Here is a 1,153,433-nt window from a genome sequence, read left to right on the forward strand (position 1 = left end):
CGCCTCTATAGCCTCCATAAATAGGAACTCCGGCCTACAGTGCTCTACGACAACAGTGTTGCAGGGCCTCGTTTGAGGCACGAGTGAGGGGCTCTACAAAACCTACAGAACTGGCACCGATTTTATCAGACAGTGGAGAGTACGCTGTGCTGAACGTGTGGGCAAGCAGACAAAACCGCGGAACATTTGGCTCTCTGCTGCCAAGGCCTCTCTAGTCCACCCCGGATGACAAATTCAACAGGCGCTTGGGTCTCCATTTCCCACCCAGTCAGAGGAACAGGATTGCGGTCACAGAAGAAAACGTAATATCCGAGCCCCAGTGGAGACCATCAAGAAGCACCTTGCTGAGCGGTGGGTGCTGTGTGCCGACGATACTAGGAGCACCTCTAAAAACACGGGTTGGGGGTGTCATGTGGCAGCAGTCACTGAAATGTCCACCAAGCTTATGATGTGCTGCTGTCATTTCTGTTCCAGTAGAGAGTGTGTGCGTGTGTGTGCGTGTGTGTGCGTGTGCGTGCGTGTGCGTGCGTGTGCGTGTGTGTGTGTGTGGTTTGGTTTGGTTTGGTTTATTGGGGTTTAACGTCCCAAAGCAACTTAGGCTATGAGGGACGCCGTAGTGAAGGTCTCCGGAAATTTCGGCCACCTGGGGTTCTTTAACGTGCACTGACATCGCACAGAACACAGGCCTCTAGTATTTCGCCTCCATCGAAATTCGGCCGCCGCGGCCGGAATCGAACCCGCGTCTTTCGGGCCAGCAGTCGAGCGCCGTAACCACTCAGCCACCGCGGCGGTGCGTGTGCCCGTGTGCGTGTGCCCGTGTGCGTGCGTGCGTGCGTGCGTGTGCCCGTGTGCGTGTGCCCGTGTGCGTGCGTGCGTGCGTGCGTGTGTGTGTGTGCGTGCGTGTGTGTGTGCGTGTGCGTGCGTGTGCGTGTGCGTGCGTGCGTGTGTGTGTGTGTGTGTGTGTGCGTGTGTGTGCGTGTGTGTGTGTGTGTGTGTGTGTGTGTGTGTGTGTGTGTGTGTGTGTGTGTGTGTGTGTGTGTGTGTGTGTGTGTGCGCGCACCACAACAGCTGTGCCTGTCTGACTCAAAGGGAAAGGCCACAGTCATCATCAGGCTGTCTCAGCTAGCTCGGCTCTCCAACGTACCACAGGGTTGAAAGAATTTTCATGCAGAATCTCAGATTTGGCTGCATATCAATTTCGTAGAGTGCAATTTCTAACTACACACAGGGTTTCGATGGCGCACTTTGCTCGACGCCACTGTGATGCTTCAAGCTAGTGATAGCAAGGAAAGTTCCTTGTGCCTGCCCCTCAAAATTGTTTTTTTAATAAAATAAATATTGAATGTTTTGAAATATTTTTAATTGAAATATTTTTTGCATAAAATAAATGTAGCTGCGACTGGAGTTCAAGCCCACAGCAGTATGAACAGATTAGTTTCACTGGCCAGTGCACTAGAGCACTATGCTATAGCCCCAATATTTTTTTCTTTACTGCATGGAAATAGTGTTGAAAAGAAAAATGTAAGCATGCTTACGCCACAAAGCACCAGGCCACTGTACCCCTGCATGACCCCACCTTCCAAAACATAAAAGTCTGGGAGGCACACACATGTATTCAGATAGGGGAGCCAGCTCGACGGCTCTTGCAGGGCAGCATATACTCTCCCCACCTAAGCACATTGTTCATGAAACAAAGATTTCGACGGCCGTGGTGATTCAGCGTGGCGGTCCGTCATGCGGCTTTTCCAGAGACTAAATAGTCCCAGCAATATAAAGAGATCATATGGGACAACATAGTTTTTCTCCACAGGCAAAAACAGATACTCTAGGATATGATGTCAATGTCCTTCTTGATTGTTCGTTGTAATATGTCCCAGAAGAACACAGCATCAATGCGCAGAATAAAACAATGGTCAATTGTCTCTGGTGTACTGCACAGGCGGCAATTCACCGTCCATGGCGCAAGCATCTACTTAGCATGAAGCCATGCCTTCACAGGAAACGTAGATGTGGGCAGTTTAAAGAAGAATGTTTATGCAGCAGAGGAAATGCACATTCGTCTAACACGCTTTAAAACACTGGCGTCAAGGAACTGCACAAAAAGGTTGCTGATACAACGCTACAGGAAACAAATACTCTGCGAGTGCCTGAGTCATATCTGCCTTCTGGAGAGGCTACACAGGTAGACTAAAGAAAAGCGCATATTGAGGAAATTGAAGGTGTCAGCAACTTCCTTAAGGAATCCCCCTAAAGGCCCCTCACGGGTGTGTCCAGTCGGTGCGAACAGGAAAGGCGAATGAGGACTGAGACGCCTAATAAGCACAGTTACTAAAAAGGGTGGTTTGCCGATATGAAAAAGACAAAACGCGAAACAGGCTGATACACGAATAAGTAAACAAGGCCTATTCCACCAGATTATAGAGAAAGAAATAGCTAGGTTATTGCAACGCATGGGTTCCCGTTGGGAACGCCATAAGAACGTAGCAAATATTCTGTGCATCACCTGCACTTTCTTTCTCGCGCAGCGGAGAACCTGCAGCACATAGGTAAGCTTCGCAAATAAAAAATTTCCAAGACTTGAGCCCAAACAAACACTGGCAGTTCTCTGCCCATCCAAGCCTGGGTTTGTCGCTTCATGGAGATTATCTGTGAATCCCGGTAGGCTCCACTGTTGCGAATTGTGTGTAGAGGAACCCCTAGGTAGCAAAGTGTCCCGCAGTCCCAGCTTATGCCACCATAATGACTTGTCGTTGTACCCCAATGGCCCAAGCAAAACCCCTTGGATTTATCTAAATTAAAAGCCGCACCTGATACCTCGCAAAACTGTTCAGTCAAATGGAATGCCTCAAGCACACTCGTTTTGTCAGAACAAAACAGGGCGACATCATCTACATAGGCTAAAATCTTAATTTCCCATTGCGCCAGGGAGAAACCACGGATAGTTGCACTGTTAATAATACTGAGGCAAAGGGGGCTGAGGCTATCGCCACAGCCGATCACACCTCATGTTAAACTGCAACACACTCTTGCGCTGTGCAGTGCACATTGTCGTATTCATCAGCTGCTAGCGCGAACAGATCAGATCACCTTAACCTCGATCACAGCTTAATCTGAGTCTAATATCCTTGCCAGACTTGCTGACGACCCAGCAAAGCAAAACCATGAGCCAATCAGGCTAAACACGTGCTTTCGCACGTCTATCCAGGTCAACTATGTTAAAACCCTACCTTTTTTCACCTAAGTGCACAATAATTAGATAATTGTTTCTTGTCTCGTAAAGTGAGAACTGCAGTTGGAAATGGTGCATTGGCACATATGAGGATGTATGCGCTGATGTAAAATGCTTGGACTGGGTGAAGGTAGCTTTGGCTTCGGCTTTTCAAAATACCCGAGCAGATTCTTCTAGGATTTAACAAGTAAAAGCTATGTACCGCATTTTCTTAGCTGTCTTTGCAAGTTTTTTTTTCTTGAGTCCTTTTCTCAAAATTGTTTAATCTGCTACTGTTCTCTCCACTCTTCCAGTCTGATCCACTGCCGTGGGTCAGCGGCCTTACCGCGTCACCTGGCCATGGCGGTAGGAATTCAGTCAAGGAGAAAATCAGAAATCCTCATTTGCTATGCATTACACATGCACCCTAAGGAACACCACGTGTTCAAAATCAATCTGATGTCCTCCACTATGGCGTCCCTCATAGCTCATGTGTTGCTGAGGGATGTTAAGTAACACAATTTGCAATTTGATTTTTTTTTACAATTTCTAGGAAGCTGAAGTTAGCCTTGTGTGCGAAGAAGTTAACGTACATTCCCTCCATAGGAGAGTAGGGAGACATTTACGCACATTCACGCTTAATTGTTATGCATGGTGTGTGACTGGTGCCATAGGTAGAGCAAAAACTGCATGGGAACATTTAATATCCTTCGAAAAGATAGAGCAGACCTAAAAAATGCCTGAAACATTAGAGCTCTAAGGCACTTTAGCTGTGTCCTAGAGCCAAATATATCGTGCTGATATGACTTATTTAAGAGAAGAACCTTACTCGTTTGGTGGAAAGACTCTTGGAAAATCTGAAGCAAAAGGCTACGCCTTCTTCTCGTGCACCAGGATCCCGCATCTGCATCGTGTTTCTCATCGTCTAAAAAAGATCGCAGCGCGACACAATGTGCAGATGGTGTTCCACCGGTCATAAAGTTGGGAAAGTGTGTGCTGCAGTGAATAAGCTGGAACCGGCCTCTTCCGGAAAGGACAATCAAAGGTGCGCTGTGTCGCATGCAGACCAAGTTCATTAGTTGCAAAAAAGGGGTGCTGTATAGGGTTCCTTTGTCATGCTTAAAGATATATTATGGTCAAACGGTTAGGTGCTTAAACGTAAGATAGAAAAAATCCCCTTCTTCTAACCTCGTGCTGCACTGCTACGAATGCAAAGAAAATGAAGATCATCTTTGCCTGCCGGACTTGCATAATACATCGATAGCATACAGAGTAGTAACCAGATAGGCAGGGAAATTTTCAAAGCATATTGCATCGCTAAGAACTTGGACACGTGTGTGGTAAAACCGTCCACTGCATTTACAGGGAAACGAGATAGCGTTCCTTGATGAGTGCCTGCCTCTGCAGTGTAATCCTTGATGTTCAAGTTCAAGATAACTTTAATGCCGTCAATGTAGAGGCCCCTCCGTTCCCTCAGTCAGGCCCTAGTAGGGGTCCTCCAAGGGAGAGGGAGCCCGCAGGTGGACGTCTTTCGCAAAGCGTCCCATGCCAGACGGGTTGCTCGAGTTTGCTGTTCCGGAGCCCGGCTCCGGAGGAGAGCATCCCAGGTTTCTTTCTCTGTGATTTCATCAATACGCCCTGGAGAATTGGGCATTTCCAAATGAGATGATCCCGCATTTGGTGCAGAACTTTGGAGGTTCCCCTCCCTCCCTGTATAGATAAGGGGCAAGAATCGATTGGTTTGTAATCTTCTCCAGTCTCTGCACTCCTTAGGTGTGAGCGACCGATCTGGAGGTGGGAGGTCTTGTCTGTCATCCCTGTATTCAGCCGTGATTTCCACGTACGTGATGAGTGGGTCCTTCGATCCTTGTCGTTTTTTGCTTCATTTTAAGTTTCGCACATTTTCACCTTTTTTATTTTCTGAGTTTTCATTAAACCTTCAGCTAGACAGCGCCCATGTCATCTTCTCTTTCGTTGGTCATTTGTCTGTTTTGCGCTGGTCTTCAAGATAACTACATATAACTCGCCCAATACAGCGGGCTGCAAAATTTAAAGCAAGAACAATTTTGCTGCAGAAGCTTTTTTTGTTGGGATCAGCCCAAATCTACAAAAACTCAGTACCTTCAGGGAAACATCAACAACCCACTAGTCTGTGAACACGGACCAAATTTTTATGCTGAAAAAGTGTTGTCTATAAACAGAAAATGTCTAAGTTCGGAATACCATTTTGTAATCGCTGTGTAAAAAATAATCATATGATGTGACAAAAATAAAATGCCGATTTCTAAATTTAGTTCCACGCCCTTTCCTAAAACAAAAAAAAATCACATCTGGCATGAAAAGCACTCTGTACCCCATTGGCATTAATTGTTACGGATATCGGCATGGGCAAAGCAGGGACAGACTTATGGGTCACTCTTGAAGGAAGTGGTTTGGGGGAGAACCCCATTTGGACCATGTATTTATGGGGCCTTTTCAGTCTAAAGATAGGGTTCAACTTGGTTTGCCTATGATGATGAAAACGTTTATTAAAGCCACAATGCCTTAGTTGAAGGGAAGGCTGATCGGGTCCCTAGTCCGGGACGCCGTTGGTGAAAGCCGCTGCCCGTGCTCTGGCGACGAGGGCTCGTTGTTCCTCGAGGTCCGAGCTGGACAGGGCCGCCTCCCAGCCCTCCCGCGTTGGCTGATTTATGATCTCAATGCTGTAATTTTTCTGACAAGCCCATACCATGTGGTACAAGTTTGCCTTCTGGCCACAAAAATTGCACTGTGCCGAAAAGGACTCGGGCTCAATCGCGTGAAGCGTAGCTGGGTTATTGAAGAGGCTGTGCCCGTCCGTCTCTACCGCAAGACCACACCAGCTTGCACCCGCTGCGGAACAGTGGGACATAGAGCGGACGTTTGCCCTAATCCACGAGATAAGCTCTGCCGGGCCTGTGGAACTATCATCCAAGAAGAAGGGCACGACTGCCAACCCCGATGCCTAGTCTGTGGAGGCGGACATCTCGCGAACTCCGCGGACTGCACCTGGAAATACAGGAATGCTGCCGGAGCCGGGCGGAAGCCTGGCGGAAGAAAATCCAACAACCAGCGTAAATCCAGAGAGGACCGGAAGAATTCAGGGCCTGGGCCGCAATCACAGAAGAAGCGGATGGGAACTCCGTCGCCGGGTCCCGCAGCGACGACCGCAACGGGGGCGTCCCGGCAGGGGCCTGAAGGAAGCGGTCGTCCAGGTGACAAGAAATCGGGAAAAGCCGGATCGGAGGAGACCACGGGCAGCAAGGTGAGCTGAGCACAAGTTGCCGCTTCCCCGCCTCCCACGTTGGCTGTTGAGAAACTTAAGGAGGAAAATAGCAGATTGAAAGAGGAACTAGCGAAGTGAAGTGTAAAAGTCAGGAACTGGGAACATCGGCACGGGGAGAAAATATGCCAGAAACGCCTGGGGTATCTGCAATGGAGGAGGATGCTTCCCTCCCTCCTACTCAACAGGCACTAACTCCCCAGGGTGAGAAAAAGGAGAAGGTGGAGAGAAACAGTAACGTAGTGGCAACGGAGACCGATAAGGGGGCCGGTGTCAGAGAGAAAGAAGCCAGGATTGAGGCTATTGCGGAGCGATGTTTGCTGAACGACCTTCCGCGTTTGGAAGCTCGCATAACGCAAAATATACAGGCGAGCCTCGAAGGAACTCTTCAAATTATTATTGAAAAAAACGTTCAGGCAGCTATTGAGAGGGGCATTCAGGCAGCGGTAGAGCGGGTCTTACAGGGCATCTTAGAGCCCCGTCTGATTAAGCTGCAAGCCTTTGAAATCAGAATCGATCGGAAACTTCAGGAGCTTGCGGAGTGTACGCGGACGAAAGTTCCAAAATTAACTGGCCGCGTGACTAATAGGCAGCTTGCGCTGATGATTCGCCCAACACCGGGGCGGACGCACCAAGCGCGATTTCCTTTAGTGTTCAACATGGCCCGCCCTCCTAAATTGCAGATTTTGCAGTGGAACTTCCGGGGGTTCAGAAAGAAGAGGGATTCGCTACAGCAATACGTAGATTCGTTGGATAAATTACCAGATACTATTGCACTGCAGGACGTGAATACGGAAGCCAAACTCAGACCATACAGCACGCATCAAAACACCTCATCCACTTGCATTCTGGTGCATAAGGATTGCACGGCTGTGACAATTGAGCTGGATTTAGTCACTGAGGTGGAACATACATTTATTCAGCTTTTACCGAACGTACGCACTAGCAGAAGTGCGTATGTGTTGAACATATATAGTCGACCGAAGAACAGGGGTGCGTCTTTCGATGAGATTTTCCAAAAGGCCGCGCAATTGGCAAAAAGTGCACCTCTCATCATTGTGGGGGATTTTAACGCATATAGCTTCTTGTGGGGATATAGTAAGGAGGATATTAAGGGCAGGAGACTCGCTGCGGCCATATCGGACCTAGCACTGACGATTCTTACTGACCCGCAGCATCCCACGAGGATTGGCAACAGTGTCTCGAGAGATACATGTCCAGATCTATCGTTGGTTAAAGGAGCGAGAAACTATGATTGGCACAACACGCAGGAGACCTTAGGGAGTGACCACTGCATTCTCAAGATCTGCCTCGACTACAATAAGCATCGCAGACCGAGAGGGAATGCACGGCTCACGGACTGATCGTTGTTCCGACAGGCGGAAGACTCTACGCTCAACGCGCCCATTGAAAAGTACGAGGAGTGGGCTGAGTCGCTGCTGAGAGTCAGGGACCGCTTCACACGTACGCTTCAGACATCAGAAGAAGTCCCGGCTATTGACAACCACCTACTACATCTATGGGAGGCCAGAAGAAGTCTCACATGGCGGTGGAAAAGGCAAAAACATAACCGCAAGCTCAGGATCAAGATCGCGAAATTAAGCTTGCAAGCAGAAGAGTATGCACGATCCCTGGCCAAAAACAACTGGTTGGCCAAATGCGACTCCATGAAAGGCACCCTCAGCACCAAGGCGGCGTGGAGTCTTCTTAGATGTTTGATAGAGCCCTCTAAGTCTCGCGGGGATCAGCAACGTAATCTCAAGAGAGCCCTACACGGCTTCGCGGGCACGGACCAGCAGCTAGTTGCAGCCCTCGTGAGCAAGTACCTCTGTACAGTGAAAGACAACAAGCCAGTACGGGACTATGAGGGTATGGACAATCCGGACCTGGACAGAGAGTTCGAAGTCGAGGAAATACAGGCGGCGCTTATGGCCATGAGGCGGGGCACGGCGCCAGGGGACGACAGGGTGACGGTGGGATTGCTTGTCAATCTCAATCAGCAAGCGCTTGAACATCTCACGCAGTACATCAACGAATGCTGGAAAAGTGGACAGTTGCCCAAGGCATGGAAGACGTCTGATGTCAGCTTTATTCCCAAGCCTGGAAAGGAGGTGAACATCAATAACCTCAGGCCCATCTCGCTTACGTCGTGCGCCGGGAAACTGATGGAGAAGGCGGTACACATGCGACTTTCTACGTATATAGAAGACCACAATATTATACCTCACACAATTTTTGGGTTTAGGGCACACTTGTCAACCCAGGACGTGTTACTGCAGCTGAAGATAGAGGTTATCGATCCCCCGCGCAAACGAAACAGTAGGGCCATACTAGCATTAGATCTGAAGGGGGCTTTCGACAACGTGAAGCATTCCAAGATTCTGGACAATCTACAGGGTACTCACTGCGGAAAGCGTACCTTTAATTAGATCAAGGCTTTCTTGCAAGATAGGCAAGCGCACATCAGGATTGGCGACACGAGGTCCGAGGCGATACCCATGGGCACCAGGGGGACGCCTCAGGGAGCAGTCCTTTCTCCACTGCTCTTCAACGTTGCCCTCATGCACCTGCCGGAACAACTTAATGCCATAAGGGGAATCCGCCACGCCCTATACGCGGATGACATAACCATATGGACAACGGAGGGAAACATGGGACAGATGGAGGAGGCCCTCCAAGAGGCTGCCAGTACGGTTGAAAAGTATGCTGAAGAATGCGGACTGCGCTGTTCCCCGGACAAGTCGGAGCTCCTCGTCCTGCGAGGGAAGGGGGATACTGCATCGCTGGAAATCTCGGTCCATGATACACCTATTCCCGAGGTGGAAACAATACGGATTTTGGGGCTGCTCATTAACAACAAGGGTGTGAACGCAGCAGCGATCACCAAGCTCCGAACAGTGTGCGAACAAGTCATCCGTATGATATCTCGGATCACAAGCAAGAAAAACGGCATGCAAGAACAGGATACCCTTAGACTAATACAGGCCTTTGTCATCTGCAGGATAGTGTACGTGGCCCCGTACCTTCGTTTGAGGAAGACCGATCTAAACCACCTGGACGTTATCATTCGAACGGCTTATAAGAAGGCACTCGGCCTACCCATGAAAGCATCTACGGAGCGTCTACTAAAACTAGGGGTACACAACACGGCTGATGAATTGATTGGCGCCCATCTTACAAGCCAGGTAGTGCGACTGGCCACAACTACGACCGGCCGCAGGGTCTTAGAAGATTTAAACATTAGCTTTCCGCAGCAAGTGGCTGGGAGACAAGATATACCTAAAGAGTGGAAGAGCAAATTCCTTACGCTTCCGCTTCCCAAAAACGTGCACCCGGAGCATCATCATGCTAGACGAGTGGCGAGGAGCAAGAAGATGAACGAGTGCTATTCAACAAAAGAAGGAGCATTCTTCGTGGACGCTGCGGGTCCTGTACAAGGAATATCAACAATCTCAGTGGTGCACCAAATGCAAGTCGTGGACGGGCTTTCAGTTCGTAACGGGGATACACAGGCTATGGAGGAAGTAGCGATAGCCCTAGCCGCAACGCACTCCGAATCTAAATACATAGTTACAGATTCCCAGGCGGCTTATAGAAACTATATGCGTGGCAGAATCACGCCGCTAGCCTGCAAAATTCTTAGTCAATGTAGGACTTCAGCTGAACGGAAGGAATTAATATGGGTACCAGGTCACCAGGGAGTTGAAGGAAACGAGCGCGCACACGCTTCGGCCCGAGCTTTTCTTCCCCGGCATCCTTCTACGTCCTCCCTTCCTGATTCTGGCTCCCCCTCTCCGCTAACGACATATTCAGAAATATTGCAACATTTGCGCCTTGAAAGGCAGACACTCCCGAGGCCCGCTAAGGGTCTCAGTAAATCAGAGGAATGTCACCTTCGCAGGCTACAAACAATGTCTTGGTTTGCCTATGTAAAATTTCTTGCTTGAGAAAGAGTTTCCTCCCCATCCCGGTATAAATGCACCCCTGGAGCCCAGTATGTGTAAACAGATTGGTTTATTGGGGTTTTAACGTCCCAAAGCGACTCAGGCTATGAGGGACGCCATAGTAAAGGGCTCCGGAAATGTCGACCACATGGGGTTCTTTAACGTGTGCTGACATTGCACAGTACACGGGCCTCTAAAATTTCGCCTCTATCGAAATTCGGCCGCCGCGGGCGAGATCGAACCCACGTCTTTCGGGCCACTATATGTGAACAGAGGCAATTATGGCAATTTGGCAATTGTGGGCACCAACAGCACCCTTTGGCCCACATCATTTCCACCTTCTAACATACTGTGTGAACTGTGACGGAGACCATCCAGCTTATTCTTTTTCATGCTTACTGTGAAAAAAGAAAGACAATACAATAAGGCCGAAAGTCAGATAAAACGCTTATTTTTCTTAAGCACGCACATGCACATGACACAGTTTTCAAAACGCGCCTCTCGTGATGCGTTGATATGCATAGAATAATACAGTGGCCCAGGGAGTCGCACTTTTATTGAGATGAGTAAAGTGCCTTTGACAAATATTCTGAATTGAGCCATGAAAACTAGGTAACCAATTTTCCTCAAGAAGAAAGTATGGTATCATGATTGCACTCACTGATAAGGGAAAACCTCAGAGTGATAAAGGGGATGGAATTTGAATTAAGCACAGTGCAGTGAAGCATGGAAATTAAAATGACAGGGTAACGCTAGTGCGTTACGGAGCAAGTAGGCGTTAAGGAAATGTTTACAGCGAGTAATGTAGAGTGCAGATAACTGATGATCCATTATACTAAAGGAATGGATTCCTAGGCAAGGCAGGCATAGCACAGAGTCAGGTGGGCAGATGAGATTAAGAAGATTGCAGGGATAATGTGGCCACATCTAGAAGATGGTTAATAGGAGGGATATTGGAGAAGACTTCATCTTGCAATGGTTGGAGTTCGCCGAATGATTTGACATCAGATGCTTCGACGGATGAAATTTATGGGCCTAGAAAAGGCATGCTTCCTTGAGCTAGCTTTACCCATTAGCAATGCAGACTTTGGAAAGCAAATGATTGCAAGCGTCAGCATTTCAACAGCACAAATATAACATAATACATAACTAGCCAATTTTGACATTTAAAGGGCAACTGCATAGGTTTCAGAAATCGATGAGCTTAAAGGGGTCGAATGTATGAAACTTGAAGGTAAAGCATGCAAAATCCTTTCGGGCTAGCATTTGAAATGGTGACGTAAATGCTGTCTGAAATCCGGGCAGTCTCTAAGCTTCTTCGCAGCGCATAGCGCCAAGCGGCGGGGGAGGGGGGGGGGGGGGGGGGATCATGATGTCATCGAAGGTACCGGTACATTTCCAACGCTTGTTTTCAAGAAAAAAATCTGTCCTCAAAAGCAAAGGCTGCCTACCGTTGTTCGGCAGCATCCAACGAAGCACGACAGGGATTGGTTGAAGGCAGCGGAAATTTGAAATCTTATCTTCCGTGACGTCACACCAACCTTCTAAGCACTCCTCTGGTGTTGAGCAGAAGTCTGAAATTTTATCTTCGATTACGCCACTATTTAAATGCTAGCGCTAATACTCTTGACATGCTTTACCTACAGCTTATATAGATTTGGATCCTTGAATAGCATGGTATTCTCAAAAAGTGGTGCAGTTTCCCTTTATGAGCACATATATATCAAGCACAATTTTGAGTATACGCTAAACACAATGTGAATGTTACGCTCATAAAAAGTCTAAATATTTCGCATTGTTTGGTCACCACGTCAGAATGCTCTATAATTTCATATGAAAATCGTACCTCAACTCTGTATTGGTCTGATGCTAGCCAGCATCGGCAGCATGTGCTGTATTAGTTTATAAGACTAAAAAGCCATTTGTATCAGATGTGTTGCGTTATGACAATTAAGTCGAGTCAGATTTCGTTACATCACTATGATATGGGGACGGCATGAAGCAAGTGCAAGTAGTAAAGGGGAACAAATTACATACAGAGCACAAAGCAGAATAGAGGAATAAAAGTGTCAGATGGTAAACGTACACCTATGGTAAACGTTCACGAATGTTCATTATCACGCATAGGGCATTTCCCTGCCAAAGGACATGTGCAAGCAGGAATGCATATATCACATTCACACTGGGGAAATACAAAGACCCTTACAGAAAATATTCTTGTCGTGTTCAGAGAACACGTTTTTGTATTGAAAAACCTGTTGAAGTTAGTTTCTTTATTAATCGTGGGGCTGCATGATGTATCAATGTATCATTTGTCAGCCATGTTCTGTAAGGCTAAAGCGACGGTTCCTATATACTTGTTTTCAAAATTTATATATGGTGCCAAGGTTGGCTTGAGGGGCGACAGTTGTAGAAAGATATATGGTCACGGTGAGAAATAGATTTTTTGTATTTGATGGCTCTGCTGTGTGTAAGGTAAACCAACATTAGCTATGTAAAAGTTTTCTTTTGCAGCATGTAAATTTGAGTTTAGGTACGTTTGCTTGAGTAATACTTCCCAAGACAAAGGAGCAGTAGTTTCCCTGTCTGAAAACATTGATAAAAGGGCCACAATTGGGCTTAATCGCATAAAGTAGATTTAAGTTATTGGACAGCGGAACGAATCACCAGCCTGATGAAGAAATTGTTTGGTCAAGGACTTTTTGCCAAAGCATTTCATTACAATTTTATTTTTAGGGTAGTTGATAACTGAAGCAGTGTATTTTTTTTAAGGAAAAAAATTTGTACCATTTTTTTTAAGATAGTAACGCACATGAACATTTCACTTCTTGTCAAGGACATTCAGATGCTTTGGTAGTAGTGGTGTTGTTAAGGGGCGGGCAAGATTAGCCTTGCATTAAAAATTGTAGAATTGATCCATCTGTATCGCATAGTCTGCAAACAAAATACAACTCCTAGCACTGCTCTATCACAACAGGAACTGTGAGATTATGGTCGTAGAAATGTCAGGAACAGCCTCGTCACATTACATGATATTTACTTCTCTTTCTCTGAAATCAAATACCTACTGATCTATTAGAAATTAGAGTATTTTATGTGCTAATGGGACCCTTGTTTTGTGGAAGAGAGAGAGACCTTAATGAATACAGGAGGGGTCCGCCTGGTTGTATACCTAGCATGCTACTCCAGATGAGGGTGAAAGAAGCGATGAAAAGGGAAGAGGCTGAAAAAGAGGAAAAGAGAAAAAATAAAGGGTGAAAGGTGAAATCAAGCATACTCAACACTCACACGCTCACAAACACACATGATTATCAAAGGGTGTCCACCAAACCTGTGTCCGTAAGAAAAACTAATAATGCCTTTGTCACTCACGCCGCCAAAGCCACATCACTCCACGGTCCAAGAACATGCTCCAAGTGCACGGGGCCATGCTGACAGGGCCCTAAAGCACTCAACAGTGTATTGCAATGGTTATTAAAGATTTGGCTGCAGCAGATCAAGTGTTGAAGATCCTCGTGCACACCACATGTCGGGCACAGACGGCTACTTGATGCACCGATTTTATGAAGATAGAATTTAGAGAAGGCAACGTCCAGGCGAATTCGGTGCAAGAAATTGTGATCACGTCTATCTAAACTGCATGTCATGCGGAAGTCACAACTGGGGTAGATATGAAGGATTCAATATTGACGCTGCGGATCCCACTGTGAGGACTCTGTGAGATTGCAGGTCTTATTTTCAACAAACACCAAAGTACAAACAATAAACGAGGCGGCTTTTAACGGAAAGGAAACCAATTACAATATGAGCGAGAAGAAAGGAAAGGAACAAGAGAACAACGCAACAATACATGGGAAAAACACACGGGGGAACAGAACAAAGTGCTTATGATAAATGCAGGAAAAAGAGTCAAAGAGGAAAGTTCACACTACTTGTCTTATTCGAGCAACGAGCGGGGAGGACTGGCTGGGTGTCGGGCAGTCAAGGAATCTCTTGGCGTTCCAACGTCGATGAAACGCTACCGCAGCGTCAGCGTTCGTGGGCTCCCGGCACGGTTCCCAGGTCTGGTATCCCGGAAAAAGGTCACGTAGGCGCCAGAGGCGGCCTGTGTGGAGCAGCTGACGGATGGTCGGAGAAGAGTGGCGCCTGGGCCTGGTGGTTGAGGCTCTCGACGATGGATGTCCAGGTCTGGTGGCCCGGACGTCTGCGGCTAAGGCCCAAGCCCGGAACTCGGGGAGCCAGCAGAACTCGTCCACGTCCGTCGCCCACCGCGCTCTTCTCTTCTCTGCCACGTAATCCTCTTCGACCTGCCCCGCGTTCCCCTCCGCACGCGCTCCTCGTGTTTTGTCTTCTTCTCCTCACGAACGCCGCTGGGTGGCGCTATCTCCTTACAGAAGGCCCCCTCTTCGGAAGTTTTTTCCAAGGGAAAGAACTCAACTTCAGGAGAGCGACACCAGACGCGTTCGACGATCGCAACACAGAACACCGCACCACAGCGCGCACACTACACACCACACACAATACGACGGTCGTCAATGTTCGAAGCGTTCACAGACCTTCGCACACACAGCACAGAGAGCACATGGAAAGTCAACGTAAAGCGTCCATAGAGGGCGAAGAAACACGGAAAACATAAAAAGTAGATAGCCGACACTCAAAAACAAACATGAACAAACAAAAACAATTCCAACAATAGGTGTGGGCTACATTCTTCCGTATTCCATTGTTCCCATCAAACCACATCACCGTCGCGAGAACTTTTCCGGCTAATACTTCCGTTTTCCTTTGTGAAACCGCTTTCTCCACACCGACCTCAGTTTCCACCATGATTTTACATGTTCCCGTCCTATGATGTTATTCACTCTGTTCTCCCTTGCCTTCGACACAGTCTGCTGACACATGTCACACGATCTGACATAACTCTTAATGTCAGCCTGTACACCGGGCCAGTAAAACTCACTGAGCACCCTAGCTATTGTTTGCCGTATTCCATGATGGCCGGATAATGCACTCTTATGTGCCAACTTAAGAACTTGCGTGCGTAAGCCCTTCGGTACCACCGCTTGCTCAACGACTTGGCCGGGACACACTTGGTATGACCGGAAAAGAACACCGTCATCTGTATCAAAGGAGTGGGCGGTCTGTCCCTTGCCACGAAATATTTGCCCCAACTTCCTGCGACACACCTCTAAGGTCGGGTCTTCTTCCTGTTTGAGGCGAAACTCCGGCCGTGACAAGTGGAGTGTGTTCAGAGTGGGGCTTTTATTACTCTCTGAAACCTTTGCTGTCACCGTAAGGGAAGGAACATCGACCGAACTCGTCATGGCAAGGGAAACTGCCTGATCAGTTAGAACTGGCGGGTCAACCGAGAATGGAGGTTTAGCCCCGGGGACATTGCCTATTATAATGTCGTATAAGGGTGTAGACAAGCAGCGCGCGATGGCCTTACCCGAGAAGTATGGAGAAGAAATCACCACCTCCGCTTCCGGAACTTCTACACGGGTCCCATTGGCCAAGAATAATGTAGCCTTTTTCCCTGTTAGTGCCGCTGGCGGTACAAGAGACTCACGCACAACAATACCGGTGCTGCCCGTATCCCGTAATACCGAACCATGCTGGCCGAACACCTCACCGTGCGCCACGGGCATAGCAGTTTCCACCGGGTTGGAAGGACAGACCATCTCCCCCAACTGGCCCTCTACGCGCGTTACCTCTGCAGGGTTATCGGGATGTGAGTATCGAGGTGTCATGCAACAGGAGGACTCCTCACGGTCTCCTGGCCTCTTAGCTTTGCACGACTGGGCATCATGTCCTACCTCACGGCACCAGGTGCAATACAATTGCTTCGGCTTTGTCCGACAATCCGATGCCTTGTGCCCAGTCTTCTCGCAAAGAAAACATCGAAGGCGGGATTGTGAACGTGAAACCTCGTCCTTGGCTTTAACTATCGTGTGCTCACCCTCCTCTTTAAAGAACAACAAGTTATTTTGACGCTGTGCCTCGAGAAAATGATCGGCAGCCTCCGCCAGCTTAGAAACTGTCTTGCCCTCCCGCTCACGTAAGAAAAGGGCTAAACGAGAATGACAGTTGTTCAGAAATTGTTCGCTCACGACCATCTCGCGAACCACCTCAAAAGTGCGGCCTTCACCCCGCATCTCGACCCAACGGTCAAAGAAGCTAAACAACCTGGCAGCATATTGCGAGGCCGTTTCTCCATCCTGGGGCTTGCTCTGGCGAAACTTCTCTCGGTACCCTTCCGCGGTGAACCTAAACCTCTGAAGCAAGGCGAGCTTCGCTTTGTCATAATCCACGGAATCCTCAGGCGAGAGCCGACCGAAGACCCTAAGTGCCTCGCCGCCAAGGCACAAGCTCAACGCCGTTGCCCACTTTTCTTTTGGCCAACCCTGCCCCGTGGCCACATGCTCAAATCTCTTTAAGTAGGCATCGAGGTCATCCCGCGCTTCATTGAACTGTGGTATGAGGCTGTGTGGGTTAATGGAGCTGGTCGATGAGACGCTACGCTCTCCACGGTCACTCGGAGGATTTGCGCCACCCTCCATGAGCCTTATTTGTAGCTGCAAGTTCCGCGCCTCTAACTCCAAGCGTTCCTTCGCAGCCTCTCGCTCCGTCTCTAAATTCCGTGCCTCTAAATCCAATTTCTGCTTCGCAGCTTCACGCTCAGCCTCTAAATTCCGTGCCTCTAATTCCAATTTCTGCTTAGCAGCTTCACGCTCCGCGGCTCTCTCTTCCCGTGCCTTACGAAGCTCGTCCTCCACCCACGCTCGTAACTCCGCGCCGCACAAGCCCATGCGCTCGCCCAAAGCAACCAAATCTGAAGCGCTCATATTGTTCCTAAATTAACACAACAGGCGAATAGATAAAAACCGACCTCGTCCTGTCCTGTCGTAGTGGACGCCAAATTTGTGAGGACTCTGTGAGATTGCAGGTCTTATTTTCAACAAACACCAAAGTACAAACAATAAACGAGGCGGCTTTTAACGGAAAGGAAACCAATTACAATATGAGCGAGAAGAAAGGAAAGGAACAAGAGAACAACGCAACAATACATGGGAAAAACACACGGGGGAACAGAACAAAGTGCTTATGATAAATGCAGGAAAAAGAGTCAAAGAGGAAAGTTCACACTACTTGTCTTATTCGAGCAACGAGCGGGGAGGACTGGCTGGGTGTCGGGCAGTCAAGGAGTCTCTTGGCGTTCCAACGTCGATGAAACGCTACCGCAGCGTCAGCGTTCGTGGGCTCCCGGCACGGTTCCCAGGTCTGGTATCCCGGAAAAAGGTCACGTAGGCGCCAGAGGCGGCCTGTGTGGAGCAGCTGACGGATGGTCGGAGAAGAGTGGCGCCTGGGCCTGGTGGTTGAGGCTCTCGACGATGGATGTCCAGGTCTGGTGGCCCGGACGTCTGCGGCTAAGGCCCAAGCCCGGAACTCGGGGAGCCAGCAGAACTCGTCCACGTCCGTCGCCCACCGCGCTCTTCTCTTCTCTGCCACGTAATCCTCTTCGACCTGCCCCGCGTTCCCCTCCGCACGCGCTCCTCGTGCTTTGTCTTCTTCTCCTCACGAACGCCGCTGGGTGGCGCTATCTCCTTACACCCACCACAAAGGGTGTTGTTGCATCTGCCAGGATTTAGTAGCCAGAAGTCTCGTACCATCACTACGAGAAAAGGGTATTGGTGGGGGCAAGGAGGTGTCGCCATGCACCGACCTCGCTGCACCATCAGCATGAACGTTTCCTGCGAGGCCAAAGTGAGTGGGTAACCACCGCGGCACAACACAGTGACGTAGCTCGCAGGCCTCGGTGTATAATCTGTTCCAAGGCGACGACGATGTGCTTCTGAAGGCTTTCTGATGACTTTGTCAAATGTAGTGCAGAGCAAGAGTCGCTGAAGATAAAACACGACGTTGGGAGTAGTTGCAGAATGTAAGTAAATGCTGTTCTTAGAACCGCCAGCTAGGCAGCAGTACTCGAGGTGCTGTGACTGAGTGTCGCTGAAAATGCGGTGCACATTGACGGAATATAGAGGCCAATTACTCATGAGATGGATGTGACAAAGCCATCAGTGTAGATGTGGCGGTGCACACTGTAGCAACCATAAATGTGCTCAAGAGCAAAGTGTTTAAGTGTAGGATCGGAGGAATTTATTTTTCCTTTAATGTCAGGGAATATTGTCTTGATTTGCGATGCTGCGTACCTCCAAGGTGGGGAGGAGGTTGCGACAGGGCGCTGGTACTGTAATGGGAGAAGGTCAGAAAATTCCTCTATGCAGTACTCTGCGAGTGGATGGTTAGGTGCACGAGCCACAAACCACACCTGGACACGGAGTAGCTCCTGGGTTAACAGTACTGATACAGATAGACGTTACAGATGCGAATACAGAATTACAGATACGAATTACAGATACGAATAGAAATTAGTCTGTTTTCTCGATCCGCTGAAATCTGTTTCTGTCATCACTCCAGTGTTTCTTCATTCTCCTCTGTGTAACAATTGCTCTTGCTCTCCTATTCCATACCTCTCAAGTGTCAATTATCTCGGCGTCCATTTCGATTCTAACATGTCCTGGAACACTCATTTGGCTAACGTTTGTGAGAGGCTGCGCAAAATAGCCTGCCTGCTATATTCTATTAAAGCACTATGCCCAATTTACATAAGGAAAACAATAGCACATGCATTGGCGTGCACTGTGCTGCGGTATGGAATTTGTTCTTTTTATTTCTGTCCGTGTTTTGGCGCAAAAAAGTGAATTCTTTACTAAAATCTATAATTCGGGCTGTGATGTATGGTGTGCACATTACTAATAATTCCAATCTTTTTTCATGCTCGCACATGCCTTCGTTCAGGCTATTATTCAAAGAAACTGTGATCCTTATGTATATATGGAACAATGAGTTCTACCTCCCGTATGTCCCCGCCAGAGCATTACGTCCACGCGACCGCTTTACCTTGCCCAAAGTACAGACAAGATATGGTAAACGTGTCCGTGCCTTTTATGTACTATCGGGGACAAAAGTGGTATACTCCACGCGGCGGGAGCCGGAGCAACGGAAAACTGCGGCATTTTGGCGAGCTAAAGCACGAAACATTGAAATAAGCCAAGCGACATGCCTGCTGATAATAAAGGTCACGCATTGGCTGTCTTGATCTCAGATGCCGCCTGCAGATGGCGTTGCAACACTGTTTTCTGGTTCTCCCGCTCCCTCCGCGTGGACTATACCACTTTTGTCCCCCATAGTACCTGATGTGTTGAACGACCTGCCAGATAATGTTTTATCTTTCAGCACTCGGAAAGAAGTGAAATCAGCTATCTTTGATTTGTATGTGTAATTTTGTTTCCTTTCTTTTTTCTTCCTTTTTTTTCTCCCCGTCCTTTCTCACTGCGTTTCCTTAGTTTCATTCTAAATTTGCGCAGTATTGATTAACTGTGCCGTTCTCTGGCTTGCTCAATTCTGCCGAGCACTGCCCCACAAGCCCATTGTTGGCTTGGGCAGGCTCGTATGTGTACTATGTAATTTTTCAAATAAATAATAATAATAATAATAATAATAATTATTATTATTATTATTATTATTATTATTATTATTATTATTATTATTATTATTATTGTTATTATTATTATTATTATTATTATTATTATTATTATTGCTCTCTGCTAGAGTACCCGCTGTGGAGGTGTTCTTGGGAAGGCCGAGGCAGATTCTCAAGGCTTTAGCTTGAGAGTTTTATATTTGTTCGCGAGATACCTGAAGAGCTAGGAAACTGTAGAAATACTGTTAGGTCCTGTGTTTTCTTTTCATTTTATTTTACAAATGATCGCTTGGAAAAATACATTAGCAAATAAGTCTTTATGCGTGTCATTTGCGGACTGACGTTTTGTTGAATACGAACGGGTCACTGCTTTGTTAATTGTAATGTAAAATCAATTAACCCTGTTCATCTCCTTACACACTCATGCTATTGCTGTGAACGCTATAGTTATTGAGCAATCTTGGCGGATGTTTTAACAAATTTCAACATCTGTGAAAAACTTTTAAAAAATGCAAAGAATAAATGGGAAATAAGAGCGAAGGCCACGAAATGCAGGTGGCGCAAGAAAAATCTTTCGAGCAAAAGGTGTTACCAAACCATCAATTTTCGACCCGGAAAAAAATGGAACGTCGCTTGAAATTAAAAAATATGCAGATAATTTACTGCGTTTAAAGTGACAGTGCAAGAAAAACAACCGTTGAGCGTGCATTTCTTGCCTCAATATTAACTGCACCGCAAAAATGAAAAAAAAAGAACAGTACACACGTAACTTCATTTTACATCTGCCGGAACGACAAGAACTTGACCTGCCGATGCACTCCTAGCAAAAAGGTCGGTGATGCCAGTTTATGCTCTTGGTATGTTGGAATGGGCAGGATGAAACTGATACATAGATGAACAAAAATCGCAAAATGCAAACAGTTCAGCTCTGTAACTAGCCCAAGCCGCAAGCTGTGCATTCAGGCAAGACACACGTTCGCCAAGTGCGGCAGCCAGTGACTCAGCTTCGCTTAGAAAGCAAGGCAGCAGGAGACGGGCGGGACACAGTAAGCACTGTGCTGCCCCCTTAAGTGACGCGAGCTTGTGGGTGTGGCTCATGGTGTGCTTGTATGGCCGCATCCGCCACGCGGTTTCAATTCACGCGTCGCGAAGACCCAGCATATCTTGCCGCGTAGCAGCAAGCAGATTCGCATTTTCGAAATTGTAAAAATGAATAAGATTATTACTAACGGCTGGCTACAAATCACTGGTTGCAAGCAGCCGTCTATCGGCAATAGTTAAGAAGTTAACTATCAGAATTTAATTAAAAACTTTACTAGTAAGCATGATTTTCCTGTTTTTCGAAGTCTGCCAGCACTGCAGTTACTATGCCGCAAATAGCTTCCTTTTACCTCAAAAACCTTACTTTAAAAAATTATTGATCACCGTCCCTAAAAACCCCGGCGCGGTGGCTCAGTGGTTACGGCGCTCGGCTGCTGGCCTGAAAGACGTGGGTTCGATCCCGGCCGCGGCAGCCGAATTTTGGTGAAGGAGAAATTCTAGAGGCCCGTGTGCTGTGCAATGTCAGTGCACGTTAAAGAACCCCAGGTGGTCGAAATTTCCGGAGCACTGCACTACGGCGTCCCTCATAGCCTGAGTTGCTTCGGGACGTTAAACCTAAATGAGTCAATAAGCCAAGCCTTCCCTAAAACACCTGATACAGTATGGATGACAAGGAACGAGGAAGGTGCGTTAGGTGGCGCATAAAAAATCAAGTTGCTTGCGCAATCCATCCTGCATACTGAGTAAAATCACTGCTTGACCAGCCCGCAAATGGGTTCTGGCCAGTGATTATGGCCGGCAGCACGACAGCGAAGGACACAGACACCAGGAAACCATTTATTGCACACAAGAGATATTCTGTACATACCTACCACAATGCTTCTCTATGGAAAGAGGACAAAAATGAAAGCAACAGACAAATTCGAAGCACAAGAGCGAAGCTTCAGGATGATCAATTTTGCGTGCACTTTTAAGCAAATCACTTTAGGGCACAGTTCATAACCAGAAAATTAAACTAAACAGCTTTGCTCTGTGCGTTGCACGCTGGCATTTGTCATTTCTCATCCAAGCTCGCTTCGGAGCCCTTCGGATTTACCTGTTTTTCTTCTTTTTTTCGGTGTTCTACCATGAGCTTTGACAAAAGAAACACTCTCTTCTTGAGCAGTGTTTTCCTGCTCCATGTGGCTCAGCCTCGATCAGTGGTGGTCCCAGCGATTGGTTCTAGGGGGGGGGGGGGGGGGGGGGGGGACGAACTTCCGTATACCAAAAAAGGAAAAAAAATAGAAACAACAATTTTTTATTTGCACTCTATTTGCACAACAATTTTGTCATTGAGGTAATCGGAAGTCTCCGTGAGCTCTTTTATTTGCCGAGAAGTGATCACGAAATGTTGGAGAGAGTCCCAACTTCTGCACGGGATTCGAATGCAGAGAGGTTTTCAGCCATCAGCAGCCGACCTGAGAGCAGCGAAGACATCGGTGTGAGACAAACATACAGTTTTCCAGACAGACAATACAAACACGCGCATATCAATGGCTTATGGGTCCTTCGACAAGGCGACGATAAGGAAGATATGTACAGGCGCGGACAAAAGTAAACGGAGCACGCAACTCTCTTCGAATATTTTTCACGCGTCACCTAACTGAAATTTCCAGCAGTGGTGCGTGCATGCTGGTAGCGGAGGTTGGTGGACTTTCTTGTAGACAAACAACGCTTCTTCATTAGCAATGGAGGAGGCGTGATTGCACTTCGAACGCAATAGCGTGCTCCGTTTACTTATGGCCGCGCCTGTACAGTTGAGTAAATAAAATGGACTACGCAAGTGCCTTCGAGAAAGCACGGTGCCACCATAGGTGGCCCAGCTGCTTAGTGCCGCGTACTGTTCTCGAGTGCGTCCTTTCGTGCTGGCAGCATTCCAATATATTCCACAACCACTCAGCAGGCTGCTTGACCACAGTCACATGCCGCGGTGGCTCATTGGCTATGGAATTAGCCTGCGAGAACAGTTAAATTAAGGTAGCCAGAGCAAATCTCAGCCTACTTTAGATGGAGGCGAAATGCTAAGACGTCCGCCTACTCTGCGATGTCAGCGCACGTTAAAAAAACCACAGACAATGGAAATAAACAGCAGCCCTTTCCTATATCCTCTCTCCCAGCCCATGTGAAGCTTTGGGACCTTCAACATTGCACTAGACGCCATCATAGTGCGTGAAGCAAAAATATGCCTCGGGTAAAGCTGCTGGAGCGTTGCTGGAATTAATCGCCGAGTGCGTCTTATCGCGGTCCGCCCGCCGCACTTCCGGTAGCTAACGACCATTGCGTCAGGGGCACCGGCCACGTTCAGTATTGTTCCGTTACATACCAGAATGTCTTAGCCATCGCGGGGTGTGCACATAATAGACGTGAAATGAACTGACATTTCACAGGCGTCCTGAAAACGTATTTAACCGCCCTACTCTCGGGGGACATTGCAGCACATGCGCTTACAGATGCCATATGCCAACAGGGGGATTCAATGACGCAGTGAGCGGGCCGAACTGTCGCCACAGAGGGCAAATTCACTACAAAATAATTATGCCCCACAGCGAAACCTCTTGGTAATGACTAGTTTCTCGATACTCCGGCACGGTTCCCATCAAGTGCATTTTCTTCACTGATTTTACTTGTTACACCCAAAGCAATATCTTCATAGCATGCAACGGAATCAAACATGATTTACTAGAAATCGACCTTAGCCAACAAAATCTTATTGTTTAAAAGCCTAGTCGCATACCACAATGCGCGGCGAATATTAATGGGAGGCCATGGCCGAAGAACCTGAGCTGCGACGTTCCAGAGAATTCTCGGCCTAGAGCCCGCGCACACTTGGTGGTGGGTGGTAGTGGTTTATTTTTAAAAAAAAAGTGAAGCAAAAGTGTGTTGCCGGCCGCGGCAATTGCTATCTAATATCTTAAGCACCCGAGCTGCAGCCGGCGGAAATGAAAGGGAAAGGGAGAGGATAGTGAGGAGAAGTATAGACGGGAGCGACCGCAAGAAAGGACAAGGGAGAGCTTTGTACACTATTTACAAAATACAAAAGTAAACAAGTTCGCGCCGCTCGCGCGCTAATGTCCAAGCATTGTCCGAAAATAAGTGCGCGCGAGCGGCCACTGCGCGCAATCACAAAAGAAGTAAACTCTATGTACATAGCCGCGCGCACGAAGCGTCAACAAAACACTTGGGAAGGTTTTGCGCTCTGCCGAAAATTAATGCGGCCCGTGCCTTTGAGAACGCAGTCGTCAGCTACCGGAAGAGCGAAGCGTGCAGGATTACTTTCGCGGCGTACATAAGAAACAATGGGCCAATAGATGTCCGCACGGTGTTTCTCGCACTAGCTGGTGTGGTTGACTTTATTTTCTCATCGACTGTGCATATTAGCGGCACACAAAGAAGAGACATACAGAGAGACAGACAGGGAGAAACAGTGCGATTGAGGCAGCCAAGCACAGAGATATACAGAGGTAAGAGTGACAGAAAGAGAGAGGGAGCGAGAAACAAGGGGAGAAAAAGTAACAGACCGAGGCAGACAGATAAACGCCCTTATCCACATTCCGCATATATAAGCACATAGAAGCCACACGATACTGGTAGGTGAATGCAACCAGCCGCTTGCGAAGTCTAGTGTCATCATTGTGTGTGCACTCTAGCCCGCAAAGGATGCCATTTGCTGCAGGTGCAACCTCTCATGCCATTACCCGTCACAAAAGCGGCACTCTTCATGCAGGAGCTGCACTTAGAACAACGACCAGAACGAATGATCGTACAATCCATTTTTTTTGGGTGGGCGGCTATGGGACTCCCTTTATTTTGAGGCCGCAGTAAGTGAGAAAGCTTGTTAGTAGCGCGCCGGCTGCATCAAGACCAATTTCAGCTCGTTGCAAACGATATACTCGTCATGACTATCCAGAAAAAAAAAAATGATTCGGCTGTTGAACCTATACCCGTGGGTTCGATACCGGCCGTACTGGTGGCAATTAGGTGAAGGTGTGTATGCACGTTGAAGACCCCCAGGTGGTGCAAGTCAATTCGGAGCCTTTCACTACGGCGTACCTCATAGCCCATGTGTCGCATCGGAACACGAAACCTCACAATTTAGGATTTTTAATCGTCATGTGCAGGGGTGGCATCATTTGTGGTACACACCACACAGTCACAAAGGCTTTTCTAGCGCTCTAGCACGAAAACCCCCACCTCAGACTTCGCCTACACTTCTCCCAAGTCACTGGCAGGTAGCCCACCTGCCAGCAGTCTTCATGGCCAGCTGTGCACAACACTCTATGGCCGCGAGTGGGTTTCGAACCCGCGGCGGCGCGAGCAGATCAGCTTCGCTGGCCACTGCATCGGACCACTACGTCGTCGCCGCAACCGGACATCCTGCGTCTCAGTCTCTGTGCTTTGAATGTCGCCGTCTTCATCGACTTTATCCGTGAGCAATGGATCAACAACACACCTCTATCGCACTGGCCTCTTAAACTGAGCCTCAAAACGAAACCGAAGAGAAAACCGAAGTGCAAACGCGCCTAGCCTGCATTTTCGCCGACTCCTCTAAATAATCTGTCACTTTTTTTTCAACAAAGACAGAAAATGTGTGACAACTTGCAAAAACAACTTTTCAATAAAAATGTGCACCAGGGAAAAAATAAAGCGACAGCGCTAAGTGAACCAACGCATTTCCGGCATGAGTCGAGAAAAACGCGGTGCGGAGGTTCGGCTTCTCTACCAAGCATAGATGATACGGAACCACGTGATCTCGTTTGGCATAAACAGCGAATGGCTTTCCTTTCTGGAGTCTTTCTGCGTGCCACACGACACAGCGTAATTAGTACACATTGTGTTAACTTGCCTTTCCTAGTCTGTGGGAAGCTTTTCCGCGTTCCAGAGTAGTCCAACGTGATGTATACCAGGTCAGCGCTCGTGGTTTATGGCTGTGGAAAAAGTTCGTACATACCTACACCCCACCCAAAACCTTTGCGTCCGGGTTGGCGCCAACGCTTCTACAGAATAAGAAGCCATCATTTTGTAAACGTAACTAATCAGACCACATTTTAAGCATGCTACTTGTTTGACAGCGCACTTAACTCGGAAATGATATAAAAAAATTGAAAACCACTACACTAAATATTTTGCGCAACGGAAGCAGCGCAATGCAAGACAAATGGCGATGCACGGAAGTGCGGGCATGGCCATTTGCCCAGGGGAGGGTGGAAGTGCCTCCTTTTAAGTGGCAGCACAGAGCGCTCTGCCAGTTTCGTCACTGCATAGGTCAACATCACACATCTCGGGACTGCTAGCGGAGCTGCTGTGATATGACTCAGTAAACTTATTTTGTTGCCCGCACTATAGTGCCTTCCAGGGTGAGGATCATTTTTTGGATGGTAAAACTTTTTATTTTCAACAGTCTGAGGGGCTCTAGGCCCCTCACCTAAATGACGGCCAGAAGGTCTTGGCTCCTGGCGGCGTCTCTGGCCAGTTGGACGACCTTTTAGTCTCCGGATCGGAGCTGAATTGGACAGCATCCCATTGCTCAAGCGACTTAATTTTTTTTCCCTCCAGGGGGGAAAAGTGCATTCCCAAGAAACATGGTTGAGATCCGCTTTGTAGTTACTTAGCTTGCACACATTCGAATGTTGTTCTGGATAATAAAGAAGAATTGTGAAAGCACGCCATCCATAACGGTAAAAAAAAAGATATCTCCGGAGATCTTATTTTTATTTTTCTTGTTTTTCTTTAGTGCACTAATAGTGATTACATTTTTTTTTAGGTGGGGGGGGACTTTAGTTGTCTTGCTGTATTTAAAGGGGTAGAGACACCAAATTTTTGTGTTGTATCTCTGGGTTGTAAATAATGCGTAGCGATTCAGTGAGCATGGAACACCATCTTAGAAGCATGAACTCGCATTATATAATTAATAATCGTATTATTTGTACCCAGCAGTTTCGGTTTCGGTTCGTAGTTGCCAGGTTTTGCCAGGCTCTTTCATGATGTCAAAAATCAGACAATGGGCGCATTTGTTTTTCAGTCCCGGACTGTCCGGGACTACTTGCGGACTCGAGTCCGGTATTTGTTTTTCTCGGGCAGCCCGAAAGCTCAGCCCACCTGCCTGCATCGCCATAGCAACGCGTTCGTTTTTAGCCTATGGCAGTCCGCGGGCTGCTGAGAAGGCAGCAGACGACAGCTGCGCGCCGCGCTGGCAGCCATATTGAGTTAGACTCCGTGTGCATTTTGAGTACTTTTCGTGTTCCTGGAGGTCGATATCATGCGTTAAACCTTCAAATGAGCTCCGTAGCTGCTCTCTGAGCCATCGCAAGACTTTTTGTTCTTGCATCTTCGTTTATTTTCTTGAAATCCACCGCACACGGACGCGCATTCGCAGCTGCGAGCGCGTATTGTTTGCTCGTGTCGTCAAGAGGTTCTTGTTCGCTTGTTTTGCGACATGCTGTCTGTACGCTTACCTGAAAGCATCGCAGGTGAACTACTCGTATACTGGAGCAGCTATAGAGCTTGTTGTCAACATTTTTGCGGAGGCTTTCGTCTATCCGCCTTTCCGCAACGAGTTGGGCTACTTTGTGCGAACTTCGCCGCAAGCAGTAGCGGCGAGCATACCTCCGAAGCTGAGTTCTGTAATGCACCTACGCTAAGCTGACAGTACAGTCTTTAAATCGACTCAGTATGATGATCGAGCGCACGGCGTTGCTTCGGCGTCGTGGTGGCCGTGGCTTGCATCGTCTGCTAGCAGATGACAGCGTCCTTGTACGGTAACCGAGGGGGAGCCCGGCTCTGGCGGCGAGTTCGAAAGCAGCCTATGGCATGCCTATGGCAAGTAGGTCATGTGACCATGACGCTTTTCCTGTCCGAGCGGAAGCCGAGACCTGCCAGCAAGTAGTCCGGCACTGGAAAAACAAATGCGGCCAATGCGTTGTCACGTGGGTCCGGAAAGCCGTGACGTCGTGTAGGCATGTCGTCTGCTTGACACGCACGTGGTGCGCGTAAACACGGAGAGCCGGGCGGAGGGCAAGTCGAACAGCTCCGAGTCGGAAAGAAGAGTTTTATTTCGGCGAAGACACCGATTATGAGGAATCGCAGGATGACGCAGACGAGGAAGAAGACGCCGCGGTTCGAACCCCGACAACCACTTCATTTTTGATCCGCTGGCCAGCGATTCCGAAGAGGAGATTGTGCCAGCGAACACCGAGCGTGTAGGCAACGTCAAATGGTAAAGGCGCGTTCACACTACGCCGACGATCGGCCGATTTCAGTCTGGCGATGGTCGGCGGCAGCGATTTTCGTGCCGTCGGCGCGTCTGTCACACTGCGCAGACGCCGACCGAGCACCGGTCGTCGCCTGACGAGCGCATCGCCGTCGCGTCGCCGAGATAGCAGCCGTCGGCCGACCTGTGTGTCACACTCTGCCGACGTTGTCCCATCCCGACAGCTCGACGCTGCTTCTTCGTGCGCGCTGCTCGTCTGCTAGCTCCGTTAATGAAGGCGTCGTGGAAATCGAACTTATCTTCTATTATGGGACGAGTTCGCACTAAAGCGATGTGAAGAGTAGGCCTTTTATTATAGCACAGTCGACTTCCAAAGCGCCGTCAACTGCGGAAGCGAGACCACCTAGGCCTAGCGACGACTAGGGCAGCCTGGGACCAGCGCGCAGTTCAGGCGCGTTCACACTAGGCCGACGGGACCCCGAGGTCGACGCGACAGCGACGCCGACGGTCGCGTCGGCCAACCTGGTCGTTCCCCGACTAGCCAGTCACACTGCACCGACGACGACGACGACGCCCCAACGACCAAGCGTCGTCCTAGTGTGACAACCCCAACAAACACAAAACCTCCTCAAAATCTCCCAAAAATGACCCATCGGGACATTTGGAATCTCCCCAGGAGGTGCTCATTTTTCCCGAACACATCTAAAAAACGTCCCCACAACTAGCAATGTCCAAAAAGTTGTGCGTCCCATGGAAAGCCCCAAAAGGTTAATGCTCGATTTCTCGGCTCTGGTTCAATAAAATTATTCCTCATTTTTCGTGCAGCCTGCAGGCATCCAAGCGCACATATGTGCCAAATTTCAGGTGCATACTTACGTTACAGGTGGTGTAATCCACCTTTCCACTCGTCTGAATGCGTGCTGGCTCGGCCGTTCTGCACTTATCCGTTTACGTGAAATGTCCTAGCATTTTGCACACAAAGGAAATATGAACTCAAAAAGTCACCCGATTTGGCTCATATAAGAGCAAATAGCAGCGCCATACAGAAGTAATTTTAGTTTACTAGGTGTGCTCTTAGCACGAATTGCATCCTGTCGTCCATGCCGGCGACCGCACCATACACCACCACAATCAAAATGCATTCATGTTTCAGTCAAAGAAAAACAATACAGACCGAATTGAAAGCCCGTGCCGAAAAACTTACGTTCAACGGCGCAAATCTGAATGAATACAAACAGCAGACGCAAACGTATGCACCATTTAATACACAGTGTACATAACACTACGGCGCCATGCATATGATGGCCACTTTTTTCTCCAGCCCTGAGAAATCTGCAATATGAAGCAAGTAAAACATAATACAGGCTGAAAGTTGATGCACCTTAAACGAGCATTCTAAGGGCTTCAAAAGCAGATATGCACATGCAAAAGCAAACGTATGTAAAGAGCAACTTCGGTGACAAAAGAAAAGACGAGATGGGCGTACGCTGCAGACACGCAGTTTCAGGTCACGGATTTTCTTCAAGTTGAAACCCCCCTCACGCTTAGAGACTCGGAGCAAGCTTCAGCGACGTGTTATCAAAACAGAAAAAAAAATATTAGTTCTACTAGGCGAAAATAAAAAAAAATGCGAAAAGGGCCTGCAGTATGCTTAAATAAATAAATTAAATAAATAATTAAAATAAACCAACATACCTTGACGACGTTGCCTACGGAAACCCAGGGATGAAATACAAGGCTGCAACAGCTGAAACCAATTAAACGCAGGCTTCTGTCCTGCGCCTTCTCACAGCACAGCGAGCGCTCAAACTACACGTTACACCCTCGTAACGATCCTGGGAGTTTTATTTTTTTGTGACTAAGTGTGGGGATAAGACTGCTTGGAGCCAGGCGGGAAGGTGAACGTGCTCAGGTACGTGCGGTGGCGCGCTGCATCCATGGTGCGGCAGACCGCGCATGCGGCACAGTCCAGCGTGGGAGTCGAGATCAAGGCACGATTAATCCAGTGGGAGAGAGTCAATATAACCACGCGAACACTGCACAAACTATACCGCTGCGGCAGGATGGCTGCGCGGTGGCGAAGTTGGTAGAGCAGGCTAATCCATGGGCACTCGCAGAAAGAGAGTGGCGGGTCTCGGAAGGTCCTTCCCGCCTCAGACCGTAGTAGACGGCCACGCTGCCACCACCAACGTGCTGCAGTCGTCGGAGGCGCTGAGGAATGCAGGGTGCGTGCGAGGAGTCACCTATTACCACGAACTCCGCTGCCACGAACGCCGCCTCGAACAGCGGCATCAGTAGGGCCGTGGAGCTGCGCAAAGGACTTGCGATGCGCAGCCGCGGCATCAGTTCCAAAAGGAATGGTGTGGGCACGCCGATGTGCGCGGGAAAACTTCCGTGAATCCGTAGCTACGAAGTCCACGACAGCCCAGTTGGCGCAGTGACGAGAGCAAGAACTGCCGCGCGCTGGGGCTTGTGCTCGAACGTCTGGGGCAGCGCGAATAAGCGTGCGCAAAATGGCGTCCGTCCAGCGAGGAAGCCGGGCGAGCGACGGGAGGCCATTACCGCACTTCTGCTAGACAGCGGCGCAGCGAGGAGTGCCGATAGTCGGAGACGCCTGGAGGGACCACCACACAATTTTGAAGTTGGGCGCAAGCTGTGAAAACGCTAGAAGACGGGAAAGATGTTGACCGCCGCTGCCGGCGGCGCGATGAAAATGCAGACCGCCGCCGCCTGCCTGCAGCACGGAGCCGACGGCCCACGTGCGAGAAACGCATGCACCGAGAGAGATGCGGGGTTAACCGCTTCCTTCAGCTGTTCTAATGAAACTGCCGTTTCATCTCTCAAAACGACGAGTGCAAGAGCAAAACCTTCTTTCCCCGCAGCTTGTGGCGCGAAGGAGAGAGAAAAGAGAGCGCGAGCAGTCGATTTTTATTTCTTGTTGAAAATCATTGGTCCCAAAACGTTATGCCCAGTTACATTTCTGGGACGAAAATGCATTAACTCGCTTTTGTTGCTGCTTAACACTCCAGAAAAAACGTTTCTAGACCTTTAGTGGGAGCACTGCCTTTTTGCTTGTGTTTCTATGTCGTGCCTCTATGGTCTGGAAACGTTTGATAAACGTTGTACTGGGACTGGGACATTCCATCCTTTTTTGGAGTTTCTGAGGAGGTTTTGCGTTTGTTGGGACGCCGCCGACCAAAACGAGACCCGTTGGCCGACGTGCCTTGGGCATATCGGTGGCCGAGCGAAAACATTCGCCGACCAAAAACAAGTAGCGAGCTCAGAGCGCGAAGTGCAATCATTATTTAGACAAATAATGCACGCGCAGCAACATTCATCAAGCCATATGGCCACTTGGCCGACGCGCCGCACTGATCGTCGCTTGCGAACTGCCGCCCCACTGCAAGCAGGGACACGGAGCGGTGAGCATCGCTGCGCCGCTCTACCCAAGCTCCGCCCGCAACCGGTGTCGCACTTCGCCGCCGTACAGCAGTCCCTCAGAAAGACTGCTCGAGCAGCGACAAAGCATGCCTGCTTATGTTTCGAGCTTTCGACAACGGCATCGCTCGCGGGCGCTCCGGGCGACGAGCTCTTCTGCTGCCTGGTTGCCGTGGTCGTCGCTAGGCCTATAGCCTCTTCCGCATCGAAGTCGCAGCGGCCGGCGCTTCGGAAGTCGCCTGCGCTATAATAAAAGGCCTACTCTACACATCGCTTTATTGTCAACAGCATCATCTCACAATAAAATAATAGTATGGTAAATCTCCACGACGTCTTCAGCAGCGAAGCGAGCGGGCGCCAGGCGAGCCGGACCGCAACGTCGGGCCAGCGGCAGCTGCGAGGCGGTTGTGGCAAAAAGTTTGCTCGTATCACAGTCGTTACCTTTGCCAGCAGCTCAGTATTCGTCAGCGATCCTCAAAAATGACACATTTTTCACATTTCTTATCCCAGGGTTTATTATTTACGTCAAGAACACACTTTAACTCCTTTTTATGACGCCGGTACAGTGAACTAATTCTAGTTCACTGTAACGCCGGCAGACGGGATCCAAGCTGGCCGGCCGGCCGGCATGCTCGGCGTACTTCACGTTCGCACAAGAAAATACATAACATCCATGATACTAGAGAATGCTTCCTACATTAGAGCACGGGCAATATATATGCCTCTGCAAAAGTGGATCTTTCGGCAACGCCGGGCGTAAAGCACCATCGCACTCGCGAGCGTGCAGAAAAAAAAAAAAGACTCGTGAGCACTCGTAACCAAGGTTCCTAGGCCGCGAAACCGCAAAACTTGGTCCCGTACGTCAGAAAACTGTGCAATGACGTAGGAAATACTTGCTTGTGTTTTCTTCTCTGTTCCTACGTCACATTGATGCACTAGCGATGGCTCAGACTTCAAGAGTGAGCATTTTCACAAACTTTAAAATAAAATTAAAATATGTTCTAGACCTCCCTTAAATTTAATACTTCGCTCTTATGGCCCTCACATACGAGGGGCGTTCAATAAAGATTTCCCCTGACTCACTTCTACTTATTGCAGGATGCTGAAACTGCGCATGTGTAATGACTGAAGTCCCTATAGGTCACGTGCGAATATGCAACTCTTAACTAATAACGGTCTTCCTTTCACAGGTGCTGAAGTGGTGTGAGGTGTGATAATGGATGCAGTGTAATACAAAGCAGTCATCAAGTTCCTGTACTTGAAAGGCTGCATGCACTCCAAGGGAGATTTTCGATGAGACAAAACAAGTTTATGGGGAGGATTCCCCATCATATGGTGTAGTAAAGAACTGGAATCGTCAATTCAAATGTGGTCGGACATCGGTGGAAACGGCTCCGATTGCAGGGCGACCTCACTCCATTATCGATGAGCACACCATCCAGCAAGTAGAGGCCGCCATTTCAGAAAATCGCCGCGTAACCGTTCGAGACCTAGCCCAAAATATCAAGATAAGTGTGGGGTCCATGAAAAAAATCATTCAGAACCATCTTCGCGTGCGTAAGGTATCCTCTCGCTGGGTTCCCCGGCTGTTCACACCTTTCCGAAAGCAGGAACGAGTCGAATGCTCCCAGGCTCTTTTGACCATGTGCCATGGAAACCAGGAGGACTTTTTCAACAAACTGATTGCACAGTATGAAAGCTGAGTCCATTACTATGATCCGGAGACTAATGTCCAGTCGGTGCAATCGAAGCATTTGGACTCACCGCCTACAAAGAAGGCACGCGCCCAGCCCTCGGCGGGCAAGGTCATGCTTAAAGTCTTTTGGGACCAGTACGGAGTAGTCTTGATGGATTTCCTAGCAAATGGTGCCACGATTACTGGGGCATACTATGCTTCACTGCGGCGGAAATTGCGGGAGTCCATCAAAAGCAAGAGACGTGGCATGCTCACCAAAAGTGTCCGCCTTCTGCAAAACAATGCCCCAGTTCACAACTCACATGTTGCCCAGATGTAAGCACGCTGCTGCGGCTTTGAAATTCTACCGCATCCCCCTTATTCACCCGACCTCGCACCATCGGACTGCCTCCGCTTTCGAACAATGAAGTCATATTTGAAGGGCAAGCATTTTCCAGATGATGAGACTCTGATTTCCGAAGTCACAACATGGCTTTTGGAGCTACGTGTTGACTTCTACAAGCAAGGTGTTTGCAGATGCATAAAAAAATGTGAGAAGTGTGTGTCCCTGGGTGGCACCTATGTACAGAAGGACTAATAAATCTGCAAAGTTTCGTTGCTCTCCGTCCAAAGGAAGTGGGTCAGGGGAAATCTTTATTGAACGACCCTCGTACAAAGGAAACGTATGGCAGTTTTTTGTACAACCTTGGAATTTGATGTCTATACCCCTTTAAGCAAACGCGCTTTTTTCCAATAAGCCAGTTGTGAGAACGTCGCGCGTGTCATGGGGGAGGTACCTTGCTCTACCCTGTAATGTTGTGTGATCTCTCTGTAACACACAAGACGATCCCTCTCTGTGAAGCCCTCGGTACCCTCGGTATGCCCACTGGCTCGGAAAGCGAGACCTCGAGCCAGTTCATGAGCTGTTTCATTTCAAGCCAGGGATGCGTGTGAAGGTGTCCAGACTATGCGATTTTTGCGGACGTCTGTTGCGATTCTCAAGGTTCCGTTCTTCAGCGTGGAAACCCGGCCTCTTTCTGGGAAACTACATCACTGCCACCTTGGAGTCACTGACTATCATTGATGCCCCCGTGCCCGCTATTGAGAGGGTGATGGCGGCTTCTTCCGCCATTTTGGGACTGCCCGACGTGATCGAGCCGCCGGCTCGGATGTGTTTCGGCGCTAGCTACCGCTATCACCATTCCCCCTTTCCACAATTAGCTGCGTCCACGTAGGCCACGTCTTCTATCGGATAGTTTTTGAAACTCCTGCCGAGGGCGTTTCTCTCTGCGATCCTTGTGATGGACGGGATGCAATGTATGTTTTTGGGTAGCGGCGGTATCATTACCCTATCGCGCACACTCTTAATCATGTCCACTCATAGTGGCTACCCTGACTTTATTTCAAGATGCTAGGATCTCCCTACCCGACAGCCTTTCCTGCTGCGAGATTTGTACGAGTTATTTCATCCAGGGTGTTGTGGAGATTCTAGTAATTTTACAGTGGGGGTCGGAATGGGTAAACCCAGAGCCTGCTCAGAACTTCTGCGGATGATCTCTTCGAGCTTGGTCCTCTTCACCGCATTCAGATTAAGGAACGGAGCTACGTAATCGATCCTATACTTAATACAAAGGCTTGAACTAATATCTGACTAAATCACTTTCTTTCATGCCATAGTGCCTATTTGCGATTCTGTGGATGAGTCGTATAGTCTCTTGCATGCATATATCCAATTTGTTTAATGTTTCCCCATTGGAGCCGTTGTTTTGAATGTACAGCCCCTAAACTCTGATCCTGTCCACATTTGGGATATCGGGAACCTCAGCCTTCAGACATATCCGCGGGAGATTCCACCACGATTTACTTTTGGGTTGATAGAAAAGTATTTCCGATTTCAGTAGGGAGCCTCTAAGTTCCCTGTCATTTATGTGCTTTTCAACTTCTTCTATGCTCATTTGCAGTTTCCTCTATTTGACCATCAATTTCTTTGGCATTCCACATGCATGGTAATGTCATCCACATACATGCAGTGATTGAGCTCCTCAATCGCTGCTAGTTTGCTTGGAAGCCCAATCATGGCCACGTTGAAAAGAAGCGGGGACAGGACGGATCCCTGTGGGGTTCCCTTTCTATGTATCCGGATTTACTTTCCCCAAAGCGGATCTGCGTCACTCTACCAGAAAGGAAATTTTTAACATAGTTTTAGGTTTTCAGACCTACTCCCAGGTGGATGAGGTTATCCACGATCGCCTAGCTTGTGCATGACATTATCGAAAGCCTTTGCCAGGTCAAGACCCAGGATGACCTTTGTGCCCCACGTTTGGGTGTCCAGAATTTGATGTTTTAGTTGCAGCATCATGTTCTGCATGGAACTGAAACCCGCCATGGAGCTGGGGTAAAGTGTTTTTTTTTAGCGATGTTTATTGCCTCAGGGCATGAAACGGCATGTAATGATGGATGAGGATGCTTAAATAAATAAGAAAAGGTTCATTGATCTAATGAAGTCGAAGAGTGAACGATGATGTGGTCTCTGCGTCCAAGCAGCTGTTATATGATGCAGGATTGTTCGTCGAGAGACCTGCTGCCGCCAGGTGCCGAATTTTGTCGGCATCAGCGCCGGGCAAACCCACAGCATTATGAATAATAATAATAATAATAAATACTTTATTCACACCAAAGAAACAATACAAGACGCGGACGCGCCAAAGCCTCAATTGGGCTTGTAGGGCGCCATCCGGCAGCAGCAACAACCTGTGTTACCAAATCAATTCTTTGTTTTGTGTACATTAAAACATATGCACTAGAGCTGTTCAAGCTCGGCAATAGCATCACGTAACTGTCTGCGAGTGTTCAAGTTGAAAACATTATCAGGCATCTCATTGAATATATACATGGGATATAATATGACCTCATAGACATACCAAAATGAGTTCGCACTGCAGGGACAAAATACCGAGAAACTTTTCTTAATGGGATTGGTTTAACGTTGTGGAACCGAAATTCAGAGTTCCAGAAATATCTGAGTACAGTGACTTGTTTGAACACAATGTCAAAGGAAGGCAGACCTGAAGAAAGGAATACACTTTGCTGTTTATGGGGTATTGAATAGATGACACTCTTAGCCATATTCTTGAGAATACGGTTTATCCTATTTTTCCATGTTGCAGAACAGTTGAAGAAACAGCACATGCCATATCTCAGCAGAGAATACCCCAAAGACTGTGCAATTAAACGCCTTATGGCAAATGGCAGGTAGGCCCTTAGAGCATAGAGCAAGCATGCGACGCCTCTGAGCTTCTTACTGAGGTGTGCCATGTGCGTGTTCCAGGATAAATCACTGTCAAAGTAAATGCCAAGGTATTTCGCGGTCGGAACACATGTAATGGGGTAGCAAGAACATGCAGTGCAACTGGAGCTGTGCAAAAAAACCGCAGCGTTTTTCGGGATATGTGTGCATTTCTAAAGCACACTAGATGAGTTTTTTGGGGGTTTATATCAATCAGGTTACATTGAAACCAATCATATAGATTAGTAGCGTCCTGTTGAAGTTGACGGAGTGCGCAAGAAAAATCTGTATTAGATGAGATGAGGAGGGTGTCATCTGCATATTGATAAATCTGTGATGAAGTTATAATGCTGGGGAGGTCATTAACATAGAGATTAAATAAGAGGGGTGATAAGATGGATCCCTGGGGAACACCACTATATAAGTCTATAATTCTGCTTTGCACAGGTCCAAGTTCCACCATTTGAGATCGCTGATACACATAATTTCTTAGTAACATTTGAAAAGGACCACGAAAACCATAGCAAAACAACTTTTCACAGAGAATATCATGATGAACAGTATTAAATGCCTTCCTGACATCAAGAAAGAGACCAAATGCCACTTCATTTTGATCAAAACTAGAATGAACGGAATCCGACATCTTTTCTAATAACGTTTGGGTACCAGAACCAGCAACAAATCCATATTGATGTGGGCTAAGCACGTTATGCCTCAGCAAAAATGCTGACATTGTACATAAGACGTGTTTTTCTAAAATTTGTGATATACACGACACGATAGATATTGGGCGATAATTCGAGATATCATTTCTTTTGCCACCCTTGTAAAGTGGTATAACACGCGCTTGTTTAAGAGAGCATGGTAAGAAGCCACTTTCAATCATATCATTTAGCATAAAAAGAAGGACACACTTCAAGCTTTGGAAGTTTCTGGAAAGGTCGCTGATAAATATTCCATCAATTCCAGCCGATTTGTTATGCCGTAGACTGGAGATTGTGCTGAAAAGATCTGGCTCTGTTATGTGTGGAAGAAATGCTGAGTCAATCACAGAAGAAGGAAGTAACGGCGAACGTGATGTGGCACGGGCAATGCGCTGTTCTTTAGAAAAAAAGTTATTAAAATCATTTGCCAAAGAGGATGTCAAGTGACCAAAACTATGCTCTATTGCGTCCTTGACCGGTCTACGCTGACGCCCACGCAGTTCGTTCACGATAGCCCAAGTTTTGGCCACGTCATGGTGGCAATTGCGAAACTGGCTAGCATAGTAACGCCTTTTAGAGGACCGAAGAAGAGCGGTTACTTTGTTCCTAGCAGCCCGAAATTCATTTCGTAAGTTTGCATTTTTTGGTGAAGCGCGACATTTTGACCACAGCGCTTCTTTGCAAAAAAACAAGGCACTAACAAAAAACGACACAGGCGAGACAGCGCTTACTCGCAACTACAAAAATTTTTATTCAGAAGCTTCTATTTATAGAACAAAAACCAAAACAAACCCAGAGTAATTGCACGCCACATGCCGACCACTGTGCAGGAAAAGATTAACACGCGGTTTTCAATCGCTCTTTCAAAAAACTTATCTCTCTACTAGACGAGCCAACTGAAGGGTCACTAACACATGTATGCCCCATTTCTGCGATATGATAGGCTTCAACTATCTCCCGCGTTACAAGATCTCGGAGACGAAAAAGAACACACATTTTGGAAAAGAGGGGAGAACATTTCTTCTTGCGCTTGCTGCAGTTACGACAATGAAGAACCATAATTTTTAAAGTGTCACCTTTTTTCATATCTCCGGCATGCTCCATCAACCGCGCACTTAAACATCCACCACTCTGGTCTAAGTACACTTTTCTGCACGACAGGGAGATTTTGTACACTATGCCCACTTTGCACGTGACGTACAGTAATACCAGCACATCCTCCATTTATTTTCTTTGCGCCCTGCTCCACCTTATAGCTTCAATCCCATGGCATAACATTAACAGTTTTTTGGGAGCCGAAAACATGACACAAATGCCATACCTACCATCAGCAGCAACTCTCTTAATCCCATGTGAAAGTCGATGCACATATGGTACTATCACCGGTTTGCTGTTTTCTTCTTTCTTGTCTTCTTTCCCTGGCCCTTTACCCAGTGATTAACCTTCTCGCTGGCGCTCTGACAATCACATGACCCGGATATCCGCTGTTAACCAGTTAATGAGGTTCGTCCATTCATGCATCACTGGTGACAAGATGAAAAGGGGTTTATTGAAAGGTGCAGTGTGCCTTGATCACTTCCTAGAAATTTTGTCGTTCTATTTGAAGTCTACAGCAATTGGTTATGGTGACCGTTTCTTCGTGCAGTGCGCAGGGGTGTGCATTGAGTCAAGGGTAGCAAGAGTAGCACGTTCTTAGGTGTGTGTGTGTGTGTGTGTGTGTGTGTGTGTGTGTGTGTGTGTGTGTGTGTGTGTGTGTGTGTGTGTGTGTGTTGTGTGTGTGTGTGTGCGTGCGTGCGTGCGTGTGCGTGCGTGCGTGTGCGTGCGTGCGTGCGTAACATTTATAGCAGCGGCAGCTGTTAGCAGTAGTGCCATGGAGGGACACCGGTTCCTCCTCCTCGGAGCAAAGAGCCTATACATATAACCCCCGCTAATGATGACCACACTCCCCCAGGTGAAGACAAGTCCTGTTTTCGAAACGTTCTCTACCGAGTTGAGGCTTCCTCTCCTCCTGTTGTTCACTTTGTGCTGTGTTGTCATGACCCATCTTCCCTGGCTTCTCTCCTTCATGAGATATGGGAGTAGTTTCTTTAAAACTCTTCGGTTGCGTCCGTAAGCCTTGTGTAATGGGGAAGTGTCCAGCACTTTCCATAGCATGGAAATGGAACCAGAAAGCTGACAGAGGAGCTCACATATGTCTAAAATAGGCTGCGCAGTCACATTGCCGATATGCGACAAAAAGGCTCGACACAAAGCAGTCGCCCCTACTTCTGCCAGCCGCGCTCCATCATTCCTTCCTCAGCCAAAGCCGATCAGGTCTCGTGTTGAACTAAAACACTCTCTCACGCTGTGCATTGCACATCGTCGTCTTCATCAAGAATTATCTGCGGCATTAACAGGTCACATCAGCTTAACCTCTACCATAGCTTAACCTGAGTAATATCGTCGCCAAACGTGCCAACGCCGCAGCAAAGCACAACCATCAGCCAAGCAGGTTAAGAACATGCTTTCACACATCTGCTCAATTACGTTAAAGCCCCACCACTGTTTCTTTGCGTTTTGTATGTCCGTTGAAGAAATGCGTAATTATTTCTTTAAAATTTGATAGTGAAAATAAAGTACTTTTCCCGCTACTGGATTTAAACTCGTAACGGCGACGACGAGGATTGATTTATGGACTCTGTATGCCATCACCAATCAACAAATGTGCCGGCTTAACTATGTAGTCAGCGTTCTTTCAACATTCAAAGATAAAGGGTGCGAAAACACATTTGGAGGCTCTCTCCTCATGGGCCATCGAGAAACCGACAGTGCGATTTGACGCTCTTTATTAACGTCAAGATGGGCTGGAAAATCTTAATCATACGTAAGTGAACGTCACAGCTTCACAGGGCTTACACAGCTTCACAGCTTACAACATGCAAACACAGATGTGCAAGGGAAGGAAGAGTGCAAGGACAAGTCCGGTAATTAGCTGAACTCCAGTCTTGCACCACACCAGCTTGCACTGAACGGTGTACCCATGCATCAGTCAGGGTCTTCCCTTCACGAATGCCCATCTTGCGGTGTTTCATGGCTGTCTCAAAGCATTAAGCGCTTTCGGCGAGACCTGAACCCCGTTCACTGCCGTTAAGGCAATGGCAGACTGAGAATCGGCACGCATGTCGGTCACTCCTGTGCTATTGAAGCAGCGCACGTTCCTTGCCGACATCCAGGACCAAAGAAGCAGCCAACATGGAAACCCCAAAATACGTGGAGAACTGAAATCGGCAGCTGTCAACACTCTGTTGTTAGAACGCAAAAGATCGTTTAAGTAACCTGTACTGTAGACACCTGAAGGAAAGTAGATATTAGCAACGGTACTCAGGGGAGCACACTGTGAAGTTGCAATATCAACAGCCAACAGTTCGCAGTCAGGTCTTATAATTTGGTGGGACACATGCGCCTGATGATATATTTTAGAAGAAATTGATGTTAACACGCCACCACCCCGGCCGTAATTCCGATCGGCTCGGAATACCTGAAAATTTTTTATAGAGAATGACCTAATTGCAGTAAGCCAAGTTTCCTGAAGTAAAATTATGCCTGGGTCGAATTATGAGACAAGATTCTGTAAGTCATGAAAAGATGCGATAGAGTGAATATTCCACTATGTTACTTATAACCCCACCATAGTTACCGTAAAAGCAGAGAGGCTGCAACAGCCTCCTTTAACACAGCGGCTTCATGCACATTATTGTCTATTAGTCCATAAGCAATACCTCTGGAGCACCTTCTCTACTAGATGATGTCCAGAACGCGCTGCTCATCAGAACGTTTAGGACAGCCAGCATCATCAGCCGAATGAACGCCGCTACAGGGACTTCAACTGGGCGGATAAGATGTGCAGAGGTCTGAGGAATGCTTCTCCCTGCAAATTCAGCAATGTGTATCGGATTTGCAAACTTTGCGGTGATGACCAAAGCGCCAGCAATTTCTGCATTGCAAAGGTGGAGGTTGTAGCGGATCGACGAGGTACACTATGGGCCAGACCTTAAGCTCAGACGGGCACGAAGATCCTGAAAAAGTTGAGAATCCGGACTCTGTCAGCACATGAGAGGTATCAGCATCTCTGGTACAGCACATGACTGATGTCACGCCAACACTGGCATCTTGAAAGTCCTCAAGCATTTCCTGAGGAGGGGCCGATAGGTGCACGCAGCGGATGATGCCTTTGGAACAAGCAACTTGCTCAGGCAATTATCATCCACATCATCAGGCTGACTACGCCCACTGCAGGGCGAAGGCCTCTCTCATGTCTCTCCAGGTAACCCTGTCCTTTGCCAGTTGTGGCCACCGTATCCCTGCAAACTTCTTAATCTCATCCACCCAGCTAACTTTCTGCCGCCCCCTGCTACGTTTGCCTTCTCTTGGAATCCACTCCGTTACCTTTAAAGACCAACGGTTATCTTCCCTTCGCATTACATGCCCTGCCCAAGCCCATTTCTTCCTCTTGATTTCAACTAGGATGTCATTAACCAGCATTTGTTCCGTCACCCACTCCACCCACTTCTGATCTCTTAACGTTACACCTATGATTTTTCTTTCCATGGCTCGCTGCATTGTGCTTAACTTAAGCTGAACCATCTTTGTTAGCCTCCATGTTTCTGCCCCATAGGTAAGGACCAGTAAGATACAACTGCTGCAGACTTTTCTCTTGAGGGATATTGGCAAACTGCCATTCATGATTTGAGAGAACCTGCCATATGCGCTCCCACCCATTCTTATTCTTCCAGTTATTTCCCTCTCATGATCTAGATCAGCAGTCACTACCTGCCCTAAGTAGACATATTCTCTTACTACTTCCAGCACCTCGCGACCAATTGCACGCTGCTGTTCCCTTGCTAGACTGCTGAACATTACTTTGGTTTTCTGCATGTTAATTTTTAGCCCCACCAGTCTGCTCTGCCTCTATAACTCATTGATCATGCTTTGCAGTTCATGTCCTGAGTGACTTAGCAAGGCAATGTTATCAGCGAATCACAAATTACTTAAGTATTCTCCATTAACTCTTATCTACAACTGTTCCCATTTCAGGCCCTGGAATACTTCCTGTAACCAGGCGGTGAATAGCATTGGCGAGAGTGTCTCCCTGCCTGACACCTTTCCTTATTGGAATTTTATTGCCGACTTTATGGAGCACTATGGTAACTGTGCAATCACTATAAATATCTTCCAATATTTTCACATAACGCTCTTCTACACCCTGATTCCACAATGCCTGCATGACAGCCGAGGTTGCCACTGAGTCAAATGCTTTCTCGTAATCAATGAAGGCTACATACAGGGGCTGGTTATATTCTGCACATTTCTCTATCACCTGACTGATAGCGTGAATATGGTCTATTGTCGTATATCCTTTAGGAAAGCCTGCCTGATCATTTGGTTGATTGAAGTCTAGGGTTGTCCTGACTCCAATCATTCATTCATTCATTTATTGTACCCCTCAGGGCCAGAGGCTTTACAGAGGGGGAGTGGCAAAACACAAGAATAAGATTAGAAAATACAGCAAAGAGACAAATTTAAGTAACACCTCAGTATACAATGCTAGCGATAGCTTCGCAGAATATCTCATAATTATTGATGTCGGCAATATCTATGGGAAGGTGGTTCCAGTCACATAAGGTACGCAGCAAAAATGATTGGGAAAAATATTTGGTGTTAGAAGAAACTAAACCGACTTTATGATTATGGTCAGTACAATGGGATACATAAAATGGCTGTGGGATAAGGCGATCGCACAGTACAGGATGATGGTACAACTTGTGAAATAATGCGATACGAGACACTTTTCGACGAAGTGACAGCGATGGAAGAGAAAGGCGAGACTTCATAGTAGTTATGCTTGCAGTGCGATTGTAATTAGTGAGGATGAAATGCGCAGAGTTATTCTGAACCATCTCAAGAGCAGTAATATGACTGTCATAAGGAGGGTCCCAGACTGATGATGCATACTCCAGTTTAGAACGAATTAGTGTTTTATATAGTAAAAGTTTCACAGAAGAAGGAACGTTGACGTAAGTAACGTGACGTAAGTAACCTAGCATGCGATTAGCGTTGTTTATTATGTGCTCGATATGAAGAGACCAGCTTAGGTTAGAAGTGATATGCACGCCAAGGTATCTATATGATGTTACAGACTCTAAAGATACGTTATCAATATAATACGAAAGCGAGGCAGTAGATTTTCTTGAAACACGCATGACTTCGCATTTCTTAATCCTTAGTTGCATTGACCATTTATTGCACCAGTTAGTTACAGTGGTAAGGTCAGTCTGAAGTAGGCAGCTGTCATTAGTATCGGTTATTTCTCTGAAAATGACGCAATCGTCTGCAAAAAGGAGGATATGAGAGTTAACAAGAGATGGAAGATCGTTGATGCAGATTAAGAATAAAAGAGGCCCAAGGATTGAGCCTTGGGGAACGCCTGATTGCACTCCTGTAAAATCGGAATTGAAACCATTAGCGGTTACAAACTGTGAGCGATTAAAAAGAAAACACTCAATCAATTTCTGTAGATTAGGGTCACTATTAAGGTTGTTTAGTTTTAATAATAGGAGTCTGTGACATACCTTGTCGAAAGCCTTACAAAAATCTAAGAATATACAGTCAGCTACTGATGATTGGTCAAGGATACAGTGTAATGCATGTGTAAAACTTATTAGTTGAGTCTCGCATGAATATAATTTCCGAAAACCATGTTGTGCTGATGAGAAGAAGGCGTTTGATTCCAGAAAATTAACAAGATTTGTAAAAATTATATGTTCGAACATTTTACAGTATGTACTAGTTAGCGAGATGGGACAATAGTTGAGGGGAGATGTTTTGCTGCCCGACTTGTACACTGGAATCACCTTCCCAATTTTCCACTCTTTCGGTAGGATAGATTGGTCATAAGATTGTTGGAAAATTTTTGTTAGCATAACAGAAACATAGGCTGAAGTGTTTTTCAAAAACTTAGTATTAATATGGTCACAACCTGGAGCAGAATGAAGACTGACATTATGGATAAGTTTAATAACACCAAAAGTATGAAATAAAATGGGCAACATAGTTTCATAGTGGTGACTATATGTTGCAGGTATGTGTCCATCAGATGTAATAGAAAAGTTCTCAGCAAATGAATGGTTAAGAACAGTAGCAACAAGGTCTGAAGGAATGGGATCACCGGAAGAGTCGATTAGGACGATATTTTCATCAGTCGAAGGATTAATAACGTGCCAGAATTTTCTGATATTACTTGTGAGCATAGACGGAAGGATCTGCGAATGAAAGTGTTTCTTTGCATCTTTAATTGCCTGCACGTATGCTTCAGATGCAGCCGAGTACGAAGCCCAAAGTTCTCTGGTGGGGGAAAACTTAGCGATGTGATAAAGTCGCTTCTTTTTATTAGATAAGCGCTTGATATGATTGCTATACCAGGGAGCGTTAGTGTGGTTGACGATGGTGCGTTGAGGAATGAACCGTTCAGTGAGCTGATTCACTTTGGCCGAAAACATTTTCCAGTTAGTTTAAAGAGTATGATTGCCAAAGCCATCAAGAAAAATGTCAATAAAAGATGATAGTTCAGTGTTTATTCCCTGAAAATTGGCTCGCTTATAATCGCGTATCACTGTTACCTTTTTGTTAGATATTGGACAGGTTAACTTAATGGAAAAGTTGAGAAGAGCGTGATCCCTAAGGACAGGCAGATAGGTTATAGGTGAAACTATTTCGGGTCGACTAGTGAGGATTAAGCCTAATGTATTGGAAACATTAGTTGTTAGTCTTGTTGCTTGCGTGCACATTTGCTGTAATGAGAATACTGCGCATACATCCAAAAATTCACTGGCTAGAGACGAGTAGGGTGACAAAATGGGAATGTCGGAACTCCATGTGATGTTGGGAAAATTAAAATCACCGAGCAGAAATATCGGAGATGTGGGAAAACGTGTAGCAACAGAATTAATGACATCGTGAAGCTCATTGCAGAAGGTAGGCGAGGAAGATGGTGGGCGATTGCAAACTCCTATTATGGCTTTCTGGTGATTAAGTGTTATTGCTGCCCATACCATTTCTAAGTCAGTCTGAACATGTACACATGATGAAGTGATATCGTTTGAAATCGCCAACAGCACACCTCCACCTCTCTGTTTTCCACGATCACAATGAAAGAATGCAAAACGATGAGCGTTAAGAAAGATATCAAAATCACGGACATGCGTGGTTAGCCAGGTTTCTGTTAAAGCAATAATTTTTGCCGAACACGTGTCGATAGCAGATGATAAGTTCTATTTGTTAAGAACACTTCTGATGTTAGTGAAAAGAACCAATACAAAGGCTACAGGTACCCGACCACTACCCCTCACGTGTGCCTGGGATGTGCTGGGTTTGCAGTCGGCTGCAGTAGAAACAGAGCCTGCCCTGCGTGTCGGAATGTTAACGATAGCGTCCGTGGCCAAGTCGTACATGTAGCAGTTATCGCTAATATGCAACTTGTAGCGCAGTTTGTTTTGAGGCTCCAGGTTGATTTTTAGCAAATTCAAGAGGTTTTTTAAGAGCGATTCTTGTTGCAGCTGAAAAGTCTTCAGTAAGGGTGATTTTTGAGTCCTTCAAACTATTACGTGTATCAAGAATGGCATCTTTTGTTTTCCAATTTAAAAATTTACCAATGACGGGACGACATTTATTCGGCCTGAAAACTCCCAAGCGATGCACGCGTTCGAGTGCATCAGGAAGAAGGGGGTCAGCTAGACAATTGTTAAGAGCAGAAGTAAGTTTTTCTTCTGTCTCTTCCCATGTCTCTACAGAAACTGGAATGCTGCAGAATATTAACTTGTTAAGTCGTGACCTGTCATCATGTTCGTCTATTCGGGGTTGCAAAGTCCTGATTATCTCGGTAAGTTCTTCAGTTTGAGTTTGAATGCTGGAAACTTCATGGCTGACTTTTTCTAGCGTTTTGTAATTCTCTTCTAGTACTTCTAGACGATTCTGTATAGCCGCGATTTTGGTTTCAATGTTCTTATGACCCGTTTTAATAGCTTTAACGTCAGCTGCAAGTTCTGTCTGGGTGTTAGAACTTTGCACAGACCGCGTATGAACATCTTTAAGCAATTGAAAAATGACTTTCATTTCATCCGCGGGATCAGGAGGCAAAGATTAGATGTCAAGAGGCGAATCAGAGCGCAGGGTTCGGGGCCCGGGGTTGCTCTCAATGTCACCAGCGCGTAACAACAGCAGAGCCATAGAAAAGCATTTACAGAAAACTTCACTCAATACCCGTGGACACAGGAACAGCATCAAGCAGACGTTATTACTTCTCTTCGCGTACAAAGGGACGTTTGTACCTACCTGCATTGTAAAGAGAAAACATTTGAGCGTCTGGTCTAAAGAGCTGTTCCCATGTCCACTGAAGCGGTAGGGGCTTAGCTGGCTTCTTAAATACTTCATTACTGATGATGCCGTTGTCGATCTGTGAGGTTCCTTGAAGGTGAGTTCAAGTTGTCGCGGCGCACACAGGGGGGGCTTGAAAGCTGGGAGCAAAGGAAGCATCCCATCACTTGCGCAGGCGCGAGCAAAATCCGATGCCAGGGGTGACGAAGCCGCATCACAGGAGGTGGCCGATAACCAAGACACGAGGAATACAAGCCATGCCTGCATTGTAAAGGGAAAACGTTTGAGCGTCTGGTCGAAAGAGCTGTTCCCGTGTCCACTCTTAGTGATTACCTTAGTAAATAAATACCTTGTAGGCAACTGACAGTAAGCTAATCAGTCTGTAATTCTTCACATCCTTGATGTCTCCTTTATTATGAATTAAGATAATGGGTCTCTTCGATTATCCACCTCTGGCTGCCCGCAGGTTGCCTGCGCCGCCCAATTTTCTCGTGCTGCTCTGCACACTTTCGGTGGCTGCATAGAACGCGTTTGTTTTTTTCTGGCTGGGCGATTCCAGGCTGCCAGCGGGCAGCCAGACTCACCAGGACGATTTTGTGCTGGCGGCGCTCGGGCAACTAGCAGACGACGAAGAGGTGGTATGGTAGTGGGAAGTTTGCGCGGCCATTTTTATATGGACTAGAAGGACTGCGGTTCTTCATGCGATGTTTTGCGCAATGCGACTAGGCCACGGTGCATATCGTCTGTGTCACCTGCAATGACGCCTGCTAAAGTATTTCTCGCTGTTTATTTGTTTTGCGTGTGTATGTGCGATCGTATTTCGACTGTCTCACCACCTAGCAAGCACAAATGCTCGCTTCATATTACGACTGCATACTTCTGATTCACATAATATTTCGGCTGTTAATTTCGTGCGCCCGGCTGATATTGCGATGATGTTCGAGGCCTTTCACGAGAGCAGCCGCAGATTCCAGGTCCCAGTACGCGCTCAGATGCGCGCATATATGCATGTGCTGAACGTGCTTTGCAAGGTGTTATAGTAGAGGGCAGTATGATCTTCACTGTGCTTGGCACAGTGCAGAGGTGGATCTGCTTTGAAAAACGCTTGACTGAAACATGTCCTTTACAAAAGCACTCACATCCATAGTGCTCGAGGCATCTCTGCAAGCATGTGGCCACATCGTTACTTAAGGCAGCCTATCGAGGCGAGTGCCGATTCTGTCGTCGCCAACTGTTGTACAGCTTGATCCTCGGGCCTTCTGCCACATATGCTTAAATTATCTGAGAGGTACCGTAGGCATGCATCTCCTCGCGTTTGGCTCAGTAAAGAGATAAAAAGAATCGCCCAGCGCTGATCATGCAAGCACACACCGTGCGTGAGGCACCAACACGCAGGGCTTGATTGTAGTGCCTTTCATTCCAGTGCTAGTTCTCTGCGGTAAAGCTGTGGCATTACAGATAAGATATGCAGCCAAATTTACACAGTACACCCGCTTGTTCTAGACGAACGTTCAACAAGCTGATATGCGCTTTTGTCGAGATTATGCATGCATTCCTTGCCCGCAGCAAAAGCCGGCGGCCGACAGACTGCAGTTAAACGGAACGTATCCAAATTCTTTTCTGATTACAGCTTACAGGAAGCAGCAATGGTGTAAGCATGCAATGACATTAGAAATGCAGTGGGGATACATTAACACAATGTGTAACAGTGAAAGGCAAACTTTATACAGTAATAAACAAATACATGCTCAGAGAGAACCATTAATGACTTTTCAAAATGTAATAGTATTAGAAATATCTACAATGTCGTGCGGAAGGTGATTACAGCTACACAAGTTCAGGGTATAAGTGAGTCATGAAAATATTTTGTGTGACAAGACGCGATTCGAACTTTATGACGGTGATCAATGTGTGCTGATATGTAACATGTCTTGATAGTAACTTTTGTTTCAGAAAGCTGTTGTAAATTTTATGAAAAAGAAACAATGAAGCTATTGATCGGCAATGGGAAAGAAGTGGTAGGGTGGTTGATTTCATGGCAGTTACACTGCTTGTTCAGTAATAATTAGAAAGAATAAAATGGCAAGTGCGATTCTGCACTGCTTCCAAATCTGAAATGAGTGAATCGATGCCAGGGCTCCAGACAGATGCAGCATATTCTAATTTGGACCGTACCAATATTTTATGAATTAATTTATTGCACTAGATGAACGTGAGAAATTTCTGCAAAGATACCCAAGGATGCGATCAACGTTATTTATTATGTATTCAACGTGAGTTTTCCAAGACAGGTTACAAGAAACGTAAACACCCAGATATTTATAAGACGACATGGTAATATGATAAGTACCATATTTACTCGCATAATTGGTGCACCCCCAGTTTGGTCGCGAAAAATCAGATTTTTTTTATTTCTGCGCATAATAGGTGCACACCAAACTTGGCACTGTGATCAGTCGACACCTACCCCCCCCCCTTCACATCTTTATTTTAACAAAGTTTTTGCTGATCTGACTGATAGTGTTGCTGCCGTCGCAGCTGCTGCAGACCGACAGCACGTACAGCAACATCGCGTGGAACAGCCACACACAGTTTTCAGGGATGCTCACTTTAAACATCTGTTTGAAAAGCTTCATCTCCAGCCGAAAACCTTCCCGACTTAAGGCCATGAAAACCTCGGCGATAGGAGTCGCATACGAAAACTTATGCACACCGCAGTCTCAACTGCCGCATTTCTCAGTCGCGTCGAATTTCCGGCCTGCCGCAAGCTTGCCGTGTTTGAGAGCAAACTCCCAGCCGTGTAGCTAATAAGGTGCTTGCCCATCGTGCTAATATAGCAACGTTAGGTAGCAGCACACAAAATCCACAACTACGATGAACTAACACGCTACCACAGATCCCAGACCACAAAAAAACTGGAGCGCGTGACGCTGATGCCGATATGGATAGCAAAAGCCCACGGAGGAGGAACAAGTTGATGATGATGATAAGCTTGGCCTCGGGCATCATCTGTGGGCGGCACCTGGAAGCTCCTGTGCATATGTGTGGCCTCCGCGATCAAGCACCCGTTGCTCGCAGCCGGAGCTGAACACGGAGGCCACGGCGTGTGCATTTCGAAGGCTATTCCAGCGTGGGTCGTGGAAAGTTTGGGTGTGGCCATTACATGGATCTTTTTTTTATATTTCCTTCTGGAAAAAGGGTGCAGCCCATATACGGGTGCGTTTCTGCGGTGTGTTCAATTTTGCGAGTCAAAAAATTTCCGCAAATTTTACCCCACATAATAGGCGCACCTCGAACTTTGAGCCGGATTTTCTGGAAAAAAAGTGCGCCTATTATGCACTGAAGAGATGAGAAATGCGTACATGCTTACATTTACAAATTTTTAGTTCCATGTTAAAATATAACACCAGTAAAGAACATCAGCGGATCAGCATAGAATGCCCTGCCTGCCGAAAGGACACACCTCAGAGATTTCCAAGTGGTGGCTGGCAGCAGCCTTCAGTTGCCCTTGCATGATTTTAGAGTTCGTCAGATTTAGGGCACAGTGTGATGCCAAGAAAGCAAATGCCTCCAGTATTAGGCAGGCAATAGTAATTTGTTCCAGACACTGCAGTTACTCAGTGCACTCTGATTTGGACTTCTTTACACAACCAATTTCTGCCAATTCTTGTGCATAAGCCACAGCGCTGTTACTGCCATATGCCTTAGCTTCTAATTTTGGCATAAAATTTTGAATTCTTTGACTTTCAAATGAAGAATCTGCAATATTCTGGAGGAAGGCCCCACATGTTCACGCACGTGGCCTTACACACAGCAATGGCTGGCATGCCATCGCTTCCTGTCTTAATGCTTTGTGGTCCATACAGCACAATTCTGTGCTTAATCAGCATTTTTTCCCTTACCTATTACTCAAGGCTCTTTCAGTCCCTCCTCTTCTTTCTCCGTAGTCTGTACGGTTTTCTTTCCAAGTTTCTGGCCATCAAAAAGTTGGCTTTCTCTCGCAGCTCATGAGCCTGTAGTGTGAGCTCGCTGTGGGTGTATCAAAGTGAGAGAAAAAAATTGCACTGTATTCATACCTTGGCTCCAATATAAAGCGAGGCGCTTTCTGAAGCATACGATTTCTAAAAAAGCCTCGTTCTACAATCATGCATATACAGTAGTACTGCTTTTGGCAGGTGCCCCAACTGTAAATTTCTCATACAAACGTGTGTGAGAGCGTTGCTGCCAGAGCCAGAGCACTTGTTGTGCTGGCTTGCATGAGCAGAAGAGTAGCAAGCATATCAAAGCATCAGCAGAACTTTGTTCACTACCAGGCTGTATACCCTTCCTGAAGATTCACATGAAAAACACATTCCTATCATTCTCTCATTGTACTGATTTCTATACACATTATCGTCCAAAAAAGATAATGTGGCTGATAGCACACCACTGCACAAAAATGCTGAAATCATCAGTTTTTTTGTTAAATACTAGGGATCTTACACATGGCTAGCCAATGCAGTCAAGCTCTGATTTTATTACTCAGCCAAATGATTGAAATAGCTGAAGAAAGTTATTAACTGAGCCATAGTCACATAAAAGCTAGCCTTCAAGACTTTTGTAAAGCCATGAAGAACTGCCCAAAAGGATGATACACAGTAAGCAGACAGGTTGAGTGTACATGTGTGCATGTCGTCCTTTAGCACAACTCTTCGTGGTCTTGGAGAATAGAAGGAGACTAGCATCTTTCACGGGATTTACTTTGCAACTGCAGCACAATCAATTACAACTCATCTCTGGAGGAGGGCTCAAGGATGTTTAGAATTTGAAAATAAATATTCGTTACTAGCTGCCTTGTTAGAATGCAGGCTTAATTAACCCTTTCCCTCCCGCTGACGAGTATAGTCGTCATGAGAGTTTGTACCAATATAGCCGATAACGACTACAGTCATCTGGAAAAAAAATCGCCCGTAGACTTGACCGGGGACGACTATACTCCTCCTATTGCATCTAGTTGCGAGTTTCGACACTAGATGGCCACACTTGTCCATGTTGTTGCATTTGAGTCATGGTTTTCATTCTTTTCCCACCTCAGACAGTCGGTCTTGCAACATGGCTGCTTCTCAGCTGTATGGCAATGAAAGCGCGCGAAAAAGAATGCACTTTGACGAATCCCCTTCGGACGACAGCTCTGTAGAGTTTTGCTCAGAAACCAAAAGTGATGTGTTCTCATCTGAAGACTCTGACGATGATGATTCTGCAGACGGATGGGAGGACCTTGTGGCTGCTCGTGAGTGGTGCCCTGTCAATGTGTTGAATCCGCCTGCTGCTCCTCCGCGTTTCCCGTTTTCTCAAACACCTGGAATAACTGAAATGCCACCGGACACTGAAGATGTAGAGGCATGGTTTGAACTTTTTCTGATGAAGAAATCTTGCATAAATGTCACTGAAACAAACCGACATGGAAGAAAGTTATTTCACGCCAATTCAACTACATCATGGAAGGACGTCGACCCGAAAGAGGTAAAAGTGTTTCTGGCTCTTGTGATTTTGCAAGGCATCATTGTCAAACCCCAGGTACATCTGTACTGGTCAAAGAAAGCGATTCTGAATACTCCCATATTTGGAGAGGTAATGAGTCGAAATCACTTTCAAATGCTGATGCGCAGTCTGCACTTCGTGAACAATGAAGAGAAAGTAGACGAGAAAGCCCATCCAAATCCAAGGGCGCGACGACTGTGGCCTGTACTTCAGAGGCTAAATGAGAAATTTTTGTCTGTATATGTACCAGAGCAAGATGTTTCAGTCGACGAAAGCCTGTTGCTGTTCAAAGGTAGACTCGGTTGGAAGCAATACATGCCTCTAAAACGAGCAAGGTTCGGGCTGAAATTTTTTGTCCTTTCTGAATCTTCCTCTGGTTATATCTGCAACCTCATATTGTACACAGGCAAAGGCTCAGTGCCGCAAGACAAGGAAATGGCCATGGGCACTAAGGTTGTCATAACACTGCTGGAGCCTTTTCTCAACATGGGATATACAGTGACAGTGGACAACTACTACAACTCCCCAGAGTTAGTAGATTCACTGATCAAGCGGCGAACAGATGTTTACGGCACTGCCCGGCCCACGCGGAAGTGTATGCCTCCATTCAAGAAAAAGCCCCAGAAGGGTGAAATAGTTGCTTACCAATGCGGTAAGTGTCTTGCAATGCAATGGCAAGACAAGAAGACGGTGACATTTCTGAGCACTATCCATGCCGCTGCAATGGAGGAAGTTGTCAATAGAAGGAACGAAGTAAAGTCGAAACTAACGATTGCATTGCACTACAACAACACCATGGGTGGAGTCGACAAATGTGATCAAAATTTATCCTACTACCCTTCCGCCAGAAATGGCCAAAAGGTGTATTACAAAAAAATTTTTCGACACCTCATGGATATGGCTATTTTCAATGCTTTTATTCTATACCACAAGTCTGGCGAAAAAAGCACTCATCTTGACTTCCGTGTCAAATTGTAGAACAACTGCTGCAGAAAAACCTCGATGAAGAGAAGACGCCAAAGCGACGAGAAGGTTCGCGAAGCAACTTGCTGAGATTACAAGGGAGACATTTCCCTAGAAGAATACCCCCCACAGGGAAGAAATCATCGTCCACGCGGAGATGCACAGTGTGCTACCAGTCTGGCAAAAAAGATGCTTCACTGAAGAAAAGAAAGGAAACGCAGTACTGGTGCCAACGGTGTGGTGTTGGCCTCTGTGCCACACCGTGCTTTGAGATGTACCATACAGTGGCAGCCCACTAACTGTGCTTTGGGACATGTGGAAAGGTATCCATTATTCATGTGATGTTTTTGGATCGCTCAGATAATTTTTCCTTTGTATTCAATATTGCACAATGTAACGAGCCCTGCAAGATAATGTTCCACAAGACAGCAAAGTCCTGCAGTGAAGCCAACTTCCCCCAATTTTTTTACGTAATTTGTGAAATAAAAAAATACTACTGAATACAAAGAAATGCGCCATTTTATTCAGAAAAAAGAGCTTTATGCACTGAGTGAAAAAAAAAATCCAGTAATTTTGATAAAATTTTAGTTTATTTTTGTGGTAGAGAAAGGGTTAAGTCCTGCATACTATTTTTCTGGCGTTCCCTGAAACTGCAGGGTTCACCAAGCTTTGTTCACATTTCTAGCATTCATATTTCTTATTTATTTGTGACAACAGCAGTTGCCACCCGAGAATGGCATAAAAAACTATAACGAAAGAATGAAGGGCATGGTTGCATGCACTGAAAAGCACAGCGCACTCATGACTTCCGACACAAGCCATCCAACTCCTAGCAGCTCCACGCATGCTCAGCTCGAATGAGAGAATGTGCCATCCAGCCACACAGTCAAGATAAGTGGTTGCATGCCTTCTTTGTCCACGTGCCACTGCGCTATTTCACCATAATATCAGACCAACTTGCCCACCAGTTCGTATTATTAAGGTTGTCAAACCATGCACAAAATTCACATACATATTGAATTGCAACAATGTCAGAGATGTTGCGGGAGAGATGCCAGGCTTATGCAGTTTACATGCAGCTTTTTCTCACGTCTTATTGAGTATATACGGCTGCTACAACAGTCATAAAGAGATAGACATGCTAAAAACTTAAACAAGAGAAAAATTTATGTGCTTACCTCTGAATGAATTCCAATGTGGCTTGCACTTCTCGACTGTATTTCATGTTGAGACAAAAGTATGCAGCAAAAAGGATCTCCATGGCAGCCAGAAAGCTCAGGCCTTCAAAGCACCTCGCTCCATCGAGCGTCACAATGCATGTGCAATCAAAGGTACTTGTGCCTGAAAAGAAAATCTCCTTCAGCGCCAAAAACTGAGTTCGTATTAGATGTTCGCAATTGTGGAGAAATTCTTTTTTTTTTAAGTGCTACAGTTCGGAAGAATAATTTTTGGCATGATAATATGAACATGAGGCCTACAAATCTTTCACACATAGCTAGTCATGTCACCACAGCTCACAAAAAACATTGTCAGCACCTCTATGTAGCATGCTAATGATAGATGCTCAAGTTATTTATAAAGCAATGGACAAGAGCAGATGAATGAATGGCAATGCATGTGAAATTTTCTAAAGATGACTCTGAAGTTGATATTATAGCCCACAAACCATAATTCTACACCTGCACTAGCAGGGTTCAACCAGCAGATTATGCTGCCAGCTGAGAGAAGACTGCGGCATGTGCATGGTAAAATTAGCTAGCTGGGCATGCCTCATCGAGCTGCATTGAATCCGACTTAGAGGATAGTTCACAACAGGCCCCTTCCACTGTTGTCATTCTAGTTCTTTGTTATTGATGAGGTTTCATATTTTATAAATATGCTTTTTAGGAAGTTATACTACTGCTCGAAGCATCCAGAAAATAATAAAAATCTTACCAAGTACAACCACCGCTGGTTTGAGGGGTAGGTCGCCAATCAGTTCAGCAACACAGGATGATGTCTGTGGAGGTAAGAAGCAGTTATCATAAGCAGATGAATATAAGAAAACTGCATGTTCAACATGAGGGCACACAGGTAACAAGTGTACTGAAGAATCACAGGAATAATGAACATCTACCTAACCGCAGCAGCAGGACTACAAAAATGAAAGTTCACAGCTTTACACTTTGGTAAACTTTGAGGTGGTGCCCAGAAGATTTCATTTAAACACTGATGGATGGTGAGCAACTGCCCTAGAGTGTGCAAGTTTCATCTACGGTCATAAAGCAGAAGTTGTGTTAATGTTGAGAGGCTGCCAACTGAGTATCCATTTCCACAATAATCTCACCTCAAAAACACGAAATAGGAGCTCTGTCTTTTCCTTGAAGAAAATGCACAGCAATGGGAATCCCACATTGAGCAGTGCGTTTGGGTGGCCAATGTCCTGTGCTGCCTTGTCTGCCATAAGGAGCAATTGAAGTGCCTCGTCTACCTTCAGGCTGTGCCGCACGAATACGTACAAGACCTCGAGGTCTGCAATTCTTGATTTACAAATAATCCCACCAGCTGCGGGTCAGTTAGCCTGAAAAATGAGACCTTTGGCTGTAGATACTGCTTGAGATCACTGCAAACACACATACGAGTGGATGAAAGGTAATTTATGTACTTGCACAAGACTCACCTTTTTCAGAGTAAGGATCCAGTGCTAATCAATTTATCAACACCAACAAAGTATGCCCTCTCAACTGTGCATCACATTACCCCTAACCTTCACTTTTTGCTCTGCCGTCTTAGTGCGAAATTGTTGGTCATATACAATGTGTTTCAGAGAAGCTTGCCGCTAATTGTGAAAAATGAACTTTTTCAGTTATGAAGACTGGTTCATAAGCAGAATAATACCAGTGTAAGCAGACAACGCAAACAGGTGAAATAAAGTAGGCTCGTAAGCTAGTTAAATAATTTCTGATTATTAACTCTATAACTATCGCATTTAGGCAACTGGTTGCAACTAAACATTTGTAGCCGGCCATTAATAATGGCCATATCAGTTTTTGGAGTTTTGAAAACACGATTACCCTAGATGCTGTGGCTCAGCAAATTTCAGCTACATCATGCCAAAATACACGCATTTTTTAAATGCATGCAGGGAAAGCAATCCCTCCAGTGCACATAACCAGTCGAAATAGCCAAACTTTTTGAGTCTCAGCGCCAAGGGTAATCTTGTTTTAAAAATTATGAAAACTACAAATCTCTAATTGTAACCAGGTGCTAACTGTAATAGTTTAAGCCATCATAAATTAGTTAAGCAGCCAACTAGTTAACCCTATTTACCTTTGTTCTGATGTCCGTCAATACAGGTATTACTATGCGGCAGGAGCCGCCTTCATACCTCAAAAAGGTCTTCCCTGAAACATCTGGTATATGCTTATATGTATGACCACACAGATACTCCATGCTTACTGTGACATACTGTCAACAACAAGGGTAAAAAGACTGCAAAACTAGTTAATTTTGTACGGCAGGGCAAACTTAAAAAGCTGTCAGAAGGAAGCATGACAGTTACAAAAGCAACTGCACCAGGTGCAGTCATCATCATCATTAGCCAGACTACGCCCACTGCAGGCAAAGGCCTCTCCTATGTCTCTCCAATTAACCCTGTCCTTTGCCAGCTTCAGCCACCGTATCCTCACAAAATTCTTAACCTCAATCGCCCACATAACTTTCTGCCGCCCCCTGCTACGCTTGCCTTCTCTTGGAATCCACTGCGTTACCCATAGGTACAGTCTACTCCTGACTATATTAGCTTCTACTGTTGCACTAATGGTGCGTGCCATTGGCAGAACAGGAGCACTCAAAAGCATCCCAAGAGTGCTCTCTCGGAAGTAGCTGCGTTCCAGTAGGCAAACAGGAATAGGAGCAATGTGATCCAAGGGCAGAACAGGAGCACTTTGGCGACGCCGAGAGCAGTTGCAGCTGCTCCCGCTCAAAATGCAGAGTGCGAATGAAGTCACGCGACGCAAGTGCGTCATACCTTTTTTTTTTCGGTCATGTTTTCATCACTTTGGCTCGACTTGTGTGCAAGAGCAATGGGGACTCAAGTTCACGTGGTAATCAGCGCGAATTTGTTGCCATTGAAAGCAGTGAAGACATGAATGACTCGGCATCAGATGTTCAGCCTCTGCTGTTGAGTGAGCGCGATATGGTGGCGGCGAACCTAGCCTGGTTGAATAGCGGAAGTACTTGAGACGCTGGACGACAACAGCAGTGACGCTTGCTGACAGTTGCAGTGACAGCGTCCCAACCATGCCACAAACGCGTTATGATGTGTAATGTCTTAAGAGGTTATTTTTACACCAATATGCGCAGTTTTGGCTGGTTGTAGCAGAGAACGTCATACGCATCTACTCTGACCGCCGTACCGGCCACACATTGCAAGCGCATTCACCACACATGATGCTGGGAAGGTAAATGATCTGATCACGTGATACACCTTCACCCTCACGCCTGCTCTCGGAGAGCACGGAAGGTTTCAATGGGAGAGCACTCATTCGTACTCTCGCTTGCTACTACTCTGCTCCTCACTGCTTGTTGCCTCTGCTCCAGTTCTGACAATGAAATGTGCCTTGAGTTTCAAATTAAATAAAATTTCAAACCAATTTTTGAATTTTGCTTACTTTTTTGACAAGATAATAAATGCTCACTGGCCTGTTATTCATGGACTTATTTAAGTGTTGTTGGAAGTAAAACTTTCACATGGAACATGGCACTAAAAGTGCCTTAATCAAATACATTGCTTACCCTGCACATACTGCCTCCAGCATTGCTTTAACATGCACTGAGTAACAATTATTTTTCCTGAAGCCTCAAACAGCATTTCAATTTACTGACAATGCAGCTTTCAAATACGGTCGCATACATACCTTCTAAAATGGGCCATGAAGTGCTGCTGCGTGAACAGCAAGGGCCAGTTCTTCTGCACATCACAAGCTCGCTTGCCCAGAATGTTGATAGTCACTCGAATTGCTGCATAGGCACGCATCAAGAGCTCTTCTCGCAGAGGAATGTCTTGCTCCTCTTGAGCTTTCAGGCTTTCAGCAAGAAGGATTTTTTTTGCTTCCTAACAATCATCAAAGCCTACACTAGTGACTGTTGGCTGCCATTCTATGCAGCCATAAGTTGTCCTTGCTGTTGCCCTCTTCAGAGGCCCTCCACATAGTTCCTCACAAAGGTGCTTACATCCACGCCTTGTGTTTTCAACTCGGCACTGAATTTTGTAAGCAAGTCCATGAAACGTTCTACCCCCTGAGAAGGTGAGGAGTGCATCACAGAGTGCTGATGGATATCTCTGGCCTACACAACTGGCCACTGGCCGGATGGGCTTTGCAATTGGCCTTGAGCCACTTTTGCACATTGCTGTTGCAATTAGTCTCATTACTTCTTGATATTTACTTCGTTCAAAAAGGTTTGAGGCTCATAGAGCTGTTAAGAGTTTATGGGACAGGGAGTTCCTTGGAATCAACAATGACTGAAAATCTTCCAGTGATGGCTGGGGGGACAACGTTGAAGGCTCTTTTGTAAACAACATTCAAATGCAATCAGGTTTGGCAAAGGAGTTGAAGAGTGGTAACAACACCAGCACTTACAGCAGCTGAGAAAATTATGAGATGGCATTCATAGCATAGCATTTACAGTCATTTAAACCTGTGCCCAATATTTTTGGGTTTAGGGGGTTGAACGTCCCAGAGCGACTCAGGCTATGAGGGATGCCATAGTGAAGGGCTCCAGAAATTTCGACCACCTGAAGTTCTTATGGGGCAGAAACGTGGAGGCTAAGAATAAAGTTGAACTAAATTGAGAACAATGTGCAATGACACTGCACACTACACGGGACTCTAGAATTTCGCCTCCATCAAAATTCAACCACTGCAGCCAGGATCGAACCCAAGCCTTTCGGGTAAGCAGTCAACCGCCATAACCACTGAGCCATCGTGGATTTTTGATCAAGTCAAGTAGTCTTTAGCATGATGCATCATCATCATCAGCCTAACTAAGTCCACTACAGGACAAAGGCCTCTCCCATGTCTCTCCAATTAACCTTGTCTTGTGCCATCTGCGGATACTTCATCCCTGAAAACTTCCTAATTTCATCCGCCCTCTTGACTAAGACGTCCCCTGCTAAGCTTGCCCTTGTCGCGTTACCCTTAACAAACTTTATGCAAAAAAAACAGTGCGAACAAACGGGGACGAGACGAAGAATACACAGGAACAAGCGCTGACTCTCAACTAAAGTTTAATCACAGGAAACACGCTTATAAAAGGAAACAGAAAACAAAAAAAAAACTCCAAAAACAACGCATGTGTTACTATGTGATGTCCAGATATGCAACCTCACAGTCACGCAGGAGCAGGGATGGTTTGCTAACACACAATCTTGGTTTCTTTGCCATGTTGTAGGCCTCGATAATTTCCCTGGTCAACTGGTCGGGGTGTTTGTACAAAATGTCAGTAAAATGTAAGGACGGAAAACATGATTGACACTCTCGGCAATGATCAACTAGATTAGTGGAGCGATTAGATTCTAATGAATTGAGATGTTCTCCGAGTCGTGTGTTGATACAACGTCCCGTTTGCACAATGTATATCTGACCACAGGATAGAGGGATTTTATAAACTACCCCTTTGGAGCACGGCACAAAACTTTTAGCGTGCTTAACACCACAGGACACTACAGATTTCTTGGGGTTGCAGGACTTATTTTCTACTGCTGAACAAATTTTAATGAGCTTATTCGGGGCCGAAAAAACCACATCAACTTTATACCTATGGGCCACATTTTTAAGACCATGAGAAAGGCGATGCGCATAGGGAAGGACTGCGAACTTTTTCCGTTTCTGTTCTTGCTGTGAAGACGGCAGCAATGTCGGCGCTTTAAGCTTTTTAATTATTTTATTGCAACCCAAAGTGATAAGCTCAGCTGGATATCCTGCTTCCTTAAGTCTCTTAGCCTGATTATCAAAGCTTTCTTGCATAGCATGGTGACAAGATTTTGACAACGCAGATGACAAGGATGAAACAACAATCCCACATTTCACTACCTAAGAATGATGTGACTTATAGTTCAGCAGCGGTTTGTTGGCCCGTGGCGCGTAATTCCAACACATGTGTCCCTTCCCTTCAGTCAAACATAAATCTAAAAATTGTATCTGGTTATCGACCGGTACCTCAGTGGTGAACTGTAAACCCCATGCATTAGCTTTGAATACTTCTAACACTGTAGACATGTGCTTAGCATAGTCCGTTTTTTCAATGAGAATCAAAAAATCATCGACGTATCTGAAAATTCGGTACGGCATCCCACACAAATCTTTCTGGATAGCTCTATCCACGAATGACAGAAAAATGTCACTAAGCGCAGGCACTACTCTAGACCCAATACAAACACCCGCTTTCTGGGTATAGAGTGTGCCTTCCCATTCAACAAAGGTAGATTTAACATAAAAAGACAACAGCTCAAGGAACCCAGACACAGAAATATCACAAACACTTATGAATTGTTCTTCATCATTGTCCGAAGTGATGCAAACAAAAACAGCAGTCATCATTTCCTTGTGCGGCAGAGAGTAGTATAAATCTACCACATCAATGCTGAAAGCCGAGCAAGTACCTGGGTTTTGCGCCTGTAAAAATTTGACGACACACTCAGAGTTTGGTACCTTAAAAGGATCATTAATAGATAAAGCTGACAAATGTTTCTGTAAATATCCAGAAATTTCGTGTTGCCAGGTGCTCTTTTCCGTCACAATGGCCCTAAACTCGCCCGCTTAACTATCCTTAACAAACGTCAGTTATCTTGCCTTTCCATTAGATGTCCTGTTCATTCTCATTTTATCTTATTTAGATTAAAGTATCATTAACTAGCATTTGTTCCATGACCCGCTCTGCTTTCTTTCTGCCTCCTAATGTTACAGCTATCGTTTTCCTTCCCATAGCTTGCTGCATTGTTCTTAATATAAGTTCAACCTTTACTGTTAGCCTCCACATTTCTTCCCCATAGGTGAGTATATACTATATAGCTGTTATATACTTGTACACTGCCATACTTGTACTTGTACACTTGTAAATACTTGTACACTGCCATTCATCACCTAAGAGTACCTGCCAAATGCAGTCCACCCCATTCTTAATCTCATAGTTATTTTACTCTCGTAATCCAGGTCTGCAGTCATTACCTGTCACCCATGTGGGTGCACTCCTTACAGCTCCAATAGTTATCACAATTCTGCATATTAATTTTTAGACCAACCACTCTGCTTTGCCTGTCTAGGCCATGATCATGCTCTGTAATTTGCCCCCTGAGCTTACTTAGTAAAGCAATGTCATCAGCGAATCGCAAATTACTAACGTATTCTCCATTACTCTTATACTCAGCTATTCTTAATCAAGATATCTGAATACCATCTGTAAACACATGGTGAATAGTACCGGAGAGATCGCGTCACTCCCTGCATGACACTCGTACTAATGGTGTTCTGTCACTTTCCCTGCGAAGGAATATGGTCGCTGTGCAATCGCTGTAGATTTTTTCCAGTATGCTTATATGCCTCTCCTACACACTGGTTCTCTGATGCCTGCATGACTGCTGAGGTTTTGACTGGGTCAAATGGTTTCTTGTTGATTAAATATAGGAGTTGGTTATATTTTACACTATTCTCTCTTGTCTGATTGATAGTGTGAATATGGTTCTTTATAGAGTACCCTTTACAAAAGCCAGCCTTGTCTTTTGGTTGACTTATGTCCAAGGTTGATCTAATTCCATCAGCGATCCCCTTAGTCGATATCTTGCAAACAACAGATCATAAGCTGATTGGTCTGCAATTCTTTGATTCCTTGATAGCCCCTACCTTATGAAGTAAGGTATATTAGTGTTCTTCCAAGATTCTGATACACTAAAGGTTGTGAGGCACTGCGTAAACAAGATTGCCAGTTTAGCAGGGTGGCAGCAGGATGGACCATTGGGCAAGTCTACGCATTTCACTTTGAACAACATGGGTTACTCTGAGCTATGCTTGCAAATTTAAACAAAATTGCTTTTAGCCAAGAGGGAGCAATACAATATGCATTTATGCATTTTAACAGAACATAACCCCGAGAAATGTGTGTGTAGCCGAGTTAACCTTAATGTGGTCCAAAAATTATTTTGAGCCAAAATGCTGCTTTTTGTGGGGCTTATTGTTCGAAACCTACACCTGAACTAGGAGAAACGTTGTGGTGGAGAGCTTCACATCATTTCCGACCACCTAAGGAACTTCAATGTCTATTGGCATCACACAGTATACAGGTGGTTTTCTATTTTGCCCATTTCAAATTTGACTGCTATGGCCAAGAATCAAACCTTTGACTTCATTCTCAGTAACAAAACGCTATAGCCACTGCACTGCCTTGGCAAGTAATATATATTTTTACATTGGTAAACAAAAGAAAAATAAATTTTGCATAGGACAGTGATGTGTGAAGAAAAAAACTGCAAGATGGAGTTAGCAAACACAATTTAATTTGTTAAAAGTGTGGGAATCCTGGCTTTCCGCCGTCGCCTTTGCGCGGCTGTGCCGGCCTCCCGCGTTAATTCTCCTCTTTCCCTTGCTCCCGCCTCAGGCGGTGGAGAGGCGGCTGGGTGACTAATCACTGTCATTTAGCCACAGCTCCGCCCCGGCTCCCCAAGGGCCTTTGCCATTGGCGCCTTTTGGCGGGAATTCGGGACCCATTTTGGGCGGCCGCGCACCGCGCGACCGTCCGAGCGGGGCCCAGGGAGAGATCCCTCCGAGACAGCGCAAGGTGCGTACGCTACTGTTTTGTCCGTGCCGGCCTTTGCCGTTCGGACCAGTGCATATACTCGAGCTCGCCCGCACGTGTCCTCTGACCTGCAGCGGCCCGAGCCTGTCCAGCGGGGTCCAGCGACCTCCGACAGGCGTACCTTGCGTTGATTGCCCACTCTCTCTCGCAACCGGCCCAACGGTCGACACGAGAGAGAGATCACAGCACTGCCGCGGGGACATTCTCCTGCAGCGGCGTGCTAGCAGCGCACACTGCTAGAGTCGCTTCGTGCGCGCAGCGGAGCCTTGCTCCTCGCGCGCCCCCGGGACGGGGTGACGATTGAGTGCGTGTGTACTGCTGAAGGACGACGTGAATAAACGTCTCCTTGGTGAACTTGGAGGCCTATTTCTTTGCGGCGAATCGCTCTCCTCCCAGCGGAGGTTGAGTGCACCGCATCGGTGTCCCAGTGTGTGTGTGGTGATGGCTGATCGGGGCCCTTGGCTCGCGCGAAGCTCGAACCCGCGGTGGTTGGTGGCCTGTGTCCACTTAGAAACCCACAAAAGTCATAAATAAATGTGAATATAAAAATAAATGACCATATACTGTGTTTCATGCATCAGATGCAGCGCTGTCAAAGCTGGTGCTCTTGTTTGCGCTGCCTGCAACTGTAATCAAAAAGTGCTGCATTCCTCGTGGAGAGCAAAATAAATGCTTTGCCTGCAACCTTATTACATGATGCATTTGTCATGAGCTCGGCTAAATGCGCTCTTATTCCTGATGGCATATGCTATCACTTTCTTCGTGCCTTTGAACACTCGGCCACAAAACAAGCACGAATAACACGCCTGGCTAAATTTTCTCATGCAGACCTGCACCTGCTGTATGAAATGGAGGATAGCAGCCACCCCAGAAGTGCATAGTGGTGGCAACATCAGTGCAGATTTGAAGAAAAAAATATATAGTGTTCACACTGCATCACTCTACTGATGCAAAAGGCCTGTATGCTGTGCGATGCCAGTGCCTGCACGTTAAAGAATCCCAGATCGTTGAAATTAAGTAGGAGCCCTGCACTATGGCATCTTCCTTAGCCCACATGCAGCTTCGGGATGACAAGCCATACCAGCCTGATGAATGTAAAGCAATGTGTCACAACACACTTCAATGCACACTAGAGAAATGTTATGTTGCCAGCCTCATCTATGGCATTCTCTGAGTATCAGGGCTTGAAATTTATATTGGCCACAAAATAGGTGGTGCATCGCCCAGTGAACAGTGATGGAGTGTTGCATGCATTTTGGTGAGCACGTATCACGCATATCAAAAGCCTGAACAATGCATTTAATGTAGCTCTGCACTGTACTGAAAGCATCGTACCTGCACTGGAAGCATCTGCAGAGGAAACACTGGGGCCAAGTATGAATGTGAAGCCCAAGCTGCCACCAAAGTTCTCTTGCATGTACTTGAAGCTTTCCTCATCAACCTATGTGCCATCTTCAAGAAATACCTAGGGCAGAAAAGACATTATACAATGTGAAATTTTAAAGCAAGGATCAATATATACAGTTAAAACTTGATTTAACGAAAGTCCCAATTTAACAAAGATATCCTAATTCCCCCTCAGACGCCCATAGGGTTCAATGCTTTGACTAACTCGAAATAACGAAACTGATTCCGTGATCTGTCCCAATTTAATGAACCTTTTTTCGAGAAATAAAGGTGAAAAAGTGTTAATTTTTGGTCTATTTTGTAGAGAGCACCTCAAAATTTATTGATTGCGAGTCAGCGGTAACAGCGCGGAGCACCTTCGTCCTGTTTTTTTTCAAACTGTGCGGCACAAAACGAGAGTTGTAATGTTGAGTCGAGTTCACCAGATGGTGCCTGCAGTAAAAAGGTTTCGTGCCACATTTCATAGATGGCGCTGTTGCAGTTCAGCGTGTTTTTTTTGTGTTGTGCTGTGTGTTCGCTCACCGTCGTCGTCATGCGAATATTTCCACGTGCCTTTGAGCGCATATCGTTGTCAAGCTCAGCTTGCTAGGCCTCCGGTCAGTCTAGCCTTGCTATCGTGAACGCAGACATGGTGTGTGTGAGCAAGCGCGCCGCTAACCCTCCTGACTAGCAGATGGAGCCCTGCAAGAAATGAAAAAGGCTTACCCTGGATGAGAAAGTAGATATAATTCGTGCTGTGACAAGTAGACAGAAGAAATGTGACATGGCTGCAGCACATGGCATTCCAGCAAGTACTCTCTCTACAAAATTGAAAGGGAAAGATGACATCCTCCGCGCTACTTCATCTGGGAATCTCTTGCGCAAAAAAATGCTTAAGACTACTCCCCAAGGCAAAATTTAAGAGGCCCTCTTCACAGGGTTTATGGATTTGAGGGCGAAGAATATTTCCATGAGTGGAGACCTGCTCTAACAAAAAGCTCGCTCTTTTGAGTGCTTGCTGGGCGACAACAAATTCAAGGCAAGTCCCAGCTGGCTGTCGCGCTTCAAAGAACAACACGGCATCGTCGGGAAAGTGCTCAGCGGTGAAGCAAGCACCATAAGCATGGCTGTAGTCGGCAACTGGCAGTCTGAAGACGTGCCCGACATTCTGGGAAATTATGCCCCCAGTGACGTCTACAACTCCGATCAGAGCGGTGTCTTCTACCTAATGCTGCCTAAAAAAATGCTCGCCCTGAAGGGCCAGGTGTGCCACAGCGACAAACGTACAACAAACAAAGGCTGACTCTTTTGCTGTGTGTCAACACGGAGCTGTAGCCAAATATCTGCCATGCGGAGCTATGCTAGTTATATTGTTATTCAGGTACAACACCACATAAACATGATCAATATTGTCAAAGCACCATAATTATGATATATTATCAGGTGACAGTACTGCTCATGGCATTTGATATGTTCGACCAAGCTAAAAAAATTTACCATAGCTCCATAGTTCAGTCCTTTCTGAACTCAACAGTATAAGTTTAATTGAAATTGCACAATAAGAACATAACGAAAACTTCTGTAAGGGTATTACACGAATTGGAGAAAACAGCATTTGAGGTGTGCGCGTGCCAACCATCTGGAGGCCTCTGTAGAGGCCTCTGTAGAGGCCCTCAGAAAACGGCGCAATGCAGACATTCCGAGAGAACTTCACGATAGTGAGTAATACCCAGATTAGGGAAGAGCCCCAGTTTTCAAACAAGAGCAGAATGGTGGCCATTGGATATGTGGTTTTACCACATTTTGCTCCGAAATGCCATTTCAGAGTTTTGAAGTCATCAAATATATCATATTTAGTTTGGTCGCTGGAGACCAAATTATCATTACAACAAAGCGCAGACAAGACAAGGATGAGGAAGGAATACGCTGGCACAAGCTCTGACTTTCGACAAGGTTTGTTGGAAAGCACATCAAAATATATACATTGCGGCCTGAAAAAACCAGCGAACAAAGGATGCCTTGTCACATTCACATTGGGTGTGTTGAAAACAAAATAAAAATTGATTATGAAGCATTTAATAACACGAACTCCTTCTTGGCGAGCGATACAGAAGGTGCGCTGACACACTGAATCTGGTTTTCTGAAATTTCTGTGCCGTCGATTATCTCATGCACCAACTTTTCCCTGTGTCTGTCTGGCATAATGCAGCGCATGAATTCTGGCACACAGCGTTCAGGATCTGGCAAATGATCGCAACTGCGACAGTGAATCATCAAATTCCCCCTGACAGCTTTGTTTACATCGTAAGGGTACTCTTATTGGCACACCTGCCAGTTTTACTAATGCAAACATAGCCATATTTCAAGGGGATCGAGTACACTATGCCTTCAGTGCAGTCAATGAAGCGCTTCTGATGTTTGACTGCGGAACCTTCATTTTTTTGCCGATCTTGGTTGACACACTTACACAGGTGCTGAAGCTTCTGAGGTACGGAGAAAAAAACATCAACGCCAACTCAACTGCCTATTTTCTTTAATTGGTGCGATAAATTGCGGATGTAGGTGACAGGCACAACCTTTCTTTTGGGAGTTACAGTCTCAACGGGGGGCACAACACGGCTTTTTCAAGGCACTCGGCTACAGACACCAACAAAGGTTCTGGATATCCAGCAATAGACAAACGGCTTATTTGCTGGGCAAAACTGGGTGCCATGGCGTACACACAGGATTTTATCAAGGCATTTTAGAAGCAAAGTTTAGCAATAGCTCTTTTCACCAGCCTCAAGTGAGCCGAAGAAAACGGTTGATGTTTTTTCCGCACCTCAGAAGCTTCAGCACCAGTGTAAGCGTGTCAGCCTAGATCAGCAAGGCAATGAAGGTTCCACAATCAACCATCAGAATCGCTTTAGGGATTGCACAGAAGGTATAGTGTACTTGATCCCCTTGAAAGGTGGATATGTTTACATTGGTCAAACTGGCAGGTATGCAGGTGAGAGGTTAAAAGAGCACCATTACAGTGCGAACAAAGTTGTGAGGGGGAATTTGATAATTCACTGTCGCTGTGATATCGGTTATCAGTTCAAGCACGTACCTATGACGTAGGACCATCTCGGCACATGCTATAAAAGCAGAGCCGTCGTGGAATAAAAGTTAATTCGTTCCTGCCCTCATTCGTGCATTGTGTCTTATCTTGGCCATGATAGAACAAATGGCGACGACGGGATGATGCCACGATTCTGAAGAAAGTACCGGTGCAGCTGCTGCAGCAGAATGGACGGCCGGACCACAATAAGAAGGCAAGCGTTTCAAAACGGCAATCCCTGTAGCTTCACAACATTTTGGAAGCATGCCAGAGTTTAACCCATGAAGCGACTATATCAAGCCGTATTTCGAGAGGTTTGAGAATTTTGTGGCACTTAACGACATTCCAGAAACAAAGAAATTGAGCTTGTTCTTGAACGTAGTAGGCAGTACAGTGAACGGGGAGCTCAAGAAAATTCTAATTCCTGACAGTCCCACTGACAAGACCTTTGTAGACATACAGAAGGTACTTGAACAACACTTCAGTTCCGAGTACTCAGTAATAGCTGAGCATTGCAAGTTCAACAAACGCACGCAGCAGGAAGGAGAATGCGTCAAGGAATTCATGACGGAACTTAAACACCTGGCGCGTAATTGTGAGTTCAAGGCGTTTCTGAATGATGCCTTGAGGGATCGCCTTGTGGCAGGATTGCGCAACCAAGAGACTCAAAGGATATTGTTCGCAACGAAAGACTTAACCTTTGAAAAAGCTTGCAAGACTGCACTCGAAAAAGAGCTTCCTGCAAAGCAAACAAAGGAGCTGCATTTCTGCATTTCTGCAGGAGCTGCATAGGGAAGGCCATTTCTATGCTTTTGGATACGGGCGCAGCTGTCACGTTGATGCCCGAAAGTGTTTTCAAGCAATGCTTTCCGCAGATTAAATGCAAGCCAACCAAGGCAGTTTTGAAAACGTATACAGGTGAGCCTGTAAAGCTGCGAGGAAAGGCAACCATGACCATTGAGCATAACGGCTGCAAGGCTGAACTTCCACTGCATATAGTAGAAGACCAGGGCAAGGCTATGCCTACACTTCTAGGCCGGGATTGGCTTGAAAAGTTGCAACTTGACTAGAAAACCGTCAGTGCTGTCACAGAGAACACTGATGTCGATTCTCTGCGAAAGACATTTCCAGAAGTTTTCCGTACAACACTAGGATTAGTTCGCAGTTTCGAAGACAAAATAGCTATAGACCAGAATTGTACGCCTGTGTTCTGCAAAGCTAGGCCTATGCCGTTCGCTACTAAAGAGGCAGTCAGCGAAGAACTTTGTAAGCCGGAAAGTCAAGGCATTTTAAGAAAAGTCACCAGCAGCAAGTGGGCGACGCCCATCGTACCGGTTCCGAAGCGTGGTGGTGAGATCAGAATTTGCGGAGACTACAAAGTAACAATCAATCAAGTACTTAAGACTGATTGTTACCCGCTCCCGCTTCCTGAGGATTTGTACTCAATGCTAGCCGGTTGTAAGGTATTTTGTGTGCTGGACTTGTCCTCTGCGTACCAGCAAGAGCCTCTCGGTGAAGATTCCAAACCACTGCTCACGATAAATACACATCAGGGGTTGTACGAATTCCAAAGGCTCCCATTTGGAATTGCGAGCACACCAGCTTTATTTCAGGCCATTATGGATAAAGTACTAGAAGGAATTCCTAACGTCGGGTGCTATATAGACGACATCATGCCAGACGGAACGGAACGGCCTATCACATTCATGTCTCGCACTTTAACAAGCAGCGAGCGGAACTATGCTCAAGGGGAGAAAGAAGCACTCGCGCTCATATTCTCTTTGCGACAGTTTCATCGTTACATGTATGGGCGCAAGTTCAACCTATACACCGACCATCAGCCACTTATCGGACTTCTTGGGCGTGATAAACCACTGCCATCTTTAGCAGCTGCCCGGATGCAGAGATGGGCACTGACGCTAAGAGCATATCAGTATGATCTCAAGTTCAAGAACGGCAAGAAAATGGAAGTCGCTGATGCACTGTCACGGCTACCGCTGCCGACAGCCTCAGGCAACAACGAGCCGGAGTGTTTGGCTGTTTTTGACGCAACCCCGCTGACAGCTAAAGAAGTCGCTCGGGAAACAAAGCGAGACCCCCTTCTAACACTCGTTTTAAGCTACGTTCTTTTGGGATGGCCAGACCATTACTCTGAAGAGCTGCGACCGTTTTTCACACGGAAAGATGAACTGTCTGCTGAACAAGGGTGCGTAACTTGGAGCAATCGAGTGATTGTGCCGAAAACCCTGCAGGGACATGTGCTCTCGTTGCTGCACGAAAGGACATATAGGAATGACTCGTATGAAGATGCTGGCACGAGCATACATGTGGTGGCCTTTCCTCAACAAAGACATAGAAGAAACCGTTCGGAATTGTCAAGTTTGTCAAAGCACTCGGCCAGCAATGTCGGCCAGGCCTCTGCAACCATGGAGGTATCCAACAAAAGTTTGGGAAAGGATTCACGCTGACTACGCTGTAAAAGACGGCGTCAATCTGCTAGTAGTAGTCGACGCGTATTCTAAATGGATTGAAGTGTTCGGCATGACATCGACGACTGCCGCTAGAACATTGGAAAAACTGGACACTCTCTTCGCGGCCTACGGCTACCCCGAAGAAGTTGTTACCGACAACGGGCCGCAATTCACTTCGGATGAATTTGAAGAATTCATGAGGCACAGGGGTATCAAACACACGAGGACACCTCCATATCATGCAGCTTCAAATGGAGCCGCAGAGAGACTCGTAAGAATGACGAAGGAAGCGCTCCTAAAACAGGTTCTACACGATGAAAATGCTAGAGTAAAGAGTACAGTACAAGACTGCCTGAATAAATTTATTTTTTTTATCGAAACCCGCCACACTCGATGACTTCACGGACGCCTGCTGAAGTTTTCCTCAAGCGTCTGCCTCGAATTACTTTGTCTCTTCTCAAACCAAGTTTTGCAGGGGACATGGCGGAGCGTCAGAGACGAGACAAGGAACAACGTAGCAACCAAAAAGGATGCGCAGAATCCTTCTCCGTGGGCGATGCAGTCTACGTGAAAACTACATGTGGTGAGCCTGTGTTGTGGCATGTAGGTATTGTTGAACAAGTTGTCAGCCCAGTCACGTACATAATTAGGGTCCAAGGCCGACCACAGTTCACTCACGTTGATCACCTGTGGACCAGAAAGACCAGCATACAGACTGAAGCCATCAATCATACGACAGCACTAACCAGTCAGGAGAAAGATGGTGCGATTGGTCTAGGAGGTTCAGAAGAGCCGCGATGGGTTTCTCAAGATTTGTCTTCTCAAGAGGTCTTTTCCAGGTCCCCGGATCATGCAATTGAAGTGCACAGCCAACCTTCTCCAAGAAGAGATCCAACTCGGGTGACCTCTTCAGAGCCAAGGGTGTCCGCCGACCAGCAGACCCCCGGGCCCTGCTACTAAGACCACCACAGGACCCACAAGCAGTGGCAGGAGGAGGGCGTCCAGAGCGCGGCGAGACCAGGTCTAACGGCACAGCACATGAGGAGCCTACCCCTACAGGAAACCAGTCATCAGCAGTAGCATTGCGACGAAGCACCCGTGCGCGAAACCCTCCCAAGAGATACACTACAGAAGACTTCAGGAAGAAGAGATAATAGTAATTAAAATGACTTTTGTTTCACTAAGAAGGGAAGAATGTGATATTGGTTATCAGTTCAAGCACGTGCCTATGACGTAGGACCGTCTCGGCACATGCTCTAAAAGCAGAGGCGTCGTGGAATAAAATTTAATTCGTTCCTGCCCTCATTTGTGCGTCGTGTCTTCCCTTGGCCACGGTAGAAAAGTCGCGGTTGCTATCACTTGCCAGGTCCTGAACGCTGTGTGCCAGAATTCATGTGCTGCATTGTGCTAGACAGACAGAGAAAAGTTGGTGCACGAGATAATAGAGGCCACGAAAACCACAATCATTGTGGTAGCACACCTTCTGTATTGCTCACTAAGAGTTCGTGCTGTTAACTGCTTCATAATCAATTTTTGTTTTGTTTTCAACACATCCAATGTAACTGTGACAAGGCATCCTTTGTGCATTGTTTTTTTAGGCCACAATGTATATATTTTGATGTGCTTCTCAATAAACCTTGTTGAAAGTCAGTGCTCGTCTTGTCATGTCTTGTCTGTGCTGTTTTGTCATGATGAATTAACAAGCCCGTCCACCCACCTTAGCAAAGGTCAAATTAGACCTTGAGACCTGGTAGGTAGGTACTTAAAGTATATTGAACCCGAATATGCCATTTTTGAAAAATTTTAATTTTCGCATTTTTTTCACCATTTCAAGACCAGCATCTCCAGTTAAAGTGTAGCAAGAGTAGATAAGAAAAATATGATGGTATTTTACACTTCCTGAAACTACCATTCAAGCAAGATATGTGCCAAACAGACAAGCCTCTAAAGTGACCACCAAGAGATGAAACAAGACTGAAACTAAGCTACATAAGAGAAAAATTAGAGAACAACCTTACAATAAAATATGTCACACTGATGCATTTGCTAATGTACAGCCTACACTTATGATAATAAAGCCTGCAAATCTTTCATGTCATTGCTACTTTTTTTGTAATACCTTGCATTTTAACCCCTGCCTGAAACACACCATCAGCTGTTGCTGTGGGCTCCAGCATTTTCTAAAACCACTTTCCCAGTGTTATACCAATGTTCCAAAAATCTTTCAATTGCATATCTTCACAAGTTTGGGTGTAGTATATTATATAGCACAAAATATAGAAAACGGAATTACTACACGTAACTAATCCCATGTCCCGGAAGCAGGTTGCATGCCAAGGAAATCAGGAGTTCTGTAGGCAACAGGCTAAAGGAATGCCCCATGAACTTGCTCCAGGGGCATATTGGAACTCACTAATGCTTAGAAGGCGCATCCCAAGACTGAACAGAGACAGTAAACTTTATTGTTTTAAGACTCAACAGAGAAGCAAGCTAGACATTAATTCAAACATACTCAATGTAGATTAGTCCTCATTCTAGTTTAAAAACTTGCTTCAAGCTGATCTACAGAAGTAAGAAAAATGGCTACCTTGCCATCTCAGCAAGTCAAGATCTTTTGGCTCTGGTACGTAACACCTTATCCAACCAAATTTCAAGGAAGGTCATTAAAATCTACCCACATGTGAACTGAGACAATGCTTACTCTCAGTAATTTTAACTTGAAGGGGACTGAAAATATGTTCGAACTAAACAGAACCTTCTATACACACTTCATGCTGAGGGGAGAAAATATATCAGTTCAGATAGCCAAAAAGACACATGAAACTGGCAGGCCCAGTGATAAGTGCAGTGTACTGTCAGTAGTCCCATGCAAAACAGAACTTCCTCAATGAAATCAAACAAGATATCCACAAAATGCCTCTACATTTGTCACTGTGTTGCTTGCAATGCAAATTTCTGTTCTGGTATGTTTGGCTGCATTTTAGATGTGCAAATAACAAACACCGCACTTCATACACTTTTTTCTCGCCTTTTATCTGCTATGATTTAAGCTGCATGCCTGAGCAAAAGTAGGCGAACTTTAACTTGCTTTGAGATTGCTGCATTGGGACGCCAGGGCATATGTCTTCCTTTGTGGCCTTCCCCTTTATATCTTCAAAGCTCTCAACTGCCACAAGTTTCTCAATTTTGTGATCTTGGCTCCAGATTTTAACCAGCATCTGCCAAACAAAAGAACAATATGATGTTATTCCCACAGAACCATAAATGTCTTAAACATGGTGGTGTGTGCTTTGTGCATCGGAAGAATTACACCACCAAAAATGTTCAGACAGTGCTATCACAGAAGTTTCCAGTGGACCAACTAACAAAAGCAGTCTTTTGCATAGCATAATGCAGCCACTTCTGTATGTCAGAGTCAGCACACTTCTGTTCAAGGGTAAAGCATATCATCACCATCCCAACTGCGACCATTGCAGGGCAAAGGCCTCTCCCATATCTCTCCAATTAAATCGGCCCTGTGCCAATTGTGACAACTTTATCCCTGCAGATTTTCAAACCTAATTCACCCACCTAACTTTCTGTCACCCCCTCCTAAGCTTGCCTTCTCTTGGACCCCAGTCTTGGAAATGAGGTAGTAATTTTCAGTTATCGCCTTCATTTGTCACAAGGGATATACAAGTACAGGAGCGGACAGAAGTAAACAGAGCACGCCGTACAAGAAAGAACTGCATGGCAGAGAGAGAGTGTCTCTTGAAAGAAGAGAAAAATAAAGTTAACTTTTATCAATTTTGACATGGTGCACTTAAATCAGAAAGGAGTTAGCCCTAATAGCAGGTGTTTGCATGGTGGATCACAAATGATGGCAACACCGAAGGGGCGCTGCCAGCAGGAAGTTCCGGTTTAAGCTAGTTTGTTCATATTGGACCTGCAGAAACAATGCGAAAAATCAATGACAAGCATCTGTCTTGTTGAGGGTGAGGTTCATTATTCTTTGTAATTTTGTGCTGTTTCTACAAAGCTGGCAGGAGGCTTTTACAACCTCGTTCTACCTCTGAAATGTTTTTCTTCAATCTTCTTGACACTGTAGTGAATGCAGCTGCATTTATATACACCAATCTTGAAGTTTCTAACACACATGGTCTTGCCCACACCTTGCTGGTCTATGCTACAAGAGAGCTTTCACAGCTATGAGCAAAGGAGTGAAGGTAGTTTGGAGAACCAAGATGGACGATGGAAGTGTGGAGAACACAGATGGAAGCAGCACTAGAAGTTGGTCAAATGTTTAGGGGAATACCCCAAGGTGGAGTAGATTTGTAATAAAGGAGTAATTACTAAGTAATTAATTAAGGTAGAAAGCTGTTAGCTTTCTTTTGTAGACGTATGGCTGCGCTTGGGTACATGTCAATGAGTAATTACTCCCTTATTGCAGCACTAGAAGTTGTAGGTCACCCACCGAAATGCCAAATTATCCTTTCGAAAATATTTAGTGAACAATGCTGCAAATTGTTCAGGAGACCCAAATCGAACAAAATCGCAGCAAATCACTTTTGCCTTTGTTAGTTCTCATATGTTCTGGACTGCGTTACGGCATTAGTTATTTAAAAAGATGAGGATCTATAACTTGCAGCTGTATAGAGCAACTAGTTAGTGTCACTTTCATGTCGGACATCACCATGGGAAGATTTTGCACATGAATGCAGGAAAATTACTCATGATTGCTAATGAGTGATTGCTAATGTGTGACTGCCCACTTATTAAAAACAAGTATATTATATGTTTTGCACCTTCTTTATCTTGGAATGATGACTGCCTGTTCTAAAGCCTCCTTTCAGTGGTTCTGAACTGCATGTGAAGTGACCTGTCACACATACCTTGAGGAACCAGACCAGATGACAGAGGAGTGCAAATGGATCATCAGAGAGCCAAGGACACAAGATGGGCTGTAGGCTTGTGTATCAAGAAGTTCACTTGGAGGCACAATGCAGAAGTGATTTGATTTTCTGTCAGAAAGCTTGTAGACTCGATAGTTTAGAAGAAATGCAGAGTCAACATTTTCAACAAGAAAACAAGGAGTGACATCTGTTCCACCAACAATCATTTTGATCTCATCAAACGATGGCTCAAAGGCTTCTTTACACAGGAGAATATAGCTTCCAAGGTTATAGCTCATGCCTTGGACAGCGACCATTGGGGCATAATTAAGACCCGAAATGTCTTGGATAAATCTTTGCAGAGCTTCGCACTGAGGCTAGTCTATGTCCTTTAGTTCACAAAGCGGGTTCAACTCTGTAGTACACAGGTGGGTCACAAAGGCCGGCACTGAGCAGATATGTTTAGAAGCAGGTGCTTTTCAGCCAGCGACTTTGTAAGGTTAATGTAGTTTCCAGCAGACCTTGAACACCTTTTAAAGAACTGGTGCTTGCTCTCAAATCTCAGTGCTCAAGTCTTGATCAGAGGACAAAACTGTGTAATGAGATACGGATAATGGACAAGGTAGTGATGCCTCACCGGAGTGGTACATCTGGAAACAGCTTTCTTCTCTCTTCTATGTAGTGTACAATAAAGAGAGAAAGCACAGACACCTGGCTAGCTGAAATGGCTGGTGCCATGACAAACTCGACAATTTCTTGAAGAGCTATAAGAAGCTGCCACACGTCATCCATAGCATCAAGCACTTTACACCTACAATCACAGGCAAGAGGAGAAGAAGAGTGTAGTTCTGCATTGCATTTCCACCCAGAGATTTTCCACTAGGAGGCACACAAGAGGGCTCGTTTTCGATGTCAAGAGAAGAGTACTAGAACTTTGACTGGATCATGATGTTTAAATAGCTGTATGAAAACCACTTGAGTTTCTTAACAAAATCACTGATCATAACAGCCATGTCATAGTCCACAATACCTTCGAAAAGGTCATGACCAAGGCACGGTGGCAGCTCTGGCATACAGACACGAAATTTTGCCAGTGCATTCAAGGGTGAGTTCTTTTTGACACCTTTGTAGTGCTGCAAAGTCGGGCCTTCTTCAACCATCTGCACAGCGAAGTTATATGACTCTTCGGATGTTTCCCTCTAAATTACCTTTTTGAAATTCATCAAATGTGATGTTACAATAATGACAGATGTTTCCACCTCTTGAGAAATTCTCCAGAAAGCCTCCAATGAAATGACTACCAAGGTTATCACCAGCAACAAAAGATAAGCCAACATCACAGTGGCAACCATTAATTGAAATGCCCTCACTTTCCAATGTCTTCAAATCATAAATGAGCCTCTGAAATACTGCTTCACTCCCAAAATCCTTGATATCTTCCTCGTGGCAAAGGAGAACAAAGCTACTGCTGATCTACCTGTGATCTCACAAAACTTGGAAGGTTCCCCAAGCTCAAGTACACAGCCAACATCTTGTGTGTTCCAAGACTAGGTCCCAAAGTATTTGTCGCCTCAAAACCATCCTGGTATAGAATGAGAGAAAGCTTTTTGCCACTGAAGCACTGTTTCTTAGCAAAAACTTCATTATCAGTGAAGTCTGTGCACACATCATCTTCACGAGGCTTTGGAATAGATGTGAGACAACTGGCTACCTCCACATTAGCAAGGAGTGAATGAATTGTGCGCGTCACTGGCACATAATGATAGTGCCTCTCCTCATTGGCGGCATTCAGTACATGGGGCAAATTTTCACGGTAGAATTTTGACCTGCAATGAATAGATCGCAACATGCCTGTATTTGAGAGAGCAGACTGGAAGAGGTCCTTCAGGAAGATTTGAGAAATTAATTGTTGCTCTTCACCATTTCTTGAGGACTGCGTGTTTACAATCAACGTCTTCGGCAGTTGTTGTTGAGACATATCATGAAGTCTACGTAGGCCTTGGACAACTTCTTGGGTCACTGCATTGGGAACCAGATGTTTTGTCTCCAGCTTCAGCAAAAATAGTGCAAAAAATTTGAGAAAGCTAGGCTGATTATCAAATGCATCATCTTCATCGTCACTGTTCTCATTTTCTTCTAGGTATGAGCTCTAGATGCTGTGGCCTTCTAACGGTTGCACAGGGCTGGTGCATGCGATGTCCTTTTGTTGACTGTTTCCAGCACCCAAATCACTATAATCTTCAGCAGCAGCATCTGTCACATGCTTTTTTTGGCGTGATACAAACAGAGATGATTTTTGAATGAGCCGAGTGTAGTGAGCCAACTGTAGCAGCCCTAAAAAGGGCACCTTACTGCTTCTTTGCGCCTCAAGTGGTCCCGGGTGTGTTCCCATAAGGCACTGTGATTGCCGAGAAGCACAGAGCAGCCAAGCTGTGCGATGGACTTGGACATGGGGGTATGACACGCTCATTTACAGACCTATGGCATCTGTTGACATGGCTTCGTAAAGCCGCAAAGTTTTGACAGGTTGCTGCACACTGGTGAATGCCACAAGATGCACGCCTTCTCACTCCCTCATGCAGCAAAGTGTGCTTGAAGAAGGCCTCTTGAGAATGAAATCTTTTATCGCAAACCATGCACTTGTGCCGCATCTGACAAAAAAAAGCCAGTGCTATTGCACACTGTTCCAAAGCTAATGACTGTTATGTACCTGGAAACATTTTTCTGGAACACATTCATCTGTGCATATGCTCACTAATTCTAAAGAATATCTGAAATTCATGAACCAAATGGCTATATAACAAGAACAAAGCATTGCCTTTGCAACAAAAAAATAATCCTCAGTAAAAGAGCACCTTGTGCATTAATTTAAAATATAGCTAGCAACCAAACCAGAACTAGCCTGCCCATTGCCTGCCTGCAGATGGCACAGGATTTGAACTCTGCATAACAGTCCACATGCTCAATTTGCTTGAAATGTGGGTCATTCCTTGCCAATGCACCAATGTTTGCGCTCAACTCGCTTCGATTTCATTTAAAAAATTTGACATTTTTCTGAACCGTCATGCGTGCCTGTGTGTGTGTGTGTGTGTGTGTGTGTGTGTGTGTGTGTGTGTGTGTGTGTGTGTGTGTGTGTGTGTGTGTGTGTGTGTGTGTGTGTGTGTGCGTGTGTGTGTGTGTGTGTGTGTGTGTGTGTGTGTGTGTGTGCGCGCACGTGTGAGTGTGTGCGTGTGTGTGTGTTCTTGCTCTTTTTAAGCAATGTTATTGCATCAGGGCACATAAAGGGGTATGTTTTGGGGGCTCTGCTACATGCTAAAATAAACTGATGACTACGTGTTTTGAACATGTTTAGCAGATCTACCGAAATGAGTACTTGGGTTCTGGACACAACATTCAAATGTGTACTCATTAAATTTTTCTGCTCCTGGCGAGAACAGCGGCAGAGGCTGTCATCAAAACTTGAGTATATAGTGCGCCAAACACAAAACAAGTGAGGACTTGGAAATTCTTAAGTGGCAATAAATCAGTAACACAAAAGTGGCAACCCTTATCGATTAATTTAATTACTGGGACAGAACCAGAATAAACTATTTGGTTCAAATCTTCATTAGCTGTAAAAATTTATTCATTTATTTATTCCAGGTTCCCTCGGGGCCCATGCAGAGGCAGTGAGAGGGGAGTGAGCGGTTGCAAAGTGATACACACGAACAATGCTGAACAGGTTTTTCCAGTAATCATGAATGCGTGTATATTAAAATATTGCACCATAATATTATGCAGGATTAAGAGGCAAAAGAAATACACATTCCACCTTGCTATAAAAAAATATGCAATGTACAATGAAGATACCTGGGTGAGAAACAAAACAATACAAGCCACAGTATCACAAGGTTAAAGTTGTTTAAAAATAGTCGCAACAGCAGCAACCAACGACTATGCACTTGGCAAGAACAATGCATAAATGGTATCAAGTACAATAAAAATAACGCTTAAGTGTGAAAAATAGTCTCAGTGAATAAATTCAGTGCTATTGGCAGATATATATTTGCTTTCGTTTCAGTTTACTTGGAGACGAGTATGTGTATTCTCTTAATGCATGAATTAATTACTGAAATAATGAATTCACTTCAGCTATTTCATGCACTTAATGACATATATGTTCAATTCACTGAGATTCACTTGTCAATTGGTTTCACTTGTGGATGGATCCACGAAATTACGCGGACAAACAAAAATGCGCAGATGCAGTCGTATAGCTGCCTCATCTGTCGAAGACTGGATAGGGAGCGGATTACCTCCCAGGCGAAAAATAAAAACCATGATGACAGTATGTGTCTATCACCTGCCCATCACCTTATCAGTTCAATGCCCCGAATCGAAACCACGTGCGCTCGCGCCTCGCATGTACGGTAAAAAGCCTTGATATTCCGAGCTGGCCATGTTACCGATACGCCGATGCGAAGACCATTTTGGTGCACATTTTTTCTTTTATTTTCACTTCACGCCACAATACTATAGCTGGTTCGTTGGGCTTCTTATAGTTTTATTTTCGCCGCAGCCAATGCGTACAGTGAGTTTCCCGCGAAAACTGAAAGTGCCGTCTCGATATAATGACACCGCTGATGAGAGATGAATGTATCGCGTGTTGCATAAATCAGAGAAAATCGAAACAAAATTCTCTCGGCCTAACCGCACTTTTGTTCCGGCTCAGATTTCGCCCAGAGGTTGCATTTGGTGGTCAGTTTTGTTTTATACGATATTTAGATGGGGCACTTGCCTGAATCGGTCAGAATTATTTGGAAATCCTCATCATCTGTGGCGACGGCAAACCAAAACCGAAAGACTTCGCAGCAGTGGTACCCGTGGCGCCATCTCGCACCCACCGGAGAAACCTAGATATGCTAAGTTGGTGAGCAAATTATCTTCGCTTGGTGCTCTCTGCTGCGAAGCAGCGCAAGACATCATCGAAAATGCGGTCGTACAGCGATCAAGAGAAAGCCGTGCCCGTGATTTGGCTAAGCGAGTCCAACCCCTCCCCTCCGCCCACCCCGGTGGGGGGGCTCGTTTCTCCAGTGGGTGCGAGATGGCGCCACGGGTACCAGTGCTGCGAAGTCTTTCGGTTTTGGTTCCCCGTCGCCACAAACGATGGGGATTTCCAAATAATTATGATGGAATCAGGCAAGTACCGCATCTAAATGTAGTATAAAACAAAACTGACCACCGAATGCAACCTCTGTGCGAAATCTGAGCCCGAACAAACGTGCGGTTAGGCCGAGAGAATTTTTTTCAATTTTTTCTGATTTACGCAACAGTCGGTATACATACCTTGAAAACGAGCGGCACCTCCGTCGTGCGGCCAAGAGATGCTGCGTTGCTTGCTACACAGTTGCTGCACTTGTATTAGCAGTCCCCTACAGACTAAAGTCACAGAGTTCCAGTGACTTTACTACAGACAATGTGCTGTGCGCCCCCGACTACTTCGTATGAGCAGCCTCGTAATGTGGCACTCCACGCTGTGTACAGCGGCTCCAAGGGCGGTATTACTCCGCAAGACATTAATGTCCCGAAGAATATAAAACGCTATTTCCGTTTGCGAAGAGCCTGCATGTGTGTCACGCTTCTAATAAGCGTGTAATCGCTCTGCGTAGCGCCGAGCATAATAGCACGGAGATACCAAGGTCTTTGCACTTTAGTTGCGCATATCTGAATTGCGTAGCAGTTCCCGTTTCGAAACAAGAACTATACTTTGGCGATCGTGCCGGCGTGCGGGGCGAGATCCGTTCAGTTCTGAATTAAAGAGTTAACTGCGCGAAAGGGTTAGGACACAAGGGAGACACATTCACGACACTGTCGACAGTGTCGTGAATGTGTCTCCCTGGTGAAGCTGCGCTTCTAAGTGTACGTCTTGAATGTTTTTCCCTGGTGTCCTAACCCTTTCGCGCAGTTAACTCTTTAATTCAGAAATGAACCAACTATCCCGGCAAATCCTTTTGCAACACATCCGTCCAGCTTTTCCCGTAAATTTACAGAATTTTCCAACAGATATGACGCAAGGTGACGTTCCAATCATCGTCTTTTTGGTCCTCCGCTTTTCCCTTCCTTCCTTGAAGCCCAAGCCTCACGGCGCTTTCAGACAAGTAGGGGGAAATGTGTATTTGGCAAATAAGGCATCTCTTTCTCGGAATACATGTAACACGCTCCTGACCACTTTCCGGTGAAAATTCTACTCCGGCTCCTGCAAGGAATTGTCCCGGGAACATGCGGCAGCATCAAGGTTTGGAAACGACTAATTAACAGTATAGTTAGAACAAATCAGCAAGTTTTGGCTCCCGTGCCCTCTCCACCTCCGTTTCTCTTCCTTTGCAGGCAATACTAAGCTTTCTGCTTCGTTTGTAGAGAGGGGCGCGTAGTACGTCAGATGCATATGTACGCGTCATTAGATTGGCCGGCCATGTCTCATGCTTTTTCCAATAAAGCCAATTATACTAACTCAAGAACGAAGCGCTGAATGTGCCTCTAAGAAGGACCTGAATTGAGCTAGCAAATATGGTGTCGGGCTGTTGTCAGACATCGCGATTAATCCGCTTATTTCGTAGTTAATCCCCCCACACCTGCAAGACCTAGTGAAGACACGTAAGCCGGTGCATGGGTATTAAGCACGTATATGCGTCAAGACAATCGGCTGGAGCTATTGGCTGGAGGGCCTCCTTTGAGGATCATTCGCCGCATCGTTCTCGAGTTGTATCCGACGGCAGCTAGCGTATTTATGGCACCGCTTCCGTACGGTGCCCAGTGTGTTCGCGTTACAACCGTATAGCTTTGATTTACGCTTCGAATTTTTGTCGTCAAGTTTGAACCAACAAGCCCGTAGGAATATGCTGCTCACTTACACTTTTTAGCGTAAATACATGCATCCATAACATAAGCGAAAAAAAAAACATTTCGAACACTTAGAAATGATAAAATAGACGGCATGTGCAAGTTCAGCCATAGCCTCCTATGGTTCAGCATTCTTGTTTTATTTATTTATTTAATACCACTGATGTCAAACACCGGTGGAAAACAGGTGTGACCTTTTTGCCGTTCCGAACAACAGGCCGTCGGTTATATTACTGGCATTTTAACGCGACAGCGTTAAGGGCCTCATGTCGCAGAAAAGCCGGTGTCGTAGTCGGCGGTGTTGGCCGTGAGCGAAAAATCCCAGAAGCATTAATTAACAAATAAAACCGAGTGGGATATTGGTCGAGTTGGAGAATCGAGGCCTCCGGAGTGCGAGGTGAGTACGCTAACCACTCCGCAACGCCAGCTCGTTGGCTTGGAATGAACAGGGCGCGTCTAGTGAATACGGTGTTGTCGTGGAAGGGTGCTTTAGAGACATGTAGTGTGGTGTCCATTTAATTCGGGTGTACACCGAGACATCAGAGAGAGGCATTTCCTTTCCTTATTTCATTTTCCTTAAGGCCCTTACGGCGGGGTTCGGGTGTCCACCGAGATATGAGAGAGGCGTCGTTTGCTTTCCTTAAAACCAATTTTCATTTCATTTTCCGTTCCTTACGGCGTGTTTCGGGCGTCCATCGAGATATGAGAAATCGTCGTTTCCTTAAAACCACTTTTCCTTTCATTTTCCTTCTCTTACGGCGCGGTTCGGGTGTCCACCGAGATATTGTGACGAAGACAAAGCTGGCAGGCGTCGAAACCTTTCCTTCGGCCAAGGCGTTGCGCCAAACGGTCCATCCGTGGACACCTTGGCAACGCTGGAACACGCTGTCGCGTCCCACTCTTAAAGGCGAAGTTTAAGAGTCCTTCAAATTTTTTTCTGTGGCTGCCCCTGCGCAACGCTGATTTTTCACAGTAAGAGTTGGAGGGAGATGAAAGAAGAAATTCCCCGCAAGCAGACGTCCTCCACCGTCATCCCTAGCGGCGAAATTGATGTCCTTCAAAAAATTAACTCCGAACATTACCAGCTCTCCGCCCTGCAGCCTCTGCTATGTGCTGAAGCGTCGGTGCGGCTGCTTGTGCTTCTGAGGTATATTTGAGAATAGCTGCGCGCGTGCTGCAAGCACACATGAAGCAGGTGTTCCTAATTCTTGTCTCCCAAACAGACCCTGAACACCACTCCGAAAGTGCATTCGGCAGTGACGGAAGGCATGCTAGATTCAAGTTCACTCATAAAGCTATCTCTCTGAAAACAAAGCGCGCCTTCGCCACGTCGCGCTATCTGCTCTCCTGCAACGTAACCACTGCACTCCCATTGATCTACTTTAAACTGTCGAGTTTTTGTCAGAACTCCGCAGTAGAAAAGCTGTCACCACTTTTAAGCAAAAATATTTTTTTTCTTAGAAAGCAAACCACTCCTACTCTATTTATTCATAATGCTTTGGTCGGCAACGACCTTGCCTTCGTAATGGCGCCTGCACAGCGTATTGATGGTACCGACATCAGAAGGACAAGTAACATCGGGTTATAATTGCTGTTCACGATTCTTTACTGCAATGCGCGGCATCAACTTGGCTGATAAACTGCGGCGTTTCTCCTCTCCCTTTTAAGAGAAAAGAAAACGCCCGGAGATGGCAAGACGCTCACAAAGGTTTCGAGTGCCTTCCTATGCGCACCGGCATGAGCTTCATCCCTTTGTTCTCCTTTCTTTGCATTTGAATGCACCCAGAAAAGGAGATCGACGTCCATAAAAACACGCTTTCCCCATTCAGAAGTGTTGCTTTTCTACAGAAAATTTAAATACCAGCTTTTTTTTCAACATTTCCGAACTTGAGAAACTCGTCCAAACAGCAGTTTGTAGATGAGGCTTGATGAAAGCTCAGCAGTCCCGCCCGCTTGAAACAGTATAAATGACATTGTAGGTAGCAGCCAACTGATGGGTTATTTTTTTTGCCCGGGGCATGCTCGATATTCATGCATATTCTCTAGGTGAAGATGGCGAGGTGTCCCTCACTTCCTTGAAGGCAGAAGTGTGGAGGGACGGCCTCGAATCAGAGGTAAAAGTCCACTCACGTTATAGCGTGGATGACAAGGTAACGAGGAAGGTGCGTTAGGTGGCACCAAAAAAATCAAGGTGATCACGCAATCTATCCAGCATACTGTGTAAAATCACTGCTTGACCAGCCCACAAATGGCTTCTGGGCAATGAAGATGGCCGGCTGCACGACAGAAAAGGACACAGGCACCAGGAAACCATTTATTGCACGCAATAGGGATTCTGAGAATGCCTACCGCAATGCTTCTTTATGGAAAGTGGACAAAAATAAAAAGAACAGACATATACGAAGCACAAGAGCAAATCATCTCGGTAATCATTTCTGCGTGCGCTTTTAGGGAAATCACTTTAAGGCACAGTTCATAACCAGAAGATTAAAATAAACGACTTTGCTCTGTGCGTTGAACGCTGGCATTTATCACTTCTTATCCTTTTCCTGCCTTTCTTCCTTTTCCTTTTTTTGTTGTATTTTTCTGTATGCTAACAGGAGCTTTGAGAGACGAAGCATTTTCCTCTTGAGCTCAGCGTTTTCCTGCTCCATGTGCCTCAGCCTATCCTCCGGCGTGTTCTTCAGGTATTTCTCTTGCTCTTCACCTTGCGAGCTGTCCTGAGGTGATGTCTTCTGCTGCTGATCCGGCTCAGGCATCAGCAGTGTGGCGCGCGGCGGTTCGCCCAAGTTCCGAGTGACTGGGCCTAAAGGTTCTCCATTCGGCTGCAGGCCAACCACCCTGAGGATCTGGTCTCGCCTGCGGATGCCTTGACGAAGGTCCTGCTGTTGTACCTGTAGCTGAAGAATTCCCCTCCTCAAATTCTGCACCTCCGTCATGTGGTCTGGTGGCAGCATCAACAACTTCTCCCTGAAATCATAAACAGCTTGCCGAGTGATCGAAACGTTAGCCATCGTTTCCTCATTTTCCACCTGCCCCTGTGGGATCATCCTTGGTGGGAAGACAGTCTGTAGACTCGGCACCTCGTCCTTCGAGGAGCTTCTCTGTATTTTCAGACTGTTGCTGTTGCTGCTAAAAAACGAGGCTAAGCGTGAGCCAACGGAACTTCCCTTAATTAGCCCGCGCGATGGCTTCTCCGCCTCACAGTCGCTGCTGCTTTTTCCGCATGCACTCTTTGTATTTCTGCCACTCTGGTCCCTCGGCCTGGACCGTCTCCACTGCCGCCCTTTCGGACGTGCACCCGTTTCTTCGCCAAATCCTACTGCGGCCGTGCTAGTAGATGGGGTCGACCTCGTCTCCGTTACTTGATCATCAGAAGCTGCCATACCTATGTCAGGGGGAACTGCAGTCTCATTATCAACACAGGTCTTCCTAGTTGCAGTCATCTCACTAGAGGAACCCTTGGTCTCTATGCCAGACTGTGAGAAAAGTGCCAGACCTGTGAGAAAAGTGAAGACACCGGTGTGAGACAAAGCTACAGCTTTTTCCACACAGACAATACAAACGCACGCATATCGATATGTATATCAGCGGATTATGGGTCTTTCGACATGGCGACGGTAAGGAAGATATGTACAGATGAGTATACAAAATTGGCCACGCCCTTTCGAGAAAGCACGGTGCCACCATAGGCGGCCGAGTTGCTTAGTGCCGTGGACTATTCCCAAGTGCGTCCTTTCGTGCTGTCACCGTTCCAAAATAATTCGCATCCACTCAGCAGGCTGCTTGAGCACAGTGAGTCACAAGCCGCGGTGGCGCACTGGCCATGGAATTAGTCTGCGAGAACGAATTTAGGTCACCAGAGCGAATCTCAGCCTCCTTTCGACGCAGGCGAAATGCTAACACCTCCGTCACCTTTGCGATGTCACCGCACGTAGAAAAAAAACACCAACTTTGGGACCTTAAACGTAGCACTACGCCATCATAGTGCGAGAAGCAAAAATATGCGTCGGGTAAATTTGCTGGAGCGTTGCTAGAATTAATCGCCGAGTGCGTCTTATCGCGGTCCGCCCGCCGCACTACCGGTAGGTAACGACCATCGCGTCAAAGGCGCCGGCCACATTCACTCTCTTTCTGCTACGTAGCAGAACGCCTCAGCCATTGCGGGGTGTCCACAGGATAGACGAGAAATGAACTGACATTCCAGGGCGTCCTGAAAACGCGTTCGACCGCCCGACTCTCGTGGGGCGTTGCAGCATTCAAGCACTTATACCCGTGCCACACGCGCACAAGAAATGGCAGTAAATGCTTAAGGCCTTAAGTTTGTTAATGCCATTATTTTCGGAGTTGGTGCTACACGTCCACTTTTAATGCCATTATCGAAAGTGACGATGACGATAACGCTTGCAAGGTAGTCAAAAGTTTCATCTTAATATAAACATTCCTAATGAGCAGAATATATCGGGAATGATGTTCAAATGTAATGTAGAAACGATTGTCCAGAAAATACGGCTGTTCCTGCTTTACAAGTCGAAAAAGTAGCCATAAACTCGCATGTCAGCACATAAGTCGAGAGTACCAGTCAATAAGGCTGGTTAAAATGGCGCTCTTCGCATCGAAAATGCGGTTTAGGTGCCTCATCTGGCTGAAAGTTAGGAATTAACCATTTTATAGTGGGCTAGGCAGTTGTAACTGACAAAGCTGCATGCTTTTCTGCGTGTGGAATGGGAACGAGAGTACACATTGCACAGGCGAATGAGTTGTGGCGAACTCAGTAGGTCGCGAATGGCAGTAAGGCTAATGCCATTAAATTTATGCGTGTGGCACCGCACGAATGCCATTAAAACTTAAGGCAGTAAGCACTTAATGGCATTAAATCTGTCCGTGTGGCACGGGTATTACAGACGCCGTATGACAACGGTGGGATTCAGTGACGGAGTGGGCGGGTCGAATTGTCGCCACAGAGGGCAAATTCATTACAAAATAATTATGTCCCACAGCGCAGCCTCTTGCTAATGACTTGTTTATCGATACTCCGGCACAGTTCCCAACAAGTGCGTTTTCTTCACAGATTTTGTTCGTTACACCCAAAGTAATATCTTCATAGCATGGAACGGAATCAAACATGAGTTACTAGAAATCGACCATAGCCAACAAAATCGTACTGTTTGAAAGCCTAGTATCACACGTGAATGCGTGGCGAATATCAACGGGAGACCGTGGAAAGAACCTGAGTGAGGTGCGACTTTTTTTACAGAGAATTCTCAGCCTAGAAGAGGAGCCCGCGCACACATCGTCAACAGAAAGCATGGGAAGGTTTTGCGCTGTGCAGAAAATGAATGCGGTCCGTGCCCTTGAAAACGCGGCCGTCAGCTACCGAGAGAGCGAAGCGTGCAGGATTATTTTCGCGCAGTGTAAGCGCTGGCAGTGAGCTGGCGCAGCAACCGTGAAGGCTACTGCGGCGTCATCTGGTGTCACTCAGTTTGAGCAGAGAGTATAGACCAGAATTTTGAGCCTCTCCTGGGCGCGGCCATTTTGCGCCGACTGGCGCGCCGCTGTGCGGGCGTTTCTTTGGGGACTGCGGGGCTGCGGCAGTTCCGCGGCCAACAGAAGAGGACGACTGCGGAAGGACGAGACCTAGAAGTGGCGTACATATGCCCAAACAGAAGTCATGATGCCAGGCCAATGGGCCAACAGACGTCACCACGGTGTTTCTCGCACTCGCTGGTGTGGTTGACTTTATTTTCTCATCGACTGTACACATTAGTGCCAGACAGAGAAGAGACACACAGAGAGGCAGACAGGGAGAAACAAAGCGATATTGAGGCAGCCAAGCACAATAAGAGATAAGAATAAGTGACAGAAAGAGAGAGACAGCGAGGAACACAGGGAGAAAGAGTAGCAGACAGAGGCAGAGAGATGAACGTCCATATCCACATTCCGCAAATTGGGATATAAAAGCCCCACGATATTGATAGGATGAATGCAACCAGCTGCTTGCGAAGTCTAGTATCACTTTTGTGCGTGCAGTGTAGACCGGTAAGGATGCCTTTTGCTGCAGGTGCCACCTCTCACCCCATTACCAGCCACAAAGGCGGCACTCTTGCATACAGGACCGCGCTTAGAACAGAGGTCAGTACCAATGATCGTGCAATCCGCTCTTTGTTTTTTTTTTTTGTTGGGAGGCTATGGACTCGCTTTACTAAGGCGGATGCCTTTAATGCCTCATCGTTGTAAGCAGTAGTTGTCGACAGAAATGTCACACTTTGGTTATTAACCATGCAACCAATTAAAGGGATGATATAGTGATGCTCCAAGTAAGTGGCACTGAGTTTAGTTAATTAGTTAATTAACCAATTAGCTTAATTAACCTTTCTGGTCAGACCAGAAAGATAAATAAAACCGAATAGGAAATTGGTCGAGTTAGGGAATTGAACCAGGGTCTCCGGAGTGCGAGACGAGCACGCTAACCACTCCGCAATGCCAGCTCGGTGGTTCGGAATGGACATAGGCGCGTCTGTGAATACGGTGTTTTCGTTCACTCCCATCTTCCTCCCTTCCCTTAGGGCGAGGTACAGGTGTCCACCGAGATCTGCGAGACAGATACATTTCCTTTCCTCAAAAAGCAATTTACCGGCGACCAAGTCGTAGAGCCGAACGGGCGATGGCGTTCTGTGGACTCCCTGGCAGCGTTACAAGACGCTGTCGCGTTGCTCTCTTAGATGCGAAGCTTAACATCTTAACCACACACAGCAGTGACACAAGCAGCAATACCGCGCTTAAGGCTTTCGCGTCACCGCACTTACGGTCAACAAAGTGCCCCCCTGAATTTTTTTGAGGCATATATAATGCCGCAGTAAGTGAGAAAACTTGTTAGTAGTGCGCCGGCTGCGTCAAGACCAATTTCAGTCCGTTACCAACGATACACTCGTCATGACTGTCTTAAAAAAAATGGTTCGGCTGTTAATACTATGGCCGCGGGTTCGATACCGGCCGTACTGGCGGTAATTAGATGCAGGTGGAATACAAAAACGCTCGAGTGCTGTGTAATGTGATTCACTTTGAAGACTCCCAGGTGGTGAAAATAAAATCCGAAGCCTTTCACTACGGCATACCTCACAGCCCATGTGTCGCTTCGGAACATGAAACCTCACAATTTACGATTTTGAATCGTCATGTGGATGGGTGTTGTACACACAGTCACAATTAAAGACTTTTTTAGGGCGCTAGCACGAAAACACCCCACCTCAGGCTCCGCCTACACTTGTCCCAAGTCACTGGCAGGTAGACGACCTGCCAGCAGTCTTCATGGCCAGCTGTGCACAACACTCTATGGCCGCGAGTGGGTTTCGAACCCGCGGCGGCGCGAGCAGATCAGCTTCGCTGGGCACTGCATCGGACCACTACGTCGTCGCCGCAACCGGACATCCCGCGTGTTTAGCTGCCAGTCCCCCACTCTCTGTGCTTTGAAATGTCGCCGTCTTCATCGACTTTATCCGTGAGCAATGGATCAACAACACACCTCTATCGCACTGGCCTCTTAGACCGGGCCTCGAAACGAAACCGAAGTGCGAACGGACTTAACCCGCATTTTCCCTGACTCCTCTAAATAAACCGTCACTTTTTTTTTTGAACGATGATAGAAAATGTTTGACAACTTACAAAAACAACGTGGATTAGGGAAAAAATAAAGTCACCAAAGCACGAGAGAGCGAAGTGAACTAACGCACTTCCGGCATAAGTCGAGAACAACGCAGTGCGGAGGTTCAGCTTCTCTACAAAGCATCGATGATATGTAGCCACCTGATCTCGTCTGGCATGCACAGCGAACGGCTTTCCTTTCTGGAATCTTTCTGCGTGCCACTCAACACAGCGTGCAGAATAAAATCGAGTAAACAGTTCCACAAAACCTCGCGCGTAAGGCGGCCAGCTCAAGGTTGTACATCTTAATTCCAAATTTCATGTTTTTAAAGCACCGATATAGCGAGTTTCTTCTCACGTAACGCAAAAAAAAACATATATTGAAACACTTGCTTATCTTGATCGCCGCGGGTCCAGGGCAACCGCCGAGCGTAACTCTGATAGGCCCAACGTATCTCATAGCGGCATAGATAAAACCACGAAGCCGTCGTAGAAGTGCCTAAAGGGCGACCCACATGGAGCGAACTTGCGCTGCGGATTTTGAGCGGCGCGGCGGAACGCGGACGCACCGCCGCTGTGCCGCACCACAAGAGGCGGAAAACGGGCGGCTGCCGCCAAACCGCTGCCGACAAAAACAAACAAAAAAAAGATTTGTAAGCTTACTCTAAAGCCATTGTTTATTGGAGGGCGCATTCTCACTTTTTAGTTCAGCGTATGCTATCTCCCCTCTCCTCTCCACCCCCACTCGGTTCACCCTGCGCGCCGAGCCACCGGCAGCTGCTGCTAGCAGAGACGCAAAAATAGGCTCAGCCTATAGTAGCGCCATCTGGTTCTCGGGACAGGAACCATTATTGTAAACTAACCGGCTCTCCTTTTAAGCCTAGAAGTGGGAGAATCGTCACTCTAAATAAAAAAATAAGGCAAATTTATCACTTATAAGTTTTATTATAGGCAAGGCGAGACGAAGCGAAAGACCGGTGCTCCATTTACGGCCAGTGAACGCAGTGAAAAAGGCAGCAACAACGAGAATTCAGTCCAAAGCGAGGGGTCCGGCTTCGAAAGGCGCCGCCATGTTTGTCGCCGCGCGCGGGCGGAAGCTAGATGCGGGAAGAGAGCGCCCTCATTGGTCCGCGCTGACAGCTCGCATTCGCCGCTTCCGGTGAGCGGCTGACCGCCGGGCGAACGTATCTAGCACTGCTTGGTCGGCGGCGAACGGCCGCCGGCGGCCAAGCGGCCGCCGCCGGGCGGCCGTACGCAGGTTTTCCGCGAGAAAACCGCTCCATGTGGGTCGGGCTTAACAAGCGCAAACTGGGCCGGTATACTGTAACGATTCTGCAACAAATTCCATGCCATTTTTGAATTTCCCGCCTTTCGCTAATGCACTAACGCCACGCCCCGCGTTTCGTGTCCGCCATTGGCTAACGCCAAAAGCAGGTCGTCACTTAAGCCAATAGCAAAGGCAGGAAAATTAAAAAAATATACATAATTTCCAACCGACCGATAAACACCTACTCTTAGTAAGGCTGAGATCTGGGCGAGTTGGTATGCATTCATACTGGTGAACAGCGCCCTTTTCACGGCCCTTTTCACACTATCTTCTTACTTCTTTTTGTTATGTTTTTGTATACCCTTCCGTCCTTCAATAAACCCAGTTGATAGTCAGCGCTTGTCTTGTTGTTGTCCTGCCTTTTTTGCGCTGTTCACCAGTATCAATACCTACTCGACAGCGCGAGCAAACGCTCTAGGCTGGGCTCTGAACGCGACCGCATGTGATGGATTTCAAGGAAATAAACCGAAGATGCAAAAACGTGGCCGATGAAAGGTCAAGGAAATGACTCAACGAGCAGTAACAGAGCTCGTGTGGACGCTAAATGCCTGACATGTGCCGAGATGGAGACGAAAAGCACGCAGAATTACACGGAGTGAAACTCTGTACAGGCAGGCGTGAGGAGCATCAGTTTCCTTTCGAAGGCAGGCGACCGTTAGCTACTAGAACACAAAGCCCCCCGCAGTGCGAATGGTCAGCTAACTGCCAGGGGCGAAAATGCGACGTGTTTCCGGCAGATTCAGACGGAGCAGGAAATACGTTTGGGCTACGCGAGAGAATCGAGCGCGGGACAGCAGTGCCGCAAGTAGTCCGCGACTGAAAATAAATGACACCCAGCGAATACGCAACCGTGGCTCGGAAAAACCGGTGCATCTGCGATGAGGTCGACGGAACACCACACAACAGGAGACAGCTTCTGACACGCGAAGAACAGAAGAAAGCTTCCATCGGCTAAATCATTCGCTTGTTTACGACTAACTTTGGCACCTGTGTGACATTTGGCGGTCAGCCGTTTTGGTTTATATTACGACTGGATGGGGAACTCGCCCGATGTTCTGAGAAATGCGCAAATCGTATGCAATAGGCCTGTCCAAAAAAAAAATGCAACTGTATTTCTAGCGCCATCTCTCGACGGCAAATTGACGCAAATATTTGACGCGAGGACAAAACATGATGGCTGCTCCAAATTTCCCAATGGCGAGAGATGGCGCTTCTGGGACACCTGTTACGCAACCATCCTTCCTTGGCCCGGCAGCGCCGTTTACGAGACGTACTTCCGATTAATTCGCATTTACAGGGCAAGTACTCGCCCAAAACGCAGTGTAAAAGAAACCGGACTGCAAACTGCTACACCCAACGTTGCACGCAATTTCCAACGGTGCACAGATCGTGCAGATTCCCATGCTAGTCCGAGAGATTGCATTATGGCCACCGTTAGTGGCTATGTCATGCTGAATTCCAATGGCAGATCGAGACCGCTCCGTCGGATCGCGTACGGAGCGCGTCGGAGCGCGTAGATTTGCCACCTCCCAGTTTGCGATTGGAATGCCAGTGATCCCTCGGGAGCGCGACGCCAGCGCCGCAGCGGCGACCGCGGAAACTAGGCGCGCCGCCAGAGCGGACGCCCTGCTAGCTTCGTGTTCGAGTGCGACAGGAGTTGCGCGAGGCGCGATCTCCGCGTTGACAGACGCCGTCTCGGCGAAACAAAAAGGAAGTAGTACGAAGGCCGTAATGTAAAACCAAAACCAAAGCGTATGTACAGGATGGTCCACTCTCCGTGAACACGCGAGTATGCGGCCGCGGTCTTCGGAGAGCCGGTGAGCCTGTCCCTACCGTTCACGAAAGAAGTGGCGGACGACGCGCAGGCAAGTTGCTCGCTGCTCGATTTTCCAGCCTTGCGACTGCAAGACGCAAGCCGCTGAACCAATCAGCGAGACAGTCGAGCTTTCGGCAACGACGCCGCCCGCGGACACGCCGAGCGACGAACTGCGCTGCCCCCCGGCTTACACCGTGCCCCCGGCCAACGTTTCTCCCTGGCTGCCGTAGTCGTCGCTAAGCCTAACTGTTTTTCATCGATGCCGCAGCTGAGGGCGCTTCGGAATTGGCCAGCGCTGTAGTAAAGGTGCTACTCGCGTCACCGTTTTACTGTGTTCCTCGTCTCATAATAAAATAAAGACATGATCGATTTCTGCGACGCCTCCAACAGCGGAGCTAGCAGACAGCAGGCCAGCCGCACTGGGCATCAGGAAGAAATTTGCTTGTATCGCAGTTATCACTTCTACCAGCAACTCGGTATTGGCCAACGATCCTCAAAAATGATTCATTTTTTACATTCCTCTACTCCAGGGCTTGTTATGAACGTGAACAAAGAATATTAGCGCATTTTTCTGACGCCGGCGGCAGGCATATACAGGCCGGCAGCTTCACACTCGCTGTCCGGTTCAGACGAATCTTCACTGCTGGGCTCTGAGCTTTCAGTGCCCGAGTCGGGACTGTCACTTCCATGAAGCAAAATTAGTGCCGCACGGCTCGAAACAAGATCATTGCCGTCCACTGTTGACTGGAAAGTACCCGTCTGTCCCGGCTCGCCCGGCTCACCACGTAGCGACGACAGGAACGAAGCGGCTGCTGCCGGTCGCGACAGGAAGTAGACGCGGCGGAAAAGAAAACGTCACGCGAGGTTCCGGTCAAATCCGCCGATTTCGGCAGATCAAGAATCGCTGCTCCACGGAGCGATCCGGGATTTACGCCTGATCCCGATCTGCCATTGGAACATACAACTCGCGCTCCCATTTTACCATTGGAATACGACTGATCCAAACCGAGCAGAAAAACTTGATCCCGATCTGCCATTGGAATTCACCATCAGCAATGGCTACCACTGCTGGTCCCGGCGCTATTGCAAACAACTTTACCTGGTGCGACGGTTACTTACACTCCAACAAAAATGGCACCGCACAATAAAGGAATCAAATTCACAGGTGATAAGTGCATGTATATGTTGAGTCATCTTGCAAAAATAAACTGCTCTAGGGCACTTTACTCTGAGCACGTTAGGCCTAGACTGATCATGTCCTCGTCACTACGCCGTGGTCACGACAGGCTGTACCATGCTGTACCGACACTGCAAGCTAGGTAACCAGAGCTGCAGACGCGACGACCATTATTTCTTTTCATTGCTATCGACAGAGCGCAGTCACTCACCTGATTCAAAGAACGACAGTTTCTTCAAAAGAATTCAACAGCCTGCACGTGAGGACCCGCCAAATTCGCTGCGATCACACCGTACGTTCATTAAGGGATTGGATTGGATTTCTTCTTCTTCTTCACCTCTTTATAATGGCACATACCCACGTGGGGGGATTGGCCAAGGTGTAGTGGTATACATTAGAAAATTTTCATAGGATTAAACGTGAATTTTGAAAAATGTATTCATGAAAAACGACAGAAGAATATTTGAAGTGAAATAACAAAGAACATTTTGGCCAGAATTATAATTAAAAACAAAAAACAAAAAAAACCTCCGAGACTTTTAAAGGAGTTAGCAAATCAACCTACCAGTTGCAATTATGTAATCATGGAGATTGGATTTGACGCTTTCCCGTCATCTTCCTCCCTTTCACCCTGAGCGCGCTTGTTTAAATTCTCAAGATGCCCAACGCTACGAAAACTGTGGTAAACAAGGCCTATGCTATTTTTCTGTAAATAAAAACACACCAGAACCGATATTTAGCACAAACAAATGTGGTTCCGCTCACATCGCCGAGCAGGAGTAAAATTTGAAGGCCCGGGCCGTAACAATGCAATGTAACAAAAGTTTCTAAATATTAACTTCCCAGTCTGCTTTATTAAACACAGGGCAGCACATCTTAGCAGACAATGTTAAAGTACGAAATTTAATTCGCAAGCCGCTACATCGTTGAGACGGTGCGATAAATGGGATTGTTTGAGTGATAGACTATTTGAGTGATAGATTATTTTTTTAATTAATTAACTAAATATATTATTTATGTATTTATTTATTTCTTCGTGTGTCACGTCAGATATACAGCCAACAACGTCAAGGCACCAAATCTACTCGGAGTCGACCAATGAAGCAGCAGTTATGCGCGCAGCTTTTCAGCAAAATTTATTCCAATACGCGTGGGACGCAACTTACGATTGCAGTGAACAGCTGGTTTATGGAAACGCAAACGACAGGAGCGCTAGTGGCCCCACTCCGCGCCACTGCAACGGTGGAGTTGCTTGCTCTGCTTGTTCAGGAACACTGGCCTGAAATAAGCTTTGTTTCGATAATTGCTAAACACTGAGCGAAATGCCCCAGGTGCGACATTCTGAGGTCCTAGCCGCATCGGACGTGCTCTCAGGGCTTCCGGTTCCAACGGAGGTTGCAAACAGCAAGCATACACGGCCTCGCATCGCCGTGGTTCGTTGAGCTTAGTCATAAGCACAGGCCTGGACACTGTCTATTCATCCAGTTGAAGGTACTACACAGCGTTCGTACTTTGCGGCTAGCCTATGCGGTACGTGAAATGCAGACGTAGATGGATTTCGGCTAGGGTGGCAGCGCCTATCTAATGAGATGGCTAAAGAAGCTCGCAGCCTACATCAAACAGTAGCCATTTGGTTCGTGGGGCTTTTCCTCCCATTCCGTTCCTCGATTTGCAACATTCGAGGGATCATCGCATCGCTCACGCTCAGACATTCGCAGATAAATTTCACGCAATAATTAATTTAGGACAACTACCGTAGCTTCCGCGCCGATCATCGCTCACTCAGTCTTCTTCTGCAAGTTATCCTCTTATTCTTCGGTGAAAGCTACGCGTGATAAAAGCTAAGTACAAGCTAGAAGAAATGGTGGCAAGTTCTTGAGTACGTGGTAACATAATGAGGAGCTTTCCGTAATAACTCAAGACTACTAAACAAACATTCGAAGGAAAAAGTCACACTCCTTGTACGTACCTCCCCTACTTACAAATGTCTGCAAACTTCACGCTATTCCAACAGTGCTGCGTACTTCGGTAGCAGAATTCGCTGCCCGCGCACCTCACGCAAGTTAGAAATCGAAACGAAATTTCCTCGCGAGCAACACACACCAAGAGCACAATCAAGAAGCGTCAGGGTAACCGCCGGACGATGAACAATAATCTTCGTCGCGAAGCAAAGTTAGTGGGTCATTGGTTGCTGCATCGCCAACAGCGGAGCGCACATCACAACGCAACCGGAGGAGAGGTACGGCACACACACACGGCCGCCCCTTAGACGCACACACTGCTTCTAGTATCAGCCGTTTCCAAATGGGTTAAATTTCAAACTGTGCCCGTTGGCTCCAGATTGGCCGAAAGGTGTCACGAGACATTGACGAAGCGAAGGCGGAGTGAAAGAGGGGGAGATGCGGGAAGGAGAAGGTTTTCTCCTTTCCTCTGCGCTGCAAGCTTGCGGTACAAAAAAAAAAAAACAGCACAAAACCAACTAACGGTTCAAACACAGACCCCTTGCCCTTTTCGCCGCGCTGCTTGAGCTTGAGCTGGCCGAGACGCGTTTAGCCGTACGAATGCGTTCCGCGCGCTGATTTGTTTTCACTGTATGCCAGAGAAAAGTATTATGCGTTGGGGGACCGTAGTTGACGTGTGCGACAACACGCTAAAACACGAAAGGCATGGAACCGCCATCGGAACTATACCGTTTCTGAAGTAAGTGTGTAGAACGCGGAGACGCGAAGCACGGATCGCAGCAGTCCGCAGAGGCGCTAAGCGTTGCGGTGTGATGTCTGGGGTTTCGCGTCACGAAGCTGCGCATGTGCTATGACGGACGCCGTAGTGGAGGGCTCCGGATTAATGTGGAGCACCTGGGGTTCTGTGCCGTGCACTGACGTCGCACTCACTGCTCAGCACAGGGACGGCTCTTGCATTGCACCGCCATGGAAACGCGGCCGCCGAGGCCGGAATTCGATCTCGTGCTAAGCAGCCGAGCGTTGGAACCACTGAGTCAACACGTTGGGGCTTAAGCGTTGCAACTATGCTTGCCTTTGCGGTCGTATCAGCCGTTCTTTCATCCGTATCGGTTAAGACTCTGAGGCCGACACGAAGACAGGCCTAGATTCCCTCAATAAAAACGAATTTGGAAGGAATGGACGAGATTTTTTTTTCTTTTCATGCGTGCTAAGACGACGTTTACAACTGTTTGACATGTAAGCTTAAATGAATCGGACAGCGTCGCACGGCACCAGTTTCGAGTTTGGCTGCAGTGCGGGCCAGTCTTAGAGCTATCGCGGTGTCTGGACCTGCGTTTTGAGAGAGTACGCGATACTTTATGCGGCGTCTGCTGATTTATCTGGTCTCTGCTTTGGCCGGCACTTCCTTCGAGGCTCTTCATGAACGCTGATCTGTGCGTAATGTTGTTCCGCTCGGGATATGTTATGAAAGCTATTCAAGCCTGGTCGTGCGTACTTTGAAACCGAAAGAGCAATTTATTTAAAAGAATTGTTTGCGTTTCATACTAGGCTCTTTTCCTCCCTGTACGCGCACAAAAACTTCGGCAAGTTTTTGTATTCTTAATGTCTGATGTCTCTACTCCCTTTAATTTGATGCTATAAAAATCATGTCTTATACGCTGCTTTTTTGTTCACTGGGCACCTGGTGCAATATTGCTCACTATAAAAAAAACATAATGTCGCTTGGTGAGCCCAGAAGGAAGAGTCGCGCATATGTTCATGAAGCGCTCCCTTGTCGTGTCGCGGTGCCTCTTATTAAAACTTTATATTTATAGCATCTCCACCATCAGCGAAGAGGGTCATTCCGTCTTTTAGAGGTGCCATAGCTGGCCCACTACTGGGTTGAAAAGCGAACTATGCATGGCTTGAGGAATTTTTACCAAGGGTCTACGTCATATTCCCTCCAGTATAAAGGAGTGGAAACACTTTTACTTTGCTAATTTACGCACGAAACGCTGGTGAGCGACCACTGAGCAAGTTGGTATAGGAGTGCCTTTTTTTTTTTGTTTTGCCAACTTGGCACCGTGGATTTTGTCGGAAAGTTTTGTGAACTCAGGAAGTAATTTTTTATGTTTTCTATTGTGGTTCACTATTACATTTGCTCACCAATACAGTAGTTGATACACTAATACAGTAGTAGAATGACCTGAAAAAGCAGCTCTCAAACGCTGTGGCAAGCGAACGAAAGAGAACCACGCACTGCAGCAGACGGCGCCGCAGACGACACAACGGCCGGCTACGGCGTCCGCCAGCGCCACCTATGTGTGTAATCACCGTGTTAGTCATCTGCTGCTGTGCGCGGTTCGTGTATTGTGCTGTTGGAGGACGATATCATAGGTGAAGCGCGAAAACAAAAAACTGCTTTGAAAAACTGCTTCCATGTATTCCTATGGGCGCCAAGTCTACGCCAAGTAGGATCCGTCTGTCGCGAACCTCCCGTTTTTTTTTTTGTTTTTTTTTTTGTAAACACATATCTGTGACATAAGCAAGAAGCGGTGGCGCTGCTGTCACCGGCCTTGATGACTGGGGTGAGTGAAATTTGTGGGTGGAAAGTAGGGTCCGCGCCCACAGAAATACATGGAAGTAAAAATTTTGAAACCAGTTTTCTGATTTCACCGTGCACCTGTGATGCCGTCCCTCTTGAAAAACAACCAAGTTCATCGTATAACAGATTATGAAAGTACTAAACGTCATCTCGTAGTCGATATATTTCTAAAACATTGCATTACGCGCGCATGGGGGTTATTCCCTTCGTGGGTATGGTAGGGGGAACGGAAGCGCGGACCATTGAAACACAAGTAAGCAAAAGTTTCTGAAATATCTTTTTTTCCTTTGACATAGTACGCATGGACGCGGCTGTGTGCTGACGGTTGGCGAGTGCTTTGAAAAAGTATAGTGTGAGAAAGTATGCTGCGTTACTTCGAAGCTTGATTTTCAAAACGCAACGACCAATGTGCGTTAGCTAGGTCAAGACCCTAGGTCAAGACCCAGGATGAGCTTTGTGCCCTGCGTTTGGGGGTCCAGAATTTGATGTTTTAGTTGAGCATCACATCCTGCATGGAAAGGTAAGACCTTAATGCGACCATGAAGGTGGAGTAAAGGTTTTTTTTAAGCAATCCTTATTGCCTCAGGGCATAAAACGGTATATAATGAAAGGAAAAAAAAGTTCGCTGATCCAATGAAGTCGAGGAGTGCACGATGATGTGGTGCCTGCGTCCAAGCGGTATATGAAGGAGGACTGTTCGGCGAGAGACCCGCTGCCGCCAGGTGTGGAATTCCTGTCGGCTTCAGCGCCGGGGCAAACACACAACAGGTTGTGAATATCGGCCTCAGTATTTCTGTGCTTGCACACTGGACACCCGGGGCAGGGATATAAACCTTGGAATTTCGGCCTCTTTCGTGTAACGGCTGCAGTTAGGGCTGCCGTGACCCGGATCCTCCGAAGCGCAACCTCGTCTGCACGGATAAGTCCGCGGGGCAGGGTTACCGCACACGGGGTGATTAGTGAACGGAGGTTATCCTCCAGGTATTTGTTGAGACGCGTGTGTGCACTACATGATCCATTAATTTCCCTGCCCATGAGGTTAGGGATATAGGTCTTAGATTCTCGATCGACAGAGGTTTCCTCGTTTTGGGTATAAGCACCACCTTAGCCGACATCGACTGGTTACGAATCAAACCCTCCTCCCAGCATTTCTGCATGTAGGCAGTGAGTTCTGTTATAGAGTTGCCATCTAGATTTCTGAGCATTTTGTTGCTTGCCCCGTCTGGGCCTGGTGCCGAATTAGTGTTTGATCTAGCAAGTTCAGCTCGCAGCTAATGGGTCCATCCGAGCGGTCTTTGGGCGCTTCATTATAACCGGGCAGGGGCACCTTGAAAAACCAAAGATCCGAACAGAAGGGAATTAACGAGAAAAAAAATCGTAATATTGCCCCCAAGTGGCCCTACAACCACTGTCCGGGCCTCAGACCTTAGCTTGGCGCCGTGGCCAGGCGCATGTTTCCGCATTTCGCATCTCTTGGAGTGGCTCCGGAGGGCTTCCAGTGACCCCATTGGTCATGACGTGCGTACAACAATTTTGGGCATCACTACGCGAATACGGCTGTAAAAATCGTGGTCAAATGATAGGGGGCCAAAGGCTGTGTTCTGCGCCGCCTCGACACGCAACACAACAAGAGAGAACGCTCAATCGTCAGTGCATATGCAGGTTACCATAGATCTTTATATGTGAAATTAAATTAGAGTGTGCGTGTGTGTTTGTGTGTGTGTTCGTGCGTGCGCGTGTGTGCGCGCGTGTGTGTGTATGTGTGCGTTTGTGTTTGCGTGTGCGTGCGTATGCGTGTGTGTTCGTGCGCGCGTGTGTGTGTTTGTGCGCGTTTGTGTGTGCGCGCGTGTTTGTGTGTTCGTGCGTGTGTGTGCGTGTTTGTGCTTGTGTGTATGCGCGCATGCGTGCGTGTGTGCCTGTGTGTGTGCATGCGTGCGTGTGTGTGTGTTTGTGCTTGTGTGTATGCGCGCATGCGTGCGTGTGTGCCTGTGTGTGTGTGCATGCGTGCGTGTGTGCATGCGCGCGTGTGTGTGTGTGTGTGCGTGTGTGCGTTTGTGTTTGCGTGTGCGTGCGTGTTCGTGCGCGTGTGTTTGTGCGCGTGTGTGTGTGCGCGCGTGTTTGTGTGTTCGTGCGTGTGTGTGCGTGTTTGTGCTTGTGTGCATGCGTGCGTGTGTGTGTGTGTGTGTGCGTGTGTGTGTATAAAATTAATAGCAGCGGCAGCTGATAGCAGTAGTGCCACGGAGGGACACCGGTTCCTCCTCCTCCTCGAAGCTAAGAGCCTATACGTATAATCCCCGCCATGATGGCCGCACTCCCCCAGCGAAGACAAGTCCTGTTCTCGAAATATTGACTAGCGAGTTGACGCTTCCCCTCCTCCCGTTGTTCACTTCGTGCAGTGTTGTCAAGTCCCATCTTCCCTGGCTTCTCTCTCTCCGCCTTGACAGATGGGAGCAGTTTTTGAAAGCTCTTTGGTCGTGTCGGCAAGCCTTCTGCAATGGGGAGGTGTCCAGCACTTTCCATACCATGGAAATGGAATCAGGACGCTGGCAGTGGAGCTCACGTATGTCTAAAATAGGCTGCGCAGTCACATCGCCGATACGCGACAAAAAGGTTCGACACAAAGCAGTCGCCCTTACTTCTCTCGGGCACGCTCCGTCATTCATTCGTTTCACGTCTCGTGTTGAACTAAGACACTCTCTCCCGCTGCGCATTGCACATCGTCGTCTCCATCAACAACCATCTGCGGCGCGGACAGATCACATCACATTAACCCCGATCAGAGCTTAACCGGATCGTCGCCAGAAGTGCCGACGACCCAGCAAAGCAAAACCATGAGCCAAACAGGCTAAACACATGCTTTCGCCCTTGTACTCGATTTGACTATGTGAAAGACCCACCACTTTTGCTTCGCCTTTTTGTATGTCTGTTGAAGAAATGCGTAATCATTTCTTAGAAATTTGGTACTGAAAATTAAGTATTTTTCCCGCAGCTCGATTTTAGCTCGTAACGGCGAGGACAGGCAGCGATTTATGGGCTCCATTTGTATGCAGTAACCAATCAACAAATGTGCCGGCTTACATTTGTAGTCGGTGTTCTTTCAACATTCGAAGATAAAGGGCGGGAAAACTTGTTTGAAGGCTCTCTCCTTACGGGCCATCGAGAACCGATTTGACGTTCTTTATTAACGCCAAAATGGGCTGGAACATCTTGGTCGGAAGTAAATGACCGTCACAGGTTCACAGGGTTTAAAACATCCAAACGCAGCCATGCAAGGGAACGAAGAGAGCAAGGACAAGACCGGTAATTAGCTAACTCCAATCTTGCACCACTCCAGCTTGCACTGAACGGTGCGCCTATGCATCAGTCAGGTTCTTCGAAATGGCCTTCACGAATGCCCCTCTTGGGGTGTTTGATGGCAGTCTCGAAGCATTAAGTGCTGTCGGCGAGACCTGAACCCCTTTCGCTACCAACGGTAAGTCAACGAGCGACCGAGAATAGGCACGCATGTAGGTCACTCTAGTACTGTTGCAGCAGCGCACATTTTTCGCCTACATACAGGACCAAAGAAGAGTCCCAAAATACGTGAAGAGAATTGAAATCGGCAGCTTTCACCACTCTGTTGTTAGAATGAAAAAGATCGTTCTAGAAAACCTGTACTATGAACACCTGAAGGAAAGTAGACTTTAGCAGCGGTACTGAGGGGAGCCCTCTGTGAAGTTGCGATATCAACAGCCAGCAGTTCGCAGTCAGGTCTTAGAATTCGGCGGCACACATGTGCGTGATGAAATATTTTATAAGAAATAATGTTGACATGCCACCACCCCGGCCGCAATTCCGATCGGCTCGGAATACCCGAAAATTTTTGAGAGAGAATGACCTAATTGGAGTAAGAAAAGTTTCTTGAAGTAAAATTATGCCTGGATCGAATTATGAGACAAGGTTCTGTAAGTCGTGAAAATATGCGACAGAACGGCAATTCCAGTGTAGTACCTTTAACCCCACCATAGTTACTGTAAAAGCTGAGAGGCTGCGACCGCCTCCTTTAACACACCGGCTTCATACACATTATCGGGGGAACCTTCCTTGCTTTTGTTGTTTGGATAGGCAGACTTCGGCGGAGCGGAAGGAGCTCGACGCTTCTGGGAAGGGCTTGCCATCTCGACGTCCGAAGTGCAGACGCTAGAGAGGCGGGTATCCCCTGCACCATGTACAGGCACAAACGAGGATGCAGCAAGAATAGGAGTCTGGGGAGAGTCACCAGAGACGCTGTGGGAAGGAGTAATTGGTGGAGCGGGAAGACCAACAGCTGAAGGAGCAAACTGACAAGAAAAGACCTGAGAGAAAGCTTCATTAAAGGTAGTCAACATGCGATCTGCAACGCCTGCGAGCGCCTTCTGAACAGCTGAGACTACAGACAGTCGGTGTGCGATCCACAAGGCCTGCGAGCGCCTTCACAACAGCTGAGACCACAGATTTAGTCAGCGCAGCCTCTTCATCACACTGTAATGATCGGAGGCCCAGCCAGCGGAGAACGGCGAGCCAGTCAGGCGCCGTCAGGTATGCGGCCGAATGCGCTGCTGTTTTTCGGAGAAGACGCAAGGAAAAGGGTGCCTGGGGGCGGCTTCTGGCGACGGCGTCGGCGGACAAAGGCTGTAATCCCTTTCGCCGGCGATGCTGACTGCAGTTCTGGTGCCGAACTGCGCTCCTGGGGACTGGCAGCGTAAACAGGCGAGCCAGTCCGGCGTCATCAGGCTACTGCGACGGAAAGCGCTGCTGTTCGGGGGTGTTGGGACTGGGGCATCCCAGCCTGGAAACGGTCGAGGCGACGGTGAGTAATAGGACGTTTATGTACATTATGTACAAGGGCTTTTACATGATACAAGGGCCAAGAGCACCACGGGCGAGCACAAAGAAAAAGAGCGGCCCCGGCGGCGAGCGTAGCTCCGGCGTGATGGCTCTTCTGCTGCCCGTCTGCTGCTCGGGTTCAGCGCGGCTCCGTTTTTATAGCCGCTGGTAACGGTTACGGCAGCCAGCCGTTCAAATCCTCCAATCACTGGCCAGCGTTCAAATTAGACCAATGGTCGAGAGCCGGCGAGCGTCGGAGTTCGCACCGACGGAGAGGAGGAGAGGAGGAAGGGTCCGTGTCGGTGCCGCGGCAGCGGGATGAGTCACGCTGCATGTCGCGACTTGTCCGAGAAAGTCTGGGCCTGCTTTGAGCGCCGGCGGGCGCGCAGCGCTGGTTTAGACAGGCCCGCCAGCGAAATGTGGGCTCCGGCACTACAGCACCACCGCCGCCAGACAATGCGCCACGAAGACGAGCTACTTCCGCGTGGCTCGGATGCGGGGCGCGCTCGTACGCCAGGCTCCTCCAAGTTGTCGTCCGGTGTTCAGCCGCAGGTAGCACCAGGCTCCTTTCCATGAACAGGTCCGGCTCGTCAGGACAGGATCACTGCTCCGCAGCTTTGTCGCCCAGGTGACTGGATCAGCTTCGCTCGGTCCTTCGGAAGAGCTTGCTTCTCAGCATCGGTCGTTGTTCGTTCTGCATGTTGCCAAGAACCGACCGACAACAGGCACCCAACACGAGCAAGTGCCCTCCGTCACCCGTCAATACACCAGACTTAAAGTCACAAAACTCCGTTAGCAATAGTTCTGCCCCCTTTTTGTTCCCTCTTCAACAAGAGACACATGTGGGATACAAGGACTTGAAAGTAATTAACTCAAACAAAGTGTCAAACACATGAAACACTCGGAATGAAATGAATGCAAAATAAATTCGCTCTCTTGAGATCACTCGGCCTGAAGAGCACTCAGCTGAGGCCACAAATGAGGACATAAATTTTTCCCCGATCTACGAGCGAACTTAACAGCTGTTCGCGAAGAGACAAAATGTAGGTCACGAGGAGGCGAAGCCAGCCTTGCTTAGAACACACGGCTTAGTGCGTCTACGTTCGCGTTTTCCTCGCTTCTAACGGACGGTAAACAACACCCGCTACAGCGGAAACTAGTGACTCTGCCTCTTTCGCTGTGCTGCGCTTTTCTCTCTCTCTCTCTACTACCGTGGTAGCTAACGTCTCTGCCTCTTTCGCGGTAGACGCGCTTTTCTTTCTCTCTCTACTACCGCGGTAGCTAATGTCTCTGCCTCTTTCTTTCTCTCTGTACTTGTCTTTCCAGTTTCTACGGGAGCTACAGTACGAGAGCGATTCGCTTTCATAGACTGGCAACTTGTCCCTTTCTTTGCGCTTCGCGCGCCAGTCGCGACGTCCCATAGCGAGTGCGCAACGCTTCCGATGGGACCGTTCTTTCTTTCTCACTGTTCGTGGGGGCAAGTCAGACCTTGCACGAGTCTTGACTTTCTCGCGCATCCGTTTGCCTTTCCGCTCGGTGTGTAGTTCGCCTCTACACGGCCTTTTGATTTTACGCCTACTAAGTGGCGTCATTTCGAATCGCGGCTTTCTATCGCGATAACTGTGCTTGGCTGAGCGCTTAGACGGTTTCTTCTTGGCAAATTTCTTGCCCCTGTCACTGCGGCCTCGTACAATCTTTCGTTCTTTGAGCCGTACACGCGCTTTCCTTCCGCGCGCGTGCCGCTCTCTGTGGGAGCGCGGTTTCTCCCGTGAATGCAGCGGAAAGCGAGAGCCCGCATGAGAGCACGTGCCTTTGCGCGTCTCGCTCTCTCTGTGCTGGCAGCAAGATTCACACTTGTCCCGCTCCTTAATTTTTCGCATCTCGGTTTCCCCCCAAGATACTCTTTCCCGCACAAATACTTGTGCGATTTCTTTTTGCAGTTTATTCGACTGCTCAGATCTATGTGCCTCGACACACTGATGCGTTTTGCTTTGCGCGATAGTAATGCCTCGCACATTTCTTTAGCTCTGGTTCTGACGCTAGTTTCAGGGCTGACAACGTGACTGACTTTACTGAAGTCATTTTGCCGGCGACGCTGGCGCTTCCGATGGTGGAAACCTGTTTTCGCGCGTTTGCCCTTTCTCTCTTTTCGGCGGCGCCCGTCTTTCTTATGCCTGCCTTTCATCTTTCGGCGGCACCACTCTTTCTTTTGCCTGCCTTTCATCGTCTTTCGGTGACAGCTCTCTCTATTGAGCTTGCTTTTACTGTCCTTTCGGCGGCAGCACTGCTTGTCTATCACCTTGTGGTGATAGCTCACATTTCGGAGCTGGCTGTTACTTTCCTTCCGATTGCAGCTTTCTTTATTGTGCTTTCCTTTCATTTTCTCCTGAGGAAGCACATGCTGCTTTCGTCGCCTAGGTTCCTGTTCTCTGACAATGTCACTATGATTCTCAGCCGATTCACGTGCGCTACCTCGATCAGACCTGTCTTTGGCGCCTTCACCAAGTTCCTCAAAGCTGCGCTGTTCCTGCTCAGCGTCTCTGAGTGCGCATTCGGCCTCATCTTTCTCGGACGGGTCGACGTCTACCGCCGCTATGTTGTCTGGAACGTTCTGTTTTCCACTGTCGTCCAGCACCTTAGCTTCTTCAGGCGCTGACGAACCAGTGTTTTCTCCTGACATGAGTGCTGGCATGCAGCTCTCGTCATGCTTCTGACGCGTTTCAGCCAATTTCGGATGAGGGTCGGCTCTGCACTCAGTCGCGGTGTTCTCGCTACTGCAGCTGCTTTCTGGAATGTCGCAAAGCTCAGAGCAGTGCGAAAGCACGGGACTCGTTTTGCATTCCTCGCCAGAGACACTAACGCACAACTTGGCGTCCGCAAACTCTCCATGCGCCTGCTTCCGTTGATCGTAAGTTTCGGGTTTCTGCATCTCTGCCGAACGCGCTGAACAACACGGTGTGCCGTCCTCATCTACTTCGCTTGCGTCGGCGCAAGTGTTTTCACTAATGTCCAGACGGACGTCCTCTCTGCCCTGTTCGGAAACTTCTCCTGCTTTCGACACGCTAGGAGATTCGCTTTCCGGTAACTCCGCCACAATCTCAATGGGCGAGACCTCTGTTAGTGCATCGTCCAATGCTGTGACTACGTTATCCAATGGTAGAGAGGTTCCCTCAGTTCGCGAATGCGGGGCAATTCCCACTGTTGCAGCAGCAGTTACATCTGCCACGTACGGACTACCTTCCTCTGTGCCGCACTGGCAGCTCTGCTCTACAGCTACGCACTCTACCTCTGTGTCACGATCATCCGACCCTTCAGCATTTTCGAGCCACTCTAAAATGTCGGCTTTAAACTGGTACGGAAAATCGTTAAAGGATGGGGTGCTATTCTCTCGCAGGTACCTTTGGCGAAGGTCCAGCGGTGACACGTTATAACTCGCCAGTAAGAAGCTTTTCAGCTCATCGTAGTCCGCCAAGCCGTCGTCCAACAGGCGCTTGACAACGTCATACGCTTCGCTGGAAAGCAGGGATACCAACTTCTGTGCCCAAACATTCCGCTCAACGCGCTTTCTCTCGCAGACGCGCTCGAACTCCGCCAAATATTTCGCCATATCTTCGGCGATCACGAAGGGCTGCGGCCTGTCTCTCAGCTGATGACCATTGGTTTTACGCAGAGCGAACAATGTTCTATCTCTCTCATAAAAGATCTCGTGTGCTTCAAACTCCAGGTCCATCAGTTTCTTAGCGCGGGCATGCCGTTTTATCTCAAGCTGCCTCCGTTTTTCTGCCTCTTCGCGCTCAAGCTGCTTCTGTTTTTCTGCCTCCTCGCGCTCACGGCGTTTTTCGGCCTCCTCGCGCTCACGGCGTCTTTCGGCCTCCTCGCGCTCACGGCGTCTTTCGGCCTCCTCGCGCTCACGGCGTCTTTCGGCCTCCTCGCGCTCACGGCGTTCTGTGATCTCTTCCCAGGCCTCATTGGCTTCCTCAGCCGTTACATTCTCCTTTCGCATGATCTCAAGAATCGCGCGCTTTCGTTTTGCGGGGCCCAAATCAATGCCCAACTCTTCACAAATTTCGATGAGTTCCTTCACTTTGAAGTTCTCCATCGCACACAATAGCCTCTTGTAGTTTGCCCTTTTCTTAGAATTCCCTTGCCGTTCACTACTATAGCGCTACTAGTATGACACGCGCAAGTAATTCTTTCCAACAACGCCTCGTTTACTCCCTCTGCACCAGCTTTCGTTTCAAAGCGCTCCGACTTGGCTCGAAACTGCAAAGCTCTCTACAGTGCAACACACCGCCCTACTCTAGACTACAATCACGTGTGCTAGAGCAGTCTGGCGAATTGAGGGGAAAACATCAGGCACTCACCGCGCCGAGGTAGCTGACGCCGGTCGATCCCGCAGCTGCCATCCACTGTTGGGACTGAGGCATCCCACCGCTGCCACCACTGTTGGGACTGGGGCATCCCAGCCAGGAAACGGTCGAGGCGACGGTGAGTAATAGGACGTTTATGTACAGTATGTACAAGGGCTTTTACATGATACAAGGGCCAAGAGCACCACGGGCGAGCACAAAGAAAAAGAGCGGCCCCGGCGGCGAGCGTAGCTCCGGCGTGATGGCTCTTCTGCTGCCCGTCTGCTGCTCGGGTTCAGCGCGGCTCCGTTTTTATAGCCGCTGGTAACGGTTACGGCAGCCAGCCGTTCAAATCCTCCAATCACTGGCCACCGTTCAAATTAGACCAATGGTCGAGAGCCGGCGAGCGTCGGAGTTCGCACCGACGGAGAGGAGGAGAGGAGGAAGGGTCCGTGTCGGCGCCGCGGCGGCGGGATGAGTCACGCTGCATGTCGCGACTTGTACGAGAAAGTCTGGGCCTGCTTTGAGCGCCGGCGGGCGCGCAGCGCTGGTTTAGACAGGCCCGCCAGCGAAATGTGGGCTCCGGCACTACAGGGGAGACAAAAGAGACACTGCGTGGGGCAGCTACTGCCGACGGCGTCGGCGTACACAAAGGCGTCTAATCCCCTTCGCCGGGAAGGCTGAGCGCGGTGTTTCTCCCGGACTGCCCGTGGACTGACCGACGAGACCCAGTGGCGATGACGGCGGGGCGGCGGCGCCGCTAACTCATTGCCCGCTTGCGCCCTGGGCAGCAGACAAAGCGGAGGCGACACGGCTGATTTATCCCTTCCACCGAACTGAAGAGGTCACCGGTGTGAGCGGTCAGCGCTCGCATCCCCATCGATCGGGATCGTCACTCAGCAGCGAACGACCTTTGGGCCTGGTCAAACAGTTCGCGACTGAGACGCAGATTGCTGCTTAAATGCAGTTCACATTCCCCAGGCACCCAGCTAGGGACTCTGATCTCTGGTTGAGCGTCCAATGGGCTGCTAGCGTCTTCTTAGGCTCCGCCCTCCCCACGTGGCCGCGCACACCGCACAGACACACACACACACGGGCAAGAAGGAACTTGGTGTCTCTCAGTCGCGAACTGTTTGACCAGGCCCAAAGGTCGTTCGCTGCTGAGTGACGATCCCGATCGATGGGGACGCGAGCGGTGACCGCTCACACCAGTGACCTCTTCAGTTCGGTGGAAGGGACAAATCAGCCGTGTCGCCTCCGCTTTGTCTGCTGCCCAGGGCGCACGCGGGCAATGAGTTAGCGGCGCCGCCGCCCCGCCGTCGTCGCCACTGGGTCTCGTCGGTCAGTCCACGGGCAGTCCGGGAGAAACACCGCGCTCAGCCTTCCCGGCGAAGGGGATTAGACGCCTTTGTGTACGCCGACGCCGTCGCCAGACGCTGCCCCACGCAGTGTCTCTTTTGTCTCCCCCGAACAGCAGCGCTTTCCCTCGCAGTAGCCTGATGACGCCGGACTGGCTCGCCTGTTTCCGCTGCCAGTCCCCAGGAGCGCAGTTCGGCACCAGAGCTGCAGTCAGCATCGCCGGCGAAGGTGATTACAGCCTTTGTCCGCCGACGCCGTCGCCAGAAGCCGCCCCCAGGCACCCTTTTCCTTGCGTCTTCTCCGAAACACAGCAGCGCTTTCGGCCGTGTAATCCCCTTCGCCGGCGATGCTGACTGCAGCTCTGGTGCCGAACTGCGCTCCTGGGGACTGGCAGCGGAAACAGGCGAGCCAGTCCGGCGTCATCAGGCTACTGCGACGGAAAGCGCTGCTGTTCGGGGGAGACAAAAGAGACACTGCGTGGGGCAGCCACTGGCGACGGCGTCGGCGTACACAAAGGCGTCTAATCCCCTTCGCCGGGAAGGCTGAGTGCGATGTTTCTCCCGGACTGCCCGTGGACTGACCGACGAGACCCAGTGGCGACGACGGCGGGGCGGCGGCGCCGCTAACTCATTGCCCGCGTGCGCCCTGGGCAGCAGACAAAGCGGAGGCGACACGGCTGATTTGTCCCTTCCACCGAACTGAAGAGGTCACCGGTGTGAGCGGTCAGCGCTCGCGCCCCCATCGATCGGGATCGTCACTCAGCAGCGAACGACCTTTGGGCCTGGTCAAACAGTTCGCGACTGAGAGACGCCAAGTTCCTCCTTGCCCGTGTGTGTGTGTGTCTGTGCGGTGTGCGCGGTCACGTGGGGAGGGCGGAGCCTAAGAAGACGCTAGCAGCCCATTGGACGCTCAACCAGAGATCAAGAGTCCCTAGCTGGGTGCCTGGGGAATGTGAACTGCATTTAAGCAGCAATCTGCGGTGTGCCAGAGAATCCTCCCCCATTTTCTGACTTTGTTAAATTGAATTCAGCGCAAAAATACAGACAAGGGACAAAGAGAGACACACTGAGACGTTCACGTGAACGTCTCAGTGTGTCTCTCTTTGTCCCTTGTCTGTATTTTTGTGCTGAATTCAATTTAACATGCTTCACCAACTAGCCCGGCAGCTTGCTCTCCTGTTTCTGACTTTGCTCTACTTGCTACTGTACAAAATGTAAAATAAACCTTTAAGCTTGCTATTCCTCCCGAAGGCTTCCCTCCGTAGTCTGCCTGCTTCGTCCCAATGCGGTGAAGACCCTGGTCCCGACCACCCCGAGCACATCAACACCCAGATGTACTAGCAAGGGCCGCATAAGAATGCCTTTTTCTGCTTAATAGTGCATAGGCAAAAGCTCTGGAGCACCTTCTCTGCTGGATGACGTCCAGAACACTCTGCTCATCAGAACGTTTAGGACAGCCAGCATCATCAGCCGGATGAACGCCGCGACAGGGACTGCACCTGGGCGCGTAAGATGTGCAGAGGTCTGAGGAATGGTTCTCCCTGCAAATTCGGCAATGCGTCGCGGTTTTTCAAACTTTGCTGTGATGACCAAAGCGCCAGCAATATCTGCATTGCAAAGGTCGAGGTTATAGCGGGTCGGCGGAGTTCACTATGGGTCAGACCTTAAAGGCGCACTGAAGAGGAATCTGAACTCGTCTTTTTGCAGCGGGAACTCAATCTACACGTTCCCAGCATTCTTAGAAACTTCGATTTATTGCCCTGTGCGGCCGATTTACCTAAATAAATCCGATTAACGGCCGGCTCCCGCCTTTTTTTTCCCCCGCATAGATTGGGAGGAGTCGACCAACGCATGGAGTGCCTTTCAGGCAGTCGCGTGGCGACTTTGCTTTCGCTTTTTGTTTCTTTTAAGTTTCCGTGAATAAATAAGTCTAGTAAGAGACTAAATAGCTGCAAATTAGGCCCACGGCAATAAAAATACGCTTGGACTCTTTGCTTTTACCGATCACGACGCATCACTCCGCCGATGGCAGAGCGGCAAGCCGCCACGGGACTGAGTGAAAGGTTGATCGACTCCTCCCACCGTTTACGGGAATTCAAAAAAAAAAAGGCGGGAGCCAGACGTTAATCCGATATAAATTAGGGAACTCGGCAGCACAGGGCAGTAATTCGAAGTTTCCAAAAACGCTTGGAACGCGTAGATCGAGTTCCAGTGGTAAAAATACGAGTTACGATTCCTCTTCAGGCACGAAGGTCCTGCAAAAGTTGCGATCCCGGACTCTGTCGGCACACGAGAGCCGACAGCGTCTCTGGTAGAGCGCAACACTGATGTCACGCCGATAGGTGCACGCCGCGGATGATGCATTTGGAACAAGCGACATGCTCAGGTATGAAAGGCTTAAAGGGTCCCTGAAAAGGGTGTTTGAGGTTGGCTATAAAATGCTTGCATTATGTAAAGTACAGGCCACCGAGAGTTGATGCCGCGTACAAGACCTCAAAAGCAAGCCGATAATTTATTTATTTATTTATTGTACCCTCAGGGCCCGAAGGCATTACAGAGGGAAATGAGATGCATAAAAAATTCTGCATAAACAGCAACAGCAAGGAGGAGAGAAAACAAGGTAAACCAGGAATACATAAAAAGTGCAGACACAGGAAGGGAATACGTTAGAAATGCAGTGGGGATACATTAAAACAATGTGTAACAGTGAAAGGCAAACTTTTTATAGTAATAAACAAATGCATACTAGAGAGAACCTCAAGCAATGCAGAAAGTTGGGCGAGTTGGTAATACATGTTGAACTTAGAAAAGCGCAATAAAAAGACAGGGACAAGAAGAAGAAGCACGCAGGACAAGCGTTTGTCCTGCGTGCTTCTTCTTCTTGTCCCTGTCTTTTTATTGCGCTTTTCTAAGTTCAACATAGAGAGAACCATTAATGAGTTTTCGAAATGTAATAGTATCAGAAATACCTGCGATGTCGTGGGTAAGGTGATTCCAGCTGACACAAGTTCAGGGTATTATCGAGTCGTGAAAACATTTTGTGTGATAAGATGGGATTCCAACTATATGACGGTTATCAATGCGTGTTGATATGTAGCATGGTCTTGATAGTAACCTTTGTTTGAGAAAACTGTTGTGGTAAATTTTATGAAAAAGACACTATGAAGCTGTTTATATGTGGTGGGAAAGAAGTGGTGGGGAGAAATATGATTTCATGGCGGTTACACTGCTTGTTCGGTGATAATTAGAAAGAATAAAACGGCAAGCGCGGTTTTGCACGGCTTCCAAATCTGAAACGAGTGAATCGATGCCAGTTGTAACTATGCGTAGCTGCCGCTATTCGTTGGCCTAATCACAAATGATCAGACTTGATCCAGTCGTTGAAACTTAACTCGGTGAATTTATTTACATGTTAAATACAAAGAATCAATAGCAAGCAACTTCACATCTCTCGGAACGCTCGAGCAGTCAGCGAAGCTAGCTGCTCGTCGTTCGGAGTACAACTGGCTCTCCCCACGCTGTCCAAAGCCCCTTCCAACCGCGGCACCTTTGGGGGGGGGGGGGGGGGGGGGCATCGGCGCCCGCGCTCACACAAAGAGCTTCCGCTTTGGGTGAGCCGGCACGGCTCTTAACTGATTACTTCGGAAGACCAGAGCGCGAGCCTCCAAACGCCCCCCCAGGCGCTCACCGGGCCAGAAGGACATGTGGCGGAACACGACAAGTGGGAGATGGCACACACAAAAAGAACACTAATGGCGGTAGGGTGAGCCCGTCCTTGACCGTCGCGCCGGAAGGTCGCAACACTCCCCCGCCGAATGGGTCAACGACTCATTCTACGCTTCTGACAGCTCAATCGGGTACAAAGGCTGTACAGGTCGTCTAACCACTCTGCCCTTCGGCAGCCGGACTACTCAAGACCTTATCTTTCCGTCGCGTCCGTGGAACACGCTTAGCGCCTCCTCTCCTGCCTCCTATCTTTCCTCCTCTCTGGTCTGGCTGGCGCTGATCAGGAACTCGGAGATATTTTTTCCAGATGCGCGCCGAACACCGCCATGTTGCTTTCCTCCTCTCTAGCTGGTTCGGAAAGGCGGTATCCGTGCGTCCCGTGCGGTCTCTGCGGTTCTCCGTGTTTATTGTATGCGGTTGCTTAGCTGTAGTAGCCCGATTTGGGTGTATGCGCGATTTAAGCTGAAACGAGGCCTTCAGGAAACCACCGCGCAGTCGTCTGCTGTTCAAACAACTACAGGAAGCGAAGGCGGCTTGAAGCGGAGCAGTGTGAAGAACACAGAGCGCCACGGCGGCAGTGCGTTTGCGGGCTGTTTCAGATACACATACCTTACACGCGAGCACCTACTGCTGATGTCGCTAAGATATGTGTCGTCTGTGAACCTTGCAAAATCAAAACATAAGTAATAATTCGGGGAAATGATGCAGCAGCACTGCGGGTTGCGTGAAACATTTCTGTTATAACTCTTCTGTAAAATAGCTCTTCTGTAAAAAGTTTTGTGCACGCTTGTTTGTTTTTCATCAGTCACCCCCTATGTAATGCCCTGCTGGGCCCTTAGGATATTCTGAATAAATAACTGCCGCCACTGGCGACTGATTATTAGCGACAACGGCACTGTAAACATAGCTATTTGACAATACTTGAAAGCCATGATGCATTGCGCAAATGCCACAGCTGTTTGCTTGCAGTAAATATCCGATAAACCAGCAGGACTTAAAAAACTCAAGGCCGCAGCTTTGACGTGTCCGCCTTGCATCGTGACACCTCATGCTTCGACCAAATACTATTTTCAACTGACGCCATAATGCAAAGTGCCGATTGTTTAAAAAAAAAATGTGCCTGTTAGGGACGTGCAACAACAGGCACGCAGTGCCCACCCGACCACACGCATGCACTTTTTCGCTCTTTCGGCATTAATCAGAGGCCGCACCCGAGACGGACCAAACAGATACACCCCTCAGGAACTGTCACAACATGTGCACCAGTTTCGAGTGTATAAATTACATCGCGTTCGAAGGCCAGATGCCTCTCTACTACATCCTTTTCCGAGTTTAGCGAAATGTCAGACGACGCGAAGCTCCACATCCAGTTTCCTCTGTTCCTGCGACACTTTGCTTCGATGCGCGGCGCCGACGGATGCACTGGCGCTCTGAAGAGCGCTGCCACACACTCGCATGTTAACGCTAAGAGTGGACCACCCTAAATTTGCAAGCTTCACCAGTTATTTTACCGTTAGTACGAAGTAATCAAGAAATTTATGCAAAGCCAAAAGCCGCAACAGAATTCTGTGCGCTTATGCGCTCCAGCGGTGCCTTCTCCATGTAGCACTACAGAAAGTACCGTTTTTTAGGACAGTGCAGAGGGAAAATGTAGTGAAAGACGCGGTCGAACGCAGTTTCAATCTGTTCGTGTCACCGGCGCAACGCAGGGCAGACCGCTTGAGCGCTTGACAGCAACACTGCTGTTAGCCCGGAACGGAGCGGTTTTTCTTTTATAATTATAACTACAACATAGAAGCGCTCAGCAAGTTTCGTGCTCGCATTGATAAATGTCTCCTTTATAGATACCAGAAAGTCGTTAAATGAATTTCGCACACTTGAGTAGAAGCGCACCTCCATCGTCGCTTTTCGGCACAACTTGCAGGGAAACATCTGCGTTGCCGCTCGCCGAAGCACGGGCCATTTTGTTCACAGTTGCTGAGTGCATACAGTGCAACACTTTGCAGGTCAAAATCATGCAAAAATCAACACTCGGATAAGGCTGAACAGCGCGGTGAGTACTCGCTGCCTGTATTGCAGCGGTGGCCACCCAAGCCAACATGGCGGAGAAATCAGCCAGACGCAAGATGACGCTGCTGTCGAAAGATGGAGCGCGCACCTAGCGAAGCACTCGACAGCAAGTGACAGCGAAATCAGAACGTATATAAAGAATTGGAGCGGGAGATGCGCGGTATGGGCAATAATTTTACATGGGAACAGCTGCGCATCTGCTGGAAGAACATGAAGAAAAGGTTTACGCTTGTAAATATTGAAAAAGTCGTCCTTGTGTGACCTCCCGGGTAATTTATTCGCGGATTTTAGGAGCTGTTCGGATCGGACCAGTCGTCGCTCAGTCTTGAACGAGACCGTTTTGACGTGAGGCTTCGGACGCGGCGGAAGCGAACGTTTTGACGTTACATCGCCACGGCAAGTACCATGTTGTGCACATTCATCCATGAAACTAAAATCTCCATGAAATAGAGCTGATTCAAACATAACATGAAGCTCAACGCAGCAGCGGAGACACCCATTGTAAATCAAACCGAGCCGCTGCCGGCTTCGAAGAGAGCGCGCACGCGAACGGGCGAACCAACCGACCGGAAAGAGCAGCAGTCGGGAAAGGCAACTTTTCGTCCGCGCGTTCCTCCTCCTCTAGCATGCGTGTGGTTTGCTTGCTCGACGCCAGGGGTAGCGACGATCTCTGCCCGACCGGAAACCGGTTCATGTAAACGCGGTGGGGTCGGGCTGGTTAGCCCGACATCTGGTGCACCCCGACCCGACCTGCAACGTCGGGCTCCATGTATACGAGGCTACAGTTACAACGGCTCCGCTTTTCCACAGGAGGCGAGGAAGACTTTCGCGGACCAAAACAATGTCCCCAGGCTTCAGTGTCGGCCCCCTTTGCTCCCTATAGAGGCGTAAGCCGAGCGCAGCTCTCGTAGGTATTCTTTCTGCCATGCCTGCCGGAACAATGCTAGCATCTGTTTTCGTTTCCTCCATAGCTTCGGAGGGAGGCTGCTGTGTTATTAACCGCTCTCTTTTCGGGCGAGGGCAGGGTCGTCAAGCGCTTTCCGGAAAGAAAATCAGCTGGCGTGAGGGGAGAGCCAGATGTCGGGCTAACCAGCCCGACCCCACCGCGTTTACATGAACCGGTTTCCGGTCGGGCAGAGATCGTCGCTACCCCTAGCGTCGATCAAGCAAACCACACGCATGCTAGAGGAGGAGGAACGCGCGGACGAAAAGTTCCCTTTCCCGACTGCTGCTCTTTCCCGTCGGTTGGTTTGCACGTTCGCGTGCGCGCTCTCTTCGAAGCCGGCCGCGGCTCGGTTTGATTTACAATGGGTGTCTCCGCTGCTGCGTTGAGCTTCATGTTATGTTTGAATCAGCTCTATTTCATGGAGATTTTAGTTTCATGGACGAATGTGCACAACATGGTACTTGATGTAACGTCAAAACGTTCGCTTCCGCCGCTTCCGAAGCCTCACGTCAAAATGGTCTCGTTCAAGACTGAGCGACGACTGGTCCGATCCGAACAGCTCCTAAAATCCGCGAATAAATTACCCGGGAGGTCACACAAGGACGACTTTTTCAATATTTACAAGCGTAAACCTTTTCTTCATGTTCTTCCAGCAGGTGCGCAGCTGTTCCCATGTAAAATTATTACCCATACCGCGCATCTCCCGCTCCAATTCTTTATATACGTCTTGATTTCGCTGTCGCTTGCTGTCGAGTGCTTCGCTCAGGTGCGCGCTCCATCTTTCGACAGCAGCGCCATCTTGCGTCTGGCTGATTTCGCCGCCATGTTGGCTTGGGTGGCCATACAGGCAGCGAGTACTCACCGCGCTGTTCAGCCTTATCCGAGTGTTAATTTTTGCATGATTTTGACCTGCAAAGTGTTGCACTATATGCACTCAGCAACTGTGAACAAAATGGTTCGTGCTTCGGCGAGCGGCAACGCAGATGTTTCCCTGCAAGTTGTGCCGAAAATCGACAATGGAGGTGCGCTTTTACTCAAGTGTGCGAAATTCATTTAACGGCTTTCTGGTATCTATAAAGGAGACATTTATCAATGCGAGCACGAAACTTGCTACTTGCTAAGCGCTTTTATGTTGTAGTTATAATTATAATAGAAAAACCGCTCCGTTCCGGGCTAACAGCAGTGTTGCTGTCAAGCGCTCAAGCGGTCTGCCCTGCGTTGCGCCGGTGACACGAACAGATTGAAACTGCGTTCGACCAAGTCTCTCACTACATTTTCCCTCTGCACTGTCCTGAAAAACGGTACTTTCTGTAGTGCTACATGGAGAAGGCACCGCTGGAGCGCATAAGCGCACAGAATTCTGTTGCGGCTTTTGGCTTTGCATAAATTTCTTGATTACTTCGTACTAACGGTAAAATAACTGGTGAAGGTTGCAAATTTAGGGTGGTCCACTCTTAGCGTGAACATGCGAGTGTGTGGCAGCGCTCTTCGGAGCGCCAGTGCATCCGTCGGCGCCGCGCGTCGAAGCAAAGTGTCGCAGGAACAGAGGAGACTGGATGTGGAGCTTCGCGTCGTCTGACATTTCGCTGAACTCGGAAAAGGATGTAGTAGAGAGGCATCTGGCCTTCGAACGCGATGTAATTTACACACTCGAAACTGGTGCACATGTTGTGACAGTTCCTGAGGAGTGTATCTGTTTGGTCCGTCTCGGGTGCGGCCTCTGATTAATGCCGAAAGAGCGAAAAAGTGCATGCGTGTGGTCGGGTGGGCACTGCGTGCCTGTTGATTGCACGTCCCTAACAGGCACATTTTTTTTAAAACAATCGGCGCTTTGCGTTATGGCGTCAGTTGAAAATAGTATTTGGTCGATGAGGTGTCACGATGCAAGGTGGACACGTCAAAGCTGCGGCCCTCAGTTTTTTAAGGCCTGCTGGTTTATCGGATATTTACTGCAAGCAAACAGCTGTGGCATTTGTGCAATGCATCATGGCTTTGAAGTACTGTCAAGTAGCTAAGTTTACAGTGTCGTTAATAATCAGTCGCCAGTGTCGGCAGTTATAACAGAAATGTTTCACGTAACCCGCAATGCTGCTGCATCATTTACCCAAATTATTATGTTTTGATTTTGCAAGGGTCACAGACGACACATATCTTAGCGACATCAGCAGTAGGTGCTCGCGTGTAAGGTATGTGTAGCTGAAACAGCCCGCAACCGCACTGCCGCTGTGGCTCTCTGTGTTCTTCACACTGCTCCGCTTCAAGCCGCCTTCGCTTCCTGTAGTTGTTTGAACAGCAGACGACTGCGCAGTGGTTTCCCGAAGACCTCGTTTCAGCTTTAATCGCACATACACCCAAACCGGGCTACTACGGCTAAGCAACCGCATACAATAAACACGGAGAACCGCCGAGAACGCACGGGACGCACGGATACCGCCTTTCCGAACCAGCTAGAGAGAAGGAAAGCAACATGGCGGTGTTCGGCGCACACCTGGAAAAAATTTCTCCGAGTTCCTGATCAGCGCCAGCCAGACCAGAGAGGAGGAAAGAGAGGACGCAGGAGAGGCGGCGCTAAACCTATGCGGCAGCGTATACATGCTCCTTCCAGCCGGGTCGGGCAGAGTCAACCCACCCCCTGCAGTCGGGCTGGCCCAGCTCGACTCGACGGTCCCTTAGCTCTACCCCCTAGCGTATACATGAGCCCGACAACCGGTTCTCGGCCCGACAGCCCCCTTAACCCGACTTTTGTCGGGCTCATGTAAACGCCCAGATAGACATACGTGAGGGGTCTGGAGTTAATTACCGCTTCGACCTCGGCAAGCACTTTAGTCAAGTCGACAAAGGCTAAGCACTGACGCCCGATTATTTTCTTCAAAGCTGTCTTCACGCTTCTTACTAGCCTCTAATAAAATCCACCCCACCAAGGCGCCCGCTCCACTATGAATTTCCACTGTATGCTAGAGTTAGCGAAGTGGTCTTGAGTGTCCGGGTGCCGCAGAACATCCCAAAGCATACTCAATGCTTTCGATGCTCGTTTGATAGTAAGTGCATTGTCAGAATAAATAATGCGACACAGCCCTCGTCTAGACACAAAGCGGCGGAAGGCCTGGATAAAAGTCTCAGTGCTCATGTCCTTCACCAGTTCTAAATGCACTGCACGCGTCACAGCACAAGTGAAGAGAACAATGTAGGATTTAGCAAAACATGGACCCTCTTTCACGAGGAGTGGGCCAGCAAAATCCACTCCGACGACCTCGAAAGGCTCTGCTTGAGAAGTTCTGTCGGGGGGGAGTTGACCCGTGTCCACTTCGACGCGGGTGGCACTCAGCCGCCGGCACACAACACAGGAGCGCACTACACCTTTCACCAATTGCCGGCCGCCTTTATCCAAAACCCTTCGCGAAGTCGCACGTGCGTGTCCCGCACTCCTGCATGCAACAACTTTTTGTGAGCCTGATGCACCAACAAGACAGTGTATCTGTGCTGCTTCGGTAGGACGACAGGGTGCCGCTCGTCGTAGTCCTTGTCCGCTGAACAGGGCCGACTGCGTATCCGTAGCAACCCGTTGTCATCACTCCGTAAAACGAAGTCTTTGAGGGTTGAATCACGCGGCGTCCTGTCTCCTTTGGCTACGCGCTGCAGCTCGGTACCGAGTGTCGATTTCTGTGCCTGCTTCAGCCAATAAAGTTGTGCACGTTCCAATTCAAGAGCCGTTAGGGGTCCCGTATGTCTTTGTCTTGTTTGCAGGTTATTTACAAACCGCAGAATCCAACCTGCCACCCGGTTTACCTTAGTTGCGGAGCTGAATCGATTAAAGTCTAGGAGTTCGCTTTCTTCTCCGCAGACGGTGTTCGTGGCTTTTACTACCCTTTGTTCTTCAAGCTCGACAGGAGTGAAACAGTTCAAAACAGGCTCTACCTTTTCATCTGAAACCGTCACTCTTAACACGACTGCATGAGTACAAGTCGCTTCCTGCATGGCAGGAAAATGAAGTTTTGCCTTGCACTGCCCATCCAAACACTGTTTCGAATGCCGTTAGCCGAGCGTCGAACTTCTCCATCCTGCCAGTTAGAAATTCCAAGAAGTGATCTGAACCGACCAGGACATCGATCTGGGCAGTGTGGGGATACTCAAACTCGTCACCTGGTGACAATGAGAGCTCGCGCAGAGTCTTCCTGATATGCTCGTCGGGACAAGGGATGGCTTGGTCGCATATAGTAGGTGTCTCCAAGGCCTCAGTTTTATATTCTGTTTTCGGGTCATCTTTTCCAAATAGCCACACTTCGACGCGTCGGAATGTGCGTTGCTTTTGTACTCCTCCGAAAACTCCAATAGTGAGTATTTCGGTACCTAGCAGTCGGCAACCGAGCTGTCGCGAGCAATCTTCGGAAATGAAGCTTCTTTGGCTTCCGCTGTCAAATAATAGTCGAGACATTCGTTTTGCTCTAGCCCCTTTGTTCCAAGCGGTCACCGTCGGCATTAGCACACTTTGTTTGGGGCGATTCTCCTCGGCTTCGGAAGCATGCAGGATGACTCCTCCAGCTCTTTCGGTAGCTCCCTCTCCTTTCGATGAGTTATTAATGAAGGCGGGATCATACATGGAGGTCGCATGCCTTCGTGTGCATTTTTTATAGATCAGTCTCACTCTGCAATTCTTGGATCTATGCCCCTGCTTCGTGCAGCGAAAGCACCTGCCTTTGGACGTTAAAATTGCTTTTTTCTGCTTTACATCCAGATCTGAATCGCAACCTTCCCCTCCGTGATTGCTTGATCCGCAGATTGGGCAGGAGATGTTTGACGCTCAGCCATGCAAAGCTGCGGCCGAGGAAGGTCGAATGCTCCCTCTTGATTCTTCCTTTGGCCCGTTAAAATGAGACGCTGGCTTACCAGGTGCAGTTTCAGGTCGATGCTCGAAGGCTTTCTCGCGGCTCTCCAACTCCAGTCTGAAGAACCGAAGTAGAGACTTGAGCGGTGTCCGGCTATCCGTCGCTGTTGCTGAGGATGTCGTGGACCGGGCACAATCTTCTGCCGTTGTAGATGACGTTGTACTCGGAGCATGTTGGTCCTCTGCGTGCGCGCGGTGATAGGCGAGGACGAGCTCCCTTGGAAGTGCACGAAGCAGGACGGGCTACAGCATCGCGTTGTAACTGTCGTCGCCAACACCTAACGCTCTCAAGCCTCGCATACGCACTTGCACGTCGTCGTAGAGCCGCCGTAAGTCAGGCACTTTTCCCGCAGACATCACACCCCGGATATCGATGAGCCCCTGCATGTGTTCCTGTATCAAGGCCGCTTGGTCGCCGAATCGCTGCTTAAAGGCCCCCTGCCCACCCGCGGCCAGCAGACACTCTCTACCTCACTTTGAGCGAGCCTCCTCTCCTTCCATTCCCTCCTCGAAATTTTTCTCTCCCGCTCCTCGTCGAGTAGGCTCGGCAAGGCAAAATCACCCCTTCCTTCTCCGGTGTAAGCCGGAGGCGTGGTGTCTGTGGAGTGCGTCACAGGGCGACGTCATGGCCCCGCCTTCAATAGAATTCTTTTCTTGGTTTTTGCATTTTCTCCGCACACTGAACGATCGAGAGGCGCGATCGGCTCGACCACCTAGACTTGTTAGCGAGCGCATCCTTTCATACATCTGTTTGTCATTCCCAGTTAACGAGCCACCTTTTCATTTTCTTTTAGGCCTCCCCACCGTTTCACGAGCGGAGGGGCGGAAGTCGGTTGTGTTCGAAACACACGGCGAAGCGCGGACCCGGCAACCGCCCGTTTGCTTTTCTCCATGCGTGTTTGTGTTCTGTGTGTTTGTGTCTTTTCTCCGCTCCAAAGCATATGTCATTCATTGGAGTCAAGGCGTACGCAAGATGCACGAAAGATAAGCGGTATGTGTGCGGAGCGGTAAAGTGGGCGAGCGAGGGAAAGGCTCTGCTGCACTACTAATTAAAACCTTGTTTTGGGGGGCTCGCATAGAAGAAAAGAAACTGAGAAGGGAGCGCGCACGCAGAGCGTCTCGTGACGGGATCACGGCGGGGGGGGGGGGGGGGAGAGGGAGGGGGGGGCGAGCCAACTCCCTCAGTTTTACTGTTTTTTTACTTTTTATGGCTAGGGTTCAAGGCTGTCGCCGCACGCTCCCTCCGGAGTTTTTTTTTTTTGTTCCTTCATGCGGGTTTGTAGGCATGAGCCAGAACAGAAGGCGCTGCGGAAAGCGTTGTGCAGACGACGCGACGCCAAGGCTACGCCCAACCTTCTCCCGTCAGTCAGAACGATGCACCATTGGAGTGCCTTTAGCGAAAGTAGCCCCCCTTGACGTCAGCGGGGTGCAGAGTAGTGGGCCGGGCCCGTTTTTGAAGGAAGGAAAGAACGAACGGGCTTTGATTTGAATTTTCGCAGCTTTTCGGGGCGCGCATGGCTCTAGTATTTTGCAGAGGTTATCTTCGATGCCTCATCTATGCAGTGGGCTTGTTTTTCAAAAATGTCCGGACCCTGGTCAGTGGCCCTTTAAGGATTTCGATGGCATCAGTATAGCACTAAGCTGTAGCTTGAAGCCCGGCGATGGCGGCTTCAGCTTCTCCAGAAAGCAGCGACTTTAGGGAGTTAAAGCGGTCAACGGGGGAGAGGTCCGGATTCGTATGAATAGCTGGCTCAAACTGCTGCCAGAACGCGTCTGCCAATTTTTCCTTCTTCCGCCGAATTTCGAAAGTTCCAATTTCGGAAGTTTTATCTTGCGATGTGCGGAAGTCGTTGAGGTGGTCGCTGATTCCTTCCGGCTGCCAGGATTTGTCTTGAGTTTTAATCTGCAGATGCTAACGGCAATCTTGTCCGTATACTCAAGGACCTGTTCAAACTCAGCGTCTGCGTCTTCATCTTTGATATGTGGCTCGATCGCGGAGTCCACATCGTTGAGCTGCCGTCGTTGCACCAATTGTAAGCGCTCGAGAAGAACGCTCACCTTTTCGATGTCGGGTGCTGTCTCGGCGGCCAAGATGTCGTCGGCTTCTTTAGTTAGACGCGTCGCTGATGCTCTGACAGCCTTCCTCTTCTTCTTCAGCACCTACATCTTGTCGTTGTCGTTGGGGTCCGGTCGATCTAAGAAATCCGTTCCCGGGTTTCGGCACCAGAACTTTGTTGTAACTATGCGTAGCTGCCGCTATTCGTTGGTCTAATCATGAATGATCAGACTTGATCCTGTCGATTAAAACTTAACTCGTTGAATTTATTTACATGTTAAGTACAAATAATCAATAGCAAGAAACTGCTCATCTCCCGGAACGCTCGAGCAGCCAGCGAAGCAAACTGCTCGTCGTTCGGCGTCCGGAGTACAACTGGCTCTCCCCACGCTGTCCAAAGCTCCTTCCAACCGCGGCACCTTTGGGGGGGGGGGGGGGGGGGGCATCGGCGCCCGCGCTCACACAAAGAGCTTCCGCTTTGGGTGAGCCGGCACGGCTCCTAACTGATTACTTCGGAAGACCAGAGCGCGAGCCTCCAAACGCCCCCCCAGGCGCTCCCCGGGCCAGAAGGACATGTGGCGGAAAACGACAAGTGGCAGATGGCACACACAAAAAAGAACACTAATGGGCGGTAGGGTGAGCCCGTCCTTGACCGTCGCGCCGGAAGGTCGCAACAATGCCAGGGTTCCAGACAGATGCAGCGTATTCTAACTTGGATCGTACCAATGTTTTATAAAGATAATTTTATTGAACTAGATGAACGTGAGAAATTTCTGCGGAGATACCCAAGAACGCCATCAGCGTTATTTATTATGTATTCAACGCGAGTTTTTCAGGGCAGGTTACAAGAAGCGTAAACACACAGGTATTCATAAGACGACACGGTTTCTAGAGACACGTTGTTATGAAAAGTAGACGGGGCATTGGAGAGACGAGAAATGCGTACATGCTTACATTTATTGATGTTTAGTTGCATGTTCCGAATATAACCCCAGTAAAGAACTTTGTTAATATAAGATTGGAGACAACAGACATCATTATCATCTTTTTTTTTCGAGGTAAATAACACAATCATCGGCAAAAAGATCAACTGAAGAAGACATTTTAGCCTGTAAATTATTTATATAGATGAGAAAGAGTAGGAGACCAAGAACAGACCCCTGGGGCACGCCGGAACGGACAGGCAAAGAATGCGAGTTTATATTATTCTGTGCTACGAATTGTGAACGGTTAGAAAGAAAGCACTGTAGCTATGCAAGTACATTAGGGTCTATATTAAGATTGCTTAATTTAAGAGAGAGAAAGTCTTGAGAAACCGTGTCAGACGCTTTCGAAAAGTCCAAAAATATGCAGTCTGCCTGAAACCCGTGGCCAAGGATGCAGTAAAGGTCATGTGTGCAATATATTAATTGAGTTTCGCATGAAAAAGACTTACGTAAACCATGCAGGGAAATGCTGAAAAAAGAGTTAGATTCTAAAAAGGAGATAATATGAGAGTATATGACCATTTCCATGATCTTGCACGGAATACTATTGAGTGATATAGGTGAAAGTTATCAGGATAATATTTATTTCTGGACTTATGGAGTGGAATCACCTTGCCAATTTTCCAGTCATTGGGAATAAAACCTGTTCCAAGAGACTGTTCAAACAGTTTAGGAAGAATTATTAAACAATAATACTTTGTATTAATTAAAAACTTGGAATTAATGTTGTCAATACCGCAGGAAGAGGAAACAAGATTTTCGATGATGCACCGGATGCCTGACGCGTCGAATATAAGTGGATCCATAGGGAGAGCATCAAAAACAGGGCACATGCGATGAACACGAGAAACATTGGTAGAAAACGCCGCAGCAAATATGCTATTTAGAACAGAAGCACATTCGTTCGGATGAAAAGCAACACCGTCAGAAGATGTAAGTAGTATTACGGAAAGATCTTTCTTGTTGACTACCTTCCAAAATTATTCAGGATTATTGACCAGCATGGCAGGCAGAGCGTGGTTAAAAAATGTGTCCTTTGCGTTTTTTTTTTTTTTTGCGCAGCTTTGTACTCTACAGCCGCGGAAAAGTAGGCCTCCCATCGCTGTTTAGAATCAAATAACTTCGCAGAGCGGAACAAGCGCTTCTTTTTATTGGCGGTCTTTTTAAAAGATTATTAAACCAAGGGTATTCTCTGTCGCACTTCAAAGATCATAATGGCACAAAAGCGTTAATGAGATGTTCGACGATATCCTTAAACAACTCCCAGTTAGTGTAAACAGAACGCTGGTAAGTAAGCCTGGTAAGCAATCTTCCAGAAAACGAGCTAGCTCGAAATTAATGGCGTTAAAGTCAGCCCGTTTATAATCTCTAATGTGTTTAGTCTGGCTGACGTGGTTATACACAGGAATATGTACATCAAAATGGAGCAAAGAATGATCACTGAGACCAGGTAGGTAAAAATTCGAAGGGATATTAAGATCAGGCACGACAGTTAGAACAAGACCTAAAACATTAGATGCGGATAAAGTAGTTCGAGTAGGTTTAGAGACTAACTGCGAATGGTTGAAATCCATACAAGTCGACAAAAACTTTGTACACTCTATAGACAAAGAGCTGAGATAAGGTGATCTATCAGTCCTCACGGTACCAGGGTAATTAAAGTCGCCAGATAAGACAATAGGTATACTCGGAAATACAATATTAAGAACTCCCGCTTCCGCGCCTCGCGGCCACCAGAATCCGCGCGCACTGCGTCATGTATAGCGCTCTTTCGTCACCAGCGGAATGTCATCATTAGTTCGCTGCGCCGTCGACGCACACCGCTTTAGGAGGCGTTGGCTCCGCCCCCTGGGGAATTCCCACGCGCGTCGGCGGTGGGCGGACGGGCCGAGTGCGTGGAGCCGGCGGACCGACATTTGAGCGTGCAAAGAGTGACGAGAGGAGAGGGGAAGGCGCGAACACGCGGAAATTCACATTTTCACGACAAATAACTCAACTTCCACAAAACGCATAAAAAAAATTTTGCTGGAGGATATTTGTGACGCTGCGCCCTTTAGCATCCTAGGCATATCGCATATTTGTTGAGACCCCCTTTCACAGCCCCTTTAACTGGAAATGTGCGAAGTGTATACAATGCGGCAAATCCGACGCGCACTGCACATCCGCGGATCGGCACAGAATGCCCCGCCTGCCGAAAGAAGGCACCTCAGAAATTTCCAAATGGCTGCTGGACACAGCCTTCAGCTGCTCTTGGATTATTTTTTTTTTAAGTTTTAGGGCTGCGTCTCCAGTAGGAACAAAGCGCCACCGGAATGTGAGAGAAGCCATTCCGTCCGTATGAATCCACGGCCAACTATGGGCCGGCAGACTGGCGAAACAGGGTGCCTCCCCCCCCCCCCCCTCCCCCACCTCCCGGGAACTAAAGACATAGCTCGAAGAGTATAAGGGGACATTAAACATAACTATCGCTTCAACAATAAAAAAATAACACCTGGCCAAAATCTCAACACCGGGAACGGCCTAAGAGTAGAAGAGCGAAGAGGGAGTGCGGAGGACGCAACAAGGTCGAAGAGAGGAACATCGGCAGGAACCAGGGAAGATATCTGGCAAAATGGACGTGGAAAAATCCACTCAGTGCCCTACTTTCCCCTATTATGGTTGTGTTTCATAAACCTGTACAAATCTTTGCGATTATTGGGGCTTGATAGAAAACTGTTCAAATTCACATTGTACTCCCCCTTCGCCTTACCAATGTTTATTTTAGATGAAGCCGCGAAAAATTTGTAATTTAACTGATTCTGCGGGCAGTGGTTATGAGAGAGGATCTTTCAGGCACCTTTTCTAAGTCGATATGCTCTCCTTACACTCTTCATTCCACCACGTGGAGGGACGTTTGTTTTTGACGGTAGATTGCACCGTGAACACGGAACGTTCAGTGGCACCTAACATGGAACAAAAAACTTGAAGACCGCGATCCAAGTTCTGAGATGATGCAATGAAGGATAAAGAGGAATGCACAAGCCTTTCTTAAGAGTCCTTGGTTAACGAATTTCCGTGGATAAGCAGTTGCCCTAAGAGAACAAGATACTATGGTGAATGTTGTCGGAAAGTGATCACTGGAAGTGGCGCAAGGTGTCATTCCAACCTTCGTCTTCTTCCTCCTCCGTCTTTTCCCTTCCTTCCTTGAAGGCCAATATCCTATCGGCGCTTTCAGACAAGTACGGGGAAATGTGTTAGAGCGGGCGAGTTGGTACGACTTTTTCTGAATAACAGCGCGAACTTGGACGAGGACATTCTTCATGTCATTCCAAACTGGTAAAACGTTCCGTATCTAAGTTATGCCTCATCAATGCACTAAGTAAATCTTGCATACACTCATTACAAGACAGTTTCAACCACCAAACCCATCGTCTCTTGACGGATGGTTATCCCAAACATCTGCTTATATCTATTTCAGAATCTATTCTTCGAAATTTGAACAAAAAAGAAAAGCCGGCTGATTCCGTTAACCAGAAAAAAGAAAAGACCACTGTGGTCCCCTACATTCGTCGTTTCGCACACAGGCTGAAAAAGATTGGTAAACGCGCAGAAGTGAGGGTTGTTTTCTCGGCTCCCGATAAGCGAGACAAGATTTGCAAAAAAAGTTAACTCCCAATACGTTGCACGAGAATGTACTACTAATCACGAGAACCGTTTCGTGGCTTGCCAAGAGGGTGTCGTCTATGTGATTCCACTTTCTTGCGGCAAGCAATATGTTGGCCAGACGGGCATATGCCTAAACGAACGGCTAAAAGAACACAACAACAACGTGCATTACACCGTGAAAGGTCATCTAGGCATTCACTGCAGAGATTGTGAGAGCGGAAATTGCCAGCCGGAGTTCGAGAAAACAAAGGGGATAAGTAAACACAAAAATCATCTAACGCGTGAGATCATTGAAGCGGAACAAATCATCCGGTCAGCAGAGTCTTGTGTCAGCAGCCCCTCTTTGGCACTTTCATCTAAACAATCTTACTTTTTATCGATATACAAGTGATATATCGTATGGCTCCTTCATGACTGAGTATGTATGAATGATGAGTATGTATGATTGAGTGTGTTGTTTTCCTTTATTGTTTCGTGGCCACCCATTTATTTTCACTGTCCAAGCAATAAAATTTTCAGTTGCAAGTCAGCGCCCGTCCATGCGTCTTTCTTCTGTCCTCGTCCAAGTTCGCGCTGTTATTCAGGGAAATGTGTATTTGGCAAATAAGGCATGCCTTTCTCGGAAAACATTTAACGCGCTCGTGACCACTTTCCAGCGGAAATTTTACTCCGGCTCTTGCCAGGAACTGTCCCGGAAACACGCGGCAGCATCCAGGTTTTGAAACGACTCATTAACAACATAGAACAAATCACCAAGTTTTGTCTCCCATGCTCTCTCCGAGTTCTTTTCTCGTTTCTCTTCTATTGTAGGCAAAAATCAGCTTTCTGCTTCGTTTCTAGAGAGAGGCGCGTAGTACGTCAGATGCATATATACGCGTCATTAGATTGGCCGAATTTTCTCTATGTGTTTTCTCATTTATTTCAATAGTATACCAACTCAAGAACGAAGCGCTTAATGTGCCTCCAAGAAGGATCTGAAATGAGCCAGCAAGTGGTGTCGAGCTGTTGTCGCACGTCGCGATTAATCCGCTTATTACGTGCTCAATCCCCTCACACCTGCAAGACCTAGTGAAGACACGTAAGCCGGTGCACGGGTATTAAGCACGTATATGCGTCATGACAATCGGCAGGAGCTATTGGCTGGAGGGCCTCCTTTGAGGATCATTCGCCGCATCGTTCTTGAGTCGTATCCGGCGACAGCTAGCGTATTTACGGCACCGCTTGCGTCCGGTCGCCAGTGTGATCACGTTACAACCGTAGCTTTGGTTTACGCTTTAATTTTGTAGCGACAGCTACAAAATTACAGCTACAGCCACCCTGACCGTCAGCCGAGGTCAGGGTGGCTGCCCGCTAAGCCGTGGCACCACCACTCCGCAAGCTGTGCGCATGCGCGGAATGACGTCAGAGCACGCACCTGGTGTGCGCGCCGTGCGCCTACATTACGCCAGCATTTCGAGCCTTCAGCGTGGCGGCACCATGGCAACCGTGGCGGCGCCGTGGCTGGTCAAGTGGTTGGCATGAGGTGCGGAGGAGCTGCCGGCGACGCGGCGCAACGGCGAAACCGAGTGGGGGAAGAGTGGAGAGGGGAGGGGCGGAGAGAGTGAATCCACGTCCAGGGACGAAGATGAAGAAGGAACGCCCAGCGAGACGCAGCGGCGAAAGACTGACTTTGCAATTCGACTGAGCGAGTTCCACTCGGCCAGCTGTAGCTATCGCGTCACTCCGGGTTTAACCAGAGCTCAACCACAGCCACTTTTTGTCCTCAAGTTTGAACCAACAACGCCAGTAACGAAGGATGAAGTAAAGAAAGCCTTAGGAACAATACAAAGGGGGAAAGCAGCTGATCAGTAAAGCAGCAGATCAAGTAACAGCAAATTTGTTGAAGGACGGAGGAGAGATTGTGCAAGAAAAACTAGCCACCCTGTATACGCAATGCTTTGTGACCTCGAGAGTGCCAGAAGCTTGGAAGAACGCTAACATTATCTTAATTCATAAAAAAGGAGACGTCAAGGACATGAAAAATTACAGACCGATCAGCTTACTGTCCGTCGCCTACAAGGTATTTACTAAGGTAATCGCTAATAGAGTCAGGACTACCTTAGACTTCAGTCAAACAAAGGATCAGGCAGGCTTTCGTAAAGGATACTCGACAATAAATCAATCAGGTGATAGAGAAATGCCCAGAATATAACCAACCCCCCATATATAGCCTTCATTGATTACGCGAAAGCATTTGACTGAGTGTAAACTTCAGCTGTCATGCAGGCATTGCGGAATCAGGGTGTGGGAGAGTGTTACGTGAATATATTGGAAGATATTTATAACAATTGCACAGCTACTATAGTTCTCCATAAAATCAGCAATAAAATTCCAATACGGAAAGGTGTAAGGCAGGGAGACACGATCTCGCCAATGCTCTTCACCGTCTGCTTACAGGAGGTATTACGGGGCCTGAAATGGGAAGAATTGGGGATAAGAGTTAATGGAGAATTACTGAGTAATTTGCGATTCGCTGACGACATTGCCTTGCTAAGCCACTCAGGACAAGAACTATAAAGAATGATCAATGAGTTCGACAGGCAGAGCAGAACAGTGGGGCTAAAAATTAACATGCAGAAAACCAAAGTAATGTTCAACAACCTAGCAAGGGAACAGCAGTTCGCAGTTGGTAGCGAGGTGCTGGAAGTAGTAAGAGAATATGTCTACTTAGGGCAGGTAGTGACTGCAGATCCGGATCATGAGAGGGAAATAACCAGACGAATAAGGATGGGGTGGATCGCATATGGCAGGTTCTCTCAGGTCATGAATGGCAGGTTGCCAATATCCCGCAAGAGGAAAGTATACAACCGCTGTATCTTACCGGTACTCACCTATGGGGCAGAAACGTGGAGGCCAACAAAGAGGTCAAGTAAACTCTAGTTTGGGCGAGTTGGTTCATGTTGAAAGAAAAACTGCTATTGGCGCAAGAAACGGGGACACAGAAGGCACACAAAACGTCAGTCCTGTCTTTTGTGTGCCTTCTGTGTCCCCGTTTCTTGCGCCATTACCAGATTTTCTTTTAACAAACAGGGTTCAGCTTAAATTAAGGACAACGCAGCGTGCTATGGAAAGAAAAATGATAGGTGTAACGTTAAGAGATCGGAACAGGGCGGAGTGGGTGAGTGAAGAAACGCGGATTAATGATATCCTATAGTTGAAATCAAGAGGAAGAAATGGGCTTGGGCAGGGTATGTAATGCGAAGGCAAGATAACCGCTGGTCCTTAAGGGTAACGGAGTGGATTCCAAGAGAAGGCAAACGTAGCAAGGGTCGGCAGAAAGTTAGGGGGCCGGGTGAGTTTAAGAAGTTTGCGGGGATACAGTGGCCGACACTGGCAAAGGACAGGGTTAATTGGAGAGACATGGGAGAGGCCTTTGCCCTGCAGTGGGTGTAGTCTGTAGTCAGGCTGCTGATGATGATGATGATAATGAACAAACAAACCCGTAGAAATAGGCTGCTCAAGTATACTTTTTAGCGTGAATACATGCATCCATACCCTACGCGCAAAAAAAAAAAAACATTTCGAACAATTAGGAATGATAAAATAGATGGCAAGTGCAAGTTCAGCGTTCTTGTCTTATTTATTTATTCAATACGACTGACGTCAAACACCGCACCCGCTGCGGTGGAACAACAGGTATGGCCTTTTTGCCGTTCCGAGCAACAGGCCGTCGGTTATATTCAAGGCGTTTTTTTTTCTGTGCCTGCCCCTGCGCAACGTTGATTTGTCACAAAAAGAGTTGGAGGGAGATGAAAGAAGAAATTCTCCGCAAGCAGACATCCTCCACCGTCATCCCTAGCGGCGAAATTGGTGTCCTACGAAAAATTAACTGTGAAAATTACCAGCTGTCCACCCTGCAGCCTCTGCCTTGTGCTGAGGCGTCGGTGCGGCTGCTTGTGCTTCTGAGGTATATTTGAGAAATAGCTGCGCACGCGCTGCAAACACACATGAAGTAAGTTCTAATTCTTGTCTCCCAAACAGACCCTGAACACCACTCCGAAAGTGCATTCGGCAGTGACGGAAGAGATGCTAGACTCCTCCTCTTACACAATCACTCCGAGGGCCATCACTCTCAGAAGCTCACTCATAACGCTATCTCTTTCAAAACAAAGCGCGCCTTCGCCACGTCGCGCCATCTGCTCTCCTGCAACGTAACCACTGCACTCCCACTGATCTACTTTAAACTGTCGAGTTTTTGCAAGAAGTCCGCTGTAGAAAAGTTGTCACTACTTTTAAGCATAAGTATTTTTTTTTCTTATAAAGCAAACCCCTCCTGCTCTAGTTATTCATAATGCTTTGGGGTCGGCAACGACCGTGCCTTCGTTATGGCGCCTGCACAGCGTATTGATGGTACCGACATCAGAAGGACAAGTAACATCGGGTTATAATTGCTGTTCATGATTCTTTACTGCAATGCGCGGCATCAACTTGGCTGATGAACTGCGGCATTTCTCCTCTCCTTTTTAAGAGAAAAGAAAACGCCCGGAGATGGCGCGACGCTCAGAAATGTTTCGAGTGCCTCTAGTGCCTTCCTATGCGCACCGGCACGAGTTTCTCTCTCTGTTCTCCTTTCTTTGCATTTGAATGCACCCAGAAAAGGAGATTGACGTCGATAAAAACACGCTTTCCCCATTCAGAAGTGTTGCTTTTGAACAGAAAATGTAAATAACAGCTTTTTTTTTCAACATTTCCGAACTTGCGGAACTGGTCCAAACAAGTTCAACAGTCTAAATGACATTGCAAGTAGCAGCACACTGATGGGTTATTTTTTTTGTAAAGGGCATACCTTATATTCATGCATATTCTCTAGCTGAAGATGGCGAGGTGTCCCTCACTTCCTTGAAGCCAGAAGTGTGGAGGGACGACCTCGAATCAGAGGTAAAAGTCCACTCACGTTATAGCGTGGATGACAAGGTAACGAGGAAGGTGCGTTAGGCGGCACCAAAAAACAAGTTGCTCACGCAATACATGCTGCTTACTAAATAAAATCACTGCTTGACCAGCCCACAAATGGCTTCTGGCCAGTGACGATGGCCGGCAGCACGACAGCAAAGGACACAGGCACCAGGAAACCGTTTATTGCACACAAGAAGCACTCAGTGAATGCCTTCAGAAATGGTTCTCAATAGAAAGTGAACAAAAATGAAAGGAACAGACATAGACGAAGCACAAGAGCGAACCTTCTAGGTGATCATTTTTGCATGCGCTTTTAACTAAGCCACTTCAAGGCACAGTTCATAACAAAAGACTAAACTAAACAACTGTGCTCTGTGCGTTGCACGAAGGCGTTTGTCATTTCTGATCCGAGCTCGTTTCAGAGCTCTTCGGATTTTCCCATTTTTCATTTTTTTTTCAGTATTCCAACAAGAGTTTTGTGAGAAGATGAATTCTCTTCGTGAGAATAGCGTTCTCCTTCTCCGCTTCTCTCAGCTTGGCTTTGTACTCATTCGACGCGTCGAGGCCAACCTCCGGCGTGTTCCCTTGCTCTTCACCTTGCGACCTGTCCTGACGTGATGTGCTCTGCTGATACGGCTCAGGCCACAGCAGTGTGCCGCGCGTCAGTTCGGCCAAATTCTGAGTGACTCGGAATGCAGGTTCTTCAATCGGCTGCAGGCCATTCTCCCTCATGACATCGTCTCGTCTAAGCAGGTGTCCACGAAGGGCATGGTTTTGTTCCTGTAGCTGAAACATTTCCCTCCTCAAATCTCGTACCTCCCTCATTTGGTCTGCTGACCACCCCCCAAATTGTCCCTGCGATCATAAAGAGCTTGCAGAGTGGTCGAAGCATTGATCATCGTTCCCTCATTTTCCATCTGCCCCTGTGGGATCATCACTGGTGGGAAGACAGTCTGTAGACTCGGCACCCCGTCCTTCAAGGAGCTACTCTCGAGCCCCACAATTTTGCTGCTGCTGCGTCGAGAAGAGGATGAGCATGAGCCAACGAAACTGAACTTCACTGGCCCGCGAGACGGCTTCTGCGGCTCAGAGTCAATACTGCTCCCTCCGCACGCATGGGTTTTACTTCTGCCGCGCTGATCCCGCGATGGCCTGGACCGTCTCCACTGCCGCTCTTTCGGACGTGCACCTGTTTCTGCGCCAAATGCTACTGCGGCCGTGCTGGTAGATGGGGTCGACCTCGTTACCGTTACTTGATCATCAGAAGCTGCCATACCTATGTCAGGGGGAACTGCAGTCTCATTATCATCACAGGTCTTCCTAGTTGTCGTCATCTCACCAGAGGAACCCTTGGTCTCTATGCCAGATTGAAATGTGGTTTCAGTGGTGTCACATGCCTTCGTTCTTTGCTTTAGTTGACCAGATGAGGCAGTATTGTCTACGACAGTAGGGATTTCATCGTCGCATTGCGTTTGTTGACCAGAAACCTTATTGTCTACGTCGGTAGGAATTTTGTCGTTCAGGTTATCCGGTCTCTCCATTCTTTTACTTGCCGAGAAGTCGTCAGGAAGTGTCGCGAGAGGTCTTCTATCTTCTGCGGCCGACCTGTGAGAAAAGTGACGACACCGGTGTGAGACAAAGCTACAGCGTTTTCCACACAGACAATACAAACGCACGCATATCGATATGTATATCAGCGGATTATGGGTCTTTCGACATGGCGACGGTAAGGAAGATATGTACAGATGAGTATACAAAATTGGCCACGCCCTTTCGAGAAAGCACGGCGCCACCATAGGCAGCCGAGTTGCTTAGTGCCGTGGACTATTCCCAAGTGCGTCCTTTCGTGTTGTCACCATTCCAAAATAATTCGCATCCACTAACAGGCAGCTTGACCACAGTGAGTCACAAGCCGCGGTGGCGCATTGGCCATGGAATTAGTCTGCGATAACGAATTTAGGCCACCAGAGCGCATCTAAGCCTCCTTTCGACGCAGGCGAAATGCTAACACCTCCGTCAACTTTGCGATGTCACCGCACGTTAAAAAAACCACCAGCTTTGGGACCTTCAACATTGCACTAGACGCCATCATAGTGCGAGAAGCAAAAATATGCCTCGAGCAAAGTTGCTGGAGTGTTGATAGAATTAATCGCCGAGTGCGTCTTATCGCGGTCCGCCCGCCGCACTACCGGTAGCTAACGACCATCGCGTCAAGGGCGCCGGCCACATTCACTCCCTTTCTGCTACATAGCAGAACGCCTCAGCCATTGCGGTGTGCCCACAGGATAAGACGTGAAAAGAGCTGACATTCCAGGGGTGTCCTGAAAACGCGTTTAGCCGCCCTACTCTCGAGGGGCGTTGCAGCATTCATGCGCTTGCGGATGCCGTATGCCAACGGTGGGATTCAATGCTGCAGTGAGCGGGCCGAACTGCCCCCAAAGAGGACAAATTCATTAGAAAATAATTATGTCCCACAGCGCAACCTCTTGCTAATGACTTGTTCCTCGATACTCCGGCACGGTACCCAACAAGTGCGTTTTCTTCATAGATTTCACTTGTTACACCCATAAGCACTATCTTCATAGCGTGCAACGGAATCGAACATGATTTACTAGAAATCGACCGTAGCCAACAAAATCTTATTGTTTAAAAGCCTAGTATCACACGTGAATGAGTGGCGAATATCAATGGAAGACCATGGCCGAAGAACCTGAGTGAGGTGTGACATTTTTTCCAGAGAATTCTCAGCCTAGAGGAGCCCGCGCACACATCGTCAGCAGACACATGGGAAGAGTTTACGGTGTGCAAAAAAATGAATGCGGTCCGTGCCTTCGAAAACGCGGTCGTCAGCTACTGAGAGAGCGAAGCGTGCAAGATTACTTTCCCGCAGTGTAAGCGCTGGCAGTGAGCTGGCGCAGCAACCGTGACGGCTACTGCGGCGTCATCTGGTGTCACTCAGTTTGAGCAGAGAGTATAGCTTGAACAGAAGAGGACGACTGCGGAAAGACGAGATCTAGAAGTGGCGTACATATGCCCGAACAGAAGTCATGATGCCAGGCCAATGGGCCAATAGACGTCACCACGGTGTTTCTCGCACTCACTGGTGTGGTTGACTATTTTCTCATCGACTGTACACATTAGTGCCAGACAGAGAAGAGACACACAGAGAAGCAGACAGGGAGAAACAAAGCGATATTGAGGCAGCCAAGCACAGTAAGAGATAAGAAAAAGTGACAGAAAGAGAGAGACAGCGAGGAACACAGGGAGAAAGAGTAGCAGACAGAGGCAGACAGACGAACGTTCATATCCACATTCCGCATATTGGCATATAGAAGCCACACGATATTGATAGGATGAATGCAACCAGCGGCTTGCGAAGTCTAGTGTCATCTTTGTGCGTGCAGTGTAAGACCGCTAAGGATGCCTTTTGCTGCAGGTGCCACCTCTCACCCCATTACCAGCCACAAAGGCGGCACTCTTGCATGCAGGACCGCGCTTAGAACAGAGGTCAGTACCAATGATCGTGCAATCCGCTCTTTGTTTTTTTTGGTGGGAGGTTATGGGACTCGCTTTATTTTGAGGTACATATAATAGCGCAGTGAGTGAGAAAGCTTGCTAGTAGTGCGCCGGCTGCGTCAAGACCAATTTCAGTCCGTTACCAACGATATACTAGTCATGACTGTTTTAAAAAAGAATAATTCGGCTGTTAATACTATGGCCGCGGGTTCCATACCGGCCGTACTGGCGGTAATTAGATGCAGGTGGAATACAAAAACGCTCGAGTGCTGTATAATGTGAATGCACTTTGAAGACTCCCAGGTGGTGAAAATAAAATCCGGAGCCTTTCACTGTGGCGCACCTCATACCCATGTGTCACTTTGGAACATGAAACGTCACAATTTACGATTTTGAATCGTCATGTGGATGGGTGGCACCCTTTGTTGTACACACAGTCACAATTAAAGGCTTTCTAGCGCTCTAGCACGAAAACCCCCACCTCAGACTTCGCCTACACTTCTCCCAAGTCACTGGCAGGTAGCCCACCTGCCAGCAGTCTTCATGGCCAGCTGTGCACAACACTCTATGGCCGCGAGTGGGTTTCGAACCCGCGGCGGCGCGAGCAGATCAGCTTCGCTGGCCACTGCATCGGACCACTACGTCGTCGCCGCAACCGGACATCCTGCGTCTCAGTCTCTGTGCTTTGAATGTCGCCGTCTTCATCGACTTAATCCGCGAGCAATGGATCAACAACACACCGCTATCTCACTGGTCCCTTACACCGGGCCTCGAAACGAAACCGAACAGAAAATCGAAGTGCGAACGCACCTGACCCTCGAAATAAACCGTCACTGTTTTTTTTTCAACAAAGATAAAAAAACATTTGACAACGCACGAAAACAACTTTTCTATAACAATCTTCACCAAGTGAAAATAAAGTCACCAAAGCACGAGAGGGCTAAGTGAACCAACGCACTTCCGGCATCAATCGAGAACAACGCGGTGCTGAGGTTCGGCTTCTCTACCAAGCTTCGATGATATGCAGATACGTGATCTTGCTTGGCATACTCAGCGAACGGCTTTCCTTCTGAAATATTTCTGCGTACCACACGACATAGCGTGCACAATTAATATCGAGTAAACAGTCGCACCAAACCTCGCGCATAACGCGGCCAGCTCAAGCTTGTGGGAATCTGGCTTTCCGCCGTCGCCTTTGCGCGGCTGTGCCGGCCGCCCGCGTTGTTTCTCCTCTTTCCCTTGCTCCCGCCTCAGGCGGTGGAGAGGCGGCTGGGTGACTAATCACTGTCATTTAGCCACAGCTCCGCCCCGGCTCCCCAAGGGCCTTTGCCATTGGCGCCTTTTGGCGGGAATCCGGGGGACCCGTTTTGGCGGCCGCGGATCCCGCGACCGTCCGAGCGGGGCCCAGAGAGAGAGATCCCTCCGAGACAGCGTAAGGTGCGTACGTTACTGTTTGTCCGTGCCGGCTTTGCCGCTCGGACCAGTGCTTACTCGAGCTCGCCCGCACGTGTCCTCTGACCTGCAGCGGCTCGAGCCTGTGCAGCGGGGTCCAGCGACCTCTGACAGGCGTACCTTGCGTTGATTGCCCACTCTCTCTCGCAACCGGCCCAACGGTCGACACGAGAGAGAGATCACAGCACTGCCGCGGGGACATTCTCCTGCAGCGGCGTGCTAGCGGTGCGCATTACTCGAGTCGCTTCGTGCGCGCAGCGGAGCCTTGCTCCTCGCGCGCCCCCGGGACGGGGTGACTATTGAGTGTGTGTGTATCAGCTGGAGGACGATGTGAATAAACGTCTCCTTTGTGAACTTGGAGGCTTATTTCTTTGCGGCGAATCGCTCTCCTCCCAGCGGAGGTTGAGTGCGCTGCATCGGTGTCCCAGTGTGTGTGTGGTGACGGCTGATCGGGGCCCTTGGCTCGCGCGAAGCTCGAACCCGCGGTGGGTGGTGGCCTGTGTCCACGTAGAAACCCACAAGCTTCGACACCTTAATTCCCAATTTCATATTTTAAAAGCATCGATATTGCGAGTTTCTTCTCACGTAACGCACGGAAACATATATACAAACCTTTGCTTATCTTGAGCGCCGCGGACCAAGCGCAACCGCGGAGCGTAACTCTGGTTTGGTTTGGTTTTGGTTTACTGAGATTTAGCGTCTCAAAGCGACTAAGGCTATGAGGCACGCCGTAGTGAAGGGCTCCAGAAATTTCGACCTCCTGGGGTTTTCTAACCTACACTGATATCACACAGTACACAAACCTCTAGTATTTCGCCTCCATCGAAATTCGACCGTCGCGGCCGGGATCGAACCCCCGTCTTTCGGGTCAGCAGCCGAGCGCCGCAACCACTGAGCCACTACGGCGGCCTGACAGGCCGAACGTATGGCATAGCGGCATAGGTAAAACCACGAATCGGTCGTAGAAGTGTCTAAGAAGCGCAAACTTAAGCCAATGGCAAAGGCAGGGAAATTAAAAAAAAATATGTATAAGTTCCAACCGACCGATCAAAAACTACTCGACAGCGCGAGCAAACGCTCCAGGCTGGGCTGTGAACACGACCGCATGTGATGGATTTCAAGGAAATAAACCGAAGATGCAAGAACGTGGCCGATGAAAGGTCAAGGTAATGACTCAACGAGCAGTAACAGAGCTCGTGTGGACGCTAAATGCCTGACATGTGCCGAGATGGAGACGAAAAGCACGCAGAATTACACGGAGTGAAACTCTGTACAGGCAGGCGTGAGGAGCATCAGTCTCCTTTCGAAGGCAGGCGACCGCTAGCTACTAGAACACAAAGCCCCCCGCAGTGCGAATGGTCAGCTAACTGCCAGGGGCGAAAATGCGACGTGTTTCCGGCAGATTCAGACGGAGCAGGAAATACGTTTGGGCTACGCGAAAGAATCGAGCGCGGGACAGCAGTGCCGCAAGTAGTCCGCGACTGAAAATAAATGACACCCAGCGAATACGCAACCGTGGCTCGGAAAAACCGGTGCATCTGCGATGAGGTCGACGGAACACCACACCAGGTCTTGCACCACACAACGGGAGACAGCTTTTGACACGCGAAGAACAGAAGAAAGCTTCCATCGGCTAAACCACTCGCTTGTTTACGATGAACTTTGACACCTATGTGGCATTTGGCGGTCCGTTTTTCTTTTATATTGCGGCACGTTTTGTTTTATATTACGGCTGGATGGGGAACTCGCCCGATTTTCTGAGAAATGCGCAAATCGTATGCGATAGGCCTGCGCACAAAAAAAAAATGCAATGTATTTTCAGCGCCATCTCTCGACGACACATTGACACAAATATTCGACGCGAGACACAAAAATGATGGCTGCTCCAAATTTCCCAATGGCGAGAGATGGCGCTTCTGGGACACCTGTTACGCAACCATCCTTCCTTGGCCCGGCAGCGCCGTTTACGAGACGTACTTCCGATTAACATTTATAGGGCAAGTAGTCGCCCTAAACGCAGTGTAAAAGAAACCGGACTGCGAATATCTACACCAAACGTTACACGCAATTTCCAACGGCGCACAGATCGTGCAGATTCCCGTGCTAGTCCGAGAGATTGCATCATGGCCACCGTTTGTGGCTATTATGTCAGCAATGGCTACCACTGCTGTTCCCGGCGCTATTGCAAACAACTTTTCCTGGTGCGACGGTTACTTACACTCCAACAAAAATGGCACCGCACAATAAAGGAATCAAGTTGACCGGTGATAAGTGCATGTATATGTTGAGTCATCTTGCAAAAATAAACTGCTCTAGGGCACTTTACTCTGAGCCCGTTAGGCCTAGACTGATCATGTCCTCGTCACTACGCCGTGGTCACGACAGGTTGTACCATGCTGTACCGACACTGCAAGCTAGGTAACCGGAGCTGCAGACGCGACGACCATTATTTCTTTTCACTGCTATCGACAGAGCACAGTCACTCACCTGATTCAAAGAACGACACTTACTCGAAAAGAATTCAACAGCCTGCACGTGAGAATCCGCCGAATTCGCTGCGATCACACCGTACCTCATTAAGGGATTGGATTGGATTTGACGCTTTCCCGACATCTTCCTCGCTTTCACCCTGAGCGCGCTTGTTTAAATTCTCAAGATGCCCCAACGCTACGAAAACTGTGGTAAACAAGGCCTATGCTCTTTTTCTGTAAATAAAAACACACCAGAACCGATATTTAGCACAAACAAATGTGGTACCGCTCACATCGCCGAGCAGGAGTAAAATTTGAAGGCCCGGGCCGTAAAAATGCAATTTAACAAAACTTTCTAAATATTCACTTCCCAGTCTGCTTCATTAAAGGCAGGCCAGCACATCTTAGCAGACAATGTTAAAGTACGAAATTTAATTCACAAGCCACTACATCGTTGAGACGGTGCGATAAATGGGATTGTTTGATTGATAGACTGATTATTTATTTTTTAATTAACTAAATATATTATTTACTTATTTATTTATTCGTGTGCCACGTCAGATATAGAGCCAACAACGTCAAGGCACCAAATCTACTCGGAGTCGACCAATGAAGCAGCAGTTATGCGCGCAGCTTTTCAGCAAAATTTATTCTAATACGCGTGGGACGCAACTTACGATTGCAGTGAACAGCTGGTTTATGGAAACGCAAACGACAGGAGCGCTAGTGGCCCCACTCCGCGCGACTGCAACGGTGGAGTTGCTTGTTCTGCTTGTTCAGGAACACTGGCCTGAAATAAGCTTTGTTTTGATAATTGCTAAACACTGAGCGAAATGCCCCAGGTGCGACATTCTGAGGTCCTAGCCGCATCGGAGGTGCTCTCAGGGCTTCCGGTTCCAACGGAGGTTGCAAACAGCAAGCATACACGGCCTCGCATCGCCGTGGTCCGTTGAGCTTAGTCATAAGCACAGGTCTGAACACTGTCTGTTCATCCAGTTGAAGGTACTACACAGCGCTCGTACTTTGCGGCTGGCCTTTGCGGTACGTGAAATGCAGACGTAGATGGATTTCGGCTAGGGTGGCAGCGCCTATCATAAAAATGGCTAAAGAATCTCGCAGCCTACATCAAACAGTAGCCATTTGGTTCCTGGGGCTTTTCCTCCCATTCCGTTCCTCGCTTTGCAACATTCGAGGGATCATGGCATCACTCACGCTCAGACATTCGCGGATAAATTTCACGCAATTAATTTAGCACAACTACCGTAGCTTCCGCGCCGATCATCGCTCACTCAGTCTTCTTCTGCAACCTATCCTCTTATTCTTCGGTAAAAGCTACGCGTGATAAAAGCTGAGTACAAGCTAGAAGAAATAGTGGCAAGTTCTTGAGTACGTGGTAACATTCATCCCGCTAATGAAGAGCTTTCCGTAATGACTCAAGACTACTATACAAACACCTGAAGGAAAAAGTCACACTCCTTGTACGTACCTCCCCTACTTACAAATGTCTGCAAACTTCACGCTATTCCAACAGTGCTGCGTACTTCGGTAGCAGAATTCGCTGCCCGCGCACCTCACGCAAGTTAGAAATCGAAACGAAATTTCCTCGCGAGCAACACACACCAAGAGCACAATCAAGAAGCGTCAGGGTAACCGCCGGACGATGAACAATAATCTTCGCCGCGAAGCAAAGTTAGTGGGTCATTGGTTGCTGCATCGCCAACAGCGGAGCGCACATCACAACGCAACCGGAGGAGATATAGGGCACACACACACGGCCGCCCTTTAGACACACACACTGCTTCTAGCATCGGCCGTTTCCAAATTGGTTAAATTTCAAACTGTGCCCGTTGGCTCCAGATTGGCCGAAAGGTGTCACGAGACATTGACGAAGCGAAGGCGGAGTGAAGGAGGGGGGGATGGGGGAAAGAGAAGGTTTTCTCCTTTCCTCTGCGCTGAAAAGCTCGCGCTACAAAAAAAAAAGAGCACAAAACCAACTAACGGTTCAAACACAGACCCGTTGCCCTTTTCGCCGCGCTGCTTGAGCTTGAGCTGGCTGAGACGCGTTTAGCCGTACGAATCCGTTCCGCGCACGGATTTGTTTTCACTGTATGCCAGAGAAAAGTATTATGCGTTGGGGGACCGTAGTTGACGTGTGCGACAACACGCTAAAACACGAAAGGCATGGAACCGCCATCGGAACTATACCATTTCTCAAGCAAGTAGAACGCGGAGAAGCGAAGCGCGGATCGCAGCAGTCCGCAGAGGCGCTAAGCATTGCGGTGTGATGTCTGGGGTTTCGCGTCACGAAGCTGCTCATGTGCTATGACGGACGCCGTAGTGGAGGGCTCCGGATTAATGCGGAGCACCTGGGGTTCTGTGCCGTGCACTGACGTCGCACTCTTTGCTCAGCACAGGGACGGCCTTTGCATTGCACCGCCACGAAAGCGCGGCCGCCGAGGCCGAAATTCGATCTCGTGCTAAGCAGCCGAGCGTTGTAACCATGAGTCAACACGTTGGGGCTTAAGCGTTGCAACTATGCTTGCCTTTGCGGTCGTATCAGCCGTTCTTTCATCCGCATCGGTTAAAACTCTGAGGCCGACACGAAGACAGGCCTAGATTCCCTCAATAAAAACGGATTTGGAAGGGATGGACGAGATTTTTTTTTCTTTTCATGCGTGCGAAGACGACGTTTACAACTGTTTGACATGTAAGCTTAAATGAATCGAACAGCGTCGCACGGCACCAGTTTCGAGTTTTGCTGCAGTGCGGGCCAGTCTTAGAGCTATCGCGGTGTCTGGACCTGCGTTTTGAGAGAGTACGCGATACTTTATGCGGCGTCTGCTGATTTATCTGGCCTCTGCTTTGGGTGGCACTTCCTTCGAGGCTCTTCATGAACGCTGATCTGTGCGTAATGTTGTTCCGCTCGGGATATGTTATGAAAGCTATTCAAGTCTGTTCGTGCGTACTTTGAAACCGAAAGAGCAATTTATTTAAAAGAATTGTTTGCGTTTCATACTAGGCTCTTCTCCTCCCTGTACGCGCACAAAAACTTCGGCAAGTTTTTGTAGTCTTAATGTCTGAGGCCTCTACTCTCTTTAATTTGATGCTATAAAAATCATGTCTTATACGCTGCTTTTTTGTTCACTGGGCACCTGGTGCAATATTGCTCACTATAAAAAAAACATAATGTCGCTTGGTGAGCCCAGAAGGAAGAGTCGCGCATATGTTCATGAAGCGCTCCCTTGTCGTGTCGCGGTGCCTCTAATTAAAACTTTATATTTATAGCATCTCCACCATCAGCGAAAAGGGTCATTCCGTCTTTTAGAGGTGCCATAGCTGGCCCGCTACTGGGCTGCAAAGCGAACTATGCATGGCTTGAGGAATTTTTACCAAGGGTCTACGTCATATTCCCTCCAGTATAAAGGAGTATTACATTATTACATTAGCTCACTAATACAGTAGTTCATACGCTAATACAAACGCTGTGGCAAGCGCACGAAAGAGAAGCACGCACTGCAGCAGACGGCCCCGCAGACGACACACCGGCCGGCTCCGGCGTCCGCCAGCGCCACCGTGTAATTGTCGTCTGCTGCTGTGCGCAGTTCGTGTATTGTGGTCTTGGAGGACGATATCATAGGTGAAGTGCGAATACAAAAAACTGCTTTGAAAACTTTTGCTTCCATGTATTCCTATGGGTGCTAAATCAACCCCCCCCCCCCCCCCAAAAAAAAAAAAAAAATTAGGATCCGTCTGCCGCGAACTTCCCGTTTTTTTGTTTTTTTTTTGTAAACACATATCTGAGACATAAGCAAGAAGCGGTGGCGCTGCTGTCGCCGGCCGTGATGACTGGGGTGGTTGAAACTTGTGGGTGGAAAGTAGGATCAGCGCCCACAGGAATACATGGGAGAAACAATTTTGAAAGCAGTTTTCTGATTTCACCGCGCACCTGTGGTGTCATCCCTTCGTGAAAAACAACCAAGTTCATCGTATAACAGAATATGAAAGTACGAAACGTCATCTCGCAGACGATATATTTCTAAACCATCGCATTACACGCGCATGGGGGTTATTCCCGGCGTGGGTATGGTACGGGGTAGGGAGCGCGGCCCATTGAAACACAAATAAGCAAATCTTTCTGATATATCTTTTTTTTATTTTGACAGAGTACGGCTGGAGGCGGCTGTGTGCTGACGGTTGGCGAGTGCTTTGAAAAAGTATAGTGTGGGAAAGTATGCTGCGTTATTTCGAAGCTATATTTTTAAAACGCAACGACCAAAGTGTGTTGCCAAGCCGGACATGCCCCAAAACCCGCTCTATCCGCTCGAGGTTTTCGCGAATCGCGCAAGCTTCTCGTGTAGTCCGACACGCCGTCGCGTGCGCAGCATTTGCTCATTGGGTAAAACACGGGGCACTCGCAGGCGCTCCATTTCGACCAAAAAACTCCCGGTCAACATGGCCTCTCCTGTACAGGAGTGCTCTTCCTGCTGGTCGTGCGCACGCCCAGAGAAGAGCACGGCACCAAGAACGACCCGGAGACTGGCCTTAAAAGAAGCACCTTTATGATATTCTGTTCGTCTGCCTGATAAAAATGGTCTATGGACAGTCTATAGACTTCTTATAGACTCTCTTGCTTTCCTATAGATATTCCTAAAGATACAATCCATAGACTGTCTAATGAGAAAAATCTACGAACTGTGTGTGGCCATAAATCTATAGATTGTCTGTAGACTGTCGATAGCATTTGTATTACCGATAGATTGTTCTCTACAGTTTGTCTATAGAGAGTCTATAGACTTTGTTTACAGGAGTCTATATATAGACAGCCTTTAGGCTGTGTAAAAAAAATTTTGCGAGGGTGGACTTAATGCACAGTGTGTGAACCTAGCGTGTGGGAACATTTTCCATGTTGTAGTATAGTTAGACGTGGAGTACGAGGACAGCGCTCGTCGTTTATGGCTGTGGAAACAGATGGTACGTACAGTACGCATGGCCCTTTTTATTTTATGTCATTGTGCAGCATGTCCAAGTGACCGGCGGCCGCTGACATCAGCACGTACAGTGCGCACGCTTCGTTCGTGCAAAACACCGTTAAGCGGTTCACAATACGGTAGCACAAGTGCGTAGTCATATGGTTCTTTTCGTATGAAGGGGCTGTCAATAAAACCGCGGTATTCCTGCAGGATCTCACAGGACGCCGCTTCACGAATAGCCCCCGGCAAGAACTATTTAATGCATTTTGCATAGCCTTAGTTATCTGTGGTCAAAAGTTTTATATCAGTGTCTTCGCGCGTTTCCCTCTCCTCTGCACGCTCAAAGGTCGGCGTTCCTTCGCCGATCTCATCCACTAGGCCCACCGCCGGCTGCCGACCTGCACTGTGCCACTGCACACAGCATATATGTGCACTGTGGCCATACGTGCAGATTTTTCCCGTCGATATGCTGTTTCCTTTGCCACCTATACGTGTAACATCTGTGGGAACAAAATGCCGGAAGAAGCTGCTTGTGCATATACAGGGTGTCCCAGCTAACTTGGACCAAGATTTACAAAAAAACTAAGCGTTCTTCAGAATTGAAATCACATGGATGTTGTTAGGGTTTATCTCAAGTTACACCACAATTTTTTTTGCTCCTCCTATTTGAATAATTAGTCGAGACATATAAATTAACTTTCTAAATATATCTTGAAACGTTCAGGCGTCAACAGGAAAGTTGTGGAGCACCACAAATATTGTCCAACTCAGACACTTCCAACGAGATAGACTTAGCGTGGCCGTTTTTATCCGGGAAAAATAAAAGCCCGCGGAGTTTAAAAATACCACGTGACAGCACGCTCCGTGGGCCCGGATGCGCCGCAATTACAGCGCTCTCATCCGTGCTTTGCAAAAACCATCACTAGCTTCACGCCTTTCAGGCTGCCCAAGACAGAGCTTCGCGTTGTGCTTGGTTCCAAGATAAGCGCCAGTGGGTTCGGGCGGCAGCTAAAAGAAAGCACGCCTCCCGTTTATGCGGCGATAACTGCACTCTCACGTTAGCAGAATGCATGCGGAGGAACGATGACAATCTCATGAATTCGAATTTGGGAGCAAGATTTCAACAAGCAAGGACGCATATAACAAGCCTGATAAGGTCGTGTGAATTACGCTGAAAAACGGGAGCCGCGCTTTCTTTCAATTGCCGCCCGAATCCACTGGCGCTTATCTTGGAACCAAGCACAACGCGAAGCTCTGTCTTGGGCAGCACGAAAGGCGCGAAGGGAGTGAAGTTTTTTACAAAGCACGGATGAGAGCACTGTAATCGCGGCGAATCCGGGCGCACGGAGCGCGCTGTCACGTGGTATTTTTTAAACTCCGCGGGCTTTCATTTTTCCCGAATAAAAACGCTAAGTCTATCTCGTTGGAAGTGCCTGGGTTGGACAATATTTGTGGAGCTCCACAACTTTCCTATTGACGCCTGAACGTTTCAAGATATATTTAAAAAGTTAATTTTTTTATCTCGACTAATTTTCAAATAGGGGGAGAGAAAAAAATCGTGGTGTAACTTCAGATAAACCCTAAGAACATCCACCTGATTTCAGTTCTGAAGAACGCTTAGATTGTTTATAAATCTTGGTCCAAGTTAGCTGGGACACCCTGTATATCTCACACAAATGCAGGCGTGCTTTAAGGCTGCTCGAACTTCGGAGTAAATGTTCGAAATTTAGGGCCGGAATGAACCGTGAACGTTGGAGCGCGTGGTTCTTAGTACAGCCAGCGCCGTCTAGCAGTGCCTGCGTTAAGCTGCTGACATGTGTGCTGTGTCCGTGGGTTACCGTCCAGTCTTCTCGTGCGCGGCCGTCGCCCGGCTCATCATCTCGGCTTTTAATCCAGAGCTCGCCGTATCCACGGGTCGGGTGAGCGGAATGGATGCTGTTTTCGTTCATTTCGATGAGTGCGTGCGTTTTCCAGGTTGCTCCCCGCAACCCTGTAGCTGTGTGCTTTCCTGAAAAACCAGTAGCCGTTTGCTGATACAGCTTGCATCTAATAGATACGTCGACGGCGCCTTGATATCGACGCCGTAGCAAAGGCTGAAATGCAAAATTTAGGATCGGTTGACATTTAGTTACGAAGTGATGCCCAAGATGTTGCAAAAAATGACGCCTTTATTCTGTTTTTGGTGAACGAAAAATAAAAGCTTAGCGTAATTCTGCATTAAGCTTGCTCAAATGGACACTCAACAAATCCAGACATCAATCTGAGGTGGCTATTGCTTACATGTTCACCCCTGAGTTCATCCGGCAGTGGAATCTTTGATTGCCAAGGGATACGCTGTCCGCAAAACAAAAACGACGGCGTCATTCGGCCCGGCTCACCCGCGGATACGGCGAGGGTTGGAACAGAGATGTGAAGGCCTGAAAAAAAAAAAAACTGCAATTTTGGGGAAAAAAAACGTTTTTCTTTTTTCGTTTTTTTCAGACGAGAAAAAATGGAAAGAAACATCGAAAATTTCACAATGCAATTTGAAGGTTTTATGATTGCTTGCTTTTAGTTTAAGTTTTTTGTTTTTGCTTTGAAAACTATGACAGCGTGCATCGTTGAACGATTGGAGAGCAGTCGTCACCGCCGGTGCCAGGTAGTGCTTTTAAAACGTTCGTGCTGTGAGTATGCGGGTTGAAGGCCAGGTCACATATAAGATCCAGGCTTCACTTAAAAACACACTAATACTTGAACTCACGGCTGAAGTAGAACAAAATGGCTGCAAATCCTACAGCACAACACACACGGCATAGATAACATAGCCTGTTGTGCACGTAAGCGGTTTTAGCCAAATACAAGCCTAGCTTCTTGATTTCCAACATAGCAGAGTACAGGACATCCGCAGGAATTTGGTCCAGGACAGGGGTCTTCAGCGAAGCACGTGACCCCATCTACCTGGTGGCAAGGCCTTTGCACCAACCAGCCGCTAACTCGTGTGACTTGCCGACTGCTGCAGATACCACCATCATCCGCCAGCTGCGAACGAAACTGATCATGTTTTGGAAACATCCATACAAGGATTCGCAACAGGCTTTCAGGGGAACGCGTTCGAAAGCTTGTGTATGTGCAGTCGAACCTAGCTGTGGACACAGCTTCAAACCATGCTGCTGCGCAGTGCCGCAACCAGCGAAAGTGACTCAGAGTCCGATATGAAGTGACTTATAGATCAGTTTTCATGTTCTTTTTCTCGGTGCAAAAGAACAAGAAGTTCGTTCTACAAATATGATATTTATATCTCCATGTTCGCCTGAAGTACAAATCATTATTTATCTTCTCGGTGCAATAGAACAAGAAGTTCGTCTCACAATATGACACATATATAACTGCATATTCGTCTGAACTTCAGAGCATTATTATTGATCGTTGTGCTGTTGCAAATAAATCTGTTTTTGTCAAGTTTAGCAAAATTTCCAATTTTTCATGAAAAAAACCCTGAAATTTCTTGAAATTTTACATCTCTAGGTTGGAATGGAAGCCGAGGAGCCCGGCGCCATGCCGGCGGGATCGCTAAACTGATAAGCCGAGCGACTGCCGCACGCGGAGAGGCTGCAAGCGAATTATCCGCGAATCCAGCACACATATGTCAGCAGTGTATCGCGGACGCTGGTAGACGGCGCAGGAGGGCTAGACAATGTTATTAACACGTATGCCGCCTTGGACATAACTTTCGTGTGTTGACCTCGGATAAAATGAATATGTATACCACCTCAGACAACATTCAACCTCAGATATAACGGACGTTTGGCTGCTAACGCATTCAAACGATCCAGCGAGGACCACCTATGATCGAGCTTTTTAAAGTTTTTTTTATTAGCTCATTCTATTCTTTGTACCATGTAGAGCCATGTGCTCCTGGGGTCACATTTCATTCCGGTCCGATAGTACAGGTCCCTCCAGTGTGAAAACAACCAGTTTGCAGAAGACGATTTTTTTTTTGCCATTTCTCCACTAAAGTTGGAAGTGACTTCGATATTATAAGCCAACATGAAAACTAGCCAAAAAACAGGGAGAAGTAAGCTTGTAACACACAACAGGGAGTCCCTATGCTGTAACGTTGTGACCTCTGATATTGGAAGGGCCTGTAAGTACATCTACAACCTGTTCATTTCGGGGAAAACTTTACCGTCATTACGCAGCGAGTTTTGGAAAGGAAAAGGATAAGTGTAACGTGAAAGGGCAGGAAGTGGGCGTAGTGGGTCAGAAAACAAACGCTGGTTAAGGACATCCTAGACGAAATAAAGAGGAAGAAATGGGCTTGGGCAGGGCATGTATACAATGCGAAGGCAAAATAACCGATGGTCGTTAAACGGCCACTAACCAGGGTCCGGACTTTTTTGAAAAACAAGCCCACTGCATAGATGAGGCATCGAAGATAACCTCTGCAAAACACTAGAGCCATGCGCGCTCCGAAAAGCTGCAAAAATTCAAATCAAAGCTCGCTCGTTCTTTCCTTCAACAAAAACGTCCCCTCCCCACTACTCTGAACCCCCTTGACGTCATGGGGGTTACTTTCGCTAAAGGCATTCCATTGGTGCATCGTTCTGACTGACGGGAGAAGGTTGGGCGTAGCCTTGGCGTCGCGTCGTCTGCACAACGCTTTCCGCAGCGCCTTCTGTTTTGGCACATGCCTACAAACCCGCATGAAGGAACAACAACAAAAAAAAACTGCGGAGGGAGCGTACGGCGACAACCTTGAACCCTGGCCATAAAAAGTAAAAAAATAGTAAAACTGAGTGAGTTGGTTCGCCCCCCCCCCCCCCCCCCCCCCCCCCCCGCCGTGATCCCGTCACGAGACGCTCTGCGTGCGCGCTCCCTTCTCAGTTTTTTTTTCTTCTATGCAAGCCCCCCCAAAACAAGGTTTTAATTACTAGTGCAGCAGAGCCTTTCCCTCGCTCGCCCACTTGACCGCTCCGCACACACACCGCTTATCCTTCGTGCATTGCGTACGCCTTGACTCCAATGAATGACATGGGCTTTGGAGCGGAGAAAAGACACAAACAGAGAGAACACAAACACACATGGAGAAAAGCAAACGGGCGGTTGCCGAGTCCGCGCTTCGCTGTGTGTTTCGAACACAACCGACTTCCGCCCCTCCGCTCGTGAAACGGTGGGGAGGCCTAAAAAAATGAAAAGGTGGCTCCCTAACTGGGAATGACAAACAGATGTATGAAAGGATGCGCTCGCTAACAAGTCTAGCGGCGAAACACCGCGAGAAGACCCAAAGAGCAAAACAGAGAGGGTGTTAGGAAAACCGCATCGCCCCCCCCTTCCCCTCGAATAGACCCAGTAGCAAAAACCAAGAAAAGAATTCTATTGAAGGCGAGGCCATGACGTAGACATGTGACGCATTCCACAGACACCACGCCTCCGGCTAACATCGGAGAACGAAGGGGTGATTTTGCCTTGCCGAGCCTACTCGACGAGGAGCGGGAGAGAAAAATCTCGAGGAGGGAACGGAAGGAGAGGAGGCTCGCTCCAAAAGAGGTAGAGAGTGTTTTCGACCAGAGGGTGGTCAGTTGCCCTTTAAGGGTAACAGACTGGATACCAAGAGGAGGCAAGCATTGCAGGGTGTGGCTGAAATTTAGGTCGGTGGGTGAGATAAAGAAGTTTGCGGTGATAAAGTGGCTGCAGCTGGCAATGGGGGAAGCCTTAATTTGTCCTGCAGTGGATATATTCAGGCTGATGATCATGATGTTGCCCGGGGCATGATGTGCCTCCCTGACTTCCCTTATCACGGATGACGTCGCCTGAAAGTTAAAAGGGACCCGCCGCGGTGGCTTATTGGTAAGGCGCTCGTCTACCGAGCCGGAGTACCCGGGTTCGAACCCGACCGCGGCGGCCCCGTTTCGATGGAGGCGAAACGCAAGAGGCGCCCGTGTGCTGTGCGATGCCATTGCACGTTAAAGATCCCCAGGTGGTCGAAATTATTCCGGAGACTTCCACTACGGCACCTCTTTCTCTATTTCTTCTTTCACTCCCACCTTCCTCCTTTCCCTTTACGGCGCGGTTCAGGTGTCCGCCGAGATATGTGTGACAGATGCTGCGCCATTTCCTTTCCTAAAAAACCAATTTACCAATTTACCTCGCTGATGGACGTCCGTGTGGTTCGTGTTTGCTTCGTCCTCATTTTTAATGCAGTAGCACTTCTAGCAGCACTTTACGGATTTCGGGCATACGTATGCTGGTTTTACGAGCATACGTGATATATGTCCCTGAAGCCTCTTGCACCTTTGCGCGCGCCCACGAGGAGGAGGAGGAGCACAGCTGCAGCCCGGAGGAGCCAATCAAATGCGCGCGCTATATGTGACGTCACAGGCGGCGCAGCCAATCAGAGAGCGCTCGGCCCGCAGGTGACGTCACATGCTGCTCCTCTGCAGCTGCCGCTCTGTGGGTAGAGGGGGAACCCCTAGAAAATCCCAAAGTAATAGAAGAAGAATCTCGCCTCGCTTCGCATTTTTCAATGAAAGCTGAACTCGTTTCCATACTCTACGTATTTGTTTTGTGCGATCTCTTCTTGACCCCTTGAACGTTTGCATTTCAGACAGCCTTCCGGTGTACGCCAACTCTACACCTCTTCAGATTGCCTTTGACATCTTTCCAAACAATGCAAAATTTGTGCCTTTCCGTTTGCTCAACAGTTTATTACAGGGTTTCTTGATGTTTCAGTCTTATGTTATCCTTGCAACAGACGCCTCTCAGTGTGAAGAAAATGCTGATGTCAGTATTTCTCTGTCCCTCGATTGGTCGTTTGCACTCTGCCTTCCCGAGTGTACCCCCATTTATTTTGGCTGAAATTTTAGCAATAGTCTTGGCTTTGCGCAAGTCAAACAGCTTTTTTTTTCTTCTGTTATAATTATGACGACGTCATTATCCCTGTGTTCCACTCTAAGCACGTCTACAGAGTCGCAGGCCCGCAACTGAAATGCTTGGTGCCACCACATGTTTGTTCTTTACGGTTGGTTTGGGTGCTTGGGCACAGAGGAATTCATTAAAATGAGATTGCAGATACCCTGGCGAAAGCATCTCTTCAAGGCCCAGTCTTAGAGAGTCAATTGACTCTCCTCCCGCCCTGCGCATATATACAGCAGCCAGATTTCGCAGGCATCTGCTATTGAATTTGCAGCCTCACCGCTTACTTCCTCTAGCTCCCGACTACCGCCATCTTCTGTTCCCCTGATGCAGTAAATAATGGCGATCGCGCCATTATTCGAAGTTCATTTCGCGCGTCTACGTAGTCGCATACCTCCATTGAACCTCTGCCTCCATTGATGTGGTCAGGCGGTCTCCCCTTTGTGCCCGTTCTGTGCTCAACCAGAAACGATAGATCATTTCTTGTTCTGCCACCGCTTCTCCTCTCTACGGAGGCACCTGCTAAACACCCGTTGCGACAGCTCGGTCTGAGTTTGCTGAGGTTGTTAATTCCTTCTTGACTCCATTCCTAAATATCAACAAGAGCGAAGAACGGGAAATAAACACCATAATTAAGAGATGCACGAAGTGCGCTCTAGGGCTCCCCATAACTACTTCTAACGACATTCTAGAGAAAATGGGGTTGCATAATGAGTGGAAAGAGCTGGCTGAGGCGGTCAGGATATCCCAGAGGGAGCGACTCTCAGGAACGACGGCAGGTAGACAAATCCTCGACTGGGTAAACCTACTAGCGCCCGGGGAAGGCGAAAGTGTCAGGGAAAGCATAGATCGAGAAATCAGAAAGCATCTATACGTCTGCCCCATACCGAAGAATATGCACCCCGTACACGACGAGGGGAGGAGGAAAAGCAGAGCTAAGCACCTCGCAAACAAATTGGACAAACTCCCGCCGGGATCGGTCGCCTACACCGATGCAGCGATCGGGAAAGAAGGCGACGTAACCTCAGTCGCCCTATTAGACACCGGCATCGCCATAGGAATCGAAAGAAACCGAGATCTACCGCCGGTAGAGGCGGAGGAGATTGCAATAGCCATTGCCATTGCACGACCAGGCGTGAAACACGTCGTCAGCGATAGCAAAGCGGCGGATAGAAATTTTAGCAAGGGTAGAGTCAGCAAACGTGCTGCCAAAATTCTGAACGAGTCGTCTCTCGCCGAAAGCGTGACTATAATCTGGACCCCAGCACACGCCGGTCTCGCCGGCAACGAGGCTGCCCACATGCTCGCCCGCTCCTCATTACCTCGGGGTGCTGCGGACGCCTCCACAACATCATCTAAAAGCAAAGAAAGTATTGGTACGTTTAGGGATGTAACCGATAATCTAAAGAAAGACCGGAGGATATATCCGCCACCGGATAGATCCATGAGTAAAAAGGAGTCGTACGACTGGAGAAGACTCCAAGCTAGAAATTTCTTCTCGCCCCTGTGGAGGAGTTGGACGGGTGCCAGAGGGCGGAAGAGGGACGGTGCAGAAACCGAAATTTGTAAATTTTGCGGCCACGTGGCAACATTAGATCACATAATTTGGAGATGCGTTATTCGTGCCCCAGGGCACAACGCGATTAAAACTAGCGATGAATGGGAGACCACGCGCTGAGAAGCTCCGACGAAAAAACTCAGCGCTTCGCCGTCCGCCTGGCGGCCGAGGCTGAAGACCTCTTCTCCTAGACGGGATCGGATGTCCTCCAGCCGCGGTGCGACAGACTGCCTCCCCGGAAGCCTGCGTGCGGACCCGGAGGTGGCTGCCTCGCCATATTCGGCGGAAATAAATGTTCTTCCTCCTCCTCCTCCTCTCTTGGTGCTTCTGTACCCTTGGGCACAACAACAGGAATGTGCTCTCTGCCATTCAAAGCTTCCTTTTAGACACGAAACCGTTCCTATCCTAATATCTTTCTGACTTCCATCTTCTGGCTGCTCATGTTCAAAATTCATCTGTAATTAAACCATCCAAAACTATTTCTATTTTCAGCCACCCATCTCACAGCATTCGATTTGGTCTTAATTTTAATCACCAAATCTGCATTCTTTTATTATTTTTTGCTTATTTGAGAAACGTTCTTGAGCATCAGTCAGTCGCCGGCCGCCTGTGTCTTGGTCAATCGCCCGCATGGGTACGCGCTATTAACTCCTTGAGGAAAACAACATTTTTGCAGCTATAGCGATCTGCCGTGGCGCTGCGCACCGCACGCCTGTTCGGACGCATGTGTCTCTGCTGCGTTCGACACGAACGCCTGTTCAGACCTCTCCGTCTTAGCGGCGCTAGAACTGTACGCCGGTTAACGCCGCTATGGACGCATGTCGTAAGTATGGAGTGTGAGGCGGGGCCTTCCGGGGGACACGATAGCGGAATGGGTTAATTCCTATATATGCAGAACGTCATTTTCTACTTTACATTGATAGATACGTGGGAGTCCTCATACCCCTCCTAGCGCAGGGTGCAGCGGTTAAGCGATGCGCCACTGCCCTGCGATTGGCAGGTGCACCGCAACGGTGGGCGTTGTGCGACCCAGGTTACTCATCCCGAGCGGCCCATCATTAATTTAAATGTCATCTGCCACAGGGGGCAGTTTATACTCACTGTCCGGTGGACAGGATGTGATGACGCCGCAAGGAAATGTGACCTGCAGCTCTGGGCACCACGTGCCAGAGTCATGCTCATTATTTTGCGCCCACAACGACGACACCGGATTTTCTGGACGATGGGGTCTTTAACGTTAACGCGTTAAAAAAACTCAGGAGAGAATGTGACGTCCCGCGGCCAGCCTTTCAGCCAAGTGCTCATGAAGCCGTTCCCTCCCCCGGTTTTTGTAGCGAAAGCTACACTGGCCACGAACTTGCGATTTCTCTGTGGCGGTGCTCCGAGGAGGAACAGAGACCGACCTTGAGCCGTTGCCTAGCAACCGCCGCAGCTAGCGGATGCCGCGCGCTCGCCGCCCCATCTGGCATGACGTCACACCTCGCCGCGGAGCCGCTGCCGCCGTTTGGTATATTTATGATGTCACACCGCTTGCATCGTCGTTGCGCTCGACTCCGCTCGCTTCGCCAGCTGTGTCGCACGCCTGCTTTCGCTACGTATATCCCAGCACAGCCGAGCTAAGCCACTAACAATTTTTTTACTCTCCGAGTCAGTTTTGGTGTCGGTACGCTTGCAAGCATGCAGCGATGGCGTAGAGGTAGAGCATCTGCCTCGATCGCGTGCAACAAGACTGAGGTTAGAATCCCTGTTCCGCGCAATTTTAAGGCGAAAGCCATTAATGGCTCATGCTCGCGAGCATGACTGTCCGTCTGACATCTGAAGTGAAATTCATGACTAGTTAGTCATTAGCCAGTCATGACTAACAAGTCATTAACCATTAATTACCGGTTAGTCATGCCCGGCTTGTCATAACTACTCATGACTGGGTAGTCATGACTAACTAGTCATTAACCAATCAAGACTAGTCAGCCATCAACTAATTAGTCATGACTAACTAGTCATTAACCAGCCATCAACTAGTTAGTAATGACTTTACCAAACATGACTAGTTAGTCATTAACAAATCATGACTAGTTAGTCAACTAATCAGTCATGACTAACTAGTCATTAACCAGTCATCAACTAATTAGCCATGGCTAGGTAGTCATTTAGCCAATCCAAGGCGCCCCATAGCTGCCTCATGTGTGCCTACGGGCATGCAGCCAAAGTTGCATGGAAAGGCTTTCGCCTTGCACACTTTAGATCGTCAAAGTGCCACCTGAATTTTTTCACCAGGTTTAAAAAAACTCCACGTGTCGATGGAATTCATAACCAGGCCTGGGGTGCAGCCTGATCTCGGTGACCAGAACCTACAACGCACTCCCTCACCAGAACAGAATTTGGCCACCCTGGTGTAGTACTTTGTTGCAACCTTCTATGAAGAAACCAATTAACCCTCGGCCCTCCGTCTTCAGTGGCTGCGGAGCAACTGAGCAAGGTGGCGGTCAGACCTGTGAAACAGTGGAGGGTGCCAAGAATCTCTGGCTCCGCACAGGCCGCCATTGGAACCTGAACCTGGCAATGTTAAACTCCAGAACCTTACTGAGTGAGGCTAGCCTAGAAGTGCTGTTTGAGGAACTAGCAGGTATTAACTGGGATGTCATGGGGCTTAGGTTAGAAAGGCAGATCCGGCGTATACAGTAATAAGGGTATGGCATGTACTGTGCTATTGTGGATTAGCGGACAGATGAGAACTAGGTGTGGGATTCCTCATCATTCGGGATGCAGCTGGCAACATAGAGCTACCGTAATTAGGCTTATAAGAGGTACAAGCTGAAGGTGGTGCAGGCCTATGCGCCTATATTCATCCATGATGACCAGATCATGGAAAGCTTCTATGAAATTGCGCAGTCGGCAATGAATGAAGTAAAATCCCGGTACTCTGTACTAATGGGCGACTTCAATGCGAATGTAGGCAAGGAGCAGGCCAGAGACCAGGCTAGGCTCCAGGAACAGCAGGGGTATAGTTAGTAGAGTTCGCAGAGAGAAATATAGGGTCTGTCCTGAAAGTTATGAGACAAGTCGCGGCATGGTGCCCGCATGCGCCAGATTGGGAAATCAGTTCTGGAGGAAGGAGGGGGAACCTTCAGCTTCACAATGCGCCGAGCTCAGTTGGCTTCGAGCAAGGAAAGCGAATGAACGTGTTTGAGCATGTACAGGGTCCTTCAAAATATGTGCGAACACGGCGAAGCGTGCCCGCGCTCCGCGGAGCGCGGGCACGCTTCGCCGTGTTCGCACATATTTTGAAGGACCCTGTACCTCAGTTTCATCGTTGCGTCAAAGAAACCATGTAGTGAACGTTGGAACAGTGCTACGCGATGAAGCTTTGCGTTAAACTGAGTAAGTCACCTATCGAGACATTCGACATATGATCAAGAAAGCAAGCGGGAATGATGCAATGTCCAGATTTCAAGTGTTCCAATGGCACAAAGCATTTACAAAAGGCTATGAAGACGTTCAGGACGACACAATCAACATTACCGCCTGTAACCATTGTTGGCGGGCACCCAGACCATTGCTAATTGTAAATGTCTTCATGGCCGTTTGAAAATGCTTTGTGTCATGGGAACACTTCCAATCTGGACATTACATCATTCCCACATGTTGTCTTGATCATGCTGAAGGTCTTGGTAAGTGACTTACTCAGTTTAACGCAAAGCTTCACTGCGTAGTGCTGTTCCAACTTTGGCTCCATGGTTTCCTCGATGCAGGGATGAAACAGGGGTACACGCTCAAACACGTTCACTCGCTTCGCCTGCTCAAAGCCAACTGAGCTTGTTGCATTGTGAAGCTGAAGGTTCACCCTCCTTCCCCCAAAACCGGTTTCCCAATCTAGGGCATGCACACACCACGCCGTGACTTGTCTCATTACCTTCAAGACAGACCCTGTAATTTGTGGATCGTGAATACCTTCTTCCGGAAATGAAAGAACAGGAAGTGGACGTGAAAGATCCCTAATAGTGAGACTAAAAATGAAATAGGCTTCATACTATATGCTCACCCTGGTATCGTGCAGGATGTGGAGGTCCTCAGAAAGGTGCATTGCAGCGACCACAGAATGGTAAGGTCTTGAATTAGCTTAGATCTGAAGAGGGAATGAAAGAAATTTGTACAGCGGAAGCCCATTAATGAGTTAGTGGTAAGAGGGAAAGTAGACGAATTCAGGATATCGCTGCAGGACAGATACTAGTTGGCTCTTGCTGAGGAAGACTATCTTAATGTTTAAACAATGAACAATAATCTCACATCAATAATTGCGGAGTGTGCCGTAGAAGTAGGCAGTAGGATGGTTCGACAGGATACCGGCAAGCTATCTCAGGAGACGAACAATCTGATTAAGAAACGCCAAAGTATGAAAGCGTCTAACTGTATATGGACAGAATAGAACTGCAGAGCTACCAAAGTTAATAAATTAGCGCAAGGTAGCCGACATAAAGAAGTTCAATATGAAGAAAATTCAGCATGCTATAAAGAATGGAGGCAGTCTAAAAGCAGTGAAGAGGAAAAACCAGCTAAAAACCAGATGTGCTAAAAGACAAAGAGGGAAATGTCGTTAGCAATGTGGATAAGATTGTTCAAGTGGCCGAAGAGTTCTACACAAATCTATACAGTAGCCAGTGCAATCAGAACGTTAATGAGAGAGGAAGTAGTGCAAAGCAATGGGACATCCTGCCAGAAATGAAAGAGGAAGGAAAGAAAGCCTTCGGAGCAATGCAAAGGGGGTAAGCAGCTGGTGAGGATAAGGTAACAGTAGGTCTCTTGAAGGACGGAAGGGAGATTGTGCTAGAAAAACTAGCCACCCTGTATGCAATGTCTTATGACCTCAAGCTTACCAGAAGCTTGGAAGAACACTAACACTGTCATAATTAATTAGAAAGATACGCCAAGGAATTGAAAGATTACAGACCAATCAGCTTACTGTTGCCTATGAGGTATTTACTAAGGTAATCGCAAATAGAATCAGGACAACCTTAGACTTCAATCAACCAACTGATCAGGCAGGCTTTTGTAAAGAATACTCGACAATAGACCATATTCACACTATCAATCAGGTAATAGAGAAATACGCAGAATATAACGAATCCCAATATACAGCATTCATTGATTACGAGAAAGCATTTGACTCAGCGGAAACCTCAGTAGTCATGCAGGCAATGCGAAATCAGGGTGTAGAAGAGTCTTAAGTGAAAATACTGGAAGGTATCTACAACGTCTGCACAGTAATAAGGAAGGGTGTCAGGCAGGGAGATGCAACCTCACCAATGCTATCCACTGCCTGTTTACAGGAGGTGTTCTGATGTCTGGATTGGGAACAGTTGAGGATAAGAGTTAATGAAGAATATCTACCCAGGGGATCAGCTGAAAAGCATGATCGATGAGTCAGACAGGCAGAGCAGAATGGTAGGTCGAGCGAATGCCGTAAAGTAGCCTGTGGGTCCGTGTGGGTTGCGATTTCCAAGGATTGGTGTGTTCATGGTGAGTGATAGCTTGTGCAATGGCCAGAATTTCTGCCATGTTTGGAGATATTGGAGCCTTCCACATCATATATTCTCATCTAATCGAGCTCCTTGAGTCCAATTTGATCTTCTCGCTGGCGAACGTGGTTTCAGGAAAACATTTTCATGTGAAGCGCAACTGATATGTTTTACTAATGACCTGTTTAACCACACTGACCAGAGCTTTGATGTAAACTGTTTTTTTTAGACTTCACGAAAGCATTTGATACTGTCTCAAATGATCGCTTCATTCTTAAACTTAGCATGCTGGACACTGACCCCAATGTAGTCAGCTGGAGTAAAGACTTTCTTCCTAATCAAACCCAGTACATTACTGCTAACAACTGTTCATCCACTTGCTCTTCCGTAACACTGGGTGTACCTCAGGGATCAGTGCTGGGTCCTCCCCTCTACCCGATCTACATTATTTTTCTAATTGCATTACTTACTGCTCTGTTAGGGTTTTTGCAGATGACTGTTACGTGTCATAAAATAACTGACCATACTGTTTCTCATAAGCTTCAAGACAACCTTAGGAGCATATCTAGTTGGTGCGATAAATGGCTCTGCGACTAAATGCTAATAAATGGAAAGCCATGCATGTATCACGTCCCGCTAGCATCAGTGCCAACACACGTACTTACTTTCTTTACAACGCTCCACTTTAATTTGTGAACCCATACAAATACCTCTGTGTTCATATTTAAAGTAACTTATCATGGCATACACATGTTTAACCTGCCACTAATAATGCCAACCGGATAGTTGTGCTGAAAGTTTTCTGCCAAGTCTCTTCCAATAAAGCTAACCTAGTATAAAACTTTGATGCGACCGAAGCTAGAATATGCATGCACTGTCTAGGTTCCCTGTCAAATCACATTGATCACTGCACTCAAATCCATTCAAAACAGTGCAGCCCATTCCATCGTATACTATTGCCGCTACGCTAGCATCACCATAATCTTCACCTAAATGTTCATCTTTCTACTCACCCTTTGTACATTTCATCCCGTTCTGATCGCATTTAAATTTGCTGCACCAATCTCTAGAACTCAAATTTATCACAATTCTTTTATTCCAAGAACTAGCACTGACTGGAACCACCTCCCTCCCTCCAACACTGCCATCTCTGACGTTACGAACTTCAAGACTGCTGTATTATCGACCTTTCTATAAACTTTTTTTTTATTATGCATAATGTTTTTGTGATTTACCACTTATTTCTGTAATGCCTCTGGGCTTGGAAAGTATGTGAAATAAACAAATTTATGTTTGACATTACTTTTTGTCTGGCTTTGAAGCTTGTATTGGCAGTATAGGAGAGTGAATCAGTTGGTAGCTGTCTGTGGTTTGTGCTCTTTGTCGTGGTGCTTGGTTATGGGCTAAACGCTGATGTATGGCAGTGCGTTCCATGGTGGAGCATCAGGAGGTATGGGGGTAATGTGTTGCATTGTGGCCCATAAGCTTGAGTATGTCACGACCTTGGTTAAGTGTCAGCTAGTGAAGTTGGGGTTTAACGTCCCAAAGTGACTCAGGCTATGAGGGGCGCTGCAGTGGAGGGCTCTGGATAGTTTCGACCACCTGGGGTTCTTTAGTGTGCACCGACATTGCACAGTACATGGGTCTCCAACATTTCACCTCCATCGAAATGAGACCACCGTGGCCGGGATTGAACCCACATCATTCAGATCAGCAGCTGACCATCATAACCACTGAGCCACTGTATGCGTAATTGTAGGCCTTACTATAGCATGTGTGTATAATATGGTACTTTGATACTGAAGAAGATTGGCAGGGGAGTAATAAAATTATTTCATTCGAATTCTATTTCACTCTGATCCTTTTTGCACTTCGACTCCCCCATGCTTTCGATGTCGCTAGAATGACAGGATGGGTAGATGGCAAGAATTGTATAGAATTGGATGAAAAGAATTGTATCATAGCGGCCTTCATTAAATGCCTTCCATTGACTGCTTATAAATAAAGTGAGGGCACAAGAAGCAGCTACTGCTCTAAGAAGACAGTGAGCAGATAAAGGCAACCTAATCATTCTCACTTTCCACTAGGACATACAATTAGAAATCTGTATTCATATTTCAAAAACATACGGTTAATAAAATCTGCACAAAAAAAAATGCAAAAAGGTGCAGCTTTATCGGTGAAAACTCAAGCGACAGTGAATGGCAAACTTTCTAGCTTGCTGTCTGCTAAGCAGCATGGCATACTCAAAACTGCAGGGTCTTGCTTATTTGATCTGCTGCTTTTGTCCCTCACCTGTTGCACAAACCTTCACCGCTGATGTCATTAGCAGCAAAACAACAAGGACTGAGAAAGACGGATACACACAGCACTGTGTGTGTCAGTCTTTCTCAGTCCTTGTCTTTTTTTGCACTACGTTTTTTCCATGAATCATGACCCAACAAGCCCAGGCATCTACACCTCTGATGATGATGGGTTTTAATGATGGAATGGCATCTCATGCCAAAAAGTACCAAAACACAAGGTTAACGGTCAACTCAGGTTAATAAGATGTGGTGGGTGTGAAGTTTCATGAAGTAATAAAACAGTGGTGTATAAGGCCTAAAAATTATTAGCAGTATATAATGACCTGTGTATAATTTAAAGGGAGACATGTCTATGCTCTAAATGGCTAAGATGTTTCAGAAACAGTTCGTTCCTGGGGAAGTGCCAGATGTGTTACAATAAAATAAAAGCTCAGCCGTCGTTTCAAGGAAAGAATACGGGCTGAGGCCAATTTCGGTAGGAGATTTCTTATAAGAAGCCTACTTCTGATAAAAATTAAAGGACTCTTTTCAAGAGAAACATTGTAGTGTCACCAAGAAAGATGGATGGATGTGCAGGTATTTGATCCAAGTACAACTCAGGGAAATGATGTCTCCATTCTGGTTCAAGTCTCCGCATACTAGTAAGACATGAAGCCGGTCCCCGCATCTCAAGCAATGTGGTGCAGGAGCGTTTAAAAGATATGAGTATGTTGTGTACGTGTGTCCGATTCTCAGCCTGCACAAAGCTATTTCTTTAAATCTGTCTCGTTTTTCTGTACTATACCTTCCTATCCTTTTAATGCGTGCAGTTTATTTTCAGTTGCTGCATCCCATTCTTCTTGCCACTATTGTCGAATTATGTTCCTGATGTGTGGTTTTAGGTCCTGGTATGATATTTTCTCAATACCTTTAGTGTTTTGGAGAGCTGCTGACACAGCAAGTCTGCCAGCTTCCTCACTGCCTGGTGTGCAACAGTGACAATTGGCACCCAATTTTAAGTAATGATTTCTGAGTGAACATGAGGTTGTTAAACAGGGAATTCAAGACTGGATTCTTGTGCCCATTCCAAGAGGATAGGGAAACTAAAACACTAAGGAGTCTGTGTAGATAACTGATGTAGATATTTTCTTTTCTATGATGTGTCTCAAAGCTAATAAAATACCATAACATTCAGCAGTAAATATACTTTGTGTGTTTGTTCAATGTTTTTGACTGTGAAAACTGGGGTCCATGTGCTGCACATGTGATTTGAGTATCCCAGATGAAAATTCGAAATGGTTTGACAAGTGGTATCATTTACAACAAAGTGGTTCCAGTTCAGAACCACTTCAATGTAAGTGGTACCAGTTGGTCCATCAAGTGGTTCCACTTGGTAACCACTTCAAGTGGTTCCACTTGGTAACCACTTCAGTGTAAGTGGTCTACAAAGTGGTTCCACTTGGTAACCACTTCAGTGTAAGTGGTCTGCAAAGTGGTTTCACTTGAAAACCACTTTGGAGCAAGTGGTATCAGTTGGTGTGCCAAGTGGTATAGGCTTTGAAGCGTAAGTGTAGTACTCATTGCATCTGTACTTTGCCTGAAGTAACATAAACTGCTGCTGTATGGCAATTGGTGACTCGTGTTACCCCTCCTCAAGGTATGATATGTCACAGGCAAAAGTGTGTATTTCCCAAAGTGGGATTATGTCTTTTATGGAGGTTGTAAGACTGGAAACCAAAATGCTCGGTTTTCAATATGTGTGGCTTCTCTGAGCGGGTATGGTTGTGTTGATGGTCTTGAGAACAGTTGTTTGCTGGTTGAGTCAAGTAGAAGCTGTCGGCATGGATGCTCCAGTTGGGACAGTACTTCTGTGTCATAGGTTATGCCTATAAATTCTCTTCTTTTTTGCAGTGACCATCGGTCAGCCTCGACATAGAGGCTTGCTACTGGGCTAGTTCTAAAAGCACCCGTGGCAAAACAAAGACCGAGGTAGTGTACTGGGTCAAGCATTTTTAGGGTAGAGGTAGAAGCTTACTCGTAGACTACCGAGCCATATAGTCAATGCATAACAGAACTATGCTACTTAGGAGGTTTAATAGACAATTACGGTCAGTAGCCCATGACTGATGAGATAGCAAATTTAGTAGGTTCATTACTTTCAAAAATTTTAGTCACAACTGCTTTATATGTGAAATGCAGGACAGTTGTTCATCAATTATAATGCCAAGGAACTTGTGTTCTTTTTGAATAGAGGCTTTGACCATTCAGTATGATGCTGGGGTCAGGTCTGGTGCTACGTTGCTTAGAAAAAGTATGCAGGTACTCTTTTCCCAGTTAAATTTAAACCCACTGTCATTAGCCCAGCTAGAGAGTTTGTTAACCCTAGCTGGATTTGCCGTTCACAGATGGCCAAGGTGCAACAATTAAGGCTCATTCAATTCAATTCAGTTTCAATTTATTCCACATTTCTTTCACAGAAAATGCAAAAACACTTTTTGGACCCATAGCTGACGGCTAGTTTGGGTCCAAGTACACAATATACATAAAAGCAAATTAAAAAACGGCGGACCCATACAGAATAGTGTAAACGTGCAAACAAGATTAAAAGTAAAGCAGTCTAAATAACACTAGTATATACATTCATCAAGACAAAAAAAAATAGCTTTGAAAACATGACATGCAATATGAAAACTTTCGGACATCGAGTGTACAAACTATCATGTTACAAAGTACATAATAACAGAAAACTATGAGGAAGAAAAAAGAATTTCAGGTTGAATCAATTATCTCAGTAAGTGTTTTTTAAACATACCAGCAAAACTTTGTTTCTCAGAGAAATGGGTATCGTGTTTCATATTTTTACCCCAGCAGACTGCACTAAGCACTAAATAGCAGATGGGAGGGAGGTTGAAATTGCCAAAGGAGAGGTTTCTAGTGGACCAAAGCGGAGGATGAAATATTTATGCATGAAAGGGGCAGTTGTGTCTTACTATGTTGTGAACAGATACAGAGAATTTAAATCGGCACAATAAATCAAATGGAAGAATCATTGACTTATGAAATAGCGGTATGCTGTGCTGAAAAAGGTTAGACTTATTATTCTTAATGCACGCTTTTGTAGATGGATAATAGGATCTAAATATGTATGGTAAGTTCCACCCCATGCTTCGACACAGTATAATAGGTGGCTTTCAATTAAGGCAAAATAAGCATATGTAATGTAGACATGTCAAAGAATTCCTTAACCTGATGAAGAGCATAACATTCAGACACCAACTTCCTGTAGATTGCCTCAATTTGGTCTTGCCAGTGTAGGTGGCTGTCAAATGTGACACCTATCGATGTTTAAATGAAAAAAAAAAAAAGAAAGGAATTTTAATGATGGAAAGGTGGAGAGGTCGGCCGGTGGTAACATGGCCCTGGCCTGTTCTAGTAAGTCCAACCTCGTTATAACGAAGTCGCATTTTGCGCGGAAATTCGTTCGTTATATCCAATATTCGTTATAAAAGTATGCACTCAAATTCCCACAGAAAAGGTCGCTAATAAACCCAGGTAAAGAGTACTTTAAGATGGACAGCACAGGGTTGAAAAAATGCACTATTTTTGAATTTAACGCGTGGTATAAGCATATGAAACCTCGCCTTGCATTTCGTGCTGGAAAGCAAGAGGAAAACTCACAAATCGGGCTGCGGCCAGGTGCAAAAACTAATTTATTTAAAAAACGACGTAATCTTCGTTTGGCGGCACTTCACACTGTTTGACAGGTTATATTTCTCGACGAAATCAACACAGAGCAGCGCTTTCCCGATGTCAGCTTATTTGGCCACAGGTAGGTTCCCGAAGTACCCCCTGAACTTCCTGGCCATGTCAGCGGCCTCGGTGCTGCTGAGAGCTCGCACTTCGCCATCTTCACATGCATCGCTGTTTCTAGCATCATTTGCGGAAACCACCTGATCAGCAATTTCTTGGTCGGTCAGTTCGGGCGCCACAGCCAAGTTGTCATCTGCACAGATGAATTCCTCGAACGTAACGTTCGGAACCGCCAGCTGACATGTCGTCTCGCCGAAATTGTCCGCTTGCCTCCCAGTTTCATGCGGAAGCTTTCTGCCTACTTCTCGCAGTTCTCTGCGCCAACGGCTGCTTCTTCGCCAGACAAGACGTGGCAAACAATCCGATGGCGGTCATTAAATCGCTGCAGCCAGCCACTGCTTGCATGAAAGTCATTGTGGCCTCAGAGGGAAGTGAGACTTCTCACCTTCATTTGAAGGACGGCACCAGACACAGGCAGGTTACGTGCTATAACGTCCTTGAACCATGCAAACAAGGCATCTTCAACATCCTGTCTTGCTGTCATTCTTCACAGCGCCTGCAGAGTGGGCGTTTGAAATCTGCCTTGCGCTCAGGACAACCATCTTATCTAGATAGATAAGAGTGCTAGGCGCAACACCGAAGTCCGCGGCAATGACTTTTCCTTGCGCCCGCTGTCAACTGCCCTGAATATCTTTATCTTCGTTTCAAGCGAAACTGCGTTGATGCTAGATTCATTCGCTCTCCCTAGATGGCGCCGCGTGCGGAAGCGCGGGTGATTCAAACACATTTTAGGTGCGCGCGCTTCAAAAGATCAAAATTTAGCGTGTTTTGAGATTTTTTCCTTCTTGTTTGCGCATTTTGAGCCCCGTGAATACAAAAACTGCTTCGTTATAACCGATACAGTGTCAAATTTTGAATTTTTCGTTTCGTTATACAGATAGAACTCCCTTAGAAATAAAGCATGTCCAACCAAACTTTTCTTTCACTTCGTTATATCCGATAATTCGTTGTATCCGTGTTCGTTATAACGAGGTTCGACTTAGTGCATTATTGACTAGGATTCGGACATCAGTTGGGTCAATTGCTTTCTTTCTTGAATGGAATATCAGGTATTAAGTTTTTTTCACATTCATTGTCAGCTTATTTGCCGAGAACCACTGCGCTATTTTGTGAACTTCTTGATTCGCTTTTTCTTCTAGCTCCTTTATTGTACCTGCCATTATTTAAAACATTTGTCATCAGCATACATCAAAAGTTTTGAACAGCTGATAAATGAAGGTAAGTCATTAACATATAAGGAAAACAACAACGGGCCAAGTACGGATCCCTGCGGGACTCCAGTGTAAAGCTTGTGCGGTGAGCACGTAAAGGAATTCATCCCCACAGCTTGTTGACGGTCATTTATATAACTAGTGAGTAGGTCAGAAATATTATGACGAAAGCCGTAGTGTTTTAGTTTTGTATCAGTATAGAATGATCAACTGTCTCGAATGCCTTTTTTAAATCCAAAAATATTACTGCAACTAACGTACCATTGTGCAAAGCTGTGTTAATTTTCTGGGTAAGGGACAGAACTGCTGTGGAAGTTGAATAGTGTGGCCTGAAACCATGTTGTTGTGTAGTGAGGATACTGTATTTATCTAAAAGCTTGTTGAATCTGTTTGCAAGAATTTTTTCAACGATGTTATTAATTGTGCTAAGAAGAGATATTGGCCTGTAGCAATTTCCATTGTTCCGGTCACCGTCCTTATATACTGGCATTACTTTCGCTGTTTTCAATACAGATGGATACTTGGAAGCATTAACAGAATGGTTGAAAAGCGAGCACAAGACGGGACCAAGGATGTCAAAATTTTCCATCACAGCCCTATTGCTTATGCCATCCAAACCTGTCGCTTTATTCATCGGCATCGTTGAAACAACAGACTGTATTTCTTCTAGTTCAATTCGAAACGTAACAAAATTATTAGGGATCTTGGACTCAAGATTCATTACATTTAAGCCCTGTAGGTTCTGCGCTAGGAGTGGGCCCGTAGAGGCGAAAGCTGAGTTGAAGGTTTCAACTGTACCCATCTACTATTTCAGGGAATACATGTGATGTCCGTTTGCTATGCACAATACCTTTGACAACGTCCGAGAGTATTTTCAAGTTTCCACTTGCCCCCTTTACGAGCCCTCGTCATTGTTACTGACTTGTTATGCACCGCCTTAAATTGACACAAGTAAAAATCATTCTTTTTCTTGTGCTTCCATTAATTATATCAGTAGTCCTTTTTTAAAACTTCAAGAATGGGCTTATTCATCCAAGGGCAAATTGGTGTGCTGCGAGAGCGAGCTTTGATTGTTTCAGTACTGTTTGATATCACACCTGCAAGAATATTAATAAAGTTTGAAAATTCATTGTCAACATTCTGGTGACAAATCTTGTTACACAATAGTTGGTAGTTTATTTTGCTTAGGCAATGAGAAAAATAGTTTTCTGCTTTTGGCAAATTATCCATGTTGACAAATATGGAGATCTGGATATCATCCACGTATACAGAATAAGATATAGTTTTTGCAGCACGCCCTTTAAAGAATTCATTTTAACAATTAAAAATGTGCAACTGAGAACACCTCCTTGAGGGACACCATTCTCCTGCATGTACTGCTTCGAATATGCATTACCAACACGAACTTTGAAAGTCTGTTCTGACAAGTAACTTTGTATCATTTTCAGCATGTTCTCTGTGATGCCAATGCAGGAGAGGTCGTGGATGATACCGTAGCACCAAGTGGTGTCATATGTCTTTTCAAAGTCAAAAAATATAGACAGACAATGTTGCTTGTGCACGAATGCACCCCTTGCATAAGACTGAAATGCAACGAGCTGATTGATTGTTGATCGCCTGGCTCTAGATCCTGCTTGGTGTTCATCAAGCAGATCACTGTAATCAAGGAAATGAAGGAGAGTACGATTTATCATTTTTTCGAACAGGTTACTTAGGCAGCTGGTTAGAGCAATCGGCTGATAACTCACTGAAAGTGTTGCTTCCTTCCCTGGTTTTAATATTGGGACAATGATCGCTTCCTTCCAAGCTGTAGGAAATTGTCCTATGGCCCATATCTTATTAAACAGACAGAGAACAGTTTCAAGCGTATCCACATGCAGGTGCCTGAGCATTCCGTATGTGATCCGGTCGGGACCTGCAGCTGAGTTCCCACATGTGCCCAGTGTAATCTTCAGCTCCTGCAAGCTAAATGGGCCGTTGTATACTCCTTTGCACGGTCTTTTGTCATGTACGCGCTTTCTCTCCTCGGCTGACTTGTGCCGCAAGAAGGAATCTGTATAGTGTGCAGAGCTAAATATATATTCAAAGTGCTGCCCTAGGGCTTCTGCTTGATGTTCGAGTGAGTCACCAGTGGTACTGACAAGAGGAGTTGGGTGAGCGCTATGCCCTTTAAAAGCTCTTAGTCTATTGTAAACCTTGTGTGTTGGAATAGGAGTTCACAGACACAAAGAATGATGTCGGGTATCAGCGTAGTTTCGACCATGCCCTATTTTGGCTCTCACGAGCAGTCTTGCATTGTGTTCCACCACGATCTTTGCTTGCTTCGTGGCATACCCGATGTTTGCGGAATGCATTTATCTGCAGCCTTTATAATGTGTAGCGTGATAAAAAGCAGAGTTTCATCAACACCTAAACCAGCAACTGATGATCAGGGCAATGCTGAGACTTCCCTGAGCGTCTTCCAATCTGCTGCATGTTCTTTAAACTTTCCAGGATTGGTCAGGCTTTGATTTACATTCCCTGCATACTTTATGGAGACGAGAAAATGGTCACTCCCATATAAATTATTGATAACAACCCACTCTGTAGCTGCCAAGAGCATCGGGGAGCCTATAGCTAAATTTATAGCTGCGTAAGTGTTGTGTGCTATATAGTATATTGGATCCTTTGAACTGAGTAAACACGATCCAGAGGACAATAAAAATTTTTCAATTATCACATCTCTTCAGTCTGTCCATGTACATACCATAATGGGTGATGTGCATTGAAGTCTCCAAACAGAAGGAATGGCTCTGGAAGTTGGTCAATAGATTTCTCAAAATTTTTGCTTTATAGGCTATAATCTGGTGGATTGTGGAGTGAACATACAATTGTTATTTTGCCAAAAATCAAGGCTCGTATTGCCACTGCCTATAATCTGTATTAAGTGAGATATTCTGACAAGGAATTTATTTATTACAATGGCAACGCCACCTGTTGAGTGGGTGCTACCTTGCCTGTCTTTTCGGAATACATTGTACTGTTTCAGAAAACCTGTGTGTGTCAACTTTAAATGAGTTTCCTGCAGGCAAAGTGTGTTTGGTTGATGTTCAGCAAAAATTCATGTATGTTGTCCTGATTTGTAAGCAGTCCTCGGCAATTCCAATATATGATGCTATCGGTCAAATGTTTTAGGGGAATCCCCCAAGGTGGAGTAGATTTGTAATAAGGGAGTAATTACTCATTGACATCCACCCGAGCGCAGCCTTACGGCTACAAAGGAAAGCTATGCAGCTTTCTCAGAAACTTCGCAGTTAAAGAAAAATTCGTCCTGGTCCGGGGATCGAACCCGGGACCACCGCTTCACCGGAGCAGTCGCTCTACCAATTGAGCTAACCGGGACGGCAAGCTTATGGTAGGGCGAGAGCGAATTGATCAATAACTCGAAGTGGGAACAGTGTTGGTCAAATGTTTTAGGGGAATCCCCCAAGGTGGAGTAGATTTGTAATAAGGGAGTAATTACTCATTGACATCCACCCGAGCGCAGCCTTACGGCTACAAAGGAAAGCTATACAGCTTTCTCAGAAACTTCGTAGTTAAAGAAAAATTCGTCCTGGTCCAGCGATCGAACCCGGGACCACCGCTTCACCGGAGCAGTCGCACTACCAATTGAGCTAACCGGGACGGCAAGCTTATGGTAGGGCGAGAGCGAATTGATCAATAACTCGAAGTGGGAACAGTGTTGGTCAAATGCTCTCGGTAGCCGTGTTTTTTAAAATGGAAACAAGAAAGAGTAAATTTAGGACTTGTCACCCTTCTCAGGCGGCTTGACTGGTGCATACTTTTTGGACTTGAAGCAGTCCAGTAGGCCCCGCCTCTCATTAGGGGACTCCCTAGGCATCGCTGACACTGTGGAGTCCAGGGTCACATCCATTGCCTCCGGAGGAGGTACAGTGGCGGATGTGGATTTTTCACGAGGGACAGAGTCCCTCTTAGGTGTCTCGGACGTCTGTGAGATGACCTCCGGGATGGAGAAGATTAGTGCAGCCAGTGGCTGCTTGGTGAGGAGGTGTGGTGGGTGCACATCAGCAGCGCTGCACTGCGTGCTCACTGTTACTAGACGCCCCCTGGCCCCTCTTTGGGCTGTGTCAGCATAGGAAACAGTGGACAGCAATCTGTTTTTTCCATTAGTCATGTTCTCGGTTATTTTGGTGTTTATCACTGCCTTTTCTGCCTGGAAGGCTGCACAAGACCGTGAGTATGCAGGGTGGGTGCCCTCACAATTCACACATTTGTGGTCAGATGTGTCAGTTCTCTGTTTCATGACCATGTGCACTGCACTTTGCACAGGTCCGTTGTCCACGGCATGTCTGGCTACCATGGCCATACTGTTGGCACTTGAAGCACCTATGAGGGCTTGGAATGTATGGGTTTACTTCACAGCGGATGAATTCCGCATTGATGAATTCAGGGAGTGTGCTGTGGTTGAAGGTGAGAACAGTACATTTCATTTTTAATTCCTCATTGTTTCATCTGATGATGATTCGTCACGTCTTTACTCTGGAGGCCTTCAAGAAGGTTTAGCTCTGTTTCATTTAGGAGGTCTCTTAGAAATCACTCCCTGGCAGCTGTTGAGGCTTCGGTGGGACGTGAGCATCAAGATGAGCGAATGTCTATTTTTTTTAGGAGATTGTCAGACTGGGTTTTGTCTGATACTTCTATCAGTAAATCACCAGATCCTAGCTTTTTGGCTTTGTAGTTCGTCCCTATGAGTGCCTTCAGGGAATTTTCAATCAGAAAAACTGACAGGTCATTGACAGGTTTGGACTCAGTGAGAGGGCATAGTACAAGAAACTTTGGAAAATGGTCAGCTGGTGCAGTGGTTGGTACGACTTCGGTGCGGCTCCTTTTCGGGGGCAGATCAAGTTATTTTTCAAGAAGTCTTATCCATGTGATAAGAATTAGATGACGGTTCCTCGCACGTCACCTGTGCTTCGCCGTCTTATACACAGGAAGATCCTGGGGCTCTCCACCTGGTAGACAGATGAGAAACCTGTCAGCTGGGGCTTGACCGCGGTCCCGACTGCCATCGGTCATGGTATCTACCCTTCACCATACAACCTACTGCCACGGTGCAGATGACAGCTTTGATATTGGAGCTGGGGTACGTAGTGTCGCCAAGCACCAACACCTGATTGCTGAAGGTGCCCCTGCGGGGGCATCTACACTTCTGATTTCATTAGTCTTAACACTCCGCTGTCCCGCCAACAGTTTTCAAATGCTGGACAGCGATTATTTGCCTCAGATTTATTCCTTTACACCCCTGAGAAAAGAGACATTTTGGTTCAACAAATGTGTGCAAATTTATTTCGATATCTTAAAACAAGCATTGGTGATACCGGACGCTGTCTTCTGTAACGCCATTTTAGATCAGTTGGTCGTGAAAATCACCAGTAGTAGCCTAGCAGCCTTGTTTAGAGAGCACTGCAGAAAGCACTAGCTTAGGCATCTGGTTCAACATCATAAGACTTAATTGGCTTCATCATCAATATACAACTGCCGGCATTAATTCTTTGCCGTCAACTCAAGCAAGCAGGTGCAGAAATAACATTCTCAACAATGCAAGTGCACCAATGCTGTGCTAGCAAGAGACAGGCATAGATGCAGATGGGCACTCACCAGCCCAGCAGTTTTAGAAGCACCAGTTCACCGAGCGAAGGATGTAGCATGCCACAGGAGTTTGATTTGAATCCTCGATTTGATGGTCAATCAACAAGGCCCATCAGTTTTTATTTTTGTCAGCATGACCAACTCTCCTCTTTCATCTAAATACCTGAACTAAGAGAGAGGTGAAAAAACAACAGCTCATACTATAACAATAATCACTTTTCTAGCCCAAACTGGAAAGGAGATGGCATGTGGGATTTAAAGGGCAACTACGAGTTTTCTTTCTGACCGAAGGTTACTGAAAATTTTACGGCAGGTTCTTCAGTCTTCCTATCCATTATACAAAATTTAACAGCTGAGCAGAGTTTTATTCCAGCACAAGTTTCCCATTTCGTTGCCTGAATCAGGAAGATTTCCATTGGCAACCTTTGAGTGTGTGTGATGTCGTAAGCTACCTACCTGGTGGTATTCGTCCAAGTTTGCTAAAGGAAATATTAGTGCTTATTTGTAGTCATTTCAGACAAATAATGATTGAAGGTTACCACAGTTGCCAGTACAGCCATTCAACATGCACTTCAGAGGTTTTGTGACAGTATATGCGACATGTGTGTTGGTCAAAACGAAGTTTGTTTCATCACTTCTGCAGTTTCATAATTGTTTTCCTCATTAATTTGAAGAACTTAATTCAATAGGGAGGTACAAGGAACAATGAAAATGTCCACTCAAACTACTCAAAAATCCTCCAAAGTTGCCCTTTAATGCCTTGAACTTCCATGTTGCAAGAGACTATTTCAAGGGCTGCGCAGTCTTTTTTTTTCTTTTCTTTGTGCTGTTTAATAAAGCTGCACCAGCAGCAACTGAACACTGCCCTTATTTTCAGACCTTTGATATGTTCCTTTTGCTGCATGGGCTTAACTTCTACTCAAGCGAAAACAGTTTGTTTTGCTGAAGTCGAACTGCTCAAAGCAAATGAACTATATGAAGTTCCATGTTGGAAGAGTGCTGTAAGAATTTATACATAAATTTCAGTTTGAACATGCACTCCAGAGATGAACATACACCATTACGGTGCAAACTCTTGTGTAGAAGAAAAGCACACACATACACACAAGAATTTATACATAAATTTCATTGAACATGCACTACAGGGATGAACATACACCATTATGGTGCAAACTCGTGTGTAGAAGAAAAGCACACACATACACATATTTCACACAAGACATTCATTGCCACACAGTCTTTGCCACACAATCTTGGAATTTTGTACATGTAAATAAAATTAAATACTCATGCAAAGCCGTGTCTTTGCTGTGAATTGCAGGTACATTCTGCAAAACCTGGAAAAAGAAAAAGTAAAGCCAGTATAAAGTAACAGAACTGTCATGATATAGAATAAATGTGTGTGAACAAGTTCACATGAATAGAACACAGAACATAAAACAAGTGCCCTGAAGCACACTTGTTGACCCATCCCTTCAATATACTTTCTCTTCAATTCCTCACAATCCAATCCTCCATCGCGCTTATATGTTCTAACTCTGAAAATAAAACACCACCATTACCTGGCTACCTTTTATGCGAGTAAAGTAGTGCATGCCTAGAAAAAAAAATGTAAATACAACAGCATATGGATTGACAAGCACTACGTGGCATTGCAGCGCTACAGTAATGACAGCTCTCAGTGATTTTCTTTGCCCCGGCGGAGGATGAACAGCAAAAGCGTTTTCAGCATAGCTCAAATGTGACTTTTCAGATCAGCGAAATCCACAATCCAGCAGAAGCCACTGAAATAAGAGAAATCCGTGGGCTCTGAAAAAATTCACATCCGACAAAACCTGCTCACAGTCATGATCAAAGTATACAAGGAGGCCCAGGCCTGGCCATGCCTTTCCCCCCACAGCCCTTCACTCTAGGTAGAGGTAGTAGTGGCCATGACTGGCTCTGAGGTGGCTGCAAGGCTTCCCTATTGCTACTAGTGTTACTCATTTAACTCTGCTGGTGCGAGGTGCCAAAACTGGTTGTGCTTAACTGGGCATCTTCCCATGGAACGCACCTTCTTTCTTTGCAACACAAATGCACTTTTGCAAGCATGAAGTTAGTGCTAAAAGTTGCAAAAATTGGAAGTCAGTCTCTCTTTCCTGAACAATGCAGCATGGGCTTACTTCAGGGCACTAGTTAGAATGAGTGCTGGTGCTGTCTAGTCACAGCATTGACAGCACTGCACTTAAGGTGCAGAGAGGGTCATAGACCGAAAAATTTTATTAAAGAAGTCACAATTAAGAAATCTTCAGGGAAGATGTACATTAGTGCACAGATTCCAAATTACATTTAATTTCATGTAAAACAAGCCCTTGTGAAATTATGTACCATGTTTTCCTTGCTAGCTTTTGAGAAATTTTGCTGCAGGAAATTTGCTAAAATGCATGCTATTGGTTGTCCTTGATATCAATGAATTCAATAAGCACGAAATTATCACCCTGCCTATAAGAGAACTTGAGTTGTGAAGTTGCCACTTCATAAATGGAGGAAAAAGTGTTCCAGTTTCTGAAGTGGCTACTTCAAAGCTCGATAACAATTTCATATCGGAGTGCACCTGCTCCTTGACTAAAACACTTGGGGGCCGAATTTTGAACTGACACAGCATCACAACTCGCATTTATCCAGGTGCAACATCCATGCCATGTGCGCATTGCCTGCGGTGGGTGGAAAGGAAGGTGGTCAGAGTTGGCAACAGCAATGCTGCGGAAGGAGCTAGATAAGACAGAGACTTACGGCTACCTAATTGGGCACCTTCGAAGCGCTTGGTGCCAGAGGGAAAGCAAAAACCAGAAAAGAAAAATCACAAATAGCAGTTGCTGTAAGAGAGAGTGAGAAAAAGAGACGATGAAAAGGAAAACTAATCCATTCCATTTTTAAATAGGACATTATTATGCACAGCACACAGGCTTCTAGAATTGAGGTCACTGCTTTCTTGAGTTGTTCCGATGAACTACCATTCCCAAACAAATGGCCTTGCTGAGCACCTTAACCACACACTGATGGGCATGCTGTTAATGAAATGTGCTGGGGCCTAAAATGAAAATTAGATCTCCCTTAAGCTCCATTAATTAACTTATTAGGTGCAATTTAAAAAAATACCCCAAGTTGTGCCACATGATGGCAAGCAATATACCATAGGTTTTGCACATTTTGGTGCACCAATTTTAAAACCTTGGCTCAAGTTACTAAAAACAGCCTGAATTAACGGATTAAAATTTGCTGAAAGAAAAAAAAAGTTATGATTTACAGCACAAAACTCATAACGAAAAAGTCCCCAACCTATTGGAAAGTTCTTTTATTAATGGGGTGGTCCTGCTGTACTGCACGAGTTCTTACGTGAGCCATGTCCTCCTATGTGTTATACCCCTGTCGCATGGGCAGTTTCAATGCCCACTGAGTCAACGGATATTGAACTCAATGGGGATAGGCCAGTGCCACACGGCGGTTTTCAATGACCACTGAACTCGATAGGCACTGACTCAAGGGGGTTCGCGAATGGCCATTGGAATCTCAAGGGCCACTGAGAACAACCTCACACTCATGATAGGTTGAACAAGACAAAATATCTTTGATTTAATTACAACGTTAGATCATATTAAGCAGTTCATTTTTATTCAGTAGCCGGAATGACAGCGTTGCAGACAGTCCGGTGGTCGGATGCAAACAAACTATAGTCTGGTTGGTTTATGGTTTATAGGGGTTTAACATCTCAAAGTGACTCAGGCTATGAGAGACGCCGCAGTGAAGGGCTCCGGAAATTTCAACCACCTGTGGTTCTTTAACGTGCACTCACATCGCACAGTATACGGGCCTCTAGAATTTCGCCTCCATAGAAATTCGACCGCCACAGCCGGGGTCGAACCCGCGTCTTTTGGGTCAGCAGCCGAGCACCATAACCACTGAACCACCGCGGCGGCACAAACTATAGTCTGATACAATTTAAAGGGGCTCTGAAACACCTTCCGAGGAGAGCACATCAACTCGCTCAATCGCTGTATTGTGCTGACATGAACACCTGAGCCAAACAATACACTTCTAAATGCAGAAAACCTACAACCATGCACGAAACTTGGCGAGCCCTTTCCGGCGGCATTTTCACACTGGCACCCTCCTCCGTCGCACTGGTTCTATGTATACTAATTCAGAGATGGCTATTGGCTGAACTCTTTCAGACATCAGGCAGCTACCACGGCCAATAAGCGGCGTAGCTCTGGCGGGTCAGGGATCTCCGCCCCCGGAGGTGGGGCCGGCGAGCCGACCTTCCAGCATGCGAGACGTGACGAGAGGAGAGGGAAAGGTGAGAAGGCACTGAAATTCAAATTCTGACTACAGAGAAGTAGTGAGCTTCTACAAAACATACAAAAAAAAAATCCTTGCTGTAGGATGTTCGTGAAGCGGCATCCTTTCATGTCCCAGGCACACTGCAACTTTTTTTAGAGCCTCTTTCAGAGTCCCTTTAAGAACAAAACGGCTTTTACCCGACAGAGAACCCTCTACCAGCCAATGGCGTTGGCCGATTCTCATGGACCTGCTAGTGTGACAACATAAGTGGCATGAGAATGCAAGGAGGGTACTATCCCTTTTCATCAGCCATTCCCCGCATTGTCAAGCTAGCATGCTCATGAGAATCGGCCGACGCCATTGGCTGGAGGGGGGTCCTTTGACGGGGAAAAGCCAATTCGTTCTTGAGTTGTATTCGAGTATAACCCTGTTCATGTCGCGTGGTTTGCTGCTCAGTTCACTCGTTTTCCGCCTACAGCACTTTCTGGCAACCGAGACCAAGAAGTGCCCCACAAGATCTGCAATGATAGTATCTATGAACGTGACGAAGACTGTCACCAATCTGTGGCAGCTTTGCCCGCGAAAAAATGAACGCTTCTGAAACGAAGGTTGTAGCGTTGCCCGCCATCGCTGTCTCTGAATTGTGCCGAACTGTGAAGTATTTGAATAGCTTTTTCCAAAAAAACTTTAAATTAAAATTAATACTTACTCCAATATTCATCTCATTTTATTCTGCTTCACTTCCTCTGTTTACTCAGTGTTGCTACGCCCAGCACTATCTGTCCGACTGAATGCTCACTACTCAATGATCATTGAAGTTCGTCGTATGGCAGCAGTGCATCTGGATGGGCATCGAAACTTCAGATGGCCATTGATTCAATGGGCATTGAGACTGCTTGTGTGACAGGGGTATAAAACAACATACGAGTACTTAGCCTCCAACATTGCTTAACACGATCACAGTATTTAAATAAAAAAAGATGGTGAAACCATATCCTAAAAAAAAAAAAAAAAAAGGACCGCGGGGTCCTTGTGAAAATAATCTTGCAATGCTGCATGACTTAGCAATCAATGAAGATAAAATCTGAAGTTGCATGAAAGAATTTCAGGAACCCTAAATTTAAGGCACCCAACTTATATTCGCTACTCACCTGCCACGGAAAAAAAAAAAGCAAAAATGAAATGCTGATTGTGGCTTGAATCTCAGTTGACCTTGCCATGGGTCATGCTCCGCCGACGCTTGTTCGTGCGAGAGTCAGCCTTTCGGCTGGAGCTTGGCTTGCCCGGTGAGGTATCCCGTCTGCCCTGTGCTCGCCTTGAAATGCCCTGGCACGTGCTGTACAGAGAGCGAACATGGTCAATGTCCACACTTCAAATGCTCTTGTTAACCACTTAACCTCCCTGGCCCTCAACCAGCGCAACAGAACATCTAATCTAGCGCTTTGTGTCTGGAAGGATTCTTCAGGCAGACAGACAGTTAATCCTGTGCACCTTTACCACAGGTCTCGACAACAGAAACACAAGCAAAAGATTGTTTTTGTGTTGGGTTTAATGGCACATAGGCAGCTAAGGCCATTATGCACCAAGCACAAGGTATACAAAAGTTTTTTGCAAAATTTTGTAAAAAATGAAGTGCTCGGTGGTGTAGAGGGCCTAAAACATTATTTTTGCTACTTAGTGATGCCAACAAAAAGATATTTTAAAGATGGCCAGTAGTAAAAGCCTTAAAGAAAGGCGGGAAACCTCTGCAACCATCCTTGGCTGGGCAAGGATGTCAGGCTTCCAACCAATCAAATAAAGACCTCAGCCTTCTTCTCAGGATGACAGTGTGGCTGAGGTGTGGTTAAAAAAATCTGCTTGTTGTAAAAAACTGACCATATTTTATTACATCTACAGTTTGTATAAAATACCTGCTATCTTTAAAAACTTAAAAACCAGTGAAATGTCAACAAGTACATGTTCACCTAGGAGCAAAGTTGGATGAAATGGTATGTGTTCATTATAAAAAACTGCAAAATGCTTTTTCCACAGTGTTTCGAGTTTTCTGCATGAAAATGAAACATGGTTTACGATTAGCTCATCTTCGCAAAATTGACATTGAGGCTTGTCTTGTTTCGTTAATAACAACTTATGTGTAAGGTGTGTGTGTCCTATATGAAGATGGCAGATAATCACTTTTTTAGGCATTCCTGGTGAGTGCAGAACTTCCATTCACCTAAATCTTGCTGCACTAAGTGTAATTCGTTATTTGTTTCATTATTCCATACGGACTGCCATTTTTGTCTCATGTTACAATGAACTAAGTTAATGCAATCTTTAGATGGTACATTAGCTTTTTTTTATTTGCTTGTCACAAGCTTGAGCAGCGCACAAATCTGCTCTCTCGTCGCCTTTTATTCCGACATGGCTCGGGACCCAGCAGAGCTTTGTTTTAAGCTCGAGCTGTGGCTGTTACTAAGTTGTGAATGTCAGCAAGTGCAGAAATTATTGCATTTCTTGAGTGGAGAGCAGTAAGTAAACTTAGGGAGTCTGTGTAGATGATACTATTTGCAATGCTTTCGTTTACTATATGTTCAGTGGCTACACAGACGGCGTAACATTCGGCAGTGAACAATGACGCACACTGTGGAAGCCTTACTATTTCATTCCAATTCCCTTGTATCACTGCGCTTCCAAAGTAAACATCTGTTTTCAAGCCATCTGTAGAAAAAGGTGTGAAAGTACTGTATTTTTCCTCAAGTGCAAGAAATTCTTGTATAACATGCTGCTGTGGAGTCTGTTGTTTACGGAACTGTGTAAGAGTGAAATGAAATCACAGACTGCAGGAAAATGGTACCATGGAGGTAGTGGATCTCATCTTGGAGAAATGCCAGGTAACGTGTCTAGTATGCTGAGGTTTTGGCACATCTCATCAAAACGCAACAGTAGTGGCCTAGTAGTCTGCAGTTTGTTGTTAGTGTTCTTGATGGGCAATTTGAGACTATTTGGTGACTGATGTGTTTAGGTACTGAACAGATTTTTAAAATGTATGAACACGTGAGCATCGTTCTTCTGTCTGTAAGTGATGGTTCGTTAGTTTCTACATAAGGACTGTTTATGAGTGACGTCCTGTATGCACCAGTGGAAAGACACAGACCTGTGTTATGTACTGGGTCCAGTCGTTTAAGGTATGATGGTCGCACTGGCCCATACACTATACATCCATAATCCAAGGTAGAGCGCACTACAGAGCGGTAAATTTGTAAGACATCTCCTATCGGACCCCCAGTGTTTTCGTGACAGCACTTTGAATATGTTCAAGGATCGAGAGGCTTTCTTTCTCAATGTGTTTATGTGAGGCAAGGAAATGAGTTTTCTGTCGAATGTTATGCCTAGAAATTCATCTTCATTTTTGATGGGTAATTCTGTTTCGTTCAGGTGTAGAGTGGGATCTGCTTGTATGCCTTGTTTTTGTGAGAAAAAAATGGCTACTGTTTTCAGTGGAGAAAACCAGAAACCATTTCTGTCTGCCCATGTTGCCAGTTATTTATTGTTAACTGTATTTCTCTTTCGCATGTTGATATGTTGGAGAATATGCAAGCTATCTGGATGTCGTCTACATATACTGAATACATAATGGATCTTGGGATTATTTTACTAAGAGAGCCCATTTTTACAGCAAAGAGTGTTATACTTAAAATACGCTCCTGAGGTACCTCATTCTCCTGGACGAAGTTCTTCGAAATGGTTGAACCTAGGCGTACATGGAAAGAGCAGATGGACAAGAAGTTTTTTAGACAGTTTAACATTCTGCCGCGGATGCCAAGCTCAGCTAAGTCCTGAAGAATGCCGAACCTCCAGGCCGTGTCATATGCCCTCTCCAAAATGAAAAAGACAGCAAGAGAGAGCTGCTTGAAAAAGCTTCTCGAACAGTGTTTTCGAAACGAACCAGGTGATCTGTAGCGGAGCATCCCTTTTTAAAGCCACACTGATGGCTGTCAAGAAGTTTAGACGATTTAAGGACAAAAGATCTTATATTCAGGACACTTTCAAAAGACTTGGCGAGACAACTGGTTAGGGCTATGGGTCTATAACTGCTAGGAGAGGTTGGTGGCTTCCCGGGTTTAAGGAAAGGCACAATAATAGCTTTTTTCCAGGTTTTGGGTATTTTCCCCGATACCCAAACTTTGTTAAAGAATCTTAAAAGTGCCTCTATGGCAGGTTCAGGGTGACGGACCAGCATTTCATAGTGTATTTGGTTGGGTCCTGGAGCAGTTTTTTTGCCGGCAGACAGTACTCTATTGATTTCCTGGAGGGTAATTAATCTGTTGTATTGTTCATTACTGCCTCCACTTGGAGGGAGTCTGCTTTTTGGCTGTATTTTTGTGTTTTAAAAATGACTGGGTATAATGCGACGAACTAGAAACTGCAGCGAAATGTGCCCCTAATATATCTGCCTGTTCCCTTATAATTGTTTTTGTGTACTAGGTGTTGTCAAAAGTGGAATTGTGAATGGTGAGAAGCTGCCATTTAATTTTCTTACCTGCTCCCACTTTTTTTTATGTGATGTGACTGTTTATGGATGAGACATAACTCTGCCATGACGCTTTCTCGGCACTACAACGGACGTACCGAGCTTTAGCTCGTGCCTTTTTAAAATTTACGAGGATCTCTTCTGTGAGGTACCTGCGAAAAATGCCCCAGGCTTTATTTTGTTGCTTTTTTGCATCCCCTTAATCTTGTGTCCACCACACTTTGTGATTTTGCCGCACCATTCCAGAAGACTTGGGGATAGCTAACTGTGCGGCAGCTAAGATACAATTGGTGAATTTTTCATTGATCTGATTAATGTCATGATATTCTAAAACTAAATTTTCAAATGTTGTTTCTGCTCTAAAAAGTTGCCAACTGGCTAAAGGAAGCTTCCAATGTCGCAGTTGTGTTGGGATGACTTTCGGTGCCGATATTAAACCGATTATTATGGGGAGGTGATCACTGCAATATGGATTGTCAATTACATCCCATTTAAAATCGTTAAAAACAGAGGGAAAGGTGAAAGACAAATCTAGACAGCTCATTTTCCCTGTGTATGGGGAGCAGTATGTGGTTTTACCGAAGTTCAACAGACAAATATTATTGCTCCAAATAAAATCCTTAGTAATCTGACCTCGGCTGTCCATTTTTTCACTCCCCCAGAAGGATGAATGTGTGTTAAAATTGCCAACTATCAGAAAAGGCTCTGGTAGCTGCTTTAAAAGATCTAATTCATGCATTAGCTTAAAATTCAGCTTAAAATTCAGTTTTTAGTATAAGCTCACGTGCTGGGACATAATTTTTCACTATGATGGCAATGCCACCTGAAGCTGGCTTGCCTTCGCTCGGTCGCGGCGACATTTTTGTGCTGGGGACCTAAGTTTATTTCCTGTACACATAAGGCCACAGGTGAGAATGTGGCTAAAATATCTTTGATGTCATTTAAGTTATTCAATAATCCCCTACAATTCCAGCGTATTAGGAATGCCATTATGATTATTTGGGGATGTATTTTTTAAACTTAGGTCCCTACTTTTTTAGGGCCAGTTATTGGGATTTTTCCCTTTTTTTTTCGGTTTAGAGAGCTTCGCCACTGCTGCTGCCGAGGTGAGCTTGGTGTTACGTCCATCGCCTCACTGGAGGCTCTGGAGTGTCATGGAGAACCCATGGGTGTACTGTTTGTAGGCCTCTCCCCGACTGGGAGAAGCCTTGCGGGCGGCTGACCCAGAGGCCAGCGGGCCCTTTTTCGTGGGTGGCAGGGCAGCCTTCACTGCGTCTGCCCGGGGCATGGATGGCCCTGCCTCAGGCTCACTGTGTGGCCTGGGCAGGTGCCGAAGCCTGGTGTGGTGCCCCGCCCGTCGCACCACATCGGCGAATTTTGTTTTTGCTGTGAACAAGAACGTTCCCTGGGTTTGCTTAAATCATTTCCAAGCTTCCTGGAATGTTATGTTTTCTTTGGTTTTAATGGTTATTTATTCCCTTCTCTTTCTTCCAGGATGGGCATGACCTAAAATGCACGGGATGGTCCCCTTAACAGTTAGTGCACTTTGGCACTGCGTTGCAGACATCGGATTCATGTTCATTGGATGCACATTTGGCACGGGTTTGGCGGCCATGGCAGCTCTGGGATCCATGGCCAAATCTCTGGCACCTGAAACACCGGCCAGGATTGGGGATGTATGGTCTGACTGCTATTTTCATATAACCTACTCCTTTGGTATCAGGGAGTTGGCTGGAGAGGAAAGTGAGGACCAAGTACTTTGTCGGTGTTTCTTTGTCATCTTTTCTGGTTTTTATGCACTGGACATCAGTGACATTTTGGTCTTTGAGACCCTCCAGCATTTCTGCTTCAGTCAGGGTGAGAAAATCTTGTTCTGAAGTGATGCCTTTGACAGTGTTGAGAGATCTATGGGCCCTAACGGAAACAGGTATTTCTCCAAAGGTTACTATGTTTGAGAGCTTGGAATACTGTGCTTTGTCTTTGATGTTTGATCTGGAGGAGTAGGTCACCACTGGCCAGCTTCGAAACCCTGTAGCCAAGGCCCAATGATTCTGTGAGAGATTTGGAAACTATGGAAGGAGAGATGATTCTTGCTTGCTTTTCTGCAACCTCACTATGTACGACGTGGTGTCTGAGGAAGATTTCCTTTTTTTTGCAGGAACTGCGCGGTGACATTGGTCCGCCCCTGTTTGTGAGTGAGATCATTTGTTGAAGAAAAGGAATCTATAAAAAATTGTTATTCGGCTACGGTGGCAGCCGCCCACCATGGAGCCCAACACGGGGACGGGACAGGAAGTTGCATGCAAGTCCTGCCCACCAAGCTGTACACCGCAACTATAACCAAATATGGCACAACTCAGGGTACTTACACCACAGAAGGTCAACCCTAGCCGCCCATGAAAAAGGAAAAATCTAGAAACGAGGAGGTGACAGGACAGTAGTGAGAAAGGAGATACGAAAGTGAAAGATAGAGGGGAGTACAGGAAAAGGCGACTGCCAATTTCCCCCGGTCGGGTCAGGCCGGAGGTGCCGTCTACAGGAAGCTGGGGCCAAAGTGGTGTGTTGCCTCCGCCGAGGGGCCTTAAAGGTCCAAACGCTCGGCATCAGCTCAACCACCAGATCCCCTCTTCCTGGGACACGGTGATGCCACGCATGGCTAAGTGCGGGTGCTCGGGTCCATGGTGACGCACTGCTCACCATCATCCCCCTGCGGGGATGTCCCTGCGGATGCTCAGGAACTCGTGGTGTCGCAACTCACCAACATCTGCATGAAGCAGACGCCCCTGCAAAAGAGCATACACGTGCCTCTGGACAATAACCAGCTGGTAAAACATATGGCCCAGTTTCATCCAAACTGGTTCCAGGCAAAACTAGGAGGTCACAAGTAGGTAATGGCTGGTTGAAGCTAGGAATGCACATAGTGCCACTTCCCTGCCATTTAGATTTGCCTCCTTCCATTGCCACCCCTAGACTGGATTAAAATGAAATCGTACAGTGCCCAGTACGTTCCCTTTTGGAATCAGCTGAAAATGCCCACTGTTGAGTCCTCTACACAGTCCCAAATACAGTCATTTATTTAACGCCTTCCCCTGTACAAATTGTACACAGTTGCTTCCAACATGACAGCATTACACCAGTTGCTTTCCAGTAGCCATTCAAATAGGACCAGCTGCTGACAACATGGCTTTCAGCTGGGACCAAACAATTTCGAAATTGAATCAGTAGATTTCCAAATAGAACCAACCAACCTCGTAGACTTTCACCAAAGTGGTCTAGCCCTCAGCAATTTCACAGACTGCAAACACTTCATGAAAAAGCCTGGTTTCCATTTGCTTGTAAGTGATCTGTTGGGAACCTTTAAGAAAAGATTTAAAATCATGCACCTTCAAAGCTGTTTCTATGTTGGGTTTTATCGTATATAAGCAACCAGGGCCATCATGCACCAAACGCAAGGTTAAGTGTTGGTTCTTGTGTTAAAGATCTAAGAACATTTTTGAAATGCCACTTTGTTTAGAAGGCTTGCTTCTTTAAAAAATGCGTAACACAATTCAACAAAGTAGCAAGCTAGGGTGGAAGGGAATGTGTTCATAAAATAACACAAAATGCCCTTTTCTTAGTTTCTTAAGTTTTGTGCATGACAGTCAGATGCAACTGATTGTGTGCTAGTCTCCATACCGTCCACATATAGGTTTGCCTTATTTATAAGTATGAAGCACTCTGCAAGATGTGTGTCCGATACAAAGGCGACACAAAATCACTTCACTGAACCATTCTTGATGTCTGCGCAACTTCCATTCTTCTATGATCGGCTTAACTAGGTGCAGTTTGTTAACCCACGAAGCCTGCCATTTGGCTCTCAGTTTACTCTGTACAAATTTCATGCACTCTTTACACGGTATATGTACTTGTTTTGCATTCAAATTACGTGCTTGTGTGGCACATGCATCAGCTCTCTCATCACCATTAATTCACATGTGGCTAGTTACCTAGCAGAACTTTACTATATGTCCTTTCATTTCAGCTGTTATGTTGTCCATGATGTCTCCTATTAATGATTCTACTGTGTTTTTGGAGCGCAGTGCTGCAATTACCCCTACGGCATTGATGTAGATAATACTGTCTCAACGTTCTTTATTACTGTTATTATTATTTGCAGCGAATGCATCGTTGTGGGCACCAGGACTACAGAATACAAAAAGCAGCTTCGATGGATCCCTCGGCAATGGGCGTGCCAAGATGAGCATCACCAACCCATTCTCAAGTTTTTCGTACAGGTAATCAAACTGTACGGGAAGTCATTCTGAAGTAACAATGTCTGCTTACTTTTGCTGCCATGCTCACAGCCACTTTGTGAAATGTTCTCAAATGTGATTGTTTCACTTAGATATTTGCTTCTGCTCGGCGGTGATATTGAGGTGAATCCAGGGCCCATTGATACATCGATTGCAGAACAGCTGAAGATAAATGCTGACAATATTCAGGAAATTAAGGAATTAAAGAATTAACCAGGGATTAAGAGAATTAAGAATCAAAAACTGAATGCAATAGAAAAGAAGCTTGAAAAAATTAGCGGCTGCGAAAAACAGATGACTGACTGCGCCAAGAGAGATTGCACTGTTGGAACGTAGCCTTGCTGTCATGACGAAAAAGGTCGCCAAAGGTCGCCGATTTTGAGAACAGAAGCTGATGTTCTAATCGTTTATGGTGTTAAGGAGCAGCAGACAATCTACAGATAGCTTGCATGACACTGTCACGAAAATTGTATTCGGGGAAATACTCTGTGTTAAAATGGCAGATATCGAAAGAATTCATCGTTTGGGCAGACGAAGGGAAGACAATGACAGTAAACCTAGGCTGGTAATCTTGAAGCTCCTTTGCTACCGAGACAAAATTAGCATTCTTAAACAATGTACAAACTAAAGAATTCTGGCTACCACATCAGCGAAGATTTTTCACATACTGTTAGGAATATCAGGAAGAAATTAAGAAACCGCACTAAAGAATACTGCAACAGAAAAGAAAAAGTTTCTATAGTGTATGACAAAGTAAAAAACAATCAGTTGTTCACATGGGACGACTTCAATGACTCTTGAAATTAAGCCAAAAAAAGAAGACAAAAACAAGCCTGGAAAGTAGATCATCAGGAACAAACATCCTTAACTGTTCTCAATGTGAATGCGGGAAGTATTATTAATAAATCACAAGAACTCGAAGCAATCCTGCTCGCTTTCAAACCAGGCAATGTCGCAGTTACTAAGACATGGTTACACAAGAACATTTTGAACCATGAAATCGTGCCACCCGGATACACAATCACGACAAAAGGACAGAGAATCAAGAGGCAAGGGCGTTGTTCACTCATTAAAAGTGAAATAAAATACTCAGTCAAGCCTGACGTCCCGAGAGTTGAAGCCGCCTGGGACAAGATCTATCTGACAAATGATATTGCGCACGTTGGAGTTGATTCCAAACGCAGAAAAAACGTACCTAGATCCCTTGTTTGATTACACATTAAAGCATATGTCCGGCGGCAGGATACTTATGGCAGGAGACATTTTCCCAAAGCAGACTGGACCTCTCTTGGTGCAGGAACTGTGGCAAGCTGCGTAATACTTGATTTCCTATTTGCTTTTAATCTAACTCAGCTAGTTACCACACCCACTCGTACCTAGGGAGCATACAGTACAGTACTCAATCTAATATTTGTCACTGATAACTTTCTCCGCGGTGCTTTTGACATTCATACAAGCAAAGACCTTTCTGACTATGAAATGGTGATCTGCACTTTACACTTACCAAACCTCATCCGCTCTCAACATCCATTAAAGAGAGTACACGCCTTCAATAGAGCAAATGACATAGCCATACTTGCATACCTTGCACACGAATACCCAAACTTCTATGATCTCTGCACAAATGAACAAATCAGCATAGACGAAGTTTGGCTGTTCAAGGTCTACATTGTACATTGCATAGACTGTTTTGTACCCTGAACAGAAAAATCCACCTGGAAGCAGAATCCCTGGATGACATGTGATATAACACATATGAAATGCAGAATAAAAAGGCTACATAATTCTAACAAGTCACAAGCTGTCCCAGCCTACTCATCATGAATAAATGAATTAACAAGGACAATCAAGAATAAAACTCGATGTGCAAAAGAACTTTTCTGCAGCACCACACTTTGAACAACTTCATCAAAAACGCTCCGTACAAATTTTGGCGGCACATTAATGACCATCCCCACCCTTATCTGACAATATCTTCCCAGGTGAGCAGAGCAAAAGCAGATTCGTTTAACCGATACTTCCAAACAACTTTTACTCCAAACAGGTGTCATTTTTATGAAAGCAGGCCCCATCCTACTAGCGACGACAAACTGTCAGGTGTTCCTGTTATACAGTCGAACACCTGTAACAACACGGATACAACGAATTATCGGATATAACGAAGTGAAAGAAAAGTTTGGTTGGACATGCTTTATTTCTAAGGACATGCTTTATTTATCTGTATAACGAAACGAAAAATTCAAAATTTGACACTGTATCGGTTATAACGAAGCAGTTTTTGTATTCACGGGGCTCAAAATGCTCAAACAAGTAGGAAAAAATCTCAAAACACGCTAAATTTTGATCTTTTGAAGCGCGCGCACCTAAAATGTGTTTGAATCACCCGCGCTTCCGCACGCAACGCCATCTAGGGAGAGCGAATGAATCTAGCATCAATGGCTGCCTAGCACGTGACTGGCACGTGATCGAACCGACGCCCGCTCCCCGGCCACCCCCGCCGTCGCAATTTCCGACCCGCGCCCCGCGCGCGCTCTCTCTGCAGTTCAATCTATAGACGCCGTAGCGGAACGCGTCTTAACAGCAGTTTCGCTTGAAACGAAGATAAAGATATTCAGGGCAGTTGACAGCGGGCGCAAGGAAAAGTCATTGCCGCAGACTTCGGTGTTGCGCCTAGCACTCTTATCTTATCTTGAGCGCAAGGCAGAAGATTGCAAACGCCCACTCTGCAGGGGCTGTGAAGAATGACAGCAAGACAGGATGTTGAAGATGCCTTGTTAACCTGCCTGTGTCTGGTGCCGCCCTTCAAATGAAGGCGAGAAGTCTCACTTCCGTCTGAGGCCACAATGACTTTCATGCAAGTAGTGGCTGGCTGCAGCGATTTAATGACCGCCATCGGATTGTTTGCCACGTCATGTCTGGCGAAGAAGCAGCCGTTGGCGCCGAGAACTGCGAGAAGTAGGCAGAAAGCTTCCGCATGCAACTGGGAGGCAAGCGGACAATTTCGGCGAGACGACATGGCGTCAGCTGGCGGTTCCGAACGTTACGTTCGAGGAATTCATCTGTGCAGATGACAACTTGGCTGTGGCGCCCGAACTGACCGACCAAGAAATTGCTGATCAGGTGGTTTCTGCAGATGATGCTAGAAACAGCGATGCATGTGAAGATGGCGAAGTGCGAGCTCTCAGCAGCGGCGAGGCCGCTGACATGGCCAGGAAGTTCAGGGGGTACCTCGGGAACCTACCTGTGGCCAAATCAGCTGACATCGGGAAAGCGCTGCTCTGTGTTGATTTCGTCGAGAACTATAACCTGTCAAACAGTGTGAAGTGCCGCCAAATGAAGATTACGTCGTTTTTTAAATAACATAGTTTTCGCACCTGGCCAGCAGCCCGATTTGTGAGTTTCCTCTTGCTTTCCAGTACGAAATGCAAGGCGAGGTTTCATATGCTTATACCACGCGTTAAATTCAAAGATAGTGCATTTTTTCAACCCTGTGCTGTCCATCTTAAAGTACTCTTTACTTGGGTTTATTAGCGACCTTTTCTGCGGGAATTTGAGTGCATACTTTTATAACGAATATTGGATATAACGAACGAATTTCCGCGCAAAATGCGACTTCGTTATAACGAGGTTGGACTGTATCTGAGGCTGGACTGTTATTGCTGCTGCTAAATTTAGATGAGAAGAAAAGCAACAAACCAGATGGTATCCCGAACTGTTTTTTGAGACAGTATGCTAAGCCAGTCAGTAAATTTCTTTCCCTTATATTTTCAATGTCGCTCCTTGAAGGCCGCCTACCATCGAAAGGGAAAATTCCCCCGTGCACAAATCAGGTAACTTATCCACACCGGCTAACTTTCGTCCTATTTCTCTCGGCTGCACTTGTTGCAAGCTACTAGAACACATTGTTTTAAAATAAGTTACTAAATTTGTAGAAGAGCACAGCTTACTCAATTCAAATCAACGCTGTTTTCGATCCGGGCTATCTAAAGTTATGCAGCTGATTGAAACCCTTCATGACTTCGCCCTAGGCATTAACAACCAATCACAAATTGATGTAATTTTTTTACATGTTTAAAAAACCATCCATCGCGTGCCTCATATAAAATTTCTGTACAAACTAAAAATTTTATTTGGAGAAGGACCAATTATTCGTTTGATTATAGATTACCTCACAGATCGTTGCCAGTTCGTATAGCTTGGTGACTGCACTTTGGACACTGTTCCTGTCCTTTCTGGTGTCCCGCAGGGCTGAGCGCTGGCTCAGATTTTATTTCTGCTCTATATCAACGACATCACAAAGGAGATAAATGTTAAAGTTCGCCTATTCACAGACTGCGTGGTTTATAATGAAATAAAAAACTATAATGACCAAGTAACTCTGAACAACGCCCTAACCTGTGTCGCGCAAGGGTGTCTAAAAAGGCAGATGGTTATATTACAGACAAAACTCTTACCGTGACAATTGCCAGGAAAAAAAAGACTCCTTTAAGTTTTGAATATCGCGTTAACGGCATCCCACTGCGGAAAGTTCTGGAGTATAGGTATCTAGGCATATCAGACACATTTGATTTTAGCTGATCATTGCATGTCTGAAATGTCGCTAAAAAAGCTACAAACAAACTATTCTTTCTAAAATGCGCACTGAGTCATTCTACTCCCACCACAAAGCGACTCACACATATCACCCTTATTTGTCCTGTTCTTGATTACGCCAATATAGCTTGGTTCCCGTATGTGCAGAAAGATGTGGCCATCTTAGAAAGCAAGCAGTACAAGGCTATCCAATTTACTAGCAGATACCATCATATTCATTCCTCAAATGTACTACATCACGCATGCCTCTCTACACTGTCTAATCGAGCAAAGGTACATTGTCCAAACTTTTTTTATTCTTATTATTCCAAAAGATTCAGCCTTTAAAGTTGTTCCCTCAGCCTTTATCTCAGAGTCGACCATTCCAGGCACACCCATCATAAATTCCTTCTGTCCACTCACAGCTCGAGGGTTGAACAACTTGATCCAGAAATCGAACAACAGAGTTCACCTGAAAGGTTTCCCCAGGTTGTGGTAGAATCACTATTCCCACAACACGCACAGTAAATCTGTCTACTGATATGTATTTCATTGTACTGCTGTTTTTAATTTTCAGCGAGTTGATTTACCGCGTGTGTACTCTTCTTATGTACCTACGATGAAACTCAGCGTTCTGTATCGCTTCTTTGTCAGCGTATCGTTTTTTGTACCTACCCCTGTTACAATCCCTCCAAGGATTGACAGTACCTTGAAATAAATAAATTACCTTTTGTACAGCTACAGAAACAACTTAACATTCAGCAGTGCAAATTGATGCACACTGAGGCAGCCTTACTGCTGTCTGTAGTCTATTACAGCACTTCCAATGTACAGCGCTGTTTTATAACCATCTGCGTATGCCACTAACAGTCTGGCATCACTACATGGTATGCCAAAACATGATGCTGCCCCTAGCTGTTACAACAAGTCAGAACTGAAGTTGCTCGCACTTCTCAGACTAATCCCAACATGCGCATCTCACTCCACATTGGACCACACACACCATACAATCCCAGAATGGACAGATTAGATTAGTACTCAGTTTTCCCATCACGAGCCGCAACAGCCCCAAAAAGTGGGCGCACAAACTACAACAGGCATGGCCGGCCATGCTACGCTCAGTGCATTACCTGTCTAACAAGTTCGGAGGAGCAAGAGAACATGCTTGTTGCACCCAGCGATAGCTGTTGCCGTGGGAAAGATCTTATATGGCACTCCCGCATATACATTCTCTCTGACCGACATCAATAATCTCAAACGCCTCCATAGGTCTACACAATGAACCATCACTGGGCTGCCTGATGATTGTGAATTTTTATGGCGCAAGGGCATCTGTGGCCAAAGAGCACCATGGTACAAGGTATTTTTCTTCTCCTCAAGGTGGGGTCAAGGACCCATTTTTCAAGCATTTCACCCTAAATAAGCAGGAACGCACTTCTGCCTTGCCATCACTCCACGAGGCCAACATCTGACATCACATTCACTTGGAAAATACCCTACAAGGCCGGCGCCTTCTGGCTTGGGACTTCCAGTGACATGACAATTCTCTTCCACTAACTCAGTCTCTACCCCCATGGGATACACCGATTGCATCTCGGCGATTTTGTCGACCCATAGCTCATGACAATGTATGCCTCCGCAAGCTCCCTGCAATGCATCAGCTTGCGGATGCACACTCAGACACCCTCGACATCCATAATGATGCCACTCTCTCTGGCAACCAAGCACGGATGGCGTGGATTTGTACGCAGACCTCCGTCTACTCGGAGGCCTACACGTGCCACCTTCCTTCCAAAACACACCTGCACACTGAGCTTCTCGCAATCTGGGGAGCCACTGCCTTCCTCCCACACGCTGGTATCAAACCAGTCAGAGTATTCACCGATTTACACACGGCTTACTCCGAAATGAAATTCTGCGCTCTGCCTCGGAGGATGCAACAGCCATTCAACACCTTCTCTGCAGGCATGCACAGGTTGGTAATCAGACTGAAATCTGAAATCATTTGGACGCCAGGGCGTACAGGTGTGCCCGGGGGCAATATGGTGGCACATGCTGCTGCTACTACCGCAGGTGGGACGATCAAATCTTCAGTACACCCACCTCTCAGGGCAAACCCCTATGACCTCTTAAGCTACAGAACCTCCTCAGTAGCTGCCATGCACTATGCCCGTGCTTCTCTCCATATTTCAAGTCGCTCCAGCATCAAAGAACTTATTCCGCCGGTCCTCTTTTCGTGCAAGGCCCGCCTTGCACGTTCCCAAGAGGTCTTCATCAGTAAGGTCTATGCTGACTCTGCGTACACCCCGTATACTCTGGCGAAATGGTGACGGCCTGACATCACCACAGTAACGTACTCTCACTGCGGGCTCCACTGTTGCGCGGACCTTACCCATTTACTCTAGCAATGTACTGCATCTGAAACTGGGAGAATGGCCATACAGTCCCTCCAGCACATAGACTACCATACTGCGCTGCTCACGGATAACGACACGCAGCTCCTATTTGCTCCTATATGGGAGCCAAAGGGCTTGATCAGGGCGGTCTAAGGGTGCCGACTAAAGCCCTTCTGATCGGGTCCAGCGGTAGCAAAATGGACAATACACACTCGGGCCTCGAGTGTGACTAACATTCTTTCACCATTTCCCCTCACAGTGGCTTTTGCTTTCCTCTCAAAATAAAGGTATTTCAATCAATCAATCTCGAGCAACAGAAGCATGCCACACGGCGGTATCCAAGACAGAACGAAAAACCAGGCATGAGAAAAAACGCAAAAAGTAGAAATATTGCGCTTCGCTCAACAAAGGAGGATGCACAGAGAGAAAAAGAACTGCGTTCGGCGGCGTCAATGCGTTCGTCCGTTGGCTCCAACGATCGTGCTTATTAAAGCATTCTGTGCAAACGATGAAAGAACGCCAGCATCAAATCGTGAAGTGAAAGGCGCGTGGCTACGACTGTGGGCTACCCGCAACTTAATTTGGGGCCAGTGTTCTACGACACAGTTCACTGCTAACAGCGCCACGTCAAGTGAACAATACAAAGCAATTTTCGCCTAATTTTGCAACAAAGAGCTTCGGGTGCTTTCCTGTTTTTCTCTGCCAGCGTTGCTATACTATATATACGATACCGACGCTGTCCACTTTAGCAGTGTTCGAATTGTATGTACAAAGCGAGAATCGGCAGAACGCTAGCAAAAACGAACTCACCTATCGTGTTGCTCACGCTCCCAAGTCCACATTTCCTCTCCACAGCGTTTCCGGTTGCACTTGACAACGCCAAGGATTCCCATAAGTTGTTTAGTGGTGTCAGGTATATCCGGACTGCAAGAAAGAACAGCAGCGTAGGTTATAGGTGACTGCGCCCGCGAGTTCACCCCACACCAAACTAGGAGAGACACAAAATATAAGTACATCGATGAGCTTAGTTTCTCTCTATATGCCGTGACTAAAAACACCAACGAGACAAGCGAAAATAGTCCACACGAAAAAGAACCAATACCGTTCTTCTGGGAATACGTTCTTTGCCTTGCAGATGGGGCATGCCTGGAACGGTCTCTGCAGGTTCATCTGAACTGGATCGTATAGACAATCCACGCACACAAAATGTTGGCACAAGCCAAAAACCATGCCCTGCTTGGGGCCAAGACAGATAGGGCAGCTGAACCTGAAACCAAAACATTTTCGATACGAATGTGAAACCCAACAAATACGCTGAGCGGCGACTACGGAATAGCATTTACTTACGCTGTGTCGTAATCTGTGCGCTCCATGGCAAGGCTTATATAAAAAAATGTCGGCAGAGAAACAAAGCAGTTGCGCCTGGGAGCGGTTTTTAAAACCCTAGTGAACTGCCAACAAACCTACAAAACGCTCCCTACTGCAACCTTAATGGCTACAGAAGAACTGTCGAACAGCGGAACAGCCCGAGCAATCAACGGTTACCGCGAGCACGGGCGTTCTGTCACGTGCCATAAACTTCGTTTTTCATTGGCGCTTAGGTATTCTGAGGAAGTCAAGTCAAGACGAAGAGTGGAGCTTGGATTTGGCTACTGTCAGTCACTTGTTTTGAAAGTTACAGCATGGGAAAGACGGTGAAATGGTATGCTAATGCGCCATATGCAGATGTTTTATGAAAAATGAAAATTGGTTTTTGAGGAAAGGAAATCGCAGAGTAATTCTCCAATCTCGGTGAGACAGAACATGCTGTAAACTCTTTCGGGTTGAAACAACTGACAGGTGAGTGTCAGGAGTGTAATGTGTTGTAGCCTTTGAACCTAGATCATTGCGTTGGGGCTCATCTGTTTTTCACATCATGTAAATGATGACATGCGTCATGGTTCATGTTGCCGGCGGATTGAAGATTCAAGTCTGTCGTTGTTTTTGTAAATACGACGTTACCATTCCTTCATCGTACAGGCTGTGCACTGTCGTAGCTGTTATCGCGAAGTGACATTTTCATGCGCATGTGATTTGTCATTGTTGCATCTTGAGTTCTTCAGATAGCAGGAGGCTGTTCGTTGCAATTTCTTTGCTAAGCTTGTAGACGAGGGCCGAGGAAGGCGGCACGAACGCAACTGCATGTACTGAGCTCGTACACGTACGAGCTCGGTTCATTACCGTACTAACTTGATCTTAGACGTTCACAAACATAGTTCTGAACCTGAACCTTGCAAGTTTTCGAACTAAAAGCAGACGTTAAATTTCTTGCAACTGCATTTCATTTTTCTTTTTTTCTGCAGTGTCTGCGGGGATTCTCGATGGCGGAAGACCTCCGCTGTCTAGTCGATGAGTGCCGTCATGCATGCAACGATCCCCGAAAAAAAAAAAAAAAAAAACAGGAAAACCCTGGGTGAGGAGCTCTTGCGAGAACGCAATGCTGGAGAGCGAGTAGGGTCTCCTTTGCCTGCTGCACCATAAAAGTTGAGGAGCCACAGTTGTTTATTCATTCTCAGCAAATACGAAACAGCATGCCAAAAGAATTAAGACAGTAGCCAAAGCAAGTATTGTGTTCTTCAGTGCGACAGGAAAACAGCCCATAGAAAAAGCAGTGCAATGAAAATTTGGAAGCCCCCGCCACATGGTTCAGTGGCTTTGGCATTCAGCTGCTGATCTTGGTCGCAGTTTTGATCCCTGCTGCAGTGAAATTATTTCGATGGTGGTGAAACATAACGCTGGTGTGCTGTGCAATGTCAGTGCATGTTAAAGAACCTCATGTGGTCTAAATTAATCTGGAGCCATACACTGTGGTGTTGTTTATAGCTCATGTGTTGCTTCAGGACATTAAACCCCACATACCACTTCAAAAATTTGGAAGTCTGATGCCTTGATGATGGAAAGTCTTAACTTTCAGTGCAAGAAATGTTAGCACTGGTTTACTGTTGTGATGTATCCCAGAGCTGATGTGCTACATAGTCACGTTAAACTTCAATGTGTTAATGCAGTTGCATTGATGGTCTAACTTAAGCACACCCTTAGGAGGTTAGAGGATCGACTAAATGCTCTTCCCTGCAGAAGGCACGTTCTCAAACAAGTGACAAAGTTCTCAAAGTGCTAATGCTAAGTGAGGATGTCCAGCAAAATGAAAAGTAAGCTTGTTAGAGTCGGTTAACCTGTGAGCCTATTTTAGCCTTTTGTTTTCTGCCTAACTTGTAGCTGTTATGGCAGCTGGCTCTCTTAATCAGCATGGCATTCAGAGGTTGGTTTGTTGAGGGTCAGGTACATGCAAGAACCTAAGGCTAAACTAACATAGCAGCTTTGTTTTAATGCTAGAATTTCATTTGGAGCCACAGTGTGTGAAAGTAACACCTTTCCACACTGTTCTATGCAGCAACAGTTGGAGGAACGTTGGGTTGTACTAAAATACTGATGCATGGCAAAGCCTTTTAAGGTATTTTCTGATGTGTGAGATTCAGTGTACATCCACCAGCCATTGGTGACAACCAACTTTTTAAAAATGGCCACTCACACTTTGCTTTGTGCTGCTACCTCAACTGCTGTGAAGGCTTGTGCCGTATTTTTCTTGCCATTTATCACAGGTGCTTTGGGAAATATGTGTGAAGAAGTTGTCATTCATTTCCTGGCTGTACGCATTTTTCTGTGCACTGAGATGGGAAGGAAAAACACTAGTGGGTGCCAGTGTTGTCGAATTGCTCCAGCTAATTCAATTACGCTGTGTACGTTCACGTCGGTAGTCAACAACTTGCCAGGCTTCACCAGGCTTCTTTCACGCCTTTTATTAGGAATGCCAGACAGCAGCCAAAACAGGATTCTGTATGTTCATGCCATAACTTTTTTTTTTTTCTTTGCACTGGGAAGGGGCTAGACACGAGCAGACACCGGTGTCATTTGTGTCCCTGCAGCTGATGACATCCAGTCGTGTGCTCATGGGTCATCTAGCTGCTGCAGTGGATGGACAACTGTGGCGTGCTTCAAACCCTACAAAGCGCACTGACGGCTCTTCACTGAGTATGGCAGGTTTGTTGGTGCTGCTTCGTTTGGTCAGTAGTCATGCAATCTGTTTTCATGACTTCTGGCCAGCAAAAGTCATGCATGTGAATACTTGGTTTTATTTATTGTTTGAGCAGCACTGTAGTTCATGATGTTATAGTTGCCTGTTCAGCACCTTACAGGCTTTGTTCCTTTAAATGACTAGAGACACCTAATTTTAGTTGCATGTTTCTTTCTTTCAAATGATGCACTAGGCATTAAAATACACGAATCGCCACGGGGTATTTGTCTACAACTGCTAAATACTTTATAATTGGGTTTCTTCTCACATGCTCTTTTGGTTTTGGTTTCATGAACCAAACGATGGCTTTGACATGGGATTGGTGTTTAGGTCACTTGAGGCATGAAAAAAGCTGTAGTATAATAGCTGACACGTAGCTTTAATTTGCTACAACACTTAGTCAGCCTGCTTCAAGAGCTGGAAGGATAACAAACCGCGTATCACGAGTTGAAATTGGTTTTTGAGGAAAGGAAGTTGCACAGTATCTGTCTCAAATCTCAGTGGACACCTGAACCACGCCATAAGGGAAGGGATAAAGGAGCAAGTAAGAGAAGAAAGAGGTAAGAGAGAGGAGAATACCCACATATTCTATTGTGTTATGCATCAGTGTTCAGTTTGAAGGACAGTCTGCACAAGATAGGACCAGAAGAGGTTGGATGAACCAGGTTCTGCACTTGATTCCATTTAAAAAGAACTTTTTGTGTCAGGCGAATTCAAAATCTTCTCTCAAAGGTAAACTTAGAAGTTCATCATAAGGTAGGCCAAACTTAGGAAGAGCCTGGGAAAGGCATCTTGGGGCTCTTGCTCGGTGTCTGAGTGCTTGCGTCTAGACTTGTAGACCACGGTGACGTCGAATTCCTTGAATCCCAAGCTGCAGCAAGCGAGGCAGCCCGTGGGGTCTTTCAAGTTGGGTAGGCAGCACAATGCATGGTGATCGCTCACAACCTTGAAAGGCCTGCCATACAAGTACAGACGGAATTTTGATGTGGACCAGACTATTGCAAGGCATTCCTCTGTCGTTGAATAGTTGGACTCTGCCTTCGACAGTGAGTGGCTGGCATATACTATGGCTCTCTCATGGCCTTCCTCCTCCTGAACGAGAATGGCACCTAGGCCAATGCTGCTAGGATTGGTGTGAATCTCAGTTTTGGTGTTTTTATCAAATGGTCCAAGCACAGGCAGTGACTGTAAGCTACGTTGAAGCTCTTTGAATGCCTCAAATTGCAGAGTTTCCCATTCGAATGGATTGTCTGCCCTCATCAGCTGCGTCAATGGTTCGGTGATGCATGAAGAGATATTCACAAATCATCAGCAGTACGATGTGTGACATGGTTTAGCAAATCAATATCTTAATCATGCATGACCCTAACCTCTTCATGTCCTGCCGCGGTGGCTCAGTGGTTATGGCACTCGGTTGCTGGCCTGAAAGACGCGGGTTCGATCCCGGCCACCGCAGCCAAATTTTGATGGAGGCAAAATTCTAGAGGCCCATGTACTGTGCGATGTCAGTGCACGTCAAAGAACCCCAGGTGGCCGAAATTTCCGCAGCCCTTCACTATAGCGTCCCTCATAGCCTGAGTCACTTTAAGACGTTAAACTCCAATAAACCAAACCTAACCTCTTCATTATTTTGCCTGTTTCCTGCTTCTTTTTTCATTTTTCATTATGAAAGACTGGTACCACTTCAAGAAATATTGTTGCAGCAGCATTATTAGCTTCGTAATTGCTGGTGTATGTATACATGGCAAAAAGAACTGAGCTTGCTGATTTATTTTGGTTGCTGTTTTTTTAGTTGTTCAAAAGCCTGTGTACCTGAATAGGGAACTTCGCAGAATCACTGTGTCTGCTTTGTGGTTCATGATGTAAAGCAAAATTTTGCTCCAGCTGTCATAAAGACTCGGATAACTTCCAGGGAAGTTGCACTTCTGCCAGAGCACCTGGCAGGATTATTTTGCATGCTTACTGGCTAACAGTTGCAAACAAATACCTTTTGCAGCCCTCTCAGAGCCTCGATAGCTGTTAAAGTAACTATTTCTCCATATGTTGACGCCGCCATGGTGGCTCAGTGATTATAGCGCTCGACTACCGTCCCAAAAGACACGGGTTTGATCCCAGCCGGGGCGGCTGAATTTCGATGGAGGCGTAATTCTAGAGGCCCGTGTACTGTGCGATGTCAGTGCACATTAAAGAACCCCAGGTGGTCGAATTTTCCGGCATCCCTCATAGCCTGAGTCGCTTGGGACGTTAAACCCCGTAAACCCTTATGTTGCTAGTGCAGTTATGTGGCCTGCTTCATGGTTCATGACCTGGCTGAATACAATGGCCACTGGCAGAGTTTGCTCTGCTGCATTATTCACGGCGTGGTGCACACAATTCCTCTGCCTTTCTGCTGCCACCGCTGCTGTCTTGTTTCTGAGCAGGGCCTCAACCAAAGGAAGCTGTAAATTTTTATTTTCATTCGTGTTGTCATTCTTAACTTGTACTCGGAGAAACTTCGTAGGTTCAAGCTAAGGTGGGAGCCAGAGCATGATGCAGCCAGCCCTCGCCATGTTAACATATACGGGGTATTTGACAAAACGCCGTTTGGGCAGCTTCATGATTTCTAGTAGCCACATTGTTGGCATCGTAGCATTCTATTAGTGTTCTCTGTTAGCTACTGCTCAATTGCTTCTTTGTGTAAAACTGTTGTTGGCATTGCTTCGTCCAGCTGTGAATGACGCAACTCCTTGTCTGTCACTAGGACGCTTCCTTTTGGCTGCTTCTGGAGCACATGAGTGAAAGACATCTTGCAATGATTGCCATCCATATCTTCATGCCATCCTTCACTCTTCTTTTCTGCAGGAAGCATACAGGGAGCCATTGGTGAGCCTATTTTTACTGCTGGTGCACATCACTGTGACGCACTGACCCTTCCCTGGCAGCCTGCTTCTGGCCATGGTTGTACTGACCTCGGCACAAGCAGCTCAAGCTCACTGTTCTGTCCTTCCACCAGTACTGCACATATCTCATCCAGGTAAATAATCTGGCTGCCTACCATCTTGTATCTTGCAGTATCTCACAGGTAGCTTTGCTGCCATACAAAAGTGTTTCTCATTCAGTGGGCAGTTATCTCGCTTCTTCGTTAGTCTCTTAAAGAGGTACAGGCTCAAAATTTCGAACGCAACAAACAGTATGATTTATTTCATGGGTCAAAGAAAGTGCCATCTAACTAGTGTCTGACACGGCATTGAGTGGAACTTAATTTAATATTATTTTTAATGTTGTTCGATAAGCCTTTTGGCATTTCTACCCACATCGAGTGATGTCAGGGTGCACTTGATCCAATTATATTGACGTCACTAAGCCCAGTGGTTGTCCACAGGAACACCCAGTGCTTGCCAGCTATGCCTACACCATCAGGCTGGCCGGTCGACTGTGACATCATGGTGAACTGCAGCGCTGGCGCTGACCGAGACCAAAGAATGGTACGAAATGGTTTGTAATTAATTACTTCACGCTGCACACTGGTGTCTTGGGCTCATTTTCATGATTGCTTGGCCCGTAGGCCTCTTTTGAGCCAAAAAAAACTGACACCGAAAAACTTCGTGTCTCTACCCATATGTCATGCGCTACACGACATATATATTTTGCATTTGCAGTGAAGGGAGACTTGTGTCTTTTAGAAAGTGTTCCATAATTCTCTTTGCAGTTAGCATCTCAATGTGGTGGGAAAAGTTGTGTACCCATGACCTTAGTACCTACTTTATGAAGTTGTCATACAGGGCGCTACGCCACTAATCTCCACTTCCTGGCCATTTTGTGCTGGGTGTCGAGCTCTTCCATCTGCTCACTTTTGCCTCTCCTTCTTTCCATTAAACACTGCCCATGCACTAACACCGAGCATTGTGCTGACAAATGCACATGTTCCATTAGCAGTATGCCCAAGTTTCTATCTTGCAGGAACTGTAGCAATTATAATTGTTTCTCATTCAATTACGAGAAAAAAACCACCACTTGTTCACTTCTTAGTCAAGTGCCTTAGGTGTACAGCAGACATGCTCAGCAAGGAAGAATGTCACCACACTGGGATCCATGGTGAACGATCAGCTGAATTTTACATTGCACATACTTTGACAGAGAAGCGTGAAAACTATAGGTGTGCATTCGGAATATGCAATTTTTGTTTGAAAAGAGATTGCGAATAATAAAGATCACAATAAAAATAATTTCAAGTATCAGTACAGATGGTTCAAACTAAAGACAAATGCTTTTCTACCAAACACAGCTATGAACAGTAACAGAGATACTGCAAACAAATTTTGTTTTTGAAAAACTCAACAAAATTTGCTATGAGTGTAAGGCTTACGAGGCCTTACAGGGAGGTGAGGATGGGGGAAAGTCACATATAGTAATAAGTAATAAACATTATTTTATAGACTAATACTTTGTTTACATTTCTTTGGATAACAATTACATTCAGTGAAAAGAAAGTCTAATATCACTTTTTGACTTAATGCTCACCTGATGAAGGAGCTTACTGAATGCTGTCCTGAAGCATTTTAAGGGGACCATGCAGGTATCTTACTTGAGGCGTGAGGTCAGCAGTCGATTATCTTTGGAGGGGTACAGAACAAGGCATTTCTGGTAAAACAGAACAAGACAGCTTGCGAAATGGACTCATGGGGCAAAGCCATCCCTTCCTTGCTCCTTCGCGATGCCTGAGGGCAAAGCTCACTATAATTACAATCGCACTGCAAGCATAACTAGTACTATGAAGTCCAGCCTTTCTCTTCCATCGCTGTCACTTCGTCGAAGAGCGTCTCGTATCGCATTATTTCACAAGTTGTACCATCATCCTGTACTGCGCGATCTCCTTATCCCACAGCCATTTTATGTATCCCATCGTACTGACCATAATCATAAAGTCAGTTTAGTTTCTTCTAACACCAGATATTTTTCCCAGTCATTTTTGCAGCTTACCTCACGTGACTGGAACCACCTTCCCATAGATATTGCCGACATCAATAATTATGAGATGTTCCGCGAAGCTATAGCTAGCATTGTATACTCAGGTGTTGTTTAAATTTGTCTCTTTGCTGTATTTTCTAATCTTATTCTTGTGTTTTGCCACTCCCCCTTTGTAATGCCTCTGGCCCTGAGGGGTACGATAAATAAATAAGTAAATTGGTTGTGGACTGCCACCCCAAATACAGCACTCCTGACAAAACGTAGCCCGCTTAGCCCTTGCGTTTCAGTCTTGTAGGACTTGGACCGCAAGACACATGATGTGTCCTAATGCTGTTGCGAACCGAAGACATGAAAATGGAATCGTGCCTTTAGATGCCCCAGTGTGCTGTTCGTGCTGTACATGTATGCAGTGTGGTTGCACAGGCTGGCTGTAAGCCCGATGTTTCTATCTTATGCTTTGTTCTTGCCCTTTGTGGCCAGAGATACGCAGTTCTTAGAATCAAACTGGTGAAAATTGAGAATAAGCTAAGCGATCTAATGTCGCAGTGCACGTGGGCCGCAACTTTGCCCCTTCCTCTATCCCTCACAAGCCAGGTCACTTCAGTGCTCGCTGCCAGTAAGGTTCATGGCCAGTTGTCGACTGCTCTGGTGGCTATCGATGGCCCTCAGCGCATTGATATTATCCAACGCCTAGCATTGCAGCATGCTGACGGTCGATTCTGTGAGGAAAGAGCAGGTTAACTCATTCGACCACTTCAAGATACTGCTATTTGGAAATGCCACAGTGTTTTGCCACAAGATTAGATGAGCAGAAATTCGTAATTTCTGAATGATTAGGAGGTTCAAAATAGTGAAAGTACAGTGCAGATCTAATTGAATAATAATAACTATTCGCACACTATTTGAAGTTTCGAATATATGCATACCCTTAATGAAAATCTCAACTGCAAGTTCATGCTGGCTACACCTTTGTAGGTATGTTTTTCTGCTATCATATTCATGACTGCCAAGAGCAGTATTTTATTTTTTTGAGAATAACCACTGTTGTATAACTACATGAAGAAATACATGTTTGCATTTGGTAACAAACACTTGCTCTGTTCAACTTTAGAACTTCAGGATTTTAATGAACAACTTTTTGTTGTGGTATTACAAACTGCTTGTTATCACAAAAGAGCTTTCTAACTTCTTTGATCCCTATGCTGCAGAGTAACCGGCTATGGAATTATCACTCTGGGCAACCTTTGTGCATTTCTCTGTAAACAGACCTGTGTCTCTCTCTCCATAGTTCGTGTTACGTGCTTGTTCCAAATGTATGATTTTGTGTCTCAGCAGCAGCAGTTTCAGGGACCATATTTTGATGGAGATGAAATACAAAAACTCCTGTGTGCTGTGCAGTGTCAGCGCATGGTAAAGAACCCGAGGTGGTCTAAATTAATCTGGAGGCATTCACTGTGGCGTCTGTCACAGCCCATGTGTCGCTTCGGGATGTTAAACCCCGAAGTTTGCATTTTTTGTTTTCTTCGAAGTGGCAGTGGGCCCAATAAGGCAGCTGAAAAGTTCATTGTCGTACAGACTAGCCTCTTGAAATTGTTCTCAGATTCGTCATAGGTTTCTTCCATATGCCCATGTTTTTGCCACATGGGACCTGGTGCGAGCATTTTTGGGCACAGTGCCCTTTGCCATGCCCTCTGCCCTCCGAATGGCTGGACTGTGACTCTCTCTGCCTTCCTCAGAGGCACACTGGTTGTACTGTCAGAACTTGACGCACCGTTTCTGCATTTGCTTCAGTCGCTGATGGTGCGCATATTTTTGGATGAAGCAGTGTGTGTGTTGTTGGCGGTTCGGAGTTGTGCTGGGCTAGTGCCTACTGGGGTAATCCAAGAAAGCTATAGATGGGTCCCTACTGCTTTTCAGTGCCTTCTGCAGTAACATTCTGACTGTTTTTACTTTTGACCATGCCACTTCATTAGACTTCGGGTATTCTGTGGTGGATGTTTTGTGTTGAAAATGCCATTCTTGGGCAAAACTGGCTAACTACTCTCCTGAAAACTGTGGTCCATGGTGGCCGATGGCAACATGTGCCATACCTAGGAAAGTAAGCCCTTGTTCTTTGTGACGCGTTAACCTCCCAAAATTCAATCCAGTAGTCAACTATCACTGGGAAACATCTTCCTTGAAAATTCATTTGGTCATTGCCTTGATAGTGTTTGGCGCGTCAGAAGGATTTCTGTCTGCTCCTTGTTGACGTGTACTTTTGGTATTTCACATGCAGCGATTTGTTCCTTCACCTCCTATCTCATTTTTGGCCAGAAAAATCATTCTCATTCCATTCTCGGGCAACTTTCTGTCAGAAGGTGTGAAGAGTGCGCTCTTCTGATTTAAATTTAGTGTTTGCAGTGGTGTGATTGCTTCGCCAGTTGTGCCAAACTACACCAAAAGGCAAAGCCTGCTGCATGCTGCTGCATTACGACAAATTACGAGTAATCTGCACCAGGCCTGCGCCAAAACTCCGGATTTCCTTACAAGTAAATTTTTTGGCGACGCGTGTTATCCTAGATTAGATTGATTAATTTGGCGAATTGGCCGTGTTGGTGCATAATTACAGGCACAGCAGTGCACAAAAGACTGGGACAGAGTAGTCAGACAAGGACGAGCGCTGAACTTCCAACAATTCTTTATTGCAAACATTTCCACACTTATATGCATGCTGATCAAGCCGTGGTCATCGTATACGTGTGCACAAATAGGCGAGTTCTTTTTCGGAGAGGGCAGTAGAGGTGGAGCTTATGCAGGCCTCCCCCAGACTACATATTAGTCCTGATTCTATGATCTCACGTGTGATGCAATCTTTGCTTCTCTTGGTAACAGCAGTGAGCTCAAGCCCAGGTGAGCAATCATTGCAAGTCAGACAATGACTTGCCAGAAGACCTTCAAAATCTTTTCCCTCACGCATAGTTTTTTACTTTGATGGCGTGCTCTCTTAACCTGTCGTTTAAGCATCTCCCAGTCTGACCAATATAACATAAGCTCGTTTAACGAGCTTGGGGTCCAAGCTCGTTAAACAAGCTATTGCCACTTGCTTCAAGAACGCTCTCAGCAAAACTTGCCCACGTCTTGTCTCAGAAGCGTTCAACCATCAAGCCACTGCGGAGTTCCGGATACCCTCATTATTTGCTTTTTTCAGTCACTGAGGGCCTCCTCAAAAAGATGTGCACTGAGGTGCCTACGTGCGACGCCTACGCACAGCATAGGCAGAAGATAGCTGCTATACCTTATATTCACACTCTGTCACACAACATGAAAAAGGTGGCCCAGCGCTACGACCTAACAAGCTGTCAAAGCTCTGCAGAGTGATTGATCCGGAGGCAACCCAGCAACGTGACTGTAGGATGAAGCTTAGGCGGCCTTTCGTTGAATGCGCAGAAGGTGTAGTTTATCAAATTTCCTTGTGTTCTGGAAAAATGTGTGTTGGTCAGACTGGGATATGCTTGATCGACAGGTTCAGAGAGCACGCCATCAACGTAAAAAATGCGCGTGAGGGAAAAGATTTTGAAGGTCTTCTGGCAAATCATTGTCTGACTTGCAATGATTGTTCACCTGGGCTTGAGCGCACTGCTTTTACCAAGAGAAGCAAAAATCGCATCGCACATGACATCATAGAATCAGAACTGATATGTAGTCTGGCGGAGGCCTGCATAAGCCCCGCCTCTACTGCCCTCTCTGAAAAGAACTCTTCTATTGCACGCAACTGCACGCTACTGGCAAGTTCTCAGTGGGCGTCGATTTTGGGGTTCGTTTCATTGCCCTATCAAAAAGAGGCGGATAGTCCTGGATAATCTTTTTCTCTCGCATTAAACTGTCTCCCTGCTGCGTGGTAGCCGTTCTCCAGCGTACCTATATTCAACGGCAAGCAACTTCAGTCTTGCATCATATCTTCTTCGCCCCACAGGCAGTGTCATGTTGAGTAAGAATAATGCACAACGCGCGCGAAGCCATACTGAACGCTGAAATAGAAACTTTCAAGAGTACAACTGCACTGGATGTGGTGGCGGCGCTGCATTCAGTCCGGTTTGTGGTGGGATTATGGGATTCTAGCCGTTGATAACATTTTAAAAATACAGATTTATAGTATGATACAACTTAAAAAAACAACAGTTGCTAACACTGAGCCACAGACCGCGGTGTCCTGTGTTACTTTCCTGGGTGATCGTACCAGTAAACAAAGTCAGCTTTTTAATGTTTGACTATCTTAAACAGGCCAGGTATCAAAACTCTAGAGCTTATCATTTTTCTCTTGTGATAAGCTTCATGTTTAGGTATACAAGAAAAGTTTCAATAATGGACTACTTTTTCGTCGTGGAGGAATTCTGTGTGGCGGTTGTAAGTGTGGGCGGAGCTTCACTGCAGACTTAAGATGTGTCTGACTATAGCATAGTGCGATCTGTGTTCCACTACCGTGAATTGGATCCACGATAAGCTATCTGCGCATTGCACAGATGCTCCTGAGGAGCGCACACGTGCCACTGCACAGGCATAGTTGGGTCCCCGCGGAAATGGATCAGAGTGCTGGCGGATTGCACTACACTAAAACTGTAATAACTCAGTTCTTTTTTTCTTTCACTCACCGATTTTCTTTTCAAACATAGTTACTAGAAATGGCTAAATATGGCGCATGGTGGCGAGTCATATTTCACCGTATATTAGTAGCACCGGCGAAAAATCTAAAAAAAAAAAAGTGCAACTTATACACCAGAAAATACAGTACTACCTATCTGTGCCAAAAGGCGCTTTTGGCTGCTCCAAAGTGACTTCGGCCAATCTTTGACATCAGGTTCAAGGCCGTCTCTTATCGTCCAGCCAACCTCTTCGTGTGACACTTATCAATGTGCATGTTTGTTCCTTTCCAGTGGCATTTCTTGTCTTGTGCATTAGTGTACAACTTCATTTGCTTTTGTGTATCCGCAGGCTCCCTTCAGTGTCTGGAAGGACAGCTCTGCACTGTGTTCACAATGACCAATTCCCAGTGTGGGCAGTGTCTAACCTCAGTGTGATATTGATGCAGTTGTAATAGCATGACTTGCAATCTTTTTGGCACTTTTCTCAGCAATTTCTCGATAATGGACTGCAGTTGTCTGTAATTTGTGATCACTCTAGTGTGCGAGCAATGTGCATACTGGTGGAACTTTTTACAACACAGCTGGCTGGTGCACATTCGTGGCTTTAGCAGCGTCCTGCGTCGTCTCCTGTAAGAAGGTGAAGTGGAAAGGGTTGGTGGGAGGGTAATGCAAAGGAGCATATAAGAGAAAGGGAGAGTGATCAAGCTCTTACCCCGGTTTGATTTTGATTGTGTGGCTCATCCACAGATTATAACTAGACTCTCAGATTCATCCTGCTTATATATGGCTCCCGAAACACCCATGTAAAATTGGCCAGATGATAGTCGATCTGTTGTGAGCACCTGGGCATGGATTGTAGGCAGTGAGCCGGAGGCACTGCCAATGGCTGTTGTAGCCCAGGTTGCCCCCCCCCTGCCCCCCTCCCCCAGCACTCTCGTGTCTAGAAACAGTTTGATCTCTTCTTCCAAAACAGAGAATTAGTAAAGGACCTCGAACACATAAGTACCCAGTCCAGTACTCACAAAGTTGTCATTGTACACTAAAGGAATAAGTTTCCCCGTTTCTCCCCCACGGCTCCTCCAGCTCTCTCCCAGTCCCTCCACTCTAGCTCCGCCCACTCCTCACACTTCTAACTAAACCCCGCTGTATAAAATTCCTTCCTTCCCCTGCGCCAGCTAGCACTCAACATTCACATTACGACTCGTGCTTGTAGTGCCCATTCCTAGCTTGGGGTAGCAGCACAGGAGAGAGGGAAATTGGTCAGATTGTAGGCCAGGTAACAGTTGCACAACAAACAAGCGTAATTGACATAGGAGTTTTTTTTAGCGCAAAAAAACTAGCAACTTTCTTTCTTCAGTGTGAGCATACCTAAGGCCCCTAACATTTTGCGATGGAAAGTTTCAAAGCCGACAAATGCAGAATAAAGATCCCGCGAAATTCTGCAAATGCAGAATTGATAATCTGCAAAATTCCACGGGAAGAATAAGATGCATGAAAGAAACATGCAAGCGTATTTTTTGAGCATATGCCTTGCATGCTGCAGAGGTCCATCTTCTAAAATTGAAGGTGGCTGTTGTTACTCTGCATCATTGCAATGTTTTGCGTTATCATCACTCAAAGAATGGTGCTTGTTTGATACAAGATCTCCATAATGTCTGCAACAGAAAAGAGTGTTGGGGTCACTTCATTCCAGCCCAGAAGGAAGGAACGTCAAAATGTTCACCTTTGTTGCCTTGCTTAGAAAGAAACTGTGCAAGGTTTCTCTTATTGTATTTCAGTTCTCAAGCAGTTATCAGGCACCCTTGCCACTCAGCAGTGAGGACTGGTGATCATTTACTAAATCCAGGCACTCTTGCAAACTCCAATAATTTTTATGGCAGAAAGCTGACCTGCAGTGGGTCCCCATTCGGCTACGGTTGGCCCAAACAATTTGGGATTCTGTTGTTATCGTAATGGTCCTTTTAAAATTTTCCTGAGGTCTCAAACTCCGCCTCATGTTGTATTTGTGCAGTTAATAAGGTAATTAGTCATTTTTCCATTGTTCTGTTGTTCCTGTTAATGCCCTTGACAACAGTTGTAACCAAAAGTGAGAATTTGGCTGCCAGTACAAAATTCCGCAAAACGTGCTTTAAGTCCACGATTTTTCGTGGAATCACGGGAAACTAGGGAGCCTTAAGCATACTTCATTTACGTCAAGGTGAGTGCTTGGCAGGCAAAAGAGATGGGTAATACCTCTTCTAGCAGTGCAGGTCGAAGCCCCCTTTTTCTAGCATCACACTGTATGGCAAGTCCTTTGTTTAAAAGGCAAGCACTGGGGAGACAGGGTCCAAATGGTTTCACAGCTTTCAAACATTTGTGCTTGCTCAGCTAACCATGCCCACTTCGCATCTGCGCCATGAGTCGCTTTTTTAGCTCCAGTGCACCACATTTGTCCGATGGGAATATGGAAGTGCAGTTTGCCATGCCGGATAGTTGGAGGACTCTTTGCACATATTGACATACATTAGTGGCATTTTACTGATGGCTTTGAGTTTTTCAAAGTCAAAGCTAATAATTTAAGAAGGTCATCTTTTTTGGAGTTCAGGTCTAGCTTCTGCCTTTTGATTCAGATTCCTCATTCTCTGCATCCCATGGTCAGCTTCTCCGTTCTCCTGTTGTGACACTCTTGTGCCATTTTTTTGGTCCATCCTGTGCTTAACGCAAGTTTGGCATGTTTGACACACGTGACACCTTCAAGGCCATCTTATGCTGTCCGGAGTCACTTCTGAGACATTGTGATGCTCATGGCCAAACCATTCTCAAACATCTGTATCATGAAAATGGTGCCTGGAATGTAAACACACTTAACTGTAGATCTAGACCGCAATGCTGGAATCTGTTCTGCGGGTCTAGTTTGGAGAATACTTTTGCTTGTGAAAGCTTGGGCATGATGTCTTCTAGTACTGGCAGTGGGTGTTACTCTCTCAGCGGTTGGTTGAGATTCTGTTGCTCCATGGGAATTTTAAGCTCATCAGGCTTTTCCTCTATAACCACCATGCATCCCCCATTTAGCTCTTGATCCACTTTGCCAGTGGTATCTCCTTCATCTAGTTCTTGTAGCACTTGCTGCAGCTAGGCCTTTTAGTTCACTGGTATACTTGACATGCTGCTAACATTCAGACGTAACAATTGGGTCTATGCCAAGCTATAGTGTGCCTGGATTGTGTTCTCAGTCTTTCGCAAGAACCTTTGGGAATTTGTCAGCAATGGTGATCTTCAAAGGCGAAGTTAAGCTCTGCTGGACCGCCGCTGGTAGCTGGTAGACTTGTAGCTGGTCCAATGTTTTAGGAGAATCTCCCCCAAGGGGGAGTAGATTTGTAATAAGGGAGTAATTATTACTCATTGACATCCACCCGAGCACAGCCATACGGCTACAAAGAAAAGCTATACAGCTTTCTCAGAAACTTCCTAGTTAAAGAACAAAAGTTAGAAGAGGTTAGAAGAAAAGTTAAAGAAGTTAGAAAGAGGTAATGCGAGAGGGAGGACAAATATAAGGAGACGGTGCATGCCGTCTCGAAGCATGTGTAGGGCGCGGAGGGAAAGAGAGAACTGAAGAACGGATTAAGAGGAGATACACGAGGGACGTAGCAGCAGAGTGTCAGTGATCACGGAATAATTCATGCTCTTGCATTCCCATTGGATCAACAATTGATCGCCACATAATTTTTTCCAGTGACAAGGGTTTTTTTATGTGAAGCCTGTACTTGGCTTTTGGAGCAATGGCAGTTCCATTGTACATCATTAATTAGGGGGCCTCATCATGGTTGCTGCCTCCCACATACTTTTCGGGAACAATGTTCACCGAAGGTCTACTGTTAGCCTGGGATCTAGCAGACTCATTGCGGTCCCTTGTGTCCACCGTGACAAAGATTCTGTCATTCTTTTTCTTGTGCAGATCAAGAACCTTCTTGCAAGTTAGGCTTCACAAACAGCTGTGATGCTGTGCTAAGTTTTGCATTTCTTTTCTAGGTACCTTCTTTCTTCTGCATTTGCTGCATTCTCTTACCCAGACTGGCCTTGAATTCTACTGCTGGAAGATCATGAGATACATTTAGATGAACAATATGAGAACATTTGGTGTGTTTCTTCATGGACTCAGTGTAAAAAAGATCCACTTAAGACGAACTCTTTCATGTGTCTTCGCATGTCTTTGGTGCAGCGGCCATGATCTACGGCGACTCCATGCAACGGTACTCGGGGAGCGTCCACGGGGCTATCTAGAGGCGAGCAAGAGAAAAAAAAATGGTAAGAATGCTTCCTGGCCAGAAAAACATACCTGCAAGAGAGCTTTTCCCCGCGCCTTTGCACGAAGGTGCAGGGAAGCTGCCTTGCGGTTACGGGTTGGCAAGGCGGGTCTCTTTCACGCCAACCTGCACGGAGCACATTGAACTGACATGGCTGGACCTTGGCGTCACGCACTGCTTGTTTCCTCCGGTGGGAGGAAGGTGCTTAGGCGAAGAGGACACCTGCTAGTTGACTTGGCGCTTACGCAATTAGACGGAAGCCAAATTTTAAACTGATGCGGCATTGCAGCACGGCACAAAGATCTGAGATGGCCACATATCAGCACCGAGCCTGCATTGCCTGAGGCGAATGGGCAGATGCGAGGTGCACCTGATCGTATAGTTGATAACAGCCGCTCTGCAAAAGTAGTGGGATGAGAGAGAGAATGATGGTCATATGCTTTCAGAGCCTGTACCACACAACTGGCTTGAATCCTTTGGGAAAGCAAAAAAAAAAAAAAATGGGGAAAAAGATCGCAAATAGTGGTTGAAAAAAAAGAGAAAAAGAGACAGTGAAAAAAGACCAATGCTGTTTTCGAGAAGGATGACGGGAGCTTTTTCATACCGTCGCTTTTCAGCTCTCTTCCATATGCAGGGTGTTTCAGTTAACTTGAGCCAGGGATTAAAATAAAAGTAATAGACCTCAGCTGGGTGAAACCGACATTGCTTCTCATCATGGGGCCTCTTTTTTTGCTTAATTAGTTCATTAGCTAAGATGAATTATCTCACGTAATTTACATTTTGAAAAATTAAATATAAATCTGTAGATGTTAATGGGAAAAGAAGTGGGGGCTGACACCCACCCATGAGAATATTTGTGGCTGCGCAGCCTCCTTACCCTGCTTTGGAATGCATGATGTTACCCCAGTAGGCTGTCACTGGTCTAATGTCTTAAATGCTTCGTTCGAAGCAATATTTTTTTTGTGATTTCACCTGTGATATCATTAACTCAAGTTTGTTCTCTATTCCACACTGCTCTATTCCGTCTCTTAATGTTACCCACATTGTTTTTTTTTTCCATAGCCTGCTGAGCTGTCCTCAATTCAATTTCAAGCCTTTTTGTTAGCCTTCAAGTTTCTGCCCCATAGGTGAGTACCGACAGGATCACAGTATCATATCGATGTCTTCAAATAATGGTAATCGAGGTCCAGTGTACATTTTTTTCTTTTAGATTAAATTTTTATATGTGATGGGCAGATGCCTCAACACCAAGGAATGCATTTTAGTTTTGTAGGAAACACTGAAGTTTTCTGGGGAAAAAATCTTATGCAGTCTAACTCTGATGTATTGAAACCAAGGGGGTTTGCAAAATAACTCGATATTCTGATAACTCGATATATAAAAAATGGCAATAGATAAGTTTATCTGTAACCTAGATGCAAGAATACATTGCACCCATGCTAGTGATGTGCCTCTTGTAGTGACGCGTCACCCACATGCTGGCTGGCAACGCACCACTCGCCAGCCATTGCTACGCATAAACTGCTGCACATTAAACCCACAGCGGACGGTGCTTTGGAACTAGCCACTGCCTACCATAAGATGTCTTATCCTGTTACCCGTACACCATAAATACAGCAGTCATGCATAAAATTGAGGTGCAGTTGGTTTCTGCAATGCCTTCAGCAGCGAATCTAGTGGAGCACGCCACGTGAGGGCCACAGTTAGGCTTTAGTAAGTTGGGCTGGCTTCACCACATGACTGAGTGGGCCAGTTATTTTTGGATTTCACTGCACACATCACATTTTGCATGCAAATTTTATGTTTCTGTTGCGTCGTTAACTTACGGGAAGAGTTATTAACACTGTCAAAGTAAAGGTGTGACACTCGGTTAAGTGAACCAACCATTTTTGAAGTTTATGGTGATTGAGTGACTAAATAGTGCAAGCCGGACTGATCCGGTGTTCTGGGCCATTGATTGCTCTCCGCCTTGGCTCCCCTCTTGAGAAGAAGCCATCAAGTTGACAACTTCGTGCGTAGTCTGTAAATTAACGGGCAAACAGAACTTCGAAAATTTATCTCCTACCTAGGACCAGACAATCGTAATGAGTTTTCTGGGGAATGGGCGTCCATGTCCTTTGAAAATTTAATTGTTAACTAGTACCTGACATCTGCAATGAGTTTTTGGCAAACAAGCTTCTGTGCCTGGGTCCCTAACCCTATTTTGAATTAAAATAGTTGAAAATATCACTGTAACACACATGTGTTGTCCACCACTGCTGCAGATGCTGCCCTCCACTGCCAAGGCTACATCAAACTTGCTAAAGCACCTGCAGGTAAGATTTTCTTTTCTAGTCATGCCCTACTATCCTTAGTTCAGAAGAAGCACACTTCTATACCCTTTTGCGATAGATTACAAAGCTGGACATTCCCAGTGCATGAATGGTAAATTGTTTTTGCAGAAGGCTGGGCAGAAGGTTCGTTGTTTGCGTGATGTGCCTGGCAATATATATATGCATTTGATTAACTGGTTTAGTAATCTCGGATATTGTGCACTGAGGTCAGCTTGTACCTTTACAACGCTGTTGTGATAAATGCAGAGCACTGTGCTGTGAACATTGTTTTTAGCTAGTTTTGAACCAGCACCTTTAGTAGCCTGCATATATTCAAACTCGACTGTTTTGCCTCTGTTTTCAGTGTGAGAAGTCTTTAATTATGAGTAGGAGAGCGCCAAAATTGTGCATTGTCACGGAATTTGCCATGTTGGTGTTGTTTGAACATCGCATATTCTAGCATGGAGAAGCTACAACTGTGGTGTGGCATGTTGAAAGTTGCCGCCGCAGTCTAAAAGATGACAACTAACCGCCAGCAGTGAAAGCATTCATCTCGTGATAATAAAATTTTACAAAAACAGTGCTGTACTTGCATATTAAAATTTTGTTTTGAAGTCAGTTTTTAAAAAGCCATAGTTGAGTCTATAAGTTATCAGTATGCCAAAGAATGCGCATGTGACACATTTCCTTCTTTCCTCTCCGTGTCGGCATAGCAGGGGCAGGGGAGAAATGAAAGCGAAAGTGCGGTATGGACAGGTGGATGACTGCAGTTGCACAGTGCACATTCTACGCCATTGCCAAACTTTTTTTTTGAAGTTCAAGTTGCACCAGGCAGCATGTCGCATGCATACTGTTGTGCGAAATGATACAGATCTTGTTACGAAGGCTACTGCAGGTTCTTCAGATCTCCCACCGATCGCAGGTGTTTACACATTGTGCCTCTTTTCTGACCTGGGAAGCCCATAACTATAGGCTGCAGACCGTTAAATATGAAATAGCTTCAACTTGGCGGACATAAGTTTTTTTTTTTCATGTGGTTTTATGTATCGGCCTTTATTCTCTAATACTTGTTTGGTAAATAATTAGAGAAGTATGTTGAAGACAGTTAGTACGAACGACTACTATGAGTGATTGTCTTTGCAACATTACACTCTTGTGAACATCGCGTGCTGTCAAGTTTAGTTCACTGCTGGCTTACGCTCGTAAACTTGCTTTCTTGCGCATCTTTGTTTTTTCTGTTTTGAAGCATTTTTTCACAGCCTGCTATTTTACTTTTTCCTTGGTTCTGAACGTCGAAAGTGGCTACAATGCACGTAGTGCTGTTCTGATGTTTCAACCGATTATCTTTGCACAGCACAGTTTGGTTTCCACATTTATCTGCTCAGCAGGTGCTGTACTGCAATTACTTTGTTAGCGAAGCATGACATAAATGTGAAATGAATGTGGATGTCCCAGTGATTGGCTAAAGCTGCACGGCGGTGAATCAAACTGTGTGCTGCACTTATCAAGACTGTCGGTCTTGCTTTTGTTAGAGACACAGTGTGTATCATAGCACTGCCACTTCCTGTACAGTTAAAACCTTTTGTACATGAGCGCTGCGCTAGAGCATGCGGCCGCTCCATGCATGCTTAGTACCTCTTGTCCATGAGTGTTGTGGGGTTGTAACATCTAATCTCTGGCCATCTCACCCACTCATTCCTCTCAGTGTGTAGGACCTTACCCCTGAGAGCACTGAATTTTCGAGTCGAATAGCATCGCTTACGAGCTCAGCTGGAGGACATTCACGCAGGAATTTGCAGGCGTGTCCGCTCTCGCTTCCCAATAGTACCCTTCAAAGAATGGGCGCCCAAGCTTTCTTTGCCACCTTTGCTGCCTTTTTTTTTTTTTTAATTTTTGAGGTCGGTTTCATTTCAGCGCCTGGTGTATGTTTTTATTTCTATGTGTGCAATGAATTATGCACTACGAATGTGCATAAACTGCAGCATTTCTTAGTAAATATATAGTACCCTTCTGTGGTAAATTTTATTTGTTGTTTTAATTTTGGGGGCATTGCTTAGCTCCTAGGGATCATTTGATAATAAGCCAATCTCCCTGAGTGTGTTTTTTGGGCAGATGTGAACACTGATTAATTATTATTACACTGCATGCGATGCAGTGCTTCAAACACTAGTCATTTTCTAAATCAGATGCTCCTTTTTTTATTAGACGGTGTGAATGTGAAAGTTTTTATCATGTGGAATTATATTTTATAGGGCCAGGAACATCAGAATTCTCTTGTTTTTTGATGTGGTTTTAGATTCGAAGCTTGGCTCAAATACACTATCGCCCAGATTTGCTTCTTGAGTCTAGAGAGCAAGTAAACAAGTCGTACAGACTTTGCTCACAACACTTCACGCCAGAATGCTTCACAAGTACGAAGCGCAGACAGCAAGTGCACAGAGCAGTACCTTCTGTGAGGGTGTGTGATAAGTGCCTCCAAGCCTCAGTCCAACCAGGTGCACACGGTTCTTAGTCCTGTAAATTCGTTCCAGCCTTGAGCACATAACTGTGCTGACCTTTTGTTACACATTTTTTTGAGCAGCCACCAGGAGAAGGTGAGGGTTACTTGTTCTGAAAAAAAAAAAAAAAAATGCATTTTCAAAATGAGATGGATGAAAACAAGGTGTTCAGCAAGCATATTGCAACAATTTCCAGTTACCTCAGGCTGCGTCTTAATCCTGACCTGCATGTTTTGTTTGTTTTTTTCTTTTAGGCTCTACCTACCTACCCTGCAGTGCCTTATGCACATTTTCGGGAGCATAGTAAGCACACAACAGAGCAGTATGTGTAAAAAAGCTTGACTGAACATTTATTGAGGCTGATATGTTTTTTCTGGAACTAACTAAGTGTGCTTTGATGGTCCAGCACCACCTGTAACAGAATCTGTGTAATGCCCCCTATGTAATGCCCGAAAGGGCCCCCAAGGTAAATAAATGAAATCTGTTGGCTCAGCCTGCACTCTCATTGCTGAATAATACAACAGCACTGGTGAGGCAGGCAGCTACACCTTGGTGGCACTGTATTCAGGTTGTTAATGTCGCGGGAAGGATTGGTTGTTTGTAGGTGATTGCTCCCCCCAAGGCATTTATGTGAACAAACTGTCTCGGGTGAGCAGTCTACCGGTGAATTGTAAGGCATGAACACGACCACCATCATCAAATGGTCGTTTGGTTGTGGCTATTGCTTTGATGCTTTGCAGTCATTCAACATAAATGTAAACAAAGCTTACTATTGATTTCCATGTAGTGCGCAAGGCATGTATTTACTTTACATTTTTCCATCGCAGCTGTATGCAGTGGTGTCGCAGTTCTTAATTCACTGCGGCATTGCATCGCAGCACCTCTTGCTCAGTGCCACTTGGACAGCCAGAGAAAAGAGTCTCACAACAGGTAACTAGTGTGTAGCTTGTGTTCATTATTTGGTATTCATTTTTTGTAATGGTACCATGTATGTAAATTGAGGTTTGTCATTTTTTACAGGTGGCATGGAGGAGCAGCAGGGGAGCCCATCACCACCCTCAGTGGCTCAAGAAGGGGATCCTTCCAGTCTTTCTTGGTAAGGCATGCTTTACTTTGAAGTATTGTTCACACTGTCTTAGTCCTATTTCAACATACAGAGGACAGACACATTAACTCCTTTCTTACCGCGAAAGAATGACCGATTTTGAGTGTTTTAAAATAAAAATTATTTCTTCAAGAAATGCTAAATGCACTGCCTATTGTAATACATCAAACTGTAGCTCATTGACTGTACTTCCAAATGAAAAAAATGCCAGATTTTTGTGTGCAAAACATTGAAAATCTATTGGTTAAATATACTGGTAACACAAGAAAAGCATGCAAGCAAAACAGAAATAAGCCGCTGCACTGTGCCAGAAATTGATTACAAAAAAAAAAAAAAAATTTATATATGCAAAATGTTGCATATGTTCTTTGCTACCATTCTTGCGATTTTAGCTGCGTACATAATACACTGCACTTTCCGTGGCCTTTCAAATTAGGCAGTATAACTGCTGTGACAGCAGAAAAAGCAGTCGCGTGAGGACATGAAATGGGGGTAGATGTGGGATGTGCTGCACATTACACTTGTTCTGAGTTCTGTTCTTAGCACGATAGCATTATAGGCGCCATTCACCGGAAAAATCCAGTGTTGGTGTTGTCGCCACCAGCGTTTTGAGCGGAAAAATCACGAGTATGGCTCTGTCAGGTGGTCCCCAGAGAGCACCTTAGGAGGCAGGTGGCCACCTAGGTCACGTGACCTTGCGTCTTCTTCACAACTCCCCCCCCGGATAGTGAGCAAACTGTCCACCGTGGCAGGCAGCAGTTAAATTAAAGGGAAACTGCATAGGTTTTAGAAATTGACGAGCAAGAGGTCAAATATGAGAAACTTGCAGGTAAAGCATGCAAAGTCCTTTTGGGCTAGCATTTGAAATGGTGACATAGTTGCCGATTAAAATCGCGACAGCCTTCAAGCTTTTCCACAGCACCGAGGGGAGGGGGGGGGGGGGGGGGGCATGATGACATCATTGAAGGTACCGGTACATTTCCAACGCATAAACGTTTGCTTTGATGAAAAAAACAAAACCAATGCCACCGAAGCCAAAGCTCGCCGAGCGTTGTTTGGCAGCATCCAACAAGGCTTGGCCGGGTGTGGCTGACTGCAGCGGTAATTTGAAATCTTACTTTCCGTGACGTCACACTGAATTTCCGTGCACTGCTTCGTTGCTTTGAGGAGAAGCACAAAATTTAATCGTCGATTACGTCACTATTTTAAATGCTAGCCAAAAACACTTGGCATGCTTTACGTACAGCCTGTATAGATTTGAACCTTTGAATATCATGGAATTCTCAAAAAGTGGTGCAGTTGCCCTTTATTGATTGGTTGCTCGGGAAGAGTAACCAGGGCTACACAAGGCCCACCGCTGCAGCACTGTGCCAGGAGAGATATGATGGTTCCCAGGGTTCTATGAATGTAGGGAATGGCCATCTGCGTATATGGGAAATAACCATTACGCTATCGCGTCGTACCCTTAAGGCCGAGCTTAAGTGTCCCCTTCAATTTTTTCCAATTATTTTTTTTTTTACAGCAGAGCTTTCAGTTCCTACCTTTTTACATTTTATTTATTATTTTTTTGTTGTTGTTGATAGTGAATGGGTTCTAGCAGTGAAAAGGGGGCGTGGCCTTCCTTGACATCATCATAAGCAAAAATCTTCTGGTGCATTTGGTAAAATATCCGAGTAGTATGTTTCAAAGACCCTAAAGCACGAATTAAAGCCACTCTCATCATTTACAAATCAAGCGTACTGCATAAAATACACAGCGTAAATGGCAAAACGAAACTCACGAGCATGCGCTGATGCCACGGGCTTCTGAGATGAAGTCTCGCAGTTGAAACTGAAATCCAACCATTTCACGTGGTTGTCTAACTCACCACTACTGCTCCTTAATAGTAACTGTAGTAGTAACTGTAGTAGTAACTCTAGCTGGGTATAACAAGAGAACTGTTTTGTTGGCCTCCAAGCAGTGGCATCAACTGGAGTTTGACCCCCCTGTTTCCGTCTGGGGGTCTTCTGCACAGTCCGCCAGGTTTGCTTGCCACTTGGGGTGCTGCCATCTGTGGTAGCTCCCCTTTCTTAAGAGGTTTGGGCTCAACAGGTCCATGCGTTCTGCCCTCCTGCAAACATGTCCATTTCTTGGGGTGCTTGCGTCCTGCAGGGGTGGCAAGTGTCTTGCTGTACGTCTTGTTGGTCCTCTGTCCAAGGCCCTCGGTTGTGGTGTTGGCTGTGTCACTATGCCACGTGATGCAGCCCCAGTGAAGATGCGTACAGGTGTACCCGGTGGTAAGCGCCCTCGGCTCCGTGCCTTGTGCTGGGTGCCGTTAGGTTACTTTTCCTCGGGCTCTGTAGGCTTCATTTCTGAATTTGCTGTTGTTCCGCTTGGGGGTTAGCATTCTCGAGGTGGTTGGTACTGTGGTGTCCAGGTGACAGCCCATTAAGAGTTCTCCTGGTGAAAACCCTTCCATGCCAGGTGTGTCCCTGTAAGCAAGCAGCACTTTGTGTACGTTAGAAGACTTCCTCAGAACTGCACAGCCCTGTCAGCCATAACGTTGCCCTGTGCATAGTAAGGGCTTGAGGCCGTGTATGTGGCTTCCCAGCGATGCACTAGTTCTGTGAACTCTGCAGAAGTGAACTGCTGGCCGTTATTTGTGCGGATTGTCTGTGGAACACCGAGCCGTGCAAATATTGGTTCCAAGACTAGGGCTATGTCTTTTGTAGTTGTCCTCTGCAGCTGTTCCAGCTCACAGAATCGGGAGTAGTAGTCAACTACTACGACATACTCCTTCTCCTCCAGCATGATGAGATCAGTGCCGAGTGTGTCCAAATGGTGTGTTGGCAATGGGGTTAGGAGCAGCGGTTCTGTTTCTGGCTTTCTGTGCTCTCTGCAAGTTGGACGTCTTTCCATGTAGTCTTCAATGTGCTTTCCTGTGCTTGGCCACAATACTTATTCTCTCCTCTATTCATTAAAGTATTTCTCTCTCTTTCTCTCATACTCATTCTTTTGCCCTCACTCAGCACCAAGTTACGCCCAAGTGGCCTGCAGGGAGTTTTTCCAGAACTTCTGCCCTGATGTCTGGCAGGATGATTATTCTGTCGCCTTTGAAGAGCAGACCGTTAACTAGGTAAATTTCGCTCACCACCTCGACATAGCATTTCAGGTTTGGTGACAGCCCAAGCGTGGTTGGCCATGACATAGTGCAGAAGGCGGCTACCCTGGAGAGTGTTTCGTCTGACTGGATGCTTGCCTTGATTCTGTTCAGCATTTGGTTTAAAAGCAGGGAGCTGTTCAAGTGCCAATTCTTCACTCTCACACTGCAGTCTCGAGATTTCTTTCTTCTTTGTCAACTGGTTTCCCAGACGGCTTCCGATAAAGAAGATCAGCTGTGTACAGCTTGTTGCTAGGAGTGTAGGACATGGTGTAGTCAATCTACAACAGACATATCCTGAAATGTTGAAGGCGAGGGCTTAACTCGTCAAGTCGTTTGGTCGTCAGTAGCGGTACTAAAGGCTTGTGGTCCGTTTCCACGTGAAAGGTTGATCCTAGCAGGTATTTGCGGAAATGTTTGCAAGCCCATGTGACTGCCAGTGCCTTCTTTTCGATTTGGGCATATCTTTGTTCTGTCTGTGTGAGGAAGCGCAATGCATATGCCACAGGTAGGAGCTTTTCGTGTGACTGCTGTGGCAGTACAGCCCCAAGACAGTATGAGGAAGCCTCCACTAACACTGTGTGAAGCAGCCGAACGTCATAGTGAGTGAGGATCGGCGTCCTGCTTAAAGCTTGCTTGAGTTTGTCAAAACTCTGCTGTTGAGCTGGACCCCAGTGCCATTCGGCGTCTTGGTGGAGCAAGTCTCTGAGAGGCTTCATAAAGTCTGCTGGGTCTGGGAGAAATTTTGCGAGATGGTTTGCAGAGCCCAACAAAGACCTGACTTCTGATGCATCAAGTGGTGGGTCGAGCTGGGTTATGCCCTGACTTTTTTTGGGTCAGTGCTGACACCCGTTGCAAATACGACGCTCCCTAGGAATGTTACTTCCGTTTGGCGAAAGGAGCACTTGTCGATGTTGAGGGTAACACCTGCATCTTCCAGCTTCCTCAGCACCAGCCATAGGTTGTGTCGGGTTCCTCAGTTGTCTTTCCTGAGACAGTGATGTCATCTTGCTGACAACTTGCACCATCTTGTCCTTCGAGCATGCGGAGCATTTCTCGTTGATGGAACTCTGGTGCTGTGGATGTTCCAAAGGGAAACCTCAGGAATCGGAACCTCCCGACTGGTGTGATGAAGGTCATGTATTCGTAAAAGTCCTTGACCGAAGAAACCTGCCAGTACCCTGCTCGCGCATCCAGGCGGCTGAAAACAGTTGCACCTGCTAGTTTTGCGAGACACTCATCCACTGTAGGCATAAGCACATGTTCACATATTATTTATTGGTTGAGTTGGCCATAGTCTATGCAGATGCGCAGCTCGTTGTTTTTTTTACGTGCGACAACCATTGGCAAACCACTCGGTTGCCTGCTCAATCTTCTGGATGACTCCCATGTCCTCCATCATTTTTAGCTCATTCTTCACAAGTGGGAGCAGTGGAAGTGGCACGCGCTCAGGATAGGTGACTGCATATGGCTTGGCATCATTTTTGACTTTCATGCTGTACTCAGTCTTCATTAATCCAGGCCCAGATGTTAGCTTTGGATAAGACGGCAAAAAGTCCAGGACATCGGTTGCTTGTGTGTGAGTTTCAACTAACTCGAAAGGGCGTTGGAGAAATCCGAGTGATTCTGTAGCTGGTCGACTAAGCAGCGCTCTTAATCCTTAGATGATGAAGACTGCTTCTTGGATTTCAGCGTTGTGCCAGGCGACTGTTTCATCGATGTAGCCTACAGTGGCTATCGCTGTCTCACCTGGGCCTATCAATGGCTGTTGCGTTGCCTTGGTGGGTCCCATGCAGTCACATCCGCGCTAGTTTCGGCCTTGAAAGTGGAAGGCAACTTGTTCACAGTAGCCGTAATCCGCCACGGCGTGTTTACCGCCACTCTTATTTGGCCTAAATGTAGCTCTTCAAGTGTCGGGTGCTCAAGGTCCCGTCCTTCGGCTTCGACAGGCACACAGGCCTCTTCGCCCACAATGGTTGCATGTCTTGTTTGCCACGGGGCACTGTGTCGTCGTGTGATCACACACACCACCATACCACTTACAGCGCTCATCTCCACTCATGCTTATGCATTGCAGGCAAAACCTTCGCTTCATTCCGGCGAGTTTTGGTATTTGTCTGGCCGCATACTTCTCCCACATCAAGAGCAGACTGTTCGATGGAGTGGATTTTCCTGGGTTGCAGTTTTACGCTCGCTGAATTGCGGGCAGCTCTGATCACTTTCTCGAGAGTGAGTTCGGCGTCAAGTTGCAGGCTCTCGCTGAGTTTTGCATCTCGCAAGTCTACCATGAGCCTGTCCCGAATCATTTCATCTTTGAGAGTTTCGTAGTTGCATTTTTCGGCCATCTTGAACAGCTTGGTCGTGAACACATTGACGTTTTTATGCTACTCTTGTTTCCGAGAGTTGAATCGCACTCTCTCATAAATGACATTCTTTCGGGGTAGAAAATGCTTTTCAAACGCACTCACCACAGCGGCGTGTCAAGGCATCTGTTCTTCAGTGAATTTCAAGGCAGTGAGCATGTCTTCCGCTTCTTCACCGATGGCATAGAGTAATTCATTGATTTGCATCTTCTGGTCCTGGCCCGTCAGACCAGAGATGAGGCGTTAGTGTTCCCACCTGCGGTGCTGTCGTGTCCAATGTTCAGGCTTGCTGAAATCGAACCTTGTCGCCAATTCCACGATGAGGGGGTTGAACACCATTCTCGGAGTGCCACTTGCACACAGTTCCTCTCCGCTAACGTAGGCGGTGTGTGGCTGCTTATGTTAGGCTAGCTGTCCTCGGGGTGTCGCGCTGTGTTGGTCATCCCACCGCTTCCATCACATTGTAACTGTAGCTGCTATGACAAGAGAACTGTGTATTGGCCTCCAAAGAATGGCATCAACTTGAGCTTCGTCCCCCTTGTCTCCATCTGGGGGTCTTCTGCACGGTCTGCCAGGTTTGCTTGCCGCTTGGAGCACTGCCATCAGTGACGCCCATAACACTTATTAACATACCTAATCATCTGCGTGCGCAGTATTTTGGTGTCAATATGAGACCTATCTGGTTTTTGAAGGTACCTCATCTAAGAGAACGTTCTCCAAACACCACAGCTGTAATTAGCCAAGTGCAGCAATTTCAACACAACATTTGCTAGCCTGGGGTAGCCTACAGTAGCATTGTACCAACAGTTCATGACTTCAACACTTTTGCTTGCAGGGCTGGCTTCCATGCAGGTACTGCATTTAACAAAGAATTCTTCAGAAAGTACTGGAGCAGTTCCTGAATGCGGAAATAAATTGGGTTTTGCCTGGTTTTTCAAAAACGTTGTTTGGAGTGAAAAATTCGGTAAAATCAGGTTTCATACGAACACAAAGAAACCTGTATATTAGTGTCCGGCATCGCTTGCACCCGGCGGGCCGGTGCCACTTCAAACATGGGAGGACTGGGAGACCTCACTACACTCCATGGACCCGGCAAGACAAAAGGCCGTTGCCAGCCGCACAGCGTCATGGACCTTTTAGGCATGAACGTTTCAGTGTGGTTGGGTCATGCGGGGACCCAGGGGCCTGGGAGGCCCAAATTCCTCTGCACAATAAAGTTTTTCTCTCTCTCTCTTCTCTCTCTCTTGAATAAGTTAAACAGTGGTGGCAAGATGTACTCTTAACTGTATTCTAGAGGCCCGTGTACTGTGCGATGTCAGTGCACGTTAAAGAACCCCAGGTGGTCGACATTTCCGGAGCCCTCCACTACGGCGTCTCTCATAGCCTTAGTAGTAGCTTTGGGACGTAAAACCCCATAAACCAACCAACTATCTTAACTTAGTGAAATATGTTTCTTCAAAATAGCGATCGGGTCTTAGGGACCATATAATAGTTATGTTTTTTGAGGTACACCACTGAAAATGACAGCAGTGCTTGGGGTCGTCAAAAAATCAATTGATATGGTCTTGTGTTGGAATACTACACCTGAGTTAAACTGACAGAAAACACATTAGCCGCCGCGGTGGCTCAGCGGTTATGGTGCTCGGCTGCTGACCCGAAAGACGCGGGTTCGATCCCGGCCGCGGTGGCTGGAATTTCTTTGGAGGAGAAATTCTAGAGGCCCGTGTACTGTGCGATGTCAGTGCACGTTAAAGAACCCCAGGTGGTCGAAATTTCCGGAGCCCTCCACTACGGCGTCTCTCATAGCCTTAGTCGCTTTGGGACGTTAAACCCCATAAACTAACTAAACTAGAAAACACATTACTGCATTGCACTTGCAGATATTCCATGCTTTGTTAGTCAAAAATGCTGAACGATATTCTTGCTTTGGATAGCGAAATGTGCTTAAGAAAATGAACGCAATAGATATGAGTACCTACTGGAAATGCTACTCAGATGAAAAATTCTGTTCTGTACAAGACCTGCGCTCACAAGATTTTGAGAATACATGTTATACAGTCAAACCCACTTGTAACAATACTGATTGTAACAATATATCGGATATAACAATGGTCAGTCACCGCACTGTCAGCTATACCATGTGTTCTATTGTAAACTAAGACGCTTATAGCAGTGCTGTTGGAGCACATTGACGCAAGAGGCGCCCGTGTGCTGTGCAATATCAGTGCACGTTAAAGATCCCCAGGTGGTCGAAATTATTCCAGAGACCTCCACTACGGCACCTCTTTCTCTCTTTCTTCTTTCACTTCTACCTTCCTCCCTTCCCTTACGGTGCGGTTCAGGTGTCTGCCGAGATATGAGAGACAGATACTGTGCCATTTACTTTCCTCAAAAACCAATTTACCAAACCAATTTTATAACTGTTAAATCTGGTCATTGGGTGTCAACCATAAAATAAACAAAAACATGGAAGCACTACAACTGCACCAGCTAAACCACACTTACAACACCAAAGCACTTGCATTTAGAGCCAACCAGTGGACTTGGCCAGCGTAGCGACGCCGAAAAAGCGAAAGAATCCATGACCATGCATTTGGAGACACCGGCACTGGGCGCTCTGAGTATGGCTTTTTGTCGCGGCAACACAGGCAGGAGAAACGACAGATGCGTTCCCCTGTGCAAAAGGCCCATGCAGAAAAGAAAGTAGGGAGCCTTGGCGGAGCAGTGCAATGTTAACGCTTCTGAGGGATGCAATGCTCGCAGAAATGAAGCACACTGGCCCGTTTTTCTTTGTTTTTGCATTCTGCGCTATGTTTGGCACCGACAGCGCATGCGTTGTCCCATCTTCCCCTGTTCTTCACTAACTTGGCCACGATCCCCGCTTCGCAGATTTCACTTGTCCCAAGGGCAGGCGTCACCGCTTCAGGCGAGCTGCTGCGTTGCTGCATTGGCCACGTGCACCATGTGTACTCCCAGTCATTTGGTGCAGTGCACGTGCATTGCCAGCATTCTTCTTCTCTTGTCAGCTGTCACTGTACCCTTGGTTCAACGAGTTCCCTGGATTTCCCATAAGAATCGCTCCCGTAAAGCGGGCTTGATGTCAGCAACGCAGAGGCGCACGAAGCTCCTACCGGTGCACTGATGGCAGTGCGACGGTGCTTTGGTCATCGATGAACGGTGATGATTGCGGTGTGTTGAGTCAAAGAATTCTTGCATGCTGAGAATGCAGTCATGACAAATAGAGACCTCACTGACAAGGCGATCATGGCAGCTGTCATCGGTGCGGAGAACAATAAACAAGAACCCTTGCAAGCTGTGGTATAATAGTAAACGCTCGTAATTCGATGTACATTACTTGGAAGTCCGGATGATTCCAACTACCAGCACAGTCCTGTCCAACGCCCATGTAAGTCTATGGCGTCGTACGCTCGTTAATTCAGACATTACGGGTCTTGCACCGGTTAATTCGAACGGGGCTCCTGAAGGGAGGCTGCGCACAGGTATGAGTGGCGCGGCGAGTGTTCAATGAAATAGCCCCGTTCAAACCTGAATTTTATGCTGCAGGGTCATTTGTGCATCTGAGACATGCGTACAACGCCAGGCATGACTTCAAATGCACGGCCTCACCTCAAAATCAGTCGGACTGCATTGTTTCGGTTTCATTTTTCTGAGCTTCGCGCAGGCCTGTATCAGCCAGGTAACTGAGCTCAGCTGCGCACCATTTTGAGTGCTGATTAGCACGGTCACATTCATCCACGTGGTTCTTTCTCTGGTTCTTCCAGTGCACCGAAACTGCGCGCTCGCCGCGTGTCGTTCGCCGTTTGTGCATTGAAGCCTCCTCACACACGACACTGCCACTTGTGAGAGGTGTGACGCAGTAGTGGTGGAGCTCCAGCGCTACCGCGTCGCACCGTCAAGATAGTCTGGGAGGCCCCTACCACTTTTGAGCAGCTCTGCTTCAACGCTCCTGATAGTGTGCATGCAATAAAGCATCTATTAAGTGAAAAAAAAAAAAAAAAAACATTGTCGCTTCGTTTTCATCTTAAAAGCAAGCAACCATTGTCCAGTCTTTCACCAAGCAAATATATCGTAATGCAATCGGTTCTTGTTAGCTTTTCAAGATCATTCAATAATTTGAACATTTTGCTGGTCCCCTGACATTCGAATTAACGAGCTTTTACAGGCATCAGAACAATCAAATCCCTCCGGGTCCTTCCTGTCAATAAATGCTCTAAAGTTTGTCATCTTTGCTTTTTTTCTGCACAACCCGGTTATAAAAATAATCGGTTGTAACAATGGTATTTCATACATGGCACTTCAGTATTGTTATAAGTGGGTTTGACTGTACAGTTCTCTATTGTGAAGCATTGTACATTGTAAATTGTTAGCAAATCATAGTAATCATGGGCAGCATTATACTCGAATTTGTACAGTTAACAGCAGTATTAGTACTGTCTATAGCAAGGAATTGTAATAAAATGGTAGATTGATGGTGATGGTGTAGAAGAATAAACTAGAAGGAATGAAGGAGAGCAGAGTGTAACATAAGACAAGCAAAGCAGAGTCTAAATTCCGCACTTTCATGTCAGAAAAACATGCAAAGGTTGGCAAAAAAAAGATTAAATACCAAATGGTGTCCTATCATATTCATAAATTTTCAGATATTCCATTTGTGTTTTTTTTTTCTGAAATGAATTTTATGAGCATGAATGCTTCTTTGTGTGTTAACTTTGATTTCCCTCTCCCACTGTAAAGAGTGTATTTCTTTGCTTTGAACTGAGAATTTTTTGTGAGGTTACATTAGCATTTCTTTTTTTTTTTTCAGCTGTTCCGGGTTCCAGCGGATATCATTGCACCAGGGAGCCTGAGACCAGTGCAGCCACTTTCCCAGCTACACCGAAGAGGACTGGCAAAGAAACAAAAATAGGGCACGGCACGCACAAAAAGACGCATCAAAAAATTAGTGTCGCAAAGTGACAATTACCGAAAAGCTTTAGAGCGAATCAGAGAAGGCACCTGACAATGCATAACGCACCAGGAGGCACTAAACTAGAGGAGCTGCATCTACCAAGAGTCCTGTTTGAATTGGTAAAAGCTCAGATCAGGCTACATTCATTCCCGAAATCTAAAAAGCACTGGTCCAAAGAAGTGAAGAAATCCGGCCTCAATTCGTTTTTCCATTCGCCAGTAGCATATCGCTTCCTTAGGGAAGAGTTTCATTTGCGGTGTGTGAGGACACTGAAGCGCTGGTTGCAAGAAATCCCAATGGCACCTGGTATCCATTAAATTAATTAGCAAAATATTGGCCACTACAGGATAAAGCATGTTGTATTGTGTTTGATGAAATAGCCCTCAAAAGAAATGTAATGTATGATCCATCAAAAGATGATGGAAATTCAAGGACTTCTAATATGGCAAACAGTGCACTTGTTATGGTAGTGTCTGGGATATCTAGAAGTTGGATGCAGTCAATAGCCTTTGCAGTGTCCCACAACTCAACACCTGCTCTTGCTATTAAAAAGCTGTTTTTGGAAGTAATTCGGCAGCTTCAAACAAAAGGTCTTTTAGTAATAGTAATATGTGACCAGCACTCCAACAAAGTCAGTTTGTTGAAAATGCTTATCTGTTCCATACATGAACCGTATTTTATTGTGAACAGCCACAAAATATGCTTTATGTTCAATATCCCACACCTTTTCAAACATGCTAGACACAATCTGAGTAAGCATACACTCACAATTGGCTCTGAAGTTGTTGACTGGGCCCACATCGAAACCCTCTACCAAAAAACTCACAGCACAGATCCGCTGCTGCTACTGTTGTGGACAGACCTAAAAGAAGATTTGATCCTCAATAACCTTTTCACATGGCGAGATAGAGCATGGGTATGTCAAAGTAGAGAGCTGTAGATGAATTGTGATCACATGGAGTTCTTTGATTGTGGCTGCTACAGATGGGATCCAGTCCTGCCACCTCAGGGTCGACAGTTGTGTGCTATAATCAATGAACCACAAAAACCGGATCGTGGAAAAGGTCAGCTAGATTTTAGCAACATGATTATTGCCTTAGATGTTTCCCATGGCATCCAGTCTTGTACGTAATTGGTGAATTTATGATTGTTGCCTCTGCTGCATTATTTGCTTTGTGGTTGTTAGTTGCTGTGATGAACAGTTGGCATTCCTGAATCTTTGTCAACCTGAACCCTGTTATCGTCATGCACTTATAATAACAATATTAATGGATATGAGGAAGAGTGCAGTAATTTTCTGAACCAGAAGCGCGCCTTGAAGGAAGGGATGCAAATTGCTACGCGAGAAGAAAGACAAAGACTGGTGATAGTGGAAGGCCCTACATCACATTTGATTTCAACCAGCTGGAGTTTTTCACAATTGCTAAACGAGTGAGTTGGTAATACATTCTTGAGGGTAACAGCGCAGAAGGCAGGGACAAAACGAGGATCGCAGGACAGCACTTGTCCTGTGTTCCTCCGTCTTTTGTCCCAGTCTTTTGCACTGTTACCGCCCCGCTGTGCTGGCTCAGTGGTTACGGCTCTCGGCTGCTGGCCCGAAAGACGCCGGTTCGATCCCGGACGCGGCGGTCGAATTTCGATGGAGGCGAAATTCTAGAGGCCCGTGTACTGTGCGATGTCAGTGCACGTTAAAAACCCCAGGTGGTCGAAATTTCCAGAGCCCTTCACTACGGCGTCCCTCATAGCTTGAGTCACTTTGGGACATTAAACCCCAATAAACCAAACTTTTGTGCTGTTAGCCTCAAGAATGGAATTTTTTAATGAGCTCTGGCATTGTGCAATACCTGGATGCTTTATTTATATCAAAATCATGGAAGTAGGTCTGTTGAGGAAAAATTAATGAGTAATATTCAGTATCTCCGGGAAGAAAGAAAGCCAAAGAGGGGTGTATGTAGAAGGAGGAATTAGGCTGATATGTTCATAGGACAGAGCTCTAGTTTCTTCATTTTGTATTTACAAATGCATGTGTGTTTACCATGTGTGTTTTGTGTTTTGCATGTGTGCAAATGCATGTGTGTTTTGTGTTTACCCACGCCTATAAAATTTGTGATAGTGACATCCAGTCAATTGAGCTTTATGTACACTCTCTATCCAATGTTCACTTCTTTTGATGTACCCCTCGCAAGCTTGCATTTGATTGTGTCATCACCATCAGTTTAGTTGCATCACTCGACAGCAGAGCAATCTCTCCCGAAGAACTGCAGGTGATCCTGCTGTATGCCAGCTCTGCTCACATTGCTTCAGCTGGTGTTCACAGTCATCACTGCACTTGGCCGCCCGCAGTTAATTTTCTTTCTTTTAAATTTCATGGGGAAGAAAGTGGTGCTTACTGCGGCCGAGGCTACAGATATATGGTTCTTCCAAAGGTGTTCTTAGTGCTCTTTGAATTTTTTTTTTTTTTTCAATTTATTGCTTGATTGATCCCTTTGTCAAATCATTTCATGTATACATCCACACTTGTGACAACCTTGCATTCGTACATGTATTTCAAGACTGGCACTGGACATTCTGGATGTGTAAGGCTGTGTAAAAAAATGTTTATTTTAGTAAAGCCTCATTTATACAGAACTTTTTGTGTGCTGTGCTGTTGCTTTGCTAGCTTGCGCTCCAATCGGACGCGCAGCTCAAAGCGTGCAACATGAGCTGCCATATTAAAAAACAAGACCGAATACGGATGTTGGGTGAGTGCTCCGGACAACAGGAAGTGTAATGCTCGACCAGTTTGTTGCTATAACATATTTGCCATGAATCAGTCAAGCAGCAGAAAGTGCGGCTAGTGCAAGAGCAACTGGTGATGCCAGCCCTGAGCGATGCAAGCAAAATAAGCCAATCCAAGCCATTAAATACAGCTGCGAGAGAAACTGTTGATACCAGCCCTGGGCGATGCAAGCAGCTGTATTTAATTGCTTGGATTGGCTTATTGTGTGGCTCCGAGACTAGCATCAGTGCAGTTTCAGTCTTCAAAAAGATTTGAAGTTTTAGTGTGCCCTAGGTTTATACAGTATGCGAGTAACTTTTTTTACAACTGTCAGTTATTAACTATAGTCTTTAAAGGAGTAAAGGGTAATGTGAGTCAGTGCAAAAAAACACTTTGTTAACCTGAATGCTTTCCTCTGACCAACTAGGTGCTTCTGCTGCCGCCAGCGTTTTTTCGGCCCCACTTCATTCATCTATGGAAGTGTCCCACCGCTGGCTGCGGCGCATTTAGTGCCTTATTTTATGTGTAGTTTGAGTGTAAAAAATTTTGCATTTGCTAGCCTTGACAGTTAGCCAAGGTGATTTTTTCTGCGGAAATTTTTCTTCATGAACTGCTTTCCTTTTAAGGCTGCCAGTTTTCGTTTGAACTTATTGAAATGTGAGCAGGGCAAAGCAGAATAATTTGCCATGAAATCCCCTTTCTGGTTAACTATCGTGTTATGCCTTCTTATACTTAATGGTTTTTGCTTCATGATTCCTTTCAGTGGAGTTTGCAGGTCGTTTCTTTTTTTTTTAGAAGAAGCACCCATGCATGCTAAAAGAGAGCAATATTCGAAAACAGAAATGGTTTGCTGACGGCGTTGATGAAGTCTTCGTCTGCCCCAAAGCAGGTGAGGCTAGAAGGTTCTGTAGGAAAAGAGTGTCCACCCTTTCAAAGCAGCAGTTGGACTTTGCTATAACAACGTTTGTCATAGGGTCTTTCCATAGCTTCTCCGTTACGTAACACCGGGATTTTATTGGCCTCCTGTGAACTTTAACTTGGCAGCAAGGTGCTCTCCCGCTGGGCAGTAGCTGACAGTCAACAAAATGTACGGGGAAATGAAGGACAAGCTGCGTATCTGCTTTCTAGGCATGGTATCTTGTATGCTGCATGGCAGACTGCTGGACATCCATTCATCGTTAGCCAAGCTTGCATTGCAACCTCCCGTGCTAGAAATTTCAAAGCATGCATATTTTGTCATAAACCACATAGCGATATACTTCTAACTAAAACTTATCTATTTCATAAGTTTTCTCGGTGTAACTGTCCACTGGTTGGGCAAAGACTGCACGAGAAAGTCTGCCATACTGGGCACCATACATACGTCCTTGCACATGCACTTCATGGTGTATTGATGGACTTTGAAATTCTGAAAAATGTTAATGTGGCCATCGCAGGTGCTCCAAACTTGAACCTCAAGTTATTCAGGTTAAACATGACCCTACTTGCTGTGCTGTTGATTTTATTATCTCAGTCAAACCATAGTGCTCATTTTATCACCTGCAGGGTATTCAATCCACAACAATTAACAGAAGATGACGAAGGCATAAAAATGGTTAATGTCGGGAGATTCTTCAAGTGGTTTCTGACTCTGATACCCTTCCCAACCCATATGAACCACAGCTTCCAAAACATGAGCACTATGGGTGCACAGGCTCAACCTTATTGCTATGAACAAGCCCGCAAGATGTGCAGTGCATTTACACACGTTATGAACTCCTGCAAAGCACTATGGAGCAAACAGCAGCACTCATCGATTGCATCATAGGTTTTTAGCAGCTCTTGAGGCGCTTTCTAATTTTGCCCCGTGCAGTGAGGTGGAACTCCGTGCTCAAGGCCCTGGACCTGATCAAGGAAGAGAGAACAACATGCATTAACAAGGTCCTTGACGTGCTGAACATTTCCAAAGTCCTTGGAAATTACCTTTTATTTCAGGAAGAGTTCAAATCGGTATGTTGACTTTTATTTTCTGCTGCAATTAAGTAAATACTTAATGCATTGAAATTTGCGTACAAGCTTTATATAAAGAGCATTGAGCAAGGGGGTCTTACACGGATATATTGAATATAAAAGACAACATCACGGTCTTCTTAATAAAGACATGAGACAATATATTGGTCAAATGTTTAGGGGAATCCCCCAAGGTGGAGTAGATTTGTAATAAGGGAGTAATTACTCATTGGCATCCACCCAAGCGCAGCCATACGGCTACAAAGGAAAGCTATACAGCTTTCTCAGAAACTTCGTAGTTAAAGAAAAATTCGTCCTGGTCCGGGGTTCGAACCCGGAACCACCGCCACACCGGAGCAGTCGCTCTACCAATTGAGCCAACCGGGACGGCAAGCTTATGGTAGGGCGAGAGCGAATTGATCAGTAACTCGAAGTGGGAAGAGTGTTGGTCAAATGTTTAGGGGAATCCCCTTTGGGGGGATTCCCCTAAACATTTGACCAACACTCTTCCCACTTCGAGTTACTGATCAATTCGCTCTCGCCCTACCATAAGCTTGCCGTCCCGGTTGGCTCAATTGGTAGAGCGACTGCTCCGGTGTGGCGGTGGTTCCGGGTTCGAACCCCGGACCAGGACGAATTTTTCTTTAACTACGAAGTTTCTGAGAAAGCTGTATAGCTTTCCTTTGTAGCCGTTTGGCTGCGCTTGGGTGGATGCCAATGAGTAATTACTCCTTGGGGGATTCCCCTAAACATTTGACCAACACTCTTCCCACTTCGAGTTACTGATCAATTCGCTCTCGCCCTACCATAAGCTTGCCGTCCCGGTTGGCTCAATTGGTAGAGCGACTGCTCCGGTGTGGCGGTGGTTCCGGGTTCGAACCCCGGACCAGGACGAATTTTTCTTTAACTACGAAGTTTCTGAGAAAGCTGTATAGCTTTCCTTTGTAGCCGTTGGCTGCGCTTGGGTGGATGCCAATGAGTAATTACTCCCTTATTAGACAATATATTACGCCATCTTGTAATGCTATGCTTCAATCCCCCTCTCGCAGATTCTATGGCCAGTAGCACCGTCCCTGGATGTCTTAGCAGGGAGAAAAATATATGTTCGTGGGGGCACTTCTGCCGATGCTACGATCTCTTCGACGGTCCCTGCACTGTCCCCAGGAACTGCAGTATTTCCAACCACTTCTTGAGACTCTGAATTGCATTGTCATGTAGAGGTGAGTTGTCATAGTTGTTTTCTTTGTGGTACGTTTCGCACGTTTCGAAGGCAGGGGTCTTACTAGCGCATTGGGTGGATGCCAGTGTGCAGCTGTGAGCATAGAGTTAGGATATGGTAACTGTGCGGTAACAGCTAGAATTAGCATGTCAGAAGTATAGTGTGTGCCCAGCTTATACGAGTTTCTTCTCCATGCAGTGATGATTAGCTTCTTTGTACGGTTACTCTAAATTTCGTGTATGGGTCATTCCACGCCAACTGTTCCAGACTTTGCGCTCGACCATCTTCGATTTCTTTTTAAAAAATCATGGCGTATTGCGTTACTATGACAGACATTATCCTAGCTTATTTTTGGCAAAAAAATTTTTCTTGCCATGGCCGCCATCTTAAGTTTGCAAGCGGTAGCAAAGGCTAATCACACAACAAAAATTTGTATGAAATAAAGTTTTTCAAGCATCATTATGAAATTTTTTTTTTGTACAAATGAAACAGATCGTGCTTTCATATGCAGTAAACTGAACTGAATTTGTTTCATAATTGTTTGAATACAAACAATGGAAGAAAGTACACAAAGATGAAATTTTGAGATTTTTTCGCAAATTTCGTGTTGCAACAGTAGTCGTTTCAACTACTTGTTCAAGTTGCCATGAAGGTAAAGAAGCCTATAAAATTATGTCAGAGATCATAAAATGCAAGGTGTGCAGTCAGAAATATTCTAAATTCGAGGAAATTTGCTTACTGAGTCATGTTCAGCCGTGAATTTCATAGGTGTTCCTAGTAAAAATATGAAAGACAGTAAGTTGCACAGTACCATTCAATGGCATTTATTTTTCAAAGTTTAATCGGAGTGATTTTTGTTTCAAGCGAGGAAATAATTTTGCCAGTTGAGTCCTTGCATTCAACAAGGGTGTTGCTCCATAATTGCTCTTCACTGCAGTGCACGCTGGAGCCAACGTCAACGAGATACATGAGCAACAGTGCACAGTGCTCCAAGTGGACACTGCTTATATTTCGCTGTTGAATGTTCCGCTGGCGGGTTCTATCACATTTCGTCACTTTAAACTCTTGGGTCTCTGAGTATGACGCAAGTTCCGCGGGCACCATTGACAAAGATAAGGGCTTGATGCGGTGAAATCCGCATGTTCACCTAATTTTAAGTGCATGTATTCTTTCAAATGAATTGTTAGACATTAGAATACGTGGTTCACCATGTGGTATTCATCTACATCCGGCTGCTAAACAATTTATAATTGAATTTCTTCTTGATGCTGGTTCGGTTTCATTGGCTGAACAATAGCTGTGACATGTTGGGATGTTCAGGTCATGTGATGCATGAGAAAACTATATAATGGCTGATACATAGTTTTAATTCACTATACTTAGGCCAGCCTGCTTTAAAAGCTGGAATCGCAATAAATGATGTATCAGGGATTATATTGCAATTTTTTTCATGCATTACCTAAGCATTCCCAGTGCGTCACAGCCATTGTTCAGTTGATTAAACATAAACAGCATTAAGAAGAAATTAAATTTTGAGTTATTTTGTGTTTTTAGGTGAACACCTTATGGTGAACAATGTATTCTAATGCTTACTGCATCATTTAAAAGAAAATATGCGTCTAAAATGAGATATATGTGGTCCTTTAATTTTTGTTTAAAACAGCATAATCCAACACTTTACTGTTGCTGTAAGATTGTCAGGTAATACAGGTCTTTCAGGGAAATCTTGAAAAAAAATCAGTGATGTTTTCTTCTTTTTTAATGTGAATCAAATTTGTTCATTTTTCACAATTTTTTAATTCTAGCAGACTTCAACACGCAGCTATAAAAACATACTTTCCCATCTAGAAGTACACATTTTCCTTGATGGTAGTAGACAGGACTGATGAATACTTAGGAAAAATTTCAGCCTCAAGTATTAACTACTTCTTGTCCTTAAAACTGCCCTTCTTGGGATGCATAACTTTTTAAACAATGTTTGCGATTTTTTTGCAGCTACATACAGAAAAATTTGTGCACAGTTACTGATAAAAGCTTCAGGTTCCACAAAATTTTATTGTTTGTTCTGCAGGGATTGAAACTTGTGATTTTGTGAATTCACAAAGATAACATTTTCCACTTTTTGTGATACACAGTCTTTTGCAAAGAAAACTATGGCATTTCTCTCAAAACCAAGGTACATTCCTTCGTGTCGACACATTTGTCCATCACATATAAAAATTTAATTGAAAACAAAACAAAAACTGATTATGGGACCTAGATTACTGTCCTTAACCAAACACACGCTTAAATCCTTTCCTCTTCACGGGTACCAAAGGTGCTATTCATAATTAAAGTGTGCCTGCTAAATGCACTTCCTCTCTGCTTCCACTACTTGCCTACCTTTATTAAACTTGTTCCTGAATTCATGCGCATCTGCGTGTTCGGCACAGAAAAATTCATGTTAAAAGGCTGCTGTCATTGCAAGTGAAAAACTGCCTTATGACTTCTCGGTTAGCTCCATTGCTGTTTAGCACGTCAGCAGCCAGCAGGATATTGAGTGTAGTAGTCTGGAAACTTCCACATCTTTGGGATGGTCCCTCTTGCGTCCTCAGGTCAATGAACTGCCGCAACACTCGGTGAATACTACATGTTTTGTTGTTCATCTGTTGTTCTATTGTCATTATTGGTCAGCGAGGCTTTGTGTTTCACGAGTGAACTGCTGTCTGCTACTACTTTTGCATGTTCACTGGTGTATGCCGACTGTTTCTCATTCTCTGACTTGCGACCAGCAATACACCTGCACTCCCAGTGTGGTGTCTGTGTGTGCCCAGGTTGCCTGCCTACCGGGAATAGTCAGGGAATTTGGGTAATCTCGAAAGGGGATACCAGCCCCAATCCCTTCCAGTCGGGGAAATTGATGCAGCCCCAGCTAGCCTCGCATAGCCCCAAGCTGGTGCTGGTCATAATGCAATGTCACACGAGGCTACTCGTCCTCTCATTTTTTAGTCATTGTAATCTGCCCCCCACCCCCCCACCTCACCCACTACCCCACACCACCACTTTTAATGCTCTGTCTGATTCGTGCCGAACCGGGACTCTTCTCCTTGCCATACTTGCTCCCCGGAATCAACTGTTCCTGGCACCTTGGCTCACGACGGTTGTTTTTGAAAGCCCCGCGGTGTGCAGTGCAGTACGCAGTTCCCATCTATCCCTCCATGTCCCAAAAATAGATTGTTCCTGTGCATTCAATGCACCATGGTGAATGATTCGCTTTAGTAGCCTAGGAAGGGAGCCTCGTAGTTCAAATGGGGGTTGCGAAAGCAATGCCCTTGGAAGGTAGGGCATTCGACACTACTCCGTGCAATGCTGTGGAAGCTACAATCGGGAGCCATCAGTTCTCAGTCACGGGCTTTACAAGCCCGTGAGGAGACAGCACTTTCAGATATTGGTGGCATGGGCTTGTAGCTTCCACAGAGCTGCACGGAACCAGTGAGACGTCAGTGGCAGTCAAGAGAAATAAAGCGCTTCAGGCTGGAGGCAGTTAAAGCCCCTTTAGAGGCAGTTCATTGAAGCAGCTGGTCTTGCCATTTTTGTTTTTGGGAGTGTTGCTCTACCGATCTGCGTGGTTAATATGTGTAACCATCTGTCTCTTTGGTGTCGATTGCAAATCTCGCGATGGGTATGATTTACTAAAACTGATGCAGTAAATCCTCACTAACTCAAAGTCGGCAGAACTGCAAAAAAAAAATATCCGAGATTAACGAAATTTCCAGATAAGTACCAAAGTTTCGGGTGTAAAATAGAGAATTTGGTGAATTGTAATGGGTTCATATTTGAGCAACGCAGAAAGGCAAGGAAAAAGGCTGTGAAAGCCTTTTTCCTATTTTTTTTTGCTGCGTCAGCACGACACATACAGCCACAGTACAGGCACTTCATGACGTCTACATTGTCCCCTTGATGCCAGCGAGGGCCGGTAAGCCATTTACGGATGATTTTTGGCGTGTAGACGGCATAGGCGATGACCTTATTATTGAAGATCTGCTCATGCCGTGTGAGAGCAGCTGAGGTAGTAAGGTAACCCGGTGGTGCAATGGCCGTAAGTCATGCACGGCTCCTCTGTTTGGCATGCTCTAGTCTACACGTTAGGACAGCCAAGTTGTTGGACATATAAGCAGGGTCGTCGGTAACAGTGGGGTATTCCAGCGGAGAAAGGAACGAGATACTGTCCCGAGCCGCGTTGTGAGCGGACTAGTTCCCGTTGTCATCGCCCGTGTGTCCAGGGGTCCACGCGAGGTGGTTGCGCACGTTGCATGTTGAGAGGGTTCTGATTATAGAAACAATCTGCTGTGCAATTAGGTGGGTCAAGAATGGTTTGTGGAGCTTGCGTACAGCTTCATGTGAATCAGAGAGTATTCGGATTTTGAGCGACATGTCAATTTGTAGCAGTTGATTGCCGACCTAGTTTGGCATTGTTCAGAGTTCCATAAGGGACGTGACGACCTCGTCGCCAAGCATGGTTTTCCCACCGATGTTGAGGAATTTCGTGCATTGACCAGAGCCAGAGCGAATGGCATCTGGGAAGATGTTGGCAAATATGCTAAGATAAGTGGCCTCTACAAAGCAGAGTAAAACTTGGCTATACCACCCATGACATCCTTTCATGTATCAATAGACCTCTACTTTTCCCTTCCTTAACAACCCAAATCCCCAACAAACAGCCTTCATTCAGCGAAAATTGTGTCTGCGTGGCCACTGAGCGAAGCTTCTGTTGCCTGCACCGCGCCGAGCACAAGAACCGCCCCCTGAGAGAGCCCAGAGGGGAAACCTGCATCGGAGGAGGTGGAGAGGCAGGAGTGCCCTCTATTGAGCAGAGAGACGGAAAGCGGCACCAAAATCGAGTACGCATTAGCGGACCATGTTAGCGAACGCGCTTCATCATTTGATCCAGGGCGGCGTGCCAAAGCGAAATGTGTAAAGTACAACAAATTTAAAAGCATGAAAAAATCAATGGCGAGCCATAAAAGCCAACCAAAGTAAAGCGAAATTAATTGGCTCAGCTGTCAGGCAATTGGGCTCGTGCGGCAAAAGGGAAAAGCACTTCATCGCATCACACCATCTGGGCGTCTCAGTTTTTTTCACTGTTCTTTTCAGCGATTTCGCCATCTCTTTTCTATCCTTAGCCATCATCTTTCTGCGCTACTTTACTGCATGAACTGAAGACTTAATTATAACAAAATGAAACCCATGTAATGGAAGGGCACCCGGTCAGGCTGATAATGCGATGGGGGCAGCAGCCGCCATTCTTTCCGCTTCGGCACCTCTACCCATAGAGATATAATAGGCCAGATTTCGAGATATCCGAATTTTGTCGCATGAACCTCTGGCGATAAGCATTAACAAACATGCAGCACCTATTGAAGTTTACTAGGTGCATTAAAAACTTCCGATTCGCCCGATATTTCGAGATGAGCGAGTTCGAGTTAACTATATGCCTGTTTATTGTAATGGCAGCATCAAGGTGTAGATTTCGTAGTGATTCGACAAATGGAAAGATCCGAAACTGCGAATTTGCAACTTCGATTAGGGTTGTTTCAAGTGGCGCACACTTGGTCTAACATGCGAAGACAAGGTGCAAAAAATCTTGCGGAGAGCAAAGCTCATCGAATTTCTGCGGTCTTTATGCATTAGTGTGGCAGTATTCCGAGATCGCTGGGAAAAAAAAAAACCCTGAGGGCTATCTTAACATGTGTAAGGCACGGCACTCCAGCCCCAGACCATAAGCAATTGGCAGCTGGAAAAATTATATCAAGCATCCGGTAAATGCACACAAGTTGAGCACGCGTAGCGGCAGAGGTGGGGCCACTACGCTTACGTAGCCAACATCTGGTAATCTGATATATGTCTCCGTTATACATCTCCACTATGCTCAATTTCTACATTAAATGCTTTTAGCATACTGTAGATGTACTAGCGTAGGCGTATACCTGTTTACCGGCTGCCGGCTGCGCACGCACAATGGCCTCGCCTTGCCTCAACCATGCCATTGTGCGTACACAGGAGGGTTCTGGTAAACTGGTATATGTCTCCGCTAATATGCCTTTGGCATTCTAAAAGCCTCTCATGTACCTATAAAAAGCCTGGCCCGTACAGTACACAAGCACTGAAATCCAACCAACTGCTTGAAACATGACCTTGCAGTGGGAGGGCATGTTGGTAAAGGGGTTATTTAAGACCTCGGCTTCGGGTACTGGCTTCTAAAGGCCTTTCATAAAAGCAACTGCCAAACCCTACAAAGTGTGGGCACTCATGAGTGAAGACAGCAGCATATGCAAGAGTGCCATGCTTGGGCCATTTGTCTGTCAGTTACGGACATTTCTAGTTTGTCTAGTTGTCTCATTCACGAAACAAACATTTAGGTGACGTTCTGACAAACACATGATATCTCTGCTAGAGCAGGTAAGTGCAATCGGGGACAACCAATGCAATGCACATCGGTAGAAGCAGCTATATATGCAAAATAGCGGGCTAAGCAAGCGTGTTTTATATCAGGTCGCGTAATATTCATGCAGCGCACACTATAATATTCAAAAAATGGCAGTGGCTTAGCTCAGCTAGGCCAGGATATACTTAGCAAAAGCAGTTTCGTCTAATGACATTTTGGTAGCGACGTCGCATTTCGGCTGGCAAAGCGAGCAGAGGCGAGCGCAGCAACGAGGCAAGCGGTGCGATGTCATACCAAATGGTGGCGGCAGCTCCGCGGCAAGGCGCACGGTGTGATGTCATGCCAGATGGCGCAGGCAACAACTCAAGGTCGGTCTCTCTGCCTTCTCGGAGCACCGCCACAGCGAAATCACAAGTTTGTGGCTTTCGCCACAAAAGTGAAATTAAATGATGCAAGCAAATGCGCTTTTTGATTCAGGCATGACCCGCTGGAACGCGATATGTTACGATTCAGTGTTGGAATGCGGCTGTACTTAAGCAACCATGCTGCTGGCATTACCCTGCGAGCCGTCTTGTGACAGAGGTTAGCTTCTTGGACCCGAGCTGCTGCACTGAAATAAGCTATGCCTAGCAAGATAGTTTTAGAGTACTTCTATTGATTGCATGCCGTGTGGGCCTTTGAGAGCTCGGCCAGTCATGATTCCGGCAATAAAGCAAACTGAGTGCTCATTTGTTCATCTAAAAATATGTGACCACATGAGTATCCCTGGCAAATCAATCAAGCGCATGCCGCAGGTCCTGCCAGCACTTGACATCTGTCACTTCGCCCTTTGTACGGCTTCAAAACCCATTTTTCGCCACCTTTCGCTATTTGGAAAGTGGAAATACCTATATGCTGCTGTTCTTCTTTAATCAGTTAGTGCATTCCATGTAGCAAGAATTCGACTGCATTGAGAAAGACACTGTAGATTGTTACGTAACCACTGCACCATGCCACTAGCAGTGCAATATTTTGCCAAGCTAAGCCCTTCGCCCCTCCTCCGGTATGTCATCCGTCACGTAGGTCGGGTGTGGTCTATCACTCTGCTTACAATCGGCTGAAGCCGGATACCGAATTGCTGTGTACCAGGCACATATTCAAGGCCCTCCCCCACCTAAAATCCAGCTCTCCTGCCCCTTCCCCCAATCTTTCTAGTTGAGCATGCACCGTGAAGTGCCCCTCTCCCCCAATATACTAAAAATAAAATTGCCTTGGGCCCCTCCCAAGAAAACTTTCTGGCTACATGCCTGCCATGTACCCTTCTTGTCCGTCGGTAACAGAGTTTCACAGAGTGTGTCTTGTGCAGTCTAGGGCTGCTCCCGTCTGTGACTGAAATTACAGCACCACTCAGGGTCTGTGTGGTAATACGGTGGCAAGCCAAAAACCAGTCTCTGACAGTGGCAGTCACCCGTATGGGGGACGTTTACCAGGGCTCTACATTAGATACACTAAGGAAGGTGAAGTCAGGAACCGCTAGTAGTCGAAGCTGCTTCGAAGTTGCTAGCCTGAGCACAATGAACAAAACCACTCTGGATGCAGGACTATAGAAGTAGCAGCCGACGTGTGTCTGGGGGCGCCAATGCGAAACAATGAAGACGGAGGCGGCAAGTGCGGCTGTGTGGGCAGTGTTATTGAGGCGCTGCATTCAGTCGCAAGAAGTGTAATCGGGGTCAAGTGAGTGCATGCTACTCAGTGTCATTCGCGCAGGTTTTGCTGTTCTTTGCGTTAGAGCCACACCAAATTGCCCGAGCAAGAGCCACACTAAATTTCTCGCTCGCTCGGGCAGCTGGTCTGCTGCACCTTGTCGCCATACTTGTGCCTCAGTGGACGCGCTCTCGGTCGCCTCCTGAAGGGGTTTTCCATCGCACAGCAACACAGTGGTTTTGCAGCCTCGTTCCTCGAAATTCCGATAAAGACTCCCTGCTCTTGTAAGTGCCTCATTCACTTGTTATGACAAGGGCCACTGTTGGCTTCTGTATGGTGCCTGGACGCTCCTACGGTCACCAACAGCGAGATAACAACCGTTATTCACTCGGAAGACGCTACATCGATGCACAGAGATTGCGTGGACCTCTGGCATTGACGTAAGGCTCGAAAATTTTGACCTGAAACAAGATTTGTGTACCATGCAGCAGTATTGGACTTTTAGCCTTGCGGAATAAAATTGCTGGGTAGCAACACTGATCCTCTGTCCCGAAATAGTGAAGCTGTCTTAAACTTTGTATTTAGGCATTGAGGCACTCTGCAGTTAACAGCAAGGGGCTTTATTTAACCGCTTTCCAGCGTGCCACATAATTGGTGAAGCTGCTCTTATGACACATCGGTGCTCGAGTACGCACCCGAAGCAGGCATATCAGTTAGTGGCGTGTGTTAAGCAAGAATGTGTGCGACGAGCCGGCTTCACGGTCAAGATTGGTTTCTTCCTTTGCCGCGAATCAGGCGTTCTTAACTGCTGGTTTTGTCTGTTTTCCAAAACATTACCAGGAATTCGGGACAGCGGCCAGCCAGTGCCGCTAAGCCTAGTGGCCTTTAGTACATCAGGGGGACGTGATTCAGTCATTTTCTTTCTTTCTTACATCACGGATGATGTCACCACGCTGTTTATTAATGTTCAAGGCCATGCGCTGCATGGTGGCAACCAAGGGAACTAGAAGCGCTTGTCCCGAATTCTTGGTAATGAGCCTAGTATAGAAAGCGAAATGGGCGAAACATGCTGCTCCATCATATGCTATTCCACTATGGCACCTCTTTCTTCCTTTCTTCTCTCACTCCCTCCCTCCTTTATCCCTTCCCTTGCAGTGTGGTTCAGGTGTCCACTGTGAAACAGATACTGTGTCATTTCCTTTCCTCAAAAACAAATTTTTCATCCGCCGTAGGGCACCACTGCCAAAAAACGGCAACTCATGTTTCAGCGGCGGTAGAGGGGGGGGGCTTAATAGTATAATTTTATTTTGACTTACTTTTGCATTCCGGAATTTTTGTGTCACTTTCTCTCTCTATTCAAAGGGACACTTATTTTTTAATTTATCATCATTTAGGAAGCTGTAGATGGTTGCAAATAACACTGCTGAATCACAGCATTTACTCATATGTCATGGTATAGCGTGTGGGGTAAGGCCCAGCATACGACACTTTGCTGCTGATTGCATAATTAACTGAAAGGTAACCCCACCGACACACTTATCCTATACAAGCCAGCTTCGCGTTACTAAACAGGTGAAGCCTGTTGTAAATAGAAGTGAGCTTAACCAAGGTACATGTTATGATATTTTCCGCACTTCAGTGCTGACATTTCATGTTTTTGTAACTTCTACTACAGGGCTAGGCAACTGTCTGCTAACTCAAATAATCAAAACCCGAATCTCCAATACGTATGTGTTAGGTGGCGCGCATGAAGAGTTTCGGCTGTTACAGAGTCGACTTTATTGACTTGAAAAAATACAACCCTGCCTTATGTATTGACAGCAAGAAATAATTGGGCCCTTGTAGTTGAGCGTAGAGTTTTCCGTACGCTTCGTTGTACTGCACTATAGTTTTCATCCCTAATAGGATTTTTATTATTTTTTTTCAGGCCACGAGGAGCTCTAGGAGGCGGATGATCAGGAGCCGGAGGCATTTCGCATCTGTGTTGGAGTCCTATTTGAGCACAGCTGGACCCGGAAGAACCTTCCACTTCGACCTTCCTTTTGGAACTGTCATGCCTGTGGGCTCACGGAGTAGTCTCCCGAAGACCAGCAACAGCATAGAAGGATGGGACAGCAGCCTTCAGTCTCATCACAACACTCAAACATGAGCAGGCCCCCAAAGGGCTGCGTATGCGAATACTGCCAGGCACCATCTAGGCGTCCTGGGAACCTACTTGCTGTTCAGGTTTGATCTGCATACGAGCTGTGGCATGCCTTGTGCCAGTTGTTGAGCGGGGCTAGGCACCACAGCCATGATAATGTGGGCAGTCAGTATTGACATACTGCTAGTTCTTTATGCTTGTTCTGATTGTGGTTTCCCACCTGAGTTTCTCTGGTCCAGCTGGGCGCTTGCTAACACTATGGTTGCAACTGAGAGAAAAAGTTGGTGGAGAAGAATAACAGTGTGAGTCTGGCATGCGTCAGAGTCCACGGTGTTACTTTGGCGCATAGAAATGCATCAACAAATCCCATAGCCTACACTGCGCATGATAAGGAATTAGCACATGCCAGCCTCTAGTACATGGGAAGGGAGGGCGACACGAGGCACTATAGTCACGCATGCGAAACCGGCGACTAGATTACCAGGTTCTCATTACTGTAGCAGAGTGAAAGTCCATAGACAAGAGCCATCCACAAAGCATGCTATCACGCATGTGACTTAGCTCCCAGGGGCAGATTTATGGGTCACTTTTAGAGGGGGCGGTACTATTTGCGCCATGCATTACTTGGACTTCTTTTCGTCGACAGACAGGGAAAATTTCTCGCCAGTGGCAGAAAGAGAAGGCGAACCCCCCCCCCCCCCCCCCCCCCCGCCAAAGCTAAGAAAAGGGAATGGTCAAGGCTGCTATACTGTACTAGAGTGCCTATACTAGCTATAAGCACCGCGTGCGGCGATTTTGCTGCTCCGGCCGTCGATCACTTTTGCTATTTCTCTTGTTTAGGCGCTTGCTGTTATTTCATGAATGCATTGTGAAGTGCCGCTTGTCTGTAGCATGAGGCAGTAAACTTTATTGCTTAATTATTTAGTTTGTGAGATACACTAAATTTTTTCATTCTTTTAAACACGACGATTATCGGAATCTTATAGAACATCACAAATAACCCTCGCGGTGCGAATTTGTCATTGCCAAAGCAACAAAGCTTGAACAGCACGTAAAATGCAAAGTGCCCATGGCACTAACACCTTTCTTGCATCGATTGCACGCCTAGTGGCTATCGCCAAGTTGCATTTGAAAAGGCATTTTGTGCCCTTGGTTCACAGCATGGGGAAAGTTGCCATAAGTACTGATAAGTTTTGAAAGCCTAGAACATTCTATTTGAAGCGTTTCACACATTTCCTGCGATTCGGTGATAAGAGCTTAATGGCTTCCAACTGAACAATCGTTCTTGCTTTTGGCAGCCACAAACAAAATCGTTTCAGTTTAATTGTGGCCTCATAAGCCTGTGAATTACTCAATCCTTTGTTGTCTCTTTTGAAGCACCCACTTCGCAAAGTGCGGAATATTTATTTGAACTGCTGGGATCCGACCTGCACAATCTTGCTTCTCGTGTGTAACAATTCTGTAATACTAAAATTGCAGTACAGGTGCTGTACACAGGCAGACATTCTCTACGCCACCAAGGGGCGAAAGTAAAGCCTTGCAGAGCACGTAGAGCGCCCATAATGGTGCATGCCATCTGGAACAGGCACTGGACCAAATGATGCTAAGCATTATCCATGTAATGAACAGGTGTGTAAATTTGAATCCCTTGCAGTACCTGGAGCGCAGGTGCAAAATTTCGTGCTCCAGAAGTTTAACTTCAGCAGTGCACAACTCTCTGAGTATGGACAGCAGTGGCGTTGCTGTTCCCTGTCGTCGTACCGCTGGCTGGCTACGAGACTTCTATCAGATGAAATGGTCTGTACAAAATGTGACCACCTTCAAAATTTCCAATACGAACATGCAATGCTATAGGGACTATGACAGTTAATGGATTTTAGATAATTAGGAGAATGACGATGACAGTTCAGATTTGATGATGACAGTTGCCCTCTCACTTTCCATCCACACGGTTGCACAGCATGCTTGCAGAAACAACAGATACGTATACAGTCCAGGACAAAGGTCTGTGGACCATGTGTTCCTCAGACAAAGCCGATAGCTATATTATTAGCCGGCGGCTAGAGACCACACTTAAGGAGATCAAAGAACAAAATTTTGACTTTCATCTCCACATGTGTGGTCTCCAGCCGCTGCCTAATGGCACAGCTATCGGCTTCGTTTCAGGAACACATGGTCCACAGACTTTTGTCCCCGACTGTACATAAAAAAAAATGAAGACGTGGGAAATGAGCTTTATTTGGTACAATAGCACTCTGGGGATCGGCGCTTAGGTTTCATTTGAGACGAGTGCACCTGGAAGTTCCCACTAAAGTTACAAACACCCTGCGCATATATTTGTCTCGGATTCGGTGGTCACAGGTGCTGGTAGGTCTGCCGGTGATCTTATTAAAACTACTGCAGGGATAGTATGTTGCCTGTAGGCAGCATCTGGGAAACGAACACCTGGGAGTGGCATAGAAAGCACTGGCATTGTGCGTTTTCTGCGTGACAGCCGGCACCATTGCTCCTGCTCCTACAAGGGTGTGCATGCTGAGCGCTCGATGAACAGCACCTTCTTGTGAGCAGGCGTGAAAATGGGTGACATATTTCTTAGATTGTTTGCATTAGCCCGGTGAGTCCACATCTGAACGCTGGAGATTGGAGTAACGAAAGCAGTCTGAAAGCTTCTTGACAGCGATCTTCTATCGGTGCACTAATGAGCCAATAATCTTCGTAGATGAATCCATTATGACCTGTAGTACTGAAACTTAACATGTCCTACTACATTTTGCAACTGTCGGCAGAGAAGTCCTGCAGTTTTGCCTTGGACGACACATTAGCAGGCCCCTACTCCATCACTTCTGGGGATGAGTGATATTGCTTCCTTACCAGTAGGCGTTTCTGGACTTCCATCTGGAACCTGTAAAATCCAAGAAGTTGATTGATACACAGAAAAACTCAAAAAAGAAAGATCAGTGGGTCGCACGCACTACATAATTTGGGTAAAAATGTCGCAGAGGCACCAACGAGATGTGAAGACTGTAAAGAAGAAAAAAGAAAACAACAGCAAAGAAATAACCGCGCGTACACGGCTAAGGTCGGCGAACTTGCTCATGAGTCTACTCACTCGGGCTCACTCAGGCTAACGCTCAGATTGTGTTCTGAGTGGTGAGTGAGTCTGAACTCACATTCAGATTATGATCTGAGTGGCGAGTGAGTCTGGGCTCACATTCTGAGTCGTGGGTTCGGGCTGAGGCTAAGATCATGGTCTGTGCTTTCATGACGACGGTGTACGCTTAATTCTTTTTTTCTCGTTGCTGACAGCAGAGGGGAGGAAAAATTTGCTGCCACGACGAAGGACGCTTGAGGGCGAGGTGGCTGATCCCGAGGAAGACGATGTTTTGTCCTTTCCGCTTTTCTAGTTTACGCGGGTGTGGGTGTAGTAATTAGTCGCATGCAAATGTGTGGGAAATTTTGAGAGAGTTCCACCATGTCACTCTGCGGAGGCAGGCCCTTGTCACGCGTCTGTGTAGAGGTTTATTTCCGCAACAAGGTGTTGCGAGGAAAGCCAGGGAAAAAGCTGTACAAACAGCTTGAGAGGTCCTAGCTTGACATGTTGGCTCAGGGGCATGCCACTTAGGTGCTTTGTGAGCCCATGTGTGTCATGAGTCAAAACCAGTGGGTGAGCTGAAATGATTCGCTAGTGAAGTTAGTGAGTCCAAATGAGTCACGAGTCGATAAGAGTGAGTCCAGATGAGTTGAGAGTCGAAATAAGCGGGCTCAGATGGGTCATGCTTCCAACTGAGTCATAAAGCGTACGAGAGGCTGACCCTGAATGAATCGTGAGTCAGAGTGAGTACAAATGAGTTAGTTCGGGCCTGTGTGTATCTCCGTTTGAGTGTGCCCATAGGCTGACCAAACTTTTGTGAGTGAGCCTGAGTGAGCACTCGTGATTTTGCCGAGGTATCTTGCATGTGAGGTTTGTGAAGACGGTGCACATGAATCAGCATGCAAGTTCTGCCATCTTTCTCTGGTTTTTTTAACCAAACACAGCCTCGATCCCAGAGGTGGCGGTCACATTTCGAAGAAAGTGAAATGCTAGAGGCTCGTTCACTGTGCGAGGTCAGTGCACGTCAAAGAACCCCAGGTAGTAAAAATTATTTGGAGCCCTCCACTGCGGCATTTCTCATAGCCTGCATTGCTTTGCGATGTTAAATCCCCATAAGCTGTAAACCGTGAACCAAACAAAAGAAGTTCGCTCTCGGTGTCTCTCTGTGATGTCCCAATTTACTGGCTTGATACGATCAGAAAAAAAAACTTCCACGTGCTCTGGTGTGATCTGGTGCGACTAGTCAGGATACTAGTGATGGCAGTAAGTACAATATGGTGACCTCAGCAAACATGCTCTCTGCTGAACTTCATATCTCTCGTACTCGAACACATCCAAAATTTACACAACAACCAGAGGAGCCTTTAGACAGGCTGCACAAACGGAATTCATGAACATATCTGCATCAATTTCAGTATTTCACGCAACCATGCTTCACAGCACACAACTCGAACTCTGAGCAAAACCTGCCAGAGCATGACCGCATTCCAAACGAACGTACCACCACACCCGACAGGGTGTGGTGGCACGTTCGTTTGGAATGCGGTCATGAGCATGAGGAAAGGAGAAGCGCAAAAGCAGTATCTTGGTGAATACCTGAACCACGCCGTGACAAAAAGAATGAAGGAAATGGTGAAAGGAGAGAAAAAATCGTCATAGTGGATGGTTCCGGACTGATGTCTACCACCTGGGGTTCTTGAACGTGCACTGACACGCTAAGCACATGTACATTTTTTGCATTTTGACAGAGGATGAAGCTGTAGGGTAAGAAATGCTTACCAGTGTCTCTCTAGAAAGAAGCCCAACTTGCGCCCAGACACGAAGGACTTGTTTGCTGGACAGCTGAAGGCTTTTGTCGACCTCTCTTCGCCCTCCTGGAAATTTAGCAAACACACATCTGGTGGTCCTGGCTTTTTCTTCATTATTTCTTGCGCGCTTCCATTTACATGTTTGTATGAGAAGACAGCAAAAATACATCCGCGCTAGGCAAAGCAGTAGGTCATTATACAAAGAAACTTCCATTATTCAACTGTGCATAATAACATGATGCCAGTAGAGAATTTGGCATAGATGCACCGTACACCTCTAACGCCAGCTGCCAAAAGCACATGCGCAAATGGCGGCCGGCTGTAGCGGCTTTGCAAAAAAGCTCCATTGAGGTATTTGAATAGCCACAAGGGATGCCTAGCACGCTGTCAAGCTCGGTGGGAGAAGACAGAAGCGAGAGAACGCGGCGGCATGTCCAACAGCCAAAGGAGCGGGCCAATACCTGAGTGCAGTTGCACTATGAGTTGTACAATGTGCTACAGCTTACCTGCAATGCACTGTCTGCTTGCACTTCCTTTCGATGACGAGGCAGACAATTTTTTTTTAGCGAGGATACACAGTGAAAAAAGTCGTTAGTGTTTGAATTCATGAGGAGAGGGCCTTTAGCTTTCTTTGTTATAACGCGCAGCAAGAATGCAGGCGCTTTTGATAGTTCATTCACGCAGCATGATGTGCAAATTAGGATGTAGGGGGCAAGAGAAAGAAACATATATAGATGCCGCCCAGTTGGCATGGATGGCGGAGACGCCTTATGAGCAGAATCAGAATCTGCACATTATTTTTTACATTTCACACATATGGCAGTAAATATTTCTGTGATCTTAATGCCCATATTTTTGTAGTGTTTCTATGACTATTTTGGATAGGGCTGCTGTCTTATTGTTAATAATCTAACGGAAGTTATTAGTGATATTACAAAAGCTGTCCTGCGTATTGTCTGCTGGTATGTAAAGGGTTTGTCAGAAGTCCCCAGGCCAAAGGGTCTGCATTTTAGCAGAAGAGTCAGGGACTTGGGGCGTCTAAGAAACCACCAAGGTCCTGTGGGGCGAGAAGGAAACTTCACCACGCCCTCCAGATAGTTGGAGCTTCAGGGCATTCGTAAACGCCCCACTACAAGGCTGAAAAGCATGCAGAACCTGTGGTCTGAGGGCCTTTGGCCAGCGCTGTACATTTCAATATCTGTACTCTTGTACAGATTATCGAAGTACTAGCTGTGGTTAGTGCTTAATCGCTTCTAGAATCAAACAGTTATGCAGAGCTATTCGTAATTGACACAAGCCTAGAACTTTGAAGAGAACTCAGCTTTAGGTTGCATTGCATTTGTACAGTACACGTTGTGTGGCAGAAATGGTGGTTCAGTGCGCACAGCGAAAAGAGGTTCATGAGGAAGGAATGACACCAGTGGTTCGCACCTGTGGCCAAGCTGATGACCAGCCCAGCAGCAGTGGTGAATAGGACGCTGAACACGCTCATCCAGTTGGCGCTAATACGGTACAAGGGGAATACGTCCGTCCTGGGAACAGAACATATGCACATACGAGTCTCTTCTCAAACTGGAGTAAGGATTGAAGAACTGCACATAGTAAGGCACGTTTGAGCTCATTGTGTTCGTGACAGGTAAGGTAGTGACTTGCATAAATGTCATACGTGGTCTGTACGGAAACTGATGCCAGTCTTTGACAAAGAAAGTTACACGATACTTCGACCACCACATACGATATGCATACGACAGCTGTTATGTGTCGCCATGCACAGACGCTGTGTAACAGGCTAGGTGAGTGCACCTCGTGCAGATAAAGCATCGAGAATGGTGCTCAGTCGACGATCGCACACAAGAAACGGCTAAAGAAAAACGCCGTTGAAAGCGCAGAGTACTTTCTGTTGGTGTGCTAACCTGCAGGTGGTGACTTGTGCCTCTAATGTCTCGTGAGTGCTGAAGTGCGCCGAGATTGGCTCTCACTGAATGTACTTGGCAGTCAACTTTCCAAACGCAGGGTCTCCGTGCCACAGCATGGGTGGACAATTAATGATGACGGCGGAGTTCTTGACTGAGTGGAGTGGGGCAGTTGCGAGACCATCAAACCATCATGCCAACATCAACAATAATGTACAGTATATACGTCGCCTTGATACCAGTCTGGCTGGAAACGCCCCCATCAGCCGACACAAATGAATGAGTGACTGATGTTGCTGCCTCTTTCAATTCTAAAATTTTTGTTTTTGTTTGCACGCTTCGACATCACGTGTGGTCTTGAGTATTCGTTGCAAAGGTGACATGCACTGAAACACCGTCTACTGCTTAGGCATTCTTTAATGCTGCATTCCTTAAACTAGGCAAACACCACAATAAAGAACTAAATTTGACAGTACCATTGTAACACAAAATGAGTATTTGCATCACATTCCATAAAAATTGTAAGAAAATAGGTTTTGTTGATCTGTACATGCCATTAGAAACATGCCACAGATGTAATTATTTATCCTCTCATCATGCTGTTGCAGAATGGAAATGCATATCTGAAAGAGTTGAAGACAATACTTCATGCATATGCACAAATGTCGAAATGTCAGTAGTCTAAGCACAGGGGAAAACGCCAAGAAGCGAAGCTATTAATGGCTTTTTGGTTGTACAGAAGCGGCACTTCATAGCACATAGTTCAGCTGAAATTCGAAATTCAGTAATTTACAGCATTGCTGAATGACGCATGAAGGGAAGTTTAGCAGAGAAGACTCCTTAAAAACAGCACCTATGCAGGAGTAGTGGCTCAAAATGCAAACTATATCAACAAACAGAGCATTTAAGTGTTGACAGTTAGTGCACTTTTGATCCGTGTTTTACCTATGTTTAACAAATGTATATGTTCCTGTTCTTTTTTTTTGAAGTGTGCAATGCTTTTAGCTGCCATTCTCGCCAAATTAAGGCAAACCTTATCTGAAAGCTTCCGAACTTTTCCACCAGAACAGTTGCAGAACGTTATGACGTGTCAGCAAATTTGTCCACGTTTCAGATTGGTCGAAATGGTCGGGACGTCACTGCGTGCGAATTTTGACGGGTGTCCACCGAAATATGTGAGACAGTTACTGCGCAATTTCCTTTCCTCAAATACAATTTTCGACTGGTGTCCACCGAGATATGCGAGACAGTTACTGCGTAATTTCCTTTCCTCAAATACAATTTTCATTTTCTTTATTACAGCCTCTCTTTCTTCTTTCACTCCACTTCCTCCCTTCCTGTACAGTGCAGTTCAGGTGTCCACTGAGATGACAGAGAATTAAAGCGCCATTTCCTTCCCTCAAAAAGTGTTGCTTTCAAAGGGCAACGTATCGCACCAAACGGATGGTGGTGTTCCGTGGACTCCCTGGCAGTGCTACTACACGCTGTCGCGTTCCACTCCTAAAGGCAAAGATTAAGCGTCATTAACTGGCAGTTAATTAATGCACCAACAGAATGTGAAGTGAACAATCGCGTAGCAGAATGCAGTACTCAGGCTATCACCTTTCACCACTTTAGCCGCTGAAGTTCCTCGTAATTTTTTTTCTTTATTGCATGGAAATCAGTCGTATTGAGCCACCAAATGCTTTACAAACACACATACTATTCCACAGTGCAGGCACACATTCTCATGTCTTCGTACACTGCACTCCACCAGTACATCAAAATTGCGGGAGGTATACACATGCATCAAGAATCGGCACCCATTCAGGCAGCCGGTCCTGTGCTGCATAAACCCCCCGCACCAAGGCGCACTGTTCACTGAACAGAAGCTTAGATGAACGAGGTGGTCCTGCGTGTCGATCCATCATGCGGCGCTTCCACAGACTAAGAAGTCCAATCGGCATTAATGGCCTCTCGCTTGTTGTATTCTAAATAATAGCCACCCACGCTGCATATTGTAAAGCATCGTCTTCCTCTTCTTTCATCTGCTCGTTCTGCGCTTTGTAGCTGCTGTAGTGCTGCCACCGTGGCTGCGCCATTAAGCCGCTGAGTCAAGAGATTGAAAGGCTCCGTTATGTCACCGTCGGCAGCTTTTTTTAGCCGCACACTAAGATGAGAAAAAGGCCAAGGCGGACAAACGCATCGCTGAGGCCGGTGAAAAGTGGGCGAGCGCAATTATGTGCCAAATAGTGAAAGGAACGAGTGACGCTGAGCTGAGCGTGTTGCCCACCACAAAAAGCAGAAGCAACAAAACGCGGTGGCACGTAAAGCGCCAAAAGCAGCGAAGGCAGCCGAACATACTGTCCCGTTAAGAGCAGCGGCTGATGGCAGAGGCTGCTCAAGCCACAAAAGCAGCTGCAGGCAGACTGTGCATGCTTTTTAGCTCGAAGAACAAAAGCAGGCGAAGACAGGGGCCCATTCAGCAGTTACTGACCCTGCCCATACTGTGATGTACACGTATACCACTATGACCTAGCGTAATTGCGCTACACCTCCGCGCAATGCATTTCATGCTTACATCTACTCTCGACGATGATATAGACAAGAAACTTTGTCTTTTTCAGTTCACTTATGTGACGACTTTATGTTGTAGTTCTTTTTGTATACTCGTTATTTATTCCTCTATCCAGTGTAATTTCTTTGCTCAGTACGTGTCACTCCTTTCTATAATGTCCTCAAGGCCATGATAGTACCAGAACGGAACATCAAATTCTAAGAAAATGATTAGACATAGTCTCATCATTAAAAATTAAACCAATAATTGTGAGAAAATGCGTGTAATATTCTGGATTCGCAATTTTTGATAAAAGCTTCGCGAAGCGCCTAAAGGCATCAACAAAGCTACTTTAAAACTCGCAAACAGTTTTTTTCATCAGTATGCATCCTTTCCTTCTTATGTTCTGCAGCCAGTATTTCTATGCAGGCATTTCCCGTGGGGAATCTAGAACAGTGCAAACAGGTTTTCTGCTCTTTTGGAACACTGAAATGTGCAGCAGCAGCATGGCGTGTTGCACGCAAACGAGTAGAGTCATGGAGAAAACTTTGAGGGTTGCGGGCTCGCGGGGAAAAAAAGAAAGTATTCCTATGCGGTCACGCAGATCAGCTGAGTTTTGAAATGCATTGAAGCACAAGGGGACATGTGGGCTCCGTCCTCCGGGTGTATACCAGCTGACTGACTAGCGAGGCATCGCAGACATCTTTTTTTCCGCGAATCTGTATGTGACAAACTTTTGTCTATGACTGTACGAACGGCGCGGCTGTGCGAAATGTCCGAAGCAGGAAGATGGCCGCCGCATCATAATAATAAAAAAAAAAACAAGCAGAACAAGTTTTCACAGCAGTTGATCACGTATGCTTACGCGAAAGGCGAGGTCCCTCGCGCGGCAGAATACTTTTGAGTAGTTGGTGTTCTGAAGTACCCTATGTGCAGAGTATTTGTCCCATAATGTCCCTTGGTGCCTCGGCTTATTTTTTTTCTTAGTTTTCCACTGCAATTATGCCTTTGATTAAAATGTACGTGTTTGACTCCTTCGTGAAGGCAAGTCGCAGAGTGATGAGCATCAACACCACTCTCTCACCTCGTGCACTCAAGCGTGGCGCGTGCCATCGTCGCGAGGAGAGCACTGACGTGTATCTTCATGGTCATGCCAGCTACTCGGCATCACCACCACTCTCCACACATCGCGCATTCTGCGCGTGGCGCGTGCCATCGTCGCGAGGAGAATGCCGACGTGTATCTTCGTGGTCATGCAGCTCCTTCTCAGCCACGTCACTTGTACGAGATCACGCCATGGCATGGGCGCTGCATCCCGCGATGTTCTTCAAGAAGTGCGGCACCGTTCTCGCTCGTCTATGGGAGTCCTGCGCCATGGGGACCCTACTCCTGCCCGTGCGGAATCTCTGCTGGAAGATCAGCGACGTCATAAAGGCCAGTATTGCGTCCTTGGCACGTCAGTGCGTCAGCTATTTAGCAGCGATGGCTGACGAATTCGAGCGTTCGGCGCCGGCAGACAACTGCGTGACCACGAAGAAAGAGGCAACGGCGCCAGCCAACGACCTGGGGTCTCGGAATACGACTTCGGTGCCCGCCGCCCAGCAGCAGAGGAAGCCGGCCGTCCGGGGGAACTACTACATCAAGCTGAGGACCACAGACAAGCGCGAGGACAGGCTTTGGACGGTGCGCGAAAGCCCGGAGGAGTGCCTAGAAGTAGAGGCCAGGAAGAGACGACAACGCTGCGGCTCGTCAACCAGGCCGCTCGGAAGAGTCGAGGAATACGATGGTCCGAGAGAACCGGTAGCAACAGACGTGGGTGTCTCGCCACGCCAGGTTACGACAACGCTCGATCCATACAAGTCTCACGCCGGTCTTTCCGAAGGCGGGGACGTCGGTAACTATGCGACAAGGCACGACTGCACGAAAACTCCCCCTGTGCTTGTTCGAGACAAAGAGAGTTTGCGACTGTTCCAAGCGGCTCAGGGGTACAAGAAGAGAGATGCCGCACTGCCGCCAAAAGTCGGGAAGCCGTCTGGACCGCAATTGTTCCAAGCGGCTCAGGGGTACAAGAGAGATGCCTCACTGCCGCCCGAAGTCGGGAAGCCGTCTGGACCGCGAGCGTTCCAAGCGGCTCAAGGGTACAAGAGAGATGCCTCACTGCCGCCCGAAGTAGGGAAGCCGTCTGGACCGCAAGCGTTCCATGCGGCTCAGGGGTACAAGAGAGATGCCTCACTGCCGCCCGAAGTCGGGAGGCCGTCTGGACCGCAAGCGTTCCAAGCGGCTCGCGGGTACAAGAGAGATGCCTCACTGCCGCCCGAAGTCGGGAAGCCGTCCGGACCGCAAGCGTTCCAAGCGGCTCGCGGGTACAAGAGAGATGCCTCACTGCCGCCCGAAGTCTGGAAGCCGTCCGGACCGCAAGCGTTCCATGCGGCTCAGGGGTACAAGAGAGATGCCTCACTGCCGCCCGAAGTCGGGAAGCCGTCTGGACCGCAAGCGGAGGCGGCGTGTGATGCTCGCAAGGCGACGTCACTTGCGTCACAGACCAAGAGGCGTCCGTCCAGTGGTCCAGCCGAGCTTGAGGAACCCAAGAAGCAGTCCCGTCGCAGGAGCCGAGTCCTGTCGCCGAGCCCAAACCCAAGCCCTGTCGCTGTTAAGGCCTCAGTGTTAAGTGCTGAAACACAAGCACAGAGGCCAGTCGCTGCAGTGAAAACGCCTACTTCGAGCTTGGGCACTTCAAAACTGAGCGCTAAATCGGCACAAAGAAGCAGCAGGAAGGTGGAAACGAAGAGTGACCAGCTGCCAAATACTAATTCCGAAAGAAATCCTGGACTGTGCCAGTCTTCTGAACAGCAGAGTCCTACCAGCTCTACTCCGGTGGAAAAACGACAGCGTTCTTCAAGGGGTGAGTACCCTCTGGAATCGTCTCCTCCTCCAGCTAGACCATCGAGGGCCAGAAACTCAAAAAGACGGGCTAGCAACAGAAACAAGAAAGCAAACACTAGGTCCAGATCCCCATACCGTGACGTACAGGAGTCATGCGAGTTCACTGATGACGACGTTTCCGTAAATGAGCCGAGCACCAGCAGTGAAAAGCCGCTGGGTCAAAGTCAGCCGAAGCGACGGAATCAGTCGCAGGCTCGCAGGTACCATCGGATGAACCGCGGTACAGCAAATCTGCAAAGAAACTCGCAGAACGCAGAAGCAAAGACTACGCATGGCACGGAGTCACAAAGGACAGCACCGGGCACCAAGACAACCGAAGCCACCGAACCGGAACGAGCGTCCGAGGCAGCTCCACGGAAGCGTTCTGACCGACAATTTAGAAGAAAAATCAGCCGCCCACGCCGCCGACCGGCCACTAAGCGGCTTACTGGAACATCTCAGGATAATCCTTCTGTTCTGCCGGGTGTGGTTGAAGAACCTCGGTCCCTGACAAGTCAAGATTCTGCTCAGACACCTACGGCAGTGCCCAAGGACACCGAGAGACACGAAGGTGAATCGCCATTGAAAGGCTCGCCATTTAAGCCACGCCGCGGAGCCCCACCTGTGTCGCATCGGGCAGCGAGGCGGCATTGGAACCAAGGGAAGAACATCAGATCACAGCCATCGAGCGCGCTCGATGGCACCCCTCTCACTTCTAGCGTGCCGAGCTGCACCGCATCCGAGTGTTCGACTGGCCTCGATGCACAGGCTGACAAAGCCGTCGTCCGAAAACAATGCCAGCGTCGCTGGAATTCGAAGCGGAATACGAAGCATCTGCAGCGGTCCTGGGAGCAGTGGTGTAAGGAGCGTGAAGAGTCTTTCTGTAATGATCAGCTAAACGCTACAGCCTTAAATTCTTCGGCTAATGACAAGGAAGCTTCACTGGCCACAGTGACGAAAGCCACCGGGACTTCGTTCGCTTCTGCAGCTACCTGTGCTTCGGGAACAGGTGGACTGGCTCATGCCGTCGACGATAAGCTCCCCACAAAGCCTGCTGCAAGCACATGGCCTCTGGCATCAACCCAGCAAACCCTGATGCAGACGTGCCCAGAGAAAACTTCTTGCAACTTATCTGGAACCCTCTCCCCCTGGAACTGGCCTGGGGCCCAGTCGTCCAGCTGCTTCGAAGCACCTTCCTGTAGCTGTTCGGTGAACTTGTCCTGCAGTTGCTGTACGGAACTCTCACAAAGCTGCTTCGGACTCCATGGCATCAGACAGAAGAACAGGAACATCGCACTCATGGAGAACAATGAAGTGGCTGTTGTCCTTGACCTGTCCGGTCGTCATGGGGCATCATTCTGGCCCTTTTGCCGAAAGTTACACTAGAAGAGAGATGAGTGGCTGCTGAGTGGTGCCACACTCGTGTAGTTTGGTAGGAGATGCTTTACACGACCTGTGTTTCTGCATTTTTGGAATTTCTGCATCCAGAGGAGAAGGCGCAGCTCCACCGGTCAATAAAGCACTCTTTGTTCAGTAACCTTTTTTAATGAGCATTCCTTTGCCACGAAAGGTGCACACAGAGCCCGAAAAAACCTTAGTATACTTTGCTGTTCATGCATGCCAGTGAGCGTAGGAAGGACGCACAAAGGCAGTTATCGGGGAAGTGAGAGAGGGTTTGGCGTCAGGTGGGGAAATGGCCATCAAAGTTTTCATTACTTGGGGATAAACGAGGCTTTCTACACCAAGGGAGCTTGCATAGTGCCACCGCCACCATCCAGCATAGAGTGCGTTGGCGCCTGACTCACCACTAACCGCAGCCCACTAAATGTCAGTGTTGCCAGCCCAGAGTTGCCATCCTAATGGCACCATTTTGCGGCAGTCTATAAAAATAGCAACTTGTCAAGTTAAGCGGTCATTTTGCTATAGCGTTAACCAGCGCACTCCTAGGAGGGCTACATTAGGGGCGCTTTTGTATAGCCATCCGAAGTCTTGACCTCTTGTTGCCTAGGCTAATGCAACGCTATCTACCGACTACAAGAGGTATTCCTTGACATCTTGTAGACTTAGCTGATACCTTGCTTAGCTGTGAAGAAGCGTTCTAGCTCTTTTTTAGCTGTAGTATCCAATGCTAGCAGTTGGCTAATAAAGGTCTTGCCTAGCTGTGTAGATGTATTTTAGCCGTTTGGTATTTGTGGTAACGTAATACTGTTAAATGAAAGGCACTTTACTGGGAACCCACCCTTGATGTCTCGCAAGCAACAAAAACTTTCATGCTTGGAAGACAAAATGTGTGCACTGAGGATGTGCGAGAAAACTTGTTGCTGGGTTGTCTCTTGCCCCTCTTGTCTACAAGTTCAAAGAGTATTTGTTTCAGCAGAGGTCTAGGAACTTGGTAATTAGTCATGACATAATGTGGTGGTTTGATTTGCGACAAAATTTTCCATGTCAAGACTGCAAAAAAAACTGCTGCATCATTTCATGTATTGACTGCCTCGTACCCAAACTTCTGCCAAGTGCAAACGCTCCTTTAATCTGTGACAACTGGCCAAATTCCGGGCAAGAACGACAAGAGAGCACAGCAACAAGTTTTCTCACACACCCTCAATACACACATTTTTTTTCCTAAGTGTGTAAGACATCCGTATCTTCTCCAAATTGAGCTCTTATTGCTTGTGAGACATCAAGATGAGCTCCTGGCTAAGCACCTTTAACTTTGGCTGTTACGTAACTATAAGTGAATTGCACAAACGTGACATATTCTTGCAATGCCTGCTGCAAGATGAAAGCTTTGGACAGGAAAACTGTGTTAATTAAATGCGATCATAGAAGAACTACAAGTAAAATTCATACTAAAGAAATAAAAAGAACCAATGTGGTTGGTTCTCAATGCAGGCAGTGTTCTAAGTGCAAAAAAAAGAGAGCAAGAAATAGCTTAAATTAAAGAATCAAACATTTTATTGCTTCAGTAAAACACACCATCTAATTCACATTGAAAAAATGTGAAACACTGAATCAAAACACATGACAAACACCTTAAGAGAACAAAAAGTGCCACTTGCAAGGAGCAGTTGACAACATCTGCTATATACATGGTAGGCACCAGGCCCATGTCTCCCGTGAAGACTCCAGCACAGATGTTTGCAGCCGCACTCCACAGTGGGCATAAAAAAGGCCATGGTTACTGGGCGAACAGAAAAATTAATGTTAATTTTCAGCACTCAATATTTGCATCTGACTGCGTGCATGTAAAGAGGCAAAATACACAAAACAACCAACAACTAATGACTGTATATCATGTTTCATTCATGATTCTCATGCATGCTGCTTTAAGAATAGTGAAAGAACAAAATAATGGAAATCTTGCTTTACTTTTGAAACTTGGATGAGATTAGTCCAATTGCCCTCACTTTATAAACCACTGCTATTTCTGAAAGGCTCACATATTTGCCTTCTCTTTGTTGAGTCATTGTAAAGACACTACTATTTTCCCTTCAGTATTACTATATTCAAAACTCAAACAATGTGATGTTAAGTTTCCAGTGTTCGTAATCTGCTGGTATACCTATGCCCGTGCATTAATTCATTCAGACAGGTCCATCATCATTATCAGCCTGTCTACGCCTACTGCAGGGCAAAGGCCTCTCCCATATCTCTACAATTAATCCTGTCCTTTGCCAGTCGCGGCCACCGTATCCCCGCAAACTTCTTAATCTCATCCACCCTCCTAACTTTCTGCCGCCCCCTGCTACGCTTGCCTTCTCCTGGAATCCACTCCATTACCCTTAAGGACCAGTGGTTATCTTGCCTTCTCATTACATGCCCTGCCCAAGCCCATATCTTTCTCTTGATTTCGACTAGGATGTCATTAACCCGCATTTGTTCCCTCACCCACTCCGCCTGCTTCCGATCTCTTAACATTACACCTATCAATTTTTTTCCACACCTCGCTGCGTTGTCCTTAACTTCAGCTGAACCCTTTTCGTTAGCCTCCCCCTTTCTGCCCCGTAGGTGAGTACCGGTAAGATACAGCTGTTAACTGCCATTTATGATCTGAGAGAGCCTGCCATCTGCGCTCCACCCTATTCTTATTCTTCTAGTTATTCCCCTCTCATGATCCGGACCAACAGTCACTACCTGCCCTAAGTAGACATACTCTTACTACTTCCAGCACCTCGCTACCAATTGCGAACTGCTGTTCCCTTGCGAGACTGTTGAACATTACTTTGGTTTTCTGCATGTTAATCTTTAGCCCCACCGTTCTGCTCTGCCTAACTCATTGATCATGCTTGGCAGTTCACGTCCTGAGTGACTTCGCAAGGCAATGTCGTCAGCGAATCGCAGATTACTTAGGTATTCTCCATTAGCTCTTATCCCCAGCTGTTCCCATTTCAGGCCCCAGAATACCTCCTGTAAACAGGCAGTGAATAGCATTGGCGAGATTGTGTCTCCCTACCTGAACCTTTCCTTATTGGAATTTTATTGCTGACTTTATGGAGGACTATGGTAGCTGTGCAGTTGTTATAGATATCTTCCAATATTTTCACATAACACTCTTCTACACCCTGATTTTACATTGCCTGCATGACGGCTGAGGTTTGCACCGAGTCAAATGCTTTCTTGTAATCAATGAAGGCTATATATAGGGGTTGGTTATATTCAGTGCATTTCTCTATCACCTGATTGATAGCGTGAATATGGTCTATTGTCGAGTATCCTTTACGAAAGCCTGCCTGATCATTTGGTTGATTGAAGTCTAAGGTTGTCCTTACTCTATTAGCGATTATCTTAGTAAATAACTTGTAGGCAACGAACAGCAAGTTGATCAGTCTGTAATTCTTCAAGTCCTTGACGTCTCCTTTCTTATGAATTTAGATAATGTTAGCATTCTTCCAAGCTTCTGGTATGCTCGAGGTCACAAGGCATTGCGTATACAGGGTGGCTAGTTTTCTAGCACAATCTCTCCTCTGTCCTTCAACGAATCTGCTGTTACCTGATCCTCCCCAGCTGCTTTCCCCCTTTGCAATGCTCCTAAGGCTTTCTTTGCTTCCTCTTTCGTTACTGGCAGGATGTCCCATTGCTGTGTGCTACTGTCTCTCTCATTAACATTCTGATTTTCATTGGCTACTGTATAGATGTGTGTAGAACTCTTCGGCTATTTTAACTACCTTATCCATATTGCTAATGACATTGCCCTCTTTGTCTCTTAGCGCATACATCTGACTTTTACCTATGCCTAGTTTCCTCTTCACCGCTTTTAGGTTACCTCCGTTCTTTAGAGCATACTCTATTCTCTCCATATTAAACTTGCTTATGTCGGCTATCTTGTGCTTATTATTTATTAACCTTGATAGCTCTGCTAGTTCTGTTCTGTCTGTGGAGTTAGACGTCCTCATGCTTTGGCGTTTCTTAATCAGATCTTTTGTGTTCTGAGGTAGCTTGCCGGTATCCTGTTGAACCATCCTACTGCCTACTTCTACGGCGCACTGTAACGATAGCTGTGAGATTATTGTTCATTGCTTCAACATTAGTCATCTTTCTCAGTTAAAGCAGAAAATCTGTTCTGCAGCGAAATCCTGAATTCGTCTACTTGCCCTCTTGCCACTAACTCGTTAATGGCATTCCGCTCCACTAGTTTCCTCCATTCCCTCTTTAAATCTAAGCTAATACGAGACCTTACCATTCTGTGGTTGCTACAACGGACCTTTCCGAGGACCTCCACATCCTCTACGATGCCAGGGTGAGTGCACAGTACGAAGTCTATTTCATTTTTAGTCTCACCATTGGGGCTCTTCCATGTCCACTTACTGTTTGCTCATTTGCGCAAGAAGGTATTCATGATCCGTAAATTGTTTCTATCTGCAAACTCTACTAATAACTATCCCCTGCTATTCCTAGAACCTATGCCATAGTCATCTACCGCCTGGTCTCCAGCCTGCTTCTTGCACATAGGCACAAAGGCAAAGAGAGCACCCTCTCTCTTTTTCATTCTTTCCTTAAAACTAACCAAAGCCCTTGCTCTCTTGGCCAACTGTAGCAGGTCTAACAAAACCAAAGGCGAGGTCAAGCAAAGAACAGAATTTGTGAAATAAATTTTTGCTAACTGCCTGCACGTATATACAAGAAAGCATGAAGTGAAGTGAAAACAGTGTCAGCTGTGAAGAGTGCTTACCAAAACTTTAGAAGTTGAGCAGGCCAGGAGGTTCTCTGAAAACCACTATTGAACAGCTTGCGCCTAAAAAGAAATGTAGAGAGTGAATTCACTGGCAACACCAGCTGTGCACACTGCAATGGCTCACCAAAAAATTCAAGGAGGCCTTCCTGCCATGGGGCCACTTCCTTACATCGTCAAACAGCCAGCACACATACAGAGCAGTACCAGAGTAGATTTCCTGAGTGTCATAGATATCAATTGTAATGAAACAAAAGCTACAAGTCTATGCAGTAATGCATCCGGATCTCCCCAGTTTCCTCAGCTCCTTTATTTTTTCTATGGGGTTCATAACTACCTGCAGACCTAAGACAAAACACAACATTTCCATAATCTTTAGCAACTAGGCATATACCGTATTGTGCGTTTTATCGTAAAGACTTTCAAAATTTTTCTTACCCCAACCGCTGGCTCGTTTGCGGTGAAACTGCACCCAGAGCTTGCGTATTATGGTAACTTTTGTATCGTAGCAAGTTTTACAACGGTACTTACTTAGTGAGCTGTGCACGATGCAAAAGCGCAATCGTCTGCGTCGAGATCGGCGTACCGAAACCCAAAACACCGAGTTTTTGCTGAAGGGCGGCAGTAGCGCGATCTGTCTTCTGCAGTGGAAAGCGTCACAAGGCGCCAAGGCGAACGTTGCAAGGAGCGCGGGCCCTTTGAATACGCCGTTCCGGCCTTCGTCTGCTTCAACTGAAGCGCTTCGAACATTTTCGGCCAACTGAGCGGAAAAAATGCCAGAAACAACTATTTTAACGAGGCTTTGCCATTAAAAGAGTATTGTTTGACGTCTTTTTTTCGTCCAATGACTTTATCCAATTCAGCTTATATCGTCGGCTTTCGTGGCTCTCCTAAAGCGTCGTAAAACGACGTCGCGAAGTCCTGAGCTGTGTTTTTCTTGTTTAATTTCGTTGTGGAAGACAGATGGCGCTACTGCCGCCCTTAGAAAAATTTTGAAAGTCTGATAAAAACGCACAATACGGTACAAGTGCAAACAGCAAATGAAATAGCTCATGGTAGCCCTGCTCAAATAAACAGAAATCAGGCATTAATGACAAAGTATTCTTCCATATTTTTATCAAGACCTGGAACAAACAAGCCACCGACAATATATTGCTTCAGTTCTTGGTTTGCTTAGCTTATGCATGCGGTCACTGAATTTCATGAAACTAATACAACTTCCACTACATAATTACTTGTAAGTTGCGGGGTTTAACGTCCAGAAGCAACACATTTTTATTTAGCAAATAAACGAGGGACGCCGTAGTGGAGGGCTCCCGATTAATTTGGACGACTAGGGGTCCTTTAACGTGCGCTGACTTAACACAGCACACAGGCGTTTTTGTACTTCGACTTTACCGACATACGGCCGCCGCAGCCGGCATCAAATAACTTGCGATCTTGGGATCAGCAGCCGACCACAAAGCCACACAGCCACCACGACGGGTTTCATGATATCACTTCATGATAATGGATACTACACATTCTATTCCACCATTATAAGCATAACCAAAGTAAATAAATTAAAAATGTATCAAAAAGTAATAAATTTAGTTGTAAGTCAGCGCTGTGTGTGTCTTTTCTATCTGTGTCCCTATCCTTTGCACTGTTTTAAAGAATCATGGTACCAACTAGCCTGCACGTCTACCCATATAACCAAAGCGTTCTTGACACGAGTGTCACTGGTAGTAACCAAATTAAGTTCAATTCGAACACTCGCGAAGACAGAACAGAGTTGTTGGCTAGAGTAAAATCCTGCCAGGATGCAATCGAGCAGACTTCAATGAACAGAAAAAATTCGTGCCGCTTTGAAGCTATGTCACAAAAGATGACACTTGATTTTTCAAGGGTTTCAATTTATTGATCGCTTTCAAAGAGAGTAGCTGTAAGAAAGCAGAATGTTAGGTATGCGAAAGCAACCTAGGTAGCTGTTTTCGTACATCGAACGTTAGACGTTGCTATGAAAACCCCGGCTGACACAGCTTAGTGATTTGCAAACCAAAGGAGCGACACACTAGCCGACAGCCCCGCCGCGGTGGCTCAGTGGTTACGGCGCTCGGCTGCTGACCCGAAAGACGCGGGTTCGATCCCGGCCGCGGCGGCTGAATTTCTTGAAGGCGAAATTCTAGAGGTCCGTGTGCTGTGCGATGTCAGTGCACGTTAAAGAACCCCAGGTGGTCGAAATTTCCGGGGCCCTTCACCACGGCGTCTCTCATAGCCTCAGTCGCTTTGCGACGTTAAACCCCAATAAACCAAACCAAACACTAGCCGACAGTTGAATCAGGCGCATTAGCGGCTTAGCCAAGGCGGATGGCTTATATATATATATATATATATAATTGATGCTCGCAATACACGAGAAATTAAAGGTGACTTACTTCTGCGGAAAACACGCTTCACATTTCAGCGCAGTCCTGGCAGTAAAAGACACCGCGGGAAAACTGCAAACAGCGCCTACAAGCGCGAGAAAATGAAGGCAAACAAACGTTGCGAGCGTTCACTTCGCGCGCGTAGCAAGCAACCGTTAGCGACTGCAAGGCCAAATGGCCAGAAGTAGTACTACATTCCAAAAATAAAAAATAAACAAAGCAACAACATAAAAACAATTAACAAATTGCATCTCATACTTACAAGTTACAAAAAGATTTATTTTCGCTTGAAACGGTTAAAACCACGTAGACAGACAAGAGCTGCATTTGATCCAGCTAATTCAGCTGTGCTACGCTGCACCGCCTGCACAGGCTCATGGTGTACTGCACCCATAGTTCTTTCCTTCCTCCATGACTGCACCAAAGCCCTCGATTCACAGCGCCGTCTTCACCGCTTTGGTGCAAGGAGCCATGGCATCAGCTGCCAATGAGGTGCAAAAAAGTTGTACACGTGCAGATAGCTTTCAGCAGACCACGCGCAGACGACGCTTAAGTGGGTTGAGGGAGATCTTCACTGTCGCCGACGAGTCCGATGTCAATTTGCGAGAAAATGGCGCTGAAATCTACGCGACAGCAGGTAACTTTCTGCGTTTTATGTGTTCCTGCCATGCTGTGACAGGCCGTCCGTGTGCGTTCGAGTTCACACATTTTTTTTTTCAGGCGGCGCAACAATGGTATGTGGGCTATTGGCAAACCACGGGCAGGCCGAATCTGAGCGTGTTTTGCAGGCGCCGGTACCTTTGCCTGCTGCGCTAAGCGTGCAGGCAGATGCTGCTGGTTCGCCGCTTCCAGGTTCTGATGCGGCTACGGGGACGCCGGGGCTCACGCTAAGCAGCGAGGAGGTCCTCTAGTGCTGCTCAAGGACTGCATGTCTTTGTTTAATCACTGCTTATCACGAGATAAATGATCGAGGCGGGTTCTCGACGGTTATTTACGGGCGCCCTCCCCTAGGCGTCGAAAAATATGCAGGGGCCTTCAAGCGCGCCGAAATTTCTTACGTCTCTCTAGAGAGTCTGCAGAGCCTCGTGAATTCGAAACTGAAGTAGCTTGCAACCACGCTTGTACAGTACTTCGGAATTCGACTGCGCTCGGTCCGAACAGTGAGTTGCGGCAAAAGACAGCAAGGAATCGAATTCCTCATATTCAGAAGAGTACAACTGCACAACAAGTGTCGACCATGGCCCACTCGAGTCGTGAGGCAGTGACCACACACAAAAAATGCATGCGAAAACAACACCTCCACAGCGAGCAGACTACAAGACCTGCCTGCAGGCGCTGCTGACGCGCTGCACCTGCACCACGGAACGGGTCTGCACCGCGCTGGCACCAGCGGCACCTTTGCAGGATTGGAGCCGTGAACCAGCTCTGGATCGAATACCGCTAAGCTGAGGCGTGCAGGACGCGTATGGAAGAATGCGCGCGAGCGGACTGCACTTCTAAAACACTAGACTGCACCAACATGGCGATGGCGCGACGGCAACGTTCGCTGCTCGTGCCCGGCCGAGCTGGAACGAAAAGGCGTTCGCAACAGGAAACAAAATTCATTATTAGTACCTTCGTGTGGTCCAGTCGGTGATGCATCATGGAAAGGAGCAGAGCAAAGGAAACGAGGCTCGAAAGTACAAAGCGCGGATTTTGCACCGGTGCACCTGCTCTTCAAAAAGTGAAGTGCAAATACCAGTTTAATGCACAGTCATCTAATAGTTTATATGCCATACTTGCATGTTTCATACATTGGTTGGAATGAAACGGGAAGGTTGAAAACGCTTGCCGTGATCTACATCATCTTTAATTCACGATGACAGCTTCCGGCCAATCGTCTGAGTGTATAAGCTCGTCTTCTTAACATGGTCTTGAGCTAGACGGTTTAGAAACCTTACTGAAGAGACGTCTTACTTCAGACGTCTTGAAGAAGTTTACGTTTTGATCTAGTGCTCAAGACATGTGAAGCCATTTCGAGCTGTTTCAGGACGTTGCTAGGATGTTTTTTTTTTCGGGGGGGGGGGGGGGGGGGTCTATAGTTCTTGATAGGCTTGTGAAAAAAAAAAACAAGCCTATATATACTAGGACACAAATTAAAAAACCAGCAGTTGTTCACAATGGGTCATGGCTTGCCGGGTCTTGTGCTCTGCTTACCAATCACGACAGCAAATGAAATCAGCTTTTTAATGCTTGTCTAAGTTGCATCTGGCTATATGTAGTACCTAAGTCGGGCTTACGCCGTCGGACATGCTCCATTCTTTCGAACTGGGCATGCTCCAAGCTCGCCGCCTGTCGCACACACCGTCAGCTACATGGTTAATAGCATACATCCCTTTTTAGGTGCGTGGGTTACTGGGCACAGCACAGATATAAATCGCAGCCACGACCCCGGCCAAGACAAGAGGGGAAGTTAAAGCCGCCCAATGGTTAATCGAGATTGAAGGCAGTGCCGACCATGGTTAATCCCTTCGGTCACGCCGTGACCATATGTTCACATAACTTGTTTTGGGTGAGTTTCGGTTGGTGTTGCGTTACAACGGGCCGCGAATGAATGGAGCTTATTTTGGAACCCTTTGCGACAAATCCTGTGGTATCATGTCAAGCCAGACATGCGAAATGAGCGCAAAAAGCTGCTTTTAGATGGACTCCTCTTCGTTTAGATAAGCACCGTTACGGATAGTGTGTTTTTATCGCGATAGCTCTACTATCATTACCCCCCCCCCCCTCAAGCAAAATTTTAGCATATGACCTCTGGCTCCGCCGTTTGACCTCTAAAGAGCCACACGTGTTCTTAGTCACGTACGCCGCGCGTGCCAGCTGCTGCGGAGAGGAGTGGAGAGGGTAGAGGTAGTCACCAACGCCGCGCGCGGCAGAGAAGAGGAAGGTAGCGGCATCCCAGCAGATGCGTGCGCCGCCGCAGAGAGGAGGGGGAGGGTGGTTGCCGCACTGCGCACGCGCGCGCCCCCGCGGAGAGCTCCGACCTTGGCTCCGACAGATGTGCGCTCCGTCGCCATGTTACGAAGAGGAGGAAAGGAGTCATCCCAGGTGTGCTGTGTCACGGCCGCTAGATACAAAGCGCAAAGCTTTGCGCTTAGCATCAAGCGGCCGTGGCTGTGTACTCCCTCCGTGACGTGACACACCTCTACCCAGTGGAGCGGGAAAGCGTCTGCCGGCATCGCATGCGCAGGGCATGAATGTGGTTTGCATAGAACGCCGGTGCTCTTTGATGCGTTCAACGGGACGCTGGTTGTGTTCAATGCAACGCCTGATCGCCCACAGCCAAAGTTCCCGACCGGGCAAGGTGATAATAAAACATTGAAACCAGCGTTGTGTCTATATAACCGGAGCTATCGCTCGACATTCGGTTCAGCAGCGTTGAACTCCTCTGTTTTTGCTTGTTTGGAACGCTTCAGCGTGTTGAAGGGCGTAAAACTGGCGTAATTGTTTGCATAAAAAAGTATGGAGTCACGGTGTGGGCGTAAGTGGAAGCGGCAGCAATTGGTATCAGACCCGCCGCGCTGGATCAGTGGTTAGGGCGCTCGGCTACTGAGCCGGCGTTCCCGGGTTTGAACGCCCGCGTTTTGATGGAGGCGGAACGCAAAAGGCGTCCGTGTGCTGTGCGATGTCAGTCCACGTTAAAGGTCCCTAGTTGATCGAAATTATTCCTCTCCTTTCACTCTCACCTTCCTCCCTTCTCTTACGGCGTGGTACGGTTGTCCACCGATATGCGAGATAATTACTGCGCCATTTCCTTTCCTCAAAAGCCAATTTTAAAACTGAAAAACAATTTTAAAGGGTGATTTTTTTTCGTGCAATCTTAGCATGCATATTTTGTAAAAAAAAAAAAATGGAGGACGCTTAAGCTACGCCTTTACGAGTGGAACGCGACAGCGTGTTGCAGCGCTACCAGGGAGTCCAGGGAACGCCATCGCCCGTTCGGCGCGACTCCTTCCCCTCTGGAAACAGCTCTGAACGGAACGCATTTTTGAGAAAAGGAAACGGCGCAGTAACTGTCTCGCATATCTCGGTGGACAACCGCAGCTCCCGATTATAGGTCGCCGCTTCAAATTCCTGCCGCAAGCTATAAGCTCTAACTTGACTGGTAAGTTTATGCTGCACGAAACATTGAATCATATGGCACCATCCGGAACATTCTGCGGCAAGCGGTTGGCATGATACGATTTTTTTTCCGACGCGCGGTGTCGACAAATATAATTACGACGCCGATGGCTTTTCGACCGAACGAGCTGCATACGCTGTAGGGTAATAAACCTAAAGATTTGCAGGTTTTCTACCTACTTGGTAATAATTCGTGAGTGAAAGGGCTAGAGCTCATGCGAGCATTTCAGGATCAGTTAACAGCGCCCGCTTTAGAGCGCGGAATAACTGCCATCACAAAATGCTTAAAGGGACACTGAGGAGAAATTGAAGTTGGCTTGTATCGACAGAATACCAGCTCCTGATTACAAAAACGCCACTCATACTGACAACAAAGCTCTTGTAACGTAGAAAAGAGCAAGAACCAAAATACAGGTATCGCCGCCACAGGCCAAACTCGCAAGTACAAGCGTCATGACGTCATATAACAAAACAGTGTTGCTAGAACCAATGGTTCTAGCAACGCTAGGACGTCGCCAGATGGCGCCACGTGCCGGGCAGCTACGCGCTCGCCTGAAGCATCGGGACCAATCAGCGCCTGCTCGCCGGCGTTAGGCGGGCTCCCGGTATTCCGCTAGCGGTATCAAGGTACACGGTATGCTAAAGGTGTCTATTTGCGAGAACTTCGTTGACGACTTCGAGAACGAGATCCATCGTAACGCTCGCAAAACGCCGGTGCAATCGTAAGCGAAGCGACTGTAGCGACGGCCGCAATAGCCGATAGATGCCTTCAACGTGCGGCCGGCGGTAACTTTCTTTTCGGCTGCTGCTAGGCCGCACTGCTGGCCGCCAGAAATCACGGAGTCTGCATCACGTCATGTCACGTCATGTTTCACGTCACTTAGTCCTCTGTCGTCATAGCCGAATCCCAAGTTTGAATCACAGCGGCGGGAAAAAACCTTTTCAACTTCGAATCCAAATTTCTTAGAAATAAATGCATTTTTCGCTGCCGGCCAAGTGGCAACAAAGCCATGACATGCCGAACTATCGGATTTTGCTATAAAAAATATATTAATAGTGCTCTCCTCAGTGTCCCTTTAACACACTGGGGATCTATGATGCAGGCTTTAGTGCAAACCCCTGGTTATTCGAACTGGCATTACACGTATAGACTAAGCAGAATTATCGGAAGTTGGTTACATTGATTAGTAATTACAGTAGCAACAGTTTTATGGCGGAAGTTTGAACGTGGTGCTTAAAAATTCAAACTAGAGTAACTCATCTTCCAGTTAGCGGAAACATATATACCGTTTTTTTTTGTGTGTGTGTACTTTAGTGGAGCGGGCGAGGTTCCTTTCAACCTCAGTTTACTTTCTCTTTCTCTCTGTGTGTGTGTGCGTGTGTGGGCTACATTCTTGGTGCGACTCAAACAACGCTTTCCTTTAGATTAACCATTTTGCAACTGAGGCAACGCAGTGTTTCAAAACGCAGCTTCTGACGAAAAGTATCTGAACGCCGACTTTCATAGAGAGCTGAAAATCACATGTCTTGCGCAAACTCAGTAGACGATTCAGGGAAGGGGTCATGAGGGTATCACACTAAAGAAGCCGGGAAGTCATTGAAACCAAAGGAAGTAAAGGATTAAGGTGGTTCTTCGGTGTGGAAAATTAGTTATGTAATATGAGCCTAGAAGATAATTAAACACATTGGAGAAGAAACGGCAGCTACGTGCTGCCGATGGGATCTGAACCCACGACATCTGCATGTGTCTTCTCCCAAATCAGATATGGCGGTAACTGTCCCACCATCTGCTTTTGGGTTAATGAGTGAACCTTGATTTGCTCGCATCCAGACCTTGAGAGCCCCACCCCCGACCGCAGCGGCGGACGTGGATCGTCTTGTCTATAAAGTGATCGACAGGGGTGGGCGGCACTGTGTGAAAGCCGCCTTGTGCTACCTATGGCCTTCAAGGATGCCACAGGTGCGCGCGGATGTTCGATAGTCAAATAGGTGCTCGTGCTGAGCAGTGTAACCGTTGATGAAATAAAGAGCTGGACGAAAACTCGTCTGGTCGGGGTGAATTATGAAACGTGACATTGCAGACGCCGACCACAACATAGGAAAGAGTGCACAAAAGGGAGCCGAAACGTCTTTTGTGTATTTTCTATGCTGTGGTCGGCGTCTGCAATGTCACGTTTTGTAACCGTTGCTGACTCAAAAAACTTAAACAGAATAGCAAAGCGCACTTTCCCTGCGCTAAGTTTTCGATCCGCATACATTCCACCTTGCTGCTTATTACTACTGGGCGAGCTGTGAAGAGAAAAGGAGGGACACATTGTATACTTTTTCTTGCTCTGCTGGCTGGTCCGCTTTCATCAGCTGCAGCAGCAAGAATTTCTTTGGCTGCGAACAACTCAAAACACACTGTGCACACTTTACGCACCCCTGCTCTTCAGAGTAGCACCGTATCGGCGTATGCAGACAGACACGCATCGATATGATTATGGTGATGATGAAAGTGTGGCATAGCCCTTTGTAGCGGGCGGGCACATGTCCTAGCCAAAGAAAAAGAAAAGAAAGAAAGCGAGAAATATGTATGTATGTATGTATGTATGTATGTATGTATGTATGTATGTATGTATGTATGTATGTATGTATGTATGTATGTATGTATGTATGTATGTATGTATGTGTGTGTGTGTGCGTGTGTGTGTGCGTGCGTGTGTGTGTGTGTGTGTGGAAGGATGGATGGATGGATGGATGGATGGATGGATGGATGGATGGATGGATGGATGGATGGATGGATGGATGGGTGAGTGAGTGCGTGGGTGGGTGGGTGGATGGATGGGTGGGTGGGTGGATGGATGGATGGATGGATGGACGGACGGACGGACGGACGGACGGACGGACGGGTGGGTGGTGGGTGGATGGGTGGCTGGATGGATGGATGGATGGATGGATGGATGGATGGATGGATGGATGGATGGATGGATGGATGGATGGATGGATGGATGGATGGATGGATGGATGGATGGATGGATGGCACCATGCTCAGGTTTTTTACTTATTTTTGTTAAACTGTGTTGTTAATTCTCATTAAGATTCGCCATTTTCTTTCACTACGGTTTCCTACACTTCTAACCTGATGTCACCTCTCTGCTTTTCAGCCACCAATCCTCCCATCGCTTTTTGCTAACCTCTACTGCGGATTCATTTACATGGCCATTGTTATCTTTAAACCCTAGGGCCTCAGGAAGAGTGACTGTGCCTTCATCGACATCCGGATGGATATCATCACATGTGAGTATTAGGTGCTCAATTGGTTCTACAGATCTACCACACACAGCACATGTGTCAACATGTTCGCTAAATTTTTTTTTTGTAGCTGCGCGTTCTCAGCCACCCTGCCCTATCTTCAAAAAGTAGGGCACTGCCTCTTGAGTTATCATAGAAAAATTCTTTCCTGACCTGCCTTTTCCTGTATCGATATAGTTCTACGCTATGCTTCTTTTCCATTGAATTAATCCAAGTTTTAAATTCCACGTTTTTAACCTGTCGTTTAATGCTCTTTCTTTCTCGGTCCTCGTGTCCGGCATACTTTCTGGTTAGTTTCCTTGTTCTTTTCCGCCACTGTGAGTCAACGGTCTTTCTGTGTAAGTATTTAAATACCTTAGCTGCCCACCTGTTATCGTCCAGTTTCCTCAGGCGTTCTTCATATAGTATTTTACTCTTAGCTTCCCGTGCTTCGAATGATGCCCAGCCCATATCCCCTTGTACTGCCTCGTTTGTGGTTTTGCCTTGGGCTAATGCTAATCTTCCAACAGCTCTCCGATTTGCGTCTAATCTCGACTGAACTTCTGCCCTTAAGCACAGAACCGCATTGCCGAAAGTAAGCCCCGGCACCATTATTCCTTTCCAAATATCTCTCAGTACTTCATATTTGTTGTACCCCCATAATGCCCTATTTTTCATTATCCCTACGTCCAAGGTAGTCCGCAGAACTTTTTCCAAAAGAGGGGGGGGGGGGGGGGGGGGGGGCACCCGATGGCCGGGCATGGGGAAGGCGGTAGGTTAGCACCGGAAAGGAGCTATTTGTGGTCTAAACTGCGCACATGAAACAAAAATTAGAAGCAGCAAATTAGTGCTAGGCTTGGAGAACAAACATTAGAATTTATTAATGAACAAAGAATTGAACTCAATAAGCAAAATCCGATAAGTTAATATGACTTAAGCGTGCTAATCAAGCTGTGTAGTTGTTTTCTGCTAGTGCATAAATAATATCCGTAATTCCAGGGGGGGGGGGGGGGGGGGGCAACCACCTCCCCTTGCCCCCCCCCCCCCTCCGGACGCCCATGCCTACGTCTCTTCGCCCTTCTGCCCTAAGAGACTGTTCATGCTTTTCCGTATATATCTGCTCTTCATTTAACCATACCCCGAAGTATTTGTATTGAGCCACTCTGGGCATTTCATGGCCTTGTATTTTAAGCACCTGATCAGTTGTATTATAGTTTTATCGTGTATCAGGAAACCCTTGGTTTCCTGAAACGTCATTTGCGCCATGCACTGCCAAACGTTAAGCTTCTTGCCTATAAGTCCCTCGTTCGAACAAAACTAGAAAATGCATTTCCCTTTTGCAGCCCTAACCAAATCTATTTATTAACATTACTAGAATCGCTACAGAACCGAGCCACTAGATTCATTCATTCTTGTTATTCATATGATATCAGCATATCATCTTTAAAAGCGGAGTTGAGCCTAACAAACCTTGTCTGTCGTCGTCGTATCGCCAGTATGTGCTTATTTCATAAGTTTTTTTACAGCTCATTGCGTATTCCACCCTACATTAGCCCTCCAGCACGCATTTCACTCCGCCTTGGTCATCCCCTGCAAGTTTGCCGTCCACAGACTCATACCACAACGTTTGGTGCATCATTCTTTCCTCGCTCAGCCAAAGACTGGAACGGCCTTCCACACGACGTTGCTGCAACCACCTGTCCATCCTCATTTTTGAATTGTATAACTGCCATATTTAAAGAATGACATCTTTGTACATAAAGTTTGATTCTATCTGTACCCACCCCTTATGAAATACCCCCTAACTGGGGGTCCTTAAGCAAGGGCGTCCGCAGAATTTTTTGCAGGGGGGGGGCCCATTGGTTGTTGGCGCCGGAGGGGGGGGGGGTATGTTCGTAGCAAAAAGGCACTATTTGCGGAGTAAATTTATTTATTTATATATAAATAAAAAATAAGTGAAATACACACATTAAATAAAAATTACAAACAGCAAATTAAAGCGTGGCTAGGAGAGATACATTGGAGTTTATCAACGAAGAAACAATTGAAATTAATAAAAAATGCAAAAAGATACTGTCACTTCGTGGAGAAGAGTGCTCAGTCTTGCTGCATACGGGTTCTCGACTCACCCGGATTGATGACCAGCACACAGCACAATATGGTCACAAACACGCAACTACAGTCACTCAGTCAGTCTTCCTTGAACAGCAACTGTAGACGCCTCGGATTTTTCCGGGCGAATTGCGTGATTACACGGGTGATAAATTCATTTCTGTGCTTCATTACACGCTCTCGGTGCACACTCATCATACACATTGATTGGAAAAACGGTTGAACGCGTACGTTGAAAACAAAAGATGGCTATATATATACAACGAAAACTTATTTACAAGATAAATGCACGCTCGCAGCCTCATACACCTCGCTCCATCTTGCTCGCGCATCCGCACAGTCAAGCAACCGCACACACACTGCTCGCAGCTCGTCGCTGTATCGTCCGCTGTCTTGGTTGTTCTCACCTTCGTTGACAACCGGCCACTGAAAACACCGAAGCACAAACACAGAGGCGCGCACACGTGCAAGGGCTTACTTCAGCGCGACTTCCAAGGGGAAGGGGCACTCGCCACTCCGGTCGGAAAATTTGTTTTGGTGTTTTTATGAGGTTCAGAGCCCCAAAACGACTCAGGCTATGAGCGACGGAGTAGTACAGAGTTCCGGATAATGTCGACCACCTGGGTCTCTTTACCGTGCACTGATATCGCACAGTACGAGGTCTGTTAGAAAAGTATCCGACTTTATTTTTTTTTTGCGAACACCTGATGGATATGAAACAAGCGCGCTAGCATCACGTGACCTTGAACCTTCGTGCGCATGCACTAATTTTTTCGCGCCTGCCGATAGCGTCAGTCGCTGGGAAGCAGCATTTGAGTGAGGCGGTGCGCAGTGCTCTCGTCGGTTTTTTATTGCAAGGAAAATGGCGGAGTGACAGGAGCAGCGCTACTCCATCAAATTTTGCCATGAACTGAGCGACAGCCAAGTGGAAACCATTCGGAATATTCAGACGGCTTTCGGTGAAGATGCTATGAGTAACACACAGATTAAGCAGTGGTACAATTGATTTAAAGATGGCCGCACATCGGTGGAGAGCGAGCCATACTCCGGTCGGCCATCAACATGCCGAAATGACCAGGTCATTGCCGAACTGAACGCTGTGGTGATGCGGGACCGTCGCGTGACTATCCGAGAAATTGAGGAAGAGGTGGACATGAGCAATTTTTCCGCACATTCCATTATCACCGAAGATTTGGCCATGGAGAGAGTTGCGGCGAAATTCGTGCCGAAGCTGCTCACGGTGGAGCAAAAGCAGCTTCGTGTTGAAGTCTCACAGGACATGCTGGATTCCGCAAACAGTGACCCCGACTTAATCAACATCATAATAACTGGTGACGAGTCTTGGGTGTACAGGTACGACCCGGAAACCAGATCCCAGTCGTCACAGTGGAAGCATTCCACGTCACCAAGACTTCAGAAGGCCCGCCAAGTGCGCAGCAATGTGAAAGTGATGCTGACTGCTTTCTTTGGCACCCTCTGTGTGGCAGACCACGAGTACGCACTCCACAGGGTCAAAAAATGACCAAAGAGTGCTACAGGGATGTCCTTTGTTGCCTACGTGATGCTGTGCGGCCCAAGAACCCGGAGTTGAGGTCAACAGGAAAGTGGCGCATCCATCACGACAATGCTCCCGCACATTCCTCGCACTTGATTCATACTTTTTTGGCGAAAAACCAGACTCCTGTAGTTCAACACACTCCTTACTCTCCTGATATGGCCCCTGCGATTTCTGACTGGTTCCCAAAATCAAAAGGCCATTGAAAGGAGCGCGATTTCAGACAAGGAAGAACATTATGGCTGCAACGACAGCTGAGCTAAACTCCATTCCGAAAGGGGCCTTTTCGGAATACTTCCCAAAATGGCAGCACCGCTGGGAGAAGTGTGTGGAGTCCCAAGTAGACTACTTTGAAGGTGACTAGGTTTGGAACGCTCCAGTTATGCAAGTTTTTTTTCTACGGCCAAAGGTCGGATACTTTTCTAACAGACCTCGTACATGGGCGCTGTTGTGATTTGAGGCCCAGCCAGAGGTGACAGGCGAGCCAGCCAGGCGCCCTCGGGCTACGTTGACCCAAGGCGCTGGTTTTGGGAGAAGGCGCAAGGAACGCTGGTGTGGGGGCGCCTCTGGAGACTGCGTCGCCGTGAACAAAAGCAGCTAATCCCCTTTGCCGAAGATTCTGAAAGCGGCGCTTCTACCGAACTGCGCTTTCCCGTGGATCGGAGGAGACTGCGAGCGGCGGCGGCGCCAAATCATCGCCCGCTTGCCCCTGAGCAGCCCGACAAAGCTGGGGTGGACACGGCTGATTTGTCCTTCCCTCCTGAAGAATTCATCGGTGGCCGGCGTAACGAAGGCGAAAACAAGATGCCCTGTGCACTGTCTGCCTCCGTGTCGCTATCTCTCTAGAGATCAAAGAAACAGACACCCATCTCAAGACGGCTCGAAACACATGCTCGCCGGTGCCGCCGTATGTCTGCAACAGGTCGCCCCTCAACAGAGCTAATGATGTCGTGGTTTGAAAACGGCATAAAGACGCGTGCCCGGACGCGGCATTTCGCAGATGTGACCCAAAGCGTGGAAGCGGGGCTGCTTTTACCCTTTTGGCTGAGCGCACCACCGCCCCTGGCGTGCGGCCATCACTCACGGTTCGAGTGAGTGATTTTCCAGGGGGGTGCAGCCGCCCCGCCCTGCCCCCCTCCGGACGCCCATGTCCTTAAAGGTGCACTGAAGAGGAATCTGAACTCGTCTTTTTGCCGCGGGAACTCAATCTACACGTTCCGAGCATTCTTAGAAACTCCGATTTATTGCCCTGTGTGGCCGATTTCCCTAATTAAATCGAATTAACTCCCAGCTCCCGCCTTTTTTTTTTTAATTCTCCCTCGTACGGTGGGCGGAGTCGACCAACGCGGGGAGTGCCTTTCACCCAGTCCCGTGGCGGCTTGCCGCTCTGCCATCGGCGGAGTAATACGTAGTAGTCCGTAGAAGCAAATAGTCCGCTCGTATTTTTATTTCTGCGCGCTTCTTTTGCGGTTATATTATCTGCAAATGAATATTCGCCGAAACCTAAAAAACAAAATGAAGCTAAAGCAAAGCCTCCACGGAGCTGGCTAAAAGGCACTCCCCGCGTTGGTCGACTCCGCCCTCCGTACGAGGGAGAATTAAAAAAAAAATAAAGGTGGGAGCCGGGCGTTAATTCGATTTAATTAGGGAAATCGGCCACACAGGGCAATAAGTCGCAGTTTCTAAGAAAGCTAGGAACGTGTAGATCGAGTTCCCGTGGCAAAAAGACGAGTTCAGATTCCTCTTCAGTGCACCTTTAAGGTAATAAAGTGAAGTTAAGTGAAGTGAAGAGATGGCTCCTAGTAGCGCCATCTGGTTGTCAGGACGGGAACCATTAATGTCACCAAACCGACGTTCCTCTTAAGCCTAGAAGGGGCAGAATCGTCACTCTAAATCAAAATATAAAGCAAATTTATCATTTATACGTTTTCTTAAAGGTGAGACGAAGCGAAAGACTGATGGAAATTTATGAACAGTGAAAGTATTGGAAAAAGCAGCAACAACGACGAATTCAGTCCGAAGCGAGGGGTCCTGCTTCAAAGGGCGCCGCCATGTTTGTCGCTGCGGAATTTTTTCGGCAGCGGAAATCGGTCCGGGACCGATCGGCCTCTCCGCGCCGCTTTCCGCCCTGGTCGGCGTCAAAAGCGGTCGAATCCGGTTCGCTCGCAGGATTGACAAGTGAACGTGCCCTTAGTGAGTGTGCGATGTATACGGACCTGACGTGGCGCAATGCTCCGGCGGACACGGCCGTGACGTTGGCCAGACAGCCGTCGATGCTCACGTCCATCCTGGGCGGCTCGATGCTGGAAAGGCTTCGTCCCATGGAGTGCCATAGTAGCAGTGCCAGCGACACCAGTGTCGCGCTGGCAGCGCCCTGGAGGCAGCGAACAAGCAGGATCAACATTGACTGGTGTCGCTTAACTTGAATATGCATTCAACTGTTGACGTTGCACGCATGTGGTTTCGGCTAGTTTCGAGGGGCGACCGCAGTTGGTCAGCCATTGTAGCGTTGTTGCTGAGGAAAAGGATATAGTTCGCTGCGTTATGATGCAGGTTGCACGAGGGATCAATGCTCACAAATGCTACATTCACTGTGCTCTAAAGGAACACTGATTGCAACTCTATCAAACTTTTGTTCACGATAAAAATCGATTATATGGCTCTAGCTGCCTGAGTTAGTGTTTGTTCAGGAGCAAAATGGGAATTTATTGCTGAGTAATTTAAAAAAAAAACTCTCCCATACTCAATTCAAGTTTGCGACGTCAACATAAAGAAAGGACTCTGACCAGCGTTTGAGGCTGAATTGGGGTGTAGTCTATAGCCTCCGAGATCCGCCAAAAACTGTGTTGATGCACCGCACTTGCCAGGCCTGTGGTGGCGACAACGGTATTTCCCTTTTTGACCTCTTCCAGGCTATGAAAGTTCCACTTTCAGTGAAAATAGCGTCTTTGTCGTTAATGTACATTGGTGGCTATAGGGACCCTTGGGACGAATTGAAGTTGACCTGTACCGACAGACCATGACAACTTTTTATTTTATAAATAAATAATAAAATAAAAAGTTGTGGTGGTCTATCGGTACAAGTTAACTTCAATTCGTCCTAAGGGTCCCTATAGCCACCAATGTACATGCCACTGCGACAGCAATGTAATTTCAGTGCTTATCTTGTTTTTTGCCCGTTAAAGAACCTCTTGCGATCGAAATTAATCTGTCAGGTCTCACAATGCACAGAAAGAAAGCCACAGTGATAGCGCCAAAGTTTGACCGCACAGCGTCGCTAGATCTAGCTTTACGCGACTTCGTGGGCTGAGTTAAAATGCTTGGTTAATCGGCGAGGCCTTGCCTTATTCCAGGAGTATCGGCAACACCTTTTCATTTCGCCGACGACCTATAGTAACATGCTTTCATTAGTTATCGATTTGTTTGAGCATCCCAGGCGGTCGAAATTGTTCCAGAGCCCTCTGCTAGCTATATGGCGTTCCTCATAGCCCACAATGCTGAGTTGGCGCGTTAAAAAATATTTTTTTTTATTAAAGATGTGAGGAAGAACGGACATCTGTAGGGCCTTACCCACCTTCCCTACGAGAACAAATCGTGCGCAGCTAGAAACCGATTCAGCGCTCGTGTGCCGCATTGAAATACATGGAAGTGAGCATAACAGTAGCAGCAACGGTCTAAGGGCTTTTAATATCAGCTTTAAATTAGGGAGCAATTACTCATTACCATCCACTTTTGGGGCATCCCCTTTACATTGAACAAATCGGCTTTGCCTGCTTTGTGATCGAGCTACTCGCTGAAGACCCCCCTTGCGGTTTATTTAAACAATTCTGTGACCGGAGCCTCAACGCCATTCGGCCTTGAAACCACCGGAACGCGTCAGAGGTTCGACCAGCTTTTGTGACCGCCAGTAGTGGCACCGGGCTGAGTGGATACATTTGTACGGAATCGGAAGCGTTGGCAACGGCTCCTATCGGAGTCTCCGCAACGCTGAGGTGTCAGATGATTTCAACAGCATTGCGACTCCGAGATAACAAGCTCTTCGGAAGGTTACTTTTCCATCTTCAGTTATTGAGCAGCAACTCGAAAAAAATAGCAAGGATAAATACGCATTAAAAATGTTCAGGAAGACCTGTTTAGGGACGGATAAGAGGCTATTCAAGCTTGTTTTCGTTTTCATACTGCAGGAATACGCGTCGCCATCTCTCAGAAGTCGTCTTGTAGAACCCACAATAACATCGCGCGTTTGCGCGAGCTTTAGCGGCTCGAGTGGATACTAGCAAGAACTGTAATGAATATGTCAGAAAACGAATCACTCAGTAACTTTCTTACTTCAAATGAAGCCCTACTGTAGGTACGACCATGTTGGCACGCATTTACCATTTACCAGCGTACACCATTTACCAGCGTATACCAAACATTTTTCCAAACTGTCACCGAACAACAGTACTCGTCCGGGTTCAACGCAACAGTTGCTGTTCAGGTCTTTCAGGCGTGTTTTTCCGAGGTAACGTGAGCAGAGGAAATTATTAACGTCCTCTAACCTTGCAAAACTTTTAGTCACGAAGTGATAGCGCCATGCGGGCACATATAAGAAGCCCCGAGCAATGAAACCCTCAGCTGACTTCTCTTTGAACTTACTGCACGTACCTTTGTGTTAGACCACGGAAACAACAGCGCCAGGAGAAAAAGTCCGCACAGCGGACCTGATATGCTGTTACATATGACCATGGTTACCTGTAAAACATGCCGGCATGCCTCGTCGTTAATGGTGGATCTGGTGAACGAAATTTTCTCCACGTATACACAGACCCGTCAAAGAAAACTATAGCCACCACTGTAATGTGCCTTGCTCAGGTGTGACCGTGAGCACAGTTAACCAAACACGGTACACCCATCACGTCCCGAATAGGTCGCTTAAGAAGTGCACCTTGAGCTCCCTGACAGCAGCCTCCGTTCATGCGCGAGCGGCATTCAACACAACCTACCTGCCGGCCTTTCGTTTCGTCCGTGCGCCCACCGTTGTCGTGTTAAAGCCTGTGGCCGCTCCTTATACGAGCCTACTTGAACGCAAGAGGCGTTTCATCGAATGTAAGTGATATAGCTGCTATTAAGTTTAAAGTTGACTTCTTCAAATTCGATTGCCTTCGCCATAAAATGTAATTTTCTGATGCGCATAGTAGTAGCACGAGCAGCATTGACGGAGGTGCTATGCATGCGGGCATTCAACATTTCCCGCGGATTCCTTCCGTCGCCATTATATTTCTTTAACTTTTTGTTAACTTCATTACGGAAACTTTTGTTTATGGGTGTACTTTGGTTTCAGTCAACTGCGTTGCCATTGCACAGAAAATGATTGCTAAAGAATTCATTTTTCATTTTGTACTGGAATTTACTTTTTCGTACTTTTCTTGCTTTTACTTGTTACTCTTTTTTTAACGGCTCATTCTTTATCCTATCCTATTTCCAACTACTGGCTCGTGGGGGTCAAATGTTTGTCAATGTGGCCCGCGTGGCAAGAAGAGTTTGGGACCGCTGGTATGAGAAAGTGAAGTGCTGATCATGACTCGCAGCAAGCAGCCTGTGAGCTTGTGATCTGGCAGCAGCCTCTAAACTGCTAACCCAGAGGACAGAAAATAAGAAAATGGGTGTTTGCCAACAGCAACAGCTGCAGCAACAACAGCAACCACAAAAATAACAATAACAGCAACAATATAGGCAACAGCAACAATAACTATCCTTTAACATGGACATTGGAGAGAGGAATATGCAGTCGCTGGTTAACACATGATTCTGCATGTGCCAAACAATTGCTCGCAGATTCAGTACTCAGTTTGCGGCAATGCAAAGCAAAGTTGCGAGCAGCACAGGTGAAGGTATGGGCCTTTCATCTACTGATTTAGAATATGAGAACGCAACAACAACCTGCTTCCAAGGCTATACATCTAATAATCCCGCCTTACGTGGTGCACGTGTGGAATCCTGGGGAAAGTACCTTGCGCAATGGGAAACCATTCGTTGAGTAAAACAATGGTGATGATTGAGGGCACTCGTCACCTGAGGTCTACAATAACTTGCTCGAGTGCTATTTGGACTGGATCGAACAAGTTTAGCGAAACAACGGAACTATACGATATTATGGCAGTCCATAGACTCCGCTCTTTCTCGCTCGCTAAAAGCAGCATTTTTCACAGAAGAGAGGTTTATTTGAGAGAAAATTACTGAAGTCGGCCTGAGGGATCATACCTGGCCTGCTACTCAGCACTGGCGAAGGGGAATAGGAGAAGAAAAGGAGTTATCATGGATGACGACGTGGATAAAATAGATACGTGAATATATGCAAGCACATCAGGTCCACGTCTCACAACCGCGAGTCGACAGCCGTGTTGCGCAGCAAACGCAGGAGCGACCGTGTTGTGTGGTCTGTAGAGATTTCCAACTCTCCGGCCAAACGCCCAGTATACAAGGTCCCTCGAGAGTGGCCTGCTTTCAAACGCTCTAAGGAAGCGGCCAACGCCAGTCTTTGGCGTGCACATAGAGGGAATACCGCCAGCACGCCCTCTGTCAAAAGCTTAGAGACCAGGGGTTTCCGTCTGAGCCATACCGTGGGGCTTGTATGCATGCTTAGTGTTAAAAGCCTCCTAAAGGTAAGAAGACTTGGTATTGCCTCCTGCAACAGATAGGACTTCCCCGAATGTTACAGGAGCCCCATAATACGGCTTAGAAGGAAACCCCCTGAGCTCTAAATTTTTTACAAAGGCCGTAGATGCTTCACAGTCTCAGTGACGCCATACTGAAAACTGCCCAGAACACAGAAGTAACGCGTACAGTGGAGCGAAGGCTATAGCAGGATACAACTTTAAAAAAAGCAACCGAGGTCCGCGGCGTCCTTTATTACTCCGCTGGCCAATTGCAACAGTAAACGAAATCAGCTTTTTAATGTTTGACTGTTGGAAACAATCTACGTATAAAAATTCTAGGGCTAATAATTTTTTTCTTGTGGTAAGCTTCTTGTTTAGGTAACAAGGAACGTTTAAGCAGCGGTCTACTTTTTCGTCGTAGAGGAATTCTGTGCGCGGAGGCTGAATGTGGGTGGAGCTTCACTGCAGGCTTAAGTTGTATCCGATTATAGTTGTTTCGTTGAATACGAAAAAAACAGTATGGGGATTTCTATGTAGTACCAGCAAGCACAAAAATAAGAACAAATTAACCCCACTGCTCTGTCTTAACGAGGAGGCAAGAGGAGAATCCAATGAAGAGGTTAATGTCATTCAAATGGCAGCGCCAAAGGAAACCTAACTGTTCTGACTTTCCAGAGCTAAGAACAGTCAGCAGCCAGTTTCAGCGTGTATAATTTCTTTCCGCCGCCGCGGTGGCTCAGTGGCTATGGTGCTCGGCTGCTGGCCCAAAAGACGCGGGTTCGATCCCGGCCGCGGCGGCTAGAATTTCTTTGGAGGAGAAATTCTAGAGGCCCGTGTGCTGTGCGATGTCAGTGCACGTTAAAGATCCCCAGGTGGTCGAAATAATTTCCGGAGCCCTTCACTACGGCGTCTCTCATAGCCTTAGTCGCTTTGGGACGTTAAACCCCACAAAAAAAAAAAATTCTTTCCAGCAGCAGAACACGTTGCAAGCGGGTTAAACTGAACGTATCGTCTTGAATCAGTGCGTTGCTGGTCACGCATGCCGCCCTATCCTCAGCACCGCTAGAGCAACACCAGCACGTCATTCAAGAAGGAAGTAGCCGAAGCAGACGACGCCTTCTTGACGGTGGGCGCACTTCTTCGTGAAAAACAAAAACGCAAAACGCGCAGGTAATATAGGTGTCATGGTTCTTGGTTTCTCCTTTTTAAAAACTATATGTGAAGTGCACACAACGGCTACAGATGTCACTGGAACTCATGAAAATTCTTTGCATCGCATGCATCAAATTACCAGATACATCGCGCTTACCCTTGCAGCTGTTCCCATGTACGGCAGTATAGTGGCGAACCCGGTCATAATGATGCCGCTCGCAATGGCTGGAAGGAGATAGAAGTATTTTGTAGTACAGCCTTTGTCAAAAATATTCATCCCAACGTGCTTGCTTCTGGTTCTTGCAGTGTGGCTTGTTTTGCATAGTCGGCACTCCAAATCTCTTTGAGGTGAGATGAACTCTGGTATTCGCCCTTGCCAACCTTGGAGCTACCAGCGGAGATAGAGAGCTCCCCTACACAGCTTAGACGGAGACCATTAGGATGAACATCTTTTACAAAGTTTGTACATTGCATAACGTCGCCACAGGACAGAAAGATGTCTGGTGAAGTTTCTGTTTTCCTTTTGCGCACGTGCGCAGTCAGGGCAAAGTCACCATTTTGTTGCAGACTTCAGTTTTTCAGTTTCTATTTCTTCAGTTTTTCTAAGTCAACCCAACCTGTATTCACCATGCCACCTGTTGCAGCTCCCCATGCCTGGACACACAACTTTTCAAGTCCACGTTCGCTATCTCCCCACCTCCCCACCCCAATCACGTATTTCGTTCTGCTGAGCTGGCGTATTTCTTTGTCACAGTTCTGCAGGTCAACCAGTCTAATGCTCTTTTGCAGCCATCATGCCTGGACAACAGATTGTCAAGTTCACGTTCCCAATCCCATCACCCTTCCCATATCACACCCTCCTCCTGAACCCCGATGCTGAATAGCTATAGTAAGTAAGTGACCAACAGTTTACGGTATACGGCGGGGTATTGCAAGTGGTAAGAAACTACAGCTTCTAGGTAAAGTGTTTACCGTGGATCCGCACCACGATAGTAGAATAGCTGGGGGAATAAAAATGGGGTGGAGCGCATTTGGAGGCAGGCATTCTTAGGTCCTGAACAGCAGCTTACCAGAATATCACGAGGGAAACATTTGACAGCTGTGTCTCGCCATTACTTCTCTATGGAGCAGAAACTTGGAGCTCAGTAAAAAGGCTCGAAACTAAATTGTGGACAGCGCAGCAAGCTATAGAAAGGAGAGTGATATTGGGGAAACGTTAAGAGTCACGAAGAGAGCACAATGGGTCAGGGAACAGGCGTGAGATGACGATATCCTAGTTGAAATCAAGAGCAAGGAATGGACGTCTGCAGGGCATGTAATCCAGAGAGTATAGGTAACCGATGGTCGCTTAGGGTAACTTAGTGGACTCCATGAGAAGGTAAACAGAGAAGGTGGCAGCAGAAAGTCAGCTAGGCGGATGAGATTATGAAGTTTGTGGGTATCTGGCGGTCGCAGCTGGCACTAGGGCACGTTTAATTGGAGGGATATGGGAGGGGCTTGTGCCCCACAGTGTACGTAACTGTGCTGATAATGATGATGAATGCAAAAAAAAATGCACACTCAACCTGACATGGACCTGGTCACCGATAGGGCGGTACGCCGGAGTTCCTGCAGCGACATTTGCGTTAAAAGAAACAAGATGCAAAGATGCGCTGTAACAAGATGCAAAGCGTCCAACCCACGACGTGTTCATTTGTTTGCATGTAGTATACGCAGTTATATCACTCTGTTACGTTGGCTACAGGTCAAAAGCGCCATCTGTGAGACCGCGCACGTTCAGGTCCCTCAAAAGTGCTGCCTTGTACAGAAAGAAGCATATCGTCTCATGCCGGTCTCTATTTCGAAGGAGGCGCAAATACAGGCTTCAGTATGCACGTACCTATGATGGAGATGACGTAACTCGGTCGTTTTTTCGCTTTGAAGAAGTAAGGTGTCACCACATCGACGTAGAATACAGCAGAGTGGGAGTTTATGATGGAGGACACGGTGCTGGGAAAGAAAGGAAGTCATTAATCGTGAAACAAAAGAAAAAGGCTTCGCACGCACGGCTCTTTGAACTCACCAGTTAAGCTTACTCTGCGCGTAGCCAGGCATTTGTATAGAAGCAGATTTCAACTGCCGTGCTCGAACACTCGATTATTACGCGAAGGGAGTGAGTGATGGGGAAGGCCACATTCAGACGCATGGCGTGATGCGCCTAGCCACTTCATTGCGCAAGTGAATGCATATCCGCCAAGGTAGCTCAGTGGCTGTGGCGGTCGGCGGCTGAGCCTAAAGTAGGGGGATCGAATCTCGGCCGCGGTGGCCCCATTTCGATGGCGGCGACATTCCAAAACACCCGTGTGATGTGCGATGTCAGTGCACGCTATGCAACGCCAGGTGGTCTAAATTAATCCGAAAGAGCCCTTTTCTGCGGCGTCCCTGATAGCTTAAGGGCGTTAAACCACAGGTCCCATGCCAGGGCCACTTAAGTGAATGCTTTTAATGACATACGCATGGATGACAGCGCACGAGTCCGAGGGAGTTTCTAATTACTCGAGCTGGGGAGCGCGTTTCGATCAGTCACCAATTACTGGTAGACATTTGACATAGTACATGCATGGTAACTGTTCAGTATCACGGCTCCATTGTACAGATGTTACGTCCAAGCCGTAAAACAAAGATCTCGCATTCGAACGATCGACTCTTCAACTTCGTGGACGCGTATGCGGGCACCCACTATGGCCGCCACTTCAAAAGAGGCTGTTGGTCTGAGCTTTTGGGAGTTCAAGACACCATTTTCTAAACTCATGCTTTTATTGTACGTCTTTTGCAAAGTGCAAAGTTTTCTAGCGCCCAAAGATTTACGTTCTGTGCTCCTTCACTCGTGCACAGACGGGAGTTGCGAAAGCCCTCTTTCGTACATGGTCTGGTACCTCCACCTGGGAAATGCGCGCGCACAGTGTTGAGAGCTGGAAATGTGAGGTGCATTATTCTATAGAGTACTCTCAACGAGTTTTGCGCCATTTGAAGTTCACTAGTACATTTAGAAATTCTGTGCACGAGCCAATTTGCATCTCGCCTTCGCGACAAACATGGTATGCGGAATTGGGGACCGAACCCGCGTTCTTATTTTCAGCGCCTCAGCGCGTTCGCCGACTCCATTTTCTTGTCGGGGCGGTGTCTATTGCATGCACGCTGATCGTGACCTCGGCGGCTCTACCTCTGGCCTGCGCATGCGAGGCATTTGCAGGTAACTGAGAAGCAGATGGTGTCTGCAGTACATGCGAGGACAAGCTTTTAAAATAGGATGCTGGTGTAAAGAGGTAAGCGCGCGCACAGTGTGGCTGCCTATTTCATGTCACAGCTGCACTGGAATAAAAGTCTCTTCTGCGGAAGGCACATGAGCCAGTCCAACATTTGTAACTCTCTCGCAGTCAGAATCATTTCTCATTGTGTCTTTGCCTATTTTATGAACATAGAATGTGCAATCCTCCCATTCGTATACCGAACGAAGCACACTTCGTTGTGGCTTTGAAAGCGCCACTAGAGATGGAGCATAATTAAAGCGTGGAGAAACGTCGGGACAGGCGCTGTAGACTTTTCTTTTTTCGCCCTTTGTGCATCGTTACCTGTTGGGATTTCAAGGCAGTCACGAATACTGGAAGCCAACTGTAGTCCACCTCGGAACAGTGCGCTTGCTTTGAAGTAGAAGCCCTCGTCGGGACGTAACGCAAAAACTGCGGCAAAGTTTTGCGCAAAGTTTAATTTGTAATTTTATCGAAATCAACCTGGAAACCACTGCCCAGATCTGCTGGGAAACTTGACCAAGCGGCGCCTAAAAAAATATGCAGTCCACCTGTATTCCTCAAAGGAGGCCCTCCAGTCAATGGCGTCCCGATTGTCATGACGTCGCACCTAATCTTATTTCACGGAAGCACCTGCCATTCACGTGTTATGTAAAGCTAAGGGGCTGACAGCGACGCTTCGTACTTGAGTTGTGTCAGAGTGCTTTTTTATGTTTTTTTACAAGTGATCAGTAAATAAGCTAATGTTATTTCTCTCTCGCTCTCTGAGCCGAGCGTGAAAAAAACGAAGAAAGCAGTCCTCTTCTTTTTATGATGATGCTAGTGGTCTGAGCCCACAGATGCATAACATGGCATGGCATTAGTCAAAAAATGCTCGCGCAGTTTTTTTTTTTTTTCGGGAACTATAGTTGAAGAAATACATTGCTTTATACTGACGAGTCAAGGTTTATTAGGACAGCGCCAAAGCTGCAGTTGTTGCCATCGACGTCGCCTCGTCTTGATACACGTCTGCCAGTAAAGCGCGTAGAGTTGTGATGCGGCATAGACGAGGGCGAAGAGTACGATGAGCCAGCTCTCCGAAACATACCCGTTCGTCCTGAACCAAGCTGTCCCCTCGCAATTCCCTTGCAGCTTCGGGTTGCTAAACCCCACATACCACACCTAACGCTCACGCTCACTATATACTCGAGAAGGAATGGCAGCACATACCTCATGGATGCGCCGACGACTCCAGCAAGGAAGACACCGCGCATTCCCGGCAATATGGAAAGGTTCTCGTTAATGTAGTAGGGCACAATCTAGAGAAGGACACCACAAAAGAGGATCACGCCAGCGCTCGTTTACGCGCGCTGCTAGCGCTGCGTGCATTGGCCAGATAAGACGAGATAACATTTTAAACGGCAAACACATTTTTTATCTTCACGAGGTTAGCATCCGGTATTGACTCCACACCGACGAATAAACGTCCGCAGACTGCGATAACGATGAAAGAAAAAAATAATCTGGGTTTAGTGATCACTATGGCGCGCAGCCTGAAATTTAAGGGCGCACCGCAGCGCTTACGGAAGCCTTACAGTCCGTTACGCTTAATATCAGGCTACATGCTGAGTGCGTGCAGAAATCAGATGCTTTTTTTGCGACCGCCGTATCCGGGTTCACAATCAGCGCTGGATTTTTCATCAGCGCGTTGTGTTCCTGTTAAACTTTCCCCACCTTAAACTTAAAAATGCCCTGAAAGGTAAGGTTATTTTCAGAAGTTAAAAGAATAATACCCCTGTCAGACGAGCAAGTTTAGTGTCATTTTCAACGAGTGACACTCGCCTGTAGTGTCATTCGCATCGTGTCACAAGGTGAACTTTAATGACACTCGCTGCTGAACGCACTCGGCAAGAAGTGAGTTTGGGGAACTCACTTCACTTTTCCCGAGGGGCGAAGTGTATAGCCTGGGTAGCAGCGTTTCGAAATTAGAATACAACGTCGGCAATAAAAATGGCGTTTTATTGAACGCAGCTAATTTTTTTTTTGCCCTCGTGTTCATGTAAACTTATTTGCACATGTATGTCGCCACCACTTTTTGCCAATCAGATTGTGTCAGCTGCGCAGAAACGTTATCGGCGTGGGTCGCCATGATGCTTCAAAAAGTGAAGTACTGCTCCTGGCTTGTCACGTCTTGCGAAGCCTTTTTTGTAATCGCCAATATTGCACAAAGCTCCTTGATAATCATAAAAAATTACTTGCAGTTTGGAATCTACTGTACATTAACTGTATATTAAAGCTTTGAAGCGCGAAAAGTAATATTTTTTGTGCCTTACTTGAAAAGCCATCGTCACCACCATCAATTCCGAATGACACTTTATTTTTCCGTGTAGCAGCACGCCCCGAAAGTGTCACTCGTTCTGGAGAAGTGCACTTCGTGAAAGTGTCACTAAACTTGCCCGTGTGACAGGGGTATAACATCGGTACCGTGTTATTGCACAACATCGACTACCGTCACTACGCAATAATTCAGGCGCAAGCCTCCAAGTTGGTGCTTCCATTACTATACGCAAGGAGTGAACATCCGTGAACTGCTAGAAGGTGTAAGTCTGCTCACCTGGTCGTACCTCGCGATGGCTCCGGCCAAACGCGGGTCGCAGTCCCTGTACCAGTAGACGATGGACATCGCCATAACCCCCACCACCAGCAGGAAGATGGCTCCAAGGGCGCACCCTCTGTACGCCACACTGAAATGGTGCCCACGCACACCGCAAGGAATGCAGAATGTTTCTAGTCAAAGAGTGGCAGGCGCGCTGCCGACGTAAACCAATGTATTCTGGTCCGCTAACAGCAAAGATTTCCGTCAGTACTGTGCCAAGCGCTAAACTGAAGCAAATGACTTGTTACTCCGGGCATAGCTGCTGCAGGCAGCTAATAGCCGTAGAAAGGAGGGCTGGTAAGACTTTTACACTGCGACCTCTAGGGCAGCCTATCGTGCATAAAATTAAACGGCTGCTGTTGCATAGTTTGGTCGCTGCAACAACTAGAGCAGGACTTCACGCCACGAAGCCAGACAGCGCGCCACATGCACAACTAGGCGTTGTGCATAGCCATGACTCAGGAATCATAATTGCTTAAATGTATGCCTAAAAGCATGAGATAAGCCACAATGTAAAAAAAAAGTTGAAGGCTTATCAAGGTTAAGCCCAGTGGATGCGAAGCAGCCTTCGTTTTGCATTCTTATTATTAACGTCCTTAGCGTTTGGAGGCATCTTGAACGCATACACGCCCGGCGCAAAGACGCTGGCGCGGGCACAGAGACGGCGGGCGCGCGCCGCTTCATCCCTGGCGTGACGTCACATATCACGTGATGCAGCGCTGGTGGCGCCGCCGCCGCGTCGCGCGCGACGGCGCGAAGCTCTCAACTTCAACGTGACGAGTCTAGTAGTCGAGCCTTTTTCTGACATACCACTCACGCGCCAGCGCTCGCGGGCAACTTCCTTCACTTTTCCGTACGGCGCAAAAGGCAGTGGAGGTATAGTGCGACGTCCGACGGCACGATATGAGGCCCCATCTGCAGCCGGTGTGACGTCATCACGTGACGTCATCACGTGACGTCACATCATGTGATCTCACTTCAAGGTCAATGGTGGCCACCGCTGGGCGTCGCGCGAAGGCCCGAAACCTACGTTAATATGCTTCGCATAAAAAAGAATCGAATGTAGAATCGAATGTCTTTGGGGTGCCCGAGCCTCTGCTTATGCGTACAGTGTTGCACAAACGCGCTCCACGCGAAAGCGGACCGACGCTGACGCGTAGAGGAGCGTGACGACGCACTTGATGTGCCCGACTGGCTTTCAAGGAGCTACTATAGCACCCTAGGACTACTTCCGCATTGGCAATGAATCTACGCAGTGGTTGTGCGATGAACTGACGAAATATAGTCGCTGTAGCAAGGCCGAACTGGATGCGGCGAGAGTATGGAGGCTAGCGGCGGCGCCGCGACCACGCCGGTCGCAAATGTGATCACTCGATTGCTTTCTCCACCTCATGGTGATTTCGTTGCGCTCATCGACGCCACCAAACGAAAGGAAATCGAAACTAAATGTTAAAAGGCGGCCCCTGGCCTCTGCAATGCACCAGTTTCACTTCCACCAGCGTTTTTACTAATGTGACCTTAATTTTTTTACGTGACAGCGCATACAGCTCGTCAGGTTGAAAATCCACCGACGTAGTATACAGTAATCGGCACCACGTGTCGGAAATAATCGGGGGCTGCGTAAAAAAAATCCTATCATGGTAATTTGAGGTTCCAGTGATTGATGATTGATTGGTGTGTGATAGGCGATGAGGAGTTAATGAAATCATTGAAATTATTTGATTAATTAAAGAAATGAGAAAAGAAATAAAAAGGGGGAGTTTAATGGTGTCAAAATGCTCAGAATGACAAGTTAATGTTTGATGACCGTAATCAAGAAAATTTAGAGTATGCAATTGATCAATCACTTAGTTGAAACAATTGAAAAAAATGAAAAATGCGTACATCTACACCACCCCCAATACCACCTGCAACACGCTGTCGCGTTGCACTTTTAAAGGCCTAGCTTAAGCGTCCTCCAATTTTTAAAACAATTTTTGAGAGTATAGAGCTGAACATTCCTTAAAAATCGCAGGCTGTAGGTTTCTGTATCCATCCAGGCAAATTTTTTCGCTAATTTTTAATTTCCTCCCCGTGTCGAAAGCGTCCGCTGTAGCACGTATGCAGCGCAGGAAGGCATTCTCTTCGGCGGGCTGACGCATGCGAGATATATAAATGAAAGGAACCGCGCAGGGACGCAAGAAACACGAACAAATTAACTGAGCATGTGTTTCTCTATTGCGTACCCTCTCACACCTGCGCTTCTTCTTCTACGTCCATGATATCCACAATCACAAACGCATGCAGGTTGAGAATTCAGCGTCGTGCGCCTCGATCGTGGCCATTATGTTGCATGACCAGACGGAGATCCACATTGCTCTCTTTGCGTGCGGGCGCTTCGAGATGGGTCTGCGTGTTCCGCGCTGGCTGTCACGATTGGTTCATTGCTCCGCTTGTTACCAGTGACTAGCCAGCGCTTGTGCTCTTACGGCAAGTGTTGCGGAGGCGAACTGAAATTGTGTGAGTTTCGCATCCACGCCTCGAGTGATACTTGAGTAAGTGTTAGTCAAGGCCATTTAAGGATTCCCAGGAAGGCACAAACGTCCTCCACGACGGTCTATCGTGGCTGATTGACGGATTATTTCTACGTGACAAGAGTGGAAGACATTTACGTGCCCAAGCCAAGAAAGCGCTCTGTGAGATGCGCCGTGTAGTGGAGGGCTTTTTTCGAACACCATGCGCTTGATCAGAAATGTTGGCTACTTTTTTCGAACACCATGCGCTTGATCAGAAATGTTGGCTATTTCCGTGTTTCCCCTCCATCGAAATGAGCGCGAGACGAAACCCGCGAACTTGCGCTCAGCACCCACACGCCAAGGCCTCTGAGCCATGGAGGCCCGTGTCACGCACCACTCAATCCGCTTGCGTGCGGTACCCGTCAGTCGCCTTCCCGGTGTGTGCGATAGCGAGAAATGCGCTCCTCTTCTAAAACACGACTGCCGCAGTGTTATTTCGCGTAAATAATCAAGTTATCGTGCACTAAGGAAGTGCGGGAGGACATAGCTTACCTTTGGGCGTCCCGGAGACTCCTGGCGGAGAGATATCGCTGCGCTACGATTTGGTCGACGCCGTATCGAACGAAGAACAAGGGCAGAAGGCCTAACGTGGCCGCCCAGATGGTCTCGTCATTTGACAAGTCGAAATCGGTTCTGCAATCATGTAGAAGCAGCACATAAGAATTTGCTTCTTTCATACTGCGTACCGCTAGGCTCCCTGACGTTCGTGGGTGTACGACATGCTGTGTCGGCTAATCACAGCATTGCATGATAATGTGCACGGACTCCGAAGCGCCGTCGGCGTAAGTTCATAAGTCGGCGGAAGAACATAGTTCTAACATTTTTCTAAATGCGCGACTGACGTATGCATCTTATTAGCCTGATTCTATTCTCTTTTTAATTAGGGCTGCAAATGTGCCCGAAGCGCCGTGCAAGGCGCCTGTTATGTGTTTGAAAGGAACAACACAACGTTGTGAAATAATAATATACTTCATTTGTGGGTTATTGTGGAATTTTTTTTTAACTGTGGCATGTTAACAATAGAGTTCAAGGCGCGAAAAGCATGAAAATGACGACAGAGAGAGCTGCAGGGGTGTCGTCACACTCGTTCGACCCAATCACAGTGGAATATTTTGTGAGCTCACTCTTGGCGGCGCGAATTCAACCGCTGTGGCGCGAAATACGAATTCGTATATTCCAGCGCGGGTTTCACGGTTTGAAAAACAAACGGGTATGAGGTGGCGAGGGACCCACTTAGCTGCTAGGCTGCACTAATAATTAAATTCTCAGTAGTTGAGTATGCCATCTCTTTCAAAGTGAAACGAATTTGGTCGTTGCAGAAGCGTGGGCATTTCTGATGACCATAGTTTCGACGTGACCGAAAACTAGTGCTTTTTTTTTGTTTTGCTTTGTTCCTCCCTGGTTCGCATGCATAAAGGAAGCAGGGTCAGGAAAACGCATTCAGTGCGTCCAGGGTTCATTCGAAAGCCGTCTTACCGGAACATGAATCTGCTGAAGTCGAAATCCCAGATGGGCCGCCGCCGAACCTCGTCTTCTTCGTTGTAGGAGTCATACACGACCTTCGCCACGACTGCTACTGGCGAGGCGAACATTACGAGCCCCTGGACAGTGTCCGCCCACACGACGCCACGAATCTTGCCCTTTAATGGAAGCGCGCGATGGACGTTCCAATAGTATAGCGATGCTATGGCACCATACGAAATATTTTTTACAGTTATGTTCGTTGTCTGCTTCACAGCAGCTTCTTCAAACGAAGTTGTCTCTAACACTATCAACGCTTTAAACCGACGAAGTACTAATCACTTCGAAAAGAAAGTCTCGCCACGCGCGTTACAGGTTATAACAGTACTTGCTGCTCTGGAGAGCATGCAGTGCATCTCGATAGCCTCTACAAAAATATTCGTGGATATTTAATGAAATATTACTAATCCGGACTGGCATACCATTCGAAGGTTTGTAGATGTCTTTCAAAAGTGAGCCCTTATGCTTTGTACCTTTTCTGTAGCGTGCGATGGTTGAGATGGTCCCATGTTCAAGATCTCACAACGTGCGCACCTAAATTCACAAAATCTTGCACGAGTATTTCTTGACTTCTTGCCTTCAGCCTGCATGTATAACTTCCTTCTGTACACGATATCGAGCTCAGTGTATAACCTACAGCGCGCGGCGTGCGGTCGGAGCTCACTTCACGAATCAGTGCGACCCCAGAAGTGATGAAAATTTATCGATTTAGCAGCGAATGGAAGGGGCGGGATTCCCTGCAGTGTCTCCGCATATTTGGTGCTATGCATCGAGGTTAATTCGTTTGCTCCAGAACGCGAACCGTACAATGGTTACTTCCGACGTGTTGTACGGGTAATACTGAGCCCTATAGTACGCGTATACTTCCGACCGGCAGGACAAGGCCGAAATACTAAACTTTGAGCAAGGCATTGTGAGCATAATGGCCAAACACCACTTGAAATAGAGGCCTCGCCAATATAATTTTGTGTCATTGAACATGATGCCTATAGACTCTACTGAGGAATCTGCACATAGTCGGCAGATTTGAGGTGTACAGCGAACATGGCTATTTCATCAATGACGACTATCGACCGCTTTGTACCTCACACATCGACGCCATACCGTTTAGGCTTACCTCAGCGCGCGGGCTGTGCCAAGTGTCATGGATAGGATCCAAACTGTCATGGATCTTCACGCAATTTAAAATAATATGTCTTGCAGATACTGTCTCAAATCATGGCGCTCGCTCGCTCGAAAGAAACATACGCGGGCACGAGAAGATCTGGTGGGTGCATACGTGTCCGCTTCTAGCTCTTCGTTTTCGAGTTGTTTTGCCTGCTTTCTCGAGTCTTGCGTGGGTGGGACAGTGCCCTCCGTGAGAACAAATGCCGAAGACGCCCCTGCGGAGAGATTCCCGGCCAGGTGGGCAGACTCTCAATTGAAAAAACTCAGCCGGAACCAGAAGGCGCAAGCTAGGCTTAGCTCGGCGCTGCCGAGCGAGGCCGCGCTACGCGCCTGCATGGATTCTGCGTTGTCGACGACAGCTACGCGGGCGCCCGCTGTGTTACCACCTGACGCGGCCTCCACGTCTGCGCTACCTTCAGCGCCTACGGGTCTCCAACCTGCTCAGTCTCCCGATGCCACGACACTGGTCTGTGCCATGGACTGCTCCACCGCCTCCGTGCCTGTGGCACTCCCTCAAGAAACAGTGCCCGTCACACCTGTTCAGCACTCCCATCAAGGGTCGACACCAGCGTCTGAGCCCCTGCAGCCTCCACTGATGCCTCCCGTGAGTCGAGCCTCGCTTCCACCTGCTGCTCACTCTTTCCGCGTCACCATCAAGCCCACACTGCGCTTTGATATGACTGCAATCCCTGCCCGGTATGTTCAAGCCACAATTGACCACGCTCTTGGCTCTTCGAACTACTGCGGATTCGTCGTTCATCGCCCATCTAACACCATCACGGTAAACTTGCCATCCTTGGTGGACGCCCAGAAAATGTGCGCAGTTACTCAGATCCCCCTGGACAATAGCAAGCATGTCCCGGTGCAAATATATTTTGCATCTAGTCCTGACACCCTCCGCTGCATGGTTTATCATGTTGACAGCACAAGTCCTCCGGAGGAGGTGCGGGCTAACATACGCTGCTAGTCTCACGTAGTACTGCAAGCACGGCCTATGGGACGCCGGGGCTCATACCTGCTCGTTCTGCAAGGCCCTTTGACTCTGCCGGAGTACCTTACTTACTACGGTGCGATTATCAAACCGCAGCCCTTCCGACCACGTCGTATTTTTTGCTATCATTGCCACAAAGAAGGCCATATGCAAACCACCTGCCCTAATCCTGCTGCTGTGGTCGACATGAATGAACCATCAGTTCTTTGCGCCTTATGCAAATCGCCGGACCACGATATACGCTCTCCCGCTTGTCCAAAGAAGAAGCGAGCGAAGAAGCTGCACAAGCCATCTGTTAAACAGGATATTCCTACAAGTAATCGTTTTGCTGCCCTCGCATGTGATGACGACGACTTCCCTGAGCTTCCTTCAACTGACCCCGCTGCGCAGCACCCGTCTTCTCAGCACCCGTCTTCTCGGCAGCGTTCATACGCACAAGCGGCTCGCCTTCGTGGATCAAATGATACACCAACACGACCAGTGCATCCCTCACAAGTGGATTCCACAGATGAAGACGCAGCTTTAGAAAATGCTATCGTGGAGGCTCGCCGTCGACTAGACGAACTCACCCAGCGCCGGGAACAGCGTCGTTCTCACTCCTCTAGAAGAACATTAATCACTCGGGAGCAATCTTCACAGGAATAACCCCCAATAACCACTGGACCACAATCATGTGCCGACCACCCGTTAACCGTGACTACCCCGACAGTGGATAAAATATTGGCGCTCATGAAGCAGTTGACCTCCCTCATCATAGAAGCTCTTCGGCCTCGCCATGGATAGTGCATCATCTATGGTGGTGCAGTGGAACTGTCGAGGCTTTGTTAATAAGGCCACTGAGGTGAATATCCGCCTTCGTGACGGAAAGTTGAAGGCATGGGCGTTCCTGTTGCAAGAGCATAATTCACTACCACGCCTTTCGGGATTCTGCGCATACAATTCACCCTCGATCCCTGATCGCCGTTGCATCGCCTCCTCCCTCACCCCAGGTAAATCTGCAATTTATATTCACAGCTCCATTCCCCATACTCCGCTAGACCTTTCACGGTGGTGCAACACACGTCAAGAGGTCGTCGCCCTTCTTGTTAAACCAGCACGCACCCCTCTTATTCTAGTTTCTTTTTATGGCCGTCCTAGCTCCGCATCTCCCAATCTTGGATGAGTACGCTTCCTTCGTTGTACCAACCCGGGTATCCCTATTCTAGTTGGTGGAGACTTCAACGGCGCACACACTTCGTGGGGTTACCCAGCAGATTCCTCAAGGGGTGCGCACATCCAAGGCAGCTTTTCAGATAATTCCTTTCAACTTTTAAACCACCCGAATACTTCTACCCGCCCAAGAGGTGGCCCGTATTCACCTGACTTGACTTGGTGGTTAGGGCCCGGTAACCCTCGTTGGGATGCTGAATCAGATTCTTGGGGTAGTGTTCACTGCCCTATTTTTATCTCCCTCACTCCTTCGCGTCTACGGAAAGTACGCCGCAGCGTACGCATAACATCATGGGACTCTACGCGCTGACAATCGTTTATCAACATTCAACCCGTCTTCAGCAGTGTCTACCCTCTCTGATGTTCTTGCAACTCATACTATTACCAGTACTGTAAATGAAGGCGACCCACACCCGGACATACACCTCCTGAATCTGTGGGCTCTTCGTCGCCAGGCCGATCATTATGCTTCTTGCAACCCTGAAGACCCCTTGGCTCTTCCCTCTCTTCACCGAGCTACCGCCCGAGCGCGGCGTTATGCAAAGCAACTAGGCAGGAAACGCTGGGCTGCATGGTGTGCCCGCCTGTCCTCTACGCAGGGCAATCGACATCTTTGGAGAGTGTTTCACGCCATGGAGCGCCCTTCTCAGGTTGCAGATTACACTGAAAGCATTCGCCTCGCGCTGAATGTGGACGAAGATACATTTGCACAACAAGCGGCCCGTCAGTTTTTTCCACACCATGACTGCACCCCTACATCTCCTCCAGTCTTATCGGTTACAGAGCCTTCCGATGAGGTTACTTCTGATCTAACTATGGCAGAATTGCTAGCCTCCATTGAACGCCTCAAGACTACCACTTCTCCCGGGCACGACGACATACCAAACTCTTTATTCCTTAACTTGGATGGGTCTGCTTTGCAAACCCTACTGGATACTTTCAACCAAGTGTGGCGTTCTGGTGTCATCCCTGGAGAGTGGAAGCATTCTATTGTGGTCCCAATACCCAAGTCAGGTCAGCCTCCAGTATCTCTTTCGGCCCTTCGTCCAATTTCTCTCACGCCTACCATCTGTAAGCTTTACGAAAGCATTCTCGCCGCACGTTTGTCGTGGTGGCTAGAATCACACGATTGTTACCCAGATTCCCAAATAGGTTTCCGTCCCCAAATTGGAACGGAGGATGGTCTTGCTACTTTGGCTACTGACGTGCTTCACCACTCTCCGCAGAGTCACCTCGTTCGAACGGTGGTCGCGACAGACATAACAAAGGCATATGATAACATCCTTCACTCTGCCATTCTTGCCTCCCTTCAAACTTTTGGTCTCCCTCACCGGTTTCTCCTATCCATTCACGCCTTTTTAACAAATCGAACCTTCAGTGTACGGGTCCATGGAAAGCCCTTTGGTAACTTCACTTCCAATAGAGGAGTGCCCCAGGGCTCCGTTCTCGCCCCCACATTATTCAATGTGGCTTTTATTCCTCTTGTTAGAGCCCTAGAAACCATCCCTTCTATCCGTGTGCTTGCGTACGCCGATGACATAACCTTGTGGTGCTGTCACCCAGATGCGTCTATCCATCAGTCGGCCCTCCAACATGCGCTAGATGTCTTGACATCTCGCCTCCCACCTCTGGGTCTAACCCTCTCGCCTACTAAGTCATGTTTCATTCGCATTGGAAACAAAGCCGGCTTACGGAAAGCAGTCCCTTTAAACTTTACAGTAGATAGTTCTCCGATTCCTCAGGTAGAAACTGTTCGTATTCTTGGCCTCCTCCTTCATACCTCTGGGACTGGCACCCCTTGGCTGACAGCCACACGTAAATCAGCTCACGCTACTATAGGTCTGATTCGTCGCATAGCTATGCGATCTGGTGGCGCACGTGCTTATACGGCCCGCCAGCTTGTGCGCTCTATTCTTCAGCCACGGATAATATATCAGGCACAATTTCAACGTCTCACCCGCAGACAGTGGGACTCCCTTGAAGCTATCAATCGTGAGGCTATGCGCGCAATAACATTTTTGCCTCGTTTGACACCCATACCCGTGCTTCAGGAGTTCGCCCAAATTAATACTCTCAGTGAACTCATCGACCAGCGGGTGGCAAACAGAGCTCGCAAACAGTCTCTACAACTTCATCGTTTAAAGACGCTCCCTCCGTGGTCGTATTGTCAGCTCACAGACAATCGCCCCACTGTTTCCCCGTCGGTATCAGCCGCGCATCTGCCTGAAGGGTGCATATTGTACACCGATGCGTCACATACTGCAGAGCGGGGAGTTACCGCTGTATATAGTCCCTCCCATCCGCATCTCAACTCTCGTGCGACGTACACCGCAGATACATGTACCCCCCTGGCAATGGAACTTCAAGCCATTTACAATGCCATTGCTTCCCTTCCGCTCGTTCCCACATTCAATGCAGTTCATATTTATACAGACTCCCTCGCCGCCCTTAAACAGCTTAAGGCTGTTCGACGCACATTCCAGATTACACAATCAATTCACCTACTCTGCGCAAAATACCCATGTCCTGTACGCATACACTGGATTCGCGGTCATGCTCACGATCCACATAACATTCAAGCAGATGCTATGACTCACATTGACACATCAGACGACCCGCCACCTTCCCCTCTTCCCCCAGATCCGTTCCTGTCCCATGTCTCCGATTCACAAGCTCTGCGCCAGCGAACACGCGCTCTAATTCCTCCGTGTTCGCACCCTCTCCCCCGTAGTCTAACTCGGCAGGAGGAGGTATCAGTGCGCCGGATTCGGGCAGGGGCGGCCCTGACCCCATCTGTCCGTTATCGGTGGGGTGATAAATATCTGCCAGCAACTGACAGGTGCCCTCACTGCGGCGCTGCACCGGACATTTGTGATGTGCGGCACCTGTTGTGGACTTGCCCAGCGACGGCCCCTATTAGAAAACGGCTCCTCAGGGAGGTCGGCCTGTGGTGGAACCGCGACGGGGACTATGTGAAGTGGACTATGGACAATCACTTCACCAGCAGCCTATGCGAGTACCTCGCCGAAACTGGTCTACACTCCTTCTTTTAACTTTCTGTAACCTACATTCCACTCCCCCTTTTCTCAACTTATGCCTCAAGGCAGACTTCACGAATAAAAAAAAAAAGAAACGAATCAAGCTTTCCGCTTGTCAAATGTTCAAGCGTTTGACGAGCTCAGCACCTTCGGAGCGCCAAGACCATGACTTGAAATTCTGACAGCACATTATCGCAGAGCCTGCTATTGTCCCAAGTGACATTTGAGCTGAGCAAACCGATGAAGGATTAAAAGACGAGTATCAAAGCTAGAACTGTAGTCATTACTGCCTAAAAATTTGCAGCATAAAAGAGGCATTGAGAAAACGGCTCTCACCAGCACTGTGTATGCTGTTCCTGCGAGACCGATGACAAAGTTCCACACAATAAAATTTCCGCCAAGAACTGGAATGAAGCAAGAAATATGCAAAACGTCTGAGGCTTTGACGAAGTGGTGCAAGCACATGTAAAGGAAGCAGTTTCAAAAAGCACTTATCGCGATTCTTCACAGTACAGGTCCCCATAAAACCAAAGCTCGCAAGGAGTCAGTAAAAGAAAAACTGAAACCAAATTGGTCAAACAATAACCATTGACCGAATAATACAGGACACGATGAGTTTCTGTGTATTAGCATAGAAGGACTATGGTATTATTTATACAATAACACTCTCCGACTCATTTTCTTCATTTTTTTTCTATCCCCAAAATATTATAGACTTCAATGTTTCGATATGTTCTCTAGCCGCGCTTTTATTGTCACTGTTGGAAGCAAAGCCCCATGTCATCTTTTTTTTTCTAACTATCAGCGATCCTTACTGTATTCGAGCTTCCACGCCTGACTAACGTGAACTTCGAGTTAAAAATAAAAAGCAAATAAAACAAACGTACTTGTTGAAAGGGCAAGAGAGCAGGTGCATATAGAGAGTCCACCAAATATCTCCTGCAGGACAAAAATATAAATGTTTAAAATGCTGCAGAAAATATGAGTTGGACAGTTTGTTTTCCACGTTTTTTAATCATGGCAGCAAGAACGTTCAGCGGTTTAACGAATGAATAAATGAGCTGTTCCTTGAGTCATTGATAAATTATCGCTTTCGTGGGGTTTTTGAGGCCAAAAAAAACACCTTCAGAGTATACATGCGCCGACGTGATGACATCGCTATATTTTTACGGATTAGAAACGACTTTGCGATATAAGAGGCACTGCTTACAAAAACAGTGTTGCTATTGTCACACAATTCTTCCACATCTTTTCCAAGTTACGTAGCTTCTATGGTCAAATAACTGCCTACCAGTCACTTCAACAACCTATGCACAAGTTTGTGGAATAGTTAGCTCTTCAGCCTCGTCGTCAGACCAGAAAACTGGGCTGGCTAGCGGGGCAGTATTCTGGAATATATGATACAAAGATACTCAGAAGAGGGAAACGTGATGAGAGAAACAGTAGAATAACTTAGCGTTGACTGGAATTTGGGCAAGCACTATCAGTGGCTCGTCTCATATATGCGCCCTCAGAACGAGCAGATAGAATATGTAGACATGATTTTTAACTGTTGATCACTCCACAAAGTCTGGGTCGCGCGTGTTTTGCTTCTTGCCTAAATATATGCGGCTCATTTTCATTCTTATGTAATGTCCATACATTCGCTCGCTCTGTCTCCCTTTCCTGTGTAGGATCGTTTTCTTTTTGGCGCAGTTCCGCAGCGCAGCCATCCCACGCAATACGCTGTCAACTTACGCTGAGAAAGAAGTAAATGACGCAGGCCGTGACCCCGAGTCCATCGCTGTAGCGCATGCGGAGGTACTGCACGCGCAGTGAGAAAGAACAAGCGAATTAGCCCCACATACATTGCGCCATCATAGTTCATCCACAAGCCTAAATTTGTACGGGAAGAAGCTAGAAAACCACGACGTGCATTCATACGTTGAGCTGTTAAAAACAACCTTTTCGCATAAAACTTTTAAGAGCTTGCGTAGATACGTATAGCGCCGGGGTCAAAATGGGCACCTGCTGATACCAGCCAAAGGTTGTGCCAAAGCCAACAGATTATGCTGCGGGTCTAGCTTATATATAACTCACTTAATACGTAGTACTGCTGGGCGAGTTGATTTGATATTTTTTAAAGATAAGGGTGCAAAAAGAACGGCAGTGAAGAACACAACGAGACATCCACGCAGGCGCACTATGAACAGACTGTTTATTTCTTGTTGCGCAAAATAAGTAACTGCAGCCAAGGGATAAACATCCAGAAAACCTACACCGTCATACACAACACCCCAAAAATAATAAGGGCGCGATATAATAGCATTTTTTCCATTTACGCACTGAACCCAAGGTATGCCGGCTCCTTCGCCAATCAAGACATCAAGGGATAACTAACGCAGGAATAACCGCGTATATTTTTTTTATTTCCAAGGCCTCTATTATTTCTCTCGTTAATTCCTTTTCAGTCCTTCGCAGAACCTGGGTCTTTTCAAAACCTGGCGCTCACTTGTGCTCTCTACAGCTAACATTCATGTGGCCCAAAATCACATTTTTCGTCCATTACCAGGAATTCGAGACAGCGCCCAGCCGGTGCCAGTAATGGCCTATCCCGTTCTCTTCTGCAGCCACTCGGTCGTTCTCTTTATTTCTTACGTCACAGATGATGTAAATGCCCTATTTTTGAATGATTAAAGCCATGCGTCACCTGGTGGCGGCCAAAGGAACTAGAAGCGCCTGTCCCGAATTCCTGGTAATGTTGCCCGGATGCTCATTCAATCTATCGTTAAAGTACCTGCCCGTTTTTGAAACGTATGTGTAAAACACAATACGTCAACGGAACGGAATTAACTACTTTCTCTGCGCAACTGGCGTGCTTCTGGCGATGTTTGCTCCCTAAAATCAACCTTTTTTTATGTTCCGCGCGCACCGTTGCACCCTCTGTGCAAAGGTGAACGCTGAACATGAAAACACCACCGTGCATGTGGATGCACGTGTATGTACGGGGGGGGGGGGGGGGGGGGGTTTAACTGCGGCTACGAGAGGAGACTGCAGTAGAGGCAACCCGCAATGACCAGACAGTGCCACTAATAAGTGTAGTGTTCAGCGCCACCAACGGCGTCAGCTGCAACTGAGGCGGCCGGTTTGGTCGTGTCTCTCTTGAATCTGCCGGCGCGCAGCTAAGACCGCTATATAAGTTAGCGGTGATAGTTTATTTTTCAGTTTTAAGGCCATCGAAGGCCCTGTCGATTGTTTTCGGCTACTGGAATAGCCTTAAGAGCGGCCACGTATAATAAATAATGCAAAAAGTGAACGGCAATGACCTCACGTCGAAGCGCATATCGCAACGAAATAAAGCATGTGTGCGACGTTGCACTTTGTGTTAGCAAACGGTATTTTCTCTGCGCTTTCTTATGCACGGGCTTTATGCTTGTGGTTCCAGTCGACCGATTCGTATAATGTTTTCCTGAAAAACATTGAAAGCGATAACGAAGTTTACAGGGTAATAATACTAACTACTTCTTGTCGTTGTCACTTTTGCAGCATGCAGCATGAACAATTTACTAGTGATTTCGCCCTGTAATTTCACATCGTGCCTAAAATTCGTGTTTGTCGACTGCCAGCTCGCAACAAAGACGCGAAGGTCAGAGGCAGGTTAGTGCTGCTGCCGCACGGCTGCTTTGACGATTGTAACTATTGCCTGGCACTCGCGTGCTTCATTATTGAACCCTAGCGAGCGTGCATGCTACACCAGCGCTGCGCAAACGTGGGGGAAGCCGACGTTTGTGCAAGCGCGCAACGATGAAGCGTTAATCATAGAGCTATTTGGAGATGTAATGCATTTGATTTCAATGACCCAACGTGCCACCGCCAACCGTGAGACACTCGATCTTGAATCTTGCCACCGCCATGCGCCGCATCGCTCTGCTGCATGTTCTTTTTTGCACCACATGTCCAACATTCTCGGACAAAAAAATTTGAAAATTGGAAAATTGTAAGACACTGCTATGGAAGTATTGAAGGTAATGGTCTATGCTTCTGACAAATAACAAAATCTTCCCTTTAAAGAGTTTCCATCGATAAGTGTTTCCAATACCCTCCCTACCAACGGATCATGTCACTGCATGGATGGTGTTTGGCCAAACGACTGCCTTTTTGCCTGGCGTCAGTGGGCACATTGTGACAAACTGAAGCTCCAAGCGGCCTTAAGCCTTCCCTCCTCCCTAACAACACTGCCTGCATGACAGTCGCCGACCCAAATGAACCGCGCCATGCGGACGCCAGAAAAGAGGGCGCCTTCCAAATCGATATATGTGGCTTTTAAGACTTGCGGCAAGTAAAAAGAATGATTTGAGTTATTTCTGTTTTGTAATGATCAGGAAACAAAAGGTGAACTCTCCGTGGACACCTCAAACGCGCGTCGTAAGGGAGGGGATAAAAGAGGGGATGAAAAGGGGGTGAGAGAAAGTAGTGCAACTGCAGAGCACGCACGGTCTAATGCGTGCGTGGATGGGTCCAGCTCACTCGTGCACGGGACCCTAGTGTCGCAAATCGCCACTAGCATGCGCACTGCAGGCGCCCATGCGTTTACAGCCGAAGTAGACAGCTCGCCTACTTCACCACAACTTGAACCGCTCGCGCTCCGGCTTCACATTTTAGCAAGCTTAATGTGAAAACAAAGACAAACAGAGCCACTCGCCGCTGATCTCGGTATCGGTTACAGAAACCAGCACGTCTGTAGGAGGCGCGGAACTACCAGTGTTGACGTCACCTAACCGGTTTATTGTTCACTGCTGCCTCCTTCGCCGCGCTCTGCACACAGCAGGGGGTGGAGTGACAGCGCAGTTTTAATCGCCAGTTACGTAGCTGCTATGAATGGAATCGCCAAAACGATTTTACTCTGAGGATCTATAAGGTTCACATACGTACGGGCGCCCGCAGCTTGTCGAATTTCTAAAGGACTCTTGAACTTCCCCGGGCTGGAGCGGTCACCGCCGAAACGCAATGAAGGCCTGATGCAACCACAAAGCCACCCCAGCTGGCCTTTAGGGCCGTAGAGCGCTGCGCACTTGCGCCATGCAGACTACAGAGCGTGGAGCAGGCCGAATCTCACGTTAATGGCAACAAGTTGCACAGCGGTGGCCGAATCTAATCGCGACAGGCCTTGGCTGCCTTCCATCGTGGCGGGGCCGCATGATGGCCGCGACAATCAGACTGACTCGCTTTAGAGACGAGGAGCCATCCGCGAATGCCAGCAGGTGATCGAGCGTTTGGAGGACGGCTCTCGTGTACTGCGTGACAGCGCACTTCAGGCTCGTCCAGCGCGGCGCGGAAAACATTTCCGCGGTGAAACTTCGCTGTTACGAAAACTGCGGCGTTTGTGGCTTTCTTTAACGCTCTATACAAATTTCCAATCGATAACTTTTGTGTAACTCTAGCTTAATAAATCTGAATGACATCTATATTAATACTTGAATCATTAAAACAACAAAAAAACTGACGCTTGTTCTGAACCGTCGATACAAATTGCGCTCTATAGTTTTGATACTGCATCAGCGACGTGTAACAATTTTCTCGTAAATGTTATAGGTTGACAGTTACGTGAGGCAAATTGCACGAATTCTGAACCTAACTGGCCTAAGTTTTTTTGCGCTCCGTTGCACTGCGGAGACGGGCTGCAAGCGGGAAGAGAGAGGGACTCACCTGGAAGACCGATGTGAGACGCAGGCCGTAGACCACCGGCACGAAAGCGTGTGCCATAATGGGAGCCACCAGGATCTTGGAGACGGCGCCCCACACCACATGCAGGCCGTACACGTAGAAGTGCGCCGTGAAGCTCACCAGCGATGTGGACGTCGCCGCCGACGCGAACATGGACACGGCCAGAGGGATGGCGTACAGACGGCGGCTACCCAGAAACGTCTCTTCCTGTTCATCGCCGTGGCTCGTCGCCCCCGCGGCCTTCGCCCGTCCTCGAAAGAAGGTGGCACCCAGACCGACGCCTATCCCCAGCGCACTGATGGCGCCCACGGTGAGGTAGTCGGCAACGTACAGCGGAGGAGACGCCATTCCTTTAGGCGGGGGAATTCCTGCCAAGAATTCCGACTCGCAGAAAGCTGCCGTTTATCGTTGGGTTTTGACACGACGAACCGCTTCCAATGGCTTCTTTAAGAAAAAAAAAAAGAATACTTGAAAGCAGTGAACGGGAGTACAATTAAAGGAGCGAAAAATATGAAAGGAAGGAAACCCGAAAAACAAAGCAAGCACGCGCTCCTCTCTTTTACGGGCCGATTTATGACGATCAGATTGACTGTTCAGACTTGAAAGGAAACAGGCTGCAAGAAATTTCAGAGTGAAGATCCAGCGAGGCAGGCAGGTCGAACTCACTCTCGGATTCAGCTGGCGAGCATGTGCTGCGCTTGTGCTGTTGTCGAGTGCCGCTCTTACAGTGAGCAGACGCGAAACACCGCACTTTGGGCTGCCGGAAGTTCAATTCAGTTAACCATACACCATCGCTTTTCTTTCTCCTCCTCCTTCCTTTGGGCTGGGTATAAAAGGAAGAGTATACATGTTCTGTATGGAGTCATCTATATGTGTGTACGCGTCTGTCTGCTGTCGGGAACAGAGGGTCCCGCAGGGCGTGATCCCGCGGGCATGGATGAGTGTGCAATTGACAGCTGCTTGTTCAGCGAACTTATAGCGACGCGCGCGAAGCTTTAGTGTACTCCGCGTATAGGAACACTTCTAATAGGAGTGATTGCAGGTGGCGCGGAGAGGAGCATTAATACTGCACCCCTTACAGACACATTAAAACCAACACAGGGTTTGGAACTTACACGTTGAGGTGATGCCTGCGCTGTATCCGAGCTGTCCGAAGAGCTCTGATGAGAAATAGAATACAAAAAAAAAATGCTGCTTGTGCAACCTGCGGCATTTTTTCATGAAAGAAAAAAAAAAAAAACAAGCGAGTCGGTGCTCCATAAGCGGATCGAAAAGACAAGATTATGAGCATGACACCGGTATGCATGAGCACACCTGTGGGTTTCATTTGCCGAAGATTAACTTCTTGAGCGCGAAACTTCAGGCAGCTATGCTGGTAGAATGAGCGCGCAGTAAAATAATGACCTAAGAAAGGCGCTATTGAACGCCAGTACGGGTAAAAGGCATTTTAACCTTTCGTCTTCGACGGCGATGCAACCATTGTGTCGAAAATTGTAGACACAGACACTGCGGTCCATTTTTAAAGCGCTTCGGTTCTCCACCAAAATCATTTGCCAAATGTACCGAGAAGCAGTGCGTTCGGCTGCTTTTCGTTCATCGCTTTGTAACTGCAATTATTCGCTCTCTTGTGCGCTCTGGTGCTGTTTTATTGTTTTACCATAACCGACTGGCTATGACGACGATTTCCTCAGCGCTTGGAAAACTTGCGATAACCGCAACACTATACAGAGCGCTTCGCATCAATGTTATACCTCGTCGTATTGCAAAACACAGGTAATCATGAAGGCTCTCGCATGCCATGAAAATGGTCGGTATGTACGAACAGTGCACATTCAATAAGAGGCGCCACTGACAGCCGCCTAACGGCCGCTTTCGAAGGTATACGCTCGGCGAGCAGCTGTCACTTTTCGTTTGGCGGGAGGACGCATCGTCCAGGCTCTCGGCTGCAATTTTTCGTACCTTCGCACGCCTGTTGTTTACTGCCACAACAGCAGCAAATGAGATGCGGCCTTCTTAAAAGTGTTGACGTTGCAACAGTTCGGGAGAATGTAGTGCGCATACAAGTCAGGTGCCTCCCGCCGATAAGCGTAATGATGGACGCCTGGGTAAATCTTGTGCTCTAAACAGAGCATCGTTACCTCGCACTAAAAAAAGTGTTCAAAAGCGCCTCCAAAATATCTAGTACTGTAATGCACAAGATAAGCTTTGACAGCTATGCGTGGTAATGAACTTGCTACCTTGCAGTCTACGCGCGAGTGGCAGCGAACATTAGAGATGATTTACAGTGACAGAACGACCATAAAATACCCTTTCTGATATCATGGAAAGAAACATGGGTATTAAAACATGAGGTAACAAAGCGAAATTCCATTTTAAAAAAACCCTCTCTCCAGTCGTGTTTCCGGTCGGAAGAGTAAAATTGTATCTCCGGGCATTTCCTGTCAGTGTTTTAACATCCTATCACCAAGTAAACACTGTTGGGCATGCCTTGGTTCAGTTTATATCAACAAAAGAATGGCGATAAAAACGAATTCACGATGTGATAAAGGAGCGGAAACATCCTGCAGCGCGTCCTTTGCTTTTCCAGGGTGCCTATACCAATTAACGAGCTAGCTGCAGGGATTCCTCCGTGCGCTGTCGTCATGTGTTATCTCCAGTGTGTCCTCATGCGGTGTCAGTACGCCCATCATAACGTTCAAAGGCTTCCAGGAAAGCGTTTTGTTTCACTAGATGTGGATTGTTTCGTTTTCTGTACTAAGTCACTGTTGAGTCGTGGATGACTGGCTCCTGTAGTCCCAAGGAGCGATGACCTCGGGGAAGCAGCAAACATCCGTTTGGAGAGGCTACAGGTTATGAGCCCATAAGTGACGAATAAAATTGTAATAGAGCTCAATTGTACGAAGTGCGGTTTCTGGTGGGATTTTTAGAGTGTACGCCAGCTTTCCTAGACATTTCCACCTAGCGCCTTCAGTCGGCCGCAACAGTAGCGAAGAACGCGAAACTCAAATATTTTTACTCGTAACTGAGAGAGAGAAAAAGAAGCGTACCGGGATGGTGCGCGAACACGTCTGTACTGATGGCCTGCTCTTCCTAGTAGCTGCAGAGTCTGCCCTATAGAATGCTTCCGGCTCTTGCACCTGCTGTCGGCCATTAGAATATCAGTAAGATGCAGGAAACATTCAATATTCAGTGATAATTTTGATTTTCACCGCTATGGCGGCAGTCGCGCAAGCTAGAAGCGCTTGTCCAAATTTTCTGGACTTGGTCCTTTAGGCAGCGGGTATTCATCCACCAGAAAGAACATGGGCGGAATACGAGGTGCTAAAAAGGACACATCATGTTTATGGTGAAAACTCTACTATATGCAGTCCATATAAAGTAAGGGGCCAAAGTTAAACAGAGGTACTATTCTTCGCTGTATTACCGAAGTGTTTTTCAAAGGCTTCTTCCTCGGTGAGCAGGAAGAAGACGGAAGAGGTTCAGGTCAGAGTGGATACATGAAAAACGAAACGATGCATTTTGTTAACATTTCATCTGATCTTCTTTCATTGGTCACTGCTCATCGGCTCTTCTTTCGCCTTCTTTCACCTATTCTTCTTTCACCGGATCTTCTTTCATTGGTCACAGGAAGCAAAGTTGCTCTGATTGGCAGGATAACGGTACAGCAAACGTAACCCCCTTGTGCGACAGGGCCAGTATTGAAGCAAGTGCTTTGCTGAAATGCTCATATCAATTTTATGCTCAACATTAATACAGTGTTGACGGCCTCCTCGATAAAAAAACTGACGACATTGCTTGACGTCGGCACCGACGACGTCGCTACCAACAAAATGGTAATAGTAGAATAAAGGGTTTTACAGTGAGATCCACGTGAAAGCAGGCAAACAGTATAATACTCCGCATATTCACCAAGACAATTTTAGGCGATGAACGCAAAAAGGTGAATAAATACTAATCAAACTGGTTAGCACAGATATATATCACGCAGTGCCATACGAGTTACGCGAATGGAATGGATCCAGCCATATGTGCTCCCAGTTTATTCAGAAGAAGGGGCACATTTAACTTTCGTGTTTGTTGAAGATAATTTGTGCCCAGCAGTGGCACAAACCATACCTCAGATGCCTTGGTTCGATGTGTGTCGCTTTGCAGTGTAAGAGTACACTATTTTTTATGAAGTCCTGATAACATACACTTACAGTTAGTATAACATACATAAAAAAAAATTCCCCTGTGCCCCTTGGTTTCTGTGGCTGTTGGCTTCTGTCATATTTATAACGAGCCCCTCATTCCCCTTCCCTTGTTTGCTTAATTGCTTAGCGAGGGCCTCGGTTCTGGCAGCCTTGACGCCATAGGAAGCATAAGAGGGTTCTCACTCAGCTTCCACCCTCTCCGTTCGATGACGTTCTACGTCACACCTGCGGTAACTCAGGACGTTCTACGTCCGCCGCTTATGAACGTGGGTGGCGCTGATGAACACTCTCAAGGTTAGGTTACTTGTAAACATAAATACCCCCGAAAGCAGAAGGTTTGACAGCCGTCGCCGTAGCTCAGAGGTAGAGCACCGGACGCGTAATTCGGAGGTCGTGGGTTCGTATCCCACCGTCGGCACGTGGTTGTTTTTTCTTCTGCTTTTCTAATCAATTAGCTTTAAGCGATAACATGTTCAGTAATATTCTAAATTGATCAACACCATAAAATAAATAAATGAATTAAAAAAAAATTCCCCTGTGCCCCTTGGTTTCTGTGGCTGTTGGCTTCTGTCATACATAACATACAGTTAGTATAGAATATAAAGTAATCCTAAATTTGCTTCATAGTAACTAACTTGTACGGGCCAAACAGTTGTTAGTGTGATGATAGCATGAAACGTAAGCAGTGCAGCGGACAGCATTTTTTTTCGAGCCTATGTAGTACCATTGTTTTTTTTTTTAGTAGGCTTGGTCCAAGTTAACGTGGAATAGTTGATGTGGGACCGAAAGAGGAAGTGGTAGACTAGAATTTTATTGTTAGCTAGAAAAACATCTTGAAATCGATGTGGTAAGCCAACAGTGGAAGATGAAAGCAGTGCCCTTGGGAAAGCCAAGCAGTCAAGGTACGCTTGCGGGTTCCAGGCGGTGCCGCAATTCGAACCCAGCATATCTTACCAACGAAGTTTATACACTATACTAAGCTTGGCTGCCTTGAAAACACTATTGAGATCAACTTCTACACAATGGCTTCTAATTATACAATATTTTTCGCAGCGCAAGGGACAAAGGACGAGACAAGTTCACAGACACGGTGCTGTGTCACACCACCTTGCCCAATCTTCTACAGTAATTGTACAATAGCTCAGAGGTTTTTTGAACTTTGCCAAGCACTTCAGAGGTTCACGCGGTTGGATATAATGTCAGCTTCCCAAGCATTGGCGAAAAAAAAAGTGCATCCTTCTCTCTTTGAGCAACCAAAATTTGGGCGACGTGATAATTATGCCTGTGACCTCCATTTATGCTACCTCAAATCCCCTCGGTCTGGTCACAACAGCAGTACCAAGACAAACTCCACGTGCAAAACCTCTGCCATCTGACGTGTATTTGGAAAGCTTCCTATTGGCAAATCAACATTTTTAACTATTGAGCTGAATTTTACAAGGGTGCACTTCGCACCAATCCAGTATGTTTCACTGTCCAGCATGCATCGAATACAATGACAGGAAAGGTGGCCGCCTTCGAAGTGCAGCGATCGGCACGAGCAAATGGTTCCTTTTTGCGGGAAGCGCGCGTTACTGGTTGGTCGGCAATGACTGCCATCTCTGATAAATGTTTGGTTGGAGCGTACGCCTTAACGAAAGCATTCATCCCTGTTCTTAAATGCCTTCAACGTTAGTCGCACATTTAACGGTACATGCGCTGAAACCACCACACGTTACTCGTGAACTAATAATCAAGCAACTCAGGATAATGGAACGGTGACGCTTCGAGGTACTTGTATTAATGAGATGTGTAAGCGTATACTGTCCTGACAAGCAAGGTAACGATCACGGGACATCGCGGATAAACGAAATGGCGAAAGAAAACAACCGAAACTTTCGAAGCATACCAGCAAAATGTGCAGGTGACAGAGATAAAATAGCGTCGCTTTTCATTTTCATTTGCAGGCCAGCGGTTGTCGCCCATCAGAAGAGAAAAGGAAGCGCGCTTTTATACAGGTTGTTCGTCGTAACTGAATTCAAGGGTTAAATAAAAAAAATCCGCTCTATGGAGCGGGGATAAAAACTGAAGCATGGTCGCTACAGCGACTGCTGTTAACAGCTGCCGCAAGCAAGGTTATCTTTTACCGCATTATATTACATATAGGTTTGGTTTATGGGGGTTTAACGTCCCAAAGCGACTGAGGCTATGAGGGACGCCGTAGTGAAGGGCTCCGGAAATTTTGACCACCTGGGTGTTCTTTAACGTGCACTGACACCGCACAGTACATGGGCCTCAGGAATTTCGCCTCCATCGAAATTTGACCGCCGCGGCCGGGATCGAACCCGCATCTTTAGGGTCAGCAGTGGAGCGCCATAACCACTGAGCCACCGCGACGGACTATAATCTAAATCATCCTAATAATCTAAATAATTACTTAGCTCAGTTTATTGCCTTTTCGACCGCCGGCAATACGCGATAATGCTTCGTTCGCAAATTTCTGTATGTAATCAAAAGAAGCCACTAATGGAGCTATTTTGTGAATATATATTTCTGCTGAGCCTTTCCCCAGGGCTGCTTTCTCGGGGCTCTGCACTGCGGCTCTTTGCCATGAGCAGGTTGCTCATCACGTGTGCTCCTGCCGCGAACGTTTTATAGTAGGATACAACTTAAAACAACTGCAGTTGCTAACAGTGGGCCACGGTCTGCGGCGTGCTGTATTACTCCGCTTGCCAATCGTAATCGTAAACGAAATTAACTTTTTAATGTTTGACTATATTAAACGAGCCAAGTATAAAAATTCTAGAGCTTATAATTTTTTCTTGTGATTAGTTTCTTGTTTAGGTAGCAAGAAAAGTTTCAGTAACGGTCTATTTTTCTGTGGTGGAGGAAATCTGCGCGCCGGTCGTGAATGTGAACGGAGCTTCACTGCAGACTTACGTTGTATCCGACTATAGGCTCCGTGTAACTTGTTCAATACGTTAAAAACGCTGTCGCGGTAAAGCAAGCCACAACGAATGTTATGAAAATTTTGCATGGTTTCTCCTCATTCACCACAACTTTCAAAACAGCTTTCTGATATATTTTTCAGTGTTTTAGAAATTGAATAATATTTCTGATTGATGTACTAGATTAGGAAAGTAAAAAAAAAAAACAAGTGCTGCTGCTTGCTGTAAGCCACCTCCAGCCGTGCTGGTTCAATTTTTTGCTTGCTTATTGCCCAGGTTTCTCAAACTTTTTTTTTTCTCCCGTCAACCGTCCGTCAACCTGTACCTCTGTAAATTAGTGTTTTCGATTTGCTGCTCAAGATTGACTTGTATGGTTCGCGTTTCGATAGTCGCGTTCTAGTATACTTGGATTTTTTATACTTTTTCTACCGGTCTCAAAACTTGCCCTAAAGTTTTGCTTGCAGATAGAGCCTGCCGATTGGGGTGGCTACCCGCACGATCGTAGCCATCCGTCGCCCGCGCTAGAGCAGCGCTCGCATTCTTTTCAACGTTTCCGCAGCTTGGATGGATGCAGAAGTGACGTCACCGGGAGGGTACGGGAAAAGAGACTGATGAACTGCACATCACACCCACATTGCTGATGGCGGTTCCCTCCCTCGCCATTCTGACAGCTGGCCCCTACACGTGCGGCAGCAAGCAAAAAATGTAAACAAAAAAATAACAAGCACGCTCTATGGCCAGCCGGCCCATTTCTAAGAACAGTTGAAGCAAGAACACATATATACACACAAAAGGAGGGTGCTTACAAAAGATACTGACCGTAGAACCGAGCACTGCTATGGTTGGCCGTCACGTTTACACGTTTACGTGTTTCTTTATTTCTTTGTTCATGCGTTCTTGTCATAATTTTAAAAAATGCTAACAAATCAAGCGCACGTGCGAGTAGGGGGCGCGCGAACCCTAAAACCATTTCGCTTCCGATTATTTGTTGTACTCACATGCATGGCAGTCCTGTGAATAGCGATGGCGTGTCATGTCATCCTCTCGATTTGGTATGGCTACGCAACCTAGCCATTTGCGTCGCTCCAAATATAATGCGGAAGGTAGATAGAGGATTGGCTTGACAATGGAGGGCGGGCTCCTCACTGGTGCGCTCATGAGACCTGGGCACTGCATGCGTTGTGATGGCAGACGCACAATCACGGTGTATTCCGATACTTTAAGCAGGCGCTCTGTCTGCTCGGGGCTTTTGTTGAATACCCTTTTTTATTACTTAATTCTCAGAAGCACAGCACTTGGTGCTGTTGGAATAATCTGCTCTAGGCAGGTCGTTCGCTGTTGTGCCCCTGCTTTTGGAGCTTTTACTTATCTGCTGCTTGCGCGGTTTCAACAAGTTTTGCGCTTTAACTGCACGAAAGGTGCTTTTTCTAAATAACTGTCAGGCATCAGTAAGGAAAGAATGCAGGCCGCAGCAACTGCCTCTGGCGTAGCGCTGAAAGTAGTTTTTAATCTTGCAGAGTTTATGATGAAAAGTTTAAAACATCCCGAAGAGTAGCAAGATAAGAGCTCGACAACTTCGGAAAATCTTTTGCGTGAAATCGGGCCTTTATGCTGGAACAATCAACATGATTCGCCGATTTCCTTGCGTTCCAAGCGAACGCCCAGGCGAACAGAAAGGGTTGGAATAAACGTGAGCAGTTACACTTAATATCGATGTGACGACTCTCACCATCCTGATAAAGAGGTGCTGCTAAATTATCTGCCTATTTATCAACCTGCCGGCGAGGATTTGTAATTCGGCTCCCCCGCTTCACGGCTTCGAATCCGAGACCACATACCTCCTCACCGGGCCAGTCGCTCTATCAGCTAATGACAGCTAGAGGTTGTTAGGCAGGCTGAGGACGTAGTAATCAACAGCTTGAAGCGGAAGCGAGGTTACTGCGACGTGTTCAGAGGAATCACCTAAACCTCGACCTACTTCGAAATGAGATCTGCAAGGTGCGAGCAGAGGCACCTGTGTATGTGACTGGAGGAGCATTGCTTCTGCTCACCTTGGATGCACGCACGTCCGCGCAGAACCGAGGCGAGCAGCTGCGGTTTGTGATTCCCGGATTTTTCGAGAGCACCACGCACACTTTAATTCAGGAGCGGATTTATGAGCAACTCTTGGGGGGCAACACTTGCTGGTGGGCGAGTTAGTTCGTTTCCATGTTTGCAGAACACAGCGCAAGAATGAACTTCATTCATTCTTGAACTGTTCATTCTTGCGCTGTGTCCTGCAAACTCTTGGAGGAGGCGTCCTGGGGAGTGGTCCCATTTGAACCATGCATTTCCTGGACTTTGGTCACTGAAAAAAAAAAAGGTGTTCAGCGTGGTTTTTTCACGCTTGCTGGGTGGGGAGACAGCATCGCACGCTTCCCACCTTTAAACCCACCCCTGCTAGTTCGGATGCTAGTTCGAAGGCAGTCGCTGAGAAAAAGTCAGTTTTGTGCGCTGTTTTTCAACCACGAACCCATGGCAACTCGCCCAACTTAACGTTCTACTAAGTCAGTTTTGTTGGACTTAGATCCCTCATTCGTGTAGTATGCTCAGTGACCTTTCAGCCGTCTGCACAGTGCTTCTGCGTTCAGTTTCTGGCATTGCGCGAGTTGAATTTAATTTGCGTGTTAGGGTTGTTCCCTCAAAGCCCAAACTGTGCTCGAATTCAGAAAACTGTCTGTATTCGTAAGCTGGCTTTATGAGTGGCCCTCAGCGTACGCTGGCCAGTCGCGGCAGCTGAAAATGCGCTAGCCAGTTCTCCGGGTAGTCACGAATCGATCATAAGTGCTGAAAGCTTTGTGAATCCGGCCCCTGCTTTTCACGGACGTTTAATGAGCAGCGGAATTTCATTTTTACAATGCGCTATCGTGGCGCCATTCCTGCACCGGGGGGTGGATGGAAGTGTACCCGCTGCAAAAAGCTAGCGTAACTTTTATACCGCGTTTGCACATTGTGTATACACTGCGTTCTCTGGCAACAAAGCTTCGTGCACGCGGTAATGTTTCAATGAATCTCACTGTATCTGAAAACTGACCGTCGAGCACAGCAGCACCCCGCTGAAGTTACGATAGACAGGTCACAGTCTATCCATGAACTGTCTACTGAAATTTTTGTACAGGGGAGGCAAGGTTATCAGCAACTATAGCGTAAACTTGAGAATTTCTTACCTCGTTTAGCTAGCCACAATTCGAGCATGGTAGCTCAGAATAGTTTGCCATAAGAGTGAAGCTCGAAACAATGCCACACAGCCATTGTTCCCTGTTTCATTCCATCGTTCTCAGCGGCATGCAGAGTCGTCAAACGTATAAAAGCGACGTCCCAAGATGTTTGTGGGGTTTAATGTCTTGATGCTGTATCTGGGTTATTAGACACAAAGTTGAGAGGCTGATGATTATTTTGTCCACCTGGGGCTTTATAACGTGCACTCACATCGCTCAGCGCACAGGCGTTTTTGTATTTCGCCTCATTCGGAATGCGGCGACCTCGAGTGTTCTGCCCTATACCGGTATAAATATACTGGGAAGTTATATAAGGCAACTCACCTGCTTTAGGGCGCCTCCCAGAGCATGTAAATCTTCATTCATTAAAAGTCTTCCTGTCACACGGCTCACTTTTCAGCCATGTAGTCAGAAGCCTAAATAGGCACTGAGGACAAGTTGAAGCTTGCCTGTATATTACCGTGTTCTAACCACAAAGAGAGCACTCTCACTGAGAACGGAGCTTTGATACGCTAGAAAAAAAAAGAAAACGAAATACAGGTGTCGCCCTCACCGGCCACTTTCGGAAGTAAACTGCGGTACGTCGACACAGCTTTTTGCGCGGACCCCTGAGCCTTCAAAACGATGATCACTGAGTCTTTTTTGGTGTAGAAGTCACAAGGTTTATTCGAGTAGCAAGAAAATTATTAAATGCAATTTTCTTAGCAATAAATGCGTCTTTCGCTGCCGGTCAAACGTCAACACACTCAGAGAGATCCATATAATTAATTTTTACTAGCATAAAAAAATTGGATGATGTTGTCCTCAGCGTTCGTTTAATTAAAAACACCGCTGAAGCTCTACACCTCTGCAGAATGAGGTTAATCCTGGTCCTTGCTTTTTAAGAATGAAGACTTGTGACCAAGGCAGTGCACGCTCCACCACGCCGCAGAATTCTCCTATTTTTTTGAAGCGGAAAGAAAGCGTGAAAGTTAGGGTACTAGACAGACAGGCAATTTAGCGCAGAACGCGAAACTTCTCACTGCGCAAACCTGTGCCAACAGAAGAAGCTTGGGTCGCTCATCTGACCAGTTATAAAATTACGCAGCGACTGTTAACACATCAGATGCAGACACAGCAGCAGCTGCTTGCATATGCATGCACCAGAAAACGCATTCGCCTCTTGCATTGCAACGTTGAAAGAATCGAACTAATACCGAGAAATTCTGGACAAGCTCATTTTTTCAGCGGGAAGTCGCTTATGAACACATTTTTTTTTTGCAGCATAACAGTCAGTACATCCGCAGATCCGTCCTCAGGACGCTTGTAGTTTTCTGCTATTTATTGCCAAAAAGGCACCCCATTGGTTTTCTGTGCCAGTTTTAACTGCTCGGTGAGAGCACAGGACAAACAAGATTTCGCTGCGCATCTGAAGGTTAGACCATTTCCATCAGTATGTTCTTAACAGTATTTTGCATATTCCACAGTTACTTCACAACTGAAAGCGATTTTCAAGAAAGTTTAACTATCTATAGTGGAATATGAGCATGCACAAAAGCAGCAGCGTGTCCCATGACTTGCATGGACGTCTCTATCAAGGTTGTACCGGGCGCCGGGAATCCACCAGGAAAACATATTAAACTTTGATCCAGCGAGTGCCACTCATTGCAAGGTTCTAAACGGGGTGAGTTTACTGCAAGAGCCACGGTTAACTGCTCTTTCTGCTGCCGCGACGGGTACAGAGATATAGGAGCTCGCTCCCGTCAGTGTCGTGCCGATGGAAGCAGCTGTGGGCTGTCCGGGCTCGTGGCGGCAGGAAGCCCACACGCGCTCCGCGATGATGCCACAGAGCGAAATTCATTTCGTTCGGCTGATATTCCTGGAATGCTGGCTTACGTCTTTCAGCTAGAATGCGAGCTCGCTCACTCACGTACGACAGAGCAGTGGGGCAAGCAGTACAGCCTGACGCATTGTGGAGGCTATCGCAGTCATTTCGTTCTGACGGGACGGATAAAATTTTCCTGCTGTGCGCAACAACCCGTCAAAGCTTTTCAACTGCCCCAGTACACTTCAAACTGCAGCGCTAGGTGCCACTTAGTCTAACTGAAATCGCTATACTTTCGACCTCATGCATACCGGGTGTTTCACATAAGATGTTCTACAATTTTTAGAAATAGGCTTTTTGAGTTAGAAGAACGCTTATTTCGGCATAGCATTGTCAGCGGTGTAGTACATCAGAATACAGCTAAGTCGTGCTAACTAGTAGGCTGGTTAACTAATATTGAATAGTTACCCTTTTAACTATTACTCTTAGTCTTCTTATTTATTGTGAGGAGTGCAGCCAACAGTAAATAACATCTATATTAGTTCTAGAGTTTCGAATACGCAGTTACCCTCGGCGGTGTGGCCCAACAAATTTTGGCTATTTCTGCAAGTTGCGTGCACTGGAGGGGTTGCTTTGCCTGCATGGTTTCCGAAAGCGCAGTATTTTGGCCCGATGCAGGCAAAACCATTTCGGTCACAACGCCGAGGGTAACTGCTTTTTCGAAATTCTAAACACTGATATGGATATTAATTACGGTGGACTGCACGCCTCTCAGTTAATAAGGAGATTAACAGTAACCGTTAAACGAGTAACTATTCAATAGTAGTTTAAGTTGAGCAAAGTGGAAATTTGGGCTAGTTGGTATAAGTTATGATTTGGAGGGGGCTTAGCGCGAGAGAAGCACGAACATGACAGGTACACAGGATGAGCGCTCGTCCTGTGTCCCTGTCATGCCCTCTCAGGCCCCCTCTAAATCATTATTAGTTAACCAGCCTAGTTAGCACGTCTTAGCTATATTCTGATGCGTACACCGCTGACAATGCTACGCCGAAGAAAGCCGCCGAAGAAGCAGACCAGCGAAATCTGCAGGTGACGGAGATAAAATAGCGCCGCTTTTCATTTTCATTCGCAGCCAGCGATTGTCGCCCGTCAGAAGAGAAAACGAAGCGCGCTTTTATGCAGGTTGTTCTGCGTAACCGAATCCAAGGGTTAAATAAAAATCCGCTCGACGGAGCGGGGATAAAAACTGAAGTGTGATCGCTACAGCGACAGCTGTTAACAGCTGCCGCAAGCAAGGTTATCTTTTACCGCATTATATTATATATAGGTTTGGTTTATGGAGGTTTAACGTCCCAAAGTGACTGATGCTATTAGGGACACCGTAGTGAAGGGCTCCGGAAATTTCGACCACCTGGGGCTCTTTAACGTGCACTGATATCGCACAGTACACGGGCCTCTAGCATTTCGCCTCCATAGAAATTTGACCGCCGCGGCCGGGATCGAACCCGCGTCTTTTGGAGCAGCAGCCGAGTGCCATAACACTGACCAACCACGACGGACTATAATCTAAATAATTACTTCGCTCAGTTTATTGCCTTTTCCACCGCCGGCAATACGCGATAATGCTTCGTTCGCAAATTTATATATGTAAACAAAAGAAATCACTAATGAAGCTATTTTGAGAATATATATTTCTGCTGAGCCTTTCCTCAGGGAAAGGCTGACAATGCTACGCCGAAGAAAGCGCTTTTATAATCAACAAAGCCTATTGTTAAATATTGCGGCAAATCTTAGGCGAAATACCCGGTATATTATTCACATCCTACCGGTTCCAGCGATTGAAACGGCGCTGTCGCCTCACTTGATGACATTGTTTAATTTTTTATTTTTTTCTTCATACTTTCTTACTTTTGCTTTGCACTATTTTGCAGTGCAGTGTGTGTGTTCCAGTGCAAAATACTATCGGGCACAAAAGTGTCCAGGGCACGTGAGCGGCAACTGAAGCTGCTAGCTCATTTTTTAGGTTGTGCTCGAGACCACACTTTCGGAGGCAGAAGCCGGAATCGTACGACACTGCAATATGTGGGAGTTAAATGAGGTGGTCCCTGGTAAGTGACACGGCCCCAGTGCGCCTATAGATCACTCCTCGTGTGTCCTGGATACTTGTCTGTGTAGCACCGCTGTAAGGGATTCTATAAGAAGAGCGTGTTGCAGACGCCGCAAGCTTATGTCCTCGCTATCCCGATTGCTGGGATCTGGAATTGCTGGGATCTGCGATTGCTGGGAATGCTGGGAAGTTTGCTGTCGATGAAGACACTTTTAAAGGCGCCATGAAACGCTGTACGTCAACGTTGCAGCTGACTTGTCTCTGAGGTTTCTGCTCTCTTCGGCGAACTGCTGGCGTACTGTAAAATACATGAGCAAACTTTGCGAAGCACTGGTATCATGCGCAAATACCTCTCTCCGGCATGCATCAGGTGTTCAATATTTTTATTTCATCTTTCCTTGAGATATGCTCGCAAGCGTGCTTTTCCTCTGCTGTGGTAGAATGTAACCAGCGAACGGTACCAGTTTGCTTTCTGTGATGCAGCACGCCATGTGTTAGGCGCATTTTGGCAAGGTACGGATCGGCGAATAGCGCTTTTTCAAACCTAACCGAATAGGAATAGTAATAACACGTCAAACATTCTCGAACAAAAATTTTAAAGATTGGAAAATTGTAAGATACTGTTATAAGGTAATGGTCCACTATTCTGATACGTAGCAAAATCTTGCTTTAAAGTGCTTCCATAGATCGCATTGAACAGTTAAGACTGCCATAGAAAACCAATGGGGAACGCTTTTCGCGATAGCAAAAGCGTTAATAGAAACAAAAATGCTAGACTGCCGTCGGGTGATCTCCGGATATACTGACTGCTATAAGGAAATCTTACACTATATGAAAAAATTGCGTTCATAGACGGTTTCCAGCTAAAAAATTCTTTTCTGCAGAATTGTTGGGTATGAAGCAAATCGAATATTCGCACGAATATTTCCCAAAACACATGGAGTTATACCTATAGCTGTCAAAAGACGCAACCCGACTTCACTAGGAGGCACGATACACACTCTTTACCATATCCTTTTCCTCTACCCGGCGGATCCTCCCCCGCGGGGCCTGGAGCACCTCACCACTTGGGAGGCATGGGAGACCCTACTGCGCTCCGAGGACCCGGCCAAGCAAGACATCGCCACCGGCCGGGCTGCCAGCGTCACGAGCCTCCGGGACATGAACGCTTGAGTGCAGTGGGGCCGTGCGGGGGCCCACGGACCTACGTGCCCCAAACTCCCCAGTTTCAAATAAAGTTTTCACCACCACCTATATTACCTTCACGTACCACGCATAATGCCACACTTAATGTACCAAGCATGTACCACGCATGACCTCTTTGGCCTTCATGTAGCACGCACAGTAAAATAAACTTTTGCTAATGATGATGACAGGGAACATATTAACGCCACATCTCATTAGATGAGAAGGGCCAGACCTATGAGCTATGGCGTCCTAGACTGGGCATCAAGGAAACCTGCCTGAACCCTGCCACGTCGGCCGGCCTTGGACTCCATGCAAGGGCATTATGAACGTTACCTCAGGAATAGACCGCGTCGTGGCGCTGAAGTCGCCATCCCTCGAAGACCAATCGGAGCAGTATTCTGTGTGGATTACATATTTGCGAAACAGTCGTCGAAGAAAACTTTACGGCGTGTCTTATACGAACTTCGTGCCAATTATTCGAAAACTATTCGATAACTTGTGAACATGAGTTACGAATAATTTCGAACGTGCACTGTTTGATTTGTTCCGTGAATCGAATAAGATAATATTTGATTCGCTATTCAAAAATTTCTAATATTAGAACTTAAGGCTAGAGTACCCGCAGCGCCACTGACTCCCAACTACGGGTACACGCCAATACAAAGAGAACGCAGGAACGGGACAAGAAAAGTTTCTTGGGCGGGGCGGCAACATAAGCTAACGCTCAACTGCCGCAGTTTACCGCTCCGCTCTTCATTTGATGAATGGAGTAGAGGGCGGTTTCTACTTTTTGTTTCATCATGGAACAAGCGCCACCTTACTACTACTCTACCTTTCCCACGAAGAAAAAAAGCTTAGTAAAGCCGTGGTTAGTACTTATATAACGTCATAAGAGCTTTTATTACGGAGAGAGGTGATAACATTACGAAGTAGTAAGACTGCTTTACTATTTTCTCTCTTTTAGTTGGCCTAGTTCTACACAAAATGTTGGCTTGAGTGTCTCCACCAAAGAATTGCTCAACGTGGCGCTTATCCACTCATGATTCTGCACCGCTGCACTGCATGCGACTGTTGCCCGCATGCTCGCAGTTCCATGCTGCATGGAGTCGGGATCGATGCCACTGTACCGTGGCGGCCCCAGGTGCGGTGACGCACGGCGCGCATGCCCCTGCGTCAGCAGTGCAGTGGTGAGTCGCAGAGCGCGCACTTGACCTTCAACTCGCCGCTGCCAACTCTCGCGGCCCACTCACTCAGCGTTTCCTCCGGAAAGCGCCCGGCGAGTGAGCCCGTGGTCCGTGCAGGTACGGAGCGCGCATGCCGATGCGCGGAGCCCAGACCTCCGCCCACGCTCGGCCACGGGCCGGCTACCGCGGAGCGCGTTACGCTCCGCCGACCGCTTTGTCCGGCGACTACTTGCATGGCTGCTGCCGTTGTCGCGGCAGCAGCAGCGCATGCAGCAGGGAAGGTGCACTGCGCAATGTCGGAGCGGCAGTGCGGCGTAAAACTGACGTGGTATCCGCGCAGTCCTTGTAGTTTGAGAAAGTTTAACAGCTGCAATAACGATCGCCTTTTCGCTCCCTCAGAACTGATAAATCGTGCAGGCTAGAACAGCTTCCTGAGGGTAGTTTTTATTTCCCTAAAGGTAGAATTGACCTTGGTCCCATTAGTTCACTTTTTTTAAAAAAATCTGGAAGCCTGCTATACTTGCATGGAGCGGGCAGAGTGTAGTATTCCCCCCCCCCCGTAATAGCTAGTTTCGTGAGTCCGAATTCATGTTCAGGTCTCTTCGCAGCTCAGGAGGTGCCGAAAAACGAGTTAAGCTGTTGGTTGGGTTGACGTTGCTGTTTCTTAAATTCTTAACTTTCCTAAAAGGACTGAGTGATTGACGAGTTGGTGCATCACATCTGTCTTGGACGGACGGACGGACGGACGGACGGACGGACGGACGGACGGACGGACGGACGGACGGACGGACAGAAGGAAAAGGGGACCCGGGAGTGTCGCGTGTCTTTCTCTGTTAGTCTTTCTGTCTGTCCATCTAGTGTCCGCTATTCACCGACATGATTTCCATATTCGTCGTTCAATTCTACTAAAGCATGCTTGAGGGCCAAAGCCTACTCTCGTGATATGAAGCAGGACCTAGTGGATTGAGGCCTCCAAATTAATTTCGGCCACTTTGGGTGCTTTCACGTGCGCCATAATCTCGGTGCGCCGGCCTTTTGGCATTTAGCTTCTATCCAAATGTGGCCTTCGCGGTCTAAGAATGAAAGCTGCGCTCTCGTGTCCAATATCAGAATAGTGGCAGTGGGTCTTTTACAGCGCTAGATGTTAATTCCAAGGTTGTAGGGCGAAGCATTCGTCGTCGTCGTAGCAGTCAAATAGCGTCCGTGCAGCCAGGCGTGACCTGAAGGAGGGGGCAGGACGGGCACCCGCACGTGCACCCCGCACGGAATGCCACACAACGAGGGCGCGATCCCGTGACCGCATCGCGCACATAGCCTGTGCCTTGCACTAACGTTCCCGGAACAATCAAAGCATAGTTTCCCGAGAAAGGCCAGTTTGCATTCACAGGCGTTCGCAGAGGGACGGGGGCAGTGGGGCATTGGGCTAGAGACCGTGCACCCCGCACCGGCTGTACCTTTCTATGCACACAATATATGAGTTTAGTTAGCCGAAAGATTCCTCTACCTGCACCGTCATTTTTATAGCAAATTAAGAGACTGTCACGCCAGGAAAAAAAATATTAGTCCAGTTTGTCCGGAACGAACGCGATAGCCTACAGACCGCGCGGGACTACATACATATCAATGGCGCCCTCGATAGCATTGCTGAACGGGAAACCCTGCCAGACACCTCCGTGAAGATAAAGCTGAAGGTTGCTAAAAACGTGGCAGTGTACTTTCTCAGGTTGGTTACTGCTAATCGGCATCATCATTGAAATAGAAAATGACCTTGATGCTGTTTACTGCAAGTCTATAACGCACTTGTACCGCATGTGTCATATTTAGGGGGAACACGACGAATGTTTAAACCGGCTCTTTTCTCCGCAAGAAATGCAATGTACTCTTGTTCCCTCTAAGTATGGAGCATACTGTACGCATAAGGTCACATTTTCTTAGTAGGGGCCCGTCATTATGCAGGACCCTTAGTTCTAAGCTAAATCCAGACCTTATGCCGGAACCTGTGCCACAAAAGGAGTCCTAGAAAAATCAGACTAAAGTGTATTTCTACCCGAAAACTGCGCTTCCGATATGTATTGTTCCTCTGAAATAAGATGAACTGAGCAACGATGCTGAAACCAGCGGCAACCCTAAAACCATTTGAGAAACGCTCTGCACCCTCCGTCAAATCCCTTTTAGCCTGTGCCTCTCAAGGCATGCCTATACTTCCGCATGAGGGCCCACAGCTCCCAGTAGAAGCTAGACCATGGAACAGCGGTTGCCATTATTGTACGAAATTCTGTCAGTCGCTTGCCTATACGCTATCTTAAATATTTAATCCTGGCGCGTAATGAAAGCTGTGACGCTCAAAAACTGTTTTTGTAGCTCCTAGTAAAAGTTAAGCCACAGAACAGTGGTTGCATCGTTGCAATAAACGATATATCCTAGCTTGCCCACGTCACTCTATAAAGTTGTTTTGCTCCCGCGGGATGCCAGCTGCGGCGCTCAAAAGTTGTTCGACCTTCTCAGTAAATGGAGCACAGAACAGCGGCGTGCATTGAATGTTATTGTTCGCTTTCCTACGCCACTCGTAAAGCTTCTGTGCTCGTCCGAAATGACAGATTTATTCTTTTGCAATTAGAGGGCACCCAGAGGTCCTGCGAGTCTAGAATGACCACAGAAATGCCGCGAAAATTGATGCTGATGAAAACGGAAACTTATTACTAAAAAAAAAGGAAACAGCAGCGTGCGAGTTTTTAAGCCTTTTTTTTTTCAGACCTTGCATTTAAAACTACTTTGTGGAATGAAACAGTTTTATGTCCCTACAGCAATGCTAGTGCTAATCGCTGTAAAAGCAAAAAAAAAAAAGCTAAAAATGAATGCTACAGGAGTTTCAAGGCAAAGATCTTTTTTTTAACCTCATTTTTGAACAAAAGCAAAGAACGCCCAATTTTACGGCCTTCTCCGAATTTTGAAAAATGGAAACCCGAAAACCAAGGGCCCTATGTATACTGTCCGTGTCAATATGAAGGTGATGACCTTTTGTCGGCCGACAAAAACAGTAAGTTATTTTGAGGTACCACAATCACTTACCCTTTGAAAAAGCTGGCGGTGAAAGGAACCAAGGGACCAGCCATATAAATTAATATTTTTGTTCAGCCTTTTTTCAAATATGGATCCTAGAAGAGAATTTTATCTGACTAGGTTAAACCTAAAGTGATCACCTGCATATTGGTTATGACAGTACGTTACGACCTCCCAGTCTGCCGAAAATTGTGCCACGCAGCCCTCTGCAAACAATGACGAAGGTCTCCGGGGAATCGTTAATTGTGAATGTTGTCTTTCATCGCTTGGCATGAACAAGTCATTATGCAAAGTCCGATTGGAAACCACCAGAGTTGGTGTTCCTCTGCCCCGCATGTCCACAAGTTGTTGCGGGATGGTGTATGGAATCTGAAGCTCAACAGCCAGTACCGATGGCTTCTACAATTCCTTCTTTGTTCCTTTCCAGCCGCATTGCCATCCTTGCTTTCTACACTTTTTATTCATCACCCTGCGTTTATGCTACTTCCCGTTTTTTTTTTCGCTTCTTTGAACCTTTGTTGCAAAAGACTACCGGCAAAATATTAAATCCGATATACAGTGCTGTTGTACGAGTTCCGATACGCGAAGGAAACTGCAGATATAAGAGGCTAACACGTGCTCAATACGGCATCTGTATTTAAAGGAATTCGTAGCCCTGGCATTCATTCACTATTTTGTAGCGCTTGCGACATCTCGGAGGCTCCGTTTTATTGCGCTGCCAATTTTCTCATACCAACTAATCATTTGTGTAGCACTTTCTTGCGCGCAGAAGTAAAAATCATCACTCGTTTAGTTGTAAGTTCTGCCTGCCCTCCTACTTGTGGTGTCGCTGGGCATAAACAAAGTCAACATAGCTTCACGTTGCTTCACGCCCAAGGGTCAACGCTACAGTAAGGAGGAATGAACTTTGAACTTCCCCCCTTTCCTTCGTGGACTATTGCAGTTATTTGCGTGGCTTCAGGTTAGGTCAACTAACACTTCATGTTCTCTTTTTTTTTCGCGGGTGAGAGATTTCGTTAATTATAATAAGGACATGCAGTCTAAATTTTATTCGATCCTTGTGCCTTCCATACTGGCGGAAAGTTACATTGTAGCTTTCTCTGTCTATAGTACAGATGTTGGAAGAGTTCTGCAGGTAGGCATATAAGTCCGCGAGTACAAAACACAATCGTTTCGCTCCCAAGTTTATCATCCACACCCAGCATGTAAGCTGGTGAGTCTCTCATATTATCAGACATATTATTCATAGTGTTTGTTTGTTTTATTGGCCCTTTTACATGCACGTCTTGAATGATCGACTCACAATCGTTTATGTGGAAACATAAGACGACGCCGTGTCCAAAACACTGCAAACCCGTCCGATACCTGGTTGTATCATGCTCCTTCAAGGAACTTGAGAGTTTACTTTTGAACTAACCTGAAGCTACCTTTTTTTCTTGTGAAAGGAAATCTGTAGCGTGAAGCATGCGGATAATTTCGCGGCTATAAACAAACACATTTTTAGCAGAGTGGTTTCTTGGGCGAGTTGGTTTACCATATTGAAATATTCCTGCGCTTAAAAGACACGGACTGAAAGAAAGAGACACATACACAAAGCGCTTTGTGTATGTGTCTCTTTCTTTCAGTCCGTGTCTTTTAAGCGCAGGTATATTTCAAACACATTTTTGTGCATGCGCTGCTTAGCAGAACGTGGTGCTTTACGTTTCCCATCCCCAGCAGCTTCAATCATACTTTCATTCCTCAACCATTTTACGGTACACCGTGTAGTCTATCGCCTATCCTCAAAATAAGCAGCAAAATTAACTTATGAATCCAGACTGTCGGTATTATATGCTAGTTTGATCTCGAAAGTAATGATGGACGAATCTTGCGGACCTTAGTTGCCATTATCCATGAGTTCCAATCAAATATTGCATGCGTTGTCAATAACACATATTCTTTGCTCGGGCACCCCATATTATAATCTCAAACGTGGACTCACGACGCGGGATTTCGAGGTAACATGTTTTGCCGGACGGAGAAATGCTAATGAACAAGAGGTTAAGGGCCGGAAAACGTCCTTGATCTCCTCCTACGCAGTGAAAGAACAGGGGGGGGGGGGGGGGGGGGGGGGGGAGCGAAAGGTCGAAACGGGCGTTGGGATCAAAGCTATCCTTTTGTTCATACACAGGTGGCAGAGGACGATACATATGGAATGAAGCACACATGCTCGAGTCTGTACATACAGCCGTTGTCGCTGCCATAGAACCAAGTAGTACTGCTAACAGCAGCGTCGGGTGACATCTTGCGCCCAATGGGAACGAAAGCATAACAGAGCGATGCACCGCATCCGCTCTGCTTGTCAGGGGATGGAACATTATACTCGGCGTCGTTTTTCTGCACACGCTCATGGCGAAAACAAATGCCAATGTAACGCCATTCCCTGGGATCGTTTTTTTATTCGTCTTCTTCAAAAGGGGTGCAGCAGCAACTACAATTCTGCAATGTGTTGCCCGCAGCAAAACCCCGGGCTGCATAATGGGAAATTAGCGCGAGCTGCAAAACAGAAAAAAAAAAATCAAGAGGCACCATGAACGCTGTGCTCGATGTTGCGTAAGATGGTCTTATCATTGTCATGCTTTTTCTTTCTTCGGCTCCAACGTCTCGTCATGAACACGCGGCTATTCCGCATAACCTCGGCCGCGAAGTGGCTGGGAGTAGACGTGTGTCGACGATGGGAGCATCACTCTTGGTGCGACAGGTTTCGTGAAATCCCCCAAAGGTAGAGCAGATTTATAATAATGGAGTAATTAACCATCAGCAAGCATTGTAGAGTAATGGCGCATAGACAAGACAAGCACTGCCTTGTCTGTGTCCCGCCGCTGTTGCGCAGTTTCCCTACAGTGGATGCATAACTCGCCCGAGTTTGAGCTTTACTCATTAGCACCCACCCTTGCGCAGCCATGCGGCTACAAAGTAAAGCCACACAGCTTTCTCAGAAACTGTGCAGTGTAAGAAAAACTCCCCTAAATTTATCTGACTGACACCTCTCCCGCTTAGCCCAGTTGGTAGAGCGACTGCTCCGATAGGCGGTGGTCCTGGGCTCGATTTAGGAACCAAGACGAATTTTTCTTCAGCTGCGAAGTTTCTGAGAAAGTTGTATGGGTTTCCTCTGTAGCCGCACGGCTACTCTTGAATGGATGCCAATTATAGTGAACTAGAATACTATTCTAGTACACCATAATGCCAATGAGTGATTACTGTATGGGTGAGCGAACAGCCGTTCTTCGAAACCAAATCGAATACGAATAGTACAGCTTCACTACCGAATCAAATACGGATACTGTAAGTAAACACTGAATCGAATTGAAATCGAATTGAGGCAGGACCCAATCAAATACGAACCGAATATTTTTACGCAAATTCGCACAAATAGCGAATATACGTGCAAAACGATTAATCGCTTGAAACAGCGAGGCGCTAGCCGGGGCGCTGAGGTGCAGTCTTACACTTGACGGAGTTATAGCTGCAGCTATGAAAATGCGCAACGTTGATATCCAATAGGGAGTACGCAGCACGAAATCCGTATTTAACTAATCACTCCAGTTCTGTCGCTTGATTGTTGTTAAGCTCCATGATGCCGAACGGGAAGGAAGGAGATGTCACTTCTCATGGGCATGGCTTCAGCCCAGCTTCTTGCTCGCTAAGCGTGCTAGTGTCTTCTAATGATTGTCGCATTATGCTATAGGTCCACACCACGGAAGTAATCAGGTGATGCACGTTTAGCAACGAGTGACATCACCACGCGCGCTGGCCAATACGCACCTGTGCATCGGTGAATTTGTTGAGACATTTGCGTACAACGGCACCTTTACGACTGCGGTCTATGCATAACGTTGCTCCATACAAGGGTAACCCACCCCCTCCCCCCCAGCACTCTTTGGAGACTGAGAGAAAGGGGAGTCGGTGCTTCCTCGGTGTAAATCGGGACGGCTCCAAATGATCCTTACGGCGTTACAGGTCGTTACTGGTAGCCTCCTCTGGAAAGCCGGTTTTCCATCTCAGGCTTTGGAACCTGCCCGGAGCTTACAGTTTTACAGCGAGTCATGCCAGGTTTCAGGATGCGCCGTTAGTAGACTGGCAAGCGCTGTATTGCGCCTGATTTGTTGTGCAACGGCTGAGCTCGTAAGATACACTGACTTGGAGGACTCTGTCCGCAGGAAGTGGCCTTCGACACATCGGTGGCCCAGTGGTTAGCGCGTTCGGCTGCTGAGACCGAGATGGCGGGATTAAAGCCCGGCCTGGGTGGTCACGTTTCGATGGAGGCGAAATGCATAAGACATTTAGTTTTTGTTCGGGCTAGTTGGTTGTTTAACACGAGTAAATTGCTGGCGCTGCATAGTTTTACAAGAAAAGAAGGGAGGGAAGACGTTCCCTGGCCTACCTTCTTTTCTTGTAAAACTATGCAGCGCCTGCAATTTACTCCAGTGCATAAGATATGCCCGTGTTCTGCGCGATGTGAGAGCACGTTAAACAACGCTAGGGGTTGAAATTAATTCGGAGCCCTCCACTAAGGTTTAGTAGAACGTTAAGTTGGGCGAGTTGGTATAGGTTCATGGTTGAAAAACAGCGCACAAAAGACTAGAGACAAGAGTAAAGGCAACGATAGGACAAACGACAGGATCAGCGCTTGTCCTGTCGTTGCCTTTACTCTTGTCTCTAGTCTTTTGTGCGCTGTTTTTCAACCATGCTCCACTAAGGTGCCTCTTTCTCCCTTCCTTCTTTCACTCCTTCCTGCATCCTTTATCTCATGGTATGGTTCAGGTGTCGTCCAAGAGTGAGACAGTTACTGTGCCTTTTAGATACTTCTCTTTTTAGATATTTCTATAGCTTTTGTCTTGGTCAACCACGAGCTGCTATTCTGTTGACGTGCTGGGGCAAAAGCGGTTTCGGTCAACCTTGTCGGCCCCGCTGCGATGTCACAAACACTCTGCAAACGGTCTGCAAATTGAAGGAGATCGCTCTGCAAATTGAAGGAGATCGGCTCAAAATCCTATACTTACTGCGGTCCAAAATAGAAAGCATACATTTTTTCCATTTCTTCTTTCATTTGCAGGAAAATCACAAATTTTGCTACCTTTCACAAGACGCGTGTGCCAGTGTATGCCGGAAGTAACTGGTGGAGGACTTGTTGAAACCGTGCGATTTTTAACTGCGTAATAGTGTTACGGAACGCATTCGCGTGACGAAGAAGACATTGTACTCTTTCGCTGGTGTCGACTATGACGAGAACGTTGCAGCTACAGTGCTGGCGTGATCTGGTTTTAAGTACTCCCGACTGCAACCTCTCACGCCTACTGCTGAGTTAACTCCCGTAATACTTGGTAATAAAGAAAGGAAAAACACTCATGAGGGGGAGCCTCATAACAACTCTATCATGTCAAACAATATTCCAATTACCTTCAGTTCTTTATTTTTTTCATTCGTCCTCATATTTTGAATTCCTGGCCATCTCATTTGATGTGTCTGGCAGTCTGTTTACTATATACTTCAGCAATGTGCTGCCATCACGTTTGTAGTCTAACGAAATCCGCCTGTAACGTACTCGGATACAGAAAATTTTGTCCTATACCGGACACCCACAACTGCATGCAACGTAAAACCCTCTGCTTATTTCGGACCGGAAATTCAACATATGCAACTTGCATGGGTGTCGGCTACATAAGAAACGCGACTCTTTACGTGCCTCATGAAATGCGATCTCTCATTCCACACTCATCGAGAGGAAGCATCGGTGACAGCGTCCGCGAGTGTCTGGACGAGGCAGACGCCCTCCTCGGCCTTTGCTATGCCCTTTACGAACACTTCTTTTGGCCCCATCAGCCTTTCGAGCACCACTCACGGGATCGTGCACATGCGCTGGATCTTGCAGGAAAGACATGGTTCACAAAACTTACCATGCATACAAAAAATTGGCGCAAGCGTCTGCCGGTCGGGCGCTCGGCTTCCTCAAGGGTGTGCGCTTAGAAGAGGCTCCGAAAACCACGCTGCGCCCATTCGGAGCAAACCCAGTTTAGAACACCTCAGCCTGCAAAGGTAGATCGTGATAGCGTGCTCATACGGGGATTCTCACTTCGAGCTCAGCGCTTCGAGAACGCTACCCTTTTAGAGGCCCAAACCAGAGCCGTGTTAACTACCTAATATGAAACGGACCACACTGATCGCAAGAAAAGGATGCCTTGTGTGGCTTGTTGCGCGTTTATTCTTTCTTTCTACTTATTTTCCACGGCAGTCTAGACGAAAGTTCGAACAATGGACAATTAAAAAAGGTCCTTATAAGTTCACGGGTCTGTATCATACTACTGGCCACATCCAACACATTTGCGCCCATCCAGTAATTTGATTTGTTGTAACCGGGTTTCAGTGTGTTAGCAAAGCTAACACAACCTCATTGTGCTGCCTGCAGCTACTGGTTACAGTGGTTCTCAGTATGAAGTTCCATCCTAAGATCACTTGAGCGCTTCCAAAAAATTCACAGGGACACCGAATTACATTACGTGTTGCCAGTGCCTTACAATTAGAGGCTCTTGATACCTTCACATCGAGTTTTGTGTCATTCTTTCATGGTTGTGTTTCTGGACCCCTAAACGTCTGTCTGCACACAACGAGACATCTCTTCGGGTCATCTATAGGTGGCGAGATATTTCCCTAAAGGTGTCTAGAGATGGCGACACGGATGCAATGAAAATGCGTCGAAACGCATAGCTGTCACTTCCGGTCTCGTGACGTCACTCCCCTCCAGCCAATGAATGAATTTTATGACCGACATCACGTTTTTTTTTTCCGATGAGGCTTCCGATGATATCGCTTTAAACGACTGTTGACGATCAGATAAGCTAATGCGGCGATCCTGCGTAATCATTGGTGATTTTACTTTAATGCTTGCGAGAGTGACGTTATCCAAGGTTTTCCACCTTACGAACTTGCTGCGTCTTTGAATTCGATTATGCCATCGGTTTTCAGTTCCGCTGCGTGGGCGGGTAGAGGCCTTGTGTAGGGAGTAGGCAGGTGAACTGCTGGTGTAATACTGCTTACGCAGTAAAAAAAAAACAAAAAACCCAGGACATAGATTCAACGCAATAAATAATAACGTCAACAGCAATAGATGCCTCGGCAAACGCCATTCTGGGAATGTGCGAATTATCGGACGTCCCTTCCATGTAGCTCGCGGCCAGCCAGCAGGACCTCACGGACAGCCCCATTCCCAAGCGCCAAGAGTAGGCGGATCCAAATAACAGGTAAATGATTCCCTTGTACCGGCCAGCTAAAACCGCATTTGCCTCCCCCTTGCCCTTTTCATTCCGGCAACCGGGACGACGCTGTTGCACTTTTTGTGGGTTTTTAGGCGCCAGCGTTGACGCGCCTTTGCCATGGACTTCACGTCTGCCGCAATCGCGCCTAATCTACTCCGGGCCGCGGACTCACGGTCGACTCGCGCGCGCTGCTTGGCTTGCCCTGGGCCGATCCATTAGCGGAAATGGTGCAGCCAGCGGAACCTGCTTCGCTGGGACGGACTGTTAGTTTGCCGCACTCGTTGTCCCTCAGGTGGAACGGTCACCTTGGTGCCGCTGGTGTTGCTGCGCCGGCCGCGTGGCAGCGGCGGCCCTTGGCTGCGCGACCGTGTTGCGTTTCGCCGATGCGCTCAGGATCACCCTTTCAACCGCAGTCCACCCCTCGCCACCCACGCTGATCGCCCTCCCCCGTCCTGCCCCCCTTCACACCCCAGCCTGACTTCCATTCCTTGGTCCGAGTGTGCATGGTGACCGTATACGTGCGTCTACACCTCATTTCACGCGCACTTAAAATGAAAACAAAAAAAAAAATTATATGAGGCAAACGTACGCGCCGCTAGACCGAAATGGAAGGGTATATTGGCTTTGCTTTCCCCCGAGGTTGGCTCACGTCTGGTCAATGCAGGTGAAAGCGCTTAATACTTTGTTTTAAGTTTCTGAGCTAGAAATATCGTTCACAGAATTACTGGGTCACGCTGCCCCGTATCCCCACTTGGCTGTTTTTGCCTTAGCCAATGAGGCACCGCGGCCATTGTGTTACAGGAAGCACAATGATCTTTCGACGAGTGTCTTCCTGTTACATTGTGGATGTATGCTGTGCCAAAGGATGTTCGCAACAATATCAATCTTTCAACAAGGGCTACTGAGAACATAAGTTTGATCCCATTAGGTGTAATAACAGTGACTATAGGACGAATCAGTTTTGTACTCTTGTCCCTTTTTTGACACAAATGGGGAGCACAGAGCATGTTTGATTGAAAACAAGAGGGAGAGGGAAGGGAGAAGATTAGAGAATAATAAAACAGAGCGAAGAAAGCGAGGACAAAGCGAGACACAAGTACATAGACACACGCGATGGCGCATTCGTGTGTGCACTTGGGTGCCTGTGTCTCGCTTTGTCCTCGCTTTCATCGCTCAGTTTTATTATTTAACCTCCATGAACCAATGAAAAAATTAGCCGGTCGAATGTTCTGCTAGCGAAGACTATCTCAGTGAAAAGGTATTTCATCCGTGTCGTGCTATCTAATCACGGGACACCGTTTTCTATAGAGCGTAAAGCATCGCCTTCGTTTGCAACACTGATTTGCCAGGTGCAGATTTATTGAGGGGGGGGGGGGGGGGCTGAACGCCCTCTTCTCCCCTAAGCGAGAAATTTTACACAAGAAAACCATGCTGAACCTAATTTTTTTCGAAGAAAAAGTCCACGAAATACATGGTTCAAATGGGGCCGCCCCGCCCCCTCTAGGAGTGCCCCATAAGATTTCCCCGCCCGCCCACCAGTAAGTAAATTTGTGTGTGCATGTGCGAGAGGGGGGGGACATATTTCTTCTTGTGTTTCACTTTCTACGACTGTATACCTCGATCGAAACGTAGTTCAAAGCCAGTTGGTCGCAGTTCGTGATGTCAAACAAGCTGCACAAGTTCAAAAATATCCATCGGCCAAGTTCTGCTCTCCACAAACGAGCTGGACAAGCGATAACCTAGCATCATGTCCTTCGTTCTTGACCGTTTCAGTAATGAAATATACCTAAGACGCGACTTGATTGCTTGTGTAATGCGATATCATTTAAGTTATCTCACAAAAAATTTCCGGGTTCTGTGTCACGAAGTTCCCTGATTGGTCGAGAGGGGACACGTGACCTTGTGACGTCGTCACAACCTGCCGGCCGCCCCAGGTGGCAACCTGCCCACCGGAGAGTGAGAAAACTACCCACCGTAGCAGGTGGCAGCTAAATTAATGATTGGTCGAGAGAAGCCACGTGACCTTGCGTCGTCATCACAACCTGGCCACTATGGCACGTGACAACCTGTTCGCTGGATTGTGAGCAGCCTGTCCGCCATGGAAGGTGGCAATGAAATTAATTAAAGTAAATTTAATGCAGTCGCCACCTGGTGACCGTGGAGCTGTACACGAGCCTTACAGGAGCTCAGGAACGGCAACCTAGGTCTCATAAGCCCCACCGGTGGCTGTGTTGGAAACAGCCACCTGCCGGGGCAGTGGAGCGTCGATTAACCTCTGCACCACTGCGCCAGTAATGGCATGAGGACCCCCTGCGATCTATGAATGCGATTGAGAGGGTCATGACTTCATCAACGCTGCGTGACCACCAGTGGACCAATCATAGAGCACCGCCAAATTTGAAAATTTGAGTACCCCAGAAACTTTAAAGTTGGCTCACAACCTAGGATTCCAAAGGACTCCCAAAATTTTAGAAGTAGGCCCACCCCAGAAAATAGATTAAGGCGAATTAGTGGGTTGGATTAGTATAATCTCATATGGTGATCCAATGCTACTCGAACATTCAAATTACGGTTTGGCAATAGCAGTGTGTGAGATGCTGGGCCTCTATAGAGACGACGAGGTCGACAAGGTCGAAGTCTTTCTATGCGCTGTATAAATCGTTTTGTCAGAAACCCTGTTGCGGAATTTAAAATTATTTTTAAAATTGTTTGATCTGAATCCTAGTTTTTATGCGCAAAAAAAGAAATCGCCAAGAGCCCCTTAAGGAACAAGAAGCTAAAGAAAGACGAGAATGGGGACGGATCGTCCCAAATGCTAAGGCGTACGTCGGGTAGCTACAGCCCTAAAGTCGTTTCGCGAGGCGCAACGGTCGTCAGATGCCCTGCAGTTTTATGAGAAAGGCCACTCGTTGCCATTTTCACGCAGCTCGACGTACAAGAAACAAGCGAAGTTAACAGCCGCCAACACTGAATTTTTTTCCCGCGCCTGAGTACTCTCCGCTTGATCAAGATTATTTTCCTCTAGAAAAATGCACCATGGTAGTCCGTGCGACAAACGTAATTTTTCGCTGAATATTCCCTAATGTTCCAGCAAAACACTTAAGAATGGTTGATAACAGAAGAGCGATATTAGGTCACGGTGTGTACAGACTATACGTGCTGTGATGTGACGTGACAAGGTTTTTATACTGACCGGTCTAAAGAGATGAATTTTTTTCCTGCCATGTCTGTGCTGTTGCTGCGTCAAAACAGAAAAGTGTGATGTTTTATCCGGCATTAGGTCATAATTTGTAACTAATGAGTTGAGCGCCATGTTCCAACCAAAGGAACATAGGAGAACTGCATCGCCAGCGCTTTCCAAACTTACCCTGGGGTGAGAAACTTGAACCACCGACGCTTGTAGAGGCCGGACCGCCCTGTGCCTCTCATGCGCGCTACTTAGAACACTCGTCAGAGATGCTGTACCTGCGTCTATGAGTCTCTGAAGTCGAGGATGCTCCTACATACCCGTGTCACTAGCCTTGCGTTATGCTGCCAGCAATCGCTTCGCATATAAGCATCTGAAAACGTTAATAGCTACCACCGTTTATGGTCCATTTTAGTGCCACGTGGCTGCGAGGCTTTCCGCCTCACAACCGCATTTCCACTGTGGGAACGCGCGAAGGGCCGCACGTTCTCCAAATTCCTTCCTCTCCACCCTTGCGCCGCTACCACTACCAGCATCTGCTCCTCCGTTTTCGGTTGCAAACGGAAACACAGCCTTCACCGCTCACGATATCCTTGTAAAATATGCGACTGTATGGGCAACGGCCAAAGAGGACTGGTCGCAGTCATGGTTTGCAAAGGAGTCAGTGGAACTTGGAGAAATTTGCGGAGCGTGTTGTATACTGGATTGTGTTTCGTGCAAAAAGCCGGTTTCAGGGAGAGAGATTGTTTTCTGCGGGGTTAGAGATTCCAACAATTTTGCTTTATTGCGTATATGGTTTAGGCAACGCGTATTCAATGACGGTAGCTCCTGCACTGATGCGGACCCTATATGCGAACATGGCCTGTGGTAGTGGGGCGGAACAGTATTGTATTGCCACCAGCACTTCGTGGCTGTCTTGCTTGCTTTGCATGGAATGAAGCACGGTTCTGTCATACGAGGGACGGATTTCACAAAACAAAATGAAGAAAATGCCATCCATGTAAGTAGTTCAAGTCTGAATTCCGTAGTCTGCATCAGCTCCTGCGGGGCTGGCGCAAAAAAAAAAAAATAAATAAAATAAACAGAAAAGACAAGGAACAACGCAGATTTTCCATCACCAGTGTCAGGGTTGGAAGAGACAGAGCCTTAAAAGCGAATGAAAACAAAAATGACGAAAAACCTCCAAAAGAATAATAGTCGGCCTATTTCTGGAAAAGCGAAGGTCGCAAGTATTTTTTCAAGTACCGTTGGTTTTGGTCGCCAGCTGAGCCTTGCAATTACAGCCGCAGTCATTCCCAGCCTTATGACTCGTACTCCGCTTCAAAATGGCTTGCCGCCGGTAATTGGAGCTTATACAGCCGGATCACTTGTCACTTCAAACGCTCCTGTGTCATAAAGCGCTCCCATCCGAGCAAGCACGACACCGCATATCCAGCTGCACGCACGTAAACAATGTGGCAGTTATGGTCGCGTCATGTCAGCTAAGATGCTTCCGGAAAAGGAGAGGTTAGTGGGGGGGATAGAGGAAGTGCAGATACTGTGCTTTCTGTTACTTGATGCAGAGAATATATCGTATCCTGAGTTCTCGGTCTATGCGGCTAAGTGGCGTACGCCAATTAGCATTTATTGGAAACAGCTGCTGAAAACAAATTATGCTGTCGGCACTGGCTAATGCAGCTAGAGCGAAATTGTACCTTTTCTTTTTTCTTTACTGACCTGGGTGAAAATATGGGCTCGCATTTATCCGATAATGGTTATTTTCTTCTTTGGTAATGAACTCCGTAAACCAGGAAGCATGTGATTTTAGTTTTTACAACAGACAAATGAACATGAAGAGATTTATTTACTCTTCGTTTTCGTGGAGCACGTCGCTGTCTAAAATTTCCTTCACAATCGGATTTTGGTTTTTCGTGTGCGTGGTGCGTTCACTGCTGAACTCTGCAGGCGCGCGGCGAAAACACACGTCTAAGAACGCTGTCACCACTGAGCCACCACGTAAAATTATAAGTTGACTCCTCCTTTCTTTGTGTGCAAGTATAGCCACCATTTCCACTGCTTTAATCGTCTTTTTTTTTTTCGAGCACCAACTTTAGATATTCTCAGTATCTGCAATGAATCATTCCGAATGATAATGCGTCACCTACTGCAAAACGCAATTACTAACGTTTTTCACAACGGCAGTTTTTCAAGAGTTTAAAATTAGCTAGAAAACAAGATGTGTGGTCGTTATATAAAGCCGCAATGGCTCGAATATGGTAACAGCATCAAGCTTTTTATAGGAAGAGCAGTCAGTGAATCGGTTATTATGAGTTTTTAGCGTCACAGAGCACATTTCACGAATAATTTTGTTCAGCAACATGCCATAGCTTTGAATAAAGCTATTTAACTTTGAAAAGAAAGAAAATAAGGGGGGGGGGGGGGAGGGTTGGTTTTTTAGCGCGTATTTCAAACCTCCAGGGTTCATATAAATTCAGGTTTCATTAAAGATTTATATTTGCGCATCAGAAAGGTACACAAATAAACTAAAATCTATCTACAGCGGGCCTTGGACGTCAATAACTCTGATGCATTGAACTATACAGGAAAGTGTTGCGCAATTTTCCTGAAAAAAAAAAAAACTTCGCAGTAAATATCCCATGCTGCATCTTTAAGGTGCCAGCTTCTTCCGGATTTACTCTTCAAGAGATTAAGTTCTTATTACTGTTTTTTTAATATTATAAGTGCTTCCAAAGTTATCGATGTGTATCAAGTTTCATCTCACAGGCCTCCTTCTAAGTATTAAATTCTAGATCGTATTTCTTCTTGCATCAGCCACAAACTTCGCTGATGCTAGAAGCAACAAACTTCGAAACAAGAACGGATTGTGCCTGGAGAGGGCCCTTCATTATTTCCATATGTTTAAAGGTAGGCTCGCAATGTACTTTAGGAGTAAATATTTTTTTCTCTTTTTTTCCCCCCTTTCTTGCTGGTCGCAAGACAAGTTCCTTCAGAGGATCGAGGCGCGGGGTACCTTTGTTTGGCCGACAGTAATCTAGTTGCTAATGCTACGCAGTCATGTACGCAGCCGATGTCAGGGCATTTCCAACAAAACAAACAACGAAGCGCAAGTTGACCTTCCCCCTCACTCAGCCATGGAAGCAACAAAAACAAGCTAGAACGCTGGAACGTGCTGCAAACCCTCGCACTCTGACTAAATGGTCCTCGGCCGTGATCCCACTCCTAACAAATACCGTCAACCGCCCTCTCGAATGACGTCATCGGGGTCCGAGCCAATCGCTTGGCGGGGTCAGCCAACCTCGAAGGAGCGATTGTTGGACGCTCTCTACCACTACGCTTCGGTTTTCTGTCGCTGTACTCTGCTGCTCTTCGGACTCGATACGAGTTGCGCGACGAGAGTTGCAGTTTCGACGCCAAAAACGCGGATCGCTTTCCGTTCAACCGCCCAGTATTACAGCGTTGCAGGAGCGTCCTCAGCTGTCAGCAGCGCTTTGAACGGGGTATGAGCAATCCGGCAAGTAACTTAACCGACTCATCTCGGCCGAACAGCGGACGGAGACCACGCAGCTCGGTCCGACCTACCAGTGCCGGCCGTCCGGCCTGGAACACGGCGCAGCTTACTCGCGAAGAGTCGCGAGACCTGGAAGCCTTCGGCGCGAACGACCAGTTCGAAATCGTCGACGACAGCGAAGTCGTTACCGTTCCCGAGCAGAAAGGATGCCTCGCAAGCTGCCTGAGAGGGCTTCGAGGTGAGTGAATTCGTGTTCCGTTATTGTCGCTGCCCGCATGCGCGGCCAAGAAGCAAATTATCATTCGCTTCTTGGCCCCCGTGCACCGTCTTTCACATGCTGAGAAGCCAAAATAACACTTTTGGGAGAGCCGCAAAACGGCCGCCCAACGCGCGGTTAGAAGAGGCGCGTCTGCCCGCGACACACCCGCGGCAGCTGATTGGCTTGAATCAAATTTCCGTGCTGACGGCGCAGCGTGACGTCATCTAGCGCGAGTTTTGAACTTGGAGAATGGGACTCACTGTGATGCATAGTGCGTAAGTGTACGCGTCGCTGTTCGCGCGAGGGGTTTTGATCTAAAGGGGCTGCTGTGCATATACCGCTTGGTATATACGCGCCAGCGCTTACGCTGCTGGCGCGTTGCAGTCGAACAAAGGATCCCGAAGGGGTTGCACTGGAAATGATACAATCACTTGGTTTAGAGCGATAGCAATCATTCGACAGGAGTTTTATTTTCTTCGTTCAGCTTGTATTTTGCGAAAAGTCCCTTTAAGACCAGTCCTTGTATCGTCCCATGTGTGAGGGGCCGAGATTCTGACGCCCAAGATCGAATTTGTGACGACTATGTGGGAGGAATGATGCATATTTATTGGCTTGCGCGCTTCAGAAAAGGCAGAATGCGTACGCCATAGGAGGCGGTCTTATGAATAATTGCGTCTATTCTTCAGTGCACTAAACGAAGGCCGTAACCGGTAGACGGCCGGGAAACTTGCGGTAATGGTGTGCTCAGCTCAGTTGTGTTGAAAACGTTGTCAGTTTCCCTTTAGGTCATTCGAAGGATTCAGAAGTACATGGAACAAGGAGTCGCTCCTTCTTCAGGCGCATCCCACTGTCTTCGTTCGTGAAAAAAAAAAAAGAGTGGATTTTTGCGAACCAAACCCGGGGTGATGTCTGCGAGCCAGACCGTTGTGTAGGCCTCCGGAATAATTTAGACTCTTTATGGCTCTTTAAGGCGCAGCGAAATCTCACGGTACGAGCGTTTTGCATTTCTCCACCTTATACATGCGTCCACCACCGCTGGGTATACCCCGCAGCTTGTGCTCAGTAGCAGACGGTCCATTCACTAAGCTACGTAAGCGAGCGGAAAATTCAGTGACCCCTTTTGCTAGAAGGTGCGAACAAAAATAAAGCTTGGCCTCTGGCATTAGCCTCTACCAGAAATCGAGCTTTATTTTATCTTCGTCTGCGATTTAGGTGACGTGAGGTTGGTGGCAGGATTATTGGTGGCGGCAGTGTTTGTCGAGACGAGGAAAAGAGGACGGGAAAAGGCGATAAAACATTTTGGAGCCAGTGACTGCCTTGCATTCTCGGCCCAGTCAAGTCGTCGTTCGGTGAGACAGAGCGTTGAGCAAGTAAGCTTTCCTGACAAGTGAGGGAAATGTTTTGCCAACAGAGGGGTCTGTCTTTTAACTCTTCTTGTTGCTCCCGTCCTGGCCACTCGTGTCACTTCAAAGAGCAAAACACTGCCTGGGAATCTCAGCTATCAGGAGCTTCGTAGCTCCGACATGGAAATTCATGAAAATGAAAATTGGTGTTGAGGAAAGTAAATGACGCAGTAACTGTCTCACAGATATCGGTGGACACCCGAACCGTGCCGTAAGGTGGAAATTAAACCGTATTTGTTTTACAGCAAATAAGTTAGGGGAAATGCCCTAACTGGTAGCGGGAACTGTAGCTTTCCCTCGTATATGTATGTACGTCTAAACTGGGACGGCTCCAAGCGGCCTTCGAACGACTTTCTCGCGTGGATCGAAACAGTATGCGGAGCGGCTGCAATACTTCAGGGTACGAGAAGTGTCACTGGATCGTGGTTCGTATAATTTCGCTACCACAGTGGTTTTAGGGCGTACATGCGCGAGCATCGCTACTCCACTGCGCAGTAAAAGTGTCAGCTCGTCCACTACGCACCTTAAGAGACAAACTGGCGAGATTTTCAAAGTATCACTACGTGGTTTTGTGGAGTGTGGAGTCCAGGCAGCATAGGACGCAGCACTGTCCGGCGAGAGATCCGATGCGGCCAGGTGCCATATTCTCGTCGTTTTCAACGCTGGGCAGCGCTGGTCTGCGCGTAGTCGTTCTTGCCGCGGCCTGGCTAGGATGTGGCGGTCGACCCTCAACGCAAGGGCGGAAGGCATGTCGAAGACAAACTCCAGTAGCACATACAGCTCGTTAGACCGCAGCCTGGTCTATGCAGAACCACGTATGCACCCCTGCGTTCGTCAGGTGTCACTATTCTGTTTCCGATGCAGCGTTTGATCGCGAGAAAACGGACGAAGGCTGCGCCGCGCACGCCGCCAGCGTTAGTCTAGTGTGCGCTAACTTGTGCAGGGAAATAATCTTAAAAAAAAAAAAAAAACCCTCATCGGCGAGCTGTTTACAGGCTGCTGAAAATTCCATGAATAGACTTCGGATCACGTGGTCTACTTTTGAGCCGTATGGCTGGAGGAGCCCTGACGGCAACCCTAAAGAGCAAAACCTCTTATGAGGTGAAGTACAGGGTTCTCCACACCCGGGAAAGAGTTTTGGGGCTTCTGCTGTGCCGCAAGCTCCCCAACACACGGCTCAAAATCAAAACACATGTGGCCCGAACACTTCTGACCAACGAAGGCGCATTTACGTGAAGGTAAATGAAGACAAAAAACTACAGGCTGGCATCGCTTTTACAACGCTTAAATTAAATTTTTACGCATCCCAAGAAACCACGAGGAAACGAAGAAAGGAATCACGCATCATATTTAGCACCAAGGAAAATGTTTCGGTTCCCACGGTACGTATACCTCGTTCACTATCTGGAAGGGCAGTGATGCCACCGAGGAAAGGCCGATGAGCTGGCCTGGTTTCGCCTGCAAAAGTGCGATTCGTCGTTCTTTGGGATCCTGTAGAAATTTCCTCGCGCATTTCGTTACCGATGAGAACAACGCTTTCAGCCGTCCTAACTGCAAACAAGATCTAATCAAACTGTGCGAAAGCAACACGGCGATATCCCAGAATAATCTGACGTGTTGCCTCGGCATGCAAAATCTAATTAACCCCAGTTATCCCGTATAGGGTTCCTACAGTGCTCTAGCAGGCTGCATTGCGGATGCTAGAGCTGACCTAACGTTATGAGAGGCCGATGCACAATGAACGTGACGGTTCGGATGAGAGTTTGGCTAATGACCGGTCGACATCTTGGCTGCGTTTTTGCTCGTCATGACGTGCACGAGTGTCAAGCCTCTGTGGTGCAGTCATTCTGAATGAATGATTCGCTGGCCTTCGTGACTGGCCTTTCATAAAGCGGTTTCACGTGCGAGCAGCTTTGCGGACTCAGTCCTTTATTCGTTGTTCTATAGCGCCACATGGCTGCACTGGTTTTTGAAGTTGATTGCAACTACGGGGCCAAATTAAAAAAGTATTTTTTTTTCTTCCAATACCGTGATAGACATCGCTTCTAAAAGCGTTTCTTTGTGTGCTTTGACCTGCCGAGACTACACGCACTTCGTCTGTATGCACACTGAGGTAGAGGGCTCCGGATTTTGGATTACCCGCGGTTCTGTCATTAGTACGGAAATTTTGGATACACGGGCGTTGTTGCATTCAGCAGCTGAAGCGTCACAGCGAGCGAACAGAAACACGCTTGCGCCATGATGGTGTGGTTCAAGCATAGCCTTTTTTTTTTATATAATTTGCCATGCGCGAAGTAACGAAATGTTCGTTCACGCGAAATCTGAAAAACGGTGCAATTATAAAGTCGTACTGCGACAAAGAAACGCTCATGCTTCAGTAGTATTCGAGATTTATCTGGTAAAGTGCAGTGATGTATGACCGCTTATAATCTTCAAAAACACCATGGATTTCTTTGAGGGAGAAATTCTAGAGGCCCGTGTACTGTGCGATGTCAGTGCACGTTGAAGAACCCCAGGTGGTCGAAATTTCCGGAGCCCTTCACTACGGCGTCCCTCATAGCCCGAGTCGCTTTGGGACGTTAAACCCCATAAACTAACCAACCAACCATGGTTTGGTTTTGTCGTTTTAAAACGAAACCATAAACCATAACAATAAAACAAAGCACGATGATACGAATTTCTTAGCGTCGCACAAATACACGTATTCTCATCGGCCAAAATTAATTTCATCCAAAGGAAAGCGAAATTGGAATACGACTGCAAATGAGCTGCATATATCCTTGTTTGCTTCATGGTAAAGAAGTCCATAATGACCACCCGTGCCACATTTCCTTCGACTCTGTCGTGCAGGTCCCCCCCCCCCCCCTTTTTTTTTTCTGAAGCATTTCACCCCTAGAGAAAGCTGAGCTCAATACCATTGGAAAAACGATGGTTATACACGGCGGCACCGGCGGTGATCGAATCCCGCGCACGAGGAGGATTCTGAAACGCGCTGAGTTTTGTCCTTTGTTCTAACCGCGGGCGCCAGCGTAGGGGAAATCGGGCGCTTTATTTTATGTTGTTTTTAGCCTGATATCGAGAGCGACTGATTTATTTTTTCTCCCTTTCTTAAAATACTTTGAAATGGGTTCATATTTCTCGGTCATATCTAAATCGACGATAGTAGTAGTAGTAGTAGTAAAAGACTTTTATTCGACCAAAATTTATAGGGCGAGCATTTCGACCGCCTGGGCGACCAGAAGCCGCTGTTCTTCCTCCCCCTCAGCGCCAAGCCAGTCGAGCCAGGTGGTGATGGATAGAGAGGGTGGGGGGAAGGAACCCGACTGCTGAGCAGCCGGGCAATAGAAGAGGCAATGGGCCAGGTCCGCATAGATACAGGGGCAGTTGGGACAGGAAGGGTCCGATCGATAGCGATAGAGGAAGAGGCGGGACGGGGTGATAACTGCATTCATCTGAATGTGCCGAAGAAGGCGAGACTCCGGCACCGTGAGTGATGGATGAGGGGGAGGGTAAAGGCGTTTGTCGAGGCGGAGCTCAAGGTAGACCTCTTTTATGGTGCGTCGAAGGGTGAGTCTCCCACCGTCCTCCGAGGGCTTGGGCCAGGGGATCAACGGTGCCCGGAAAAGTGTGTCGCGGGCGAGCTGATGGGCCAGCTCATTGCCGTCAATCCCTGAATGCCCAGGGACCCAGCGGAGGAAAACGATGGAAGGCTGCAGTGCGGAGACCGCTCGTTCGACCTCCTGTTGGAGAGAAGGGGTCAGGGTGCGTTTCTGTATGTGGTGTATAGCGGCTTGTGAGTCCGTATAGACTGTGTACTCTTGGAGAGAGGGAAGGAGGGCAAATGACTGGAGGGCATGCGCAATGGCGAGAACCTCGAGGGACAATGCGTCTGGAGGATGTAGATACGGCCCGCTGGTGTGGGTTTCAGGAGCAGGGAGGTGTGGATGGTACAGGGCGTAGCCGCAGGAACCTCGAGGAGGAACCTCCGTGTAAGCTACACCCTGGGTATCAAAGAGAGGGGAATGGTGCTGCGCGGCCGCATGACGACGTCCGGCGTGCAGGACGAGGGACATATGTTGGTCGGGAGGGGAAGGATACGAAGATTGGGGGCGGGGGTGGGAATAGGAGAGGTAAACGGGGAGATTGGAAAACGGGGAGATTGGCGATAAATGTCTGTTATCGGTTCAGAAACATAAATTACATTGCCGTGACGCGCGTTTCTGAGCTAATCGGGGCGCGTCGTGAGGCAAAAGGCAGTACTGAAAAACTGTACCAGGAAAAGCAGAAAGCGACAGGCGCTCGCTTACAACTGAAAACAATTTATTTCCAACTCGCGATAATTGAATTGCAGTATTTCTCATTTATTTTGTTCTATTTTTCCTTTTTCATTCCTCTCGGTTGTTTACGTGCTTAACCGCTCTCATCCGGAGCACCTCTTCAATAATTTTTGTCACGTCCGGTCGTCGTACACATTTCCCCATGCATCTATTCCGCAAATATCGCAATTTAATCTCCGGCTTATATAATACTAAATGCTGGCCGCGCAGCATTTTCTTGGCTCAGAGCAGACCATTTTGTGAAGAACGCGAAGTGCGTTCTCTGGCAGACTCATATTTCTTCGCAAAAAAAAGAACAACTACAAAAAGAAACGTTTTGTGATGACTTTGATAGCCCCGTGATTTGACAAAAACAGTCTGACACTAGAATCCTTAACGCCACCAAATTCTCACCAAATTATTCCGAACTGATATGGGTCCCTGCCCATTCGGGGAATCCGGAGAACGAGGTATATACGAGGGGGTACCCAAAAGAAACCGGACTTATTTTTGTTTGAACTTATTTGTTCACATTTTAAGCACACACCTTCAGTCTCCTTCAAAGTATTCCCCACTTGCAATGATACGCTTGTCGAATCTTTCATTCCATTTTTCAAAACATTGTTTAAATTCATCTTTTGTGATGCTTGACAGTGCCTCCGTCGTTTTTTTCTTCACCTCAGCAACATCAGCGAAACGCTTTCCATTCACCTATATTTTCATTCTAGGAAACAAAGAAAGTAGCACGGGGCAAGGCCAAGAGAGTATGAGGGTTGAGGAATAGGGGTCATGCCATTTTTGGTCCAAAATTGTTGTAGAGACAGGGCTGTGTGAGCAGGGGCATTGCCATGATGGAAAAACCAGTCACCCGACCGACACAAATCTGGCCGCTTCCACCGCACACTCTTGCCCAATCTTTTCAAAACATCCAAGTAGAAAGCCTGGCTAACTGTCTGACCCTGCGAAACAAATTCTCAATGGACGACTCCTCTCACGTCGAAAAAACAAATCAGCATTGTTTTGAGGTTTGGTTTCACCTGACGAGCTTTCTTGAGGCGAGGTGAATTTGAAGTTTTCCATTGGCATGATTGTTGCTTTGATTCAGGATTCGATTCAGGAACACTTCAGTTGTCCCCATAGCATCGTCCTTGTACAACGTTAAGTTGGGCGAGTTGGTATAGGTTCATGGTTGAAAAACAGCGCACAAAAGACTAGACACAAGAGTAAAGGCGACGACAGGACAAGCGCTGCCGAATCGCTTGTCCTGTCGTCGCCTTTACTCTTGTGTCTAGTCTTTTGTGCGCTGTTTTTCAACCATCGTCCTTGTACGTCTTTCTTAATATTTCAAGAGTTTCCATTCAACTTTTTCCGAGCAAAAATCAGAATTTCACCGGCGCGCGCTGTTCACGAAAATCAGCCATTGCAAAAACGACATTCACACAAAACAGTCGTCACTCTAAAACTCTGCATAAACTAGTCTGACCTCCTTCAACGACGGCACTCGGCTTACTGACTCTGGAATGTTCGTTCTATGCGCCCCTAGTGGCAAAACGCGGTACCATAGAAGCTTTGCCGACCAAAAAATTTAGTCCGGTTTCTTTTGGGTACCCCCTCGTATAGCCCACAATAAAACCAAAGGTTTCGTCGACCGGGCAGTGGATGAGTCTGGCTCCCCGAATTTCACGAATGACTCCATGATCACATTCCAACCAATCATTTTCAACTAGGCAGAAGACCCCCCCCCGCACTCCGCACAAAAGCCTGACTAAAGAACAAGAGGTTACATGGCGTCGTCTACAGGCGAGGTCGATACGCACCCCACCACTTCTCACGCACATTTGTCCTGATCTACACAACTCGAACTGTAAACACTGCGGCAAACGAGCCAACTACGATCATATCCTGTGGGACTGCAAAATAGAGCCACCTCTGGGTGATCTAGTTAGCGCTCCTTCTCTCGAGTACAGTGTTCTCTCGAGCGATGGGAGACCGTGCTGGCTAGCTCTGATCCCAGAACGGACGGCGGAGTGGGCTGACAAAGTTTTCGAGGGCTATGTGCTCTCGACCACTTAACGCGACCTCTTAGCACCAAGCTCTTTCCGACGAATAAAATGTTTTACAATCAATCAGTCTCACATTCGCGATAAAAATTTGCGCGCGCGCGCGCGCGCGTGCGTGCGTGCGTGCGTGCGTGCGGGGGACACTCTTGACCGGCGCTCTCGGTAGCTAGTGCCAGTCAGATTTCTCTGATTAATGAGCTAAGCCGGTAAGCTTAGGTCTACAATTTTCATTTGTTTGCTCGAGCAGGTTTCTGACGTATGACTCCACTACCCCTATATCTGCCCAGTAGCCGCGCTTTAACGTAACAATCAGCGCATCGCATCTGTGTAAAAGGGAGTGATGCGCTCGGGAAGCGCATCGAAGTATAATGCGCAGGACGGGGGTAGTCCGAGCACGGTAAATCGAATTTGGCAGTGCTTGCGCATCTCGCTCCCTCACCTAGGAAAATAATCCCCCCCCCCCCCCCCCCCCCCAATCACCGCCCAACCCTTTCAGAAAGAAAAAAATAGCCCAGTGTTAAATACATTGCGGCCTGTAACACGACTGTAAACTGTACGATCCAGATTACCATGAGTGCCATTTTTGGCGAGGCACTGCAAAAAAGGGCGTTCAAGCGAGAGACATCTCAGAACGGAAAGAATGTGAGAGAAAAATTTATGAGCTCAAAAGAGCGGCAGCAGAAGTCACGTACGCAAATGTTAATTACACGTAAGCAGCGGGCACTCAGGGATGCAAGAAAAAATAGAAGTATACAATGCAGCGTCATAGCAGAATTCAGTTAATTAAGAAAGGGGAAAACATGATAGCACATCCCATTTTGGTAATTTCGCAGAGCTGCGCACTGGAGCATGCAAAAGTGCACGTACCAGGCCCGAGAGCAAATAGTTATATCGCGCGGAATGAAGGCTCTTTTGCGATAGCCGCGCTAACGCGCAAGATGATCAGCGTGCTACATGGTTATTAATGATGTTCCTCGTGATCAGACGACCCGAAGCATTGTGCAGAATTAGTGTGGCGAATTATACTTTGGCATTATGAAGTCAAGAAAGCTCATTGTTGGGCGAGTTGGCACAGCAGATTTACGATCACGCTTTTTGCATAGCAGCGCAATGGCATACGGCCAAAGAAGACAGGCAGAAGGAGGATCTGAAAGGGCGGAACACAGCGCTGTGTTTCGTCCTTTCTGCTCCTTCCTCTGGCTCAGTTATTTCGCCGCCTGTAACACCCTCTTGTAACAGCTACCTTTTCGACCAGTCCGGATTTTTCAGTCACGCCGACGGCAGCAACAACACCGGCTTTTGTGTAACACGAAGCCTTTACGCTTTCACGTAAAAAAAAAAAAAATTGAATTCGTAATTTCGAACGTTTTGTACTGCATATCGCCAGCTAGCGAGCGCACCGAACGCGACTCCTGAACGCCAGAAGCGATTGCCCAACTTTCGATTTCGGTTTTAGCTTTCAAACCTCCCACACCGCTATCGACTGCAGCGCTCTCTGGCGTGCACATGAGCAACTGCGCACTGCTGCCCGCGAGTGAATGGCCGCGCAAGAATGAATTGACTTCTTGTGTCGGTGTTGCGCACAATCTGGATGCCTTGCTTGAATCTACCCAAAGTGCTAGTTATGAAGTGCCGTAAAAAGTTTGTGGGCGTGAGACCCCCACGGCGGAAGGAAAGCAGTGGACGCCATCTGTTGAACGTGTACACCTTGTGCATCGTCAAAGGAGTGGTTTCATGACTATGAGGGTCAAAAGCATGTTTTCTCCTTTGCGGCGTGATGTCCTGGCGATATCCTTTGAAACTGAAGATGTGGTACAGTACTGTATTAAATATTTTGTTCAGCAGTAGCAGCTAAAGCATATGCGGCGTAGGAAGGACGAAAGAAAAGAAAAAAAAAAACGGAGTGGGCGAATAATTAGAAATACCGAGTGCCTGCCTGGTGCCTTTCTTTTACATCTTAGCTTGTCTGTACAGCGGGTACTTAATTATGAATAGCCAGATACTCAAGCCACCAGTTAGAGCATGTGTACTAAACAACAACATTGACTGACGCGACGTACAGAAACGTGCTTGAACTACTTAGACAAGTTTTGAGCAAGATGCAAAATACCCTGGCATGTGTCTTATATATGTTGCCAGGAAAGGGAGAGGCTGCATTGTATGTATGATGGCAGGATTGCAGCAGCAAGACAATGAAGAGCAACCCGGCCTGGAAGTGGCTGCAGGCCAGCAAATGCATAGCCTCTCTCTCTTTTTTTTTTTGTAGATGAACACTGGTAATTTCGACTTTTCTGAATGTGTTTTGCAGGACTGTGGTCCACCCGTCAACTGGGCGGGGCCAAAGCAGATCGAGAGTGGTACATTCGAACGACCCTGCGAGAACTGTTGATTTATGTGGTCTTCCTGGTAGTGCTGTGCATATGTAAGTTGCAGAATTTTTTTACTCTTGATTACCATAACCGATATGTTGGAAAATAAGGGATGTTCAAAATGGTTTTCATTTCATATGTGTGATATTTGTTTCATATGTGTTTGATATGCACATTCTTAAAAGCATGCTTATTTAGTTTTGTGAAGAATTAGGAGCTCTCTAAGCATTGCTTTTGCACTGAAGGGAGGCTGTTTTCTATGGAACCTTTTTCTATTTATCTGACATGTTTATATTGTGGTAGAGGCAGTCAAATGAGAAAGTCACGATCTGGTTCAATTCTCCTCAGGAGCTTGTTTTTTATGTCTAGAATATGTTCAAATGTGTGAAGTATTAGCCTGCACTTACAGTTACTACTCAGGATGCACTGTATATTATTGGCTGCTTTCAGCGTATAATGGCCAAAAAATAATTAAGTTAGGTGGAATGTGATTGCCAATTGCTGTTTTAACTTATTATTGGGTTGTCAGGTGACTCAAAAATAACCCACTCGTATCTACCAGCTTGTGCTCGGGTAAAAAAAAAGAAACAAAAATCAAGACAATTCATAGCAATTTAAACTAGTGATCACAGTATTTTCGGCTTAGAACAAGTTGGACCTTATTTCATTTTTGTTGGAGTGTTTTGCTGGTATCATGATGTGCTTATCTACTAATGCTTTATGTTGTGATCTCAAGTTGCCGTGTGCCAACATTGGAGGTGGGAGCTTGAATGATGTGGCTAACAATTCCTAGTAAAAGCGGTTCAAGGTTTTAAGTCCGTATACTTGTAGACATTGAACAGTTGACATTCGTATAAGAGTGTGACAAAATTAAATGTTCATTGGAGCTCAGGTAAAAGATTTACATGAGAGAAAAAACTGCGACACTCCAATCAAAATCTCGCGAGAGCACAAACGTTTTGGCACCAACTTGGCACTGGTGCCTATACGTTTTTTTTTTTTTTGTGACTATGGTCGGAGTGTCAGTTTTATCTCGCTAATTTGCCTCTCGACCAGGCAGATATTTGCTGAATTGTTTACATTCCAAGTTTTACACGTAGCCTAAGCGTTCTGGTTTCTAACTTTGGCTGACTAGCAGATGCCAGCCACAACCTCAATGCTGTTGTTAAACATCTGTTGGATCGTTGCTGTATGCAGTGACGTTTGGGATGATGAGCCCAACCATGTACTACCAGACCAAAGTTATGAGCGACCTCTTTTTGGACTCCACCTTCAAGGACAATACCAGCAACCTGAGAGGCTCCACTAGCCTTGACAATTTCTGGTCGGTACGTACGCTTGCTTCCCACTGAATTCATGTTCCACTGTATGGAAGTCAACTCATGTGCAGCTTGCGCGAAAAGTAAGGAGCATGCTGTGTGTGTTATTGAACGCAGTATCAGTGTGTGTTGTTTGGCTCATGTAGCACTCCTTGTGTTCTGAAGTTCTGAGGGTGGTGTGAACTGCTTTAAATCCGCAGACCTTTTAAGTACTAGGACTTCTACAGAAGGCCCACGGCATAATGTGATGTCAGCTTCAGTCCAGGCTCTTTGGTTTTGACATTTGCTTTATGAAAAGAATGAAGTTTTGTCCATCACATGAAGCAAAGGGAATTTGAAAAGGCTAGACGTACATAGCATACACAGTAGCCTTTAACGCACACTTCCTTCCATGGTACTTCCTAATGCTTTGGATTTTGGTGGAATGTATTTTGAACCTGATTGGCAGCAAACTGAGGAGACTGATGATGCAGTGAGTTTTGTTATGAAAGCAACAACACTGTTTACAAGGGATGCAGTAGCAGAAAGTCCAGTGATCTAGTCAAAGAGCATTGTTCCTTTGTCGGGTTTGAACCCCTTTACTGTCATTTCTAATGATTTTTGTGCCTGGCTTGCTGCTTGTTTTCCCATGGCACAAATACCTGAAAAGGAACCACCTGGTCTGCCAAACCCAGCCATTGGTTGATACAGAGCATATCATGGGAACCTTGGTTAAGAATTCCATGATATGCACATATCATGTGTACATTATCATGAAGACGGGCATCACAAATTGATATCACTGACAGAAGATCTCTGTGCGATGTTAATTTTGCCATTCTTTCAAGACACTTTCTTTTTCTGTTGGTCTTCTCTTCGTGCAGTTTGTCGAGGACGTGATGCTGGGTGCTCTCTACTGGGAGAACTGGTACAACAACCAAAGCACTCTAGCAGACGATCGCAACATCCTCTATGAGAATCGCTTGCTGGGCAGTCCCCGCATTCGTCAGTTGCGGGTTCGCAATGACTCGTGCAATGTTCACTCGGACTTCAAGAAAGCCATTACCCAGTGCTTCGACAGCTACTCCCCACACTTCGAGGAGAAGGGCCCCTTTGGACTCATGAACGGCTCCGCGTACGTCTTTCTATGCTATTTTTACCACTCTTTCTGCTTTGTGCTTAGCTTCTCTCTCTCCCGCTGTATGCATGTGAGATCAGAGAGCTAGCATTTACAGGTTTCAAAATCCCCGGGGGTTACTGTTCAGGTTGAAAAGCACTAAGAACAACTCCATTTCAAACACATTTTTGTTTGAAACACATAGTGTGACTTACTGGAAGAGTTGAGGAGAAGGGGGCCTCACTGTCTTTGTCTCTTTTTTAATCCTTGATATATCTGTGATCCTTTTCTGCAGCCATTCTGAATGGTTAACGATAAGGTGTGTTTGCTGCAGTCTGTGGTAGAAGAGCAAATTTAGCCCCTAGGTTAGTCCAGTATACTGAGGGGAATTTCTTAAGGTGGAATAATTTCATCCAAGGCAGTAATGCTCATTAGTTGCATGGTTATGCTCAGGCAGATGCTAATTAGTTTTTGCTACCCTAATTGAAGACCTTAGATTTAACTAATGATTAGATTTTGAAACAAACCAGCGTTTTTTCCAGCTCCCAAGGCGTTTAAGATGACATTTCAGAAATCCCATTTATTAGGAATGTTATGCAATGTCATATGGAATTTCAGTGAAAATTTTGTATGGAGTGAAAGTATTTTTTGTGCTTCACTTTTAAGTCTTTGAACTGCCTTGAATTTTTTCGCACTTCTGTAGGCTTACTGAAGGCCTTTTTACGCCACTGTGTAATGTCATTTTTGTTGACAGAAACTTTGTTGACAGCTCACGTAGCATTCATTATGTTGTCTTTTTTAGCATGAAGGGCTTAACAACGCTGTACAGTCTCTTTAATGATATTGATAACTGGACTGTGTGATTGCATAGCCTACTAATAGTATGAGAGAAGCCAACAGCCACAGAAACCAAGGAGCACAAGGGATTTTTTTTTAATTAATTAATTTTTTTGTGGTGTTGATCAAGTAAGAATATTACTGAATATGTTGTCGCTTAAAGCTAATTGATTAGAAAAGCAGAAGAAAAAACAACCACATGCCGCCGGTGGGATCCGAACCCACGACCTCCGAATTATTCGTCCGGTGCTCTACCTCTGAGCTACGGCGACGGCTGTCAAACCTTCTGCTTTCGGGGGTATTTATGTTTACAAATAACCTAACCTTGAGAGTGTTCATCAGCGCCACCCAAGTTCGTAAGTGGCGGACGTGGAACGTCCTGAGTTACCGCAGGTGTGACGTAGAACGTCATGGAATGGCGAGGGTGGAAGCTGTGTGAGAACCCTCTTATGCTTCCTATGGCGTCAAGTCATAGTAGTCATGCAGAGTATTATACACGAGTGTGTACATGTTGGCTGACTACAGATGCTTTGCAACTGCTCGTCACAGCACTTGTCACATTTGTCTCTGGTCTTTGATCTGCTTTGACTGCTTACTACGACAGGCATCACGTGTCTATGGTGCAGAGGCAACTTCTTTTCACAGAAAATAATGCAGCTGCTTGCATATTGGTTGTTTGGGCAACTTGTGCTACTTTCCCTCCAAATTCATCGGTGGCAGTAAAATGTGCAACGAAAAGAATAACTCAGAAGAAAGCCCAAATATGTTTTTCGGCTTCCTCAGTAGTTTTACCTCTTGCAGTAGTAAAGCCATGCTAAAGGACAGTTTCCTTGCAAATACTCTATGCTGCTGCTGTGGGAAATGAAGCTCCAGTAAGTTCTGTTGTTAAGACTGTTAGATTTTGATCCTTTTGTGTAGGAAAAAGGGGACAGTCATGCGTGTTACATTATTTCTGCCTAAAACACAAAGGAAAAGCCAGCAAATTGCAGTTTGTGCTGCCCATTTTAAACATTCTTTATTGCCAGGTCATGCTATAACCAGTGCTGGTGTGTAGTGTCTTGGCTGATATCTTGTTTTATTCCCAATATAATTGCCATTACTGTTTTCAGCCCCTGTTTGTTCATGTATCAATTATTTTAGCCCGTTTCTTTCTCCTATGCTTAGTAGCTGTCCGAACAATAATTAATCAGGCTGGCCTTTGAAGTTTTCTTCCGTAAATTCTTTCTCTCTGCCTAGAATAAAAAAAGAAAAGACAATTAAGAATATATACCAACATGTATGTTAATAAAATTTTTTTGCTGCAATCTAATAGTACTTAGATGTGTGTAAGCATCTGCAAGGTTTCTGCGGGAGTGGGTATCAAGCGACCGTGCTGAATTTAGTCTGCCCTCACATTACCAAGTATTCTTATTAACAGTTCTGAAGAAGCAAGATGAGAACAACATGAGTGCTTTATTGTGCATTGTGCTTTCACACCATTAATGTGGACCATGAACTTGTCCATTTAACTATTCTAGACACTTCATGCTTCATGTGTGCTTAGGAGCTGTTAGTGCAGAATGCAACCTAGTGTGAGTGAGACTCATGCGCCTTTATTGCCTGTGTTTTTCTTTTCAGCTGGACCTACCACACTGAAAAGGAGCTCAATGGTGCCGACCACTGGGGCCTGCTGTCATCTTACAGTGGGGCAGGCTACTATGCTGATCTGGGCATAACAAAGGAAGCAGCAACACAAGTCATGGCTGACCTCAAGGAGAACCTCTGGATTGGTCGTGCCACCCGGGCCGTCTTTCTTGACTTTACCGTCTACAATGCAAATGTCAATCTCTTCTGTGTTATCAAGTAGGTGGCTCTGATTTTGTTTTCTGTAGATCTGTAATTCCAGGGTTTTTTCTTGTTTGAATTTTGGGGTTTGGGCTGATTTTAGGTGATGCACTGCCCTTTTACTGTGTGGGTTCTCCTCAGAGTATATTATAAATGTATTAGTATTTGTAGCACCCATAGAAGGACTGCCTTAGTGATGTTAATTAGATGTGAGCATATTAGATACTCTCCAAGGCGGTAACCAAAGAACAGGTCTGCTGAATTTTTGGTGGGGGCAAAATATTTGTAGAATTGTCTGAGACCAGCATTGAAAGAAGAAAAAAATGTGTTTTCATTGGTAATTGACTGCTTGACCTCTCATGTTTACTGTTTTCTAAATTCTGGCTAGTTATTGCAAAAGCTCGATGAGTGTTTGTTGGTTCATTACCAATGTAAGGGGAGTGTAATAGACATTAATGAAGGCTCAGAAGTAGATGGGGATGAGAGCTATATGTAGCGCCTGTGCCGTCTACTTCCATGTCTTCATCCATGTCTTTATTGCACTTTCCTTATATTAATGGCTAGGTATTGGGTGTGATGTATTGAAAATATAATTGCTTTTTCCAAGCAGCTTGCTTGCCAAGCAGTATATAATTGCTTACGTTGGAGCAGCAACAGGCATAGAGCAGGCTCATTTTATGCATTGCTTAAGGTTTTATTTGAAAGCATTTACTGGTGATAATTGCATGCATAGTGGATGCCAGTTCACAGTGTAAAATAGTATTATACCTAAGGCTTTTCCCCAACAGTCACGACTTCACATTCAGTTAGAATTCATTAGCCTTTATTAGGGATAGCAGACGTGTCGATACGGCTTTGTTAGGCACTTTACTGTATAATACCATGTAATAATGCTATGGTGGTGTAACTTTGGAAATGGCTGGGAGTGTTTAAGCTCTGCAAGGGGGGAAAATGGGGAGAATGTTTGCGTATTACCCTTTATTCATGGTATAAATTTTAATGTTATCACAATTTATTTTCATTCTTTTAAGCACAGGTGGAGAAGTTGTGAAACAAAAATGCTACTAGTGTACTGTGTAGGGCTAGGTGTTTTGCCTTAGCCAGACTGAAAACAGCACAGGAGACAGAGAAGAGACAATGACCACACAGGACAGTGCTCGTATGATCACCATCTTTCTCATGCACTGTTCTCAGTGCAACCATAAAAATGTTGCTGTTAAAGAAGTGTGAACACCAAACTTTTCCTTGCGTGTTTTCTTCTTTCAAATGATGCATTAGACAGTGTGCACTGATCACCCTGTCATATTCCCCCGACCGCAGGGTTACTTATAATTTCATTTCTGCTTGATGCTGTTTCGGTTTCGATTTCAACTACTGAACGATGGCTGTGCCGTACGTAGGGTGTGTCACTTAAGGCATGAAAAAAAACTGTCATATACAGTGGGGCCCGGATGTATCGAATCCGATATTTTGAATTATTGCCTGTTATTGAACACTCAGATTACCATCTTGAAAAAAGTATAAAAAAGTACCACTGTATATTGAATTGCAATTTCGCTGGTTGTTTGGTATATTGAACTGTGCTCCGTGTGCCTAGACGAGTCGGCTGCCTAGCCTTGGGTATGTGTTGGCAGCACTAGCGCCGTAAAGCCATGTGATGACCTGAAAGTAGAGTGCACTTGAAGGTCGTCTTCGGTCTCTTGTACTCAATCTCCATGACACATTGCTGTCTTGCAGTAGAGCTGACCTAACTATAGCCCAGCGGCGGCCCTCGCCTGGAGTACTTTCCTGCCAAAGGCGTTGTGGAAACCACCTGTACCTTAATTTTAATGGGGTTTTTCTATTCGTAGTGTATTGGTAACAGGATTAGACATTTTATGATATGCAGTGGCTACTTCTAAAGCACTGTCCACAGTGACTTCGATACGAGGCAGGCTAGACCTAACAACGCATGGCGAGCAATGTGCTGCCAGCCCACCGGCGGGCGGCACATCACTGCAAGAAGCGTGTTACTAACATGGGTGCAATGCATTCTTGCTTCTAGGTTGCACAAAAGTTTATCTGTTGCTATTTTTATATACTGACATTTATATCGAACTATTTCGTGGTGCCCTTGAAGTTTGATATATCCGGGTTCACCTGTAATCACTGTTTTGTTGTTTTAAATCACTACAGCTCAGGAATCCGAATGAATGAAGAAGCAGTGATTATATATTGGAGCGTTTTTTTCTGCCTCACGTGACCTGTACTGACTTGACATCAGAGCCATCTTAGGCTGTTAAAACCGAATTAGCTTGAGAGAATAAATTCTCCTATATAAATTATCTAGCGCTAGTAGGCGAATACCATGTTGTGTTTCTTCTATATAGTAATGTCTTACGCATTGTTACAGTGAAAGTGAAGAAAACATGCAGGCAAAATTTGATGTCAATAGTCATTTAAGGGACACCAAGTATAATTTCATACATTGTTTTGTGTTTCCTAGAAATAAAGTACAAATGGTCTGTAGACCATGTTTCCTGTGTTTTATGTGCATTTCTGTGCAATTTTTTCATGACTAATGTGATTTTAATGGGAATATCTTCCGTGCTGTTAACACCACTGGTCCTTTACATCATTGAAGAAACCATGGCGGGTGATCTTTTAGTGATATTCATTGTGGTAGAAGCCATCTGGTTGCCTCAGTTTGGCCATGTTGGCTTAACAAGAGACGTGAAAGGCTGGCTGAACCAGCATACCTAAACCAATAGTGCATTTTTTTATGTCATGCAAGCAGTCCATTTGGACACTTATGGTATCATCAGGGATCTTTTTTACTTTCCAGCTTTACAAACGAATGAGTGATATGTAAAAAGGCTGAATGATTGTGTTTTATGCTGCTTATTCTACAACAAATGGGCAAAAATAAAATGTATTTTAGTGTCCCTGCGAGGTTAGGTTAGGTTACGTTATGTAATTCAACGCCTCTGCTTATATGAAGGAAGCTGACAGTCAATGAAACCAAGGAGAATAGGGGAATGTTATTTTTTTTTTTATATTTGTGGTGTTGGTTAGTGGGAGATTAATAGTGTAATTATTTTATCGCTGAAATATAACTGATTAGAAAGCACAAGAGAAAACAGCCGTATGCCGCCGGTGGGATCCAAACTGAAAAGTGGCATTGACATTGAAACATGCCTTACATATCTGACAGTGTGCTGAGAACATAATTTTTTTAAAGCTACAATTTCATGTGCAAAATTGTAGTCCAGCATTGGAATCAGTCAACGTAGCAGTAATTTAGGTGCATGAAATTAACTTTTGAGTGAAACAGTGTTAGCTGGAATTGTTTTTGTTTTAGTTACTGTACAGGGCGTAGCAAAATTAATATGTTGCGGTTTGTGAACATAACTGTGCTCTGGTGTGATTGAAGCTTTTGTATGTACATGTGTGCAGGTTGGTGTTTGAGTTTCCTGCCACAGGTGGCATGATTCCATCTTGGAGTTTCCGCACAGTCAAGCTGCTACGATATGTTTCAGTTAGTGACTACTTCATCATGGCTTGCGAGTTCATCTTCACCCTTTTCATTCTTTACTACATTGTTGAAGAAGTGCTTGAGGTGAGTGTGTTTTAAGAATGCATATTACAATTCGTTTTGTACTGCTGAAGAGAGTATTTACAAGAGTTGAAATCGTGTGCTTAGAGTTGTGTTAGGTTTCTTTGGAAGTTGATAATATATGAAGTAGTCTCAATGATTTAAAGTCGCAAGGAAATTTGAGCCAACATGCGAAATGAAAAGAAGGAAAGACAGTGTATGAGTCAACATATCTGACTAATATGCACACATGTCATGTTATGCTTTCTCTGACCTTACTATGACCTTGAATGCGGCCACATATTGCCACTTAGGCCTTGGGACTCAAAAGGCATGACAGAAAGACCTCATTGAGCCACTTATGCGCGGTGAAAGGTGCATTTTGTTGAAGGCAGTTGGAGTTGTCAACAGAGCACTGGCATGTTCCTTTGGCTGCAGACTCGGCGTAGCCAGAAATAATTTTATCATATTAGCACTGTTAGGCATTGATAAGTTTCTTTTGTGAGCACTATGCAGTATATTCAGTCTCTCTGTTATTACATTTCACATTCTTTTTTTCATGTCTTTAGATCAAGAGCAACAGGACTAGCTACTTCAAGTCCGTGTGGAACATCCTTGACATTCTTGTGATTTTGGTGAGTTTTTGGCAGAATGCTTTATTTTTCCAACAGTGTCTGGCTACCTGCTCTGCATGAATATTCCTGTTGTGTGTAGATCAAAGCTTACTTGCTCTTTTGCAGTGAGAGTGCTTTAAAAGAATAGGAGAATTTATTGAAATAAAATAATTATGCTTGTCATGTATTTTGCCAAAGATTAAATACAGCCGCCGCAGTGGCTCAGTTATGGTGCCTGGCTGCTGACCCGAAAGACATGGGTTGGATCCCGGCCACGGCGGTCGAATTTCGCTGGAGGAGAAATTCTAGAGGCCCGTGTACTGTGCGATGTCAGTGCACGTTAAAGAACCCCAGGTGGTCGAAATTTCCGGAGCCCTTCACTACGGCGTCCCTCATAGCCTGAGTCACTTTGGGACCTTAAACCCCCACAAACCAAACAAAGATTCAATAGTACTTGCATTTTTCTACTACCTGTGTTAACCCTCTCAACCCTGATGGCGTCAGTTGACACCACAACACAAATATTCCATTTGCGCCTCCGTAAAGGACAAAAAGACTTGATTTTTAATAGGATGTTCCTCCGGGATCCCTGTTGCTGTCGGAGTCACTGCTCACGCATTTTCATTGGGGCTGTGTGGTCTAAGGAAGAAGAAAGAGCAGCATGGTAGGCATGGAAGCTTATGTCCACGTTGTAAATATTGTTGATTGCTTAGGGGCTGCGCTGTAACAGGTTTTTGACATGTGCGATTTTGACACCACCAGGGCTCAGCGGTTATCTGTGGTGACCATTGAGTGATGATTGGTAATCTTTCTAGAGGAAGTTCTGCTAGTTTTCTGGTGGATGCATCTTTACTGATGAGTTTGTTGGACTGCTGACATGAATATTCCTTGCGGCCGTGAGGAAATCTTACATTAGCCTTTTGATGAACTAGAAAGTGAAAATTTTCGCAATAGCAGAAGGTGAATGTGAATAAAGGATGGAGCCTGGAAATGACAATGCGGATGTCAGAGAACAGCAACCAGAGCAAAGGATCAGTGAGAATAAATTGACGCCTACAGTTGCGCTTTTCTTTCTTTTTTATACCGCTCTCTTCCTCTTGTGAGCATTGGCAGAGAGCTACAAGAAGCGACCGGGGCATTCACACCGCTGGAAGCAATGCAGCGTATTTGGCTAATTTTTCTTGAGGACGCGTATTCGGTGGGCTCATCAACAACTTCTGCTTTCTCCCCTGCCGAGAGATATCTGTGCCATATAAACCTCTGGATGAAAGGGAATTTTTCGTCGCATGTACAGAACAGCATTTGGTCAAGATGCTGACACAACAGATTATCTCCTAGTTCATGAATTCTTCTATAGTAAACAGCTATCTTGAAAACAGGTGCAAGCCAGACACATTGTGCCTCTCGCGCAAGCTGAGAACTTATATTTGCTGGGCTCCAGGTTGAGCTTTACTGAAGGGTCGCGTGAAGCTCGAGAGAAGAGGGCATTAAAGATTTGGGGAGACCCTTTATCTTGTCCACAGTCACCTTCTGGGAAGGCTTTGAGATTGTTTGTTGTAGATGTGATGTACTATTAGCTGGAACACACGCCTCTCAGCGACGAGTGAGAAGAAATGATACAATACGCAAGGTAAACAGGAGAGAGCGTCACCTTTGGTAGCAACTGCAAGATTAATCTATCGCATGCAAAGTAAAAAAGTTTGTTTAGAGTTCTCCACACTGCAAAATAACACATTTTTTCATTCTCTTCTTTGTTGTGAATAGCAGTAACCAAAGTGATCCCTTTCGCGTTTTACACCCACTGAGCCCTGATGTCCTATTTTGGCACTAACCTGTAAATGCATTTTACTTGCACCATGACCTTCAGATTTTTACTACAGGGCTATGGGGCCTTAGACATTATAAAAACACAATAAAAAAATCTGTGAACGAAATAAAAATCCGCGGCCGTAAGGGTTGAGGTGTTGCCTGCAGCAAACATTCACTGTGTCGCATTGAAATGAGCACACATAGTACCACCGCCTTGTGTGCTGCCAGCAGTGGTGTAACCGTATCGCTATGCTGATTAACTATTGTGTGGTGGATTGCTAAACGGTCAGATCACATCGTTTTATTCTACTATGAAGGCATTTGCTTGATGTCATGCGGATCAGCAGAGCTTTTAAAACCCTTGTGGCATTGTTGATATTTATCATCACTAAGTGAAATGCAGGTGACTTAGTTGGAACATCCGTTTGCATCTCCTGTTTAGATCTCTCTGGTGTGCATTGGATTCAGCATATATCGCACCGTTATGGTAAACAAACTCCTGGCAGGCCTGCTGGACAAGCCAGATGAGTTTGCCGACTTTGGTCGCCTGGGCTTCTACCAGACGCAGTTCAACAATGCCGTGGCACTGGCAGTTTTCTTTGCTTGGATTAAGGTCTTCAAGTACATCAGCTTCAACAAGACCATGACGCAGCTGTCCTCCACACTCTCCAGGGTGGGTGCAGTGCTTTTTTCCTTTCCCTTTTCTTTTTTTAATGGGCCCAGTTCAGCTTGTAACATGCTGTGTACTGAATCAGAATGCTTCTTTCTCATCTGCTCATCATATTAAATGCCCAGGCTTCATCTTTCCTTCCTTAATATGGATATGTATGATAAGCCATTCTAGTGTGCACTAGTATGTGGTATAGCTGCAGCAGATGGTCACTTGAGCCTCAGACACCCCATTACATTATAGTGGCTACAGCCTTATGTGTCTTATTATAGAGCACTATCAGTACTATTATACACTACTGTCTGTCTTAGAGGAGATAAGAAGCTAGTGATGTTACGAAATGTTTTTGTAACATAGTGATGTTTTTTTTTTAGATGTAAAATAATGCCACTTTGGGTAAATCATTGAGTAGATACCTTTCTCATTTACGTTCATTTTTTTTGGAAGCCACTCTTCGAGCATCTCAAGCTGGCTGAAAAGTAATTGCGTAAAAGCATGCTTTCTCTCTCAATTTCCTGGTTTTATGGCTCATGGGTGCCTTAATTTGTAGTGCATGCAAGTTAAAGAGACAACCTATGGCATTAAATGTTAGCATAGGTTTATTGCAGCAAAAAAACATGCTTTCTGGTGAACACCATAAAAATAAGAGGAGAATGCATGCGATACAAATTGTCTAATATGCATACAATCGTTACCTGCCTCCTAAGAATAAGTGAATATATTTCCATGCTTGGGAACATTATCTAAATGAGAAATACAACTTAAAATTTAAATTGGAGTTATTTTTTCTATTTCAACACCAGGTACAGTCGTGGCCAAACGTCTTCAAGCCAAAGGCTTTTCGCTTTAGCCTCATAATGGAGCCGTCATGGCACCATTAAAGACCGGAGGGCTTTGAAATGCTAGGAGACGGTTTCTATTTGCGGTAGAGAAGCTTGCTGCTTGACGTGTGCTTTGAATGCTCTGTATAGCAGTGCATTCAAGGGACATTCACTCCAGTTCCATTAAAGTGCAAGTGAATGCTGTGGCCTGAAGACTTTTTATAGGAGGTGTACATACTAGATGCTGAGGGCCAGAAACTAAGAGCTTGCGTAGACCCATAATGTCGAGCACTCTTTAAAGGTACTGGAATTGTTTGAAGCCCTTAATGTGATAGCCAAATTCACTCCCTCATCTCCACTGGAGTCTCTCACATATCACATTTTACTGACTACCTTGCTTAGTGTCTAGCACTTTTCAAAAGCAGCTGTCTGGCCTGCCTGCCAGTGCCAAATGACTTCTTTTACATTATTTATGGTAAAGTTTTATTAGGTGACCATTGGCATAATCAGCATTTTATAGTGTTTGTACTGTCTTTCAGTGCTTCACTGCAGCCTCTTCTGTTGTGTTATTTTGTGAACAAACATGATGGTAGACAACTTGTTCAGTTGAGCCTATTTTTTGATGAAGTCAGCAGGAATCAAGAAATTAGTTTGCTGTGTCTGGCATATGATTGGGAGTGAATTTATTGCAGCTGAGTTATTAAAAATGATAAAATATTTATCCTTTGGGATTGTACTTGCTTCTTCACTTTAAATGTGTCTTCTAGTAGTGGCCTGAATGCTACTGTAAGTTGCGATCTGTGGTGACATATATTTCTTCAAGCTTCCAGTGAATAAGCAGGCAGTTCAAAATTTCTGAAAGGCCTTGTACTATAGCAGCACTATGCATGGCAAGCACCGTTGCAAATTGTAGTATTGCAAATTTCGACGATCTCTAGTATAGTAAATGGGCACTTGCTTGAGGAGAAAGCAATGTGAACTGTCAGCATGGTCATCTAGTCAGTATGGGAGAAACAGTTAGAAATATGGTGGCATTTCATGCTTTGTAGCACATTCATGAGTCACTCGGGACTGGTTGGCCAAGACTTTCAAACAGTACCTGCCTGCAGTGTTTGAGACCCACTTTGACAGCTGGGCTGTTTTTTGAACTTTGTTGACCCTATTCACCCCCCGATTTTCATGTTGACGTTCTTTTTTTTCATCACTGTGACATTTTGACCGACACAGCTTTTGCCATTTTCTGCTTTGCAGTGTTCAAAGGATGTAGCTGGCTTCAGCATCATGTTCTTCATTGTGTTTTTTGCCTTTGCCCAATTGGGCTACCTTCTTTTTGGCACCCAAATTCAAGGCTTCAGCTCTTTTGTGAATGCTGTGTGAGTACACTTTCGTCTCTGTGTGCATTGTTTAAGTCAGTGTGCCTGTTTTCTGGCATTGAGTTTGTTGTTTTTTTTGCTTAGGAAGCTAGCAGAATTGCTCTGAAGAGTTGGCGATAAACTTGTTTTTGTGCTAAATGTCTGATTATGTACATCACTTTGGAAGACGAGAACACAGTGGTTTGTGCTCAGCGCTGTGCTCAGTATTTTGTTTGTACTATTGTTCCTGTTTCAAAAACTCTCGCATTTTTAGAGTTTGTAGTGTAGCAAATGAAGTTTCTAATATTTTTTAGTAGTATTTCTCAACATACTTTGCCGCTGCATGTACAGTCTTGTTCAAAAGTCCCCAGGCCGTAGTGTTTGGTATCGCTACATCTAGTAGAGCGCTTAAGACACATCTGAAGCTCGAGACTTGTGGAAGGCAAGGAGAACGTTCTTCCGTGCTCTTCTTAGGCTTTGAAGCTTCAGGTCATAAAAGTAAACCCTGTGGCTCAAAGGCTTTTGACCAACACTGTACATCCTCTATAGAGGTATTTGTTTTCAAGTTATTCAACAGCTATGCTTTGTCACTATATAAAACTACACCCTTAGCTAAAGTAGCACCAGTCAGTGCAAACCTTGGGTGTAAATTTAACAGATGCTCATCAAGCAGTCAGTTGAATTGCACGTGTCTAAACCTGACACATAAGCGCAGAACAAGAAAACGAGGATTTCTGTCACACTTAAGTAATGATGTTTGCATTTAATGATGTGCTGACTGTCCAACCCCATCATTTTATCTTATTGAGCCTGTGCTAACTTGTGCTGATAGGTAATGTAGAGAAAGAAAAAAATTACTGTAACATTTAACTAGATTGTGTGGAACTTTGGGAGTGATTGGAAGCTTTACTGTGAAACTATCTCCATGTTCACTGAGGAGAGTAGAGGACACCAGGAAAGGACTTATATTCATATCAATTTAGGCAGTATAAGCTTTCATTAGCATTCTGTTTTAGCACATAGTACTACTGCTTTGTGTCAGGTCTCTCACTTTGATGGAGGGAAAAAAAAAAGGCTTTTGTTATGCTATATCTTTGCATTATCACTTTTGAAAGCCTCCCAGGGAACAAATATTTTGATTTGTCTGATGCTTTAAGTTAAGTGAAGGCCATAAATTTTCTGCTGGTGTAACTTTCATATCTCATTCAGCTGAACTTTTGGCTGGGCAGTGCTGAAACCATGTCTGAACTTCATCTGAATGGCCTTGCCTGAATGTTTGTTCTTGAATTGGTCAAACAGGTTCACGTTGCTGCGTCTTATCCTGGGCGATTTTGACTTTGAAGAGATGGAAGCAGCCAACAGGGTTTTGGGTCCCATTTATTTCCTCAGCTATGTCTTCTTTGTCTTCTTCGTGCTCTTGGTGGGTATTTTATCATTTTGTAGCTTGAATTTATTTGCTTTGTCTGCCAATAAGAGCTGCTGAGTTTTCATGATAGTTGCTTGTGTGTACCTTTCTTAGCGTAAATTGAATTCAAACTACTGCTGTGGATTTTCCTAACACTAGAGTCTGCATGTGCATTGACCAACTGCTTGAGAATGGTTCCTGTAACCCTAGTGAGGGTGTTTTTACAAATTACTCTTTTTTTTAACAGTTCTGTTGATACTAGGTATTGTTTCAGAAGCATGCAGTCAAGTTTTTTGGTATAATGTTTTAAAAAGGGGTGGGTCATTTTGCGCAATTTCATGTTAACATGGCACACTTAGGAGTATCTCTTAAAACGGAGGTTCTCAAACTGGGTTTTATGGAATCCTTGGATTCCTTGAGTGCTTTATGTGTTCCTTGAGCCTCTAGATGTGTGCTTCAGCTCTTCCCTTTCTTTTTATCCACTTTATTTTGGGATTATTCATACTGTATTGTCCTATAGCAGACTTTTTCAGTCTACATCCAGTGATTGTTAATTCAATTTGGCATTTTTTGTAGAGACCACGCATCTGCATGCCCCTTTATTATGTGCATGTTAGGCAGGAGAGACTGAAGCCAAGGCACACGGGGTTCCTCAGCATTTTTGAAAAGCCATTGGGATTTTCCAAATTTTACAAGATTCAGAACCCCTGTCTTAAGGCTGTATTACCAAGACGGTTGTTTAAGATCAGTCAAAATTTTAACCACAGTAGACATGAGAAAAGCTTGGGAAATTATAGAATGTTGCAAGAAACTCCCAAAAAGGCATTGTTTTCTGGTATGGGAGATTTAGTTGGAGCACAAAAAAACATTCATGTGGTAGGAACAAAAAAAAAAAAAAAAAGGTCTAACGTGAGCACTGAATTTAAAGATCCTACGCATTGTGGTACAGTGTCGAACTGTATAATCTATTTGTTGACGTACACATACCTTGGGCTAGTGCCCATGTCTGTTGTTGTCTTGTGTTTTCATCAGCGTTTGAAAGATCATTGTTTTCATGTGGCATACTCCAGGAAATGAAGTGATACAGCAAACACTTTATGTAAAGTTCATATAAGCACTTTTGTTACCAGTTTCTGTGCTTAGCCACCTGTGATATCTGGGTTATGCTGTTTAGTGCATTCATAATAGAGTCTTGTTCCTTTCCTAGTGAATAAGACACAGTTACACTGTATATCTTAATTAGAGCCCATGTGTACTAATGGTGATTCTGTGGAAAGTCAAGTCTGTTTACTGTTTACTTAGTTGTAATTTGGGTTGCTCACGGAACACAGGCTATGAATTTCTTCCCTGGGGCAGGATATTAATGAGGCTAGGCTATGAGTGCTGACAGTGTTCAGCTGTGCTTCATTATTTGACCACTGCTTATCTTTTTGTCCACAGAACATGTTCTTGGCTATCATTAATGACACCTATGCAGAAGTGAAATCGGAGATTTCCCAACAGAAGAATGAGTTTGAGCTCGTGGACTACTTCAAAAAGGTAAGTTCCCCAGGCTTTTTTATGCCCTTTTTTTGGTGTCATCCGCTTTAACCCAGATCCTATGTGCTGCTATCCTGTAATAATTTTTTGTTGCCATATGTCTATTGTGGCTCCACTGAATTGGAGTAGGCCACACATCGGTGTTCTAGAAAAATGAGGAACATATAGGCTGGTTGACAGTTATGAGGAAACTACTATACCAATGAGTCTTAAGAGCCGAGGCATTTTTCCATCACTATGTATGGCACTTGTTAGCACTGTTACGGTGACAGAGGCTTGAGACATATGCTGTTGTATTGTATTTTAACGTGATAGCGTTAAAAGCACCGTTACCCAGAAAATCCGGTGTTGGCATTGTCGGTGTTGTGAACAAAATATCTAAAGCATGACTCTGGCAGGTGGGTTGCCTAGGTGACGTGACCTTACATCATTAACATCATTAATTCAAAGCCCATTGGACTGTGTAAAATATTCAAATTAATTGAGTGTTCAAATTATCAGAAATTAAAGGAGGATGAAGAAAGCAAGCTCAAAGTATTGTTCTACCACACCACTTGCATCATTTTACAGTCTCAGCAAAGCTGTGGCCGGCGTTTAACGATTAATTCCTCCTACAACGGGAGCTCCTCTTGCACTTGCTGTGGTTGCCGGGTCATGCTTTTTTCAACGTCTGCAGGACAGGGCCTTGCATCTCTTGGGTGCAATTCAATTACTTTACAAAGTTTCTCGCCGTTTGCCAGTGCTGACATTCTCAGCGCGCCTGGGGGTAGTAGCCAAGGTTGGAATGTCAGGTTAGTGGTGCAGCGCAGCTCAAAGGCACTTGCACTGGAGGCCAGCCGTTAGTTGAAAGGTAGCAATGGGAAACGGTCCATCTTCAGGTCCATCTGGTTAATCTGGGTGTGGCGTGCCGTATTTTGTATTGACGAGCTCGGCATGGCGTGTGGCTTGTACGAAATAGAAACAGTGGCCTGTGCCAGTGGCGACGCGATTTCAGCCGCTGGATGGCGGTCAGCCGCCACTGAACTGCAGATGGTCGCTTTGTTGGGCATGATGTCACCGTGCCACGTTCTAAGTCGAAGTGCTGCTGCTTCTGAGTGATGTGTTTCTTGAAGCATTGAGGGTTGCGATTAAGCATTATGCAGCTTAATGCGGGCTCACGCACCTATTATAATTGGCAGCACAAGGCAGTACCAGTTGAACTCAGGCGTTACAAAATACAGGACTGCAGAAATCCTATGAATCATGGGGGATTTTGAATTAACCGATATCGAACTGTAGAGCTGTTACCGTATAAACATGCCTTAAGTTCGGAGAACTGCTAATGTAGTGAAACGTCATTAATTAAAATTCCTGGCAGGGGTGGCTATATTTAGATAGAGGCAAAATACAAAAGCACCTGTGTGCTGTGCGACGTCAGTGCACGTTAAAAGAACTCCACATGGTGGAAATTAATCCGGAGCCCTCAGCTATGGTGTCCCTATAGCTCATGTGCCATTTCGGGACGTTGAACCCCAACATTTACAATTTGTTTCAAATTCTTGAGTAGCTTGATTTGAGCACCACAATCCTGCCAAGGTGCGTAGAGTTTTATTTGTTAAAACATTTTATGAATTTTGCAATTTGGTTTCACTAATGCTATTTTGAGCTTTTGGCTGCCATAGCCACTTGTAAAGCTCATGCTGGTAGTTGTATTCTTGGCCTAGTGAAAATGGAATGTGCAGCCATATACAGTGAATTGGCATGAGGCTACTAAAGGTTTATTGGCTTGCTAGTTTGGAGGAGTCTGAATGTATGGTGCTGCTTCTTTTCAGGGTTACAACAATATTCTGGGAAAACTCGGAAAACGTGATCAGATTGTGGACATCCAGAATGCACTCAAAATGGCTGACACTAACCATGATAACAAGCTGACCTTTGATGAAGTCCGCAAGACCCTCAAAGCGTGAGTCTCCGAAATCACTCGTTCAGTAAAATGGCTACTAGTTGAGCCTTGGCATCTTCAGTTCTCAGTAGTGTATTAGAAAAGGACAGTAACTGTTGCAGATTTTGTTTGCGGTACACAGCAGAGTAAAGTAAATTTAGGCATCTGTGAAGGTGACAGGTGGTGAAGGAACTCCTGAGTGCACTGTGCATGTTGTATGGCAAAAAGTTGTACTGGTGGAGCACATCATAGTTGTTCTGTTACTTTGTAAGCAACAGCTTAATGGCTTAAGTAGATGTCCCTGCAATGCACAAGTATATAAATCATAAAAAGAGCAAAACAGGACAGCATTTTTTAGATAATGGTTTAACATTTCAAAGGCATCTGGAAGGTTTGGCTAAAAGATTTAGGACCCCTGTACAAAAACAGTTATTTGTAGTTGTCCAGCAGTTGCCATAGTGAGTGCCGCCCTGGATTTCTACGTGCTCATTAGGTAGCAGAGTCATATAATAAACTTCCTCTCAGCTCTCCCACTATGTTAAAGGTGAAGACTTCTGAGCTGGTAGGCATATTTTTTTTTAAGAGGATGTGAAACGGTGCACATAGAAAAACTGCTTGTGCAGAACTTTGTGACTTCTGTAGTGTTTTCCAGTGATTGTATTTCTGTGCATGTGTGAGAGGCTTTGTAAATGCATATAAAAAGGGGGTTCTCCACTCTACTAGCCGCTTTCAGTATGACAAAATGCACCACGGCCGATTTTGAAGCAGCCAATAGAAGGGGAAAGGCAGTCACTGCTTGCTTGCTAACTGACCTCATTAAAACTTTTATAGTTTGAAATGGGCTATCAGCTTAGTTCATTCATAACTGCTCAAATTTTTTTTTTTGCAATGTGTACAGGTTTGTAATTACCAAGTGTGATTAATAGAGAGGACCAGAACATCCACTAAAATTTAGGCCACCAACAGTAGTCAAGATTTGTGGTATAGTCCAGAATTTCAAAACTTAAAAGGGAGTGACTTCTTTTCGTCCATTATCAGAAAAAACAAAAGTATTATACTGCTGATGTTGTTGTTTGTTGTTGACTTTTACAGTGCAGCTTGAGATGCACATTATTTCATCGGTGCCTCTCTTGCATATTGACTACTTTGTTACTCACCCTACACTGGTGGGCTGATTTATTGACCTAAACAGATTCATTCTGATTGTAATGAAACATGAGAATTCTGTGCACAGTAATTCAAGAACACAGTGTGGTACTCTGTATCCGAGCCCTGTACTGTATGAAAATAAAACTCTGATTCCTGGGTCCACATGCAGGCAGAACTTCAGTGACATGGAGATTGAGATGCTCTTCTCCAAGTACGATGTGGATGGCAATCGTGAGCTGAATGAGCAGGAAACGAAGGAGATGATGGCACACCTCGAGGGACAGAAGGTTTTGCTCGACGAAGAGATACAACGCGAGAAGACCTCGGGCAATGACAGCACTGGCGGTGGAGGTGGCAATGGTGGTGGTGGCGAGGGCGGTGTCTCTCCTGACGAATTCAACATGTAAGTGGTTTTAGCATGCCAGCTGAAATGTTAGCTACCTTTATATTTTAGCTGTTCATGACTCAGTTCTTGTATTAGTGGGTCCCAAGTTTAGCGATGAAGCTTTGTGGAAGAAGCTGTGCACATGTGAGCCTTCCTGATATTGCTTGCAGCTGAGTCTCTGCAAGAGGCAGTCTTTGAAACGACTGCCAAAGTGTGCTAAAATATTTAAGATGTGATGTGTATGTTGACTGCTGGATGTGTGCCATCTATGCAATTATGCAGTGGGCATCTCTGCAATGAGGAATTACATTTTTACGTTTTTAATGACATTTCCTTTGCAAGATGATAGATTCAAGCTTTGTGTATCTCTTTCGTTTTTGAAGTTTCAGAATAATAACCATTGAACTCTGATTAGTACTGGGAGAGTTTTTAACAGTTTTGTTAGTGTGATCATTCGGTTCTTACTTGCAAAATATTTGTTGCCCAAAGTTTTTGGCAAGAATTACTGACCATGAATTCTGCTGCCCTACCCCTCATTTTTTTTAAGTTTTTTGACAAGTTGCATTCCCCCTAGATGCAGAAATTGCAGTATGTTTGGAGTAGTGGTGTTAACTGTTATCCCCAAGCTTTTCTGTATTCTTAAGTGTTAGTATATTATCTACTCTTGGATATGTGTGGTATAGTAGTACAGGCCATCTAACGTAATGGAAACTTAGGCTTGTGCAGGTTGCCTAAGTATGCAGAGAGGTGTGCATTTTCAACCATATTATAAACTTGAGGTTGTACCAGGTGTTTCAGTGAACACCTTAAAAAATTTTGAAAAATAGTCTTTATAGGGTAAAAATATGGCTTTTGCAGCACAGTATTACAAGTGTTGGCGGACACTAGAAAACTGTTGAATCTTCTTAAGTATAAGCTGGTTTGCTAATTTTTAATAATTAACTTTTTAAGTTGTAGAGTTAGGCACCTAGTTGCAATTAGAGATTTGTAGCCGGTTATCAGTAATAGCCATATCACTTTTTAGAATTTCGAAAACGTGATTATCCTTGGCGCTGTGGCTCGACAAAATTTGGCTTTTTCGACTAGTTACGTGCACTGGAGGGGTTGCTTTGCCTGCATGCTTTCGAAAGTGCATGCATTTTTTGCACGATGCAGCCAAATTTTGTCGAGCCACAGCGGCTAGGGTAATCGCGTTTTTGAAATTCTAAAAACTGATAGGCTAGTACTAATGACGGGCTGCAAATATCTAATTGCAACCAGTTGCCTATCTGTGATAGTTAAAAAGTTAGTTATCAGAAATTAGTTAACCTGCTTACTATTTAAGGTAATTCACTAGCTTTCCGGTGTCCACACAACACTGGTAATACTATGCTGCAAAAGCCATATTTTTACCTCAAACAGCTTATGTTTTAAAATTTTTGAGTCTTCCCTGGAACACCTGGTATATATATATTTCACACTACTCAAGTGAAGGCTTCGACAGCTCACTAAGGTATGCACACCTGTCAGGAACAGTTACATGATGGGATAACCTTTTCAGGCCTTTTGAGATTAGGAGCTTGCATGTATAACAGCTACTAGCTGACAGGTTGGTTTCTGTCACCAAGTGTAAGTGGAAAGTGATTGTTTGTTGTTAAGGTGGTTTATTGCATTATTCGAAGTTAGAATAGTTTCACTTCAGCTGGTCCCAGTCAGAACACATCCCGTAGGTTTGGTCGTAGAACTGGTTCGAGCTGCAAAGGTAGTTTTCCGGCTGTTGTGACCTATCCCACGAAACACAAAAAGCGCTAATAGACGTCTAAAAAAAGTCTCGGAAAAAAAAGCTTGACATCTAGAAGAAGTTTCATCTAAGCAGTGTTTTAGACTTAGACGTTTACTAGCCCTCTATTAGCTCTGCTAACGCTACGCTTGTATACGGCTAGAAAACTTCTGAGGTAGAACTTTTCTAGAATTTTTTTAGACGTTCCTTTTTTTTCCGAAATGGGTGCCTGTAATATCTTACGCATTTCAAGACTGATTTTTAGTGCTGCCTTTAAACCCTCTAAAGCTTTCGAAATGTTAGTTCATTTTTCTGGTATACACCACTCAAAAAAGAACTCAAAGCTGATTTGCAATGACCCGAACAATGAGCCGACATTACAAGGCATGTATGGCTGGAGTAATGAGGCATAAATGCATGTGCTAACACACTTTTCAGTCACTGCATTACTCTTTATTGAATCCAGTGCATACACCCACACAAAAAAAGAAAAGGACCAGGAAATTAATGTCAGAAGTCACGGAGGAGGTAGCTTCACTGGTTTGGCTGACATTACAACAGTAAGCACTTGGATGGCGGGAAAGTGTCGAGCAGCAACCAATTGTTAAATCAAAAATTCATTCGGCCCCGGGCCTTGTTCACAACGGATGCGTTGATGATCAAGTTGCTGTGATGTGGATGGCAGTGAAGAGCTCGCTAGGTGTTCCAAAAATCGCTTTTCTTGCAAGGAGGATGCCAACTAGACGGTAACAAGGGGAAGTCAAATCCAGCTCTGTTCAGCAGCCTGCAGAAGTGAAAAGTAACCAAAAGCACAGTCAGTCAGGTGCATGTAGAATGGCCAATCAGGAGTCGGAAGCAAATAAGACCAGGAAATGGCAAGGAGTGACAGCACAGGCAGTAAAATAAGCTAACTAAAAACACAGATGCATATGATGTCATTGAAAACGGCATTTCAGCAGAGTGCTACGGTTCACCATAAACTCAAGAAGTCAGTCACTGTGGAAGCCTTTAATAAAAGCAAAATTCAAACAGCGTGCATGGACACTGAAAGCCAAGCAGTCAATAGCAAGTGCACTGCCTTACTGTGATGCACACTGTACTCACACAACCTCCTAAGCTGCATCTCGCAAACAGGCTTTCTCTTACCTGCAAGACGTGGCTGAATCAAAAGTGGTTGATGGTTGACATCTTGCACCGTCGCACGAAAACATAGCAGAGATGCTGCTGTCCTGGTAATACCTGCATCACTTCAGTATACACCAGAGATGGGTTAAATCTTGGACCTTACCTTGACAGCCACACAGGGGCACATCTGAAAGATAAGACAAATAAAAGTGCATGTGTATAAGGTTCCTAACACTGCATTGCTAAACAAGCCCTTTCTAATCTGTACGATGAAGCTCAAACAGCGGGCAAGAGATTACTTACACCACTACACAAGAAGCATTAGTCCATATTCCCACCTCAGAACTGAAACAATCTCCAGGCCAAGTCTTCTGAACAACCAAGTACAAGGTGCTGCGATTCATTTGCGTGAAACTAGACCAGGTCCTTGCTCCTCCGGCCAACAGTTCGAGTTCTAAAGGACAAACAAATAATGGGGCTTGTGTAATGAACATTAGCAAACAGCCTAGACCTATACAAGAAATCATGAAGTGAAAGAAAAGGTGTCAGCTGCAAAGCGTGCTCACCAAAACTTGAGAAGTTGAGCAGGCAAGGAGGCCCTCTGAAAACCACTGTTGAACAGCCTGTACCCAAAACGAAATGTACACAGTGAAGCAGGGACAACGCCAGCTATGCACGGTGCAATGGTTTTCCAAAAAATAAAAGCCGCCATGCCTGCAAAGAGCCGTAGTACTTCACTGCACTGGCCAACAGCCTGCACACATACAGAGCAGCACCACTGAGTAAACTACCTTTGTGCCGGGGCTCTCAATCGTAATGAAATAAAAGCTTGACGCAGTTAAGATAACCAAAAACTGAAGGCACAGCGTACGAAGGACAGGTCAGGTCCTTCGTGCGCTATGCCTTCAGTTTTAACAATTTACCGACTAGCCCAAACAAATACCTTAGTGAAGATAACCAAAGCCTTTTTAACGTGAGTTTCACTGACGGCAATCACAGCAAGGAGAATTGAAGCACACAGGTGGCCAGATGAGAGTCCTTGGCAAGAATAAAACGCTGCCAGAATGCAATAGAGCACAGACTTTAATCAATGTCTAGGAAAAAATTCGCGCCTTATCAACGTACGCTTAAACAAAGCTGGTTGGTTTGAAGCTTTGTCACGTTCACCTTGTCACCGCCTTGGTAAAGAAATCAACTCGCATGCGAGAGCAGCCTAGCTGTATCCACTTAACAAAAGCTCAAATAGCACTTTGGTATGTAAAGCACTGGCTGATACTGTTTTGTGATTTGTAAACCAAAGGAGTGACACACTAGCCGACCGTTCAATCAGGCGCGTTAGAGGCTTAGCTAAAGCAAGGCCGACACTTTCACCACAGAAAAGAAATGGAAGGTTACTTTTGCGGAAAACGAGGCTCACATCTCAGTGCAACACTGGTACTAAACGATACCGCAGAAAAAGGGGAAACTGCGAACTGCAGCGGCGTGAAGTGCCAAACAGCGCGGAAAAAAGTGCGCAGCGAAACGTACAACGCACGCAGCATCCACTTCGCGCGCGTAGCTATCGCTAGCCTCTGCAACGCTAAATGGCGAAATGAAGTACTAAATTTCTAAACGTAAAAATAAACAAATCATCAAAGAACCAAAAAACAAATTGAATCTAATACTTTCATGTAAAACTAAGCACTTGCAGCTTGCACTAAGATTTATTTCTGCTTGAAACGGTTAAAACCACTTTGGCAAACTAGCCTGCATCGCCACCGTGCGGAGCGACACCAAGCAGCAAGCTGCGGCGTGACTCAAGAAAGATTACTGCCTCCAAGATCTGCCGACACGATAGAGCGCGGGTGATAAGCGCGCGAGCGAGCTCGGCGAAGGCGGCGAAGGCAGCGTCCGCTGCGCCTGTCAATCCGCGTGCTGCCGCCAGCTAGCCGAGGCGTAACAGAGGCGTTCGTAACATGAAGCAAATTTTTTCGCTCGCGTAACTACCGTCGGCTTTCAGGGCCATTATATGTTATCTAAATACAGCCTTAGGAGTGGCGGGTTAGCTGCACTCGATGTGGAACGTGATTCGGGCTCCGTAGGAGAAAACGCGCTTTCAGTGTTCGAATACAAAGAGAGTCTTTGCACCAGCGCACCTGCTCTTCGAAACGTCAAGCAGGAGAGCCATCTAATTTATGTGCCGTGATTTGCAGCATGTTTAGTCCACGGCGGCAACTCTCTGCTGATTGCTAGGCGCGTCTCCTGGACGTGGTCTCAAGTTCCACATTTTAGAAACAAGTCTAGAAAACATCTGACTGCAGATGTTTCACAGAAGTTTCACAGCAAACATCTGATTGCAGATGTTTAAGAGACGTTGCAGAGGAAACTTCTTCTTGTCGACATCTATGAGACGTTTGAACGCAGCGCAAGACGTTTGTAGTCATTTGGAGCTGTTCCGAGACGTTTGTAAGACGTTTTGTGTTTCGTGGGATGTAATACATGTATGTATGTCTTGTAGTGTGTGGCATGCCGGTGTAGTCATTTACTTTCTGCATGACTGAATGTCAAATCTTTATGCAGTTCTGAACATGCAGTTGGCTGGTTCTCTTGCAATATATATATACATTAAAACTTCAGTCATTTGAAATGAGCTCAAATAAATTTTGGCTAATTATTAGATTTTCTGCAGTCCAAAAATTTGTAATACTATAAATTATACTGGTTAATTCATACAACCAGGTTGCTGTTGGCAGAATAATTTGTTAAATTTACATTGACATCTGCACTTAGAAATGCACTAACTTGGCATTTAAGCAGTCAGTGGTTTGCTGATTGACACACCCTGATGCAGACAGCATGATGATGTGTCAAGGAGATTTGTGAACTCACTATATGGATGTTTGACACCCGCTTAACCAAAATTTTGGGGACCGGGAATTATGCCGAATGCTGAAAACTCGCTCAGGCTTTCTTTTGTAGCAGTAGTTACTTGCTCAATAAGTGGTGAAACGCTGACCACATTTTGCTGAGCACTGCAGCTGTGTTGAGTGTAATGATGGCGGCTTAAAAGGGCGGTGAAACCACAAGATTAGAAAATCCCATATCGTTGACTTTTTCAGGTAATTGTGTGGCACATAAGTAATGGTGCAGCTCATATGTAACGATGATCAACACATACTTATTCTATTTTTCTTTTTTTTTGTTCATCTCTTTTTTGATAATTCAGAAATCGACCCATTGGAATATTTCTCACAGGCTGACAGGTCAAATTATACAAACAAGGTTCTACTCTGTTGTCTGTGCTTGCCCTTTTATGGGCTGAAATTTGAACCAGAAATTGGTGCTTGTGCTTCAAATGTTTTGTTAGCAATGTTTCATTAGTGAGTTGAGAAGCGTAAATGATACCTGTGGTTCAAGATATTTACCTGTAAAGATCACTTATTGAAATGTCTATATAGTCTGTTTATACTGTACAACATCTAACTAAAGCAGTGGTACTAACTACAGTGGTTTATTTTGAATCAGATTGGCTTACAATTGTATTTTGCCAGTACTATTCGCTTATTGGGCCAAAATAGTGAGACTAATGAAAAGGCTCCAAATGAGGTGAGGACAGCACCGCAAGCTGCATAAAAGAAAATGATAGAGTTAAGGTTAAGAGGCTGATGACAAGATAGTAGGATGGATTAGAGAGCATGAACTTGGGTGAGACTTGGGAGAAAATGAACTTGGATGAGACTTGCAATGCAGAACGGGTAGTCAGCGGTCTGTAAGGGCAACAGAGTGGATTCTAAGGGTTCAGAATTTTGCTGGGATAGGGTAGCTGCAGCTTGCAGAGGTGAGGGATGATTGGAGCTCAGTGGAGGAGGTCCAGTGAATGTAGCCTGGCTGATGTCAGTGGTGATGACAACAGTAGTCCCAGCTGAGCTGGTGTCACAGTGGGTCCCTGTCCTAGGAAAAGCAGAACCAGTCTCAAGGGGAAATACTGCTTCAGACACCTATCTGCTGGGATCGCGCAGTGCCTGAAAGACTCTTGACTGGTCCCATCTGTAAATACATGCTGTGCAATTTCACTCCAACTAATTGTTTCGTCATAAACTGCACAATACCTACTCTTTTCTTTAACGGTTTTTAATGCCCAGTTAGCGTGCAGCTGGTCCTAGTTGAAATCATTGTGCCTCTAGTTTGTCTTCATCAGAAAGTACAGTTTGCATTTGCTGCCAACACAGTTGGGTGTAAGTACCAATTGGTTCCCAGCATGAGACCAGCTGCTTTCCAGTAGTCATAGTAGTTGAAACCAGTTGGATTACCAGTTGAAGACATTCGCCTGGGTAGTACCTGTAGATTTCCAGTAGGTACCTGCAGATTTCATTTGCAAACAGCCGATTCCATTTGACCCCTGTTGAAGCCAGTTAAATTCCAAGCTGAAGATATTCACCTGGTTATCACTTGAGAGTGGTACTTTTTTACGTTATGTGCCCGCTACTGACTCGGTGGCTGAATATGTTTCTGCATGTGTGCTCAGTTCCACATAGGTTGATGCGTGTTTTCATTCTGTGCAGTCTGACCCGGCGTGTGGACCGTATGGAGCACTCCATTGGCAGCATTGTGTCCAAGATTGATGCAGTGCTGGTCAAAATGGAGGCCATGGAGAAAGCAAAAGCCAGTCGGCGGGACAACATGAGCAAGATCCTTGACACCATTTCAGAGGTTAGTCCGACCAGTCCTTGAGTCTATGCAGACTTGTGATGAATGGGAGCATATTTGTGTTTGTAACCTCAAACATTGAAAACTTTATCCTTTTGCTGGAGCCTGAAAAGGACAAATTTTAAGTAGTTGTTTTTGCCGCAGGCACATTTGAAAAGGTTTTACTGAGGAATTTGCACACTACCAACTGGCCAGTACGTGGTCTTGACGTGATAACTGGTAGTGTGCTTGAATTCCTTCACTTTTGTGACAGAGGTTAACCTACGTATGTTTTCTGGTAGCTTGAACTCAAGTTTTATCGTAATGGGCATTGTTTCAAAGTAATGTGGCACTATTTCAAGCATGTCCTGAGATTAGACTGTTGCCTATATATTCTGCATTCTGTGCCTTTTTCATGCTTTTATGCTTGCTGCTAGTGGAAGTGTTGTCAACTGTATGGACTAAATGACGTCTTCATGGTGTTGTAGCGGTGCCATGTTGTCATATTAGTAACTAGGGGCTGTGGTTTCAATCCTTGACTGTGCAGAACGAAGGCTTGGATGAGAAGGGAAAGCGTCAGCAGATGGAGAAGCTGGTCCGTGAAGAGCTCCAGCACTGGGACTCTGACGCCTCACTGCACACCCCGCGAAGGGTGAGCATTGCCTTGTGGACGTGAAGTGATGTCAGACAGCTTTCTTGTTTTTTCTTCTTTCTATTTTTTCTGGTAATCCTGCAGTTGATTGCCTTCCACGTGTTAACTTAGTGCGTCTGCAAGCACATTTCTTTCCTGTGACACTTTTTAGCTGTGTGTAGATCAACCTGAAAAAAATCTATTAATTTGGCTCACATATTTGCTGACTTGATTACAGTGCAGTGGCGCTAGCATGCTACAAGTGTGCAGGTTAGTAAGTGCACATAATGTCAGTGGCACATGTGTAAGCAGTGAACATAAAGCACACTGCACTTGTAACAACCTGAAAGTGCCGCATAGGTTAGCTAGTTGAGATGGAGGTGTGTCTGAAGCCTAACATTTGAGCAGCACCTGTGCCAGTGTTCTTAAGGCAAGTTGGTACAGTAGAACCCATCTACAGGAAAGTAACTTGGACCAGCAAAAATCTTTATTAAATTAGTGGTTGTTGTTGGCATGGCTCTGAGGATGCTCTTTGGCTACTTACTAAACACAAAGTATTGGTTTATACAAGAAACTTTCAGAAATACCTTCCATCCTGCTCTTAATGGCCTTTATGTGGTAATTATTTACGTCTATATCACATTTTGTGTTAGAGCATATTTTTTATTTTGTTTATGTGTTGTGGAAGTACGTGTACACATTTGCACGAACACAGTGCGGTTACGAATGTAACGTCAGTTTGATTCCATGTAAAAACCAAAGATTTGTGTGAACACTGCGTCGTCTTCCGCAGCCTCAGCGTCATTTAAGAGGCGATAGTTGAGAAACGCGTGCGACACAGTCAAGTGCAGCAAAAACGCCCATGCAGTGGCGCAGCTCCCCCGTGTTTCACACTGCTGTGCTGTGAAAGTTCACCTTTTCTTTTCCTTCCCTACACCTCACTGCACTTTTACTGGCCTTCTTTTTCTCAGTGACCTGCACTGCCTTCTTACTACATTCATAGCCAGCTTTCTTTTTTTTTTCCATGCGCGCTGTGTGCTTTGCCTCACAGCCCCAAGGCCTGCGAAAAGTTGGCCTCTCCTCGCGCTCCCGAACATAGTGGTTAAAGGCCTACTTGACCGAAATTTTTCAAACCGTAAAAAGGTTGTTTTTTCATAGTACACCCCCGTATTATGCTACCCACAAAACACTACGCTCCAGTTTCAAGCAGTTACGGTGCCAAAGGCGCGCAAAAATCGGAGTTTTCAATACCGAAACTGGAAAAAACGGGCACCATTGCCGCCCGCCGGAAGTGACGCACGTTTGAGAATAGAGTCCGGACAGGTTCGGAGCGTCTGCTCGTTGCGGCTCGAGCAAAGTGCTGGTACCGGTAGCGCGTGCAGCACTTTGTGCGATAAATACTGGTTATATGTGAAAACACATCTTAAAATGGATGAAACGACATAGAAAAGGCTTTAAATGTGTTTTATTTGCTGTAGCAGACCAGAAAACTCCTGGCTCAACCCCAGTGATTATGATCATGCCGCAATGCTAGTGAACGTTTTTTGCCTGGCAGTATTCGATTACAGCTTGTGCAAAGTTCGGACATAGCTGACGAAAGAAGCATATTCAAATGGATGCCAAGTAGAAGTGCTTGTATTAGTATCAAGTCGGCTTTTTTGAGCGGGCACGCGCGTGCCAACAGCACATGTGTGCTCTGCTGTGCGTGCAATATGGTTGTTGTCTTGATAAAAAAAAATGACCTGCCTTCTCCTTTTCCTTCTCATTTTTCTCCTCCTTCGAAAGGTATTTCTGCCTGTGCATAGAAATTTGGAACAGGTGCTGTGAACGCGAGATAAATAAATAAAAACAGCTGGACGTCTAAAAAGGGAGCTCAAGAAAATTAAGCGCTGCGTTAAGCGAAAGAATATGCCAGAAGCAAAATTTGTGCTGCAAAATAAATATACATTTTTCTCTTCAAGGACCGTGGCATCAATGCGGTGCCGATGGTGGGCTGGTTCATCTTTGCGCGCCTCGGTCGGGCAAGCCACTGCACGTTGCGAAATACACGCTGATTCAAATGAACAAAAACTTATGCGCTGCGTTCATTACAGTATTTACCTAGAACCACTTAAAGCCCGTGTACTGCAGGGACGGAAAAGTTTTTCTAATCTTTTCACACCACACAGCTGGGCAGAACGACGTGGTTGCCGGACCCCAGTCGACCGTATACGCCCACCGCGCAAATTACCGTAGACAGTGTGTCTGTATCGACTGAGTAATAATGCAGAACATATAATCAAAAACGTGTTGTCTTCCTTCGAAAATATTATCATTCAAATAACATGCGTTCAGTTCTATGAGGTCTTGCAGACGCGCCTTGAATGGTAACGCTGAAGCTTCCTGTAATCGACCTCAAGTATGAATGGCGTGAGGCAGTAAGAAATTCGACGTTTTCAGTAACGCTCATGTGGCCTTCCAGGATTCTCAGCCCGGCCTGCGAATCTTCGAGGCAGCAGATACACTTGGCGCACGACGACATTATTGCGCATTGGGCAGAGTTGTACCTGCAATAAACGCGTGCATATCTGGATTCTTTTTCAGACAAAGCAGACCTCTCCTTAAACTTCTGCCTGGTGTAAACAACGTGCCGTCAAAGGGTCGTTGCTCGATGAGCAAAGCCGTCCACTTTAGCTTAAGCTAGCTTGTGCGAGCGGTCCCCCGTCCTCTTTATTCTCCCGATTAGAAACGCCTCAAAGCGTCCTCCGAATTATAACCCTCTTGGTTCGTGGCATGCTTTGACGATCGGGCCAGAAACACGTACGTGCTCTATTGCATGATGTAGACCGGGACAGGTCTATTGACAAAGCCCAACCCACAAAAGCGGTTAGCGCGAGGCAGAAGCGTCAGTCAATCCACCATTATCTTTTTTGAACAAGAGAGGGGAATTCACGTCAAAACCTGAGCTCCAGACAGCTTACACCAGCTTTCGAGATCGGGGGTGAAGGGCAGTGGCCGAGAGGTATATATGGTGCTTTCTACATTCCTCGTATTCCTTTCTGCGGCCACGCACTTAGTCGACATGATGCCAGCAGTTAATTTTTCTCGGAGACCATCGAGCTTCGCGGTGAAAGCAGCCAGAAACGCGCCAGAAGGAGCTTACAAGGGGCGCGCACTCACTTCAGAACGCCTGAAACTGGCGAGCCGGCGATGCCGGTGTCTCAATTGTGCGTCATTTCCGGTCAGGTTTGTTAGTTGTCCAGCACACCGCTAGGGGACTGCGTCGTCTGCTACAGTGGTTTTTGAACGCTTCTAACTAAAATTCTAGACGCTTCACAGCCCTAATATTCAGTATAGATATTGTTCATAACATGCGCACTATATCCAGCACAAAATTAGGCGAAGTAAACTTTCGGTCAAGTAGGCCTTTAAGCCATCTCAAAAAAAGCGCCGTTTTATTGTCTTCGATATCCATTTACCTTCAAATGTTGGCCTCGCGATCCTGGCCTTCGCGAGTGTCTTGATGTCACCATTTAGCGGTTAGCGGGAAGTATGTCGCAACGGCCAGATGCTCTTTACTATAGCCGTTTCTGGTAAAAAAATCTTCATTATAAACGAAAAAAAATGTACAGTCGTCTGTGGAAGGCGAATAAGACCGTAGTTTCACTTTACTATATCAGAGTTTACTATAGTGGGGTTCTAGTGTACATTGTCATGGAGGTGTTTCATCATGTGCACTCAGTCAGGTTGTGTGGCCGAGAAGTTCTTATCTAAGGCGCGTTTACTATTTCAAGTGCAGTCCACATGGCCCACAATGCGTAGCATCCGTGTGTTACAAATGCAGACCACCATATCCAGTTTCGGATGCCATCACCAAAAGTTGTTAGTTGCAGTTAGGCAGCAGTATGTACTATATGTTTCTTAGTTGTGATTAACTGAAAACAGCTGTTTGGTAATTTGGGTGTTGGCCTTCTGTTTGTGCAACATAATGCTGAAATTTCGTGTCGTGTTTTTAAAACCTGGTTCACTAGTGTGTAATGTGCTGATTGAGCCCTCTGCGTGCTTTCTTAGGAGAGGAGCAACACACCTTGAGGCTGCACTGCTGACTGAGCAGCCGTGAGAGATGACGGAGGGATCTGCCTTTCGCTGGGTGATGTGCCTGCACTTGCACGAAGCGTCAACCTTACAGGCTTTGTTGAGACAGATTCTTGTATGCTGTGCTGGAACAACAACATTGTCCTCTGTCATCGCCAGCAATAGATAAACTCCATTGCTCTGCTGTATTGCCACTGCACAGCCTCAAGAGGCAGGAGTGGTGTTGTTAGTATTTATTTGTTGACTATCTTGTTGTCTAAAAAGAATGCTGGTTTTGACTCGTGCTCACTGTTTTGATGGGCGCATGAAGTGAATTCTGCTGGCACATTGACAAAGCTTGCAAATTTGATGCGTAGCGCAACTGGACTTTTGTCGCTGTGTATAGTTTCCGAACTTTATTTGCCTTTGCTCACGTCTCACCTATTTGCACAGCCACACTATGTGCCTGGGCTGGAAGAGACCGTTGGCTCCCATGTAACTGAGGCCTACACAGGTGGCACTTCTCGGTGTGGTTTCAGCCTGCATTGTGAATTAGTCTCGACTGTAGTGCACCTGTCATGTGACTTAGGTGATTGAATGAAGGTGCATCACATGGCAGCGTAAGTGCCCTTTGTGATGAAGTCTTTTACCTTCAAGTGCAGTAGATAAGTCTAGTGTACTTTTCCAGCACCATTGACAGTTCTAGAATATGGTGGTTGGCTGTAGTGCAAAGGCTTACATGCTCATTTAGATGTCACAATTGCAAACTCACAATAATTGTGCACCATTCCATTGCTTGAGTGGCCAGTGGTCATCCGAATACAACCTTGAATGTATGCCGGTGTAGATTGTTTTTTTTGGGTTGGAGCTCTATTTTTTGTGACTGCATTGCATGTTGCAGTTTGGGAATATTTTGCTGGCAGGCAATTTCGTGAGATGAGCGCAGCTTTTGCTGAAGTTGGCCACCAAGAATGTCCATTAAATTGTCGTCTCAGCCAGCGGCTCTACAGGCTTGAAGCTAGATGACCTCAGCAATATTAGTGTATTATAAACAGCTGCAATGAACTGCCTTTTTCACTGGTATGCTGCAAGTATGCTAGGAGCACGGAGAAGGGACAGAATGCAGCTGGTGTCTGGGTGGACTTGAGCAAGCGTACACGCAGCACCTTGGTTTTTCCAGATATGGAGGCTTGTGGAGAAGTGACTGCAACAGTTAAAATGCCACTGTATTGTTGCACAGTGGCAACAACAGGCAGGCAAGAGCGAACGCAGGTGCACTTGGACTGAAAAAAAAAAAATGAGCTGTTTATTTGGGTGAAATTGTGTCCCCTGAGAAAAAAAAAACAGCTCAACAGTGGCGATAGCGGCACATGCACTTGGCAGAACAGAATGCCCACTGTTCTCAGCTTCGCTCAGTTTGAAGTTGGCAGCGAACCTTCCAGCTATGGTGTTCAAAGTCTCTAACATAGCAGAAATTACCGCGCATCACCATTGCTGTTCCTAAGTTCCCTGGTTACGTTTCGCATAACAAACAGAGGGATAAGCGTTGGGCCACTGGCGATAAACAAAGAATGAGGAAAGACAAACGCTTTGCAGCAATATGATGACAACAAAGCCATTCAGATAGCCACTGATTCTTCCTTTGATCTCCATTTCAGGCTTGTTAGTGACAGAGACTATGTTGTCCTAGCATGTGCACTCCTGAGCGCTTTTAGAGAATTTGGTAGGGAGGCATGCTGCTTGAATATTCAAATTTTACATATGTGACTGTTCAGTCCACTTATAGGGCGAGTGGTCACCAAAATTAAGTCATGTACAGCATGAATATTTTGCAAGAAGAGAGCGTTGTTTTTCTTCTTTGTGGTCATGGGCATTTAACCCGTTTCATGGTTGTTGTAGATGGGCACTGTTTTTAAAATTCCAGATGTCAGGACGTAGCTTACTGCAGTCTTCAAATGCTCAGTTAAAAAATTTATTTGGGTCACTCTTCCACATTTCTTGGTCCTTCATTGACAGTTTTACTGTTTGGAAGTGCTTAAGGTATTCTCCTGTGTTGTGGATGAGTTGCTCGTCATATTTTTCTGCCACATTGAACTTTACTGCAGTTCTCGTGCAGATTCTCTGTCTTTTGATTGAGGAACGCAACTGTCCACCTTACGAAAATCTTCACTCTCACTGCAGTCAAGTGAGTCAGTATCGTAAAACACGCTTTGAAGATGTTGCGACAACTGGCCACAGCTCTGAGTTATTGGCCAATGTAGTGCAGTGCCCCCCTCTGTAAGTGTAAAGTTAAATCTAAAGCTGGGAAAAAAACTGCACTGGATGTACCCCTCAAGAGATAGTGTTTTTAGTAAGAAAGGCAAGGAAAAAGGCTTGGCAGCTGTTTTCCAACTTTTGACCAGGAGAGCTGTTCTCCGGTATGAGACTGTACCCAACTTATGATTGTAAATATTTAAGAAAGAATACATTTTAACTATTGAGTGCTGACGGTGACTCAGCGTACACTTTTCTGCATTACAAGCAATGATAGCTTTGCATCAAGTAAGTTGATGAGCCACCCCTCGTGTGTTGCTTGTGAGAAAAAACACACAGAGCGGGATTAAGAAAGGCCAGTTCACAGCTTTCAGGGGCCTTTTTTTTTAGAGCTGCGTGTGTGTAATGGAAAGCATAAAAAGGATGTAAATAGTGAAAAAAGACTTGCTGCATATGACTGGCCCTGCTTTGGCATGCTAATTCAAGACGTCATGGTCAGTGTCATAAATTCAGCCACTGTGGTGAAGTAATACAAACTTGTCATTCAGTTCTTAATTTCTTGGCTAGAAAACAGCTTTTTACATCAAACAATGTTGGGATAATTTTGAGATGCCCAGTTGTTTGAGTGCCATTCATGAGTTGGTTTCATGTAGTTTCCTTGATTTGCCTTTCCTTTGGCATATCTTTGGCCTAAGTGTGAAAGCTGTTCACTTACTTTCCAAGGTCAGATTTGGCTATGACTTTTCACTGAGTAGCACTATGATGCTGCACTTTAGCAGTTTTCTTGTGTTAAATGATGCTGGCCAGGAGGAGAGATGGAATGAAGTTTGTGCATGTCTCTGGCCTATATGGGATGTCGTGTTGCCTCCCCAGATCTACCTGTGCAAATGTCTGTCTTGCTGTGGCATTCTCCCTCCTCATTTGGTGACCTTGTGGCATTCAAGCCACTTGCACAGGGCAGCCTTTGCTTTCTTGTTTTTCTCTTTTTTTTCTCCTTGCTTTTTGCAGGAGCATTGCAGGCATCCAACATGTAGCTTAGACACCATGCAAGCCCCCTTCACTAAACATACGTGAGTGAATGTGAGGAAAGCATGTGTGTCAGAAGCTAACTGCCACATCATTGGGTGCAAAACGTTCGCAAACCACCAAGATGTCTGGGCTAAAGTGGGTACAGTGGTGGTGACTTACATGGATGGCTTGCCGTTGCACATCACATTAATTGGGTTGGCAAAGTGACATTGTTAGTGTCATAACCACCAGCTGCCAGCACATATTATGTTAGCAGTCTCTGGAAATGGTGCTGTAGATGGTATGTGTTCCTTTTAGACTGAATGTTCCCCACAGAAGCCATGAGTTGCATTTTGAACTCAAGGCTAAAGGCATCCTCTTGGGCAAACCGTGCATGCGATTGGGGCTAGCCATCTATCAGTGTGCACACATCAGCTGTTGGATTGTGCAAGCTGTCTTTGCTGGCATGCTGCCAGACTTAACTGTAAAGCTGTTGAGCATAAATGGCAGCCAAGCAGCCCTGTACTAAGTGCTATTGAATTTCACAATAATTTAGTTTAGCCAAAGGACATTTTTTGCTTGACCAGTTTATTTTCTTGCTCGGGTGACTTTTTCACAGTTTACTGTCTTTTTGAAGCTGCCTATCTAAATGTAAGGTGTGTGTGTGACCTTCTATTGTGTGTGACCTTGTTATCATAATTTTTATTTTGTGAAGTTGGTCCTGGCCACAGCCGTATTCTGACGGAGGCAGAAATGCCGGTGTTTTTATATTTTGGTGAACATTTCCATGGTTTTCATGATTTATTTACATGATCATCTTATATGAATATTTACACAGTATTTAGGTGTGTTTATTTTTTTTTACATGAAATGACAGAATAATAGATTGAAGGAACTGATGATGAAAAGTGCAGGGAGACAGAGTGCTGGACTGTTCTCTCTGCAAAGCTCTGTGCATGTTTCGTAAACGTTTATGCTGTTATATATTCCATTCCTCGTGTTGTTAGTCGTAGCACATACCTTGTTTGCCACTGAAGGCTTGCATGTGCTAGAAAATACTTGCTGCTGTTTGGCTGGTATGTTTTGTGAGGTTAATGTTAGCAGTCTATGGATCTGGTTGAACCAGTTTCATGGCCTGCACAAGTGCTGCACAAGGCATGTACTTTTATTCAGGAGTATTATCCTGAAATGTGTTCATGAAGTTTCTCAAAGGACCGCTGGAAAAAAATAGTTTGCTGGTGTTTGCAATGCCGATAATAAGGGTACTCCATCTAATAAGATATTGTAAAAATGAGATCATGTGGTGCATATTATGGGGTAACCACCATATGTAATCACTGTGCCTCAATGGCTCACATGAATGTTTATTGCCGTCTTTGGTGGCTGAAAATTGAAAATCGAAAATTGGTTTTTTGAGGAAAGGAAATGGCACTTTGCCATTGACCATTTTAGATATTACATGCTATACTGGAAGTATTTGAAGTCATTTGAATGGAATGTGACCAGATTTTTCTCAGGCTTAATATTCTTTGGTGCAGGTATGGACAGAAGTAGACAGATGTAAACATAGCACACTGAGAGGCTCTAGCTTCAGTCATACATTGCCTAGGCGAAATCTATCAGGGGTGTGTGGGTGTTCACGTGGTGACAGTACAACCAACATGGTCTCGCTTATAGACACCATGGTTCGTGATTATTGCTAGGACAGGTTGGAGTGCAGTTTAAAGGGCTACTGAAACGGTTTTAGAATAAGATGAGTTTAAGGCTGCCGAATGTGCGAAACGTGCAGGTAAAGCCTGCAAAATCATTTTGCTCTAGCATTTGAAATGGCGGCGTAATCGCCGAATAAAGTCGTCGTTGGCGTTCAGGTTTCTCTGAAGTGCACAGCGACGAGCAGAGGCCCCGATAATGACGTCACGTATGACGGCACTAGGTTTCCAGCGAAGAAACGGTTATTCCATGGAAGAAAACCGACGACATCGAAGGTGAAGCTCACGGTGCATTGTTTGGCGCCATCTGACAACACACAGCAGCATGCAGGCGTAAGCAGCGGACATCTGAAATATCGGCAACGATGACGTCACTACCGAGTTTCCCCGCACTCCTCCAACGTAGTGAGAAGAAGCATAGCCATCGTCGCGGTTTTAATCGATGATTATGACACCATTCTAAGTGCTAGTGCAAAAATACTTTTCATGCTTTATCTAGAAGCTTGATAGATTCGAATTCTTGAATGACCTCGAATTCTCAAAAAACCGTTTCAGCTTCCCTTTAAGCAGTAGAATGTTGTGTAGAAGCACCTGTATGTATTCTAGGATAGTATTATATGTCTTTAAATTGAAACGCATGTGTATCAGGAAGCAAAAATCGGCTGAAATGGATTGGAGGCACAAACTGGAATAGATGCCAGCAATCAACTTTTATGTTGTTAAAGAATTCATTATGTGCTGTACGAGGAAGGTGTGGTCAGTTGTATGGGGGGGTTTTTTAAGTATTAATCTTGCTGTTCGTTCATAGCCAAGGAGTAATAGCAGAGATACGTTGTGATAATGCTGTTGGCAACAAAGTTTTTCAAAGTGAAAAATGTTCTAGATTGATCAAACGAAGCCTCAGCTACAAAATACTCATGCTGTGCGATATCAGCGTACATCAGTGATGTTTCATTCAGAGGATATTCTCTTTTTCAGGGAATATAATGGGTATAGTTTGGCAAAAAGTGAATTTTTAGAGTTTTGGAGAATTTCAAAACTGAAATTTGCTCACGTTTTCCAAATTGACAGAATTTTCAACCTACTTCAACAAAAAGGCCTGAATAGGGATTTTTGGGTCTGAGGGAATTTTTGGTTATGGCATGAAACATCACTGGCCTACGTTAAAGAACCTCAGGTGGTATAAATTAATCCAGAGCCATTTAATACGATGTTCCTCATAGCCCATTTGTTGCTTTGGGACATTATCCGCCGCGGTGGCTCAGTGGTTATGGCACTCACCTACTGACCCAAAAGACTCGGGTTCAATCCCGGCCGCGGAAGTCGCATTTCGATGGAGGCAAAAGTGTAGAGTGTACTGTGCGATGTCAGTGTGCGTTAAAGAACCCTAGGTGGTCGAAATTTTCGGAGCCCTTCACTACGGCGTCCCTCATAGCTTGAGTCGCTTTGGGACATTAAACACCCATAAACCAAGCTTTGGGACATTAAATTCAACAATTCACAGTTCACTTGTTTAGACCTAGATATGCTCCTAAAGTCAAAATGACAAGGCTTGGTGTGTTCTGCCAGTGAATTTGCTGAACCACGTGTTCATGCAAGGTCTTTAACTTTTGATAAATTATATATGGAGCACATGAAATGCTTGATTGAGGCAAACAGCTGGGTGCTCAACTGTTGCCCTTTCAATAAACAAGCAGAATGAAATTTTGAAAGAGAGGTTGTCGGCCATTAAGCAACTGTCTGTCTCTCTGCTTAACTGGTTGTACCTTTTTGTATAACGGTTATGCTTTGCAGTGGCTGTTTGTAGTTGCAGATTTGTTGCTGTTGGCATTGTGGATATGGATTGCAATGTTTGTTTCGCATTTTTACTCATTTGTTACCGAAGGACTTTCACGATGCTGTGATCATTGTTGTTGCAGGACTCTTGTAGCCACATGGCAGTTGTTTAATAATGCAGAATGCTTCAAAGTAATGTTGTAGCAATATGCACTGAAAAATGCTAGTCAACCACGCACAAGCGCTGACGCCCAAAAATATAGCTCAAACTTGCATCCCCTGTACATAGAGCTGATTTGATAGTCATATGTGCAAACATTTTACACCAGCTGTACTTGTAGATATATCACATCACTGACAATAAAGTGGCTCTTCACTGCAAATCTTCTTTTTCTTTCCTTTTTCTTTTTTAATCTACTGTTGACTTACAACCATCAATGATTTGTAGAACATTGTACGACTAGCACTAACCCGAAAGCTTTGTCCTGCCATTTTTATATCTTAGGACTGTAGAGAACTTCACGAACACAAACCTTGCAGTCATGCCCAACTGGAAAACATTCTTTTTGACAGCATGATTTAACGCTACTCATTTTTGGTAATGCATAAAGCGCTTGATGAGGGTATGTTTGTTTTGTGTAAATTCCATATCATCAACTGGAGTATGACTAGGGTTCAGAGTTTTCTAATTACGCTGTACTCCCCTACGGTAAACCCAGCTGAGATGCGACTATTCTAGCTCTGTGCCTGCAACAGGTTGTTTGCGTGCAACGCTGGCATGCGCTGTTTCTTGAAGTGGTGCACCGTAGTTAGAGGGTTATGTTACTAGCATTTCTGAGTGCGTTAAGTACCGTGGCGTGTAAGTTCACCCTCATTGAGAAAAACGGTCATCTGTAATTGGGGAAGCGACCTATACACGAAGCCGACCTGTTTTGTGGGTTCTTAGGTTTCGAGCGAGCAGTGGATAGTACGTGTTTCATGTCGGTGCCTGTTGCCGGCAGGACGCATGGGGCTCCAAGCATCGAAAAAAGTTGTTAGTATACAAATAGATTCTGCTGAAGAAAATTCAAATCGCGTGCCATTTACCTGGCTGACAAGGCAAGAGTGAAGGCAAGTTGATGCTTCATAGTGGAGATATCGCGCAGACTGATACAGAAAAAAAAAAAGTTCAAGTAGACACTTAAGACAACTTACGTGCGGTAATGCGAAAGCATTTGTGCTTGCATTATGGTACAATCTGCTGGGCCAGCGTTGTACAATGCGAGGGGGTTTTCAGTGGGTGCCGCATGATGGCGCTGTGACACGCCAACCTAGAAGTAATTTTACCGGAAACATACTTTTGTACTCGGTTAATTGCGTCATCTGTAATTTATATGCTCATAATTACTCATTTACGCTTCTAAGAAGACTGCATTCACTAGACGCGCCTTTATTCAGCTGCAAACATTGAACCGTCGTGGCAATAAAGAAGAAAAACCGTCTTGGCGCAGTGAAATCGTCCCCGTCTCGCACACCGCAGGTCCGGGTTCGATTCCCGCCTAGACCCCAATTTTCTTCTACTTTTCTTCATTGACAGTTCGTGCCTTTCACAGCGAAAGCTTTACTACGCCATGTTCCGCGAGTTTCGCCGACCCCGTCGCTTTGACCTTCAGCGACCTTCAGCCGCTCCTGAGCTGCACTGGCTCGACCATGTGACTAGCCACGTCACATGCCGCGGTGGTTCCGTCGCGCATGCGCTCTCCCTAAGGCTTAGCTCTCCCGCTGTCAGACCGCTTGACTCGTCGCGCGCTTGGCCGCGGTTTAAAGAGCGGATCGCTCGACACTCGCTTCGCCATAGATGCGAGCGAGGCTGGGTCATCTCGAAACGTTACGCAGAGGACCTTGCAACGTCGTCAGCAAGCGACGTCTGACCACCCCCGGGTATCGCCCGCTTTCGCTTTTATAACTTGGTTCAGAAAAGTTAAACCTTTAGAAGTTTTTTTTATTATGGATTATATTGTGGATTATAGTTTGGCGTGCCGGATTATAGATTCGTTCGTTGGATGGCTATGGGTTGGTGAAAGCGTGACATCCTGTCCACACCACTCATGAGCCATAATGCCTTAATACATACACAGAACAGGAACAGACGAAGCGCGTCTTCCCATTCTGTGAAAGTGCTTTTTTATCATTTAGCGCGATATATCCACTATTAGCTCGTCTGCGCCGGCGGTCGCTTCCTTGGACGAGCGGTAGGTATCGCGAGCGCAAACTCATGATTTTTCCGATAATCTCCGTGGCGTGCGTCGCGCCGGAATCGGAAACTACAGGACCAAAAACAGTTCAGTTTGCTGCTGCTCTGTCAAAAAGCCGGTCGAATTTCGATGGAGGCGAAATTGTAGAGGCCCGTGTACTGTGCGATGTCAGTGCACGTTAAAGAACCCCAGGTGGTCGAAATTTCCGGAGTCTTTCACTACGGCGTCTCTTATAGCCTTGGTCGCTTTGGGACGTTAAATCCCCATAAACCATAAACCAAGCAGCGCCAGGACATGGTAAGAGCCGGCACTTTGCACGTGCAAATTTCACATAGAAGGGTGAGGGTTAGAGCAAATTTCTCTTGGCATGCACGAACCTGGCATGCACGAACCTGGCATGCACGAACCTATGTACGAACCTGCGCTGCGCTTGCGAATTTTGCGAAGGAAAACATGAATTGGGAAACGGAAACCTATTCTACACGTAAGTGACAGCCGTGTTCATGCTGACAAGTGCAACATGCGGGTATTTCCATGACTAAATTCAAGAAGTGGAAGTCGCTCCTGTGTGCAATGCGCGGCCAGCGCCAGACTTCGAAGTGAAACACACGGAATCCTCGACGAGTACGGTTAACATAAGTGGTCCGAGACTCCTATGAGAATGTGCAGAGTGCTCACAGTACACAGTGGCAGACTGGTGAGTTTTTCACACACACACACACACACACACACACACACACACACACACACACACACACACACACACACACACACACACACACACACACACACACACACACACACACACACACACACACACACACACACACACACACACACACACACACACACACACACACACACACACACACACACACACACACACACACACACACACACACACACACACACACACACACACACACACACACACACACACACACACACACACACACACACACACACACACACACACACACACACACACACACACACACACACACACACACACACACACACACACACACACACACACACACACACACACACACACACACACACACACACACACACACACACACACACACACACACACACACACACACACACACACACACACACACACACACACACACACACACACACACACACACACACACACACACACACACACACACACACACACACACACACACACACACACACACACACACACACACACACACACACACACACACACACACACACACACACACACACACACACACACACACACACACACACACACACACACACACACACACACACACACACACACACACACACACACACACACACACACACACACACACACACACACACACACACACACACACACACACACACACACACACACACACACACACACAGAGAGAGAGAGAGAGAGAGAAAACTGTTTTCTTCTTTCACCTTTCAATGTACAGGTTCACGCTAGACAAACCCAAAATTCTTCGTAAATGGCTCCAAGCGATGCGGCAAACTGTCTTCAGGCCCACCAGTACACTGTGCTCAGCTCACTTCGAGTCAAGTGCCTTCGGATGCTTCGGATCTGAAATGAACTGCCTGCGTAGCTGGGTAACTACACCACCACAAAGCGCAGAAAGCATCAGTGAAAACGAGACTGAAAAGCCAAAAAATACAACCCGTAGAACAGTCATCAAGCCAAAGCCCAGCATGCCAAGGGCGTCCTTGGTGGTTGATGTGCAGGGCGGCCAGCTTTCCCTCCAGTTAATATTTAGAAACTCTATGGTGGAAGGCCTGCCGTTTCGCTTTTGATCTCCATTGGTTTTAGACTGCCATCGTTATGACCGCATCGTTACGCGTTTATTGCATTATGTTGCTTAAGGGGGGAGGGGGTATGCGTCGACTTATATTTGGAATCAACGTTTTTTTGGCCAACAAGGGCTTTATTTTAGTATGAAGGGCTACGAGTTGGGGCGTCGGCTTTTACGCGGCAATATACAGTAATCGCGAAGTTCGTCCCACAAGTGTAGCACGTTCCTGCGACGAAATTTTTGGCCTGGATCTCATTTTTTTGCTATTTGGTTAATTTGGATATCTTTCGCGGTCCCAATGACTTCGAGTTAATGAGGTTTTTCTTTATACCATTGACTTCAGATGCTTTGTAAAATTTCTGAAAACAGTTTTCTTCCAGGGGACTAATGAATTTTGTTTTGTGAGTAGAACGAGTTAGTCAGAATTCATTATGAAAAACCGCGAGAAAAAACAAAAGCAAAAAACACGCAGGCCAAAATATACGAGACACAATACGAGCGCTCGTAGTGTGTCTTCGTATGTTAAACTTGGTCCTTGTGGTTTTGTTTTGTTTTCGTGCTGTTTTTCATAATGATTTGTTTTTTGAACTTCTTTTTATTTAGATTTGTCTCATTCCTGCTTTACCTACAGTTGGGCGAGCCAGGCTCGTCATAAGCGAACTGTCATTTCTGGCCCCTGACGAGCCCAGCTGTGTTATCCCGCACTCTGGGTCCAATTTAAGCATGGAGGAAGGAAAAAATTAAGGAGAGGCCGTTACGTCACATTTTTTGAAGCTCGACACGAGGGCTCCCCTACGCCCCCCCTTCCCCCTAGTTGGCCGCCGTCTGGGCGCGTTTGCGCATGCGCAGCAGACACTGAAGCAGTCAACGCCGTTGTGCCCAACTTTATACTATTGGCTGCGCCGTCGGCCAAATACGAGGCATTTGCGAAAACGTGTGACTTCCGGCACATTTTTTGCCATGCAGCTCGGGTAGTGGAGTCTTTTCCCTAGGTTTCCTTCCTTCATGGATTTAAAGCAAGTAGGACTCGCCCAAAGAATTCTTTTTTTTTTGTTTGCCAAAAGAAGGCAGCAAGGGTACAAAATTACCATTCTGATGCCATTTTCCGAACAATATGTGTACGTTAGGGGATTAAGGGTTGGACTGCTGTGTCATAGTGCGCAGCCAGTCTACACCAGAACCAGTTCCGACTTCACTGTTTACCAGTGAGGATCTTTAGCTTGGCAATGATTCAGCTGTACCTGTATCTTTGTTGAACAACTGTGGTCGAATTCTGGTTGCTGTAGCTTTCATGGTGGCGAGACACCTCAGAGGTCAATGAAAAGTGAACAATTGTACCTTTTTGCTGCTTCATCAATGTAACTGTAATATAGTTAGCAGCTGTAAATGAAGAGTCGTCATACTATCGAGTTTGGCTTTCTGTCAAAGCAGGCGGTAGGCGTTCTTCTCGTGCACAGCTTACCACAATAAAATGGAGACACTATAATGCAGCTGGAGTGGCCGGAAATGTTTCCTTTTTCACTTCCAGCTGCAAGCGGAAGAGATTCAAGCTGGAGCTAGCTGGAAGCGTTATTTTTCCACCTAGACACGATTTCCTGTTCCATAATTCAGCTCGAAATGGCATTTTCTAGCCGGAAGCAGAAGATTACCAAATGGGATTCCTTTCGTTGGGAAAGGCACTATTTCCGGTTTAAGAATCCATCTTGAAATGGAAGCATTTTAGAGCGTCAGCTCCTATTAGCTCGTTCGTCAGTTTCGGGGGCAAAGTGGAGAGAGGGAATTCCCCCTCTTCACTTTTATGGAATATGAGGGAGAGGCAAGCGGCTGAGTGAGGAGTTCCGTCATGAGATGCGGCAGTGATTGTGGGTTTTAATAGAGCACTTCATCGTGGTTTCGGATCTTCTCGAAAGCCTGGGCCCGGAGAGGTCCGCTTGACGGGCCTGGTCGAAAATTGCGGTGTTCTGCCGTTCCCAAACTGGTCTCGGGTCCGTACATAGATTGGCCCGTGTCGGGCTCCTGATGCCTCATGGTCAGGTCAAGTGGGATGTACTTGGGTCATTCCAGAGCCGAATCAAGCGAAAAAGATGAAAGACGGCTAATGATCTGGGGAAGCAAGAAAGCAGGCACTTGGTATTTTCTGTAGTTTCATGGTGTGGCCTTGTTGTCTTGTTCCTGTGCAGTGAAAACTACAAACACTATCATTGGGTTTTCCGGCCATGTTACCCAAAACGGTTTCAGAAAAAAAGGATAGAGAGCTCTTATCCCACATTTTTGAAGTGACCTGTTCCCGGCAGTGCGAAATCCAAATACGCGCACCTATCCACGTGGTTCGATGAAAGAAAACATTTTCCTGGTGTTTCACATTATGCCTCTCAGTTTATTCAAAACTTGTCCGTTCTGTCAACCGCCATTTCATCAAACTGCTTGCGAATTCACGCAACCTAAAACGGCGTTTTTCCCATCTGCCTCGCACTTCGTGATTTTTGCTCGCTTTCTTGATCATCAGGTTCGTGTATATTTTTATTACCTAAAACATTCGATAAATCGGCCTTCGATGCTCAAAGTACGACCTGTAATTCGGACCCGCGGCGTACGGGTCCACATCAGAATGAACGCCAGTGCGCTTTAATGGCCATATCGTGTTTCATCGGATGAGGCCCAAACCGTGGCTGAGATCACGCGCTCTTTTTTCGTTGGGATACCTTTATCATGGCGAAGTCCAGCGACGAATTCGTTTGACTTGATTTTTTATTTTTCTGTCTTCTTAGGCAAACAATGCGATACTGCTGTTTCCTTCCAATATCTGATACTGTTCAACAGGGGCATAGCCGGGGGGGGGGGGGGGGGGGGTCGGTGTCAGAACACCCCCCGAAATTTTCTTAGTGCTATGTCCCCCCTCCTTGCCTCCTTTCGGCCTTTTTTTTGCGCATGCTATTTACACACCGCATCCACATAATAGCACTTAAAAACGAAAATAAAAAGAGTGTTGGTTTGTTCTCGAAAAAATTCATGCACGTTGTCGCGGCACTATAATAGGAAGCGGAAGTTATTGCAGAAAAAGAAACACTCTTCTTCGCCCTCGCACAGCGTACGGCACTCCTTTTCATTCCAGGCACAGTTCAACCAATTAAACGCACCTTTTCACGTCAGCCTACGTTTTCATCCTTTGCATTATCCTCAAATGATCGTAAACTATCGCGAAAATGAAGAGTGTTTTTTTTTTTCTCAGCGTCTCTGCGGCCAGGCGCAAGTTCACATGCATAGGGTAGAAGTTTTGACAAATTCAATTCGTTCGCAGTTGCTGACTGTCGTGAGCAGAAGCTTTTGTGTTGTTTTATATCATGTGAAAATATTGTGAATAGCTACGATTTTTCGTATACGAGTGTTTTTTTTTTTTGCGAGAAAATAAATGTTCTTTACGAATCAAGTCCCCGGGGTCCTGCGTGCTGTCGTATCTTTATGCAGATATTGCAGTGAACAAAAACCAATCCTTTGGCTTTATTAAAGAAGACAAATGACTAAGGTATTGTTTGCGCGCAGGCTCTATTTCTTTTTATTTTTTTCCGGCGCGACTAACCCCCTCCCCCTCTCAGAAAAATATTTCTGGCTACTCCACTGGTGCTCAGCCTTGCAAGGTAGACAACGGTGTGATACCTTTTGCGACGTCGCACAGTGAGCGGTTGTGCTGCTGCCGGGCCCGAGCCTCATGTAGAGTTTATGGGGCCTGGCTGGGTTGAGAATCGAGATCATTTGGCTGCCCTGGGCCGCTCTCGGGCCTTGAGCCTTCACCAGCGGCGGTGCGCCGCTGGTGGCAACTATCGAAAAACAATATGCGATCCTGGGAAAGTGGACATTTCAAATTTCCATTTGAATGCAACGCCGCTCGATTCCATCTATAAATAAAAAAGAAGGCAAAACTCAACTCTTTATTAAGGGGCTGCGTATACAAAAAAACAAACTAAAAGCTTTTTCTGTGGGTGTGCTGCACCTAGCAGTAATTTCTTTGTTCCAGGCGAATTTAGCATCGTTCATGTCGCGAATGAGACGTTTTTTTTATGCCATATCTACCGAACGCAGGAAGTAGTAATTCACGAAATATTTAGCCACTGGGAATAGTATAGATCTGTTTTTCAAGAGTCATGTGCATCTTCGAAGCAGAAAGTAATTCTGCTTCACATCGGACGTTTATTTAACAAATCGTAGCATTTCGTTGTTACACTTTCCAATCTTGTGACACTATCTACGAAATTTTGCACCTGCCTGTAAAAAAATAACCATTGGTGTTTTACTTTAGAAGACTAAAGAATTTGCCTTTCTTAAGGCATAGATGTACCACTTGGGCGGAAAAATATGTCTTTCGAATTGAACAACGAGCTGTGACCGAAAGTATTGATATAGTGAGCGGGCACTGAGCTTCTCAGCGGGCGAGCCCGCGCTCTGCTGATGAAGGCCGGTTGCAAGCGGAGCGCTGCAGTCTAGTACGTGTCTCCCAGGTTGCCTCTCTTGAACCCTGCTACGCGGGGAAATTCCCTCTCGGGAACTTGAGCAGTGTGCAGCTGCTGATCACAGGCCGAGGCAGCCATCCGCACCCCTTTTTCCCAAGGGATACTTGCTTGTATTGATGCGATTGAGGAAAGAGCGAAATTAGTTACCACAAGATAGGCAGGAAGTGTTTGTAGTTGTACGAAAAGTGTCGATTTACAAGAAAGAAATATCGATTAGACTGTCTCACAACAGTAGGCATCAGCGACGTATGGGCACACTCAACTGCGACAAATAACGACCGATGCAACGATTTTTTTTTCTCTCATTTTGCGCTGCGTATAATGCTTGTATGAAATACGGTCAGCTGAAACGAAATTCGTGACTTGTACATTTGCACTCGAATGCTTGCTTGCAAGAAGTTTGCGTGTTCAGGCACGATTACGTTAACGAATGTCAAGTGGTAGCCCGACCATTATAACAGAGCATCGTGCAAAGGGCGCAGGAAACGCGTGAGGCGCTCCTTTCGTGTGTATTGCGAACGCTTCTGAAGCACGCCGCCACCCTCGAGCTCATTTTTTTGGATCGGTAGATGCAGTGACGCCAATGAGCACTTGTGAAGCGGAGGCGAAACACGTGTTGCGCGCGGAGACTGCCTCGGCAGCTGTGATGACATCGGAGTTCACGCGAGTCTACTGCTACCGCGCCAATGATGACCTCACGGTCTCTGCCCCATTCAGGCACCGCTATAAAAACTTTCAACCAGTGAGGGCTTGAAAGTGAGCGACAGATGCCCAAGGCAGTGTACTGCAAAAATTCGGCGGAAGGAACTGTTAAGCGGTGAAGTCGAAGAGTTGAATCGGAGGGAAACATTTCATCGTAATTCAGAAACAATGCCCTACTCCTTGAAGTCAGGTCAGGCTTTCCCAAAGCACAAAATAGCAAGTGGAAACTCGCCCAAGATGTTTCATGCACAGCATGCTGGTCAACAACAAAACATGTTCCGCTAGGATTGATGCCTTTGGTGTCGCAGTGTCCGTACACATGTTGATGCGGCCCAAGTTAACGCCCTCCCTGTCGAGAGCTTGGTATTTATTAACTCATCCTTGGTAGTCGCACGTAATTTAGCTTTATTTTAACGGTACATAATGAAATCTTTTGCGCTTAGTCACCCAGAAAAAGGAATTCTGAGAATAAGGTTCGAAACACACACAAAAAAAAACATAAAAGACGAGCTTGATTATGTCCGCCACCGCAACGCTTCAAATGGGGTGTTCATCGATCCATCCGCTACGCGCATTTGATTATGGCTCGGTAGTTCACACATACAACCTCTGGCAAAAGTGCACACGCCATTAAGCCTATGGCAGTAGCTAACTGCGGGCTAAGCGGTGGGCCGATCTTCTGTGGCGCCTGCAGAATGAGTGGCCGAGAGTTATGCTCTATCCAGAGCTTTAATCGACCGCAGGGGCTCAGCGGTTAGGGCGCTCGGTTGCTGAGCCCGAGGACGCGGGTGCAGTATACCGGCCGTGCATGTGAAATGCAAGGCGCCCGTGTACTGTGCGGTGTCAGTGCACGTTAAAGAACTCCAGGCGGTCGAAATTTATCCTAAGAGCTCCACTACGGCCCCTTTTTTCCTCTCCCGTCATTCTCTCTCTCCTTCCTCCCTTCCCTCACGACGCGGGTGAGGGGTCCACCGAGAAGTGAAACAATTACTGCGCCATTTCCTTTCCTCAAAACCAATTTCCTCCGCAGAGCTTTGGAGCTGGTTTCAACAGCAGCCTTCGCACGTCACAGAGTCACCTGTGGTTACACATGTAATGTCCTGCGCACTTTGTACGAAGGATGCACGAGCACCTCGCGCGAGACGAAGGTGCTTGCCGTGAACGTGATCGCGAACCAGCCTGTGCCGTGACTGTGCACGGGACACTGTCGACGCCGACGGATACACGAAACCGGGGAAACTACAAGACAAACCGGCCCCGCAAAAATATATAAAAAAGCATGTTCTGGGTTACGCAGTTGCTTCGCGTGGACGCTCGCGCGCCGTCCAAATCTTGTTCTCCTAGGGCTTCGCGCTCTTCTTTCAGCGCATGGGCAAAAAAATTTCTGAATAAACACTTCAAGACGGAAACGTAAGTTCCACCGTGGAATAAAGTGTGCACCAAAAGCATAGAGTGCGTTCCAGCGAAGGTAGACATCGCACACGAGCGTACATCAATTCAGGCAAAGCGCTCTCGGTGATCGGCACTATCCAACACGTACTGTGGGAATTCCAAGGCCTCAGTGCTATCCTTCAGCGAGTACTTTGTGACCTCCCGACAGAACACCGACCGCACTCTTTCCGTAGGCCGAAGCAGCCCACGGAAAGAGCTCCGAAGCGCAAGGTGATGCTGGACACACTTGTGGACTTTGTTCGGAAGGCGCAGCTACGGCGTTTCCTTTAGCCCCGACGCCCTACCGCCAAGGTGAAATATATAAGAACTACGTTCCTTATTAGAACTTTATGAAGTCCTGAAAGCGACAACAAAGGTATTCTGTTTTAATTACACGCTTTACGGTTTCTTGTGACGCTATACAACTTTCTAACGAAATTTTTCGCCTAGCTACATCGCTTTTAATTTAAACTAAATGAATAAGGCCATAAAATAAAACATCACGGCTGCTTTCTCAAGATAACCTCCCGCAGTGCTGGTTCATTTTAATTACTGCTACCTGCTCCTGTTTTCGTTAGATCTTTGGCTCACATTAGCTGGAAAAATCCTGTATGCAGCTGAAGTACTACTACCTGGTCAGACGTGTATCATTTATTACTATTTTCGTATACGTTTCACTTCCTGGACCGTTAGAATTCAACGTGGAGGTTCACCATACAGAAATTGCGCTACCTTCTCCGTTATTATACGCGTCAAGCACAGCAATGTTCCGCCCATTCGAACTTCTCGCAAGCAAAGCCAGAGTCCAATGAGGGTTGATCTCGTGGCATCGCATGGTGCCTTATATGTAAACTCTCACAACGTTTCATTCTGTTGCTGGACTTGCAGCGTGCCAGCTCACTGCGGCATTGTCACAACCGCCGTGTCATACAGTGTCTCAGCAGCCTTCTATGTGTTACTGCGGCGGGTCGAAGTGGATGAACTGGAGCACTATCACGCCGTATGTCACGATGGCGCCTAGAACACGGAACACGAAACCGCGCGTCAGGACAAACACCTTCCAGGCTGTCAGCCGGGCGTACGGTCTCGAGAAGCGAGACAGCAACGAAAGCGCCCGCAGGTGAGCCTCGGATGACTCGGCGTCTTCTGCGTCGAGCGTCAGTATCTCGACCTCGGGCAGAGCTAGCGCTGCCTCCTCGTTCACTGCAGCTGCCGACGTCGAGAAGAGGACAAAAAAGGCCACGCCGAAGCCGAACCTGATGTAGACCGCCCAGCGCCTAAACCAGTGCACGCGGTGCGCCGGGCTTGAGAAGTTGTTGAGGTTGTGGTCGAAGAAGTTGTACAGATTGTTACAGATGTCCGCCACGCAGGCAACGCAGATCCAGAATACCATGGGCGAGAAGACATCTTCAAAGCGTGCGGTCGCTTGGGCCAACCGCGACTGCAAGCGCTGCACGCGACGCAGTTCTTCGCTGACAAACCCGCCACAGGGGTTTGCGCAGCGATGACGATGCCATTGGAGGGACAGCCGAAAATCCCGCATCCGGGCCTTGAAAAGTGCGCAGCACATGGCGTACAGCATTGCCGCGTTGAAGATGTACAGGTCCGCGCTGATGGCGTACACGACCGATTCGGCGGCCCACAGGAAGTCCGCTGCCCCTGGCTCCAGCCGACTGGCGTTCAGGCCAAACCACATCTCGGTGAAATACGCTTCGCGTGCCTTAACGGTCATGTCTGGCAGAAAGCTGTGGGCGGCAGCGAACAGGATGTTGCAAAGCGAGAATACCTGGACCATTCGTCGGAGCGCATTTATTTTCCATGGCCGCAGGCTAGGAGGACCCAACTGCGGAAGACCGCGATAAAGGGAAGCCAACTGGCACTTCGTCGCTGCTATCTGGGCGTCACGTTGGATCATCAACGCTGCGACGACGACGCTGCACCCGGTGCGCAGACAAGCGAGTGCTCGGCGTATGGAGGAGTGCTCCTTGCGCTTGAGGGCGGAGAGGAAAAATAGAGCAGCGTGGTACGCCAGGACAGTCGTCAGCAGGCAAGCTACCGTGTACGCCTTCGCTTTTCGTTTGCACCGATGGAAGGGGCGCTCGGACGTGAATCGCTGCATCGTGCCGGAGTTGCAATTCACGGAGTTCAGCAACGACTCAACGCCAGGCGGCAGCGCAGGCCGTCTCTCGATGTCGGGGAAAATTTTCGCTGTTCGCTGCGTCATGTAACCGCTGTCGAAGTCACTTGCTTCTCGCTTACCTGGCTTGCATTTCCTCGTATTCGAGGTTAGCTTCAGTTTTCGAGTAGCACATAACGAAAGCGGCGCTGCATGCTGCTGTCTACGAAGTGCCTGACTGTTAGTCTGAGAACGCACGGAGTGTAAGCTTGGCTGGCAGCTAGGGCGTTGCGTCATTGCTGCCCGAGCTTGCATTCGTGACCTGGCACTCAGCCCATAGCTGACAAGGGGGTGGAGCAGGAGCAGCCGTAATGACGTGCGTTGCAAACAGTGCAGGTCGATGCTGATAATTTATTAACACTGCCGGCTGGTATTGATTAGTCCCTGTGAGACGAGAACAGCGGTAACTTCGGTCAAGGTAAGTTGCCAGGCCTGCGATGATTGTGGAGTAGTTCCGTACGCGGAGGGCGGCGACCTTCACACAATAATAAAAAAAAGATATCGGCCGCTCTTTCTTACAGAGTACGTGACATTTAGACCTGCTGTATTGACGTATGCCTATGAGGTAAAGGCCAGAAAAATCAGATTGTTGGGCGAGCTTGCGCGAGATGAATGCCAAAAGTAACTGCAGGGGTGGTACTGGCGTATGACAAGAAGAGGGAACGGAACTTTCGGTACTGCCCCTCGCTTAATAGAGTAATTAGGGTGCTGCGCGGGGCAGCATGAACAACTTGCAGGCCTGCCACAATACCTTTAAGTATACACATTAGCATACAAGGATAGGGAATGGAGGGAGGGGCTCGTTATGACACACATATCAAAAACGCTAACGGTCACTGAAACCGAGGTAAACAGAGGAATGTATTTTTCTTCTTATTTTTTAATTTGAAAGATAAATTATTAGAAAGTAGAACAGAAACAAGCATATGACGCCGGTGGGATCCGAACCAACGACCTTCGCATGTCGCGCGGTGCTCTACAAATTGAGCTACGTCGACTGCTGTCCAGTCTTTACTTTCGAGGGCATTTATGTTGCATGCAACCTAACCTTGAGAGTGTTCACCAGCGCCACCCACGTAGTTTTTTTTAGGCACGAAATGCTTTTAGCTACCGTTCTCGGCAAACTCAGGGGCGAACATCGTTCGGGGCCAGCGGCGAACCGGAAGGAGAACATGACGCGAACTTTCCCAGTGCGCCGGGAGCGCACGGTGCAGCCTTTGGAACGCTCTGCTATCAAGGCGAAGATTTAGTTGCCAGCAGCAACGCTGTAACGCTGGGAGTGCTGCGGTGATGCCACTTCTTCATCAGTCCTTACTGAACGCCCGCAAGTGATAAGCCGCGGAGAGCTCATAAAAAAAAATAGTGAGGGCGGCGGACAGGGGGTGGCCTGGGGAGCACGCACTCTCGCGCCGAGCGGCGCCTCTGATGTTATGGTTGCGTCTGGCTACAAGCCTGTGTCGTTTACTCGTAGACGCGTGATCGTGAGCGCGTGCGTCTCTGGCTTGTTCTGCGATTCAGCGAAGTCGGCGACAGAAGTGCTTTGTGGTATGCTGTGTGGCGTGGCATGACCTGGACGAGACCCATTTCAAGAATGCGGCTAGCGCCATCTATAACCCAACCTAGACAGTGCTCCGTCAGAACTTCACAGCGTTTCATATTTACATCTGCTCTCGACGAGCATCAGCAGGGGAGTTGCTTAGTGCCAGCGTGGCGCAAAGTAGTACCTATATTGATCATAACCCAGCGGCCACTTACGATGTCGCGCTGTGACGTTTTTTAGCAGCTCAGCTGCCCCTCCACTATCAGCGCCAGTAGATATCGCGTCCCATGGACCATGCTTTACCTTTCAGTGCATGCCCCGGCATTTCAGCCTGCGGGCTGGGCCGGGACGGAAAGGGCTTTGTTTTGCCGGGGCTGTGCCCGAACGGGCTTGAAGTTGCGGGCCCGCGGGCCGGGCTCGGGCCAGTGCATAGTGGGCCGGTGCCCGGCTTTTGATATATTTTTGCAGCCTGAACATAAGGCATTCTAGCAGCGACACGCCTGAAAGAGAGCCATGGTGAGCGCTGGGAGTAAAGATTTCTCAACGCTTATTTATAGTTTTTGGTGTCTGCTATAGTTACGTTTTTCTCGCGAGAGAATTACAATATTGCTTTTTTTCCCTGCCTGCTGGTCGGAACGTCTCGGAAATGAAAGAATCTCGGCTGTAAATTCTCTGTAGAGAGTTCTTCTTTGATGCGGAATTTAAGAAAGCTCAACTACGTTATATGTAGTGTAGATCAAGTTTAATATTAAAGCGTCACTCACAGTGCAATGTGCAAGTAACTTCGGACGCGCACACTCGGCCACGTTGAACCGTACTAGACTACATAAACAGCACTTTCCAGTGACTGAGGAGCGGCAGCGAAAAATCGCTATCGCAGGTTCTAAACCGCAAAATCCAGCAGCGGCGTTTTTAGTGGTGCGTTGTAACGCCTGACACATGGCTCATTAACACGAATGCGTTCGCCTACTGCACTACTGGATTGAGCTGTTTAAGCTCTTAGTGAGCACGCACTGCCGATTCTATCAGAAGGCGTTCCGGATATGCTCGGTTTTCTGTTACCGTTCGCGAATGGACATTTGAAGCCTCATGGAATACGCTGATGAAGGATCTTCATTCGACTGCTCGAAAGGCAGCGGCTTCTTCTGAGGTCGTCTTCGATTTTTTATCTTCATCACCCAAAAACACATCTGTACGCTATCGGAAACGCCTTTGGGAAAGAGTATATTGGCCACTTTGGGTCTTTCAGCATACGGAATAAACAGGAGCTTTGCTTTTCGTCTCTATTGAAACGCGACCAGTGCGGTCAGGAATTCAACCCACGGAATCATGTTAGTTGAAAACAAAAAAAAGTAATTGCTACACTTGCGAGGGCGTTTTGATATTTAGACATCATGGGCCGTAAAAAAATGACTACTTAAACATGTAGAGGTAACACTAAGTAGTTTATTACACGTGTATGCAACACTTTTCATTTGGCTCTCGGGACGTCGGAGCTACTCACAGACGAGGTCGCTGTTGTAAAAGCCGAGCCGCCGAACCTGCCTCGTCTCTCCTTTTTGTGTTTAGTAAACGTGCTTCGTGTTTCGTAGATAATAGTAAACATGCCAGTTCATACACATTTACCTTTGAAAGTTCGTGGCTGTGCCATGGCAGGCGTCAAACGCATGTGTGCCTTGTGTTTCCATTCGTGTTTCTGGAAGTACATACGTTTGTACTGTACTGGACACCGAAGCCATACGTGAGCCGGCACCACGTGTCTCTGAAGGGAGGCGCCAAAATTAAATAACAAAGAGACCAAAGACTACCGATAAGGTGTATCAAAATGCTTTATTTTACACATGGAAACATGATACATAGTCGGTACATGATATGATAATATCTCTCAATCTCACTCTATCGGAGGATGGCCAAAAATAGTCATTTAGGTAGCACAAGGCAAAGATCGACACATGCGTGGTGAAAAATGTGGCGCGCAAGGCGCGGGGCCTGCAGTTCACAGACTCTCACGTACGTGAGTACATATGCATCCTACACGTATCGTACACACATACCGAGCTCAGGAGAACAAACGCTGAACTGCACGTCCATCACATACATTAGCTGAACTTTCTCACAAACGTCTGGTCCGCCAGTACATCTTTCTACTCACAAGGTCAAAAAATTAAATGGCTAGTGTTCACAACATGTACACCATCTCGTCCAAATAGTTAAACCAAAATCACCCGTTAACAACAGTGCGGTGTCCTGCAGAAAAGAGCAAACCTAAAAGCACCGCATGCAGCAGCACTCACGGTGTAAACTGCGTGTCGCCAATCCAAACACAGCCTCTTCTATAGAATCGGCCGTAACTTCTCGCTCGCTCACCAGCTAACCTTGTCCAAGATAGGCGAGGCCCATGTGTGTAACGGTATCGCGCTGTCGGCGATCGACCAGACAGCGATGATTAATTTGGAGCACAGATTCTGTCTGGATGTGGTGGCTTATACGAATATTTTATTGGCCTATTTCAGCATTCATATGGGCAGGTTAAGTCATCATCAGCCGCATGGAATGTTGGATGAGATATCACGCCCGTACTCACGCAAGATAAAGTGAATCTTCAAGGGTTCACTTTCTGCAGACATAGCAGAGATGACCTTTACACGGATAAGGGGTAGCTAAAACGAGTATCAAGTAAAAGACGAACAGGCAGACAAACCGCAGGCAATGAAGAAAAGCCTAGATTCGTCTCGATATCACAGGTCTCCAACCAAGCCTGCAACCGATCGACCAACAAACGAGTAGCGACTGGTTGCTACTAATACGAGCTTAGTCGTTAACTACGCTCCACAATGAAGTTAAATAGCGACATAACGGGTGGTGGAAGTGAGGGGGAGGATGGATGCGTTGAGGTAGCTGAAAAATTTCTAAAATAAATAGGCTAATAAATAAACTACAAGGAAGAGACCGTGAAAAGACCCAGTCATAGTCAAACGATTCTAAGAACGGCTAAAACTTAAGTAATGTTTCTATTTTCGCATCAGCGTCCCTGCCAACGAACTCAAGAACTTCGTTCAGCGCTTCCGCGCGTCTTGACGTAGCATTGTATAATTTGCGTAACATCATGGTTGTGACGCTGCATTCGCAACGTTGTGCTCTCTTTTGAACGCGCAAATTACGTCGCTAATCTTACACGTGGAGCGCAACGCGAAGAGATTTTAGCTCAAAATTGCGAATACCAGAAGCTAAACGCAGGAACTCTCATAAGTAGGTCAGCGCGAAGTTATAAGCGAAGATAAAAAAAATGGCGTGTACGTCAAACTCGCTACGACCCTGAACGTACTACGTGTTGTGCCCGGAAAGCTGTGTAAGCTCATTTATGCTTTGAGACAGTATGTCGCAAAACACAAAAGTCATGACCGACTTTGTTGGAGAAGAATAATGTTGAAGCCAGCGCTGCGTGAGCACCATACGTGTGTACCTTGTCTGTCCGCAAGCCTGCGTTGAAGTCTCGACTCTGACCGGACGCCTTCAGGCGTGTCTCACGCCAGTTTTTTTTTTTTTCATGGTCATCGTGAGGAGGTAAGGGCTGATTCAGCGAAGAGGGGCTAAAAAGTCTAAAAATTATTTCTGCGTCATGTTTTCGGTCGATATGTGAAATAACAATTCCTCCCTTAAAAACCCGACTTTCGTTCGTTAGCTGAGCTTAACTTACCTATGTTCCCTCGACGAAGGACTACACAAGAACTCGCAATATACACAATCAAATTAAAGTGCGGCGAGTGGCGAATAAGCCATTTTAAAGCATTCAGAGGCGCATGCCAGAAAGAAAGAGAGATCGGGGGCTTGAATCGAAAAATCGCGAATCTGCACCTTCTAGGTCGAAAAAAAAAGAAAGACTGCCTGGTTTCGACAAATGCCACAGAAATAAATAATGCTTTTCAAACGAAACAAGAAAGGGAAAAGGATGAACGCTTATAATAAAAGCTGCATGCGACGTTGTGTCATGGTGGATTAATTGAAGGTGGCTGGCGCTTGAATAGAAGCGGTCGTTCAGCGATTGATGTGGGCTGGTGTTCTTGTATTCTGTGAAGCTTTGCTGGTCGCGTAGTATCGTGTGTGCTGTGTTACCAGTTTCAGACAGATGCACAGTAGACAAGACGGAAGATTGGATTCTTAAGCAAAACTCGAACAAGGGAAGGGAGGGAATTAAATCTCAGTTTGCTGGCCAACGTTTCGACAAGACGAATAGTCTTTCAGAGGGGGATCTTTGCACTCTGATGCAGAAATCTCAGCTTAATTTCGCATGTTTCAATAAAGTGCGTTTCAAAAATGTTACTAAAGCGTTGCTTACGACACGATCTCTATATTTTTGTTTTTGTACCTGCATTCAGTGATGGGCTGAGATGAGGAGCAACTCAGTATGAATGGAGTCAGAACTGCTCTTTTCAGTAGCTCCTGTAGGTGTGACTACCAACTGGAGGTGACATTGTAATAATCAGGCAACAGCGACGGAACACATGCCAGATAACGTGTGTCATACGGGGGAAAGTCAACAACGGCAAGCAGACCATCAGTAAGCACTTCGTCGTGCGTCGCAGCACACAGACTTACACTTTTACCTAATACGTCGAACAATGCAGGAATGGGTGAGTGTTGCCTCGTTTCCACGAAATAAAATGTCATAACAGGCAGGTGTTCGGTCCCAGCGTGGCGAGAACTCTAGGAGAAGACCGAACTTTCGGGTGCACAACAAAATGCGCGCCGGTACGCAGCGACGAGACTCACGCCAGTGCTCACCCACAACGTCACCTCAGCATGCACTTCGCCCAGTGCGTTAGTAGTGTACAAGTTGATAGAAGTTACCGCTGAAGGAAGTAGGAGGGGCATAAAAGTTTAAAAACGACGTCATGCTACGAGTGTGTCCGTAAATGGATGTGTGAAGATCGAGAGTTACCCTAACGTACGCGCCATCTACGTGCGCATAAATGTCAAAGTGACGTCCGCGGGGAGAAACGCTGCGTCTCGGAGTCATTTGTGAGAACAAAGATAAACACGTTTTATCTGACTTGAATAATGAATAAACATGCGAGGTGGTTGAAGAACACATCCATTGTTTTGACTATCGTCTACTGATGCGTACCGTAGTCTTGAAGAACGTCTTAGAGTACACGCCTGAAAAAACATCGGGGACTGCTGCCTCGTGTAGATTTGTGGCGTTGTAAGGGCGAGGGCGAGGAGGTGGTGGGGGTTCACGTTGGAAGGAAAGGCGCAGAGGCGACGGAGACGAGATGAAAAAAAAAAAGAACTAATAAATGCTACCGGGTGCTTGGCAGTCAGTGTGTTCTAAGTTATAACAAGACAGAATCTTGCGAGTGCGTGCCATGCTCATGCCATTAGAAGGAGTGCGGGAAATGGTGCTGCGCGCACTAGAGCGCTAGGCGCTTTGTTCCGAGGCTCACGGTTCGCTTCTGGTCCAGAATAGAAGGGTGAACATTTCATGAGAGCGATACACTAAGATTATTTGTACGGATGTTTTGTTTAAAGTGACGAAAAGCAAGTCACTAGGCCGAAGCCGACGGCTCGTGCTATAGTCTTGGGAACTGGTTGCCCGTTCGGTCCCAGAGCGGGGATGAATTTATAATTTGGATGAGTTTCAAGTGGAATGGAGGATCTCGGGTGTGGAATGGAATGGAAGGTGAACAGAAACGAAATTCACCGTCCCAGATGCATGCCATTCGGTGCTGTCTCTGCTATGATATGGTAACGCGCGTGTGGGAATCTCTCGTGGGGCATTGTACTGAAAGATTTAGACTAAGTGTCGGGCGCTGAAGTAATGGCAGGAAATGATAGAAACGACTCTTTCACGAATGCATACGCACAGTTTTAGGTCTGCTTTGACGGTGGCATGTTGAGCAACTCAGTATCTGACGAATTAAAAAGTGAAAAGGAGGAAAAAAAAATGTCCCAAAGAACGGTCACTGCAGTAAGAGATTCAACACTCAACTCCCAAGCGTTGTTTTTTTTTTTTACTAGCCGCACTTTTCTGACGCCGTGAAACAAGAACAAAAGTTTGTCTTTTTTTTTTGCAGTTCTCAAGTAGTTGGTAAAAACATTCCTGAAGTTTCTTCAGGGGAACTGTAAGACACCTCCACCTCTTTCTATCCCGGAGAGGGACAACCTATTTGTGTGACGCGCTAACGTGAAGAAACAGCTTCAAAGCATTTTCACAGACAAACGGGTTAATTGCAATACAACATGCAGCGGATTTCTTAATGGCTGCTCTCTCGAAGTAATTATTTACGTGAAGTAACACGCACACATTGACATTGCGACAGCGTAATATATACAGTGTTTAGGAAGCAGAATGTACATCCTTTTGTGCTGGGACTGTCCACGAAAGATGAACGTTCGGGCAAAGAGCTTTTTTTTTTCTTTTCTTTTACAGCACGACTACAGCTACGATGGCATCTTACGAACAGTGTAAACAAGGAGCCGAAACACAACGCGAGCACAAGACGCAACAACAACTACGGACTTGTCACTACACGTTTCGCTCCGGCAAGCACCGAATAACTGTATCATTTACACAAGGCAGGCTGAGAGAGTCTATCGAAAGATGCGAAGGCTGTGTGTGCGTAACATATCCTCTCATTCACTCGCTATCTAAGTATCGATCGGCGCGTATATGTACACAAGGACTTGTCACATCACCATAGTTTGCTTTCTTTCTCACAAGCTATGTATCACAAAAGCGCCGTCGATTTATACCGCAACGCAAGTTGCTGCGGCAAGAAAAAAAAATGCGGCTTATAGCGGCTCATAGCCGTGGTCTGCGTCGCGGGTAAAAAGGGGCGAAGCCGCCGGCCTCGCGAGAGATGTCGCTGGTGCTCACGTTCGCCAAAGAGCGACTTACTCAAATTCGAGTAACGGCTGCGAGTAGTGCATGGGCAGGCTTCAAGACGGGAGTATTCACGCGGCGTGCAAAGGAAACTTGCCGCCCAAATTAAGCACACGAGGAGCCGATCTATGATTTCAAGTGGTTGATTTCACATCAGGAGACAAGGCGTCAAAATGGTGTCGCGGGCATTCGCGGATGTCGGTATGGATACCGTTACTGGGCCCAGTGCGCCCGGCGAATGCCCCGAGCTTAGAATACGACTCTGTCCCTTCATTTAGGAAATTCTTTTCATTCCATTCGATGGCGCCATTCTATCGAAGAGAAAAGGCCAGCTAGCCCAGCTACTCGCATCCAATACTTAGCGAAGCCGTTGCTGCGAAAGCGCTCACAGAAGATGTATACAGTGCGCAGCGTTGCGAGCTGTTTTCCGCCGCACTAACTTTAAAAATTAGGCCTGACTGCCGGAAACGAAACGCAATTGCCGGAAACAATGTTTTGTGCGTCAGGTTATGAATGGAGCTAATAAAGTTCGACTAAAATATTGCGGCGTTTCGTAAAAGAGTATATAGACTGTGGCTGCATAAAAACTAAAAGGCCACGCAAACAAATATGGACACGCACAACACAATGTGAGTATAATAATTCGGTCAATACTTGCTTATTTCTGCGCAAGTGTAAACTGAATAAATAGTTTCCGGAGCTCTGGAAACAAGATTCACTGAGTATTCTGCGGCTTCGGTTATATGCAGAGTACGCTTTTCGCTTCGTCTGAACATGTAAAATTTCAAGTCGCTTTTTATGCTAACTCATGTCTGTCCGCTTATTTATATCTACCAACGATGCTTCAGTCATGCGGCCATTAAAGCCGTAGCCCCTTTGTTAATACTTAGATGCTTAAATCTAAACCGAGATAATTGCCTGTAGCCAGCATTGAAATTTTACTCAGTGCATTTAAGAAATGTCAAAGGCGCAAAGGATGAAATGAATGGAGCGACACAGAGTGCATCTGTAGCATGCTTTCGCACTTGTCGGCTTTAAGTAGATCGCCTCTGTGACTTAACTCCGAAATGTGCCGAGTACACACAATGGTACCAACGTTGCCATTCATGCTGAAGCTCGCTGACTGGAAAAAAAATATATGCATTGTTGCACTGAAAGTCATAAGGACACAGAATAGCGCAGGTCTAGGCGGTGGTCAGGCGCGCCTTGCTTTTCACGGGGCGATAATATCGAACAACCTGCGGCATCGAGCAAGTCTTAGCCCAAGGTCTGCCGTCTCGAAGCGCCTGCTCCGTGGAGGATGCGCTGTGTCCCAGGTATACGAGGATACTGCTCTGGTTAAGGGCTCCGGTTACCGCGCACGACGGAACAAAGCAGAGCCAGTTGGCAGAAACATACGGGTACGGGACAAAGTGCCTTGCAAGAAGGCTGAGTTCGGCTGACGCGTACGGGTCCGGCTTAGCGCTAGAACCGTGTACTTGCCGCATAGGTCTGAATGACAGCACACGCATCGGGTCCGCAGGGCGCCGCAAAGCACGAAAGCTTAATCCAGAGCGGCTTCTCGGGGAAGTGCATGCGTTACTTATCGGGCGCATGCGTGTCTCCTGGAATGAAGGGTTTGCGCTCGACTGCGAGTCCCAGAGGCAGACAGGTGAGCGACGCCGGCGCTCTTGAGGGAGGCAGGCACATCACGCCCTGTGGCGCAGCCGGTGCACGCATGCACGGGATGCGATGCGCTTGGGCCTGAGCTTGCGGTTCCGCCGAGACGTGTGCAAGCATACGCGAATCCTGCGACGAGGGTTGAAGCTCTTCAGTTGACCCTGTGGCGTGCCCTCCATGCCAGAGGGAACCTCAGCTGGCGTCATACGATCGTCCCCTGACCGGTCGACGAGGGAGTCGCGGCCGTCACGTGGACACTGCACTCGGACTGCTGAAAGAGATGGGATGGGACATCAGCATGGGAACAACGACATGGGGAATAGATGTGAGAATTCCGCCCGCGCGTAGTTCCCTCCTTAAAAGCAGCACCAGCCAGATGCTTATGCAAGAATGAACCAAGAAAATGTCCGGAGTCGTTTCACACGGTTCAGCGCGTTCATCTTGTAAGCGAGGAACCAATTAGGATTACCTAATAAGCTCTTTAGTCATTGGGGATTTGAGAGGAGCTCAAGCAGTCAAGGAAGTTAGGTCGTTGTTTGAACATCCCGCACTTAGCGTTGCCTGATGGCTACTAGCCTTTGCGACAGGCTCTGACTTCATCATTGTAATCCCATGCTCGAGCAGCCACAGCCGTTAACCAGGACTCGCGACGGTCTCATTCTTGAGCTGTGTGCCATGTGTCGACATCTTTGATTGCCTTTGCTGTCTCATGAGCAGTTGGTATGCAAGCAAAATGTCTTATGGTAAAATGAATGCTTACTGGGTACTAAAGCTCTTCGTTGTTCATGACGGCCCATATATTTCAGCCTGCTGGCTAAAACGACATGTTAAAAAAAGGGAAATAAAGGAGTAAGCTGTATACACATCGAATTACTACATGATACTCGCTCTTCTTTCGTCGCATGCTGTGTCTTGCGTCCTAGCCTTCTGGTGCGCCCGCAAATGTACCATTACTTACTTGCGTACCGTATCCGCTGCTAGGTGAGCAGAACTCATCGCATTTAACTGAAACCTGCGAAATTATTCGACCGCTGAGAATACAAGTTGCACTAAGCAAAGGCCTAGGTTTATGGAATAAACTGCGCACAATTTGTATGCGCATTCTACTGCAACTTGAAGAGGTTACATTTCGCAAACGGGCAGAGACTCTATTTGTGTCATGCGTGACAAAACCTGGGAGCTCCATTTTGGCTTGTCCTTGAAATTCACATTTTCCACAAGGACCAAGACCACGCGAAGAAGGGGGTGTAGTGAGGGGTGACGGGGCTAACCGGGCTGAAGCGCTTTTCTGAAGGCAGTAACTCATAAACATTAAGTAAAGAGCAAGCATATCTTACAGTATATCTTAGCTAGCCTTCCACATTAATGTTCCGGCAGTGACGTAGGGTGAGCGATACCTACAGGCTGTGATCTTAGAAGCATTTCTTTCCTCTCGAAAGCTTTAAGAACAGTTAACATAATTATCTGTAAAGGCTTCGACAGTCCCTTGTACTCATGCGTTTTTGCATTTTAGATGCATAAAAATTCGGCCGTCGTGGCCGGGATTCGAACCCCCCGGCATCGGGCTGAACACTCAAACAACACAGCCACTAAGTCACCGCGCCGGGTGAAAAGTTGGCGCTGGTTTGAGGCATGACCCATTCTTCACTTCAAACTGCTTACCTATCTGCCTTCCCGCTTTTCTTTCTAACGCGCGATACGAAGGCACATCGATGACGTGGTCATGTCGTGAAGTGACTGGCTTTGAACCCCGGAGGGGGCAAGTTTGAATCGCTAGTGACAGAAAGCCAGATGGTCATTTCGCGCCATGCGCATTAACGGCACTAGCAAGCAGGGCAGGCATGCGACATGGAGGGAGAGGCATACAACCACCTCGACCGCTGTCTCTTGCGGCGGCGGCTTGGGCGGGGTGAGCCCGCCGTTCTCCTGGACGGGCAGCGAGTCCGCCTTGTGCGCGCTGAAGTTGAGGCGGAACGAGGGCGTCTTAGAGCGGCCGCTGCCGCGCGACGACGGGTTCTCCCGGCGGCTGGGCCGCGGCGTCTTGATGCGCACTGAGCCGTGCTTGAGGAAGATGCGCTTGCCCGAGATGGGGCTCGGCCGGATGAGGAAGCTGCGCACACGACGACACGAATGCGCGTGACGGAAGAGGCTATGATGATGACAAATGGACGGCAGGAAATTACTCTCTGAGCTCATAAAGGGATAAGGTGAGAGTGTCTGCGCCACTCATTCGTCACGAGGAACGATTAGCCTGCAGAGGGACCAACTGTGGCTGATTCCTCTTCTCCGCTGGTCTCCAAGGGAGTAATGGTTGGTCTCATGGTAGCGGCAACATAGTTGCATAAGGACTGACTTCTGCAACACACTTAGTTCTTTCTTGCTTAGAGTGTATACCGCAATGTAATCTGGCTCACGCCCTCACACTGGAGGAAAACTATGGTTGAATTTAAAGATGCCAGGACAGACGTAGGAAAGGTTTAGTTTGGTTTATGGTTTATTGGGGTTGAACGTCCCAAAGAGACTCAGGCTACGAGGGACGCCGTAGTGAAGGGCTCCGGAAATTTCAACCACCCGAGGTACTTTAACGTGCATTGACATCGCACATTACGCGGGCCTCTATAATTTCGCCTCCTGAAACCTCCGTGGCAGCGCTCTCCAGGTAGTGACATACTGCTTCAATGCCTATCTGCACAGCGCCTGTGGTGATTGAGAATTGTAGTTTTTAAATGAGACCGTAAAACTTAAGTACGAGGAGAGGAAGGCAAAAAGGAACGCACAGTAGACGTTTAGATACTGTAGGCATGTCAAGAGAACAGAATACAGTGTAGGAATGCACTTTAGGAATGTACAGTCATGGAAAGAAGTTTAAGGGATGCGAATATGAGGAAAAAAATTTGTTGCCTCACTAGCCAGTCAGGTGCTATACGTCTCAGCAGAGGAGCAGGCATGCCCCTTCATGCATCAGGCTTTTCATTGACCTGCCTTGCCTGACCGCGCAGAGAAACTTTTTTTCCCGCGAACTCGCATCCATAAACTTTTGTCCACAACCGTGGCGAGTAAGAAAAAAAGTACTTCATTTTCCCGGTGCACATCATTCTTCGTTGAATACAAGTGGTTACAGGTGCTAAGAGGACCCGCAGTTTACGCTCTCGTTCTGACGAGCCACAACCTTTTCTGCGCACCTGTGACATATACAACGTTACATGGACGAATGTGGCTGCCCGATACACCCAGTGACCACTGCATGTTTGATTCCAGGAACAGAGAACGCCATGCACACAACTAGACGTGCTTTGTAAGCCTCAAAAACCTATTTAGGCAAGTATTTTCACAGGTTTACAGCGCTTCTAAGGCTCGTGCACTCGTAAGGCTATAGAGACGACTTACATGATGTCACCCTCCTCGAGCGGCAGGTCACAGTTTGGGTTGATTATCACGTACGACAAACTGTGCCGCTTGTCCGATACCTCATCTGAAAGAGAGGGCCAATGTCGACACAAGAATAAGGTTCACTCGTCAAGCGCACAACACATGTGCCGCGACGGACTGGCTTCACGTTGCGCAGCTACATGCGCACGAAAAGTTCGCTCTGTGCGCATTTGGCTGAAAAATTGTGCCCTTGGAGCTTCAAGAAACTTTCTTGCCAAATGACATTAGAGGGCACGCAGGTAGTGATTTACTCGTCACTTACTCGTCAACGTGTACCGCAGTCCTGAATCCCCAACACTTCGGACTTCAGGTCAGAAAAATCGCAGAACCGCGTTACATTTAACTTTCACTCAACTCGCGATGGTCGCCAATCATAAATCATGGCACACGTGCTGCTTTCTTTTTACGCTCAGCCAAACAAAGTGTAGCACAGGCCTATATAGGGCATTTCAGCTCATGCGGGCGCACAGCCATAATCAAGCATGGCTGGCGGCGGAACACTCACCGTAATCCTGAACGGGCAGACCCAGATCCTGCATGCGCGTGCGCACCAGAGTGCTGATTTCCTGGCGCTCGATGTTCTCGTTGAACGTGGCCTTGTCGTCTAGGAGGTCCAGAGAGACCTGCCCCCGAGAAGAGGACCCCCATTTTAGAGAGGGCAGTGCTCATGCTAGAACAACAAGCAAATATCCTCGACGCGAAGGCATGCCTGCTAGCTCCAAAGGTCGTTAAAGGTTTCGAGCGACGAATAAGGCCTCCATATTTTGAAGCGTGCGCCTAACGTGCTAGCTTATTCAGTTGAAAGGAAACAGTGAAGAACGAACGAATTAAGTCTGCAGGTGTAAAAGGTCCGAGGAAAACAAAGCACGTAGGTTACGGTTATGTTTATTCGGAGGTTAACGAAACATGCTCCGCTGAGGAGTCACGGCGAAGCACGGACTATGACGTGAGCTGGCAATGTAAAATACAGAGCGAGAAAAATGCTGCGAACAGACAATGACTCTTCTAACGTCCTTGTTTGTTGGATGCTCTTTCCTTATTGAAAAAAAAAAAACACATATCCCAAGCTGCTATTCTGAGTAAAATACTTACAGTGAAACTCATAGAGGGCGCGAAATGTCCGGCGTTAATAGCCGGCGTTCACGCGCCGGACACAAGTAGTCGCCGAACCTCATGCGTTGATTACGCCGGATGCCTGGTGCAATCACTCTATTCAATTTAATAGCGAGCGGGAAACTTCGAACTGCTTTTTCGCATTTACCCCACGCTTTTACGAACTCTGTGATAGGGTACAAAGCGAAATGTATGTTCGGTTGGAAACCGCTTCGGGGTACTCGGCACCAAGTAAGGGACCCGTACAAGTCGACCATTTCATGCGACCCAGCAAAGCAAGGCCAAGAAGGACGTTCGTATTACTGCCACGAACGCGGCAACAAATTAGCAAATGATATAAACTTTATATGTAACATGAAGTCAACATTTGTAGGAAAATGCCGTGCGATCCGACTTACAAGCAAACTGATGTGCGCACATGCAACGAACAGGTGTCAATAACAATGTGCAGGTAACTCTGCAGAACCGTGATGCACAAGAAAAAATAATACAAACATGGTAAATAATCCATGGAAATATTAGTTGATTGATTGATTGATTGACAACTTTATTTATCCCAAAAAGGAAGGGGCATCGGGGGAGGAAGAGAGGTCCTAGGCTGGGTAGGCCTCCGCTACCCGCCGAGCCTAATCTATAGAATATTGTCCTGGAGATCAGGCGTTGGACTGCGTAGGGCAGCCTCCCACTGCTCCTTTGAATTGATATTCAGGGATTTTGGTGGGGGATGACGAACACAGCCACACATGGTGTGGTCGAGGTTAGCTCTGGCCGGGCAGAAATTATAAGCTGAGGAGGGATAGACAGCTAGGTGGATGAGGTGGCGGAAGGTAGGTGCATCAAGAAAATAGGCCCATTGACACCTTATCTCATACGCATGTACCTAGTTTATCTATCGTAATAAAGACACGAAGAACAAATACAGCGAGTGGACAGTTTGCAGATGTATGCACACTGTATACATGAAAATTCGGTTTTAGATGGCTGTTATAGCCATCCGTTACCGGTGCGGCATGCACTGCTGCAATTAAGTTAAAGTGCAGCCCAACTTCGGCGTATTCTCCCGGCGTCAACGTGACTCCATGCACACCAGGCTCGGGACGATAAGTGTCACTTTCAAGACGCCAGGTAAAATTCCGGCGTTCACCTTTTAGGGAAGCAAACAAGGTTCACCTGCGTTTCTAGTGGGCTTCACTGGTGTAGCTGAAATCTACGAAACAAAATAATCATTCATGGAAATAAAAGTTTTATTCTCTTCATAGCCGCCAAGGCAGTGCTATACTAGAGACATTTTGACATGGCACATCGCACCTCCCACCAATCCCCGATTTCCGACTGCCGTGGGACCATCTACCCCGCGTCGCCATACTCCACAACACAGACCCGGTGAGGGATTCGGCACGCCGAGAAGCAAGAGCATGTCACCTCAAGACCCCATCACATGGCACCTACTAAACAAACGCAGCCTTTGCTAAACTTCGAAACTCCAAAATTCCAAAACTCCGACTTCGACGCTGCAACTTCGTCAGTAGGCCTCCGCCATCAGGAAGTCCGTCATCACACCGGTGTTCCTGATCCGACCTCAGCTGAAGCACAAACAATCGCAGAAGATATCCTTCAGCACCCTCACCAAACACCAAACTCCAATCACCAAACTCCAATCACCAAACTCCAATCACCAAACTCCAATCACCAAACTCCAATCACCAAACTCCAATCACCAAACTCCAATCACCAAACTCCAATCACCAAACTCCAATCATCAAACTCCAATCATCAAACTCCAATCATCAAACTCCAATCACCAAACTCCAATCACCAAACTCCAATCACCAAACTCCAATCACCAAACTCCATCACAGCGCGCACGGACAGCCAGAACGTTCTCAGTGACTTCGCCACCAACATGCTCCATATCCACGCCCAGCTAAACACCTACCTTCACCAACACCCAAACCTGCACGTCCTTCTGGATTGGGTCCCCGGTCAAAAGGGAAGAGACAAGAACGAACGGGCACATGCCCTCGCTCGCGACACGTCTCCGAGCAACCCTTCCCCTTCCGGATGGTAACAATCCCAAAAATGAGCGGACTATGCAGAGTAAACATCGCAGAAAAGAATGAAAGAACTGCGGTACTCCCGCCGCCTCCTTCCTCCCCTTCCACGACATCTTAACCTCCGCGAGTCTACTTTCATTAGACAAGCGCAAACAAATTATCTACCTGTGACCTGTACAACCACCACATACTCAAGCTCTCTGGCCAACGCTCTGGCCACCCCCGCTGTCTGGTAAGCGGCGCCTACCCTGACAACACACACATATATTGGACCTGCCCACGTGCCATACAGTCACCACACTACCTACAACACAGATTCCTACCCACCCAAGTGCCCTATTCTCGGGAGAGCTGGGCCGCTCCGCCTGTTGCACTCCGGCCAGTACTGTGGCCACTGCTTGTTGCCCATATCGCTCACGTGTTCGGCGGTAAGGGCTCAGACTCTCCGACTTGAGACGGCGACCCGGACCAGGGTCGGAAAATATGTTTCTCTTTCTCTCTAACGTCTTTACCTTATCACCCAGGTAAAATCACGATAATAAAAGAAAATACGAACAGGGGAGACACTGCATATACAAGCCACATTGGTGTCGTGTCACGCAGTTTCATCAACCCAAGACATTGAAAATAAAGAAGTGATAACATGAGCTAAATTCAGTTATGCTATAACATCCTTTTTCTTAATATATCTCAGTTTTCTACAATTTTGCAATGAAAGGACCTTTAATGACGAAATCCTGGGAGTTCATGCCTTTTATGTGATGCTTTCAATACATTACAGGGATAACTGGACTGAGCGCATGCTGAAATAATTTTTGACATCGACATCTGCTGGCCGCATTAACAAAGATGCGTGCTTTGCAGCGTTCTATGTCAGTACGAGTTAATAATAACAATAGTTTGTCGCGGATATGTCCTGCCTCCTGCTAAGCTGTTGAAGCCCGTTTACAAAAGCCGCGAAGGCCGTTGGGTAAGCGCGCTTTAATGCATAGCTACGAGTGCGCACATAAGCGATCGTGAGGCACCAGCGTGATACTCGGATAATGCATATTATAGTCCCCACTTTTTTCGCATCGCATGTAAAGCCGGTGAGTAGAAAAGGGGGACGACAAAACTGCGATAATTGTCCCGTACACGTCCAACATTCTCGGAAAAAAATGTGAAAATTGGAAAATTGCTAGATACTGTTATGAAAATATTGAAGGTAATGGTGCATTCTTCTGATTTGTAGCAAAGTATTTCTTTTAAAGTGTTTCCATAGATCGCATATAAAAGTTAAGACTGTCATAGAAAACCAATGGGGTACGCTTTTGACTATAGCAAAAACGCTAATAGAAAAAAAATGCCGCTGGGTGATCTGCCGATATATTGATTGTTATAGTGAAATCTTGCATTATATGAAAAAATTGCGTTCATAAACGATCTCCCGCTCAAAAATTTTGTCCTTAAGTGTTGGGTATGCCTATAGGGCGTTCAGTTTCGTCATGTCGTGTCGCGTTTCCTTTGTGGTAAGACAGGCTCCGGCGAACCGCACACAGCATGGATCGGGTCTTGTGCCATGCAGTGTGCCTTCCTCCCACGAAATGAAGCGCGCCTTACCGTAGCAAGCTAAAAAGAGAGCAACAAGCCCATTCCAGTGCCCTTTTTTTTTTGCCGACGACTAACACTGCACAAGGGTGGCGCAAAGGCACCAGTACAGAAGTGCCAGTACGGTTGCTGCGTTCATATTCAGCATTTCTAGCGTATCATAGAAAGTTACCCAGTACTTCCACGACAGCATCTTAGCAAGCATTACATGGAGTTTTAATAAGCACTATAACAGGGATAAGAAATTATTATCTGAGTCGACTACCTTTTGTATATCATTACTTTTTGTATCTGCCCTCTGCTACTACAGCTCGCCTGCTGCCCATGTCTGAAAAAAATTCTCTGCCTCTCCCGTAACCAAGAGTAGAGTAAGCATGAAATGTTTACGGGCCTAATGTCATCTCGGTGGACACCCGAACCGCACCGTACAGGAAGGGAGGAACGCCACCACCCGTTCAGCGCGATGCCTTGCCATTTGAACGCAAGGTTTTTCGAGGAAAGGAAATGGTGGAGTAATTATCTGCCATCTCGGTGGACACCCGAACCGCACCGTAAAGGAAGGGAGGAACGCCACCACCCGTTCGGCGCGATGCCTTGCCCTTTGAACGCAGCGCTTCTCCCCGGGCCCCTGTCCGCCTGCGCGGCTTTGCTTCGATGCGCGAAGCCCCTAAGAGATCACGTACGACAACCAAGTGTATCGTGGCATTTATGTGCTTTTTGCACGCGTTATTAGAAATCGGAAATTATAATTCCGTGCATTATCAAACGCACAGCGACTGATATCTTGATAAACATTGAGAAGGCACTGGCAGTAGTTATTTTTTGTGACTCCTTTGGAGACCAACCGGCGCTTGCATGCCGGTCGCGTAGGAGGGCTTACAGAGTCTCGTTAATTCTCGTTAAGTCTCGTACGGTGCCCGGATGTTCTCGTTTCAGAGCCCGGATGACTGGAATTCAGTGCCCGGATGAGTGGATTTCAATGCCCGGATGAGTGGATTTCAATGCCCGGATGAGTGGATTTCAATGCCCGGATGAGTGGATTTCAATGCCCGGATGAGTGGATTTCAATGCCCGGATGAGTGGATTTCAATGCCCGGATGAGTGGATCTCGGTCTCGGTGTGACGTCACCACACTGCCGACAACGGGGGCTAAAAGCATTTCATGCTTAAAAACTGGCCGACACTCGGAGAACAAGTGTAGATGGTGCGCAGAGTGGCACAGGTTGTCTTCTGACACGGGGTGATGTGTTCTTCGACCATCTTCTCTTTTAAATTAAAAACGAGAAAAGTCTTTGCAAGTCGACTGCACACTGCTGCCTTAATTCAAGTCCAAAATGCAATCTGGTGCTACGGCAAGCTGATTGAACTAAACCTGTTTAGGTTCTACTTTGGAGACGTTGTTTCCGAGACACTGGATGATACTACTGCACATGTTCTGAAAAAAAAAAACTGCTACAGCAATATCCCAAGGATAAGTCAGGCAAGTTACCAATGCGTAACCGGATGTGAGGTGCCGATGTGCATGCTGTGGATGTGTGGTGGTGTGTCTTGTGAGAATGGTGTAACTGTCACACATGCGGCACCCTTGGGGCCTTTGATGAGTTGAATTCGTTGAATGAGGTGCTTTAGTGGATACCAGGGAGTGAAAAGGATGTGCTCGGTGAAGTAGCGCTCAAATGCAAGGTCAACTCATCAATCTCACCAGTGGCAAAAGCTTCGTCATAGTTCTTTCGGCTAGAGAGAACGTGGCAGTGAGTGTTTGCTCTCTTGCGCGACTGAAGAAGATGACTGCTAGCAAAGCACAGATAAACGCGTGATCTCATTGGAGCAGTGCTCACACCTCTAGATACCGGATAAGTTAAGGCTGCGAGGTGAGAAAAAGGCAGGATGCCCTGGTTAAGTGGCAGACTGACCATCTTCGTAGGCCGCATCTTCTGCTTCCAACTAAATATTTGCGCGGTTTGTTTCGCGTTTGTTGTAAAGCCAGAAAATTATGAGTTTCACTTCTTGTATAGGGTCAGACGCCACTCAGATTCACACGAAGCACGGTGGACAACGTGCTAGGGCTGAGCACCTGCCCCATTCCCAGTTTCACTAGGGTCAAGCCTTATTCAAGAAACCTAGCTGCATGCCCTCACGAGAACAAGAAAATAAAATTATTGGCTAGGAATGCTGCGTATGCCCTGCGTTCACGGATTTCGCTATTACAGGCGGGGTTAGCTCATCCACTGGCGAAGAAGGAGGAGTCGCGGCCGCGTCGTGCCATTGGTCGTGCTAGGAGCAGCAACGTGGTCGTCCCGCGAGAGGTCAGTGCGGTGCACGACGCCGCCGTGCGATGCATGCTGGCGGACGCAGGATTCTTGCACGGAGTTCCGACCGGTGCCTGAGTGCGATGCTGTGCGCGGCGAGTAGCGCGCTCACCTCCTCGGCCGAGTGGACGAGTATGGGCGGAGGATACTGGGGCAGGTAGGGCTTTCGCCTCACCGAACCGCCCCCCAGGAGCGGGTGGATCTCGTCGGGGCAGACACAGGGCAACCCCGCCGCGACCCCAGGCGCGCCGGCCGGATACGAAGTACGGGGGTCGAAAGGGCGGCGCAACTGCGGGCTGCCCTTGGACGCTGACTCGCCCTGGCAACACAGCGCCGTTCACGCACACAGGCACCTCTTCCGAGAGCGCCCAAGAGAGCGCGCGTGTCCGCGGAAACACCTGGCCGGCCGGGCCAGCTTTAATCGCTGCTGGCCTGGGCAACGCGTTTGCTTGTCGCAATCATGTAGGCTGCGGATATAATTCCGCACCCGCGCAGGCAAGGGGTTATACTGGTATGGTTGATAGGTTTGGATGCTTTTCGTGCTGTTCACTGCACGTCGCTTGTAATGTACTTGGCAGTCATTCTCCAGGGAAAAGGTATAATGTCGCGTACCGCTACTGGGTGTGCGTGCAGCTCAAGTCCATGTGCTGCGTTCTTGACTGTACGCCTGGGCACACATACGGGATTTTAACAATTACTAGACTCTTTGTTGCCTAACTAGTCGCGTCGCTACCACGTGAAGACCTTCGCCAGACACGCAAGTGAATTAAGTGGATTTACTTGCACCCATCAATACACAAGAAAGATTTCATGTTAAAATATTTAGCAGTGACGTCTGAGGGCAATGTCTTAACAAGAATATTATGTGTAACTTAAGAAAGGGACAGCAGACAATGGGATGTAACAGTACATTCTCTGTATCGCCCTGTGCCCCGTACTGCTCTCGTTTAGGGAATGCACTGGAATCTATTCTAGTTGACTATTGCGTCTAAGATCAAAAAGCGTCGGGTTCAAAATCCACTCGTGGCAGTCGCGGGTCAAAAATAAGGGGATAGAAATTTTGCGGGACCACGAAAAATTTGACGAAGATGACTCGCACTGCGGCTGCTTCAGAGCCCTATGCGGGTGATGTTTTTATTTTTTACACAAGCAGAACCAACCTGAGCTAAACAAAACTTCAACTTTGTTTAGTTGGGGACTGAGCCTAGGCGGCGATAATAGCTCCTTGGATCGGCTGCCCAGCGCTCTAACGCGTGGTTAGAAAACCGGTCTCTAAAGCTGTGTTGAAACTAAAACCTAAAACGAGCATTCATCTCGTTTGTTCCAGACGCACATACTGGTATGTCTTGCTTCAACTGGCGTTTACCGTCAAAAACCTACAGTTCGTGTCTGTTTTCCGTTTTAATATACATGTTTTATGTTTGTCGCTTCATGGTTTCTTGTTAGTACAGACAAGAAACGAAAAAAAAAAATCACTGCGAATGCATATTACAAGGGGCCCAGCAGTCATTAACAAAGGAAGACAAACAAATACAACTATAATAATGACAACCGAAATTCGCGTGAAGTACGAACTAGCGGCCTAGTGGAAAAAAGAAAGGAAATAACCAGTTATCAGCTCAAGCGATAAGCGTCAGATGAGCTTGCATTGGAAAAGTTAAAATGCCCTAAGGCAGACGAAACGTGAGAGCACACGTCGAGAACACTACAGTACACACACGACCGCGATCATTGTTGGCAAGGCAGCAGACGAAAAGAAATAAAAGGTATAAAAATTCTTTAAAATACAACAACTGCGTTTTAGCTTTAACAGACCGCGAAGTTACAAAGTTACAAAAGGTCCAGTCAATTTTCGCTTCTAGGAAGCGCTTCCGCCAGCTAAGCTGAAAAGCTTTATGCACTGAAGCGTCTGATATTTGGCCAGACTGACAGAATGGGAAACGCGTACAGAACGGTACCCACCGTGGATCCTTCAGGGTTTGTCGTGCTTTGTGTCCTGTAGATTCCAATGGGAATCTCGCACGTGGTTGAGCAAAGCTTCTGGTACAGGCGTCCGTACGTCCTTATCCACAGATCGTCTTTAGTAATTCGCATCTAGAGATGACAGACACGATGACGTCTCTGAGTCCACGGCCCAGCAGCACAACGTTCAGTTTGTTCTCGAAAGGGAGGCAGCAACATTTCAGTGCAGGTAAAAGAAAAAAATATCAGAATATAATATATAGGCAACAGTAAGGACTACGCATCCGGCTCTCTGAACGTCACCGCTTTCTCAATGATGCATTAAGCAGAAAAGGTTAAACTTCGGTTTATGAATGCCACCGCAACATTGGATGACAGGCAGCCCTTACAAGCCTTCGGTCGTTGCACGCAACTAACGTATGCTTTTAATTTTCAGAATAAAATACGCTCACAGTGCGATTTATCGATCACTGCAAGACAAGAAATTCGACCCGATTTTCATTTAGCGCTGAAACAACTTTACCTCCGCGCAGTCACGCGCCACCCCGGGCTACCATTGCATATAAGGAGTGTGGCTGCGTAATCCAAGTTGTGTCTGATCGCTTGCATGTGCACGGCACGTCAGAGGTCGTGCACATTAGGAAGCCTGTTGAGGCTACAGACGATCAGACAGCGCGGATTCTTAAGACCATAGCGGCCTTGCAACTTTTCGCAGATGGTGCGCGGGTGAAGGGATGCCGATATATGGCTCAACCACCCAGGTATAGTAACGTGTTAACACCGGTGAGCACATTAGTTACGACGAGGCAGTAGGTCTGACGCTGTAGGTGGTCAACATTACCGAGTTCTCGCTCGAAATAAATGAGAAGGCAAGTACAGCAGGTCATTTTGAAATCGCGAGAATGTGAACGTACCGAAGATAAAAATCCTGATCCTGGGGCTTGGTCAACGCCCAGCAGAAGACGCACAAAGGTTATCACATAGTCTTTGACAAATGCCTGTAGAAGAGAGAAAAATAGAGTATAAAACGCTGCAGTCAGCGTAGTTCTGTCACGTTGGAGCGCATGGGAACCTCGGCAGAAAAAGTTTACGGGATGCGTGTTCTTAGAAAAAAAAAAAAAAGTTATTGTAACGCTACCTCGGCACCGAGTCGCACGGTATTATTACCAGTGGATGGAACATGCAAGTCCTTTCATACTCTTAGACATTTCAGGCGATTGGCCCACCTGAGTGCGCCGCAATAATTTTTTATCCGCACACTTGCAGCCCGTAAAGTTTTGCTGCCGACAGTACATGTATGTTGCTACCTATATCGACGTATCGCCCTCAGTGCTGCACAAAGTTACGAGCAGATAACATATTACAGGCTCTCGACAGACGATTTTGCACTTGACCATGCTCAGAGTATGTTTATGGCAGATTCTAATGATCATTAGAATCTGCCCGAAACATGTTCTGAAAACTCTGAGGAAAAGGAGAAAAGAGAGAGAGTGAGTGCAAGGGTTAATCAACTATGACGTACAAACTATGCAGAATCAAACCAGAAGCACCATGAACATAAATTTCAGATAATTTGAGAAGTATCCCAGAGGTGCGTAAATGAAATGATATGAAGACTCTGGTTAACATACCGGTTGGTGTGTTGATCGGGTGATGTTAGTCGCAAACGATCAGCCAGGAATGAGTTTTTCATGTTAAGTTGCTCATGTGTTAACTGACGTTTACTGCATTTTCGCTGGGCGCACAGCGAAATCTAAGTGGAAATAACGCTCAGCATTCAGGCCCATGCGACCCTCAAACACTGGCACTGCAGCGCACAAATAAGACTGTCATAGAAACTCCGCTATTTGATGCAGCCTAGCTCTGCTTCTTATTTTACTGGTAAGTAATCGTCACAATTGAGATTGGTGCACAAAATAGCTCACGATTAATCCAGCGGAACTTACTGCTGGGCTAGTTAAATGTTTGGCAATTTTTTGACTTGATAATCTAAACAGCAGTATTAAATTCTTTGACGGCGTTCTGCATATGTTCAGCTGCAGCTGCTTACAGTGACAAGAGGGAAGGCATTGCAAAGTATCATGCCAGTCTCTCATGCGTTCTCTCAAACGCTAGTGAAATATCTATGTAGCTCTCGTACACAAATAACACAACTCACTGAATTATTACACAGTGACTTGCTTTCAGTAAAAAAAGATGCGCTCATGACCTTCTGTGCTCTCATTTTCTTCCCAGTTAGCGCATGTCATTTCGGCGGCCAACGCAGCTGATGGAAAAATAAGTGATGTAAAAGGAGGGTACTTGTCCGTCTCCGATCAGAAATGCTGTCATGACAGGCATCAGACTGAGCTGAAGACTTATCAATCAATCCCTCAAACAAGCAGCTGTCCAATCACCGGGTAGCTGTCCAAGCATATAGAGTTTCTACACATTGTCGCGGCACTGTGGCCGCCGAGGTACCCGCAAACAAGAGGGCGAAGAACAACAGCCAAAAAAACATTTAAAGAGACAACTTGGAGGCCTCTGCGACTAAACAAAACAAAAAAAAGGCCGCCACCGTCTGGAAGACGTTGAAGTAACGAGCGTTAGCTGGATCGTGACGTCATCATTGACACGCGGCAGGTGGTTATTTCTACAATGCTATTGTAGATGACACTACAAGTCTCAATGCGAGATGTGTTGTTTTCTAGTGGCTGCCACAGATGGCGCTGTGATCTCAGGGTGGTAGCAGACCCCACGAAATCTCGAAACGTGATGAGTAAGCGCTAACGCTCTTGAAAGAAAGAAGAAAGGAAAGGGGCTGAGTACATCCAGCAACGCAAGCATGTGCGACTTACGCAACACCCATGAAGACAATAGAAAAGTGCGTTATCGCCCGCACCAGCACATACCTGATACAAGAGGGTGTCCAGCATGCTTGCGCTGAACACATTGCCCGCGGCGAATGGGAGTCGAAACATGTACGAAATGTGCGAGCCACGATCCCTCTCTCTCTGCATGATATTCGGGGAAGGGAGAGAATACATAGAAAAGAAAGTGCATTGGAAACCTTCGGCATTCCACAACAATCACGGATAAGAAGCGTGCTGCACGACATTTGCTAGTGCATGTTCAGGGTATCAATGCCGACACACTGGCACCTGACAGTGAACCTCTTGTAGCCTATTATCACAGTGTTTCTACCTTATAACGCCTGATGTTCCAACACGCACAAGACCTAGCGTGTACGCGTAAAAGGAAGCTTACAAGACAATTACTTCATTATCAGCCACACGCGCTGGAATGACAAAAATAAGATGCAAAATCTGGCCTTTTTTGTCGCACATAAAATGCGGAAAATGTGCGAACAGTAACGCATTAGAGACTACACGAAGTGATAGGCCGCACAGGATGGATCAACAAAGAAAACGGTCGCTGACAATAACGCGAACCATGACATGAAACGGTTATACAAACAATGGATACTTGCATGGCTGGCAGTTTCTTTCATGGTGTCTGACGACGTTGCTTAGCGTCTGTTAAGCAGAAAGGCGCGAAAGTTTGCCAAAATAGAGGCAGCAGAGAAAATAAAAGGTACAAAATGACAAAACATTTCGTTTGTGGCCGGAAGGCATGTGAAAGTTTAAAAAAAATGTAGCAGGCTTTCAAAGCGCCAGTAGCATTCAAGAAGCAGTTGGTTAAAAACAAGAGTACGGCATCTTTGCCAGCCTCCCTGGACTACAAATTGCGCAAAAAACGCCTCTGCTCAGCAAAAAACGTTCTAATAAAAATTATGCGCTGCAAGCAGCAAGGGCGATCATAAGGCTCTAACTTAACAGCCGCGGTGGCCACTGCGTTAGCTGCCAGCCACATACGCTAACTAAAACGCTCTGCCAACTAAACAAAACTATCGCGCTGTCAGCCGCACCTGAGAATGATTACGCACATGCACGGGAACAATACACAGATACCTAGCAGAGCGTGTGCAGCCAAATTTGAAAGCATGCAGCAGCACGTGGCACCTTCCATTGGCATCGGGGGGAATGCATTAGTAGACGTTTACATAGTTTAAAAATTTTGAAGTAAGGGATTAGAAGAATTTTTTTTTCCTTTTGTGACGCCTGAAAAGAAAAAAAAAACGGCCTAGTTCGAATAAGTCCGCTGCTTCAGCTACCTTAACGGAACGCATATTTTGGAGTACTTGGTATTAAGAGGTCTACTGGCACAAGCCCTTTAACAATTTTTGGCAAGCGAGGTTCCAAAATATGCAAAACCTCTTTCGGAGTAAGCATAATTACCTTTAACTGCGCGAAGGCACATACTGAATCGTTTGGTTTACGGGATTTAACGTCCCAAAGCAACTCAACCTATGAGGGACGCCTAGTGGAGGTATCTGGAAATTTTGACCTCCTGGGGTTCTTTAACGTGCACTGACATCGCTCAGTATACGCTGGCATCTAGCATTTCGCCTCCATCAAAATGTGACCGCCGCGGCCAGGATCGAAACCGCGTCTTTATGGTTAAGAGCCAAGCACCATAACCACTGGTATGACTTCGGTCTTCATTCAGAGTGAGCTGTCGAAAGAGTTACTGCGAAGCTGCTGCAGTATACATTACCGATCTGCTGAAACCTATAGCCAAGTCATGCATGTCCAGTTACACGCGCGCTTTAAAGGAGCTGTAATTCCCAGCTTGAAGCCAGTTGGTATGGGAAGAAAATAGAAACACAAAAAGCACGGCAAAAAAAAAAATAGACCGATTGCCACTGCGTAACGCAAGGTTCGTATTTATACCTATATTCCTATATTATGATATGTTGAGGAAGAACATACGCAAGCGACCTCATATCTGTATAGTTCTAGAGCGCTCTTTTTAGTGTTCCATACATACTCGTCTTTCGACTAGCTCCCCTCTCCAGACCGCCGTTCATTGTGCGCGGCGCCGCCGAAAACCCTCGCTTCAGGAGGCGCGTTTCGCATCTGATGGACCGTGCTGCCTTCGTCCGCTCTCGCCACACTATCCCTCCTCTTAATACAGTAACCACCGTCCGTTTACGCATTCCTACACGCTCTCGCCAGACCGTCCTCCTTTCATGGTAACCCTCCTCCTCCTTCCAGGGTAAGTACCCTCCCCGTGGTTCCCGTGGCAGCCACCTTCCCCTTGCGCCTTACGCCCTCGCCACATCCTCCTCCGTCTACGGCAGCCATTCTCCGGTCGGCGACTCTGCGCTATCGCTACATCCTCCTCAGTCTGAGGTAACCACCGTCCGGAAGGTTCTCGCGGTAAGCATCCTCCAGTTACGCCTTCTCAAGCTCTCGCCAAACCTTCCTCCTTCCACCGTAACCCTCCCACTCCTTCCAGAATAACTACCCACGGTGGTTTTCGTGGCAACCACACACACCACATGAGCCTTCTTAAGCTCTCGCCATGCCCTTTTCCTTCCACGGTAACCATCCTTAAAGTTGTCCCCATGGCAACGTACCCAAAACGCTGACGACTACTGCGATGACAACTCGAAACCCGGGAACGAGAACTTTACAGCTGTCACTGTAAAACTGACTAAACTAGGCAATGGCCCAAGTAAACGATGGGCTGGCGGTAGCGGCGGCTGCTTCAAGCTGACGCTTCCTACGTTCCCGCTCCAGCGCGGCCCTCCGAGCACGAACGTCGCCGCTCTCGCTGCTGCGAGGCACTCGTCGCCCACCGTTCCTCGGTCCGGCTACGCAGCCGATGAGCTTCTCGCTCGGCGCGAGCAGAATTGGTTCTTGTCAACGGCAATCCTCGCAAGCAAGAGCGCTTTATAGCGGGAAATACAAGTTCGTTCACTTATTGTGTGTCTTCCTAAAAAAAAAAAAAAACGGTTTTCCGCGTCCAACAAACTATAGCGGGAACGCAACTGCGAGGGTCCACAACCATTCGGCACTACAGAAATGTTGCTGAGTTGGGTTTTATGGCGCATAAGTGGCTACGACTGTCATGCGCGAAACATAGGTTAAATAAGTCTGTTTGTTAGAGTACGGGAAATAATTGGCCATCATGTTACAGTTAACTTAAAAAATTTTCGTTGTTGCGATATCTGCAAATGCATTTTCTCCAAAAGTCAAGCTAGGATTGAAAGGAATGTGCTTTCCATAATAATTTGCCATATAATTTTATTTTGTGAAATACTAAGGAATGAGATTAAAAAAGAACTGAAAAACGCAGATGGATAAAAGCAGCGCTGGGGCGCATGAAACAGCTGCCATAGTGCGCAGGAGATTCTTGAACAGGAAAGAGAACTGCTGAACTTGAAAGAGAAAAATCTAGAACGGATAGCAACAGCGAAGTGGGTGCGAAGTCCATAAGGAGATAAAAATAAGGCCTTTTTTTTTTCTCGAAAGGCTGTTTTTTGCGGCGGACGCAGCGGCGTCAGGGAACGGTGACCGAGGGATGACAGCGATGCATCAGCGAGTTCATGCATCGCGATTACCACACGAGCGCCGTAAGTCTTGCATGCACTGTAGTAGTCATCTACAGGAGCGCTCAGATCGCTTCATCATGCACAAAACATTCTGGATCAGGCGTTTCCACAAACCTGTAAGCTGGCGTCCGCAAGTGACTTTGCAGCTAATGATTCAGACATGTTAGTAATTGTGTATGACGACTAGTATGGCTATTAGTGAATGATATCGCATAAAGGTATGATGAATGTAGTTTTACAGCCTTTACTGTTCACTCCTTAATCATCTATTGTTTCTATACTTTTGTAAAAAAAGGAGTGTACTTACATGGTAGTTGTCCAACTTTTTTTTTTTCTCTACTTGTTCTTGCTTGCGTGGAAGGCCTCTGATACATGCTCCAAAATACCTAAAAGTCAGGGCCGCACAGGTTTTGAATTTGGTGTTGGCCGCGAAAAATTTCGCGCTTGTCGCAAAATACTTGCCGCAGCGCGGACTTCACAGGTTCAATATATTCGAATATTGACTGCGTGTCTTTTCGGACTGATTGGCTGGTTGATCTATGCATTCGTTAACTGTCTGATCGGCCGACGGATCTGATGAGCAGAGACTAAGAAGACGATTTAATTAACAGGCATACCAGCACACGGTCTTTGTCTCTTCCTCCGGCGTTTTCTGAGCTATGAAATGCAATCTGAGTTAAAAGCTGCTTTTTTTCTTTTCAGGTGTCATTATTAGTGTCATGAAAAGGCACATACCTATATATTGCGCTGGGACAATAGCTGCGAGACAGCGTAGCGCTAAGCCGAGACAAAGCAGGCGTTAAGAGCACGTTCCAGATGCAGAAGTATAATGCGAGGGCAGCGGGCGTAGTCATTCGGCGCCGTCTCTGCCGCCGGTGTTTGGGGCCGAATGGAAGGCGCCAGCCACGTAAGCATAGGAGCCGGCCACATTACCTGGTTGAGCAGGCTCACCTTCTCCATCTTGGAAAGGTGGAGCGCGTACGTGTCGAACGCCCTGAACTGCATGAATCGCATGTTGCTGCTTTGACTCAGCTCAGTGATGATGCGCACACTCGGGAAGAATCTGGCCCAGAGAGAAAGGAAACACACACACACACACACATCAGTGTTTGGCAAACAAGCGAAGGAACAACTACACTGCTATAATATCCCGCGGTGCTTTCTTTTATTTTTTTTTATTTATCCCAGGAAAGGAATATCGCAGGGTGGGCATACAGAAATCAAGAGACAAGTACAATATTCAGTACACAAAACAAAGGTCACGAATGATCCATGCATAAACAAAATGTGTCATCGATAGAGAAAAAAAATCAGTGAAGTCAGTGCTACAAAACTGCAGTCATGGCAAACTAACAAGAACACATCAAATCTTGAGCGAATAAGTTAATACTGAATAAATTAATAGTCGTAAATTGCTACTGAATAAATTATTACTTCCAGTGCACGCACTGGCAAAAGAGGCTAGAGTAAGGTAGCTTACGATTAAAATAACGCATACTATATACGCCGTGCCCCAGCTAAAAGTTACCTTTGAAAAAGACGGAAAGCCCCAGGCGAGTAAAACTAATTGAGTGCCGCTCAGACTCGCATGGCGTAGTCAGCAGTTGTTTCTTTCATTCTGGAAAGTTATTTACTTAGTAAAGATTAATTAGCTAACTTTTTAAAAATGATGGTGTCCTGAATATAGAGAAAAACAGCAGGCTGAAATGTTTGCACCAAGGTACCATTTAAGTCGCTTTTTTTTTTTTTTACCCGCTCAAAACGAATCCCGCGAAGTAAAAAAGCTGCCCCGCGACAGCGGTGTTACTTCAGTGTCCCAAGACGCTTCTCGGGGAACAAGAGCCGCGCTTTCTTTCGCAGCGCTGTCCCCGAGTGGGCTTTGCGCGTGGACTGGGCGAGAGATACACGGAGCAGCTGTCACGTGGAAGCTTTTGTATTTCGCGGGCTTTCTTTTATGGCCACTAAATGAAGGTCAGCAAATGGTACCTTGTTGCAAATAACTCACCCAGCTGTTTTTAAGGACGATCTACGACTTCTGAACTGACACTAGTTAGCTAATAAATGCTTACTAATTATTGAACTAAGGAGAACGAAAAAAATGCATCAGACTAGGCCACGTGAGTCTCAACAGCAATCAGTTGCCTTAACTGGAATAGTGGTCAAACGAAGCATGAACGGAGGAGTGCAGCCTTTGTCAGAAGTAAAGAGCCCGAAAAGGTTGGCTGCTGGGCCATACTATGCACCTCGTTATGCATCGGCAAATCTCTTCAAATTAAAAGGAACGGTCGTCTTTGCCGCTCGGAGAGTTAAGGCTGCCACGGATTCTGCAAGAGAGCCCCACTAGACGGCTTAGAGGCGAACCCCTTGGGCTCTTTACTTTTCACAAAGGCTGTATATAGAACTTAATGATGTGGTTAGTGTTGTCTTACAGCATGTGTGAAGCGGTTATCCTAGGTGGAACCTAACCATGCCAACTATATGATAAGCGAAATGTTAGGTAATGTAGTACGCGCTAATAATACAAAACACTCCACAGTTTGTTTAAAGGATAAACTCAGCTTAGCCTATTTCGCTTATGAGCACGGAGCTAAAATTTACGCCTCGCCCGCGCCTGGTAGAGGGGCCCCTCTCAGTCGGCCGCCTATTCATATGACGCTGTGATGGCTGCTTTATTCAATGGATAATGCCTGCAGCACTGTTTCGACGGCCGTTTGAGTCTTAATTAACACTTGTGCCGCCAAAGTGCACAGCCGTAGTGCCTTACTTGAACATAGTCTGCACTGCGACGATGGTGTTGCAGTCTGCCAGGTAGTCTTCTTCGGCCGAGTTGGATGATTCCTTGTTGACTACTACGACGCTGTCGGCCAGGTTGATGCCTGCTCGTAGCAGGTCGTCCAGGCTGAAAGTGGCAACGCGGAGACGCAATAACCGCTTTAGCGTGATTTCTAACTACGCGACCGTGTTCGGCGCAGGCACCATTATATAACAAAAAGCAGATTCACTCACTCGTCTATAGAACCCTGCATCCAGTACACCAAGGGGAAACATGAAATGGCATCTAGAAACGCCGCGTGAGGTCTGAAAAGAAGGCATTACGAAGAAAGTTACGATTAGCGATAAGCTCTAAGGCTGCAGCATGTTTACGCGAAAAAAAGAAAGAAATGTTGCCTAAAATGAAGTACTACAAGGAAGCATTAAAGTGAACCTATCTGTATGTTGCAAGCGGCCATACTCTTTAGAAGCTGAAACCTACACTTTTCCGCTAAATTTGGACATGTCTGACATTGTTGGAACATCATATTCATTCTTTAAAAACTAGCTTGTTATTCCTCAGGAGTTTCGCAGCGAGTAGCTTTTCGATTTAAGTAGTCCAGGTCACAACGTTCAACAATTTCGTTGCACGTTATTTCAACAATGAGCAATAAACGAAACAAAACGATTCAAGTGAATTACCAGCGGGTTTTGTTTCACTGCAGCATTCCAAGCAATAAAGCGCCTAGAAAATCCAAATAATTATAAAGCCGCAAAAATGAAGCAACTGCCGCTTGTCGTTCCCGCAGGCTGCAGTGCTAATTTCAGTGTCCTCACTGCCTTAGCGAATACGGCCGTGATTAGACTGCCTACAGGCAGCCTATGCAGTCATTCTGACGCTATTCAAGAAACAGTAGAGCTGGCGTGAGAGTCTTCTCGAACGGCGCTCGTCGAGACAAGGATTCGCGTCTAGCTAATTAGACACTTGAAGACAGCGGCGCGCAGCATTTGCTTGTAAAAAGATGGCACACGGTATCATCCCAAGAGGCCATTTCGAGCGCCCTGCTCTATCATGAGTTTTTGGTTTATTTTTAAAAACATTCAAAGCCTTTGTCCTATTCATACGAGACTTGAGAACCCTCACAATCGTCCGCTTCAATTTTCCTGCCGGCGAAACTTGAATTTTTGAGCGGCAGCGACGCGTGTACTAATCACTAGGTTCACTTTCTTCGCGAAGGACCGCCTGTCTTCTTTTCACGCCATATTTGCTGCGTAAGGAATCAAATGACTTTTCGTCGGTGTTAAGACTGACAAAACCTGCACTTAAGGTTGCAGAGAAGGGCGCCCAATTCCCGTGCAGTCTCTCTTGAGAGCTCTTTGCCAAAAGATTAAGTTCACACAGTGACGGTTATCGTTTTCAGGCTCCCGATAAGGAGATGAAAGGCAGAGAAAAGGGAGAGAGAGAGAGAGAGTCAAGTAGTTACTTCTTCTCCAGGAGTAGCACGATGGGTCTTAGGCTGTTGGGGCTATGGAAGTGTGCGCGCAGAGGCACAATGAAGTTGTAGATGCCCTTGCTGGCGAAGTCTGCTGCCAGGATAACGCATCGGTTGGGCCAGTTGTACTGCTTCGCGTTGTGGAACTCGCAGTGGTCGCATTGCTGCGCGGCAACAGGGGACACGTCAGTCGGCAACCGGAGCGCGACACAGAGAATGTCCTTTGAAACAACACTGCCACCCATGACATAACTGGAGCAGACCTGACAGCGAAATAACGAGCGTGCTGCGTAATACTGGCTAGAACGGTATTTTTTCATTGACTGGCAGGGAAACGTGCAAACACCCTCAGCCGATCCCTGCCATGATCATAAAAGAGAACGTTAAGTCATGTAATTCTTGTCTATTTTGCAGACCATTATAAACGTAATTTTGCTTTTATGTTTGGCTATGTACCATTGGTCCGAAATTCGCGGGTCAAGATGGCGAAGAAAGCAGCATGAAATGCTTTCAGAAACCTTTGTACTCAGTACTAACTGCCTCTTAATAAAACTTCAATACAGATTTTGTTCATGCGGTTAATAAAGAGTAGTGTTACTGAAAATCCTGTTACCAAAGGAAAAATGGCAGCTCACTGCGACTGTTTAAAGCGGGTGTAAGTATATCTACGCACCCAAGTACACGATAGCGATATGGAAAGCGCATATGAAATGTGAAAAATTCGCCACAGTGCATATTATACCGAGACACTGCTGCGTAAGACATGCACTTACCTGAGCGAGCTGCATGCAGCAGAGTGGTTTCTTGTCTCTAAGCAAGTAGCAGAGCTTGGGGCTGACGCCAATGTACGGAGTTACCGGAGGGAACCCTTTCACAATCCTGCAAAGAGTGCGGCATTGCCATTTCAGTTCAGTAGTAACCCAAGCCAGTCTTCCTAATGTTTTCTCCTTTCGTAGGCATGTAAAGAATCTTATAGTGATAAAACTGCAAACTGATGAAATCAGACGCCAGACTTCTTTATTTAATTTGCGACTCAATAGCTCAAAATCGCTGACACCCAGGTTAGTTGGTACGGATACATGACGCGTATAAATGCGCAAATACGACACAAGCACGAAGCTCGTCATGTGCCGTATCCGACCACTAAAAAAAAACTAGTAGTAAATAACTAATGCCATTAATCGTATGAAGTTACCTTTTTCTCCGCGAAGTCCAGAGTTCACAGTCCTACATTGTATGACCAGAAGTCACCTTGCGGAGGCGACAACGCTCTCACTCTATTACAACCCGAAGACAATTGCAATGGACACTTTGACGGGGTAGAATTAGTTGTTTATTATCTCAAACATGCTGCCTGTTTCTGCCCGCATTTGAACACTTCTACTGGACATTCCCATGGCGAAGCTGGCAGTCCACATGCCACATTCAGCAAACCACAGGAACCAGCATCCATACCGCTAGCTTGGAAAAAACCGTTGAATGATAAATGTTGCTGCCCACAATCGCAGATCCCTTTGCGCTTAGGTGACGCTCTTGAGTGGCGATCTGATGCAAGAGTACCTGCTGTGTCTGGAATATGGTGCTAGTATCGGTGTGTCCTGTATATACGACTAAGCGGCGGCGCTTGTGCACGAGCATTATCTCTGAAAACCAGCACCTTGTTCCTCAGCTCATTGCCGAAGTGCCCTTGGCAAGCTTGGCAAAGTCTGTTTATTAACTGGCTGTGATGAGCTGTAGACGATACATGGAAGATGATGGTTTCACGCGCCACGAATAAGCCGTCGTGCGTCGACGTGTCTGGGCTAATAGGCGCTTTTGCATTGGTCACACAGGAAAGGCAAAATACTGCAGGGGACACTTCCGCTCCACCTTAAGGGTATGATGAGATAGCGTTAATGGGTTAATGCCTATACCGGGTGTTTTTTTTAGAAGGTCCAAAATTTTTAAAGAAAGATAAATTCCTTTCGATTTATTTTAACCCTGGGGCTATACTGAGGGCTACGGCGGACGCCAGGTAAGAAGCAAACTACTTTAATTAGTTCGCTGATTAACTGAATACGTTAATTAACTTTTATCATTTTTATTTTCGGGGATATGTTGTATTAGCAGAATTGGAGATCGTCTTCCAAACAGTCCAGCCAAGACAAAAAAATTTTCATGGAAAAATTTTTTGCGCGCGTTACGAAGCGATAAAAAGTCACCCTGGTAGGCAGCTTCACACTGTAACACAGCGTCTGTGAGCGTCTGTGACGTAGCTCGCTCCGCCCTGCGCTTTGTGTCAGTGCGTTTTTGTTCCAAAGCGGCATTCCGTGTGGCCGCGGAGCGAAGCGAAACAAGCAGCGATAGCGCAGGCCGCCCGTCCGGGCTTCAGGTGATATCAGCCGTGTGACGACGCAAAGCGCAGGGCGGAGCGAACCACGTCAGAGGCGCTCACCGCCGCTGAGTTACGGTGTGCAGATGCCTACCAGGGTGACTTTTTCGCGCCTCGTAACGTGCGTGAAAAATTTTTAATTAAAATTGTTTTTTCTCGGTTGGACTGTTTGGAGGACGATCTCCAATTCTGCGAATACAACATAACACCTAAAATAAAAATGAGAAAAGTTCATTAACATATTTAGTTAATCAGCGAACTAATTAAAGCCGTTTTACTCTTGCCTGGCGCCCGCCGCAGCCTCCAGTATAGCCCCAGTGCTAAAATAAATCTAAAGCAATTTACCTTTTTTTTTAAATTTTGGACCTTCTAAAAAAAAAACACCCGGTATATGCATAACTGGTCACTCTGCACTTAATATTCATAGACCCCTGGGAGTGCTCATACCGCCCCTGGTGCGGTGGTGTAGAGGCTAAGCGATGCGCCATTGCCCTGTGATTGTAGGTGTTGCCACTGGTAGGGCTTATGAGACGCAGGTTGCTCTTCCCGAGGAACCTCAATTATCAATTGAACTGCCACCTGCCACGGTGGGCAGTTTGCTCACAATCCAGTGGGCAGGTTGTGATGGCGTCATAAGGTCACGTGACCTAGGTGGGCCACCGGCTACCTAGGTTGCTTCTGACGATTTTTTGTCGAATTTTCGCTCACAGCCCACCCACGCCGACACTGACGCCGACTTTTCTGCGACACACGGGGCCCTTAACTCTGTCGCGTTAAAATACGCGAGCGAAAGAGCGGAGAGAGCTTGTGCCACCGACTCGCATAATAGCTGCCGGCACACGCGTTCAGTACGGCGACGCCCTCCAGGGGGCAGTTGCTGCCACTCACTCGGACTCCTCGGCGGGCGTGTTCCAGGAGTTTTCGAGGTACTTCTCTTCCTCGATGCCGAGTGCGTCGTCCTCGCTGTCCAGCTGCGTGCCCTCGTCGCTCTGGCCGAGGTCAGGCACGGGCGCGATGCTGGGCCGCCGGCCACGCGCCTCTTCGGGCTTCGGAACCTCCAGGTGCTGCTTGCGGCTCCGGAAGTCGAACCGAGACTTGCCGCTCTCTGCGAGGACGAGCAGGGGAACAAAAGAAAATAGGGCTGGTGTGCGGGAATTCACTGCACAAGACCATCGAACACTCGACTGCGGCCGTCGGTAGCCACGATGAGCGATGCGGCTTTAATACCAATTCTGTACAGCCGCGTGAAAACTGGAATTGGGTCGCTTCTAATAAAAATGAATAACCCATTCAGCCTTTTTCTTATCTGCAGCTAAGTGTGACTTTATTTCGTTATGCGCAGCCTTTTTTTTTTTTTAAACAAAAAGCCTTGAAGCTCGTTCTTTAATGCAGCGTCAGTTTCCTTTTGCACAGAGCAAATAAGCCAACGCCGTAACGCTGGCTTTGGGGGTACAGTGATTCCTAGTGTGGAAGAATACTTGTCATTTGTCACTTTCAGTTTCTGAACTGCCCTGTTAGAGGCAAATCGACAACGCCGCTGAAGCTGAGGGTGAAACCGTGCACGTCTTATTCGAGGATCAGAGAGAGCGTTTCATTTTCATTCTTATTTTCAGAAATGAGACAAAATTGGCAAGAAGGTTTGAGACCCTCCAATTCATCGGCAAAAACGACAATACGTTCCTGCGTCCCCATTAACATAAAATCGTCAAAAGTAATCAACAAATAGCTTTAAGGACATAGAAACGGCGCATAGTGAATGAAACGGTAAAAATGCACACGATAAAAAACTAAAGTTTTTCTCTCCAGCTGCGACCTTGCACCGACAGCAGTTTTGCCGTGTCCTCACAGAGGGTTGATTGATATCGGCTTTTTGCGTGGCGGGTGGCTGGCATGCACAGTTCTTGGGAGTGGATTGAGTATTCTACAACGAAAGGAGTCGGTCAAGTGTTAGCGTCTGCATAAGGACCTGTCTTGGCCTTGGCATCGGCTGCGGCTTTGTCTGCGGCCTCCTGCGGCTTGGCGTCATCCCCGGCGGCCGGTAGGAAGGCGCTGTTCTCTTCCTTGGTGATGTTCATGTAGAAGCAAATGTCCGATCCCTTCATGATGTAGGCCGGCCCCGGGTTCAGCAGCACGGGCCACTGGCCGTGCACGTCCGTCTGCACCCCCACCAGGGCCACCCCGTACCTGCGAGAGGCGGACGCAGTCAGGGGACCAGGAGTCGACATCGACCTGCTTCTCTCTACGAGACACGAGTCCCTTATGGGGCACAGGGTGAGATGATACAGATCCAGCAGGCCGTTCGTGGATTACGCAGCTCCAGTGGTCGTACCGTGACGAGTAAAATGCTAAACATAGCCAGATGCAATGCAAGAGCTATGCAGTGAGAACTAAAAGGAATATTTCCAAGAGCAAGTAGCTAAGCATCACTACTTGATAACCTTTCGGTTTGTTCAGGCAGAATGACATTTAATAGGGCTTTTTGGTGGGCTAGTTGATCCATGAAGTAAAGTGAAGGAACCAGCGCAAAAGACAAGGACATGACACGAAAACACGGGCGCTGACGTTCTTCCGGGCTAGTTGATGTGATTCCATTTGTGGGGCCAGCTTGAACATTGGGATGTAGAGAGACAAATCACTGGTCACTTTTCAACTTTAATGAAAAACGTTCAAGCTAATGGAATACAACGTGAGGGAGGTCTGAGCTTAGCTGCGTGCAAAAGGTCGAATTTATACGTCGCCCCATCTTTCTGCATGGTACTGAGATCGATCCACCGCGTTGTGTCAAGGGCTGTAGCGATTCGCTGCTCAGCGTGGGGTCGCGGGTTCGATTTCCCGGCCGCGGCGGCTGCCTATTGATAGAGAGAAAATTCAAAAGTATCCGTGCGCTAAGATTTTGGCGCACATTAATGAATCCCAGGTGACTGAAACTAATCCGCAGCCCTCCAATACAGCGTTTTACATAGCCCACATTATTGTTTTGGCACGTAAATCCACATTACTTAATTATTGACATCAGCGACAAATTGAGTTTTATTTTTTTATTTTATTGCCATAATTTTCATTAGAGGCTATGGGCTTACCATAAGAGTTCTGCGTGCTGAATACTACTGACTTGTTAAAATCTCGATTTCAGCGCTGATACCTCCCAGAAACGGCACTTCCTTTCCGCCCACCGGTGTGCAGCCACAAGAAAAAAAAAAAAAGGCGCCAGGACTGCGTCCTCATAAACCTCTGATATGTATTCATGCATGTAAAATAAAAAAAAAAGAAACATGAGGATTTTGATAAAATCATCAGATTGAAATAACTACCTATCTTTTGTTAATTTTTCTCATAAATGCCACAAATATGTTTTCTCGTGAGAAACGCACCAAAATGTAGATGCTTGAGCATCTTATCGACCGGGAGCACAAAAATGTGAACACCAGGCCGAGCACTCGGCGGCGATTTTTGTAGCAACTATTGACGAGCACAGATTCAGCCCTCTATGGAGCGCTTTCAGCCGACCACCAGGAACGAGGTTAGAAACGTCTGTCCGATATACGATCAAAAAAAAAAAAGTTTACGATTTTTCTTCAGTTTAACGTCCAACGTTTGAAAGTAGTGGTCTTTAACACCTTTCAGCTTTAACTTGCGCTCACGCCTTAGTTCATGCAGTGACCTTCCCAAGTGACCATCACGTTTTGCTGTCTTAAACTTCAGGCATGCCCGCCTTATTTTCTTTACCATACTCACAATGCTGGTAGTCATCCATGTTTTTTTTGCGTTTCTTCAGTCTAGCTGAATCTATTCTTGGCACATGGGCATGCCTCGGTTAAAATAATTAATTCGCAAAAATTTGCCATAACTCAAAAACGGACAAGCAATTCAGTAGTTTTGAGGAGATGCTAGCATAGTAACTTTTGTCGTAAAATAAAAAAAACGAGATTCAATTCACATTTACTTTCTCTATTATGCTGAGCTTTTATACGTGCAACGACAGTGCAGTGATTACTAACGCCTTGAATAACATGAACCCCATGAACGCGGTTCGCCAGGATTGGTTTCTGAAAGTATTGTAATAAGCCAAAAGTGTCTATGACGTTTTTCATGTCTATATTAGTAGTATTGCTTGTTGTGCTTTTACACACCAGTGTAAATCCGGCAAACTGAAATCAGCTACGAGCAATATATACTTTTGGGATACCTCGGTAACAATTTCTCAAAGTGATTGCACCGTGCTCAGATCCGCACTGGGAGCACGATAAAATGCTCCGACAACGTATGAAGAGTTGGCGTCCAACGGGAGTGTACACCATATTGACTCAACCATGTTGTAATTGATACCTAGTAATGATGACCTTAAGGAAGAATGCACGAACAGAAAAAATCTCTCGCAAAACCGGGATCTGTCTTTACGATAAGTGACAGACTCTGTAGGGAACACCTCGCTATTACGAATTGATAGATCTAGCCATGAATCAATGTCAGACATTAAGTGTAATGCTTCTACAGTTGATTACAACAGCAACTAAATCCTATCGGAGGCATTTCTTTGTCACTGTTGGGCGTCATCGTTTCACCGCCAGAACAACATTGTTTGTGTTGGTCCCATCTAAAAGCCTTTCCGTTAACTATAAGTTTTTCATGACTCAGCTTTATCACTAACTTTTGTCTGCCTATTTAATTTTTGTACATTCTTATAACTTCTTGCGTACATTTCGAGTCTTCGGAAGTCCTTCTCTGCTCTAGGAGGCACCCTTAAATTTTTTCGCGTTACTCAGGACTTCCTGCTTTTCTTTATATGAGGTGAAATTTGCAATTAAAGGCCATGAAATCTTATTACTGTACCGACTGATACGGTGTACCCTTCGTGCAGTTCAGAGTTCGATCTCCAGTTCAGAATGACAGACGCTTTTGATTAGGTTCTCCGATTGTTCACATGTTTCTGATTGGTCTGTCTTCTACGCCACAAAAGGCGATTTTTCCTGGACAGCGCTCGGTCGCCAGTTGGTTAGAGACATCACTCCCAAGCGAATGAAACTATGTATGTACATCCAGAACCTCAGGTTATCACTGGAGATTGTACAAGCGAGCTCCTATGCGTTCTCTGGATCGCTAGCGGGTACAGTGCTTCCCTTCTGAACCAGTCCTCAACACTGCGCCATGGCGAGTCGACAAGGTTGGGCGAGACCTTGTCGTTCTACTCATGACCTCTTTGGCCACTTTGCGAGTAAATAGAGCGCGGATGCTGAGCCGTGCTCGGTCGCGCTTTTAGCATCCCGCAGGGCTTGGCCATGACTGGTCGGAACAGCTCAAGGAAGAACAAATCAAACAAGGCGCACACAAAAAAGCCAGCAGAGCACGAGCGCTTTGCGTTTATTTGTCGTGTCACGTATCTTCGAGCTTGTTTTCGCCACACGTGGAAACTGTAGTCAAGAGTTTGACGAAACGTCGTCTGGTCAGGTAGAGGCATAATAAAACAACAACAAGGAAGCCGTAGGGCTTCCGAAACGTCAATACGTTTCATTAAAATTTTGACTTGGTCAGTGACCCTATGTTTTTATTATGCGCCGTAAACGTCAATACGTTTCATTAAAATTTTGACTTGGTCAGTGACCCTATGTTTTTATTACGTGGAAACTAACTTGCCCAATGCTCTATTCTTTTGGTTGGTTTATTGGTTTGGTTTATTGGGGTTTAACGTCCCAAAGCGACTGAGGCTATGAGAGACGCCGTAGTGAAGGGCTCCGAAAATTTCGACCACCTGGGGTTCTTTAACGTGCACTGACATCGCACAGCACACGGGCCTCAAGAATTTCGCCTTCAAGAAATTCAGCCGCCGCGGCCGGGATCGAACCCGCGTCTTTCGGGTCAGCAGCCGAGCGCCGTAACCACTGAGCCACCGCGGCGGGGTATTCTTTTGGAGGGTCCATGAGAGTACCGGAGACTGTTTCGCACAGTGAAAAGCACACGCATGGTAGGAGCGCGCCAGGAGCCTCACGCTTCGCCAGGACAAATTCCGTCGAAGAGGAAGTGGTCCGGAAAATTCTGAAAATCGCTGTTTCTGAATATGCTGTCCGGCCCGAAGCAAGGCAAATAGCTAGTCGATCGACAAGTAAGGTGCGCCTTGTGAGGCCACGTGAGTACAAGATGCTCCTTTGAGCAATAAAAAAAATTAAATAAAACGTAAAGCTAAGAAAATGAAAAACAACTTTTATTTGGAGAGGAGGGGGTGGAGGGTAAAACTTTTCGGGAAGGGCATCGAAGCAGGGCCTTCTACTCAGCATTTCAAAATCAGGAGATTTGAGCAACTCCCTTCAGCTCAACATATTATCGAACAAATGGTTAAGTGTAGAACTGGCTGCAATGCTTTTTTCGACAGGACTGTGTGACGGGCTTTCTCGGAATGTGCTGATGCAGGTGCTGTTATCCCAAAGCAGTGCCTTTCGTCCGGTCACATCACAGCTCGCGAGTGAGCACCACAGGCTTGTACAATGCCTGAAAGTGCTCGAACGGTATGCGTACTCGCAAGACAGCGCGTCAGAAGAAGGAAAACTTTTGCTGCGCGCGCTTCACACGAGTAATCAATACGTTGTGCGTATATACCCGGCACCTTTGAGAGTAACATAGCCAGCACAAGACAACTAAGGACAGCAAATTTGCGCAGCGCCCTTCATGGCGTTCTTCCAAGCAGAGCCCCGACCCAGATGTTATGTTTGTCAGGCGCAGCCACAGCATGCGGTCTTCCAAAACCCGAGAACAACCGCGAAGCGCCGCCATACGCTGCTCTTTCAGGACTGTGGCTAGAAGAAACGCCGAGCGGTCGTTCTGGAGGCAACCGCACTTACACGCGGGAGGCAATGACTGTAAGAGAAAAAAATAAAAAGAAAGCAGGACACACGCGCGCTTACTTTCTGTGCGAGTGGAAGGATGCGTAGGTGAAGCTCTTTCCCTCGTACTCGCCGAAGAAGCGGCTGTCGGCCAGCCGGATGTGGTAGATCTCGTTGCCCGAGCACTTTCCGTACAGCCGGTGCCACTCTTCGGCCGACGTCTGGCCCTCCCTGCGGCGGGGCATTCAGGGAGGAACGTAGCTGAGGACAAAGTGCAGCGTGTTCGCCGAGCGCTGGAGAAGCGGGCACTGTTACGGCATTATGGAACTGTCGGCTGCGCCAAGTTACGAGGGAAAAGGGAAAGAAGGAAAAAAGAGAACAGGAAGAGCCTGGAGGGCTACAGAACGAAAGAATGCTTGATGTCACTATGTGGCGCAATAATAAAAAGTTCGGACACTTTAGAAAGGTTTAAAGTGGTATAAACTCTTGGACGCTGCCACTGCGAGGGTGATGCATCTGTTTGTCACAGTTATGCGCCGATGACAACCCGCCCAGGATGACTAAGCTGCCTGCGCTGCAAAGCTGATTCATGTGCTCTCTTTGCGCTTGAAGACTATTGTTACTTCGTCGTTTGCAAATGCAGTTGCCTATATAGTTGTATTAAAAACAACATTGTGACGGTTCGCAACACAGCGCATGGATGTCTCTCTAACAGAACTGCTAGTACGACAAAACAGAGCAAAACAGTTCATGTCAACTGCAGGGCGTTTGGCCGCGGAATCTCCATCTACCCATATTACCTCTTTACTATCGGCATGCCATTCACCTGCTCTTCTCCGTATTATGTTAATAATTCCTGTCCATAGCTCCGTGCTCCTGATGATTGTTTTTTGATCTGTCACAATAGAGCCAGAAGCGAAAGTGCCTAGAGACATTTTATCAGCCAGGGATTATGCACGCCATCACTTCATTTCACGCAGTACAGCCACACATTCATTCTCCACTAATATTGTCTCAAGTGAACAGAAATGCATCCAAGCTCAGTGTTCTTAGAACATAACTGCGGTCACTAACGCTGTATGCGTCTCACATAACATGTTTGGAAAACAACAGCAGACAGTTTACGCCGCGGAAGACAACTCGAACCAAACACGGGGCTGTTTGCTACGCTAAGATTATGTTTTTACGCTGGTTAACGGCCCATGCGTGCTTTTTACCAACAGCAGCCCCGAAACTTCTCCTTCAGTGGTTTCTGAAAGGACGCCAATAATTTGTAAGAGCTTTCGTTCACTAGTTCAATTCCCTGGAGCGTGCGAATTTGTTGCGGTGGCTTAGAAGGTTGGGCAGTCGTCCTCTGAGAAGGGCGGTTTGTTAGTCTTTTGCGGTGTGTTTCTCAGAGTCGTCTGAATCATCATGTGTTTTCGATGTTTGCAGTTACTTCATCGCCTTTCTGAGGGAGAGTAAGTCGTGGCCATGCTTTAGCTTCTTTATGACGCGTTTCGTTCATTTCGTAAGAACTTATTGTACGAGTCATTGAAAACAGCCATGTCCTATGAAAAGAAAACTTTCCGAGTCTCCTACCCGAAGCACATTCAGCGTCAGACGTGCGCTCAGCTGCGCATGACGCAGGCGCTTTTCGCTCGCACCATTTAACCGCTGCGAGTCGATCCGCCACACGGTGTGACGCAATAAAAGCGTTGCCTCCTCCTCCCCCTTCCTAACCTTGGTTTATCCCAAATTACAAGGGCAGCAAGTAACTTAGAGCGACGCGAAGAAACCATGAGAAGGAAAAAGAAATGCGCTTCGGCTTGTTGCGTAAATCGCGAAACCAAGCGAGAGCTGCCGTAAACGACGCCAGTATCTTTAAATCTCCGCCCCCCACACTTCTTCAATGATGTCCTGCTTTCAACGGTCCGAGTGTGCACCCACTGTAAGACTACGTCATCCTGTACGGGTCATCCCGTCCACGTCGACCTTGCGCCTCTCGATGTTCGAGTTACTTCGAAGGACTGGCACGTATGTTCCGGTCGCGGTTCTCTTCCCACGCTCTTCCCACAAGCGAAGCCTCAGAAAAATATTTCGTGTTGCCAGCCAGTACAGTGGCGGAGATAACTTTTCGCGAGCATACGACGCAACCTCTCTTGGCTCCATTGGCCACGTTTTGCGATAATGCAGGACGAGCGCAAAGATGCTCCAAGAGCGCAAATGGATCCAAGCTCTCAGCTTTTTGACAGGAAGCGCTCGGTATTTCAGGAAGCACGGGGCTCGGTAAGCAGCGTCCGGTGTGCTGCACCAGAAACGGGTTTAAAGCCTCCGGCGCCCTTCTGGAAGCGGCCTATAGAGGGTCACTACAGGAGAAGAACAGACGCAGACGAAGGTATTACTGCCCCTCGCGACGGCTGGCGCAAAATTCGCCTCGGTCGAGGCAATTTGCGTATTCCTCTTGAAAGCAGAGTTAGCGTAATTAATGCATGCCAGCACTTGGGCTGCTTGCGCGCTGCTGCTCGCAGCGGTCGCACAGAAACGTCCGCTTTCGTTTTCCGTGGGCCCGAACGGGTCCGAGCGGGAACGTAACGCCTGAGGCTCATCTCCCAGCTCAAATTTTATTTTAGAAACATTACAAATGTACCGTGCCCGTCTTCATCAGGGCCTAGGTTCATTTCTGCGACTACAGGGAACGATAATTTAGTATTAATGGCTAATAAAATATTGAATCGAAAATATGTTCTCAAGCGTGGAATCTGTTTCGTGGATATCGCCAACGGCATCAACATATATGTATAGATACATTTTGTACCGTACTGGTAGCTTTTGTTTATATTTTATTATTGCTAAATAATTAGAGTATTCGAGAAAATGATTTCTGCACGAGTCAAACGTCTTGCGCTAGCGTTTTTTTTTTAATTTTCATCGCAGCATAAAGGAAATGAGTACTGCTGGAAGTTCAGCAGTCCACCGTATTGGTTTAATACAACATTAATCTCGTCGCTAAGGGAGGCTTACTTTCCCGATACGAGATGTGCAGTGTTTTCGCAGGCCTCCAGCATTAACTGGAACTGCAGTATGCCTTATGTTCTTGGAGGATGCCTTTCCGGCATACAATGTAAAATGAGAGCACTGAAAACTCCACGTCAGTAGGGCACCATCTCCGGAGGTCTTGTCCCCTTCCTTCCCCTCTAAATGCGAGAGAGGAACAGGAGCGAGGGCGCACTCACTGTCCGCGCGACGTGTGCAGCAGGAGCGTGACCAGCGTGGAGGCACCGGGACAGAGGCAGTTGTTGGCCAGCAGGGCGTACTTGAACTCGTCCTCACACACCACATGTTCTGCACGGCGAGGGAAAGAAAAAAAAAAGAGGGAGTTAGGCTATTTGCACACACTGGGGCATAGCAAACTCGGGCACCCACTTCTGCAGACCATCGTTTACCAACGTCAACACCGAATGCAATGAAGTAATGGGATTTAGAAAAGAAGCGGCGGGCACGAGCGCTAACTGTGTCTATGGCTTCTTTTCTTAGTAATGCTTGCGCTCTGTTGTACGCCACTACCTGTTGCCGCAAGCATACGTGCGTACGTATGTACGCACGTAGCACCTTCTGCGGAAGTTGAGTGGTCAAAGCTCCCATGGCCAGAGTGCGGTCGCATGCGTATATTGATGGAGGGACTCCACTGATTTGTTCGCCCGAGGTCGTGAGAAATAGTGGAGTGCGTTCTCGACATCTTCAGTACAACAAAACTAACGAGTGGCCCAGTGGCAACGGTCACTGCCTCACCGTAAGGCCATGCAAGCGCTCACTGCGGTTACGGGTGCCTTGGTCTGGAAACTTTCGTAAGAGACGTCACCCATTGGGCCGATAACCCATTCTCCTAAAGTTTAATTCCGAACGTCACAATGGATGGCGGCAGAGATGTGCGTGGTAGAGGCGGCAAGAACCCTGCCCCCTACTGTCAAAGCAGCGGTGCTTTTCGAGAGAGCAGTGGAGGTAATTGTCAGCAAAGAAAACAATGGTACAGGGAGCGCTACAATACTCAACCAATTCTGCCTGCACTGGGCATCTGTACGCGGGGGAATGCAAACAGGGAGATGACAACATGAAGGGGTCAAGAAAAAGAGATCGCAATGGGCACGCACAAGCGAAGAGAACCAGAAGATATATCATTGTAAGAAAGCGCGTATTGCAAGCCACTACGGAAATAGCGATCCAAAACCTAAAATAATTGGGAAAATAACTGCGGGAATAACTTATACGGTCAGTTATTATTTTTCCATCTGCAGATTTTTCTTGTACCGCTATTGAACGCTTGCTTTCCTCCAACAGATGGTATTTGAGCTTTTGTTCCAAGTTTTTTGACATTATGTTCGCCACTGCTTGTGGAGTACCCATCGCCCCTCACTAGACTTATAACCAGAAGAACCAAGTATTATGTTGCAACTTAATTATTCAAAGTGGAATCAGCTGCATGAGGCGTATTGCAACCGATCAAAATGGAAGCTGATACCGTAAAAAAATTTAAAATCAGCAGATTATTTCTTACAATCAGTATTTTTCACCTTACTGTAGATCAGCACTACAGATGCGTTCTTTCTTCGCTTCGAACCTCGTTACATTTCGTGCCTGGCGGCTGACGCCGGGGAATTAATTAGTCGTCCGCAGAACGCTTTTCCTGCATTTCGCGCTTCAGCTTTCACTCGCCTAGTGTTTGGGTTTTGTACAGCAAACAGGAATGATATAAAATTCTGGTGTGGTCGCCTTTTTTTTTTTTTTTTTACAGAAGTACAACGTAGAAAGAACGAAGCCTTAAGAAGATTCCCCTAGCCGCGGTCAAATAAATGCGACATTTACCACGGATAAGGTTGAAAAAATATGAATTGGACTAAACAATAAACAATTCGCTTTCGCTGTCGCCTACTACGACACGACTTCACTCGCTAGATAAACATGGAGAGAACTATCGGGCCTTTAAAATGAACATGGTTCGGAGCCTGCGTAAACTTCCTTGGTTCCTGTCTTTCGGAACGTTTCACGTAACGTTTTAATGTAATATACCGTAGTAATCACTGGAGAAACAGTGCACTTTGCAGTAACGTGCGCAAATGGTCGTTAACCAACCGTACACAACGCCATAGAGAAGCTGTGTTAGCTGGTTATGCCGGGTGTCCCAGCTAAATGTAACCAACCTTTTAAAAAAGACGAAGTGTCCTAGTCCAGTGAAACCAACTAAAGGTTGTTCAGAGTCGCATGGCCTAGTCTCGAGTATTTTTTTCATTCTTCAAAGTGGATTAATTAGTTAAGTTTAATTAGCTAACTTTTTAATTATTTACTTCAGGAAAAAAGTGTAAATGAAAATGTTTTAGAGCGCCTCGAAAAACCGCTAGTTGTGATGTTTCCATCACGGTACGATTTACGTAGCTTTATTTATCGGCCCTAAAAGAAAGTTATCACGTGACCAGCTGCTCGCTCACATCTCTGCCTCAATGTGAACCCAAAGTCATCGAGCAGAGGACTTCAGGAAAAACAGGATTTTATTCTCTAAGGCGCATCTTGGGACTTTGAAGCGGCACCGTTGTCATGTGGAAGCTTTTTCTTATTGTCCGAATTACGGTTAAAGGCCGGTAAAAAAACTACTTTACGTAAATAGTACGCTGCTGCAAATGTTTCAGTCAGCTGTTTTTCAAAGCGATCTACAACTTTTCCATTGCCACTTTGTTCATGAAGTCAGCAATTAAAAAGTTAGCTAATTAAGCTGAACTAATTATTTAACACTGAAGAAAGAAAAAAATACTGCAGACTAGGTCACGCGACTCTAAAGAACCCTCAATTGGTTTCAGATGGCTAGGGCATCCCGTGTTATTTAAAAGCTTGGTTACATTTAGCTGGGACACCTGGTATATAGAGTCCCTTTCCTATCACAGTGCCCCTCCGATTCCTGGCATTTCAATCTGTTCAGGCAGCTATCAGCCGCCTTACCTCCTGTACCACTTATGAACTTATCGTCACAAAGTGCTTATATTTATTTACAAAGTCAGTTGCATAAGGAAGAGGTTCATTGGCAGCGAAAATGCGCACTAGTTACAGCTCTGAATATTGTCTTTGCGTCCTCGCGTCCTGTGGTTCTGCACTCGGCTTTCGCAGTGCGAATCATTGACTCCCTGGAAAGTAGTCAAAGTTTGACGCCGCTTTTCCTTACCGTAGTTTGCGTTCGTTAAGTATCTACCTTCTTTAATAGCCCAAGAAATGGCGTCAGTTGGTTGCACATTTTGAAGGATTAACAAGCAGGACTGGCTACGAAGAAACTAAGACACATGGGAGAGTGGAGAGACGAAGCGCGTATTCAGAAAAGATTTATTTCACGCAAAATTCTTCCCACACGAACGACCAGTTTCCATGAAATAAATGCGGTGGGAGTACGCAGTCCGTCTGTTCAGTCTGTATGTGCCTTCGTTTATTCGTAGATGCCTGAACCAAAATAACGCCAGTGTTCACGTCATTTGCAGCGTACTAGAGCTTATAGGAATACCCCCGCTCGAGCGAAAGAAAAAAAGAAATAATACGCGACGCGCACTTAATACTGTATAGGGCCCGTACTAACGGGACTCGTGCGATTATAAAATGTCCTCTGGTTGCGAGAGACATACGCGCATGCGCACGCAACCGTGCCAAGATTGCAAAACACTGACGCCCGCACTTACCCGCAAAGGCCACATGCACTTTGTTTTCTGGACGGAATATTTGAATGTACTGGGGAACATTGGGTGCGAAGTCGCGTACGGCCCAGGACCGCAGGATGGTGTGCTGGTCCTGAAAAAAATCGGCAGCGCAGTATCATCATCATCACCATCATCATCGTTTTAATTTCCAACATCATCATTACGAACGCCGTCATAAGCCACCTTATATCTCGCCACGTGCGCTTGGTTAAACATACCCAAAAGCTTGAATTAGGCTATCTGAACACCGTGCACTCCAATATTTTCTTCAATTTATGCGAGGAGTTTATTTCTGCATCCACTGCTTTAGTATTGAAACTTGTATAGTTCAATGGTTGGCGCACAGACGGATCCAGAAATGACCGAAATGCGCGTGCACTTCCATAGTCGCTAGGCAAACACACGCTCAGGACATGCCAGGAGCGAGCAGAGGGGAAATGAAAAATATTCTTCGCTTACGGCGGCTGCGAGGTCGGCGTAATTTCGGGCTGCCAGCATGAAGCACGCCTCGGCCGCGTTCATTCTGCGTGGAGGGAGAGGGGGAGAGGAACGGAGCAGAGACAAGGCAGCGTAAAATGAGCAGAGAGTGAGCACGGCCCTCTATATAGGGCGAACGCTCAGCAAACACAGCAAAGCGCAAGCCTCATTTCTCTCGAAGTTTGCACCGCGAGATTCCCGGCGAGGCGAAGAGAGGAGAAAAAGAGTCAGGTTATTTTGTTTCTGTGTTGCCACGGACGTTGTGAAAAGAAAACAGAAACATACAACGAGCGAAATTGCCCGCAAACGCATCAACTCCATATGGCGGTATTAAGCAGGGAAGCAAATGCACACGGTCATTTTTTTTAAGCAGTTTTGCTTTGCGGTAGATGTTTGCAGGAACGAACAAGTAGCTCAGTCGTCTATGTGGGCTGAAAAATCAAGCATCAGCAGGAAAAAAAAAAGCATAAAAGGGCACGAGCACAGAATTCCTCGCAGAAGCGCCGCTGCCTTCATCTCGCTAACTGCGTATTAACGCTCGCATAAGCAAACAGTGTGTACACGTGAATCTTAACTGAACCTAACGCGACGATGATAGCAGCGTGAAGGAAACGAGAGAGCGGTCTTTACGGTTATTCGTAGAGTGTATTCCGAGCACGTGTCAAGCTAGTCCACTGCTGCCATATTTTGACTATCATAGTTGCCTCGACTTAAGCATTACTATAACTTACAGATTAGAAAAACTAACTCTTGTCCATTCGCTAAAGGTGCCGCGGTATACTAAGCACATCAGTAAATTATATTGCGGACCCAGTGTAGGAACTTATGGAAATACTAAAAACAATGGAGCGTTATGGAACGCTTCGCTCAATCGCATAAGGCAAAGCCGGCAGCAGACGTTCCGGACCTGAAGGCAAAAAAATAAAAAACGTCGTTAATAAGAGCACCCCTCGCGCAACTACGTCTTAACCATAAAGAACCTGTAAACACAGCTCCGCAACATCTCAATTCTTAGTGTAGCTGTAAAGTTAGGCCGACAAACAAGCAGTTAAACTAACATATTTGTAACAGCCACTTACACCATTTACACGCTATGACTGGGCTAGCTGCATGTGACGACAGCATGCGGGATTTTTTTTATACTGTTTTTATGCCTTTTTTTGTTTCGCATATTCCTATTAACTATTGCACTGAAAAAAAGCACTCGAAGACTAACGAAGCATTTTATGATGTTCTAAGTGTTGCTTTTTGCAGTTTACGGTGCCTCGCCAGTCAACTTTCCCGCCACAAAATCGTTAGCATTCGTAGTACGATGATGTGTATGGTGGCTCGCCACGAATAGTTGACGTTTACTCCATTTGCTCTTTAATACACCTATATTTTTACTGAAGCTGCATATTCAACATTCTTAAAAGGCATCTGTCGTTTTAATGTCCGTTTAAATAGTACAATACGTGACGTTATATATTATTCATGTTTTTTGCACCACAGTCATCAGTCTGATAATGCCTTAAGGGCAGAATCAAAAGCGCTGCTGTCTCTATTTCGGCAACGGAAGATGTCAGTCCTTAGGTGCTCTTAACATTCAGCACAGGCAAAAAAAATAAAAAATTGGGCTTGCGGCCGTTATCTTATACTATTTCATTTGGGTTGGGCCTCAGACGTGAACAGCGCTGTTCAAGCAACGGTCTAGAGACTGATTGTCTGGTCGGTCGAATGATGAGCGTGAAAAGCGTGTATTTTGCGCTCAGCTAGTTTCGTCACCGTTGAACAGCGTCATTCACCGCCTAGCTAGCTGAACTAAAAGTGCCAATGTACAGCCGCATGCTAAGTACTATCTGCCGAGCCTCTTCGCAGTCGGTGAAACGTGACACGCGTGGTTCGTCCGACTGGTACAAACATGAAACCAAACGATTGAAGTTTTTTGTCACGAGGTTGTTTTCTGCCTTCAGTCACTTCGTCAGGAGATTTCGTGATTTCAGATCACGAAACTAGTTCGGTAAACAGAAGCTTTCCGCAGTGATATCCGGCAAATGTTACATGGCGCGAGGAAAGATTTGGATGCACGAAATTGATAGTGATGACTTGAAAAGTGCTCGATCATCGCATCTTTGTAATAGCAAACGGAATTCTTTGATAGCAGCACATCTTACTTCGAAACATGACTGCTACTATGCACAATTTTTTTTTTGTTTTCTGTTCTTCGGGTTGTAGGCCGTTCCAGTGCGCTCCGTTTTGCACTTAGCATAGTAAACGCTATCATCTGGCCTGATGTTGGCAGCAGTGAGGTTTCTACCTCCAGGTCTGCCGAAATGCCACAGGCATGCTATAGAATGAGAAAAGTAATGATTGTAATAATTTTATGAATAGTTAAACTATACATGATGGCCTCGTAAATGAAGACAGTAGTGTCTCTTCTAGCCGTGTTTTTTGTACTCTGTAATTTTGTAATGCACTCACTGCAAAACTTAAGCATGCAGTGCTTTTGGGTAGCCACATCATCCGCAATTATTTGCTTCTCATTGGAAAATAAACTCGTGCACACTTCTGCATGCCTGTTTATAGGAGTTTTTCATTCCGCTCTAGGCCCATGAGTTCTAAAAGGAGTGTGTGTACGCAGCAGCTCATGTGGGGTTCTAAAAATCACCCAGTGGCCTTTACTGAAGTCAGATTCAAGAGTGCAAGCTGGTAGAGCCGCTGTTGTCAAATTTGAAATATTTATCTTCTTTCTTTTCATTTCGAACGAAGACTTCCTAAATGCATTTAATGGGGTTTCATGCATGATACGAGGCCTGTGGTGAGGGTAGGCGGACAGCCACCTTTTCAGGTGAACCCTTTCGGGCGCAGACATATTACCACTGGGCTGTGGCAGCTGTGTTCTGATTGGAGGATTTTGCAGATGCGGCGCGCACAGTCATGAAAGCACGCGCACCCATGAAAGCTGTCAACAGAGAAAATGCCTATAGGCCCCGATGGTAGCTGCAGAGATGGTTTGGTTTATGGGGTTTAACGTCCCAAAGCGACTTAGGCTATGAGAGACGCCGTAGTGAAGGGCTCCGGAAATTTCAACCACCTGGGGCTCTTTAACGTGCACTGACATCGCACAGTACACGGGCCTCTAGAATTTCTCCTCCAAAGAAATTCTAGCCGCCGCGGCCGGGATCGAACCCGCGTCTTTTGGGTCAGCAGCCGAGCACCATAACCGCTGAGCCACCGCGGCGGCGCTGCAGAGATGGACGGAGCATGGCAGCCAGGGCTCACGGCCACAAGTAGAAAAAAAAAAAACTCTTAGGTTTCATCGCGACAAGAATGGGCACGCTGCATGCATTCTGCTCGAACTACCGTCGCGGGTCCTGTGATGTGCGGGACCTTGACATCACACTTCCGCCATTCATGAAGTGCATGGGATGCATCCCTCGCCAGATGTCCCTAGCGGTACTGCTGGTTCAAAATAATGGTCGACTGGTACTATCACGCCGTTTTTCTTTGTGTATTCGAGCAGCGTATCTCTCGTAAAGAAAAAGAAAATGTTTGTGCCTCGGTATGCGACAAAATTTTTTTCCCGTAAACTGCTTGAGGGGCGTGCTAAGGCCTTTTGGAGGTACTTCCCTGGCCCACATGCAGGGGGTGTAATGTGCAATGTGCAGTGTCGGCATATCGGTCTACTCACTGCTCACGATATTCCTTTAAGTATGAAAATCGCATCCTGTGCCCTTCATGCAAATTTCAAGTTGTTTGGAATAAACACAACGCAAACAAACTGAGAGGGGTATGAAGACTAGAAATAGATTGCTTGCGCTATTGCATGCTCGTATATGTTAACTAATACTGTGTCGCCTGCTCACGCGTGCCGAATGCACATGCGGATCTGTGGCAAGACTGAGCACACCGCCATCACACGAAGTGTTGCCCGATTACGTGAACTCATAGCCTCACTGGCACCACTTTTCCGTATCGACCGGCGGCATCAACTATAGGCGCCAGGCGGTTCACATAGATAAGGAACGTCCGAGTTAGGAACACCTCATATCCTTGTAATCGAAAAAAAAAACATCCACTGGCGTCCTAAAGTCCGGTATACTTTCTTCGTGAACGGTGGTCGCAATGGTTGATGACGCAGTTAGATACTTGTAGCATACCATCGCACGCTGCACTATTTGGCCGCGGCAGACCGATTCAGGCGAAGAAAAAATGCAAAATTACTGGTGAACGAAAAGGTTGCGCTGGTGTGAAAAAAAGCACTTCGCATAAATTCATCCGAACAGAAAAAATACGTCGCATTTCATCGGTTAGCAACGGGTTTGATATGTAAAGGGCAAAATTATTCATAGTTCGCACACCCTATTTCAATCAGTGTAAAGTACAAGGGCACTAAGCGGAACTAAACAGGATACGCGCATTCCTACCCTAGCCATGACCTCAGTTCAATGCGCCATGCACGAAAGTGGACGCTTAGACGATTTGCGGTCAGTCGAATAGTCATTGATATTATCCCGCTCGCTCAGCCTCCAAGGTCAACATAGAAGTTAGCAAAGGCGTGCTTTTGAGCCAGCCTTTGGAGGAGTAACCGTACCTGGCTCTGGTGAGGTCGGTGTCCTTGAGCGCAGAGCCCTGGATGTAGATGACCCTTTGCGCCCACATGGGAATCTGAAGAATCATCTTCATCGTCGCGTCCACTTCGCACGGCGATAGAAGTACGACATAGTAGTCCTGCGGAGACACAGTGCGCACAATTAAAATGAGCAAGGTAAGGAGGGTCTATGCGAGCACGCGAATCCCTTGAATGCGACTGGAGGGACACATCTGCCAGCTCACTGTCGCAGTTGCAAGAAATGCAACCCAAAGTTCAAATACATCAAAATTATGGGAAGGAGGAAAGGACTTGAAAGGGAAATTGTCGAGTCAGTAGCCATCCTACGTTTGGAACAAGGTGAATGCGCAGCACGCCTTCCCTTACAGTACTGCAAAACGAATGATTTCTTTCCAGCTGACCCATTGTCTGTTTTCGCCTATCATTCCTTCCAGGTGTAGGTTGTTGTCATTCGCGCATTCTTCAGAATTTTTTCTTCGAATTTCATGCACGTTTTCTCCCGTTCCTGGTGGCTGTTGTCGGTGTATACGTGGGCTTTATCTATAAAATCCTCTATGTTGGCTTAATAAACGTGAAGATGCTCTCTGCCTCCGTCTCGCATCTTTTGCAGTTATTCGTCCCTATTATTAAGATAGGTCGCAGGAGGCTTGCCGTATCTGAGGATCGTGTGATAAACTGCAGGCATTTTATTTTCTTAGCCGGCACAGCACTCGTCACATTTCGAAATATGTAGAGAAAAATACAAGAAACGCGAGGTCAGGCGGCGATTGCACCCCCAACGTCGTCAGCAGAGAGGAAAGATTAGTCCCGACGGCAAAGCATATAACGCAGACATTTTGAGAATAGAGCGCTCAATGGAGAGGTAAGACAAAAGCCAGAACAAACAGTTCGAAGTTACAGGCTGCAAAGACAACACTTCCTGCATTCGTAGTGTTCAGTGACATCCTGTGGTACTGGACCGGGTCAGAGCGCAAGGCCTTGCTTATTGTCCTTGCGGACTATGCATAAACAGAGGACATGAGTGACGACCAGGTGCCAGCGCCGCGGGTAAAACCTCCATACCCAGGCACGTCCTTCCCTCACCAGATGAAAGACAATACTCGGAGCGCACTCCCTTATGTGTATTGGTGTTGTGTGACGGCAGACTTGGAAATGTTTTACTGAATAACGCTGGCTTAAAATGGAATGCACGACGGTGTGTGTGTCACTGGCACGCTTTTGAGCAGCCTCCAAGAACGCACGATACACCAAGGCTTAAAATGCACCAAGGCGGACGTGTTCCCGTTATCCCCCCTCCCCATTCGTACCTGTAGGAGCGGGTGCGCGTAGAACTCGTTGAGGAAGTCCATGACGGTGTCGGCGCGCAGCGTGGTGGAGCAAACGACCACGTGGCGCTCGCTCTGGGCGCGGTGCATGCTGTAGGTGCCGCCCAGCTTCTGGCGCTCCATCCAGGTGTAGGCGAGCTGCTCGAACTGCGTCGGCAGCACGATGAGAGCCGCGCAGATCATGCCCACCATGAACAGCTGCGAGGGCCACACGTCCGGCTTGAAGTCGCCGTAGCCCACCGTGGATAGCGTCACAACGACGAAGTAGAAGCTCTCGAACAGGTCCACGTGTTCCACACCCGCCCGCTGGAAGTGCTGGAACCCGCAGACGCTGCGACCAGGCAAAAAGACTAGTGTAACTATACAATTGGTGGACTCTTGCATCATCGTATCGAGACACGTGGGGATGCGGCTACGAGGTATATCAGTAGCCACATGATAGAGATAGTGATGTAAACAAAATTTAATGCAACTGAAGGACGTTATTTTTTTCTATAACTTCCTGCGATAGCCTTTTCGGGCGCCCTGAATTGATTATGAGACTATGGATAACATGGTTTCGCAGCGACGGCTCCCCGTCTTACACGAGACCATGAATGACGGGGTGAATGCATAAAAAGAAAATGTGAAACATTACATCTGGTGACGTTACTGAGGCGAGAAATTAAGTGCTCCTACAGGCGCTTTGAGGAGGCGCCCGACAACACCAGTACAGTTGTTAAGACGTTACTGGTCCCATGTAAAAACTGAGTAGTTGAGTGCCTGCTTAAAAATGTAGCACGCCGGTAATGGAGGCGTGCACAAACCGCTGCAGTCACTCACCTGGTAAATATGAGGCAGAGTAAGGTGGCGGTGAGGATAAGCAGCCGCTGTGAGAGTGCGGACTGGGACTTCTGAAGGGCTCGATGTAAATCGTTCTGCAAAGGAAGGTCATGAACGCTGTAACCTTCGTGCACAAAGCATAGCCAGGCATTGGGAAAAACTATCTTCGCTGGTGGGCGACCCAAAGTTACAAACGGTGCGCATTTACGAGAAATACGCGACGTGCAGCTTTCCCGAGTACTTTCGAGCTATATTTTTTGAACGGCTACCGAAGGTCAAGCGCGTTTGAAAAGAACCCAGCGTGAAGCAAGCGGCGCGCGCACTCATTTTTCTACCTTCACAGAGGACGCCACAAAAAAAAAAAAAGAAAACGGCAAGTGAAATTTTTTGAACGAAACTAAAGTAAATTTTCATCCACCTGCGCCAAAACCAAGTTAGTAAAGATTACGGAATTTCTCATCGGGTCGCTGTACAGTCCTGCGTTATCAGATGATAAAGCGTGAACACATACTTTGTGACCGGTTCAGTACAATTATTACTAATTATTAGTGCATTCAGCATTACGATAACAGAACCTTGCGTGCGTTGTTGGTGGCATTTACACTTGGCATTTGTTAACAAGGACGAAACTTTCATGTACAAGAAGACAATGACGCCAATGTTGGCGTTTACGATGCTCTGGCTGTTTTCTTTTGCAATACATGTAGTTCGCCACGCAATTCCAAAGGCAAGTTATGGTCATTTGTGCCGCTACCCCTCACATGTGTATGCCGATTAGTAATACATGAAGTTTTGCTTAAAAAAAGGCAAAATTGCGGTATACTTACAAACATGTTCTCGAGTACAAACTTCGCAAGCCAACAGTTAAGAAACACTGGTATAAATACATTCCGTAAAGGTGCATAAAATATCTGCAAAAGAAGAGCAAAAAGGTATGCGATGAGAAAGGGAACTCTCCAAAAAGAAACGGCCAACAAGAAAAAACTACAGAGTGCTATTGAAGACCGCTCCTTTAACAGCAGTAATGAAAAAGTAATACTCAAAAAAAGTAGTAGTAATAGGAAAGAGTAATACAAAAAATAGCAGCATTTTTTTAAATTTAGCTATCAGCATTCACAGAGAAATGATGTTACTAACCCCTTTTACATGTAGCTATAAAAGAACGCAACCCTTTAACTAAGCTACAGTTAAACTATTAAAACTACAGTTTTAATCATTTTCATTCTACAGCTCAACGTGTGACGTCACAACCCTCTATAAATACTGAATTAATGTGACAACGCGCACGGATTTCCCCCCGAAAGCCTACTCTAACGCGGACGCGCTAATAGCGCGTCTGCAAGCGTGGTATGGCCACTCTTAGGAGGAAGTAATGAATGAGCACAGGGTTTGAATGAATTTGCAGCTTGCTCCATGACATGCGTCAGTGCGCCGTACTTCCGAGCGATACCGAAATGCTAAGCATCGGTGTATTCAAACGGCGGCGCATTCGTTTCGAAAGCATTCACAGGCGGAAGTCAAACACGCAGTCGCTCCGTGGGCCAGTGCCAGAGCGAGTGGACGTTTGACTAGAAGGCGGCAATTTTCCTTGAAGAGTAAATGAGTGTACTCGTGTTTGAATCCGTTAGAAGTCACATTCGCCGCGTCTCCTCGGCCTTCGTCTCGACATATCGTGGTAGGAACGCCTCGGAAGCGCTGGTCAGACAGCAACAGCTGAGGAGACCGCGTCGTAGTGAAGACGGCTGTACGACGCACATTGTGACGATGGAGCAAGCTCTGTTCAGTACGACCTACAATCACGTCCAAAATGGTATGCTCACGTGCTGCGAATCGTAGAAATAGGAAATGAAAATAAAAACTGATTTTGAGGAAAGGAAAGGGCGCAGTTAACTGTCTCACTTCTCGATGAGCACCAGAGCCGCGCCGCGAGGGAAGGGATGAAGAAGGTAGTGAAAGAAGGAAGATACAGAGGTGCCGTAGTGGACGGGACCTCTGCGAGAGGGGGGCGAGCAGCGTAGTATGTTAGTCGGCAGTGGCAAAGAGCAAAAGAAACAGCTGAGACACTAAAACAGAAAATGTTGCGAAGACGGCAGGAAATTGCAAACAATCGCCTAGCTGGGCTACACGGTAAGCCTAGCTCCACAAATGCAAAGTTTATAGCGGGTTAAGGAAAAGAACAGTGCCGGCTCGTGTTTGAATGCAAGATTTCTCATGCCAACGGGCTCACAAAGATCGTGTTGGCGGCCATGGAGCTTAGTCGGTGTGCATTAATTGCAAGACTGAGTAATGCGTTTATTTTGGAGGGGCGTCCCATTTTGTCTCGGGGGTCGAGACAAATTGCGACATTTTGAAATTTTAATTACCACAAAATTTTTGTGTTCCTTTTCGGGCGGCCTTTCCATATTCACTAAGATCGATGCCAGGACGGTAGCAAATAATCCTGCAATATTTGTTTCGATGCTTGTTTAACACAAAAAGAAGGCAATGTTTCGCATGTTTGTGTCGCGTTTAGCGCTGCTTTCCCTCTTTCACACGTTTACAACGCGGAAAAGTGAAGACGCTCCAAATTCGCGCAGCGGTAGTCACTTCTAGAAGGCCAGCATTCGTACAGGGTCTAGAGCTCGGCCCCACAAGGTTTTTGTTAAAGCTCCGGTGTAAAGCTGGAAGACAGCATAGCTCCGTTAGCCATTGCACACCCTGCATGACACCCGGCATTTCCTTCAGTGACACTGGAAAGGCTCTTTTCGTGCAAAAATTCTCAGCGCATTTAGAGAACTGGCAATAAAAAAGAACCAAAGCGTACTTCTACAGACCACCTTTGTCTTTCTCTCTGACCACGTGAAATGCTCAGGCAGTTGGTTTGTGGTCGTGTTCCACCTCAGCAGTGGAATAAACATGAGACCAGCTATGATCGCGAAATAACATGCTAATTCACACGAAGCAGAGATCGAAATCGCAAGTTTGTTACTCACAGTGGCTATAAATGGTACATTGTTGACAATCTCCAGAAGGAAGCGGAAAGACAGGAGTTGTCTCCAAATATTTCCCTGCAAAGAAAAACGAAGAGTTAAGGCGAAGGTTTAGAATCAGCAAGTTACGCGGAGGTAATGAAATTAATGACGCGATGACATTCGTATTAATGAAGCTTAACAGCATTCAAAATTGTAATGAACTCATTTACAGTAAATCAATTAAAGCATCCTTATCAACCAAAGCCGCGGGAGCAGCTATGAGGCCCGCCGTAGGGGCTAACTCCGGAGTAATTTCGGCATCATTAGGCGCCTGAACGCGTACGAAAGACTTAGTACGCGAGCGTTTCTGCATTTCTCGTCCATCGAACCCGAACCCTAACCTCCAGCCCGAGGCCTCGCGCTGTGTAGCAGAATGCAATAGCCACTAAGTCACTGCGGAGGGATACACCTCCCGCTTTTCCGCACATACCAGGCAGCTCCAGTTAAGCCCGTCAGAGCTATCCTGGCTTCATAACACCTGACTCTAGCCTCTATTAAAAGCTTTTGCTGTCCTTCAAATTTTCCTGAACTGTTTTCGAAGAGATAATAATAAAAACATATTTAATGCCATTTTTTTCATGAGCAGATTTTCTACCCCACCTAAACAAATACTGTGCTTGTATATGGATAGTCAGGTCAGCAGGAACGGACCGGGAAAACATGCGCAACACTAGGATACAATCAGAACAACAAGACACAACGCGGGTATAAATCAAGATGTGGATACAATGTGTCAAAAAAGTAAAAGAACGGGAAAAGTGATTTCACAACGCTAGCAGTCAACACAGAAAGGACATAAATATAGCTGTGTACAGCGAACTTGGACAATCATGACGAAAGATTTTTTTTTTCGAGCCAAAACATAGTAAAACCTTCAGCGTTTTACATAAAATACACTTTATGAAAGAAGGCACCAATTCCTGAACACTTCTTCACTGCTACTAAGTTTTAAGTATTTCTTGTGGCTGTTAGAAAGTTAAAACATAATGAAGAATGCTCTTTCCTAAAAATTCATACACCTCTTAACGTTATTGCATATTTGTCCCAACACGCAACTTATAAATATAACAGCTACTGTTCCTAACCTCTTACATACATGCGCAACATGTTCTTCCGAACTCAAAAATTCTGAAATATATAAGCCTATATGGTTAACCGTTGAGGTGTAAACGAGGCGAGGGTATGAGAAGTTTTCTCTACATATGTTACAGAGCAAGATATTCCAGTCAAGCTTGATCTGTCGATGTGGGCATATAATACGTATAATGTCGGTTTTATTTTGATTTATAAAAATAATGTTTGTAGCCATGTTTCTGGCCAACCTGGTAACGATGTTACTTAAGGCTATTCGCCTTTTTCCCGTGGAGCATTAGTACGACTTTTCCACAACACTTAACACACTGCCATTAGCATACTGAAAAAGGCGTGATGACAGTGCAATGGCACTTAGGCAGTGTGTATAAACGGTAAGAAGAAGTAGGACAATAGTAGAGCTTTGCGGCACTCCATACTTTACTCCTCCCTTACTCCATGATATCTGTAAAATAATCTTGAAACGAGTCTGAAAATGTTCGAAATCCCATCGCTCATAGCTTTTTAACAAGTATTCTGGGGTAAACTGTACAAAAAGCCGTAGACATGCCGAGAAACAGCGCTGAGGTAATTTCATTTGTATAAATAGCGGTACTAACAACATCAATGACGTTTTCTAGAGAGTTGCAGTGAATGTTTTTCACAAAAGTTCGTCATAGCATACGACATGTCCTTTCCCATTATATGTGTAAGAGTTTACAAAGCTGCTATTGGCCTGTAGCTTGTATTGGTCATAAATTTGACACCTTCACTTGTGATGGAAATTTTTAGGACGTAAATATGTAATTTATAAAGCGAAGAACGGTGGGCCCTATTTAGTTCATATTACCTCTCAGGTCGCATGGCCTTATACGATCATAAACCGCCACTGGGAGAGTCGACATTATGAAGAGTTCTGTCTGATTTCAGGCAAAACTGCTGACTCTAAAATACTTGATAAGAATAAATGCACAGTTATTCGCGTCGTTAATTTATTCTACAAGATTTTATGGTACATTTAGAAAAGCAGTGTTAAATCTGTAGCATGGCACTGGTGAGCCGTACAGGTGCCTAGAAAAGTTTTCGGAACAAGAAAATTACAACAAAACTTATTTTCTGAGCAGTTTCAGCTTGCATCCACGAACTGACAGATGAACTCCGTACGTTCATCCGCGAACGAATAGCACGATACACTTCTTAATGTCTGGCTGTGTTTCTATGTAGCGAGGAAATACGAGCTTTTTGCGATTTCGGCGGTCTAGAAACTTTTGTGGTCACCTGCACGTGTCTGAATTCTTGTCGGCCTTGTGCCTCATTCGTTCATTAAGGTCGAACAAAATCTATTTCCTCCCGCATGATCCAATTTCATTAAGAAATGCCTTCGTCTTGCCAATTTTATTTTTGCCGCTACTTGATTGCTGAGTATACGAAACTGCTTCTAAGAGAGGTGTCTTCCAGGCCTGCTTTTTACTTAAAAAAATTTTAATCTATCCTTGCTTATCCATTTGCTTTCTGCCTTTTTGCTTTATCATAATGTTTCTTTTTAACCTTCCGCCATTAACTGACAGAACTCTAAGTGGTTGAGAGTGGAAAAAGAACTCCAGTGGTATTTTTGGGTAGTGCTATCCGCCTGTTTGTTGCCAATAACGGCAATGTACAGGCCTTCATTACTTGAGCTGAGAGAAACATGATCCCCGTCGTAGTAACATAAACCACTAATTTACTCGCTGCTATTCCTGATAGTTACGTGATAAGGTTAGTCTGAAAAAAAATTGTGATAAATGCACGATTTCATAAGCTGATTTTAAAACTTCAAATGTGGTTGCTCCTTTAATGTCATTTTAAAGGTAAAAAATGTGCTAATATGTCTAGACAGTTTCTTACTCATGTTCTGGTCGGAATAAGTGTACCAGTAATCATATTACCAGCCATTATTAACTTTAAGACATTTTTAAAAAGTGGTTCGAATTCATTTATCACTCCCTTTTGGTGGACGATAAATTGTGCAAATAACAAAACCGTTTTGCTTCTCCAATATTATGATAACTACAATCTCTTCGTTTTCGCAGACAACTGCCAACTGATCAGCAATCAAACAAATTTTTTAAAATATAGTGACAGCCCCTCCTCTTCTAGCTTGTCTACAAAAGTAACAGGGAAGACAGACAGGCAGCTTGTACGTCTCGCACATGACTTTAAAGATGTCAAGATTAGTAGATCTGCACCTTTATGAAAGTCGGATAATGCTAATAATAATAATTAGTATTGTTAATAATTTTAATGTCGCAAGGGGAGCTTTAGCCAAAGAGCGTCATGACTCAAGCCATTCTTGTCTGCACAAGGTAGGGTCAAAGACCCATTTCCAAAGAACTTCGCCCCAGATAAGCCAAGCGCCAGGAGAATGGTTGTGCCCATGGCTCCCCCGGTGGGTACCCGGCGGCACTGGGGATCGAAGCCCGCCGGTGCTCAAACCACTAGGCCATCACTACGATACCTGAAGCTCGGACAAGTGAACAACAACGAAGGATAAATTAACTCGTATATAGGAAATGTATATCAGTATGAGGACAATGATAACACAACTATTTAGGCGCCATAAAACCGTTTTTGCAGCCATTAGTTTCATTAATTGATTATCTCTTTCTTTCGTTCCTTCTTTCTCGGTGCTTGCAAATATCGTTCCGAACATTCGCATCTCATAACAAACGAAGTCTCATGTCTGCACGATCTCATTTTCATTCGAAAAGAATGTTGACCAAACAAAGTGCGTTTTACATGCGCCTCATTGCGAATGAGTTTGTTCTTATGTACTTTAGGTAATTCGCACCTTGGACGTGGCAAACAGTGTAACGAGCAATATTTAGAGACGGCTCGCATATGGTGCTGAATTGAATCTGATGCTTCAGCCGGGCATGCATATCAACGCCGGTATGCAAACAAAGAAGAAATACGAAATAGTTATGTATGCTTTCCTCATGGAACCGCTTTAAAACCGTTCTGAGGAAGAAGCGGTAAATCGTAGGGATTGCTGTGGGGTATGTGGTGCGGCTCGAGCTGTATTTCGGCATCAGTTTCATAGCACTAGTTCCCGCACAACCCTAATTTAAAGGACCTCCAGTTTCACAAAGTGAGTTTGAGAATTCTGCAGACCGTGGAGCGAAGGGGGCGGCTTCGTGGGAACGTCAATAGCTTTTAGAAACACCTTCTACCCTCTCCCTCTTTGTTTTTTATTTTGAACCAGAAAACGCCGATAAGAGCGAATTCACAGCTAGTGTTGACTGTGGATTCTGAGAGGACTGAATGAGTGAGTCGATTACCTTGTTTAACAATTTATTGGTTCAGAAGTACGTACAAGCTATGACCTACGGCTTGCTCCAACATAATTTGAGGAAGAATGCTCAAAGCTCGCCGCGGTGTGAGATTAGCCGTTATACATTTACTATCGTGCACGGGGCCGCAACACAAGTACTTAATGCGAAATAAATTATTTGACCATGTGCTAAATTATTTTACCACTTGGCCCCTGATATGCGGCCGTCAGTTATAGCTTGCCCATCGACGCCAACAAGCGGAGAGATTATTAACAAACGTATGTTTGATTTTAAGCACCGCGTCACGTAATAAGCGCGAGTCCTTCATGCGTTAGAATGACGGATATGAAGCTCATGCTTCACACACCGTCCGTTGGCCTAACATTCCGGTGAAGTGTATCCTCATGCGCGTAAAATTTATGGCCCTTAATTCAAAGAAAACTTTGGCCTGTCTGCCCCTTGCCTTGGATGTGCGCTCCCCCAACAAACTTCGTTCGGCTCTCCATCCAATTTCGCGTTTCTTTCCCACGGACGCTTCCATCTCGCGAATGCACTCAATCTTGAGCGCTTCAATTTTCTCGATCCCGGAAAAGCGCAGTATAGCACAGCGGATGCTATACTGCGGCAGCTATAGGGGCAACCAAAGAATTTCCTCTTGCTCCTCTCGGCTTCTGGGAAATATGCCAGTCCCTGTCGGGCGGCTTTGATCTTTACGTGCTCGTACTCGGGGACGTATGCGCTTATGATCTGGAAGAGCGAGCCGATCGAGAAATTTAATTAAACTAGAACTTATTTCAGAGAGATAAAACGTCCCGAACAAGAGCCAGATCACGAAAGGACACACATCTTTTGCTGTAACACGGCGGAGGCTGTGCGTGGTCTTTGAGTAGATTTATACGGGAGAAATAAGCCTCAATTTGAATACACTTTTTTTAAAAATTAAGTTCCATTGATCTTTCTACGGGCCTAAAGCATTCGTTACACTTCACGGCTCGACCTTTACGAGGGCTCTTCGCTGTATACATCTAATTACCTTGCACCGAAAGTGCTTCAAAGGTGGCGTATTTCCCGCGCAATTTCAGTACATCCCCCCCCCCCCCCCCCTCCCTCTCTTTCTTATGCCGCGCTGATTGCACTCCCACGTCGTGGTACTGGTGTGCTCTTTGTGCCTTGCCTTGCTTCCGAACGAACGTTTGAGAGACTGGAGTTGATGTGAAACTAAGGGGTTCGGCGTCCAGCTGCCGACTAAATTTAGTTGCTCTGTGCTTTGCGTTTTCTGTCGCCATACCAGAGACAAAGCGTGAGCAGCTGCCCGGGTGTGACAAACAACATACCATATGCTGTCTACATGCACTGACACGACGCGACTTTATGACGAGGTAAGTCCAGACACTCTACTGTCTTACGATTTCTGCATCTCAGTTAATTCGCCGCTCTGTGCTAGTTCCAACATCTGCCCTGCCATAAGTGTTTTCAATTAGAAGTAAGGTGACAAGTAAGCTGACGTAGTCATCATGAAAACTAGGTAGATTGTTCTCTGCATGCTCTTCTGGAGCAGACAGCGAAATATTCGAGCTTCATTCGTCAAGTTAGTCAATGGACCTTGCTAATGCGTCAAACTGTGTTGCGTGGACTAAAGACAAAATGCCAAGAGCGAAGTTACGGTGTGTCACAGTACGTTACATCAGTGCCAATCAGCACAGATGTCTGGTCTGTTCGCGAAAGCAAGCAGATACACTAACGTTCGACGCTAGCGCCGATTGGCGCTCGGTGGCCCGCTGGCTGGACAGGCCATCCCGGCCAGAAGAGCTGCCGTCGAAAGAGCACGGCCCTAGTAGTCTCTGACTATTCGCCTACGCCCAGCTACCGGTTGCAGAAGCATGCGCGTCGCCTTTCATAAATACTTTGGCGGCCCACTTGCGTGTAATTTCCTTCACGCTTCATAAAGAACCTAGGCCACTCATTGTGCCCGAGACATCATACTGAGTGACAGAAACCTCAGCCACTGCGGCAGTTCCAGTTCGATGGGTGTTGTTCAGTGGTCATTCACCGCATCTCAGTCAATCAAGCGGACAGAAAACGAACGAGCGTGAGCAGTGCGATTAGTAAAATTAGCTGAACAAACAACATCGTGAAAGCGAAGGCATTATGCCGGCAGAAGAAAGAGATAGCCGATAGAACGAGGGCTTAAAGAAGGAAAGCGTATAAACTCGGTGCGTGAGGAACCGCGTCCGCGGCAAATGGTCCGATGATGAATAAGTGCGTGGGGAGGAACGGTGCATGCAGCTTGGTGCCAAAAACCTGGCGTCGCCATGAATTTAGCGGAAGTCACGAACATGGGCTGATGGCATTTTGTGGACAGCCTGCGCTGAAGAGGATAAACGGTCAGCCAAAAATAGCGTCCTTCCCCTCGCCGACAATATCTGCGTCGTCGTAGGCCAGCAGGCCTTGCGCAAGGGAAGAAAAAAAAAATCGCGTGCGTCCGTTCGTGCACGGCGCGCGACGACACCATTCGTCATCGTCCGCCGATAGCCTCTATAATTTTTTTTCGTTGCGTCTCAGCGCTAAGCACGCACCTCCCGAGCACAGCGTGGTTGTCCGGCAAGGCCGCGGCGCGTGGGGAAAAAGGCTTCGCGAGCGCGCGTACAACCACTTAGCAGCGCACTGGCACGTTTGGCGCGGAGAAGAACGTCACGCGAACGCTGTGACGCTGTCGTGACGAGCCCCAGCTCTCTTCACTCCTCCCCTGGTAGCGGAAAGCGGCGGCCACGAAAACGTCGGAAGCTGAAGCGATAGTCAGCGAACCAAGCCGCGTAGGCGGGCCAGTTGGTTAACATTGCACCCATGTGCTCTGAACTGTGGCATATTTAAAACAAATGCGCAAGTCCCTCCTGCGAACACCTGTAATACGTACTTTCCTCCTGTAATACGTAATTCCTCTTCGTCGGAGGTATTTTTTTCTTTTCGGTTTCAAGGGGTTTAACGTCCCAGAGCGACTCAGTCTATGAGGGACGCCGTTGTGCAGGGCTCCGAATAATTTCGGCCACCTGGGGCTCTTTAGTGTGCAGTGACACCTCACAGTACAAGGGCCTCTAGCATTTCGCCTGCATCGAAATGCGACCGCCGTGGCTGGGAACTAACCCGAATCTTTTAGGTCAGCAGCCGAGCACCATAACGACTGAGCTCCCGCAGCGGCACATCTGCGGTTGTATTTGTGGCAGTGGTGAAGGCACATGAACAGCACCAAATATGCGATTAGAATGTAGTAACATCAGCAATAGCAGTACCCAAAACACCATAACAGGAGTAACAGCAAAGGAAATAGACGCTGCAGAAGCAGCAGCGTAGCTATAGCCTTGACAGTCGTAGCATCAGAGCAAATGATTCATCGGTTTCCCGAGGTGTACGGTACCTTGGCAACCGCAAGCGTTCTGCATCCCCTTGCTTTGATAAAGGCTCTCCGTTTATTTTTTTCTCGTCGCCAACGTATCCAACGAAACAATTCGCAACAGCACGAACTGTTCGACACGAACGGTCCATTTGTTGTGGCGCAGTATGAACCACAGGAGCCTGGTAGCTATACTGCGCGGGCATTGATTTTCCTCCATGGGTGACAGTGACAAAACGTTTCTCGCGTATCCAATCTCACGGTCTCCAATTCATTGCTTATATTTTGGTCGTGTAGCGTTAACCCCATACCAATTTCCTTCTTCCTGTAAGGGTTCCTGTTCCAGTTAGAAAGTTTAGAGCGATTGCCCAGCACACTGAACGTGGCCATACTTTTTGAATGCTTGTTTAGAGCTTCATTACAGCCGTCCGTATAGTAATCCTCGAAGAATATTAAAAAAGCCAATCACGCACACAACATACAAAAGTAAGGCAGAGCTCGGCGTAATCCCTGTACTCGAAGTTTCGACCAGTACCAGCAGCAATGTGAGCCCTTTTATACAAGAATAATCGGAGGGTAATTACGGCGGCTTACCCCGCTAAGCTGGACGAGTGAAACGGCGAAGCATGGCAGTTTTTGGGAGAAAAGCCCACACAACGGACTTCGTATGTCTCTTGCTTATACTAGCCAGGCGCATACAGTGCAGCCCACCCGCTTTAGTTAGCTTAGCAGCGGCGAGATCCAAGCACATGCTAATGAGCGGAATAATGGAAGGAGAGCAGAGAGACGGGGGCAGAGTTGAACACACAAGCAGCTCTTTCTGGTGTTGTTCAGTTTGGTGCCCACGCCCAGGTTAGCGCACAAATGCTGGCGATAGGGTAGGCAATTCGATTCATCCTGATTGTACGGGTGCGAGAAGGTGGCCAGCTCAAAGCGGTGCGTGGTTGTGCAGCTAACGAATATGCTGCGGTACAGTTGCACTTGTAAATCTGGAAATTCTGTCATTGCCTTTACCATGAATAGTGACATTCTTCGTGTAGTGCGACACACCTAGGTGCTCACATTTAACCTCAGCAATACCTAGTAGTGCTTCACAAGATTAACACGAACGTTTCACTGCATTAAAAGAATCCATAGCATGGCGTGAAACGACAGGAAAATTTTTACTTGGAAATGCTTGATCATTTATGATTGTGAGTACCAGTAATGTACCGGCTCGCACTTCTCAGGCCGTCAAATTGTTTTTTAGCGAGTAGGGTTGCGCAAACGAAATGATCACAAAGACAGGACTGGCACAAGTCATGTGCTTTCTTGTTTTTCATAAAAAAAAAAAACAATCGTAGTGCTTTCACATACATTCTAAATTCCACTTTTTTTCAGGAAAGCAGAAGCAATATTTAGAGATACACATGTTAACAGCAGCCAGTGCCCCAAAGCCACTCCATTGGTTGTCAATACAACTGCACATTAAGACCAGTAAGGCTGGCAAAAATTATGGACGGGCTGGAAACATTGTCATCATTTTCAAGGGCCATTAAAGGGACATGATGTAAAATAGTGTTTTCCAAAAGTACTGTCCTAAGAATAATTCTCATTACTTTCCCGACACATCTAGTATGTTCTACGCTGTTTCTATTACTAAGGTGCAATGCAAATACCTGTCTTAGACGCTAACTAAAAACCTAGCCTAGTGTTCAGCTTGCCCTGTTAGCGATAACATTGGCGGAACGCACATGTATTCTGCCTGGGACCTTGGTCATTATGAACAAGCTCCCATGCTGGGAGATGAAGCATAACCTTTTTTTACTTAGCTTGTTTGTGTCTCTGTTCATTTCGATGTAGAGGCTTAAGGATACAGGTGCTAAGAAGTCTGCTTATACTGAGACAGAAACTTTGAGTTGTTAGCGCTCGTCTTGTGCCTTCTTGTTCCGTATTTCTGCGCAACATTTTTCTCTTAACGACTATCAACTAGGCCAAACTTCACTTTGCCTGTACTAAATATTTATAGACGTACTCAGGAGTTCATGAGAACGTCAGTGAACTTCGCATTAAGAGCCTACACAATCCGAAAGTACTCTCTCAATGGAAAGACTCCATTTCAACGACGGAAACTGCACAAAGAAATGTTTCGTTAATGGTTATCGTTACGCTGTAATCCGGCTATTCATTGAGTGTCACATCTCAGCATTTGTGCGGACAGAAACAAAAACCTGTCTTGGAGCAAAAGTGGCGCAGTGTGTTAGGTAAAAATAAACTAAAAGCTACATAAGCAGACAGGCACCACCCTTCATACAAAACCATGCTCAGCGGGTGACTCTCGAAAACTTGCCCAGGGTTCCGCAAGAATGAGAAATGGTGTTTTAAACCCCTGAAAGTGACAGGACACTCAGTCAAGCCTGTGGGCACCCCTTTCCTCTGAAAATTGTTCAAGAAGGCACCGAGAAGCGCGGTGTAAGGAGCACACCAGAAATAAGAAGCGACAGAATCAAATACATAAACAAGAATGTTTCCGGGATACACGATCTCCGAGGAGAGCTCGCGATACCTACCACTTCTTTTCATAAACCTCTCGTGGCAGAATGCCTCAATATTTACTGCGAACTATATAGGCCGAGAAAAGGTGTATTTTAGTGACTCGCAGCATTTTTCTTGTCACGAGATTGCGCTAAGCTTCAAGATTCTAGAGGGCGCTTCCACGCCAGAGCTGTATGTTGTGGCTCTCTAAGACTCTAGGCTTATGTTTTCTTTTTTTTTTTCCTCTTCGTAAAAAATCTGCGCATTTCTCTTTAGAGACATGGGCGAACAGGGTGCAGAAGATAGTTTTCGTTTTTTTTTTATTTACATGAACATATAAGGGGAGGTTGGTGCCTGACAACGGCTCCGGCTTCTTTTAGCAGAGGGGAAAAAAAATCGCCGAAGCGAGGTTCTTGGAAAGCTGTAGAAGCAGCGCCTGAATGTAGTGGCGCCAGAGCGAAAAGGCGGGCACGAAGGCGCTGTCGTGAAGCGTAGGAGGCGGTTTCGCGATTGCACAAGGGGCTCATTGTTCAATTCAGCGGCCGTGTCACCCGCGCAAGACGCCAGAAACACGCGGCGTTGCTCAACAGTTGCTCGTGCAGTTTCCTGGTAAAAACGCTTTTCTTTTTCAGTGCATGTACAACGGAAGGCCCAAGTATATTAATAAACTGTTTGACAACTTTTTCCTGTCTCTATTTTTACTGCTTTTGAAGCTGGTACTATGGGGAATTAAAAGGTAATCCTTAGGTTACAAGCAACGATTACTCTAATCAACCACTGCAGCGCCTCTCTTGGAATGGGCACAATTTTCAGTAATGAGGAAATGATGCAAAGTATAGTTTGAATTCTTTTTCCAACATGGGACAAATCGCAAGCCCTTCCCTACGTCTGCTTTTAAGATCGCAGCTTTGAGTGACCACTATTTCTTTTCTTTTTTTCTTGGCGCTCAATTTTCTGTGCGAGATTTTTTCTTTTTCTGATTCAATTGCCTACCTCTTATAATCTTCATGTGCTGGAAGTCTGAACTACCACTGTGATAAACTTGCCATTATATTTTCTGCTATCCGATTTGGGCATTCTTTAAAATATGGATTTAAAAGAATATAAATCGCTGTGTATGGTTCAGCGAAAAGTAGATTTGTTTTTAATGAAGGTACTCTATTTCAACGCCATCATTAATATATTGCATTCGCCTTTAATCTTTTCTTTTCCTTCCCCCAGTTTTCTGGCTGTCTATTTTTTCTACCGTTTACTCGAGTTAAGTCTTTCTGCACTCCCTGCCTCTTTTTACCGTTGCACAGAGCCACTTTAGGCGGAAACAGTCATTGCACAGTGTTTTCCGTTTCTTTAGTCCAGACCTTTAATGAAGCGTACGGGTAGGCGACATTTGTAACTGTGCCCTAAAATACCACACAACTGCATGGCATGGACAGTGGGGCCGGCTCATGTATATATTTTTTTGTTCGGTGACGCGAGTAGACACTGTGGCCAGTTTATTTTTATTCACGCTCACTGTCAAATACGCTTTGCATCTCTGCACGGAGTGTTTTACTCATGGAAAAGATTTAAAGTTTAAATTCTTTCTCTCATTTCATAAAAAAAAAAGCCAAAACCTTGTATTGCAACTCTGTTTTTGACCAGGAGCAATCCGTACAAAGGGTGTAAAAACGGTGCGAGTGTGAACCAACGTGACGGCATACACGCTGCGGAATTATTCATCGCGTGGTAGCTGACCATACTTGAAACTGAATGAACTTCTCGGTTTACGTCAGTGGAATTCAGATTAACTCGTATGGTCACCCTTAACTGACAGCAATCGCATCCTTGTTTTCTTCGTGGCTTTCAAAGAAATGTGTATCAAAACTCAAGCGAGGGCAGGGAAGGGAAGAAATGAAACTAACTTACCTTGTAGGTAAGATATACAACCAGACAGGCCTCGGAGAAACTTACTACAGCCAGGACAGTCTGAAAGCGAGACAGAGGAAAAAAACGAAGCTGAAAAAAGTTGTAATATAAGCGCATTTTTCGTGCACACACAAAAAAGGCAGAACACAAGGGGCATTTATATAAGAGACGACGTATTCATATCGTTTATTCTTGCGAAAACTTTTGCATTTATGAAAAGATAAGACAGGGCAACCTTGTCACCTTGTTGACGCACGCTGTGCTCACTGAAAAGTGCATATGTATTAAAAAAGTCGTACAGGGCGATACAAAGGCGACTCTTCACACGCTGAAAGCCATTACCAGTGGGTTTGACTGGGTGGAAGCTCCAGTGTTTAACCAAGAAATTCCGCTGAAACTTCTATTTATTGTTTTCTAAGCTTGAACGTGAGCGTCAAGTACAGACTGTGGAAAACTATCAGAAAACAGGTATTTCTTCTTCAATAAATATGCGACCGCAGCCGTCTCACGAAGGGGCTGCGCTCTCAGCTCCATAGCCCCAGCTGCCACCTGTGATAGGTCATGCGCGGCGTGACGACTAACTGGTGTTTGTATCAAGGCTTCTTGGACCAAGCATACATTTGTTGGAACGAGCTTTAAAAATTGACTGCGCCCGATAGACGCACGAAGAACACAACGCGGGTCGCGTACCAACCGTTTTCTAGAATATGTTCGTTTGCCGACTGTGCAGAGCTGACGTGCGAAAGCGAAATGTGCACATATTCGGAGATCATGTTTGCGATTCTCCTTTAATAGGAGTTAATCCGCTCGTCTTCCGAAGCTAGGGCGCACCGATTCTGTGAGCTGTAAGTAAGAGACCACAAGCGCGATTACCATAACTGCGCACTGGGCTTGAAAAAACGTTCAGTGCTACGTACCTGTCTTCAGAGATGGCGGAAAACGCATGCAAGACGCCAGCGCCGTCTAATATTTAAAAAAAAATTACAGCGGACTGTCTACCGAAATCCATTTGCGCCGCTTAGTCATGCTTTCAACCACTTCAGCGACTTAGAGGCCTATGGGCGGTAAAAGTAACGCATGCGATAAAAAAATGGCTTCCACTGCAGAACGCACTGCGGCCCATTCTACCGTCTAGAATTAGTCTTGGACCAATATAGCAAAGCTGCTAGATGAAAAACAGAAGACCATATATATATTTCTTTTATCCCTGATTATATATATTCCGAAAGTGAACTTCAGACGAAAACGCTTGCACTGCCGACCATAAGCCAGGGATCATCGTTAGAAATACCTGCGCTTTACGAACAAGATTATTTATTCTCAGGCACCCGTACGAGCATTTTCACCACTCTGTGCTACAGAAACAAGCAAATATTCGCTCGAATGCGATCAAGAGAAGATTTCATAGAGAAGGCTTAAGAACTATACTGTATACAATATATATTACGAGCACAATAGTATGCCTGAAGTGATTCTTCTCTGAATACAGGCGTAATACAGGCAGTGACGGAACAGCTCTGCGCGCGAGCCCACGTTTTCATTAGGCAATAACTTAACGAGACGTGGCGTAACATTTATCAAATAAAATTTTGCACTGAAACACTACAGCCAGCCAGCCCTGTTTGCGCCTCTGCTAGAAATAAATACTGTTGCACAACAATATGTGGTAGGCGGGTTATCAAATATATAAAAAAAACGTCTTAAGTGTTCCCTTCTGACACGTAACAATACTGACGCCGCTCACGAGGAACTTGTTCTGTTTGTGGCCTCGAGTGTTCATAAAAAAAGATAAACATTTGCAATCAGCACCTGAAAGGAGCCGACGGCTACAGAGGAGAGTTGTTCAGTTCTGTCGGTGTCAGATCCAGCGACAAAGCTCCACTTTGGGGAAAGTCATTTTTGCAGCAGGACTGCCACTGCTGGTGGTACATAACGGAAGCCAACATTCACCGAACCAAGGAATATTGTAGATGTTTTTTTTTATTTTTACTTGTGGTGCTCATCAATGAGATATTAATAGGGCAATTATTTTAAATATAACTGATTACAAATCAGAAGAAAAGACAGCCACATGCCGCAGGTGGGATCCAAACCCACAACCTCCGAATTTCGCGTCCGGTGCTCTATCAGCTGAGCTACAGCGACGGCTGCCCAATCTTATGCTTTCGGGGGTACTCATGTGCAGTGTAAGCGAACCTTGAGAGCCTTCACCAGCGCCACCCTCGTCCACAGCGGCGGACGTAGCAGGTACTCTATTACCGCGAGTGCCACGTATACGAACGTGGTCGAACGGTGAGGGCGGAAGCTGTGCGAGAACCCTCTTGTGCTACCTTATGGCATCAACACCGCCCGAATCAAGGCCCTCGTTAGGCTATGTAGCAAACAAGGGATACTGAGGGGCTCGTTATGTCATAACGAACCCCTATTTTTCCTTCCCTCGTATGCTCAACTGCTGGTAGAAGTCAGGCGGGCGTCGGCAAGGGCAACTAAGCAAAACAAGGCAAGCTGCCAGTGGCTGAGCAATGAACTAACCTGCCCTTTTTGAGCACCCGTCATGTGAATGATGTGCCTATGGGAAATGCTTACAGGGCTCAGAAGGTGTGCATTGTAAACATGCGAAAATGGCGCAGAGAACAACACTGGTGCGGCCGCGACAGTGTTTGCACCGCGGAGAACAAGTAAGCCACAGTAAAGCTTTTGGCGTAAAGCAAAACAGTGCTAATTGTGAAAAGAACAGAGGGATGAGGTAGCAGTGCGAATAAGTTTGTCTTCAGAATGAAGAACATGCTTTTGAATAGAAACACTTAAGTACAGGGAAGCCCGAATATGTGACTTCATCCATCTCGTCGTTCGGTAGAGATTTTTTCGTTTGTAAAAGGCCAAACTTTCATACGAAGTACTAACGATATTTTTGGAATGGTGTATTAAGTGAAGTGCCAGGCAGGTCGGTACACCCTACAATCATGCCGGATTTTCTTCTGTCGATGAATTTATCCACATAACTTTTGCAAGGTTTTAAGATTTCAAACGTCCTGAGATTTAATTGTTGGGGCTCCCGGTTTTTTGTTATACGTATCAAAAGGTCCCCTCCACATCTTGCCTACGTGCATTTATAGACGGGTACTTAATCTCTTGCATGAATCTATTATGCAATGCGAGGTGACTGCGGAATTTAAGTGCGCTACGAAAAAAAAAGATAACTTGCATATCTTTCAGAAAGTTAAGGATAGCGAGCTTTAATTTTACAATTTGATGAGAATATCTCATTGTTGAGAAACGCCTTTCTCCTCTGAAATGTGCTCTATACCTTGAGGGTATAATCAATTAACAAATAAAAAAAGTAAAAACGGAAATTACAATGAAACAATAACAGGTAAAAAGCAAATGCGCTTATAATATTTACCCACCTTGCTCCCTACTTCTCGTCTTTTATACTTATCATTAAACTTGTATGAACCCATGCAGATCTTCAGGCCCATTAGGCAACGCTCATGGTTTTTGCGCCGCTTCGTGCTGCGTGTGCTGTAATTACAGCTATCTCAAGTTTTCGAAATCGTCCGATTAAGGGTCAGCATTTTGGGGGCCATTTTAGCCGCCATCACGCTAAGCTTTTCTGAGCCGAGGGCATGAGTGCTCGACGATTACTGGTTTGCACTGAGGAGAATCCTCGCGATTAAGCTGAGATGATGAATCTTGGAGGCTTTACAACGGGCTTTCTAGGCACCGAGAAAGCAATAATCACCGGGCATATTGTGCCGCGAAGTTGTGTAGTTTTGTGTTATTCGTCGTAAAACTTACATACTAGATTAATTTTATATTAGTGAATAGAAAAAAAAACAAAGCTCTTATGCGCCACATCCCGCCAAACAGTTCTGGCTGAACTCGGCATAAAAGAAGCAATGAAGTCAACATAAATGAACAAATGAACTGGCGCACTCTCAGACCGTACACGATGATAGGTGTAGCTGTTAACGACAATGTTGTCGTAATGGTAATAGCATGCTGTTATGTGGACACTGCGATGGTAGTGTCTAATGATGCACTTGCGCCGGACCGCAGCAGTCGCTTTTGAGCAAATACACGTGTCATTTGCGACGGAGAAGGTGGAGATCGGCACTACCGAAGAAGTGGACGGGCCTGTAACACAAAAATTGAAAAGAGGGTCTTTCATTGGAAGAGTCATTAAGAGAGATCGTCATTTACTAGGACCGTGAGCCCAGCCGCATACAACTGCTGGTTTGAGTGTATGTTTTCCGCGATTGGGAGTTGAGTAGCGTAGGCGAGCGGCCGCGCTGCATGAGGGCCACTTCGACAAATATGAAGCCATTAGTTCCGGCATTGCACTCTTCATCAGCGTGAAGATCGCTGCAGCTTTTGCTGCAGAGGATAATATTAGAATAGCTGGCTTAGAGAGGTAGAGAGCTTTATTTACAGAGAAAGGCAGGGAGGTTGGCCTGACGAATCATCATTTGGCCTGCTACTCTACACTGGAGAAGGAACAGGGTTTTGATGGCTGACAATGTGAACAGAAGAGAGACATAAACATATACAGCGACATCAGGACCGCGCCTAATTGCAACCACAAGTCGAGACTCATGTTGCGTGAGAAACGAAGAAGCGATTGCGTATCGTGCAGTGCATTCCTTGTCTCCGCCCCAGCGCCCAGTACATGGTCCTTACAAGTACAAGGTCGAAGTACAAAGTCCAAGTACAAGGTCCAGTACAAGGTCCTTGAAACGAGGCATACCGCAATTACATGATGGCGCTCTTTGCTTCTGCGTTAGCATGCACATTTCCGTGCAGCCCGCAGTGTCCCTGGGTCCATTAAGCCACAATACGATGGCGTATATCTTGTGCGTATGAATACAGCTCAGCGACGTCCAGTGCTAAATACTGGCAGCAGCGTTGTCGTAACAAGTATTCTATAATTTGTAGCGCTGGTTTAGAAGAAGAAAATATTCACTACGCTTGAAAAGATTCTCCAGGGATGTGGCGAGTGGCTTCCCGAATCGCCCCAAGCTTAGCACTGGTTGATATAGCTTTCTGATCTAAGTATGCAGCGGCGAATCATTTGCTGAGCGAGTCAGTTTTTATAGCTATTTGCCGTGAGTGTCCACGCTTCCCTGCCATCGGTGTGGGAGCTCCATGGGCACTTTGGTGCAGAACGATATGGGCTCCTGTCCCGGCAATTGCAGGATGTTTTGCCTGCAAAGCTTCATGTGTCTAAAACCTCTTTACTATCACGTGCTCTTTAAGGGACCCAAACACGTGATAATCATTGGGGGCTAGGTTTGGACTATAAGCAGGGTGACACAAGGGCTCCCAATGCAAGGCTGCCAGTGTTGCTACTATGCGTTAAATGAGGATGGGCATTACTCTGAAGAATTGCGTTCCCAGACGACACTGCTGGCCTCCTATTCCAAATGGCATTTCGAACGACACCCAGAAGCAATATGGAACAACACTCGGCACGATTGGTGGCCTCTTGTTTTTTTACAAAAAAAAAAAAAATCCACGCGTGTAACACCTTTGATGTCCCAAGACCACGGTGTAAGAAATATTTCTTACACCGTGCCCAAGACTGCACCCAACGCGTTCCCAACACACGGCTGCGATTTGCTTTCCCTCGGTGTCTAAGAGGCATGGTGGCGATACTCTGCGTTGCTTCTTTTCGTTTCGGGGGGTGAAATGACGCATGCAAGCTTCGTCACCCGTCACCACTGATTGCAGCAGAGCAGAGAGTTATTTACAAATCTTCTTGCGTGTCAGCTTCTGATAAAACGTGAGCTGGAGGGCATTCAGATTGCACACACTTTGCGGAAGAACAGATAGATATTCGTCGATTATTATCTCAACGCTACAACGCTGATTCACACCTCCGGCGCAGTTTTACGCACTGCTGTCACTCGACCTTACATTAGGCCCGTTTCACATGCTGCGACTAGAATCAAAATAGTCGGCCTAGTCGGTGACACCGCAGTGCGATTTTCGGTGAGTGCTTTCACAAGCAACGCGTACCCAGCGAATTCGGTCGGAGGCACAGGCAAGGCTGCTTGATGTCCGTATAGGCAACCCATGGTTAAACGCGACAGAAACACTACACGGAATGTGTTGGTGATGTTATGACCAGCGTACGTTTAGATACAAGGAAATATTTCGTATGTTTTGATTACAATGAACAGTTTTACCTCAGCCGCGGCAACAGCCCCCACGTGACACCACGTCTCACGCCGTCTCGGCGCTCCCCATTGGTCAGCCGCAGAGCGAACACATCGACGCTGCGACTGAGTACCAACCGGGAAGAACTCGATCGCAGGCCGTCTGCGGCTAGACCAACGGCCCTCTCCAGTCGCAGACCGACAGAATTCGCGGCGTCGCAGGCCAAAATCGCATGGATTAGAAAGGGGCCTTACTCATGCACTCGTGCCCTTGACAGAGCTTCTTCCCCACACTGTGCTGCCAATCTCCAAAATTCAGGCCGATGTTTCCCTTCACAAGAAGTGGTATGCCATTGCATTGTTCCTAGAGATACACAACTTTCCATCATGTTTCTTTACCACGCATGCGCAATTGGTATCATGGTGGACGCATGGTTCTCACGAAGAAGAAGGGTGCATTTTCTTAAGTTATAACGTGCTCCACGCGTTAAAAAGTCTAGGTCAAACTCGAAAGACCTGGCAGTCCCTACGTTTTGACCAGGTTGCCAGAGTAAGTTGCTTTAGTCCAGCGACTGGTGCTGCCGATTTCTGAAGCGAAAGCTTCACTACGGGACCTCGTGCTTCAATCGCCGGGCGCCTAGTTTTGACCTTCTGTTGAGTTAGAGGTGAAACCATGAAAAATAAATTGAATCAATATTCATGACTGGAAGTCGAACTCGCGGCTGCGCGAACAGATCTCCTTTAAGGGCCGCTCAGCGAGACCACAGTAACACTAGGCGTGTTGGCTGAGGCTCTCGCCGCAGCCAACACGCCTGATGTTAAACTGCACCACACTCTTCCCCAGTGCATTGGAGAGCGTCGTCTTCACCAACTTCCATCTGCTCCGTCCTGCGGTATTGCCTGCTCACCGTCGTCTTCTACGCAGCACCAATTCCTGCTTCCGCTCCGATTTGAATGTAGTAAACATTCTCTGTGGTTTTAATGAAAGGAAGTGCGCATAACTGCCTCCCTAGGTCAGTGGACGCCTGAATCGCGCTTTGAGGTACGTGGGGTGGTGAGAGAAAGATGTGGGCGACATGCGTTAGCGCTGACAACGTTGTGGCAGACACGCGGCACTGCAGCAATAGGCCGCAGCGTTCGCTGGGCGAGCAAACTCTCGTGATCACCCATTAACTGCCACCTGCCAGGGTGGCGGGGTGGGCGCACTGCCTATCCTGTTTCCGGAACGCACTCAATGTTACAGACGCCATGCCGCGTATAGTTGCCCCATACGCCATAGCTTTCGCTCTCTAACCAGGTTCAAGAGTAGTTGAACAGCACGTAATTTTTGTTTTGAGTACTACTGGAATACAGCTGGAATTTTTGAATGCAACGTCGGCTAGGAGACAGCAGTGCCGCCAAGATGCTTACCCAACCATTCTTCTTCCTGCAGTTTCTCGGCTGCCTGGCTGTGTGCTGTGATGTTCCCTTTGACTGCGGCTTTTCTTCGTGCCCAGCTGGCCCCTATCTACAAGGTCGGCGTGTGTCGCGCACTGGCAATGCGCATCTGATCTGCTCTATCACTCTGCGTGATAACCATGGCCTGTTCGCCGGCGCGTCTGTCGTCCCCCTGCACGCCTCAGACCACGTTGCGTCAGACTTTGCCAATGTCTCACTGGATCAGCCGGTCATGAGCGGCTTCGGCGCTGCTATTACGTCACCTACCGAGGATACAAAAGTGTCGCTCCCAGCATCCTTCTACAGTGGGCTAGGCGACAGCAGTACCGCCAAGATGCGTACCCGACCATTCTTCTTCCTGCAGGTGTCACCGCGCAGGCGCTCTTTGTATTCGATCAGACGATAGGTTTATGCTGCTGTTCCTCTGCCCACATGACGTTTTTTTCTGTTCATCACGAATAATCTATCGCTTGAGTCACCTTCTACTGAGTGGTGACGTGGAAGTTAACCCCGGCTCTCCAAATAAAAATCCTGCTCATAACACTTCCCCTAAAAATAAAATGGGCTCCGGTTGCCTTACGAGATCCGAAGCGGTCAATGCTCCCACGTAACAGGCAGGCACTACGATTGTTGATGCTAGGATTGCTCAAATGCCATCTGAACTGTTAGAAGGGCAGAAGCTCCTAGCCCGTGATACAGCCGACATAAAGGCATTCCAGAAATCTGTCGACGAGCGGTTCGAAAGTCTTGATTCTCGTGTGACTACACTTTAGTCCTCACCACCAGAAATGTACGAGAGGCTTCGGACTCAAACTGATTCCTTAATGCCGTAGGCCAGCTAACTAAGAAAAATGATCACCTTTAAAATAGACCTCGTCGCAATAAGTTAATCTTACATGGCATCCCGGAAGACCCAAATATAGAGGGGGAGGACTTTTTGAACAAGTTGTCCAATATCATTCCTGAGAATTCGAGTATTCAATGTCCGAAAATACAGCGCCGTCATAGGATTGGCAGGGAGTGCGAGGACCGTCCGCGTCCCGTTATCCTGAGAATTTTGCACTACTCCGAGAAAATAACCTTACTAAAGCACGTACACAAATTTAAAGGCACCGAGTACCACGCAACCGAAAACTTCACTTTTAAAGTTCGCGCACTCTGGAAAAAAACTTTGGGAAGCGTGCCAGGTATATTACGACAATGGCTGTGAGGTGAAGTAGCGCTACAGTTACATTCTCGTCGATAAATCTAGTTACGTTTGGAACGTTGACACTGATGCCTTTGTGAAGGACCGCAGGCACTCCCCTAAACGCACCGCCCCACAGCCGGCCGCATATTCTCCGGTTTGACTTCCCAAACACAGGCATGAAAAGCTATCTATATTGAACTTTAATGCTAGAAGTATTACTAAAGAGTTTGCTGTCTTCCTGTACCTTGTTCGCACTCCAAGCACATTGTGGGACTCACAGAAACGTGGCTTCACAATGGCATCCATGATCCAGAATTCACTCCTCCAGGCAACGCGGCTATACATGCGGATCAACAGCATGGCAAAGGTGGAGGCGTCGCTCTTCTCTACCGATTTGACAAAGTTTACTGTATTGAAGGCCCCGGCAGAAGCTTAATCTAAGTGGCATAATCTTTTTTTTTTCTTAATAAGTGCGATGTCAGTGCACGTTAAAGAACCCCAGGTGGTCGAAATTTCCGGAGCCCTCCACTACGGCGTCCCTCATAGCCTGAGTCGCTTTGGGATGATAAGCCCCAATAAACCAAACCAAACCTTTTTCTTAATAAACAGTCCATTGTAGTCAGCATTCTTTTTCTCCCACCAGTTTCATCCGTCGACATCTTGCATATCCTTAATGAGCATTTGGATAGACGAGCATTCAACCTGTCTAATCTTATTTTGATGGGTGGCTTCAATGCTCCAGGCATCCATTGCCACCATTTTCGTTCTGTGGTCGGGATGCATGCATCTTTCGGAAATTTCTGAACATTTCCTTGCTCTTTGATCTTAAACAAACAGCTGACGGCAGTACAAGAGGTGACTCACTGCTTGACTTGGTTCGTGGGGTCAAATATTTATCAGTAGGGTTTCGAATGAGATATTGTGGATGGAATTTAGGACCACAAGGCGTGATTGGTTCGTTCAATTCTACTGTTTTTGCACCACTGTCGACTTTTACCACGTTTCCTGATTTCACTCGTGCTGATGATGTTGCGATTATCGACTGTCTTGCTGCTTCTTTTGAAACATTTCACATGCTTAGCCACATGGGTGACATCAACGAACTAGTCAGCTACATTGCATCTGTTGTCAGTAACTGCATGCAACACTTTGTTCCACTTGAAACTAAGGAAAAAATCTCAAAGCGCCTTGGATGACTCGTGACATCCTACATGCTTCACGCCGCGTTCGACGCCTTACGCGCATGAAGCGCTTATCTGATCCAAGAAGTGTTATCAAGTTTACTAGGGCGAAGGAAGAACTTGGAGTGTTAACCAAATCAGCTAAAGATTGTTTTTCAACGTACATCTAGGAAATCTTCTGAAAACTAATCCTCGCAAATTTTGGCGCTCTGTCTTGCCAACAGAGTCTGCATCTTCGTCCATAATCGTCCGTGATGAAACAACTAATGATCCACTAAAATAGCCAACGCTTTTAATGCCTACTTTCAATTTGTTTTCTCATCTTACACACTCGAGATTCCAACCTTTGGCCTTCCTAGTGTGGCAGCTTCGATTTATGATATCACAATTAATGAGCATTGTGTACTTAACCTATTACTACAGTTGGACACAAAAAAATCGACCGGCCCTTATGGTATACCTAATTCCTTTCTGCCTAATTTCACTGTGGACTTGCCAATATCTAGCAGTAATGCTTAAAAAGTCGCTCAACACTGGCATGGTGCCATCCTCATGGAAGCTGGCCAAAGTACTTTCATTATTAAAATCTGGTAACTTTTATCTAATACATACCTATTTATTTAACATCATACACATGTAAGCATGTAAGATGCTTGAGCATATAACTCACAAACATATAATAGAATTTCTGGAATGCGATAACATGCTTTATAACTTTCAGCACGGTTTTAGAAAAGGTTTCAGCACCTTAACACAATTAGTCGCCTTTTCACACGGCACTTCCTGCGCACCTGATATCAGCACCCAGGTCGACGCTATGTTCAAAGATTTTTTTAAAGCTTTGGATACTGTACTGCATTCTAAACTCTTAGTAAAACTTGGCATGATTTTGAAAAATTCTCACTTGGTTAGTGTCGTGTCATCTGGTGTGCCTCGAGGGTCAGTACTTGGATTCTTATTATACATTAGTGACTTAACTGAGCATATCACCTCCCACATGCACCTTTATGCAGATGACTGTGTATTATATCGTAAGTAGGGGTGTGCGAATATGAAATTTTTCGAATACGAATCGAATGCGCATACTTGGTTCCGAATATCGAATCGAATATCGAATAATCCAGTACAGACGCATTTAACCACTACAAAACATTATTTGAGCACCCAAGAACATCACAGTTGAACTGTCAGTGATGAAATGGACACAAAAGATGTGTGTGGATGCACAAAAAGTATCAAAGTATCGAACATTATTCTTAGAAGAGTGGAAATATCAGAGAAGATGGCTAGTACACAGCATTGATTAAGGCTAGCTTGTCATAAGCACAAAAGCGCATTGCTGGGATGAACATAAAAGGTTGTCGTGAAGGAAAACCGGCTGCTCACATGGTCAGGCAGAAGTAGTTAGTTCCCTTTTAGTTGAAGCGACTTCTCCAACCACAAAAATGCCCTCTCACTTGGCACTGAACTGGCACGTATTGCGAGGTATTTCGTGCACAGCTCTGACTATACCAGCTTCGAAGGTATAGCCACAAGGAAGCTCACCAGCGTAGTCAGCTACTTCATGGCCCAACGTTACGCATTGCTCTGGGCGCCGCCATATTGTTATGTCTCTGTAGATAGGACTTGTGGACCGAAATGAACGCCGGTGCTCGCAGTAGAATATTCGGCTGGGTACGAATATTCGCGTCGGGTCGAATATTCGAGACAACACGAATGCTTAGATTTCGAATCGAATACGAATACTAAAAATATAATATTCGAATTATATTCGAAAATTTCGAATATTCGCACATTCCTAATCGCAAGATTAACACACTAGAAGACCATTTGCAATTAAACGCCTCATTTGCCAGTCTCTGCACCTGGTGTAGCACCTAGTAAATGAAAATAAATTGGACTAAAACTGCGGTAATGTTTATTATAACATTACATCTCCCTCACTGTTAAACTGTTCAATTACACTTTCAATGATTTATCCTTGCATATGGTTTTTTAATATGGTGTAGACTGACGACACCAACAATGATGGAAGTGCCCGTGCAACGTTGAATCACCATAGAAAAAGCAGGAACGATCAATGCCTGCACTGGAGAACGCAGCTGCCAGTGACAGAAGATGTGTCCTCTGTGCTTTAGCGTCAAGCAAATATAGTGGTTAGTGTAATGTGGTCTTAACTCCTGGCGGACGTGTGCTATGTTATGGTGTATGCGCATTAACGCTATGCTCGTTTCATCCGCTTCTCGAGAACATAGTACCATATCCTGAAAGACGAAATGCACAAGTCGTATTCGGTTTGCATATCGCTACCACAGGGAACCGATATCTACGAATGACCTGTCGAAAGCCACTTAGACGACCACGCAGGCCTCCAGCGTTCCACTGCGCCGAAACACACTGGTGCATCTATCTGCTTGTGATGTATACCGTTTGTAGGGCCGTAGAATTCTGCTGAAATATTGTACATCTCGGAAATTTCTGCTGATGGAGAGCTCGGATTAGACGATTATTGAGAAGCCATAAATATTGCAGTGATGCACCACGCCCACGTAGAGCGTAAGAGGCTGACATCAACGCCTCCAATGCCAAAGACAGCTCCTATTTCTGAACACCTCCTTAACGATGAGTTGGTTCAGAGCCGCGAAAGCAACGTTAACGGCGATAGGCGAATCGGTTTTGTCTGTGTAGCACGAGCTTCTGAGATCTATGTTTGACCGCCCTCAATATATGCGTTGAGCGTGCACACGTCCTTGACATGTTTTAGCCTATTTCTCTGATTCTGTTTAATATGTAATGCAACAGACGTGCCCTGGGAGTGCAGAGAGTCGAGGTATTTTTGCGTAAAGGGTCCACGTACCTTCAGTAGATTTTCTTTAGTAATTAATGGGAATATCGTGTTTGTTTGCGAGCTGCGCTATACCATCGGGCGAATCGCGGTTCAGGGACCTTTTTGTTACGAATAGAGTCTCTTCCCAACAAAGGGATCTCGGGTACAGCATCGACCTTGAGTTTGCTCGGCTAATATTTGGTGCCGTTGAACCGAGGAGCGGACAGTCGATGAGCGCGGGAGACTTCACTGTAGGCGCTCTCGGGACTCATGAGGGCGACGTCGTTGCAGACAAAGGCGGCATTCTGAAGGCGCAGCACGTGAGGCCGCATTCCAGTGTGGCAAGTCTCGGTCGGAGCTCGATAACGGCCCCTTTGAGGACGGTCTGTCTGGTCAATGGCCAACTACGGGCACTCATTACAGGATCCCTATCTTGCCAGCTCCCCTCGTTGACAGCAGCGGCGTGAAGCAACTCACAAAACCGTCTGTGAAGTTGCCTCAGCTCACGTCATAAAGAAGTACGGAGAAAGCGAGTTTGCCTTCCACATGCACCGCATACCAAACCCGCTTAATTTCAGCAAGCCGACGTAGCATAACGCTCAACGAGGTAATGATTATGCAAAAAATGATTAACTATATCACTTAGGACATTGTAGAAAGTGGACGGGAAAGGGACTTGCCAGAGAACACTCGATTTGATTGCAAATGAGGAAGAAAATAGCGTTGCTATAGTCGGATACAACGTAAGAACGAAGCGGCTTTTCCCCGTCAAAGGACCTCCTTCAAGCCAGTGGCGTCGGCCGATTCTCATTGTCCTGCTAGCGTGACAATGCAGGGAGTGGCAGATGAAAGGGGATGGTCCCCCCCTCCATAGTCAGGGATAGACCCCTGCCTCCATTGTGGCACCGCTCCCTGCATTGTCACCCTAGCAGAGACATGAGAAATGGCCGACGCCATTGGCTGGAGAGGGGTCCTTTGAAGGGGAAAAGCCGCTTCTTTCTTACGTTGTATCCGACTATAATATGAGATTTATCCGAAAACTGTGCCAAGGTACTGCAAATTTCCTATGTCTTCTGATCAGCTAAACCAAGATAAAAGATTAGTTTTAGTGTGATAGCCCTTCTAGCCGCACTCCCCGGGTTTAAGCGGTGGGTGTCTGTATGTGTGAAGCCTCTGAGTAGCAAGTTTAACTGGCTCACTGGGTTAATGGACGCCTCATTCGCGCTGTGAGTAGGCGGTGGCGTTCTCCTACAAATTGAGGCAGTTATGCGTCTTTCCTTGTCTCAAAACAAGTGGAATGTTTCGACTACGTTAGTTATTAGGAAAGGAAAGGCGCATAATTGGTTTCCAGTGTGAGCGCACACTTCAATCGCGCTTTGAGGTAAGTGGCGCTGGCGTCCACCTACAAAAAACCGTGCTTTCGGGCAGTATCTCATGCTTTCGCGCAATATCTCGTGCTTGGCAACGCTATGAAAATGATCCGAGAAATCCGAGAAATTGCAGCCCACGAATTATTACAGGCTCTAAACAAGATATAAATTATATTAAGAGAAGACGTTATAAAAGGGAGGGGAAGTGACGCAATGAAACGGACGCACCATGCCAGAACGCAATCACTTGATGGAGAAGCCTGCATGTTACAAAACTAGCCGTTGCGCGTTGTGCCTTCGGCCACCTCAGAACTATCAAGCGAATGTCTGAACAGGCCGAGACATAATCTGCTCGAAGGTTCGCCCTAAAGTCACAGGACAGGATGCCGGCCCCGAATTGAGGCTGTAAATATAGCAACAATTGTTCCAAGCTAATGTGGAGCGCTGTTACTGGAAATGGAAGCAGAATCGTGTTATAGCTCCACCAGTTTAACAGAAGAGGTGATGAGTGTAAGCCTTTGTCTCCACTGAAGGTCCCTGAGGTGTCGCACTCGAGGTGACGCAAAACACCTACAGGACACAGCAGGCATCGCAATGTAGAAAGAAATGAATAACTGAGAAGCACACGAACGCACATAATGGATAACAGACAAGAACAAAGCGTACGCACCCACGGTTTAAAAAAGTAGCCAAGTAAGCGCAACCCTTTCCACCGTCACAGCCACACTGGCGTTGCACAAGGGGAGGCTGTGGACGATTTGTAGCCACCAGCGTGATATTCACGATCCATTAAGCTCGTTTAAAACGTTACTGCGTCCGAAAATGCCTTCTATGACTTTTCGGTATTGTCTAAATTCACCAACAGTTTTTGTTTCGAAATAGCTTGTATTTTTGTACTTGGTAATCTCCTGTTTTTGGCGATTACTACATTTTTACCTCTTTGTCAGAACAAAGAAAGAACGTTTCGCCATTTGTTATAAAATAATAAAAAACAAAGGATAACATTCCCCCTCCCCCCCCCCCCCCAAAAAAAAAGAGGAAGAAAAACTTAATTGTAGGCCCGAAAGACAATCCAAATGTTACGATTTTAGGCCCATTGCCCATTTTCTCTAAGGCGCGCTCTGCCGTAAAGCAGAACGCGTTTTCCAGTAGGAGGGATCAGACTCGGACGAGACTTGCGACAGCAGACGGCAGCTGCGGCATTCAGTACTCGCGCACATTAGCGCCTTTTGTGGGTTACTTTGTGTCCGACTCAAGCGGAAAGAAAGTTGGAACGGGGTGAGAAATCTATAGCTGGGAAGGCAGCAAGGCCTCGCAGCGCCGACCTCCGCAGAGCCAGCTTCTTTCTTATCTTTATGGGCTAAAAGTGTTCAGTTTTGATAATTCGCGTCCTTCTTGCACTTTCACCCATACTACGCTGAGGAGGTCTGAAGCGTAATATAGTGCCGAAAGCAAACGTTGTTGCCGATCAGAGTTAGTCAGGAATAAGCTTCTCGTTCACGGCGAATGGATGCCATGAAATTGGCAAACATAGTGGTTTTTGAGGAAAGGAAATGGCGCAGTAACTGTCGCACTTCTTGGTGGACACCTCAACTACACCGTAAGGGAAGAGAGGAAGGTGTGAGGGAAAGAAGGAAGACGTGCCGGAATGCTCCTGAATAATTTTGACCACCTGCGGATCTTTAACGTGCGCTGACATCGCACAGCACACGGGCGCCTTTTGCGTTTCGCCTCCATCGAAATGCGGCCGCCGCGGTCGGATTCGAACCCGGGTGTTCAGTAGCTGAGCGCACTAACCCCTGAGCCACCACGGTGAGTGAAGTTTCAGGAAAATTGGCAGTGGCTTAGCTCGGCTATGTCAGGATATGCGTAGCGAAAGCTAAGCAGACTTGTCGCCCTCGATAGCCGCCTCAACTGTGGTTGCGGAGCACGAGAGCTCTCCTTTTCACTCCTCCGACATGTTACCAGCCATGCGACACAGCTGGCGAAGCGAGCGGGAGCGAGCGAAACGACGAGACAAGCGGTGTGGCGTCATACCAAACGGCGGCGGCGGCTCCGCGGCAAGGCGCGCGGTGTGACGTCATGCCAGATGGGGCAGCGAGCGCGTGGCGTACGCTAGCTGCGGCGGTTGCTAGGCAACGGCTCAAGATCGGTCTATGTGCCTCCTCGGAGCACAGCCACAGCGAAATCGCAAGTTCGTGGCCAATGTAGCTTTCGCTACAAAAGTGTGCTGACTCCTCTTCATTGTCGGCGGCGTGTCCGAAGCACTTTCTGACGTCGTCAGAAAGCTTACGCCTGCAGTGAAGTCTCAGGACGACAGGGTGAGCAGAAGTAGGTGAAACAAATAGGCGCACTATAGGTCACGAGAATGTGTGAGAGCGGCTGTGACGCAGAAGCAGCAGCCATGACAAAAATAAATAAACAAACAAACAAACAAACAAATAAGTAAATAAATAAATAAATAAATAAATAAATAAATAACTGTCTGTCTCTTTAGTATCTCCCAATGCCATTCTAGAAAATTAGCATGTATAAAGCAACGGAGTTTGCGCGAAAGGACGCAGCTATTCGGCGCTCTTTAGACGCAAGTTTTTTCACTGCGCCGCGGTGTTGCTGCTAATATGTAAAGTGAGACTACGTCGTGCTGGCTTGCTTGATTTTTATGCGTGCGTTACATTAACGTAGCATACACGTAGCGCACCTAAGAAATATTTGTGCTAACAGCCCAGTGTGTTGTAACTGCTTGCACGCACTGACCAACGCCAAAACTGTCTTCCTGGAGTGGCACTTACAAAAGGATCTTGCAAAATGGCCGTTAAGACAGAAGGAAGATGTTACGAAGAAGGGAAAAGTGCGATAACTGTCGCACTCTCGGTGGACGCTTGAAATGCGCCACGAAGGCAAGTATACGGGAGTGGAAAGGAGGAGAAAAAAAGCCATTTGGAGACAAGGGGAGAGGAAAACTAGCGTTGCCTTAACTATATCCAAGCTGACTACAACAAACTAATTTTACAAGCTCAGGAAACTCGCAGACTCGTTGCACGCCAGGATAGCCTCGCGCCTTTTGGGGATTAGATGACCTGAACAAAACACCGCCGCACATTCCGAGCTGTGCACTCATTGCTACAGCAGCATTGTGTAATTAAGTGCAGTTTATTCATTCGGTCTTGCAGCAAAAATTGCAGTAGTTGTTAATATACAAACCGTGTACGCAGAAGCAGTTGCTTACATATGCACGCATCCCAAAACCCATCCACCACTATTTCCATGGCGTTCGCCTCCATGCTGTCCGCCATGCAGGCGAAATGTCAGCCTTGCTGGGAACAGTGGAGTGTCCTAAACGGCGTTGGGCTGCTTTTTTGCACAGTTTCTGTAAGCCATGAGCTTAATTTGCCATCGTACAAGAAATACAGGACAACCGTGGTTTAGGCGGCGTACATCACTGCCTGAGTCGAACGTTCAAATTTCTTGCAGCCGTGTCTCCGGAGAAGCGCGCGCTAACCTTGCAATACAACGAAGGGGAATTGCGATTATAGGGAACCCAAGCTCAAGTTTGGGAGCGCGACGCCAGCGCCGCAGCGGCGAGCAGCGGAAACTCGGGGCGGCGCCGTAGCAGACGCCTGCTAGCTTTGTGTGCACGCGCGACGGGAGAGTCGCGCGAGGCGCAATCTTCGCGTTGACAGACGCTGTCCTGGCGAAGCAAAAAGGAGGTAGTACGAAGGCCGTAATGTAAAAACCAAAGCGTATGTACACGGTGATCCACTCTTACCGCGAACACGCGAGTATGCGCCCGCGCTCTTCGGAGAGCCAGTGAGCCTGTCCCTACCATCCACGAAAAAAGTGGCAGGCGACGCGCAGGCAAGTCGCTCGCTGCTCGATTTTCCAGCCTTGCGACTGCGAGTCGCAAGCCGCTGAACTAATCGGCGAGACAGTCGAGCTTTTGGCAATGACGCCGTCCGCGGACAGTCGAGCTTTCGGCAACGACGTCGCCCGCGGCCACGCCGGGCGACGAGCTGCGCTTCTCCCTCGCTGCCGTAGTCGTCGCTAAGCCTAACCATTTCGCATCGATGCTGCAGCTGAGGGCACTTCGGAACTGGCCAGCGCTGTAATAAAGGTGCTACTCGCGTCACCGTTTTACTATGTTCACCGTCACATAATAAAACAAAGACGTGATCGATTTCCGTGATGCCTTTAACTGCGGAGCCAGGTGACAACAGGCGAGCAGCACTGGGCATCAGCAAAGCGGCTTTGGAAAAGAAATATGCTTGTATCGCAGTTATCACTTCTACCAGCAGCTCGGTATTGGCCAACGATCCTCAAAAATGATTCATTTTTGACGTTGCTCTACTCCAGGGTTTGGTATGAACGCGAACAAACAATATTAGCGTATTTTTCTGACGGCGGCGACAGGCCGGCCCTGAGAAGAGCGCCGCTGTCGCTGTCATCATGACGCTTATACGACTGCGGTGCACATCAATACCGTCACGACATCCTCCTGGTCGCCGTAGTGCATTGCGAATCGCACCGAGCGCGAGTGCAGGAGACGCGGTCAAAGCAGACGAAATTCTCGAAAGCGCGCAAGCAATGCTATTCCGGAGAGTTTTCGTTTCAAGCGAGAAGGCGACCCGCAGGTCGCACTTGCAAGTGTGAACAATGGTGGTCAAATGTTTAGGGGGTTCCCCCAAGGTGGAGTAGAATGTTGACGAACTGTTGCCTGGTCGCATGTCCTTTCGACTCGCACGTAAGTGGGTCGCCCTGCGCATCGCATGTAACAACTGACAACTACGATCAACAAGTGTCTCGCTTTATTTCGCAGAGCTGATAGTACTTCGCATATTTCGAGCACATAATTATACAGGGGACTTACCTCTAGTTACATGTCATACAGTACGACGTTAATACTCACTCGAGAAACGCATTTTACAGTCAAATGGGCCTCCTCATCGTCGATCGTCTGCTCCACACAGTAGACGCGACTAATCAGTTTCCCTCCTTTAATTAAGTTTGAATTGCAGTACTGCGCGTCAGTCTGAACGATCGTATTGTGGCTCATGCAGGCGACACATCGCGACAGCGCGGGCGCGCGCACGTGCAAGAAAGCGCGCGTGCAAAGAAGCGTGGTGAAAGCAGCGCCCCAGTTTTTACTTTTCTCCCATAGATGGCGCTGCACATCAGGCGCAGCAGCGCCACCCGGCGATGCTTTGGGAGCCTATACAGGGTCTGTTCTGGAAGCAGTAGGACTGGTTTTTTCCTGGGCGAACGGGCGGACGAGAGGTGGTCTGCGCGTGCAGGATCGTTGAAGGGGGATATTGGGAATGCTGGGGAAAATCGGCAGTCGGCTCTCGGCCGTTGAAGAGAGCAGGTCGCTTGTACTGTGAACCCCTGTCGAAACGTCTCGTCACGCAGAATCATCGAGCGTTTATACTGGATCAGCGATACGCGATCAAATTTTGAGTAAATCTTGGTAAATCGGGCAAAGAGACTCACAACATAATTAAGGAGGCCTACGGTGAGGCTTCCATGGGTAGATCAGGTGTTTTTAGAGTGGCACAAGCTGTTCCGAGAAGGTAAAGAAAGAGTGGAGGAAGACGACCGCTCCAGACGTCCTTCGACCAGCAAGACCAACGAAAATGTGTAGCGAGTGAAGCGTTTACTTAACAGTGATCGTAGAATGAGTATCAGAATGATTGCTGATGACTTCAGCATTCCTCCAACCCAAGTTTTTGAGATCGTGACAGAAAACTTATCCATGAGGAAAGCGTGCGCGAAGTTGGTGCCGGGAGTGTTGTCAGAGGAGGAAAAGGCCAACCGCTAGGATTTTCTTCATGATGTGAATGAGGACCCCCATTTTTTTCCCAGCACAAGGCGGCAACGCTCCCGCAACCCCCCTACAGCCTCGACTTGGCCCCTCCAGACTTTTTTCTATTCCTGAGAATAAAATCGACGCTCGAGGGGAAACATCACGGATCGGTACAGGTGGTTCAACAGGCCGTGACGAGGGAGCTAAAAAGCATTCCGGTCCAGGCGTTCCTGGAGGCATACGAAAACTGTAAAACTCATTGGCAGCAGCGTGTAGGTGCGGAAGGGTGCTACCTTGAAAAATTGTAATCGTTTGTACTATTCTCTTGAATATTAAAAAAATGAGTCCTACTACTTTCAGAACAGACCATGTATACGCGCAATTCCTCTTAACCTTACAATGCAGCATTCACCTTACAGTACAACGAAGAAGAATTGCGAGTATATCCTCGCAGTTCCTCTTCGTTGTATTGTAAGATTAACGCGTGCTTCTCCCGATATACGACTGCAAGGAATTTGAACCTTCGACTCAAATAATGTTGTGTGCCGCCTAAACCACGGTTTCCCTGTATTTCTTGTACGACGGAAAATTAAGCTCATGGCTTACAGAAACTGTGCAAAAAAGCAGCCCAACGCCGTTTAGGACACTCCACTGTTCACAGCAAGGCTGACATTTCGCCTGCATGGCGGACAGCATGGAGGCGAACGCCATGGAAATAGTGGTGGATGGGTTTTGGGATGTGTGCATATGCAAGCAACTTCGACTTACACGGTTTGTATATTATATCAGGTGTACGCTTTACGTCTGCTTTTGTAACTTATAGCTGTGTACACTCGCAAAGTTTCTCGCAAGGGCTTACGCGTCCACTAATTTACACGCTTGGCACGTTGGAGGTTTTAATAATTATTGAGACGCCTCCCTCTCATCTGCCCCCTACGTTGGAAAACTTTACAGCCCGGATTTTTTTTTCTCCTCCAGCACTCCTGCTAGCAAAGGCACCAATGTACTCGAGGATTTTTTTTTCGCACTTGTCACGTCTAGTTACATTCTCGATCTGCACTCCATTTTACTGACAAGCATCAATTGTGTGGCGTTCATGCAGTGGTAAAGCATAGAGCTACCGGCCATCGCGCCACGCAGTAATTTTATTTTTCTTTGATCCTTGAGAACATAAAGCTTCTGACTTCGATATTTGTCTGATTTACCCATACCTATGCTCCTGCAAACTGCTCTGTTAAGACGATTAAGCTACACTATAGACCGGGTGTAAGACCAAGAACGGTACAGCCTGAGATTCGGGAAGACGTCCGAGAACGAAAGCCGCTAAAATGATCCCTCAGCAGCAGATCGGTGCGATAACCAATGAGGTAGGCGAAAATATCCGAGCCATCCCGACGACAGCATTATAGGCGACACCGAAGAGCGAATCAGGGCAGAGTAACGAAAGAAATCTTAGAAGCCATCATTCGGAGAAGCCCACTCACCTCCCTGCTCACTAAATGGGCCCGGAGCCCGTTCGAACGGTGCTGTTACCTGCTTCAATTTCGCAACAGAAGCACCGAAACAGACGCGCTAGTACGGAAATCCTCTTCTCGCGCACCTTCGCGTATCCCCCGAGTTTCCTGGCATAAATGTGGCCAGGCCCAAATTTATCGAGACTCAAGTCCACGACTTTTCTTTATTTTTCTCCGCGCCTCTTTCAGCTTGGCGGTACCGAAAGACTCCAACCATCAGGTACAGGGGAAGTGTGTTAGCGCGCCGGATTGGATAAACGGAGCGAGTCGCGGTCGTCCATAATAGAACTGGTGGCTCCCGACGGACCGCAAGTTCTATTATGCCCGTCTGTTCTATTACGGAAGATGTGCCGTGCTTTTTTTTCAATTTATTGTGCTTCTTAGTGGGACACGCGTGTACCGCAGATAGCCCCGTTCAGAACTGAATTAGGAACAGGGAAAGGCGAGGGTGAGAGATGGAGGGAGAGAGAGAGAGAGAGAGACAAGAAAAAGATTAAGGCAAGAAACAGGTAAAGAGTCAATAGCTGCCGTTTCCGGATAAAGCAACCCGTGAGCGCAAAAAATGGCGTCCGCGAGCGTCAGCGCCAGCCCATTCGCAAGGCCGGCCCGAGCCGAGGTCCCGATTGCATCCGAAATTGGCGCAGCTCGTCCAAGCAGGAAATTAAGCTCTCCGCGCTCGCGGTTTTGCGAGGCTCATTCATCGGCGGCCTCACTCGCGCATTTCGGCCTTGGTTCTTCCTTGGGCGGTCCGGTTAATAGTGCAGCGAGTGAGGCTCCGCGCCCGTCACAGGAGCACGTTGAAGTAGCAGTAAGCAGGCGCCATTCTTCGCACTATTCAAGAAATGCCTTGAGAAAAAAAAAAGGCGGTAGAGTTTTAACGTAGTTAAACCGAGTAGACGTGCGAAAGCATGCGTATAGCCTGGTTGGCTCGTGGTTTTGCTTTGCTGGGTCGTCGGCACGTCTGGCGACGATATTAGACTCAGGTTAAGCTCCTATTGAGGTTAAGCTGATCTGATATGCTCGCGCCACAGATGGAAGTTGTTGAAGAAGACGATGTTCAATGCACAGTGCGAGAGTGTGTTGCAGTTTAACACGAGGCGTGATCGACTGCGGCGATAGCATAGTGCTCTCGTGCAGTGGCCAGCGAAGCTGATCTGTTCGCGCCGGTGCGGGTTCGAAACCCAGTCACGCAATATTTATTATTTATTTATTCAAGGTGAACGCTTCGACAATGGCCCGGATTTTGCAGCTTTGGTCGCAAAGTAGAGCTTGCGCTCTAACATGTTGTAGAGGCTTTGCGCTAGAACGGTCCGGTCGTGTTCTATGGATCATATGCGGTGGTGCTCACCTCAACAACATTGCGTGACCTAAAGATGTGATGCAGTGAGAAAAAAAGAGACAAAGAAATGAAGGAAGCAATGATGAGCTAGGCTAAAGAGATAAAGAAAGAAATGTTTAGGAAGAAAGAAAAAAAAACACCGCTCGATGACAGAGTTCGTCGTGCGGGCGCGTTGAAATCAGCGCTTGAGCCCGATTTGCAAACGAAGTTCATCTCGGTACTCGCTGGGACGAGATCGCTGCTTGCATTGTGCACTATCTTGAAAAAACATTACTATCTTCTTTGCTGCAAAAATCATTGGGAAGACCTGCCGTGCACAGTAACGAATAGTCAGAATATAGTGGGCTTGTCAGCAATTTTTTTTTTTTCGGTAGTGTTTGTATGCAGCCGGTTCTGCTTCGATCCATTCCGTCTCGTGGCTCAAGAATATTCAAAGGTAATGAACACAGAGGCTGCCATGGCATTCTGCTTTCCTATTTTCTTTACTTTTACCTGCAGTCAGACACACTGCATGGGCGCCGTGAACAATCTGCGCATTTTGACTCCATTTTGCTTATTCTCCCCACAGGTCGCCTATAAGAATCACTGCGCGTGATTAAAAAAACAAAAACAAAAACGGAGCAGATGCTGTGAGCCTCGGTCGATGTCACGCAGAAGGCGGCGAAGAACGGCCAGTCGCGTATTCCCGCCGTATTCTTAGACTTCACGCTTGTACGCGTCACGCCCGCGGTGCACCAGCTGGAGCAGTATGTGGCTTCCAACCCGCGGAGAAACGCTCTTTTGAATACCAAGTTTCCTAGTGCCTAATTACGCGCGTGTAAAGCAAAGTAATTATGCGCAAGCCTCTGACGCTTACGCCGACCTTGGTTTTTCTAATTCACGTGCGGGGAACACTGGCACGAACACCAAAATATCTCCACTGAGGGGCCCATTTACGCACATCTGTGCACAGAAGATTACCACAAAATTGAGATAAACAAATAAAATGGAGAAACACTATGAAGAAAAAAAAAAGGACAAGAGGGAAGAAAGTGCAGCCGTAATATGATACCCACCTGGATGCACCAAAGCGCGAAGGGACGCTCCACCCAAAATATGGCATCCCTGAAAGAAAGAGAGCAATAACAAATATAGAACGGAAACTAGCGATAATGAGAATTTCTACATTTTTTCATCCACCGCGACAGATAAATGCTAGGAAAAATTGACGGCTATTTTGGAGTACCATGAAATGCGTGCTTAGAGCGTTGACAGGCGTGCGTTAAAAGGAATGAAGAGGAATACAAAAATAAAGTGGCTAACTTCGATGCCCAAAAAGCTAGTTATTCCAAATTATTTTTTTAGTTTTCAGGGCTTTTGTACCTAGGTCATAAAGAGAAAATGTCGGAAAACACAAACAGGGTAACAAAACTTACTGGGCTGGTTCGTCGCTATAATTAACGGAAACGTAATGGCGCACAGATTTGCGACACACACAAGAGATGAGTGAAGAGCGGGACGAGTGCTAGCTCGCCAGTGATTTATACGCGCCCATAGGTCCCGGGCTGATGTGCATTTCTTCCGCACTCACTCTACTGCCTATTCCCTCGGGTCCTAATATTAAGACAGAGAGCCGCTGCTTTCAATAAATATTCATTGTCCCTTAATTTTTTGGCCGAAGTATGAAAATAAAATACATGTACAGTCGCTGAAAGTATAATATGGACCATGATTCGGCGTTCCGACTTTTCCTTCGCGTCGCATAATGGAAATAGAATGGTTTGCGTGTGCGGAAGAGCCCACGCGGCATTTATTTGCGTAAGTATAAAAATTTCATGAATTATGGCTAGGCAACGCGCTGTATCAGTTCGACCGCCGAAGCACGGTACAAATTATCTTGTGCGCGACTGCACTGTACTACTCAGGGATTTTCCCTGTGTTTGGCGCATACATAGCCTCAGTCATGTCCCCCCCCCCCAACCATAAAAAAACAAAAAAAAAGATATAACTGTGTGTACTACGGGGGGGGGACAAAGACAATAGAAAAAAAGAACTGTGATTAATTTTCGAAAATTTAAACTGAGGTGTCACTAATGCAAGCCGAGCCCGTTCTCCTGGCAACAATATTGGTTGTTTGAATGGTGGCTCTCATATGCAGGGAATGCAGTGCGCACGTAAATGTGGATTACCGTTATTCTTCGGAGAAAGATCGCGTTCTTGTGCCCGATCATTAACGCACCGTCCTGTGCGAGCTTCGCAAGCGTCCCCATTTAAGCAGCGGTACCACGTAAACTGCGAAGAAAGAGCTGCAGGAACGAGACACGGACAGCGAAGAGGCAAAGACGCACACAAACGCGTGTTTCATTCGTGCAGTTCTTTCTTCGCATCCATAATGAACCAGCTAGTCCGAAAACTTAGTTCCATTTGGACATGTTACATACCACCTGGTGCACTTGTTTTGGTTTAGCGCCCGGATGCAAGAAGTGAGGGCGCAGGCTGACGATTTCGTCCATTGTAAAGAAACAAACAAAAACGGGGTGACATGGCTATTGATTACATGTGCCTCGTTCTTGAGCTTGTGGGGAATTTAGCGGATTCGCAGGCCACTATATCGGGTTTGAGTTCTTTGTGGGCAGAAACTGCCATTTATGCTTTGCGGCTTTTATATTTCGGAGAGCAGTCTCAGGCACAACTGCAACAGGCAGCAATAGGCGGTTGCAATGGGCGTCGCCAAAATCTCACTGAAGCTAACCTTCAAGGCGCAACTTCTTGAGCCCGTAAGCTCTTTTCACCTTCTTGGAACCAGTAGGAACCGTAGTGGCACATTATTCTGCGCCCGTGAGCAGCATTGCAAAAGACACAAGATTCACTAGATAAGAGAGCTAAACTGCGAAACTGAAGTAAACCATGCAAAGAAATTAACTATATTTGCGAAGCGCGTGCAGGCTTTTCTCATGTTGCCAATAAAACAACTAAAATCACGGCCCCATTCTAAAATTTTGTGATTAAAAGTCAGCTGAAATTAAAAAGCCGCCTGAAAAGTCCTGTCGTAAAAGGTACGCTCCATGTTAATGCCCGCAAAGCCAATGTTGCAAAGCGATGGCGTAGCTGAAGGCTACCAGCCGCAGACAGAACTCACTGTGAAAAGAAATGGAATGATAACGCCACAACAAACACTCAAAATCTTCAGCACACATTGTCAGGAATTTTCAAAAGACGCTGCGCCGTTATCACGGCGGTTTCGCGTTCAAGGCTCCGGCCGAGAATTGCTACATTTGTTAGTAAGCCTCCGCCTCATTCTTTTTATTGATCTAACGAGTCTGAAAAAAAAGTAACAAAGAGAAACCATATTCCTGTTGGCCGTTTGCAGGGAGAAAAAAGCGTCAGTGACATTTGTACCACAAGGCCCCCAGACCGCTTCCAGGACTCCATCTTGACCTGAGAAAAGAGGCAACGCGTGAGCAAAAGAAGAGAGACATGACGGCGTACCAGTTGATAGCGCCGTTCCGCACGGCCTCGTCGGTGTAGCGCGAGCGGTTCTCGAAAGGCAGGGGGCACTGGTAGCAGGTGGCATACCGCGGGCCTCTGTCCAACGCCACCCGGCCGACGTAGAGCAGGCAGGCCACGATCTTCACCACGAGCCGGATCACTCGGATGCGGAGGCCTGGACGAGTCGAAGAAAAGTGCACGCACAGAACTAAGAATGAGCCACGCATTGCCATTGAGCGCTGGAGTTCGCTTGCAGCAGGCAGTCATGGCACTGCTGCAGGTAAGTCATGAAACTAATGCAACCACCGGTCTGATAGCAGCCGTTCATTTTTCTATTAATTTTAATACGCGAAGCTTATAATTTACTTTTAGTCTATTTATAACATACTGCGGACCAAATACAGCTCAAGGAGAATACAAAGAATACGGTACAAAAACTCCTACCTTGAAAAAAAAAATAGCATTCCTGTTTACAAAGCGAATAACAACAATGAACAACGCATACTTATACAAAACCAAATGGGATGCAGTCCCGCATAAAGAAGCCACACAAGAAATGAAACAATGCGCAACGTCAGCAACAGAGCATATTATGGACAATTAACGCCAACTGGCGGTTGAAATAGCTCATTGAGGACAAGCAGAAGAGAATCCTATGGCAGCGAGTTGCAGTCTGTGATCGTTTTAGGGAAAAATCAATAGTTATAGACATTTCTACGAGCAAAAATAGGTTCAAAAGTAGTGTTCTGCTTATGACAGTAGTACAGTGTATAGCGGTAAGCCGATCCATTTCACAACGCTTTCCTTTTCATATAATGGAAATAACTGCACGAGGGTCGCTACGAAAGGTTTAAGAGGGCCTGCGTGCGAGCATAAACTTCTTGATTTCTGCGCTGAGGCAAGCACTCGCCATTTGTGGTCAGTCCTGTGAACAATGCTTCCGCCGGACGAGAGAGAGAGAGAGAGAGAGAGAGAGAGAGAGAGAGAGAGAGAGGCTCTTTAATGAAGAGCAGATAATTTAGCCGGCTTTTAAAAATCGCTGGCATGCTACTCTGTGTAGGGAGGGGAATTTGGGAGATAAAGCCAGAAGGAGAGCAGTGTGGAAGAGGTAAAAAAAAAACGAAGATAAAATGCGGCCATGAAATGGGTACTAAGGATGCAATGGCGAGTATTGATGTAACCTATGGAATGATGGAGTGCATAGTCCGTCAAATGGGGTGACGAAGTTCACTGCATGAAGAATGCATGAAGGTAACGTGCAAGTGAATTTAAAGCTTATCGAGATGTCCAATGTCTTTTAAATATGTAAATAGAAAGTTCATTGCAAGTCTCTGTTGCCTAAGGCAGGCTAAGGGACCTAAAACTTTGTCCATTGTTAGGGGCACTGAGCAGAGCTTCTGCATTCAATGTTCATAGTACGCACGCTCGTTAGCATACGCAGGACACTCAAGTAAGATATGTTCCACAGTTTCTATCGAGGCACAGTTGTCACAGTGCGGACTGTTCATTTGTCTAAAACGGTATCGTAAGCCGTTTGTATATGCAGCATTCAGACGAAGTCGATGATAAAGTGTTTCCAGATGTAGAGGAATTCCGGGTGAGAGTCTTGATCTAAGATGTGGGTCGATTGAGTGAAGAAATTCGTACTGATGTGTCGGCAAACTCCAAAGCCGATACGTTTCTTCGGAAGCAAAACTTTTAGCCATTTGGGACGCATCAGATTTCGTGAAAAAAGTTCGAATGTATCTCCGATGTTGATGGCCCTCACGGGCCGCTTCATCTGCTTTTTCATTAGCCTGAATGCCACAGTAAGCAGGTACCCACTGAAATGTTATGCAGTGGCCTGTTGCAATAGCTAAATGATGTAGATATCCGATGTCCAGGGAAACTGGCTGGTGATTCGTTTTCTTCAGCAGGTTGGCCAGGATCTGCAGAGATGCTTTTGAATCGGTGAAGATAACCCAACGGCCGGCCGTTCGGCGCAGGATGTAAGAAACAGCTTCCTTAATGCCGTGAAGCTCAGCTGTCGTAGAGGATGTCCTCCGCTGCAGCCGGTAAGAAAGGGCATGGCCTGTTGAGGGCACATAAAGGCCACATGAAGAGGTTTCTTTAGTAGTTGAACCATCGGTGAAGATATGGGTGTGCTGCCTATAATCTTCCGTTAAGTAGGCGAGAGTAGTTTGCAGAAGCGCTGCCTGTGGCATGCGGCTCTTTGCATTCACACCTGGAACAAACTTCTTCACCTTTAGAGGAGAGAGTGTCCATGGAGGAAGGCCAGAGGTAGTAGTTTCTGTGTCTGATTAATAGTAGGGATGGGCAGGAGCTGCACTGCCTGGCCAAAGCTAGAGTTGCTGTGAGTTAGGTGGACACGGTGCAGGAAGTGCTTCTTCCCCTGAAGAACATGGCGGAGATGGGTACGCATAGTTTCCTGGGCGGCAATCACCTCTAGTGGGAGACATCCTGCCTCCGCTACTGTTCCTGATGCAGAGGAACCCTTTGGGAGGCCAAGGCATATTCGCAGGCAGTTGTTCCGTGCGGCAACGAGAGACTTTTTGCTTGATGGAGATAATCTTTGAAACACCGGTAGACAGTAGCGCAAGGTTCCTTCAACGTAGGCCGGACAGCAAACCAAAACACGCATCTTGCGCAGCTCTTCAAAGCTCTGGCAGAGTACGCAGACGGTTTCGACGGTAGTCGGACTCTTAGCAAGGAGGGTGAGGAGCATGTCGAAGGAGCCGTCATCGATCTCCTTCGACATGTGCCGAATGTTATCTTTTTCCGCCAATGACTGGTTTCTAGTGGTCGCCACCTATCAACAGACCAGTGGCGCCCTCCGGGCTCAAGCAAAGCTGTGTAAATCACTGTGAGTTGTGATCTGGAGCTGTGTGGTTGGTATCGCTTTCTCGGTTCTCCGCCGTGTCCACTCAGGAACACCACGCGACATGGTGTCAGATGTGACAGCAATCTGGAAAACTTCAGCCTTGAAGGTGCTCTGAACGACCAGCAATTGCATGAAGGCTGGTGTCAGATGTGACAGCAATCTGGAAAACTTCAGCCTTGAACGTGCTCTGAACGACCAGCAATTGCATGAAGGCTGGTGTCAGATGTGACAGCAATCTGGAAAACTTCAGCCTTGAAGGTGCTCTGAACGACCAGCAATTGCATGAAGGCTGGTGTCAGATGTGACAGCAATCTGGAAAACTTCAGTCTTGAAGTAGCTCTTAACAACCGTCAGTGGCACGAAGATGACCCTTCAAGCAAGTGCCCTACTGGCTCAGTGGCTAAGCCTAACTTTGCTGCCAACGGACGCGTACGACTACTCGAACCCCGCAAGCTGGTCCTCGTGGGAGGCGCGTTTAGACGGTTATGCCATCATCTGCGGACTACAGAATGCTTCGCAAGACGTCCAAATACGTACTCTGATTTACGAGCTTTACTGCATAGGCCCGGACTGTCGCCAGCTCCTGGACACTTCTTTGACTCGACGCAGCCTCGTTAACGCTGTTGACAATTGCTTCTCTGAATACTTCGTGTGTCATGCTAATTATCTGTACCAGTCATCCCGTTTTCACAAGCGCACCAAAAACCTGACGAGAGCGTGGACACGTTTTGCGCAGAACTCATCAAGTTAGTAAAATGATGTAACTACTCGTCACCGGCGGTTGAAGAACGCTTGGTTCGTGGTTGGTTCGTTGCCGGCTTGAGTGATACTTGTCTCTCAGAAGAGCTCTGCCTCACTCCGAATTTCACTAACGAGGAAGCTTGAACACAGGCTCGTCAATGCCAGGACGCGGAAGGCTAGTGCAGAAATAGCCTGTAGCATCAATAACACCATCTGTCGGGCTAGTTGGTTGCGATCCATATGTATCAGCAGCGCTAACACCACACAGGAAGAAGAAGGAGAAGAAGGTAAAGAGCGCTGAACCATGGTCAACATTTCCGGCGCTGTCCTCCTCGGTTCCACCGCGAACTTGGGTCCGTGACCAAGGAAACGCTGGACTTCTTCTGGCATGCTCCTGACACCTCCCACGAGGTGGACGGGGTTTTCAGTCTTTTTCTGCTTTGGAGGCACGAGAGCACGCAAGCACGGAAGTGCCTGCTGCCAGAGGCACTCTGTCGTTCGGCTGACTTGTGTCGCAACTTCACGCCATTTCCTTGATGCTGCTGGCATTGGCGTCGATGTGAACACCATTAACCGCAGGTGTTCTCTGTGGAGGCTCGCCTGGTGCTGCCATTCCGAACGCAATATTTTGCACAGGCGGGTGGCATGGCCGACAGTGGGCTGGATGCCGCCGAACAGCTTCAGAAGTTCAGGTGGGAGCACCTTGCGTCGAATGCAGAAGCCGAGAATTCTTCCCTGGCAGGAGGATGCCGCGGCGAGGTATACTACGCAGCCGGGATCAGTTTCTGAAGAAAGGAAAGGGCCCAAGTTCGCGGTGGAACCGAGGAGGACAGCGCCGGAAATGTTGACCATGGTTCAGCGCTCTTTACCTTCTTCTCCTTCTTCTTCCTGTGTGGTGTTAGCGCTGCTGATACATATAGCCTGTAGCATGTTGGTTGTGAGGATAGCCGCATTTCCACGAAGTGAAAGCCGCTAAGTCACCACGCAGCCGATTCTTGATTAAAAAGGTGGGAGCTAGGCAATGAAAGGCGCACTTCTATGGCTGGAGAAAGTTTATTTTGACGACGAAACTAAAAAGGCCGGTACTCAAAACGAAGAAGATAAATAACATTTAACAGCGTCCAAATCAAAACTGCCAACATTAGAACCCAAGTGCTTCTCTACTGATGAATTCTGCTGAACCGAAACTGCCGCTGGAGCCCAGCCACCGGTATACTGCCTCTTCGTGGCCACCTTGCAGGACCCACGTGGTAGCTAGTATTGGTTGCATGCGCAGAATTTCCCGGAATGAAAGGACAATTGCAAAATCATAAGGGTCAAAGCGAACCAGTGCTCTGGCATTATGAAGACGATAGAGGCTTTTATCATCGCTGGTGTTAAGGGTTTGATGCAGGCCTTGGTGGGCGCTGTCATTGAGCGGTATGCCTGTGAACTTCGGAGTGCTGTCAGCCCCTTCTGGAGGACGAGGTTACGTGAAAAGGAAAGGCGCTGTAACTGCCTCACTTTGGGTGGACACCTGAACCATGTCTTCAAGATTGAAAATGGCTTTTTCAGGAAAGGAAATGGCGCACTGGCTGTCTCACTTTGCGGTGGACTCCTCAACAGAGCCGTGAGAGAAGGGAGGAAGACGGGAGTGAAATAAGAAAGAGGTGCCGGAGTTGAGCGCTCCGGAATAATTTCGACCACTCGGGGATCCTCGACGTGCAATGACATCGCAGAGTACACGGGCGCCTTTTGGGTTTCGCCTCCATCGAAACGCGGGCGCCTCATCCGGGTTGGCCTTGAGAGATCTGATGAAGGGAGCGATACACAGGGGGAGAGGAGGAAGTGCACCCGCGGCCGGTATAGGTCGATTCGCGACCTTGCATCCAGTAGCAGAACGATTTGGCTAAGCCATTACGCCTCTTGATATACCCAATTTTCTGTTCAATATGAGCAAGCTACAGCTCCCAGGCCGCGGCAGGTGCATAAAATGGGGCATATTTTTCTAATCGAACCCCGTTATTAGCGGATTTCACTGTGTTTTTGCCCCATAGTTTAAATGACAATTCCGGCCATCTATTGGGTGTTACGCATTTACTGTATGCCCTCGTCTCTGTCCTGATCGTTTACGCGAAATTACGCTCTCAGTCTTGTTTATATCGGTGTCAATGTTATCTCTAGTTGTGACTAGGCAAACCAGACTGCGTTTGTGTGCGCATAACAAACAAACTATACCATATCGGGTATTAACTTTCAGAAACCTGCAGCCTCGCGTGCTGTGTGATTTGCGAATTTTATCCAGCTGGATACCTGGGTTGAATAAATTTTTCATCTCAGCCTTTCACCCGAGTTGACGCGGAAACTATGCCGTCCGGCTACTTAAGGAAAAGTTTTTAATTTAGTCATTATTCGTGTCTACACGAGAATGCTGACTGTAATGGCGCTCTCAAATGAAGTAAATAAGGGTCGCAAGCTGCAGATTTGTACGTGAAGAGTTCTTGCAGGTGGTATACTTGATATTCGGAAGTCTCCCAATATACAGCTGGCAGCGACACCGTCCAGTAAGCGCAGGGAACAACATCTGGCATGAGAAATCCTGGGGATGCACGGAGAAAACCTACGCAGCCGACAGCGAAATTTGTACCCACAAAAAGGAGCCTTATTGCCCAGGTATAGCGTAATAATGCTAAATACTAGCGCTTTGGAGAAAGCACAGTTTCACCGCAAGGAAGACGTGTATCTACTGGGGCGTTTCCTGTACCTACCATGCTCACAACATAGCCCAAAGGACAAGGACATAAAGAAGGAAAGCCACAAACGCTTGAAATGCGCCTATAACTTTACGAAGCTGTTGTTGTTGTGTTGTGTTTAATGGCGCATAAGCGGCTAAGGCTATCATGCGCCAAGAACAAGGTTTAGTAAAATTGGCTCGAGCAAAGTTTGAAGACAAAGTGTATAAAAACGGTGGTGTAAAGGGCCTAAAAGTTATTTTTATTACCTGGCTGATTAAATACAAACACTTTAGAAATGGCTGTTTGCAGAAGCTTTTAAAAGTTGGTTAACCTCCGTGGACATCCTTGGCTTGGCAAGGATCTCGAGGCCCCCAACTACTCAGACAAAAACCTCAGCCTCCTTCTCAGGACTGAGAACGTGGCTGAGGTGTATCGTTTTAAGTAGAGAAGCACAGGGTAAGAAATTACAGTTTTTGAAGAACACCGGCTTCCTTTAAAAAGCTAAAAACATCAAGCATACTAACGGGTGCATGTTCAGCTAAAATCAACGCTGGATGAAATGGAATATGTTCTTTGTAAAATGTAGCAAAATATTTTTTCCTTACTGATTCAAGTTTTGTGCATGATAGTAGTATGTGTTTTACGGTAAGTTCATGTCCGCATTGCTCGCAAACAGGTTTGTCTTTCTTTGTTAGCAGGAAGTTGTGTGTGAGATGTGTGTGTCCAATACGGAGACGGCATAAAATAACTTCGATGAATCGTTTTTGGTGTGAGCATGATTTCCATTCGCCTATGGTGGGTTTTACTAAATGTAGCTTATTATTTCTTTCGATGTTCCATTGTGACTGCCATTTATTTCTTAATTTGCACTGCACCAACCTCATACCATCTTTGTAAGGAATGTACACTTTCTTTATTTCTTTGTTCCGAGCTTTTCCAGCACATTCATCTGCCTTCTCATTGCCAGTGATTCCAATGTGACTGGGGACCCAGCAAAATTTTATGTCTTGTCCCTGTATTGTGGAGCTTCTTATGTTGTGTATGATATCACCAATTAGTGGTGTCACTGCATTTCTATGGTGAAGTGAGGTTAGTATGCTCAGAGAATCAGTGTAAATGATACTGTTCTGAATGTTCTCATTTATTATTTTTCTACAGCTAGCAAGACTGCGTAACACTCGGCGGTGAAAATGGATGCACACTCAGGTAGCCGTACTATTTTTTCCCAATTATTCTGAACTACAGCACTTCCCACGCAGTGCGCCGATTTTGATCCATCGGTATAAAATGCTTCGTATTCTCCGTATTTTTCGTTTAGTGCTAAATACTCAAGTAATATCTGTTCATGCGGTGTATGTTTCTTCTGAAATTGTGTTAATGTGAAGTCGCACATAGATGGTAGGCAGTACCAAGGCGGGAGTGGATCACGTTTGCGGACAATATTAGGCAATGTGTCCATTATATCTAGTTCTTGGCATTTCTCTTCAAACCGGAGAAGAAGTGGCCTGATTGCGAGGGGTCTGTTGGTAAATAGTGTTCGGGATGGGCACTTTGTAACGAGTGGGTAACAGATGTGTTTAGGCTGGGAACGGATCTTTAAAATGTATGAGCATGTGAGCGTTGTTCTTCTGTCTGCAAGTGGTGGTTCATTAGTTTCTACGTACAGGCTTTTTATGGGTGATGTCCTGTAAGCACCAGTTGAAAGACGCAAACCCATATTGTGCACAGGGTCCAGTCGCTTCAAGTACGACGGCCTTGCTGATCCATACACTATGCAGCCATAATCTAAAACGGAACGTACTACAGAGCGATAAATCTGTAGAAGGCATACCCGATCAGAACCCCAGTGTTTGCGTGAAAGGACTTTCAGTATGTTCAGTGCTAGCGACGCCTTCTTTTTCAGTGCGTTTATGTGAGGCAGGAAAGTAAGTTTTTTGTCGAAAATGATGCCTAGAAATTTGTGTTCCTTTTTTAAAGGCAGCTCGGTTTGGTTTAGGTGTAATGTTGGATTTGTGTGCAAGCCTCGTTTGAGTGAAAAAAGTAAGGCCACTGTTTTCTGTGGTGAGAACTGGAAACCATTCTTGTCTGCCCATGTTGCCATTTTGTTGATTGTAAGCTGTACTTGTCGTTCGCATGTGGATATATTGGAAGATGTGCACGCTATCTGAAGATCCTCAACATACATTGAATACATAATGGACCTTGGGATTATTTTTCTAATAGAATTCATTTTTACAACGAAGAGAGTTGTGCTTAAAATGCACCCTTGAGGAACTCCATTTTCCTGAATGAAGTCCCTCGAAAGGGTCGAGCCTAGGCGGACATTAAATGAGCGGTTAGACAAAAAGTCTTTAATGGAGTTCAGCATTCTGCCACGGATGCCGAGCTCAGCTAAGTCCTGGAGGATCCCGAACCTCCAGGTTGTATCATGTGCTTTTTCTAAATCAAAAAAGACGCTAAGACAGTGCTGTTTGTGTATAAAAGCTTCTCTGACTGTATTTTCGAGACGGACTAGGTGATCTGTAGTGGAGCATCCTTTCTTAAATCCACACTGATGGATATCAAGCAGTTCACAGGATTGAAGAACAAAGGTTAGTCTGATATTTAGGACACTTTCGAAGGATTTGGCGAGGCAACTGGTTAAGGCTATGGGTCTATAACTGCTAGGAGAGGTTGGGGGTTTACCAGGTTTAAGGAACGGTACAATAATAGCTTTCTTCCAGGCTTCAGGTATTTTCCCTGACATCCAAACTGTGTTGAAGAATCTTAGAAGTGCTTCTATGGCAGGCTCAGAAAGATGTGCGAGCATTTCATAATGTATATGGTCGGGTCCTGGAGCAGTTTTTTTTCCGGCAGACAGTACTCTGTTGATTTCTTGGCGGGTAATTAGACTATTGTATTTTTCATTTGCACCTCCAGTTGTTGGGAGCCTCTGTTTTTCAGCTGTATTTTTGTATTTTAAAAAGGACTGCGTGTAGTGTGATGAACTTGAAACTGCAGTGAAATGTTCCCCTAATATGTCTGCCTGTTCGTCTATGCTTGTTTGTGTTCCGGGTGTTGTTAAAAAAGGAATTGTGAATGGTGAAAAGTTACCGTTTATTTTTCGAACCTGCTCCCACATTTTTTTAGATGGGATCTGACTGTTGATAGTTGAAACATAATTCTGCCATGAAGCTTTTTCGGCACTGCGACGGACATACCGAGCTTTAGCTTTTGCCTTTTTAAAATTTAGGAAATTTTCATGCGTCGGATACCTACGGAATTTACCCCAAGCTCTGTTTTGTTGTTTTTTCGCTTCTTTACAGCCTTTGGTCCACCATACTTTATTGTTTTGTCGCGCCACTCCTGACGACTGAGGAATAGCTATGAGTGCGGCAGTTATGATACAATTAGTGAACTTTTCGTTTATCTGGTCAACGGTAAGATTTCATAAAACTATATCTTCTAAAGTTGCCTTTGGTCTAAAAAGTGACCAGTCGGCGAGGTGAAGCTTCGAGCGCCGTGGCTTTGTGGGGATTATTTCCGGTGGTGATGTTAAAGTGATTAGTACAGGGAGGTGATCGCTGCCATATGGATTGTCAATGACGTCCCAGCTAAAATCGTTAAAAACAGAAGGTGAACTAAAAGACAAATCTAAAAAGGTCATTTTCCCTGAGGTAGGGGAGCAGTATGTGGCTCTTTCTGTATTTAAAAGGCATACATTATTTGTGAGGATAAAATCTTCAATTATTTGACCTCTAGAGTCACAGTGCTCGCTTCCCCAAAAAGGGGAGTGAGCGTTAAAATCCCCGACTACTAGATATGGTTCTGGAAGTTCATCAATGAGGCCTTGTAGATCGTGGACTGTTAGTGTGAGATGTGGAGGAATATATACAGAGCAGATTGTAATTGTTTTGTAGCGGACAATGCTGACTGCAACTGCCTCAAGTTTTGTTTTCAGTCTGATCTCTTGAGCAGGGACGCCGCTTTTCACTATGATGGCTACGCCTCCCGATAGTCGGCTCGCCTGTTCCCGATCGCGGCGGAAAACAGTGTAATTCTTAAGAAAGTTATTTTTTTGGGGACCTAAATTTGTTTCTTGTAGACATAAGGCGACAGGAGCGTGTGCTCCTAGTATGTCTTTTATGTCACTGTAATTGTGTAAAAGTCCTCTACAATTCCATTGTATTATGAAAGCCATCTTATTTTTGTGTTTGTATCGGGTGAAAAACTAGATCAAGGTTTTGATGGCCGCGTGACTCGGGGCCTGTCTTTTTTTGATCGATCCAGAGAGCTCCGCCGACCGTCCGACGTGGACGGCGCGGGGCTGCCCGGGGTCGTGTCCATCGCCTCTGCGGAGGCGCTGGATGACCGTGCAGAAGGCACGTTCACGTTCGAGTTTGACCTCGACCTGTGGGAAGAGGTCTTGAGGCCCGCCGACCCGGGGGTCTGCGCAGCCTGACTTGGAGTTGGCAGAGTAGCGTGGGCTACTCCACCAGACGGCGCGGATGGCCCCGCCCCAGGCTCACTACGTGTGACCGGGACAGGTGCCGAAGCCTGGTGTGGTGCGCCGCGCCCACGCACCACATCGGCGAAGTTTTGTTTTGTTGTGAAGGAGAATGAGTTGGTGAGTGCAAAACGCCTTCTCGCTTCTTTAAATGAAATGTTTTCCTTTGTCTTTATGGTGATTATCTCCTTTTATTTTTTCCAGGACGGACACGCCCTGGAGTATGCTGCATGGTCACCTTCACAGTTTGCGCAGTGCGGGGCTGCGTCACATTGATCAGAATGATCCTTCGAGGCGCATTTCGCGCACGTTTTCCGGCCGCGGCAACTTTGTGAGCCGTGACCGAACCTTTGGCAGTTGAAACATCAGCGAGGGTTGGGAATGTATGGTCTTACGTTAACTTTCAGATAACCTACTTCGACTGTGTCGGGCAGTGTGCTGGTGTTGAACGTCAGGATCATGTGTTTTGTGTCTATTTCCTTATTATCCTTCCGGATCTTGATTCTGTGAACATCTATCACGTCTTGGTCACTCAGACCTTCGAGCATCTCTTTTTCAGTGATGTGGACAAAGTCATTTTCGGATACAACGCCTCGGACGGTGTTCAGAGATCGGTGTGACGTCACGGAGACAGGAATATCCCCAACAGATACAATGTTTACGAGTTTTGAGTGTTGGACGTTGTCACGCAGTTCGAGCAGTAAGTCACCGCTAGCCATTTTAGATACCTTGTAGCCAATGCCCAAGGCTTCTGTCAAACACTTTGACACTAGGAAGGGGGACAGGATTCTAGCTTGTTTATCTTGTACTTCACTATGGATCACATGGTACTTAGGAAAACTGACTTTTCTTTTTTGAAAAAACTCTTCTGCTTCGTTCCGCCCTCTCTTGAGAGAGCGATCTAGTTTGGAAAAAGGGGGAGCCATAAAAATTCTAGTTTTTCGGTCATGGTGCCAGCCACCCACCATGAAGCCCAACAAGGGGACGGGACAGTAACTTGCGACCAAGTCCTGCCCACGCCAGCTGTTCACCTTAACTATAACCTAATATGACTCAACTCAGGGTAGTTGGTCACACACGGTTAGCCCTCGCCGCCAGGAAAAAGAGGAAAAAACAAAGAAAAGAGGAGGAGACAGGAGAGTTGTAAGAAAGGGATAGGAAAGTGAAAGATAGAGGGGAGGATAGGAAAAGGCGACTGCCGATTTCCCCCGGTCGGGTCAGGCCGGAGGTGCCGTCTACAGGAAGCTGGGGCCAAAGTGGTGTGCTGCCTCCGCCGAGGGGCCTTAAGGGTCCAAACGCTCGGCATCGGCTCAACCACCATGATCCCCTTTTCCCCGGACACGGCGATGCCACGCACGGCTAAGCGCGGATGCTCGGGTCCGTGGTGACGCATTGTTCACCATCATCCCCCTGCGGGGATGTCCCTGCGGATGCTCGGGTTAACCCCGTGGTGTCGCCACTCACCAACGTCTGCATGCTGCAGACGCCTCCCTGCGGGGAAACTTTAGGAAGCATCTATACGTTAAGAAATGAGCTAGAACTTCATATGAAACACTTCCGCCATCGAATTACAGGGATTTTGATCAATTTTCACAACTGATTGGCATTGCACCGGGTGTAGAGTTACTTTGTACTTGTAAGACACGAGTAAAAAGCCTTTTTGAGAGAAAGTTAAGTGATTTCGCTTTTTAACCGGTATCTCGTTCATTTTAGCGTTGCAGCCGAGTTTCTTCTTACCATTTAGTTATATGTCTCTTGTTTTTGCGTGTTCGATACTGTGATAATTTTACTGCTTATGCATGCAATGTTATCTTTCTTTTGAGAACACTTCCCTGTGTATACTGAATTGCCTATCCCCCATTTCAGTGTACATAATATAATGCAATGATTATATTGCATCACCAGTTTTGTGTATGCGATGAAATGTGTAGTTTCTGCATCAACCTCTACAATGGCCAAGTAAAGCTCCTGGAGTTCAATGTTTCTCGTCAACAGGCGAGGCCTTGCTAGGGGTGATTGAAATTGCTTTTGCCTCGTCCATCTTAGTAGAATGCTTCACTTGTGACCTGCCTTATCCATTATTTGTACCTGTATTCTACCAAAAATAAATACAAATACAAAAACAAATATAGCGGCCACGGTGGTTCAGTGGTTCTCGGCTACTAACCGAAAGATGCGGGCTCGATCCCTGCGGCGGCGGTCGCGTTTTAATGGAGGCGAGCTGATATAGTGGCCCGTGAACTGTGTGATGTCAGTGCATGTTAAAGAACCCCGGGAGGACGAAATTACCCGAAGTCCTCCACTACAGCGGCCTCCATAGCATGAGCCGCTTTGGGGCGTTATACCCCATAAACCCAGAAAGAAAAACGCAAGCGCTCCCTGTCCGCAGCGTTTTCGTGTGGGTTTCTCTTCTCCTTGCCTTTTGCGCTGTGTTGTGACCATGCAGTACTAACTCGCCCGTCAGCTCACTCTTGCATAGCGTATACCACGGCAGTGGGTCCTTTTCTTGCTCGCTCTTGTATGCTTTGGCACTGAGCCAAGCGCAAGGCATCTTTAGCGTGCGCTGCAGCGCAGTGCTGTCCTCGGCGCGTCAGTATACTTGGCGTTGTCTTCGCTCGTCCCCACACGTACAGAAGGTGGCGCGACGTCATATCTCGCGCGCTCGATGGCACCCCTCCGTCGGCTCCATAGGCATCTGTCGGGGACGCGCCGCGTGGCCCCTTTGCATTCGTTTTCCGCAAGCGCATGCAGGCCGCTTCGCCATATCGACCACGCCGGTGCGTCGCACTCGTATACAGGAGCGGGGCCCCGAACTCGAACGTATACGCGAATGAAGTGGAAACGAGCGGGACGCCGTAAACGGCATCGCATCGACCGCGGCGACGGAGTTTTTGTCATTAGGGACGGGGCGCTTATGGGAGCGCTCGCTAAACGCAGCCGACCTTCGCACCAGACGCACGGCGCGCGCTAACGTCTGGACGCTTTTATTGCGTGAGCCGGAGCCGGAGATTGGCGGAAAAATAAGGGGGGGAGGGGGAGGGGGGGAGAAAAGGGGCATCGCGAAATTCTTTGCGGTCTATGAACACTCTGGAGACGGCGATTAAGCGGGAAGTCCACCTGGCGAAGATTGGAGGCGATCGGGAGAAGAAAAAGTATAGATTCAGCTGAAGAGTATATGAAGCGTTATAACAGCTGGAGACGAGGTGGATGCGCCTAATCGAGGGTTATAGACGGGAATTCTCACCGGGAAATGGACGGTGCCATCATTTCCAGCCCATCTCGAGCTGCGTGGTAGGCTGCTACTTTGCTCTTTGTCTCTGAGCCGACGGCGTCATCGCGAGCGCTCCCGGTCTCCCCCACGTTTTGTGGAAGGAAAATTTATTGCGCGCAAATATGTGTTCAAGCTTTGGCCGCACCGAGCGTAATGCTTCATCTTTGTCTTCATCTTCTTCGAAATGCAACTCGAAGCGAGCTTTTCAAAGCGGCTGCGTGGAGCTCGCTACAAAAGAGTTACCAACTAGTGAAGAATTATCAACGATTTTTTTTTGTTTGAATTCAGACAGGTATTACTCTCACTTATTTTTGAAGTGTGTAAATAGAGTACCTTCGTACGTTTACGGGTTTTCATTTTTTTAACGATTTTCTTTTTTGTACTCTTTTGAAATTCTCAAGTTTCTTAAATGTCTTTTTCTTTTCGTTTGGTTTCTTCAATTATTCAAAATATTTCGCGGTTTTATGTGATATATATCATACTTTCGCTGTTTTCACTGTAAATCATAATTCAACAAATGAGACTAAATTGCCTTCGGCTATTGGCTCAAATATTACTTGCACGATTTATACTTCTGTTGAAATTCGATGATATCGGTGATGATGATACTCTAAAAGAATGAGTGTGCTGCCAAGGGAAAGAGCGCACGCACTGCCTTTCTCGAGTTGTGTGTGTATAGTGCGCTATAGCTGCTTCATAACCTTAAGTAGGGCGTTGCCATATTGTGAATCGTATAGAAAACCAGTACAAGCTCTCCAACATGACGCGCCAGTTTACAAACTTGCATTAATTTTTTTTTTTTCCGCGGGACATAAAATGCATCTTCGTGTTCAGGCCGGCGCAAAACGACACCATCATTTATCGCTTCCGACGAGCTAATTCCGCTGCAGTTATGTTTGTCTCGCTCCACCCCAAGGCGCGAGTCTCACCAGAAACATTCGGCCCCTTCACGGTTAGAGCAGTGTATTTCATGACCATTTTCTCCGTTAAGCGCGTCATGACAAATGGCCGCAAAGCCAAGAGCATCTTAACGCGAAGGGGCCACAGGCCGTTGATGCGGAACTAGCTTTCGGCGCCAAAGCCGACGCGGAAAATAAACGAAGGATTCTCGAACGATAGCCTATTTAACTTTTTTAGTGACGCGCGAACCTTAGGATTGTGAAATTCAACCACCGGCAGCTGCTCCTACGGAGAGTATACGGGCCAGTTCCGCCGTAATTAGGGCGCTGCCTTAGATTCAAATTTGGAGCTTTTGTCAGGACCGGTTCGGATTTCGCAGCTATTCAGGCCGCTTCACGCGATTGGCAAATGGAAATCGCCCCAGGTGCTCGCTTTTGGTAGCCATGAAAGCGAAGGTAATTAGATTGTGCTTGGACTCGCAGTTGGTCCGTCCTCGCCCCTGTTCGTTCAAGTATGTCCTGCGCGTGAAGTGATGTAAAGAAAAGGAGCGCTTCGGAGACATGCTTCCGTCGAGGAATGAAAACCTGTGAATTGCTAACTTGCCCGGGGATGCCATGAAGGACATTTACTCCTCGTATATATTCAGCAGACTGCACTGAGGCATCCGCGTTCATTGAGTTTGGGCGCGGTGTTAAAACGTCGGTATTTGAACGGTGTTTCAACGTCGAATGGCAATTTGCTTTTTGCAAAAGCTGCTTATAGCCATCCTGTACAGTGCTACAGCTGCGCACACAAAGCACAACCGTGGTTTAAACTTCTGTTGTGGATCGAAACATGCCGTTTATTAGATGCCCTTACCTGACTTAATCCAAATGCAACAAGGACATTGTGTGGCACCGAGCATTAAAAGATGTTCAGCTATTCAATGTAAATTACGCGCCTGCTCTAGTGGCATGTGGGGTTCATAGCGTCCCAAAGCTGCGCATGGGCTAGAAAGACACCGCACGAAGGACTCTGAATAAGTTTCGACCCCCTGAGGTTTATTAATGTGCACTGACATCGCACAGTACAAGGGGTGTGAGCAATCGCAAACCAGTTAAAGAAAAAGTCTAATTTCAATCATTGAGCTTACGCGCGATTATAGGAGAGAGAAAAAAAAAAATCCGGTTCCGAAACACACAGAAAACATTTCAGCGTTATTTCAGTCATGGTGTTCCAGTGCCTGTGCTGTTCGGCCCCTGAGCCCAAGGACGCGTGTTTGAATTCCGGCCGCGACGACCGTATTTCTGTGGAGGCGGAATGCAGAAACGTTCATGTGCTGAAGGATGTTAGCGTACATTATAAGAAACCCAGCCGATGTTAATTAATTCGGTTCCTTCAACTATGACGTTCCTTATAGGCCACATGCACCTTCGGGACGTTAATTGAAGGTGTTAACAAATGCTGCACACCTGTTTTGCCGAGTCGTTGCTTGACAAAGTGTGTCTCTGCCGCTTGGACTTACATATCCTAAAACAGGCTGCGACTCTGGAAGCGTGGTCTCAACCATTGCATCTGAAGAGCGTCAAAGCACTCCAAAAATTCAGAAGAACCCTAGTCTGTGTACAGCACCAGACTGTAGACACACTGTGGGCGTTTTTTGTTTCTATGGACACGCTCCATACAACGAAGTGAACTTTCCTGCGCTCTTCTGTTTTGCTCCTTTTATCCCCCTCAACACGTGTAGAATTGCCAACAGGGCATTGCCTGGTTTTCCACCTTGCTTTTCGTCTCTTCTGTTTCTCTTTCTCTCTCCTTTCGTTCGCAGCGCCAGCTTCTCATGACTGGAACAATGCACCTACTGCCTGCCGTGGTATCAGCCAGAGGTCATGACCCCTTCCGTGTGCTTGCACGAAGATTTTATCCGTGTTGTACTTATTTGTTTTATTTTAACGTATTTTTTTTTTCATCTCCCATTCTGTAACGCTTTTTCGAATAAGGTTGTAATGCAGTGAAGATGTGCGGACAAAAGGGCGTATTTTGAAGTTACAGCCATGGCCCGTCTGTAGTGTTTGAAAAAAAAAAAATGGCTCTCGCATTTCCCTCGAGCGCTGACTTCGGCGAAGCTTCCGACATGCAACTCCGGACACAACTTTAGTGAAAACCAGCATATAAAGGCTTCCGGCCCTAAAAGGTGTGCATACAGCCGACAATATACGTTATTATCGGCATCTGCCACGATGACTGTATCAAAGAACACTTGTGCCAGCCTCACCGCGTGCCCGCTGTGCTGGCAGTTCTGTATAGCATTTCCCTTACGCACAAAGACACAATAAAGCCACCGAATACTCCCTTTTGTTCGGAGCTTCATTGAGTCATATATATGCCAACAGGCAGCTAAAGCAAGCCATATACAGACTCCACGAATGGCAGATTCGCAAGAATAAAAAAGCGCGCATCAAAATATTCGCGGTTCATTAATAGATCCGTGCACGTTAGGAATATGCCTCTACTACGAAACATTCGAAAACAAAATGCTCATTGCTGCTCGAAAAAGTTGACGCGCGAATAAAATAGAGAGAATGAAGAGTGACGCTCTCTTCTTCGCGCACTAATCCAACGAACAACGAAGAGGTCATGATTAACGCGCAAGTTGTTTCCAATTGTTTATTCCTCTGGCTTTAAATCTGTGGCATTCTTTCGTGACAAGGGCAAGCGGCAGTTATTACCAGCCGATGATTTGTCATTTGAGATTTTCATGCACCTTGTTTTGCAGGGATGGCCCCGTGAGGGAATGTCCGCGAGGTATGCGGCGTCCTCAGCTGCCCATTGTTGGCTTTGTCGGTTGGCGCAGTGCGTGGTCACTGAAAACTCCCGCAACCTCCAGCCGGTACACAGGCGTGTGTGTCATCTGAGGTCACGCGATCAAGGTGTTGCCACTCATGTATTCAAGCGAAAAAAGTAGGAGGTATCTCTCGGCGCACAAAAGGCCTCGAGGGATTTTGATTTTTTTTTCACTCGCTTGTGCACATCGCTCCATAAATCTGACGGCTGTTCAGCGCGTTCCTCAATTTCACACCGAAAGATGCCGGGAAAAATCAAAGTAGGTAAAAATTACTGTGAATATGAAAAAATATGCTGATTAGATAGAACTGGCTCTCTCCCTCTGACCATTATACTATTCCCTCCCCTCTTTCATTTCACTTCTACACGCTGCCTGCTATCCTTTATTTCTGCTGCCCCAGCTAAGGTGCTTCAAGCAGCGATGGCAGATGCCGGGGCTAGCAACAACCTTTTTCCTTTCATTTACCATGTATAATTAACACCACTTACTACTACTAGAATTGGCCATATTGTTTCCGCTTGAAGCAGGAGCATTGGCTCAGAAAATAAGTACGCTTAGCGCGCATCTTGTCCTGGCCTTTCTTTGTCCTCGGTAGATACTAAAATTATGATGATGATGATGATCGTAAATGTTTATGGCGCAAGGGCATCTTTTGCCGAGGAGAGCCACGGCACAAGGTGTTTTTCGTTTACTCAAGGTGGGGCAAAATGCCTATTTCCCAAGCATTTCACTCCACATAAGCTCTATTCAATTACTTTCTGTCTCTCTCTCCAGATAAGCTTAGCACCAGGCCGGGCCAGGGGATATCTTGCACCCATTGTAACCCCGGTAGATACCCGGCGGCGCAGGGTATCGAACTCCGCACCACCAGCCTGCAAGGCCCCCGCTGCGTGCAAGGCCACCACTAGGCCACCGCTGCGGTCGATACTAAAATGAAGCCGCTCGCCGAAGCGACACTTTGTCATTATACGGAGTCGCACAACTTGATGGGAATGCATGGAAGCTCAAGCTGGTGCCACAAAATCAGGAGCCGAAATGCCGAAGTTCTTCGCGCTTTATAACACTCTCTGAATGTCCGGAATTCTTCCTGTCATCCAATCACTGAAAACTAACCTGAACAGGCGGAGCGAAAACCAGAATGACATGAGGATCGATAGCCCACAAAATTGAAGGGACACAACACAAGCGCTTGTGTTGTGTCCCTTAAATTTGTGTGCTCTATGGATCCTCATGTTGACTACCCACTTGCCCGAACTCTGACCCTTCTAAGAAAACTAGAAATTACTGGCGGCTGCGCGCAACGACTAGAATACGAACCAATAACAAGACAATGAGACGAGGCACCTGTTTGCATGCACTCTCGTGCTAGTGCTTCTCGTTTCCAGTTCACATTCCCGTAGCTGTACGGCGTTTTCCGCAGTTGCTGGCCGTGCTCCGCCACTGCAGGCACTGCACTGCAGGCTATTACGATGGCCGTTGCCCAGTCACTCACCGCTATTAATTAGGTGCTCACAACTCTCAGATTGCATCCTCTCATTCGCGTGTGTCAACTGCATAGCTTCCACCTCGATTTCAGCAAAACACACAACAAAAAGGTATTTGCGTCAAGTGACCTCGCTGCACGTAATTGAGCTGTTGGAACGTACGTACATTGTAATTTCTGTAAATAGTCGTTCTTAATTTAAGCTTCGCCCACCCCCTTTAAAAAGAGTTATGCTGTTACTGTTTTTCTATGTGGGCCTATAATCAACTTATACTATATAGCAGCGCTCCCTTGACGCCACCAATTTGAGCGGGGAAACAAAGGCAGCCCGGGCAAGATAGCGGGAGCTGCTTTTTGAGCGTCATGCTAAGCGAGTAAACAATGCACAGATCTATTACGTCTCGCGAACATGTGGTAAGCTAAGCTGTCAGTCACATTTTTCCAAACAAAAGGGTTATTGTCTTGCAGCAGTGGTTGCGTTCATTCCGGATTTCTTACTTCTGCCGGACTGCAAGCGTTATCGATTAAAACATACAGCATCTTGTGCACTGCGTACGGGCCAACGACAAACTGCTGCAAATAAAAAAAAATACATATTTTAAACCATTCCTCTCAGCGTTTTCAATGCAGCCGGTACAGGAATAGAATGGTAAAGCGGATACAAACGTAGCGAGTGTTTCCAGCAAGAAGGCTTATTAATTTCTGCATTCTCAGCTCTGTATTGCCCAGTAAGTTTCCTTGCATTTGTGGATAGTAAGCTCCAAAAAGTAGGGCCTTTGAATACTGGTTGTGGGCCCTTACAGCGACTATAGTTTTGGCGGTTATTTTATGGCGGTTCTAGTTATGGCGGCCACGGGTGATGGCCGAAGGCGCGCTAGACGTGTGCTTAGAGTAGCTAAAGAGTGGTGGAAGTTGAACCCCGGGTGGGGAAGGTCAAACCGGAGCCCTCCACGACGACGTCTTTCTTTCTCCTCTATGCTTCCTTTCCCTCCATTCCGTCCGTCAAGGCGCCATTCTAGTGTCCATAAAGAGTGTGACAATTCCTGCGCCTGTCCTTTCTTCACAAAACGCCAAATATTTGCATTTTTGCTGCGACTGCAGCACGCCTTCCGCCGGCGCGCCATCAAAGGCGTTTACCTTTCAAAAAGAAAAAAAAGAAAGGGTGCACTGTCGACGCATCCGCAGACCGCTTACAATGAATGCATTATAAATCTTCGTCACACATCATAATGCACATCGGTCATTAAAGTTTTTTTTTTTTAATGCACCGCTTCTACAGCCTCTGGGCCATTGGAAGCCAGATAGTACCCGATGAGCTTCCACCTAGCAATGTTTACAAGGGCTGAGTAGCAATAGGCAACCTGCAGTGTAGTTTGCAGGTACATGTGGCGCCGTCTCGTGGCCGAAGAGACAAGCACTGAGTAGGCAGCTCGGCGCGGCCCGACCGGCTCCGCTTCCCGAGGAAGGCGCAAACAGCGAGTTTGTGCAGCTTTGCGGATTTTCTGGAAGCTTTACCTCGGCCATCCTACGCCATGGATGTCGGTCGCACTCGGGAAAAAAACCAACCGGAGATACTGTTGCGTGAAGGACTGTCATACCCGAGAAGGGAACGGAGACGTGAAGCTGTTTCGTTTCCCTGCAAGGCCGTACGGGTCAACCCGGCGACTGAAGTGGATCGTCGCAGTGCGTCGTGTCAAGGAAGTTGCACTGGTGTTATAATTCACGTGAAGCTAAGAGGAGAAAAAAAGTATAAATGTGGAGCGGCTGAATGAAGCTATAATATTGAGCGTTCATTAAATTCGCCGCTAGTAGTTCTCTTGCTTGATATCGTCGAATTGCGGTCGCGCTCCCGCGTTGAGAAGCCGTTTTCTGGTTCTGTCAGAACAACGGTCTTCAAATCAGGATTCGTCGCGTTCGAAAGCAGGGCTCTTGGTCGCGGTTTTGTCCTATACTGGTACTCAAGTACGTGCGCTCAACGTTAGCGCGTACGTGTCGGGGTACCATGAATTAAAGGCAGCACGCCTCGCGGGGTGAGTCGCAGGTGATTAATTCAGGTCCCACTCCCGTATGTCGTTCCCTTATGTGTTTGCCCGTCTCGCGCAGATTTCCATGCTTTGCCTAAGGGGTGAGTTGATTTTGCAGTGCTTTGTGTCATACAAATTTGGTTGCATTATATTTTAGTGGTGAAGACTTCTTCAACTGCAGCCCAAATGACAACACAAAAATATGTTCAAAACACTTTGTCCGTGGTGAAAACAGTACCACTGAAACGCATCCCGGTTATCTCCCGACAAGCAAGGTCATACATGAAACTGCCCTAACATTATTAACAACCTGAATTCAGCTGTAAACACCTCGATACCGCGGGAGTCATAAAGAGGCTCACTGTGTGGTTGCTTGGACGTTCAGTCTGGGCTCGATAGATGCAATTCTTTCTGTACACCCACCACTGTTTACTGTGCTTTCGATTACACGCTGCGGGAAAAATTCACATAATCACGGGTCCCGTGCATCTAAACTTTGTCCCTTTATGTTTTTCAAAATCTATTTTCCAGATCAGTTACCAATGCAAAGCGGCGAGACGGTTGCTTACACATGCACTGTACATGCACAAGTTGAACGTCGTACACGTGTTTGCCCCGCTGAGACTGACACTTCGCCGAAATTTCAGCGCCGTCCGTTTCCTTCACTGAGTGAACATGGTTGCTCTCGTAAAGGCGACATCCTTTTTAGAGCTCCGGTCGCCGAAAATACACACCGATGGCATCAATAGGCTTGAATCCGCAATATAAAACAACCGACATTTTCAAATTCCTACTGGGCATGCACGCCGCAAAGAACGACCGCCTACCCAGTACCAAAAAAACATATGGTGGCGGCGCTGTAAGCAGCGCGACAGCGGCGCCGCCTGGCTATTGCATGTTGCCTATAGGGACGCTGAGCAGCGTCTCACATTGATTGTTTTGTCGAAGTCAACTTCCTGCTCTCGGCAGCCAAACCACGGCTAAAAAACTACCGTTTCTCGCGGTTTACAATGATAATATTTGTCAATTTGATCTATATATGTGCTCTGCATTGTACGTATTTAGCGAAATATGATTGGCACTTCGTTGCTGCATGTTTCTGAAGGCCGTATTTCCATACTGTGGCCGTATTGCTTTGAAGCAATACGGCCACATAACTGAGTCAGCCAGTCATTTACTGCAGTATACGTGCATGGCTAAAAAAAAAGGAAAGCTCGAATTGTGCGACTTAACAGATACCGCAATGACCGTGTTTTGCCTGAAGCGATGAGAGGGAGATCAGTTTTGTGTCGCCCAAACAAGACATACGAGTGCGCCCTATATAGGTATACGACGTGCAACTCGTCATTCTGTAAAAGCCGCTGGGCTAGATAATGGAACCGAACGACGCACTGTACTAGTGCATGGTTTCCCTTTTCTCGCAACAAGAAGTATCGATTGATCCCTTTGATGCTTACATGCTAAGCAGGCCGCATTCTAATCACCTCGGTCTGTACAAATGAACACGCACAGTGTTTTCGAAGGGTGTACTATCGCGCTCAATATGAGTTGCAACGCGCGGTCATCGGCCGGGGCTCGTTCCGTGGCGTGCCTCCTTCAAACAGTCGCTCCGAATTCTGGGAGAAACTGCTGTTCCAGGAAACAACAGCACTCCCACTCAGAAAAAAGTTTCTCCCAGAATTCCGAGTGACTGTTTGAAGGAGGCACACCACGGAACGAGCCCCGGTCGATGACCGCGCGTTGCAACTCATATTGAGCGCGATAGTACGTGCTATCCCAGAGGCTGGTCAGAAGGAGGATTTTTTTAGTCCCGTGGTCGGGCCGTGGATGCCAGTAATTCAGTAAGCCTGAACTCACTTCTTTCTTTTTTTTTCCTCTCTCTCCTTCTCCTCTTCATTCCCTCCTTTTCTCTCCTCGTTCGACAGCAGCGGAACAGTAAAGTAGAAAAAAATATCAACGCAGCTCTAATCGCGTGACAGCAGTGCAAACACGCTAACAATGCCTAAGTATCCAACTTGTTCATGGCCCCCGCCATTACGATGCACCGTGATATTCGATTCTTTTCATGATTTAAAAACAGGCCAGGATGCATGAAAAGGGAAGTACCGATGCCGAAACCACGGAAATGAAAGGCATCACACTTCCCTGTACCGCATATTCCGCACGCGGAATAAGTCGTTACCGAAATGCTAAGCTAAACAGCGTGGTGTCGACGCAGACATTCCGTAAAGCAGTGAATATGGGCTTACGGTTAGGGCTGTACTTATGACTTAAAGGATTCCAACTTGGTTCACGGTACGGCGCATTGAGGACGGAGAACTCAGGTGAGGCCCTTGCCATCGGAGCTGCACACCAAAAAGTGCGTCCGAGGTCATGCGCTTTCGCAAGGACTACTGGGACGCCACGGTGGCTCAGTGGTTATGGCGCTCAGCTGCTGGCCCGAAAGACGCGGGTCAATCCGGCCGCGGCGGTCGACGGAGGCGAGTGCTAGAGACCCGTGTACTCTGCGATGTCAGCGTACGTCAAAGAACCTCAGAAGGTTGAAACTATCCGGAACCCTCCACTACGGCGTCCCTCATAGCTCGAGTCGCTCTGGGACGTTAAACCCCGTAAACCAAACCAAACCAAACTACTTGCGCGAATAAATTAGCCTTTGTAGCTCCTTCCGATATTTGGAAAAGAAAAAGAAACAAAGGCCCATTGCGGGAAATAAGGCAAAAAAAATTAATGGTCACTGCAGTTGTGGCAGTCCGGATGATCCGCGCTAGCTGTTGCTCCTTGTGAATTGAAATTCAGTAGGGTAGAGAGCTGGGCCAGTTGGTGCATAGTTCTAATGAAAAAACAGCGGAAGGACGCAGACACAGAGACAGAACGTCTGCCAAGCATGAGTGCATTCGATATGTTTGTTTTGGGAACACCAGCTGAGGTGCAAGACTAACAGTGATCACGTGACCACTCCCCCGCGCGGTGGCACCTCGCGTGCTGTGCCCATGCGGAGTGCCCATACGGAGTGCCACCCTTGCCCACGCCTACCCCCGTTTCCCCCTACTCCCGATCACGCTTGGTTGTAGGGATGCTTTTTGAGGACAACAAACACGTGTTAGCTGGGAGGCGTCACCTGAACAGCTAGCGCAGTTAAAAAAGCAATAAAAAACTGAGAATGGGTCCCTACTGCGGGTAAAGTCGTGGCCGGAAAAATATGGAGCATGCTTCGGTGTTTGAACTCTCTCTTCGCTTTGCGACGACGTTTATTGCGCCAATGGGTTAGCCTTCAAGTGGCACTTGCTCGCATTGCTGTCAAGTACCGCTTGATTTTTGCTAGGTAACACAAGAGAAGACTCTGGTCAACGAAGCGTGCTTCGTATTATTCTCTCCTCGACTGTATCGCTGCTTACCACAGATTTTGAAAGACACCGGAAAGCCTAATTATAAAGAGAAGGTTGCAGTGAGAACTGCGCTAAATTTTAAAGCCAGCAGTAGCAAACCTACAACTCACTGAATGCACCGTTCTTCACGTCTAATTCTCGAAGCTTATATTTGACAGGAAAAGAAAAAGATATGGACAAAAAAAAGAAAGAACAGCGGCCTTTCACGGGGCTCTGAGTATTCGCAATAACAAAAAAAAAAGAAAGAAAACTGCCGAAAGAAGCGCCGAAGAAGCAAGTCGAGCGGCTAACGGACAATTACAGCCGTGACGCCGCAGACCCGTTCGCAACTCCAGCGCCACAGGAAATTGGCCGCGTTTGCAATCATGTACGAGGGACCACTGGATCTGGCACTGTGTGTTGGAAGCAGATTCTTTCTCCTTGTTTTTTTTTTTTGTTTGTCCAGTTATTGCAATTACAGTTTCTTGTTTTCTGGTCACCCTCGACGTCAGCGCGCCACCTTAAGAATAAGCGGACTCTTTGCAACCTCAACAGGATCGCGAAGCACTCAAGTCGGAATTGTCCAGTGTTTCTTCCTTTTATCCGCCGTTAATAGTGGCGTCAGTCAAGCTAGAGAGCCTTCGGCCGCGTCAGTGCAAAAGGAATTCCTTCTTAAGGGCCGGTTTCTTGTTGGTGAACAGACGGGGGAAACACGCTGAGTAGTGCTATCGGTATAGAAAAGAAAAAAATAAAAGAAGGAAAACAGAAGTTAAAATCCCTAACATGATTGGGCATGCGGATGATCCACTAAGAGCCGGGAGTGTTGCACATGCTGCGACAGGGTGACTGCTCCTGTGCTCCACAGATCTCCAGAAACGCCAAGAAGAAGGCGAAAGCCTGAGAACGACACAGCAGCTTGAACAAAGGCCGAACTCCTTGCTGGTGAAATTATGTTAAGATTTCTGCGCCCGACACGCGCTGGATATAAGACAGCATGATTACATAGATTATGCCTATATGTTGGCGCGAATAATTCTGTTTATCATCATCATCATCATCAGCGGCAGCAGCAGCACCATCCCGACTATGTCCACAACAGGATAAAGGCCTCTACCGCTGACCTCCTGTCAACCCTGCCATGCGCCAGCTGCGGCCACTTTACCACCGCAAACTTCCTAATCTCATCCACCTACCTAACTCTTTGCCGTCGCCATGTGCTACCTTTGCCTTCCCCTGGAATCCACTCCATTACCCTAACGAACCATCGGTTAACTTCCCTTGGCATTTCATTGCCTCCCTATGCCCATTTCCTCTTCTTGATTCCAATTAGGATATCATTAACTGGTGTTAGTTCACTGATAAACTCTGCTCTATTCCTGTCTCTGAACGTCAAGCTAATCAATTTACTTTCCACAGCCCGCTGCATTGTCCTCAGCGTTCTACTTAATTTCAATCGTTCTCGTTAGGCTCAAAGTTCCTTTCGCATATGTGAGCACCGACCTGATGTATTATATGCTTTCCTGTTAAAGATACTGGCGACTTGGCAGCCGTGACTTGAGAGTACCTGCCAAATGCACTGCACCCCACTCCCCACTCTATTCTCGTAGTTATCTCACTCTCATGATAAAGATCTGCAGTCACTACCTACCCTGAGTATAAGTGTTCCCTTACGGTTTCGCTGCCTACTGTTAGCCGTTGTTCCGTTCCTCGACTGTTGAACATTACTTTACTTTCCTTTCCATTAATATTAGGCCCACTGTTCTGATCTGCCTGCGTAGGTCCTCAATTATCCTCTGCAGTTCTTCCCCTGAGTTACACTGCAGTTACACTTCGCATTTGTCGTTATTTGTTTTTTTTCCATTACAGAAAGCCGGCGCGAAAGCTAAAGGCTACAATTCTGGACAAAGGCTTTCGCTCTGGGTAGCGTTCAGCAAGCAGGTAAAGGAACGTGTTCGAAGAGCATTTGACAAAAGCACTTCAAAACATAAGTACAAATCTTAAAGTCAGAAATTTCGTCACATCATACCCAACAATTCTGGACAAAAGCATTTTTAGTGAGAAACCGCTCATGAACGCAATTTTTTATATAATGTAAAATTTCACTATAACAGTCAATATATAAGCAGATCACCCGAAGACGGTGTTGCATTTTTTTCCTATTAACGTTCTTGCTATCGTCAAAAGCGTTCCTTATTGATTTTCTATGGCAATATTAACTGGTTTATGGTTTACGGGGGTTTAACGTCCCAAAGTGACTCAGGCCATGAGGGATGCCGTAGTGAAGGGCTCCGGAAATTTCAACCACCTGGGGTTCTTTGACGTCCAATGACATTACACAGCACACGGGCCTCTAGAATTTCACCTCCATCGAAATTCGACCGCCGCGGCCGGGATCGAACCCGCGTCTTTCGGGTCAGCAATGCAGTCTTAACTGTCCGTTGCGGTTGATAGAAACACTTTAAACGAAAGCTTTTGCTACATATCACAAATAAGGACCATTACCTTCAATATTTCCATAACATTATCTTACAATTTTCTAATTTTCAAAGTTTTTGTCCGCGAATGGCGGACATGTGAAATTTGGGTCTCACAGGATCAGAAGAGTAAAAAAAAATCTGCGATAGGAAATGCCATGAGATAAGATTGACATAATATTTCTCATTGCTTTGCAATAACCAAATATCAGAGTATTATTGAACACATTAAAAAATTAAAATAACGGCACAGGCAATATTTTAAAAATCTCAAACTTGGTGGCACTTTCAGCAATTGTACAAAAAACAATATATATTTCCAGGTGCAAAAAGAAGAATTAAGAATATGTAAACTACAAATGCTCTGTCATGTTTGAGCAATAGGGCTTGAAGAAACATTTTGTTAACTGGTTTTTTAAAACTGAAGAACGCATCAACACGATTCCCCAAAATGGTATCTGGTAGCCTGTATGTTGCGCCGGTCGTAGTTTGTTCGTAGTTTGTTCTCATGATAGGTGTCCTTCTGAGTCCGCTCCGAAGAGAAAACGTTAACCTGGCTTTGGAATTGTAGTTATGTAAAGCTTATTGTTCTTTCTGTAGAGTAAGAGTTTGTAATAATAGACCTGTTTTCAAAATAGCCGGCGTGTGGGAAAAATATGATGTTTGCCATAGAAGTTCGCAGGGTTTTTTTCTGCAATGCAATTAATATAAGTTTCAGCTGTTGTAGTTCCCCAGGGTAATGCGCAGTAAGAGAGTCGAGAGTAAAACAGGGTGTAATACAATATTAAAAAAAAAAAACAAAGCGGAACGACATTTTTAATCTTGTAAATGCAGCCAACTGCTCGGCTTATCTCTCCTGCTCGCAAACCGGTCATCAGCAATTCCGAGCTTGCCAAGGTAATGTCCGTTAACATCAATCCCCAAGTCTTCCCAGTCGAGTTCTCTGAACACCTCCTGCAAACAGGCGGTGAATAGCATTGGGCTGATCGCGCCTCCCTGCCTGACACCCTTCCTGAGTGGGATATTACAACTTTCTTTGTTGGTTGGTTGGTTTATGGGGTTTAACGTCCCAAAGCGACTAAGGCTATGAGAGACGCCACTTTCTTTGTGAAGAGTTGTGGTCGCTGTACAGCCGCAATAGATATTTTCCAGTATCTTTACATACGCCTAATCTACGCCGTGATTACGCAAGGCCTGCACGACTGCTCAAGTTTCCACTGAGTCAAATGCTTTCTCGTACTCTGTGAAGGACATTATTTTTTCTTAAAACAGCTGAGGGTGCTACAATTATATTATGATTTTTTCAACTTAAAACAGTGCGCAGGGACAGGACACAGTCAAGAAACACACAGACACAGCACTGACTGACAACTGAGGAATTTACTGCTTTGCTTGCAATAAATACAGAAAGTATCGTCTAAAATACAAAGAAAGCCTTGAAATCGTCATTTTGTCACTTCTGTCGTCATTGCTTGTCCAGATAACCCATTTCTTTTTTCGTCAACGTTAGTGATGGTGTGCTTACGCAGGTGGAACGATTCTTCTGAATGATGAACGCTTCGTATATCTCTCGCATGAGCTTTCGGGGGTATCTTCTCAGAATATTGCAGCGTCGAAAGTGTGGAATGCATTCGCAGTCCGACACGTGTCCCGCTAGCTTGCTGCCATATCCTTTTTCGATGTTGCCGACGTGTTCCATGAGACGTATGTTGACGCAGCGTCCTGACTGCCCAACATATGACGCCCCGCATGACAAGGGGATCTTATAAACTACATCACTGTCGCATTCGGTGAATTTGTCTTTGTGCTTTGTTTTACAACGTGCTGTTTTTTCAGCGCCTTGGTTGACCATTTTGCACAACTTGGATAATTTGCTGGGCGCATTGAAAACTAAGTCCACTCCAGCTCGCGCCACCACTTTCTTTAGTGCGTGGCTGACACCGTGGACATATGGCATGACGGCTACCTTCCGCTCTACTTTTTGAGGCTTCTTGGGGTTCGGTCGCCGGAACTCTTTCAGTAACTTGAAGCCAAGGCTACAGATGAGGTCGTCCGGGAAACCAGCTTCACGTAACCGTGTCAGCTGTGTCTGGACGCTTTGCTGCTGACGGTGAATGCAGGATCTATTCACGGCACTCCTCAATGCGCCTGTGGCCACAGCTCTTTTTACCAGTTTCGAGTGCGCCGATGAATATGGTAGCAGGCCTTTTTTTTGACCGCGGTGCATAACACCAGCACAGATGGGCTTCTTCGATGAATAGTCGTAGATCAAGGAACTGAAGCTGATTCTCCGTCGGTAATTCTTTGGTCAGTTCAAGGTCAGCAAGACCTTCACAGAAGATCTTGAAGATGCCGTCGACAACGTCCTTGTGCTGCTCCTGGTTTGGAAGCTTGTGGATAACAAGGAAGTCGTCCACAAACCGGAATGTCCTCACGACAGTGGTATTAGCCAGAGTTTCTTGTAGTTGACGGTCTCGGCGAGCTAGCATCCAACGGCAAGGCGTATGCATTGGTTCGTGCGTTGCACCAATTCTCAGTGACCTTCTGCTAGCTCGCCGAGACCGTCAACTACAAGAAACTCTGGCTAATACCACTGTCGTGAGGACATTCCGGTTTGTGGACGACTTCCTTGTTATCCACAAGCTTCCAAACCAGGAGCAGCACAAGGACGTTGTCGACGGCATCTTCAAGATCTTCTGTGAAGGTCTTGCTGACCTTGAACTGACCAAAGAATTACCGACGGAGAATCAGCTTCAGTTCCTTGATCTACGACTATTCATCGAAGAAGCCCATCTGTGCTGGTGTTATGCACCGCGGTCAAAAAAAAGGCCTGCTACCATATTCATCGGCGCACTCGAAACTGGTAAAAAGAGCTGTGGCCACAGGCGCATTGAGGAGTGCCGTGAATAGATCCTGCATTCACCGTCAGCAGCAAAGCGTCCAGACACAGCTGACACGGTTACGTGAAGCTGGTTTCCCGGACGACCTCATCTGTAGCCTTGGCTTCAAGTTACTGAAAGAGTTCCGGCGACCGAACCCCAAGAAGCCTCAAAAAGTAGAGCGGAAGGTAGCCGTCATGCCATATGTCCACGGTGTCAGCCACGCACTAAAGAAAGTGGTGGCGCGAGCTGGAGTGGACTTAGTTTTCAATGCGCCCAGCAAATTATCCAAGTTGTGCAAAATGGTCAACCAAGGCGCTGAAAAAACAGCACGTTGTAAAACAAAGCACAAAGACAAATTCACCGAATGCGACAGTGATGTAGTTTATAAGATCCCCTTGTCATGCGGGGCGTCATATGTTGGGCAGTCAGGACGCTGCGTCAACATACGTCTCATGGAACACGTCGGCAACATCGAAAAAGGATATGGCAGCAAGCTAGCGGGACACGTGTCGGACTGCGAATGCATTCCACACTTTCGACGCTGCAATATTCTGAGAAGATACCCCCGAAAGCTCATGCGAGAGATATACGAAGCGTTCATCATTCAGAAGAATCGTTCCACCTGCGTAAGCACACCATCACTAACGTTGACGAAAAAAGAAATGGGTTATCTGGACAAGCAATGACGACAGAAGTGACAAAATGACGATTTCAAGGCTTTCTTTGTATTTTAGACGATACTTTCTGTATTTATTGCAAGCAAAGCAGTAAATTCCTCAGTTGTCAGTCAGTGCTGTGTCTGTGTGTTTCTTGACTGTGTCCTGTCCCTGCGCACTGTTTTAAGTTGAAAAATGAACCAACTGGCCCCGCTACTTCCCATGATATATTATGATATTGTTCTGAGGTTGCTCTAATTATATTAGCGACTAGCTCATTAAACACCTATAAACTGACAGTAAACTAATCAGTCTCTAATTCAAACCATTCACAAAACCTTTTTTATAGACTAAGTGTTAGCGTCATTCCAAGACTCCGGTACGCTTGAGGCCTTGAGATGCGTGTTCTGTGTGGCAAGCACAATATCCCCACCGTCTTTCAATAGATATGCAGTTACTTGATCCTAACCAGCCATTTTTCTCCTTCGCATTGCTTGTAAGGCATTCATTACTTCCGCTTTAGTTACCGGCTGGACGCTGAACTACTCAGTGTCCCTGTTTCCGCCATTAGCGGCAGGATTATAGTGATTAAAATAAGGTGACAATGGCCGGCGTATTTGTTTATCATTCGAACATTCTGCTAGTCTGTCCAAAACAAAGTTTATTGCGACATCCGCGCAACGACGTGAAAGCACTATCCAAAACGATCTCGACGTATATCATGCCTGCACAAATGATTGAACAACGAACATGGTGACCAGCTCGAGAAAGTGTGAAAACCTTGTTTTTGCTGCCAGTGTTTTCACTGCTGTACGGCTCAAAGCAAAGTCAGTGTTTGAAATAAACTACAGACGTGCCATAAGCAACAGAAATCACGATAAACGTGAGCTGAAATAAATGTTTATGTGACAGGAGTGAGTATGTCAATGGGGCAAGCCAGCGCTGCTACTGCACAGCGCAAAGCGTCACAAACAAAGGTCTAGCTGAGTAAATTGTGCCATAGATGTTGTCTTTCATTGAGCCTCAGTCAGCGGTTACCGAAAAGATTACGCTTTTGCAAAGATTTTTTTACGATAACGATGCCGGTGTTTCGCGGCATTCAGAAGGAAAACTTAACCACCAAGCGTTTCAGGTCAACATTCTGGCAAATCTATGTTTGCTTGTTTTGTTCAACTAGCATCTTCAGGTTAAAGCAAATGAATCGAAATGTGCTAGTAGAGAAGGATGTCCGATTGCTAAACTGCCGCGGGGAATTCTTGCTATGCAGTTCATGAATAAAAAAGAACAACGTCAAGAAGTCAATGGTGTTCACTGGTATCACCTTCTCGCAAACATCGCATGCAAATCTGACTATGAACTTTTCCTCAAATGTTGTTCAGCGATTTTGCTTCTGCTAGTGTGAGTAGTGTTTCTGAAAATAATGTTCTTTGCACTTTTCCCGCACTGTTTAGCCAATATACGCATTTTATTTTTTCGTATTCTGGATTTGACATTTTCTGTGATGTACTTATTCCTATGCACTGTCCTTGCCGTTTGTTTTTGCAATTTTTCTTTGTTTTGTTTGCTTCTTCCGCTCTCCTCCGGAATGGTGTGGTGCATCAGGGCACGAGAAATAATTAACTGCTAGCAGCAAAGAGTAAACGCATATCATTTAAAAAGCTACATAGTGTTCATTGTGAGCACTATACATGTTGAATGTGTCGCTTAAATAAACTTTTGTTTTATAGCTCATGGCAGTCTTTCGCTTCATATTTTTATCTACGAAGAGAATTACATCCCACTGCGAAATCCACTGTTCCTCTAGTCCACTGCTTACTAAAAGAAAGGAACAAAACAGAACAGTGTTTAGAAAGAAAACAAACAAATACAGCAGTTCACCTCGAATTGAGAAGACACTTTTGCATTGCATTCCGGGCGGGCCCCAGTGATGTGAAAGGGCGCTGTTGTAAGGTAAACTTAGTAGAGTAGTGATGTATTTTACTTTCTTTTAGTCCTTTATTCCCCAAACTCATTACTCATAAAAAATCGCACCTGTTTAAAGCTGGTCGTCGTCACCGACAGTAAAACAGGCCACGTTAGAATTTTTGTACAACACGCATGAACACCGACTGTGGGCCCATGCAGATGGCTGGACTATCTAAACCCGCTATTCAGTTTCTGTGGGCGTGCCGGTAAGCTGCGCCTAATACACGGTGAAAAGAAGCACGGCAGTCGCCTTCCACAAGACCGGATCTCGCTGCTATGCGTGCTGCCATTGAGCTAATTCACCAAGAGCGCCCTTAACAATGATTCGGAAGCAGCCCTCTAAGGTCTACAAGCGCTCCTGCATCGCGAATTCCACGAAGTGGTGTCTGAAATCTGAGAACTGTATCGTGACGCCGTCGTCTAATTACAGACACACTATACCAATGGCTGACGCGAAACAGTGGCAGCGCCGTAAACAACCTTGCAAAGGAAGCCACCCAATCTGCCCGTACAGAGAGTCTACGTATCCATCCCTATTCCGAAATTGGACGCAGCCGGTAGGCTTCGCACTCTTGCTCGGGAGCTCACGTTGGCTACGTGGAACTACACTGAGTTCTCCGTATCACATGAGTGTTTTTCCGGATCCTAACCAATTACACAGTCGTCTGCGAGGTGTATACTCCGAAGAGGAGGAACCTTGCTGCGTACTCTGCGGCTCGAAGTTGTTGTGGCAAACCTCTATTCATTCGTCCCCGGTGAGGCCGACTGGCCCGCCTGTGGTGCCTCGACGAGGCAATCCAATCTTCCTTCTTTGTGAGGCCTGCGTTCACCGTCAAAACAAACACCCGACTGTGCGCTCAGCCGCCCCGACACTGTCCCTCTGACGATGAAGGGAATCCCTTAACCCTGGCCCCAGTGGTCGTCACTCCTGAACGTTTGCCAGACACTGTTCCACCTCCGAGGGCGCTGTGTTACTCTACAAGTATAGCGACAGTGTCATATGCTTCTTTCGTTCTTCATTTATGAACAGGCGCGGACAGGAATAAATGCAGCGCAGGAGTGGTAGTCCTGATAAGATGGGATCCGACCGCCTTGCCGGGTCGGCAAGATGCGCAACCACGGTGCGTTCGCTCGCACACCTAAAAAGCCTGCCCTCCCAGGGCACCAAATGTCTTGATTGCGATGAACCAGATGAACCTTGCACGGCAATAGTGTATGATCGCCGCCGCGGTGGCTCAGTGGTTACAGCGTTCGGCTGCTGACCCGAAAGACGCCGGTTCGACCCTGGCCGCGGCGGTCGAATTTCGATGGAGGCGAAATTCTGGAGGCCTGTGCACTGCGCGATGTCAGTGCACGTTAAAAAACCCCAGGTGATCGAAATTTCCGGAGCCCTCTATTACGGTGTCCCTCATAGCCTGAGTCGCTTTGGGACGTTAAATCGCTATAAACCAAGCCGCGTGTGTATCTGAGTGACCAATGACAGGGAACCAGACGGACGCGAAATGGCCATTTTAAAAAGGGCAGCTCATAGACGACAGTCCCTGGTTCTTGTCACCAGGTCTGCTTCATGCAGGCGTCGTTTCACACGGTTGATTTCAGATCAAATGCTCAAGAATGATGAGACTGCGCGAAGTTTGCGCACGCACAAAAAAAAAGTTTTTAAAAGAGGCTTTTTTTTACGGGGTTACAAAAGGAGCAACACCACGCTAGGTCGTCAAGCTAGGAGAAAGTGAGCCTGTAGCAGAAAAGGAAGCTCGAAATCGCCGCTTATTAAGGCGCACGACCCCGGCATAGAATGAATCTCCAGCACGCTAAACGCTCCCTGTTATGCGATGAAACTTTTCGACCGTAAAGCGAAAATTTTATTTTTTCTTCAGATTTTTTAAACAAGTCGTTGAGTTCCTGATTGCACAACCTATGTTAGTTCAGTTGATGGCATGCTTGTTACAAAACCTTCCTCAGCTGGGTTCATTACATAGGCCGTTCTAAAATTATCTAGAAACATGAAATCTTAAAAGTCTACAAAACGCTAATGTCCATGCATAAAAGGATAAAATCTGCAGGTTGCCAGCACTGTAGAAAAATACGTGACTGAAATCTGGGCAAAGGGAATGGCATTATTTTTAATCGAGTGCCGGCTCGTAGCGGTCTGGCAGTTAACAACCAAGTTGGCCAGTTAGCGCAGTCAGCATATTGAGGCAGATACGGAGAGAGAAAAAAAACTTATTTGGAGCCGTAATAAAGCCCAGTGAAAAGCAGCGCTTTTTCCGCTAAGGAACGTTGTTGATCTGCCCAGACAGAGTGAAACCAAGCCCTCCAGGAGAAAGCCGGAAGGTAAGGGAAATAAGAGCAAGTAATGGCAGTGCTACATGAGTACAAGACGTGTGGAGAACATTGTGCTCTGTCGCCGTTAACAAGAACGGACACTGCCAGAGAACAAAGTTTTATTCTGTAACAGTTCAGCTGAGCGGAACGCCCGCCGATCTGCGTGTCGGTCGGAGGCGAAAATCGCGATGGCGTATTTTGTAAAGATTTTTTTTTTGCTAATTTGTTCCTTCGGCCCTTTTCAACGATCGCTAAAGCCTGTAACATCAGGACTACTGGATAGCTAGCTAAAGCACGTCTTTAGCTAGCTATCCACTAGTCCTGACGTTACAGGCTGTAGCGATTGTTGAAAAGGGCCGAAGTGTGGATAGCTAGCTAAAGCACGTCTTTAGCTGAGGTATATCGAAGGTGCCCACGAACAATGGCGGAGGTGCCAAATAAATATCGGTAAGGAAGTTGGCGCTAAAGACGGCTCCTGGGACCTTGGGATTCCCTCTTCAGTGGCGCACAAAGCCACTCGGCTGTCGCTGGAGTTTCTGAGGGCGGCAGGATTCGCTACTCGTTTACAGTTTCAACGTGCACTTTCGTATCTCCGCCTCTCTCTCTCCCTTTGTTTCCCTCTTCCCTCTTTGGGCCCATCAGCTCTACCTAACGTTGGTTAGGCCCTTTGTCTTTGCTTTTGCGCTTTGTACATTTCTTACAGAGAGCCGTCGATAAATCTTGATTCATCGTGGCAACAGTAGTTCTGGTAACGTAACTACCGGCAAGAAACTGTGGCCAGCTCCGATCGAAACCGCACCGTGATCACGCGAGAGTGGGATTTGGTTAGTTTCTTCGTTACCGAAACATCCGTTCCAGATGCTAGTTACAGCGTTTATCGCGCTCAGTGAATGGCGTGCGTATTTCGGTCCAGAACTCCTTTACCGTACAGAACGAGGGCCAACTTCCTTGTTTTTTCAACCATGAACACGCAAGCCGCGTACAGCGGTAACCATTGCTCTAGAGCATTGAAGCTCGATGAAACGCAGCTACACTGGCGGGCTCTTTTTGCTCACGGACGCCGTGCTACAGGGCAGCTGGCACACACTTTCGGCCTAACTGCGGTGCTCTGACCGCAGTCGATGTTCTCGTACAACGTGCGCGAAGGGAGAACGAGAGATGGCCAAAAAGCGCAAAGACGGACGAAAAGCAGTTGGCGAAATGTCGCAAACAGCGAACGCCGCATGCACTCAGCACGCGTCGATCGATTCAACGATTGTGCCTGCATCGATTGAGCGCCGGGGGGTGGGGGGGATTGACGAAAAGGGACGGCGTCTCAGCGGCGAACGACGGCCCATGCGTCGATCCCATCACCGCGAAGAGGCCGATGCGGCGCGGAATGCAGGCCGCATTGCCGGGATCTTTTATACTTTTTTTTTTGTGCGGAGAGAAAGTTCCTGTCTGCTGAGTATATATTCAGTTTTCTGGCGGATTCTGAATATGAGACAGTGAGCAAAATAGGATTAGAGGACCACATTTTCTTCATTGGACATTTTGTTCCTGTATCGACAAACCAGCTTGAGCATTAACGTTTCCTGTGTAGCATGCATCTAATCTTGCTCTTAAATGTCGTCACAAAGAACGTAAAGCAACGTGGGCCCGTGCGGAAGAAAAGGCGCTTTTGCTTTTGGCAAACACACGGCAGATACATGGCAGACAGATGCAAGAACACAAAGTCAGTCATTTGAAGCTGGTCTGGAGGTGCGTAAAAAACGGAGCGCACACTGAAACAACTCTAGTGGCTCCACTCGCGAAACCAGAATTGATAATCGACAATTTTTTCATGGAATAGAAAAAGTAACGAAGACAAAGGCTATGGAGGAGACATTTATGACAGATGATTTTTTTTTTAAATTGCGCGCATGAAGGTCCAAGGCGACGCAGGTAAACGTGCTGGGCCAGGGCAAAAGCAAGGGTGAACTATAGACTGCAGAACACTGCGCCACTGAAATCGATATTTCTTCGGCCACAAATTTAACAGCTGAAAAATAATTGCGTATTGAGCTCTCAATAAAAAAAAAAAAACTGCGGGAGGGTTGCAGGGATGGTACTTGTTGCAAAATACGCATGCGACAAAATGCGGCGGGGTTTCACCGGTTACTGCTCGATACAATGTTTTACAAGCTTCAAACAGCTGCAAACTTTGCAAAATCCTAATTTTTCTCTCACGTGCAGGGCGTTTTTGAAAGGAAATGTAGTAAAGGAAGGTCAATGAAGCTTGTTGACAACCTGCTTGCGCGATTTTAGATGGCGGCGAAATGCATGAACGCCCGTGTACAATGCGATGTCAGCGCCCGTTAAAGAGCCACAGGTGATCGAAATAAATGTGCAGGCCTACATTAGCATGTCAAATACCCCGCGTGTAACACACCAGCTACAGATTTTCCCCTGACCTCAAAGATTCCAACCATTACCTCGTTATTCCCGCCAAACTATCTCCTCACACGTACCTACCCCAGGCAATCGTCAATGCCCCCACAAGACATATTTCTTGAAACTAAAGGCGCTTTTACTAATTAACTGACCGTATTAGCAATGTAGTCAACTAGCAGAAGAGGCTCACGTTTCTTTTTTTTTTACTTTCTTGCTTTTTATACTGGAGCTGGCTCTGAAAAAGAATGCATTTCTTCAAAGCCCTCACCGTTCTGTATATACTAACAGCGCTAATTTTTCCTTTTGTTTTAGCCATTTCTTTCGGTGCGCGCAGGCCAAGCTTAAAGCGACGCACATATCCTGTGCCACAATTTACTTTCCGAGCGGTGTGAGAAAAACTTCCTTCGCCCGCGGTTTAGAGCTTACTTTTTAGCAGAATCTCTGAACCGATATAGGTTAATTGAAGGGGCATGTACTTTTAATCGTGTTACAGTTAGAGGGGTTAATATCCCCCGATATCCTGTCACTGCGAATGCGTGGGAAGCGGACTCATAAAGCGCGCCGCTATATGGCTCAGTCCTTACTGGAGGAGGGACGTGATCACCGGCGGCCACGGCACGCCGCCCATCGGTAAACATAAGGCTGCCCCACAAGCAACGCCATAGATGCTCTGTTTATCTGCAAATAAAGTGCCCGCAAGCATGTTCTTACGCCGGTGTTTGCATTATGATGCCGCGAAAAAAGGCCACTGACCGTAAAGGCAGACGTCGCCCGCTAACGTTCAAGGCGACGAGCGCAAGCGGGGCGCGCACGGCGTTCAGCGTTGAAGACGACTTACGGCCAAATCGCGCGCGCATGAAACAAAGCGTCGAAGAGCGCGCCAGGAATGTTGTTTCAAGTCAACAGTGACGTGCTACGCAGACAGACGAGGCCCCATTGAGAGGCCGCGGTGGCGAAGCGAGGGCAACGAACAGAGAGCCATGCAGGCATCAACTTCTCGAGCACTTCCCATCGCCGCTCTGGCCTGCACGATAGGCTGCGACTTCAACGAACGCTGACTTTTCAGAGTGACTTCAATTTTCTGCTACTCTCTTTTCTCTTTCATTTTTTATCCCCTCACCCCCTTCCCCTCGTGTAGGGTAGCAAACCGATTATTCTTCCGCTTAACCTCCCTGCATTTACTCTTCTACCTTCTCCTCCTCCTCCGACCGCCGCTTCGTCAATTGCCCGTTCGGTTTGTGCACACCGCGTTGTGGTTGCGGTGTGGACTCCGTCGTCTACAAGCCCGTCTTGGGCGTAGCTTTGTGTGAAATGGGACACTAAGTCGTGCGTGCGTGCACACGCGTGAGGGGAAGGGACGGAAGCAGCTAATAATTAGCAGTTTATGCATGCTCATGCAAAATGTAGATTGTACAAAGTGAAACTTTTGTAGCAAAATATATATGGAGCGTCCTAGTACTGAAGAAACCTCATGTTCAACGACTGTTACTTACGCGCGTACTCTTCCTTCATTTCAGCGTACACCTCGTTAAGCATATTCTGCCAGGCATTGGTATGGGCTGAATAAGTCATACTTAGGAGAGCAGAAAGTTGGGCTAGTTGGTTGATATACATACTGAAAAAACTGCGTAGAAACAAACTCGAGGACTAAGCCCAGACAAACACAAGGACGAGCGCTCATCCTTGTGTTTGTCTCGGCTTAGTCCTCGTGTTTCTGCGGTTTTTTCAGCATGCATGGGCTAAACACAGTATCAGTAGGTTCCTCCGTGCGTATCCGGGTTAACGTGCACTCAAGGTCACTAAGCAAAACTCGTTACTCAACCCGAAACAATACAGCAATGACTTTTTCTTTAAATTGAGCAGCCTTCCAGAATATCTGCACTTAGCTTTGTGCTTACCTTTCACAGACTAGTTTGACGTTGAACTATAACATACAACAGCGGCATTTTCTGCAGTGTTCAGCTAGGTGACCAGCCCCCACTGAGTTTAACGCTACTTCACGGTGCTTCCGCAACCCGATGTTCAGACACCCGTCATGTCGGCCCACGCAGAATTCTTCGCACGGAGAATTTTGTAAACCACTTCTGTTTTGCGTGCTGTGAAATGATTGACAAGTGTCTTATCGCACCCAGGTTGCTCTTTTTCATCGTTGAGAGCTGGGCACCTCTGTGCCAGCTTGTTAGACGCTGAAGAAAAGCGCCGGGTATCGCTCACTTTTCGTCCACTTTATAAAGCCATTGCGACGCATTATGTATGTCGCCTACGACTGCGGCCTGCTTTTGTAGGAAAACTTTGCTCCCATGTTCTCGCGTCTTAGACGTGACTTCAATCACGAGGCTTTCCACAACTGATACAATGGTTTCCTGGGAGAGACCCGCCTGTTTCAGGCCCGCCTGTAGGCGTACACTCGTGGATACGAGTGATCACCTAAAGGCAAGTTGTTTTGACCGCATTTTATAGCCTCTGTAGCGCATGCCCAATGGTTATGTTTAAAATATTGGTTTCATTATTCTCTAGGTCCAATGAGGTAACGGGGAAGAACACAAAATAAACCCTTGTTTGGGCAAGGTGACTGCGTGCAACACTGCGTTCCTGTTGTCCGATTAGGTCGCCCGAGATTGCCTCCTTAAACTTTGGCAGCATTTATTGAGGCACACAGCAAAGTAGCGCATCAGCCCTTCTAATCAACCCTAAGTTATGCTATGAGATACGCAAATGAGCCAATACTAGGTCGGTGCGGGACTGTGTAGATATTGGTTTGGTCCTCCGCTGTTAAATCTAACACCCTGAAATCTCCCACAGTTGGAATTATCTTCGAGAGTTTTACGTGTTGAAATCTTCTCGAGAATCATTTCACTAAGTGTGGTTGGAACTGCTACATCATTCAATTTTTACGTGTCATAGTTACACCCGCGGATACGATGCACGCCGCAATTAGAGGGCTCCGGATTAATTTATGCCACCTGCGGTACATTGAGGCGCACCCAAATTTCAGCACAAACAGGAGTGTTTGAGATCGGGCTAGCTGGATGACGTCGTCTTCGGAAGCCAACTTCATCCCTGAATTACGTTTCCTCTAATTTCACCTCTCTTTAAATACATTCTCAACAGTCCAGCGACGTACTGGGTCTTTCTGTCTTTCTGTCCGTCCCTCTTGTTCATCAAGAATACGTTCAGACTGACTCCCCAAGATAGTTCAACATATCAGGGTCTTTACTTTTGCTCGGTCTCGAAATACAGCAGTTGTGGCTGGGAATCTAACCCGCGACTTCATGCCGGGCAGGATGCAGAACGCTACAGTCACTGACTCAGTGTGTCGGGGATTTGGTGTGAGTGAGCGAGAGAGCGAAAAGAAAAGAGGAGAAGGGGAAGGCAAGCGGTATCCCCAGACTCCAGCTCGATTTGCTGTTTCTTTCGTGAGAAGGGTGATTAAGGGAACGAACAGATGGATCGAGAAAGAGGGCAGAGACAGAGCACAAATATATAAGTGGGTACAGGTAAAGTGTGAGCCTCAGAGAGAGAGACAGAGAGCGCTGTCTGGGAGGAATGCTTCTTTTAACAGCTCTCAAAAGACCACGTTAAAAAAACCGTAGCCTTAGGAGGGTCATTCAGCGTTATCTGCGGTATTGGCCCATTAAAGCCTTCGAGCTACTCCTCCCATGCACCTCGCCACATCCCCTCCCCCTTAAGGACGGATAACAGCGCCCGCGAAAGAGGGAAAAAATACAGTGTAGTGGCAGGAACCTGAGGGATCATACTGAGGCAGGGCCATCTAATCCTTTCAAAAACCTACATTCAAAGTGCAACATAATCCTCGTAACGATTTTTCTTTCTGCTAAGCATACCGCGGCATGCAAGAGGGAACTGCCGTGCGTAATCCGGCACCGGATTCCTGATACCCAGAGACTTTATTCACGGCGAGGCACACCAATGCGAAGAAGTCGATGCTTGTCAGCCCGCATTAGCGCGGCAGCTTCCTACCGTTCTGTATGGATCATTAGCGAGCGCAGTCGCGTCTATATCGGGACGTGTCGCACTGAAAGGACGTTCTGAAAGGGCGCTTTGAAAGGGCACTTTGAAAGGGCGCTCTGAAAGCCAGTGGCGAAAGGCCGCAGTGCCGAACGGAACGCGCACAAAAATGCGCAGAAAGCAGACTTTCGCAAACCGTGCACCTGGCAAAAGCAAGGACCGGCAATCGCGCTTTGATAATACACCCGAGTTCTTCCGGTGATAGGATGTCATGAATAGGGTGCAGATTTCCGAGAAAACACCGCAGGCAGCATATACGTAACGATGTATTTGGTGCCTCGTGTTTCTCGGGCCGAGCTTATATCGGGATGCTGCGGTACGCGTGCTCCTAAAGCTAACGAAAGCGTACTCTTATCTTTTTACGATGGCCCGGTTTGCATTGCAGCTAGTACGGATGGGTTCCTCCAGACCGTTAGTAAGCAGACACGGAGACTTAGACACGAGTATAAGAAGTCTCGACAACCTTACGTCGCTGAAGGATATGGAAGTCACGCTAAGCGTTGCCTGCAGGAGTCACCATCGCGAGTACCGCGAATAATAAATACCTACGACCATAGGGGTCGAGGTTGCGGTTAAGGCTGCTGCAGTTGTTAGCTACTGATGAGTGCAGCCTTAATTCTAACCATGCTCAACGTGACAAGATGCCCCGAACGGCTCCTGAGAACTCAGGTGCCTACTGGACAAAGTGCACATTGAACATGCATGACGTCGAAACATCACTGGTCTTCAATAATATGTTTCAATGCGTAAACAAGGAGCTCGGACGAAGTCTGGCAAAGGTGTCCTGTAAGTGTAATATTACGTTCAGTTCCTTAATCGTTGCCATAGGGCACTGCTATGGTACGCAGCAGTGCTCTTTGGCGAAACTTCCTGTACATCAGCGGCTGTGGACGCTGGACGCAAGAGTTTACAGACGCGTTTTACTTAAGAGCGCCCCATGATGCAGCTTTTGTCGCCTCTATATGTCATGTACACTGGGCGTTCCCCCTAAGACGTTTCACAATTTTCAAAAATAGGCTTTTCGAATTAGAAGAGCGCTTTTTTCGGCATAGCATTGTCAGCGGTGTAGTACATCAGAATAAAGCTAAGACGAGGTAACTAGCAGGCTGGTTAACTAATATTGAATAACTTTTAACTATTATTGTTAGGCTCCTTAATTATTGAGAGGCGTGTAGCTCACCGTGATTAATAATAATATCGGTTTTCAGAATTTCGAAAACGCGGTTACCCTCTGCGCTATGGCCCAACAATTTTTGGCTATTTCGATGGGTTACGTGCATTGGAGGGGTTGCTTTGAGTGCAAGCTTCTCGAAAGCGCATGTATTTTGGTGCAACGAAGCCAAAATTTGTAGGCTCACAGTGCCGAGGGTAACCATGTTTTCGAAATCCTAAAAACTGGTATGAATATTAATTATGGTGGACTACTCGCCTCTCAATAATTAAGGAGCCTAACAGTAATAATTAAAAAGATAATTATTCGATATTTGTTAACCAGCCTGCTAGCTAGAACGTCTCAGCTGTATGCTGATGTTATACACCACCGACAATGCTACGCCGAAAAAAGCGCTCTGTAAACTCAAAAAGCCTATTATTAAAAATTTTGTAAATTCTTATGTGAAACATCCTGTGTAGTATCTTGCATTCGGTTAAACAGGAAGACCCCTAAATTGCCGTATTTTGGTCCGGATATATCTACATCACACATTTCGGCCAGACAGCGACATATCCGGTCCAAATTGTCAGCCTGGTAACCTGGTAACATTCAACTGCTACGTCCAGCACTGGATCGCGAAGGTAGTGAACTACCCGCATGCGTTTGCTCGAATAGATATTGCTCGAACGGAGAAGCTTGCTGTTCTATAGGGCTTCAGAACGAACTATCTCAACGGCAGACAATCATGTATGAACGCGGTGGGAATAACGAAAAAGACGTCTGTATAGCAGTGGTAGTGCGAGGCGATTACGTGGAACCAGAAGGTGAAACTACAGTGTGACAAGGCATTCAATGAAAATACCGTTAGTTGCTTTCCTTGTTTTTTTTTTTTTTTTGCAGTTCAATAATGCTCCATTTATTTATTTTTAGGAAAAAGACCACCACTGCATTACCTTGTTGACGGTCGTTATTTTTATGATTGTCATCATATTAATGTTGTTATTTTAGTATGACAAGAGCTTCGCTGAAGCTCCTTACGCACAAAAATTGGCCCCTGCTAGTGTCAGAATGCGTCTCCGTTAGCTGATGCTGGCACTTGGTTTCGGCTTGCTACAGACGGGCGAGCTTTGCGACGGAAAACGTGCTTGACATGTTTGAGCTCTTAGAGGCTTGTCTGCTGCTTTTCTGACCTGTTTTCAGTACTCGCGCCAGACAGCTATTCCCTGCAGGAAACAATGCGTCGCGGTCACACCGAATGCTCTAAAAAGTAAGCCGGACATAATGTAATGCATCTTGTTGCGTTTCAGGCCCTATGTCGTCCATAGCATGTTCATGCTGCCAATTGCCTTATACACACCGTCCAGACCTTCTCTTAATTGGAGTTCTTCACAACTTTAACGAAGTAACCGGCGCAACACCAATCTTTCACAAGGCCAGCTGCGAGGGTGAAGAGAACGCAAAAGAGGATTCGGGCTCTGCAACAAAGTCTTCTTTAAAAAATTAGATCTCATTGGGGTTAAAAAAAAAAAATCACGAACACAAATGCAAGCAAGCGCAAAGAGTAAAGACTCACTGGATCGCTGGTTCTTGATAAAGTAGAGATGAAGCCGCTCCTTTAGTGTGTTCTCGTTCACGTAGAACTCTACCCGAACCCTGTGAAAGAGAGGAAAGAAAATACAAACAGTAAGCTGTTGTTGAACCTTCTTCAAGGCGCACAGTATTACGTTGCCGCGGCTTGGAGAGCAAAATACACATTCAAAGGAAAGTTCAGCCAGCGAGAACGCCGCTTCGTCCACCAGCTTTTTTTTTTTTTTTTCACTCGGGAAGTTCCGAGTTGTTGCAGTCCTCTACTCTCGTTTAGGAAGGCACAAAGTAATTTCGCGGTTTGTGCTCGAAGGAAAAAAACACCACAGATAAAAAGAATAGGAAAGGAGTCGAAACCTTGACCATTTTCTGCTTCTCACTAAAGTAATTAGGTGGTTTCGCAGAAGCGCCTAATAAATATACGGTCAGCGCCAGTTAATATCAGCTCACCATTGCATCATAGTTATGTATTCAGGCTTACAGTTGAATAAAAAGCAGTAACTAAATATATTCGCAGGACGGAATGATCCGGCACGCCTCCTTTTGCTGGGGCGTTCACTCCGAAAAGCAAGCTGCTGTGTGGCAATGATTAAGCCCCTTCCCAATGATTAAGCTTCCTAAAAGTTCTTTTTTGTCGCGTCTAAATAAGCATAGCTGAATGCCCGGACCAGTCCTGGTTGCCGAGGAAGCGTCGAGTCAACTTCGCGAGAAAAAGAAAAAAAGGAAGAAATATCCTGCTTATGCCACGTAACTCATGCCACAGCAAAAAAGATTCATTTCGTAGAAAGTGAACAGAAAAGAACAGGGGTCGACACTATGCCTGACCAAATGATCGATTGCCGAGTGCTTAACAAGTCAACCATTACAAATGCCGCGAGTGAAGTCGGATGAGTGCGTTTTCTCAAAGTTTTATTCGAACTTGAGTACGGGTATGTTTTTGCGCTGAGCACGCTCCTTCGACAGCAGGATGACAACGTGAACAGATAAACTCTCTGTTCTCTCTGAGCACGCTCATGGGATGCAGTGCCGAAAACCGCAAGCCTGCAGTACTCGCACAGAGATACAGGAATGAGCGTTTCGTTGTCGTTCGCGAACACTTATTGTCCATCCTTGGGGCACTCTCCAAAAGTCAGACCCCCAGTTCGGAGCCCTGAGAAAGTGTGTCTTCTGTAAACGTGCAGTCATAGAAGAAGTGTTTTATGCGAATGATAAGCCGCCAAAGTACGCAGGACTTAATACAAACTTGCAAAAACGGCAGAGTCGCGATAAGGTAACATCCCAATCTGTTTTTTTTTTTGTAGGAATAGAAAGGCAGGTTTGCTTAGCAACGATGACAAAGACTCTGCAAGTTCATGCTTGGACGTGACGTCACGTGGCAAGAGCACAAGAAGTTTCTTGCCTTCCTGTCTCCCGTGCCGCCGTTATTCAGTAATGCTTTACAAGTTCCTCATATCCACTACCATCGCAGACACGTCCCCGACAGCGCTTCCACGAGTATCCGTGATAGACACAGAATTAATCAGCTTTTTACTTCAGGCAGTAAAAGACAAGAGTTAAGCCTTTCATGCAACGCTGTTATGCTGTTCTTTTGCACTTTTGCAAGTCATTTTAACAACACTGAGTAGTATTGTTGGTTTTTAGACGTCATGCATGAAAATCACTACAACGAATCATACGACTTAATAATAAGTTAACAGGGCTACATTATTCGATGCACAGTCACTATTCACCATTGCAAACTGCTAACACTGACAAGATGCTATTCCATAGGCTGCTCTAAACATTTCGAAACTAGAGTCGAGCCTACACAAGCCTCGTAGCTTAACTATGTGCGCGAAATAATGTTTACGAGAGTAAAGGGCTCGGGAGACCCATCGTTGAGTCTGCTGACCAAATGCAGCGCCACCAAAACGTCGCCAGCGTTTGTGGCGGAAGTGGCGATGTGAATGACAGGTGAAAATTGCAAGCACCGCAAGTGCGCTCAAGAGTTCGAAAGAAGCGGCCTTCTACTCCAGGCGCACAAAAAACAGCCACTGCCGCACTGAAACGAACACGACCTGAAAAGAAGCCGAGTTTCCTGCACGTACATAGGTAGTACGAAACTTTGAAGAAAAACAGCACCAGGCTTGCTGTCCGAAGCAGGTGCCAAATGTTTGATGGCGATCCTCAGCGTCTTGATATAAGGCTTAGAATGCCGTGCGCTTGAAATCAGTTCAGTGGGTACTTTGCTACGATATTTCTCCTCCGATCCCGGATCATACATCTATTTCCGGAACGCGAGATATCAAACTGTGCGAACGAATCTCATCATGCCATCTTTTTCACTTCCCAAACGCGCAAAACTGGGAGTGAAGCTCCTTTCTTTTCATTTCGTATCATTACACACAAATTCGTATATTTAGGCAGGCAGGACGAGTCACGAGCAGTTCACTTTCGAGGAGTTCGGCTCTGGGAAATGCACGCAAAGCTGGTTTCATCCTGTGTTTTTATTCCTCTTTTTTTTTTGTGGACTGCTTGCTGAGGAATGAGATGCAAAGTCAGTCAAGGCATTTGTGCCGCGGTTTGCACTGCAGCTTTGTAGGTGGCACTGTCAGAACTCAGCCAAGCGACCAATATACAAAGACTGAAAAAAAAGGAAACCTGACGGTATAGCTTCGATGCACGATGTTTACTGCAGGTTCCGTCGGTATTTATTTTTAAAACCAAATTTCAAACGGCACGCCCCATGAAAGCAGGCCTTTCTTGCTGCTTGTTCGACGAACTCTCTCGCGCGTGGTTTATGTAGATGCTGCATGGTATGCGCGTGCAAAGCAGATACGGACAAGAAAAGCTAAACCAATTTTGCGCGATTTTGTGCGACCCTCAGCACCTCCTCGAACAGGGAGCTGCGTGACTTCCAGGATCAGTGCTTAGCTAGCGGTGTGACTCCCCTTACCGGCACTGAGAGCACGAATGCCTTCCGCGAAATCGATTTACTGCGAAGACTTAGAATATCAAGTTTTTCTCATTTCTTCTTTCATTCGCGGCAACATCAAGCGCGATTCCCTTCGTCTAGGTACTTCGTGCTCCCATTTCTCTTCTTCTAAACATTTTTTTTTTTTTACCAGCCGTCTGGGCGAAACCAGCGTACGAAAATTTCGGCGGCAGTTTTCAGAGTTGAGAGGACAAGTCTGAACAACAACGCAAAGAATACTGCAACGAGACGATACGGATGAAGGATCGCAAAAATGGTGCGGGACAAATTTCCAAGCGCACAAATGTAGGAACCGATATTCGTGATGGAACCGAAGAGGAGGACGCCAACAGGAAGCGAGAGAGACCTCTTTAAAGAGCGCACGTCTCGGGAATGGCGGTGCACGACCGCTGCATTCTCTACGTCTGCTCGAAAAAAAAAGAAGGCAGAAAGAACCGGAATAAATGCAAAAGGACACACGAAGAAGGGATGTGGCAGCCGCCCGAAGGCCAAGTTAAATCCACCGCCGTAAATCGGAGTGGCAACGGGCCACAACCTTCAAAACGCGCTCGAAAACAAGAGGAAGAAAGAAGACTAGAAGATAGCAAAGAAGAGTAAAAGAACGACGAGACTCTTCCTGCTTCACCTCTGTTCCCCCGTGCTGCCTATAAACCTCCTTGGCTGCTTCGATTGAAGTTCCGGTTCTGCCTCTCCTCACGCGGAGCTTCGTTTTCCGCTTTTCTTCGGACATTCTTGTCCGCTCTTTTTACCCCTTAATTTTCATCCGTGCGAAAGCCCGGGCACACAATTCCGCCGGGACCCTTATCTCCAAACGGAGTTTGAGCGCATCTAGCTCGACGGGGAATCCTTTCTTTCTTATACATCAGAATGCGCGGGATGCGGCGTGCTCGGTGGCCGTCGCAAAAGGCGAAGAAGGAGCAGCAGGCACCGTGGATGCCCCTGTGTCTAGACGCCGAGTGTGCCCACATAACGCCGCTTCGCTTCTTTACGGACAAACGTGCCTGTGTATGTGTGCATAATGTACGGCTGCACGTACAGGGTTGGTCAAAAGTTCCCAGGCCACATGGTCCGCTTTTCATCGGTATATCCTGACACTTAAGATTCTGATAAAGCTATCAAGGTTCTCAGATGGTAGAACGATCCTTCTTCTATTCGCTACAGATATATTGAGCTTAGAGGGTATCTCAACTGCCCGACTATGCTGGCCAAAAGCAAACCCTGTGGCCTTGGAACTTTTGACCTACCCTGTACGTGCGCATATACGAAGATTTTTCTGAGGAACGTTAAGGTTAAGCGTACATTAAAGCGATCAACTCCCATACGCACACAATAATAGCAATAACTTTATACATCGTTAGGGCTCCGCTGGTAGGGTTTCCGTTTCCGCAATTTTGGAGTAATGCTTGTGGGGTGCCTTGAGTATCAGTCATATTGACGCTGGAAAGGCTAATTAAAAAGGACGGTCCTTCACTTGTCTCGTTCTATAAATTTAATGCAGCTCAGTTTTTCTTGTGCAGAAGCACGATAAGAAAGGTATGAAAACGTCGGTGACACGCTGGGTGATCAATGCAATTCTCCAGCTTGGTCTGATCAAGAGCAGAGATAGGTACTTTCGAAGGCGAAGTACTACCCTTTGGTGCACCTTCTCAAACATATAATCACGTCAATGCAGATTTCTTAAGCGTTTTACGTAGTGCATCAATGTATATAGGTGTGTTTATCAAGCTGGACCCATCTACTTCTTCTAAATTAGCTTACATACTCGTGCCGTGTTCTTATGAAGCATTCGCTACCCATATGAGCTCTGGGCCAATGGCGGAAAAGCTACATCCACATACAGGAGAACACGTTCTTTGTATCCTCTGCGCGTGGAGTGAACGCCAACAGCGTCGCCTAGCGACATCGCGCTATCCTCGACAAAGTAATGTTTCCCTTTTCCAGCGAATAGCTGACGGTGTCTGACTGCGGATCAGTCCCATTTGTTCCATTATGCTCGCACGACGTGTCTCCGCTGGATCCGAAGGCATCGCTCTCTCGGGGTACTTGTACGTGCATGCCGCGTCGGCCGCGTCCCGTCAAGTCTCCCTGTTTTTTTTTTTTTTGCGCTTCGTTGTTTGTGGGATGAGATATTTCCCGGCTTTTGCTGCTCCTCCGGCATTACTTGCCTGCTCTCGCTTGTTGCCGGTGTACGCTCAAGGGGTTACTTCCTTCTCCGTGGTGTTCTCTTCTGACGTTTCTCCCTCCATCTCCGTCGGGTTGCGGAATCAAAGCTGCAAGGATCGACAGTGTGCTTCCATAGCCTTCCCGATCCGGAGACATCGGCGTAAAGTATGCTACAGCTGATGAAGTCGCTTCCGCTGTCCGAGAGAACAGGCGGGTTCTCCCTTTCTTCCTTCTCTTTCGTCCATCTCCAGGAGCGAACTCTCGTGGGAGCCCCGCATTCTCGCTAAGACTGCGTATACATTCCCTGCCTGGCGTAGAGTGGGCGCGCGTGTCTCCGTTCGCGCCGGCGCAGGCCGGGAGCTGTTCCTCGAGTTCAATCACGACAGGGATTCGCTCGCTTCCTCCCTGCCAGGGGCGGACCTATGAAAGCCAATTTGTCACTGGCCTAGCAGCCTAGCTTTGGCGTCGAGCGCGATGTGACAACTTTCTTTGCATATAGACTTTCCGCGGCTTATTGTGCCCTGCCTTCACACGCGCCCAATCGTTTCGAGAATGGCGGGTGGCTGAGGCAAGAGAAGCAAAATAAGGCAGCAGATCTTAGGGTAAGGAAACGAAATGCGAAGCAAGAAACCGCAAACGAGCGATTTATAGGCAGCGTTAGAGGTGCTGCTGGTTTCTATCAAGTCGCGTGCCTTCTGTGTCGCATGCTGAGCGAGGCGCTTACTTTGTTAGTACAAATGCCAGGATAGATCAATGTTTCAATTTTTTCAAGTGCAAAGGGAAGCGGAATAACACTTGCTGCTGGGTTAGTTGGTTCGTGCCGCTACCAGTAGATGTGTCGCGTGACAGATGCGACGCTAAGAGGGACAGGACCAGTGCTACTCTCAACTTAATTTATTGATGGCCCGCTCGCACGCACACTTTTATGCAGCTTTCATATGTACAAAAACAAAGATATAACAGAGGGCAATCATGGTAATAAAATGCAAACAAAAAAGCGAAGAATATGAGGAATAAAAACCCCACTCCCTGGTGTACAGATTCAGCAATGGGATACTGGCCCAATAGGCTCCTTTTTTCCGGATGTGAAACGCCTCTGAACTTCTGCGTTACAATGAGATGGCCCCTTCCATGCACGCGGACCTTTTTTGCCCTGCCCGTCTGTCTGGCCGTCGCCGTCGCGGGCTACATGTATTCGTAGCAAGCAGCAAAGGAAAGTCTCTGCTGTTCCCTTGTTCCGTACTGGCGTAAGCTTTAGTTTCATTTCCTCTGTTCTAACCTCGCTGCCCAACGTGCCTCGCAGTTTCTGGCGGCTGTTTCGCTGCTGCTGTAAACAACACTGCTGCGGCGATGTTTTCGCATGCGCGAACTCTGCGGCGCCATTACTATACGAGCCGACATGCCCACACGCACACACACAACACGCACGGACGCATGCACAAGCCTCTCGTCCATCTAGACGAACACCCAACGAAAATGGCACAACCTCGACTCACATGAAGCCTGCTTCCCGGCGCACAGGAGGGGCGCACAAACTAAGTGCCCGGCATAGGCGTTCATTGAAAGTGCGCCCGAAAAAACGCTTGTTTGCACTTAATCTATACATATGACGGGGAACCGCGCGTTGTTCGTCCGCAGTGTGGAACGCACGCCTTAGCTCCACGCAGGTGTTACAGAAGACGAAATGCACGCGTCTCGACAATCGCGCCAGCGGAACCGGACGTCACACGAGAGCTGATAGCAACTGATAAGCGATACGAGGAATATCCAGGCTGGCGAAAGTGAGGGAGGGGAACCTGACCACAGGCAGCGCGAGAATCTATCGTTAGAGATTCGAATGGCCGGTATCATCGTGTCTGTAGGAATGGAAGCGTATAGCAGATTACTTTCGAGAGTCTTGAGCAGGAACAAGGAGAGAAAGTTTCTCTTTGCGCTTCTCCGGCCCGCCGATGAAAGCCGGAAACTTATCATGAATGTGGCCTTGGCGAAACCGGCTGTATAACTGGCAGCCTTTTATCGCATGCTATACAACGTGTGCTGCCGTATGCCCTACGCTCCGTTTCTTCACCACGCTCTTCCACCCACCGCGCATTCTTTAGCGAGGAGGACACGTCTTCCCTTCTCAGCGGTCGGCTTCAAACCACCCCGTCATCTGCTACGCGGAGAGGAAAACTTTCGAAAGTAGTGCTTCGGCGGCTGCCGGAGACAAAAAAAAAACGAAAAAAAAAACCGGAAAGCACTTTGCTCCGTGATGCGTGCCAGGGAGTTAAAAAGCAGGCAAGAACAAATAAGAGGTAAAATAACTCGCGTAATATATCAGCGCCCCACCTGACAGAACTGTGGAAGTGAAACTACGTGATATTTTACAGGACGGCAGGGTTGATTCTTATCTCGTATTAAACGGCAGCGCACAAGTTAAGCTTGGAATGAAGTAGAATATTTTTGAATGAAACTACAATGTTTTTCGTGCGCGTGCGGTGTCTACCGTACAGAGTAGATTATGTGCGGGCGAAGAGAAACTGTACTTGTTGGGCTGTTTTGACTCGCTTCTCGGCTGTCCCCACGCACCAAAATTCAAGCATCACGCTGCGTTCAAGTCAAGTGGCATTAGTGCTGCATGTGCACCCACTAACCTGCGATTTGACCCAGTGGACCCCACGAACCGAATGAATCAACTTAAAACTCCCAGTGTGCTCCTCTTCTATCTGCTGCAATCGTTCATTTATACAGTATATATAAGAGTAGGGCATGTGTCACTGCATGCGTTTCTGCACCCGTGTGTGTGTGCGCGCACACCGTTTCAAAAGTATACGTTCTGTTAATGCTTAATGAACAAGAAAAAGGAGCGGCATATTTCGCGCGAATGACAGTGAAGCGGTTTCGCTTGTAATACGGGGACTTTTCTTTCCTTAACTGATATTGCAGTTGTTCTTGACATCAGGTGGTTAAGTTTTTTTTGTTCAGGAAGCACGAAAATTTTCGATTGGAAAGTTGCACGCCTCCATCGTGTTAAAAAAAAAAAAAAGCGAACCAGAGAAAATCTTCCTAGAGCGTAATTTTTGTAGCGGTAGCGTTATTCAAAGCGTGCCAGAATCGTCGAGGACAACGACAGATAAAAATCGAAGTGTCCGCAGCATGAGAGTCTGCATCGGATGTCTAGCTGCGTGCTGTGTATATTTACGCAAAGCCACCGCTCTCCCGCGCGCCTTGATTTCGCGTGAGCGCAGTGGCCGAGCGCCTTAGGTGTTTCACGTAATCTATGCACTCAAAAGATAGAACTGGCAGTGCTAACTAAAATATTCGTTGAACAAAGAATAGCGAGTGGCCAGGATGCTACATAGATGGCGCTAAATTAACAGCCGAAAGAAGACATGCAACTCTTAGCCCTGTAATTATATACGGTCGTTCAAGATCCACGCTTTTTTTTTTCCTTTTAGCGCAGGTACAAGAGAAAAAATAACTGCCCAGCCGGTTCGAGGGAATTATCGGTCGACTCTTGGAAGCGAGAGACCCAACAACCGCCCTCACCCATTCGTCCGTTGAAACCCTCGACGAGACCGTGGTCGGCGAAGCTGAAGCTGGCGGCGGAAGTCATTTGTCACTGCTCTTTATTCAGCTCTTAGACCTGACATTCTTCGAGCAACGGTTATCGCGGTTCTCCAGCGCTTTTCGACAAATCCTGGAAAGTGGGCTTTATTGTTTTGCGTTTCCGACGATGATGATGATGATGTCCTCAGGCTTAATGGCACATACGCGGTCATTTTTGTTCCAGTAGTGTTGTTTCTTTTTCTTTTATGCGCCTTGCGAACTGTGCGCTTTTCTTTGCACTGACAGTCTTCCCGTAATTATCTCGCGCTTATTTTTAATTTTTAATCATTCAGCCAAATATCAGGTTATATATTTGAGAATAAACTAAGAAAGTAGCCATGACATTCCGGAAAATGCTGCGCGCCTCAGCTCTGCTCAAGTCTCTAATCTTCAATACATTCCTTATACACAGGTCACGACAGCGATTCTCATCGAATATTTTATTAAAATTAGATAATAAAACTAATGACGCACACTAAAGAGAATGGCTGAAATAAATGACCGCGAAATTGTGAAAAGGCAAGCAAATATCGTTCCCCCGAGGCAACGCGACGGATCACAGGCCAGCTACGAACGCTAAAACGGTGCATTACTTGGACTTTTTGCATCACATGAAGACACTTCGAGCACACGCTAGACGTTGCGAATCAATAAAGCACAATAAAGGGAATCAAAACCCTAGCCGATTAAGACAAATTTCTTCGAACAAGGGCAGGTGACGTATAGCGAGGTCGTTTGCCTTCCGCAACGCTGATCCCCACGTTCATTTTCAATAAATTCTGCGTCGACTCAGCGACTATGGCGTTCTACTACTGGGTGCACACTGGGGAATGCAGATGCCCTTCGCGGCGTCTACGTTTCAGTGGCAGCGAAAAGCAGGAACGTTCGTGTCCTGCGGCGTGCCTCGTGTCTAGTAGAGTGGCTTTAGCATGTTAAAATAAGTGGATGTGAAAGAACAAAACGGAGTGTTTTTGCTGTATAGCGTTCGTGACATGAGTTGCCCTAAATCACGCTAATGACAGACGAAATCATTACTTTTATATATATATATATATATATATATATATATATATATATATATATATATATATATATATATATATATATATATATATATTACGATGTACTTCCGTCGATGTGGTCATGTTTTCTGCATTGCCGTATCGCAGAGCCATGGCGACAGTGAGTGTGCCTCAGTGCGAAGACCGACATCTGCTCAACTAGCGAGGTGTGTGGTATTAAGTTTCTCCAAGGACGCGAGTTTCTTGCAGCCTGGCTGAGCTGTTCTCAGCCGGGATGAAACAATGCTGTGCCCAAGCCTAGTATCAGAGGGAACCTCGGCCTTACCAGCCCATATTTCTAGAGCGCGAAAGACGGAGACAAAAGACAAAGAGCCGTGCATATCTCGATCGTTGCACTCTCTTTTGTCTCCGTCTTTCGCGCTCTAGAAATATGGAATCGAACCAACTCGCCCAACTTTTTGTCCTCCAGAAGCCTTACCATCGTGATTCCCCAGAAGCAAACTTCCCTTTTCCAAGTTCTCTGAATTGGGAAGTTTCTCGGGATATTCTTCTCTCCTGAAGGAATCGCACGTGTGTTTAGCAAAAATAAGAAAAAGTGATAGGCATTGTGCCAGGCGAATCTTGCTTTCACGCGGAAGCCAGGTCATACGTATGTTGTTCTCCGAAGGAATAAGCAAGACTAAGCACTGACGAGCAAGCAGTTTATTCGAAAGAGTGATGGCACAAAAAGCGCATTAAACGGGCAATAGCATTAAACGTTTTGGCTAGCCGATTACTTAACATGTCTGTTCGCTTTGCAGATTACCTCAATACGTCTTCTGCCGTAAGCCTATGCAACGAGTATCTTCACCGTTGATTAGAAGGCAGTTGCATGATTGATTTGATTGTTCACCATCCGGCTTTTGGGAACATGGAAGCCAAAAAAAAAACGTAGTAAAATTAGCTGACTAACAATTCATAATTAGGATCTCGCTTGTTCCGCAACTTTTTCCTCTTGCCTCTACTTTCAAGAATTATAGTTCAACCACTCGGAAGAACTATAGTGCCGTCTATAGGAAGCACCGGCTACCACGTTTCAGTCACGCATTTGCTGTTCTTGCGTTCCTTACTTCGCTGCGATCGATGTGCACAAGCCTGGACCCAGACAACTAAGGATGAACAACTTGCTCTGATTTCACTGCCTTCTACTTTCTGCTCATCGCATCACTCAGGAATGTCAAGCACGGTGAATGAAATAAAAAAAAAGAAAGAAACACCGAAGCTTCGTGTATTCAAGAAACAACAGTTTAAACTGTCCACCTTTAAAATTACTTCATTTTTCACTAAACAGCCCTGGGTAACATTATTTCTTTATATGGGGTTTTCCTAGTATCTCAGGTTTCTTACCAAGCAAAAAAAAAAAAAACGCAAATAGAAATGCGTAGCAGGGGAAAAAGAAGGATGGGTACTGTAAAAAGAAAACTTAGGAAGCAAACTTAGCCCGGACTTTTCCAGAGGCTTTGCTTGCACCCGGTACGCTGCCAAAAAGCCGACAGAACTCTTACATTTGAGCAAACAACAAAGCGGCGTTAGCGGGTGAGTTGCGCCAGACGCTGCAGCAGGCACGCTGGGGGCAGAAAAGAGAAACCGCGAAGTCGCGAAGAGAGCGCCGATGAGGTGCCCACGCGGAGTAGGGGAACGGGAGGGGGCAAGATGGCTATCGCGCTGGGGAAAACTTGGTGTCAAGAGAGGCGAGCAGGGAAGGAAAGAGGCAGCGCCGGTAACAAGTGGGGCTTATTTGTCCCCATGGGCGCCTCCTCCATGGGGAAGAGAACACGAGCATCCGAAACAAGGTGACAAAAATGAATATTAAAGTCAAATTTGCGACACCGCTGCGTCTCAGTGGAGGTTTTTGAGCAGCTAATTTATGTTGTTTTCGTTCGTGCTGTTCGCATTCTGACCACGTCAAGACGGTGAAGGATACTGCCGAAGCCGGATGAGGAGGAGGATGCTTTTAGTCCGCGGCGCAAACAGCCCGCGCGTCCTTTTGCGCTGTGATGCGAAGGATGAAAGGGAAATGCGAGGCAGCTAGGCGAGGCTGCAGTAGGTGCAAGGCACCTGCAGGGTACCCTGCGTTCTGTTTACCATCTCTCCGACGGAGGAAGCAGGGGACTGCGTGCTGGTGGAACTACAGCGGGCAGAGAACGGCAAGAAGGCGGAAGACAAAGCAGAAGAAACAGGGCGGGCAAAATGACGAAGGAAGCCTAGCATCGCTAAAGGCTCTCCTCTCACCCGCATCTGAGAGTGAGTGAGACGCCGCGCGCGAAACGGGCGAGAAGAGAATGGCGGCAAGAAAAAAAAAAGAGAGGACACATAGAAAGGAAAAGAAAGCCGGTTGCCCAGGCAACCGCGGAACGTGTGGAGGCGTCAGCCGGACGACAAGGGCGACGACAGAGTCGTTACGAGAGCCCACGAAAATTAAGGTCGCGCGCCGCATTGGTGGGGGCCACGCCAGGCAGCTGCCCGGGGCGAGACTACGTATAGTGCGTCCTGCACTTCCCGAGCGAGCGGGCGCGCGCGGCATCACATACGTGCGCTTTCCCGGCAACCAGAACGCGCACTACAAGATGCAGGCGGCCTCTTTCTTCATCCCTCTCTCAGCAGCACAAAATTCCCACCTTTATTCTCACTCTTCTCTCACCGCACGCGTCATTGTCGATAGCCTACGCAGTACCTCTTTTTGAGCTGTTTTTTTTTTCCACCGGAGGTTATGCGATAAAAGAAGGGAAAACACCCAAAACGAAAACTGCGGAGGACCCCTTGGTGGGATTCTCTCAGCCTCTTCTTCCATGCTCTTGCCCTCCACACTCCTTTCTATTACATCTGCGGTCTGGCCTTGGCGGCTGGAATTCCCGATTTTATCCCCCCCCCCCCCCCCCCCCCCTTTTTGTGCTTGGAGATAAAAGCCGGCGTTGAATTTTTTTTTTTTGCCTTCCCTTCTGTGGCGAACTTCGCTCTTTCACTTATATCTTCATCTTGTCTCGGCGCCGCAGAGTGGATGGGGTCGAGTGCGAGCGCCCCTTTCGCCTATCACTCCAGCGGATTACAGGCTCTCGCGCCGTTACACGTGAAAGTAGGAGCTTCTTAACTGCAGTAGTTACTTTGGTGTGCGTTACAGAGTTGATTCCCATTAACTCGTGATTGGTCAGTTCGTCCTGGGGCTTATTTAATATGAAGACGTGTAAACGTCTCTGTAGGCGCCTGTTTTGTTGTGGGAGAAAAAGAAATAAATATTGTCACGGCTAGACAGTCGGGACGGCCAGGACACGTTTTACTGTGAAGCGCCAGGCAGCAGCGGACTCCCGAGGGCACCACACAGAAGAGACGACGAAGAAGAAACACTGCCCGCCACCATGGCTAAGGCTAGCCAGAATAGTGGTTCAGGCAGTTCGGCGGGGAGACGGCGCCACGAGAGTGCCCAGGAATGTGGCAATATAGTTATTTAGAACGTTTAACGCCTGGCAATCTGAGCCAGACAAGCTTGCCGACGGGTAGATTACAGGCGCTACCGAAAATTCCATGCTACCACGCCAAGGACAATGGTTTTTCTTGAAATACACTTTCCGTATAAACTGGACGTGCTCCAAGCACCAAGCCAAGTACCGCGCCCAGGGACCAACCAAAATTAAAAGTCAACGCTTGCAGCGTTTAAAATGCAGAGAGTTGAGGAGGGAGGAGTAAGAACGGCTGAATGGGCGAGTTTCTGAGGATGAAGCAAAGTTGTTCATGTTGTTCCCCAGCAAAACTGTACAGAGATGTGGAAGTGACCTTAACCAGACAGCGAGCAAATACAATCGACCCAAACAAAGCTGTCTGTGCCACGTGAAAACGGTTTTCGATAGGCTGATCGTTTCCATACTTGGTGGGCACACCGCCAGCTCTGACCACCACTCGCGCATAAAAACATGCGCTGGAACGAGTTTGTGAACCCTGTTCGCGAATAGACGCAATCTTCAACTGTCATGATGTTGTGAAGCTAAGAGAGTGGCCATAACGACAACAGCGCCCAAACCTACGACCGACATGCGATTTATTGGAGGCGACAACTTGCCTATAGCAAGAAGGATGTTACCTAAGAGGATGCCGAAAAAACTTCACAATGAATACAAGCATTGTAAGGCTGCCTGTACTTCACTGCTTCATGCCAGTTTTAGGATTGCGTCTGCTAAAGCGAACTTCACTATAATTCGAACTTCCTTGCTAGTTCAAGGCTAAACTGAAACAGTGGAAGTTGACTGCGCGCTCTCTTTTCTCCGACCTAGTACTGTATACCCATGCTAAAAGAAAACTGATTCGTTTTCTGCTTTAAATTTATATTTTTGCCTCAACTTGGCTTGCTTACATTATAGCGCTTCTCTTCTGTTCCTTTTTTTTCTTCTGATTTTGATCTTACGGCTGAGCTGATTGTGCTGACTGTGATTGTGAAGGAAAAGCCTTGCTTTTGCTGTGCGAAAGTACAAAATGTGACGCCCCGAACGGCACAAAACCTGAGTTCGGTGACTAATATTAAGGCGCAGCATACTTTATTAATTCGTTAGCATTAGAAGGGTCCGTGCAAGCGCAAATGGCGACCGCCGTAACAAGTTACGCGTCGGATATAACGAACTTTGTATACTTCCTCGGTTATTACGAACCTTAATATGCCACCTCGGATATCATGACCTTTAGTGTGCTAACCTCGCATATAACGGACCTATGTATGCCACCTCGGATCATAACGAACCTAAGTGTACCACTTCGGATATAATGAACTTAAGAGAGTCAACTTCAGATGTAACGAACTTTTGGCTGTTAACGCATTCAAACGATCCACCGAGGATCGCCTAAGAGGATCGCCTAAGAGAGATGAAAACTGACGCCTTTTTTCAAGCACCAGCGCAGTTATTATTGCTGACTGAGGTCCGCTTTTGAACGACATACTCTATGAACTCAAGCAAGCTTGCTCTGACGGTAATGCATTATTAGACAATACATCGGTGCGCAATAACTTTCATGGTATATTCGCAAACAATTCGGCCATAAACGCACCACTATCTTTTCAAAAGTCCTCAGACCGCCGAGTTAGCGTCTGCGTCCTGCATTACACCTACTGTAGCACCGGCAGCTTTATAAATTTGTAGAGAAGCTGAGGAGAAATTCGCTTGTCCAATTCTGCCCCCTCGAGTGCCAATAGTGCCACCAGAACTCCACGACACGCCCAAGCAGCCAGCCCAGTAGCCTGGCATAAATTAAAAGCATACGATGCATTTGCATTTTGTTAAAGCATTCCAATCCGCATCTGCCACTCTTCGAGGAGCACTTAATCCGATTTCAAAGTTCACAGCTCGCTATGTTGTATAAACTTCTGGCAGTAGGGTCTCAGGCTCTGTTAGGCAGAACCCACCCGTCTTTTGTTTACCGTTTCTTTTTTTTCTTCCGTTCTCATTGTAATGCAAATTAAATGGGGCCATTCAATTCGCTTTAAATTGATCGACGCAGTCTCCAGCCTCTTCCTTCTCGGCACCCTCGTCTCCTGCGCTTTGGCGGCGACTCGGACCGCGGCGCGCTAAACCAGCCGCGCCTCCCTTCTGGCCGCCTCTGGCGCTCCCTTTGCGCGCTCGGCCGCCCATCGGGCGCACGTTCGAGGCGGCTCAAAATTCCTGTGGCGCGGTTTATGTGTGTACGCGTGCCTCGCATTCCACGCCCTGGCGGCGACGCACTGCGCACACGCCCGCTGTACTTCGAGAAAGATAAATAAAAACAAAAAAAAGTGTAGAAAGAAAGAAAGCTTCAAACAAGGCGAGAAAGATAAAAAAAGACGAGTCGACCTTGCAGCGCGCGACCAGCCAGGCGTTCCTTTCCTTTCTTCTTGCGCTCAATTCAATTTAATTATGTAAATGAGCCCAGAGCGCACAATTAAAGCGCGGACCGAGCCTTTTCGAAGAACTGCGAACGCTTAGCGGTCAGACGAGCGCGCGATCTTCCGACGCATATCGCGGGTGCGAAATATTCAAATCAGGCAGCGTGCGGGAACAAGCGCGGCGTCTTGCGCCACGGAAGCCGTTATTAAAGGGCTCCTGCCAGACGTCTCGACTCGTTCGTTTGGCTGCACTAAACGCCGGAGAAAAACAGAGAGCGCGGGCGCTGTTTACGTTTGGCGCCCGGGCTCGCGCGCGAGCGCTGATGCAAATGCCCTCCCAGCTGCTCCGATACGGCGCGTGTCGACGGCTGCACCTCCGCGCTTAGCCCAGGAAGAAAGAACTCTGGCTTCCGGCGCAGCCGAAGGCCGTTCTCTGCCACTGAGAGCCTGCTTTTGCCTTTTCTATAGCGGATGTAAACGATAGCGCTCAGTTGTTGGGCTAAGAATGGAGCAAGTTAGGTCCGGGGTTGTCCTCCTGCGCTGCGCGTGGCATCTGGCACTCGATCACTGAGTACCTTTCGACCTTGGGCCACAGACACCCGGTGACCCCCAAGCTCTCGCTTATGCAGTCGCTGCCATGGTATACCTTCGAACTGTGGAACGCTCGTGAGTTACAGCAGATGTAAACGCTCCAAGAATGTAAAGCAATAGGTCGTGCCCCTTTTCTCGATTTCGTGAAGCTGAACTGGTGTGGCAGACCGGACATAAACTGAGGGTTCGTTTTCTGTTGAGGAGCGCTAAGACGCGACAAATGCCAGCCGATGCCAGCAGCATAGAGTTCGTAATGTTAGGTTAGCTTGCATCGATTTAAGGACGCACGTGTGCCCATGCCCACGAATGTTACAAGAGGTAAACTCATTTCCGTGCGCTGAGAATCGTCTCCGACCATTTGGCCACCATAATTAAGTTCGGGACCGCGGAACTGCACAGACTTCGGCGTAATAAGTAAGTCGCGCAGTTATAGATTGCTCTAAGTTTGCTGTTTCAATGCATGTCTTGTAATGTCTTGGATAACTGAGATAAAATTATTTTAATAGTCGTGATGTATATGTATGCTGGATTTTAGGAAGGCTATATTTCGTCAGACAGGTTCTGTGTGAGCTGTGCACGGGAAGTTTTGCAATAATGCGTAAGATTTTCCTTTTCATCAGTAACAGTTTATTAATGTCTAATTCAGCTGTCGTGCCCCATGCCAAATGAGAATACTGTATTGGGGAGGCGAATACTGCAGTTAAAAGCTTAACTGAAGAAAAAGAATGCGTATCTATTTGGAATCAATAGGTATACAGCGCGGCTGCCTTTCTCGGAGATGATAAGATAAATGGTGGTCATAACACCACTCACAATTTCGACATGCGTTCAATCAAACATTACATTCAGGTCTGTTGGAATACGTACGTATTTAGTATAAAAAGTGATGGCTGTTTGGTGATGTCATTAAATTTAAGAGAGTTATGCATGGACAGAGTGCTGAACTTACAAAAAAAAAACTCCTTTGCCTGGTGAGTTTTCTGGATGGATCAAGCATAAAATATAAATATACTAGTGTCGTCAGAATACATTATCTTTGCCTCTTCATAGATACATCCATCTAACACCTAGAGGTTGAATAGGAAGGGACCAAGAATGCCCTTTTGGGGAACACCTGCATATATTTATTTTAAGTGTGATTTCAATTTATTCATTCATACAAATTGTCGTCTGTTTGTAAGATAGGACTTGTAAGATTTTAATGCGAGGCCTCGTATACCCTATCTTGCAAGGGGTATTGAAATAATATATAAGGATTAATATAGTCGAAAGAGAGGACAAAATCAACAAATATGCCAAGAGTCAGAAGTTGATGGTCAAAATTTCAAAGGATGAATTCTTTTTGGTCGAGAAGCGCAAACTCCAGTGCCATATTTTTATTGAGCCTTTGTGAGGAGTTGGCGGTTACAAACAAATGAGGATAAGTGTTTTTTTTTGTTAGAAGTTTTTCAGAACTTTGGAAGATATTGAAATAAAGATACGGAAGTAGTTTTGAACCTCTAATTTATCCCTATTCTTGTGTAGGCCTGCAACTTTTGCAGTCGTAATTCGAGCATGAAGGGGTGCTGTAGAAGTATATATTTGCCCGCTAAAATGGGAGCTATATCATGAGCTGCACGCTTTACTGGTTGCACTGTATGCCATGAGCATCGCAATTGGACGCGTTATTAAATTCCTGGAGGATTGAACGAACTTCTTTAGTGTTGCATGGCTGCAAGAAAATGTGTTTCGGTTGGGAGGCAAAAGACTTTCCAGCGACTGTGACGTGTGTACAAGGTCTTTTTGCACAAGGTAATGATTAAACTCAATAACCATGTCATGTCCAGCTCTTTAAAACCCATTTACCCACTTTTTTTTTATTCGCTTAACCATTCCTTTTCGACCAAAAATATCTAAAATTATGTTCTGCAATTTATCGCTGTTTCCTGCATAAGATAAAACTTGCTCAAGATAGCACGCGTTCTTCAGATAACTCATTTAGGAAAACCTAGATTCTTTCAAGTGCAAAGGCTCGCATGCATTTGTAAACCTAGCAAAATGTATTTCGCACTTAGAAATTTTTCTTAAATGTTTATTCAGCCACGGCGATGTAATATTCTTATAGTATCGCCTTTCCTCACAGACAAATGACTGTGTATACTTAAAGCTGCCTAAGCATCAGTTTCACGAACAGATTCGTTCCGATGAAAGGTTCACGATTAAACGATGCAGTTGGAAGGATCAGAAAAGCGACTGCTTAGTAAAGTTGATTATTCATGCTTCACCGTGACGTCCTTTAATTTTTTTTTTCTTCTATGCGTGATTCCCGGAGTTAGACAGCCTGCTAGGTGAGTCGCAGCTGCAGGAAACAACAGCACGGCAAAATGACCTTAGTTAAATGAATTTACTAACTCAAAATGAGCACTTGTATCTATATCCACGAAACAGCAAGAACAGTTGCACAAGAAAACCTGCGTGGACAGTGTTTGAGGACTTTGCTAGGTCCAAACGCACAAAACTCCAGCAGAGCAGAAAATGGGAAATCCTGAGAGGAGAATTTGAAGGACGCTTAGAGTCGCGCAAGGGTCTGCGAAAACGGGAAGCTGGTACTTAATTTTCATTTCATATTAACGCACAAGTTCAACAACGGGCCACCGAGACGGGAACAGAGGGGAAGAAAAAAAAAAGCAAGCAAAAACCCGTCTTATAGAGAGAGAGAGAGAAAGAAAAAGCAAGAGCACAGAGAACACTGAGAGTAATAATACGCGTACGCTTCTGATCGCTGCTGTCCCGCGAATAAGACCCTGCTGGAACAAATGAACATTAAGGAAAGTTCGGGGAACTTTTTAACGTTCTAGCTTTTTGATGTCTTCCTTCTTTGCGTGGCGGACAGAAGCTCCGAAGCTACATTAGCGGCAGCTTTGCAAACACCGTTATAAGGGCGGCCGAGAAGGGCGCCACAGAAGCTCTGGCGGGCCCCCCGATCTCTAATTACGCTGTCGGAGTTTTAACGCGGTTAATCAAAATTACCTTCACTGCACGCCCCAGGAGAGAACAGGCTGGAAGCGACGCTGCTCGCGCGCGCGTGAGAAGGGGTACTGGAGGAAAAAAGCAAGCTCAAAATAGTTTTACACCTTCATTTCCTTTCGTTATACGTATATGCATGGTCATCGTTCTCGGGCAGCATCTCAGCGTATACTGGAGCCAGAACCAGCGCTTCAGACCGACTTAAGGCCCTCCGCATGTTATATCGTTTTAGAGGAATTGTCCCTCTTCTTTGTCCTGGGCTTCTGTTAATCTGTCTCGCTCAGAAAGGGAAGCGAGTGATCAGCAAGAAACGCAGTGCGCAGCGGCGAAAACGGAAAATTTCTCCCCACGCACCACCACTTTTGCATGAAGCTTATTTATAATCTCTGTTGACAGCTGCGGGTAAAAAGAATAAGGAAGGGGGGGGGGGGGGGGGCGAATAGGCGGTAAAGGAAGGCTTGCGAGGCGAATTAAAAGCGATGCACAATATGAGCATTTTTGTTTTGTTTTTTTTTTCAATTTATGGCTTTCTTTTCTTGAAGAGAACACTGCAAAGAAGTCTTTTTTTTTGTCCCAACACGCTCCGGAACTTCATTTATTTAGAACTCTTTAGTTTGTTATAACTGTGCGTGCGTAGTCTGCTATAAACATAAATGTGTAGCACGGCCAGACTGCACAACTTTCTAGTTTTCTTGTTTAGTTAGTAGTTAAAAGTTGTAAATAGTAATAGTCGTTTTTGTTTTTTGTGCGTTGAGCCGTGATCCCCAGGCGAAAGAGCGGACTTCGTGTGTTCCCAACTTTTATCTCTGGCTTGCAGCTAAGTTAGAAGAACGACGGTGGTGCGTCGGTCGTCTTCACGTTTGAATGCGCATAGCCGCCGGCTTGCTTCAAGACGAGGAATCTTACACGCGTTGAAGACAGTTCCTGTGCCTTACGACTATTATAAATAGGCATTCGCATGTAAACTGTTCTCTCACTTTGTCGACGTCGTTCGACAACCGGGTTCCTTTCTCCTGCTCTTCATCGTATCGTAGCGGGCCATCCCTGCGGGCCTGAGTAATGAGTTACACGTTCGCTTCTTTGAGAAAGGCGCTTAGGTCCGTTGTTGACCGTTCGAAGTGTAACTATAAATAGCGATCAAAAACTTCCAATACCGTAGCCCCACAGAGGCTGCTCTGTTTGTTCTCACTCGCGTCAAACTTTTAATAAACATGCCTCATCTGTTCAGCAAAAAGTACAGTACGTTCCTTACGTATCCACGCTGCTTTCATAATCTCGACAGCGTGTACTGTGTGTGTTGTTCGAACACTGAGATCTGAGACCTGTCGATTGCCAGCCACTTATATCTCATTCCAGCTATACAGCTTACGAGACTTGGGATGTGCTGTTCTGTACAGAGCTTGTGGCATAATTTCCTCCATTACTACGCATTAGATGTCATTATTGTCATCGGTCGTCAGTGCGGCCAGCATTGTAGTTCCAATGTTATGAATTAATGAATGAACTAACCTTCTTTTATTGTTTCTGTTTTCAGCTAAACTCAGGCATTATTAATGAGGAACGAGGTAAATGTATAAGCCTCCAGAACTCGATAAGAAGCGGAGAGCCTTCGTTGCCACCAGAGCTCATCGGTTTTACGGGCAGCCATTAGCATAGGCCTGAACTATTCAGCTCGTTGGAGATGTCGTTAATTGCAGCGTAGGGCTACGTTTTTGTCGTGCAGAAAAGAGCCGTCCGAAAAGAACTATCTACCGACTCTTCATGCGAGACAAGATTTGCTAGCGAATCACTGCGTGAAACTAACGACGTTTCCCGCGATAAATGAAATCAGCCAAAGCGGACACGCCTTCGGTCCGAAGGAAAGCTCGGCGTTGAGTTGAATTTTGAGTTCAGACTGAGCGAAGAAGGAGGGTTAGCGCGTAATGTTTTTGTCCAGATATCTTATTCATGCTTACTTCTTTTCGTGATTTCCTTCTTTGACTATATTTTTGCCCGTCTTGCACATGTGTCCCTACTGTCTGTGCCAGAAACATTTGACGACCTCTGAAAACAAAAGACAACTGGATATACTGTATTTTGTTTTCAGAGCGGCACCTTTTTTCTTCATCTCTCTTTCTCGCCATTGAAATCTCAGCTTTTAATTGTGCCAATACAACTCTGAATGCATAGAAGGCCAGCTCCACATAACGCGGCGTCTTCTTTCCTCAGTGGAGAAGGGAAAAAAAAGTAATTACAACAACACTCTATTGGTTTCATTGTCGTTCAACTTCAGAGTACTGAAATTGTATTTCCTTTTGTACTCAGTTCCACACGAGGTTGAATATTGCCTGTTTTCGCGTAGACGCAAGAAGGCCGCGCAAAATGTTCGTTCTACGACAATTCCGGCCCTCCGGCGTACGCAAGGATTATGCTGACGACAGTGAGTGGTTGCCTCCGAGCCGACTTTCTGCGTATTTGGGCCTGAATATTCCGCCGCTATTTCGTTGAAGTTGCAAGTGAAGTCCGGCGATATGCACAGTCTGGCAATCCTCCTTTGACGTTCTGTGTCACAGCCAAGGAAATAATGCAAAGCGAAAATTTCGACTTAACAGAAAAGCTAAAGCTTCACAAAAGCGTCTATATCGCCATGATATCGGAGTTTCGCAACTTCCCACAAGTTCGACCAGTATGCGGCGTAGGATGGAGCATGTATGCCACTAAGATGGGGACACAAAGTGATTCTTCCACCTCTCATGTCCCCGCAGTGCCAAGGGGCGAGCCCAAAGCTCCCGCGGAAGAACTATCCGCCAGAAAGCATGGGGTTCAGAAACGAGACAGGCGGGAAGGTGCGCGCAGCCATGTGGGAGCATGTGCTCGCAAGCGAGTCTGTAGTGAAGCAAAATGATACGCTAAACTTGCGTGGCCGGAAGAGATATGGCGATAAAGAAAATAGACGGCGAGCAGAAGCGAAGCCTGCTCTAAGCCCAGGTCGGGGTGTGCGCGAAGTGCGTACTTTGCAGGGACGCGGCATAGATCCCGTTTTAGGCCGTGCCAACCATGGAAACAGCCGCATAACTGGGCGGCGACGAGGAGCCATGCACAAACAGCGAGGCTCCGAGGGAACAAGGGATGCAGAAACGCTGGTTTTAAAACCAGACCCAGACAGCTCTGGGCTGCAGCACCGAATGCAGAGCTGTGTAGGGGGCGCTGCGTGCGGTAAATATGCGGAGATGGAGGCCGCTACAGAATGTGCTGGGGAGGCCCAATTTTTCATCGCAGGCGATTCGGAAGCTGCCAGAACTCCTGAGCTTGGTCGTGTATGCCTCTCGCTCCGTTATTTATTAGTCGCTGACTTGATCCTCGGGTTTTTGTGCTGACTAGCTCTTGTTCACATAATTCAAAAATAAATAAAAAATAAACAGTGCAGATAGGCCATACTCAGGCTGCACACATTCCATGCACTGACGTTCCGGAGCGTGGCTAACGCTCGAGGTTGTTACTATACTTTTTATTTATTTATTTTTTATTTATTACTGACGTCTTGCTACGCGAGCTTTATGACGAAGTCTCGTGCTATCGGTCGTTTAAAGCCGGGGTTGCTTCTCTGTTTGTTCTTTCGAATCTGCTTTCAGTGGGCAGGTGCCTGCTATGCGCTTGTTCTCACCAAACCATTGGCCAACGCCTACCGAAGTCTCCTCTCTCAGGCCTCGAAGCGTCAAAGTGCATTAACCTCGTTAACCGCGACCTGCTTTCCGTTTGTTCTGAGCCGCATTGCTTAACCATCGACCTAGTTTTTTTTTATTTTTCATTCAAACGCGACACTGCCGGCGCAAAATGCTCCCAGGCACTGTAATAACAAGTTTACTGCGCACACACGTCCGCAACAGAGAAAAACAATAGCAAGCATTAAATTAAACCTGCGGAGAAGCACCAAAGTTCTACGCTACCTTTCGGAAAAAAAGAGAGAAAAGAAAAAGGAGAGAAGTTAACCAAATCAGAAGTGGTACAGTAAGCCATAAAAGATTCAGAACCTGGTCACCATCACACACAAAGCTGCCGTTATCTACGGCGCTCGTTAAGCTAGTGGGGTTGGCAGACAGGAGAGTTATAAAAATTCCTTTCTTCTCAAATACAGCGGATGGCTGTTGCCACAGACTTACCGCTGCCGCAGTTTTCGTGTGTACGACCTCGTCAATCTGGCCCTCACGCCTCTATGCTTTTTTAGTTTTTTTTTTTTGCGTTTAATTTCAGGACAAGCATGTTCCCGAGGTGAAGCAATGAGTTTGTGGGTCAGTGACAAATGGCTTCATCTTTTTTAACGAGGATAATGGCCCTTTAGTTTCGCCCTTTACAATTAAGAGACGTAAAGTTTATGCTGTTTTAGTTTAGTCTTGTTTAGCTTTTGCCGCTGTGCTAAGAAACAGCGCACATTTCCGCCCTAGACAGATCCAACTTACGCGGCTGACAAGGCAGCACGCTATGAGCACGTGCCAAAGTTCGGCGTTTAGAAGGAAACTGTCGCGTGGAATAGTGTGGACAAAAAGGACAAGAAAGGAAGACAGCCTAATACCTGAACTGTCCCAATTCCTTTGTCGTTCTCTCTCTTCGTTTATTGTGTGTCGTTTGCTGTGATTCACCCAGTGGAAAGTAAAATATCTCGGTCTGCCACCTGAACAACCCGAGTTGACGATGAAGTTCAACGAGCAAAGCAGCTCGACGTGCCTAAAGGTTCCAGGTGAAGCGCGTATATACTGAGCTTCGTTTAAATGAACGCTGTAACGAATCCGGTCGATCACAGTGCACTATTTTGAGGAAACGCAGCTGTAAGGAGAGCTAGCGTAAAGGAGCACAAAAGATTTTCGTTCACATCCATTGCCTATAAATTGTATTGAGAAAGGAACCCAAACTGAAAATTACATGCTGTATATCTTCGAAGAGCCGAGCTCAGAGCGACCACTATGCACGAAAGGGTAGCAGTGTGGTTAGAAATGGACGCCGTAGTCTGCCTTCAACCCAGGTACTCATGGCGCTGATATCGTGCCGGCTAAACGCAATGAAGATCGCGACCAACTGGACCAGCGGGTGTTGTTGCCTCCTTTTACGGCGAACCTGCTTCAATAGGCGGTGCCTTATTCGGCAGAGCCCGAGATAAGTGCCGTGGAGTAGAAACGTGCGCTGCCGTAGGCATACGTGTCTCTACCTCGAGTCTCTAACTACAAGTTGTTCCTGCGGCGACGGTGAACAGAGAGACCGGTCTGGTCAATCACGCGAAAAGCCACGGCCGAGCCAGCCGTTACAGAAAGAGGAAGGAAAAAGAAGTCCAGTGCCCATGCACGACCCGTCGTCTTGTACTCGGGTATCGGCATCGACCGAGAGCCCATCGACACACTGGACCGCTGTCGTGAGTAAGACCACGCCTGACCGCGCATCTCCGAAAGGAGTGGAGCACGTACCCGTGCACTTCGAGGGTGAGCTCATTGTGAAAGGGTTCTAGATGGGAAAGGGGCGCGGATGCTGTGGATTAAGGCCAGCCTGCCGTCTATAAGGGGCATACGAATGGTGCGTGCGGCGGCGGAAAACTGCCATTGCTTCTTTCGGAGTCTTCTTCGTGCTGGCTTTGGCGCGCAGGCAGCAACGCGGCCGACGTCACTGGATGCGCGGGCCAATTTGGCCGCCGCTAATGGACGCCTACGCCCCCCCACACTTTCTGAGCGTTCTTTCGAGGCGCCAGGAGTAAGGAAGAGAGCGGATGGGACGCCTGCTCTGCCGAATTGGCCTCGTAGGAAAAGGGAAACAATTGCAAATGAAAACGGCACAAGGGAAAGACAATCCACAGGAGAAAGTCGGCCGAGGTATAGGCGGGCGCGGAGTATGCTGTATATACTCTAGTGCGGGCATGATTCCGTTGGGGCAGCGCAGACCCATGAGGTGGCAGCCGTGGGGGAAGCCGTTCCTCCTCTGTCTCTAGCTTTAGGAGCGGCTCGAACTGTTTTGCCAGCGTTCGCTTCTTTGACCGAGCGAGTAAGTTGCCTATTGGAAAAGCCGCATTCAAGGTGCTGCACTCTGTGGGCATTCCGCCTGGCTGCTTCCAATCAGAGATAACGTCCGTAGGTGTCCTTTAGACCACTGCTGCCAACCAGAGATAACGTCAGTATGTGTCCTTTCGACCATTTGCTGTGAGTTGAATTCTGTAGGCTGGAATGTGTGGAAAGAATCGAATTTGTTAAAGACTAACCAACTGGATGATCACCTAAGTGAGAAATTTTCCCGCCAATCATTTTGCGCATAAATTTTCTGACTACATTGCAAGTCCTCTAATCACATCCAGCGATTGCGCAAATCAGCATGTTTCTTTTTTCTGCAAAGAAGTCTCCTTATATGGCGCCGTTGTCACTGTGTTTCAAACTCCGTATTACGGTCTCTGTGATTCCTAGTATTCGAGCATCTTTGAGATCAGTTAAGAGCTATAGTGAAGAGTCTCCGCAGTTATCTGGAACCGGGTGCCACGGCTTGCGAGTGTAAGCTAAGTGGTAGGTGGGCCGCCAGTCATCTTTTGGTTTGGTTTATGGGGTTTAACGTCCCAAAGCGACTAAGGCTATAAGAGACGCCGTAGTGTAGGGCTCCGGAAATTTCGACCACCTGGGGTTCTTTAACGTGCACTGACATCGCACAGTACACGGGCATCTAGAATTTCTCCCCGAAAGAAATTCAACCGCCGCGGCCGGGATCGAACCCGCGTCTTTCGGGTCAGCAGCCGAGCACCATAACCACTGAGCCACCGCGGCGGCAGTCATCTTTTATATATATATATATATATATATATATATATATACAATAAGTTGGGGAAGTCACACTGAAAAACTTAACAGATTTATTGAACGTTTCGATCAGGTCCCTGGTTGAAACGTTGAATAAATCTGTTAAGTTTTTCAGTGTGACTTCCCCAAGTGATTATATTTTTAATCAGTTGCCTTGGAGATTGTTATATATATATATATATAATAGGTTGGGTGTTTAAATGCTCTCATTACTGCCTTTCTTTAGAATATTTCATCTAAAGAGCGCCGCTGACGAAGCTGGGTTATGTGGTGAAGCAGGCGTCTTGTTCAGAAAATTTGGCAAATATTAATCGCTTATTTGATAAGCATATTCTTTTTTAGGTCTTTCATATATATATATATATATATATATATATATATATATATATATATATATATATATATATATATATATACACACACTAAAGAAGTTCCTCTTTGTCTACAAGCTTCGAAAGCGCATGTATTTCGGCGCGATGTCTGCAAAACTTGTTGGGCCACAGCGACGCGGGTAACCACGTTATCGAAATTCTAAAAAATGATGTCGATGTTACTTACGGAGCACTTCAAGCCTCTCAATAATTAAGGAGCCTAACAGTGATAGTTAAAAAGTTAACTATTCAATATTAGTTAGCGAGCCTGCTAGTTACACCGCTAGCTGTATTCTGAGGTATACACCACTAACAATGCTATGGCGAAAAAAGCGAAAAAAGGGGGTGTAACGTCCCAAAGCGACTCAGAAATTCCGATCACCACGGTTTCTTTAACGTACACTGACATCGCACTGTACATAAGCTTCTAGAATTTAGCCGCCATAGAAATTCGACCGCCGCGGTCGGTATCGAGCCTGTGTCTTTCGGGTGAGCAGCCAAGCGCCATAACCACTGAGCCGTCGCGGCGGCCATACTGCGACCTTAAAATACTGAGCTGTCTCGCAAGTTAAGGCAGTCCCAACGACTCGGTAACCATATCCCGAGAACAATAAAACTCTCGCGTTGCCGCTGCCAACTTGGAATTTGTGACTCGCTCACTCTAATTAGATTGCACTAGTCCTTACAGTGTTACACACAGTTGACAAAGTACTGCGGAAACCGAGGTCATTCCATCCCATAAAGCTGCAAAGAAGTGTGGTCTTGACAACAACTGCAGACAATACTGAGCTAGGGGCAGCACTCAGAGTGGAGAGGGAAAAAAAATGCTCGCAAGGAAGCGATACAACGTAGCCGTCTTGTAAGACGAGGAAGGAACCGAGAGGAGCCTTGCGGCACGTGCGTGGCCAGTAATAAAAGGGCAGGCCCCGGCCAGAAAGCGACAAATTGGACCCTTCGTTTCCGCAGAATTACCGGCTGCTGCGAGGAAAAAAAGAAAAAAAAAAGCCAGACTGAAAAATGACTATATCTTCTTGTCACGCACAACGACCGTTAAATTTGAAGCACCTTTGTTCCTCTTTTTAAGCTTGCAGCGACCTTTTTGCGTAGGTGCTCCTTAAGCGCCATGGGAGGCTCCCTGAGCTTAAAGTGCAAGAAGAGGAGACACCGTCGTATAGTCACGAGGAAGCGAGTGTGCATCGCTCACAGTCTTTATTTTCTGCCTCTTCGTTGATGCAGCCAGAAGCTCTACCGAGTGATTTTGTCCAGGCTCCTCCGCTCCGCCGAAGAAGTATACGCCCGCCACAACCATGGTGTTCGGATACACAGGTATATACAGATAATGTCTGACGGATGTACCTCTCAGCGGAAGCGTGGTGCTCATGTCGGCGCCAACTGAGATGACCCGCGCTTATACATTGCAGAAACTCATGATGTGCCTCGTTTTGCTGCAATTTCCTCATCTACGCGCGATAATAATTTTCGAATAAGAGGGCTCCTTCGGCGTGTTGGCATTAAGGGACTCTCTTTTTCACTTTCGTGTTCCTGAAGAATGACCTGCTGGGGCACTCTCAACGTCAGAATGTCACGTAGTGTTTTCTAGCAGGAAATGTCTGTTGGCCTCTCTACCCAGACTTCGAGCCATGGATATAGGTTTTATATATATATATATATATATATATATATATATATATATATATATATATATATATATATATATATATATATATAAGGGAGGGGGAATGAGGGGCTCGTTATAAATATAAGAGAAGCCAACAGCCACAGAAACCAAGGGAAACAGGTTTTTTTTAAATTATTTATTTATTTATTTTGTGCTGTTGTTCGATTTAGAATATTACTGAATATGTTATCGCTTAAAGATAATTGATTAGAAAAGCAGAAGAAACAACAACCACATGCCGCCGGTGGGATCCGAACCCACGACCTCCGATCCCACCGGCGGCATGTGGTTGTTTTTTCTTCTGCTTTTCTAATCAATTATCTTTAAGCGATAACATATTCAGTAATATTCTAAATCGAACAACAGCACAAAATAAATACATAAATAACTAATAAAAAACCCTTTTTCCCTTGGTTTCTGTGGCTGTTGGCTTCTCATATATATATATATATATATATATATATATATATATATATATATATATATATATATATATATATATATAGTAGTTGCAGCAGGTTTTGTAGTTCAATGGCCCAGGAAGACTTGTAGAAGAAGGGGTCACAACTGCAATTATCTTCATTTAATACCTACAGTTTCGAACGGAGGACCGTCCTTCCTCAGGGTATACAGGAGGAAGGACGGTTCTCCGTTCGAAACTGTCGGTATTAACTGAAGATAATTGCAAAGTTGTGACCCCTTTTTCTATATATATATATATATATATATATATATATATATATACACACACTTTTTTCCGAAAGGAACGAGGATTGTGCGGTATACGAGTGGGATGTACAGCTTCCGATTATTTTTTGTGCGTTACTTGCACAACGTTCACTTAAGGTTACCCAAACTGCTACTGAATAGGCTCCACAGTACTGTTACTTTTCTGGCAGATGCGTCATGTGAGCCCTTCATCTCTCGCAAGTCACATCACTGCCATGTGGCGAGCTCTGCACCGTTGAGCTGAAACTCAGTGGACAACGCACGTATAGGCAAAAGGCGTAATTAGCAAGTTTTCTAGATATCGGATTTCTTCTAGTTTTCGTTAAGAGGAAATTGCTCAACTTGCACCGACCGGATGACGATTCCGTCTTTCAGCGAAGGTGTAGTACGTCGAGCAAATATTTCGCAGTCGGAGCCAATTCTTTCTTTCTTCTTTCGGACGAAGCCCTGTTCTTCATCGCCACTGGCTGAAGCGACATCGAGGCCCCTGTTTACCGCCGGCTCGAGGCACGCGCATCAATTATGTGCGCAATGCTTCTGCTCGAGCTCCTCGTACTATACACCGTTGCTCAACACGCACGCCAAGCTTGGTGCGCCGAATGCCACGAGACACACGGCCATAATAACCGCGGCGCCCGGCCAACGTCGCCGCAGCTCCATCGCGCGAACTCTGACAGCGGGAACAGCCAGGGAAACGGCCCCGCTAGATTGCGGCGAGTAGTTGTGGCCGTTCTGTGCCTCCGGTTCCCTCATTTTCCTCCTCATCCTAATGAGAGGTGGCCGGTGCTGCCTACACCGAGCCTGTTCGCACTCGGTCGATATCGACAGCAGTAACAGCAATAGCAGGTTGCAGCGGTGACTTTGCTTCCGCCGGAAGTGGCCTTACCGGGGATGCGGAAGGAGGGCAGAGCCACGCAGCTGAGCTTGGATACCAGCTTTTACCACGGCTTCTATTCTTCCGGTGTTTTCTTCAATTCTGTATGGTTTCTCAGTTCACTTCTTTGTTACTTTGCATCAGGATCACAAAACCTGTTTTGAAGTGAAATTCTCGTAAAGCTAGCTATAAAACGTTTTTTTTAACCATTTCGCTTAATGGCCAGCGGTTCTAACTACGATCTTTTAGGTCGGCAGTTGTTGCCATTTTTGTTGAACTCCCCATATATGCGACATGTTCTGAACGCCGCCTACAAAACTAAGAAAGGGAAACGCACTGTTTTTCAGTGAGCTGAAAACTCAGATCTACAAAATCACAGTCGGGAGAACTGTGTAACCAGCAGTGGCTTTTTGGACACACTTCAGGATCACCTAATGGGACGCTAAATGCGGTGTAATTTCCGAAGGGAAACTGGTAGCAACGTCAAAGATTTCGGCAAATAAATTAGTGTCCGTGATTACTTAAAGAAAAGAAGTCAGTAAGAAATCGGCTCTTTCCTCTAAGGCGCTTTACAGTTTTCAAAAGCGCTAAAACAACACGGACACAGAAGGAACAGACAGGGACGAGCGCTACTTCCAACATACTAGAGTTGGAAGCCCTCGTTCCTGTCTGTTCCTTCTGTGTCCTTGTTGTTTTGAGGCGAAAGCTTCGCTACGGGACCTCGTGCTTCGATCGCCGGGTGCCTAGTTTTGACCTTCAGCTGAGCTAGAGGTCAAACCATGAAACAGAGAAAGAGAAATTGAAATCAATATCCATGACTGGGAGTCGAACCCTCGGTTGCGCGAACAGATCTCCTTTAATGGCCGCTCAGCGAGACCACTAGGCTGCCAACACGCCTCGTGTTAAACTGCACCAGACTCTCGCGCTGTGCATTGGAGAGCGACGCCTTCATCGACTTCCATCTGCTCCGTCCCGCGGCACTGCCTGCTCACTGTTGCCTTCTACGTAGCGCAAATCCGTGCTTTCGCTCAGATTCGAATGTAGTAAATATTCTCTGTAGTTTTTAGCGCTTTCGAAAGATGTCAAACGCGCGCAAACTAGCCCCCACTCTTTTAGGCTACGCCACTAGCAGCCGCTGTGCACGTAGCACCATTTTGCTTCCCCTCCCTGCGTCATTACACAAATCTGGCATCGCCTTATCTTTTTTAGTGCTTTTCGCCGGTTTCTGCTTCTTTCATAAAACAAAATATACAAAGGCATTTCTAAAGCTTCTTCCCACCTAGTTGATGTCTTTCTGACAGCTTTCACCTGCTTTGCCGCCATTCGTTTTGACTTCCAGTGGACCCTGCTGGAAGGTGAGTGAACAAAAAGAAAGAAGTAGGCAGGAGGTAATAACCTTACCTGAGGACGCCATCATCATCATCAACCTCAACTAGCAGCAGCACTGCGAGTGGGTCGTAAAAACCGGGGTGAGTAATGCGATGTCGCGCGCCCCGCTGAAGTCCTGAGCTGTCTGTGCGAGCCTGACGAGTCAGGTTTAGAAATGGTACAGAAGGCGAAGGTAACTATAGACTCTCTTTATTTTACAACGCAAATCCAGCGCGACTGATTCTTTTTACGATCGACTTTATTCCGAAGTTTCGAACTGTGAATTTAGGCAGGAACAACAAATTTCATGGCCTATTATACAGGTGGCCGACCATGCGGAGTCACGCAGTCATAAACTTCTTGAAATATCTCACAGATGTGGTGCTGTCTGATTAGCAGAATTTTTTTTCCCTCATCATATATCATCTGCAAAGCTGCCAGCCTAAATTACGTACGCCTGTCGCCGTACGTAAATAGACCGCTAAAATCGGCTTACCTTTTTGTGTAATTGCAAAGCAACTATTCGTTGACTTCTAAGTGTATAAATGTCCGTGACGTACTTTTTCTGTTCGTATCAACACTTTCCCTCCACCTTTTCTCTTCCTCATGCGCTATTTCTCTTTCCGTGCCAATTGGATAATCAACGCAACCTCCCCTCATTATTATACGGCGCTCTTCATTTCCGGGTATCACCCAATTATCACCCGGCGATAGTGTTTCATGACGGTAAGACAAACCTGATTTCTACCCGACAAGACGCATTCGCTGAATGGAGCTTCTCAGTGAAAACAGCTAAACACCCCATGTGGAAACTGGCGGCTAGCCAAAACATATGAGGAGACCTCAACAAAAGGCCCTTCCAGTCATTTGTTGATGTTTATACACCTTTTGAATTTCGCCACCGGAGGCGTGGATTCACTCCGGGAATGAAGACAGAGAATACGCTTTCTGTCCCAGACAAGAAGTGGTGACCTGATATCATAGTGACATATTATTATCAAGCGCTACGTCGCTCTAGCCAACGCTGCTTTAAACATCATTGCATACCGAATGGCCGCTGCAACGTGTAAAGAACATTTTCACGCTATAGAACTCACAAAGGCAGGCCTAACGCACCCAGAAATGCTATGTGCAATAATTTTGAAAAAAAAAAAAAATGCAGACAAGAGCGAGTTGGAACCATTTCTTTTTAAATCCAACTTATCCTCAACAGCTGATTTGTGAAAACCAGAAAAACATCCAGTTACGAAGGTATCTCCGGATAAGTTAGATTCCTTTATCGCACCATCGAATCGCCGCACTCTTTGGAGTTCAAAAGATATAGAAACCCCCTGCCTTCATTTTTCCGCCCTTAAAAGGTAAACCACACACACCAGGTTTAAACCCCGTGAAAGATCACACGGTTCTCCCGTACACTTCCTTTAGTCCACTGCTCATTATCTTTCTTAGAACGGAACAAGGATCAACAAACCTATTACGAGCATCGAAGAATAACTGTCCCAGTGCTCCTATTGGGACAAATAAGAACGATGTGTTGTCTAGTAATCTTTTTCCTAGGCGACTGATCATAAATAATAAGAGATTCATTGATTGTTCAAGAACGAGGGCATTTCTATGGCAACTTTGAGAGTGATTGAGTTGCCTAGGGTACAAAGTGTTTCGAGAGAGAGGGAACACTGACTTGCGCTGAAACCAGATGAAGCTGAGCAACAAACCAGTGCTGCGATGCTTCGGCATCACCTTGTTCATGGGTTCGGATCAGAGATTAGACGAAAATAAATGCCAAGCGCAAAGCAGCGGCCTCCGATGCCATTGATAGGCTCCGGGAAGCTTGCGGCTATTGAGTGGCCCCGTTTTCCTGTGAAACAGTTCTGTTACGGCGTGTCTCTGCCCATGCGTGCGTGCGTGCGTGCGTGCGTGCGTGCGTGCGTGCGTGCGTGCGTACGTGTGCGTGTGTGCGCGCGCGCGTGTGTGTAAACACATTTGTAAATATACGGTATTTCTTCATGGCAATGAACTGAAAAATGGGCCACATTTCGTAATATATGCCACATTTACGGCTCACCAGCGATGCTTACCGCTCCGCAACGGCGTGAGCGTCGCATACGCCCTACGCGTCGATTGCAGGATTGGAGGATACTTGTTGACCACTGCGATTTCTTGAATGAATACTCCTGTTGAACGGATACGATTATGAATACACAAATTCTTGAAGATATATGCAAGCAAACTGGAATAAAATGAACGTCGCCTGTACCTGCCTTCGCCGAGACCGTAAACGCACTGACGAAACAATGCGGAAAGCTTCCTGGCAAGAATTTGAAGGTGCAATAATACGCTCGAGAGAAAGCTGATATTCACGGTGACAGAGGTGATAAGAATGCTGTAGTGCAGGGAGAAATATGTGGTGATAACACGTAATAATAACAAGCATTTCTCGGAAAAAGCGCGCATATTAAATTCTCTGTGAATGGCGACATGCCCGTGAGCATTTCATACCCGCCCTGCTGTCGCAAGGGAGAGACCGCAAAAATTTTCACTTCTTCAGCTTTAGCTATTGCAAACTGGCTTTGAAAAACGGATAACTTTTTCTGCTGTTAGGGACGCCAGTACCAAAGTTTCAAAGCCGCCCCATATGAAAATGGAGGCTTGGTATTAACTATATAATGATGAGTCCCCCTTTTCATCAAATGTGCATTGGCGCGCCGAAAGATGTTTTTGTTCTCTGGGCTCGTAACGCTATCCGACAAAGGAATGCGACAACACAGACAAAAGAATTATAAACATTGACAAAGACAAAACAATAAGAGCAACGTAGAGAATGACCTACATGTGTGAGAATCTGGTTAATAGCGGCAAGGGCAGGAGGCTACGGACTTGTGCGATTTCATTGCGACAACTTTAGGCTTACCCTACTCGGATTAAAGTATCCTTTTCTTTTGCATGAAAACTGAACGAAATACGCAAGCTCAGTTAGGCGATCAATTCCTCTATCTTTCGCCACTATTTTTATTCGAGAGCAAGTAACCATCGCACCAGGAAAGGTTTATTTCTCCTGTCCAGCAGAAAGGGCACCGAAAACTTTCACCATGGCGGGTTTAATTATAACAGCTGAGGGATTCCTGGGCGCACATTAGCATTCGTGCTCAAGAACTTTTACTATCCGTTCATGTATGTCCCTTGAAATTACGCACACTTTCTCGGCAGCAATCGAACCAGCAATCTCAAGACTACTACCAGTACGCACTAGCTTTTGCGCTTCTATAATAGCAGCAGCCAATACTCATCTACGAAGTTGGGAATTTCAACCCTTCCAACTTTGTTCTGCAGCCATCTCGCGCTTACTGCTCACTAGCTTAGCCTATATTTCCCCTCTGCCGAGGAAGAGAGAAATTAAACAGCGACTACTCGATCGCGTTCCTGGAGAGCCAAAACAATCGCTGCGCAGCGGCATACGCCCTTCGGAGCGGCTGCGCGGCTCTCGTAATCTGCTCCAAAGCCCGCCAGAGAGAACCACCGCACGCAAACTGGAGATTGCGCCGCGCGCACGTGCTCAAAGAGCGCGTACAACATCGCTCGCGGTGCCTCTTCTCCCGATGAGCCATAATCTAAAGAAACGCCGCGGGCGGCGAGTTTGCAGGAAGCACACACATCACGTCGTCGTCTCGTAGTCCGTCTATTCGGCAAAGTTTGCTCATTGGCACGCAATCATCAGTGATTTTTTTGTGTTTTTCAGTCCTTCACAACTACGCTCCCAGCATTATAAGTCAGTGCGTAAAAAATTATTTTTCGCTTCTTTTTTTCATCGCGGGCTCTAATTTTAATGCACATTTTCCCGTTTCCTTTCGGTCTTTATTTTTTTTCTCGAGCCTAAGTCGGCGACAACAAAATGTCGTTTTTTTTTTCTTTGCGAGATGGGCCCCGCGTTTCAAAATCCACTTCCTCGGAAAAAAAAAAGTGTCAATAAACCTATCCAATCTATCTAAATTTTCCTCTCTCCTCCTCTGCCGCGCCGAACCCCGAAAAGGTTCGGGCTACCGGAGCTGAGCGCGGAGAAACGGTATTCGCCTCCGGAGACGAGGCCACGCCCTTCTCGTCCCAATTTATAGGGAAAAAGTGCGCGCGCGCGCTCGATGGCAGGCTTCGAGCACTTGGAAAACAAATAAATATTTAAAAAACAAACAAACGTAGAAAACTGCAGGAAGAGGGGGCTGCACAAGGCGTCAAAGGAGAAACGGGAACAAAATAAGAACGCGTGAACAACCACACGTATACGTGGTGCAAGCGAAAGGTAAGCAGGCATATAAGGCTAAAGAAAGGCAGCTAGTGGATCTGAATTCAGGCGCAAATGGGGTGAGCGCGGGAATCCGTTCTGCTCTTCTTTTTTTTTCCCCGGGGCTTGTTTTTCTTCGCCCACGCTAGACAAGCGATCAGCGGGAGTGGTTTGGCACAACAGAATTGATTTCGCCCGAAGAAGTACGCAGCCGTCGCAGAAGTTGCGAAGAAAAAAAAAGGAAAAGAAAAGGAAGCCTCGGAAAAGAGCAGCGTCGAACGCAAGACGGAGGAGTTTCACACTCATTCTGTTTTCTTTTCTTTTTATTTGAATGGAATGGAAAACAGGCTTCACCTGCTCACCTGGCGTCGTGACGATAACAAGGGGCGAAGCAAGAAACTATAGCTTTTGTCGGTTTTTTGTTCTCTGTTGGAATAAAGTAAATGCCAGCTACCATATTTATTCGCGAGGCGTCTGTCAGCTTCGCTTCGCGCGCTTAAGACGAATCTTCAACGCGAAAGGCTGGCTGATTTGAGAAGGAATACACACCGCGGGGTGCGAGACCGGTAAAAAGGAAAGGTAGAAAAATCAAGGAAAGCAAGGAAGTCAGAAAACGGAACGAAGAGAGTTATTTTGCATCGTCAGACCGGCACAAGCACGGGCTGAGGCTCAAGTGTTTATACAGGCCGCCGAGAAGTATATCGCGGCGGCGCCGAGAGGCTATCGACTGAGATGGGTACTTAAACGCGCTTCAACATTGTGCTTGCCTTCAGCGGTTTTACAGAAGAGGGGGGGGGGGGACAGAAAGCGACCTAGTGATTTATTAAAGCCACCACCATTGAGAAGATACTCACGTGGTACCTTAGTTAGAAAATGGTTGATGGTTTATGGAGGCCTTAAGGCCCGTTCACACTTGCGAGTCGCAGAGGTCGCGCGACTGTTTTGGTCGAAAAGCGACAGTCGCAAACGGTCGCCTTGGTCGAAAAGCGACAGTCGCGGGCCAGTCGCTCGGTGCTCGATTTTTCAGCCTCGCGACTGCGAGTCGCAAACCTCTGAACCAATCAGCGAGCGAGCCAAGCTTCCGGCAACGACACCGCTCGCGGGCGCGCCGGGCGACGACCTGCGCTGCTCCCAGCGGGCTGCCGTAGTCGTCGCTAAGCCTAGCCGGTTTCATATCGATGTCGCAACTGAGGGCGCTTCGGATCCTGGCCAGCGCTAGTAATTAAGATGCTGCTTTCGTCACCACTTTATCGTGGACCTTGTATCATAATAATATCAAGACATGCTCGACTTCCGCGACGCCTTCAGCAGCGGAGCTAGCAGACAACAGTCGAGCCGCATGGAGCAGCAGCAGCAAAGCGGCTCTGGGAAGAAATTTGCTTTTGTCGCTGTTATCCCTTCTACCAGCAACTCGGTACTGGCCAGCGATCTTCAAAAATGATTCATTTTTTACATTCCTGTACCCAAGGGCTTGGTATGAACGCGAACAAGCAATTTTGCGCATTTTTGTGACGCCGCGGCGGCCGGCGTACTGCAGGCTGGTAGGCCGGCCCTACAGAGAAGCGCGCCTCTGTCATCGTGACGCTTGTACGACCTCGGTGCACATCAAAACCGTCACGACAACCTAATCTTCGCTCGGGTAGTTGTATTACATTGCGAATAGCAGTTTAGACTATCGAGCGCGAGTACAGGAGGCGCGGCCACAGCAGACGAAACTCTCGAAAGCGCGCGAGCAACGTCATTCCCGAGAGTTTTCGCTTCAAACGAGAATCTAACGAGAAGGCGACCCGCTGGTCGCGCTTGCAAGTGTGAACAACGGTGTTGTCGAGCTGCTGCTTGGTCGCAAGCGACTGCGAGTCGCACGCCCTTTGCGACTCGCAAGTGTGAATGAGCCCTTAACGTCCCAAAGCGACTAAAGGCCCGTTCACACTTGCGAGTCGCAGAGGTCGCGCGACTGTTTTGGTCGAAAAGCGACAGTCGCAAACGGTCGCCCTGGTCGAAAAGCGACAGTCGCAGGCCAGTCGCTCGGTGCTCGATTTTTCAGCCTCGCGACTGCGAGTCGCAAACCTCTGAACCAATCAGCGAGCGAGCCAAGCTTCCGGCAACGACACCGCTCGCGGGCGCGCCGGGCGACGACCTGCGCTGCTCCCAGCGGGCTGCCGTAGTCGTCGCTAAGCCTAGCCGGTTTCATATCGATGTCGCAACTGAGGGCGCTTCGGATCCTGGCCAGCGCTAGTAATTAAGATGCTGCTTTCGTTACCACTTTATTGTGGACCTTGTATCATAATAATATCAAGACATGCTCGACTTCCGCGACGCCTTCAGCAGCGGAGCTAGCAGACAACAGTCGAGCCGCATGGAGTAGCAGCAGCAAAGCGGCTCTGGGAAGAAATTTGCTTTTGTCGCTGTTATCCCTTCTACCAGCAACTCGGTACTGGCCAGCGATCTTCAAAAATGATTCATTTTTTACATTCCTGTACCCAAGGGCTTGGTATGAACGCGAACAAGCAATACTTGCGCATTTTTGTGACGCCGCGGCGGCCGGCGTACTGCAGGCTGGTAGGCCGGCCCTACAGAGAAGCGCGCCTCTGTCATCGTGACGCTCGTACGACCTCGGTGCACATCAAAACCGTCACGACAACCTAATCTTCGCTCGGGTAGTTGTATTACATTGCGAATAGCAGTTTAGACTATCGAGCGCGAGTACAGGAGGCGCGGCCAAAACAGGCGAAACTCTCGAAAGCGCGCGAACAACGTCATTCCCGAGAGTTTTCGCTTCAAACGAGAATCTAACGAGAAGGCGACCCGCTGGTCGCGCTTGCAAGTGTGAACAACGGTGTTGTCGAGCTGCTGCTTGGTCGCAAGCGACTGCGAGTCGCACGGCCTTTGCGACTCGCAAGTGTGAATGATCCTTAAGGCTATGGGGACGCGTTAGTGGAGGGCAAATTTCGACCACCTGGGGTTCTTTGACGTGCACTCACAGCGTACGGTACACGGGCGTCTAAAATTTTGCCTCCATCGAATTTCGACCACCGCGGCCGGGATCGAATCGACGTTTTTCGGGTCAGCAGCCGAGTGCCATAACCACTGGGCCAACGCGTCGGCTCAGTTAGAAGAGCATCGTGAGCGACATGCAAAGGGCATGGGTTTGGATTGCACCAGCGTCATGTGGTTGTCTTTTCTTCTACTTTTTTTGTGAATTATCTCGAGTCGAAAAAGAATTCCTTAATTTATTGTCAGTCATCCACAGAAGCAGCAATATAAGAAATAGTAGGAAAAGTAACATTCCTGTATGCCTTCCGCGACAATAAAGGCTGCTGGCTCTTTCTAGTCCTGTCTTAACGAGCCCCTAAACTCCCCTATTCCAGCGCGGTAAAGACGCACGACACTGGCAGACTGACAGAACTGACAGAGGCAGTTCGAAAATTTTTTTTTTGCTTTATTATCTTCGCAGAGTGAATGATTCCCTATATTCTCGCGACCACCCTTCTGGCCACACGAGCCGGGGAACAGATCAATCTGACAGGCAGGGCTAGGCTGGAGGGGAAGGACAGAGGACTCTTGGACTGAGGAACCCTCCGGCGAAGGTTTTTTACTTCTCGATAAATAAAGTTTATTCTCTCTCGCGCGCGCGTTCTGTTTGGGCGCTGCGCGTTCTCGCGTGCTTTCACTGCCCCATTTCTCTGAGAAAAATTGCTAAATATAACAACTTCGAAAAAAAAAAACAATCTGAACAAATGCGAAGATGGCGATTGGGCGACAATGAATAAAACGAAATCCGAAGAAATGCAGCGTGTAAGAGTGAAGAAGCCGGCCAAACGATTACAGTATATTATTAGTAACGGAGCAAGCGTGCAGAGAATAAAAATACTAGCACACCTCATAAACATCACCAGAAAAAAAAAACGAAGGCAGACCGCGAGCTAACTAGCATTGCGCTATGCACCCTGGCCAATCCCCCGCCGTGGGTATGTGCCATGCAGCCTGAGGACATCATCATCATCATCATCATATAGAGGGAGGCGAACGGGGCTAATTTTTGCAGTTAGTACAACCCGCCAGAGAGACGAGTGTAGCGTTTGCAAGGTTGCTCATCGTCAGCGAGGAGTTACGCGCACGTCACGGGCGGTGAGTAGGACTCCATAGAAGCTCATCCGCAGCGAGGCTAGGTGCGCTTAGCGTCGCGGAAGCGCCGGCACAGGCAAGCATTCGGAGCGCGCCGCGCGCTCAGCGGACCGTTTTGGGAGACACTGCGGTGTTTTTGGCACCCGTGCCTTTGCGCGCGGGGGCGGGTGCCTGCGTTGCTTTCGCTTGATTACGGTAGAATACCGGCTTTAAGTTGAGCTTCATCTTTTAATTCTCCGACTCTAGGCCCTTCTCTCGGGGGAAGTTTGCTTTTAGCGGCGGGACTCATTTAGGGTAATTCGTCCGAGTCTCGTTGGTAAACGCAATGCGCACATTTCGTGTGTTACCGTGCGCACACTCTGGATAGCGCAGCTAGCTACTGCGCGTTATCTCCTGTGTTGAGGAAATAAATATATTAAAAAAACGAATACGAACTTTACGAGCGAGGCACGTGCGCGAGGTTCCCAAAGGGGTCGTTATTTAGGGTTGAGTTCATCGCGGAGAGGAATTTATATTTATTTGAGTAAGCGTATAGCGGCAGAGTACCCTCCTCCGGACAGAAATTCGAATTAAAGCTTTTTGCTTTTATCACTAGCTTCAGCCGTTTTCCCAGCACGATACGTGCAGTCGCTTTTGTTCGAAGAGCGTTTTTTTTTTCTCGCAAAAATTTTTCATGTCATTGGAACGGTGTTTCTAAAACACGATCCACAAAAGGTAAAAATGAGATGATGAATGTCCCTGCAGCCGTGAGAGGCAGAAAGCAACAAACACAACCAGAACCTAATGGTTGTGCCAGTGACACCTCGAACTTGCTCACGAAGCGTCTAGCAAACCTATCAGCTGCAGTCTTTTTTTCTCAGGGCTGCTACGTCTCAGCGTTTCGTCGTTTTTATTGAACGCCTCATTACCAAAAACGCCCCTCCCCCCCCCCCCCCCTTTTCTCATCCCCAGATCGATTCTTCTCGCTATTTCTCGCTCCATGCGACAAAAAATTTGCGCGGACACTTTGGCAACTAAAGTGTTGAAAGGCGAAAGCTGAAGACACTATGCCGTGACGACTTCCGATGGATGTGACGTCACACCGTTCCTGTGGTTATATTCATACCCAAATTATACATCTTTCGAGGATCTTAAGTTTTAATTACGCTTAATTACACATTTTTCCATCTCATTTGACACAAATGCGACGTTTTTCCGACCATTCTGTGACAATTTTTACTATGCCGTGACGACTTCCGGTCGATGTGACGTCACACCGTTCCCGTGGTTATGTCGATGTCCGCGCTACTTCGATGCCATTTCGACATTTTTGCACATAATTAATTAACTAATTAATATACAGCCATAAAACTTGGCTTCTAGGTTCATTTTTTCCTCCTCTATCTGATGCAACCATTAGTTTTCCTCTATATTTTTTTAGTTCCCGCGTTAAACGCGTGTGACACGCTTTGTTAACGGACGACAGTATGAGCCATTAAAGGCTTTCGCCTTAAAAAGGTTGACTGCGTGGTGGGTGCCAAGAAATCCCTGTTTTAAGACTTGCGGCGAATGGAGGAAGCCTAAGATCGAAGCAGACAGGATGGATGAATTAATTTTAATGTGGCTGGAAACAATGACCACTAGCGTCGCTGGGCTCTCGGCAACGTTGAAATATAAAGTGATTGGTGAAAAATAAGTATTGCAATGAAGCCATTACGACAATTCCACATTGAGCATGATATGTCTGAAGAAATTAACAAGAAGCACTCCTTCCCGAAAACTCTCATTGGCTACTCTAGTTATACACCTCCTTGTAGCCACGACTCAAGATCGCAGGAATAGTATGTTCGGAAAAATATCTGCTTCTACGCGGCATTCCAAGACGAACTCAGCCTCGCAGGCGTAAACAGTGGTCAACACAAACAGTACGAGTAAAGTTAAGATCGCAGTCGAACAAAAACTGTACAAACACACAGAACCATGCGAATCGGAAGGAGAGGTTGAATATTCAGAATTACTAGCACGGACCGATATGAATCTGCAAATAGCGCAAATTCTACTAATCAAATTTTTTGTAAGTGCTACATTAACTGGCAAATCTGAAAATTGTTTGGTAACATTAGCTGCCGGCTCATCGAGGTTTAGTACCTGGCAGTAGAAGGATATATATAGTATGTAACAGCCATCGATAACTAATTCACAGACGGTGGTGGCAGCGTGGACCTTTTGACAGAAAAGGTGTATAAAAGTCCTGCGAATGAGTCACATACAAGACATGAGCTAAAATACTAACCGACCGGTTGGGTGAAAGTAAAAAAAAAAACACGGTAAAGGACTTTTTTTTTGCTCATTTCGGATGCCTTCAGCGACGCAGCGCAATAATAATAGAAAAAGGTCTAAATCGTGTCACATGTCTTGGTATGGGCGTAAGCCTCGAGAGGAGTTGGACTGAAAGACACGGCCGGCAGTCGTAGCGGCTTACTACTGCGAGGCACCGAACAGCGAGCAACAAATACTCCTCACGAGGAGCCGAGGGAGCCAATTGCCTCGAATCGGAGCGCTCGCCGGCGGACGGGATTTTCTTCGACAAAGAGACGGCGTGCGACATGAGCTGACACCGGCGTCCGCAGCGACCAGGCGTGAGTGCGCGCGGTTACCCGAAAAGGCTTCCGCGGCGGCATCGGTGCACGTGGGCGGGACTGTTGCGGTACGCCATTTCGCACGCCATTGCCGTCTCCATGAAATATCCGTCGGTCACCGCCAAAATCAATCAGGGCGAGATTATTGCATTCTTCGCAAGGGCTTTGGCGGTGGAAGCGGCAGTTCTGCATGTAGAGCGACAAGACGCGCGGTATGGACGAGTAGTGACGACGCGGACACTAACTGTGACAACTAAAGGCTCTTCGCAACGCGAGCGAAATATGTGCGAGAACTGCTGACCGATGCGAGAAGCAAGCGATCGAAACTGGGAGTATCAAATCGACAGAAAATCATACCAGCACACGGGGACAGCGCATGGTTTGCAAACCCTTTGCTTAATTGTTTCCTTCGTGTTTTATTATTCGTTATTTGGCAGTAACGAAGAGTATAGAAGAGCGTCAACGGTGGTTTTGACTCGCATGGAAGCTTGTGTTCAGTGCACCACTAGACAAGACATTAAGGAGAGAATTGGACCCAATATGGAACTCGCGTCCTGTCTGCAAAAACGCCGCCTCCACCGCAACGTCTAGCGCGACCCTTTTGTTACCAACAGTAAAGATAAGTGATGTAGAACACCGTTTTTCGGTAAGTCATTATGCTGATTTCCTGCTTAAACGTGACCGCTAACGCGGATGTTGAACATTCAGCGGGTTTGACGACTTTAACTGGCCCATACATCAGATATGCGAGATTGAAGCAAAGGAATACAACAACGTGTAAGGAAGGGGCACGCATGTCTAAAGCGCCGCTCCCCCCTAACTTGGCACCCGAAAAAAAAAAAAAAAGAAGTTGGCAAAGAAAACCTTGGGGACCCTTAAGTTTACTTTAAGAGCATGACGCGATAGCATTACGGGGTCGGTTGCTTGGAGGTCCTCTGGAGCGCACTTTCGAAGACACCGATACGCTTGTTGCCACCACATACTGCTTTATTACACATCATCGTCCATGTTAAGGCGAAAGCCTTTAATGGCTCATGCGCGCGGTGTCCGTCCATGCTCGCGGTGTCCGTCCTTGCGCTGGAATCGTGCCAACTGTGGCCTCTCCTCCGCGCAGCGGCGCAACCTCCTGCCCTCCTTAGCAACCGGAGCGCCGGTGGGGGGCGCAGCTGTGCATAACAACCTCGACGTCACATAGTAGCGGTAAAACCAGGACGAGCGCGTCGGCGGTGACAGCTGCACCGCCGCTCCTTCGCCAGACGTCTCGTTGCAGTCGAGTAAGTGAGACGCATGGCTCCGAAGCGGCCCAGTGATTCCGCGCCAAGCGGTTCGGTGAAGCGGCAGTGGGTTGACCACAAGGCTTTCGCCAAGCACACTTTAGAATTTCCAAAGTGTCTTCGGTAATTTTTAACTGTTGACGTTAATTACTGACCGTAATTAACTAAATGTTCCTCTAATGTTATTCGCCCACTGTACGGTGTGACGTGCGCGTACAGGGTTTCCCTTTATCCCAATGTATGAACATTCCTCAGCGGTGTAGAGGAAGCGTGCCATGCTTTTCCTCCAAACGACAGCGGTTCGATTCTGCTCGACCACTCTTTTTTTTTTTTTTTCAGCGAAACTACTTGTTACGTCACTACCCTCTCGGCAAATCAGGATTTTCCAGTCACAATGACGCCGACGCCGTGCTTTCAGCCGAATGGGGCCTGTACCACTATCGCGTTAAATTTACGTTCCACACCAGTATAATTTTCCTCGTGCGAGAAGTTCTGCGCGATGCTACAGACAACAAAATTGCCTAACCTCATAATCAAATGAAGGCCCAATTAATTTCCGCAACGCTTTCCGCAGCGAAGCAAGCGGGAAGGCAAAAAATTAGGAGACTTGAGAGCCGCCTCGAACCGACGGCCGTGGGTTTCGAGTGCTAAGCGCTGTTTTAAACCGACAGGCAAATCGTCTGCGGTCCAGCGCAAAGTCCCATCGCTGTATAACCGTCTTTGACTTAATTCTTATTCGGAATAACTTCGGAGGACACGATGACTGTCAGGGTGGTGCAACTGCTCCAGTTCTTATTCGCGCCTTATGCAGGAAATATCCGACCCCGACCCTATCATTTTGGTTTGAGTGTGTGACCAACGAGAAACCGTACGCAACCTACACTTCTGTACCGTCAGCTGCTGAAAGTGCGTTTCCAGCCACTGCTTGCGGATTTCGCACGAAATAAAAACAAACTACAAGTGGCATGTAAGTGCGCCTTGCCGCGACGAATGAAAGTTAAAAACACCCTCTTGATAAGAAAACTTTCCTCTGCCTTAGCTTCCTCTAATACTTTCGCTGTCAGAAGTACGTCTAGGGCGTCTTAACCCTTCCCTGAACTGACTTTTCTTTTTTCTTTTTCTAAGATCAGACGCAGAAACGCTCAAGGGTTTATCCACCAATGCATGAAACCGAAGAAAAAAAAAACTGAAAGCTAAAAACAAAGAAAAGAAGGCTTCAGGGTAGAAATGAGCTCTTTCCTGTCGAGGAGCAGCTGGCAGCAATAAGGTGCGAGAGACGGATAAAACCAGTGTGCTTATTTTCGAAAATTTACACTCTATTTTAAGACGGGCAAAAATGCGCGAAGAAAAAAAACATCGCCAAGAGATCCTCCGAACAAGTAGCCCAAGTGGGGACGGCCGAACAGTCCCACTTAAAGTTTGAAATAACAAAAGCAAAGGCAGCCGGGCGTACGGCTTTAAAATTCCGCTTTAGTATTCTCGAGAATAGTGAACGCAATGCTGCAGTTCTCCCTCTAGTGCTCTCAAAGTTTTTGCAGGCTTTCTGGCGTGTTGCTAATGAAGCCCTGAAGCGAAGAGACAGGTGTGCCGAATCCAAGGGGTTTTATCTGTACTGAGAGGGAAAGAAAAATAAATGTAATCATTTTCTCCTGGAACAAGCGAACGAAGAACGGCGTGAGAGCCCCATTCGAATGTGACTTCTCCGCCTGCCCCTTCCAAGCACGAGGAAGAAAAGGAGATTAGTCATTCTACTTTGAACAGAAAGACAAGCAGAGATTTTTTTTCTTCTGCAAGACAGGGCGACGTCACCAGGACTGAATTCAACGGCTCTTATACAGTGCACCTCTGTGAAAACGAGTTTAAAAGAAAGCGAGGAGAACGAGTGCGCCTTTGCCATACCAAACAATTCTGGTCAGAAGCATTTTTGAACCGGAAAGAGTTTATGAACGCAACTTTTTTCATGTATTGTAAGATTCCACTACAACAATCAATATATCCGCAGATCTTCCGTCGGCAGGTTGGCGTTCCTTTTTCTACTAACGTTTTCGCTGTCGTCAGAAGCGTTCCCCATTGGTTTTCTAAGGAAGTATTAACTGCTCGATGCGAGGGAGGGAAAAACTTTAAAAGATTTTGCTAGCCATCGGAAGAATGGACCATTACCTTCAATATTTCCATAAGAGTACCTGCCAATTTTCCAATGCTTTTTTTTTCCAAGAGTGGTGGACATGAAACCACGTGCAGTATATTTCCATTCGTATATTTGCGAGGCCGCTACAGTTCAGCGTAGTTAAGCGCTGAAACTGGTTTTTATTCGTTTTTCTAACACGCCCAGATCCGTTCTGTTTTATTTTTTCTTTTTCTTTTAGCTGATAATGACGTAGTAGCTTAGAACAGAAGAAATTAGGCGAGTTGGCCTGCCGTTTCATATAAACAGCGGAAGCTTGTTTATATGAAACACAGGGATTCACATTCATTTCCATGGTCCAGGCAATAAAAAAAAATTTAGTGGAAAGTCAGCGCACGTCTTTGCGTGCCCCCTTTTTATCCCTGTTTAAGTTGACGCAGTTTATCTGAAAAAAGCAGCACCGTACGTAGACGAGGCGATAATTATTCACTTTCGCACATTTATAATTAACGGTTGTTATGGGTAGTGAAGCTGATGAGCGAAATTTTTTTTTGTCAGAGTTGTACAGTGTACATACCCGCCTTGTAAGAAAAAAAAAACCTTCGTTTAGGCCGTTTCTTTTTTTTTCCAGAAGGAAGCAGAGATCAACTTCCAAAGGGCATTACAACAAAATCTCTCCTTCGCCAATTGTTTCCAGCAATGTTTACGCGCTTTAGCCGTAATTAAACAGACGGGGAACTCCTGTTCATAAGGAATGCCAGGAAGCCAAAATCCAAAGTCTTGCTGGTAACCCGCGCGAAATTGTGGTTATATTGCAGGCACTTCGAACAGGACATACAGCGCAAGACAGGAAGAACGAAGGCGAAGCGTGCATGGAAATGCTCTGACTCCAAGCGCTATTGAAATTTTCGATGCACGCCCGCTTCTCGGTAGCCAGAATAAAAAAGGCCTCAAAGATTTCGACAGTGTCATTAGCCTGCAGCACCGGCGAGCACGATCTGCCTCGAGCAAGCTTCTCTGCTATACTTACGATACACGGTGCACCACCTGTGTCTGCTGCCACGATCACTCGCTTCAAGAACGATTTAGGGCCGACGGCGGGGGTGCTCGGGTTATTGCATTCCCGAGGTGAAATCAAAAGTAGCTGGCGGCAAGAAATGAAAATACGAGCGATCGACATATCGAACGAAGTCGAAGGTATAGAGAAGAGGCATCCCTACCTGGATTCTTTTCCTCGTTTCACCTAGCCTCCGTGCATCCGATCTCCCAGCGATATTGGACAGCCGTTCTTCAACATTCAGGGTCGAGGCTCGTGTACTTGTACGTTTCTGAACTCTGCGGCTTTACTCTTTTTTTTTGTCATTCTTCATTTCACTCGAGTGCAATATCACGCGTTATGAAAGCTGCTAAAATAAGTGGGTGGGTGGGTGGGTGGGTGGGGGGGGGGGGGGCATATGTTCCCGCTCGTGCGCAGCCACTTCACGTATATTACCTGCGTTATGCAAGCTGCAGGGATGCAATATGTAGAGCGCAGCCCCGAACATGCTGCATATGGGCCGCAAGGTACTGAACGATGAACGTCAATCATTCCAACGTTTGAAGAAAAAGGAAAATTTTTATTTGCTCGTTTTTCTTCTCCCTTCGTTTGTCATCAATATTAAGATGGAGAAATAACTTTGGGCACCAGCACTGTCGTATTATATCGTACATCTTTAGAGACAGAAAACGCATGCTCTAAATTATGCTCGCCCATTATGCGATGTTCTAAATCGCCGCAGATTTAAAAGCTTTTCTTGTATAAAGCGAGGCTTCCTGTAAGAAAAGGCCGCGCGTAGATTAAATTCAAGTTAAATTGTATTTTTACCTCTTTTTCAGGGACCGGATACGCGTTAAAAAGCGGATAGGCGAAGCGGGAGAGGCGAGAGCAAACAATACAAGACCCGCGGATGCACTCTGTCACAGAGCGCCACACTATAGACCGCCGTCACGAAGCACGCATTACACTCACACATTTGCTTTGAAGCCCGTCTTTGCCACGTACCAATAATGATTCTATTTGCATGCCGGCAAATAGCAGTGACGTGTACAAACACATATCCTATTTGAATGCAAGAGATCATTGAAGCGACGCTTGAATCCTCGCCGTTTTCGCACCTTTATACTTATCAGAACATACGTACGTGTTTCGCCCATAGGCTCGCTTATTCCCAGCGCCGTGGTTATGCAAATTTTTCCTGCCATATCAAGAATGCTCGAAAAGTGCGCTGCGCACCTGTCAGCGTGCGGCAGCTTAGTTCGAGGCACGCGGCTGGTCTGCCTGAGGTGGGCACGTCCACGTGACCTGTATTCACGGGCCAGCGTCCTTCTCTGCGAACCGTAAGTTACGGGGACATTTCGCTCTCGTCGGAACGCAGCGCGGTGCTCGAGCGTTCTGTGAAACTTGGACAACTGTTGCAACCTCACGGAACGAGTTGGTTCTTCAGAAAAAAAAAAAAAATACCGCCACAATCAGTTGTTCGCGTAACAAAAAGAAAAAAAAATGGTAATTTACGTGCCATTAATTTTAATTCAATTTCGCCGGGGAAAGAAATTAGCCACTGCCGACAATCGCCCCGCATGACAACTAGTCGGCGGCACGCGTGAGATGCGAGTGCCACTCGCTCGCGGATGCTAACGAGCGCGCCTACCATTTACGCAACATTCGCAGGGTTTCCCCCGGCCCGCAGTCGGCAACGCAGCTCTTGCTCCCTCTCTCACTCCGGCCCACCTTTTAAAAAGTGCGCCACAGCGACGTGGTAGGCGCCCGTGAGTTTTCCGCCCATTAGTCGCAAGGCTGGCACGAACACACTCGGCGGAGAGCAATTTTCCGGAGCCTGGGCATTAGAGGCTCGCGAGTGCACGCCGGCGCCCTTCCTCTGCGCAGCGGCCCGGGGCTGCCTGCATCAGCCGCGCGGGCGAGGTGGGGACATCGGCGCTGTGTGTCGCTGTGATGAGCGCGGATGCTCAGCGTGCTCGGTCTTGACAGCAGACTCACGCGACAGGACGGAACCTGGTGCACCGCTCGATCCGCCGAGGCGCTGTTCGCGCCTGGTGGTAGCGATATACAGCACAGTAATACCAGAACGTTATATTGTAGACTTCGCGTGCAGCAAAGTAGCAGTTCTCAAAGCAGCAATCTTGTGGGACCGATGTACCAAGCTGTTGCACCTCACAAGTCCATCGTTGGTTCCTGGAAGCCTGCGACGTGCAGTTGTGGTGCAGAAGCGCGGATGAAAATGAAAATTCGTTCTGAAGTAAGGAAAGGGCATAACAACTGTCTCGCTTGTCGGTGGGCATCTCAACCGCGTCGTGAGAAGAGGAAGGAAGGTGGGAGTGAAGGAGGAGAGAAAGAGGTGCCGTAGTGGAAGGTTCCAGGAATAATTTCGAGCACCTGAGGTCCTTTAATGTGCACCGATATTGCAAACCACATGCGGAAGCGCGGATGCCGGTTTTCAACGCTGCCACAGTCGCGGTGCAGCGAGATAGAGAAAGAGGAGGACGAAGATAACATTTTTTTGTGTCCCAAAACAAGCGCAAAGTGCTGTTCCCGATAAGGGTGCAGTTTTGGCCGGTCTTCTCTTCGATAAGAGAAAGATTGGCCAGTAAATATGGATGTTCATTGCCAGGCCTGATATCATAAGCGGTGTTCATCAAAGTCAAAGAAGGAACGTAATAAATCCAGAACTTGGGCAATCGTGGCATGATACGGCGCCTACACTCGCCCGCTGATGATGGCAGTCGGACATAAATCTTAGTATTGCGCGGGAAAGGCATACATCTCCATCTGCAATTTGCTCCATAGTTGGTCACGTTGGCAACCTCATTCCCGTTGAGTTTGTAGATGCACTGGAATGGTCAGTTAGTTTAAACTGAGAAATTCTGAAAACAATAGAGAAATGTCCTTACAAAAGAAAAAAAATAGCATATGAAATGCTGTCAGCTCGAGCACATGCAAGTAACCGTGCCCTGAGCTTGCCTATACGAGCTTCTGATAAGCTTCCTGCACAGAGTTTTCAGCTTTAACAGTTGCAAATCACCATGTTTGAGCACACTAGAAGCCCTACCGCCATGTCACAACTTATGAACTCATCTCGAGCGATGAATCGAATTTATTGTGAAAGCCTTGGCAAGCACACGAGAAAATAAACACAGGGAACAAGCTGCGGCCTGCTTGATAACGCTGTCTTTAGTGTACAACTTACATGACGTTAAGGCTGAGGGATCTCTGCGCGTATTTAATAATAATGACAGACGCCGCTCAGGAGAGCACTGGCCCGTAAAGACGCGAAAACGCGATCTCCGCATCCGTGCCGCAGTAGCCACGAACTGGGCAACTTAAGAGTCGCAGCTGCTAAACTCGAGGAAGCCAGCGCTCCGTCATCATCACGGCGCTAATTAGACGACATTAAGAGCTTCCGATGCGCAGCGCAGCAACATCCCCCTTCCATCACGCGAAAGCGTTGAAACGCGAACGCGCGGACTTCCATCAAAACCACATCGTTCACTTCAGACAGCAATGCTCGCTTCCGTCTGGGCCAGCCTCCATTTTACGAAAACAAGAAAAGAGAAAGACAAAGAAAATAAAGCTGGAATTCACGTCTCGCAATCGCGCCCGCCTACCGAACAATTTTTTGCCGGCTGCACGGGCGCTCCCGTAAGCGACCGAGCAGAGAACACTGCTGCCGTTCGACTGCCTCCCCTTCTTTCCCCTGATGGCTTCATCAGTCAAAGCGGCAGCCTGGGGCGCCGCACATTGCATTACGGAGGGGACGAGACGGGCACGTAGGACGGAGTGTGGCTGTGTGCTATGGGGTGGAGGGGGTGCTTGAAAGGAGACGAGCGCGCATGTGAAAAGGCTGAGCCGGCGCGGCTCGTTTGCGCACCGACCGCTCGGCAGCCAAGCACGAGAGCCGTATCTGAACCAGGCGCCAATTAGGAGTTGTTCGTATGGCAGCGGAGGGCTCCGCGTGTGCTTCCTGAATCGCTGCGCGACAAGGGGGCTAGAAGAGGGGTTTTATCCGATGCCGGAGCGTGAGAGCGAGATTTTTCGGAAAATAAAAAAAGAAAGAAAGACAAGCGGAATCGACAGAAAATAGCGAACGCGGCGGCAGAGTGGCTTGAGTAGTGTTTGCGCGAACAGCCAGCCGTCCGCGTGCACGGTAGCGGAGCGGCGCACGACGCGTATTTAAGCGGTATGGGCGACGACATGAGTGGCGCGAGGAAACAGACGCTGCAAGCTGCTGCCGCCGAATCGGGCGATTAATTAGTGCGTACGTATGCGAACACTCCTCCAGCCTAATGAGAGCGCGGACGAGAAAAAAGGGCCATTCGTTTGTCCCTTCGCTACATGCGCCCGTTATTTGCACCACTGACCTACCAGCGCTCAAGCCTGGTAACAAACAGGGCGAGATGCATATCGTTGTTCTGCGGCCGATTCGCACGCGCTGGTCGGGCATACTTCATGCGGGCGTCGTATCACGGTTTTCAATTCCCGCGTTTATCCATCTCCCATTTCCAATCCCATACTGGGGCCGCGGCCTCCTCCTTTCGTAAATAAATTCACTCATTAATTTTTCTACTCAATGTCTCCCTGTGCAAGCCTTTTGGAGATTTATATCACGGGTCGGCCTTCTAAAGTTTATGGGTAAAACTAAGCAACGACTTTAACGTAAAAGCATACCGAGGACGAACTGAAGTTTGTCTGCATCGATAGATTACCCCGTTCAAATGAAAAGTGGCTATTTTCTCACGAAGATGATGGCAGAGATGGCAGGTTCGGTATGACTAAAAGAGAAAAGGGTGAAACAGATCGCGAATGTGTTTTTTTTGTTTCGCTCTAAAAAAGCCGCATTTCATCATTATTCTATATAACAGCACGTTCAGCAGCAAAACATGCTCATTACTTGGATTTGCATAATATTTCTCGGCTTAATACACGTCATCCATCTTAAATAAGGTGGCGCATAAAATGAGCGCCGGCTATTTTTCTTTGTTGCGCCCCCCTTATATTAAAATGGACGAGGGCGAAGTTGCTGGCTGCTAGAGCACTTTGCCTTAAGCGCGCCCGCAGGCAAACGCTCTGCTCGAGCGTCGCAATCTCGCGTGGCAGTGAGCATTCGCGATGCTGTGAAAGGTCACGAACCTGTTCAAGAAAAGGCGTAACTTCGCGTCGCCTCAATAACTGCGACCTGCTCTTTGAGACTTGTTGCAACCGACCACACTGTGTCGCAACTTGCGCGCTGCTTCTCTTCAAAAGTTGGAAGATTTAAGAAGGCTTATTTGGGTGTCTAGGCTTAGCTAATGGCAAGTGCAATATGCAAGGTTCTGTTATGACAACCAAAAATTTGCGGGGACTTACATATATTGAAGCGTCTCACCCTGACCCGGCGCTGATGAAATCGTCTCGGGAATTGCAAAAGCGATCCCAGGCACAGGAGCTTCTAGAAGGGCTGCCAGGCACGCTACCGTCATGCAGCGGCGTGCTCTGAATTATGCGCGATCGCTGGGCCGCATGTGGCTCCGAGCTGTGCCGGTGGACGACGCATAATTTAAAGCGCCAGCCTCGGAAAGCACTCCGTGAAGCTGTAAAAAAGGTAAGTTGTCGAAAGCTCCGCTCTTTATTCCGCCATTAATTGAGCAACTCCGCTATTCAAGCAATAAAAAAGTCGCCCTTTTCACCGTATACGCGTTGGCGCGCTTCTGGATTAGCGCGAAGATGAACGAAAATGTGAGCCATTCGATTTGCTCGCGGAGCTATTTCCGCGCTATTAATCTTGCGCGGATTCATCCAATTATTAGCGCGAAGTGAACTGAAGAGATCAACCCATGAAAAGAGTTTGCTTTCGCAGTGAAGGCTGGGTTCTGCGAGACGTAAAAGAAGCTGCTAGGCTGCTGCTAAGCCGCCCTCAAATATGACGTCAATCCTTCCTCTTTTTTTTTGTTATTCTGCAAGAGCCCAAATTAACGATTGCATGAAAGACTAAAGCACTGCTGGGGAAAATGAGCTGCATGGTTCGATCGCTAGAAAAGAGCATTCAGGTTGTGTGGTGCCTCGTTCTTAACCCCTTTTGATGAGGGCATTGCCCATGCCTGTATCTTTTTTCAAACTGCTGCTGGAGCAAGTTCACGGCGTTTTAAAGAGTCAAATAGGGGTGACGCTGACTTTAGTGCTTATACTGCAGCTACTTTTTGTGTGTTTTTTTTTACTATTGGAGTGCGTCGAACGGGATACCGGTCAGGGTAAATGACCCCGATGCGGCTGCAACTTGAGCCTCCACAGTAATTGTGAGGAGCAGTGACTGCATCGTTTCATTGGCCCGAACTGAAGCATCCTCTTTTTTTCGGAATTCATCGAACTTGGAAACATTTGCGCACTCTCTCAAAGGCAAAATTATTAATAAAGGCTCGAGGGGAGAAGTATGTGGTAAAGGTTGGTTGGTTGGTTGGTTGGTTGGTTGGTTTATGGGGTTTAACGTCCCAAAGCGACTAAGGCTATGAGAGACGCCGTAGTGGAGGGCTCCGGAAATTTCGACCACCAGGGGTTCTTTAACGTGCACTGACATCGCACAGTACACGGGCCTCTAGAATTTCTCCTCCAAAGAAATTCTAGCCGCCGCGGCCGGGATCGAACCCACGTCTTTCGGGACAGCAGCCGAGCACCATAACCGCTGAGCCACCGCGGCGGCATGTGGTAAATCTATCTGTGCTTGTGTAAATAAAATTTTTTTGGCACACCGAACTCTATAGAGGGAGGATGGAATATGCTTAATACAAAAAAACTGATTAATGTCTCTGAACGCTTTAGCTGTGGCGCTTGGCGACTGCCAGTCGCTGCTGTTTACACAGGGTCAATACACCCTTCTGGTGAGTCGCGTATAGCAGTAACGATTGGACCGAAGCATTAGCTCACCATTTCGTCGCGTAATAGCAGTTTATTACTAGCTGCGACCGCATATCAAGACGAATTGAAGGAGCATTTTAATTAGGCCTAAAAAACGAATGGCGATATAGTAGCTGCAGTATAAGCACTTCGGTCAAAAAGAAAAGTCAGTTATAAAAAAAATCTGCCATAAGAAAACGATCAAATAAACAGAGTTGTATTGGGTAAGCAGAAAAAAAAAGTCAGCAATTTTTTGACAGGCTTTATCAAGCTTTACTCATAAAAAAGGCAGCATGAGTGGCCCAGCAAATATACTGTCACTTATTCATTAATCCTGTAAAAAAACAAAACAAAAACAAAAAAACGGTTGTGTCACTGCCTTCCCATATTCTTGATATGCTTCGACCTCGAGACACTTATGTGCGAGCTTTTATTGCTGTTTGTTTAGCACTGTCAATGAACGCAGGCACCAAAATTCATATGGCGAAGCGAATACTGCTATGCTAATTTATTCCTGCGCCCTCGACCCTTACTTGGAGGTCATTACAGGCGTGGAAGGGTACTGAAATAAAAACATTGATTCCACATGCCCTGAATGCAACCCGCAAGCTGTTGAAAACACGTGTTTGAAGATATTTAGATCATACCCCATTATTTTTTTATTTAGTGTTGAGATATATACGCTTTACGAACAGCATCTGATATGCCAACCAACCTTTGGTAATTTGCGATGCCCGTGCGAGCTGAGCATCGCGGCAGAATGCCTTCCAGCCGCGCTTAGACCAGCGGAGCCGTAAGTGTATTCAGTTTCGCCCTTTTTTCCTCGCTGAAATCGCACTGTATCGAATGTTTTGTAATTCAGTTAACATTATTGGATCACTAAAGCTGGTGCTGGCCGAAAATTGAGTTGAAAATAATGTTTTAAAAATATTCCTGAACAGCAGATCATAAAAATAATTTCCCGAACAGTTTCCGTCTCAGTAATGCGGTTTAAAGTGCCTTTGCATATCCTGGGTGCTGGTTGGGCTTCAGTTGAATGGGAAAATACTTTATTATGCAGAGCAAAGTTTTTCTTTCGTTACATATATGTGCACATGAACGCTGGAAGGCTGTGCAATTAAATTATGCAGCTCAGATTCAGGTACCGTTTTCTACGCTTACATTTCTTTTTCTGTGGAAAAATATTATTTCTCTGGCCTTGTGCTGTTACAGCCCGACTGCCGCACTTTTCACACTTATGCGCGCTCTGCGTAGCTGTCGCAAACGCGAAGCTCAATATATTAAATTCATCAATTTATTTTGCTCACACAGAGACTACCAGTGCGAAAGTATGCTGACTATATTTATGGCCATATGGCCCTTCATTTCGGGTTTTTTTTTTTTTCCCGGAATTCGGGAGGCGAAAATGGGGTGATATTTTTTTATCTGAAATTCGGGTGCAAATCGGGTTATTCAGAAACAAGATTTACATTTCACTTTTCTTTTCCGGGCCATTTTATATTGTTTAGCCAAATTTATTCGTCTATATTAGCGCTTGCTATTGCGCCGGAGATAAAATACGCAAATTTTTTATCAATAAACAGTATGTAAATGGAGTGTGCCCTAAAAAAAGCGCTTATTAAAGCAGACAGTTCTTTTCTTCCCAGTTAATACATTTATTTTGTCGCATACAATCACCTCTCGCGCGTAGTATTTCCGTGCCCATGTACACCTACCTGCCTTCTTTTTTGCACTGTGGAGGCCTTCATTCAAGATCAGAGCAATCATTATGATACTGAGCATTTCTCATGACTTTGATCATTTTGAGCGATCCTTTTTTTGTTTTGATACTATAAAGCCAATAAGACGTCTGGTCAGCACCCGCGTTTGGGCTCTCCCTTCTAGAACGTGTTATTCGAACTTATCCTCAAATTAAGCTGTGTCATGAATAACAAGCGTTTAAGAGGTTTAAAATTTACAGTTGACTGAAAACACCCCTCTGCATAAGCACAAGATGTCCGCTAATAGTCGCACGATGTCCTCACCTTTGAGTTATATGGAATATCACGTCTTCAAGAAGGCGCCTTTTTGGGTAGAAATCGTATTTAATCTGGTATTTCAAAAATTTACTCGGGCTGCAAAAATCAGTAAAATCAGGGCTTTGCCAAGAAACGAAAGGCCTTAATTACATGCATTCCATAAAAAAAGCGTTGAGTTTGCAGTGGGATTGTTATTCGACAAAAAAAAATTTAAAGCAAAGCAGGGAAAAATTGCAAGCTGAAGCATGAAGCCTCTGGGACACGGGCTGCGACGGAAAACGAGTAGTATTTCTCTGGCAGCCGAGCACTGATCTAAAAAGAGAATTTTAACTCGGGCTCAACTCCAACCTTTTCATTGAATAAGTGAAATAAGTGGGTAATGCAGGACTGATCTAGTTAGAAAAAGGCGTTAGGCGCCACGGCAAGTCATAAAATGAAAGGGGAGGCAAGAGAGGGTAAGGGAAGCGGCAGACTTCAGTCATTAATGTCTGGCAGTGAGCGGAATTATGAAACAATTTAAACAAGCTTTCACATTGGTTTCAAATTCGTCTTGGAGCATAGCGCCCCGTAAGTGCCTATTAGATGCGAAAACCAGGCAGATCGCGTCCATGACCCGATAAACGAAAAAACTAATCGTGCTGATGTTTTTGCCTCTTTCTTTTTATTAATACGCTCCTGGAGCGCTCTTCCAAGCGTGCGTAATGCAGAGATGCGTCACAAAGCACGCAGTGGAAGTGCAGACACGAAACCGACTATCACGCGTAGTGACGCAAAACACTGGCGTGATTAAAACTGTGGTCTCAATCGCGGCTCCTTGAACGCTTATTACGAGCTCGTCCTAAACTCTTATTTTTGGTCAATACATTAAGCGACTGCTGTGCGTGAGCTTAGTTGAAAACTGCTGCTTGGTTTAGCCAGCGCTATATTTTGTTTCTTTATGCATCGACTAGCTTTTTTTTTTTTTATAAGGAACCGCCTCTTGCATTTGGGCGGATGCGCAGTCGACGTGCTGACACCATCTTGACTCTCTGCGCGCTCACTGATGAGATTCAAAGGTTCCGCGTTCACGACGTCCTCTCCATCCTTTTCTCGCTGAACCCATTCCTTACGTGCCGCTCGTGTCTCCTGTAGGGACAGACGAGAACGTTCGCTCGCAACACCCAACACAATCCCGCTTTCTCCAAACTCTGTAAGCTGCTTAGACGATGTCACAGCGAGCCCGGGATAGAGAGTAAGACGGGTCTTCTATACCGTGTCCCGCGACAACACACACCACACTTCCGACAAGACACACATAAGATGACGAAACGGAAGATATAAAGATGTGACTGAATGGCGTGAAGGGGAATGGATTCAATTGAAAAGAAACCTTCCGAAGAACAGCGGGAACGGCGATCGCCAGTGCTGCCTCATTTCTTTATATGTTTTCGTTTCACGTTTCCACGCGGCTCTCCCCAGCGGTGGAAGAGGAGGCAGACCTTTGGCCTAGGCGCTTCGCGTTGTGATTGATTTATTGGGCTTCTCGTCGAGTGCTCCCGGGCGAAACCTTGTCAGACGGATCAGAACAAGCGGAGCCGACGTGCCCCTTCCTTGTACTTCCAGAAAAAAAAAATGGGGGGAGGGGGAAGGAAGGGACGACGAGGCTTTGGCATCTCGATATCTTTCGATCCACCCGCCTTTCAGTCCGTCCGTGGCCGACTCTGTGTCAGTCTCCTTTGCGCGTAACGCGGCGTCTAGCGCGCGCCTGTGTCTCTCGTCTTTTCCCCCGGACTGCGTGACAGCACCTCGCTATTTTATTCTTTGTTCTTAGTGCGATGGTGAGGTCACGATAATATACGTTCCGCAAGGGTCGCACCTTCTGCACGCACGCACGCACGCACGCACGCACGCACGCACGCACGCACATATTGAGATTAGAGCTTCGTTGTGGATTGTGTCGCTGATAATCGATCCACTGAAAGCTCGGAGCACGCTTTTCATGGGGCACACATGGGTGCGACATCGAAGATTTCCAGCCCATAGAAGACCTTACCTCCCGGCGGACTGAGATATCAATGCTGATTAAGAAGAAATTGCCTCCATGAGAGCCAGGACACCAGCTTGGGCATGTTGGTTATTCATTTGTGACGGAACAGCTTGTCCCGGTAGTTTGCGCTGTTCCGTCACAAACTCCATAAGAGACCCTTTCGTGAATGCGCCTCTCATTCATGCTCGGCGTTGTAATACTTGAAAGTGGAAACTTTTTTTACTTCCACAGTTCCTCGTGGCGTGCAAAGAAGTCTCGCAGTCGGGAGCCGCGTGAAAACATAATGAAACCGATAAACAAACAGTTGTCTCAGCTGTGCACTAAAACAGCGTGTGCTGTATGCGTCGAAATCACGCAGAAGAAAGGCAAAAAATTTACGGAGGGCATTTAAGACTACTTACGTGCTGTGAATGCTAAAGAATGCACGCGGGGTGTTAGGTGGGGCGATGGCGTATTAGTGTAATGCTTTGGGTAGCGAAGCTGTTCTGTTCGCGCCGCCCGAATGGAAGTTACCCAAACCCAGCGCGAAAGATTGGCAATTTAGTGCGAGGGGTGTTGTTCTACGATGATGACGCAGGAGAAACAACACATTCACAATTTCGGTCTATCATGCGCGTTTTCCAGAGGCTGTGTAGTCTAATCGAAAAGAACATGTCTAAGGTTTCACCAACAAATGACAATGCATTGAAATATCGTACAGAATGCGGTGTAAAATAAGACCAGTTCAGCAGAATGATTGCTAATCTAATGATTGCATGCCCAGACCGAGTTCGAACCGGAGTGGCAGCCACTTCTGGTGCTGTGTTCTTCAGTGCCTTCTTTCTAATGCGTCCTTGCCTAGATGTGTCGTATTATGACGTACTAGTGATGACCTTGCGTTGCGTCTTTTCTCGTGCGTGGTTTAGACGTGTCATAATATGCATTGCGTTGATTTGCGACTGTTTTCTTCAAGGCTTGTAAATAGTTCATGTACACAGAACACTGCTTCGCTGTAATAAATATCATGCTTAAAAAAACGGTAATGGCGCAGTGCTGTAATGAAGTGGCCAGCGAAGCTGAACGGTTCGCGCCGGCCTGGGTTCGAAACGCACTTAGGGAGAAGAAATTTTATTTCTTTCTTTCCTGATGAGGCCACGTGGATTTGCGGACCATCTGGCGAGGACAACAACGGCGCAGAATTTCCGCCTCATGGACCACATAACGCTTTCGCATTAAAAAAAAAAAAAGTCGAGAGCGGTCTTGATGACCATGTGTAGCCTCTTTGTACATTGTTTGTGACGTACGAAACAGTTTTCAACCAATGTCCTTTCGAAATGGAGTCTTGTGGCGGAATTTGGTATACCGGCAGGAGTTTCGTGTCCCAAAGCTGCACGGCTGCATGCCATGTCTCTTTTTTCCGAAGTCAGCAAGGGTTGTTACATAACTTCAGTGTGCGGATGTTTGTTATGGAGCCGATTCTGACCTTCGAATCGACTGTCAAATTCCCCTCCCCCAACCACCACCGCCAGAAAAAAAAAACTAAGAAAATGCAGCCAGGAGCGAGACACTGCGTAGTTCCTTTTGCGAAAAGTTGTGTCGCCGGATTCCGACACCTGATACGCACGAAGGGTTCGAGGCGGAATTCAATTTCCCGGCCTTTCGCCCGACGCGACGAAAGGCTGGCTCCCGGCCCTGGTTCTTCCCATATATACGCCGTCAGACATTTCACTTCACTGTCGGCGCTGTTCTTCCTCTTCGGCTTGTATGTCGAAGATGGGACTCCTCGCTTCAAACGCTGCCGTGAGCACGACCTCTGATACACTGCCGACGTTCCGACCGAGTGTCCAACAACGTGTCTTCATTACAGACGCCCGTCCTGTCCCTGCAAAGCGCCTGGCATGAATTGCGTGTAAGGACGGCTAGGCCAGAGGAGTGAAAATCCTTTGGTTTAGCCATGTAGTCCTGCATTTGCCGTGGAATCTGCATCGTCAGCCGCAAGAGAAAGCCTAGTCGTGCTAATGCGAATCATCGAAATCTGCAATCAAAACTGCGCGAAGAAAACAGGACGAGAGGAGACACAAAGAAGCTTTGCGTGTGCCTCTTTGTGTGCGTCTTTGTGTCTCCTCTCGTCCTGTTTTCTAATCGCAGTTTTAAAATCGTTGAATCTATGAACCGACTAGTCTAACATCATGTCTTACATCGGCATCTGATGTGGCCACGCGTCACCTGCCACCCCCTCTCTCTCTTTACCCTCTAACTCCTTTCCCATAAACTCTCCCTAACTTGCCACCTATTAACTGCGGTAGACGGCAATTTTAGTTTATTTGAATTGAATTGAATTAGATTAGTTAAATTACCGACTATCAATGCGATTGAAGCGGCACAGTATGCGTTAGCATTAGTGTTTTCCTCGAACAGAGCAGCGACTGTCGCTGACGGGTGCGAGTGGTTGGTGAAATCCATTCCGTCAATCACCGTGTGACGTGCCATATCTCTGCTCCACTCTTCCCCACCCTCCCCCACCTTCCATCGGCACCTCCCACCCCTCTTTTCGTCTTCTCTACCCCGCTTCCCCTCCCTCTCCTGAAAATGGAGAGAGAAATTTCCCCTTCTCTACTTTGCTACCTGCCAACCAAGGCTACAGACGGACAGAAGGATGGACAGATTTTTCCGACATAGGGGCTCTAATGCCAACGCATTAAGAGGTAAAGTAAAAAAAATTCAGGGGGCATTTTGACTGCCTAAAGTGCGTAGAGGCTAAAGCGTTTTCCCCACCACTTTGACTGCCTCTGTGGCACTGGTGACGTCACCACTGGATGACGTCACACATAATCAATGACTAATTACAAGGTAATGTCAAATTAGTAATTAATGAATAATTACTGATTAATTACTAAATACCAATTAACTGTTAATTACTGACGCTTAAGCTTCGCCTGTAGAAGTGGAACGCGGCAGCGTGTTGCCGCTCTGCGAGGGAGTCCCCGGAACGCCACCAACCACTCAGCGCGATGCCTTGCTCTTTGAACGCAACGCTTTTTGAGGAAAGGAAATGGCGCAGTAATTCTCTGTCATCTCGGTGGACACCTGAACCACAACGTACAGGAAGGGTGGAATAGGGAGTGAAAGAAGAAATAGAAAGAGGGCCCGTGATGAAGAAAATGAAAATTGTATTTGAGGAAAGGAAATTACGCAGTAACTGTCTCACACATCTCGGTGAACACCCGTCAAAAGCGGGACACATTTTGTTGACGACAACGATCAGCCATTAAAGGCTTGCGCCTTAAAACGCCAACCGTCTGTGGCGCATACATATAAAAAAGAGGGTAAACCGACACCTTTTTGGTGTAACAAAGGCTACAATCAGTGCGCACTGCTACAAAGATAGCCAATATAAACGCGGACAGTATTGAATAGCCATCACTCCCGAGCCCTCTGGGAGAATACTATACGCAGGGGCAAGTGGTGCTCTGGGTCAGTCACTTTTCAAGAGCCCAATAGTTCTTGTCTCCAAAACTATCTTTCGTACGGCGCACAAAACGAGGTGAAAGAAGGCGCCCCGGTTCCGGAGGGAGCATCGCGAGGCCATTTTCTCACCCGTTCCATTTTTTTAAAATCTCTCTGCTTACTTTCTCCGAGGGGATGATTAAACTGCGCGGACGGAAATGACAAGGCTACAGTGAAGGAGAGGAGGAGCTATCAAAAGCAGCGTGTGGCCCGTTCTTGCTTGAATGTTTAATCACAGATCGCCGCGCCGCGTTAGAGCGCGAGGCAGGACGAGCGGGCTGCGAGCGCTGTCGCGGCTTGTGTTTCATTAAACATGCATTCGACACGCGAATCTGCACGCCTTCCTTGCTTGGGACCTCCCGTACGAGCTTTTTTTTTTCTTTTGTGTCCGGACTTCCTTTTCTTTTCCTTATCAGCTGGAGTGGGCGATAAGCGTAGTCAGACACGCTGGGTATGCTTATTCTTGCTGAGATTATTTTCTCTTCTTGGAACTCTTTCTGTGTTGTCATGTCTTTATTTTCTGAGTAAAACCTTTCCGAAGGCACGATGCGAATTTACAGAGAGAGAGAAAAAAAGGGTAATTGAGACACAAGCACCGGTGTCATGAAGTCCAGCGGCCATCATGAACCGAGAGGAGATGATTCGTCTCGCAGTGCTTACAGCCACCCACCTGGCCATTGCAACTAATTCTAATACCACCGCCGTCCCCTCATGCGGTAGGAGCATTCATAACTGGCGTTGCATTTTAGGCACCTTTGTACGCGCATTTAAGCACGCGATACTCGTTTCCTTGTTCAAGCTTATCAAGGTAGGGGATAAGTCTAGGTAGATTTCAGCCATTTTTGTTTTTGCTTTGCATAACCATCAGCGGCTCTCGACATGGATAGACCATACCTTCCATCTGAATCGAGACTTAAATTAATTCTAATGGATTCATTTTTAAAGCCACTCAATCGCTTTTTTTATACTCTCATTAGGTTCACGACAAGTTTATTTTCGGTATCATGCCAGCTGTAAAGGATGATGTTGAGGGCAGGGACACGCACAAATAACATAAAAATTAAGTGCATGTTGCAAAGCCAACAACGGTGAAAAGCGCTACAAAATGCGTATGTCTGCAAAAGTAGCCACAACATCAGAAGAAGAGTATTTTCTCTCTATGTAGAGCAAGCAAAAACAGGATGCATTGAGTGAAGAAATATACAGTGCAGTAAACAGGGCAACGCAAAAGTTAGTTGCAAGTAAAGTCTAGCAATACACAAGAGTACAGCTCGAGAAAGAGAAAACATTAATATACACGTCCATTCTTTTGTCAGAAAATGCTAATAAACAATGAAGAATACAATTGTTCAGTTTCACGCACGCATACACACACTTGCACGCGCACGCACACCAAACGTGTATTCCTATGCCTGAAATATACGACAGGACCCGAGTGCAGGCGACCGTCATGCAGCATCAGCAGCCCTTTGCGGCCAAGTCACGCTGACGCTTGCGAAGAGATGTGGTTGCGGTCTGCCAAGACGTCACTGGAGGGTTCTCTCCGCAAGTGCCCCCCTCCCCCCCCTCTTCCCAGTTACATTTGCTGCTGCAGTAGAAAGCCTCGTTTTCACCGTTAGGCGTGTGCAAGAATAAATGGCATTCGAAGGATAAATACTGGGATGGCCTTCACTGCTCACGGCACATCGAATTTGCACGTTCCTCTTGTTGCGACAGTGTCGTTAATTTTTGACTATGCGTGCCGGGTCTTCTTCTCTCCAGGAATTATCTGTGGCTCGTCTAGGTTTACTATCGATTTTAAAACAGGTTGATAATGGTAGACACGAACAGGTAGGTCTCATTGTTGGGATCGCACTGTGCTCCAACGCTAAATACTCGCAGGATGTAAAAAAAAGAGGATTTAAACAACGCTGAGAAACGGCACAACCTCTACAGTTGTTCACTGTGCAGCCAAAGGAGCTTTCAAGTGCACGTTTTTGTAGGACGGTTAAGTTACGAACTCATAATTCTGAAGGCCGCCGCGGTGGCTCAGTGGTTTAGGTGCTCGGCTGCTGACCCGAAAGACGCGGGTTCGATCCCGGCCGCGGCGGTTGAATTTCTTTGGAGGAGAAATTCTAGAGGCCCGTGTACTGTGCGATGTCATTGCACGTTAAAGAACCCCAGGTGGTCCAAATTTCCGGAGCCCTCCACTACGGCGTCTCTCATAGCCTTAGTCGCTTTGGGACGTTGAACTCCATAAACCAAACCAAACCATAATTCTGCAGCGCAGCTAAAATGCGAACGCATAAAAGCATGCATGCGTATCCCCACTCTCGCATGCGCGCTCACATATGCAAGAAGAACAAAAGAAAAAGAGAGGAAAAATATACAAATAAAATAACTTTTTTTATTTATTTTTCTTTTTAACTATGCGTACCAAGAAAAGATTAGACAGACCACGCACCGACGTGCCAAAAGGTGGCGACTGTAATGATTCGGCTTTTTCAAGATATTTCCTCGTGCATCGAAAAAAAAAGAGAAATTGTTTTATCGCGAAGGAATTTCACTGTTTATCTCTTTTTCACGGCCAGGAATGCGATGTAGACCAACAACTTGCTTGATGCTGATCCAAGCAAAAAGAGACACGCAAGCGCAGTCTTGCGCTTTTTGGCGCATTTATTGCGGCTAAGAGCAAGAGCCAAATATAGCGCATTGTTTGGGTGCCGGAAGCGCGCTGCGCCATTTAGGAAGCCAAAATTGACATTCACGTCCTCGACACGTGTCGCGTTCCCGGGGCTAAAAAGAACGACTCGCGAGGAAAGGCTGCGCGAAGGCTGGTTTGTGATTTCCATGCAAGCGCGGAAAACGATGGTAGTCGTAAACCATGCATATACGACACTCTCATCGTTTTACGATCGCGCATTTTAGGACGGCGGCCAAATTGTGGGAGGATTTAAAAATATATAATGCACGATCTCATTCAACAATGAAGCCGCGTTGAAACACTGCATCGCCTTGCCGCTTTTATGGGAGCAAATAAATATTTTGGCTAAAGCCGGATGTGGAAGTTTCGAAACGATTTGAAAATCTCCGCTTGCTGGTAATGATCTCAGACCTTGAAAACGGTTCTGCTGGTTTGTGCTGTTTTTAGTACCCCGGCACATCACTGCATTGTGCACTGCGCAGCACAGCAAGGAAACGTACTTTAGTAAACAGTACAGAATGTGAAAGTAGGCATCATACGCCACGCAGTATCTTTGCAAAACTGACTTTTGACTCGACAATGAGTACAAGACATCTCGATGGGCACGCCGCACTGATTGTTGCACGTACACGGGGTCCGCGGCCCACTGTGACGTCACGCATTATTCGAGTTCGCGTGCACTCGACAGCAGAAGTAACCCGACGTGTCTTTCACCAAGTTGCGCATGCGCGATTCAACGGTCTTCACAGAGGCGAGGTGTACGGGGAAGGCGGGTTGGAGGATGGAGTGGATATAAGGAGCTGCAAGAGCGATCGCGGATGGCAGCGATGACAATGGACCATCTGCTTAGGTAAAAATTTTTTTTTAGAACATATGCATGTTCAGTTTGGACACGGCATAAAACCTGAGAGCGTTCACTAAACTCGCTGGCCCGATCAGCCTGGTTGTTTTCGCGGTCAACCGATGATCTTAGGGAACACAAGCAATGCAAAACCGAACAACAATGACGACGCCAGAAAGATTCCCCATTCGGCAGTACACACACTGAGGCAAAACCTGGGGTGCAGAGCCAGTGGATCCCTATCTTAGACTCTATCCTGCTCTTTTGACTTTATTTAAGTGACCTACTTTTTCACGGCATACATGACGAAAGCCAACAGTTACCGAAACCAAGGAGCATAGGGGAGGTCTAAAAAAAACAGACATCCCCTATGCTCCTTGATTTCGGTGGCTGTAGGCTTCCGTCACGTATGCCATAACAATCACCTCTTTCCATTCCCTTGCCTTCTGAATACCTTTTCATGGGACGAAAGGGAGGCACGAGTTATACAACCTCGTGCAGAGGATGTTGCGCTTCGGAGGATCCAGGTCGGGGTTGCCCTAACCCCAGACGTGACACGAAAGTGACCGCAATTCCAAGGTTTATATCCCTGCCCCGGGTGTCCTGTCTGCAAGCACAGAAATCCTGAGGCCAATATTTACACCCTGTTGTGGATTTGCCCGGCGCTGAAGCGGACAAGAATCCAGCACCAGGCGGCGGCGGGTCTCTCGCCGAACATTCCTCCTTCATATACCGATTGGACATAGGAACCACATCATCGTTCACTCCTCGACTTCATTAGATCAGCGAACATTTTCTCATTTATTTAAGCATTCTCGTCAACCATCATTACATACCGTCTTATGCCCTGAGGCAATAAACATCGCTTAAAAAAAAAAAAAAACCTCGAACCGTCCTATCTGAGAATAACTTTCAATAAGACCTGATATGCCTTCGTTCTAATCTTAAGCTATTCGCGCACACTGTGAGATAACCAAAGAATGAAGATCTCGTTCGCTCGCGAAAATAAATATTTGTTTTTGACTGACAGTAACCTTTAATTTAGCATCGAGAGCAGTAATGGAACGCAGGTTTCTATTCAGATGCTGCCTCCTATTGGCACAAACTACATTACCGCGGCCTGTATATGTGGAGAGAGTACGTATGCGGTGCTAACATGTGTCTATATCGAGCATTCGCTTACACAGTACATATTTAATTTGAATGGAAAGAGGTGCAAGTGAACGCGTGAGTCTACGCATGTGCCTGCCTTAAGGTGTTTTTATAATTGCTGTCGTAACTCCTGAATCGAGTATGCACACCATGCGTTCATGGAACACCGCCACAGGCCTGCATGAACGCTTACTTTCTTTTACGAGCACAACGACCAGTTAAATGCCACTTTGCTGCTGCATTCTGTTCTGCCGCCGACTATACAGGCGCGAACCACACAAAGAGAAGTGTTAAAGAGGCTGATTTTAACTCTAAAAATATCCTTTAGTAGCATGAGGGTGCATGGCCCCGAGATAAATGATCTGCTCACGATATTTTGCTCGTGAATGGCGCTCCTGTGCTTCTGTGCCTAATTAAATCTTCCCGCAACCGAAAAGCCTGGAGTCAAAAAAGAAAGGTCAACATTCTCTTTTATATTTTATAGCGGACTATCTACTAAATGACGTGCGTGCAAACTGCTTATAGCGTGGGCAACGCGCATGAATTCTTGATTTCATTTGTGCGCTGGCACTGGCCGCATCGAGTGTTTCTGAACAACGTAAAAACTTTTTAATATGGTATGGCGCGCAATATGTAACAGTAGAAGAATTTTTCCAGGCCACAAAGCCCGCGCAGCCCCTTCGCCATTATCGGATCTTGTCAGGGGAAGCAGTAAAAATTTAATTTTGCGGCGACAAGAAAGGAAGCTTCTAGACTCCGTCCCTCTAACCCTAATATTTTTAAACGCATAAATAACGCTTTTGACAACCACCGGACCGGTTGCTATAAAATACGCCGCAGTCGAGCTGCGCAAAAAAAATAAAAAATAAAAATTGCGGCGATTTATGCAGAGATATTTCACTATGCGTTAAAAAAAAAGAAACACACACCCGATCCATGATTTTTAAAGAAACAATCTAGGAAAAGAAAAGTGGCACTGTAACGCCGCATGTAGGAAAGCATTAAAGATAATTGAATCGTTAGTTGCAGTTACAAAAGAATTAATGTTATTTTTTGTGAATGCAAATACCGTCTTATTCCACGAACAACGCCACACATGATAAACAGATCAACTTTACTATCTATATGCTTCTTCAAATAGGCTAGTTGCAAACTTTATATGAAATGTACACATCCAATAAAACGAATAAACTGCGCGAAAGTGCAATGACTCACAGGTGCATGCAGTCACTATACAGGCGTCTTGTATAGTCATATCTAACGCATTTTATACACGGAATAAAAGACAAAAAGGGATATTAGCTTACTTACGCTTTGGTGTATACCTGACGAGACGGCTTTAAAGTTCTAAAAAAATGATTCTCTGACTTCTCGATCGTAGTTTTATCAAAACCCAGGTTTCAAGTAGGTGACTTTTATTTTATCAAATGAGTGACCCGAAACATTTACATGCTTAGATAAGGGCAGGTTGGGGAGACTTTCAATGCGAGACTTACGATTGTTAAAGCGTAATCTGCCTACAGATGACGACGCAACAGCACTGCTTCCAGCTAAAGTGCAAGAATTAGAGGTAACATCACCTGCGACAGTGAAACCGTAATTTACCTGCTAGAATGCTCCGTCTGCCAGCTGCAATATATAGCGTAGGTAAGCTAACATGCAACAATAACAGGGAACATAACATGCTGCAATATATAGCGTAGGTAAGCTAACATGTTCATCCTAATCACCCCATTTTTCTGTTCAACTCCTTGAGAACAGCAGGGAAGTGATCTTTCATTCCGCTTATAAAATGCGTTATACGTGACTATACAAGACTTACTTGTACTTAGGTTACTTAGGTTACTTGTACACATAAATACCCCCGAAAGCAGAAGAATTGACAGCCGTCGCCGTAGCTCAGAGGTAGAGCACCGGACGCGTAATTCGGAGGTCGTGGGTTCGGATCCCACCGGCGGCAGTGGTTGTTTTTTCTTCTGCTTTTCTAATCAATTAGCTTTAAGCGATAACATATTCAGTAATATTCTAAATTGATCAACACCACAAAGTAAATAAATAAATTAAAAATCCCCTGTGCCCCTTGGTTTCTGTGGCTGTTGGCTTCTTTCATATTTATAACGAGCCCCTCATTCCCCTTCCCTTGTTTGCTTAATTGCTTAGCGAGGGCCTCGGTTCTGGCAGCCTTGACGCCATAGGAAGCATAAGAGGGTTCTCACGCAGCTTCCACCCTCTCCGTTCGATGACGTTCTACGTCACACCTGCGGTAACTCAGGACGTTCTACGTCCGCCGCTTATGAACGTGGGTGGCGCTGATGAACACTCTCAAAGTTAGGTTACTTGTACACATAAATACCCCCGAAAGCAGAAGAATTGACAGCCGTCGCCGTAGCTCAGAGGTAGAGCACCGGACGCGTAATTCGGAGGTCGTGGGTTCGGATCCCACCGGCGGCAGTGGTTGTTTTTTCTTCTGCTTTTCTAATCAATTAGCTTTAAGCGATAACATATTCAGTAATATTCTAAATTGATCAACACCACAAAGTAAATAAATAAATTAAAAATCCCCTGTGCCCCTTGGTTTCTGTGGCTGTTGGCTTCTTTCATATACAAGACGTGTGTATTGTGATCGCCTGCAACTGTGGGTCGTTGCCCTTTCGCGCAGTTAATTCATTTTGTGGTATGTGTACATTTTGCAAGCTACGCATTATCATCCAGAGTGTAGCTTCACCTCGTGTCCTTTTTTTGTCTTTTTTATTTTTTATTTATTTTTCACCGCATCCTTTTCGCACGTATGCGCTCCACATTATTCTGCACCTTGTATGCTCGCCACGCGTCTACGTTGAAATTCGGGCTTGTTCGTTCATACTTGTGACCAGTAGCGCAACAAGACAAGGGACCCTATCATCAAATTCCATACCAACAAACATGTTCAAACGCTATTTTGGCTTTGTTTTTCGACAGTCTGATCTATTAAGTGCGACACAAACCCTACTATTATTCGTGCAACAAAGAATGGACGTCTTATACGGAGTGCCTCATGCGAGACAATGGAGCTGCCGACCTGCGTTGCCATAAAGCGCCAGCTGTAACGAGAAGGGGCGCGGGAAGAAGGGCGGTGCGAAGACTACGGGGAAACGCGCGTGAATGCCCCGGAAACAAAGCCGCAAGAGCATAGACGTGCTCTTGATTCCCTTCTTTCGACATCCCGCTTCCTTTTCCCGCAAACTTAGCTCTCGTTTTGTTTCTGCTTGCGTCAGTCGGCCGCAGAGCGCACGGCGCTACCCGCACTGTTTACCGTCGCCGCCAGGGGGATAGGGGAGAAAATGGAGCAAAAGTGAACAGGAAAGTTGCGCAGGAAGAGGAAATAACGTTTCTCCTCTCCCACTTTTGCCTGCACGCTGTGTGTTGAATGTTCGCTGGCGAGGGGAGGGCGAAGGCCGTCTTGCTGTGGGAAACAGACTGTCTCCTGTCAGCGCCTGTGTGAGACCGAAATCCGAAGCAGCGCATTTCTGCAAGTTATGGCACCCCTGGCACCGAGTCTTCGTGTGCTTTGTCGCTGCCACTTTATCCAACAGGTTCTTCCGCGAGATCACCGGAAACAGGAAATATGGCTATCTGCGGTCTTGTCTACAGGGGACGCTGCCATTTGGGCGCTTTGATGAATGCGGGAGATTCTCACTTCGCCCTTCGGTGCGGCCTTTGGGAACGCAATTTATGGCAACGTTAGGTATCGCGACGTGAAATAAGTGATCACATTGATTCGCCCCTTTTTTTTTCACCCGCCCTCCACTGCATGGTGAAGGAGGGTAACCGGGCCTTGTTAGATTAAAGTTCTCTTTTTTATGGACGACCAACGCCCCGAAGATACAATCTTTCATGTATTGCCTGTTGTTTCTTTGTTTTTTTTTGTGCACTTCATGTGCTGAAAGAGTTGTGGAGCTCGCTGGTTGTTACAAAGCAATGCTTGTAATCTACGGCACGCCTGAGTTTTGTGCTGATTGTAGGGTGTGTCTTTCAGTCATTTTGTTTGGAATATTAAAGATGGTCTACCTTCTTTGCAAGGGACTTTGAATTGGATAAATTTGTCACCACAGCGTGCAGGCACAGTGCAGAAAGCGTATGCATAGAACGCGGCGGTCAGGTTGACAATGCGAGTTACCATAAACAGGACAAAAATATAGTTTGAGAAAAACCTTATGAATTTATTCTAAAGGCCGCCGTGGTGGCTGAGGGGTTATGGTTATGGAGTTATGCTGCTGACCCGAATAACGCAGTTTTAATCCCGGCGCCTTTGGTCGCAATTCGATGGTGGTCGAAATTACCCAAGGTGTTCGAAATCGTTCGCAGTCCTCCACTACGGCGTCCCTCATAGTCCCAGCCGCCTCGGGACGCTAAACTAAATAAACCGAAAAAAAAGCGAATAGGGCCAAAGGGGGAAAATCAGCGAAGGCCACAGTAACACGGCAGGGTATTTTTTTAGACTAAAATTGAGAGTCAGTGCTGATTAAATTTTATTCTAACTTATATTTGTGCACGATATGTGCTAAGCTTAATCAACGAGTCAAAATTCGCCCCCGTAGTCTTCCACCCCAAGATATTGATGCTGAGTCAGCAACAAATGGATCATACGAAGATTCAAGATACGACGCTGTCGAATGAGACGGCAATCAACTTAATAGAAACTACGTTTGAAAAAGATACAGGAAACGACAACATGGCACCTTTTCTTACAGGCGCGAATCGGGCGGCTCAAGAAAGTCGGACATTTCAGCTACATTTCAGTGGTAGCAGCGGCTTAATAATCAAAACCATTTGAAAATATTAAAGCTGCTCATGGGTGCAAATCGGCCATTAATATGAAGTCGGTTGTTGGCCACCTGAATACTGCGGAGCCCGTCCGTAACCTGCCGAGCACTGTGTAACAACGAGCTCCACAACACACTCGATTTCGCATCACTGTGTCCCACCGTGACGCTGATAAAGCTCCTGGAAAGCTTCAAGCGACGAAGAACCGGTTTTTCTTCAGCCTGTATTCGTTACGTGTTGACCGAACGGTACATTTATTCTATGCCCCCCCGAACAGCGCATGCTATGCCATCTCGCACTCACGTTTTCGCCTGTAAAGCATGCTCTGCCTCTGTAACGTCAAAACGAAGGCGAAGCCCCCTTTTGTTAGTGCGCGAGCGCCGCAGACACTGACAGTCCTGTGATGCGAACGTTTGGCGCAGTATTCCGCGTAACAATTACAAAATATGACGCATATTGCCAAGTAATCAAAAACGGCAGCGCAGTTTTCCATTAAAACGAAGCAAAGTCAAAAGCCAAATGAACAGAATGTAGCGGGAAAGGTATATGCAGCCTGAGTGCCCATTTTATTCTAGTATTTTTGAATTATTGACGCAACTTAGACACAGTGAAAGCGAATGAAACATTTCATAGAGACGGTGGTTATATCGAAGGCCACTTGTAATAATGTAAACAGAATACGGATTCCGGCGATGCGACCTTATTTTCTTCTGCGGATTGTTCGATGAAAAATATTGGCCTTCTGTGGCTAAAGCCTGCTGCGGCGGCTTCGAAACAGCTACTATACTGTTATTTTTCTACGTTTCGGCAAAAATGGAGGAGCTGGCGGTAGGGGATGGATTTGTTTCTGACCGAGTGGCACTGAAATCAATTTCTTTTTCCTCGCGCAGCCAAAAACATCGACCACCGAGAGCAGAGGGAAAAAATAACCCCGAACTCATACCCTGTGTATGAGAGATCTGTTTTGAAGAATGAAAACCCACTCATCAAGACTCTAGTTACTCTGAAGACCCCGCTCTGAATCACTTTCTAGAAGTTGGATTCGTCTAGATGCGATCCATTTTTAGGCCCGCAGTTTTATTTCTTTTAAATTTTCGCTGCCTTCCCTTTTCAGGTAGGTGTGCGCTATAATAGAGAGAGTCAGGGACAGATTGGTTTTCTTTCCTCGTGTTCGTACCCGAAGAAGGCTAGCCAGGGCTTTCAGCCCTAAATACGTGCAGACTGTCACTGCACTTAGGCCCTAAAGCGGCAGCTCAGCGATTCCATACAACATCGCGGCCGAAACTTGGAGAAAAGCTCGGACTGACTCAGCGCTACGAAGTCTGTGGCCCAAGCACTTAAAGCAAGGACAGCGAAAGACCCAGAGACGGCGGAATGCCAGAGGCGCGGCCGCGAACCCGTAAGTGGTGCAGTGGAAAGCAAACAGCCAAAAGGTGTGCAAAAAAAACAAGCAGCCAGAGGAGATGTGTACATGGCTAAAAGAAGATAATTACGAAATCCCGGAGTTATTTCAAGTCTTCCTTTTGTTTTTACAACGCGCTCACTCTGTGGGGCAAAAAGAGCCTCGACAGCTCGGGCACGGGAGATATAAAGGGACGGTAGAGATATATTGTACTATATGCTGTCTGTTTACTTGTCCTTATTTGGCTTTTCGAGGGCCGATTTTTCGCCCGAGTTCGTGTTCCGCCGTCGGCGTACATATTGCTTTTCGGAGGACACATCCGGCCATCCGGCTATTTTGATGCTTCTCAAAAGTCGATGTTTTCCGCCTTCCGCCAACTAGTGTAGTCCCTCCATGCCAATTCAACAGTTTCACTTCCTTTTTTTTTGAGCTGAATGACTTGCTAATTCCTCATTTTCTGGCTAGATGCGTGTTAGATATGACTTGAGATAACGAAAACACTTATTCTGGCTTTTTGGCATGTAAGCAGGTGGAAACGGTAGCAGAAGTGCCTGTCAAACTTTTGCTCCATCAAACACGGATGGGTATATTTGGTATATCAGATTTCAGATTTGGTTCGCATTTAGTATATTTGCTTCGCCTCAATCTAATTTCACGTTGTCGGAACGTGCACGAAAGTTGGATGATCTGGAGCTGCTATTTCTTTCCTCGCGCCAGCTCACCGAAGAAGCATTTACAAACTTTTTGTGAAAAGACAGTGAAAAATAACTAAACTTCAGATCTATCTATGCATGCTCGTGTGGAATGCCGGCTGTTTTCTTTTTTTTAACGTCTCCGCACAACGTTCATTGTGTAGTTTTAGAGTTTTAGAGAAACCTTGCGCTTATTTTTGCAAAAAAAAAAAAGTAACGCAACGAAAAACGTTAATTTTGCGGGTGAGTACTAATGCGCCTTAAATCCTACTTTGTTCTGTTTACTCTGAGAATCGCTGTAGCTTTGAAACTACCTCGCAATTTAACGTGACACTGAACGTGATTTCCACACCCCTTCAGGACAAATATTTTATTGCGTATGTTATCCAACACATATCTTTTCCTCAAAATCAATTTACATTTACATCGGTATTGCAGATATTTAGCTAGTAGATTAAGATGTACTTTCCTTTAGTTTCTGCGCAGCAGAAGCCAAAACCAGGGGTAAGATTTCAGAAATCTCGTGGAAAGTAAGGAGAATCTTTAACCAGGCTTTAGAGAATGTTCCCCAAAAAAAGGCCCTCTCACTCTCCCGGGCCAAATTTTGCAGCGATTCCATACGGCGTCCCGCGCGCCTGGAAACGCTTTGCCACGCCAGAAAGCAGCCACTTTCAACTCAGAAAACTTCTCGCACGGCCTACGTTCGCCAGCAAGCCCCAATGAGTAACTGGAACCTGCCCTTCGCTTTCAGAGGCCCTTGGTTTAACGCAACGAAAGCGCACAATTCACGCGTAAGCGTGCGTGTACGTCGACGCCATGTAAACGCGAGTGGTTCCTGTTCCGAAATAGCACGCCACGTTCCCAGCCTAGCTCACTTATTCAACTCCAACTGGACCGTCGTTCTTCCTTGTCATATCCTCTCCTTTTCTTTCCCGAAGATGGCTTGCCTACCCCGCCCCCTTCACCATTTTTCCATTATTTACTTCCGCCAGTGACATCGCTGGACTCTTTCACTCTCAGCGAGCTGCATAATTTTTCATTGTGCGCCGTCTATCGTCAGCGCCTTATCTTCACGTCAGTCGCTTAACGCCAGCAATTAATCAATATTTACCGAAGCGACCATCCATTACGGTGCTGACAATGCGCGTCGAGCAGCATCGTGACGTTAAACGGCGAAATTCACCACCGTTCTATGCGTAGTCGCCAGCGCTCTTTCGCCAAGCTCGCCACGCCTTAGTCATTTTTCTTTTACCGACTTTCATTTGCTTTGAAAAGACCCGCGGTGCCGCGGCGTGCTTAAGACAAATTACGTCGAAAACCGCTTCTTTCTACTCAGCTGGGGCTGAAGAAGCGCGCCTGACGAACCGAGGGCTTGTATTTTGCAAATATTGCCACAGTAAAGCAAAACCGTTGCTCAACTGCTTTAACCCACAGATGACTCACTATTTAAAAGTACCCGCCTTTCAGGGGCCTGCTAGCGCATTTCTTGCTAATTTTCGTCAGCATTAATTATCAATAGTATCCTCTGCCTGAAGCGACTGGCAGTTTAGGTGAAGAAAAAAAGAAAAATAATGATGTGCATGCACGTGTTGTTTCAAGGGTTAACATTAAACAGACCGCAGTGAACAATGAACCCAACCTCTTGACAAAATCAATCTTTATCAGGACAGCAGACAAAATGTTTTTTGCATGAAGCGAATAGCACAAGATTCAGAGAGCCAAACTCAGAAAGCTAGGTGTGCTTTGCGTAGACGTGCTTTGCGCGTGTTACACACCAGGCAGTAAAACATGAGAGTGACTGGGGAACGATGTGCGCGTTCGCGTGTTTTTAGGCTCGAGACACCGTTTACCTGAGGCAAAAGGAAAACTGTAGCGCACCCTTCCCCTTCCCTCTTAGAAAGGGCCCACTCCCACCTCACAGGAAAGTGGGTTGGATGACATGATTACAGGCGGAAACTTAGCAGCGACTAGTACTTTTGTTTGTGACCAATGAAAATGCAGCATTTTCATTGGTCACAAAGTGACCGCATGATATTGCCGCGTATCATTGTAGGATGCGTTAGTTCGCGCAAAAGCCGCCGAAAATGGGTGTTATCATTTTTGTTCGTGACGCGAGAAGCGACCAGTCTAATCTCGATTGTTCACAGCCATGAACAGCTGCATCTATGTGTTTCCAGATTACACTAGGTGATCTCGACCTGTTATCTCGAAGTTTCCTTGCCGGCCTTAAATTGAACGATGCCGCTATCAGCGGGCATTCGTAGATCGACGACCGACGAGCACGTTTGTTGCTTACGCCGCCGCCGAGTGATTAAGTTCTTTTGGAAACGAACTAACACACGCTACAATGATACGCGGCAATATCATAGTAGTGATGTCATTGAACATTTCTATTACAGGCGTGCGATCACTACGACGACGGCGACGACGACACGGTAAATCCAGGGAACGCCTACGTGATACAACTACCGTTATTGAAAGAGAAATAGGATAACCGCGGATCGAATGAGTTTCAGATCAAGCTGTGTTTACAGCTGTGAGGACAGCCTAGTCAAGCTGTGTTGACCGCTTTCTTACCAGGGAGACCATCAACATTGTACCAATGTTGAGAATAAACTTGATACTCAACACTCGCTTTTCAATAACCAAGGGCCCGCTGTGCGCATGACGATAATTCAAACGCACTCAGAGTAGACGGATGAGTCGCGTCGCAGAAGCAAAAACGTACATCGAGCCTTTTGTAACAGACTGCTCGGGTAAGTGCTTCCTGTTTTACAGTGAAATCGCTTTCTTTTTTTTTTCATATTTTGCGACGCACACGGCGTATGTTTTTTTTTTCCGGGAAACTCGGTTTCTCTCCTTCTTTAGCTAAAAGCAAAATTTTGTTACCGGTAGCCCCGAGCCGATCCCACGTTTGTCACCGTTGCCCATCCTGGTTAGCGGGCAGAACAAGGGGGACTCAGGCGACTTGCGAAGATCCGGCGGCTCACTATGACGACCCCGTGTTGTCCCCGGATGGGAAGCACCGAGGACACCCAAGATGGTAGAGCAATCTCCCGTAAGTGCCGAGGGCATCCTATTCCGTGGCAACAAGATTGCCTCCATGCCCCCAATATGCCACGAGCCGAAGAGTTGCGCGCGCGCGATTGCATTATACCGAGTGGAGCACGCGAGCCTTTCCGGTGTGGGCGACTCAGCGTGCCAGTGGCGTTCCTCGGACAACGGAATTGCCGACCCTTTCGACGACCTCCTCATCAGCGTCGTGTCTGTCGACGTGCGCAGTTTTTCTGTCTGGGACGCCAAGTGGGCATGTTGGGTGAAGTAACAGCACGCAGTCCGAGCAACAACCCTCTGTGGCATATTTGAGTACTGAAAGTGAACTCTCGAGACGCGTGATACCTCCAAGGACAGTCACAAGCCGGTTCCAAAGAACAGTCCAAAGAACGGTCGAAGAGGACAAAGTGCACGGCGAAACAAGCCTCGTTCCTTTGTTCGCTCGGCTTTCTCGACGTGGCTATAGCGGCGAAAGTGGCGGCCCCCACTTTTTCCATCATCGTGCTCTTGAAGCGAGGCATACGTGGATTACACGGTAACTATGGCGACTACGGAGCGAAGATTAGGCGACCGGCTGAACGGGACATTCGGGGCTGATTATCATCTGCTGCCCACCGGCAGAGGATGGTGTCACAATTAGATTCCTTGTCCTCTGCCCCACATCTCAGCTACCCAGTTTCTATTTCGCATTTTCTTTCTGATACCTTTGCATACCTCATTCTTCTCGTCCCTTTTTCGTTGTCTTCTCGCTTACCTTGGTGTGTGTATTCCGTCCTTCCTTGTATATCGTCATGCCGTGTTAGATATATTTTTTTTTTCTGGCATGCCGTTTGCTCACATAGATGGTCATTTTTCTCCTGAAATAAATGCCCAGGTCAAAATCGTCCTGATGTGCATCCGTCACATTGATGACAATAACTGGACCAGTTGCTACGGTGTTGTCCCCATGCATAAAGCTCTAGCTTAGAGAGTGACTGCACTCGTAATATATGACTCTGAAGGTGCAGTTCATGTGCTTACGCCCTAAATCGGCGCTTTAAGGTCTAGTCCCTTAATTCACGAGGCAGAAATTGCGGCAGAGTAGTGCTGCAATGCCTAACACCTTCGGTGTCCTAGATGCGGTTGGGAAGGTTGTTGAAAAATGGTGAGCAATTTCGTCAATAATATTTAACACACACATTCGGAAAGATAACGTTCTATTTTTCTACGACATGACTGCCACCCTTCCCAGCTTGTCGGTATGTTTGAACCGCGAAAGAAAAGAACAGTCGGCCGCTCCAGAAGACATCTTTGGAGCGCGAACTGCGAAGGTTCGAAAGAGAAAATAAGAAGATTTGAGGAAAGTTTAGTTCGTAGGAGAGAGAAAAGATTCCACTTCCTGTGTTGAGACAGACCACCGTGAACATCCCCTTTTTTTCTTAAAAAAGTAAAGAAAACAATGTTTCAAATCCCACAACAGACCGGAAACATTTGTCAAAAAAAAAATAAATAAACCTCTGTTGTGTGGCGCACGAGCGTTCCATTACTGCTCAATCAGGCTCACGACGGCAACTTCCGCTTTTTGTCTTTTCTGAGGCAGGATTTAGGGATTGTCTGACAGCCAGCGACGCTAACAACAAGTGACGGGCGAGGCTCATGGCGTTGTGGTCGAGCATATAAGGGGGGGGGGGGGGGGGGGGGGGGGCGCCAGCGCTTTCTCTGCAATTTCAGGCGGGGACAAAGCCACGAAGAAACTATTGTCTCGCTGTTATCATGACTCTGATGGTTTTCATATCACGCGTGTCGTACTGGCGCTCACACTTCCCGCAGACCATCAATCAACTTACACAGTTTACCACTTTGCTGCGAAGACAAAGAAAGACAAAAAAAAAAGGTCCTTGATGGCCATTTCATTCCTTCCATGGCACGCCGTTCAGACATCAACGACAACAAGTAATCTGGTTGCCGCGGTCAATATATTGATCGTAAAATAGACTCGAGCAATGAAGGCTTAACGTCGTTGCTCTCTCACACTGCGTGTTCCCTGGTGAGACATCGCCGCCATTCGAGCCGAGATTAGGACCGTGCTCGGTAATGACGGGGACGCCGCCGCGATACTTATCTCCCTTTTTCAAGCAAAATGCAACCACCGTCCGCCATCACTGCCCCAAATCCCTAAATCAGATTCAGGAAACGGCCGCAGGAATTCGCTGCGACGTCGAGCGCTCGAACGGCGACGCGGCCGTGACCAGAATGTGTCGCGCCGGGATAAGGTGCGCCTAATGAATATTTTTCGTTGAGCGCACAGTTCGGCAAATCGTAAATAAACACGCCGTTTGCGCGGAAGCCGGCTCCAAATGGATTTCCCTGGTCTCACTTCCTTACAGTTGTCTGTAGCTAAAAGTATACGGCTTAACTTGCTCGTGAAACTCTGTAAAACTTCGCGCATACCGGAAGCCGCACCTCGTACTCTTTTCCTTTACGCAAACAAGCTTGGAGGCTGCACACACAACCCGCGCTTACGTAGCGACAGCTATTTCTGCCTTTTTTTTTAATTTTAATCCTTCTTTCTCCCCTGTGAAGTAAAATATAAAATGAACAAGACAATTCGGACTAAATTGCTTTCGTCAGGAAGTCCCCCATGAATGTCTGACGCGCGCATACGAAATAGGAGCGGTCAGCTGCTTACGACGCGGCAATACCCACACGTCCCTTTCGGGAGCCCGACAACACAAAGCACGCAGGGATCCGCTGAGTAGAATTAACGACCGTTGGCATGCGCTGGCGTCAGGCAGTGGGGCGACTTCTATTTATATAAGCCGTCCCCGCGCATGCTCCTCCCGGCCCTCATCCCTGCCTCCTCTACGTCTTAGGCCCATTCTGCAAAGAACCGCCAGAGGCGGAGCCGGTTAATTATGGAAGCGGGTTCACCCTACGTATTAAATACCCGACCTACTTCGAATGGCCCGCAGTGGTTGCGACCAGCAACTGCGAATCAAATTAAGGGTGTGGGTACCGTTTAAGCCACTTATAACACTCATATCATTAGCGCTTCTCTTAGTGCTGCAGTTCGATTAGGCTTCTTCTGTCACAGCTGATATGTTGCGACCTACGTACCGATAAGTACGGGTAAGAACAAGGAAAAAGAAAGATGCAGAAATTAATAACATCGAGGCTGCCATCGAAAGGCTGCACAAAACAGGCTCTCAAGTGCACTCGTTCTTTCCTACTCGGCATCCAAATTTATTCGAAACACCTCATGTTACACAAAAACTTTCCATGAACAGCACTCGCTGTTAACACAGACAAAAAAAGCGATGGGCATAGCACCTCAGCTACGCCCATCAGGAGATGAGATGCACCCTCTTCAGTGCTGCAAGTGACGTTACAAATAAATAATCTGATTAGAAAATATAAAAGACATTGTACATAACTCGGTAATAAGTACAAACAAGCTTAAGTAGACTTTTAGTCCCGAAGAGTTCTATTAGAGATGATGATGTTGGCCACATTCACATCTTATAATATTGCTTCCTTTATAGACACTACGCGCACCTGTGACAAGGAGAAAAAGAAAAAAGGAAAAGGCTCTAGCATCACCCCTCTATAGTAATAATAACATACCCCAGAAGGGTGAAAATCTGGGCGAGTTGGCAGACATTAAACATTGTTCGAGCACCATGAGAACTTCATGCGCAAAGAAGAAAAGACAGGACCAGGCGCTCACTGTCAAATAAATGGTTCTAATAAACATAAAATATATACAGTAGCTCATAAACATAAATATATACAATATATACAATAAACTATATACAAACGCGGCGCTCGAACAGTACGAATCGCCTTCCGTCACAAGGTTCTTCGCAGAAAAAGTAAAGCCTAAAATAAAAATGTTTTTAAAATTTGACTTAGGTCTCCATTCATACAGAAGCATACGGAGAAACTCAGTTCTATGCTTGTGTTATGCAAGGGATGCCGAATCCATCAACGCAACACTGTCATTCTGAACTGGCATAAACAGACTGTGGTCTACCTCCTCCTCCATGAGAATAAGTCATTATGTCAGAGCTGTGAGTACGTGAATAAATGCAGCGCAGACGTGAGCATGCTATTCACACTATTTTCTGTACACAGAAACGCACGCGAGTGCTGTTTATTTAGGAAGGCTTGGTGGGTAATAGCCCGTCGGAAGACGGCGCGGTACCGGAATAAAAATTGTAAATTGTGAGGTTTAACGTCCCCAAGACAGACATGGGTTATGAGGGACGCCGTAGTGGAGGGTTCCGGATTTATTGCAAGTGGAAGTGCGAGTAATCTTTAGTTGCCAGTTTAAGCCTCGTCCGGCGCTAAGCGCGTTTATTGTACCATAAACCGTCTTAGTGCCATTTTACTATGCGACCGCTTTAATTTCCACCGTCCATGAGCGCTTTGGCGGAGCCCTATACTTGTCACTCGAATTTATTTTTGCTTGAAAGATGTAAGACTTGGGCACCGAATTTTTTTGGGGGGGGCCATATTATTTTCGTTCATCGTCATCGCCATGTAGTACACGCAATAAGCTCTCCTCCAGCCCAGACGGGCGATGAAAAAAAAAACGACTGTAATTATTTCTTGCGTTTTACCCCCTGCGAGGCTCAATTTTCGACAGCTAGAAGCGTGATACGGCTTAATGAAACAAACCATAGCGAGTATAACGCGGAACTATGGCTTAATTACGACATCGGCCGATAGTAACAACTGAAGACACTATTCCGAGTAAAAACAAAACGGAAGAAAAAAAAACGGCCTTAATTCAAAGCACACATCGCACGAAAAGCATCTATCACTTCCTCCCGCGGCACAGAGAAGCCTCGGAAAGATGGAGAAGACGCCTTTTACCACCCAAGGATTATTGCATCCAGTCAGAGAGAGAGTCTGGCGCTGCATCACGGCAGTGACAGGAACCAGCACTAAAAGAAAACGGCATGGCCATTCAGTGGAAGTAAGCGAGCGCTTCCTGAACAAGCCGTTACAGTCAGGGCGAAGCAGAAAACGGCTGTCATTTGCCGCTGAGGCTGCTGTGGATGACAGCCGTTCCCTACTTTTTCCTTGTCCCGGTCTAGTCAGGATCGAAAAGCGTGAAGAACGGGAGAAAGCGAAGACGGTGTAAACCGGCGAGTGTTGCTGCGCGGCACACAAACAGAGGGTGTCAAAAAAGTGTCCAGGAACAGCCGAATGTAGTCAAAACAAAACGACGCTTTAGAGAAACAAGACAGCAAGCTTTGAGGCAGAGCATGCGGCGGAGTTTGCTCATCTCACGCGTCGGTGCGCTGAATCCAAACCGGTGTCACAAGGAGAGGCCCGGAGTGATGAACGAGTTGGCCATTTAGGCGTCAGTGCGCATGCGCCGTTGTCATCGTTGTTCTTTCTGTCGGCAAAAAGCCAACTCAGAGGGCGCCACATGCACCGTGCATCTGCGCCGGCCGGGTGCCAGCACGGCAGACAGGAGGCGATTGTCCACTTGCTCACTGCAGCCGCCATCGTTCGCATGGCAGCATTTCTGTTTGCGCGCACGCCTCTATTCGAATTGCAACCCGCGATTACCAGACCAGTTGGGAGAAAACGAAAGGCACGGAAGATCTAAAGCTCGGAGTAAAATACACAGGACAGCCGACTCAACTGATCTAGCCAGAACGTGCACGGCGAGCCGGGAGCGTCTTACGAGGATCACTGATTAAGTCGTGGCGCCATATGTCGGAGGCGCCAAGAGACTCCTGTCTAGATGATGTCGCACGCATGCTGCCCATTGCTCACGCCAGTATTTCATTTCCCGGTAACGTCTGCAGGTGGCGCGTGGAGTTTGTGACTGCGAAGGGGAATGTGTGAGGGAAAAAGTGTGCATAAAGACCGGTCGGTTAAAAAGGGGAACAGAGGAAGAAATCAGGGCAGACACAGATCACATAACCTGAACGTGGCATTGCCGCCGTGTGTCGAATGCATTGCGCCGCGCTCAAGTCGAGGCTCCTGTCTATTTTACTCAATGGTCTGCAGTATACTGATGCGTGGCAACGATCCCGAATCGCATGAATTCGTGGTACTTCGCCTGCCCGGCCAACTTTGCAAGAGTGGAGACAGTGGGAAGCGAGAGGTTTGCTCACAAGAACGTCAAAAAAGAAAAGGCGTCAAGTCTGTCTCTTTGGCTGTGGTATAGTCTGTACGACTTCAATACGCACGGTCGAACGCATTGCAAACGAAAATGTTCGCCATGTGCCGAAAACGAATTTAGAATGAATAGATTAAAAAGAGCAAGTAAAGCAAAGAGAACGCAGCATGTATGTACGTGCAGCACGAATGATCGTCTTCAAACTGTACGAAAAGGGCCCAGCCATGCAAGTACCAATTTATGCGGAGTGCAGCACTCATCTACCAAAGGTATGTATTCCGAAAGTAAAAATGCAGAAAAAGGGGGGGGGGGGGGGGGGAGAATGCCTGAAGCGCGGCCGCAACAACGGAGACGTGAAGATCTACTCGTCAGATTGGACGGCGCACGACGCACCTACCATAGCTGCGCGGTTCGATACACTCTTTGAAAAAGGGTAAAAAACTTTGCTCGTCTGATTCAGAATGCATGCTCACAGGGGAAGTTCGCTTAATCTTTACAAAAAATCGCGGAGACAGTCTTTTGCGTTTCGCACTTGGTGCCATTTCAACTCTGCCGCAGGGTTCTTAGCGAAGTGGGCTTGGAAGTATTGTGACACGTTGCAGTATGAAGGAATCGGTCTCGCAGAAGTGTAACTTATCTTGACTGCACGTTAAAAAGAGAGAAGCCGTTAAAGCAGTGAGAAAAAAAAATCTCATCAGCGTCACCTTTTTGGAAAATAAATATCGTTTAATTAGCCCCGCATGGAGTTTGTTTAGACCGCACTGATTTTTTTGGTACGGACTGCAAGGCTTGCATTGTAAACGCACGGGACACAATACAGTTTGAAAGAATAGATACATGAGCGTGTTGGCGCATTTGGAACATGAAATACGTGGCGCAAATGCGCGAGGACAGAAAAGAACACACAGAGACACGGCGCTGTAGTGACTCTATAGTGCCTGGCATTCGCAAAGCTTAGAATATAGCCAACACTTTGGGACCATTTTTTAATCGCTTTTATTTACTTAGCTTTTTTCCCTCGACACAAGACACGACTCGGGCGCACGGCAAGCGTTCGTGAATTATTAAAACTGTTTTGCCTGTGAGGTTTTCACTCACTCCCATTCACTTAATTTTTTTTTCTTCAGAGGCTTTCTTATCTCCATTTAATGGAAACGCCGCCGCAACGACCCTGGGACAGCGCTGGACCACTGGAACCAATCATTTGTCATGCGGGCTCAGAACTGAGAACGATCCACGCAAATAAAAGAGCTTTTTTTTTTTCTGGAATAACAAACGTTGATTATCAGACCCCTGCTTTCACATTACGAATACTGAACAAAAAAACAAACAAATGCAGCATGAGAAGAAAAGAAACGAAAGCGCCCGGGGCGATTTCTCCTCGGAGGCGGGGAAAGTAGGGCTACATACATGGCCAGTAATAACCGCTACATACGCTTCAACTACAAAGACTGTTTGTTTACCAAGAACAAACATCCAAATTTCAAAGGGCCGCTGCATCGGTCGTTTTCGCGCTTTCGGCCTTCGCTCTGGGAAGAAAGTGCGGGAGATGCGAGAGCACGAAGAAAAAAAAAAGTGTATAACAAAAAATGTCGTAAAGCGGCGAGAAAGCGCTGGCGGCGCAGGCGTAATGAAGGCGGTGAAAAATTGAAGTTTCAGCTCGAGAGTAAATGCTTTCTGAAAGCCGCATCCGAACGATCCATGAAAAGGAAAGCTATACACAACCACGTGAGACAGAAAACAAAACAATGGAAAAAAAAAGGAAATTGGGCGCAGATGGTTTTCTTGGTTATTCTTTATTTCACAACAAAAAAGGCAGAGCGGTGGTTATATTGTTCCAGCGCTCTCCGATTTGGTGTATCTTGCGGTTTCCCCAAGCTTTTCCTGCTTTCGCTTCTTGTTGTCTTCATCCAAAAATGCTCCAGATATATCAAAAGCAGAGCTACGTAAACGCGACAACCTAGAATTCTGCCTGCAGCAGTGCTGTTCGAGCCGCCGCATGCTTGTGGCTCTGGACTCCCGCACACGTGTAACGTTCAGAGCACGACGCTCCGCTTCTCCTGTAACGCGACTGGCGCGCCATCTGGCGGCACGCGGCTTTACCCTGACTGCGGAGGCATCTACTGCGCACGCGCGCAGAATACCGAGTCACTGCTCCTATACTGACACCCTCTCCACACGCGGCGCGCTTTCCTCTCCGCTTCTGCTCGCACTTCCTCCTCTCGCATCCACATTGTACGTTCGATGTTGACGGCTGCAACTACAACTAGGGACCGGCCGGGACCCTTCGCCTCAACAGCTACCGCTGAAAACTACGACGATAGATTGAAAAACTAGGCAAACACATTATGATAGCACTATTATGATTAGAAAAGGAAGAGCCATGTTCCGCATCGTTAGATTCGGTGCTGACTCTGTGAGTTGGACTTTCTTTCATATGAAAATATTTTTTTTTTTTGCGCACGCGTCGCTGATAAAATTCGCCTCGGGCAGCCTATGAACCGCTCGCGATGAAATACTGTTGAAAGTCGGCGCTTCCGGCTGTCTCGTTTTTCCGTCTATCGTCTTGTTTTTCGCGCTGCATTAACCGAAGTCATGAACATCTGTGTGCATTCAGGAGTTGCTGATGGATACTATTGGTTTCTCGCCCAAAATGGGTACACAAATATGCAGTGAACGAAGACTACAAGATCAAGTACGCAGGGCAAGCGAGGAACGGAAAAAAAAAAAATGGGATGCCGCAGATCGGCCTAGAATCGAGCCCAACTGCGAGTAAAAAGATTCGTCAGATCAGATGAAAGTAAGGAAAAAAGAGAGAAAAACGAAACCTGACGGAAGTGAGGAAATTTGCTGAACGAAAAATCAGCACGATGTCCCTATTTCATTCGCTGAGAATGGAAATGTGGTGAACCGATAAAGGTGATCATCGAATAACATGCACGGAGCTAAAAGAGCAAATGAGACGACTGGCTCATTCTTTTTTATTACGTGTTCGCTAGCACAACAGATACACCCCCCCCCCCTCTTTCCCAGAAAAAGAAACAAAATTTTAACTGCTATTGCGCAACCGCAACGAAAAAGAAGTTCACTCGAGAAAGCCGACTGCGAAACTTAATAATCCGCGAGCGAGGTACAGAGTTAAGACTTCAAGCGAAAAAAAAAAACAAAAGAAAGAAACGAGATGACTTACTGCCTCATAAAGCATGGGTTACGTGTGTCTGCTGATAAGCCAGAAACGAGGCGACATCATGAGTCCTCCATGATGACTATGAATGCAGCCAAGGACGAGGCACTTTGCGGGATTTTGCAGTCGAGTCTCTCCCATTCGCGGCGCTGCTAGAAGAAAGGCTGCCGAAGCTTTCGCGGTGCGCGGCTATCTCTTGCCCGCAGGCCAAGAGCGATCTGCGTTTGGACATCAAGCCCACTGAGGAAGCTCCTTTGCCCTGAGTGCCCATTCGAGTTCAAATAAAAAAATATGAAGCCCCGTTCGAGGATCCCAGATAAGAAGCAACGATTCCCCGTCTTTCGCAGCGCTACATAGTCCTCGAATCTACGGCGTTCGTAAAGCACCAACGCTTATGTCACTTCTCGTGATCCTTTCGATAGCGTGTCCGCGGCGTTAGTGCTACGTGGTCCGCGTGGACGCATGTGTTTTTTTTTCTGCATCCGCTTGCTTCATATCTGTCTGCGATAATGCGTTAAACAACACGTTTTAAATGTGGATGTTGAGTGAGGTGCAGTGGTGGTTCGCGTGCAGACAAGCCCAACAGCATCGTGGAGCTGCGGAAAGCAGTGACAGAAAATGCGCGAAACGCTTCATCGCGTGCTTGTTCCGACTGCTTTCGAAGCAACTAACACACGGATTATTTGTTGCACAAGCATCGTTGAAAGGCAGATGGCATCTTTTACCCTTCAAAGCTTCAGACGATCACCTGGAGTGCATCTCGACAATTCTGTTTAGGAAGAGCACAAAGCAAATTCCTAACGTGAGAACATTTCACCAGGATAACCCTATGTTTTTTTTTTTTTTTTCATAAGCTTTCGGTATTCTAGTACGCCGCACACAAACTGATTTATACTGGCGGTAAATTCGTGACCATGATAGGCATTACATTTATTAATTTGCACTATCAACCTAAAGGCGGATACAGAGTAGCAGTCGAGAAATTTCTTTATTTACTTAAAGATACTGCAGGCCAACATTTTTGGCCCATGCAAGAGGGGCAACACAAAAAAAAAAGGAAACAAAAAATGGCACTACAAAAGGCAGTTCAAGAGGTTGGAGTCAATAAAAAAAAAACAAAATACAACACTGATTTATTCAAAGAAATGCTGTTCAAGATCTTTACCAAAACTAGAGGACTGTAAAATGGCCCCCGGAAGATAAATGCAGTTCGAAACGGTCATCAGAAAAAAAAAACTGCGCTTGAATGATTTAGTCCTTGCAAAAAATTCATTCAAGATTGTAAATAAACATATTTTAGCTGCTAGCAGTAGAAAATTAAAAGGAAAGAAACGGACAGCCCAGGACTACTGAAGATACATCACCCCCCCCCCCCTCCCCCCGCCTTCCCCCTCCACCTCGCCAAAAAAAAAAACTACTGATTCCAGCGCAAGCATACCACAACGCTCAAGTTGGTGCATCTCGTTCATTGAATTGATGGCTTAGGAGACTACAGACGTTGTTACGTTAGCACAACATGGCCTCCGTTGTTACCGGATCCCTGTGCAAGGAAATACCCTCTCTTCTTGTTGGGAGAACTTTGATGCAATGTTGCTCCTTACAATGTCGACAGAAGCCATTCGGAAGTCGCGGGTGACTAGTCCTGGTAAAGAGAATTGCTTGGCGCGCCCTTTAACGTCGCATTGTGTACAAGATAAACCGATTACAACCTACTGCCCTTTTAGCTTGTAGCCTTTTAATCCCCCTCCCCCCTGCAGCGACTATAATTTATTCTTTGAACGAATTACGACGCCTCATCGTGTGTCACTCATCGTGTGAGTTGTGGCGAAAATAAATGTGCTGGATGCCTACGTTGACTGCCGTTAAGTTTATTCTCAGAGAGCGGTTTTAAACTCTTGTCTTGTAAGTGCTGCTAAGAAAGCAGAAGCCCATGTTGTATGTATTATCCGCATCACATATGCATAGACAAGAACAATAATGATTTGCAGTGCTTTCGCGTGCCAAAATAACACTATGCTGTGAGGCACGGCGTATAGTGTAAGGGTTCGAATTACTCTTGAACACCTGCGCTTTTTAAACCTGCACCGAAATTTGAGTATGTCGGCGTTTTCTCATTTCCACTTTCAAATAGGTCGCCAACGTCAACATATGGTAGATTTATTGTCAACGTATTGTCGTTTCCTGTCTGTGCTATAGTGGCGCTGCTCTGAACGCTTGAAACCGTGAAGCACACCGGATCTTAATTTGTGAATATCATTGACCTCGAAATAATCGGAAGCCGGGGACCGCCGGTGAAAGCAAAAGGAAACGGCGCTCGTGTGTAACCGTAGCTGAAAAGAACAAGGGCAAAAGAGTCATACGCCGAAGCCCCATGAAGACGCAGGTCATTCCGACCGAAGAAGCTCCAGCTGAAAAATCCAATTCGATATTTGTTTCCAGACTTGACCCTGGAAACACACGCTGCCTTAACAGCGACCTTTCATGAAGTCGCTCATTATGATTTCACTTAATTTAAGATATGCCATATTCGGAAATACTGGTCCAGTGTTAACTTACCAACTGATTCGTCGCATTGTAAGCTGGCCGTTGAAGAAGCTGACAAATTACGGATCATTTTCATTTTTTGCAACAAAGCTGTGGATTAAGTTACGAATAACTGTTACGTCACACATGTTTCGTTTATATAAATAAGCAATGAGAAGATTTGTAGCCCAGTAGAATAAGAAAAACTATAGAAAACTGTACGTGTATTTTTGTTCTTTTTATTGATCCCAGTTCTTTTACACTCTTTTTGGTGCTCAATTTGTATATTTAAGGATCACCGGTGATGTACCAACTTTGTTTCATTTAAGGATCGCTCACACAGCTCCCGCGCTGAATTCTTGGGTCACTCCTTGATAAAAATACAATGTAGAACTATGGAATACCAACAAAACATGTTTCCAATTTTTGTTCGATCGTATTAAAGAGTGACACCAAAAGACTTCTGAAATACTGAGACTGTGTGACGCAAATGCTACCATGAAAAATGCCCACGACACTCAGGGCCTCCATTAAGCAAGTTTCAGCATGCGCTGAGAAGCTGTTGCCTGTTTCAACGTCGGGGATGTCTGACGAAAGAGGAGAAAAATTCACGGCAATAAGGTTCGTATGCGTTAACTTCGTGAAAAATTTCCCGTTGCTGGCGCCTTTTTTTTCTTCTTTTTTTTTGCGTTCCAGACGAGCGCCGCAGTGATATTCTCGGCTCATACCGACTCGCCAGCCGGCAACAGCGTCGTATTGAAACAGCGTACTCATTTTTTTTCTGTAGAGACTGCTTGGAGCCGAGCCGACGCCGCCTGTACTCCCTGTATACAAAGCGCCCCACTCCACTCATCGAATAATGCAGTTGCCTTCGATCGCCCCTTTTCTTCACGGCGTCCTCCAATACAGCGGCCGGTCGACCTTATTAAGTACGCGTGACGCAAGGCCGCGTTCCTGCGACATGGAAGGACCGTGGAAATTGAAAGGCTTAACGGGGAACTCCATTTGTCATCTGCAAATCCAGCCGGCCCATATACGCCCCTTGGTTCGTGGCACGAAACATGCAAGCGGAAAGCCAGAGAGAGAGAAAAACAAAAAGAAGAAATTAGTGACGCCGTCAGATCTGGGAAAAAAGAACTGGGCGCAGTTCGAGCATGATAGCGAGATAGGAAATGACCCGAGCACTAATCAACCCGGCCCGTGTTTCGAGCGAGATCAGGCTTACACATTTGCAGGCGTAAAAAAAAAGCAAGAAAAAGTAAACAAACCTAGGCAGCTGCAGAAAGGGACGACGGAGGCGACGCAAACGGGAGTTGCGAAAACTGTCCGGAAAATCGCCATCTACTGCTTCTGTTGCTGCTACTGCTGCCGCTACTGCTCGGGATGCCGACACTGCGCGCAGTTCTCGGGCGCGGGCAGTGCCCGTACCCACTCCGCTGGGCAGGCGTTTCAAGATCAACTCGTACGCAGCCGGGTCACATAATTCCTCGCCGCAAGGCCGCGGCGGCCAGCTTAGCCACGTAATCCCACAATCTGGGTATCTGCGGAACGGTTTGCTCGGGCTTCGCGTTATGAACTAGCGGTTTCGCGGTGAAGCTGAGCGACCTAAATACTACATGGAGACGATCGCTACTGCCGGACTATTAGGCGCGCGCATCCGCGAGAGAGCGTGATTTCTGTCTCACCGTTGATAAGGAAGTCTCGGGAACTTCAGTACGCTCGCTTGCCTATCGTTAATGGACTCTCAGAGATGGGCGCATGACGGACGATTAGGCGGGCACTTATACGGGCTTTAAACGGGCCGCCCGTGTCTCTTGGTGGTTGTTTGGTTTCTTCCAAGTGAGCTTGAGTTGATCCGTCTACGCTATAACGGGAGTTCATGTCGCATTCTGCAATGCTCGAAGCATTGAACAAGGGTCCGCATGTTTGAAGCATTGCGGTGTTTCGTCGCCTCTGTGCCTCGCGCTTCTCTCGGATACTGCAGCGCACGTCGGTCGATGCAAGTGTTGGGCTCACGAATTTTTTTTTTTTGGGTGTCTAACGTTCCAACGCGACTCACGTTATGATGGACGCCGTAGTGAAGGGCTCCGGAAATTTCAGCAACCTGGGGTTCTTTAACGTGCACTGACATCGTGCAGTACACGGGCCTCGGCGGGGGTCGAATCCGCGTCTTTCGGGTCAGCAGTCGAGCGCCATAACCACCGAGCCACCCCGGCGGCTGTTCGGCTCACAAACGTAGTAACTACGCTCTAAACAGAAAAGAGTTAGGGCCGGCTGTGGTGCAATCTATCACAAAAAAATTAAATACTCCGCGCAAATATGTAATGTTATGTCCGAAATGTTCTGTTGCGAGGATAAAGTTCGGCAATGAAGCTTGAGCGTGTTTGCAAGTCCTTGGCAGAGAACGCCGCAAAAGGAATTTTAGACGTGAGGTCAAGCCTCACTGAATTTATTTAAACATACTGTAGCCAAAAGTGCCCCACTCAGCCACCTACTTCAGGCTTCATTCAGCTTGTGTCGAGCATGAGCTGGGAACTTAGTCGCACAGAATTTTTCTGGATGTGGACGTAAACATGAACGGGAAGTAAACGAAACATAGAAAGAACTTAATGAAAAAAAAAATATGCGAATATATACAGAGCGCAGCGTTTTACTCAGAGCGTGAGATACGTTGGCTTGGAAGCAAAGCGCGTTTTTCATTTTTGTTTTGTCTTTCCTCGTTTCTAACGACGTTATCAGGTTCCGCGAGGTGCCCTATAATGACGACGAGAGAGTTGGGGCAGGCAGGAAATTTCCAACAGAAAATGTTCATCCATTTGCCGCTTGAAAATAGGTCTTTAATTATACTCGAGAAAAACGAAGTATTACTATATTCAACGACCCCAAAAAAGGCCGTTCCGCGTGCGCAACGCCCGCTCGCTGCGGGCAACAGCTCGCCGGGTGCTTCTTTGTGAGATGCATTAAGAGGATTCCTTAAAGAGGGCCACGTTTATTAACGAGGGAATAATTAAAATCGGAGCTGCTCTAAGTGCAGCCAAACGGCGAAAAAAAAAAGTGCTGCACAATTTTCTTTCAACTTCTTACGCTTGTTGTTTTTTTTTCCTTCTTTACGGCGCCCTCGTCAACTTTCGGGACAAAAAAAGAAACGACCAATTAATACCATTCCGTGGCAACTTAGCTCTTTTTTTTTTAACGCGGTTGTAAAGACGTCGTGCAGCAGCTTCTTGACTACGCAAGACTAATTAACAGACAGGTACGTTTTAAGTGATCACGATAAACACCAGCGGCGCACCGCAGGGCGAAGACCGACCACAATCCGCATTATCCATGATTGACTTGTTGCTTCAAATACAAGAACAACAAAGTACGCAGACCAGATTACAGGACGCAGTGCAAGCCCTTTTTCATTGCACCTAAAGCTTTCTTTTTTCTTCATAAATACGATCGTAAATAACGTGGCATGAAAATCACGACTAGCATTGAATCTTCTTAGAGCGCTTGGACATAGACCACTGAAGCGTTCAGCCGACGGTTCCCGCCGCAGCAATAAAAGGCACATTTTCTCATCTCCCGCTAGACGTGCGAGCCATCACACTTCCGTCGCCTCAGTCGTAAAATTATGAGTTACGTAAACTCACTAAAAATCTGCTGGCCGTATTTTATGCCAGCAGAGATTCAGCACGGATGCGAAATTCGACATTTCGACGAACGATGATTTATGTAAAGGCAACCAGAGGAATGAGCGTACGTTGTTAAGGGACATTACAGCTTCTTCTGGTACGTGTGAAGATTGAAATAAAACTCCTCTCACAAAAAAAAAAAAAAATGGAATAATGTGGGTAATCGCTGTGGGAAGGAACAAATTCAACATTTTTTTTTTCTTTTCATTTTCGCGCCGCCCAGCTGGTTTGTTCTGGTCCGAGGACGAAACATTATTCGCGGATCATTTTTCAAACCCTTAATGCTCTTCCGTCTTGACGGGTGGTCTAATACCGCCGAATCTTTCGGTCCATTTTTTTTTAATTTTTTGTTCTTACAGATCGACAATGTTCACCTCCTAGGGTTAGTTGGAAGGAAATCTTAAGAAAGAAACAAAAGGAGAACGTGAGCGCGGCAGGCAAGAAATAAGCTTTTTTTTTCTTCCGTTTTGCGTCTCATATGTGCGGAGTGGTTCGAAGCACCCTCACCCCGTTCTGCACTGTTTCCTCCTCTCTCTACCTGCCACTCTTCCCTTCTCCTCCAGCCTTAGCGGCAGGAAGAAGCAGAGGATCGGCTCAGAAAAGAGATCCGGGCGAAGCAACTGCATCCTTTTCAGAAACTCGAAAAAAAAAAACTGTTGAACCACCCTTAAAAAAGGAAGCCATGGAATCAAAATTAGTACAGCCAAAAACACTAAGACAAAAAGGGAAACAAAAAGAACACATATGCTGCCTTCTTAAAGCGGGCAACAAACGCGCGTCTGGGCTTCACAGGTATTATGTGAAAATCGGCAAAGCCAGGCGTCAAGAGATTAACATGAGAGCTCTAAGATTCATATATCCGTGCATTGCTCCAACAGCGCGGCGTATTGCCCTTTAGGAAACCGCACGAACGCCGAGCCTGGAAAAACGTGACAGTTTAAGATTTTTCACTTGTAGTCGGATTGCCTAAGTAGCGAGTAGGAGCACAGTACTAGCTCTTGCCTCCACCGCTTCTCCGGGCCACAAGCGTTACCCGCGCACTCGTCAGCTGCGCCTAGAGACGGCACAGATGTTGCATCGTTCTGAAAAATCCGTATGGCGTGGGAGAATGCTCCCAAGGAGACGCTCAAAGATAATACCGCGAATCTTTGTAAGTTTTTTTTTCCCCCGCTGAAAGCCCCTGTCACGCGGCTTTATCATTTTGTTTGTGCTGCGATACGCCACAAGGTTTATCTCGAATGATTGCAGCCACAGGGGATTGTTTTCACATCGTTAGGGAGTGTTGTAGTTGCTTTTGGCGCTTTATATGGAAGGTTCCCAGCCAGCTTTAAATAGAGCGCGGCCGATAGGAGCGGGGATACGCTTGTTGCCTCCGCCGCCGCCGTTCCGTTGTTCCGTTCTTAGTGGAACAAGTCAGCCCAATTAAGAGCTTGAATCATCCCCGCCGTTGTCACCGCCGCGTGCCAATAACACGCTGTCTCGTTTAAAGATAACCATTACCAGGCACTGAATTACCCGGATACTTCAAACTCAGACCGCAGTGTCCTTACATAATGGTTTGCCGGATGCTTAACCACATGCAGCGCTGTTTTTTTGGAATGTACACCATTTGTCAAAAGTTTATAGCCCACGGTGATTCGCTTTTGGGCCACGCCGTCTGGCTCGCTATGCACACCCAGCGTTCCAAATCAATTGAAGTTAAGAGGTCTACTCTGCTCATCAGCTCTCCGAGGGTAAGGAATTCCGAGGATGCTAGTGGCTCAGAAGCAAAAGCCCCCCTAGCTCTAAACCTATTCACAAAGGCTGTACGGACGTATTAAGTGCACATTACATCTAGAAAGTACGCTGTGGCGGGAAACTGGCTTACATAGGCCAGCTTTCAAATGGCACTGTTCTGTTTGAAGAATGGCGCATTTGGAAGAGCGGTGATGGCAGAAGCAGGGCTGAGTTCATATGCAGCGAATAGTTCCACGATATAGCAAGAAACTGTCCTCACTTGATTCGCAGAAGCTAAACTTACCAAGACGGCTGTAATAAAGTTACGAGGAACGGCCTGGACAAGCCGCCAGGCTTCTACGAGACTTTAATCATTCGTGGCTGAGCAAAGTAGGCAGCAAGCAGCAACTCTAAAGACTAAAGAATTTGTTTCTTCTAACAACATTCCAGAAAAACCTCAAGAAATCAACAAGGCCTACAAAACTACGCTCAAAAAGGCTTCCTGCCAGAGAAACGAAATCAAGTCATTATTCTCCAGCAGAGATTCAGTTCTGGCGTGGACTGTTTTCGGAAAGCGGTTCAGGTTTATTAAAGTAGGCACCATTAATATCGACAGAGGAGTGTGTAATTGTGAGAAAAGCTATTTATTTAGCATGCGAAAGGAGCCTATGCAAACTATTCATGCCATTTTTTTTTAAAGAAGAGCTATCCCTCATGCTGCTGAGACAGCTAAATGAGTGGGAAGAGCAGGCCGGCTTCATTATACGTCGGGCTCACGAGCAAGCTTCAGCCCCTCATCTCCAAACAGGCGCACGCACGGAATGACAGGAAAGCACTCGTTAAAGAACGGCACCGCTGACAAAGATGAAGTTGGATGCATGCTCAGAAAAAAATGAATTCCCGGAGATTGATGCGTGGATGGGTGGAGGCAAGCTAATTGAAAGCTTGGTTTTCGTTCAAGAAAATTTGAAAATGTGAGAGCTTCAAGTTTTGCTATAGCACACCTTCTGTATCTAAAACTATGAATTAATGCGGGAAAAATGTGTTCGGCTATATTTAGTCGGTCGAAAGAACCGAGATAATATGTGGTCTAAGCAGGCGTGGATATGAATTAAAATCGAATTTGTCCACTTGGAGCAACATTAAGCATTTCTTAGCTGCATCCTTTATTCGATTTTATATTATACTGAAAATATGCATGAAAAATTCCATACGACATACAGGTTGTTCATGACAGCGTTCTTCTGCTGTGGCCTACACGTTATGCCGGCAGAAACGCAGTGAAATGGCTCCTGTTTTTACGCGTATTTCCAAAATACGAGACGATGCATTGACAGCCATTGTATGCCCTCGCACGGTGGTGGGAACTCAAGCCTACATGATTTACGGCGAATCATGAGTTTGAGCTGTTTCAGTGCCAGGTTGCCTTCAACTTTTTTTTTCTTTATTCCAGTTTATCTACAATACAAAAAAAAAAGAAACGCCAAAACAATTACCATTTTAGTTAAAACGTTACGATCCCGCTCCGCCTGCCTAGATTTAAACGACCTTTAATTGGTGAATGTACGCCTTATAACGAACCTTAGTATATGCCACATCGGATATAACGAACTTTCGTGTGCTACCCCGGATGTGAAGAAGCTTCGTGTTTGAACATCGGATGTAACGAACTTAGGGTGTCAACCTCTGATATAACGAGCGTTTGGCTGCTAATGCATTGAAACGATCCACTGACGACCCCCTAAGGGTTTTTATTTTTGATCAGCCCTATTCTTTCCTATCGCAGCCATCATCTTTCAGCAAATTTTCAATCTCTTCTGCCAACCAGGCCTCTCTGCCGCCCCGGCGACGTTTCCCTTCCCCACCTACACACCCAATTAACGTACTAACAGATCACCGATAGTCTATTCTGCTAACTGCGTATACAGCTCATGTTAAGTGGATGTTAAGTGGAAAGTTAAGTGGATGTTCCACGATGTTAAGTGGAAAGTTTTCTTTCAGATTATTTTCCCCTCTTATCATTCTTCAGACTCCGTCTGATGATTGTTGGCTTCCTAAATCTTCAATCAAATTAAATTGCTATCGGCAATGTTGGGCTCCTTTAACTGCCATGGAGGATGATCTCGAAAAGCATGTTAGATTTTACGAAAAGATATTGATGAGAAAACAGGACACACTTTTTTTATTATGGTCTTACTTTTCTGCAGGCTAGATAAATGACGCCAACACTAGCGATAGCAAAAGAAAAAAAAAACAGCATCATTTAGGAACCAAGAAGTCACAAAATATAAATCGACGCGTTTTTTCCGGATTGTTCTGCGTTTCGCCTATCATGACCGCTGCTTAACGTCTTCAATCGAAGTTTATCCCCAATTGCTTAAACTTCAAAATCAGAGTAAAAACCGCCACCCCTCTGCCCTTGAACGTGCTCTACGAAGTTTTCTAATGCTTACTAAAATTCAGCAGGACAAATGCTAGGTTAGAGCCACCTGCTTGGCGGATTCTCCGAGAAAAGAAAAACTATTGCATATTAACCGTGGCAAAAACTGGCAGCCTTCCTTTCGCCATACATGAGGGTCTCGAAAAGTATGCATCCATTCGTAACACTGACACACGAAGACGATTACCAAGACCGATGCAGCATGCACATGCAAGTAGTCCGTGTCTTTCAGAGAGAACACAGGAAAGAAATAAGGCCCAAGAACCAGCGCCTCCTTGTTAGAAGGAAAGAAAAAAAGTACGCCATAAATATACAACGAAATGTAAACGCCAAAGCTGTGCTGTTCCTCTCTTGGGCTTCTCAGGTGCCTCTTTTGTACGCCTTTAAAGCCTGCATAGCTTCTAACAAAGGTAAGGACGATGTGTAAACACGCAACATCTACTAAAGAGCAAGAGCAAGAGAGGGAGAAACGGTCCAGCGCATCGTGTTCTCTGCCCCACGGGACACGGCAGCGTTCGTTCCGCTTCGGTCTGCTGACAAGTCCGACAGCGGACACGCGCCGGCAGCTGCGCAGTTCCCGCGGCCATCGAAGGCGCTGTGTGTAGGTTTTCCTGCGTGCGCAGGTGCCGAGCTTAGTCGAAAAAGGCTCCTCTATTCTCTCGTCGCGGTCGCTAACAACGCCTGAGCAGAGCGCTCTGACAAAATGTAAGAAGTGAGGAGAAAGCGACAAACTGAACCATGCAAAGCCGTTGATTATCCATGTAATCAACGTTGCGGCGTCAGTAATCTAAGTTCATCTAAATTTGACCCAAATACGATTTCACCATTTACACCCAAATCCGATGTTACGCACTCGAGAGCAGCATTTTTCGCAACCGAGCCCGCGTCCCGAGTCAGTGTATACAGGTTCGCTGGCTGTCACATAACAGCGAGCGACGCAATTGTTCGAGCTTAGCTGGACACTTATTGTCCCAGGGACACAGTCAGCAGTGCAACCAGAGATTGCCACAAGCGTCACAAACCAATTAATACGAAGAAGGACAACACCAGCAGAACAAGAAAACCGGGCGAAGTGACTATCGTCCCTACAGCCCTCCGAAGTGCCACCTCTATGAGCAGTGGGGCGAATCAATAAATTAAGCAGAGGACGTCAGAGCGTGCGGTGCGTATACTCAGATGTGCCCAGCCTGTGATTGGGAACAGGTTTGGCTGCAGCTTACGAGACGACGATGTTCGACACAGTGCCCTCGCGGCTGTTTCTGTATACCTGCACGACTCCCAAGGGAGCGCTATGGTGCCCCAGCTTCGTACTGAGATACTTATTGATCGCGGGTGGCTGGCGCAATCGCCTCCGTTCCACCTTTGCGCGCAAGCCTAGACGGCAGCAGGCTGCGTCTGTGGCGATGTGTTCCGGGCGCCCTTATGCCCGGCAGAACGCTGCGAGCGATGCCAGGCTCCTAGCCATAAGAAAAGGCAAGGCCTTGCTGCAGGTTCTTTTCATGGTCCATATTTCATGGTATGAAGGCGCGGGTTCTCTGGATCCATTCTCTCTCTTTTTTTACCGAAATCCCTACTACAGCAGGAAAAGCTGCACAGCTCCCCTCATGCGGTCCTGAGCGCTTATTGATAGCGTTGGCTCTCTTTCGCGTCGTTGTCGTTACCGGTAGTTCAAGCTCTTCGTGTTACCAGCTTCTCTGCGAGCGCGTTATCTTGTAATAAGTTCTTCGCTACTCATATAACGTTGAGTGGTCGATATGACCATTCCTCCTGAATTAAGGAAATAAATGAAAGCAATGTATTCAATCCCTGAGCGTGTCGCGAGTGCGTTGCGGTTACTGTCATCGGGCCACGTGCGGAAGTGCCATAAAAGGGCAGTATTGAGTAAATACTTAAATATTATGGAGCGATAAGGACGCGATGTAGCCCACATTGCCGAGAGAACGCCGTGAAAAGGTTGGGCTGCCAACACGTCACATGTAGATACGTACCATTAATCGCGGTGTGGAAATTTTGCTCTCTGCGTCACCTGTAAGTACAGTGACGGGCGGTACTGGTGCCGTGAAATCTTCAGCTGCCCGAGAAATGAACCTCTCATAAGTCAAAATACGTTGTGCCGTCGGACACGCAATAGCTTTAAAATAGGCACAGCCTTTCTTCAGCTAGCCCGGCACTTGACTTCTCGGGGGTGAAATGTGTGGGCACGCGGGCATTTGACTCCCCGCAAGCGTGCAGACTAAAACACTTTAGCCATGGCAGCGAAACTTTGTCGGTGGTGGCTGTATATCATTTGGACTAGGGAGGGACAGTCAGATGCAGCTCAAGACTGAGGTAGGAAATTCATCTCAAAGAACGAATTCAACCAATGGCGTCACGACGTCGCGGTTGACCGCATTCCACTTGCTACTACAGCTTGCGAGCTAGTAGGTGCAGCTTGCGGGCGTAAGACGGTTGACCGCGATGCCTTGACAATAGGTCGACGCCATTGGTTGGGAGGCATTCTTTAAGACAAATTTACCGCCTCGTTTTTGAGTTGCATACAACTATAAAAAAATTCATAGGAATATAGGATGCCGCGCTTGTCGCCGGGAAGCATAACTGGTGATCACTGAAAATTTGTCATTTAGTGGATTCAGTGTACGCAACTAAGCTGAGAATAATAATGAAAACAATGATTAAACTATAAACACATCCAAAACAAGACACAAGAATTGTGAAGAAGTGAGGATGTCTTCTTATTGCTTGGAATTCAGAGGAGTGCTTATTTTACCCCGCGGCTCATATGATACGGTTGGTTAAGATTCTCGCACTTACTTTTGCCGCATTTATTAATGGGCGAAATAACACGCATTACTCGACAGGAAAATGAGAGAAATTGCATTTTATCGATGTCAATTTCGGCGCATTCGATGGGAACAAGTCGCACAATTTAGTCTCCTCACTCGTGTTTAGGACCACAAACGTGCGTCGCGTAAGAGGGAGCGCAGTACAGATCAACTAATTAAGGCCGCCGCAAGACGACCTAAAGGAACCATAATGTGCTAGATGCCTCGTAAAGACTACAAGTGCAGCGTGACTAGTCGTGATAACCGCGCTAAGGGTTCTTTCCACCACAGTCTCGCAGGCGGAATGCACCCCCCGCCAACCTCTCCCACCGGTTTCCTTTGAAGGACCTATCGTAATTGGACTACGTGTACACAGGGCGAGGAAGACTGCCGTAAAGAGAGAATCAGCAGCAAACCGCAGCAACGAGGCGAGACGGGACTTGATGACTTCCGAACAAAAATGCGCAGCACATAAGGACAGGAAAACTCGTTCAGTGCGCATAAGCTGCACAAACAGGTTCGCGCGCACGAAGACGCACAAATGCGGGCTCCCCGCAAACACGCACGGGCACCCGGAGATGGAGAGAAGGGTCTGCCAGCCATCACATCTTTCTTTATCCCCGCCGTCCTTCCGCGCCGAGGCATTTCGCTATCGGCGGCCTTTCGTCGAGCATACGCAGCCTCTCCGGTAGCGGCAAAGAGAAGGAGAACAGCAAGACGCGCGGCCCTTTGTCGAGGAAGCGGGGAACAAAGCCGCGGCGTTACTTATTCAAACGGCGAGCAGCGTCCGGGAGGAGACGGGGGGAACTGATCCTCGGCGGTAACGCGAAGCATGCGCGCCGGAGAAAGCTCAGCACGCTACGGGCGGGGAGAAGACGGAACCCGGACACGCAGCACGGCAGCCAGGTTCCTCTCCCCACCACCTTCCCTTCCCCCTTTCGTATCCTGGCAGACAGCCCTGCGCTAACGCCGTTGCTGGCGGTGTTGAGCCAGTGAGCTGTGCTCTATAGCTGTGCGCAGCTGTATAGCGCCGGTGTTTGCCTGTCTTGTTTTCGGGTCTCCAGAGCGGAGGTCTCAAGCGGGCATTGTCACGTGGGTGCCGCGCAAACCATGTAGTGTGCTTTTAAAACGTTCACTCGCTGCTTCCAATCATACAGGGAGATCTGTGAATCACGCATAGGGGTTCCTGCCGTGTGGTCCTGGTGCCCTTCTTACGTTGTAGAGCTAGCACGAAACTAGCACGAAAAAAAAAATCCACAGAAAAAAGAACCCATGTTTAAAGGAGAAGCGCTGTGCCACCCGTGGAGAGTTTCGAGTTAACCCGCTGGGGGATTGAACTATTAGGAGCGAGGGTTCCCACCCTCTTCTGAAATTCCTTCCGGACACCGAACTGGTCTTCATATGGTGACCGCTAGTATTGGAGGCTGTTTTGTCTGCTTGCATGTGTGGTGATAGAGATCTGACAGAGAAAGTCGCAGAGCTGCGCCGCAAACTCTCGTCTCTAGTTATTATTAAAGCGTCAGTGCGGTGGAACAATTTTAAGAAATATAACGCAAGACTAATGCCACCTGCAGCTCTCAACCATCTCAACCTCAACTGCTGATTTAACACGGCTGGCTTTTAATTTGATTTACTTCTTTATTTACCCATACTATACGGTTCCATCTGCAGCTGTTCAACAGAGCAATGTGAGTTACCTGAGAATTTGCAAATAAGGAAATGCAACGACGTGCTACAAAGAAAAAGCTACAATTGAAGTGAGTTTTCTTTTCTCGCAATGCGCCAGATCCAGGAATCGAAAATAAGCTACAATAAGCTGTATTGATCAGCTAATACATATATTTCCTCTTCAAAAACTATAAAAACTAAAGCGGCCAAACAATGCTTGAAAACCTGCGCACAGAGCCTATTTCAAAATCTAACGTGGTTCGCTTTGACCACCCAAGCACAAATATGTCGCCAACGTCGTGTCGTGCTTAGGTTGTCACAAGGAAATGTTGCAATTCCCTCGGGCAGCCAAAACAAGCGGCCATCGCTTGCCTGGATGTTCGGGGAGGTGGCGGCGCCCAGATAAGGCGTTGCAAGATCTGAAGGTGTTACATTACGTTGAGGGTATGCATTAATTAAGTGAACAGAATAGAGGTGGCAGAAGTCATGAGATTTATGGATATAGTATGCTATGGAATGGTATGGAATGGTATGGTATGGAATAGAATGGTATGGTAAGGTGTGGTATGGTGAGGTATGGTGAGGTATGGTGTGGTGTGTGGTATGGTGTGGTATGGTGTGGTATGGTGTGGTATGGTGTGGTATGGTGTGGTATGGTGTGGTATGGCATGTATGATTCAAGGTCTCAAAGCTTCCCGTGATCTGGAGAGACGCCGTAGGGAAGGACTGCGGCTTCATTTTGACCGCATGGGTTTCTCTAAGGCGCACTTCAATCGCACAGAGCACAGGCGGTTTCGCATTACGCCTGCATCGGAATGCGGCCGCTGCCGCCGGGATTCGATCCCGCGACCTTGGGCTCAGCCGCCGAAAGCGATAGCCAATGGGCCTCAGCGGCGGGTGATGCGAGTAATACAGCCGGAGGCATGACAAAAGACGGGAAACAATTTCCTAGAAAATTGATTTTATTATATCTAAGAAGTGTTTGCCGTGGTAATAAAACGTTACTCCGAGCACTACAGCCAGGTCGGACACCTTAGTAAGCACACGTATCGAATTATTCCACATATATCCGTCAGCGGCGACGTCTTGGGCAGCGCGTGCGTGCAAATTGAACGTAGTAGGATCCCATAGGCACTCCCAGATTTAGTTTTCCCTTTACAAAACGTTGCAGGAGTGCTATGGGAGACTGATACTTCCGATTTTGTTCGTGCTGAAGTAAGCCCGTCTTCAAGCTAACCGCACAAACGCATATTCGTCATCTTTGCCGGGATCGACTTCGAGCAGGCCCTCTGCGAGCTGCCCTGTCATCGTCTAAAACTCATTAAGGGCACAGACCACTTCGCGTTTCGCGACTTCCTCATAACCTCGCAATAAATGTCCGGTGGCTGACGACCTGCCACCTGTGGCCGTTTCCGAACGCGGCGACTCCGAGTCAGCGCCTGGAACTAACGTGTGGCAGGGATGAAACTGATACGGCGCATGCCGTAGTTCCCTGGGACCAAACGACGATGCTGTTCATACGTTTTCGTACGTTCGTGGTAAGTCGGCACACACGAGCTAGCCGACCGCGATCACTGCCAAGGGGAAATCCAAGGCGCCAGCAGGTCGCATACGAATTAAGTATACGGTGACGTAAAACAGAATTAGTTTTGTTAACTTAGACCACTGATTTCACAAAAGGGACCTTCAAAAACTTTGATGCATTCGTCATGACGCTAAGGTCTGGGAGCGAAGGACAGCACGCCATATTAACGCATTTCTATAGTCCGTTCTTCAAAGGGTCAACACTACAGAGTCATGTGAGAAAGGGATATTTTGCCATTAAGAGATAGCATACACACACATGAATCTGGCCTTGAGGGGCGAAGTTTCATTTGGTGACGGTTTATTAGGGCACGGAACGCATATGTGTCTTGTTTTAATCCAATCATTCTTGTGGGGGGACAAAATCGCATTATAAGAATAATCTTCGCCTACACTCGAACAAAATAATCTTATTAATTTAATAAATTAATTAATTAAAAGAAGACGACGAAATCCTCTTTCTTGAAAACGTAGCTTAAAAAAGACAACGGCGACACAACAGACGGGGCTGGCGCTGTTGTGTAGTCCTTATCTTTCTGGCGCTGTTTCCAAGAAATTAAAATAAACTAGCCCAAACCAAGCTTTTTTGCATCGAAATTCATTCAAAGCGATAAAACTTAAATACTGTGGCTTTATAGCTAGAGCATTTTGTGAAGGCTTAAACACCAAACAGTCTACTTCACCGAAGGGTCATTAAACCGCCACATTTCAGGCACCGCAGATAGCGCACCGACATATATAGCGAGGTCGGTGCCCACGACTTCGTGTCGTCCGTGCCTCCAACGTTTAGAAACAACATAAAAACAACAACGAAGAAAAAAGAGCGCTCGCTAAGTGCTTCCATGCGGCTTCCAGACGGCGGCCGGCAGGCAGCGATGTGAGCGCCTCGAGGCAACAAAGTATACCTAACTCCTGCAATCGACAGCTCTATTGAGCAAAAAAGCCCTGCTTGTTCGCACTCTTAGACACTCCACTACTGGGCGCTGCTTTGGGCGTCGTCACTGAATCTGCTTTTCCCGAAGATTGACAGAAGTGTCAACGCAAAGCGGTGCCTCCCCTGCCCAGATATCGCGCCGTCCTCATCAAGGCAGCAGCGCGCGGTGAACACCACGCTGTTGTCTTCGTATCTGGCTGAATGGTGGGCGGATCGGAAAGCACCGAAAAGGAGTGAAATGCACTTCACATCACTGCGCCGCTTTTTTAGTTCTTTTTTAGTCCTTGTTTATACGTTTTCTGTCCTTAGGCAGAGTCACAAAGGGAGAAGACAAAAAAGAAAAAAATTTGAATGGTATAAGCACAATAATTATTGCTGAGCGAAGCTAGAATAAGCAACGTATTTGGTGAGTGGTATATGTAAAAAGGCTATAGAGGCAGGGGGAGCTAAAATTCGACCTTTCCATTCGTTCATGCCCGTTCGCTCTCTCCGTATTATAGTGTACTTCATGCGGCTATACTTGAGCGATACTACCTGCTTTCACATCGATTTTGACCTCTGTAAATAATCTGTGAGTCTGCTCAAGACATTGGAGCAAAACATTGCAAGGTAAACGTACTCCCTGATAATGTAAATAGAGAGTTCGGTCGTCCGCTCATAATGTTTCTTTTCCGCGTTATCCTGTTCTGTCTCTTGTTGGTCATTAAAAACTCTGCGGTTTTTCTCATCATTAGGGCTTGAACGCTTGGCTGACAGAAGGTAGCCAGTCACAGTGAGTTGCACGGAATATGCGTGCTTATTTCTTGTTTCCAATTAATGTCTCAGATCGCATGTCAAGTTATGAATAAGCATTGCGTCTTGCGAAACGTAAGTCCTCACTTATGCAGCCACACAGACGTTCTTGCTACATCCCAGGTGCCCTATAGCGACTGCCGTCCAACGCGTCTGGATGCATGCGCACCGACGGAAAGCATCCATGCTCCCATATTTCATTCGTGGAATTGTATGAATTCGTTCAAGGCCCGCTGAGCCTAGTTGAAGAAAATTTTTTGCGGCCTCAGAAATCAACAGTGTTTGATCGCGCGACCAGCCATGCTGGACAGCAGAAGTCGGTGCACCAATGGGCGTAATTAGAAATCTTAGAAGGGCGACTGCATGCGGAATTTGTCACATGTTGTCAGTAAGCCTATTTTCGATCCCGAAGTTTAATGATGTGCGCGAAATTCGAGCAAGGTAGGGAGCCGTAATTCTCGTGCTTGAAGCCTAGCCAGTGTTTCCGAGTGCCTTGGTCACCACGGCGCACCTCGCCATCATTAGTTGACGATGCTAAGCAGAGCCTTAAAAACTGGGCAAGGAGTGACAGATTTCATTAGTACGTTTGTTTGAAGGACACAAAAACCGATATGAGAGGAGACCGATATAACAAGAGACCGATATAACAGCGCCGTGTTTGCCTTGCATCGTTCTTTGTCTCCGTCTTTCATGCCGTTGCAGTATGAATTGTAGCAACTAGTTCAGCTTCTTGCTCTCGTGCAGAAAGATCTATGCCGTAATGGTTTGGTTTGGTTTGTTTTGTTTGGATTTAACGTCCCGAAGCAACTCAGGCTATGAGGGACGCCGTAGTGAAGGGCTTCGGAAATTTCGACCACCTGAGGTTCTTTAACGTGCACTGACATCGCACAGCACACGGGCCTCTAGAATTTCGCCTTTATCGAAATTCGGCCGCCGCGGCCGGGATCGAACCCGCGTCTTTCGGGTCAGCAGCCGAGCGCCGTAACCACTGAGCCACCGCGGCGGGTCTATGCCGTAATGGAGCAAACAGCTGTGCACGTCGACACCATCCTGCAGCTTCTCGCATGACTGTTGGGTTCGATTCAGACACCTATGTGCAAGCATATCATCCACTCTCCCATATCGATTGGGAATCGCGCAGGGAAGTAGCGATGAAAGTCATTCTATGAGAGCGTTAAATGAGACCGGGGCTTAGAACACTGCCCTGCGGCACCCAGTTAGAGGGAAAGTGGGAAGAACCTAATATTTTCTTTCTTTTTCACGTAACTTGGTGGCCACGAGAGGAATTTTTAAATCACCGAATCTTTCGCTCAGCAATACAACAATGCTCGCACGACATGTGGAAGGCTCAAAGAATCAAAGGCACAGTTCACGTCAGCAAACGCTATGTACATTACTAATGTTATCCCGGACGCAGATATGCCACATCCATTCAGTGATGAGCTCAATTCCACTGACGGACGTGCCTCGTGCTTGCGCGAGCCGTGGCTGTACCGATCGCTATGCCGACAGCGAGGCCTGAAAATTGATGCCGGACGAATTTGATGCCTTACAGAAGCGGTCGTATAGACTTGAAAATTCGACAAACGTCAACAAGCATTATAGCATGAAACTAATGCAAATTTCAACGCTATTTCTATTCAAAGACTCCCCCCTCCTCCCTAATAGTCCCAAAGTTGAAGCCATCGTCTGATATACCACCACCGAGATGAGAACGTCTTAGTATTGTTCACGCCATTGAATCAGTACACTGCAGTTCTGTAGGTACTAGCTGTCAGGCGCGGAGTCTCGTCTGTATACCCGTTGCTTCCTTCATTATTTGTTGCGCCTTATTCGAGCGCATTCCTTGTACTTCTTTGCTTCAGAATTTGATGCGGAACGCAAGAGTACAAGAAAAAAAGCTTTTCACAGTGGCAGCGGATCCTTTCCAGGTCAGCGTTCTGCTGCAGGATCTAAAATGCGGCATGCGTAAAGCTCGGGCCGAATTATTCAATCTGCTCGTACAAACGAAAGCGAATCACGTGCCAAAAAATAACGCTGCTGGCATTGCAGTACGCGCCCCTCGCTTCAAGGACCTCACCGAATCCCTCTTTTCTCTCTGCACCTTGCACCATCTTAGTGCCACATGGGAAATCATGAAAGCACGGGGATAGGATGTCCTGCAGCGGACTACGTTTGGCTTTTTTTTTTCTATTGTTCCTTTTATAAGTTCCTTGTCAACCTCGTAGGCGAAACGTTTCTGTATTGTGTTTGGCTTGGAACGTCCGAGAATATCTGCGCAGTCATGCAGGTCTTCTCTCCTTGTGGTTGTTGTTAGCCTCGCGGCAAGGAACCAGCGCCCCTGCGTTAGCAAGACGGCGCGCGGATTAATGCTTTCGTTCCGTTCCGCGTATTAAGGCCATACAAAGCGAGGCAAAGCCTCTGTCTGGGGAATGTGTAGCGTGGCAGACAGCAGCGTTCTCCGACTCGATGGTTCCTTGGCAGCGTAGATGGCCGCAAGATGTGCGGGTTAATATAACGAGGAAAAGGAAAAGGGAGGGGGGGGGGGGGGGGGAAGGGGAGGAGTTGTAAGTAGAAGCAATCGCGTATAAAAAGTAGATTACGCTCTTTAAAGTGACCGCCTTTGCTCGAAAATTTTATAAATAATTATTATTAAGTTAGGCTGAACTTTTGTACCTTCTTGCCATTTTTTGCTTCACTGCCATTGTCATGGGGATTTGAAGCAAGATTATCTGAAGCGTAAAGGCGCAGAATTTGCGCTGTCGGCCGACTTTTTGCGTATTTCGTACGTAAAGTTTTTTCTAATAAGGCTACATCAGAGGGAGACAATCTGAAGCGAAAAATGTGGGAAAATTGATCGAAAGGCTGAAAACCTCATCAGAATGTCAGCTAGACTCGGCAACAGCGTTGCCCACTCATTTCGGGACGGATATTTTCTTTTTTCTTTCCCAGAGTGCCCGATTTATTGTTCTTAACACAAACTCGCTTAATTTTATTTTTCACGGTGATACTAGTGAACATCTTAGGGATGAACGGGAGCGTACACAGAATGAAAGAAAGCTAGAAACAAAAACTCGTTACGCTCTAAGATGTTCTGCAAAATGTTGTCGACCTACCCTTTGAAACAAGTCGCTCTCACACTTTCAGTAGTGTGAAAGTGTGACACACACATTTCGCATGTGTGAAATGCACGCGCTCACCCTTCACACAACACGTTGAACTTTTGGCGAAAGAAGTTGCCACAAGGCATCCGTGTCGACAGAGAAAAAAAGAAAGAGCAAAAATTTGTTTGCGAAAAGATATTATTTCAAAAAAAAAAAAGGAAAAGAACAAAGTCGAGAAAGCTGCGTGCGCGAAGCATTCGTGCTGTCGAACAGAACACGCGAAGCAGGAAACAGCTCCATAGTAGATGAGTGCGCCAGCGGATTGTGCAGACCTCTCTCGGGCAAGTTTGATGGACAGTCTGAAGAAAGCCCACATATTTATCTCCCCCGTGCACCGATTGTATTCACAAACAGATTTTTTTTTGTTACTTTCGGCAGCAATTCTCAATACAGCTTGGCAGCCCGTGTATCACTGGAGCACGCCCGTTTCTTGCCGTAACCATGTGCACGCTCAAAACCAAGACCCCGCTAACCGGAAACAGAAACAATCGTGTAAACTGTTTCGGCATGCATCTGTCTGGTAGTCAGAACAGAGGAAAACCTGTCCAGTGCATAAACGCGGGCTGCTCCTGCACATTTGTCTTTAAGATAGGATGCCGAATTTCATCAGGCGCAGTCGTTTTTTTTTTTTTCATTCCTTACACTGCAGCTCTGCTGCAAAGTTCTGCGTTACTGTCGCATGTGCTTGGCAGTTACTTTCTTTACTTTCCGTGCTTCGCATGCACAGCTACTACCACAGACCAGACAGTATTTTTAAGCATCGGGCCCCCGCATAAACGTGCTCTGCGCCCATATGCGAAGACAAGTTCTCATGTCGGAACGTGGGATAGCAGACTACTCCCTCAGCCTTTCTTCACTCTGTTTTGTGTTGTCAAGAACACCACTATTTTTTTTTTTTTGCTTTCTACATACTGTGCCTGTGCTACTTAGTCCTATGATGCATGCCTATACGTTTACTGAGCGCTGACGCTTTGTAAAATTCAAACCGAGTTTCCTTTCAATTATTCCGTGTAACATAGACATTCATACGCAACAATTATGGACAAAAAAAATTTGAGCAAGTAACCGTTTATGGACGCAATTTCTTCATATCATGTAAGATTTATTAGTACCAAAAAAGGAAAACGCCGACCAAAGGTTTGGGTAAAAAAATGCAGACGTTTCGGCTTCCATACGAAAGTTTAGTTCACTAAAAACTTCGCTTGAAGGAACACATGAAGGACGTCGAAAACCAGAAAGTCGGTTGCAGTGCACTTGGAGAGCGCGCCGTATCAACTGCTGGGAAGAGGCTTCCGTCATCGCCAAGAAGAGGAACGGGCTTTCACGCCAGTATCTCGAGTCTCTGCTGATACAGACGACGGAACAGAAGTTGAATCGCCACAATGGCAATCTGCCGTCTGCGTATGCTAGATGCCTCGGACGATTATTGAAACGTTCTTAAGCAACACCCTTCGAGCGAAGTTTTCAGTGAACAAGGCTTCCGTATGGAAGCCGAAACGTCTGCATTTTTTGACCCAAACCTTTGGTCGGGGTTTTCCTTTTTTGGTACTAATAATGACCCTATTACCCGACCAGACGAGATTTCGTCAAACTTTACACTTCATAATGTAAGGTTTAACTATGAAAATCAATATATCCGCAGATCACGCGACGGCAGCCTTGCATTTTTTATTTCTATTAACGTTCTTGCTACCGTCAACAGCGTTCTCCAATGGTTGTCTATGGCAGTCTTAACCGTTCGATGCGATCGATGGAAACACTTTAAAAGGAAGATTTTGCTGCGTATAAGAAGAATGGACCACTACCTGCAATACTTTCAGGACAATATCTTACAGTTTTCAAATTTTCAGAATTTTTGTCCGAGAATATTAGACATGCTTTGTGTACATTATCTCTTCAGCGCCGGCAGTATCTTTACGCCTCCTCTATTTATAAAACCGCCGCCGACAAACGAAACCTAAAACACAAAAAGAAGACAGCAGTGTACGTCCGGCTGGGCAAATACTTCCGTATAGTGGTTCCAGCGGCAACGCCAAAGAAAAAAAAGCAACAAAAAGGCATGCCAACAGAATAAACTCTTAGCTCTGATAACGGGGTCACCGTTTTGTTTACCCAAGTCTTCTTATCCCTCTGTTCGGATGGCGTAGATATGAAGGCTCTGGAAATAATGCGCGGTGACTCTTCACGTGTTATCTTTTCTTGCGAGCACGCAGAACATGTTCACGTAGGGCAACAACAAGGAAACAAATATCGATTAACAGTGTCAATATTTGCAAGGATGTTCCAGCTTATTAAAAGCATGCCGCTCCGATGCTTGTTTTCAGTCATGCCCCTTATTTGTTGTTTTATTTTTTGCTCAAGAAAAGGTTTAGAATTTTTTTTATAATCTGGGTTAACCGGTAGCGCGCAAAAAGTTTTCCTACAAGCGCAGTTGACGCGACTATATCCTAAGACAACAGAGCTACGGTTCGGGCTCAATTTAAACGAAACGAGGTCATCTATATATAAAAAAAAACAGTAAATCCAAGTGCTGCTGTTTGCAAATGTTTGCGTCGTGCGATATGAGCGCTGAGTCCACGAGGTCATGAAAAATGACAACGCCTTGACTCTCGTCATTTCATTGCTGCGGAACTCGCGTCACATGTGCAAGTTTAGTGTCATTACACGAAACAATGGTGGTACAGCCTTCAAAAACTTCGCGGAAATTTGGACCTGAATAGAAAACCTTTTTCATGTGCCTAAGATGTGAGTACTGTTAAGATGTACCATGAAATGCATTCTGCAGACAGGTGAATAGCTCTTACACCGCATTATAGTGCAGCGCATTTCGTGAGATTCTGAAATTTTGAAAGAGCGGTTACAGAGAGCGCGCATGCGCAGGACGCCATCGCGCACATCGCGTTAGCGTACGTACGCACTTATACATGCACGCGCACGAACAGCGAGAACGAAGGGTTTAGAGTGGGCCTTAGAAAACACCTCTGCGTTATGCAAACCGCACGCCCCTTCACAATAGCGTGATCAACTTTACATCAACTGTGCTGCTGAACGAGCAACGGAATCCGTAATTATTTTCGCGTCGCAATAGCGTATAATGACCATGCTATACCAACCATTCCGACGCGTTATCCTCTAAAAACAAGGCGAAGCTGTTTTCTATCTCTCTCATTTTTTTTTTTGTCCTCATCCTTTGCTAAACATAGGCCGTGACCAAACGCAAAAGGCTTGGATATCTCGCAGCACGGATTGAAGCGGCGAGACTGCATGGTGCCGGGCACATTGGAAGGCACTCCGCCTCTTTCTCCCGTAATGAGAATTCCGCCCCTTTCGAGGAACATTAATCGCTGGCACCCCGATCCTCCTTGCGCGGACAAAGAGGAAAAGTTTGGAGTGGGGAATAATTCGGAATTAGGAAGGGCAGAGTACGCATCGCTTTATTCCAGAAGTTCTACGCCGTGGCTACCGCGATTAACGAATTGAAAACAAGTGAAATGACGAAAACAGCCGACAAATATGAGATGGATCTGGAAGGTACGGGCTAACAGGTGTTGCCTAATAGAGGACCAATTAGGCGCGATATTAAAAATAAAGGATGTGTGTGTGTGTGTGTGGGGGGGGGGGGGGCACTCTTTTTCAAAGGCGTGTATTACGGCACTTTCCATACGCGAAGCACTACTGTTCTCAAGCGATGGTGAGATGCTCAGGCGTGTAGGGTTTTCTCACTAAAATATGGAAGGACGTTCAGGAAGCAGTTAGTAGCGCTTCTTATTTAAAGAAAACAACAAGCGACAACAGGAACTGTTCTATTTTTTTTTTACCTCTTCCGCATGCAGGATTGATTTTGTGTAATCACAAGTTAGGAAACATAGACTTCTAATTTGTTCGTCACTGACGGTGTAAATAATGCGAAAAAAGAAAAAGTTAAATTGTACTGGCAGCATCTACAGCCCCACAACTGTACAACTTGCGTAATGGCGATGGTAAAAATGATAGATAAATTCACCCAGATTAGGGCTGAATGCCTCATTAGCGCCGGAGTTCGCGGGACTGATGAAAGGTGGAGATAAAACCAGGGTCACAGATGGCTATTCAGAAAGAAAGGCATATAGTCCACGAGTTGGTGGAACGCCCGCTGGATAATTTTTTCCTTAATTCAAGTTGAAAAAAAAAAAACGCGGGAATGATTTCATTAACAGCGCCAGGAGGACTTCTTGTTAAGCGGTAGAAGTTAGCACAAATCACTCAAGGTCCGAATTTTAAATGCCGAAACTACTGACGCACGGCAATAATCGTTCAGCAGCTGCACTGTATGCTTTTTTTTTTCTATCGCTCCAAGACAGGGCGTTTCAATATTTTCTGCAAGCAGCACTTTAAGATGACGCCTTACGAGAGGAACAATGGCACGAACACAGACGACGGAAGCGTAAAGGCAAAATGAATTTTATACCTGGCTAAAAAAAAGAAAACGACGTGCGCTAATCTGAAAGCAGAAGTAGTCATGAATAGCCCCGAGTTGTTGACATTTCTTCTTCTCTTTGTTTTTATTACTGAAATCTGTTCTCATTCTTGGACAAAGACCAGCGACCAGTTTTAATTTCTTGCGCTCGCGCGTCTACGACACATTTTATGCACGTTGCCGCTTTTGCTGTGAATTCGTATTGCCTTCATTAACGAACAGGTGTGTCTTAAAAAAGGCACTTATATTCGGCTTCCTCTCCCTCGGAGCGCGTAGCCATTGTTTGACTCTCAGCCTTAATTAAATATTTTGTGACAATGCTCTTTTCGAACACTTTGCCCGAACATGTTCGTCGTTCACCTTAGAGAATTTTGTTTCTCATCGCGATGTCGACCAATGGCAAGGAGACATATCATGCCTTTTTCGTGCTGAGCGCACCCATTCAGTTTCGAAGCGCGCAGCTTGCGTGAGAAGACTTTTAATGCATTTTTTTTTAAACCAGACTTCTTATTTCGTTGGCTCGGAAGCAATCAGTCCAGTGTCAGTCGTTCACGATCTTGGTGTCACATTTGACCACCAACTGGACTTTCGTGCCCATATTTCTTTTATTGCGGCCCAGTCATTGCATGTGCTTCGTGCTTTTGCACGCTTTACAGAAAAGAACAAACATTGTGGCTGCACAGTGCACCTGTGTCGCCACCTGGTGAGACCATGCACCGAATTAGCTCCATTAATTTGGAATTATACTCGGCTGCAACATCGCAGAAAAAAGAGCAAGTCCAGCATGAACTAGTTCGTATAGCTGATGACGAATACGTTGGCAGGTGACATACGTTGGCAGGTGACATAAATACGTCCTTGACGTAATTGCACCTATATTAACCCACATCTACAACTGCGCACTTTCCACAGGTGTTTTTCCTAGTAATATGAAAATCGCAAGGGTAATCGCAATCCACAAACATGGTGACAAAAATACTTTTGCCAATTACCGGCCAGTTTCCATACTTCCAATTTTCTCTAAGGGCCTAGAAAAGGTGATTAAAATACGCATCGATAACTTCTCTCAGAAACATGAACTCATTACTAGGTGCCAGTTCGGCTTTAGAAAGAACCGTACAACAGAAATTGCGCTCCTGGCGCAGAAAGACATGATATTAAAGAATTTTGAGAATAAACTATTGGTTCTGGGGCTATATCTAGATTTTAGTAAAGCGTTCGATTGCGTGAATCACTCAATTTTGCTAGAAAAACTTGAAAGATATGGCTTCAGAGGAACTGCTCAACAAGTGATGCAGTCTTATATCAAAGACCGATTCCAAGTCACGGACATAAATAATCATAGATCGCGCCTCAGATGTATAGAATCAGGAGTTCCGCAAGGAAGTATCCTTGGGCCTATTTTGTTTCTTTACTATATCAATGATATTGTAAAATTAGAAAATAACTGCCGGTTTTTTATCTACGCCGACGACTGTACTGTGTTTTTTTCTGGGAAGGACATGGCGGAACTAGAAACAAAGGCAAGGGCTTTTTGTTACAAACTGCAAGATTGGTGTAAAAGCAATTCGTTGATTCTAAATGAATCGAAAACAAAATGCGTGCTATTTCGTGCCCGCAGCTCATTAATTGATGTCCCAAAAACTGTTATTTTATGTCCATACATAGTATCTTTAGAAAAATGTGTCAAATCACTTGGGGTGATTTTTTCAGAACACATGTCATGGAATGATCACAACAACTACCTTTCGTCAAAATTAAGCAAGGCTGTGGGAATGATAAACCGATTCCGCCTTTTCCTTCCAACTGCAGTGAAATGTGTTATTTATTATGCTCTTTTCCATTCCCACTTGTGTTATTGCGTTTTAATATGGGGCAACACCACTGCAACGAACATGCAGAAAATTTTTGTGCTTCAGAAACGAGCCCTACGCGCTGTTGAAAATGTGCCATTCTTCGAACACACAGCACCACTTTTTATTACACATAAGATCATCAAAACACAACACATATATATGTATAAATTACTTTCCACTTACAAAAGGGCCCTTAAAGGCACCTTAGATTTGTTTTTAGACTTAGCACAACTAAAACCTCCTTTGAGTAATTACTGTCTTCGTAATCAGTCACCTTGGTTGGTTCCAGCATCACGAACTAATTGCGGCATAATGATGACTCAACACACGTTACCAACAATACTTAATCACTGTGATACACTACAAATTGATATTGCACAACTACCTCATAAACGTATTACCGAACTATTCATACAAAAGTCGTTTATTACCATCATTACATAATGTTTTAATGTCTTATCCCAAGTCTGTTTTTCCAGTTATGGTATTTCTGATGTGTGCATTTTTGTTTGTTTCCTCTGTATTTAGCATGTTTATTTTTCTCACCACTATGTGCCAAACCAGTTTTTGTTTCCGCATGCAAGTGCATCGTTCGTCGCTGCTAATGGGTGATGGGTGACTGGAGCTCAGTCAAGCCGCAACGAAGCGGCTTTTTCTCCAGTAACCTTTTTTCGCTGTACAATGTATGCGAAAATAAAGATTGATTGATTGATTGATTGATTGATTGATTGATTGATTGATTGATTGATTGATTTATTGATTGATTGATTTATTGATTTCTTTGATTACGATTCGCTGCTTTGTCATCTGGAACCTATTCTGTTGGTAGCGCGCAGGTAAAAGCGGGACATTGCTTTATTTGTAAGGTGCTGAACGGTAACATCGAGTGTCCTGAAATGCTGCTAGCAGTTTTTATCAGACTGCGTTCACGTGCACGCTTGAGACTGCAAGCTGCTTTTCTTCTCCTACACGAGCTGGCCATGGTGATCCCATCTATCTGTACAACTCCAAGTCCAGAGATCATGATATATTTTTTTACCTTACTTGTATGATTTTGCTCATGCGTGCATTGACGTTTGTCTTATCCACCAACCCGTCACTTGAGGTGGCTGCCTATAACATTATTACAATTCCATTACCATCTTTCCTTCCTCTGCATATCATATGCATTGTGCCATTTGCCTTGTGTGTGTTGTAGCGCTCTCCCTGTAATATGCACTGTCCTTGTAAGCATGCTGTTGAAGTGCACGTGAAAAACAAACAACCAAACAAACAAACAAACAAACAAACAAACAAACAAACAAGCAAACAAGCAAACAAGCAAACAAGCAAACAAGCAAGCAAACAAACAAACAAACAAACAAACAAACCTCGTAGCACCTGCAAAACGTCACTGCTTCCTATAAAAACAGCACGAGCCTATAACATGCACAGCAGAGGCTCAGTGCTCGAGGTTTTTAGACCTATAGAATGTTCCATTTGAGCTGTTTTTTTTTCTACACAAGAGGAGCGGGATAATCTTTTATGCGCTTCGCCTCTTGGAAGCAGGTTCTACCCGGCATACCAAATCTCAGATACATAGACTCTCGTTGGAGAGGAACAAACCAGCAACCGATCCGCATAAGGGTTACAGGATGTTACCTGCTTCCTCAGCGATGTAAGTGAAGGTTTTGTAATGCCTTGAAAACCTCAGTGTAATCGGTTTACTGCCTTCTGCTTTCTGCTCTCTGTTTTCGTTTTTTGCCAAGTAAGAAGGCATCACTCGCAGGTGTTCACATTCAAGCCACGGACGTCATTTACATCCGGCATGAAATGATATTTGCTTCCAAGGGAGACTAGCACTATGGTAAAGTGACAAGTGGTGAACGCGCTAGACCTGAGCGTCTTTGCTGTCTTCGGCATCGACAGGATGCGACGGAACGTTGGAAAATAGCTCAGTCTGTGAGTTAATCTGCCTCGCGGTACAAGTGGAATATCAATTCGTCACCATTACTTTCTCCTTCAGCCAGTGAAGCTAATGGTCTCCCATCCGCCTCCACCTTAAATTATTCCACCGTATCATGAGGAAGAAGTAATCGAGAAATGTGTGAAGAATTCTGCGAAAGCGAAAAGTGCACCGCATTTCTGGAAGTGCCCCCCCCCCCCCCCCCCCCACGACAAACCTGTCCTGTGTTCCTGTGAATTCTTCTCAAATGACACCATCACTTGCAACTAGCCCAGCTATGTGTGCCTGTGTTCTGAAGCGAAATAGATCATGCCGTTAAATATGCATGAAACAGTTTTGGGAGCAACTGCAAACGTATGGTATTCCGTGTATGTAGCAAATCTCCTAAAAAAGTTTCATGTACACGGATTACAGGAATTGTATTGGTGCACGGCCTGTCTCCAGATTGTAATTTCAGTACAAAACACGTAATGCTCTCCTCGAGGTTATAACGGCCGTGCCTCTAAACGACGTGCCTTACCATACAAGAGGAATTGAACGCTCGAAAATTTCAAACAACACCTTAACCCGGGCAGACAGATGGCCCGAAATATTGCTGCGACTTTCAAATGTGTAACTATAATAGGTCAGAAATTAATCTCCAACAACTGCTCGAAAATTAAAGTGAAATCGTTTTTATTTTAAACATTTTTCGCACAGTGTTGTCTGTATAGCGCATGTTGTGCTCATTCAAGCACACTCATACATTCCTGTAATTTCTTTCCTGTTTGAATAGCAGCGTTGTCTTCTGCAAGTATTTCTGCGCTATCACATGCCTCGGTCTCGTGAGGGCTAAGGACTCAGAAACCAATTTCTTTTGTCTTCCCTTTCACTTTATTGTCCGAAATAAAGATTGAAATGAATGCGAAATTGTTAGTAGCGTGCAAGCGAGCTAAAAAGCCACAACGCTGCAAAATCATTATTATTTACGCTGGAAACGAATTACCGTAAGGCTGCAAAAGTGAACTGGCAAGGGAAACACGAACCCCGAAGTGAAGTGGTGCGGTTGCTTCTTCACTTGTGTCCCTAGCCGCCACTGTGGCTCAGTGGTTACGGCACTCGGCTGCTGACCCGAAAGACGCGGGTTTGATCCCGGCCGCGGCGGCTGAATTTCGATGGAGGCGAAATTCTAGGGGTCCGTGTACTGTGCGATGTCAGTGCACGTTAAAGAACCCCAGGTGGCCGAAATTTCCGGAGCCCTTCACTGCGGCGTCCCTCATAGCCCGAGTCTCTTTGGGACGTTAAACCCCAATAAATCAATCAAATCACTTGTGTCCCTATGACCGCTAATCGGTGCCGATGACCTGATCAGCAGGCAAATTTATTCAATTTATAGCGGACTGTCTTCTCAAGAGACGCGACATATTGCAACGTCTTGGTTCCTCGTAGATCGTTTAGCGCTTAGAGATGCGGTTCGTCAGACGTACGCCATAAAAGGCATCAAAATTCATGAAGGGCTGTCTGTCGCAACCCTGAGAGGAAAAATAGACTTCCTTTCCGTTTTGAACTCGCTATGCACCTCGTTTACTTCTGAACAATCGCACCCAAAACGGAGAAGGCCGAGAAAGCAGTCCGAAAGTGAACGACCGTGTCATGTTCTCTCTCTCTTCTGCACGCGTGGAGCTTCACTTGCGCCCACTGTCAACACAGCGGGCACATTGAGACACGGAGACAGGAGCGGGAAAAAAAAACAACTCCACGCTGGATAAGCGGTCGCTTGTTCCGGCGCGCGCCAGCGACTTCGCTAATGTCTCCCGTGGCGCTTTCATCGCCCTCGCGTCGCTTCGAGGGAATCGATAGATGCGGCATGCCGTGTCCGGATTTGGCTGCCTGCATTCTTTTCCCCACCCATCTTTTCGCTTGTGACGTCAAGCCACTCCAAGCGTGCACACCGACAAGGCTTCCGAGCCGGGACGGCGAGAAATTATTTCAGCTTTGAGCCAACTTTTACTTTATGGAGTGGTCTCGCTATAACGTGCTGAGATCATTTTTTGTGTGTATCGGCGCCTAAACATCTGTCATTCAGAATACAAGCGTGCTTGTGTAGTCACGGAGTGGAAGAGCGTCATTAGCGCACTTTCAATAGTCTTTTTTATGTATTACACGTATACGTAGTCTTTGTCAAAAATATGGAGCGGAGCGCGACCATGGTCCCAGCGGGAGCGTTGACAACTATCAGCGACACTATCGGCGGCGCTTTCCCGTATCCAGGCTGCACCTGGCGAGCAGACACGTTGCTTTCAATCTCATTAGATCTGACTATAGCCGCGTTTACATGAATGGGACAGAAGTCGACTCTATATAGTCCACTTTTTGAGAGAAAGTGCAAAAACGCCGAGGAAGAGAGCAGAAGACAAGTCACGCCTTTTCTTACGAAACCGGCTCTTTCTGTCAAAAAGTTGACTGGAGCCGACTTCTTTCGCATTAATGTAAACGCTGCTTATCAGTAAGAGGAGGTAACAGTGAGAGCGACACGCGTCCTCCCCTGACGCACTCACGGTACCGGCATGAGCAGCTGATGACAGTGCCGCGTCTGGACAGTAACGGCCATGGTTGCGATGGGCTACAAACTTTTGACATAGAGCCTGTATATCTATATACACAAGTATATACATATGTATGCGCTTATCTATGTGGTCGTGTGTATTAAAAATCACGAAAAGCGCAATATAACGAAGACAGAAGATCCGAGAATGATATGCGTCGAGTGTAGTTCGAGTCGAGTGTAGCTGACAGTCAATACACAGAGCAGCGCGAGGCCTAAGGAGAGTTCTGTGGTTAAGGGCTTGCGCAATTGCGGCAGATGACCCAACAGTGCCACTGCAGCGCCTCATGCAATATGCAAACGATCGGCAGCGCCGGAGCTAAGTGAAAGGTACGGGAAAAAAAATTATAGACTATTTATACAGGGTGTTTCCCATAACACTAGTTGTAATTTAAAAAAAAAAAGCCTTTTAGAGTTAAAAGAGCGCGTTCTTCGGTATGACTTTGTCAGCGGTGCTTCGCATAAGAAACAAATAAGACACCTTAACGGCTTGTCGCGTACGCTTTGAGGGCAGCGCTCTGGAGGCGTGCGCATTGAGTCACCCTAGCGCCCTCGAGCGAAACGACCTGCCCGACGCGAAATCAAAAGAGTGGGCCTATTGCTACCGCCGATATCGTGGCTCATGCAAGTAAGGCCGAAACTGTCCCTTTCTTTTAAATTTGCAGAGCCTGTTCAATAAGCCACAGTCCTTAAACCGCACAGGCGGCAGACTGTATTTCACCTCTCTTTCAATTGCATACGTTGTGGGGACGCCTTCGTCCCCTGCGTTTGCTTTCCCTCAACTCACTAGTTCCCTGTGGTTAGCTTCCCCGCAACGCACTCCCATTAGTGGGGTTACTTTTAATTAACAGGGGAGGGCGCTCGCGTCGCAGCGACAGCAGCGCCACGGATGGCGTGTTTTGCCGCTCGCGCGCGGGGGAAGGCTCTCTCTCTTCTCCCTGGGACCGGGAAGCGAGCGGACGTTTCGCTCGCAGCTTCGCTCTTCGTCGGCGGGCGACCTCGTGTGGAAACATGTTCCCCTCAGCTCGTCCCGTCCGGTCTCGGAGCTTCCCTTTGCCCTAGCGTGGGCGAACGTTCGCTCGTAGCCGTGCTGGTGAGTCGGACATCCTCGATATCTCAGTGTATTTTGTTGCTAGCTGGCGTTATTGTTGTTATAGCAATAAATGCCTTGTTTGTGTCAGCCAGTGTGTCGTTCTTTTGTTCCCGCACAGCAAGGCCCGCCGTGGTCGGCGTGCGCTCGGTAGCGCTCGCGACCACGGGGTGGGGTCCGGGCGGTTTTGAACTATGTCAGCCGCGCTTAAGCGGGGAGAACGTGTTTATCTCCCCAATTAAACCCCACAACGTACAGCCGACCAAATCTTTAGCTGGCGTGCGCGACGGCCGCTTTTTCTGCGCTCCTGCTCTTTACGACGAAGCAAACTTTCGGAAAGCTCTTTATTAAGCACGGGCATAGTGAGCCTGTGCTTAGAGTTGATATTTTCGCAAGTTTGCTCCGTCACAAGGGGCAGGAGCACAAAAAACGCGGCCATCGCGCACGCCAGCTAAAGATTTGGCCGGCTAGGTTTTGCTTTAAGTTAGTTTCGAGCAACTCCTTAAAGCTTTAATGCTCACTGCGGTCTATTTACCGCAACAAAATTGACGCCTTCTAAACGCTGTACACTAAACTTCAGCGTTTAAGTCCTCGAAATCGAAAGAACGTCTTAGCCACTGGAATGTAAGCCATCGAGAGCTTGTTACTGCTTAAGAAAAGCGCAAGCATTGCCGCTCCCCACAGACATGTGCACCCGTAATGTGACCTGGTCGTATGGACACCCTTGCATGTGTTATTCGAATATTCGACTCCAAAACAACGGCTGTCGCATGCTGTGACTAGCAGTTCTGTGCTAGATTTCACGCGTATAAGAACGTGATCAGTCCCGCACTTGAGGGACAATTTGGGGGCCCGCAATCTTTGCCCCAGAAACCGCCGCCTCACCGAGTGCGACAGCGCCACAACGGCTCAAAGGGCTCCTTATGTTATTCCATAATAATGGCACAGCCGCGATAACGAGGCTTCCTTCTTTTGCCGCGAACTGTGCTTTCTTGAACGCTAATTGGAGAGCTCTCAGGCAAAGAACGACGACGAAAGCGAGGAAAGCGATAGAATAAGCTAAAAGTGCGGCGGCGCGCGGAACGCGGCTTCGCGCGATAACGACACACTCCTTCAAATGCGTCTTCAACGTCTGCGCGTGGGAACAAGCGCCCTTCCAGTGCACGCACGGCAAGAGCGACTCCTTGGGGCCTCGTATACCTGAACGCCGACGAAGGAGGGAAGGTGGAGAGGAGGTTACGCGCGCAAGCAAAAGAGAGAACAGCTTTCCGAGACGACGCGGCGACCAGCGTCGTCTCTGGCGCGATGCCACGCGCGGCTGCGGCCGAAAGCGAGAAACAAAACAGCGCCCGCCAGGCACGCGCGCACCCGTGGTCCCCGCCGGCCCGGAGCTGAGCCTTTCCCTTCCCTGATATGAGGACACGCGACGGTGCCTGCCCAGCCAGCGAGGTGGCTCTGTTGTGTGTCCCGCGAAAGCCGGGCCGCTCCAGCTGAGAGCAATGCATGGGAGCGCGGCGACATCACCAGGCCGCGCACGCTCCGTTTCACACTTGGCGAGCCGCGCTGCGAAACGCGCTGGCGCTCTTGCGCCATTTCAACCATCTTGGCTGTTAGCATGTTATAGCGCGTTAAATGCCTCGAAACGCGCCCAGCATGCCTGGTGCGGACTTTTTTTTTTTTTTAGTCTGTGTTGGCGCGTTTTCGCTCTGCTTGCTTTTGCTTGTCTGCAAGCTGTTGCCTTGGAAACAGCATGCGGCTGAATGCGCATCAAGCCCCCCCTTTTTTATTCGGCGTCGTGTTGCAGCTCTTCGAGACACACATCGCCGAGCATATACTAAACACTGTGCCGCGTGTGCCCATCACGCACCGCTGCATGCATATGTGATGTGAAACCTCCAGTGTTGTGCACGTGAGAAAAGAAAAGTGTGACACAATAAGTGGCGCCCGCCAGAAACGACGCAGCGATAGCTCGTGAGCGCACGTATACGCAGACGAAAAGTACGCGGAGAGTGAAAACTTTATTAGCTCTAGATTCGGATTGTGTTCGGCGGTTTTGAGATGGCTTCGTCCATCTTGCTCAAAGGTCGGTTGCCCTTAGTCCAGGGCTCCGCTGGATGCTGCTGCCAGTTTTGCTCGCCGAATCAGACCTTCTTGGTCGACCCGACGATCGCTGGAGAGCACTCCCTCCCATTGCTCCGCACTCGGGTTTGTTATCACTGGTACCACGCTTATCCTCTGGCATGCCCACGTTATGTGGTACAGCGTGGGGGGTTCTTGGCACCAAGGGCATTTGTCATTGTATTGTGTTGGATATATTTTGTTGAGTACGTGTAGGTTCGGGTAGGAGCCCGTCTGTAGCTGTCTCCACGCGACAGAGTCCTCTCTGCTAAGGGAGTTGTCCGGTGGTGGATACCGCTTTCTGCAGCCCTTGTAATAATTTAGAATCGCCGAATAATCTTGGGGTACAGGTTCGTTCCCCTCGAGGTCGCCTACGTTGGATGCTCGGTAATAAGTGTACCCTCGAGCTATCCTGTCCGCCTCTTGGTTCCCTGTTACTCCCGTATGTCCCGGCGTCCATACTATCGTATGCCTGATTGGTTCTCCGTTTGTTTGTCGTTGTGTTATGTGGCCCCCAGAGCGGAGTATGCGGAGCGCTCTGTGCCCTATTCTGCCGCGTAGGTAGTTGCGGCATGCTGTTTGTGAGTCTGTAAGGATTTTTAGTCGCGGTTTACGCGCCACAACAGCCATACCTGGCGACCTTTTCGAGAGCACCAAGAACTTTTTTTTTCTCTTTTTATGCTTGTAGTTTGGTCATCCAGCGTTACGGGTGTTATACGTCATTGGGTGCACGCAGAGAAGCCAACAGGCTGGTTCTTACGCTTCTGCCTTTTAGCGACCCGTCACGGTGGCTGAGTGGCTGCATGCGGTGTTCTGCATGTTGTCGTGGGTTCGATCCCTGCTGCAAAAGCCACATTTTAATGAAGGTGAAACTCAAAAACGGTCATGTTTAGTACATCTTGGAAAGCGCCCGGGCGCCCAAATTAGTCGGGAGCGCCTCAAAGAAGCAAGCCTTCTCCATCGGCTTGAACACGTAAATATAGATAAATTTTGTTATATTGTCGTTGTTTGCCTTCATTTAAAGGACAGAAAGGGCCTTTCGCTGAAGCTTGCTCCCAACGAGAAGACATTCAGCGATTGCATGGGAAGTGTTCAGCGTGGTGTAATTAGGAAGCACACACTTACTGCTTTCGGGAGGGCATTGGCAGCGGGCCGCCTGATCGTGACGGTTGCGCCCAATAGTCGACGCATTTTGAAACGCGTAAAGGAGGCCCCTGTTAAACCACTACTCGTGAAGCTCGGCGGCTGTTTTCTTTCGAGACGGACGCGGCTCCCAGGGGGATGAAAAGCGGAGATAAGGGGCCTTGTTCAGAGGTGTGCTTGCGTTTAGTAACCAGAGGCATGCTGCCATGAGTGCTAGCGCCGAGGCCAGAGAGCCCAGGAGAGCTACGGAGGGACCGACATCGTTAGGGTGCCGCTACATGGCGAGCACGCGTTATTTCGCGAATGTTGTCTCCATGTCGAGATGGGTGCCAACGCAACTTACCGCCTCCCAAGTGCCGTCTTTGCATACAGGTTGATCGCGGTTCCTCGCTAAGTCAACTTGTCAAGAAAACAGGGGGGAGAGGAGTGCCGGAGGAAATTGCAGAGGCGTCGCGATTGGTTGTGGTTCACACTCATAGTTAGTGGGTAGTCATTATATGGCGCAGCTGGGCTGTATATCAGACGATTTTTTTTTCCCGTGTGCTTTGAATATGAAGTTGCGAATTGAAGTTGGCCGAGGAAAGTAATATACAGCGTGGGGCCTTCTTTTCCGCCCCAGGCGCAACACACAGTATTTCGAAAAGTCCTGAACACGAACTAAAAAACGAAGAACGAACACTACAGTGACGAAATGCCAGGTTGCAGAGCGGAAAATCGGCCGGAGGCAGATACGCATGGCAGCTCCTTGAACTTGAACTGAGCAATCAGACCATTGGTGCCCCAAAGAGGAGAGAGAACAGCACAACAGAGATAACACTGCCCAGAGTCTTTACAGCTCGCTTGCCGCAAGGCCTGCCTCTCCGAATGGTCGATGAAAGGCTTAAAATAGCGAGGGCATGCAAGACCAACAAATGGGAACTGTCGCCCATGCATGAACAGGAAAGCGTGAACGCAGACGCATGTAGGAGCTGGTAGGCCCGGTGTGATTGCTTTTCGCTGTACAGCCGTGGCCACTATCGATTCACGTGATGCAATTCGTAGACTCGCAAACCAGCACTGCAAAGGGACGCCAGGAAAAGGACGCTGAACGTTAAGAAAAAAAATGTGTTCCATGAAATGCATCGCGTATTTCTGTCTGGAGGTGAACAGATCAGCGACGCACGTGCACTCACAAGGCCCTGTTAAGTTCAGGGAAAACAAAAGGAACAGAAACAGTAACCACACGTACAGTGGTGAGCAGCCTTGTCTAGAGCGCTTGAGCAGTGCGCACTTGGTAACAAAAACCGAAATTAGAGAGCAGCCCCTCATTACAGGGCAAAGTTTTCGTGCCTGCTTTGTTTACGAGGCTATCTGGCGCTACTTCCGTGCAAGCGTTGCAGCTGGACCCTAGAGGCTGCCACAAAATCTGGATTTGTTTGCAAGGAAGTGCACCGCCCGAGCGCTCTAGACAAGGCTGCTCACCACTGTACATACTTGCCCAGAGTTCTCGCTATTTCCACACACACTCGCGAAATAAAGGCACGTTTTACGTATTTCTTTCGACCTGTTATTAGTTTCAGTTGAAATGTATGTGAGAGAGCGCTGTACACATGCCCATTGTTTTCCGCAAAACTAGAAAAGACGACGAGGCGAGAGCTGCGCGACAATTGGCCCTTTTCCGTTTCGAAAGAAGCCAATAATTTTGTTCCATAAGCAATGTCCACGGTACCTGAAAAGTGCGCCAGATCCCCTTATTCATGACGCCCCGTCTCCGTCAGCGCCTGCGTTTCGCTCATGAGACAAATGCGTGCAGCGTTCAAAAAAAGAAAGAAAAAAAGGGCGGGGGAGCTTGCCACTTAGGCGAAGCTATACATCTGGATTTTTTTTTGTTCGTTCCACCTGCTGTCACATTAGTTGACAAATCGTGCATGCGAGACGAGCAGCCCAGCCCAGCCGGCTGCCAGTGTCGCCATCTTTCGCCCCTTCCCTTCGTGCGCTTACCCACCGCCATTCATTACCCTCGCCCGCGGAACGTGTGTCGCTCGTCAAAACTGTTGTCGTCTCCCAATTCGCACGTGGCTTGCACCTCCTCCTCTCGCCTTACTCTACATTCCCGGCGCCCCGCTGTTGTCAACACCGCCGGTTTCCCTATCCCAAAAACATCTTCACGCCAGCCATCGCTTCGCCCGGCGCGCGAGCGTGTGTCGTTAAAACCTGACGTTCACACAAACAGCGAGAAAAGGCCGCAGTCATTCGGACAAGCTAGTAAAAGGTACGGCGCTTTCGTCGCCGCCCCAACGGCGGAAGGGGAAGCGGCGACGAGGGAGCAACGGCGTTCGTTGCTTCGCTTTGCGGTATTTTCCATGCTTTCCGAGCGAGCGCCCACGGACTTCTCGCAAAATTACACAGTCAAGACGAATGGACGCCACACCCTTGACGACACGCGACAGGGACTAGAGAGAAACGAACGCTTCACCCCAGCGCTCGAAGCGTCTACTCCAGACGGGCGCGCCCGAAAATATTTAGATATACACGCTTCGAAGAGCGGAGCAAGCTTTCGGCGGTCAACAGCGTAAGAGCAACCGCAACCGGTCGGATCTAGTGTGTTTTTTTTTTCTTTTTAGTGCGAAGAGCCCGAACTCGTGTCGTTGCCACGTCGCTCGCCGGAAACGCGTCGCGAACGGGTTTTTAACTCTTTTTGACTCGGAAAGCCTACTTTTAGAAATTACAGTCTTTGGTGAAACACCCTGCATGAAACAACAGCTGACTCGAGAACTTGCAACGTAGCAAAGGTTGCGCTTTCTCTTGCGGGCACACGCATTTTGGATTCCGCTAAGCACACTGTACCACTGACGCAATTCACTGATTAGTGCATTGCAAAGAAGCGCAAACTTGCATCAGAACGCTACTTGTACCACTCGCACCGTGTTTGAAGTTCTTACGCTATACTGACTGAAACTGCTCTCTAAGTGAAATAGTATGGTTTCATGATGGCAGAGCACAGGCAAAAGTGGTAGTGAGCCTTGCTTCAATCATGATTTAAAAGTGTAAACAACCTTTTTTTTTTCCGTGAGCTTAGGTTTTACCTAGTTTACTTCAAATTGCTATTCCGGAATATTCTGCGGCCAGTAAATTTCGCCGCCTGACAGGAACGAGATAGCTTAGCGCCGCAGGCAGGCATTGCATTACCGCGTCAGTAAAGCCCTCTAGATCTTATTTTCTTTTTTTGCATCTGTTTAGATCTTCGAATGACCGAAAATACATAGTCGTAACGGCATAACCTCAGAATGGATCTTTGCGATTAGAGTGCAAAATTATGCCGACGCCCAGCGAAGCGCGCACTTTGAATATCCAAATTTCATAGCTGTCTATGCGCGAGTTTTTCGCTGGAGAAATTTTTGCGCGCACTCCAAAGTCGCCAAAGCTAAGTCCCCCTCACAAAATGCGTGTGCCCGCAAGAGAAAGCGCAACCTTTGCTACGTTGCAAGTTCTCGAGTCAGCTGTTGTTTCATGCAGGGTGTTTCACCAAAGACTGTAATTTCTAAAAGTAGGCTTTCCGAGTTAAAAAGAGTTAAAAACCCGTTTGTTTATTTATTTATTTATTTATTTATTACAGATACCTGCAGCTCCCGAGGGCATTATTGCAGGGGGGGAAACACAATAACATCTGCTCATTTGGCCGAAAGTACACATAATAACAGAAATACAATCACACAACTAATAGATGAGGAAAAACATGCACTGAAGGAAGACAACCACGCTCCACAAATAAAACAACACTAATGAAATGAAAAAGACACGCGCAAGACGACTGCGCGCCACGTCACACATCAGATAAAAATGCGCGGAATTGACCTTCCGTGCAGCACTCAGTGACGCCGGCTGGTAGCCTGTTCCACTCATTGATCGTCCGTGGAAAGAACGAGGTTTTGTAAACATCTGTGCGACACTTAATCTCTCGGATCTTCCACTGATGATCAACTCGTCTAGAAAAAAAGTGAGGTTGAAGCAGATACCGGTCTTTGTTTTTTTTTATGTATATTTGTGTTTCGAGTGCTTATTAGTGAAATAATAACACCTTACACTCTGAACAGAAAGGAGTAAAAAAGGAAGTGAGCTGTCCTCTCCTTCCCCTTTTATAAAAGAGCACAGCTGCCTATATTAGCGCATTCGTGTTTAACACAACTTCCACACTGCTATAACGCACAGAGGGATGCGAATCGATTCAAGGAACCCGGTGGCATAGCCGAGTGCGCCGTGGCACCAGGGGTGGTATTCTCCCGGTGTCGCCTCTTGCGATATGTCGCGTTAGGGCGGGGCCTAGAAAAGTGCGTACAGTTGCTCGAAGAAACGCAAAACGCCGCCGGCACTTTCGTCGGCGGTGCTTTCATTCACTCCGAGAAGCGACAATTTACCACTGCTGATTCACTAGCAGCAGTAGTTTTGTATCTTTGATAGCAAGAATATTTGCCATCACATGACGTCTAATATTCAAAAAAACATTTGAAAATTTAATATAAACTCGCTTTACTTCATTTAAGTCTATAAAACACCGCGAAAAAGCTCCAAATCTATTTTGTTTCGTTCCGGACGGTTGTGCTAGGTTTCGGCTGCGTTTTGGGCAGTTGCAGACGGTAGCGGTGTAGCTGGAGGTCCCATTAGGCTTGCGCGCTCCAGAATCGAGAGCGTATCCCAAAACTAGGCTGAATTGCAGCTTAAACTTTATCGTCGAAGCAAGGTAAGTCATAGCGAAAAGCAACAACACCAGTAGTTGCCAGTAAACATGCCGACCGGAATCGCAAGGACTGCTGAATTGGCTGAAGCGGGCGGCTCTCGCTTGGAAGGACGCCGCCATGTTTTCACGCTAAGGGCGCAAAAGCCGCAACTGCCGATTGCATTCGTGCGCTGACGCTATTTCCCCATTAGCGTTCTGCGCATGCGCACTCTGAACCCGCTATTCCGCTACGCACGCAATTACGCAAAGCCCGCAATACTAAAACTCTCTAGTGTTCAGTTGTAGGTTTGTGAAAGTCGTCACATTGCTTTAAATCCTTTTTGGCTCGTGCAGACACTGTTTCATTGCACTAACATGCATTAAAACGCTTTGAAGGGTCATGTAGGTGCGAGCGCAAGCGCTGCCAAGGCCATCTCGTCGCAGCGGGCAACGTCTGCTTCGTCGTCTGTTCACGACGGTGCAAAGTAAGTTCGCATGGCGAGTGGCAGTCCGGCTCAGCAGACGGTAGCCACAGTGCTGTACTCTTCGACAGCCGGTAATGCCGCCGACAATATTCGTCGGCCAAGGAACTCTGGTCGCGATGTCCGCGGACACGCCACTCTTCTTCGCCACTCAAAAACCAGGCAAGGAGAGTGGGATCCATGGCGTCTAGTATCAGTTTCGTAGCCCGTTGCCCGCGCGAATCGCTTCAGCGCATTCCGTTGTTCGACTAAGCGTAGTAAATTGGGGCGACGTCACGACGACGTAACAGGAAGGCGGATCCGTGTCGTCACGCCGCCGTCACCGCGGCTCGAGCCAATCAACGAAGAGCGAATGCGACATGTCGCAAAAGGCGACACCGGGAGAATACCACTCCAGCTTCGATTACTGTCGCTATTATGCAGTCTTTCTGCGATAAGCGTTTATTGGAAACACCAGACCACTCAATAAATACCCTTCCGCGTTCACGTGCGCATTTGCTGCGGGAAACGAGAAAAGATGCTTCGTTGCACAGCTGACACTTCTATTGACCTCCTCCTAATCAGAAACCCCTGCCTTAGGGCACTGGGTCAAGGCCACGTATGTTTTCTAATGCAAATTTGTGGCGGAGAATGAAACTGCAATAGACGTAAAGAAAAAAGGAAAAAAGAAAAAGAAAAAATATGAGGGAATTTGAAAGCACGAAGGACACGACGAGTAGAGTCAGCGCGTGTCATCGTTGGAAGGAAACAACTTGGATTTGCATTTGGCTCCCGCTGAATCTGTTTGCAGCAAGCATTTTATTCAAGCAAGCCGCCAGTGTTGTTGTTGTTGTTGTTATAAGGGAGTAATTACACATTAGCATGCACCCAAGATCAGCCTAACGGCTACAAGAAGAAAGCTGTACAGCTTTATCAGAAACCTCAAAGCTGAAGAAAAATTCGTACTGAACCGGGGTTCGAAGCCGGGACCACCACCTCATCCGAACAGTAGCTGTACCAGCACAGCTAACCAAGACGGCTAGCATATGGTAGGTGGAAAGCGAATTGATGAACAACTCAAATTGGAATGGTGCTTATGCGCTCTCGCCCTTCCATATGCTGTAGAGTAGCTCCTGGTTAGCTCAGTTGGTAGCGCGACTGTTCCGATGAGGCGGGGGTACCGGGTTCAAACCCCGGATGAATACGAATTTTTCTTAAACTGCGACGTTTCCGAAAGAGCTGTACAGCTTTCTATTGTAGCCGTTAGGCTGCGCTGGAGTGAATGCTAACAAGTAATTACTACTTTATTACAATTTTCTGCATTTTGGGAGATTCCTCTAAAAATTGGACCAACAGCGTTGTTGTTGCTGATGTTCAAAATCATCAGTGATGGCGAGGATGATGACGAAAATAACTATGAAGTGACGAGGATGGAGACGACGGTGACGGAAGAGGGTAGTCTAATGGGGCTCAAAATACAGTAAAAAAAGAAGTAGGGCAAAAAAAAAAAAAACACTTGGTCAGTCGTAGGCCGCAGAGGCGTAAAAAGCATAAAAAAGCTGGCCAGACGGGCCCGCTATGGGGAATACCAAACAAGGCTCGTTATAACACAATCACAGCGGCGCCCCTTGCAGCGTCAACAAAATTTTTCTTTTTTTTTTTTCGACTTCGCCCCTGCAGGAGGGATGAAATAATTCCGCACGCGTGCTCTTACAGCGTATGCCGTCAACGAGGCCGAGGCCTTTCAGATGACCCTCAAAAATGCTTCAGGTGATTTTATCTAGTCTTTTTTTTTTTTTAACTGCTGAGAGGAATTTGACGAGCGCGCGCTCTGACAGGAGCTAAGCGGCAGCACAGGGCTGACTGGGTCAGCTGCGGGTTGAGTTGGCCGACCCATTAAAATACCATTAAAAGGCTCTACGCTCCCCCCATCCTCCACCCCATTTCGAGTACGCTGTCAGCTCTTTCGGGTTGGAAAAAGGCAAGAATATTCGTTCAATCCGCGAGAACTTCGAGTAATCCACAATTAATCAAAAGGGCAAGCGCTAACATTTCAGCACACGCATCGGCATTGCTCTTTTCATTCTTTCCTGAAGGACATTATCGGCACGCTACAAAATAATTGGTTCATGAAATTTCATACGTATACTGTGAGCACCTACGAATCTCCGCGTATAGCATTGGAAGTGCGGCCGTTGACGTCAGCATGCAGGTGGGCCTGCATTGGGCCCATGAAGGGGAATCCTGCAGCGCGTATGTATCTTCGAACCACAGCAAAACAAAGGCGAGTCCGTCCCTCGACCTCCACGTCATTAGAGAAGTTGCATGAAGTAACGTTACACCTTGTGTGTGAGGAAAGCCGCAGAGGTGGGATTCGGACTGACTTTGACCTCCTGCGACTCGTTAACTCAGTAACTAAGGGGAGGAGTTAACTAACCGCTATAAACAGAGCGGTGATACCAAACAGTATTAGTACAAAGAAAACTAAAGTAATGTGGAACAGACCGGGACGGGAACAGCAGTTTACGATAGACAGCGAGGTATTGATGGCATACATCTATCTAAAGCAAGTTGTGGCTGCAGATCCCGACCATGACAGTAAAATGACTTAGCGAATAAGAATTGGGTTGAATGTACTTCGCAGGCACTATGAGGTCATTATTAGCAGCTTACAAATATCCCTCAAGAGGAAAGTATGTAGCAGCTGTATTTTGCCAGTACTCACCGGTGGGGCAGAAACGTGGAGACTAAAGAAAAGGGTTGAACTTTAATTGTTGACAACACAGTTATCTATAGAAAGGAAAATGATAGGTGTAAAGCCAAGAAACAGATTAGTGTGGACAGAAAAATGAATTAAAATAAAGTGCCCGCACCGCCTGAATAAAGCCAAGGGACAGGAAGAAGTGTTGGTTAGGGAACAAACCCGAGTTACAAGTATTCCAGTTGAATTAGAAAAGATGAAATAAACTTGGGTAGGTCTCGCAATGCGGAGCACAGATAACCGACGGTCGTTAAGGGTAATGGACTGGATCCCAAGAGAAGGCAAACGTAGCAGGGGATGGCAGCAGAGAGTAACGTGGGCAGATAAGGTTAAGAAGTTAATGGGGATAAGGTGGCTGCAGTTGGCTGGAGGACTGGATTATAACTGGCGAAATATGGTAGATGCCTTTGCACTACAGTTAGCATAGCTTGGTTGATGGCTATTAGTCTCCCCCAAATGAGCTATCTACACGGGCACGCGTGAGTGAATGCTGCAGCCTCGTGCCACTGAAGGTTTAATGTTTGGCGGTGACGACGGCGGTTGATCCATACAGAAAAGTAACTGATATCTCGACGGCATACATGTAAATCGGGGATGGCGTGATCACTATGGAGCAGACTCGTGTAATGGCTTGATGACAGTGTTAGGAAGTGATTTTACTCATTAGCGTCCACCTGAGCGAAGCCTTACTGCTACGAATTAAAGCTTTGCAACCTTCCTTTGTAGCCGTATGGCGGTGCTTGGGTGGGCGCTAATGAATAATTACTCTCTAACGGAACTGTACTCCACACTGAGTACACGTGTACGCCTATATGGGACTGAAAACGAAGTAAGCTGACCTCTAGCGCACTTCCTTTTATAAAAGGGAGTGCTTAGAGGAAAGGTTACTCCCGTTTAACTTCTTTCTGTTTATACGCCGCCGCGGTGGCTCAGTGGCTATGGTGCTCGGCTGCTGACCCAAAAGACGCGGGTTCGATCCCGGCCGCGGCGGCTAGAATTTCTTTGGAGGAGAAATTCTAGAGGCCCGTGTACTGTGCGATGTCAGTGCACGTTAAAGAACCCCAGGTGGTCGAAATTTCCGGAGCCCTCCACTACGGCGTCTCTCATAGCCTTAGTCGCTTTGGGACGTTAAAACCCCATAAATCATAAACCATCGTTCTGTTTACAGTGTATATACATTGGACTTCATGACAATGCATCTGACATGCGCAGTGCACCTGCCTCGTTATCACATACCTATAAATACGATGCCCAGCAATAAACGAACGGCCTTCTTGTTCTGGCCAGCATACTGTCGATTTCCTTCAGTACGATCTGCAAGATACACACGAGGCAAGTACACCCGGTTCCTTGGTTACTCTCTCCATGCCTAAAAGCCTGATAAGCACGAATAGTAAGTGGTCATTCCCGTTTTGCAACAGGAGAGACAACGTGTTCACTGTAAGCACTGATGAGTCTATAGTCGCGGTGCTTTCAACAAGGCTCTATCCCGTTTTGAAATTCCATCGCTATCGTATAGTGCACCTGTTTCCACTGTCTTCCCTGGTCGATATTGCGCAAAACCTTTGCGCAAAGGAAGCGGTAAAAGCCACCAAGAAGGGAGCTGAAAATTTGTTGACGGAAGTGCCTGCACTTGCACGGTGTTCCGCCTCAAGCAATACACTTCTATCGAGAGAGAGAGAAAAAAATGAGAAGTCAGGATTCCTGCCTACAATTTCCACGCACCCAAGAATTTCGTCACTGCGAAGCGACGCAGCGAAAGAAACATCCAAAAACCGCCTTTCCAGATTGCATCCGCTTTCAGCCGGGAGAAAAACGCGAAGGAAAGGAATGCTAAGCAAATGAAAAGAGGCGTGCGCGAACGCTTCCCCGGCGTATATACCGTCCGAAGTTGGGCGACGTCGAACAATAACGATAAGCTCACAGAAGTTATCATGTCTTGAGCGCGAAGCACGAGGAAATGCCGTAGGGTGAATGCGAAAAGAGGAGATCGTGCGCAGTGGGAACAAAATGCGCGGGAAAAATAACAAAGAAAGGAGGAATAAATGAAGGAGAAATATCAAAGCCGTGTTTACCGACTCCAGTTGAAGACAGAAAAATTGAAGATTCTAGTTTCGCGCTCTCGTTATAAAGCGTAGTCATAGAGACGTAGAGGAGCCGTCGATAAATCGATAAGAGCGAGCAAGACAGACAGGCGCGTCGTGCGGGGGCATAGCGATATCGCGGTAGGCGCGTGGCCAGCTGCCTAATCATTTTAGGTCGAAAATATATTCCAGAAACAACAAACAGAGCAGCCACATCAAACGACGACGGTCATCGACGCCCCCGTGCCTTCGATTCCGAGCAATAAAAAAAATATTGCGAGGTACGATAAAATCAGCAGACCGTGGGCATATATTCAGAATACTGATCGTGTTATGCTTGCCCTCCCTAGGTCTCGGTTTTAAGCTGCCGCATACATTTTTGGTTCTTAATTTTTTTAAGCGTTTGACCTTCCCATGAGTGATGGTGAAAGAAAACTACGTACACCAGAACGATAAATTCAGTTAGATTACAGATCAATACCTCTATCACAAATGCAAACTGCATGGCACCCGCGGCGAAATTTTTTTTTCCCATGATCCAGAGTTCCGTTTTTGTAAGTTCGAATTTTTCGTTGGCTTTGGTTCACGTGAAATGGCGCTCCAAACATGCGGAAAAAGATGAATGGCGCGAACGTAACTAGAGTGTTCTATACATATTTATTGGATATTGCATGAATTCGACATATTTTCGCTTATAACGGCGCGAGATTTTTTGAATTGGTACAACACCTGCGTTAGAAAGCAAATGGGAGGAGGGCCGACCAAACACCATGCGAGATTTGACGTTCTCGAACAAGTCCGCTACAGATCACCGTCAGGACGAGAAAGCCGGGATTTAGTTAAACTAGAACCTCCTTTTTGTTCGTTTCATAGAGACGTTTAGCAAAATACGGGTGCGAGCGCGTGCTGGTCCGTGTCGCTGCGATCGGTAATTAAAGCGTGAGAAGTGAGGATGCGGAAAAGGAAGAAAAGACTCGACTAAACCACCCGTTAAGATTCAAATGCGGAAGAAAAGAAAAGGAAAAAAGTGAAAAGTGGGGGAATTAGCTACACGAAGAACTCGTGCAATTAGCCGAGTCTGCGCGAAGCAAGGTAGGAAAACATTCTTGGGTTTTGTTATTTAAAGAAAAAGGAACCTAATTAACGTTGCTTGTCACTACTCGTGTACGTTCAAGATTTTACACGAGTTTGGGGTTGTGTACGACAGCCGACTCGACGAAGAGTATTTTAAGCTCCAACTTCTCCTTTTTAGCCTCAGCAGCAACTTACAAAAAAGCCATTGTCACTCACGATCTAATAACGGTTGGTCCCTGCTTCGTTGTTTCTATTTTACTCTGGCTTACTATGCCGGACGGTAAGCGAAGCTTTCTTTGAGTTAAAATAAAAAAAAGCCGGAAAGTACAGCCGACTGCACTTACCCCCGCAATATACGGCTATAGGAAAGTACCGGGCGTTCCACCTAAGTTGTTCTTCAATTTTTAAAAACTGGACCACAGCGCCAAGAATAACTTTGTTTTCGAAATTATAAAAACTGATACGAATACTACTACTTGCGGTGCGCTACACGCCTTCCAGCAAGGGGACTAACAGTAATAGTTAAAAAGTAAACTCGTAAATGTTAGTTAACCAGCCTACTAGTTTAGCGCGTCTTAGCTGTATTCTGCTGCTCTACACCGTTGACAATGATGCGCCGAAGAAGAAAGCGCTCTTCTTACTATGAAACCTGTTTTTAAACATTGTAGAGCATCTTAGGTGAAGCACCCGGTATAGCTGCCCCTGAAATACACATAGAGGGCTTGCGGCGTCGTCCGCAAAGTTTCTCGCGCTCGAGCTGGGTTCGTATAGAGTGATCGGGACTCTCACGCTGGACACTTGAAATAGAGGCGTTAGAGACAACCCGTCAAGAGCGAAACCTAAAAACCCGCTTGCCAGACTTGCAGGTTCTGTAGGCAGCACATGACACCCGACTCTTCGAATAGATGGACGATGTTGCCGTGTGTACCCTGAGAAAACTATCACTCGTCGTTTCAGCCTTCCTGAGGTATCCCTCGTCGGTATGTCTCGAAACGCAGGCGCTGACGAAGGATACCATAGGACCCCCCGGCTGACTTCGAGACCGACTTTCAGGTTAATTGGGTTTTGATGACTTCGCGCAGGCGCGTCCTGACTCCATGGCCGCCTTAACATTAGCACGCTTCTCCTTCGATTATTGCTTGCGCCCTTATCGGCTGCGGCTCCACCGGCAAGTTCTGGCTATAGCGGTCGCGTGGTGTAGAGTCAATGAAGAAAGGCAATAAGAACAAAAATGAAATTTAATTCTAAAGGTTGGTTTATGGTTTATGTTGTTTAACGTCCCAAAGCGACTGACGCTATGAGGGATGAGGGCTCCGGAAATTTCGACCACCTGGGGTTCTTTAGCGTGCACTGACATCGCTCAGTACACGGGCCTCTAGAATTTCGCCTCCATCGAATTTCATCCGCCGCGCAAATGTAAAGGCATCGTTAAGATACTCCGACCCAGGTCTTCATAATTCCACTGCGGTCGTGAAGCCGTTAGTGCACGCGCCTTTTATTCCCGAACAGCGTTTTCGTCAACGTTCAGGACCATCTTTCCCTATTTTTCTTGTTTTTAGCCAAAGCTATATACATACTCAGGAATTCTGGACAAACGCATTTTTGAAAGGAAATAAGTTTATAAATGAATTTTTTTTTTCATATTTTGTAAGATTTCATTATGTGAAGAAATATATCTCCCGTCCACAAGCTTGCATTCTTTTTTTGCTATCAATTTTTTTGGGGTCGTCAAAAGCGCTCCCCATTGATTTTATGCGGCAGTCTTAACTGCTCGATGCGAGCGACGGAAAACCTTCAAAAGAAAAATGTTTTGACACATCGAAAGAATGGACCATTACCTCGAATATTTCCATAACAGTACCTTACAATTTTCCAATATTCAAAATTGTTGTCCAGAAATGTTGGACATGAGCCGGCGCTTGCCGCCGCAGACTGCATTCTTTTCCTTTTCTTGTAGCATACAAGCGCTCCGCGTGTCTACCAACGCTCGCTGCATATTCGCGATCGACAGAACACGCGAGGACGTCCGACGCAGCCTCCGTCGCGGGACGTGCACACGCCCGTACGCCCGGGCCGCCGACGTCCCGTCGCCCCTCGCATCGGTCCGCATCGAATCATGGCCGAGTCGAGCGGGCTCGTTGTTGTCGGACTACGCGGTGTGCGGAGAGAAACCGACCGTACATAACCTATCCTTGTCTCGGTGAAGTTTCAGCTCGACAGAATCGACCCGAGTATTGAGAAAACAACCGTCCGGAACACCGTATTTGAAATGATTGCGAAACGCCCAGCACGAACTCGGCAGAGGCGTGGGCATCATGCGTCGACGATTGCCAAGCAGGCAGTTTGAGTTCAGTATCGCTGCGGTATGGGAGAGTTAGGCACAGAGCTAACAGCTGCTGCCCCCGCCCCCGCCACCACGCTAAGCGCTCGCCAGAACTGCTTCTTTGTTTCACACCTGTGTAGAACGGTGGGCTTTTTTTGGCGACACCGCTGCAAGCGTTGACGAAACGAGAAACCGACTGCGGGGACGCGGGGCATCATGCGTTCTTTCTAGTCTTCAAATTGACACTGGGCCTCACGCGCACTACCGCGTGTTGGTGCTTGGGCATTTTCATGCTCGCGTCGCTCGAAGGCTCCCCCCAAATCTCTTCCACACCCACACCCTCGCCACGCAAACAGAGGCCGCGTCCCTACACGTACTGGTCACCCGCTTTTCCGCCGAAACCTGCCGGAAGTTGAACCTGCAATATTCGCCACCCAAACGCTGACACAGGGCGCGCTGCTGCAGTAACGGGGCTGGCGCTGACAGGCACTGATTACTCAGGAAAGCGAAGTGCCAGCTTCGTACGGCGCTAGTGCGAGGAATTACTCTGTTAGTGTAATTACGCCGTGGGAAGATGGATACAGTCTCGCGACGGGGGTTCCGGGAGTAGCGGCAGCAGTGACGGCGACGAAGCGGGCCCATATTCAGGCACTTTTCATTTTTTTTTCCTAGCGGCGCTCCGTCCAGGCGCACCGCTCCGAATTAAATCCTCCGTGGCACAGAAAAGCAATGAAATCTAAGTAGCGCGCGCTCAGCCTGCAATAAGGAAGCTCATAAAATTACGAAGAGCCACGCACGGCCGGCGCCACGGACCGGGCATGAACAGATTGATCGCAGTTAAAATGGCTGAGCTATAATCTGCGCGCGGGGACGTCGCTAACAATGCACGCAAATTACACGCGCCAGGGAGCATTCACTGCCAGCCCCGCTCCTATATACTCTATACGGGGCGCTGAGGTATAGCTGCCCAACGTTTCGTCGTAGCCACTGCCGTTCTTCTGGGCTGCATAGTTATGCGTAATTCCAGTCTCAATCTCAATCATTCCCAACTGGGGAGCACCGTGCTACACTAGCGCTCTACCCTGACTTTTTTTTTTTCGCGCTGCGAGGGATTTGTTAAAGACTGATTTGCCCAGCAGACCGGAGACGCGCGGGATTTACTGAGCTTCTTTTGAGTTTACGGTGACGTTTCATATTCGCGCGCGGGCTGACAAGATGCGGCAGAGCAGTGTGTGGATCGCGTGGAGCGTTTAAAGATGAAGGAGAGCTGATAAATCACTTCAGTTTTTTTTCTGCGCCCATTTTTCGTCGGTGTTGAGCTCTTTGTATGACAGCTTTTATCCACAAGTGATCTAGCACTATACTTTTCTGCCGCCGCGGTGGCTCAGTGATTATGATGCTCGGCTGCTGACCCGAAAGACGCGGGTTCGATCCCGGCCGCGGCGGTGGAATTTCTTTGGGGGAGAAATTCTAGAGGCCCGTGTACTGTGCGATGTCAGTGCACGTTAAAGAACCCCAGCTGGTCAAAATTTCCGGAGCCCTCCACTACGGCGTCTCTCATAGCCTTAGTCGCTTTGGGACTTTAAACCCCATAAACCAAACCAAACTATACTTTTCTGGCGAGTTTTTAAAGCGATAGGAATCTGGGGTCGAAACTCCGAGATTGCGTTTTTCTAGAGTCGTTCGTTTACTGCGTAGTTCGGGTTATTTAAGAGTTACTATGTTGTAGGTGTTAGCCAGTTTTTATACTGTAACCGCAGCCCCAGCCAACGAGGTATCACTAGGAAGGGTGGAAGCATCAGTACAGCTGGTGTCTCCCCCGACTATTTTATTGTCATGTTAGACAACAGTAACGACCAAACATCCATAATGCTGAGGGTCAAAGGGAGAAATACTGAGAGAGACGGGGTCTGAATATTAGAGCATTGAAAACCTGCTTCCTGGCGATGTGGCTTACGGACTGTATATGCTGTTTTTGAAGAGTGGGCGATAAAAGATACGCCGTGCTACAGCACACAATACTGTTTTCTTGAGGGACAAGACAGGGCGTCGGTTCTTTTTTTTTTTCGTTTGTTCAAGCCACATCATCCGGTTACACGCCGTTTCCCAGTTTGACACAAGTAGCCGCTGGGCGGCTGTAACATGAAGCTCATTTCATTTCACCAGCCAGCTCGTTAGGCCAAATGACGTTTCCTGCCCATGCATTTCCGACTGCAGTGATCACAGAGCTTCCTTTCTTCTTCATTCGCTAGCAGATGAAACCTCACAACAGGGCGGTTTCAGCATTCGAGCGAATAGGGCAAAGGAGGCCCTGCGTAAACCACAGCAGTAGAGGCGCTCGTTTGGTAGTGGCTAACAAAGCAGAGTACCGAGTCTACATACACCCCCGGAAACCCAGCTCCGCCCAGCTCAAGCGTGCAAAGGTGCTCGCCAGCAGAAGTAAGTCCGCAGCCGGGTAACGCAACACGCGCATGCACGGCGGGGCGGTGAGAGAAGCTGGACTGTGCGATCCCGAGGCCGACATCCGGGCCCTGATTAGGCGCAGGAGTCTTCCGCCTCGTGCTCCTCCATCCAGACCGACGGCGGCACAAACGAGGCCTCGACTTTGACAGCGTGGCTCCGGCGCCGCTGGCATAGCGGAGGGCGCCTCCTTTGATCAATTATGCGTTACCGCCTTAATAGGCCCGCCTAAGCGACCGAGCGGTTAGGAACGTCCCGAGTGCGCCCCGTGCCGGTTGCAGCCTCTCCCGCCTGCGTTCTGCTCGTTAGTTTTTCCTTTAGTCTGCTCACCACTTCCAGGTGAAGATGCAGTGGGGGTCGTTTGCGACGTTCATCGACTCCTCCACGAGAGGGGTAGTCTTTTTTCGCCACCGGCGGGAAAGATGCGTCGGTTGCGATCGCGGAGCCGAAGGGTGTTACGTGGTTTATTATGCAAATCAGTTTGTCTAAAATGCATTTGGGATGACTATCGTGCTCACGAGACTGATTGTATTAGATAAATCCACGCATTTCATAGAAGGCGTAACTTGTGAAGCGTCGGACAACTTGATGAACGGCCTCGGGGGAAGGCGCCCGGTTGAATTTGATCGAATCACTTGACGCGGCCGACGCGAGCTGCTCGCGTTTAGAACGCAACGTGCCTTTTTCACGTAGCTGTTAATTCGAAAGAAATTGACTAAACAAAACTAACGTATTTTTAACTAAACGAATAAGAACAACACATATGAAATAGGGAGTGATCGGCAATGAAAGCGTCATACCCTGTTTTCAACACGACTTTCCTTTCTTGCATCCCAGTTCGAATTCTCTCTGCAGCTTCTGTTAGCCGAGACGGCGTGTCAGCGTTCCGAGCTTTGCATGTGACACACAGGAGGTAGACGCGTGTAACTGCTGTACCGTTAAGTCATGACTTCAAGCGTGCACCGGGAACGTTTCCCCAAACTCATTCTTTCTACTAATACACTAAGCCGGTCACAGTGTTGGTTGGTTGGTTGGTTTCTGGGGTTTAACGTCCCAAAGCGACTCAGGCTATGAGAGATGCCGTAGTGGAGGGCTCCGAAAATTTCGACCAGCTGAGGTTCTTTAACGTGCACTGACATCGCACAGTACACGGGTCTCTAGAATTTCTCCTCCAAAGTGTGTCAGAGGCAAGCTTCACGTACGAGCAAGACGATAAGTGCGGACCGTTGCTCTTAGCTCTCTGTTCAGTTCTGAGCCGTTAGCGTCGGCGTCCGCACGCCCACCTGCGGACACCCACCGGCTGAAATGCACCACCCACCTCGAAGCCCACGCCTCCCGCATACGTGACGGAGGTGCTGGGAACAGTCACCCCATCCATGAAAATGGGCGTCGCCCACATTCGTTTCTGACAATATAGCCAATATTTATATATGCAACTCCTGAAAACGAATTTCAGGAATCACAAAGCTGTCACTGCTACCTCTAAATAAACGAGAACACCAATTCTAATACGTTTCCATTCCTCCGCGATCATGCGCCAGCTAACGCTGGATCAACCGCGTTACAAAATCGTAACCGCTGTGTGAGTTTCTTTCATCTCCTCCCTTCCCCCCTCTGAAAAATCCGGGTGCTTGCTTCAATGCGGAAGGTTTTAGGTTGTCTTTCTGGAGAGAAACAAGGCCGCAACGAAATTAAGCTCCGCGTATCGCATTGCTCAGCACAACTAAGCTGGGGACCAGTGTGTTTGACCTTGAATGAATCCCTTAGATATCTTACACAAGGAAAAAAAGAAATGACATTCTAAGTCGGCTGCAACGCAAACAATGGTATTTAGACCGGGATTTTGCAGGACATCCAGCGCGCTGTAATACAGCCGGTGGATGGAGTGGCTTGCGAGACCATGCAGATGAAACTAGTCGGCAGTGAGACCCTGTTCTGTGGCGTCAGCTTATTTTTTCATAGTTCAATTCTTCTTCTCAATTTTTTTTTTTTTGTGAATCCAATTTACCACCTATAGCTCCTCTTGGTGACCGTATAATGAGCTTGCCGCATTAAAAAGAAAATAAAGTCGGGTTCTGTCATGCTTCTCTAAGCTTCATGCTTGGAAAGCTTGGAAGGTTGTCTAACGCGCCTGACAGGAAGCTTTGTGTTGAGGGAATATCAGAACTTTCGTACATTTCCGTAGTTGCTAGGTATTATGCATAGCCTCCACCTTTTTCCGTGTGCACAACCGTCTTAGAAAGCCAGAAAACGTAAAGGAATGAACAAAAAAGGAAAGAAAAATTCCCAGCATTTTTTGGCCCCCGACTCGTGCTAAGAAGAGAAATAGCTAAGCTTCTGGTTTATAAATTTACAGACATCTAAACCTCGCTCCTTGGCTGGACTCAAAATATCATAACGCTCGCTAATGTGCATAATTAATTGACCGAGGGTCTGGAGTAGCTCTAGAAAGGGCTCCTTTTAAACCGACACCAATTCAATGAAAGCCGACAAAGTCCTACTGTAAACCTGACACCTTCGTGAAACGTGGTGCGGAGCTTTGGAAAGAAGTGCGCCGGAAAATGCATAAACATAAACCCTAATGCGCGCGGAGAGGTGTTTTCTACAGCGGCGTCGTCATCTATTTTGAGTTCACTTAAACAAGGGCCGTGTTTATTGCTGGCGGCGCCTTTTGGCTCGGGCAAAACCAAATAAATACGACTGCAGAGGGGGTGCCGGGTATGAAGGCGCGGGCTTTGAGCTGTCAGTCAAGAACCCAAACGAAAGAGCGTAGCTATATATCTTGACGTATTCTCTGCACGAAAGATCCAAAGAGATAAAATTATCAAGCTGTATAGCTGATGCACTAACTCGCATCTCGAAAGTGGCTGAGTCCCACTGAGTTCCTCTTTAGTTGTCGCGGAGTATTGTGAAGGTTGTTATTATACGTTTTCCTAGTAGCTCTTCTAAGGTATAGTGGATAAAGGCAGATGAGTGACCGAATAAACTGCACCTTCACTTACGTTCATTTACTGCTATATTTCGCACTGGTGACGTATTCCACATGGTGTTCCAGTTTGTATGTATTTTTTTCTCGTTTGTCTCACATTTAACATCCTTAGCGACATCATCGTCGCCATCAGCCTGGTCACGTCTACTGCGGGACAAAGGTCTGGTGCTCACCAGTTACCTTTCTTATTCATCTTGCAGAGCACACTAATCTCACCTTTTCACATGACCTTCGCCCCCCCCCCCCTCCCTCCCCCTCACCCCGGCTACGCTTTCTGTATATTAGTACGGCACTATCTCAAAATGAAGTGAGCGAAATTCACTCAGAAATATTTGTTTATCTACCGGAGACAGAATTCTCTGCAGATTTATTTAAATATAAATTCTGTCTCCAACGACGTTAAGCCAAATAACACAGGAAAGAGGAGACGTGCTTTAGATTGGTTCCAAGTTATTAAAGAAAAGCGCAAACTCGCCTCAACTCAACTGCGCTGCAGACAGTTTAATCAACGACAAACTGCGCACATCCGCTAAACCGTAATGCATTTGGTGCCGCAGTGCGCGACCATGTCATTAAACTTGGCGGTGTTTTTTACCGTCCCACAGAGAGTGACATTAAAATGTGATAGCCTGTGTAGGCTTTCACGAGGCAGCGCCTTTACGCGTTAGCATGCATCTGCTTATTAGAGATAAACTTGGCGTCTAAACCAGTTTCGAAAACAGTTCGTCTGCGTCCAGCTTACGGAATGTCACCATGAGCTCTTGCCTGGTTGGTGCGACTAATTAAAGTTGCAAGAGCCCGTGTGCCGAAATTTTGTAAATCACGACTGTAATTTAAGACATCAGCCAACGGCCGGCCTCTTTGTTGTTCAAGAGTAAGAAGTTGGGAGCGTAGCCACGCCACGAAGGACAACAAGGCCTAGCGTATTCGTCTGCAGCCTCCGCTGCCTGTGCATACAACAGACGACCCGCTACAATTTGCACTCACTACTTCCACTGCGGCTTGTCGCGGCCTTTAGCCATAAACACCGAGACTGGACGAGGCGGATGTATGGAACGTTCTTCCAGGTGGTGGTGGGAGAAGGGGCGGTGGGAGCGCCCACCCTTTTAAATGCGTCTCGGAAAATTGAAACCTTAATACCCAGCATCAAGACAGGCGCAGATCGCTTTGTATTTTTGGCGATGGGTCATATGCCAGCCAAAACACCGTAAAGCTATCGATTCATCGTATTATTCCGGTGTCAGCGGAGAAAAAAATTGTTAGCGATTCCCTCCGAAACGTGCAAGGCCCATGTTTAACGCAGCTTAGCGCATCTTATCTTCTGCTCCGTATTCATGTCAGTAAAAAAAAAAAAAACAAAGAAAGGAGAACATCTGACACTCGTCTTTTAAGCAGAACAAGGACACATCTACATTAACACCGCAGTTATACGCCTTTATTCATTTATTTTTTGCACACATTGAAATCTTTCGTTGAAATTTCGGTAGGATTGGCTGGTGGGCAAGTTGGTGCATAACTTCTTGAAACAATGCGTACAACCGGAGCGCCACTCAAAAATCAAAATGCCCTGGCGTATGCCTGAAGACTTAACCAGCAAGTTGCAATGGCTTTGCGTGCGGCCATGCAAGTGCGTACAACGCCTGACGATAGCCTCCTGCAACTGTCGCGTGTTTGGGTTGGTTCCACGTGTTGTGGACAGGCAGTTCACGAGCTATGGTTACCCTGCGCGGACAAGTGCGGAGGAAATGGGCGGAGAACACTTTTTGGCTGATAGATTGAGCTAGATAGATCGCTAAAAACAGTCAACAGGACAGCGGACAGCGCAAAACGCGACAGCTGTTCACCGTCTCTCCACCTGGCCAGCTATTGCCGTGTGCACTCCTCAGTATTTAGTTGCGCCTGATTAGCTCGGTTTACCGTCCCCAGCATGTTGCACAAACGGGCCGAACATGCAGACTTGTGAGCAACAGCCTCTCAATAGTGAAATGAGTGTTGGTAGTACTCTAAATCACCACAAAATATAGCCCCCCGCCCCACACACCCTACCCCTCGACAACCACCGGCTTAGCTTACTACGATTCATTTCGCAATTCACTGTTGTTTTCCTTTTTTGCCATTGTTAAGCCCCATATTCGATACTGGAGCCACTAAGTGACGTTGCTTGTTTAGCTGTCATTCGTGATGTAAGAAGCACACCTATGGTACCTATGGTAGACGCACAACGGAATGAATCGGCAAACGAATCGGTATAAATTATGGCCGCAAGACCTCGCAAATAAGTTGTGCATGTTTTTCCCTATTTCTTCTTTAGCAGATTCTCCGCTTCGGTATATTGGAGCAATTTCGTTGGTGTTATGCCTGAGGCAGAGACTACGGTCCTCCCATGCAACTTGCCTCACAAAATGCGCTTTCTGCCTAGCACAAGCAAAAACGACTCTCTTTAGAAGCTTCGAGATGATTTTTCGTTTTGTATTTCTTCCCGAAAAGAGAGGTCCTCAATACGCCTTCGCTGTAAACATGATGCGTCCGTATGCGGGGCATTAGTAAAAAAAAAAAACAGCACATTTTGACTGTGTTAATCGACAAAGTGCGAGAACATGAGTATAAGAAGATAATATTTGGCCGACAAAAACATTCGGCGAGTTTGAATATAAGTGAAGGCTTTTGCATAAGTCTTTGTCAGCTGAGAACGAGAGATTCGAGATCGACGGTGGTTGGCCTGCTCGGCTCTCCTGCATAAAGTATTTTGAGCTCGACCGAGGCGAGCACATTTGAATTTCGATCTGTGGACTGCGTCGACGCTTGTACGCGTAGACTAAGCGGTTCAATATTATGAATGACTCTGATCGAAAGTGGGCTCGATGTGAAAGCAAAGGAGAATATATAGACGAAAGAAAGATTTTAGATGAAGCCATCGAGCCACGTCCCTCTAGAGGCGCTCCGGAAAGGGACTGCAGCCTAGTGGAAAAAATAGTATACTACGATAGTTCCGCGAGTGTGCGACTTCCGTGAAGGCGGATTCTCATGGTGATCAGAACATAGCAGAGACCGTCTTCTACAATGTATCCTCATTAGAATATATATTGTAATGAGGTGAATCAGACAGTGCGGACAGCCACAATGTTTAACTGAAATGTTGCTGCAGCTTAGGTCAGCGTTCTAGAGAGAGAGACAGAGCCTGCGTTCTCTGAGCTTCTCTGCAGTTCTAGTCTTCTTTTTCCTTTGGAGCTGGCCGTTGGTGCTTCACGCGAAAACTATTTGCTGTCCAAATGCCAGCAAACTGCTATGTTTTTCAACATATGCAGGACTACTTTACAACTATATATCTTCTGGTTCATAGCGCCTTCCTCGCAAGAGTTATATAATTGACATGACCAAAATGGGAAAACAAATCTTCATTTTGCCAAACAGTGCTGAAGAGTGGAAAAAAGCGCTATAGGGACGCAAGACACAGACGCTAAGCGACGCGCATCTTGCCTGCTTCCTTCATGCGCATTGCGCGTCCCAGTGCGAACACTTGGGATTCACGGGGATTTTAGAAAATCTTGGCCAACATGCTTATTTCGATTCGCTCACGCCCGTTACAGTTTGGGGTTTTACTTTGTTTAAAGCGCACTCGCTTCTCACTGGCCGAGGTTTGAGCGAACCCCCGGAATCGCAAATCCAGACAGTGCGCACAGCATCTGGTACCATTCTACGCTATTCTGTGTGGCTCATCCTTCGCTCATCCTCGCGTCAGTAGCGAATACCGGAACGAGGTGTCGTATAGCCAAGATAGCGGATACTGAAATGCAGTTTCCAACGTGCGAGTTGTGCAATGAAAGCGAAACGATTCGAAGAAAGCTCTGTAGGAATTCTGCCGTTCTGACAAAGCGTTACATTTGAGAGAACTTCATAGGCTCACTGCGAATAGAGCTGAGTGCTAAGTTGCGAGGTGTTCCAGCTGCCGAAGTGTAAACAGGCCGACGTGTATGTTCTGTAATTGAGCTGAGGAACCCGGCTGCGCTACATTGCGAGGATGCAGGCAGCAGCGGTGTGGCACGCTGAAAGTGACTTAACCTAGTTTGCTCCGCTGGGCTCCGTCGACTTTTCTTCAAGCTGTTGCACGTCGGTTCGTGATGGGCGCAGTGGTGTCGGCATCCTCTCTGCGTTAGCTCGCAGAGCGAAGGCCCAGACTTTTTCCGGGGCTTTCTGGGACTTAGGCTGCTTCCTGTTTCGCGCTCCCGCCTCAAGAAACTTACTGTAAAAGTGTCCTCCACCGTCTCGTTAGTTTCAAGCGGCGGTGAAAGCATGCGCAAGCCCACGTACGCACGCGACAGTAACAAGAAAGACAGAATTGGATAATTTCGCAACTGTATACAAGGAACGCACACCTGCCTGCTTGGAGCAGTAATCGCTGTCTGTAGCCGCAAGTGAACACCGGCAGGCCTTGTTTAGTTTTGTTAATACGGCAGGGCTTTCCTGCCATATTCCTGAAGGCCAAACCGAGATCACCTCGGCCATACCAAACCATCCACCTTACGCACTTCGCGGGAACAGTCTCTGGTACGTCAGCTGTGCTACACTTCCAGTTTCCGCGCTCTGCTGTACGAGCTTCGTAAGTGCGAACGCTTGGTGGTGCAGATATAAAATACGTACAAGACAATAAAGAAAGCAGAAATGCAGCAAAAGAAAAAAAAACGTACCGCCCGTTCTTCTATCGGCGCTTGAACCACATTGTTGCGCATGCACGACCACTTGTCTTTTGTGGACACATATGGCCAGTGCTTAAGCAGTCGAAAATTCCATCTTGCCTGAGCCGCGCAGCTGTTCGCGGAGCATTCACGACCCCTTCCCATTTTCGCCTCGTGGAACACGTGGAAAAGGTCACGTTGAAATAGAGAGATAGAAAGAGAGAGAGAGTAGAATAAAACAAGTGCTCATTCGAAATGCGCACCCCCCATCAGCCTTCTCCTTCTCCCGATTCAATCTCGCCAGGTTCTGGTCGGAACGGGCTGCCTGAAAACTTACTTTCCCAACGCCCAATGAGAGGTTACGTAAGAAAATTTTTCGGAGAGCATCAACTCTGCTGTGGATTGCAACGCGTTCCCGTTATCTCTTCTAAAATGAACGAAGAATTCTCGGAAAAAGAACGTGTGTTGAGAAATGCGAGCTAGCTTCCAATCGTTTCTTTCAATGCGAACGACGCGTTAGGAAAAGAGCTAGCGCGCCATTTGTTGTTGAGGACACCCGCAACCTCGCCGGTAACCGATTTTTCGATCCTGCGAAGTTCAAAATTTCGAATTCACTTTTTTGCGTTTCTTTACCTTCTCTCGAGATTCTTTGGCCTTCACCGCCAGATCCACACGCAAGATTTTTTTTTTCACGTTACACAACCAACTGCGGTATGTTTTCGTCGTTAGGTGGTGGGCGCTGTGGTTATGTCTCTACATCACCAAACATTCCCCAAGGTTTCGCTTCTTTCAAAACGCGCGTTATTATGCCCGCCACATATTCAACGTGAGAGATGAATATGAGAAGCCCTCCTGGATATGTATCAGCACGAACAGGGCTGTCCTAAATTTCTCCTGTATTTATTATGAAGACGCAGAACGGAGAAAGGATTGGTCGTCTCCCAGCCGACCTCTCACGTAACAGCATGCCGCCGCTATTCAGCCTTCTTTATTCCGTAACAATGATGCACTGGATGCGCGAATCTCTCGTTTAATCTTCAGGTGTCCACAGCTGCACTCTGAGCAAAGAGGTATGTCTACCGTTACGAAACCACTTCCACTAGGGACATGTGCGTGTCCGACCACCGGACGGTAAATTAAGAAAAACAAGATGCACCAACTCAATTCCAAATAGATGCTGCCGCTTGAACGCGCTACGTTTCAGTGATGTAAACATTTATTATGGCAATAAACCAAGATGGCGTTCGTAAACTTTGCATTAAAAAAAAAAAAAAAACCGGAGTGATCATGCCCCTGAATACAGACCCGACACCGCAGAATCGTACGAACACCGTAATTTCAAACAGAGATTTTGTTCAAAGACGGAGATGCTTCTTATATTTCACTCCAGGGTTTTGACGGTTGTAGAGCCAATTATTAGGACAAAGAATAAAGAGAGACTAAAGGGCCCAGGTCCTGTCACTTCGTCGATGAAGAAGATAATAGTAATTTTTTTTATGAATTTATGAATCAATGAACCACCTTTTTTCTTACCACCTCAAGCGGAAGAACCCAAATCAAATGCAGCAAAATGTGCAACCAGAGAAAGAACGAAAACATCTCGAGCCACTCAGGATCATTCGAACTTGTTTGGCAGACGAACATCAACAAAGTTATTGAACTTCACAAAGCATCAAGAATAGAAACGAAAAACTAGAAAAATTCTGCAAAAAGACCAAATATCCACAAAGAGTGCCATAATAAACGTACTGACTTTTATGTAAATACAAGGAAGAAGCGAACAACATGACTTGCTTAACATATTTGAACAAGAAACCCACTCATGACAAGCGACATGCTTACATCCGCAACATCGCGAGTTTAATTTCAAACAAATATCACGTAGTGCCGCTGCTGACAGCGAAAACATAGCACGCATAGCGGGTGTATTAACCGCGTCAAAAATGGGAAAACCATGATTTGGCGATTCGAGTGCGCTTATCTCAAGGTTACTCAGAATTAGGAGGCAAAGGATGCTGGCGCACAAATGAGGCATTGAAACGTTCCCACTTGGGCACAATTTGTAAGCTAAATTCCACACGATCGGTCGTCAACGCACTTTTATGTCAGAACGGTGCTACATCTTTTGACTCGGCTAGTACAAGCGTATACACAGAGCGCCTACAACAACCTCGAGATCGGCAAATGGCGTGACCTTTCTAGCATAAAAAAGGGACACCGGAGACTTCCAACAAGCTCCTGTTAAACCTATCGACATCTGTATTATTACACCTACCATTGTGCTCCCAGAAAATCTGCGAATCGACCCCATTACAAAGAGCGTTGCAGCCGATATACCAATCATCTTCACCCTATAGAATCGACGATCGTCTACATAGACTCATCATGAACAACCCAGTTTGGAGTGGCTGCTTATTCAATTGCCAGCGGCAACTACGTAGTGACGAACACCTGGGTCCTTACATTCATCCCTTTCTAAAGCGACACTGTACACCCTCCCGATAATTACGAGTATTCAGGACTCCTCCAGAGCGTCCCCTAATTGCTCACAACATACCATACACGCCGGTACAATACAGGCTATACGCGCAATTCATACGGGTCGGATTCCTGCACAACTACGGGATGATGTACAAAAAGCTCTCCTCAATGTACGTCCCCACACTAACACACTGAGGTGGATTCCTGGCCACGATGGAACCCCAAGCAATGATGGTTTGGTTTGGCTTATGGGGTTTCACGTCCCAATGCGACTCAGGCTATGAGGGACGCCGTAGTGAAGGGCTCCGTATAATTTCGACCACCTGGGGTTTTTTAACGTGCACTGACATCGCACAGTACACGGGCCTCTAGAATTTCGCCTCCATCGAAATTCGGCCGCCGCGGCCGGGATCGAACCCGCGCCTTTCGGGTCAACAGCAGAACATCGTAACCACTGAGCCACCGCGGCGGGGCCCAGGCAATGAGGTGGAGCATCGCCTCATCTGTCCACTCACGTCGGACACTACCCTCTACTATACAGAAGAAATAAATAATCAGTATGCAAACATTTATAAAAACACTCCGTGCACTTCCTGTACGACCACCACAAAACTGCGCATTCTTCGACGCAAACACCAAAAATACACTCCTCAGGCCTGGCCAATCTTTTCTCTACCGTATCGGACACTCCTTCGCATTCCCCAGTTGTCGCGAACAGTATGCTTATTTAGAACGTTGCCTTTTATTCTGCCCCGTTGCCATTCAGTCCCTTCATTTCCCACGCTCTTCTCCACCAACGTGACGGGCTTGGCAAGCCTCGGTCCAACTGACGTAGCAGTTGGCTTTGGTAACCCTGGGTCAGGATATCCTCGACGTTTAATATTACGTCGAAATAAAATTCACTCCCCTGAAGTAGCGTTTAGTTTTCCCAGTGGCAATGTAATGCTGAACGGAATTGCTTCGGATGCACAATGTAGCTTTTTTTCTGACCAGTGGCAGAATGTAGACGCCCAAAAAGTTGTAAACGTCTACAACGGGTCGACCCCAGTCAGGGTGCAGTTTCCCTAGCAGATATTGAAGAGCAGCAGTCAAGTCTACTTCTCCAGCCTCTACCAGTAACTGCTTTCATCGGGCCTTTCCTGCGCAGTTACCGGTCAATTAATTAGGTTGCGTGGTTGAAGCCGCCCGCGCAAGCTTTCGCGAGCAAACAATAACCGTCAACTACCGCTGTTAGCAGTGCACAAGTTACGTCAATGGATTTTCTGCTTGTTTCCGTGGCTTGGTCTTGAAATGCTTCGATTTCGGTTTTATGGTGTTTAACGTCCCAGGGCGACTCAGGCTAGGAAGGGCGCCGTAGAGGAGGGCCGCCGATAATTTCTACCACCTGGGGTTCTTTAACGTGCATTGACATCGCACGCTGCACGGGCCTCCAGCATTTCGCCTTATTCGAAATGCGACTGCCGCGACCGGGATTCGAACCTGCGTCTTTCGGGTCAGCAACGGAGCACCAGAACCACACTGAGCCACCGCGGCGGCCAATCGCTTCGAATAGCTCTCCTTGCAGACGGCGCCCCACCAAGTTGCTTTTTCAGCGCGCTTTCACTAAAGAGCACGAAATAAACTTACGACGAAACAATACGATACTCAACTGTACCCTCAAAGACGTCATTGGGGACAGTGTTGTCAACAGCAAGCCAATCCACGCGGGATTATAGGAAGACAGACAAAATCCACAACACATGGCAGGCACGGCATTACACCTTTTCCTCTTAGTTTGTGTCAATTGAAATCGAGGCGTGAAACTCGACAATTTTTGGCTTCGCACCCGTACATTTGAATCAAGAATTTTCGAACCTACGAATGCAATCTATGCGAAAAGCTGTTTGCACGGTTACCGAATGAAGCACCACAGATCGCTCTCACTGATAAATCACCCTGAAATTCAGTCCAAGCGAAAGCCTTTCATCAGTCGCAGCTCTGTTCAGTGTAAGAGTGTATCGATATCTTTCTTTTTTTTTTTTTCGTCATAGCAGATAGGTGCCTTCTTCAGTCGGAAAAGCATACCTCGATGCAAGCCATTTTGCGCCTAGATTAAACCTAGAGAGAAAAAAAACTAGATTAACGCTCTAGCTGGCACTGTTTCTTGCTACCGCATATCTTGTTCATTGATAAGAATGCTAAAACGGCGAACATTACCAACACATGTCAAAAACGCGCAAGAATTTTAAGTCTCAGTTTTAACGCTTGTTAGCCGAGAAAACCGAGGATAACCATTCATAAACACGTTGGTACCCCTCCGTTTGAATAATTAATGTCTCTAAACGTTTGTTTGCATGAAATATGACCAACGCGCCGGAGTTTTTACGGGCCAGTGATTTCGGCCTTGCAGCTGACCTATATGGCACCGTGTTCATTTGTTCTCGCGGTATACACTAAATGTTTAGCGTACATATTGTAGCAGTTCCTGGGGTGAAAGCTCAAGCAGGCAGAACCCTGCGGTCCTGTACAAGCAGGACGCACTGGGCAGTGCGCATTCAGTGTGCGGTCAGTAACCGCGGTGCTTCAGTCGCAGATGAAACACCGCGGCTGCAGGCTGCAGCTACAGGAGCGGCGGATCTGGCTCTCTCACCTTTCCTCGGAGCGTGCGATGGCCCTTAATCCCACGCCATCCTGGGACATGCTGCGATCCATGGTGCCCATTACTTCCGGTGATCGCGGCTCCAGTGCACTTAAGGGAAACCGAAGCAAAGCGTCCAGCGACGACGGCAGTCAGTTCCTACACTTCAGCAGCGACTTGAGATCAAATATTAAATACTTGGCGTCGGCGTTGACTACGGTGGTTCGCAGAGGTGACTGTGGCACTGGTCTGTGTCCGCTGGACAGTTCTTCGTCTTCGCAGAAGCAAAAGAGGGTGAAAAAAAAAGCGCTGCACCGAAAAACGGGCCTTCTTGGTTGCGAAACAGTCAGTCGAAAACACGATCACCAGTGAATGCGAGCACGAAGGTGGGAACTGGCCTGACAACGCAGATAAACTGGTCACGATGCAGATAAGTCTTCGTAGAATCGGACGGCGGACGAGAATGACGAGGCGTATCGCGTATTCGGCTGGTCCTGAGTTTGGGGCGGGTACAAAGTCGCGGCAACGGGCGGGAGCTCGGAGACGATTGTGAGTGGGTAAGACGTGGGAAAGGATCCCGATAAACAGGAACTAAAGGGCTGGTCGCAGCACCTGATCCCGCCGAGGTATGCACAGAGAGGAGCGCGCACACGAAGAGGCGCTAGATGCGCGGAGGAAACAGAGGAGTGTCGCACTGGAAAAAAGTATGCAAACGGTGTGAATGTATAGACGCGTGTGTGAGTGGTCCCTGTAGGGAGGCGACGGACGCCTGACGGTCAGGGCCGCGCGGGCGCGAGCGAAGCCGGCAGCCCGGCAAACCCGGGTTCAGCGCGAGACGCGGACTGGCACCGAGGGCCGCGGCAGAAGCGCTGCTCCTGTCGTCCTCCTCTCCCACCTTCCAACCTTCCTCCCTCCCTCCCCGCGTCCCCCCCATTCGGAGCCTGGACCCGGGCTTTTCGCTCCACGAGCCAAGAGTGGGAATGCGCTCCCCCTCTTGTTCTCGCTCTGCTCTCTTTCCCTCCCCCACCTCAACTCCGGAGCGAGCAGCGCGCACCTAGCGACGCGCGCCGGAAAGTCCTCCGACCCGCAACTGTCCGCATGCCTTTCGTGTGGAGTAAAACTTTTGCCAAGCTCTGACGGTGGGCGCTGCCAAACATTGCCGTGCTTTCGCTGGTTTTCGAAATGGGCCCAAGGAGGGCAAATCATATTTATATTCAGTTTTTTTTAAATGTATATAATGCTGATGGATGTCTTGGCAAGGGAGCTATAAGAACAGCTTGACTAGGCCTCGGCACCAGCAGTGCACTGGGAATGTTCAGTGACCAAAGTTTTATCATCCTATACAGCAGTAGCATGAAAAAGGAAACTTTAAACGGACAGTGAAACAGCTCACGCTTACAAACACGCAATAAACTTGTTTTGTACTCATGTCTGCGAAGAAATGCGTAGCAGAAGTGAAAGTTAAAAAAAAAAAAATAAATGCCGCGTAACATGTTAAACCGCACGTACAAGAATAGTTTGGTTTGGTTTAATCGAGTTGCACGTCCCGAAGCGACTCAGGCTGTGAGGGACGCCGGAGTGGAAGGCTCCGGAAATTTCGACTGCCTGGGGTTCTTTAACGTGCTCTGACAACGCACAGTACACGGGCCTTTAGCTTTTCGCCTCCCTCGAAATACGACCGCCACGGCCGGGATCGAACCCGCGTCTTTTTGGTCAGCATCCGAGCACCACAAGCACTGTGCCATCGCAGATCGGCATGTACACGCACGCATAACATAGCATAGTAGTCAGCGTTCGTGGCAAACATTATATTCAACACCTTCATAATGATCACGTCGGCATAGGTAGAGAGGAACAAAATTATGAAGAAAAAGGCAATGACGCAACAAGCGTATTCTGGTGTGGAATCGAGCTACAGTAACGTTTTCCACAGAGCATGGATCCATTATTTGGACCGAAAGGAGGTTATGGATGAACTTGTCACGCAGCTTTGCACGAGACAACGTACTGTATCCTGGCAGCACCTAAAATTTATTTAATATATGAATAAGAATTCCGTCGCGATCCTTCATGTCCCAGCTGGTCTGCCCCTCATACCAACCTCTCCCCCTGCTTATTCTCCTGCCCGGTTGCTCTGCAATCGTTTTTTTTTTTTGCCCACCCCCGCCCGCACTGTCGGGACCTGGCTGGACTGGCTTAGAGCTGAAGGGGAAGATGAACAGCGCCTGCTCGTGCAGCAGGCCATCGACGTCTTAGGAGCCTAAGTCTAGCGCCTGAATAAAGTACGATACCAGTACTATACTGCTACTTGTGCGCCAGCGACTGCCTAAACTAATTCATGTGATGACGCTGCATTAGCCACTTATCAGAATCTCGCGTTTGGGATGCATTATTTCGCTCTGCTAGACCTGACAGATCGCGCAAAAATCTACTGCACTTATCGTTCGAATAATGCAGCTGGTACAGCAGGCGGCATTCGTATAGGTGTTCACCATTAATTATCCTGTGATTAAAGAACAGCTCTTCAGTTGAGTGCAGGTAGAGGACGTTGGAAACACAGAGAATAGTTTTTTTTTTACTAGTATCAGCAATCTGATAATATTTATTTTGGCGGTTGTTCCCCACACTAACATGCCGTCGTCGAAATTTGATTGGAAGAATGCCTGATAGATTTCAAGTTTGCTGCTGAAAGTAAAATAATTACGGCATCTATTAAAAGCGCCCTCGGCACAGAGTTTCTTAATCGGCGAATCAATTTGTCTTTCCCATGTCATGCGAGTGGCAAATATCACGCCTAAAACTTTGTTCTATCATTAAATCTAGTTTGTGGTGACCGAATTTTAGTACATAATTTGTGGAGCCATATTTGTTTTGTTTTTTTTGGTGCGAATAAGAAACTTTTAGGCTCTTTTGTGTTGATTTTAAGACCGTTTAGATACGACCACTGAAGTGATTTGAGAAAAAAATATTGGTACAGGTAAACAGTCTAGTTGGATTGTCGGATGGTAGAAATACGCGTGTATCATAGCCGTATAATACAAAACCTGTATGTTTCGCAACAAGCGTGACGTCACTGCCGTACATTTCGAACAACAAACAGCCTCCTCTGTGCACACCGCACTGAATTGTTTGGAAAGCGGACCGGTAGCCATTGACAACCACACATTGTTCTCAATAAGTAACATAAGACCGTAAAAGAGAATACGGTACAACGCGGACAACGCAAAAATGCACCTTCTTTAGCAAAATAACGCGACTAAGGATATCCAGTGCCTTGCTGTACAGACACTACTGAAGTAATCTTGTTCGCTTCTATATTCTTAGGATTATTTCATTTTCAATTAAGACCGCAGACTTCGCGGAATTCTCTTTCTTAAGCACAAGTTGACGCTTAGATGTAACGTCAGGCCGATCATTAACAACAGCAACAAGAAACTGTCCAATCATGAGAGCATAACTTTCTCGAGGGCCCTCGAGAATACCGACACAGCTGAGATCTGTACATAGTCCCTTAGGTGATTTCTGTTCTGACCTTTGAATAGAAATGACACATAAGCGCGTTTGATTTTGTCAGGAAAGCCTCCAGATTCCACTGTCAAGTTCACGATATCGATAAGCAATGGAAAAATGATGACAAATACAATACCGACAGATTTTGTCTTTAGATTGTCGATATCGATGATCTTACCGTTTTTCAAGCCTAAGAACGACAGCTGAACTTGAAAGTAGTCTATCGCTCGTACTAGCTGCGTCACTAACATTATGTTTTCCATCGCCATGTTAACATAATAACTGTTGAAATGCTCCGACAAAGCAGATCCAGAAATGGCTTTCTCAGATGGAATTATCTCATCTGTATCTCCAAGGCCCGAGTTCGTTTCAAGTGCTTCGTTTATAATATCTCACATGCGGTCAGGAAAAGACAGCGATACGTGTTGAAAGAGCGCGTCACGATATTTCTCGTTGGCTTTCCACAGTTCACTGTTTACCCTGTTGCGAAGTTTCTTGAAAGCTACAAGTATTGCTAGATTTCGTGCTCTTAAGAATGCGCCGTGAAGTTTGTTTTTCAGATTAATGGTTTATTGGGGCTTAACGTCCCAAAGCGACTCAGGCTCTGAGGGACGCCATAGTGAAGGGCTCCGGAAATTTCGACCACCTGGGGTTCATTTACGTGCACTGACATCGCACAGTACACGGGCCTCTAGAATTTCGCCTCCATCAAAATTCGGCCGCCGCGGCCGGGATCGAACCCGCGTCTTTAGGGCTATGCAGCCGAGCGCCGTAACCACTGAGCCACCGCGGCGGGACTTTTTCAGATTAATGATTTCCAGGGCTTCGAAATGCGTTTTCTAGGCTTGAATAATTTCATCACAAAAGAGTAGACTTAATAGCTAGCGAACATTTACAAGTATAAATGTACGCCCCATCTGCAGTTGTTTCATTGTATTTCAAGTCCTGTGGTTATGCTGAATTCTGTCCGTAAATAATTACAGACTGGAATTATTTATGCTTTAATGTTGAGCTCGTGTGGAGCTGTTTTCTTCCCTTAGGTATGGCTGACGTAGGCCACAAAGATGGGGCAGTGGTCGTTGATTTCAGAGTTGAGTGTCAGTAGCTGTTACCGATGGGTCAGCATTAGTGATGAATAGATAAAAAGTTGTTTAGCTGGCCAGCGTTACGCGTCTGGATGTTGCGATTACCTTTCGGTAGCCAAAAGCGTTCATTAGGTGAACCAGTTCTTAGGAATGTCTGATTTCAGGTAAAAGATTAGTAATAAAGTCGCTGCCGAAGATAAGTCTGCACCTTTCATATGACATGTCCTATAAATAAGTCAATGATACTAAGAAAGCTATCAGTGTTAGAAGAAGGGGCTCGACCAACGACACAAAACATACTGCCGCTAGCCTGGTGACACACAGATTCATAATCAGCAGTAACCCCAGTAAACAGATACAACTTCTCGCAGCATTCTGCATCGAAAATATAGGAAGCTACAGCGCACCCTGTTTTCCAGTTCGGCCCACTGAACAGCGTTTGTAGTCAACTAAATTAAAAACATTATTGGAGGAGGTTCACTACGTTGCTGTGAACTTGATAACAGTGAATTTAAAACCAAAGTGGTTTCGAAAAAAAAAAAAAAGAGTGAATTGATCATATTTCCGATCTGGCATTATTATAAAGCACAAATATTGCTGTTTTCACATTAAGGGATGCCTCCACTTTTAGCATTTCACGAACTCATTCGAGCTATAAAGATATCGACAGAGACGTTACCTGGCTAGTTGATTTTGCGTGATTGATTAGAATCAGGCGCAACAGACACATGACACAGGGCTAACGTCGTCTCATCCTATGTCTTGTTTCCGTCACCTTTTTGTTCTAATTAATTCCCTGTCTGATCTTCACTACCATTGAAAAAAGGGGCAGTGCCGGAACAAAGGTCCTGAGGAAGCATGAATAAATATGCTAGAGGTATGTGTCTAAATTAAACGGCCATCATATGCTTTGAAAAGAAGAGTTAGAAAACACGAACTGGAAGGGCTGTCACGCTCGGAGAAACAATATATGCCTTGTTTACTGCACATCTACGATAAGTTGCATTCAGAGCGTTAAAGCGTGAACAGAGGTGCGCCGTAGGCCCCAACGATGGCTTGCACCCCGCATTGTCGAGAACTTCGAATGGCAAAATACGTCGGGAGAAAATACATCGGAGAAAAAGCATTGTTCGGGATTTTGGGGAGGCAAAAACAGCTTAGAATATGTAGTGAGGCCCAAGAAGTAGCGAGGAAATGCATCTCGGCCAAGCAGACATGGCATGTGTAGACTGTGAGAGATAATTAAGCAAGAGGTGAAAAACAGCTTTTCGGAAACTGTAATGGCACTCTCAGGTTTGGAACACGAGTATCTGGACAGCACCCGAAAGCAAAGTATGCCACCAATGCATCCTGTCAGTACACCCTCGCAAAGCCAGAATTCGGAGCACAATGAGATAGTTTAAATGAAGCAGAGCACAGGGTAGCTTTGGAAGGGAAGAAGAACGATATGCGTTACAGCATTACACAGGAACACAGCAATACGGATTAAGAAAAAACAAATGAGAGTTTATTATATTCTATCTGAAATTCCTATGAAGAAATTGACAATAAGACCTAGAATGAGCAGAAGAGGTTATCTGTGGTCTGTTAAAGCGCCAGAGAGGAAATAGAATGGAGGGTGGAAAGAGAACAAGCGAATGCGGCAGAGAAGTAGACGGAGCGCTGAGGTTTGGATATTCGCGGGTGCACAATTTCCCGGTAGTGTTGTGAGGGGTGTACCCGCGACTTGGCGTACGACAGGGGTAACTGTAGAGTACTGCCTTAGACTTGCAGCGGAATGAACGGGGGTGAAGACCATGGTGGCGACGCAGATCACGGTTTAGAAGGCGCCATACTTTGATGCTGTTAGTCAGCCAGACAACCGATCGAAATTTCTGCAAAGTTTGCTTGTAACCTGTTTACTCAATAAGTTACGGCACTTGAATTGTAGCTTTCCGGCCTGCTGACGTGCATCTGCTACTTTGTTGAAACAACTAGAGCATATTTTTCTACGAGGTAGGAAATAAGGATGCTCCTTTCACTCGGTGTCACTCTCTTGCCTTACTATCACTTCTCGCATAAGTTTTCATTTGCCCGCGTGAGTACAGGAGCGTGGGAGACAGGAAGCTACTAACGAGCGGCGCACGGTGCCCAATAACTTACGATTACTTTTTTCGTGGTTAAGTAACATGAGTGCAAGAAAAGGAAAATACCGGACTGTGCCCGTGCGAGAGAAACATATCGCAAACAGACATTAAAAGAGAAGCGAAGACTGCCGGATACGAAGCTCTGCGCTCGCCAATTTTCTGGGAAGGTCATTTTAAATAAGATGAATGACCGAAGAACGAAGAGGAAAAGAAAGCTGCAAAGAAAGATGGGAAGAAAAACAGACAGACAGATAAAAAGGCAAAAAGATAGCAAGGAATGTCTACTTTGTAAAACAAACACAGAAAATTTGGCAGAGATACGGAAACGCGAAAAAGACAGCATTAGTTTGGCATTAAGTTGTCAGCAGTGAAGCAAGAAAAGAAAAAGAAGGAAGGAAGGAAACAATGAAAAAGAAAGCAGGAAGAACAGAAGCACGAAAGATGGGCGGAAGTAGGAAAGGGGAAAGAATATAAGAATAAAACGAAAACCGCGAAAGGGAGAACGCAAGGCAAAAAGAAAAAAGAAGGAAGGAAAGAAACAACGAAGGAAGGAAGGAAGGAAGGAAGGAAGGAAGGAAGGAAGCAAGGAAGCAAGGAAGGAAGGAAGGAAGGAAGGAAGGAAGGAAGGAAGGAAGGAAGGAAGGAAGGAATAAAATGATAAATAAATGAAGGAAAGAATGAATGAAACAGGGAAATAAAGGAAGAGCAATAAGAGCAAGCAAAAAACAGAGAGGAAGAAAGGAAAGAAGGAAGGAGGGAAAGGGGGAAGGAAACCTGCAAGTAAAGGACGAAACAATGAATGAAAAAGAAAAAGTAAAGAAAGACGGAATCATTGAATGACGAAAGGCAGGGCTGCAAAGCAAAATAAAGAAAGGACGACAGAGAGGAAGAAAGAAACAAAGGAGGAGGAAAAAAGGAAAGAACATAAACGAAAGGAAGGAAGAACGGAAGAAAATAAGAATGAATAAATTAATTACTAAGTAAGGAAACGAGAGAAGGCACAGAAGACGGCGGGTTCCCTGTTGTGAGTTGGGCGACTGTGTTCAGTATATATTTACAAGCATGAACCTCTTTCTTACTGGTTGATATGAGAGCATGAACGAGGGCAACAACTTCCGCTATGTGGATCCGCCGCGGTTCATTAGCCGCTCTGGTGTTTGGCTGCTAATTTTAAGGCTGCGGGTTCGATCCCTGTTGCGAATCGAAACCGCGAAGCCGTTAACTATAAAAACGCCTTTTTGTTGTGCGATGTCAACGCACGTTAAAGGACCCACTTGGCCTAAATTAATCCAGAGCCATCCACCACGACATTTCTCGTAGCTTATGATTCGCTACGGGACGTTGAACTCCACATACCAATACCTACCAATCTTCCGATAGTTGAGGCGACAAGAAGCTGAAAACGCAATTCACCATGCCCCATGTGCTCACCATATCCCCCTAAATAATAACTGCCGGTCATGTGTACATTTCCAGCACCTCTGTCATATAGCCACCCCCCTTAAGCTAAGGTGACTTTTTTGCTGAGAGAGATGTGCATACTATCGCACGGCTACGCTTGACTTCAAATGTTCAAAGCAGTTCGTAGCATAAGGAGTTGCTCAATATCCCTTGAAGGCTGCAGGAAGTACTATCAATCAGTGTAAGCGTGCGCTATTAGTGAACGGTTCGCGATGATTTTGAAACTTCCCCTTTAGTGACAATAAAAATACGCTTTCTGTTGCGTTCCAAGCTCCGAGCTCGTTTTTGAAAACAGTCGTTCGCGTAACCACTGTGTACTCCCGCTACCAAAGCGAACATCCCAACTGTCCACTACTGCATTTTTGTTTTTGCTGTTCCGTGTGCCCGCCTCTGCGCGGAAATATTATTTTATTTACAAAAGCAGCAGACTTCCTCGGATTGCAAACACACCGCGCGAGTAGAGAGGAGGAGGGGCAAGGGGGACTCATAATACATCTAAGCTCCACGTTTAGAGTTACATGTGTTCTTGTAAGCCATATTTACTGACGTACGTACTAGTTTATTCCATGTCCTGAAATGCATAACATGTCTGCGCTTCAGTACTGAATTCAGCTACGGATTTTGTCCCGAACTTTTTGTATACGGTATGTCATTGTATTGCATAGTATGGTACGCCATGCCACGGTATGGTATGGCATGGTTTATGGTTTATGGGGTTTAACGTCCCAAAGCGACTGAGGCTGTGAGAGACGCCGTAGTGGAGGGCTCCGGAAATTTCTACCACCTGGGGTTCTTTAACGTGCACTGACATCGCACAGTACACGGGCGTGTTTTGCATTTCGCCTACATTGAAATGCGGCCGTAGCGGCTGCAATTCGATCTCGCGAGCTTGGCCTGGACAGCCGTTCGCCACAGCCACTGACCCACCACGACAGGTACCACATCCACGCTTTCCTCCATTTCCACTGGCCCATAGACAAAAGCTGCCGAAATAAGGCCAGTCATGAAGGGCCACCCTTCCACCAGGCTTTATGGTTAGCTTGTTTTTTTTTTTTTCCAGACAACAAAAAGATTGAAATCGGCGTTATTAAATCTCTGCCTTCGATGTCGTTCCGGGTAGAAAGAATGGGATGGCAAATGGGAACGAGATTAGAACGCTCTTTTTGTTTTTGTTTTCCTTGCAAATCAAATTTCATCGTCGTTTCTGGGTCGCGAAAGGAGCCGAAAGTTGAGTGTGCTCTTGGTAGAGTACAGAAGAAATACAGACGACAACAATGCGAGTCTCTTGTATGACATCAAGGTTACTGTTTTGGCGGGGACGAACAGAAGCGCTTAAGCAAACCAGTGCGATGACATCACAAAAATGCCTGTATCACCAGACTGCATGAGCTTCTCTTAGCTTACTTTTAACTAAATGGACTAGGTGGGCAGTCTGGAATGGAAGCGGTTGAAAAAGAAGAGTGATACAATTCGAAGTGGTTAGAGGAAAAACAACCTTAAAACTTCTATGATTAGGAACAATGAATCGGTAATAAGAAAAACCGGAGGACGCTTAAGCTTCGACTTAAAGAGTGGAACGCGGCAGCGTGCTGCTGGTGTTGGTGGTATAAATGAACGCATTTTTCACTTTCTTCAAATATTTCAATTAACTGATAAATTACACACTCTAAATTTTCTTAATAGCCATTATCAGCACTGGCTTTTCATTATCAGCATTTTGACACCTTTGAACCCCTTTTCTTCCTATTCTTCATTCCTTTTAATTTCTTTAATTCATCAATTAATTACAAATGATTTCATTAACTCGTCATAACCTATCACACACCCATCAATCATCAATCATCAGATCCACATTGTCATGATTTGATTTTTTTTTTCGCAGCCCCCCAGTTATTTCCGACAGGCGGTGCCGACTACGCCGACGGCTTTTCGACTGAACGAGCTGTGTACTCTATGGCGTAATAATAAATGAATGTCTTTTTTTCCTATGCGGGTAATACAAATGCGGGCCTGGCAAAAACTTATAACACTTGAGTGGCAGTGCCTGGCAGCAGGAAATAGATCTGACACCTACGGCCACAAAAAACTATATTTGCGAGCTGGCCGAAGCATAAAATGCGGCCAAAAATTTGTCCAGCGCTCGGTTGCTAAGTTTCGTCGGGAGGTATTGGGAGCTGTTTACTAAGTGAACACAACCAAAGAGCATAATGTTAACGAATGCTTTTGCATATTAAAAGAGCAATTGCGTCAGCTACTTTTTCTTTTTCCACGTCGACCTCACCATTAAGGCTCCTTAACAAATCAAATATTTGCCACGCTGTCTGTACAGGCTTGACGGTCATAATGAGAATGAAGAGCGAACAGGTGGAATTAACAAGGGAGACGGTGAGTTCACCCTGCATTAGCTTGTCGTCATGTCATTCGCTGGCAGCTCTGAAATAATTAACAAATGTACGCATCCATTTCTGTCTTCTTTTTTCACGTCTTATGCATCGAAGCCACAATACAAAGCATAAATCGACCGGCTTCGTTAGAAGTAAACCAAAGATTTTTATTCTTACGCTTTACAATTTCTGACTTTATTTCCTCATTTTAGATTTCTCTTCATCCCGGACTTTTTCCTTTTGTTTGTAACATGCGGAGACAAGAATTATGTGTTGTTCTTGTTCCGGTTCCTGCCGAAACGTTTTCGCGCCCCGTTTGCTTAATATATTAAACCTAGCATTTTTTTAAATCTTCTTGACAGCATAACCCTTAACAACCAGTTTGGAAGAGCATGTTGTAAACTGCTATTCGCGTGTATGCATCGCACTGCACGAGAACCTCCGGTCGACGCAGTACACCTTACTTTCTATACATCACTGCGGCATTCAAATGGAAAGCAGTTTGGAACAGTCCTGAACAAAAGCCACGAAGGTCAGAAAACACACGTTCACGCAGCCAGTTTGGTTACAAAATTCTTCTTTCAAGGCCCGAGCGCCATCACTGACATGAAGACTTTTTCTCGTTTTGCAGTGATTATTTTCTACTGGCACTTGCGTACCAGCCTTCAAACTAAACGGCAGGTCAAGGGACACCGCGACTTCATTCAATTTTTACTCTTAGTAAAAATCGGTTATGTGGTTTTTTCTGGGTATGCTGCTGTGTTCTCAGCAGCAAAATGCGCATTTATTGCAGAAAAAATTGCCACTCAATTAAAATTTGTGACGTTTACACCGGAAATGACTCCGTGGTCACCGTCTTTAAGTGCATGGTGGTGTATCCTAGCTTCTGGGACCCGTGTCAAAACGACCGCATAGACGCAGCGCAGTAGTACTTGCGAAATCAGCCGGGAATGGCCACACCCGTATTTATTTTTTTATTTTTTTTTGCTTCCGGCTTGCATAATCTCCGTTTTCAGTTACATTTGCTTCCTTGTCGGTAAAATGCGGTATGATACAAGTCAACTTCAGCTTTTTCTTGACTGGCCCCGAAGACGATGCAAAAACGGGGCAAACGGGGTACATTGGCTGCAAATCCGCCTCGGTAAGAGGCTTAGGCACGAATGTTCTAAACGCGGGGCCATTTGCGCTACTCTACTATGGCTGATTACCACAGTTAAGGGTACTTTTTGTTCAGTTTTCACCGCGCTAACCAAGCGGTTGTTTTTTGGTCAGGTTATGTGATTGTCTCTATCGCAGGGTGTTGCAATTTTTCAGCAGACATGATGCCATATGATGGATGAATGGAGAACGCCATTGTGATTTCCCCCCAGTCTCATGCGGAAAGAGCGCACGCATATATGGGGTAATTTTTTTTACGTTCACAGATTTTTATTTCAAAACTGTGAGAGATACGTTTCGTTTCGTTTATTGGGGTTTAATGTCCCAAAGCGACTCAGGCTATCAGGGACGCCGTAGTGGAGGGCTCCTTATATTTCGACCACCTGTGGTTCTTTAACGTGCACTGACATCGCTCAGTACACGGGCCTCTAGAATTTAGCCTCCATCGAAATTCGGCCGCCACGGCCTGGATGGAACCCGCGTCTTTCGGGCCAGCAGCCTAGCGCCATAACCACTGAGCAACGCGGCGGGTGTGAGAGATACATCGGTACGTTCTGTGCAGGTGGGTTGTACAGCAAGTCAGGCACTAAGTACTTGATATGGATAAATAATTATACGATTAATTCTATAAAGTTAGCTAACCAATTTTTTGCTTTTATTTCATGGGCCAAGATTAAATTGCGAAATTGAGGGCCATAAATATCGAAGGTGAGTCCTGTTTTTAAATTTTCTTGGTCAGCAATGTGGCTCGAAATATCGAACGTCAAAAATGCGCATTTGAAATCTTGTTTTGTTGGCTTTACTGCATTGCATATTAATCAAAGGGCGTCGCTTGCATTTCTAAGGCATCAAATACACATGCCGTTTATGCATTTCATGGTGTTGAAGAAGTTAGTTTTATTTCGGCGACAATACTACGCGCAACGATGTCATGTTATAAATATTCAGTGCGATAAAGCCAACGTCAACGAGCTTTCAATGCGTACTTTTGATGTTCGATATTTCGGACCACATTGCCGATTAAAAAAATTTAAAAACTCGACTCGTCTTCTGTGCTGAAGGCCTTAAAATTCGGAAGAAAATCTCAAACCCTAAAGTGTTAATTAGAAAAAGCTTATCGGTTAATTTCGATTAATTAAGCCTCTAATTATTGAGCTCTATCACGTACGTAATGTCCGGATTGCTGCACAATTCACCTGAACAGACCGCACTTATGTATTTGGCGCAGTTCCAAAATATCAATCTGAAAACGTTTAAAAAGTCACCCTGTATAAGGTCTTGGCGTCTAGGCAATTCGTTACGGCTTTAGTAGGCATAACTAAGGCTTTTGTACGTGCCAAAAGCCAAACCTGTGCTAAGATGATAGCACTACAGTGGAAGGCTCCGAACAGTCGGGATTCATGAGCATGCATGAAAATAACAATCTATAAATTTGTTTGCGCATTTACCCCGCTCACAAATGCGGCCGTCGCGATTGCGTATCGACGTTGGAAGCAATCGTGATTAAAACTAGTCGGTGGACCAGCCGGAAAGCATCTGCTTTTCAACATAGATTTCTAGAGCATGGGTCGGCCGAGTGCAGGACAGCTGTTGCTTGTTATTGGTTGGTATTTTATTAAGAAAAGAAAAGCACTGAATTCAGGACTCGTTTCTGCGGATTAGAGGCACCCTACCGAAGAAAAGGGAAAAATAGAAAGTCGCGAAAAGCGCGAGAAGGCAGAAAATGGATCTGAAGTAACAGCTTTAAGTTAGGCTAAGGTCGTGAGGCAGACTGCCCGTAAGCTTTAAAGCTTACGGACAGCCTGCTTTTAGGAAATGAAATTTGTTGTTGCCGGGATAAGTGAAGGGGTCACCCAAAGTCTTTCGACTTCTTACACATTTTTTTGTAGTCTCTGCTCGTTTCATCTGCTTTCATCTGCCGCTAGAGAGCCAAGCCGAACCACGAAGGCGTCGGAGGCAAGCGAAAATCAGAGGAGCCAAGAAAGTGTTTCACAAGCCATTCCGGGACAGTGCATTTGGCTACAGTTGCTCTGTGCGCGATCGTCAGTGGTTCCGCAAAGACCTCCCGGCATTAACATCCGCTTGCCAGCCTACGCTGCAAGAGGTCTTTCCGACTGCTGTCCTGGTCGCATTCCAGTTGTACACTAGCTCTCGCTGAAATTTCGAGTAATATAGCCCTCACAGTGGCGTCAACTTTACTCAGATTGCATCAACACGTGGCTCGAGCGGCCTGGATCGGTTTCGCGGACTCGTATTCAGCAGCGTAACAGCGCAGCCAGTGTTTTTCACCACAATTCCATGGCTACTCCCAACGACACAAAACTAATGCGTACAGTCACGACAACCTAACCTGAAATGACGCAGCTAACGACCAAAAACTACCTGTGTCGCCATGCAGACACGACAGCATGAACGGAGAGGGAGACAAACGCCGGCACGAGACAGCGCATGCCTGCGTCTTTCCCCACGCGGTATGTAGCTGCTGTGGCAAAGCTTGTGACACCCCACCTGCAAAAATAAGCGACAGAAGCAAAACATAATAAGTTCTTAGATATTAGAGACTTTTAGCTGAGCCGATTTATGTTCCGCTCCGCTGAGCTTTAGCGCACCGTCTAAAACGGCCGAATGAATGTAGTAGAGCGGAGCAGCGCTGGCATCGAGGCACCCTAGAGCGGAGCGCTGTGTTGCCCCACCTATCGGTGAAAAGTGGAGTTACGCTGAAACAAATATGAATCACGCTTGCTTTATTGTAGTGAAATTCTAAACATAGACCTTATTTGTGTTTCTAGTATATTATTTAACATTAATGGTCCATATAATCTGATGGTAAGTATGTCGTGTAAGAAGAAAAAAAAAACATTTGGCACTGTGATGGTCAAGTCAAGTCGGAGGCCCGCTAGCTCGCTGGCTCGCTGGGCTATCTAGCCACCCATGGAATGTAGCCACCATAGCTGGGCGCTCTCCGCTGGGATGACCAGCGCCGTAACTCAGCGTTCTGCGCATGCGCAGCGGCGTCCTCTCTCTCGTCCGCTGCGCTGGCCTCTGGCCGCTCTGCTAAAAGCCTTTTTTATGAGGTGTTATTTTGGAAAGCGCTCACAGGCGGACTGCAGAAATTTCACTTGAAGGCGCAGCAAAGGTGCGCCCCACGGCACGCCGAACTCTGATTGTGCTGATCCAGGCGCGATTGCCGGCACTCTCGGGCCTGCGCTTATCTCGTTGCTAGTCCATGTCCCCGTAGCAACATGGCGCCAGCGTCAGCATTTGGTCGTCGCTCCGTCCTTTAAGCTTATCTTGCCCATGGTTGCATATGCAGTGACAATGTGACATTCTTACTTTGAAGGAGAATTAAGAACAAATAAAAAATAAACAAGCAATTGCGTCAGTAAGCATGCTAATATGCCTATTTGGCTCTCCTCGCTTGACTACGTTATTGCGCTACTCTCGTACTCATATTAACGCTATAACGAACAAAACATGAAAAACAATTGCGATACTCGGTATTTTCTAATTAAAGTGCCGCTGGGGTTTCTACGCTGTGAATTTGCGGTCTTATGAGTGGTACGCCTGGACTACCCTCCTGCAGGAATGCGTACGTGCTGCGCCGTGCTTTGTTGCCATGCGTACACACCGAGCATTGCCAGTAAACGCACCTTAGTGCCCTCGTTTCGTTGCGCTTGTCTTTCATGCCGCCGCCTTGACAGCCACGGTCAACGCCAACTTGAAACGAAACCTCTTTCACCAATCAATATGCTTCCTCAGCGGCTGGGTGTGGAAGGGCTTCGTTGATGATTGTCTTGAAGAGATCCTGCTGTCGCCACTATGTAAGGTTTTTGTAGTTTCCGGGCTTTCGCCCGCAGCTTGTGAAGGCGATCTTGCTACCGCATCGCCGCATCAGGGGCTCTGGCCCGTTGTTGCGTCGTCCTGACGTCCGTTGTGCCCCCGAACCTCTTGCGTCTCTCCTGACCTTTTTTTTTCCTTTCCGCAACGGAGCCAATTTCAATAGGTGTGCTCACAGATGAACCAATCAAATAATGGAGTAGTCACGTGATCTGGGAGCGTGGAGCGCTCTTCCACGGCTGCATGTCCACGGTGACGTCACGGATTGTGGGTCACGTGGACAGCGCTGGCCATGCGATAGACTTAAACAATGCCGGTCTACGCCGGATGCGCGAGGAAAATTCTTTAGCAGCTGGCCAATAAAACATGAACTGTTTACTTTGACGCGAGTCGATTCAGGTGCGCTTCAGTTTTTACGCCGCTGGCTTGCAGCTAAAGCTTTTCCTACAATGGGCAACACGTGAACAGCCAGCGCTGAGCAGAACATTTCCGTGCCAGCGCGCATATATACAGGGTGTTTCACCTAAGACTTTCTGCAATTTTTAAAAATAAGCTATTTGAATTAGATGCGCGCTTTTTCTGGCATAGCATTGTCAGTGGTGTAGTACATCATAATGCAGCTAAGACGTGCTAACTAGCAGGCTGGTTAACCAATATTTAATAGTTAACTTTTAAACTATTACCGTTGGGCTCCTTAATTATTGAGAGGCATGTAGCCCACCGTAAGTAACGTCGATATCCGTTTTTAGAATTTCTAGAACGCGATTATCCTCGGCGCTGTGGCCCAACAAATTTTGGCTATCTCGACGAGTTAGGTTCACTGGAGAGGTTGCTTTGCCTGCAAGCTTCTCAGACCGCATGTATTTTGGCGCGATGTAGGCAAAATTTGTTGGGCCACAGCGCCAAGGGTAACCGCGTTTTCGAAATTCTAAAAACTGATATGGGCATTACTTACAGTGGACTACATGCCTCTCAATAATTAAGGAGCCCAACGGTAATAGTTTAAAAGTTAACTATTAAATATTGGTTAACAAGCCTGCTAGTTAGCACGTCTTAGCTGCATTATGATGTACTACACCACTGACAATGCTATGCCAGAAAAAGCGCGCATCTAATTCAAATAGCTTATTTTTAAAAATTGCAGAAAGTCTTAGATGAAACACCCTGTATATATGAGCGAAGATAACAGCGAAGCCCGTGAAACACATCGCGCCGCATAATGTCGTGTCCCAATTTTTTATCGCGTCTTTTTCTTTCATCTCTTACCTCTATACTTCCTTCTGAGGGCGCCAGCATAGGCGAGGGAACTTCCCGCACAGTAAATGAGCAAAGGCGAGCTCTCGCGTGCCACACATGGAAATGAAGACGGACGCCCGGCCAACGATGTGTGGAGAGCGCGCGACGGCTTGTACACACAAGCGGTCGATAACGAGCCGTCCTCGTCCATTGCCGCGGTAGCGCGGAAACTGCGCCGTCGGTGTTTTGGGAGGAGATATTCGTTTGGTGTCCGGACGTGGTGGCCGCCATAAAATACGTTGCTTACGCGCTGCCAAATCGATAGCAAAATCGTAATTTCGCACAGGGTAAGCATACGTCGTGAGCGTCAACAGTGACAAATGACGAAGCGACCGTCACAGATGCAGCAATGCTCTGTCGTTCGCGACTAATTCAGAGTAGAAAGTTTCAGACGTCCATGAACGTGCAGGTAACAGCGATGGCATGTCAAATGCGTAAAGTTCTACTCGTGTATGCGCCTCAGAGATTAACTCAGACAGACGTTGCGAGCTCATTTATAACCACTCTAAGAAATGCGAGACAAGTTCCCTATTCCCACTAATTAAAGAAAGGTATTTAGATATCCGCCTTAAATCCATAGTTTCCGAACGCTTAGCGCGGGCCCAGCGCGTCTCATATCTCGAGGAGTGTCATCATTCTTGGAAGGTCAGCGTAGCATCAAATTTTCAGCAGTGAGCTTCTTCCCTCCACATCCTTTCCCTCTGCCCGGCGGACCCTCCCCCGCGGGACCTAGAGAACCTCAAGACCTGGGAGGACTGGGAGACCCTGCTGCGCTCGGAGGACCCGGCCGTGCAGACCATCGCCACCGGCGATGGTCTGGACCTCAGGAACATAAACACTTGAGCGCAGTGGGGTCGTGCGGGGACCCTGGGGCGTGCCCCGAATTCCTGTTGAAATAGTTTTCTCTCTCTCTCTCTCACCGATCCTTTGTTTGAACGTATTCTCCTGGCATAATCGGTATAGTGCCTTGATCGTTACCGACTCGAGTTTCGGGATCCTGTCCCAATTAATATTTCAGTTCTAGCTTCAGGACCGTCACGCACAAGTTGAACCAACAGGATAGGCGATGGCCGCAAATGCTGGCTGCTCGGGGCCGCTTGGCTCAAGCTTTAATTCTGATATTAACAATTGCACAGGCACATTTATACGCTAGTCTCTGTATAGTCAGCGAAACACACAATTCCAAAACGGCAGTTAGTACAGAGGAGAAAAATGCGTTTTTTTTTCTTTTATTACGAGAGTGGGTCGAGAAATAACCAAATATGATCAAGCAACAGTTTTTGATGAGATATTTGACGAGCTATAACCAAATATGAATGACCATTAGTTTTCGACCGTTAAGACTACAACAGCAGCACAAAATAATGCAAAAAATAAATAAATAATACTGGAAAAACTAGCCCTGAGCGGTAGTTTTAAGAGCTGCATTGATACTCAAGGTGGCGATTGAGCCCGGTGATGAGTCTGGTTTTGGCACTGGTTGCTAGTCTTTACGATAAAGCATTTAGAGAACAAACTAAAATGACACTACGGGAAACCAACTCAGTGTTTTCTAATGAAATGCGAACGCTGTACTTTGTTTCACTTGACGCGTGTAACACAGCAGAAGCCACAGCTATCGTTACCTCTGCTTGATGGCAGAAACACGAAAACTTTCTCGCACGCGAAGTTTTTAGTCATTTGTCGACGCATTCACGGCGACTAGCGATATACCGTAACCAAGGTTTAGGCCAAGTAAGCACTGTTCTTCCACGCAATCAAATTTCAAATTTCGGAACCTAATTTTCTGACAAAGAGTCTGGGTAGTTTGGTTGGATTACAAAAAGTGTTGCTTGGGAATTTTAGGAGAGGAAAAACAGAGGAGACAATAATAAGGACGGCGCCAAGCAAAGCAGAGCAAGGGCAGTGCAGTGTCCTTATTGCATACGACATTACCTAAATATTACTAATCACATGACGAAATACATTAACGGAATGCAGGAATGTGTTAATGGAGGAAGGAATACATTAAGAATAACCTGTGACCTGACGTCATTTGCGTGAGTATGGACTCACGTGAACGTTAACATAAGCATAGCAGGCATCACTGCACGCACGAATTCACGCATGCCCACGACGACATGCGCGCTGTCGAAAGCGATTTGAACGCAGTTGACTTCAATAACGTTGATGGAACCGACTACACTTCTCCTGCAGCGACGGTTAATTGCTGTTTGAAAGTTACGACATCCGGATGGGGAAGCTTGAAGAGCTCGGCTGGACTCGCACAATTCATCCAACTCCTTCCGAAAATCGCTAATGTTAGTGTTAGCACAAGCGTAATCAAGCCTCCTTCGGATTGCACTATGCTAAATGAAGCACTAACCGGTAATAAAGCCTCGACACAATGACACCCTCATAATTATTGTACAAAAGTTTATCTCACGTCTCACTCACTAGCATTTTGCCTAGAAAGCTGACACGTACTCGCGCAGTACTCGGAGCATGTTTAAGCGTAATTTAAGCTTACAAATGACGAAGGATCACACATTATTCCTGTCACATGCCGAGCCTCGCGCACGCGGAATTCCCACCCATGTTTCCCCTGCTTCTTAAACGCCTCTAATCTGGTGCCATACGCACTAGGTGCTCTCGACCCTATGAAAAAGCGCCCTGATATCTTGTGGGTAGCCAGATATGGGGATTTACGTGCCGAAGGTGTACTTGGGTTGTGAGAGAAGCCGTAGTGGAAAGCTGAGGATTAATTCGACATTGACATCCCACAGCTGACGGGCGTTTTTGAATTTGGACGCCCATCAAAATGCAGCCAGGACTCAATCTCGAAACTTCGTGCTCAGCAGCAGAACGCCTTGGTCACTGTGCTACCGGCGCGGTTTGCGCGGTTGCTCCTCCCGTCTCCTGTTTCCTCTTCGACTTCTAGTGCTTGGCCTACTGCCAGGAACCTATGTTGAATACCTTATATGGAGTGTATGTCTACACATACCCTGATATGCGTGACAGTGCAACAGTAGGAAGTTTCATAGAGGAGCAGACAAAAAAAAAGACCACTGCCGATCTCATCGCCGCGAGTATGCGTCACCACTAAATGCTTTTCAGGAGAGGCGTATGATTGATTTGCGATCAATGCGTCCACCTAGTTTCGAGCGAGTGGTGCGTCTACGGTGCCGCTGCTTCCGTCCCAAGCACGCTTGTCTGCTGTTGGGACGACGGCCAGGTGGACTGAGGCCGGAGGCCAGCCTCTCGCTCCGCACCAGCGTTGGTTCGAATCCAGCTCAGCGCGAGAGGATTTTCTCTCCCTATAAATAATGCATCTCTGGCCGAAATTTCCGCATTGGCTTGGGCCTCAGCTACGCCGCGATATCGGTATGACGCTGAACAGAGATTGCCGAAAACGGGAACTGAAAACATTTCATACTAGCTTGAGAAAAACAGCAAAGTAGTGTAAGATGAGAGTTCGTTCAAGCAGCAATAAAACATGTTTGCTTGCTTCTGCACGCTGTTTACACGCCCTAAAACCAACGTATCTTAGCATAGCGCTCAGTTTTCAAACAGAACAAACACGTTTTCAAGCAGAACAAACACGACTACCGCAAGTCACCAAAGAAAAGCGGTCATTGTAAATGAATGACTGAAGGCAGCGGATATCAAGACATTAAAAAACATAAAAAGAACTGCTTGGGAGAGATAAATCGGGAATCGCGTATATGAAGAGCAGTTGGTTTACAAGGTGTTGAGAGGGAATCGTCTCAGGGAGGGAAGAAGTTTAAATATTCCGACGACTGGACAATTCACTGGACAAAAAGTTGGCATGCGCCCACGCCTAACTATATGTGCTAAATGCTAATAGACACGTGCGTTGAAATGGTTGCGAAAACTTTTCGCTGGTCGCAAAAGTAAACTCAGATGTGAAGAGGAGGGGAGGACACACTAAGAATACTATGATAAACGCAAAAAAGTAGCGCTCTGCGAATCTGCCTACGGTTCGACAGGCCAGTCTAATTGTTCTCTATTCGATGTTCGCTTCAGCCCAAGTTCAACAATCCGAACATATCCAATCATTCGACATTCCCAGATACCTTTAGATTTCGGGTCACAGACAGCGTGACAGCGCAAGCCCATCCATTCATTCCTCCATAATAACATTCATCTCTTTAGGCGCTGTCGAAATCGCCACCACTGGACTGAGTGTCAACGAGTTCAGTACAAGGCCTCGCGATGCCAGAAGGAGAGCCAAAAGGACGCCCATCCCGGAAAGCGGATTACAGATGACGAGGCGATTCAGGGAGATTTGCTACACAGTAGAAAATGAGGAGAGTTGGGCAAATGGTTCAGCTCGCACCTAGAGGAGCTGAGCATGCACCACCATAGAAAAAAAATAATAATGGCCGACACATTGTATCAGTACAGGCCCAGGGCAGAGTCCAACTGATACCGTGTGGACTTTCGCCTCCAACCTAAGCTCCAGTGCGCGTCACAAGATGGAACACCAAGACGCTGCCGAATAGGTAGCAGGCTACCTGTTTTTTACAACCTCTGTAAAAAAACAAAACAAAAAAAAAACCGGCTGATGGAAGCACAGCTGTGACCACTTGCATTCTGTTTTAGCCAAAGTTGCTCAAAAGTGTGTTTCTATTCCTACCACCTAAACAGCACGCCTTCACAACAGGAAGTAGTGTGATAACGAGCGAGAGCTGCTCCTCGCAAAACGTGTTGAGCACCAGGCTTTCGGTTAAATGAAAACGACCTGTTGTATGATAATAAGTTTTTAGCACAACGTGTGCCAAGCCTTGATAAAAATGCTGTTGTTACTTTTTTCTAGTCTTTGTGCGAAGTATGAAACCCATAAGGATAGGCTCTGTCTTATTGTTTTAATTGGCGATTGTAATAGTCTCAGTATGGAAATGGTGGACGTTGCAATTTATACTGCAATAAATATCGCAGTTATTAACTAGGCTTTAGAGTTAAACATAACATGTTCCTGCGACATTCGTGTTTTAGAACACTACAGGATAAGTTATAAGTAATCGAGCTATTTGATTTGAATTCACCTCGACCTTCGAATTCACTATTCATCCATGCCTTAAGAAAAAAAAAACAGAACGCTAGTTCGCTTGCTCATGCACTAATCAGGGAAAGAACAGGTTTCGTAGCAGCCATTGTTCCGCAACAAGGCAATGTCTCTAAGTTTAAGGTTCCCTGTTGCTGAATATGTTTTTTTTTTTCAAAACAGTCCCAACCTAGAGCCCAGTTATTAACAGCAGTACAGAGCCCAGATAGACATATGAGAGGTCGTATTGTTGAAGGCAGCATCAAAGACATGTACGTTCCAGTGATCATTCTAAAAAGTTATGACCACGGTTGCATTGCTTAAAAAAAAAAAAAGTGCAGTTTTATAACCAAGACTACCGGCCATACAGTTTATACGAATGCGCGCATACGCGAGCGAGTGAAGCGTTGCTAATCAGAGTACCTATCTACGCCAAACTCCGTTCATAAATAATCTGCCATCCCCGTATGCTGGGCACAGCTTGTCACTCGAAACTCGCCAAACTATCGTGACTGATCACGGAAGTCGATTGGCTGCGCGTATCCGGAATAGGAAATCGAGGATACACTCCTCCACATCCCGAGCCTCTGAGGATGCTCGAGAAGTGGGCCGTGACAGGGAAGCGGGGGATGAGAGGGGAAGGAAAGGGTGCGCAGCACGCATTGCCACAATCGCAAACCGGAGCCGGCCGGATTGGAAGCGCGCGGCGGCGGCGGCGAGACAAAGCCTCTCACGGCGGAGCTCGTCAAGCACACACGCATCGCCGCCGGTGCGCGGCACTACGCTCGCGCATAGTCGGAATCGCTGGCGGCATTAGCGAGCGGCGGCTGCTGTGGTGCAACTTGTCTCGTGAATAATGAACCCGGACGTGCGGACGAGCCGGAGAGGCGCGCGCCCACTAGATCGGTAAATCCGACAGCCGGAATGCGCGCCACGGCGCGAAGACCGCTGGGCGTGCAGCTCGCTCCGCGAATCCGGCGGCCACCGCCCACCCGCACGGCGCGTGCGCCGTGATTACAGGGAAAACGCGGTGCCGTGTCGCGTGTAATTAGCGCAATCGCTGCATCATGACGCGCTCCGCACTGACCGCACATGCAGCGCGGCACGTCGCGCAGATGAGTCGCCGAGGTCAGGAAAACAGGAGGTCAGAAGCGCCCTCATGCCCGACGGAAGGTGTGAGAGCACTCCGAAGTGAATGTGCTGCTTTATTTTTGACACATAATATAAACCTGCGAGACAACAGAGCAAAACTAGCGGAACACGGAAAATTTCTGCCGCGAGCCCGATGATGTGGCATTGTGAACAGTGGGACCAATGCGCCGGCGCTTAAGCCTGATCTTTGCCGGGTTTGGCGGGAGAAAGGCGATTTTCCCGCTTAAAGGAGCTCTGAAAGGGGATCTAATAAAGTTGCCGTATGTCTGGGATGTTAATGCATGCCGCTTTAGGAATATTGTCCAGCAAGAATTTTTTTAATGCGCTTTGTAGAAGCTTAGTTATATGTAGACAAAATTTAAATTTCAGCGCTTTCGCGCCTTTCCCTCTTCTCTCGTCACTTTTTGCAAGCTGCAAGGTCGGTGCTCCTCCGCCCCTCCCCCTTCGGGGGCGAAGCTTCCTGACCCGACAGAGCTACGCGCCTTATTGGCCGCGGCCGCGGGAGCCGCCTGACGCGTAAAAGAATCCAACCAACATACACCTCTCGACTTGTATGTGCAGGAGCGAGCGACAGAGAAGGGTGCGAGCATGAAAATTTCGCCGGGAAGGGCTCGCCAACTTTTGCGCGTGATTGTGGGCTATCTGCTGCGTGCAGAAGTGTATTATCTGGCTCAGGGGCTCATGACAACACAATGCAGTGACTGAGAGTGTTGATGTGCTCTCCTCGGAAGGTGTTTCAGAGCCCCTTTAATGACTAAGATTGTCCGGTGGTTTTTCGAAACAACTGCACCAGTCAACCAATCTGCAAAAAATGCGCATTTGAAGAGAGAATAAATACATTGCTCTAAGTGCTCGTAGTATCTCTAGTGCAAAAAATGTGGATTTGAAGAGCGAATAAATGCACTGCTCTAAGTCCTCGTAGTATCTCTAGTGCTTCCTACCGTTTCCCACGGCACAAAGGACTCCTATTTGTAATGCGTCTTCGATGCTCCCGTCACACACACATGCACTAAGTCGCCCGAAGCACCTCTTATAGAGCCGAATGCGCTACAACTGGCGACAGGAAAAGCTCAGTACTTAAGCCAGGTTGTTGACTGCAGCAATAGAGTTGTGGACCGGGCAACATCAATTAACATTTGCCACATTGAAACTCGTTAGCAAAAAAACCCTGGTATGTTTCAAGTAGCAAATGGAAGTTAATTGAGCGCCTCCTGCGTAATATATAAATACTGAACTACCATCGCTGCGATGTAACGCAGAACGCAGAACATAATACAGAACGTATGAAATCTCTACGCGAGCCTACCATATCACAGGCCACGTGTCACGTCGGTGCGGTCAGTGAAGACTGAAAAGATGTACAACTATAAGCAACTGTGAATCACGCCATGCGTCCGCTTATTAAGACGTTGATAAAAGCTGGACGTTTTCCAAATTGTTTTGGCTAGCAACTGATCGACGTTAATATGCCAAAGGCGAGGGAGCTACTATCAGCTCTCCCGTGGAGATAGGGGGTGGGCTCCGGACACATTTCGGCCACAAGGGAATCATTTAGATGCAGCAAAATCTCAATGAACAAGCTTTCACGCCATTCGCCACCATCTAAATCTAATCACCGCGACTGGGATCAAAACCGCGACCACTTTATTGGCCGTGAAAGGCAAATTTCCATAATCAGTACACCCCGTTAGTTTGCGCACGATAACAGTCGTGGAGAACAGCACAAAAAGTTCTTGATACTATAAGAGCGCTGTCGTACTGGCGTCCACGGACTTTCCCAGAATTGAAATTCTCACAACGACGGCATGATTTCCTATAGCCCGAAATGAAGTGTACCGCCAGTGGTCAGCAAAGGAACACGCGGCCATCATTACACTGGAGTCCATAAACGGCCCACCTTGACCTCTGCCCTTTCGTAATTGGTGCACGTACAAACGCTACTATTTACATATACGTAAACACATCACTATATCCACTTCGGGGCGATGCAGGTACCCACCGGAAGTTGCTATATATGGTCGGGTTCGAGTGCACACACGGTGAGAGATACTGCGGCAGGCATCAAATGAACGCAGCAGCAGCAAAATTAAGTAGAGCTGCCGCTCCGAGTCCGGCTTCCAGGGTTTTGGGCATTAATCCGCAGCAGCGCACCGAAACTGCAACGCAGCGGCATCCGCCGGCCGATAACGTCGCTAGCGGGACCGGTGGGTGGAAGCCCAGAGGGGCCCTAATGAGACATTACGCCGGCGCCGCTTATCCCCGGGGCCGAACAGGACGGGCTGCTCCGCGTGCGTACAGCGAGCGATACGCGCTGGTCGTCGTTTAAGCGGAATAACTATATCCTCGCTTCTCGCTACTAATTACTGTCCATTTTCACAGACTGCAACCTGCTGTCGCTTCAACGATGGTTAATAATAAGTAACGACCACGTTCCAAGGGTCTGGGAGAAAAATAAGAAATGAAAATTTACTGCACCTTAGCAACAGCCCGGAGGCCAGCAAAGGAGACCGTTATTGTGAGACGGCAGGAACCACCCCGCTCGTATTAATGACAGCGACGCAGGTAAGAATTCATCCCCATCTACTCTGTTCTGGTCCGGTAGAAACAAAAAATTGGTGAGTTATGAATTCAAAGTAAACAATGTGCGACGCCTCTTACTCACTCAGAACAATCAGCATTTTCCCCAAAAGGTGGCGTTTCATCGCGTACAGTGGTTGAAAAGAGACACCTTGTTGCGCAGTTCGGTACAACTCTGCGCGGACGTTCGCTGCGAAGCTGAGCGCCTCCTTCGTCTACAGAGTAGAGTAATCCTTTGACCAGAGAATCCACAGATCCCAGAAGTCGAGAGAATCAGGAATTCTAAGGCTAATCATAAAAAAAAACAAAGGGAACAATAGAGAAGTAATCAGGAATCTAAACACTACTACGGATCAAGTAGCACGCATGATCAGCCGGGTGTCGGGCTAGATATTTGGGGTGAAGGAGCATGAAGTTATAAGACTAGTTCCCGCCTTCATCGCAAGTAGGGTCGTAAAATCAGCACCTCACCTAAGTTGGAAGAAGGCTGAGAGAAAAAAAAACAGGCAAGTACAAGGAAAGCGGCCAAGAAACCACTAGACTTCCCAGCCAATGTCAGCACCGCTAAACTCACTGAAATAAGAGTTCATAACACTCCAGACGAAATAATTGAAGGACAAATCTCGTCGTAGATATCCAGCTTGTCTAACAGCAAAACTGGCCGTCAGGTACTCGAACACCTCCGTTTAGCTTCAGCCTACACACTTGCAGAGAAGCGACATCAACCCAGACATCTTACAAGCCATCTCAGTCCGGCCGATCCGAAGGAATATGCACCCTGAGTTCCACAGCAGCAGAAGATCAGCCACAGCAAAAGTTATCCAGGAAGCGTGGAGCCCCCAAGAAGAAATAATATATATAGATGCAGCCGGACCCATCGAAGAAGCCATTACTCTGGCCTGCACGGACCGAAGGGATAAATTCCAAGCGCAGCCCCCATCAAATGCAGAGATATCACACGAGCAGAAGAGGCAGCGGTGGCGCTCATCACCTCACGAGGAGCCGTACGTAAACAAACGTATAAACACAGACACCCAAGAAACATGTCTAAACTACAGGAGAGGACGCCTAGGCCAACATGCACTGCGCATCCTCCAAACAACGCAGGACTCAGACCAGCTCTCGACCATCTTATGGACCCAAGGACATCCCTCCGGCGCAGGGAACGAAGACGTTCACGCTGCAACTTGCGCATTACTTTCCTGGGCGCCATGCCGCTCTGAGGATACCACACCGGGTCCAGTGACAGGGTACAGAGACATTCTCCAGCACCACGGGTTAAGTAGAAGATGATACACTCCAGAACTACAGCAGAACAAGAGGCAGAATCTATGTTACTAAGAAGTTCACTTTCTCATAAGACGATAAATACAGGAAGTGGTTGCGATGTCGAAGACTGAACTGTCAGCTATTCGAATTACTAACTCACGCAAAAAAAGTTTAACATTTCCGCACATTTTAGTTGCTTTCAAATTTGTGGACATCGCGCCTCAAAGCTGCTCTGCGCGTTCAAAGCCACAGCAACATTTTTTTCTGTTTGCTGATTCAGTGTTAGGTATTGATAAATGCCTATTTATGGCAGAGTGTGCTTCCCAAGGCTTTTTTTTTTATTTTGGCGCCCCACTTGTGACAGAGATAAACACTATTGTTTTTTGAGGATATGCAGGAAAAGATTTCACATTTCGTGTAACGAATAGGGCTCTTTAACCTTTGTAACCGTGTTATGACTGTGCATGTAACCATAGGTTTTGTCTATATATTTTTTGTGCTTTTAATAAATTTTGTCAGTTGTTAGTGAGCACTTGTTTTGTTGTCACTCTGTCTCTGTCCCTGTCCCTGTGGTGCCACACCAGTATGAACTCTTTGACGTACAGCCTTCACGTCTGCCCCACTGCGGGTTTGGCGGGCCACTGATTGCACCCAGCATAGCCCATTGGTTTGTCGGCAGTGGCTCAGTATTGTGAGGCTTCTTTGGGACCATCTGTGGTTTTGAAGCGTTCACTACCCGCACCAGAGCCGCGCTTCGCGTGAGCCGTCGGAGCCAAGATTTGCCACAGCTGCGCATGCGCGAAACCGAGTGACGTCACGCGCGGCGCAGGTGGCCGCAGCCGTCGCCGCCGCCTGACCTTTCGGCGCAGCCGCGCGCGTCTGCGCATGTGCGCCGCCTCCTCACCGCCGCTACTACTGCGCGCTCGCCTCCTCGCCACCGTTTGACCTTTCGTTGCAGCCGCGTGTTTACCACAGTTACTACGCATGCGCAAGGAGGGCTAATAACGCGCTTGTAGACCTAGGCTTAACCAGTGCTAAGCCACTGCCAATTTTTTTAACGGCTCGTTCGGCTGTACTTCTTCGGAGGTACTTTCAACTTGAAAGGCGAGGAAATTTAATGCAATTTTTCCGGCAATTTCTCTTGGCACTTCAGGTATTTTCCACTCAAGTACTGTAAACAACAAATTGAATTAAATTGCGAGGTGACTCGATGCAACCGTTTCCTTGTTCTTGTGCACAATGGGTACAGGGAAAATAAAAATCTAGTTGGTCTACGCCCCCATGCGCTTGTTGTATTCAACCCTGCCTGGAGGGCTTTCAATACCGACGTGTAGTTTTGCAGCTCCACCTTTAAACTGCACCAGCTTCACCTGTGGCCACGCCAGTAGAGGTCATGTTGGCAATGCCATTGCTTGCCAACAGACAAGAACTAGGTCTTCACTTTCCGAATTCCTCTCGTGAGCTCTTCTTGCTACTCCTATCTACAGCTCCTGTATCATTTTTATTTCACTACTATGCTAGCGATTCACCCTGATAGTGCCACTCTCTAGAATTTCCACTCGTTTAATCATCGAACAGCGCTTCAGAATACGAACACGAACAGAGCTTCAGAGCTGAAAGCATTCAAGTTTTTCCGTTAATATGCACGAATTCAGAAAAATTAGCTACTGCATCGTCCTCGTTTTTTTTTATTCCTACTTTGTCGTTTTCCTTGCCACTGCCGCAGTATAACCAAGAATAATGATGTGGGAGGGAGTGTAAATGGGGGAAGAACTCGGAAACTACATTTGCGCTTTTCTGAGCAACGCAAACACCTTTACAGCAGAAAAAAAATACAAGGTAAAAAAAAAACACGCTGATGGTGTTCTCGAAGGGTAATATGTGCAGCGTAGCTTCTTTCTTCCGCTAATATTTCCCTTCAGTGTCCCCTTAAGCGCCATCCAGCAGGCTCAAACCCAAGCACTGCAGGAGCGCGGATGGACTGCCCTTTTAGTTTGGTTCGGAGAGTACAGCACCCTGTATAGCAATATAAGCATCGTGATTTAGAGCGTCGGCGCGTCGCCATTTGGGACCGGTGTTCCGTTTCTCGAGATCGCCACATAAAGCGACAAGTCATCGGAATGGCCCACACGCGCCGCCTCGCCATGACAGTGACGGATCGGTTCTTTGATTACAGTGCTTGAAGACGAAGATGGTTACGCGTGGAGCACCTTTGTCCTCTAAGCACGTGAGAGGGCAATGTAGCTAAGGCCACAACGGATTGATGGAAAAAGTAGCTGTAAATGGTAGGCTGCCTCAGACAGGGCTGGCCGAATAGAACTTTTTTTGTCAGGCTCTATTCCATTTGCATCGCCCACCGCTAGTTCAAGCCCCGTATAACGCTGAAGCCGGGGCCCGGTGTCACTAGAGGTAATGACGGAGCGCGAAAAGAAAAGTATAAAAAAAATTAAATACTGTCTTTGAAAGAACAGCTCGCAGCCACACGATGGAAAGAATATCTGGACGGTTGGCTTTCCGAAAAAAAAAAGTGGTAGGGTTTTTAATGTAGTTAAACCCACTAGACGTACGCCGCCGCGGTGGCTCAGTGGCTATGGTGCTCGGCTGCTGGCCCGAAAGACGCGGGTTCGATCCCGGTCGCGGCGGCTGAATTTCTTTGGAGGAGAAATTCGAGGCCCGTGTACTGTGCGATGTCAGTGCACGTTAAAGAACCCCAGGTGGTCGAAATTTCCGGAGCCCTCCACTACGGCGTCTCTCATAGCCTTAGTCGCTTTGGGACGTTAAACCCCATAAAACCAAACCAAACCACTAGACGTACGAAAGCATGCGTTCATTCTTCGCCTCATCATTCATTCTTCGCTCTTCACCTTCACACTCTCTCTCCACTCGGCAGCAGCTGGCGCGACGCCTTCCTCCCATTGGCTACAGCTGACGCGACGCTCTTCCGAACTTACCCGAGCTTCCTCCCATTGGCTGCAGCTTGCGTGACGCTCCTCCGAACTAAACCGAGCCTACCCGAGTTACTCCGAGGCTTCATACAAGATTCTTGGTCGGGTTTGCCCGTGTTCAGTTGTGCTTTGGAAGAAAACTAATGTCGTCGACAGCTCTTTACATACATTCATGCCGCTATACGAGGTTCGCGGAGGCTCCCGTCTAGGAGGCATTTAGAACAACATTTCATGTCTCGAAGCTCAGTTAGTTTGAGTCTCACTTCCGGTTGAATACTGATTTGATACAAGCTACAAGCTCTGAGAAGTGCCCTGAGCGAGCCAGCTAAAGAAGGTACCCTCATTACAAGCGCGACAGATGTAATATTTCATGAACTCTGCTGCATGTCAGTGCTGCTCAAGGCACACTACCTTCGCTTCAGGCAGCAGGTGCAGTACGATACGAATCAGCGCCCGCATGCGTCTAGATATATGTCCACCCTCGTCATCATGGTGGTGTGAACATGTTGCTCTACTCATATACGCTCACGCGCCGCCTCGGAGGACAATAACGGCGCTGAAATTTATTAGCAAAGAAACAGCTGAATAAAAATCGCGTTCTGCCTGAGGCGCTCAGTAATTTACATTCATCTTCTGTGACCATTTTCAGAAGTTTTTTCCTGTATTTTTTTCACACTAGCTGGAGGATGGCGCGTCTGTGGCAAGACCTCAAAGGCGGACACGGCATAGTACGGATAATCAAGCCGAGTGGCTCGTTTTCCCGCAAAGGTGAGAACCCACATGGTCGTTCGTAGATCAGAGGTGAATGCGATTAAGGCAGCGGGGCTGTAGTACAAGCAAGAGCTAAACCGACCGGTTCTTTCATCTCTGTAAAAAGGCCGGTTCGTGGTTACGGTTCGGGACAGCAGTACTTTCTTATGGAATTGGTTCGCAGTTTCTCGCAGCGTTAGGCGCCAGTTTGTTTAAAACAAAGGCGTCTTCGTTTCAGTGTCACATTTCGCTCCGCCAACAGGCGGTGTCATTTTATTTCGTTTCGCGCCGGTAAGTACACCACTCCCTGGATGGACGTCCTTTTCCGCCGCTCAAAACGGAAGCAGCTCAAAGGATGGCGCAGTCCCGAGCAAATCAAAACCAAACAAGCCCGCGGGGAACGTGCACGGAAAAAGAGTCGCGGAGACGTTAATACCACCACACCCGCGCTTATTGGCGGCGCCAGGCGGCGGCAACGAGTCGGCCTTTCATATTTCGCCGGGCACAAAAGACCCGCTGCGTCTGAGGTGCGTATATACTGGGCGAGGAAAGCGGAACCTGGGCCCCTGATAAGAGTGCTCCGGTGGCTCGATCGAGCCGCGGTCGATGCAGGACTTTCTTTCCTCGAGTTCGCACTCTGTCCCCCACCCCTCCAATCATTGTCTTTTCGTCTTTCTTCAAACCCCCCCCCCCCCCCTCCCCTCCACCCCATCTCTTCCATTATATGTTTCCCTTGCCCGCGATTACACCCGAGTGGGTTTCCTCTTTTCGCCACGAATGAGTCGAGCGGACTCCCCACCTATACCGTCCTCGTTTTTCGCTTCGTTTTTGACATCGGCTCCTTGATCTTTTGTACCGTGCACCCTGAGAAAGGCGCGGTATTAAAGGATCGCCGGGGGACTGGTCACGCACGGGAAGGTCCCCAGGCTTGGCTATCAGAGTTCACGCTCAGTGAGCGGACTCGGTCAGGCTCGCTCGCAGAATAAGGGAGACGTGGAAGCAGGTCGGCAGGAACCGGGAGGGAGACCAGAAAGGCACGAAACAAACAAAAAAGCGCCACCACGCATAGTTTGGTTTTCGGTCTCTGCCTTTGCTACGCTCGCCCGGAAGAGAGAGTAATGGTCCGACGCGATGGCCCCCCCGTGCCGAAGAAGCGCGGCAAGTTAGGCGCACGGCGCATCGCGATTGGCTATTCAGACGCGTGACGACAGAAGGACGGCGCCTAGGGAAGCAGTTGCCGCAGCAATAAAATAGCAGTGACTGCGCAAATGTGCCCGCGAAAGCCTGCGATGCGATTTCAATCTCGAGGTGATTATGCGGCAGCGTACCTGCTTGCCGCTCGTGCGGTCGTCCAGTACGCGTTGCTCCTGCAAGATATAGTGAGGGTTGTCATTTTTTACTAATATATTAACTGGACGGGGTCCGTCCAGTTGAAAATTGTTCTTCTACTTATTATCATTATTTGACTATATTAACAATATTAGTAGTAATGAAAATAATGATACTCAAGCCCCTATCTTCAAACCTGCATTGATATTGCGTACTTTGGTTCTTGCTCGTAGTTATTATCATTGCACTCCACATTCCTTCTACGACCTTATGTGGATCGTTTTTATGCCTTGCGGGGCACGTACATTCATCTGTGCAGTTTTTCTATCTAGTCCTTTCTTTTCTAACTTCCATTTATACCACTCTTTTTTGTTTGTTTACTTTGGCTCTGTGTTCTAGAATTGGAACCAATCGCCTGTTATTGCGCACGCAACTGATATACACTTAATGACAGAGCGATATTATCACAACCCGTACAATATTAAAAATAGCAGAATAGTTTTACTGGTATTCTTTAGGCTAGGGAGAGCTGCCTTGCAACGGAAGCGTGTTCACGGTAGGCTGGTGGGAGGAAGACCGTTTTATAGAATCATAAACCTGAATAGAGGGCGTGTTCGTCGTTTTAGGCCCGGCTGCACCAGTGAGATCATGTGTCAGCGCTGACAGTACAGCGGAGTTTCAGCGTTTTCTCTGTTCCGTGTGCAGTCATAGATTCTATTTTCTGAATTAATGTCTGAAGAAAAAAAAATATATGCCACTATAGAGGGAATACCTGACCTGATTTCCAGAATAAAATCCCACACAGGATACATTTACACCAGCAAAAGTCTCCCTTCATACAAGCTGCGACAACGTAATCAACAAAGGTACAGAAATGAATACCGAACGATATCGACAAGATAACTGCAAGACAAACATTTAGAATACCAATAACAAAATGCAGAAATTGGAGCGATTTTCTCCATTCATTTGCGCTCTGCTTCACATAAGGACAGCACAAGATAAAGGAAGATGAACGCGGCACTAAATAAAATGAATGTGATGTGAGAATATCATTCAGCCCAAAAGTTAACTTTTGTTTGGTTTGGCGTGGAAAGGGTGACCGCTCAACCGTGGGCGTCATATAACGACAAAAAGGAGCAATATTACAACTTTTATGTTTTCCGCTATTATGACATTTTACGTTCTAGATCTCTGTATTGATCCTTATGTCGCCTCTCCCTCTGAAAAGCAAAAGATGTATTCGACACCTGCACTGAGAGTAAGGTGTTGGAGTATATGCTGTCATTAGCCGTAATTATTGAATGCAGTGGCTGTTCGTTTGAAGATGTACTATCAGCGTCAATTGAAACGCGAACAAGCCAATTGAAACGCGAACAGCACAACTCGCAGATATTATACTAGGGAGGCAAAATACATGAGCAGTTGATTTCCCCATCGAAGCCGAAAAGACCGCTCTTCTGAAATGTTAATAGGCCACGCCTGTATTTCAACTCCAACCGCTAATATGCTTGATTTTTTGTGCTCGCGCTTCAGGTGTTTTGTTCGCATTTCATTTGACGCTGATAGTACAGGTTTCCTTCATGCAGAGTGTTTCACTGCTTTTGCTGGATTACCTCCGATTCATCTTTCTCAAATCAGGCGATATCCATCCTTAGCAGGTGCGCATTATTTTCACATGCCGTAGGATTTTTACTCCAACTCAGCATCGGAACGCTTTCGAAAGCAACACGGATGTTCTTTCGTTACAGCTTGACCTTCTTTCTATACGGGGCACAAAACGCTGGTAATTTTTTTTTTTACCGAACTAAGCCTTACGGATACCCACAAACTGCACTCCTTTCAGTTTCGCCCTCTAGTCCTCCTCTGCGCCTTTCCACCACCGTCCCGAAAACTGCCAGGCAATAAATTCGTTCCGCCTCCTACACAGCTTATAGTTTCGCTCCAGGAAAGCCGGCCGCACCACGTCAAGCTTATCGCCGCCTGGTTATTCATTTGTTTCGCGTCGGCCGCCAGCCCCATCTCATCGAGTCGTCGGCTCGTCCAAAACACCGCTTTGTACGACGCACGCGCATCGCTGAGCGGGTATCTCGGCTGATGCATCGCCAGCGACGTCAGCATCGGCGATGAAAGCGAATCCGGCCTGCCGTTACCAGCCGCCCCGTCTGCGGCGTGGGAGGGGGCAGAAGAGGTGGTTGCGATATGCGGCGCCGTCCGAGCAGCACCCCTTCGAGACGTCCCGAGGATTTGTGCGGGGACGGTGCCCCCGTAATCCTCCTCCTTCCGAGGCAGTGCTGGTGTATACTGCGCGTCTGAGCTCCGAGTGGTACTCGCGCTATACCCCGGCGACATCCGACAACATCGCCGTGGCCGCTAGGGGCGCACATCCCGCATCGTCTACGAAACTCTGGAGCCGAGCTAAATGCTACTTCACCACATCGCTAAAGAGAACAGAAGGAAGAGGACGCAAAAGGTGCGGCGGGCGGCGTTTCTAGCGCGGAAGAAGCAGAGGAAGTATACGAAATGACGCGGCGACTTTTGCGAAGGCTGGCTGGCTGCGTCTCGGACGGCCACCATCAAGTTCTATACGAGACGCTTTCGATGCAGCCCAAGCGCGCGGCCTAGAAAGCCAGCCGTTGCAGGCGCGCCGCCTATGCGTCCTTCGAGAATGATCGTAGGAAGCAGTATGCGGGCGGAGTAAACATTCGGCGTTGGGGCCACGGAAAAATTACGACCGACGCTACATGGATAACACTAGCCAGCGAGCAGCGAATATTGCTTCGCTGCTTATGAGATATGGATTCGAGTCCGACTGCAATGCTCTTGAAGCAATACTATAGTCAAAAGCTCGTTCTGGTTCCTCTGCGCCATACCTTGCTTTATTTTTTTCATCGTTTTTGGATCTGCTTCATCGTTTTTGGATCTGCTCCAACAAAACCTAATGCTCTGTTCCTGTGCGTCTTTATTTAGCTCCCTCTCAGTACTGGTCTATACATTGTACTGTACATACTGCACTGAACGAACGGTAAGTAATTTAAGTTAGAAAAATTGTGTTCAAGCAGTTGTTTTTGTAGAACACAGGAGGGAGCATATATGATTACTCATGGGTGCCCATGTCATGAAACACAAACCCGGCACTAATGGAACCACACGTTTCATGTACAGGATTCGCCTAACTGCTGTTGGTGCTAGCCGTATAGCGGCACTCGGAATAGAGTAACATGGTGGCGTGCGCGTGTATATTCATGCATCCCCCAATGAATGTGCGCAGAGTAGACGCTGCATTGCACTCATTTCGAAGGAGCAATATTGCAGTCAGTGATGACTGGATAGACTTCAATCTCTCATTCCTGCTTATATTTGATACAGTGACTGGAATACATGCAGCAGGTGTCTGGTAGTTCGCTTAACGGTTGTTATTCGTCGAAGAATTGGTTGGTTCATCCACAATGAGCAGAAATTCGTCTTTCTGGCGCAGGAGAGCCGAGCGCTGTGCACAAAAGTTCTTCTGTATGTCCTAGCCCACTGAGTGTGCACGACTGGCCTACATTCGCGAATGAAGCGCGCAGCATACCAGGGATTGTTGTAGATGAAGCAAGCTTCTTGACCAGCCTTATGATGGTTCAGAAATGACATTACTGTACTGTACTGTACTGAGGCGATTGATGGGCTGCTATTGATTAAACGCTTGTGTCCATCAGGAGTACCTTGGAGTAGCCGGAATAAAGAAACTCTAAACGCATCCGCTGGCAGACAGCCATCACTGCAATGACACGGATACTCCATGACGACAAAGATATGTCCCCTGATGCGACATTGTTTTTTCCAATAGTCTTGTTTTAAACTTTAACAGCCTTACGAAGGCCGTCGTTTGCACTTCAGCCATGAGAAAGCATGGCACGCGCTTTGCAGGAAAGTTGTAAGCGTACCGCGAACGCAGTGCTATACGCGGCCGACAATCATGCGCCTTAGTCGGTTTAGTAGAAAACATGAAATCTCCAAGAAGCATGAAATTGTCTTATTGCTCAGGATGAAGCGTACGCAAAGAACGCGAAAGGTCACTAACCATTCCCACAAAACAGAAGCCAAAAATTAAAAAGCGTATTTCGCAAACGAACAGTCGCAAAGGTTAAGCCAGGTCTATTAGAGAAGCAGTGATGAATGAGCGACGAAAATCTTTAGGCGTACGACTGCAGCTGAAAAAAAAAAAAAATCAACGCGCGCGAATGACCTCCTCAGATGTAAACACTGCAATATGAGGTCGCAAGAAGGAGGGTTAGGGGCTGAAGGAAATTGCCACATCAGTTTCCGATATTTGTAGCCTCACTAAAGGGACTGCGTGAAAGATTGTCGACCTTGCACTCTGGTTTGCAGAGAAAGAAGGTAAAAAAAAAACACTAAGGGCAAGAGAGCGGCGTTAATTCTACGAACGCCGAGGTCAGCGCACGATTTATGCGAACTGCCGTCCCAGAGCAGATGACTGAGATCGGTGTGGACGCCCACTCACGCAGCGTGCAGACTACTGAGCGAAGTAAACACGCACTCTCGAGACCGTGTAGAGTGGTACTCAGTTCAGACGTCGAGAGAAATTGTCGACGAACTGGCGCGCCTCTTCGGTCACGCGCTCGCGAAATGTTCGCCGATTCGTAATGTGAGAACTTGCGAAAGCTCGAAGAACGGCAAGAGCGCGTAATAAATGCGCGCCAGGATTAGAGCGCTATCGGAGTTTTCCCGTCGTTCTACGGCGCGCACTGCAGCCCTCGAGAATCTGCGCCCAGAACGCCGCAAACACGGCGATGCGCAGTATGGAGCTTTGATGTTTACCGGCTTAACAAATGAGACAGCGCGCTTAACTATGGGGAATGGGAGGTCGAAGGCAATTGATCTGCGAGGTTATTTGTCGCGTGGCAGAAACTGACGCTTAGTACGAATTTACACGCTAAAACTTGACGCGCCGTTAGTGAGAGCCCCATCACATGCCTCGTGGGTATCATTTTGCAACGGTAACTTTAAAGCGGCTTCCGGGGAAAATAATGCTGCTGGCATTGCCCAGTGTTGCCCGGATGGCCGCAAATGAGCCGCCCAGCGATCACGTGATCTACGTTACCCTAGACACACGAGTTGCTTCCTCTATGAAGCCAGTAGATGGCTCTTCTGAGCAGGAAGGAAAAGTTGAATTTGGGCCCACGTCGGGAAATGCACTCCAGTCGCGTAGCACTGACATGGAATGGAGATGCAATATACTGCAGTTGCAAATAGTTAGTGGACACGGTCGCCTTCGCTACCGTTGAGTGCAACGCTGAAGCCCTTCCGATACCCCAGCGCAAGATTGTGTCACAACGTTAGGGATACCCCGCCGGATCCGCTCCATCTCGTTATCGCTGGCGGGAGCTGGATGCGTCGTCACTCGTTTCAAGCATGTAGAACGGTTGACGCTTGTCACGTTTTTTTTTTTTTTACGATTTTGAAACGTTCTCAAAGTATGGAGTGGGCGCACGCTATACGAGGAGAAACGATCTTGTAAACACTGAAAAATGCAGCTGGACGTCTATATTTTGCGTACTCATGTTCATGCATTAGGGGGCTGTAGTTGCGTACTGATGTATGAAAAGTGCTGCTGAAAAGCACTTTTCGTATGCCTCGTTTCCCGGCTCCTGCCTTCAGGACGGTTATTTGTGCTGACAGACTTTCTTTTCCTCCTCCTAAGGAATATACGGTGGCCGTCTATAGGCTTAGGAACCACTCCACTCTTTCTTCTCTGAATTACAACCTCCTATCTTTTTCCTGGAGCATATTTCAAGCCGTCGTCCTGTATACAGATTCCTCCATGTCATTGCTCATGAAAGTTTATCGCACTTGTTGGAATGCCCTTTTTATTTTGCTGTCATGTTAAATTTATGCATTTATGCGTAAAACTCTAGCAGAGGAGGTGAGTGGTTTCGTTTCTTATATATGCTAAACGTATGCGCCGGATGTGTGCTGAACGAAGAAATTCGTTCCGAGCACGCGGCTAACCATATCTGCCGCTAGTTTAACAGAGGCAGCCGTGAAAGAAGCGTCAAGGAACCGCAGAGATATAGTTCATTACAATAAGAACAAACGACGGCAATGACAGCATTTCTTAGAGATTTTTTTTAGCATCTAGGACCGCGAGATCCGATCTAATCTCGGAAAAAACGTATTTCCGCCTCCTGCATGCGGCCTGGGGAAAGTTTGAGCTGTAGGGGCGTTCTTAAGTTATTGGTTTATTTTTCTTCTTACTCGGATTCCAGCGGGACAAGTCCTCTGGAATTGACCTTTTTTTCGTTGAGTGCGTGCGTATTTGGTACTACATGCTGGAGTTTTTCTGTGAGCGCTTGGGTCTGTGCCCCTGAAGCACGAGCCCCGGGAAATGTTCTATCGTTGTTCCCTAGGGCGGTTCTACCTTTTTTTTTCATTATGCAGGGTCTAAGGTTGCCGGAAAAATGATTTCGTGCCTTCCCCTTCCTTTGTTTTGCAAAACAAGACACTTCAATACAAGTCAACGTCCACATCTCTTCGATAACTACTCAGAAGAGGCTGGAAAAACAGCAACGCGCTGTTTGTTCTGCAAACTTCCAAGCAACGCTGTAATGTTTCCGTCGGACAACAGCACGCACTGGGTGTCTACGGGATTTCCCGCGACGTTAGTAACAGGCCTACAAAGGAGAGGTTCCACAGAACAGTTGCCGTCCCTTTTGCGAGCGCTGTATAATTCCGGCTGTCCACCAAAAACTTCCCGCACTGTGCCGATAAGTAACTGGACTAGACAATCCGCCCTGCTATCTGTCACCACTTTTTGAGAGAGCGCATGCGTGACCGTGCACTTGCGTTTTACCGTTGTTCCCGCTGGCGCGTGAAGGGTGGCGGGAGCTGGTGACGCGCGGTGCCATCTATGATTAATGACCCCCCGGACGCCCGCTTCATGCCAGGCGTACTCGACGGCTGCATTTTGTGTTGGCGCTACAGCGTCGGTAGTTTTATTTTGATGCCTCTCAAGACAGATGCGAATGCAAGCGCAGCCCTGACGTCTGCAGCTTTGCGTGGAATGGAGTGTGGCAACAGATATCTTTCTTGCAAGTCGTAAACTGCGTCTGGAAAGACTACGTGCTTGCGTTAAAACACGACGAATAAAAAAAAAATTATGAAGGATGTGAACTCGGCGCATGGCTGAAAAATTCATCTAGATTTTACGCTTCCTTTATGAATAAGCGGGGAGAATTCGCTAGGGTTTCAGCGCCTTGAGCAGAAAAATAAAAAAAAAGCCTGACTAGCAGTTGTGGACCTTCAAAAGAAGATAGAGAAAAGAATGATTTCTATAAAGAAACACAACTAGCACTCTTCATGCTGGAATGATTTACACATTGGCCAGTTCAACGTTGCGCATTATAGGATACTTAGCTTTCTCGGGCTAGCAAATTCGGTATACGACTCACACCCAACTATTCTGGACAAAAGCATTTTTGAGCGGAAAACCGTTTACGAACGCAATTTTTTCACATATTACAAGATTTCACTATATCAATATATCCGCAGATGACCAGACTGGGGTCTTGCATTTTTTCTTCTATTAACGCTTTTAAGATAAAAGCCAGGCGATGAGCGCTGCTTTCAACCCTCCGTGTGCGGTAACCCTTCCCCGCGGTTTTACCCATGCAGAGGAGGTTTCGCTTCGGAGGATCCGGGTCGGGGTTGCCCTCACACCTGCCGTGACACAAAAGTGGCCTCAGTACCGAGATTTCTTTCCTCCGTCTGGGTGTCCGATATATAAACGCGAGGACACTGAAGCCGACGTTCACCATTCACTGTGGGACTGAACTGCTCTCAAGCCTACAAGGATCCGGCGCCTGAAAGCATCCGGTCTCACCGCGCAACCCTGCTTCATATACGTTGCCTGGACACAGGAACAGCACCACCGCTCACTACTGGACTTAAAAAAATCAGCTAACCTATTCCCACTACTTTAATAATTACTGCATCCTTCATCGCATATTCACCTATTGATGCCCTGAAGCAACAAATCTCATTTAAAAGAAAGCGCTCCCCATTGGTTTTCTATGGCAGTCTTAACTGTTCAGTGAAATTGATGGACGCACATTAAATGAAAGTTTTTACTACACATCAGAAGAATGGACCATTACCTTCAGTATTTCCTCAGCAGCACCTAACAGTTTTCCCATTTTCAAAATTGTTGTCCGAGAATCTTGGACATGACCCTCTCTGTCGCGACTGATATCGGGTGCAAAAATTATTCCGTGCGAACGCGATAGTTCTTTTAACTTCAGCTACCGATATCAGGGCGGTGACGAGATGCACAGATAAAGTTTAAATTGCACAGCAAGCTGAAAATGAGGCAGTAAGATAAAAGCCAGACAATGAGTGCTGAACTGAGTGTGCAGATGATTTCTTTATTTCTAGGTCACCGTAAGTACGTAAAAATGCGAAACTTGTCCGACCAATGCGGCTGGCTTTCCTGCGCCTCAGAGAGCCGCGGTAGCTGTGCCGGTCGCATGCGACTTCTCCCGCGGCCCCTTCGCAGGACTCGCTGGCGCCAGGGACTGATTAATCTTAGCCTCGCCCGTCGGTTTGGCAGGGCTGCTTCTGACGTGAAGCGGGAGGGCAGAGGAGGGAAGAGGGAGTGACCTACCCCAAGTGAAGCGAGACAGTGACAAACACGTGCACCACTTAGGTGAAGGTCAATCCGGCTAACGCGAATGTCGTTCCCCCGTTCGTGGAAAAGACTAGGCTGTAGCGTGCATCCGTACAGCTCCCGTAAACGATGTCCCGTCGGCCTCGCGCTAGCCACGTGTGGTCACTCGATGTTTACGCAATTTGTCTTCCTGGAGGAGCAAGCTGCAAGCAAAATAAAAAGAAATCAACAGCAGCAGTCCTGCAGCCTCCCTTCCGGGAGCGATGGCTCATTATGCAAAGTGCGACATTACGGTCGGTCTCGCGAGAAGTATAAGCAAGTGGTGTCATATATGAGGCATGCACGCGTTACATGCTTTTAAGGTGTGTCTGTGGTATTAAAGAGGAGAAGACGTGATGAACTGAACGCGTACTAGTTTACTGAACATGTTTGTTTTTCTTTTCGGTGTTGCCGGGGTGGAAGAACGTGATCACGAAAGACGCTAATAAAATTCGCGGATAACACTAACTCAGATTCTAAACGAAAGGGCAAAATGGCGTTTAATTCGACGCTACTCCGTGTATAGAGGGTTTTTTTTTTCCTGTTCTGTTTTCCTTTTTGGTATGGGGCTGGCACGAAAAGACCCTCTTGCGGAGCTAAGTTTATCGTACTGTCAGTCACCGCGTGAACTAGCGGCGCTCCTGACTTTTAATGCGAAAGCATTATATGCCTGATGAGAGCGAAAAGCCGTCACCAGAAGTTGTCCGCAAACCATGTCCTCAGATTGTATCCTCAAAATGCGTCCACAGGAAGTGGTACCCCTCATGTGACCTCATACGTCAGAGTTAGGTTTATTTGCGTGATGTTGGTGTAGTACATAGTAACGCAAATGAATAAACTGCTTATAACGAAGTGTCATGTGATGAATGATGAGTTGCATAAAGAAGTTCATCCAAGGGTCATGTGACAAGTCTCATATGACTAACGATGATTTGTGAAAATGAAAAAGTGATGACTTTGTCCAATAGTGATCTGATAACTGCCACATGACAATGGCGGCTTAAGGGTCATGCGACAGTGTCACATGACAGTGACCTTGAAAAAGCTGCAGCGTCATTCAAGGGTTATATGATAAGTGTCATGTGACAATGAACTTATAAAAGTTGCAATGCCATTCAAAGTCACGTGATAGAGTCCAAAGACAATACTTATAAAAGCTGCAACGTCATTCAAAAGTCACGCAATAGTGTCACGTGAAAAATGTAGAAAAATTGCAACATCGGTCAAGAGTCACATGATAAGTGTGATGTGACAGCGAACTTCGACCTGAATTGCAACGCCACTCAAAGTCACGTGATAGTGTCACGTGACAACAAACTTTCGCATTTATAAAATTCACCCGACTGCAGTGCCTCCAAATTTTGTTTGATGCTTTACTGTATCAAGTGCTGCCTGCAGAACCACTCTTAGCGCTGTGCCTCCCGAGCGAAGCGCTATGTGCGCCTTCGCGCAAGGCATCGTCCTCAACGTTGGCCTCGTGAAACCAGCAGTCGAAGTATTCCAAATAATGCAGTCTTCATAAGATGTCAACACTGGTCCCAAGGGAAACTCTACAGAAAATTCCACACCAATAAAGCTGCCATTTGTTTTCATATATGGTCGATGACATGCGCAGTGCAAACCGTGCAAACTCGAAAAAGACACATTTTGCACTACTGACTAGTGATATCGGACGCGTGGGCCTGATAATAATCAGTTATGGGAAAATTGGCGGTTTTGAGATTTCTAAAGGTCGAAGTATTTCGAGTTGGAAATTTGAAGTAAAGATGTACCTATTCGGCCCTGTAGTGTAAAGGTTTCATTATTTTCGCAACACTTTATCTGGTGGGCACGGCAGATATTTTCTGCTAACATCTTTACTAGGGAAGCTTGATGTGATACGCAGCATGCCTTACCACTTCTGGGCATGCTGGTGAGAATTAATCTCATAGCACCGATGTCGAAAGCGTGAACAACGTAACAAGCGACCAGATGACAAAAATAAAGCCATCAAGCACTCAGCCCACCTGGTTGAAAAACACTGACGCCGAGTTTCATCCACTCCACTCCTTTTCTCGTTACGGCACTTGAGTACTACATGGCCTGCCGGGCGGAAGTTCGGCAAATACCTAACGCAAAGTACACGCTGAATAACGGTGCTGTGTCGTGCACCTTTCAAAATCGCTCGTAGCCTACCTAACATAATCCGCCACCTTCTGCTTACTTGGACGACGACATATTTCGTCCATGGTGGCCTCAGAGCATTCACAGTGAGACAATCGGATCTTCTCTCCAGTAACTTTCTTCTCCGCATCCGTAATTGGCCAGCTTACTCACACTGCTCAGGGCCGAGGGTGTTAAGTATAAAGAAAAGGACCGCAGAAAAAGATTGGCGTGGAAGGGCAAGCTCGAGGTAATCTGATTTCCACCGTCCGCCGCTAAGCTGTCAGCTCGTACGTAAACGTGAACGAAAGGGTTCAAACTCAATCAGCGCCAGCGGAGAAGCAACGAGAGCGACACTCCTCGCGGCACACGAAGCCCGTCGCTAGCGCCAAGTGTTTACGCCCCCCGACGGGATCAGGCCGGGTGCGAGCGCTGCTAGCACGCACGCCAGAGGCCGGAAGGCCAAGACCTCTGCGGGGCGAGCCGAGGTCGCCCAAGCCGCTCGCCGCTTGACATCTCGCCACCCGGACGATGTTTACGAGGTCCAACGCAGTCGCCTTGCGCGTATTCCCTGCCTCCCAGCTTTGTTGCAAATCTTTGCGCGCTCCAGCAAGATTGCGTTTGACTCCGCATCTGACAGACAATAAACACGACACGATAAGACCTCCCGCTCGAGCCAAAACTTGGTTAACCGACGACCCGAAGAAGGCTGTCACCCTTATAAGTGCAGTTCCCATTGACAAAGCGTAGCGTTTTTTTTTTTTTCAATCTCACGACTCCTCAAAGGAGCTTTACTGTCTCCTCTGTCACAATATGGCGTTGTCTCATACGTTCGCAGTCTAAATTCTGATCTTTGCAGCCAGTCCGGTGGCTCAGTGGTTATGGCACTCGGCTGCTGACCCGAAAGACGCGGGTTCGATTTCGGCCGCGGCGGTCGCATTTCGATGCAGGTGAAATGCTACAGGCCCGTGTACTGTGCGATTTCAGTGCATGGTTAAGAACCGCAGGTGGTCTCAATTATCCGGAGCCCTCCACTGGGGCGTCCCTCATAGCCTAAGTCGCCTCGGAATGTAACTCCCCCCCACCCCCCAACTCCTGAAAAAACAACAACAAATATATGCTCCCACTGGGTTTCAGGAATTCGCCTGAAATATGCTTCAGTAAATAAACAAAATAAGGGTTGGGATAGTAGACCTCATGGCGGTAGAATGAAAATAAACACTCGTGTTTAAAGATTCTGACACAATGTTCGTTTTACTTAAACACGATAGTCTAAGATGGAAGAAGAAAATAGGAAGTCTTCAAGAAAACACGCTACAAACCTGGAAGGGGAATGCCTCAGAAAACGCAATTCAGAAAAAAAACTGTAACGGGATCGGTAAAGTATGCTACTTATGTTCCGTGAGGTTTTGTGACATGTAGAAGCTAAGGCTATTATGGGCCAAACGCAGGGCAAATATGTTTCTCTGTTCGTTAAATGGACCAAACTTCTTCAAATATACATTTCGTCTAAAACATTTGCTTCATTCAGAGACCTAAAAACACGGCAAATAAAGTCTTCGGGCGGCCCCCTCGCCTCCTTTCGCGCTCGCGAGCCCAGCGGAGATCTGACATGCGCCATGTACTATCCGCTCGAACCTTGCTCCTTATGGGCCAAACGCAGGGCAAATATGTTTCTCTGTTCGTTAAATGGACCAAACTTCTTCAAATATACATTTCGTCTAAAACATTTGCTTCATTCAGAGACCTAAAAACACGGCAAATAAAGTCTTCGGGCGGCCCCCTCGCCTCCTTTCGCGCTCGCGAGCCCAGCGGAGATCTGACATGCGCCATGTACTATCCGCTCGAACCTTGCTCCTTATGGGCCAAACGCAGGGCAAATATGTTTCTCTGTTCGTTAAATGGACCAAACTTCTTCAAATATACATTTCGTCGAAGACATTTGCTTCATTCAGAGACCTAAAAACACGGCAAATAAAGTCTTCGGGCGGCCCCCTCGCCTCCTTTCGCGCTGGTGAGCCCAGCGGAGAGCTGACATGCGCCATGTACTATCCGCTCGAACCTCGCTCCTTGAGGCAGGCTTGGCGGCACGCTGCTAGCAGACGGGGCCATACGCGTGGATTCCCACTCCGAGGCGCACACTGTTCCGTGCTTCATAACAATAAATTACAAGGACAACTGAAACACAAAACCACACATGCACACACACATACACAAAAAGATTAGGCGCAAAGCCCCAGCTGGCGGTGCTCGTCTTGAATGCAAGCACGTCAAACCAGCGAAAGCGGTTCTTGTGTGACCGCATAGCGGTCGCAATGAGCGGAAAATTGGGAAACAAAGGACGGAAGACAGGCGGGTATAACGTGTCACCCGCTCCTCCTGCAATGACACTCCGTCCCCCCACCCTATTTTTTTTTCTTAGCATTCTTGCATGTACAGATGCAGGCTGTCCGGCTCGAGAACAGGCGCGGGATGGTAGAACGCATTCCATGCCGCACACGTAGGCGCATTCTGAAAGCCCACAAAACAATGAATGGATGAACGGGAGCCGCGTCGTTTTTCCCTTTTGGAAACGTCCCACGAAAAGAGGGCCGACAACGAAGGCAGCAGGGAGAACAAAAATAACAATCAAGAAAAATAAAAAAAGCGAAGAAAAAGTAAAGAAGAGAAGCCCCAGCGAGGCTGTTAAATCCGCTGCTCCCGAAGTATCAGCGATCGTGACCCACGTATCGGGCAAGCGCGAGCGGCTGGAACGCGGACAAAACTCGCCTCTATACCCGCATCGGTGAAACCGAGTGCAGTGATGGAGACCCGGTCACGGGGCAACCGCCCTTGTTCCCATATGCAATTGGGGGCTCCTACTGCTTTTAAGCACCTTTTGTGACGGCGTCTGTTATAACTCAGACTATCAAAAACAAAATACATGAAAGTAAAACGTTAAGAAGTTAAAGAGAAGGAACGCCCGATAAGCCTCTCCGAAAACAGATCCGCGGAAAGCTAAAAGGAAAGCCGCAGGCGACGGGGCGTTGATACTCCGTCTACAGCGTTCGCTTCGTCGAGGCTGTAAGACAGGGGGCCGCAGCGCGAAGGCTCCCAAAAGTCGTTGCTTGGAATTAGCGGGAAGCAACTACAAGCTGCGCTTTTTCCACGCCCCGAGAAAGTCCTCTAAGTTTATTTAACCGCATCTGCGAATTCCGTCGCTGCTCGCATTTAGCGGAGTTTTCGTGAAATATATAGGCAGGCGCTGAAACAGCTAGCGTGCGGGCGACGCGGCCGTCTACTTTTGGACTTCTAGACGCTCATAATTTAAGACGGTCCCCGGATGCATCCCGCTTCTCTTTCTTCATCACGAGGGAGTTTTCTGGTTTGCAGCGTACCCCTTTTAATCCGATCCCGCCAACTTTGCTACTTAGCTGCAGCGCCCACAGCACTATCGTGAAGCGAAGTTTTCGCTCAACAGTGGTAGCATTTTTTTTTTTTTTTTTAAGGGAGCCGTACTAGATTAAGCCTCCCACGAGGAAAACATGGGCCGGAGAAAGCTGGGCGGCTAGGAAAACCTGCTATGAGACGGCTGCCTGGCGTGCAGAGAATACGACTTCGATTCGAACCATCTTCCAGGTTTGACAACGTATTTGCTCGTCTTGCAAGTTCAGACTGTCCCACGGGCTTCCCTGGCCCAGCACAAGAAGGCAGGGGAAGCAACTCTCGTGTTTTAGCTGCCCTCTACAGTCGTGTTTGGTTAGTGAAATTAAGGACGAAAACAAATCTCTTCCTTGCTTACCGAGGGAAAATTGCACTCCTATACCTTGATGCAGCAAAACACGTTTTCGTTAGAGAGAAAGTTGGAGAAAGTTGGCGCATTCTTTCGCAAACTCGTGATGTTGGGATTTAGTCGACTGTCATGGGTTTGCTTCGTGCATTTTCTACGTTGAGCTTTTACTTTCATCTCACTCGTGTGATGAAGGTGAAGAACGCGTCAACCTGTACTTCCTGTTCTAGAGAACAAAAAAAAATTTCCTCGACGTCAGTGCAGCTCACTTACGGAAAAATTTAATAGCTTCCACGCTTTTGTGTCATTTCTCACTCGTTTCCAGCTTGTAACTGCAACGTTTTCAGTGAAAATGGCCGCTTACTCATTAACAAGTAGTAATTACAATGTAGGCCAACTTCCCACGTGCCGTTTCCGAACGTTAAACCCCCCCCCCCCCCCCACCCTCTCCCATACATCAAAATACCACCACCATGTTCAAGTTGTCCTCAGCGTCCCTTTAAAGCAAACAATTTTTTTTTTAAATTCTGCCCTTTAACTAAAACTTTTCTTTGTCTGTGCACTTGAGCAAAACTATAAGAATATAAGGAGTAAATAGAAACGCGACATATCCTAAACTCGCAGCGAAATGTGTGAATCTGAAATGAACCCGAGGTTGTGTACTGAATAGTTCACTGGCAAAAAAAAAACAAACAGAAAGCCCAACGAAACACAGAGCTCATTATACGATGCCTAAACCGTTGCGCTTAATGATTCACATTTACTTCAGCGTGTTGATCCGGACATGTTTACTTAAACAAGTGCGTATGAGCCGAAACAATGTGCTTCCGAATCCCTCGCTAAATCCTTGGGCAAACTGGCTGGTCCGAACCTCCACGTCGATGCCATTTCAATGTATCGCAGGAAAACAGTTCTGCGAAGCCTCCCTGAAGCCGGTTTATCCAGCCGCAATGCGCGCAGTGGTGTGATGGTTCCGCTGTCCTTACAGGAGGGTTAATTTGCGTATCCGGAACAAGTTGGTCGGGGAAGCTCGCAATCCCCACAAATTTAATTAGATGGGAAATGATGTATGCCACCCCTGCAATGCTGGGGCGCAGAGGCGAGGCCGGCTGGCCTGCGGGCCTCTCGAAAGAAATTAGGCGCGCCCCGGTTTCCAGAGTTTAAGTCCGGCTTTTCGAGCGAAGCAAATGCACCGGATAATTAATTCTTCGTTGCGCTTAAACTCGAAGATGCCGAGGCGCGCTGCTAAATATCAAGCGCGCGGAACAAGCGCGCCGGTCGTAACCCGGCGTCCGCTGCTCGCCACCTCGTATGCAAACGATTTTCCCTCCGCCGCGTGTATAATGAGGACGCTCGCGTTTTTTTCAGCGCGCAGTAAACAGTCGTTGCAGCTCTAAAGGCAATGGAGTTCTTTTTTTCCCGGAAATAAGCCCGCTCCGTAAGCTTGAAGAATTTGAACGTCATTGTTGATTGTGCGCATTGGTACCTCATGCCTGATTGAAACCAGCTACCAGAAATCATTCCTGCACTGTCGCTTTCTTTGAATCGGAGTTCAGGCTGTTGTACCTCGAGTGCGTAATTTTATTTCTATTTGGCGGACAATTAAGCAAGGCGGAATTTGAAAGTAACTGATCCGAGGGAGGGTAGGAGTACATCGTAAGTCCACCCCTAGTATTTCACAACAGCAAATTTGTTTCCCGCAACTCAGATCCAAAACTGCACGTGGCGTTACCGCTTCATAAATTCTCCGAAGATTGAAAAAGCCAAGAAACACTACACTCTAGCATTCTAGAGATTTAGGATGAAATGAACGAAGCTTCTGTGCTTTAACGTGATTTAAACGTCGATGAATGAATTTTTCGACGTTTAATGTTCGCTGCAACGAAAATTCCGTGGAAGTGACATGGACAGCTTGTTTCAGTGAACTCCTAACAGCATAGGAGAAAGGAAAACCAAGGTGGACTGACAAAATAACGAACCTATGTTTTTAAGCCTTATATTTCGCAGCGTTCACTGCGCACAGTACGCCGCATTAGTAAACGGTTAAACAGAATTAGTAATTTAAGAGCGCACTTCATTATCATTGTTATGCTCAATAGAAAGATGACTTACTAAAGCTGCATACTAAAGCGTGTATGCAGGAGCAATGGAACGCGCGCTGAGACCTTATTTGGAAATATACGCACACACTGGAGCAACAATTCCATACCACTGTCTTCCACTTTCATTCTCTCTCTCTCACACACACACGCACGCACACACACACGAACGCACGCACTATTATTACACTAATCGTCGTATTATGTCTTGGCTTTGAGCATTGCTCAAAAGACGCGCTCCGATACTCATCAACATAGCAAGGGGTCCTCCAGCCTGCAAACAATATTATGGATGTAGACAAGTATCGTTCTCTATTTGTACTTCGCTCGAAAATATTAACACTATGAATAGCGTCACATTTCATGATACAGCCAGCCTTTAGAATGCTCTTCTATAACAAAGCCAAAGACCTCTATTCTGTAATTTATTGCCCCTTCATGTGCTTACACTGCTGCACGCATGCTAGATAATTCTGGAGTCAGAAAGAGACCTTTGGTCCCTGCGTCAGGGAGGAGGGAAGGAAAGAATAGGTGCGGAATAGAACTGGCGCAAGATCGCGGTGAAATAACTCCTAGATGGAAATTTATTTCCGCTACTGAGGAGACAAAGACTAGCCGCCTCGGCGAACATTCATTGCTAGCGCCAACAGATTGCGCAGTCTGCAAAAGTACTGTGTTGAGACATTTTTCAGAAAGACTGCAGCTGTCAGGAAGCTTCGTTTCAAGCTAACTGATGACGCAGCATGAGCGTCCAGTTATTGAGGCACAATGGGGAGTTGTGTATGCTACAGTCGCACCCAACACCTTTGGGATATGAGCCCTATACTACCTGCTACTACCAGTATTGACTAGTAAGCTTCGCTTTTGTAGGTAACTAGTTTCATTTTCTCTTTTCACTTCATCTGAATGACCTCCCAGTATGCATTCAGAAATCACATGTTATCATGTACGAAAATGACACGGCTGCATAGTAGCTAACTCGAAGACACTGAAACCATACTAAATAATGAAGTACAGTGCGTTAAAATTTGTCTCTTCTCTATTAGGCAGTTATTAAACAAAGGTAAAACAGAATACTTTTGTCCTGAAATGACGGCATAAGCGCGCAAGCATATCGCCATGATAGCAAGGTTAAAACTTGTCGTTCTGGATAACGATTTTAGCCGGAAACTACATTGATGCACTCTGTAAAATGTTCTCCTATCCATGCCATGTATTAGCGAAAACGTGGAAATATTTCAAAACCAACACGTTAGAACATTATATTTGAACATCTAATCACAGCCGGCATGCTGCGTGGAGGCGTGGGGTAGTACTTAACCATCATACATTGATCCTGTGGTAAAATTGCTGGAAAGAGCTTTTAAATAATCAATTTTGCTGCAACAACTTCATATAGCCGTTTTTGTTTGTAGCAAACAAAATTATGCAAGTTCTGAACTAACGAGATAATCTATGACCTGTTCTTGTCAATAACATTACTAAGAATCGAAACGACTTCCATTCAGTTTCGTTCACATCGCCTTCAACTTGCGCCACTCAGCCTCGCAAGGAAAATACTTTCGACGTCGAACAAATTACCAGTCACCGACGTCTTCGTTTAGTGGGGCGAATATCTGGCATAATATATCTGTCTCCACCTTACACCATCTCATCCATTAAAGCCACGAAGGAATTTCTTCTGTTTTGGAACTGCCTTAATTACTCGCCTTTTAGTAGCGAACGTTGTTCAGCGTGTGATGTGATCTGATAGCACGCTAATCAGACGCATCTGGCAATCTTCTTTTATGTTATCGTGCAACATATATCATGAAGGAAATTTTACGATTGCGTTTACGTTTTGTTACCTCATTCCTGGAGTAAGAATTTCTGACGGGCTAGTTGGTACGTGGTCATTTTTTGAAAAACTGGGCGCTAAATAGACGTTCACAGGAAAAAGGTAGAGACGACAGGACAGAAGCGCAACTTTCAACTTTAGACAAATGAAGCCAGGAGCGCTTATATAGAAGCTGATATCTAGAGACGGGCGGCATGAAAGAGCGTGAGCCAAGCCAGCAAACAACAATAACAACAGGGCAAATCTAAGCGAGGCTAAATAAATCCAGGTAGGTAAACATACCAACACGTGCCGTGGTTTGATAAAAACCTCGTAAAAAAGAGCATTCCCATGGGTTGACAAAAATGCATGACAACATGAAAATACAGAGGAGCATGAAAGATGAGAAGTGACATGGGAATAAAAACCTAGGGCGGCAGAACAAGATAAAAAGCGCATTAGCAATTCTAAAAGAAAACCAAAATAAGGAGCAGCGACCGGGTTAACAGGCTAGATGTAACCATTCAAAAAGAATAGGTCATTTTTAGAAATATGAATAGAAGGCGTGCTGACGCACTTGTCTTTTCTTTGGTCTATTGGCCTGTGAACGTCTGTTTAGCGCAGAGCTTTTCAAAAGAGTTCATTCCTGCAATACTGACCTTGTGCTTTTCAATGGTGTAATTCTTTCGAATCGTCAAGGCCGAATAGTTGTATCCAACATCGGATCCTGGACTAGCCGCTGACTAAAGGTCACTGCATGTCTGTTTGCGAATGACATACATATGCATCGAGAAAAAAAAAAGCGTTCAACCTCTGTGGCTGGAGCGCTGCCATTGGTACCTCTATTTTTAAAACATAATGGCAGCTTTCACTCGTTAGCTGACACTACATCTGACGAAGAAGCCCGGCCATGACCTTTACTGGAAAATTTCGAGATATGGAAAAATATTTCGAGCAGGGCCTGCAAATTTTTGAAAATTTGCTTTTCTAGGCAATTTTTTTCAGTTATATTTTTGTTGAATGCTGAAACACAAATTAGAGGAGTGGCTAAGTGCCGAGCAAATAGATTATACTGCGCACCTAGTTATGTCCTTGGGTATGTGCGCAGTTATGTTATGTACCTAGTTATGACCTAGGTAGGTGCACCTACGTATACTATACATACCGCCGTGCGGTGCCGTAAAATGCACAACACAATTTGGTAACCTTCCTGAACTAGTCTATGGGGAGTTTTTCTTTTCCATGGGTCGCAGCATAGGACATAGCGGCATGCGTTCTTGGCTGCTGGGAGTGCGGTCCCTTACGCAGCTGTGTGCCCTACGGTGTTCTTTGTTTCGGGCCTCTTCGTTTGCTTCTTTTTGCCTTTTTATATCGTGTTTGCATCATGTGTGCTTGCTAAGTTCCACTAGCGAGCTTTCTTTACTTTCAAAAGAATCGAGCTTCTCGAGAAAAATAACAGCGTGTGCCATGATCAAGGGTGACAGATATTCTCATTTTTAATTAAGATTTCGGTTAATAAAAGACACCGTGCGACGGCAATCAAGAAGAAGCCCTATTGTCAATTTCCGCGTAGAGTAGCGCTCAGATAGGTATAGGCGTGATGTAACTTCTTTCTGCGAAAGAAACAAGCAAAAAAAAAACAGAAGGCATAAAATGACCAAAGGCACGACCCGATAAGGCAAGGGCGAGGTGCGGCGCTGTGTGACGCCATCATTTCTCAGGAGAAAAGTTATTCGGCAATTAACGGTTACTGCGCAGCCTTCTCTGCACGCACGCTGCTTTGTGTTCCAGCTTCTCTTGTAATGTGGCGGAGCTTTACGACCATCTAGAAAGGTACCGTTTCTCCGACGCCTTTCCCACTGCCTTCTCGCGGCCGTTTAGAGAACAGAAAAAAAAACGAAGCAATTTCGTCCTTTTTAACGACGAGCCTCGTTTTCATAGGATACTTAATTACCCTGCAAACGGTCATTACTTTTCAGTTACGATTTCGGGATCCGCATACAACCCATTACAATGCTTTCAGGAGACGTTTATGTCTTGCTGCATCGTTCTGGAAACCACGTTCTACGCAGGTATATTATGCTTTCAACATTAACTGCGTATGCTGGTTGGCTGCCCCGAGCGACAGTCTGCTCACAGTAACCCGCCACTCTGGGCATGCAGTGCTGGACATGCCTGAAAACGTTGCAAAGAGCATTGCTTCCAAGTGCTGAAAAATAATTTATTCGTATCTTTCATACGTAGCCTACATATCACTTGTACCTGCAAGCATAAAGCTGCTAAAATGCGTCTTTAATTAAATGACTGGCGAACTGCAAACTTTTTATATCGGTTGCAGTGCCCAATATTGTAAGTTTTCAAGCATCAAAGGATCCGAATGAATAGGGAGTGCCCCAACTAACCTGATTTATATCCTTCAGCACACGGTGCGCCTTTTCAAAGATGAAGTGAATAAGATCGCACTAAACTGGGCAAGCATGTAAGTGAACAACAAGTCAAAAGTAATCGCGCTTACAGTCATTCCGACGAACAGTAATGAAGCAAACTAACTAGACTCTTGTAGGTATATACGCCCTTAAGTTCTGTTCATTATGCCCTAATGCAGAGAATAAAATGACAATTATGAATTTTAAGAACTGCAATGAGACGGAAATCTACGCAACCAAATTTTGTATTTGCTGTGAAAATGTGTCGGGGTCCCCCAGAAAAAAAGCAACATTTTTTCAGGCACTATAATCGTGTTGCGCCTGAATTTTACGGCCTAAGGGGACATTACCAGATGCCAAATATCTAAATATTCAATCCAACGAGAATTTAATCAAGAAATAATTGATACGTACTCGATGACTTGAACATTCGTGTACCCCTAATTTTTCTTATTCTATGCACCCAAAAGTATCGCTAAGAGGTGTGATATAATCAGGTAAAAGGTGAAAAAATTTCTTTCCAGAAGGAAAGTGCATCATTCATTCGTTGTAGACTATGACGGCGATATTGAATTACACTGAAAATTGGCACAACCTAAAAGTAATTGAACGTTGCAAAATTAGGATTCCGGAAAAGAACTGCTGTTTTTTACTGCACACAGTAAAGGACTTATATTTTGCGCTTCAACAATATTACAACTTCTATTTTTTCCCCTTACTCTCAGATGTACTCCAGATATTTCGTATGCTTCGGACGTAACTGCAGCGCAAAAACCACGTTCGTATGGGGACGACACACACACACACGGACGGACGCTGCATAGCGAACGTTATCTTTGCGCCACAGTTATGCCTGAAGCATCAAAGCTACTCGCTCGAAGGCTTGTTTTACTTCAGCACATTTTTGTATGCAAAGATATTATGACCCGCTTTTAATAGACTTTAAAAAGGAGATAGAAGAACGGTGCATTTTAAGCAGGAGTGGCGTGATGCGAGAGCATACAAATCAAAATGAAAGAAAAAATTCTATCTGCGCAATAATTTCTTGGACCAATCAATTGAATGTGTGAGAAGTCAAGAAAATTGCTTTCTTGGTTCTGGCAAGCAGTAGTCAGACTGCTGTTATTTTACAACAGCGATGACATGACTGCCTTCTCTTGTACAGAAGGTTAAGATAATCTGAAAGTTCTTAATCAACTTTTTTTGTCATAATCGGTTCTTCCAACACAGGTGAATTTTGAAAGATTATTCATAGACGCTCTTCGCTGCTGACGCTACAGTGTGCAATTCTAATGAGCAGATTGCCCACGCTGGACAGCTCTATACGTGATTAAAGAATAAATTTGGGTTAGTTGGTGCTTTTGGTCCACAGACTGCGACATATTACTAGCGTTAAAATACACACAAAGGACAGAGAGTAGAAACACACAGGACAGACGCCAGAGCCTGCAGAGATATACGATCCTCCCCTAGCGTCTGTCCTGGGTGCTTCTGCTCTCTGTCCTTTGTGTGTATTTTAACGCTAGTAATATTTCGCAGTCTGTAGAACTCTACGTTTGCCGTTTGCTTGCTGTTTATTTCTGTTTGCATAAACCGACGCATGTGCTCGGAGAAGTGTCATAATGACTTCTCTTTTGCGAACGTGCAATAGTAACACATAGTTTGGCTTGTTCTTGTAACTGCGACATATCACTGCGAATATCTAGGGTCTGTGTCAATCCTCGATTTGAAAGACATAATTCATAAACCCTTCTACCAAGGCCCGAAGATCCGCTAAAACCGGAGGCATCTCATTTTAATATACTATGGGTGCTGTTACTTCCAAGAAACAATGCACAATGCGCGACCAATCAATTGATCGTCACTACGCAGTGATCTTTCGCAGTGCGGAAAACTATACAGCGAGTCGCCGTGGGCCTGACGTTTACTTAGTTAAGCAGGATATGTTGTTGGGAAAGTTGGTTCATGACGATTTTATGCAACATATTTGCATCCAGTACTGACCACACCTTATTTCGTGTACTAAACAGTGAAGACGCACACCACGGTTTTAGATAAGTTGACGACTTTCATGTCCTTTTAAAGAAAAGGAGAGTTCTTATGTATCGTTATGTCATTGCTGACATTTTAAATTACTTTGAACGTAATGCCTCGCGTTTAACTTTTACCCATGAGCTCCCCGTCAATATTATTCTGCAATTTTTAGACCCTACGCGAACATTCTGTCATGAACATGTTTGTTGGTGCATCTGCTCCCTTAAAAAAAAAAAAAAGCAGCTGTTGCCCTATGATTATAAAAAAATTGGAAACCTGTAAAAGGGAAATTGCTAAATAGGTTTTAGAGAATGCTCTCAGAAAACCCTGCACACATGCCTTGCAGTCGTGCTTCGACTTGTAGATTGAAAGGTTGCGCGAGGCTGGTTTCGTTGATATTGCCACGTATCATTGCAGTGCGTGTTCGTTCACGCTGAAGGCAGCAGGAAAGGGTCGTTATCACTTTTGTTCGTGGCGCGAGAAGCGACCAGACTAATCTCGATTGTTCGCAGCCATGAAAGGCTGCATCTAGGTTTTTCCAGATTACCGTAGATGATCTTGACCTGTTATCTGGAAGTTTCCTTGCCGGCTTTAAATTGAGCGATGCCGCGAGCGGCGGACATTCGTTGTTCGACGACCGCCGAGCACGCTCGTTGCTGCCCGAGCTCGTCCAGAACCAGCGAAGTTTTTTCGGCGCTGGCTTGCTGAGAAGTTTTGAAAAGTGCAGGCGGGCCTCGGATCCACTGCGACCCCGAGGATCCGCAACCAGCCTCCCAGCCCAGGCGCCGTGCCTTTGCCGGTGCTCGGGCAACTTCCCGGCCTTCAAGCAGCAGCCCAGTCGGCCGCCCGTGACGTCATGGGAGGCCCGGGACCTGCTGCCCCTCCGGTGTTCCGTGCGCCGCCCCCAAAGGCGCACTGTTTTTCGTTCACAGTTACATCCGACGCGACAGCTGACGACATCGTCGACGGCATCGAGTTGGTTGTCGGCCCGAAAGGGCTAGAGAGCCTCCAGCACCATGGAGGCATGAAGTTCTGCGTCGCCATGGCCTCGGCTGCGGCGGCGGAAAAGATGCTCGTGGAAGGCGCCTTCAACGTGAACGGCACTTCCGTCCCAGTAGCCTGCGTGGGTCCTGCCATGGTCCACGTGACGGCTTTTCATGTGCCGCTGTTCGTGGGAGACGCGGCGCTGGCAGCGGCACTGAGCTCTTTCGGCAAGGTGCTGGACATCACCCACCCCGTCCTCAAGGGCCGTCGTCACGTCGGCAACGGGACGCGCGTGGTCCGGATCGAGATGAAGCAGGCGGTGCCGAACTTCTTGACCGTCCAGGGCCACCGCGTCATGTTTGACTACCGAGGCGTCCGGAAGGTGTGTTCCCGCTGCGGGCAGGACGGCCACATCGGCGCGGCGTGTCGAACGCCGCGGTGCGCTCGCTGCGAGGTTTTCGGCCACGACACGGCCGGATGCGGAGCGGCTTGCAGGCGCTGCGGTGGAAGCCACGCCACAGCGGACTGCCTGCGACCACGGTCCTATGCGGCGGCCGCCGCCTCGAGAAAGGAACCGAGCAAGGACAACGTGGCCGCAGAAACGCGGAGCCCACCAACCGTCCGGACGCCTGTTGCCGACGAGCACCCAACGACCAGCCGCCCGAGGGAGCCCGAACCCGCCCCCGCGACGGAGGTGCCCGTGAAGGAGCAGCTCGAGGGGACGCCTTCAAACGAGGTGGAGCCGTTCGGTGCTGTTTTCGCGGAACCCTTGCCGCCGCTACCCCGCACAGCTTCCTTCAACACCGAGAGCAGCAGCGGCGATGAGTCGAGCGTGGCGTCGGGCGACCTGGTGGACGTACCGGACAAAGTCACGCCGCTTCGCCTGATAGGCGACTTGACGTGCGGCCAGGTGTCAGGAACGACGACTCCTGGAGGTGCGGACGACGCGCGCTTCCCGTCACCAGCCAGCCACACCCTCCCATCGGCGACCCTGGCGTCGGCATCGGCTTCAGCTGCGAGCGTCGCCAAGACCACGCAGCAACCGGTGAGCGAGGCCACAAGCGCCGACGGCCCCGAAAACATGGACTTTTCCCGACCAGACTTCAAACGTGCCCACCCCCAATCATCGGAATCCGAAGGAACTGTTAACGAACGTTCTAGCAAAAAAGTGCCGCGCGCGCCAAGCGCCGCCCATGGCAGCGCTCTTTAGGTTGTATGCTATGCCGTCGGTGCTCTTGGCAGTCATGGCGGTTGTGCATCTCCTCTCCCTGAATGTTCGGGGATTTCAATCCGTAGACAGACAGAGAGAGGTGATGCACTTTGCCAGGGCTAGGGGCGTTGACATCCTGTTTTTACAGGAATGCAACTTCCGTACTTCACTTGATGTGCTGAATTTCACCACCCGGTTTTCTGTTTTTGCTTATTTTTCTTTGACTGATTTTCATATGTGCGGTGTTGGTGTCGTTTTTGTAAACCCCTGCCTGCGCGCGGGTGCTCATTGCACTTTCGGGCTGGACGGCCGCACTCTTGCGGTCGACTTCACACTAAACCAGCGGCGGGTACGTGCGTTGGTTGTATATGCGCCAGCACGGCAGACTAGTAGTTCTGATTTTTTTGAGCACCTCGACTCATTTCTCCTTGATCCCTACCCCACTTTCATCGTCGGTGACTTCAATTGTGTACTTAACATCGACCGTGACGTCCGCGGACCGGGTCATGGTCGCCGTTATTGCGGTGCCCCCGCGCTCCGCGATCTCGTGACTCAGTTCCGCTTGACTGACGCGTGGGTACAGCTTCACGGGGATGCCTTTGGAGCGACGTTTGAGAGAGCACAGTCAGCGAGTCGGATAGACAAATTCTATTTTGCACCAGAGCTCGCTTCTTTTGTCGTTAGCTGCGAAGTTCTCGCGTTCCCTGCAGGCACGCCGGTGATTTCCGATCACCACCCCTTGTCAGTCAGGCTCGACTTTGGTGAGGACACCCCACGTACTGTTACGTGGCGCATGGACACGAGCCTACTGGCGGACCCGGAAAGCGTGGCGTCGCTGCGTACGGCGTTGGCAGCATCGTGCAAGAGCTTCGTTGCGACTGATTCATGGGACACACTCAAGGCTCGTTGGCAGGCAACTCTGGTGGCGGCCGGTCAAGACCGCAGACGCCGGGTAACTCATGCACTGAATGACACCCTCAAGCGCATCCGTATAGTGCAAAGGGGAGCTCCCTTAACCTTTGCCATGAGCGATTACCTGAGTCTACTTAAAGCACGTTACCACGTGTTGCTCTGCCAGTCATCACGGGCAGCTAGTCGTGCACACCAGCTCGGGCGGCCTATATCAGACCCGGCTGTGCTACGACACGTACGCGCAGGCACGACAGAGGAATTAGCTCCCGCTACTGTGCCTTTCGTGACACTCCCAGACGGCACCCAAAGCAAAACCGCGTCCGATATCTGCACGATCTTTGCAAGTCACTTCTCGAACCTGTTCTCTACGGACAGTTGGCTAAATCTTCAAGATGGTTATGACGGGCTTCTACAAAGCTTTTTTGGAAACTTGCCACGAGTAGCTGAAGAGCTGCATGAAAACCTTTGCGCACCAGCCACAAGCCAAGAGCTGCACGCCGTCCTGCAGAGTATGAATGCAGCCTCTGCCCCCGGTCCAGACGGCATCCCAACAAGTTTTTATTCAAACTTTTTTTACGAGATCCAAGGAGCGCTCCTGAAGATGGTCAACGGCTTCCTCGCGGATGGGTTACGTCCAAACTCTTTCCGCGAATGTCGCATCATACTCATTCCGAAAGCGGGCGGCGACCCCTCCGACCCGCAAGCATGGCGGCCCATAAGCCTCTTAAACGCAGATTACAAAATAGTCACATCTTTACTGAACAGAAGAATGCGGACGATCCTACCTCACCTAATCCACCGGGCTCAAACCAGCAGCGTCCCTGACCGCTCTGTGTTTGATGTATTGGCACTCACTAGAGACCTGTTCACATTTGCCAGCAGGACGGGCTTCAGCGGGTGCTTTGTTTCACTAGACCAGGCGAAAGCATTCGATCGGGTGGAACACTCGTATCTGTTCGGAGTCCTTGAAGCCTTCGGATTCCCTTCGCAAATTGTCAGCAGGCTGCGCTTACTTTACGCAGACCTGAATGCTCGCCTCTCCGTAAACGGCCACCAGAGCGCTCCCTTCTCAGTCACCAGGGGCATAAGGCAAGGATGCCCTCTATCCCCAACATTCTTCGTGTTATGCCTGGATCCACTCATCCGGCGCATTAACGACAGCCCATCCATACGCGGCTTCCTTCTGCCTGGACAGGGCCAAATCAAGGTATCGGCCTACGCCGATGACGTGTCGCTTTTCCTCAAGGACGAGGATAGCTACGCCGCTTTTTCGCGGCTGTTTCTCGAGTACAGCGAGATATCTGGGGCCCTATTGAACAGGAGAAAAAGCAAGGCACTAAGGTTTGGCACCTTCACACCGAACCTTGCAGGCGAGGTGGAGTGGGTGCAGGGGGTGAAAGTCCTGGGAGTAGTATTCCTCGCCAGCGGAGAAGTAGCCCGCGAAACCTGGACTAACCTCCGCACGAACGCTGAGAAACGCCTCTCGGTGGCGTCAACTTTCCGCCTTTCAATGGCAGAGCGCTGCTATATAGTCAAGTCCACAATCCTAGCCGCATGTTTTTTGTCGCCCGCGTCGCAAACCCACCGCGCACGTTTGCGCGCAGGCTAACCTCGGCCTGTGGCTCTTTCGTTTGGGCGGGCAAAACCGAACTTGTGTCACGAATGTTCATGCGCCTTCCATCGTACATGGTTGGGTTTGGTATACCTTGTATCCGCACCATGTGCAATGTGCTCGCCTTGCGAGGAGTACGAGATCTTGTACGCAACCCAGACTATCCCGGGAGAACACTCCTCACATACTTTCTGGGTACAGCGCGTAACGTGTTTTTTTCACAACACGTGGTTGGCCCTACAGCCGAGCAGCCCCCGGCATTTTTCGTTAATGTGCGTCGCACACTGACGTCGTTGACTGCCAGCGTGCCCGATCTGGATGTTGATGAAACCGCGCCCTCCAGGATGTGTGAAGCACTAACGGTCGCTGCGCTGACCCGCGAACAACTCCAGAAAACGAGACGGGCACGCTGGCGCCAACTGACCTCAGCTACGCTTCCTGCAGATGTCAGGGACTTCGGCTGGCTGCGAGGCTGGCGGGTCCTGCCCACAAGAGACCGCCTTGCGGCGTGGGGCGTGGCGCCCTCCGCCCGATGCCCGCAGTGCGGTCTGCTTGAAACTTTGCAGCACGCAACGTTTGAGTGTGTAGTTGCGCGCACCTTTTGGACATTAGTGTCACGCATGTTTTTAACCCGCCTCGAAGCGCGCACTAGTTCACGCGAACTGTTCACAAATATGCTCTTGTGTGTCGGCATGTTCGTTTTGTGGCGGCAGCGTGGAGTGGCATCCTTAAATGGGCGTCCGCAAAGAACAATGTTCCCAATGTTGCAGCGCCTGCGCACGCGCCTCTTTGAACAAGCATGCATGGACGCTCTGTCAATGAGCGAGGCTGAGTTCTTGCGCAAATGGTCGACATACTTTATCGTCCTGCGCGGCGGTCGAGTATCGGCATTTTTACTGCATTACTGACGTGCTCAGTGCTGCGTCACTGAGCATGTGCTTGACTGATCAGAGCATTAAGTTCATATGTTTTGTTTTGTATTTTCTATGTTAAAACAGAAAAAAATAAACTTCTCTTTCTATGCCCGAGCTCGTCCAGAACCAGCGAAGTTTTTTCGGCGCTGGCTTGCTGAGAAGTTTTGAAAAGTGCAGGCGGGCCTCGGATCCACTGCGACCCCGAGGATCCGCAACCAGCCTCCCAGCCCAGGCGCCGTGCCTTTGCCGGTGCTCGGGCAACTTCCCGGTCTTCAAGCAGCAGCCCAGTCGGCCGCCCGTGACGTCATGGGAGGCCCGGGACCTGCTGCCCCTCCGGTGTTCCGTGCGCCGCCCCCAAAGGCGCACTGTTTTTCGTTCACAGTTACATCCGACGCGACAGCTGACGACATCGTCGACGGCATCGAGTTGGTTGTCGGCCCGAAAGGGCTAGAGAGCCTCCAGCACCATGGAGGCATGAAGTTCTGCGTCGCCATGGCCTCGGCTGCGGCGGCGGAAAAGATGCTCGTGGAAGGCGCCTTCAACGTGAACGGCACTTCCGTCCCAGTAGCCTGCGTGGGTCCTGCCGTGGTCCACGTGACGGCTTTTCATGTGCCGCTGTTCGTGGGAGACGCGGCGCTGGCAGCGGCACTGAGCTCTTTCGGCAAGGTGCTGGACATCACCCACCCCGTCCTCAAGGGCCGTCGTCACGTCGGCAACGGGACGCGCGTGGTCCGGATCGAGATGAAGCAGGCGGTGCCGAACTTCTTGACCGTCCAGGGCCACCGCGTCATGTTTGACTACCGAGGCGTCCGGAAGGTGTGTTCCCGCTGCGGGCAGGACGGCCACATCGGCGCGGCGTGTCGAACGCCGCGGTGCGCTCGCTGCGAGGTTTTCGGCCACGACACGGCCGGATGCGGAGCGGCTTGCAGGCGCTGCGGTGGAAGCCACGCCACAGCGGACTGCCTGCGACCACGGTCCTATGCGGCGGCCGCCGCCTCGAGAAAGGAACCGAGCAAGGACAACGTGGCCGCAGAAACGCGGAGCCCACCAACCGTCCGGACGCCTGTTGCCGACGAGCACCCAACGACCAGCCGCCCGAGGGAGCCCGAACCCGCCCCCGCGACGGAGGTGCCCGTGAAGGAGCAGCTCGAGGGGACGCCTTCAAACGAGGTGGAGCCGTTCGGTGCTGTTTTCGCGGAACCCTTGCCGCCGCTACCCCGCACAGCTTCCTTCAACACCGAGAGCAGCAGCGGCGATGAGTCGAGCGTGGCGTCGGGCGACCTGGTGGACGTACCGGACAAAGTCACGCCGCTTCGCCTGATAGGCGACTTGACGTGCGGCCAGGTGTCAGGAACGACGACTCCTGGAGGTGCGGACGACGCGCGCTTCCCGTCACCAGCCAGCCACACCCTCCCATCGGCGACCCTGGCGTCGGCATCGGCTTCAGCTGCGAGCGTCGCCAAGACCACGCAGCAACCGGTGAGCGAGGCCACAAGCGCCGACGGCCCCGAAAACATGGACTTTTCCCGACCAGACTTCAAACGTGCCCACCCCCAATCATCGGAATCCGAAGGAACTGTTAACGAACGTTCTAGCAAAAAAGTGCCGCGCGCGCCAAGCGCCGCCCATGGCAGCGCTCTTTAGGTTGTATGCTATGCCGTCGGTGCTCTTGGCAGTCATGGCGGTTGTGCATCTCCTCTCCCTGAATGTTCGGGGATTTCAATCCGTAGACAGACAGAGAGAGGTGATGCACTTTGCCAGGGCTAGGGGCGTCGCCATCCTGTTTTTACAGGAATGCAACTTCCGTACTTCACTTGATGTGCTGAATTTCACCACCCGGTTTTCTGTTTTTGCTTATTTTTCGTTGACTGATTTTCATATGTGCGGTGTTGGTGTCGTTTTTGTAAACCCCTGCCTGCGCGCGGGTGCTCATTGCACTTTCGGGCTGGACGGCCGCACTCTTGCGGTCGACTTCACACTAAACCAGCGGCGGGTACGTGCGTTGGTTGTATATGCGCCAGCACGGCGGACTAGTAGTTCTGATTTTTTTGAGCGCCTCGACTCATTCCTTCTTGATCCCTACCCCACTTTCATCGTCGGTGACTTCAATTGTGTACTTAACATCGACCGTGACGTCCGCGGACAGGGTCACGGTCGCCGTTATTGCGGTGCCCCCGCGCTCCGCGATCTCGTGACTCAGTTCCGCTTGTCTGACGCGTGGGTGCAGCTTCACGGGGATGCCTTTGGAGCGACGTTTGAGAGAGCACAGTCAGCGAGTCGGATAGACAAATTCTATTTTCCACCAGAGCTCGCTTCTTTTGTCGTTAGCTGCGAAGTTCTCGCGTTCCTTGCAGGCACGCCGGTGATTTCCGATCACCACCCCTTGTCAGTCAGGCTCGACTTTGGTGAGGAAACCCCACGTACTGTTACGTGGCGCATGGACACGAGCCTACTGGCGGACCCGGAAAGCGTGGCGTCGCTGCGTACGGCGTTGGCAGCATCGTGCAAGAGCTTCGTTGCGACTGATTCATGGGACACACTCAAGGCTCGTTGGCAGGCAACTCTGGTGGCGGCCGGTCAAGACCGCAGACGCCGGGTAACTCATGCACTGAATGACACCCTCAAGCGCATCCGTATAGTGCAAAGGGGAGCACCCTTAACCTTTGCCATGAGCGATTACCTGAGTCTACTTAAAGCACGTTACCACGTGTTGCTCTGCCAGTCATCACGGGCAGCTAGTCGTGCACACCAGCTCGGGCGGCCGATATCAGATCCGGCTGTGCTACGACACGTACGCGCAGGCACGGCAGAGGAATTCGCTCCCGCTACTGTGCCTTTCGTGACACTCCCAGACGGCACCCAAAGCAAAACCACGGCCGATATCTGCACGATCTTCGCAAGCCACTTTTCGAACCTGTTCTCTACGGACAGTTGGCTACATCTTCAAGATGGTTATGACGGGCTTCTACAAAGCTTTTTTGGAAACTTGCCACGAGTAGCTGAAGAGCTGCATGAAAACCTTTGCGCACCAGCCACAAGCCAAGAGCTGCACGCCATCCTGCAGAGTATGAATGCAGCCTCTGCCCCCGGTCCAGACGGCATTCCAACAAGTTGTTATTCAAACTTTTTTTACGAGATCCAAGGAGCGCTCCTGAAGATGGTCAACGGCTTCCTCGCGGATGGGTTACGTCCAAACTCTTTCCGCGAATGTCGCATCATACTCATTCCGAAAGCGGGCGGTGACCCCTCCGACCCGCAAGCATGGCGGCCCATAAGCCTCTTAAACGCAGATTACAAAATAGTAACATCTTTACTGAACACAAGAATGCGGACGATCCTACCTCACCTAATCCACCGGGCTCAAACCAGCAGCGTCCCTGACCGCTCTGTGTTTGATGCATTGGCACTCACTAGAGACCTGTTCACATTTGCCAGCAGGACAGGCTTCAGCGGGTGCTTTGTTTCACTAGGCCAGGCGAAAGCATTCGATCGGGTGGAACACTCGTATCTGTTCGGAGTCCTTGAAGCCTTCGGATTCCCTCCGCAAATTGTCAGCAGGCTGCGCTTACTTTACGCAGACCTGAATGCTCGTCTCTCCGTAAACGGCCACCAGAGCGCTCCCTTCTCAGTCACCAGGGGCATAAGGCAAGGATGCCCTCTCTCCCCAACATTCTTCGTGTTGTGCCTGGATCCACTCATCCGGCGCATTAACGACAGCCCATCCATACGCGGCTTCCCTCTGCCTGGCCAGGGCCAAATCAAGGTATCGGCCTACGCCGATGACGTGTCGCTTTTCCTCAAGGACGAGGATAGCTACGCCGCTTTTTCGCGGCTCTTTCTCGAGTACAGCGAGATATCTGGGGCCCTACTGAACAGGGGAAAAAGCAAGGCACTAAGGTTTGGCACCTTCACACCGAACCTTGCGGGCGAGGTGGAGTGGGTGCAGGGAGTGAAAGTCCTGGGAGTAGTATTCCTCGCCAGCGGAGAAGTAGCCCGCGAAACCTGGACTAACCTCCGCACGAACGCTGAGAAACGCCTCTCGGTGGCGTCAACTTTCCGCCTTTCAATGGCAGAGCGCTGCTATATAGTTAAGTCCACAATCCTAGCCGCATGTTTTTTTGTCGCCCGCGTCGCAAACCCACCGCGCACGTTTGCGCGCAGGCTAACCTCGGCCTGTGGCTCTTTCGTTTTGGCGGGCAAAACCGAACTTGTGTCACGAATGTTCATGCGCCTTCCATCGTACATGGGTGGGTTTGGTATACCTTGTATACGCACCATGTGCAATGTGCTCGCCTTGCGAGGAGTACGAGATCTTGTACGCAACCCAGACTATCCCGGGAGAACACTCCTCACATATTTTCTGGGTACAGCTCGTAACGTGTTTTTTTCACAACACGTGGTTGGCCCTACAGCCGAGCAGCCGCCGGCATTTTTCGTTAATGTGCGTCGCACACTGACGTCGTTGACTGCCAGCGTTCCCGATCTGGATGTTGATGAAACCCCGCCCTCCAGAATGTGTGAAGCACTAACGGTCGCTGCGCTGACCCGCGAACAACTCCAGAAAACGAGACGGGCACGCTGGCGCCAACTGACCTCAGCTACGCTTCCTGCAGATGTCAGGGACTTCGGCTGGCTGCGAGGCTGGCGGGTCCTGCCCACAAGAGACCGCCTTGCGGCGTGGGGCGTGGCGCCCTCCGCCCGATGCCCGCAGTGCGGTCTGCTTGAAACTTTGCAGCACGCAATGTTTGAGTGTGTAGTTGCGCGCACCTTTTGGACATTAGTGTCACGCATGTTTTTAACCCGCCTGGAAGCGCGGACTAGTTCTCCCGAAGTGTTTCAAAATATGCTCTTGTGTGTCGGCATGTTTGTTTTGTGGCGGCAGCGTGGAGTGGCATCCTTAAATGGGCGTCCGCAAAGAACAATGTTCCCAGTGTTGCAGCGCCTGCGCACGCGCCTCTTTGAACAAGCATGCATGGACGCTCTGTCAATGAGCGAGGCTGAGTTCTTGCGCAAATGGTCGACATACTTTATCGTCCTGCGCGGCGGTCGAGTATCGGCATTTTTACTGCATTACTGACGTGCTCAGTGCTGCGTCACTGCGCATGTGCTTGACTGATCAGAGAATTAAGTTCATCTGTTTTGTTTTGTATTTTTTATGTTAAAACAGAAAAAAATAAACTTCTCTTTCTACGCCGCCGCCGAGTGATTCAGTTATTTTGCGGGCGCAAGTCAGCCCAAATAAAGAGCTTCCTTTCCAAGACTGGCTGGTGTCTTCGTGACCACTGGACTGCCGTCACTACAACGTGACATCTGGTGGAGGTGTTGTATGCGAGACTGTAGCAGCTGCTGGGCTCTCTCCTTTCGCACGACGTTCGTGAAGGTCTTTAGAAGCTGCTCCTTGAAGGTTTCCCAGTTCGTGAGGTTAGCTTCCTCATTCTCAAACCAGACTTTTACTGGTCCCTCCAAGGCGAAGAACACGTACCTAAGTTTTGTGGCATCGTCCCAGTTGTTGAAGATAGCCACACGGTCGAACTGCTCTAGCCATTCTTCGGGGTCGGCGCCAGGCGAAGCGCCGAAGGTTGGTGGCACCCGGGGCTGCTGAAGAATGATTGGAGTCATCGCCTGGGGCAAGCTCATGGTAGACGTTGCTGCTGGCTTTCGCTTCCGGGTAGGGTTCGGCAGAATCCCGAACTCAGGTTCGTCCCCTTGCAGGCGTCGGCTTGCGCGGTGGACTGGACTCAGGTCCTGCGGTAGATGACTCAAAGGGCTGGAGTCACGACTTGTAGGGGGTGTCCGGAACATGGGAGGCTACCCAGCACCTCCACCAGATGTCACGTTGTAGTGACGGCAGTCCAGTGGTCAGGAAGACACCAGCCAGTCTTGGAAAGGAAGCTCTTTATTTGGGCTGACTTGCGCCCGCAAAATAACTGAATCACTCGGCGGCGGCGTAAGCAACAAACGTGCTCGTCGGTCGTCGAACTACGAATGTCCGCCGCTCGCGGCATCGCTCAATTTAAAGCCGGCAAGGAAACTTCCAGATAACAGGTCAAGATCATCTACGGTAATCTGGAAAAACCTAGATGCAGCCTTTCATGGCTGCGAACAATCGACATTAGTCTGGTCGCTTCTCGCGCCACGAACAAAAGTGATAACGACCCTTTCCTGCTGCCTTCAGCGTGAACGAACACGCACTGCAATGATACGTGGCATTACGACGCTCCACGACCCCGTGGCATTACGACGCTCCACGACCCCGACCCGGCCAGCGACCAGCCGAAATCGAGGAGTTTTTGCGTCGGGAAGAATACTCATCGCCGAGCCGCCTGTCACGTTCCCCGTCGCCATCGTCCCCGCGCTTTGTTTCTCCTAGCCGAGGTTATGCCGTGCGTGGACGCTCCCCCAGCCCCCGAAGGTTAAACTAAATAAAGCAGCCTCTGGAGGTGAGGTTGCTTCTAAGCGCAATGACAAAGATCCTCCATCGACGAGTACTCAAGACCATGCCTCAACTACGACGACAACACCGACGACGACAACACCGACGACGACAACACCGACGACGACGACACCGACGACGACGCGGCCAGACTTGAAGCTTTTACCGCTGCCAAGTGAAGTAACGTCGCAGTACGCCCACCGCAGCCTCACTACTCGACGAAGCCGAGATCGGACACCGAAGACAACGTACAATACCAGAACGCGAACAAGTGACCTTGAAGTTACGGTCGACGGTCACGCGGTTACTGCCTTGGTGGACACGGGAGCTGACTACTCTGTCATGAGTGGCCCACTCGCTGTCCGACTCAGGAAGGTAACAACAACCTGGGCTGGCCCGCTGATCCGCACCGCAGGTGGCAACCTGATTACGCCGTCAGGACGCTGCACCGCAAGAGTTACTGTAAATGGGAGAACCTATGCGACAACCTTCCTGATCCTACAGCAATGCTCGAGAGACGTGATTTTGGGAATGGACTTCCTGAACGAACATCGGGCGATCATCGACCTTGGATCTAAGTCGATCAAGCTTTCCACGGAAAAAGCCATACCTGCTGCGATGAGCGCGACTCATCACGTTGCCTTAAACGCCCCCGATGAAGCATTGAGCGTGCCGCCCCGATCAAGTGTTCTCGTCGGCATAGGTACTGGAGACATCGAAAATGCCGAAGGCGTTATCGAGGGGAACACCCAGTTACTCCTGGATCGAGGATTGGGCGTCGCGAGGGGAGTCGCCGAAATCCGAAATGGCCAAGCCCAGGTGTTGCTAACCAACTTCACCGAAGAATACCGCCATCTAAACAAAGGTACGACGATCGCTTTCCTCGACGAGCTGGCAGACATCAGAGACGTATTTGCCCTACCCGACCAACCCGCAGAACTATCTGAACAAGGCCATCAACCGACGTTCGACATCAACCCGGCATTACCCCGGAGCAGACAAGACCAACTACGCAGTCTTCTTCAAAGGTACACCGATTGCTTCTCATCAGCATCGAATGTGCGACGAACCCGGCTTGCCAAGCACCGCATTGTCACAGACGAACACGCACGACCACTGCGACAGAGCCCCTACCGCGTATCGCCGCTAGAACGCCAAGCTATCCGCAAGCAAGTTGAGGAAATGCTTCGTGACGACGTCATCCAGCCATCGAGGAGCCCCTGGGCAGCACCGGTCGTCCTAGTGAAAAAGAAAGACGGCACCCTTCGCTTTTGCGTCGATTACCGCCGCCTGAACAACATTACGAAGAAGGATGTCTACCCCCTCCCCCGCATCGACGATACACTGGACCGGCTGTGCAACGCTAAGTACTTCTCATCGATGGACCTGAAGAGCGGCTACTGGCAAATTGAAGTCGACGAAAGAGATCGCGAGAAGACTGCGTTCATCACGCCAGACGGACTCTTCGAGTTCAAGGTGATGCCATTCGGCCTCTGCTCTGCCCCAGCGACGTTCCAGCGAGTAATGGATACGGTGCTCGCAGGCTTGAAGTGGCAGATTTGCCTAGTCTACTTAGATGATGTTGTTGTCTTCTCCTCAAGCTTTGAAGACCACCTCAGAAGGCTTCGGATAGTGCTGGAAACGATCAAGTCTTCAGGCCTGACACTGAAACCGGAGAAGTGCCACTTCGCCTACGAAGAGCTGCTGTTCCTTGGTCACGTCGTAAGCAAGGATGGAGTTCGCCCAGACCCCAAGAAGACGGCTGCGATCGCAGAGTTTCCACAGCCTAATGACAAGAAGGCTATACGCAGATTCCTTGGATTGTGCGCTTATTACCGGCGATTCGTCAAGAACTTTTCGCGCATCGCTGAACCTTTGACCCAACTTACCAAGGCAGACGTGCCTTTTAAATGGGAAAGGCCGTAAGAGGAAGCTTTCAACGAATTGAAGCGCCGCTTACAGTCCCCTCCTGTGCTCGGGCACTTTGATGAAAACGCCGAAACCGAAGTTCATACCGATGCAAGCAGTGTGGGCTTAGGAGCGGTCCTCGTTCAGAAAAATGGCAGACAGGAGACAGTTATCGCGTACGCTAGCCGTTCACTGTCGAGAGCCGAAGCCAACTATTCGACGACAGAGAACGAATGTCTCGCCATTATTTGGGCCACGTCCAAATTTCGCCCCTACTTATACGGACGACCATTCAAGGTTGTGAGCGATCACCATGCTCTGTGCTGGTTGGCCAATTTGAAAGATCCCTCCGGCCGCCTTGCTCGTTGGAGCCTGCGTCTTCAAGAATTCGACATAACTATAGTCTACAAATCTGGCCGCAAGCATTCCGATGCAGACTGCCTATCGCGAGCCCCCGTAGACGCAGCGCCGGAAGAGGAAGACGACGACGCTTTCTTAGGACCGGTAAGCGCCAGCAGTTTCGCGCAGCAGCAGCGCTCGGATCCTGAGTTGCAAAGCATAGTTGATTATTTGAAAGGCAAGACCGCATCGCCTCCCCGGGGGTTCAAGCGCCAACTGTCGTCCTTCGTCCTTCACAATAATGTCCTTCTGAAGAAGAACTTCGCGCCCAACAGGACAGTACATCTTCTTGTCGTGCCCAAGAATCTTAGGCAAGAAATTATGCAGGCATGTCATAATGAGCCGACTGCAGGGCATCTCGGGATTGCTCGCACGTTGCACCGCATCCAGGAGAAGTACTATTGGCCGCGGCTAGCTACCGACGTTTCCTATTACGTGAAAACGTGCCGTGAGTGTCAGCGACGCAAAACGCCTCCGACTAGACCAGCCGGACTCCTGAACCCCATACCACCGCCAACTAAGCCCTTTCAGCAAATAGGAATGGACCTCCTCGGCCCCTTTCCGACTTCATCATCAGGTAATAAGTGGATCATCGTGGCCACCGACTACATGACCCGATACGCCGAAGCAAAAGCGTTGCCTAGTGGTACCGCAACAGAAGTCGCAAAATTTTTTGCGGAGCAAATTCTCCTGCGACACGGCGCCCCCGAAGTGCTCATCACAGACAGAGGGACGGCATTTACAGCGGAGCTGACGCAAGCCATTTTAAACTACAGCCAGACAAGCCATCGGAGGACCACTTCCTATCATCCACAAACCAACGGACTCACAGAGCGTCTGAACAAGACCATCGGAGACATGCTCTCCATGTACATTGACGCCGAACACAAGACATGGGACTCCATTCTGCCCTACGTGATCTTCGCTTATAATACTGCCGTCCAGGAGACAACCAGGTTTACCCCATTCCAGCTGGCATACGGCAGAAAGCCCACGACAACACTCGACGCAATGCTCCCGCACGTTTCCGATGAAGACAACCTCGACGTCGCCGCCTACCTTCATCGCGCCGAGGAAGCCCGAAGACTTGCGCGGCTTCGCATTCAAGACCAGCAGCACACCGACGCCCGACGCTACAATCTGCGCCGACGAGACACGCATTACAAGCCAGGTGATCGTGTTTGGATATGGACGCCAGTTCGCCGCCGTGGATTGAGTGAAAAGTTGCTGCGACGCTACTTTGGCCCGTACAAGGTTCTCCGTCGCATCGGTGACCTCGACTACGAAGTCATCCCCGACGGCACGACAGCATCTCAGCGACGCCGCACACGCCCGGAAGTCGTACATGTCGTACGCCTGAAGCCATATTATGAACGCTAAAGGACTGGAAGTGTTCATTGTCCGTGTTTATTTTCATTTTAAAGCATCGAGACGATGCTTCCTTGCAAGGGGGGTAATGCCACGTATCATTGCAGTGCGTGTTCGTTCACGCTGAAGGCAGCAGGAAAGGGTCGTTATCACTTTTGTTCGTGGCGCGAGAAGCGACCAGACTAATCTCGATTGTTCGCAGCCATGAAAGGCTGCATCTAGGTTTTTCCAGATTACCGTAGATGATCTTGACCTGTTATCTGGAAGTTTCCTTGCCGGCTTTAAATTGAGCGATGCCGCGAGCGGCGGACATTCGTAGTTCGACGACCGACGAGCACGTTTGTTGCTTACGCCGCCGCCGAGTGATTCAGTTATTTTGCGGGCGCAAGTCAGCCCAAATAAAGAGCTTCCTTTCCAAGACTGGCTGGTGTCTTCCTGACCACTGGACTGCCGTCACTACAACGTGACAATATGATCGTGCTGGCAGTTGTTGAAACGATGGCAAAGGAGTTAAATGTGCCTCTTAGAGACAAAGACGATACAGACAACAAAAAGCCAGGAGTAGTTCCTTATGTCCAGAGGACTGCACACGACCCGAAAAAAGTAGGAAATAAGCAAAGTATCCGGCTGGTTTTCTCGGAGCCTTGTAAGATCAGCGCCTAGCACGAACTGCGGCGTAAAGCACAAGAACACCTATGCGAACTGCCAAGTGGATGTAGCTAATCAGATTCCTCTAACACGTGGCAAAGTTTACATAGGGCAGACAGGCAGCTGTACCAATGTCTGCGTTGATGAGCAGTAGAGGTCAGTTCGAGACCAAGAACAACGCAGCCTACCGAAACACTACCTGGCACACAAATGCAAGCCTTTACTAGAAGAAATCAAGATTCCGCGCAAGTTCAAATACAAAACAGAAGGAGAACTTCTCGAAGCTTCACTTATAAAGAAAAGTGCTACAGGCTGTATCAGTGGCCTGTAGAACAGACTTTATAATAGCGAAATGGGTTTCCTCGAAGGCATGGTGTCGTGACTCCATATTCTCATATCTGCTTTTGATACCGTTTTGACCCTGTACTTGCAAAACTATGCAAGCTCGCTTGTTCGTCGAATAGATCTCAGTTGTAAGTTTGCGTCTAGTGTTGTCCTCATAAGTGCATGTCTTTATTTTGCGCAACTTATCTTTCAATCGTGGCTTTTACATGCTTTTCGTTCTTACCGAAGTTTTATTTTTGCGAAATCTGCATATTTGAAGTGTTCGAAGTAATCGATCTGGGCGCTTCTCACGACAAGGGTCACAAACCGCTTAATTCGTTGAATATACAAGTAGTTTACTTTTTATTTCGCCTCAGACAGTGTAGAAAACTTTTTGTGCGTGCTTAATAGTTTTAACCGAACAAAAATTGCAGCCACTACATCATTTCCAGCTATTTCTCGGCGACTTTTTTTGCTTCAACACTGCTAATGTAGTCCACATGCTCTGAAGATTCTGACACACGCACACACACACGCCCGTATACGCCTGCATGCCCCAGCGCGCACGCTCAGGATTGAGTTGCAGACTTCTTAGCACACAAAGCGTGGTGAGGCCGGAGAAGTAATATTCGATTCCAACTTTCACAGCATCAATGTATTTGTTCGCCAGAAAGCTCAGCGCCTGTTTTTTTTTTTTAGTTCGCGATGAAGAAAGTTGGGATGCGTGAAAAGCTTGGATTTGCAAGCTTGGTTGGCGTCCCCCTCCCCCCCCCCCCCCCTCCCCTCTTCCTTCACGTTTTGAGAAGCGGCGGCTCGCCTCTGTTGAGTACCGGGTCATCAAAGTGGAAATGACAGTTCAGCGGGCCTCGCCGCGTAGTAGGAGCCGAACAACGATGTTCCTAAAAACTCCCGCAGACTAGGGCTCAATTCGAGTAAACAAATTGAAAGGAGACGGGAAGGGAGCGGGTTACAGCGCGAGACATACACGGGCCACTTTCGTCAAGCGCGTTCATGCAAACAAGCGACACCGAGGTTGAGGAGCCAGCCGTGCGCGCTACACGTCGGCGTTCCTCCTGCTCATCACGGAGCCCTGCACCGCTTGCATCGAGGAATGCTAATGGCGTCGCCGTGCCTTCCATCGCCGTCCGGATTACCGCGCCCGGGCCACGGCTCGGTCGCCTCCGCGACTTGTGCCGCGGGCTGCAGCCTCGCGTACGTGACTGGACAGAGTTTCTCCAAACACTGCGCCGGAATGCTGCGGCTGGGAGCGAAGTGCGCACTCTCCTGGTTCAAACAACTCGCCTGTCGCGGCCGGCCCAGCGTCGCCGTTTCTCGGTGCAGCCAGCCGCCGCTACTCAGTGCTCTCGGGCAGCGTCTCAGGATGCGGCACGCGGCTCGGTTTCCCCATGGCAACGAGCTGGTCTCGGCTCTCTCTCATCTTTTCCCGACATCCGGCGTGTCCGGTCTGAAAATTGCTTTTAAAGGAGGCCGGCTGTGTGCGCTTCAAGAACAGACTGCCCAGTCACCAGCGCAGTGTCGCCATAGCAACTTGGAAGGCCGCACGACTCAAGCGAATGAGCTGTTACACATCTCATTGCGGTATGACTTGAGGATGACACGTTTGTTTGGTTTAACTCTTTAAGCAACGAATTCAAACAGTTTAATCGCGAAAACTGACACACAGAGACTAGCATGCGTTGCAAGAGAATAATTCGTACAGATCACAAAATGAAAGTTCCACCTGTTCAGCCATTATAGGTTATTTTGCATCATTCCCAATGAAATCATGGGCCCTCATGGGTTCGAAATGCATAGCCGGGTGTGAAAAGTTTCATTTACCGATCAAATACAGTGTACACTGCACAAGGGGAAGCACTAGTGTATGGGCCGCTCCCCCCAACTTGGAGTCTAAGAATTACGAAAACGAAATCCGCAAAGAGCAACAGCATTTCGTATGCGTATAAATTTACTTGCGCGGCAGCCTTCTCGGGGAGCTCCCAGATGACGAGAGCCGCTTGCTGCTGCCCTTATTATCACCTTCCAGTCTCCCCCGCTTTGAAGGTGCGCGTCATTTAAGCAGATTTGAAACGCCGGTACTCAGAGCGGATGGCGACGGCCCAATGCGAGGTGATGCCGACTGGGCGGCTGAGAGCGTCACTGCAGCTCGTTTGCTCGTGGATTTTGAACTGACGGCGTGCGGTGCCCCCTGGCTTTGTTTTTGACTTTCGGGAATTTTGAATGCAATGCATGGCCCCGCAGACGACTTCATTTAAGAGGGTAGCGAGAACCCGGTTTTGAGCAACGGCGACAGCGATAGGGATGAAGAACCTAGAAGGTACCTATAACTAGGCACCAGATACAGCGTCAGATTGTACGGTTGAATGAAGGAGTTTCCCTAGAATATTGCTGGAAACCTGAACGATACTTTCATGCAAGTGCTGCACACCACCAGAATCGCGAAAAAAGTGCCGCCTTTAGTCGAGCGTATACGGTACTTTGAAATCATGCTTATCTTTGCTGAGCTAGAGGTGCCTGCTACAGTTTTTGCCAATGATATGCGAGTATAATATGACACAAAGCTTGCACATTTGTTTTTGTCATTGTGTACGGGGCAGCAGTGCGCGGTCCCATGCAAGCGCACACCTCGAGTTGATTGAGCGCAAGCACTGGTTCTCCTGGTTAACGCTTGCTCGAAAGAAGATATCAAACGTCATCGAAGGTAAAGTGCGTGGAGCGTCACCTGGTGGCACTAAACCAGGCACGGAAATGGGCAGGCGAAGGCGCCGGAAGTCAGAAATCTTACTCAAGATGATGCCATCCTCGAGCTTCTCCGCATAACACAACGCTATGAGGGGAAGCCTGCATTGCCGAGGCTTAAATCGGTATTTCGTCATCGTTTTAAACGCTGGAGCAGAAAAAGTTTCGGATTATTTACCTACAAGCTTCACACATTCGAATCCTTGAAGCTCGTCTAATTCTCGCAAAAGCGCTTGGGCTTCCCTTCAGGAAGGGCCTAGACAATTTGCACTCGAAACTCAGTGTCCAGCTGTTGCGCAGAGTAAATTGCCAGTCTGTCATTCTGCCCCCCCCCCCCCCCCCCCCTAGTTTTTTCTGAACAATAGATTATAGGAAGGCTTTCAACTTTCCGCACCTTTACAATACCGCTTGGTTCTTCATCGTCGTCGATATTCTAAACCTCGAAGCCAATTCCGAGACCGCATGCAGTCACATATAACTTTCACGTTCTGCTCTCTTGCTGTGCGTTCGTGCGATGAATTCTTCTTTTGGAATAAATCAATATCAGGTCAGGTCTGACACGTCGCCAGGTGGGGTGAGTTACCCTTGTTCCTTCTCTCTTTTCCTAAAAACAGCGCGTGTGCTGAATGTACCTCGATTTTTATGGAGCGTTATTGTTCACAGAAAAAGTACTTGCTCTTGCTTGCATCATATATTCATATGATGCAAGCAAGCGCAAGTAACTTAAGAATAACTGCGGTGCGTATTTTACGAGACGGCCTCCAAGGTAACTAGCATGCGCAGATAAATGGCTAAACGTTTAACTTACCCCGAAACCGGAAGAAAATTGTTTACTCTGGCGAAGTCTACTGGCCTCTAAATCTAGCGATTCCAATTGGAATCACTGAGCGCAAATAGCCAGGCCTCATTCAAGCACACAATTATCAATTTTTAGGAACGAGTGCGGCTAACAGCATGCGTGCCAGCATGTTTTCAAAATAATACAGAAGCGACAGCCAACAACAGGAGCGTGACATGACACCTCACGAGCGCCTGCGCATTGTCGTTCACTTACGTTAAGTCCCTGCAACATCCTTTTTTTTTTCAGACATGCTCTCGTGCCCGTTCGTCCAATTAACAAATGTCTCCATGACGCCCATAGGCGGATGGACTGACGAAAAAAAATACAGCAGCCTTATCTGCGTTACGCTGAGTTCTGAGCATATCTACTTGCACTTGCGCGCTTGTGGGCGTGACCCGCGGGCGCTCAGCCAGCGCTTAGTACGGTTACTTCGCTGCGTGAGCTGCATTCCATTATTGTTGGACGTCATATCTTCCTCGCACTGCGTTTCATTTTCTATCTCTGTGCTATGCCTTCTCCGTGCAAACAAGCACTTCGCCACGAGAAAGTAGTAAGAAAGCAATTAATTCAGTGAAGTAAACCGCAGCAAATTCTCTTTGTTTTGCGCGTTCTATTTAATTTCTTAAATGACTGATTTCAAGACCTGCTTGCTTTATCACCTGCGACTTCTCGAGCTTTGTAGTTCACCTGAAAGCAAAAAACGCCTTGAAACGTGTTCAAGAAAACTACAACGTTAGTGCAATATGTTTCAGGGGAAATACCTCAAAGAGGAAGTAGCATTCAAGCAGGGGTGCAATTACCGTTATTTTCCTGACCATTCCAAGTTTTTTACCATGGCCACTCACCTCTACGGTTCGAGCTTACGCTGCTAAGGAATTCTTAAACAATCGTGCCCCGCTAACATGTCCACTGTTGTCATTTACGATTTGAACTGCAATAATTTTTCTGCAGACCAAATTTTCCATCTATTTCGATCTCGTTAATATGGAAACGTAATGTCCGGACAATGGACAGGGAGAAAATGCTCAGCGTCTATTGAGGCCGATGAAATCATGTCTCGTTTATAGGGTCAGCGATGAGAACAAAATCTCGATTCCCCAAAGCGATAATTGTATTCTTTTATTTTGAGTGCTGGACACCAGTGAAACGCAGTACAAAAGTTTTAATGACAGTATGAGGGCGCTGTTTTTGTTGTCATGCTTTCTGGGCCTTACCATTTGTCACGTTGCATGAATAGTTGCTAAGCATGCTCTCTCAGCAGCTTGTGTTACGTTGAAAGCCTACTTCAGCAGCTTGCATAATGGCGACCAGAAAAATACACTTGCAGGTCAAAAGATTTGGTCGAATTGCCGCTGCATTGCCCACTACTTTGTACAGAAGCAGACATTAATCACGAACTTTTTTATTCTGAATACCATATTTTCTTACATGATTACTTATCACGGACGACTCGCTTTATGGACCTTTTTGCACGAGAACCTAGCTGTCCCCATTAACGCATTAACGAGGTACGACTCTATACTGAAACTATCCATTGGCACCCTTTTCTTTGCATAAAAATGTTTGCTTCGATTTATTTTTGTGATTTCTATACCTATATCTGCTAGTGCAGCGTTCCCTTAAATTTGGTACTACAGTAAATATCCTCTATCACGTAAGCCTTAGCAGGCAGCGTTCAGTGCTAGCTCGGGCCATCCTGACGTTTTGGCGACTACCCAGATTCTTCCACTACAGCTTGCTTGACATGCAACCTTTTGTGTTGGAATGCATTGCGGTCTGGAATTTCAACACAAAGCGATTTCACTTCTTTATCATCTATGATATTTAGTAATGCTAATCGTTACTGCCCATATACTATCTACTGTTTCTAAGACCACAAGTGTTGCTAGTAATGGAAAAAGAAACCAGCACATAAACCAAGCTGAAGGTCCTGGAAATCGCACCCGTAATTCGGGAGTGAGAATTGCGCGAGGCGTGACGGCGCCAGAGATGATCATATTACGGCGGAACGGTCAACGCTGTAGATAAAAAAAGGGGAAATAAAGGCCGGTGTAGAGTAAAAGGAGGGCATGCAGCGGCAAGGGTGATAGGGTTCTGTCTTCAGGATGGGTTGATCTGCAGCAGGATCAGATGATCAGAAAAAGCGACGCCACAACGAGCGGCAGCTACAGACGCACACAAAATTGATCAACCCACTTCGAGAAAATGCCGCTCTCGCACCACGTGACAACCACGCGCGATCCGTCACGCTCGCGCGGTTTTCCCAGCGCTCGACGCTGGCTGCGAAAGAGAGGCGGATCGCGCGAAATGCGCCACGCAGGCTAGAAAACGCGAGATCACACGTGCTGTCACGGACACCCCGCTTGTCGTGGACTTCACGGTCGCTCATAGACGTTGGGAGAGCCAGACACGACGCGCGCCACGCATTGGGGACAAGCTGACGGAGTGAGACCGAGCGAGAGCGGGTCGCACTGTAACGCACCTTGCCACGCTGTGGGCGTCCGAGAGCTTCTTCATCGCGTCCGGCCTGAAGAGGCGATGCCCGAGGGACGACGAAGCGCAGCTTGCGAAGACAGCAGCCGCCAACGACACTTTGGGGGACGACGCGACCAGGCCCGAGCCTGCCGCCTGTGCCGGGAAGTCAGCGAGACGCCGTCCTCCCGGAGGCCGCTCCGGCTGCTCGCTCAACTTTGGCAGCTACCGAGAAATGCGCCAAAAAAGAAAATGCAACGAGAGCCTCCAGAGAAGTGCAAGTGGCGTGCGAAAGGCGGAGGGAGGACGAAGGGGCGGAAAACGTCCTCGCCGGCCTTAGAGGGACGCGGAGGAAGCGAGGAGGGGAAGGGCCGTCCGGGGCTTGGGACAACGGCTGAAATTCGGCAGGAACGCGCCCCCTCCCTCCCTCCTCTCTCCTCCCCCCTGGTCCTAACATCCCCCAAACACGTCGATACTGTAGCGGGATCCGCGCCTGTGGCGCCGACCGTCGTTGGGAACTGAAAGCAGCGTTTTCACTAAATATTACGCGATTGCGGCAGGGATTTCGCACGAGAAAAGTGTCATTGCGGAGCTGTCGAGTGAACTTTATTAGTTGCGGCTTATTTTTAGCGCGTAGTTTCGTGGCTCCTCGGCGGCGTTTACTACGTCACGTGGTCCCGTTTGTGAGCCGAAAGAGCTGAAAGAAAGCTACATAAAAAAAAAATAAGGCCAAGGACGCGCGAACCCCGAGACCGTTCGAAACTGTGCCATCGACCGCACTGTGTTTTGGCACCAAAACAGCAAGGATGTCGGCCTATTTGCCTTCTGTTCGTAGCGTTGACTGGAAGGCAACGGCCGGTAGGTTTTTGAAGTCGGCTGGTCAGAAGCTCCGCACTTACTAGTCCTGCGAAACCGGAAGCACCAACATGCGTCCTGAGTTCTTATTAGCAAAAGTTCCTCGATATTCTATGATAATGCAGGACCAGTGCTCGTTAAGTCAAGCTTTTACGCAGCGAAGCCTGCGTATGGCTGCCGTCCTTGGCGGTTTAGGCACGTGAGCTGCCGCAGGTATGTGCAATAAACGATATTTGTAGAAGAACGCCAGTCATTGTGCCCGACGTCATGTAGACGAGCTGTTTTGGTTACTATAGTGATCGGTCGCCGCGTTTCTCGAGGAAGAGTAGCCCGTCCTAATGTCCTCAACCGCGTGACATGGTTCTTTCACAGGCACTTGGTACATAACGCGAGAGAGCGGCCCCCTGTTCCAATCTGTTAAACTTGATAAGAGGTAATACGAGGCTTTACTGTCGTACCTTCTGATGCCCGATTACTAATCACGGACCCATTAAAGAAACACGGTGGTCGACTAGTATTGATGGTGCATCTTCACAATCCCCGACCTTGTAATCTACGCGTGAGTGCGAAATTGCTTCTTTAGTATAGAGTAGGCACTTTTACCGAAGGTCTCGACTGTCCACCTTTAGATTACAAACGTCAACGAAAAAGTAAGGAACAAAAAATTGCGGGGCTGCTTAATTATTATTACGCTATGACAATGCGTTGGAATTAGGTCTTGTTCTTGCTTTTAATTTCTTGTCTTACACTTCTCTTCATTTTTATACTTTATTAATTTTATATTTCTTATATAAATTGTATTTTATTAGTCATCACCAGTTTTACAAAGTGCTTTTTTTGTTCTCCCCGTGGGAGCGACTATTTCTATCTCCACTTTGTCGCCTGCCAACCGTGGCGGGTGGTTCTTCCGAGCACCCACCGTGGCAGGTGGCAAATGTACACAACACTACGCCGCCGGAAGTCGGACACTTTTTCTCTACGGTGGAGCTTTTAATGCTAACGCATTAATAACACGGGTGCGGCTGCTTCGGAAACGCTTAGTTTTGGCGCTCTGAGAGTATGGCGCAGTCTTTCGGTTCCAGGGGAGCACATAGCTCCCAAATGGTCGCGGCGCTCTGGTTCCTGTATACGACATGACGCACACAACGAGGCTCTCACCGCGTTGCTAGTCGTCACTGTCGCCAACACCAGGGAAATGAGCGTCCAGAAATACGCCAAACATACCACGACAGCTTGTTCATGCGGAAAATGAGCTCACACAGCGGGCAGGAAATGTTACAAATATGATTACCAAGAGGGTTCTCTTGCTCTGAATTTCATTTATCTCCAACTCTAGATGTCGGGTCGTTATAACATAGGCACGCGTAAGCTGAACGCTTTGAGAAGCTCGCAGCGTGTGAAAGACGAATTGGTCTTCAAGAATAAATATGATCTCGCCAGGACCGTGGCATAAAAATAGCTCGAAAGCATTGCGCATAAGCACTCTCTCTTTCTTTTTGACATGCACGCACGCATGCACGCACGCACGCAAACGCAATATTGAGCGTGACCGCCACTCCTGCACAGACCGGCGCGACTGTCGATATGACGCGCAGTGTAGGATTACGTGAAACCTTTCCGAGTAAGAGGCTACCAGCAGCAGTCGAAAAGCCAAACCACCTAATAAAACCACATTTTTTTCCATAACTTTCCAAAATTACCTATGAATCACCTGTTTAAACGTTAATATGACGCTGCTATGGAGAACTCGGGAGCTTCTACATGGTTCTTTGAAGTGTACAGAGGTCACTGTATACAGGTGTTCTTGCATTTCGCCTCCATTCAAATGCAGCCGCCACGGCCAGGTACCAAACCTGCGGCCATGGGCTCGTCAGCACCACAGCCACTGAGCCGCGTTTTATAAACATAGGGATACAGTTGCAAGCTTTGCATGGTTAGTCTTCGCAACATAGACAACGCAATGTCATCGAAACGAAAGTTGCGACACAATACGTCCGTTAACCTGCATGCCAAATCATAAATTACTAGCCCTAAACTGCTGGGAAAACTGTTTGACATACCTAATTATTCAGCGGAAAAATACGGAAGGCGGGTGCGGCAGGCCTGGTTAATAGATAGCATAAATTACCCGGCGCACCTCAAACAATTTATCCGCTTTTTTCTAAGTTCTCTGAACGCATACTGTGCCGATGTTATCCGAAAGAACGCAACAGATGTGCTTCAGCGACATAATCTGAACGCAAGCCCCCGATGCAGTGTGCACAGGAGAGCGCCTACAGCTTTAACGTGTCATTCGCGACTCTCATTTGTCAATACACCAATGCCACCAGTGCTAGTGGTTGGCGATGGTGCCTACTCTGTTTCAGTAAGAGTAAGAAAAGGTGTCGCCTGGCAAAAAAAAAAAAAAAAAACCAACAGAGAACAGTGGTAATCTGTAGAGTCCGTTAATATTTGTCACAACTTGCACCCGAGGCAATGCTTTTATTGGGAGTTTTGTCACCTGTGTACACGCATGTCGTATTCCACGGGCATAATTTATTTGAAATTGCAAGCCTTAAAGGAAACCGTTGCTGATTTGTGTAGTTTCGTTAGGAAACCATGCACGTGCGTATAACCTTCTAACGTGCCTCACCTTTTCCTTGAAGCAGTTTTAGACACAGTGTTGTTCTTGAAGTTTTAGATGAAAACTAGACGCGAAAAACATGGCAGTGAAACCGCGACGAAGTGAAGATCGCCATACCTCTAGTAAAACAAATCCCGTAAATGAAAATTCCGTATTTTTGTGCTCTATTTGAATTCAAGGTCGATGTGTGAGTTCAGTGCGGTTGCTGCCTGTTTCCCTCCGCGTTGAAAGCACTCGAGGTGTCAGCTCTCTTTCCAAGTGCAAGAACGCTGCCGTTCTGAAAGTTTCGGTGTGTGCACCGGCACGTCCGGTTGCCTCCTCTACTCAGGCCCAGACAGCAAAGAAGCAATAAGGAGAGGAGCGAACGCAGGCATCTGTCTGTCAGCGAAGAAGCTGCGTCGCCGCCTGTATTGTCAAGTTTGGTGCCAGAGCGCAAACAGGGGGAGGTCGTTTTTCAACGCGGCGCCGGAGTGGTCAGCCAGCTCAAAATAGCCGGTCCAAAAACAAATAGGACGAACCGCGAAGCCTCACTTAGTCACGCGAGGACCCTTCCACTTGAGGCGCAACCGGTGCGCTTTCTCTCTCTTTTTTTTTCTGCAAACATGTCAAAGACACGTTTAATAAAGATCTTCCAGCTGGCGTAGTGGCTTGAGGACAATATTAATGGCGAATCATTGACGCCAGCGAAGTAACACCTTTCAACGATGGTGACTGTCTCTACTGTAACAGGTTTTATTTTCGCTGGTTATGTGCAGAAGCATTGACCTGTTGTTTTTTTACCTGTTTCTTTTGATTCATCACTGCATACTAGACAGATGAAAATGTATGCGATCTCGTTTGCTCCAGTATACGCGGAGGAACGATATGTACTCTCATTTATTAGAAGTTTTTGTTCTTACTACGACGAGCACTGAGTACACGATTACGTCTGGAAAACACAGCTGGTGATCCAGGCGGCACTCACGAACATTTGACATGCTACACGCCGGCGTCCCAGAAGAGGCTTTATATCGGTCTGTATCGAATAAATGAACTTCGTCACGTCGATGTGCATGCTACGAATGCTTCTGTGTTAAGTTTTTCATGAGCCAAGTGTTCATAATTCTGTTAAAATATGGTATACATTTCACAGACTTTCAAGAGAGATGCACAGCAGAAGTCCGAATTATGGCAAAAAATAATCCATTTTGCAGGTAATTCTTGAAATCTATTTCTCAGCACTTCAAGAATATGTCCAGAACGCTTAGTTTTGATTTGCTGACTTAAACACAAGGAATTCGTGTTTATCGATGCACTAGTGGTGCGCGCACCGGGGCACCAGTGCAGCTATACCAATGAACACCAGCAAGCACAATTTTCGAAGCAAGCCTACGGCTTTAGATCGCTGCCCTAGAATTTGAAGGAACTTTAAAAGGCCTTTTTTTCTAGGCAAATCCTGGAGCCACTTTCGTCAGGTGAACTCTGAAAATGAAGTGACCCTTTCTTCAAGGTTTGATTGAGCTCTTTTCAGTTAGGCATTCTTTCTTTCTAATTGGCCCCCTACTCGCGATACAAGACAACGCAATAATTTAGTGCTCTTTCTGGATTAATTATCTGTGAAGAATTGAAATATGGGCTTGCCCATCGGGATTTTCGGTGTCTTCCAACTGAACAAAATAATATTTGCAAATAGTCCTCATGCTAAAAAAGACAGCGCAGGCAATTCAGAAGCATTTTTTTAAATTACCACATTACAAATATATTTACCTTGAAAATACATTCATCTTTGACAAATATTACAAATATCTTTTAAAAATTACAATTATTGTGAGATTGAGAACGCCCGGAGCAAGCTTTACTGCTGCTCGCAGGCATGGAAGTTGCGACGAAGACGAAAGTGAGCGACGATGACGAAAATAGACAAATGAATATGAGTTTGACGCACAATGCTTACAGCATATTTTTCTGCTTCTTACCGCTGCTCACCTATGGGGCAGAAACCTGGAGGCTAACGAAAAGGGTTCAACTTAAATGATGCACGACGCAATGAGCTGTGGAAAGAAAAATGATAGGTGTAACGTTAAAAGACCGGAAGCAGGCAGAGCGGGTGGGGGAACAAACGCGGTTGAATGACGTCCTATTCGAAATCAACAGGAAAAAATGGGCTTTAGCAAGGCATGTAATTCGAAGGCAAGTTAACAGCTGGTCCTTAAGGATCACGGAGTGGATTACAAGAGACGGCAAGCGTAGCGGGGCGGGCAGCAGAATGTTAGGTGGGCGGATGAGATTAAGAAGTTTGCGGGGACACGGTCGCGGCATTTGGCAAAGGACAGGGTTGATTAGGGAGAAATGGGAGGTTCCTTTGCTTTGTAGTGGGCGCATTCAGGCTGATGGTGATGATGATGATTTGTACTGCCATGGTCTAATGTCCCACGTCATTCCAGCTTTATTGGGTAAAACTGAGGAAATATCTCACATCCTCAGAAGGACAGGCTCTTTTTAGACACGCTATTTTGCCCTTCAAGCATTTATAACTTCCCCTGAAACGGCACGGTAATAATTAAGAACTAACTTCACAAGCGTGCATCTCGAGATAATGCAAGTGAGATCTGAAATTTTGATTCACACCGGCAAATTAGATGGAATTTGTTACCTTGTAGCTTCGCATGTCTCCTTATCGCACGGAAAGCTTTTGGAAAGCCCTAAATATGGCCTGGAGCTTTTCGTGGAGAACAGGAGCTACGATGAGCCGATATCGGTGAATGTATTTTTGTAGCACACTAAGTTACTTAGAACGGACAACAAATTATTATATATAAAAAGTTTCAACTCTAGAACAAGTTATTAAGTGCATAGAGCAGGTCTCATTAACGATGCTGAAGTTCCAGTTGTTACTGATATGAGAACCAGAAATTTTGATAAATATTATTCCCGTTCTTGCTGTTACTGTCTACATTTGTGAGCACTGCGGCCGCAGCGCCACCTCTCTGAGTTTTCGGCACTTGGCGCAAACGATCGATGTGCCTCCACCTGAAAACGAGACAACCGCCTCACCTGGCGGCGAGGCCGCGCAGTGAGGGCTCGTATCGATCGGAGAAAATCTCACTCAATCCTCCAGATGGCGCGACGGGGGACGGATATACGTCTGTTGCCGGAAAGAGGCGACGCGTACGCTATTTCCCCAACTTTTGTTTACGTGTTCCGGGAGGCGCCGTACCGCGCGCAGAAAAATGAATGGGCCTGAAAAAAACTTCTTGAACAGATGGAAGCGAGAGTTGTAGGCTTCTATTTTCCTCGTCTCGACATCCGCACGTCAGTTTTTTTCCTTTCTTTATGTTTGTTTTTATCGCTTCCAACTTTCACGGCCCGAGCTCCACTCTGCACTACCTGAGCCCTGGAGCGCGTGAATGTGGGCTTGCGTGCGCGTGTGTGGCTGGCGTGTGAGTCGGGGTGGCGTGGAAGGCGGTGTCTGTGCTGTCTTCTACGGACACGAGGAATAATCATGGCCTTCACGCCAGACGTAAGCAGGCGTACTAAAAACAGCTTCTGGCAAATGCTGACGTCTTTCTCTGAGCGAACGACAAGTCGGCGAGCTCTCGGCCACGAAGGTGCACCTGAAGCAGCCAAAACTGCACGTACAGCGCTCTTCTGTCTCCCGCAATTATTTTGATATCTAAACGTTGGTTGGGCACGATATTTTCCGCAAATAACTTTGATGTGTTATAAACTCATTGAAGTTTGTAGTTGTAGAAATATATTGATTAACTCAAGATAAGTTTGCGTGGATGTTTGAACACGTGTTCAGGCTAAAATGAATTTTCGCACTCCACTGAAGAGATATCAGTTTTCAGTCGCAATAATAACAGCTGTGGCCAAACCGCACCGCACAGAATGCAGTTTCGAACAAAACCAACCCCTGTAAAGCTGGCTTTTAAAAATGATTTTGTGCAAGAGAAAAAGCCAGCTTGCACCCTAGGAAGGAGCCCCTTCCTCCACTCGCTGTACTTGAAGGGTCACTAAAGTGGAATACTAAGTCAAGCTACATTGGAAGGCTGTAGTTTACTGATAGCAAATAGAGTATTGTTAACGAACAGAGAGTCCCTATAAGCCAAAAAATTTCTCCGCGATTTTTGTTGTCGAATGTGCACGAGACACTGAATCATCGATGAAAAAACCCACACCCTAGGTGGATCTCGCCTGAGCAATCATGGAACATGAGAGCATTGACGCATGCACATGAACGCAACCCGCGATCCAGCCGGGTATGCATAAGCAGCTGCAGCCGCCGTCGCGAGACGCTGCCGATGAGATGGGACGTGACGCAGAATCGGTATTCTTGCTCTGGTTGGCCGGAGAGCCGCGCTCATGTGTGCGTCGCAAAAATGAAGTAGACGTAATGAAATCTCGCAGGTGATTTGAATGTGGAATAGTTTCGGGAATTTCACTGGAGATTTTCTCAGCAACGTGGCCCCCTTCCAGTTCAAAAAAAAATAAACAAAAAAGGTGCAGTGTTAACGACGAAAAATCTATCCAATTTTTTTAGTTTGCTGTTTCTCTTTATTGCCCTTGAATACCAAAACAGCGCTACGACGGGGTACGAAGAAGGAAGGACAAGCGTCCCTTGTTGCAAAACTAGCTCAGTTTTCCGTTTTGCTGCAGATTCTTTAGAGCTCCTTTAACGCGTCTTGGATGTCAAGGTGAAAGAGCGTCATTGTGAGCAAGAATGAACAGTTTTGTGGGAAGTCAGGTTCAGCCTTAAAGGGGCGTTTTGCTTACCATCCTAGTTCGTTAGTTCCAAGAAATAAGCGGGAGACTCAGGGCCGGGTTGTGCCGCGAAGCAAGATAGGTGTCCGGAAATAATTGGCTGAACAAAACAGAGTAAAAAAAAATACAACTCAGTCCGGCCCAAAATAAGGGAGATTTTTTTTTTGTTACACTGTAATAACGGCAGGTGTTTGTGTAGTATTGCAAAGCAGCCTGCTGTCGCTATAGAGCTCACTTTTTCGCTAAGACATCAGATTGCGCTGCACTAGAAAATGTTACTACAGGGCCAGGTTCTATAACACTACATGAAAATTAGTTGTGACGACAGAAAATTTCCTGTTGTGTTTTTGTACCGGGGGATTTTTTTTTCAGTTTGTTGAACATTTGAATCTCGAAGTTTATTTTTTGGAATGCATGAAAAATACATGCATAGACTGATTGAATGATTGACCATACAGAAAGAATTCCCAGAGAAATATGCTGCAATAGGACACATTCTCGAAGTAACTATGCGAAGAGGAATAAACTGAAGACTTATAACACCAATGAGTATTCTTCGCTGGTCTTCATTATCGAGGAGGATTTTTATTAAATTTTCGCTTCACATTATTATGTTTTATGCAAACCGCAATAGTTTGAGTTTTGGCTGCAAAATGGAGTCAGCTCTGAATTAGTGAGCCACAAAAGCACTGGGCGTGGGATCTTCAGACAAAGGCATTAAATCAGCAACGAAGTTAGTTGGAAGCGCTTTCTATCATGGTTTGTATGAGCAAAAAAAAATGCCACGACGAAAATATTTGGAACGGATAGGTGCGGTTCTGGCCAGACCCGAATCTTTGCGTGAAGAACAACGCGGTATTCGTCACGAGTGCAAAGTGTATGCATGAGTGAGCGTGTTTTCGCGATGCAGCACGTCAGTGCAAAGGTACGCTAGAACTTTACAGATTCACTGTCCTAATTACCACTGGTAATTTGGAACGTCTTCATATTCTTCAAAAGTAATGCATCCGATTCATAGAAAATGCAGCGTTGCGAGAACACACAGCTCCACTGTTCGTAAAAAATGAAATACTTGCAATTACAAGTATATTTCGACAGCGCTTGGCACTGAACATATTCACTCACATAAAAAGTAACCTAAATTCATTTCTTGGGAAGTACCGACGTCAAGAATGCGGCTATAACTTTAGGGCAAATTCATTTGCTAAGAAAAAAGTCAGAACTTCCTATGGTACACAATCGTTAGACTACCAGATTCCTGTCCTTTTAAATTTGTTTCCAGAGCTTATTGACATCGCAGTGAATGTACAGTCACCGTATACTTATAAAGCACGGATAAAAAAAGTACTCCTGGTAGAAAAAAAAAAAATGACCTGTCTCCTTGTTATCTCATTGTTTCGTTTGTATTGCTGTGTTCCTTGTTAGATTATTGAATTATGTCGATACAAATGTTGCTTTTTCATGCTTTTGACACTGTAATAATTTTCTGGTTAGGAGCTAATCTTTTGTTGAGATAAATATTTATGCAACTGTGGTTCTCACCTTTTGACACAATAATAACTAACAGGTTGTGATGTAAGCTTTTTTTTTTTTTGAAGGAAAATTCTCTTGTTTTCTTTAGTACATACGGTTTTAATTTCATATAATGCTTGTTCACAATGCTTCTGTTTTCTGCACATAATGAAAGGTGCAATATATTTCTTTCAACGGCTTTTGTAGCACAGAGAGTGCAATGTATCTCGCCAGGAGGCGAGGCCTTGTCAGGCGTAGATGAAACGCCTTTTGCCTCGTCTTCCTTGGTAGAATATTCCTCTTTTAAACTCTCTTGCTCATGATGTATACTTGCTTTCTACCAGAAATAAAGTGAATTTGAAATTTGAATCGGAGAGGCTGCTCATTTGCATCAAGTTGTTTGGTTTATGGTTTAAAGGGGTTTAACGTACCAAAGCGACTCAGGCTATAAGAGACGCCGTAGTGAAGGACTCCAAAAATTTCGATTACCTGGGGTTCTTTAACGTGCACAGACATCGCAGAGCACACGGGCCTCTAGAATTTCGCCTCCATCGAAATTCGGCCGCAGCGGCCGGATCGAACCCGCGTCTTTCGGGTCAGCAGCCGAGCGCCATAACCTCCGCGGCGGCCATCAAGTTGTAAACTAGGTGCTATGCTGGGCGCTCGTAAACAGTAAATCCATTGAAATTTGAGAATTTAATTTTTTCGCCCAGTTCTCTCTATTGAATGAAAGCAGGACGCCCCACCGCCGCGTGCGATAGGCGTTATTTTCTAAACTGCCCCACGGCGCGGCATTAAATTGCGAAGTAGTAAGTAGAGCTTGTTACTAAGATAAATAAAATAAGTTGTTGCCTGCCACCATAGGTTGTCAGTTTTACCCTGCTGGCAAATCTAATATAGCTCTCGTTTTTATCCTGATTATGTGACGTCAAAGCCAGGCATTACTGTGCGGAACGAACACAGTAGGCAACCAATGAATAGGTAAATAAAACGAAGTGACGACAAAAAAAATAGCGCGTCACTCTTGTTAAATAAAGTCAAGGCTTAATATTCGCTGTATAATAGAACGTTGTTCTTGGAATGGGGGTGCTATGAAAAAAAAGGAAATAATGCTTCTGGAACAAGGAAAGATGAAAACGTCAGGGGATGCGAACGAATGCGCTGACACAACGCGCAATAATAAAATAAAATAACGAAGTGAGCAGCGCAGGCATTCACCACCATACGTACCTTGGCCAATCCCCTCTCGTGGGTATGTGCAGTATTTACTGAGGTAAGCAACAACAACAGCGCAGGGTATGCGGAATACAGGGCGAGCTCATAGATGACAATCACTTTCGAGGGACGCAGTATTAAGCACGTGCATTGACGCACTGCATGTTGCTTATGATTTGTATTCTCGAAGGCTCAATGGCCGTCTGAACGCAACCGAACAGACAGTAGGTGCGCAGCTTCCCAAAAAGGAACTACAGGCATCAAAACGGCGTTGAGGAACAATTTGCAAAAGACTGGGCGCAACGCTTTGAGAGCAAGCTATGGTCATAAACTGCTTATCAGCCCGGAGCAAAGTTTTGGTGCATAAAAAAGATGGCCTCGTTTTTCTTTCAAGAGACGCTCAAGAAGAATACTAAACTAAGCTAGACTAATAGGACAGTGTCACGCGATAGCGTCAATTTTACAAACAACAAAGCTTTTATAATTATGAAAATTGCGTAAAAGCGAAGTAAACAAGGAGCCGCCACTCTCGGGTTCGTACAATTGCGGCTGTAACGCTATTTCGCCGTCAACGGGAAGTCACCTTCGAAATAGGAGAAAAGCAGAGCGGCTAGCGTAGCCAAGAATGCTCAGAGTCGCGTAATTAAAAGAGCGCTATACAAACGACGGAGAGAAAGGCTAGGCGCAAAGACGAACACTGAATCCTTCACCTCGCTTTCTGTGCACTCATGCCGCTTGTGGCCCTTGTACGCAGAGCGTAAAGAACCGCAAGCTCAGAATGTCATTCGCGCTCTAGTGTGCTTGCTAGGAGGTCAATGAAGCGGCTTAGTTTTCTTTCGGCCGTCGAATCGGCTACTTTGTGCAGACTACGGGCATTCCGAAATTGCAGCGTCTGTTCCCCCCCCCCCTTTTTTTTTGCATTACTTGCTCATGCAGATGCGCGCATGCATGCACGTCACCAATGTGCGAGCGTGTGGTCTTCCATGATTTCTGAGCAGTGGAAAGGCGGGTATGCTTTGAGAAATGCTGAAAAATATATACATGCATGCACCATCCCCTCTAATTAGATTCATTAACGGGAAGTATCCCAGCGCGGGTCACCATGCATGCAGTATACGTAAGGCGCCTTTAATTCTAGTGCTAGTTCTTTACGGCGTTCTCTAGCTAGTTCTGTGCACTTCTCTACGGCGAAGCCGTAATATGCAGATCGTTATTTCGTTACTTCGTTATTTACGTAAAGTGAGGGGCGACATAGTGATTTCATTTGGATTCCATTTTATTCTGACTTCATTTTTTGCATTAATTTTTTTATCCCCTACCGTCGCTAGCTGCCTCAGGAATCAGTGCGTCACAAGAGCGGATGGTAAGAATCGAAGAGCATCGGACGAATAGAATTGCATTGCAGCAACTTTACATCTATTACGTGCCTTCCATCCACTAGTTCCATCCAAACTGGCCCGTGTCGTAGTTCGGTTGCTCCGAAGTAAGCGCTACCGCGCGACTCCTGGGGTTTCAACACCACTGACATCCAGTGACGGACTAGTGAGGGAGTCTTCGGGGAGGCCACTTGCGTGATTCTCCGGTCGTCGGACAGTCGCAGTGCACGTGTGAACACTTTGTGTTTCTTTGTTGGCCACTGTTGTAAGATTTCTCCCCATACTGCAGCATCTCTCAGGTATTGCATGTGTTGCACTGCTGTACAGAGCCCTTTGCATGTGCCCTTACGAATGATTTTAATTCCTACGTATTGTCCCTCTGTTGTATAAAGTTTATTATTCAGCGAACCTTCTACTCCGGCCCATTCTCTGCCTCATGACCGCAGGAAGCTGGTTACCAAAAGGCCACTCTTATTTTTTACTTCTTAGTTGTATTCACATTGGGCCTGTCACGTCTAATGGAGGACGCCTCCTGTGAGACTAGAACAACTGGCCTCACACGCTCTAAGGGTGTCTGGATATGCTCACTACCATAGGCACCGACTGCGGGAGTGTTCGTTCGGCCGTTGAGGACGTGTAGTAGACATGGCCAAACGATGGAATTAAGATGACATGCGGACGTACGCAGGAACTGGACTTTTATAAAACTTCAGAAACGGTACAGGAACTAACACACACAGAAGAAACAGGAGCTTCACACTCAGCCACCAAGTTCTCCCAAAAAGTAGCAACTGAGCTACTTTTTAAGTCCAGCATGATTTGCCGAAAATTTGGGGCCCATCTACTTCCTTAGACGAAGCCTGACCAAGAACTGCGTAACAGCATGCAACACGCTCTTAAATAACCAACTGCAAAACTTCTCGAAGCGAGCAGGGCCCTGAGAAAGGGAGGAGGCGCCGCAGCACGTGTCAAGCTGCGTCTGCCTCTTCCTGTTTTCTCGAGAGGGATCGAACCCTGCCGATAGTCTGCTCGCGCGCGCCCAGCTTCGCCAAGGTCGCGGGGTAAGGAGGACCTGGGCCCTCCGCTGCAATGCGCCTACGGGCGCACGCGCATTCGGGAGAGTTCAAGAAAGCTCTTTTCTTTCTTTTTCTGCGGCGTGCGCGTCGCAACCCCCTAGCGTTAGCTACAGGCGTTACAGCAGCAATCAAAGTTTGAAGTTGAGTAACTATACCTACGCCACTCCCAGCCGCTCACATGACGAAGGTTTCAATAGGCATACCTTTTTATGGCAGCGAATAAAAACGAACAGCGGCTCGCAGACACGTAATGACGTCAATAACCTTTATCTCTTTCAGCCAGCGACAATTTCACGATGAGCTTCCGCGGTCAGGATTTTGAAAGGTTAAAGAGAAAGTGGTCGTTTCTGCGGTATCCCCCGAAGGGTTATAAACGCTAAGCGTTTACGGGGCGTCTGGTAGCTCCACGTATATAAAGGGAACTGAAGAATCCGTTTTAAGGGACACAAGGGAAGTATTTTACAACTGCTCTGCCTCGTCGAACGTCGAGGCCGCACATAAGAAGCGTCGCAGGATCTCCTCTGAGACTAGAGGTGAGCGCGACGAACTACTACCGCATGGTCTGGCCCATATACTTCGGTAGCACTGGCTGACACAATGGCGCTGCGCCGCTAAGCACAATGCTCCGGGTCGGTCTTGCAGGAAATCTCTCAGCAGGCGTTTATTGCATGCACTCTACATGTCGTGGCAGTTATCATAGGAAAAAACACATTCACCACACGCTACCCTAGCACACAGCAACTTACAACGGCGGACGCGTACACGAAAGTGGCAGCAAGTCCCATTGCGTGTATGACACCTCTACCGAGCCTATACCAGACGCTGGACATGCACCACAAGCGTACGAAGGGTTGGCTCAATAAATGACAAGCACTTAATATATTGCTTCAGTTCGTGGGATGGAGATGGAAGTAGCATACGAGGCGATCGTATTGAAAGTGGTGGACGTCATTTACACCAACAGCTCCGGGGTGGACTTCATCAGTGCAAACAGCGTTAGCGCACTATGAAAAAACCCCAGGCCCCCGTACGCAGCAGCTGGCTAACCAGAATGCCATGCAGGTGGGTACAGGAAACCGCATTCAGTAGTGTGGCGGCCAAATTCATTCAACGTGAAACTTGCAGATATGCTTCAGGGGGTGACCAATTATTGGCGTCCAGACAGGACGGAAAGGCTTTAGCGAAAGTGCCTCAGATCGCACTCCCGAAAGAAGACGATATAGATGTTTCCGTGCACAGAACAGCCCGCCGGTTATATGACCCAGGGCCGACAACGTGCTTCGAGACCTAAGCTACAGTCTTGCCGCATTTCCTCTGCCCGCCCCCACGTTTCGAAACTATATAAGCGGAGTGTGTGCGCCATCCCTGCCTTACGTAAGCTGTAAAGCGCTGGCCCCAGGCAAAGCCGCCTCGTTTTGCCATCCCTTCTTACCCTCCGGAGAAGCGGCAACGCGAAAGCAGATTTGTGAAACACGAGCCACCATGCAGGCGCCTAGCAAAGCCTCTGAGGCAAGGCCGGTACTGAATCTTGGTCGCCGCTTAGGGTGGGACCATTTTTTCCGGAGAACCTATGACAAAACGTGAAGCCACTGTGGGTAGCAGGTTGCCGCCCCCCCCCCCCCCCCCCCCCCGCGTCTACAATTTGCTGAGCTTTTCAGACACGACGGACAACCTCCGCAATTTTTATGCGAGAGTGCGCAGCACGCCGGCGGCGACGGAAGCAATACGTCCAAGGAGCTTTGAGATAAAAGTATTGCTACCCGTGTAAGATTAAAGGCACGGAATATAAAGGAAAGGAGCTTCTGGAATGGCAGCGCTCATTTAGGCATTTTATTTAATTTAACTGGGGGTGCAGGATAAAAGCTGTTTCTGAGTCATTGTAGCTGCTGCATAAAAGCCGAATTATGGAAGCCTGTAAGTAATGCAGCACGTGCAAAAGTCGAAAAACAGCAGCATGTGAAAGTAGAGCTACTTGGACTCTGCAAGAAGAAATGCGTACCTTTTAATTTTGTACCTTTAAGTATATTCATGCACTGTCAGGAGTAAACTGGTTTACTCCAAGCGGCGGTCGGCGGAACAACGAAGAAGTGCATTGCAATGCCATCTACAGGCGGCACCTGGGATTGAGAAAGCCGATGGTGAGCCCTTGTAATCGTGCCAGAACGCATACGCTTTCGAGAAGCTTGCAGGAAAAACAACCTCTCCAGTGCATGTAACTCGTCGAAATAGCCAAAATTTGCTGGGCCACAGCGCCGAAGGCAACAACGTTTTCCAAATTTTAAAAACTGACATCGATATTACTCATGGTGGCCTACCCGCTTGTCAATGATTAAGGAGCCTAACGGTAATAGTTAGAAAGTTGATTATTCAATATTAGTTAACCAGCCTGCTGGCTAGCATGTCTTAGGTGTATGCTGATGTACTACACCGCTGACAATGCTGTGCCGGAAAAAAGCGCTCTTCTAACTGAAAAAGTCTATCTTTTTTTAATTTCTAAGTCTTAGAAAATCTTCGCCGTTGGTTAATTATATTGGCTGGGTTGCTCATCTGTATGCATTATTTCTCTCACCTTTCTGATAACTAGCTAATACTAACTTTTTTTAACGACATACAGTTACCTGCTACTTACTACCACACGTCCTCATGAAAGTGTTCGAAGAAACGACATCAAAGAGGAGCACGGGGCAATATCACTCAAAGTCAGCAACACCCTCCATGCGCGCTTGCCAGGAAAGCGCTCTTGGCGCTGTTACAAGTGCAAAAGGTAGTGGAAGATACTAAGGTGTAACATAGAATAACTTTGTAACGTTTGACATCGGGAAACCAATCGAGCGCAGGTGATGTGCCGTTTGCGCACACGTACGGAATTTTCAGGAACCGGGTTGCAATAGATGAGCTAAAATCAAATTATCCTTTCAATCTGAGCTTGGACAGGCACGAGGAAAGAGCTTCGAACTTCTGGGGCCTTTAAGTCTCTTTGAGAAAGAAAAAAAAAACTCCCCAAACACTATCCAGACAGAACACTGTACCAGCAGGAAACAGACGAAGAAAAATTATTGAGCTTTGTGGACGAATGCGCTTGTCTACGCGATGGCATTTCTGCACGTTTTAAGCAAGTGCAACAAGAAAGAAATAGCGTAATGTTATGGGGCATGAGATGAGCCCCGGACGCTGTCGGCTTCCGTCGGTCCGCTTGAAGGGCACATTTTAAAGTGCGCTCGGCTACGGTGGGCAGTGATACACCAGGGGGCGCATAAGTGCAATCACATTCTCCTGATTCTACCCTTCATGTTTGCCCTTAAGCCTCAACGTGACGGCGGCGCGAGAAATAAAACTTTCTTTTTTTTTTTTTTGGCGTGCACAAGAGGGGAGCACACGCGTTTTGCTGTAATGTATACCATCGTTTCCTTTTAGCGTGTGGCTAGAAAAAAGAACAGAGCAGGTTTCAGCTGTGGTGATGCCGGGGCTTTGCTTTATTATGAGTTTGGTATTAGCCTAAGCTGACGGTCGGTTGCGCCTAGCGCGCGCGGCTAGTGACAGCCGGTAATGCTTGACTGTCCGCTTCCGAGAAGCTTTCTTGGCATCTCGAAGACCTCAGGAGTGCGGCAAGTGCAAGAGCCCAACGGTAAGTAGAGGCTGCAACGACGCGTGCGTGTCTCGAGATTCGAGATGAACTGTGACCTCTTGGATAACACGACAACGTGACAGGTGGGTCAGACAGCACGGCGTATCTGGGAGGACAGCCCGTCTACGGAAACGAACCGAAGGAATCATGCCCAAGAAATGAAACCGGATATTGTAAAAAAAAAGGAAGCACCACAGAGATTACAGAAATCCTGAATGGGGCAACACGAGCTCAAAAAAAAAAACTGAGACGTTAATATTATACGCGGTAGAGACCATCACTTATTGAGAGTGGAGGCCCTCTTTAACAAGTCGCACGAAATTTACTCCCCGTTCTTACCTGACTATTCAATACGCGCTTCAGACTATAAATGGACGTTAAATGTTGTTTGCCAGTAGGTTTCGTCCTTTCCTGGTGGTTTTCTCCACAGTATAAAAAATGCGCAAACAATAAAAGAGACGACCCTCATGTTGATAATTACCAAACATTTAACCAATCCTTGTCCAAAGCAGGATGGTAGGTGATGTTTTCTCCTTCCCTTGTGTATAATTACTTGAAGGTTAAAATTCTGAATATTACTCCCCCACTTATGGTGATTTCTGGAAGCCACATCTGGATGTCACTGCCCACTTGCTGTACAGGGGGTGGGAACCTTGTCAAGCGATAACCGCTTTTATTCCCATCCCCTCCAACACTGTGTGGTGATGGAAATAAATCATTATTATTATTATTATTATTATTATTATATAAAACGTGACACAGAGGACTGCACTCGCAGTTTCCTTTCCATCGCACGTCTGGAGTCGTAAGGAGAAGACAGCGAGCAAGAGAGAATAAAGAAGGAGAAAGAGCTATCCAAAGAAAAGTGAAGGCGCGTCTGGACTCTGTGGTCTGCTAAACACTTCATTTATAATAGTTTGTGCTCTCAGAACCACTAAAAGTTGATAGTCTTGTTTCTTCCATAGAAGGGACACAAAATAAAACACCCGCCTGCATTCTATCACTGCAGGCCAACAGCGCTCGATATCAAACTGTCTGAAAGCACTATCACGGGAGTGCTCGCTTTCAGCCTCAGAACTTTATTACGAATGGGTTTGGTTGCGTCTACCGGGGCGAACAGACAAAGAGAAACCGCGGCGCGCCATGCGTTCTTATTTCGTCCAATCAGCAAAACTTTTATGTTTGTTTTTTCAGCTGGGCTGTTGTGGTGTGAAATCCGAATGAAATACTGATGTGTGGGCCTTGCTTTATTTTGTTCGCCTTGAAGTCCACTGTGGTCGAATTTCCAGTGCGCTCTCATCTTTATCTCGAAACAACAACAATAAATAATAGCCGTGAGAGAATATCCGGGGAATTAAAAGCGCAACCTGGAATCTCAAAATCAACTATACGCGGTACACAGCACGCTTTGTCCCCACGCAGCAGTGATGACATACAGCCGCACAGACACACTGAGTGTTGCAAATACTGCGGTCGGTAGAAAAACAAACAGAAACGGAAATTCCAGTGAGGCCCATAGGTTCCAGAACTTTAATAATGCGAGGTCAAGCGAAGAATTAACGCACAGAAAATGCTTTAATTTACTGTGTTTCCAGAACCGGGAATGATGTTCAATGCCTTTATTGCTTTCAGGAAGGTTTTGTTTAAATGCATTGCTACGTGTTATTAGAGGTGGAGTATACATGTTGTGCGCTGATTACGCAGAGCAAGTTGCTACGGTTGCTATAAACTGCTTCGTATCATCTCTGAGGGAAAGAGAAGAGTCTGCATAAAAAAAAGGATAAAAAGTGTTTGATCTAAGAGGCACTTGGACGCTTTCGTTATACTTTCTTCGATCTACTGACTGAAAATGGTTACGGAAAGAGGGAGTAATGAGACGCTAAATTTTTTAGCAGCCAGGGACTTCATCCCGAACTGATAGGCGCAGTCAGCACTTCGATATTTATCGTCCCATGGCAGCCGACTCGCGCAAGATTTGGCGGTAAATTTCCTTATAGAGTAGATCATTCATTAAGATCGTGTTGCATTTTAGAATACACGGACTCTAGAGAGCCTGGACTTTACCAAGTAGCCTGTATCTTTCACAGAACATGGAATCGAAAGTGCGTGGACATCTCAGAAGACGCGGACTGAGATGAGTTGGGTATAGGCAAGGTGTACCAGCTCGCCAAGTGTCTGCTAACTTGGTCGTGGAGTTTTCGCTTTTAAAGAAAAACGCCATTAAACGACCTGCGAAAAAAAAAAAATCGGAATTGGTTAAAACCGAAACATCGGTCTTAGGCATGTTCACGCCAGGCGAATACCGTTCTATCTTTAGCGTTAAATTCGTCGCCATGCTAGTGAAGTGGAATCAGGCGCTGGCAGAAAGTTACTCATGCGTTGACAGCCTATTCAACATTCGAAAGGAAGAGGTCAGGATGAACCTCCCGGCATATTTTACGGCGCACTACATGGTGCTTAAAGACAGTGGTTCTAGACCAACTAATGGAACTGCCACGATGACTTGCGGTTCGTGGATAACGCTTTCCAGTTCCCTGTCCTAACTAATATCTCGTATGTCCAAACGGAGCCGCATGAGGAATTCGCATAATAGCAACCGACCTATATAGAGGCCCGTAGTGCGGGACGAACGTAGCCTGAAGGAGCTGCAGACCGAGCTTTAAATTTACCGTCAGTACACGCTCAGCGCTGTCCTCGACCCTCCGTTGGTTTGGAAGCTACTTGCATGCTCCTGGCCCGTGTTATACACAGCGTCTTTGGGCATTTTAGGACTTCCTGCATTAAGTGCTAAAGTTGAGCGAGCATTTTGAGAATTTTCTGCTATCAACTCAAACGGGCTCGCAGGCAATACTGATGTTGGTCTACTACGTATATACCTAGTAGAACCAAATGTAAATAGGGTTTGCACCAATAACGTCCATCAAACTGATGCCCACTTCTCCTATCAGCAATTCTGTTCCAGAATATTTTTTTCCTGATAGTCGCAGTGTTTAGCGTTTGCACTATGCAACTGCAGAAAAACACCCATTTGAGAAAAAAAAGAAAATACACGGCGAAAAACTTTCATCGATTGTTTTCCCCAATTGCCGGAAAGTATACGCTCTAGTGCTAACATGCGCTCTAAAGTGCACAAAAAGGAAACGTGTTTTAGTTTGATGATGAGTTTTTACGGCGCAAGGGCATCTTAGCCCAAAGAGCAGCATGCCACAAGCTGTTAACGTCTACTCGAGGTGGGGTCACGGATCCATTTCTCAAAAATTTCACCACAGAAAAGTCGAGCACTAGGCCAGGCTAAAACGAGCACCCGTTGTATCGTCGGTGTGAACCCGGCGGCATTTGGAATGGAACGCCGCACCCCCCGAATGCAAGAGGGATGCTCAAACCATCGCTGCGGAAACATGTTTTGGTTTGAAAATTTTGGGACGCCATTATTCTCCATTCATAACAAAGCTTAATTTTTGCAAATTTCTTTTTATGATGCTTCCTCGGCGCATGAATGCCTAACCTATAATGCCGCTCAAAGCTGGTTCTTCACTTCCCCACTTTCTTCTCCATGCTCGACACCTGCTCGTTTTGTTTATGAATATTCCTTGAAGAGACCGTAACGGGGGCCACACGTAGTTTTAGCCTCTGAGGCGCAACAGAAGCCACGAAGAATCCGAAGGTATTGAAATAAATTCAAGAATTTCAAAGAGAAATGGCTGAGGCCGCCTTTACTTCATTTCCTCTACAGAGAAATCTTGTACTAGTCCTTCGCTAAACAGCAAGAGAGATGACGCGTTAAAAAAAAATACTGCTTGATTCAGAGAGTGGCACTCTTTCCATGTGGAACATTGAAGCAGTTATTCAAATAAAGTGCCTTCCGCCAAAACGACTGAGGAAACGTCATCTACAGCCTGAAAAGAGGCAGCTGCTTCACTGAGCGTTTCGGCATACACTCGATTTGCGCAATTCATGCTCACTCACGCAGGCAAATCAACGGCGCAGAGTAGGGCTTGCCCCGCAGCACACGTCATTGCATTTGCTATTACGAGCGACTTCCGCAGTCAGCGGTGTGACCGCGGTGCTGTATTGGGTAAATCTGCACCTACTACGCGCCTGGCGCTGGAGGTAATCTCGGCTCGCACCTGGGGAAATCAATGCAAGGGACCGACACATTGGCGCAAGCCGCTTCCGCGTAAGAAGGCGGCAGCGATGGCGCTGCCGTCTTCTTGCGCTGTCGACTCGCTCATTCGATTCGCCCGGGAGCCCGACTGTCCTCTGATGACTCTGGGCGGCTCATCCCGAAAAATGTCGCTAACATGCGTTCTCTTTTTTTGTAACGAGGAAGCAGGCTCTGGAGAAATTACTCTCTGGAAGTGTCCAAACAACGTCTGCCGAGGTAAAGAGACGAGTAACTCAGATTTTTTTTTTTGATGTTGACATACAACGGTGGCGTTCTGAACGAAAGCGGGTGAAAATAAATTTGCTGAGCGGGCGACGTAATTACCAAAAGGAAAAGAAGAAATACGAGGAATGAATGAAAAAAAGAAAACGAACAGCCAGTCCACATCACCATTTTCTCACTGAGTACAAAAATTGATCACAGTCGCCAGACCTGTGTTAAAGAGTTTCATCGTTTTTGGAGCTTGCATTGACAAACTCGTCCAGAACCTTACCACGCATACTGCAATGGCGTGGCTTTCGTCCCCGTACTGCTCCCCTGAGTGGCTACCATCGATCAGAAGGCGTGGGAACGTACCTGCAAAGAAAGACGAAAATCGATTAATATCGGATAAACAGCACTTTTTTAGACAAGAATGAGAAAACCCAAGCAAAAAATTCATTTTTTTCGTCTCGCATGAAATTGAATTTAAGAAAAAAACAAGAATTTTCACGCAGCGATATTCAGTCGGAAAAGCTCTAGTGAGAAGCCTCAAGAAGCATAGTTTCCACGCGCTTATTCGAAGCCCCAGGTGCTGAAAATGGGTCATTGGTCACGAAATTCACCCATTCGCTGGAAGGAAGCGACGTCAAGAGACCGCAAGTTACGTCACTTCCTGTTAAGGCATGAGCAGCTGCAAATGCTATCGCATTGCCAAAAGATAATGGAATTACGTGTCCCAGTGAATTTTTGCATAGAGAAAAATATGAGAGTTGAGAGCGTGCTGCAGCAACTTTGGCCAAATTAACAACAGCCGCAATAAGAAACATTCTTAAATGATATATCTACGACTGTCATTGCGATTGCAGCTGTAAAACAACAGAGAATTAAAGTTAAATAAAAAGACCGCTTGAATTCTATGTGAACCAGCTCCAACTCCGTTGTCTTCGTTGTGTCCTTGTCACGAGCGCTACAGTTTTTCATCCAACTCCTGTTGAGCTTCTTGTGTCAACTGCTGAACCTAGGCATAAATTAACAACTGTGCAGTTTATAGCCTACTTTCGGCTTTAAATCAGTACTTTCGAGCATCCAGTCCAACATATGCGGGATTCCTGAACCCATTTGCATTCCTGGAACTGTATGAGCTTCTGGGTAAGCTGATAGGTGAATTTACGTGTTTTGGATTAGCTTGAATGTCAAGCGGTGATGAAACATACTCAAGTAATAAGCAAGAAGTCAGTTAATTATTTGAGCTATGGGCCATGCTAAATTTGAGATCTAAGTATAATTTGCTTTAATGCGTACCTCCACAAGCCAGCATGCAGTCGCAAAACGAGAGAGCAGTGAAGTTCCATGTGTTAGTTTTATTTTTACCCCCAATGTACAGTGCGATAACAGGACAGGAAACTATGGTTCGGAGAGTAGCAAAAAATTTGCGATTTATTCAGCTTTACCTGCCCTACCTCGCTACTAACAAGCTCGCAGAAGAACTAAAAATCAACCTAAAAACGGTTTTGGGTTCTACCGCGCAAAGAGAACGAAAAAAAAAAGTGTGCAACGTCAAACATGTGTGTACCCACTTTGTCAAAAGTTTAGAGCCCAGGGGGTTCGCTTTTGAACCACACTGTCTTGTAATGCGTCCTTAGCGGTCAAAATCTCCTGAAGGTAAGAAGATTTTTGGCACTGCCTCCTCCAACGGGTACGATTTCCACGGACGCTGCAGGAGCATTACTTCACGGCTTACTAACAAACCCCTTGGGCTCCAAACGTTTTGGCAAAGGCTTACGTCAGGTCGTGACATGGTGCACCTCAAAGATAGCACGGGGAATGGACACAGCCAACGGAAATCAACGGAAGAAAAAAAAAGGAGGGACTTCTTAACCCCATCCTAAAGATGAAGATGCGATAGCCTTTAGGTTGCCTGCTATGGTGTCTACAGTGAGTGCCGAACGTCATTCTTGCGATTGAATTTTGTGTCATTTTCTCAAATGCAGTTTCTTGCGTGTTTGCGCTACAGCTCAGCTACTATCCCCGACCACTCCTCGACAGCATTCTGCCACAGCAGGTATGAGATTTGGTGGGATGGAGCACTGGCCACATACAGTTCTCAGACATTTAGACAAGTGAAAGAGTCGAATGCTGCCAAGGAATCTACGTCATTCTTTATAACTGTACTCCGCGTTGCTTATGACTTTGTGTGGGAAGGGGAAATGAAAAGACAAGGGCTGTCTAGAGGACTGAGGAGTAGGAGCTCCGAAAGTCTTCCATTCCGCTCCTTTCCTGTTATCGAGGGTGGCGCATTTATCTCGAGAAACCCGCTTCGCTTTGGGGCTGACCTAAAAAATTGTAAAATACTAGGCCCCAGTCTGCGCCGCTCAAAACACAACATGTTTAATCCAATCGCAGCATAAAAGATTCTGTCCATGGAAGCACAACTGGTCCTTTTGGAAATGACGTCGCCTTTGTTATAATTAAAGAATGCGACAAACAGCAACTGGTGCCTAGCAAGTGTATCCAATCTGACGGCTGCTTTAGGAGCCGACTTCAAGTCGGATAATGCGGGCACGTAGCACGCAGCCGCGGCGAACTGGGCTGCCACTGCTTGAGGTTTTACTGATATATTATTGGCTCGAGCTAGAGTCTCCTGCTTTGGTTTCTTCCTGGATTGACAGCAGACTAAAGTGAGGGCTCGTTACTGTTAGCAGACAGCAAAGAAAAAAAAGCAAGTGAAAAGGAACGCAAGGCGAGCACGCAAATTCGGCGAAACGAAAATCGCGCAAGCAAATCTGAAAGAGTGGAACCACCGAGATTTGGCAATACGGCACTGAATCTCGAAACATACAAACACATATGACAACAAACAACTAAACAGAAAAAAATACCAGTACGAAATATCCGTTCTTCCCTCGCAGTGCCTCAAAACGATAAAGTGTGTCGCTGCGGCTCCTGCGTGCGGCACTGCCACAAAGGCGCCCTGCTGGTCAGTGCATTGCCGCCGGCAGTGCACGGAGGAAGACGGACCGTGCAGTTCCCAGCGCGATTTGTTCCCGAAAAAGAAGAGGAAGCCCCTGAGCATGGCACACTGCCGGGCTGTTTGTGGCGAAAACAGCCCTGAGGAAGCATGCGAGGACGCTGTTTGCTCCAGTTCCCGAACATGTGCACTTTTTTCTTTTCTTTTCATCTTTCTCACCACGTACCGGAAACCTTGAAGTCGGGAACAATGAGGAGCAGCCTTTCAAGAACAAAGGGCCACCACTGGGAGCCTTGTAAAATGAAGCCGAACCTGATATCCCCAAGCTAAGGCCCTTCGGCGGCAGTTTATGGGACACGCGAAGTTGGAAGCCGCCCCACAACAATTGACCCGAAATGGATCAGCGTCAGCTGAATGCTTTCCTCTGCTGACGGCACAGAATGAATCTACTCACAATCGATATTTACAACTTATTTGTCCGAGCCACGAAAGGTTACAAACTAAGCCTAACGCAGTAAATAATGACACCCCAATGGCATGGCATGGCATGGCATAGTATGGTATGGTGAGGAATGGGAGGTTTGACGTCCACAAGGTGCGCGTGGGCGCGACACCGTGGTGGAGGCTGCAGCTTAGTTTCGATCCCCTGGAATATTTAACGTGCTCTGACATGGCACCGTACAAGGGTGTCTTCTGCATTTCGCTTCCATCGAAATGCGACATCATGGGCTGGGATTCCAACCCGCGACCTCAAGCTCATCAGCAGAGCGTCGGAGCTCAATGTGTCGGAGCCACTGAGCCACCACGCCGGCCCAGCGCTTCAACTAAACACGTGCAAGGTTATGGCACCTATCTATGGTGTGAACGTTTTGATGCCACGAGCTGACCTTTTGAGGGCCACTACGGTGATGCGCTTTATGTTGGTATCATTCAAATACGGGACAGCGAAAGCAAGTGGGGGATTACAGCCTGAGTCAAGAATGTTCACAGTGTTATTCCCGTTCACAGAACAATTCTTAGAACAATTAGAACAATTCTTCCATTCTTTGCCCCTCGGCACATAAAACTATTAGGTGGAGGGGCATTACTAGGCAGCTATGCATCGTATTCTCAAAACCAAGTATGACGAGTAAATAACCCAGCATAAACTCGAACATATGATTCAAATTGCTGATTTCTAATTTTCGCTGTTGAAAACAATGAGCACACCGTACTTTTTCTTCTATGTTTTTTTTTTCTCCTTTATACATCACTAGTCTCTTTCATCACCTAGAGCGCTCAAACACCATGAATAGGAGGCGTCACATTCGACAGTGCCACAATTTAACGATCACGCCTTGTACTGAGCGCGCAGTGCACCCATATGACGCAAACGGGGAATCTCGGCGCGCGCAAACAGCCCTCATAGCTCTGACGTCAAGCCCACGCTCGGAGACATCGCGCGTAGCAACGCTCCAGGCGACGTAGCGACGCCAGTGACCGAATAGGACCGACGCGCGGCCATCAACGGCGCCGTTGCGAGGAGCGCGTGGGCCGAGACCACCGCACACTGGGGCATGGCGAGGCTCCCTCGTGTTTGAGGTGCTCTGTGTGCTCAGCATCTGCTGACCTGGCCCGAGGAGATTATGGTTCGGGAGCAACGGATGCTGTCGAATGCTGGAATACGACGGCCGATGATAGATCGGAAGCAAGACAGCGATGCTAATTATAGGGTAAAGTGTTAGCACTACGCCACCAGGAAAGCTGAACTTGCACTAGAAATAGGTTCGCCAGATGGCTTTTGGTCCGAGAAGGCCTGCGACGGCCTGTAACGTATAAACCCCAACGGCAACAATATCGTATAACTCCAACTAAAACAAGTTAATCTCGATCGATTTCATTTAAAGCACGTGTGCTTACTCGCGTATTACGCTGAATAAAACAAACTCTTTATAAGAAGTAACATAACTGGGAATACCTGCGCTGATTCACCATGTATTTTTTTCCTGACAGCGCGGAACTTGCGAAGAGCAAGATGATTGTCTGTGCTTCGTGCACTGTTTCAAAGAAGTAACAGCAGTCTTGAGCGTGGTTGAGCAAAATACTTTGCAACTTGAGGCAGTAATTTTTTTTTAAGTATGGTGTGCGACAGAAGAATGTAAAGCCCAAAAAGCACTAACATGATAAAAAATAAGCCCTAAGTATATAGTGTCGTCTGAATCGGCTGGTCCATTACGGCGGGTAAATTTGTGACATCACGCTTGACGTCGCGAATTCAGTAACTGCGGCGAGAAATAGGAATTAAGGGAATGAATTGCGAGTTGCGAGGTTATAAAAAAAAATGCTGCACCTTTTTCTAGCGGTGATAACTGCGAGGGCGCAACTATTTTCATGACACTGAAATATTCTACAGTTTCTTCAAGGAAATTGGCCGTTGTGTGTGGTGGGATGGCTGTTTTCGATTATGAACTGAAAGCATGCGAGACCACATGCTAACCGTTTTTTTGTAGCGAGAGCTACACTACTATAGCTGGGACGCATTTCGCTGTGAGCCTCTGAATCACCTTGAGATAAGTCATGGCTAGTGTTGCTATGCACATACACCTAACCATGTGCGGTCCATTTGGTGGACCACCTTTGACCTTGAACATTGATTTTAAACTTTGACCCTGACACTCCACTAGGCATTTGACCTTGACATTTGACCTAAAACTTTAAATTTGAACTTTGACATTGATTTTTGACCTTGAACGTTTTCGGCAGAGGCAGTAAGAAAGCCACATGCTAATCACATTGTGTCACGCGATTCAATTCGCAGTTGTGACTTCAGGTATGGGGTATATACAACCAGAGCTGTGCGTTTGACTTAGTCGCGCTAGGGAGGAAGGACAGCACGCCGAGGAGAGCACGTATAGTGAACTACATCTTTGGACATTGCGGCAAGCCACTTGTGATCATCCGGCAGACATCGCTCGCCGTGAGCGGGGCCGTCAGCGAAAAAATGAGACTGGGAAAGCAAAACGAATGGCGGAAACACCAGAAGAACGAGAAGAGTGACGTGCCAAAAGACCGCGTAAAGAAGCGGAGAAGCGACAAAGGGAAGCCGCCGGCGACACATCGGTCTCTCTAGATAATTTCGGAGGTTAATGTCATGCAGGAACCTGAGCCGGCTCTGTCCTAACGGTGCATTCAACAACACCTGCTTTACGACCTGCTGCCCTCGCTTCCGACCGGGCCGCCTCCGTATAAGAGACGCTGCGGTGAGAAGTTGTTTCATCGACCCCTTGGTGAGGTGCCGTGCTCTCCACGTGCTACCCATCCCCCTTCTTCCACTCTTCGCTTCCTCCTGAGCCAGTGGCGAGCGTTTCTGCAGCGCTTGCAGCGCGTTCTTTCGCGTACCCAGAGGCGGACGTAATAAATTTAGTTACCCGCCCAGCGTGTGTCGCCGGCGCGGGCCCGGACCGTCGGCTTGTCCTATGCATGCGGTGTCACCCTAGGGAAAAAACACATGTGCCGAGGAAAGTATCAATCGTGTTAGGGAGCTCGCTTGCGCCCTTTAGTTTCCCTCATCCGCTTTTCGGTAGCAGTCTTTGGGGAAAACTAGCTCACAAGAGGGAAGGAAAGGCGAATAAATGAACGCTGTCCACGCCGCTTCCTGGGTTACCCCGCTAAGTGTCAGGCATTGAAACGAGGTATTGTCGAATAACGCAAGCAGACCTGATTCAGCTGATGTAGAATATGGCTCCTAACCGAAATATTCGCCTTAAGGCTTGATATGCAACTGATGTAGAAACCTTGTAACGCGACAGAGGAAAATGCTGGGAGGGATTCGGTTGTTCACTTTCTTACCTATAAACACTGATAAAGTTCTTATTGTAAATTTCTGTACTCGTACCTTCCTGATTCCAATATGGAAACATTTCTGCCCTCCTCAATGCTATTGTTAATCGAAAGAAAAAACAAACAAAAGTTTGTTCAATGTGTGTTACAAACCAATCCAAACTGAATAATTTTTACAAAGATTGGTGAAGCTCTTAATATTTTCTATTTTAGTTTCCAGCATTGCGAAAAAAATTATACAGGTGTCGCCTCTCGCACATCATCATTTGTAGCGCGATACAAATCAGCGAACTAGCCGCCTGGGTGGCTCAGTGATTGCGCCATGTTTCCCTGCTGAGCAAGGAGTCTGGAGTAAGATCGCGGCTAGAATGACAACACTTTGACGCACGTGAAATAATAAAAAAAAGAAGCACCTGTGTAGTGCAGTGGCGGTATATGTCAAAGTACCCCAGGTGATATGAATCAATCCGGAGGCCTTTTATTCCGGCCTGTCTCGGAGCACAGTAAACGTTGTTGCTTATTTTCAAACGGGCTATGAAGTAATTATGCTCGAAGGTCTCGTGGTACGAGAAACAAATCAAATAACATACTTTGCTGTGAGCCGGCGAGCATATACAGGGACAGGCAGATGAGTGTTTCGTTAAGATGTGTATGCATAAGAAGCCACTACACTGAAACCAAGGAATGCGGGAGTGAGCGTTACTTTTTTTTAATATTACGGCTTGTTGATTACAGTGGGAAACGTGTTGCGCAATAATTATAAATTTAAGATAATTTTTGCGTACAGTAGAAGAAAAGTTGACCATATCCGACTGGTGCGATCCGAACCGATGGGATTACAGAGTGTTGAATACATTTTCACGCAACTGCACTAAAGCTAAATTGTTGCCGACGAGGCGCACTAGCCTTTCTCTTCAAGCGCAATCTACGAGATCACGTCGGCTCACGTTGAAAGCCCGCATCATGGACTCAATATGATACAGGAAGTTGCAACAGACAAAGGAGGGGTTCAGTGAAAAATGATTTCGACTGAACTCATACGCGACGGCGGTTGCATGTAATGAGTGGAAGAGCTTGATTTTCGATGTCTACAGTGGAGCTGAATGTGATACGCAAGTCCTCATGAAGCATCGCCCATAATATGACCAATTCGAAATATGATTCGTAATGCGCCCAAATTGACTCCGTCCACTAGTAATGTGGTGCATCTATAAAAAATTTACTAAGCCAGTTTACCCGCAACTTTTACAGTGCATGTTGTCCCAGCGTCTGTGATCCTTGCACACGTGGGTGTTATGAGAGCCCTCTTAAAAACACGGCGATGGCGGGTACCACTAACCTCGTTTCTTATGCTTTTTGGTGTCTTCTCATTATGAGGGTCCGTAGTTCAGGACAACTATAAGCACCGCGTGCTTTATTCCTTCATTTTGAAATGACGAAAAAGGGGTTATATCTTTCAATTCCAGTTGTCTCTAGTTTTACGCCACCAGCCGTCTAGCCGTCACGTATTGTATTATATACCTGATGCGTTCACTTTTTTTGTGCCACGCCTAAATACTACAGGGCCTTGGTGTGGCTAACTGGGATCACAGCTGCTCCTGGGTGAACAATGCCACATTCTGCATTCTGAAGAAGTATGTTGGATTATATCACTACCCTTTTCCGCATGCACTGAATAAATCATTATCTTCGGGAAAATTTTCTCTCGCAACTCGGCTTTCTAAGATAGCATGACCTAGATTATAATTAACAAAAGGGTTGTGCCTCTTGCAATATCATTAAACCCTCACTCTCTGTTTTTCCTTACGTTACCCCGCTCCCCGCCTGCTCAACTATGACTCGCCCGTATGGTTTTGTTGGCATTCTAATTATCGACAAAATATACCTGCGCTCGTTTCCGTAAAAGCTGGGAAATACAAAATTTATTGCCATTTTCCTGCTGTAAACCCCGAACTTGACGGCTTCTGCTCTGATAGCTTCCCTTTATTTACTCCAAGACTGTCATCTAGCACAGCCAGCCCGCACCTTTGCAGCTTAAAGCGGGCACTACGGACTGCAGCGTCTATCTGCTCGCAAAACACATGGTAGTTCATGAGGGACGCGAAAGAAGATTCAGTGAACAGCCGAGGACACCGGCTGTCTAGGGTGAGCTGAACACGGTGCACGTGGCGGTAATGAGGCGACGTTCCTTGACTGTCAACGCCCAGCCTTTGTTGACACCGGGCTAGATGCTTAGCTAAAATCCGACCTAGATGAGAGAGAGAGAGAGAGAGAGAGAGAGAGAGAGAGAGAGAGAGAGAGAGAGAGAGATAGACTCTTTAATGAAGAGCAGAGAATTTAGCCGGTGTTTAAAAATCGCTGGCATGCTACTCCGCGTAGGGAGGGGAATTTGGGAGATAAAGCCAGAAGGAGAGCAGTGTGGAAGATGTAAAAAAAAATGATAAAATGCGGCCATGAAATGGGTACTAAGGATGCAATGGCGAGTATTGATGTAACCTATGGAATGATGGAGTGCATAGTCCGTCAAATGGGCTGACGAAGTTCACTGCATGAAGAATGCATGAAGGTGACGTGCAAGTGAATTTAAAGCTTATCGAGATGTCCAATGTCTTTTAAATATGTGAATAGAAAGTTCATTGCAAGTCTCTGTTGCCTAAGGCAGGCTAAGGGACCTAAAACTTTGTCCATTGTTAGGGGCACTGAGCAGAGCTTCTGCATGCAATGTTCATAGTACGCACGCTCGTTAGCATACGCAGGGCACTCAAGCAAGATATGTTCCACAGTTTCTATCGAGGCACCGTTGTCACAGTGCGGACTGTTCATTTGTCTAAAACGGTATCGTAAGCCGTTTGTACAGTCGAGCGCGATTTGAAGGTTATCGTGCTAGCGTCGACCGGGAAAATGAACAGCGCCATGGCCCAGAATTCGCTGCCGAGGCGAGGGAGGTATCCGGCCAGCTTCCCTCACTCTTTTTACTGTTCCTTCAGCAGCCGTCACTATCTGCTGGGCTATCAGTTTATTTTTTTGGTTCTGCGAACAGGCAGTGATCGTAGTGCGCACGACGTATTCTTCGGTATTATCTGGTGAACAAAGGCTATATGACGAGGCGATGCTGCGTTGATATATTTCTTCCAACTTCAAAGTCGTTAAAATCAAGAAGTGCCAAGCACTGGCTTTACCAGATCTTCCCCACCAATTTTGTTATCGCCTGCGAAGATACCAGCTAACCAAGTCCACACTTTATCGCAACAAATTGAAAGCTTAGAATAAAGAGGAAGGGCGGTGGATTCGTCGCGGGGGTGATGGTTGTTGTATGGAACAGCGAACGAGGGAGAGAAGAGTGCGAAATCATGATTTTTCCTGTTACAAAACCGGCCGCCAGGTGCATGCAGTGCTAGGCTGGTCGACGCTCGCGCGATAACCTTCAAATCGCGCTCGACTGTATATGCAGCATTCAGACGAAGTCGATGATAAAGTGTTTCCAGATGTCGAGGAATTCTGGGTGAGAGTCTTGATCTAAGATGTGGGTCGATTGAGTGAAGAAATTGGTACTGATGTGTCGGCAAACTCCAAAGCCGATACGTTTCTTCGGATGCAAAACTTTTAGCCATTTGGGACGCATCAGATTTCGTGAAAAAAGTTCGAATGTATCTCCGATGTTGATGGCCCTTACGGGCCGCTTCATCTGCTTTTTCATTAGCCTGAATACCACAGTGAGCAGGTACCCACTGAAATGTTATGCAGTGGCCTGCGGCAATAGCTAGATGCGCTTTCCAAGCGCGAACCTGAAAACACAGGTCACGAAAAGAAAAATGGGAAGCACTGCGATCGAGAGCTTAGAGTAGTTATATGGTTTCAACTTAACGTGGAAGCACAGCTACCGCCCTGCGTTCCTGAGAGCGGAGTGCAGCTTAATAAGGGTCTTGACAAAATGAAATGCTTCTATGTTGCTGCTTAAAAGCAGCGACTCGTTGCGCCCGTTCTGCTTTATTCGCAGACGAACGCGGTTACTTTCAGGCGTAGTGTCCTCCAATTGGTGTAGATGGGGCGCAATGGGGCATGATCCTGTATAAGTAAGGACGCAATCTCTTTACGAATCGATGCTCTTTTCGTCGACAGCGCAAAATCAATGTGACAGCCTAGCAAGTATTTGTCGAAGGTGTGTCAGATGGCAACGCTTTCAATTCGGAGCAGCGAAACGTCAATTGAAACGCTGTTTGATGATGTCTGCAATGCGTGTACAACTTGCGCAGTCTGTCATTCCCATGTGTGTGCCTACGGCTGTAATGCCTTGCAATCACTTCGGCATCATGTCAAAAGGGTCCGCCACCTTTTAGATGGTGTGTCGTGGCCTTTGCGATTATGTTCTAGCTTTTACTGCTGGCTTTTGAGGTCGAATATGCACTTCCCAAGTAAACGAGACGAAAATGATGATTATTATTATGATGGTGATGATGATGACGGAAGTGGTAGAGTTTAACGGTGCAAGGGCAGTTTGGCCAAGGAGCGCCATAGCTAACGGCTTTCGTCTGCCCAAGGTGGGGTCAAAGACTCATTTCCCAAATATTTCGCCTTAGAGAAGCCGATCAACAAGCCAAGGGAAAGTGAACACCCGTTGTACCCGTGTACAACATTCTTGGACAAAAATTCTGAATATTAGAAAACTGTAAGGTACTGGTACAGAAATATTGAAGGTAATAGTCCATTCTTCTGATGGCTAGCAAAATACTTCTTATAAAGTTTTTCCATCGCTCGCATCGAACAGTTAAGACTGCCATAGAAAACCAATGGGGAACACTTTTGACGACAGCAAAGCCGTTAATTGCAAAAAAAAATTAATCCTGTTGACGGGAGATGGTTGGTTGTGAAAGCTGGTGGTTGTCAAAGCAAAGCGTTGGTGGTTGTCAAAGCAAAGTTGTCAAAGCGCTGCCATCGACGCATCAGCTTGCCTTTGAAGATCAAGCGAAGATGCAAAGCCACCTTGCGTGAGGCGACCAGTGGCTGCGGCAATGTACATAACTTGGCACTTATTTTTACGCGTTGACAATGGTTACCGTGCACAGAAAGGCATCGCTAAACAAGAGGGGAGAAAATGAGGAAACGAATCGCAGGTAGGCTACCCGACGTAGTGCGCGGCTGGCGATTCTATATTCGGCGCCGAAGGTTTCTCGCCGAGCAACGAATCCATGAAAAAAGAACCTGTCGCTAATTAATTATGCTCGCATCGTCCTGTTCGCAGAAGTCGAAGTAAAAAAGGAAAAGAAACAAACTTCAATATATACGGACTTAAGGAAGTTATGCCATTGTTTATTTATTTTTATGGACGGACAAGTTTACCGATAAAAATCCAGCAGAGTTTATGCTAATCGAGAAAGTTTAATGATTCGTTGAAATGAAGTCTCGTTTACAACCAAAACAAGCATTAACTTTGATCAGTCGCTTTCGCGTAGCCTGCGTTTCAGATTCTCGCTCGACAGAGCCCCTTCCGAAAAGAGAACTATGCGACGAATGGTGGCAGTATCGCCGGTAGTGCAATAAAAGACTAGCTCCGAGAATGGCCAACTAATGACGGCTACTGTCGGTTCTAAGCTGTATGGAGTAGCCCTTTCGCCGGCTTCAATTTCAATAGCCTAGCGTGGTGTCAAGCAACGTTTATCTTATATTCACTCTCTTCAGACGTGCTACGGACTCGGAGCGCTGTGCCCAAAGCACTCCGGTAGTGAACGGAGCTAGCCCAGGCATCCAGAAAATTTCATAGCCGCGATGGAATGGTTGAAAACACCTTCTATCACGCAAGCGCTAGCAACAATATGACGCTGACAGGCGGCCACGACACGAAAATATCGGATGATATAATCCCAGGTGCCTTTGAGGGCTAGTTCGTATAGTCTCGGTCAGAAGTCTCGAGGCCACCGTGACTGTGGTCGGCGAGGCCAGTATCCAGGCGTACGCCGCCGAAGGAAGCACCGCAGCGGCGAGACGTAGCCTCTCCATCCACGATCGCCGAGGCCTGAAGAGTTCTAACAGGGTCTGTATATGACTGAATGCAAACAGCGCTACTCAAAATGAGGCAGTGGAAGATGAACAAGGCAACACGTGAACTGACAACACAGTCAACACAGCAAGGCAATGCAGGGGCACAGGGACGCAAGTTATCTTACAGATGTGACGTCATCAGAGCCTTCTGTCCCCGCAGGCACGAAGAATACTGCTCAAAGTTCAACGTACAGCTGTCGGCAGTGCAAGTTTTGTCTTGGTGGCGTAAGAGCAGACGACTGCATGTGTATGGGTCAGCGCTTCGCAGAAACATCGGCAAATAGAAATTAAGCGTTTTACAGGCTCTTTTTTAGTAAGGGGTGTTTTATGAAGCTTGCTTAAAGCAAAGTTTAAAAAGACTGTAGCGATTAAACTGAAGTAAGATTGTTAGCGTTCGTCTGGAGTACGGATAAAAACTTAAAATCCTTGATTAATTAGGAAAGTCTGAAAATTAATTATTCAACCTTTTACCCGGAAGATGCGTTAAAAGTTTCAATTAAAACGTCGCATGTGACGGAACGCGCGGCAGCCCCAACGGTATTATACTTATAGTAGAAGCTTTATTCCGAGCGAGAGAAAAGTGCCCTCCTGCCACCCCTCCTCTCTCCTAAAAAAATAAAATGCTCATGAAAATAGAAATGTTCACCGGACTTGAAAATGCTTCCCTTGAAATCCCCGCAGGGTCGTTGTAAGCGCGCGTGAGAGCCCGCAATCCCCGGCTCACTCAGGGTGGACTCAAATTGGGGAGGGAGCTTTCGAAATAGAACCACCTTTTCCAAAATTGCGCCATGGGGCGTGTCTTTTCACGCTCTGCGACCTTCTGATTCAAGCTGTTCGTTTATCTCCAGCCGTTAGAGAATTACTTATTCGCCGAATGGACTTCAGTCAGTTAATTAAGGAACAAAATATGCCTCTTTGTGTATTGGCCAATCTGTCGTTGCAACACTTGTGTTAATACTTCCATGGCAGTCGCGATCACTGACACACCAAAAGGTAACGCGCTGGAAAAACGCTGGTAACCTTTCATGAGGCAGAGAGTTAAACCATACTACCATCTTCTGTCAGCTGTTAGCCCTAGTGATGCCTAAAAAAATGCACTTTGCTAACAGTTCACTTGCGTCCACAGATGAATGCCCCGTTCCAGTAACTTAACGGCACAATTGTTCCGTGAAGCATAGAAGGCCAGGATATGAAGGAAGGAATTAAGCTAAACTCTAGTGTCTCCATCGAGCGACGTTAGAGCGACCTTCATTTAACCGCTCTATCCGTGACTTGTGGCTCAAAGAAGAGATCGCCGCGAGTGAAAGTCGGGCCGTTGTGAAATTCAATGTGCCGTGCCGAAGATTAGAGTCTATAGGGACGAGCTAGCTCCACTTCATTTATTCCGCGGGTCACAAGCACCAAACGGCTGTTTTGAAAGCGCAATACTGCCCCTCCCTTGCCCCTGCCAGGCTGAGGCGCCCGCTGCGGATTTCTTTCACCTTCAGTTTTTGTGAGTGAGCTAGCCAGCCACTATGAATTGGATTAGAACTAACTGACCGTTTTCGTCAGCACGCAGAACAAGCTCTAATCTGTTCATGGGAAGAAAAGAGCAGGGCTGACAGGCAAAAATATTCAAAGCCTCGCACACACCGTGTAAAGCTCCCCGTCGCAATCGATACCTGCCGCAGGACGCTGGCTCAGAGTGATTACCTCTTACCGCCCCAAGAAAAAACGTGGCGCCCGGAAAAGGCTGAGGTTTAATTTCCGGAGCCAATCGCGGCCTCTGTCAGTTTTGAGGATAGGCCAAAGCTTAGTTTCGGATTAAATAATAGGACCGCAGCTCTCAGAACCTTGTCGCCATGGCCCCTGCTGGTGGCCAGGTGCCCCGAGCACCTCGTTAGCGAACCTTATTTTGACATGTCGTAAGAGTTTACCGGTGCATGGGGACCGGTTATAGGGATAAAACAAAAAGAATTTTCTCATTCGAGCAGAAATAAATTAACGAGTTTCAATAGGTCGTGCACGTGTTCTCCGCTTCATGAGTTTTTTTTTTTTAGAGGTGCAGAATATCCCAACGTGGTTTCGGTTAAATTACTCTCGCTCGTACAAAGCTGAAATACGCAATAGGTCTTTTTTGTTCATCACAATATGTAAGCAGCGATTCCATTACTCGGGTGTGCTAAGAACTGCTTTTTATGTTACTCATGCATCCGTCAGCACGTTACCCACTACAGATAAGTCTCGTGGAAAACTCTATTATGAAAGTCACCAGATATCGTTTTCAGCCTGCGTGCGGAAAAGAAAGCGTGGTTAATGCCACGTCCGATCACGCTTTCTCGTTTCGTGCCCAGGAGACCGAGAGGTGAAGACGTTTCGGGGCAGAGGAATGAAATACATACTGATCAATACCTTTCGTTGCGATTGAGCTTGTTCATTTAGTTCTCGAAAAATATAAAAATACACAACGAAGAAGCTTTCATTGTTCATATCACGCTGAACCTCTTCACGTAATCGCCCCCCCCCCCCAGCTCCCCTCCCCTCCCCCACCTGCCTCTAGTCTAGCCTATTCGTTTTAACTCGCTTCTTCAGGCAAAGGAGACGACAATGTGCATTTTTCTTCGATGGAGCTTGTGCCCATAGGCCTCGTTTTGTCCATTATTCTTGCGTGATGAGATGTGCCCGCGAGACTATGATGCAAGTGATCTTGTGTCATAGTGGAGGAACTGAACAGTGCAATATCAAAGAAACGAGGGTGCATTATTTTATTTTGCCATTGAACAGCGCATAAGATAATCTTGTAAGACATCTTGTGGTGAATTAACCTGGCCATAAAAAGAAAAAGTGGTGTGCATTTACATTGCCCCAAATGTAAATGCGCGCCGCTCTTTCCAAAAATTACTAATATATTCTGTCATCAGCAGCCGACGACCCGAGAGGTAACAGAAGCCTTTTATATTAGTAAAAGCTCCAACCGATGCGTCAGTCATCCTACAGTGCCCCTAACAGATAAGGAATTCACATACTTATATAACCTGCGACCCTCTGCTCCTGATTAGTAATTTTTATGCTACGCGGTTGATATCCTGTTTACCACACAGTTATGAAGTGTGAGCAGTTTACACAGTTTCCAGAGGTTTCCTGGAATGAATACCTTCGCCTTTTCATTACACCTTCAGTTGCGAGCTTGCGCTCATTTGCAACACTGTGCCGCAGTTTACTGCAGATAAGAGATGATGCCAAATTGACAGGCATTCGCTTGCGTACGACCAGTCATAATGTGACAGCTGCACAGCTCGCTGCATACGCAGGTGACGTTGTACGTCATCTTGCCAGTAGTACGTCTCCACTGTCCAAAGAAGGCTAGTCTTGAATGCGTACTGCCCCGTTTTCGCGATATGTGCATTCTCGCGGTAACGCAGAGCTTCGCCGTCCCCACACAATTCTTTCTTTCAAAGTGCAACTGCAGGAGAAACCGTACGTGCATGGCCTCTCGGCAGAACTGCCATGTCAGGAGCAGAAATATATTCATACTCCCCTTTAACCTCGGTGCCGCACATGCCCAAGCGACGCCTTAGCGCGCTTCTAGCGCGGTTAAAACGGGAACACCCCGACTCCCACGGGCTGCAGCGCGTAAATATTCGAGATCGAAAAATATCGATCTTGACGATATTACGCCAAGGTGCGCTTCGCATATCCCCAGACACATTTACCACCTCATCAAATACGTGCTTGACATTTCGCAGCGCGTTATTGATTCCGCGTGAGTGGCAGCGCCGAAATATGCGCCCTTGTCGAGCACGTACGGAATGCAGCTTTGTTTTATGCATTTAACTACTCTTGACGCTCGGGACAAGCCCTACAGTAATGCCCACAAAATCATATGGCGAGTAATGGGAGGAACGTGCACACAGCTTAGAGGGGAATCTGACAAGGACAACATGTTTTGCAGCTGCCGCTGCGTCAAAATCGCATCGCCATTTCTTTGTGCATCCAAAACTCCAGATGTTGCGGGCGTAGGAAATAATGAAAGAGGGGGCTCGGGTTGGGGCAGTGTTTCGCAACAAGCAGAGCACGCAGAACGAGCTCAGGCGTGTTTCTAGATCCGCGCTTAAAACGGTTATCGAAATACAGTTCGCAACCCGCTGCGTTAGGGTGCGTGTGATGAGAAGGTTTATTGGATCTGTAAGCTAGCTGCTTCGTTGCGCAAGCTTCGTTGTGAGCGTATTTGCATGCGTGTGGCTCTTCTAGCCCTCTCCGTCATCCTTACTGCGCGCATTTACACATCAACACCCCTAACGCGTTCCTGTAGACTCCATCGGCGTGCTCCGAGCTACACTTTTGTAACACGCTGTGCTGTATCTCATTTTTACGAAACTCACGGCATTGCCGAGCTCCCTGAAGAGAACGCCAGAAATAGAGAAGGCCTGGAACTTACGTAACTCATAGCACGGCAAATACAGGTACGTCGTTCACTGTGCATGTAGCTCATGGATTTAACTTGTTTATTCAATGCGTGCACGACAAGGAGATAACTCACGGTCGAAAAACACCTTATTGTGAGAACTCCTGCTGGCGGCATATCCCTGCAAACGCAACTTTTAAGCCTAACACTGAGATGCATAGACTGAATGAATTATCCCGTTCGTCGCGAGGCAGAACAGCGAATGCTTTATTCTTCAAGCCACAGGAACCGCCGAGCGCACCGGTTTCGTTGTTGCGTCATGGAAAAAGTGCGGGATGCCAATAAAGTTCCTCAAAAACTTGTTTCGTCAGCAGAAAAATTGGCTGCGAAATGTTCGTAATAATCCCTCCTCCCCTTCGCCACTCACATGTTAGCGAGTTTTGCTGTCCCAAGATGATTAAGGGAAATCTTAATTGTCGCAACGTGTGTTGCCGGCATCTCCTGTCCGCAGAGTTTGATGGCGACACTCTGATGAAACTGAAGGATGCTACATATTTGGCTCGAGAGCTCGCGCCGCCGTTCACGCTTCTGGACCACCGGCATCCATATGGCGCCAACTCGACGGAATACTCCCGGCGATGTTACGACCTAGTGGAGAACTCCTGAGACGGAGCATCCGTGTTGCGAAATTTCGACGGACGTCAGGCAACCTCAAGCGGTCGTAATTAATCTGAAGCCTTCCCCCGCGGCTCTCCTCATGGCTCGAGTTGGAGGTTCAGCAGGAAATAATAATCAGTTATTAAACGACCCCGGAACAGTGCTGGAACACTTGCAGTGAGCATCAGCAGTGAATACAGTGCGCTGCCACGAACTCTCAGAAACAGCAGAGTCGCAGTGCTACAAAGTCCGTAGAAGCTCAAAAGCGACCAGAAACTCCAGGCCTTTAGTTCTTACCTTCTGGCATGTCATCGAAACGTTCTCTGAGGCTTCGTAACATTAAAATGGCAAAACGGGCAAGATACATTTTGCGACGTCCAGCGAATTTGAACTTGGCAGTGAGAGACAGAAAATAAGCACGCAAAACAAAAAGGGCGATGAATGAGAGACTGATAAAGGGGTTGGAAGCAGTATGGTAGTTATCGAACCGCTTACAATATTAGAGAAAATCGAGCCTTTTTTTTCTTTAATATAGTGGTCATATGGCTGCGTTGGTTAGCGCACCGCCCCAGCAGATCGTATACCACCAGAAAGGAGCGGCACAGAGAAGAAAAATTACAGAACGAAATTCACCACAATTACAATAGAATAGAATTAGGAATAGCTGGCGCTTTCAAATATTTTCTGTTGCGTGCTTTCTGAGACAGGCGTCCTACAATTTTCGACCCATCAGGATAGCGGCAGTTTCGGGGCAACTTAATGCATATCTTTGACCATGAAAGCTTCATTTTTCCTAGTTTTTTTTTGTGACTGTTGTTTGCTGGGTCTTCTAATTTAACGGGAATAAAAAGAGCATTGTCCATCCCTGTAAATTAGGAAGGTGCGCCTGCCATTCGCCGACGATTGTTAGCGCACAGCGTCAACTTATACCGGCTCACTTTGAACGGCGTCGTGCAATTCTTAATGTATCAAGATAAACTGCACATGTAGCAAGGCCCATTTATGCATAGCTTGATGCAAAGAGACTTTATTTTCTATTTTCTCTTTATGTATGCAAAATAGTTTGTTGCAGTTTTATAACTTTTCATGAATACTGAAGTGTATACTGCCTATACTGTCACTCAGAAAGGGACGCGTCATTTACAGTATTGAGCAGCTCCAAATTCTGAAAAACAAGGAAGAATGTAGGAAAGACGAAAAAAGAACGAGAGGAAAAGAGTGAAAACGCCTTCGGAAAACTTTAGCTTTTCGTTCAAAAACATGGAGCGCAAATCGGCGAGAATACCAAAATGATGACTAAAGGTTTCTAACAATAATTCCTGCTCGAAAAGACGACAGGAGTTTATCGAAGAACACATTACATTATTAGTGAGTAAGCAGTGCCGACGTGAGTAAGCATTAGTGAGTAAGCAGTTCGGTGAAAATGCCGGAATGTGTCTCTGCTTGGCCGCCGAGTGAAGGTTACGGCACGTGCAGCGGCGAAACAAAAAACCTGCGTCGGTGAAGGCGGAGAGGCGGACGCAGTGGCGCCCCCAATCGAGCGGCGAGTGCGGAGAGTTGGGAAATGGCGCCGAAAGAGAGCGCGTCATCGGCCGATCTGGCTGATACAACGCGGAGCGCCAAGTATAAGACGAAACATTTATAATGCAACAACTGTAAAAGCATAAAAAATTGTTAATGAGCCATGAAGCCAGCCTAAAAAAAAGCCAAGTGTGAATGCGGCTGGTACATAAACCCTAGTAACACCAGCCTACTCTAGAGTGTATTGGATGCGTGTAGCCCGCGGAACGACGGGTGCGTCACGGATTCGCGACGAGTGCGATGCGGTGCGGCGGAAACTCTAGAGCACTTCGTCCTTCGCTGTACTGCGTTCGCTGATGCTCGTCGCGACATGCTTGCGGCCTACAGGGCGCTGGGCATTCTCCCAGACACTCTCACGACGCTTTTGTGGCCACAGGGCAGTGTGCGCACCCGTGAGCGAACAATGGTGAGCCTTTGTGCATTCCTCGAACAGATCGGCTTGACGTCCCGCCTGTTCTCCGCCAGGTAGTTAAGCGCAATGACCGAACTCTCCGCGTGTGCTACCTTGCGATGAACAGCTAGACGCCCCCACTCCAGCTGTTTTGTGCTTTGTGTCGTGCGCGTGTGTTTGTACTGTGCTCAACAAGTCCTTCACGCGCGTGCGACCTGTATATATGTTATTATGTTAATATTTAAGTAGTTTTATTACCAGTGTACCTCTTACCCTGTCCTATATACTATCCCTTCACCTCTTTCATTTCACTACTATACACTGCCTGCTATCCTTTATTTCTGCTGCCCCAGCTCAGGTGCTTCCAGCAGCGATGGCAGATGCCGGGGCTAGCAACAATCTTTTCCCTTCCATTTACCATGTTTAATAAAACCACTCACTACTAACGCAGTTCAACACATTAGAGTATCTACAGCCTGTCAATGTTTTTGTTTCCGCGAGCCTTGAAGCTGTGGACATGAAAATTTTGCCGCTAGGAACATTTAGTAAGAGAAAAGTGTGTGGAACACAAGATAACTAAATGGTATTTAGAAAGAAAATGTAGCCTCTGAAACAATATGAACATTAACACACGACATATTGTGTCATGTTCATCTGTTGTAAACGTGACTACTAAGCGTAATGTTTTAAAGGAACACTGATGAGAAATCTAAGTCGGCCTGTATCGATAGAATACTGCAGACTAAAGACACAGAGATCACTTTCACAGAAAGCGGGGCTTTCGTAAGCTAAAGGAAAGACCAAAAAAGAATATGTAGGTGTCGCCACCACCATCCGATTTCGCACGTAAACTGCGTGCGTGGACACCGAATTTGTTGCGGGTCTCAGAGGGTATGCTACACCCCCATTCACTTCAAAACGGCGGCAACCCGTCCATCGCAGTGGGGACATCACGAGTTTGAATCAAGCGGAGAGAAAAATATTAAACATATTACATGAAATTTTCCATCCATAAGCGGTTTTTATGCTGCCGAACAAGCGTTAACACACCCACAGAGAGCCAGAGAATGAATTTTTGATGACAACAATAATCGGACGGCGTTGTCCCTACTGTCTCTTTAGGTAGAGTTTCTAAGGAAGAATATACTACTGTGACTAATACCCCTGTCACACGGGCACGTCTGAACTCCCTTCAACTCCCTTCAGCCAAGGTAGTCTTTATCTCGAGGGAGATGCGTGCCGTGTCACACGGCAGACCTTGAGGGAAGGAAGTTTAAAGAAGTTCCTTGCGAAAGGAGATCGGTCATCTCCCTCGAAGGGTGAAGGGAGTACTGTCGCTTGCAGTGCGCTTTACTTCCGAGTATGTAAATAACCTTTCTCTTCAATAAATACATTTTTAATAGTGACTATATTAGTTATTATATTATAAAACAAGCATTACAGCTCGGTTAGTTATGTTTAATTTATATGGCAGCACTGTACTCTCAAGCTAGGCGCTTGCTTGACAGCTTGCCTTGACTGCGCCATATTTGTTTGTTTTGATCTGTGGTCGCGCACATGCACATGCTCGCACCTCGCGCGTGTACTACCTCTACGATGGACGATGCATCCGCGAAACCCGTGCTGCCTCCGCCAGCGAAGCGTCAGCCGCCTCTCCAGCACTTTGGGAAGAAAAACGAAGAATTAATAACATTTCAGTTGTTTTTAACGTTATTCTTTTATGTGTTTCCCTAAATAAACAGCGCCTACTGTGCCCCTCGCGGATCCTCTGAGGAGCTCGTTACGGGCCGTGTGACACGGCGACAACTCCTTCGAGGTGAAACTCCCTCGCACTCCTTTAGGTCGAGGAAGTTCAAGGGAGGTCCGAGTCGGCCGTGTGGCAGGGGTATAAGACCGGGTTTATGCTTGTTGTAGAAAAGAACAAGCAACGCCGACCACCTTGTGTACAGAATATAAGCTTGCACATAACGCAAAGTTATTTTAGCCGCAAGTACAAAAAGCCGGGTTGTCGTTATGACTTTGGCATCCTCACTGCTTTCGTTTTGTGATACGCTAAAGCAAAACAAATGTTTCAGATACACAAAATTACAAGATTGCACTTAAGCCTGCTTAAGAGCGGCAATGCGAAAGCCTTTTCCTGTCCTCTCTTTCTCCTTCTATTTTCTCTATTTTTTTAATGTTGTTTTTATTTATTATTTTTTACTTTATTTTTGCTTTCTAATCACTTTTTTAATTGTTTTTTTTTGTATTTTTCATTCTTATTTTATATCTTTTTTGTTTTCGTTTTTAATTTGTGTCTTTATTTGCGGACGCACTCATGTTCCAAGAAAGGACTCTTTAGCCAGTTGGGTTGTTATGTGGCAAGTGTTGGATTGGCTATGGATCTGTCTTGTTGATGAACGTAACTCATGAGCCAACAAAGGCTTTGGCCTTCAAAAGTTTCCCTAAGGGCAATATGCTACAGCATCCCAAGCCGAAGAATAAAGAAATGATCCCAAAAGGAACTGATTACAGTATTCCCAATACCATCCCCTCGCTAACTCCTATCAGCTTAAGATGCTGCTTTTCCGCTGTAGCGATTACACTAGCAGAACCCATAATAAGCCTTTGCAGGAAAACTCGGGATGGAAAGGGATAAGCTCAGGGACCGAAGTCGCAAGACTCGACATGATGAAGATAACACTCAACCAAGTAAAAACATCTGCTTCATTTCTGACATGGCTCATTAAATAAGCATAAAGGAAAACATTAGCCTTGCCGACCGTCAATCCTTATTAAGAAGTATTAATCTCCGAGCAGGCCTACGGTGAACTGAACTTCTTGTTCACTGTTCCTTTTTTACTCGCCATCGAAAAAGCCGTTCATCCACTCCCTAGATCCTTTGCTGCACTGCCTCTGTTTTGTGGACGGACGAGACTTTTCTGCCCGCTAATAAGGTTAAGCTGGGAGCTTAGCGTCAGGGCGTGGGAACGCGCAAAACTTATATGATGGCTGATGACGTCTTCTTTCGTTATCAGTACCTGCCAATGGGCGCAAACACTCGTTCTTTTATTAGTACTTGTGTGACAAACACTCTGAGGATGGAAAGTACTGAATGCTATATTTTTATCACAATTCGGTAGATAGCTAATAAAGCAAACAATAGGCCACTCTATAGTTAGGACGAGGCAAAAAGGGCCTTTTAAACAACATTTCCTGCTATTTACAGGGCTGTGTTAATGAACTTTTTTCAGCAACCCAGTAACCTCCATTTACCTTGTAAAAAAAAAAAAAACTATTTTTGAGTAAACAGAACAGTACTTGGTTCTGCTATTTCCACTTCGTAAAAATATTCCGTAAAACTTACTCGCAGCCAGGTATTACCACAGTGCGCTGTGAGAATACAACTGGCTTCTCTAATTACTTCCACTCAGTGCAAATGTATCGCCAAAAATAGGCTTCGAAAACAAACATTTTTCACAGCGAGACATCTGTCAATTGCGAACAGCCATCTACCTGCATAGCAGAAACAGTAAAAGTTCTCAGACAGGCTTTGGAATACTGCGAACAGAAGTGATCCAAAGTACTTAGAACATACTTTGACAACTAGTTTATCATCAGACCAAAGGTCCCGCCTACTTTTTTTTTTTACTACATGCTCACGACACGCTGAGATTTCCACAGCTCCAAGTACAAAGCATGTGAGCAAGCATGAGGAACACAGTCAAGTGAGCCTTCATTCACCGATATAAATGAAGCGCGAGATTACAAAACTGTACAGAAAAAACTGCGGCTGCAACTGGGGTAAGGAGAAGACATACGTGCAGATTTTCACTGTCTGCTCTCTGAAGCTTTGGTGAGCCACGCCCCGAAAGCATTCGTACTTTCCAAATGTAATTTCCCTGCCAATTACTGGCAGCACGCACTACTTTAGCTTGATTACTCGAGCGGCCATATAATCACGAAGTGTCCGAAATACTCTGCAACCAAAGCTCAATTCCGTCCCGCAGGCTCCAACCCTGCATGGCCTGCTTTTGACAGGTGTCCAGCTACTCTCAGCCAAAACCCGCTCAGAGCGCACGGGTGTTTCTATACTCTATCTGCAGAGAAAAAGTACGCCGCCATTTACCGGAAGGAAGGAAACCATGCGCCTGTGCTCGAGCCGAATATCAAATATCAACCTCACTGTTACAAAGAGGGCGACTTAGTGATGATTAGAACGGCACCACGCGCTCAGAAAGACAAATTATTATGGCGTAGAGGTCACGTTCTTCGAATGCCGAAGAAAATCTCTGCACTGCTTCACAAAGAGAAAAAACGGCAGTGGCGATTAAGAAACAAACAGAGCGCAAGGGGGTCTCTCTTGCACTTTGTTGCCGTTTCTAGGTTATGTCTACTGCCGGCTACGGACCGAGGAGGGTTTCTGTGACGGCCTTCACTTTTTTCTTCTGTTTTCGCCGATATACCCCATCAATCATCTCCATTAGCCGCTCGCGAGTGGAAAGACGCCACACTGACGGACAGGTAATGACGTGTGCACATCAGGCCCCACTAAAATCTGAAATCTTTCGTGGTTCGCTGGCAACTTCTTGTACGAATCGTAAACGCTTTCTACTGCTGGCTGTCAGCCTGCATAATCATTACTCTCCGTGGTTGTCTAGATATTTAACATGGCGGGACAGCATAAGTACCACCTTCGCCGTCTCCCTGCAAAGAAAACACATTGTTCTCCGAACGATTTTCGTAGGCGCTTCATTTATGCATAATATGCGCCTATGCAGCACAGATATATGCAGTTCACTCCCGGCAGTGGGCAGGCTGTCCACTGTTCAGAAGACATATTGCGCTATTTAATATTACACGTCTAGTTGTGCCGCCTTGGGTCACAGTCCTGCCACCGCTTCGTAATATATTGTGGCATTAATGTTACTTAGGAAGGGCTCTAAAGCGATTCTATAAGCCTTTGCAAGACACAAGCTTATTACTAGAGAGCTTAGCGGGTGAACGGAGCGTGTGCATCCCCCCAATTCTGGAAGTAAGCACGAAAACTAATCTAGATACGATACACAGAGTACACCGGTGACAAGAAGTCTATAATCCTGCGGAAGCGTCAAATCGAGTGCGTTTTGAAATGCTGATTCTCAACCGTCTTCCTCCTCCGTAGTTCTCTTGGTTGCGGCGTTCTCTGGTACATTACCAAAGGCTTTTTGCAAAACTAGATTACTCAGTTCTGAAGGAAACATATTATCCAAGCTTTTTCGGCCGCACGTGAACGAAAACAGAAGACCAAACGTGCACTACTCCAAACTGACTTAGATCTTGGCCGAAGCTTTGCATATATAAACAACCCAGCGCGCATGCGCGCTGGGTTCAAAGCAAGAGATTATAAAAGAAAATGCAATTAAGTTCCGAAGGTCGGAGCAGACGGGTCACCTTGCAGGTCATGCCTTTTTGCTTAATTCAATAAGCGTCCGAAAGGCGCGTTCTGTTTCATTTCCCTCTGATGAAATATTTGGAAGAGAATTGCTCGATTTTGGCTCTTTGCTTTGAATTCATTGCGCACGTGCACATTTCTCCACATATGCAGTTCTTAGGCCGATAAATAAATTAGCTGGTAGCGACGTCCATTCCGCCTTTTTACTTTTTTACTTTTTTGTTCGTGCGTCCAGAGAATTTGCTCTAGTATGTTTTCGTCGGTTGCGCGGTACGTTCATTAGCCATAGATGGCGGGTCAACCTTTCGCTTCGTCTCACCTCGCCTATGGATGAGCAATAACTTTACCGCGTTTTTGCGATTGATCAGCGAGTCCTCGAGATTAATCAGATTAACCTTTTGTTACCATGGCAACGTTAGAGAAGAAAACGATGAAGTGTCTCGGATCGAAAGCCTGCAGCCGTATGATTTAGAGACAAGAATTAAGTTTGCAATGTGGCATGCATGTAGAACGCATTATAAAAAAAAGGCGGTATTCGTGACAAAAGCAATTTAATTTTTCAGAGGTCACAACTACTTGTTCTCGATAATTTTACCGACGAGCGCTGCAACAAGAAAAAAAAAGTTGCCATTTGGTGTGGCTGCACAGCAACGGTTTAACAAAGCTCTTGACGTTATTTCTTCTGTCCGCTGCACCAGAGGTGTCTAAAATAACGCCAAAAACTGAGAAAATGGACAATGGACTAAAATGAAATTACTGCCAGCTCAGGAAACGCACGTAACAAAACAAATGCATTGTATTCACTTTGAGATAAATAAAACGCACCAAAAAACGACAAAAGATCTTTAGCAGTTTATCAAAATCTGGCTGACACACGCTGCGCCTCTGTGGATTATTATACAAATCATCTTATCAGGTGCACGACCCTCTCATTATGTTTCTCCGTTACGTTAGTGCCAGCAAAACGGGTTAGCGATTAGTGCCTTGCAGTATGCAACTAGAACAAACATCTCAGAACTATTCGAACACCGATCATCTCTGCAGCACGGCACTGTGAAGAGTTTTAGCATAGCGAGGATGTATAATCGCAGTGTGGAGCCAGGTTGGGCGTGTACTTGCCACTGCGTGTGCGCAGCGGGCATACGTTAATACGGTATACATCGAGCCAATACATCTCCATTCTACCAAAACTCTCTAGCACCTGTGCATTGCTAGAAGTTCTGCACTTATTCTTGTATTCCGTTCCTGTACATATTCTTGCACTGTAAAAAAAATATAATAAGGGGGGGGGATACAGTTTCATCTCAGATATTTCTCTGCAAAGACCTAACACTCTTGTAAACTCTGCATGAGTGTCACACCGCTGCTTGCCACAGCGTGGCGTGACCTCGTCAGGCACCTTTCCGCCTTTTGTCACGTCCCCCAAGACAATAGTCTTGTATTGCTGTCTTGAATAAAATTGATTGATTGATTGATTGATTGATTGATTGATTGATTGATTGATTGATTGATTGATTGATTGATTGATTGATTGATTGACACCTTACAGCGCCATTTGAGAGACACCCTGTGGTTGATCGCTATCACTAAACGCAAGTTTAATTGGTGCGAGGTTCTGATTAGATAAGTTACATGTTCAGCCTTTTGTTTCCAGCACGAGGGCAAACGCTGAACAATTCCAAAGGCAAGAAAGGGCCCGCATCAGCCAAGTAGCGCTCAGGGGACAATGTACAAGCCGTGGGACAGACGATCCGCAATGCTACGTAAGGAATAACCGCAGCTACCCCACTCTTTTGCACACTGTAGTTGCTCTGAGGTTAGCGCTGCCGTCACGCCGAAACGACCGTAGTGACGTGACCAGCGACAGCGCTCTCACATCATCAGTTGCATACTACACCGTGTGACTGCTGTGGCAAGTGCGCCAGTGATTCTTCCGTGATTAGCCCTGGCCGACGCACCGGACGACCACCACCACTGTCAATCCTTTTCCGATGGCAGTTAAATTGCAGCGAAAGAGATCTTCACACCGCTTCCAAGAGCTTTAAAAAAAAAATTATTATGCCGATGGCTGTGATGTGTTACAGCCGCGAATTAACACATTCTTGTTTTCACGCAACTGATGAGCATCTATTACGTCGCGCAGTGCGTCCTAACTCGATAGATTATTTAGATCGGAAAAAGATGGTAGGCTTCGCAGGTTTGAAGAATAAAGTACAGTTTCACGATACGCCAAAGAAGCAGTGCAGTTTAATTAACTAAGTGATTTATTCCAAACTCTACGTAGTGGCTATCAGACGCTGCCTTTACTGGAGGTCTACTGGAGATTTCGACTGTTCTGATGTATTTTATTTTGCCCCTTTTCAATTTCGATTACGTCGAAATGCGGCTTTCACGGCAGCAGTAGAATCTAAGGCCTCGTGCTCACTGCGGTTCCTGAGTCACAGCTACTGAGCCACTCTAGTGGGTCGAGGAAAACACTAGAGTAGGCCGAATAGCAGTAAAACTGCATGCACGTCTTTCAATCTCTCAAGGTTTCCCAGAGCGTCCCTGCACGCGGGCATATTTTATGTCGAAAGCAGACGATGGTCAGCATCGACGCTAAATATGGGACTAAACGAATGAACTGGGTCCGTACATGGCTTCGGCAAATATTTGTGCGGTTTCCATATGGAAAATAACGCTGGCCAAATAATATCCGAAAAACACTTGCGATTAGGTTTAGTACATACCCTCGAAGAGAAAAGTGAGAGGCCGATTGCTCAGTTCTCGCTCGAAAGATTACGTTACGAGAAGAAAGTAGGAAAACAATTACACGCTAAAGAGGAAACATAGCAGCGAAGGGACATGCTTTTTACCGCTGCGAGATAAAGTAAGGCTTTCACGCGAAAATAATACTACGCCATCAGGCTCAGTGCAAATCTGAGAGGGTGACGGCAAACCCAGCATATGCGGTTGCGAAAATCTGGGCAGCTGACGCCATAGCCTGAAAATGATGTCATCATTGTCATGAGCCGAGTCAAGTTCACAGAAGACCAAAGGCCTCCTTATAAAGATGACAGACGATTGCATACCATAGTGCGGCTTCTTAGGACCCGTCTGCTTCTGCTAACCTAGACCGCGTCATCACCAAAGCAGCATTACGACGTAGTGGCTGCGGTCGGTAATTATTGCAGACGACAACCGGTTAAGGGAGGGGGGAAGGCGAGCACTGAAGCGCGTCAACCGATTCAGACGTCGTGCCGCTAACGTAAAAAGACTGCAGACTGCCCACCATTTGCCGGCTTCCTTTTACCAGCGGCGAAGAAAGCGCATCGTTCAAGAAATGAAAAGATAAAAAACGACGGATATGTGATGCCCTTAGATAGGCCGAGGATATGCAGCATGGTGCTTGCTCATGGCACAGAGCATGAACGCCCCTGGGGATTGCGTAACGGAAAAGGAAAGTCTTATTTCTCAGAAAAAGCGGTCCTCTTGCGTGGAGGCGGACTCTGCTTGATTAAGTAATACCGCGGTGATGACATCGAAGCGCTATGAGGATGTAATAGGAGGAAACTTAACGCAGAAGACCGTGAAGCAAGGCAGCGCGTGCTCGCCGGGTTTTTCACAGCCCAATCGCTAGAAGCTTACAGCGACGGTGCAGGCCGATAGCACCAAGGTTCCAGCGCTCGAAGCCTGTTTCACATGCAAGTGAAAACGCTGGCAATTAGTGCCGCCGCGGCGCAAAAACCTGCTTTGAGTCGCCGCGGCGCAAAAACCTGCTTTGAGTCGCCGCGGCGGCTCGAGCGGTCAGAGCGACGAGGTTCCAGAAAGATAAAACTTGTCGCTGCGACACGCCTTTCAATTCGCTCAGTCGCTTGCATGTGAACGTGCCTTTATTCTGTAAATTCTCGTTCGCGAAGCAAACGTACGGTGGGTGTCGGCTGAGTATTTCCCTCCGCGTCTGATGGGTCAGTGGGGACATTGGCGCAAGACGGTACGCGATCGATTTACGCGAAAAAGAAAAAAAAAAGTAAACACCTGAAAAAGACCACAGTGAAGAACACTGCTCAAAAGTCGCCAGCCAACGCGACCGCAGCTTTGAACGACCCCAAGGCCCGCTTCTTCCCCGTGCTTGATAACGCCCCGAGGGTTCGGCGCCCTCGCGTGACAGTGAAACAATGCGGAGGCTGGTTCCGGCCTCTGACGCTGACGCGCTGTTCGGCTGGGCGAGAGCCAGGAAGCAATACCGGATGGGGCCACGTCCGGAGGAAGAACGTGGCAGAATGAAAGCGGGGAAGACACCTCTGACCGCGGGCTCGACAAAATGGGTGGAAGCTTTGAACGAGCGCCGAAATTGATAGGCGGTGGAGCGAGGGCAGATGGGGGGGTATACCCTCAGAAGCCGTGTCTCAAGGATGAGAGTAACATAAAGAAAACGGAAAGAATGGCCGCGTTGCTTAAGCTTGAATTCCTGTTTTCCTCATTCACTTTTGCGTAGGTTGATTTCAACGGTTCACTTTTTCTTATCGCTTTATATTCTCTCCTTCTTCCACCTCGCTTTCTTGAGTCGCTGTATTCGCAGCTTCCATTCTGCGTTCACCTCGCATGTAGCCTCGATACGACGCACCGACGTCTTCATTTTTCATCATATCAACCTGAAAACTTGCGAATTTTTTCTTCTTTACTGAGAAACGAAAAGATGCTTTCTTAGTTTATCTTCTTTCCCACAGTGCAAGGAGGTCAAATTCTGAGAGTGGGATACAATCTCTCAATGAGGACAAGAAACTGGCACGTCTTTTGCTGAAGACGTCCAGTATACTAGCAGCCACGATACTAAAAGTTGTCCTTTCAGCGTCCGTTCCGTCTAACAATGTAATCCTACGCATCGCTGCAATGGAAGCCTCCGCGCTAGTGCGCTTCTTTCGAATACTGGCTCATTTCTCGAAGTCTGCGCTCAGCAACGGCGTTGGCACTGAACGCCATGACCAACGTAGCGTGCGTTCAGTAACGCTGCTCGTTGCGCGTACTTTGGTGACATGAGTGGTCCGCCCACAGTAACACTTGGTCCTTATTATGTTTTCAGCGCATCACCCACACATGCAGCAACGTCTTCCTGACGACAGCGCCGGAGAGAAAGTGAAACCCAGCTGGGCTCTGTGCCACTTTGTAGCATTTCCGATTTTTGCTAGCGTGACCTAAAGACCAGTACACCTGCTAACGGATCGTTTATTTACAACATTTTTGCCAACGTCGCAGGATTTCTTCTCCCCCATGAAGCACAAAGTGCAGGAATGCTCTACTAAAGTAGCAACCAGGGCAGCTCTACCCAATGTTTGTTCTCTACAAAAATCAATTGCTTGGCTCCTTTATGACAGTATTGATATTTGTAAGGCAGAAAAATACGCATATCAAGGTCAGAAAATTGGATTTCAGGATTTTTCCGCCACACGAATCGCGTTTACGACGAAAATGACTCCGTGATCACCGCGAGTGGGGATGTAAGCTAGCCTCTGGGATCTGCGCTAAAAAACTGCATGGAGGATCCGCAGTTTACTTGCGAAATTGGTCGGTGGTGGCGACATCTTTATTCTATTTCTTGGCGGCTTCAGCCTTATAACGCTCCGTTTTCAGCGAAAGAGCCATCTTTGTCGCTATAACACGGCAATATATCGATACATCGAACTTCAATTTGTGCTTAGTGTCCTTTTAAGGCAGCTAGCACTCATAAACTCGATTCTATCATACCGAATAACCTGCACTTGTTGCCACTGCACCGCTTTACTTATGCATAGGTGCGCATCGTCTCTTTCACTTACAGCGGTTTCCTGCGACATCGCCCACTGAATTCTCGAGGTTCAGTAATGCATTACCACTGAGATATTCCGTGAAACCTGCTGCGCATGAGCATTTGCTGAACAATTGGGAAAACTTTCTTTCTGATTCTGTTTTCGGCTGGTTAACACGACAGGCGATACCACCCAGCTTTCAGCTGAGGATCTCCTTCAGGCCATGAATAAAATAAATCCCTCAATGCTGGATCTGCTCACACAAGATGCGAAAGCGTTCCTGGAAATTTTCTTGAACGTGGTGCCAGCAAGCTTCGCTTTAATCTTGCTACTGTACGAAACAGAACGACAAATAAAAAAAAAACAACGCTCAGACTTATTCCTACCCTCAGCCGTCCGGTGGCGCTGATAGCCGTAGTGCCCACTCCCTCATACGTCAAAAGTGCGCCCTCGCCTTCCCGACCGGGGTCTATAAGTTGCTAAAAGCGGTAATGTTCACTGTTTCCGACCTACGTCGACTTGTTTTTGCGCTAACCCTGTTGAAGTGTGATCCAACGATAACAATTTTTTTTACCAACGTTCATATTATTACGCAATAAAATAATGTATATGGCGACACGCTATGTACATTCAACTTATTAATTGACACTTGTGTGATGTAGATTATCTTGTGTATTTTTTGTTCATGTTCAATGCGTTCTGATTCAATATAATCGCTGCGTAATAGCGTTATTTATGCAATGCTGGCTATGCCACCAACTGGTTATTGGCTTAATTGTTTACTCTTTTTCGTGCTTCCATGAAATGTGTATACAATTTTTGTGTTCGTGCGTGCAATCTTTCGCCTCAGTCGTTCATAGCTATGCGAACAAATCCAAAACTAACCTTCGGCTACGGATAAGGTGTACTTTCTGTATTGCAAGATAGTATCAAGCAATGACATTAAATTGAATTTAATTGAACTGAACTAAGCGAGTTCTGTACCTTGGCGAAGAAATTTCCCACTCTCGGAAGAACCCGCTCCACGTGTCCTTCGCGAGTGAGGCCCACCTGCTTAACATTCCCTTTGGCGACCAAGTGCGCGCAGGAATTTTCGGCTTTGGAAACCGAAGATCATGAATGAACCTTTGGTCTCCAAAGAGGGCCCTCTGCACATGCAGTGCTGTACGTGAAGGGCATTGACCACACAAAAGAGATTAACGCCATGCACGAAGGCTGCAGGCCACCAGCTATAGGCCTAATCAGGTAGCCAAGCGAGCGTGCTCGAGAGAACAATCAGGGGGCTCGCACAGAATAGACGAACGCGCATGCAAACAGCAACAGATCTTTGAAGGAGGACAGCATTGATGGAGGCGAAACACGTGCACCCGCTCTTGCAGTGCGCGCGTTGGCGGAATACAAAGCAACACCAATTAAATAGAGGACAGACAGTTTTTCTCCCTTTCGCTTTCATTATTTCCAAGGTGAAGGGCTGAGTGCGTTACACGAGGGCGCGGCATTAACGGCGCTGAGATTGGAAGAGCGGATAAAAGTGAACGCGACGCCCTTAACAGCCAGGCACTGACCGTGTGACGCAGCGCACAGCAACGCCACGAATGTGTAGCTGCGCTGAACTATGCATGGAAGAAAGGGCTGTGTATTCAACACGCGTCTATTACATTTCCCGCAGTGGCGAATAATAAATAGAATTTAGAGGACGTAATCGTAAATGTTGATCTCCATGGTAAAGTAAAAGCTTTTAGCGCGAAACGACTAAGAAAGGACGGGGACAGAACACAGACACAAAGGAGCGCTACTCTCAACTAAATTTATTGTCAGATGAAACAGTCATTTTATACACTGGTTCCAGTACAGAATCTGCTCACATTCCAAAGACTGCGTACATGCGTACACGCCAAGTGACGCTGTCGATCACACATCCTGTAAGATAAACCTATCTAAAAACTTGTACTCGTTAGAGTACAACTTCACCGAGGGGCTGCTGACACACACAGATCCCTTATTTCTGATGTGGAACGCCTCTGTCAACACCCGAGAAGCCTCATCATTGCCTCTTCCGATAACCCGTGTATGTTTTAGCAACGGCACGCATGTCCCTGCCCTATCACAGGATCTACAATGAACAGCCAAGCTTGTTCCGGTCCCCTGCTCAAGGCATCTTTCGTGTTCCCGCAAGCGCTTATTCAAACAACGCCCAGATTGGCCAATATACACTCTTCCACAACTGAGGGGTATCTCATAGACGATTCCAACATTGCAACCAACATATCTGAATTGGTGCTTCGTTAGGCATCCATTATTTCTCTCCTTCAATGATGAGGTCGAACTAGTGAAATGCCGATGGCGATGAGACATCAAAAAGTGATGTCCTTCGGGGAGAGGTAAAAAAAACAAACTGACGTGCTGTTGCGAAAGACGACATTCCACATTCTGATTTAAATGTTGGTCCTTTCAATTATACAGAAGGCAATACTTACCATCGGCCATCCCGCATAAAAATTGAAGTTTAGTACTTTCCTTGAACTGTATAATCCTATCCTCATTCATTTTCTCCTCCGCTAGCGGCAGTGCGAATTAGTGGGGAGGATGACACTTTTCGCCCCCGCCCCCCCCCCCTCCCCCCCCCCCCCCGCCCCCTCGGCCTGCAGCATCGTGCCATAAAGACTGACAGAGCAGCCGTGAGAAGGATAGAAGATCTTTGATGCGCTATAAGCCGAATTGGGCCGTATAACGCCCGGGGCACCTTCATGGTGGCATACTGCGTGTTGTAAATCACTTTAATCAAGAGGGATGCAGACGGACCCTTTAAGGTGACAGCGGTGGCCTTACTTGACTATCGTAATAATGTCACCATATGTTGCTGCGTCAGAAAATGTTTGCGCTGACTTAATTACACATCACTCCTTTTGGTTTGGCTGCAATTCATGTACGCATAGCTATCTACGCGTACGTACCGTCTTCGCCAAAAGTAACCGGGCTGCATATGGCTTCATCTCACTCGTGTAGTGGAGCCCTGACGGCTTCCCTAAATATCAAAAGGCTTCGAGAGGTGATGATAAGGGTCCTCATTACGTCATGGAGAGTTGTACATTGAGGGGTGGCTCAACTATACGACCGAGAAGCAAATCATGCAGCGTAAAGATGATTCATGCGAAATGCAAAGGCGAATGCGAGGCAAAATGCGGAAACACCCATGTGGATCATACTTTGGTGTGTGTAAAGACAACCACGGGGAAAAAAACTGACCAGGCCTTGTTCATTAAATAAGCGTGCCTCATAGGCTAGCCCTGGTGGCTATAGTGTGTGCAGGGTAAAACGCACTACCCTGTTCAAGTTTGTTCTTGTGGCTTTAGAAGAGGAATATCCGCGAACAGATAATGCGGACCGCTTGTGCTGACAAGTTCTTTTGCCTGAGTGGGGCTCAAGGGAAAGAATACACCACAACAGTGGTTTTGGCAGCGCAAGCATTATGAAAATGTAGATGGATCGAGAGCGAAAAAAAAGGAAAGAATGAACAAAAATGTCGAACGATTCGGACCAAGTAGATCCCCCATGCTTTGGATGGTTCGCGTTCAGCCATCAGTCACGTCAGGTAGGCTTCCCCCATCCAATCGAACTTTCGGGAAAAGCGAGAGCGAGCGAGAACGGCGCGCAGCACCGACGGCGCGCGCTCAGGCATCACCGCCGTGGTATGGGCGGTGGGAAAAAATGCCAGGTTTGCGCGGTTCCGGGTGCCCTTACGTTTGCTTTCTACGCAAACTTTTGCTTCTGTACAGCGATCACTTCAAGCATGGTATTGGAAACGGTTCTCCTCGGAAAGCGTCAGGATGGACTGACGTGAGCGAGCACGCCGTGAGGTGACCAGGTAATAATATAACCGTAATAAAAGAAAGGAAACTTGCCGCGCTGGTGGATGCGCTATCTCGTTTGATGCTGTCACAGAGAGATATATAAGTGACCGGAAATAAAACAGAAAAGCTCGGCGATGGAGCCCAACTTTCTCGATCACAACCCTCCCCGACGAACAAAATAGCAGCTGAGGGCACTAAACGAACGAAGGCCAGTCAAGTGCGTGACGCGCAGTCTGTTGGTGCCCTCGACTGCCCGCTTCCCGCGTGCGACCAGTCTATGCATGAATCATCTGGAGCGCTAGAAAATTCCGTGCGCGTCAGAGAGCGCGTCCGTGCGATGGGCCCTTCGGGCGCTTCCGTACGAACGCGTGGGGTATACCGGAGTGCGGCCCTGGCCGCGGCGCTCGACGCTGAAGGTGGCGAGAAGGGCACCGCACGAGTAGTGTACGGCCAATAAATTCCTGCAATGTTTTCGTTTCTTTAAACATGAAATGCATTTAGCTGCCGTTGCCGGCGCGCCGCGGGTGACCTCGGCTCAAGGACGGAGAATAACAGGGAGGCGAACCTAAACGAACTTTGCCAAAACTTTCAGTTCGCCCACCGTTGCCCACGTGCTGCGCTACCACCGGAGCAGAGCAAGTGTCAGCAACAGCGTCTTCATGATTTCGTGCTGGACGAAACCATCATGCAGCGCGAAGGAACCTAGGGCCTGCAGCCCTAGAGGCGCACGCGCAGTCCTGGGGGCACTGCATAAGGGAGGCGACAGCGCAGCGTGAGTTGTGAACGTTACGTAATGCGCGCGAACTCTACGGACCTCTGAAGTACGGACCTCTGATTGTTGTTCTTCGACCTGGTGGTCGACGGAGACGGTGACTCTGGGAGGCAAAAGTCCCAGAATTATGTGTAGCGTGTGCTGGCACTATCCCCTCGTCTTCGGCACATGGCGCGTGGAGGTCGCGCGGGTCTCCATCTGCGTAAAAAGCCTCGGAGAAAGCCGGGCGCGCTCTTGCTCGTGAATAAAAGCTAAGGAAAGAGCAGTGGCTGATGAGGGACGCTCCCCAGAATCCTGTGCAGCTAACAGCATCTGTAAGCCGTCCTAGGATACGGCACGCCTTCCCTGTAGTGCATTTCATGCTTACAGCTCCTGTTGACGACGAGATAGACAGTAAATTTTTATTACCCGTCTTTAATCCCCGCTCCCTCCTCCAGCACTTCCCGCTCAGCACTCGACGAGGCGTCCTTCCGCATGGGGCTGCATCGGCATGTTTCTTCTTTCACGACGGTCGTGTAAAGGTTACAGTTTCCCACTCTGTCGGTGGCTTCATGCGTGTCGCTTTCAATATACACGAAAAGTAGCCCGCGGAGTTGTGGCGACGAGCGTACACACGCCTGCGATCCTGAGCGCTACGTTGCTGCATCGTAGTCGGTGACGGCCACGCGTTGAGAAGGAATGCGAGCCTGTCTGTGCGCTTATTTGTACGAAGCCCCTGGCTAGGCCCAGCTGCCGACCCAGGAGCGCTTAACGCTCTCGAAGAACGCATCCTGGCTCCGCTTGGTCGTTTAGAAGCTAAAAGAAGGCTCGTGCCGGTAGGTGGCAGTTTTCGAGCGCCGTAGAAAACGGTGGTGCATAGCGCGGTGTGCGCGCAATAAATCCAGCGAGACGTTGGAACGCCAGTGTGGCGAATTTTTGCGGAAAGGTGTACGGGCGCTATTTACACGAATGGTCCATCTTTTGCGTCGTCGGTTAACGAGGTCCCATTCGCAACTCTTCGCATAAAGTAATGAGAACAAGAGCGGATAGGATTCTGCGAGAAAGGGTGACAATAAAAAGAGAACTAACTTCCTCTCGCTGCTAGAGCTTGCAGAATTGACAGGAACGTTTCCAGTCGCCGCCATTCTTATAAAAGAGGCAAGAACTCGGTCCAGATCACAAATGCTTTTCTACACTGGCGCTTGAGCAGCGGGCTAAATTTACGATGAGTTAGTGACACCAATCACTGGCTGCCGAGTACGGGATAGCTTGTGCCTAAGCGCGTACGGAGCGCGCGGCATAATCGTTTCCTGCCCCAGTGATCGCCAGTCGCAGACAACTCATTTCAGTGCCGGAGGTGCTGTTTTTAACGCGCAGTGCTTGTTTTCTTAAGACGCAAGCTTCAGGCATAAAACGTAGCTATGTATTTGCGTTGCGCTTCTGCGAATGGTATGCATCAATTAGCAGCTTTGTGTCGTTTAGCAGCATTTCGTACACTTAACCACGTTCTCAGTTGCGCGCAAATTGAGGCCTGAAAGCTTACAGGATACGTCCATCTGTAGTAGCACAGCCATAGAGAGCACTTCGAAAAGAGACCAGCTTTTAACTAGGCTCAGGTCTGGTTTAAATTTGGCACCGTCCACATGAAAAAAATAAAAAAGGACACAAACAAAGAGGAGTTTAATTTTCTTCGCTGTTTATACAGCGTTACTTGCCAGGGAAAAACACGTAAACCCAATCAGACAACGTTAGTGTAAAACCGTATGCATTTCCTTGACTGAAAAGGGAAGTACGTCAACTCCTGATCAAGAGCGAACATCAAGAACGAAATGAAGACAGCGACAGCATGATGCCAACTAAACGATTTTAAAGCAAGTAGTAATTACAACGACAAAATGACAGCAGTTCTACGTTTAAATGTAAAACTGCCAGTGGCAAGACCGCATATAATTTCAAATTGCATATTTCTGCAATAACAGCTTATGAAGTTTTCTTGCTACGTTGCGTGCTGACTTCTTTTCGTCCACCTGACGATGGTTGTGTTTTCAGCTTAATTTTCTTTTTCCAGCATCGAACCTGCGGTTTCTTCCTCCCAGTTCTGACCCAGTTCTTCTCTATAGCCTGGAAAGTATGCTGTTTCCTAAGGCAGAGCGGTGAAACACACCTTTCTCTTAACTTCAAGAACGTTTGCAAGCCTAAGGCGGTGGTCCGTCAAGCCGAGAAAAGAGCAAGAACGCCCAAGCAGAACGGTGACATGTTTTTCTTTCTAATTCACTCCTTATCCTCTGCCTCTCCGATGACCAGAAAAAGTTGCGCCGCTGGCCACCTTCCATCGGTGTCATCGCTCCGTGACAGTTCCATCGTCACTTATCGCGCTATCCCTGAGGCAACCGCCGCCACTGCGCGCTTTTTTTCCTACGACTCCCTTCCAGCGCCCATAGATGGAGAAGATCGCCCCGGGTCTTTGCGACAGCCAGCGCGGTGAGTCGAGCTGACCACATCGGGTGTAGGACGCTGTGATCCTTGTCGGCAGTGAACTTCAAACTTCACTGCAATTCAGAGACTAGCCTATAAGTATAGTGTATCGCATGACTCAGTGGCTAAAGAGGTTTTTTAGTGTTCAGCCTATCGCAGCGGGAAGCTAGAAGTCGAGTTTTCTGAACATTACTGCTACTATATACACAGCATCCAGTTATCTTTAACACAGTTAAGTACAATGTTTAGCGCACGCAGTAAACCCGATCTACATTAAACCTCGGTTTGCTGCAGGTTTAGAAATAGAAAACATGCAATCCTCCCCGACCTTCTTCCTAGTTATTGCAGGAGAAAATAACCCAGCTTAACGTATTTCACAATAGCCAGCATTTGATTTGAAGGAACTTCCGCACCAAAGAACGTTTTTATGACTGGTGTGCTGAAGGTTTTTGGCGCCATGGCGCTTGCGTGGTCCTTCAAACTATTCCTTAATGATCCGAAGCAGCAGTGAGACATCGCCGGCCATTTTAGCGCCAAGACGGAATGGTGGAGCAGAAGGTGAAAAAAAATGGAAGTTATTTGTTGTCTGTTCTATTAATTTCATGGCGGGAAATATTTTCGCGGTGACAGTTGCTGCGGTTGATCATGCGTGTATGGAGTTCTTAGAAAATTGACATACAAACTTGAATATATTCAGTCGCAAGAATCGCCGCGGACATGTTGATACGAAGCAGAAGTGTGTGTATAGATAGCATGTGTTTCAAGGGAAGAGTTTTCAAGGGAAGTAATTTTCAAAAATAGGCGTTTCACGTAAAAAAATATGGCTTTTGCGGCGTAGTATTGCCGGTGTTGGCAGACACCGGAAAACCAGTGAATCGTCTTAAGTAGTAAGCGGTTTAACTAATTTCTGATAATTAACTTTTAACTACCACAATCAGGCAACTGGTTGCAATTAGAGATTTCAAGCCCGTCATTAGTAATAGTCATACCAGTTTTTAGAATTCCGAAAAAGCGATTACCCTCGCCGCTGTGGCTCAACAAAATTTGGCTGCATCGTGCCAAAATAGATGCGCTTTCGAAAGCACGCAGGCAAAGTGACCCCTCCAGTGCACGTAACTAGTCGAAATAGGCACATTTTGTCGGGCCCCAGCGCCAAGCGTAATAGCAATTTCGAAATTCTAAAAATTGACATTGCTTTTACTAACGACCGGCTACAAATCTCTAATTGCAACTAGGCGCTTAACTCTACTAGTCAAACAGTTAAGTATTGAATATTAGTTAATCAGTTGCTATTCAAGATGATTCACCGGTTTTCTGGTGCCCGCTAACACTGGCAAGGCTTTGCAGAAAAAGCCATATTTTTACCCAAAATAGCCTCTTTTTGAAAATTTTTGTAAGTGTTCGCTGAAACACCCGGTATAATAAGGAAAGCTTGAAGGCATGTGCGTCTAAAAATGTGTCATATAACACATTTTGAGGCGCACATGCCTCCGAGCTTTCCTTACTATCCCCCTTCCCTGAGCTTCGCGGAATTCATAACGAATTGCTTGGGGTCGTTACCCACGAATCTACCTCCGAATTCTAAGCACTGCTGGGACTGCAACTTGATGCCATGATCACTGAACAACACAACAATGCACCTTGCCTCGTTGGCTCAACATTGGTAGGCTTTACTTTCGCACCTGTCCCAGCAGTGCGATAACACGCGAAACACGTACCGCATTTGCCCGTCGAGGACGACGTGACCTGCGTGCCCAAAGTGTTGCGACTACCGACCACAAGCCGAGGGTCTGCGGCACTTCCGTTGTCGACGGTGTATGCGTATCCGTGCCCGCACATGTGTCGCTTTGTTATTTCGTTTTTGCGAGTTCCAGGATGCTAGTTAGCGATCCACCGGACTGAACCAGCGGCAACGGATCCTCTGGGCTGAGCGGGACGTCGCTGGTTCAATTCCTAGCCATAAAATAATAATGTGTTCCCCGGCTACCAGCATCGGGCAGTGCCAGAGTAACCCGGATTTCCGCGAACGTTGGGTGACTTCATCTCAGGATGGAATAGTTTTGGTGGACATGAGATTACGTATGACTGTTACTTGTCAAGAGCAGGTCTAAGCATAGCGTATACATGCACGACTGAGGCACGACTCCCATCCTCTCTCGTGCGCTAGAGGTGTTCTCTCCAGGCCGTAGTTGACATCGTAATGGCCAAGGCGCTCAACTATTCTTTCCTCTCTGTCTTCTTGCTTTTGGCCCTCTCATCGCAGACTCTGATGTCACGCGTAGGTGCTGTCGCTGTCCGACGTGTTTGTGATGGACCGTCGCCGCTGACGATACGTATGTACCGAAGCGATGCGCTCACGTATGCTCGTGGTGGCGCCGACTCCGCTACGCTACGCTCGGCAGCCGCATCTGGCTGCCGGCCTATCGGGCGCTGCGGTCACCAAGGCAACACCGCCAGCGGTGGCCAACCTAGCGTCGCTCTTCATTTCGTAATGCGTGGCCGTGGCACTTAGGTGCCGCTGCAGCGACCGCGGCGCTTGTCCCCACCGTTCTGTTTTCGCTGCCCCGTATACGGCGGCGTCTTTTTTAATTGCTCCTTCTCTGCGCACGGCTGGCGTGGGCGCTTCCCTACGCCACGGCTGGCTCCACCCATGGCTGAAGTGCGCTGCCGGGAAATGCTCGCCTTCTGCGCCAGCGCGCCCGCTATTGTTTTCTTTTCGGCGACACCCTGCGTCTTCCGTAAATAACGACAAACTGCCTGGCAAAGTCCGCGTTTCGGTGTGCCAGATCAACAGATACGGAACAGATAGTGACTGGGCGAGTACGAGAAGAAGGAATTAGTACAATAATGTAGAGACGTCACGAGAGAGCCTATGTCCAAAGTGTTTCTCATGTATTATTCAGTTTGGCATAGCTGAAGCATTTCTTTCTTTTTTTTTGTACGTTCCGCTAAAATTCCTTGGTCTACTGAAGTTGTTTCTGGAGTCAGCCATATCGTTCTGAAGGCGAAGAGATATTTCCTTTTCCTGATATTTACGATATAACTTTCTTGACTTCTTGATTGTGAACTATTCCAGTGTTTTAAAGTTAGTTCCCGACAGGGCACTACTAGTCTCGATTCTCGAACCTGAAAATTTCTTTTCAAGGTTGTAATGAATAGTTGCACAAGGAATAGGAGGTCCATTGAGCTGTCGCATTTATTTCATCATCACAGCCTTCTTGGACTTTTTATGAGAAAATAAAGGCTGTTAAAGTTGTGAGAGAGCAACGTTTGTAACTAACAGCCTTCAAATACTATCTTGAGTTCACTGGCGCATAAGGAACTGATGCTGTCACTCGCCAAATGCAAAGAGGGCAAGAGGCGCTGTTTAATTTCATTCGAACTTAGCTAGTTCCATAATGACACTTGTGCGTCCCTCATAGCCTAAATGCTTTGGGGCGTTAATCCCCAATAAACCAATAAACCAAGCCATAATGACACTTGTTAACTTCTTTTATATCTGTAATGACGCATTTCAATACCAGACAGTGGGAAGTTTGTACACGTTCACCAAGAAGTACAAGAAAAGTTTGCGCCCCCGCAAGACATCATGCGACGCCCGCGAGTAATATCAGACTCTCACTCATCCCGTAGTATAAACCCTTTATTGTTTTGGTATCTGGGTATTGTTGGAGGCCTCTTAAAGTGCCTGGCCAATGAACACATTTTTTGGTTCGCCTTCATCCCCTTCATACAGCGCAATGATCCCGCGTGTTGTTCGTGCACGGCGGGAAGACCAATTGCAACGCTGTAGTAGTAATGCTAAATCTTATATGAATATCCTCGAGCAAGCGTTTTCCTACAGGTACTTCTTACTCCACTTATAAGCGGAATAGCAATATTAATGGCAGATAGAAAAGTGGGTAGACAAAAGGCGGGGAAGCTAACCAGAAGGATGTTCCGGTTGGCTATCCACCGGAATAGGTGTAATGCGCTTCTGAGATGGTGGTGCGGTGACAATGTGGCGTTGAAGAAATAATGTGTCATCGAACATTTTATCTGGGAATCTTATCCTAATAAAAGAAGATTTTGAGCGCAAATTTAAGACCGTGTGAAACTTCGGTCCGGCAACAACAAAGTTTAATATGCTTTTGATAGCGGCTTCTTGCCAACATGTCCTAAAAAGTTATTACCACACCGTTTGAAATGCTTGGACTGTTTATTGCTAGTATTCAACCGTAATTGCAATTTAGATGCAAGGAAACGCTTAGTGCGAAAAAAAGAAAGCAATTTATACAAACGATATAGCGGCAATTTTTCTTTTTTATGTCTCTTCCGATTTGCGACGGACCCGCTTTTCTTCCTGTTTCCCCCTTTATAAGATGCCGACGCCATTGAAACATTTTGAACTGGGAGATTTAAAGCGCTAAATGAGAACGCAGAGCCGAATTACGCTCAAGGTGACTCGTGATTTATGCTAAGTATACGAAGCCGTCCGCACGTCAGGTTTAAAATTACAATCTCGCAATTACGCTGAGAAAGCATGTTTTGCTCTTCGTACAGTTGCGAGGACCATCGAAAAGCGAACGGGTGGTAGGAAGTTCATATCATAGGAGCAATGTACCAAAGTTGCACCGAGGCGATGTGGAGCATGCCAGCGCCGCTGAACACTTCATTATCGGCTCTTCGGATCCAATTCCAAGAGCCCATTAGCTCGTGCGCAAAGAGTGAGCTTGTTAATTGCCCCACTTCGTGGGAGCCAATTTGCCCCTCCCAAGCTGGGTGTGGCTTCATTTTCTACTCCTGTACGCGCGCGTCACTTGCCCATTTGTGCTTCCCCGAATTCTTGCGTGATGTTAATATTGTTTCAGAGCACCAGTGCTTCGATAATTCTAAGGCACACGTGTACAGGATTCCAGCATTTATTTCGAGTATCTTCTCTCGTGCACCTCGCGAGCCGCTAAGTACCTCTGGGGAGTTTTGGAGATTTTGTAGTATATATGGGCATGAACGGGCGTAACTGCATTGGTTACTTTGATTTGAATCATTTCCGTGCAGTTTACGTCATTTTACACCACTTTATTCCTGTTTGTCTTTTTCTACTTATTCTACGACGTTACGCTCTTATAATATTATGCGTCATGGACGAGACACCCCCTAATCACTGAAGGCTCCCTCCTGACCAGTTAGGTTTGCTCATCCTGAATACAAGCCACTTAGTCGCAGGCTTCATTCAAAGGAAAAAAGGAAGGTGGCATTGGTCAAAGCTGACAGATGGCAGGGAGAGGCCAAATTCGTGGAGATATCTATAAGTCCAAGCTGCTAACCTGCGTGGTAAGGTCAGTTTGCAAAAAAAAAAAAACTGCTTCGGTGAGGCGGACGTCACCGGTTCGAGACCCGGATCAGCACAGCCATTTGTACAGCTGCGAAAACTGAAGCGAGCTGTATAGCTTTCCTCTGCAGCCCTGAGTCTTGCAATTATTCCCTAGTGAGAAAGTGCGAAACAAAACACTGTCTATTGTTTCTAATTTAGCGAGACCGATTACTCCATCGACTCCCTTTCAGAACCATCACTTTACGCTTACTCCTAGCGTGGTTGCCTATAGCGCGTTAATTGTGCGATCGTTGATTCCTGACTGGTGGCCGACGCCCCGAAGAAGAAGAGTTTGCTCTATACAAGAATACTTTTGAAACTCTTTTCAAAGGCTAACAACAACAACAACAACTACTACTACTTTTGAAACACGGGCGCAGATTTGTTAACATAAAATTTTGCCAGCCGTTTGCGTGGTTGTTTTTTTTTTTTTATACACGGTGCATCAGACGCTAGACGTGCAGACCTCCACTGCCAAATCCTGTAATAGATATTAGGGATAGCTTGACTGACCTCATTTCTGGTCGCGAAGCTTGAAAGATGTTATCATTTGTATTCTGAATGAACGTAGATCGTGTAAAAAGTAAAAATTCCTGATGTGGAGCTTTTTCCTGTTCTCACAAACGTTTTCTTTTAAAATGATCGAATAAACTTTTCTCTCGAGCCAGTACCCTGCTTCCTTGCTGCGTTTGCCGCGAAATCCAGCGGATGAAAGCAGCTGCTTCACCATACAGGCTTTTTCTTCCACGCGACTCAGAAGAACGAAAAGAGCTAAATGCCACGTGTTCTGCACGTGCTGCATCCCGTAGGGGCCGGCGATGGCATCAAGCGAAGTAGCAGCAACACAAACCCCCAGGAATCCCCGTAATGCGATGGCGAACCGTCTCAACGGAAGGCCGCCTTGTTGGTTTACAGTTGGAGGGGGCTGGAGTTGACAGGTCAGAGTGATTGGCACATATTGCCATTTCGCTGACGCATAACACGTTATGGAGGAGACACTTCACGAAATTATATTTCCTGATTATGCACTCCTAACTATAACGTCATATCAGATAAAATCTTTGTTTTCTTGTCTCCCTGTTTGGAGATAAACTTAATTTTGAAATACTGACACGCCGTTCTTTTTAGGACCCCCTGCTGTCAAACTAGCTACTGTTGGCTGTCCTCCCTATTCTACGGTGACAACGGCGGCCAGAGGCGACAATGAACACCAAACTTCATAAAGATCCAGTACACAACCGCTACGCGGTTACTAAACTCAAAACATAGACATAACGCAAATATTTCTTCAGCCTTTTAAGACCGTCGTCCCTGAATAAAATTCAGAAGCCCCTTCGATGTGTACTGTAAGCAGGAATCGTGCCACGCTCTTCCTCTTTGCCGAAACCCATATTCCTGAACAAAACAAAAAAATATAGAAAGAAAACATCGCAGCGAATATATGCTACCACCTTGTTTGCGTCGAAAATTCTCGCACTCCTTCGCCTCCCAGTCGTATCGTCATCGCTTTCTTCCCTAGCGTTGAAGGCAGCCCATTCGACGGCCCGTTTCGACTTCCGGTCGCGCACGGCTCTCTGTTGTGTTTACGTTCCGAATGCAATGTTCTTCTTTGTCCTCACACTTATACGCACACGCACATGTACACACACAACATGCACACGCACACACGCGCACACACACTGAACTGGCTCGAGCGGGAGCACCGAGCATCGGAGTCTGGCACACGGTGCTCTTGAAGGGCAAAGGCTCAGCGAACACACACACCGCTCGTGGAACAAGAAAAGCGCTACAAAGGAGAGAAAGTGAAAGGCTGGGGCCTTTGAACGGGCGCCATCTTAGACCGTGTCTTGGCGGATCAGGAGCGCAGATCTTGTTAGCTTAAACCGATCAGTCGGCCCATTTCTCCGAGCGCCCCTTTGTCAATAGTCTTGCTCCTGCACGTTATCCTCCTTCCCACCTTCCCTCATGGAATGACGGCGAGATAGCGCGCAGCAGTGCTAGCATTCGCCAGAGCATGGAGTGCTGCATCTGTTCGTTTTCACCTTTCTTTGCTTTAGCGCATCGTTTGCGTTTTCGGCACTTCAGCTAACGCTTACGCGCGGCTTGATTTCCTTGCTGAGTGTGGACACAGAAAAAAAGAATGCAGGCGGTGGAGGGCAGGACAGATTAATCATACATATGACGATGGGAGAGATAATAAAAGAAAGAAGATTCATCTCTGTTGATTGCAGTATAACTACATGCAAGTGTGTATATCGATGGTTTGAGCTCGTTCATGCGTTCTGCTCGAATCTGTCGTATTAACTGCTCTCTCACTACTTACGCTGGTGTTCTTTCCTTATCGTATTCATTTCTCTTTTCTATCTAGCGTAAGGAGTTTCACTTATTTTATTTCTTCCCGTAACGTGCGTGATTTGTCGTGACACGTCGTGCTGTGCTGTTCCAGCGCTCTGGTGATAAAAAAAGTCTCATTCTAATTCTTATCCATTTTAATCCTTTACACTGATTCTGGCAAATCGACGCATTCATCATCGCTAGAATTGGTCGCTCTGCCTGGCGGACGAAGCATAGAAAAGAACGGAAGTAAAAGAACCGTCGTATTTCTCCCACGCCCTTGCCTTCCGGTGTCCTTGAGTACCGTAAGAGCGACTTGGCCCTTCATCTGAATGGGGTGCAATCCGGGAACGGGTTGTTGTCCAGGCACATTACGCCCACCACTTATTATGCTCGTTTCGGCCCTTGCTCGCTACGTGACCGGCGTTGCCAGATAAGGAGTCCTCTTTTTCATTTCCTCGCACGAATTTCGGAGCCCAGTTGCGTGCCGTATTGATTGACGCTGACGCGGAGACACGGCACAGAGCTATTAAGCATGGGGCTGAAACATCCTGGGGAAGGAGCATATGATGTACTCCTATTGTAATCAATGGCTCTAATGGCCATTGCAGGAGCTAGTGGGCTGTACATTATCGTCTATTTAAATCTGGCCCATTATTGAATATTTCAGACGGGTGTTTGCAGATAGCCGAGTGGAACAAAATATAAGTAGACGGCCTTTTCTCCCGGCTCTGTTGCTTTGAAAGGGACAAGACATTTTTATTTTGATATTTTGACTCGCACTAGGCAAAGCATCTGCATGTGCTTGCGGCTTTTTCGGCGCATTATTGATTAACGAAATGCTGAAGATATTCTTAATACTTCTACTCCTCAGTTCTCCTCGAGTAAGAACCTTTTCGCAGGCGGAAGTATTGTTTTGGAGCACTGCTCAGGATTTCACGGTGCCGCACAACACGAATACCTTCGTCCTCTGTGAAACTTGATGTGCTCGGTTTTCCTGTATACTTTTTTTTTGTATCAAGAACATTCCAGGTCTTCTGGTAATGAAGACCGTCATTGCAGAGCATAATACCCAGCGGAGGGATAATGAAATCACGATCTAATAAAGTTAATTATTGCAACATGAACAGATAAAAATAAACAATGCTTTAAACGACCTAGCTTTCGGAAATGAGATGACGCGAAAACTTCTGGAGGCCTGAAAGATGTATAAAAAAATCTGAACGCCAGTTTACGTGCGTTCAGTTAACTTTCAGGTCAGTAAACTTAGTTGATATTTTTATCTTCGAATGCCATGTCAAATGCTTTTCTTATCGAGCTAGCGGGACAGCTCAACCCGATCACCATTATCAACCTCTGGCTGGAGCCTGATGGTCGAATAGTGGCCGCGCAAATGGCGCAGAAAAGAGAAAATATCGAAGGACGTTAATTCAGGTCAACTTGTTTTGTTTCGTCCTCGTTCGTCTGTCTCGCGCAGTGTCTTTCCGGAAAACTAAATGATCAACATGCTTCGCATTTAACCTCGCAGAAGTGTCGACGGAAACAATGATGCACCCCGCCAAAAACACTTCGGTGCCCTGCATCATGCATTTCATAGGTATACGTCTTCCTTCCCTTGCTGTAAATAACATTCGTGCCTCTGCACGTTACCATCAATCGATTAGTGTTTGTGCGTATTAGAAAAATGCGGCGTTGGCTTACATCACCATAATGTTTATTATGAAAATATTGATCTTTTTTTTTTCAAGATACCTATATTTGTTGGCTTATCTCGGCTGTGGCTCGTCTTGTGATAAAACTGGAGCAAAAATTTCTGTCTTCGTAAGCAGAAACGCAGCACCTCTTTTCAGTTTTCTCTGAGTGCAGTATTTTAATATTTTTGCGCCTTCTTCACTGTTCCATAATGAGCTCAATAAACTTTAAACTAAACTGCCTGCTCTTGTGTAATAAGCTGAGTAAAAAGCGAGAAGGCGAAGTCGCGATGACTGCGTACACTGCCTGCGAAATACGTTGGGCCGAACACTTCCTTCCTAATCTTCGGACCGAGTAATGTGTAACGGAAAGCTGCAAACAACAGCGGAGGAATTTTTCGGAAGGGTGCGCTGCTAATAAAAAGGCAATCACCCAACCTTCTCTGAGGGAATCTCAAGAGTGCACCGGCATTTTATTTCACTCTCCGCCAGCTTATAAGAATCGTTCTCTATGCACGAAGTGCTGTATAGCGCCTTTCCAAGCTTGTTTTTATCACTCCAGTGCTCTTTCGCGCAAAGAAGGCTGGCGAGTTTCATTTAAAAAAAAAAAACTGAACCAAACTGACGAAGACTGGAAAAAAAACGAAGCTTGATCGGAACACGGGTTCACCATTTTGGGACACCGATTGAACGTGTTTGTCATGCGCTGCAAAAGGAAGGTCGGAATCTCAAGAATGTGCGCCGACCATTTATCGCCGCGTTCGCATCACTTAGTTCTTCGCGCAGCTAACATCCACATCCGCGGCATTTCTAGCTTAGCGTTCTGAACAGCCAGGCAATTCCACAAAGGTGGGCTGAACGCTCGATTTTTTTTTTAATAAACATTACGTGCATGGAAGAGTTTTCAGTTGATCTTGGTTGAAGATAATCAAGAACGCATACCCTAGAACCTATAACTTCAAGGTTAACATGGCGGAAGAGTCGGTAATCTAAGCTGCGTGCAAACTTTAAAAGAGGAACAGAATAAGAGGGAGGGCGTTGAGGAGTGATGTACCCCCATTAACAAAATATATAGCACAGAAAAAAGCAACCCCGACTTTCATTCCATGCGCATGAAATGTTTCAGGAAGAAATGCCTCATGCACTTCAGGCTTCAAATTTACCTAATCCTCGGGGGCCACAAATAAGATAGCAAGAATTTAACAAAAATTCATAAAACAATTAGCCAAATGGAAGAGAAATATTTTTACTGCCGATAAAGCATGTTATTTCCTCTCTAGGAACCGTCAAAACGACCGGTAGTCGCACTAAGTACATAGATATGCATCGGCACAAGATCTTTAAGGTCATTCACAGCACTACACTCCTAGAAGGCAGCAGTTTTTACTAAGACCGCGTTCTCAGGGGCATTTGCTGGCGTGTTAAAGTTGCATTGCTGTTGTCAGCTTGTTGTTCTGGGGTGCCCCTAGGCACAGGGTAAAATCTCTGTATGTCTCCATGTTTTTTTCTGCGCATAATATTAGGATTGAACTTAAAAAAAAAAAATCAGTGGTCGGTAGCAATGGGTCATGGCCCGCGGCGTCCTGTATTACGCCGCTGGTCAATCACAACAGTAAACGAAATGACGTTTTTGATGTCTGGTTGCGTCAAACAGGTCAGAAGCCTCAAAATTCTTGAGCGGATAACTTCGTCTGATCGTTAGTTTTTTGTTTAATTAATGAGAAAAGATGTAACGGCGGACTACTTTTTCTGACGGAAGACTTCTGTGGGGCGGTCATTGCGGACTTGTATCCAGCTGGATATATTTCTGCAAATGCAAACTTTCTGCAAATGCAGAAGGCAACAACATCATCGATATAGCTAGTAAAGCTTCCGCCGACGTGCTGCGACCGTGCGCGCGCGCGCGCGCGCGCGTGCGTGTGTGTGTGTGCGCGTGCGTGCGCGCGTGTGTGTGCGTGCGTGTGCGTGTGTGTGTGTGCGTGCGTGCGTGCGTGCGTGTGCGTGTGCGTGTGTGTGCGTGCGTGCGTGCGTGTGTGTGTGTTAGTGTGTGTGTGTGTGTGTGTGTGTGTGTGTGTGTGTGTGTGTGTGTGTGTGTGTGTGTGTGCGTGTGCGTGCGTGCGTGCGTGCGTGCGTGCGTGCGTGTGGACAGAGAGAGAGGGAGAATCGTGAGCTGAAAAGAAGACGCAGGCCTTGGCAGCACTAGAACCCAACAATCATTTCGTACTTGCAAAGCTTTCCATGAGGCTCTGTGTGCTCTCACGTCGCTGTTTGTGTAATGTGGTAGCTCAGAGACGGCGCGCCCAGTGGAACCGGAAAAAAATTTCCCGCCTCGTGTTGAGATAGAGATCTCGAGCAATTTCTCACTCTTTTTGGTACGTAAACGTGGTTTAACACTTCTCGACGCTCACTGCGCTCCGCTACAGTAAATACTGAGACCTGTCGTCACTCAGCAGGTCAGTCGAGCGTGGAACGTTTCTGCGCTACAATATATTCAACGTGGCACGTCGACACTACAGCAATGAATAACCAGGAGAAACGCATTACGCATAGTATACCTGCCCTTATGACTGCAGCTGTGCCGCAGGAGCGGATCTGTTTAGGGAGCTACGCTGGAGGGGAACGCGTGGGTGCTGCTCGTCTTTAAGCACACATTCAGCGTATACATCTCTCTTGCAGCGGCGCGTGCTGTCATATAAAGAGAACTTCCCTGCAACGAACACTTACTCTTGAGAAGATGTGGCCTGACCCGACGCCTGTTAAGATTGAATTGCGGCCTCCGTTCTTGACACCGATAGCTTTTTAGTTTGTATGTGAAGAGTGTCGCGGTGTTTTGCCCCAGGAAAAGAAAAGTGCGTGCTTCGCACCTTTTTTTTCCTCCCCGCGCATTGCTTGCAGCTCACCGAGCACCAAGACTCCGACGTGAAGGCCTAGTGTGCGAGGATGCGACGGACGTAGGCTATACGTGACCGGAGCGTAAACATCTTCGAGCAGATATAGACTTGAGAAGACGCCGTCAGCTTGGTTCATGTGCTGCAAGGTTCGCTTTCTTTTTGTATTCCTAACTTCAAGTTTAGACGGCGATGTTGATGGCGTCGCCGTGTCGCGTTTGCCCTGTCGGAAGAAATTCTTGTGATCTGCTTTTCGCTTTAGATGGCTCAATCACGTTAAGATTTAGTTATTTATTCGGACATACTGATACTCTCACTTGTGGGGTCGTTCCAGGAAGGTCACTGTGGACGTTGGGATCGATAATCTTGAAATAGTCACGCACATTAGGATAAACTTCAACTAGGCAGCGCACAAGCTACGTATTGAACAGTCGTTTATATAAACGCAAACAAATATATACATCGAGAGACTAGTCAAGGTTAAAGACAGTATTGTCACTTGACGAACGAGACAATAATAATTCCGCCGGCCAGCGTCGATTGAGAATGAAGGGTGACAGCAGCAGCAAACTAAACAAAACAGCGTGGCAATATGATGGTAGTGTCGATATTTTCGTATAATGTTTCTTATGAAAGCATCAGAGTTAAGTGTGCGAGAACTGAAAGAGAGAGAGACAGTGGTGAAAGCAATTTATCTGAGCGAGTCGAAGTAACTTGCGAAAGATGCAGTGCGGGAGGGAGGAATAAGGCGGAAGTAGGGAGAGATGGGCAGAGAGAGGGAGAGGGACGCCGAGGGAAAAGAGAGCAGAGAGCGAAGCACTGAAGAAAAGGAGGACACACGAGGGGCACGCACACAGGAACGGAGAACTTTCCAGAGCAGCTGCTTAATCTCGCACAGTGCACTTTTCATCGTCCGAGTAAATATAAACCCGCATGAAACGAAGGTCCTCCTTAAACATGGCCCGCTATTCCGGGCGCTCGCTCCGTCGGGCGCAAATATTGGTAGAGGCGAGCGTGTCCAGTTTGTTGGAATTCACAGGAGGTAATACTGCTGAGAGAGTTTGAATTCTCGGAAAAAAAAAGAAAAGGAAAGGATGTTTAACAAGTGCAAAGAAACCTATGCTGCTGGCCCTGCTATTCACGAACTCGGCTCATGGTAGTGAGAGATGCTTCCTATTGTAACGGCAACAAGGTCTCTTCGAATACAGCTAGTTTCTACGTGCGGCCGGAAAGGAGGTCGGGCTCTTCGTTCTTCTGGGCGTCAGTTATTGCCAGCAATAATTACGTCGGTACATCTTTGCGGAAGTTGGCTACACTTGAAAGCTGATTGAATTTTAAGCGAAGTTAGCGCTTAGGCATGTCCGCGCTACGCCATAGCGAAGGAACAAGGCTAGGTCGGATCTGCCGCCTTAACTCACTAAGCAAAATGTTTCACAAAGGCAGCGAAAGGATCACATGAGTAGCAAGGTACGTGAAAGCTGGGAATCAAGGTATACGAGAATGAGAACTCTTTGTGTAAGCACGATTATGCAAACCGAGTGACACTTGACACTCACGCGGAAAAATCGACACTAGCAATGTCATAAAAAGAGAGCTTCCCTCAACGTTTATGCCTTGTTAGGCGCTGGGTGTAACTGCAAGTAATTACTGGCGACTACATTTCAGGGTAATTCTAGTAAACTCCTCTCTTTCGTTCTGAAGATAGATGGTCACGAATACTGCGAAACTACGCCCAACTGACAACATTTACGCGTATTAGAACGGCCAAAAAATATATTGCGCGATTACTAGAACCACTGAGTGAAGGTACAGTTTCGTGATGGCAGATTTTGCAAGGAATGAGGGCCGCCACCAGTGCCTACACGACGTCATTGTGTCCTTTTTATTCCCGTGATGTCCATGACGTTAATGCCAGCTTCAACGTAGTTAGGAAATTGTTGTAAATTCTTGTACCGTTGGGTAACAAAATTGTTCCTGAGTTTCCGGTCGTATATTCATGCGGGCGGAAGATGAAATTCCTTGTATAACGGCATTCTGGCGCATGTAAGCGGACCCCTATGTTAAAATTATACCGCAGTATTTCATTGCGATCTGCCTCACAGTTGACGACAAAGGGCAGAAGACACTTTTCTGTCTTTATTTTTCTCCACATTAAGAGATATTTAGATGCAGCAGACCCGCAGACTTGTAGAAATTGTACTTGCAGAAATATCCGCTTATATGGAAGCATCCGGGAACGCTCAATAAGTAGGTTATGTAGAGCACTTTTTAGGAACACTGGTGAAGGCCGACATTAAGGTGCTTTGTATAGTGGTGCTCTAATTAATGGCTACGAGTCATCAAGGGGCTACGCTGCAAGACGTAATACTGTTAGTGTGGAATGTCTGGTAAAAAACAAAGAAAAATCAAGGTGCTTTTTACGCGGAATTAGTGTGTACATGTTTGCATATTTAGATTAAAATGGTGGAAAGCAAGCTCGAACTCTATATTGGTTCAGAGAACACGGAACTAAATTTCTTCTGCCACCCGCATTATCCAGCGAATAAATACATGCATCCTTCGGCCCATGCACTTAGTTATGAAAAGTTTTCGCAAGGACTGGAGATTTTTCAAGCCGGACAGCTAACCTAAGCCTTATGCAATCGACTAAATTGGCTGTTTGAAGTTCAGCAGCTGGCAGTGGTTCTATCCATGAAAAAGAAAAACGCCCGTACGCTGTGCGATGTCCGCGCACATTAAAGAACCCCAGTCGGTCTGAATTAATCCGGAGCCTTCCACTACGGCGTCCCTCACAACCCGTGTGTCGCTTCGGCGCGCCAAACCTAGCAATTTAAAATTTACCGTTTACAATTTACGTCTGCTAATCGTGCACACCATTGGAAATGCTATGCCGTATTAACCATCACGATACTTCTTTCTGCGCAAAAATAGGTCCTCTTTATGATATCAGTTCTAAAGGATGGCAGTCTCGCAAAGGAAAAGGCCGTGTATTACCGTGTTTTTATTTGTGTGATTGATAAAATCTGAAATGCGGAGTTATGCATGAAAAATAACAACCAACACTGCACTGCATCTTTCCACGCGAAACTTCTTTTCTTTGCGAAAGTCGCTTGCCTTTAATACATGCAGCTCTATTTCAGAACGGGCGTGCAGAACAATTTATAAAAACAAACAGTTCAAGTTAATCTTAAAGTTGCAGTGACACGATAACCTATAGCGAAAACTGCGAAAAAAGAAACCATCTAATACAAAGCGCGTGAACGAATTGTAAAAGCTAGAAAATTTAATTTACTGTCGCCTCTTGTTCAACCTAGGGAAAATCCACACATTCATGCCTAGACCCTCACTGATCTCACTTGCATGAAACGCACAGGAAAACAGAAACACGGGGAGGAAACGTCTCGCACACGCTGTTGACAAATTCGTTTTGAACGCCCGAGAATAAAGTCAGGCGTTCGACGGTCGCATTTACGACGCAAATCAGTCTAAAATATATAATCGATATTCAGAGTTTAACGATCAATGGAACTGCCTTTCCGTTGTTTACACGCATAAAAGACGCGCGCAAGTGCACGCGCCAGAGTAAAGAGTGTAAAAAAAAGACGTGCTCCTCTCCTCCTCGCACTGCTTCTTGTCATTCGAATGAATCGACGGAGGCAGATCCGGAAGTTACAGGAAAACACTTTTCTCTACAGCGATGCATAGCGTCTCTCCCGCGAGGCTAATGGTCCATTAAGCCGGAGAGCGCGTCAGTCGAAACAAATCGATGCCGAAATGTTTTCCGTCGCTCTGTGGCTGTCTCGCTCCGTTTGAGATGGGGCTGCCGTGCTCACAGCCTAAGTACGGCTACTGTGTATACTCTTCCCGTACTAAACTCGGCCACATAAGTTTCGAGACAACGCTGCCTTTGATCCATTTGCTGCTGGGAGCATCCGCTTATGCATTGTTTATCCTTGCACAAACGAACCTATTTGAAGCCAGCATTCTGCTATACCTTGAACAGTTAGGTTCCCACATGACAGGTGAAGCGACTGGCACTGCAAGTACAGAAAAGGCCTAGATGAGAAAAATAAAGAAGCAGCACAGCGTATGTACTCTGCTCTGAGGGATTAGATGCAGAGCAAATAATGTACGACTTTTGTCGGTGTTGTTGTCATGAATGGCTATCCAGCCGTATATCTTATCCATGCTAAAAAGCAGTGTTTTTGCGTCAGTATTGAAAGCTGGCTCCGGAAATCTTTTGAACCATAGAGTATGATCACTCGGGCAGCAAGCTCCAGGAGCTGATACTGTGTGACCTAATTTACGCCATATTTATGAATGCGCGTGAAATAGAATGAATTAATGATACCGAGAGAAAAACAATTTTAAGAACAAATTTTCTTGTCATGTATTGTTCTTGCGGTGTTCTTCGCATAGAAACGAAAAATGCGAGCTATTTAGGTGCATGGCTGTTTAAATTTTAATAAGCCAATTAAACTGATCACTTTATTCGCAAGTTCGAGGTGTTTAAATACACCCGTTATATAAGCTGTTTTTTTTTGCGTGTGAAATACAAGGAAATTACATCGTCACAATTTCTATGGTACCACAAATCTTCTCGCAATATTTTGGCAACACTTATGGTAGCCTTTTCGCACTGAAATTCCGGTCCGCGTACGTGAAATAAGTTTTATCATCTCGTGCACCGTTCGGACTTTTACTATTTTCTTACAATGATGTGAGGTGGTGGTGGAGCATTTCTTCTTTGCGTTCTCCTTTTTACTGAATTTGGTCCGACAGACTACGCTGTTTACATTTTTACCATATTTAAGTACGAGCCGTTCTAGACACTATAAACTAGCTCTAACAAGAGAGCGGATAATGAGTTCCCGTAACAGCTTAGAGAGCCCGCAGAAATATACAGAATAGATGAAGATCCCACTGAGGCAGCAGCTGGTGAGCGTTAACGTATCAAAACTGCTGGGAGATGGGAGACTTAGCTGCAGTGCTACACCTGCCTGCCGGAGGCCTGCAGTGGCATGTAGATGCTGCCGCGCTGCTTCGAAATGACGCCAGGTGTTCCTCATACAAAGGGGTGAGAACGTCCGCTGCACAGGACACTTATTCATAAAAGAAAATGTGAAAAGGCGAACTCGCATGCTCTTCCTCGGTGCAAAGCGCCTATTTTTATAATCAAAAGAAATGCAGTACTCCTCTTACGCCCACCCTCCGCTGTGGTTCAGTGGAACGACTTTGGGCAGAACAAAAGTACGTGGGATGGAATCCCACTATTTGCCACTATTTGCCACTATTTGCCTCTATTTAGCCAGAATTGATGTTTTCCGGCAATTATGCTCTTTTTGAGCAGCCCACAATGCATACAAAACGCACTTGCCCCAAAGGTCTTTTCGCGTCGGAAACAGCTCACTCATGACCGTGCGACCATTGCGAAAGCGGTGAAACAACCGAGCACTAAACTAATCCTTTGTGCCCGCTTTGACGCTCAAACGACCGTATACCGAGAGGGCCTTGTGCCCAGTGCAGCATCGTCTATGCAACGAGGCCGAGATTCTGGGAACTCCGCTTCACTTTTCATCGGCCAAGAGGGCAGATGAAAACGAACTTGAGCAGTTATCTACACGGAAAGAAGGTTTGTTTCCTCCTTTATTTCTTGCCACAGCGCGCTAAGGCGCGATGTCCTCGACTTTTTCTCACTATCTCCCCTTTCAGTCTCGCCTGTCCTCTCCCCAAGTGAAGCACAGCCAACCGGGCGTTAAGTCCGGTTTACCTCCCTGCTTTTTCTTCGTCTTCATTTCCACCCTTGGCCAAGACAGACTGTTTTTCGCTACCGCGTAACTAAAGCTTGCAAAACAACAACCACAACAAAACAGGAACAAGTACACAGAGAAATGGAAGGGAGCGATAACCGGCCGCCATGACGAAGAAGAACGAGCCTCGCCGCGTGTGCTGGGAGGCAACTCTATTACAGTTGTAGGCTAACAGCGTCGCTTTGTTCGGTTGCTGTCTGGGCTGTTCTCTGCGTTGCTCCCTGCACAGGGACGCTGCAATCTGGGACGAAATGGGATGTGAGCTCGGATCTCCAGTCTCATTTCCTCCATTGCTTCTCGACTCCCCTACCTTCTAAGCCCAACTTTTGGCCGAGCCTTAAGGCCTTCTGGACACGCTGAAACTGCGCAATATTTTTGCCTCTCGTCAACGGGGTTTTAGGGACAGTTATACAGTTAATTAGTTCAAGAAACATCTCTTTTTAAGTTCAAACGCTATATGGAAGATTAAGAGAACTCCAAACACACCTGCTAAGAGGGGAAACTAAACAAGGGCCTGGTGATGATAAGGGGAACCGTAGCAAAAGATAGCTTCATGCTTCAGGCGACGGATGGCCACTTGAGGGCGTGTTTTATTAGTTTTTCTAGCGTCTTCGCGGAAGGACATCAGCGAAGCTCGGCACTCACGCTGATTTCGGGTTGTAACGCGGAGGCGCTGCCTCGCAAGATGCGGGTTGCCGGAACGAGCTGCGTACAGCCTCGAGACACAGCGGAGATTCGCTGTAACGCTAGACGCCCCGGTCGGACCTAAACCGGCTCGCAATCATCGTACACCGCAATCATTTCAATTGCAGCACCTGATAGCCAGGAACAGGAAGCAGACGGGGCTCGGCAGAACGTCGCGGTGGTGCGAGTAAAAGAGCTGTTTCCATGGAACGTTGCCGTATATAAATGCTCCAGCGACGATGATTACGCCGCTTGTGTACGTCGTGAGTCCGTCGATTGTGGTACTCGTTTCCCGTTTGTTCCATTTTTGGCTTTGTTGACAGTCGTTCTGTTGCGCGGAAAGGAAGACGGCAGGCAAAGAACGCTCTTATGTCATCGCTTCTACACCGCTGGCAATCGGTATTCTGGGGCTTATCTCTAACGCCCTCTTCCGCACCAACGACAGTGAGATGTCTCCAGGCTTTTCGCCGGGGTAATGTATAAAGGCGGTAAGAAGTATCAAATCTTGATATTTTATTTTTCGCAGGTGCGAAATTTCCAGCTCCAAAATATAACTTAGGCGCACAAGTTTTTTTTTATTTTCTTGGCGCTCAAAGCTGGGAACGCTGAGGAGAACTCCAGCGAATTATTGTCCTCAGGGAAAATTGTTTCTCCGGCTGTTTCTGGGTACGTTGATCGTCGTCCGGTAGTGAAATACATTTTGTGGCTGAGAAAACTGAACATAAAAATTTTTCCGCCACTCAAACCAAACTCGGGACGTCTACACCCAGAACTGGTTGCCACCGTTTTCGAGGGAATGGCATTGTAGCATAAACTCTGGGATCCGTTCCCAAAATTCTGTGTCGAAGCACGGAGTCGAAATCCGTCGACGATGGCGACATCTGTATTTCGTTTTTTTTTTTAGTGTTTTCACGCTTATAAAAGCTCCTTTTTCGGTGGGAGTGATTCACATCATTCCCGTTAGACTGCCGTAGCCTATCGATACAGGCCAACTTCAGTTTGCCCTCATTGCCTCTTAAAGCCGTCTCCATCACTGCGTGCAGATGCAGGTAGTCAGGTAAAATGGTTTGGTTGGTTGGTTGGTGTATTGTGGTTTAACGTCCCAAAGCGACTCAGGCTATGAGGGACGCCGTAGTGGAGGGCTCCGGAAATTTTGACCACCTGGGTTTCTTTAAGGTGCACTGACATCGCACAGTACACCGGCCTCTATAATTTCGCCTCCATCGAAATTCGACCACCGCGGCCGGGATCGAACCCGCGTCTTTCAGGTCAGTAGCCGAGCCCCGTAACCACTGAGCCACCGCGGCGGGTTTCAGGTAAAATGCCGTCTGCTACACGGAACCTTTGCGCTGATGGAGTGTGGTCGCATCAGTTTACCGAGAGTAGCACAACGCAGATCCCAAACTTAACTGTGAATAAAATCGTTCATTAGAAAAGCGACCGAGAGCTGGATGAAAACGCTCAGGGCTTCGCTCTTTCTCTAAAAGCAAATGCACTGGTCTGCTAGTTAAAGTACTGCCACCCATCAATGACACTGCAAGCGGAACAGGCATCTCGCACGCATGTTCTACGCATGTCGTACTCTGTACGCGACATGCGAACAAACCGGGTGCACTTCCTTTTTGAGGCACTGCCACTGAACCATATTGTTACGTAAATGTTACGTTACGTAGCACTGTCTTCTTCGTTGTCCACTGACAATATGTTCGTATTTAAGCCCGCCCCTTCGACAAATTATTGCTCAATTGAAGCCGCTAACTACCACAGTGATACCGCTCTTTACATCACCGTCTTAAACACAGCTGTATCTCAAAATGCGCAAACGCTAAGCACACATGAACTGCAAACGTAATGCAACCTGTTTTTATCGGGATGTGCCGGAAAAATCATGCGCCGCTAAATGGCCCCAAATAACACTTGTAGGGTCTGTAGTCGACGCGATCTGTGGCGCTTGTTTCCACTGAGCTTTTAGCTTTACATGGTGGTGGGAGACCACCATTTTTTTTCTTGATTTCTTAGAGCACTCTCCTCGGCCCTCAGTAGACTTTATTTGTTTTTCCTTCGCCTTTTTTTTCGATTCGACTGCTGTCGTTTGTTTCTTTTGAGTTTCGTTGGATTACACGTAGAACCGTCCCTAGAACGCATTTCGCGTTTTAATATTGTTGCGGTCAATATGGAGTATGCCATTTTCTCCTCTTCGAGCTTAAGGGGCAAGTACAGTCTTGGCCTCGCTTCGTTACACAAAGCCGCGTTTTCGTGTTAAGACTCACGCTAAATATCTCGAAGATTCCGAATCTAACCATTTACGGAGCTCCCTCCTGCAAGTTGCAACTATTTTCTTTTCGATGTGATCAGGCATCTACGTCCAGATAAACTAGTTCCTTGCTGTTGGACAAGTTTCCGACTAGCAGCTAGTTCTTTCTCGGAGCTGCAAAGTTTTCGTCGCAAACGAGATTGCTTTCTGCAGCGATTTTAGCCATGTACCTTGCTAAGATGCCCAGAGCACTGATACACCAACGCGTATTGCTTCGTCTAATTTTTGACGCTGCCTTCATCGCTACGCGTATAGTTTAGGACGCTTCCTTGTGCAGTAGACAGTAATTTTTTGTGCCATCATTGTAGAACAAATGTCACTGATTCGCAATGATTTTTATTTACTGCGGCCGACAAACACCATCCCCAACCCCCCCCCCCCCCCCCCACCCCCGCCTCCTCCTCCGTCTGATTTAACTGAACGTTAGTTTTACTCCCGGCAGGGGAAGCTAGCTGTTTTCAAAATTTCAGTCATTGCATCGTTACTTAAAACATTATCACGACAGAACTTTCGAGTCATTAACGACAGCTGTCGAAATTACTCCCGAAAAGCATTCACCATTAATTTACGATCGGCATTTCGCGGGCCCAGCTAAAAGTGGTGGTGGCGCCGTGCCTCTATAAAAAAAACAAACAAATTAAAATGAAACGGACGCATCTTGTGCAAAACGGACGGCGCTAGTATATGCGAAGGAAAAAGCCCTCCAGCTTTTCAAATATTTCTGCAAAGCCATTTTCCTTCCCCCGCTCGTAAATCGCAGCAGGTTTAACGAAGTACGATTTAACGTACGATTTTCTCCGCGCGTCATCATTCAGCACTTAAAAAAACATCGAATTTTTCGTCTGTGGTACACGTTCGCAAGAATCTTTTTGGAACGTGTTTCCGAGCAATGACAAAATATGTACGCTGCGTTCCAGCCCCGTTCTCCAGCATACAACTTCCGCTTACTCCGCTGGCGTACTGCAAGGGCGTTTTCACAGACTGTCACACATGCCACGGGTCGTAACAGCCTCATCAGAGCGGACTCGGAGAAGTTTGTAGAGATGCGTGAGCAAGATAAAACAGCGCAAAAAAAAGTGAGATTAGGCTTGAAGACTGAACACCAGGAGAGTATGACCGCCAACTGGCTATTCTAAGCCAACGATTAGTGAAAGACGTGAATATGTGTGATTCCACGCACAAAACAACAAATCTTGAATCCCGCACTCCTTCTGTCCAGTTACTTGGTGAGACTGTGCTTCTTAACACTTTTCCCCCTTTTTCGGGCTCTTCTCTATCTCCATGCATTAAAGACGGCATTCTAGGAACCGCACTTTCTTAGTTTACCTCACCACAAGGGACTGGACTGACGTCGTTGCCGAAGACAAAAAGTCACTGTTAAAAGCACTACTAATTCAAGAAATGAACCCTGCTAGTTCTTCCTAACCACGCAGCTTGGAAATAGATGTGATGTATTGTCCAAAATAAAGGCCGTAATAATAAACTATGTGTTATCATACTTAAACTTCCTAAATGATTGGCAGTACTCAAACCTTCAAGCTATTGTTCATGAAAGCGATAAAAGTTCAAGTCACCTGCTAATGGTATAGAGGGTAATATAGTAATTATCAGTGCAACTACAGCTCAACTGCCCTCTCGCGTCGCCGTGAACGTTGCAATCGAGATGTGCACGTTTGCGCTAATGGCTCATGTAATGGTTCGTTCGTGCCTCAGCCTGACGTGCCAGTGCTATAGTCCGGGTGCGGCACAAAAATATCACCTTTGGTATCATTACGCCACTCCATACCTCATCTAACGAATTTGACCTAAGGACATTACGCCGTCAGGGCTACAAAAACGGGGGTAATGTCTGAATGCTGACTGAAAATTAGATGCGGAAGTGCCTGAACGTGCATCGCATGCCAGTTTACTGCGAGGGGGGGGGAGTTGGGAAAGTAACGCAGTTCTAGCTTTACGAAATGATACCTGCAATGACTCCGGCCGGCTTGCGCCTAATTTCAAGGAAGCGAGTCGGCAGTTCGTGAAAAACAAAGGAAGTTTGTATCACATCTCGGCGCAAGTGTGGCAGGCGGAGTAGGCGAGCGTGACCGTCATAAGAGGACCGAAGTAAACCGACTTTCCATTCGCTTCACTCGCAATCCACTGACTTCGTTTCCATTCAATGACGCAGATCCGGATCATGCATGCACTCGTCCATCATGTCCATGTCACTAAAAGACTTGAAGAGCCTGGACGCTTTTTGTTTTAGAGTCCAAAGCCCCTGGGGGAAGTCTGCATCGACAGCGCTTTTGTGTTCGGCCGTTGTGCGTTTCAAGCCATGGATAACAAAGAGCCTTGCCTGCTGGAACACATGGGGTAATCCATATCTGTTTCAGCGCTTTCTCTACACTTGGTAAAACCCGGCTCGGTGTCATCCACTATGCCACTGGATGAAGTAAGACCTTGTTGATTGAGCGAGATGTCGGCCCAATAAGTGGCAGGACTTGCCACTGTCAGAGAGTCAAGATGGAAGAAGGATGTGAAAGAATAGGGAGATGAGAAAAGGAGGGGAAAAATATTGGCAAGAGGAAAGTGACAACGAGCCGCACAAAATAATGTAAAGATGTGTTGAAATATCCACAGACTGAGGAGCTTGCGATTCACTGTTCTCACGGTATCAACTATGGTAATTGTTAATAAAGTGACAGCGAACTTAAACCAATCAACAAAATGACCAAACTGGCTTTCGTAAAGGCTACTCGACAACAGGCCACATTCACGCCATAAACAAGGTAATAGAGAAATGTGCAAATATTACCACCCTGTGTATATAGCTTTCATAGATTACGAGAAAACATTTGACTTAGTCGAAACCACAGAAGTCATGCAGGCATTGCGCAACCAGGGTGCAGAAGAGGCATATGTAGAAATACTGGAAAATACCTACAGCGGTTACACAGCATTTTTGTGACATGGAAAATGACGAAATATATATAAGTAAGAAAGGTGTGTCAGGTAAAAAGACACGACCTCCGCCGCTCTATTCATCGCGTATTCACAGGAGAGATTCAGAAAAGTAGATAGCGAAGAGTCGGGGATAAAAGCTACCTTAGCAATCTACATTTCGCTGATAACATTGCCTTGCTGCCTAATCACGTGCCAAAATGCGAAGCATGATCGAGGACCTGGACAGCCAAAGCAGAATGATGGGTTTAAAAAAGTGATATCATTAAATCTGAGGTAACTTTCAACAGCCTATGAGAAGCAACAACAGTTTATGATAGTTTATGATAGTGCGAAGGGAATGCATCCATTTAGAGCAAGTCGTGACCGCAAATCCGGACCATGAGAAGGAAATAAATAGGAAACTAAGAATGGAGTGGAGTGCATTTGGCAGGTACTCTCAAGTGATGAATAGATTTTACCAGTATCCCTCAAGAGGAAAGTAACTAACAGCTCTATCTTACCTGTATTAACGTATGGGGAAGAAACGTAGATGCTAACGAAAAGGATTCAAGTGAAATTCAGGGCATCGCAGTGAACTATGGAAAGGGAAACAATAGGTGTAACGTTTGGAGACCGGAAGAGAGTAGAATGGGTCAGTAGTCAAACGCGAGTTGCCGATATCCTAGTCGATATCAAGAAGAGGAAATTGACATGGACAGCGCATGTAATGCGAAGGTAAGATAACTGATGGTCCCTTAAGATAACAGAGTGTATTCTAAAAAATGTAAAATATAGCATTTCCAACACTCGTAAACTTAAGCAACGACCACAAAAAATGCACAGTGAATCAGGCAGTAAAAACGAAACCTACGGACAAAGTGCCACTGACATTCCTGACCGGTTTCATCGATCCTCAAGTTAAAAATTTTAGTCTGATCATCATCATCATCAGCCTGATTACGCCTACTGCAGGGCAAAGCCCTCTCCCGGGTCTCTCCAATTAACACTCTCCTGTACCAGTTGCGGCCACCGTATCCCCTCAAACTTCTTAATCTCATCCGCCCACCTAACTTTCTGCCGCCCCCTGCTACGGTTGCCTTCTCTTGGAATCCACTCCGTTACCTTTAAGTCTGATGGCCTGGCTTAATCATGAAGATTACTGCTGCTAATTGAGCCCGAAAAATAGACGAACGACAGTATCCTGATATTCAATATAAAACTGCGAACGCAGCCGGGGCAGGGCCGAAATCATGAATACCAGAAATAACGGTTTTGCAGCCGGCTTCTAAATCACCCCCCAGAGAGAAAGACAGAGAAAAAAAAAAGGCCCCAAATGCAACTCCAGCATTAAAAATCTGAACATGAACTGGCTATCAGGCTTTTTGTTAACTTTCAAATGGGCCGAAACTCCGAAAGCGTGGTCAGAGAATTGTCAAGGAATATGAGCAGTTTGTATGAAAGCTAGAAACTCGGTCTCGTAAACTGCAGCATCATTTAACAATAAAATTGCGCACTTGTCACTTAAAATAGCTTAGCTGTTCCAATGCGTGGAAGTTCTGATGAACAGATACGCTAATCTCAAGCTTAGATCATTTAAACGCTATGCAGCATACGACCCAGAAACAAATGGGTAGATATTTTGATAGGACCATTTGTGCCTTTGCATACTGCTATTTAATGTTCAGATGACTGGCGATTCCTTAGCATCATTATCGCGGAATAATGCAACCGTTAACGAGGCCGACAGACCATGAAAGGGCTTTGCCTGACGGTCGGCCATTTTGCTCCACTCCATGCACATGCACGTACAGCTGCAGCACTCTTTAACCAATTAGCCAGATAGGCTTCAGGCTGTCCTCTCACTTTCCTCCTGTCTTGTACAAGCATTTTTTTTCCGATTCAAACGCAAAATCCGCTCGCGGAAGACCTTCAGCGAAGCGAGCTTATCTGCAGGACCTGCGGCGTACAGCAGGTTCGGCAGAGAGTGCGTTCTACGACATCTTCGTGAACGAGCAACGCGTCTCCGCCTAAATACAGCCGGTGCCAGGGATGTCCACCGAGAGAAGGCAAATCCGCATTACGTACGCTCAGCGGGCTCCGTCTGCCATCAAGCGCACGCAGACGCGTTCATCGCAATGGCCTCCCGCGGTGGGCCACTCATCGAATGATCGCCGTGACGCCGGACTTGTTCTTTCTCCCTGCGCGGCAGCTGCGCCCTGTCCCGCGTCGCGTGCGACCACTCCGGCGGCCTAAACGAATGAGACGCGCTGCGCTTCTTCCTAATGGGTGGCGGCGCATTAGCGCGACGCGTGCGTCCATTCGTCGCCATGATTGTCGTCGTTTCCCAACCCTTTCCTCTCCCTTTTGTTTTCCCCGCGGTTCGCACCCCCCTTCCCGGTCCGTACGGCCCGACATGCGTGCTGTTCGCTGTAGTTGTGGTCATCGCTGCGGTGGGTAGGTATGCCGATGCAATCATGAAAGCGAGAGCTGGTAGGCGATGACTCATGCCCCCCGCGCAAAGGAATTTCCTCTACTCATTCTGGCCACTGAGTAAGTGTGGGCAGTTTGGATGAATTGGTGGGAGTAGAAGTTGCAATAACGCTAGCAATAATGGTAATAATGCTGATGTTGATGAAAATAATAGTGATGAAAAGCTGTGCTGTCGTACAGTCATGCTACTGACGCCACTTGTGCGCAGCTGGGGCGACCGATAAGTCTTTGTGCTTCTTAATTTTTTTTCTCGCTTTTCATTCATTGAATGTAACTCTCTTTACTTGTCATACTAAAACACAGCATTTTCCACGAGATTTTTCATGCAGAGGTTCATCGCCCTGTCCTCTGGCACTCACATGTCAACTCGATACACAAGCCTTTACGGGCAGTTATACACTAGCCCCGATTCTTTCTAACCTCTAATCCCTTCTGCATGTTGTTTTTAATATACGGAGCTAGTCTGCGCTTCGAGGTATATTTCTGCGTTTTTCAAAGCATACAGTTTCAGCATGAGATGTCTCACATCTTTCGTCGCGAAGCATTCAGTCCCAGCGTCTTCAAATGACCTGAGTAGCGCATACTGCACCGCATGCTTTGCTCTTTCCTGTGCTTTATTGACAATATTTGTTTCTGTTAGAAACATCGGTATTCAGACGTAGAACTTCCATCTCGTGAGCCCCGCCAGAAATACCTCCAAATCTTCACTTCCTAATGTAATCTGATCTTCCTAATCCTCACTTTGACAATGTGTAGGATCTGCCTGATGCCGGCAAATTTTCGGGGGAACTGGCGATGGGAGCGGAATGCGCTGCATGCAACACAAACTCACCAGCAAAGATGACCTGATGGAGCCAGTGAAGGGTCGCAAATTGCCGTATGTGCCTAAAAATTACTTGCTTAACACCCAGCCTGTTCATCGATATCTATAGGAACCGCGGTCGGAAATGCACTCGGCTTGGTGTCAGTGTTTTTTTTTTCCTATAAGATGTCTTGAAATGCAGCAATCAGAAAAATAAGCAAAGAAATCTAGAGTACCACGTGACTAATTAATTAGAACACACTTTTGCCGCCAGTTATTGTTTCGATGTAAATGTCGAAGTTTCCTGCTGGTCAGTACTGAAAATTATAATAAATGACGTTCAACTCAGTGTCATATCCTCCACGCTGAGGAAAGGAACTGCATCCTTTGCCGGCATTTAAAATTTATTGTCCACACCCCTTCAAGGACAAGACGTGGACCCTGTGTCATCTTCTGCCATGGATTATAAACTGGCTTGTTAATTGTAACAGCCGGTTTTGTCATTATAAGAAGCGAATACACTCGAATGGTGGGATGGTCTCCAGATGATTAAGAGGTCGAAGTGCCAGGGGCAATTAATCTTGAGCGAAAGATTCAGCGTCAGTGAGTGTAAAATTGCGATGAGAGCAGCAACGAGGATACTTCTATGACAGCGACACTGCAAAATAAGTGCGCTGAAAGCCACTTGAAAGAAGTCTTCACCAAGAAACATCACTGTGATTTATTTATGGTTGTATGTACGATCCTGAAGTTTCGCCTTACCCGTACGAGCTCTTTATATTCCCCTCAATTTTGATCGCCAATAGTGGCGCATTTCATCATTTCATGTATTTCAATTAATTCATTCATGCGCACAGAATCCGGCCGCTGACCCCAAGAAAAAAAAAACATGAAGCAGAAAAACAGGCCTGTAAGAGTGGCGTTTAACCGTTTTAAACTAGTGCGAGCAGATTTTATCAAGTTTCTTGTTGTCAAGTCATGCCTATGTACGAGCATGACAAAAATGGGGGGAAAATGGAAACAGGTAGGTGTAACATTAAAGCTGAGCTAGAGACGCATGAATTAAAGACAAAAAGTGCTGTCGCGGCATTCGAACTAAATTTAAATTTATAGAAATAAATGAACAAACAACTACAGGTTTATCAACGCGGCAAAGTGGGTACTATGGCCAGAGAAACGTTTTCAGGTTCGGTCAATAATCAGCCCTTTGTTTGTGAAACCCGCAGTCATACGTTCGCCGAATAGTACATGTAACGCGAAGAGAAGATAGCCGATCAATTGTCTGGTTAAGGCAACGGATTGGGTTCCAAGGGAATGCAAACGTATCAGTGGACGGCAGAGAGTAAGTTGGGTGGACGAGATTGGGAACTTTACGAGGATCGCGGGGGAGGGGGACCGTAGCTGGCACAGAACAGGGTTAACTGGAGGTCAATAGGAAAGGCATTCGTACTGCAGCGGACGTAGTTAAGCTAATGATGACGAAATTGGTCGAATATGGCGGAAAGCAGGAGCAAGCACCAAGCCCGTAGCAATTATTGACGCTGTGGTGGTTGCTTTGGACGAAATCCTGTGCCCTCGGCCTAACGTTCTGCCAAGCTCGCATCATTCTGAAAAAAAAAAAAAAAGCTTTGTGGTTTTGCGGGGGTTTAACGACCCAAAGCGACTCAGGCTATGAGCGACGCCGTAGTGAAGTGCTCCGGAAATTTCGACTACTGACACAAGATGTTCCTTAACAGGAATAGGGAGTGATTAGCTAACAGCGGAGTAACTCACAGAGCGACTGAAAGCAACCCTGCCGCTGTGAGTAAGACTGTAAGAAAGGAACGACGCTGCTTCTCTGCTTCATAAAGTTGTCTGTGTGCGAACAACTCTTGGAGTAGCATCACTGCACCTGACACACAAAAGTTGTCTCGATGCAGACACCTTGTAGCTTAGCTCCAGCAGAAATGTTTACTTTACACTGCAAAAAAATATGTCAAGCTCAAAACAATTTAAATTTCCCACTTCGGAATTGAGCCTCAAGCTAGAGCTCAGCGGACCGAAACAAATTAGGGGTGATTTCCCCTTGTTGCGGCTTGCCGTGCCCCGAACAGCTCCGTGTGTACCGGTTCTGCGCGCTTTCCACAAAGCTCCTGCAACGGATTCCGTATGCCAGCTGTCTCGGATCCAAAGCAGCAGGTTTGATGCCCGATTCAGACATGCCCACTTCTTTCAATCACGTCACGTCTACGTTCTGATGGGAAGGCAGTGTAAATAACACAACTGCTTGTCGCCCACGTACCGCTCATCCCGGATGCGTAGGGCGCAAAATGGTGCGCGCTTTTCACGTTAACACGGGCGGTAGAGAATTCCTAAAAAAAAGCCCCAAAAAAAATTAATGATCGGTAGGGAGCTTCAGCGCCACACAGCCTTACACGTGGCTGGCTGTGAATCTTTTTGAAGCGCTGTGCTAGTACGTATAGCTTTATATAGCCCTACTAGCGAACAATTCAGCCGCGTGGAGGGCGACGCCACAGAAGGAACTGCACGAAATTGCATTTCAGTCACATAATGCGACGGCAATGAATGTGTGCGGACGCCCGTGCCGCTGCCGAGTGGTCTGAAGCCGCGAGTTTCCGACAGATAGGAAGCCAGTTCTCCGCCAGCTGTTTAGAGAAAAGAGGCCCCCTTTTTTGTATCATGCGGCCGAGACCCGATGTCCTGAGTGATTGAATTTCCCGTTGAATGCGGTGCCGCGAGCTTCCAAAAACAAATTTCACTCCGCAGTCTCTGACGAACGGTTTCGCTTCCGAGTACGCACGTGCCCGGAGGCAATGAACAGCTTTGTTATATGGCGCCAGCAGTTGGAGACGCGCCCACGTAAAGCACTTGCTTTTGCCGAGAGCGTTGCAGCGACTGAATCCGACGCCTTAGCACGCTCAATTCGTCTGAGCCTCGTCGAAGACCCATTCGCCGAGGGCTGGCGCAGCGCCGTAAACATGGCACCCGTTAAGCGGTAGTGTACGAGGCGTTATTTTGTCCTTAGTCCTCCCTGTCTGCTAGAAAAAGTTGTAATGCTCGCTAATACCATTGCCCGAGGGAACCTCGTCGCTTCTCTGCCCTTCTCGCTCGAGCGCACAGTGGCCAGAGAGGCTGCGCCGCGGCCATGAAATACCGCTTACGAAGGCAGCGCGATCGCGGGAAATCGAAAATGTTTTCCGGTGAAGGGGATGGGGGGAGACATATGGCCCCCGAGATTTTGGGAGAAGTTGGCTGTGCGGCATTCGGAAAAGGGGGCAAGCCTCCTCTGCAATGCGCCTGCGTCTAGGCAAGAGGCTGCGGAACCGCACCGTGTCAGCAGTTTTGCTTCCGACCATTCTATACGCTATCGCTTGCCCGTGGCGTTACTTGTTGCTTATAAATCTCTCACTGCTGGTTGGTTGAGCTTTTCGCTATCTCGAAGGAGGATAACGGTCGTTAGCTTGGTTCTTTTACACCTTTCCTGCTCAGCGCATACCATTTTGAATTGTTCTCTTCCACATCAAAGTAAAAAAAAAATATTCTTACAGCTTGTACGCGCTGACCACCGTACTCTTCAGCTCCTCGTCGGTAGGAGTGGGAAGGGTATGAAGGGGTCCTTAAGTCTCGTGATCGTGAGGAACCACATGTGAGATGTAGAGGCGCAGAGAGTGAGTACCTCACCTAAGGAGGACCGAATCGAAATAATGTTCGATCTAAGGCTGAATTGAAACAGGCGAACACCGTAGGAGGTAAAATGGCAAAATCTCACAGATGTCGAAAGCATTGAGAATGTTCTATAAGGCGAACCAAATCCAGTTGGATGTAAAGTCTACAGATCGTCAAAGACCTCGAAGGTAAGGCTGTGGAAGGCCGCACGAAGTGCCGATTATAGGCAGCTGCCAGTGCCTACTAACGTATGCACATCAGTAACTATGCATGCCATTTTTTATCGTTATGACTATACTCAACACGAGTGGCAATAACCATAGCAATATTGATTACTGGCATACTTTTAATGCGACATGTTATATCGGAGGCGCCGCAAAGGCGCGTTGAGTATGTACCACCTAAAAAAAAATGGAGTCTGGATACGTTAAGCACATGGTTGAGCATGGCTCGGCGAGAGCAGACGCCCATCCAGGCAGTCACCTGCGACTTGCCAAAACAGGCCTGTGAGGCGGAACTGCCGACCAGACCGGCGATGAACTATGCACAACACAGCGGCGAATTTACCCCTTTGTCATTCAGAATAACGCGAAAGGGCACTCATGTTTTGGGCGTACCTCGCGTTTAAATATTGAGTCCATTTCGATGAGAACACCGGCAAAACCGGTTCTAGTCATGTAATTCAACAGTTAACCGAAATCTTTTATTCGCATTTTTATGGGTAATCAATGTAAAGGCAGAACCACCGGTTGCGCACCCCGGCCGCTAGAGCTGGCTATCAAGCTAGGCGTTACAGTAGGGTGAAGCCCTGAAGCGAAGCGCTTAGCGGACCCCTCAGTCCCTCATTTGAGGGCTGCTAAATGAAAACCACGCTGTGACGCAAACATAACTGCTCACGCTATGAAAGAAGCTGACTTTCCAGATAACCGAGATATACAAGATGCTCTATCAACAGTCGCTTCGAGCAGAAGAAGTGAAGATGCATAAAAGCTAACATGAAAGCCGTGAGAATGGACTGACATAGCATTGGAATAGCAGATTAAACACTGTTATTCATTAAACATTCCCTGTGAGTCTTTGCGTTAAGTTCCGTATACCTTATTAGTGAACTGCAATTAAAATGACTGGAGTTCACACAGCCCCCTTTGGTAGCAAAATGTTCACATTTTGACACAGCTCACAACTCGACATTCATTTCGCTGAACTGTCCTTGGGATAGAAATTAAACGTGTTTTTGTTGCTTTCATAGGTTGAGACATGATAATGCCTGAAAGCCGAGAGAGAGCGAGAGAGGAAATTTCAATAATTGATAATTTTATCTGTCTAGAAATGAGCCTTTTTTTCTGCCCATGCTGTCGAAATGTAGCACCGGTTTAGAGCAGTAGATATTTGGCGGCAAACGTAATCGGTCGCTGCCTTCGAGATTGGTCTGGCGTCCGGTTAACGCTTCGTTGCTGTGTGCTCGGCTTTGTGTTGTATAGCTTCTTCAAATAAGGCACAAACTGTAAAGAAACAGCAGGGCTGGACGGAAACCAATACAAATAACGCCAGGGGAGACATTCCCTCTTCGCTTATATCTTTCTTAAGGCAACAACCCTGCTGTACGAGCTACAGATAGCGGGAAGAGAGGGAAAAAGAAGAACAAGCTGGCAATGACCAGCAGACACACACATAAAAAAAAAGAGAAATGGAGAAGTAAAATGTAAGAGATGGCGGAAAGAAAAAGCTTGCGAACCTGACTTCCATAGATCGAGCAGCACAGCTGTCTTCACCCGACGACGCCGTCATGAAGCACAGCTGTGGCACAGGCTGCGCCACTAAGGCTATCGTAGCATGTGAGCTTCCTCTACATGCATGCAGAACACCACGCTACTTGGCAGAGGCCCATTTCGGCTCTTTTTTTTTTTTTTCACCCGTCTAAGTTCTGAAAATCGCCACTTGCAAACCAATATAAATCGGCTCAGGGAATTCAGAATTCTTTCTACAATTGTTGCCTTATTGCATAAAGAATCCTTTTTGTGGCTGTGTGCTAACGGCGCTAAAGTCGTCGAGTTCTTTTGCACGTTATTGTTTCAAACAGTCCTGAAAATTATAATTCAGCGTGCATTCAGCATGAAAATGGGGCCCCCAATTTCACCTAAAGCAGCTTTTGCGAGCATACGGTCTGCGCAGACGGGTCGCATTTCTGTTGCCGCACGAGGCGAAACGCTTTGTGAATCGATGTTTTGCTTGTTTTTTATTACCATAGCTGAGGGCCGCCCTGTGTCTTCCTTTCGTGCAGCGAGAGGAGTTGTGACTAACACGAAGGCTTCGCTCGTGTCCACAAGGGTTTTAGTCCTGTGGCTGTCAGCCTTCTAGAATGATCCTGCACAGCGTTTCCCGGTGCTCGACAACCAGCGCGACAGATTCGCTTTTCTTGTTCTCTACATTCAACGACCTTTCAATGCAGCGGTGCCTGCAGTGCGTGAATGCGTGCCAAGAAGACTAGCGCTAACAATCAAAACACTTTTCTCTTCTAGTCCCTTTCTTATTGCTGTTACTTCCGTTGGTCTGGGAAAGAGAAGACCCTGGTTGAAAATCGAAAACACCCAAGTACCGCTGAACCACGCGTCACTACACCACCGTTTCGATTTCACCCAATCAAGAGTAATCGGAGTGCTATGCCAGCGTAATAAGGGATTTTCTTCTATGCCTATACTGGCGATATCATGTACGAAAGTAATGTTTGAGACGAGACGCGCTGACGGCTTCGTACAGTGCGTCAGACCTTGCCAGTAAAACGAACCCTCCGTCTGAACCTTCCGTGGAATTTATTCACGAAGCAAGCGTGAAAACAGGCACAACTGCGCAGATGTCAGCTGACCGGCAATAAAGCCAACTGCGTTCGCCGTTAGCCTTTGTTGCTGCGAAGCGATATCCGGAGGCATGCGAGCGGAGTGGGTCGCAGCGGGCGTTGTAAACAGCCCCGTAACTTCGACGCAAACTCAGGGCCCCCGGGGCAGGATGCATATACGCTCCGCTGAACGCTGGCGGCAGTCGTGAATGCGCTTGTTCCCGAAAGCAGCATTTGCCTTTAGTAATGTTGGCGCGGCACCGGAGGATTTAGACGGAGAATTTCATTTCTGCATTCCTACACGCTTTCATTTTACTCGCGAAAGCGACCGTTGATTTATTCCACTGTTTTTATAGACCATAGCGTGTTTCAATTTACCGAAGCGTTTATGAAAATAGAGAAAAATATAAGCAAGGTTGAGGAATACATAATCGTGACTTTAGCCTCGTAAACGCGCGACAAGTGGTTTTTATTTTTTTTTTACTGCACGCTTTTTATTGACTGGTGCGTATCAGTATAGAAACACATTTTCGAAAATGTGTCGCATTTTGTTTCGAAATATCTTTTTCTCTACTTCTTCCACTAATTTTCTTCGCTGAATCGTTTACTTTTGCTTCCTATACTTTTTTTTTATTAGCACGCTCACAACCAAGTGGCCAGTCTGGAATATTCCGCGGACTGTCACTCTCTTGAAACTGCCCGTTTTCACGGCGGGGCCCGGTTGTCGCATTGTGCTTTGACCAACATCTCCTGGGCTCCGCGCGCGCGCTCTCAACATTTCCACGCCGCCGGGCCACATTTGTTTGTGTTGCAGATTAGACACGAAGGCGGAAATGCATAAAGGGTAGCGAAACCTAAGCCGCTTGGGAGCGCGCGGATCAAATTTACGGCGCCGATGCAAATCGCTCAGCTATCCTCGACCCGAGGCGCTTTCCTCCCTCCCAATCTTCGAAATGATGGGCAAGTTAAATCGCAAGAACGCCTCGTTCCAGTTGGCTGCTTGTTTCGCGCATCTTCGAATCAATTTCCGGCCAGAACTGAAATGCTAAAACTAGCAAAAAGAAAAGAGAAAGCAGTCTTGCAGGAAAAGGCATTGTTGGTGTACAAAAACCAAGCTCGTCCTGTTGTTGCTGACGCAAAGATAACGGCTTCCGTTTCTCGCATATTCTATTTCCCTCACAGAGGAAAAACTGTTTCCGCGATGAGAGTTTCTTCCGTAGGCGCCACTGAACATAAGGGCTTAGAACGCTTCGCCGTTTTCGCCCCGTATTCCGCGCCGCTTTCTCTAAACCGCTCGCGATCGACGAGTAGCGCGCGATTGCTGCCTCCCAACTTTCCTCCCTCTTTACGACACGTCCGTCATGGCGCGATTTGTTTCCGTTGTTATTGACGCAGTCAAAACGCGTTCATAATTGGTCGCCGCCTTCCTCTGCGTTCCGCTTCCGTCTAGAGCAACGTCCGTATCGAGCCGTGTAACAAGCACAGCATTATTTGCGATTTTGGGGCTCAGCATACACGGGTGAAGAGGGACAAAGCCTTTGTTTAACCTTTACTGCCCTGTATTGACACCCTTGTCCTGCTAATTGTTGTAAACAGCTGATGTAGTGATTAAGGGGGATCTCATAAACGATAGCGTAAGGTGAAAGAAAAAGGAACGGCAAGAGGGGTGACCTGGGGAGAGGCGCGGAGGGTCTGCTTGTACATACTTCACGTTAATGTACGACGCAGCAGGGTCGGGGAACACAGGGTACCCGCAAGCGCCCCGCGCCCTGGCCACCTGCCAGCCCATAAACGATTTATTGCGGGTGCCCCGCGGAGCTTTAAGCCCTCCGGGCAGATCGGCTTCCGGCGCCGCAGACTAGACTCACGCAGAATGAGAAGAAAAGCGCGCGAGCAAATTCAATGAGACGGCCGCAAGGCGGCCCAGAGTCACCGCATTGTCTCGTCAGTACGGAGGAAAGCCCCCTCCCTGGTGGTTCTTCTCGCAAGGATTTGGGAAGGGACGCGTATGGAGGAAGTACGCCTCTCTCAATATGTTCGGGAAAGAAGTGATGTATATCTGGGCCTCTAGATAAATTTGGATACTGTGACTCGCATAGGCTCTCTCTATGTTTTCCTTGCTTCTTAGCACTCAACCGTGCCTTAGTGCCCGAGGGTAAGTGAAATATGCCCGGACAAAAGTAAAAACGAACAACAGCCTATTACTTTCTGGCCTGCTGTCTCGTGCAAGACGCCACGTGCAAAACAGGGTAGCGAAACGAAAATGGCGGAAGAAGTCAACTGCCCGTTCCTCATTTTTTTTTTTTGCATGCATTGCTATAGCGTAGACTTTTTGAAACTAGTTACTGCGCGAAGTAACACGCGCGCGGCACAGCGACGTCATGGCAATAAAAACTCGGCAGTCCAATCAACGCAGCTAATGCAGTTCGACGCAGCTAATGCAACGTTCGCCGCTGCCGGTGCGCCGAGAACGTCGGACTATAAACGATCGTTTACTTCGCCATTCTGGCTGCGTCATTTCCCGGTGCAGTCGTTAGAGGATCGAACACGACGATGCCAGCGTGTGTCCTTCGGTAATTTCTGCGCCATAGGGACGCTGAAATACATACAGGTAGCACAACTAACTCTCATGGTTTTCTTTATAAAGCCTTCTATATTTCTTTTTTTCAGTGCAAATCTTCCCACTAAACATACCAACAGTGCCCAATGCACCTAAGGCTACCCACTCTGAATACTTGCGTATCCCTAATTGACGGCTGTATTCTTAACTCAACGAAAGGGTGCACACCAGCGCATATGCCAAATGGCCTCGAGCCCTATACTTCAGGCTATACGCAGCCGCCATGACTGAGACACGGAGGCAAGAAGCATGCGATTCTGCCACTACCCGGCACTCCCTGCGCGGTTGTTGAAACTGTGGACACAACATAACTGGCCAACTATCGAACAACAGCACTGGCCAACTATCCCCTTCGCTCGAGACCATGGGCTCTTGCAAAGTGATAAACATCGCCCGATGTTCTTGGTTGATGTTTATTTTTTAGCGTTCGCCTGTTAAACACTGCGCTGCTTTCTCTTTTTTTTCTTCCTGAGTTCTTCCTTTTCCTCCAGCTTTCTGGTGGCGAAGCCCATCCCCCTGTTGAGCTTCGGCACAGCTGAGCCAGACGGGAAGGGAGACACCGCATCCTTCTGCCTGCGCTTTTTTCAAGCATGGCTGCCACGTATCACCGCACATGATGCTCGAGGCTACTTAGCATGTGCTGCTTTGCTCCCTAGATATCGTTCTCCTTGCAAGCTGCGACATCGCTGTGAACGGATCTTCAGTATTCTTAACATTCTTTCAATAACAATTATAATTCGCTTTTCAATTCCCTGAAATTGCATCAAAACGCAACAGTTTTCCCACTGGCTGTTGGGTTTTCGTTACTTTTTATGCAACACAATTCTAGCAATGAGAGCCGTTACGCACATCCATGCCCTTTAGTCTTTACGTCAGTATTGCTCGAAGGAATAATGATTCCGCTACATTTGACACAAACTTCGTTAGAGGGCGGTGCGATTCTAGAGGATATAACTTCATTTAGGAAGGCAAGGAGTTCCTAATAGAATGGGGATTAATAACGGTACCGGGTCCGACCGAAAACCCACGCACGGCTATTTGATAGGGAAGTTAAAGTGCCTTCGCGCCGCTCTAAAGCAAATTTGCGTTCCTCTAAAGTAGTCTGAGAAGGAAGGGAAATTATTGCTGCCTCCCGTCCTCACGCTGCCGCTGCACATTTCTCGTCGTAATTTCAACAAACTAGAAGTGCGAGCAACGAAGGCTGACGATGAATTTAAAGCAGCTGAGAGAACCGTTATGAAAACTCAAATTTTCGAACCTCATTTTAAAGTACAATTTTTTGTTTCCTTTTTCTACATCCAAGGCAGGAGACTCGACCAGGGAGATGGGGTGTTTGTGTAATTGTAGCAAAAAGCATTAAGCTAGGTAGCCGATTACTGACTATCTGACGAGCCATCGAAGAAAGACGAATGCGATAACCAGATCCGAACGCAGCGCGTACTGGCCTGTTTACACTAGCTGCTAAATGCAAGGAATGGCGCAGTAGACTGGTGAAAAAATCCCATGGTCAGTTTTTAAATTGACATTAAGCTTGCTGTAGCTTGCTTGTGCGGGCTTCCTCTTGAATGTCCATTCAGCTTTTTAAGCATGAAACGCTTTTAGATCCCGTTCTCAGCAAAACATCGGCGAACCAGAGGGTGAACGTGACGCTGAATCTGAAGGGAACTTTCGTCTCACCCCCGTCATCGCCCTTCTTATCAGTCCGAGTGTGTTTTTTTTTCTTCGTCGTTCAGCACACACCTCGCACTACGCCAGCAGCACGAGCTCCTTCGAACACGCCAGCGCCGCAGCTCCTAGTTACACCGGTGCAGCCAAGCGGGAAGTTTCATTTTCGCCCCGGTCGCCGGTGCATGTTTTCTTGTAACGTTCCAGGTCGCAGTTATCTTACCCGCCAGGAACTAACTGCGTATGCGCAGGGGGCACCTGCGAGCCAGCTGTCGGCGGGAGCGGGTCAGTGTGCTTACACGCTCATTTGCCTGATGTCAGAAAACGAACCGATATATAGACATAAAAAATAAACACTATTAAGAAACAAAAATAAACCAATAGTAAATGTCATGTTCCGAGAATGACCTTTGAACACCACGTCTTGATATGCTTTTGACAGCGGTGTTGGGATACAGCCAGTTCTGCCAGCAGGTTTGTAGCCAGGAACGTGCTTGGGTGGGAAAGGGGACGAGCGGTTGCACGACATTTAATGTGGGGGCAAGTCCAGAACATAAGCCTTCGGTGGGTGTGAAATTCGCAGTTCCTCCTGACACAATGCAATGCGTAGTGAGAATGGAGTGTACCGAATAGATACCTCACAGTGGAATAAAAGAGAGATTTATAAATCAGGATTTTTATATTTTCTGACAGAATGAAATGTACTCATGACAACGTTCCAACAGTGTTTGTACAGCCTGTTCTCCATGTTTATCACTTGGCCGCACGTATTCAATATGTGCAACAAGAAATAACCTACCACTTGTTAGTGCGCCTTAGTTGTTAGTGTTGTCCACGTATTATTATTTGTGTCGGCGCAGTTTATTTCAATCATGTCGAACCAACTTGCCCAACAGCTATGCGAAGTCCGGAAAACGTCTGAAGCAAATTGGATGACTGCGTGAATTCCAGAGCATTTTTGTGAAAAAAAGACTTCTTCGCACAACTTCTGAGACAAGGAAAGTGGTTACTGAACCGAAATGAGAGTGATGTCTGTATCTATTCGCATATTTTACCGCGACAGCTGTTAATTCCTCGTGTTCTGAGAGCCGAATCTGCGCCCTCAGAAAGAAGAAAGGAAAAGGGACAGTCCACATTGGGGAAAGGAGCAAGAAGCAAGGGGGGATGATATGCGTTGTCCATTTCTCGGCACCAGGCGCCTATGCCTGTGCAGTTATAAAAGTGGAGGAGATCGAATGGCTATTAGACTGCGCATCAAATTTCAGTTAATACGTGGAACTCGCAAAAAGCTTGCAGCGAGTTCGAATTCACCTTCAGGCCAAGCATTTTACTGCTGCCCCAAATTGTGCATTGGATAGAAAGAGACCAACAATTGGGACTAGCCGCCAAACTTAGCCCAGTGTTCATTTCCACACTGTTCAGTTCCACACTGGGCCCATAATGAGGCATGGCACCGGCACAGTGGGCGCCAGTCGCTCTCTGTTTCTACAATAAGAAACATTTCAAGATTAAACATGCTGGCTCGCACGTGCACTCAAAGCCAGAGCAATAAGCGAATCTGACGGTACTGAAGCAAAATTCTTCAGGCTGCTCTTTTACGAGACCGGGCGGGTCAAGCACTGAGCCCCTCTGTCGCCCATCTTCGATAAGCCGATTAAGGCGGCGACCAGAGCCTGGTCAGAACATACGGATTCGGTTCAGGAATGAGCGAAGGCAGGAAAGAATAGGGAAATCGAAAACCAGTACATGTATAAACTTGTTCCGGGGAAGATATATATACAGAGCAAAAAAAAAAATGCAGTTTTTGGAAACTCGAGCTGCGACGCTTTCAAGGGGCGCTTTTTCTCTCACGTCGGCTAGCTTTTCGCTGTGCTGCGCGATTCGTTTCGCGCACACGTGTCTTTCCCTTACTTTTCCCTTCCTTGTCATTCCACAGCGCAGCCCAAACCTTCAGCTCCAAACATTGCTCCTTTTTTAAAATATCTCCCGTTGCAAAGAAGAAACGAGAAACAAATATCACTTGCGGAGTGGCCGACTGCTCGCTATAGAGACCTGCAATATTTACGTTAAAAATCTTGTTTTCTATTGATTGTCTGTATTTTCCTTCCTAAAGGCATAGGATGTTTGTATCGGTTAGAAAGATAAGTAAAAAAACTAAAGACGATTCCGTTTCACGACCCCAAGATTTGCTCAGCTTACCTCAGGCACCCGGGTTGGGAGTTCCGGTTTCGTGCGGCCATCTAGGGGTTCCTTCATTAGAAAAACATCAGGATATTGCAGACCTTCAGTTGCTGCAAAACTAGGGCCGGACTGAGCCTTCTCGAGCTCAGCGCCATCAAGCAAGCGACAGAATCTCCTACCTCCTGTGCGACCTTGGGGGTTGAAGTTACTCGACATAATTACATGCGCATATCACCAAGAATAATCGCTCACGGCGAAGCAGCGTCCCCTGCCGGGAACGGAAACGTCAACCATTAGATTTCCAGTCGTCGTATCTTAATTTCAGCTCAGAAGAAAGCTAAACTCAAAGCAGGAGAATTGAGTTTTGATGAACAGCTCGCTTCTAACGACGACGGTTCAATATAGAGCTCAGCGTTTTATGATAAACGCGGGAATAGTGACTAAGCTGTTCAGCAATTTTCTGTGGGCCCAGCAAGTTCCATTCCTTCTCCTGAACCATAAAAAATTTTATTCTTCTACAATGCGCATTCTTGTTCAAAAAGACGCGCTTTTTTTAGAGCAGTTCTGCGTTAAAAGCACGCTGAGTACAAGTTCATAAAATTTTTCTTCTTATAGTTAGAATCGATTCTATTGCTATCTCTGGGTATGTTGATGCTTATTATAAAAGCATGTTTATGATAAAAACAATAATGTTGATGCTAGGTTATAAAAGCTCCGCCTTCAGTGAAAGTAGCGTACGTATCACCAGAATGCGGTAATCAATCGATACAGGCCGACTTTAATTGGTCCTCAGAAACCCTTTAACGGTTTCGACTTGCGAATAACAATTCTTATGCGTGATAACCGGCGTATCGCGCACGCCATCGTCAACACTTTGGCTTTTCAGCTATAGCGCCAGCGGATTTGGTGCACGAACGAACATGCATTCACCATCTCCAGCAATCTTCCACAGGAGGTCATGCAATGCTTTTCTTTCTGCGCGTGTGTGCGCGCGAGTGTTGTTGAGTAAACGACCAAGATTAATACTACATGAAAAGAAAACTTGCTTTGCTGCTATCATGCGAGACAAGGCATTAGGGAGTTTCGAAACCATCGTTATTCTCAACATTACTTCGTGTGTGAAGGTACTTTGCTTGCTGACACCTGTCCTGCGCAAGAAATTACGCTGGGCGACGTAAAACTGCGTGTTCCCGTAGCCCCGTGATCGACGCTGTTGTAGTGGCATACTATCACGCTCAAGAGAACACCACAATAAAATTTCAATCTCGCTCTTGGCCTAGTTTTCTAAATTCGTTGACCTTCAGAATGATTGCATGGACGGGTAAGTGATTTCATCGCATGATTTACATTCCCGAACACGTTTCCCATCAGAGCAACGAAAGCTGCGCAGGAGCTCAGCTCCTGTCAGTTATAATTTTCTTTTTGTTTTGCGCGATGCACAAGGGATGGTTGGGAAGCGTAGCCGGAAGGACGACAGGAAGGGGGAAAAAATGGGTTTGCGCTCCTGCAAGTAACTCAGAACTCCAGACACGCGTCTCCTGCTAGAAAAAGAAGGGAAAAAATGCTGAATTATGCTAAAACATCACCGCCAGCAAGATGGGAAAAAATGTCGCTACCGCACTAGCCGTCGAACGTCTCTGGCAATAAGTCTAGCGAAATTTCGCCCTTTAGAACATCCAATAGCGTCATGAAAACACAACAGAGTGATTATACTTTAGAATGACGGCCTCTGGGGCGAGTTAATGCATGACTGAGAAAACTGTGCCGCAACGACAACAACACAAGAAAGAAAAGGAGAAAACATGTGCATGTGGTGTCCTTTTCTTTCTTGTGTTGTCGTACCATGCGTTACTTCCATGCGTTACTTCCATGCTCTCAGGCTCGGATAGTGCAAGCTTTTAATCCTGTTGTTTTCCCGGATCATTTGACACTGTTCACTAACCAGTCTCCGTGAGTTTTAGAAGCAATGGGTCCGTATGTTCAAATTCGTATGTATCCATTTTTTTTAAAGCAGCTTCATTAATGCGAAATGCCTGCCCATAATTGACAACGGTGGTGAGACTTCCGAGTACTCTCAGCCTAATAGATTTACTACATACGGTTGTTGAAAAAGCGAAAAAAAAATTCCTCAAAGTTCGCTTCTGATAGCCAAAATCTGGCTACATGACGTTAGGGTGGGACAGATATGCTTAGAATACAATGTCGAAAGCAACAGCGATGCTTCCTTTTTGATCATACTGGACCCCGACATCACGGACAGATGCAAGGAGGACAAGAGTAGAGACTGAACTTCTCCGTAATATTCGAGAAATTCGGTGGCCGTGTGACAGATGGCAGCTCAGTGGCAGTCTGGAAAAATTACACCTGGCATTCATGAACCTAGAAAGCAAGAATATGCAATTGAAAGCGCACGTTCTGAACAATTATCACGCTTTTATGAAGGTCGAACAGTGGATATAAGCTCAGTGTCCAAATGGTTTATCGGGGTTTAACGTCCCAGAGTGACTCAGGCTATGAGGGACGCCGTAGTGAAGGGCTCCGCAAATTTAAGCTACCTGGGGTTCCTTAACGTGCACTGACATCGCACAGTACACGGGCCCTAGAGTTTCGCCTCCATCGAAATTCGACAGCCGCGACCGGGATCGAACCTGCATCTTTCGGGTAAGCAGCAGAGTGCCATAACCACTGAGCCACCGCGGCGGCTGAGTGTGCAAATGGGCACCGCGTTTTAGGACTGGTGGCAGCGGTGCTTAACACAGGCCACGTTTACGACTGCCTTGTATAGCTGTGATACCGTAAAATTAAGTACCGCGAGGTGAAGAGCTCCTCTGCCAGTTTAGCGGCACAAATCGGCGCCTTGAGACCAAAGAACACTGCATGAAGCTGGATATGGGCTTAAAAGGTGTTGGAAACGCCGTCACCATTCAACCATCACAACGGCTGCGGCAGGGGAAGGGGGAGGGGGCGGGGGGCGGGGGCGGCGGAGAAAGCACTTTGCGGAAATTTGTAAGGAACCAGTGTGCACCTTGACGATGTCGTGCAGTCTCAGCCATTGCAGTTTTTAGGCATATGAATGGGGTGCGTTACTTTAGGGGCGACTCTCGTATTTCAGAGAGAGAGACCCGGTCATTTTTACTCCCTACCCGCAAAGGAAGACGCCAAAATTACTGCGTTAATCTTGCGGTTGATGGGTCTTTGCTGTCACTCCAGCATTATCACGGCATTCCAACCCACACAGGAGCATCGCCGTGATGCGGCTGTAGATGAGGGCCTAACACTTTTTTTCGGCTGGGTCTCACAAGGAAGTTCTGTGGAAATGAGGATAGAGGGCAACGCATAACTCAAGAAAGAGAAAAATAAAGCACAATGAAACGAAAGAAAGAACAAAATGAAAACAAAGTCGGAAGGGGAATGCGGTGCTCCGCACCAATATGTGCAGCCACGTTTATTCCCTTCTTTATCTCTTCTTTGTCTTCTCCTGTCTTTCTTAGAGGCCAGAAATCTCGAAGCACGCGTTTATTATGCCTGTAGGTGGGCTGAGCAGACCGGTATGCAGTAAAACCAGTCTGGGAGATTTTCATATATTCTCTTCTCACACGATGCTTCTTGCCAGGCCAGGCAGATGCAACATATCTTGTTAGCAGAAAAGGATTACGTTAGGCTTGGGTGAACTCAAATGCATTCTAGGCGCGTAAGTTTAAAGTGACTGCTCGGGGACAGAAGGGGATGACCAAAGACCGCTGGTAATTCTCTTCTTCAGAGCTGAACTTCGTCCTTCACTTCACATTTTATAGCTCTGCCTCATGTTTCTTACAAACCCACATGCTTCTTATAAGGTTATCTAATAAGTCAACAGAAAAGACGCAAAGGAGTGTATGCAACGCTGTGGCCCGTGGAGAAGCTGTCTTCAATTAACATACAACATTATTATATAACAATCAGCTCCTAAACAGTTATATGCATGCAACAATAACTTATTTTTAGACAAAAAGAATATTGCTGTTTGCAGTTAGCTAGTATAAAAAAAACACATGAGTGCAGCGAAAGGTAGCCTCCTTGCAGTACCTGGTAAAACCTAACCTGAAGCCAACTTTTTTGCATTCTTATATGCCGCGAAAAAGGGAAGGAAGAAAACGAGTGTCTTTTTTCACACGTATAAAGGATAAGATAGCTGGCTGTGCGTTGTTTCAAACTCTTAGCCTCAGTAAGACTGCCTTGATATTCTACGAGCAAGGGTAAAACTGGTATGATGGCACAGCGCACCTGTTCAGGCCAGTTTTATTATTCGTATTTTACGCACTATCACAAAGGATATATTGGTAGCCTAAAAAGTAGAGAAAACATGAGGGCAGTGGATGGTTCGCGGAACTCTGAAAGTGAGCTACCCTGCACAGCTTAAGCTCCTTCGTCATGGGGGCATGGCCTGTTTTTGGAGCCGAAATTAGATGCAGCGGTGGAGATTCCTGAACTAATAGAAATGTCACGCGTATTTCCTGCACTTTCCTGCTGTGCGTCGCGATGAAAGGATTGACCGCTCAAGGCGCTGTGTACAAAGCTGTATACATTGCCCCCCCCCCCGAGGTGGAGTATATTTAGAATAACTGAGTAATTACTTATTAGCATTCCCCTAAGCGCCGCCATATGGCTAAAAAGAAAAGATATACTGCTTGCACAGAAATTTTTTACTTGAAGAAAAATTCCTCCAGGTCTAGGGCTTGAACCCGGGACCATCGCCTGTCCGTGGCAGCCGCTCTACCAGTTGAGCTAACCAGGACGACTAGCAGAAAACATGCTAGAGCGAGAGCGAACTACTATCAACAACTCGAAGTGGGAGCGGTGTTGGTCCACCCCGTACGAAGACAAATTTCTTTAACCATGAAGGTACCGCGAAAGCTGTTGCAGAGCAGCAAATAAAAAAAAAATAACGAAGCTGTTTCTAAACAAGAAGTACCTTCATTTGGAAAACAAGAAAACATTTTTTTTATAACAGCCAGCAAGGTTAATCATTTTTTGGCTCGAGCGCATCGTTCAAACCTGACTCTATTGTCGTCACCAGCTGTTGCTTGATTGCACGGAAAAGCCTGAATTTCCTTAGGCGCAGTCGTAAGCGAGGTGTGCATGTGGCGCGGCACCCAACACGGTCGAACAAGATTGGAGAAATAACTCAGCGGAATTTTGAAATAGCGCCGAGATATGTTCAGTATGGCGCCGTATAATTTTCTGGGCGTTATTTTCAGTACTTTGTGAAGTCAATGACAATGGTAATTAATTTTTGTGGCCAATTACAGAGCGAACAAAACAATAAATATCCACCCCCAAAGACGCTGGGTTTCTGTAACATTGACTCACCTTTGATCCTTTTACGAACTTTCGGGCTGCTCTGGGCTGGTCCACCTCATTGAAAATGATCAATTTGGTGTGAGCATGTTTTTAAATTTCAAAGAAAACAAAATTCAGAGAGTCTATTCTGAGAGCCCTACATACGCGAAGGATCTATAAATTTGTTCAAATTTTATAAAGCGCCCTCGCTTGACTGCGCTCCTAAGGTTTCTGCAGCCCCTTGCAGCCAGAGTTAACGGTCAATAATCGCTCGTCTGTGGCGCGCCCATAAATATTCACGTTGGCTGCAAAGCTTCATGTAAGGTAAATCAATTGCTTAAGGCCGTGTAACTGTAGCTGCCTGGCAAAGCACTGACGTGGGGCGCCGGGAAACTCTTAGAGTGAGCTAACAAGCAGGTTAGAGTGTCTTTCGCCCCTTTGGCGATGCTTTTATTTCAGACCATGAAAATTAGAGTGTATGTATTTTATTCTCTGTTTACGTCCTCCCCGTCATCTTTCATCCTCCTACCCGCTCATGCATTCAATGCACACTCGAGTTCACTTTTAACGCGAACTCCAGTGCTAGTCCTGTCGCTGCGTATGCGTAGCTTCGTCATGACCCTTCCCTCTACTCACTACAAAAATGTTCACGGTGACAGTGGTCGCCGTAGCGGGGCCGAGACTGATGTGGAGGCGCACATGTCACACACAGACGGAACCCCCTCTAGCTCCTCGTCACAACCGCCTGGCGTTAGGGCCCGTAACAAAGAACGGTACAGGAAGAGGAAGTGAGGCTGAGACCGCGAGGCAAACGCTGCACGCGCGGGAAAAGAAATCACGACGCTGCATCGCAAAATGAGAGAGGCCACCTAGCGGAGGCAAAAGAAAGCAAAGCGGTTAGCTGGAAGGAGCGCACGCTCGTACGTAACCGCGCCGACCAAATCCGAGCACCCGGCGTCGCCTCGTGAATAATCATGAGCCAAAGTACACAGCGCTATTAGGGCGTCGGGAACACAGCCGGGGCTCCTTTCCCCCCATTCATGGGAGCCGCCCACTCTTGCGCCTTTTCGGTCTGCCCATGTGCGAGTCTGTCTAATGATCGCCGGCAGTTAGTTATGCATGCAGCGCGGCGAGCGAGGTTGTACGGACGCGACACCTATCGGCGAGGGATCCCCGGCTGCGAAAGCTCCAAGTGGTGGCGCAACCAAGCATTCTCTCATTCGGTGTCCCCGCCGCGGAAAGGCCGTGCAGTGCGCCACTGCGCCGTGGCAAAGCAACAGCACGGCGCAGTATTGGCCGCTATAGTCCGTGCCGCCCATCTAGCGGAGTCGCGCGACAGAAGGCGCGTATCTCCAGAAAAAACCAGCAGGAATTGAGCTCTCTGGCTGCTCACTAACGACGGCAGCAATAACTTTCGCACGCACAGGTCGATTTATTTTCAGCTTCGATGCGCGTACTGTAGCGACATACAGGAAGGAAAGAACGAGTGTCGTTAAATGAACTGTTTCGGAAGCAGGAAGTGGGGAGCGGGGGAGATGTTTGATGTCCCTGTTTCTTTGTTTGCTCGCTGCTATACTCCGCGAGTACGGTCCAAGCGCTGCACACAAACACACACGCGCACTCACGCTGTTTGCAAAGGCTGGGACCTCTTCTATGTTTTCAAACAAATAGCGCCGCAGAAGCCAGCGTGCCGTTGTGTAGGTGGAACGCACCGACACTACCGGTGCGCGCCATTGCTCAAGGTTTGTTTCGAACTGTTGTGTACAGACTTCGGCGCTTCCTGCAAGCGGCCACATCCATTCTGGGCAGCCGCGTCGGTAGCTGTTTCTTTTCGCTTTGAACCGCAAGCGTGATAGCGCAGACGATTGATGCTTCGCCTAGCGCAGAATTTTTTTTTTTTTTTTACAAGTGTCGGGAAGGGAGATGGAATGCAGGACGTGAAGTTACAGGTGAAAAATTTTACGCAGAACCCCGAAAAAAGAGAATTCTTGCATAGCGGCCGCTTATTGTATCACATGTGCTCCTCCTTCTTTTTAATACTGTATCTGATGGCAGGCAGAATTGAAGTGCACGACTTTTCACCCCTGTAAGGTCGATCGTCTGAACAACAGCACGCGTACTGTCGCCAGCGCAGCAGCACTTCTTACTTTTCTTGTGTGGACTACTACTTCGAAACTCTTTTCTGCTTGAGCCTGATCCGGGAAATTTGGCACGCCATTCGCACATTTAAGAATGATCTGAGCACCATTTGCTTAAATCGAATGTGCCGAAGCCAGCGATCGCCTGAGCTATCCCATATAACTGCTCAGATGCATCGTGGGACGCTTGCGTTGTAGTCAGACGATTTTAGCTTCCACTCTAGTAGCGTGGAGAAGTGTTTTGTAACAATTCTTACCTGATCCACTCATTTTAACCTATAATTATTTGGAGCCACCGCCGGGGATGTCAGAGCTGCTATATTTTATTTATTTACTTATTTATTTATGAATACCGCGATCTTGTACACAAGATCATAGCAGGTGGGAAACAATGTGGTTGGTTGGTTTATGGGGTTTAACGTCCCAAAGCGACTAAGGCTATGAGAAACAATGTATTAAGGTACAAAAGTACAGATACATACAAACAAAACAGAATTGCACATAGAAAATCAGCAAGAAAATACCGCGGCAAGGTCATAAACAATAATTATTTGAAGTGCTCTTCAAACAAATGCAATGATCTCTGCCTGACAACATCTTCCGTGACGTTATTCCAATCAGTCTCGCAACCAATGTCATTTGCTGGCTTGCTTATCAGCGTGGGGCCAATCCAATAACAACGGCGCAAACGGATGGATGTAGAAGACAACCGTTATAAAACACGGTTGCTACGATCGACATTCAGCAAAAACATAATGATCATGAAAGCTACCTATCGTTTTCATTAGCATACAAAGCCTCCTCTCGACGTCCACAAGTAGTTTGCAGCAGCGTTACTGCCATGGTTACTGAAGGCTTCCAGAAAAATCTACCTTGAAAAAAAAAATGAACGGCTACCCTAATTAGTTTGAGTGCGCTGTATATTCTTTTCGCATTTTCGAATAGCACAGTCGTCTTAGTGCCGCGGTATGTGCGCTCGCTTGTTTGTAAACATAACCTGGTAAGCATGATGCGGTAATCAGACGGATACTGCGATGCACGGCCGCGGAATGAGGGTGCATGCATCAAGTTTTAACTGACTCCTCGCCTGGTAAACGGTATTCTGTGTAGAAATTTCCCCTCAAGATGTAAATAGCGTACAGATAGATGACGCACACAGAAAATAAAAAAGGGGTGTGTATGGTAATTAATTACAACGAAAGCGTGTGAGCTTGATATGCTCTACTGTGTTCTCTTTTCGTCTTAGGCTCAGAGTGCTGTTTGTTCCCTGCGTATAAAGACGTCCACTTGCGTACATCCCTCAAAAGGCTCACTCCGGCTTTGGAAAGATTAGTCTTTGCATCCTGGGCTCAGAAGGTGTTTTTTTTTTTTAATTGAGGACATGAGAAGTAAACCGCAATCTGCACAAAAGTGCAAGCACCCTAGGATACTGTTTCGAACTCTGGGCCAGCCGTTTGCGTGGTCCAGACAAACGTGCGGGGCACAGTACGTCTGTTTGAACAAGATATTTGATGAAATTAGCCTTAGCATGGGAGCTCCTGTTATCGCTCCTCTGGCTTCGACCACATTCGGTCGCAAAAAATCAGCCGTCCACTAAGAGCCGCTCAGTTTGCGGCGCCATGAGATCCATTCGCGGTGCTTCGCTACGTTTCGCCGAGGCTGCACCATGCCAGAGCGACGGCACGAACGCAGAAAGAGAAAGACCGAGAGAAGCGATTATGGCTGAGCAATATTGCGGAATAACGCCGAACGGCGTTATTGCCGGATGTGACTGCACGCATTATCTCCTGTTACACGAGAGACTTTTCCTCCCATCCGGAAGCGAACGTCGCAACCGTAACTCCGAGAGTCCGTAGTTTTTTTTTTTTTCGTTTTTATTTCTTAATCGTGTTATCTATGTAGCGCGCGGATGCGAACCGGTCAACAAACAAACAAACAAGCAAACAAGGCAGTGTATCCGCGCGTAGCCCCAACGAAAGCTTAGCCGAGTTATATTTGCGTTCGTAAGTGCCACATCACGCAAATGCTAACGCGCGTGCGCAAGCAGTCGGATTTCGTACCAGGCTTAATAATCGCGCAGTCGCGATGCTCGCGTCGCAAATCCAAACGCTCCTCAGAAGCCTGGGGGCGAAAGCTCTCCGAGTTCGTTTGTCCGACGGCCTATGAGTGGCTGTTATGCTGCCATTTTAGTTGCAACTTTATTCAGGATACGGCTTGCTAAGTAGAGCTATTCGCATCGCTCCCGCTGCTGGCATCATCATAATCCCCGTTCCGGCTTCAGGTTTAGCAGCTTATCTCGCAATTCCCGCTGCTGATATAGTCCGGATGAAACGCACACGCGAGCCGTGTTTTGCCTCAGCTCTAGCTTGGGCCCATTCCATTTCATAACCGGCGGTACCAAAAACTTCTTTAGCGAGACCGGCTGATGGCAACTAAAAAATATAAAGTGAAAGGGAGGAACCGAATTGAGAAAATGTGCGCAATGCGAGAAATATATAAACCACCGCAATGCCACATATACCGGGTGCTCCACGTAACCCAAGTTAAACTTTGAAAACATATCACTGCTGTACAGCAGAGTGCGACTGTAACACGCTTTGGGGGGTTCTAAAGAGCAAGTAAGTTTTTTTTTTATTCAAGTTTATTAATTAATTCAACAATTAAGCTCCCTTTCCGAACTCTCCTAGTTTTGAATTAGAATGAGCATCCAGTTATAAGGTTGTAGAACGTCTTATGACAGGTCCAACCTCAGGATTCCCTCCTGCTTGTAAGCCCAGCTTTAAGCCTGCCAAGTAAAGTGGCATGGCAGTGAAGGTGACTGGTAAGGAGAAACTCGAGCCAGCGAGCTGTTTGCACGTGGTGCGAAGATTTGCCCTCGTGGCGGTCCGAGACTATTACAAGTGGAGTGCGGGGGATCATTTATCGATGCGCCATGAATGAGACGATGCTCTAACAGTGGCTAAGCATGACCTTGCGGTGAAGCTCGCGCCACAGCTTGGCGTCATCTTCATTGGCCGGGGATTGGATTTCTTGTAGCGAGATTCGTTCATGGGCTTGATACATTTGAGAACACCGTTATTTCAACTCGGCATGGAGCATATAATCATGAGATAGATAGATACAGAGAGAGGGAAAGGCAGGGATATAATCATGAGGGTTTTTATCATATTTGGCGGGTTTTCTTTTGGAAGAAAAAAAAAGAGGCAACAAGCAAAGGACAGCAAGACAGCATATATAGTTATCGGTTCTCCTGGACACGCCACGCATTAATACTTAGAAGTGATGCCACAGATGCAAAAGTTTTAAAGATCAAAGCATTAAAGATTGATTAGTAACAAAAACAGAACACAAGAAGCAGGTTGGCATGCTCTTAAAGTGACTAGCAGCGTGCTTTAGGCTGCGTCTTTCCACTGCGTAGGGGTGAGCCTTCTCATAATGGTAAGCGCAGTGCTCACCGCTTCATTTGATCCACCGGAGCAGGCTTCCGGGTACGCTCGAGGACAAACATGTGGAAGTAAAAAGGAGGCCGTAAGGCGCGCTCCCAGCAGTAATGGGCAGTCGGCGAGCGAATAGCTTTCTCGGGAAGTGAAGGACAAGAGAAGAAGGTGAGGGGTTCAAGTAGCGAGAAGAATGATCGAAGCAAAGCCGGAAGGTACATGGAGCTCCCTGTTCCATGTAGCGGAAACCTGCTCCCTTGAACTGAACCAAAGACTGATCATTACAGCCCGGCTCGGATGGCGTGGAGCTCCTAAGACGCGAAAACGCCATACGCAGCCTGAATTGCTCGGTCGGACCATGTTCCCGGGTCAACTTGCAAGGCTCCGAATGGCTGCAAAAAGAGCTCAGGGCTGGTTAACAAGAAATCAAGAATCTATCGGAGCGCAAAGATGTCCTTTTATTCTCTATATTGCGGGTTCTTCGGGTAAAAAAAAAAAAAAACAGAATCAGAGAGGCTCTGCGTAGTAATGCGAGACCACAAACTGTGCTGCTGTATGAGAAAAAATTATTGGTGGAGCTCCATGGCCATAAATTAAACACCCAAATTTCCGAGGTCAACGTAATCACTGCGTATATACGCTCTGAACAACTCTTGTTACATGCCACGATGCAGTGGCGGCACGTGGTAGAAGCCGGTCTCTTAAATTCATGATGCGCTCTTGTGCTCCACGTCCTTTCAAACTGCGCGGAACAGTCAGTGGCCACAGCTACCCGTCATTCGGTGATAGCACCATGAATCCCAGATTTCGCGCTGGTCTCGCTCGATGATGATGAAGCTGCAAACGAGACTTCGGGACAAAGACTCTGTCACGCAGTATATATAGGAGCCAACGCCCATAGCCACGCCGTACTTACAGTGAAAGAAAGCACTCAAGCACACCTCAGACCCATCATCGCTTCGTCGTGGCAGCAGCGTGCGCTCTATAAGAAATCGAAAATAAAGATCAAGTTTTTTGTTTTTGTTTTGCCGCGCCGCAATCACTCTCGTTGATGCCCAGCTCGACATCGAAGAAGGAAGCTGGAGAGACTCGTACGACGACGGGGGAGGAAAACCGTGCATCGCGTGGCATAGAGAAGGAGGAGCGCGGCGCGAACGAATGTGCTGGTTCGGTCCTCAACGGAAAAATGACAGCAGGAAGGAAATAAACGAAAGAACGCTGACCTGTCGGCATCGGTATACTTACGAGTGAACTCAAGTGCGCGCTCCTCCTGAACACCGAATGCCGTGCCGAGCGGTCGTCTTGAAGGCCTCATACGTACAGGCGTACCACGGTCTGCCGCGCCGAATCGCCGCCCGTGCCATTTTTGCGCCACAAACAGTTACAAGCACGCAGTGCCCAGGCTGCTCGCCGCTCTATGTTATTGCAAGGCACGGAGCGAAAAAAAAAATAGAGGAAAGTCAGAAGGCGTCGAACCCTTTCCTGAACGTTTGCGTTATTTTGTTTCTAAGCCCACCATAGCCTTTTTCCTTTTGTTTGCTTGGTTGACTAAACAAAACGCCACAACCCACAGAAAAAGGCGAGAACTTGAGAAGGGCTTTGTTGGTGCTGAATGTGGCGCTTTCGCAAGCCCATAAAAAGGTGATCTGTCAGTGTAGATGGACATGATCCGGTGTTCGCGCTCACAGGCAAAGCTATGCTCTAATGGCCGCAATAGGACTGGATTCCAGCGAAGTATGAGCCTCAACCTCTAAAAAAAAACAAAAAAACAACACGTTATTGCTTGGGCAGTGTTTGACGTATATATAGCTCTCTTCCTTCTGGCATCGGCCGCAAAAGTGGCAAGCACTCCGCTCGCGTACTATACAGCACAGGTTGCCTGCCGAAACCCCAGAGTCGTCCTGAAGAGATCGCCAAAGGAATAATCGCCCACGTTTTCTGTCAAAAGTAAATGCAGTGAACTAAAAGACAATGCGTTGACCGCATTCTACGCGGCCCACTGTGCGCATTTTTAATCGCTGTTGATGTGAAAGACGTTGAGGCATAGAACTGGCAAGTGTGTTGACAGTATTACTGTCAAAAAAAAACAAAAAAAACAAACCAACGCGGAGTTTATTTTCTTCGACGCCGTACAACGAAAGAAAAGTTGAAAGCGCTCCCACGGGAGCAATGCGCAAGAACAGTCGTTTAGCCGTCAAATTGCAACACCTCGGATCTGCACAGATATTGGCAACGGCAAATGCAACGGGTGGTACGGTTTAGTTTTCTGCGCCGTTTCCACGAAACAGGTCTATTTCCAGGTAGGGCTACCTTTCAGCGACGAACGAAAAACAACAACATAAAAATCATTCGGGGATAAAGGGTATTTCCAGCTCTGCCCTTCCCCCTCTTTACGAAGAATGCAGATCAAAGTGATGCCTGCAGGAGCGCGTCTGCGCTGAGGGGCTTCCCTCGGGCCATTCGTCTTGATTTTCCCGAGCGCTGACGCCGACTAGACGCTGCCATACGCTGTCCTCTAACGTCGGGCTTCCCGGAGGAATAGCCTGTCCGTCGACTCCGTCCTTTGAGAAGCCGGACGCCGGCGCAACAGTAGCAATATCGGGCAGATAGAGAAAAGAGCGCGCACGGAACGCTGGCCCGAGCAGGTGTCGAGCGTGGTGGCTGTGAAGGGGGCCTCGGCGAGGGACGACTCAAGACGCCCTGACAAGGCGACGAAAAGCGTGAATCGAACCCGTCGGAAAAAATCCGTATTGCACCTGCTTGCAATGTCGAGGTGCACAATACGGAGAGCTAAGCGCTATTATAAGGTACAGGGTTGTTCGAAAATTCCCAGGCCACAGCGTCTGCTTTCCGTCGGTATATCACGGCACTTAAGATCCCGACGAAGCTATCAAGGTTCTCAGAGGTTAGAACGATACTTCTTCTACCCTGTAAGGATATTTCGAGTTTCGGGAGTGCCGTAACTGCCTGACTGTACTGGTCAAAAGCGGACCCTGTGGCCTGGGAACTTTTGTCCGACCCTGTACCTGTGTGCTCATAAGAATGTTTAAATGTCACACTTATGGATGAACTCTAAGCCATCATGACATAGCCCTGAAACACTCTCGTGAGCAAGCGAGAGACGTATTCTCATAAAGAATCTGTCTGTCACTCTTTGGTTACGACGAGAGATAAAGGTTGCTCCGGTCGTGCACTGAGAGTGATACAGAGAAGTAGACACGAGGAGGGCGTCACACACATTAAGGAACGACGCTGCTTTCTCTGCATAGAGAGGGACCTTGCCCGTAGTGTTTTGCGACATCACCTGCGTGGCATATATGGGCCTATGTGTCCTGGTAGGAACGCCCGGCTTCCGTAGATGCAACAGGTACCATGCTTCCTGCGTCATCGAACCGCGCTGAACGCACTAGGATAATGAACGCTGTGGACTAAGCACGCGTCTGTTGCCTTTTAGGAAGAGCCGCTGTTCCCGTCGAAGCACTGTGTTCCAGTTGACGCACTCCAGTTAGAACGTCCCAAGCGGTTGCCTGGCAGAGTCTTATAGGCTTACCCTTATATAGGGCTTTTTACCTGAGGCTGTTAATTTATAAAAAGAGCTTTTTGAGTTAAAGCAGAGTTTCTTCGGCTAACCGTTGCCAGCGGTTATGTGCATCAGAATACAGCTAGCAGGCTGGATAACTAATACTGAACAGTTATCTTCTCTATTTTTAAGCTCCTCATTTATTGAGAAGTTTGTAGCCCACTGTATACGTAATGTCCATATCAGCTTTTTAGATTTTCAGAAGTGCCATTTTCGTCTCCGCTGCAGCGCAAGAAATTTTAAAGGCCTTATTTTTTGCCTCTTTTACTGCTTAATTAATACCTCGGACTTTTATATTTTCGAATTTTGGTTACTGCATTGTTTCACTGATTATCTGGCCAAGCGGTTGAGGGTTTAACAACTATCTCGAAGTTTGCAACTTGAAAACAGTTTGAATTATTGACTACGGGCGTCGCGACGACATGTAAACCCCAGAATTTCGGCCCACTCAAGCCGCCGTTTTTTGATACGTGGACCCTATGGAAACCTGACGGGCACCACCTGTGCCTCACTCCCTTCCCTCCGTAAGAGATTCTCTCTCAAGCTCCAACCTCTGCGATCAGCAACGGCTGAATGCGCGGGCCCGCAGGATAGTGGAAGCTATCGGAGTTCTGGACTGAGGACCCCTCTTACGAGTACCGTCTCCCCCCTCGTTACCCTTCCTTTTAATGGAATGGAAGTTTTTCATCATCACCACCCTTACCACCTACTGGAAGTGTCGCAACTGGTAAGACCAAGGAGCTCTGGTCATCCAGAAAGCCCTGCTTCTGCATCTGATTTTGCTGCCCACGACGGTGTCAAGCAAGCAGACTAAACGTCATGCGAAGCGAGTGACACTTCACATTATTCTATCTGAACAGCCAATCGTGGCCGGTCACAGTAAGAAGAACTGCCGATTTTGATAGATGCAGCATTTCGCTTTTACGCAATTTTCTGGCTTATCGGAGCTCTTTCATCGGTAAAAATTGCATATTTGCAATCCTGGCACACAAACCTCACAAGCTAGTCGGGTACTGTATGCCCCTCCGGTGTCCGTTTAACTAAAGTCAAATAATAAACTTTCTCGTCACTGCAGTTTGCGTGCATGCTTAGATTTAAAATTTGGAGGCGGTCGCAGTCTTATGCTACTCCATTTGGCAGAACTCTTGTCGCAAGCCCGTGTTTCGTAATATTCATCTCAAAATGTCCTATCCCATGCAGCCACCTAATTAAATCTACGAGGCGGTAAGGATTGTCGCAAAGCTTCTCCCGCCGTGAAGCAGCTGTTTTGCTGTTGGACGCGGAAGGTTTTGCGAGAAGCCGTTAGTCAATATTAATATTGCGCCGACGTCTTTGACTGTACTCTCGAAGCATAAAAGGGCTGCTGCAGTCGTTCTAACGAAACTCGATTAAAGTTTGTTTGCCCCGAACACTGGACAAATAATTGCAGAGAAGAATTCCCTCTTGTCCTCGTTTTCGTAGGAAGAAATCTATCCGCCGACCAGAAGGGAAGCAGAAGAGGGGCCCCTGGTTTTTCCGAATGTCATCGTGTTTGAGAACGTCGCTCCGCTGGCTGTTGGAGCTGGATGTTTTGCTTTTGACTGTTGAGCAATGCGTGCGCTTTCACAAAAATTTCGTGAAAGACTGCAATGTATGTTAAATGCTTTGCTGCCACCACTGGATTGCAATATGAAAACTCGGAGTGTCGCCTAGTTTTATGGCATCTTCGATAAACGACAGCGGTGCGCTATTTTATCTTCGATAATTGCACCAGTGCGCATAGGGCTTCATTACACCGTGGTCCACTGCGCGCCACATTGGTTTCGGGGCAGCTCGACGTAAGTTTATCGAAGAGATCATTAGAGAAGCAGAAAAAAGCGGCACTTGTTTGCACTCCTTTTTATAACTTTCTTTCCTTTTTCATTATGCCTGATGGCAAACAGCTCGAATAAAAAAAAAGCAGAAGAAGGTGATGATGATTTGATTTGATTTTAATGGCGCGAGGACAGCTTGCACGGAGAACGTCTTGGCTAACACGTTTTTGTCCGCTAGATGTGGCGTCGAAGACCCATTCTGCAACGCATTTCGCACCAAAATTGCTAGGCGTGAGGCCAACAGAAACTTCAACGCCAATACGAGGTCCAAGACGAATGCTAGTTAATGGCATCTTGCAGAAAAGACGTGCACAGCAAATATGACACAGACGACAGATACCCAGCTCTACTTCCGCAGAAAGAATAGTAGGCCACTTTTTTTTTTTTTTTTTTTTCGTACAAGATTCAGTTGACTGGCGCACAGTGAAGGTTGAATAGCGAGGGCATAAGTTCTGGGACAGCACATACTAGTAGAATAACGGGTCGCGCCTTTTCAGCATTTCTTTCTTCAATAATCTTGTTGTTTTACAAAAAACTATAACCTCTTACTCCTTACATGAATTTTACCTTCAAAGGGGAAGGAAGTTCCTGATCACTTTATTTCTCAGCAACATATTGTTACTTATTAAATTATGATTTCTTGTTACATGAACTCATGTGTACGCAATAATAAGTATTGCGCTGTATAATGTGGACCTCCCCTGTTATTTAAAGTGATTGTATGAATAAGTTCTTGCTGTGCATTATGTATTTTGGTGTCCAACCCATGACCTTCGTTTTTCTGCCCTGAGGGTAATAGTAAATAAATAAAATAAAATAACATAAAACTAAACCTTCGGCCTGCGGGTCGAACCAGCCTGACCCGTTTGTCCCTAGAGCTCGCCACAGAACGTGAACAGTGCCAATCATCGTTTGACGAGAGCAGTCAGCAATGCAAATTACATATTTACTTTCTCAACTTTCGTCTTTTTGCCACTTGCGTGTGTGCTGTGCCGATAGGCAAGCAAGGTCCGACCACGTCCACCAAACTAGTCGCTTACTGCAGTCTACTTCATCTGAAATACGCTCACAGATTTTCTTTGTTTTTGTTTCTCCATCGGATATAACGCTCTGTCAAACCACGCGCTCCAACAACTGCTTGGTAGACGTGAGCGCAACGATATATGCAACTATGCGGTCAAACAGCGGAAGCCTTTGCGCAACACGACTTCGAAAGGTGCAGAAAGACCCCTAGCCACACGCGCCCGCAAACGAAGATCGACGTGCCCTGCTTTCCAGCTGCGTTAGCTGAATGAAAAATGACTTCCTTATTCCTACGCTGGCCGCCGCCTATTCCCCTTTACCAAACAAAGGAACAAAACAAACTCACTGGAGAAGGCCACCGCAGAGTGTTTCTTCCAACAGTGCGCTTGAATCAGAAATGGTAAAAATAACAATAAAGAGAGAACAAAGAATAAAGACAGCAACATGCAACATGACTGAAGAAGCAAACAATACAAATGTAAAAGCCTGTCCTTTCCCCTAGGCGAACAAAGCCTATAGGAATGAAAGAGAGCACATAGAGTACAGTACGCCAGACAAGAGCGCAATCAAGGCGGTCAATAACGTAGCTACCAAAGCAAGCAGGGCAAGCAGGAAAAAATAAACACGAAAAAAAGGAATTCCAGTTGAACAAGGAAGAGAGGTGTGATTTCGTAAGCTTTGTGCTGACTTGTCTGCATTTATTTTTCCTTTACTTCACTCTCACTCTGGCCTTACCGCCAGTGCGGCAAGAACTTTGCTCAAGGCATCGCACCGCCTAGCCGTGCACAACTCGCTGCAACCAGCAAGGAGGAACAAGCTCTGGGCGAGCGTGCGCTCCTTTCACGACTAGCGACAGTCAGCTCTCCTCTAACCGCCACCAAGTAGAAGCGAGGAGTAAAAAGCGTGCTTTAATTTGTAATCTTTAAGTCATTTCTATTAATCCACAAACCCACGCCAAGCGGTACTTTTACAAGGTTTTTAAAAAAAGTCGAAAGAATGCTCGAGTTACCTTGATCTTTTTTGTGATCCTGTTGGGTATGTTTTGATTTATTTGAACTTGAGTCTGCTTGGCCGTTCGTTTAACCTTCAACTGCTTTGCCAGCGTAAGGCTGTGACTGGCAGTTCGGCCTCCGGCTACTAACTATCTGCGGTCTTCTGGACGCGAACGCTTCATTTAAAAGGCAACAACAACAAAAGAAAGAGCCAGCAAGAAGGCGAAAGTCTGAACTCGCACTGACCCGAACTCCTTCCGCGCTTCAGGGCACGTCAGGTGTACCCACTCTAGCTTCCTACTCTTGGGAGCCCCTAGTTTTGTGGTAGCGCGATGCGGCTACTCGCGAATGAAGCCCAGCTGCCGTCTGTTCGTTCAGAGCAGCCACTCTGAAAGAATGCGCAGAGGATGTTCATGAACACAGTGCTCCGAAATTTTCAGGACATATATCGTGGCAGGTATCACCGGTATTGTTCTTATCCTTGTCGTTGGTTCGCCGTTGTTGCACTGAAGTATGAGGTGTATACGGCTTTGTTTTATGAACAAGGTTATTTTCTATTTGGGGCGTTCAATACTTTAGGGCAAAAAGGGTGGTAAGTAACACAGTGAACAGCGATTCGAAACCAAGAAACTGGCTCCTTTTTTGTGTGCGCGCAATCGACAAAGCACATGATAAAGAAGCGTGTCGTGTTGTGTCGTGTTGTGTTGTTGGGTTTCATGGCACATAGACAAATAAGGCCATTATGCACCAAAAGTGAGGTTTAATGACAAAGAAAGAAGCGTCTAAGAATCGACTCAGGGTCTTGGAAGGAAGGCTTGGCTGGCTGTTCACGTTTACGATAGACGTCGAATTTCTGTTTCAGATAGAATTGTTTTCTTTATCCTCTTCTTCGATTGTCTGGGTCATGAGTTTCACGGGGCTCTCAGCGCTTGTAGTGTCTCCCCTCTTTTCTGTGTTTTCTGTTTAGTTTGCGCTGTTTTTTTCCACCATGAATTCACACCAACTAGCCCAAATGTCTGCTTTGCTCTCAGGAAGCCTCATCTGTTTTCTTCTTGTTCTAAACATCGTTAGAAGGAAGGTCGTGCACACTCTTCTCATGCCTGAATATCTAGGCGACGCGTTGGCGCGTGTTGAACAAGTCAAGTATTTTTGAGCGTACATTTTCTATCTAATTTGTGTAGTTTAACACAGGCAGCTATAGAAGGCAGAAGTACACTATGTATTAATGCCAGACGAATGGCGTAGCGACAAATTTTGTCAAACCTCGTGCTCATATACGTGCGTGTTTCACGCACACAAACGCGCACGAACGCGAAAGAGATTTGATAAGATACCACTGGACGCTCCCACGTTCGCACTAAAGTGCGACGTATCTCTTTTCTTTCGTTACATTATCAACATTCACATGCACACACACAGGCCCAAAGACAAAGACAAAGTGCGCAGTCGGCTTTTCACGAAAGGCCAGCTTCAACGCCATTACTTTATGGGGAACTCGGCAGGAGGGCCGGCCGGCCCAATGCTGGAGAAAATGGGGAGAGCTCACGGCGCCTGATTACTCCAGACAGTGCAGTCGCCTCCGCTCCTGAGCTTGTGGGTGACTGTGATGGAGCGGTGAGTCAACGACGAGGCAGAGTGGGCGATTCATACGTATTACGCAAGTTTCAGGTCCCCTGCGGCGACTCAAATCCCACGCACTATATATATAGCTGTCTTACGGGAACCACAGGGCCTACTGGTCTACGCCTGTCATCAAATCACAAAGAAAGGAATTAAAAGGAGGTGCAGCGAAGAGAGATGGGGAGGTATATGCAACGCGCGGCTTCCTGGTTCAGCAGCATCCTTCCAGGAAACGCCTCGGAAGGCTGCATGTGCGCCTTTACGACTTTCGCAGCAGCCTCAAAAGATTAGGAAGACAAATCAGCGAGGTTACGAGCACAAACGCGTAATGTGCCCTGTTGTGCAGGCTACAGAGCGCTGACGTGGCACTGCACGAGCGCGGGCTTAGTAGTTTCCAGTATTGTTATTATTATTAATACTATTATTATTGTTGTTTGTTATGATGGTATGAGTCAGACACTATAAGATGTAATAGAGAAAAGGAATTCGGCGCAGCCGTCGCAGTGCAAACCAAATTTTGGTATCTGTGCCTCACCAAATTGGTAGCTTCGTGTGTCTTGTCATTTTAAAGCAGCGTTCACACCTAAGTAATCTTCGTATTTTTACTTTGTTAAGGTATAATACTTAAGTTAGTAAGTGGTGATAACAACAGAAAGGATCTCCAAACTTGCGTTCACAAGCGCTCATCGGGTACTACTGGGGCCAAGAGAAACGCGGTCGGGACATTTCCAACCATAACACCATACATTGAAGGACTATGACCATACCCAGCAATTCTAGACAAAAGCATTTTTGAGCGGGAAACCTTTAATGATCGCAAGTTTTTCATATAATGTAAGATTTCACTGTAGCAATCAATGTATCCGCAGATCACCCGACGGCAGTATTGATTTTTTTTTTTTCTGTTAGCGTCTTTGCTATCGTCAAAAGCGTTCCCCATTGGTTTTCTATGGCAGTCTTAACCGTTCGATGCGACCAATGGAAACACTGCAAAATAAAGATTTTGCTACATATCAGAAGAATGGGCCACTACCTGCAATATTTCCATAATAGTATCTTACAACTTACTCGTTTTCAAAATTTTTGTCCGTGAATGTTCGACACAAAATCCGGAAAATGTTTAGTGGTCGGGAGATAACGCAGCTTCAATTTATTATTTCTTATAAATAGCGGTTACCTCATATCTCCGGACGTATTACCAACAGGCGGACCTGTGCATGCCTAGTATTTCTTTTAAGTACTTCGACCAGGCGTGAAGAAAGCGGGCTCAGAGCAGCTTGTAACCGCTGCGCGTGGTTTCGTTCAATTATGAACAACTCAGCCGCGATCACTGTTTTCTTTTTATTTCTTCACTTCCTGATAAAATCATTCTCCGACCATATTTCTTCTGTTGCAGTCCCGCGGTGATTGTTATATTGAGCTCTACCTTTTTGCAAGGAACTTTACCGCTGCCTATAGAGCCGTGCATTTTCGCCGTGGCAAGACCGTAGTTTCAATACGTCCTTCGTAAAAGCAGCAAAGACAAACATGTATCCTGGCAGCTACGAGTACGTGTTGTTGCTAGCCAGGCATATTCTTTAGTGGATGCCGGAGAAGAGCGATGGAGCCCGCGAACGCAGTTTTTGCTCTGCGTTATACTGAAGACAACTGTAACCTTTTTGCTATAGTCTTTGCATACAAGACAACGCCAGAGGTAGAGACTTGCACTTGTATTTATGTTTTGCTGTTATCCGTGAGATATATGACGCGACCTAATTCTGTTTATTCAGTTTTTGGCCCATTTATCTTTGTTCCCCTTATTGCTCTTCTTACTGTCAACTTCCGTGTAGAGTGCAAATGAGTATTTGGGTACCTGAATAAAAAAAAAAATAACGGGAAAACCCGCGTGCGCAGACCATTGAATCAAAATGCACTTCAGTAAATTTCTTAACGGAGTTTTAGTTCTAGCAACACAATGCATATTTGATGAAGTGAAAAGCGGGGAAAAAAAAAGAAACATTAAGAAAATGGAAGGCTCAGCCATCGCGTTATTGCCGGACTGGAGCCCCCGAACGTCACCTTCCACATGGTGCCTCTTAGAGGGAGCAGATGATTGTTCTTCTTCATTTAACCGAGTTTGGAATAGACGGGGTGCTGACACAGTGGTTGTTCAATATCATTTTATTACTTCGCACCCGAGAGTTGATTAATGCGAAATGCATTTGTAAGTTTCTTAAAAGCTGAAGAGAAAGAAATCTCTGTACTCTCCGGCCTTATTATACCGCGCACTAGCGTAGCAATAAAGTCTGCCTGCGGTCTGCCCCAGTTTAACTGAGCTTATAGCGAATAAAAAAATGCATTTTTATGAAGGGTACGTCCGCGCTGTAATTTGCAATTTAAATATGCAAAACTTATAACGGCTACCTTCTGCGCCTGTTTAGTAGCAGCGCTTAGTATTCTTCCCTCTTTCTGCTATGTACTCAGCGATTGGAAAGATCTAGGCCTGTTTTTGTGGCGATAGCGAAGAAAGGGGGCAAGTGCCGTGCTAACTTTGCCGACAGGTATGCGATGAAACAAAAATATGTCAGTATTTGGCCACGTAAACAGCACGAAGCGTGGTTCCAAGGCTTTTCGTGAGCTATATATTTTCTTCTTACCACCGGCACGCCGCGCGTTGGTTTATGCAATAAAGGTGATTTCGTTAGGTAGCGTAAACGTCGGCAGGCGTTATTCTTTAGTGAACCGTCACTGGCGGCTCTGAACGTGCGGTATTAAAACGTTGCGAAGTGCATGCATATTGCACCGACTCATGAATGAACAGCACAGTTATGAATTCAATTATGATCAATGCGAGAAGTGCCCGCCACGAAAATGCTTTGCAGAGTTGTCTCAGAGTATTAGCAAAATAATGTTATGTCCCCATCAAGTACTTAGATAAATTTATTATTCTATCCCCTTTCAGTATTGTCTTCGTTCTGCCTTTTCCACTGAACTTGCTTTCACAACAATAAGAGACAAATTAATAATTGCAATAGATGAAGGAAACTTTGCAAGAGTGGTTGTCATAAGCTTGTTGGTAGCTTTAGGCACCATTAAGCATCTAATTTTGTTCAGTAAACTTGAAGACATTGGTCAGTAACCGATCCACCAGCTGTTATTGCTGGAAAAAATTACTTGCCCTATAGATAATAAACTTTCACCATTTCAGGTGTCTACTTTGATGTTGTCTTTACTAACTCAGGCGTACCGTAGTGTTCTGTTCTACCTAAGTCCCCAGTTCTTAATACATATTAATGTATTACCAAAGTCCCTCATTTTCTCGAATTGTACATTATATGCAGATGGCACCACAATTTATTACTCGGACACATCATCATCATCATCACCAGCCTGACTACTCCCACTGCAGGGCAAAGGCCTCTCCCATGTCTCTCCGATTAACCATGTCCCTTGCCAGTTGCGGTCACCCTATCCCCGCAAACTTCTTACTCTCATCCACCCACCTATAACTTTCTGCCACCTCCTGCTACGCTTGCCTTATCTTGGAATCCACTCCGTTACCCTTAAGGACCACCGGTTATCTTCCCTTCGCATTGCATGCGTTACGCCTACCATTTTCTTTTCCATAGTTGGCTCCGTTGTACTTAACTTAGGTTGAAACATTTAGTTATATTCCACGTTTCTGCCCCACTGGTGAATACCGGTAATTTACAGCTGTCACGTACTTTTAGGGATATTGGCTAACTGCCGTTCACTATCTGAGAGGACCCGCCCAATGCACTCCACCCTATTCTTATTCTTCTAGTTATTTCGCTCTCGTTATTCGGATCTGCGGTCACCACCTGCCTTAAGTACGAGGTCTGTTAGAAAAGTATCCGACCTTTTGCCAAAGAAAAAAAACTGGCGTAACTGGAGCGTTGGAAACCTAATCACCTTCAAAGTAGTCTCCTTGGGACTCCACACATTTCTCCCAGTGGTGCTGCCATTGTTGGAAGTATTCCGAAAAGGCCCCTTTCGGAATGAAGTTTAGCTCAGCTGTCATTGCAGACATAATGTCCTCTCTTGTCTAAAATCGCGCTCCTTTCAATGGCTTCTTGATTTTGGGAAACAGCCAGAAGTCACAGGAGGCTATATCAGGAGAATAAGGTGTCTGTTCAACTACAGCAGTCTGGGTTTTCGCGATAAAAGTGTTAATTTAGTGCGAGGAATGTGCAGGAGCATTGTCATGATGGATTGCCCAATTTCCTGTTGACCTCAACTTCCGCCTCTTGCGCCGCAAAGCACCATGCAGGTGACGGAGGACACCCCTGTAGTATTCTTTTGGTCAATGTTTACTTTGTGGGGTGCGTACGCGTGGTGTGCCGCACAGAGGGAGTCAAAGAAAGCAATCAGCATCACTCTGACATTGCTGCGCACTTGGCGGGCCTTCTTGGTCTTGGTGACGTGGAATGCTGCCATTGTGACGACTGGGATTTGGTTTCCGGGTCGTAGCTGTACACCCAAGGCTCATCACCAGCGATTATGGTGTTGATGAAGTCGGGGTCACTGTTTGTGGAATCCAGCATATCCTGTGAGACTTCAACACGAAGCTGCTTTTGCTCCACCGTGAGCAGCTTCGGCGCGAATTTCGCCGCATCTTTCTCCATTGCCAAATTTTCGGTGATAATGGAATGTGCAGAAAAATTGTTGATGTCCACCTCTTCCACAATTTCTCGGATAGTCACACGATGGTCCCGCGTCACCACAGCGTTTACTTCGGCAATGACCTGGTCATTTCGGCATGTTGACGGCCGACCGGAGCGTGGCTCTCTCTGCACCGATGTGCGGCCGTCTTTAAACCAATTGTACCACTGCTTAATCTGTGTGCTGCTCATAGCATTGTCACCGAAAGCCGTCTGAATATTCCGAATGGTTTCCATTTGGCTGTCGCCTAGTTTATGGTAAAATTTGATGCAGTAGCGCTGCTCCTGTCGCTCCTCCATTTTCCTTTCAATAAAAAACCGACGAGAGCACTGCGCACTGCCTCACTCAAACGCTGCGTGCCAGTGACTGGCGCTATCGGCAGGCGAGAAAAAATTTGCGCATGCGCACGAAGGTTCAAGGTAGGCTGGTGCAAGCGTGCTTGTTCAAATCCATCAGGTGTTCGTAAAAAAAAATAAAGTCGAATACTTTTCTAATAGACCTCGTAGATGTATTCCCTTACCACTTCCAGCACCACGCTACCAAGTGTAAACTGCTGTTCCCTTCCAAGGCTTTTCAACATCAATTTAGTTTTCTAAATTAATGTTCACCATGATGTACACGTCACTGTTATTCAGCGTTCTCTGTTATATTCATGGGTACCGGTAACAGTAACGAAAAAGCGGTGGCAATGCCATGGCGTACAATGAAATTTATTGGGCGGCAGCCAAGACACTTTACTTCCTGCGCTCATTCCGGTGGTCACTTTTATAAAGAGCACCCACTGACGTCATTTTTCGTGCCACTAAAGAACGAACGGCGCAATCCTTTGACCTAGCACGTCGAATACCGGCTGTCGACTGCAGCTGATACGTCGGTCCCGCATCTGCCGTGGCGAAGGAGCCGCATCGGCCCCACACGGCTTCCGCTCTGAGCCGCAGGGAAGATGAAGCGGCGACTGGCTCATGCGCAGAGCTCGTGCTGCGTTGTAGCAGTGTTTATAGAGACCGCTGATGAACACCACCGCGAACAAGCTCCCCATAACAGCTTTTCGCAATCAAAACCACTCAGAAGGCGTTTTCGAGAACTTGCGCGGCTAAAGTGTCACGTATTCTTGCGCGTAGGCTCACTTAAGCTCAGAGCTCTTCTATCGTATCGTTTTCAAAATTGCCTTGGTGTCCGTGGGTCGACATTCTCCTCTCTGCGATGAGTCCAAATCGCGGAAGTTTGCGACTAATTGTCACGTAAATTAAAGCGCTCAGTCAAACTGCTCACCACTAATAAAATAACAATTACGGCGGAGAAAAGAGATCAGTGGTAGTTGAGTGTCTACCTCATAAGCGGCGCCACCACTTGCTTATCTGCGTAATCTGGCCTAAGGTCATAGACAAAATTTTTATGCAGAGCTTTGGGACCGGTATGATTACACATCTTCGAGTATCATGCATCGTCTTGCCGACTCTACGCCCTGTACTGTTCTTTTAAAGAAGAACCCTGCCCGAAGCCTCCCATTTCGAGATGATTCTGCTGTCCCGTCTGCAACTGCATGTGACTTTACAAATGCCTGTTCGAACTTCGGCTTCCTGTTCGGCTGCGCCCCGTATATTCCGGAATTCACAACGCTCGCTCCGTGAATAAATGACCTACTGTGAGGCTTGCTGCGACTTTTTTAGAGTGGTATATGAGAAAGGTACAAAACCATCAAAGCAACTAAGAAAAAAAAAGCCCCTGTGGTGTCTTCACAGGCGGCACATCTAAATAATGGCCATGAATTCGTGACGTCACATTTCACATTTGGCCCTGTGCCAAAATAAAAATCTCTTTGTTCAATACAGTCTTCGGGACAAGAACATTTCTTAAGCGCCAAAAAATAAAAAAAAAGACGGGGAAAGTAATTGCGAGGCGCCCGATTATTAGAGTGCCCAAAAGAACAGAACTGCTCAGGAGCTGTGTTTATAGCTGTTTAATTTTCCTTCATTTTTTTGCCTGTTATGCCTTTATTTTGGTCTATGATTCTATGATTTCGAAATGAACAATCCGGTTGAGACAGCTCAAATAATGGCCCTCTTAGTACCCACCTATGCAGACTGGTGGGTGCACAAAGAGACGTAAATTCAAACACGTTACGTGTTTGGTTTCCCATAAAACCCTCAGTCTCCCTAGTTTGATGTTAACTATTGGAGTGTCCCGTTAGTGTATCTTTAGTCCACGACAATATTATTCGCTTTGTGTTGTATGGTAATAGACTAGGCCAGTCGGTACAGATTCGTAAAGAGTTCATGACCCGACAAAAGAAACTCAGACTCTCCACACGCTCTCCCTTTCTCTTACGGGGAATAGCTGTCTCTGCCTTCTTGTCGTCTTTGTTTCGCCGCTACACTGCAAAGTGCAAGCGACCCACTGCACTATCAGATGTGGGACGTTTGTGTTTGACAGCCTAACAAAAAATAGGGGATGAAACGTAGTTGACTTGTAGCATATTAAGCCTCGCAACGGTTCTTTCGCAGGTTAAGCGACTGGGGGAAATTCATTTTCGCTTGCACCTTTACTTTTTCTGTTCTATGAAAAATTACAACAGGCGATAAACCGTTTCGCACGCCTGCTATGAACAACACACACTCACCTATGCCGAGGTTTAAACCTTGTACAGTGCTTATTTCTTACAGGCGGGCATTTTTCAGAACTCATAGTATTCAGGTTATTTCCTCAATTTCGCAGTATGCCATTTTCAGAGATCAGTATTAAAATATATTGCCCTCCTTATAATACTTTCGCTTTAAAGTACCCCTATTGTGTTTTCTTTCCTTTCTAACTTTTCATATGCTTCCACACCACTTGGGTTGCGGCTGGTCTTGCAAATATATGAGCTTCTTTTTTTTATTTTTACTGCATTGCTTTCGCATAAATTGGGCTCTTGCTTTCTGTCCATGCCCTTCTTTTTTGTTGTTGCTGCGAAGTATTCACTTAGCCTACGCTCGTTTCACGTCTGTTTGCATATGCTTCTTTCTTAAGTATGTTTAGGTAACAATTAATTTTTTTTTTTACGGGCATGCAGGCGAAAGACTGTCGTGAAACTGGCCTTTGCGTGTCTTTCTTCACCGTCAGACTGTTTTGACAACCAACTCTAAAGAGTTTCTCTCCCTGTCATAAACATTTTCTCCAATCGTTTTTTCTTTTACTTTTTTTTTTAATTTTCCCTCACCGTCACAGCACTACGAGCAAACGATTGTTCCTGCTCACGTTACACACGCTTGATTGTGATCGGTAGAGTTTTTATATCTTCGCTATTTTGAGCGCAGAAAAGATGAAGAAAGTACAGGAGTTTTCCTTGTTCATGTTACCCTTATCCTTAAGCCGCGCAGCTCTTTTCCAATTCTTTCCGAGACGTACAGGCTGACGTCGACAGCATTTACTAGTGAATGTGGCAGTCACATTACAGGGAAGCCATAATCGTACCTCGCCCTCTTTTAAAGAAGGCTGTCATTCAATGCAGCCCGGTTTCACGCACGCTCGGCCCTTTTCGGCCGCTGCTGTGAGACACCACAGCGTGGACACAAGGCCGAACGTGCACTCGAATTGCGTGCCTGGATAGGCTTCCTGACCGCGAGCACAAAATCTTGCGCATCACGCCAGCTTCCTCGTCAACGAGAGTGCCACCCACTTGCTTTATTCAAGAGCGAGGCTCGGATGCGCTGACGCTCGACGCGTTCAATCTTTCAGGCGGTCCCGATACTCACTCATAGGCTCCGTCGGCTTTCCTTTTTTTTTTTTTCACCCTTACAGTCTACCTCTAGGTGGCGCTTTTACTCTGGGCGGCTGTTCATTTAGTTCGCCGTTGCATCGCACTGCTGGTCTCCGATGTCACCGAAAGATACCCGCGAAAATAAGAAGGCACGTCAAGCGAAAAGAGGGACTGTCTCATTGCGTATCTTCCTAAGTGACGCAGCAGGTGACAGGAGAGAGGCAAAGACGTCTGGAAGAACAGAATCTACGGTGCTAGAAAAGCACGGAGAGCAAAAATTAGGAAATAACTGGAAAAAAGAATTAGGGACAAATGAAGAATTGGCAAAAGGAGGCTCTAAAGTGCACGAAAGACAATAGACTGCGCTATTGCAGGCTGCCAGAGAAGCTACGGCGTGTCGGAGAGCCACTTTCTGCTTCCTGCCACCTGAGCCCATCGCCTGTTCAGAAGCACACGGCGCTTGCCAAATGCACTTTAGCTATGAACGTCGACTTATCTATAAATTGAAGCGAGCGCTGTAGGAAAACAAACTGTCTCCGCAGCGTCACTTTGAATATCGCCGCCAGTCGCTCGCGTGAGACAGTAATTTGCTCTCGTACGCTCGCCCAATGCCCCGAGAAATAACCCAAATCTACTTTGCGCGGCGCGACTGAAAGTTGAAGGCGCAGAAAAAGCTCCAGCTCTCTCTTGCTATGGACACTTCGAATCCTGCTCAAAATTCCATCTGGAATGACCGAACTTAGTTTCTAACCGAGTTAAGTCTCTTTGAAGTGCCCGCTCTGCAAATCACCGTTGAAGCCAAATGAGCACCGTCAGGAACGCAGGCAGGAAACGTATTCAGCAGAAATAACAAACAGCAGCATGGTAGCAAAAAGGGGCATAGAAAAACTCTCGCTCGTCAAGTCCGACTGTTTTATAGCTTAGCTTTCATGCTTTTTTCTCTACCCCATGATAGATTCGGGTGCTGAGCCTGCTCTAGTTCGGGGGTGTTCTTTTTTTACATATCTAAAAGCATAGACGCTTTCAGTGACAGCCCTTCAACGCCGACTTCAACAGCGCAGTGTAAAGGGTATAAGTTTCGGCAGATTTTGCGCATTTTCTGACGAAATATAGATTTAATTTATTTTTCGCATATTTCCGGCATAAAAACTGCCCCAGTTGATCTGGTGGACGCTGCAGAGTCGTCATCGCAAACAACAGCATGGTAGCTGTTTGAAGTCGCGAAATACGACGGGCGTTCAGCCTGCGTTGCCACCTTGGAAGCACCTTTTCAATACAATGATGGAAGTCAGATATGTCACGCTCGAATCAAAGTTGGGATCACCCTCTTACTTGGGACCACATAATTTTTCAATACGTTCCCCATAAGCGGCGACGCACTCTTCTCTAGGGTGCATATGGCTCTGCGGCCCGTCGTTAAAACACAGGGGTGGCTGTCTCATCCCTGCTGTTTTGTGCCCTGACCTCGGACTCCGTGCCGTCAGAGTTAAGACGTTGACCAAGATGAAGGAGCACCTGGATGGTATGCATTTCGCGCGTGGCGATGATGCCATCAAAACAGGGTAATTGCTTTGTTGTCTTCAACAGCAGCCGCCCTAATTATTCTGCGATAACGCGAACACCCGTGCATGGTGACGGAAGCGCGTCTGGGCCGTTAGGGACCACTTGGAAAATTGATGTGCTCATCGGAAAGAGGACATCTCTGTCTTTTACTTCGAAGCCGCATCCTTTGTCTTCATAGCTTCAGCAAAAAAATGTTGCTGTCCAAGGGGCAAAATATAACGAGACCCCCTTGCTTTGGAGTTTCAGAACATTAAATGAGATTGCGCTTTTTCATGGAGTTGTAACATTAACCTCTGTACGAAGTTGAAGAATGCACCAAAGAGAGGGCGGTGGTTCTGGTGATAGTCTATCAGACATGCATGGGAATAAGGCATGGTGGGCCAGGCTATACCCAAACAAGTGCACGCTAGCGGCAACCTTCAAAAATTACCACTAGCTCAGTATTTTTTTTTTCGCGGGAATTGATCAACCTGGATTAGGCGCATTGCCTATAAGGTTTTCAACGACTCCGTCAGAACGATGCGGAGTTCAAAACAGCGCAGTAGCAACGATGACTACAAAGTGGTGACATCACCCATGTCGAAAAAATTGAAACCAACAGAGGAACTAAACATACCTCTTCGAGCGTCCCATAGATGGGCAGTGTTCAAATCTATTCTTCAGGAGACGGATTCAGCGGGACCATCATAAGTCCGAAAGCAAACAAGATGAATTTGAATCACCGATGCAATGGTGACTAATCTTAACTATTTCTGCTTTTACTTGCATTTTCTAAACTGGAAGGGGATAGAAGACTATTCCGTTCTCTGCACTAAATCACGGAAAGTGTAGTATGAAAAAAAGGCACAATTTGTTGGTCACTGTTCTTCTGAAAACTCTGGTAGGCGGCTCGCTTTGCAAAGACTGGGGGCCGTATTTTGCAGCAATTCAGCCCCCGTAATTAATTATTTTGCTCTTATTATTGGTAGCTGCCGCCTGTGACGTCCTGACGATAAGCTAAATAAGCAATGTTATTCACCGGTTCCAGTTTCTCAAAGACCAGACTGGTAAATGGCGAGAAGGGAAATGAACTTGGAAAGAATCCTTGCAAAATACGGCTCCTCAGCCAGTGATATACGAACACCCGTCATCGAAAGACAATCTTTAGCGGGCACTGGGCGTTCATAGAGAAGGGGCGCAGGTAGGAGGGGATCCAACCGTCGCTGATTTGGACGTCTTAATTTCCACTTCTAGTCAGTAAACGCCTGTATGGCGGCGTCCTGGGCTCCGAGAGCAGCCTACATCTGAACGAAATGCCCGAGGCCGCCATTGTTCTATCCTCTCGCTGTGAGCGATCAGGCGCATGTCCGCTCGGCTAATGCTCGTTGTCAAGTGCGGCGTGAACGTTCATTGGCTGCGTTTCTTTCGCATTGACTCCTGATTACTGGCTAGGTCTGGTCTAAATTAGGACGATGACGGCGTCTGTCGACATCAGTGATGCCAGCCTTCTGGCGGCAGCTTGCCCCTGGTGATTGCACCGGTGATTACGTTGCGCAGTCATAGGCTCTTCAATCGGGCGAACGTATTGAAACCCGTCTCGTGGGCCTCGAGCTGGACGCAAATTGAGGTAGCGAAACGGGCTTCCCGAATTCATTCGCGATGCAGTGGAAGGGCAAACGAAAAGCTGTACGTGTTGAAGTATTTTGCTTACTTTGCTAAGACCTAATTACGAGTCATTCTGAACCACGCGCTCTTCGGTAGCACCGCTGCTTGAGCTTACGGACGCAGAATTTTTGCGTGCAGGCTATGAAAATACTGAAATAGAGCACTTTATCAACAATACAGTATTGTCGCTAAAATTTAAATTTATTCTCAGCCGCTGGAGATACGCGAAAAGGATTTACCAAAATGCTATAAAGTGCCAAAAGACGACAAAAAAAAAGTCTAAAATTTAGTAAACCGAGCTTCATTCTTGCAATGTTTTTCGCGCTCTGAAGCACGACACATACCTCGCAGCCCTGATGTACTGGCTACCGACATGGTGCACCCAAGTTAGTGCCGTTGCATTCGGTATAAGCGTGCGCGATGCTACACCATATTGCACTTCCGGCATTTTACTTGCTTCTTTCGCAGCCTGAGAAATGAGTTCAGAATAACGCCACCTGTTTCAAAAATTGCCGCATGCAGGCTTCCTTCGACGGTGATCATTTTTCTTATTCAAGTGTTTCGTGTATATCTAGTTCTCTAAATACTAATGAAGTGAAATTCGCTAATCACTGGTGTTATCATATGAAGGCAAGAATGCACATGTTTGCCTCACACTGTAATTAACAGTGGTGACAGAGTAGTCTAGAAGCTGGAGAGGGCCTGCGATATATTTAGGTTTCAATTCTATGCCTCCACACTTCTCCTCCTTTCATTCAACGACTGACGCTACTGATCCAACAATTATTGCTGCCTTCTTTGAAATCTACACTTAATTCCAGACAACTGTAAGTTGAACGAGACACAAGCTCGCCATGCTCTGCGCGGAGAGCCTGCCTCCTCTGCCTCTGCTTCTCAAACGCTGCCAAAAACACGCCTCTTGGGTTTATTGGTTAAAGCATTCGGCTGCTTAGCACAAGTCAGTGGGTTCGATGCCAGACGCGGAGTCAGCATGTCAGAGTAGGAGAATTGCAACAACGTCCTTGTTCTAATATTTCGCCGTTTGATGAAGAATCCGTGATGTTAAAATTGCACCAGAACCCCACTACAGCGTTCTTAATAGTCCATAGTGTTGCTTTGTCTCTTTAGAATCTACTACTCACTTACTCAAGCAGTTATCCGACCGCTCAACGTCACATGACATTGCGCGGCCGGAACATCTCCCCCACCCGCCTATTGCGCCATGTCGGGCTTCCGTCTCACTCTCAAACAGGAGTGCCCCTCAATTCTCGGTACTATGCGCGTATGCGCCAACAAACAACTTTTTGAGGTGCATCGCGACTGGATGCTTATGACGGGTGCCATCTCTGAGATACGTCAACTTTTTCCTTGACACAACAAAATGTGGGCTGAAGAAAAAGCCACGCCTTTGTGGGGACGTAAGCTGCGTGAAAATGCTGCTGCATTTGGGGATAGAAACACGTCCAGTTTGAGAAGAGGGCGTTTCAGCTAGCTTGATTCAACTTTTAAAACAAAATTGGCTACAACCTGCGGAAACAAAATAAAAAAAAATGAATTGAAATTAAAAAAAAAACATCGTTGATGGTTGCCCAGAGAGCAAGCAGAGACATATTTCACGTGCCTGTGAAAAGATTCGCTCGAAGAAAATCAGTCAAATAGCTTCATATAGCCACGTGACGTACGCGGAAGATTTTCAGAAGAAAGTGGTGCAAAGTGCAAAGAACAAATAAAGCGCTTCATTTTAGGCTTGAGAGGAAGCGCTCGAAATCCGAAATGATCGCGACAACAGCGCGTGTTTTAGGAACTTAATACCCTGACTGCGCCAATGCGTTGTTCGTCGACAAGAGGAACCCAAGTTCGCGCGGCTGTAGCGAAAGTCAGACGGCGCAGACGGTTGAAGTCCCACTACCCCTAGCACTTCCTTCGAAGCGTGGAAGGACCTCTTGAGTCAACTATAATTTTCAGAAATCACGTCTTTCAAGGTTTCTTATATGACATTCAACATCGATGCTCAACGTTTAAACTATGTACTGAAAGTCATTGTGCTACTCGCATAACGAGTTGCATGCCAAGCTGTGCGGTAACACCGGCTCCAATTTACGCTGTAGACGAAGCGCCCAGATGCAGGCTGTCGCCCGTGAAATGGCCAATTTGCACCGCTAGCTTCAGGCAACGAACAAAAAATTGCCAAGGCAGTTTTCCCCGACATCTGTGAGTCGCACGCTGCTTGTAATTTAACGCATCATTTGACACGTACCTCTCTCTGTATGAAATGTCGCGTTCACGTTGCTAAGCGCCGACTGCGTGCGCCTGTACTAGTCTTTAAAGACTTCATACAAACACCGCTAGGCACCATAGTCTGAGAAATCCTGGATGCACGCCATCCGTCTGAAAAATCGCGATGTTCGTGTGAATGCTGCTGCAAGTCAGGTTGCGTAGCGTAAGTACCCTGAGTATTATCCTGAGCTGACACCAGAGTGAGAAAGGAAATATTGTGAAGAGTTGCGCGAGTGATATATATGTTGGTACTGGCAGATTTATTCACTGAAAAAGCAAGAGACTAAGGTTCATTGACGCCACACCAGGAAGCCTAATCAGGAAGGGATTAAACGCGCATCAGGAAGAGATCTAAAGCACGGTAACAAATATGTTGAATGGTGTAAAAATGTAGTCTACAAAATTCCGACGACCTGCGGCCATTCTTACATCGGCTAAACCGGCCGCTGCCTAAATATACGTCTTATGTAGCATAGGAATTCGTTTATCCAAGATCGCTCTAACCTGTCTGACCACTGCCGGGCATGTGACCGGCTAGGAAAGCGTAAGCGACGTACGCCAAAATTTGATAACAGCACTGTTCTTTGTACACACCATAATCAACTCACACGAGAGCTAAAGGAAGCGTATTACATCGCGAAATCAATCCACACGTATATTAGCCCCCTTCAGTCACCCTAACAAGCCATGATATAGCCTTCCTTAATAACACTTGATTTTGTCTCGTGTATTTCTTTCGTGCCGATATTCACTGCAATGCTTTAGATCTCTTGTTGATGCGCGTTTAATCCCTTCCTGATTAGGATTCCTGGTGAGGCGTCAATGAACCTTGGTCTCTTGCTTCTTTGTATTTTCGCCTTTTTGCGCACATATTACTGTTTTCGCCCAATAAACTTTCAGTTGCGAGTGAGCGCTTTTGTCGTGTTGTCGTCTTCGTCTGTTTGCACACGATTAACCACGAATTCTCAACATATACCTAAAACATACATTTCTTCCAGTGCTACCTTCCGCCGGCACTGCCAGCGTTGCCGTGTTGTGATGATAACGATTTTTTATGGCGCGAGGGCATCTGTGGCCAAAGACGCCACGGCACAAGGTTTTTTTTCATTTGCTCAAGGTGGGGTCAGAGACCCATATCCCAAGCATTTCACCCTGATTAAGCCGAGAAAGAGACACGGGGAAAGCTTGTACCCACTGTCTCACTTGTGGATACCAGGCGGCACTGGGAATCGAATGGTACGGCAAAACAGCGCTGACGGACGGGACGGAAGAAGATGAGACATGAACCAACCAGCCCGAATCAGCCCTCTCCTTGGGAATCGAACCTCGCACCTCCCGCAAGCGAGGCGGGTGCTCAACCACTAGGCCGCCGCGGCGGTGTTGCCGCGTTCTGTCCCGTAATACTTCTCCGAGGCACCAAGAGGTCGTCCGCTGTTGTACCTTCAGGCCCCCCTTCATAGCATTGTACTCTCTCTTCCTCTTCTTCGTCTTCGCGCTTACTGCCCTGGACATCTGAAAATGTTGTGCGCTGGTGAATTAATGCTTCGCATTTTAAATCTGTAGGCTGATACGGCCAGTAACCCTTTCCTGCGCATAATTTACAGAATGACACATATCCTATTACGCCTCTAAACGGCTTCGTGTTAATCTTTAATAGCATAGTGAATGCGCGCTGTGTTCATGCTCACAGCGCAGATTCTAGGCCAACGCCCTATGTCCTGCATAGCACCCATCCTTCGCTTGTGGAATTGTGTTAATTTATTTTCGCAAAAAAAAAAATTGGAAACATGTCGGCTCAACTAAGTCTTCTCTTGCGATGTGATTCAAATCTGGCGTCCCTCCTTTCAGACACTGGGTTGAGTTCTATAGCCTGGCTACAAGGTCTCGAAGGAAATGGCCATGCGCTTTCATGCTTTGCCGACTTATATTGGTGCAGTGAAATGAAGCGCGCGTAATTGCTTTCTGGTAGCAAGATCGACACTATTAAAGGATAGATATCTCCGATCACTTTTAGCATTAATCGACTCGAGGAAAGTGAGGTTTCGAACGGGCACAGATTGTGCCGAAGAGGAGATGTACACAAAAACAGGCACATGTACACACACTGATGTCGTGCGCGCAGCCATTGTTTTCACGCTTGAGGAGAGAAACCAATTAGCCTAAAAGACGAGACCAAGCCCTGCGTTAGAGGGCGCTAGCCCCCAGAGTGTTCTGTCGTTCCCAAGTGGACAAAGAAATGTTTGGATGCGAGCGTGGGACTTAATTTGCTCTCCCCGCAGCGACCAATAAAAACCACAGGGATACGCGGCCAGATACTGAAAATAGCAACATTAGAATGTGCGCAGGAGAAATCGAGATGAAGCTTTAGCGAAAGGCAAAGAAAACAGCTAAAGTGCGCTTTTCCACCGCGTGCGTCTTTCGCCGGTGGCTTTGCGGCTTCCTCCTTTGCTCACGTTAGTGTACACAAGGGTTTTTGCCTTCACTTGTTTACTAGCACCATTGGTCTTACCCTGAGGCTTGACCTCAAGGAAACGCGCATGTAAAGAAACAAAGATAGAAACAATGGAAAAAAAAGAAAGAAAAGAAAGACAGAAAGAAAGAAGGAAAGAAGGAAAGAAAGAAAGAAAGAGAGAAAGAAAGAAAGAAAGAAAGAAGGAAAGAAAGAAAGAAAGAAAGAAAGAAAGAAAGGAAGAAAGAAAGAAAGAAAGAAAGAAAGAAAGAAAGAAAGAAAGAAAGAAAGAAAGAAAGAAAGAAAGAAAGAAAGAAAGAAAGAAAGAAAGAAAGAAAGAAAGAAAGAAAGAAAGAAAGAAAGAAAGAAAGAAAGAAAGAAAGAAAGAAAGAAAGAAAGAAAGAAAGAAAGAAAGAAAAACACGGGGAGATAGAATCCGGAAAAGATTTTATTTCAGAAGTTCGTCATTATTGGATGTGGCCGTTTGTCCTTTCTGCAGCATTTCAAGTAACAAGATAAAGATTACTGATTTCGTAGAGAAAAAACGCGTACCACAAAAATGTCATCGCGGCTGTGGCCGCACCCGTTGATTTGCGATGTATCGATAGTTAAGTAACAGTATGCGCTCCAGCCCCGCGCCATCGGCCAACCTCTTCGAAGGAGAAATTTTCTACGTGTTTCATTCTTGCTACGAAAAAAGTCCCAGAAATGCATTGCACAAATAGCCCCGCCACCCCCCCCCCCCCCGTCCCCCCTTCCTCTCTTCTCTACCCTCCCGTCAAAGAGTCTCCCATTAATCTAACCGTGCCTGAATAGCGCCACTTCCTGCGAGCCCATCTGTTAAGCGCGCTTTCAGGGCATGCGCCAATACCCCGCAGCTGATCCCAACTGGAACTGCGGTGACCTCGGCTCGGAAGAAGAAGACGTCTTTACCTCAGCTTCTTTGCTTTGCGCCACCGCTGCGTTTTCCTCGTTTCGTTACCGCGAATCACTGCAGCTTGCGCTCGGCGCGATACCGCTGAGAAAGACTTGTGCGAAGTATTCCGCTCAAGAGGCGCGCTGGAGAGAGCCCAGCGGCTAGCCGGTAAACAACACCATAACGAGGAAGAGCGGGGAGCACAGGAAGCTCCGAGGCCTCATCCCAGCCGTCATTCGCTGGCCAGAGACGACGCTAATTGCGAAGTCAACTGCAGGTTCGTTATCCGCCATTGTTCCGGCTCCAGGCGTCAATCTCTGACCCAGCCGGAACTCAAAGCTTGCGCCGAATAATTCTGGGCGTAATAAGAGAGTAGAGACCCAGCTCCGGATGGAACGCCGACAACACGTTGGAAACGTGGCGACCATTGTTGGGTCTTAATTAACTGAACCCTAGCGCCGCAACTCATTTGCACTTTTGTTTTTTTAAGACATTTTGTTTTTTTACTTCGCAACTATTCTATCCATTTTCTAAGCCAAACTTTGGCGAAGCTGGGCTGAAAGTAGTGTGCCTGATTGCGTTTGGATGAAAGAACTGAACAGCTTTCTTCAAGTAAGCGAAGCGAGACGCACGAGACGAACTCCCTTGATTTCTTGCACGTCATAATTGCTATAGAGATTGAACTACTGAACTACGGCCAAGCTGTGGCTGCTTCCTTGACAGTGGGCCGCGTCTATGTTTTGGGCTACCTCAAAGCACATTAGAACCTTTTTTTTAATTTCAAAATGTCGTGTTGTAATATCCTCGCATGCGCATCTCAACAGCGTGAAATCATTGCGAAAACGTTTTAATTTTTGTTCCTCAGCGCATGTGAGGGTGCATCGCTCATGTCTTACGAAAACGCTGACGGATGGCAGAAAGCTGAGAACGACAAAGGAGGCCGCGGCGAGTGTCAGGCTGCGGAAAAGCGCACAGAATCAGATCGAGCCCCCGGGCAAGCCTCTCAGCAGCCTGCCAGGTGGATCGATGTTTGTTAGGGCAACCTTGTTATCCTCGGTGCGCCTTGCTATCGCTGTCTCGGCTCGTGCCACGACTGCTAGAGAAAGTGGAGGATGGCGTTTCTCACTGTTGACCTCAGGAGAAAGACTGCGCTGGCTGCAGTGATAAAAACAACCAGCCTACTGGCCCCTAGCCGCGCCACTAGTACGCACATCGTTAAGTCGGGGATGTCAAGCTACTTTTTCTTGATCCATTCTGCGGTACCAGTGCAGAAAACATGGTTTTCCTTCAGTGCCGAAGGAAAGTGGTGCCCGCGTCATCGATTGCTTGCCTTCGCCGCTCACAAGAAACGGTCTTCAGTGCCGTTGCAGCAGAAAGCGCATGTCCGTTGCATTGTACCAGAACGTGAAACGCCGTATGAACGATGGGGAAATCGTTGTGTCGCCACATTCAACCGGGCGAATCTTCGTGCGCACTAAGCCGCAACGCATTATATAGTCTGCTGCTATACGCGCCCCGGCGGCGGCCAGTGGTGTAACAAACTGTTTTCTTGTCACACCCGCGGTACAGTTCGAACAATGCGTTAAACTACGACTAAAGAGATGCCCCAAGGCCATGGCCTGATCACCGGCTCGTCACTGCTATTTGCAACTTTCATGAAATCGACGACACGCCGCTATGTCGCAGCGAACTGGACTAGGAAGGATGAAAGCGGGCGGAACCTCGCCGTCTCCCCGTTGCGTAAGCGATCCGTCGGCACATTCACACATCGATATTCGTGTACTGCAGCAAAATATATCCTGGGAGCGTCGTTACACGGAATGGGTGTTTGCACGGTAACGAGACAGAAGAGCCGCCATCGTATCAAGCAGTTCTTAGATAAGGATAACCTTCTTTACCTTAACCAATATGGCGTCGAAGTAATAGATCAATGTCTACTGCTATATTTTGCGAGTGCGAAACTATTAACGAGGCTCTTGACAACCGCAACATTAGAATTGGTATAATTTAAACATTAAAAGAGCATCTGATGCTGTAGTTCATTATATCTGTTTCAGAACTTGAAAGATATGGATTTAAGGGTGCAGTGTTTGAATTTTAAAAAGCTATTTGTGTGGTCGTACACACTGCGTAATTATAGACGCTGAAGCTTCCTTCTTTCAGCCGGTGCGTATGGGTGTACCACAAAGCTCCGTTCTTGTACTTTTCCTTTTTGCTCTTTACATAAATGACCTGCCGGTTTGTTTAACAAGTGCCCTTGCAGTACTTTACGCTGAAAATAGAGCTATTTTAGTAACCTCACAAAACGAAACAGGCTGAACTCACTGTAAACAGGGAGCTTCAAAAGTTAAATGAATGGTTTCTGTCAAACTGACTACCTTTAAATGTTTCCAAAACTAGATAGATCACTTTTAAATCAGCTTATAAGCGCTGGAATATGCAACCTAGTAATATACAGATAGGCAGGAAGCAACTGCAACAAGTATCAACTCCTCGCCTATGCATTACACTAATGAGTTAATTTAACCGGAAACCACATTTAGACAACCTCCGCAAAGAAACTGTCGTATTTATGCTTCGTTCTATCGAAACAACGAAAATATTTTGACCTGCCAACTTTAAGGCCAATTTACTTTTGCTTATTTCAGTCACTCATCTCATACTGCACTGACGCTTGGGGATTCACATATCGTACTTATCTGGAACCTTTCATAATATTACCGGAGACAGCCTTACGGTTTACTCGCTGGGCAGCACCAGGCACACCATCGCGACCACTATTCATAGACTCCAGAATAATGCCCTTATTCACACTGCGTGGTTACCGCACCATTTTAGTGGCATACAAATTAATCCATAACCAAAATCACTTCCCGTCAGCTACGTTTACTTGCCCTCACAGAAATTCACGTGTTGCTTTAGAAAGCAAATTCCTAATTCCACCTTCTTATAACGACTATGGCCAGCAGCGCCTGAGATACACAGGTGTGAAGGCTTTGAACAATCTTCCCTAAGCTGTTCTGCCTACTTTTTATATATCAAACACAGTAGCATTGTAGAAATATCTTTTGCAACAGGTTTCTTGATCATGATGTTATAATGCAGTGATTAAAATAAATGTACGTGGTCACAGGTTATGTCAACACATTTGTTAACACGTGTGCAAAGTATATCATATACTGTATTTGTTGTTATTGTTGCTGCTCGTAGAAGTGTATTACAGCGATTCCTTATAGTTGTCAAACTGTTATCTTTACATAATAGCGTCAAATATGCAATACTGGCTGTATGAAAAAGATGTTCGTAATATTTTTATTCTTATTGATTGCAAGAGATGTGTATTAATTTTTTCCTTGTTTGTGTTCGTGCATGCTCTCTTCCCCTCCACTCGTACATAGGTGAATTGGATCCGAAACTAGCCTTCGGCTATGCATACGTTCATCTTTATGTATTAAAAGATGAACCCTCAAATGACAATAAGTTGAATTAATCTGCCACTGGTATCCCTTAAAACAAAACAGATTGTTATTAGGTTTACGATCATATAACAATGGCTGCATACCCACTTGGCAAACTTGCCCAAGTATCAAAGGATGGCATGCCCCTTATCTCTAACAGCATTTTTTGTAGCCGGTGAGTCACGCATATATATATATATATATATATATATATATATATATATATAGTGAAGTGCGCCGGAAATTTCGACCATCTGGGGTTCTTTAACGTGCACTGACATCGCGCAGCACACGGGCCTCTAGAATTTCGCCTTCAGCGAAATTCGGCCACCGTGGCCGGGATCGAACCCGCGTCTAACGGGTCAGCAGCCGAGCGCCGTAACCACAAAGCTGCCGCGGCGGGGCTATATATATGCGAAATGGAGAAACGCTTTATTGAAGCGTTTCTCAATTTCGCATTTTACCTCTAGCAACTAAGTACGTTTAGCTTTTTGTGCTATATATACATATATATATATATATTCGGAGCTCGTGGGTTCGGTTCCCACAGGCGGCGTTTGGTTGTTTTTCTTTTTTCTAATCAATTATATTTAAGCGATAACATATTCAATAATATTCTCCTTTGATCAACACCACAAAATAAGTAAATAAAAAATCCCCTGTGTTCCTTGGTGTCTGTGGCTGTTGGCTTCTCTCATATATATATATATATATATATATATATATATATATATATACATGGGCGTCCGGAAGGGGGGGCAAGGGGGGGCGGTTGCCCCCCCTTGGAATTACGGACATTATTTATGCCCTAGTAGAAAACAACTACAAACCTACCGCCTCCCCCATCCCCGGACATCGGGTGCACCCCCCTGGAAAAAGTTCTGCGGACGCCCTTGTATATATATATATATATATATATATATATATATATATATATATATATATATATATATATATATATATATATATATATATATATATATATATATATATATATATATATATATATATGTATGTATATATATATATATATATATATATATTCAGTGTTATAATGTACCTATATATTACCGACGGGCTATGCATTTGCAGTGTTTCTTATTAGCGCCACGTAGTTTTGAGACAAATAAATTAGTTTTGCTTTGCCGGACATTCTTCGAAAGCACCCTTGTACCATTTATATAGATATTGCACCTTGTCGAGCTATATTACTGCAATTGAAATTACTCTCTTCCTGAAAAAATCTTTCTGCAAAGCAGCGATGACCGTTTATTCGGTCAAACTTACGGATTATGCCTAAGCCCCTCGAAATTACATTTTTGCTTAGTAGTATATTCATGATTTCACTCAGTCCCGCCAAAATAACCTAACTTTTATAAAACTGTAGTTTAAGTGGTTCTAATGTCCTGATGAATAGTTCAACGGTGGGCCGTGAAGCGAGGAGCGCTTAATAAGAAAACCTGGTTAAATTTAAAAGACAGGGCAACATATGCATAGGAAGACAGATAGAACGAGGCAAGGGCGTCTAACGGGGAGCTGGAAAGCCTGAGCACCTGCCGCCCGAATTCAGAAACAGTAAGCCTCGGCAGTTCTGTGCAGAGCTTTCGAAGTCGCAACCCTGGCCGGTCCAGTAATCAGAGGAATGAAGGGGCCGTCATACGATCACTATGTCTCAGTCCGAGACTACGCAGGACCATATTTTTTAGAGTGAAAGATGTCAAAAGTTTCTATTCTCGCGTGGAATCCATAGAGCCAACCGGAAGACGTTAAATATTTAAAGGAGGGCGGGAGGCGACGGGCGGCCTAGTGGCTTAATTAGGCAGGTTAGGTGGCTGCCACGAGAAGATCCTATAGAGAGAGTGGCTAACGCGGAAAGAGGAGTTTATGACGAAGGAATGGTGGTTACCACCGCAGAATGCTGAGAATGCTATACGGCTAAACCAAAGCTATGAGAGCTTTCGCTGATTCATTCGCTAAAGCGGTGAGCCTTGCCCGACAATTTTTTTCTTCTTTTAGAATCTTACATGCGCGCCTGATGCGAAACATCGTCGACCCCCAGTACATCTTTAAACCCCGCTTCCCAGGTTCCAGTCAAAGATGACTGTCCAGAAGTCGACGCAACATATGGAAGACTACAGCACGGTGGGGTAGAACGCGCATGCATATTCACGCTTCCGTACATAGTACATTGCACCGTACTCGGCCGGGAAAAAGGCGAGATTTCAAAGCCCGGCAAAACTCCGGATCCGCATATATTAAAAGAGCCGCTTCCTTCCTGCCTGAGTGAAAGAAAAAGTAAAGGAAGATGGGTACTTGGTAATTTCTATGCCCGAGAGACAGCTTGGCTGGAAGGGAAGCCTAAGCCTCGTCGCTCCGTCGTCGCCTCCGTCGTCGCCGCTGTTCGCCACGCGCATGCATTACGTCCTCGAGCGTAGATCCCCTGGCGCACTGCAGCGGCCGCCGCGGCTTGGGGATGAAAGCCACGCGTGGACGAACGAAGAAAGCCCAGCGATTTTCTCTCAAAGTGGCTGCTAAACGGAATGTCCCTTGGCACAAAGTGCGCGTTCGCGCTTTCGAGGATGCCCATTGTCGTGTGTACACATCCGATGCACTGGAGTTCCGCTATCCTAACTGTCCGACGTGAAATCTTGGGGTTTCGTCGGACTGTGCGCAATGAGCCGTATGCGAAATTCCCCCAGCAGGCTTTTCTATAAACCGGTGTCGACCGAAACAAGATGCAAGACCGCGCGCCTCGAGGGATATCACACTGCGATGTTGCGCGGATATTTTATTGATGCATCCAGGTTTATTCTTATATTTCTTTCCGCACCCGCGTTAGCCGTCGTTGTATGTTTACAACCCTTCCATCGAGAGCCCTGCCGCTTTGGTGAACTCTGATGTGTGGCAAAGTCCGCTTGCGAAATTAATACAATGTTCATTCCACCATCAATATGTCGAGCGTTAAAGCATCGATCAGCATTTTAAAGCGACAGCTGCTAAACTCCTCAATATGGTTAAAAAGCTGTGCTGAAACCGCCACACTGATTGGTCAGAATAGAGTGACATCTAACATGACGTCATGGCAACGCGCCGAGGATTGGCTAGAATGGAAGGCACTGATTCCTCAGAACAGAATGTTGCCGCGCGTGTCCTATCGATTCATGTACCCTATTTATATGCAATCCACGTAGATATAGCTGGCCACATCCATTAGGTGTTCAATAACGCCGTTGTATCGAGAATTCCGGCCGATCACTGTTGCGCGTTTCCATGATGTCATGCGTCAAGACAAACATGAACTATTTGCGCTGTAGCACCGTATAGTGGGGATAACTATCATCATCATCGCCATCCGTCTAACCACGTCCACTGCAAGACAAATGCCTCTACAATTTACCTCTAACTAACCTTGTCCTGTGCCAGCTGCGGCCATCAAATCCCCGCAAACTTCCTAGCCCCGTCGGCACACCTGGCTCTCTGCCGCCCCATGTTGCACTTGCTTTCTCATGGAACACATTCTGTTAATTGTAAGCGCTGACTCCATGGACACCTGCGGGGCGCACACGAAGCACACCTGTGCGCTCACCCCGCGCCAGGCGTCGAAAAGGGACGCACATCTCCTGGTGCAAGCATGCTCCGCATCTCGCGCTACGCCGTGAAGGAAAGAGCAGCTGCGGCAGTTGCAGTCAACTCAGAGATTTGCTTCTGAAGTGGTGGGTGCCGAACGTCTTCCGAACGGCGCCTGTAGCGTCTCCCGCTACAGGCGTCTCCTAGCGTCTCCCGCCACGCGCATGCGCAGACGGGCTCCGGCGGACGCGTGTGCGCGCAGGTGCGTCCGTGCAGTCGGCGGTTAAGAAACCATTTCCTTCGCATTGCATACCATGCCTATGCCCATTTCTTCTTGATTTCCACTAGGAACTGACTAACTCGTGCTTCTTCCTTGACCCAATCTGGTCTCTTCCTTTATGCAAACGTTACACCTATCATTTTACTTTCCACGCCTGGATGCGTCGTCCTCAACTTAATTTGGATCCTTTTTGTTAGCCTCTAAATTTCCGCCCTGTAGTTGAGTACTTGAAAGATACAACTGCTGAATACTTTTTTTTTATTCAGGAATACTGTCAAACTGCTATTCAAGGCCTGAGACCACCTCCTAAATGCACTCCATCCCATTCTTATCCTCCTATTTCCTTCTGTCTCGTGGTCCGGGCCAGCGGCTACTACCTGCCCTAAGCGGTTACTACCTGCCCTAACTACCTGCCCTGACCACTTCCAATGCTTCGCTGCCTATAGTAACCTGTTGTGCCCTTCTGAGGCTATTGAACAGTACTCTAGACTATTATAAACTGGCAACAGTCAGGGTCATTGTACATTTTATTTTTATCAATGGCGATGTATATCCCGCAGAAATAAAATGATCGGTTGCACTGACTGCTTCGACCTCTAAGTCATCTCTTTTTTGAACTGTTTAACCCCAACACTGATATGGACGAATATGGACGGATATATATGCGACTGTGTGTGGCTGTGCATGATAAGTATCGAGAATTAGTGAACACTCCGACTGGCATCCCTATATCGCACCCACCCAGCTGTCATTCAAGTTGGCATTACCACAACGCGAAAACCCGCCGTCACTTTTTACTGTTTTGGTAAGCGTCAACGACCGCTTTGTTTCACGGGGTACTTGTTTTCTGCTCGTCAATTGGCCCGGTTTCTGTTAGCTTTCCACGGTAATTCAACCTGCGCCTTCTGATTTCGTTGCTAATTGCGACGTTTATAGTTCATTTTGTCTTTCTCAAGCGTTTCTATCGCTCCAACTCGAGCGAGAACGGCGGAAGAAGCACACAACGAAAAAAAATAGACGAACCGCTAGGAAACAGATCCGAGAGCACTCAGCTCAACAGCTAAAACAACAACAACAACAACAACAACAACAATAATAATAATAATAATAATAATAATAATAATAATAATAATAATAATAATAATAATAATAATAACCAAGGGTGTGCGAATATCAAAATTTTCGAATACGAATCGAATACGAATACTTGATTCCGAATATCGAATCGAATATCGAATAATCAAGGACAGACGCATTTAACCACTATAAAACATTTATTTGACTACCCAAGAACATCACAGTTCAACTATCGATGATTAAATGAACACAAAAGGTGTGTGTGGCTGCACAAAAAGTATCAAAGTGTCGAACATTATTCTTAGAAGAGTGGAAATATCCTAGAGGACGGCTAGTACACAGCATTGATTAAGCTAGCTTTCCATCAGCACAAAAGCGCGTTGCTGGGATGAACATAAAAGGTTGTCGTGAAGGAAAACCAGCTGCTCCACATGGTCAGGCAGAAGTAGTTCCCTCTAGCTGAAACGACTCCTCCAGCAACAGAAAATGCCCTCTCACTTGTCACTGACCTGGCACGTATTGCGAGGTACTTCGTGCGCAGCTCTGACCATAGCAGCTTCGCAGGTATAGCCAGAAAAAAGCTCACCAGTGCAGTCAGCTACGGCATGGCCCTTGGAGAAAGGAAAATTTTTTTTTTCCTCGAAGGAAAAATTCGAAGGAAAAATTTTCCTTCATCCATGCGCGCTGCTCTGGGCGCCGCCATGTTGTTATGTCTCTGTCGATAGGGCTTGTGGACCGAAATGAACGCCGGTACTCACAATGAATATTCGGCTAGATACGAATATTCTTGTCGGGTCGAATATTCGAAAGAACACGAATACTTGGATTTCGAATCGAATACGAATACTAAAAATATAATATTCGAAATATATTCGAAAATTTCGAATATTCGCACACCCCTAATCATAACACATCTTTATTTGTCCTTACTGAGGTCGTGACACTGTATCGGGGCTCCCGAACCACTGCATGGCTTATGTAGCAAGGTGTTAGTTTCGTGCGTTCGGCGTCCAGCGGGTTTTAAAAGACAAAAGAAGCGAAAAAACCACAAAGCTGCACTGCAGCTTTTTGTTCTTCCTTACTGCATTCAGAATAATCGCGAGGAGGTGCGTCTCGTTATGCTCAAGATATTTTACGTCATCGTCAAAAAGTGTCCTCGGCCTCTGTGGCACTGACCGGGGCCAATTCATGTTCCGTTATAAGCAATATCACGGAAGAGCAAGTGGCATTCAGCTCTGTAGCTATCTGTGCCACACCGAAGGATCACCTTGCAACACACACATTGTACGATTACGTTTCGTACTGCGCAATTAGTATACTGTCTTTCCGCTGTATTCTATGGAAACCGATAAGAAATTCGGGAAACCAGCTGCGGAATAATGCGAGCCGATTCGATCCACGTGCAATTATTCGAGGCACCAACGCGTGCACTTGCATTATACACGCGGTTCTGTATAAATCTGGCAGGCAATGCTCGAACGAACGGGTCTGCGCCTCGGATAACAAATACAACACCGTGGCTGCAGCTGCCGCCACAGACGCAGAGTGGGACGAACTCGCTAGTGGGTGTCGTGTTCACAGTGACAAAACGGCAGGGATTTGCGACAGTCGAAAATGAAGGTACACACTGAGGGCGGGCACTGGCTTAATTCATCGTCATCCAAGCAGAGCTTGCGTTCTCCTCTATTCCTTTTAACCGTTCCCTCTCGACGCAGTTGAAGAAAAATTTTAAAAGATCGAATCTCAGATTTATGCGGTACCTTCTTCCCGCCACTCCCCCCTCACCCCCCCCCCCTCCATTTTTTTTTTCGTAAAAGGAGCTCTTGCCGGGCTTGATACCGGCAACTTGCCTTTAACTTTGCGGTGACCTTTGCGTGCTGAAGTTTCATAAGCTCATCGAAATACCATGATACTGCAGTATCTGAGCGGAATTTCTTTGCTGGGCTACTTGCTGCATTCTTTGCGGCATGGAAAAGTTGTACGAAATGCATTAATACAAGGCAGGACGAGCGCAAATGACAAGTGCTTTATTGGGGGGGGGGGGGGGGGACCCAATTTCATATGTGAGCAAAAAAAAACAAAATGGAGTAAATGAAGCACGCGCTGAAAAAAAACGCACCCCTTTTTTTTAGTATTTTAGCCGAGCCAGAAAAATAAGGGTTAGTTTTGCAATCGTCTCAGGGACGCTTCTTCTAGCCAAAATCGCACTGCACTCGTCTTTTTTTACGCTGCAGTTATGTGGAATGCATAAAGAGCTTAGATATTTACCGAAGCCACTCCTTCTGCCAATATCGGATAACAATCGGCGGAGAAGGGGTTCCATGTGTTACACAAGTGAGATTCTTGGGCATAGAATTGACAGTCGTTTCTTCCGTGGTGGCGGCGAGTCAGTGCGTTAAGGAAGAGACTAGTTAATTTTGGAGAAGTTTTTCTCTACCTTTCAAGCTTTAAATACATGCCATCCGAGGTTTCCTTGCTTATGCTGTACCGGCCATCTTTTTGCAAGATACAATCTCTATAGCATGTCAGTTCATTACTATAGGCCTGTTCCTACTCCAGCGGAGATATTGCGAATGTGCATAGTATTGCCACAATGTACCTCTAACCGAGGCAGAGTTGAAGAAGCAAGCTTCCATCTCTTCCTTATAGAACATTCGAGTGTCTTAGAATGCTGACCCGACACCGCGACCAACACGTATTTGCTCCCTGACGACCGCCCAGTCAGCAGTTCTCCAAGGGGGATGAGATGCCACCTGTCCAATATATCGTCATGTTTCGCTGTTGTATATTTTTCTATCAAGTCACTGTGAGTGATGGACGAGATTTTATTACATCACCTTATTCCTAGAACCGTGAAAAAAAAAGAGGACGTCATTAACTGCCAGCCTCAAGCAGCTTAATCTCGCCTTCTTTTGGACAATATACAGAACCTGGACCCATGTTTATACAAACGAATCGGTAAGGTCAACGTTATAGGCAACACGTATTGTTATACTCGCTCAGCAGACCATCTGCGCCACATCTGTGGGAAGTCTAATAAAGCGTGGTGTGCACTGCGTCATTCGAGACCAGCCCTGCAAATACGGGAATGCGCAGCGGGAAAATAGGGCTAAAAAAAATATTTGGCTTCGGGCTTGGCATAGCTGCGCTCAGCACACCGAGAAAAAGGCCACCACGTCGTGTTCCACTGGGTCCTGGGATATTGCAAACTGCATGGGAACGAACTCAAGGAGGCGAAGGCGGCAAACGAAATCACTGCTTCCGACTTTAAGACCGAACTCCAGCTGCCTTCTTTTCGGTTCCATTCGCAGTACAACAGCGAGGCACTGTGTTCAACCAAGCATTCGACACAGCCGCCTTCGAAGGCTATATTTCAACACGACTTTAGCATTCCACATGGCATTCACCGCAACAACGCCAGTCTTCTCCAACGACAGAAATGGGCATGGCTTTGATCAGTCGATGAAACGCTGTCTGTTGAGCTCACGAAAAAACTGCCTTACGATTCCAAGAGACAGCCCATAGAAAAGGTGATAAACGATTTTAGAGCATTGTAGTCTCCGCCGAACTAGGAATGTGTGGCCAAGGGAGTAAAGTGAACAGACACTACGTTATTATATTCCACCCGCACGCGCCAAGCAACTAGAAAGGTTTTTATTACTAGGTGCTGTCAGGGCACACGAGAGAGACTACAAGTGTCGCTTCACCAGAGCAATTGCTGGCAGCAATCCCAAGGCTAGTCCCACCTGCAGCAACCACCTTAACATGGCTGTTCAAGATGCGACTGGCATCGTCACCTGTGTGCCCTTTGAGCAATTTTTACGGCGATTTACACAACTAATTACGTGCTACTCAGAACATAATGGGAAGTGACGCGCTTTCTACGTTCTCTCGAGAGTACATGAATGCACATAGTCCTCTGTAAGACGTCGTGTTCTCACGGATGAAACGGACCATTCGGAGGGAGGCTTCCCAGATCTTTTCATATCTGTGTAATACGGAATTGAGCGATTAATTACGATGACGGCATCTAAAAATATCTCCATTTCTCGGTGCTTACACAAGACATGAATTAAACAGAACTATGCCACTAATGGTGACGGGTTGGTTATGTTTTCTATTTATCTAAACTGTATTTTCAAGGAGCCACCAAAAACCTTAGCATCAACCTGCCATCGTTTCCTCCACTTGATTGGACGTGAAGACTCTCCACACTTTCAATAACGTGAGCTCAGGCCGACCTCTCTATCTTTACAAGTGAACCTCTTTCGCTTTAGCGGCCTACATATTCGAACTCCAGTGCTCCCTGTTATTTTGCCTTCCTTAAACAATTTTCGCAGCGCAACGGTACTCGTTTTACTGGACTCCACCGAACGACCTTCCCTTTACACTTAAATCGCAAACATGAGCGTGAAGCGTGAGAGAGCGATCACGTAGCGGCGCCCAATATGCGAACGGATGATCGTGCCAAACAACATTAAAGGGACGAACGAAATTACAATGAATTCTCTGAAAATATCACCGGCAAATGGAAAAGCGCAGACTATAATGTATAGCCGCGAAGTTCCCATAATTCCTCGTTAACCTCGTTTTTCTCTCCGTATCGTCGAGGCAGCGTGCAATGCTCGCATCAAAGTATACGCTTCCAGCGCAAGTGGCATCATGCAAATAGAACGCACAGCATACAGCAGCCGGCCCCGAATGTGTAGGCCGTAACCGCACAATCATAGCGGACGCAGCTGAGCAGCGACGGGGATCCGTGGAAACTTTTCGATGCGAGATAAGTTGAGAGAAGCTGCATGATTAACGAGCGTACCCAGAGTGGTCGAAATCTTCCATTTTTTATCCGGAAATGAAGCGCAAAGGAAGAGCACGAAGTTTATGGTCTGCTTCTTTCTTTTCAGAAGGCACTATAAACATAAACACCGCCCGTTTCGATTGAAAGATTGGGAAAAACTGCTTCTTGGGGGCGATGTTTTTCCTAGCGTCTCATTTTATTCCTTTGAGATTGCGAACGGTCTAAAGGATGCAAGAAACACGAAGAATTGTTGAGGGCAAGAAAAGTGAGATAAACAGAGCGCGGTTGAGCGGGAGGATAAATAATAGAAAACATGCTTGGAGGCAATGGTCAACATAAGTAAAAAAGACCCGCTCTTATCAATGACTTCGCGCATAAGAGAAGGCCTTATGAGTAGGGCATATGAGCATCGTTCTCATACTGGCGCATCACAGTGATAGTGGCACTGTGACTTCTGTGCATCTAGTGATAAAAGAATCAGGATAAATTCGAATTTCGATACCACGTCTATTCATTCTGATAATCAATGCCTATGCAGAGCCGAAGTTAGAGACAATTATTAATTGTTCTTCTGGGAAGAGCAGAGACAACTGTTGCCACCATTTACAACTTCCGGCGATGCCCAAGGACGATAACCGAAACATTTCTTGTGTAGGAATGTATTGCTGTGGCCGAAAGGGTGGGGCATATCAGCCCTAAATCTTTGAAGCTCGATCAGGAGCGGAAACAGAGGTGAGCAGTTGTCCAAGCAAGCGAAGGCGCTGTGCGAATCCTACAAAAGCATAAAACAAAGTATCTGAGCAAATGAACTACGTGAACTTGTTCGATACTTACTGGCACGCAATCGATGACAGTGGCTCGACATCGGAGAGCGAAGTTATCTATGACAAATATGTCATGTTCACCATAAAAAGAAGTGACTGTGTGCACCAGGAAATTCACTGAGAGTAATGGCCGACAAAACTTCTAGAAATGTATGCAGAACCGGCTCGTAAGAACAATTCGGCTGTCCTGCTTCAGTTGTTTCCCATCGGGTAATGACGACGAAACAGTCGCGGGTCGGTGGGTAAGAACACTTAGCGGAAGGGATTGGTGAGTCTGATTTCCGAAAACCCCGCATGTCGGCCCGCCGAGGGTGCCACTCCATGCCCCACGCAGTGCGCCAAGTGGCCTGCAAACACATTTGACACAGATACTGCAAGCAAACAATCAAGCTTTGCATGGTTATTCTTGTAGCGTGCAATCAGACAGGTGCTACAATAGTCAATATTAGGGCTAGCACGTGCCGTTATACTTACAGCTACGGCGACTTATCGGGCCGGCAACGAAAAATGGCGCTCAGCGAAGCTTAATACTAACCAAAGCTCTAAACATAAATGAGTAAAAAGAGAGTAAGGTTTCCAGCGCACACCCTTATATAGAAAGGAGTGTGCTAGATGACCGCTTACTCTTTTTCGTATAGTTGTATTCGTGTTTAGAGTGCATGGTTTTGATTTCCGTCTAGAAAATACGTTGTGTTTGATGCCGTGCGCATTCGGCGTTTGGATAGCTTTCCTATGAAGGAAAAATTGCGCCATTTTTGCGAGCCATATAACACTCGGCAAAGTAGCTTTCGCGCAGGCGGCCAGTGCGGCAATGGGGACGAGTGCATCGCAGATGCACAACTGCGGCAAGAGATGATGTGGAAGGAGACGCGAATAAGAAAAAATAACAAATGCAACTAGCTTAAGCCAACTGGAAATGCCTCAGAACTTAAACCTACGTGTCCTTGTCACTGTATGTGGATGTGAAGAAAAGAGAAAAACGTATTAACGACTCCCAGTGCCTGCTATGAGAACGTAAAACTGTTCGTACAAACTCAAACTTATGGAGAGGCTGTGTCGTTCCGCAGCCTTTAAACAGGTCACCTGTTTTTCGAATGTTCATGCCTTGCAGCCGGCAAGAAAATAAATCATGAAAGGGAATGAAGCTTTCAACAGAAACTGCGGCCATTAATTGCGCAGGGCGTTTTGCTACACTTCTTATGTTCCCGCTAATGTGCCACAAACTCGGAGGCACTGCTCTTGTACGCCTTTTGGCATCTTGCGATATGTGTAAATAACGTTAGTTCGATTCCAGATGCCAGGAGTAATTGTAATAGTAAGGCCCTAGTTTTCTGGAAGAGCAGTTTCTTGTAAACGGTAAACGACAGCAATCAACCTACGTTAACTCAGGGCAGACAGCAAGCGCCTTCTGTGCGCACAGCTCTCGCCTATAACACATTTATTAAAAGGAAACCAGCAGGGAAGTTGACATAAAGTTTTCTTGTTTTCGTAACACGCATTGGTCATAACTGAAAAGAAGAGTAGCGGCAAGCTGTTTTCCTGCGTACGGAGGAGGCGCGTTAAATCAACACTGGCAGAAGCAGCGTGGAAGTCTGGCGCTCCCTATAGGTGGATTCGAAGATAGCCAACCAAATAAAAACACATCCAGGATAAACGGCGCTAGCAGGAGTAGCATCTGCGAGCCCTGGAGGCAACCGTGATACAGCGTGCTCGGAGAAAGCCGCTCTTTGCTCCAGCATTAAATACGATTCGCCAGCGCCTCTGACGAACAATGCTTTCTACGACAGCAGCGGAAGGAAGTTGGCGCCATGGTCAAAAGAACAAGCAAACAAAAAACACTAAACAGCATTCACTGCACCTGCCAGCTTTCGAAGCGTCAGCCTGTGAAATGGACTTAAAAGGCGGAACTAGGTGCCTTCCGGGGACAATGACATGAATAATATGAGTCATATATAATATGAGTAATGTGGGGCTGATAGCGCCACAGCCAAGGTGGGTTCGCTTGAGGTACGACAACGTTGTTGGTATGCGAAGTGCTTCATTTCATATTGAAGGTCCCGCCAAGCTTTTTCGCAAACCTGAGCTTCTGCAAGATCCCGAATCGGTTCTGAATACTCAGGCTGAGTGCTTAAACCGCTTATCATACGGAACCAGATACAAATATTTAACACTGCGTTATTAATATGGTCTTAGTCACTTCCTACTAAATAAGAGAAGCATATTTTTTTCCCTTCAGGAGGAATTATATTAAGCGCTCTTCTAACATGAGGCGAGCAAACGTGTTGTTGCTGCTCCAATTCCGACTCAATCGTTAGCGTACGCTTTGCATCACCGAAGCCACGCGCAACAATTAATGCGAGCACGAGGAACGCCGAGCTCGAATGTTCATGCAGTGTCGCGTCTGTTACCGCCAATGGCCACCGCCGCCGGTTCTCGTAAAACGGATTTCCGCAATTACTTCGACCGAGCGCTTCGGCTCCGCCCTTGGAGACGAGCGGATGTATACTTGCGGAAAAGGGGTGAAAGGCAGTCCTGGGGCCCCGGCACTGTGCGACTTCCGCAAGGTCGTTTTTCGTTAGCTCCTCCGTTATGTGTTTGGAAAAGATGCGCACTTTTCTCCGGGGAGACAAACAAAAAAGAAAAAGGTGAATGGATGCAAGAGAGGAAGAAAAAGAAAGAAGGAAAGTAAGAAAGGAAGGATCAAATATGGAAGGAACAAAGGAAGAAAATAAAGAAATGAAAGGAAGAAAGAAAGGGGGCAGAAAGAAAGAGCAAAAAAAAGGGACAAAGAAGGTGAAAAGCGAAGTACGTAAGAAGATGAGTAACATGGAATACAGTGGCCCTATTCTATAAGCTGTCCACTTTCGAGTGTGCATTTCGCGTCGATTTCGTCCTCTGTCATTGGTCACTCAGATATACCCGCGGCTTTCAAGCGTCTGTGTCAAGCGACCCGGCCATTGGCTGGGTGGCGACTGGGCCTCACTATGTGCATAACTATAGAAATAATGTACAGGCGCGGACAAAAGTAAACGGAGCACGCAATTGTCTTCGAATATTTTTCACGCGTCACCGAATTGAAATTTCCAGCAGTGGTACGCACACGCTGGTAGAGGAGGTTGGTGGCCTTTCTTGCAGACAAACAACGCTTCTTCATTACCAATGGAGAAAGCGTGATTGCACTTCAAACGCAATAGCGTGCTCCGTTTACTTATGGCCACGTCTGTACGTTATAGTTGTTGCTCTTCTTTGCTTTTTCTGCGAGATAGGTATCGTGCTATTTTTGTCTTCTACAGGCCCTCACTAACAGACAGCAAGGAATATTTGACTACACAAGAGTACAATACAATAGTTTTTTTTTTCAGTGAAGTGGGTACAAGAAACCGAGATTTATTAATGAACCTGGCGGAATTTAGGATTCTCGAAGTGATGTAATTAGCGTGGTCTGTGCGGGCTAATTTTCAACAAACACCTTTTCGACAAAACGCTTCGACCTTATGCCTTGTATAAATTATAATCAAATAACAGGTTTCATTTCTAGTCTCCAGCCTGGCTTCAAGAAAAGAAAATTTCTTTTATTTATATTTAAGTTTAACTTTCTAGAATAAATCGAGTTGATATATTACACAATCATACATTAACATATTGGTAAAATGTTTAAGGAAATCCCCCAAGGTGGAGTAAATTTATAATAAGCGACTAAGTACTCATTGACATCCACCCGAGCGCAGCCATACGGCTATAAAGTAAAGCTATACAGCTTTCTCAGAAACTTCGTAGTTAAAGAAAATTTTTCTTTAACTACGAAGTTTCTGAGAAAGCTCTATGTAGCTTTCCTTTGTAGCCGTATGGCTGCGCTCGGGTGGATGTAAATGAGTAATTACTCCCTTATTATTAACATATTTAACTATGACAGGCGGTTGATTGGGTGGAGAAAAATACACTCTTGTCATAAGAGCACAAGGCTCTATCAGGCGTGCATGGAGTATTGACGACGATATCCCTTGTTTAGAGCAGAAAATTTAAGCACCACAGAATTAAGCCCTGTAGTGCCGGAGCTCCCATTTCGCTGGCTGGCCCCCCTGGAAACAAGCGCTGCGCGCTCGCCGACGCTCAAAGCAGGCCCAGACTTTCTCGGACAAGTCGCGACATGCAGCGTGACTCACCCCGACGCCGCGGCGCCGACACGGACCCTTCCTCCTCTCCTCCTCTCCGTCGGTGCGGGCTCCTCCGACGCGTCATCGGCCGTCGCCCCTCGACCATTGGTCTAATTTGAACGGTGGCCAGTGATTGGAGCATTTGAACGGCTGGCTGCCGTAACCGTTACCAGCGGCTATAAAAACGGAGCCGCGCTGAACCCGAGCAGCAGACGGGCAGCAGAAGAGCCATCACGCCGGAGCTACGCTCGCCGCCGGGGCCGCCCTTCTTCTGTGTGCCTGCCCGTGGTGCTCTTGGCCCTTGTATCATGTAAAAGCCCTTGTACATACTGTACATAAAGTTCATTTGACTCACCGTCGCCTCGACCGTTTCCTGGCTCGGACCACCAGTCCCAACAGTGGTGACAACAGTGGGATGCCCCAGTCCCAACAGTGGCGTCAGCGGTGGGATGCCCCAGTCCCAACAGTGGATGGCAGCTGCGGGATCGACCGGCGTCAGCTACCTCGGCGCGGTGAGTGCCTGATGTTTTCCCCTCAATTCGCCAGACTGCTCTAGCACACGTGATTGTAGTTTAGAGTAGGGCTGTGTGTTGCACTGGAGAGAGCTTTGCTGTTTCGAGCCAAGTCGGAGCGCTTTGAAACGAAAGCTGGTGCAGAGGGAGTAAACGAGGCGTTTTGGAAAGAATTACTTGCGCGTGTCATACTAGTAGCGCTATAGTAGTGAACGGCAAGGGAATTCTAAGGAAAGGGCAAACTACAAGAGGCTATTGTGAGCGATGGAGAACTTCAAAGTGAAGGAACTCATCGAAATTTGTGAAGAGTTGGGCATTGATTTGGGCCCCGCAAAACGAAAGCATGCGATTCTTGAGATCATGCGGAAGGAGAATGTAACGGCTGAGGAAGCCAATGAGGCCTGGGAAGAGATCACAGAACGCTGTGAGCGCGAGGAGGCCGAAAGACGCCGTGAGCGCGAGGAGGCCGAAAGACTCCGTGAGCGCGAGGAGGCCGAAAGACGCCGTGAGCGCGAGGAGGCAGAAAAACGCCGTGAGCGCGAGGAGGCCGAAAGACGCCGTGAGCGCGAGGAGGCCGAAAGACTCCGTGAGCGCGAGGAGGCCGAAAGACGCCGTGAGCGCGAGGAGGCCGAAAAACGCCGTGAGCGCGAGGAGGCCGAAAAACGCCGTGAGCGCGAGGAGGCCGAAAAACGCCGTGAGCGCGAGGAGGCAGAAAAACAGAGGCAGCTTGAGATAAAACGGTATGCTCGCGCTAAGAAACTGATGGACCTGGAGCTTGAAGCGCATGAGACCGATTTCGAAAGATACAAAACATTGTCCGCTCTGCATGAGACCAACGGTCAGCAGCTGAGAGACAGGCCGCAGCCCTTCGTGATCGCCGAAGATATGGCGAAATATCTTGCGGAGTTCGAGCGCGTCTGCGAGAGAAAGCGCGTTGAGCGGAATGGTTGGGCACAGAAGTTGGTAGCCCTGCTTTCCAGCGAAGCGTATGACGTTGTCAAGCGCCTGTTGGACGACGGCTTGGCGGACTACGATGAGCTGAAAAGCTTCTTACTGGCGAGATATAACGTGTCACCGCTGGACCTTCGCCAAAAGTACCTGCGCGAGAATAGCACCCCATCGTTTAACGATTTTCCGTACCAGTTTAAAGCCGACATTTTAGAGTGGCTCGAAAATGCTGAAGGGTCGGAAGATCGTGACGCAGAGGTAGAGTGCGTAGCTGTAGAGCAGAGCTGCCAGTGCGGCACAGAGGAACGTAGTCCGTGCTTGGCAGATGTAACTGCTGCTGTATCAGTGGGAATTGCCCCGCATTCGCCAACCGAGGAAACCTCTCTACCATCGGATAACGTAGTCACAGCACCGGACGATGCAGTTACAGAGGTCTCGCCCATTGAAATTGTGGCGGAGTTACCGGAAAGCGAATCTCCTAGCATGTCAAAAGCAGGAGAAGTTGCCGAACAGGGCAGAGAGGACGTCCGTCTGGACATTAATGAAAACGCCTGCGCCGACGCAAGCGAAGTAAACGAGGACGGCACACCGTGTTGTGCATCGCATTCAACAGAAATGCAGAAACCTGAGACTTCCGATCAACGGATGCGGACGCATATACAGTTTGCGGACGCGGAGTTGTGCGCTAGCGTTTGCAGCGAGCGATGCGAAACGAGTTCCGTGCTTTCGCACTGCTCTGAGCTTTGCGACTTTCCAGAAAGCAGCTGCAGTAGCGGGAACACCGCGACTGAGTGCAGAGACGACCCTCATCCGAAATTGGCTGAAACGCGTCAGGGGCATGACGAGAACTGTATACCAGCACTCATGTCAGTTGAAAACACTGGTTCGTCCGCGCCTGAAGAAACTAAGGTGCTGGACCACAGTGGAGTACAGAACGTTCCAGACGACATGGGGGCTGTAGACGTCAACCCGTCCGAGAAAGATGAGGACGAATGCGCACTCAGAGACGCTGAGCAGGAAGAGCGCAGCTTTGAGGAACTTAGTGAAGGCGCCAAAGACAGGCCTGATCTAGGTAGCGCACGTGAATTGGCTGACAATCACAGTGATATTGTCAGAGGGCAGAAACCTACGCTACGGAAGCAGCATGTGCTTTCGAAGCATCAGCTAGCGAAAGAGAATTGCCACCGAAAAATGAAAGGAAAGCACAAGATAAAAAGCTGCAACCGGAAGGAAAGGCACCGCCAGTTCAGGAATGTGAGCTATCGCCACAAGGTGATAGCGAAACAAGAGAAACAGTGCTGCCGTCGAAAGGAGAGGAAAGGCAAGCTCAAGAGAGAGAGCTGTCACCGAAAGACGATGGAAGGCAGGCAAAAGAAAGAGTGGTGGCGCCGAAAGATGAAAGGCAGGCATAAGAAAGACAGGCGCCGCCGAAAAGAGAGAAAGGGCAAACGCGCGAAAACTGGTTTCCACCATCGGAAGCGCCAGCGTCGCCGGCAAAATGACTTCAGTAAAGTCAGTCACGTTGTCAGTCCTGAAACTAGCGTCAGAACCAGAGCTAAAGAAATGTGCGAGGCATTACTATCGCACAAAGCGAAGCGCACCAGTGTGTCGAGGCACATAGGTCTGGGCAGTAGAATAAACTGCAAAAAGAAATCGTGCAAACATTCGCGCCGAAAAGTGCACCAAGGCACCAAACCGAGATTCAAGAGAGCGCTGCCCGGGAGGCGAAAAATTAAGGAGCGGGACAAGTGTGAATCTTGCCGCCAGCACAGAGAGAGCGAGACGCGCAAAGGCACGTGCTCTCATGCGGGCTCTCGCTTTTCGCTGCATTCACGGGAGAAACCGCGCTCCCATAGAAAGCGGCATGCGCGCACAGGGAAAACGCAAGGACGGCTCAAAAAGCGAAAGATTGTAAGTAGCCGTAGTGACAGAGGCAAGAAGGAACTGCCTAAGCGCTCGACCAAGCTTAGGTATCGCGATGAAAAGCCGCGAGTGGAAATAACACCATTTAGTAGGCGCAAAGTCAAAAGGCCGGGTAGATGCGCACTTCGCATCGAGCGAAAATGCAAAAGGGTGCGCGAGAAATTAAAGACTCGTGGAATGTCTCACTTGCCACGAAGAACAAAGGAAAGGAACGAAAGGTCCCACCGGAAGCTTTGCGCAATGGCAGTTGAACGCCGCAACTGGCGCGCGAAGCACAAAGAAAAGGACAAGTCGCAAGTCAGTGAAAGCGAATCTTTCTCGTTTTGTACCGCCCGTAGAAACTGGAAAGACAAGTACAGAGAGAAAGAAAAGCGCGTCTACCGTGAAAGACGCAGAGACGTTAGCTACCACGGTAGTAGAGAGAGAGAGAAAAGCGCAGCTACAGCGAAAGAGGCAGAGTCATTAGCTTCCGCGGTAGCGGGTGTCGTGTAACGTCTGTTAGAAGCGAGGAAAACGCGAACGTAGACGCACTAAGCCGTGTGTTCTAAGCAAGGCTGGCTTCGCCTCCTCGTGACCTACATTTTGTCTCTTCGCGAACCGCTGTTAAGTTCGCTCGTAGATCGGAAAAAAAAATTGATATCCTCATTTGTGGCCTCAGCTGACTGTTCTTCTGGCCGAGTGATGTCAAGAGAGCGAATTTATTTTGCATTCATTTTATTCCGTATTACGTGTTTGACACTTTGTTGGAGTTTATTACTTTAGAGTTCTTGTATCCCACATGTGTCTCTTGTAGAAGAGGGAACAAAAAGGGGACCGAAATATAGCTAGCAGAGTTTGTGTGACTTTAAGTCTGGTGTATTGACGGGTGACAGAGGGCACTTGCTCGTGTTGGGTGTTGCCTGTTGTCGGTCGGTTCTTGGCAACCTGCAGAACGATCAACGACCGATGCTGAGAAGCAAGCTCTTCCGAAGGACCGAGTGAAGCTGATCCCGGCACCTGGACAACAAAGCTGCGGAGCAGTGATCCTGTCCTGACGAGCGGGACCTGTTCATGGAAAGGAGCCTGGAGCTACCTGCGGCTGAACACCGGACGAGAACTTGGAGGAGCCTGGCGTACGAGCGCGCCCCGCATCCGAGCCACGCGGAAGTAGCTCGTCTTCGTGGCGCATTGTCTGGCGGCGGTGGTGCTGTAGTGCCGGAGCTCCCATTTCGCTGGCTGGCCCCCCTGGAAACAAGCGCTGCGCGCTCGCCGACGCTCAAAGCAGGCCCAGACTTTCTCGGACAAGTCGCGACATGCAGCGTGACTCACCCCGACGCCGCGGCGCCGACACGGACCCTTCCTCCTCTCCTCCTCTCCGTCGGTGCGGGCTCCTCCGACGCGTCATCGGCCGTCGCCCCTCGACCATTGGTCTAATTTGAACGGTGGCCAGTGATTGGAGCATTTGAACGGCTGGCTGCCGTAACCGTTACCAGCGGCTATAAAAACGGAGCCGCGCTGAACCCGAGCAGCAGACGGGCAGCAGAAGAGCCATCACGCCGGAGCTACGCTCGCCGCCGGGGCCGCCCTTCTTCTGTGTGCCTGCCCGTGGTGCTCTTGGTCCTTGTATCATGTAAAAGCCCTTGTACATACTGTACATAAAGTTCATTTGACTCACCGTCGCCTCGACCGTTTCCTGGCTCGGACCACCAGTCCCAACAGTGGTGACAACAGTGGGATGCCCCAGTCCCAACAGTGGCGTCAGCGGTGGCATGCCCCAGTCCCAACAGCCCTCAAGCACTCCTTTTCCATAGTGATCCGTACTAGGAGCTACTCTATTTACGGATATATGCATTCAGTTGTGACGTGAAACAGGAAAAATGGTGTTTATGTATCTGACACGCGCCCTGTTTTATAACAAACAAAGAATTTTATGCTTATAGCAAAACTGTTTTAGCGAAGCGTGTGTAACAAGCTCCGATAATCTCCTTTATAAGAAAGACAACCCTAATAAATGTGGCATCATTGTTCAAAGGGGCTACGAAGGAACACTTGAAGGGACCTACTCCTGTTTTCGAGGCACGAAGCAACTAAGGACCTCAATATTTTTTACGTCCTTCCTTCTGTATAGTACAACTTCCCCTGATATTGAGAAACACGTGCACAATTTCGTATTAGCGAGTAACGTGGCGCATTCATTCTTAGTGCTTCATTTAAGACCTCTCTCTCACCAAGACAACAAATAACTTCCGCTCTGCTGCACCGTGCCTTTCCAGGCTTCCGCTTCTAAAGCGGGATTCCTAGGGGACAACTCAAGGCGCAGAAGCAGCTTTCTTTCACAAGTCATCTGCAGAGTATAAAGCTGTCATCGCATATTTCACCGACTAATTCCTAATTTGGACCCCTTTTCTTGAGGGTCACGGAATCTTTGCCGCAAACTGAACAAAACCCACGGTTGATATTTCATGTCCTTATTATAAAGGTTACTTTTTGTTTGGATGATCTGTCCACCCGGTCTTCCCAAACATCCCAGGACCTCTGTGGCCAATATTCATATCTGCCCTGGTGGGGCACACGGGCTCAGGAAAGTTAAGAAACACAGGCTGATTGAAGTTCACCGTAATATCTGTACGCTGTACTGCAACACTATATATCTTTATTCGGCACTTTAAACGGTGATTATATCTAACGTGCACTTTTATACTGTTTGTAAAGCGTCTAGTTCGTCTGTACTTAGCAATGAAGTTACTCCCACAGCTGTCTCACAAATACTATAAGCTATTCTGGTGTAGTCGCGCACTGCATATAAACAAAAAAATAAGGGCTCGTCTGTAACGTAGTTGCTTTGTGTTCCTGCACCCGCGGGTTCAAGACACAAATACGGCACAGAAAAAGAATACAAACACCCTAAAGCTTCCTGGCAGTCTGCAGCGTTATAGAAATTCATCGTCTAAAGGCTCCACGACAGGAACAAGAAAACTTCGTTCAGGAGCTTGTTTCAACAGAGTTTCGTGGTGAAACAACTTCCCCGCGCGGTTCCGAAAGAGGAACGCGCCGACCGTTTCCCATCACAGCCTTCCATCGGCATTGATCGACCCTGCCAATCCGCGACGGGCACTTTGTTTAACTTGATGAAGCAGAAAATAGCCGTGTTTCTTCCGCGAGCGTGCTAGCCTCGTCTCCCAGAAAAAGAAAAACGCTCATGCACACTTGCGTGCCTATACTCACTGGCGCAGCGTGAAAGCGCGCACCAAGCCATGAGTTGTGCAGGCGCGGCGGCGTAGCCCATCAGTTATTGCCGATGGTCCCGAGAAAGAGCAACGAATGCGGACAAACCCCAGACAGGTTTCCGAGCCACCCGTTATGTGCGCCGTGCGAAGCGCCCTGCTAACTCTTTATACTGCGGCCTAGACATATTTGTGCAGTGCAGCCGAAGTCACGGGTCCCGGACGCGCTGACGCACTCAACGCAGCGTGCTGAAGAAGAAGTGCACCGTTGTTTACGTGCATGTATAGAAGACGTGTTATATGCCGTCATTTAGGGCATAGCGAAATCCTGAAGCAAATTTACACAGCCTCGCTGCTTTACTCGGGAGACTTTCTCTGAACACTTGAGGCGTCTTTTCGCTACGTACCTACCAGCGCCGCAGAATGCCCTTCAACTTCTGCAGCACTGCTCAGCGCTGGTGCAGCATTCTGCCGATTCGCTTCATCTTTATTTATTCTTCTTCCTTTTTGTTGTAACGTTATTTACTCCCTATTCCCAGCCACGGTGGACTGACTATGTAGATTTGTCAAACCTCTCGTGGAGGCTGCCGCGTGAAATGTGCGTCTTCTTGCCCCACTTGCTCCGTCGGTCGAATGCCGCCGTCAGTTTTGTTATCACCCGGAGTAAGGCACATTTCGAAAGGAGAACCGATGACCGAAGGTCGAGCCGCCGCTGTTACAGCGCCTCCGACGCTCGCGATAGGTTAATACCTAAGGACAGCGGAGTGCATTTTACGTCGGTTCCCATTACGCGTCTGTGAGCGGCAGTTGTCTGTAGGCAGCAATGACAGCTAAACTTTGGCAGTACGCAGCGCAGTTCATTTTCTGACAACGTAGCGGGTTTCGCAAGACCGGTGCGGTGGCTGGCGGAGATGCTAACGCGGCTGATAAAGCCCGTTATAAGCTCTGTTATAAGCTTCGAGCAGCACGACCCGCCCTCTGACGCTGGTTCATCTTCTCGCTTTGAGCGTCACCACTGCTGTTACACAAAACTGAGCTGTGCGCAGCGAGCGGTCGCCGATATTTGTTTACGTGGGTCATGCAGTCCTGGAGTTCGGCGGCAAACCGAAACTTTCCATTCGTGCTCGCGCGGTATGAATGCAGCACAAGAATGGTTCCGACGAGAACCCACATAATGCCGCCTGTTGAACAATAACCTCTGCCGCGCACGACCCAATGCTCCGCCTCAAGCAGACGCCGCCGTGCATCTGAAAAAAGCAAAACAATCGCATAGCAACGCACTTTGTGCCTCAGCCGGGTAGTGCTTCGTCGAGTCTCGTTCTAATGCGAGAGTGGGCGCGAGCTTTCTAGACACATTTATGAAAATGGAGCTCGTTGCCCGATCCAGCGGTGAGCCTGTTGAGGACTTTCCTTGTCTCCATTTTGCTTTTAGTCACTGCAGCAGCGACGAACAGACAAAGCGAAACAGGAATTCGATGGATGGGGCTCGTACTGGTGGTCTGGTTTTACTCTACCAAGAATGAAGGGAAATAAGCCACAGCGCCGGGTCAGCGGTGTGGTGCAAGCGCGCGTCGAACACAATCGGTAAAGTGCCTCTAAGGCTAAGAATGTGGTCTGGTTTCCATCACGCAAGCTCTTTGTTCTGTTCCACGAAGTTTGGGGGAAAAAGAAAGATTCGAAATTTTCTGCGACGTTGAACGCGAGTACTATTCCACATTTGGTTTGTGCTATCTGCATCGAGCGGGTTCCGTTACCTTCAGAGGGAAAAAGACAGTTCTGTAAATATTAATTCTCTTGGGCAAACTGCGGTGCATAGCTAGGGGTCGGATTTTTCGGCTTGTATTATTTGAAAGTGCTTCGCACATCAGAACGCATTTTTTTGTATTTTTTGGCGATTATTATTTCTTGCAGGGACGAACGGTCCATCTTTTTACTATCTATATATCGTGCACTGACATTGCAGAGTACACGGGCCTCTAGAATTTCTCCTCCAAAGTCCTTAGTCAGAAAACACCAAAGCTGTGAATGTGGGAACATAAGTTAACAATTGCCTCTTCTATCGGTGTTAACGGCTGTGAAAAAATTTTCCAAAAGAGTTTTCCCCATTTGAAAACAAAAGGCGCCTGCCGTGGGCTTGCAGACGTGAACTTGAACGTGAGCACAACGACCTCCTCCACTGTTTTTTTCGGCTCACAGCGCTGGTGAACACTCTCAAGGTTCGTTTACACTCAAACATACGTAGATACCCCCGAAAGTAGAAGATTGGACAGCCGCCGCCGTAAATCAGTTGATAGAGCAACGGACGCGAAATTCGAAGGTCGTGGGCTTGGATCCCACCGGCGGCATGTGGTTGTTTTTTCTTCTGCATTTATTAACTTCCCATTGATGAAAACTACTAATTAAAAAAAAACATCTTTTATGCTCCATTGTTGTGGCGACTGTTGGCTTCCGTCATGTATGTCATAAGGAGCACCTGTTTCCATCCCATTGTCTCCTCACAGCAAGAGCACTATAATAGTTAGCGACAGTGCACACTCTTTCAAATAAGTTGTGTAGGAAAGCTGTGCCCTAGTTACTGCACCTTCTCTGCAGCATGATAGCCCATAAAGCCACCCGAATATTTTCCTGTTCTTTTCATATTACTGAGTTTTATTAAAACGCATATAGTTAGTTTTATATAAAAAGAAACATTATCCAATGTCTCATCCGAGAAAATAGCTTCTTTTGTTACTGCTCTTAAACCTAACTAGCGCAGGCCGGCAACGAAGAAGTTTCTGTTTCTGTTTACGTTCCTTGAATTACAGCGAACGCATATGTCCTATTAACCTCACACAAGGGATGTCGTTTGCGCATTGGTGGTGGATCAGGGACGTGAACGGCTTCTAGATGCACCGCAAAGCAGTGCACCACCTATCATTATCCCCACCCTCCGCCTCTTCCGGAAAAACTTCCTAAGGGAGCGAGGCTTGGGATGTTGCTCCAGGTATGCAAGGTAGCAGGAAGCTCACGCGACCGCCCAGGACTCATTGCGGGGTGACCGGAACATGCCGGAAGCGGCGCTGTTTCTACAGCTGCCCCGCGGCCGCCATGCCTGTCACGTCCCAGACGTTGTAATGTCCTCCTCCCAGAAGACGTACCCAGTAATAGTTGTGCCAGTACCGACGAGGGAAGCCACGTATCTTTCTCTTCTATAATGGTCCAGGGAACGTCAGGCGCCACGCACGTATCTGCCTGTGTTTCTCTCTTTCGTATTCTAACCATCGTTAATGCATCACGTTCCACGTTTGCCGTTCAGCCATCCTTCGTTTTTATTCCCGTTTTGCCTTCCTGCCACTTTCGAGCGACGAGTTTCGAAGACAAATACTGCGATGGGCCGCGGGAACTGGAGGTGGGCGTGAATGTAATAGAACAAGGAAAAGAACCCAATGGAATTGGGGCCGTGCGCTAAGCGAACAAAAGTTGAAGCGTCTGCTAGAGTGCCACGAACTTCCAGTCTAGCATTCTGCCCTACAGCATAAATTCGTGGAAGGCAACAGAAAAGGAACAAACGCCACATATAACAAGTTTCTTGCGGGCAGTGGGTTGAATGAGATACGAAAATGAGTTGATTAGAGAGAGACATCATTTCTGCTTTCGCCCCAGATAATTAAGTGTTGGGTAACTTGTTCGAAATTTAGCCTCGGGCATCTTTTTCTAATGCTCTCGTGACAACCTACTTAATTCGCCGTACAGGTATGAAAAATATGAGAGGGAACAAACTTCACGCAGAAAATTGCAAATTTCTTGGTTATTTCTCTACTAAATTGCACAACGACATTGGGATATTGTAGGCGCAGACGAAAACTAGTTAAAGAGAGAGAAAAACTGCGCTTGTCACAAATAATAACGGAGTAATCAATAAATGAATGCTCCAACTGTGTTCCCCACTCATATTTTTCATACCTGTACATAATAAAGGCATCCAACCTAACCCATCATGCTTAGCTCTAACCTGTGACAGCGGATCCGGGTTTGCAGCGCTAGTTGTCCGTATTCATTCGCTCGACGACGACGGCTCCTTGGTTCATGGTGCCAACGCGGGATTACCAGAGCCTCCCTTATTTCCTCATTCCAGAATAAATTCATTGTTTTACAAAAGATAATATAAGATGCACAAATTTACAGAGAAGGAGGTCCCGTAGTCAATAACTGTACTTCGACCTCCTATATCATTAGGAAAAACAGTAGTATATGTACAAACACATCAAATATAATAAAAACTCAACGAACAATTATTCAGTTATCGCCATCGCAGCGGCGCAGTGTATAAAGAAAAGGTGTACGCAAACTCAAAAAGGCTACCTGACCATGGTTATAGAGCAGTGAGGAGCCCCCTTACAAAAATAACGAATAATTCAAAACAGCAAAACGCACACCCAGTTTCGATGATTTCCCGGCGCAGTACTCGCAGGTTAGCGCTGACGAATGCACCGGTCAGTCAGGTTTCGTCTCCTTAAATATAGATGAGCCTCATGGGCCTTTTATTAGAGCCATAGCTGCTCGCCCAGTCTACATCTAGCCACACGTCCTCGCAGAGGAGTTCTACAGAGCCGTGTAAAAAAAAAAAAGGAAACACCACGCTAAGAAACCGAACCAAGTGCCATCGGCAGAATAACAAAAGGGAACAGAAGCATTGCCTCCGTTCTGCGTTCCTGCACGCGCCGCTTTCCTTGAAGCGACGACATGCAGGCACAAGCTGGACGGACGCGCTGCTCACTTTGGTTGCGGGTCACGCGGAGACCGAGGCAAAAACGTTGGCTGCAAGCGCCATAACTGCCGGCCGCCCGGTAGATAGCAGCCGACCCCGCTTAGCTTGCTCGGGAAAAGATGGAGCGCCCCGTTACGTTACCGTAGGGCACGCTCGATCGTCGTGGTCCTGCGCCTAAAGCAGCAGCAGCCTTATGGCGAAGTAGGAACGCGCGTTGACCTGGTGCCAGACGCTCCAGATGAGTCGACGCTTTCAGAAGACGGCGGCTGTCTTTTTTTTTCACTGTTCTTGAATCAGTACATCGGGCCCTGAGAACAGAACGTCATTTCGCCGCGGGGCCACTGGGCTTTGCCTACAGCAACCATTCCAAGTACGTTTTTATTTTTTTGCCCACACGCGGAAGTTGGGGATCAGGTGGGTCGCCCGGACGCGACGGTGTCCCGAAGGGCGCACGGACAGATGTTCCAAGGCGTAGCTTAAGCCGATGAATTCAGGTCGACGCACACTCGCACAGAGGAACCTGTGCACGGCCACAGAAGCACAAGGAGACAAAACAGAAACCTGCCGTGCGCACTCGGTCCCAAAGAAGGCTTACAGCTCGGCGTGGGATTACAAGAGTCGTGGCACCGAGTTGTTTCTTTCATATATTCGCAGCACTCACACTGCACTATATGGCTGAGACAGCCGATGTGAAAGAGCCCTTTCGCGGAGAAAGGAGAGGAACTGTTTTTCGGCCCACCCGTCAGACATAATTGCGCACCTTCGCTGCGGGGCCTCGCAGCAGGCGTCTGGCACAGGGAAGCCGAGGAGCACAGGAGCGGAGCCAATGGCAGGAGTACGGACGATCGGACTGACCGTGGAGAACGCGAATGCGCTCGTCGGAGACCTAGTTAGTGGTTCGATGGACTAGTCCACGCTGGAATGACCGCCTTTTTCTTGGGCGTTCATCACAACGTGAGCAACTTCAAGCTTTTTTCTTTGTGAAACCTTTTCGGTTGTCTGCCCGTGCATAGAAGCGCCTGAGGATTTGCTGGTGATCGACCGTCCTTTGTGCTGTCGAACATTTGTTGATCGCTGTTACGACCGACAGATTAACCACCGCGTAGTCGTATTGTGCACCGCGATTCCTCATCACCATCACAATCATACACTAACCCTTAAAGGCCCTAGACCCTAGGCGGGTATAACACAAGGGGGAAGCGGTGAGCGTCAAGAGTACACTTTGTTCATTCGGCATCGGAACAACTCCGTTTGATCTTTCAAGTGCACCATTTTATATCCCTTCGGCTTTCAGTTATTTTCTTTTACGTTCTTCTGCAAGTTTAACGGAGGACGATGTGCACGAAAGAGAGGTGGCCGGCAGTCAGAGCAGATTCAGCCTCAAGGAGACTGCATTTCAACGCGTTGAAAAAACAGAGAGAGGGAAATTGGGAGAAGGCTATTTGGTCTGTGCTTCCATTCAGAGGTGGCGGTTGTTTATTTGTTCAAACATGTGCATTAGGTGGTTTTTCGCACACGTCGGACGAGTGCCCGAAAGCGTTATCCACGAAGGCTTTCTGAAATTGGGTGATCGCCGCAGCACACAGAACGACGTCCGTGCAGGTACTCTCTCTCATCTTCTGCCTCGTCTCGCGCTAAAAAAGAAAGACGCCAGTCCATCTCCCAACCAGTTTACGTCGCAGGCTATTACAGGACAGGGAGGCTTCGCATTTCAACTATACCGCTTTAATATAATGATCGATAGCCTTCGATTCTGATCACTTCTTAAAAAACATGCACCCCAATAAGAAACGAAAGATAAGAAATAACAAGAAAGCTGTTACCCAACATAGAGAGCAGAAAGCCAGAAATAATCGAGAGCCAAGACACAGTTCAACTGATAAAAGTGATGGTAAATCGGACTTCGGATACCTCATACGACTAAAAGCATGCCTGCTTCCCCCCAAGTGACAGCTACGGTCGTAATGCAAGTAACTAGCATGCTTTTGCGCGGGCATGCAAAGCGGGGTTCGGAAGTAGAATTGCAGACACAATCAACACAATCAAACGTATGCTGGAAAATCGAATAAATCTTACATACATGGGAAAACATAAATTCGCAACAAGTTGAATACATCAGCTTTGGACCACATACCTACTCAATGCCGAATGTTCTTATCCGAAATTACCTATTGTCTGAAACACCGAATCTCAGCGCCTCATTCTTTCTCCGAGGTAGCCACTCTGTATTCCACACTGTAATATCGGCAACTTAACGACCTCAGAAGCATTACTCCTCCGGGTAACCAGCCACACTACCGTCAATAGAAGAAGACAATTATTATCATACATCACCAGGAAAGTCACCGGCTTCATCGAGACCGACAACTATACTCCTTTACCCGGCCTACGTCAGCGATGTCGTATCGGAGGTAGAGGGAAGGGCGTTGCTTGGCTTGGTTGGCAAAGCATTCTGCGTATGGCGGCTTGGTGCAGCGGATCAGGTCTGGCGTAGTGACAATTTGCTATCAATGCAGTCGAGTTGTTGCGCTGTGGAATGAGGATTTTATTTATTTATTTTATTTTTTTACAGGTACCGCCTGCCTTATTATCAGGCCTAAGTCAACGAATCAACAATTTCAAAAACAGCAAAATCAGCAAAAAGATACAGGACGCTGAATGATAAATCAGAACAAAAACAGAAAATACTACTTACAACATGAATGTCATTTTGATGCATGGGGAGAGGCACATATCACTTAGGATTTATGCGCAAGTGCGCAGAGGAATGACGAAACCGTTGTACAGTCAACCGTGTCGGCGGATAACGCATTCCAATCGCAAATAGTGCGCGGAAAAAAGGAATTTTTAAATGCCTTAGTCCTGCATGAATAATCTAGGACTTTTTAGGTGTGATACGAGCGCGTAGAGCGGCGGTTAGCTGGAAGAATGTATAAACTTTTGTCTATTCCCAACGGGTTATTATAGAGCAAATAGAAAAGTTTCATCCTATCCCCGTAACCTTTGAATGTGAGACTTTCGAGTTCTGCAGCTTCTCGAAGTAATGAAGGGGACGTGCGCCAACTGTATGAGTTAAAGATGAACCTACCTGATTTTCTTTGAACTTTCTCAAGTTTGGTAATATCAGATTGTGTATGTGGATCCCAGACAACCGCAGCATACTCTAGGACGAGTTGGATAAATGTTCTGTAGGCCAAAATTTTAATTTTAGGTGAGGCGTTCCGTAACGTACGCCTTAAAAAGCCAAGTTTCTTCATTGTTTTATTGTAGGTGCGTGCTACATGTTGATTCCACCTAAGATAGAAGAAGACTACCGGAATGCATTTCTTCCTCTTTCCGAACAGGGAAAGTGGCGGAAAATGGATTTTGGAGCCCTGCAAAGGGCAACGTGGCAGGCGTCAGGCGTTGGTAGGTTCAACGACGTAAACAAGATTTTAAGCCGGTTTTCTGGATATACTCGTGCGTTCGCGTATTTCTGAGTGAAGGAACTAGCACTTGGTTTGCTTTGTTATCCTCCCGAACGAATCGCATGCACTGGAATCATGACCGATCGAGCGCTCAAAGGCCCGCATGACATGCGATCGCTGGAAGTATTCCGAGAACTTCTTGTTGGGCGTTTAGTTTGCAGTGCATCATGTCCCGTTCAAGGAGCTACCTTTTTTTTTCACGAGACAGCTCTCAAGGGCATACCATGGCAGTACGGCCGCTCAAATACGGCAGCAATCCAACACGGAATCGCAACATATCGTATTCGATCGAGCGCTATCGTATCAGAATCGAAAACTGGCTTCGCTAGCGTCATATTAGTGCACTCTTGAATATTAGTGCGCTCGGGATGAATGCAGTTGCTTCTACCGATGCGCATCGCATTAGTTGTTCCATATTATAATTACCCATATGCGTCCTAGCAATGATATCATGTGCTAGTCAGGCAAAACGCAATGGAACCGAGACAAAACCGGAAATATCCGCGCTTGAGAGAGAAATCGCTCAGCCAAGCTTTGTGCACGTGCGTACGCTGCTGTATTCGCTCACGAGCACCCACGGTTCATAGGGCTCGGCAGATGCGTTTGTGAAGGGCCTTTAGAAAGCAGTACCCGGTGCGGAGGTATAAAATAACTTCCCTGCCAACATTCAACCGCACTGGAAGGCCTTATGCGTTTAAAGCTGTTCGTGAGATTTGAGACCCTGCGCAGTGTGCGGGCCAGGCTTGTTCAAGGTACAAGAAAATCATCCTATGTGCACACTTGTCGGACACTAAGATTAATTGTTCAGTCCCCAGTCGCTTATGCGTCCGAGTGCTGGAGTGGCACGCACTTTGGCCTTACCTAAATTATACCTAATCAGCGCTAATTCACAATTTTGGGGCGAAATAAATACGCATCGCCAGTCAGCTGGGCGGCGCTCTACACAGCAGGGAGACCGGTCTAGAAAGGGCACTTTTGGCCAACCAAGGCGGTTTTCTTTCGGTGCGCCCACTTGCCCACGTGCTCCCTTTACGTTACATTGTTTGCGAACAAGGAGGGGACTATCAATTTCTTGACAAGTATCTTCATCTTCAAAATGAAGAACGAAGCAAGAAGAAAAGAAGGAGAAGAATAAGGAAAAAAGATTTGAGCAAAGGCCACGAGGATCAGCTTGTTCCCTCTGATGGCGCAGCTGGTGGTGGTAGACACTATTCTTCCATTTCGTCTTTACCCCCTGACCTTAACCTCTATCACTTAAGACACTTTTTTTTTCATAAATCACCTTTCGCCCAACCGTGCTCATTTATTGTATAATTGGCCTCCTCCTCATCCATGACACTTAGTGTACGGGCGAGGTCTCTCCTCTTATAGACCTTCATATTGCAGGGTATACCTAGCGTAGCTCCTACCTGGATCCTCGCTGATGTTTTCATTCTACCTCTTCCTAGCGAACACGCGTTTCTTGACGATTCTGGCACATGGGTGCTTCCACTGGTGCATGATAGCCTCTGCTTTCCGCCCTCTGCTCTTCTTGCGCCGCTGCGGCACCTCATTTGGGCGTGGCGAGCTTCTCATTCCTTTTCTTCGTACGGAAAGCAAACCTAGCGTGGAATGGCAACATTTCTTTCACTGCAGAAAAGGGGGGGGGGGGGGGGGGGGGGGGCGAGGGTCAGCGCCTCTTTGAAACACACGACGATCATGGAAGCAGAAGTGGCAGCAATCCTACTGGCGATCCAGTACGGCGACGCCCGTAACCAGGGTGTGCACGTCATGACAGACTCCCAAGCAGCCTGTCGGCTCCTACTTGCAGGCAGAATACCTAAAAAGCTGTTGGGCATAGTAATCAACTCTATGAGCGCTAATTCCTCCCTCAAGCATCAGATAACGTGGGTGCCTGGTCACGCGGGATTAGAGGGCAACGAGGTCGCGGACGCACTAGCTCGAGGACATACCAACCGAGCGGGCTCCAACCCCGACCCAAGCTCTCTTACCGAAGTTCCCGTCACCTACAACACGCGACTCCACTTTCTAAGATCACAACGACAGCACTTTCCCCCTCCGCATAAAAAGCTTAACGCTCAAGAATCTCGGGACTGGAGGCAACTCCAGACCGATACATTCCCCAATCTTCACAAATACAACATCATTTTCCCCGAGCGCTATAAAGGAGAATGCCCGTGGTGCGAAGACCGGCCCGATGCATACCACATTACATGGGGATGTAAGGGCCCGAAACCCCCGGACATCACAACACATAGAACGAAGGAGCAATGGGAGACCTCTCTGCTCAGCTCAGAGCTTGATCAGCAGCGCTCACTCGTTGCGCAGGCTAGAGCGGCAGCCAAGGCCAGTGGAGTCTTGAAATGAAGACACCACCCATTGTACATTTCTCCTCGAGCATTTTGTTTTGCTTGTCAATAAAGTTTTCTACTACTACTACTTGGTTCCATACACCACTTCGCTGCTCTAAAGCGTTGGCCAGAGAGGTATAATGGCGTGTTCACGGGCGGCTTTTGTGACTTGTGGCGCTACCTTTTTTTACTGGCATTCGATTCCTTTGCTGCGCTGTATTCCCTGCTTATTTCTTTTCCACTCACTAAGATAGCACTGTCATGCAGGCCACATTGGTGGAAAACACTTTGTAACCTTAACAAGGAAAGCCATTAGACCACCTAAACGAGAAAAATAATAAAGAGAAAAAAGCCGTAACAAGGGCCCACCACATGGCGCCCAGCAACTGTCATCCAAGAAGGCAGATGCAGCAGTGATCGATGCAGTGTCAGCGGCCCCGGGGGTACGCCAGAAAATGGACTCTCCTCGAATACAGCGAACTAACCGGGTGCGCAGCCAAGCGAAGCTTTACTTACACTCACCAGAAACAACAGCCATACAAACATGAAGTCTGAGAAACTAAACTTACAAATAAAACCAAAAATACCGTTAACAAACAGGCACCAAGGAAGGAACTCAACAGAGGCGATCGACTTTCGCTGCCGCCATCGATTGCATCCCTACGCCGTCGTTGGGACTCACGAAGGCGAGAAACAAACAGGGTGGCAGCGGTTACACGCTCCGGCCGTTTTCCAGGCTTCTGCCCACTTTTCCCCTTCGCGATTCCTCAGTGGCGTCGAAGTAAAAGCACCGCTCGCGAGTGGAGCTTCGTTGCGCCAGCGGGTGTACATAGAGCGGCGCGTGGGCAATGGCGCGCGTCGAGGGCTTTCGGGAAGCGTAAACCGCGAGGCACGTGAAAGGACGCCGCGAAACGACGAAGTAGAAGAAAGGTAGGATAAAAACGAGAACGGGGGTCGGAATCACAGTCTGCTCCTACGTTGGATAGGGGAGAGAGCGCTCGCGGGGGATCTCACGCTGTATGAGAGAAGCTCTAGAGAACCGCACTGAAGAAAGGAATGCCGTCCATTGGGGTGAAAATGTCACGTCGGGGCAAGGGCAAGCGGCATCGAACTTACCTGCACCCGAGCGAAATTGCTGGGAAAGGAGGACGGGCAGGACGGCAAGAGGTGATAGAGAAGGAATACGAAAAGTCTTAACGAATGAATAAGGAAACGAATCGAAGCTGAAGGCTGCAAAAAAAAAACAAAAAACAAACTACAAGAGCCTCAAGGAAGCTGGCGACCCAAGCGCAGGGTATAGTTCCCCTCAGGGAATCTGAAAACAGCTTTTTGAGCACTGCCAGTTTCCTGAAGTGCAGAACGTAACCTTTCTTCCTTTCTTCCTTCTTGTTTTATAAAAGGACTAGCACTTTTCTCCTCAGTCCCATTTGCGAGACAAATGGCATTCTCCTTCGATTTCAATCCCGAACGCGGAAACACGCCATCGGTGCGGCGCCATTGTATATATCGGCGGGGCCCTTATTCGTAAATTGCTAGCCCCACTGCGCTGCCGCTTCATCCCGAGGACGGGCGAATCTACGGCGGCCGCATGCGCAGGCGTGTGTACACGTCCTGCGCTCACCGTTCCGTCAACCATTTCTCCATTTCCTTACGCCAGGGTGGAGCGCTACTGCCACACCAGTTTGGACACGCTGCTATCTGCTTTGTTAAGGAGGAAACAATTGTTCCCGATCTTTTGTGCGTTCGGCAACATAACCGAAATTTGTATTTATTTTTTTGTGACCGAAAATATGTAACAAAAAAAAGCAGTCGTGGAGCAGTCGTAGAGCGGTAGATGTCATCTTTCAAACTGTGCTTTTTACTGACGTCATCGCTTCTTGCTGCCTAAAAATTGTTTGGTTTTTTGAGGAAAGGAAATGGCGCAGTATCTGTCTCACGCAGGGTGTCGAACCGGAACTGAACCCGAACCCGAAACCGGAACCGAACCCGAATTTTTGCCCGGAACCGGAACCGAACCGAACCCATATTTTTTTCGCCATCTTGGAACTGAACCCGAACCGGAACGATTCAAAGGAACCGTTCCGAACCGGTTCGGGACCCGGTTCAGCCCCACTTTTTTTGCATCCCGGCATACGTCTTGTTTTCCGTCAAAATGATATGATCTATCGCATAGACTTACCCACCCGTAGCTGTCTGCGCTGGGAAGTGCGAAAATGGTACCCAGTATATGCTACAGCAAACTTACAGGAGGTCTGGTGCGTGGTAAGAAGCCTAATTGACGCTTCTGTAATTTAATCGTCGATTACGTCGCTATTTTAAATGGTAGTGCAAAAAACTTAGTATCATTTACCTACAGCCTGTATAGATTTCAATCCTTGAGTATCGCGAAATTCTCAAAAGGTGGCGCAGTTGACCTTTAACTTGCACTGACGTCGCGCAGCATACGGTGCCTTTTGCGTTTCGCCTCCATCGAAACGTGGCCGCTGGAGATGAGTTCGAACCAGGGTACATCGAATAAGTAACCCAGCGCCCTAACCACTCAGCAACCGTAGTGGGTAGTGCAACCTTTACTTTTGTAGGCGCTCATTGTCTTAGACAGCAAGTTCTAAATGAAAACCCTCACGGTGGGTCTGCAGGGCAATAAAGGAAAAAAAAATGGCTCAATGGCTGTGGAGCTCGGCTGCTGATTCCAAAAACACAACAACCAGCGTGCTCTGTCGCGCGTCGAAAATCCCCAGCTGGTCTCCGTTAATCTGGAGCCCTCCACTACACCGTCTGTCATATAGCCCCAATGTCTACTCGACACGTTAAACCTGAGATATTACTACTAGTATTACCAAAAGAAGCATGTATAAATTGGTGCAGCTTCTTTTTTTTTTAGAATCCGCATATTCTTGCTTGCGCGCGACGGAAATAAGCAACGAAAGGCAGGTTATTGGCAACGGTGGAGATGTACTAAAAAGGAAAAAATTAAATACCGATTACACAGAAGAGAAATGCAGAAATACATGTGCTCGCTGGCATGCGATAGTGATTACGCCCAAAAATATGCTACTGTAATGCAATGTAACTACGATGAAGTGATTTCGTTATGCCGATTCGCTGAAATTGTTCTGCTTCTAAGAAAAAATTTCTGCCAGTCGCCAGCGCGCGGCTCCATCCGCTGTTATCGCACTGCTCGATCTTGAATTCTCTGTCTGGCGACTTATATCTACTTTTCGCAGTCATATTTCCCGTTCTTAGTGTCTGACGCGACAGGCTTATGATTGTTAGTGTTTTTTTTTCTTAGAACGCTTGAGCGATTGACTACGTTGAGCCTTCACAACAATCTGCATCGGCTATATCGGGTACAGGTGGGTATTGGGGGGTGGTGAGATGGGTGAAAGTTTTTGAAGGTGAATTTTTACAAGTGAATGCCCTGATGTGTCGTCCACCGGAGTGTGCATCAAGGATGGAAGCTGCACGCACGCAGTGCGGTTATTTTGGGGAAAGCAGGCTATCTGCTAACGCAGTAAAAAGAACAACTAAAAAAGCATGCATAGTCTTACCTCTGACTCCGAGTAGGATTCGTACTAATGGCGGCGCAACAGAAAACTGTTTACAGATGCTTTAGGCTATTCGGCTATCTTTTAGGCTTCGTTTTATGGTTGTTGCATGGAATATTTGGAACCTCTCTGACCCTCCTCATGCCTTACTTGACCGCGTCGAATTCAGCGATCTCGTCATAAGGCCTTACGTCACCATAACTACCTGCGTCTGCCCGCACGTGAAAATTCCAGACGGTGCACACGCCATGAAAGGGAACCAGTCAGGAGGTTGAACTTGCGCAGCATATTCCTCCTGCGTTAAAGTGCACTGTGTCTGAACAGTGACCTCGTGGAACGCGGCGGTTCTGCGTCCTAGAAACACGAAGAGTTCGCACGGAATTCAAGAGTTTTTCATCGCAGACGTAAGTGTTATAATGAAATGTATGATGTCAATGGGTTTTTTAAGAGGCTGCGTAAGTATGTTCTAAAAGAATACAGCATCATAACAAAAATATCATATTATTGCTGAAATTGTTTCTCGTTGCTCGCACAGGTTGAAATGCACTGACTACGGCACAAACGCCCCTTTGGCGCGAAGGTAGTACGTCCAAACATGTAAGGTCCATGTCTGAAGGGTGAAAAAGGTTTTTGTGGCCGAGTAAAACTAAGTCGAGCCCACTTATAGCGAACCGGACGGTCCCGCAGGTTCCATTCGTTATATCTGATGCTCGTAGCAAGTGGATTCTTCTTACAACAGCCAAAAATGCTAAGGCCGCTAAAAGTGGCAATTATTTCTTACAAAGCTGCGTAATGCGTGCCAACTTGTGCAAAGCAGAGCCTGCCGCGGCTCTTTCCAGGCTATCTAGGGCGGTCATTTAATCCTCGTCGAGACCTTGCTGCCAACTAACAAATTTAGGGACGGGGTATAACTAATCATGGATGAAGTGTGCATGGCAACTGGTGGCAGGTCGGCCACTTAAATGAGATTCCTGGCAGTAGGAAGAGCTCGCACTTGGTGTTCGACGTCTCCGTCAGAGCAGGCGCTTCTGCGATTTTGTGGTCAGCAGGAGCGTAGTTATCCGAGGAAACATCCGGTCGGCTATGGATCAACGAAGCGTTGCCAGAAATCTGCAATCATCTGGTCAAGGGTGTTTTCGAGCTTCTTCTGTCGTTACTGGGCTGATGCAGCGACGAAGTAGTGCAGCGCTTGTGGCGCAGAATGCATCCGTTGCACTGTCAGCTATATGACAATGCCTGCACATTGCAGCGGCGCCAAAGATTGAGACGACTGGGCAAGCTATGCATACCACGTGACTGGGATGGCCAGCAAGGATTTCAAAAATTATCTAATCGCTGTTTTTAGTTGATCCGCGAGATTCGTCAGTAGCTTCGCTTTTGACGATGCCCCTGTCTCACGCGCACCGCGCTTCTTCTACTCAGGATGCTTTGCCGAGCCGGCGAACACGTAGGCAATGATTGCCCTCGTTGGCCATCGACGCGGGTTTGGCCGGCGGTTACTTACTATTTCAATAGAGATTATAGCATATCGTTACCGTGTTTACATTAGCATTTACAGTGTTACCGTACGCCGGACTTTCCGGTTAGCGCTGCGCACAGCAGTGCCGCCTTTTAATTCCATTTCTGGGTTGACATGTTCTTTCCGGGGCGGTGTAATGAAGGTTGAGAGGCGCTATTTCATCTGCGTGCTTAGCGGAAGGACGCCCTCTACAACTTCGGGGTAGTTCACCACGCCACCTCGTTCGCTATAACCGAGTGGTGTGGCCAGAATTGTTCGCTGTATCTGCGACGAATTTCCGTTGCCCTTATGCATATTTTCACTGTAGCACCACACCCGCTCGAAATAAGCGAGCGTTCGTTGAATGGTACGGCAAAACAGCGCTGACGGACGGGACGGAAGAAGATGAGACAAACACATGCGCTTCTTCTTCCGTCCCGCCCGTCAGCGCTGTTCTGCCGCACCATCCAACATGAACCAACCAACCCGACTCAGCCCTCTCCTTGAGCGTTCGTTATATCTGTGGCCATTAAAGTGGGCTCCACTGTACATCCGCTGACTTCGCTTTAATACACTAGTATCAAGAAAGTTTAGGTAAGGCTGTAGATGTATGGGTAGAGGAAGTAATGACCGATCGCAACATTTGTCATCTGCCTTGTGGAGAGGCCGTACAGGTAAGTAAAAGCCAAGAGTGAGAAAACAGAATGAATCAGCACTCGCGAACATGTCCAGCAAAGACAGGCAAGCACTTACTCACCTAATAAGCATAGCTACCAGAAAGGGGTTGTTTGTAGCTTTGGAAATAAATTCCTGAAACAAGTTGGTGGACAAATGGTGCACGCCAGATTAACCCCTCTGTATCACTCTATCAAGGGCGCAAAAAATTCTGTGGACGCAAAGGTTGCCTTTGATAGCGCCCCAGGAGGAGTACGAAACATTCTATCACGAACAAATTTCTTGCTTTACTATAGTGAGAAGCCACGATTAGCTGAGTTTTGGAAGATACTGAGCTATAGGGGCTCAGGATATATAACGTGAGTCACAAAGGCGATGTCGAATAGGTGATTTAAATAAAATGTTTTTGGTAAGTTCTTTACGTTAGGGAGAGCCAGTGCTCCCACGAGGCTCTCGTTGGATGGGGGATGAGCGGTGGAGGGATTCTCGAACATTTTCTTACCATGTATTAAAGGAGGGGGGACTGGCAAGTCGGTTTCGGTGTGACGGAAAGGTATCTGTCTGTTTGTATACGTGCCGATACATGACAGTTTCATTTCTCAGTAGTGCGCGGGAACGTAGCGGGCGCGTGCGGCGGCAATTTTGGGGCCCCGTAAGTACACTGCGTAGTTACAGGGCCGTAAGTGCACTGCGTACGAGACCTATTACTCGCGCTACGGGGTCTCCCAAACTGCTCAAACAGGAGGGTCTTGTAGATGCAAAATGTATCGGCTTTTCGTCCTACACCTCATAAGGTAGATTATAGCTTATATACACAGCCGATTTTCATTTATTTCGAGTTCCTTTTATTTTGCAGCTCTTACCGTAAATTCGTCTTTTTTCTGCGGACAATAAATAAAATGGGTAAAGTGAGAACATCTCGCATTAAACAATTTTTTTCACGCTCAAGTAACGCAGTAAACACGACAAAAGGAAGAAAGGAGGTGACATGAGCGCTGAATAACAACTGGTTATTTTATTCTGGAAAAAGTATATAAAGGCGCAGGGCACAGACAACAACCCCCCCCCCCCCCCAAAAAAAAAAAAAAGAAACAGAACAAAGGTTAAAACTTAAAAACCATACTGCGCATGCACATCCCAGTCGAGCCGTGACGTCTTTTTCAACGGAATACGAAGAGTATCTTCGATAGTAGACGGCACTCCCCTATCTCCTGGACCTCACACAATGCGAAGAAAGCCTGACTCCATAACTACCAAACTGATAGATGGTGTAGCAACACGCTCATCTGCTTCCCCAGTTAGAATGACAAGTCTCCTGTTTAATCACTCTGATCGAATTTTCAGGAAGATGGCGCAGGCCTTTATGATCAGGAAGGATGCAGATGATTCACTTGCCACATAGCGCTAAAAAGACACGGACACACAGGGAGACACACAGGACGGGCGCTAGCGCCCGTCCTGTGTCTCTCTTGTGTCCGTGTCTTCTTAGCGCTATGTGGCGAGTGAACCATCACCAACTCGCCCAAGCTTCTGCTCTGACTATACTGATGCAGATGAGCGTGTTGCTTCACCATACATCAGTTTCGTAGATAAAGAGCCAGGCTTTCGTGGCAACTGTATAAGGTCAAGGAGATAGGGGAGTGCCGTCTACTATGGAATATAGTCTTCGAATTTGATTGAAAAAGATGTCATGACTCGACTACGATGTGCATGCGCAGTATGTTTTTTAGTTTTAATTTTTGCTCTTCTGTTTTCTGGATGGTTCACTGAGTCCTGCGCCTTCATATACTTTTCCGAGAATGTAATAACCAGTTGTTAGTCCGCGTCTGTGTCGTCTCCAGACTTCCGTTTCTCCTGTTTCCTGCGCTGCTTAAGCAACCGTTACCAACTAGCCCACTTTTATGTTCTCGTAAACAAATCTTTGCATTTTTTTATTTTGTATAGCGATGTGCAAGAAAAAAGAAAACGCATATCACTGAAACCCATCTGCGTTCTAAATTTTTTTTTGTCCTGAACCCGTTTGAACCCGTTTGAACCGGTCCGAGACGGTCCGAACCGGTTCGAACCGGAACGGAATGGCCCTCTGGAGCCGAACCCGGAACTGGACCCGAAAGGCGTGAACCCGAACCCGAACCGAACCCGAAAAAATACCGGTTCGACACCCTGGTCTCACGTATCTCGGTGGACACCTGAGCAGCGCCGTAAGGGAAGGGAGGAAGGTGGTAGTGAAAGAAGAAAGAGAGGAAGAGGTGCCGTAGTGAATGTCTCCGGAATAATTTCAACCCCCTGGGGATCTTTAACGTGCAGGTAGGTGTGATGAGCATCAAGAAATTTGGGGAAAGTGCGTAGCCTGATTAAAGACTTGCTAGATGTTGAGAGGCGACTCAAGTGAGCTGCCGATATCTGCTCTCATAATTTCAACCGCAATGACAGCAGCTGCCGCTGTATAGTGGCAAAATTCGACAGTCCAAGACCCATACGAAGAGCTTGCGCTGGTACTCTAAAGAGCCCGGTACTTGAGTTCCCAGTGTTTCCAAATACGAGAATGCTGTACTGCAAGAAGCCCAGAAATAGAAAATCTTACAGTTGTAGCATTGGTCGCACTGGTGCGTCTAATGAGGTTCCCATGAGGAAGGAGAGAACATCGACAACCACAGTCAGTCTCTTTTTCATGTTGGTGACATGGGGACTCCGCCAGAGACTTCGGTGGTATAAGATGAAATTGCTTCGTGTGTAAACGCCACAAGAGAGCATTTCTCGGTTGAGATATCAAGATTCTGCGGACAAAGGTAAAGTGTCAGTATCGATGCCGCCTTCTGAAGTCTGGCACGAACTTAGGGACGCGTCACACTTGATGCCCAAAAATATATATCGTTCGTGCAAATTGAGATCTGTGCAGATTGTGGCAGTAAGTTGTGGCAGCCTTTTTGCCTAGGTTTGCAGGTGCAAAATGAGTCACACCAATGAGTCCTGGCGATGATGACCGCTTCCAACTGGCCAGAGCGGCGTCAAGTTCCTCCATGGAGAAGAGAAGATCCATTGGTGAATTCCGAGAAGCTGGAACATCGTTGCAATGCAGCCTTCCGGATGTGGCCCGTGGTCTGCTATCCTAACGCAGAAGTCTTCTACTACCTGGACCTCGCCACGCCTTTGGTGGAGTGCCAGGGGCATGAATGGGTGGAGCTTTCGAAGGGATGATCGAAGGCCCCGAACGGCACCCCAGGTGCGTGACATGTGCTTCCGTGGATCAAGCGTTTCACAGAACGACTCTAAACGTTGGGCCTGCGGGAGCTTAATTCTGCGCTCAATTTTCTTCTGTATGCACCTTGCATCTCTGAGGTCGAGACGCAACTTTGGGGATGGCATCTACGCTCTGTTCCTCCGTCGTATTGATCGCAGGTGCTTCAGTTGCATATCAGGCCACGTGTGCTTTGCAGAAGGATTGAAGAAGCATGGCGCGTTTCTCACGGCCTGCTTAGTTTTCTCTTCCAGACTAGTTCTCTGCAAGTGTCTTCCATAAGTGCTTTAAACGCTGACCAATCGATTCAACAAAACTTCTGTTTGGGCTAGATGGTGCATAGCGCCTGTCCTGTGTGTATCTCCTCTTGTGTGCGTTTTTCGTGTGCGCTTAAATTTCATTCGTCCCATAAAAGTGCTAGAGGTTGATGTCCGAAGGCCAGCAATGATTCGATATGTAGGGATGTGGTCGCTGCTATGGGTTTTCGTACCTGATAACCGCCCGACGCTGCTGGTAAGACTCCGAGAAATTAAATCCAAGTCCAGAGAGCTGCTGTAAGTCGCCCCTCGAATATAAGCAGGGGTACCGTCATTAAGACGCTGATGATTATGTCTAGAGGCGAAGGATAGAAGCATTCTTTCCTGAAGATTCACCCTAACGACTCCCCACATGGTGTATGGTGCAAAGAGCGTCAAGGTCGCCTATGATGATCCAAGGTCTAGATTTTCAACCCCTAGCAAGTCGCTCAATCTTTCGGCGTCGAAGGCACTTGATGGCGACATGTGTGCACCCACAAGCTTAAACGAGAGGGCGCGTCTGTTTACTCTTAAGCAAACTTGCTCGTTCTCGTCGCCGGGGGGGAGCCAGATAGAGCACATACGTAAGTTCACGTCGAAAGATGAAGCCACGCTCATAGGTACTGGCTTCTAGGAAGGGAAGAGCATCCAATCGGCGCAGTGCTCTATTGGGAGACCCAGAAACATCGAAAATTGCGTGCTACACGAAGCCGGGAGACATCTTCACTTTACAGAAATATAGTGCAGCATCCGAACACTATAGCAACACTGACAGCCCGAGCGTGTACGCTCAGCTGCCTTCGCGTTACACATATAAACCGCAACCTCCACGCCGCGCCAGGTTACAAATCTTACGGCAGAGGAAAAACAGATTGCATGGTAGAGGACAAGTAAAAACGGTCTACCGAACAACCGTAATCCTAAATGAAGTTCTAAAGCTGCCAACGCCGGCAGCGCCCCGGTAGCCGCGGTACTCAACGTCGCGCACTTCAGCCACTCGCTTTCGCCTCGCGAGTCGAATTCCAAGATTTTCTCAGCGGCGGTGGTGGTGGTGGTGAAAAACTTCGGCGCTGATGCATCCTATCATTGTGGTACTCGTGCAACATTTTTGTACGTCACTGCTTTTACCGGAAGACCGCCTACGTGTAAACGTGCGTCAGTCCCACATGTCAAGGCAGCTCAAGAAAGGCGGCGGGCTGACAGGGGAAGCGTAGGCGAAGTGCTTGTGAAACGTGTCAAGCGAAAACGCGAGCATGCCGAACTGCGTCGCAGGCGACGCGCCGCGCGCCTCGGTGTTGAACTTCTTTTCGTCGCCTCTGGCGCTTTCTTCGCGAAGTGACGAGGCGTGACAGCTCCGTGTTTACCTCATGGCGGTCCGGTAAGTGTGTGTACATGCTGCCGCAATAAATCACGGACTATTTGCGTCAAGAATGAGCTAACCGTAGTTATCACGTTCAGCATAACTGCGACAGATTCGCAGAATTTGAGCCAGGTCAAGGCTATCGCTCATTTTCCCCCTCCTACTTGAGTCAGTGATTGAAGTGACTTTCATGTTATGATGTGGTTAGTTCAATAAAACTGCATTATAGGTTTATTAGGGTTTGGTCGAATGTTTAGGGGAATCCCCCAAGGTGGAGTAGATTTGTAATAAGGGAGTAATTACTCATTGGCATCCACCCGAGCGCAGCCATACGGCTACAAAGGAAAGCTGTACAGCTTTCTCAGAAACTTCGTAGTTAAAGAAAAATTCGTCCTCGTCCGGGGTTCGAACCCAGGACCACCGCTACACCGGAGCAGTCGCTCTACCAATTGAGCTAACCAGGACGGCAAGCTTATGGTAGGACGAGAGCGAATTGATCAATAACTCGAAGTGGGAACTGTGTTGGTCGAATGTTTAGGGGAATCCCCCAAGGTGGAGTAGATTTGTAATAAGGGAGTAATTACTCATTGGCATCCACCCGAGCGCAGCCATACGGCTACAAAGGAAAGCTGTACAGCTTTCTCAGAAACTTCGTAGTTAAAGAAAAATTCGTCCTGGTCCGGGGTTCGAACCCAGGACCACCGCTACACCGGAGCAGTCGCTCTACCAATGTCTGCCGGGATCGAACCCGCGTCGTTCGGGTCAGCAGCCAAGCGCCATAACCACTGATTCACCGCGGCGGGGTCAAATTGCTTTATAACTTAAAATAATAACACACGCACGGTATAGGTGTGCCGTCGGTCCAACGTTGACAAGTGGCTTTTTTTTCTTTTTTCATCACTAAGGTGGATCTCTGATTAAGCTACGTGGCTCTCAAATCGGGACGCTCTTCTTTTACAGTGCGTCATTTTATAGCATTAAAAACGCCTTGATCTGTTTTAATATCGTGCAAAGTCTGAGCTGGGCTGCGGTCATACGCGCTGCAATTCGCCGCCAAGCTCGCTTTCAGCCCGTGTTCTAGGGACTGTTTTTTCTTTCCAGCCGTTGCATGCCGCAGATAATCTCATGAACGATAAACTGAACGAACTTTGTTACTCCAGATAGCGATGCAACCATCTGCATCAAAGAAGAGGAGCTTTTTTTTTATGACCGCAAGATATCAAACGTAACATGTCACCAATCTGCAAGGAGTGTAATCACGATCAACGCACGACATTCGCGCAGTCATTCAGGGAAGGACACAATGAAAAAAATATGCAACGATGACAAAACAAAATGAGGTAGCGGGAATCGTGAATAGCAAAATCAGGCATGGAAGTACAGGGTAAGGCAAACAAAGGAAAATAGCGCTGAATGCGGCGTTCGAAGCAGAGCTTAGCAATACGGAGGGCTGTAATTGCTGCCCCATTATTAATCATGGGCGAAGTTTGCCGAACATATTTGTACCAAGCACAGCGAACTCTTGTATCTGGAAGAACATCATGAAACTTTTCATCAACGTCCTATCGTCCTCGGCTTATTACGAATGCAGTTCCGAGCTTCCTAACGCACAAAGTTGTCGGGCTTAATACAATGACTTCGAAAGCACTGACAAAGGAGTCCGAAGAGAGTATATTACCACAAAGGACGACCGTATTCGCCGGTGAAATTAAACGACCTATCTGCGTCGTAATCCTCAAGCTCTTTCAGATAGATATCCTGAGGATAAATTGAAAATGTAAATTTTTTTCCCGGGCAATAAGAGCATAAATAATTCTTCATCCTTTAGAGGTAACGGAGTGCTCTTTATCGCTATATTCGTCGACAAATTAAAACTGGGTTCTTGTGAAACGTGAAGATAAAGAATATCGCAGCCAAACGCACAGCTCATGCTACTGATGATTTATTCCATAGGATTCCCGTTTGACACGGTCTAATCTCTATTTTCCTGCGCGACCAGAGAACCACACACTATGCATTATATCTGTCCAGATTCTTACAATATAGTATAATTACAGAACCTGGCCTTCCCGCATTTCGCGGCATTGATCTAGCCGAACTGTTTTTTTGCACGTGGGCGCTGCATGTGAACTGAGTCATCCCATGGACTCTGCCGCTAGTGTAAGAACGTATTCCTGCATAAACTCCCCGTAATGGAACAATAGTATATATTCTAAGCCTCACCGAAAACGTCACCGCGTTTACAGGCTCAGCCGAGGTGCTATACGATTGCGCTGAACTGATTAATTTGGAGTCCATACGTACTAGAAATGCAGTGGTGGCGCGCACTTTGAGCGCAAAATGCTCATTGCAACTTGGCCATACAGAACTTTAGTTGCGGAAGCAACACTACGCTAGGTGTGAGCGATTTCGCGGAGCCCCGGAGAGCCCCAACTGCGCATGCGCGAGGAGCGAGTGTAAGACAGTTACTGCGTAATTTCATTCCCTCAAATGCAATTTTCATTTTCTTCATTACGGGCCCCCCTTTCTTCTTTCACTCCGACCACCTCCCTTCCTCTACAAACGGATGAAGGGAGTCCATCGACATATGTGAGACAGTTACTGCGTAATTTCTTTTCCTTAAATGCAATTTTTATTTTCTTCATTACGGCCCCTCTTTCTTCTTTCACTCCGACTTCCTCCCTTCCTGTACAGTGAGGTTCAGGTGTCCACCTAGATGACAGAGAATTACTGCGCCATTTCCTTTCCTCAAAAAGCGTTGCGTTCAAAGGGCAAGGCATCGCGCCGAACGGGTGGTGGCGTTCCGTGGACTCGCTGGCAGCGCTACAACACGCTGTCGCGTTCCACTCCTGAAGGCGAAGCTTAAGCGTCATTAATCAGCAGTCAATTAGTGTTTAGTCATTAATCAGTAATTAGCAATTAATTCGTAATTTTCATTACTTAGTAATTAGCACTTAATTATGTGTGACGTCATCCAGTGGTGACGTCAGCAGCGCCACAGAAGCAGTCAACGTGGTGCGGAAAGCGCTTCCGCCTCTACGCACCTTAGACAGCCAAAGTGCCCCCTGAGATGCCGCCGCCGATGCGATTGCCGCGCCGTTGCTTCCGCAGTTCTACTCGGGATGGCCATTGGTCAAACCACAGCCAATTTTTTCAAGAATATCACCTATGCCTGCTCATTTTACTGCAAGGAATTTCAAATTTATCCGCTATAAGGCAAAGTTGTCCTAAAAGACACCTGTACTTGACCAAGCCATGCAAGCAACTATTCTTAAGAGGAACGCCCATCAACAGCGTTCTCGAGGGGTTCTTCGCTATTTAACTTTCATCTCTCCAGGATCTTCCAGGAAGTGAGTGCGCGACTGTTTGGGAGCGGGTTCAAGTTTGATTCACCAAGTTCACTGATAATATTTGCTTTAAGAGAGGCTGGAAATGAAACTGCTGGCTGACATTTTCTTAGCTCAGAATAATATTTTATTCGGAAACTGAACAGGAAAAAGGTATCCCTTTGCATGCATAAATGTACTTCGGCTAAAATGAAAAGAAAAAAAACTCTCCTTTCTCTGCTCTGGTACGAAACACTTTTTTCACAAGCGTATACATGAGACGTGCTTCTATGCATTTCCTGACACTTCCTGCGTACTCCCTGTCATCATTCCTTGCTAAAAATTTGCACAAAATGATAGCAAGTTCCTCACGTATGCCATCGCCACCCACAGCGGTGTTAACACATACGGTAAAAGCTACAGGTATAAAAACAATTACATATATTCCCAGAGTCCCAGATTATGCGGATCGCCTATCCAGCGCGCAGCACTGAATATGGACATGAGCTATGAGAGCGAAAGTTCAGAGACCCCGTAACGTGAAAGCACGTGCAGACGGCCAGCCAGACACGGCACCCACAGCGCATCCCCGACGTTGGCCGATTAGAACGGCAGTTACGGAGGCCGCAAACATGCAAGGCTACGTGCCAAAGCGTCGTAACTTCCTCCCCCTTCCTCCCTCCTCCGTTTCACCGCACCGGCCTCCCTCCCAACAGAAGATCGTTGCACCCTATTCATGGGAACTGGTAGACCAGACAGCTCCTTGTGTTCATGCCCTTTTCACTCGCGTTTCAGCGCAACATATCCGAGTTTCCCTCCCTATTCCAGGACGTAATGTATTAGGCCCAACAGTCCACCGCCCAGGGGACGACTACAGCACGTCACTGAAAGCATTTTTTCTCCTCCACGATTCGAGTTCATGTTTTGAAATAAGCTAGTAACGCTACGAGAGTGACATTTCTTACGGACAAACTAGTCAGCCAGCAACGCAGACTTATTTGGACTTGTGCAGTGCCACGGTGAGCGGTTTGTAAGGACGTCACAAGGTCACGTGACCACTCTTGACCACTAAGGAAATTTCGTGACAGAGTAGCCGGCAATTTTTTGTGAGGCAACCGCCTAAATTATGTCCAATTAAAATACAGCAATCGTCCTGCAGAAAAAATTCCTGTAAGCCACGCTTCGCATGACACTGCCAGTTTTACTTATGCGTGCCGGTGGTGGTGGTAAAAACGTTTATTTCCTCTGAAAAGAGGGAGTTACATGGAGGTTGCTCTGGAGTCAGGCTTAGTGCCCTTCCCCTCACAAACACTAGCCAAGAAATTTCGGTCTCACAGCTCATAAATGCTCAAAAATGAAGGCTGGTGGAAGGAATCTCAAATGCGCGGTTCTGAGGATGAAAACGGGCCGTCTCGAGATGAAGCTACTAAAGAAAAGTTCTCCGGTTGAACCGCGTTTTAAAAAAAATTGTCAAAACGGCGCCAATGGGAAGCATCCGTTCCATGAAACAAACGAAATCCTCGCTCATTCACCAACGCCCACAAATGTGCACCAAGGTTTCAGTGCTGTCGAAAGACTCCCGTGCGGGATCCTTTCCACGCAGACACCGCACTGCATGCGCCGGAACGTTGCGCAACTCGAGCAGAAACCACACCAGTTGGCGCGACGTACCACCGAAGCCCGTCTGATCGTTCGTAATATGCTTCTTGAACGGGCGTTTTGTTTCTGCCGCGGGCGCATGGCCTAACGGCGTCCCGTTCGCGAGAGGTTTCATTCGAGCTTGTTGATCGCCTCGGCGCTCGGCCTCCGTCCGGCCTGCGACAGGCTTCAGCAGAGGTCCACGCCCAGTCTCGCTTGCGAGAGCCACTGTTCGCAATCGGCGCACGATTAGGCTTCCCGCCGGCTCTCGTCGCTCTGTCGCGGCCCGTTCGTGCCGCTTCGCCCGCCGACACCGCTGGTCTTCGGTAGCGTTTTACGCAGCGACGTTCTTCTCAGGTCGCATTGGCCATGATAAAGTTCACGACGCTCTTCAGCAGCCGGGTGTGTATCTTGCTCACGGCGAGCCCCAGAAAGCCCGTTCTGGACAGTACAGGTCGCCAATAGGTGGTGCACGTGCACGAACCATTGTTTTGTTTAGTTTCTCGTGCAGTATGCCGATGCAACTATGGTTTTTACTGCCGCTGGCCTTGTTCGGCAGTAGTGTAGAGGTTAAGACGCTGACCTCGTAATCAGAACTCCATCGCAGCTCCCCTGTCTAGAGAGCGCAGTTTCTTCTGAGCGGCAGAAAGGGTTTCACTGACGCGCGCATGTGGGACTAACTTTTGCTGGAGTCAAGCAGGGAACACGGCCGCGGTGAAAGAAAAAAATGGATGGGACACTTAAGCTCGAGAGACCAAATGAATACCCCAATGATTCCATTGCACTGGGTGGAACCGGCAGGCAGGCGCCTAGCTTTTAGAGTGCTATAGGAACCACGAGCAGAGAAGGAAAGGTGCGAAGATGGCAAAGGGCAAAATTCGATTCTCGTATTCGCTGCTTCAACAAAACGCATTGGAAAAATTCTTGCTGGAGATTATTCATTAAGCAACACCTTTCAAGATCGAAGTCATAGCGCCCCTTTCATAAAAAGTGCTCCAGGGCTATTTTAAGGCAACTTTTATCAATGCCAGTGACAATAAATTGTGTTTTTTTCATATTTTTAATACAAAATTCGCCTCGTAAGCTTTGAAAACAACAAAATAATACTGTGCAGAGGGCAGAATTATTGAGTTCTGGCTGAATGTACTTGCTGTTACAGTGAGTTGTGGAATATTACAATTCTGAAAATGATTCCATTCCGTTTTGACCCCACGCCCCATAATATTGCTGGGGTTGAGCCTACAACAAAGAGCGAGCGGGGGACGTGGCTTGGCTTCAAGCAACCGCCTAAGATTGCAAGTACAAAAATGGAATCCAAGTCATTTTAGAACTGTTTTGTACTTGCCATCCCATACAGGTGCCTACCGACGAGGGCAAAAAGAAAAGCGTAAAAAAACTGTGGGGGCACTTTGGCAGCTTAAAGTGCGCTAGGCGAAAGCCTTTGTCGCGCTACTTCGACTGCCAGCGACTGCCTATGTTCGTTCAGCCTCCCTGGCTTTGCTGACAGGCGACGCGTTCAGCCGCCGCTGACGCATGCGTTCGTTGATCTTTCGCCGTTTCGTAGTCGGAGAGTCGCCCTTCCGCTGCTGAGCCGAACCACCTGGCGCGGAATCGCTGCACCGCTTGGGAGTCATCCTCCTGCACTTAGAGTTAGCATATACAGTAACTCTACCTGCACTAGCTGCCGCACACCGACTGACGACGGAGCAGCGCTCGACGCCGCCCCGCCGACAGCTACACCTGTCGACGAAGATGACGTCACCTTTTGGCAGCTGCGCTCGTCGATGAGTCACCCCAGGCGCTGGATGTAACGCCGGACGGACGGACGGACGGGAGAATAAGCCATTAAAGGCTTTCGCCTTAAAATAGACTTTGCGGTCAGTGCTAGTTTGCGCTGAACACAAATAACGTTACTTTCTCAATTTCGACAACTGGGAGCGCACTTAGCAAGCGCAACAATACATTGGAGTCACAAAATGAGGACTGCGAATAATAGGAAAGTTTATTGTACGCATTAAAAGGAGAAAGAAAAGACGATGGTGCATACTAAAGCACAAATACATCAACATGTCCAAGCAGACATCATCTTCTCCTCATTTCTTAATCCAATAGCACTTTGTAATTGAACTGCGTTTGTTGTAGTCGGTAGGGTATAACATCTCTTTTCTATAGTTGGTGTGTACCCGAGGTAGTATCTTACATTCGTATTACATTCGATTTCTCCTGAGTTTGGAAGTTCTAGAATATAGTGCTGTTTTTTTTTCGCCGTTGTCTAACGCTTCAGTAAACTGACATGGTGCAAAGAATTTGCTAAATGGATGTGCAAACACACAAAACGATGCTCACGGTAAGAGTCGTATGACAAATCTGCGATCGCATGAACATTTTTCTGTAGTATAAAAAGCTTATTATTATTAGTCGTACTAGCTTTAAGCCAAAGTACATGAAAGCAGCATGAGTGCGGCATTTAAAGACTGTTACGTGTATTAGTAATTTAATGCGGGAAGGCGGGGAAGAGCATGTACCCTTGAAAGGACGCCGGGAATGCAAGTTTCAGCAATAATCGCGTTGATGCGATAGTTCTATGATATGCCTTGTTCGAGACTGCACCCGGCCTGCATCAGAATTGCACTGCATTCAAACATTTCATCAAACAATCTTAGAAAGTAATGTTCACGCACATTTTGTGACCTCATTTTCGAAGCGACAGAAGTGAAGGAAAGGCGTGACTGAGAGGTTAGCCAAGCTGTTTTAAGGAGTATTGAATTATCTCGTCGCTACTGTCGAAGACAGTTATTATAACTTCGATGATGTAAGAGAAATTTAAGCACACAACGGCACGACGTGGCAGTTCAGTTGGCAAGTATCTGCGCCGAGAGCACGAAGACCACCAGACACTGTTGCTGCGCACTCAAAGGATATGAAAAACCGAGCAAGAAACACGATGAATCGGCTACAGGCATGGCAGCTATGCCGACGCTTGTTTCACCTTCGTCGTGGTGCTGCTGGCTCAGCTTTCCACGGGCTTGCATCTATACCAGCAATGTTCAACGAAGCAGAAGTAGGACAGCACACGGCCGCTCAAATGCAAACCTCATTATCAAAGATTTACATAAACATACGACACCAGCGCCGCAGTCTTCTTCTTTTTCCCTCCCTTCTTGTCTCCTCAGATGAGTACTGAATAACATCTCGGCCAGCGATCACACTTCGTTGCAATGCAGCCAACGTGCCGGGTAAACATTAATTACCCAGAATTGATGTTGAAATCCTCTTCACATAACTATCTATTAAAAGCAGAAATAGAGACATATTACGGTAAAAAATATTTGTTTTCTTCCGTGCTCCCCCAACCTCCACCTCCATTTCCACTGTTTCTTTTTTTTTTTTCAACCTTGCTTCCATACTACGGACCCTCACGATTTACTCTGGAGCTCTCTTTTTCCCTTTGTTCTTCACATCACGTCTTCCGAACGAGCGAAAGAAAAAAAATACGGTTTGCAACTCGTGCGCTCATAACCCGATTTCATAAAATAGATTAGAAGTGTTTTTCGCGCGGACACTACTTGTCATGCGCATATTTTAGGGAGAACACTTCCTCAGGAAAAACGGAATATTCTTCGGGTCGCAGGCTCTCACTCCCGGCTTCGGCTTATTGGTAGCATTCTGCGAGAAGTACCCTTGAGGAAACGGAAGTCAGGGCACGCTTATAACATCGGCACATCGCGTTTCCTGAAATACTTCAAAATGAGTTGCAAGGTCTTTTATAAAAATACTTTCGACGTCAAGTGCACTAACTGAAGCCAACAAAGCACGCCTGCCCCGAAGGCCGCAGTCAAGTTACCACAATGTTTCCTCCTCGTTCTTTTTTTCTTTTACCCCATTACGGACAGAATTGACCACGGTTTGTAACTTCCCGAAGCGACTCGGGCTATGACGGAGGCCGTGGTGAAGGGCTGTAGATAATTTTCGCCACCTGGGGTTCTTTAACGTGCGCTCACATCGCACAGCACACGGGCCTCTCTAGAATTTCGCCTCCATCGAAATGCGACCGCCGCGGCCGGGATCGAACCCGCGTCTTTCGAGTCAGCAGCCAAGCACCATAACCACTGAGCCACCGCGGCGGCTAGAACGGACCCCAGGTCGCAAGACCACAAAGCATGCAAGAGCCTATTGATTTTGTACCCAACTGGAGCTATAGCTTTATAAGCAGGCAGACCGAAAACGTGTTGCCCCCGACACTCGCGCGTAGAGCCTGCACGTAGATGCGACGCAGCGCTTCGAAGAACGAAAGCGCGAAGCAGGATGCAGAAAACGAAAGTTGCACCCTGTATAAACGGGCGATTGATTTCACTCGAACAATGGGAACAGCCCTCCGCGCCTGTATAACCCGGTCGGCCTGCGACGCGAACAAATAGAGGGTCGGGTGCCTCGCTTCCATATCCGCTTCTCCGGGGACAAAGCAGGAAACTCCTCGTCACAACCTATATGTCCTGGGGGTACCGTTTCATCGTAGCACCATCAGAGCATCGTGGGAAAAAAATAAAGATAGCAGTAGTGCCGGATTCCATTCTTTGGACGCACGGATAAAGGCAGGAATATGCATGGCCATGGGCATTTTGCAACACTCTCTGCGAGTGTATGAGCGCGAGTGCGTAGGAAGAAAACGCTGTTGCGCAAGTCGTCTAATGTTACGCCCGAACCTGCTTGCATGTTTCCTACGCTAATCGAAGCTGCGATGCTACGAAGACTAGCAAAGCAAAGCAACATCTATCTTATTTTCAGCTGTCGTAGAGGGCAGGGAAATGACAGGGAGGGCCAGGGTATTTTGTATGCGCGCTTCGGCCTACGAGGTTAGGCGCTTGCTTGCGTATGTGTGTGTTTATGAAAGGGTTTTTGCAATGGGGGCGGCGTACTTAGTGGCACGCGTCGCTTAAAGAGCGAACGAAATCTGCAATAAAACAGAGTCGATAACTATTTTGCGCGTTACAAGCTTACTAATCGCGAAATCCCCGCCGTGTTGTCTGTCTTGTCTTTGTCGCTCTTTCTTCTCTTGATGTGTGATGACACAAAAGGATTCAGTTACAAAACCTGCTTAAATACCGTATAATCTCGCGTAAGAGCAGCATCCGTGTTTGGCCGCACCCCCTGTTATGGACTAGATAATTGAGGAATAAATAGGGCTATATACGTCTTTCCTTAATTTGTATATGAGCCCAACCTCTAAATTCATACCACAATTTAAAAAAAGAAAGGGTGCGGCCCTTACAAATTTTTATGCGGTATCTCTGTGCTGGCGTCATAAGCTGCCCTGTTGAGCCCGAATTCACTCGCAAGCCCCGGTCAAAAAGCGTACGAGCACTGGAGCATGCAACCATTATTTGTCAGCCATAATTTTCCCTGACAACGGTTACATTTTCCACCTTTGTGTGCATAAAATGCAACAGCGTACGCTGCGAAAACAAGGTAAACCCTGTGAAAGGGAGGACAAAGCTTTCGCGAACGGGAGGGAGATACATGTGCAGATAACCCGAGACTGACACCTGAAAGAGGCGTTGCAAGGAAGGCCGCGACTCTCAGTTCGCGCAATAAAGCTGTTCTCGTTCGCTTGATACATGCGTGAGAGCAGCGAATAACAGAACGCTTCAGAAGCATCCTGTTTGCTCTCAAATAAACAGCGCGAGGTTGACAAACGCGCGCCATGCGACGCTGAAGAAAGCGCCGTAAAAAAAAAAGAAAGAAAGCGGTGCTAAATAGGAATGTAACCGGTGCTGGCTGTCTAATGACGGAGTAGGTGTTCTGTAGTTTTTACACTTCCGTAATTGCGACAGTTCACAGAAAAGGTGTTTTGCGTTGAGCTCGGCGTGCTTCGTCCCGGACTTGGCTAGCCAGGTCTTTTCGACAGGTGTTCTTCTGTAGTTTTTACACTTCCGTAATTGCGACAGTTCACAGAGAAGGTGTTTTGCGTTGAGCTCGGCGTGCTTCGTCCCGGACTTCGCTAGCCAGGTCTTTTCGACGTCATTGTTTACTGGTAAAACAACTGGTTTACTGCAGTTGCTTTAAGTCGGACATCATGCAGGAAAATGAAAGAGCGGCATTTTCGCAAATCTCTTAACAGCACTATATTTAAAAGCCGCTTTGAAAGACCCCCCAACACACAAGCGTCAATAAAGTAAAATTCATTTTATTTTTATTTCTTTTCCACGCTGACGTATTAAACAAATTTTACCGCTACAGTTCCAGCGCACCGGTGCTTGCAGCACAAAAGGTAGCCAGAGTATTACATAATCTCTTACGCCCTTAAAGACCTGCCATGGGCGTCTAGCTTGCATGATGACGGCCTGTAAACCTAGGGAATAATTGAGCAGGCTCTTTTTTCGAAATGAGCCAAATCCACCTTTACGGAAACAGAGAAAAACGCTGAAGGTTTCCAATGCAGTTTTGGAAACGCAGAAGGTTTCCAACAGTTTCCAATGCAGCAACGCATTGCAAACTTACGTGATATGTTTTAAAGTTCTAGTTATATGACCAATTTAATCTTTACAGGTTTTCAAATAAAAGATGTATGGGCGAAATTACAAATGTAGATGAACTGCAATTAAATTCGGTGTCTAGATTTGGCTCATTTAAAAAAACATTTTCCCTCTTGGGTATAACGTGAACTAGGCGAAAAAAAAACAAATAATAAATTTCAGTGACTCAACAACCGTGTTGAAATTCATTGCATCATATGTTACAACAAAAACAAATATCAGAAGCAAACACCACAATGCTTACCATCCTTTATAGTAAAAAGAAAGTTGATCTCGTTCTCAGTACCCGAAATAATAAAATTATGCTAGGGCTAACATGCCAGGCCGCCGAAGTAGCGACCGCTATGGCATTTTTTTTTATTATTACTTTTTATACTGCTTCACGTGTCGCAAGTCAGTAAAAAATGCATGATGGGAGCGAAGATTCCTGACGCGACAGAAGATTGGTAGCGTTCAATTTCCGATTTACGTATTATTTCTACACGCACTGAGAAGCTCCTCATATCTACGCTCCGTATTGCTTCAAGTGTCGGAAATTTTGGTGGCTCCAGAGTTAAACAAAACTAAAACGCCTGTCATCCTTCGTACCTAATAATCGCTACGGAGGCAATGAAGAAAACACACATAGCGGCAAAGAGCGGAAGAAAATGTGCTGCAGGTAACTCAGCAGGTACAAAATGAAACTGATAAATAAGCTTGCCGCCTTGGAAAGCGTGACGATAGAACAACGTCAAGGCTACCCTCGCGTACTTTTGTTGTTCTCTGACGGTGATGTAAGGAAAAGAAACAGTTCATTTTATTTTGTGGAACACTACGGAGAAATCGCAAGGCAGCGCCGTCCTGTCCAGCTGAAATCTGCCGTCACCATCCAAGAGCAGTCCTAGAACATGCCTTAGAGAAACACTTTACGGAGCTCAGCCGACGGCAGACTGGGGAAAAACTCGGGCCTGCAGGTCCGGAAAGCAGCGAGGCGGAGGTGAGGGAGCAAACCGGTAAATTGTAGCGTCCCTCCTCCTCTCCCACCGAGCCGTCGACGTGTACGAGGGAGAGAGAACGAGGAAGCGATGATGCGTGCAGGTATATACTTCTTCTCTATACCTGCACGCACGCACACGTGGAGAGCGCGCGCGGGCAGCCAGGCCACGCAAGGGCCAGCCGTGGCACGCGACCACAACAGGAGGCGTACTCTGACCTTGTGCCGTCGTCGCCGTAGGCGAAGTCCCCCAGGATGAGGTCCCTGAAGCGGTAGCGGGGCGGCAGGGGAGCCACGCCGCCAGGCGTCGGCGCAGTCATCGCTGGCGTCGGGCACGATGCCGAGCCGAGCAGCGCCGAGCGCGTGGTCGACGACGTCGAGCGGGTGTGGGGCGTCTGCAGGAGAGCGCCGGCGGCAGCGACACCAGCACTGAGACCCAGCGCGGGACAGGCGGGGGCCTCGCCTGCACGGCGCCGCGAGCACGACTCGGGAGAGGAGCTGCAGCCTCGCGCCCGGGAACCGGCCGCCGACGAGGGCACCTGCGGGCCGAACCGGCAACGACGATCTCACTGGCGCTGCCCCCACACGCGCGCGCTCACGCCCGGCCGGCCGCGCGGCGCTGGGCAGTGCGACGCGCCCTTCCCCTCCTTCAGGGAGGGGGGGCTGCGGCCTCGCAAATCCCGAACCACGGGCCTGGTTTACCAACGCGTCGTTTAAGTTAGTAGCCGCACGGGTAAAGGCTGCCGAAACACTGCCCGCGGGCAAACTCGAGGAATGTGAGAACATGGGCCATGCTCGAAGCAGGTCATTACACATTTACAGTGAAGTGCTCATTTCTTTAACATTGTTCTTATTTTTTCATGACCCCTGTGAACAGCCTACGCAGCGAGAGGCTCATTTCGGTTGAATATGGGGAGAACTGCCTTAAGCCCCTCGGATGCATGAAAGCGGCATCAGGTTCCACCCCCGCCTTTTAGTCGTTTTTTTTTTTTTGCTAAGATTAACGTAGGCGCGTCGTTCCTCCGCCCTATTGCGTAGGGGTAGAGAGGGGGCGGCTATGGCTGGAGTTGGGAGCGAACAAAGGCCTCCCGCACGTTGTTCCAAATGAATTAACCGGCAATAAAACTATCGCCGGCGCTTTTCTATGCCGCTAATAAGCTTTTATTTTGTTTAATGACTGGTCGGATCGGCGGCTGCCAATTAGGAACTTCGCGGCAATTACCCTGTTTGCGGATCTCCTCCCTCTATTCCCTGCTGCCTGCCTAAATGAGGTGAAAGCTAGGCGGCCGCTGCTTCCCTCTTACATCTGCCGTGCCCGTGCCCTCTACAGCGCATTATCCACTTAGACTCTTCTTTACAAGTTTCGCCTTTCTTCTTTTTTTTTTCTTTCACTGAGGAATCCAGCAGGAAGCAGTTTTATTTCATTGGAAAATTCCAGAGCTCCTCAGAGGACGAAGATAGACGGGACATGGAAGGCATGCCACGAAATAAATTAAATTCCGGGTGTTTTAAACCAATCATTGCAGGCTTGTCTTAAAAGGAGGAATTCAGAAGTTAATTGTATCATCCGAAGAAGCTGATCTGTCATTATTGTGAACTATAAGTGAGCACGATATCCACTTGACGAGATAATACAGCTTTAAAGGAGCAACTCTGAGATCATTACAGAATAAAATGATGCAGCCTGCATACATATGAATTCAAGAAAACTGACACATTAAATTCAGTGTTCAGTATTATGAACATGACATGGTTTTACAGAAGAAGGAAAATCCCCACCACCTGCGCCAAAAGCACAGCCTTTGTCAAAAGTTTGGAGCCCAGGGGGTTTTCTTTTGAGCCACACTGTGTCGTTCTTAATGGATCTCGAGCGCTCCAAATTTCCTGGACATGAGAAGATTTCTGGTACTGCCTCCTGCAATAGGTAGGACTTCCATGAATGCTCCTGGAGTCCCAATATAACGCTTGAAAGTGAACCCCATGGGCTCTAAGTTTTTGACAGAGACTGTACGTCCTAGCAGTTGATTTCCTGCCTTTTCTCTGTATACGATAAATTGGCGTTCAAAGCACTCCTTTTTCGAACTATGCCGATTTGGCAGAGAGAAAAAGAGTAATTTATTGAAATTTTTGGCTTTGGTTGGTAGCCTGTAGGGAGCACTCTTCAGTCGATTCAGAGTGTCAACACCTTTGCCAATAATTACTCGCAACGTCACAATACATCAATATTTGGCATTAATTGCTTTTGACAGGAAAGGTCCAGACACCTTATCTCATGTCAAATCGTACAAGCGCCCATAATCACAAGCTTTATGCGGCGGTTTTTACACACGTGCAATGTGTTTTAAAAACTGTTAGCTAATACGTAGACTCAGCACAAATGCGAAAGTGTGTTACAGTGTAACTGACATGAACGTCATTTTGCGAACCGGTTTACCTGCTGGGAAGCAACAGACGTGTGCTTACAAAGGAGACGGCCGCTCCGTGAGATACTGCATCGCATGCCTTGCTATGCAATCTCATTACGTTGACGTCCAGGTAAACATGGTTTGAGTCTGACGTCGACAGGCCAATGTAGCTTCATTCGTAATTTAAAGCCACGTGCGCTTCTCTGCTGCGCGAAACTGTCACATCGTGCGTTCACGCGCGAGTTATTCGCTGGTGTACGCGCTGACATCCCTAGTTAGACAAGCTACGGTGGTTCAGACCGCCAGCGTGAACCTACCCATCTAGCTTAAATTATAACCGCAAGAATCAAATTAAGGTTAACCTGCAGCAAAGGGAATTCACAACGAAGCTTGTGAAATGCGCTTTTTGTTTTAACGTAACCGTACAACAATCACTTTGGTAGCTTCAATATTTAAGAAAACTCGCCGCTATGGCTTAGTGATTACGGTGCTCGGCTGCTGACCCGAAAGACGCGGGTTCGATTCCGGCCGCGGCGGCCGAATTTCAATGCAGGCGAAATTCTAGAGGTCCGTGTGCTGTGCGATGTCAGTGCACGTTAAAGAACCCCAGGTGGTCGAAATTTCCGGAGCCCTCCACTACGGCGTCCCTCATAGCCTAAGTCGCTTTGGGACATTAAACCCCAATAAACCAATATTTAGGAAGGACTGAAGGACACGAACTATTGGTGGGTAGATATTTTTGACCCTGATATTTTGGAAATATCACTCATGCACGCATAGCGTAACTACGGCGTGGCAGAAGCATGTGTAAAAGTAGTAGCAAATACCTACAGCGGCTGCACAAAGAACATATCCACAGGGAGAGTGATAAAACATCAAAATGACATAATCCCTTGCTGATCTTCTCTGCGCGTTTGCACGGGGTATCCTACTGGATGGGTCGGAAAAGATGTGAAGAGTTAATGCAGAACACCTTAGTAATCTCCGGTTTACTCACGACAGCGTCCTCCTAATTAACTCAGGGGATGAATGGCAGTTCACGGCTGATCACTTTAACACTCAAAACTGAATGGCGGTACAAAAATTATTATGAAGAAAAATAAAGTGATGATCAGAATTCTTGGAAGTGCAACACAGTTTACGGTAACAATCGAGGTACTGGAAGTGGTAGGAGAATACATCTACCTAGGGCAAATAGTGAACGCAGATTCGAACCATCACAGTGAAATAGCTAGAAGAATAAGAGTGGAATAAAACGCATACGTCAAGTACACTCAGGTCATGAATGGCTGGTTTATGGTTTAGTGAGGTTTAATGTCCCAAAGCGGCTCGGGCTATGTGGGATGCCGTAGTGGAGGGCTCCGGATAATTTCGACCACCTGGGGTTCTTTAACGTGCACTGACCTCGCACTGTGCAAGGGGCCTCTAGCATTTCGCCTCGATCGAATGCAACCACCGCGGCCGGGATTGAAACCGCGTCTTTTTGGTCAGCAGCCGTGTGCCATAACCGCTGAGCCACCGCGGTGGCAGGTACGAATATGGCAGCTTACAAATATCCTTCCTGGGGTATGTTATATTTGTTATGTAATGTAATAGTAGGGAACAGTCGTATCTTGCTGGTAGTCTCCTGTGGGCAAAAACTTGGAGGAAACAAAAGACGCACTTAAATTGAGGACCACTGCAAGAGGTATTCAAAGGAAATTGATAGGGTTAGGTGAAGTTTGCCTGCGCCTCCAACTCAGGGCTACCAACCTCATAGGTTCCACTGCCCCGATTCTTGACTGACTGTCACACAGATGTCGTGATGTGTTGTTTGCTCGGACAGCTCGTCATCGGATTTATGTGCGAGTAGAAATGTCGAAGTTCCTCAGTATCCAGCATTCAAAATCACATTAAATTTTATTCCACTCAATGTCTGTGATTAAAGCCTCGAGGGGAGGCGTCCCAGAAGGCGAGGGAACAAATCACATTCATGTTACTGTTTAAAATTTCGTGTCTCCACCTCTTTGCATTCTCACGGAGTTCTCCTTTCAGACGACAATGAAGAACAATTGTGTTGCGTACTAGGGCGCCTAGCAACAAAGTGCAAATTATTCATCTATCTATCACAGTCACAGCCTCCATGAACCGTTATTGTGCCTCTATAGTCTGTACTACCTTGGACGTCAGTACAAGCTTCTGCTGTGAGAGCTTGCTTTAATGTCACGCCTTGAACATAAAACATTAATTGAAAAAATAATATGTACGGTTAGTTCGCATCAGTCACTGAAGTTAAAACAGCATGTTATAGCAGCAACAATATTCCGAGTCTCCCACTTAGTTTAATCGTGTAACAGCTGTTATCTAAGTCTTGTTCATTATGTTTCATTCAGTAATACCTTATCAAGGTGAAAATTCGTCGCGAGACCCCCTGTCTTGCAGTATTACTCCGAGAAACGGAGCAATCCTTCCCAGCTGTTCTTCTTCCTCATCTTGTTCGTTTGTGCTCTTCTTCCTTCGTCTTGGCGGCATGGTATTGTCAGTGCAAACGCATTTATTCAAAGGCCTTCTGTATTATGCACCTGTACGTCCCGAAACTTGAGTGATGGCGATGATACGGTTGTGGTGGCTAACGAGACCTACCGTGAGCACTCCGCCCTGCGTTACTACGCGCTGTCGTCATCTGTCTTCATGTTACTCGAGGGCACCGATTGATCGTGTCACTCGATACTTTGATTCTTTTCAGCCTCTTTTTATTTCTCTTCCTCTTCAAGGCCACATCGATTGAACACTTATTTTTATTTTTTTAATTCGAGCACTTGCCTGGCGGCATAGGTTCGGGCTGCCGATATATTACAGATAGCCGTTGATGTTATTCTCGTGCAGGAACCTGGGCATGCTCCGGTTCTCATCGTTGTCCGTCAGCCACCTGGACAAGTCTTTCCTTGCGGCGGTAAGTCCGCCTTACTTCCATTCCATCAAGGCCACACCAAACATCAGCAAATTCTCAGTATTATTTACCCCGGTACGTGCTGCACATTTTCGCAAATATGCCAGCTCAATGTTTGGTATTCCGCTGGTTTTGTCTGCCATGGCTGCCAAGCAGACATAGGAGAAGGGCACTGTATCCTTACAGTGCCGCCAGCCTGCTTCGTCACTGGCGTTCTTGTGTTTGCAGCCTTTTCTTAACCGAGCATTACCTGTACGCCTCTTCTCACACACACCCAGCGCCCACTCGCAAGTCGAGAGACCTTAACACCAAGCGCCCACCGCGCCCCCTTGTAACTTGTCTCCACTTGCCACGAAATGCTGTCGGTTTCGTATGCCGCCTGCAAAACGTCTGCCCGAAACCCGGAAGACCGCTGTGAGGACGTGCGGACGGTGAATGTGGAATTCGATGCCTTCGTTGGTCCCTGGGAAGAGACAGCGTGACCAGAGAAGCTTCAGATTTAAAACGCTACTGCATCCAAGAAGAAAGCCAATAGATCATGTGAATTCCTGTGTGCGTGCCGCATGTCACACATATTGAACAATCTTGCAGCTGGGCAAAATGCGAAGCCTTCTTTAGAAGCCCGCTCACAGCCCATCGTTAAAGGTTGCAGGGCGTATGTAGTTGAGGTTTCTTTCTCATTAGGCGCCTCACTTGAGGGAAAAGAGTGTGCGGCTTTTCAGAAGGCACTGGTTGAGTCAACAAAACTTCGGGCTCCTTTCTCAAGACTTTCCTGAAAAACAAATTAGCGCATGTACGCAAGAGCGTCCGCAGAACTTTTTCCAGGGGGCGGGAGGGGGGCACCCGATGGCCGGGATGGGGGCGGCGGTCGGTTAGCACCAAAAAGGAACTAGTGCATAAATAATATCCGTAATTTCAGGGGGCGGGGGGGGGGGGGGGCAACCGCCCCCTCTTGCTCCCCCCTACCTGACGCCCATGCATGTACGCGAAAAAAAAAACACTTCTCTTGGGAGCACTATTAAAAGAAGTAGGAAATACGGGTAAAAAAGAATTGTTCTAAAAGGATGTTTAGGAAGAAACCTGCAAAGTGCTTTAGAAAATAATGAAAAACTCAGGCGAAGTTCGAGCCTCTCCCAAACGTGAGCCCTGTACTTTTCTGTTGAAATAAATTTATAGCGTTCTCGCTGGCTAACGTTCTGATGGCCCAAGTGTGTGAGCTATCGAATGCGCTCGTATGCAAGTATATAGGCTGCGCTAATATCTGCCGACGTCGAGTGTTCGTTTGCAGCTTACAAGTTGCTTCGAGCGAATAGGGGCGCAACCTGGCGCCCCAGACCTATTTTTGTGCAAAGCAAACACTGCTTTAATAGCATCTAAACAGATACATAAGTAGACTATTTTCAATGGTGACCTTCTGTTTTTTTTTCTTCCAACCTTTTCTTATTAGGGACCATTTGAATTCCATCTGCTACGCCGAATCTTGGTTCTGTGATAGCGAGCAACGTGGATTATCTCATTCTGCTAATTCTTGCTTTCGTGATTATTCAGCTGTTGCGACTTCCATGCAATGAGTGCAATTGTGTCTACCTGCTTACCGCCTGAGAGTATTTCAATGTCAACAACAGGATGCCCAAACAAAGTCGATCGTCTGTACTACGGCCCTTCACACACCCCTTCATGCTCCCGCAATGTTTATGAAAATGCTTATGAAATACTGAAAGCATCAGATGATATCTAGATACGTGTTCACGATGACTTCAACGCGGTATATTTTATTTATTGTGTTTTTATTAACGTTTAATAAGTGACAGCCTACAGTTTACGCTTACTCATTATACCACCTCGATATAATCCATAGTGCATAGCTATGTTTTCGCCTGTCGCAAAACCCTCCATTTCTTCTGTGGTCTCTCCGTACGTATAATTAGTACGTATAATTAGTACGTATAATTATCTCTCTGGTTCACAGGAGGAAGCGAGCATTTATGGCCGCAGGAGCCCTCGGCTATACCCCCCCCCCCCTCTCCCCCTTGTAGTTCGGGTGGCGCCGAGCTCTTTATTGAATAAAATATTTATCAAAACCACCACCACGAAGTCGCCAGGAATACACAGCTAGAGTGTCGGACGGCTCTTTTAAACCAATTGAATTATCTCTCTCTTTACGTCACGCCTTTACTCGCTAATTTTTTTTTTCTTACCAGAAGCTATTTCTCAGTAGAAATTCCCGCTACTACCTTTTCCAGCACTGCGGCGGTGTCGAACGTTCTAAGCGAATATTCTTGGCTGCATATTTCGTGAGATTCAAAGCCCCCCTTAAAGGTTGCTGGCCAGCCACTTCTTTTGTTTCTGTCTATGTGTCTGCATGCGTGCGCACGTACAGATGGCAAAACGCATGTCTAGAACACGTTCTGAGCCCGTTTCGGGCTGATCACGCGACAACTAGCGACAAGAATTGGTTAAAAATGGCCTGGATGTAAACATGTGCAGTTAAACATCTAATTTATTCGTCAATTTTTGCCTTCTTTGTCCCAGCGGCTTTGGGAGCGGCGGAACACACAGTTTGGTTGTTCTAGGCATGGGTTTTGCCCTCTGTACATGATTATTGCGCTAATCCTGTTTAGCGTCAGCTGGAACGCAAAATATATTTTCAAAATGTGAAAAAGACTAAAGACAACAATTAAACGACAATTAAGGGGCCATACAGGGTGCCCAGGTGTATTTAAACACGGCAAGTAATTCTAAGATAATATAGATGCAAAAAGTCGGCAGTGCGATTGAAGCGAAGCTCCAAGAGGTGCAGATTTTAATGGTGTGGCATTTTTTTCTTTAATTTTGCAGCGATTAGCTCTATATAGCTTGTTATTTCAAGTACATAACTGCAAGGGCTTGTAGGACGACGTGCATTCTCTCCCATGTTATTTTTTGTCTATTAAAAAAAAACTAGTAAACAAGAGTTCCTTTTTTCCTTTGAAATCGGCGGCCTGTCGTAAAATTCTTTTGTTTGAGCTCCCTTTTTCTGTTTACACACTGAAAAATTAATGCAGACATCGCACGATTGTATATTAAAAAAATCCTCGGCTCTTTTGCCTCAGTGCGTAAAAAAACTACAAGACCGCATAAATAGCGCTAAAATGCCCATTTATTTATTTACATTTTCATTTCTGCAGCGCCATGAAGGCATAATTGCAGGGGGAAATATATACATAAACAATCAATCGTACATTGTCTGCCAGTAATCACGCAAAATCCCCTAAAAGTTTGTTAGTCACTGAATTAGCCGTGTTCCTTTACCCCTGACCAAGCTCAACATCCGCTAGGGCTAGACCAAAATATTTCAACCTGAACACATCGTTAGTGGTGGCTATTCGCAAGCCCAGTCCCCTGTCCACGTGCATCTAGCATTCCGCACTTGCACGCTACAACTGCTGCTTCTAACGCCGAGTGCTAAACATCGGGTAGTAATACAGTGTTCGCCTCATGTGGCTCTCCCCCTGCAGTGCTGTCTGTGACCCGCGGGCATTGTAGGCGACAAAAAAAGCAATCCGCCTTTCCAGCCTCGCTCCACTTGCCGAGAGCCGCCAGACAGACAGTGGGCCGTAGAGTTTGCTTTGTCCCGAGTGGCGGCTCTTGTACGGCTCCGCTCGGTGCGCTTGCATAGGCAGCGCAATAGCCGTCGTCGTGGCCCGGTGGATCAGGCGTTGCGCCGCCGACTCCTGGGTCGCGAAATTCGATTACCGGCCCCGGCGGCCCCTACGAACACGAAGGCGGAATGCAAAAACTCTCATGCGCAAGGATTTCGGAGCACTTTGAAGGGCCCCAGGTGGCCCGTGCCAGTCCGGAGGCGACCGCTGTAAGGCGTCTCTCTTTTGGCACGAGTGTTGTTTTGCCACTTTCGAAAAAGTCGACTTACGTGATTATATGAAAAGCGTGGAGTAGAATCTTCCTGATCTCGCCGGGGGAATAAAGACAGCGCGACTTCGTCTGGTGCTGGGTACGTCTGCCGAGAACCGAAACTTAATCGCTAGAAGTCAGGCACTAAAGCAAAACTAACAGGCAACAAGTAACCTCAAAATAACGACCCGGATACCACAGAGCCAGTTTAGATATATTGCGAAACAATCAGCCGTTTGGCTGTTGAAACTGCAAAACACGACAGAGAAAATGGTTTGTTCAGACTATGCATGTGCCCTGGTGTCATCGAGGGAAATCAGAGAGTGGCCTGCTCGCAGAAATATTCGGTAAAGGGTGCGAATTTCCCAGACGGAAAACAGCTTGCGTATGACGTGCGTAGCTTTTGTAGCAAAAGCTACACTGCTATAGCTGGGACGCATGTCACCTTGAGCCTCCCAATGACCTTGAAACGGCCTTGAGATAAGTCATGGTTAGGGTTGCTATGCACATATAACTAACCATGTGTGCTCCACTTAGTGAACCACCTTTCAGCTTGAACGTTGACCTTCAGCTTTGAACTTGTCCTTTGGTCTTGACCTTGAACTTTGATCTTCACCTTTGTCATTGCAAGCTGTCGGCAGAAGCAGTAAGAAAGGCACCTGGTAATCACGTTGTGTCACGTGATTCAATGCCAGGTATGAGGTATATATATAATCAGAGCTGTGTGCTTGACTTAGACGCTATGGGGGCAGGAGAGCACGCTGAGGAGCTCACGTATAGTGAACTACATCTAACATTGCGGCGAGCCGCTTCTGACCGTCCGGCAGACATCACTCGCCTTGAGTGGGCTCGTCAGCGAAAAAATGAGACTGGCAAGGATGACCATCGATCAGTCTTTGTCTCCATCAATCCAATCAATGAAGACGAATAAGCGGCTGTGAAGGGGGGGGGATTAAAGAGACAATAAAATACGCACCAAAGATAAACCATGTTTTTAATCGTAGAGTTTAACCGCTGCCTAACTTATTAATAGAGGACGCGCTACGTTGGCCTCGGGTCACTTTATAATGTGGACGTGTTTTGTAGCGAGAGCTACATTGGCCTTATTCTCGCCGTTTCGCTGTGGCTGGTCACCGCGAGCTGAGCCGTTGCCTAGCAACCACCGCAGCTGGCAGTGCTGCTCGCAGCGCCATCTGGCATGACGTCAGAGGAGGAGCCGGTGAAATCGCGTTGCAGAAACAGAGGAGGAGCCGGCGTTGCATCGTATTTATTTATTTATTCAAAATACCCCCAAAGGCCCTCATTGGAGGGTATTACATGGGGGGGGGGGGGGGGAGTAAGTACAAAGCATTGTTATAAGGTTAAAAATATTGCACTTAAATAAAATAGAAATCACAAGATATTAATCATAAATAGGCATTCACAGAAAGGGTCGCAACAATGCACATAACAGCAAAATTTGAGCATAAATAACAGCACCGCTAGAAAAAGAAAAAGACGACACTGGAAAAGGTGCGCTGAAGTACAAAACAAAAAATATAAAATAAAAAGAAGACAAGGCGGTATCCTACTCCCAATTACACCCTTCGCGGTTCCATGATAACACACGAATCTTCATATAAATATTTAGGTATTAGCTTTACACAGGATTTCTCTTGGACCACCCACATAATGAACATAACCAACGAAGCTAACCGTGTTCTTGGTTATCTAAAGCGTAACTTGCGTTTGGCACCTGCTTCCGTAAAACTGTCCGCCTATTTAACTCTTGTCCGTCCTAAACTTGAATATTCATGCTCAATCTGGGACCCCCAACAAATTAACCTAGCCAAAACCCTTGAGTGCGTCCAGAGCCGCGCGATAAGATTCGTATATTCTGATTACTCATATCATACGAGCGTAACAGCATTGAAAACAAAAGCTAACCTCCCCAGCCTTGAATCCCGTCGAAAAATAGCCAGACTTTGCCTTTTCCACAAGTTTTATCATTCGCATTTCAGCCAATCTGTTATCACCCCTGCATACCGCCTTTCACTTCGCATCAGTCATCCGAAAGCTGTTCATACACCTCGAGCATCTACTTCTGCGCACCTAAAATCATTCTTCGCCCAGTCCGCAAGAGACTGGAACGACCTCCCCGCTGAAGCTTTCATCCATCCTGGCCTGGAATACTTCAAATCATTCATCACTGATTTTTTTCTTCAATGATATGTATGCCCACCCCTCATGTAATGCCCCTAGTGGGCCTTTGAGGTACTAATAAATAAATAAATAAATAAATAAAAAGAACGCTAAAAAAATACCTTTTTAGTTGTTGAAACATGAGTGCATAAGATGTTGGAATTTATATATAGAAGGGGCGGCTCGGTGGGATTCGTCGGCAGATATGGAGAGTGAGTCGGAGAGACTGAAAGAAGCTAGGCTGGACACCTAAGTCGTGCTTTAAGCTACGTGGCGTAGTGACAAATGTGTGCTGCATGCATTGGCATTGGCAACGTTGTGGCAGAAACGCGGCACTGAAGTCATAGGCCGTCGGCGTTCACTGTGTTCATTGGCGTTGACAATGTTTTACACTCCGATGATTTTAACGAAAGGAAGTGCGAATAACTGGCTCCTTGGTATGCGTTTGGGTATCCCGTTTATGGGTATGGGGGTGATGAGACAGATATAGATGTGGGCTGCATGCGTTAGCGCTGACAACGTTGTGATAGACACGCGGCACTGCTAGGCCGCAGCGTTCACTGGGTGAGCGGACTCTCGCGATCAAGCATTAACTGCCATCTGCCACGATGGAAGGGTGCCTATCCCGTGTCCAGAATATTTCCGTGAAGGCGGTCGCGCTAAGGCGCTAATCTCCGCGGTCGCGTTTCGCGCGAAAAATGGTTTCCTGAGGCACCATCGACCGGCGCCTAATTTTTTGCTGTGTTTACTTTGCGGAGTAAGCGGCAGCGCACCTCGGAAAACACCGGGGGCGCACAGGGCAGGTACTTGCTCTTCCGCGCGGTCACCGAGCGGATTTAAAAACCGCACTATAACAGTCATTTCACTTCGCGCGACCCTGTGTACCAACACCGTATTTACAAACGAAGGGGGAGTTCGCGAACTCGAGTGAGGCTGAAAAGTAGGCTTAGCGCCCATAAGAAGACATGAAACCAAACCTTTTCAAAACAGTTTTCTGATCTCACAGTGCACCTATGGTGTCGTCTCCTCGTGAAAAACAACCAAGTTCATTCTAGAACGCATTCTGAAAATATGAAGCGTTATTTCGAAGCTGGTGTGTATTTAAAACATCGCATTACGCGTGCCTGGGGGTGACTCGAGGGGTTACGGAATGGGAGCGCGGCCCATTAAAACGCAAGTAAGCAAATATTTCTGAAATATTTTTCTCGTTTCCCAGTGCACCCATGAAGGCGGCCGTTCGTTAACATTGGCGAGTGCTTTAAATGAATGTGTGACGAAGTATGACATGTCATTTTGAAGCTGTATTTGTAAAACGCCGCGACAAATATTGGTTGTGAGTCCAGACGTACCCCAAAAGACGCAGTGTCCACTGGGTGTTTCCCGGAATGGTGCAAGCTTTTTGCGTAGTCTGACATTTCTGCCGCGCATGCTACATTCCCTCGCAATTACTGCCGTTCAAACGATAGCAAGGTTTACATTGAAGACAGTCCTAACAGCACGATAAACGAACCGTGCACTGTAGCAGATGACTAACACTGTGGCATACACACAAAGGTGGCGCTGGCGGACGCCGGAGCCGGAGGCGGCCGGTGTGCCGTATGCACGGTATGCAAGGTGCACGGTTTTCTTTCGTGTGATCCATGGCGTTTCAGAACTGTTTCTTTTAGGTAATCCTATCTAGGCTATCTAATTTGAACGACTGTATTACTGAGCAAATGTAGCGCACGTGCTGGCATGTCAGACAATACAAGAAGCTTGCGTAGTTTGGGGAAACACCCAGCGCATAGAGGGCCTTTTGCATCCGGCTTTGCAACACACATCTATCGTGGCGCTTTACAAAGATAGCTTCGAAATGACATACTAAACGTTGCCACACTTTTCTTGAAAGCACTTGCCAACTGTTAACGAACGGCCGCCTTCATGGGTACTCTGTGAAACGCTGAAATATTTTAGAAAGTTTTGCTTACTTGTGTTTCAGTGTGCCGCGCAACGTCACTAGATTGCTTTTTCAGTTTGCAAACTCCGACGCCGCGGATGTCGCCCTTGCCTGTACCGCCGAGCGGGGGCGCTCTCGTCGCTGTTTGACTTGTTTGAACGGCTTTTCGGCAGTGTAACCAAGGTGAATTGAAATAGGTCGCGAAGCCGGAGCCTGAATGCGGTCCAGAACCAAGTGCTAGCGACATCAAATTAGTGGTGGAACTAAAGCGCCAAAATGAAATGAGTGGACAAACACGACTAGAAGGGGAAAATAATTAGGACATATTTTGCGTTTCAAAAGCATTCGAAAACAATTGCAGTGATTCCTTTTTAAAATGTTTTAGTTGTGTGCATTTCGTTAGAAAGTATAGCGCTTGCTTTGAAAAAATTTTTATGACAGCGTTCGCTCAGAGCAGCGGCAATGGCAGCGGGACGATGCCAAGGTTGACGGTGCTCTGATGTCATACCCTTGTCATATCTTTTGTCCATTCTGCTTGCTTTTGTTTGAAACTCGATTCTGCTAGCCCTACTTTTTCCTCGTTGCTTGTTGCTCGAGTTCATGGTGTGCATCGTTCGTGTACAGTTTCCGCTTTTCCCTTTTGCCAGCGCTTCTGTGTAGTTTCGTTCGGTTGGGTGCGGTTCTGTCGCTTTTTCCCCAAAAGGGCATCGTCTGTGGCCATGGGGCCACCGTACGCAAAAAAGAGGTGTGCGGTTGCACGATGTGCGAGCGATAACCTGTCTGGCGGTGTCACATTTCATCGCTTCAGCGCTACACCTGCGACATTCAGCGCGACACCTGAGGCGAGGATGAAGGAAAAAGGCACAACGAGAACTGACTACCTAAAAATAGCGTTGGTGGTCGGCCCTCGTCGTGTCTTCTTTCTTCGTTCTCGTGTCGGGTGTCGCGCTGAAGCGTCGCGGCGTTCAGCAGTTTATTTTCCCGCCAATCAGCACGTGACGCTGACGTCACGAATATGACGTCACTAAAACACGTGACTTCAACGTCGCGTTTTTGTTTTAATTATGACGTCACTTTTTAGTTGTCCACGCATTTCGAAGACGGCGCTGGCTGCGCACCATGAGCCGCCATGTTTTGAGCGTATGGGCTTCTGTGCAGCCTACGCTACCATAGTACATCTACCTTGGTGTAGCCGCGCTGACTACGTCAGCGAAGACTACAGCGAAGCGTTTGTGCGCCAGGCGTTTCTTTGTTGGGCTAAACTGTGCTGCAAGTTCATCGCTGCTCCTCTGTATCCTTGCCACACTTATGTAAGTGCGTTTCGAGCGACGCAGCTCGTGCGGCGTTGTCTCCGGCTGCAACTGCGTCGGCGCACCCGAGCTATGCGTCCGTGAGTCGGTGCGGCCGAGCTGTCAACCTGTCTGCTCCCAAACCAAGGCAAGACCAGCGTTTTACGTAATGTGCGACCGCAATTCACACTGACCATCGCCAAGATTACAAACATTTTCTGCAAAGTTCTGGAAGAGCTAGAGAAGTGCAGCCTTGCTCGCTTGGGTTGTGCTGAGCACGTGTCGGCATTCACTTGTCAGATACTGAATTTCGTTACTGCTATAAGAATGCATTTTTTCTCTAGCACGTCTCTTGTAAAAGCGCGTCTCTTGTAAATGTTTGGTCGATTGAAAGTGGCTCCCATTAAGATGTATATGTTTTTTTCCTATATGAATTGAATAAACTGCTTTCAATTTCACCTGTGCTATTACCGTCGTTTTTCGCGTTTTATGACCTTAATAACGTCTAAGTTTCACGGTGGTAGTCCTGCATCTCCCTTAAAAAAGCACGTATGCATCGTTGGCTGTCTTGCTTCGAACCGATGGTACTTGGCCTTAGGTTTCGATATTTTCGGCAACATGCGACTCATTTACCGTCTCGTGGCTCGCCGTAAGCAAAGAGTCATTTAGTTTGTAGGGAAGTAAATGAAACAAAAAACTATACCCGACCAAGAACCAGATGTCTCATCGAAAAAGCTAATGATTCAGACATCCCGATCGTAGCCCTGCCGCCCAGGACCGTTCGCGCAGCCTTAATGCCACTGTAGTTGCACATTCAGAATAATATTTGTGCCCTATCTTGGAAATATCTTCGTTAAACAGGAATTACTGGCCTAAAGTGGCGTGAAACACGGCGCCCTCGTCTGATAGCGATAGTTCGTGTGACGAGACATCGGCCGGAGCGGGCCAACGGCGTCGAAAGCGCCACCTCACGAAAGGGAGCCGAATGGGGCCACGTTTGGCCGCCGAACTGCAGCGGAGTTTGCAAACTGACCAGGTAATCTAGTAACGTTGGTTCCGCGTGCCAGTTCCGTACCCCAACAAGGGAATCACGCCCAGGCGCGCGTAACGCAGTGTTTTTGAAATTCATGGCCTTCGAAATACGCTTTATACTTTCATAATCTGTTCTACTTGGTTGTTCTTCACGAAGGGACGACATCATAGGTGCAGTGTGAAGTCAGAAAATTTCTTTCAAAACTTTTGCTTCCATGTATTCGTATGGGCGCTAAGCCTACTTCTCACCCCCATGCTCTACCCTAGTCGTCCGAGCCGGCGAAAACGGCTCGACCACATCTTGCGTATGTCACAGGTCGGTGTTGGTATATATGAAGCTGTATGACTTTATACTGAGTCCTATAAGAGGCAGAGCGGTTGCCGGCGAAAACCGCATTATATCCGGTTCTGCAATATAAGCGGTTCCTTATGAGTGAAGCTCACTGTACTAACACTTCTGTAGGTTATGCGCCCGTAGCTATAGTGAGTTCATCTAGCCGTTGAGTTCCTGGGATAATTTTCTGGATGTCAGGAGGAAGCGGAAGAGGCTGTCACAAATCTGGTGTGCTGCGGTAACTGCGGAGCGCCGTGTCTTTTGAAACCGCATGCATAGTGAAGTAGCCGCCCTAAAAGCTAAATTTGATACTTTTCCACGTGTCTCAAATTCACGAAATTCCCTATTTTAACACAGCGTTGGCGGTTCTCGTCGATTTCGTGAAGACATGCTTCAAAGTACGCACACGCACACACACACGCTCTAAAGGAAGAAGTTAATGATTGTTGACGCAAGGAAGGTATATGGCTCGCAAATTCTTGAGCGCACCTGATCTGTGACAGCGGATATGTCTGTCTGTCGCTCATGCGGTGTCTGTGCTTGCTACCTGTCAAAAACTTGCAACAGGAGATGGCTGGATTTCAAAGCTGCATTTCGAAACTGGTACAAAGTTATAGTACGCGGCGACTGGGTTGGAACTAAGACAGGTGTCGCAAGAGCGCTCTTTGCCAACGCGCGGATCTCCTCGTGATTGCCCCGATAACCGCCCAATATCGCCACTATCGTGCTGTGGTGCGCAGGGTTTGGCGTCGCTGTTGGAGGAGGCTGGTTTGCACAATCCTTTCGTGATAGAGGGACTCTTACGGCGCAGTAGCGCGCTGAAGCTCGCATGGAGCTATGCACAGCTGAAGAAATACGCGAGGATTCTTGTAGCCTTAGAGGCGTTTCGCGACCTGCCCCTCCCTATACGGCCTGCTGACGGCTGATTTTCACCCAAGACCGGGCGTGCCTGTGCCCAATTTATTTACGTGTCAATAATGCACACAGCATCAGAACACTCGCGGCTTCCTCTGGTTCGAGTTGGTTTACGTGAGCGCGACTTGTAATGTGAATATAATTCCTTGACTATAGCGTTTAATTCGTGCAAAAATAAAGCAGGCAAATATGAGCCCGCAAACCTCGAGGTAGTAAGTTTTTTTTTGTGAGTGTTTCCGAGTTTTCAGAGCGGTTATTGTACGGGGAAGGATGACATTTATTTATATCCCGATAAGCGCTGCACCCCCGATCACCGCATTGTACCTCTTGCATGAATTGCACATTTTCGCATTGAGTATCGCTCATCAAAGTAACAAACACTGCAGAGCTAAAACAAGCAGTACTTTCAGTAGCAGAGATTGTTAACAGTGCGTTAAACAATAATCAGGTTGCCATAGGTGTATTTCTAGACATAAAAAAAGCTTTTGACTCCGTAGATCATAATATTCTTTTACTAAAATTAGAACGTTGTGGTTTTCGTGGGATAGCCATTGATTTGTTCAGAAGTTATCTAACAAATCGTACTCAGTATGTAGAAATTAATGGTGTCCAATCTTCATTAGGAAAAGTTACAATTGGAGTGCCGCAGGGCTCGGTCCTCGGCCCTATCTTCTTTTCGTTATTTATAAATGACTACCCCAGTTTCGTGTAGAGCGCGCAGCCAGTGTTATACGCTGATGATACAGCTCTTATTATAACGCACAAGTGTTTAAAAGAAGCAGAAACGATCGCAAATAATGAACTGGAGACTACAATGCAGTGGTTTAGAATGAACAAGCTTTTACTTAACACCAAAAAAACTAAATTTGTAGTTTTCGCCTCTAGCAGAAGACAGGGGCCTAAAACATGTGCGCACAGGTCGGAGGAATACCCATTGAAAAGGTGAAAACCTTCAAGTACTTAGGAATAACATTAGATGAATCTCTAAATTGGGCTGAGCACATACAAACATTATGTAAAAAATTAACCTTTGCATGCGCCACATTAATTAAAGCTAGAAAGCATTTCAGCATTGATACATTGCGTGTGGTCTATTTCAGTATATTCCATTGTCATCTTACATACTGCATCCAGTCATGGGGCTACACTTACTCATCGTACCTCGCACCGCTTATTACTCTCCAGAAAAGAGCATTAAGGATAATAGCGTCAGCACCTTGGCACTCATAATCAGATCCACTCTTCGAACATTGCACCTGCTCTAAAAACGTACATGCTATCAGAACAATACACCTCCCCTTACTGTTGAATTGATTATTTTTATTGCATTATATTAGTTATATGTTTTGTATGTTCAGCCTTGTTCAACTGCCTAGATTTGTAACATGTTTGTAATGGATCCGAAACTAGCCACTGGCTAAGGATCCAGATGCCTCATTCACCGTGAACTTTGTATATTTTTTCTGTGTAATAAACTTGAACTTGAACCTATCTTTCTCTTTTTTTTCTTCCTTGAACGCAACGCGCCGATTAAATTATCCATGTACTCCACTCCTTATACATAAGTGCGTTTACATCCGCTATTCACCCTGGCCAGTCCCCCGCTGTGGTTATGTGCCATTAAGCCTGAGGACATCATCATCGTCGTCATCATTAACTTCGTATGTATGTGCGGGTGTCTCTCACTCTAGCACTGCATGGATTTAGGTGATGTGTTTCGGAAATAATTATTTACGCACGCAATCGAAAAAGGTTTTGAAACAAAAGGCGCCCCTGTTGTACAGTATATTGACTCTTCGTTCTTTTGCTGCTTATCTAGTTTTCTGGTTTCCACCGGTTTACGCCGTACATCGGCGTTCGAGTTGCGCTGTGCGGAACTCGATCACTGCCTGCGTACAGGGCGTATACTTGGAGGCTGATTTTAAGAAACAACCGAACTATTTTGCACCAAGTTGATTTCTGCACATATTTCATTGTGTCGTATCTTGTGCGGTCGTGTCCGTATTTCAAGGAAGCGATCGGCTCCGATCGTACTGCCGTTAAAGGGTTCATTATGCACCTGGGCAGAATATGTGTGCTTGTGCCGTTGTTGATGGCCCGAACTAAAGGCGGATGGAGTCAAGTGGGAGGGTGAGGATGAGGAGAAGCGCACTGGCGAGGGGGTAATTCGATTCTTTCGTGCAGTGCGTGCATTGACAAGACTGCTGCTGCGAAAAAGAGGTGGTGTGCCAAGATGTGACGCACCAGCGCTTCATGTATTAATGACCGTACACCCAGGTCTCTACCTCATTTTTACATCAATGGAATGCCAGAACGAGTTTCTACAGGTGTGGATACAGGCGCTGGGTATACGCTGCCTACAATTAGGGGTGCGGATATGACTGAGCAGTGACGTCACAACATAGATGCAGGAAGCGGTGTGAGGCATTGTAGACAACAGGGGGCGCAGCGCGCTAGCATCATGGAACGAACAGGCCAATCTGAGGCACAGACAGCAGGATGAAGTATGAAAAAAACGTTGTGTTCGCTTTCATGCTTCGTCCCACTGTGTATGTCTCAGATTGCGTTGTTCACTTCATGATGCTTGTAAACGGGTTATTGTGGCTCGGACTGAAAATAACGGAGGTTTAACAGCTCGCCGAGATAGAGGCGCCGATGAGAGGAACTCAACCATTTACCGGACTGCGAGACTGCAGAGCACTAATGTAAAAAGACCGGGTGCGCAGCGAGGTTGCGAACTGTTGTGACTCTACACCCCTCCCCCCCCCCCCCCCCCTTTGTGAGTTCCTGCCATAGTGGTCTTCATTTAAGCAATTCCCTGAGACTCTTCTCAGCTTTTACTCTGTTTGTCTCTGTTTGTATATAATGTTTTAAATTTGTGAATACAGTTTGTCCCTTGATTCTCCTACTTCCCGTCTCCGGCCCACGTTCCTTCCTCCATCGGCACAGCGGCGGTGTTCCTGGACCAGATGCCTGTTGAAACACGCTACTAGCACGGCAAAACGTATCAGAACCAAGATGACCGACGGGGCTGCGTGATAGAAGAATACCCAACTACCATTAACGTTATTCGACGGCCGAACGGGATTTCGGCAAAGAAGCTCATGAACACTAGCTTTGGCCACTCGCGTGATGTGTGCTTACGAATGGGTCCTCAGCGATATCTGTGGGAATCGGGAGAACAGTAAGAATTTCTGTAAGGAGAGTACTCTTCATCCACTACCAAATAGCTAAGAAGTCTTCTCAGTATGAGCAACCCCCCGGCATTCACTGGCATAGGGCAAAGGGCCTGCTATGTCTGCCTATAACTCTATCACTTACCCTGAGTACCCAAGAGACGTTACTTCGCTACAGTGCTTTGACGTGTCCCACTTAGTGTCTTCCAAACTGTCCCTGCAACATCGTCAGCTTTTTCGGCATAGCGAGACTAGTGGCGCACACATCACCTCTGTCGACATTCACATTCTGTGTCTCTGTTAATTTCATAAAAAAGGGAATATCCACAGCTCATATAAATGCATAGCACCCATAAAGACAACCATCAGAACTTCCGTAACGCACGTCTGCTGTCTCGGGTAATCTGGAAAGAGCCGTGCGAGAAAAGAAATAGCGTCTAAGCACGCATTGCCATCCTGGAACCTCGGGAGAGTTACCTTTTGGCTACCGCAGGAAGAAGAGATGAAAAATTGTCAGACTATCTCATCGTCGAGAGTGGATGTAAGCAGGAAATGCCCAGCAGGAAGGGCGTACCGTATTCTAGGTAGGACGGCTAACCAGAAACGAATAGCTGCACCCGAGCCTTTGGGAGCGTCTCTCATCAGCCGCTTTTCTTAGCTTTTATTTTCCTCGCGAACGACAGCGTGTCCTGCTTTCTTTGCCGATTTTTATGTGGGGCGACCCGCGTGACCAGCGCTCGCCGCGTGCCGTAGAAGCTAGGGGATGGTGCCCGCATGGGCTGCACAGAACGATAAGATTTTCGCCTCCGCCGACCACCACATCGAATAACAAATTAGAGCTTGTAGGCGGCACCACGGCACCTGTTCTGTAGGGTTCGCGCTGAGTACTTAATGATGGCAACTCACACGGCACTGTTACCTCGCTCAAAGGAGCATAGACACCTAATTTTCGTGGGATGCTTCCTTCTTTACAAGTATGTGGTATTCAATGCTATGCATGAATCAGCACGACCGTTAAATAATTTATAAACAAATTTTTCTTTAGTGTTCTTTCGGTTTCGATTTCAACAGCCCAACGATGACTGTGACGTTAACGTGTGCTTATAGCTCACGTGAGGCATACAAAAACTGCGATGTAATCGCTTCGTCGGCGCTAGTTGTGATACCGTCTCTTGAGGCGGACTGGGTTTAGCTTCGCAGTGAATTAAAACGACGAAGCAGCGATTATATCGCAGTTTTTTCATGCCTCACGTGAACTATAAGCACTCGTTAACGTCAGAGTAATCGCTCGGGTGTTGAAACCGAAACCGAAAGTGCACGAGAATGAAATTCGATTATCAGTTATTTAGCGGTCGTAGGAGAATACCACGTTACAATCCATGTCTAATGATGCCTCAGGCTTCATTATAAAGAAGAAAACACGTGCACAAACTTTAGGTGCCTGTACTCCATTAACAAGTGCCACCAAGACTGCGCGTGCGCCTCTCCGGCTGCAGGACAGAATTCAGACTCCTTCGCGCCACGCGCTGCTTTTCTCCATCACAGGACCATGAAGACGTTGTTGTTGACGCATGTGCTGCTCCGGCGGCAGCGCAGCACGTATATACGGGTGAACTGATAGACAGCTAACTGCGGGAGGCCCTTACGATACTCCCTTATGCAGTAGGAGTAAAGAAAACCGGTCATTGCATTTCACGAGACATCCGCGCGCTACGTCAAGGGTTGCAATGCGCGACAAGCATGCGCGGCTGCACATGCTTAGAGGAACTCACAGCGCAGAGAAAATATCAACGGGAATCTCAGTTCTTCCACTCAGCGGCAATGAGCTGCGCATAAATTGCAGGTGAGAGTGAACGTCGCGCTTTTTGTCTGTCTTGTAGTATTTGGTGTATGCGCCACAGACAAATTATATACTGAAGTGCTTTGTAGCCATGGACATCTCAAGATTTTTTAAAAGGAAGCTGAAACATTTTTTTTTAATTTGACGAGATTCAAGGATTATGACGTATGCAGCTTGTAGGTAAAGTAGGCAAAGTATCATTGCGCTAACGACGATATGCAGGCTTCTTCTCGCTGCGTCAGAGAAGTGCGGAGAAGCGCAGTGATGACGTCATCATGTCTACTTCATATTCCCGCTGCCTTCGCCCATATCCTGCCGACCTTGAAGCAACGCTTCACGGGCTTTAGCTTCGGTAGCTTTGGTTCAATTTTTTTTTTTTTTGAGCAAACGTTTTCGCTTTGGCAGCGTTCCGCCTCATCACATGATGTTTTCACTACTCCCTCTACCCGAAGCAGCGCGCTATGGAGAAGCCTGAACGACGTTGCGGCTTTTATTCTACGATTACGCCGTCATTTCGAATGATAGCACAAAACAACTCATGACCTGTAATAACTTTTGCTGAAGCAAAAAAAAAAAAGAATTGTAAGATATTTCAACAAAAGTCACTCTCGCGGCAATGTCGACCGGTTCAAGGGCCGCCTACGTCCAGCAGAAAATGAAAAGTTTGAGAAAAAACGTAGTGCAAAAAATAATTGGCAACGGTTAAACTCTGTTGAACCTTGTTAGTACAGCGCTAGCTCTGTGGTTGTGATTGGTTAAAATCGCAAATAACTGCAATTAACTGCAATTAAATTGGTGCTAATTAATTTGGTTCAAAATTAGTCCACATAACTGCATAATGAAGCAGTGGTCGAAACTCATGGTCCGAACTCATGGTTGCTCACGTGACATATACTATGCTTAGACACTTAGCTTGACAGCAGCGAAATCGAGAAGTCCTGCTTTGACCTTTTGCTGATCTTGAAGGTGGAAGTACCGGCATGAGGTGTTTGCCGATGTTTTACATCGGTGAGTAGAGCTACGCTCTGAAAATGACAAGGGCTGACAAGGACGGATACAGACAGCGCTAATCCACAGAACACGCAAAAGGGCCCATTGTACTATAAAAGTCCTTGTCCCTGTCCCTGTATTTTTCTGCGCTGTGTTTTTTCCCTGAATGATGAACCAACAAGCCCAAGCCCAATCTACCCTTCTGATAACTTAGGCTTAACTCTAGGCGATGGAGCGCATTGCGTAAACATTTGGATGTGCTGCTGGTGAATGCCAGTGAACGAACGCATGGCTTTGCGCTCCATGGTCCTTGAGAAACGGCCCCTCCGCGTTAAAATAATTTCTGACGCTATGCATTGCGTGGGAATAGAGGCCTGCTGTGCATGGATGCAATGCTTCGCGTGCAACGGTGCTGCACCGGTCCCGCGTTCCTTCATGAGTACTGTCACGCAACCCAGCCGAAGCACGTCCGCTAAGGCGCAGTGCTCTCGAGCAGCGCTGCTTGGCCACATCTCTGCTCTTACACTGCGGTTACTGTTCTGGCTTAGTGCTTGCACATAGCATCAGGGCTTGGTAGGCGATTGGCGCCGCCTCTGCAGCAGTCTTGCATGGGTTTTAATGCCAAGCAAATCCGCTCTTGCGTTACCAACTTGTGAAATGGCCCTAGGAGTGCTAACGAACGCATGTACAATAGTGGGCTGTAGATTTCAGCACGAAAGGGGCACGGGGTAATGAGTGGACACGCAGTACCTCACCGCTAGAAATGCAGCACCACCTTGGTTAAGCCGAAGTAGATGTTAAAGCAGATTTCAGATTAAGTTGGCATCACTTAGTTCTTTTAAAAAAGAAAAAGACACAGATTGTTTCTAGTCACTTATCTGTGTTGAGCATGATCTGTTTTCTTTTTGTCCTTTATATCTATAAACCGCGGAAAGCGATTACACCCTCCTGTGAACGAGAATGGAAGCATTAGTTTGACCACTTTGGCCGCAATTAGCTTCACAGTGTCGAGCAGGGGGCGTTCGACGGCGGTAAGATCATCACTGCAGGGTAAAGATACTGCTTAGGAAGGACTTAATATCGGGCATAAAAAGCAGCACAGCTTCAAGCAACACAGCATGTGCGAAGTATACGGCTTGTGGATCCTCTCTATGGTCTTCGAAAGCTGCCGCCAAGCGATCGAGCTGCACAGAAACGCGATTGGACACGAAATGCGGGCCTTGCTCCATAATCTACCGTCGGCCGGGACAGTAAATGCACCACGAGTGTGACTATATAGTTTTATCGCAGGACAATAATATCAAGAAACAGAATTTTTAATTCACTTTGTTTTTCATTTAATTTTCTTCCCAAAAGTACGTGAGTAAAGCTCACTGAAGAAGAGCCTATGGCGGTATTGCATAGTAGCGTGCAATGCAACAGGCAAAGGGATAAGACGGGTGACACGCATGCGCTGAGGCCGAAAAGTACATATTCAAACATATTTTTAACACTGCTGAAAGAACATTATCCACACTAGAAGAAATTTTGTAAAAAGGTAACGTGGTGTCAACTTGGGTGCACACGAAGACAACGTACTCTCAACTTGCCGAAGCTACAACCCTCCGCCAGCAGGACGCGAAACAAAATAATGCAACAAAATAAAGGAAAAGAAATAATTTTACGATCGTAGTAGGTAACAGTAACATGAATTAGGATTGAAAAGATTAAAAAAGACTGAGTAGTAAAATCCTTGCGGAAGCGCGGGACAGTAAAGTACAAAACTGATATGATTCACGGTTGCAAGCACTACACTAACATGACTAAACCACTGTGCGGCAGACATCTGTACTATCTCTCTCAAACACTCCCCGGCCACCGCGTCCGTCGCCGCAGGGGCAGCGACAGAACGCATTAGTTAGGTTAGTTTCACATGAGTTTGCAAACTCCGCAATTTGAAAGCGAGTTCAACTCGCGGTTTCAAAGAGAGAGGCTCGTGATTTACCGTTGCTTGTGACAACTCGTACAACGAGACTGCGTACAATGGGCCAATAGAGGCAGGAAATTCATCGAGAGTAACCCAAATTTCGCTATAGAACCGAATCGTGATGACGCCGACGAACTTTCAATGTCCCAACTAGCAGCGCATAGGCACGGGACGCCCTATAGTGCTCCGTGTCATCAGAGAAGAATCGTATTGCACGTCTAGGCAGAACACCGGCGCTTCTTTAAAGGTGGGTTTCGGCGTTACTGTGATAGAGGTTAGGAAGAAAGCCTCTGTGGTGGTCTTTGTGTGACAAGAAAGGCGGTTGCGTGTTGTTCGGCACAGGAGAGTAAAAGATGGAGGCTAACAAAGCCTTAACCAAAAAACTGCGTCATTCGAAGAAAAAACGGCCAACAGAGGCAGGACAAAGAAGCTGGGCTGCCTCTAACCAGGAAAGGACAGGGTAGCCCCAGCTCCGAAATGAAAGGAACCAGGCAAGCAAGGTTAGCAGTATTGTTCTTTCGACTTCTCCGTTCTGCCCCCTAGTCTTGCAACGCAACACCTGGCACGCCCCCTGTCATTCTTTCTGGCAAAAGTATCTTTCGCATCTATAGAGGTGCAAGACCCTATTACAAGATTCCAAGCAGTATAGAATAACGAAAACATAGGAAGGCCGATAGGAGTATTCTGCGAAGTTGGTCGTCTGCTTCTTTATGAAGCAACCGTAAGTCCTCTCCCACAGTAGATGCAAAAGAAAAGAACTGTGACATGCTTACAAGCTTGCAAGAGCAAACTCATGCGCGTGGCTTGCAGGGAATGATGAAGAACGCTTGACAGCTGCTCGCACTTCTACGATATCGAGGAGTGGTGAACACAAGAAGCAACTTCGAAATGAGGTTTTGAATGTATCGTATAACAAGTGCAACCGTTTGCAAGTTTGCAGTCGTACGATATTGGAAAGCACAACCACAGTGGCTGTGACTAAGTGCGGCATTTACTATTTTGCGTTACTGAAAAAGCATATACTTGATAGCCCGTCATCCCTTTTATTACATTTTTTTTCTCGTGCTCCTATTTTTGATTCATCTAGCTGCTCGTTGTGCGCATGAATTAGTTGCGCGCCCACTTCCAGGTTTTAATGAAACCGCCCTGCATCCCTTCCGTCATTCTGCTTGTTCTGACGACGGCAAACTATTCCGCCGCGCCGTCCTACGCCTCTCTGACTTCAGTTCATTTTTGAGAGGAAATGGTTTGGAACTGGGACCGAGACGAGCAAAAACACGAAGCCCGAAGATTGCTTGCACTTAACGGGCCTCAGCACCCGTCCTTTACTGCATGCATGTAGTTCTGCGCTGTCTGTTCCTTTTGTGTTTCAAAATACACTTTCTACACCATGCCAAGTTTAGGGAGGCATGCTAGTGGGCAGCAGTTGCCTCCCCAGCCATTGTAACACCTCCCTGCACCTCTTTGTTTAACGTTAATGTAATTTCGTTCTCCTGCCGCCGTCCACATGATTTACATAGTCTTTGGTACATTATTTTCTGTAGTTTTATATCACCAGAAGCAGCATCAATGTGCGTCTAGTAAGAATCCTGCTTAGTGGCTTCCGCTTCTACTATTAAAGCTTATTCAATACAAATGTCCCGAAATTAATATATACCGGAAGTTTTAATTAAGTATTTTGTTTTCTGGTCATAATCTGCATTTTTTATTGTTACTATCTCGCTGGAAACCGAATTAAAACCGCAGGCGAAACCAAAATTGCGCTACGTACGTATACTATGCGGTCGCCTACAAAAACTGGCAGCGTAACTCTATGGACCGCTGTAGCGCTAACTCTAGCGCCAATTAAGTATTGTGGCAGATTAGCAAATCATGTCCGCATTGCAACGGCACCTATTTATACCGCATCTAATTGCTCATGCGCACACAGTTCAGCAGAATGTTTGTGCAGGGCTCGTTTCTTTGCACAGTGCTGCTAACGAAAGTAGTGCCTTCGCAATCCAGTGGGGTTAACATGCGCAAATATAATTCTATGGTAACGAGTGCGCAGTTCTGCGAGGTGTAGTGCGTTAACTGAATGGCGAAACCAGCAGCTGTCAACGAGTGTTCCCTGCCTGACAAGCCTAACTAAGTTAACTGCTCTTCGCACGCTCTACAGCACAGGGTAAACAGAGTAGGATAATCAAAGTTCTTGCATTACTTATTTTAGAAGAGCAAATAAAAAACGAATATTTATGTACGGTCACAGAGAAAAGTTTCCGGGTTGTGGTTTCACGAAAAAAAAAAATAATGATTTTTTGTGTACTCCTGCAAAGCAGGCCAATAAAGAGCCCTGAAGCACCATGGGATATGCTTGCGTCATTCTCTCGATCAAGGAACTGCTTAGTGAGGCAAAGCAGAAATAATTTTCTCTTTGGCGAATTTTCATTCTGCGAACTTTTGTCCACTACCGTAGGTTTGAGCAAATAATGGCTTTCGACACAGACAGAACTCGGGCATGTTTCTGGATGAAAAGAATTTAAAAAATAGATGGCGAGTTTTTTGCGGCGAAACGGGGCGAAAATGTACAAGGCAGTAGCAAGAATATATGTACGGACATTTAAAACACATCGTCACATCCTGAACTAACTGATCCAGTGCGATAAACCAAGAAGGCAAGAGCTAGGTCCCGGCTAACAATTACTGACTATGCAGTTATAACATATTCTAACCGCATGGCGTGGGCAATTCCTCAATTTACACTGCTGTCTCCTGTGTTCTTTGTTATTATTGCGTGCAATCATGATAAAGATGTTGCGCTGTTACGCTATTTCTGTTTTTCCCCCTACAATAATGCCCAAATCAGGTGCTGTAGGTACTTTAACAAAAAAAATAAATAAAAACACGCTTTATGCATGCTGGACACGCCAGATGTCAGCACCAACAGTAACAACACCAGCATTCCCCAACCGCCTCCGTCGTGTCTCAAAAACACGGACTAGACAGACTTCGATCACGCAAAGAGTTTCCTTCTAGAAGCGTCGGTCCCACTCCCTCAAGTTTCCTGCGCGAGATTTCGTTCTCCGCTCTCACCCTTGCGTTCAGCATATATCACATTTCCTGGAACGAATACTTCCCCGAACTACCGGTTCTGGGAGACCCAATACAATCCAAGTACGTGGGAAAGAGTTAATAAAACCCGCTGCATGAAAGAATCTAGATTTAAGTAACTAGTTCTGCCGATAAATAAATCCACGAAGTTAGAAACATCACGTGCCGCCGCACCCTGTACGTATAGTGACATTGGGAGAGGGCTGGCGGAGCCAAGAGAATCAATCCGTCACCGCACCGTTCTGCCTGGATCGAGGGCCTCTCGTCGGGCATAAACTGAAGCGCGACACAAGAGTACGCATCGAGAACAAAGAAAAAAAAAAGATGGCAGCTTCCTGGCGCACTTTCTTTTAGTGTCCCCCCCTGCGCAAAGAAGAAAACTGCACGGAACACCGGTGCCACTGCTCGGTTTGTACACAGTTCACGAAGCCAAACAAGCAAGCCGGCATCGAGCGTAAACGCGCACCAGCCAGCTGTCGAGCTGCTTTTTTTTTTCTCGTTTCATTAATCAACGAACATCGGTCGAGAAAACTTAATGACAGCACACGCAAAGCCACGCTGTTCAGGGCCGCTCACGCACACACACACACGAACAGAAGGCTCTGAAGGCCGCTGAAGACAGCGCTTTCAAGATCGCTGCGAGGAAAAGAAAAAGTAGACGCGTAATACAACGCCGGGACAAAATCGGGAACAGTCTATGCCGACGTCGGGGACTTTGACTGATGTGCTGCCGCACGCGCGTGCATACACGTGTGCATGGAACAATTCCCTCTGCCGCGCTACGCTGTGCTGCGAACAGTGCGGGCCACAGAGGTGAAAAAAAAACAAACCAACAGGTAAGAGATATGGGTTGGCCCGCGGGGAGAGTCACCACAACGGGGACAAGAAAACGAAGAGGGCCGAGCGAGTGTCCAGCGAGTGTCCATTGTGATTTCTTCCTTGGCGCGTCCCTAGGCTCCTTTTCTTTGTTCGCTCCTGCACCGCCGTCAGGCAGAGAGGGAGGGCGCTGGTGAGACACAAGTTGCGTGGGCCAGAGGCATGGGCCCGCGAAATTGCCCGGCAGAGAGGAGCGAGAGCGTGGCCACGAGAAGAACGATCGCGGTCGCGGCCAACCTTGGTGAATAACAAGAGGCGAGATGCAGGTGATGCCGGCTGCGGAAGGCAGCGGTGGAGCAGCGCCGTACGGCACGCGGGAGGAAATGAGCTAATCCGACGCGGACAGTGGAGGGTGTTGGGAGCGCCGCACGGAAGGGGAAATCTTGATACGGAAGGAAGGACGTCTACGTCCGGTCGCAGTGGGCGCTGCTTACACGTCCAGCTGTTCGCGGAGCCGCAGCAAATGACTCCCCGTGGAAGACAGTTTCACTGGCGTGAATACACCGTGCACTGGCGATCTGCTTTACGTGGGGGAAAAAAAAAGAGGGGAAAAAGAAGCGAAGCACTGTTGCGCGAAAAGAAACTTGCGAGTGCACTCAGCGTTGCCCTGCGAAAAGCCCGGGGCCTCTATAACGGCTGAAGTGGTGATAGGGAAGGCCACTTTGGGTTAATGTGCCAGATGCGGAAACCTTGCGGTTAATGTCCATTCTTCGAGCAATTCAAAAAAAAAAAATATAAAAACGAGACCACTAGAAGGCAGGGCATTTATACAACGCACGCCCTTTCAGGACAGTTGTCCGCTTTCTTTCTTTCTTTTCTTGGTAAGTTTACATTCAACACCACCCCGTGAAAACACGTACAGTCTTTGTCAAAAGTAACCAGGCTGCACGTTTTTCTTCTCAGTCGTATATTAAATGTATTATAACAGCCCTCAAGCTCTAAATCTCTGTATGGTAAGAAGAACCTGTGTTCTCACTTTCAAAGAACTTTCTGATCTTTAGGGAAGCCGTGAGGGCTCTGTTATGCGAATGCGAAGCAAACCATGCAGCCTGGTTACTTTTGACAAAGGCTGTACCTGGGGGCAACTTGTGTGTTTCGGTGCGGTCTTGCGTGTTTTGCTCAATGACGAGCCCTCAGACTACCTCAGACTACTTTGTTTTCTCGTTTTCTAAACATGTGTATAATTATCAACACTCTTCAGAAACAGCAAAGCTACGAGAGATGTGCTGCAGTAGCTGGCTGTGCGATTGTGTCACGAGAAGCAGATGACGTCAGTGAGGACTAGTGCATGGCCACCTAAACAAAGACGTGGGCTACAGCCCTGAATGCTTCTTCGAATCAAAGATATGCAGTCATTGACAAAAAAAAATATATGTGAAAGTTGTATGCTGCGTCCCTGTTTTCCGCGAACTCACTTCAGTTGCGATAAATCTCTTTCACCTAATCTGACGCAACTTTTGCTACAGTTTTGGCCTTTCCATGGCGTACAGTGGCGAACTAAGTAAGTGCGGGGCTTGTTGTATTAAGAAAGTCATTACTTTAAAAACATCGATAATTTCCACAAGCTATGCCCACCATCATCATCACTCGTGCCACAATAGTTCGGTGCGCTATACAGGCATATTCTGAAAAGATCCCTTCGTCGGTAATACCTTTTGTAATGCCTTACTGGGCACATTCACGCTTCCAAGACCCTGAGAACCGAAGTGACCCGTCCACTGTAGCACTCCCAAAGCAATGAAGTTGACTAATAAACGTGTTCTCATTCATTCATTCGACCGAAGTGAATGAACCGAGCTACTATATACAGAATTAAATTCAAAGGCGCCAAACCATACGCACACACACACACAGGAGAAGAAAGAAAGACGAGACAGAGCGCCTCCTTTCTTTCTTCTCCTGTGTGTGTGTGTGCGTATGGTTTGGCGCCTTTGAATTTAATTATGAATAACTACCAACTAGCCCAACAACAAGTTCTTCTAAGATATACAGAGTGTCCCAGCTAACTTGGACCAAGATTTATAAAAAAACTACGCGTTCTTCAGAACGGAAATTGCGTGGATGTTGTTAGGGTTCATCTAAAGTTACGCTACTGTTTTTTCGGTCCTCCTATTTCAATAATTAGTCGAGATAAAAAATTAACTTTTTAAATACAGCTTGAAACGTTCAGGCGGCAATAGGAAAGTTGTGGAGCTCCACAAATACTGTCCAACCCAGGCACTTAATACGAGATAGACTTAGCGTGGCCGTTTTTATTCGGAAAAAACGGACGCCTGCGGAGTTTAAAAAATACCACGAGACAGCGCGCTCCGTGAGACCGGATGCGCCGCGATTACAGCGCTCTCAAACGTGCTTTGTAAAAAACATAACTCGCTTCGCGCCATAGAGCTAATAAATCTTCGCGCCTTTTGTGCTGCCCAAGACATGGCTTCACGTTGCGCTTGGTTCCAAGATAAGCGCCAGTGGGTTCGGGCGGCAATTGAAAGAAAGCGCGGCTCCTGTTCTTCAGCGTAATTCACACAATGTTATCAGGCTTGTTGTATGGGTCTTTGCTTGTTGGGATCTTGCTCCCGAATTCAAACTCATGAGATTGTCGTCGTTCCTCCGCATGCATTCTGCTAACGTGACAGCCCAATTATCGCGACAGAAACGGGAGCCGTGCTTTCTTTCAATTGCCGCCCGTACCCACTGACGCTTATCTTGGAACCAAGCGCAACGTGAAGCTCTGTCTTGGGCAGCACGAAAGGCGCGAAGGTATATTAGCTCTATGGCGCGAAGCGAGTGATGATTTTTGCAAAGCACGTTTGAGAGCGCTGTAATCGTGGCGCATCCGGGCTCACGGAGCGCGCTGTGTATTTTTTAAACTCCGCAGGCTTTCGTTTTTCCCAAATAAAAACGGCCACGCTAAGTCTATCTCGTTTGAAGTGCCTGGGTTGGACAATATTTATGGAGCTCCACAACTTTCCTATTGACGCCTGAACGTTTCAAGCTATATTTAAAAAGTTATTTTTTTTTTATCTCGACTAATTATTGAAGTAGGAGGACCGAAAAAATAGTAGTGTAACTTTAGATAAACCCTAATAACATCCACGCGATTTCAGTTCTGAAGAACGTTTAGTTTTTTCATAAATCTTGGTCCAAGTTAGCTGGAACACCCTGTATAACTGTGCCACTGGAGTCCAGGTTAATTTTAGTCTCGGTACGTGACTGACGGGCTGTGTTATTTGAGCAAAATTAATCTCCTGAGTCCTGCAGAAATGCGGCTTCCTTCTTTTACGGTGTGAACATGCAGTAGCCTACAACAGTGGACTGGAGCAAGAAAATTTACTTTCCAAGGACAACCTCAGATACTCCGCCAAAATAACTCCAGTTTATTTGGCATCAAAATAACTACCATGTTTCAAAGAAAATAAAAACATTCATATTTGATGCCGCCGCGGTGGCTCAGTGGTTATGGTGCTCGGCTGCTGACCCGAAAGACGCGGGGTCGATCCCGGCCGCGGCGGCTACAATTTCTTTGGAGGAGAAATTCTAGAGGCCCGTGTACTGTGCGATGTCAGTGCACGTTAAAGAACCCCAGGTGGTCGAAATTTCTGGAGCCCTCCACTACGGCGTCTCTCATAGCCTTAGTCGCTTTGGGACGTTAAACCCCATAAACCAAACCAAACCATCATATTTGATATTATTTTTATTGATACTGCAACGCAGCAAGAAATTTCGCAAGGTGGACATTCAGATATCATGATTAAAATACGGTATTCAGTAAACAAAATATAGACCACCAATTATTAATACACAAACAAAACGGATCTGCATTAAGCAAAAATAAATGAAGGACTGTTGCACTGCCTTGACTGAAAAAACAACAACAATAAATATAGTACAACAGAAGACTAGTTATGGCAAATCAACAAGAACGCATCGAATCTTGAGTGAATAAATTATTACTAATCACAAAGATCTTAAAGTCGATAATGTTAATTAATTCAGAACAAGGTGGGAGTCAGGATCACCGTATGGAACTGAAAAGTTGTAATTAATTAACACTCAGGCTTCCGGTGAGTGATGTGAGATTGCTGTCGACCTTTAATCTTTCCTGTCAAGCGCGCAGCGGGGCTTTTGACAATTATTGTGCTCTCTTTTTACGGACTACCTGACAGATCACTTAACGCTCCGAAGACCATAAAGAAATGTCGGACATTTTTATGACCCGAAGATGGAAACGTTCCACACGATCCCACAAAGGGTGATATCGGAATTGGATTTTCTGCTTCATGTTCCGAGGGGGCCGTTCGTGCCTGCGTTTTACGCTACAAACAGATTTGTAAGCGCAGTGTGTGCTGCTCTTTGTCATTTCTTCCTCCCGGTTTCACTCCGGCCAGCGGATTTAAAGAGAAACCTAAAAAGTTGTAGAATTTCATGAGCATAAAGGTATCAAATGTGCGACGCTCGCAGCGGGAGAACGCGGAGCCTCTTTATGCTAGCATTTAAAATGGTGACGTCATCACCAATTAAAGTCGCGACGGCCTTCAGGCTTCTCTGCACTGCGCAGCACCGAGTAAGGTACGCATGATGACGCCGGTACATTTCCAAAGCACGAACGCTTGCTCTTAAGAAGAAATCAAACGCTATCAGGAACTAAAACCTACGGAGGGTTGTCTGGCGGCATTCGATAGGGCACTTAAATGGGTGGGCCAGGATACCGTAAATATAAAACCAAGGCGCCATCACCGAAGTTATCCGCACAACACATATACGTTAGGAGAAGCCTGCACATCGTCAGGGCTTTATTAGGCTATTGCGTTGTTTTCAGTGCTAGCGAAAGGAATATTTTGGAATTAATTTTTTTACATACAAGCTTCCAACCCTTCAATCTTGTCTGACTTTCAAAAACAAAACAAAAATCGCTTCAGTTTTGATTAAGCGACGCATACTTGTAACCTCGTTAGACTTCACTTCGCAGCAGAAAGCCTTTCATGAGCTACCGCAGCAGGTTCGATGACTCGAAAAACTAATATGTCCTTTTTCTACGTAGTTCCGCTCGTGCCGACGAAGACAAGGCTGGCCGAATTCTCAGTGGATCTAGTTCGTGTAAGGTACAAGGTAGCAGCTTCTCATGTCTGAATGTTAAAGCTTTTCATTCCGCATGAAAAAGAAAGGAAAAATGAATGATAGCCTTGGCACACAAAAACTATGTGGGCTTTTGTAGCCAATAGATGCGGTAAACAGCAGGAGTTGTAAAAAAGCTTGCGGATATGCCAGATACGCCCTTACTATTACGCTCCCGCCGACATCTGAATCTCTGCATGATGACTCCCTCTTCTCAAAACATGCAATTTATAAACCATCATTGAAAGCGCGTAGACATGCATATGACAATACGTCAAAAAATTGCGAGGCGCATTTTAGTAAATAACTTACTTATTCAATGAATCTAGAAAGAAGAAAATTTTCGTGGGGTAGCGGTACTTGCCCCGAGTGAAAGAAAACTTGTTTCCGCGTCGCTGGGAAAGTATTACTTCTCGACCATAATCCGGCAGTCTGAAGCGGTTTACATCTCCTCATTTGCATCTGATATCGCATTTCGTATGCAGCTCACGCGATGCGTCGTTCGACTCCAGACAGTACAGCCGGAAAATAGTAAGGTTTGAGCAACAACCTGTAGTGAGAAAGCAACACGAGTCTTTCGTACTAGTAGAGGTATAGTTGCAACTCCAGCCTGGAAAGTAAACATGCAAATCATTGCGCTTTCGGACACTCCTGCATTTAGCAAGCTGAGGAGGCCAAAACAACCCTGACCGGAAATCTTGCAAGTCTTTGGGGGCGCTTAAGTCACCTTAGGAGTGAAAAGTTATAGCATTGGACTTCACCGTTGCCGCAGCTTGTGTTGCAACTTCTGTGCGTGTTTGCGTCAGTTTCTTTGCAACTGTCAGTTCATCAGCCACCATATTCCGACCGGTAGCTGCAGTTGCAGATATTCGCAATGCTGTGATGGTGCGGACACTTACATATATCACATTTTTTTGTGATTTTTGATTTCGATTGTCTGTCTAGAAATCAGGTCGCTCACAATCCCGTCGACAGGGTTATGATGACGTCACAAGGTCACGTGAACTCTCTCGACCAACCACTAAGTGTCTTGACACCGGACAGCGGCGCGATTTTGGTGTGAAGCCAACTCTAATGTTAACGCATTAAAAGCTCTTACACCCACGTGCACATTGCACGTTTTGCTCTTCTAAGCCGACATTGCGTGCGGAGGGGCTCCTGCTCAGCCTGTCCGAAAGAAACTTCCGGCACGGCTACAGTCGGGTACAACTCAAGAACAAAGCTGCAAATGCCCCTCAAAGGTGCCCCTCCAGCAAATGGCGTCGGGCGATTCTCTCCCTTAAGCGATCCCCTTGGGTCTGCTAACGTGAAATCGCAGGCGATGGCAGATGAATGGGGAAAAACCATGGTTCAATCGGAATAACCACGGGCACGTGAAAATTGGTCGAGGTCATTGAGGGGCATCTGCCGCTACGTTCTTGAGTTGTATCCGACTATAAAGTGCGCAGACGACGAAGAGAGCCGCGTCTCATGCCGTGTTGCGTCCAACCAAACCTTTACGGCAACTGTGGTGCGTTTCACCGCTGTTTGCATAAGCTGGCGTGTAAGCCTGGTCCATTCAAAGGCCCTAGGGGTGAACGTGAACACTAACGTCAGGGAAAGACGGACTTTATTTTTGTTTTGTTTGTTTTTAGAAAAATTAACCTGCGTTTGGCCAGAGAGATGACGTGCGTTCGGAAGTCGGAGCTTCCGTGCAGAAATATCCCTGGGAACACTTACACATGATCCCCGCTACCAAGCCGGCAGATCGGCAGCCCTGGCGATGCCCTTGCCGGAACAGGGCGAGAGCGTTGTGTTCGTACTAACGCGTCCTCAGAGGGCACAAAAAAGCAAAACTTGCTATAAAAGCATTGCACAAGTGTCTGTTAAGCTATGGCCGCTATAATGAATCGATGAGTACGGTGCCAGTAACAATGGATACATTTCCGGGTGCTGCATAAGCAGCTGGGTGTGTGGTCTCAGTTGAGGATACTGACTGCGTTTATCTAGTCATCAGAACGACGACAGCTTAGGTACACGCTATGTGACGCAGGTGTTTTACACATTCCCAGGATACGTTCATAATTCGGCGAAGTCAATCAGTCTCTGACCACTGTTGTGCACGTTACAAAAAATAAGTAACAATTGCAATTACAATTGCTCCATCTAAAATGTAACTGACTGCAGTGATCAATTGCAGCCCCAGAAAAGTGACTGAACAATTACAGAAATATAATCGATTACTAGTGTGTTATTTTCCTTCAAACATTTACCGTGATAGCAGAAATTGTCCGGGACTACAATGAATTAACGCAGCTTACTTGTTATTTGCAAGAGGAGTTGTTTTTCGAAGTCGCAGTCGCAAGTTTTCCTGCGTTTCCTCGTGAAAAGATCAGCAGCTCCGCTGACCACTCTCGTAATGTATACGCGCTGGAGGGAAGGGCGCCGCTGTAACGTGTGAACAGCTCGCACATCAACTCGTAGCTGCGCAGAGAAGCCAGACGCTTGGGCTCGAGTGCCCGGTAGCTTGCACCAGAACAGAGAGACCTGCTCGCGAGATGCTGTGCTAGAGCACCGAGTTTATTTCTTTTCTGTAGTTTCTTTTAGTTGGCCTAGGTTTTACTTCCACTGGCGCCACTGACGCTGTAGGGTGCTCCCACGCCGCCGTGTTACTGCCTTTTATCGTCCCTTTGCGCCTGTGTGTTACATGCATTTGGTTGATTGTGGTAGGTTGTGGACGCGTGCTTCACATGTTTTAATGCTCTGGGTGGCGGCCAACGTGCTCCGAAACTGTGAAGGAGCTTGTAACATTCTTCAAATTGTCTCGTCGAATGCGATTTTTTTTTTCCTGGTGAGTTCCGATCTACCAGCTCAGCGGCGGTGCACTAATGCGAAGTTTTTTTCTTTTCACGAGTTTCCTCTTACTGTCGTACCCAACCAGCGGCTAAATGGATATCTTGAGAAGCAGACAGGCACGACGCTCGCACTATAGGGCCACTCACAATGGCGAGTTCTGAAGACGTAGGCTACTTTTCCAAGCCGCGAACCAAGGAAAACCGAGCACCAGCCCCGGCCATAGCTTGCACCAGTTTGAAGAACCCGGCGAATAACTGGACCACTGGAATGTCGAAGCAGCGGCCTAGTTGTCAGAGCATCAGCCTCGCAATTGGGACGCACTGGCTTCGATCGCCAGTGTTGCAGGATAACCATCGTTTTCCTTTATGGGTAAGAGGTTTCACTCGGCGTAGTACTCGACTCTTCTGAGGTGAAATGCTTGGCAGAGATGTCCTGGGCCGACCCAAACTCCATGGAAAATTTATTAATGTTTCCGCTCTCCATAGGACGGACACACGACCGGGAGTACCGCGTGCCTAATTGTCTTTAAAAGGTGTTCTGGAATTACTGCCATTGACGTTCGTTCCGCATCTCTATGGGTAATAATGACAAGAAAAGTAGATGTACAGTAGAAGCAGATTAAAATTTTTGTTCTTTGCAACTTGATCTTCAGAAACGAGCCTTTTGTTCTTCAGAAACGAGCCCTACGCGCTGTTGCAAATGTGCCATTCTTCGAACACACAGCACCACTTTTTATTACACATAAGATCATCAAAACACAACACATATATATGTATAAATTACTTTCCACTTACAAAAGGGCCCTTAAAGGCACCTTAGATTTGTTTTTAGACTTAGCACAACTAAAACCTCCTTTGAGTAATTACTGTCTTCGTAATCAGTCACCTTTGTTGGTTCCAGCATCACGAACTAATTACGGCATAATGATGACTCAGCACACGTTACCAACAATACTTAATCACTGTGATACACTACAAATTGATATTGCACAACTACCTCATAAACGTATTACCGAACTATTCATACAAAAGTCGTTTATTACCATCATTACGTAATGTATTAATGTCTTATCCCAAGTTTGTTTTCCAGTTCTGGTATTTCTGATGTGTGCATTTTTGTTTGTTTCCTCTGTATTTAGCATGTTTATTTTTCTCACCACTATGTGCCAAACCAGCTTTTGTTTCCGCATGCAAGTGCATCGTTCGTCGCTGCTAATGGGTGATGGGTGACTGGAGCTCAGTCAAGCCGCAACGAAGCGGCTTTTTCTCCAGTCACCTTTTTTCGCAAGTACAATGTATGCGAAAATAAAGATTGATTGATTGATTGATTGATTGATTGATTGATTGATTGATTGATTGATTGATTGATTGATTGATTGATTGATTGATTGATTGATATTACAGGGCAAGTTCACTCTGTAAGTAAACAAATCCTTTTTTGGCGGACAGCTCTTTCCGTACTACTCATTTCTTGGTTGCATTGTTAGGTGTTTCAGCAATAGAACCTTGAAGGCATCGAGTGTCAAACTTCAATCTTATTTAGATGCAAATTCTGGGAAAGAAGGGTGCACGGAAGGCAAGGTCGTTAAGACACATACGCCTGCGCTTATTTTTTCAGCGATAAAAGCCCACGTGGTTCACATACTCTTCCTTCTCATACAACAAAGCACTGCAGCAGTAGGACTGGTTCGAACAGAATCCTTGCTTTACGCGCCTTCTTGAGCTATATCCCGGCCTCAGTCCCCCGCGTAGAATCCATCGAGTTGGGTGTAGTGGGTGGTAAGCTTCGGCGCCATCTGACAGGACATGGGGGATCCTAGAGCGGTCGAGTGATATTTCTCCGGACAATAACTGCCGTAGAAGACGCCGGAGACCCGGTTGTGGTCTTCAGATGATCGATTTCGTCCTTTTCCGCAGCCTGTACGTTGTCCTGCCCGCTAGCTCCACTGTTTGCCGTCAAAGAGGTTCTCATAGCCGTACATCGGTTATGGTGCTCAGCTGCTAACCCAAAAGTCGCGGGTTCAATCCCGGCCGCGGCGGTCGCATTTCGATGGAGATGAAATGATAGAGATCCGTGTGCTGTGCGATGTCAGTGCACGTTAAAGAACCCCAGGTGGTCGAAATTATCCGAAGCCGTCCACTACGGCGTCCCTTATAGCCTGAGTCGCTTTGGGACGTTAAACCCCATGAAACCTTGATGAAACCTTGAAAGAGTTGAGCGAAATGTCACTGCTAAAAGGCCGTGCGCCACGCTGGTCGATTTTCTGGCCGGCAACACACTTTTCAAGCGTGGTGAACATTCTGCAAACAATTAGCTCGAATTTTGCTCAACTAAACGAGATAGAGACCGACTTTATCTCAAGGATTGTCCTTTAGGAGCCGCCAGTTACGTAAAAGTTGTAGTTGTCCTAATGACGAGTTTGTAATGATCGAGCTTTACTTCACAGATTGCTGGAGCGAATACGTGATGCAGAAACGGGAATTGTGATGCGGCGTCTCATTGCAAGAAGGTGTTTGCAACGGTGGCTAGTATATAGCGAGCAGAAAATGCGGCAGTGAGGTGTAATGCTTTGTGGTTTGAAAAAGGGTGTTTTTTTGTTCTTGGCGGAGGACGTGGGCTTATGTTTGGAATTGATTAAAGAGCGATGTGGTGTATTGCTTGTTCAGAAGCAGGTAGCACAATAAGGGTTTATGTTATCTTCGTCGCATTGCAGTACCCGCCACGGTGGCTCAGTGGTGTTGGCGTTCGGTTGCTGCATGATGCCCAGATAGCAGGATCGAATACCGGCCACGGGGGCCACATTTTGACGGAGGCGAAAGGCAGAAACTCCCGAGCACTGTGCGATATCAGCGCCTGATGTCAAGGACCCCAGATGGTCTAACTTACTCCGGAGCACTACACTATGGAATTCCTCACAGCCCGTGCGTTGCTTCGGGACGTTAAACACCACATATATAACGTATCATTGAGGAGACTTGCATCGAATAGTTCTAGCGCGTTTCTGTGAACACAACGCACCTTTTATCAAACCACTGGCTATGTGTTTGCGCTGTCCCTGTCTTTCTTTATTGGCAAGATGCAGAGGAACAGATAGCAGGAAGAAAAAAAAGATATAGACAGCAATATTTCCTTTTATTTCCGGATTTTGCTACTGCAGACAGCTTGCTCCCCTCTTTTTTTATTGTAAGTGGTGTTCTGACATCCACTGATGCACCATACAGTAGCCGGCAGGAGTCGTCGACTGATGTAGAGGTCCAGTGCCTCAGTGCAATTGCTAATTACTGTTCATGCTTGATTGGTTTATTAGGTTTATTAGAGTTTAACGTCCCGAAGCGACTCAGGCTATAAGGGGCGCCGCAGTGAAGGGCTCCGGAAATTTCGGCCACCTGGGGTTCTTTAACGTGCACTGACATCGCACAGTTCATGCGTGAGTGTACTGGTATAGGTGGTTGAGTCGACAGATACAGGCCATAATTAATTTTGGTGGCAACCGGCCGGGAAACGTCAGGAACGGCTTCATTGATACAAGGAAGGATGTGTCAGATGCCAAAGAAAGAAAAAAAAAACGTCTTTAGTTTTAAGAGAGTTAAGAGTGCCTGCGGGAAAGTCAGAAGAAGCATCCGCGACTGTGGCTCTCTGTTGAAATATTTGTACTCGAATGACGCAGAAAAAAAAAAGGTTTCCAGCTATAAGCCTGTTATCATTCTTACTAATGTCAGATGCATGTGCTATAACCAAGTGAGTGCAAGATGGCGGAGAAAGAGAGGGAGGAAGAAGAGAGGCAGGGAGGTTAACGGGAAGGGAGTTCCTGGTGTCTACCTATCCTAGACTGGAGAAACCACGACACGCACTGTAGCTAGGTGACCTTCGAAATTCCGGAAAGGCACTGGACTGTTATTTATTTATTTTATTCATTTTTTTGCCCTAATGACCGATAACTGGGCATTACATAGGGAGGGAATGTTTCAAACAAAGTAGCAACCATTAATAAATGTTAGAAAAATGTACAGCAGGCAAAGTTGATTTAAGGATTCAGCATAAGAGAAGATATAAGAACAGTGCAAAGACGCCGGTGCACGAAAGAAGCTCAGGCACTCTTCGGCATAGCACAAGGGATAACAGAACTTAAGGTACCTGCAAAATTTAGCGGCATTGATAACACAGACGGAAATAAAGCGCTGTGTGATGTACTTTCTGTGTTCCAAAATGTTAGTAAAGCTGCTTGAAAAGACAATGATTTTGTATGGCTGACCATGCTGCATAGCAATGAGTTCCATCCATTTATTTCCAATACCAGCGGCGGCTTCTAATAATTTAGTGTGCTAGCGAAAATCTGGCGGGCTTTGTGCGCATAACCCAGCCGATCTGAGCAAGGGGGTGCCGGAAAGATATGATTTCGGGAGAATGGCTGGTCACTATGGTATAACGTATGAAAGAATGACAACCGAGCAAACTTTCTACGCGTAGCATGAAGTTGAAGATTCAGGGTGTGCTTCAGTGCCGATACGCTTTGATGACGTGAGTAATGCCCGTGCCACACGCGCACAAGAAATGGCAGTAAATGCTTAAGGTCTTACGTTTGTCAATGCCTTACTTTTTTAGTTGGTGCTACAGGTCCATATTTAATGTCATTATATGAAAGTCGAGATGGCGATAACGCTTTCGAGGCAGTCAGACATTTCACCTCTATATAAACAGTGCTAGGAGCACAGCACCTCGGGAATGTTGTTTAAATGTAATATAAAAGTTATTTTGGTGGAAACACCGCTGTTCTTGCTTGACAGATCGCAGAAGTAGCCATAATCTTGCGTGTTAGCACACAAGCCGAGAGTGTCTGTCAGAAATGCTGGTAAAAATGGCGCCCTTCGCGTCGAACATGCCGTAGAGACGGCTCATCTGACTGAAAATTATGAAATAGCCATTTGCTACTGGTTAGGAAATTGCTGCCAACAAAGTTGCATGTTTTTCTGCGCGTGGAATGAGGATCGAGAGTACGCATTGCTCGGGCGAATGAGTTGTGGCGAACTGAGTAGGTCTCGAGTGGCAGTAAGGCTAACGGCATTAAATTTTCGCGTGGGGCACCACGCGAATGCCATTAAACCTTAAGGCTGTAAGCCCTTACTGGCATTAAACTTCCCTTGTGACATGGCTATAAAATAATAGTATGAATCTGGCTGCTTTGTTTTTCACTGCTTCCAGAGCATTCGCAAGAATCGCGTGTGGAGGATACCATATAATAGAGGCGCATTCTGAGATGACCTGATCAGGTTGATGTAATCGCTGTGTCTTGTTTCAGCGTTCGCTAGGGGTAAACGACGTTTCAAAAGACCAATTTTTTTACAAGCTTAAAAAAAAAGTTATGTATTCTATGTGAGCATCCCATGTTAGGTTATTACTGAGAAATACTCCAAGATATTTAATACATGACACAAAATCAATTCTGTTATTATTTATTCTGTAATTATTTTGTGACGTTTCTGCTACGCAAGAGAATCTTACATGTTTAGTTTCACTTAACATCCATCTGCCAGCACAGTGGCAGGGAATATATTGTGTTTATCCTATCAGACACAGGCGGAGCAACTGCGGACATCATCAGTGTTAGACTGATCCCGCCTGGTCACTGCAGACAGGAGTTGTGGAGTAGTTTTAGGCAGGCCTAAAGTAGTGGGCACCCATAACTAAGGGAAAAACGGAGAAATGTCGAGGCGTTAGAGTCCGCCATCCAAGCGAAAGAGGAGCAGAGAAGCGCTGAAGGAAACTCTTCGCTCACGAGCACCTTCGATGCGCAGTCACGTACAGAGGCCTTCTGCACCCTCGAAACCACGGCCGTCAAGAAGAGCGTGCAGTGGTTCCCACCGGCACTGTACTCAAAATTACTTATTTAAACTCCTTCGCGCAAGCGCAACAAAACCACGATAAACCTGAAGGGTAGTCCGCGCACTAAACACTGGCTTTCCTTCAGCCCGCAGAGGCACTTGCCGTTTCTCTAGTGGCCGTGACCTGCTCTCTTCATTATTTTAGCAGCAGCTTTGTGTTCTTTCTTTTTATCGCCTAGGTATTTTATGGTGATGGCGCTCCGCTAACGTTTACTACTTTTCTTCCGCGGAAACTACTAGCTTCTTTCCTTACTGAGCACAATGTGGCACAGACAGTTTCCGTGCAAGCTTGGCTCTCTGCTATTTCCTCTTGCCAGCCACATCTCCGCGCAGAGCCTCTTCTGCTGATGGTGACCACGGGAATACGGCGGCGCTAGCCTAATTGGAAGCGCTGACTCCATCAGTGTCAATTGGAGAGAGCACATTGCTTTCCCTAATGCGGCGCAAAATGTCATTCCTCTCCTACCATGTTTACGTAGCTGTGCATCTTACGAATCAGGCTTCAGAGAAACATTCCTTTTTATTTGTTCTCTATCTTGCCGTTGAGGTGAGCAATAACTTCCCGCTCTACCAAAATTCTGTATTCCATCCAAACGTATTCGCATACTGTGTTGCACGTGCTTCGCGGAAATCAATTCATTTGCAGCAGCGAATGCTTGAAGATGCGGCAGCCTATCTGACGACCTTAGAATAGCGCCTTATGTGGAAAGACGCGCACGACGACAGCGCCGTGCGAGCTTGGCGCTTTCGACGTATTGTTCACGCGTTAACGAGCGCTCGCGGAGATACGGCGCTTCACGCGTGTTAGGGGCCCGTAATCCGCTCCTAATGCGCCGCCGTGGGCTCACCCCTCGCCGCGTCGTAAAGGTCGTTAACGGCGTCCTATACGCGAACCACGGCGGGCTCTGCGTCGGAGCTCCGCGGTCGCCGTAGTCCACAGGTTGTGAAAGAATGAACGCCGGTATGGCCTAGGTATACGGCAGTCTTCGTTGTGACATCACGCAGTTACCGGCGTCTGTAGGCTGGGAACGACACCTTGGGTGAACTGCTGCGATTGTAAAAGTTCTTTCATTACTAGAGGCCTTCCTGGGCACTGTCGCGTACGGGAAAAAAAATTAACAACGATTAAAAGCCACAAAAGTTTTCTCTTATAAACTAAAACGAGCATTTGTTCGAAGATTGGTTATCCATCTGCTATTTACTCTGACAAATGCAGTTCCTACTCCTGTTACACCGTGACATCTATTACTGTTCGCTCACATTTGGTCATTCGGCGGCAAGAGCGAAATAGCCGCTGCCGAAATGCGTGTTGTGTTGTGTTCTGTTTAATGGCACATAAGCCTCTAAGGCCATCATGCTCCGAGCTCAAGGTGTAGGAAGATTGTTTTCTGCTGAATTTTACAAAGATGGGAAAACCCATCATTGGTGTAGGGGGCCTAAAACTTTAGTTCGTATTCGTTAGTACTAAGAAGGGAAATGAACTTTAAAATTTATCAGGAAAGCTTTAAAGAGAGACCGGCAACCTCATCGACCATCCTTGTCTGGGCAGGGATCTCGAGGCACCCCACCCATCAAATACAAAACCTCAGTCTTCTTCTCAGGAACCAGAAGTTGGCTTAGGTGTCTCACCATATATAGCAAGGCGCAGGGTCGGAATTAGAACTTTTCGAGAAAACCTGCTTTCCTTAAAAAGCTAAAAATACTTGGGATATCAATAAGTGCATCTTGACCTAAAATCTATGCCGGGTGAAGAGGAATGTGTTCTTTGTAGCGTGGGGTAAAATATTTTTTCCTCAGTGATTCTAGCTTTGTGCATGAGAATATGATGTGGTGTACTGTACTTTCATCTCCGCATTTTTCACAAACTGGTTTGTCTTCTTTTGTTAGCAGGTAGTTGCGTGTAAGGTGTGTGTATATCCAATACGGAGACGACACAAAATTACGTGTATGAAAGGTTTCTGGGGACTACAGGCTTTCAATTCACCCAGTACGGGCTCCACGAAATGCAGTTTGTTAGTTACTTCATTGTCCCAGGTTTCCTGCAATTTAGCATTGGGATTATTGCGTATTAACTTCATGCAGTGCCTATGGGGTATGTTAACTTTCTTGATTTCATGACTGCGAGCTTGTGCAGCACATCCGCCGGCTCTTTCATTACTATATACTCCAACATGGCTCGGCACCCAGCAGAATTTTATTGCATGGGCCTGTGTTCTGATTTTTTCTATGTTGTGCAATATGTTTCCTACTAAGAGTTCGACTGCATATTTGCAGTGTAATGCACTGAGCACGCTAGGTTAATCTGTGTAGATTATGCCTTTTTGAATGCTGTTATTTGTTATTCAGCCTACAGCTATAGAGACTCCATAACATTCGGCAGTAAAAATGGATGCACAGTTTGACAGCCTTAAAATTTTTGGCCAGTTTCCTTGTACAACCGCACTTCCAACATATTTAACTGTTTTAATCCATCAGCGTAAAATTCTGTGTAGTTCTCATATTTTTCTTATAATGCCCGGTATTCCTGTAATATGTGCTCCTGTGCTGTTTTTTTTTCTGAAGTGTACTAACGTTAAGACACACAGTGGGAAGGCTGTACCATGGAGGCAGTGGGTCTTGTCTTGAGGCGACATCAGGAAGGCTGTCCAGTATTTCCAAGTTTTGGCAACTCTCCTCGAAACATAGAAGCAGAGGTCTGATTTTCAGTACATATGGGCTTGTGAGCACTGTTCTTCTGTCTGCTAGGGATGGTTCATTTGCTTCTACATAAAAGCTATTGATGGGAGAAGTTCTGTATGTTCCGGTTGAAAGACGAAGACCTAAGTTGTGAACTGGGTCCAGTCGTTTCAAGTATGACGGCCTGACTGAGCCGTAAACCACGCATCCACAATCTAAACAGCAGCGCACTAGAGAGCGATATATCTGCAAAAGGCAAGTTCTATCGGAACGCCAGTGTTTTCGTGAACATGTTTTACCGCGTCTCATCGTTTGCACGTCATCTGCTCGCGGAGTGCACAGATATGGTTAGAAAAGAGTACAAATCGACGCTTACTATGTAGCATTAGCCTATGAGCGCTTACGTATGCTAAACGCGGACATTTTGCGGGACTCTACACTATTTGCACATTCGCGCTTTTAGTTGAGCGCATGCAAAGACGAAACTATAAGCTAGGGGCTCCATCTGATTATTAGAACGGGAACCATTTTTGTCAACAAATCGACGCTCTTCTTTAGGTCTAGAAGCGGCAGAATGTACACTCTACATCGAAAATAAAGCAAATATGTCACTCATAGGGTTTTTTACAGGATAATGAGCCGAAGCGAAATACCGGTTCTCCATTCACGGCCAGTGAACGTACTTTTTTGAAAAAGGCAGTAACAACAACGAATGCCGTCTGAAGCAAGGGGCCTTCTTTCGAAGGGCACCGTCATGGATTTCGCCGCGGGAATGCCACTTCCTCTTTGCGGTCCTATTGACCAATAGTAATTGGCGTAATTTTTCGGGTGGCAGAAACTGGTCCTGGACCGATCGGGCTTTCCGCTGGGCATTCCGGCAGAATCTCTGCCTCGGTGGCGGTTTTCGCTCATTCTTGCTGCCGAATTACCAAGTGTGAACGAACCAGTATTCATGTTTCGTAGGTTCCAAGCTGTCTATGGTCTACACCGCAATGAAAAAAAGTCGGAGAGTGTTCAGTATTGTGCGCCGATGAAAGTGCATAGGGAGTATTGGTAATGCGCTGTCTCCCTTAGTAAATGTCCGGACTTTGACGCATCCTCCAGTGTTGCAACAACTGGCTGAGTCTGGCCCCAAGTCACTACGCATTCACTATATCTATACACAAACTATCAACTCCCTCCGTACCAACATTTTGCGCGGATATCTTGAACACAAAACAGTGTCTTCGACCTTCATCTTGGCGCCAGATTTCTTTACTTTGCCATTAGCTATGAAGGTTCGTAGCGCGCCCAAAATATTCGGATTTCAGGGAGGTAACATTCGTGCAGATTTTCCAGCATTCATGAGCTTGTCCAAAAACTGCCCTTCGCCGCTCATCTGCCCAGATCTCCGCTACCACAGGACAGAGATGAAAGAGGTACAATGAACAAGAATATCCGCAGTGAGAGGCTGGTTATGCTAAGAAACAAAAAAAAAAACGACTCTCATTGAGACCAATCTTCCATTAAGAATGCATCAAGCGCTTATGGGAAAGCTTATTAGAGCATGTAAAAAACGGGCCGGAAATGCGGGAGTGAAAACCGTCATGGGGGTCAAAAGGAAGTAGTTGCAAGTGTGTATCCTACATGTTGTGTGCAGTGGAAAGCCCATATGTAGAATGCAGATTCGACTAGTGGAGGGTCATAGGTAGTTGTCTTATCTAGGTCAGCCTATTTTTAAATTCGTCTGATCTGGCAATTAACGATGAGATTTAGAGAACTGTTCTGCCATTAACTTCAGCGCAAAATTTTCAGTATAAAAGATGTAGAGCATGTTAAGAAGCATAATGAGAAGTGATCATTCTTATCGTTTTTTCTTCAGTTTTGGGCTTCCTTTATTTCGGCCTTAAAATAAAGCCCACAAGAATAAAAAAAATTGGCAGAGGCTTAGCTTGGTTAAGCCCGGTAAGTTGCGAAAGCAATAGCCCTGACTACGCCTGGTTTGGCTGGTCTCGTAGAGCGAGCCCCTCCCCCACGGCAGCGGCGCGTGGAGGATTCGCTGGGACGAACGTGACGAGCCGAGTGGGGGGGCTCTTTTCCACAGCTGGCATGACGTCACGTACAACGAGCGCCCCTCGCGGCAGCGGCGCGCAGCTGCGGCATGGAGGATTCGCTGGGACGATCGAGCCGAGTTGGGGGGGGGGGCCGCTTTTCCACAGCTGGCATGACGTCACCTAGAGCGTGCGCCGCTCGCGGCAGCGGCGCGCAGCTGCGGCATGGAGGATTCGCTGGGACGATCGCGACGAGCCGAGTTGCGGGGGGCCGCTTTTCCACAGCTGGCATGACGTCACCTAGAGCGTGCGCCGCTCGCGGCAGCGGCGCGCAGCTGCGGCATGGAGGATTCGCTGGGACGATCGCGGGCCGCTTTTCCACAGCTGGCATGACGTCACGTACAGCGAGCGCCCCTCGCGGCAGCGGCGAGCAGCTGCGGCATGGAGGATTCGCTGGGACGATCGCGACGAGCCGAGTTGGGGCCCCGCTTTTCCACAGCTGGTATGACGTCACACATAGGTCACGCTAAAGGTCAATGGTGGATACTCCGGGACGACGGCCAGGAGCGGAAACCTCGAGCAGTATTGCTTTCGCAATAAAAAGACCACTTAAATATGCGCTTTCGCGCCGCGATGTTAGCGCCATCAAACGCGCACCAATTGAAAGAAAACGCTTACACAAAGCGAACAAACAAACAGGCCATCGGTCACAGCGACGCATGCTTCCGCAGTGAGCCCAGGAGCTTTGATTCTACGTTTTTACTTTTTTTAGAATCATGACGCTACAGCAGGTGCACAAAGGCGCCATCGCCGTTTTATGTCATAGGACAGATAATTTCTTACAGTCCATCGTGGTCGTGCCTATACTGCAACATATCGAAGCACATTTCAGGCTTTAACATAGCGGCGTAGTTACAAGACAATTTTAAATCCTGTCAGCTGCATTCTAAGCTCGAGAAACGTAACCACACCAGAGTATCTATGAAGAGAACTGAAATGAGCATTTCGAGACTCGCCCTGCAGATTTTGCAATAAAAATTTTGAGCTGAAGTTAAGAATAAAAAAGTTACCTAAATAGTTTACCTTTGCAAAACACTCCTGCTTTTATAATTAACAAATATACTAACCTGAGCAAGGTGACTGCCTAGAACCCTGCCCTAGTCAAGCCTTCGTATAGCGTGTTGTTGCTTTTTAAAGCTTGGCAAATGTCAGCTTAGACACCCTCTCTGTTTCCACAGGAGGTTCCATCACCATCATCATGTTTCCACAGGAGAAAATGAGAGCGACGCCATAATTGCGTGGCCACTGTTCAAACTGCTTGCAAGCAAAATGAGCTCAAGACTAAGCTGTGAGAGCGCAGTCCACTCATAATATGAATCGCCTTTGAAAGTTGCCGAGGCCCTAAGTAAACGCAAAGTGCCGCTGACGCCGCCACACAGCTATTGAGTTGCATACATTAAGCGTATCCTCACTGTGTGCTGCCGACACTCCGCATACTAGGAGTAGAAGGAAGTGAAATCAAGGATGCACAACTGGAGAAATATAAAAAGGGCGAAGAAGAATAAAAATCAGGTACAGGTGTTAACTCCGCCTAGACGCCGTCAGTATGCTAGTCCGTCTATACCTACAGGCATTTCATCCGATTGCGTTGCATTATACCTCAAAATGTTAATTTTTTTGCAGGCCTGCGTGCGCAATTTTGCTGCTGATTACATGGGCGTTCGTGCGGGCGTGTGTGTGTGTGTGTGTGTGTGTGCGTGTGTTAGGGGGGAGCGCACGTGTGCGATTGCATATGCACGCCCAAGGCTGCTAAAATGACTGAGCAGACGCTTCCGCGTAATTCCCCAAACAACAATGTTTCCAATACGAGTAACTGAAATGAAGTGAAAATTATCAGCAAGACAAAATTGTTCGCCTCATTTCCATGGCTGTTGATAGGGATTTTTTGTAAACACTGCTGTTTACGCCGCGTCTTCTCCATCTCATTTTGTATTTAATGCCAATAAACATAACGTGGCTTAGAAAAATGAACTCCCGGAACTATCAGGAGCAACTTCGTTAAAATACAGAGGGTAAAAGTAATAATAACAAGCGGCGCTTACGGTACCCGGAATTCGGGAGCCATGATTGATCCGCTCACATGTAAACATTTCGCGCCTCGCGGGCATATAGAATGACGGATTGCCGAGCAACACGAGTAACTGTAATCTAATAATGGTTCCCCAAGCAAACGCAGCGCACCATCTAGCACCAGTTTAGCGTTAGAAAAGAATAAAAAAAGAGTAGTTTTGTTTGCGCGGCCGAGAAAAAAATTAATTTTCTTCCTGATGACGAAGAATGGCGATGTACTGGTTGTTTCGATTCCTTGGAAGTCGTCGATGAACCAAACTATAAACTCTTGCAGCTGCAGAGAAAGAAGCGATGCAATAGCCAGAGTAAGGATGCTGTTAATAAGCATCAATCCCCAGCGCAATGCGCTCAATGCCTGATGTTGCAGCCCCTGGTGTCGCCGCCCCAAGTCGGCAAACCCAGTATCTCTGCCCTCTGACACTGCTCGCAGTCGACGAAAAAACGAAGACTGAGACAAGACATCGCTTTTGTAGACGGCAAGAGTTACCCATATTTTTGGTGGCTTTTATAAACACTTTTTGTGCGTTTTCGCAAACCCCATCAGGCAGTACCAATCTACAGGGTAACTCGCCTCACACCAACGTCTCTGCCTCCATATGCCTCCATATAAAACATATAACAAATGTTTTCAATAAGCATTAGTTGTCATGAGGTATCGGGCACAACTGGAAATGAAAACTAATTTTCAGACTTAAAAACGATGAAAAAATTCAGCCTTCTAAAGTACGCTGACAGCTGTGTGCTAGAAGAAAAAAAAAAGCGATACTGCTTGGGCTTGGGAGAACAGTCTGAAGGGATGCAATTTCAAATGTGCATGTACTGAATTTTTTCTCACATTATAGAGTTCACAATTACTAACAAACTTTGAGAAAATCAGCCTTGAACAAGTGTTCGCGTTGCACGGTAAAAGGAGGGCAGAAATATAAGATTCTTGACAACACACAACCAAGTTAACTGGCGTTGAGGGGAACCTTAAGTCCGTTAGCCAACATCTCGACAGGAAGACTTATTTTCGTCCTAGCAAGATAAGTTTCGGTGGCGCCAGTTGTCCACGTATCATTGCAACAATAAGCAGTCGGTGTCGGTGATAAGGTTCAGCACCTTTAACACACACACAGACCTTTGCGGCCGAGCTAAACAATCAATAAACACTAAAGAAAAAAGAAAACTTAGGCAGCTTTGAACCACATTCTAAAAAAAGAAAATCCGACAGTCGTTAGGTTGCCTGCTATGGTGTTTAGAGTGAGTGCATAATCATTCAATTTTCACCGCCAAAACTCCAGAACCGGTTCCATTTCCCTTATATGGTATCCATGGGTCACTACTTCCCAGAATGTTTGAGTAGCTTCCGTTAAATTATCATATGTCAATGTTATAATCCGACCCACAAACCCACCTGAATCCACCCACCAATTCCCACTAATTCATCTGAATCCATTTTCTGGGGTGGGTCTACTTTCAAAATTTTGTGGATCCTTTAGAATTTTGGGGGTGGGTCAACTTTTAAATTTTGGTGGTCCTAAGATTTTGAAATTTTGTGGCACCCTATCATTGCTCCACTGGTGGTCACGTGATCTTGATGACGTCATGACCCTCTCAGTCCCATTCATAGATCGCGGGGAGTCCTCATACCACTACTGGCGCAGTAATGCAGCGGCTAAGCTATGCGCCATGGCAAGTGGCTGTTTAAAGCACAGCCACCGGTGGGGCCTGTAAGACACAGGGCAGCTCTTCCCGAGCTCCCGTTAGGCTCATGCGTAGTGCCACGGCAAGCACATGGCAACTGCACTGAATTTGTCAATGGTAGAGAGATTGCTCACAATCCAGTGGGCAGGTTGCAATCACGTCACAGGGTCACGTGGCAATTCTCGACCAATCAGGGCATTTCGTGGCAGAGAATCCGGAAACTTTTTTTTGTTTCTGCACCGCATTAAAATACACCCATCGCCCTGAAGAAAAAATTCAAGGGGCACTTTGATTGTCTAAAGTGCGTAGAGGCGAAAGCGTTTTCCGCACAACTTTGACTGCTTCTGTGGCACTGGTGGCGTCACATGTAATTGAGTACTGATTACTAAGTGATGACATATCACCAATTAATGGTTCATTACTGATTAATGCCTGAATATTAATTAACTGACAATTAATGACGCTTAAGCTTCGCCTTTAGGAGTGGAACGCGACAGCGTGTTGTAGCGCTGCCAGGGAGTCCACGGAACGCCACCACCCGTTCGGCGCGATGCCTTGCCCTTTGAACGCAACGCTTTTTGAGGAAAGGAAATGGCGCAGTAATTCTCCGTCATCTCAGTGGACACCTGAACCGCACCGTATAGGAAGGGAGGAAGTGGGAGTGAAAGAAGAAAGACAAAGATGGGCCGTAATGAAGAAAATGAAGATTGTATTTGAGGAAAGGAAATTACGCAGTAACGGTCTCGCATATCTAGGAGGACACCGGTCAAAATTCAGGGGGGCACATTTTTGACCTAAAGTGCGGTCACTGATGTGTTGTTAAGATGTTAAGCTTCGCCTCTATGTGGAACGCGACAGCGTCTTGCAACGCTGCCAGGGAGTCCATACAACGCCATCGCCCATTCGTTTCTACGCCTCGCTCGTCGGTAAATTGGTTTTTGAGGAAAGGAAATGTATCTGTCTCTCATATCTCGGTGGACACCTAAACCTCGCCGGAAGGGAAGGGAGGAGGATGGGAGTGAGTGAAGACACCGTATTCACTAGACACGCCTTTGTTCATTCCAAACCATCGAGCTGGCATGGCGGAGTGGATAGCATGCTCGTCTCGCACTCCGAAGACCGGGGCTCGATTCCCGAGCTCGACCAATTTCCTACTCGGTTTTATTTATTTATATGGCCTGACTAGAAATGTTAATTAGGATAATTGCGTAATTAAGCAATTAACTAAGCTCAGTCCCACTTACTTGGAGCATCACTACATGATCCCTTCAATTGGTTGCATGGTTACTAGCCAAAGTACAATTGGCCCCGTTTGAAATTCGCGCACTGTGACGTCACGACCGTTTCGACCAATTGAAAAGCGTGACATTTCTGTCGACAACTGCTGCTTACAACGATGAGACATTAAAGGCTTTCGCCTTAAAATGTTCCAGGAAGCCATGCTTTGCATGACTGTACCACTTGTACTTAGGCGTGCTGCAAGTATTTCGCTTGCACAGCTGATGAAAACTGAAAAATGGAGGCTGGTGGAACTGATCTTAAATGCGCTGTTTTTGAGGATGAAAACGGGCCGACTTGAGATAAAGCTACTCATCGAAAAATGCTCCGGTTTAACTGTGTGCTCAACCGGTTGAATCGGTCAAGCATAGGGAACTCTTGTATCTGGAAGAACATCCTGGAAGTTCTCATCAACGTCCCATCGTCCTCATCTTATTACGAATGCAGTTCCGAACTTTTTGACGCACAGTATTGCCAGACGTAATGCAATGACTTCGCAAGCACTGACACTAGTGTCCCAACGTATATTACCTTGTAGTGCGCCAGCTCTCACCGGCACAACGTACGCGTGCTTCGTTCCCACGCCTCCGGCAATGTGAGCTGACCGCTGGTGTAGTTGGAGCATCACATGAAACAATCCAGACCAAGTAGATAGGACTGCGCGCACTCAGGCGTCTATCGCACTTTTTGCTTGTCCCTTTTCCTTATGCAGCGGTAGGGTGCGCCTCGCGCGCTCTCCACTGCAGCTCCGTTTTAATGCGGAAGCATTTATTGTGTCATGAGTGGCGCGTACAGGACCTGCCAGCAGAGCTTGTCGACACGAAAATGACCATTCGAAAAAAAGAAATTCGCCGGCATTGCGGTTCGAACCCAGGCCCTCTGTGTGCCAGGCGGGCGTACGCCACGAAGGGTTTTTTCTTTATTGCCTGAAGGGTCGTTGGTTCAAACGTGTTATGGGGGCACGAAGTGAACGCGTTGTGGTGTGTACGACGGTGAAGTGTGTTGGGGATGTGCACTGATGCTAGACAACGACGACTTGAAAAAAAAAGATGCTGACGTCATCCAATGGTCACGTGATAGTGTCACGTGACAACAATGACTTGCAAAAAAAAAGTTGCCGACGTTCAAATGCAAATGTTGCCTCATTTCTCCAATGCAGCCTCTTTGGAGGAGAAATTCTAGAGGCCTGTGTACTGTGCGATGTCAGTGCACGTTAAAGAACCCCAGGTGGTCGAAATTTCCGGAGCCCTCTACTACGGCGTCTCTCATAGCCTCAGGCGCTTTGGGACGTTAAACCCCATAAACCTAACCTAACCTCCAATGCAGCCGACTGCAGTGCTCTACAATTTTTTAACGCAGAAAATAAACGGTCGATCTGCACAGACTCCTCGTCTTCTCTGAGAATCTTCGAACACCTTGCGCCCAACGAGCTCAAAGGACGACCGCGTTCGCCAGTGAAATTAAACGACGCTTCTGCGTCGTAATCGCCCCGTTCTTTGAGTTAAATATGCTGAGGACAAACTGAAAGTGTAAATTCTGTTGCTGGATACTACGAGCCTAAATTGTTCTTTATCCTTTAGGGGTAACAGAGTGCCGTTTATGAGTACATTCGTCGACAAAGTAAAGCCTAGTTCTAGTGAAATGGAACGATGCAGCATATCGCAATAAAATGTACAGTGCATGCTATTGATGCTTTTTCATAGGATTCCTGTTTAGTGCAATCTAATCTCTACTTTACTTACCGACCAGAGGACTACACACAACAAATTATATCCGTCTAATTACAGAACCTGGTCTGCCCGCATTTCGCAGCATTGATTTAGACCAAATATATTCTGTATGTGCGCGCTGTGTCAGCAGTGTGCCAGCGCATGGTCTCTGCCGCTAGTTTCACTGGTGCATGTGTACGATTCCTGCATAGACTCCCAATGCTGAACCGATAATATTTATTCCAAACCTCAACGAAAACGTCTCCGCGTTTGTAGACTAAAACGAGGTGCTATACTGTTGCGCTACCCAAGTGAAATTGGCCGACGGCCGACCATCGGTAAGCAATTGGACAGTGCTCGGCAGCCGGTATCCTCGGCCAACCAATGGCGGCCGCTAGTCGGGCCGTGGTTGGCTGCCAATTGGGCTGGTTAATAGTTGGCCAAAAACGTTCAGCCAACTACCGGCAAATGATAGGGTATTAGTCGGCACCCAACGCTTGGGCAACCACACGGGGACCATCGTAGGGCCATGGTTGGCTACCCACTGGCTTGGCCGGTGACGTATATGCCACACGCACGCGCAGTAGGCGCGTGGAAATCGCGGACGAAACGCTCGATCGACGTACGTTTCATATTATCCCAATATTTTTTTTACGAATACACTGCGCGCATGACTGCATGCATGTTGAGCCTAACATGCATGCAGTCATTATCAGTCATTTATCAATCATTATTGCCAATTTATCAATCGGTGAAATGTAATGCGTAAGCAATATGCAGGTGCAATGCTGCGGCATCAATTTCGTTTTAAAGCTGAGTATTTAAATAATTGTCGGACGAGTGCAGTTTTATCGAGAGATAAAAGGAAAGTCCCGTAATTCTGACATCAAACGAAACCGAAACTCAAAAGTTTAGGTTTCGATGTTTTATTGAAATTGGCAAGAAATTGTCTTTTTATCTAGACGTAGTGAAGCAATGTAAATTTTCACTTGCATAATTTGAGAAAAATGAATAAAACAACACATTTATTTTATTTTTTGTTCCTTGCGAACACATTTTTGACAGCATATCTACGAAAGCGCGGTGTCAGTCACAACGACTCAATCTGCGACGCGATGCTCTTCCTCTGCTTTTCACACACATGCTCTCGTAGCGGCGTAGCTGGCGAAGTGCTTCGTTTGGATTTGAAGCATTGGTTGTTTCTGCAGTGTCGTGTCTTGGCCTTTCACCATGACAACACCACCTGACCTAAACGTTGGAAGGTAAGACCTCATCATGGAGCGGTTCTTGAGGGCGAAACGTCGCCGAGAGCTTTATCTGGTGAAGGGGGCAGCGTTCGGTGTTTGCAGCAAGTCGCAGAAAACGCAGAGGCGCAGCGTGCTCTGAGACATTCCCCCATTTGCTATCCGACAATCCATCACGTTTAGCAATTGTTGGAAATGATAGATTTTCACCGTTCGGGGACAGCTTAGGGCAAGCATATGCAGCAGTGCATCCTCTTTTGAATCCTCTGTCGTGGCAGCTGAGGCACAGTGTTCAAGTGCAGATCAAGCTGAGTCAGTTGGAAGTGACTTGCACGGTCAAAACACTGGTCCCGTGGGGCCTTACGAACATGACTTGGTTGATGTTCCTAACAATGCCGAGTGTCGAGAGTGGATAAGGAGCCAGTTGAGGGCTTGGGCTGTGAGGTATCATATCAGGAGAGCGGCAGTTAATTCACTGCTTGACATTCTTAGGCCGCACTTCACTGATCTTCCTAAGACACAGTATGCTCTAGTGTCCACTCGACAAAGCGTGCCACTTGAACAACTAGGCAGTGGTGAGTACGTTCATTTTGGCCTTCAGAGAGGCTTATTGCGTGCATTGGACATGTGGCATTCGGCTCCAAGTAATGGAGCCGGTAATTCTTCAGCACACTGGTGAAGAATTGTCATGCTGTGCTAAACATGCTGGTCATTTTATCAGCCATATATTCTTCAGTACAATACATTTGTCCCAGGTGGTGTAAATTCCTGGAGCCCTCCACTAAGTTGTCCCTCATAGTCCATCTGTTGCTTCTGGGACATTAAACCCCGCAATGTTTTCCCAGGGAAAAAAATTTTGAGTGCTTCGAGATTCTATTCTATTTAGTCTACTTTGTAATGAAAAAATTTCGTATTCGTTCTTAATTTTCGCACTGCTTTGACGTGGACGTAATGAAATGCAGGTTTTAAATGATTTGCCTGTATTTAAGGGTAAATATGCATGTTGGCGGTACTGTAGCTGTTTTATTGTTGGCTTAGATTGCTCATTAAAGCAACTTGTTAAAATAATTGCTACTGTATACTACATCAGGTTTCATGCAATTGTAAAGATATTGAATTTCTAATACTGCTTGCAATTGTTCAGTGCTATTTATAATGGTACACACAATGCCAAATTTTTCAGTATATAATGCCCTGATTTTAGCTAAAACGTGAAGACATTGAAGACTGCCCACAAATATATCACCATGAATGCTATGTACGCCGCCGCGGTGGCTCAGTGGCTATGGTGCTCGGCTGCTGTCCCAAAAGACGCGGGTTCGATCCCGGCCGCGGCGGCTGGAATTTCTTTGGAGGAGAAATTCTAGAGGCCCGTGTACTGTGCGATGTCAGTGCACGTTAAAGAACCCCAGGTGGTCGAAATTTCCGGAGCCCTCCACTACGGCGTGTCTCATAGCCTCAGTCGCTTTGGGACGTTAAACCCCATAAACCAAGCCAAACCGAATGCTATGTACAAAGGACAGATATTCTACTTTATTGCATTTTGCCCTCATTGCCGCAAGTTATTTTGGGTTCAAAGTGAATATTGCAATGATTATAGAATATAGTGCTGACTACTGTTATATCCGAGTCTGGACTACAAAGCTCTCGATTATTTGGTTGGAATATCACTGCTGAGCTGGTTTCAGCCTTTTTGAAGTGGTGTCATTTGTTTTTGCTCTCTTCTTTTATCGTAGCCTGCCTGAGAGCACACTACCCTGAACAAGCAACCCTGAAGAATAGCAGCGCTGGCTGAATGGCGCGCAGGATCGGGAGTGTGGCCGCAGCCAGAGGCGCCAGCCGACTCGAGCAAGGGAGGCAGTGGGCACAAAAGAATAACACTTCACTTCACTTTCTTCACTTTAAAGACCCCCTTCAGGGAGTATTACATAAGGGGTGGCTTAATGTATTCAACAATCATAAATATGCATGCGGCAATCATAAACAATCATATTGAGCAATCTTGGAAGTATGATACTAATGGTTACAGCGGATAAGAATGAAGGTGGGCACGTGACGGCGGCAACATCGGCGGGGAGGGCATTCTAGTCAACTATGGTGCGGGGAAAAAAGAACTGAAAAAGTAGCAGTACGCGATAGAGGCCGGGCGATCTCAAATGGGTGTGCGGTGCGGTGAGATATGCGGGTCGGATGAGAAATGTAAGGTGTTTGATTCTGAGTGCTATGGAAAAACTTGTGGAGCAAACACATGCAGGTAACGCGACGGCGAGCTTCAAGGCTTTCGAGACTGGAAGTATTCTTTAGAAATGAAAAGCTGATTGTATATGAATAAGCAGAATGAACAAAGCGAATGGCGCGGTTTTGAACTGATTGGAGTGCATTTGTTAGGTATATTTGGTGTGGATTCCAGATGGGACTGGCGTACTCGAGTTTAGGTCTAATAAGGGTTTTGTTAGCTAGAAGTTTCTTGTGCTGCGGTGCATGACGAAGATAATGGTTTAGGAATCCTAGAGATCTATTGGCAGATGATATGATTGTGGTAATGTGTATTCGCCAAGAAAGATCGGTACAGAGTGTTACACCGAGGTACTTGAACGATTGGACGCTTTCTATAGATGAGTTGGCAACTGTATAGGAAAAAACAAGGGGGTTGCGTTGACGCTGAACTGAGACGAGTTTGTATTTTTTAGCGTTTAGTGTCATTAGGATGGATAAGCGGGCGAGTTGGTGATACATAATGCAAAAAAACATCGCGAACAAACGGGGACTAGACGAAGAATACACAGGAACAAGCACTGACTCTCAACTAAAGTTTAATCACAGGAAACACGCTTATAAAAGGAAACAGAAAACAAAAAAACACCAAAATCAGAACGCATGTGTTACTATGTTATGTCCAGATATGCAACCTCACAGTCACGCAGGAGCAGGATGGTTTGCTGACACACAATCTTGCTTTCTTTGCCATGTTGTACGCCTCGATAATTTCCCTGGTCAACTGGTCGGGGTGTTTGTACAAAATGTCAGTAAAATGCAAGGACGGAAAACATGATTGACACTCTCGGCAATGGTCAACTAGATTAGTGGAGCGATTAGATTCTAATGAATTGAGATGTTCTCCGAGTCGTGTGTTGATACAACGTCCCGTTTGCCCAATGTATATCTGACCACAGGATAGGGGGATTTTATAAACTACCCCTTTGGAGCACGGCACAAAACTTTTAGCGTGCTTAACACCACAGGACGCTACAGATTTCTTGGGGTTGCGGGACTTATTTTCTACTGCTGAACAAATTTTACTGAGCTTATTCGGGGCCGAAAAAACCACATCAACTTTATACCTATGGGCCACATTTTTAAGACCATGAGAAAGGCGATGCACATAGGGAAGGACTGCGAACTTTTTCCGTTTCTGTTCTTTCTGTGAAGACGGCAGCAATGTCGGCGCTTTAAGCTTTTTAATTATTTTATTGCAACCCAAAGTGATAAGCTCAGCTGGATATCCTGCTTCCTTAAGTCTCTTAGCCTGATTATCAAAGCTTTCTTGCATAGCATGGTGACAAGATTGTGACAACGCAGATGACAAGGATGAAACAACAATTCCACATTTCACTACCTTAGAATGATGTGACTTATAGTTCAGCAGCGGTTTGTTGGCCCGTGGCGCGTAATTCCAACACATGTGTCCCTTCCCTTCAGTCAAACATAAATCTAAAGATTGTATCTGGTTATCAACCGGTACCTCAGTGGTGAACTGCAAACCCCATGCATTAGCTTTGAATACTTCTAACACTGTAGACATGTGCTTAGCATAGTCCGTTTTTTCAATGAGGATCAAAAAATCATCGACGTATCTGAAAGTTCGGTGCGGCATCCCACACAAATCTTTCTGGATAGCTCTATTCACGAATGACAGAAAAATATCACTAAGCGCAGGCGCTACTCTAGACCCAATACAAACACCCGCTTTCTGGGTATAGAGTGTGCCTTCCCATTCAACAAAGGTAGGTTTAACATAAAAAGACAACAGCTCAAGGAACCCCGACACAGAAATAGCACAAGCACTTATTAATTGTTCTTCATCATTGTCCGAAGTGATGCAATCAAAAACAGCAGTCATCATTTCCTTGTGCGGCAGAGATTGCGACTGGTAACTGCGGATAAAGAAGGGTGTTTTGTAGTCCTACCTGAATCATTGTTTTCGGATAAAGCATTAGTAGCCATCGAGAAGAACTTTCAACCGGTCTCGGCGAAGTTACAGAAGGTAAAAAGCAGAGCGGTGCAACTGCTTGAACAATTGAATCTGGAGCGACTTAAAGGCAGTGTAGTTAAGGCAAAAAGCAGCTGTTTAAAGATTTTCTTCTCTGCTAAGACACATAAAACGGGGTTACCATTTAGGGCCATTGTGACGGAAAAGAGCACCTGGCAACACAAAATTTCTGGATATTTACAGAAACATTGGGCAGCTTTATCTATTAATGATCCTTTTAAGGTACCAAACTCTGAGTGTGTCGTCAAGTTTTTACAGGCGCAAAACCCAGGTTCGTGCTCGGCTTTCAGCATTTATGTGGTAGATTTATACTACTCTCTGCCGCACAAGGAAATGATGACGGCTGTTTTTGATTGCATCACTTCGGACAATGATGAAGAACAATTCATAAGTGCTTGTGGTATTTCTGTGTCTGGGTTCCTTGAGCTGTTGTCTTTTTATGTTAAATCTACCTTTGTTGAATGGGAAGGCACACTCTATACCCAGAAAGCGGGTGTTTGTATTGGGTCTAGAGTAGCGCCTGCGCTTAGTGATATTTTTCTGTCATTCGTGAATAGAGCTATCCAGAAAGATTTGTGTGGGATGCCGTACCGAATTTTCAGATACATCGATGATTTTTTGATTCTCATTGAAAAAACGGACTATGCTAAGCACATGTCTACAGTGTTAGAAGTATTCAAAGCTAATGCATGGGGTTTGCAGTTCACCACTGAGGTACCGGTCGATAACCAGATACAATTTTTAGATTTATGTTTGACTGAAGGGAAGGGACACATGTGTTGGAATTACGCGCCACGGGCCAACAAACCGCTGCTGAACTATAAGTCACATCATTCTAAGGTAGTGAAATGTGGAATTGTTGTTTCATCCTTGTCATCTGCGTTGTCACAATCTTGTCACCATGCTATGCAAGAAAGCTTTGATAATCAGGCTAAGAGACTTAAGGAAGCAGGATATCCAGCTGAGCTTATCACTTTGGGTTGCAATAAAATAATTAAAAAGCTTAAAGCGCCGACATTGCTGCCGTCTTCACAGAAAGAACAGAAACGGAAAAAGTTCGCAGTCCTTCCCTATGTGCATCGCCTTTCTCATGGTCTTAAAAATGTGGCCCATAGGTATAAAGTTGATGTGGTTTTTTCGGCCCCGAATAAGCTCAGTAAAATTTGTTCAGCAGTAGAAAATAAGTCCCGCAACCCCAAGAAATCTGTAGCGTCCTGTGGTGTTAAGCACGCTAAAAGTTTTGTGCCGTGCTCCAAAGGGGTAGTTTATAAAATCCCACTATCCTGTGGTCAGATATACATTGGGCAAACGGGACATTGTATCAACACACGACTTGGAGAACATCTCAATTCATTAGAATCTAATCATTCCACTAATCTAGTTGACCATTGCCGAGAGTGTCAATCATGTTTTCCGTCCTTGCATTTTACTGACATTTTGTACAAACACCCCGACCAGTTGACCAGGGAAATTATCGAGGCGTACAACATGGCAAAGAAAGCAAGATTGTGTGTCAGCAAACCATCCCTGCTCCTGCGTGACTGTGATGTTGCATATCTGGACATCACACAGTAACACATGCGTTCTGATTTTGGCGTTTTTTTTTGTTTTCTGTTTCCTTTTATAAGCGTGTTTCCGGTGATTAAACTTTAGTTGAGAGTCAGCGCTTGTTCCTGTGTATTCTTCGTCTAGTCCCCGTTTGTTCGCGCTGTTTTTTTGCATTAGTGTCATTAGCCAGAGGTCACACCATTCATGGATGCGGTTGAGCTCATTTTGAAGAGCCACTTGTTCAGAAATGTTAGTAACGGTACAATAAATTACACAGTCGTCGGCGAATATGCAAGTTTTACACGATACTTGTGGCGCCAGATCGTTAATATATATTGGGAATAAAAGCGGGCCGAGCACAGATCCTTGCGGAACACCGGATGTTATGGGGAGAGTGCCTGAGTTGTGATTGTTAATAGAAACAAACTGAGAACGGTTAGCTAGGAATACTTTAATTCAGTCTAGAATATTAGGGTGCAAATTTAGAAAGGCTAGTTTCAGTGACAGGCATTGGTGTGGTACCTTGTCAAAAGCCTCGCGAAATCTAAAAATAATGCGTCGGTCTGTATGTTAAGGTCGAGGTTAGCAAGCAGGTCGAAAGTGAATATTGCCAATTGGGTATCGCAGGAAAGTCCCCTACGAAACCCGTGCTGAACCGGATGAAGAAAGTTGTTAGAATCTAGGAGGTTTACGACATGGGAATAGATATATGACATGTATCGTGATTTTGCAAGGCACACTGGTTAAGGAGATGGGGCGATAATTCAATGGAGTGTCATTTACACCTTATTTGTGGACCGGAATGACCCTGCCCACCTTCCAGTCATCCGGTAGCATTCCTGTTGAAAGTGATTGTGAATAGAATATTAATAAAAGATATATGGCTGAAATGTGTTTAGTGTTTTTCAGTATTTTGTAAGATTGCACAGTGTGCGTGCGTTTACTGCAAGTGGAACTGCTTGTATACTGATGTCTGCATAAAGGAACCCATTAATAATTGCTGCAAGTTCGTCTTCATTGTTTGTGTCTCCTCAAGATGCCTGTGCATACAGGTCGGATTCCTCATGGCCAAAATTTAGTTTTCAAACGTCATATAGAGATAAGGTAACCACGATTTGTCATTGATTCACAATCTAGCAGGGCACTGGCTGGCGACGGCAAGGTCGGCATACGGCCTCGGCCCTATGTTGGCAGCCAAAGGTCGGCCGGTGTGAGGCCAATCACCAATCCCGACCTCGGCCCAACCTAGTTTGCCAAGCTAGGGCCAAGGTCGGCCAGGCTGGCTACCGACTTTGGCCCAACATAGGGCCGAGGTCGTTTTTTCAGTTGGGTAAGCTGCTTAATTTCGAGCTCATACGTGCTACAAATCCAGTAATATCGGAAAAATAGGGAGCTGAGTGTCGAATAAAACTAGGCCATGCAAAATCTTTAAAATATTATCACCTACATGCCTGCTCTTTCTACTCTAAGGAAATATCAAATGTATCCGCAATCATACCCGCCCCGTCAGTTTTTTATCAATACGGTGAAGTTATCACAAAAGACACCTGTACTTTGCCAAGCCATGCGAGCGACTATGCTTGAGCGGAACGCCAACCAACCGCGTTTTCGAGGGGTTCTTTCTTTCCTAATTCTCAGTTCTCCAGCATATTCCAGGAAGTGAACAGCCGACTGCCTGGCGGGAGGGCTCAATTTCGATTCCCCAACTTCAATAATATTCGCTGTTTTAAGTGTGGCCGGAAATAAAACTCCTGGCTGACTCTTTAATCTCGTGCATTGCTTCTTAGCTCAGAATATTATGCAGAAACTAAACTGGAAAAGGTATCCTTTTGTGTCGACAGCTGTACTTCACCTAAAATTTAAAAAAAAATCTCTGCTTTCCCGGCTCTGATATGAAACGCTTTCTTCACAAACGTATACATGAGACGTGTTTCTATGCATTTCCTGACTCCCTGCGCATTCTTTCACATCATTCGTTGCTAAAACTTTGCTCAGAATGATAGCATGTTTCTCACGCATACCATCTCAGCCCACACGGATGTTAGTACACGTATAGTACGAACCACAGGTATAAAAACATTCACACATGCTCCCAGAGTCCCAGATTATGCGGAGCGCATAGCCAGCGCGCATTACTCGTGGCCTACGGCTCATGTCCATCACCACTTGCAGTACCTGGAAACCTCCGAAGCAAAACCTGAATACTAGACATGCGCTATTAGAGCAAAGTTTAGAGAGCCCTTGGGTTCCGGCCTTCGTCAGAGTGAGACGAGGTTGCACCCAGGTTAAGCTCTGATCCAATCTGTTCGCTCCACAGATGGAAATTGATGAAGACGACGATGTGCAATGCACAGCGCGAGGCGTGTTTGGCTGTTGCTTAGGTGTGTTGATTTAAAACATCGCATCATAAAGGTTCGAGTTGGTTCGGGGCTGGGAGCCCCGCATGCGAGGAACCTCGCTACACGGTTGCTGGGTGGAGACTAGAAGGTTTACTGCAGTAGAGGGCGAGAGAGAGGGAGAGTAAAAGAAAGCACTTCCGGTGCAGTCGGAGTGCAGACGGTCACGGTATGGTGCCTAGTCAGAGGGAATGGGGAATGCGTCAATTGGCGAGGCTGTAAGGGTCAGGTGTCGTCGGGGGAGACGCTTTGTGGAAGCGGCCGGCCCGTGCTAGTTTCTTGGAAGCGGCCGGCTTGTATGCACTAAGCAGACAAGAGCTGCTGGAGCGGCCTTGGGTCGCTTGGTCAACGAACACGACAAATGTAGGAAATGCCATGTTGAAAAAAAAAAATAAGAATATGGCGTTAGCCTACTGCTCTCGCGCAGCGATCTTAGAAGCTGATCAGCTCGCGCCTCCGTGTGTTCGACCCCCAGCCGTGGTTACTGATGTGATTTCCTTTTTCACCTCTTGACGTGGCGTCGCTGTTGCTAGGCAACCGCAGAAGATCCAAAGATCACAAGATTTTTTCTCGGTGTTGGTGAGCGTATAACAGCTTTCGCACTAAAAGGTGAATTAAACATGATTGTACCAGATGGTAATTTTCGCCCCTTTTTCGTCCGCTGCTTCGCACACGCATGCACGCACACGCACGCACACAAGTGTCCCTTCGCCTAATATCTGGCTCTTAAAGACTACAGGAATGTATGCGTCATCACGTCTATACCATCAAAAGTGCATGAAATTCCCATACTCAAAATTAGCCCCGCCGCGGTAGCTCCGTGGTTACGGCGCTCGGCTGCTGACCCGAAAGACGCGGGTTCGATCCCGGCCGCGGCGGCCGAATTTCGATGGAGGTGATATTCTAGAGGCCCGTGTACCGTGCGATGTCAGTGCACGTTGAAGAACTCCAGGTGGTCTAAATTTCCGGAGCTCTTCACTACGGCGTCCCTCATAGCCTGAGTCGCTTTGGGACGTTAAACACCAATAAACCAAGAAACCGAACCATACTGAAATTACTCCAGCCAATGAAAAGTACGCTTATTCAGGTGCCACGGCAAATCCTAGGCCGCACATAGGCTTAGAAAAGAGAAATTTTATCTTTTACCTCGCAATCCGGATGGTTATTCGAGCTGGGAATGCTAGGACATTGCGGGGCTACTTCCATTTTTCTGTGCAATACGCGATTGCTTTGTTCTTCAGCAACAAAACATTGCCGACGATCACGTTACTTCCTAATGCGAAATTTGAGCGCAGCTCATCAGCTGTTTCAGCTTTTAGATAGATTTAGGCAAAGAATTCGATCAAGACATGTATGTACAATTACAGACAACTTGTTAATTTTCACACATACTCCGTCTTAAAGAAACACTCCACTAGCGGTTCTTGATTGTCATGAAGGAAGCTTTGTGGTAGGAGAAATAGATGGATATATGCTCGACTTGCTGCACCAATGCCTGGTTCTCAAAGACGAGGTCTGCGCAAGTATTTCGCGAGGTTGTCACAGCTGTGGGAGCCGTCACGAGTGAGCGGAACGGGATGTTCTCCCGCATAAGTGGTAAGAAATTCCCGCTTGTCTTTACACCTACATTAAAGTCCCCACCCACCCTGCCACCCTGGCAGGTGGCAGCGTTTCTGGCACACCGTTGTCAAAGCTAAAGCATGCAGCGCACATCTGTCACTACCGCCCCGTAGCTTAAAGCACGATTGAGGTGTCCACTGTTCCACGAGGGCAGTTATGCGCCGTCCCTCTGGTTCAGGTTTCCACCGAGATGTGCGAGACAGATACTGCGCATTTCCTTTCCTCGAAAACCACTTATCATATTTTACCCTCTGCTTTCCAAGCCCCCGCTCTATTGGTTTCGCAGCTGTGGGAGACAGATACTGAGCATTTCCTTTCCTAAAAAAAAAAAAAAATAGCGAAGACACTTGGGAAATTCTAAAGTGTGCTTGGCGAAAGCCTTGTGGTCAACCCACTGCCGCTTCCCCGAACCGCTTGGCCCGGAACCACTGGGCCGCTTCGGAGCCATGCATCTCACTCACTCGACTGCAACGAGACGTCTGGAGAAGGAGCTACACCGCCGACGCGCGCGCGCTCGTTCTATGCTACTGTGTGACGTCACGGTTGCTATGTACAGCTGCGCCCCCCACGGGCGCGCCGGTTACTAAGGAGGGGAGGAGGTTGCGTTTTACTTTCTCCTTTCCAATCTGCCGCTCCATTGGTTTCGCAACTTAAAGGGTGTCCACTGCTGGTTACAACGGACGACGGCGTCGCCGCGAAACGCAGAAACGGGCGCCTAAGAGCTGCGCTCTAAAATCTCACCAGACCTGCGGCACTTTGAGCGCTGCTGTACCGCCTTTCATACCAGCCGAGCTCAGTTCCTGGATTGCTAGGAATAAGAGAAAATGAAGGCTCCTCTATTCAAAGCTCTTCTCATTTTCATGTGCACTTTGCTCCCCAACGCTGGCATTGTTCAGCGCGAAATTAAGAACGGCCTGACTAGCTAACCTGATGTCCATATTCTTTTTGCGCGCACCTACGTTGCTATAGGGGTTTTTTGAGATGCTGGTGTGTTTCGTAGTACAGAATCTATGCCAGTATTTGTGGAACGGGAAACTGAATATGTTAGGCTAGCTTAGAATATGTACGGCGAATTTTGTAACAACCAGAGTTTGAAGTTCTCTTTCTACCCTCTTTGCATGCCCGCTGTTATTCTTCCAGCTGAGCGGTGAGCAGGAATTATTTCTTTGTACTAGCTCCACAGCCTCATATATTCACTCTGGTTTGCGGGTATAACCTGGCTGGACAAAAAAAAAAGAAAATTTTAAACTTTACAAAAGCGGTTCTACCTTTGCACAGCTGGTATTCTCCTTTTGGGCTTCGTGGAAGTAATTAAGAAAACCTGCCTAATTGCGTAACTTAGTAATAATTTTGGCTTCAAAACCGCGGGTCTTTTGAGCGGGCTCAAACGTGACATTGCATTTCTATATAGTTTATATGTTCTTCATTCTGCTTTGTTGTACGTGAAAATATTGATACGTGGCGGCTAGAAGCAGCAATAGAAACAGCAGAGGTAATCTGCTACGCAAGGGACCGACGACTTGAAGTAGTCTCACAGCACACAAGCTCGCACCTCAGCGTCGTCTTCGTAACAAAACCACTTCGTCGTCCTCCCAGCGTCCGTAGCATGACCCCCCTCGCGGCAAAAGCACCGTCCCGGTGCGCACTACACAGGCCAGCTAGACGGCGAGTTGTAAGGTTTGAGGCGGGACACATGGACGATGTCGGTGCGGGGTGCAGCGGCCGGGGATGGCGGATGTAGCGGGGTGATCTCGTAAGTCACCGCGGTCACCGGACGTACGACCCGATAAGGGCCTGTATATCGGGGAAGCAGTTTTTCACAAAGGCCCACACGACGGGAAGGGACCCAGAGTAAAACAAGAGAACCAGGAGAGTAGGTGACTTCACGACGGCGACAGTCATGACGTCGTTTCTGATTGACTTGGGAGGCTGACAGCCGCTGGCGGGCGACAAGACGGGCAGCGTCGGCGCGAGCGATGGCGTCCCGAGCGTAAGGACTCGTGGAGGCGGTGGCGGGCAGCACACTGTCGAAGGGCAGCAAAGGATCGCGGCCAAAGAGAAGATAAAAAGGCGAGAAACCGGCTGTATCGTGACGCGTAGAATTGTAGGCGAATGTAACAAATGGGAGGCTAATATCCCAGTCGCGGTGATGGTCGGAGACGTACATGGAAATCATGTTGGTGAGGGTACGGTTCAGACGTTCAGTGAGCCCGTTCGTCTGCGGATGGTAGGCCGTGGCGAATTGGTGACGGACGGAGCAGAAGCGGAGCAGTTCGGCGACCACTTTGGAAAGAAAGCAGCGGCCGCGATCGGTGAGCAGGTGACGGGGAGCACCGTGGTGGAGTATGACGTCGTGCAGGAGAAAGTCAGCGACATCAGTTGCGCAGCTGGTTGGGATCGCTCGCGTAATAGCGTAGCGCGTGGAGTAGTCCGTTGCGACCGCGATCCATTTGTTTCCCATAGCAGACACCGGAAAAGGGCCGAGCAGGTCGAGGCCGACACGGGAAAACGGGTCTTCGGGGATGGGAATCGGCTGAAGGTGTCCGGGAGGGAGAACCGAGGGCGTCTTCCGTCGTTGGCACAGCTCGCAAGCGGCCACATAACGGCGGACAGAACGGTATAGACCGGGCCAAAAGAAGCGGCGGCGCACGCTGTCGTAGGTGCGGGAGACTCCAAGATGACCGGCCGTGGGAACGTCATGAAGCTGCTCAAGGACGCTGCGGCGCAGGTGTTGCGGGACCACGAGCAAGAGGTCAGCGCCGTCAGGCCGCATATTGCGCCGGTAGAGGGCGTTCTCATGGAGCACAAACGGGGCGAGGGACGCATCACAGCGGTTGGCAGTGAGGCGGTCGATGAGGGAACGTAGCGAAGAATCCAAGCGCTGTTCGTGCGCAATGTTGCGGAAGGCCGAGATGGATAAGACGCAGGCGTCAGCCTCGCATTCGTTGGAGGAAGGCGCATCGACAGGGTAACGGGACAAGCAATCCGCGTCCTGGTGCAAGCGGCCGGACTTGTGGACGACACAAAATGTGTACTCTTGAAGGCGAAGAGCCCAGCGCCCCAGCCGGCCTGTAGGGTCTTTGAGCGAAGAAAGCCAGCATAAGGCGTGGTGATCCGTGATAACAGAGAAAGGGTGCCCAAACAAGTAAGGGCGGAATTTTGCAATAGCCCAAACCAGGGCGAGGCATTCCCGCTCGGTGATAGAATAGTTGCGCTCTGACACAGAAAGGAGACGGCTGGCGTACGCAATAACGCGAAGCTTGTTGCGTGGCCGCTGAGCAAGTAGGGCACCAATGCCATGGCCGCTCGCATCGGTCCGAAGTTCCGTAGGGGCTGAAGGATCAAAGTGAGCCAACACAGGTGGAGCAGTGAGGGCATTGATAAGAGCTCTGAAGGCGTCAGCTTGGGGGGGTCCCCAAGAGAACGGGATGTCCTTCTTGAGGAGCGTGGTAAGAGGTCGGGCTATTTCCGCAAAGTTCTGGATGAACCGGCGGAAATAGGAACATAGGCCGAGAAAGCTGCGCACATCACCGGAGGAGCGCGGAGTGGGAAATGAACGCACGGCACGGACCTTGTCGGGGTCGGGTTGGATCCCAGCAGAATCGACCAAGTGGCCAAGGACCTTGAGCTGTCGGCGGCCGAAGGTACATTTCTTCGAGTTCAGTTGAAGACCAGCGCGGCGGAAGACGACAAGGATGGCTGAAAGGCGATGAAGATGGCTTTGGAATGTGGACGAAAAAACAATCACGTCATCTAAGTAGCACAGGCATGTCGTCCACTTAAAACCGCGCAAGAGGGAGTCCATCATGCGCTCGAAGGTGGCAGGGGCATTGCACAGGCCAAAAGGCATGACTTTAAACTGGTACAGGCCGTCCGGGGTGACAAAGGCGGTTTTCTCCCGATCCCGTTCATCGACAGCGATCTGCCAGTACCCTGAGCGAAGATCGATGGAGGAAAAGTAACTGGCGCCGTGCAAGCAGTCGAGAGCGTCGTCAATTCGGGGCAAAGGGTAGACGTCTTTCTTTGTGACGGCATTCAGATGGCGGTAATCGACGCAGAATCGCCAAGTTTGATCTTTCTTTTTAACAAGCACGACAGGGGACGCCCAAGGACTACTCGAAGGCTCGATGATGTTGCGGGCCAGCATCTTGTCCACTTCTGCCTGAATAACACGGCGCTCTGCGAGGGAGACCCTATAGGGCCGTCTGTGAATAGGGCGGGCCTCGCCGGTGTCAATGTGGTGGGCGACAAACGAGGTTTGACCCAAGGGACGGTCCCCAAAGTCAAAAATATCACTGTAGGAGGACAAGAGACTGTGAAGAGCTGTAGAATCAGCAGAGGGTAGATCGGCCGCTATCATCCGGGAAATAGAATCCTCACTGGAGGGCTGCGATGTAGGGACATTAGATACGGCAGTCGTTGGGTCAGGAGCCAGGACAGAGACTGTGCAATCGGTCAATGGGGACAGATCAGCAAGTGAAATGCCGGTCGGAAGTACCTGAGGGGACAGGCTGAAGTTGAGGACAGGGAGGCAGGTGCAGTTGTTGGTGATGTGGACAATGGTGTGGGGAAAGAGGACGTTACGGTTCAGAATCACAGCGGTGATAGGGCAGGCGACGTAGTCTCCATCAGGGACGGGAGGAGAAGGCGACATAGGGATGTAGACAGCAGCTTGTGGCGGGAGACGAGCAAACTCGGTGGATTGAAGGCGAGGTGAGCTGGTGGAGTCGTCATTGCACAGGGGCAGATCCAATCGGAGAAGGCCTGAGGAACAGTCAATAAGAGCTGAATGGGCGGTTAAAAAGTCAAGGCCAAGGATTATGTCCTGAGGGCACCTGGTCAGGACGGTGAACAGAACGGGTATATGACGTCCGGCAATGCTGACTCTCGCAGTGCACATTCCAATCACGGCAGCGGGGCTGCCATCGGCGACGCGAACCGTGTACATGGCGGCAGGCGTTAAAACTTTCTTCAGACGGCGGCGCAAAGAAGAGCTTAGGACAGACACTTGGGCGCCAGTATCAATGAGGGCAAGGACCGGGACACCATCCACGAGAACATTCAAGAGATTACGTTGGGCAGCGGGGGTCAAGAGAGGATTTTCAGGCCGGGTCAATGATGCAGCGTCACCTCCGGGGGCTGCATCGGCTAGTTTTCCGAGAAGTGGCGGGAGGTCGAAGGAGAAGGGCTGCGGCGTGTGGTAGGAGAACGGGAGCGGCGGCCTAATGGGGAAGGTGAGCGGCTGGACCCACGAGCGTTCGGAGCGGGCTCGTCACGGAGCGGATCGGGACGTGGGGTGAAGCGGCGCGGGCCGTAGTCGTTGCGGCGGTCGACGAAGGAGTAGGGGCGAGGTGGCGGGGACCAACGGCTGCGGCAGTGACGGGAGATGTGTCCGACGCGAGAGCAGGTAAAACAGATCGGCCTGTCATCAGAGGTACGCCATTCGGCAGGATTGCGATATCGGTACCGAGGCGAGAAGCTGCGACTGTAAGTGGCAGCTGCGATCACTGGAGGGTCCGGGCTGGCATGAGCGTTGTCCACGACGCGAGAAGGGACGGCCATGTTCGCAACCTCCTGTCGAACGACGGCTTGGATGAGGGCCAAGGTGTTGTCCGGCAGTGGCAAGGAAGAAACAGCGGGCGTCATCGCCTCCAGTTCGCGGCGCACGATACGGGTTAAGTTAGCCGGGTCGGAAGGCTGCCGCAATGTTGGCAGATCTTCACAGGAGGAGCTAGCAGCAGTGTTCGGCAGCCGGTCAAAACGGTGAGAAATGCGCCGGTGTTTTGCTTGCTCGAAACGCCGGCACACCTCAAGAACAGAGGCGACCGTGGAACAGTCTTTGCATAGAAGCAGGTTAAAGGCATCGTCGGCAATGCCTTTCAGTATGTGGCCAACTCGATCTGCCTCGGACATGTCTTTATCCACTTTACGGCACAAGGCGAGGACGTCTTGTATGTACGCTATGTATGGCTCGGAGGAAGTTTGGGCGCGTGACGCGAGGGCCTTCTTGGCGGCGAGTTGGCGGCCGATAGGTTTTCCGAAGAGGTCGCGGAGCTTCTGTTTACAGATGTCCCATGAGGTCAAGTCCTCTTCGTGGGTTTCGAACCACACTCTCGCGGTGCCGGTCAGATAAAATATGACATTAGCGAGCATCAGCGTTGGATCCCACCTGTTGTGCGTGCTGACGCGTTCGTAAAGGGCGAGCCAGTCGTCCACATCAACGTCGTCGGTACCGCAGAACGTGCCCGGTTCGCGGTGGTGGGCGACGACGACCGCTGGCGGTGTTGACGGAGAGGGAGATGGCTCGGACTCGTGAGACATGGTGGCGAGACGGCGGCCACGGCGGAGAGCCAGCTTGAGGTCGGGGATCGAATTTAGCAACCTCCACCAAATGATACGTGGCGGCTAGAAGCAGCAATAGAAACAGCAGAGGTAATCTGCTACGCAAGGGACCGACGACTTGAAGTAGTCTCACAGCACACAAGCTCGCACCTCAGCGTCGTCTTCGTAACAAAACCACTTCGTCGTCCTCCCAGCGTCCGTAGCAATATATATTGTTCTTTATAGAACTGCGGACAGCGCCATCAAGTACCAAATGTTTAAAATAATATCACCTATACCAGTATTTGGTGGCGTGACCGAATTTGCGCTTTTACGAATTGTGTTTATCTTCTGAAGTGTTCTTGTCAAATGCTCTTCCAACACGTTCCTGTACCTGCTTGCTGAACCTCACCCGGAGCTAAAAACTTTTTCAGGCACTGTAGGTCTAATAGCTTTCCTTCGGTTTTGTGCAAATGGAAAGGAACAAATAAAGACAAAGACAAATGCTACAGCTAATGCCCCGGCACCTTTGACTGAACGAAAAGAAAATAATAAAACAGCGCATGCATTTCGTTTTTCCCTTCAGAGAGAAGTGCGTATGTAAAAAAATATGGGCATATTTACAAACAATATTAAACGGCAATGTATGAGCTCCAGTCACGTCAGTAACGGGTTGACCTGGTGCGGCGTCCATTTATATGACAAAAACTTCCACTTCCATTTCGCTTATGCGACTGTGGACGCGCTGTAACGTGATTTACGACGTGGAGCCGCCTTAATGAACTCAAAAATCAATAACTGTACAGTGCCAGAAAGAATGAGAGGGCGAGAACGCTTTGGGCGCAAAAAAATCGAGGGCACAACTCAGCAATTAAATTGATTTCGAACGCGTACGCACTAAGCTTGTCGGGTCTTTTGTTTTTCCGAGACAGTGCCGTGCAATACTGGCACCAGCAGAAGATGTTTGATATTTCTCTTCGTTATGCATCTGTGCAGAGTCATACTACGAACCGGAATGAAAAAGTCCACGATTCGATCAGGACTTTATTGAATATTGAAACTATTTATTCAATAGCTGACGCACCTCAAAGAACGGTTAGAAACCCAGCCTTCTATATTCATGGTATCGCTTCCTGCCTCTCAGCGTTTCGTTTATTTTATACACAGTCGACTCTTGGGTTTTGGTTAAGGGCACAAGGGACAGAACGTTAAACACCTAAGCTGCATCCTTTGCACTTGCGTGACGCTTCCAGCCTTTGGAATGCATGCAGGGTTAACAGGCAACAAATGCAGTCGCCGTAGAGCAGCCGGCAATGAAAGATGGAACATGCCGCACCGTAGAAGGGGCGGCAACATTAATAACGCTACCCGGGAGAGCCGGTGGCTGGGAGACTGAACATTTTCTCTCCTCTGCGAGACAATGTAATTCCTTCAGCGCTGTACCTAAAGTCATATTTTTCTTCATTGGCTGCGCGAAGTCAACCCACGGCAATAGTGGCTTGAAGTGATTTGATTCAGTTTTTGTTTTTCTATTTTAAAATCGACCCCGTGTGTAACTGAAAGCGCAGAGAAGCAATGATCGAGAATAAAAATTCTAATTCGCGGAATAAAGGTTGCCACTTTCTGCAGCGCGGGATATGAAGGCCCTGGGAGGCAAGTTGTAAAGCTTCGCCTTCGACCTGCGGTTTAGATTCAACTTCCTGAATCTGAAAGCTCTGCATAACGTAACAGTTTTAAACACGGAACAAACAAAATCAACTTAACGCGGTTTTATTTGCGCATTTGCACAAAAACCATCTGTTAACCCGTCTAGCTATTTTCGATTGCTTTGCGGGCCCCGGGCACCCGAATTAGACTTTTGATACTGAATTCAAGTAAAAAGTCAAATTAAAAAAAAGTTGAAATGTTGCACAATAGCCTCCCCCAGATCTGCTTGTAGGCCAAAAAAAAAAAAAAAACGCGTGTGGCTGTTCTACTGTACCTTCACATCATTTCACATAATCTACAAAAAAAAGAATGGTAAAAGAGCCGGGAAGTACTTTCTCTCTCCGGCTCCAAAATGGTTGACAAGCTTGTTGTGCGCGCGTGCGAAAAGCTAAAATCAACTATCCCCGATTGCTCAAAAACTGCACGGAAAAAGTTTCTAGCGTGTCAGAGCAACCTAGTGTGTTCAACTCCACTGCACTGGGTCAACTTTCGTACTCAAACCCAGTAGTTGTTTGAAGTACTGGCTCAGGAAGCATTCAAAGAATGTTAACAATGGTAATTCTAGCAACCTAGTTATCCATTGTCGCGACTCTCCTTGCGTCCCAGTTATAGCTAAAACAAAAGATCAGCTTACCAGAGAGATTATCGAGGGCACAGAAATCAAGAAATTTGGAGGCAGTTGCGTGAGCGCTTCATTTGTGTCTATCTCAGAAAAAAAAATATCGGTTTTCGATTTCCCATTCTTAAATTTTTGTTTTGGCTTACTTGCACATTGTTCGGTACGTGTAGGTATGTCATGGTCGTTTTTTGCATGGCCTTCTTCTGCTCTTCGTTTTGCTCGCAGGTACTTGTACATGTGGTGTGCTAAACAAAATCCAGTTGTTAGTCGGCGCTGTGTTGCGTCCTTTCTGTTCTACGTCAGCGTGCCTTTGCGTTGTTTGATCAAAATACTGCGAACGATTTTGCTCCGTGCGAGCTGAGGAAATGTGACAGTAGAGTAGCCCTAGGGCCCTTCCGGTGTGTTTCATTGTGCGGCAACTCAACGGAGACTTCGCAGTGCGGCTGTCCTGGGCGTTTGTCCATACAGCTGTAAAATGTGTATGTTACACGCAAAATAGCACGTCTGAGAATGGTGGATGTAGGAGACATCACGTCCTGAAAAAGCGTGCGCAGGACAGTGTAGCTGCAATAGCAGCCACATCCCCCCCCCCCCCCTCCCCCCATATCTCTAACGTACTCCAGAGCTGGACCACGTACTTCGCCTCCTAAACTACCTGCCAGGACATACGCCTGCCTGGCTACGCACATGCGTGGAATCTTGCATACCACATAATTTGGAGTGGCACCAAGGGGACCTAGCCACGTAGAATACGCAGATTTGGATCATACCTAAAACAGCGCAAGGCTGGCACACACTAAGGAACGGGCGCTATCAACTGGTCGCAGTTTCAAATACGATCAGTAAGCAACGAGCCCAAATCGCAACACTTGTGCAGATTTGGACATGGCTTGCAACAATAAAGTAAGTCAACTTTCAGTAATTGGAACTTGAAGGAAATAGTTCAAATTAAGCGTGTTTGAATCCAAGCGACTGCACGGTAGTTCCTACCCCTTCTCCGTGCGCGGCGTCCGCGGATTATGCAGAAGCCTGCTGCATTGAGAAGAATGTCAACAAAATACACCGCCACCCAGGCAGCTATATATATGCATATACTGCTACAGTCACCGATCGACCCGTAGCTCATGACAAAGGCACGACTACTTCTGCCGTCTCGCGGTACACCAAACATAGCCACCGACATTTACGGGCTGTGCGATGGAACGCAGGCGAATGTCATCGGGCAAAGCGTGTTGTTGTCGTCGTCGTATAGCCGTTTAAGAGTAATAGTCAAAAAGCGTCCGTACAGTCGAGCGTGACTGGAAAGAGGTGGGAAGGAGGCACCTAGCACAGACTGCATCTTTCGGCGTTTAATCACTACCGCATTCCAGCTGGGGCTTGTTTTCCGCGCAGCCAGTTTTGTAATGCCTATTTAATTTTTTTTTTAGTGTAAAGCCAACTGATTCACTGAACACTTATTATATCCCAAAGAAACCATTTGTATGTCACCATGTACAGTCGTTGGCACACCTGTCTAGAGCGCTCGAACGACACACAGGGAAGTGTACTTGCATCATTTACCAGCTATGTAGGGCGCGAAACAAGACCTTATCCCGCATGAACGTTACTATGGGTCGTGTTTAACTCTCCATGTCTTTAAAAGCTTCACCGAGCCCGTTAGGCAGCTGCAGTCGTCATAAATCCACAGCAGAGTGCGCCGTGCGAGCGCTCTACACAAATTTGTGGACGACTGTGCTATTTCCTGGCTTCAGATCCATTAAAAGCTTAGAGAAGCGGGCGGTAGGAGAGCTGGAGCAGTTTGTATAACGTAAACGTACAAGCTCGGGTCTGTGCTCACTTCTTGGATCAGCGTACGGCCACTGGTGCATGAAGCCTAAAATTAAAGGAACAGGATAGCCAGGGTGCAATGAAATGAAGTAGCAGTCGCTGACCATAGTCGAAAAAGAAGGAAATACGTTTCAAAACTCGTACGGGTTTCGTCAACAATGAGGTAAGCATGCGACAAAGGAACCGTGACACAGCCGTTGGTGTGTCATGCAAGGGAATTGTTCCTTTTGACAGCGGCAGCTGTTATGCGCCCGTTCCTGGGTTGGGCATTCAGTAGTAATAGTAGTTGCAGCAGTCGGTGTAACTGATGGGCGCTTTGCCAGGAGAACCACTCACAGGCTGGTTACCGCGGAAAGAGGGGGGTATGTTGTGAGCAGAGAAATGCGTAACCAGTGGGTGCTTACCACCGGAACCACCCGGGGGGAGGAGGTGAATAGGCACTTTTAGCATTCCGTGTATCGTGCTAGCGTTACCGTTGCCGGAATACCGGCAGCCCGCGCGCCGTCTGTGCGCATACGCAGATCGCCTTGAGGGCGCCAGATGGCGCCAGGTACTGGCAGCTTCGCGCACGCCTGCCGCGTACCTTAACAGCTGGCACAGAATGCCGCAGTGCAGATGACGATGATGATAATGTCCTCAGGCTGAATGGCACATACCCACGGCGGGGGATTGGCCAGGGTGCATAGCGGATACAAACGCACTCATGTACAGGGAATGGAGTATATTTAAAATTTTGGGACGCAGAGCTAGAACTTGTACCAAACAAAAAATACGGAGAAGGAAAAGTTGTGAATTCACATTCTAGCAGAGGAATCTACCAGATGAAATTATATAATCGTGAATAGAATCGCACACTGGTTTCAGGGCATATCCCTTGGCGCTTGCCCCGAAGGATAAGAGAATCGGAATAGATAGAGGAAGCCCAAGCCGAGCGAGGGGTATCTCTAAGTAAATTCTACGGAGAGCAGCGAGCCGCCGGCAGGAGAGGAAAAAATGTTCTATAGACTCAATTTCGCCACAAGACTCACAAAGGTTGGATGTCGAAAGCCCCGATAGGCATAAATAAAGATTTAGCCGCGGTATCCTGCAGCGCAAAAGGGTCATGGACACCTCACATTGCCTCGAACTGCACATCCGCACACTCCAGGGAAATGCCAGGTGTTGAAAATCCGCTGCAGCGAGGAGAGGCTCATGGCTCAAGGTGTGGAAACGCTGGAATCGCTGAAAGCGTGCTAGAGTCAAGTAAACAGTATTTGGGACGAAAGGGACAATAGGTCCATCAAGGGCAGACTTTGCTAAAAAATCAGCCCTCTCATAAAAAACAATGCCACAGTGCCCAGGGACCCAGTGAAAGCGTACTTCTGTAACATGTGGAGGAATCAAAAATTGAAGGGAACGGCTCATAGGAGTATCTCTCGAGGTTTCGAGCGCTTCCAAAACAGAAAGGTTGTCTGAGAGTATAATAACCCGAGTTATACTGCAGGGAATCCTTACTAAGGCCAACTCAATGGCCAGAAACTCAGCTACAAAAATAGGGGTACAGTCAGGGACCCGAAATGAGTGGCTCCAATCAAGAGCTCTTGAGCAAATGGCAATAGCAGCCTTTTCACCTTGCTGGGAGGCATCTGTGTAGACGGCAATATGGTTAGGAAAATTGTCTAGGTACTCCTCTATGAGCCCATTTAACATATTGGCGGGCAGGTTCTTAGCATTCCTTGGGAGGGTGTTGTCAAAGAAGACTGCCGTGTCAGCCCGCCTGTGGTTGACTAGTACTAAAGATCTCATTGATACAGAAATATTGGACAGCAGGGAATTAGTGAACACCACCTGAGGGAGCTTATACCGAGGCCAGGGAGTACCAAAGAAGAGAGTTGGGTTCGTTGTAAATATAGGGTTAGCCAATCCAGGAACAGGCTCCAAAGACCTTAAAAATGTCCGCACAGTGATAAGCTCAAACCGGGAATTGAGAGCAGGTATCGGTGCCTTCAAGTACAAAACACCATTAGCTACTGATTTAGGCAGGCCTAAGCAAAGGCGCAGAGCGCGTCGCTCCATAACAAACAGGGGTTCACGCTTGTACTTTGGGCACCCAGAAAAGAGAACGGAGCCGAATACAAGGATTGGCCTTACATATGTCTGATAAAGAAGTAGTAGAGTGTCTCGTCGCATACCGAATTTTTTGTTGCTGATCCTCACCAACCGGCCGAGGGCACGCTCACCCTTAAAAGGCCTACTTGACCGAAATTTTTCAAACCGTAAAAAGGTTGTTTTTTCATAGTACACCCCCGTATTATGCTACCCACAAAACATTACGCTCCAGTTTCAAGCAGTTACGGTGAAAAAGGCACGCAAAAATCGGAGTTTTCTATACCGAAACTGGAAAAACGGGCGCCATTGCCGCCCGCCGGAAGTGACGCATGTTTGAGACTGTACTCCGGACGGGTTCGGAGCGTCTGCTCGTTGCGGCTCGAGCAAGGCGCTGGTAGCGGTAGCGCGTGCAGCACTTTGTGCGATAAATACTGGTTATATGTGAAAACACACATCTTGAAACGGATGAAACGCCCTAGAAAAAGTTTTAAACGTGTTTTATTTGCTGTAGTGGACTAGAAAAGTCCTGGCTCAACCTCAGTGAAGATGATCGCGCCGCAATGCTTGTAAGCGCTGTTTGCCTGGCAGTATTCGATTACAGCTTGTGCAAAGTTCGGATATAGCGGAGGAAGGAAGCATATTCAAATGGAGGCCAAGTAGAAGTGCTTGTATTATAAAGTCGGCTTTTTTGAGCGGGAACGCGCGTGCCAACAGCACATGTGCGCTCTGCTGTGCGTGCAATATGGTTGTTGTCTTGATAAAAAAAAATGACCTGCCTTCTCCTTTTCCTTCTCATTTTTCTCCCCCGTCGAAAGGTATTCCTGCCTGTGCACAGAAATTTGGAACAGGTGCTGTGAACGACAGTTAAATCAATAAAAACAGATGGATGTGTAAAAAGAGAGCTGAATAGAATTAAGTGCTGCGTTAAGCGAAAGAATATGCCAGAAGCAAAATTTGTGTTGCAAAATAAATATATATTTTTCTCTTCGAAGACCGTGGCATCAGTGCGGTGACGATGGTGGGCTGGTTCATCTTTGCGCGCCTCGGTCGGGCAAGCCACTGCGCGTTGCGAAATACATGTCGATTCAAATGAACAAAAACTTATGCGTTGCGTTCATTACAGTATTTACCTAGAACCACTTAAAGCCCGTGCACTGCAGGGACGGAAAGGTTTTTTTAATCTTTTCAAACCACACAGCTGGGCAGAACGACGTGGTTGCCGAACCCCAGTCGACCGTATACGCCCACCGCGCAAATTACCGTAGGTGTCTATAACCAAACATATAAATTTGATATTTATATGTTATGGTATTTATATGTTATGAATCACCAACTAGCCCGCACCCTTACCCTACTGAATAAAATCAAAATTCTTTGAAAAGATTATCATTCAAATAACATGCGTGCAGTTCTCTGGGGTTTTGGAGACGCGTCTCGAATGGTAACGCTGAAGCTTCCTGTAATCGACCTCAAGTGCATGTGAATGGCGTGAGGCAGTAAGAAAGTCGACGTTTTCAGTAACGCTTGTGTGGCCTTTCAGGATTCTCAGCCCGGCCTGCAAATCTTCGAGGCAGCAGATACACGCGGCGCACGACGGCATTATTGCGCATTGGGCAGAGCTGTACCTGCAATAAACGGGTGTGCATATGTTGATTCCTTTTCAGACGAAGCAGACCTCTCCTAGACTTCTGCCTGGTGTAAATAACGTGCCGTCAAAAGGGCGTTGCTCGATGAGCAAAGCCGTCCACTTTAACTTCTGGACCGGCTTAGCTAGCTTGTGACAAGCGGTTCCCCCCTCCTCTTTATTCTCCCGATTAGAGACGCCTCGAAGCCTTCGGTTCGTGGCATGCTTTGCCGATGGGGCCAGAAAGACGTAGGTGCTCTGATGCATGATGTAGACCGGGACAGGTCTATTGACAAAGCCCAACCCACAAAAAGGGGTTAGCGCGAGGCAGAAGCGTCAATCACCCACCATTATCTTTTTTGAAGAAGAGAGGGGAATTCACGTTAAAACCTGAGCTCCAGACAGCTGACACCAGCTTTCGAGATCGGGGGTGAAGGGCAGTGGCCGAGAGGTATACATGGTGCTTTCCGCATTCCTCGTATTCCCTTCCGCGGCCATGCACTTCGTCTACGTGATGCCAGCAGTTTATTTTTCTCGGATACCATCGAGCTTGCGGTGAAAACAGCCAGAAATGCACCAGAAGAAGAGCTTACAAGGGGCGCGCACTCACTTCAGAACGCCTGAAACTGGCGAGCCGGCGATGCCGGTGTCTCAAATGTGCGTCATTTCCGGTCAGGTTTGTTAGTTGTTCAGCACACCGCTAGGGGTCTGCGTCGTCTGCTACAGAGGTTTTTGAACGCTTCTAACTAAAATTCTAGACGCTTCACAGCCCTAATATTAAATATAAATATTGTTAATAACATGCACACTATATCGAGCGCAAAATTAGCCGAAGTAAAGTTTCGGTCAAGTAGGCCTTTAAAATGCTTCTAATGTGTGGCCGCCAGTCTAAATGCGGGTCATATATTATACCCAAGTATTTTGTTGAATCAACTTCGGCTTGCGCTTTTCGTGCATTCCTTTTTTTCGCGAGGAAGATAAAGATTGCGAGATTATAGAACAAGCTATGCCAGACATGCAGTTTTGTGCGGACTGCTATTCATAGCCAAGCGCAGAACTCTGCACTTAGGACGCCGAATTTTCCAGCAGCATCTGCCCCTCTTCCCTCCGCTATCTTACTTTTTTTCTTTGCTGCTGTGTGTCCATATAGGAAATTTGTACGTGCCACCAAGCTGGGGTGGAATGGATGCCTATTGCCCTTCTGCAGAAGCTTATGCTTACATGATAATGTATCATGGTACATACATTATACAGGCTGCATCGCCACTCATTTTTATAGATGAGTAAAATGAAACTCACTGTTTCATTTTCAATGTATAGAATTTCGAGACTGAGGACAGAAAAGCTGGTAACTGTCGAGTTCGCAAAGTTTTCCGGGCCTTCATCTTGAACGAGAAAGTGGCCGCAAGCGCAAAACCATCTAAGAATAACTCCTCCGGATCGCTCCCTCACGTTTGCACGCAATGGCAGTGCCCAGCCGAGTAGCTCCATTCAGCTCTTGTACAAGTACGAACGTTCCTTAGATTGATTTCTCGAATGCACGATCTTTACCTCCGCAGGAGCGGATGCCGGCAACGAGTCTGCAGTTTTCCGCCTCGATGACTCTCTGCCGTGACATCAGCGCATCGGCAGTGAGGTTCAGTGTCATCCGAAAGTGCTAGTCTTCGCAAAACTCACCGAAACTCCCTGCCGCCCCAGCCTCTTTATGACGCACACGGGCGACACAAGTTCCTCGGGACACGGTTTCTTCGCGGACACCGATGCTTCCTTATTTCTGAGAGGAATGCGCCTTCCTAACGAGCTTAGCGGTGAAAGCGATTCTTTATTTTTTTTTTCTTCCCAGTTCTTGCTCTTCCTCATCCACTCCTGCTCTTTCGCGACTTATGCCGTGATGGGGCCCACCGCGAGCAAGCCGCGCAGCACGTTAAGCCGGCAGGGCAGCGCATGTCCGCTTGAGTACGCGTGTTCCGCAGGCACGCTCCTCCTTAACCGAACGTCTTCTCGCGACACGTAGTCAGGGAGTGAGCTCGCGAAATGGAAAGCGCCAAACTTTTCTTTTTCTGTCTTCGCAAGAACGCCGCGCATTAGGAAAAATAAAAAGCAAGATATGACTAAAAGTTATATCGGGGAAAACAAGATAGCCCGAGAGAGCACGAAAGGGGGGTGGAGGAAAGGAGTGGCTGGCGCGCGCCTCTCGCGCTGAGCCGCTTTGAAGCGCCTTACATACGGATGAACGCGCGTGGCTTCCGGTGCTGGCTAGCTGGCCCGGCAACACCGCCAGCTGGGCGCACTTCAAAGGCGCCGCCCCCGTGAGCGGGTTTTAGCCGATGCGCTCGGGATGTCGGCAACAAATTGGAAGCCAAGAACCCCACCCCTAACCCAGTGGTAACACAGGGGAGCAGTGAAAAAAAAAAAAAAAAACGACGTGCAGATTCCACGAGAATCTGGGGGGCGCGCGGTTCGGATCGCGCCCGTCAAGCGGACCTGTGAGAGAAGCATAAACCACGCTTTAAGCAAAAAATAAAAGAATAAAATTAGATCGAGATAGGAATTGATTTTGAGAAGAATGACAGCCAAATCTTTCGCGCCTCATACTAGAATTGGCGGTCGTTTCTTTATGTTCTGTATGCCCATCAAAGCTTTCGCACAGGATGGAGCAGTAATGAGGCGAACGAGTCAAACCCATGCCGGAAGCGCATTGATCGATGGCGTGACAGGAGCAGTGTACTTAATTTGCTTATGTAAAAGTATATTGATTATTTTTTTTTGTACTAGTTGCTGAATCAATCGGTGGGAGTTTGGTGACACTTATATCCCCCAGTGCAACTCTGGGACACAGTAAGAGTACAAAATCTTTGTTACTTCTATCCTCAGGTTGTTCAGTCTTTTGAACACCAAAGTTAATGGCGCTTATTGACGCTTTGACTGAAGCCCAGTACGTGAAGGTCGACAAATATGACTAAAACAAGTAAACCCACAAATCGGAGCAAAGCTCAAATGCAAAGTTCCCATTTTTGTTATACCAAGTTTCTCAGGTAAGACTAAGTAATTCTCAAAAATAGGTTTTTTTTTAGATTAGAATATGGCTTTTTCAGCGCAGTATTTCCAGTGTTGGCGGACACTAAGCTGGTTAACTAATTTTCAATAATTAGCTTTTAACTATTAGAGTTAGGCAACTCGTTGCAATCAGAGATTTATAGCCGGTCTTTGTAATAACCATATCAGTTTTTTAGAATTTAGAAAACGCGATTAGCCTTGGCGCTCTGGCGCGACAAGGTTTGGCTTTTTCGACTAGTTACGTGCCCTGGAGGGGTTGCTTTGCCTGCATGTTTTTCGAAAGCTCGTGTATTTTGGCACGATGTATTCAAATTTCGTCCAACCACATCACCGAGGATAATCACCTTTCCGAAATGCTCCTTCTCCCTTTGTGTCTGTGTTTTGGAGCGCTTGTGTTATTCACAATGAATGTTTACCAACTTGCTCAGTTATCTGCCCCTACGCTAAAAACTGTTATGTCTATAAATAACCACCTGTTACAAATCTGTAATTGTAACTAGTTAACTAGCTGTGATAGTTAAGAAGTTAATGATCAGAAATTAGTTAACAAGCTTACTACTTAAGACAATTCACTGGCTTTCCGGTGTCCGCCAACACTGGTAATACTATGCCGCAAAACCCATATATTTACCCCAAAAAGCCTATTTTTGAAATTTACTGTCTTCCCTGAAACACCTGGCATATGGTGCGCCATCAAGGTCATTGAAAAGTGCACACTAAATTTCAACAAAGGAGAGAAATAATAGAACTGGTGAAGTAAAAATAGGCCCCGCGCCACGACGAATGAAGAGCGGCCACAACCATTTTTGTATTTATGCGCAGGCAGTACATAACCCGTAAAAGTAGAAACCAGTGCATTTCCCGACAACTTCTACGGGCACTGAACATCTATAGCTATACCAGTGCTGTCAAAGTGCAACGCAATCAACGTCCGGAGCGTTCGAGTTTCCTGGGTGCCTGCTGCCTGACGTTCGCTAGCAGTTTCTGACGGTAATGACATTCCACAGGAAGAAAAGCAATCTAAAAATAAACGCTCGTTCACTGCAAGAATCTGCAATTCGAATACTGCTTCAGGAAATGAAGCAGAACATGTCTTTCGTCCAAATTCCGCTACCCCCCGTGTTCTTCTGATGTTTATTTTTTTTTTCAGAGAGCACGTTTTGCAGCTCGGAAGCGTATGAAAATGCAGGGAAGCTATCAAAAATCTGCTGTCACTCAAAAATGAAAGAATATTTCATGAGATTTTATGTAATAGTAAAAATAAAGGAAAGAAAGAAAATGCGCTCTGAGGGAAGGCCGGCAGAGCTGAAGGCCCGAAGACAGATATTCACTCACATGAAGCACTCGAAACGACATGAATGCATACGTAATACGGAAGTCATGTGACGTAGGCACCAGGTCACCAGTGCAGTCGAATAACTTATGCGGGCTATCGTCATCAGGCCAAGGCAACGCCCATTAGGAAAACGTTTATGTCTATGGTGTTTAACGCCCCTAAATGGTTTAGGCAATGAGGAACGTTGTAGTGGAGGGCTCCGGATAATTTCGAGCACATGGGGTTCTATAACGTGCACTGACATCGCACCATGCAAGGGCCTAGCATTTCGCATCCAACCGAAAAGCGACCGCCCCGGCCCCGATCGAATCTGCGTCTTAGGAACTTTGGAGACCCTTGGTCTAACATGGCTTGTTGAGTGGGCTCCACAAAGAAGTGAAGTGTCTCAACGCTGTCTCTCTAAAGATTCTCTTGTCGTCTTCAGGAACTTTTCTCGAAGGGTTCCCAGACAGCGCATTGTGGGCGAGGCTGTCCGCCATCTCGTTGCCTATGATACCTATATGCGAGGGCACCCATTGGAAGCGTATGAAGAAGCCTCTGCTACTAATATTATGCAACAAGCGCAGATAACTAAGACACAAAGCATCAGTAGGGAACCCGCTCTCTAACCTTTGAAGGCAGATTTTGAATCCGAAAGGATAACAACAGGTTGAGCAGGACAAGACCCTAGCTTGATAGCCGCCTGAATGGCAACGCTTTTGGCCGCTGTGGAGGACACTTCAGTAAAGCGAACAGACCAGGTATACTTCAAAGAGGGAATGTGAAAAGCAGCAGCGCTAGCTCCTCTGGCCTTGTCCACAGAGCCATCAGTAAAAATTAGGAAATGACGAGCATTAGGACACCCTTAGAGCCTGTGGGGGTTGCGGTCTGGGTCTCGCAGGAGATGTGCTCGACTCAGTGTGGCAAGCTTAGCCAGAAACCAGCTACCAAGTGACAAGGGAGTAGTTATTTGGTGCCCAGCTTTCGCCGGTCGCAAGCCAGAGAATGGGTCAGAGCCTAAGATTTACATACAAAACAAAGCTTATATAGCAAAGATACGATACAGAGGATTTTCTAATCACTCGTGATAACACCTACAAAGCGATTCCACAAAGCAATGCAACACATGCAAAGGAACACGAGAAAGACTACAATACAAGAAAAGCCTTGCACCAAAAGTGCACTAACACAAGAGGGAGAGAAACAAACAAAACACAATTTCTGCACCGGGCACTGCGACAGTGTAACGACCGGAGGATCCCGACGGGCCGTCCCGCAGGCTGGCGCACTCCGCCTCGCTGGTCCGTGGCTGGGGGAGTGGTGTCGTCCCGGGAATCGTGCGGGCACGATTCCCCGAATCACGGGCTTCTGCCGAAGCACGGCGACACAGGCTGACATACAACGGTCAACATCGTTCATATGAAGGCGCGCATCGCGACTGTTCGTTTCTTCGCGCCAAGGCAGGAGCCCACATACACACACTAATAACTGTACCATTTCCTTCTCATTCTCGCGCCGGGCGCGCGTCCCCACAGGTCAGGCGTGCGGACCGTTTTCCAGAAAAATTCGAGTTATTTCTTCCGATCCGGCGCCACCGGCGCGCGAGCGAAGTGGACAGGGCATCACTTTACACTCAAGCCTACGCCCTCTCCGTCGGCAATGAGTAGCATCTACTCCAAACTTCTCGACTGCTCGACAACGCGCGTGGATATGTTTCCTTTGGCGCCGCGCCGGTGAGTGAAGTGGAGAGGGCAGCAACATACACAAGGTTAGGGGCTCTCCGGGGTTCTCTTTCTCCGCTGTTCTAGAAATCTATACGGTGCGCACATGCAAGATTGCTTCCGCGCAGCGCCGGTCTTCCGAATGTGCACCGAATTTTGTGCCAAACGCACACCCACACCTGCTTAAACGGGGTTTTCAGGGATTTATGCGCTGCCGATTACCATTTTCTCATCCACTGTCAATCACACTTGAACACATTTCCAGGTTGAGAGCAGCTTAACGACCGGTAAACCCCGACGATATCAATCAAATTTACAGAATACCAGCAGCACAGGCCACAAACACGCTTATATTATAACGTCATCGTTATCGTCACTTCTTTAGATATTTCAACAGCATTTGCGCGCATTCTTGAGCGGGTCCCATCGGCTTGCGAGTTTGATGGAACTTGACGTTTATGGCTTTATAGGGGTTTAACGTCCCAAAGCGACTCAGGCTATGGGGACGCCCGCGTGTTTCGGATCAGCAGCCGAGCGCGATAACCGCTGAGCCACCGCGGCGGCACTGGAACTTGACGTGATCTCACGTGAAATTCGCAACCAGGAAACGTTTGCCTGGCACCTAAGGCGAAAGTAAGAGAGTTTCCCGAGCCGCCCATATTCATCCTCGGCGCCTCTCTTGCTTGGCAAGAAGGCGTGACCGATTCAGTCGGGGACTGTTCGACGGCAGCGAACTGTCATAGGTAGGACATTAGCCTGAAACCAAGAAGAAAGCAGGGAATACGGCGAAATACGTACTGCACAATAAATACTGTGGGAAGAAAAAATTACCACGGTACCCAACAAGATATGGAGACAGCTGGTCAGTTCCTACTCCTCGTCTCAATTCGCCGCCGCGGTGGCCCAGTGGTTATGGTGCTCGGCTGCTGACCCGGAAGACGCGGGTTCGATCCCGGCCGCGGCGGTTGAATTTATTTGGAGGAGAAATTCTAGAGGCCCGTGTACTGTGCGATGTCAGTGCACGTTAAAGAACCCCAGGTGGTCGAAATTTCCGGAGCCCTCCACTACGGCGTCTCTCATAGCCTTAGTCGCTTTGGGACGTTAAACCCCACCAACCAACCAATCATCTCAATTCTGGACAACAGCGCTTATCCTGCACTTAATTTTGTATTTTTAAAGCCTACAAATTAAATAGTTCTGATTTATTTTTGTTCTTGCCGTAATCTGCGCCTTATTTATGCCACTCAATTTTGAATACACCCTTTCTTTGTGATTTCTTGCTATTCTGTGGTTTGTACTCTCCTTGGAATTTATTTTTGTGGCAAATACAATATTTACTACGCTTGTGTTACATTTTACTTATTGGGCCAATTTTGTGTATATTTTTGATGTGCTGCTTCTGCAAAAATAAACAAACCAGAGGCTGTGGGCTGGTCAAGCTGCCTGCGCGAGCAGCTTTTTTCCCGCCGTCCTCGCATCTAAAATCTAAAATGGCAAACAAACATTATGATACACTGTCACCATATGCGCTTCATCACGACGACACGGCTATACGTATAAGGTAAGAGTCGTAATTGCTATACTAGCATGATTTCCTGTTTTCGACTAAAAACTAGCCAAGCCAAATACGAAACCACACAAGAACCTACATGTATATCATACACGTTGGTGACCCTTTTTCTTCCAGGCAATTCCGAGAAACTCTATGGTGCATGGCGTCTTGCACAAGCTTCTTCCGGATCTTCATGTGCAGCCACGCAACTAAGCGGCTGTTGATCGCTCTCTGTTGGCGCTGTAGCAGAAAATTCGGCTCGAAAGCCACAAGTGTCCCTCCCCTGTACACAAAGAGTTTGCTATGATATGCAACAGCTAAACGCCGGTCTTGATCTCTTTAATTAAAGAGTCCCAAACCCGTCCTGCGAAAGGCTACATGTCTGAATGGTGCTAAAAAATCTGGTCCCACACCAACGCGGAATAGCAGCAACGTTACACTACCAGCCAACAGCAAAGCGTTCTGATTAAACCTGAAGTGCCCACACGAACAACCATGGCTTGGAAAGATTACTGCAATAATTAGTTTGAAATGTTTGGAGTAACTATGTAAGTGCAGAAGCAATTTTTTTAGTTCCACAGAAAAAAAGACGCGCATGAAATTAGTAAAGGCCATTTTTGTACCGATGACATACGGATGGCCATGTCTTTTGCCCGGAACTACTGCTTCCGAAAATGATCCCGCGGTCAAGACGGGGAGGGCCAAGCATAGATCGCTACTCCACGCCGCTTTTGTTCAAGGCAAGAGTTAGTGCACGTTTTTATTTCGGGCGTTGTCCAGGTGACAACACTGCTACGGCCGGTGCTTTCCAGCTGTGTATTTCCCAAAGTAGTCGACGACCCACTCTGCCGTGTTTTCGATCGCCTGTTCATTTGGGGGGGGGGGGGGGGGGGGGGGGGCGTACTGAGCATGCTTCGGCTCATGTGCTGAATGTCTAATGGCTTTTCCTGCTAACACCGTCTTCCTCCCGTATCTCGCTCTCTAACTCTCTCCTCGCTCGTTTTCACCGACCGAACTTAACGTGACCTTAGCAGGGCTGCGCATAGATGGCCAAATGGACCCAACCACGTCACACGGCAACTCGCGCCGCTTGTGTCATGCCCTTTATCGACTAAAATACCACGCACGCCACGCGTGTGTGTTTATACAGAGCCGGAAGTCAACGCCCATTTTTCTTTCCTGAATCGCTGCTCTGCCTATTCCGTGAATCGATACGGGAGGAGAAAACATTCGCTTCTCGTTTGCATCACGGCGGCGCTGAAGGTGCCACTGCTTCCTGCTGCGACTGAACAAACTGCAACGGAAACGATTGGATTGCACAGCTTTCCTATCGGGGGCAAGACCTCGAGGCAGGATAATTTGTTGTCGCGCACATTCTATCTTAACCCCTTGACCGCTTTCGACGAGCTCAACTAGGACGCATGACCGGGTTCAAAGGCGATTTGGACGAGCTGAGCTTGTTCATTGGATTTGTGCTGTACTTTAAAGCGGAAGCTTTCCGCAGCGTAAAATAGACGGCGACATAGCGTCCGCTGCTTATCACTGTATTACATAGACAGCTGTGTATCAACGTACTACACAGATGATCCTTGAACAAGGAACAGCCGCACGGGCGGCCATTTTTCATCCTATTTACCTGGCACTGAAAAGAGAGTGGATCCATTCTCTATTCAGCGCCAGGCAAATAGGCCTGCAAGAAAGTACGCAAAATGCTGCAGGAACAAGTGTGCAGCAGCGAAGAAAATTCTAAGAGAAACCAGAACCTGCTGGGAACCTTGTGGCATGGCACTGTGCGCAGTATCATGCTTTGAGAAGTTCCATGCCCGTTTTGAATTGTCCTAGCATGGGACTGGCTTAACCTAACGAAGACTTCCTCCTCCTCATACGTGCATCCGTTCTTGTTGTCAACACTTCAATAGCGAAACACTAAAGCCAAACTGTTCCCTTGCCCTCCACACTGTGACAGACTCCGATATATCCGTTTAGTGAAAGCGAGTTAACTACGCTCTCACAAATAAAAAAAAAATGTTCCTGGAGGGTTCAGGAAGGACTAAGTCCTTGAAAGTCATAAAAAAATGCTGTGAAATGAAGTCATTTTTCGTAATAAGGGGCTAAGTAACGGTCAATGACCAGTGACTTTTGCTGTACATCTTGCGCGTGAAACACTTTATGATGTTTGATCTGTAACCTACGCTATCAATGTCATAATTGTAAATATAGATCTTTAATTTCATAACCGACAGGGATGTACGCCCTTTAACAACAGCACCATGTTCTTTTTTGTTCGTTCGTGTTAATGTACTACCAGACATGCAATAGGCGAAGAAACAAAAGCCGGTCCTGCTTCGAAAAAAACATGCAGTCAAAAGTTACCGCACCGCCGGTTCCATTCGCCAACATGAATTTGTGATACGGACCAAAGTGGCTTGCCACAAGCTTTAGGAATGCGAACAAACCCAGAGATAAAAAAAAACTGTTTTCATAAAAAACGGCATTTTCACCTGCTTCTTTACCGACGCGGAGGATTCTACGTTTCATCTTTTTAACGCGTACTAAAATAGCTAAACTCATAAAAACGAAAAAAGGCTGTAACCGTGCCGAGGACCTTCCTTTTCTAGCAGTCTGCGGTTGATGTGGATTCGTAACGCTTAATTCAATTCTGCCGTCACTATAAGCGAAACTATCGAACCACCACGCCGAAACTACCCGTGATAAGTTACAGCTTTCTTTGCAAAGGTGAATGGTCTCGGTATCGACTACAAGCTGTAGCGCGTTTCAGTGGACACCGCTTATGCTCAGAAATGCCGAAAGCCAGTTTGATTTACTGGTACATCCAATTGGCCGAAATTATGACCAGGAAGACTGGTAGTTTCTCGAAATGTTTGAGATTACCGGAAGCCCTTCACTTGGCGAGCTTTCCGTAACAGCCTAGAGCAGCCCAACAACATCACGCACATACTAAATGAGTAAGCTGACAACTTGGATCCGTAGACTGGTCAACTTCCTGTTCAACACATTTTCATACCAGGGGACACCTGTCTCATGTAAACAGCAGGCAAGCACACGCTTCCGAACAGGTATTTCCAAAAGCTTTGAGTGAACATGGGTATCATCAAGGGCGTATTCGTGCACCGAGGCTTCTTCGCCTCGACTGCAACTGGCGGCTTCTTGGGAGCTCAGCGATCCCGCCGCGTATCGCAACTGTTTCCACGAAACTCGCCCTATTGAAGGGAGGGAAAATTTGCCCCTGCATATTCCCAGCTGTGTTATCAAGCTCTTCCTAAGTAGCTCTGCGTATTCAGCCACGATAAAGTGAGTTCCATTCTGTATAGATAGTTTATAACTGCGCGGTACGGAGCCCCGCAGTCGCCGCTCAGGTGAGCAGAACCAAAGAAAACAGGTCTGATTGAGTGGTCCCTTCAAATACTGCCTCCGTATCGCACACCGCACTGTTTCTGATCCCCGATAGGGACCTGAAGGGCTCGGACGCCAATGGGTAGATGGTTTAATTCGTTTGTTTCCTGTCCTTCACTATTCAACTAAAGATTGCCGCAATGCGCTTGGCATCAGCAGCTGCCGGCTTCAGACATGTCAGACGATGCCGTTACCAAGCTTATAACTTCGGCACAGAACCTGCGTCTCCAACTGTCATCGTCGCTATCCCTCCAGCCGCCTCCATTCCCTCTTCGACCTACATCGGCAGAACTGGTCAAGCTGTTCGTGCAAGGTCGGCAGCATAATACGAACTGCGTGGGCCGTGATGAAGCGTTCGCTCGCGGACGCGGAGGATCCGCTAGTTCCGCCCCCAGCGCGCCCAGAGAGGAGCAGGCCCGCGTGATTGCGCCACGTGGAGAGCGCATTAGCCGCGTGTGCGCGTCGCCTTAATTACCGAGCGAGCCATCGAACGTGATCCGGCCGGCTACAGGTTCCGCACACCGGGAAGCGATCGCAGGACGCACCGCTGAGGCGCACCCAGGGGAAGGTGACAATGAAACAAAGGGAAGCGAGAACAATAGCCGCCATATGGGGAGCAGAGTACACTAGCGTGTTTATGCTCCCGAAAGAGACAAGGTTCATTGTTCGCAGACGACGGAGATTTATTTGCATACGTATACATACACTGAACGCACTGAAACTAGGAGGGCGCTTCATGCAAATAATTAGGAGGGTATGCCAGTCAACAAAAGATGCACGCGTAACAGAGAATGGCATAGGACAGGGCCTGGAATAACAACTGAAGTTTCTATTGAAAAGAGACCGCCAAGTAACCTCCACGCATGCTAACTCAAGACAGGTAATGTACAATTGGTAGTTCAAAAAATCAATTTCCTTCAACGTAATCGCTGTAGATGGTGAACTTACACAAGAGGCTCCATGTTTCGGTATCTGGAAGGCCTCAAAGATTTCGCAGGCCTTACGTGTTTTCCGGGTTATGGTGCACGATTTCGCAACGGTTTCTATTGTAGCAGATGTACCGGCAAGGGTGCCCCACGTTTCGGGGACATTAAATTCTAGAGCAGCGGAAAAACACGAAAGACACGCAAAATCATTGAGGCGTTCCAGGTAGCGAAACTTACGATTCTTGTGTAAGATCACCACCTACAACGCTTACGTTAAGTGATAATGATTTTTTGAATGATCATATGTAGATTGCCAGTCCTGTCTTGGCGCTTGCGTGGCTATTACTCGGTGGTCTGTTTAAAATAAAATTTTCAGTTGTTCGTCCAGTGTCTGTCATGTGCAATTCACTGTCGTGTGTGTGTGTCGTTTTTGGCTAGTAGCAACCCTTTTTAACATACATTACCAACACGCCCACCATTCAGCCTTACTGCTTGCAAATAGTATCAGTACGAGCAATAATGTAGATCGGGAAATTAGAAGGAAGCAAAATGTGGAATAGAGAAACTTGATAGTTGTACTGTGTAGTTTTTTTTTTTTCGCGTCCTTCATGCCAGTCTAGATGACTATGAATGCTGCGTGTACATTATAAAGCCACAGCCGGCTCAAAATACTGCAGTTCAAATGGAATGCATAATTGCTAACCCATCCTTACGTCGTTTATAGCGTGTTTGTTAGTGTTGATTGACCGCGGCGATGGATTAGCATCCTTGGCGTTCGGCTGCTGATCCAAAGGTCGCGGCGTCAAATCCCGGCCGTGGCTGCCGCATTCTGATGGAGGTGAAATGCAAAACACTCGTGTACTGCGTGATTTCAGCGCACAGTGCTATCAAGTTCCACACAAACAAATCATTGTTGAATGTGAGGCCCGTGCACTGTGCGATGTCAGTGCAAGTTAAAGAAAACCAGTTGGTCGAAGTTTCCGGAGCCCTCCACTACGGCGTCCCTCATAGCCTGAGTCGCTTCGGGGCGTTAAACCAGTAATATTTTCTAACACATATAAAAGGGGAAATACCAACGAAGACAAATCACTCTTGAAAAAGATCGGTCCTCCGATCGAAACGTCGAGTAAAATGAATATGTTTCCTTTAACGAACCATATACTTTGCTATACCGGGTGTTTTTTTTTAGAAGGTCCAAAATTTTTAAAGAAAGGTAAATTCCTTTAGATTTATTTTAACACTGGGGCTATGCTGAGGGCTACGGCGGACGCCAGGTAAGAGGCAAACCACTTTAATTAGTTCGCTGATTAACTGAATACGTTAATTAACTTTTATAATTTTTATTTTAGGGGACATGTTGTATTAGCAGAATTGGAGATCGTCTTCCAAACAGTCCAGCAAAAAAAAAAATTGTCATAAAAAATTTTTTGCGCGCGTTACGAAGCGAGAAAAAGTCACCCTGGTAGGCAGCTTCACACTGTAACACAGCGTCTGTGAGCGCCTGTGACGTAGTCGCTCCGCCCTGCGCTTTGTGTCAGTGCGTTTTTGTTCCAACGCGGCATTCCGCGAGGCCGCGAAGCGAATCGAAACAAGGAGCGATAGCGCAGGCCGCCCGTCCGGGCTTCAGGTGATATCAGCCGTGTGACGCAAAGCGCAGGGCGGAGCGAACTACGTCAGAGGCGCTCCCCGCCGCTGAGTTACGGTGTGAAGATGCCTACCAGGGTGACTTTTTCGCGCCTCGTAACGTGCGTGAAAATTTTTTAATTAAAATCGTTTTTTCTCGGTTGGACTGTTTGGAGGACGATCTCCAATTCTGCGAATACAACATAACCCCTAAAATAAAAATTAAAAAATTTTATTAACATATTTAGTTAATCAGCGATCTATTTAAAGCAGTTTCCCTCTTGCCTGGCGCCCGCCATAGCCTCCAGTATAGCCCCAGTGCTAAAATAAATCTAAAGCAATTTACCTTTTTTTAAAAATTTTGGACCTTCTAAAAAAAAACACCCGGTATACTCTTTTAAGCAGTCAATCACTCGATGCTGTCGCAACCTATATACCGGGTGTTTCAGCGAACGGTTTCAAAAATTTTCAAAAATAGGCTTTTGGGGTAAAAATATTGCTTTAGCGGAATTGTATTACAACTTGAAAAAGGACAGGCTCTGTCCGGAATGTGGACTCGCAATATATATATATATATATATATATATATATATATATATATATATATATATATATGTGTATATATATTCGCAGGTCGGCCACAGCCGGACGAACGGTTCTAACTACAGAACTACAGGATGTCGTGCTTCTCAAGCAGCAAAAGTCAAAGTCAATTTCAGCAGCAGCTTAGGTTATTTATTCAAAGCGCAATCACCATGGGCGGTCATTTTACGACCGTAAAACTCTGCTGCAGTGCCCGCAGCTCGATGGCATTCGTTGCTGGATAATACGACGGAAGCTAGCGGCGCGCGAAAGGGAAGCTGAATTTGAAACGCATTTGCTCTCGTGTACGTGGGGCTGGAGTGTTAATACAATGTCTGTTTCTCGGTGTACTTTTTATGCTAATGCCCATCTCGATGCAAATTCCCATCCAAGGCCCTTCACGTATCACAGCCTTTGGGAAAGACAACGCAGCATTCGCAAAAGCATTAATCCGGCTAGCCTTAGTCGCCGCCTGCGGGTTGCACCGATGGCGGATCGTTGTTAAAAAACAAACGGCCAGGGAGCAGAGGCATGAATTTCGTCTCAAGTGTTCAGTCTCCAAAAGTTTGCAGTAAACCAAATAAATGTATTGCAGCCTTCTTCCGCATTGTACCGTAGACCAAGGTGTAGAGGTCTCAGAGGCTGTGAAGGTGAGCGGCCAATGCCCTGTAACCTCTTCCGACGCTCACACTGTTTAAAGATTCGAAGACAGGACCGCGCAGTCACTGATTGCCTTCAACTCTTGGACCTCTTGCTCTAAGGTTAAAAGTCAGAGGATTTTCTACATGTTTTCTTTGCGCGGTCTTTAATTTGTGCGAGTTCTACCCGTGCTCTAAGTTTGGTCTCTTACTGCCCGAATGCCGAGCTGCCCGATCCACCGATGATTTAGTGTTTCCAATATATCTCATTTAGGGGCACTGTGATGGAGGGCCCGTGCTCAGTCAATCACAGACTTTAATCCCAGTTTATGCTCTTCAGAATGCACAACGAGCATGTGACCGATGATGGTAGCTCTAATGGCATACAATAAGCCGTATTTTGCTTATAGGAATATAATAAAGAATAAATAAAGAGGCTTCTCTGACTGTACCCGGCAGTCAAGGGCAAATATTAAACCCATCAGCATACTTAAATGATACGAATAAAATATAAAGGCCAAAATAAATAGTACATGCCATAGCTTATCTAATCAATATTACAGAGGTTTTTGCGCACATGCAAACTAAACGCATACTTCGTCGATACAGAAAAGAAAAGCTCAAGCAAGGAATTAAATATAACAAGAATATAATGATTTCTCAAAAAACGGTCGATTGCGACAAAATGAAAGGAGCGGTGCATGCGGAACTCAAGGCGGCGGTCCAGAAATGAGGAAAGACAATTTGCACAACAAAGAGTCGAATTCGACGCATAAAGGTCGCTGAAGTTCTTCACTTAATCGCAGCATTCGACCAGTTCTTTCCGATCAACCTGCCCTACGTTTACCGATTGGTTTATAAACTACGGCGATTGCACCAGTGGCTCAATGTGTCATCCAAGACAGTAATGATGACATTCTTGCATAGCATCTCTCATCAAGGATTATTTTCCAAAGCTGCAATAGATTGGTGCGATGTAGCCTAATTTCATCCACCGTTCATCCACCGAGTTCAATTACTGTTTTACTTAACGCGTTGTTTTCAAAACTATTTCTAAACAGCTCTAGCTTTTTTTTTTGTTTACGAGTGGACGAAGGAGCTGTACGTACGTGTGTGTGCGTGTGTGTCAGTAACTTCGGTCTAGCTACAGGTTTATGCTCTGTGCCTAAATTTATACGAGATAAAGACATTTGCAACTCGAGCAAGTGGCAACGTTCATGCCGCTAGCAAATAAAGTGCTATGAAAAAACCGCCACTTGCACCGACCCTCAGAAATAATAATAGCACCTGGTGGAAGCGACGGATGGTAGAATTTTACTTTCCTTACCTAGAGGCTGTGAGTTGCTGTGGTCTGCATGGTACTATAACATTAAATATTGGTAAATGCGCCATTCATTTTCGCATCTAAGAACCCAAAGCGATGCAGTAAAGACTGACAGGCAGAATTTAGGGTCTTGTGGCTACGATGAGAAAAAACATTGATAAACATTGGACGAAAGGTTGCCTGAATTTAGGAGTGCTACTTATGGCAGGTAATGTCAGATTGCTTTTTTTCTCGTCTCGAACCATGGTATAAGGCTCTGACAAGAAGTTCAACGAAGGCCTGTTTACTCATCAATCACCTGAAGCTCCTCCACCACCTCCTCCTCAGCAGGGTGAGCGGACGTTGCTGCATTTAGCTTTGCCTCTAACGCAACGGGCCGCACGTATAAGAAAACATTTCGTGAAAATGAAGGCACTCTTCCTTGCAAAGTGTTTGTTCTTTATAATTGTTTTTTCGTTTGTGTCTATCCAGAAAAACAGGCCGCACGCAGCGCTCCATTTAAAATTACGCCGCGTATACAAAGCTCAACAACAATAACAAAAAAGACAGGAAACACGGAATATGAAACCAATTGGTTTAGTACTATATTGTCATAATCTTATACGTTCTATGATTTCACTGCTTCATCGCAGTGGTGCAGTAGCACTTTCAGCGTCGCTAGGAATTTATTTTTTGGCATTTTTGTTACTTCTTTCGTCGGAAATGCTATTCTCATCAGGAGCCCTGCTCAAGAATCCTTTTTGTCTATGCTGTTTGTTCTATATTTTTTTGCGTTCCCCAGTTCAGTCATTCGCACTTTAAACTCGGTAACAGCTTCTCTTGTAAACGAGGGGAAAAATTATTTCTTTCAATAAACTGACATGGTGAGGTGCACTGTGCTACTGCATTCTACGGCACCCCATAATTTTCGGTATATTTTAATCGGCAGCTACGTGCTCACTTGAATCTTTTAAATAGGATTTAATTTTTCATTGCCTCACTTTAACAAATCTACTCTTTCCGGTCAGCTGGGAGCCCCGATGTTAAGAAAGTGCTAGTAAGAAAGTGCCTGTAAAACGACAAAGTGACAACGAAAAACTCATCTGAAGCTATAAAGCTGTCATTGTGCTGAAGCTGCGTGACACTGTGATGATTTTGTTACTGGTTGAAGGCGTGCTTACATTTTTCGCGCGTTAATTTGTGGAAGATTTCTATTCATATGAATATATTTAAGCACATTTTCACATAACACAACCTTTTCAAGGGTCCCGTAACCCTGCACAAACGGAAAAGGGACAAGAGGGGGGGGGGGGGGGGGGGGCTGCACGACAAACGATGCGACGTCTTATCATCTACTCCGGCAGTAACCTTAATGTCGTTCACACTCCGTGCAGGACACAAGCTTTTTCTAAACCCAAGGGATCGTGTAGGATAATGAACTTTTACACAGAGTTGTAAACGAAAACGAAAGCTGATGAATTCGCTTGACACGCGTCTACAAAACAAAGCCTATGTAACATGACACCCTTCGTGTTTGGAGTCCGCTTAATTGAAGCGCCAGCCGGAGGCGTAATCACGACTTCCTGCTCCCAATCGCCCGCATGACTTTATACAAGCGCATTCGGGCACATAAAGCGGAGTTCCAAAATTATCTTCCTGCATTCTATCGTTCGAAATGGCATCTATTTAGAGCGGATTATGCCAAAGTGGATGGCCACATTTTGAAAGAAGATTGCCGTTGCCGGCGTTATTAAAACTTAATTCTCTGCAACGCCCGCCCTTTACGTACAATGAAAGGTTTTCCGGCAGTAACCGTAAGGTCGTTCACACTCGTTCTGTTCGAAATCTGTGGAAGTCCAATATGTCCTTCGCCGTCAAAGCCTAAATCGAGCGACCGGGCATAAACTTCCGCTTTAACGAGGAAACATAAAAAAAAAGAAAAACAATGATGAAATCTGGAGTGCTCTCGACGGAATGCAGCTCCGCGTATGTTCTTTTTTTTTTAGGGGGGAGGGGGAGGGTGCAGACAGATGAGTACTTATTGGGATACGAGGACGGATCGTACGCTTGAACGGAAGATTGCTTGGGAAGGGAAAACGGTCTACAAATGTGACAGTCACTTTCCCACTTCGTAACAGGGACAACCGCTCAGCAGCTCCGGCGGCACAAAGAATAATGTGAAGGCGTGAGTGATTGAAAAAGAAAAAAAAAAACTCTCGAAGCCTTCGCACCCGACCATTTGGGACTGCCGGCTCAGTCTCTGCGGTCCGTTTGTAACCCCTCGCCCCTCGCAACGGATTCGGTCCTTTAAGATTTCAATTTCGGCCAGAAAGATTCCAGTCGATACAGTGCTTCCATGACCTGCGGGGCTGCCCTTTTTGATTTCGTGCGTTTGTTTCCTGACGTTTTCGCATGGCGCCTGCTGCATAAGTGTTCCGGAGACTCCTTCCGAGATCTGTTACGGTAATGCGTTGCACTTCGTCTGCTATAGTAGCATTCGTAGTGCGGTCCTGCGTGGCGATAAACTGCTTGCCCGGCTGGCGAAGGCAGCAGCTAATGATATTAAATACCGGATTGGTTCAGCTAACTTTGCCAGTGTTTTCCACGTAAATCTACAATAAAACTCGAGTCAGAACCTCTTTCTAATAGCGCCGAGCGAGCTTCAAGTTGACATCGATGCAATTGTGTGTCATCTCAAACCTAAAGCAGAACAACGAATTCAAGACGCTTGCTTGACCAGGGAGCCGAGCCAAGATTGAACAGCCCGCTTGGATACGCAGAAGGAGCGCTCGAAAGCACAAGTCAATCGCGTGAACGCGTGCGCCAAGAAATTTAGAAACTTTTCAAACGCCTTTTCTAAACACGGAAGTGGAGCTCAAAAGTATACAGGACGCGTGAACCACAACGGATGCGATTAGGCCTGTCATTCGACGAAGGCTCGAAACCACACTTGAGACCCAGCTAGTGTAGGATTCGCGTGTTGAAATGTGTGGCAGCTAAACTAGGTTACTGCTGACGAACATAACACGTAAGTCCCGGTATCGCTAGAGACATTTGTCGGAGATAGCACCTTGGCCTGAACGCACCCCTCTAGACTGGCCGCGCTAAAGAGTCGCTGGTCGGAAAGGTGTTTTAACGATGTATGTTTCTCGACTGGGATTATTAAGGACTCTCAGAGAACAAAGAGGGCCAGCCGGATGAAGTGTAAGCTTCCTCGCTCCTGTCGGCACTGTGTTTGCTTTGTCTGGCGCCTTTACGTTAAACATTGCAGCGCAAATCTTAATGAACTTTTGCGCGCACTGAGTGTAAGCTGAACGGACCCACGTAATATACGGACGACATCCGCCATCCCTGCGCAAGTGTACTTAACCGCCAACACCCAACTTCTTCCGCCTCTTCCTGCTGAAATAATTGGGTCGCAGCCACGAGGAACGCGTCACACCTGTCTTCGTGCATCGATGAAACGTGGCGTGCCGAGAGAGCGACGGCCACGAGCAAGGCGTTCGCCGCCTGCAGCGCGAGATTAATCGACGGCTGCATCAGCGCTCTTCTAAATTAGCGACTTTTCAGTGGTTGTTCGTAATTAGCCCGCTTGAAAAGGCGCCCAATTTTCGGGGCGAAATGACTTGGCGCAGGTGTTTCCATCCAGGCGAGAGTAAGGTGCACGTCACGGCGTTCAGCGCATGCTCGTGCAACTGCCCCAACGGTCACTGCGTGGTTTACTCAGAGATTACTAAGATTACGGTGCTCCGCCCAAAGCTTGCGGAGCTCTTAAAGTAGATAATTTATAAACGCGAGGCATCTCAATGCGTACAAGGTGACCAAATAGAGCGAACAAAGGCGAAATTAGAGCTTGGACGTGAATCCTGTCACACGTAACGTGGTCTTTGAAGCAACATGACATGCGAATACCCTGAAGAAGACAAATGGCCTTTTGAATATAGCAGGAAGGCCCTGTTGCCCACAATTAAGTTACTGGCTGTGCTGACGACGTTCCAGAAGATACTTAGCATCGAAAAACAGATGGCAGAATTTTTTTTTTTTGACATTGGATTGCAGTGATATAAACGGCTCACAGTGTTGGCGCCTATCCAGCCCGTGTAATTTTCTGGCGAAAGCTCCAAAAGCGGGTTTGCAAACGCCCTTTCTACGCCTATTTTTAGGCTAGCACTGTATCAATAACGATTGAAACAAGGAATTGTTATGCTCCGAAGGAAGAGTGTATGACCTCCCATACGCGTCCTGCCTCTGTCGCGCGTGCTGGACAGTTGGACCTTGTAGACCACACAATCACATTTTGTATGGGGAGTGATGCGCTTAAATGAAGGCATGTTGCCCTGCAGGCTTGCTCATTCACCTGTCACCTTCCTCTTTTGTACCCTCAGAGTGATGCTGAAAAGTAAACACCGCTGATTGTTGAGCGTATAATACCGAAAACTTTAAGAGCGTGAGTACTATTCGATGATCAGCTGTCCTAACAAAAAAAAAACGTCAACCTTGTTTTTTTTTTTTTGCAAGATTTCTTTAAAAAAAGAACAAGGCGTTTTGTTTTTACTGAAACGCTTCGCTTCATTGACTTCCAAAATTTACATTATTCCTGGCCTTTCATAAGTGGACTGCCGAATTTGTTAACAATGATTCGAAGAAGAAAAACGTTCAAATGTTGATGCTTATGAACGCTGTGGTGGAGAAGGTGGTAGGACCTCCTGCGTTCTCACTTCGTCCTCTATCCGTGTCTTCGAGTGCTGCTGAGAATGAAAAGCCTCGAACTAATCCGGTTTAGCACTCCTTCTTTCGCCTTCCGGCAGCTTTTCGGCTAAATCATTTTTTTTCTTCTAGAACGCTTGTAGACACAGCCTTAGTGAAGCAAACATTCTCACGCTATAAAGGTTGTGTTATTAGTTACGTGTATTCATTTTCATCGTTCTTATTGGCGCATTGGTAATAATTTTTGCTCGGTAAGGAGCGACTTTGTAAATGTTAAAAACAAAGGTGAATAAAGCCAGCAGGCAATCCCTTATAAATGTACATTCAGGTTTTCATGAGCGCGTGCATTCTAAGATGCTAAGCAAGCAAACGACAGTGCTTCGGACGCAGTCCAAAATTACCCGCCCATCGTCGACACTTCTCGGAGCCGGTAATGTGGGCAACACTTTACAGCGCGTAAGATTAGGTTCCACACAGGCGTTCGGTTCTTCCGCGGAACGCCCCTTTCTCGTAACAGAGTGTACCGAGACAATTTCGCGTGCTCCTACGGACGGCGTAGATTGCTTCGCCGCGCGAGCAATTTCTCAAAGTGGGTGCGCGTGGCGTCTGCCTACACCGCGCGAGTGCCCCCTTTGTTTCGGAATCAATTAAATCTACTCGCCTCGAAAATGCAGCCAGGAGCGCCAACCCCTTTTTGTCCTTCGAACGAAGACGAGTTCGTTTAGACCAGCGAGTCCCGCGCGTTCGCCTAAAACGGGGAGACAAGTGCGGGCCTCCCCCGGACCCCTACATGAGCGATCGGTGCTCTCGGGCAGAGCAGCGTGTGTGGCTGGCACGTACACATCGTAAAGTGGGGTAAGTTGCACAACACAGAGAATAAAGGAAGATGGAAGGCGGGGGGGGGGGGGGGGGGGTGCTATAAATCATGCAGAGCCACCAAATATAAAGAAGCAACTGGCAGTCCCACGGCAGAAATAACAGGGAGGGAAAGTCGTAAGCGGCCCAAAACGAGAAAGACTAGGCTAATTTTACTGGATCGTGTCTCGGCGACTGAAGCGCTGTCGCGTAACTGGCATGTAAAGGTCAGCAGAGACTAACAATTACGAGAGGTTACGCCTACAACAAAGAATAAGAAAAACAGATGCCCCCTGTGAGCGCGAAGACGTCCGCAGAGCTTGACAGGGACAGTGCCACAGCTCTGCTCTTCTGCCGTTGTTGTCTTCGTAGAAGGGGGCTAGGGAGAAGTAGATGAACACGAGTGGTGATAAAAAAAAAAAGGGAGAGCCCGTCGCATTGCCTCAGTAGCTTTGGGGTCCAGCTGGTGATTCCAAGGTTGCGAAATCGAATCCCGCCAGCAGGGGTCTCATTCCGAAATGCAAAAGACGCCCGTGTATACTGTGAGAGGCCAGTTAAAGAACCCCAGGCGGTTTAAATTAATCCGGAGCCCTCCACTATACGGCTTCACTCGCAGCCCCGCGTGCAGCGTCGCAGTGTCAAACTCGACGTACCACGATACGGGAAGTAGTGGCTGGCGTACCAGCACCCCGTACGTGTTTGGTTCAGAGGAATGACAGTTCGCGCAAGTCGTTGTACTCGACTGTCGGCAACTTCGACACTGCCCGTGTGCAGTGCGCACTTTTTACGCCAGTTCATGTGGCCTTGAATGCATGAGACGGCGTTCACGATTGAGCTCACATGTATCGACGTGTAGCCTCCAAGGAAAGCCTGAGGATGAGGAAATTCTGATGGGCCTCCTCTACGCGGTTACAAATAATGCAGATAGGACCCTGGTGGCTAGCATGATGTACCAGCAAGTCATCCAATGTAAACAATGTGATAGACATAAAAAAAAGCAGACTGAATTTTTTTTTTTTTTTGATGTAGAAAGCGATGACCTGGCCGCTTGTTCCCCTAAAGCTGCTTATGCGCATAATCGGCATTCTCTTTTTAACAGAAAAGTGGAAGCCTAATACAGCTCCCAAATTTTCCACGAGAAAGGGTGAGTAAATCGAGTATTATTCGAAGACAATTGCCGATACCACGTGCTGTTGTTACGCAGAACTCCGGGGAAAGTAAATGAAAAACAACTGCGCGAAGTCGAAGTGTTAAGCAGTTAAATTGAGCTTTGCATGGAATGGTATAAAAACGCAACATTCTTTCGACTCCATCGGAAACTGTGTAGATTGCCTGACGGTCTGCTACTCTTCCTTGCTTGTCATGAGTTTCAGTCGGTCGCGTGCCACGAATACCTGAATAAAACAGCAACCTCAAGCTTTTTCACCATTAAAATAATATATGCGCTTGAAACGCAGCTTCACGACACATGGGCCACACCGATGGTACAGTTTATTTCTGATCACAGTATAAGGCACCATTTAATCGCCCGACCTTTACAAGTATTGTTTTCTGTCTGACCCTTCATTTGCCAGCGCCTCTTTGCAGTAAACCCTGGGCGTAATCGCCACCTTACCGCTGATCGCCCTCTGCCACTTCATGTGACTGCTGCTAGCTTCAATCAAAATAAAGCCTGTATGCATTGCGTCACATGCCGGCCTCATTAGGCTTGAATGCGTAAACTTATCTTTCTGCGAGAGGTAGCTAGAGCAACTGTTTTGGGAAATTCGCCTACATATCATTTTTATCGACCATCTGTCAATCGTTACGCACTGCACGAAACGTTCACTTTGGCGTTTGCCAGGGCTCGCCACTTCGTGTACAGCAACTGAGGTTGAGCATATGGGGAAAGCCACAAAAAGAGTGGCGACGAATCAAAATCGAGCTCTGCTGTAGAAGGCGTACCGTATACGGTATACTACGCTCGTTAGGTTAGGTTCCGTCCTAGATGTAGGGTGGTGCTTCCATCTTTGTCGCGCTTGCTTTACTAATGACTACCGTGCGTATTAGTTTAGAGCACGCGAGCCAGCCCGCCGTAGTGTTTCCATTAGCCTATCGAGTACATCAGGCAACCGGGATATTGAGGACTACGGGGTGGGCGGTGGAGCAAACGAAATAGGAATTTCTGGACCGAGATGATATCATGGTTTCATTCTAATTTTATGCACTTTTCATTCTTTTGAGCCCTCATTATTTTTTCATGCGAAGCTCGGCCACTCGTTGAGGCGTATGATAATATGGAAATAATCGGCAGAAAAAGAATGGCCATATTAAACTGTTCGTAAAGAGGTAAAACGAAATATACCGATGGTATAAAGCTACTTTAAGCGCATGCTTTTCGTTTACTTGCGACAACTTCGTGGAGAGAATATACCGTTGTTAACCATGCGACCGGCTTTCAGAGCATAGTAAAAGTAGCGGGGCCGTCGCCTACGTGTGAACTCATATTCTCATAATTTTCTGCTGCTCCATTTGAAGCTACAGCCGGCACCCGGAATGAAAGGCCGAGCACTGAAAGCAACGTTACAAGAAGTACGTGATTAGTCGTAACCTCGAGTACCATACAATGGACAATGTCCTATCACGATTGCCTAAATAACGGGTCTGAGGAAGTCGTGAACTTCTTCCACGTGTGAGCAGTGAAGGGTACAGAGATGAAGGGCTAAATAGGGCATATATATGAAGGGTTTGGTTTATTGGGTTTAACGTTCCTAAGCGACACAGGCATAAGAGCCGTAGTGAAGGGCTCCGTAGTGAGCCGTAGTGAAGGGCTCCGGAAATTTCGACCACCTGGGGTTCTTTAACGTGCGCTGGCATCACACAGTACACGGGCCTCTAGAATTTCGCCTCCATCAAAATTCGACCGCCGTGGCCGGGATCGAACCCGCGTCTTTCGGGTCAGCAGCCGAGTGCCATAACCACTGAACCACCGCGGCGGCCCCATTGAAACCAAGGCGGTTTTTTGAAAGTTCGGCGCCATGATTTGCTGGGGCCAGCTTTATAATTTTCACGTCAGTGCCAGCAAACTGCTCGGCAGTATACGAAAGTAGGACGTCGCTAGCGCACATCGCAGGCTGCCGACGAGACGGCGGCGCTGTGCAGCTTATCAGACCAATTATGAACCCCTAGCAAGTGTGCCCTCGCGAACATATGCCCACAATAGAGCGGCGCCTGCAGTAGCCTAAACCCCGTGCCATTTAGCAGCAAAACTTTTTGTCGCAACTGAAAGCCCTTTCTGCCCTTTGTGTCCTTCACCCAGCAAAAACCTCTTGAATGTCATCTACCCTCCTGCATTTCAACAGAGTGCTGACGTATAACGTCCAGGGTGCCTGCGCAGCGTGCTTCGCAGCACGACTTCAAGGCACTGCTAGCATGCTATACTGATGTATTACTCACTAAAGAAATGAATATGTTATTATTTTAATACTCAATATATGTACGAAAGTATTATTTCGATGCAGTGGTAACGCACTTGAAGAAGTGCTGCTCAGTACTTGAGCACTGGACTGCTTGTAGTCTTCAGCGGTGCACTGCGCTTAAATCATTGATAAAAGAGAAATCTAGAAAGAAGGGCATTCATAGGTACAAAGGTTAGCCGCGAGAGGTTCCTGCTGATTAAGCGTAGAAAGTTGGGCTAGTTGGTTGCTAGTTGAAGTCCGGCGTTCGTCCTGTCTCGTCTACCTTCGTCCCTGTCTTTTTAGCCGCTGGAATGCCTCAAGATAGTTCCTGTTGAACCTGTTTGTTCGCTAGAGAGCGGGGTGTGTAAAGAAGAAAATCTTTAAGTTCGGTGCGATCAACTCGAGTCTGGCCAGCCGTTGCTTCGTGCTACTCCAACAGCCTACGTCACGGGACAAAATATGTGGGGTGTTAGGAAAAAAAATTGCGCCTCTCCCGTAACCGAGAGTAGAGTAAGCATGAAATGTTTACGGGCCTTACACAGGCTCCATTGCTCGGCTTAAGCAGCTGTGACGATGGCGGCATTGAAATCCAGGACGATGCAGAAGCGTACGCGGACACGACGAGACGCAGGCCTGACAAGAATGTATATGCAGCGCGTTCGAATACTCCGCGAGCGTGTATACATCTGCCTGCCAGAGGGGGAAAGGGCTTGAAGGCCAAGTGGCCGGTCCTTTACATGCGTGAGTATGGGACCGCAGCGCCATCCTTGGGGAGGGAGCGAAAGTTTTCCGCCGAAAGCCCTTCTCGCCCTGAGCTCCCCTCTTTCTCTAAGCGGCCTTCTCTCAAAGCCCCTAACAGATCACGTATCACAACGAAGTGTATTGTGGCATGTATGTGCTTTTTCCACGCGTTATTAGAAATCGGAAATTATAATTTCGTGCATTATCAAATGCACAGCTCGACTGATATCTTGATAAACATTGAGAAGACACTGGCAGCAGTTATTTTTTGTGACTTGTTTGGTGAGCAACCGGCGCTTGTATGCCGGTCCCGTAGGAGGGCTTAGAGAGTCTCGTTGAATCTCGCCAAGTCTCGTACGGTGCCCGGATGTTCTCGTTTCAGAGCTCGGATGAGTGGAATTCAGTGCCCGGATGATGGCTCTCGGTATCGGCGTGACGTCACCACAATGCCGACAACGGGAGCTAAAAGCATTTCATGCTTAAAAAAAGCTCTGCAACACGTGAATACGTCCTAAACGAATGTCCACAGTCAACAACACAACAGTGTTGGCAAAAGACACACGAAGACTTCCGACAATCACGTTCGCCCCCCCCCCCCCTCCCCTCCCCCGCCGCCTTCTCCCTATAGGAAAATAAAGCGTTATTGCATGTTGCGCGGGAGATATTGAAAAGCGTGTACCGGCAGCACAAATATCTCGGCTGGTACAGACATGAATACGTCACGCAAATAATGAGAGGGCTAAAATCAAATTGAAGTAATTTCAACGGTAGATGTGTTTTACGCATTCAGAACAACACGCAGGAAACGAAATCTAGCAGCGTACAAAATTTTAACAACGTCAACAAGAAAAAAAAAGGCGAAATTACACAATCGATTCTTCTGACTGCACATTCAGTCGATATGCTCCGCCATATTGTAATTGAAATCCCGCGCGTTTTGAAAAGCAAATAGAAGGGGAAATATAAAATATGCGCAGGCGACCATACGATGTGAGGCGAAACATCTGCATTAGCAGGAGTGGTTGCTAGTTTCGCTATTACATCATCGCCTTCCCACTGAGTTTGTGAATTGGATTTCACCGTCACGTTTTCATTCCGTTCCTGCGTGGGCTACTGGCGCGTAGAGGCTTCTGGAGGCTGAAGGTGGGCGGTTGGCGGTAGGTGGACCCCTTCTGAAGGGTACTGTGGGTGGGTGCTTCTAGGAAAGAACAAAGTTGGTGCGTGATGGGGGATGATTGGAGGCTCGTAGTAAAATCTGGGCCCGGAGGGTGCCCGGAAGACGCTCCCATCCGCTAGGGGCACGAACGAACCACGCACGCAGGTACGCACGCACGCACAAACACACACGCACACGCACACACACACGGGGATTTTCGTCCAAAGAGGACTAAAATGCTAATGCAGTAAACGGCAATAATGCCAGAATACGCAGATCGTTCTGGGAAAAAAATACGGTGCGTGGAAAGCGCGATAATATTCACAAACTAGACGGATAGACGTACTCCTCAAATGTGATCTTATGTCATTTTATCACACTAGTTCTCCCTCTCATTATGGAAGTGCATAAAAAAGGAGCATCTATTGTCAGGACCACGACTGAAATCTTTTGGATGCACTCGACAGTGTTGCGTTGCCAATTTAGCTTTCCTTTTCTTTTTCTCTTTTGTCTCTCACAAAACAATCGCAGAACGGCTATCACTACCGACTCCAGTAATTGCTGCTTTCAGGTTCCCAAACTCTGCGAAGAAAAAAACAAAAAGAACATGGCCTCGCCTGAATGATCGGCTTATTTTCTCTTAGGAGAGACAAATCCAGATGGGAACGAGCGCCAGCAATTACAATTGCCTTCCCAGAATAAGGAGTGGAGGGCGACTGCTCGTAGATTTTTCTCGTTACGTATGAACAATTCGCTCCGTTCTTTGGGCTACAAATGACTGTCGCATTAACCCCTGCTGACGGGGACACTGAACGCTCGGGGGCAATTCGTTTCTAATGCCCCCTTTGTCTGCAATGCATAACACACACCCCAAGACACCTTGCGATGTCGGCGTCATTAGCCTGGCAATTTTCCGGCTCCATCAAGGAACAGTCGTACGAGCACTCTGTCCTTTCTCAATATTTGGCTTGCGTTCAAACATGGTAGGCAGCTTTTTTGTTTTTCCTCCTTTTTTTTCGGGCTGCCTCTGTGAAACATGAGGAAACGTCGCGGAACGCTACGGACGGCAGCGACAAGTCGATGTCTCCGTGGGCACCGCGCGACATTGCTCTTCGCACGGCAGTAGGCAATGGCAAAGGTGACTTTGATCGGCCGCTCTGCAAATCGAGACAAAAATGACACCGTATCGAGATACGTGTCTCCGCGCATAGATCTCGCGGGCAGATGGAACCCGGCCCGGCCTTCGGCGAGTGCGTGGCGCTTTGATGACCGTTCCCCCCCGCGCTCACGGAGTTGGGTGGGATGGGATTGATTCCCACGAGAAGGAGCAGACCGCACCTCAGGTGCGCGGCCCAGCCCAATCAATAGGAGGGTGATAATGTAGTCACGTGGACCCTTTTCTTGTTACTTTTTCCTATCTCTCTTCCTTCCCGTTTGTGTCCATATAGGCGTGGCGTGTATTACACCCTCTTCCTTCGCACTGAGCACACCTCTTGTTCCCAGCCTTGCGCTCCATTTCCCGGCGTGCATTTACCTCCCTTCTTTTTTCCCTCCCCCTCTCTACATCCCCCCTCCCCCCGTTATTTTACTTCCAGCATTCTTCCCGCTCCTGCGCTTGACGGGGCGGCCGTGTCTCGTGGCCATCGACTTTCGGCTCGGGCGTGGCTTCCACTCGCATAGCTGGCAGGACACGAACAGCTCTCAGCGGTCACCTCCCGCGGGGGGCCACTCCACGCTGGTCTCCTGTCTTCGACAGAGAGGCGCGCACCACGCGCGCGCTCACACAGAGCGCAGGCCCGCACGCGCATATGGCCGAAGCAGAAGACGCTTCGCCGCTAATGACGATCCCCAGCGCCCGGGTCGGCTTGAGGAGCGCGAACGCCTGCCTGCTTTCCCTCCCAGGCGTGACCAAGAGGGTCGGTGTAGCCATCTCTCATCCTGGCGAGAAGCCAAGCGTTAGAGGTGTAGTAGGAACCGTGGAGAGAGGCCTTATATGCAGTGCGACGCCCAAGTAGAGGCAGAGGTGCTAAGCCCTGTGTTCTTCGCGGTGCCACTTAGTCCGTTACGTTTTGATTGGGTTAGCTTGAAGGGTTTGATACAGGTGCCGGAGTAGCATGTTTTAATATGCGACATATCCAGAATTGTGTATATGCCGCCCTCTTTTTTCTCGCTAGATGTTAAAAACACTAACGCAACATGGTGCACTAGTGATAATGTACATAACGCCTCTCTGGATGTTTTCACTTTGTTGGGCATGTTGCGGTGGAAATAACCACATCAAGGCTTCGTTGTTGGGGCACCTTGCTCTTTTTGTGAATTTGTTGCCTGTGCCACAAGCACTGCAGGGTGGTTGTAAAATTACCACGAACACAACCGGTACATTCATGGGAAAGAAACAACACTTAATTTTAGCTAGCTACAGAAACATAACATAATCTATCAACCAGCCGTTATCTGTTAATACAAAACACGAGAAAGCAACTTTCGTGCACACTGATTAGTTCGTTGTTGCTTCAAGTATCCATTCGAAAGTTATTCGAAAAGATATCTTTAAAGGTGATAAGATGAGGGTTCGGGAGCCAGTCTTCACGGCAGGAAGGCGACAAAGGAGGGGCAAATAAAGGACAGCATTCAAGAAGGAGAACAAAGAAAATGCTATCTATATAAAAGTATTTAAATGGTGAGATTTGGGCAAGTTGTAATTGCGAGAAAAAAAAAAGCTTGGTAGTGAATACAACTGTTCCTCATTAATTACAGACATGATGTGGGCGTACCCCTAACTAGACCAATGGCGTCCCGCCGGCGAACATGTTCATGGCGGCGCGGGAATTAGAGGCGATGAGGTCCGGCTCCTCGGCTGAGGGTAGGAGGTCCAAGCACAGGGGCACGACGCAGCAGCTGTTCTGCGGCCTCGAGCGGTACACTTGTCCATTGCAGAAAGCCCGGGAACTAATCTCCAGTTAGCGATAGCGAAGGCTGCAGCAAGGAGAAGTTCATTTTTCCCAGAAATACCTATAAGCTGGTAGTTGGACGCAACTTGAGAGTGAAGCTGCAAACACTCGTGCCAATGTCGTAGACTGACTGCGATGACGTACGGTTGATTCCCTAGCGTGACATCGTAGCTGGCTTACAGGTGCCTCCGTGAAATGGGACGGCCGACTGTCACGCCATCGCGAGTAATAATTTTTAGCGTGACATCGCAGATTGCCGGCAGGTGCACTGTTAAATGGGATTAACCACGACGTCATGAGAGTCGGTCGACTCCATTGGCTGCAAGGCCTGCTTTGCGGGGTGTTTGCCGCTTAGTTCTTCAGTTGTATCCGACTATTCGTGCTTAACCGCGCCGCGGCGTGATTCTCTCCCAAAGCAGCGTACTGATGACTGGCGCCGGCGGCACCCTGTGCATACTGCAGATACTTGCTGTTGAGCTGGTTTGCCTTCCATGAACTTTGAAGAACCAGCGCAAAAGCGGAGGTCGATCGGTGCGTATCTGAAGGAGTCGACATGCTGACACTGTGTGAAGGTAAAGGCACAGAGCTGCCCATAAAAAGAACAGCGGCCTTTTGGAAAGAAAAGAACTGCTAACTTCCGACAAAGAAGGGGGCTTCTGTGTTATGCCCAAATATGTTTACCAGTCTAAAGCGTCTGAGGCGATTGAGTCTTCTTTTGATAAGCGTTGTCGAGCTTCAATTTCCAGAGCAAAAAAAGAGGTGAAGAAGCTGTGTGAAAACCTAAATTTGCTAAATCTAGCTAGTACTATAATAAAACTTAAAAAAAACGACCCTAAATATCTTTTTTTACGGCGAAGGCTCACAAGCCAGGCTATCCCCTCAGGGTAATTGCGTCAGAAACCAATAAAATGTGTTGGTAAAATGTGTTCGAAACTTTCTGCAACATCAATTGAAGAAACTCTTGAAGATCCTTTTCTAGTAAGGTACGATGATGAAGTGGTTACATTTTTGAAGCACCAGCAGAACAAACTACTTTTAGGGTTCTCAATGGATGTAAAAGATTTCTATTATTCCATCCTTCATGCGGACTTACTGAAATGCGTCAAAAACTGCATTGAAAAACTTGGCCCGCTTTTATTTCAAAATGAAAGTGGCATTCCGGCAGAAGGTTTTCTTGAACTTTTATCGACCTACCTAAATCAACTACTGCCGCATTGAATGATAATGATATTCTCCAAAAGCAGGCTATTTGTATTGGTTTCGTCATTGTGCCCATATTAAGCGACTTATATTTAGCAGAACTAGACAGAACAGTGAACAGCCGTTTTGAAGGAACAAAAGTCAAAAAGATTTTTCGCTTCGTTCATGATTTTCCTGTGTTTCTTGATTGCAGTGAGGGTATTTTTCAAACTGAGGTCTTAAAGACATTAGCCGTTTTCTTAGAGTGCCTATCACCTTCAATTTTAACACATGAACTGCCAAATAATGGCCTTTCTTCAGGATTTTTGCAACTGTGACTTGAGTTTACGCTGGATGATGTGGGCTGCTCTTGTGAGCCAAGGGGCAATAAACCAATTCTCCCGCTCGGCTCGGCCCAATCGAAGTTGGCTAAAAGAAATGCGGTTCATGCCATTTTCAGAAGCGCGCTCACTAAATCTTGTGTTCACAAAGTAGAAGCCAGCTTTGCAGCCAAACAGTAAGATTAAGAAAAGCAAACTACCCTCGTAAGCTTTTAGCCTCAGTCGCAGAAGCTGAGCTCAAAAAATCAGATAAGTCCAGATACGTCCAGCAAACACGAAGTAGTAGTTATGCACTACTTGCATCGCTTTTCGCATAATATGAAGAGAACTGGAAAAAAGTTGGTGTGCAAGTGCTCCAAAACAACTTTCTCAGTTATGAAATGCGTCAACCAACCTAAACGTTTCTTCCACGTACTGATGCAGTAGTTTACTCTATTCCTTTGTCATGCGGAAAGAGCTATATCGGACAGACAGGTCGCTGCTTAAATGAAAGGCTAAAAGAGCATGACAATAACACCAATGTTCAAGGATGTTGCCATACTGGCATTCATTGTCGCTACTGTAAAACTTCGGATACAGGCTGCTCGCCTGAATAAAAAAAAAAACAGAAATCATTGCAAAGGACAGAAACACGCGGCCTCGTGAAATCATTGAAGCAGCCACTAGCGCTGAAAGCACCATGCATCAGTGAACATTCAGTTTTATTATAAGAAAAAGGACTTGCCTATCATTCACGCAATTCCAGATGTTAGTCATGCAACCTAGTTTTACCATATGCTCTATCAGATTTTCTTTATTTTACTCATATTTTCTTACTTATACTGACCTATGGGGCAGAAACGTGGAGACTAACAAAGAGGGTTCAGCTTAAGTTAAGAACAACGCAGCGAGCTATGGAAAGGAAAATGATAGATGTAACGTTAAGAGATCGGAACAGGGCGGAGTGGGTGAGGGAACAAACGTGGGTTAATGACATCCTAGTTGAAATCAAGAGGAAGAAATGGGCTTGGGCAGGGCATGTAATGCGAAGGCAAGATAACCGCTGGTCCTTAAGGGTAACGGAGTGGATTCCAAGAGAAGGCAAACGTAGCAGGGGACGGCAGAAAGTTAGGTGGGCGGATGAGATTACGAAGTCTGCGGGGATACAGTGGTCGCAACTGGCAAAGGACAGGGTTAATTGGAGAGACATGGGAGAGGCCTTTGCCCTGCAGTGGGTGTAGTCAGGCTGATGATGATGATGATGATGATGACTCATATTTTGTGTCCTTCATTAGTTGTTCCCTTGACTTTTAGTTCACTGTCTCTTTTATCTTTTCAGCTTTTTTCCGTGTTCCTTGTTGACCTTTTACCTATTTTATTCTTCCTTTTATTGTTCTTAGCCTTTAGATCATGGCTTTCATTGTTATCACCTTGTGTTTTTCTTCTGCCGTGTTTCTTGCTGGCCGGTCACCTTAACAACGTTTGGTGTTTGCCTTGCTTTATCGTAAAAATGAGCAGATTTGTAGATTTTGCTGGAAAGTGCCTTTCCTTGAGTTGCCGCGAAAAAAAAATCATGCTTCTCACGCCGTTTTTCTGGTTTCCTGGTACTTCCTGACACGTTTTCAAGATCCAAAATGGCTCTTACCTAGCTATCTACGTCACGGGTCTGGACTATAATATGTATCAATACGTTGTCGCCGTTTCTTCTGAGATAACAGAGTTCAGCGCTTCCGTCCAAGTCGTCCTTCTTATACTTGTCCGTTCTCCTTTTTCGCTGGTTCTTCAAATATCCTGTGCGGACTGGTATGCGATGGAAATGACGCGAAGGCGAAAAGCGGAGAGGTACGTCATATTGCCCAACACAGAAGACACAAGTCTTCTCATGTTGCAGGAAAACAAGCTACTACAAAGGCTTTTAATTTTCAAGCAAGGTATTGATAAAGAAGCGGGATGTTGTGGCAGCGATTGTTTCAGGTGAGAGTACTTATTCTGGAGCCGCATCTTTATGTTCACTAATTGAGGCTCGTGCTTATAACGTTTCTTCTACACCTTATCCTGGGAAAACTGTGTTTTGTTTAAAGAATATCTCAGATCTATGTGTGGTTGGCTTAGAAATCCTCTACGCTATTGCGGGTTGCACTAAGCACTCTAAGACTCCCGAAATCCTGCAGCAGGAGGACGATAGTATTGCTTAAGGTGCAATATCTATGGTATTTTGTTTCTGGCAAAACATTTTGCTTCTGTCACATTGATTGTTGTTATACTTCTTAAAGCTCACCAGCGCACCGGATCGCGAAAGTGAAATTCTGTCATGACGCATAGATCCAGTTATACGGTGTCTAAGCATTAAGTATAATTACTGCCTAGAAGAGCCAAAAAAAAGAGTGTGCATACGCATTAATTACAGGGGCGAGCCTTCCGCATGTTGCTGTTCGACTGCCCACGGCGCATGAGAAACTTGCAATCTCCTCCTTCAGGCCTTCTTCACAAAACATTCTACTCACGAATATTCCTGATCCAAAACCTCGAACATTCGTTAGTTGAATGGTTTAGAGGAGCTCGAAGGTTGAGGCCTCGGGGTTTTTTTCTTGCAACTCTGGGCTTTGCGATATAACTGCAGCCTTCCTTTCGAATAATATTGGAACATATGGCGAAAAAAGTACACAAGTTTCCGGTTTCTGACCAGCTCAACGACGCCCTTTGTTCTTTTTGGAACACATCCCTTTCCTCAACTATGATTTCTATTCCACCTTAAATGCGTATAGTACCATGGCTGCCGCCAAGCAAAGGCTCTTTAAGAATGACAGAAAAACCCAGGGTGCTGACCTCTCCATGCTCTGGTCTCTGCGCGGCTCTGAGATAAACGAATACAAGCCCTACTTTGCTATGCAGCTCTAGGCTATTTTAACAAGTCATTTTTATGGCCGCAGACCACTTCGCCACTCTATTACAAGAAAAGAGCCTATAAATTTGGCCGCCTAGCACCTGTAGACGCTCTAAATCATTATGCAGCCGCTAAAACCACGAATATGACTGTCAGACGCCGTTTATGTCAGTCGGACATCGACGTGAGGCCACGCAAACCACGTTTCGTTGTGTTACGGGCGAATAGAAACGAAGGCAGCTAAAACGTAATATGTTTCTTTTGAGACTCATGGAGTAAAACTATTACCAATGCACTACTGTTCTAAAACCGAGCCAATCATCTTGCATATCCTCACATTTCCGCATTGCGACAGGCCTTTGACTGTTATTGGCTGAAGGAAGGGCGACGCTGAGTTTTGTGTATCCCTGCTTTGGTGCCGCAGCACACGACGTGGCCGGCATTCAATAGCGTGTACCCTTGAAAAGCTGAAAGCTGAACTGTGTGTTATTATAGCGAGATAAAAAAAAATGCCAGTAGGAAACCCACTGGACCTAGGGCGCCCTGCTCTAGTGGCGCACACGTTGTCACGTCCGTTATATCCGTACTGTGTCCACCATAGATGGATGAATGGATGTATAGATGTTAGCAGCTTCCTCTTTGAACTGTAATGGTGTCAGGTGCCACTATGCACGGTATTTATTTTCATTATATTTACCTGAACAATCTGTCGAGCTTAACGGCATTATCTATAATTTCGCGATTTTTCTTTGTTATAAAAGTGATTGACTCTTATATTGGAACATTTTCAACCCCAACTTGTATCCTTCTGTCACTACCCCGCTTTTGAGCCGCCAATCTTCCAGTCGCTTTTCGTTAACGTCTACCGCAAAATCATTCACATTACCTTTGTTATCTCTAAGCCCTAGGGCCTCAGGGAGAGTGACTGCGCCCGTCTTTGCATCTGAGTGGATACTGCAGCATTCTAGTGAAATATGTTCAACTGTTTTCACGAATTTTTACACACACTGCTCATGTGTTATCTTTTGGTTATATTTATTTTTGTATAGCTCCGCGTTCTGAGACACTCTGATCTACCTTCAAAGATTTGGACGCTGCCTCTTCAGTTATCGTAGATCGATTTCTTCTGATTTGCCTTTTCTATTCTCTATGCAGGTCTGGAGTCTGCTTTTTTTCTATTGAAATAATCCAGCTCTTACCCTCTGCGTTTCTTCCGTCCTGATTTCCTGCATACTTACTGATTAGTTTTGTAATTCTTTTTCGCCACTGTGAGTAAGCTTGCTTTCTCTAAAAGTACTGAAATACTTTAGCTGTCCACCTGATGTCGTCCAATTTCCTCATGCGTTTTTCACACAACATTTTACTCTGAAGTTATCGGGCTTCCAGCAATGCGTGCCCGTTGTCTCACTGCATTGCCTCATCTGTGGTTTTCCAGTGGGCACCTACTGACCTGCCAACGGCCCTCTGATTTATTTTTAGCCCCAACTAAACTGCTATCCTTAGGCGAAAATCCGTTTTTCCAAAGGTAAGCACTGACCATAATTCCTTTTCAATTAAATACCTCTCAGTACTTCATGCCCGTTGTATCCTCGTAATGCTTCGCGCTTCATTGCTGCGGAATGTTCTCGCCCTTTCGTCCGAGTAGCCTGTCGTCCTTTTCCATGTATATGCGTTCTACGTTACCCTATACTTCGACATATTTTTAATCTGCCAGCGTGTGCATCTCATGACCTTGTACTGTAAACACCTCATCTGTGGAAATATCGAATATCATCAAACCTGACATAAGACCGCTAGATGTGAAGCCTGGAACGTCTCGTTCTTTTCCACAAGCATTAACACGAGTCTGCAAAACCTGCCGCCGTGAAACCTGTAGGAGCTGATAAGAGCGAATAGGCGAACAGTTCTGTAGCGAAGATTCAGTGTCACCAACTGCCTCAATCTATCTGCCACGGGAAATTCTTTGTGCCGCTGGTGTAGCCTGAACTCATCGAAGCTCGCGTCTCTTTACAGCTCGCACAACGGCGTCTTCTCACAACAATGTTTCCTGAAAAGAATGTGGATCTAATCCTCCGTGACCCATTATCTCATCAGGAAATGACCCATTATCTCGGTTGATGCGGCGTTTCCGTCTGGAGCCCTTCCTTGCCGGGGGAAGTTGTCTGTACATATGTCTGAAGAAACACGTGCGTGGCTCCGTCTACGTGGTTTCGAAGAAGGCTGATCACAGCGACGGATGTCTGAGGCAGTCGGTACATGCGGGAGTGCTGGTAAACTGAAAGGCCATTCGAATTAACACTAGCAGTCGAGCAGAAAAAACAGCGCGGACACATGTCATATGATGAAGAGACACACATTCCAGCGGTCGCGTTGTGTGCGTTTCCGAACGCCCTGTATGCGAGCTGTCTTCTCAACATCATCTCGTACCGACTATCTTAATTGCACACTTTCGTCCAGTGCACTCGCAAACCTGCTAAGGCAGTCAATAACATGTGGATCTTTGGGCTAATGACTGATGTGACAAGGTCTCACCGCGTCATGACGAGGAGCAGTGACCGTTGGACCCGTGCCATATGAATGCGATCGCTTTTTTTTTTTCAGCTTAGCTTCAAGCAAGTCCAGAATTATAGTATATCAGTTTTAATTGCGAGGCAACTGTGGAATATTGTAAGGTAGTGTTATGCAAGTACTGAAGATAGTAGTCCATTCTTCTGATGCGGAGCATTTTTTTTTAAGCTTGCCCATCGTTCGCATCGAGTAGTTAAGACTGCCATAGAAAACCAATGGGGAAAGTCTTCGACGATTGAAGAAACGTTAATAGCAAAAAAAAAAATGCAAGCAAGCCATGGGGAGATCCGTGGATATATTGAATGTCTGTAGTGAAATCTTACGATATATGAAAAAAACTGATCGTTCATAGATAATAATTTCCTGTTGAAAAATGCCCTTGTCCAGAATTGTTGAATGTGGGTTGTCACCAAAGTTACGGGATATATGGCACCTCAACATAATGCTGGAGTTATGGACACCCATATATTAGCAGAAGTTGGCAGGAGATTTTGATTTGTAAATTGCCAGTCTCCGTCATTTACTTGAGTGGTCCATAGGTTAAACTATTACGTTTCACTAGTTTAGAAGAGAGAATAAAGACGTGACTGTGCCATTCACGACTATAGTGGCACATCTTACGACCAGATATCTGAGCTCGTTGTCCATAATTCGTAGAAGTAAAATAGAGGCCTTCATTCTCTTTACAAATGCAGGGCGAAGACCTCTATCAATCACCTTAAGTTATTTTTGTCTGGTACTTCACGCAGTCTCCAAAAATAGCAAATCACCAAACTTCTTGGTTTTTGACTGCCTTCGATAACGTTTCTCTTGTAATGCTACGCACCTGTGTCCCTGCAACGGACAATCGGACGTATACTGTGCGTATTACTGCCTTGCGCAAGTTCACTTTAGCCACCGCAACTCTGGGCTACAACACCAACTCGCTCTTCGTCTGTAACCTAAGCTGATATCACTGTCCTTGAACGTTACCCCAAATATTTTTTCCAACGCGCTGTGCGGTGTCCTAATTCCTGTTAATTTATCTGTTTGAGGCTTCGCGATTAGTTCCACCCCAAATATTTTGCGAACGCGCTCTGCGGTGTTATTGTTGTTAATTTATCTGGCTTCGCGACTAGTTCTTAAGTTATTTCTCAGCTAATTCGTCTTTACTGCTGGTTAAGCAACCTGAACGAGATTTTGTGAAAAAAACCGCTCAGTGTACTTAGTCATAAGCATTGAAGATGATGTCCACCTGACCATGCAAGAGCCCTTACAAGAGTACAAGAACTAAATTTAAAAAGTACAGTGACCCCAGAAAAAAGGAACGAAAACCACGCTCATGTTTGCTAAGAATGTGATCCATTAAGAATCGATTAACTGCTCATCAAAATTAAGCAGTAAAGTTTGCAGCGAGCGTTCAATAACAATATTTATTATAGCTTTGAATTCATGTCGCTGTTACCAGAATCAAAATTGAATGCACAGCAACTTATTAAGAGTACAGCATTTGGAAGGTGAAGAGTCTTCATGAATACTACTGTTAGGTAAAGAAAAATAGCTTCAGAACAGCTTTTTACAGAACGTTTTAAACATGAAATTTGAAGGCAATTTAATCGAGGAAACACTTAGCAACGAGTCATTACCACCTGAAAAAAAAATGATGGCAATACGAAGATTGAGTGCCACTCTGCGGGAACTTAATTTAGAGTGAGGTCCATCATCACGACTGAAAAATAGTTTCAAGCTGTCCCTGAATGCTCCACATACCTTACGGAGCCAGAGAAAGACTAGCCATCAGTAAAGAACAATAACGAGAGGAGAAGCGACGTTAATGTCTTTCCAAAGATTGAATGAATTTTTTTTTCATAAACAAAAGTAGTGCCCCCGTTTATATTTCCCGGCATTTCAATTTTTAACTCACGATTGAGAGAACCTTAGACACAATGTTTTGATATTTTATCCGAACCGTGCCGTCTCTAAATGCTGCTAGTCAGGAGATTGTTTCTGTTGCTGTGGCATGGGTGCTAAGAATTTCTTTATAATTCTAGGACTAGTTTGATAAATTATCGCACAGTAGTGGGGTTCAAGTACAAGGTGCACCATAGTGAATGTAACCCTTTTTTAATGCGAAAGCATTACTAGTCCCATTACGAGAAAAACCGGCGGCGTGTGTTGTAGTGTGCGTACTCGCAGATGGTACAGAAAATCCCAGCGATGGCAAGAAAGATAGTGTGACGTCATCAGGCGGCCGTATGACTCACACAGCAAGGTGAGCACCACCATTTCAGACAATCCTATTTAAATATAAATCGTTACTTTATGTATACTCCCCACTGGCCGACCTGAATGTAGCGTCAGTTTTCTCGACTCCATTCGTACAAAACTTGTGACTCAACCGTTTGTCGCGTACAGTGTTCCGGGTAGTGTCATACCATTTCTCGTTGCATGTAGCTTACATGTGCTTGTCAAGCTGGAGGCTAGCTTGCGAGAGGGATTCGAACTGATGACATACGCATTTTAATTGTATGCCTTCCTAGACTCTTTACCCATTCTCTTCAGGCGCGGTTGAGGTGTCCACCGGTATGTGAGGCAGTTACTGCGCCATTTCCTTTCCTAAAAACCAATTTTCCCATGAAAATTGTGATGCAACCGTTCGTCGTACAGCGTTCCGGGAGGTGTCATACGCGTGTGTGCGTGTGGGTGGGTGTCAGTGCACCCAGGGACAGTAATGTCCCACACCTTAGCAGTCTTAAGGGTCTCTGCCGAATTTTTCTCCTCAGTATGCGGGGATTTCTCAGATTCCGCTGTCAGCTCGTCTCAAAAAGTTCTTCAGCCTTGTTGTGGTACCTGCGCTCCGCTTTTACGCTGATATACTCGGCTATGTGTCTCCAATTGTTTTTATTCGTACTGAAAACGCAGCGTCGATCTGAGCAAAGAACTTTCATTGTACTCTTAGTTTCACGTTTTACGTTGCGACTGATTCCAGTAAACTATTTAACCACGTGGTAGCGCTATTTGCCCTCATTTGCCATTGCTCCAGAAAAAAACCTAAGGTCGTCATCTTTTTATTATGCAAACTAAGACGCGCTCCTTCTGACATCGCTACGACGCGAAATATCCAGAGGCGGATTGTTCCCAAAGGACTCATGTGTGGCACACTACACTCAGTTAAAGACACCGCAGAGGTCACCGCATTCCTCTAGTCATTTTTTAGCCCCCAAAAATCGCATGCAGACAGGCACTTTTCAAGCCTTTCAATCTTATGGGAAAGGGTGATAGGTGATAAATTGTAAATAGAAAACCATGCTGCATTCAATTTTTTTCGGCAAAAAAACAAATCCATGGTTCCAAAAGGACCCCCCTCCTCCCTAAGCCACCCCTCCAAGAGCGACCCATAAATCAGCCCCTGTGGTGCACGCGAATAAATACCTGAGTTGCGCTTAACCGTACCAAGGCAAGTTGCCGGATTTCTTCGACGGGTGCGAAACTTGATTCTTTGCCTGGCGCCAATGAGTTATTAATTAAAACAAGCGACTTGAACCGACGGCGAACATTCTGTGATTATAAAGGAGTCCTACACGGCATAACAAGCTGCTCTGCGCTGCGTCTCCCACTAATAAATCTCTAAAATCCCATAACTGCATCATAGCACGCTTTTAAAGACACAATGTGAGGGAACACAGCGGTATCCCAAGAAACCGTCGTATGTTCCAAACCAACCTAGAGAATACCAGCATGAGCTAGCTGGTTAATCTGCGTGGAAGACCAAGCAGCGTGACAAATAAGGACGATGGAACGATCGACAACACAGTCGTGTGAGTCGCCGATTGTCTCGTTTTTCGCACTGTTCCTGTATGTCACGCTACATTGCCCTCGACGAAACCATCTAATTTTCCAACGGTGGTGTTGCAGAGTATTTAAAACCGACAAGACGCTCTGAGCAGATTTCACTTGCGTGGGGTCGTAAGCAGTCGTTCGGACCAGGTCAGCACATGTTTCGAATAGGCCGAACTACGTCAGTAACAGAGATTAGTCAGCTAACGTTTTATTGCCATATTAGCTCAAATTATTCAGCGTGAAATTTCTAGAGCGTGTGAGAAATGCCAGTTTAGTTGTTTTCGCCAAACTAACCTCAGCGTAGTTAATTTTTTTTTCTTAAAATAAAGCCATGAGATTTAAGAATTGGCACGTACTTTGGGCTCTCGTGTCGTGTTGTAAGTACCCTTAAACGCACCCCGTTTTAAGTAACTCGGTTACACAAAGCCGAAATGAATAACAAGGCCGCCGGTAACAGGTTTGGTTGCACGATGAGTGATCAACCATCTCTGCAGCCGGTGTGAGCGGGTCTGCTGAGTATCTTTGTTAATGCAACTAGGAATGGGCTTGCTTGCACACACAGAACAGCAGAGATGGTGTGTATGTGTGCCTCCTTGTTCTTGTCCTGCATCTGCTTCGCTGGTTCCACCATTTTGTATGTTGTGCTACGTCATTGTACGTTAAAAAACCCAGGTGGTCGAATTTGTCCGTAGTCCTCCATTACGGCGTCCCTCATAGCCTGGGTCTCTTTTAGGACATTAAACTCCGTAAGCCCCGCCGCGGTGGCTCAGTGGTTACGGCGCTCGGCTGCTGACCCGAAAGACGCGGGTTCGATCCCGGCCGCGGCGGTCGAATTTCGATGAAGGCAAAATTCTAGAGGCCCGTGTGCTGTGCGATGTCAGTGCACGTTAAAGAGCCTCAGGTGGTCGAAATATCCGGAGGCCTCCACTACGGCGTCCCTCATAGCCTAAGTTGCTTCGGGACTTTAAACCCCAATAAACCAATAAACCATTAAACTCCGTAAACCAAACCAAACCAAACCAAACATGTACGTGGTCCCGTCACCCTATCTTTTAAAAGAATCGCCGGCGGCGGCTTTTATAATGACCTCTTTCGGAAGGCGAGGTTCGGCGCCTCCGTAGAACTAAAATATGCCATAAAACAGTGCAGCTGACTTGAGAAATGTGACCAAGTGGGGCAGGCGCATTCCGCTGAAATTAACCCAAGGTCGAGATCAAGGATGCGCATGACATTTGCAGCAATACAAGCGTTAACTTGCTCTCCTAAGTGACGTGCACTCGCCTGAGTGACCGGCACTCTCGCTCGGAAGCGGCCATATTATAAACGATCTTGCTATACAAGCTTTCACAGTAAAGCCTGGCCGACGTCTTCGTGAGTAAAGGACTGTTCGGCGAGTCGATACGCGGCTCCCCCTTCAGTCGCAGTCCGTCGTGGTGACGGGTTATCGTGGACGTCGTCACTGCCGCTGTATCTCTAAAAGCGCGCAACGCTGAGGGAATCATTCAGAGCTTATCTCAGCTAATGAGATACCGAGTTCACGAACCTCTCTTGAGCAAGAGCGGTACGCGATTGGTTAGAACTCGTGTTGCGGCTAATCGCTGTAGCTAATGATACGTAATGCAAATTGCGTATCATTAGAGTTACTCAGCTATGATTCCGCTAATTCCAAGGTGGTAAAGCAAGCTATTGCGTCGCTTTGCCTGGATTATGTGCTTCAAAAATCCTGCCCACATAAAATGCTACAGAGTTTTAATGATCAGATTTCGCGACTTTCAGCAGCAGACTTCCCTGGCCCGGTCATTTCAGCTGTTGCTGAAACCCTCCTGCAGAAGCATAAAGGCGCCCAGAAAAGATATGAAACCCCTTCTTCTAAGCCGGTGGTGGTGCCTTATGTACACCAACTTTCTCACAACCTCAAAAAAGTGGCTGGCAGGCATCACGTGCTCTTGGTGTTCTCAGCGCCCAACAAGCTGTCCAAGCTATGTCTTCGCATCACTGGTTGTGCCGGCAGGGGCTGCAATAAAAAACATGGGATCGCCTACGCCAAATGTGTCATAGGTGTGGTATACCGCATCCTCCTCTCATGTGGGGCTTCATACGTTGGCCAAACTGGCCGCTGTATTAATGAGCGACTACGGGAGCATGCCAAAAACATAGAAAATAACGACACGACTGTGAATCTTGTGCGGCACCTTGCTTCGTGTAAATGTAAGGCGGGGTTAGAGAAGACCACGATTCTTGGCAAGAGCGGAAATGATAAGGCAAGGCACCTTCTAGAGGCTTATTATATCAGAAAGATGTGCGAACGTTGTGTCAGTGACACGTCTGTACATATATACTCGGCTGAATGTGCTTTTTTGGATTCGTTTTTTGATTAACTTGTTTGCTTGACGGATGTGCATTATCTGTACCTCTCTACGCGCATGCTCTCCATTCCCTTCCTATATATCCCCTGTACTTCGGCATGAATAAACAGTTCGTAGTTAGCGCTCGTGAACGTCTCTGTGTCCCTTACTTCATCCCTTGTCTGTTTTTTTGCGCTGAATTCTATATAACATGCTTCACCAACTAGCTCGGCAGCTTGCTCTCCTGAACGTAATGCAAAGCAGCGGCCAGTCGCAGCGCGCTGTCCCGCGCCAAGATGTTTATAGATTCGGCATCTGACCCAAGCTGATGCGAGTCGCACAGCAGCCACTGTGTTGCGCTATTCTAGTATTCAAGCAGTTTTTGTTTTTGTTTTTGTTTTTTGCTTGGCGACGCACCTCTTCCGGGCTCTCAGGTCGTTCGGGTACTCTATTTCTTCACCCGTTGCCTTATCGTTCACTGTAAACCAGCAGGCGGCGTGTTTGGAGTGTGTCCAGTTATAATAGACACTAGCGAGGACAAACGCGATTAATATACAACAGAATTAAATTACGTAAGTTGTTCCGTACATTACTCGTATTGAGTCGGTGGTATGACGCAAGTAGACAGTAGGAAGTTAATACACCTTTGATTCTTCCAGTTCCACCGAAACAGGCCACAGCAACATCTGCTGCCATTTTAGAGGGAAAATGTTACGTCACCATAAACAGCGGAATTGGCATTTAGGAGGAGATACTGAGAGAGAAATTTTTAATAAATATAAGGCATCATCCGTGCCTGTTATATACAGCTTGCTTAACGTATACGCTGTTTCGTACATCACATACAACGGTGTAAAAGACGGAGAAGCAGTCCGCATGAAAAAATAACAGAAGGCGTGTTAATCCGCCATAGTTTTGTGACTGAGTGATCTAAGGCACGAGAAAGCGATAGTGGGTCGCCAACAATAAGAGCGCATTTAATCAAGGTAATGGCATACGTATCAGGTATTAAGCCTGCAGGCAAAACGTTTATTATATTTCTCTCACCACAAGGATACTTTGTGATCGCGGTTGCAGGCAGGGCAAACAAGAGCGCTGGATTTGGCAGCTTTGCATCTGATATATGAAACGTGCTATAATATTTTTAAGAATGTGGAGAGAGAAACGGAAGTGGGTAAAGGAGACGAGGTGTAGGCAGCATAAACTGCATGGAGGCGGCACTTGGAAAAGATCTACTGCTCTCCATCTTCAACGCATTAACGTGTGACCTGCAGTGTTTAGTAAGGAGTGCGGTCTGGCGAATACCCGACCGTAATGGTAATGAAGGAGGGATTAAAAGTTTTCGGAACCAAATTGAGAAGTAGACGCCAGCAGTAAAGAACCTACTACATAAACGGCAGTGAAACGATTTTCAAAGAAATAAAGACAACTTAGAAAAAATGAAGCAAGAAATAAAAAAAGTTAAACGCAATATTTACATTATTTACATTGCGCTCAGTATCGACACTGTTTACACTGCGTACACTATACTCCCCAAACAATGGATAAAACTTCGGACATTGCCCGTGTGTTATGCGCACAGTCTGTCAGTCTAAGGCTCAGCCAAACAATATTACAAATGTGTGAGCTGCACGAATATAAAGAACATTTTCCCGCATATGCATATGTTCCCATGAACCCCAGAAGTTTACAGAGAGATAAGATGATCTGGAGAGGCAATGTAGACATTGGCGAAAGACGAGCAGCTCAATTTCGTATTTGGGACATGCAAGCAGAATCTTCCCTCAAGTCGGTTGCCTATCGGGACGTATTATAATGAAGGAACTACCCACTGAAGACACAGTAAAGTGTCTTCAGTGGACGTCTCAGATCATAAGCACGCAGGAATTTTAAATTTGGACCCACACAAAAGAAAAGACATGAGCAATAAATCGCACTGACGTGCGTGGTATCTGTGATTCTGCTTTCCGGGGAAGTAATCAGCCTTTCCTTCCTTGAAATGTATGACCTCGCAAAATTATTCTTACGGGCTCCTTTCTAAGCCACGGCACCAGTAATAGGATAGTCTGGTCCCACCGGGGATTTCAATCTTCACTGGGTTGCACGCAAAGGCTAACAACGGCGCGGGCCTTCACTTATTTGTTAGACCGACTGTATACTTACAAGCTAGAATAACTGATTAGCAATAGGTAATAAGACATCTCTTTCAATGTGACTGCAAACAAAACTAACAAAAGCGCTTTGCCCTGTAGTGGTCACATCGTAATGCCAAGATGAAGAGCAAAGAAGACGCTCTTCTGCTCTTCAAGGTATTTAACTGTACATGCTATGTTCTGCCACTGCGGAGCTTGCTTCAACGTGTGAATGGTGTTCGTAGAAGACAGTTTCTTTACTTTTGAATCATTTGGAAACAAATACAACTTTTCACTAACATGTTCATCACAATCTAATTAGGTAATAGTAAAGGTGCTCTTCTATTCCCTCGATCACAAAATGAAGTACTGCTTTCCTTTCATTCTCGCAAATGAAACCAGTACACTTTTAAACTTCAGACGAGAGGTGAAGCACGATAGTCAAGAGAAATTTTACTGAAAGAGCGGAAATATGGGAACGCTCGCAATAAAACTACAATGCAATGAGGTGCCAGTTCTCGTTCTCATGAGACAATCAGCAACTTACAGTGTACGAACAACCAAGAAACACTCGACAAGAGCATACGCAAATGTGAAATTAATGGCATATACCGTAACAGTGCAAGAGACACCTCAACTATGCTAGCAGAAGCCGGTCCGCTTTGTCACGCTCAATCCGCATGCTGCTGCCGCACGCTTCCTAAAAGCATTGGAATGTCCGCTTTTGAAGGAGCAATGTCTGGCAGACTGCAAGAAAAAGCAGCTTGGCTAAATAGTGCTACTCACAAGAAAATGCACTTTCATTACGTAGACAGCACGTTGAAACGCGTCCCGTAAAGTACAGTCGAACTGCAAGTTTCCTGATTATAAAACAGCGCATTACATATGTGGAAAGCACTATTTTAGAAAAATTGTTGAGCGCAATGAGGACATAGGGGAGCACGGAGACACCAAAAATGGCGAAGACTACTTCGGGCTGAAATTGTTGTAGCGTATACATTTATAAAGATGGATGCAACACTTGCTCTGAAGCCACGTTTTAATCCACGCCTTGCTCCACAATCTTAATGCATGTAACGCTACAAAAATAATTCCGCTGGTTCCCCGTTGTCTTAATGATGATAACGGCAATCTTAAGAAGAATTCATTTCGCGATAAATACGCATGAACTGCTAGCTACTTCTCATGCTGTTGAGTAAAAAGAAATTCAATGAAGTAGTGAGATGGAATGCCCCGTTGGGTGTCTCAGAGGCCCGTTTTGGGCGTCCCATGGCCGACATCCCGGTTGGACGTCTGCGGTCAAAGCGCCGGTGGGGATGCGCGCGCTCGCCACAGGTGGTCGGTCGGACAGCAGATCAGAACGCCGGCGAGGTATTTTCCGCATGGCTCACGCTTGAATTTCATCCAAGCTAATCTTTTTAATCTCGGCGATTTTGGCCTTCCTTCAAGTGGCTGGCGGCTTTTCCTTCATCTAACTTCATCTAACTTTTTCAGGCCCGTAATCACAACAACGGAAAGTTCTAATTTCATTGCGCAATTACTGCTCTTTAAGGTCTTCCGATGTAACATCTAGCATCAAAACAACAAAAAAAAAATAAATCTTAATTGCGAGAATGAACCCACACATGTAGGTTAGACTTTTATTGATGAAAAGGTGACCGCACTAGAAATAAAACATTATCAAGCTACAGGAGAGAAAGACAGATGTGAAAAAATATAAATCTTTCCTTTCACATGGTGAAATTGAAGGAAACGTCAAACTTTTTCTTGATTGCAAGGGGCGTTGTGCGCCCCTCTGGTGAAGCAGAGAAGCCCCATTTTTGGTATTTTCCCGAACTAGCGCGACAGGTCTATTTCCTAAGCAGTCAGAAACGTGCGGGCCTGGCTGCAAAAAATTTGGGCAAAATTAGACATTTTGCAGAAAATTTCGGTTGTCACACAGAAAATATCCGTTAGCGACCCAAGACGGAAACCTTCTCACGAATAAAATACATTTCTGTTCTTGCAGCAGCTGCACCAGAAGTATACCGGTCACGTGGTTCATCGCTTCAGAAAAAAATTGCTTTAAATGTGCACGCAACTCATTTTAATTCGGTTTGTATATGTTTACAGTAAAGTAGCGAGCATAGGCGATTTTCCGCATGGATTAATGTGCACTGTCTATTGTGCGGTCCCCTGTTTTACTGTGGTCCTAGTCTCATCAAGACGGATGCCGTCGTATATATGCACAGCACTTTCGTTTTCTGCGTGGTTTTGCCGACCAGACTGTTAGGGAAAGAAGGTAAGCGGTGCCAATTCCCACAATTGCGCACGAATAATGCGCTATACTTCTTTTTATGAGTGACTTGTAGCCAGGTAGTATATTGTTATTGTGTAGACAACCCGCGATCCTGCCGTACTGATTTTGTCGCTGCCGGACACTGAACAGCACTTACAGCACGCGTGCAGGCTAGTCATTGTGGTCGTTACCTTTATCAGATATATCTTGCGATGTGCTCGCATTCACTCGATGGCGGTGCTAATTGGACAGACCCCAGCCTGCGAGAGGCTGCACAAGTGCTGATCAAAGTATCTACGCGCTCTGGTAATGGGAGTAGAGATGCGTGCAGTATGAAAGGTAACATAGAAGTGCGTGGCGCTGCTAGCAGCCCGCGTGCCTTCGGCCGCTCTAAGGACAGAGGCAAGTGCTGTCGCAGGCGTGTGTTGTCTGCTCGACGATGCAGAGCGGCAGTATACGCCGAAGCATGCTGTCCTTTGTGGAATGGGAACCACAGTTTCTGAAATTTGTGGGAACCCCGTCGTGCTGACGACCAGCGCGCGGTCGATCCGCAGTGCCACGCTTTCGCGAGTAGACTTTTCATATAATTCCCCAAAGCTGGCGCGTGCACAATAATAGCCCTAATGAATCTGGGGTGCTCTAGTCAGCGAGATGGGCCTTAATAGTTCGTTGTTATACATGTAAATTTATAAACGTCGCTGTTTTATACCTAATCTTGGTACCTCAGATAGCGGTTACAAACGACTATAGTGTTGGATTCATGCATTATTCAAAGAGCCTCCTACGATTTAACTGTGACTTTGCGCCTTTGAACTACCTCTTGTCATCAATTTATTACTATAGTTGTTATAGATTTATGATTAGGCCGAAATGGTTTCATATACTAATCCTAAGCCGGTCTTTTCCTTCCAACAGAGCCATCAAAGTTATGGGTTTTGGGGCAGCGGAACAAAGAAGACGTCCGCAAGCACCAGCACGGCCTGGCACCACGAGCCCTGCTCTAATAATCCCACTTCAAGGCTTCATATTTTCAATGTTCCCTTGGCTGTATTCTTCAAATAAACACGACTTTGCACAAGCCGCCTGGTGCCATAATGTACAGGACCGTTCGAATTATGTGCGAACACGGCGAAGCGTGGCCACGCTTCGCGGAGCGTCAGCGCATCCGGTGCGGCCGGGCACCGAAGCTATGCAGCAGAGGCGCACAGGAGACTGGAGGCGGTGCTTCGTGTCGTCTGCTACAGAGCACCGTGCTTGTTTTGCTGGGAAGCGCACCTAAATAAACGCGCTGATTTCGTTGCGGGAAAGCACACTTCAATCAATGCAGCGTGTTGTTATTGCTTCCACGTGCTACAATTCAGCGGCCTGTGTTCTCAGTGCCGCGATCTCGGTTTAAAGCTGGTGTTGCTTCAACTCTTTAAGCTCTAGTTCGGATTGGTTAATGTTGTTAAACGTCCCAAAGGGACTGAATCTATGAGGGATGCCCCACGGCAAGGTGGCGATCCCCGTCCTTGGTTTTCGGTGGCTGCTGCTGGCTTCCTTAACGTGTGTGTGTGTGTACGTTATCATCTTATCACCTTATCAGTAGGCACTTTAACAGAAATGAGCAAAAGTATTACCAGAAATTAGGGTATGGTTCAGAAACTTTATTGTAAGATTTGTGGGCAACGGTAGATTTGGTCAGAGCGAGAAATCAGATTGGTCAGAGCGAGAAGTTTTCTTCCGTTCTAACTCAGAGCTAATTGTTATCCTTGCCCAATTTTTCACTTTCAAAACACGTGTCTTCCACTGTGAAATTTCGAAAAGATTCGTTTCACACTTTTCTAGTCCGGCTTACATAACTTCTATTAAAGCAAACAAAGGGAGTCGTATTTCATTTATAAGGTTGGTAAGTTCACCAGACGCATAAATGCTACACTTTGGAGACTCAGCTACTTAAAGGAAGCAACACAGAAAATTTCAGCCGTCACAGGCTTTGGAAAACATCAGTAAGTAGAGTAAGCGGGAGGTTGCCCTTGACAATTTCCTCAATGCCCTGGAATGAATGGGGCCCCAGTTGTTTCGTTTCCCAGTAATTCCTTTTGTACTGGGCAGTTTATTCAGTAAAAATTGCCGCCGCTTTCTACTGAAAGCGTTGTGCCGTACACAAATCTGGGCTCAAATCCGCAACACTGGGACAGCGCCTTCTTGTTCATTACCTTCGCCTCCCAAAACCGCAGGACGGGAGACCAGTGGTTTCAGTTGATTCTTTGTTTTCTACACTAGTGCCCCTCCATAGACTCTCGACTTTCTCCCGGAGAATTCCGTCTCCTCACCCGCCTTCGTTCGCTTTATCTCTTCCAATGGTCGCTTTAAAGCACGTTATTGCTCCCACACCTCCAACAAGTCACTTACGTTCCTGACGGTTTAGACTGGATGCATTGGCCTAGCAGAAAACTGAGTTTATCCAAAAACGCGCTGACAAATATGATGGCTCATACGTCATCTCCGATGACATCAGGTAGCTGAAATTATCTCATAGCTGAGTGGTCTGAAAACTGCTTTCTTACGTCGCAAACTCCGGTCACTGGGGTTTGTTTGAAGCCTTGATTTTCGCGCGGCGCTGCTCAACTCGCCTCGCGAGCTCCAACTCGTTTCACCACGTTCGAAGAATGCAATGCCGACAAAAAGCGTCTGCGGGCAGCAGCAAAACGAGTGAGTTGCGCGGCAACAGAAGAAGGAAATCTAGGCACATATTACGGCATTTCAGCACTACGATCAGGGTCCTGTTGTGACTAATGGCATGAGCTTTCAACCAAATAAATTGTTGTTCAGCCTGCTTAATGGTGCAAGCAAATACATGCATATAAACAAAAATCACATTATTAACAAATTTACTCCCATACCTTTCAAAACCCATTAGAAGGGTCAGTGATTTCTATCCTTTCTATCGTTAAATTCCAAGTACCATCTAACATTCTGCGAGCTCTTTCGTGCTAGTCTGATCGAAGGACCCCTCTGGCCAACAAAAGCGAGACCGATACCACCTCCGTGCACACAGCTTAGCAGGTGCTGCTGTAAAACATCTCACACGCCTTAGACAGCGCGTTCAGATAATAAAACTCCGCTCCCCTACCCAACGTTTCCTGCAGACTGCGGTGAAGGGTTGAGAATGGCTCGCTGCGCCTACCCTATGGGGAGCGTCCGACTACTGAGTCGGGGAAACCAAGTTCGATCTCAGCTGCTGCGGCCCATTTCTGATGCAGGCGAAACGAAAGACGGTCATTTAATGCTCTATATCAGTGCATGGTAAGAATCGCCGGGGGTCAAAATAGTCTGAAGCCTTATTCTACTACGTGGGCGTCTCCCCTGAGTTGCTTTGGGATGTTTAACAACATAGACTAATCCAAACTAGAGCTGTAAAAGTTGAAGCAACGCCAGCATTTAACCGAGATCGCGGCACTGAGAATACAGGCCGCTGAGTTCTGGTGCGTGGAACCAACAACAACGCGCTACAGTGAGCGAAGTGCGCTTTCCCGCAACGCGATCTCAGCGCGTTTATTTAGGTGCGCTTCCCAACAAAGCAAGCATGGTGCGCTGTAGCAGACGACGCCAAGCACCGCCTCGAGTCTCCTGTGCGCCTGCGCCGCATAGCTTCGATGTGCGGCCATGCCGGATGCGCTGCAGAGCGCGGCCGCGCTCCGCCGTGTTCGCACGTAATTTGGACGGCCCTGTACGTTTAATGGACAAGAATAACAAAATACGAGATAAAAATTAGTTCAACAGAAATTATAAGTAAGCCAAAAACAGAAAGTCTGGAAAAAAAAAGAGAAACGAAAAGAGAAAACAGACCTTTCATAACCATTTTCTTTAAGTCAGAACAGAAAGCGTATGTTAAAAAACAGAAAAGCTCGGAAAAGATATTCAACACTACAAACATTTTTCTGACAACGCAGCTGCCAGAAAATATCACATTTTCAAGAAATTTTTTTTACAGCTGTTTCTGGAGCACGCACATTTTTGCCTAAGTGTCCAAAGCAGATCCTTTTTGTGTGCTTGACGGGTGACAACACCGTCGTAGAATACAACTCAAGAACGAAGCGGCGAATGACCCTGAGAAGAAACCTTTCAGCCAATGGCGTTCACTGGTTGTTACGACGTCGTGCTCCACCTTTTACGCCTCCTAGCATGACATCGTGGTAGCTTTCAAGCATCAGGAGATTAACCACGGACTAAGTTGCTAACCGTGACGTCACGACGCCATTGTCTGGACGGCCTCCTTTGAGAGGCATTCACTGCTTCGTCTTGAGTTGCATTACATCATAGCCACTTCTTTTGTTTCTGCAAAGTAGTCGTTTATTTTGTTTCTGGCTCGAATTTTATCTCCAGTCTTTTTACCCGGTATGACGTTGTTGGCACCTATTTATTTGTGCCATACTAAAATTTTATTCGTGTTCTCATATAGATAAAAAGTGCGCTAATTATTATTCGGCGCTAAAATTATTCGGCGCAGTGCGTAGGCGCACAGAAAACAATTTTCGTTTTTGGTGTCTGCTTTTTCCGCCCTCCACCTGCAATTTGTACGTTAACTGGGCGGACCTAGTCGACGTAATTTATAACTTTAGATGCATCAGGGCCCTTCCTTAAGTCAGCGGCTTCGCCATAGCAGGTCGCAATTGAAACCTGCTCCTTTCTTTCTTCAACCAATTAGAACGTTTTCCAGAATTTTGTCAGTTTTTTTTTTCATTCACTATGCACAATACATTATAAAATTAACCGAAAATTTCGATCTAAGGAATACACAGGTGGTGGGTTTCCCCACCCAGCACTATTTTTTCCCTATATCTGCCGGCAAGAAGAACAGGAAGAGATGGGCTTGGGCAGGGCATGTAATGGGAAGGCTAGATAACCGACGGTCCTTCAGGGTAACGGAGTGGATTCCAAGAGAAGGGAAGCGTAGCAGGGGGCGGCAGAAAATTAGGTGGCCGGATGAAATTAAGAAGTTAGCGGGGATAGGGTGGCTGCAGCAGGCACAGCACAGTATTAATTGGAGAGATAAGGGAGAGGTCTTTGTTCTGCAGTGGGCATAGTCAGGCTGATGATGATGATATCTGCTGGCTCTTGAGTGCGCCCGCTTGCCACAAGAACAGCTTAAAACTCCATGATAAGTACATTCACTAAACTGAGCTTTGGCCAGCTTTCAGAAAGCACAAAAACACTCGAAATGTATTTTGTTGCTCTCTAATTCCGACGTAAATATTCTCATAACGGCGAGTAGACTACATTTCGTAGTTAAAGAGTGTTCACTGCGGAAAATATGTCTGGGACTGAGACACCGGGGAGTATGCCAAGGGGCAAGTGCCAAGGTATAGACAACTGCCGGTCTGCTCCCAGCCCTGCGCACGGTTGAGACGTCTCTTGCTTCGCGAACAGTAAACTGCGGCTGCATGGCTTCGCGATAAAACTCGCAGCATATTAAAAAGAGTAAAGAGCTGAGTCGTTGCGCCGTTGAAGTATTAGACTGTTTAACAACTTCTTTGAGCTGGCCAGTTTGTTGTTGCCACTGCAAGGTTTTCTACTGCATTCCAGCATACTTCGAATCTAAACCAAATGGCAGAACCCAACCTGGATACAAAAAGAAGCACCCCTTTGCACTCATTCCTCACCGAAACAGGAGACGTCGGTGCGCGGCCGAAAATTGACCTATAGCGCGAAATTCTGTCGGAAAATTTTTTTGCCCCCCTCTTTGCACACGCAAGCGAGACGGTGTGCCGTATTGCGACAATGCGCGCTCCCGGAGCATGTAGAGCAGAGATAGCGGGCAGAAATTTATGCGCTCGGGCGCCACAGACGGCAGTAGCGCGGTAACAAATGTGAGCGTAGCGGCTGAGGATTTGCAGCCGCTTTCTGTAGATTCCACGCATACTGCCATCTGCCTTCCCCCCCCCCCTTCCCCCCCCCACATCCCCAATCGCATGGCCCAGGCTAAACGCGGCTTCCTGCCCTCGCGGTTTTTCCATTTCTATCCCATCGTTTATTTGTTTTCTCTATTTTGCACACGCCCCCAATAATACCCGCTCCATCCTCAACTGCAGCCTTCGAATTTCTGGCGTCTCGCGGTTATTGACGTTGCCGCATGCCCTCGTTTTGGGGGCATATCGCGAAGCCTGTGCCCACGCTTCATGCCAGCGGCGCCCAATGCGATTAGTCATGCGCACGAAAGCGCAACATGCGTCTCCATCTTCCAGCCTCATGAACAACTGGAGCACCCATGGTGTAACAGGATAGCCTATTCTTTCCCAGGCCTTCATTCTCTCGCTACCCCGCCCTCCTTGCCTCCCCAACTTGACTAGAAAAAAAAAGAAATAAAACAAGTATATTTCGAGAGTACGCCGTGTAAGCCGACACGAAAACGGTAGAAATGACGCACGCCGTGGCTGAATCAATATGAGACGAGACGCAGGAGGTTGGCCTTAGGAACCTCCTAGAGCAGCAGTTGCATAATGCTGCAGCGCGTGCACATCGATCATACCTATGGCCAAAACAAGAGTAGTTTGTGCAGGGAATGGACAGAACCGCGCAACAGATTGCTCACTATCCCGCGTCAGAGCTCTGACGTCGGACGGTGCGGCAACTGCGGGCCGTCGCTTATGGCTCTAATAAACAAGGCGTCCCAAGGTTGCAGCTCCAGCGCAGAATCCTAGCAGCCTTCGGCGAGCTGCAGAAAGAGCAGCTATGCATGTGGCAGCTTGTGCCTTACTAAATTGGAATATAAAGTCGACAACGCATTAAACCTTTCCTTTAGTTCTTTATCACTTCGATTACAGAGACCTGCGCCTAGAATACAAACGTGGTGCATTTAGTTTGAACGAACGACGAGAGGAAAAAACAATCCTTTCGCTTTTTCAGCTCGTCGCGGAAAGTTAGCGGGCTCGCACAGTTCCCTTGGCGGCGTTTTTCCACATTTCTTGTCGCTCCTGACTTGTAATCCCTATTTTCTGTGAAGGTCCGCAGATTCTTGCTTTAAGAGTTTCTTTTTTCTAGATTCATACTCCGCTTGCTCTTTCCCGCTGGCGGAGATAAGCCGCGTCAGCTTAGCTCCTTAGTCTGCGCCTTGTGAAAGTTCATGAAAAAGCTCGGGGACAAGGCGTGTTTTTTTTAGCGAGAAAGCCATGCTTGTCAAGAACAGAAGCTAAGCTTGAACGACAAACACCGGAAGAGCCTACGAAGTGTATCGTGCTGCGCGTGCCAGGCGCCGTAAAGCCGGGCCCACCACGCTGAAAAGTTTGTTGCATACGCACGAAACAAGGAAAATGGTGTGTGAAGGCGTGACGCGTGTTCGCTGCCTCCGTGTTGCGCCCGCTGGCGTAAATACGCTGGCCACCCTGTGAAGTACGATCTTAAAAATAAAAGAAAAGGGGAAAAGTAAGTCACAGGACCCATAGTCAAATTTTTTAGCGTTTCTCTATGTCGCGTACTGGGCGCTGCACGCTGTAATGCCGCGCATGGTTCTCGCTTGCGACTTTCGCGCATTTATATGTATCTGCTGCTTCTGTTGCTTTTCGCCTTTTATTTTTTTGGTCTTTAAACTGACGGCATGCGTGAAGCGAAATTTGTGCAAACACAGCGCACCAGGTACGAGCAATGTTGTCCCGTGTCACGTGCTATAATAGGCACAAATTTACACGAAGAAAAATTTTCCCGACAAGTAAAAAACTTTCAGAAAGTCCACATCTCCTGGCGCACTCATTACGTTCTTGTCAAGGTTGATGGGCGTCTCCGGCGACATCCGTTATACGAAGGTAGTTCAGTAGGGACCACTCTTGACCTCGTGCCACCGTAGTCATAAAGTTCTAAACGAATGTAGATACTGTCAGGTGAAAAAGTGATGTATAACACTCAAGGTTCCACGGCTCGCTTCTCTTTTGGCACCTTCCGGCGTCTACCCCAAAGCTGGTTCGCCGCGCGCCGAAACAAGAAATTACTGGATACAAACGATCACCTCTTTGTCTGAACAGTAGGGGCAGCTGGAGATTGGCGCGGGAGTCAAGTCTAACAAAAGCGCCAGTGTTGTACAGCACTTTTGTTGCCATTAGTACATCTTTCCACAAGACACACGGCGAATGGTAGCCTTGAACTTGTTTTAGGTAGGTGAAGACAGTGAAAGGTTTTGAGAGTGGATCCAGTCTTGCGCAGAGCAGTCGTCAAGTTCTGCATTTCACGAAAAGCAGAACTGTTTAAAAAATTTTTAAAGTGACAACGACGTTGCATAGGCGGTTTTCCCATCCTACCGAGTCACAAAGCACCGGCACGCAGTGGCGTAACCAGAAATTTTGTTGGTGGGGGGGGGGGGGGGGGGGCTCACATTGCAGCGCGTCCTCCTCATAGAATTTGTGGAGGGATCAAACGCAAGAATAATAACTGCATTGCAATTGGCAGTGCCATTGTGTGCTAGATAACGCTGCGCACTGTCTAGACAAGTGAAATGGCATTTTTAAAAATAAAATAATGTATTCGTATGTCTCAAAAATCGTAGCAGACATAACTGATACCAATGCCTCCATGTTTTTGCGTATTTAGTGAGTAAAGAAAATATCACACGAAGTATAGAACTACGTCAGTCCGAAATCAGCAAAAGAGTGCATGCCGCTGATACGAAAAACGTAAAGGTCATGAAGTTAGCGAGTAGATGACAAATATTTTAATGAATCTTTGTCGTTCAAGAACCTTTACATTTTTGTAGATATGCAACGGCCAAGGAAAAATCTCAATGACGCTGTCCTTCGTTCCAGTGTACTGCGCAGCAGCAGCTTTCACCGGTCATGTGTTGCGTGTAATTGCACCGAAATTTAAGTCGCAACAGCGAGCACATGTACAAAAGAGGAATTCTGCAAAATATACATTAAAAGTGCGAAGATCAAATGAATGATATTCTCTTCTGTGGTGTGACGGCACAAATGAATCACCACAATTATTCCTCTCATCGTACCTCGCTCCGCGCTTTGTCAACTTGTCTGATAGTGTGTTGATTTGGCTTGCCTCGTTGCATGGTCCGACGTACGAGATTAAAAATGTCAGTGCACCTTTGGCTCAAAAGTTTATAAGAATAATAAATTAATTGAAGTTCCCCATTTGAATATCTAAAGCATCATCATCAGCCTGACTACGCCCACTGCAGGGCAATGGCCTCTCAGATGTCTTTCCAATTAACCCTGTCCTTAGCCAGCCGCGTCCACCATATTCCCGCAAATTTCTTAATCTCATCCGCCCACCTAATTTTCTGCCGCCCCCTACTACGTTTGCCTTCTCTTGGAATCCACTCCGTTACCCTTAAGGACCAGCGGTTATCTTGCCTTCGCATTACATGCCCTGCCGAAGCTCACTTCTTCCTCTTGATTTCAACTAGTATATCATTAACGCGCGTTTGTTCTCGCACCCACTCCGCCCGCTTCCGATCTCTTAACGTTACACCTAACGTTACACCTATACACCTGTTGTATACTTTTCTCTTGAGGAATATTGGTAAACTGCCGATCTGAGATAACCTGCCATATGCGCTCCACCCCATTCTTATTCTTCTAGTTATTTCCCTCTCATGATCTGGATCAGCTGTCACTGCCTGCCCTATTTAGGAAGTTTAACATGGAGAAAATCGAGCATGCTGTAAAGAGCGGAGGTAGCCTAAAAACAGCGAAGAGAAAACTAGGCATAGGTAAAAACCAGATGCATGCGATAAGAGACAAAGAGGGCAATGTTATTAGCAATATGGATAAGTTAGTTAAAGTAGCCGAAGAATTTTACACAAATCTATACAGTAGCGATTGCACTTGGAATGTTACTGACAGAGGCAGTGGAACACAGCAGTGGGACATCCCGCCAGTAACGAAGGAGGAAGTAAAGAAAGCCTTGGGAGCAATGCAGAGGGGGAAAGCAGCTGGTGAGGATCAGATAACAGCAGATTTGTTGAAGGATGGAGGAGAGATTGTGCTCGAAAAACTAGCCACCCTGTATACTCAATGCCTTGTGACCTCGAGCGTACATAGAGCTTGGAAAAACGCTAACATTATCTTAATTCATAAGAAAGGAGACGCCAAGGACTTGAAGAATTACAGACCGATCAGCTTACTGTCTGTTGCCTACAAGGTATTTACTAAGGTATTCGCTAATAGGGTCAAGACAACCTTAGACTTCAATCAACCAAATGACCAGGCAGGCTTTGGTAAAGGATACTCGACAATGGACCATATTCACGCAATCAATCAGGTGATAAAGAAATGCGCAGAATATAACCAGCCCTATATGTAGCGTTCATTGATTACGAGAAAGCATTCGACTCAGTAGAAACCTCAGCAGTCATGCAGGCATTGCGGAATCAGGGTATAGAAGAGTGTTATGTGAAAATATTGGAAGATATTTATAACGATTGCACAGCTACCATAGTTCTCCATAAAGTCAGCAATAAAATTCCAATAAGGAAAGGTGTCAGGCAGGGAGACACGATCTCGCCTATGCTATTCACTGCCTGTTTACAGGAGGTATTCCGGGGCCTGAAATGGGAACAGTTGGGGATAAGAGTTAATGGAGAATATCTAAGTAATTTGCGATTCGCTGATGACATTGCCTTGCTAAGTCACTCAGGACATGAACTGCAAAGCATGATCAATGAATTAGACAGTCATAGCAGAACGGTGGGGCTAAAAATTAACATGCAGAAAACCAAAGTAATGTTCAACAGCCTGGAAAGGGAACAGCAGTTCGCAGTTGGTAGTCAGGTGCTGAATATCTAAAGCACGACTTTTGAAATCTCAGTGCAGCTTTCGCGCCGAAAGTTAATGGGAACTTTATGCCCAATAAGTTTCGGAATTGAAATGCGTGGCCCCATAGACTCCGCGGCTGCCGCGAGATGCCGCGATGAGCCCGCTTGCCATCGATAGGCCCTTGAAAGTTTGTGCTAGGATGGGGCGCCTTGCGTTGCGTGACTCCAGGTGCATGGGCGTTGCCACGAAATCTAACCCGAGTTAGCAATGTTCGCGCCAAAATGTCTAATCTAGTGTAGGTGACAAAATCCAGAATGACTTCCGGCGCCGGTGGTTGTTTTGGTCAGCGGTGCGTGACAGTTCGAAAAAATTTCGGGGGAGGGGGGATTGATGCCCCATAACCCCCCCCCCCCCCCCCCCCCCCCCTGGCTACGCCCCTGCCGGCACGGACAGTTCAAGTACGGACAGCCGTCGTATGAAAGCGTCCCCTATTCCCATAGGACCACACCTAGCCGCTGTTAAATAATCAAAAACAGTGCAGACCACCGTATTGGGAGACCTTAGAATAGCATTACATCGCTGGCTCTAAGGATGACGATAACTTTCGGATTTTCAACAAGAATCATGGGGCATCTGTCTGCAGGAGTCTAAGGTCTCATCCAGGTGAGTTCCTCGCACACTCTCCCCTTTCCACAGAATGGAGGAGCGACCGGAAGCCGCAAACTTCTAACCACGCGGGATCAAAAGCAAGGAACCTTTTCGTCCGACCAATCAAACAGGCCTAGACGAGATGCTATTAACATGATTCCGACTAAATCATGGTAAGAACAATGGGAGCACTGTATAGCTCACGATTCCCGAAGAAAGCGCGTGTTCAACGCTAAGCTGTAGCAATGGTTGGCAATGCGACGCTTGCAGCTTTTTTGAGAGCAGCGGGGAACAGTCACTGCAGAATTTTCTGTCAAAGGGTACCACGACGTTGGGCTCCTACTATGCTTCTCTTCAGGGAGAAAACGAGAAGCTTTCACAAAAAAAAAAATGCGGAAATGCGAAAGCTGCGCGCAGTCTGTCACCTGCGCCATCTGCTAGGCCGGTGGGGGGTGGAGTGGGGGGGGGGGGGGGGGGGGGGGGGGGGGGGGGGAGGGTGCAGTGGGTGCCCCACCACTACCACTGCTAATGGCAGAGAACTACCCAGCTGGTGTGGTATGAACCGCGATGTCTCTTGCTGCGATATAGTCTACTCTGATGCGTTCAACTACGTAATTAATTTCTCTATTTCGATTCAGGACTGTGGCTGGAAGCCAGCGGAGTTCTCAACAGCACAATAATGATTTGTGCAGGAAAAATAGCTTAACGCACTGCAACACAAACAAATGCTTGGAGCTGCTGAGTGGGATTACTTCATCTTAACTGATCACGGGGAAAAGTTGAAAACTTTGTTTTTTTAATTGTTGCTGCTTGAAGGAAAACCTCCTGCTGCTTCGAACATTCAACTAATCGGTGAGAGCCCGAAGAACTCTCTCCGCGCGGAAACCGACAATTAAGCCTTCAATTTCGCTCCCTCACACTGCTGGGGCTTCAAATCGAACGCAGCGGCCTATTTCTTGTGACGAGTATTTGGATGCGCTTTCATGTCTACCCTCTACTCTGGAACAATCGAACCCCATAGGATCAAAGATGCGGCCTCGGAAGTTTTCTTCTTCCCAGACCGCATGCTGTTTAATCTCCCCCCAGATCTACGGCCGGATCATTTCGGAGGAAGTCGTTTGCTTTTTGCGCCCCGAAAACTCATTCCGCTCGGTGCTCGCGCCGAAACTAATTGGACGTCTGCGGAGGTCGTGCGCTGGGAGAAAACGGCCCAATGAAGCGGAATGCAGCGTCTGACGCCGAACTTCGGCCGCTCATCGGCGTATCTACCTTACGCGCGAGGCGGAATTCAGTGATTTTGCAAGCCCAGTCTTGACTTCATTCGCGTACCGCTCCTTTGTGCGTTCTAACGAAGAGTACGTTGCTAAACATTCAACGCTCACCGTTGAATATGAAACAGTTTTTTGCGCTCTGGATTCCGCTTTCGGGATGTTATTTTTATATAGTTGAAGGAGACAAAAGCTATAAAAACCAGGCCGAAAGGCATGATGGATGTGATGGTCACTGCGAATTTCGAGCTTGAAATCGAAGGCACTTAATTTAAGCACAGAGAGAGAAGATAAAGCGCAGGTTTGCATAAAAAGGAAGGCATTGTTCTGCACTGCGCCAAAATAGTCCAGGCTCAACAAGGCTACTGGAAAACAGCCAACAAACGGACGCCACGCAGAAAGGAACACGCACACACACAAGGCTGACTAACAACTGAGCTTTGATTCAAGCGAACGAGCACATGTATAGCGAAATGAGAGGGAGGGGGTAAAAGAGGGGAAGGTATGTTGCGCAAAGGCGGGTGAACAGAAGTAGTCACGTCACTGGGATAAAACCATAAAAAGGCATAAAGAGTGAAAATGATACAACCAACAAGGACAAAAAAATAAAAGACAAGAAACAGCGGGGTGTAAAGGGCCGCAGCGGAAATAAGAAAAAAAGTTAAAAGCAGCAGTCGTTAAAAAGGATAAAATTGTCTAAGATAACTAAATTCTTTATCTGTCAGTGCGAGGGACGGAGTGCTAATACAGGAATCCTTGCGATTTGCGATCGCCATTGCTTCCAAAACTTCTCTTGTTAGTTGGTCATTTTTTCTCGCCAGGAATACAGCCTCACGAAGAGAAGTGCATCCTCTCGGCCCACACTGTTTACAATTCTGCGGCAGGTTGCTCCCTGTTCTTGACAGATCTTGCATGTTTCATTCCACTTTCTTTGCAGCACCTATCAGTCTGGCCACAATTAGTACTCCGTCCCTCGCCCTGACAGATATAGAATTTAGTTATCTTGGACAATTTTATCGTTTCGAAAGCCTGCTGCATTTAACTTTTTACCTTACTTCCACTGCGGCCCTGCACACCCCGCTGTTTCTTGTCTTTAATTTTTTTTTGTAATTGTTGGTTGTATTATTTGCACTCTTTATGCTTTTTATGGTTTTATCCTAGTGGCACAACTACTTCTGTTCACCCGCCTTTGCGCAGCACACCTTTCCCTCTGTTACCCCCTCCCCCTCAATTCACTGTATATGTGCTCGTTCGCTTGAATAAAAGCTCAGTTTTAGTCAACCTTGTGTGTGTGTGTTCCTTTCTGCGTGGCGTGTGTTTGTTGGCTGTTTTCCAGTATGTTACACCAACTAACCCACACTCAAGTCCTTCTCAACAAGGCTACGTTAATGTGTGGCCAATCCGTGGAGTGGGATAGGAGGCAGCAGTGGGAGCCTTTTTCCACATCACAGGTCACGTTCCCTCATCGTCATCGACAAGACTCCGGGATCAACGCTGGCCAGTACGCGGATTGCCTCATCTCCCTTGTGGGTGATAGTCGTTGATTGTCCATGAGCATACGTGCCTGCGCCTTGCACATCGCTAATGACCTTCCACGCTGTCCATTCGCAGTCAGGATAAGTATTGTGACGTCCGAGGTTGCGCCTATAAATACATCGCCTTGCGATTCCTACTTCAGATGGCTGCAATCAGTAAGGGCACGATCACTGTGTGCTTCTTGCGTTCTAACACAGGCGTGTTGTCTCGGGAGTTCTTTCTGTATTCGCTCTGATGAACAGTTCTTACTTCTGTTCCCTCGACCACACAATTTTTGTGGTTGTCTTCTTCATGTTTCTTTGCATCCGCAGTTTGCTTTATGTGTTAGTAGGTCGTTAAAGAATGAAGTTCCTCTGGTCCTCCGCTGCCAGCCAAGCAGACCACTCGCTCTCAAAGTATTCTGAACCGCTCTAATCCCTCGGCTGCTGACTAGCAACCTGAGATCATCATCATCATCAGCAGTAGCAGCCTGACTACACCCACTGCAGGGCAAAGGCCTCTCCCATGTCTCTACAATTAACCCTGTCCTTTGTCATTTGCCGCCACTGTATCCCCGCAAACTTCTTAATCTCATCCGCCCACCTAACTTTCTGCCGTCCCCTGCTACGTTTGCTTTCTCTTGGAATCCACTCGGTTACCCTTAAGGACCAGCAGTTATCTTGCCTTCGCATTACATGCCCTGTCCAAGCCCATTTCTTCCTGAGATAAAACTCTTAAATACTCGCAGTAAGTTCACCCAGGCTATTGCAGAAATTAAATCGTTTCATGGGTCTGTCAATGCTCGCATTGTGATTATAGGATCGAGCATAGCCGCGGTAGAATCCTCATAAAAACCCGCACCAACAACGACAGTTCAAAGAAACATTTTACTAAAATTTTTCCGACTTTTTTCCGGCAATCGAAAACATCTTGCCCAAATAAACGAATACCCGCCTGTGGCGCTTGGAAACGCAACAGAACGATCTAAAACCCTTTTTTTTTTCGTAGGGTAGCATCGGTTTCTCACAGTAGTCGGCGGCGGCGAACCCTGACATCGGGGACAAAATATATCCAGTAGAATGACTATGTAAAGCTCAGTGGACACAATCATGGAGTTTCTATTACCTAGAAGCCCTTCATCCACCGCGCGTCGGCAAAACGAGGTTTCCTGTTTGTTTTAGTTATACTCCATTTCATACATAGCAGGCAACGCTGCGGATGTTGCTGAAGTAGTGCGTCCGGGAAACCATATTACTCCGCCACGTATCATTCGTTCTTCTCGAAACTCCGATCAGTGTTTCGACGAAAATAAAGAGCGGTATAAAACTATGTGGTAGCATTGAAAATCACGGTCGAAGCTGTCAGGTGCTCAGTGTTCGGGCTCTCTGGCCATAATTTTCATGCAGTGTGAACTACTTTTTGGACGCGGTTTGAGTAGGAGCGATTCGCCCTACGAACCGCGTATCATACCGCCAGGTGTACATTTTGTTTCTCGAAATCTCGACAAGTCACAGGACGAAAGTGTGACAAGAGATAAACGAAGTGCAGGAGGTGCCAGTCACGGCACTTAAGATTTGTCGCAACGAAATATGCTTGTGTTAGTTTTGGTTACTAAGCGAACTACTTTTTGCGCGCGGACTTAACCTGCGCGAGCAGGCGCGCTAGCTTTAGCAGCGTTGCGTGCTATTTATGAAACGTAGCATAATGTTGGGCCGAAAACTTGGATTCTGCCTTCGAATCAGCAGCTGCGCCACGATGCTGTCCTTTGCGCGAAGATGAAATTTTTATAATATTAGCGCGCTTTTCACTTCTGCAATGAATTTAACACAAGTGTTACGGCGGTATGGAGACTTTCACAGCATCTCTTTGAGGCCTACCGCAAGACGAGCCGTATTGTTATGGCTGAAACCACGTTTAGTGCCAACCAATAGCCAAGTCAAATAGGAAACTTCATCTTCACGGCATTCCTGCGCCTCTCCATGGTGCATGAAGTGCAGCGCCACCTGCTTTCCCTTAGGGCAGGGGTTCTCAAACTTTTTTGCTTGGAGGAACCCCAAGAGCCTTCAATTAGTTCCAGGGAACCCCCCCCCCCCCCCCCTGCTTTCACTTACCAGCAATGTTTTCGAGTGCATTTTTGCAAAGAGAGAGTTGCAAAAGTTAAATGTTTATTGCACAGATTAATACAAATACTAATGTGATGGGTGGTACTGCTTCCCTTTTAAGAGCAAGTCAAAGAATGGCTCAGCAGCACTCAGAGCCAGTCTCGTATCAGCTGCCGGGTCAGGGCCGGTGAGGGTTCTCGCGGAACACGAGAAGACAGCCCGCGGAACCCCTGTGTTCCGCGGAACCCAGTTTGAGAACCTTTGCCTTAGGGTAATATTGAGAAACTTTATCAGACACAGCGAACGATACGTCGCATAGGGAGCGCGCAATTGCAATAATGCGAATGACATTAACCAAGATTTATTAAAACCAAGGTTGTGCAAGGTGTTATTAAAACTACCGTTGGGAGTATTAAGGTGGTTTTAAAAATACTGTCAATACAGTGATACTGGCAATACTCATCGCAGATGTAAGCAACCGCTTTTGCCGGCATCAGTACTTCAGATGGCAGCGCCACTGCAAGCAAAGCGCCGGTGTCGGTTGCGGTATTCCTTTTTAGGAAACGGTTTGAAAGATGCTCACGCAAGGACAAACAATAAAAGTCGTTGCACTTTACTGAAAGAGAGAGCAGTGCGCTGGCTTGAGATATGAGGCCTTTTCCGGAAAAAAGTTTTAGACCGCAGCTCTTAGGTGCCCGTTGGTGGGTCGAGACGCGTCGCCACCGTCGGTGTAAACTTGCCAAAGCGTAAATAAACGAATAAATAATGCTGCGACTGGGACTCGAACCAGTGGCGCCGCGAATAGATCAGCTTCGCTGACAACTGCGCGAGAGCACCAGGCTATACCCGCATTTTTTTTTTAATTTTGAACATATTATTTATTAAATTAGAACGAAATTATGTTCTCTTCACATTAATGTTCCTTTAACCATGCACTACAACTTCCTTCTACAACGTACATAATGAAACGTTGCCCATAAAGACTTGGCTTCAGAAAACAGGCAATTTTTTGCCATCTGTGCCCTGCCGCCTCTGTGATGCTCCTGAAGCAATTGAACATTGCTTTATCTATTGTAAGCACGCAATTCTGTTCCGAGATGTCTTGCAACAGACATTGAAAAAAAAACGAATTTATTTCACTTCTCATACCATACGATACCTCACCGGAGTGCAGTATGTTGATGAACCTCTTGATATGTTTTTTTTTTTTTCTGATTAGACTACACAGCTTATAGAAAACTAGAATGATGGAATGGCACTGTCAGTCTGAGGTAAGTGTATGAATAGACCGACTTCAAACCGGAGTGGCTCTTGGTAATGTGCTTATCCTTACCTCCTGTCTACTCCTTTGTTGCTCTGTCTTTTGAGATTTCTTTCGTGGCGTTTCCCGAAAACTTTTTTAAATAGTTCTCGGCTATCGCAGCAGCAAAACACGCCTCTGTTAAACTGCAACACTCTCTCGCGCTGGGCATAGCACATCGCCATCTTCTTCTACTAATACTCCTATCAGACAAATATACACTTTCTCGCGCGCTGTGCATTACATATCGTTGTCGTCTTCAGCTAATACTACTATCGAACTAATAACGTCGCCAGAGGTGCTGATGACCCAGAAAACCAAAACAATAGAGCCTGAGACACCAACGGAGCTGTGCTCAAATTTTACATTAAGGAGAATCGTAATCGTCCTAAGAATTTTCAATACCAGATAGAAAGAGAAAATTAGTTGTTTGTTTATAAAGGACGTTGTTTTATCCTGACAAAAATTTCAAAACAAAAGACGCAAAATTTATTTTATTTCTTTCTTTAATGTACTAAATATACATCTAACGCCAGCAGTAATAACTTTAATTTAGTTCATCGCAAGTCAAATTCTTTTTGCTCTTATACCCATAAAGACAGGAGCTGTGCAATGAACCAAAACAACTATGATACCATCAATAGTCATTGTGTAATGGGAGAATGACCAAAAACAATTTTCGTGCGGGCATATTTTGAGACAGAAACACAGCAGTAAAGGAACAGATTGCACAATTTTATTTACTCTAGTTCATTGAATAGCTAGATATATAAGAAAAGTACAAAAGTTCAATAAAAGCTCTAAATCTAGAATGGTTCCCTTAAGAAGGAATGACAAAAAAGTGAATTTCGAGAAAAACGAGAAAGAAGATTAGGAATAACTACAAACGCCATTAACCAATATCAGAGGCTTTTAAACTCCATAATATTTGTAGCTCTTGCCTCCTGAGTCTTACGCTTTCTTAATTTTTCTCATGTGACAGATCACTTTTTTCTTGTGTTTTTTTTTGCGGCATCGGCACGCCAAAAGGGAGATTTTCAGATACGCTGTTGATCACCTGTCAGGCAAACTTTCTGTGTGCGCGGACGAGCTTTGATCCCGCTGTGCTACAAGCCGTCTAGAGTACATCTGAGACCATTTTTGAAACGATACATCATCATCATCATCATCATCATTTATTTTCCCTTGAGGACCCCAGGCGGGGCATTACATAAGGGGGGCGCGAAAAAAACGAAATCACAAACAATACGAACATTTGGATTATAACAGTGAAGAAGGCAAAATAATTGTTAAAAGAGCATTACAAAATGAAAGAGGGTACAATAACAGGTACACTGTGGCATCGCACTCTATCAAGAGGAGGAAAACGGGAACATTGATTTGCAGACAAGGGTTCAACAATGTAACACGTGCAGAGGGGGTACTCAAAAGTGTCGGGCATTACACTGTAAATGTGCTAAGGAAAAAGATAAGATAAAAGCAGGGTTTTGAATTTATTTGGATCGCGCTCAGTTACAACTGCCTCAGGCAGCTCATTCCACTGTTCAATGGCGGATGGCAGGAAGGATTTTTGAAAGGCATTGGTGGAACTATGTAAACGCTGTAGGCTCAGACTGTTTAAGGTGACGAGATGTTCTATTGGGATGATGCATGCCATGATGCAAGCCAAACTTTAGTGTTGGCATCCTGACATAACAACAAAATGTGTTCCACACATCTTGCATTGCTTTTGTGAGCGTTTTATTTATTAGATACAGACAAAAATTGACATATATGGCAAGAAACAGTTATTATAAGTCGAAACTGAAAAATTAACACGAAAATTAGCTAATATTGAAAAATTTTCGCTCTTATTTGGTTGGAAGACTCCGTTTTGGTTTTGCGAGATGTATAGGGGGTTACAAATTTAGCTGTATCTTGCTAAGGGTGTTAACTAGAAACATAATTCTTGTTGCAGTTCACTCAAGAATGAATCAGCATTTTTATGGAAGAAAATCTAAAAAATTAAATTTTACCAAAACTATGGGTTTTTAAAACTGTCACCATAATAAGTTAAGATGAGTAAAAATTAACTGCCTCTATGACGCTGGGGCACAGCCATGAAATGCAGTATATTCAGTACAGGCGCTAACTACGTTTTCCGCAACAAAAGAACACAATTTGGCGGTACCATCCACTTGAACTTGAATTTTTTTGCGAGTTTAAAATAAAAATGTGCTGCGACACCAAGAGTTCTACATTTCTGTACTCGTATTCGACAATAGACTGTCCTTTTAAGATATGAACTTGCATGTATAGCAACCAAAGTGGAGATTCTTTCAACTGGAAATGATGAATTTGATACCAGCCACAACAGAAATAATTCGATCTTACAGAGTCTCACGGGGCTTCCTAGTTAAGATATTACACTCTCGTCCTCATATAATGTAAAAGGGCTCCAGGATTATCTCAGCATAAACTTCGGTATAAATTGTTAGGCTAGTTTGCACGGCATGCGCTTCATCTGCGTCGTGTCCCTTCTTGAAGTCGTCATGGGTCGTTTGTGTTCGCGCTGTTTTACTTTTAAAGTCAACATCAGCTATCCTCTCATAGAAAAATAGCAGCGTCCTCGGAACCGTTCTCATAAATATGACTTTTTTCCGCTGTGATTATAAATCCTTCGGATTTTGATAAGAGACCACTGTGTTAAAAAATGGGTAGAAGGTTAAGGGTTCGCTTTATCGCATAGCACAGGGCTATCCCATTCATCCGCGTAATATTTCTACAAACTCTGGTAAAGCATTTGACAATTTTAGGAATTGCTGCACTGTTAGCTTGCAGGCACACCATAATTTTATCAATAACGTTCCTTACAAGTGGAGTAGCGTTCTAATACACTTGATAACGCGTCCAGCTCCACGCCAAAAATAGTGCTGATAAAGTGTCAGTCGTTTTTCGCCTACTACGTGGTGGCAGTGAAAATGCCCTCCTTGTGTTGAGCACTAACGCAAGAAACCTTCTCAATAAATTTTTCAGTATGAATTAGTTGACAACTGCTCTCTCGTCGCATATTGGCTATTTTCACGACATAAAGGGGACGCCTCAGTTTATCTAATATGGCGGCGATACGGAGGACTTTTTTTTTCTTAGCGCAGCCCAGGTTGAATCGTGCTTGTTTTAAAATTTTATGATAACCTTGCGGTTATTTTGCTATGTTGGAGACCTCATGTGAGTCAGTATTTTGTTTCTCGAGGCTGTAAAAGGACTGAACGAGAGACAAGGAATAAATCGCTGCATGGTGTATGAAAACAGCTGGTGTGAATGAGCAGCGGTAGACGGTTGACATGCACTCTGGAGAGAATTTGAAATAAATAACATCAGCGTTGCAGACGTGTACAACGGGTGAATGACTGAGCTAGACGCGCAATTTTTTTAATTTAGTACTAGAGATAAGCAAGACTAAGCGAGTGTCATGCGTCTTGCGCATAAAACGAGGCAGAGACGTTCTCATGTCCTATGGGTTTTAACCGCTAAAGCTGCCTCAGTTTCGCACGTTTTCATGCTCATAAATTTTAATGAACACGTACTACTTTAAACACGAATATAAATTTTTAATCTCGTGTACAGGTAGAAAGCGAAAACAATATGCGATCGCTTTCCCCGAGCACTATTTTCTCCGAGCAACAGCGTCTCGTCTCGCGCCCTCTGTTCGAAAACAGTGGATGGAAGGCATGCAATGAATGTAAGGCCACTGTGATGCAATCTTTTCAGCCGGCTCTATTCGACTCTTACAATGTGCCCGTCTGAGTCCATGTTTCCAGTCACAGTGAAGGCATGCGGCAATAAAGAAATGCAAAAATAACTGTAACGAAATGGAGTTAGAGCAAATCGTTATATCAGGCCACCACCCCACTCCCCTGCGCGGATAACAAATCACCATATACGCACGCTGTAATAAGGCCTGCCCTTATTCATGCACAACACCCCTCGCGCTTATGTTAGTGGTGTGTGCTCAGCGATGGTTGTTTATAGACGGCGCCTCGCATTTACATTGGTCCAAGAAGATCATATCTTTAGAAATATAGGCTCGGTGTCTCATAAAAACCGCGCTGGCATAGTTCTGCAAACGTTCCACTGCAAAACGTGCAAGCATTCTGTCCCAATGCTCTCTCCGCATTTTCGGCACCGGAAAACTTGCGAATTGACACCGCCTCTTCCATATCCTTATCATGCTGACATCCACGTAACAAGGCTCCTATGGTACAGGGTGCCATTAAGCGACAGCGTAAGGGCCCCATGTCGCAGAAATGCCGGTGTCGGCGTTGCCGTCGGAGCCGGCGTGACGGGATAATCTGGATTATCCGAAAAGCTGGCTGTTACAAGGGGTGCCCATAGATGGCGCCAGCCACACCAGCGGCGCATCGTCTCTTCAGGGATCGGAGCAACCGCGAGCAACACGCCATGCACACGGGCCGTCGGTCGCCATATTCCTCCTCACCCTCTTATAAACACGGAGCAGACGACGACTCATGTTACAAGCGTCGCCTCTCAAGCCGCTACGCGGCAGACCAATCGCTGTATTCCTAACCGTACCTATAGCCTACACAAGAATCGAACCCCTGAGCCTTGGCTGTGCATGAGACAACGTTACCGTTAAGCCATTCAAGCTCGTTCGTACAACTTGGTTAAAGCGGGGCTTTATTTGTATGTTCGTATGCTCATTCACATAATGATTGTGATTGTGAAAGGGGAAACAGTGCCGGAACTGCATGAGGAAGAGGAACCCTTGTCGCGTCGTACCCATAAAAACGGAGCTTAGGTGTCCCCCCGAACTTTTTTTAACCTTTTACAAAATTTTCATTTGTAGAAATGTAAGAGATACGCCGGAGCGGTTTGTGCAGGTGGATTGTACTACAAGGCGGACTTAATGTACGTGATATAACTCCAAATCAAATTAAAGCTTTAATTAAAAAAAATCTACTAATAAACTTTTTTAGTTTAGATCTTTTTTTTTGGGGGGGGGGGCAAGATTATTTGCGAAATTGAGGGCCGTCAGCATCGAAGGTGAGTCCTGCTTTGACATTTTCTCAATCGGCATTGCGGTTCGAATTATCGAACGTCAAAATACGCATTTAAATGCTCGTTGAGTCGCCTTTCCCGCAGCGCATATTTATAAAATGGTGTCGTTCACATTTGTACTCTATTATCAGTACCTCAATGCATCAAATACGGACGGCATTTGTGTATATGATGATGTAGAAGAAAGTACTTTCATTTCAGCATCGAGCATGGTGTGATACGCGTGGTTTAACGCCTGAAATCTGCACACACACCCAGAGACACGCCTCGGTCGAGGGCCCCGGATTAATTTCGTCCGCCAGGTGTTCTTTAACGGGCACTGACATCGCACAGAACCCGGGCGAACTAAGTTAACGTGCCGACAATTTCCTTCAATATTACGCACATAGCTGAGAGATCAAGTTGGAAAGTTGGCGCCTAACTACGCACAAAGCAGATAAATGAAGCGGCAGAATGGCAAAAACGGAAGTGCTGCGGTCCGCATGGTGCCTCTCCACGGTGATGGCACGACCGGCAGGGTGCTAGCGCTCGCGCCTCATTGCGCGTATACGCTTACATTAAGGCACTTCCTTCCTTACTTCTCTTTACTTCCCGTTCGCAAAGTGCACAGTGTATAGCGAACCGGAACAAGCTCTGGTTAAGCTCGCCTCATTTCTTCACCATATATATTTTTTTTCTCTGTGTCTCAGTCCTGAGAGCAGCAGTTTAGAGCGTCGTTGGTCGCAGTAAGAAACAGACACAAATTATTTTGCCGAGTAAACCTCATAAGTGGGCGGAAGCAGAACAACCAGCAAGAACTTAAGAAGCGTGGTAGCTAAAGACGCAACGAAGGTTAACGCGAAACTCGACGAAAATGGTACCGCGCGCTATAATGAGGCACACCCTTCCTGTATATTTGCATAAAGCAAATCAATTCATAAGCCAGCTGTTACTATATAAAACTCTGGAAAATCTGTTGTTAGCGAGGTTTTTAACTTTAGGTCTTTGAGAGATTAACGCTTAAAACTGGCACAAAAAAAACATAACCTAGAGAAGCGTTGGTGCACGCTTGAAAGCGCGTTGTGTGAAGACTGCGGGTGCTCTTTTCGTGTCCTTGGTGATACACTGGGCCCTCATACCCTAGGCTACGCTCGTAAGACAGTCGCCAAACAAAGCGTCAACGTGCTTGCAGAGTCGACGTTTTTTCGCTTTTCATGCGAGTCTACTTAATTCTGACACTGCCATTTTTTCCTTCTCACCTACACCGGCTACAGTCTTGCCATTGCCATATTCTGATCTCCAAAACGCCTGAAGCGGCAAAGTTCTCCCAAATTATGGCCAGCACCGCGGAAACAAGCTCTAAATATTCGCCCGAAAAAAGGAATACACTTGCACCCGGTTGATAGAAGCAGCGCTTCGGAAATGACTCGTAGATATTGAATGGACACGCCTGAGGAGCCCGCGGCGCTGCTCGCCTACGAGCCACACACAAGGTGAGAAAAACACATTCACTGCCGTAGTCCGTAGCTGGAGGCGTTTCATTGTCATCCTTCGCTGCATTCCCTATTCCTGCTGGTCGCTCGCGCTGCCCGCCGTACACGTGTGCTCGCCTCGCTCTGTTCGCCTCGCACTGGTTCGTGACAGGCAAACAAAAAATGGAAACGAGAAAGCAGGACTCCTGTCGTGGAGCGGACCATTGAATACATTGTCTCACCCGGTGAGTATTCGGGTATGCGTAATGCAGGTTTGTTGCGCCGGACAGCCGCTGCTCAGCTCTTTCCGGGTGCACACATGGGAAGAGCTCGTAGCGGGAATCAACGACGTAGCTCCGATAGGCGCAGAAATAACCGCTTTCGAACGTTTGCATGCATCAGGAAAGAAATTGCCTGTCCGGTTCCCTCTCTATTTGTTTTGGTCTGTTCATGGGTAATGAAAGATTCGCACTATTTTGGTTCTATCAAGTCGAAATCAATCAATCCAGAGACGTATCGTTAAAACGCATTCATTCAACACCTACTACGTCCATAAGAAGGAAGCCAATACACAACGAAACCAAAGAAAGCATAGCGGAATGTTTGGACTTTTTTATTTGTGGTGTTAAACAATGGGAAATTAGTAGTTGAATCTTTTTATGGTGCTCAACCTGGCTTATGCAACTTAATCATTCAAAAACTAAATTGATGTCTTTTACTAACCGAATGTCTCGAATTCAAACAGCATACTCCTTAAATAATAGCTCACTCGAGCTAGTCACCACGTATAAGTACTTAGGACTTCACCTTCATTCAGACTTAGCATGGAACCACCATATTAACCTTATGCTTGCATCTGCTAATCGGTCATTAGGTCTCTTAAAACATAACCTAAAGCATGCTCCTCCTCACCTCCGTGCTCATGCCTATACCACTCTAATTCGACCTAAAATTGAATATGCCTCGGCTATTTGGGACCCTTACCAATCTTACCTAATAAATAACATTGAATCATTGCAGAACCGCGCCGTTCGTTTTATTTACTCCGATTATTCACGTAACACCAGCGTCACAGCCTTAAAGAAACGCGCAGGTCTCCAGGATTTATGTCTCCGCCGTAAAATTGCACGACTGTCACTTTTTCATAAACTTTATCATCATCCATCACTTCATAACGACTTTTTTTCTTTGCCTACTTCGATTTTTGACCGCCGCGATCATCCCTTTAAAGTTAGACGTTTCACGTGCAGGACATTTATCTATGCGCATTCATTCTTACCACGCACAATATCTGACTGGAACACTCTGCCTTCACATATCGCAACCACCACTGATCCTGATAAATATTTTAAACTTATATCTTCAATAACTACTGCTTAACTCTTCGCATACATTGTTATTTTATTTGTTCATGGCTTCCTTTTTTGCAGGGTTTGTTACTAAAAAGATTCATTGTATTAGTGTTCTGTTTGTATAATTTTAATAATGCAGTAATCTTCGTTCTTTGCCGCGCTGCCATTCTTTTGATTCTTTTGCTTACTTATATGTCATGCAAAGTGTCTTATTTGTGCTTTTGATTGATTCTTTTGCTTACTTATTTCATCCAGTGTGTCTTATTTGAGTTTTTGTTGTTTGTTTTATATTTGTGGTTGTTTTTTTTTATTTTGTTCAATTGCCTGTGCCCCCCCCCCCCCCCCCCCCTATGTAATACCCTCTCGAGGGCCTTTAGGGGTATTCTGTATAAATAAAATAAAATAAATAAATAAATTTAATTGATTAGAAAGTGTAAGAAAAAAACATGGTTTATGGGGGTTCAACGTCCCAAAGCGACTCAGGCTATGAGGGACGCCGTAGTGAACGGCTCCGGAGATTCCGACCTCCTGGGGTTCTTTAACGTGCACTGACACCACACAACACATGGGCCTCTAGAATTTAGCCTGCATCTAAATTCGACCGCCACGGCCGGGATCGAACCCGCGTCTTTCGGGTCAGCACTCGAGCACCATAACCACTGAGCTACCACGGCGGCTGATAACAAAAAAAAAAAACACATGCTGCCAGTGGGATTCGCCTAAGACTTTATACAATTTTTAAAAATCGGCTTTTTGAGTAGTTAGACGAGAGCTTCTTTCGGCATAACATTGTCAGTGGTGTAGTACATCAGAATACAGCTGAGACGTGCTAACTATCAGGCTGGTTAGCTATTATTGCATAGTTAAAGTGTTAAGTTTATTGTTAGCCTTTTTAATTACAAAAGTGTAGCCCACCGTAAGTAATACCTATATCAGTTATTTTGAAAAAGCGGTTGTGTCTGTGACCCTACAAATTTTGGCTATTTCGATAGGTCACGAGCGCTGGAGGGGTTGTTTTGCCTGCAAGCTTCTCGAAAGTGCATCTATTTTGGCGGGATACAGCCAAAATTTGTTGTGCCACAGCGCCGAGAAAAACAGTGTTTTCGAAATTCTAAACACTGATATAGATCTCAATTATGGTGGGCTACACGCCGCTCAATAATTAAGGAGCCTAACAGTAATAGTTAAAAAGTTAATTATTCAATCTTAGTTAACCAGTCTGCTAGTTAGCCCGTCTTAGCTGCACTCTGATGTACTACACCACTGACAATGCTATGCCGAAAAAACGCGCCCTTCTAACTCTCGAATACTGTTTTTAAAAATTGCGTAAAGTTTTAAATGGTATTTACTCGGCGTCTCACGCAGCACCCTCCCCGCTGTTTACTTCCCTTCTTACCCACAGGAAAAATGTGCACTATCATGTTTTCTCGAGCAAATTCATGCTGCTCGAAAGCCACAAAACAGCGGCAGGAGAATGCGAAGAGTGGGCGACTTTTCACTTTATACGCTGCTTGCATTAGAAATTCGGAGGTATGTTGAAAAAGACATCAATAAGTGTTCACACTAGGGGAGGTTCAGGATGTGGAAATTTAGTAAGTTCATCACCCCAAACTACCTTTCAGAAATATACACTTCCTTCCTGCGAGCATAGTGTATCTAGACATATTAACTAGCGCAAAAAAGGCATGGACAGTACACGTGCGACGGGACGCACGTCCTGTCCCAGCGTGTGTGCTGTGGCGTTTGTACTGTCCGTGCCTTTCTTGCGCTAGTTAACGTATCGACCCAGCAACCAACAAGCCCAATTAAGAGTCTTAGCCGCATCAGTGTAGACGCAAAGTGGTAAGCGAAGAGCGTACTGGAGCAGTAAATAAGCAGCCTGTCACGCAAGCCTGTAAACAGATCGCCAAGCAGTAGCCATTGCGAACGGTGAAATTGTTAACCAAGTGGTTGGATGAGATTAATAATTCTGCGAGGATGAGCGATTATTATGATAATGAAATCGCTACATGGCGGTCACCAAACATGAAAGAAAGCATTTCGAATACAGATAGTGGAAAAGGAGAAGCACCACCACAGTTAAAGAGTAAAGTTGGGCGATTTGGTGTTTGCAAGGCCCAGAACAGCGTGCCTAGCGCTGCCAATAAGCGAAAAAGACCGAAATAGCAATGACAGAATCTTACACTAAAGAATTATATACACTTAAGTTTAGATGCATGTTTTTTTTTCGTTCAAATGGTGCGTTAGACATTGCAATGCATGGATCACCAACTGACACACGCCTAGGGCCGCTGGGTAATTTATAATTGGGCTTCATTATGCGGTTTCGTTTTCATCAACCGAAAGATGCCTGTGAGGAGTAGTTGATGATTAGGTCACGTGAGGTGGGAAAAAAATACTGCAGTGTTATCGTTGATACGTAGCTTGAACTCATTAGAACACTTAAGCCAGTCTGCTTCAAGAGCTGGAATGACAACAAACGACGTATCATTACACCTCACTTGGCCTAAACACTTCCTATACGCCACAGCCATCGGTCGATTGTTGAAACCAAAAAAGCATAAAAAAATAAATTGAATTATACACGACATCTACCACGTCCTTTTAAAAGAGAAAAAACGCAAGCGAAAATTTAGTGCCTATCATCATCATTATCACCATCAGCCTGACTACGCCCACTGCAGAGCAAATGACTCTAACACGCTTCTCCAATTAACCCTGTCCTTCGCCAGTTGCGGCCACCGTATCCCCGCAAACTTCTTAATCTCATCCGCCCACCTAACTTTCTGCCGCCCCCTGCTACGCCTGCCTTCTCTAGTCTATATACTCCTTTATACTGCTTTTACGTCGCCTGTGTTCACTTCCTTAAGTGTGAAGGACTGAAAAACTGCATTTGGCCCACAGGCCACAAAGAGGCATAAAGTGTCATATCTTTGAAACGGTTCTTTTTCGTACTTCGGGCCGTCCTTGCAAAAGTTAATTCGCCCGGGCGTTTGCTCAGCGCTGGGCACCGTGGCAAACCAGCGCATTTGCTGGCTGGAGACCCGCTTCCTTTATACGTAGGGTTTCAAAAAGTTCTAAGCCTAATGTAAAAGCCAGAAATTTTGTACCAAGAACATATTTTTGCAACCCGCCTCACTGAACGTAAATACATTTCAAACATTGATTTCCAAGTTTTCCAGCTGCAACGAAAAATAACATTTGTCACGTTTCTGTCAGCAGTGAACCCGTCGCTGTCTGAGCTCTTCATCACGCACACAAAAAAGAAACTATATCCTCGAAAGAACCTCTTCGAATTCTGAACTAGAAGAAGGTCAGCGGAGGCCCGGAAGACAAGCAAGGCGGTTTCCAGCTTCAAACTCGCAGCGCCATACAGCGTTTGTGCAACATGGGACATGTGCACGGGGGCGCCATCACCAAGCAGGTTAATATTTCATCTCAACTTTTATTGCCCATTTTGTTGAATGGCTTCAAGCAGGTGAGCCAGAATTTTGGCGCAACAGGCGTCAGCTGTCATCGTTTTGGGTGTGTGTGCTTAATCAGCGCTTAATGGGCACGTTGCATGCAGCGAGTGAGTGAAGTGAAACCCATGCACTACGCCGATGTGGGCCCGCTAGTGCCTTATGGGATACTTTTGGTGGATACAAATTGGCATGCACTACAGCGGTTGCCATGTGGTTTGAGCACCCATCTCGCATGCAGGAGGTGTGGGTTCGGTTCCCGGTGCCACTGGGTACCCACCGGGGATACAATGGGTACAAGCTTTCCCCTGGTCTGGTGTTCGGCTTATCTGGAGTGTAATGCTTTGGAAGTGGGCCTTTGACCCACCGTTCTTAATGAAATTACTTTGTGCCATAACGCTCTTTAGACAAAGCTTCGCTTGCGCCATAAAAATTCATCATCCTCACCACCACAAACTGTCATGCCTTACTTAGCTTTACAGCTGCCATCGTATAGGAGAGAAACGTCAAAAAAGAAGCTGGAATGCTCACCGTTCTTTTCTTTTTTTTTTACGGACCGCTAGGAAGCGAAAAACCTCTAAACTTTTAAGTAGGACGCATTTTTGAGCTATTCTTCCATCTTGGTCCGCCATACGGCAAGCCACATCGGTAAGTGTTTACGCAAAACAAAATGAAAGTAGCGTCTTACTGTTATGTAGAAAAAAAATTGAATATTAGTTGCTTAAATTATTTTTTTTTTGTCACCTCCGCAAACTTCAGACATCACTTGCTGTCTTTATAGTCTAAAGGACGGTCGGCGCAGTGAATAAAACTTTTCTGGTCCAACGGTTCCATGAGCTACGAGCTGCCTTTTGCACTTCATTCATAAGCGCGGTTTACAAAGCTGTCGACGGTAATATAGCTGCTGATGCATCAGCTCCACTGATTCATGCACGTTCACGTCGGCTTCAAACACTGCGACCTGTGAGCAGAACAGCAAACCAAAACACTGGCTCTAGAGAATGCATGTTTCCCTCCAAGTGAACGCTGCCGCGTATCAGTCTACGAAGCGACTGCCTCAGCTTCTTTACGGCGCTGACACTATTGCCGACGCTGCAAAGCTCCGCTCTAGCTCGCATTCCTAGATCCACGCAAAACAGAAAAAGCGCTACCAACGAAAACAACGTAAAAAGCAGCGGAACCGACACAGCCCCGATTTGTGCGGGCATATGTGCCCTGTGCACTGCTGCTGTTAGGCGAGCTGTCCATTGCTTCCTGTTTCCTACACTCGCACGGCGGGCGAAAAGCGAATGCTGTCGGACTTGCAGCAAGTTGGAGGTACGGTCGTATTCATGGCGTAGGCGCACGGGCAAAAAGAATGCAAAATTCAATATGCGAGTCATCTTGTGTTCTCGGCCCAAACAGCACTGACGGATATAGTTTCGCACAAAGCAGTTCCAGCAAAAACGAAGACGCGCGTGTGTTTCAAGGAAAACTTGAACAAACGAAATCACACTGTTGAAAGCATGGCAGTGATGGACGCAGAGCTGCGTGAGTCTGGGAACCCTGGTCATGCTCACAATTTCCGAAGTCCGCCGCCAGACAACTAGATCTCCGAGACTCCTACCTTGCGTTTTCGTATTTATTTGATGGCGCTCTGGAAAAAGAAGGCTGTCGGACGCACCAACAGGCGTTTGAGGAAGCGAAAACCCCTGAGGGAGCTCAGAGAGGAATTGAAACGTGCATTGGGGCTGATGATGTTGCTATGCCGTTGCTTTTATGGACACCGCTGCTAAGCCTTCGGTTTTTCATGTCTAACACTCTTGGACAAAAATTTTCAATATTGGAAAATTGTAAGGTACAGTTATGAAAATATTGAAGGCAAATGTTCTATTCTTCGGATGTGTAGCAAAATCTTCCTTTTAATTTTTTTCCATCGCTCGCATCGAGCAGTTAAGACTACCATATAAAATCGATGTGGAACACCTTTGACTATAGCACAAACGTTAAAGCAAAAAAATGAAAGCCTGTCGACGGGAGATCCGTGGATACATTGAGTTTTATAGCGAAATCTTACAGTATATGAAAACTTTCGTTCATAAACTCCTACCCGTTCGAAAATGTTTTTTCCAGAACTGTTTGGTATGAAACTTGAAATTTACGGCTTTTTCTTTCATTTTCGTTGTTCCTGTTACATCATGCACAACGGTGAAATTCGGGCATGCCGGAACTCCTCATCAAAGCAGGTTGCTTCTGATACCACATCAACAGCGATAATCGCTTCACATTCCTGGACAAAGCTGCTCCCATATATAAAACTTTGATAAGAGCTTTTTCCGATTCTACGCATGAAAGCTGAAGATAAAACCGCGCGAAACACAGCGTTAAGAGATAACGCTCATCTGATAACTGCGCAAAACACAGACTTCAAACATAACGCTAATATGCAAGCCCCTTTCACTTTGCGCCGAAGGGGAGCATGCGCAGTGGTACGCATACTTGGCTAGAACGTTCCAAAGCGCGCTCCTGTGCTCTTTGGCGTCACTTGCTTCGGCCTTCCGGTCTCGAAGTACCGTTTGGAACTCCGATGCATGTATTACGCGGGCTCAATACAACTACATGACTGTGGTGCACTGTGCAAGAACAAGCTAGGAAGTGGAGAACGGTGCACTGGCGGAAACAGTTCCACGTCGTATATACCGGAACAAAGCAGTGCAAGCCTCAGAAAGCTTTCAAAACAAAATTTTGATCGCAGATATGCATGAACACTCTGAAATGCCTGCTTAGTTTCCTAGGCCCCTGCTCACACAGCTAATACTTTCATTGTAACTGTAAACTTTTGATTCTCCGTCTGAGCCGATGAAATCTAACTGTATCGTATACCTCTTGGGGCAAGAAGAAAAAATATATTCGACGAGAATTTCTTTCCTTGCTCATAAATAACGAATTGGCGCCCTACTTCTCATTTTTAGTTACATGCATCACACGCCACCATCATTCCGGTTCACTTGCCCCGTACCTAGCTAGAACTCATAAATTTAAATTTTCCTTTTTCCAGCGCACCATAAGCGAGTGGAATTCACTGACACGATGACTGTCAGCGCATAGTCATTCTGCATGTTTCCTTTTTTAGTTGTTCTTTTTTTTACTTGTTGCCCTTGGATCTGTAATATCTACATAAGTATTCGTTCAGCTTAGATCTTTGACATGATCGGCAGTATGAACTAAATAAATAATAATTTGGAACGGCATAAGGCCGATGCCCCCGAACACCTGTATAAAGAATGCTGGTGGCGAAAAACGCTGATTAAGAAGCACAACTGGCCGCGCATGTCACAAAGTATTTCCGAACTAATATTCTCGGGCAGCAAGTTGCACAAATATTTTTCGAAGTGTGGGAGGGAGACAACTGTCATCCCCCTGCGTTCGCTTACTAAGCAGAACCACTATCTACACGCGCTTTTGCAGTGATATGTTCGAAGGCTAAACGCGGTATAGAAGGGACAGCAGCAATAGGATTAGAGCAAACTGACAAAGACCCAGACAAAGGAACCGACAGGACTAACGCTACTTTCAACAATGCTTTACTGAAGCATCAAGTAGTGCCAGTAGCTAGCGCATGGGCTTATTCCTTCCCTTCCCACTCGTGTCTCCCAGAAATGACAAAGATGTTACGTAACTATCTAAACTTGGTTATTGGAAAAGGCGCGAGTGACAAGGAAAGTATTTAGCGCATGCGTGAGCCTCTCCCGCTGTTTTGACACGTCAGTAATGCATTGATGAAAGTAGTGCTGTACCTTTGTCTGCGGCTTCAGTTTGCGCCAGTTGCGTCGCAGTTTTGTTGTACGAACAAGTTTCTATGCTTCTACAACGTGTAAATTAGCTTGAGGTGACAAGCGGCTATCTCAGCACTTGCCGCTCAGTGCCATCACACAGGCACACACATATAAAAAAAAACACGTGATCCTGGCTGCTCAGCTGAGAACAATCTTAACACTTTTCGCGAAGCGTGATGTTACTCCCTGTACGAGACCGCGTCAGTGATGCAACCAGCGCACCGTGACATGCGTCTTTACTCCTGGCTGACTGCGCTGCTATTTATTATTGTTACAGCCATTGGTGTCAGCAAACTTTAACAGCCCTAAAAAGGTAAAGGAGGAAATCAATCGTTCAATGTTGCTTCTCATAAACAAGGCAGTTTCTTCATTTCGTTGCGTACATTTACGCCTTGCCTTCCGAGTTCTCTGTGCACGCGAGCAATTGTAACAACTAAGGCTAAATAACCAAGTCACTGAATTCCTGGGAGTAGTTCACGCTCTGTTACTTTCCCCAGGTAAAGTGCAAGTAAGGAAACATTGTATTTGGTTGTTTGCATTTTGTGTTCGCATTTGATCGCCATTATCTGATTTCCTTCTTTTCGATTTCTCAACTACATCTGTGTTCCTACATTCTATTCATCAATAGCACTGCTTTATTTTACCACCTTCGTCTCTCTTTAAAAAGCTTAAAAGGAAGTCTACACATGGTGTAGATACCGGATACAGGTTAATAGTAAGGCCATGAATTCACGCTAGAAAATGTATTCAGAAGAAAGGCCAGCAAGATAACGTATCGATAAGCAGCAAGCGTTTTTACGAGTGATGCGCGTGTGATAATCAGGCTTTATAAATTATGTTGATTAACAAAAAACGTAGAATTTTAGGTTCATGTAATTTCTGTCACTTTGTAAAAAGCGGCTATCAAACCCTTTTACATTCACTTCTTTAGCACTGCCAGTATTCAACGCTGTCTCTAGTGCGCTAACTGTAGTGCAATGAATTAATTTACAATACATTGCAATATAATACTACGTCTACTTCCTTTGTTCCCATATCATCCGCTTTCTGATATGATGCATTACAAGCATATTTCTGTGATGATTTTAATAAATGTCGACTGCTCACTCGCATGCACGCATTTCTCATAACAAATCGCTTTTCATTAGTGACTGCGGGCATTAAGTGCATTTTAAGTGGAACAAAGATAAAAAAAGAGTTCATGTCAGCAAGCATTTTTTTTATTTTCAGTAAAGTTCCTTCACGTTCCCATCCATGTAAGTCAAATGTAACGCTGCCATTTACTTAGCACTAGCACTGAACACCATTCCGAAAATTGCACTATGTCCCTTCCTAAACGCAATCTTAAGAGGGTTTGTTCTTGTAAAAATCGGAGAGCGCTAACAAAAATAATCGAAAAAAAAAACATTGACTAGAGAGTTGTAGCGTAGAGTGAACCTCTACCGTGATCCGCTTCATCGAGACCCCACTGCGCGTGCGCAGAACACGCTGAGGGCACCAGATGGAGCCATGTGCCTGTCAGATGCGTGCCCGCCTGCGCGTCGGGACCAATCAGCGCGTATGGAGTGGTGCTCACGGAAGTGGATCACGGTAGCGGATCAAGCTATGCTGTAACTCTCTAATGATGACAGACAAGCGGTCTTTCGTGCTTTTTCCGTATTTCACGCCTCCACATTTTGCCCAAGTATATACCACCGACTAGCTCATCAGTATGCTTCGTTTAAATGGGTTTTTTGCTCACTTACGAAAGCTGGGCTTTTACCGTAGCACTCTCGGCCTAATTTAAATATTCCTTTGCCACCGGAGGATTCTTACTAAGTTATCATCGTAAGTGAAATGAGTCCCTCGCTACCATTTTGTTTGCTTTGCTCGCTCTATTGCCTGAATAGGGTGACTCCAACACCGAAGAACGAAAACTTAAATTTTCACGCATTGAAAAGCTAACTGCTTTGGTTTGCTCCCCCGGGGGATATCTCATATATTTCACTTGTCTTCATATAGGCACGTTCCTATTTAGGAATGCGAAGGCTTACTTCCGAGCTCTTTGCACCCATACAAACAGTAATACAAAACTCCATATCCATCCCCACTTCATAGGAGAATATTAATATCACGTCTCCGGTCATCCTCTCGGGTCACTTGCCACAGTGCGCTGATACATAGCCATAGGATAGCAATTTTCAATCGTTCATTCGTATATAGAATACGTTTCCGTTTTCCTATCATTTTTGTTCTTGCTCATAAGTATTTCTTTTCTATGCACATCCCCATTCCTACGCCCAAGGTACTTTTTTTTCCAGTGTCGTTGTATACTTCCTTCTTCAAAGCATACAGTTTTATTCTTCAATCAGAATCTGTTTCTTAACTCCTGCTGGCAGCGCTTTTTGTGCAGCGCTCCGTTAGCATACCGGCAACCCTATCCTCACACAATGGCCCTCAGTGGCGCTCTGCATAAATGAACCAACAAGCGAAAGACTTCACCATATGTCGCTAGATGGGCTCCACGTCGGTAACTATGCACCGTCCGGCGTAAGCATCGCGGTACGAGCTGTTCCCGGGGCCCCGCACGGCCACAGCTGGTGCAAGACGGTCGCTTCGCACGGCCTTGTCGAGGCAATCGATCGCTTATATCGGCGCATTTCTGCAGTCATGCCTCACAATGCGTTCCCGTCCCTCGTTCATTTTGCGGCCGTGTTTGGCTCCGCGATTGCCGTTAACGCGGCCCGGATTATGAAACGCGCAATACCCACTCCTCCCGCATAGCGCCCTTCCGTATTCTTCTTTTCTGCGCGGTTCTTTCGCCTGCTTTCCCGTACATTTACACCGCCGTAACTACTTGATTTTATCGCGGACAGCCAGATGCTCGTTTGGATTTGTAGCGATTTCTCTAACAGCTCGCGGTGCTTTCGAGTTTTGCGAATACATTTCAAGATCATTTATGCAGTTTTATTTTACTGCCGGAAAGTTTCTGCCGCAACCTAACAACCGCCCCACTTCCCTCTCCACTGCATGCCTGCTGCTACACTCCATTTCCTATCATCCTACTGCAAACAGAAGCAGTCGCAAGCACCACAAAAGAAAATTGCTAAATTATGCAACCAAGATGAAAGCCCGAACAATCGGACAAGCAGGGAAGCGTCGGCTCAAACATAGAGGTTTAATTTCGTCCTTAGCTCTCCCGGGTTCCTAGTCTTTGCGCAGAAGGAAAAGATTACAAAACAAAGCCAAATACGTGGCCTCACAGCAAAGAATAGATTTCACTTTAATATTTCCAGGAAAGAAAGCTGCGCCCGTCCGAGACGAAATGGAAGGGATCAGTGCTGCGCGTGGCGGCCACGGGCTTGCTTCAGAGCGCGTGCGGAACTTCGACGTGAAGAGGAAGTTTCGAGATAAGCTCGAGATATCCGCCATACAGTACGCGCCTGTTATGCCGAACTCGGTTAAGCCTAATTCTCTATCATGTCAAACGATACGGAAATGTCATGTTGGTTTCACATTGACAAAACGCACAAAACAAGGTTTTATATTTCATATTTATTTATTTATAGGTTGTACCTATAGGGTCCATTTCACAGACTCTCTTTCATTGCAGTTGTGAAGAAAATTTTGCAGCAACTGCTAAGTCTCTAAATGGATGCACTTGGCGCAGTTCCGAGTAGCCATGGTTGCACGCCTGTATCCATCGGAGTTTAGAGGAAAACAAAGAAAATAAAAATTCACAGGGACACCTATTTGCCTTATGTGTTGGTAGTGCGACAGCATTTTAAGGTGTTGATTCTTTTATCGGAAATAAAGCCACATCTGGCCTAGTGACGTGACTTCCTTCCAGCCAATGGGCGAATTTTAAAGCCGATGACAATTTTTTTTTTTCGATGGTAGTTTTAATGCATGACATTAAAATGCTATGGCATTTGCTCCTATGGCATGCTATGTCATTAAACTCACTGAAACATCAGTCAAGTAACCTCTAAGGCGGACCTCGTGGGCTACTCTGAAAATAATAGCCACAATGCTTTCTCTTTCTGTCCCGTCAGCAGTGACATCCATCTTCGCTTATGTCCTTCTCCCTCCCTTAGTTCTGCCCTTGTAGTGGTGAAAGGAAACCGAAGGACCTATGAGCCTCCTGAGGCAGCGAGTGTCCTGTAAGGCAGAGCATCGATTCGGATAGAATTTTCACCGTTCACAGCTTGACTGAGCGTTCGTACGTGTTGGACTGTGCTGGGCATGCGCAGTAGATCCCTGTTTTAAATCCGCTAATCAGAACGCTGCTGGAACAGTCCAATGGTAACATGGCTGCGCTCAAAAAGGCAAATGTGGAAAGGTCTATAGGCGGCGGGGTCACTGAGAGAGCCAAGACCGGTGATAGATGATTTCAGTACCTGCTATTTTTGCATTCAGTGTACACTTGTTTCTCATTGCATTGAAGCGATGATTTTCAGACTAATTCACTCAAATGTATCGCAGCAAGTGACACTCGGGTGGATCAAAATAGAGTCAGTGGAATGAGTGCACTGAATTACGGAGGACTGGCAAGCGAAGCTACAGTGAGGAACATCTTTTCGGAACCGCCGAGAGATGGTATCCAGTGCTCCAGCGAGTACATGATCACGAAGCGTTTCTGTGCGGGAATACCTTCCCGCACGAAGGAATGGTGTTATAGAAACCTGTAGCAAAAACAAAACAAAAATAGAGGAAATACCTAAGCACCGCCTTAAGCATATGACGATATTGCGTTAATAGGCTAATGCCTATATAAGCGGAATTGGTCATTCTCGACATACATAGATCCCTGGGAGTCCTCATTCCACTTCTGGCGCAGCGGCTAAGCTATACGCCAGTTCCCTGCGATGGCAGGTGCTCCCAGCGGTGGGCCTTGTGCGACCCAGGCTGCTCTTCCCGAGCGACCAATCCTTAATTTAACTGCCACCTGCCACGGTGGGCAGTTTGCTCAAAGTCCAGAGGGTAGGCTGTGATGACGCCACAGGGTCACGTGGCCTATAGGTGGGCCACCTAGGTTAATTCACCGGGGAATTTTCGCTCACAACGCCGACGACGACGCCGGATTTTCTGCAGAACGGGGGCCTTAATGCCCTCTCGTTAATAGGGACTTTAGAGTAGGGTGACCCTATTGGTAAGGGGTACAGGGCAATAGCGGGGCACCAAAGGGAATGCGCAGCACAATAACCGAATGGGCGTTATTCTCCTGCGCTTGCTCACTGGTGCCCCGCTATTCCTCTATGCCCCTTAACGATAAGGTCACCCTACTCCAAAAGTCTCTAATATGCCTCGAGTTTCTCTGAAACATTGCCTGCGTATTTCTGGTGCCGAACAGAAGACCCCCTCCTTCCCCAAAGAGAAATAAAAATATATGCCTAGGTCCTGTGGGATAAGCTCTATATAATGCGCGAAGCATAATTAGCTCTCCGCACCCCTAACGAGCACCGATGACGTTCCCTATAAACTCACTTTTTTTGTAGCGAAAGCTACTATAGTCTAGCAGAAACGCATTTCACGGAGCCGGGCAAAGGCCACTACTGCGCATGCGCCGTTACCATGGCAACCAGTTGCGCTGGAGCCACAGGTGTGTGCGGCGCGCCATTGCTCCGCCGTAGCCGCTGCGCCGAGTTCCGGTCACTTCGCTATGCGCCGCACTGCGCATGCGCAGAGTCGGCCACGCAGCTGGGATACAGGCGACGCGCTCGCTCCTCAGACGCACACACCACGGAAGAGAAGGAGAGCGGCCGTGCTCTTCACGGCAGCAGTACAGGCTGCGTGAAATTGAGTACTCCGATCCAGAAGTCCTCAAATGGTACAAGGCCAGCCGACAGCGTGAAAACGAGGCGAGAAAGGCTGAGCGGGCGGCCGACACGCGCGAAGAACGAGAGGAACGTCTCGCGAACAGACGCCTCCAAGCTGCTGAACGACAACGACGGCGTGTCGCTACCGAAATGTCAGTACACGAAACTGCTTTCGCTAGCAGTTTCGTGCATTGGCTAAGCCACTGCCAATTTTTTGAGACGCAAGATACGGATGGGGAGGGGGAAAGGGGGTGAAAAGAAGCGACAGAGTCATGATTACAGTCTAACTGATAACTGTACAGAAATTTGAGGAGGAGTTTAGCACGATTCGCGGCGCATGCCAGCTGGTACTCCGCTCATCGAGAGTCAAGACAGCCCCGTAATTCACAGACACTCCGAGTCGAGTCCGTCGTACCCGTGTTACCAAAGTGACAAAGCGACATGACAGAGCGCTTACTACCTCTGCAGAAATGTCAATGCCAATCTCGGCTAAAAAAATAGATGTCGAACCTGAAATCATCACTCTCAACACCGACATCAGGCAAAGTTTTCACCGGTTGCATGCGCCCTTTGTCTCGCTCTCTCGCTTTCAACGCGCGACGCACGTGCCGACTCCCAGCACTCCGCATGCTACAACAAAAGACCACGCTTTGGTGGAAGAAATCTCCGCTTTTTCCCCGCGGTAGAAACGAGATTTTCAGAGCAACCTCATTGTGCGAAATGCGGCGCTTCAGCTTTTGTGAGCATGAAAGGCGAAAAGCCGATAGGTTCTCGGCAAACAGCAAATCAGGGACACGCATGTTGCACGCGCCACGATGCTCCCCGTGTCGCGTGCGCTGACGGGATACTATCCCCCCCCCCCCCCCCCCTCCACAACCCTAGTCTTCACTCTTCTAGCAGAACTTTCACCGCTCGTGGTTCCTCGTAAACTCCGACACATTCGCTGCCTCATCCAGGCAGAACACGCGCAGAATGTGCCTTCTCATGTGACAAGTGTAAGCGGGAAAATTGTGCACGTGAGGCAACCGAAAAGCCTACCTAGGTCCTCCACTTCTGCCCCTGACAACGCCATGTTCAAATGCACAGCAAATATTTGCTTTCGTAAACAACGGTTCTGTCTCTAAGGCACGCTCGCCGATTTCAAAGTGCGTTTAGTATAGCATTTCCTTCGCAAGAAGACCACCTTCAATTTGGCCCTCTGTATTGTCAGCGCGCAAAACTTATAGGCTAACAAAAAGCCTGATGACACCGTAGAGAGTCGCAAAAATAAACCGATACGATAATGTCATTGTAATTAACAGGGTAAACGAGGAGGGTATGGTAAATAGTTACCAACGCGTGTTGGAAAAAGAACACGGGTTAGTTATATCCTGGCAGAAATGGAGTGGAGAAAATAGACTCTGGCGAAGTTATGTAATCCGGGGAACAGATGACCAATGGTCGACAAGGAAAATCATGAGGATTCCGAGAGAAGGAAGTCGTAGCCGGTGCGGACAAAGAGACGGGAGATGAGATTAGAAAATTATCTGGGATTTAGTGTTCACGGCTGGTGCAGGAAAATGTTGTTTGGAGACCACTGAGAGATGCCTTTTTCCTGCTCTTACCATAAGGTGGCGTTTTCAGCTGTTTAATTTGAGTCACGGAAGCGTCCATGCGTTATTAGCAGCTTTGGTGCACGAGTTTCCTTCGGTATTTATCCTGACAAAAAACGGCTGCTGGGTCAGATTTGTTAACCTGTTTCAGAATGCACAAGCCAACATAATAAAGGTGGCATGTAGTGGAACACGTGACACGAGTAGCTCAGACGTACACGATGGAGTTACCACTACTCCCTCCTACTACTTCTCATTCCTTTTTCTGTGTTTAATAAATAATAAACGCTCTAAAACTCGCCCGGCGTGTTTCTTGAAATACCGGGTGATGTTTTATTCATGTATGCAGATTTGTATTTTAAAACTTTGAGAGATAGAGTGGTGTGTTCACTGCACACGGATTGTACAGCAAGGCGGCATCATGCACGCGATTGAGTGCAATATAAAAAATAACTAATAAACTTTAAAATTCTCGGTTTTAGGGTGCAAGTTTGTATTTCTGAAATCGAAGGCTGTCAGCATTGAAGGCGAGCCTACTTTTTAAATTTTCTGAATCGGCATTGAGGCTCGAAATGTCAAGAATCCAAAATACGCATTTGAGAAATTGTTGAATTGGCTTTCCCGCCTTGCCCATTTATATAAAGGTGTCGCTGCGCGGGGTATCGTTGCCGAAACCATGGTAACTTCTCCTGAATCGTAGAAATACGAGCGACGCCATTTTGTCAATGTAAAACGTCGAAAGGCCTACTGAACGAGCTTTGAAAGGCATATTTTTCACCTTCGATATTTCGAACCACGATGACCATTCAGAAATTTGAAAACCATGCTCGCGTTCGAAGTTGGCAGTATTCAATTTCACAAGGCAAACTTGCGTCTAACACCAACGATTAAAAAGTCGATTAGTTAATTTTAATAAAGAAATCATCTTTTATATAGCTCGGCTTCATACCTAATGTACGCCTTTCTGTACAACCTGCTTGAACCGACAGCACCGAAGTATTTCCTACGATGCTAATAATAAAAATATCTGTGGATTAATAAGAATCACCGGCATCTCAACATGAGAAATTTAGTTTAGTGTTCGTTTGAATTTTTCGATTTCCTAAAACTTAAACACAAAAGACCAGTAACCTTATCTTAGAATAATAATTCCTCCTTGGATAGTTAGGATGGCAATAATCAGTCCATGAAACATTCTCACTGCGCTTCCGGGAACCGAAGTAAGAACAATACAATTTTAGTTCAGTTTCATTGATTGCATTATTGTGACTGCATCACTGTGATGGTTTCGCTCTCAGTTATCAGTGTAAGCGCTACCACGCCTATACTATCCCGCGACGAAAACGGAATATAATCAAAGCTGAAGGCTGTATTATACGGACCCGTATTGTTGATCTTAGCCAGGAATCCGGCGCGCTGATGTTATTATTTATTCCGGACACTGCGTTAACGCCAAAAAAAGAACAAAAATCGCCCCAAAATAATGCAAGAAGAAAGCACAAAACTTTTTGTACGACTTCAGGGAGTAAGTTGCCCGGAATTGCAGCATAATCATGATATTTCACTCCTATCTCATTCCGATTCGTCTCACTCCTTGTCATCGACTCAGACCCCTGTGCAGATATCTGTGCAGTCTCTGCAACTGGCCGTTTAGCACAACAGATGATAAGAATAGAAAAGAGTGGAAAGGAAAACAGCATTGTTCTTCAATGCCAGCACCATAACCCCCGTCGATAAGCTACGCTTTTTTCCATCGACCACAAAACTACAGTCTCTTTGTGCACTTCAACAGCTAGCCAATTCGTAACAGATCTGCTTAGGAAATAATGCACCATAATACTTAGTGTAAAATACATGCAGACTTCGGTTCGTGTTTTTGTTGCGAAAGCAACACTACGCGAGTCGCCGAGCCATTTCGCGGAGCTGAGGAAAGGCCATACTGCGCATGCGCGAGGACGGCGCACAGCTAGCGCACCGTCGCTGCGCGGGTGTCTCAGAGGTGCCGCCGCCGCGCTCGCCAGTTGCGCATGCGCAGTAGCGGCGCATAGCTAGCGTGCCGGGGCCGCCGCCGCTGCCGCGCGCTCTCTCCATCACCTCTCTCCTCGTTGCTTTCGCAATCCTCCAGGTTTAACCAGAGCTAAACCACTGCCAATTTTTTGCACCGATTCAGACTAGACTATATTGGCTTTTCAGTCAATTCTGTATCTAACTTATACATTTCATGAACTTTCACTGCATGAAAACGCATTTTATTAATCGTTACCAGTCAAACACATATTACAAAAATTACACCTGTCTGCCCGCTAGAAACAATATTCAATGGGATATCGCAAGAAATGTGTATTTTTTTCTTCTTTGGCTTACGGTAAAAGGGGCACTCTACAAATATATTTATTTTATAATTAACGTACAGCCTTTCTCAAAAGTTAAGTGCTCAGGGTGGATTGTTTCCTAGGGCACGCCATGTGGCTCACCAGGCATCACTGGCGTTTGAACTCTTGACGGTGAAAAAAAAAAAAAAAACTCCGGTTCTCCCCCACCGAAGGTTAGGACTGCCAAGGATGCTAAAAGAGCGGCACTACGCGGCATAGAAGCAAACGCATTTCAGTATAATCGAAGAAGAAAAACAAGCCAAAAAAAGAAGAAACCACAAGGAGAGAACAACACAGGACAAAGGCTGTGCTAACAACTGAATTCTTTATTGAATACAGACCGCCGGGTAACACTCAAACACAGTTGTTCATATAATCAAATTCCTTTGTCGTCAGCGCAATCGATGGTGAAATGACGCAAGCGTCGCCATGTTTAGCTTTTCTCCTGTGTTGTTCTCTCCTTATTTAAAAATTACAGACCAGTCAGCTTCCATTTACTAAGGCAATCGCTAATAGAATAAGGACAACCTTAGACGTCAATCAACCAAAAGGCCAGGTAGGATTTCGAAAAGGATACTCGAGAATAGACCACATTCACACAACCAGACAGGTGACAGAGAAATGTACAGAATATAACCAACTCCCACATACAGCTTTCAATGATTACGAGAGAGCATCTGACTCAGTGGAAACTGCAACAGTCATGCAGGCATTGCGGAATCTTTGTGTAGAAGAGTCTTATGTGAAAATACTGAAAGATATATATAACGATTCTACAGCTACCATAGTCATTCATAAAAAAGCAATAAATTTCCAGTAAAGAAGGGTGTCTCGTCAATGCTATTCACCGCCTGTTTACAGGAGGTGCCCTGAGTCCTGGATTGGGACCAGTTAGGAATAAGAGTTAATGGAGAATAGCTAAGTAATCTGCGATGCGATTCGCTAATGACAATGCCTTGTTAAGTCACTCAGGAAATGAATTGCAAAGCATGATCAGTAAGTTAGTCAGGTAGAATATGACGGTGGGTATAAAAATTAACAAGCAGAAATCCAAAGTAACGTTCAACAGCCTCCTAAGAGAACTGCAGTTCACAACTGGTAGCGAGGTGCTGGAAGTGGTAAGGGAATATGTCTACTTATGGCAGGTAGTGGCCGCTTATCCGGATCATGAGAGGGAAATACCTCGAAGAATGAGAATGGGGCGGAGCTCATATGGCAGTTTCTCTGAGATCATGAATAGAAGTTAACCAATATCTCGCAAGAGAAAAGTGTAGAACAGTTGTATCTTACCGGTAGACCCCTACGGCGCAGAAATGTACAGGCTAACAAAGAGGGTTCAGCTTAAGTTAATGACAACACAGCGAGATATGGAAAAAATATGATAGGTGTAACATTAAAAGACCGGTAGAGGGCAGAGTGGGTGAGGGAACAAACGCGGGTTAATGACATCCCAGTCGAAATCAAGACAAAGAAATGGGCTTAGGCAGGGCATGTAATGCGAAGGCAAGATAACCACTGGTCCTTAAGGGTAACGGAGTGGATTCCAAGAAAACGAAAAGGTAGCAGTGGGAGGCAGAAAGTTAGGTGTGCGGATGAGATGAAGTGTGCAGGGATACGGTGGCCGCAACTGTTAAAGGACAGGGTTAATTGGAGATACATGGGAGAGGCGTTTGCCCTGCTGTGGGCGTAGTCAGGCTGATGATAATGATGATGATGCGGAATTGGTCATTCCCAGCTTTACATTCATATATCCCTGGGAGTACTCGCACGACTCCTGACACAGTAGTGAAGCGGTTAAGCCATGGCCAGGCGATGACAGGCGCTGCCACCGGTGCGGCTTATGCTACCCAGGTTGCTCCTCCTGGGAAACTTCTCGCTGCCAATCAATAATTTAACTGCCACCTGCCACGGTGGTCAGTTTGCTCACAATCCAGTTGGCAGGTTGTGATGACGCCATAAAGTCACGTGACCTAGGCTGCCCACCTAAGTTGCTTCTGCGGAGATTTTTCGCTCACAAAGCCGACACCGACAGTGAGGGCGACGACGAAGACGCCGGATTTTCTGCACAACGGGTGATGTGGTGGTAAACTTTTATTAAACTATGCACAGAGAGGGTTTGGGGTTAGACCTTAAGGATCTGACCCTTACAAATTCAACGGGGTGGTCCCTAGTCCGGGACCCCCTTGGCTTCCGCGGCGGCCCGGGCTTGAGCCACCAGGGCTTGCTGGGCCTCGAGATCGGCGCAACCGAGCAGGGCAGCCTCCCAGTCCTCTCGAGTAGGGTGGGGATGGGGTGAGAAGGATGGATTTGAGGGGCAAGCCCACACCTGTGATAGGTGTCCGCAAACACCTCCCCACAATGTGGGCACTCCCCTGAGAATGGCGGATTGAAATGTTTTAGTACTGCCGGGCACAGTACCGTGTTGGTGTACAGACGGAGAAGCCGGCGCTCCTCTGCCTTTTTGAGGTCTTTACAAGGGTTGGGGTAGTGGCCGTGCAAATTTTGGTAGAGGAGGGGACTCTCACTGAAAGTAATAGTAGGTGTGAGTTCCTCGTCCTGCGCTGGTTGTAGGTGAGGCAATGCCCGGTGAGTGAGCGCGCGGGCGGCAGAATGAGCTGCCTCATTACCCTCATTGCCTACATGCGCTGTTGCCCATACATTGGTGCGGTGGGTTGGAAAACCCTGGTACTCGCAAGTTTTTAGAATTATGGAGGCCCTGTATGGTATGCGGCCTTGTTCAATGTTTCGGCAGGCGCTCCGAAAGTCGGTGATGATGACTCGAGACTCTGAATCCGCGGCAGCCAACGCGATGGCGATTTCCTCCGCGTGAATAATTTTTGGGGCACGGAAGGTGAGGCACTGAGCAGGTTTGCCTCGGTGGACGACGCCTGGGGGGCACCAGCCGCCGTCGTGTGGGCCAGCCGCGTCCACGTAGACAACTCCCCGCTTAGTGTCGTATTGTTGTGAGATGGCCTCCGCCCGCGCAAGACGGCGGCCCTCATGAGTGTCCTTTGTCATATTGCTAGGGAGGGGGGCGCACCTTCAAAGCGAAGCGCCAGGATTCGGGGATGTGCACCCTCTCTTCCGTACGTGCTGTGTACGATACATGTAGGCGGGCCAGGAGGCGGCTGCCCCGTCTGTTTTGCTGAGTCGCAAGAACTGATTGTTAAAATGGGCCTCTAGTAGCTCCCCAAAGGTGTTGGTCACCCCAAGTTGAGGAGACGCTGGTTGGACGTGACAATGGGGAGATCGAGGGCTCTCTTGTAAATTTTTCGGAGAATTACCTTGACAGCATTCCCACCGCCTTTCCGCAGGTGGAGGTATGGGGCCGAATGGAGAATACGACTCGTTACGAATGCATTCGCCAGCCACAGAGCGTATTTGCATCGTAAGCCTCCCCTTTTGTTCAATAACAAGTGAGCACAACGGGAGCCTTAACTCTACCTAAAACCTTAAAGAAACCTGTTGCGCTTGTCTTCAGCCCGACTATTATCTATTATTACCCGACAGTGCGTGCTACTCACATGCCACAATCGAACTCCTATATCGAAACCCAGTGCCATATTGGTCTGAGCGCTTAAGCCAAAAATTCGGACGACGCTTAAGCTTGCATTTACAAGTGGAACGCGAGAGCGTCTTGCAGCGCTGCCAGGGAGTCCACGGAACGCCATCGCCCATTCGGCGCGACGCCTTGCCCGCTGGACAAATCGAGAATTGGTTCTTTGAGGAAAGGAAATGACGCAGTAACAGTCTCACTTATCCTCGTGGACACCCGAACCGCGCATGATACGCAGTCCATGATTATAGTTCGCCGGTTCTCCCTATTACAGCTCACAAGTTCGAATTCCTGCCGTGAGCTAGGCTTGAGCTTAACTAGTATGTATATGCTGCACGAAACGCTGAATAGTATCACATCAACCGGAACATTCTGAAGCAAACGGTTGGTATGATATGATTTTTTCCGGCGCGCGGTGCTCGCAATTACTACGACGCCGACGGCTTATCGACCGAACGAGCTGTATACGCTGTCGCGTAAAACAAAACATTCACTCCAAAACTGACTTTATCATACCAGCAAGAAGTAGCGTATCTCTAGGCTTGCAAGGGGACAAAAACACAGGAGGTTCATTGCTCATTCACGACTATAAAGGTCAGCTAAGGTGGATCGAAACTCTCATGCATGATGTATTGCCAGTGAGCATGCCGAACAGCGTGACGGGTGCGACGAATTCTCTGTGAAGCGCACGACATTCGTTTGTCCACAGGGCGTCGCCACGTTGTCCGTACAATTCGCCATAGGTACAGAAACGATACGCATGCAAAACGTTTCCACCTCCGCCACATGCAACGGTTCAGAATTGAATGGAGTTGGACGCATGCGCACTGCAGAGAACGCATTTTTCTACAGCGTCCAGAGCCACTGTGCTTATCTGACAGCCGAATACTAAATCTTTTTGTCCTTGGAAGGAAGTGTGAAAAGGGACGAGCACTAAAGGCTATGACAGAAGCGCTTTCTCATTACTCAATGACAAAAGGAAAGAAAACTAGGCCCTTTTATATGCGCAAAAAAAAAAAAGAGAACAAGACAGCGTACAAGGCAACAGTCGCAAGACAAGAAATCTATAAATACACTAAACTAATCGAGCTAGAAAAGGCGACCAGAAAACCCGCGAGAAATTTCGGGAATTGGGGACATCATATATGATACATGACACTTCCAATCACGCTTTCTTGTGTTTGTAGACTTGTGGGTAGTAGAACTGACTAGCCGGAAAGAATAAGTCACAGAGGGTGTAATGTCAAGTACCAGTCTAGGTTTGTGCCTCGAAAAACTTGTACTACAATTTATATTCCCTTGACATGTGGTAAAGGTTACGTTGGTCAGAAGGGGTGTTGCATTCATGAGAGATTAAGAGAACATGCGAACATGGGCCTTCACAACTACCAGTGCATTCTCGACAGTGCAAATCGTGTCAGACAGTATTCATGAGAAAACTCACCTGGTCAGCGCACATATGAAAACATCGAGCAAATAACAAGGAAAGGCTCCGACTGTTTCAGCCAGCCCTCGATTACACTGTACGAAATGAAGACCAGTACCTTGCATCCATAAAGTCCTGCAACTTATACCTCTTTTTGTCTCTGCTAAATGCAAGTATTTATCGGTTTTGCGGTTTTCGAGTGTCATTTGTCTTGTTCTCTTTCTTTGCATGTATGAAAGTGGATCTGTCCCTGTAAATTAACTATGTTGGAACAAAGCGCTTGTGTCGTCGATTTACTTCCGTGCTCATTCCTTTCGCGCTTTCTTACAATGAAAAGCAGCTTACAGGTAGGCAAACTTGCCACCTTGCTAATAAAGCCTTGTCTTTTCTCAAAGATTTGCTAGACAAAGTAAAAACGGTCGCGAGATCGAATGCCGGCCGGGGCAGCTGCATTTCGATCGAGGCGAAATGAAAACGACGACCGTGTGCTATGCGATGTGATTGCGGGTTAAAAAACCCCACCTTGTGTGATTTAATCCGGATTCCACCATTACGGTTTCTCTCAAATTCCTACGTGCAGCTTTGGATCGTTAAACCCCACATACAGCACCCCCACCCCCCCTCCACACACCACACATCAAACCATATCATACCACGCCACCCCATACCAGATATAAATATAAAATAAAGATCTAATTTATCTTTTTAATCATGCTCGTCGATAACACTCATTGGCAACGATCACTAGGCAACGCCGTATCAGTGTGTGCCAGAAAGTTTACTGACGTCAGCGGTGATAACTGTTAAAGCGTGAAAAAAAAAAATGGCAGTGTTTCTGCGAATCAAACAATTGAAAACCAAATAAGCAAGCTTTTCTGATAACAACTGCATTTGCTCTCCACTTTCGAGATATGTTTCCGTGATTTATTGTGAAAGTCATTGAGCATGAGCAAACGCCGCAGACACTACGAGTCAGGTATTGGCCACAGCACGCGATTAAAGCATTAAAATAGTTCGCTCTTTTTCCCTTCGCCGGACATTACGCGTCTTTCGGCGATTTTCATGAAATGTACCCCACGCTGCAGCAGTGCCGCGAGCTAGTCTAAGAAGTCTAAGAAGAATCAGCAGTGCGCGGAAGCATTTGTTTGCTCCTTTACGAGTGCTTTGTCGGCTCATTGCGTCGTTGTCGACATAGTTTATCTACAAAAATACTGGCGCTCTTCACAACACAGACGCCACACACTGCAGCCACTCCGAGATCTCGTCTACAGAGAATTCGCCCGACAGATTCGTGCTGCGTTCTGCTGGCGCCGCGTGGCAAGCACTTTTGGATGTCGTCCTCGCAACGTCGTGGCAAATAGAAAGCTCAGCAGCTCTGCTGCGAACCTTTTTGTACGTCAACGAGATGGAAAAACTGGGAGGTATCATTCCCTCGTTTAACCACTGCCAGGAGCCCGAAGGGAAGGCAGCTTTGGGTGCAGAATGTGCGGATTGGCAAACTAGTCACAGCGTCGATGGTCTTGTGTTCGCGACATTTTCAGGGAGATGACTTATTTCTTCCAGGTAAGGACTCGGTGCCACTATACCTTTCATGGGTTTTAATTGAACGATTATTGGGTGATAATCGCGTCTGGTCGTTGTAGCTGCTGCCGCAATGCAACCGTCACGCTCGCAAAATTGTGCCTCGTCGTAACACAAGCTGCAGTTAACGCGCCGGCATTGTATTTTTTTTCTCTGCGTTTTATGTTCTCTTAATGATGTCTGTTCATATTAAACACTCGTGTTTCATGGTCCACGAAATAAAGCCTCAAGGTGAAGAGACCCGCGTTACCCGCGCCGTCGCGCCTACAAGGGTGCGCCCCGACTCGATGGTTCCATTTGACGCCGCAACGTACAGACGTGAGCAGGCTTCTACTGGAACGCTCGGGCGGTACTCTGCAGAGCAAACGCAGCGAAATTTTACAGCAAGTACTACGTTTCACGGCCAGTGCTTGCACTGAAGCGAAGCTGCATAGAGACAAAGGCAAGGAACGAGCACATCGCCCTTAACACAGCCCTTGCCCGCTATGATTTGTTCCATAGCATACAACTCCAGCGCTCTAAACAAGCCTCATCACGAATTTACCACACAAGGACGTTACTTCCTCGGCCGAAGTGATGGCCTCACGTAAAAGCTACTGCGTATCAGTTTGCTGAATTGAAATCCAAGCACACGACGGTCGGAAGTGAAACAATTGTGAACCATTCTAGCTTTCAGCGCTTTGCAATGATTTCGTCCTGCTTGCATTTTGCTGCCTTTCCCGCCGTGTAGGAACACTCAGCGCTGGCGATAATGGCATCCATAAAAACGTCCTGGAAGGGGACGACGATGGTGTGTGGTTCCGCTTGCACGGCGGACGTTTGCAGACACAGGTCAACGATCTTTAAATTTTCATTGATTTTCTGTTTCACATACACTAATACAGAGTGTTTAGCTAGAACTAGACGCTTACCTTCAATGAAAAAGAATGTCTTAATCGTTCAACCAAGGAAACTTGTTAGTGCGCCCAGGCTGATTACAGACGGAGTCCTCTTTACGGTTGCCATCTTGGCTCGACTGCGGTGCCACCTGTAGTTCGTGAAAACCGCCAGTAAGACATATGAAAATTCCTTCCATTCTTTATGATGTTGTTGGTCGAAGTTGGCAAATGCAAACTCCGCCACGGCGGCCGCATTTCGATGAAGGCGAAATGCAAAATGCCCCTGTATTGATCGAGGTTTCAGCGCATAATAAAAAGCCCCTGGTGATAGAAATCGACCTGAGACCATCCTTCACCACCCACAGTGAGTCATTGGCTCACAAAGACATTCAAATCTATTCATCCCACAATAAATGTGGAAAAAACTGTTTAGGACGTATGCTATGAATGTCTCAACTAGGGCGTGCTGGTACGAAAAGACAGAAAATAGCCGCAGCGCAAAATAACGGTACGAAGGACGAACGTTGAGCAAGCAACCCACTCCAACATCAATTAACATGAATTTGCAAAGCGATGAAAAAGCAGCCAACATCACTTATATAGACCGGTGAATGTATTGTAACGACAAAGACTCGGCCGAATCCATCATATCATCATTCCTGCCAGCAGCTCGGCTTTGAGCTGTTCGCGATCGATTCCATGGTTTGTTCCTGGTCTGCTTTCATCTGCAAGTGAATTTTGATTAACACAGATAAGTCGATAGATGCATATGTTCAAGGCAGGGAGGAATCATGCTCATCTTTTGAACGCTTCATTGTCTTTCGAGGTTATGGTTAGCCACACTCAACCGTCGGGAGCTGTAAAATCAGTGCAGCGATTAAAGCGCCACCTCCGAGCGTCGCCTTGGGCAAGAAGCGCCAAAAAGACACCGCCGCGGGGCTTCCTGGATTCCTAGTGAGGCAGTGCCAGCCCACCAGATGCGCTGGCGCACGCAACACCGGCGACAACTGCTTCAAGCCGCAGCCGTGGCACTTTTGGAGGGCAAAGCAGTGAGAGAACAAGGTGCTCTTAACACGGAGAACACGCAATGAGCACCAACAATGGAGAGCCGCGTGCTTGACTTAAGATGCAGTTATGCAGTATACATCATAACAGCACCGTGTGCAGAGGAATGGCGGTAGAAAAATTAGAGATGTGGGGAATGGGTCAGGACACCAAGTTAGGGCCAAGCACGAATTTCAGGCCACTGCCGTAGCTCGGCTCATAGAGCGCTACACGTGACTTGGGGAGAACGCGAGTTCGGCTGCCACCGGTAGCATAAAGGTGTATTTTCTTCTGTCAAAGGGTTAAGTCTGACGAGTTTAGCCTGCTCTCAGGAAAGAACCAAATTGCCGAAGTGACCCTTGGGGAACGAGGAAGAGAGTCGAAAAAGGCTCAAAATTCTGCACGCCACATTTTTCAAAACTATGCAGCTCAACTGACCCGGCGTCCTAGATTATTATAAGTATTTAGTAATTGCAAATAGTTATTTTTTTTATCTCATGCAACATTTAAGAGTATCTGCACCACACGGTCTTTCGAGGGAATTATTTTAGCTGAAAGCTATACGTGGAGCCAAAACTCGACACTGTGATTAACTGCAGGCTGCAAAGTAATGATAACAGTTTTATTCCTTGCTCCACAACTCTGCCTTTGTTTTATCGTGCTTTACGACGATCTGAATAGTCAAAAGAAAAGCATTGATAGCCGAGTGGCACGAAGCAAAACATCAAGAAAGGCCTGGAGAGCATCCAACAGCGCCGATGAGGCCAAGCCCTTCGGCCTTCCTAAGTACGCCCACCACGTAATAATAAAGGAAGGGAGGGAATCTGAGGAGAAGACAATGCCAGAGCTTTCTTTCGAATCTAAGCCCCACGCTCTTTCCGACGAGCAAGGATGGCTGCATTACAAAACATTGACAGTGGTAAAAGCGCTGCTCGGTCGGATCAAAAATCTAGTCCGCAAGCTCGTGTTCAAGTTCTGCCAGTTCGATCATAAGAGGTGTCTATTCGGCATGGAGTAGACGAATGAGAAGCAACCGGGGAATTAAAAGAAACAAAAAAAAATCAGGTAAGAAATTGGCAGGCAACTGCGCAGCCAGGCTCCACTCAAAGCATGGCTGTACTAGAAGTGTCTATCTGTAACGGGCCATAAAATTATACATGTATAGTTCTGTTAGATCCAGTGTTTTCGATACGTGTAGGCTCACAAAAATTATGTTGATGCCCAAGGAGCCGACTTTAATCACATGCATTGGCATCAAAACTGCGTAATATCTCAACTTTTAAACGATGTCTTATTTTGTCCCATGCCCAGTCTGGGCACAGAAAATGGCGATTCGGTTTATTTATAATAACTTCTACCACATCTCAGTAACAGAACTTTAAAATTAGCCAATTTGCCGCCACTAACTCTGCGTAATCGAGTTCTCCGAATAACATTTACGTACAAGCTTATAAATGGACACTGTAACGCTAATCTCTCTGATACAATCATATTTTTTTCTAGATATGCAACGAGGCACAAAAATCAAATAACAATGTCCATTCCGAAAAACAAAACAATCGGTTGCAATAAGTTTTCTTTCATAGGACTGTTACTGAATGCCATAACTTGACTAACATCGATATCACTCAGCATTCTTTGTCTTTGTTTGCCGCCATTATTAGTTATTCTGTTACACGCTCAAATATCTCTCTTTTTCGCACCATGTTTTATTGAATAATGACGGTGTTTATATTGCCGTTATAAGCAGCGTACATTCTCTTCCCTTTGTTTTGCTGGCTGTGTTTATTTTGTGACATGTTACATTTCCACCCTGCTAAGATCCTTTTTGTGGATTGCAGTATCGGTGAATAAAGATAAAATAAATAAAGAGATTAGGCTTGCGGAGTCGGAAACAATGCGGCGTTTTGAATTTTTTAATATCCTTATATTTTACGGAGTTCCACCTAAGCTGGCCTTTGCATATTTAGTGAGCGTAATGCCTGGACAGTAGCAGATTTGTTTGTTCATATCTGCAAATAATTAAAACAGAGAGATAATTTGCAAATTCTTGTCGATTCGCTCTACTCTCCCCTAAATTGAGCGCGGCAGAGAACGGTGGTAGTTTTGTTCTTCGACGATTGCCAAGCGCACTTCCCGCTATCACCGCGACCGAGTTTGTTTTACTCTGCGGGCACGAGATCACCCAATAAACAGGCTTTTTTGGAAGCCTTTTCCTGTCTTCCTGGCTGCGGACTGCTGTCAACACCACGTGACAATAGAGAGTTTTAGCATCGCGCGATCTATGATCCGCTATCGACATCAGTTTCTTTATCTTGCATGCGCAGATCACTTCGAGGGCTGCACCTCTGTCACTGCGCAGGCGCAGCTCTACCCCCATGTAAGCAAATCACGGATTGCGTTTGCGTTGTGCTAAAACTCTCCATTATCGTAACGGGCCCCTCAACTATATGTCCTTATCTCCGGTGTATATGATGGCAATAGGGCATAGAGTCGCGTGGCAGAATGAGACCGCTTCTGCACGCAAAAAAAAAGGATCTTCTGTCAGAACCATCGTTCATATCACCTCGCACGGATCATCGCCACAAGGTACGCATTCCATACTGCCGAAGCAATGCATATTTTAACTCGTTTATACCCAAGACGGCGAGCGATTGGAACCACCTGCCCACCTTGGTTGCCGACATTTCTGACACCTGTTTATTTAAAAATGCCGCGGAAAACTATGTGTTTGACTAGGCTGTTTTCTTATGTAATCTGATTTGTACTTTGTTCAAGCTTACGTTTTTTCATTCCTTGCTGTATTATATTATATTTTCCATTTACTTTTTGTTTTCATTTTGCTGCATTGTTTTTACTTTTTTATCCACTCCCTTCTGTAACGCCCCACTGGGGCCCTGAAGGTATTGTAATAAATAAATAAATAAATATTGCTTCCAGTGGACATTGCTTTGTACATTCATTGGCGACTTTGCTGCTCTCAAAAAACTATATATGCCTACATCCACTCGGTCGTCTTCTGAGGCGACTGTGTCTACGCAGCCAGCATTAACTCTATGAGCTGTGTCATGGTGTTCGTTGAATATCTTTTCTCTCGTTTATTCTGAAAGTACGGCATATGGTACGGCAAGTACGGAAAGTACGGCATATTTTACAGCATTGCGCCTGTCCTGTGTCTTTCCTCTCTTGTGTGCGTGTTGTTGTGCGCTTGATTTCGTTTCAAAATAGGCATATGGTCTGTACGCCGTCAGGCCTTGTGATGAAGGGGTATTCGGGAAGCATGTCGAATGCGCATTGTTCGGCTACCAGTCCTCCGAGCAGTAAGAAATCACACAGTCAAACTGTTCCTATCGCCGTTTCTATCCCTACACGTCTGAGTAAACGCAATTCGATTACAGCTACTGTACTCGTGGGAAGAAAAATTTTACAGCATTGGCCGCACTGAAGTGCGGCTGCACAACCATCAAGTTTCGTCACAGTTCAACGATTGCAGAGGTGAAACCCTTCAGGCTATTCGAGACTATTCTGGTGATATATTGTGAAGCTCTGCCGAGTCTATAACTGGCACCGACACTTCGCACAAGGCAGAGGTTCGTGACGACAGGCTTCGTGGACACAGTCATATAGCAGTAACCGCATGCAATAAATCATCGGTGCCGCAACGTGTTTTGCACATTAATAGATGCGTAATGTGCCAGTTCGTGCTTTATGAATTTATTCTTCACTCTTTTTTGTTGTCCGCAATAGAGCGAACCATGGTACTGAAAAGAAAAAGCGGCACGCCATCCGGGAAACGAAATGGCAACAGTTGAGTAGCGATCCGGGCATGCCATTCACAACGCGGCTCGGGTAGGTACGGAAAGCAGCAATCACCACATTCCCCCAAATCAAATCGGACTAATACCGTCCTCACCTGGAATTGTTTTTTCGGAGGGCATAATTAGAGGAGCCTAGCCTTGAGAGCGCTAGGAATCACGAGACGCGAAGGAAAGGTGCGAAAAAGGCGAAGGGTAAATTTTGATTTCCGAGAACTCAGCTCCTACCACACGCATTCAAAAAATACTTGTCCGGGGAAATTCGTGAAGCTGGGCCCTTCAGTATTTAAGGCATACCGCACCTTTGTTGACAATTGTTTCAGTAGTGCCCTTTTAACCTCGCAGTAACGCTAGTTTTCTCGAGCTTACGGCCAGTTGGCGAATTTGTTTGGCTATCCGAAGGCGCGCTACTTTTCCGGAAGTCTTTCGCTTCGCTGATACGACCACTCGTCCCGTAGCTATGATCTAACCGCGTAAGCACGGCATGACAGAGCCTTAGCGAAAAATTTGAGGTTCGAGCCTTAGCAAAAAATGCAGGAGTGTGTGCGCGTATTTGGCAATCGTAGCTACATTGTCATTTTAAGGGCGATAGGCAAGGACTGACTCGAGAGCATCTGTCGGTATAACCGTCGCTTGGAGTCGGCGGTGCCGTGAACAAGAGCTGCATCGCCAAAGAATTCACGAACTTGTCCCCGTTAAAGCTGCCAGAACGCATAGCCGCGCGCGCTCGAATCACCAACGTTATCGGGCTGCTGACCACTTTAAGTGACAGCGTACGCGCAGATACCGCTGTGAAACTCCCAGACTTCGCCTTGAGCGAGGAGGTAGTTGTGCCTCGTACCCCCGTACATATGAAGCTGTATGCCTAAAAAAAAACATTCTTTTCATTACATAGGAATGCACGGCCTCTGCACGACGGCTGATTCTCTTATCAATGCGCACAAAAGTTCTTCATGATAAGCGTTTAAGCATAAGTCGGCCCTCATCGTTATGTACCGTATGAGCATCTCGGGCTATTTACTCACATGCTGGGAAGCATAGTAATTGTTCACAAACGTTTGTGCGAAGAGCCAATAAGGTTTACAGTGAAAAAAAATTTTTCCACGCTAATGCCCCCTGAGCCGGTGGGAGAAATGTCGCGGTTCACGTTTTCTTTTTTTGCCATTGAGGCAACCGCGGTTTTGAGCAACCCTCGTTAGAAGCAGAATGAGCGGTTCTGCCTTTCGAGCGCAAAATGAGAGAGATGGCTACTTTTTTCTTATCTGACGTGCAGCCATGACCCCAAAACTACTTACCCACGTAGCTTTCTATAAATCCTTGCATCTTGCTAAAAGTTCTGGCTAGATGCTAAAGCACGTGAAATGTCAAAACCACGTCAACAGTACTTGTCGTCCATTACATCAAAGCTTGAGAGGGGGGAACGGTACCCTTTTGTAAAAAGAAGTTACCTTCACGCACTTGTTCTCAATTTTTTTTATGCACATTCATGCACAGCGTGGACAATCTAGCACTTTTTCTAACAATTTTGGAACGTATGTCCTACGCTGCAGTTCCTTAAGCCTGTTCTGCCTTATAATATCAAAGGAAGCTTGTTAGAGTCGACGTCCTTTGTAGTGAGCGACCTCAGTTTGCCCCAATTAATAATTGTAACTAATACACTTGCTTCTGACTTTATGCAAGGATTAGTTCCATGGCCCATTACTGTAGTTCATATTCACTGCAAAAGTGCTCAACTGCGCCGCTTTATTCAATTATCTATTTGTCGATAACTGCATGTCTCCTGTGCGACCCAGATCGACAAGTTCCTGTTGGTTGCACAGCCGGACAAGAGCAGCGCTTTTTTCTGCTGTATTAACTAAGCAATCGAAATAAATATCGTTAAATGCAGACTAATGTGAACAAGTGCCCGCAGAATTGTCAATACTCTTGGCCTTGTCACATATGCTTACCAGCATAAGAACTAAGTGCAATTCATTTCAGAGGAATTCCCCGGAGTGGTATAGACTGCAACAATGACGTAGTCTTTCTTCTGCTTCCACCCCAACGCAGCCATATGGCTGCAAAGTAAAGCCACAAAGTTTTTTTAACAGTTTCCACAGTTGAAGAAACATTGGTTCTGGCCAGGGGCTCGAACCCGGAACCACCGCCGGTCCGTGGACCGTCGCTCTAAAGTTAAGCTAACGAGTAACAGCATCGCAGAACAGCCGAGTCGGTGAGTGCCCAACGAAGAAAAGTAACGAAACGACAAGGTACGACAAAAAGCACAGGAGTCGTGTGCGTCTACACTGCCTGTGTGTACGTAACGGGTTCTTTTTTTTTCATTGCCTTGCTTTTCAATGCATTCCTACTAAGTAAGTTAATCAAGGAGGCAACTGCACTGCAGGGCGTGGTCGAATTGATCAACCTGAAGCCGGACCGATATTAGTTCAATTTATTAGTCTTATTGGGTGCTGAGCTGCCTTCTATGTAACCTCTGTTACTGTATCATCCAAGAAATAAGTAACAAGTTTTTATTAATTCATTGATTGATTAATTCATTGAAAAAATTCATACATCGATTCATTGATAGATTCATCGCTTTATTGACTAATTCATACATCGATTTATTGATAGATTCATCGATTTATTGATTAATTCATTCACATTAATTCATATATGGATTCACCGACCGATCGACCGACTCATTGATTTTAGCAAAATATAATATAGTAAAAGAAGCAATAACTCATTATTGAGCTGCGATCAAATCGATGCTATCCAGCCTTTACTGCCTTTCTTCGAACTAAGCATGCCAGAAACAAATGCGTGTTCATAAATAACAACGTCCAAACTACCCGTCGCTAAAGTTAAGAACACCGCTAGCTTGCACATAGTTGCCTGTGGGAACCAGTCTAGGTTTACACCTCCCGACAGCAAAATTTTTTTCCACACTTTGGTACTGCTGTGCTACGATTTTGAGGTACGCGATAACGCTGTAGAGAAAGTGATCAAAAGCTGGTGCATTAATCATTTTGCGCTATTCGTACCGAAACAACGTGGCACTAACACTAAAGCTAACATAGCGACCGCTGCGATCTTTTTCTTTTCTGTTGAGATCTAGTGGGCCCCCTATTGCACGAGCCATGTAACTACTTTATTGTTGTCTCGTGCATGTATCTCAATATGCTTACTGCAGTGCGTCTTCCTTCATGATGCTTCTGTCGTGACGACATATGCCCATAAAGTAACACATAAAATATTGGGAAAAAAAGAATTTAATAAACAGGCAACCTCCGTTTCAGGCCCCACAATCTCAAGTTGCGACACTGCTACGTTGAACCACTTGCAGTCTAAAGCTGACCAATCACTTGTGCGATGAGGCGCCTGTGTAAGCCGGCCTGTTTCATCTCTCTCGGTTGGGCGTTTCCTTATTTCAAAAATGACCGCTTACGCTGGTGTTGCTGTTTTTGTTCATGCGCGAAAGAAAAATGCGCGGCCGTGTACGCAGCACCAATAAGCTGGCAGGCCATATTGTGATTTCCCATCGGGAAGCGGCTATTTCGGCGCACATGAAGAACGACCATTCTTTTCAGTTTAATCTGCGCGATGATTTGGAGAGAGCGACGCCCCGCTACTTTTGTTCCTACCTTTCTTTACTGCATTCGGGTTTGTTTCATGAGCTCGTGTATTACTTACTTTTATACGCACCAGACAGCCCAAATGAAGTAGTGTCGCCAACGTCGACTACTGCATGTTTCTAAATTCAGCTGACCTAACCAACCTAACTAGCCCTGCAGTTCCAATTGTTAGGATGCAAATACTGCGCGTAAATATTGGGGAATTGAGTATTTCTAAAACAGCTGCAATAACAAATATTTGTTTTCTTTAAGGCTGTCTCCATTTTTCACTTTTCGAGCTACTGGCGACATACTCCATGTTGAAAGCACCGTAGTCGGCTTGGGTCACTTTATGGGGTTAAGCAAACAAGGAAGAGGAATGAGGGGCTCGTTATAAATATGAGGGAAGCCAACAGCCAGAGAAACCAAGGGAGAGAGGGGATTTTTTAATTAATTTATTTTTTTTGTGCTGTTCGATTTAGAATAGTACTGAATATGTTATCGCTTAAAGAAATTGTTTAGAAAAGCAGAAGAAAAAACAACCACATGCCGCCGGTGGGATCCGAACCCACGACCTCCGAATTACGCGTCCGGTGCTCTATCGCTGAGCTACGGCGACGGCTGTCAAATCTTCTGCTTTCGGGGGTATTTATGTTTACAAACAACCTAACCTTGAGAGTGTTCATCAGCGCCACCCACGTTCTTAAGCGGTTAGCACGAAGTATTTTCTCCGCCTCTCGCTCTTTTCTACGTGAAGCAACCAATGGCTCACATTAGCGTTTTTTGCGGTACTATCACACCATTCCTTCTCCGCACTTCTTCATCCTTTTTTCACTTCTTGAGCCTATAGTAACTCGATTCTTGGTTCTTATTCAGCGAAATTCCGCACTGCTTTCCGCCGATGGTACGATTTTAGACTTTCTTAATGTCCTAGAAGCTAATTGGTAATACCTCCCGAACGAAGGAGGCCTGCCGGTCCATTACGCCGAGCGTGTTTTTTTAATGGGTTCAACTCGGGCTATCCCAAGCCTTCGCGCGTTTTCGAAACAAACTTACTTCCGAACGACTTTCAGCTGATGGCGAATATGATCGGTGCTTTCGGTTTCGCCATAAACGTTACTTTTAAAGCTGCGCGTTCACTGCTCGCTGTATATCTGCCTGATTTTGTTTTACCTTCAGAGGAAACGTAGGAAGTTTTACGACAGTGAACCCACCACCGTATAAGATGCGGCTTGCGTGCGGCGTGGGTGGAGGGAAATTCGAAAGGCCATGACTCATCTGATTGAACTCGGGAGTCTTCTCCGAGGTACTTCAACTGAAACTCGAAAACTCAGAGAACGCCGCTAGTAAGAAACCATGGCTTCGTAGCCGAAGCGCGAGGGTTTTTTCGGTCTGCTTACTCCGGCGCCGCGCCGCAGCTCGTGCCGATAAACTGCACCTTATGGTTATGGCCGTGATCCCTCACATGTATCCGGCGAGTGCCGGCCATTTCCGCTGTGCCCATTCAGGCCGCCACAACTCAGGGAAGGCGCGGCCGAAAGGGTGCAGTGACCGGACATGCTTTCGCCCTATAGAGATCGTACGGCAAAATAAGGCTTCATCCAATGTGCTGCGGGGGGACTTTGTGACTCAGAACACCACAGGAACACCTGCGTGATCACCTGTTCTTTGGGGTACCGCAATAGATTTCGAGGATCATTTGGCGTTGTGATGGCTCGCATTGGTCAAAGGGTAGAGGAATTTGGGGCACTAAAGGTATCTACACGGAACGCTGTGCACGAGCGTGAGAAAGCACAAAAGACCAGGATGAACATCTTCAAGGACAGAGCAGGGATACGACAGAGAGCGCTTGTACTGCTTTCATTGTTTTCTTCAAACGGCTCAACCTATCTAAACGGAAAATTTTCTTACGAGGGGACAAGATCAACTGTTGGTTTCGGGTAGCGCATGCAGTTCACTCGCCTATCTACTAGTCCGTTAGAGGTGTGTACCGGGACTGGTTAAAACGTGCACTACGACATGTGCGTGTTGTTCTACGAAAGCACTTCATGGACAAAGCGAAGCGTCAGTGCGCCGCAGCGTATCGCTAACGAACACAACAAACTGACCGAGATCATTTGCGCGCCCGCTATAGTTATGTTGGGCATGGTGCACTCTCCGAAGCTGCGAGTGGGTACAATATTCTCACTCTGGCAAAATTCAATCTGTGTTTTTGCAAGGGTTCAAGAAAAACCAGACGTAAGCCCACTACTGACGGAGCAAAACAACGCTTACCCGTGACTTGAAAACAGCTACAAGTCTCCTTCAAAAGGAGGCTGCCGAGAACAGCTCAGCGTCACGTCGAAATAAATTTCACCTCGTCCCTGCCTAGCATTCAGGCATCCTGCGTTCTGTACAAGAAGCTTTCCTCACATTATTCTCTTCTGTTGAGCCCTTTGCGACTAGCCCGCAATGTCTCTGCCGAGAAGAAGGACCTATAGAAATGCTGTACTCGTAGGTCGGGAATGGACTATACAAGACATCTTCCGGAGTAAGGTGCCGTTGAAGGAATAGAGCAATGTATCTGCTTATCTGGTAAGTAGGCATAACGCATGAGGCGAATGGTTCGTTTAGGTACACGTAATGCAGTTACTAGCCATGTCCTCGAGCAGCCCACCACAAGTTGCGCGCGTATTGAGCCAGAACGACTGTCCTCATTGTCTACAGTCTACAGCCTGCAGAATAGCAAGAGCGCAACAGGTTGTCCACCGCACGCTTTGCCAACTGTTTCAGTCTCTTGTAAACGTGTTTGGGGACCACCGGCAGATGGCGCTTAGGTCTGCTACTACCTGCCATGGTTGTCAGGTGGCGTGTTACGCCGACAACGCCGACGCCGATTACTAC

At 46.9% G+C, this 1,153,433-nt stretch overlaps 7 protein-coding genes, 3 long non-coding RNA genes and 1 pseudogene across 40 annotated transcripts; 3 read left to right on the plus strand and 8 right to left on the minus strand.

The window, feature by feature from the left end:
* Nucleotides 1–36,085: 36,085 nt before the first annotated feature.
* LOC149353812 (uncharacterized) lies at nucleotides 36,086–80,415 on the minus strand. 3 transcript variants are annotated; one of them, XM_089582838.1, is made up of 8 exons: nucleotides 80,242–80,415; nucleotides 64,442–64,571; nucleotides 58,177–58,279; nucleotides 55,605–55,838; nucleotides 55,214–55,277; nucleotides 54,457–54,619; nucleotides 50,698–50,824; nucleotides 36,086–47,056 (listed from the first exon to the last, which is right to left on the minus strand). In XM_089582838.1, the coding sequence occupies exons 4-7, from the start codon at nucleotides 55,719–55,721 to the stop codon at nucleotides 50,716–50,718; spliced, it is 453 nt and encodes a 150-aa protein (XP_089438964.1). In that variant the 5' UTR covers nucleotides 55,722–55,838; nucleotides 58,177–58,279; nucleotides 64,442–64,571; nucleotides 80,242–80,415; the 3' UTR covers nucleotides 36,086–47,056; nucleotides 50,698–50,715. The 3 variants fall into 3 exon arrangements, 2 of the variants coding, with proteins under 2 accessions (XP_089438964.1, XP_089438966.1); XR_016291043.1 differs by having other exon boundaries at nucleotides 47,045–47,056; nucleotides 50,698–52,142; XM_089582840.1 differs by lacking the exons at nucleotides 36,086–47,056; nucleotides 50,698–50,824; nucleotides 54,457–54,619; nucleotides 55,605–55,838 and having other exon boundaries at nucleotides 55,215–55,277.
* A 3,680-nt stretch (nucleotides 80,416–84,095) lies between these two features.
* LOC149353813 (uncharacterized) lies at nucleotides 84,096–94,062 on the minus strand. Its single transcript, XR_016289602.1, has 2 exons — nucleotides 93,968–94,062; nucleotides 84,096–85,294 (listed from the first exon to the last, which is right to left on the minus strand). It is a non-coding gene; the product is annotated as an uncharacterized LOC149353813 (long non-coding RNA).
* A 38,203-nt stretch (nucleotides 94,063–132,265) lies between these two features.
* LOC149353814 (uncharacterized) lies at nucleotides 132,266–139,649 on the minus strand. Its single transcript, XR_016289603.1, has 2 exons — nucleotides 139,578–139,649; nucleotides 132,266–133,704 (listed from the first exon to the last, which is right to left on the minus strand). It is a non-coding gene; the product is annotated as an uncharacterized LOC149353814 (long non-coding RNA).
* Nucleotides 139,650–172,693: 33,044 nt separating this feature from the next.
* Nucleotides 172,694–193,143, minus strand: LOC149353815 (uncharacterized). Its single transcript, XM_089582848.1, has 5 exons — nucleotides 192,926–193,143; nucleotides 192,681–192,845; nucleotides 192,389–192,502; nucleotides 176,957–177,141; nucleotides 172,694–172,822 (listed from the first exon to the last, which is right to left on the minus strand). The coding sequence occupies exons 1-4, from the start codon at nucleotides 192,949–192,951 to the stop codon at nucleotides 177,009–177,011; spliced, it is 438 nt and encodes a 145-aa protein (XP_089438974.1). The 5' UTR covers nucleotides 192,952–193,143; the 3' UTR covers nucleotides 172,694–172,822; nucleotides 176,957–177,008.
* LOC149353816 (uncharacterized) lies at nucleotides 184,345–228,552 on the plus strand. 18 transcript variants are annotated; one of them, XR_016291051.1, is made up of 7 exons: nucleotides 186,836–193,417; nucleotides 193,921–194,100; nucleotides 195,497–195,655; nucleotides 198,531–198,702; nucleotides 199,051–199,153; nucleotides 209,454–209,539; nucleotides 210,601–210,668. XR_016291051.1 is itself a non-coding variant. In XM_089582846.1 (6 exons), exons 3-6 carry the CDS (start codon nucleotides 211,803–211,805, stop codon nucleotides 225,821–225,823), a joined length of 291 nt encoding a protein of 96 aa, XP_089438972.1. In that variant the 5' UTR covers nucleotides 209,453–209,539; nucleotides 210,601–210,665; the 3' UTR covers nucleotides 225,824–228,552. The 18 variants fall into 18 exon arrangements, 4 of the variants coding, with proteins under 4 accessions (XP_089438972.1, XP_089438973.1, XP_089438970.1 ...); XR_016291053.1 differs by having other exon boundaries at nucleotides 195,541–195,655; XR_016291044.1 differs by having other exon boundaries at nucleotides 193,921–194,030.
* Nucleotides 204,951–286,484, minus strand: LOC149353817 (sodium-coupled monocarboxylate transporter 1-like). 2 transcript variants are annotated; one of them, XM_089582841.1, is made up of 10 exons: nucleotides 286,375–286,484; nucleotides 283,758–283,867; nucleotides 282,036–282,103; nucleotides 278,736–278,822; nucleotides 276,305–276,462; nucleotides 248,471–248,571; nucleotides 247,011–247,105; nucleotides 245,012–245,042; nucleotides 214,298–214,460; nucleotides 204,951–205,882 (listed from the first exon to the last, which is right to left on the minus strand). In XM_089582841.1, exons 1-9 carry the CDS (start codon nucleotides 286,416–286,418, stop codon nucleotides 214,333–214,335), a joined length of 822 nt encoding a protein of 273 aa, XP_089438967.1. In that variant the 5' UTR covers nucleotides 286,419–286,484; the 3' UTR covers nucleotides 204,951–205,882; nucleotides 214,298–214,332. The 2 variants fall into 2 exon arrangements, with proteins under 2 accessions (XP_089438967.1, XP_089438968.1); XM_089582842.1 differs by lacking the exons at nucleotides 204,951–205,882; nucleotides 214,298–214,460 and having other exon boundaries at nucleotides 244,350–245,042.
* On the plus strand, nucleotides 225,898–228,552 carry LOC149353818 (uncharacterized; annotated as a pseudogene). The gene is made up of 2 exons (XR_016291058.1): nucleotides 225,898–226,840; nucleotides 226,909–228,552. The product of XR_016291058.1 is annotated as an uncharacterized LOC149353818 (transcript).
* Nucleotides 286,485–286,517: 33 nt separating the features above from the next.
* Nucleotides 286,518–304,332, minus strand: LOC149353819 (sodium/iodide cotransporter-like). Its single transcript, XM_089575867.1, has 7 exons — nucleotides 303,967–304,332; nucleotides 300,019–300,084; nucleotides 293,580–293,681; nucleotides 291,832–291,995; nucleotides 290,848–290,988; nucleotides 287,759–287,888; nucleotides 286,518–286,523 (listed from the first exon to the last, which is right to left on the minus strand). The coding sequence occupies exons 1-7, from the start codon at nucleotides 304,330–304,332 to the stop codon at nucleotides 286,518–286,520; spliced, it is 975 nt and encodes a 324-aa protein (XP_089431993.1).
* A 33,197-nt stretch (nucleotides 304,333–337,529) lies between these two features.
* On the plus strand, nucleotides 337,530–387,775 carry LOC149353820 (polycystin-2-like). Of its 2 annotated transcripts, none has more exons than XM_089582849.1 (16): nucleotides 337,530–337,929; nucleotides 348,038–348,151; nucleotides 349,296–349,426; nucleotides 350,281–350,531; nucleotides 352,968–353,192; nucleotides 356,610–356,772; nucleotides 357,318–357,383; nucleotides 359,614–359,844; nucleotides 361,914–362,035; nucleotides 363,314–363,434; nucleotides 364,860–364,958; nucleotides 366,770–366,900; nucleotides 368,198–368,431; nucleotides 375,839–375,986; nucleotides 376,510–376,614; nucleotides 380,644–387,775. In XM_089582849.1, the coding sequence occupies exons 1-16, from the start codon at nucleotides 337,683–337,685 to the stop codon at nucleotides 380,662–380,664; spliced, it is 2,409 nt and encodes an 802-aa protein (XP_089438975.1). In that variant the 5' UTR covers nucleotides 337,530–337,682; the 3' UTR covers nucleotides 380,665–387,775. The 2 variants fall into 2 exon arrangements, with proteins under 2 accessions (XP_089438975.1, XP_089438976.1); XM_089582850.1 differs by lacking the exon at nucleotides 337,530–337,929 and adding an exon at nucleotides 347,266–347,541.
* On the minus strand, nucleotides 370,178–373,282 carry LOC149353821 (uncharacterized). 2 transcript variants are annotated; one of them, XR_016291060.1, is made up of 5 exons: nucleotides 372,693–373,076; nucleotides 371,864–371,920; nucleotides 371,636–371,751; nucleotides 371,319–371,484; nucleotides 370,178–370,956 (listed from the first exon to the last, which is right to left on the minus strand). It is a non-coding gene; the product is annotated as an uncharacterized LOC149353821 (long non-coding RNA). The 2 variants fall into 2 exon arrangements; XR_016291059.1 differs by having other exon boundaries at nucleotides 371,319–371,751; nucleotides 372,693–373,282.
* A 15,830-nt stretch (nucleotides 387,776–403,605) lies between the features above and the next one.
* Nucleotides 403,606–965,659, minus strand: SLO2 (slowpoke 2). 8 transcript variants are annotated; one of them, XM_089582856.1, is made up of 28 exons: nucleotides 965,457–965,659; nucleotides 542,220–542,299; nucleotides 498,062–498,236; nucleotides 495,649–495,697; nucleotides 471,779–471,838; nucleotides 459,551–459,625; nucleotides 457,406–457,489; nucleotides 456,579–456,673; nucleotides 455,739–456,087; nucleotides 454,414–454,550; nucleotides 449,823–449,886; nucleotides 449,346–449,454; nucleotides 445,872–445,980; nucleotides 442,738–442,887; nucleotides 437,811–438,028; nucleotides 436,733–436,949; nucleotides 434,247–434,352; nucleotides 433,465–433,637; nucleotides 432,236–432,307; nucleotides 431,994–432,128; nucleotides 430,163–430,292; nucleotides 425,682–425,783; nucleotides 423,705–423,788; nucleotides 422,791–422,922; nucleotides 414,271–414,388; nucleotides 413,724–413,808; nucleotides 412,209–412,446; nucleotides 403,606–410,607 (listed from the first exon to the last, which is right to left on the minus strand). In XM_089582856.1, the coding sequence occupies exons 1-28, from the start codon at nucleotides 965,555–965,557 to the stop codon at nucleotides 410,539–410,541; spliced, it is 3,516 nt and encodes a 1,171-aa protein (XP_089438982.1). In that variant the 5' UTR covers nucleotides 965,558–965,659; the 3' UTR covers nucleotides 403,606–410,538. The 8 variants fall into 8 exon arrangements, with proteins under 8 accessions (XP_089438982.1, XP_089438981.1, XP_089438984.1 ...); XM_089582855.1 differs by having other exon boundaries at nucleotides 412,206–412,446; XM_089582858.1 differs by lacking the exon at nucleotides 965,457–965,659 and adding an exon at nucleotides 692,208–692,968 and having other exon boundaries at nucleotides 412,206–412,446.
* Between the last annotated feature and the right edge of the window lie 187,774 nt (nucleotides 965,660–1,153,433).

Source organism: Amblyomma mixtum, chromosome 3, assembly GCF_055824585.1.
Source record: "Amblyomma mixtum isolate Tamu chromosome 3, ASM5582458v1, whole genome shotgun sequence".
Taxonomy (NCBI): Eukaryota; Metazoa; Arthropoda; class Arachnida; order Ixodida; family Ixodidae; genus Amblyomma; species Amblyomma mixtum.

What these genes read in the sequence shown, in the direction of transcription:
- LOC149353812 (XM_089582838.1), bottom strand. Translation starts at nt 55,721, where the DNA reads ATGGCAGACAAGGCAGCACAGGACATTGGCCACCCAAACGCACTGCTC. An exon ending in TCCTATTTCGTGTTTTTGAG is followed by an intron (nt 55,278 to 55,604) that starts GTGAGATTATTG and finishes TTACCTCCACAG; the next exon opens with ACATCATCCTGTGTTGCTGA. An exon ending in ACCAGCGGTGGTTGTACTTG is followed by an intron (nt 54,620 to 55,213) that starts GTAAGATTTTTA and finishes TTTTCTTTTCAG; the next exon opens with GCACAAGTACCTTTGATTGC.
- LOC149353815 (XM_089582848.1), bottom strand. Translation starts at nt 192,951, where the DNA reads ATGGAGCGCACAGATTACGACACAGC. An exon ending in CGCACAGATTACGACACAGC is followed by an intron (nt 192,846 to 192,925) that starts GTAAGTAAATGC and finishes TTTTGGTTTCAG; the next exon opens with GTTCAGCTGCCCTATCTGTC. An exon ending in GAGCGTGAGCAACACGATAG is followed by an intron (nt 177,142 to 192,388) that starts GTGAGTTCGTTT and finishes CTCTCTGTACAG; the next exon opens with CACGTGCCAGGGCATTTCAA.
- LOC149353816 (XM_089582844.1), top strand. Translation starts at nt 211,803, where the DNA reads ATGCTGCCCTCCACTGCCAAGGCTACATCAAACTTGCTAAAGCACCTG. An exon ending in AGAAAAGAGTCTCACAACAG is followed by an intron (nt 215,279 to 215,350) that starts GTAACTAGTGTG and finishes ATGTAAATTGAG; the next exon opens with GTTTGTCATTTTTTACAGGT. An exon ending in GATCCTTCCAGTCTTTCTTG is followed by an intron (nt 215,445 to 221,790) that starts GTAAGGCATGCT and finishes TTTTGCTTGCAG; the next exon opens with GGCTGGCTTCCATGCAGGTA.
- LOC149353817 (XM_089582841.1), bottom strand. Translation starts at nt 286,418, where the DNA reads ATGCGCGGTGTCTTCCTTGCTGGAGTCGTCGGCGCATCCATGAG. An exon ending in TTACGTCATCTCCATCATAG is followed by an intron (nt 282,104 to 283,757) that starts GTACGTGCATAC and finishes ATCTCCTTCCAG; the next exon opens with CCATTGCGAGCGGCATCATT. An exon ending in GGTCATCAGCTTGGCCACAG is followed by an intron (nt 247,106 to 248,470) that starts GTGCGAACCACT and finishes CTAAATTTCCAG; the next exon opens with GAGGGCGAAGAGAGGTCGAC.
- LOC149353819 (XM_089575867.1), bottom strand. Translation starts at nt 304,332, where the DNA reads ATGGCGTCTCCTCCGCTGTACGTTGCCGACTACCTCACCGTGGGCGCC. An exon ending in GTCTCACATCGGTCTTCCAG is followed by an intron (nt 300,085 to 303,966) that starts GTGAGTCCCTCT and finishes CTGCGCGTGCAG; the next exon opens with TACCTCCGCATGCGCTACAG. An exon ending in AGTCTCCGGGACGCCCAAAG is followed by an intron (nt 287,889 to 290,847) that starts GTAAGCTATGTC and finishes GCACCATTTCAG; the next exon opens with TGTGGCGTACAGAGGGTGCG.
- LOC149353820 (XM_089582849.1), top strand. Translation starts at nt 337,683, where the DNA reads ATGAGCAATCCGGCAAGTAACTTAACCGACTCATCTCGGCCGAACAGC. An exon ending in TCTCCTGACGAATTCAACAT is followed by an intron (nt 368,432 to 375,838) that starts GTAAGTGGTTTT and finishes CATTCTGTGCAG; the next exon opens with TCTGACCCGGCGTGTGGACC. An exon ending in TCCTTGACACCATTTCAGAG is followed by an intron (nt 375,987 to 376,509) that starts GTTAGTCCGACC and finishes TTGACTGTGCAG; the next exon opens with AACGAAGGCTTGGATGAGAA.
- SLO2 (XM_089582851.1), bottom strand. Translation starts at nt 548,973, where the DNA reads ATGTATAGATTAAGTGCAAACAAGCGTTTTTTCGGGCGCACTTTCAAT. An exon ending in CGGAACGGCGCTATCAACTG is followed by an intron (nt 495,698 to 498,061) that starts GTACGCCGTCAT and finishes TCTTTCTTTCAG; the next exon opens with GGATGCCATATTTTGGGTGG. An exon ending in CGATGCCAAGGCCAAGACAG is followed by an intron (nt 436,950 to 437,810) that starts GTCCTTATGCAG and finishes TCGTCCTCGCAG; the next exon opens with AGAGCGGCAAGTCTCGGTTC.